Source organism: Andrena cerasifolii, chromosome 2, assembly GCF_050908995.1.
Source record: "Andrena cerasifolii isolate SP2316 chromosome 2, iyAndCera1_principal, whole genome shotgun sequence".
Taxonomy (NCBI): Eukaryota; Metazoa; Arthropoda; class Insecta; order Hymenoptera; family Andrenidae; genus Andrena; species Andrena cerasifolii.
Genome location: NC_135119.1, coordinates 1,849,801 through 2,941,370, shown reverse-complemented (window position 1 = coordinate 2,941,370; position 1,091,570 = coordinate 1,849,801). Strand labels below are relative to the sequence as shown.

Sequence of the window (1,091,570 nt, the reverse complement as noted above, 5' to 3'; positions counted from 1 at the left end):
CACCATCACCACCACCATCACCACCACCATCATCATCATCATCATCGTCCTCGTCGCCATTATCACCCTCATCACCATTTCTCTCACCAACACCATTATAATCAGTATGAACGTTTTTGCTCGAGTAATTGTATGCTAATTCGAAAACATAAAACCTATGGCGAGAAATCCCTGCAGCATCCGCAACTGATTTTGCAGAGTTTACAAGGGACAGCACTAGCATTTGTAAATTTTCTTGTAAAGAAATTTCTGTGCTACTCTAAATTTTTACTCTATGTAATACAATTTATGAAAGCACATAGGGATTTTTTCAAAGTATGGTTCCTTTCTCACACAATGTCCTTTTTCATAAAAGAAAATGAGCACGTATGAAGAATATGCACAAAATTCTGGTACACTTTTGTAGTAAGATTGATTATTATTTCATCATTGTTTAAACATTTTGAACGTTACAAATTTTATTTTATACTTTGGAAGGCCCACCGATGCCGAAGCAAATATTACACAATTAATTTTGAGAAATGAAAAAGATTCGTTATAATAAGTCGAACTTAATCGGTGTCAATAATTTCATAAACAAGTACACGTAGGCGATGAATTATAAGCAACCCACAACAGAAACATTGTACCGTACTGTTACTGTGAATACAGAACAAATTGTGCAATATCGGTGCTTTGATCTGTATAAGCTAGGGGTGGGTTCGAACCTAATTTTTAAATTCTCGAAACTCGAATCTGAAATTTTGTAAGGCTTCGAAACTTGAAGTGCTGATTGTGTTTTTTAAGTGGAATATCTTGCTTAAAGAACTGAAGTCAACAAAATTTTTGCATAAATATTTATTAACACAGTGAAACAAAATACAAATAAAAATATAACAATATACCAATTTTCGAGGCACGCTGCGAACGATTCTTTATTCATTGATTTTATACTTTTTCTTATCTAGGTTTCGAGAGTTTCGGATTCTTGACACTTTCTTGTATTTCGAGATTTTGAGAAATCCATCCCTAGTATATACAAAAGACCTTCCGTAATAAGTTTTTCATAAGCGGCTGAACTTTTTTTATGATAACAAAAGCAACGTAAAATATCTTGGTAGCTCTAAGTGCAGATACGCGAACAAAACTCGGTGTGAATGAATGTTTGCATTTTGCACTGAAAAAGAGACTATAAAAATAAGCGCGCGCGCGCGAGTGAGAACAAGTGCATGGAACCAAGAAAAATGGAGCACATAGTGTACGTTTTTAAAATTTATTCCAGGAAACTTTTGAATCTTCGTTTTTTTTTTTTATAAATTGAATAGATATAGTTTCAATTGGTTTAAAAATAATTGCTCATATCACGGTATAAAATTGATTGTAATTACGTACATTGTCGTACCGAGATTGCGTTAAAAACTCTTTTAAATCGGAACACATTGTTTTTAACGATATGGTATTAAGGTAATAGCGGTGGGTTAGGATGGCATAATTAAAACGAAAGATAAGGGAACTGACTGCTAATGTTATTAGTTGTATAGTCCATAGTCAAGGGACTTTATACGTTGATTCCTGCGATTCAAGATAATGATGATGATACGACGATATAGCGCGTAGCGTCGGATAAATTGCATTTTTTTAAATAATAGATTGATAGGATTTTTTAAGATGTAATGTGATAGGATGCAAAGAAAAACATTTTCATTGTTTTTTCCCGTTTGCAAAATATATTCACACAGTTATAGCCATGACATCATATATTCTTGAGAATTAATATATGGGATCGTAAGAGCATTTTGAGCTTCTACAAGGAATTTATAACGTAACGATGCGAGGCGCACAAAAAAGGATGGACTTTCTCTTTCCACTTCTTATTTGTTTATTGGTATACGACTCGAGAAAATATTATATATCTGTGAGTACATAATTTCCTGTATAAAAAGCTTTGAAAACTATATTATAATATGTAATTTCATTGATTGATATATATTATCTTAAGACTGACTAAAATTGGATTTCTTACGTTTGTGACTAAGATAGAGCGTAAGAACAAATGCAGATGTACTTGAAGAACTTTCAACCTTTTTGAATTATTAACACTTTAACAGCGCTTACCACATAGATATATACATATTTGCGTGCTTATGATTAAGCGAAATTTTCACGTCTTTCCAGAACTTTCTGCTAAAATTAATTTTTAGTTCGAATTGTTCAACCTGTGCATGACAAATTTTAAATTGAAATACTAATGGTTGCATTTTTAAGGGCGTACTCTCTTAGCAATTGTGTTTATAAATATGAGTTAATAATTCATTAATAGTTCATATTTGCAGTGTTCATAAACGTCGTGCAATTCTAAAGTTTAGATATGGTGTAAAGTAGTTGATCATATTTCAAATTACAACTCTGTAATTGCAAGTTATATAGTTTCTTTTACAAAGAAATATCAAATAAATATATCGCTGCAAGTAAGAAGTAAGAAATATGTAGCAATAATAATTATTAAGTATGACTTTCCAGTTTCTTAAATAAACACGTGATGTTGTATACTCATTTATCTATATGTATATAAATACGGTACGTGGTATATAATAAATAGATGGTACGGCATATTTGTCTACAAATATATGTTTCAAAGCCTTTTACGCATGTATAATTAAAGTAAATTAACTTGCAGAATTTGTAATTATTTGCAATATTTTGACCAGTAGAATGCTAAGATTGATTCGTAATAAGTAGGTGAAAAGAGGAGGACATCTGATTAGTGCAATGAAAGACTGTTTTGCGAATGAGAAGAAGATATCTATTGCACGGGAATGGAAAGAACATGACCAGAAGGCAAGTTTGAAATGCGCGCGCGTGCGTATGTGAATGCGAGGAGGGAGAATTTTTGGCGAATGCTATACGTATGGACGGTTATTTACGAATGACAAAAATTCTAATATTATAACAGTAATACTAATTATGAACAGATTCGCGAATTAATTTTGTGCAAGGATTTCTTTTATATTTTCATCTTTTCCGGTTCCTTTGCTTACTTTCCATGTTCCATTCATTATCTTTACTTGGTCGTCTTGCACATTGTTTCCCAAAGATGGTAGTGATGATTTCTTAATATTATAATAATTATTATTGTTGTAGTTTATGATTGCATTATTGTTACGATTATTATATCTATCTGTCTGTCATTATGACCATCATCATGCGATGTATTATGATTACAATGATTAAGATTACTACTGTCATTATTATTAGTAATGTCAAATATACAAACAATTTGTAATTGACGTGACAGTCATTTCTTTGTATGCCCTATCGCGAAAAATAACAAATATATGTATATTACGATTTTATATTTAGTTTTAGAAATACATAGTTATAATAATTTGAACATCAAAACAGTGTTGTCGTTAAACCCAAGTACATATTTTGGAAATATTCATCTAAATCATTGGTGTAAGAAAAGAAACAGAGGTAAGTGGAGTAGACCAATAAATTAATGATTATTGTGAAGAAAAACTATTCGACACATTTTACTTGCTACCAGCAATCTGTTTCATTGAAGAAGGAAAGCTTATACATTTATCTATAAAACCCAAGTGATATTCGTAGTGACTTCAAATCAAGGCATTATAGAGTGCATGTTCTTTTCGAAGTTGTCAATTTCAGTAACCTGCCTACCAAGTTGAAGCAAAAGTTTGCAATACAGTTTGCGGGGAATATATACGTATTCTCTATTTAGTTAGAACTCTCATTGTATTAATGGCCCTCTACACCAGTGAGCGCGCTCGCTGAATTTGTCGCTTGAAGCTCACGTCCGCACACTGTACAGGGTGATTTTCTCGCAACGATTCTCAAAGAGATGCCGCCCGGCACCCCGTGGAGAAAAAAACACCCCGTGATGTCTCACCGAGGGTTATGGCTTTCGACCCTCGAAAGGATTGGAATACCATTACAAAGTAAGAAATGTTCAAGTTCCATATTTCTTATCAGATGTTAGCGAAAACGACACCAATCGAATTCTTATGTTTCGGCGATGAAAATGACACCAAGGACGACGTAATTCGGACCACAATGAAGAAAATTACATGAAAAATTGATTTTCATAATTTCAAGCTAACTTCGTTAAGAATAGTCCGATTTACATGTCATTTGGCATGATTTTCATCGGACCGTTAGTATGTATCGGGCCTAAGTGTTAAAATACGGTGAATTTGCTAATCATTTTGCCTTGTAAAAAGACGGAAATTATTAAACAAAGGTTTTGCGTGGTCCCTGCGATAGCCACTGATGTGCTGAATAACGTGTAAAAATTTCAGACTGATTGATCAAATAGTTTTTTTGCAATCACCTGCACGGGTTGAAAAAAATGTCCTTTTGAGATAATCGCGCTTAAAGTTTTAAATTGTGATTTTTTATTAATATGTTTACTTAGAACTAATCTAATAGAACTAATGCTTTCAGCCTCTTCAAATACTTCACTCTGTGCTGATTTCTTATTTCTTCGAGCAATCTGATCCTCCTTGAGTCGCATGAGTTGCGACGGTCAGCGGTCGCCATGCGCAGTGCGTTCTGGCGCTCGGTGAAGGTGAAGACTTCGCCTTAATTTTCACTGCCATGACCTCCATAATTTGCAGCATAGGTGAAAAACCGTCGTAGAAAACACAAGCTGTGCAATATGTAGCAATTTCTAAATCGGAAAAAACTTCCCATTTCCGAAGCTTCTAATAGCCAGTACCCGAACCCTGCTGCATCGAGTACCTCCGGAGCGGTTATCAGCACACTCCGCTTAGCGCACCGCCTTCTCTCTAACTTTCCGCTATAGCAGCGAAACTAAAGCGAATTAGACCACGAAACTTTACTAGCCCAATCTTAGATATATATACTTTCGAAAAATGGAAAAAGAAAGAATCGACTTTTTTCAAACCATCACAGTAGAATGACCTCTTAAGGGGGTAGACACGGGTAATGCAGCGCGCTGTATACCGACACAATCTGGCCCGAAACATGGGTTCGGGATTTTTCGTTTTTCGTCCTTATATGAGCAGATTTGAGGCTGGGCGAGGTCTCATTCGAAAGAGGAAGGTTCAATGCGGAGCGCTCTGCTCATGGTTCAACGAGATTGTGTTGATATGTAATAATATCAGTGTCCATAGTAAATCAAAAGTCCACAAAATATACCCGCAGAATGCAAGCATTTTTAGGTCACTAAAAGAGTTTTGTGATTCAAACGGTGAGCAGAGCGCTCCGCATTGAATCTTCTTCTTTCGAATGAGACCTCTCCCAGGCCAAAATCTACTCATATAAGAACGAAAAACGAAAAATCGTGACTACATTCCCAAATCAGAGTTCCGCCATATTGGCGATAATACATAGCAAGTCACGTGACAAATTTAGTTGAGGTAGTAGATACGAGATGGCGCCTACTCGGGAGGACTGCCAATGTGGATTCATAGCAAAACTGAAGCGATAGCTGGATATACGAGCCACAATAAAAGCATGACGGAGTCAATGTATGCATTTTCGGACGATTGTAGGTTAGGTTATATTCATTTTAGGCATACATTGACATAGGAACTGCTGGGAATTGTATACATTTACTAAATTAACGCTTCTATCGTTACATATACATCACTTGAAATCGCTGTCGTATTTATGTCGTAGTAATTCAGGCAGTTAGAACAACAACGGACTAACCTACATTAAAAAAAAATTTCCTATTGTACGTCGATGGCTTACAATTAGTGCACACATATTGTATGTCCACTTTTAGCGTTTTTGAGAAGAACAGGTTCAAACATTCAATGGTACTTTATAATTACATAAATACTTTTTGCATTATTGTAATATAGGTATCACTGAAAGTATGTAATTAGTAGTATAAGTTAGAATCTTCAAAATTATAATAATAACTCGACAATAATGCTTGGAAGTTGGACATGCTATTGTAACCAAGTACAGAGGAGGACATACTATACTGAATGATATTATATAAAAATGAATGAAAGGAATAATACTGGAAATAATCTCACTTCAATATTATATTTATTTTTAAAGTAACAGGAATAAAAAAGTAATTCGCGGTAGATATAGGAAGACTTTCTTTCCTTATTCAGAATAGAATTCAGAAATAGCAAACAGCTCCCTCTCGCGTTCACCGGGTAATCGTCGATCTATCGGTATTACCATTTCTGTGCAGAAAAAAATGCTGTAATACCGACCTGCCGAATCGGCCAGGTCACGTGACGTGTCTACCCCCTTAAGGTTATACAAAAATCGCATTTTTTCTCGGACTGTGTTATTAATAGAGACGAAAACTGTTCAGTTCTTCGAGGAGACGAGGAAGGTGCTTTTAAGACCGCAGTGAACACAGTAATAACAGGAAAACTATCTTTAATAGTAACATTGAGAGTCGATCCAAGTATACACGTTGCACGTATAGTTCTGATCCAAAAGAAAACTAAAAATCTGAATCAAGCCATCAAAAAAATAGATGTATTTTCAAGTAGATAAAGTAAAGAGAAAATATCTACAAATGCCATATGATTTCTTAATGATTACCCGACCAACATGTGTAGAATCTGAGAGCGCTTTATCAGGAGACCAAAGTGTGGACAAATTATGTTTTTTGCGTGTTTGTTAAAAAGAATTGTCACATAAAAAATAATAAATTATGTATGTAAGTTAAGATTCTTTTCACTGCTTTCGTGGTGATGATCCACATTAATAAGTATTGTCAACAGTTATACAAATATATCTATTTTATGTTATATCATTTTATATTTTATGTTCAGAACAGTTTTATGTGCATATATTTTTTATAATGCTCGTTTAGAGTTAAAAAAAATTTTTTGGGCAATGTTTACTCTTATATTTTCAATACCTTAAAAAATTACCGGTAAACGGGTTTTGATTGACAATTTTATCGAATTACCGGTAATTGAAAGAGTCGGTAAATTTGCAATCCTTAGCTCAGACGCGGCGTTATACGCTAATTTTAATGGAACAATTTAAAAAAATTTTATATACTGTTTTGAAGCCTTATACACGTAAGAAATTGCACTGTTATTCAAAAATATTCACTGATACTCCCAAAATAGCCGATCACAATTATATTTGAAATTTACGAGAAATCACTAAAATTTCAAAACTGTAACAAATGCGGCACGGGTTCCCGTTGTCCAATCACTTTGGAATTTTGCACATATCATTTTCTCACCAAGCCTCATATTTTAGGGGGGTTAAGAAAAAAAATCGGATGTTGAAAAATAAAGACCAGCCTAATGTATATCTGTATGCGGGAGGCTGAGTGATCTTTCTCTCTCGAAGGAAAAGGAAGCTCGGAGGACCGCGAAGAAATGTACATTCGCTAATCTAATTCCGTGTGTATGCAACTGGCTCTCTTTCCCTCCTTCTCTTCCTTCCCCTCGCCCCCTCACCCTCCCTCTCCCCCACTCTATCGCTCTCCTCTTTCGTTGCTTCTCTTTTACTGTATACCCGTCCCATCCTTTTCTCTTCAATTAGTTTTTCGCTCGCCCAGCGATCAACAATTTATTTCTCCGTACAGGAGATCTGTATAAGCCGTGCTAAACTTCCAAGGCCTGGAGGGGACTTAGGTATAAGGTGAATGTCCCAATTTCTGTTCATTTAAGAGATTACTGATCATAAAGAAGGTGGAAAAAATTTGTTTGCGATCAAAATTTGCAGAGTAATTGATTAATTCTTTAATAATACATCAACCAATTCAAAAACTATTTAAGAAAGATATTTCAAGATGTTTAACTATTAGTAATTTGTAATTAAATATAATGTTTTAAATGTCCGCATTTCTGCTCATGAAAATTAGCGATGTACGTATTTCTACTCACCATTTGTACCAATTTCTGTTTACATAATATGTTGCCTTTTCAGGTTAAAATAAGTTATATCTTTTATGCAGATGTTTTATAACAGAACAGTAAAGCATAAAATAATGATAAACAAAAAATAAAATGCCTTCGAATAGAAATAGAAGTTACAGTATATATTGAACTGAGAGGTTATGTTACTAAAATTTTGGTGAGTAGAAATGTGGACATGATGGTGATTCACTAGACTCTAAATCAAATCACCTGTTTTCTACTTAAAAAATTAAAAATAGTAAAAAAAACTACATCCGGAGCACAATACGGTATCTGTTTTTGTTACTAAATAAGAACTTTTATTGCAAAAACTATTTTCTGCCCAATTATCGAATACTAATAGTGACAGTGCGCTGTTCCTTGGCACAACTAGCTAGAACATGGTCGAAAAATCATGATTCTCTCATTTTAATAGTTTTTCGTTGCTTATGCTGCACTTTGATTAGCCCCAAAGTCATACAATACTCGCGTAAATATTTAAATAATTTAGAATTATTTTGTTGCAACTATAGTACAAACATAACGCTTATAATAATAAGAAAAATACGAAATGAGCAGAAATTGGGACATGAGCACAAATTGGGACATTCACCTTACCCGGCTAAAATCTCAGCCTTTTCCACTCCTCTAACGTTTTTCTATCTTTGTCACGCTTTTTGCTTGTTTCTACGTACCTTGCCTGCCATGTGTTCTTGTATCTACACATCTATACTACCAATAAAATTATAGAATGCAGAAACAGAGCAGAGTATCATTCTGTATTGATTTTTGCGTAGTCTACTCTGGATTGTTTATTAGTTTCTCGTTCCTTTTCCGCGAGCATTAGGGCTGTTTGCGTATTTAAAAAAGCAGGCCGAGCCTGACTCTTTTTCAATACCTCGAATAGCTAGGGGAACACTTATTTGTTGGAATAAACCGAGACTAGTTGAAATAATTTCTAGGTAAATTACATAAGACAGCAAGTAAAACAAATAAATTAAAATACATGAAAAATAAGGTACAGACATATTTGCACAACAAAACAACTTTCAAATACATACAGTTTAATTTTCCAAGAATATGTTATAAACGTGGAGATAAGTTTGCCTGAACATGAGAAAATGTTTGCCAGATTTCAAATGAATATCCATCCAAAGACTTAACAGAAGGAGCGTCTAAGAAATTACGGTCAGTTTAATCCGAAACTTCCTTTGATTTATATAAAAAAAAAGAGAATAAGCAACAATTCACTACGTGCATAAAAATAGGTTTAGCAGTTATTCGATATATTATGCTCTGGGTAGAAGAAATGAATATCACGAAGGCACCTTCCGCAGACAATTATATACCTTCCTCATTCCATTTTAACTGGTTTCCTTTATTTCAATTTACTTTATGTCATCGTTTTCACATTGCAGAAAGTACTCCCTTAAATCATTCCGTTATACGGAATCACGATTAATCCGAGCGTGGGTGAAGTAGATCAACACCAATCCCGTGCAAACTTTTAACTATCAAGGAGTCGGAGCAGGAAAGCGGCAGGAAAGTTTTGTGGAGTTCGTCTATCCGGTAAGTTTCGAGTGTCCGAGATATCGTCGAGCCATCAGCTGCCCCCCCCCTCCCTCCCTCCCTACACCGCCCCGCTAGCTTCATCATGCTCCTTCCTTGCTCCTATTAGTCCTATCCTCTCGTTCTGACGTCTCCTTCTCCGTTTCTTCGCCTTATTATCGTGTCTTTGTAAGATATATGTAAATTCGTATCGGATGTTAAAGGAAACCATAATGCGCATTCCAAGTGATTCTCTTCTAGGAAAATGGACACGGCAAGGCGGGGTATGATAGTGGAAAATCTTTTCTTTTACTTTATCTTCTTTAATTCGGTTTGTTGTTTCGACTGTTCCTAACAACAGAATCGGTAGTACTACTTTTGTATTTCCTCGCGTTTTATCACTACATTCACTACTATGTTTCGAAGTGACATTATGTACGATTTCTGCTTTAATTCCTGTAGCATTAATCGAAACACACATTTGACGGATCTATAAATGTTGAATGAAAAAGACAAATTTGAAATAGCATTTGACAGTTTAACTTATTACATTTAAAATTTTGTTGAATATAATACATTTCAGATAGCACACAGACGTCTAACGACGCCCAAAAGACGTCCTAAAGCCGTCTAGACCTAAAACGGACGTACAATATTGACGTCTTTAAGACGTGTGTGCTATGTGATGTAATACATGGCTAGATAATACCCAGACATCTTCAAGGCATCCATCCCAGACTTTCAAAACGTCTTAAAGACGTCATGTAAAGTAGTAAAACGTCCATAAGACGTTTTAAAGACGTCCGTCTTAAAAAAGCTGTACATCTTAGCGACGTTCAGAAGGCATCTTAAAAACATTTAGAAGGCGTCCTAAAGACGTTCAGAAGGCGTCTTAAATACGTTTTAAAGACGTTCAGAAGGCGTCTTAGAGACGTTTTAAAGACATCCAAAAGACGTCTTAAGGCAGACGTCTGAAAAAAATTTAACCTTGACCCAGATAGCACACTACGTCTATAAGCCGTCTTTGAGACGTCTCTGAGACTTTCATAACGTCTTAAGACGTCTTAAAGACGGCTTATAGACAGCGTGTGCTATCTGGGTGACGGGAATCGAACCCAGGCCTCCGTTTATAAAGTAACCGTAATTCGCAACTATCCAAGACACTTCCTTGTAAACTATTTCAACTTTTAGTTCCATATTAATCTTAATTGTTTACAAAAAATATTTTATATGTCATCAGCATGATATGGAGTGTCATCATACGATCTCTAGACTGGTCCCTTAAAATATCATAAGACAGACGTCTAGAAGTCATCTTTAAGACGTAGTTTTCGGACGTTATGGGGCACTTGTACCAAAAATGCGAAAAAATTATGTTAAAAGCTCATTCTTCAAATTCCCGTAACTTCGCTAAAATATTAAAATTTGAACGTTCTACTTTTCAATCGTTTAAACCACTTTTATCGAAATAGGTGTCCCAGGGGGTAAAATTTCTTCATGTTTGTAAAGTGTTAGGGAGCGAAAACAATTTTTTTTTTTCAATTTTTATCTATACTATCGGAAAGTATGATCATCTGTCTTCAAGGGAGAATTACATCCTAGATACTCGTTTTTGAAGGTGATATTTGGAAATTAATTCTGGAAAACCTATCGCACCTAAAAGGCAGGGGTTTTGCACACTTATTTAGTAGTGTTTGAACTATCAACACAAATTTTTACAATGCATTATATTGAGAATTGTACAAATTACACGCCGAAGCGTAAGTCATGTGATCAAATACCGGCCCCATCGGGCGCACGAATTGCGGCCGTCCTAGTCATCTGAATCGAAAGTATCAAATATTTTTTTAATCTATATGAGTGCAGTTATCGCCCCTAACAGATGTAACCTAGTCCGGGCATTGTTACCGAAATCGCAGCTGTTTAAAAATTTATATTTGATTTTTTCGACTTTTCTTGAATTAAAACAAGGAGCGGGTGGGGGGGGGGCTTGTATTGAAACTATTGATATAATTCTCCTACGGGCTGTAGGTACACATTCACTTTGAATGTGTCTAAAATTTTAACTCAATCGGTCCAGTAGTTTTTGAGAAAAATGATCTAAAAATTTGTTTCGAGAAAAACGCGTTTAAAGTTTTTCACGCAGTTACGATCTATACGACTGCAGTTACGGTAGATAACGACTAATTCCTGTAACTTACCCCTAATCAAGAGACACGGTAGTGTCTCGCGCCAAGCACATGCGCAACGCGAGACACAGAGTGTCTATATTACGCCACAACCTTTCGATTATCGAATCTCAATAATGGTTGATCCGATTAGATTTCGAATTGTCTTAATGGATAGCTTGGGTTTGATTTATATCAGAAAAGTGTCTTCGTTTTGTTCCTACGTGCCTTATGAGCTCAGATATTTCGATGCAAAATTCCAATTTGGCGAATTTTATGTTCTAAGCCTCGTGGCCACCAGCAATAAAGTTGCGACATTTATTGCGCAAGAAACTTGCACGAGTGTTTACACTACAGCAATTTTTTTCTGCAACTTCTTGCCTGCAAGTAGAAGATATGTCCCGCGTGTTTACACTGCTGTAACAAACCTCCAAAACTGCGCCTTTCTTTTTCGCATTAATAAAACCAATTAATAAGCACTTAAATACCTATATTTTTATTATATTCTTATTAATCCTACTTTTATAAGGTGTGTTTAGTATTAATATTAAAAATAGTTCAGAGTATCGCGAGACGCGAGTGCGATGAAAGAGAGAATCGAGTGATGAAGAGTGGGAGAATCGAACGCATGCGCGATCCTCAGTCAATCGGCGGATCGGCGAGAGTAAGGATCGAGAGCAGAGAAATATGCATAGCAATGAGTGGGAGAATCGAGCGTTCCACGCGCGCCTGCGCACTAACCAGTCGATTTGTAGACCGGCTGGAGAACAGATCGAGCGAGTCGAGAATGATTGACGCGTTATAGTCGAACTCCATTCCTATTGGTGCGCTCCCAAAATCCAGAACATGTATAAATACGGGCACGATAGCCCAGAGAAATTCATTCATTCTATTCTATTCGGTTCATTCGATGCCAGTCAAGAATTCTATTTCAAACAGTCAATTATTCAATGTAAAAGGATCATTTAAAGCTTATAGCTGATCCCAACATAAATTAATGCTCCAACTTTGGAAGCCGCTTTGTAGGCCCCTCGGTTCTGTCGAGTGTCCCAACCAAAGCCATAGTCGCTAAGTTTGACGAGACGTTCAGGCCGTGGAAGCCGCCTTGTAGGCCCCTTAGTTAGTTGAAGCAAAGTTATTAATTCTTATTCTCAGGTTAGTACATTACTCCTGAGCAACGTGGGACTGAGATCACTCCAGGTGGCAAACCTGCCCCTGATGAAACGGAGAACAATTTAAAACGTATCTCAACTTAACATATTCAATTCCTAAATCCTAAACTATTACATAAACCTATTATCCTTCTATATTGACCGAGAGTCACTATCCATAATCTAATTCATTCTATCGACTAAGACGTTATTATTAGTCATTTAAGTTATATATATCAAATTGATCGATCAAACGGGCGTTCTTTTGTACCGACCGAGAGTCGCAACCCAAGACGATCAACTTTATTTCTTTGTACCGACCGAGAGTCGCAACCTATTTAATTATTATAATTCCTTTAAAATTATAAAGTGTTAATTTATGTTTGTTTGTATAATTCAGAAGTGTTTTCCTGAATAAACACTACTAAGTTAAATTCTTGTTCTTGAATTTTAATTCTTTATCGCACGCCACTCGAACCAATCCTGAAATCCTGTAAGAAGCGTTACATCACGCTCGAAACCGTTACACTGCAGTGCTACTCCTGAGCCCTGAGAGTCGAAATCGAGTAGTGAATACGTAAAGTGTCTATTAAAATGTCAGTACAACAAACAAGATATGCTGCTGCATGTACAGTGTTACTTTTGTAAACAAAACAAAAAAGAGAAAAAGAATTTGGACGAGAGATTGGATTTTAAGAAGATGTAATCTTGGAATTCACAAATCACTGTTGTCCGAATTAAGAAACGGAAGATCCTCGTCAACTGGACAATTTCTTGCGAATGACAGCAGAAGATTTTGACTCTCTGTTAGAATTAGTTGGACCGAGCATCAATAAAACTGACATAAAAATACCTTGTGCTATTACCGCGAGTGAACGTCTGTGTTTGACACTCAGATTTTTAGCAAAAGGTAAGAACATTTTAGATATTATAAAAATGTATTTATTTGTTTGGATATGATTACAATATCTGGACTTGTAACATTCAATAGCCGCTACTTATAGATTTGTGTGGCCTGAAAACGTATCCGCAAACCGTTTGTCGCGATCACACTCAGTTTTTGAGAAATTCGATTTTGAAAAAAAACTGCAAATTTTCAACTTTGAACATCTTTTGTGCTGAAACAGTAATAGTTTATCCACAAAATTATCTTTCTCAAAAAAGGTACAAATATGTGCGTCAAAAAAGAACTGTCGTAAATTTATTAATGTGCTATATTTAGCTTTACAAAACATGATATACAAAATTTGCGCCAATTATAACGACTATTTGTATAAACGATCCGATTCAAATTGAATAAAAGATTCATCATTGGAAGAAACAAAGAAGATAATAATGTTAAGCAGATATATTTTTATAGAAATAAATATTTAAATACCAATAAATATTTTATTCAAAATACTTGGCGCTGCGCTCCGAATGGTGTTGCTAAACTGAATAAATATGTGTAAATTGCATTAATATTTTTCTTTCTTTCTTGTCTCACAAGGGACCACCGCGAACCCGGACTCACCGATTGGAACGTAACTTTGTGGGTTTTTAGAGTGACTCAAAACAAGAACAACGGTGTGTTTCATTTGGGCCCTATCGCCCTTTAAGGGGGTGAAAACTAACCTCAAAGTCAAATTGGCACTTCCACTTTTTCGCGTATAACTCTCAAAGTACAACAGACAGGAAACAATATTTCAAACAAACGTTTAATGGTGCAATAAGCGCTACAAACTTGCGTTAACAAAATTTTGAAGTTTTTTTCGTCAGTTATATATTTTTTTTAACTCTTTTCAAAATTTTGTCAACGACATTTTAAAATAAAGTGGTTAATTTAAAAGTACAGTATTGACACCTACCTCTTATAAAACCAATATTGAAATCGATTCAATGGAAACGATTTCTGGAAATAAGTAATGGCCCATATCGATTATGATTTTGTTTATATCAATCTTAATTAATTATTGGGGTTAATCGTATTAAATTATTTAAGTGCACGTAAACATACATTAAATAGTAAAATTTCGTTATATCCGAGGTGACTATAATACCATAATCATTATACATATAGTATTTATAATATCCATACAGTTCTCTCTGTTTTTACTTTTTTGAATATTAAACACTCGCGACAGCGTGTCGGGTAAGAATAAACCATGCGTACCAAAATTTAATGGTGACAAATCAACCAAACTGAATGGTCCTACGAAATGGCTTTTAAAATGTTAGTTATACGCTGTAACACGGAAATGTTTCAGTTTCTATATGGAAACACATAAAAGTCGCTATGAAATTGCATGGAGATTAATTTACATTTTAATATATTAATCTTGTACCATTACACCTGTGGTGGCGAGCTATTCAAGTAAAATATACTTGCAGGAATACATAATACATTTGAGACAGAGAGCGACAACGGATCAACCCACATTAAAAAAAAAAATTGTTTCCCTATTTTATATGATTAGTAGCGCCTATTGGAATATGTTTTGCTACTAAATCAATTTCGAAAAAAAATGTGGGTTAGTCCGTTATTGCTCTCTCTCTGCCTCTTTTAATTTTGCGTTGTAAATCATTCTTTGATGATGGCTTTCTGACAGAGAATGAAGTGTGCCGTCGTTATCTCATGTGCATTATTGCACCATGCGCAAGAACACAGTGAATTAACCTAAATGCGCCGACGACGAAATAAATGAACATTCAGCAAACAATCGCAGCCGTGAGAAATAGCTTTGAAAATGAAATAAAGCCACATAATGTGGACTAGAATGGCTGCTATTTAATGCTGTGATAAGCGGAGGTACATTGCGACAAAATTGAATAAATCCGTAAATCTCAAACTTCAATGTATATTTCTAACCTAATAACGATAAGAAATATCTATAAAATTTCGCTTGAAAATTTTAGAATATTTGAGTTGAATTCTATTTCGTTAGAAAGGAACTACTACCAGTATATCCCACGAACAATTATAACAATTTTATAAATGTTCATAATGCCAATATATATTATTACAATTTGTAAAAATGTATTTTTTTGTAATAGTTCGTAAGAATGTACAGATAACTATATGTTATACCATAGTTTTAATGTCATGTGGATAATATAAAGCTCAGTAAAATTTGCAATCTTATAGACCATTTATCTAAAAATTGCGAAAAGTTTTTTTTGGGTATAATTATTATAGAAGTGTACCTATTCTTCGGAAAATTGATGAGACCATGTTTTGTTCCTTAGGTCCAAATAAATTTTTCGTTTCCAGAAGGGGGGATTAGGGATAGTCATTTTCGAACACCCGTCTTTTTTTTGTGAAAACAACATCTTTGCAATTAGAAATCAAGGTATTGAAGTATTTTTACATAGGAAAAAGAAGACAACTTCTTTTAACGTTTAGGTTAATCAAATCGCCCATCCTGAAGACGAAGCTGGCACGTTTCTGAAAGAAACGGTGGAATTGTTTCTTGAGGCACAACTTCCCGAGGATGGAGGAAAATATACAGATTGTGAAATATCATATGAAGGATTATAAAATATATCTTTTTTTCAATAAAACTGTAATTTATTTCCCATTTATGTAGAATTAATTTCTAAGCAAACCTGAATATGAAGGAATTGTATTGATCCCCTTTATCACCCAGAGCTCAAATATACAGGGTCATCCGTTAAAACTACAACCTACGCGCGCGCGAGCAGGTGAAATGGCAACAGCGCCTCACGGACGCATTCCACTACAACCATTCGCCGGCCTGGCGTTCGGGGGGCTGCCAGCGACTGCTGGACAACAATGATGCCCGAGCTTCGAAAATTTTAGGATGGTCTCTTTCAAATTAACGGCGCAAAGAGCTGTGCGGAATTTCCCGGCCCAGGTAAGTGAGCCGCGCGCTCCGTTTTTATGATCGGTTTACCACTCGCAACCCCAGATTACTGTAATGAGGTTTGAAAACAATGTCGACTGGTCTCGTACCCGTCTTAATTTTAAAAATTTTAACTACGACAGGGTTGACCGCGGCGCTATACCCCTGTATGCAGAGATTTCCTCGTTAGCGGCTCGCTGGTCGGGACCGGCATTGAGCCCGTATCGTGAACATAGCCCTAATTTCGAGTGTTCGTTTCTCGCTTCTTTCTGACCGAAGGGGGGAGCGAGATGGAACACTACGTGCGCGGCGAGCATGCGCGGTGGTCGCAAGCGCTTACCGTGAGCACGAAAACCGCTTCGCAAAATCTTGACGCAGGCCCGGTTCACGGTATGTATCGCGCACGCCCGTCGCACACGCAAAGGACAGAGTGTCAGGCGTCCGAAAGACGGAGCGAGACAAAACATCAACGCGTCGTCTGTCTCGTACCGTCCTCGTTCGCTTTCAGTGCCTCTCGCTCACTCTCGTTCCACATCGCTCTCGCCTTCGCCGGACAAGAGTGAGACAGAAGTGGTGGGGATAGCGACAAGTCTGTATCGTGTACACCAAACCGCGCCCGTAACGAGGAAATACTGTATTTCGAAGAAATATTACGTGTAGCTTCTTATTTCAATGCTGCGGTAAATCCAATTACCGAGCCTTTAAATATAAACCACCAGTGCTCTAACGGGTGTCTCCCTAGTGCGCGATTATTGCTTAACCTTTCCTGCTTGCCTTGCGTTACGAAGCTCGCCTTCGCGCCTGACCTCCTACTTTCCAAGTGCTACGAAGCTCGCATTGCCATTGTCCTAAACACCGCCACCCAGGACGTGACACTATCAGTAAGATTTTTAATTTCCGTCTCCATTTTTGCGACTTCATTTTTAGTGTTCTCTGGTGTTTCTGAAGCAAATTGAAATGTAACACGTCTACAAAATCTAGTAGCGGAAGGTCTTGTATTCTTCCAGAGCACCAGAGAATCATTTTCTTTCGCATGTAACTGAAGATGACCGAGAGATGTGAGAAATATATTTGCATCTGTGACGTTTTCTTTATCAAAACCCTGCTTATATTCACTGCGTCCAGATGAACCGCCACATCCCCATTTAGAAACTAGATTCATTTCACTTCCTATTCTTCCAAGTTCTTCGGTTTTATTTGTCAAAATCCTTGAAGTGGTATGATTCAGTAATGTCTGCAAATTGACACTCGCACAGCTTTCCGCCACATCAACATCCGAAGGATAACATTCGTTTTTGATATTTAATAATTTATAGTACGAGGAGAAAATATCACCACCTATTTCCTGACTCGCTTTTATGAGAATTCCGTATTGATATTTTGACAATGAAGCATCAAGCACTAAGGCCAATACCTTGTCTGGAGTGAATGCTGTAGGTAATAACGGCTTTTCAATTGTATGCCCGCCCATAACAATTAGTTCTCCAGAATAGTTCTCACACAAATGCTTAATTTTGTATCGTTTAGCTCGATCGCAGCAATCATCAAAACTCTTTTCTGGACGTTCACTCCGAAAACGTTGGTGTTGCGGCCGCAAGCAACGCGCCGCGCCGCGCGATTCAAACCGGTGCCCGCTGACTCATCACAACAGCTGATGAGTCGGCCGCGGTGCCTTTGTAACGTTTTTGACCGCTAACGATCTCGTTGGGACGCTCGCTCGGCGACCGTTAGTTCCGAGAACAGCGCCGTCGTGACAACACCACACTTCTCCATCCGCGACACGTTTGTCGCCTCGCGCCCCCGCGCTTACGACTCTTTTGTATCGTTTTCGTCTCTGTTTCTGTTAATTATGGTGTACGACGTGATTGTATTATGTTCTCGACTATCAGTGCGTGCACTGCGTGACCAATTAAAGTTTGTGTCTTCAACGCGAGAGAGTTCTTTCCTTGCCCGTCATTCTTCCCACCAGTCTTCCCGACGCCGGCATTTAAATCTGCCCTACACGGAAACATTGGTCCTTCGAGCCGGATCTAAAGAAGAATGACGAAGGAAACCTCGTTCACCGCCAGCGCGCCGTCATGGTCGGCTCTGATAAACAAGATCCGGGCGTTAGTGCAATCTGCACAGCGCCTGCTGGCCAACTTTAAGAAAATGGGCCAGGCCAAGTGGACGGAGGACAATGCGTAGGAGCGCATTTCGTCCCTGAAGGCGACGTGGGAGCAGTGCACCCAGCTGCACATGGAGGTGGAGGCCCTAATTTCGGAGGAGGAGCGAGGGGAGTGCTCCTATTTCTACGACGACCAGTTCGCCCTCGCGGAGGGAAAGTTCTGGGGAACGCTGGACTTCCTGCTGGAGGTCGTCCCGACGCTCCGCGCCCCCCAGCCCGCAGCAGCCACGGATCCAGCCACCTCAGCACAGGGAGCCACGAGGAGCCGCGCACGACTCCCACGCCTCAGTTTGCCGCGATTTTCGGGTGAGTACGCGAAGTGGCAAGCCTTTCGCGACCTCTTCACGTCGCTCGTGATAAAATCTGGGACCCTCGATGACGTCGAGCGGTTGCAGTATTTGAAAACGTCGGTGGAGGGCCCCGCGGCTAAAATCTTGGATCAGTACACGACCACCGATTCGAATTTTGCAACCGCATGGACGACCTTGTCTCGGCGGTACGATAACAAACGCGCGCTTGTTTCGGCCCATCTCCGTACGTTTATATCGCTGCCGCCGATGATGTCCAACTCTGCCGAGGAACTTACGCGCGTGCGCGACACGTCGAACCGGTCCCTCGCGCTTCTCACCAATTTAGGATGCCCCACCACCTATTGGGACGATATCGTGATCGCGGGGCTCACGTTAAAGCTCCACTCGGAAATTCTGGAGGAGTGGGAGCTCTCGCTCGGCGCAGATACTGATCTCCCCACCTATGACGTGTTATATCGGTTCCTCGAGTCGCGCATTCGCTCACGGGAGGCCACTCAGGCGGCCGAGGAGGCTGAGGTTCGCGCTCGCGGAGCAGTGCCTAAAGCCTCCGAATCGGCGAATTCATCATCGCACGACTCTCCTCGCTCCGTGAATCCATCGTTCTGCCCCGTGTGCCGGGCGCGACACGCCGCGTACCGCTGCTCGGTCTTTCGGGCCATGAAGCGAGGGCAGCATCGCGATTTAGTCACCAGCAAGCGGTTATGCTTCAATTGTCTCGTGCCCGGCCACATGATCCCGTCGTGCCCCGTTACAGCCTCGTGTGCGCAATGTGCTCGGCGACACCATTCGCTGCTGCATCCGGTCGGCGATGACAAGAGCCTCTCCATCGAGCCCTCGTCAACCCGTGGCGCCGCGGCGGCGTCCACGGCGGGCGGCAGCCAGGCCTCGTCGGCAACGAGCGATGCCGCAGCGGTATACACACGCCACCACCTCCGCTGGAACCCTGTCCAGGCCCGGGGAGTTTCTCGTCGTAATGCAGGCTACGGTCCGTTCTATCAACTGCCTGTCGATCAGGGCCAGGATGGTGTCCGTCTCGCTCGTCTGGAGCTTCCTCGTAACCCACGTCCTCAGAGACATCTGGGTACCCGGGTGGTGCTTCGCTACAAGTGGGGTTGGGGGAGCCGTGGTGAATAGGTTATCCACGACCATCCCCACCTGGTCTGGTGACATGACCATCTTTAGCTTCCTGTCTGCTAGTCTAAACATCACCGTTTTATAGGGTTTGCCCCAGAGATTTCTGTCGACCGTCCCGCAGAGATCTTTCCACATGGTTTCTTTCGATCTCCAGATCCTTCTCCTCGCCTTGGAGTAATCCTCCCTGAAGTACTCCACCATGGGGCTCCGTTTCTTTCTTTTCCTCTGGGACGCCCTCCTTGTCTTTTGCACGGTTCTTCTCGCCTCAGCAATTTCCTCGTTCCACCAGTAATTAGGTTCCCTGGTTTCCCTAGAAGTGGGATTAAGCCTAAGGACCTCTTCACATACACATTCAATGAGAGCCTGAATGACTTCCGCCCGAAGTTGGGGCCCTGTTGTTGTCGGGCTTGTGCTTGTGAGGACAGGGTGGAGCCGTCATCGCGTCTCCTTCTATAGGCGTCGACTACCAGCTTCACGTCCAGGTCCTTCGCGGAGTATGGATCCACCCAATCCCTACAGACGCCGCCCTTTTCGTAACCACCCTATTCCATTTGTTACAGGTTCCAGGCCCGCTGCAGCATCTGACGATCTCAACTCCTCAGGGGAAGGTAAGTGTACTGTAGGGGGTGTACATGAATGTGTGTCGACGATCCGAAGCCGGGTCGGAGGGCCCCACCCGCCCCCTCGCTAAAGCGAAGGGACAGGAGGGAACCGCCGACCCCCCCCCCCCCCGGACCGAAAGACACGCATTAATGTACCATGGGGTGACCGACCCTTGGCTAGGGCAGTAGCATTCCCCGCCGGCCGATAGGAGAGGGACCAGGTCCCACCCGTATCGCCCCACGTGGAACATTGCCGCTGCCCTAGAGCCCTCCTACCACCGACAAGGTGGTCGGCCCTGAAGAGGGAAATTGTATCTTCGTCTCTATCAGAAATAACCAATCAGCTAAGTGTACAATAATTTTATTCCCAACAATGGACAAAAGTGAGTTCAATCAATCCAACCAATCAGATAGTTTGAAATCTAGGGGATTCCTTTATATCACTCGTGACCAGTGATGGGTAAATCCCTAAAAAACAAACTAATTTACGTTATGTGTAAATTACATAAAGAACATAACCAAAGTCATATAATAAATAAAGCTTGAAACATATGTGAGGTACTTCCCTACTAGGCTCTATATTCCCGGGGCAGGTCCACAAAAGGAGCACTCGAGATAGGTAACAACATAAGTTTTAATCTGGGGTGGGCACTTCCCACATATTTCTGTTGGCAAAATCAGCACCCTCTGGCGAAATGTGCCACTAACTAAATCATGTAAAGCGGCAAAATTGAATCCTGGAATTATGGTATTGGTTACAAGAGAACATATCAGACCCGAACACGCCGATTTTAATGGAGCTTTTGTAAGATGTTCTCAAAATATTTTTCTGAAAACTACTTCATACAAAAGCCCTATTAAAATCGGCGTGTTCGGGTTCCATATGTTCCCTTGTTAGGCAATATTACAAATAGGAAATAAATTACTGAAATACAATTTTCATGATTGTTATTATTAGAGTTTCGCCAATTTATTGCTTTACAATATCTCCGCACATACATTGTTACAATTATTTTAATTATATGCTGCATAATTAATTCCTTGTGGCACTTAAATTCAATATAAATATGGTTTGCACATAATATTTTTATAGTTTGTAATATATTTTGGGCCTTCTTTTTTTCATAGACTATATAGACCGTAATATTATAAATTTGTTGCAAAACTTCCAGAAACTCTGCTGTGCATGATCTTTACCTAGAGTCATATGAGATTTCTGTCTTTGTTTGGGATTGGAAGGCGATGTCGTGTAGAAACATTCAGACACAGCACATGAGCGATGGTTCCGTCCCATCTTGTATCTTTAACTAATAATGTAACCCGTCCTCAATAACTATACGATTCAATTACTTTCTTTCTTAATCGTTTATTCCTTACCGCTCAATACGACGCTTTCCTGCAGTTTTTAAGCTTTCCTACGCTTTCCTATGCAGGTGTATGCGTTGTTATGTACCGTTATGTACTGACGCTATAGTGACGCTGCCACTGGGTGGCGCTGATAATGTTCTATTCCCGCCACAAAATAATCTCATCAGCGCCATCTGTTACCAAATTATCTCAACTTTATTGATCCTAGCGCTTCTGACGAAAAGTGCCTCTAACTAAATTTTGCCAACAGAAATATATGGGAAGTGCCTACCCCTGGTCTTTATATAACAATTCAAAAGAAAGTTTCGAATCTTAAACGCTACGAATTTCTTAAGCATAAATCTCGCGCGACGTCAACGACGCTGTTCTCCCCTCTGATTGGTTCATAGGTCTTCGGTCCCCTAGCGCGGTGAATACTGCCACCATACCGCTAATTCTGCAACGTTTCGGGCAGTAGGTTCAAAAATATAAATAACGGAGAGGGGGGGGGGAGGATGCGACGACATGAATGTGTGCAAGAATCGTAGTAGTATAAAGCCCGTGTTGTCTTTATCTCATAGAAAATTCTGTTCCCCCAGGGGATTCGAAACGACGACTCGTAACGTCGTAGGTGAATACTTTACCGCCGCAACTACAACCGCTGATTGATAAGATTGCTTACGTATTCGAACTTAAACTCCTACCGTGCAAAAGTTTAAACTCAAATTATTGAAAACGAAGGCTCATTTTGACGAACTCCATTAAGGTTTTGTAACACTAGCTATGTACTATAAATTCCACCCGGTGTCATTTTACACATTAAAATATACAGGGTGAGTCCCCTAACATTTAAACGTAAAATATCTCCATTGTTTTAATGAGACGGGAAAATGTATCAGAAAAAAAATGTTTGCTGGACAAAAAGGACAACATATTATACATGGTTGACCCAGATAGCACACGACGTCTTAAAGACGTCCATTTTACGTATGTTTTTGGTCTGAACGTCTGACGACCTTATTAAAACGTCTTTAAGACGTCGGTGTCGAGACGTTTCTAAGACGTTTGTCTACAGACGTCTTTAACCCAGATAGCACACGTCGTCTATAAGCCGTCTTTAAGACGTCTTCAAACGTCATGAAAGTCTGAAAGACGTCTAAAAGACGGCTTATAGAGGACGTGTGCTATCTGGGTAAGTCGTCTTCGAGACGTCTATGCCAAGACGTCTTTTAGACGACTGTGATACGCTTGCATTCGCGCGCGCAGAATGGCAATTGAAATAATATGGCATTTCTTTGAAATATTTTGTTGCATCACCAAAAGTAGACGAGTTATTCAGGGGGCCCGTGTTAGATGCTTCGGCGTAAACACAGAATTTCATATTAAGGCTGCCGTCTCACCGAGCCTTGAATGTGTGCGTACTCTCACACAAGGTAGGAAGAGCGTGCACGTATACGCGATTTAGTAAACAAACCGTTTCAATCAACTTTTGTCCTGGAATCGGCAAGAAGGAAGTTTTTGAGGGTATAGTTGCCTCTAGTAGACATCAGTGCACGGTGGTCTGGTGCGTTTGAATGCTAATAAGCACCGTATGTTGAAATAATAATGAATTTATGAATCGTGTACTGAGACAGACTCGAGAAATGACAGAATGAGGCTTCAAGGACTCTCCGTCACCGGCGCTGATGGTATATTCGCTCCATGTACCATCAGAACCGGTGGAAGTCCTAGCTAGCCGATAAATGTAGGAAAGACATAGTTGCCGATACGTATGGAGAGTCGCATCGCGCTGTTGCCGCAATTCCCCTATTACTATTTTGTCGTCAGGGAGGCTTGAATGAATCACGGCGAAGCGGCTGGAGAACAGAGATGCGCAAAGATAATATCTGGATAAACTTCTGGGATTTCTTCAAATTGAAATATGATAGAGTCCATGTGAAAATAAGGAGGATTTACGGCCGATTTCTTCACCTTCAGTAATCTTCCAGTTAGAGCTATGTTCCACATCACTGCCACATGATAGCATCCAACTGGTCGACGAGTCCCACATAATAGCATCCAACTGGTCGACGAGTCCCACATGATAGCATCCAACTGGTCGATGAGTCCCACATGATAGCATCCAACTGGTCGACGAGTCCCACATGATAGCATCCAACTGGTCGACGAGTCCCACATGATAGCATCTAATTGGTCGTTGACTGACCGGGACTTTAGTCGGAGGTGAAGAAATCGGGCATATAATAATCATTTTGCCAAATTCGAAAGGTAATTTTTAAAAAATCGATGATAGTTGTTTTCTTTGAGGGTCTGTATTTATAAAACAATTTTGCATGTGGCAAAATGTGACAACTTGAACCCCTCTTATTTTCACATGTACTATAACATGTTTCAATTTGAACAAAATCTCAGACATTGAGTGTTCAAAGTGATCCGCTTGGCATGGAATGAACCGTATACTTTTACGACATGGTCCATTCCAACCGAAATGGATCCTAACCCACTTGCGGCTATCCAATTGTCTTGGAACTTTGCAGGGGTGCGTAGTTTGGATGACAATACAATATTTTTTAAAAAAATTAACTCGAAGGGGTGAAAAAATTGTACAGTCATCAATAAATATAACCCATAACCACAAATCCAAACGAGTTAAAGTCAGCCACTCGCGTTCTTTACGAAAACGACAAAAAGCTTCTGCGTTCGGGAAGCCAGTCGCATTGCAGTTTTTAGAAGAATTTATAGCATTCATAAATTTCATTACGATCGGCGTGTTACACTTCGGTGATGTACCTTATTCAAATTATATGCTTTGAAATTGCACACTGATTATACAAAATATTACATCCTTCTACGTATAAATAAAAACTATTGATACGCAAATTAGTATTGCTTCATTGACATGTTTCCTAACTTCACTACCCAACTTCTCTATCTTTTATTATTGCTATCCTCCTTTACGTTCAGCGAGGCTCTGACGCTAGACGCAGCTCTCGTGCCGTATTCCTTCAAGACTTCTCGATAGAAGGAACTGTGGCAACACCGCGGCAGAAACAGAGAGAACAGAAAATGTGGCAACTATGCGAAAAAAATCGTCTACATAGAGTACCTGGAGATGTCACCTCTTTAGAAGTTCTTTTTATCGACCGCAGTAGTTTCATTAGGGTCCGTCTGTTTACATGGGACGCTTCGATCGATTCGGACCATAACAAAAATGAGACGGCAGCCTTAATTTCAATGAAATATTGATTAGCTATTTCCTTCTGTTAAGGGGGTATAGGACTATTGAAACCATGAATAATCTATTTTTTTATTATTATTATTAATTCCGAAAGTGCCATACTTTGTGAACATTTACAACAATGTTTCGTGAAGAAATTCGAATAATTACGGAAATTATAGCGCTGAACGTAATTAAGTGCACCGTCGAGTAACGGCCTCGCAGAGCGGTATTTGGGTAGGGGACTACACTTTGAAGCCGTTTATCTCGAAACTGCATTTTCAAACACGGTGTACATCATAACTCTTGAACGAATGAATATTTTCACTTAAAATTTTAGCTCAAGCTGTAGAATTCCATTCTCTATCGTGTGGAATTTCCGCATCAACATTGGATGTTTCTAAAACATTTTATAACTGATTAAAGACGACTTTTTCCATAAAAATGTGGGGAAAAATTGATTCGTGTGTAAGGTTTACAATTTTTGTTTAAATTCGCCCAGAAAAAAATTACACGATAACTATTAGTGTAGAAATTACTCACCCCAAAGCATTTTGCTTTCAGATGATTGGTTCACCTGGGACTATGTACACCGATTACAGCTGCGCGCTACGCGGGACCATCTTTAGCTTCAAATAACTTGAATAATTTTCGACATTCTGACAATTTTTTTAATTTTACATTGCTTGTAAAAGCGTACATAAAAACTGTGCAAAATGCCCGTATGATGATTATTTGGTATCTAAGCAATCCAAGCGGCAAGAAACCGTCGATTAATGCTTCACCTTAATGCGAACCCCCTTAATGCGATTAATGCTTCACCTAATTGAAAAGAACTGCCCTTTCAGTGGATTAACGTATCACGTAAACAGATAACGTTTACTTAATTGATTGATGAAATTTTTCTTTCGTTGCGCATTGCCTGGCACAAAGTCATTATTACTGCAGAAGAGAAATAAGGAAATCGAACAGACATAAAATCGATAAGTCGAACTTTGTTCGAATACGAACACGTTCGCGCGCGTCGCTCGAGTAAATGTTTTCTCGTGCACAAAAGGCACGTTTCGGTCAGTCGAAGGGATGAGGGCACAAGTAAAATCCATCGATCGATCTATGGGGCTACAAGACCAGCACCGGTTGTGAATGCGTCTCATCCTTGGTTGCGACTGGCTTCCCTGATAAGCGCTGTAATACAGAAAGGAACTCGACGTGGAACGGTTTCGACACGGGTTCCCTTAAGAGACCGCGAAAGTACATATCTCTACCATCATTGTACTGCGGACCACTGTACGGATAGTAGACATCCTAATCGTCCTCCCCTTTTCGCTTCAGTATTTCCATCTTATGATCTTTTGTGCCTTCGATGCATTGGATTATCTTATATAAGAGAAAACCTCCGTGTTTTTTTTTATTCTACAATAGATATTGCTATTCTAGTTTTCCTTGTTAGATTATATATTTTTCCAAGACATAAGAATAAAAGTGTATAACTTTTGTAGGCATAAAACTTTACAAGAATTAACGCATTTGTCACATTGTTGAATAATCAGCCTTCTGTTAGCATTTAGTAACTAAAGCCTGCTTGAAAAATGTATTACGTATCACTGCCTTGTCTATGCTGTGTTCGTAAAGGTCGAAGTGAAATTTATGTAACATGTTAAGAAAATCGAATAGGCGAATAAAATTTATGATTCGATGTCCGGAAACGCATTCTCAACAAGTTGTAAGAGAACAACGATGCACTAACAAAATTGTTTTTAAATTAGTTGCTGACTCAAGAACAAATTATTAGCATTGTTTATATGCCTTCATTCCTGTATCAATATTAGTTATTACTGCAATATAATCGGTAAGTAATCAGCGTGATTTCCAAGCCCGTAGTCTCGTTACTGCATCGTATTCAGAGTGGTTTCCCGCAGAACTCCAACTTCGGTCCATTACTTTCCAGCATATATATTTTAGAATTATTTTATATCTACAGCAATACACATACACACACACACACATATATATATATATATATATATATATATATATATATATATAAAATAATATATATATATATATATATATATATATAAATATGTAAATAAATATATATAAATATGTGCCAATTAAACTCAAAGAATGAAAAGTTTTGTTCCTGACAATGTTCATATTGTACATTGGGAAGTAGAGTTAAGTTTAGAACGTATATGTAGTTGGTCAGTTGCACATGAACTAAAGATGACTCTTAATAAACGTTTCGTGCATTTAGTCAATGTCAAATGTCACTGGCAAAAATTATCACCTTCAATAATTCAAATCCATCTCTGTCATTCGATTTTAATGAAAAACTCGGCGGTTTTCGAAAAATCATTTAGGTTTGTTTTGTAGGAAAAGATGGGAATTTTAGAAGATAAAAATCGTTCTTTGAAATATCTTTCAAAGCTTTTTGTTGACCTTTGTTCTCATTCTCGATTCTTCTCATTGGTTGAAAACGTGCACGTCGTTCACTTCATCAGTCGTGCAGCAAACACATTCCAAAACGAACACACTTTGCACTACAATAGTGATTACAAACAAAATTTAAGGATGCAGCCAACAGCTGCGATGTCTACTTCTAATGTGCAAGCTGCGTATAAACTATTTATTCTATAAAATCGTGGGGTAGGATATTTCATAATAGGATATGAATCCATTTAATACAGAATCAAACGTCGAAATGAGCGATGACAGCTCCACGATTTTATTTGAAGTGACATATCACCATCGTAATTATTGTAGTTAAAGAAAATACATATTTGTTAGTTTTTAGTGCATTTTCCACCAAATTAAATAAAATCGTTTAACTTAAAATTTTTTTATATTTTTTTTATTTAAATTTCAAATTTAAAAATAATTTTTTCTGCCAAACGTTTGATATTTGTGTATTTGGTATAGACGATTAATTAAACTTTACTACATCATTTCCGGACAAGAATTTTTCTATCTATTTATTTATTTTCTGAAGGAAATGTTTTACTGATTAGTATAGAAAAGTATTGATATTGTAAAACAATTAGGTACATATTGTGACTGTTTCTCAGAATTCACCGAATTATGTCGTGTTTGGTTTCATTTTTATCAAACAAATCTCGCAAATATGTTGAAAATATTCTCATTAAGTTAAAAAAAAATTATAAAAATTTTATTTGAGGGTCGCCTATTTACGAGCAGTTTCACAATTGAAAGGGATAGCAAGGCCCAAGTTTCGTGGGTTTGAACAGGGACAGAGAACGAGAAAACAGCCGATATTCGTTCCAAATGTTCCACTCTGGTGAATCACCGAATTCTGTTCGCGAACACCCCCTCTCCATGTCTACCGTGACGATCCGAACGATTTCAAGTAGGGTCATTTGTTAGCGAACACTGTGATTTAATATAAATCAGTGATTAAATTGGACCCTCATACACAAAGTTATATAATTTTCTGATTTTTTTTTTATTAAGCATTTGGAACCTCGGGTGAGTTTCATTTCAGATATACCTGAGTACTTACATTTTGTTCGGTTTGTACATTAGATTCTTAAGTTACAGTTTTTCAGGAAGTTGTAAATATATAAACACGCAGTAATAATTGGTAGAGCGATTAACATTTCTATACTTAATGCTAATTGAAATTTGAGCTTCTGTAGTTGCCTAATTAGCTGTGATCGCTGAGCATTGTAGAGATGGTATTGCCAGACAATATGATTTATACTTTGATCTTCCTTTTTACAATCACATTTCGGATTATTAACAATTCCAATACGAGCCAGTGATGCTTTCAAGTTATAATGGTCCGCTCTGCAACGATTTATGGTAATAATAAATTCGCGAGAAAAACCTTTATTTTTCTGAATTTCCGGGTTGCTTAATTTCCCTTGTAAGTTTATTAAACGGCTGTTTATTACTAAAATAATCTCATAACACTAATCCATTATAAAATTTCCGATCGTGTATCATCGCGACCACGCATAACCGGAATTTATGATTCCGGGAAATTGAGTATAAAAATTGCTGAGTATTGGAATGATTTAATAATAATGTAATATTGGATAAATTGGACCCGCATACAAACGAAGATTGGGAAAATATGTTACAGCGATCAGAGTTTTTGACGGTTAAATAATTATCAAATTTTTTATCGCATAAATGACAATGCCATTTAGTAGATATTTTGCACACGCTCAACATGCACATTGTGCAATGTTACGTCCTAAAGGGACCTTCTGCGGATCACCCCGAGCAGTGGGAATGATCTGCCGGGTTCCTGCTATTATTAAAGTGCTAGGGCTCACCTTGACTATGCTTACCAGGAAAGAGGAAGGTGACAGGGGTTTGAATAAGATTATACAACGGGAGTTAGAGGAATAACAATAATATGCGATGTATTCTTATAAAGACAAATAAATGGTTACATACCCTAGAGAGGGCGCTCCGCCTCCGGTGACGTAGGAAGTCGATGAACCTGTCGTAGGTTATGTTCGCTCGCTCACTTCGCTGGTCGCTCGTCCACGCAGGCGCGGTGGTCCATAATCGGCGCGTAAGGGCACTCCCGGCGCGTGCCGTTTCTCGGTATGTCGGACGGAGATACACTTTGCTTAACCTGATAGGCCGAGCGCGATTCGCGTGAAGATAGACGCGGAAAAGATGGCGCGATTTCCAAACGGCACGACTGGCCCTAGATACTTCCTCAAGCGGACTCTGAATCGAACTGCCTTTTTCGCTCGCGGCTGAGGGCCGCGCCTCGCACAATCGTAATCGATTGGGGGAAACTACCCCGTTAGCACCTGTTGATCGCTCCTTATTTGGTAGTCGCGACGCCCGGGCCGGCAACGGTCACGCACGAGGCGATTCCGTTGAATCGCCGATGCAAAGAAAAGCGGCTCGTGGACAGCAAGCACGGGATGGGCCGAAAGGGCCTATGTAACAGCAACCTTGGTGTTTAGGCGAACGTAATAAGCTTAAGGAAAGCTTCCTTAATCGAGCATTCTTATTTCTATCCTCGACTGATTTTAAATAATTATTTTTGCATATAGGATACGAAATTGTATTTGTAGTAATACGAGAAACTCTGTTCAAATTGATATTCGTCCTTTGTGCGAACGATATTTGTTGTACCATACTAGCGATCACTTTTAAAGGTTGTCACCTATGCGATACAAAATTCGACAATTGTTGACCCGTCGAAAAATTTGAATACACGTACTTTCCCACTCTTCGTTTGAATGCAAGTATAATTAACCCGATATTACATTGATTTGTAAATCATTTCAATACTCAATGGGGCAATTTAATGGCTAAAATGGACATACCTTCTGTTTCAACCATGCATCGCAATTTTTCTACTCAATTTCCCGGACTCATAAATTCCAGTTATGCGTGGTTGCGATTAGTCACGATCGGAAATTTTATAATGGATTAGTGTTATAAAATTATTTTAGTAATAAACATGCGTTTAATAAACTTATAATTAGATATATCAGGTCTCGCGGAAAGTCTTTTTTTACCGTTTCTTTCGTAACACTATATCACACGTATAGTTACCTTTGGTTACCAACCGCCATATAGGTACATATCAACAGATTAGTTATTTGTTTAGGTATACGATAGAAGTAGCTCGGGTAAATTCGCCTTAAGAACTCACCGGCCAATATATATGAAATGGACTTTAGTTCTCAAAATATCGGCGGGTGAAATAGTAAGTGTCGGAATTGAGTTAATAAATTTAGCCGTGGCAGAAGAATGTCATAAAATATTAGAAACGCGAAAAAAACGTCGGCCTTGTCGATGGTGGATAAAATCTTGGATTCGACGGCGAGAACAATAATTGAGAGCATCAACATAACGATTAGTGGAACTTGCTGTAGGAAACCCCGATAGCTAGTGATGGGATCAAGTATATTGAAAGTAGGTTCGAATCTGACTGTATACAGTATTGTCTTGTTAGCGGCTCGCTGGTCGGGACCAGGGGGACCAAGCTGTCTTTGTTTGGCTGAAGTTTTCCCGTTTAGTTAGCACCGCATTGGTAGGAGGCGCTAGGTACATCACACACACATACCTACGTGTATCAGTGAGCACGACACACAACCTTTCGACGTTGGTGAAATGTTACCATGACGACCGTCGTCATTTAGAAATGTTTGGCGCAGACACGAGGAAGTGTGTCCTCACTTTCCCTGGTTTACCCTTTCTAAGGCCGTCTGATCATGGATTGTCGCGTCAGTGACGCGTATGCAGCAGATAGAAGGATATACAAAGAAATTGAATATATTTTCTTTTCCTAAGAAAAGAAGAAATATTCAATTTCAATGTTTATCCTTCTATCTGCTGCATACGTGTTGCTGGCGCGACGATCCGTGGACAGGTTTAAAGTAAACGGTGCATTACACGTATACACATACACATACGTCCCGATTCACACCAGTTCACACATTCACAGTTTAGTACGCATCTCATTGGTAGGAGGCGCTACAAACTCTGCTTCAACTTTCGTAAGAGGGAAGCTTGGCCCCCCTGGTCGGGACCAGCGTTGAGCCTGTATCGTGAACGGAGCCCTAATTCCGCATGTTCGTTTCTCGCTTCTTTCTGGGCGAAGGGGGGAGCGAGATGGAACACTGCGTGCGCGATGGTCGCAAGCGCCTACCGTGAGCCGGGCGTGCGTCAGGATTTTGCGAAGCGGTTTTCGTGCACACGGTAAGCGCTTGCGACCATCGCGCACGCCCGTCGCGCACGCAAAGAACAGAGTGTCAGGCGTCCGAAAGACGGAGCGAGACAAAACATCCACGCGTCGTCTGTCTCGTACCGTCCTCGTGCGCTTTCAGTGCCTCTCGCTCGCTCTCGTTCCATCTCGCTCTCGCCTTCGCCGAACAAGAGTGAGACAGAAGTGGTGGGGATAGCGAAAAGTCCGTAGCGTGTACACCAAATCGAGCCCGTAACGAGACAATACTGTAGTTTCGAACAGTTCACGAGTACTTCGGAAAAAAATCACTACTTTCAAGTAGACTCGAACCTTGACGAGAAAGGTTTGAAGCCCCCACAGTGCTTCACCGAATTTTATGGGTTTCGACCCTCGAAATGGTTGGAATACCATTAAAAAGTCAGAAATGTCCAAGAGTTCCACATTTCTCATCAGATCTTTGTGATAACGACGTCAGATGATTCCTTACGTTTCACCGATGAAACTAACACCAAGAACGACGTAATTCGGACCATAATGAAGGAAATTTCATGAAAAATTGATGTATATCATTTCAAGCTGAATTCGTTATAAATAGTCTCGTGATTTTTTAACACAACAGCGAGTCGGTCAGGCTGTATGAATTAAAAACAATGCAGGGTGTAGTGAAGAAAAGAAAGACAAATTATTTAGTAAAATAGAGCTTTAAAGTCTATCATATGGTAATTGCATTATATTGTTGAAAATGTAATTTTTAGATTTTTGATTAACTGTTTAGGACAATATTAGCAATGGATTAAATTCATTCACATAGATCCATCCATCATGATTAAAAAAAAAAAACAGACGCCAGTCCATACCTTCAATAATTTCATAAAAATCACCGAAAGCAGGTAACTTTGAAGATTTGTATTTTTTAAACAATTTCGAATCTGCAAAAAGTGAGGACTTAACCCTCCCTAATTTCATATGGACTACCATATATTTTAATATCATGAAAATCCGAGACATCGAGGATTATAGAAAAGTATCACATCTGCTTCTATTTTCCACGCTGAACGCAATGCACTCCAAACTCCCTTTGATGTGCAGAAGAAAACCGACAACTCAGGCCACGTGCCTTCGCTGGCATTCGCGAGTCGGGTCGCATGCGCTAAGTCACCACGAATGACACGTCCACACTAGCATATGCGTTCACGCTCACCCTTTCTGACGTAGAAGCATGCGGTCCTGGCTACCGTTTCACCCGTCCACATCAGAATATTCGTGCGCGCTCAGGCTGCTCGGCGTATACTCATTCAGGTCTGGACCCGGCTTAAGGTGGGTTGCTGACGTTCAGCGGCACTCTCGGCCAGCAGAACGTATTGAATCGAAATGGGGTGAAATGCAACGAGTCATTGAGACGTCGACAGCTAACTTTCTTTTTGAAAAGTATCGTAATTTTTAGATATCTTACCGTTACAAGGAAACAACAGCATTTTGTCGCATTTATATACATAAAATATGGATTAGGGTTTACAATGCGGACGTGAATTTTCACGTTTTTCGTGAACTGTCGTTCGTAAAGTGTTCAACTCATCGTTTCTAAATTAGCCTGTTACAAAAGGAAAAACATTTAACTTACTGCTGAAATTCCCAGTATGATATATATTTATTATATATAATTATTACCCCTATGTACTCCTTTCTTTAAAAAAATATTGTCAAATAATAATTCTATGCGTGATGTATGTCAATATTTTTTAAACCTGTATCACTGGCTCTGTAAATATGTTGAGGAAGTTAAAAAACGTTCAGGAAAATGCAAAACAAATTTCTGTACACATCCAGTTTCTCGCTACACATCATACATCTGAGCAAAGCTGGATGCTAGCTTTAATGAGCCTCAGACTCCTCACTCACGAACACTCCCCACCACGGCACTGTTGCTCATTAAGGCGTGGTTTAGCGCTTACGACGCTCTTTCCCCACCGCTCCCGAAAATTTTTGCCCGGCGGGTATTCTGCCGTTCAGGACTGGCCTAAAACATCAAGCTACAATATCCAATATTAATTTGCGTTCAATCTAGTACCAAATACGAAATACAACGAAAAATATCTTAAGTGGTACGATATTGGCAATTCTCAGCTATGTATATTTTTGTCTTTCAGGATTCGAATACTACTTTTACGAGATTCGATTCTTTCAAACGTCGAAGAACTTAGAAGTACATTCTCGAACTCTTCCAGTACTTTTTCTGAGGTTCGAAACCGGCTTCTATAACCCAAGTACTTTTGAAGTATATAGAAACGCTTGCTCTTATGAGTAGTATTCGAATCCCGTGAAGTGAAACTTTTGTATTGGAATTGACTCGGATTCATGAGTACACATTGAACTTGATCCCATTCCTACTGATAGCTACAGAAATCATTTAAGAATGAGTGAAGCTTAATTTGATTTTCTCTTATTGAAAGTTAGTCCTTTGATACAGAAGACCTTCTTGAGACGTTCAGACTTGTCACTGCCGCTTCACTACGGATCCATTCATTTCTTCGAAAGTAGAGACTGACTCTACTTTGTTCACTAGTCACTTTGGATGAACTGCAGATGAAAGCAATCTGTACACCTTTCACTGTGGATGAATCTTTCAGAATGCACATCCACAATGGAAAGTCTAAATTTGCCTTTAGACACTATATAAAAGTTATATTAAACATCGTGTGCACAGAAGTAAAAATTCGCCCAGTTCTGTTTCACGAGTCTAAACTCGGGCGAACAGCAGCACAAGTAGGTTGGAATATACGTCAAGGATTTGGGAAAGATGCTGTTAGTGATTGTAACGCACAATTTTGGGTTACAAAATTTCTATCTGGAGATGCGACTCTTGATCATGACCTACGCGTAGGAAGGCCAACGGTTGTAAACAACTATGATCTCCGTGAAATTATTAAAGAATTGTGAATTAGCAAAGTGACTCTAGAGATATCAGAGGCAACACATATACGATACATTAGCTTATTATACACTGAACGATGAAATTGGTTCAACAAACATGAAATCGATTAATCATTTTGAAAATGTAACGAAGAAATGGAATTATAGTGCGACGTTCTCTGTGTTGCCAAACTTGAATAAATACAACGAGCGCACCCTCGAAATCGTGTGTGAGTGAAGCAGTAACGTCATAGGAAACGTTCTATCTCCCAACGAGGGCGGCCCATCGAGAGCTACCATCATTGTTAAGTAACAATCGCGTGAATGGTAACGTCGAATAATATTAAGTTACGAATTCCGCTGGGTAATGCCGCTCTGACGGTGAAAATCGATTTCCGCAACAACTAGTTTCTGCTCCGCATTTCCCCTTTGACCAGCCTGTTCAACTTCGATTCGCACGAGGCTCCCCTGTCTCTGCACAACATCGAACCCCCTTTTCTCTGCTTAGCTCAGCGGCTCCTGGCTCGTCACATAAAAGAATAAAATCTTCGTGATTCGTTAATTGTAATGACGATAAGAAGAGACGGCATCACCAGATCGATAGACACTTCCCTGATTTCCATTGAAAGGAAACTCTCTCAGCAAATTTCAGTTTCATTAATTTCAGAGATCTCGCCTTCATCGGCGAGGACCCTACAGTACGCCACTTGAACAGTCTCGTCGTTTGAATAAGAATCTACTTGAAAATTCCAGTCACACCCGTCACCGAGTAGCTGTGAGAAAAAAAAGGAAATTTTGTTTGCAACATTTAATCGACACTATTCAATGAATCTAAACTGTGTAGTTTAGTTGGCCGCCATTTAATCAAATCTAAAAGTTTTGCGCATCTTGTTGTTTGTGCAAATGATATTATTATTTAAGAATTTCATTATGATAAAACAAGTAGAGTATATAGGTACTATGTAAAATTCTAATAAAACTATCGGATTATTAATGCTTTACGAGAAAATATGACAAAATACTACTTAATCAGATCTGTGTTTATACATCACTGTTTTATACCTCCATAGTAAATTAATGACAACACAGTGAAAACAATTACGATAGAAAATCTAAAAACAATGAAATTTCTGTGGAAAGGTTTAATTTTTTTAGTAATTTCTTATATGAAAAAATGCGCGTTCTTACTTTCACTGTTCAAATAATTTTATAACGATATATGTATATAAATATGCAGGTATACGAGGTAGTTTAGCAGTATGTGGCACAGTGTTTGCATTTTACTTCTGCCCTGTTAGCCAAAACTCATTACGAAACCTTTATTATCTTTTCCTTCCGTTTTTAATGCGTTACACTTTCAACCACGAAACATATTCCTGCAAGAATTCGACCGCAATGGTAAAGAGATGTTAAATATTAATTGGAGATTTTATATAATTGATTAGCATATTAAATCAAAACATTAACAGGCACGATTACTTTAATAGATGTTTCGAGTGGATCGTTAATTTTCATTAAAGAACCAAAAACCACTTCTCAAAATTACATGAAATAAATTTACACTATTTAGATGTTTTTCTCTAAATTCTACATTAGAAACATGTTAGCTTAAAGAGAAACAACAAGTATTTACATCAATTGTTTCAAATCTGTTCTACATGCACCGCTATTTTATTACTTGTAATAGCTACTGAATTCTCACGTTAACTTTTAATCTTAGATTTTCTTCTTTATGTCTTACCCTTTTTACTTATGCGAAATAATTATAAGTACAAAATAGAACTATGCTTGCGATTCTCATTTCTCATCGGATTTTTTAAGCGAATGATATGTAGTATTATTTTACTTACAATATTATTGTTCTTCTACAAGCGTACTCAAATATAACAAAATAGAAAGAGGGCCGATTAATTAATTCCTGGTCCTTATAAGGTTCATTGTTTCACGTAAACGCTGTATTCAAAAGCAGTAGAATTCGTTGTAACTTCCCCTACAGCACACTTTGTTGCAGGAATGTCTCAGTTATGTTGCGGTGCAACATTTCAAACATTGAAAGGAATATTCCCGGAACGTTACAAGTAAATTGATATGTCCGCCCCTGTGCAACATTACAGGAGATATTTCTGCAACATTGCTTCAGAATTTTACAGCAATTGTCATACAACGTTTCAGAAATTTTACAGCAATAGTCACGCAACGTTTCAGAGATATTACACAGTAATGGTCCCGCAACGTTGCGGGCAGTAACGCCAAAAATAAAAATAATGCTATATATAATATACCGACATGTCTGTGGGAGACGCGACAACATGAAAATGTGTGCAGGAATCTTAGTATTATAACGCGCGTTTGTATTCTTCTCATAGAAAATTCTCTTACCCCAGGGAGATTCGAATCCACGAGCAGTAGCACCGTATTCGAACTTATATTGCTACCGTGTAAAACTTTAAACTCAAATTATTCAAAAACAAAGGCTCGTTTTGATAAACCCCATTACATCTTCGTAATCGTGGAGCTGAATATCTTACAACAAATTCATTTCGACGCTTGATGCTGTATGAAATTGATTCATATTCTGTTATGAAATATCCTGCGTAGTACAGTATTTCCTCGTTACGGGCTCGGTTTGGTGTATACGATACGAACTTTTCGCTATCCCCACCACTTCTGTCTCACTCTTGTCCGGCGAAGGCGAGAGCGTGATAGAACGAGAGCGAGCGAGAGGCACTGAAAGCGAGTGAGGACGTTTTGTCTCGCTCCGTCTTTCGAACGTATGACACCCTGTCCTTTGCGTGCGCGACCATCGCGCACGCCCGTCGCGCACGCGTTGTTCCATCTCGCTTCCCCCTTCGGCCAGAAAGAAGCGAGAAACAAACTCTCGGAATTAGGGCTCTGTTCACGATACCGACTCAACGCCGGTCCCGACCAGCGAGCCGCTAACGAGGAAATACTGTATAAGAAAAGATTCTTTTTTAGTTTTTAGTGCATTTTTAATACAATCGTTTAACATAATTTTTTTTTATTTTCTAGTTTTTAGTGTTTGTGGATTTATATTTCACAGCTTAGACTTCTTTACAAATATCTTTTATGGCTGTATACAGTTTAACAGTTTGCTTAAACAATATAGTGCTAATTAAGTAATTGTATTAATTACTTACATCACATATTGTCCATGTTCGCATATAATCCTTCGGCACTTGCCTGTGGAACCTAAGACTGTATTCTGTGTGTCGATATTTGAGGAACGCAAGCGTAGGATGCGAGTGAAAATATATAAGTCCGTATTCTGTAATCGTCGTTGCAGGAATGACCCGCATAGGTTGCGCCTTGCAAAGTTGCACCGTATTTTGTGATCGTCGTTGCACGAATGACCCGCATAGGTTACGACTTGCAACGTACAGTCTGCCCCACAAGAGCGTGTTCCTCGTGTCTCCGAAAGGAATCATAAGATTTAAAAAAAGTCTATATTGCCGAAAAGTACGTTTTATGAACTAATACGCAATTACCTATTATATGGTCCCGTCTCCGTTGTCGATAATCGCTTGACACCATTTAGGCATGCTTTCAACTAACTTTTTTGCATACTCCGAAGATAAAGACCGTATTTCTCGAATTTCTCGAGGTTACTGCTTGACCGTGAATATACGTTTTCCTATAAGCTTGTGCTTTATGAAACCCCAAACGTTTTCGATTGGATTCGCATCAGACGAGTGTGCAGGCCAGTGCAAACGTTACTATGCTGCTCTCTTCGTTCCACGTCGTGCAAAAGCGGCAAAAAATACGGAGCTCTCATTTTAAAAATCGCTTGTTTTCTACGGAATCATAAACTGAAATGCCACACGTGTTAATCAGCGTAGTAGAAGACACTTTTCTCCTCCGAATTCTCAAGGACCCACTCCTTCTTAAAGTACAGGGCCGGGGCTACGAGGAACAGCTCTTGTGGGACAGACTGTAAGACCGTATTCTGTTTGTCGACATTGCAGAACGCTTCATGTAGATTGTGTAGAGATGGCTGAGGGTGGTGGGAAAAATGAGTCCACAATTAAGGCTTTAACAAATACTTTAATTGAAAAATGAGATTTATTCGTGCAAACACGAATAAGTGGACCCGCTGGCAACCGTTCACAGAATATTCTCTCGCCTTCGGGCCGATTCGCACTTTGTCCTCGCTTCTACCTAACCTATCATAAAACGGTCGCGTCGTCTTCAGCCGCGTATTCGGCGAGTCAAGGGTGCTCGTCGAACCGACCATACGGTAGGGAAAAACCCCAGGCCCGGATTAGCTCTTCAGGCCCGAAGTTAGCTCTTCTGGCCCGCCGTTTACAGTTGCAAGTGCAATGTAAGACTGTACTCTGTTTGTTGACATATGTGATATAAGTAATTAACACAATTACTTGATTAGCACTATAGGATTTAAGCGAACTGTTAAACTGTACACAGCAACAAAAGATATTTGTAAAGAACTATTAGATGTATTAGATGTCCCAATTACTGCTCGTGTCCCTATTATTGCCATTTAATTTATTTTACTTAATAACAACGTTCTGCAACGTCGACAAACGGAATACGGTCTTACGTTGCAACTCGCAACCTATGCGGCGCGTTCCCGCAACATCTATCACTGAATACGGACTTATATATTTTCACTCGCAACTTATGCGGAGCGTTCCTGAAATACTAACACCCGGAATACAGTCTTAGATTCCACAGGCAACCTCCGAGGGAATAAATACGAACATGGACAATATGTGTATAATGTGTATATGTAATTAATACAATTACATATTTAGCACTACGGAATCTAAGACTGTATTCTGTGATCGACGTTGCGGGAACGTGCCGCATAGGTTGCGCGTTGCAACGTGTAGACTGTTTAGTTTAGTAGGCCGCCTCCTTGGGCCAGTAAGATAGTGCAGACGCCTTTTGCGTCGTAGGACTGTTAAGTGCGTGGCGATGTCGGCCTACCCACCTGGGTCACGTATTGTAAACAGGCCAGGCTCTGCTTGTACTGAGAGCCTGTTGAAAGGCACAGTTCGTCGTTCGTCTCCAGACTGTAACCAGTCCAGATCTAGCTTTAATAAACGTCCACGGTTTGTGTTATTTATCTAAGTTTTATTGAGACCACCTCCTACAAATCTTCAGAAGTGGGATTCGTACGATTTTTGGATAGTGTGTGAAGTTTTGTTTGTTCGCGACTATCAACTTTGGACCGATAACCTGTTGTGAACGTGGTACTTTTGTTTCGATCGTGAAGCCACCAGTGTGCTCGTGGTGTTTAGTGGGTTGGTAGGTGACTCTTTTTGTGTGTGAATGAACTCGTTAGACCAGCCACAATGACTGGAGACAGGAACACATTAACGACCTCACTATGGGTGAGTTAAAGGAACTGCTGCGCGCTAGAAATTTGACCGTATCCGGGAGCAAGAACGAGTTAATCGCCCGCTTAATAACCGGTGATGTGAGGATCGAGGATAGTATTCAGCAACCATCCGATGTCGAGGGGTTTCACGATGCGCAACCCCTCGTTCCGTCATTTGTTGAACAGCCGTCAGGTGAACCTTCAACTGCTTCTACAGTTGATGCGCCTGTTGGGGTAAGATATTTGCTTCAGCGCGAATTAGATTTTGAGCGGCGCTCGAGAAGTTCGTCGGCGACACCATGATCTGCTGACAGCCGTGCCAACTCGCTGTCCAGAGTCGGCCTTAAAACAATCGCCGATCTGTTGACTGAGTTTTCTGGTGCCGAGAATGATTTTGACCCTTGGAAGCTGCAGGTGCATCGTTTAAAAAGAATGTACCAGTTAGATAACGTAGTCACCACAACCTTGATGGTGTTGCGCCTCCGCCTGAGGAGTTTCAGAGGTTGTTGTTAATGGTTTTAATACAGTGCTGACTGACTAATGGAGAATTTCGATAGATCGATATTTGATCCTTGCGTCCCGTGTGAACACAATACAATTGGATCACCTCTACAAAAAGTTCCTTAAGGAAAATAGCGCGTCTCGTGACACTAATAATAAGATTAAACCTAACCTGAAATCGCCCAGAGCGGCGGAGTCGCATGCGCCCCTTGCGGGCCTTTCGTCAACATCGATACCAAGCCAGACTGTTCATGCTCAGTCTCCAGGGTGGGAAACCCCCAAGAAAACCGTTCAACCTGGTAATGCCCATAACTCTGCGCATGAATATGCAATCGAGGTCAACTCCCACCGCTTCTCCAACCTTTCGAGCGATGAGATGAATCTAGAAGACTTGGGTGCTTCCACCGAACCTTCATTGAGTGGTAACAATAAAATTAACAAACCACCCCCAATATTTACAAGTAATACCGACATCAAAGGTATAATATAAATATTATAAAAGCCCTAAATGTACCTAAATCAGCTTTAGCTGTTAAAGAGACCGGCAAGGACAGCCATACCATCTATGCTAGTGACATCAATCGCTACAATTTAATAACCTTACCGAGGCAGATTCGGTTCTACACTTTCACTCCCAAAGGTAGCAAACCTAAATCTATCTTGATTAAGGGCATTAAGGGCGACTTTAGCCCCGATGACCTGAAAAATGAAATTGAAGAAATGAAAATTCCTAACGTAAAGATCCTCAGCTTATCAAAATTTGTCTTTAAGAAATCTGAGCCGGATAAATACCATCATATTAGTCAGCTATCTCAGGACAGTCCAACCTCAGAGCTCCTAAAGATTAAAACCCTAGCATACCAACGTATTAAATGGAAATACTTAAAGAAGCCAACAGTATTCCAATGCAGAAAATGCCAGCGACTAGGACACGCTAGTAAAAATTGTCAAATTCAATACAGATGTGTTAAGTGCGCTCTTTCCCACGCCCCTGGCGAGTGCAAAATCACACAACTAATCTCCAGAGATAGTCTAAAATGCGCTAACTGCGGCCAGGATGGATACCCCGCATCTTACAAGGGATGCCCGTACATTACATTCGCTTTGGCGAAAAGAAGAACTTCAAGCAAAAAGCATTGGCAGTAAGATGAACTTCATCAAAAAGATTCCGGCCTCTGTAAGGCCTAATATCTCCTTCGCCCAAGCGGTGCAAGGTAGCCCGGCTCTACACCTATCCAGCCACAAACTCATAGCGCCATCTACTGCTCCAATGGACTACTCTTCCTCGTCTGCAGAGCCTAGAAGGGACACTACGCATGAACCCCCTCATCACCTGGACCAACCCCCTGCGTGGGCAACGGAACTGAAATAGGATATCACAACTATAATGACAAACCAAATCCAAAGCCTTGCGGTCCAAGTGAGGACTAATACAGAAAGAATAGACTACATCCTAAACTCATTCTTCAATAGACTAAATGTCTAACGCCGCCCCAGTAAGTAGTAATCTAAAAATCGCCGCCATCAACGTTAACTCGATTAGGGCGAACAATAGACGATTAGAACTCTTACAGTTTCTTGATAGATATAACCATGATATTATTTCAATCTCCGAAACCAAAATCAACTCTCAACATAGCCTAACCTTTAGTAATTGATAATATACGTGTCGAGTAATAGAGTTGGAATTGTGCAAAACATGCTTGGAAGACATTGTTCAAAAGGTTAAAAATTACTTCACACAATGGAATCTAAAAATTAACCCTTCTAAATGCGAAACGATTCTATTTAGAAAACCTCTGGCCTTGCTCTCATCAAAAATCAAAGCTGGGAGCAACGAATTTCAAATTTTTACCACCACCCCGGGCACTACGAACAGGATAGCTATCCCCCACAAGAAAGTGGTCAAATACTTAGGAGTCCTTGTCGATTATCTACTACGAGGCAACTTGCACCTTGACGCGCAGCTGGAGAAGGCCCGTAGAGCGTTCCTGGCGAACTGTAGAATGTTCCATAACATTCACTTAAATGCGCGATCGAAGGTGATCCTATACATGCTCCTTATCAGGCCCATCTTATCATACGCAGCGCCGATATGGTGGAATTCCAACCATATGATCATGGAAAAGATGCGGGCCTTCGAACGCAAGTGCCTCAGAGTTTGCCTCAAACTATACAGGTCTCAACATTCCGATTGGCGTCATTATATTTCAAACCAAACATTATATAAAATAGTTGACATCCCCCGATTCGACTCTTTTGTAACTAAACTGGTTAGAAATTATTTTAGCAACCTGTCCCATATAGACAATAATATTATTAACTCCCTGGCGCGGCAATCTCCAGACAGATCTCGGAGACAACTTGCCACAGGATATACTACCCCGCAAGCTTTCATTTTTTGCGACAAAGCCGGTTTAATTAAAAATGCTGAAAACATCCCCACTCTTTACCATTGGAGCAGGAATAAAGCCAACAAGAGAGTCGCGGGTAGCCCGTATGACCACCCCGGATACAGCAACTTATACAAGTTCTCAACTGCACTGCCAAGCGTCCCTCGATAGTTGGTTTTTATAACTGGTATCTTGGAGCTCTTACTTATTGTAAGAACCCTGGATGCAGCTGTAAATATTGTATATATTGTCTATCTATAGTCCGTAAGTTTTAGTTGATAAGCCCTAATCTTTAAGCCTTTAACATATCGGTTCTGGGTTTTTTTTCAGTAAATTTTTCCCCAGCTCCTATCCTGTGCAATGCACCTAGGTGACAACTGAATAACAGTACCTGTTAGATAGTAAGAATAAAGTTTAAGACCCAGTCAGCAAGGACATTGTAGTTTCTCTATGAGATTCGTTGGCAAACGAACCAGTAGAGATACATATTATATCGAATGGCTCTTTTTCTGTGTTTTATTGACGCCAATCAGTATTATTGTATGTTTCTGGACAATAAACATCTGTTCAAAACAAAAAAAGTGCTACTGATGAGTCTGGCTGACGGTCCCAAAACGAAACACGGCACATCTTCTTTTCCTCTTCGATCTTTAATGCCAATCCACCTGCCCCAAAAAGCGTGATCGGCCCGAGGGATTACGGTTACGGCGGAGGTGACGCGGGGCAAGATCCCTCTTTACGGTTCCGGAATCAAATCACCAATCACCATCTCGGTTTCGGACGTAACAAGTTGTTTATTAATTTTTGTAGGAAAAAGTGGAGAACTCCCCATTGAATGGTAAATTAGTATTGTAGGAGGAAGGATAACCACTGGTTTAAAGGCAATGTGTATATATGTTTATTAAATGATGTAAGTGAATAATTAAAGTAAAGAATGTAAGTAAAGAGTATAAGTGCCCATGTTCGCGCTGGCGACTCGCAATGATCTCTGAGGCAAGCGACGCGTCGCTCCGCCACTTTCCAGAAACGTGGCAACGCGCGGCAACGTCGAGAGTCGATTGTTAATCGACGCCATTTCGGTCGGTGGCAAAAATAATGTCATGCCGCGCATTATTTGGTCTGCTTTGACCTCGACGCGCGCGCCCGCGTAAGTATTGGACTTTGCGGCCCTACATTAGTAATTTTAACCTTTGCTTCCTTTTACGAGATAACATTGTATCATTCATAGTTTTTATCTTTATTCGATAGTCAGGGCCGTCTTAACGAAGAGCGTCCTGGGCTAAAATAATTTGGCGCTACAACACCTCAAGTAAATATCAACTCCATATAGATTGCGATTTTTTCGCAATCGGTGCAAGGCGGTTCTAAGTTATATGTGCACTATCTTGTGTGTAATATCTTTGCGTAAAATTTTGCTGTGCGCTATCGTGATGTGAATTAAAAAAATGTGCGTTTAACTGCATACGTTCTAAATTATATGTGCACTATATTCTGTGTCTTATTTTGATGTGCGCTAAATTACATGTGTAATATCGTACTGTGCGGTATTGATATGGAGCCTTCCGGGCGAAGAGTTCGTTTCCCCGACCGCTTGGTGGTCAACCCTTAATTTTCAATTCCTTTTTGTGCCCAATTTCTCTTTCTTTTCAACGACCGGAAGGAATAATGTGGTGGCATAGTACCACTCCTCGCGGTGGCACAACGGTCGCGTTGCCAGCGGACCCAACTCCTGGAGATGCGAAGGAGAGGAGGCAGTAGGCGATCAGTCATCGACGCACACAGCCGCATTTTCAGCGCATTGTAACCCAATAAAGTAACCTTATATATATTAGATACATAAATCAGTGCATAGTTTCTATCATCTGGCCCTCACGCTTCAAAGTGATTCTAGGACAAAGACTGTCACGTCCCGCGACGTGGAGTAAAATATTAATTAACCCTGTAAATCATTATATTTACTCTTTTATACTCTGAGGTATTATAACCACCTCGTATGAAAAACATTATACAAAACATTATACAGGAATCGCCGATAAGGCATTATCACCGTAAACTACGATAAGAAGAGATTGAGTGAAGAATACACGTACGGCAACAGCGAGCAGGACAGCCAGCATCAAGGAGGTAGCGCACAGCCAGCTGTACATCAGCTAGCCGACCGCACGAACACCAAGGAGGTCCAGCCAACACCAGCTGACGTTCAGCGTGGGACGGAGGCCCCTATTAACCAGCGGAGTCGGCACCACCTTTGCAGAGCTGTGCCCATGATCCTCGCCAGAAGATTACCCTCCCGTTATTTCCCGCTAATCGATCGCCGATACCAATGCAATATACTTAACTTCAACTCTTAGTACGTAAACTGTACGAAGCCGATCGTATAGAGCGTATTGTAAGCAGTAGCATAGAAATATAAAATATGAATTAATATAAGAATCTTGCTATCGTCGCCGCTGGGAGTCAAGTAAAATAATGCGCATTAGTCGCGAAGAAAGACACCTAAAGGGGTGCAACGGAAAAACTTCTAGATTAGTAAACAAATTCTCAGATAAGAGCGATGGGAAGATTTTTCCTGGAAGATCCCAGGCTGAGGCTGTGGGATGGGGTCTCCCACCTAGGATTTGTCATGTGACAAATCCTAGAGTAGGAGTGACCGACTGACCTATAAAAAGGACCTGACCACCCGCGGAGCTCATTACTTTATATTCGAGCTTTAAAACGATAAATCACTTTGATCAACAACATGTTAATTACGACCTATTATACCCTATTTAAATCCTAACAACATACAAAGTGTTGGAGTGTACCAGAGATCTGCAACGGGCGGGTTTGACCCGCCCGCCCGTGTCCGAATCTGCGCTCACCCGGTGACACTCGCTACCAACCCGCCCGAAGCTCACGCAACGTTTACCCGACCCGCCGCTGCCGGGTTAGCGGGTCAGCGTCGATTTCTACCCGCCCGAAGCTATCGCGATGCGTACTTGACTCACCCTTACTCGCGCCGTTATCCGTTCGTACCCGTGCCGTCTCCACGATCGCTCGATCTCGGAAAGTCGCGCGTTTTCGGAAAAGAGCTACCGGTGCTCCGGTGATTCAGAATCGCCTTGAATAATCGTCTTTCCTCATCACGTACTTGCGTGGTTGTGTACTTTAGTAAAGTGAGTGTGTGACTTTAGTAATTAGGCAAATTCTGTTCGTTTCAAAATAAACGCGCTCGTTTATTGCGACGCCATTAAAAATACATTTTAAACTACTAGTAACTATTTTCAAGACATCGCAACGTGCAAGTTAATGTTCGTGCGTGACTACTACTGTCGGCTCCACGCGTTTTGCCAAACTATTTCGCTTCTGTATTGAAAACAAAACGAGACTTACAACTTCTGCTGATGGTTTTCGGAGGAAAAATGTCTGCTGCATCGCGTGGAGTAGTCAGATTTTCTCCTGGACCCTTAGATTTGGAATTAAATTGAAAGATATCTTCAAAAATGTGTGCATTTCGGGTGTCCTTTTCCCTTTAATCGTTGTTTAAACATATTTAAATGTTCATAATCCAATAATAGCTTACAGCGTTGTGTTCGGGAGGGTTCATAGAATAATTTGGCGCAACAAGCAACCGAATAAGTATTACCGTTTCGACACAAAACATATTCAAAGTTGAAAATTTGCAGTCATTTTTCAAAATCGAATTTCTCAAAAACTGAGGGTGATGGCGACAAACGGTTTGCGGATTCGTTTTCAGGGGACGGAAACCTATAAGAAACGGCTATTGAATGTTACAAGTCCAGATGGCTGTCGAATTGTGTAATATTTATCACCGGCTATAATGAGCGTGAGAAAGAATGATGCCGCGTGGTTGCACCAATTGGTGGCGCGTGAATGTTCAAAGGAGCTGAGATATTTGTTAGCTGAAGAACTACAACAATATGCACTGAGATTGAGCGATGCTTGAGCGTGAGATATGCAAAAAGAGACTGAAAAATGCACGACGCGTTTGCTCGACTGTTACGGGCAACGAGACACGAGAAGAGTGTTAACATGGCGGACTTCCGCTCGCGTGTCTTCTCTATTCTCTTGGAGCGTCGATGCAGCGCGCTGATTGGCTTATCGATCTTCGATGATTGGTCGATCGATAGGCACTGATTGTTGGCTTGCTCCTCGATCAGTGTCGCTGTATCGCGGCCCGGGAGGTGCTGCAGTGAGAGTGATTGTGGCGGAAGTAGGAACTATTACATTCCCAAACATTCTGCAAGATGTAGATATTCAAACATTTACAAGTACTTTACAATTATTAGTTTATTTATTTATTTATTTTCGGGTAACACTATTTGTTAACAGAGGTACAACATAAATATAACCATATGAAGAAGGCAAAATAGAAAGAAAAGAAAGAAAAAGTAAGAAGAAAAAAGGATAAAGTAAAGAGAAGTATATGCATACGCTCATACATACATGAAAAAGAAGGAAAAAAGAGAGATTTGAATTACTTGTTTATTTTCAATACTTACAGAATATTTCCATTTACTGTTTAGATTTTAATTATTCACATTATGAATAACTATTATTTACATTTCAGCAGATAAACATTTCCTAAAATATTCGAAACATTCGAGCTACTCGACATAATCGATTTACAATAATCAGGAGTTTTGGGTAGTAAATATTTTCGATTGTGACTGTTACAACGTGCCACAAAGTCACGTATTTAATTAAGTGAATACCTCATTTAAATACCCGGTCTGAAAGCATTTATACTGTGATGATAAAATGCTTTGTTAAAGGAATGTCAATATTTTAATATTAACTTTGAAATGATCATACGATGTTATGAAATTTACACGTGAATTAGTAGTTTCTGATGTAATCCATATTTTGTAGTTTCTTATAAAAGAAGTGCCAACATAATATCTACACATAGTTCTCTAATGAATAAGAATGGTAACTACACTTTTGGACCCATATTTGAAGAATAGTGTGTTTGCTAAATTAAACAAATTCAGTGTTAACGTTTCCTTATTAATACGTTTAGAAGAGTAGTAATTGGTGCAAACAGAGACTCCACCGAAACACGTTAGCGTCATAAATAGCAAATGCCATTGTAGCAATATTGATTATTCATTTCCGCAGGTTCATACTACCTTTGATCTCCAGTAGAAGCGGCCTTTCGTCTAACGACCATTAAGGAAATACCGCATATATGGTTGTCGATTTAAGTATCACATAGGAAACGTGTCTACTGAACATACAGGGCGTCCCACGCAAATAGGCCAGGTTATAACTTTACAATGGTAGAAGATGGAAAAAGGTTTCACGGGTCAAATTGAAATGGTTTCGAATAGTGCATTACGTGGTGTAGGTACGTGTCTGCTTCGAAGGTAGAGAAGTTTTAGACATTTCAAGATCACCTTTACTTTTCAAAATGGAACCATATATTTTTGTATACACTATTATACATATTTTAATATAGCTGCCAATATATTATATGGAGTTATGTATTTAGGCTATGTAATGGACAATATTAAATCTGTAGAGCCTAGAACGATTTCTGTACCCCAATTGGAAACAACACGTTAAGACGAATTGATTAACATCATTTTCGAATAATGGTTTTAAAATTCCAGATTTTGCAGTTTTGAACAAGAGAAGCCGATAGTAAAATCCCATCTGGTTCGCGGGTGGTTTAATCAATACTACGCAGGTTAACTACCTGAAAGTCTTCAAAGACAACATTGCTCTTTATTTATATATGCTTTTATGATATGAATAGGACATAATGCCGCATGCTTAGAATAACTGAAGTTACTTAAGGGGGAGACCACTGTAATGGTCTGAAAGTTAAGGGTGTTTCCGGGATTTTTTTTCAATTAAACAACGCAAGTAAATCAACGTATTACTTACTATAGTTACTATTTACATATTGAACGGTAAACAAATTTTTTTTTCGATCAAATTCCTAAATCTGTTTCCGGTATACTCTTCGTCAAAATGTGTACACTGGTAAAATCGTTCCTGTTCCTGTGAGCGTTGACAGTGCGTTATATATATAGTTAGTCTGAATTCAAAAACACAAAAATATTTAGATACTAGAAGCCTACGTCTATCACGTGACGATCCAAAAAAGTCAATATCGCAAAAGATGACAAAATGGCGGACCTCTGAAAAAAATTCATTTTTGGGGGTAAAGATGTTACGTAATAGAGACGTGTTTTTCGTACAATAAATGGGCTTGCTCATGTCAATTGGACGTATAGTCTTCTCTGTATACTGTCAACGCGGTTGAAAAATGTCATTCTGATTGTGAGATAAACGAGTTCAAAGTTCCACTCGGTTCAGTCGCGCGCTTCATACCGCTTCACAGAAAATACTATATCTCCGTCAATTTTACGCATTTCTTCATAGATTTTAGATAAATCATTCTTAAAATGAATGTCTTTCCGAAAATATATATAATAAAATCAATTTTTCCGATTTTTCAAAGTGCCCCCCCCCCCCCCCAAAGACAAACAGAAACACGCATAACAACTGTGACTCGCAGTCTGCACCTTCAAAGTAGATAGCGATACTACAGTAATTCCTCGTATAAAAGTGAGCAATAAAAATAATATCAGATATAATCTGCCCAGCAAGGGTAGTTGACGGACAAGCGTACCTGATGTGCCCATATAACTTGGAGTTCGTCTTTCTGCTTGGTCTAAACATTGAGGGGCTTATCCTCAAAATAGAAACTGGGGATCGTACGGTCTAGAGTTGGCTAGCTAGTGTTGACACTGTACAAGGGACTCAACTGGGAGCATTCTGCGAGTGCGGTAGTCCCACCCGCGGTTTAACACGTTGGTCGCCAGGTCACCCATATCTGGGTGACGGCTATGTTTTTACGGGGGCCCCGTCACCCGTTTACGGATGACGCACTTCTTCGTCTAATTACGTGGCTCTGGCTACATTTAAATTGCATCGTATCGCTCTTCCAGCGTATCGCGCTGTTTACACTCCGAGTTCAGATTTGGGAGAAACTCCATCGATTCACGCTGAGCGATCAACGTGTTAATGGAGAGTGAGGATGTCGGGAATTGGGAATTGGGTTCAGGTAATGCCTGTCAGGATTAAGGTCTGTGCATACATATCAGTTCCATGATAGTTCAGTGCTGTCAGTGTCAATACTGTCTTTGTGTCACTGTCAGTAACTGAGAGAGATGTACGATGAAATATTACTAGAATATCAAAAGGACCAGTGACATTGACTGCACTGAACCATCGCGGAACTGATCTTTGTGCCTAGACCATTATCCTCAGTTGGTCTTGCAAAGCTGTGTAAGGGCTGAGTACTTCCTTTCGTTTCCACAGCTAGATTCAGTTAAACGGACATGGATGGCAGTCACCACTGATGACTCATCGGCCCTATCTCGGTCACTCTACAATTAAAATTGGAGTTTCGCGGACAGTGGTTATGTTCTTAAGATACATAGGTGCAAGTCTTCAGGCCTGTTAGAAAATTCGGTGACAACGTTGCAAACAAAGTCAACACTTTGCGTAGAACAACAAATGTGTAGACACAAGTCTAGATAGTCTAAGAGTTTTGCCTCGGTGCGACATTAACTGACTTTACCCGGTGCATACAGGGACCTATTAGTGTACCACGATAGGCAGGGAAAGGATAATCGTTTAACTTGTGCACTGAGCTCAGTGTTCTGAATTTCATACGGAGGACAAAGCTTAGGCAAGGCCACTCAGTCTATCCCATACGGCACCATGAACTTCGTCTACGAGGCAGATAGGTATAACTGTCCTTGAAAATGTTACGCACCAATAATATTAACATTTTTATCGAATACGTTGAAGTTGTAAAGAAAGAAATGTCATGCAGGTAAATTATAGTTATAAAGATACAAAAATCGAAACTGTGTACATTTTAATACACTACAGACTCGTTGCCACGGGGTAGTATTCTGAAGTTCAACTTATTTTTACTGTAACTAATTCGTAAAAGTGAAGATTATCCATTTCCCATTAAATACTCTTATGTATGTGTCTCTGAAAACTACACGCTTTACAATTTAATCAAAGGTCAATTCATCACATTATAGAACTTCAATTGACATTTAGGCTGTCACGGTTGTAAACTCAATTCGTTATACTTGAAGTTTTAGTCGAGAATTACATAGCTATTTTAATTTATTTCGCCAGTAATTCTCGATTATAACTTATCTTATTTTTGTACTACGTGGTATAACAATTACTACAAAAATATATGTTGTGCTATTATTTTTCAGGATATTTCTTACATAATCCATAAATATATAAAACATTATGAAAACAGATTGTATAAAATGCCAAAACCTGTATTGGCATTTATATTCGTTACATTTCAATTAAAAATCTTTTATTATTAAAACCATTTATTATTAAGGTAATTATGCGGAAAAGGGGGCCGCAGCTCTAATTTTACTAAATTTCAGATATTGTCGTAGAGGGGAGGATCCTGAGTAATATGCACTTTGTTCGATCCGTGGGACGATTGTGGTTCAAGAGTTATAACAAAAAAAAGATGGTAGGTACTTATTATATTGCATTCTATACTCACTAAGTTATTAATATTCTAGAATGCTTCAGTATATGTCACGAGGTATCGGTTTGCGGATAAATTGGGGTGTGGGTGTGAGAGAGAGCCCCCCACCACGCCCCCCTCCAATCTGTCCCAAACCTACATCGATACCTCGTTTCACTTTTTAATAAACAATGACCGCCGATGAAGTTATATGGAAAAGTTACTCAGGATCATGTCCTTGAAAACATACATGAAGGCCAAGGTCATACATGGGGCTGCCTTCTTTCTGCATAACAGCCGGATAAATGTAATGTAAAAGTACCATCTTTTTTGTGATAACCCTTAAACCATGATCGTACCACGCTTCGGACAAAGTGCATATTACTCAGGCTCCTCCCCGCTACAATATATATTAAGGTCAAGGTCATTGGAGTTACGGCCCCCTTTTTTGCATAATTATCTAGTTATAATTAAGAGAACGTAAATCAATAGAAGATCACTCGGGTGTAAATATGAGAAAGAAAAAACAAAAGAATGAAAAAAGAAGGAAAAATAGGCAAAACAAACATATTCTTGCGGCGTGCAGTGATCTCCTCGTTAGCCATGATTATTTATTTAAGAACAGAAGTTATTTAACAACACAATACAATCACAAAGAGTTTAGAGCTTGGATTTACAATTCTGTTCGTGCGTAGGATCCGTCCAAGACGACAAATCGATAACAATGCGGTCGGTCTTTACCGACCGTCTTCTAACTTCGGATGTGAGCACCAGTAAGCCATCTAATAAATAGCAGCTTCTTAATAAAGTTGCATTTTCCATTCACAGTCTTTCTTTTTTATTCCCCTTGCAAATCAATAAAGGAAGTGTAACCTGTAACAGCTGTAAGCGGTTAACCTTATTCCACCAATAACTAGCCCAAAAACATAGATTATGCAAATCGTATAGATTTCAGTGCTAAATAAACTAAAAATGTACAAGTCGTCCACTTTCATTGCAGTTAACAGGCTATACGAGAATTAGTTTTCTCAGGGGCCATTTGTTCAAACAGATTTAGTTTGATCTGAGGACAATTTTCAAATTATAAGTGACAAGCGTACTCTGTCCAAACACGACAGAAAAAGCGACAGCGAGCCGAAAATAGATTATAGAAACTGTACGGCCATCGTGACTTCCGCAGTGGCTTGAAGCGGAGCGTTGAGTGGCTTTATCAGGCCTCGTTACTGCGCTAAATCCATGGCACGAGTGGAGGAACACACTCGTGACGGACGTAAAACCCGAAATGAACTTCCTCGCTTACGGGGATTGCCGTTTTGGCCAGCGAAAGAGGGGCAAGTGGGTTGCCTAGTCCAACCACCGTGCACATACAATATATGTATGTATATACAATAGATAACCTACGGTACACTGTTCTATCTTTGTTTCAGTTGGCTCTGCCCTTCACAAGTTAGCATTTTATATACACGAATTAGTTTGTGTAACCTTCATTTCATTTCAATGCTTTTGTTACAAGGGGGATAATTATTATTAGTGAGAAATTGTGCAGGAGATGTATAGGGCGTTATAAAAAATCATCATCAGAGAATCCAAAATGCTCAGGACGAAATCATGTCGCAACCAAAGTATCAAACTCATTTATTGATTTCTATTAAGGTTGGTCGTGCGTTTTATGTGTGCCGAAACGCAGTGAATGCAATTTTAATACGATGATAATGTCTGTACAATCTCTTGACCTATTACACAATACAACAAATTTTGACTTTTTTTCGGACTTGTAACATTCAATAGCCGTTTCTTATAGGTTTCCGTCCCCTGAAAACGAATCCGCAAACCGTTTGTCGCCATCACCCTCAGTTTTTGAGAAAATCAATTTTGAAAAAAAAAACTGCAAATTTTCAACTTTGAACATCTTTTATGCCGAAACAGTAATTAAATTATTCTATGAACCCTCCCGAATAAAACGATATAAGTTATTAGTGCATTATGAACATTTAAATATGTTTAAACAGCGATCAAAGGGAAAAGGACACTCGAATTGCACCAATTTTTGTAGATATCTTTCAATTTATTTCCAAAACTAAGGGTCTGGGACAAAATCTGACCATCCTACGCGATGCAGCAGACATTTTTCCTCCGAAAACCATCAGCAGAAGTTGTAAGTCTCGTTTTGTTTTCAATACAGAAGCGAAATAGTTTGGCAAAACGTGCGGCGGCGACAGTGGTACTCAACGGCGGCGCGCGATCCACTGCCGCTCAGTGTAACACAACCGCTTAACGCGCGTGACTACCACTGTCGACTCCGCGCGTTTTGCCAAACTATTTCGCGTCTGTATTGAAAACAAAACGAAACTTGCCACTGCTGTCGATGCTTTTCGGAGGAAAAATGTCTGCTGCATCGCGGGGGATGGTCAGATTTTGTCCCAGACAATTAGTTTTGGAAATAAATTGAAAGATAACTGCAAAAATTGGTGCATTTCGAGTGTCATTTTCCCATTGATCGTTGTTTAAACATATTTAAATGTTCATAATGCAATAAAAACTTATATCGTTGTATTCGGTAGGGTTCATAGAATAATTTGACGTAACGAACAATCGAATAACTATTACCGTTTCGACACAAAAGATGCTCAAAGTTGAAAATTTGCCGTTTTTTTTTCAAAATTGATTTTCTCAAAAACTGAGGGTGATGGCGACAAAGGGGTTGCGGATTCGTTTTCAGGGCCCGAAAACCTATAAGAAACGGCTATTGAATGTTACAAGTCCAGATAGTTGTTGTACTGTGTTATCGGGTTGAAGAAAATTAATTTAAAAGTCTTCCCTCAAGATGTCTCGGAGGAAAACTCTTACAATTAGTCTTTGTAATCAGACTCGCTGTCAACTTGGATGCTTTGAACCATAATCGAACCATATGGTCGAACATACTTGTTATTTGTGGTTAATCGCTGTTTCAGTGTCCATGGTAATAACGCTTGATTGTGAAACTTAACAATTGATTAATAATGACCGTCACAAAGATCGAAAAGAGTCACGGAGTAAAAATTAACAGATAGTCGGCACTGTTGGCCGACAAGAGTCGCGTAGTAAAAATTAAGTTACTACGGCTGACAAGAATCGAGTGAGAGCATTTTTCACTCTCTGTTACTTCAGTTCTGATTTCTCCCTCGTCCGAATGAATCCAGCAAAATTCTAATCTTCCTACCACGAATACCTTGGCGGAGTTTAAGTTAAGGTGGGGGAATTAATTAATCAATTGGTGGTTTAGGTGACACGCTGGGCGGTTTTCTGATTTTTCAATGTTTCGCCCATCTTCCTGTATAAAAAAATGCAGTGGAAGAGCGAGGCATGTAAAATCAGAAACAACCCCAAGACTTGGCGAACCGTCAGGACCCTCACGTACGCGTCTTGTCCAGTGTGTTCACGATGCGTCGATCACAATTGAGCGCCAGGAGACACTCCAAGGGTTCCACGTCCTAATTGGAATTTAGAGTTTTCTCCTGTTTATGAAGCCAGATGTTAACAGACGCAATAACTGTGCAAATGAACTTCTTAAGCTGAAAAATAACGAAAAAGTTACGTCCGCATTATACACCCAGTGATCTTTGAAATCCTTAACAAACACATACAGGGTTAGCGTTTTATCCTGCAACCCGCGCTCGCGCGAACTTGTAAAATGGCAACAGCGCATCACGGACGCATTCCCCTACAACCATGCACCGGTCCAGCGGAGAGCTGCCAGCGACCGCTGGACAGCAGTGATACCCGAGCTCCGAAAATTTTAGAATGGTCTTTTTCAAATTAACGTCGCAAAGAGCTATTGGAAATTTCCCGGCCCAGGTAATCGAGCCGCGCGCTCCGCTTTTATGATCGGTTTACCACTCGCACCCCAGATTACTGTAATGAGGTTTGAAAATAATGTCGACTGATCTCGTACCCGTCTCAAATTTTTTTAGCTACGACAGGGTGGACTGCGGCGCTATTCCCTTGTTCGGAGAGATTTTTCTCTCTTTGCGTCTCCAGCGTGTAAAAGCCACAACAATGGCGCATCGTTCCAAAAAATGACATTAACGCAAGCCGGTATAGGCGTGACGTTGAGTAGTTAAAACATTCAGACACAAAAATTCTAGAAAAAAAATCAAACACCGCTACAATCAAAGACACGTCCCATTAGTTATCCGATTTATGCATGCACTGCATTAAGGATAAAATTATTTTAAAAAAACAGAACAATAGATTCTGAGGTCTGCAGTTTACAATAATTATGGTTAAAAAAATTGATAGAAAAAAAATTAAGTAAATGCAAAATATGTTAAATTATCCATCATTAAGAGGAAATAATTGTTTCCCATTTTTTGGCGCAAATTGCATTCCAATATCTTTTATATTTCAAAAGTTATACGAAAATGGCCCCAAATTTTTCATCCCGGGCCGGGAAATTCTGAATATCTCTTTGCGACGTTAATTTGAAAGTGACCATCCCAAAATTCTCGAAGCTCGGGCATCACTGCTGTCTAGCGGTCGCTGGCAGCTCTCCGAACGCCGGGACGGTGCATGGTGTAGTGGAATGCGTCCGTGAGGCGCTGTTGTCATTTTACATGATCGCGCGAGCGCGGGTTGCAGGATAGAACGCTGACCCTGTATATAATATATGGGTTATTCCACATCAACCGGATCACCTTCGAGTCCAAAATTTGACGAAACGTAGACAAATTAATAATATTAATAAAAATTCAAAAATGACTCGAACGGCTTGAAAATGAAGTGATTACAAATCGACACGAGTCACTGATTAAAAATCTGAAGTGAAAATTGGCGAATTCAAAATGGCGGATTCAATATGGAGGCTATGCACCCAAGATTTTGTAACAAGGGACTGTGAGTTACCCGAAATGAATAGGAAATAATTTGCTAATTTTTTAGGCCACTGATCACGTACATGATGCCAGATTTTCAAAATTCAAGATGGCCGGTGCAACATAGCGGACCAAAATTTTTAAAGAATTTCAATTTCCATGAAAATTTGTATGTAGGGGTACTTTGGGCCACTCGTTACGAATCCACTATCAGATTTTCAAAATTGAAAATTGCGGATCCGATAACAACGTGACGGTCGGGTATGTAAGGGCCCTTACATGGGTGGGATTCTAGAATAGTATAAAGCAAAGAGATGGAAGTAAAATGAAGTAGATGGTTACTTCTTCCTCAGTTTTAAAACTTTTTCTCTGCGGATCCATCATATTGGTTGTGCCATTTTAGTGTTTGACAATCCGATCTCATATGCTTAGGGTCAGAGATGGCCAAAAAATTATTTTAAATAAAAAATTGATTTCGAATAAAAGACACAAATTTTAATCGAGAATCGTCGAATAAAATTTTTTTGGGTAATTTTTATTCGAAGCGCCTCAAATCACTTCTTTATTCGACGGAATTCATTCGACGGCAACCTCATGATTTTTTTATTCGACGGGAATTCATTTTAAGTTTCGAATGATTTTCTCAGGTTCAGTCGTATTTTCATTCGAAAGTTATTCGAAGTTGAAATACATTTCGGCCAGCCTCGACGGCCTTTGATCAAAGGCACCAGCTTCCCGAACCGAGTGACATTATGTCGTTCACCCATATAAAATACAGCGCGAAATTGCTCGGCGATGTGTCATCGATTATATAGAAACGAAATTTCTTTATTGTTCGACGTATCAATATGAAAGTAACCCTAATGGATTCCTTGCATTCTCCCGATTAAATTGACAAAAAAAAAAATGATTTAAATTGGACTACTTTTAACGAAATGGGCTTTCAATCCTGCAAATTAATTTTATGCCTAATATCGTTAATTATAGTTCAAATTATGTCAGGTTTGGTATCATTTTCGGCGGGACACCCTACATAATCTATTGGTAATACTTTCATCAACACTTATCTAAAACATGAACATTTTATGTGGCCCGTCGGTTTTATTGCTCTCGGCTGTCAACGGGTGGTCTACTGGGGCCCGAAGATCCTGGCTTACAGTGAGAAAGCAAAACAGTGAGGTGGGTAGGTCTTCCTGATACAGTATTTCCTCGTTAGCGGCTTGCTGGTCGGGACCGGCGTTGAGCCCGTATCGTGAACAGAGCCCTAATTCCGCATGTTCGTTTCTCGCTTCTTTCTGGGCGAAGGGGGGAGCGAGATTGAACACTACGTGCGCGGCGAGCATGCGCGGTGGTCGCAAGCGCTTAGAGTGAGCACGAAAACCGCTTCGCAAAATCTTGACGCAGGCCCAGCTCACGGTAAGCGCTTGCGACCATCGCGCACGCCTGTCGCGCACGCAAAGGACAGAGTGTCAGGTGTCCGAAAGACGGAGCGAGACAAAACATCAACGCGTCGTCTGTCTCGTACCGTCCTCGCTCGCTTTCAGTGCCTCTCGCTCGCTCTCATTCCATCTCGCTCTCGCCTTCGCCGGACAAGAGTGAGACAGAAGTGGTGGGGATAGCGAAAAGTCCGTATCGTGTACACCAAATCGAGCCCGTAACGAGGAAATACTGTAATCCGAGCCCAAAGGCTTTTCAACATTCGGAAGACTGTATGTACATAGGGTAAACGCACCAATAAATGAACACTTAGGGGTAATGAATGAACACTTTTATAAAATTATGTTTGCAGCGCGATTGATTCCACGTGTGTAAGAAACAACCCTGATCCGTTCTATACAGCGTCGTCAATACGAATGCCTCTCGTCCTTTGGACGCAGCGTCTCGAACTCTCGCCGATGATGCTGATGTCATCGGCCTTCCTCGAGCGTCCCAGTTACATTGTAGGCCTTATGCATCCTACTGGGCCTCGCCTTCCAAGACTGCGAGCGATGCCCAGTGTTGTAATCCATATTCCCGCATTGGGCTTTATAACTTCCTTACCGGCTAATAAAAATAGTCTCTTTTATTTGATACGTTATTTAAATAATGCCCATCTCTGCGTAGAGTAAAGGGCCCAAATTTTACCCCCCCCCCATTTGTATTTGATCCAGTAGAGGGTGTATAAAATGTTAGAATGAGCTGGCACTTGGTATGAATTTTTTTTTAACGTTTCTCTTTATATCCAATTTATCATTCGAAATGGTTCGCGTTCAAGGCGATGCAGTTTTTTCACGACAATACGGAACCCAGAAACACTATAAGCGTAAGTTGTTTCTGTAATTACTTTCTGATATATCATATGCAACCAAAGATCGAAGTGTGCCCATAAGAATGTACTGGAAGAGAATTTTACTTAAAAATGAATTACTCAAATTAGGATGTTAAATTTTTTATTGCAACATGCTATTACTTTCTTACATATTAAGTTGGCACATTAAGCATTGCATTTTGTATTACATTAAGCATATTTATCTTGCCAATGAACAGCTCCTGACGTAGAAAAATATTTTGCCAAATCGTCGCGCATTTTCTCGGCGGTTACTTTACTTCTACGTGCAACCGACCTGAAAGGCAAAAGGGAAACTTGTTCGTTTTCTTGTCTCCAGTCTCCGGGCCGGATTTCTCCATTTTCTTCCACATCAAAACAAGTTAAGGGAGTGTAATAATTTCTTGAAGTTCTACTGTTTCGTAAAAAGTTATGAAGGTAAATCGTAGCCATGACAACAACTTGAGCCTTTTCGGGTTGCATAAAGCAACGGTTTTCGCAATACCCGAAATACGCTCGATAGAACCCCAAAGGCATTTTCGACTACTCTACGGGCTCTGCTAAGTCGATAATTGAATACCGTTTAATAGATCCTTTTGGACTAATCCCAGGGTATGGCTTCATCATATTAGGACTTAAAGCAAATGCAGAATCTCCTAAAAAAAAGAAAGGCATCTCGGCAATTAATCCATCTATAGCAGATGACGCTGGAAGATTGAGCTTTTGCTCCTCGATCTGTTTGTATAGATGACAATTTTTAAATACTCCTCCATCCGATATTCTGCCTTGGCAGCCCACGTCAACGAATAAGAAATTGTAGTTGGCATCCACTAACGCTAATAAAACGATGCTAAATTGAGACTTATAATTGTAAAAGTCACTTCCACTTTTTATTGGCGATTGTATTACTACGTATTTCCCGTCAATTGCGCCAACGCAATGCGGAAAATTCCACATTTCCTCAAATTCATCTGATATTTTCTTCCATTCTTCTGCAGTCGATGGCATCTGAAAATTTCAATATTAATTTAATTTTATTGTTTCATTGTATTTAGACTGCCGATGTGGATGAAGCAGTCGATGCTGACATCCTTATTGACCCTGTGGACGACGTCGCGCCCAGAGAAACAACACCACGGGCAAAAGAAATTAAATCACCGAAAAAGTCGGTCAAACGTAAAGAAGACCCCCGAATCGATGAAGCGTTCAAATATTTAAAAACTGCCATCCATGCCCGTAATTCGGAGAGCGACGAGTGCCCGGCATTCGGGAGATATGTTGCGGCAAAATTACAAAAATTTAACAACCAGCACCGAATGATGGCCCAACATAAAATCAACAATATACTCTATGAAATAGAAATGTCCTCCTTAATCCCGCCTTCACTCAATCCTTCGCAACAGCTCAATAATACATGCTCCTTCGTCCACATTCATTCCACATGCTCCTTCGTCCACATTCATTCCACAAGCTTCTTCATCCACATTCTATCCACAAGCTTCTTCATCCACAGTCTATCCATATGCTTCTTCATCCACATTCATTCCACCTGCTTCTTCGTCCACATTCATTCCACCTGCTTCTTCGTCCACATTCATTCCACAGTCAACAAATCCTGTTTCCCCACCTACACCGCCTACTACTACCATCTACACCGAACTTACTCCCGTTTCTAATAGACACGATTCACATACTTCATCACATTCAATCAGTGACAATTCCAACACCTACGACACCTATCCACAGTCTATTCCACCTTCCGAATCATCACATCCATCACCATTTTCCAATAATTCGGATTGTACGCTAAACTCATATTTCTCCCACTTCTCCGACACCGATAATTAAAATTATATTATAACACACATCTAATTATATTCTTTCGCATGTGTACAAAATAATAATTTTTTAAATAAATACTTTAATATATATATATATATATATATATATATATATATATATATTGATTAATAAATGACTTACCTTCACATAATGAATCAAACTCTCAATTATTGATTCACACACCTCTGGTACGATTTTTGAAATAACCTGTTTTGAGACTTTAAATAGATATTGCACACCACTATACGAATCGCCGGTCGCAAGAAATCTTAATGTAATGGCCAATTTTTCTTCCGGTGTAATGGCTTTTCTGTAGGCAGTATCTTGTCTTGCAATCTTATCTCGAATATAATTTTATATAATAAAAAAATCTTCCGATGACATCCTCGTAAAGTTTTGAAATGGGTTGCTTCCCACTTCAGCATTTAAATCACGTAGAAATTTTTCGTTGCATCTGCTGGTATATATTTTCCTCGTCCACCAACGTTTCTTCTTTTTATCCTTTTTTTTAAAGCAATGTATACAATACAATGAAACTAGCACTAGCAACTGCAATATTTTCGTCCATGACTTTTCTCCTCGTTCTTCGGATCGATGCTTATAGAGACTGTTGTGAATGAACACTGCACGATTCCCGAATGTGCGCCAAACGTGCGGCGAACGCGCGCCGAGTGCGCGCCGAATGCACGCCGTGCACCTACCGCGCGCCGAATGCACGCCGAGCACCTACCGCGCGCCGATTGCCCGCCGAGCGCCGACCGCGCGCCGCACGAGCAAAAAATCGGTGCGCGCCGAATGCACATTCGGGGCGAATGCACAGGTGAATACACGGCTTTACAGTTTATATGTGCAAACAATCACGGCATATAAACGTCTTCTTTTCGTATAGGCTCCTTATTCCACTGTTTTCGTTTCGGCATCTACAAAAGATTGAACATTTCTACTAAAATTGCTTGAAAATCGATAAAAGATAATTCACTCCTGTAACTGTACATGTTTCAGTCCTTTTTATTCCAAATAACAAATTTTTAGAAAATCGATCTCAATTTCCTTTAGAGTTCCGGGGATGAAATTAGGACACCTCCTGGGGACGCAATTTGGAATTTGCACAGTTTGAATATGGTGATCGCTCTAACAGACCACGCGTGTGATGGCCATCAAAGTTATTGCGTGTAACAAACTACAAGATATGCCCGAAAAAGTGCTAGAACATGGAATTCTAAATAATATTCACTTCTACGAGTAACGTGCTATCATACTGAAGTTGGTAAAATACTCGCCGTGCTCGAAAATCTTCTTCTCCTTCGCAAACGCACAAACACGTAACCTGTTACTTGCAAGTCTACCAGAATACTGACGTATACTAATGCAACATTTACCATCAGATGACACTGAAAATGCAACCATAGAAATCGAGAAATGCAGGGGGACGGAATTAGGCACGGGGTTGAAATTTGGGCCCTTTACCCTAATTACATAAGTCTTGCATTCTTCTCGTCTTCTGCTAAACAATCGTTCATATTTTACGGATCGTGTACTGCATAATGTATTAATTATGAAATTCAATACTGTACAATGGTTATAGGTTCTGTTGCGTCAGAATATCTATTACCTTTAATCTCTTGTTTGAAATAGGTATAAATAATTGGTTCATTTGAATGTTGATCACCTGACGCGCCCAAGAAAATGTTTTATGAAGGGACCACTGAGTCCTTTTATGACTCTCCTTACTGCAATAAACGAATCGCATGTCTGCGAATTTCTTCTTTGCCCAAATAAAAAGTGCTTCGGATGTTAAAATCGCTCTGATTGGGTCTGTTAGAATCGACTTTAAAAAGGGTTGTAAGGCGCTCGCTCCGGGACAGTTCTGGGGTAAGTGCCGTGTGGTTCATCACACCCCTCTTACCAAAAGGCATAGCCTTCTCCACTCCGTAGAACAGAGTCCTTATTCATTAGTAATACGACTCCACGCCGTTTACCATTCCCATATTCTCTATCTCACTCTAAACAATCAATCCTTCGACACGCGATAGCTGGGAGACCCAACGTGGTCACTAGCCATCATCCGTCGCCAGGACTGTTTAGAGTCCACAAGCAGCTCAACTACAGGTACCACTCAGCGCCTACTTCACCCATTCAAAGAAGAACGATAAGACGAGTATTAACTGGACCAAGCAAGCTGAAGAAACCTTTGAGGGAACAAGACAAAGCCTCGCAACGGTGATGAGAACTTCATTCCCATCTCCGACTGCTCCACTCACCCTGGCAACGGATGCGTCCACCACACCTGTGGGAGCCGCGCTGGGACAACTCGAGGATGGTACCTGGAAACCAATAGGATTCTTCTCCAGGAAGCTCAGTGACACGGAACAATGATACCCCACATACGACCGTGAACTCCTCGCCTTCTTCGCCGCTGTATGTCCCGAAACTCACTTTTAAATCTTTCTCTTCTTTTATTTTTATTTTTTTTTTGTAATAAAGTTAATAAGGTGCGCATCGGCAATGCGTAGTGTTCTGGGAACACCCTCGTCGAGCGTACTCTTGCTTACTGTATTTTATCTTTGATAACGGATACCTCCAATACTGGGACCGCCGTTGTCGCGACACTTGGTCGCTGCGCTGTACTCTGATCGTGGGACTGTGCTGAGGTATCAGGTACAACAGTCTCACGGCTACAGTAAAAGTATCAAAGCACGTTTAGGGTCCTCAAAACGAAGGGGACTAGGGAACAGTCGCTGGAGCTGTGGTTTCTCGTTTGTTTTATTGACTAGTCCGTGGCGCTGCAATCAGTGATGCCAGAACGGTGGGTTTTGTCCCACGGCCGCTACCACCACTCCACGACCAAGCGTACCCCCTCCTAGCGTCCGTACCGCACCACACAAGCATACCCGTCCCTCCATCCGTGTGCCGTACGCGCTGCCTGGCCACCGCTCTCCGGCGAGAATTCGTTTTCCCGACATCGAAGCGCTTGGCGCGCAAGCGAAAAATCAAGACTTCAAATCCCGGTGCGGGATATTACTTTTTTTTTTTTAATTATTCACTAATTTCTCATTCTATATTCTCAGCAGACTACAGGCTTAAAAACTATTAATTTACTAAGCATTTTCGAAGCTTGATTTGCTGCTAAAGTGCGATCCTCTTTTGGCTTGTATCGCACCACTCCAAGCGTAAGTACCCTACCTTCTGTCAGTGTGCCGTACGAGCGACAGCTAAAACATCTTGAAACGTTTGCTGTCTGTCGCAATGGAATAGGGCAGTGTCCGATTTGAAAATCGTGAACTGTTTAAGTAAAATATCGTCGCGGGGAAGACGAGCCTTAATTTCATTGCTTACGGTAATATAAAATCGTAAGCAATTTTCACGAAAGGAGGAAACTTCAACTTCTGTCATTCCCTTGCTTGTCGCATCTTCTATGAATTCCTCACACTGAGGGCCTAGATCAACTTGAGCCAGGGGAAGTTGATTTTGTTTAAAAGACAAATCTATTAACTTGATATAATTAAAATTCTATACCAGAAGGGGTTTTAAAAATTATAAATGACATTATTGCGACGGGTAGGAGACCAGTCGATATTGTTTTCAAACCTCATTACAGTAATCTGGGGTGCGAGTGGTAAGCCGACCGTAATAGCGGAGCGGGCGGCTCGCTTACCTGAAACGGAAATCACCGATTCTGTAACTGCTCATTGTGACGTGAATTTTAAGGAGTCCATCCTAGAACGGCGCTTATTTTGTAAGTAGCATTTCAAGGAATTATTTCTGTTCATGTATACAAAAGGCAGAAGACCAACATCGTACATTAGCCTGCTGCGAAAATTCTTTGTAAATTAACAGTTTTCAAGTTTTTATTCTACTGAGAATATAGAAAGAGAAGTTAGAAAATAATTAATGAAAAAAGTAGAATCTTAGCATTGAGGTTCAAACCTCGATGAAATGAATTCTCGGCGGAGAGTGGTGCGATACAAGCCAAAAGAGGATCACACTTTAGCAGCAAATCAAACTTCGAAAATGCTTAGTAAATTAATAGTTTTTAAGCCTTTAGTCTGCTGAGAATATAGAAAGAGAAATTAGTGAATAATTAAAAAAAAAAGTAATATCCGCACCGGGATTTGAAGTCTTGATTTTTCGCTTGCGCGCCAAGCGCTTCGATGTCGGGAAAACGAATTTTCGCCGGAGAGCGGTGGCCAGGCAGCGCGTACGGCACACGGATGGAGGGACGGGTATGCTTGTGTGGTGCGGTACGGACGCTAGGAGGGGGTACGCTTGGTCGTGGAGTGGTGGTAGCGGCCGTGGGACAAAACCCACCGTTCTGGCATCACTGGCTGCAATGGCTTGGGTGGTTGAGCCTTTAGCCTGTAGAGGCGTGGTGAGGGTCAAGCCGCCACACCCACTATCCCCGAGTGACTTTCTGGCGCCAACTTTGAAAGTTACGTGTTTGAAATAAGTTGCGCCCCAGTGATGTGGTGGAGTATCGTCCAGTTGAGTGTCCTCCGATGTTGAGAGCGAATCCGGATCAACCTTCGTTTGTATGCGGGTTTCAGTCGTTCAATGGAGATGCTTTGGTGTGTACCATTGATGTCTATTTTAAACGTATACCGTTTACACCCTGTATAACTTTAGTTATATGCAAATATTGTAACTACATTACAATGGGACCCGAGCTACTCGGTCCACCCGTGAATCCGCGCGAGACGCGAAGGGAAGCCGTCACGGCCCGCCGGTGCGCCAGTACCGTCGCCACGCCGTTACAATTTATTGAAATGGTTAACAAATTGTAGAAATGTTTAAACATGCCGCGCCTCGGCGTCGAGTTGGACGGCGAAATCGCAAACTTGAGCAGTTCTAACACATAGACATGTGAGCGGATACACCAGCATAAAATTTTCAAATGCATAACATAGTTCGGAGACGCGATAACAGCGTACGCAGAATAGACCTAGAGTTGAAGTAATCGTTAGCGGAAAAAAGTTACGGAGCATTCGTAACCAGAGCTTTATGTGAATTTGAGCAATGGTAAAAGTACACACAGGGACGTGGATACCGATCTACGAGCAAGAATAAAAAGAAGTAAATTATAGTACAGGAGACTGCATAAAATAAATAGGCAGCGATGTACAAAAAAATAAACGCGACTAAACTTATTACAGAAATTGCGTAAATTAACTAGGTAGCGATATGTAAAAGAATAAACGCGACTAAACTATATTACAAAAGGGGGCGTATGTACAACTAAGTAGAAGAATATAAATATAAATCAGACGCCGATTTGTTGGCGTCGTTTTCGATGGTATCCGCTAGGAGGCGCTCGGGAAGCGCGCGACTCCACCGCCCGCCATGAACAACACTGGACAGTGGCGTTGGATAATCTTAGCCGGTGTCTGTGTCGATCCGAATTTGAAGCGGTACGATTTTAGTGATCGTCCTGTTCATCGTCCGAGACGCAGTTTGTAGTGTTACGACTCGGACCAATCCGTCGGCTCCGGGGTGAACGTCAAGCACACGGGCGAGCGGCCAGCGCGTCGGAGGAGTTAGTTCGTCCTTCACTAGAACGAGGTCGCCCTTTTTGATGTTATCCCGCCGGCGATTCCATTTTGGACGTTGTTGTAGTTGGTGTAAGTATTCAGTCTTTCACCTACGCCAAAAATGATCGCGCATATTAGTGAGTAGTTTCCACCTCGACAGCTCGCAATGTGGTGGCTCAGTGGATAGTGGTTCGGGAACGGCATTGATGAATTCTCCGACAAGGAAGTGTCCCGGCGTAAGAGAAGTTAAATCGTGTGGATCGTAGGAAAGGGGGGTTAGAGGACGCGAATTGAGGCAAGCCTCAATGTGGCAGAGGAGCGTTGCCAGCTCTTCGTAGATGAGTGTAGCGTCACCTATGACTCGTTTCAAGTGTGTTTTTGCTGATTTAACCGCCGCCTCCCATAGGCCCTCGAAGTGCGGCGAATAGGGCGGAATGAATTTCCATTCCGTCTCAGAATTTCCGAGTGCGTCGATGGCGTCGTTGTGGAACTTCGACGCTTGGTGAAACATCTGCCGTAATTGGACATCGGCGCCTCGGAAGCTGGTACCGTTGTCACTCCACAGTTCTCCGCATCGTTCACGTCGTGACGTGAATTGTCGGAACGCTGCGAGGAACGCGTCTGAAGTCAAATCTGTGACGGCATCTAGATGAACAGCCTTGGTGGACAAGCAAACAAACACAACGATGTAACCCTTATGGGATTTGTTACCCCTCCCCTTGGCCATACGGATTTGCAAGGGTCCTGCATAGTCTACCCCAGTACGCAAAAAGGGCTTCGTGGGTTGGAGTCGTACACTGGGAAGGCTCCACATTTGCTGATGACTTGAGGTTCCCCGTAGTCGAAGGCATCGAAGGCAGTGATGCAGCACTTGTTTGATCAGTGGTCGGCTGTGAGGGATCCAATACCGTTGGCGAATCCAAGCCTGTGCAGCGTTGACACCTCCGTGAAGAGTTTTCTGGTGAGCCTCCTCACAAATAAGTTTGGCCAGGTGGGTTTTTCGGCCTATGATCACCGGATGCTTCTGGATTGAAGCGATCGGTGCGTAATGAAGGCGTCCTCCAACACGGAGGATCCCGTGGGAGTCTAAAAACGGATTAAGAGTGGTTAACATAGATATGGATTTTATCATCTTACCTCTCTTGTAAGCTGAACCGTAATTTTTTTGTCGATCATAGACTTATCTCCCGTATAAGTTAGATCGTAATATCCTTACGCCGTTATGTCTCGCAGAACCTCAGCGTTTACAGGAGAAATGTAGGAATTACCCATCCTAACTCACCTGTATAGCTCGATAAATCCAGTGGTCTCGATATATTTTCGTCTGTAATTATTTCCCTATCTGAAATTGCACCTTCATTATCGGAAACAAAAGAGCGCGTAGATGCCACGCAATTCGTCCTCCTTTTTAACTTTTTTTCCAGCATTTTTAATCTCTTCAACAGCCTATCATCCTTATTGCACCTCGTGACTTTTTCTTGTGTTTAACCATTTCTTTCTGGTATACACACCGATATTTTATCCTTAAATAATCTTAATAATCGAAAGAAAAAACTTGATCGAAGAAACTCACGACGTGACTGCTTCGGCACGAAAAAAACGTTATGACGAGTCGAGCCGCCGGAGGGCGCCAGGCCCGCGAGGACCGGGGGCCCAGATTTTTAGGTTTAAAACTCTGAAACCGTGACTGTTAGTAGGTAGAATAAATGCTACTACACTTGTAATCTCGAGGGCGAGAGTCGAAATATAATTAAAAAAATTACAGCCGATTGCTTGCAATTTAGAGCAAGTCATATTAGTGAAGAAAGTACGCTGAAAACACGTCTCCTTTGATGCTTTTCAATCTTTTGTAATACTTTAAAATCCACAATAGTTGCCACGCTATTCATTAATTTTATTAGTTTCCCATGAACAATATTTTAATTTACCAATAAACATACTAAATTAATTTTATTTCAACACCAATAAATTGTGCGTTAAAAATATTGGATCTCTTCGTTCATTTTCGCTGAATTACCATTAGCATATAAATTTCCTGCAACAAGACTCCGCCATAGGCTCTCACCTCCTTCGGACACATTTGGTAGTCTCTACACTTACTATAGCAAAGGGCCACTCTATTACTATATAAGTTCTACATTATATTGAAACTAAAATGTGGATTTTATATATATATAGATAATCGAAGCAGAAGATGATGCAGTGTAATCTACGTCAGAGAAAAAAATGTATTGTGACATAGTATTATATTAATTAAACGATTTTATTCATCTTCGATCATCTATTTGCTTCTTGTATATTTGGATCATATTTGAAAACTCAAAATTAACCCACTTCTGCCAATCCAATTGTCTTGAAGCTGTGCAGGCGTGCGTAGTTTGAATGACAATACAATATATTTAAAAAACAAAATAACCCCCGAGGGGGTGAAAAAATTATCCAGTCATCAATAAACACTACGAAATGTGTGAAATCTCCAAGTGTTCTCAGAAACTCGCCAAGTATTTTGAATAAAATATTTATTGGCATTGAAATATTTATTTGTATAAAATAAAAATATGTTTGCTTAATATTATTTAATACAATTTTTGTTTGTATAAATAGCTATTGTTATAATTTTTGTATATCATTAGTTTTGTAAAGCTAAATATAGCACATTAATAAATTTACGACAGTTTTGTTTTGTTCGTCTGCGCGCGCGCGTACACTTGGCGCACTTTTTTGTACCTTGTTTTTTTAAAAGGTAATTTTGTGGAGATAAAGTTACGGGGCTAAACCAACTTTTCTGATGTTAACCAGGCACCGGTTCGTCCACGACACCCCACCTCCTAGATGCTCCCGGTGTTAGCCAGGCACCGGTACGTCCGCAATTAACAAGCTCCATAAAACAATTTCAAATCCTCGGCTTCGCAGCCACCAATCTTATTGGCTCAGCTTTGGCTCGTAACACCTCCTTAATTCCCCACCTGGTCTAGTAGGCAAAGTGGCATTACGGTAGTATTCCGGGGTGGTTAACGCCCAGTGCAAAAACAGTGTACTCGCGGTTCAACGATACTCCGAGAACTGTCTAGCAAATGAGATACTCTTTGCGATACCTGGTATGCAAAAAGGTGTGTGGTCAAACAGACCGACTTAACCCAACTCGATGTACCGTATGCAAACAGGGATCGAAGTCAGAGTAATCCAACTGTTGGCTGATATTGCCCATTATTGAATTTCCACCGCCATTTAATTAAATTAAACTAAGCGCTAAGCATGCCGTGGCACTTGTCCACGAGTTTTTATCTCCGGGTGCGTTTACGAAATTGGGCCAGGCTGCTATAACCGACTGTTACCGATTCTGCTGAATCACCAGTTACCCGTTAAACGGGTCGTCATTTGAACGTAACGCGGGCGACCTTGCTGAATCGCTAATGAACCACGACGTTCGAACGTTGCACTTCGCGCAATATGATTATGGAAACGCGGAGTTACGGACAAAAATGTAACAGCATCAAGAATGTCAGGAAACATACATGAATCTTTACAACCTCGAGGCTTGAAATTCAAAGATGATATGACACGTATTATATAATGTACCTACATTCATATATTTTAACATGTTCCGTGTCCAAGCTTGTCTATGTGACTTCTCGTTCACACCATGTGGGTCATCGATGACCCATGCAGCAGAACATACTACAGACACTATATTATGCTTGTAAGAATGCAAGCATCAATATTACTAACAATAAGATATAACGTACAATCTGTCCTATCCAACGAAATACATACGTTTATTGAACAATTAAAATAATCCGTATTATGATGCATCGCTTTTAAACCCGGTAAATGCAGATGAGATAAGTTTAAAGAACCGTTACCGAATATTGTTGCCGTTACAACACAATTGCCTGCATATTTGCTAATATATTTTTTTATATTTATTTTTATAAAAAGCCTGTCAATGCCTCCTTTGTCCGATAATTTACCTTCTTATATTTGTAATTCGTTTTGCATCCCCCTTTTCATGATTTTCATACACAATTTATATTTCTCTCAGTATTTGTCTTGGAATTGTGTTAAATATGCAACTACAGTTAGTTAGTGAGAAAACATATCACGTTATCGGTGACCAGCATCATGAAAATTATGGTAAATCTTTAATAGTAAAAATCGTCAATGGCCTGAACGGGAAAGTTTGCCGTGAATCACTGGGGCCTACACTGCCGTGTTAATTCGAAAGGGCGTATCTGGTCAGAAGGTGGTTCTGAGATAAATGACTTTTTTAGCATTCTGCGTTATGCCATTGGCATGCTATATAAATCGGATGAGGTTAAATATTAAATCTGGATAAAAAGGTATGTATCTAAATATTTGTAACAAAAACGTAAAATATTTCATAAACTCCGAAGGAAACTTTGGTAAATACGCCCAAAATCAGGCATCGATTTCAAATATGTCCGAAATATAAACTATTGTATATTAATTTTTAATACAGGTATGGTTTTCTTATTTAATATACATATATTCTCCCTGTCATTTAAGAAGGAACCTGCCGACCGACGAGTTTAGACCGGTTCTGCGCAGGTTGACGCTCATTGGTGCCGGAAGAAGCCACTATTGGCTGTACCCCCCACCAACGCCTTTTCGGAGCCAATAAGCTCATTCTGCATGCGCGAAATGGGTTCCTTCTTAACTGACAGGGAGAATAGATAAACTATTTTTTTGCTACCTGTCAAATTAACACGGAAGTACAGGGCACGGCATTTGTAGATAATTCAAAGCCTATAGCAGTGTTTCTCAACCTATGGGTCGCGTTAAATTTGTAATGAATACCGAATTATCCGTCAAATAGAATTGAAACCTAGAGCATCATCCGTTGATACTCCATTTTGTGACGACTCGACATAAATTCACCAACGAGAGTAGCATTAACTAATTTTATTGAAGTGAAAATTAATAAATTAATTGAAGATAAACAATAACAACAACAACAAAGTCATTAAATATTATCTTGTATTATTCTGCTTATAATTTATGTAAAAGTATTTTAGAGATTTTACTCATTTTGAAACAGCCTGTTTTATTTAACCCTTCGTGGCCACACCTTCTTAGAATCACAAGTTGGTCACACGGGGTTCACTGAACCCCTGCGTCATTTTTTGAGTTAACATTTTCGTATTTTTGAATCTTCTAACTTTTCAGTGATAATTGTACGTTCGTAATACTTATACAATCATGGTCTAATAGTCTTCTTCTAGAAATGTAAATTTTTATATGATAAAATTTGTAGTTGAAAATGAGCGATTCTCCACGGTTGTGGGAAAAAACCGATTTTTAAATTTTTAAAAAAAAATTTTTTCTTGTGATAAATCTCCTTTGGAAGTCGTAAAAACACATTTTAACTCCAAAATTATTCTGGGGGTACAATACACCCCGTGTGACCACGAAGGGTTAAATCGTTAGTTTTACATTTTTCTATAGTTAAATTTTAACAATAAAAAATGTAATTGAAGTATTGGTTATATAATCGAAATTTGTCTGAACCGTTTTCAGGAGAAATGTACTGAATCTTACTTTTCACACGTAGTAGTTACTTTCAAATATGCATAATTTTATTTATTTATATACAATAATATACAGTGACTCCAGTCTGCTAGGTTTTTAAAAATTTTATATGATAAACATTTGGGTCGCGGTACCATTCACATGTAGTAGTTATTTCCAAATATGCATAATTTTATTTATTTATATACAATAATATACAGCGACTCCAGTCTGCTAGGTTTTTAAAAATTTGATATGATAAACATTTGGGTCGCGGTACCATTACAACAAATGTTGGGTCACACGGTAAAAAGGTTGAGAAACGCTGGTCTATAGAATCACGTTCAATCAAACAATTTAATTATATGTTGCAAAGCACTTTTACTCTTTAATTGCATGTTGGAAAGTAAGAATCATTAATTGACAGATTCTCGTTGATTTGGTTCAAGTTCATTTTCAATTTTTGTGCAATTGCCAATGTTCAGTATTATGGTAATGAAAATGACTTTCATAATGTCTATTAGATTCGATTCGTGGGGCAAACTGTATAAATGGCATTCATTTCAATTGTAAGATTTTGAAATATATGTTATGTGATTCCTCAACGTTCTCTTACGAGAACATCTTTGGTTTTCCCATTTCGTGACCAGATGCTCTATGAATAATGTTATTGTTTATAAAGCAGCGCAACGTCGAGGTCCTTGCCATCCCCAAATTTTCCCATGTCTGTAAGGAACCATTCTGGAACCATTGAATGGACAAATGAATTCGTGTGACCAGTAGTGGTGGGTGCTTAAGTGTTGGTTTCGAAACGATTTGAATTTATTGAATATTGCGAGAATCGATTTGCTTCGAATCTTATTCAAAATAAGTATTTCTTGAAACTCTTGGAGTTGCGAACTGCTTTCCACTTAACTTGAAATCTGTGGCATAAAACCCTCGAAAGAAAAATAACATCGGACTATTCACCTACGCTTCTCCTTGAAACATCATTGCTTGTTAGGTGTTAGACATGTTCGTATATACACTGTTAATCGCGGAGGAATCGTTTCCACTGCATTTTTAAATTTTCTACTTCAATAATATTTCTATGTTCCTGAAAGCAATAGCATGCTTCAGGTGGATAAAGTGAGTGTTTTAATTTTATTTATACGATGTAATAAAAAATAATAAAATAAATCAAATGTGTGTTTAATACCATCCGAAACATTTTTCAGCTGATAACGAGGTATATATGTAACGATTTATGGGAATTGGTATTAACTTGAATGAGATGAATCGCGCTTGCGACGCAGCCATCACAGTATGGCGCCATCAAAAAGTCCGTCACCATTAATTCGTTTCAAAATTGTTATCTGTAGGCAGATGAATTTACATTGACGTGACACGCGCGGGTCGCATAGTTCGAAAAAAAAAAAAACGGAAACGTATACCATCGAGAATTGGAAAACGAAGTAACAGCTCAAAGTACGGAATGAAAACGTCATTAAAATAGCATCCAATATTCAAAACAAAACAGACGAAGAGAAAAGGGGTGAAAAAGATTGGAAATATTTCTAAAAAGAAATATATATGAAAAAATATTTTTCAAAGATTTATTTCTAAAAAAAAGTGTTCTTCTATTGATAAAATGGAATGTTTTCGATGAATGTGTTCTTCAATTTCGTTCAATAAAATGATAGCTTTCTTTAAATTTTATAATATTATTTAGACCAATTACAAGAGAAAATTATACAATCGTGTTCTTGGAAATCTAGGCTGATTTTTGTTCGACTAAAGAATGAAAATCTTCACTCTTATGGATTATTGTTAGGACAATTCACTTTCTGCACTTGCTTTAAGTCAAATCTCTTTGTTTTTCCTGCCTATATTTTCTTAACAAAACTCCTTACGTTAATAGGACGTTATAATATGTTAATTAGATCTAATAACGCTTTGTGGAGTACTGGAAAGTCTTTGATTACTTTGCATTGACTTTTTTTCCAGCGATGCTATTTTTGCTTTAAAATTTAAAAATGAAGAAAGTGGGAAACACATTTTTTTATCTTAAATCTCTCAAAAGTTGGTGGCTCCAACCCCCGGGGCCGGGTGGGGGGGAGTCGATAAACAAATCTGACCCCAACCAACCAGCGATCGCAGAGCTTTTTGCGAATATCTCGAAAATTAAAGCCGAGCGATGGTAATAAGTATAGGGAATAGGTGTTCAGAATATTAACCTTAACAACATATATGACGGTCACCGAAATCGGTGGGGAATACCCTTCTGTACACAATTACCAAATCTTCTAAAGAGAAAATAAATTCTATCTAGGTCGCATCTTATTACCAATCTATATCTATACTTGTATACTTATTATATAAATTTGAAGTTGCATACTTTGAAATGCGTTTTCTACATTAATATTAACTCTGCTGACAAGTGTGGTACATCATTTTGTTCCTCTTGGCAAGTGAAAGGTTTTAGCGGATTTATTATTTTTAAATAATTTTTTGTATTACAGTTGTACATATTTGGAGCTGCATAGTTTGAAATGCGTTGGCTCTATAGATATGAACGCTACCAACACGTGCGTTACTCTGTATACACTCTGTTCGTCTTGACAAGAGGAAGGTTTTAACGTTTTTATTTTTTTTAAATAATCTATCTACCTATATACATATATATATATAATTTGATATAATTTTATATATAATATATAATATATAATATATAATATATAATATATAATATATAATATATAATATATAATATATAATATATAATATATAATATATAATATATACATGTATATAATTATATTTTTTTAAATAATTATATATATATAGGTAGATAGGTTATTTTAAAAAAATTAAAACGTTAAAACCTTCCTCTTGTCAAGACGACAATCCAAATACCACTGACTCATTGACTCACTCACTCACTCATCGCGATTTCTCTGGAACCACTGATCCTATGACCATGGAAGGTATGTAGATTTGTCTTACCCCTAGATGCTCGCTAAGAAATCTTTTTAAAAACATCTTCCCCTTTACTGAAAAAAAATATATAATCCGCGCAATGCCGGGATCTTTAAGTCTAAGTATCTAAGTTTTCTATAAAAATATACATGTACATGAACCCTCCGCAGTCTAGAGATCACTGTTGACTACAAAGTGGATTTCATCAGGCTTGATTAAATTATAGGCGATTTTGTAGGACTTAAGTAATTAGAAGAAATGAATTATTGGAAATTTAAACTGTGTTATCGTCAGTGCATAGTGTAAGTTAGGGCTGCATTTATGGTTAGGATTATAAACTAATTGTAAGCTGGGCAAAACTTTTGGGTTGGTATATAGTGAGTTCGTGAAAGAACTAGACTGTTTTCAGATCCAATTTGTGGTTTTTCACTGCGAGGGAAAGAGTTAAAAGCGAATGAAGTAATACTTATATTCGTTAAATTTCAAGTTTCAATCGCAAACAGTTTGGTTGTTTGTAACAATTTTCAAAGATAATGTACCAGCTATAGTTATATATAACTTTTTTCATGTCTAACCGTTTTTAAGTAGCTGGATCATTGGATTCGTTTTCTCAACATTTAAAATACTTATACAAGTCTTGCGGGAAGTTGAATCGATCTATTTGACTTCGCATTGAATGGAGATCGTAAGTTTCATTGACGTGAAGCAATTGTGTTAGATGAAGTACTTTCCAGCTACTGTGTCGATTAAGCGTAATTGAGATACTGATTACCATGTGGCCAGACAATGCGATTAAATGTGCTTATCCAGAAATAACTAAGGTTATATCGATCAGCTATAACGTGCACTAGAATCGATTTTAATTACCTAATTATGGTAACGGAGTATACGGAATTGAAATTGAATTTGATCGCTACCGTAACATACATTCTGTTTGTCTACTCTTCGGCAAACACTAAACAAATTTTTATTAACATGCTCCTAACAGTGTTACACGTTAATATATTATTTACTCATGAAAAAACGTTCTTTCCTTCGATTTATTTAATTTGCCGCATTCGTTTTCCTTTGTTTACGTGGTGTCATTAGCATGATATAGTTTAAACTAGTAAGGAATGCCCTTCTGATCCGCATATTGGTTATTGGACTGAACGTATTACATTTCCAAAACATGTAAGAAAGTATAGGTACTCGCAAATTACGTTTCAATTTCTATTTCTTCTTTGTACTCATATCGTAATCGATAATTAATTATAACACAGTGTGTATGAACTATGCTGTGAAAACGTTTCACGAACGACCAATATTTTAAAGTATTTACATATTTAAGTATTTGCCGTATTAATTCGAGACGGCGTGTCCGCAATTTTCGCTTAAATTGAGTTATTGCTGCCAAGTTGCACAAAAATAGTTTATCCATGTGTATATTACATAAATAAGCCATATCTGCATTGAAACAGAAGATAGGTAGAACAGTTTATATTTCGGACGTATGTAAAATCGATGCCTGATGTTGGACGTATCTACCACAGCCTCGTTTGGAGTTTATGAAATGTTTTACGGGTTTGTCACAAATATTTAGTTACATACCTTTTTATCTAGATTTAATATTTAACCTAATCCGAGTTGTATAAAATACCGATGGCATAACACAAGTGACAGAATATTAGTATCCAGAAGTGTATAGATCAGTAAAGTTATTACTATAAGCGCAATAAGTGGGTACACGAATATACAGTGTCTCGCATTAATATTCGGACACTTTTTAAAATCGCATAACTTTTTTAGAATTGGTCCAAACAACTTAATTTTTTTTTAGAAGCTAGAAGGATTAGTTTGCTAACTGACGCGTTTCGTCGTTTTAAAAAAAAATGTATTTGGTTGGAATAGCGAAAAGAATAGTAAAGGTCGATTTTTAAACTTTTTTTTGTGAGCTTGTAATGAAAATTCAAAAAACCCGTTTGTAGATTGCAGTAAGTTGTATACGTGCCTAAAATTTCATCAAAATCGGTTAACGTTGCTCCGAGCTACAAACGTTTAAAGATCGCAGAATAAGGTCGAGAATCGCTGATTTCGGGAATTTTCGCGACGTTTGTAGCTCGGAGCAACGTTAACCGATTTTGATGAAATTTTACGCACGTATACAACTTACTGCAATCTACAAACGTTTTTTTTTAATGTTCATTACAAGCTCACAAAAAAAAGTTTAAAAATCGACCTTTACTATTCTTTTCGCTATTCCAACCAAATACATTTTTTTTTCAAAACGACGAAACGCGGCAGTTAGCAAACTAATCATTCTATCTTCTCAAAAAAACTCAAGTTGTTTGGACCAATTCTAAAAAAGTTATGCGATTTTAAAAAGTGTCCGAATATTAATGCGAGTCACTGTATATACATATAGAACTGATTTAGGCACGCGACAGCAACGTTCCTGTTGCGTATACATCAACAACAAAGATTAACCGCTATTATGAAAAGGAGCACCGAAGGTCTGGGCGCTATCCACAACACACACACATACATACAGAGATTGGGGAATCTCTTCCGTAAGCCTACGTCGATCACACATTCTAACACTCCCTCGATGTTGGCTACGGAACATACTCAATTTCGTTCTTCATTAACTTTAACATAGATATACATCTTTGATATTTGATCCTTGGCAATGGCTTCGTGACAATATCTGCTACCATATTTTGGGTGCTCAAATAGGTAACTGTTATCTCTCCTTTAGCAACTAGTTCTCGCGTATAATGATGGCTAACGTCTATATGCTTACTTCGGTTATGGAATACGCCATTTTTGGCTAATGCAATCGCGCTTTGGTTGTCGCAATACTCTGTCAAGGGAGGGCTTATATAGTCTTTAAATCCCATATGGGTTAACAGTCTTTTCATATTCACAATTTCTCTGGATATTTCGGCTAAAGCTCTGTACTCCGCCTCCATGGTTGACAGAGCCACAGAGTTTTGTTTACTCGACTTCCAGCTGATCGGTCCAACAGCTAGTATTAGTATGTTTCCGGTACGGGATCTACGGTCGTCCACATCTCCTGCCCAATCGGAGTCAGTATACGCCTTAAGTTTCTCGTCCGTCTTCGTGTATTGTATTCCGTAGTCTAGGGTTCTCTTCCAGTATCTAAGAGTTCTTTTGGCTAGGTCCCAATGCGCTTTGCCAGTGTCAGAGTCGAATTTGCCTAGTGTGGAGGCTGCAAATGCAATGTCTGGCCTGGTCGCATTTGCAAGGTTTTCTCTGCATGTCTCTTCTTTCTTCTTCATTTCGTGGACTCATGTCTTTGGAAATTTTCGTATTGGACTCTGTCCGGGTTGACACGCTGTTCGAATCTTGCATGTTAAACTTACTTATCAATTCTTCACTATATTTCCTCTGTGACAGTCTGATGCTGCCAGTATGTCCACTTCTCTCGACGTTAATACCAAGTATGTTGGTAATTAGTCCTAGGTCTGTCATTTCGAATTCTGATTTTAGTGAAGATTTCACTTCTTTTAATTTCTTCATATATTTTGACGCTAGCGGTATGTCGTTGACGTAAATAATCATTATTACTTGATCGTGCTCCTCTCCGAATACGTAGACGCATGGATCTGCTTCTGTGCGATGTGCTTCTTGTGTTGTGATATAGGTGTTCAATTTTCTATACCACTCCCTACCTGATTGTTTGAGTCCATACAACGGTTTCAATAATTTACAGACTTTGTCTTCTTCACTGTATTTTATGAACAATTCGGGCTGTTCCATATAAATTTCGTCATTCAAGTCACCTTGGGCGTACGCCATCTGATGGACGTGCATTTCATTGCTTGCTGCACACGCTAACAGTGTCCTTATAGTTTCATATCGAGCTACTGGAGTAAATACATCTTCAAAATCTATGCCTTTGCGCTGAGTATGACCGCATGCTACGAGTCTTGCTTTATATTTGTTTATGGAACCATCCTCGTTGACTTTGGTTTTCAGTACCCATCGATTCGTGAGAACTTTCTTGTTCTCTGGTCTTGAGACTAGTCTCCATGTATTGTTCCTCTGTAATGTGTTGAATTCCGTGTTCGAGGCTTCTAGTCATTGATCTGAATCTTCTCTCTTCATGGCTTCAACGTCGACTGGATCCGTTGCCTTTTCCGACGTTGTATTGTAAAGTTTTCTTGGCCTTCCCACTTTACCTGTTCTTTGGACCTTTGGTCTGCCTCTTGCTCGTTGTACGTATTTTTGTTCATGCTTTGGGGTTTCAGTTATGATTGATTCCACGTCGGTCTCTTCGTCGGGGTATTCTTCTTCATCGCTGGTTATTTTTCTAGTTTTCTCTTCACAGCTATCGTGTGAGTTTAGTGGGAGCACGTGTGCTTTATCTGAAGATTTTTTGTCCAGCTCCGTCGTTTCTATAAATTTCACATCTCGTGCTCTGATAACCGTTTTTGTGTGAGGCTTCCACAGTCGGTAAGCTTTCGACACGTTGTCGTATCCAACTGGTATGTAGTCGTCTCCTCTGGGTTCAAATTTTCCACGCCTACCGTTTTTATTCAGTGCTATCACTTTGCTGCCTACGGTTCGTAGGAATCCAACGTAGAGCTTCTTGCTTGACCATGCTTCTATTGGTGTCGTATTCCCAGTATTTTGGTAGAGCATCTGTTTCGTGTATAAGTTGCAGTATTTACTGCCTCGCCCCACAGTGATTGTGGTAACTCTGCCTGTATCATTATACATCTTGTCATTTGTACGATGGCTCTGTTTGCCCGTTCTGCTATTCCGTTTTGTTGAGGGGTGTACTCCACGCTCAGTTGACGACATACGCCTTTAGTGAATTCATTTGATAAGTATTCTTTTTCGTTGTCTGTACGAAGTCGTTTTATTACGCAACCGGTATCCTTTTCAACTCGATGTTACATTTTTTTAAAGCGTCAAGGATATCTGATTTATGACGTAACATTATCAGTGTAACTACCGTTTCAGTGTATCTTGTGTGGTCGTCTATAAATGTGGCAAAATACTTAGCTCTACCCAGTGATTCCGTTCTCATTGGGCCACATATGGCCGAGTGTACTAACTCAAGTTTTCGTTGCTTCGACTACCCGATTGTTTGTATGGTTGATGGCAGCTTTTTCTCTTTTGACATATTTCACAATTCATATCGGACATGGTTGTGCGGAGGTTCATGCCCTTGACCATTCCGCGCGAGTTTAACTTCTTTAAGTCACACACATTAAGGTGTCCAAACCTCTGATGCCACCTTAGTAAGTTGTCATCTTCGTTGCCCGTTAGCATCGTGCGATTTTCGTTTTCTTTCACTATGTATAATTGTTCACTTTTGTTTGCTGTTAGTGCTGTAGAACTGTCAGCACATTTAACTGCTGCCCCATTTGGGCCAAATTTGACATAATAACCTTTACTTGTGATAGCTGACACTGACAATAAGTTGTTTCTCAGTTCTGGCACATAAATAACCTAACTTAGTTCCACTGAATTCGAACCCTTTTGATTGGTAGTCACTTTTAGTCTGATTTTTCCTGTGCCACCAGATTTAATGCACTGGTTTGCTGCTGTATACACGTTGGTTGAGTCCCCCTGCTCCAATACTCCAAATTTGTCTCTTGAAATACACATATGCTTTGTAGCACCACTGTCAAGATACCATACATCATGTTGTGAAGCTTCTATGTTGTAAGTGGTTGCTGTCCATGCATCCACCCGATCGTCACGTCTCATCTTTGATCTGCAGAATTGACTTTTGTGGCCGGGTTTGCCACATTTGTAACAGTTTCCCTTGAACTTTACATCATTGGGATTAGATTGTTTATTGTTATAGTTTATGTGAATTTGTCTATTGCGATTACCACTGTATTTCATCCTGAGTGCTTCAGTCTTGTTTTCCTCGCAACATCTGTTTTCGCATCCCTTTCGTTCTGTCTCGCTTGCTCCTCCTCGAGTTTTGTTTTGAGATAGTCAAGCGTCGGGACATCGTCGCGTGACTCTACGGCAACATTAAAGTTTTCATATTTCGCAGGTAAGGAAGCTAATAACATTATCGACAGTAGATCATCAGGAAGTTTAATTCCTGCGACCTCTAACTGCTCTGCTTTATGTTCGAACTCACTCACGTATTGCGTCATCGTCGTGTCCGTTTGTTTGGCCATGCGCAATAATTCTTTATACCACGTAGCTTTTCGCACTTTTCCTGTTGATTCGAATATCCCTTCGAGTTTTTCCCCGGCTTCTTTCGACGTTTTTGCTTTCTTGATATGATTCAGCTGGCTTTGCGAAACACTTAAATTAATCAAGGCCAAAGCTTTCGTATATTTCCTTGCCCATTCTGCCGCGTTTGCCTCTGTCTTTATTTCCGTCGCCTCAACAAATGACCAAAGTCGTTGAACACGAGGAAACTCTTTACATGCACTTTCCACAATTCATAGCTCCTTTCCGTTAATTTTTCTATGCCCGCGAGGTTGCTTATGGTCGCCATGTTTCACGATATGCTTTATTGTTCTGATTATTTCACTGATATTCACACTCTCCACCGATTCACTGGGTCCATAACCTGACAGAATATTAGTATCCAGAAGTGTATAGACCAGTAAAGTTATTACAATAAGCGGATACACGAATATGTATGTAGAACTGATTTAGGCACGCGACAGCAACGTTCCTGTTGCGTATACATCAACACAAAGACTAACCGCTATAATGAAAAGGAGCGCCGAAAGTTCTGGTCGCTATCCACAACACACACATACATATAGAGATTGGGGAATCTCTTCCGTAAGCCTTCGTCGATCACACAATCTAACAACAAGATACTAAAAGTCAGTTATCTCAGAACCACCCTTTGACTAGATACGCCCTTTCGAATTAACACGGCAGCATGTATGTACATATAAAAGTGCGAAGGTGTCGATGACGAGCTGTTGTTGTTCGTATGCTGTGTTGTTAGCTTAGAGCACATACTACTAGAGGTCTCATTGCCTTATATCTCCTGACCTGGAAACTGTCGCCAACATCACGCGAGAGAGAAAGACATGTGCGAGGTGGTGCGAGTGAGAGGTGTACACCGGCGCATGCGCATTGCGAGTGATTGGGAGTCCCTCGCACGATATTGGCGACAGTTTCGGGCTCTCAATGAGACCTCCATGTCTATATGTATTGATGGGACTCGAAGCGCTTGGAACCGCTTCGAATCGGTCTTGAATATTAGGCCACTACTTCGAAGCGCTTCGAACATGATTCGAAGCTTAAAACTCTTGAAAACTTTTGATCGGTTTCGAAGTCTCGAAACTCTTAGTTCGAAACCTTGGTAGGTTTCGGACCCATATGTACAGAATACCATCTGGTACCGCGTGGCGAGGACAACACTCCCCAGTGCACCACCAAATTGTATGCCTTTCGACCCTCGAAGGGGTTTGAATACCATTAAAAAGTGAGAAATGTCTAGGATTTCTGAATTTCTCATCAGATCTTTGCGAAAACGACGCCACTCGATTCCTTATGTTTCGCAGATGAAACTACATCAAGAACGACGTAATTCGGACCATAATGAAGGAAATTCCATGAAAAATTGAATTATATCATTTGAAGTTGATTTCGTTAAAAATAGTCCGATTTATATGAAATTTGATATGATTTTCATTGGAAAAACATAAGGAATCCATCGGTGTCACTTCTATATCGATACGATAAAGAATAAAGAATTTCTTAATACGCTGAACTTAATATTTCACATTTTCACCCTCGACAGCGGACCGCCAACCTGGAAACGCTGCGGTCGGCCGAGGATTCATACCTGTTTCACAAATAAAATAATTCTTTATTCTCTATCGTATCGATATGGAAGTGACACCGATGAATTCCTTACGTTTTTCCGATGAAACTCATGAAATTTCATGTAAATCGGACTATTTTTAACGAAGGCAGCTTCAAATGATATAATTTGATTTTTCATGGAAGTTCCTTCATTATGGTCCGAATTACGTCGTTCTTGATGTAGTTTCATCTGCGAAACATAAGGAATGGATTGGCGTCGTTTTCGCAAAGATCTGATGAAAAATTCGGAAATCCTAGACATTTCTCACTTTTTAATGGTATTCAAACCCTTTCGAGGGGGTCGAAAGCCATAAAATTTGGTGAGGATTTACTGGGGAGGGTTGTCCTCGCCACGGGGTACCAGGCGGCATTCTGTATATACATACGGGTCCGAAATCGACCAAGGTTTCGAACCAAGAGTTTCGAGACTTCGAAGCCGACCAAGGCTTTCCAAGAGCTTCGAATCATGTTCGAAGCGCTTCGAAGTTTTCGTCATATATATAGATTCGAAGCGCTTCAAATCCCATCACTATCTATATGCTCTGAGGTTGTTAGGCCGCACAGTGGATAGAGCAGGAGTGGAAAAAACCTCATAACTTCAACATTTCTCGATATTTTTGAATAATTTATTTTTATATTACTTCTTAAACGTCAAGTTTACTATACTCTTAAACAACACATACAGTGGTGGGCAAAAGTATTCGGACACCTTTTAAAACAGAATAACATTTTTAAAATTGGTCCAAACGACTTGAGGTTTTTATTAGGTGCAACTAAAATGAGTGTACTAGGTGTTGTGCTTCGTCGTTTTGAAAAAAATTGCAAATGTTTGGAATAGTGAAGAAAATAATGAAGATCGTTTTTTCAACTTTTTTATCTGATTGTGAGCCTGTAATGAAAATTTAAAAAGTGCTGTGTGTAGATTTAAGTACCTAAGTTGTTGAGTACATGCTGAAAATTTCATCGAAATTGGTTGATGTAGAAACAAGTGGTACGAAATCTGAAATAAAGAGATAATATATTTTTTGCAGGCTTCTTGTTACTGGCAAAACCTTCAGATCGTTATCATTTGCATTTAGGATATCATATTCATGTATAAGTGTCATTGTAAAAAAAAAACGTACTGTAACAATTATGCGGCAAATTGGTCCCGATATTTTGACCTGAACCCAACGTTTCAGATTTTGAAAACATTGCAAATTGCAAGTGGCTTCATGAAAAAAAGGAATTTTCTGAATTGTATTGGGACAATAGAGGGCAAGCATATTGGTATAATGTGTCCGCAAAATAGTGGCTCACTATACTTTAATAATAAGAATTATTTTTCTATAATATTATTAGCCCTAGTTGACGTTAACTACAAATTTGTTATTATCCTACGTTCGAGGAAGTTCCCTTTTCCTATTGAAAAATCACTTGCTCGATCTCATATAAGCAGTGGTACAACAAGTTTATTTTAAATTGAATAATAAGTCGTGCTAACGCGAAATACATATTTCATCAATCTGTCAAGTCGATTTTCTCAAAACCGAAGCCATGCACGAAAAGCTTTTATACCACATTTTCGATTCGTTTATACATACATTCAGAATCACCTGTATCTCTGCTTTGTACGACCAATTACGATCCCCTCTGTACATGACATATGTCATTTAAAGAGTTTCACTGACAAGAAACGATTTTGTCACTATATTTAAAAGTTTCTCAAAATCAGCTTTCAAGACTGTATGTATATTGTCCACCTACTACGTGTACTCACAAGGGACAATAATTATTATACAAACGAATCTTCTTAATTGGCTGTTATGTTTCTTTACACTTGTCAGCGAGTGAAATTCCATAAAGGAATTTTGCGGTTACGGTTATTTATGCTTAATTAATTCCTTTTGCCTCTATAATAAAATTCCATAAAATTAGCACCTCAGTATGTTTATCTTCTTGGTTTCATCTTTAAACTCACCAATTTTTAGCAAAAACTATTACACGGTTACAAAAATATTTATAAAAAAAACTTATCATTAAAGCTATACTGGTGTTACGTATGACTTCTCAGTTTGATTCGAGGCGTTTTGTCCTTCATAAAAATACAACTAATTCTTATATCAAACTTTTTTATACCTTCAGTAATTTCCAAGAAATTTAACAAAATAGTTTTTTCAGCCGCAGTTTTGAGGGCTGTTTTAACCCATAAACATCAATTGGGGCAGCCCCCAAATGCGTGTCAAATATTTTCGAACGTTCTCCTTGTGTGCAAAGTCTGATTAAAATGGATGATACAAACTGGATGATGTTCCTTGTCAGAAGGATAAATATTGATTGCAACAATTACGATTTCATAGTTAATCTATAAGAATACTATAATATCCAACAAAATGGATAACACTTCGTGAATATTCAAATTTTCACTGATGATTAGAGATTTATGATTAATCAGTTATCAATATGTTAATTAATAAGTTTCTTTTAATAAGTTGTTTTCAAACAATTTCTTGAAAAACTTAAATAAAAGTGATCATGAAAAGTCTATTTTGAAATCAAGTTCTAAGTGAAACTACGCGAAGTATCTGTGGCGAAGCAACGAAAAATAAACGGAAGGCGAAACCAAAAAGAGGTTTGAAAATCAGCTAGAGCGATCGATCGCCTCTTGTCGATAAATCGAAAATTGGAACTCATTGTCAAGCAGGCGAAGACGACAAACCAACCTTGGTTTCCCATAGCGATCAACTTATCCTGCGGCTCAGGAGTCGGTGGGTGGGCGAGTCTGCCTTAACGCTTGTCCCGCTCTTTGAAAAGGGAAGCCAAGCTTTTGCCCGTTGCAGTAGCGTTCTTTAAAATTCAAGCCGGTTCAGGATCATCCTCGCATTGTTGTTGAGCTACTAGCTTCAACCACATCGTATATATCATGTTGGCCGAACCAATTGCCTAGTACCAAATAAGAATGTGTGAATGTCTTATTTGTATTGTCAATAGTTTGGATGAAGATTTTAATCTATTAAAACTTCGAGTGGCACAAACTTTGGCGAAATACAAATTTTCAGTTGATCCGGAAATTTTAAGTAGTTGCTTCTGCCGGAACATTATGTCTAGCTCGTCTTCGCTTTAAATATATGTTAACACTAACAAAAATTAAATTTCTCTATTTTCCACCAGATCTTTATGATAGTACTGCCACTGCATCGGTATATTACCGATGTATTGATAGTACTACGTTTGAGTTTCGGTTCATTTCCACCAGGAAAATATCTCCAATCAGTTGATATTACTTTCATGTAGATGTAACAGAAAATATACGAATCTGAATTTTCAATAGTAGATGGTATTCAATAGTAGTTAGGCTGGGCTGGCAGATGAGTGAATATGTTGCAGCGGTGGAGTAAAATGCGATCTCCGAGCACGATTTTTTTTTAAACAAATATTCTGAGACTCTTGGAAAATACTTTCGATATTCTCAAAAAATATCGACGTGAAAAATGACAAAGCCAAATATCGAGTGAAAATTACATGTCCTGAAAATATGCTGATGTCACTGAAATTGTTTATTTAATTTTGGTGTGTTTAATATGCCTTGCAGAGATATAGAAACTCATCAGAAATTCTTTTAAGTGATGCGTCACGCGGTATTCTTAAGGGTACAATCTGGCAGATATGCTTTGTGTAATTATTCGATCATGTTTGTACACTGGGATGTCCCACTATTTTTCGCGCGGTCCTAATTAGAGTCTTCCCCGTAAAATCACTCCACGATACCACCACTATCCCTAAAACTCAACTCTAACAAACCTCCAACCACTGGGCCATCCAGAAGATGTATCTTAGCGGTCCCCATCTCGCGATGGTCAAGTGGGAAATCCCCTTCCCCTCTTCGCCCTACGAGGTACGATCTCCTCCCTCGCATCTAAATCTAAACAAGCTCCTCGTCCCAAAAACCCTCCTAAATCAAGAGCACGACTCACTCCCTAAAACCCCTCTCAAATCGAGACCACGTCTCACCCCCTCTCTAAGACCCACCAAATCAAAGCCACTCTTACCCCTTTCTAACCAAAACACTCAAAACCCATACATTGGGTTGAGTACCCCCTTTTTCGGAGCCCAAAATAAAATCCCCTGATATTCTATTGGGTCGCATACTTTGGCCATGAGTCATGTTACATTCAATTATGTAACGCATATTTCACGCATGAGTCACGTTACATTTCAGTTATATAACGCATAGTTTGTACATGACTCATAGTGCATACCGCGCATACCCCTCATACCTGGCATTCTGGAGCACCATATAAGTACAAGGGACCCAGCGCCCGGAGCTCACTTTTGGTACAAACCAAATACCTACATAACCACAGTGTTTCCATTCAGTGATTATATACTTACTGTCGAATCAGTCTTATTAATCTACAGCATCTACTGTAAGAGATTATAATTACTTATCGTACTAGTGTATATCATCTCCGTTTATATTATTTCCTATTGCTAACGCTTTTCATATTTTACATTATTGCTTATTGCATTTATATTCTTATTTATATTGCCTACTGCTAATGCTCATTGCATTTATATTCATTGTCTATTGCTAATGCTTACTGCATTTTATATTATCTATTGCTAATGCTTATGTCATCTTCTGTCATATTCTATTGCTAATGCTCATCTATTTTATGTTCATACACATACACATTGTTAATGCTCATTGTTTATATGTATATACGTTTATGTGCTAATGCTTAACGTCCTACGCATTGTTGCGAGCAGCGGGTATAGGCCCGTGCATTGCCTGCTCGTAATTGAAGATAGAAGAAGGTCGGCTCCCTTCAAGAGGACGATCGGGAGGCTGACAAGAAGACGGTCTTCTATCATTTGCCATCGCGGCCGGACGTGTCGGGCTTGGCCTGTAACTTTCTGTATCTATAGCCTGTGTCTTATGTACCAAATATAGTTATGTCGTGTGCGTCCGTCTAATTATTCTACTCCTTTGCATTGGGGTGGCTTGCGATGGAATCACCCCGGCGCAACATTGGTGTCAGAAGTGGGATCCGTAGCCACGGATCCCGACGAAACGCAAGGAGCGGTTGCGTACGATACGCAAGGAACCGTTGCGAGTCCCTCTTCAAGGACGAAAGAGGGTTCAGCATTCCGAGGAGTAGCTGACCAGCGAGGGACTGACGCAGCGGCGACGGTGGTCGAAGACTACCGACATCGGAGCGGTTTCGAGGCTTCGGCGGGGATGCTGCCGGAGAGGGGAACTAGGAGGCCATTGCTGGGTCGGCTCTGGAAGCTCGTGAAGCCGACCTACAAAAAGGAATCTGAATTCTGGTTGCATCGTTCTCATTGTATAACGTAGAAAATGGCAAGGAACGGTTGCCGTTTAAAGTAGAGCGTGGAAATGAGTACGCGCTGAAGTTAGCTCTTTCGCGAGTAACGAGCAAGATTGACGTTTTGACACACTGACGTTTTAACATCTCCTGAGACGGAAAGAAACGGTTTTCCGTGGGGACGGCGTGAGTCGTCGAACGTCAACCAGATACAACGTTCAACAATGCCGATTCGACTTGGAGCTGCAAGAAGAATTGAGGTGCTCGTCGGGTTCGGGTAATTATCAACACAAGAGGCCGAGTTAGGTCGCTATAGAGGGAGCGTCGGAGTGTTGGTGGTGGAGGTGCCACCTTAACAGGGACGCAGGAACGTCTGGGAGTGCACGGACCACCCCAAGGATTGGTGGGTCAACGGCTCTGGGTGGCAGTCAGGGTTCCCCATGCAGTTGAGTTGCTGGCGAGCGGCGTCCCCAGGAGCGCGGACATCACCGAAGCAACGTGGAGGCGCCAGGAGTGCGCGGAGTTGCTGAGCTGCGACGAAGGGAGTTCGAGGACGAACATCGTCGCAGAAAGGTCGAGTGCGAAGTCGCGATGAAGGGAGTTCGAGGTCGAATACTGTCACAGGAACGTCAAACCCCCGAGAGAGAGCCCCGAAGAGTGGAATCGTTTAATCGAAATGGGCCGTTCGTCGACCGAATATCAAGGAAGTCTTTTGCTCGAGGACTGGTTGAAGATCTTAACGAAGAATTTGAAGATTAGTCTAAGCTAATCTAGTGGACTGACACCCCTCTGTTTCTTTGAAGTGTTTCAGAAAGCACGAAACCCCACGACGAGGGACAAGGTGTCGGGGGACTGCCACCGTGACTCGGATGCGACCCCGAATCCTCCGAATGTGCCACAATCGCGTGGTGGTCCGTAGCAGAGCGCGGACATACGTGGAACCGTTTCGCTAGCCCCCCTGGTAGAGAGTCCCATGAGTCCCGTGGCCGGCCCCGGCATGGAGGATACCATGGGATCCCCAGGTAGCAGAAATGTAAGGGGTGGACAGCAGGCGGGAAATGGTGTCCCTTGGCTTCCATACGACATTTAATTCATTTCACATTCTACCATCCGAGGCCGTTTGAACAGGCACCTTGGCTTCCATCTGGGTATGCTCTAACCAGCTACCTGGCTACCATCCGAGGCGCACGACTAGGCACCTTGGCTCCCATCCTAGAAAGCGTCGACCAGCTGATAGGCAACTGGAAGCTACTCAAATCCCGAGAGATGGAATACTCGCCACTCTAAACTTAACATTCAAAATCGACGAAAGTATCATTCTTTCTGTGTTATATTATATCGACTTAGTGTCGTGATCTTTTATATCAATCAATGTCACAACTTTAAATTATGTTATACTGATCGAAGGTGTCGTAATTCCGATCAATCAATGCGTTCTTCCGTTCTATTATTCGACTAAGCGACAAATACTATTTCTTTTGGACTGAGCTTCAAATACTACTTCCTTTCGACTAAGCGTCAAGTACTATTTCCTTTCTACTACGTGTCAAAACTATTTTCTTTGACCGAACGATCAAAGCAATATTTAAGTTATTTAATTTTGCGTTCTATTACATTATACCGACCTAGCGCGCGAGCGAAAGTCGGACAGTATTCTGTTTTACCGACCAACGCGTCATTACGTAATCATTTTCGTTCTATTATATTATATTACAATTCCACGACACCGCGTCGTACCATAACCTTTTTGAATAAACTACTTTTGTTATTTATTGTTAAAAGAAGGACTATCGAGTTCGTGAAATTCATTTCTTTATCGCACACCACCCGAACCAATCCCACTATACCACGACTAAACCGCTCTAGTTGTGGAACCTCCTGTAACTAACGGCAACGTCTCGTTCGAGAACGTTACATGATTATAAACACGCGCTCGAATTTCAAAACAAAATCACGCGTTGATGTATTCCGTGCGAGAGAAGGTGAGCTTGAAGTCCAGTTGGCTCTAACCTAACCAATCTGCCCTGCATCCGTCCCAAACGGCCACTGTCTTGAAGAGGCCCTCTTCACAGCAATATTTCCTCCCCGAGGCTCACCTTCTCTCGCACGGAATACGTCAACGCGTGCTTTTGTTTTGAAATTCGAGCCGAAGATTTGAGAAAAGTATCTCATCTGCTTCTATCATCCACGCTGAGCGCAATGCACTCCAAACTTCCTTTGATGTCTGGAAGAAAACCGACAGCGATCGGCTCAGGTCATGTGCCTTCGTCGGCATTAGCGAGTCGGGCCGCATCCGTCGAGTCACTACAAATGACACGTCCATCCTAGCATATACGTTCACGCTCGCCCTTTCTACCGTAAAAGCCAGCGGCCCTGGCTACCGTTTCACCCGTCCATATCAGAATATTCGTGCGCGTTCAGCCTTGCTCAACGTATACTCATTCAGATCTGGATACTGGATGGACTTTAACCGTCGGATTTGCACGATAACTTAGCTCTCCGTATTGGATCTCTACAAGTCCGTACATCGAAGCGTATCGGCTAATGCGTTAATGAATTTTTACATCTTTGACCTCCCATATCTCAGAAACTAATTGACACTTCAACTTGATAATTTATTGTGATTGATGTCTCGTCATAACGTATAGTTTGGCAAAAAATTCAGTTCCAAAATCGTGGGACCAAAAGGAGGCTATTTCGTGGGTCACTCTCCACAGCTGTTATTGTAGGAGCCGGGAAAAATGGAAAAAGCCGCAGTGCTGTATATCTGTATTTATAATTTTAATTAGTTAAATAATTTTATATTCAATTCCTTCCTGAAACCCGTGTACTATAGAAATTTTATCAAAATGATCCTTTTATTTATACCACCCAACCACCCCTCCCCCGCAATGGTCAGCCCAGTATCGCTTTACAAAGCATTAAATCTAACAGGCATAACCAGGTGTTATAACACGCGGGGGCCTCAAAGGTGGGGGGCAAAGCCCCCCACTAAGGTCCACATAGACTCCACAAAACAGGGCGTGCCACAAGAGTTCAAACCCCGCACACACACATCACATACAACATGAAACACAAATAAATAACGCATATAAATAAATAAAAGGGCAAAAGGACATCACAACACACCACCCACCCCAGGCGGCCGACCAGCTGCCACCTCCCATCCCAAGTCGCGCCACCATGAGTCCGAAGCCTCAAAGATGTAGCTATCCGCACTAAGGGGGGTCGGCATAGCTCTCTATGCCGAACATATTCCGTAGCGCCACCCCATCCAAGGGGTCCTCCGCACCACAATCACCCCTCTCCAGGAGGCGCTCAAACTTCTGCTTAGTAGTAATGACCGACCTACAGAATTGTCTGAACGAGAGTCAGTGCTCCCGGCTCGCCATTGGCCTACTCATAATTCTCTCGACTGTTACCCCCACCCGTACATCATGTCGCAACATGTCCCACCTAGGGCACACGGTCAAGGTGTGCTCTCTAGTGTCCGGGGTGGCACACCCGAACCAGCATTGTGGCTCCCCAGATTTCCCGATGCGATAGCGAAACGCGTTAAAGCAGCCATGTTCAGTTAAAATTTGCGTAATATAAAAGTCTAAGTAATTAAAAACGCAATCTCTCCAAACCCGCACGTCGGGTATGCATTTGAAGATCCATCTAGACCCCGTCGCGGAACGCCACCTATCCTGCCACGTATCAAAGATCTCCGCACGTACCCTAATCTCCCGAGACCTGGGGTCCAGACGACGTGCCTCCTCCTCAGGGGAGAGTGGGCCCCGGAATCGCCTTATCCTCCTCCTCTGTTCCTTATATAAAAGAAGTCTTACTTTAATTTTTATGTCTAAAGGTAGTTCTCCCGGAAATGCACAAAGCGCATAGTGCGAAACAGACCTATACGCAGCCACGTTTGAGGCCGAGTCTTTGTGCCCTAAATAACAATTTTCTACTTTGCCCGTCCTCAATTCCCTCGGCCCAAAACGGGGCCCCATACAGAACAACGGACTCAAAAACCAGGTAATATAGACAGCACCTAGCCGCGGGCAGCCTCGAGGCATTCGGGATAAGTCTGCTAAGGGCTGACATCACCTTCACGCCCTTATTGTTTACCAAAGTTACATGTTTCCTAAATCTTCCTGAGTTGTCAATCGTCACCTCCAAATACAAGTCACAAGCACCAAGTCTCTGCCCAGCATTGGTAGCTTATACCCCGGCGCGACACGTTTCCGGGTCAGAATCATAGCCTGCGTCTTTTCACCACCTAATTGCAGGCCAGCACCCGCTAACCATTCGGATATCTCCTGCACCTCAGTTTGAGCCCGCCTCTCGACTTTCGGGAAGTTGCGGCCCAGGACCAGCAGCGCAACGTTGTCCGCATATCCGATCAGTGCACAACCCGGTTGCATAGTCTTTCTCAATAACCCGTCATAGACTATGCACCAAAGGAACGGGCCAATGACCGAACTCTGAGGGACTCCCTTATACATCTTCCTGGAGAAGATCTCAGTGGGAGTCTCATAAACAATAAATCGGTCCACGAAATAGTCCACTAGGATACGGCGAAGATACAGGGGGATCCCCTGCTCCTTAATTCATTAAAAATCCCCCCCTTCCCCCACCTAAGCGAATTAAAAGCATTTCTTACGTCTAAACCAACAAAGAGCGAGAAGGCTTGTTTATCCCGGCAGACATCCACAAACTCCGAAACCCTCGCTAGGGCATCCACCGTGGAGCGGCCCCGCCTAAACCCGTATTGGTTCGGCGCCAGTCCTTCAGGGCCAATTATCTGAAGAAGTCGTTCGTGGATAAGACATTCGAAGAGCTTCGAAGTAGACCCAACGATACTAAGGGGTCTATACGAACTCGATAGGGACGGGTCCTTGCCCTCCTTTCCAATAAGAATCATGCGAGCGCGTTTCCAGCTCGCAGGAAATTGACCCCTACAAAGACACCTCGAGAACATAGCCGCGAATACGCTAGGGCTGTTTATCAAAATGATCCTGCATTCGTCTCACGCGGCCATCCTCATCATTCATGTTCCGAGGCTTAAACAGAAGGAGATTTCTAAAAACTATAACGGGAGCTAGATTCGTCTTTAAAAAACTCACTGTTCGAAAAATCGACCCACTATCGCCATCTTTCGGGTCCGGACACAATCCCTGCCGACTGATACCGTCCACGGCCTGCTTACGCATGTGGGGTGTCTGTCAAGGCCCCCTTCTATCGATCGGCATTCGCTGGAAGGGGGAGAGCGTTCGCTTCGCGGAAATCGACGGCGATTCCCGAGTAGTCCTGCAAGGGCTAGGCTACACATACGACTGTAAGTCTTCGACAGTCGTGTCGTTTATGCCAGCGCCTACATAACATATGGAGACGCGCACACAGAGACGACAGGACAACCATCAGTCGCTCAGTCGGCGGGCACCTGCGACTGCTTCGGATTTTTAAGTCGGCCCACTGTCGGTGGTCAATGCATTGCATATGGGTGTGGACACACAAACAACAATAGCGTTTTTCTGTCGTTCTAAAAATCAGTAGGTCTGTGACGTTGAAGAGAAGTAGACATGGATTATGTTTCTCTAGCCGCGTTTTGTGCGCTCGCTATTTCACTTAAAATCATAAGAAAGAACAAAATAAAACGGAGATACTGGATTCATCCATTATACAGTGAAAGACTTCAAAAAGGAAAATTTTATACAATGTTTGAAACATTAAAAAAATATCTGAGACTCGCAATCCCCCCAGATGAAAGATTAGCAACGATAGAATGTCTGTTGTCTGCGCGCACCCAGCGACAAAACAGTTGAGTCGTAATGTCAGGCCGACTGTCACAGGATTTCCGCACGACTGTCGTACGACTTACAGTCGTATGTGTAGCCTAGCCCTAACGAGTTATAACGGTGGGATGCCGATCTTTCCCCCACCATTCGCGCTCGGCGCGGGCCGCCGCTACGGAGCGCGACCGCGAGATGGCTACGCGCCGAACGGCGCTTGCGCTGGCGAATTTTGCGCGGCTCCGCATATAGGCCAGTGCGGTGGGCCCGTCAGGCAGAGTCTACCTCGAGCGCTACAGGCTAGCGGTCAGACATCTCCCAGCGATATCTTGTGTAAGCAAGGTGTATCAGTGTGTATTGTTGGCTCCTACTACCTCCACGGCTCCCAGAGGAACGCGAGCTCACCGACCTCTGGACGCAAGTCGATACCTTCCGTCAATCTTAGGGACAGGCACTGCCTGCTCCGGAGGACATCCCATAGTCTCCGTATCTCACACGGGTTTGACCCACTGGGCGATCGGACTCAAGGCTTCCCGGTCAAAGCAATTGGTGGAGACCCTGTCCCGAGCCCGAAAAGTCGGCTACCCGCACACCCCTGGTCGCAGGCAAGGAGATTCAGCCTAGGCCCAGTCGCTGGGTCAAATCGCTGCGACCAATCGCGGGTAGGAGATCCTACCTTCACGTGGCCGGTCGCAGCCGTCGCGAGTTCCAATCAGCGGAGGGTTCTGCATCGCGGAGGTTTGATTCTGCGTACTTCGTACCGCAAGAGTCCGACAGCATCCAGGCATGTTCGGATTCCTGTGTGGACATCAGAGCAGCGTCGTGCTTTCCAACGAGAAATCATCCGCTTGATGGTTAAGGCTTCCAGCATCGTCGCCTCAGGTAACTGTTTTCTGTCATCGCCAACCAGACAATTGCCTTGATTTCGCAAAATGGCCCCGCCTCAAAGCGACGAGCTTACCAAATTAAAACGACAACGGGGCTCCACTAAGGCTGCTTGTACGCGAATCCGAAATTATGTCGATACAAATATACCGAGAACGCCTAATATCGTATCTCAAATTCAAGAGCGATTTTCCAGATTAGAGGGATACTGGTCCGAATACCGTACGGTGCAGTCGGAAATAGAGGGAATCGACGCGACCGAATGCGACGATAGAATTCAGTTCGAAAATGCTTTGTATGCTCTAAGCGCCGAAATGCGTGCGATAATTAACGTGGTTCTCAATCCCCCAGGTGCTCGAGGATCCGCCTCGCCAGCTAGCGACTTGACAAATGTGAATCATGCATACAGTGTCCGTTTGCCAAAGTTAAATTTGCCCACATTCTCCGATAAATACGAGGAGTGGTTCTCTTTTTACGATATTTTCAATAAGATTATCGGCGGCCATCCGTCGATAACCGATTCCCAACGGTTTCAATACCTCAAAACGTCTCTCACCGGTGAAGCGTCCGATATAATAGATGCTCTAGAAATAACCGACGAAAATTATTCAGTCGCGTGGGAACTCTTGCGCGAGCGTTACGTCAATCTTCGTCTCACTGTAAATACGCATCTTACAACAATATTTGTGGTCAAATTACTGGTCAACTCTGAGCGGTATGCCACAATGATCCAACAATTTTTTTAACCACAACTTGAACAGCTGGATGTGGGACTAGTATGGTTTCAGCAGAATGGTGCCACGGTCCACACTACTCGAAATTCGATGACTGTTTTGCGAGAAATGTTCCCCGGACGATTAATCTCCCGGTTCGGTGACATTCCATGGCCGGCCGCTCGCCGGATTTAACACCGTGCGACATTTTCTATGGGGATACCTCAAAGCTGAGGTTTATAAACATCGTCCGAGGACCCTACGAGCCTTGAAGGACGCAATACGCCTTGAAGTAGACTGCATTCCGCAAGAGATGATTCACAGAGTGATGCAGACCTTCAGAAACCGGTTGCAGCAATGTATTGACAATGAGGGACATTATTTATAAGATATGTTGTTTACAAATTCATGAAATAAACTGCCAATGTTAATGTACTGATAGCAACAGATAAATTTCTTCTATCCTTTTTAGTTTTTTTTTAAATTCATTTTCAAAGTTAGGGATAATTCCCTGCACCACCCTTTACATACTAAAATTGAAAAGCAAGATCTATTTCTCGTAGAAGTACTAAGTAGTTGTAATGAATGGATTGAAACTTACTAATAGGTAATTATATACATAATACTTATGCCACGCCGAAATGGAATGTTTCAACCGAAGCGGAATGTACAGTTTTCAATCCATTTTCGTTTAAATGAAAAATCTGACTACATATTTCTATTGAAGTCATGTTGGGGCGAAACTTTTGTATTATATGAAAATATTTTTAATGATTAATGGTTTTCACAAACAAGTGTAACAGATAGTTTACAGTTCGTACAAAGAGTAGGAATAGACAAAAACTATTTCTATTTTCGCATGTTTTCATATGTGTAAAAGTATATCTACTCATAATCTTTTTAGTATATCAGATAAGAATAATAGTCCTAATAAAATCTCCTCACGTTCGCAACACAGTCGATTCTAGAAACACATTAGATGTTGCTTTCAATCTTTTAAGCGATACAACGTAGGTGGCTGACGTGAAAAATCGTGTTCACTATTTACGAAGATTATCGATTCATTCGTGGCCATTCGGACAACTGCGGCGTACACAACTTACGTTTAATAATTGACATTTCATCTGTAAAGCTACGCACGTCCACATAGACACTGGGATACGAGCATGTTCGCACACTCCTTAAATATATTGGAAAACCTGCGCATCTGCCGCCCACTCTTCTATTTCACATGTTCTTCGTGTTCTTAGTACAAGTAAATACCGGGCGTATACCAACGATGCGTGGAATTCTCTGTCTTATTATGTTTCTTTCGCGGATCCTCAGATTTGTTTCTGCTTTTAAATCCTAACCTTATGGCTCTCATACAGAGGTCGAATTACTGGATCAGTGCCGAAGGTAACTGACTTTTTCCATTGTCCCGTCTATATTATTACTATAGAAGTTAATCAAACAACGATATACAAATGTTTCAATTAAATATACACAAAAACCATTAATTTGATAGATTCAATGGCTAGGCAGATTTTGGGGAAAGAATATGTTTCGATTCCGAGGTGCGGAGGCAAGTCCTGTGTGGCTCATCACTGTCTTACAAAAGGCACCCTTGCCTGTCGAGCCCGTAGCTAGATCCTTTAGGAACAAAATCCCTGCTCTGTAGCAATACAACATCAAAACGCATGTCATTCTTAAAATTTTCCCATTTTCAACAATTTCAGACAACACCCCACAGCTACAAAACTTGCAATCCGTAGCTATGGTCTGATACTCACTTGTGAAAACTTCTGGCTCATGTTAGAACCCCACTCAAGTTGTAACCTAACCATACATCCTCTGAAAGCGAAATAGCGTGGAGCTGTCTATACGTGATAAAAAATTAATGAACTGTACAGGATTATTTTAGTTACGTGTTTCTTTAGTTCCAGCGGATCGAAGTACCTAAATTCGCCGAGCGGTGCTTTTCATTCCAAGGAAATTCAGTGAATGGGATAATTGAAATATTTCCCTACAACTGTTGTCTATTCGATAACGAAGAATTAACTATGAATGTAAACTATATAATTTCTTACAGATACCTACATACTCCACTAAGATTTCTCCACTAAGTGCTAAGATTGCACTCCAATAATGGTCGTGTTTTATAATCAATATGATTTTCCTAAAATTGGAAAACATACATGTTTATCAATGTACTCCATAAAATATATCAAGATAATATCCAGTAGCGCAATCTTCGATTTCTTCAAGATTCTGTTGATTGAGGATAGGTGTCTAAAGCGATCCCTTACGATACAACGCCCTTAAGGCATCATTCATATAAAAAGTACAAATGCCCATTATTTAAATAAAAGTAAAGTAGTTTTCGTAAGTTAGTTTATCTACCATATTATTGGCTTAGATTAAATTTAGCTACCTGATGAATTACACTTTTCATTCGCATTTTTGTGAAGGCATACTAAACGATCATTTTTTACACCTATGTGTATAAAATGATCCCTACTAGGGATCCTTAGGATCATCATATACCTACTGATAATGAATAAGACGAACATTAAAAAGCACTGATTTATTTAAATAAAAACAGCAATTAAACTCAGTCACAAAATATGCGAACATAATAAATTAAAATAATTTTTTAGAAAAATCAAATCTTAGATAATTTTTGGTACATAATCAATGAGTAGAAACACTCAAAATCAACTAACAAACATAAGAAATTTTTTCGCACACCCTCTGGGATTTCTGGGATCATTTTACCCTACTAGAGAGGGATCATATGACCCCAAACATCCAACTCACATTCAGAGTTTGAATATAACGTCAAATTATTACATTCGGTAACGAAACATACATTAAATTATTGTTGAATTGTCATTAAATCCGCGAAAAAACAGCTGTCACACTAAGGGCTAGGCTACACATACAACTTTAAGTCGTACGACAGTCGTGCGCAAATCCTGTGCCAGTCAGCCGACTTAAAAATCCGAAGCAGTCGCAGGTGCCTGCCGACTGAACAACTGATCGTTGTCCTGTCGTCTCTGTGCGCGCGTTTCCATATGTTATGTAGGCCCTGGCATAAACGACACGACTGTCGTGCGACTTACAGTCGTATGTGTAGCCTAGCCCTAAGCCGTTCATGACAAAAGTTACACAACATTGAAAGAGACCTTACCTTAGATAAAAGGCAGTAATTTTGATTTTTTCTTGTTTATAACACACACAGCGCTGATATTTACATCAGCGGTGAGCAACTTTTTGTTTGATGTGGGCCACAAGTGGAAACCTACTACACTACGCGGGCCGCAATATTAAATACATAAATATAACTAATCCAAGAATTTTAATTTATGGGCTGAATTTGTTATTCCTGACATTGATTTACAATAAAACCTTTTTGTAAATTTGATGTACTTTTTATTAGTAATATATACACAGTAGTATATACCTATATATTATAATATAAACAGGTATATATATATGTATATTTTTCTAATTAAATGAACTTAAGGGGGGAGCCTGGTGTAGCGGATCGAAGAAATCGATTTTTTTTTTGCATAAATCAATAGTTAAACATCACGATAATATGCTCCCAAAGCAGCAAAACGAAATTCGAAAAATTAAAGCGGATATAGCCGATTTTGCTACGGAGCGCCAGGCTACCACAAAACTTTAAATGCGTTTTTCTCGAAACGACAGTTTTACACTTTGCGGGCAATGTAACTAAAAAAATATTCAACCAATCGACTTGGCCTTGTGCACGGATATTTGTGAACATTTTCCTCATAGTACTAAGTTATTAGTATAATGATATTGTTTAAATAAATAACTTTTTTTTAGACATTTAAGGCAAAATTTCGTTGGAAACAGTGAACTTTTTATTCAAGAGGCCGCCATTTGTTCATTTTGCATCTTTTAAGTTTCAAATTTCTTCATTCTGTGCGTACACTCATAAACTAAAAGAAAATTGTTCGATTTTTGGTTTCAGACGAAACCAAAAGACACTACGTTGCCCGCAGTGCAATAATTGCGTCGCCAACGGACTGGGCATAACTTTGTTATTTGCCGCTCTTTTTTAATAAAATTTTTTTGTTATATAACTTAACCTGTTAATACAATATCCTGAAAGTTTCAGAAAGATCTATCAAATACTTTCTTTAAAAAAAATTCCCGAAAAATGCCTCGATTTTCATTTAGTTACACCAGGCTCCCCCCTTAAATAACCATTGATATTTACTTAATGAGATACTTGATTCTGTTTCTCATTAACGAGCTTGACAATATTGGGTGCGATATTCGAAACTGCTACTCTAATACAATTATTTAATTGTTCGTCAGCGAGTCGATTACGACGATCACTTTTTAAAATTTTCATTTTCGAAAATATTTGATCACACGCATACGTACTGCCAAATAAGCTCATTATTTGTCTGTAGTGGGTAGCTAGCAATGGAAATTTATTAGCCGGAAAGTAACGCTTATAAAACTCAATAAAACTAGCATTCTGAAATTTATTCCTTAATTCTGTGTCTTTTTATAAAACGACTATCTCCATTTGAAATTCTTCAGGAATTCTTTTAGCTTTAGCATTTCTATTAAAGGGTGATGAAAAAATATCAAAACTTGTTTGATTTTCGCAGAAGTTTTTGAATCGCAAATTGAAATCTTTTTGTAATCTCTGTATCACCTCCGCACATTTATTCGTTTGAGATGGATTTTCTTTTTTCAGTACGTATGCGTGTGTGCAACTATTCTCGAGAATGAAAATTGTATCGAGAAAACATTGTATTAGAAACCACTTAAAAGGGCATTAAATAAAGTACCAAATCATAATTAACTTAACAGAAGTGAAAAAAAATTAAATAAACATAAAAAATATATAATTATACAACATTAGAAAGGGATAATTTTATCCTATTTTTTTGGCGCAAAGTTCATTCCGATATCTTTTACAGTTCAAAAGATATATGTATGCCAATGTTCAGGCGAGCCGCAGGTCAGCGGCTGACGGGCCAAATGCTGCCCGCGGGCCGCGGGTTGCTCATCACTGATTTACATGACACTTCGACACTTTACGACGTACAGATTGAACTTTTAACATCGATATTACGAAATAGTACCACTAATAGCCGCAGGACAGCCAGGAATCATTTTATCCCGAGGGATCGTTTTGGGCACCTTTCCCCTACTTCTTTCGGGACCATTTTCTCTTTCTCCGTTAGTTTTCTACTTATGTAGGTAAATAACTTTTCAATTCGATATTTTGAAGCATAGTTTCACTTCTGTAACACCTTGAGTGGCATCGGGCTAAATAAGTCGCGTTTTATTTTCAATACAGAAATGAAATAATGTGGCGAAACATACGACGCCGACAATAAAAGTCAACGCGGTTCAGCACCCCAAAAATGATAAGAAACGGCTATTGAGTGTTACAAGTCCAAATGGCTGTTGTCTAGGGTTTGTCTGTGTTTAAAAACCGAATTTAAAACCCGTTTTTTTTATATATTTTTGTAAAATTTAAAAATGGGTTTTTAAATTTAAGAAACCGGTTTCAGATGCTGGAATTAATATGTAAAAATTAATTAATTATTTAATTAAAAACTATAACATTTTGACTTGATATCACCGTGGGTGCAATCTTCATGAGTTCATATTTACTGAAGGAAAATACCAAATGAAATAAAGATTTGTGATTTATATTTTTGTACGGATATTAGTCATTTCACAATTTTTTTATTTGGTTTTGTATGCAGTGTATGTTATTTTATTATATTTTTGTAGTTCCATAAACATACAGAAACTGGAAATTTTTAAAATAGGCAGATATAAATATTTCTTTACTGTTTTAATTGTATATATTTTTTTTATAAAAATTGGAAACCCGATTCAATCGCTTCTTTGGAAATTGTGGAATTCGAAAACCGGGTTTTTCAAATGGCGGTTTTTTCAAAAACCCTACTGTTGTCGCTGTTCAACAGCTGTATGAAAATGATAGTTTTTCAATAAAATGTAGTTTCTCAAGTGGCATCCTCTACCTAGTTAGAAATTGAATCAGCATCCGTTCTTTAATTTCTTTCAGATGTACTTTTCCATTTCCCGGGTTTATGTGTGCGTTTGTAAAATAAGTATAAGCAAGTGATGGACATGCCGAAACGGGGTCAGGATTCTATCCCATCACTCTTGGTTGCTTCAGCCTTCCTCGTCTCTTAAATTCTAAGCTATGGATTCATATGGAAATTTGGCATACTGTATTTTGCGAGGTTTGGGATGATGCTCTTTGCTTTCAACTTTTTTTTTTATATTGTTCGAATTTTTCACTTTTATTCCTTTAAATATTTATTATTATTTTAGCTACGTTATTTGTGTAAAATACTTTTAAATATATGTTTTTTAAGTTATATTTTTTGCGTTAACATTTATTGTAACAGTATGTGCGTGATTCTGTTAATTCTACATTTTAACATCGAAATTCTTTCTTCTCTTTTCGTTGTGTAGTCCAGTGCTTTCTTCTATTTTTACAAATTATTATGTACATTTGTTACATTCTGGTCATTACACTTTTACGTAATACTATTGAAATTTAAAATTAAATATATAAGATGCTACTAACCTTTAGTACACAACAAATATAATAGATCAGACATCAAGAGACACGGTAGTGTCTCGCGCCGAGTACATGCGCAGCGCGAGACGACCGTGCCTACATTACGCCGAGCAGTTTTTGGAAGAACCCTTCGATTATCGAATCTCAATAATGGTTGATCCGATTAAGCTTTGAATGGTCTTAATGGATAGCTTGGGTTTGATTTACATAAGAAAAGTGTCTTCGTTTTGTTCCTACGTGCCTTATGAGCTGAGATATTTCGATGTAAAGTTGCAATTTGGCGAATTTTATGTTAAGAGATTTTCTCCATCGTCAAGTGTGGGCAAGAGGGGAACATGAAAGTGTGAGGAAATGTCTCTCATGCACGTCGTTCATTCGATGAAGGTTTCGGCCAATTGCGTAACAAATTGTTGTCACGTGACAGCCAGACAGAGAGCACATCTGTCAAGGTAAACGTAACCTAGCTAGTGTCAATGAATCATAACCTGCCAAGTGTCAAATAAGGTAGGTAAGTTGTCGACATTTTTGAAATAGGACACTGAATTATAGTCTCAATTGACAAGGTAAGTCGCCAAAATTTTTTAATAGACTTTTCATGTAGAGTTTATAGAGACGAAGGGGACGCACAGACTTGGAAGTTGTCGGGAGAAGGTTCGACAGAGAAGCATCTTCTTTTTCGCATAAGTTTCTGGAAATTTGTAACATGCATGTACAAAATAATATATTGTAACAAGTTACATTTCATTTAAATTGCCAGATATATATTTTTATACCAGTAAACTATTTTTAATTTAGAGTTTTTACGTAAAGCTTATAGAAATGAAGGGGACACCAATAAATTGTGCGTTAAAAATATTGGATCCTTTTGTTGATTTTCGCTAAATTACCATTACCATTTAAATTAAGTTCAACAAGCCTTTCTGCCATACGTTCTCACCTCCTTCGGACACATTATGTATAGTAGTCTCTAACTTACTATAGCAAAAAAAGGTCACTCTATTTCTATTTATTTATATTTACAGATAATTGAAGCAGAAGATGATTCAATGTCATCGATGTCAGACTATGTTCTCACAATTTTGCAGGTATGGTTTGGAATACGCATTCAATTATCTTGACATATGAGCACGTATGATAATTTATAAATAATTAGTAAATGTATCCTATTTCAATTAACGATGCACACGAAGAGAATTATTTCAACATCTGAAAAAGCAATTAATGATTACAAACCAAGTGTAATGGATTTAGAAATTATACTGTAATTGTAATTAATTATTATAAAGAAACAAGAAATTAATTACGATTAATGAAATCAAATTAAATTCTTATTTCGAAACATTAAGACAGTTGATAATATATAAAAAATTGCCCCCTCCCCCCTATTGCCCCGCCCCCTCCTCCTTCCCCAAAGATACTCGGCACTGCTCAATTTCATGAGAAATTTCATAGAATTCTCTTGCCTCCTACCCCGGCCGGCTTTGGTGCCTCGATCTGAAACGATAAATTAAGTGAATTTAATTATAATTGTTAAATTGAATAAACCTTAAGTTTTTTTATTACCTTTTCAATATCTAAAGTTATAATATTATGTTATTTCATTACTATAATCCAATAAAAAAATTCAAGAAAGCAACAAAATTAAGCCAAATACATGAAAAATTCGAGGACGAAAAAGAATACCACCAAATAAATATAAAAAGAAAGGCTCACAAGAAAATAAATAAATCACAGAAATCACTGCAATCGGACGCCGGCGCAAGCCCCGCTGTCGGTGGTGGTAGTGGCATTATAATATCGTCATCAGAGCCTGGAAAAATAAATTTGAATAAATGTAATAATAAATATTAATTTTTATTATTTAATTTTTCTGAAAGTTTATGATAAAACTTACAATATAAAAGAGCGTCCTCCTCTGTTTTCTACAAAAATTAACAAACAATTAATTAGCAAAAAAGCTAAATAACATAGGCAAAATGCCTACAAAAGACTTTCAAAATGTTGTAGCTTACATGCACATTCGTTAGTTTTATTCGTGACAATGAATAAATTCAGATTTCCCCCGAACTAGATGCTCCATGACAAAGAATACTGTGACGAATAAATCTCACGAGTCACGAATAAATTTCTCACGAATAAAACTAACGAATAAAAATAAATTCTCACGAATATAAAAGTAACGAATAAAGATAACGGGGCTAGAGTATATGAATAACGATAACTCTGCTATGAGTACATGAATAGTTTTTTATTACTTATATTTGCTCTTTCGGAGCCCATTTTTGTTCGGCCGTTGTGACTTCGATCGGAAAGAAGAACCACAAGAAGCTGAAACTGGCCCAGATGCAAGGTAAACATTCGACGATCAAAGCGCGCTTTTTAGTAAATATCGATTATCGAAATTCTTCATTACGCTTCGCGTTAAGCGAGGGTAAAGAAGATCTCGCCTGACTGCGGCGAGACGTGACCGGCGGCACATTTTCGTGGTACGAGGAGGGCTCGCTCTGACCGACGGGCACGTGGCCCTAGGGTCGCGCGAAACACAAAACGAAGCTGACGACCGGAGCACATTTTTTCGATTAACTTTGTAAAAAGAAGTGAGATCCCCATAAAAACTTAAAAAAAAGTAAAAAAATACGCCAAGTACAAGAAAAAGTCGAGGACGGAAAATAATACTATAAAATAAATCACAAAAAAATAGAAGATAATAATAATTACAATATAAAAAAAATGTGAAATCAAAATGAACTGCAAGTACATAAAGATGCTTTGTTATAATCACGTTCATTTTAATAATGTGAAGATAAAATGTAACATCTAGACATTTGCCTAGATGTCCGCGACCTGGAAGTCAAATACCTGGCGTGGCCAGGCAAGGTCACGGTGTCGATGTATAAGAATTATTTAAAAACGCAAAATAATGAAAGTGTATTCATATTGTCAGAGTTTTAAATTGACAAATTATGTGAAAGCTTGTGAGAGAAAAGGTATCGGTGTCGATGAATGATCTTAGAATTATTTTTAAACGCAATATAATGAAAACGTACTCATATTGTCAGAGTTTTAAATTGACGAAATATCTGAAAGCCTGCGAGGGGGAAGGTGTGGGTATTAATGATCTGTGAATACCTTGTCTGGCCACGCAATATAATTCATTACTGAAAAACATATATTTATTTATTACGTACAAGTGTCATATTTAAAACTCAGATATCATCTAGTTATTTATTTCCTAACAATTTCTTGATAATATATCAGAATCATTTAAGCTTGAGGGTGAGAATCGGAGAAAATTACAAAGAAACAAGAAATACGATAAAAGCAAACGGAGAAATGTCATCCAAATTCTGGACAACAAAAGCGGTAATACAGGGGTGCCCAGTAGGCTGGAGTGAAAATATTAATTTCCGATAAATGGTTTGGAATACCTGGGGAAATATGGGGAGTGGGATCATTAAGTAGGGGAAGGTGGGGTAAAACGGAACGCTTAACTTTGGAGGGTGATAACTTAAAATCGGGAGGAGAAAAAGACACGAGACTTCAAGAGGAGTCTTCAGTGGACCTTAGACTATAAGAAAATCAAAGTCATTGTTAAGAAAAATCTTTGGGAACGACGGAAAATGAAATTTACCGGAGGTATTGGTAAATCTTCGCCTCGCTCAAATGGTGGGGTAAGACGGAACACCCACTCGAAGACCGTGTAAACGTACAAAATCTTTATTTTTATGATTTAAAGTGTATTCATTTATGTTAAAATCTATAAATATATGTTTTAGGTATAACTATTGCAAATAAAATATAACAAAAATATATATTATACATATAAGAGAAAATATTTTATTAGATAACATGAAAATTACGGAAAATAATCAAATATAAATATAATATCGTAAAAGAAGGACAGATTAATACGGTTTGTTTATTATTTTATGAACAAAAATCACCTACAAATGTATCATCTCCCTTTTCAGCACTGGTGCAGGCCTCATGGGCCCACCCTTTACATGCAGTCATTTAGTAAACATTTAATATTTACACTTCAGCGCGAGGTAACGAACTTGTTATATACGTGAAAATGTAGCGTAAGGACTATAGAATCCAACGATGTACTTGCCGTTATTAATTTTCCAAATCCAAGTACCGAAAAGTGGTCGAGAGTCCAACGCAATATTGAAACGTCGATACCGGAATTTTTTCCAACTCTCTTAATGGAAAAATAACGTGTGCAGGGGTCTATGGTCTATCACAAAATGCTACGAGGACCCTTTGGTTCCATGTCACGCGATACCAACTCATTCGCAGCTCTTATCTAACAGAAACATTGGTGTTCCGTTTTACCCACCCGTTCCGTTTTACCCCACTTTCCCCTACTGCTAAAAGTATTTTTTGTTTCGCTTAACGTTTTGAGGTGCCCCCACCGTGATGAAAATCGGAATATTTCTACAAAAAAAAAACGTAGATTTGAGACGTTCACCACAATTGGCCTAAGAAGGCTGTACTTCCATTAGAAATCCACTATGACTGTGAAATAACTTCTATCCACAATTTCCGAACATTCCTTCACACAGAAGGTCAGTACTCATACTATGAAAGCTTGACTACCGCAGCATTCATTCCGATTTAATAGTTCCCTATCTTTTTGTCTTTGTTATCATACTGTCATACTTCATATACAGGGTGTCTGCGGGAAGACTGAACAGCTGGATATCTCCTAACGTATTAGAGCAAAAAGAAAAAAATTATATGGAATTGCATGGTTTGAGGGGGCAAATTTATTAGCCGAAACGATTTTTTTCGATTATTCTTTTAAAAGATATGATGGTCAAGTTCGGTTTTTTAAATGGAACTATTTTTTTTTGCGTTCCAAGACAAATTCAATAACCTATAATGTATACACCTTATTTCCACTGGTTTCCGAGATATTGCGCTTGCAAATTTACTGATTTTCACTGGAAGAAAGCCCGATAGAATCAGAGTAAGGAGCGATGGGGCCTCAGTGAATGGAGGGGGAAATACCTACAGGAGTGGTGGTTATGCGTGCATGAACTACTCCTGCGTCAGTCACGCATTACCACCAGTCCTGTAGGTGTTTCCCCCTCCATCACTGCGGCCCCATCGCTCCTAACTCTGGCTGGAATAGCAAGCATCGGGGTGGTCTTGTTCGCGCCACGGATGGCACGCGTTGGGCATTCCCTGTTGAAAGAGATACCTATAGTGCCTCTACGAGCTATAGTGACTTAGGTGTGAGGTCACTCAGCGGGGTCTTAACTGATATCCTGCTGGGTATGGGCCGCTAAACGTGGCCCCCTGCTACCTCTTGCAGTACTGTGTTTAGGGAGGATCAGGGCAAAACCGGGGCCCTATAGATGAAGTGTTACATCTTCGATTTTAATAAAATAAAATAGAAATTGAAGATACTGTTTATCGTTATTAAAAGCCACCAATTAAGCTTTGCTACTGGCTATTAAAAATTGTCTCATTGTCAGCACATATTAAATACAAATCCATTTCAGTAAGGTATATGTACTGCATTAGAACAGTAGCAATGTAAATTATTTTATATTAATAACTTATTTTACCCTTTAGGGCCCAGGTTTTATCCTGGTCTTCCCTAAACACAGTCCTGCAAGAGGCAGTAGTGGGGGCACGTTTAGCGGCCCGTACCCTGCAGGGTATCGGTTAAGACCCCGCTGGGTACCTCACACCTAAGTCACTATAGCTCGTAGAGGCACTATACCTGCCAAAGGTCTACGCCAGTGATGCCAGAACGGTGGGTTTTGTCCCACGGCCGCTACCACCACTCCACGACCAAGCGTACCCCCTCCTAGCGTCCGTACCGCACCACACAAGCAGGAATGGCAGGCCCAAAGGCTGGACAATTCTTGTTCGTCATGAATGCTAGCTAGGTACAACTGCGGTATAAAATTATTTAGAGTTTGTACGCAAGGAGAAGTAGGAAAATATGAGATGGTTTGTTTCAGGTTTATGTTATGATGTAACGACTATTCCAGTTTTATTTTCTTATTTGTAATGAGATAACAAAAAAAAAATAAAGAAGAGAAGAAAAACTCAAAATTTCTGAATTTTTATGACCTTCGGGGCACCTCAAAACTTAAATGTAGAAAACCGATCTTTCACTCTTTTTTTAGTTGTATAATAAGCCAACTTTTGGGAGCTATTCCATTTCCGAAATCTAAAAAAAAATCCGTATACTTTCACTCCACCCTAATGCCCAGTGCCTACTGATTGTGAGTCCAACGTTATTTACAATATATGCAGCGGGTCTGGAGGAAACCACGAGGAAAAACCAAGCAGGACGAGTTAGATAAAGAAAAGAAAAAACTGAACTGTAGCATATGTGGATGTGTTACTAGCAAATGACTCAAAGGGTCTTAAAGACATGATAAGAAGATTCGAAAAATACCTTGAAGGGAAAGGGTTGCAACTGAACGCCGAGAAACCAAAGGTTTTGATTTTCCATAAAGGAAGAGGGAATAAAAAAAAGAGAATAATTGGTTTGGCAGGGGAATAGTCTCGAAGAAGTAAAGGAGTTTAAATACTTAGGGTATAATTTCCAAAAAAAATGGGGGAAGAGACATGCATATAAGGGAAGTCATAAAGAAAGCTAGAATAGCAATGGCGCAGATATGAAGAATAGGACAAAGAATGTTCAAGAACAATTTCGAGAGAAGAATGAGAATATTCAGAAGCATAGTTAAAAGTATTTTGCTGTACGCGTCAGAAATTTGGAGATGGATGGAAACAGAAAAAGTAGAGAAAATACAGGAGCAGTACATAACGTGGACTTTAGGTTTGGACTTCAATACACCAGCATCAGGGCCGGCGTGACAATACATATGATACCGGGCGAAAACATTTTTTGGCGCCCTCTTCCTAATTTTTTAATAAAAAAACCATTTGTTTTACTGTATATAGTTTTATTATAATACATAATAAATATATATTCGGATGAAGATTTGTCGTCAGTATTTACATTTTTAGGTTGATTATCATCACGTTCTTCCTCTTCAAAAGTAATTGTATCGATTTCAAGATATTGTTTTCCTTCGGTATTTTTACGCTCTTCATTTTGCATATTTGGCTCACATTTCTTTTTAAAAAATAAACTCATCAGACTTGTAGACAATTCATTTTCTTTTGATTGATTTAGTTTTCTCTTTCTATTCTGCGCTCCTGAGAGTTTTTCCTCAACATTCTATGGCTAAAGAAAGTCAAAAGATTTTTATGTTTTACCTGATTTTTTTTCAATATTTTATGGGAATTTGCCGAGATGTGTATATTATCTAGTAAAAATTCACACGTAACTTTTATTAGAAAATACTGCAAGTTATTAGAACTGATAATGATCCTTTGATTTGAAACTTTTAATGTTACAAAACAAAACTTATAGTTAAATTGCAATAGACATTTATATTTAGAACTTAAAGCTGCGAATACGTATAAATATATGAAAGGATAAAATATTTCTCAGAGTCCACGAGTAACTTTGTATATTATACAAAAGCGTGTTTCTTAAAAAACAAAGGACGACGGAGGCGTCCGTCTCATCGACGTGGGATTCATTTCTTTCTCGTGACAGCGAATGATGATCACACGTACAACGAACTAAATCTGGTGATCTTAGAACGACAATTTACTGTAGCTAATATTCTTTCAAGAAACGACTTTTAATATAAGTTGTTATGGTTGCTTTCGTAATTCGTCGTTTTTTATTTGAATATTACCAGAAATACTAAAAAAATAAAACAGAAAAATAACTAAATTAAGCAACTATTTTTTTATTGAAGCGCCCTCGCGAATTGGCGCTCCGGGCGGTCGCCCGCTTCGTCCGTACCTTCCGCCGGCGCTGACCAGCATATCTAATTTCGGAGGAAACAAAAGCGGACAAAGTTAGGAAAGAAACAGGGAAAAGGGCAATAAAATATGAGGAGAAAACGAAACGGCTGAACAAGAATAAAATAGTACAAGAATGCTGGAGGGAAATAGACGAGAAGCAAAAAGAAAAAAAGTCGGAATGGGAGGAAATGAGAGATTCATACTATAGACCAAGAGTGTCGAACTTCCCCACTCCGAGAGCCGCACGAGTCGGGCCCCCGGTCAGCCGGTTCCCCCACTTATTTTTCTCCAGGCGATGCACGGGACCCGGCAGTGCGGCACCCGGAGGAGAAATTCATCACAGTGAAGTAGGTGTGGAGGGGGCCGTTCTCCTACGGCTCTACGGAGCAGGCAAAGAGGAGAAGGAGCCACTGCGGCTCGCGAGCCGCTAGTTCGACACCCCTGCTATAGACAAACAACGATAGAATTCCAGAAATGGAACTAGAAAGAATGACAGGAAAAATCAGGGTGCGTGTGTACCGGGGGTATGGACGGGTAACATGAATACGTGTACCCAAGAGTATGTTTTCCTGTCGCCGTGATCAGGATGCAAATCACACAAACAAGTAATTACTCCATTATAATTTTATTGATCATAGGCCTATGGTATGAGAAATATGATACAAATGGCATAGACGATACATCCAGGTTTCTGGTAAAGGTTAAATCTATACAAGTACTGCATAGAGTCGTTGGAGGAGTTTTGGTATAAGAAAGGTTGAACTCGCTGTGCATAAAGTGGCACAACGCACGGTCTTGCGACATTCTTGCGTTCCCGGCAACGCTTAACTAGCTCATATGGGGTTTCATGCATATCACTGGATTTCTGGCGAGACGTTCTTTCCAACCGTATAGGATTTCTATATTTCGACTTGGCTTTTTGTCGAGTATAGTCCGACATCGTGATAACTTTTGTTAATTTTTAACTTCAACTCTACACAACTTCACCATAACTACTCGTCGCTAATGTTTTGTATAAGGAATTGGTAGATCTCGACACTAGCTGTCGATTGCAATAAAAACGAGCATCGGAGCTTCGCCGAGTCAGAAGTTATACAGCACGGAAGTTTCCAGACGCAGCGAAAACATGAACAAAAATAGCGGGGGCCCTCCTCCGCCGCGCGCGATGCGTTACGATCGTCACTCAGCGCAACAAATTCTTTGATTCTTTGGCTATCGAGTGGTGTAATTGGATTTCGAATATATACCACAGATTCGGAGCTGCAATGCCAAACTTTATCCCCCGATTTTGTTATAATCGGGTTTTCTGGTATGCCCCCCTGTATGGAAGCAAATTTAAAGACGTATTCACGTCAAAAGAGTTTGCTGAGGAACTAGCGTAAAGAGACAGGGCAGATCAGGTTCAATGGCAATACGACAGAATATGAGGAGGTAGATATAACGTATATTGCATAGAAATCAGGGGTAACCAGTGTAGGAAGAAGAAAGTGGACTGTATGTACGTGGGTGAATACTCAAGCCTGACAATGAGGCGAAACACTTGAGGTTGCGTAGAGAAGATTACTGGTAAAGACACGTTTATTCGTTTCGTTGATTCGGTACAGAAGAGGTTGTGCTCACAGTGCGCCGCGGTTTTGTTGTTAGCGATGTTACAAAAACTGTGCGGATGACGCGGCGCCCAAGTGGGGAGCTCGCGGCGCGCATAATTAGCCATCGCGAGCCACCTTTTGGGAGGATCGTTCTTGCGCGGTGTACATATAACCAATCCATCGTTGGTATATGTTAGAGTTATACTTCGAGTATTGAACACAAAAGAACTTTATTTTATTTATTTATTTATTTTTACAATTTTCGAATTGCCAGCTATGAATTTACATAATAAGATTTACCCTGTTGAGTCTTTAATATTTATAGTAGTATAGCAAAAGGTGGATTCTAATTCAAATTTGAGTTTTTATGGAGAGGGAAATCCAAATTTGAGTTTGAAAATTTTCAAATTTTGTTTTTGTGGGCGGCGCCGGTGGTTGGCGGTGGCGGATGACGTAATAGAGATGGCGCAGCGGTGTGGGGTATAGCGCGAGAGCAGATATCGAATCAATAAGTAATCGATATCGAACCAATACCGAAGTGCATCGAGGGGAACCACGGGTGAAGTCGGTAAGGAGGGAAATATTAATTTTAAGATATTAATATATGCGAAAAACAGAATCTCGGGCAACGGGGCATGAACTCAAGACCTCCGCGTTACGAGTCAGCTGCCTAACCTTTTTTTTGTAAATATGTTTATTTAGCCACAATAATTATGAATACATAACAATATAAGAATTAACGACAGGTATAAGCACAGCCGATCATGGCACCTCGTAACAGTAACACAATGTAATAGGGATCAGTCTCAAGTGAGCTCTCGTACCTAAAAAAGATTAAAGAAAGTATTTATACTTATAGTAATTTGTACTGCTGTTACACCCTGCATTACCGGCAGCAGAACAGTTAGATTTAAATTCCTGGGAAAAATTGGCTTTAAACCCAGGAATTTTGCTTTGGAGATTAGCAACTAGTCTAGGGATATTAATCTACTTAATTATAAACTAACCTAAAATAACCTAGGAATATGTACATCTATGTACAAAAGGCCCTGGCCAGTCACTTATTTGTTAACCTTAATGTTATCTATCATTGGACCGCCCATTAGGCTGCCTAATTAATCTATCTCTGAGCTTACTAAGGTAAGCACTACTGCTGTCCAACCACCAATATTTGTTTTTTAGTCTTGCTGGGCTGAGAGAGTCCTTTGGAGGTAGACTAGTGGAATATTTTGAATGCACCAAGCGTATTTGAGGAGTTTATGAGAGGCTCGTAAACGATTTTTTTATTCTTCTTGTGCCTAAGCCAGTGCCAGAAATCATCTTGTATGTATCCTTTTTCGTCCAGGAAAGTAAATGTTTGAGGAGGTAAGTATCCTGAACTCATGGAGTTTTTGGCCTGATCGTCTTCAATCTTCGTAAGACTTTTGACGAGTGAGTTATCCTCTATATTGGCGGAGGTTGCGTAGTAATCTCTAGTTAGTTGCAGAATAAAGCAGTCAATTCTGGAGATCTCGGTTTCCTTATAAAGAATGGAATTGCTAATATAATTAGTAAAGTTCGAAGAGGCAGATCTATGTTTATAAATGCAATGTCTGAGAATCTGTCTCTCTAATCTTCTCAACTTTTCCATGGTTGCTGCATTTATATTAAACCATACAGGGGCTGCGTATACGACGATGGGCCTTGTCAGTAGCATATAGCAGATTATCTTAGCCTTATTGCTTAACTGTCTTGAGTAGAATAGTCTGCCAAAACTGTGAAATGTCCTAAGAGCTTTGTCCGACTGCAGGTCTACATGTTTGCACATCCTCATCAGATTATCAATATGGATTCCTAAGTATATGCCCGAGTTGTTATGTGGGATGTCGGTAATTTCGTTGGTGGTAGAGTCCGAGATGCTAACACGAAACGTTCTGATATCTCTTCTTTGGTTTCTGCTAAAAAATCTAATAGGTTTTCTAAACATAATAGTTTCACACTATGAAGGGTTAATCTTCAGCTTCCATGTATGTCTTCCATATTACATCGAAGTGCTCCCTCTACATATTGAACTTCTTTAGAGTTTTGCACTTCTTAGTTGTAATTCTTCAACTGTAGAACATTGAACTGAAATGTATGTGTCTAGGAAATAAATTTCAATATCTTTTCGACTAACAAATGTCTGTTCGTCAAGGGGGAACACCACTGTGACGGCCGGAAAAGTAAGCCATTTTAAGAATATTTTTCAGGAATAAATTACAACTTTCATAGAAAAATTTTATTACCTACCTTTAGTACGATGTCTTAAGAGATTATTAAAAAAATAAATAGAAAAACATCCATAAATTTTAAAATATTAATTAATCTTCGAGACCCCCCACGCGAGCTGATCGAATCTGTAACTATTGAACAGCAGGTCCGAAATGAAATTTCATTTTTTCTTTATAAACTATATTACTGTAGTTTCTCTTGTACGTACGGATTCTTTGACTCAAAACAAATTTTTTGAAATACGCTCGAAAAACTGTCAATCTTATTCGTAGATTTTCGAAACTTTTCTTTTAAGGCGCACCATTTTTACAGAAATAATTTGTTTAAGAAATCGGTACGTACAATGGAAACTACACTCATATAGTTTATAAAAAAAAAATGCAATTAGATTTCGGACCTGCTGTTCCATAGTTACAGATTCGACCAGCTCGCGTGGGGGGTCTCGAAGATTAATTAATACATTCAAATTTATGGATGTTTTTCTATTTATTTTTGTAATAGTCCCTTAAGATAGTGTACAAAAAGTAGGTAATAAAATTTTTCTAGGAAAACTGTAAATTATTCCTGAAAAAAAATTGTTGAAAATGGCTTACTTTTCCGGCCGTCACAGTGGTGTTCCCCCTTAAGTCTTTGGGCAAGAATTTACATGTAAATTCCAGAAAGCAGATGCAGGTGCAGTGGAATCAAATTGGTTTCCTTCCTTCTTTGTTCACATCTGTTATCCTCTCTTGTATTCATTCGTCCTCGAATCACTTTTACAAACTGTCGTCAAAATAAATTTATGTACGAGTATATGACAGGAATACAAAAACTATTTTACAGGATGAAATGTACATTATTATTTTTGTCCTTTCCCCAATTTGCTTGTTTCTTTTGAATTAATACACAGTGGTTTAAAAACACGAACAAAATCGATAAAATTCTTCTAACGAATTTTATCTATATAAAGCAATAGACCAAAACCACTTCTCGTGCTCTTACTCCCTTTCCTTATGTTGGGAATTGGCTGACGATCCGTGTAACGTCAGTCAATGATATCAGCACTTACGAGCATTGAAAGCGCGTACTCCAAATGACGGGAGGTGAAAAACCGCGATGTTTGCTGGCGATCGCAGCGTGGACTACCACAGCCATCTGTGGGTGAGCCTCTCACCTAATTACGCTGCCACGCTGCTCTTAAGGTGCGTTTTCATGTGACAGTAAAGGCCATGCCTTTCGTTGTGGTGATACTGTATCACAACGCGAATCAATGTTACGACAAGGTTACGACATCGCGATATCTAGTTTTCACGATGATAAGAGTCATAAAATTTAGAATCACGATTTGCAGTCACGTGAAAACGGATCTTAAAACACGTCAATCCTTTGTGTCGACGCCATGTGTCCTCGCCTAACGTGCAGAGGCGCGTTTTTGGTGAGGTGCTCATGTGTCAAGGATCTGGTTGCTGTGGGTCCTCGGCACCAGGGTTGCCAGGGAAATCTCTACGCGTAGAGAAGACATGACGACACATAGACCTTTATACACTAATCGATGTGGTGCACGTCATACGTGAATAATTGTGGTACGCCATCAACACAACTATACCGTTATTGCTGTAGGTCCCTTTCTCCTACTCCGTACTACGTCAGGTGGTGTCTACGCCGCCATTAATCCCCTACATATGGCAACCCTACTCGTCACGACCAGCTGGCAGATTTCCAAGAACCATCGAACCACATACCGTACGCATCGAGTTTAAAGAACGATCTTGCGAATTTTCCCGTGCGCAAAACTTCTTCCCAAAAGTGTAATTTTGTCTGATCTCAGACCTTGCTTTTTTAATCTAGTTTATTACATTAAGATTAGTATTTAAATTCTAAGGCTAGTGTAATTCATAATTATAAGTGCTGCGCAACGTCCTATAAATACTCGTGTTTGTGTAATAACTGTGGTGCCGTAATCCTAGTTGTAATTACGGGAGCTCCATACCTTACTAAGGAGCTTCATAGTGTGGTGTATTAACACCTTATATTTTGAGATGAAAATAAATCTTTTCTTTAAGGCCACTTCCCGGTCAAAACGTAACAATTTTTTTGCATATTTTCATCCCACAACATTTCAAGCATGAGCACGTAAACTTTTAGAACGAAATTTCTAACGGTACAGATTTTACAGGCAGTTAAGGGGGGCCAACAGTGTGATAGCCTTAAAAATAGGACTTTTTTGAAGATGGATTGTGGCGCAGGTGTAATACATAGAAACGTGATTTTTCTTTTAATTAATAATACATTTATTCCACTAAAAAAAATATCAATTTTTGTTTTAATCGAATAAACACGTAGAGAATAGGGTGCTCACGGACAAGTCCCGTGACTATAAGAACGCGCTCGGTATCAAACTTTAAGTATGTTTTTTTCGAAAAAAAAATTTCACACACTATCGCCACTGTGAAAAATACAATTCTTTAATATCAAAATTTAAACAAAATTTTTTAATATCGCGCGTTGCTTTCGAGAAAATAGACATTAAATTTATTTTAGTCATGTAATATGCATGCTCCGAAGTATAGTTTGTCTTAGTGGCACCTGTACTTCGGTGTATGCATATTTAATTAAAATTCAAAGTCTATTTTCTCGAAAGCAAAGCGCGATATTAAAAAATTTTATTTTATATTTTCGTCTTATTTGGCGTGTGGAATCATTTTGCTACATGAATGACTAGCAGTAGTCTAACACCCTGTATGATACGGATGACATTAAGGTCAGATATAGTAACACCATACTGGCTGTGCCTCGCCTTTTACGGAAGTAATAAAGACGTTTAATAATAATAATAATAATAATTATAATAATAATAATAATGACACACTTTGAACACTTAATAAATTGAATTACATACTGTTATAATACGTTTCATCCTTCTCTTCACTTACCCTCGACTTAATCAAGTCACCTCATTCAAAATTTATAACGCCCGTAAGTTTTGAAAGACTAGTTTTGGGAAAAAATGTTTCAGACAAAACTTGTCATTTTTGTAACACAAATTACAGAAAAGATACATTTTCCATAGGTTTTGATTTGAAATTTAAAAGTTAACGCTTGCTTTCCCCCCTAAGGGGGTGTATGGGGGTCAACCTTAACCCTTTCACGACAGCGATACTAGCGGTCAATATTGCTCCACTGAACATCGTGCCATTTTGGATCGTTTCGTGGATGTCGGATATATCCGACGCTAGGCGTGAACCGGTTAATATAGGTTGAGAGGTCCCAGGGATCTATAACATTTTAGGTAAGAACGATTAAAGTTGACTGTGCAGTTCTCGAGATACTAAACTGTTAAGAGCTACGTGGCGCCCCCTGTACAATACTGTCCGGTTAAGGATTTGAAGTCCAGACTGAATGCGAGTCCTTAAGGCGAGTGGTACAGTTCAAAATGACGAAGAAAAAGCTTGTTAATTTATTCCTTAAATTTATTCCCCCTTGTAGCCGAACACCCTGTATATTCAAAGTATGAAGTTTCTATAAAAACAACAATTCATGTAACAAAAGGTTACACGAACCGTTACTACTCCCTACTACGCCATTGAGCTCCCTCCGTGGCCATGTTTTCCCTCCTTCCGGCAACCCTTAGCAGGGTTAGCAGCAGTGTCCACACCATGCAATGGAGTGGCTGCGCGATGACTGGGCTCTGCTGTACTACCCATTTTGGCACAGTGGCTTGTTGATCGAAATCATGGAGTGACTGGGTGTTGACCGGGCTCTACGACCGTCGTATGAAACCGCATCCGATGTAGGACGAGGTGTCTGGGTGTTGACGGGGCCTCGTCCGGCGGACCCATTCTTCCTTTCTATCGGAATCGTTCTATCGGGCTCCACTCATTCAAAGATGGGCAAAATTTTTATTTAAATAAAATTTCGAATAACGAATGAAAGCTAACTCGGGTTCATATACGGACTCATACACTAGTTTTAACAGTATCCAATTTTAATACATATATTATCCTGAATAGTGATATTATTGTTACGACTAGTTCGATTATATAGGTCGTGCTTAGGCTTATTTTTGCCAGGATGACTTCAACAATCCATTGGTACTATTTGTAAAAAGGTAGGATAAAAATGATGAAGGTTTCAATTTTCATCATCGGGCGATACTACATTCTATCGTGTGCGCTAGGCCCCAACACCTCCACGCCTCAACCGCTTCTCGGCGGCTCGAATGCTCGTCAGAAAATTATTCGACGCTGAACGCACCGTCGAATAAAGTTAAAGTTACAGTTACAGTTAAAGTTAAAAAAATTATTCGACGCTGAAGTTGAATCTCCCGACGATTAAAAAAATTAACATTATTCATCGAATAAATTTTCGTCTGCTGTGGAAAGTGCATGGGTCGACATTCTCCCTGAGAATCTCGCGATGCTCCTTGGTCGTACTTCGCTGTTGTCGTCCGGCGGGCTCCGAATACTCGGGTGAGTATGCCGGGACGGGTATACTCGGTTGGAAACCGAGGGTAGTAGGATTCTTGGCCGGTTAAAGAGTTAGGACTCACCGTAGGATGGAACAAGGTTTATTCCGTTCCGATCTGGGTTACACTGCCACTGTGACTGTCGCGCGTGAGTCTCGCATAGAGTCTGAGCTGTCATCGCTCGTACATCGTTCTTATATCCTAATCGGGATGAAGCGGGGACCATCGGGGTCTCCGTCTTTGGCCTGTTTTTGGTGTTTCGCCTTGTGCTGACGATTTTCGGTGTGCTTCCGAAATCTCTTACGTGGTTGTGCCGGATTTCAGCCGCTTTGATTGTGGCAATTGGAATGCGCGCTGGGTTGTTACGCCTGGGTGTCGCGTCGGTTGGGATACAACACGTTGAATAAAAAAATTAACTTTTTTCGTCGAATAAATTCTCATTGAATAAAAAAGTTAACTTTTATTTGATCCTTATTTAAATAATTTTTTATTTAGCTAATGCTCAACTCTGTACTCATTCTATAAACGCGCCAGAGACCCCAGGCCCAAACGCCAAGCCGATTGCGGGGTAAGTACTATTGCGAGATGAGAAGAAGCAAGACTACCCCCAATCTGAAATGTCACAGGGGCAAGGGGAATCACCCGCTCGCTCCACCTTATCCCCTCCAAGAAGTCCTACTTTTCGGTTCTTAGCGGCTGTCCATATCCGCGGATTGTTGCGGTTGGTTTCGTTCGCGTTCTTCGTCACGGGACGAACTGTGTTGGAGGGGATACGTTGACGCGAGCGGGCGATTCCCCTTACCCCTGTGATATTTCAGCTTGGGGGTAGTCTTGCTTCTTCTCATCTCGCAATAGTAATTCTAATCGTAGTTCGGTATCATTTGTCCTAGGCAGTATCCTAAAGTCTAATCTCTGTAGCTATAGATTTACTTTACAAATACGTGACCAGACAAATAAACATAAATTAAAACAAATCAAAGGCTCCTTTCACGAACCCTGGCACGCGACTGAGGCGGCGGCAAAGAGTCGACCGGTGACAAACCGACGGAAAGGTTGTCACAACTTTACTACCTACATATTACAGGCATAAAACCCGCCTTTGAGAGGCATAAAACACGGTTCGTGAATAATATTCAGCAAAACTGTGACGATTTCGATTTTGGATGGGAAGAAGAAGATGAAACAGAGACTTGGACGCTGTCTAGAGGTACTGGACGCAACAATGCGGCAAATGGGTCTTTAGCAGAAATGGAACTAAGCTGAATATTTACGTGTCTATTCCTTAGACTTACATCAAATATGGAACTTGCAACTCGTCATTAACTTTTTTATTTATTGCAGGTACTAAGATACTTTACCGATTGCTGTACAGGAGTGGAAATGCTGCAAGACTATCCAAACATATAGAAAATATGCCTGAAATATAACACTACGTTGCCATCATCTGCTCCGGCGGAGAGGTTGTTTTCATTTGCCACAATGTTAGATTTACCGAAGTAGTTACGAATGCCTTTCTGACGAACGTTTATATGAGTGAAATAACTGGAATACAAAATTATTCAAATACAAGAGTATTTGAAAATAACTTATTTGAATTACACACAAAATAAAGTTAGATTCCTTATCTTATTTATAAAATAAAAATAATAAAGTATTTGAAATAATTCATTATTGCAAATGATTATTTGTTATCTTATTTCAAATAAAATGCGCCCAACTTTGACACACATTACTGTAGTTTTCTCCACCCGTTGTATGCCCGCGGTATCATCGGCTTCGAGGTTGACTTCCGCACTGCGCATGGCTCCGGGAGGCATAAGGAGCGCTCCAGGTCCCAAATCGACCAGCTGGCCGGGCCTGCCCTACATATTCATCTCATTGTTAGGCACACGAAACTGTAAATTGATGTAACATACTGATACCATTACACATTGTAAAAGTGAAAGAATTGGTATTATTGAGTTTGAAATCACTATAGGGTAGACCGGGGGCGATTGTAACCGGGGAGGGATTGTAACACGTTAAATATCTCAAAACATATGATAGATATTACCACAAATTTTGGATATATGATAAAGAATTCGACGACATTTCGAATACACACGTCCATAACCTAGTATAGATACACAATAGACATGCATAGTGAATAAAATAACTTTTCGATACCCTAAAGTAACTTTTCCTTACTGATTTAAAATTGTAATATAAATACTCCCTTTGCAAGTACGTGTTTTCTCTATTTTTTAATATTTAATCTGGCCATTTTTAAAGCAATACTGATCGTTACTTACCACTTTTAAGTGTCTCGTTAATAAAAATTTATAATTTAAGTTCAAAAACCTGGTCGGGGTGATTGTGACATCGGCAGTCGGGGTCGGTTGTGCCGCGACAGAACCGAATAGTGACAAGGAAGATTAATAATATTGTCTGGTCTGCATGGAATCCTATAGCACAGCACCAGCAAACCAAATAAAAAATGGGTGCAATGTGCTGAATGTAAAGATTGATCACGTGAAGAATGCACCAGCCAAAACGTTTTCTATTTTTGCCACAATAGCGACACCGCATAATTGGTTATAAATTTTACTCTTTTTCATTTATTATAATAATTAAAATAAATAAATATTTTAATTTCGTAAAGTTAAATTTGTGCTACTACCGACTCCATGCAGTGTTACAACCGACCCGGGGTCAGGGACGGTTGTAACACTTTCTCCGCTTCTCATTTTTTTATTAATAACCGGAATATTACTTGACATACAGAGAAACTGTCGTGGCTCAAATAATGTCAGATAAGTAAGTAACATTTTCGTAAAAAAAACTGTTATAACTGTAATAATATTTGCGTAATCGTATTCCAAAATCAAAGTGTTACTACCGCCCCCGATCTACCCTATAATATTTTTTCATATTTGGAAGTTCTGTATTATCAAGTGCAACATTTATCAATGGATTTCTGGCCGATTGACGAACGCATAAGTTAGAGTGTAACAAGTTAACATTCGGCTGTTATTCTAAACAATATTGGTCTTTAGCTTACCTTGTCACTGTAACTTGTTACTTCCTGATGTATTCTACTTTCAACATCAGTGTACTTACGTCATTTGAAGTAATATGTAATTATGTTACACCTTCTTTTAGATATACGATCTGTATTGTTCTGCTGGATCTTTTACGACTTGCAGGCAAAACGGTAGAAAATTCAACTACACGTGTGCAAGAAAGGTAGGCGATAGATCTTAGCATTTTCTCCCATTTTTACGAATTCATTTCTTTTACCTGGATCCTGTAGTGAGAAATCACATGCAAATATCAAGACACGAGATTTCCTCGAGATCCAGAGCTAATTTTTCCCGTCTCCTTTTTATTTTCTTCCTTTCGCTTCCTTCTTTCTTTGTTACCTTCTAAAGGGGAAATGCCATGGAAACCCGCTGCAGAACGTAGGTAAGCGGCGTTAAATCGTCCGTAAAAATTCCAACAGTAATTGGCCACTGAACTATTTTCAGCTCTCCTAGACTTCTTCCTTCGGCATGTTGATCTTTTTGACACGCGTTATTTGTTTCATGAAAATAGCACAGTGTTCTCCGTCGCGTTGTCCTCGCATTAATCTCTACTCGAACTTATCGTGTATAATGTCAGAATGCAGAGTTTTAATTTAACTCATTGTCAGTATGTTTGCTTGAATGAGATCACTTTTCGTTTCAAATTCTGTATATGTCGCAAAGGTTTTAGCACTCTTGTTGCTACGAATAAAAAGTTTTTATGACACAACTCTACCCTTCTTGAATTTTAAATGTAATGACCGATCTAGTTTTTAAAGCTTTTAGTTTTTCAGAAAATGCAATTTCGTGAGTTAGGGGTTCAACGTTTCCACGTTACATGCAAAAGAAGAATAATAAATTTTATTCCAATGATTTCGCACAGGAAATGAAGCATGTGACAGCTGCATACCAAACAGACTTGAAGCCGCAAATCGTTTTCATGTACAGCAGAATAGATGCTGTATGATATTAGAAACTACTATAAAAGTACTTCCAACTATTTGTTCCATTGTCAGGGCATCAGATTTTTTCGTTTGGTTACTCTCGTTCGAAGTTATTTGCTTAAAAATCGAAAGAACGTGCGAAAAATAAAGAAGATAGAAAGGTAAACACAGTGCTATCAAATTCTACCTACACTGTATGCATAGTGAATACTAACAAGGGAAGATCTCGGACTTGAAAATTCAAAAAATTCTGAAACTTTGTGAATACGTAGGGGATTTCCTCCTGATTACAACGCAACTTTTGTTTGCTGCCCAAATTCACCCTAAGGGGGTAGAATTGACCCCTGAAAATCCGGTTATTTTCTGATTTTGTGTTACAACTCGTGAACTGTAAAATAATTTTTTTACCAACTGATAGATCTAATTAAAAGAAGTAACTTTTGTCTTGAAACTTTTTTTCTATCTCTTACAGTTCGCAATTTTTCGAATTTTTAGGGGTTAATTTCACCCCCTTCAAGTGAATTTGGACAGCAAACAAAAATTACGTTGTAATCAGGAGGAAATCCCCTACGTATTTACAAAGTTTCAGAATTTTTTGAAATTTTGGATTCGGGATCTTCCCTTGTAAGAAGAAAAAAGGTCTGTGGATGCTTTCCATAATGCAAAGCATTTTCCTTCAGTTCATTGCACGTTCAATATAAACACATGCTTACCATATCATACACGTTGTTAACGAAAGAAGATATTCTAAGAACTAAGACCTTCTTTCACTCCTCAAATCTCAAAATTACATATTCTGTGAAAAGTCCCTATAGGTCTATATCTGACAGACATTTTGCACCTGCTCAAGCGAGAAAGCATTGCTTCTTATAATAGCAGAAAATTATAACACGATATTAATTTCTAAATTGTAATATTAATTACATATAACTATTACTTGTATTTATCTACTTTATGGTACTACAATTTGATTTTTATTGTTGAAGGAGCAAACGAGTTATTGGCGGTATCAACGCTGATAGGCACTTCGAGGTCGGACCAGGTTTTCACTGAATTTAGTATGTACAAAAATCTGTCAAAATTGTATTTATTCTCACATAAAATAGCATATTTAAAAATTATCTTTTAGAACATGCCTCCTATTCATACAGAATAGCTCGTTATAGATTCTTCCAAATACCGACTCTGAAATATAAAGTTAAACGTTTCGCTCAGTGTTTGCTTATTTCGTAAGCCGATGTCCAACTTTGTAGAAATATATTCACTTTAGAAAATATATTAAATTAAAAAATTGAATGCGCCACAGTGGGAAGAATTATTTCATGCAAGTATTTAATGTATTTTTTCATGTATGTATTTTTTATTTTTTCTAATCTGACAATAGAGCAGTTTTCCATGTTACGGTATCTAAATAGCTAGCCTGTCTCTGCATTGTATTTACTATCTGTCATTCAAGCACAGCGATAAGTAGGTTTTACAACTTTCTATATTTTACAAGAAATTCGTACAACACATATGTTGTATCATAATACAGCTGATCGCGTTTCATCGCTCACTTTCATTTTGGGTTAAAAATATATTTTAAGCTTCAACCAAAAAACAAACGAACGGACAAGAGGAGTGAAGCTAATATATAATCGTATACAAATAATGTGCAATAGGGTAAGCAGGCCAGTAGATGGACGGTTTAGCGGATTCCGATGTTTACATCAAGGTGTTTCTTAGAAATATCTGTTGTATTTGAAAAAAAATCAAAAGCTTTGCACGTAAAAATGTATAAATTTAAAGAAAAAAATTACTGTAAGTCAAAAAATTAATGTATTTAAGCATGAAATGATGAAAATTCTACTCATAGCCCATATCACCAGTAGATGGACTATAGGGCTAGTAGATGGACAGTTTAGAACCAATAGGTGGACGGGTGTCCGGCTAGACGTACAAAAATACGTGTGCAGGCTTAGTAGCTATAATAGTGACCTAGATTGAGGCATTTTTTGTAAAAAAAAAATAGTTTATTTCATCAAAATTAAAAGCGTATGCAGTCTTCATTGTCCGAAAACTGTGCAACAGGTTATGACCCCAGAGTGCAAATAAAGTGAGGTTATATATATCCTAAAGTGGTCAGACGTCCTGGATCGTGTAGGACCGTCCCGATTTAACATGTAACCTCTATCTATGTACATCATTATATGTATATTGATATAAGGTATATATTTTTTGCTGCTTGCCATCTAAATTAAAAGAAAAATAAGGTACCTACGTACAAGTAAATGTGTAAACTTTTTTTTTATTAAAAAAAAGCGGCTTCAAAAGGTTCAATTCTATTCTGTCCATCTACTGGCATTGGGCCAGAAAATCCATACCAGTACATGGACAGTAATTTTTATAAATTCTATCGTTTTATTTTTCTTTGTTTACGCGTTTATTTATAAATTGTTAATATATCATTACAATCATCTATTACGTACCTCTTTACAATACGGCCAAACACGTTTCTTTATTAAATTGAAGCTAGCGCATACTGGCGGAAGACCGTACGTATAAAAACTTTTTTGCATACAAAAAAAAATTCAGTAATTATACAGAACAGGTGTTTCCTCATCGATTTTGACGACCTTGAAATATGTTGCCGGGGACATGATTCTGAACAACTTTTTCCTATACATGTTACCGCCGCTCGACCTTTGTTTCCGAGGTATTCGCGATAAACTGCTGTTACTACTATAATGTATTCTGCCGTGTGCGTACCTACAGTACCTACGCGTCCGTGGCAGAGTATGCGCCAGTATGGTACAAAACAAATGATGAAGCTGGCCTTCGTTTCCGAGATACCTATTTGCGAAAAACATCTTTTGACTTATTCCGACGCAACGCATTCCACTTTCCAACTTGTCCCAGGTATTAGTATTGGTTGGGGCTAGATTAGTGCGGAGTACGCATAAAGCATGCTAGCGAACCGATGTGAGTCGGGGTGTTGACCGGAGTTCCCACACACCCAAAAGGTGCTCTAGAAGGCACCCTCTTCCTAGCAAAAAAATTATCTTTTATAGTTGTTCCATCCTAACAAGGGAACGCCGCGAACCCGGACTCACCGATTGGAACGCAACTTTGTGGGTTATTAGACTGACTCAAAACAAGAACAACGGTGTGTTTCATTTGGGCCCTATCGCCCTTTAAGGGGGTGAAAACTAACCTCAAAGTCAAATTCGCACTTCCACTTTTTCGCGTGTAACTCTCAAAGTACAACACACAGAAAAAAATGTTTGAAACAATATTTTAATGGTGCAATAAGCGCTACAAACTTGCGTTAACAAAATTTTGAAAAGAGTATTTTTCGTCAATTATATATATTTTTTTGACTTTTTTCAAAAATTTGTTAACGGGAGTTTGTAACGCTTATTGCACCGTTAAACTTTTGTTTGAAACATTTTTTTCTGTCTGTTGTACTTTGACAGTTATACGCGAAAAAGTGGAAGTGCCAATTTGACTTTGAGGTTAGTTTTCACCCCCTTAAAGGGCGATAGGGCCCAAATGAAAGACACCGTTGTTCTTGTTTTGAGTCACTCTAAAAACCCACAAAGTTGCGTTCCAATTGGTAAGTCGGGTTCGCGGTGTTCCCTTGTAAGAAAAACCTCGTTCGCGCAGGGATGATTCTGAGGAGGCGCTGATTGGTCCGACTCCCCACTTAACCGCCTACGTTTTTCTCCGTCTTACCACCTGTTACCTCTCTGTCAGCCGTTCCGCCACCTGCAGTGTTGACATTGACATCGGTCACGTCCCGCCCTTGGAGAAGCAGGGAACCCGGAAGGTAAAGCGCTACGAATAATCGCCTGCGCGGAGCCTGTAAGCAGTAGTGGGGGGGCTGCGCAGATCGCTGACAAAACGGTATGGACGTTAGGGTTTTTCTTAGGATGGATTCAGTATAGTATCCTAATATCCGGCGGCGTCGGCACTGCCGAACACAGGCCGGGTGTTGACAGGCATCCGCAAGTTTCTGGTTCAAATCTCCAAATTCATATCGGTTCGCTACCATGCTTTACGCGCCCGCGGGCGCGCAAGCCGATACTAATACCCGGGACAAGTTGGGAAGTGGAATGCGACAATGCGTTGCGTTGGAATAAACCAACGCAGTTTTTCGCAAATATCTCGAAAACGAAGGTCGTGCGGCGGTAATACGTATAGGAATAAGTTGTTCAGTATGTTGAGTTTTACAACATATCCAAGACTCATTGAAATCGGTGAGGAAACACCTATTCTCCATAATTACCGAAAATTCAATAAATATTAATGTTTTATAAAAGAACAAACGTTTTGTTCTACAAAATAATAATAAAAAAATTATATAGATTAAAACTCTAGTGTTTTCAATATTAACGATTAACCACCGATTCGTCCATCTACTGGCCCCGTCCATTTACTGGCCTGCTTACCCTATGTCCTTTAGACGATTTCAACAGCCAACTTTTTATAGATTAAAGTGGATTGTATATGTATAGGGTGTTCAATATCTTCGCAATTGACAAATACTCCACCATACCGCTAGCATTAGCACCACTCATTTTGTCATTTGCGAAGAGAGTGGATAAAAATGTTTTCTTTTTTAAATTTCTGAAATCTTTTCTTTTTACTAAAATGGCGTTGCACTAACAAAAAAAAAAGGCAACACTCGTTCAAAAGCCGCGGGAATAAAAAAAAAATGTTTTGAAGAGGAACAGCATAAAACAGGTAATTCTTCAATTTTTCAGACCATACCGTATATTTGACCACAGAAGACATACGGAAAAAAGAATCTGATCGATCCGGCCTTTTGCGCAGTGTTTAAGGGTAGCTTTAACTCGCAAAAAACGTGGGCACTTGAATGATTCCATGATTTTCCTTGAAGTGGCATCATGTTTTCTAAAAAATGGAGATGCAATTTTTGCGATCATTTACAATGGATTTTATACGATGAAAAAAATTTCAGTAAATCAGCCACTCAGGGCGCGGAATGGAAAATTTCTTAGCTTTCCAAAACACTCATGAAATTTTTTCTACGATCATGCTGTCGAATGTTATAGGTGTTTAAACTGAAAAGTACCTTTTCTGCTTTGATCGCGAATAAATCGGTCAATAAAATTAATTCAGCAAAATATAAAAAACCACATTAAAGAGGAATATTTGCTTTATAAGAGCCCTCCATTGGATTTACCTGGAAAAAACATTCTTGGCCGTTGAATATGTTCAAACTCGGCAAAAAAAATTGAAACTTCGTTTCCTGCGCTTCATCTTGATAAAACAGTATCGTAGTGAATGAAAAACAAATTTCAGTCCTTTATTAAAAAACTAGAAACATCATGCGCTAAAATGCGTTTCTCTAATATTTGTTGCGCTCATTTTTCGTGGAGATACAGCCATTTGAAAATTACCAAAATATTCGGGAAATTATACTGTTTCTTTAATTTTGCTCAGCAGCTTATTTATCGTACACGAAGGAGAAACAAAATGGAAATCACTGCAAGCTCAGAACGACTGTCACGCACCTTAAAACGTACCAATCATTATTTTAGCCGCTTTCAAATTTTCTAAACACCTGCTATTACATTAAGCATAAAAAAAGTATAGCGTAGGTACTATTTTAAAACATAAAATTGACCTTGAAATAGCCGATACGCCACCACGCACAAAAAAAGATTACTGGTATATTATAGCCTCCTTGACACCGTACAACTTTTCCAAATAATATTTTTTAGTATTTCTAGAAAAAAAATTAAACCAAACTTCTAAAAAATAAAAGTGTGAATAACATGCGAGAATACATGAAGTACAAAAAAGTATGGAAAGAGGCGAAGTTTGAGCTAACCAGTACTGACAAAGTATCGAGCCAATATTTATGCATTGTACGATGGGACCACCACCGAGGGGCATCGCGCTCGTTCGAATAAAAAAAAGATCATCAAAATCGGTCCATATGCTGAAGAGTTATGCGCGGGCAAACATAAAACATACGTCCGGACGGAATCTATAACCTCCTCCTTTTTGAAGTTGGTTAAAAATGGCGGAAATACTCTAGGTGGACAACTCTATTGATCCACCATGTATACTAAATCATATACTCTCAGCATTCTTTTTATGCCTGTACTTTTGTTGGCACACATTAATGCAACATATTGTTCTCACAATTAATGAAAAGTATTAATTTTTCTGCAGTGTTTTGAAAATAGCACTCGCATAACTTTTGGTTATTAATATACCAATTGCCACATCGCGTAAGTCACATTTTTCCAAGACGGTAACACCATAATTTAATGCAATACTGGCACTTGATTATTCATGATACCGTTGGTCAATAAGTGACAAAATTTCGTTTAAAACCTGTTATCATAATTACTATTTGTGCACTATAATTTCTTAACCGATAACTACAAACGAAACTTCAATTTTCACGAAAGTGAAAAAAGGGTCTTACTTCACTCATCAACGGAAGGACTCAAATCATGTCGAACAAACTTTGTCTTCTAATTGTTCCCAAAACATGAAGCTCCGGAAATGTCAGAAGTGATGACCACCATACCGGCCGTGAGTCAGGAACAAGCCACCCAAAGTGTCTTAACTTTTTAACGCAATAAGTCGCATGTTTACTGGAACTTTTTATTTCATAATTGTATTTATTATCAGTTATCAGGCCAGTGTCCTTTCGATGGGGCATCAGCCTCTTCCCAAGCAATTGTCGACTTTCATAAGTGCGGCGTGTAAACGGAACAAGTATATGCATACATTCGATCTGGTTCGATCCGTGGTGGATCGTAAGATCCGATTGTCTGTTGTCAGCGGCACCGGTCAGGATTCGATTAGGACTTAAGTGGATTATAAACGACGTACTTGCAAATCAGTTCTGCTCGGCAATAATTAACTATCGGCAAGGAGTTCGCTTTAAGCCGTATACCTTGTGCGGGTTCCCCATCATGATTGCCTACGGACGGAAGTTGAGAGCTCGTTGTCGTTGCCGACGATGGTGGACCCACTCGACAATCCTATGTAAACCTCGTTTCGATTCTAGCAAACTCAGGTGGACATTCGCGTATTATTAATGAAATAATTAGAGACACTTTGCGCGCGAGTGGTTTGACACAGAGATCTTTGAACAGCGGATACTCAATTTGATAATTGGTAACTGAAGCCTCCTAATTGATGGCTAGCCAAATGGTATAATTCCGCACATGATAAATTTCGGACGGTTCGAAGTTTGTACTGATTGTACTGAAAAATGGGACGCATTAAGTTTAGTTGACATACCATTTCTTTATTGTGAAATACGTTATAGGTGTGAGTGTAAAATTTAATTCGCTAATATGTTTTAAAATATTGCGACAAATTACGTAACCCTATGCTAGCATTTTTAATAAACTTAACTATACAATGTATTATTTGAGCAGCCGCTTGAAATGAATCAGTAATCAGACAATTGTATTGTATGAACCAATATCGCGCGATTTACAAATTATTTCAAATTTTTTGTAGTCATGCTGTAATATGTTACAAGTTGGTGGTGTAATGTGATACAAATAAAATGGCTGTGGATAATTAAGGGACAATTCCTGCAACATTTTAAATGTGAATCCTTTTCTACTTTTCTGTAAAAGTTTATACATATATAATATAAATTTTATATACTACGTAAATTCAGGCGAGATAAAAGTAACGTTCTCTAACGATATGTACCTTTTAAATTACAGCATTTTGATCTTTCCATTAGAGATACAGTGTTCTCTCGATATAGGCTCGAGACTCGGGACCGGCGACAAATGTTTATCGCGAAGTGGAGACGATTCTGAGGTCACCGAATAGCCTCGCGAAAGAGACCCAACATCACATGACGTAGTACGGAGTAGGAGAAGGGAACACCTGCGACAATAACAGTATATTTGGGTTGGTGACGCGATGACGAACCACAATTCATCGCATCGCGATTGGCGGGCACAAATCGTATTAGAGTATGTAGGCCTATGTGAGGTGATGCCTTCTCCGTACGTAGGGAATTGCGTGGCAACGCTGGTGGCGAGCGAACGGGAGCGTCAGGAAGTGGTGGGGCACAGCGACGAGTCTTTATCGCGAGGTTGACACGAGCCTACATCGAAAGACCACTGTTCACTGCACGAACGTGAAGGTTAGATGTATTGGCCGGTCTGAACTCTGAAGTTGTTTCGCGAACAACGGCATGTTGGGAGTTACTACTCACTCGCACTGACCGGCCAATATAATATCTGACCGCGACTTCGGGCAGTTTCCCTTGAGGATTGATTTCACGTCAATCATTGCCCCCTACAACACAGTAGCTAACTTGCTGCAGGTAAACTTAGAAGGACCGTTTCCACGTCCAACTAGTATGCGTACATGCGTGCGGCGCGTGTGTGGGGGGTAGGGTGTCTCTCATTTTCGACTTTTTAATTTTTTTCGCGGCACCACCCAGAATAGTTCCAAATAATAAAAAATAATTTGTGTAAAGTTTGAGCCCGATCGGATAACGGGAAAAGGTGCACAGCTCACAAAGTCGATTTTATATAATACCCTCCAAGTTACATAAAAAAATATGTCAAACAAAAGTTGTAGATCCAGACAAGGAGAACCTTTTATGTTCTATTAGTTTTTCTCGTGCGAAAAACGATTTTCGAAAAAAGTGCGAAAAACTGGGAAAACAATTTTTTTGTGAAGTTTGAAAGTATACATCCTTCTCGATCACTTTTTATTTACGAAGGCGGACAAAAATTCTAATTTTTATTTTCAAGGAATATTTTTTAAACATTTAGGGGGGGGGTATACCGAGATATGCCAAAAAGGTAAAAAATATTATTTCCATATTTTCAGTGTTTGATATGTCATAAATGTTTTCTGAAAATTTGGGACCTAAATTCGCAAATATATCGAAGATATACATTAGAAGTAAAGTATGCTCATCGGTGACAGAGACGTATTAGGATTAACCTTTAGGGTTGGAAATAAAAAATACACATTTCTTTTAGTCTTCATAAATAAGAAATGTTCGAGACACATTTAAATTTTCAAAATTTAAACAAGATCGGACATGAAATCTTGCCCCTTTTAGGCAATAAAAATGTAACTAGGAGTCAAAAAATTGCGTAATAGTGTATTATACAGCTGTCCAAAATTTGAAGTAAATCGGTTGAATAGTTTTTGAGTAATCGTGGGTAGCATGTTTGAAAATCATGATTTGTTCTGATGTGTATATCCTCCATATTTTTGCGAATTTCGGTCCCAAATTTTCAGGAAACATTCATGACATATCCAACACTGAAAATATGGAAACTCTTTTTTTTTAACTTTTTGGCATATCTCGGTATATGCTCTCCCCTTCAATGTTTAAAAAATAGTCCTCGGAAATAAAAATTGCAATTTTTGTCGCCTTCATAAATATAAAGTGTCGGAAAAGGATTTAAACTTTCAAAATTTGAAAAAAGAAACAGTTTTTTCTAGTTTTTCGGACTCTTTTCGAGAACCGTTTGTCGCGCGAGAAAAAGTAGTACAACATAAAACATGCTACTTGTCTGGGTCTACAACTTTTGTTGGACATATTTTTTTATGTAATCAATAACCTGGAGTACTTCGCACCGTGGAAAACGTCGCTCCTCAACATCTTGCATATCACAGCTCTACCACCGCCATTTTGTACGAAAAAAATACGATTTTTTCCGGTAAGAGTTGTACAATAACAGGCTTCATATTGATTTTTCTGTTTATTTCATTATCTTCCTAAAAAAAATGCCGAAAATGACTGCAAATTTGCTCTATCCAAGGTGGCCTAACCCCTTAAGATAATGTCATCCACGTTTGCAAGGCTTCTGATTGCCCTTTCTTCATACGCTCTTCTAAATCCGATATGTACAGTGTAAATAAAGATGGGATGAATGGACATCCTTAACTTACTGCTTCTTTTTCGTCCAGAATTTTCTAGATATTTCTTCAGGTTTACTTTGAAACCAACTACTGATGACATTTTTTTTTGCGAATATCTCGAGAACTAAAGCTGAACGACGGCGACATATATAGAAAAAAGTTGTTCAAAATGATGCCCCGGACAACATATTCCAAGGTCATCGAAATCGGTGAAGACTGTGCTTTTGTAAATAATTAACATCATTTCCAGCTCCCCTCGAAAATTTACTGTTTCTCCTTCTTCTTTGTTCCATTCGTAGCTGTCTTCTCCCCATTGAGCTATACAAATACCTGGAGAGTGAACAGCAGTGGGAAGAAGTAGAGGCCACAGCGGTTCGAGGGAAATAGAAGATAACGGGTGAACCTAACCTTCTTTTTCCTATTATCCCTCTCTATCTGCACTATCTGTGTTATGAATGTATGTTGTGCGCGGGTAACTTCAGTCATAGGTTCAGAGATAGGTTCACCCGTTATCTTCCCTCTTTCTCGGACCGGTCGCCATTGCTCTGTTCACTCTTCAGGTATTTTTATAGCTCAACGCTCCCTGTATTAATTCTTTAAAGTACTGCCTTCATGCATCCATTTTGTTATGCTTTGTCGATCCTATTCCTCTCTTCCTTTCTATGTGATATTCGCGATATCGTTTATATTCCTTGCGACTGCATTTATTTTTCCTGCTTCTTTTGCAGATCCTTCTTCTTTTTTTTTTAAACGTCATCTTATATGCTTCTTTCTTGTCCTTATATTCTTCTCGACTATTTTTTCCTTTCTGCCATTTTCTTAGAGCTTTCCTGGTTTCCTTTTTCTTCCTGTACATTCTTTGTCCCACCTGGTATCTGTTTTCTCCCACTTTGCCTTTTGTTATCTTTACCCTCTTCTTTCTAACCACTTTGTTGATCTTTTGGATTAGATCTTCCACCATTTCATTTACATGCATTTCTACAAAATCAATTCTGTTTATGTGCTCTTGATACTCCCTTTTCCTTTCTTCTGCCCATATTCTTTTCTCCTTCCTTATTTCTTCTTCTGCTTATCGATTCTTATGAAGCTGCACATTTATACAATTCTATTTTCACGGATAGAAGATCTAATCCCACTCTGATTTCTACAGTAAATTTGTTGGCTTCGATCTTACCTCTGGATTGGTCATTGTGTATTCTGTGGAGTCGATTACTAAATTTCCTCCCGCTTCTATGTACGTGAATTCACCTTTCGCGTCTCCTTCTGAGTTTTTATGTAGAAAATCCCACTCATTTTCTTCTGCCATTTCTATCAAAATCCTTCGTTCTGAGTTTTTGCCCGTGTCTTTTGATTTTCTTTGATGTCTTTCATCGTCTTCTTCTTGTGATGTAGATCCTTCTGAGCTAATCTTTGCATTAAAATCGCCACCGATCATTAGCTTTTCCCTTCCTGCTTCTTTCGTTATCCTTTCTAGATTCGTTTTTTAATTATAATTTCCCTCTCTTGTATGTTGTTTGTTTCTTGTATTGTCTTTTTTTCATTCATCCATTTCTTCATTTCTGTAAATATACCACCACTTGCGCGCCCTTTGTCCTTCTCCCTTAATGCATACTGACATTCCCAGTTAATTTTTTCAGATAGGTTGCGTTTCAGTTTTTTCCAGTGTTTGTCTTTCGTTTCTGTTTCTGTCAGCCCAATTATATCCAGTTGTTCTATGAATCCACAGAATTGTCTGTCTTTGTTTTGTAACCCAGCTCCATTCCAAAAGCCTATTTTTTATTGTCTGCTTTCTTCCTTCGCTCTTTTTGAGGTTTTTGCCATGTTGCCTGCTGCCGTGCCATCTTTCCTTCTCTCTGATCCTGTCTCCTCTGGTTTTCGTTTCTTCTTCCTGGTCCCAACTTCCGTTGGCGTCCGACCTCCGACCTAGCGGAGGTCAGCAGAGCATCTTAGACCTCCGTCTGGTCCGCAGTTCCGTAGTTTAGAGATTTATGGAGTTCTGCCTGTTCCGAAAATTTTTCTCTCTCAACCGTTTTCCATTTGAAATACCGCTCGTTTATTTGAATTGTTTTGTGTTCTATTATTACCTGTGCTCCTTTTGTTCTTCCCTCTTGCGCAATTAAGCGCAGATTTCTCTGTATTTCTCTTTCTTCCTATGAATATATTCTTTCCTTGCTATTTGTTTTCCTTTGTCATCGCAAACCTTGTTTCTTCTCGATTCCTCATTCTTGCGGTTATCATATTTGTTCCTCTTTTTCTCCAGAACGCTTCTTCTATTTTAATTTCTGCCTCCATTCCTTTTTGCAATAGCTCTTCTACTGCCTTTTCAAGTGATTCTCGTTTTAGCGCTTTCCATCCTCCTGTAATGATGTCATTCCTCTTTTCTTTCCTTTGTGCCCGTGTTCCTTCCATCTTCTCTATAGATTGAATTTTGCCCAGTATGTCTCCATTTCCCTGCTCTCTGACACGCGACTTTTCCATTCTTTCTTCTACAGCGCTTATTCTTTTTTCTCAATTATCGTGTTTCATTTTCCATTCCACTTCAACTTCTTTTAGTTCTTTCATAACGCTACGATTCTCTTTTGGTATTATTGCGAGTCCTTTCTTTATCTCCTTCATGAAGCTTGTAATCTTTCTAAACTATTCTACGTTCATGGTTTGGTTCCTCCATGGTTGAGTGACGTTAGCGTCTATCTACTTGCTGACTTGTTTTTTGTTCAATTTATGATCAGTCTACCCGTTTACCTTTTTTCAAACTTTTCCAGAAACTCTTTTTCTGACTGCGTTTTGTACTCTTCTTCTCTTTTTCTTTTAAATAGTACTTCCATTGAGCTCAGGTTGTTCAGTCTCTCACTCTCACTAACCGTTGCGCCAGTATTGCTTCCCCGCACTGTTTATGTTCCTTTGCTACTCTTTCTGTTTCTTCTCTAATCATTTGACCGGGCCACTGCCTTATCGGCTCTGATTATATTTCTTTTGTCCGCTGTGAGATGTCACTTGTCTCTTAACATTGATGCTACCTGATGCTTCCCTACTCCTCTTCCTTGCCACATCTTTTCACTATTTAGTTATACGTCGTGAGATGTTCGTTTTACTTGCCTTTCTTTCCTCTGCTTATTTATTTCTTCATCCGGTTTTAGCTCCCACCTGCACTTTGATGCTAGCCTCTCATTTTCTACACCTTGGTGTTCTGTTCTCCACTTAAGAGGTTAGGCCACCTTGGACGAAGTAAAGTTATAGTCCTGTTCGGCAATTGTGTTTAGGGAGATAATGAAATAAATGGAAAAGTTAATATGAATCTGTTATTGTACAATTCTCGACAGAAAAAGTCTTCCCTGATAGCCAGATCTGGGCAGCAGAATCTGACGTCAGAACTGCAGCAGTCTGTGTCCGCATTTGGCTGCGTTCTGATGTGCAGAGCCTGAGGTGCAGTGCCTGATGTCAGATGGACAGCAGATCGACAGCAGATTTCGCCGTCTGCTAGGCACAGAAACAGCGCCATCTGTAGGCAATTGCTTGGTAATTCTGGATCTCAGATGGCGCTGTTGCTGTGCCTAGCAGACGGCGAAATCTGCTGTCGATCTGCTGTCGATCTGCTGTCCATCTGACATCAGGCACTGCACCTCAGGCTCTGCACATCAGAACGCAGCCAAATGCGGACACAGACTGCTGCAGTTCTGACATCAGATTCTGCTGCCCAGATCTGGCTATCAGGGTTATATTTTTTTCGTACAAAATGACGGCGTTAGAGCCGTGATATGCAACATTTTGCCCACGAAGTAAGAGTAAGGAGACTTATCTATCTAGATTGAAAGTGGTCAGAAAAACTGTTCTGTACGTCGCGAGGTTTGCCAAATGGAATAAGTTTGACCATTTCGTCGCCATCTTGACATTGTAAATGACAGACGATGAGACAAAAAGGTTAGAAATACATGGTTCGAGTAGGATGTGTGAATATGAATATTTGAAAGTAAAATAATGTTATAAACGTTTAAAATAAATATATTCTATATTATATACAACCATGTTTACATTAATTGAAGTTAATATAATCAAATATATTACAGAGAGAAGAGCAATGGACGAGAGAATAATTTTGAATACATATCTATATAAATGTATATAATCAATATTTAACAAAATTAATATAGAAAGGTATCATAATATATAATATTTATTTATAAAATAAATATTAATAACATTGTAATGTACATTATATGATAGATGTAAACATACTTACATATGTATTTATATATATTAAATAATATTGTTATTTTATTCGATTCTATTTACCTGCACCTTCATATTTGTTGTAACAATAACACATCTTAAACTATATGGCAAATCATTAGTCCAACATGTCCACATCATATGGCTGTCGTTAATGTTTACAATCCAATAACTTGTAGGAACCTCAATATTTTTTGCAATATATTCATATCTTAAGCAGAAAATTTGGTTATTTTTTTGCACAAAACATCTATCTCCTATTTGCAATGTCTTATTTATCTCATGCGATATAGAAGGAATTGGAATGTAAATAATTTTAGGTTATAAAACTAAAGTTTATTTAAAATTTATGCTAAAGAAATTTCTATAATTTTCTTCTAAAGCCGTATCAGCCGATTTCACCCCATAAACTATTCGATAGAGATTTTGGAACAGGGATTGAATTTGCGATGCGGATACTGCAGAAAATCGGAGACGAAGCACAGTTTGTACGCAACTTAATGATAACGGACGAATGTATATTTTATATGAATGGCATGGCATGCCATCAAAATTCAAGAATGTGGTCGGCGGAAAATCTACATTGGGTACGAGAGTTGAATCACCAGTACCGCGACTCGGTTTTAATGTGGTGTGGTATGTTCAATTGAAAAATATATGAACCGTATTGTTTTAAAGGAAATGAAACAGGATATTTAGAATTTCTAGAAAATTATGTGGATGATATTTTACACGACATGCCACTTGCTGAAGCGCAAAATTTATGGTTTCCACAAGACGGTGCTGCAGCGGTGAGAATATGGCTGGACTCATCATTTCCCAAGCAATGGATCGATCGTGGTTTCATAAGGACAGCATGGTCTCGATTCCCTTCTAGAAACTAAACAGAAACAGATGACAAATAAGCGTTCGTCCGCAATACTAAGGTCGTGTTCAGATATATTGGCCGGTGAGTTCGGTTTCGCGAGCAGCGCGTGAGGAGAAATCAGCCACCACCACCTGACGATCGTGGATGGGTAGTCGAAGTTGCTTGGCTCCCGAAGGGTATGGTGGGGTAACGGGAACGCTGCTCGGCTCCGCCTGAACGAAGCCGTGTGGCTGTTGTTTATTCTTAGCGTAGTAGTTGTGTGCATTACAAAGCTATGCGTAAACCAATACGAGATGAAGCTATCGAGAAAGAATCAATGTTCTGACCAATAAAGCTCCGGAATTTTGTCGGACCTAACGCACACCTATTCTGATGTATGTATTCCTACGCTAAGAAATCGGTTTGGCCTACACGTCAAGAGCTTGGCGCTATTCCCACCACTTCGGACTCGCTCTTGTTCTGCGAAGGCGAGAGCGAGATGGAACGAGAGCAAGAAAGAAACGAGAAAGTGGTGTGGATGCATCGCTGCGTGTATACGTACCTCACGGGTACCGAATACTCACCGCGCGACGAGCAGGCCTAGCCCGAGAGAGAGTCAGAATGTTGAGAAAAGGAGCACCGAGCAGGCAGGCGGTGTGGTGGGAGAATACCCCTCACGAAACTTACCGGCCAATATATCTGAACACGACCTTAAGTTGTCAATCGTAAATATTAAATGAATTCTTACCTCTTCACGCTAAGCTAGCCTTTAGGCCGGCTGTTCTTCGACGTGTCCTCCGTCATTGAGAATGCAACTTCATACGCGCCTGGAAAATTCTGTCTCTACTTTGAGCAATATCTCTGCTGGTGTATTATTGCATGCATGTCTAATCCGTTCTGTTAATTCGTGGGTGTTTGCAACAGGGATTTGAAATACGATTTTCTTTAGGTATCCCCATAAAAAGAAGACACAGGCCGAGAGGTCTATGCCACTGCTCCGACCGATCCAGTGGTTGGGAAATGTTGCGTTCAGCCATCTTCTTACCACTATAGCGTAATGTGCCGGAGCACCATCTTGTTGAAATCATAAGTTACGCATTTCTTCTAGTGGCATATCGTGTACATTATCACCCACATAATTTTTAAAAAGTTCTAAATATACTGCTTCCGTTACATTTCCTTCGAAAATATACGGTCCATATAGTTTTCTATTAAAAATACCACACCATATTAAAACTGACTGGCGGTACTGCTGTCCATTCACTTCTCGTATCCAATATGGGTTTTCCGCCGCCCACATTCTTGAATTTTGATGGCATGTCATACCATTTGTATAAAATATACACAACACTTGTCCACGTCCAGAATTGCCGGACCCATTCTGGACGAGAAGGGCGTCCAGAATTGCCGGACCCATTCTGGACGAGAAGGGAGTTCTTGCCTCGTTGCCTCCGACGTAACCGTAAACTCTAATGCCGGCTGGTCACGCCGCAATGGAGTAACTGTGCGGGGCGGGTGGATTGGCGTTCACGGATCGAGGAGGAAAAGAAGAGGTGCGGGCGTTTCGTCTGGGACCGTCAGCCAGACTCATCAGTAGGACTATAGCTGATGGCCCGCCCTTTTTAATTGGTATTCATCTATGTACTGTGTAAGTGAGTCGAGGATCGTTTTTTTCAAAGACTTTACTTATATTTGGCAGCAGACTTATTGGCCTGTAGCTTGAGGGTATGGTTCCGTTCTTTCCTTTTTTTTTTATAAATATGGTTTTTGCTATTTTCCAGTTTTGAAGGAAGTAAGAGTTGTTGAGGGCGTTGTTGAAGAGTATGGTGTATAGATAGATAAATTTGCTTGGGAGTCTTCTTAGTATGGCGTTGGGAATGCCGTCGATGCCCGCTGATTTTTGTTTTTAGTTTTTTGTAGGGTTATTGCGAGCGAGTATATGTTAGTGAACAAATTTGGGTGGTTTGTCGCAGGGATTGTGGGATGGGTTTGAATTGCTCTCTGGAGAGAGGTGTACAATAAAGATAGGAAGTGTAGTGTTAGATTCTATTGATTTTTTTGTTTGGAACCTGTTGACTTTTAGGAAATGGACGTCGTTAGTGTTGATGAGTTCGTTTAATAACGTTGCCTCGTTAAAGTTGCCTTCCAAGTATTTTATTAGGAAAGGGCTTTTCGTATTTCGACGTGAAGGTAGAGAATTTGGTGTCTTTAGATTTTAATTATTCAAGTATGGCTTGGTTGTTCTATGTATAGCATATGGCTGTGTTTATTGGTGGTTTTAGTACGGAAGTTTCTTTCCAGTTTGCAGGGGAGGTAGGTCAGAATTGTGTCAATCATGACCTGGACTGTTGCCCGCTGATTGTAATTTGGGGGGGGGGGGCGGTTACCTTTCGGCTGAGGTGCTTGTCGGGATGTCTGCTGGTCCTTCGCCGGCCTGGAGCCGGACTGCGGGGGGTAGGGCTGGTCGGTGTCGCTGGACGTTGGCCAACGTTGGGGGCCTTGTTGGGGCCCTGCTGTTGTCAGGTTTGTCCTCCTTTTTTAGAGGATGGCGTTGAGGAGTGGTTGTCCGGTATATTTTGGTTGGGATTACCCCCTTGGGATTTCCCGTAGGGGTTGGTGCTGGTCGTCGTTGGCGGGACGCTTGCTGGTGTTACAGGGCCGGATTCGCATTCTGCATGGGCTCCTTTGTTTGAAATCTGATTTTGGAGGCTGCTGATCAGGGCGAGGTGATTTTCGTGTTGGCTGATGAGTTTCTCGTTTTGCGTTTTTAGTTCGTCGATCTCTTTACGCATGGCTTGTAGCGTTTCTGCTAACTGACGTTGTTGGTCGGCTTCCGTGGTTGACGAGGTGAGTGATTCCATAATGGGTTCCTTGCAGGTCCGGTGATGGTGTGGTTTGAGTTTTGTGGGGGGACGGGCTCCTTTTGTCGCTTTTGGGGATTTTTGTCGTTGATTTGGGGATGTTCGTGTTCTTTCGCTTACTCGTTGACGATATGTTTCTGCAGAGCTTGTCTAGATCTCTATGCGAGGAGAATCCCGCTTTCTCCTGTTTGATGATTTTTTTGATGAGGTCATCTGGCACCGTGGATGGGAGTTCATGGTCTTGGAGTGTAGCCATTGGTACTGTTGGATGCTGGGTCCTGGTTTTTGCGTGGCAGGCCCCCTCCCCCCCTGGGGTTGGTGTTGGCACTTTTCACCGTCACTTCATTGGGGAAGTCACTTTTTGGGTGTTAGATCAATTAACTGTGTTGGTCACTGTGTCTATATGCACTGTACACTGATTATTTCACTGAGGAAACTGTTTGATGGTTGTTGGTCGCGGGCCATTGGGCTTTACGATTCACTTGACTTTGGCGGGCAGGGTAGATTTCGCACCACTGCGCGGTACGATGTTACCTGCTCGGTGGTCGGTTAACGAGTAACGCGTTAACCTCTCGGCCTGATGCTCCACCCCGAAATCTTTATAGACTAATGGTCGACTATTTCGCCGATCGGCAAGTTGTTATGGTCAGCAGCTCCGATAGCGTGCGGAAGAAAGTCACCAAAGGCTGCCCGCAGGGGTCAATCCTCGGTCTGAGCTGCTGGAACCTAATCTTTGATGAAGTTCTGCAGCTGCTTTCGAACACCGGGCTCTGCGTGCTCATCGCCTACGCGGACGACCTGCTCGTGATTGTTTACAGCAACTCGCGACGGGAACTGCAGCAAAAAGGCCAAGAAGCCGCGCTCGTGATCTCCGAGTGGTGCGCCACTCAGAAATTAACGCTGTCTGCGGCTAAGACCGAGATGATTCTCTTGAAAGGTTCCCTGAACAGAGAAAGACCTCCTGCGATAAAGATTTATGGAAAGAATGTGGCACTCTAGCCCACTATCAAGTGGTTGGGTGTTTACATTGACCAAGGAATGGGTATTAATTCCCATGTCAAAAATATATGTGCCAAAGCCGAACGAATGTTTTACACGCTAGGGAGGCTCGCTCGCGCCGACTGGGAATTGAGACGTCCGACCCTGCGTACTCTATATACGGGTCTGGGCATCATAGCATACCAATCATAGCATACACCGCCGCAGGCTGGGCGGATCTCCTCGACGTCAAGAAAAGTTTCAAACTTCTCGGGTCGCAGAGGCGGATTCTGATCAGCACCACTAAGGCCTACCGTACGGTGTCGACCGACGCGATCACTGTGATCGCGGAATAGATACCGGTGGACCTTGTGTTAGCGGAGCGCGCGTCGAGCTATAAAGCCCGGAAAGCAATAAGCATCGAGTTGGCGTCTGGAGATGTCTCCGTAGCCACGGCGAAAGCGAAAGTACGGGGAGAGATCCTTGCAATATGGCAATCGAGATGGTCGGCGTTAACAAAGGGAATGATTACCTTCCGATTCTTCAAAGACGTCTGGGGCCACCAGGAAACACGCTGGCTGATAATTGACCACTACACGACGCAATTCCTAAGTGGACACGGAGATTTCCGAGCGAAACTAGAGGAATTCAACTTGGTGGAGGATGGGATATGTGCATATGGGGGGATAAATGTATAAATACAATTAAAGTTTTTTTATTAACGTAGGAAATTTTTCAAAAGACGCTCCGTCACCTCCAGAGGGGAATCCCCCAGGGGCGCCAGGGTAGCGTGGGATTTTTACCCACTAAAACCCCACAGCCACCATCACGCGATGGGAGACCACCGAAAACTTCGAACAAGACATCGCAGTATTGCCCTCGAATAATTAATACACCTATAATATAAGAACTATTATATAATAACAAACGGTAATCTTGAAAAATCATCATCTCAAAATTAATATCAGTACACAATGAACATTCAAGTTCTACAAAAGAATGAACATCTATCTTCGAGGGAAGATGCAATTAAAATTCATTCTCTCATACACCACCAACTGTTTGCTCCAATTTTTGAAGATATGATTAAATACGCCTGGTTCGTGGTTAAATTAATTCCGTCAAGCTCTGTGTTCGCAAATGTGAATGAAGTTTACTTTCCCACAGACCTGAGGCGATCGAATTGTAGATGTGGCAAATCAGGATTTATAAAGTGTGCTTCATGCGGGAACATTTTGAGCTTCGAATGTTTTTATGGCCAATAGCACCCGGAGAGAGAGAGAGAGAGCTGCAGATAATGGAAACGTAAGAACATAAATATATATGTCATTTTGTTACTCGTGTAAGCGAATATGTTCATTGTGTACTGATTTTACAATGATTGATTCAACAATGTTTCCCTGGCAATGGGGTAGGAAACGAAGTTACTCTGAAGAAGTGCCAGTACGCCTCGCGAAGAGACGCAGGAAGAATAGGGGTAGTCCGTTGACTTTGCATGTCCCGCTTACGTCGTCCTCCCTTAAATTCGAACAGATCCCTTATCTCTCAAGTATAAACACGCACTCCAATATCAAAACAACAGCACGCGTTGACGTATTCCGTGCGAGGGAAGGTGGGCATTGGGGAGGAGATATTGCTGTGAAGAGGGCCGCTTCAAGAGAGTAGCCGTTTAGGAGGGATGCAAATCCCATTGGTCCTATTAGAATCTGCTCCCTATGGTTGACATTTGGTCTTGCAACTTTTACACACCCTAACCTAACCAATCGAACTTGCATCCCTCCCAAAAGAACCGACCATCCGAGCGTAGAAGGAAGTGCGAAATAAGAGTCTATTGAAGATGAAAATTGAATCATATTTTTCTACTTCTCCTTGCGTACAAAGTCTAAGTAAATTTTATGACGTTTTGACACATTAACGGTACGCTTCTCGATACCGCAGATGTATAGTGCCTCTACGAGCTATAGTGACTTAGGTGTGAGGCCTCTCAGCGGGGTCTTAACCGATATCCTGCTGGGTATGGGCCGCTAAACGTGGCCTCCTACTACCTCTTGCAGGACTGTGTTTAGGGAAGACCAGGACAAAACCGGGGTCCTAAAGGATAAAATCTCCAAAATTACCTGAAGCATGCAATGGTTTTAATTTAAAATAAGTTGTTAATATAAAATAATTTATATTACAACTGTTCTAATCCTGTATATATACCTTACTACAATGGATTTGTATTTAATATGGGCTGACAATGAGACAATTTGTAATAGCCAGTAGCGAAGCTTAATTGATGTCTTTTATTAATGATAATCAATTTCTTTTTTATTTTATTAAAATCGAAATTGTAACACTTAATCTTTAGGGCCCCGGTTTTGTCCTGGTCTTCCCTAAACACAGTCCTGTAAGAGGTCACGTATAGCGGCCCATACCCAGCAGAATATCGGTTAAGACCCCGCGGAGTGGTCTCACACCTAAGTTACTATAGCTCGTAGAGACACTATACCTAGCTAGCATTTCTGACGGAAAAGAATTGTCCAGCCTTTGGGCCAGCCACTCCTGGCGTAGACCTTTGGCAGGTAGGTATCTCTTTCAACAGGCAATGCCCAACCAGTGATGCCAGAACGGTGGGTTTTGTCCCACGGCCGCTACCACCACTCCACGACCAAGCGTACCCCCTCCTAGCGTCCGTACCGCACCACACAAGCATACCCGTCCCTCCATCCGTGTGCCGTACGCGCTGCCTGGCCACCGCTCTCCGGCGAGAATTCGTTTTCCCGACATCGAAGCGCTTGGCGCGCAAGCGAAAAATCAAGACTTCAAATCCCGGTGCGGATATTAGTTTTTTTTTTTAATTATTCACTAATTTCTCTTTCTATATTCTCAGCAGACTAAAGGCTTAAAAACTATTAATTTACTAAGCATTTTCGAAGCTTGATTTGCTGCTAAAGTGCGATCCTCTTTTGGCTTGTATCGCACCACTCCAAGCGTAAGTACCCTACCTTCTGTCAGTGTACCTGAAATGGAAATCACCGATTCAATAACTGCTCATTGTGACGTGAATTTTAAGGAGTCCACCCTAGGACGGTGCTTATTTTGTAAGTAGCATTTCAAGGAATTATTTCTGTTTATGTATACAAAACGCAGAAGACCAACATCGTACATTAGCCTGCCGCGAAAATTCTTTGTAAATTAACAGTTTTCAAGTTTTTATTCTACTGAGAATATAGAAAGAGAAGTTAGAAAATAATTAATGAAAAAAGTAGAATCTTCACATTGAGGTTCAAACCTCGATGAAATGAATTCTCGGCGGAAAGCGCCGGCCAGGCAACGCGTACGGCACACTGACAGAAGGTAGGGTACTTACGCTTGGAGTGGTGCGATACAAGCCAAAAGAGGATCGCACTTTAGCAGCAAATCAAGCTTCGAAAATGCTTAGTAAATTAATAGTTTTTAAGCCTTTAGTCTGCTGAGAATATAGAAAGAGAAATTAGTGAATAATTAAAAAAAAAAAAGTAATATCCGCACCGGGATTTGAAGTCTTGATTTTTCGCTTGCGCGCCAAGCGCTTCGATGTCGGGAAAACGAATTCTCGCCGGAGAGCGGTGGCCAGGCAGCGCGTACGGCACACGGATGGAGGGACGGGTATGCTTGTGTGGTGCGGTACGGACGCTAGGAGGGGGAACGCTTGGTCGTGGAGTGGTGGTAGCGGCCGTGGGACAAAACCCACCGTTCTGGCATCACTGTGCCCAACGCGTGCCATCCGTGGCGCGAACAAGACTACCCCCGATGCTTGCTATTCCAGCCAGAGTTAGGAGCGATGGGGCCGCAGTGATGGAGGGGGTAACACCTACAGGACCGGTGGTAATGCGTGACTGACGCAGGAGTAGTTCATGCACACATAACCACCACTCCTGTAGGTGTTTCCCCCTCCATTCAGTGCGGCCCCATCGCTCCTAACACTGATTCTATCGGGTTTTCTTCCAGTGAAAATCAGTAAATTTGCAAGCGCAATATCTCGGAAACCAGTGGAAATAAGGTGTATACATTATAGGTTATTGAATTTGTCTTGGAACGCAAAAAAAATAGTTCCATTTAAAAAACCGAACTTGACCATCGTATCTTTTAAAATAATAATAAAAAAAAATCGTCCCGGCTAATAAATTTGCCCCTTCGAACCATGCAATTCCATAATTTTTTTTTCTCCAATACATTAGGAGATATCCATCTATTCAGTCTTCCTGCGGACACCCTGTATATGTATAAACGTTTGATAAAAGGTAAAATTTGAATGAAAGATGCTTTTATAACATTGCTACTCTTTTTACTTATTATGTGTGCAATCTTGTCAGTCTAATCCATAGATAAAGCTATTATTGTTATTTTTCATACGATTAACTCGTTCCCACACTAATAACATATTCGATATAATGTTACATTTTATGATTGGCTACATCATTAGCAATTATTCCGTTGCCAAGAAAGCGCTCGAACTACTAAATTCAACAAGCGTGTCTCAAAAAAGGAAAGACCACGATGTGTTCAATTATAGCGCGAAAGAAATGATGGAAACAATTGGACTATCGAAATTAGAAGTGCTATTGTGATTTTATATCGAGTAAATATGTCATTAAAAACTATGGCAAAGAAATTGAAACTACCGTACATTAGTGTTAAGTGAAGAGAAGCAATAGAATTAAGTGAACCTTTTAAACGCCCACTAAGGCCAAAAGGAACGCATAAAATGAATGATTTCAGTTTCGGGGTAATGTCTAAAAGGGACATCACAGCTCCAGAAATTTGAGAAAATATCAATACTGCAATAGAAATTTCCATACCCGCATGTACCTCTGCACCTAACCCAGTCCTAACCCAGACCTCTCTAGGTAGAGGTTGCAGAATTAAATGCTGAATTTGCAATACGGAAACTACTTTAACATAACAAAATGGAGTGAAAAGGTTGCAATGAACTAAAGCAAATGAACTAAACAGCATGAGAATTGCACCACAAAAATGGAGAAAAATGTTCAATTGCATATTTTCATTTATCAAACGCACATTTAACAAGTGGTCAAATATTTTTGAGAGGCAGTGTATGTCTGTATAATAGTTTTTATTTGGCTTTTGTGAATCATGTATTTATGAATCCTCACCCTATATATTTTTGGAACGGTCTCGTGAAGTGAAATCGGATAGGGGGTACTATTATCCCGAAAATTAGGTAGGTACATCTTCAGAAATAGCTTTAAAGTTCGTAATTTCAAGCTTGCTAGCAAAGGAAACGGTATGAAACTAGCGTCTATGTGGAAAGAACGTCAAAAGCACACGCATAGGTGCACCAACGTTATCCTTCAGGCTATAAGCCCCCAAATCTGTTTATCACCACTTATTACACAATGACGAGGAATGGATTTAGGCGGCTTTAGGGGGAACACCACTGTGGCGGCCGGAAAAGTAAGCCATTTTTTAAGATTTTTTTCAGGAATAATTTACAGTTTTCATAGAAAAATTTTATTACCTACCTTTAGTACACTGTCTTAAGAGACTATACAAAAAAAAATAGAAAAACATCCATAAATTTTAATATATTAATTAATCTTCTAGACCCCCCCCACGCGAGCTCATCGAAGGTGTAACTATGGGCCAGCAGGTCCGAAATCAAAATTCATTTTTTTTTTTTTATAAACTATATGAGTGTAGTTCTCGTTGTACGTACGGATTCTTTGATTGAGAGCAAATTTTTTTAAATGCACTCGAAAAACTGTCCATCTTATTCGCGGATTTTCGAAACTTTTCTTCTAAAGCGCACCATTTTTACAAAAATAATTTGTTTAAGAAATCGGTACGTACAACGGTAACTACACTCATATAGTTTATAAAAAAAAATCAAATTTGATTTCGGACCTGCTGTTCCATAGTTGCACCTTCGACCAGCTCGCGTGGGGAGGCGTAGAAGATTAATTAATATATTATAATTTATGGATGTTATCCTATTTATTTATTTTTGTATAGTCTCTTAAGACAACTTGCTAAAAGTAGGTAATAAAAATTTTCTATGAAAACTGTAAATTATTCCTGAAAAAAATTCTTAAAAATGGCTTACTTTTCCGGCCGTCACAGTGGTGTTTCCCCTTAACCTTCAAGAATATGGTGGACACATCAAGTGTGTGTGCCACCGAAGTCCTCACCCAGATGAGTGCTTACTACCGTCTTTTTCTGTTAACATATCCGAAATTAAGAATTTTAATTCGTTTTTATAAGCTATTCCCATTTAACTTTTGCGATAAAAAGCAGTATTTCTTGATTCCCTCTAACTTCTCAATGGTGTGTACCAATCCTGACAAGTTCTTTGGTCTTACATCACTCCCTAACTTAATACTGTCTTTTTATGCACTAGAATGATTTAAAAGTATCAATCTTATATGCAAGTATTAACGTATTTACATATAAGTCTAAAGATCTCATATATATTCTTATTTATCGCACTATTCTTCACTATTCGAGACTAATGTAACGAATGTAAAATATTTAATATGTCAGGAAACCGTAGTACAAAATGTACCTACACGGATCTTGTAATGAGCTCATAAGCTCAGAAGCTTTGAGCTAATAAATGTCGCAATTAATTTTGAAGATTGCAGCACTCTAAAAAAGAAAACGTTGTGGGATATTATATTTACACTGTAAAGTATAATATTTACGAATGGTCTGGGCCGCGGACCACGTTGCACCCTTCCACGATGACAAATTTTCTCGACGTGCAGTCGCGATGTATCTTGATAGACAATCTCCACCATTTCATATACATATTATGCACACTTTGATTGATTAAGGCAGATCACGCCCAATTTAGTAAACGCTTCAAACTATTACTCTTGTTACGTTTATTTTCTGTTGGATACATAAACGGAAAATGAGGATCGGGAAAGGGATAGTAGTATTTAGGACGATAAGCATCGTGATAAGTAGCCAATCAGGCGTCACGGCGCGTCGTTAACGAAACTCGTTAACGGCGAGGCACCGCATATTGACGCGGCTATTAAGCGCATGGGAAACAATTAGGAATTAAACACTTTTGCCTTGACTGGCCACTGGCAAGGTTAACTGGTCTGTTTCCTCGACACGCGTGACGGGCGGAATTAATTACTTTCACACGTTTTCCATTACCTGCTCTCGCCGTCGTTGTTAATTATATGCTCGATATGTTATGCGAATGCGTAATCAGGCTTGCAATTGGTCAAGATGCAAACATATCGGGATACACAATCGTTGCGCGAAGGAAATTTAACCACGAAGCGTTTTGCAATTAACGCCCCCATTAAGAGTTAACGTGTCCCAGGAAAACGATGCCTCCCGTTCTCCGATTCCCCCACGTGCTTATATCACTACTTCTGCACGCTGTACGCTGCAGCTTAATTCTTTTTAATGCTACTCTTTTCAGTGTTCCCTTTGTATTATAAGGCGACTAGCTTTCCATTACAGTGCAACAACAGTTGCTGGCTGGATATGAAATAAACGGTACCGCGTATAAAGCACAGAAATTTCTGGGCTTTAAGATAAAACCATACATTGACATAAACGATATTGTGAATACAATTGGTAGGATGTACTTTCACTTATAGTTGAAAGTAAAAGGGAATTTTGTAGGGTTTATTACTCTTACAAAGAACTTTAAAACGAGATTAACACTGCGTTCCATATAAGAGTGTACCAACGCCCCCACCGATTTGCGGACGATCTCCGCAGGTCCCACGGATCTGACGCACGCGATTGGTCGTAGCACTTTCCCTGCCGGTTTACTACCAATCAGCAGTGTATCCCTGCGCCAAACGAGTATGCTCTAATGTGAAACGCAGTGTAAATGAAGGGAAATGTCGCCGCGCGCTCAGCTGACCAGGATTTAAGAGGTTAGGCCACCTTGGACGGAGCAAAATTGCAGTCATTTTCGGCATTTTTTTTAGGAAGATAGTGAAATAAACAGAAAATTCAATATGAAGCCTGTTATTGTACAACTCTCGCCGGAAAAAATCGTATTTTTTTCCTACAAAATGGCGGCGGTAGAGCCGTGATATGTAAGATGTTGAGGGGCGACGTTTTCCACGGTGTTCAATCTCACGGCTGTACCGTTTGGTTTAGAACAAAAAACCAAAGACTTTTATTTTCTACATGCTTAATTCACAGTTTTATAAAAAAATGCAGTTTTTCTCCCCATGTTCACCATTTCGAGACAAATTAATGTTTCTGGATTTCCATATGTACTTCTCTAGTTTTAGGCATGCAGAAAATAATACTTTTTGGTTTTTTGTACTGGGTCAAACGGTATAGCCGTGAGATTGAACACCGTGGAAAACGTAGCTCCTCAAAATCTTGCGTATCACGGTTCTGCCGCCACCGTTTTGTAGGAAAAAAATACGATTTTTTTTGGCGACAGTTGTACAATAAAAGGCTGCATATTAAATTTTCTGTTTATTTCATTATCTTCCTAAAAAAATGCCGAAAATGACTGCAATTTTGCTCCGTCCAAGGTGGCCTAACCTTTTAAGGGGAGTTTCTGGTCTAGAGCCCCAAAAAATAGGTGATATTTAGGAATTAATTAAAGGAAAACTACTATATATAATTTAATGGGACTTGTTGCATTGTATTAAGGATGTCTTAGATTATAGAAATATATTTTTTGTTTTATAATTAATCATTGCAAACAGCTTTGGGGAGTCGTTAAAGTCAAGGCGTCAAAAAATTGATCCAAATCGGTGGGACCTGTATCCCCAAAAGTTATTATCCGATTCGACTGAAACTTTTTTATTTCGAAGAATATACTTCTGGCTAGGGGGGAAACAAGACAAAATTACAAAATGACATTTTTTAAAGAAAATAACGACACTTGAAGTTTGAAATCACTTTCCCCCTATATTTTTCGTCCTTTCATCGCCTTTGAAAATTAATAAATTTTCAACTTTTTGTAATTTTTTAACCCCCCCCCCCTAGCCAAAAGAATAATCTTCAAAATAAAAAAAGTTTCAGTCGAATCGGATAATAACTTTTGAAGATACAGGTCCCACCGTTTTGAGAACACTGTTTCGAGAAAAACGCGTTTAAAGTTTTACGTGAGTGCCGAGTGACCGGGTGTTACCCATGCATTTGCCGCTACTCAAATGCCTATAACTTCGGGAATATTAAAAATTTCAACAAATCCTTTTAAACTCGTATTCCTAAAAGATTGAACATTCGAAAAATGAAATAAAAAAAAATCGACATTTAGACAAGAACCTCCCCTTAAACAGCGCGACCCGGAAGTTGTATCTCTGAATTTCAACTGCCGATATCTTGGAAACGAAGCTTCAGATTGCAAAGTGGTAAATGACTATTGGATTTCTTTTTGCATGAGGAGTTTGCATGTTCGGCTTGTCTTGAAATGCACTTTTGATATGATTGCAGGTAAGAAAATGTGTTTCAGAAACATACCCCCTGTAGAATAGCATCTCGATAAGCAAAACTCCTTCGACAGGAGTAAATAGGTAGACAGCACACTACTTAGCAACTTGCGGATGCGTACCATCCACGCGTTGCTAGTTCAAATCCCCATAACCATCCATTTCTGAAACATCATTTTCTTATCTTAAATATCTCGAAAGTTAGCACCTCCCACACGGGGAGCTGCTAAACAAATCTAGTCCAGACCAACTACCAATCAGAGTTTTTGGTGACTATCTCGAAAACTAAAGCCGACCGACAGCTAAAACCTTCTGAAAGTCACCGAAGAGGGTGAACGTGATAGCATATATTAAGGTCAACGTTATTCCGACTGACAAAATATTACAATGTTGAATTAAGTATTTATTGAATACATTTTCCTCATTATTTAAAAAAAAAGCATCAATACGTTTATCAAAAGTACCTAGACTTTTAACCCTTCGTTGACACTCTGGGTGTGAGCCACCCATGAGCTGATTTTGACGCTCTGTACCTTCTATATGCAAAATGAATACCTTTTCTCCAAAGCTGACTTACAAACTATTTTTTCTCTCAAAATATTATATCCGAGCAACAACTCTGTAGATTTTTAGCTTCTAATATTGAAATTTTCAAAAGTTACAACTATTTAAAGATTTTCTTCGTTTTCTCTCGACATGTGGTAATCTAGAATTTTTTTCACAAAAACTGTGATTAAATTTCAATAGAAAAACTATTGGAATATATTCTAGAGATCTTAAAACTGATCCATGATTTTTTTTATGACCATTGGATTTTTTAGATGATAATGGCAGTTGTTCAAAAATTGCTCTGGGTGTGAGCCACCCAGGTATGTCAAAGTTGATCGAAAAAGGAGGTGTGTCAACGAAGGGTTAAGTGGGTATTCTAGTGTAAAACGCGGTTTTTCTTACACAATCCTTGTCATTTTTTTATAAAGCATCAATAAAACCTTCTCCGTCACAATTTGTTTCATGTACTTATCCATGCTTCAGTAATGTTTACAAATTTTATTAAAGAGAAGTGATTAAAATTTGTGACAGAATCACATTCGATACAAAAAAGTCTTCCCATGGTGTCCGTGATTCCGACTATTCTACTCACCTGAAATAAAAAAAACTAAAATGATTTTGTGACGTCCCACTATTTTTCGCGCGGTCCTAATTAGAGTCTTCCCCATAACTCACTCCACAACTCCGCCACTATCCCTAAAACACAACTCTTACCCCTTTCCCCCAAGCACTGGGCCATCCAGAAGATGTACCTTAGCGGTCCCCATCTCGCGATGGTCAAGTGCGAAATCCCCTTCCCCTCTTCGCCCTAAGAGGTACGATCTCCTCCCTCTCATCTAAATCTAAACAAGCCCCTCGTCCCAAAAACCCTCCTAAATCAAGACCACGACTCACTCCCCAAAACCCCTCTTAAATCGAGGCTACATCTCACTCCCGCTCTAAGACCCACCAAATCAAAGCCACTCTCACCCCTATCCAACCAAAACACCCAAAATCCATCCAATTGGTTGAGTACCCCCTTTTGGGAGTCCCAAATAAAAACCCCTGATATTGTATTACGACGCATATTTCGCGCATGAGTCAACAATACATTTCAATTATGTAACGCATATTTTGCACATGACTCATGGTACATACCGCGCATACCCCTCATACCTGGCATTCCGGAGCACCATATAAACACAAAGGACCCAGCGCCCGGAGCTCACTTGACTTTTGGTACAAACCACTTTTGGGAAAAACCAAACGCAGAACCTTATTGTTCACTTCAGTGATTATACATTATATTAGAATCAGGACCACCTTGTGCAAAAAGAACCATTAATCTACGGTATCTACTGTAAGCGATTATAATTACTTATCGTACAGGTGTATATCATCTCCAGTTATATTATTTCCTATTGCTTACGCTTTTCATATTTTACATTATTACTTATTGCATTTCTATCCTACCTATTGCTAATGCTTATTGTTTTTCTATTATTATCGATTGCTAAATGCTAATTGCTTTTATATGGTTATCGATTGCCAATGCTTATTGTTTTATATTATTATCTGTTGCTAATGCTTATTACCATTCATATTATTGTCTATTGCTAATGCTGATTGCATCTGGTATCATTGTCTATTGCGAATACTCACGTATTTCATGTTCATATATATTGCTATTGCTTATCGTTTATATACATGTTTATGTGCTAATGCTTTACGTCCTACGCATTATTATATTAACTCTACCGCTATCGCATTAATAGTGCATGGCATATTCTTGTGCGTTCTACTAAATAAACGCTCCTGTCTTAAATAACGTTTCGAATTATTGTATTGATCCTTCGGTTACGGAGATCCCAAATCATAATAAGCCATTGCAACAGCTGATCTAGCTTCGCGAACGCCAGGAGTTCTTATAGTGCTTACAAGGCTTACTTTCGCTTAGGTCTTGCAGGACCGTATAGCTAAACATATTTCAAAGAAATATTCAATACTTCAACTTGGTCTAAAAACTTTCAGACTCGCATAAAGTCTTAAGTGTTTCTTATAATTTAAATATGGATTTGTGACAATGGTCAATGCAAGATCAACAACAAGCGCATCCATTTCTTTTGTATCAATGACACACTGCGCCCTCTCTTGCGTCAGGCTTAAAATATCAACACTGGCCGGACTCTCCCGGTGATCGAACTATACCGGACTTACCCTATAACAGTTTATATTTCAGACATGTGAAATCGGTGTCTGGTTTGGGGCGTCGTATTTATCAAATAAGTATCAAAAGTATTTTTATGAATATGTTACAAATCTTAATGAATATTTTTTTTCTATTTTTATTATTTAATGTAGTATCAACCACTTGTATGGGTTATTAGCGACCTAGGGTGTAGTTTACATTAATGAATACTGTTTAAATTCCAACCTGGATTTACTTGAATTAACCCTCAAACACCACACTGGGTCACATAAACCCAGGCCGTTTGGAAGATTCGTGGCCACTACTAAACGGTAAATGGTGGGGGAAAAAACTTTGGGACCCCTACTATGGATTCCACACCATGAGACCCCTAATTTACCTGAAGAAGCCGAGTGACATCGTGAAAAAAGGTAGTCTACGGGGCGCACAGACCCAGTGTGGTGTCCACGTCAGTATTTCCGGAAAAGTAGAGTTAAAGTTGCTACAGAACATTATTATTTGTGCAGTGATTTATTGTTCCGACAGTATTTCTACGCCGTGTAAAGTAGAACACATACTTTTCAATCGATAGAAAGTATTTAAAAAGCGATCGGCCGATGTGTAGGGAATATGTGGCGAAACTAGCATTTTTATTTTTTTTCAGTCGGTTTTAATTTTTTTTTAATCTTACCAATGGACGTTGGCACGGAACTGCCACGTTCACTGACAAGTGCGCGACGACCTTTAGGCGTTACACTTATTGTTAGCTCCGCAATTCTGCTGAGGCTTCATTAATTTTCGAAAAGTAGGTAACTGCATGGTATAGGGTCTTTTCCAGAGACACGTACCTGAAAGTGAGACGCACTACTTCCTATTCCGGCCGCACTAAACAATTGGTAACATTGATTGAACTATTAATACTAGTATTCTTGTCTCTGAACATAACCTCATTAAGCAGAACACATCGATCATGTTGTTTAAGTTCATTGAAACTGAAAACACTTTTCATTGACCTGGATTTCGTAGGAAATATTTCTGTGAACGGTGAGTAAATTTTTTATTACCTTGTTATCGCGTAGCTTTATATATTATTATTGGTTTAAATAGCGACAGTAGTTTCTTCTCTTGGTATAACAACGTGTGTTGTGGCCAAAATGTCGACTTGTTCTTTGGAGGTTGTAAGACTCCGACGACACAATGTCACACTCCTTGCGGTTTTTTCCACCGCAAGAGTTCACTAATTGAACGGTGATTGAGGTATGTGGAAGGATAGTGGTGAAATCAAACTGACACTGTAGCGCGTAACAACGTAACACTTAAAATATATTCTGATAAAATTGACTGAAAATACTTGTACACTTGAATTTCGGTAAAGTTATAATGTGCGCTGGTAGTGTCTCAGAATGCTGAATGCAATTCTGTCGATGATGATAGTACAGAGGTTTTGTTCGATCTGGTTTTCCAAGTTGCATTCAGGCTCTACCAAGCCTTTGAAAGCCCTTGCAGGGGTGTGTCTTAAAAAATAAGAGGTGGTAGACTATTGCCTATTGGCTGTAAATGATTGTGGCATTGGGCGACGAAACGCACCGGAAAGGGAAGCTGAGTTCCACGAAATCGCATCGAACGGCGCGACTCCGTTTGTTTATGTCGTCTAGAGATACGCGGTCTTGACTCGGCCCAATAGCCCATATTTCACGGCACCGCTGGTAAATAGTTACGTCCCAAGATTTTAGGCCCGGACGGTCGGCTCAAGTGTTTGCCACGTGCGGATTGACGAAGCACAGGCCCAGGAAACGCTTCGAATTCAGTAATTGTATTTTTCACGCTCAACAACGTGTTTTAACATTTTTTTTCTGCCTACTGGATTTTTTCTGTGCAGGTGCATCTACCCCTCGATGTAGGGATAGATGCACCTCAAAATCGAAGGAGAGATGCACCATCAATTAATCATCTACAGGACATGCCGAGGGTATATATAGGAAAAGCAAATGCTCCTGCCAGAGCGACATGGATAGCAGATCAGCTGAAAGAAGCTATTTCGAAGCTAAGAAACAAAGAAATGGGTCTACATGTTGTTTCTAAGGAGTGTTGCATATCAAAGAAGACTGTTGAGAAGATATAGATCACATACTGACTAAGTAGTCTAGAAAATATAAATAAAAGAAAATTATTGGAAGAAGTGAAACGAGAAAAAGTAGAAAAGGCACTGCAGAAGAACATAAGAAGACACAGTCTGGACTGCTGCCAGCAATGATTAGAACTATGAAGAGTAAGACCAAACAAGTAAAATCTAAGATAATTTCAACCTTAGGGAGGGACTAATAAGGAAGAATAAAAGATTAAACCAAAGAACAAGTCAATCAAGGCTGATTAAAACTCTGCTGACTATTGTAATGAATGCTTAGAAGATTATAAATCAGGCAGTTCTACAGTGGATTGGATTCGTTGCCTGGAGTGCTTAAAATGGCTCCATGAAACATGTACCATGTATCCATGTGTCCTCCATTGTGTAATATGTGTGGAAGAGACAAAACAGAATAAAAGTAGGGAGAAGAGGGTACAAATAAATAAGCACATCCCTCCCGAGTCTGAAGTGCATCTCTCCGTCACACTTAGGGACAGATGCAGTTTCTCAGAGCTTTTTAGAAAGCTTATTGCAATGTTGAAATAAAGTTTCTTTATACTTAATGTTATATTTTCTTAAAGAGATTGAAATAAATAATTAAACTACATTTACGTATACTTTTAGTTGTATTTATTTAAGACTTTATCAGCAATAGAAGAAACGTGGGGTGTCTCTTCCCAACCTAGTGAATTTTCGTACAAAGCTTGGTGCATCACACTAAGTCGCAAGGTGTAAAGAAATGTAACATCTAGACATTTGGTTAGACGTCCGCGGCCTGGGAGTCAAATACTTGGCGTGGCAAGGCAAGGTCAAGGTGTCGATGAATGAGAATTATTTAAAAACCGCAAACTATTGAACGTGTACGCAATGTGTCAAAGCTTTATTTAAATTGATGGATTAGCTGTTCGCCTGCGAAAGGCAACGTATTGGTGTCGATGAATGATCTCAGAATTCTTTAAAAGCGCAAAATAATGAAAGTGTACTCGTATTGTCAGAGTTTTAAATTGACAAATTATGTGAAAGCCTGCGAGGGGGTGGGTATGGGTATTGATGATCTGAGAGCACCTTGCCTGGCCACGCCAAGTATTTGACTTCCAGGCCGCGGACATCTAACCAAATGTCTAGATGTTACATTTTATCTTCACATTATTAAAATGTCCGCGATATGAGCAATGGAATGTGTCGACACAGCATTTTCGCTGTGTATATGTAGTTGTGTCATCTTAAGGGGGTATACCCGTTTGAACCCTCGGAAAATGTATACATTTTGTGGATTTTTTTACAAGTCAACGGTTTGATGCAGATTTCCCGTTTTTTAACTATGTTTACATAGTATTATGAACTACTTATAAAAAAAGTTTCAGTTAAAAAACTATTGTTTTTCGGAAGTTACGGATACATGTCCGAAAGTCTCTCGATTTTAGACGGCTAAACGGTGGCCCTAAAAACTCGCGCTACGTTCAACCAATTCACTTCCAATTTTGCATGCAGAATCATAATAAGATTCCGCATCGTCCAACGAAGGCTTTTTTTATTTCGATTCCCCGTTTATTATTTATAAAGGAAAAAGGTGGATTTTTCTCTTAGAAAAATTTAACTTTACCTTTGATCTCTCACCATTTCTTTATTTTTCAAAATTTTCAAAATCGCCTTCGTTGGACGATGTGGAACCTTATTATGATTCTGCATGCAAAATTTGAAGTAAATTGGTTGAACGTAGCGCGAGTTTTTAGGGCCACCGTTTAGCCGTCTAAAATCGAGAGACTTTCGGACATGTATCCGTAACTTCCGAAAAACAATAGTTTTTTAACTGGAACTTTTTTTATAAGTAGTTCATAATACTATGTAAACGTAGTTAAAAAACGGGAAATCTGCATCAAACCGTTGACTTGTAAAAAAATCCACAAAATGTATACATTTTCCGAGGGTTCAAACGGGTATACCCCCTTAAGCGCAGTTGGAAAGCAACTTTATGAATTTGCAGCTCATTTTGATTTCACATCTTGTTTTTATATTTTATATTTTCTTCTATTTTTTTTTTAATTTATTTGATAATACTCTCTTCCGTCCTCGACTTTTTCATGTACTTTGCGTAATATTTTTACATTTTTTAAAGTTTTTTATGGGGATCTCACTTCTTTTTACAAAGATAATTTGCATAGGGAATGACTTCAGATAAATTTTAATTACAAATTACAAAATATCACGGGACAGAATTAAGGATCAATTCTACGTATTTAACAACTACCAAAAAAAACCATGTGCACCGCATTGCTAATCTCTCTCTATATATATATTATATGTATAGTACTTTGGGTACAGTACATGCTGCACGAAGCAGCTTATGGCGCTGAAAGCACCCTTTGACGCTGAACGTATTTAACATTGAACTGTATTAACAACCACAATTAAATCCTTTCGAAGAAAATATGTATGCAGTTTTAGCATTTCGTGGCCAAGCTTGTTTTTCTACTCGTAAATCATCGACGGATACCCACGTTGTGCCCTTACCCCTTACCATACTCGTGCAATGACCATCGGCAATACTTTTACCGTGGTGGTAAATCGCTGCCTTAAGGGGTTACGCCACCCTGAAAGTTTTGAAAACACGATGTTTTTTTCTTTGCATTTTCTTATTACGCGAAGTTTTAAGAATAATTTAAGTCATTGTAGACACAAAAATTCCCCAAAATAGCCAAGTTATAGGCTTTCAACGAGGCGCGGATGTCGATATTCCGCAGCAGGTAGCGACCACTCTACTTTTCTTCTTTTGCGTTTTTCTCGAAACTACATTTTCAAAGATGATCTATCAAATATCGCCAAAACTGTTTGTCCGATTGAGTTCAAACTTGGCACGCATATTCTTAATGGTATTATCTACGATGTAACATATCAGTTTCCCATCCTATACCCCATTCGTATATAATTAATGGTTTAAATTCGTTTTTTCATGTGAAAAACGTATAATTTTTTTCACTTTTAAAAAAAATTTTTATTACCTACCTTTAGTACGCTGTCTTAAGAGACTATACAAAAAAAAATAAATAGGAAAACATCCATAAATTTTAATATATTAATTAATCTTCTAGACCCCCCCACGCGAGCTGGTCGAAAGTGTAACTATGGAACAGCAAGTCCGAAATCAAAATTAATTTTTTTTTTTATAAACTATATGAGTGTAGTTTCCGTTGTACTTACCGATTTCTTAAACAAATTATTTTTGTAAAAATGGTGTGCTTTACAAGAAAAGTTTCAAAAATGCTGTTCCATAGTTACACCTTCGACCAGCTCGCGTGTGGGGGTCTAGAAGATTAATTAATATATTAAAACTTATGGATGTTTTTATATTTATTTTTTTACCTACAGTCTCTTAAGACAGCGTACTAAAGGTAGGTAATACAATTTTTCTATGAAAGCTGTAAATTATTCCTAAAAAAAATCTTAAAAATGGCTTACTTTTCCGGCGGTCACAGTGGTGTTCCCCCTTAAGTTTATAACAGTCATGTACCATTTGTATTTTAGTAGTAGGTAGTGCTTTGATGTAGAAATTTTCCACTTACGTTGTTCCACTACTGTCGTGATCGAACAAATGTAATTTTGCAATAAGAATATATTTGGAAGCAGTTATATCGATATTCTTCATTGTGTTTGAATTTTAATTATCACAATTATTGCAAGAATCTTTCAGATTTTTCCATCCTGCGAAATTGTGTTTTATTATATCTTGAAATTCAAATGATTTTTTTTAACATCGTGGGCAGTGCAAGATGTACCACACAATTTGTACTGATAATATATACTTGTGTAATTACACTTTAAATATCTTAATACCGTTGTAATTTCGTGTCGTAGGGGAGACCGCGTATGTTTGTCTCATTTTCTTATTTTCATTTTTTTATCGGTTATGGCTGCAGGGAAGTTCATTCAAACTTAGATTAATATAAACTACGTACGTCCGACTTTATAAAAAAAATTGGTCCTGTGGATTTTGTCAACGAGATTAGGAGTTAATTCACATAATTTGCAGGAACTATTTTGTGACAACACACCCCGAGGTCGGGTTGGTTGTCACAGTATCTGGGGTTGATTGCCACACATTTGGATAGCTAAGTTTATGAATAAAAAGTCGATTCAATTAGGAAAGTAATGTCTCTTTTTATTGTATTTCTGACAATTTCGCGCTAGAGTGCGGTAATTTATATTATAATCCGTTGCAATCCCTCTTATTGTGTAATTGCCCTTTTTAACCTCTCTTGCCGCACGTAACATTAATTCCGGGAGCACCTCACCTCTGGATGTCTTCTTCTTATAAGTTTGCGGCATTATTATTGCGAACTGTTGCCAAACAAACAAGAAAATAATATCACATTATAGGTACAGCAAGTTACACCGGGATTAGTTGTCACATGCGGCAAATACCTAATCCCAATTGTTCTGTGGCAACTTGCCCCAAACCGTCAAACAATTTCACCTCTCTATCCATGTATTAAAAAGTTTAAAAAATGCAAAAAAATCATTACGGTAAGTTAGAAAAAACTCTAAACTAAGAGAATAATGCAACAATGGTACAGTCAATACTAAGAAATAACCTGTACTTACTTGATAGAAAATACAGCGTAAATACTTCGAGCGCACGAAAACAAACACTGACACACTGTGTCTCCATGCGACTCGACTACGACTTGTGCCATGGGGGAGGAGGCGGCGATATGTTTACATCGCCATGAATTATTAGCACATTCCTATTGTTTATAGTGTCTTTGATATAGCGGTTGTGACAACCTACCCGTGTGACAACCATACCCGGTCTCCCCTACTGCATTCTTAATAAGGATCTCATGATCACAAAGAGAGGTAATAAACTCAGCTGCATCATGTAGCTGATTGTTAGAGTATTTTTCTCCTGCGAATTGCCGTAATGATATTACGTTTTGATTTTGATCCGATTTATATTGGTCCACAAAGACTTTTATAATATGATCAGCTTTTTCAGTCGAAAATTAGTTTTCGCTTATGGATGAACAATAGGGTAGACCGGGGGCGATTGTAATACGTTAAATATCTCAGAACATATGATAGATATTAACACAAATTTTGGATATATGATGAAGAATGACATTTCGAATACACGCATCCATATAATAGCAGTATAGATACACAATAGACATGCATAGTGAAGAAAATAACTTTTCGATACCCTAAAGTAACTTTTCCTTGCTGATTTAAAATTGAAATGTAAATACTCCCTTTGCAAGTACCTGCTTTCTCTATTTTTTAATATTTAATCTGGCCATTTTTAAAATAATACTGATCGTTACTTACCACTTTTAAGTGTCTCGTTAATAAAAATTTATAATTTAAGTTCAAAAACCTGGTCGGGGGCGATTGTAACATTGACAGTCGGGGTCGGTTGTGCCGCGACAGAACCGAATAGTGACAAAGAAGATTAATAATATTGTCTGGTTTGCATGGAATCCTATAGCACAGCACAAGCAGATGAAATGAAAATGGGTGCAATGTACTGAATGTAGGGATTCATCACATGAAGAATGCACCAGCCAAAACGTTTTCTATTTCTGCCACAATGGCGACACCGCATAATTGGTTATAAATTTTACTTTTTTCATTTATTATTATAATTAAAATCAATAAATATTTTAAGTTTGTAAAGTTAAATTTGTGCTACTATCGAATCCATGCAGTGTTACAACTGACCCGGTGTCAGGGACGGTTGTAACACTTTCTCCGCTTCACATTTTTTATTAATAACCGGAATATTACTTGACATACAGCGAAACTGTTGTGGCTCAAATAATGTCAGATAAGTAAGTAACATTTTCGTAAAAAAAAACTGTTGTTGTAACTGTAATAGCTTTTGCGTAATCGTATTCCAAAGTCAAAGGGTTACTACCGCCCCCGGTCTACCCTATTATATTTTTTCATATTTGGAAGTTTTGTATTGCAATATTTATCAATGGATTTCTGGCCGATTGATGAACGCATAAGTTAGACTGTAAAAAGTTAACATTCGGCTGTTATTCCAAACAATATTGGTCTTTAGTTTTAGTCGAAGGTGTCCATGTGTCAAAATAACTGAATAAGTAGGTATGTATACGAAATCCTTCCTGCAAAATTATGCGTACACGCATAGCCTGGCGTAGGTCACAGCATCATTTTACGCTTCGATTATCTACGTATACATGAAGTCCTCGGTTTAATTACAAATAAAAAACAGTTTGATGATATACAAACACGACGCAATTCAAATTTGATCAACTTCCCTTGTGCTTGAGACTGCATTTTGGTTGCAATACAATGGTGCAACGATACATATTTGTAAAAACACGTGGCATCTCAAATTTTGACAACTTACCTTATTTGACACTCGTCAGGCTATAACCTGTCTGTAAGCTGTCAAAATTTGGAGTAGATTGCATAGTGGAGATAGCGACTGACGAACGAAACATGTATTAGTTCCTTTTGGGTTAAGGTGTGTGTGTAACGCGTATACGATTATATTGACGAAAATTTGGCTTGAAGAAGAAATATATATATATATAAAGAAGAAAGATATATAAAACAAAATTTATGTTAAACGATTTTATTCAAAATGCACTAAAACTAAATTGAAATGCACTAAAAACTAAAAAATATTATTTTCTTGTACTACAACTTTGATGGTGTCAATATCACTTTAAATAAAATCGTGGGGCACCATGTGCAAACAGAAGTTGAAGTATTAAAGTGATTCATATCTTCTTATGAAATATCGTGCCCCACGATTTTATTTAAGTGAATTATTTAAAGTGATATTTAACACCATCAAAATTGTAGTACAAGAAAATAATTATTTTTTAGTTTTTAGTGCATTTTAATTAAGTTGTAAGTGCATTTTTAATAAAATCGTTTAACATAAATTTTTTTTTTATATATTTTATTTTCTAGTTTTTAGGTTTTATGGATATACATTTCGCAACTAAACTTCTTTAAAAATATCTTTTATTGCTCTACACAGATTAATAGTTTGCTTAAACGCTATAGTGCTAAAGTCACTAGAAAATAATTTTTTTCTTGTACTACAATTTCGATGGTGATATACTTAGAACGCCTGCAAAGTTTTAGTTTTACTATTCGTACATACGTGACGGATCATTTCTCGATAAATTGTGTATTTTCGGTAATCGCGATGCGAGTAGCGTATGTACCGAACGCAGCGGCTCTTTGTCGTTTTCGTAAAGAACGCGAGTGGCTGATTTCGAAGTGATTCGGATTTCTGGATATGGGTTATATTTATTGATGACTGAGTAATTTTTCACCTCCTCAGGGTTAATTTGTTTTTTAAATATTGTATTGTCGTCCAAACTACGCACGCATGCAAAGTTTCGAGACAATCGGATTGGTGGAAGTGGGTTAAATTTGAGTTGCCAAATTTGAACCATACATACAAACATACAGAGGATCGAAGCTGAATAAAATAATTTAATAAAAATCTTACCACGATATTACGATATCTCTGTCATGCGTGGAACGATTTTATTGAATTTGGTCCTATTCGAAAGCTTATATGGGGTTTACACAAGAAAAATGCATTTAAATTTAGAAAATATTGCAGGCGTGATGAGATATTAATGAAATAAGTTTCAGTAAGGCTGGAATAGCCGTGTTTCGAGTAAAAGATACGTAGCAACGACAGTCGACATATACAGGGTGTCGAAACATGTACTTGGCGTCGAGACGCTGCCGCGTCTCGAAATACACTTGTTGTTAACGCTGTCCATTAAAATTAAACTTTTTTTCTGTTCTGTAAGATTCAATAGCCGCTTCTTATAGATTTTTGTGCGCTGCAAAAGAAGCTGCAAACCTTTTATCGCCACCACCCTCAGTTTTCGAGAAATTCGATTTTGAAAAAAAATGCAAATTTTCACATTTGAACATCTTTTGTGTTGAAACAATAATAGTTAATCGGTTGTATGGTCTGTCAAATTATTCTATGAACCCCCGCGAACACAACGATATAAGTTATTATTGAATTATAAGCATTTAAATATGTTTAAACAACGATCAAAGGGAAAAGGACACCCGAAATGCACCAATTTTTGCAGATTTCTTGCTATATATTTTAAAAACTAAGGGTCTAGGAGAAAAATTAACTACTCCACACGATGCAGCAGAAATTTTTCTTTCGGAGACCACCAACAGAAGTGGTAAGTCATGTTTTGTTTTCAATACAGAAGCGAAAGAGTTTGGCAAAACGTGCGGCGCCGACAGTGGTAGTCACGCGCGTTAAGCGATTGTGTGACGCTGAGCGGCAGTGTATCGCACGCCGCCGTTGAGTACCACTGTCGACGCCGCACGTTTTGCCAAACTATTTCGCTTCTGTATTGAAAACAAAATGTGTCTTACCACTTCTGTCGATGCTTTCCGAAGGAAAAATGTCTGCCGCGTCGCATGGAGTAGTCAGATTTTCTCCTAGACCCTTAGTTTTGGAAATAAATTTAAGGATATCTGTAAAAGTGGGGCATTTCGGGTTTTCTTTTCCCTTTGATCGTTGTTTAAACATATTTAAATGTTCATAACGCGCCAGTAACTTATATCGCTATTACTGTTTCGACACAAAAAATGTTCAAAGTTGAAAATTTGCAGTTTTTTTTCAAAAGCGAATTTCTCGAAAACTGAGGGTGATGGCGACAAACGGTTTGCGGATTCGTTTTCAGCGCACAAAAATCTATAAGACACGGCTATTGAATTTTACAGACCAAAATGGCTGTTGGACAGTGTAATTTCTGTTACTTGGGCACCTTGGATATATCTACCGTAAATAATTTTTTTTACAAGACATTCGCAGAAAGCAAATATGCACGAAATATGCAAAACGTAATATTTTAATTCTCTGCTACTGATTATATACAGAATTACATAACACACATTATTCTTCATTGTAAAAGTAATGTAATCTAACGGTGTAAAACAGAACGTATTGCACCTCACAAATTTGTTAAACTGTGTCGTATATTTCCTCTCTGTTACTTTTTGTTAATATTGTTAGAGCTAAGAATATTAAGCTAAATTCCTTTTTATTATTCAACTTAAATATCAATGACGAAATAATAATAAGAAAAGTAATTAAAAGGTAATGGAAGAATTCCTGATTCTTTTATCAATCTTTCTAGGTCGAGATATTTCTAAATTCGTATAACGAGAAACTGTTTAACCATTTCATAAAACATGGTCTCAAGGGAAGTATGAAATTCATAAATGCACAATACGAAGTTTATCGGAAATATTAACTTCGTTACCGCAACAAAAATCGAGAAACTGATGAAATACACCAGGGTTCTGTTTGGAAATTTTTATAAGACTGACTTATTTTTTTATATAATTATCATATATAAGAAAATATAAAATATATATATACATATATCATGAATTTGTACTATTAAAAGTAATAAGCAACACCAAAATTAATGTTTTTCAAATTATTGCAAAGTGAAAGAAGAATTTTTTAATAGCAAAAACCAAAATTGAGTGAAATTGATACAATGTAAGTGCAAATACAAAAGCAAGAAGAATTCCAGTGAAGATGACAAAAAATATGATAGTGCTACATTTACAAAATTTCGTAAAGTAGGCTTTGGTATAATAATTGTTTTGATATATATATAAACAATTATTATACCAAAGCCTATATATATATATCAAAACAATTATTATACCAAAGCCTACTTTAAGAAATTTTGTAAATGTAGCACTATCATATTTTTTGTCATCTTCACTGGAATTCTCCTTGCTTTTGTATTTGCACTTACATTGTATCAATTTCACACCATTTTGGTTTTTGCTATTAAAAAATTCTTCTTGCACTTTGCAATAATTTGAAAAACATTAATTTTGGTGTTGCTTATTACTCTTAATGGTACAAATTCATGATCTATAATCTCTAATAGCATATTATATTACTGCTGATCCTTCGACGCTGACAATATCCTAATATATAAAGCAGAAAGTATTTGTGTGTTTGTCGCCTAAAAACATTCGAATGGTAAACTCTGGGGTCAAGAAATGTGCCCCAGCTCATTATCTCTAGCTAATCCAGATGAATGTGACAATTTTCGCAAAAAAAAAATTAATAAATAAAACATTTTTTTTTTATAAAATCAGAGTCTAAATTTTGGGCGAAGCCGAGTAGTAAATCTAGTATTTTTATAACCGAAACTGGGAATATACAATTTCTAGGTAAATAATATATGAACAATATAACGTCCGGCTTTACCACAGAACTTTCTATAATTACGATATCACCGCTTTAACGATATGTAAATAATAAACAAAATTATATTGAAGTATGAATCATAAAGTACAGCTGGATTTGTAATATTTAAAGACAACGGTACGAATAATTATTAATCGATCCCACGATTTCTTCCAGGTACTTGATTTAGGTAATTACGCACAGGTATCTAGAGCTGTGATAAAGTTTACAAACTTTTCAATGGCATGGTGTTATTGGTACCATTTTCGGAGGACGAAAGAAAATGATTGCTGGCTCCAAGCAGGCCATATAAATCTTAATTACAGTGTTAATTATATTCATTTACATAATCCAGCTGCCTTTACCTGCGTCAGAAATTGGATTTTCAGCGGGAGAGCAGGAAGCTCGAAGATTTCACTAAAATCAGGCCGTTAACCTGTCCGCGAACGTGAAAGACGTTGAAAAATAATTGGATAAACCAAGAATCGAAAGTTTAGAAAAAACAATTGCTTTATGGTTTAAATGCAACATTAAAAGCGAATATTTGTATTTAGTTATTACAGATGGAATGTGAAGGGAAACAATTTGTCATAGCCATACTGTCACAAAGCACTTTGAAGTCGTGCTTATTCGTTTATTGATTAATGCGCGCACATGTATATTTCTTAATCCTTTCGCTACGGCGTACAATTTCCGCGAAAGTGCTTTTTTCTAAATATTTTTTTTTTAAACTACTTAAGATGCTGACTAAAGTCGACGCTAGGATCCGCAGCTCGTTCCCTGACGCCGACTAAAGTCGGCGCTCGTACACGCGGGTCGTCGCGTGGGTGCCGATTAGTGTTCCTGATTTCTCGATATTTTTTGTTTCTCGAGAAATCAGAAATGAGATGATATTTCTTGAGAATTCTCGAGAGTTCTCGAAAAATTGAAAAAAATATTGCAAAAATGATATTTGTGGAATAATGTTGATAATTTTGATCAAAAACACAAGAAAACTTTAACTAAATGATTATTCCTGTCTAATTTATACAAAACTTGTGTAAATGAAAAAGTAGGTATTAAATATAATTGGTGAATTTATTTATTTAATACAAAATTTGTACAAAGCGAAACATTCCTTTTTGGTTTTAAAATTTATTTTTAAATAGCACAATGCGTCTAACGTAGCGTCAGCGAATCTATTTTTTGTAGCAAAATCTGTTATTGTTATATTTTGACGTTTCAGAAATATTTATATTGGCTGTTAAATGAAAAAATGCGTCTTTTGACACTTTTGGAAGAAATTCTGGATCATGCAAAAATTTATACGGGGTACAATAGTGTTATCTCCTCTTTTCAATATTTCTTCTTTAATAGCCACAAGAAACTCGTTAGGTACTTAATTCAGTATACAATTTTTCTAAATTTTTAAACAACAATTTAAGAGCACCTTCAGCAGTTAATAATATCGAATCTTCTGTACTGTGGTTTTCTATTGAAATTCATATAGGTTCTAATGTTATTAATAAGATGTATTATAAATTGTAGATGTGTTTATACGTTCGCGATTAACTAGTAATACATTCATTTACGAAAATAAATCAGATTTATAATATTTTTCCTAGACTTAAGTTTCTCGAGAAATTATAGTATTTCTCGAGAAATTATAGTATTTCTCAAGAAATTATAGTATTTCTCGAGAAATTATAGTATTTCTCGAGAAATAAGAAATAAGCAATTATAAAATTTCTCGAGAAATTCTCCAGAAAGCATTCTCGAGAAGGAGCACTAGTGCCGATTATAGTCGGCGCTCGTAGCGAAAGGGTTAATACTTAAATAATCAATTTTTTATGATAAGTTGGCTCCTTCTATTCGTTTACAAGAGAAGTGCTGCAAAATTTGACGCATAAAATTAAAATTACGGAATAGAACGTGACAGTTTATTACATGTTTGAGATTAGGTTAAAGGGAAGAAGCGTAGACATTTTCAGATCACGCGCCTTTTTTAAAAATCAAGATAAAGTGCTTCAATATAAAAACACGTCCAGGTTTAAATATAATATATGTTCAAATTTTTCAATAAAATTATAAAGTTTGTAAATATTACACAGTTGTCTTGTAATGCTCATGCGTGTGCGCGTAGAGGAAGGCAGAGGGGGGAAAAATCTGAAAAAAAAAAATAAATCAAAGAGAAGAAGAAGTTTACAACAGAAACTTAAAATTGCTTGACTATAAATTTAGTGTCTATAACCAGCTAGAAATTTAAATCATAATAAATAGCAGAACAATTAAAACGGTCATGTATGAATTAAGAACGCAAAGTAGTGAAGAAATATTGGAAAGAAATAAGGAAGAGTTTAAAACGTGCTTACTTTAATTCCAATCTAAAATTAATAGAACTTATCTTGTTGAAATTATCATACACATAGGCAAACACCCTGGTCAAGGTATTAGCTCAAGGTTAATTACCTGTTCTTCCTAGTCCGTACTACAAATCGCAGACATCTGGACTTGCTAACGATGATAGAGATCGTACCTCATAATTTTGGAACAATCACTTCCATCATTCTAAATTCCACCTCTCGTATTCTCATAACGTCAGCTCAGACTGCTCCAACCCACCGTCTACATCGTTTTCTTCGTGCTCGTCGCGTAGTTCCACGGTAGTAGGTCGTGATCTTCTTAGATGCGTGGAATTGTCGCAACGAAACTCGTTATCTCGTGTCTAGAAACAGAACAAGCCATCTAACCTCTGCGCCAGGGAGAAAAGGACAGACGTGATTCGGGGATATGACGAATGAAAAGTGAACATAAATTTGATGGGAAAATGAATAATATTTCAATGAAATATATTTGATTTACCACCGGAATATTTATCCATCAATGTTTATTGGATCCGTCATATTTTTAACATCCATTCTGAGACTGCCGAAGCCGCGTGTTTCTTACAGACACTCTACCAACGTTCATTCCTAAGGATAACAATGTATTTGCAATTGTAATCGAAGCGATATCCGCGAGTATTTATGATACATCGAATAATAAATTATTCAGAAGAAATATATTAGCTCGTTAGAGTTTTCCTACATTTGCGATCATAATTTATTGCAAATCAATAACTAACGAAACACTGTTTAGTATATACGCGGAAATCTCCCTTTCCTCGAGCTCGTGATAAATCGTTTGCTGGTATGAATAGTTATTCCTCAGCTCTCGAACTTTGCCAGGACGAAAACGTAACGGAATTTCCCTAGGATATCTTTCTCCGCACCTCCATCAAAATTAACCAGCGTCATAGGCACGCGATGTCACCGATTACGATGCCCTGCAAGTTGCTCTAACGAAACTCGTTACCTGGTACCAGGGACATCTAGAAGCAAGCAAGAGGGATGCGACGAAGCAGTCGACCAAGCAGCTGTAACGGAGAAAGAAACAGGAACTCAAACGGCATGAGCTTGAAGAGAAACGGAGGCTAGCGATGGCTTCTAGCTACGAAGCATCCCAAGAAGAAGAAAGACGAAACGCAGGGGTTGGAAGAGGGGTTGAAGCACGGACATCCTCTGATAGAGAAAGAAACGAAGAATGAAAGGGGGCTGGTGAGGAAGAGAGAGGCCCAGATAGAGACAGAGAAAACGATAGAGGGAAAGAGGCATATAAAGGGGGATAGTTGGAGCGAGGGTTGGCTGGGGGAGGAATAGCAGGAGGAGGAGGAGAAGGAGAGATTTGTGAAGGTACGAGAAAGCAGCAGAGGTAGTAGCAGTGGCAGCAGCAGTGCCCGGGCATCAGGGCACAGTTTGGTCGGCGCAAGCGCCAGCCGGTAGACGGTTCCTGGTGCGGGCTGCAGGCGGCAGAGGGTAGAGAAGCAAGGGAAGTGGGTGTCGGAGGGTGCCCGTAGGAAGTTTATCGGTGGCGAGTGGTGGTGGGTGGAAGTGGTGCCTTCGGAGGTGGGGTTGTAGGTGGACGGTAGAGGTGGAGGTGGTGGTGGAAGCAGGAGCATACTCCGTATACCGAGGTTTCCAGGCAGCAGACAGTCTACGGCCCGGGACAGAGGGACCAGGACCAGCCTCGGAAGGGAGAGCTCGTCGTGGACCCTCTTCCTATCGATACGTGCGAGTAACGTACCTTTTTGGAGTGTTGGTGGCCTTGAATATACACGAGCCTTCGATCTCTGTTTGCTGGAGGAGACGGATACTTTTTAATGACGATTCACCGCGGTCATTTGCGGGACGTTCCGACTGGTGCTCGCGTATCAATACAGATTCCACTTGTGTGATCGTTAACATCATCCAGCCGTGTGCCTCGCGAGGGGACCACCGATCGGCGGCGAGGGAAGAACAACCTGGAGAGGAGGAAGAAGGGAGATGAGCGGAGTCGTTCGGCCGGGAACTGCTCGGAGCACGTGCCTCGCACGCAGAAGGCGCTCCGAGCGGCATCAGGTGCGCTAATCGAGGACTGATCTACGAAACAAAGTGAGACAGATAATAGAACGCTGCGCCACGATTCGTACGCCATTCTGTCATACATAAGTTTGGCATCATCTTACGTATCCTAGTTGACCCTTTCCTAAAGAACGGACATACAGGAATGACAGGTCGTGCTGCTAACGTGCCGAGCACGATCTCGATGATCGTGTTACTAACATCTATTCTGATGTTTGCCGGAATCGACGGCATGGGACACGGCGGTGGACACACTCTTGATCGTTCTACGTTTCATCAAGGTAAGTTCACCAATCAGCCCCTTCTTGTATTTATTTCACTTTTTATTTCGCTGGCTATAATATAATTAGTTTATTTAACAAATTTTTTTATTTTAAATGAGATTGATCTGTAATTTTCAGCCATTCAATTTTCATGTATTTTTTTTTTAAACAAGAAAAGATCGAGCGATCGAAGTAGGTTGTCGAATTAATAAAAATTACACGATTCTTCGTTTATCGCTGGTCGGCGTGAGTAGATCGGTATAAATTAATTAATTATCGCTCAGAGCATAAGAACGAGGATTTATGGAAAGCTTACTGAGCTGTAATACATCTGTGCATGATGGAATACAGAAGTTTCGACGTCGATGTACGATTTTAATATTAACTTTAGCTAGACGCACCAAGTAAATTAAAATAATAGGAACTAAAGGAAATTGTTTTCAAGTATTTAGAATTTTTTAATTAATAAAAATAAAGCCAGACAGCTGCTTCGACTTTTATTATAAACAAACAACCAGGATGCAGAACATGTTTTCCAAAAGCGGCCACTCGTCAATTTTGTTATAGGAAAATTTGAAAAAGAAGCAACTTTAAATATGTAGATCCCTATCGTTCGCAGCAAAATGCTGTCTACCGTACGATTCGCGGATACCGAAAAACGTGTTTGAAATGCACATGGTAACGCGTATTGACAGATGCGAAGCGCGAAAATGAAATTTTGACAAGCCATCGCGGCATGTCTGTTGCTACTCAACCGTTTCGACAGTCCTTCGATTACTTACATATGCAGAACAGGCATAAGTGAAACTGCGCTAAAAATCCCCGCCGACACTTTGCACCGCGTAGTTACCCCCTGACGCGCATACCACGTATCTTCCACTGACGCATCAAACTGCTACGGCTTTGTAGCGCTCTACTATGTTCATTAAATTTCCACAGTGCCATACATATCCGAGTCATGCGATAAACGAGTATTATATTTCACTGGAATAATACATGTATTACTTGAATCAATAATCCAAACAAGGGGAACAGCTAGGGGACAAAGGAGAAAGAAAAATGTTCGACCAATTGGAATCTACATATCCGAAATTAGTTGCTGTCGGAACGTAACGGTCGCGATAAATAAAAGGGACGCGCGAACGGAGAAACACGTTGGATTTTTGGGCGGATGAGAAACGCGAGGATCGCCGTTAATTAAGAGCAAACAGCAACGGTGAGAAGAAGAGCGCCGAAAATTGCGAACGGGGAAAGTGTCGCGATCCATGGCACGTAAGCGCACAGTTTAACGATCTATCCGAACTCGCACCCGTGACACGTAAGGTCAACTCACGCAAAAAGGGACTCGAAATGTACTCCCTCAGGGCGATCATTCGGCCCTTCGTCGTTTGGCACCCGCGGACAAAAAGTCATTTCGCAGCCGGTACATTTTTACCGCAGCAGCGGAACGTGTCATGTGCCGCTGCTTACCGTATTTTACAAAGTTTAGCGCCCCGAACATCTTTTTGTTTCGGCTCCTTTCTTCTCCGCCTCTCTTCCGGCCTGTTTGGGATGTGTAAACCAACGCGACTCGCGGCGCGCACTTGTACTTCTGTAGGGTGTGCGTGCCTCGGTGTTTCCCTAACATCGAGAGATACAACAGTGATCATTGTAATGTATACTTCGGGCTTCCCCCGAGAGGTTTTTGTTGCGTCTATCGCTTCAAATCTGCCAAATTACTCTGCTAAATCTTTACCCCGGGGAATAATTCTCTGCGCTTGGAGACGTTGTCGGAAGATCGCAACTTCTTGCGCTGTATGATTTTTCGCGGCGCTTAATATTTGCAAGCTAAAGTGTCTGAAGACGTGTGCACAGACTGCAAATGGTTTCGCGCAGAAATATTTTCTGTGATCTAGCGTTTATCTGTATATACATGTATGGTGGAAGGAAAGTAGCATGTCAACCTATGGCGCATAAACTTTTCCAGCTAATTAGCTGAAGCTCCGTCGTTTTGAGGACGACTTGAAATTCTATTTTCTAGGAAGATCTTATTGATCGTATTTTCTATTTATCCGCTCCTTGAACTCGACAGTTCTGCGGTATCCATGGTTACTTTGGCCCTGATACATTTTTAAAATTCATTTGGTTAGATCAATAGCTATGAGATATTATAGAAGTTTTAACTAATGCTGATAATATCTTCTCGTAATATCTTCTCCCCTTCAGTGGGGGGAAAATGTTTAAATTCAGTCATTAAAATTAGTCTGTTGCTCTTAAACTTACATAAATATATTGAAAATACTCTATTCTTGATTCTTCACAACTTAAATAATTAAATACAAACAAAGCAAAGCATTATTATTTTATTAAAAAAGCAAAACTGTGATCAACTATCACCTTTCCCCTACAGAGTAGGTAATACACTGCTAGTCAAAATTAAAGGAACACTAAGGTGAATGTCCCAATTTCTGCTCATTTAAGAGGTAACTCGTCATAAAGGAGGTGTAAAAAATTTGTTTGTGCTAAAAATTTTCAGAGTAATTGATTAATTCTTTAATAATAAATCAAGCAATTCATAAACTATTTAAAAATGATATTTCGAGATGTTTAACTGTTAGTAATTTGTAATTAAATATATAATGCTCTAAATGTCCGTATTTCTGCTCGTGAAAAATAAATAGCGATGTATTGCCTCAAGCTCGTGCAACACTCGCGTAAATGTTTAAATAATTTAGAATTATTTTGTTGCAACTATAGTACAAACTTAACTTAACTTAATAATAAGAAAAATACGAAATGAACAGAAATGGGGACATTCACCTTAATAAAAATTTCTGTAAACGCATCGGTTGCAATTTCTTTGTCCTTTTAAGAAAAAAATTAAAAACAAATATTTAAAACGTCACGTTCATTGCTATGACATAACAAACTAGTAACTAAACCCTTTGCACGAAGGTAAGATTTAATTGGTTCGAAACAACCGCACAGTAGTTTTGGCCTTGACATTTTTCATCATAAAGTCTGCATGTAATCATTAGGGTGGTCCTTATTTTTCGACTTCCTTTTTTTTTTTGGTCGCACCCCCCTAAATTGTGACACTTAGTGAGAAAATGATATGTGCGAAATTTTAAAGTGATTGGACAAAGGGAACCCGTGCCACATTTGCGTTAAAGTTTTGAAATTTTAGTGATTTGATGTTAATTTCGCACATCATTGTGTTCCGCTATTATAAAGGAATTAGTGATTGTTTTTTAATAAAAGTCCAATTTCTACGTGAACTCTCATTTCACGACTTCCGATTTTTTTCGTTGCACCCTCCAAAATTGTAACACTAGACGGAAAAATGGTCCCTGAAAAATTTCAAATTGATTGGAAGTCGGCAACCCGTGTCGCACTTTAATTAAAGTCTTGAAGTTTTAGAGATTTTATGTCAATTTTTTTAAATAATTTGATACTACCCTATTGTAAAGGAACACTTAATAGTTCCTTAAAAACTATTGTTTGTTCTGCTATGTATAATAATGATATTTAAACAAAACTTTAAATAATTTACTCAAAAACTTGTGTCGTAGAATCCCACGACCACGTGGATCTGGAAGTTAAACTTGACATATAACGCTGCGGTTTAGTTACTGTATGCAACTACGTGAAAATTCCAGGCTTTTTCCTATGAAAATGCTTCTAATGAAAGAACTTTCTAATATCATAGAAAAAATATCGTTACCTGGCAATCGTGAATATTACCGCGTTTTACTTGTCAAATTTTTTAATAGGTACAATATACTTACAGACATTTTAGGAAAGGCCCATTCATTGTGGAAGAACGACATGTTATATCAGAAAAGTTTACAAAGTGCAACGCATTTATAAGTGGTAAATTATACCACTGAACGTTATGTCAAACTTATATCAGAATATAATAATCTGCTGACAAAAAGTGAGGCAGAAGAACAATATATTTTACAAATAATTGAACATTATAGGAGACTTTACTCTAATGAAAGCAAATTTACAAACACAGAATATATATTGAAAAATACATAGAATTTAATAATATGCTAATTTATTACCTTCAATCTATAATGTATAACTTAAATTTCAATAGAGAGTATTTCGTTTGCAACTATGTAAAAAAAATTATTCCTAAGTACTAATACTATAATCATTATTACAAAAACAAATAATAAACTTTCTGTGCATCAAAAGAACTATAATTTGATTCGAACAACCACCCGACTGCGCACAGTAGTTTATACGCTGCGTTATATACTAATTTTAAGAGATAAAACTCAAAGATTTCGTATACATTTCTGTAAGTAACATACATATTATTATTATTCATCTAATAAATTGTGCTTTCATTAAAAAATATTCACTGATACTTCAAAAATAGCTGAAAACAATTATGTTCGAAACTGACAAGAAGTCACTAAAATTTCAAAACTTTAACTCAAATGTGGCACGGATTGCCATTATCCAATCACTTTGAAATTTTGCACATATCATTTTCTCATCAAGTGTCACAATTTAGGGGGGTACGATAAAAAAAAAACAAAGGACCACCCTAGTAATATGCGCACGTGATTATGAAGCTGGTGTAAATCGTGTATTTTTTGTTCCCAGATTTTTAGACTGTTTTGTTTGGGCGTATTAAAAAATATTTTTCCACTATCGAACAAAATATTTCACAACACATACGCTCTTCTAATGTCAAACTAATCTGCCATTGTAAACTTTTATAAGCCGGCAACTTGTAACTTTTCGATCTTCGCAACTTAATAAATTCAACAATTTGTTCAAACAAAAGCAATTTTCACTTTCAAATACTTTGTCACCAACAACTTTACCATTTCTGATAATTCAGTCTTTACCACCGTTTCTCCTAATTTTTCTCATATTTTCAGTGCAATTAAGTGTGTCTCGCGTTTTCATTCTTTTCTTCCTTCCTTGTCCCACATCTAAAATTAATACGTAATACAGAAATATGTAATTATTTCCATTCTGACAAATTACTTACAGAGAACAAATGACTGACACCACTATCGAAACGAACGCGAAACTGGCGCGGCTGATGACGAAAGTGACACTATCATGTCGTTGCTTACTTGACATGGCGTTGTTACTTTTTAAAGCAACGCATCACATGCCCCGGAAAAATTTTCGGCGAACGAGTTCGGAAACTGTGTGCACAACCGAAACACGATGTGCAATCGTTGCGCGCACACAGACGGGTCTCTTTTCATTCGTCCCGTACGTACACGTGCACACGTGAAACGCACTTTTTTTTTCTGCTCATCATCTTGACATACGGTAACTTTTCATCGCGCTTTTATACGTGCGTGTAACTCGCACATGGGAACAAGTTGTTCGGTAAGACAGCAGTATACCTTTCCACATTATAGGAAGCACTTAGGGAGGTGGCAAAGGTATGCAAGATCGAAGGGGGAGAGTTTGGAAAGCAGGAAAGGGGAGAGCATGGGAAGCGACCGCGGGAAATCGCATGCAGCGCGACCTACTTCGAGAAACAGTCGGAATTCGGGATTCGTTATTAAGAAAACTTCGGTGCCGGCCGGTGGTATGAATTTTCCAGGTCTCACGAGGGAACCCGAGGGTTGTCAAATTTATTTGTGTTGCACGTCCAATTACGATTACGTCAGTGTTTCTTCTTAGAGCACACCGAAATTTCTTCGTTACTCCTGCGAGATCTATAGTCCTGTATTTCTGCAAGTTTAGCTACTAAAACGTTTCACGTGGTAGACACAATTCTGGCAACATAAATTGTATTACCTCCTATTTACCAGATTAATTTTTCTGCTTTTGTCCTCCTGCTTTCACTTTTCCTCCTCAGCTTCCTCGATAATCACGCGGCTTGGTTCTTCTTTATGTTCGTCTGAAAGTTACTCTCTAGTATGTATATTATACTGTAATTCGTCACTGCCCGGCTTTCTCATTCAACTCTTTTTGTTTAATATATTGATCAGTTGGCGAATGAAAACTGACTACTTAATGAGAATCTTGATGAAGAAATTTAATATCGCTCGGTATTGCGGTTCTCCTGTACACGATGAACATTGTACCGAGAATTGCATGTTAAAGGTAACGCGCATTCTGCAGACTTTGCCAGAAACTAATTTCGCTTTATTAATTTGCTTGGGAAATATTTATTGTACGTACTTTCCATCGAACAGACTTCTAAATCCTTCTGTCAACAGGGTAACATACGAGCACGTGCTTTCAAAATTGTCTGCAACATTATCGTCAACAATTATGTAAATGAGAAGCAAAATCTTAAACAATATAATTTGAATTTATCAATTTTTTTAGAAACTGTAGATTACTTTTTTTTTTATTAGTCTCTTGTAAGACGAGTTTTATTTCAAGGGGTCGTTAATATAATAGAAATAAATTCGTCTTTAATTTGTTTATTAACTCGGCGGGAGGCGCTACTGGGTAAAATTTACCACAGAGGCGCTAGTTGCGAAAATATGAAGACTGTTTGAGCTTTCTTTACAATTTTTTAAAGAACTTTAATAAAGGTTTTAAGATATTTCATAAATTTTGTTTGATTCTTAAAACACTGTACTTTAACAAAACAATTACAAAGTTAAAAAAAAATATTTCAAGGGGTCGCTAATATAATAGAAATAAATTCTTCTTTAATTTGTTTATTAACTCGGCGGGAGGCGCTACAGGGTAAAATTTACCACAGAGGCGCTAGTTGCGAAAATATGAAGACTGTTTGAGTTTTTCTTACAATTTTTTAAAGAACTTTAATAAAGATTTTAAGATATTTAAAAAAATTTGTTTGATTCTTAAGACACTGTACTTTAACAAAAAAAGTACAAAGTTAAAAAAAATATTTCAAGTGGTCGCTAATATAATAGAAACAAATTCTTCTTTAATTTGTTTATTAACTCGGCGGGAGACGCTACTGGGTAAAATTTACCACAGAGGCGCTAGTTGCGAAAATATGAAGATTGTTTGAGTTTTTCTTACAATTTTTTAAAGAACTTTAATAAAGATTTTAAGATATTTCAAAAATTTTCTTTGATTCTTAAAACACTGTACTTTAACAAAAAAATTACAAAGTTAAAAAAAAATATTTCAAGGGGTCGCTAATATAATAGAAATAAATTCTTTAATTTGTTTATTAACTCAGCGGGAGGCGCTACTGGGTAAAATTTACCACAGAGGCGCTAGTTGCGAAAATATGAAGACTGTTTGAGTTTTTCTTACAATTTTTTAAAGAACTTTAATAAGGATATTAAGATATTTCAAAAATTTTCTTTGATTCTTAAAACACTGTACTTTAACAAAAAAATTACAAAGTTAAAAAAAATATTCTGCAACCATGGGTTTTTACGTTTCAATTTTGGGTATTTTTGACCCGGTAGTGACAACCTGTGTTATAATATGGGGTGTGCCTCCCATCGGGTTAAGTACATTTCAAAATCACTCTGTCTTTTTCAAACAGAACTATATATTATATAATTACCATGTAGATATTACTTGACTCGTAATGACTTTGTACCTAACGAGAAAACAAATGTATCCATGTATGTACACCTACATGATAATTCTGCATTGAATGGGTTGCGAATACATACACGTGTACACATATACGGATGATGAAAGAGACAGAACCAGGGAAAAATATGCGTATCTGTATTTCTCTGTCTCACTTGCGACCGTTTAAATATAAAAATATATTCACCAAGATCATTTGAAAATTGGGATATACTTCCAAATGGCCCCCCAGTGGCCAATCGATACAAGATTTGTGGGAAAGGGAGGGGAGAGGGTGTGGGCCCTAAATCTAAAATTGTAGCTTCGGGTATTTATTAGATTCCGAAATATTAATAACAAAATATTGTTAATTTTTTTTACAAATTATTTTTATGAACTGCATACAGGTAACCCTAACGGGGATCCATCCCGCCCCTCCCCCCAATTTATTCTACGGACAGTTGGCCGCATGCCCCTCAGGCGCTTAAAAGGCACGCGTATTTAGCTGAAATTCAAAGCTAATTTTCTCGAAAACGAAGCGCAATATTAAAAATTGTATTCTATATTTTCGTCTTATTTTGGCCTGTAAAATCCCCCCCCCCCCCCGCCCCTCTAGAGTATTGACTATCAATAGAGTAATAGGTATCCACCCTGTATAATAGGATGGATCTCATCCGCAAGTGTCTGGTTCAAATCTCCAAACTCACATCTGTTCGCTGCCATGCTTTCTGCGTCCCCTGCACTAATCTAGCCCCAACTAATACCCGGAACAAGTTGGAAAGTGGAATGCGTTGTGTCGGAATAAGTCCACAGAAATACTAAAAGTTTTTTACTAATATCTCGGAAAGTAATAAATTCCCGAAGCAACAATTTTAGATTTAGGGTCCACACACCCTCCCCACCCCCCCCCCCCCTCAAACCTCGTGACGATCGGCCACTGGGGCCATTCGGAGAACAGCCGAAAATTGTCTTCTCATCATCAGGTACAAGAATGTAGCAATAAAACAACGAATCAAATGAAACGGAGAAAAAAAGAGGTTTAGATCTGGAATAGATTTTATAAAAAAAATCAACGCAACTGCTATATTTTTATGATTGATTATTGCAGTCTAACCATTTTATGAGTTTTTAAGGTGTTAAGGAAGAATTCCTTCCCGTCACCTTATAGTTTTCTTCAGATTAAATATGTCCTTGAAATACGTTTCCCGAAAAAATAATTTTTTAAAAAATATTCGAGATGACCTTTATACGCGAAGTACAGTAAATCCTCGTTATAGCCCCGATTTTACCATGCGTAGTACGCCCGGTGACTACCCCCACCATTTCTTGAAATCCTTCGGTCGAGAGTGATCGAACCCGGGAACGAGCGAAAGGGAACGAAAGAGTCGACGGCAACTTCGTGTCAACTGTTTCGTCCCCTCTCGCTCGCTCTTCGGTTTTCTTACTCGCGGCATTGGCCGCACGGAATAGTGTCCGCAACGCGTCGTACACCCGCCGCCAGCCCCGTTCGTCGGGTTTAAGGGGGTATACCCGTTTGAACCCTCGGAAAATGTATACATTTTGTGGATTTTTTTACAAGTCAACGGTTTGATGCAGATTTCCCGTTTTTTAACTATGTTTACATAGTATTATGAACTACTTATAAAAAAAGTTTCAGTTAAAAAACTATTGTTTTTCGGAAGTTACGGATACATGTCCGAAAGTCTCTCGATTTTAGACGGCTAAACGGTGGCCCTAAAAACTCGCGCTACGTTCAACCAATTCACTTCCAATTTTGCATGCAGAATCATAATAAGATTCCGCATCGTCCAACGAAGGCTTTTTTTATTTCGATTCCCCGTTTATTATTTATAAAGGAAAAAGGTGGATTTTTCTCTTAGAAAAATTTAACTTTACCTTTGATCTCTCACCATTTCTTTATTTTTCAAAATTTTCAAAATCGCCTTCGTTGGACGATGTGGAATCTTATTATGATTCTGCATGCAAAATTTGAAGTAAATTGGTTGAACGTAGCGCGAGTTTTTAGGGCCACCGTTTAGCCGTCTAAAATCGAGAGACTTTCGGACATGTATCCGTAACTTCCGAAAAACAATAGTTTTTTAACTGAAACTTTTTTTATAAGTAGTTCATAATACTATGTAAACATAGTTAAAAAACGGGAAATCTGCATCAAACCGTTGACTTGTAAAAAAATTCACAAAATGTATACATTTTCCGAGGGTTCAAACGGGTATACCCCCTTAATACGAATGTTTACTGCACCCTACATAACATTTTTCTTAAAGAATTTAGTATTTGTAATTTATCATTTAATCGTAATTAATGTGTAGTGGTATTTGCGTTAAAATTAATTAGTTGCATTTTTCCTGAAGTTCAACGGATTCCATATATTATTTTCTTATTTCTTCAATATAATTCTGCTCCTCTTTTCAGTTATCTGATCTGTCGTTAAATATTGTTACTGTGCCTTGCAAGACACACAATGTTAATTAATTACTTATGTTTGAAAATTACGTCGCGCTTTACAGAGCGAAGGAAATTTCAAGCTAGCTTTTGAAGGTCGCACGAACATTGCACCCCTACGGGCGAGGAACTCCATCCGTTTCCGGATTTACTCCCGAGATTTCAAGCAATTCGTATAATCTTACGTCGTTAACTTTATTTCTTCGAGCGAGCAAGTTTTCGGGCGCAATAAGTTAAATTATATGCAATTTCTAATTTCTCTGTCTGATAAGAATGTTTCCTTATTCAGGGCTTTGCATGGATATATTTTTTAATGTCTCGAAATTAGCAAAGCAAAATCTTATTGCGTGTTATCAAGAACTTTATGTCGTCTCTCAAGAATGGGAACAAGAGATAAGAGAGAAGAAATACATTGTATGTCATGGCGGATCCTCCGTTTCGTCAGACTTAAGATTTTCCTTCCCTTATGCATAACTTTTTATCCCTCATTTTATATATTTCTTTGAGCTTTTACATTTGTGTTATTTAAAACATCCACATAAAATATTTCTTTGTAAATAATAAGAAAATACTCAAACGCGTGCACATTCTGTAACATAATAAAACAAAACGATTTTAAATAAATTTAGAATATTATTATCATAAAATAGTACAATTTAGCACTTATTAGAAGAAGTATTTTAAATTATATTTTCGTACTAGCTGTCGCGTAAATTTCATACGAACACGTTTTCAACTATCTTAACCTACCACGCGTCACATATGTACATATCTATGTATGTATCCGTGATGCATCGATTCTTCGTGAGAGCCTGTTGTCATACATATGTGACACTTATATCTGTGGTTGTAAGGAAAAACGCCGCATGCCACAATTTCAAAAAAATTTAAGTTTATGCATTAATTCAGCTGTAGAACATAGGATTTTTGTATAGGGTAAGTCAAGGTGAGATGGTCTTACGGGAGAGATGGGCAGTGACAGTATTTTTTAGAAGGAAACTCCAGATGAAAAGCAACATTCTTACAAGGGATGATCCCGGACCCGAAAATTCAAAAAATTCTGAAACTTTGTCAGTATGTAGGGGATTTCCTCCTGATTACAACGCAATTTTTGTTTGCTGCCCAACTTCACTCGAAGGGGGTGAAATTAACCCCTGAAAATTCGGCTATTTTCCGATGTTGCGTTATAACTCGCGAACTGTAAGAGATAGAAAAAAAGTTTCAAGACAGAAGTTACTTCTTTTAATTAGATCTATCATTTGGTAAAAAAATTATTTAACAGCTCCCGAGTTATCACACAAAATTGGAAAGTAACCGATTTTTCAGGGGTCATTCACACCCCATTAGAGTGAATTTGGGCAGCAAACAAAAATTGCGTTGTAATCAGGAGGAAATTCCCTACATATTCACAAAGGTTCAGAATTTTTTGAATTTCCGGGTTCGGGATGTTCCCTTGTTTGTTAAAACTGTGGGAATAGAACGTTTTTAAAGGTTTGTAAATCCACTGTGAAATTTAAGCTAGTGCTTCAAAATGTTTGATCTATATTTTGGTCACCTTGTTTGTGTTATTTATGCTGAATATTTTTAGTTCTCAAGATGTATTTTCGATAGTGTATTGTTTACAGTGTTTTTAACCGTAAAGTATTCAGGGTTCCGTTTGTTAGTTTAAGTGAAATGGGAATGATCATCTTATCAGGGCTTTAAGGGAGAGATGGTCAATTTTTGTCCGGGAGAGATGGACATAGCTGTATTTGATGTAATTTCAGATATTTTGAAGGTTGTTTTTGTAGGTATAGCCTAGAATGGTCCTAGCAATGATCGCGGTCCATCTAATATGGTCTCTACTAATTTGAAACCGAATGTACACTTGAATCAACCAAGTACCGCGGGTCTTGCTGCTGAAATTGATGAAGAACGTACGCCAACCCAAGTTTTGGAAGATACTGTTCCTGTGCCGCTCAAAACTTCCCTACTCGGAATCCCGTCAAACAACCGAGAAAATTAATAACGTCGCAAACACATATTATCACTCGAAAAATGAGTGACAGGGCAAAGGCGGAAAAATAATTAAAACAACAAAAGTCCTCTAAGAAAATAAAATTTGGCAATAAATGTGATTCCGTTCGAGAGTCTGCCTTTGACATTAATAATTGCAGAGGATGCGGAGAAAATTATTTTGAAACGAAAAAAAGAAGAAGACTGGCTAAGATGTAAGTTATGTGGTTATTGGGCTCATGAAAATTGTACAGCATTGGGCGCGGATTAGACGACTCACAGAAGCCCAAAGAAGTTTTGAGCGGGTAGAAACAAAAGTGGACGAAAACTAGAAAGGATCTGTGATAACTAGGTAAGATCCACAACTTGTTAGCCTGAAAGGTACATATACCTTTGGGTTTCTAGTTTTCGTCCACTTTTGTTTCTGCCCGCTCAAAACTTCTTTGGGCTTTTGCTGTGAGTCGTCTAATCCGCATGTTTGACACATAGTGCAAAACGCTGTACAATTTTCATGGGCCCATCTTTCCCGGACATTAAGGGAGAGATGGGCAAAGGCACTTTTTTTCATTTGTGAAATTTGTGTGTTAAATAATAATTTTTCGTTTATTGATATTAACGGATATGTAGACAAAGGATTGAAGTTTTGTTCTACATCATTTTCGTTGCTTTATTTCAAATAGGTTGGCTGTAGGAGCCTTCAAACGAAAATATGACCATCTCACCCGGACTTACACTATATAAAAAAAAAAAATGCATGAAATTAAATTTATATGTTCAAAAAAATAATGCAATTTAACCGAAGTCCAATATTCAACTCATACACATTTGACAAAATAACGTAAATCCACAAAATTTGGAGACTACGAAGATTACTCGTCTCTTTCTTTTGTAATCGCTTTTTATTTTCTATTTTTATTAATCCACTTGAATAACTATTTCTTTTACAATACGATCCCTGATGCAAGTAAGCTTCAAACGCTTTTTTCTGATCTTACATCATAAGTGTAATTCGACATTTATTTCGACACGTTGATAATCGTGTAAATTTTCTCGCCAAAATCGTTTTCCCCGAAGTTATGTTGTATGATACATTAGAATTCTTCTCCTTTTCTGATAGCTCGAGTTTCGATAAAAATAAGACTATTACTTTCTTTATGCGAGTTATTGTTCGCATCAGCATTTTCTGAATAACAAATTGAAAAAATCAATATGTATATTACTTTATCGTCTATCTTATACAATTATACCATAATACAATAAACATTTTATTTTTTGTGTGCAGATAAAATACTTATATTTAACAGATTTAAGATTATGTTCGATGTGAACCTATATTATTTAGTTTCATGAGCTGCAGTTATAATGTACCTGTCTCCAGAAAATTCATCTGTACCCGTCAAATCAGTATCTGTTGAATCCTGGGCAATGAGATCTATTTTCACATAGGTGTATATTTCACACATAATATAGTTGAATTTTTAAGTAGAGGTCCATTAAACTGTCCTAAATTAATTTAAGACGCTTATCACATAACGCGCAGGATCACGTTGAATGAACGGGAACGCGCTAAAATGCCCGCGTCTCGTGTAGAATGCTCGCATCTTGCCTACAACGTTTATACTTTGCTTTAGAGAAACTACTCAACTGCGACACGGTCAACAGAATAACTCAAGTCCAGTGCACTCGCGTCGTTCTGCCTAAAGTGTCCGTAAATTATTACTATTCACTTTATAATTATTTACGTTAATGATTCGAAAATTAAATATTATGCAAAGTGAAGGAAATATTCGTTTATATCTTTAAAAAAACAAGGAAAGATTGCTAAGAAGGAGAATATTAGTGTTTCGAACCTTAAACGACAATATCACAAAAGTGGAAACATGTGACATGCGCCGTTTTTCCTTACAACCACAGATATAATATGCGGCACATTGTTTCCTATTTACTAGATTTTCTGTGTGTACAAGTAAAAATCTGCGGTATATTGTACAAAACTAAAAAAAAAATCATGTTTTGTGGCGTCCGTTTTTCTGCACCCCACGGTGGTAGCGAACGTGTTAAGTAAAGTAGAATTATAGTAGAGTTTTAAATATTATCATTGGAAGCCACTACCGATGTCAGTAATCTCTATATTGTAACTTCGTGGCGTAGAATAGTGATGTATTGTTTTGTTTCGATATAAGTTCGACGCTTGGGGGACACACCGAACCTATAGCGAAACGGTACGCTAGTGGACTCGCTTTGTTCTTTGCCGCCTTCTTTCAATAAGACGATAGCCGCCGCTATCTCGACCGAAATTTATAGCTTGTCGCTGTCGCGTGCCCTCTCGCTTAGGCCCGTTACGCACTGTCCACCAGTCGCTGGCAACTTGGTCGACGAGAGACCACAAAACCTTTGTTATATGCCGCCACCAAATCCGTATGAACTCCTATATTTCCGTGTACCTCGTGGTCGCCGGTAATTTACCGACAGTGCGTAACGGGGCTTATTCCCAATCTCTCGCAATTGCTGCGGCGACTACAAAAGAAGTAGTGGGGGTAGAAATGTACTTCTAACGAAACAGGAGACCCGGACTTATAACAGGACAACATCTGTATATGCAAATGTTGAGTAGATGCTAGCGACTTATAAGATCAATAGGGTATGGTTTATGTTTCACACATTTTTCAAAAATTGTTGACGTTACAGGGAATTCTTTAAACTTTGTAAGCTTATTTAGGTTCATTATTGGATTGAGAGAATTATGGAACGAAATGTGTATAATAAATAATATTTTCAAAGGTTTTGATTTTTGTAGCTTATTATTAGAGGCAGTAAACTACCCTATTCCCTTTAAACCAACAGTACTTTCTCTCGATGTCTGATGATGATCCTGTTTTTGTAATATCGCTCACTAGTTTAAATGCCTTTAACTCTTGTAAATGTAATTCAGCAAATGAATTTCTGGAAAACTTAGTGAAGTATAATAAAGAAGAATGCTCCAGAAATCGGATTGCAGATTTTCAAAATTTTCAGTTCTAGTCAACGCTTCAGGTTAAAGGAATTAAACTACTAAATTTGACCACCCCCGCTTTAGGGAATAAACTAAATTTACGAAAGTCTAGGAATCCGCTTACCCTCCAGAAATCGGATTCCAGATTTTCAAATTTTTCAGTTCTAGTCAGCGCTTCAGGTTAAAGGAATTAAAATACTAAATTTGACAACCCCCACTTTAGGGGATAAACTAAATTTACGAAAGGCTGTAATGAAGACTAATAACATACTAAATTGAAACATCATCATATATTGAAGTAATACATTTTTCGTATTGCTTAATCAAACTGTTAATTATAATTTAGTGATTAGAGTTATGGTATGCCAATTTAGAGGTAAAGTTAATATGAAGTACAAGGTGAGTCACATAACTTGTCCACCCCGAATAACTTCTAAAATATGTGTTCTACAAAAAAAAGTTTTATATAGACACTAGGGGGGCTACGCCCCCCTGGCGCCTCCGGCGCCCACCCCCCTGGGGCTCGCTTCACTCACCCCCTTCGTTACTGGTTCCCTTTTCTGCAAAATTCACTGTTTGGTTCAGCAGGTGTTTTCGTTTGGTTTTAAAACGTGACATAATCGACTGAAAGCTATAACTTCCGCGATGTTTTAATTTACAATTTTAAAACGCAACATGAATTTTAAATTCGAACAGTATTCCATTAAACCTGTATAAATCTCGAAAAGAAGAACACCAAACACATATCTGTATATTATTTATAATATCGTTACAAAAACCGTGACAAAATCGATAAAAAACAATGAAATCGTCACTTATGATTTAATAGATATAGGGTAGAATCCCGAATAAAAATAGCAATTATATTAAAAAAAAATAAGCCTAACTAACCCAGACCAAACCGTGATCTTTACCGCATTTTTATGATTTACAATAATCCTATTTTAAAGAGTTACAAAGAACTTGTCCATTAAAGGACAATGGCTTCCATGATCATTTTAAAACACAACATGAATTTAAAATTCGAACAGTATTCCATTCACCCTGGACAAATGTAGAAAATAAGGACACCAAACACTTTTTAAATAACCTCCATTTAAAGCGTTTCACAAATCGTAACATGACTCCCGTGATGTTTTAGTTTTTCATTTTGAAACGCCACATGAATTTTAAATAAGAACAGTATTCGATCAAACCTGTATAAATGGCGAAAAGAATGACACCAAACACATTTCTGTATTATTTATAATATCCCCACTTTAAAACGTTACAAAAACGTGACATTTAAAGCGTTACAGAAAACTTGACAAAATCGATAAAAAAAAAACAATAAAATCCTCGTCACCTATTATTTTATAAACATAGGGTAGATTGCACGGTATCCAAGTAACGATTTTAAAGAACCTATTTGTTTACGAGACATCAAGGTGATCTGGAATGTTTCAAATGGAATGCGTACTATTTTGTATCAAAATTTAAAACAGCAGTGAATTTTCTATGAGAAAGTATTAAGCTTTATTTCTCCTAAACCTAATAATAGTGACAGTTGGAAGGAAGACAACGGACATCGCTTTGAGCATCTGCTGTAACTATATACCATTCCATATAACAGTAAATCTACCCCCCCCCCCCCCACCACATCTATTTGCAACCGATCTGCACAGTTCCCACTACTGCCTGCGCACGCGATTGGTCGTAGCGCTTTCTCTGCCGGTTTCCTACTCAACAGCCTCCTCAGAGTCATCGTTGCGCGGAACGAGTCTACTCTTAAGGGGGTAGACTACTGTGACGGCCCGAAGAGATAGGTAATCTTCTGATGCAAGTTGCAGAGAAACTAATCAGCCGATTAAATTGCGGTTTAACACTCGATTTTGGCATATTGTAAAGCGTTAGAAACCATTATAAAAAATTAAGAAAATAATATAGATATGAGCCGTTTATCTTGAAAGTGGCGTAATTTATGTTCGAATCGAGATATCGAAGGGTTTGCGTTGGATTAAATTTAAAAATATGGGTAACAGATAACATAGTAATATCGTGTTTTTTGGTTACCAAGGGTGTCAAATTTATCATGCCAATTAGCATAATTAACATTATTTAAGAAATAATATGTGTTTGATGGCTATGAATGGACTTTCGCCGCTTTCAAAATCAATGAAATGACGTTTTCAATTCTTAAGAAAGCACCAATCCATAGGAAATGTAAATTTCCCTTGAAATAAAAATAAGTGTACACACTTCTGTTATAAAATAAAAAAAATATTCAACTTTTATTCTTTGTTAAGTAATTTTTACATTAAAATTAATAATGTTTTATTAATTATTATTCTGTCTTCTCCAGTCTTTGTATGCGGGAGAGATTTAAAATAATTATGGTGTGCAGGTGGTATATTATATGATAAATCCATTAAGTCCTTATATTTTAGGTGTGTGATTGTTCTCATTTTTTTTCTCGTCCAAGTCGCGTATTCCAATACATTTTTCGTGCATTTTATTTGTTTGCTGTAGTTTTAGTTGTGACTGCTTTATGTCCCGCAGACATTTACTTTGTAATATGCAATTAATTTGTTATATACAAATTATTAACAAATTGCTGAAAATTACAAGGGCATATCCAGAGACCCGTATGAATCCGTCAGCGGATCGAAAGTGAAATTTGAGATTAAATTGTTTATAATAAATTCATGGCACGTTGATAATTAAACTGCTGCCGTGATAATTAAACATAAAGCTGTGATCTCAACAAATTTTATTGCACAATATTTTCCGTATCCATTTGAAACTCTCACAATAGGACTTACGCCACTTTCAAAATAAACGTTTTCGTCACTTCATTAACCAGCATATTTTCGTTTCACAAAATTTTAATGACTTTAAATATATTAGTAACAATTTGCTTCAGAATGAAAAGATCGTGTAAAAATGTAACTATTAAGTTAGCTAACTCGATTGTTTTGGAAAATGGACTTACGCCACTTTCAAAATAAACGGCTCATATATGTATGTCACGAGGTGGAATATATGTCCGAACTGATGGTCTTTCTTAAACGGTGTACCTCCTAATTCAAATTTGGATTGTCAAAAACAAAAAAAAAACAAAAGTTCTCTATTAAATGTAATGTTATGCCTAAGCGTTAACGGACCTGTTTTTTTAATATTTTGAAAATTCGCTGAATACAAGCGTGTTGAAGAAAAGGATGCCGATTTTCGCGAATTTTCAAAAAATGGTCCGTTAATGCTTAGAAAATGTAACAACAAAGATATCTGCAAAATTTGGTCACAATTGCATCAATACCTACAGATTGAGAAGTCATGTACACCTTTTGAAAAGTATCGTTCGGCGCGCAGACATTCGAGTGTGCGTTCGGCTCTGTATCTCCAAAACTAACAAGGAAACATATCGAACCCGAAAATTCTGATTGTAATGAAACTCCGTACGACTGTAGAGCATGTCGGAGTATGTAAGACACAATTTTTTTTTCTGCGGAAAAACACTCTGAGGGGGTGAAATCAGCCCCCAAATTTTCAGCGATTTTTCGTTTTTCGAGTGTAACTTTGTAACGGTGCGAGGTAGAAGAAAACCGTAAATGCCGTATAACGCGCTGCAAAAGAAATGTTTGTACGTCCAACAATTTATAAATAAATTAAAATCCTCGATTGTCAAGTGGCAGATGGTAGTAATATGGAAAAAGGCTGAAAATTTTTGTAAACAAATAAACAAATGAACCAAAATTTTTTCCTTTTACACTTTAGTAAACCATTGCGAATTATAACTTTTACACGGAAAAAGATCGTCCCCAACCCTCGCGGTTAGAAATTATATGTAAAATAACGAAAATTTTAATTTATTTATAAATTGTTGGACGTACAAAGATTTCTTTCGCAGCGCGTTATACGGCATCAAACACTGAACATTTTGTCCATTTACGGTTTTCTTCTACCTCGCACCGTTGCAAAGTTATACTCGAAAAACGAAAAATCGCTGAAAATTTGGGGGTTGATTTCACCCCCTCAGAGTGTTTTTCCGCGGAAAAAAAATCGTTTCTTACATACTCCGTACGGAGTTTCATTACAAACAGAATTTTCGGGTTCGATATGTTTCCTTGTAAGCTCTATTTATATTTCAAACCTTTTGCATGTCAGTCTAGAGATTTCAAACTAATATGTAAGCGAAAAAAATACGATTTTTCAACCGTTTTACAGTATTCTAACCCCTTAACTGAAATTCAGTATAAAGTAATTAGTGTGACCAGTAACAACGTTTTTGCAAATATTTGGCTAATTATCAGGTTTAGAATAAACAAATCGTCATACTTTCTCATAGAAAATTCACTGCTCTTTTAAATTTCGATACAAAAATGTGCGCATTTCATTTAAAAAATTCAAGGTCACCTTGCTGTCTTGTAAACAAATAGATTATTTTAAAAAACCGTTTCAACTTTTGTATAAAACACATTTCTGTAGAACACACACTTTAGAAGTTATTCAGATTGGACAAGTTACGTGACTCACCCTGTACAGGTACTTGACACACTGTTTTCCTGTGTTCGTATATGTAAACTTAATTAAATAAGCCGATGTGGGTTATGTAATGGACTGTATACAAACTGATTCTACCTAATTAGATATTGAACGAAATATTCAGTGAATTGCATGCGTAAATTAATATACATATTTGCAAGTAATGGAGGCAAACGTGATCATTCAGAGCAATTAATGTAAAAGTGGGCGTGTCAGATTTAATTGTTTTAATTCAAAATTAAGGAAACGCACGATGTTCAGAGAGACTAGATTTCTCGTGGATAAAAATCATTGGACACAAGCAACTCCATTGAGTCGATTCACTGCGGTGAGTTTTGTACTTAAAACACTTTTCATATCGGGAAATGTTGAAAATCTCTGTCGCGTGGTGAATTGCGTTGAAAGGAATTACATGAATGGGTGGTTGTGCATACTTCGCGAAGCATGTGGAATTCCAGATCCAGTTATTAAGAAAACTTGAATGCAGGTCACCGGTATGAATTTTCCAGGTACTACGGAGCGAAATGGACCGTTTGCCAAATTTATTTTCGCCGTTCCAGGCACAGCGTAGACCCTACCGCGATCGATCACATTTTTTTCCACTAATGAAACTGTACGATCGGCAATGGTAGCTGGAACATTCGTCTATGCTCTGATTGCCGTTGTGTTCAAAGTTGGAAATGATTCATTAGTAATGGTACCGCTGCTGGTACGGCTGGTATTGGGAATTCAATGCGTCTCCCGACAAGTTTTCGATTAAATCAATCGCCATGAAGTTTCCGCGCGGTGTTATTTGAATCTGGCCGGGGTTTAAATATCTAAAAACTTCTGCGGCGGGTGTAGCTCTTTCAACGTCTCGAGAATTCTTGAAAAATTCCAGCACTAAAATCTTTCGAAACGGTCCCTTGGATATTTGAAATTGCAATGTGTTTCCATTGATTTATGCTCGCGCGCCTCTCAGTATTTTACAGTACTGTGTTATCGAAGAATGTATAATATGTCGTTGTTTATATTATTAAAGTAATAAGCTTATTGCAAATAAAAAATTAAAAAATATAAAATCGAATATAAAAGTTGCAAAAACACAGTGCACACTGTAAAGAAAAATAGTGCACAATTTATTGTTTATATATTATTTGTGGCTAGCAGGGAAAGGAAAATAAAACTAAACTTAGGTATACGTTATTAAGGTGAACGTCCCAAATTCTGCTCATTTAAGAGGTAACTCGTCATAAAGAGGGTGTAAAAAATTTGTTTGTGATGAAAATTTGCAGAGTAATTGATTAATTGTTTAATAATAAATCAAGCAATTCAAAAACTATTTAAGAAAGATATTTCAAGATGTTTAACTATTAATAATTTGTAATTAAATATATAATGCTCTAAATATCCGTATTTCTGGTCGTGAAAAATAAATAGCGAAGTATGTATTGCCTCAAGCTCGTGCAACACTCGCGTAAATGTTTAAATAATTTAGGATTATTTTGTTGCAACTATAGTACAAACGTAACGCATATAATAATAAGAAAAATACGAAATGAGCAGAAATTGGGAGATTCACTTTACTATTAATGATAAATCAATATTTAAACGTTAACTTCGAGCCTCGAAGTTCTTAAATATTTATTGACACCTGTAATACATTTCCGTATGTCGAATTTATATTAGAGCAAGCAGTCAAGGGATAATGAAAATTCGTAAGACAAGATAAGATCATTCCCTTCATCGATGTGCCCGAATTTAAATGAAAATAGCGGTAACCAGTGGACTTTTAAAGCCGAGATTTAATTATGGCATATATTGTGCCGGTGCACGCAAAGAGAAACAGCGGACAAAAGTAATTACGAGCTTGGCGATAAACATGCAAAGAGCTTTGTATTGTAGCAGAATTTAAGGTAATTTCGGTTTATACGAATGTTTAATTTTCCACGGATCGATAATGTTAACGTGAAAAGTAGCGAAATTAAAAACAATTAGGTGCCGTTATCTTCGGTATGGTAAACCCTTGCACTCATTATTCGATATGCAAATTATGCGCATTAGTTTCCTATTTACAATTTCCAATAGACACGTCAACCTACTCATTTAATTACGCTTTTCTATATTGGTCGTACATCGAAAACGTCCCTAACGATTTTAAACATACCTACCTACATATGTGTAGGTACATGTTCGCACGATGAGTTTCGTCAGAACCGTCGAACGAGTCGGATGTGTTTGTAACAGGGCTGCGGAGTCGGCAGTCGAAATTCTCGATTCCGACTCCTCCTTTTTTTTTGGCCACCGACTCTGACTCCTGCATTTATAATGGATTGTTAACATATATACCGCACGGGGGGTGGTTCACCCCTCATTGTCAATAGCGATGGGAGTTCATAAAGCCACTGATGTGTCATCGTAAAATAATTTATGTTTAAGGTTTCTTAAAAATTGTATGAATTTTTTGACGCGTTCCAAGTCGCTTAAATGCGTATTTAAATGATTACGGTAATTCACCCCATAATAAGGGTGATTGACGATAACAACATCATCTATACAGCAAGTTATGATGCAAAGGAAATTGATATCAAGTTTTATTCAATACAATTTTGTACCCCTTGTAAACTTTGAGGGGTGGTTTCACCCCCTAAACATGCAAACGGGCCGAAATAAAAAGACACCTGTTTCTTATTTTTTGGTTCTCTGAAACATATCCGAAAACCAAAGCAACCGGAGGTGAACACCTGGGAACCTCTCCTTGTCAATGTCGGGAGTATTTGCGAACCAGCTACAGTAAGTCGCATTAATATTTACAATATACTCTTTAAAATCGCATAACTTTTTTATAATTGGTCTGATTTCGGGAATTTTCGCGATTCTCGACCTTATTCTGCGATCGTTAAACGTTTGTAGCTCGGAGCAGCGTTAACCGATTTTGATGAAATTTTAGGCACGTATACAACTTACTGCAATCTACAAACGGTTTTTTTTTTTGAATTTTCATTACAAGCTGACAAAAAAAAAGTTTAAAAATCCACCTTTACTATTCTTTTCGCTATTCCAACCAAATACATTTTTTTTTCAAAACGACGAAACGCGTCAGTTAGCAAACTAATCCTTCTAGCTTCTCAAAAAACCTCAAGTTGTTTGGACCAATTCTAAAAAAGTTATGCGATTTTAAAAAGTGTCCGAATATTAATGCGAGTATTTAGCTACACAAGGTGTTCGGCTACGCGTGGGAATAAATTTAAGGGGTGATTCTAGACACCATACTAAGACGAAAATCAAGAATAACGATATTGCGGTTGAGGCTTTGTTTGTTAGTTATACGCGTTTAAAGATATGCCTAGAAGTAGGCAATCTGCGTGCACCGCTGCACGCGGGGCAAGTCAGGCGAGGGGTCGAGCAGTGGTCGTCAAAGCCACTGTCGCACAGGGTCACTCATCTCAGGGATGCTAGGACGAAATTTACTCGACACTCGACATAGCCACACGATTCTGTGACACTTAACCCAAAATTAAATGATACCTACTCGCTAAAATCCATTATTTCTGGGGCTCTTACTATTTCTCGGATTTACGGATATCCGAGTCTTCAGTATTCGAGTCTTGAGTATCCGAGTCTTGATTATCCGAGTCTTGAGTATTCGAGTCTTGAGTATCCGAGTCTTGAGTATCCGAGTCTTGATTATCCGAGTACTCGGATACCCACAAAATGTATATTCGGATATCCGGATACTTATTTAATTTAGATTCGAATAGCCGAGTATTTAAGGGAAATTAAGAGAAACTAAATTTCCAAAAATGGCTTCCTTAATAAAAAAATACCCATGTATGCATACCTGCAACACCAGTAACTTCGGAGAGGGTCTTCTTTACAGCGGATAATATTGTAACCACCAAAAGATCATGTTTGTCACCGGAAAATGTAAATGAACTTGTTTTTTTTCATACCAAAATAGGAAGTTATTATCTTAGTGTGTATGTATAACTGTAAATAAAATATTAATATAATTCCCTTCGCAATTTCTTGTTTTAATCACTTCAGTTAAACTTGCTCTCTTTAATTAGATGTAAAGAAAGCTTTATTCAGCCATGATGTTAAAATATCCGAAACCGAGTACTCGGATACACGGATCCAAGCACGGATTTCGAGTTATAACGAGCAATCCGGATACTCGGATATCCGGATAGTAACAGCCCTAATTATTTCCATTATATCCACTGCTGTAGTCCATTGTGTTATCGACGTACACGCGCACAGAAATCACGCAAAACATAGTATTCCCCTACCTCCAAAAAAATAAAAGAAAATACCAGATCTCCCTCTAAAGCGTGTAAAAAAATTTAAAAAGAACCCAGATTTACCCGCACTGAACACTCAAAAAATATATCGTTAAAATAAACTGCATAAAAAACTTGAGAAAAGTAAAAAAATTACGTCAAGTACATGAAATCAAATAAATCACAAAAAATAGAAGATAATAATAATTATAAAATAAAAAAAGATGTGAAATCAAAATGAGCTGCACCTACATAAAGGTACTGATAAATACAAATAAATATTTTAATACGAATAAACATTTTATTCAAAATACTTGGCGCTGCGAAACAGAAAAAATGTTAATTGTCCTCGTATTAATAATTTACAATAACTCCCTTACGATCTAAAATACATAAACATATACATATACATATTAGAAACGCCGTCAGATTTATTCTACATATATTTAATTCTAATGTCATACGTAGCATATGCGCACGCACACACAAGAAAGAAAGAAAAAGATTAATTAATGCAATTTATACATATTTATTCACTTTAGCGACACCAATTCGGGACGCAGCGCCAAGTATTTTGAATAAAATGTTTATTCCTATTAAAATATTTATTTGTATTTATCATTACCTTTATGTAAGTGCAGCTCATTTTGATTTCACATATTTTTTTATTTTATAATTATTATTATCTTCTATTTTTTGTGATTTATTTGACTTCATGTACTTGGCGTAATTTTTTTACTTTTCTGAAGTTCTTTATGGAGATCTCACTTCTTTTTACAAAGATAATTTGCATAGAGAATGACTTCAGATAATTTTCAATATTATAAATTATTATTATATTATTAATTGATGACTGGATAATTTTTTCATCCTCTCGGTTTTTTTTTTTAAATATATTGTATTGTCATCCAAACTACGCACGCCTGCAAAGCTTCAAGACAATTGGATTGGTGGAATTGGTTTAAATTGTTTTTATCATTTAAATTAAAAAGAAATTCATATATGTATATATTTGTAAAAACACGCTTATAACTTGGTTATAACTTGACGGTAAGCTGTCAAAATTTGGAGTAGATTGCATAGTGAAGATAGCGATTGACGAACGAAACGTGTGTTAGTTCCGTTTCGGCTGAAGGTGTGCGTGTAACGCGTATATTTTTGGGACCGTTTTTGACAGATCCATGAGACGATATTACGATATCTCGGTTATGCGCGGACCGATTTTATTGAAATTGGTCTTATTCGAAAGCTTATATGCGGTTTACATAAGAAAAATGCCTTCAAATTTAGGAAATATTGCAGGCCTGATGAGATATTAATGAAATAAGTTTCAGGTTAGGTTAGATTTGCCGTGCGACGAGTAAATGATAGCGGTAGCGACAGTCGACATATACAGGGTGTCTTTCCTGTACTTTCTTTCCTGTACTTGGCGCCGAGACGCTACCGCGTCTCTAGATTAATATTGGCGAAGTTGGGTTGAAAATGGGGGTCACCAAAGCGAAAGTAGTTGAATGAGTTTATTTGTGTATGCGAGAGTTCCCCTAAACTGATGCAGAGAAAGGTCAAGTATTCTCAAACAGCAATAAATGGGAAAGAAAGGAATTCCAAACCTACTGGCACAGCTGGGGTTATAAAGTAATTTGGGCCTACCTGCTCGCGACACGACTCATTCAGGTTAGCTACGCTCCACTTCATAGACGCGCAATTTCGCTTTGGTGCATCACATAGTCCGCATTTTGAACGAGCATCGACATATCGCGAAGTAGACAAGCATTCAGTCGACCCGCGATTTTACGTCGAAAAATCTTACTTTAAGTTTATTTATGAAGCGCTAATAGTTTCAATTGTCTGGGCACGTGTGAACCTGGTTTTTTTTCGTGGTCAGTTTTGGTGTGGGTGGCGTTATTTTTAAAGAAATTAGCAGTTTCATTCATTTCAAATTTGGACCATACTTTAATGCATCTTTGAAGATGTTACAGTTTTTTTTTTAATTTTTAATAATAAATACAGGAGTAATGCATAATCGACAATCACGCCGCGCAAAATTCGTCATCCGCTGGTGTGCTTGATATTTATCTTCCAGGTAATCTGAAACAGGAATATGAAACGGCGTTTACTTTATACATATGTGGCTTCAGTTTGTTGAACCAGAATAGCGATAAGTTGTATACTTCTTTTCTTACATAATAAAGTTGGCGCAAAACTCACCCCTGTCCTCTAAAATTTTTTTTTTATTCTAGTTCACCAAACTGAAGCTACATATTTATAACTATTTCGGACTACCTGGAAGATAAATATCATGCACACCAGCGGACTACGAACTTTGCGCGGCGTGATGGTGGATCATGCATAACTCTGATATTTATCGTGATTAAAAATTAATAAAAATAAAACTGCAACTTCGTCAAAGATGCATAAAAACATGGTCCAAATTACAGATGAATTGAACCGCTAGTTTCTAAAAAAAAAAATCAAATTTTGCTACGTTTTTAGCCCAAAAATAGGATCCCCCCGTGCAAGGGGAAGCCACCCTGACCGTCGAATGTAAAGGCTACTTTCAAGGCATTCTTCTATAATGAAATGTAACTTTCTACGAAAAATCTGTATTACCATATGAAAATAAATTTATTTAACTAATATTTTATGCTCCAAGATTGAACAATTTTTTAGCATGGCCACGACATACGATGACGTTAGACTCTGCAAAAAAATTTACGCAACGGGCGGTCGTGTAACTTTCCAACGTGTGCTCTGAATTGAAAATTCTAACATTTTTTTAAAAGTATATTACAATGGCTTCTGTTAACCGTATATGTGGATTTTAAAAATATTCATTTTTGAAGACATGGCGGACTTTGGAAGGAAAGGTATCAAATATCAAAATGTTTTTTCAATGTTACGATTAGATGAACTATTCAATCAAAACACCTGTACGCTTAGCTGAAGGTAATTCTATTACGAATATTCCCGGAAAATTTCAAGTGAATCCGATAAAAATGAACTGAGTTATTAATCCGCTCAATTTGATAAATGTCGCTTCGAGATAATGGCGTTTAAAGTTTTGAAAGAACTTATTTTCTGCAACTTAAAGATCGCAGATTTATAAGGCATTCTGGGGGCCAGTGACTCTCTACCTAGTTCTAAACAGTATATAAGCTCATAATCCCTCTTATTACATACATTTGGATTCTTGGACATAAACGTTTCGAGCGATTGACTTTAAGGGGTGAGCCTGGTGTAGCGGGGCGAAGAAACCGATTTTTTTGTTGCAGAAATCAATAGTTAAACATCACGATAATATGAGCCGTTTATTTTGAAAGTGGCCTAAGTCCATTTGTCAATTTTTTTATTGTTGACTGTAGTAACATGTAAAACTTGTATTAAAAATTTATATATAATCTTTTTTTAAATATAAATGGATTTAGGTCACTTTCAAAATAAACGGCTCATATGTTCCCAAAGCCGCAGAACGAAATTCGAAATATTAAAGCGGATGTAGCCAGTTTTGCTACGAAGCACCAGGTTACCAGAAAACTTGAAATGTGTTTTTCTCGAAAGGACAGTTTTACAATTTGCGGGCAATGTAACTCCAAAAATATTCAACCAATCGACTTGACCTTGTGCACGGATATTTGTGAATATTTTCTTCACAGAGCTTACCTATTGGTATAATGATATTGTTTAAACAAATAACTTTTTTTACACGTATAAAGCAAAAATTCGTTGGAAAAAGTGAAATTTTTTCAAGAGGCCGTCATTTGTTCAATTTTCCATCTTTTAAGTTATGAATTTATACGATTTGTGCGTGCAATCATAAACTAATAAAAAATTGTTCGATTTTTAGTTTCAAATGAATACAGTAGACACTACGTTGCCCGCAGTGGAACAATTGCGTCGCCAACGAACTGGGCATAGGCCCGTATAACTCTGTTATTTGCCGCTCTTTTTTAATACAATTTTTTTTTTATCTACCTTAATCTGATAATACAATATCCTGAAAGTTTCAGAAAGATCGATTAAATACTTTCTTTAAAAAAAATTCTCGAAAAATGCCTCGATTTTCAGCTAGTTACACCAGGCTTGCTCCCCCTTTAAGGTACCTATCCGTAAAACCTTCCGTAGCACCCAGGATTTTTCGAGGTCCACTTTGAAACTGCGTGGGCATATTTTTGAGACCACAAACATTATGAAAATGCACCAAAAAAATCTGAAGAGAAAAAATTGCACAGTGGCTTTCCCCCCTTATGACACTGACAAGGGAACACCGTGAATCCGCACTCACCAATTGGAACGCAACTTTGTGGGTTTATAGAGTGACTCAAGACAAGAACAACGGTGTCTTTCATTCGGACCCTATTGCCCTTTAAGGGGGTGAACACTAACCTCAAAGTCAAATAATCACTTCCACTTTTTCGCATATAACTCCCAAACTACAACGGACAGAAAAAATGTTTCAAACAAAAGTGTAATGGTGCAATGAGCATTGTAAACTTGCGTTAACAAAATTTTGAAAAGAGTTTAAAAAAAATAACTGAACAAAAAAAATTGTTTTTCAGAATTTTATGAACGCAAGTTTGCAGGCCTCATTGCACCATTCAACTTTCGTTTGAAACATTTTTTTCTGTCTGTTATAGTTTGGGAATTATACGGGAAAAAGTGGTAGGGCCTATTTGACTTTGAGGTTAGTTTTCACACCCTTAGGGGCAGGTTCCGGTCTAAAAGTCGATTTTTTTTTATTTTAATTTTCGAATATTCAATCTTTTAGGAGTGCGTGTTTAAAAGGATTCGTTGAAATTCGTAAAATCCCCGAAGTTATAGGCATTTGAGTAGCGGCAAATGCATGCATAACACCCGGCCACTCGGCACTCACGTAAAACTTTAAACGCGTTTTTTCTCGAAACAGTATTCTCAAAACGGTGGGACCTGTATCTCCAAAAGTTATTATCCGATTCGACTGAAACTTTTTTCACTTTGAAGAATATACTTCTGGCTAGGAGGGAAACCAGAAAATAATACAAAAAATTGGAAATTTATAATTTTAAAAGGCGTTGAAAGGACGAACAATATAGGGGAAAAGTGATTTCAAACTTCAAGTGTCGTTGTTTTCTAAAAAAAAATTTATTTTTTGTAATTTTGGTGGTTTCCCCCCTAGCCAGAAGTATATTCTTTAAAATTAAAAAGTTCCAGTCGAATCGGATAATAACTTTTGGAGATACGGGTCCCACCGATTTTGATCAATTTTTTGACGCCTCGACTTTAACGACTCCCCAGTGCCGTCTATAATGATTAATTACAAAACAAAAAATATATTTCTATAATTTAAGACATCCTTAATACAATGCAAAAAGTCACATTAAATGATATACAGTAGTTTTCCTTTAATTAATTCCTAAAGATCACCTATTTTTTTGGGCTCTAGACCGAAACCTCCCCTTAATCCAAACGTCGCTTTTCGAGATTTCGAAATATTTTTCTCCGCATCCCACGCATTCGTTTTCAACCCAGTCTTTTAACGATATATCACTATCTTGAAGAATGGAATTTTCGCTCCCTGAATCTGAAGATGGGTTTACAGTATAAAAGATACATGTAGGTAGTGTTTCGATGTCAGTTACAAGAATAAGAAGAAAAAAAATACGAGAATGCTATGTCCCCCTTGACGCCCTACAACTTTCGTCCGAAACAATTTTTCGTACCCTTAATATTTTTCGAGATAGTTACACTTTTACAGACATACTATATTTAACTAATGTGGTCGGACTGTCCCGCATTAATGTGGTCGGACTATCCCATAATCAAGGGAGTGATCCACCACCTTGTCAAAATAAATTAAAAACGAATACATACGTATTGTTGAGGTGACACTGTAGTTTTATGCATATTATTTCCCCCAATATCGGAATAGTGTAAATAAACTTACCTGTCTTTCAAATATCATCAGCACTTCAACTTGGTCTAAAAACTTTCAGACTCGCATAAAGTCTTAAGTGTTTCTTATAATTTAAATATGGATTTGTGACAATGGTCAATGCAAGATCAACAACAAGCGCATCCATTTCTTTTGTATCAATGACACACTGCGCCCTCTCTTGCGTCAGTCTTAAAATATCAACACTGGCCGGACTCTCCCGGTGGTCGAACTATACCGGACTTACCCTATAACAGTTTATATTTCGGACGTATGTGAAATCAGAGCCTCGTTTGGGGCGTATTTACCAAAGTCGTATTTATCAAATAAGTATCAAAAGTAATTTTATGAATATGTTACAAATCTTAATGAAGATTTTTATTTTTTTTTCTATTTTTATTATTTAATGTAGTATCAACCACTTGTATGGGTTAATAGCGACCTAGGGTGTGGCTAACACGAATGAATACTATTTAAATTCCAACCTGGATTTACTTGAATTAACCCTCAAACAATGTAAGATATCCTTAATACAATGCAAAAAGTCCCATTAAATTATATATAGTAGTTTTTCTTTAATTAATTCCTAAAGATCGCCTATTTTGGGGGGGCTCTAGACCGGAACCTCCCCTTAAAGGGCGATAGGGCCCGAATGAAACACACCGTTATTCTTGTCTTGAGGTACTCTATAAACCCCCAAAGTTGGGTTCCAATCGGTGAGTGCGGGTTCGCGGTGTTCTCTTGTGAGTAAAATGTTACGCGACATCTATCCGCCTGATTAGAACTATTAAAAAATTAAAAAATTGTGACAACGACCCGAATGCTGATTTTGATTCAGCTTAACTACTAGAACACCTCTAACATATATGGAACAACGCATCCAGGGGACTACCAATTTACTGTCGCTTCACATTATGTATACTGAAACGCCCCGAGCATTATACAACAAAAGGAAGAATTACAACGTACACATGTATACTCCAAGGAATTGATATTTGCATCTGTGGTGAAAGCTGGTTAAACCGGAGATGAGAATAGCATTCAAAGGTTTGAATATTTTCCGTAAAGACAGAATTGGTGGAAAGGAGGGTGGTATTGCCATTTTTATTAAAAAGTCCATCAACGTTCGCATTTTGCCAGATATTATATCATTCAACAACTGCATAGAGAGCTTTACCGTTAAATTAACGAATACATCCCCCTCGATTAATTTAGTAGCATTCTACAGATCGCAAGGTCCCTTCTTAAGTCAAAGCAATTGGGACAGGATTATGCACGTAATTTCTGACCATCGCACAGTGGCCTGTATTGATGGTCTAGCGCAGGGGTGCACAGGACCCCCAATTCCGGGTGCGAGCGCACATTCGAGCTCGTTCAAGAACAAGCGAGTCCGCCAACGGAGTGGGGAGCGGTTGGAGTAGTGGGAGCGGAGCGTCATAGGCTGCCGCAGGGGTTTCCAGAGTTTGACGCTCCGAAAGTAAGGCACACTTTGGGGAATTTTTAAAAGAAATGTATCGAGTATTATAATTCCAATCTCTGTACTCAAGGTTTCAAATTGAAGAAAAATGAATCCACGATTAATAAATATTAACAAATTATACATAGAAATATATGTATATTCACGTATGGATCTACCCCTACAGTACACTTTATTGCAGGAACGTTGCAGAACCGTTGCTGCACATCGCAATGTTGCAGTTTGCTTGCAAGTTGCATTGCAATTTTACTGCAACATTATGGAAACATTGCCGTGGAATACTACAATGGGCACGTTTGTGCAATATTTAAACTCAAATTATTCAAAAACGAAGACTCATTTTAACAAACTCCATTAGAGTTTTGTAACACTAGTAGGTATGTACTACAACTTCCACCGTGTGTCATTCTATACATTAAAATATACAGGGTGACTCACCTAACATTTAAACTTAAAATATCTCCGTTGTTTATAATGATACGAGAAAATGTCTCAGGAAAAAAATTATAGCTAGACAAAAAGGACAACATATATACATGGCTGAATTTGTATTTTTATTGGTTATAACGTTACAGTAATGAAAATACGTCATTCCATTAAAAAAAACCATCGATGATCTTGAAATTTCGGAAAATATAACCTTGAGAATAATTGTCAGAATAATTGTCTGTCTGAAACAAACATTGTTTTCCTTAGACATTTTCTCCTATCATTACAAACAACGGAAATATTTTAAGTTCAAATGGCTGTTGCAGCAACATTGCAGGAACGTTGCCGCAATACTGGCGCAACGTTGCTGTAACATTGTGGAAACGTTGCCGCAATACTGGCGCAACGTTGCTGTAACATTGTGGAAACGTTACCAAACGTTGCCGTAACGTTGCAGAAATATTGTAGGAACGTTGCCGTGCAATATTGCACCGCAACATTGATGCAACTATGCAGCAATAATTCTATGTCCGCCCCGTGCAATGTTGCACGGCAACGTCGCAGCAACGTTACATCCACATTGCGCTGCAACCATGCAACAATGCAAGGTTACTGCAACCAACCTGCAACGTTGCCGCCACGAAGTGTGCTGTATGGGTAATAAAGCATGGAACTGCACAAGCAACAACACCAATGGTGAAAGGCTATTCAATAGTTTACTAAGTCATTGTATTTTTCTACACAATCCTGATACCTTTACGCATTTTACTTATCCATATAACAACAGTAAACCCAATACCCATTTAGTTTTCACAACTCCGGATTTAGTGGAGAAAACTCGTGTTGATATGTTGGATGATACTCGCGGATCTGATCACTGTCTCATTGATATGAAAATTACTGCGAAAAAGCTAAACACATTTACAGAAAGGTAAGAAACAAATTGTCCTCAGAGGAAAGGAATTGGAACAACTATCAAGAGGTAATGGCACAAAGTTTCTACCTGTTTTGTCACATGAATTCAATAGCAATTCTATGTAGAAAGGTATAATTTCTGCGTTAGTTATATGAAGAAAAAAAACTCTTACAAACAATACCGCCCCGAGGAGGACGGTTGATGACAAGAAGCACCATAACTCTGTTCCGCGGTGAGACAAAGACTACGATGGAGCTAAGAGATTGAGAAGAGCGGCCTACAAGAAATGGGAATACACGCACGAAATGAACGACCTTATAAGCCAGTGGCTCTCGAGCCACCAGTTAGTCAACCCTGTTATAAGCTATAAAAAACTCGTTGCTACCGCAAATAAAACGTTTCCACTAAAGAAAAGGGAATAGGCACTCTTGCAATCTTGTTAAAAATTTTGACACTGAAAGCGGTAGTAATTATTTCTGGAATACTTGCAAAAAGCTGAAGATCAAGTGGACGTGCACTAGGAGCAAGGCGACGTCAGTTGATCAACGCCTATTGAAAATACAAGAATGCCTGGACAAAATTACTCCTCCCTAGGTTACATCCAACCCTTACTGGCTCCCACAGTGCTCTTTTAATCACTTCTTTGGGAATCCGTTCGATTTCATTGAATTCAACTTTGCATTAGACTACATAAATGATAAATCTGCAGCAAGAATTGACGGCATAGACTCTCTAGCTCTTAAACTTTTACCTAGTAATATCAAACCTGTTTTATTAGATGTATGCAACGAAATGTATTTTGAAAGTCGTTTCCCTCAAGAATGGCAGTCAATTCAAATATATTTCATGAATAAGGCTAGGAAATTGAGTGTTAGACCTATTTCCCTTTCCTTGTGAATATGTAAGTTCTTCGAATCCATGGTAAAAGACAGATTGGAGTGGTGGTTAGAGACCCTAAGTATGTTACCTCCGTCTCAGTCTGGATTTGAAGCTCTCATTTTATCGTTCGGTTAACTAGCATTGGAATTGCAATGAGTCGAGGTAGGGACACTCTCGGTGCCTTTTTAGACTTTTTAGACTTTTAACTGCACTCTGCATGTTCAAAAATAAATTAGCTGAGGCAGGCTGCTCTTCTCAACATCATAAAATACATTAAGGAGGCAGGGTACGCGGGTATTTCGAGGTTAAAAAATCGATTTTTTTCGACTGTTTATGATAACCACAAGTTTTAGAAGTATTTTAAAAAAGATTTCATTGAAGAAATCGACAAATTGCGAGTGTAAAAAGTAACGGGCAGGCCAAGCAGGTAAACGCGCCGTCGGAGACTTTAAAGCCGTTTTTCTCAAAACTATGTTTCTTAACCCTTCGTTGACACACCTTTTTTTCGATCAACTCTGACATACCTGGGTGGCTGACACCCAGAATAATTTTTGAACTGCCATTCTTATCTGAAGAATCTAATCGTTATGAAAAAAATCATGGGTCAATTTTAAGGTCTGTAGAATGTATTACAATAGTTTTTTTTATTGAAATTTCATCATAGTTTCTGTAAAAAATTCTAGATTACCATATGTCGAGAAAAAACGAAGAAAATCTTTAAATAGTTGTAACTTTTACAAATTTCAATTTTAGAAGCTAAAAATCTACAGAGTTGTTGCTTGGATATAATATTTTGAGAAAAAAAATAGTTTGTAAGTCAGCTTTGGAGAAAAGGTATTCATTTTTCATGTAGAAGGTACAGAGCGTCAAAATCAGCTTATGGGTGGCTCACACCCAGAGTGTCAACGAAGGGTTAAGACGGTGAAAATCGTAACTCGAGAACGGATCGATATTTTCTGTTGAAATTTTAACTGTTCCTACAAAACACTTTTCTCTACAATGTGGAACTCGCTCACCAAGATCGCACAACTTTAACAACATTTAAGGGGGTATTACACCCTAGACACTCGTTTCTAAAGGTGATATTTGGAAATTAATTCTAAAAAACCTATCGCACCTGCAGGGCAGGGGTTTTGCACACATATTTAGTAGTGTTTGACCTATCAACACAAATTTTTGCAAAGCATTATGTTGAAAATTGTACAAGTTACACACCCAAGGGCAGGTCATGTCATCAAACACCGGCCCCATCGGGCGCACGAATTGCGGTCGTCCTATTCATCTGAAACGAAAGTACCAAAGACTTTTTTAATCTATATGAGTGTAGTTATCGCCCCTAGCAGTCGTAGTTAAGTCCGGAAGTTGTTACCGAAATCGCAGCTGTTTAGAAATTGATATTTGATTTTTCGACTTTTCTTGAACTAAAACAAGGAGTGGGGGGAGATTATATTGAAACTATTGATATAATTCTGCTACGGGCTATAGGTACACATTCCCTTAGAATGTGTGTAAAATTTTAGCTGAATCGGCCCAGTAGTTTTTGAGAAAAATGTGCGCCCGATCTAAAAAATTTGTTTCGAGAAAAACGTGTTTAAAGTTTTTCATGCAGTTATGACCTATACGACTGAAGTTACGGTACATAACGCCTAATTTCTGTAACTTACCCCTAATCTGCTATACGAGGACCGTAAAAGAAACCTTCCTCAGCTTCGAAAAAATCATGTTGGGCAGCTCTCTCTTCTCTGCTGTCAGTCATAGCCTCTCTTTAGACACCAAGAGTCGAGAGAACGATTGCATGCCACGTTACAACGTGGGGCAAACGCGGACAAAAATCCAAAATTTAAAGTTCGTATCTGGAAAAAATTATTATTGTACTTTATCCGTAAATAGTCAAAGAATAAAAACCTCTTCCCTTTTTCCAAAAGCAAAATGTTATAAAGCTAAAATTATCAAAATTTTCCTTTGTATAATTTATTTTGTCCTTAATTATTATTTAAACCTTGTTACAGCCTATCTAGTTGGTCACTGTTTTACAACCCGCACTTTTATACTGTAAAAGTATCGTTTTGTAACAGTAGCCCCCGCATAAAGGTCATTGACTGACCAAAACCGTAAAAAAACTGAATAACTAACGCGTTATCTCGCTTTAAGTTGCCGTTAATGGATTTAATACCGGCAAGTATCAGAGAATATATACCTAAAAATTTATTGGCGTTTTCTTGCGCATTCGGTAGTTATTGGAATTTATATGGGATGCCGATGAGCGCTGGTCAAGGCGTAGCGCGTGACGCGTCAGGAAACAGCTGAAAATCGCCCCGACGTTGTCGCGTGGCAATATTTTCAGGATCAGTCATAGCTCTAATTTGTTGTGGTTGGCACGTTCCAAAATTTTAGTTTGCCTCTGTCCATTTATTCGTCATGGAGAACTGTGTAACTTTGACTTATAGTGACTTGTGTGATTACTTGTTTAATATCGGCCCGAGCAACTACAATCCATTCCATCAGTTCATCACTGAGAAATTCACTGATCTTTCCGAGGATAAAGTGTGTCGATTTTCCGCAGAAATACATAAAAGATTTTTGCCTAATTTCCTGAAAAAAAAAATGGAAATCAGTCAGCCGGAAGAAGGTGAGTTTTGAAAAGAAAAACGACGAGTGGATGAAAAATGATTTTATATTTACGTTTGACGATGTGGAACATGACACTACTTCGTGCTCGCGTCGAGGAAGGCCAAGCATGGATTTCGATGATTCTGGGGAAAGGAGCAAAAGGAGGAAAATCCGCGAACTGCGAGGATCGTATTCTCAAAATGTGATCAACGCTTCAGCTACCTCATCACGTGCAGATAAGCAGTTTTCTCCTTTCAGTGATGATTTTGCTTTGTCACTTTTCGTCCAAGCAAAATTGAGCAAAGTTTAATTTTTTTTAATTTTTTTTTTTAAATTACAATTCACAGGCTCCGAAAAAATATAATAAATTTACTCAAATCTTGTGTTCAGAGTGATTTTCCAATGTATTTTTCATTCTGAATCGAAAGAAACAAATGCAATCCGATAGGATCATTAGTTTAAAAAATATTGAATTTTGTCCGCTTTTTGGTCATTTGGCCCCACTGTGCGTTGCGGCCTTAAGCCCCTATAACTCTTGGAGTTTTACGAAATTCACCTTAATATTTTTGGGGACATATTTTCGTAACCCCAGAATATTAGAAAATAAAAATAAATTGAATTTTTTGGTGTAATACCTTTCGGTAGTTGCGAAAATATGAAGACTGAGTTTTTGTTACAATTTTTTAAAGAACTTTAATAAAGATTTTAAGATATTTCATAAATTTTGTTTGATTCTTAAAACACTGTACTTTACCAAAAAAAGTACAAAGTTAAAAAAAAATATTTCAAGGGGTCGCTAATATAATAGAAATAAATTCTTCTTTAATTTGTTTATTAACTAGGCGGGAGGCGCTACTGGGTAAAATTTACCATAGAGGCGCTAGTTGCGAAAATATGAAGACTGTTTGAGTTTTTGTTACAATTTTTTAAAGAACTTTAATAAAGATTTTAAGATATTTCATAAATTTTGTTTGATTCTTAAAACACTGTACTTTAACAAAAAAAGTACAAAGTTAAAAAAAATATTTCAAGGGGTCGCTAATATGATAGAAATAAATTCTTCTTTAATTTGTTTATTAACTCGGCGGGAGGCGCTACTGGGTAAAATTTACCACAGAGACGCTAGTTGCGAAAATATGAAGACTGTTTGAGTTTTTCTTACAATTTTTTAAAGAACTTTAATAAAGATGTTAAGATATTTCATAAATTTTGTTTGATTCTCAAAACACTGTACTTTAACGTAAAAATTACAAAGTTAAAAAAAAATATTCTGAAACCGTGATTTTTTACATCTCAATTTTCGGTATTTTTGACCCGGTAGCGACAACCTGTGTTACAATCAGAGTTAGGAGCGATGGGGCCGCAGTGAATGGAGGGGGAAACAGCTACAGGAGTGATGGTTATGTGTGCATGAACTGCGCCTGCGTCAGTCAAGCACATATTACCACCGCTTCTATAGGTGTTTCCCCCTCCATCACTGCGGCCCCATCGCTCCTAACTCTGTTTACAATATGGGGTGCGCCTCCTGCCGGGTTAACCGAGCACTAGATATTACCAGTGCTACATGTACTGGTGTGAATTTCCTTATTTTTTCCGACTCCCAAAGCGTAATTAAGTCATTACAGAAACTAACTTTTCCCTAAAGCATCAAAAGCCAACTTATTGACATTAAAATTAAATATGTTACTTTTGTATTTAACACTAATAACCGAAAGTTTATTAAGTTCATCTGGATTCGAGTCCATATAGGAATTATTGGTAATGAGAAGCAGCAACTGAAATGCCCACACCAGATATCAGGGCTCCACTTACTGATTTATTTAGTGACCTTAACTCTCGGTTGTCACACTGGGTCTAATTGACCCGGAGTTCGACTTTGCGATCAAATATCTTTGAGGCATCATTAAGGATTATACTGCTAACACCGTGTAGTAGTATTTTCATGTATCCTCTACAAGTAGACATACCTCTCGACTGAGTGGAAGAGTCAGTGCGTGTTTGAAAGCCGTCGAAATTTGAGGTAGGGTCAAATTGACCCATGTGTGACAACGGCGTCGTTTTCACTCAAAATTGGATAGTCATTTTTGTGTGTGAGAGCAATCAGAAAAGTAAAGATAGAAGTATTTTCATACCAATTGTTTTTTCTTTTACTGAAGCGACAATTAGGACACTGTTGTTATTTTATTATGGGATACAAATGCAGTGTACCAAATTCTGGCTCCCGATGTCCGACCGGCACTGTACTTATTTATTCAATGACTGTGGCGGTCTGCAATAGAGTTGTTTTTAATTTAACGGCCTTAGTTATTGATACAATTAAATTTGGTATTCTTGGAATAAGAAGAAATGTTTTTTTCCTATACAAATGCATGACTTTTTCAACCCAAATGACGCTACTATTCAGTATGCAAAATAAATACCCTATTTGAAAGCTCCTATATAAGACTATTTTTTTATCAAAGCAGCATATCTCAAGAGTATAACTATAAATTTTTAGCTAAAAATGTTACAAATTTAAAAAGTTATAATTTTTTAAGCAAAAAAAAAAATTTTGTTGGAACTCTTGTGCTTTCAATTTTTTTTAAACATGACGATACTTTAAATGTCAACTTTCAACAATGGGCATATATTCTACAATGTTTAGACTTTATCTCAGAATTATTGCGACTTCATTCAACAAACAGTTTTTAAATACCAATTGATTGAAAATTAGCTGGGTCATATCGACCCAGTGTGACAACTACGTTTGAAAAAGGAGGTGTGACAACCGAGGTTTAAAATTCAAGCAAGAATGTCCACCGATAAATTAATCAAAGAGCAAGGTCTAATTAAAGGCATAGACTACTTTATATTTTTTCACAAGGGTACGCCGTGGTATACTGGACGTGGGCTCTCTAGAGATTTTGTAATTTTCGTTAATAGCCTTCCTTAGCCAGAGTTAATTTTATATCTAACAATGCTTCACATTGCGGAGCAGAATCTCAGGACTTGAATCATGTCATATGGCAATGCTCAGATTATGAGGACGAACGGAAAATATTACTAACAACGCTCCTTAGACGTAAGTTCCGTCTTCCGAGGGTTTGAAAATTATTTACAATTTTCTTAAACAATAGGGGAGACCGGGGCTAGCCGACTAACGAGGTTAGTTCACTAATTCCCTTTAATTGTTGTATTATGGAATAAATTATGCTGCGATTCGCGATGTTAAAGCATATGAATGACCAGCTTGTCATTTAAAGTGTCACCGTGACAAAAACTTGCGTGTTCCATCAGTGAGAATGAAAAATCTAAAAAGGTCAGCGGAAAGTAAATATTTTTGTTTCGACTATTTATGAATTTCTGTTCACTAAGTATTGCTTGATGTTTTTTTCAAGGAATATTTTGTGGAAACGTGAGACATTGACTATAATTTAGGGTATTTTATTTTATCCGGTGCGTGGAGGTTTTGCACGTACAACCCTTAACACGTTGACAATGCCGGACGGGGTTACTTGACTAAGCATAGGAATACCACTAAATATTGCACTTTTTATCCTCAAGATGCAGTCGAGGCAAAAAGTTTAGCTGCTCAAATCCACTTCCCCCACTAGAAATTCCTCCAAACTCACCCCTACCAGTTTTACACCCTATCCTCCCTTCAAACTCTCAGGCCTACCAAATAGACCATAACAAACGAGTAGAAAATAATTACAGTGTCTAACACCGTGATACTTAATAAAAAAAATAACACGGTGAAGGAGTGAAAAAAATATAAAAAAATTTGTTGGTCGTAGGATATATATTTACGCCTTTCGTATACTATATTGATGGAATTGGCTGCGTATATATACGCCTTTCGTATATGTTGATGGAACTGTGACAGCGTATATATACGCCTTTCGCAGGCAAAGGGTTGAAAAGTAAATGTCAAGTCAAGTAACCCCATCATATTTAACAACTAACCCCACAGCCGGGGTTTGTTGACTTATTCGTCTCACTACTCTAAGTATAATAAAAACTACGACCTAGACTCAATTAAAACAATTTTAAAAATTAAGCCTGTATACCTAATGAAATTTGTAAACTTTTGGTATGCAACAAGCCAACAAAACACCAATGGTCTATTTATAAAAATTACAAATGTTAAAAATTAGTCAGCTGGCCCCGATCTCGGCTGCACTGTAGGGACCAGTGGCCGATCGAGATGAAACTTGGTGGGTATTACGAGGGGTGTGGAAAGACCCCAAATATAAAATTTTAGCTTCGGCAATTAATGCGTTCAAAAGATACAAGGGTAAATCTGCATAAAAGGGCACCTTACCGATCTTTTTTAATCACTTTACCACGGTCCCCCTCTTAACAATATTTCTGTTGACTTATACCGACACAACGCATTTCACATTCCAACTTGTCTCGGGTATTAGCATTGGTTGGGGCTAGATTAGTGCGGAGGGCGGGCGCGTAAAGCATGGTAGCGAACCGATGTGAGTTTGGCGATGCTTAAGGAGGTTCGATACCTCACTTGCGGGGCAGGCGGCGAGAGGGGTAAGCCTATGCTTATACAGGGAGCTCTGCAGTGATACCAATCTTAGATAAAAAAAAAATATGTAGACAAAAATGTTATTTACATGTCTATTCCTAATAAAATTATTACTACATATTTTGTTTTGGAATTCAATTAAACAAAAAGTATGTTTAATGCAGTTAGAAATATAATATTTTCATTAAAAGTAGCGTAAAATATGCGAGCGAAATGCGGCAACGTCGCTTTGCGTCCATCTTTTTTTCTCTTTCCACTTTACACTTGTGGCGTCCCTTTGCGCGTTCGTACTGGTTCGCAACAAATTACTAAATACATGTTTACAGCTTGGTAGTGTTTTTACAAATTTTTACTGTATCCTTTGTACAAGTATACACCGTATAGATGACTACCTGGCGTACAGCGTTGCCACGTTTCAAACAGTTCCTTCAGGCAGTTCCAAAAATACGAGCACATTGCTGTCTATTTATTCAATTATCTAATAAACCGTACGGTAAATATCCATTTTTTTTATAGAATTCCATAAGAATACTTCAGCTCTTCATTGCAATATGTTTTAGGACTTTCTCACTATTTTTAAGGACTCTGTGTAACATTTTATAGAAATTTTATCGCTTCTCCCATAACAGCCTGTGTATAAGAGCGCTACTTTGATTTAAATTTTTTCATAAACCGTGCTGTCAATCGACTTGAAATTTTAACACAATGCGGACTACACTTTGGACATTAGATCAAAACACTTTTCAAAGATTTCTCATTATTTTTGTTCCGGTATCGAACCTCCTTAAAATGACTGTGGTTAGAAGTATCGCGCGGCGGCGTGCAACGTGCAACAATTGTTGCTTGAAGAAACGCGAGACAGTTCGAATTGTGTCGTGGAGCGTGCACTACCGATTATTCGATCGTTCTAACGGCGTTAGCGGACCTATAGTCGAATTAACGAAAGAAGGCGCCTGGGCGGCCCGTAGGCCAGCGCGCGTGGCGCGGGAGAGACCCAATGCCTGCTCCGTGCTTCATGCGACGTTGCCACGTTGTCTAGCAGATCGGACGTTTCTTTCTATCTTCAAGCGCAACTATGTCTCTCTCACTCGCTCGTGTAAGAAGATCCTAAAGCTGAGGGTATTAACTCGCTTTCTAAATTATTCGTTATAGTTTTATTTATTCCGTTGTTAAAAGTCAGTAGAGTCGAGAAGGTCTTTCTCGAGTCCCGGTCTGTAATCGACTGACTTTCCGTCCCGTGGAAAGTCCCCTCTTGTCCTTTTGGGAAAACTCCTAAGGACCCCGATGCCAATTTATGATGTTTATGGCGTCGCACTGGTCGGGCCCATCGTCGCTGTAGGCGTCACGCTGGCCGCATCTGCGTAAGCTCAACCTTGCAGCCCCTTTTACAAGGTGGTGCTTCAATATTGCTAACACTCGATAAAACAGATTCCTTCGTTTTTCGCAAATAATCAACAATTAAAGAAGGTTAGTATGTAAGACCTGACCATCAGAAAAAGAATGTCATTGACCCGGGTATTAGTATCAGTTCGGGCTAGATCAGCGTGAGGAGCGCGTGCCCGCTCGCGGGCGCGTAAAGCGTGGTAGCGAATCGATGTGAGTTTGGCGATGCTTAAAATGACTGTGGTTAGAAGCACCGCGCGGCGGCGTGCAACGTGCAACAATTGTTGCTTGAAGAAACGCGAGACAGTTCGAATTGTATCGTGGAGCGTGCAATACCGTTTATTCGATCGTTCTAATGGCGTTAGCAGACCTAAATAACTCTCTCGAGGGAAATTGGAATCCAGAAAGGCTTGTTTTAGAGGTATCAGTGTTGCGAGACAGGTGTATCTTGTGGTGTCAAAGTGTTGGACTATTACCATCCTGGAAAAAATGCCCGAAAGTAGTGACGAACTGATGTGAGTTTGGCGATGCTAAAAATGAGACTGTGGTTACAAATTTTCAAACGTAAAAAATGGGGGTGGGAGGGTTCCCGGGCAGGGGGCCTGCACCAACGTCCAACAAAAATTAACAATAATTTTTTATTAATATTTCGGAAACTAATAAATACCCCAAGCTACAATTTTAGATTTAGGGTCCACACCCCCTCCCCACCCTCCCCACAAACCTCATCTCGATAGGCCACCGGTCCCGTTCGGTATAATATCCCCGCTTTATAAAATAGTAGTAATTACTAATAGTAAACTTTACCAAGCATACTTAAGAGTCCTTACAAGTTGGAAATTATGTATTATCCAAACTACATGTAGGAAGCATACTGTACATATTTTCTATATAAACCACACCGGGTTTAAAGCAATAAATATATAATAAATACATATTATCATCATCCGTACATACTATATATTATACATGAGTATATGCATAACATGTGCAGGAAGGAAGGTATAAAAGGAACAGTCTAACATTTCACAGGATTATAGTACACACTGAGAGGAGTAAAAAATGTTCCGTGTAACAAGACAAAGGCGGGCTCAGAGCGAGGCGAAATTCAACATCTTTTACGGCAGACTATTCACTTGTTCCCGTAGCGTTCGTTCGGAACCATTTGTCTGCCAGATGACCAAGAGGCAATCGACATCGTGCCGTTTTTGGGGGGTAATTTTGACTGTCTTAGTTCTGAGATAATCCGTTGAATTGCTCTGTCAGCGGGTTGTATATGGTAACCTCGGACCGGCACATATAGGGATTGCAAACCGGTAAATCGGTAAATCGGTTTGAAGCTTCTTTTCACTGATAACGTAGTAGATGTCGACGGAATTATGCGCTATATATATGCGCTACATTGCTATAGGTACATCCAATTTTTACCGGTAAATCGACAAATTTTTACCGGTGATTTGATAAATTACGTATTTCTCGATATTTACCGGTAGATCGTGAGAAATACGTATTTCCCGATATTTGCCGGTAGATGGCGAGAAATAGTAGCACATATATGTAGCGCATAATTCCGTCGATATCTACTACGTTATCAGTGAAAAGAAGCTTCAAACCGATTTACCGATTTACGATTCGAGCCGAGACTCGGTTTCCGATCCGATCCAAGCGGTTCGAAAGAACCCAGCAGATCAAACATATTTCGAGCGGCTTGAAACAACCTAGTGGCTCAAACGATCCGAGCAGGTCTGCGCAATCAAGCAGGCCGAGCAGCAATGTACAGTTACTCACAAAATTGAGCGTACACATAGGTTGGTAATGAAAATTGACGAACAAATGAATACAAACACAAATATTCAAAAATGAAAACACAATATATATTTTATTCGTATATTTTACTAAATAATTCATAAAAAAAAATCTAAATAAAATTGACTATTTGTCTATATTTAACAGTGTTGGATAAATATTGTCAACTCTGCTCCGAGATGGCGCTGAGAGCGCCGTCACACGCCAAGCGAGTCTTCCCCCTGGCGTATATTTCTTATATTCTTTGTTCCCTTTCTGACTTTCTTTTGTTCTTATATATAACTTTTTTTCTGTTCAATGTAACGTGTGCGAGGTATACCTCGATTGTCTCAATGAATACATTACTCTATTATTTTGTAACAAACAGAAATTGTAAAAGTATACGTATTTTAGTGACACAAAATTGAGCGTACACGTAGGATTTTTCACATTACGCAGGCCTGTATTGGTTAAATGTTGGTACTATTGAAGAGGAAGTCCCGTGAAATGTCTTTCAAAGTTCGGTTGCTCAGGAACCAGCAACAAAAAACTATCTGCTATCCGTAGATTGACGATTATAGTAGCAGCATGGCTAATAAGAGCAAGCAGACTGACATTTCAATACGAAATCTTATTGTAAAATTATATTCGCAAGGTAAATCATTTCGTCAAGTAAGGGAAATAGTCGGCAGAACACATTCTACCGTACAAAAAAATTATGAACAAATTTCGGTGCGATGGAACAGTCCGAAATATACCTGGCCAAGGAAGAAAGAAAATATTATCGAACACTGATGAACGATTCATTTGTCGACAAATTAAGGGGGTAGCCTGGTGTAACTAAATGAAAATCGAGGCATTTTTCGGGAATTTTTTTTAAAGAAAGTATTTGATAGATCTTTCTGAAACTTTCAGGATATTGTATTAACAGGTTAAGGTATACAACAAAAAAATTTTATTAAAAAAGAGCGGCAAATAGCAAAGTTATGCCCAGTCCGTTGGCGACGCAATTATTGCACCGCGGGCAACGTAGCGTCTTTTGGTTTCATCTGAAACCAAAAATCGAACAATTTTCTTTTAGTTTATGAGTGTACGCACAGAATGAAGAAATTTGAAACTTAAAAGATGCAAAATGAACAAATGGCGGCCTCTTGAATAAAAAGTTCACTGTTTCCAACGAAATTTTGCCTTAAATGTCTAAAAAAAAGTTATTTATTTAAACAATATCATTATACTAATAACTTAGTACTATGAAGAAAATGTTCACAAATATCCGTGCACAAGGCCAAGTCGATTGGTTGAATATTTTTTTAGTTACATTGCCCGCAAAGTGTAAAACTGTCGTTTCGAGAAAAACGCATTTAAAGTTTTGTGGTAGCCTGGCGCTCCGTAGCAAAACCGGCTATATCCGCTTTAATTTTTGGAATTTCGTTTTGCGGCTTTGGGAACATATTGTCGTGATGTTCAACTATTGATTTATGCAAAAAAAAAATCGATTTCTTCGATCCGCTACACCAGGCTCCCCCCTTAAAGCCGATTGCGTACAAACTACGATACGTTATGACGCACTGATTGACCAGCAATGTTTACGTGTCTTATCGATATTCTGGTATGCTTAACGTTGTCAGTCTTGTGTGGAACATGCTAGTGATCCTCCTACACATTATCGTGTAATATTGTTACTTGCTGTTAGCTTATATGCTAATCTAACGCGGCAGTGGAAGACCTGCACAAGTTGACATAAACTGAAAATTTTTCAAAACTGAAGACTCTCTTGGAACAATTTCATGTTTAGTACATGCTCAGATCCCACTATAGCGGTATTAAATTATTCAGTTCCCACTAATTAAAATTGATTTATTATTCCACTTTAAGAACTGTTACACGTAGATTTAGAGTTGGCATCGAATGTCTTTGTCTAAGTGTGTTTATGTGTTGTCTACCACATCAATAAATGCATACAATATTTAACCCGATTAAACCTTTCACACTTTTGCTGTTTTCCACCTTGTTGCAACAGACAGCCTGACCTCCGACGAAACTCAAGTAAAACTATGTCTTAAAATTTTCTAATATGCGTAAGCAATTACTTTCTAAGTTTTTAGAACAATAGATTAATAAATATCCATATGAGGAAAAACTTATGTACTTTGCAATCACTTTCAATTGTTACCTGGTTTATTGTAATAGGTTGAACTTTAAATTTGCATTTACCGGCAATTAAGAAATATATACTTGGTCGGTTTTACCAAAAAGCCAACGATAGGTATGTATTCTTGCTAACTCCTATGCAAACCGCGGCGAAAAACGTGGTGTATAGGTACAAGCAGAAAAGAAGTTGTTCTTCGTTAAAAAATAAATTTTTGTTGAATGAGGCTTCGGTTTTGATGATAACTTTGAATATAATAACTTTGTGCATTTGTATTCCTAGTATTGTTCGGTGAAGGTGGATCGTTAATACAATATTTGTGTTGGGGGTGCAAGATTATAAAATGGTATTGAGAAATTTAAACATATTTATAAACTTTTTATTTAGTCGACTAATTCAGCATATTTACGTTTTTCACATACAACATTATCTGGGCTACTACATACATATATGTATAGAAGTTGTTCATTAGATGAAAAATTGTTTTGTAAAATGTTTTAAATTAAAGATGCGATTGATGAAAGAATCGTGGTGGAGTTGCAACATAATCTGCGAGATCACCTGATTCAGATTTAACCTGACTATTAGATTTTTATTTATGGGCTACGTGACCAAATAAAAAGTATAGAAAAAAAATTATGTTAAATGATGTTATTAAAAATGTAGTAAAAACTAAATTAAAAGCACTAAAAACTAAAAAATAATTATTTTCTTGTACTTCAATTTTGATGATGTTAATATCCCTTTAAATAAAATCGTGGGGCACGATATTTCATAACAGGAGATGAATCACTTTAATAGTTCAACTTCTGGTTGCACATGGTGCCTCATGATTTTATTTAAATTGATATTAATACCATCGAAATTGAAGTACAAGAAAAGAATTATTTTTTAGTTTTTAGTGCTTTTAATTTAGTTTTTACTACATTTTTAATAAAATCGTTTAACATAAATTTTTCTTACATATTTTTTATTTTCTAGTTTTTAGTGTTTGTGTGGGGTTAATTTTTTTAAAAATATTATATTGTCATCCAAACTACGCACGCCTGCAAAGTTTCAAGACAATTGGATAGTTGGAAGTGGGTTAAATTTGAGTTGCCAGATTTGAACCATACAAACATACAAACAAACAAACAAACAGAGGATCGAAGCTAAATAAAATTGTTTAAAAATACTTCAAACTTTTGCAAATCATATTAACAAGAGTTTGCGAGGCCTTATGTAGCAGAGTACAATTATGTTTTCAACAATAAGATCAATAATGTCAGAAATTTATTTATTAATAACGTAACGAGTCTATAAATGTGCTTAATTTTTTCAATGCCATTTTATGATCAGTAGGTACTACAGGTACAAGTATACGTGTACTGCATGAAATATTAGAATATTTTCTTTCGAAACGAAGCTGTGTACAAAAAATATTTATTCTACAATTTTTAATTACTTTTTTTTTTAATTTGGAGTCGTCCTATGCCTGTCTATCGCGTTTTTCGGCATATCCTGAACAACCAGGAAATTGTTCTAAAAACACGTTTGATTTATAAATGGATATAATCATACTGACATTCCACAATCGTAATGCCATAGTAATCGAGATATATAAAGCAGAAAGCTTCTATATGTTTGTTTGTCTGTCGCCTAAAAACTTTCGAACGATCAACTCTGGGATCACGAAATGTGCCTCAGCTCATTATGCCTGATTGATGCAGATGATTTTTCACAAAAAAAATTTTTAAAAAAACTTTTTTTTTTTAAAAAAATCAGGATCTAAATTACGGGCGAAGCCGAGTAGTAAAGCTAGTCGAGATATAAAACTACCAGAGTTCATGTCAAATTTGAACGAAATCAAATTATACAGTCTCACGCGATAAAACAATCTACCTATACAGAATTACCTACTAATTTTCTATCGTTAAAAGCTACATGAAACACAAACTTACTTAACATTAAAAATCCCCATTAAACGAACACGTGGTTTCAGTCCAAAATATGTTCTTTTCCAATTCAACTTTTCCGCCTGTTAGATTGTTATTGTCTTTGATAATTATAATTTCTTGAAAATATGATGTAACGAGTATTTTATTTCAGATTATCTTGTTTCGCTTAAGCTCAAATGTTGCAGCAGTGTTGTTGAAGGATTAGCATTGTTATACAGGCTATAATTAATCAAATCAGCCATAAAATACCTCCGTGTGATAAAAATGTTTTATCTCGTCTAGAAAGATTCATACGGTTTCGTTTAAGCAGATAATAATATTTTTGCATAGGCTAGAAAACGAACAATTTTTTAATATAATTAATTTAAACACCTCACTTTCCTTACAAAAATTTTCTACTAAATACTTGCCCTAGACATTTTAAAATCCCTTTGATTCCGAGTATAGGTCATGTTTTCGATAAACTACTGTATACAGAGATTACAAGTTAATGCAACGCACATATTTATTTATCAAAATTTGGTACAATCTACGAATAAAAAATCCTCGAGCCAAGGAACGACTTCATCCCTCTGTCTAATTTTCTGTAATTCGTTTATACTCATTGGCCTTACGATCACGCCCAGGGGATATGTACTCGTCCAGATTGCAACCTTGATTTGCCCGTGCCTTTAGCTGCCTTTAGCGGTCTTATACACGTTTAGTGCAGGTACTCAGAATTTATACAGATACTGGGATTTCACAGGGGGGCCACTCAAGTAGAGTGTCCTTATCTGATGTACACTACAGGGGTGCATTTCCGTATTTGCAGATATTTTATATTCGCATAGCAGAATATGGGAGGGAATGTTTATATCTTATAAAAGATTTTAGGCAGTCCAGAGGAATCGTATGCATCGGAAATTTTATTTCCCGCGTTTCACGATATAGCAAACATATTTTTTTTTGTAAAATTTAGGAACCCATGAAAAAAGTAGACGCACACAGAAAAGTCGTATCTATTTCATCAATCAAAACGGTCCACCAATCTTGATTGCACTTTTCCACCTATCATTCACGATTGAAGCTCGTTTCGCAGCCGCAACCAGCGGCAACCAGGATCCCACGTATTTTTCTTTTGACGCTTGTCCATGGGCCGCCGCGAGGGAAGCAACGAGGGTTATACATTTGGAATGGGGCAGAGTAAAAATAAGGTTTCGAAGAAAAGAGGGGAAAAAATATTGGTTCCAGTCTGTTTTGCGCACCGCACAATTTTCTGGTTTCATATGAGGTCAAACGTGATGTTTCGCCCGGGGTGTTCTCTCTTTTTCCCCCGTCCCTTCTCTATCGTTCATTCAATGTAACGTTCCGTTGCCTTTCCACGCTCCTTTCCTTTTCCTTCCTTGCTTCTTCATCCCTCTCGTCAGGCATAGTTGTCTGTCGTCCTCCTTCCGGGATCCACCGCCATCGGCATCGCCGCGATTGCGGCGCTGACTGATTTGGGTTACGTTGGCTTTCGGGAGAGGCCTCCTTGCTTCGACTGCATAACTGTCAGACGTTTTACAGCGACATCACCGTGGGACCGATTTCGTGGATTTTCGCTTTAGTTCTCACGTCAGATGGCGTAATTATTTCGGCGAGCCGGAAGCTTTTCTACTGTTTCACGGCCACTTCTAACCTCCGCCGCGAAATTGCGTCGCGTTTAAATGACATTTATGAATTTACAGCTGCCATCAATCTTGCGTGGCTAATTACGATTTACGCCATGAGTGGTGGCTGACTCATACAACTCTTCCAGCACAATTAAATCGTTCGAATATGTTTTGCCAATTGCATCAACACACGCGGTGGCGTCTGGAAGCTAATTCCCCCTTCCCCTCTTCCCATAGGCACACTGAGCGACCATGTCTCTGTACACGAAAGACAGCGAAATTGACAGGTCGTCGGAGCTATTTTAGCCTTATTATCTTATTTTATGACATAGTCCCGGTGTTTTTACATGATTAAGCGAATCATTTTTTTTTTCGAACCTATATGTCGGTTTACTTAATGTATCAAGCTATTTGTCTAAAAGATATAAGATTTATTCTGAATTAATAGTTATAAAAATGATACTTTTAGGATTACGAGGTATGACGTCACGTTTTCCTACTCCACTTGACGCCAGTAGGTGTCGCCTCGAAAGCATAATTTTGTGGGGTTTCGTGTTTGTGTTGTGGTATGCCTGTTTGCGCGCGACTTTATAATTTATCGAATGAATGAAGAATGAATAAAGTGAGTTATAAATGTTTATAATTAATTGTTCTTCTGTTTATTAGTTGCTAAGGTTTTTGTTACATTCTTTGTATAAAGTCATTAAATATTCTGTTCCCCGACCTAACGGACGTTTTCCTTAATTCCTCGATTATTCACGTTGTCTATCTAATCGGATATCCCCCACAATTTATAAATGTCACTTGGCTGTCATTCAATCATAATAACCTGCTAGTTGTTAACATTTTTTAAACGTCACGATGGTAAAGAAGATATTTAATCAAGGTTAAAGGTAGGATTATTTAGAAAATATTTAATATGAAAAAAGTGATGAAATCCCCCCCCCCCCCCATAAACATGATTCATGTATGAAAGAAGCTAATTCCCTTTAATTCACGAAAAAAGTTCTCAGACAAAGATTGTGAAATCATCTTTGCTAATTCCATTTGTACCTTTAATTCACGAAAAACATTAAAAACATTCTCAGCCAAAGATTTTGAAATCAACTTTGCTAATTCCAATTGTACTCTCGTTCTCCGTTCGAACACTGATTCCTCTGTCACTTTTTATACTTGACATTCCTTTATTGGCCACAAATCAATTCAGTGCTCAGATTTTCAGCTTCGGTTTTGAGGAATTAGCGGGCGAGGCCTGTAGTTGACACAAAAACTTTTATAAGAGGGACATCTTCTGTTAAAAATGTCGTATGAAAATCGTTTTACGATGGAAAATAATAAAAACTTGGTAGAGACTAATTTAAACGAATGAAAGTCGGTAATAGATTAATAGCACATTCGCCAGCCTGCACTAGTGATATGAAACATTTTGTTTTAAGTCGACTTCATAGTTTTTTCTTATACAACGCCCGCTAATTCCTTAAAACCGAAGCTGAAAATCTGAGCACTGAATTGATTTGTGGCCAATAAAGGAATGTCAAGTATAAAAAGTGACAGAGGAATCAGTGTTCGAACGGAGAACGAGAATACAATTGGAATTAGCAAAGTTGATTTCACAATCTTTGCCTGAGAATGTTTTTAATGTTTTTCGTGAATTAAAGGTACAATTGGAATTAGCAAAGATGATTTCACAATCTTTGCGTGAGAACTGTTTTCGTGAATTAAAGGGTTAAAGGTACAATTGGAATTAGCAAAGATGATTTCACAATCTTTGCGTGAGAACTTTTCGTGAATCAAAGGGAATTAGCTTCTTTCATACATGAATCATGTTTATGGGGGGGGGGGGGGGTAGATAAACTTGATCAAACGAGTGTTTATGCTTGGTCACATTTTTTATTCCAGCCTTTTTCCAGTTAGCACGTTCCCTCGATATGAGTGTCTGATGTATGTTTATGTATGCCTGTAACGGTGCATATTATCATCTCAACACTGCCTACGTATTTAATGAATAATATCTGTTAATTTGTATTAATAAATTAAAGAGCGTTCCTACTTAATTTTTGCAATTAATAGAGAATATTTCGTATAAAGTATTATAGTTTAAGCGTAGAAACTGAGTCATTAGATATTACAGACCTATACACTTCTATTGAAACCTGCCATTTCTACTGTTTGCAAACTTTTTGCTTTCATATAGGATGGGAGTGAACTCTCTCCGAGCCTAGTTGTCAGTCTCTATCCATTCAAGTTTTACGGCAATGACTTGTCAATACTGAAGATATTAAGCGTAGTATATATACTATATACATATCCCTTCCACCCTGAAATAGGAAATCCAGGTCAGTTTAAAATACTGTACTCCGATTTGCACTTTCATCGACCTTATCCACTCGCTTAGCACTCGGCACGATGGTAAATTATAACTCAGCTTCGAAGGAGGCAGGGTGAAGAGCTGACAGCATCAAAATTAATTTCACGTCTTCTTTCGTGCTTCCCTCGTGGCTCCAGGAGGTGCTTAGATGGATGCCTACGTTTATTCGTGAGGAAGATATAATGGCCCCTCTATCCTTCTCGCTAAAAGGCAGATGCTGCTGTTGAAAATGTTGGATCTTTGTGCCGACGAACAATCTTTAGCTGTAGATAGAAAGAGAGGGAGAGAGGGTAAGGTGGAACAGAAGGGAGGGAGAGAAAAAAAGGATATACTTCCGAATGGCCCCAGTGGCCGATCGACACGAGGCTTGAGGGGATGGGTGGGGAGGGGGTGTGGACCCTAAATCTAAAATTGTAGCTTCGGGAATTTATTAGTTTCCGAAATATTAATAAAAAATTATTGCTACTTTTTTTACAAATTATTTTTTTGAACTGTATATACGTAGCCCTAACGGAATTTTATCCTGCCCTCCCCCCAATTTGTCCTACGGACAGCTGGACGCGTTCCCCTTACCTCCGCGGGCCCCTCAGGCCCCTAAGGCCCGTTCCACACTATCCGTCCGGTCACGGTCCGGTCTCGATCAAAATCATATCCGTGAGCGTCCACACTCGTCAGACTTGATAGTCTGGGCGCTCACGGATATGATTTTGTTCGAGACTGGACCGTGACCGGACCGATAGTGTGGATCTGGCCTAATAGGTATGCATATTTAGCTGAAATTCAAAGCCAATTTTCTCGAAAACGAAGCGCGATATTAAAAAATTGTATTCTATATTTTCGTCTAATTTTGGGCTGTAGAATCACCCCCTAAAGTATTGCCTATCAATAAAGTAATAGGTATCCACCCTGTATAATAGGATGGATCGCATCTCCAAGTTTCTGGTTCAAATCTCCAAACTTACATCGCTTTATGCGCCCCTCGCACTAATCCAGCCCCAACCAATACTAATATCCAGAACAAGTTGGAAAGTGGAATGCGTAATATCGGAATAAGTCAACAGAAATACTAAAAGTTTTTTATTAATATCTCGTAAACTAATAAATTCTCGAAGCAACAATTTTAGATTTCCAAACACCCTCCCCACCCCTCCCCACAAATCTCGCGTCAATCGGTCACTGGAGCCATTCGGAAATACAGCCGAGATAAAAAAGGAGAGGGGGAGGCATAAAAAACTTGTACAAAAATATTCTGGCAATAAAAAGAACCGAAATTGCAAAAACAGAAGAGGGTGAAATTGGAGGGAAAAAGGTAACAAGTTGAGGGATCGGTAAATTCCTAGGAAAAACTTTAGAATAGATCATCACAATCAAGCAAAAGGGCAATAAGGAATAGGAAAACAAACAGAAGCAAAGAAAAGAGAGGGGACAGAAGAGGTGTGGAAGGGGATGAGGACAAAATGGTATAGAAGTTGAGGAAGTTGAAATAGAAGACAGGTGGTCGTTCTTATCAGATGCTCCTGACCTCCAAGGTAAGCCCTTGACGTCTACACCGAGACCTGCCTAATTCCTTCCTCAGGGAGTCTCTGATACGGCCAGAGGCTACGCCACGTAGACGAGTTAATGGAAAGAAGCGTTAAACGTTTGCCTCCGCAAACTTCATGTGATCATTTTATTTTCCTCCCACACTTTACCCATTTTTCTCGTGAAAATTTTTGCGCGTGTTTCTCCATACCTACTCGATGGATATTTCACATAATTACAATATGATTGGAAAGAACAGAAAATAATTCAATTTAACACGGAGATGTCACAGCTGTGGGGTCACTGATTTCAATAAAATATTCCGTGGTGAACATATTGCTTAACTGAAAAGAGATTAAATCCTATGCAAGTGTTTGGGCCAGTTTGCATTACTTACCAAAATATTTAATGGTAAAAATTGTATAAGTTTAACCATACCTTAAGATTCAAAATTGCACATACGCGAGATAAGACTTTTAGTAGCTAAACACTAGGGTGGACCTTATTTCTCGACCATCAGATTTTTTTGCCCCCCCCCCCCCCAGAAATGTGACACTTGTTGGCAAAATGATCTGGAATTTTTTTTAGCCCGATTGGACCACGGTGAAACAAAGCGCCACGAATTTGAAAATTTTGAACATTTTAAACATTGATATAAATATACATTATGATATATCGTTGAATTTGCATTTTTCTGTTTAAGAATACATACACAGCATATATGATTGTTAACACAAAAAAACGTCCGTGACCTTGAAAACTCGAAACAGTGACCTTGAAAAAAATTTCCTCCCATTATATTGGCCCTCTTATATACTACAACTTTTGTCTGAAGAGTTTTTTCATATATCCATAAACGATGAAGATATTAAACATTTTTTATTTTCATTATAACGCTCCATTATACAGAAGAAAGTCAGTTCCAAGACTGAAAATAAGTTATTATAGCTATTATGTAAATTACGAATAGAAATGTCATCAAAATATTGCATCCCAGATCTGCTCGTGGACTCGTCTGTAAGGCCCAGCAGATCCTGTCTCAATTCCTAATACACCGTCTTAATACGCTCACCTTGAATTTCAGCTACCATGAAAATTTCTAAATTATGGATACCTTAAGCGTTTCGTCCCAGACCTGCTCGTGGACGTTCGATAAGACCGAGCACATCGTGCCCTAGATGCGACTGTGTTAACAAACACAGACTTAAGGGGAGGTTCCGGTCTAGAGCCTCCAAAAATAGGTGATATTTAGGAATTAATTAAAGGAAAACTACTATATATAATTTAATGGGACTTTTTGCATTGTATTAAGGATGTCTTAAGTTATAGAAATATATTTTTTGTTTTGCAATTAATCATTACAGACGGCACTGGGGAGTCGTTAAAGTCAAGGCGTGAAAAAATTTATCAAAATCGGTGGGACCTGTATCCCCAAAAGTTATTATCCGATTCGACTGAAACTTTTTTATTTTGAAGAATATACTTCTGGCTAGGGGGCAAACTAGACAAAATTACAAAAATGACATTTTTTAAAGAAAATAACCACACTTGAAATTTGAAATCACTTTTTACCTATACTGTTCGTCATTTCGACGCCTTTAAAAATTATAAATTTTCACTATTTTGTATTTTTATCTGGTTTCCCTCCTAGCCAGAAATATATTCTTCAAAGTAAAAAAAGTTTCAGTCGAATCGGATAATAATTTTTGGAGATACAGCGCCCACCGTTTTGAGAACACTGTTTCGAGAAAAACGCGTTTAAAGTTTTACGTGAGTGCCGACTGGCCGGGTGTTACCCATGCATTTGCCGCTACTCAAATGCCTATAACTTCGGGGATTTTACGAATTTCAACAAATCATTTTAAACACATATTCCTAAAAGATTGAACATTCGAAAAATGAAATAAAAAAAAATCGACATTTAGACCGGAACCTCCCCTTAAATGCGTCTCAAAAATTCAAATAGCCACGGAGGTATTGATTAAGGGTTCCTTTATATTAGAAAACTTTAAAAATCCTTTGATAAGTTCCGTTTTGTGACGTCAGGATACTGCTTTCTATATTCGATCACATTCTGCAGTATAAATTGTTTCTTCTCTTCATTTTTTGATAATATTTTATTACATTCTTCTATAAGTTTAACGCCACGCTCAGCTGTGTCATTTACCACTTTTAATCCGTTCACGATGTTTCGCCCAATTTGAAAAGCCTGGTCCCATGTAGAAGGGTCTTTTTAAAAAAAATGTGGTTGGTATTAAAAACCTGTCAAAGAATCTTTTGGAATCAGGAGAAATAAAATGTTCCATTTTTTTTTTGACCAACTGTTCCACACCCTTTGGAAGGATTTTATATTTTTTAAGGTATTCGTTGTCGTCACTGCCTATACTGGCATTTATTGCCTCTATCATTTTTATTTTAGTGTCGTTCCCAATGGCACTACATTGATGACATTTCTACTCGTAATTTACATAATAGCTATAATAACTTATTTTCAGTCTTGGAACTGGTTTTGCAAAAATGCTTAATATCTCCATCGTTTATGGATATATGAAAAAACTCTTCGGACAAAAGTTGTAGTTTATAAGGAGGCCAATGTAATGGAAGGAAATTTTTTTCAAGGTCACTGTTTCGAGTTTTCAAGGTCACGGACGTTTTTTTGTGTTAACAATCGTATATGCTGTGTATGTATTCTTAAACAGAAAAAAATTGCAAATTCAACGATATATCATAATGTATATTTATGTCAAGGGTTAAAAAGTTCAAAATTTTCAAATTCGTGACACTTCATTTTCCCGTGGTCCAATCGGGCTGAATTTTTTTCCAGATCATTTTCCCAACAAGTGTCTCATTTCTGGGAGGTGGGACCAAAAAATTTTCGCAAAATAATTTTCGTCAAGAGTAGCTAAGGTCCACCCTAGTGAACACACACTATTACTGGTTAAGCCATGCGTTTATCTGCACTTAGTGCTTCTACAATTAACGATAAATTAATATCTCGTAAACTATTTAATTAACCATCTACGTTTGGTACCACGTATCATTGGCTTTAGTGTTTCAAGTTCGATTATTGTGCAGCAGCCTGAGAAAAAAGACGAAGATAGCATCTGTGGACTTTCCCCTCTAAAGTACTCCACCACTACTATGTACCTACAGTGTTGTCTCGTTATGACGAAAGGTCCTCCGTTTCGTTAAGGATACATTTCTATCCCGGTTACTTCTTTTGTAGTCGCCGCGGCGCGGCGAGTGCGAGAGACGGAGAATGAGCGAAACGACACGCGACAGTGACAAGCCACTTTCGTTCGAGATAGCGGCGGCAACGTATTACTATAAAGGAAAGCGACAAAGACGAAAGACGAGCCGAATAGCATACCGTTTCGTTAAGTATCGTCTCGTTATAATTATCAATATTTATAAACGTTACAGTGATTTTTTGAACGTAACTATTTATTACTTACTAATAAAAGCGACGCTTTACTCGAAAAGTTTTAAAACCAGTACGTAGCATAGAATGTAACAGAAAGTAGTTCTAAAAAGATGTAATAACTTTCTACTGGTCTGATAAGAAGGTGACAATTAGAAAAGAATCATAGGGGAGACCGGGCCTAGTTGATACGTTTTTCAGTTTTCAATTTTTTTCATTTTTGTTTTAATTAATTACTTGATAACAAATATGTTAAAATATACTTGGGTCTTTTTTCTTTAATATCTTGTAAATGAAAAGTTGAGAAAATACATACAAAATGAATGAAAAAAATTTATTTGGACGAAGGCAAAGTGAATCAATTTACCCCACTGTGGGGCTAGTTGATTCTGTTTTCAATTTTTTTTCATTTTGTAGTTGAATTAATTACTTAATAATAAATATGTCAAAATATACTTTGGTCCTTCCTCTTTAATATATAGTAAGCGAAAACTTGAGAAAATGCATACAATATGAATGAAAAAATGTTATTTGGACGAAGGTAAAATGTATCAATTTACCCCACTGCGGGGCTTGTTGATACGTTATTCAGTTTTCAATTTTTTTCATTTTTTATTTGAATTAATTACTTAATAACAAATATGCCAAAATATACTTTGGTCCTTCCTCTTTAATATACAGTAAGCGAAAATTTGAGAAAATACGTACAAAATGAATGAAAAAATGTTATTTAAACGATCAATTTAGATGTATCAAAACTATTTACTTTTTCTCTATATAAACGAAAACAGTTAAAAAACGATTGTTAACGTTAATGTACACACACGTACGCTGGATCGTAGGAAAGAATTGAACAACAATCATCATATATCTCGCTCAAATGGAGCTACACATATACGGTGTCGAGATAATTCGTCTGTATCAATTAGTCCCGGTCTTCCCTATATATTGTAAAATATTTTGTACTGTACAAGTAGTTTATGTAGGTATGCCTTTGCAGAAACATTTCGCTTTGCTGATAGGTACTGCCTGGAAAGCAAACAAGATTTATATTAGAAGTTTCTTAAACATGAGGCATTGAGAGCAAAAATGGACTAACCCACATTTTTTGCGAAATTGAGTTAGTAGCAATAATGTATTCAAACAGGCTCTACTAATTATATAAAATAGGAAAAATTACTTTTTTTCAATGTGGGTTAGTGCGTTTTTTCTCTCAGTGCCTCATATGTACATTAATATTATCACAAATTTAATATTTATGTTCAAAATATACGTTAATTCACATGCGTATAAAATTATTAATAAATTTTTTAAGTTTTCATGTCACTTGCCATTGTCACAATCGGATTTTTGTTCATTATCATTATATTCGGAACCACTATCAGAAAAAAGTGATTTCCTGATAAATAAATATTATAGTAAATTATTTTTTAAATAATAAACAACAAACCGAAAACTTTACGCAATTTTAAAATGACTTACACTGATTGTCCTCTGAATAATTTTGCCTAATAATTCCGTGGTCACTATAAGTACCGTTATTGTTTACGTATGGAACTAGTGAGTTAATTAATTTATCAACTGAAAGTTTTAACATTAAAAAGGTTTTTGAACTACGCAACTTGTTTTCAGGAAAAGTTGGACTGATTGGCTTCTGAACCCTCGATATGTACATACGTTTGTATGAATTTATGTCATTGTATTTCAGTGCAAAATCCATTATTGAAAGTTTTTCTCACATATTAACTTACACCCTGCATAATACGCTACATATCACTCAACGTATTCAGATTTCGCCACCATCTTTCACTTCATATACAGTTTTTGCCCCGTTACAAATACGATGCTCGGGGGACAAGTCGTTCCCTTAAAACAGGGCTGAGCAACTCGGGGTCCATGGGCCGCATGCGGCCCGTTCCCCGACTTGCCTACTCTGCTGGGCCGCAGGAGAATGACCCCACCATACTCTTTTAACTCCTACAGTGTACGCCGTACCTATATATGACCGCACTCGTAGGAGTAAAAGGAAGGGACATGGAGTGGCGGGTAATCTGCTGATGGTGGGGGAACCGGCTGACTGGTAGTGGGGACTGTGCGGCCCGCGGCGGCGAACAAGTTGCTCAGCCCTGCCTTAAGGGGAGGTTCCGGTCTAGAGCCCCCCAAAATAGGTGATCTTTAGGAATTAATTAAAGGAAAACTACTATATATCATTTAATGGGACTTTTTGCATTGTATTAAGGATGTCTTAAATTATAGAAATATATTTTTTGTTTTATAATTAATCATTATAGACGGCACTGGAGAGTCGTTAAAGTCAAGGCGTCAAAAAATTGATCTAAAACGGTGGGCGCTGTATCTCCAAAAGTTATTATCCGATTCGACTGAAACTTTTTTATTTTGAAGAATATACTTCTGGCTAGGGGGGAAATAAAAAAAAATAAAAAAATGACATTTTTTTAAAAAATAACGACACTTGAAGTTTGAAATCACTTTCCCCTATATTGTTCGTCCTTTCAACGCCTTTGAAAATTATAAATTTTCAATTTTTTGTATTATTTTCTGGTTTCCTTCCTAGCCAGAAGTATATTCATGGAAGTAAAAAAAGTTTCAGTCGAATCGGATAATACATTTTGGAGATACAGGTCCCACCGTTTTGAGAACACTGTTTCGAGAAAAACGCGTTTAAAGTTTTACATGAATGCCGAGTGGCCGGGTGTTACCCATGCATTTGCCGCTACTCAAATGCCTATAACTTCGGGAATATTACGAATTTCAACAAATCCTTTTAAACAAGTATTCCTAAAAGGTTGAACATTCGAAAAATGAAATAAAAAAAATCGACTTTTAGACCGAAACCTCCCCTTAAAATGAAGAATAAAATTAAAAACAAAATAACACGAGGCTAAGCCTCTAACACATGAACTTTGAATTACGATTTTAATATTGCTATGAGCACGAAGTATACAAATTATGAGCACGGAGTATGCATGGATCAGAGGTCAGAGCCTACTCATCTCAAAATTGTATAAGTACCTATAGAAGAAGATCGTCTCTTACCGACAGTGGGCAACAGAATAAGCACGATGATATAGATAGGATAAATTTGATATCTTATGGGAGTTTGTTTCACCATCGACGAAGTATTGTCAGTAAGTAAGTAATTTGAAACCCGCGATTTAGAACTGTTTACGTTTGAGTAATAATTTTAAGATCGTCTCATTAACGTTTTCCGTGCAACGGAAGAGACAGAGGGATTGCAGCAAAACGAGAATTTAACCTAAACATTTATATAAACAACAATGTTATTTGTGGAAGGAATGCTTTATTGATGTGACCTGAAATACCTTACTAAGGAATTGGAACGTGGTATATTTCAGTAAGGTGCTGAAGCAGTGAGGACTTTGACAATGTTCGAAATTCCATCAGTTCCAATTTCAGTATCTCGTTGAAATATTCCAAGTTCCACTTAGGTACCATTTTACCTTAAGACTATACTCGTATTCTGAGGTCGGGTAGGAATAACCGAACAACACTTGATAATTTCCCATATCTTTATTTTATATGAAGTTAACAACATTTCAAGGTACAATTATTCTTACATTCTACCGAAGTATTCCAAGTTAAAGAAATTCTTACCGTTAAGGAACTAGTTTTTGATCATTGTAGGGGGTTCTCACTTTAATACAGATTTTTACCTTATTAAAACCCTAAATCATAGACTCTTTTACTAGTAAAAAGATAAATTTGTCTTTAAACTTTAAGTAAAAATGTAACAAAGTTGAAAATAAGTATAATTTAATTCTTTATAAACTATGGAATAATAATGTAACTGGAAATTAGTTTTTGATCTTCTAAAATACATGAGAACTAATTCCTCATTATGTAATTAATGTATTATGATTAATATCCTCTACAGCTTGTTTTAAATCTTCTTCGCTGTATTTGTTATAAGGGCTCTTCTTATTTGTACTTACCATTTGAAGTTTGTACAAACCTATTTGTTACTCAGGTGATCAAAATTTAGCTACACAAGAAAAAATTGGAACTAAATAATTGATCGCTGACTGTTAAATCAAAATAATGTATATAATACTAAAATTCTTTCTCTACATTGTAAGTAAACTATTTAATAAGCAAAATGTACGGATATAGCCATTAACAGTGGGAAAAGCATCAAAGAAATCGGCTGCGTCGTCGATGGTGCTCTCTTACTCCGACCACTAAGAGATGGCGCCCAACAAGAGCTGTCTGCAAGTATGCTACCTCACACATTCATTTTCACGGAAACTCACAATACTAACTGTTTTCGCATACAACACACATATTTTTGAATTGTCAATTTTTATTTTAAATATTATTTCAAACAATTTTTTATGAACATAAACTTAAAAGAATGATTTATTTCACGATATGATAAAAAATTACTACCTAATCGAAAACTACTTAGTTCCTTAACACTACTATCTAACTAAAATATTTGACAATCGCAGCCGCCGACTCGATTTTTACCAATTACCAGGTGGTACCGCGAGGAGGTTGCTCGTTCGGATACCCATAGAGACATAGATAGAATCAATGTTCCATCGATCTTCCTTTAGGTACATGAAAACGTTATCCTACTAAACCAAAGAGATGTATGGAAACAAAGTTCCATCGATAACTTCTGTTTAGATATTGAATCTAGGGAACTGCCAAGGAATCACTGGATTAAAACAAGTTCAGCAAACAGCAACCTGGGTAAGGATGAAATGAGTATTCAATGGCGCAGTTCCTACCACCCTGCTGTCCGAGTCAAATGGGAAAAAACTAGGTGGGTCCAGACTTGAGCCGACTAACGCGGAGATTGGGGGTGTATTGAGTGCATAGACTGCAGGCAATGGTATTTGGTGGTTCATACGGTGAGCATAGACTGTATAACCTGATTGGAGTATTCGAATTCGAACAACTGCGCATGCGCGCATTATGTGCATTGGCTGCCTATGACTTGATTTTCGGTAGTTGCTGCACGCATCATGCGCTAGAAGTTGCAGGATTCTAGGGAATTCTACGAACTAGGTTATGCAGTCTATTCCTCACTGCATGAACCACCAATCACCATTGCCTGCAGTCTATGCGCAGTATGCGTGAATCGGAACACACTCTGGGTAAACGTTCCGGGTGACTTACGCAGGTAGTGAACCAAACGGTACACCCCTTACGTTTTCCCTTTCGACAAGAACACCAGGGGACGAAGCTGATCCACCTATACCGATTCCATGCTGCGGCACTTGCTTCCGGAGACGGAAGCAGCGGCGACCTCCTCGTCAGAGATGAGGAGACGACAACAGAGCAACAGAGCTAAATAATTCAATAACTACTTGGCAATTACTTTATTCTATAATCACATACAATTAGTCTGGGCTTCCTTAGATGTTTTCTTTCACTACCACTTTTCACTTTCACTTTCCACTATATTCTTTTTTTTATTATTATTATTATTATTATTATTATATTTAACGGGAAATCCCTTAATATACAAGATATATACATAAAACAGAGCCTATACCGTCTAGAACATAAGTAAATATTAATTAATTAATTAATTAATTAACCACACGTGAATTTGCTAAATGACTAAATAATCTCGCGCGAAAAGAGCTGAGCGAGCCTATGAAGGGGTCTACCTCATTAAACTGCTGATTAGCGTACCGCATAGCCCTATTAATAGGGTCAATTGTGTAATTAGAGTACAACCGCAGCTTATGGGCGAAAATTTTTTAATTACATTATCTTATTAACTCCCTCTCCCGTTTGCATGACAGAGAACAAGTCAGGCAAACCCATCGAAGAAATAAGCACGAAATAGAAAAATTATGCAAACCCATTGAACAAATATAGAGCACATCATGCAAAATCACCGAAGAAATCGGTTTGAAAGGAATAAAGCTGAATTTTGGCTTTGGCATAACAACAAAACTTGGAATGACTTTCAACGAACCCTAAAATTTGATCGGCTCCAACCGAAAATGCTACCTCAAATCAGAGGGTTGAGTGAGTGGAGGAACGACCAGGTTTGAAACCCTGGCCAGGTCTCCAGAACGTCCAATAGGTCCGAATGGTTCAAGTAGCTCCACGGCTGCCGGCTAGGGCTGTTCGAGTACTCGAATATTCGAGTAGCTTGAAATTCGAACCGAGCCGAGACTCGGTTTCCGAGCAGAGCCGAGTACTCGAAAAAAGTGAGCGGCTCGAATAGAACCGAGTAGCTTGAATAGAACAGAGAACTTGAATTTTTTCGTGCGGCTCGAAGAAAACCGAGCGGACCTCAACAACCGAGCGGGCCGAAAGTACCGAACAGTCCGTTGTGTCGAGTAGTTTGAAGCTTGAATGTTTCCAATATTTTAGAACATATTTATATACTGGATAATGGTTTGTAATTATTATTATTATTATTATTATTATTTCCACTTTATTTTCAATAGTTAGAGAATCATTTGCAGTTTACATTTTAATTACTCACATTATTGCTGCGACTTTGCCTTTACTCGTATCTTACTTTTTCCTTATGTACTATATTTTCTGTTTAACGAGTAATAAAGTCGAAATAATAATAATTACTATTATTATTATTATTTTTAATAATAATTACTATTATTATTATTGTTTTTAATAATAATTACTATTATTATTATTATTTTAATAATAATTACTATTATTATTATTTTTTTAATAATAATTACAAACCATTATCCAGTATATAAACATATTCTAAAATATTCAAAACATTCAAGCTTCAAACTACTCGACACACCGGACTGTTCGGTACTTTCGGCCCGCTCGAAAAAATTCGAGTTCTCGGTTCTATTCGAGCCGCTCGATTCTATTGCGGCCGCTCGCTTTTTTCGAGTACTCGGCTCGGTTCGGTTCTTCGAGCCGAGTCAGGCTCGGCTCGCTTTTTCCAGATACTCGAACATCTCTACTGCCGAATTCCCGTACGTCCTTCAGGCCCGAAGGACCGTCAACGACTGAGTATCTGCAGCTAGGGGCGTCTCACTGCTGGCAACAGCAGCCGCGATCACGTAAACACGTGAACGGTTCATTTCTTTTTGTATCCCGAGTCCCAAAATATCATTATTACTCTGCCGATCCCATTAATCGTGCTATTTTCTTAACCTCCTTTGCCTCGTTTAGGACTCTGGTACTTAGGAGACTACGATCTCATTAATTTGCGCTCAGTGGTTTGGCGATGTCGTCGTTTATGTTGGTATGTTTTTTTCGTTACTTTATATTTTCCGTTTTATTTTATTTTTTCTGTTTATATTACGTTATTTTATATATATTTATTGTACTGAATTGTTCAAGCTTTGTATTCTAAAGGGTTCTCCCGTCGAAATAATAATAATAATAATAATAATAATAATAATAATAATTTCAATTTGCGGAAACTAGTTAATTCGACAAAAATTAATATTTCAACTAAAATATTCATTCCGATGGCTATTACCATAGTAAATAATGTTAACAACATTTATACTAACCGACCAGTATACATTATTGTTAACTGTGATCCTAACTCCAAATATCAAGCAATTAGTAATATTTGGCCTTGGACTTCGAAATGATTTTCTACACTGAATAAATTTTCCTTTATTCTCAATGTTTAATCGTTCGATAAATGTTAATGCTTATACGTATTACACAGTATTAATTAGAATGTATGAATACATTTTAGTTGGACTTCGTATAAATGAATATTTGTAGGAATATTTGCAGAAATATTTATAAGTATACAATGCAATTTGCTATCTGCATATATGTAGACGATGATGCTTGGAATTTTAACAAATTCCTCTTGCTAGAGGGAAGGGTGTGTGAGGTCTACAAGGGCTCGAGTAATTATTATACAATTAGTCGAACGTGTAAAGAATTTCACAACTTTGTGCAAGGCTTTAAAGAACTAGATTTTACTGTAAATTTCTGTATTGACGGTAAGAGAATCCTCGAGGCAAATAGGATCCAAAAAACAGTAGAGTAATTATTATCCCTTACAAAAATGTTTAAACAGTGTTTTAGAAACTTTGTGTAATATTCCTGGTATTAACTTGCAGTTACATTTAATCGAGACAGTAAAAGTTGCCTAAATTTTCCACGAGAATTATCTTACCGACAACACAGAAATTTACAGTAAAATCTAGGTCTTTCCGCATAAAATGCGTAATAATTTTGTAATGATTCCATATCGTCGGTGATACTGCAACACCGCGTATGAGCAGTTTGTAAATACCGCGTATCTGCAAAAGTAGCAAAATTGAGATTTCGTGCCCACAGTTGCCAAGCGCTGTTTCGCTTTTTTCAAAAGTCACGCCATTTGAAATAGCCAATAGGAACGTTTGGTGCGTGAAAGTGACTTTACACAGCAATTAAGCATTTTTATGATGAATTGATGTTACTATTTATTACAAGGCGTGCTAAAACTGACCCAAAAAAGTTCAGTCAAAGAAATCCCTTAAAATGGCTGGAATATTAAGTTTTTTCTTCCTCCTGTAAAATCGGTAAAATGCAGAACCGCGGTATTTACAAACTGCTCATACGCGGTGTTGCAGTATCACCGACGATATACAGTATAATCTCGACTATTTGACCGGTGTTATAGGAACGTTTCGGTAACACCAGTTTACAGCCATTTTGCGCAGCAGATGCCACGATATTTTTCTTATGCAAAACGGCCCGCTGATTCTGAAAATAAGGTCTAAAAAAATTTCTCCGGATACGTTTTCGAGGTATCGACAGGTGAACTTTTTACCTGTCTATCTAAAAGGTGGTTCCACCTAATTGCGAATATCTCGCGTTGCGAATGACCGATATGGTGCGAAAATTATATCAAACTAAAGATACTTGAATCGCCAACAAATGTAACTCACAAAATTTTTAAATCGATTCAGTAGTTCGGGTGAAATCGATGCAAATATGTGAAAAAAACATTTTTTTATCGAAATTGAAATCGACAATTTGTTTAATCATCTGGGAAAAATCGAAATCGCAGAAATGGGCCCAGTTTCTCATTTCTTACGCCGAGTCTGCACTTTTACAAAGAAAACAAGGTGCTACTGAAAACAATTTATGGCTAAATACCGAAGCTAGAGACAATTATGTGAAAATACTAAATTTTCACTTTTTCTCGGTTTTTGTGTTTTTTTTTCTTCATTTAATTGTGTTTTTTGAATTTTAATTAATTCTGTACCATTTTTCAAGTATTTTGTTGATATACAGTGTGTCTTAGAAATAGTTCTGTGTCTTTTTTGTCTTTTGTTCGTTTTGTCATTCGTTTCGTTGATGAGGAACCCAAAATAATCGCCAATCAATACCTCATCCCAAAATCCATGGCACTAAAATCAATACCCTTCAAATCTCTTCATGTTCGTCACTTACGTCCCCAAGATTCTCCGGGAAATAATTCAAGTGAGGATGCAAGAAATGGATCTTGAAAAACATATTTACGGCTGTTGGAAAAACAAAAAAACTGAAAGGCATACCATAGAAAATGAACTACGAGTAGAATGAAATGAAATGAGAGTATTGCATACCAATTTTTGCCTAATTTTTTAGCAAATCATCAACAATTTCCTCGTAGTTCGGACTTTTATTGTTCTCAAGAAAATCTGAAACAATCAAACGAAACGAATTCCAGGCTGCAGCTTCACCGGATGACAAATACGTTTCAAATTTTTCGTCTGTAACCCCTCAGAGAGCAGGACTCGTCATAGGAAAACTGTCCGCAACGGCGGTATGACAAGCACCGCTCGTCAAGGGACGTGAAGCGGCGGCGTAGCGTGTAGGGCTTGGGAACAAGGTCTATTGGACACCCGAATTAAAGGCGTGCTGTGCTCTTCTCATATACATTCTGCAGGCCTTGGGAAGAAGATATTGCTGTGAAGAGAGCCTCTTCAAGAGAGTGGCCGTTTGGAGGGGATGCAGTCCGATTTGTTAGATTAGGAGGTGTGACAATACTTCTTCAGGTCTGCTATGCAGTAATGCCTTAACACTGCGAAGATCAGGTGGGCGATCCGAGGACGCTATACTCGTTTCATCCTAAGAAAACTCCTATGCCCCGACCGTTTTGTGGCCGTTCTGCGCAGCCCCCACTACCGCCTACGGGCCCGACGCAGGCTATTGCTCGCAGCACTTTACAGTATTGTCTCGTTAGCGACTCGATTTTGTGTACACGATACCGACTCTTCGCTATCCCCACCACTTCTGTCTCACTCTTGCCGGGCGAAAGCTAGAGCGAGATAGAACGAGAGCGAGCGAGAGGCACTGAAAGCGAGCGAGGACGGTACGAGACCGACGACGCGTTGATGTTTTGTCTCGCTCCGTCTTTCGGACGCCTGACACTCTGTCCTTTGCGTGCGCGACGGGCGTGCGCGATGGTCGCAAGCGCGTATCGTGGGCACGAAACCGCTTCGCAAAATCTTGACGCAGGCCCGGTTCAAGTCTTTTTTGCGCCCTAGGCGAACTTGGCAATTTGTAATATTTTATTTTAAAGTATATTTTAAACAACACCAGCAATGAAAATACCATTATGCACCTCTTGTCGACTTTCCGCCCTAGGCAGTGGCCTAATTTTGCTTATAGGGACAAGTCAAGCTTACAAGCAGAGATCAGTGTGTACACATATGTATATACTTTAAAATAAAATATTACAAATTGCACGGCAACTGTTTTAAACTACGAATAAAAATTCAGAGTAAGGTCATCAATAAACTCAAATAAATGTATTATAATAAAGGGCGCAATTTGATAAGTTCGCCTAGGGCGCAAAAAAGATTTGTGACGGGCCTGCGTCAAGATTTTGCGAAGCGGTTTTCGTGCCCACGGTAAGCGCTTGCGACCAGAAAGAAGCGAGAAACGAACACTCGGAATTAGGGTTCTGTTCACGATACCGACTCAACGCCGGTCCCGACCAGCGAGTCGCTAACGAGACAATACTGTACCTGCCGACTTCCCTGCCCCTCCGAGGGCGTGACATGACCGATGTCAATGTCAATACTGCAGGAGTGCAGTGTATCTACCCGGTAATTCTTTGGTTCCGAACAGATATAACATCAAGATTTCCCCACGTTAAAAAAAAAATCATCATTTCTTTCTTGAAACTACCGAAATCCTTATCCCAAACTAAAGATCTTGAATGATTTGATCCAAAAGAGAAATTGTTAAATTCGGTGCCGTCGCTGAAGGGTTAATGGTCGAATGTAACAAAAATAAAACTCACAGCATCGGTTTTGTTTACCGTTAACAGAAAAAAAACCCAATCGATATTGGTTATAACGTTACCAAAAAAATCTGGTCAGCGATAATGGTTATTCGTAACCAAAAACAAAAACAAATTGTGTTGACAATAATGGTTATTAGTGACCAGAAAATATTTCCGTTGACAATAATGGTTGTTTGCAACTAAAAACGATATCCATAATTGATAATGGTTATTCATAACCATAATCATTTAATGAATATTAACTTTTATGATATAACTTTTAAAATTTAAGTTATAACAGTTATAGTCTCTGAAATAAACCATAGTTCAATCAAAACAACAACAAAACAATTTTTATAAAACGTAGGCGGTTACCGTGCGTATTCGGAAATAATAGTGCCACCGTGTATATGAAGGCGTCGCGTGCGGAACGGTTGACAAAGAGGTAACAGACGGTAAGGCGGAGAAAATCGTAGGCGGTTAAGTGGGGGGTCGGACCAACCAGCGCCTACTCAGAATCATCCCTGCGCGAACGGGATTTTTCTTAGGATGAAACGAGTATAGCATCAATAACGTCTTCTACGTTCTGCGTGGAAGGGGGTGCTCGAAGCCCATGAAGCGGCGGGCATGCCACGGATAGGGAAAACTCTAGTAGTGTGCCCTTAGGCCCTAAAGGTGAAGTTCCACGGCGTGTGCTCGGCCAGTCGGCTCTGCTCGCCCAGGTTCGGCGAGACGGCTTGGTGAGCGCGAGTCGGTGACCCACGCGCCGTAGAATTTCACCTTAAAGGTCTGCGCATACATATCCGTTCCGTGTCAGTACCGATCCGTCGTGCCAGTGGTAGGAAGAAGAGACCCTCTACGCCCCTCTTCTTCTTACCACGGGCACGCCGGATACGGAAATGGCACGGAACGGATATGTATGCGCAGACCTTTAAGGTGAAATTCTACGGCGCGTGGCTCACCGACTCGCCGAACCTGGGCGAGCTGGTTCATTTAATACATTCATTTAAGAAAGTAAATGTGATTTATAATATTTTTCCTAGACTTAAGTTTCTCGAGAAATTATAGTATTTCTCGAGAAATAAGAAATAAGCAATTATAAAACTTCTCGAGAAATTCTCGAGAAGGAACACTATCGGTGTGGTATAAAACATTAATATGTAACTACCAACTTCATACATTCCGCAAATGAAAAATTCGCGCGCAAACCTCACATGCGCACTCATGCAAAACCACAGTACATGCGCTAGTGGCGCTTTCTGCGCCGAGCTTTGCGTCATCTTCCCCATTGTCCCGCAACGTTTCGGAGATTTTATAGCAATGGTTCCGTAACTGTTTGCAGATTTTAGAGCAATGATCCCGTAACTTTCTGAAGATTTTACAGCAATGATGTTTCGGCAAAAATTGTGTGATATTACAGAAAAGATAGCAAATGTAAGGGAAATTAATTAACTTACAATAAATATTGACAATTAAGTATTCATATATTTTAATAAAAATAATAGTATTGACCCTGGTGGAACTTCCCAAGCCCGCGTATGTGGAGTTCCAAGCTCGTCTGCCCTCTTTACTTAAAATGTACTGTATGCAGCGTGTAATGAACCTGGAATAATATATGCATTTATTTTACAATTTTACAATTTTACAATTTTACAATTTTACAATTTTACAATTTTACAATTTTACAATTTTACAATTTTACAATTTTACAATTTTACAATTTTACAATTTTACAATTTTACAATTTTACAATTTTACAATTTTACAATTTTACAATTTTACAATTTTACAATTTTACAATTTTACAATTTTACAATTTTACAATTTTACAATTTTACAATTTTACAATTTTACAATTTTACAATTTTACAATTTTACAATTTTACAATTTTACAATTTTACAATTTTACAATTTTACAATTTTACAATTTTACAATTTTACAATTTTACAATTTTACAATTTTACAATTTTACAATTTTACAATTTTACAATTTTACAATTTTACAATTTTACAATTTTACAATTTTACAATTTTACAATTTTACAATTTTACAATTTTACAATTTTACAATTTTACAATTTTACAATTTTACAATTTTACAATTTTACAATTTTACAATTTTACAATTTTACAATTTTACAATTTTACAATTTTACAATTTTACAATTTTACCCATAACTAATTTTACTATATGTTTAAATGTACTGAACGATTGTTTTTGCTATTTCCCGCACCGACTATATTTCTCTGCCACAGAATACTCTATTAATTTCTTTAATATCATCAACGCCATTATCGCAATATTGCTTCCACAGCTCCTCTTCAGTAAATGAATCTATAAAAGGTCATTAATAAATTATTTCAGTCATGAAGAATGGCATCATTATAAACAGCGTTCGTGTAGCGCCAATCACAGGGTGCATTGAAGCGAAGCAATGAAAAATTAACAATCGCCATTACTTTAAATAATTGAACGGAAAGTGAAATGAAAGTTATACAGTATACCTACGCATGTTTACAAGGAAACTGTTTGAAAAGTAAAAGCTTGTAGCGCAGAAAGCAAAGAAATATATGTATTTTAAATAATTAAACAATTGCAGTTGGTTAATAAGCATAAAATATTTTATATTAGTTACTTTAACTTAAAAATAAGCTCCTTAATGTGAATAATTCATATATATATATTACTTGCGAAACGATCTGTTTTTTATCCTGTCCTTATATAGCGTGACAGAAAACACAAGAACATTTATATTGTCCAAATATAGTAGGAATGCTTGCAGGAAGAAGAAAGCCTTTGGAAGTGCCTTCTTGGAAACAGTGTTATTCAAAATGATTATAACACAATAAGGCGTTCTTTGAATGTACGAAATTCGGGCTCAGTCCCATGTTCTGTAACCAACAACGCAGATACTTTGCATTCTTCAACAGGAATCTATATGAAACAAACAAAAATATTTTTTTTAATAAGTTCGAATTAACCTAAAAATAGCATATACATTAGGGTGGTCCTTATTTGTGGACTTCCTTTTTTTTTGGTCGCACCCCCCTAAATTGTGACACTTGGTGAGAAAATGATATGTGCGAAATTTTAAAGTGATTGGACCAACGGAACCCGTGCTACATTTGCGTTAAAATTTTGAAATTTTAGTGATTTCACGTTAATTTCGCACATCATTGTGTTCCGCTATTGTAGAGGAATTAGTGATTGTTTTTTAATAAAAGTCCAATTTCTTAGGTGAATAATAGTATCATTTCTGTGTGACTTCAAACAGTATTCTCAAAATCTCTGAATTTTACCATTAAAATTAGCGTACAACAGCTTCGGAGCCATTATGCGCGGCTACGTGAAGTCTCATTTCACGATTTTTTTCGTTGCACCCTCCAAAATTGTAACACTAGACGGAAAAATGATCCCTGAAAAATTTCAAATTGCTTGGATGTCGGCAACCCGTGTCGCACTTTAATTAAAGTCTTGAAGTTTTAGAGATTTTATGTCAATTTTTTAAATAATTTGATACTGCCCTATTATAACGGAACACTTAATAGTTCCTTAAAAACTATTGTTTTTTCTGATATGTATAATAATGATATTTAACAAAACTTTAAATAATTTACTCAAAAACTTGTGTCGTAGAATCCCACTATGTATTTGAAAAATACATAGAATTTAATAATATGCTAATTTATTACCTTCAATCTATAATGTATAACTTAAATTTCAATAGAGAGTATTTCGTTTGCAACTATGTAAAAAAAATTATTCCTAAGTACTAATACTATAATCATTATTACAAAAACAAATAATAAACTTTCTGTGCATCAAAAGAGCTATAGTTTGATTCGAACAACCACCCGACTGCGTACAGTAGTTTATACGCTGCGTTATATACTAATTTTAAGAGATAAAACTCAAAGATTTCGTATACATTTCTGTAAGTAACATACATATTATTATTATACATCTAATAAAGTGTGCTTTCATTAAAAAATATTCACTGATACTTCAAAAATAGCTGAAAACAATTATGTTCGAAACTGACAAGAAGTCACTAAAATTTCAAAACTTTAACTCAAATGTGGCCCGGATTGCCACTATCCAATCACTTTGAAATTTTGCGCATATCATTTTCTCATCAAGTGTCACAATTTAGGGGGGTGCGATAAAAAAAACTCATAAAAAATGTTGACCCCTATAACTAAGGACCACCCTAATATACATGGGTTCTATTTACCCGTGATATGTCAAACCTTCACCCAATTCACTCAGGTCTCCTGTGCCACAAAACACACACGTTCTAACCATTTTTATTATTTAAAAGCAATTAATACGTAATCACGCTCTAACTATTTACGCTTGTGTTTTCTTACGTGCTTTGGCTTTGCAACCTGTCGCGTCGTACGTGAGTGACGTCACACAACGCCTGGAGCTTCACCACGCGGGCTTGGGAGGTTCCACCAGAGCCAATACTATTATTATTTTTATTGTGATTATTATTTTTCTTGTTGTTGTCGTCTTGTATAGAAAAAATGGTAATTATTTAGAAGTTTTCGGTCCTCACCGATTTCAATGATTTTTGGATATGTTGTTGGGCACACGATTCTGAACAACTTTTTCCTATACATGTTACCGCCGTTCGACCTTCGTTTCCGAGATATTCGCTAGAAACTGCTGCTACTACACAATGAGCCTAACGAATAAAGTGTAAGCAATTGCTATTTCTTAATATTTTACTAGGAATTGCTTAAATTCACGCGAATAAAAACACAAGCATTTGCTTTATCTTGTAGGAATACCTAAACTGCCTAGGAATTGCTTAAAGGAATCGCTTTTCCATAATTTCTTAAGGAATTGCTTACAATCTAATGAATAAAAGAAGCAATTGCTTTTGCTAAGTAAGCAACACCTTAAGAATTTTTAAGACTGCTGTACCCCATGCTAACCTTTGCTTAAAGGACTAATTTACTTCATCAGCATGAATTAGAGAGAAAGCGTATGAATAAATGGTACACGAAGCTCTTTAAACGATAATTAATTGCAGCCGTTTTAAATTCATATATGTATTATACATGGTGTAACAGAAATGTTTCCGTTCCTTAAAGGGGGTGATTTGTGGAGTGATTGCAAACGATTGCGAGCCACGGTTCCACGCCCGCGCGTCTCGGCTCACGGGCGGCCTACAAGCGTATTTGGGTAACTTCTCGATGGTCGGCGTTTCTCCACGAAAAGTTTCCTTTTCTGCATGCTACAGTCGTAATTTTGTTTACGCTGCAACAACCTATGGAAATGACGCACTTCTTAAACGTCCGGAAAGAACAATTTTATAATGTGCGAAAGAAATGCAAAAATGAAGATTTTCGAAAATTATATCTGCAAAGGCGGGCGCGAGTTAAGCCGCGTATTCACCTGCGCATTCGCCCCGAATGTGCATTCGGCGCGCACCAATTTTTTGCTCGTTCGGAGCTCTGCGCGCGTTCGCCGCGCATTCGGCGCGCGTTCGGGGTCGAGTGAAATTTACGGCGTCCATTTCATGGTATTGTTCGGCCCCGAATGCGCGCTTTGATGGACCGCCAGCAAGCGGATCGGCCCGAATGCGCGCCGCGCCCCGAACACGCGCCGAACACCGGACGAGCAAAAAATCGGTGCGCGCCGAATGCACATTCGGGGCGAATGCGCAGGTGAATACAGTATTTCCTCGTTACGGGCTCGGTTTGGTGTACACGATACGGACTTTTCGCTATCCCCACCACTTCTGTCTCACTCTTGTCCGGCGAAAGCGAGAGCGAGATGGAACGAGAGCGAGCGAGAGGCACTGAAAGCGAGCGAGGACGTTTTGTCTCGCTCCGTCTTTCGAAAGTCTGACACTCTGTCCTTTGCGTGCGCGACCATCGCGCATGCCCGTCGCGCACGCATTGTTCCATCTCGCTCCCCCCTTCGGCCAGAAAAAAGCGAGAAACAAACTCTCGGAATTAGGGCTCTGTTCACGATACCGACTCAACGCCGGTCCCGACCAGCGAGCCGCTAACGAGGAAATACTGTACACGGCTTTAGGAGCACTGAACGCGAGCGAGCAGGGGTAGCCCGAGTGAGAGTGAGAGCATTACCGGCAGTCACAGCTACCTTTTACTCATACGGTCTAGCAAAGCCAGCAATTCCTTACGATTTTTAATCATATGAAAATAAGAAATTCCTTTTTTGTTTAAGTAATTGCTTTTTGAGCAATTGATGTGGCTAATAAGGAATCGCTTAGTTTGTATTCATCAGGCCCAATGTCTTCTGCCGTGTACCTACGCGTCCGTGGCAGCGTATGCGCCAGCATGGGACAAAACAAATGACGAAGCTGACCTTCGTTTCCGAGATATTTGCGAAAAACTTCTTTTGACTTATTCCGACGCAACGCATTCCACTTTCCAACTTGTCCCGGGTATTAGTATTGGTTGGGGCTAGATCAGCGCGGGGAGCGGGCGCCCGCTCGCGGGCGCGTAAACCATGATAGCGAACCGATATGAGTCGGGGTGTTGACGGGCATCCGCAAGTTTCTGGTTCAAATCTCTAAACTCACATCAGTTCGCTATCATGCTTTACGCGCCCCCCGCACGAATCTGGCCCCAACCAATACTAATACCCGGGACAAGTTGGAAAGTGGAAGGCGTTGCGTCGGAATAAATCAACAGAAGTTTTTCGCAAATATCTCGGGAACGAAGGTCGTGCGGCGGTAACATGTATAGGAAAAAGTAGTTCAGAATCTTGATCTTGATAACATATCCAAAAATCATTGAAATCGGCGAGGACGGAAAACTTCAAAATAATTACCGAAAAAATATATGAATATTTAATTGTCATTATTTATTGTAATTTAATTAATTCCCTTACATTTTTTATCCTTTCTGTAATGTCACACAAATTTTGCCGCAACATCATTGCTGTAAAATCTCCGAAACATTGCGTGACCGTTGCCGAAACGTTGCAGGAATTTTGCAGGGACATTGCCGTGCAATATTGCACCGCAACATTGCTGCAACGTTGCAGCAATATTGCGCTGCAACAATGCAACATCGCAACGTACCTGCAACCTTCCTACAACGTTCCTGCAACGGAGTGTGCTGTATGGGTTTGAGTCATTCGCAACACGAGATATTCGCAATTAAATGAGGACACCTTTTTGACAGACAGGTAAAAAGTTCACCTGTCGATATCTCGAAAACGTATATATAGAAATTTTTTTAGACCTTATTTTCGAAATCCGCGGGCCATTTTGCATCAGAAAAAACAGTGGCATCTGCTGCGCAAAAATTCTTTTTATTTTGTACACTAGTGTAATTATCAAAACACTTAAGGGCTATTCGATTACTGGAACATCGATTAACCGAATCTTTGATTATTCGAAAAATACTTTCTGAGGAAAAAACAGCATAAATCTACAAACTTCCATTTTTCATAATACATTAGGTATGTGTTTCTACTTCACCATTTAGCGTTCACAGTTCGATTTGCGTTAATGAAATGTGTAGGTATTATGTGGGGATCGGGGCCACCACAGTACCCAGGAGAGAGAAACCGGAAGAGCGGAAGATGGGAGGTCGACGTACACACAGATGGCATCTCGACTAGGGAATTACAAAGATCGCGAGTTTAAATCCCCCGGCGCCCGTGCCCTCTTTTTTCGCGGCTCCCACAATTGTTTATATCAAAATGTCAACGTGCGGTAAAATGAAAGCGTGTGGTTTTAAGGTAGGCTTCCACTGCGCCTCACCTCAGCGCAACTTCTTTTCTCACTCACGTCTAAACGCACCTCGCCTCGGGTTAGCTCTGCCTGAAGTTTTCAGCTTGCCTCGGTTCATATGTTTAGTCAGTCGTCCAGATATTTCACTGCCAGCGCGAGTGATAATTACTTTAATGGTCACCGAAGACGTTAGCATTGCATCCACCTACACTACTCCTTGCCGCGGCTCGCATTGCCTCTCTCATCCAAAATATCCTCGAGAAGAGATCCACCGATTGCGACCAGGCAAGGCGTAGTGTGAGTCCGAGCGGCAGATCTCTCCTCACAAACACCTTGAGGAAGAGAGGCGGAGGCGAGGCGTAGTATGAATGGATGCAATGCCAACGACTTCGGTGACCGCTAAAACAATAAATCATCACTCGCAGTGGCAGTGAATTCTCTGAACGACTGATCAAAGATGTGAACCGTGGCAAGCTGAAAACTTCAGGTGGAGCAATACCGAAACGAAACGTTGTGAAAGCCTACATCCATGCCTTAACTTTATCTAAAGCTGTAACAGGCATAAATTTTGTGGCGGAGAGAAGGAAGGGAGGAGAGGAAGGGGAATCTGGACAACATTTTTGTAATATTTCCTACACATCCCTCAAGCATTCACTAGTTTCGAAACAATGTTATGAGGTAGTATGAAGCCTAAACAGAAAATACGAGTACCGATATAATGACATTAAAAGGAATAATGTCAATTTGTAAGTTGGGAAGTTTGGAAAGCAAGAATGGACACTTTAAAAAACTGTGGAATCTTTATTAATGCTCTCCACCTTCGTTCAGTGTTGAAATACATGGAAATGATAAGTTCCGATTATCTCAACACCGTGTGTCGCAATTGATTTGATTAATCGGTGTTTTACTGTACCACGTTATATTTATTATAATAATCACCGAATGTCTTCAGCGCATAGTGCCCAAAAATCGGGAAAACCTGGCCAAAACCCTAACTTCTAAAGTCACCAGTTATGGTTTCAGAACCCATCACCGTTTCCATCTCCTATCTGACTGCTAATTACCAACAGTTAGAGGAAGGTAAGTTTGTCACCACTCGCTACCGCTCATTCCAAAGTTGAGTGTTGTCGGAGCGTTACCTACTCTCTCAGTGAAATTGCTCGTGCTCTTTGTGACTCTTAAAAGTGTACTTAAAACTGGTAGAATAACCATGGATTCAGTAGGTAGTGATAAATACAGTCTTATAGTACATTTTGGTACAAGTTGGAGCATGTAGCAATGAAGGCATGAAATTTCAATTAAAAAATAGCACCGCCTGTCAAAACCCCTTGTGAAATTACGTTTTGCCAGATATAAAGTTTACTTCTGGGCTCATCCGGCCAAAATTTCTTCTTCTGTCAGTAAGAGCAATCAGCTTCAGCTGTTGCAGCGTACAAAGAATTTGCAATTTTTACATAAGATTCGTAATTAGCGACCTCAAAAACCTTAGAATACCCGTTTTTGTACAAATTAAAGATCACCTTTATCTTTTGCTCATGTTTGGTGCTTTGGGACTACTGTGCTGCGTATGAAACATTAACCTTAAAAATGTCGGCACAAACGTGTGTACTTTGGCTAGAAACTTGTAACAAAAAGTTTGAGTCAAGCCGGCGACTAACCAGCTGTGACTTCTCTTTATAAATATTCTAATTGCTACAAATCTTTTTCATAGCATACACCTAATCCTTCGCGGTATTACTGCAAGAGTTTTATAATGATAAATGATGACTTTGTAACACTTGTGTATAACATTAAACGTGCAACTTTAGTAATCGTAAGCATTTACTTAGGAACCTTAAATAACTATTGTAGAACGCAATACGAAGTAAAAAAGTATAGCTTGTAGCATAATCTAAAATGAAAAGTTTAATCATATTCTTATGTTAGTTAAGGGCATTTTATTCTTTTGTATATTATCACACGATTACTTTAGCTCTCAATGGATCAGAATAATAATGTTGTATGTGGAAAATCCTATTCTGACGATGAGGAGGTACAATTATGCGTAGAGCGACGGTTTCCGTATAGTAATAAGTTCGATCTAAGATATGATTCATCTAATTTGTTCTTAAAGGATTCTCTGATAGGTACGCCAAAGGCTCTATCGGGCGGACTAGATAATGGAGAGGATGGTTATCCTTTGGGACAAAGGTACTTTTCGTTAGGTCGCTCCTTTAACCGTTTCGTTAAACTCTCGTGACGTCTTGAGCTTAAAATCTCGACGGACTGCTTGTCACTTCTCTACTTCCGCTCGTCCGTACTCCTGACAGCTTTGTACTTTAGTTCATCACACATTCCATTCTGGTAATGGAGAAATCCTCCGAGTAACCTCCGTTTTAGGAGGATCTCTATGTCCCGATGTCATTCGTTTCGCTTTCTTCATTGGACAATCTTGCGTTACGTTTGGCCCTCCATTGAAGAGTTTTATAGAAATAAAATTTTTCACGTTTCAGGTTTAAGACTTTTACTGGTATTATACTTGTGGATATATTAATAGTTGTCGTGCCCGTAGATGACGAATTGGTTATACCGGTATTCAATACGTGTTTAATATGTTTCAAGATCATAGGGTGCTAAGGTAGTAAAGGGTCGGAAAAATGAAAGTGATGTTGTCTGATAACTTTAACGCCTCGATTTGGTAATATTTAGGAACACTATGGGATTAACACAGTTTAGTATTAGGGTAAGTAAGGGTGAGATGGTCATACGGGAGAGATGGGCAGTGACTGTATTTTTTGGAAGGAAACGCCAGATGGCGCTGCGTCCACGTGGGTACAAAGTGTTATAGACAAGCAACATTCTTAGTTAAAACTGTTGGAATGAAACGTTTTTAAAGGTTTGTAAATCCACTGTGAAATTTAAGCTAGTGCTTCAAAATGTTTGATCCATATTTTGGTCACCTTTTTGTGTTATTTATGCTGAATATTTTTAGCTCTCAAGATGTATTTTCGATAGTGTATTGTTTACAGTGTTTTTAACCGTAAAGTATTCAGGGTTCCGTTTGTTAGTTTAAGTGAAATGGGAATGATCATCTTATCAGGGCTTTAAGGGAGAAATGGTCAATTTTTGTCCGGGAGAGATGGACATAGCTGTATTTGATGTAATTTCATACATTTTGTAGGTTGTTTTTGTAGGTATAGCCTAGAATGGTCCTAGCAATGATCCCGGTCCATCTAATATGGTCTTTACTAATTTGAAACCGAATGTACACTTCAATCAACCAACTACCGCGGGTCTTGCTGCTGAAATTGATGAAGAACGTACGCCAACCCAAGTTTTGGAAGATACCGTTCCTGTGCCGCTCAAAACTTCCCTACTCGGAATCCCGTCAAACAACCGAGAAATTTATTAACGTCGCAAACACATATTATCACTCGAAAAATGAGTGACAGTATGTATGGTTTACGACACAAGCGAAAAAATGAGCCAAACATACTCGATTTATCATAAAAACAGCTTCCGTGAAACATAAAAAATGAATTTTGTTGTGAACGTTTACAATTATTTAAAATAGGATATATACCGTAAACTGGGGGAACATTGGCAGCACGGGATTACATTGTTTTACGTCAGATTAGTAAAACTTAACCTGTTAATGCTATTTATATGATGTGCTAATATTACGAGTAGATTTTAGTTAAGATGTAAAAATAAAATAAAATAAACAAATTTAAGTGCCAATGTATCTTACTGACTTCAGATTAGTAAAACTTAACCCGTTAATGTTATCTATATGATGTGTCAATATTACCCCGGTACACTAACGTTTTTAACATGTATTAAAGAAGGAAAAGGGCAAAAATTGTATGCATTTTGACATTTATAGTCAGAGTTCGGAGGGAGTCGGTTCCAATGATGGAGGGGAAAACACCTACAGGAGCGGTGGTTATGTGTGCATGAACTGCGCCTGCGTCAGTCATGCAAATATAACCACCACTCCTGTAGGTGTTTCCCCGTCCAGCATGAGAGCCGACTCCCTCCGAACTCTGCTTGTAGTACAATCACAAAAGATGCAATGTTATGATAGGATACTTAAAGCAAATGTAAACATGTTAATTTTTAAATTATATAACAGAATGTTTCAAAAACCTGCCAATGTTCCCCCTGTTTACGGTATTTCTACGTCAACCGGATCACCTACGAGTCAAAAATTTGACGAAACGTAGACAAACGTGTGAGGGCTTTAATTGTTTATCTATACATGTTCTTTCGAAAGCAAGTTGGCATTTTCAAAAATTCAATATGGCGGATACAACCTGCGAAATTGGGAGATAATTTCGTAATAGTATTATTAAAAATCCGAAAATGACTCGAACGGCATGAAAGTGAAGTGATTACGAATCGACACGAGTCGCTGATTACGAATCTGAAGTGAGAATTGACGAATTCAATACAGCGGCTATGTACCCAAGATCTAGTTCCAAGGGACTGTGAGTTACCCGATATGATTAGGAAATAATTACTCGGGGTTTTTGAGGTCCTTGATCACGTATCCGACGCCAGATTTTTAAAATTTAAAATGGCGGATGCAACATGGCGGACTAAAATTTTGAAAATTTACACGTAAGGGTTCCTTGAGTAGCTAGTTACGAAACCACTGTCAGATTTACAAAATTCGAAATGACTGATCCGATACCAACGCGACGGCCCGGCATGCACAGGCCCTTGCATGGGTCGGATTTTAGAAGAGTACAAAACCAACAGACGGAAATAAAATAAAGTAGATGGTTACTTCTTCCTCAGTTTTGAAAGGACAATGTTAAGTCGCAGAGGGGATTACTGACCTACGAGCCTATAGCGTATGCTACATACCGTTGTAAAGATCTCGCCAAGACGAATCGATTGATACTATTTTTAACTTCGAAATCAGATGGGATCACCTCGAAAAATGTTCTCAAAGTTCAAGATTTTGCGGGTTTGAACAAAAGAAACCGGTAGTAAAATCCCAACTGGCCCGACGGACCTCGGATAGGGACCTAAGGAAAAACCGACGAATGTAAGCGATACTCTAGCCGGTTGGGGCGGCAAATGTGCCCCATAACCTATATTTCAGGGCCTTGTTGGGCCTGCGATTGCCCCATGAGCCACTAATGCATTGGTGATTTCGTACTGGACATTAGGAAAGGGGCCCATAAGGCAAAGCGCAGGTCCAACACGGCCCTGAAATTAAGGTCATGAGGCACATTTACCACCCAACCTGCTAGAGTATCGCTTACATCCCTTGGTTTTTCCATAGGTGCCTATCCGAGGTCCGTCGGGCCGGTGGGGATTTTACTACCGGTTTCTTTTGTTCAAAATCGCAAAATCTCGAAATTTGAAGTCATTTTTCGAGGTGATCCCTTTTGATGTTTAAAAATGGTATCAATCGATTCGTCTTGGCGAGATCTATCCAACGGTGTATAGCATACGCTGTAAGCTCGTAGGTCAGTAATTCCCTCTGCGACTTAACAATGTCCTTTCTCTTTGCCAAACCATCATATTGGTTGTGCTGTTTTAATGTTTGACAATCTGATCTCATATTCTTAATTAGATAAGTCTTTTCGTTCTTTTCGTATATATATCCGGCATTAAGCCGGATCCAGACCTGAATGAGTATACGTTGAGCAAGAATGAACGCGCACGGATATTCTGATGTGGACGGGTGAAAGTAGCCAGGACCGCATGCTTCTACGTCAGAAAGGGTGAGCGTGAACGCATATGCTAAGTAGTGTGGACGTGTCATTCGTGGCGCTGCATACTGCCCGACTCGCGAATGCCGACGAAGGCACATGGGCTGAGCCGACCGTTGTCGGTTTTCTTCCATACATCAAAGGAAGTTTGGAGTGCATTTCGCTCAGCGTGGATAATAGAAGCAAATGAGATACATTTCTCAAATCCTCGATGTCCCAAATTTTCATGATATTGAAATAAAGTGTAATCCATATGAAATTAGGAAGGGCCAAGTACTCAATTTCTAGTTTCGAAATTGTTTAAAAAATACAAATCTTCGAAGTTCCCTGCTTTTGGTGACTTTTACGAAACCCGCCTTCAGAAATGAATTTTAATGACCTAAATTATTGAAGGCATGAACTTACGTCTTTTTTTTAATCATGAAGGATGGATCTATGTGAATGAATTTAACCCATTACTAATATTGTCATAAACAGTTAATGAAAAATAAAAAATTACATTTTTAACAATATAATGCATTTACTATATGATAGACTTTAAAGCTCTATTTTAATGAATAATTTTTCTTTCTTTTCTTCACGACTCGCTGTTATATTAAAAAGTCACACGAGATTATTCGCGGGGAACGGCAATACGCTTCGTGGAGGGACGCAAGAAGACAAGGGGTAGTCCGCTGACGGCGCGTGGTTCCGCCTGCGTCGTCCTTTCTTCAAATTAAACACGGATCCCTTATCTCTCTAGTATAAACACTCGCTTGAATTTCAATACCTTTGATGCCATCTTTATGTCTGCGGAGTGTGCTAAGCTAAGAACACGAGTTGGTGACGAAAGACACATGGCACTTTCGACCCCTCCGCATGCGTCATTCGTGCGCGCTCAGCCTGCTAAGCGTATACGCCAGCGAAGTCCATCCATAGCGTCTTCTACGTGTTGCGCGGAAGGGGGTGATCGAAGCCAACGAAGCGGCGGACATGCAACGGATAGGGAAAACTCTAGTAATGTGCGTGTAGGCTCGTATCCTTAAGGTGAAATTCCACGGCGCGTGCCTTGCCGAGTCGCGCTTACCAAGCCGTCTCGCCGAACCTGGGCGAGCCGAGCCGACTCGCCGAGCACGCGCCGTGGAACTTCACCTTTAGGGCCTAAGGGCACACCCTTAGAGCTTTCCCTATCTGTGGCATGCCCGCCGCTTCGTTGGCTTCGAGCACCCCCTTCCACGCCGCACGTAGAAGTCGCTATGGATGCTAGCGTCCTCGGACCGCCCACCTGGACATTGCTGGTATACGCATTCAGGTCTGAATCCGGCTTAAGATGGGTGATCCTGAATCTAAAGAGAATAGGTATATGCTACATAATATATCACGGATTATTATTAAGTTCAGATTGCCCCGGGGTATTTTGGTGAGGGACAAAGAGAAAGAGGATGAAAAGTAATGCAGGAGGAAGACTGCTAGGAATGAAGAGGAGTGTGAGAAGTGGGAAAGCCGGGGCAATAGCGCGAAGGTGTTTAGAGGAAATAGGAGGAAAGGAGAGAGTTATTGGGATACAGCGGGTGGAGGAAAGAAGAAAGTTCTTTGATAAGAGGAGTTATGTACCGGAGGAGGTACAGAGGAGGGAAGCGGAAGCGTGAGATTTGAGGTTGGAATTGAAGCAAAGGGACAAGGAAGTACAGGCCCGGGAAAAAGAGAGTAGGTTAAGGGAAGGGACGTATAACAGGTGGTATAGGGTGGTGAGAACGGGAAGCAGGAGGGGTGCCAAGGTACTTGCTAAAATAAGGGAAGGAGAAGCAGATGATTAGGGTGGCGAGATACAAGAAGGGAAATAAGATGAGAGGGGAAAGATACTGGTTAGAGGAGGGGAAACACGTCAATAGGATATATGGATGGGGGCACGTTTTGGAGAAATGTGAAGATGGAGGGAGAGAAGAGGGGCAGGAAAGGGTTAGAGCAATATTGTGGAAAGTAGGGTTGCGAGAAGGAAAATGGATCAGTTAAGAAAGGTGGTGGAAAGAAGGGGAATGGCGGGCAGGGAAGGCGGGGTGGGGATGTATGGTAACAGGTGACAGAATGGAAGTGACGGAGAACGGGAGAGATGGAAGGAATGTTTAAGAGGATGCAAAAGGGAAAGGAGACAATGAGGGAAAGAGAACAAGGAAGGAAAGAAATGTAAATGTAAAAACAAAGAGGGACGGAGAAAAAAAAAGTAAGCGAGTTTGCCGATGACGAGACGGTGGGAAACCGGTGGCGAAGCGGTGGCGAAGCGGTGGCGAAGCGGTGGCGAGGTTACGTAAAGGATAAATATAGTCTAATTATGATAGGTTAAGATAGGCTAAGTTAATGTGAGGTGAGGTAAGGGTAAAGGGAATTATAAGCAAGGACGACCCGGAACACCAGAGAGGAAGGGTTATGTAAATTAAATCTATCTATCTATCTATAAAGTACAGATACCATTATTACACTGCATAATAACTGAACTTTAAGTTACTTAATTCAAACACATACGCGAATTGATGTCTATCTAAGGTCGTGTTACGGCTACGCGGTAATCACCATATAACTTTAACTATTATGTATTGTCAAATACGTACACCTAAAGTCGAGTTCAGATATATTGGCAGTTGGATTCGTTTTCACGAGCAGCGCTCAAGGACGATCAGCCACCACTACCTGACGAACGTGGATTCGCAGTTAGAGTTGCGTGGCCCTCGCAGGGTATGGTGGGATAACGGGAACGCCGCTCGGCTCCGCCTGAACGTAGCCGTGTGGCTGTTGTTTATTCATAGCGTAATAGTTGTGTGCGTTACGAAGCTGTGCGCAGACCAATACCAGTTGAAGCTATCGAGAAAGAATCAATGTTCTGACCAATAAAACTCCTGAATTTTTTCGGACCTCACGCACACCTATTCTGATGTATGTATTTCTACGCTAAGAACTCGGTTTGGCCTACACGTCAGGAGCTTGGTGCTATCCCCACCACTTCTGACTCGCTCTTGTTTTGCGAAGGCGAGAGCGAGATGGAACGAGAGCGTGTCAGAGGGACTGAAAGCAAGCAAGGAACGGTACGAGACAGATGACGCGTTGATACATACTTTGCCTCGCTCCGTTTTTCATACATATGATATTCCGTCCTTTGCGTGCGCGACGGGCATGAGCGTTTAGACCCGCTTTCATTCCATCTCGGTCTTGCCCTCGGCAAGATTGTCTCGTTGAGGACTCGGTGTACACGTTGTGGGCTTTTCGCTATTCCCACCACTTCTGTCTCACTCTTGTCCGGCGAAGGCGAGAGCGAGTGAGAGACACTGAAAGCGAGCGAGGACGGTATGAGACAGACGACGCGTTGATATTTTGTCTCGCTCCGTGTTTCAAACGCCTGACACTCCGTCCTTTGTGTGCGCGATGGTCGCGAGCGCTTACCGTGAACACAAAAACCGTTTTCGCAAAATCTTGACGCAGGCCCGGCTCAAGTCTTTTTTGCGCTCTAGGCGAACTTGTCAAATTGTGCCCTTTATTATAATACATTTATTTGAGATTATTTATGAGTTTACTCTGAAAAATTAGGCAACTGCCTAGGGCGTAAGGTTGACAAGGGGCGCAAAATGGTCTTTTCATTGTTGGCATTCTTGAAAATAAACTTTTAAATGAAATACTACAAATTGTACTGCAACTGTTAAACTACGAATAAAAACTCGGAGTAAGGTCATCAATAATCTCAAATAAATGTATTATAATAAAGGGCGCAATTGGACAAGTTCGCCTAGGGCGCAAAAAAGGCTTGTGCCGTGCCTGGCTATCTGACCGTGGCGCGCATGCGTCGAACAGTCATGATTCCATCTGAACGCTCGCGCCCGTCGTGCACGCAGTGTTCCATCTCGTTCCCCCTTTCGGCCAGAAAGAAGCGAGAAACGATCGCTCGGAATAAGAGCTCTGTTCACGATACGGGCTCATCACCGGTCCCGACCAGCGAGCCCTCAACGAGGAAATACTGTACTCAAAGTGGTGGGGAGGCTTCACTGCGTATTCGTACCTCACGGACATCAATCCCCAATACGCGCTAACCAGGCGTAGCCCGAGAGAGAATCAGAACGTAGATAAAAGTAACACCGAGGTAGGCAAGCGGTGTGGTGGGAGAATACCCCTTACAGAACTCGCCGGCTAATCACGATCTAAACACGACTTTATTGGTGTATCAACTTAACCATATAGTTAAGACGTAAAATCAGCCACATGTTAATCGTTTGCGATCCATGTCCAGGATGTCTACACATCAATATTATTCTAGTGAATCCTATGTTCAGAGTGTGTGGACACGAATTTACACAGCCACTCCAAACCTTCCGGCTTGGCGCGTCGCTCCGATGTGCCGCGCTGGAACGCGTGCTTGTGGTACGCTCCTGGAGCGTGATGTTCAAAGCGCAACACTCTAAACGCGCGCGCCAGATCCGCAGGTTTGGAGCTTCCGCTCCAAATTTGCAAGATTTCGCGTGGAGCGTGGCATGTCCGCCGGGCGTTCAGTGAGACGCGCCACGCTACGTCAACTGCATCTCTGGCATCGTGCAAGTAAAATGTCTTTGATAAAAAAGCGAAGAACTCGCGCGATCGTTTGCATTGTATTGCATGCTTATTTTAAAGCTATTAAACTTTTTAACATATAAAATTATTAAATTTTAAAGTTGAGGTTCAGCAAGCTAATTTGTAAAAAAATTCCGTATATGCAAAAAATATGAAAAATATGCAGAATGTGCAATATCAAACATATATTTTTAATATCCTCTTAATGATGAAACATAGTTCTGTCCAAGTCCCACTTGTTTAAGCCATTCCTATCAAAATATGCATTTACATAAACTTTCGCAGTCTATATTATAATTGGGTTTGGTATACCTCTCCTATTTCCTAACCTATCTGCCCGACATACAATGTACAAGACATACATTCGGGCCGCCTCGGTTCTTTCGGCCCGCTCGGTTCTTTCGGTCCGCTTGAAATAATTCAATCCGCTTGGTTCTGTTCGAGCCGCCCGGTTCCTTCGGGCCGCTTGAAAAATTCAAGCTACTTGGTTCTATCCAAGCAGCCCGGTTCTTTCAAGTCGCTCGGTTCTTTCGGGCACTCGGCTCGGCTCGGTAGTTCAAGCCGAGTTAGGCTCGGCTTGCTTTTTTCGGGTACTTGCACAGCTCTAGTTTCGGAAGCATCTGTTGGGTGTGTACGAGCTCCTGTCAACACCCCGATTCACGTCGGTTTACTACCATCCTTTACGCGAGCGGGTGGGCGCCCCCCGCACTAATCTAGCCTCAACCTATACTAATACTCGGGACAAATTGAAAAGTGGAATGCATTGTGTCGGAATAAATCATCAGAAATTTTTCGCAAATATCTCGGGAACTAGGGCCGAGCGGCGGTAACATGTATACTGTATAGGGAAAAGTTGTTCAGAATGATGACCTGAACAACATATTTCAAGGTCGTCAAAATCGGTGAGGAGGAATTACCAAACATTATTATTATTTCGAACGAAGATTTGGATACTTTAGATCAGGCTTAGGAATGAAGTGAACGCGACGGCCGACTTTCAGAGGCAACTTTTCAGGGCTCCCGTGGCAGCCTAGGTGCTTGGAGCGCCTCAGGCCCGTACCACGTGAACTGCGCGTGGCGCGTTGACATAACAAAAACGCATCGAAAATCGTGCTCTCTGGGACGATGTGGAAACCTATTGATACAATGTTGTCCCAATGCGCCACGCGCGGTTCATATGGTACGGGCCTGAGGCGCTCCAAGCATCCAGGCCGCCGCGAAGGCCAAGACGCGCGGCGGGAGAAAGGAGGCGTTGCTTCAGAAAATCGGCCGCCGCATTCACTTAATTCCCAAGGCTGCTTTAGATAGTACCTATCTATTTATTTCATTACATATTTGTTTTAACGCCATGCTTACAGGATCTCATTTGCTGCAGTTTACCTCTGAAACACCACCTTCGAAGAAACCATCTTCTTCCGAGATATGCTGTGTATACTTGCTTATAGTGTGTCTATAATTGAATTCGTATCAGTTGGTATACATTTTAAAAACAATTACAGATAGTAAAGGGTTGAAGTACATATATGTACTATTTAGAGCAGGAAAGTTTGTGCGTGAGACAAGACAGGGGCAAGGCGAGTACTCCGCTAGCATCGCGTGACTCCGCCTGCGACATTCTGAGTCTCCGAGACGTCTGCGGCATTGCTTTGAAGTTCCCACTCGGTTTTGATGCGTTGCGTTTGCTCTCTTTGTCACGCTGTGCTATATGATTATCTTTGCAATTGCTCAATACCATTTGCTCATCCATAATATTGTAAACCGGTAATAATTTGACAATTTCTGAAAAATTTTCAAAAGCAGAACGTATCATGAAAGCTAAAATGGTTCTTGCTAATTCATTGGAATTCGAAGCATAACCTGCGACTCTTTTTGCTTTATAATCTAATTATGCAGTTACATAAATTTCATCGATTAATAAAATTACTACTTTTTTCTCAAGAGGTTAAAGTTGAAGAAATATTGTAAAAGTAATTGCAGGCGGCTACCACTCTTATTTGCGATTTTGGAGTGTTTTAACTGCCACCTAGGCAGTTCCAACTGTTTCGAACTAACATTCAATATGGCCGTGATCACGTGTTTATGATTCATCTCTAAAGGCTGGAACAGACAGACGTCCTATCAACAATACTATCGAAAATAAATTTTATAAAATCAGTTTGACATTAACAGGTATGTATATAGTTGAATATATATTTTTAATGTAGTATATGTAGAATATCTTTTTAAATTATGTTTTTTATAGAGCTATGATATATACTACATTAAAAATATATATTCAACTATATACATGTTACTGTCAAACTGATTTTATAAAACTTATTTTTCGATAGGATTGTTGATAGGATTGATGTGTCTGTCTGTTCCAGCCTTTACAGATGAATCATGAACACGTGGTCACAGCCATATTGAATTATAGTTCGAAAAAGTTGGAACTGCCTAGGTGGCAGTTGAAACACTGTTCCAAAGTCGCAAATGAGAATGGCAGTCCCCTGTGGCAATTGTTTGGGAATCATCTAGTTCCGCACACCGCCACAATCTCTCTCACCGCAGCACCTCCTGGGCAGAGGAACTCACGGCTGATCCACAATCGATGAACCACTCAGATCTCACTACGTCAATCGATCACCCAATCACAGACCTCCACGTCGATCGATTGTCGAGAATGTTCGAGACGACGCGTAACGGAAACGATCACCATCTTGAATTCTCACTCTTGTTCACGTGGCGTGAAGTTATAGACGAATCGAATACGATCCGTGTTATTTCTCAACTAGTAAATCTGTCAATGCTCAAAAGGCTCACTTAGCTGCAGTGTATGATTATTCATCACCAGTGAATTCATTCTCTCAAGCTCACGTGCATTTTTGAACATTCGTATCGATTGTGGATCGCCGCGAGTGACGCACGTGTTGGTGCACGTGCGATCAATCTCATTGCGCTCATAAATATATTCGCGACGCGATTTGCTCACCTCAGCTAACGCTCAATGTAATAAGCTTGACCTTTGACGCGTGTCAAAGAAATAAATACACAGAACTTTCACTCATATGTGCTGTGTTGAAATGCACATTTATCGTTCCTAACCTCACCAGCTTGCTACCGCTCAGACCTATCGGTTTCTCAAAGAGTAACGCTCGTTTTTAACATTATTTTCAGAAGAAATATCCATATTTGAAGAGAGATGTTGCAGGTACCTTTTATGTGGTAAAATAAAAAAACTTCGTAATAAGTAATATGCGACCGATGATTGTGAATATAACATAAAAACCATAATAATAGTTCCTGAACTGAATCTATTTTTTGTTTTTAATTTGTTTTATTTGATTTGTTACTATTTTAAGACTTTTAACATTTAAAAATTCAATGGATTTTGCAATAAGATATGCCTTATTGAGTTCATCCAATGATTTATCGAGATGTTTTTCAATAACAGTAGCATCGTTAACAAGTACATCAATTTATATCGTGCCAATAAATTTTGAAGTTGAGACCACCTAGACAATGTCATGTCAACAGGCAATACCCACTTCAAATCGTTGAATGAAATTTCATTACCTTCATGAAAAACTTGTAATTTCATTTCGTCATTAATTACAATTTGAATATTAAGTACTAAAAGATCATTGTCATAATCAAGTTTATAAAAATAAATTCTAGAATTCGCTAATTGAATATTTCTACATTCTGAAATTTCAGGTTTCTCTTTATACTTATTTATTAAATCTAAAAAAAAATCAATTAAATCTAAGTCTTCAAATTCTTAAACTAAATGTTCATGATTTTGAATGACTTCTTTTCTACGCTGTTCAGGATCTTTTCTTTGTGGCAGTACAGGCTTTGAAGGATAAGTTGGTAAATTGGGAAAAATAGAAAGTACTGCATTCTCTATAAGCTTTGGACACCTAAGTAAAATATTCTCAAGTATTCCATTAGAAGATGCAACTTGCTCATATCTAAGAATATCATTATCACCAAAATGAAGACTACAAACAGCAGAGTACTTTGTAGGTGTCCAATGTTTTCGCGGAATAGCAGCTACCCATTTTTTTCGCAATTCTTCATTCTTTGGAGATAGAAAAACGGAAACATAATTGTTTGATTTTAAAGTGCTATCATAATTTCTCTTGCAACCGAGAACACAGCAACGCCGTGGCATTGTTAATTTAGAAAATCTTACTTTAAAAAACTAAAATGAAAGAGATAAAACTCTAGCCTCTACTAAGCAACTGTGCTACACGCAAGTGGAAGAAAAATCAACTTAATTAATAAAATAAGTAACAAACCTGTACTACATTACATATCCTATTGCATTACACCATATCATTAATGGCACAAATAAACATTTATTAAACCCGCGGACAGCCACATCGTCAGGGTTATGTTTCTACCAAAACCGAACTCCCGCTCTGTTGCCAGATTTATGTTCAGCACGGCTAAAGTCCATTTCATATATATTGGCCGGTGAGTTTCGTGAGGGGTATTCTCCCACCACACCGCTTGCCTGCCTCGGTGCTCCTTTCTCTACGTTCTCACTCTCTCTCACGCTACGCTTGCTCGTCGCGCGGTAGGGATTCGGAGCCCGTGAGGTACGCACACATGCAGCGAATCATCCCCACCACTTTAACTACATAAATGAGACACGATTCCGAGTGGGCGTTTCTCGCTTCTTTCTTGCCGAAGGCGAGAGCGAGATGGAATGAAAGCGAGTCTAAACAAGCTCATGCCCGGCGCGCACGCAAAGGACGGAGTATCAGGTGTATGAAAAACGAAGCGAGACAAAGTATGTATCAACGCGTCATCTATCTTGTACCGTTCCTCGCTTGCTTTCAGTCCCTCTGACACACTCTCGTTCCATCTCGCTCCCGCTTTCGCAGAACAAGAGCGAGTCAGATGTGGTGGGGATAGCATCAAGCTCCTGACGTGTAGGCCAAATCAAGTTCTTAGCGTAGAAATAAATACATCAGAATAGGTGTGCTGTAGCTCCGAAAAAATTCAGGAGCTTTATTGGTCAGAACATTAATTCTTTCTCGATAGATTTATTTCGTATTCGGCTACGCATATCTTCGTAACGCACACAACTGCTACGCTAAGAATAAACAACAGCCACACGGCTTCGTTCAGGCGGAGCCGAGCAGCGTTCCCGTTACTCCAGCATACCCTCCAGGGGCCCAGCACCTTCAACTGCTAATCCACGATCGTCAGGTAGTGGTGGCTGATTTCTCCTCGCGCGCTGCTTGTGAAACCGAACTCACCGGCCAATATATATGAAATGGACTTTAGTATTAAAGACGGCTGTCACCAGCCGCACGGTTTTCCGCGCTCCGCGGTAGCCCTCCTGCAGCTATGCCACCTCTGCGACGTCACCCCGTCCTCTGCGAAGACGACGTCCCGCTCGCGTGCCCGGCGGCGCGCGCGGATACACGCGGAATGCATGTCCGCAACCTCACGCGATCACCAATATCACCGACCCTCAAGGAGGGACCCTGGCCCGGAGCATAGCTACGTCGCATATCAACGTCAAGATGCTCCTTAATCACTGGGCCTCCCTCTGCACGTTCGCGCGGGCCTCGTCAGCTCTCTCGGACGAAGCGACCGCGGAGGCAGCCACCATCGGCGACTCTGTCGAGACGCTTTTGCACCAATCGCCTTGGCGGACGTCCATCCCAGCGGCGGGATCCGGCGTAATGGAGGCATAGGCTACATCCATGAGCATACACGTCCGCCGCTACCTTTCAGCCGGAAACACGGCACACGACTGGAAGGGTTGCTCATGTGAGATCCACAATGGACTCCCCCTATCACCACCCACACGTGCTTACCAAGCTCTTGTGGATCAACCGGAGCTCGCACTCCACATCTGCCGCGACTCTACGGTCTACATAGGCTGCTACCCATGGTGGTCCGGATTTTCCATCCACTCGCGGATCCGCTCCGCCTCCTCCTTCTGCGTCATCACACCCTCGCAGAAGGAGGCCATATCGCTGTCCATGACCTCTCGCTGCGCAGGATGGCTCTAACCACAGCTGCGAGCGAGAGGTTTCCTCACATTTTCTCAACGTTTTCACTCTCTCTCGGGTTACGCCTGCTTGTCGCGCGGTAGGGACTCTGTACCCGTGAGGTGCGTATACACCAGGGTTCGGAGGGATTTGGCTGCACTGATGGAGGGGGAAACACCTACAGGAGCGGTGGTAATGTGTGCATGACTGACGCAGGCGCAGTTCATGCATTCCCACCGCTCCTGTAGGTGTTTCCACTCCATCAGTGCAGCCGAATCCCTCAGAACCCTGGTATACACGCAGCGAACCATCCCCACCACTCTCTCGTTTCTTTTTTGCCGAAGGCAAGAGCGAGATGGAATGCAAGCATGCTAAAAGCTCATGCCCGTCGCGCACGCAAAGGACGGAATATCAAATGTATGAAAAACGGAGCGAGACAAAGTATGTATCAACGCGCCATCTGTCTCGTACCGTTCTGCGCTTGCTTTCAGTCCCTCTGACACGCTCTTGTTCCATCTCGCTCTCGCCTTCGCAGAACAAGAGCGAGTCAGATGTGGTGGGGATAGCGCCAAGCTCCAGACGTGTAGGCCAAATCGAGTTCTTAGCGGAGAAATACATACATCAGAACAGGTGTGCATTAGGTTCGAAAAAATTCAGGAGTTTTATTGGTCTGAACATTGATTCTGTCTCTATAGCTTCAACTCGTATTGGTCTGCGCATAGCTTCGTAACGCACACAACTATTACGCTAAGAATAAACAACCGCCACATGGCTACGTTCAGACGGAGCCGAGCAGCGTTCCCATTACCCCACCGTACCCTGCGAGGGCCATGCAACTCTAACTGCCAATCCACGATCGTCAGGTGGTGGTGGCTGATTTCTCCTCCAGCGCTGCTCGCGAAGAGGAACTCACCGGCCAATATATCTGACCCCGACCTTAGTTTTAACAGTAACCAATTTCAATATATTATCATGGATAAACTAATGCGATTTACAGGCAGTTGCAAAAGTCTAAATACAGTACGTGAATTTACAATGTACAGTATGGTATCAGGTAAATAATTATTTGTTGTAAAAATTTGTTTATAAATCGATACGCGTTTTCCATTCCGTGCAAAGGCAGCTTCGATGTTTCGGATCATTATCCTTTTGAAGTGCCCATTGCCCTCTATTTCCACCAAACCAACGTTTCGCTGATGTTAGAAGACCCCTTTTATATATAATCTGATCATTTTTTCGGCATTTAAATTATCCGTAAAAACGCATAATGTCCCGAAACCCCGAACGTTGAAAAATCACCAAACATGGACTTTCATTGAATGTTTAATATTCTTTTGGATAACTGGTTTCCCACGGGCAAACCAGGCTCTTTTGATAGGACTCCAAGCCCAAAAAGAAGCCTCGTTGCTGAACACAACATTGTCCCACGTTTTCGTGTGCCCGCGCTAGCCGTTTTTCGACGTGCTTTGTTGAAAGCAACGGCTTTGAGATTGTATTCCGCCATGCAATATTAATTGGACACACTACTACTTAAGTGCGTATTAGCTTTTTAGTTCCACTATCGATTTATATAAAAAAAATTACAAAAAATAATTTTTTATCCGGAAATATCGCGTCCACGTTCTTGTTGTACATACTGTATATCCACCTCGAGGGATTTACACTTGGTGCAAGACTTTGGCGTGTTTTAATGTCGATATAAGAATGAAAGATATTACTAACATTCAATGGTTTTGGAACTACTTAAATTAACAGCTGGAATTTCGCAAGAATTAGTTCGTCCAAATTCTTTACAACTGTAATTTTCTTGAAACATAATCAGTGAGTAGGATGTAAAAGTGCTTCTAACTGAGAGTCTGTAGTATATTAGTCAGTATGTCATATCGATAACTTTTCGATAGGAATTACGAGCATCATCAAGGACGTCTTTCAATTTCTCGGTGGCGATAGCAGACGTGCGGAACGATATCTTTCGTCTTGTTTGAAAAGAACGTAATCTGTTTAAAAAGTCGAATGTCTCCTGATTTACACGCTCGTTCCTGTATCCCCTGAGGAGAAGATGGAGGAGGAAAGACGAAGTGTGAGGGAAGATTTGCGACGAGAGAAACTTTTCCGTAGGAAAGATTAAGGTGCTAGCATCCACTCCTCCATATCTTTAAGTTCACTCGTCGCTTCAGCCTTTACGGCGCCTTAAAAAGACACTTTCTTGATATTCCTTCACGCAACTGACGAAACTTCGTGATTAAACTTTTAAGAGAATTCGAAATTAATTATCTCATTTTAAATTTTTTTCTAACGCAAATAAGTAAGTGCAATATAAACATAAATAAAAGTTATGTGGGGTGTGTGGTGAATACTGATGAGAGTTTTTTTTATGTTTACCAAATTCTGGCGAAGTATTAAAAGTTTCTTATTAAATACCATTCGTTTCCACTGGTTTTCTAAATCTACAGGATTGTACATTATGTAAATAAAGTACCCGGAATTTGTAAATAAAACACAAACTACTTATTTATTCATCAAAATTTATTATATCGCCTTTAAAATAGACCCCATCTGAGGCAATACACATACGCCAACGCTTCTCGCAGTTTTCAAAACATTTTCAAACGCTGAAGAAGGTATAGCCTTCAGCTCCTTCTGCTAAATCTCTTTTATGGCTTTAAGGGGTCATGCTCAGTCAGGAGGCCGAAAAAGGGTGGTCTTTGAAAATTTTTTACTCAAAAGCTATAACACATTTCTCAAAAAATCTTTTTTCCTTTTAAGGATTGCATCTAGTACCGTGCATCGTAATTTTTTATTTAAAAATATTTATTAATAACTTAGTTATTATTCATAGAAGAATAGAAAAAAAGCGATTTTCGACCTTATTCTGCGATCTTTAAACGTTTGTAGCTCGGAGCAACGTTAACCGATTTTGCTGAAATTTTAGGCACGTATACAACTTACTGCAATCTACAAACGGTTTTTTTTAATTTTCATTACAAGTTCACAAAAAAAAAGGTTAAAAAAGACCTTTACTATTTTTTTTCGCTATTCCGACCAAATACATTTTTTTTCAAAACGACCAAATACGTCATTTAGCAAACTAATCCTTCTAGCTGCGAAAAAAAAACTCAAGTCGTTTGGACCAATTCTAAAAAAGTTATGCGATTTTAAATAGTGTCCAAATACTTTTTTTACGCACTGTATATATACCGGAGATCTTCTATATTATTATATCACTGTCACGGGTGCTAAAAATAAGGAAAAGGTAAGGGAGTCCCAATAAATTATAAATTCTGATCTAACTTCGTCACGCGTCGATAAGTTTCATTGATTCGCTGCTCACTGACGGCGCCAATAGCGACGCATCTAACGCGTATGCTCAATTTTAATTAGTGCGTTTGTATCACGAGATACGAGGGGTACCCCGTCTTGCCCCACCTTCCCCTATGCACCGGGGGACTTTTAAATGATAAATTCCGGGTACTTTTTTTACACAATGTATGTACTGTGTTACGTACAAAAAGTCTTCTGGTTTTTGAACATAGCACTTCAACTGGAATACCTATGTACCTGCAATTTTCTTCTGCTTCATGCGCGTAAATAAAATTTGGAAGTCAATGCGGTAGAACAAACAGATACTCCAATATGCCAAAATCCGTTTGATTATACCCAAAGTTTTGGTTTTACGCGTAACATCTGTCACTGAATTTCCGTAAAAAATACGAGACTTGACAAACCCAAATGACAATGCCAAAAACTGTTTTTAATGGATGTCTAACTTGAATACAAATGTATTGAACGTACCATTTCACGTGAATATACGATTGTTCCCGTGATATGAATGATCAACGTACTTATGTACATATGTACATAGCAGTGTTGGTAGCTTGTTTCTCTTTCAAAGTCTTATCCGATCTTCTCGTTGTGGGGTTATATTTCTCGGCAAATGCACGAGAGGACATTTCACTGCCGCCTCTCTGGCACACGTGTATTCTTCTTTTTTTAATGTGAATTTTACGGCGCGTATTTTCGCGGTACACGCTTTTGCTTTTTATTTCATGGTCGTGAAGCGGTTCGTACGCAACTGTGTAAACGTCCATGGTGCAACGCGCGCACGCGCGTACGTGTTTGCTTACACGTACGTACGTTTTTAATGTGCACTTATACAGGATCTGTTGCCTGGCACGTGCTTCTTCTATTCTTTACGTTTCTTTATTTGCTGCTGCCTACAACTGTCATAGAATTTTTGTTTTCGAAAACACGACGGTGTCTTCTCATTTTCGTTTTTCAATAAACGGGCCATTCTGTTAACGTTCCAAGTCTATGTACTCTAGGTATATATACACTGATTCATTATTAGCAATACGTTGTCATGATTGATCATGCAAAGAGTGTTTATTGATAAGATACTCGCGTGCATGCGCGCGATACTAGATGGGGGATTATTGCGATAAGGGTATTATTATAAACTTAGGATCAATTCTGGCCGTCTATAAGTTTACCAACACTTTCCTCATTGTTAATGTATACTATTTTTTTTTAAGATTAGAAATTCCATATCGAGAGACTTTTCTCATTTTTTACGTTAAAGAAATTGATAAAGATGCGATTCATTTATTGTTTGTATTACAGGTGTATGTATATATATATGTATATATACACATAAGAAAACCAATATATATATATATATATATATATATATATATATATATAAATTGGTTTTCTTGGCATACCATCATCAATTTTGTGGTTCATTTCTTTAATATTTATGTATATAACTATTATGTCCTTATTCGGTGAGGAGTAATCCCCTTTAGCATACGCCTTTAAAAAAAAATAAAAGTTTAAGGGGTCATACTGGTAATCACGCCGCAAAATTCAGCAACATTCATGTTTTTTTTCGCAGTGAATACAATGAATAACAATGTCAAACTTTTTTTTCATTTATTAAGCTACTTATAATGTATACGGAAAAATTGTTTAAATACACTTTTAATTATGTTTTTTCAATGTTATCTGGAGGTAAAAATCTCGCCATTTAAAAGACGGAGGGAGTGATTCAAACTCACAGACTCATCTGAAGCAAAAAAACCAAACTGATTCTTGATCATTATGAGTACCGCTATCACAGGTGCCAGAATTAGCCACGTAAGTCAAAATTTAACAAAATTTCGCGCATTCAAACTTCAAGTTCCTAAATTTTCCATTCTTACTTGAAGTTTGAATGCGCGCAATTTTGTTAAATTTTGACTTACGTGGCTAATTCTGGCACCTGTGATAGCGGTACTCATAATGATCAAGAATCAGCTGGGTTTTTTTGTTTCAGATGAGTCTGTGAGCTTGAATCACTCCCGCCAGGCAGGTACTTCTTTTCAAAGGCGCGATTTTGAACTCCAGATAATATTGAAAAAACACAATTAAAAGTGTATTTAAAAAATTGTTCCGTATACATTACAAGTAGCTTAATAAATGAAAAAAAGTTTGACATTGTTATGCATTGTATTCACTGAGAAAAAGAAGCCTGAATGTTGCCGAATTTTGCGGCGTGATTACCAGAATGACCCCTTAATTAGATGATATCTTTAAATCGAACCGGTATGTACCAAACAGTTATAATGAATTCTACGGAGAAAGGACATTTGCTAAGTAACTGCAAATAATATATTAGAATTACGCCTATCTTCTTCTGTCTGCTCCCTAGCTTAACCTGTTTGTTCTTCTTCCCTCTTTTCTTCTTCTTCCTGCACTTCTTCTTCCTATGCGACTCATTGGAAAGTATGTAAATTATTACGACAGTTCGAACGGCGAAGTTTTTTAGCAACCACTTTATCTGAGGGATTTGTAGTTTACTCAGAACTTATAACGATACTAATAACATTAAATATATAAATTGGAAACAGTTTATATACCTCCCTAGTACCATTTATTTGTTGGAAGTTTGTTGGGCCAATGACGTCTTATCCGTTGGCCAACTGTTGAAGTGTCACGCTATTTTTAAATGGGCCAACGATTGTAATCAACGCAGGCCCAACTGAAGGTTTCTTTCCATAGGCCTAACTGAAGGTTTCCTTCCGTAGGCCTAACTGAACGTCTTCTTCCACAGGCCCAACTGAAGGTTTCTTTCCATAGGCCTAACTGAAGGTTTCCTTCCACAGGCCCAACTGAAGGTTTCTTTCCATAAGCCTAACTGAAGGTTTTCTTCCACAGGCCCAACTGAAGGTTTCTTTCCATAGGCTCAACTGAAGGTATCTTTCCATATGCCTAACAGTCGAGCCTCTACAATAAACCAACAGTAGGAAGACAGTTGGTTATACTAAGCTTCAATAAAAGCCTTATTAACCCCTTGGCCTACAACATCGAGTGAGACTTGTGGTCTCTCGATCGGGCCAAAGATGGAAAGCACGAGCGAGATTCGTGGTCTCTCGATCGGGCCCAAGATGGAAAGCACGAGTGAGACTCATGGTACGTCGATCGCGCGAAACGTAAACAAAGGTCAAGGGCACGCCTCGCGAGCAATCCTTGACGACGACTGAACGTTTCGCCGATGTCTTTTCATCTCAGTTATTCCTGGCCGCATACACATTTATTTACACATCATAAGCCCCGTTAGCCAAGTTTCCGGCACCTTTGTTGCAACTGCGTAACGGGGTTAACAAGGAGAGTATTTTAGGTGTCCGCCTCCGATCATTTTGATTTTTGGATATGTTATAGAGGACCGAAAAATAAGAAATACGTGTTTTTTATTTTTTCCCGTTTTCATATTTGGGGGGTGAAAACTGCGTTCATAGTTAGGGTTGAAAAATCATTTTTGTGGATTTTTGAAAATCTGGTGAGTCAGTCATATTTCGCATTCGAAGACACAAAATTCGTCCATTGACACTATTCCCCTATCTCTAATAGTTCTCGAGATATTCCACAAAAATGATTTTTCAACCCTAACTTTCAACGCAGTTTTCACCCCCCAAATATGAAAACAGGGAAAAATAAAAAAACACGTATTTCTTATTTTTCGGTCCTCTATAACATATCCAAAAATCAAAATGATCGGAGACGGAAACCTAAAATACTCTCCTTGTAAGACGTGTGCGATTGACAACTTCGGACGCTGAGCCGAACCGTGAAATGGCTCGACATGTGGGTCACCGCTGGTGCTGATTTGGTGCCGGCGGTCGGATTTTAAACGGTAGCCCAAGGGATTAATCTCCAAAAAGAGTAACTACAAAGAACAGTTTTCTGAATATTTTTTTTTTTTTTTTTACATTTTACATACATCTAGGGGTACCCGCACACTGCGACATTCAACGGATTCTTACATGTAGCGTAATGGTGTGTATCGACGTCGCGAGGATTGCTCGCGAGTAATCCACGTGACGTGTGTACACACGTACCTTAATAGTTGAGTCGCCGGCCATCAGGGTCCGATCTAGGGGGCGCGAGCAAGGCAACTGCCCAGAGCGGCAAATTTGGTAGAAAGAGAAAATTCCAATCGATAAAAAAGTAAAACTCTTTGAAAAAGCGGTAAAAAATATGTAATATATGTTTGAATCACCCATGTAATTACTGCATTTTTTATAAAACAAAAGACTTTTGTTAATCAAAAAATACCTAAAAAAATCAGTCGGTGTGGGAAATTATATTTTACAATAATTATTTATAATTAAATATAAAGGGTGGCAAAAATCTTTTGTGCCCAGAGCGGCGGAAGAGTTAGATCAGGCCCTGCCGGACTTAATGACAAATTTCCATATTCGTAAACGGAATACAAATAAAAGTGTTAGTTTCACAAAAATTGGATAAAAGTAAACATTTTTTATGTACATTTGAAGAACAAAGATATATATTTTTGGGGCGACTTACTGTGTAAATACCTCACGTGCTACTTTTTAGTGGTTTTATAAAGAAATCAGTCTTTTCTGAAAAATACTCACAATGTAATTTATAAAAAGAAGAACCAGGAAACTCTTCAATAAATTTAATGTTAAAAATATCTCCAAGTATAGTATTAAAACATGAATTAGGCATTGCTGCACTTAAAACGCAATTGCCAGGAACAGATATATATCTTATGCTACCGTATTTATTCTTGACGGTCACTGGTTTCTGGAGCTTATATTCACCAGTATGACAAAATTTCTTTTCGCCTAATCTTTTAGCAACTTGCTCCAAAGGACAATTATGTGACCGGACCATTTCTTTAATTCTAGTTATAAAATTTTCGAACGGAAATGCAGAAAAGTTGTCTAAATTACCAAAATTAAAACCATCATTTTGTAAATGAAGCAGATTATGAAAGTTGTATACAAGAAGTTCCTTACGATAAACGGTAGAGATTTTACGAAGAAACAGTGTAGTAAAAATTTGGCACATGTTCGCCACTGAAAATTCTGACAAAAATCAGAACGTAATATGTAAATCGCACAATGTAATACCAAAAAATGTTTATATACTTTTTTTGGCAGCACATTTGCCAAATCTACGCGTCCTAGATATAAAATAAAAGATCGGAATTCCGTAACCTTCCAATATTTGAACTACTTTAATGGCCGTGGACGCCTAGAAAATTCTGTTGGATAATGTGATTATCCTTGATTTCTGATTTCTAACAGTCTTCTTGATATTTTTTTTATATTAAACGCATTTAGCTTACTGTTACGTCCGAAACCGAGATGGTGACTGGTGATTATTGATTCCGGAACGTAAAGAGGAATATCTTTGCCCCGTCGCCTCCGGCGTAACTATAATCATCCCTCGGGCCGGTCATACTTTTTGGAGTACCGTGCGGGGCAGGTGGATTGGAATTAAAGATCGAGGAGGAAAAAAAGATGTGCGCGTGTTTCGTCTTGGGACCGTCAGCCACACTTCATCAGTAGGGCTATAGCTGACGGCCCCTGCCCTAGACACACGGGGACTTAGAGGAGATAACTTGGAACTTGTATATATACGAATGAGAGTGGACGATAGGGATTTGCGAGAAGTGTAGACCTCTAGCGGCGCCGGCGGAGACTAACCGGCGTGACCCATGTGGTGGGGCCGGGACGTCACACTTACGCTTCTTTGGTCCATGATTCACCCCAGCCTGGATAATTCTTTCCACAACACCTAAGCACACTAAATGCAAATAATCTAACGGAACGTAGATTACTAATCCTAGATCAAGTTCTGTAAATATACTTTTTGATACTTGATGATTTTCATATGCTTCTCGTTTAAAGCTAATATCAGCTCGTATATTTAAATTAGGTGTGTATTTCCATGTCGTTCTACCAATATATATGCCCTCTTGTATAGTTACATTTCCCACAAGCATGAAAAGAATTATGTGACTTAATTCATTTCAAACGAGCCCTTGCCGGTGCACCTGCTACAATGCAACTTAAACGAGAAGTGAACTTTTTATTATCTATTGTAATGCCATTTTCTTCTAAATAGAGACATTCATCCACAAAGGGCGAAGGAAGTTATTACCATCATCTGGTTTAGATTCGCCGGAATAAAGGCTTACAATAAAGGGTGTTTTATTCACCGATTGGTCTAGTATACATAAAATGGGCCAAAAGGAATTCGTTGTACTGAATTGTATTGGCAATCCATCAACATTAACAGTTACAGATAAAAGTGAATCCCACTTAAATTCTGATACTTTTCTATCTACTAAGGGATAATTTTTTTACCTCAATCCCGTCGAAACTCTTTCTCTTATGCCGGTTTCAAATCCACAATATATGTATGAACCACTAGCACATTTCTTAACGTTAATAATCTTTGGTGTACGTAACAATGCCCGTGAATCGCTTGGCACATTTGGATGATGCAATCTTAATAACCTTAATAAATCATCAAGGACAGCATGAGTAATATTATGTTTATGAGACCAAGAGATTAGAGATGAACTTAGGTTTGGGTCTATAGGTACATCAGGTGTCAGAGTAGGATAAATAATTTCATTGGCAGAACTATTAGACAGAGCAAATACCCCAGCATTACAATCAGATGCAGAAGGTACATCACTATTAGAAATATTAAAACCTGTTTCTGGAACAGCACTTATTTGTACGATCTGTTTGATTTGTTTTACTTGGCAAGCCACATGCTGCTGTGTAGTTCGTTTCGATTTTCGTACCGATGATGTACTGTGCTTCTCCTTTTCTCTCGGCCTCCATCTCTGTATTTTGAAAATCTAATCTAATTGCTTAGGATGGCATTGATTTCACTATCTGTAACAGTGTCTACTACCTTATTTTTACGCACAGCACCTACAACAAGCAATTTTGTTTTGCTATACATGGGTTTTAATTGTAACAGTCTTTTACACATTTAAACAAATAATAATTAGAAGATAAAATAAAACTGGCCAAGAAATCTGCGGTTGGGTCTTTATGTTAAGTGACGTGGGGCCTGCGTTGGTTACAATCGTTGGCCCATTTGAAAACAGAGGGCATTTCAACAGTTGGCCAACCGATAACACGTCAATGGCCCATCAAACTTCTAACAAATAAATGCTACTAGGGTGCGTTATATGTAGGCACATACGTATTTATAAATAAAAAAAGGAAAAACTGAACTTAGGACATAATAACAAGTTTTTGGATATATGAAAGTTTCTGACGTTTGTAAGTCAACATTCAAATGTTGGCTTACTTTGGTTGGACCAATGTAGTATCATCGTGGTAAATTTTTTGTTAATTAACCAACCATAGTAACTGTTGGTCCAACATTGAAATTTTTTGTTAATTATCCAGCCATAATAATTGTAGGCCCAACAATGAATATGCGTTGGCAAACTGTCGTCGCTTTTTTGTTGTAGGGTCTATATCCTAATTAATTCCCAACTGTTGGCAACTGTTGGCCAACCAAAAATGCTACTAGGGCTAGTTCGTATTTTCTTTTTAAAGGCAATCTTGCTTTAAAAAAAGAATTGCTATCTACTATCAAAAAAGCAGCAATGTATGTACTATAAAATATTAAGAATAAAAGTAGTTTTTCTATCTCTTAAAGTTTTTAATTACTTTGTGATAACACTATGCAACTGGTACCTAAAGCAAGCTAAACTGAAATTTTAAAATAACAATTTATAACAGGAGAATAATTAGAAGCAAAAATTCCTAAACATTATGAATTAAAAATTTTCTACATAAAAGAAAGAAAACAGTTTTCGCTGGAAAAAAATGAATCATTAAACCGTTTGAAGCCTTCACATCGATTAAGTACTCACAACTGTGTTTGTCCGTGCAAGCCTTTTCACAGTTTTCCGCACTTATTTCACTCTTTTTTCCCTGTTAATCGATGTGAAGTACTAGACAAGAGCTCGCAGAGTAGCATAGTGAAGTATCTGCACAGTTGGTAGGAAAGTATGACGCGGATAAAGCTTAACCCTCTATTTCTTTCTATAGTGAAGAAGGAAAGGGAAAGCGATTGTGTGATCAAAATACACTCTGCGTGAATCTATTACTGCTAAACTGTAAAGAAATTTATGTGAAATGTATTTTTACAATCAAAAGAAACGGAAAGTATAAAGTTTGAATTCCTTGCATATCTACTTTGAAATTTTGTAATTTCTTGTGTTTCTTGTCTCTCTTCATCCAAGAAACAATAATCACACATATGATGATGAAACTACTATTTATATAAAAATTTCTATTACATTCTAGTGTTATTTCAATTTCGGTCTTACATACACGGATAAAATTTAAAGGCAATATACAAGAAGTAATTAGGTATAAGTAAGTAATAATCACCGGTGTAATTAAAATTGATGAATACAGGAGTGACTAACTAATGAGTCATATAATCCGTTGCAAGTCAGTATTTTAATAATGAGTGATAATAATGCAAACATTATTAATATCTTATTTATAACGAAGTATGCGTTGTGTGTGGTACTATATTATGATTTTATGGAAGTGATGTATTTAGTTTCGATTAATTTCTTAACAGCGACGAATTTTTTTTCAAGAAATAAGGTTTCTCAAGGTCACTTTAGGTTTCTTTGATCAAAAACGTACTACTCCTTTTTCTATCGCTGTACAGTTGAAGTGTGCATGCTAAGTGACCTTAAGTTGTCCTTGAACTTAAAATTATTGATATTGGGTATTTATCACAAGTGATACCTACCTATTTGTAACACAATTATTGTAACTACACTTCCTGTAACTAGGTGTAACCGTGTTTTTTATAGGGCTTCATTAGAGAACGTAATATAGTATTTAGTCGTTATAAGCTCGCGGCTCTGAACGCCGGAAGCGTCTAACGTGAAGGGGACACGATTCCCAGCGGCCGTTTCTCACTTTCTTCTTGCTGAATGCGAGGGGGAGATGCAACGAGAGCGAGTCAGAGGGACTGAAAGCAAGCGAGGAACGTTTCGAGACAGACGCGTTCATACTTTGTTTTGCTTCGTTTTTCGGGCGCTTGATAGTTTTTCTTTTGCCTGGCTGTGCGAGCAGCTGTGGTGGGGTGTGACACGCAGGGTTGCAGGGAAAGATCCTGCAGCAGCGGAGTGGGAGCATACGCGTAGTGGAGTGGGAACACCTACAGCAGTGGCGGTATATGTGTGCGTGAGACGCGATGATGGGAAACGAACCGACGCCAGCGCCAAGCCAAGAGACCCCACGACCAACCGGCGTCGCCGGGAAATAGGTTATCGACCCTGATTGGCCGTGACGTCACTGGGCTTGGCTTGGCGTTGGCGTCGGTTCGTTTCCCATCATGGCGTCTCACGCACACTTGTATCGCCGCCACTGCTCTAGGTGCTCCCACTCCGCTGCTGCAGGGTCCTTCCTGGCAACCCTGATGACACGGGGCTGCGTCAAGCTTCTACGACATTTGCGGAATCGTTTCCGTCTAAGTCAGTGGTTCTCAACTTGTGGGCCGCGATCCGCAAGGGGGTCTCGAAGAGTTTTCTGAGGGTTCGCCACGGTTATTTTTAGTTGCCGCTTCTTAGCACTTATTTATTTTAATATGGTTACATTGCCAGAGTCTATTAATGCTGTAACACTAATTTTTCATAACTGAAAAGAAGACGAAACTGATTACCCAGATGCAAATACAACCATAGCACATATATAATAAATTTAATTATCTTATTTAGTGCGATGGTTGTGTTTGCATCTGGGTAATCAGTATATTATTATATATATATGAGATGGTGATTGGTGATTGATTCCGGAACGTAAAGAGGGATGGATGATGATCTTGCCCTGTTGCCTCCGGCGTAACCGTAATCCCTCGGGACGGTCACGCTTTTTGGAGTACTGTGCGGGGCAGGTGGATTGGCATTAAAGATCGTGGAGGAAAAGAAGATGTGCGCGTGTTTCGTCTTAGGACCGTCAGACAGACTCATCAGTAGGGCTATAGCTAACGGCCCCTGCCCTAGACACACGGGGACTAAGAGGAAATACCTTGGAACTTGTATATATACGAACGAGAGTGGACGATAGGACTTGCTAGAAGAGTAGACCTCTACCGGCGCCGGCGGAGACTAACGGCGTGACCCATGTGATGGGGCCAGGACGTCACAATATATATATTAAGAAATACCTATTTTTAATGTGTTTTCATTACTTTATTAAATTCATCAAAAAAGTTAGGGAAATACTGGTCTAAGAGCATATGCCCATCGCGCACACAAAGGATGGTATTGAAGTGCCGTTGAGCTGGCGGGTTGTAAAGCCGCCCGACACTTGCTTTTCTTTATTTCAAATTAATGAAATAAAGCTGCGTTGTTGTGACTTACGTTAAGTAGAATTGCACGTTAATTTGGATAACTAATTTATTAAAATATTACTGGAACTATGGACTATGGTAAGTGATACAAAAAACTTACTGTTCGATGGTCTGTGTGTAAGTGAGTCGGAAACGAAAAACGGATGCGCTGGTCAGTCAGGAAGCGGAAGCAAGGAACATGGAGGTGCGACCTTCAACCGCTCGCGATTGGTCCAATAACCGTGAGCGTCCCGCGCGTTTCACAGAAAATGCGGGAACGCGTTTTAGCCGAAACCTTGGTGTTTTCCTAAGGAAGCCGGAACACTCGTGACGTCATAGGCTGACTCATCCAAGCACGGGGCTGCCAAATTTGCCTGCGTTTCTCAGCGCGTTCAATGGGGAGATATAAATTCTCTGGTCAGTGGATCTCAATCACCTTCTACCTTGCGACGCAACCGACGGAGTATCCTGCGTCCGAAAGACGGAACGTACCGTTCCTCATTCGCTTTCAGCCCTCTGACTTGCTCCCGTTTGATCGCATTCTCGCCTTCGCAGGTCAGGAGTGAGCTAGAAATGGTGGGGAGAGCTCCTAACGTGTAGTCCAGACGAGCTTGTAACGATTAAATACTGTAGAATCAGTGCCAACATTGCCTGAAGATATGGAAGGCAATTCGCTAAGGTAGTTAATTCGCCAATTAGAGTATAGTCGCCATTAGTACATTTCTATCCTCATTACTTCTTTTGTAGTCGCCGCGGCGGGTGCAAGAGACTGAGAATGGATGGCAGGGTACACGACAGCGACAAGCCATGAATTTCGGTCGAGATAGCGGCGGCATCGTCTTATTGAAATAAAACGGCAAAGGATAAATGCGAGCCGAATAGTAAATCGCTTTGTTAAAGGTTCGACCTGACGCCCGAGCGTCGGACTTATAAGGATATAAAAGTGTATGTATATACTGGATCTCCCGGTGGTATAGGCGGTGGGGTGGTTCTTTTGTAGAGTTGGAGGTGACGATTCTATATAAAAAAATAAGTGAAAAATATGCAATACATTTTTGTCGTAACTCACTTACCTAGTTCTCTAGAAAATTGACTTTGAATTTCGGCCAGGTACACTTGCACCGCTGTATAGTGTTCGACGCCCGCAGGGCACGCTGAGGGGAACGTTCCTCGCCATTGTAAACAAAAACCCATAGTAAGGGAGAAGCATTCCCGTTGCCTTAGCGTGCCCCTCTAGCATAAAAACCTGTACTTCGGTGCTTGTGTATCTGTCTGAAATGCGTAAAAATTTTATATCATTTCTATATCATTTCTACCTTATTTTTTCATGTAGAATCACCAGCCTTCTGCGTGTGCCACCGATTACGGGGCAATCTGCATAGTGTATAGAAAAGTTTGTCGTTCCTACCTATCATGGGTGATTCTACAGAATCGCATCGGTGGAGATCTGTTAAAAAAATGTGGCGCAGTATTAACCCTGATATCAAACTTGAAACTCAAATTCTTTGTGAAAAGTGTCAAACGAACCACTTTTTCGTATTCAGTGTGTAGAAAATGTTTGCATTATATTCTCTCATTGAACTTATTACTGAACTTGTTATAATAAACAACAGATTTACCTTGAAGTACTTACGCTCCTGGACTTCTATTTGGCGTTAAACACGTGACCCTTCACCTTATGGTGCTAGAACTCTCTCATTTTTGTCGTTTGTATTTTTCCGCAGCATAAGGGGATCACTCATACAAGGCGCGTTCAGAAACTGACTACGCATCGGTGTCCAATTCACATTTCCAACAAATTGCGACGTTAAAACCAATATTGCGATATATTGTTTAACAAATTTACGTTGATTCAAGTGTATAGAATAGAATGTTCGTACACCCTGTACACGGGAATTTGCTTGAATAATGGTAAACGTAAAAATAAATATAGACCATTGCTATCATAGGTTAATTCTTATTTTCTAACCTTGAATGACTACATTTTTCGATTTCATAAAGTTATTGTTGCGGCGCATCAATGATATCACATCAGGATGTCTAAACTTATAAAAAAAGTAACAAATAGGTACAGAGTTGTTTCGAAAAGAACCCGCATCTCGAGTCCGGGCATGAGCTCTTTTCGAGGCGGGTAGTTTATTTGGCTTGCCTTTGCTCTCTGCCGCGGTGAGTAAGGGGGACTAAGAACGAGCAAGAGGGCATGCGGTAGCGACAATTGATAAATTACGGTCGCCACTGCTGCAGCGTCACCTATCGAAAAGGGACGGAATAGATCTCTCTGGCACCTCTCACTCGCCGCGACTACTGCAAATGAAGTAGTAACAGAAACAGGTTCTTTTCGAGGCAGAACACGCGTTTTTTTTACACAGCACTGTAGCTTGTAGGTTATCGTTCGTTTCCATCCGCTACATCGAGCAATCGGTGACATAATTTTATGCGCATTGCCCGACATCGGCCGATATCTAGGAAGTTTACATACCTACTTACTTGGAACGATATTTCTTAGCCAAGTGTAGTATGTATTGCGTTTGAGACCAATATATATTTTAAATATGGATCAAGAACGTAATACATTACATATCTCTTATATGCTCACTCTGTGGTTGCATTATTTCATTGTATACACGTGCATTATGTATTATGCTCAAATTTATACATAGGAACATGTGCACATGTTTCATATAATTATAACATTGCAGATGTCATTAATATATTTATTTATTCATTATTACTTATGTTACGAGCCAGGGCCGTAGCAACGCGAGAGACCGGGGCGAGAACGGTATTTCCCAAGGAATATGGTTTATCAGCTTGTTCGGTAAAGGTGCAGAACCTGATGCGAAATCAGGAAGCCGCTAGGATTATTATAAATGAGGACGAAAGGTGCGAGGAAGGAAGGGAGATCAGGGAGCCTTTAGGAATGGAATCAGACGCGGACGAACCTGACTTTAATAATCATGGAGCCGCAGGAGAGTGAAACTTCGCGAATGAACCCGATGCGTAACCGGGGTGTCACACTAGGACGAATTCGGCGTAGGTATAGTCGAGGAGCTGCCAGGAGGTTGGAGTATTCACAGACGAACCTGGTCTCAAACCAGGCAGCTGCTAGGATGGTGGTAGATTTACAGACGAACCTGATGCGAAATCAAGGATCTGTTGGATACGGATGAACCTGATGCGAAACCAGGGAGCCGCACAAGGATGAAGTTTTTGTGGACGAACCTGATATGAAATCGAGGAGCCACTGGATCGGCGAAATTGCCTTGGATAGGTGACACGCGCCAAAGAACCTGATACGAAATCAGGGAAATGTTAGTTATGCCTCGTAATTATAAATTAAAGTTTGATACAACTCGAGGGATAAAGTTGTATCGGTGGATACGTTCAACTATGGTTCATAAGAATTATTAGATAGAACAATAGTTTTCAATGATATACTTGATTTTGTTAATGAATATCTGTATATTGGAAAGTCAGTCTTTAGAGTACAAGTGTATAGTGTTGCGATAAATAATTAAAGGTTTAAATTACCAATTATTGCACGGTGTTGGCGCACTGGCGATGCGGGATCTAAGAGTAGTTAGCTGTAATTGCCAAATAGAAGTATAACCGAACTCGTGGATTCTATAGGGTTAACCGTAGATTCGAAAGGAAACCTGAGCCCGATCTCACTGGCTACAACCAACTGTTAACGAATCCGGTACAACGTGGCGTTGTACGTAACTGTACAGATCTGAACCGGCAACGATTGAACTAATAGGGTTTATATGTACAGTCAATCCTCGTTACCAGTCCCACGAACGGGGCTGGCGGCGCGCTCATAGCGCGTTGTGGACACTATTCAGCGCGGCCAATGGCGCAAGTGAGAAAACCAAAGAGCGAGCAAGAGGAAATGAAAGAGCCTCTCCCTCGTTTCCGGATTCCTCCACTCTTGTCCGAAGGATTCCATGAAATGGCGGGGATAGTCGCCGGGCTTCTAATGCATGGTAGAAACGGGCTGGTAACGAGTGCGTACTGTATAATTCTTACAATGTGAGGAGATGTAACAGAAGGGGTTCTAGGGCATTTTCCTTTCCCAGATGCGAGCTGGAAAATGACTTGAGAGTGAGAGCAGAAAACTATTCTCCATACGTCACACATTTACGTAGGTGATACATTACAAATTTTATTCGTTTCATATTATTCAACGCGAGAAGCGCAAAACTTTAGCACCCAATTGTCCCTTCTGCATTCCTATAGATCATTAGTAACAAATATTTGTTAAGGGTAAAATACAATGTACAGGGTTGTCTCGTTGTAAGGACGCCGCTCAAGGGACAAGGTGGACCCTTACGAAACGGTATGCTATGTGGCTCGCGTTTGGTCTTTGCTGTTTTCTTTTAGTAATACGATGCCGCCGCTATCTCGCAGGCCTGAACGAGCCAGCATTTTCGAGAGCATGGAGAAAGAGCATCTTGAAGCGCTAACCTACGCCTTCATGAGCAACAGTGCCGTGGTGGGGAGTGTGCGTGAGTCAGGAGTCTCAGGCCCCTTTAATGCTAGCAACGAGCTAATCCCTGATCATTATCAGTCCTGCCTTAAGGACATGCACACTATCGCAGCTAGTGGCCATAGGGTAGAGGAACTGCTCACAACGTCGCACAGTGGTCCCAAATCGCCAAAAGCTGGCCAAAACCTTAACACGTACTTAGATAGTTGGATAGTTTCCAATTTATTATAAAAAATAAGGGCCTAAGAAGAAATCTAAGTACACCACGCGATGCAACAGACCTTTATCTTGCGGGAAACATCAAGAAAAACTAGAGATCATGTACAGTTTTCAATACAAAAACGAAATAGTTTGGCAACACATGCATTGCTGGTAGTGGTAAAAAGCGGGAGAGATCTCCGCAGTGTGTAACCGAATTCAGCGATCTTCTTCCGTGGCATTCAATAGATATAATAATGTCGCATGCATAAGGTGCAAATCCATGACGAGACAAAAATATCGTCTCTCACATGAGACTTCAATTTCCCGAGACAATGATTTCATTGTTTTCTTATTTTTTAATTTTTTTGTCAGTAGTTTCTTGATATAATTCTCATTACTCTCATCAGACAAGTTTCATGATATATTTTAAAAAATCTCATCTCTCGCGACTATTTCCATTATTTCCATTTTGTTATTTGTGAGATTTTTGGCTCATAATAGAAAAGTCTAATGCAAAATCTCATCGTGGATTCGCACCTTTATACATATATGTATAACAAAAGTTATCAATACTGTTCAAAAACAACATTCCAACAATATTAAAATGCGGTTTAATAATTGTAGTGCATATCATTGTAGGTATGCTAGGTGATTAAGCAGAATTCACGAAATGGACACTCGTAAACTGGTAAGGCTACGGTTATACTGGATCCGTAGTCGTAAGACTAGCTCGTCGTCCATATCCGGACGTATTCGGACGAACGTTTCAACGCCATTAAAATCAATGGAAGCGGTTATACTGCATAGGGGTGTGCGGGTACACGATATTACGGGTACCCGAGCCTCGGGACGGGTCGGGCAGCGAACGGAACGGTTCGGGTACCCGGGGATTTGTCGACACATAATTATATTCGTGTCCCCGTTATCTTCAGCCGCAATTTACAACTCGGGACCCGATTTGCGATTCGGAATCCGATTTTCGAATCGGGATCCGACACTCGAGTCAGACGCTCGTATCATGGTATCACACGCACGTATGGATACGTAGGTATCGAAAAGTATCGATTCCCAAATGATACCTCAAAAGTCTCGATCCTTTAAACTTCACTGGGTCCGGGTCCAACGAAAGCCATAACACTCAGTGAGGCATCGCGGGGTGTTGTTTTCGCCACGGAGTGCTGGGCGCCATGCGGGTTTGTTTGACTCCCGTCACGAGAGAATTACCCTGTACGTCTGTTTTGGTGGCTCCAGAAGCCGAGCTGGAGCTGAACGCGACACTGTTACTTTGCTAACCATAGGATCGGTGGGGGGAACTGCAGTCGTGTGCGTGCAGGCCAGTACCATGAGTGTATATAGCTCTATACTCACGGATTATCCCACCACAACACCGTGCCTCCCGATGAGAGATGCCATGGATCGTCCTGGTGCACAAGTTTGTCATTGGAGGGGGAACCAAACTTGGCGTCGATTGGTTTGACGTCACTGCGTCATCACGCGCATGCGTGGCGTGCTCCCCCTTCACACGATCCTGAGTAACACGGATTCCTGGTAGCGATGTTAGGGAAAGTTCACCGGAGTGTCTCTATGATGGAGGGGGAACACGTCACGCATGCGCGTGATGACGCCGTGACGTCAAACCAATCGCCGTCAAGGTTGGTTCTCCCTCCACTCCGGAGACACTCCGGTGAACTATTCCGTGGCATCGCTGATTCCTGGCAACCCTGCTCATGCATTGTTATCTTGCGCTTCCCGAGATTCACGCTCACAACACACACTCTTGACACGCACTCCAGTCACCCAAATCCTTCACGCGCATTCGGAGACACCATTCAAACCTCTCACCCCTGACACATTCGGTACTCTACCATAAACATCCTCTCCCGGTCTCAATTGCTCTGTTCCAAACATACTTTATCAACCGTAGAGTCTTTGCACACCCACATAATATTTTCGGATATGCGTTACCATAAACCTTGATTCCGTCGAATGACGTTTCTACTTTTGTCGCCTTAGAACGGATTTTACACCTTCTCGGCTTCTCCGTACTTGCAAATTGGCGCAAAGCATGCTTAGCACTAAAACAGATACTAAACCAGTCGTGAATTTTACTACATACATATATCATTCAGTTGGCGAAAAAAAAAACTAAAATATCAGTCAAATTTATGTATAATAAAGCTGTGATTGCAGTTCCATTTCCTCTTGAATTTCTGGGGAACAAAATGTGCAAATATAGATTGCGATAAAAGTTTTCTCTGGAACTAAAATTATGGTTGGATTTGTCGCGTGTGCAAGAAATAAAAAAAAAGAAGTGCGGCGTTATTGTTACTCGTAGTTTTTCCTGCGCCATGCATGCGACGTGCCACGTTCGTTTGATATGACACGATGTGTGAATGTAATATTATTTTTATGTAATATATCTTTATTTTCATATTGTTTTTTTTATAAAGTTTTCATTTAATAAACATTGACGAAAATGAAAATTAATGAAAATGTCGAAACACTTTATAATTTGTAACGTACAACAAATAGTTTTGTCGTATACTGCTCAACATGAAAGTATGTATAAAAACTGAAAGAAAATAATTTTATTAATATTGGTAAGAAATTTATTTGCTTATTCATGGAATGCGCTTTCGTACATACAATAACAGATTATGACGCGGATAAATTTTATTTCTACATATTACAGAGTAGAGTGCCCCATTTACATTTTTCCAAGGTCATCTTGAAGGTACTTCAGAATCATCCACGTTCTTCGGTATAATACAATGGCGTGAAATGACATTCACGATATCATGATCTTGAAATGATCTTCCAGTTAATATTTGGTGAACTGTTCCTCATTATCAGATACTCCTGTTTGAATCAACCCTCCACCCTTATTTTCAGTCACTTTTTTATGTCTTCAATAACAACAGAAATATTTCAGATATAATAAATCAAATGCGCTACATAGCGTTCCTTTTCACTTCAAACGCTTTCATTATATTTACCCACCGCGTTCCTGATTTGTTACCTTTCTTTTTCAGTTAATGATTCACCGCTACATTTGTTCAGTCAAGTTCATTGGCTAACGGAAACACAATTTTCAAACGCGTTGTTAAAGCGTGTAGTATTGCACGCAGTTTTATATGAATGCAGTGAGAGTGAATGATTTAGTGGAGGCTATATTAGGGGACACTCGACAGTCTAGTGGAAAAGCTTGATGGCTCTCGTGATCGGAAGGAAGGCAGGGGAAAAAAAGGAAACGTTCATCGGTGTTGCCGCGTGCTACAATTTTTTTTATCCATTTTACGAGTGCCTCGAGTGTTCGTTCGAGGATGAAGCTTTGAATAGAAGGGAGATGAGAGGCCTAAAGCAGGTAAATTCGTGGATATTAAATTGTAACCGGATGTAAAAATTGACGGTCTTCACGTCATTGGTACCGGATACCTCCAGGAGTATGTTACGTTTGTTTCATCGTTATGACCTATCTTAGGGCTGACTGTGTAATTTTATTCCATTACGGTACAGCTAGCTGTTGCGGAAATACATATCACCTAAACGTATACCAGTATTTTTGTATTGTTTTGTTTCCATCATAATCGATCTACGATTTGCCATTCATTTTTATTAGCGAGAATATTAATGTATAAGTTGGAAAGTGTTAGATGAATTCAAACTTTTTTCACCATAATCTAAAGTAATTGGTAGAACTTTTATACCTCTCTGGAGTAATATTATCTGTCAGTAAAACTTTTTAAGAACTTTCATGGTAGGTATAGTTGAAGTAATTATACGAAGTTACTAAACAGTTTTTTCCTTAAAGTCTGGACCGAGCATACCCAGTTCGTGCCTCTACTGAATTCCATCTAAGAGTAGACTCGTTCCGCGCAGGGATATACTGTTGATTGGTAGGAAATTGTGATTGGATCGATACTTATACTATTAATGATATTCACACAGAAAAATGCTTACACCGAATCAATACCCGTTTGATACCTCATTGAAAGTATCGATACCCGTTTGATACATTATGAAATTATCGACACTCGTTTGATACTTCATGGAAGTATGGATACCCATTAGATACCTCACGAAAATATCGAAACACGTTTCGTACTTTTACAAAACATTTACAATTATAGATACTCATTTGATACTTCACCGAAATATATTGGTAAAAGGATAGATATTTTATCAATTAAGAAATTGTATTGATTCCCCAGTTAATTGTATCATGCTTACGATTAGATTCCTCGTCTCCATATATACATTTATTACATTTGTTGGTCCAACTTCAAAGTGATTATGGTGATATTCAATGTGATATATTACCTAAGAATAAACAAATTAAGATTAATGAATTACGAGTTGTTCAATGCTACATCTGGAAATGCGGTTTTATGAACAATATAGAGTAAAACTTTAGTATTACTTGTATCGTTTAGAGATGAAAATGAGTATGTACTTTACCCTAATATTATTGCTGTTATTTTAAATAACAGATAAATATAAACATTTCGATAAAATGTTAAAATGAGTATAGAAAAGTTTGAAATATATGAAACGGGTATTGCAATTTTCATGGAAGTATCAAATAGGTATCGATAATTTCGTGAGGTATCAAACGGATATCGATCCTTTCATAGAAGTATCAAACGGGTATCAATATTTTTTATAAATACAGAACCCTTTGTGTACTACTCGATATCGCATCATAATTTCCGGGCTGGTTTCGATAGTATTGATTTGGTATCGGTCCGATCAGTAGTATGAAACCGGCAGGGAAAGCGCCACTACCAATCGCTTGTGTCAGATCCGGGGGAGTTGCGCAGATCGGTCGCAAATCGGTAGGAGCGTAGGACTACTCTTAGGTGGAATGCTATATAGGAGCCGCTCTTTCGGGAACTCATGACAAACATAGCAGAAACCACGCCTTCGGAAACCGCGGTGCGTGGTGGGGCAATCTGTGAGTGTAGAGACCTCAGGTCAGCGCTGTCCAGCGTAGGGGCCCCTCGTGCGCCTGCTTCCCCTTCCAATCTTTAGCTGTGACGGCGTGTATCACCGTATGTCACTAATGCACACGTCGTATGGGACGTCCATAGGGATGAACCGATACCGTCAAGGTATCGATACTTTTACTCATAACTTGCATCGAAAGAAAGTATCGATATCTACTCAGTATCGAATCAAAAGTATCGATACCTACTTATATCGAACGAAAATTAGTACAGAGTAGCCTTTAGTTACAACGAAGTATATAAGTAAGTACGAAGCAGTCTATAATAATTAATCTATATAATGGAAGAGAAAAAAAAATATATAGTCGTTTCGCGGCATGGAAACAAGAGAAGTAGAACATATAATAAGATGAATACATAATTGATAAAATGATATATACAGATGTTTGTCACACTAAAAGAATGAAGAAAAGTGTGTGATGAAATCACGTCACGCGCCGCGCGACCGTACGGCGCCGAGACAACGGACCCAGTACTCTCCGCGGCCGCCAGGCGGCCGCGGTCTCGCGGCTCCTCTCGCGTGCGAAGATGTGCGGCCTCACGATATAAAGGCCGCGGCGAGGGAAATTATGAGCATTGGTACATGATAGCTATACCGCTTCAAGCAGTAAATTCAGCGCTCGCTTTTTGGAACTCCCGAGGTGTGCCAGTGTCGGCCATCGCCATACTGTGCCATTACCAACCAGCGTCTATCCGAAATAGGCTGAAAAAGCAATCTTGCGCCCTACTTACATCAGAGAGGTGTCTCCGCGCCTATTAGGCCAGAACCCCATTGAACTCTGAACTTCTATTTCAGGGTAGACCGTGCAACAAACTCCGCACCCCACTTCACAAGCTCGCTGCCGCCGCGATAAAACGCTCCGTCGCGACTAGCCGTACCAGAGTCACCGCGACCGGATACATACCACGCACCTGTACTAAAGACAGACCAATAACTGTTACTTGTTGAAATACACGCCTGATCTTCGCCGAACCTGGACATACCGACTGAGTCGGCAATCCTATCCCTTCTCCGTCCCACCGGTAACCGTCTCGCCACCAGAGGCGATCACAAGTGAAAGGAAAAATAGTATTTTATTAACAAACATTTATTTGACATATAAATTGATAAAAAAATAAATCTTTTGATACGAGTACCTTTTTCCGGTACCAAGTACATATTGCAGCCGTAGGTATAGATTCTAAAATTACTCGGTATCGAAACGAAAGTATCGGGTATTTACTCGTATTTACTTGGATCGATTCATCCCTAGACATCCGAGCTCGCTTGGCGACGGAGACGTTGCTCCGTCATGGTCGCCTCTTTAGCGTCGCGCGTCAGGGGACAACGCGGACGAGATTGGGAGAACCCCGAGTGTACGCGTACACGACCTTGGACAGTGCTGCCTCCGGTCCTTTACTACTAAGGTACGTGTCCATTTGAGAGAACTCAGATAGACACTAGACAACTAAGGTCGTGTTCAGATATATTGGCCGGTGAGATCGGTTTCGCGAGTAGCGTGCGAGGAGAAATCAGCTATCACCACCTGACGATCTTTCAAACCACCCCACGAGTCACCCCTGTTAAGGAACTCTAACATTTTTGGAACACCCTGTATAGACGGAGCGCAAGCTGGCACTTTAGGCGAGGAGAGCCGTAGAATTGTTGGGAGAAAGGCAGAGGTTCAGTAGCGGCACGTCGGTTGGCTTCAGATGCATTCGGCTCGTGTGGATTTGTTATTAATGGGCTATGTTCAGAACATACATAATAACTTAACCGGTTAACTTGCAATGTATCATATATGATCAAAAAAAAATCTGGCCAATTCTGCTTATGTATCATATATGATAAAAAAAAATCTGACCAATTCTGCTTATGTATTATATATGATCAAAGGAATAATTTTTTTGATTTTCAAATGATTTGAATGAAACTTGGTATGTAATGGTTTTGGGGTCGCTGAATCTGAATTTGGCATTGGAATTGTAAAATTCAATATGGCAGACTCAAAATGACCGATCCAAAATGGCTGCCAAAAGGAGATAATCGATTCAGCGACTCAAAAAACCCCTTATACCAAATTTTGTGTGATTCACTTAATCTTTCGGTGTTGCCAGTTTGGGCACGAATAGTAAAAAAACGTGCCAGTTAACCGTTTAATGTTGCTGTTTTGTGAATATTTAAAAAAAGCTTTATAATATTTCCTAATTTTCTTAAATATTATAAACTACATAATATACGGAATTTTGAATGTACATCCATTTCGACTATCTCTCGTAGATATATGATGAGATTGTATATCCAAATAGCACCGAAGAGGACCGGAGTTACCTGATTTACCACGAATCTTACAAACACCCTCACGGAGCTAACCGAGTTGTTACTGTGCCCCTCTATTTTATTACAAGTTTTCACAAATAGTCTTCCAGTTTCTTAGGCTACGGGGCTGTACTTCCAAATGGCCCCAATGGCCGCTCGACATGAGGTTTGAGGGGAGGGGTGGGAAGGGTGTGTGTACCCTAATCTAAAATTATTGCTTCGGGAATTTATTAGTATATTAATAAAAAAACTTTTAGTATTACTGTTGACTTATTCCGATAAAACGCATTCCACTTTTCAACTGGTTCCGTATATTAGTATTGGTTGGGGTTAGATTAGTGCGGAGGGCGTGTAAAGCATGATAGGGAACCGATGTAAGTTTTGAGATTTGAACCAGAAGATTGCGGATGCGATCCAACCTATTATACCGGGTGGATACCTATTACTCTATTGATAGTCAATACTATGGGGGGGGGGGGGGTATACAGGCCAAAATAAGAAAAAAATATACAATACAATTTTTTAATATCGCGCTTCATTTTCGAGAAAATTGGCTTTGAATTTCAGTTAAATAAACAAATTGGGGAGGCAGCATGGATCTCCCTTACGGTTACGTGTACGCGGTTCAAAGAAATAATTTGTAAAAAAATTAACAATAACTTGTTATTAATATTTCGAAACTAATAAATACTCAAAGCTACAAATTTAGATTTAGGGTCTGCACCCCCTCCCCACTCCTCCTCTCAAACCTCATGTCGATCGGCCACTGAAACCATTCGGAAGTATATCCGGCTACGATTATACTGGATGTACGACTAGCTCGTAGGGGGTTGCAGGTACTTGACTCGTTCGTTTCCTCTTGCTCGCTCATTGGGTTTTCTCACTCTCGTCGAAGGAGTCCAAGAAATGGTGGGGATAGTCGCGGGCTCCTAATGCATTGTAGAAACGGGTTGGTCAGGAGGATTTACTGTACCCGAGCCTCGGGACGGGTCGGGTCGGGATCCCGGGGATTTGTCGACACATAAATATATGCGGGTACCCGTTATTCCGGGATCCGACGCCCGATTCAGAACATAATTTTTCTGTCTGGTTTTGTACTTGAACTTTTAAGTTGTGATTTTGCAGTGTGATCAGATATAAGAATTTTTACCTATTACTTTATTTTAACCTCAAGTGGAGGAATCATAACTATTCCACATTTCAACCGCGCAATGTTTGTACATAGCTTAAGAATCAATACGCAAGAAAAGCATTATTATTATAGAAGTTATATTTGCCTTGCTCAACAATTCTTACATCTAATCACACTGCAAAATCACAACTTAAAGGGTCAAGTACAAGACCAGATGGAAAAATTATGTTCTGAATCGAGCATCGGATTCGAAATCGCAAATCGGGTCCCGAGTCGTAAATTACGGCTCGAGATAACGGGTACCCGAATATATTTATGTGTCGATAAATCCCCGGGATCCCTACCCGTCCCGATCACTACCCGACGCGACCCGAAGCTCGGGTATCCGTAATATCGTGTATCCGCACAGCCCTATGCAGTATAACCGCTTCCATTAGTTTCAGTGGCGTTCATTCGTTCGTCCGAATGCGTCCGTATACGGACGACAAGCTAGCCGTAGAAAGGCGCGTATCGACGTTGCGAGGCTGCAGCGCGAGGCACGCCTCGTGCAGTGGAGAGTCTGTGAAGACTACCTCGATATGGTCACTTTGCAAAGCAACCTCGTGATGCTCCCCTGGTAGCCTCGCGCTACCTCGAGCAAAACTCGCAGGGTGATTCTTCAGCTACGCCCATCACCCCGTGGCGAGGACAACACCCCGCAGTGCCTCATCGAATTTTATGGCTTTCGACCCTCGAGGGGTTTGGAATCCCATTAAGAAGTGAGAAATGTTCAGGATTTCAGAATTTCTCATGAAATGTTTGCTTCTTTTCTTCATCGTATCGAAAGGGAAGTGGAGCCAATGGATTCCTGGCGTTCCGTCGATTAGAATCATAACAAATATCATGCAAATCTGACTACTTAGACACAAGCTACTTGTATTCCTCGTGTAAAAGTTGTCCGATTTACACGACATTTGGCACAATTTTCAGCGGAAAAGCCCAAGGAGTCCATTGGCGGCACTTCCATATCCATACGATAAAGAATAAAGAATTATTTTATTTCTGAAACAGGTATGAATCCTCGGCCGACCGTACCGAGGTCGGCGCCCCGCTGTCGAGGGTAAAAGTGTGAAATATTCATTTCAGCGTATTAAGAAATTCTTTATTCTTTATTGTATCGATATGAAAGTGACGCTGATGGATTCCTTATATTTTTTCGATGAAGGGGCCGCGAGGCAGCCTCGCAGCGAGGAAAGTATCATACTCGAAGACCTCGAGGTAGCGCAAGGCTGCCACGGGAGCATCACGAGGCTGCTTCGCAAAGTGAAGAGGAACGGGGAATCCACTCCGCGAGGCACGACTTTGGTTCGCAAAGTGATCATGTCGAGGTAGTCTCCAGACTCTCCACTCCGCGAGGCGTGCCTCGCGAGCAATCCTCGCGATGTCGATACCCACCGTAAGGGCCCTCCAGACGCTGATACATGTTGCAGTGAGACATTGATACATGCATCATGATACATGTTGCAGTGAGACATTGATACATGTATCGTGATACAGGTTTCATGAAACTTGCGTCTTGCTCACGCACCTATCTGGTGAGCAAGATACCAGTTCCGCTTCTGATGCTGAAACACGGAAACCGATCTACAGACGTAGCAACATGTATCATGAAACCCGTATCATGATGCATGTATCAACGTTTCGTGCAACATGTATCAGTGTCTGGAGGACCCTGTAAGACTACGCATTAGGCCGTCCGGAAAAAAATGAAAATGATTGTTGCGTTAGGCCTTAGTGCAGGAAAGTTGTGTCTTGGGATTAATAACAACTGTGCGAAATTTCAGCCCTGTGAGTTAATATCTTCTGTTCCGGTAAGAGCTTTGAAATTTCGAAATTTAAGTAAAAAGTATAAAAATGATCTTGCAGTCCTCCTAAAACCCGCCCACCCTATCCCTTCCCAAGCGAAATTTGATAAAAATGTCCTAATCGCGAAGGGATACTCGAAGTTGGGGTCATAGACATGATGAAGTGGAAACATGAGATTTGTACTCAAAGGCTGGCATATGACTGCGCGACTCAAGGGTGACCCGAGTGAAGCCATTCCTTGCGTCAGCTCCAATTATTTTGCTAGTTGCCTCTGTTACGAGCTTTACGAGCGTGCTGCCACCACTCTACGCACAGCATGTACTCTGATGTCTGTCATCGACAGTTGTCTCTGTCATCAGTTACCATAACCAAAAGGACATTTTCTGATATGGCGAAGTATGTGTTATTTGAAATTATCTTATCAATGATTGACCTGTATTTCTTGGCTAAGTAATGTGAGGATTGTATAATATAATATAATGTTGCGCCGGAGTGTCTCCCCGCTGGCCACCTCGACGCGAAAGAGAGTATAATATACGGGCGTACACACTGCACAACTATATTTCAGTAGTAGCTATAGGTTTACAATGGTACAAGCTAAACCCCTACGTCCGAACGCTATGGCGTTTGGTACAAAATAGTCCCTCTGGTCGATATGCCGATCGTCCTTCCAGGGAGCCGACCTTCTCTCTTCAGTTGCGAGTGCCAGCAGGCCATGCACGGACCTACACCTGGTGCTCGCAACAATAATATAATATAATATATTTGGCTATGTTAACTGATGACAGAGACGACATCAGCGAACTTGCTGTGCGTATCGTGCTGTCAGCACGTGGGAACTAAAGTCGGTAGAAATCCGAAAATGTTCTCCACCTTCGTTGAATTTTGATGCTACCGATTATACTGACTTGATCAATTGGGACGTATGTCCAATAACTTTACCACGTATATAGGACTCGGTTGAAACCATCTCCCTGAAAAAATGCTGGAGGAGGAAGGAATCCCCAAATCCTGGGACTTTGAGGCACAACCTTGCCACACTCAGGCTGTGGAGCGTATGGAGCTCGTAACAGAGGCATCCAGCAAAATAATTGGAGGCGACGCAAGGGAATGGCTTCATTCGGGTCACCCTTGAGTCGCGCAGTCATATGCCAACCTTTGAGTACAAATCTCATGTTTCCACTTGATCAAGTCTATAAACCCGACTTCGAGTATCCTTCCGCGGTTAGGACATTTTTATCAAATTTCGCCTTCTAGTCCACAAGGTGGTGGAAATGGGGAAAGGAGGAACTCCACAAGCAGTCCCATTTACGCGATGAGTTCTGACTCACTCTGTTGCCAGATGGGTGGGAAGAGGGCTGCAAGATCATTTTTATACTTTTTACTCGAATTTCGAAATTTCAAGGCTCTTGCCGGAAGAGAAGATATTAACTCACAAGGCTGAAATTTTGAACAGTTGTTATTGATCCCAAGACACAACTTTCCCGCACTAAGGCCTAACGCGACAATCATTTTAATTTTTTTCGGGACGACCTACTACGCATCCAGTATAGCCGTAGCCTTACTTCTAACATGTCAGCAAAAGATTCTTACTTAAAGTAAAGCTTAAGAAAGTAATGGCTTTCTCAGTCGTCCACATGTATTTACCTCGTAAGTACACGTAGAGTGATATATTTCACTAATAACTGTTGAGAAAATATTACGCGTGTTTTCTGCGTGTTAGAAGCAACAAAGAAATTTTATTTACCTCGACTTGGCCTTATTTAGAAGCATCGAACCGCGGTATTTGTCGTGTTCGATGAGGTGAAGAGGGGCCGAAGGGAGAGTGGAGGGAATTCGTGGTGCAAACTTTGCTAATTTCTTGAAACTCTAGAATCTAGAACTTCCTTCGGTTACTCGATACTCTTAATTCACTTCTTCGAGTTTAAACATTCTCTCACATTTAGCCACAGTACGACGTAGGAATTCAATAAACAAGTTACACATTGCTCTCCTGTGATTTCGAATTTCCTTTCAATCGCGCAGATTAATTAAGACGGATCGCGGAAAACTAATTAAGGGCTGACGTTTAATCGGTTCGCCGACATAAGCACTGCTTTATACCGGAAACTTTCTGTACGAAAGCGTTTGCATATTTTGAAGCTGTGCCACATTCATGTCACACTTTTTGAATGTTTAAGTAGATCATTCAGTGCGCAACGGATACCGGAAAAAGACAGTCTATTTTAATAATGCGTTAACGGTATCCCTGAATATCGATGCGCCAGAAATGTATTTTTCAACATTCATTAAAAGAAGACAGTACCAAAGAACGCAGTCGACTGATAACTTTCAAAGCAACTGTTGATGTTGATATACTATGTGTGGGTATGCTTTGCGAAATTGATAGTTTTCTTCATTAGTAAACTCACAATCACAAGCTTTAAGTCTGTATTTGCAAGTGTTCCTATCTGATTTTCAAGATAAAAAACAATGCTGTGGAATTCATTTTAACGAAAGCTTCCCAACATTGGTTAGCAGTCGTAACGAATTCTTTCGACCAAAATCATTAAGGTGATTTTAAGGTAATGTGATATCAAGTGATGATATCATTTTCTCCGCAATCACAAACATGCATTATAGCAAACCGACAAACACTACGTCACCCATAGCCGTAAACACTGCATCATCCATGCCTATCTAACGTCACCCTACCAAAGTTCTACTGTTTCTCTACCTCATTTTGTAATTAATTGTGGCAAAGGGTTGTCTAACCCGTCTATTGTAATTAAAATTAAAAAAATAATCTTGCTCAATCTCGTCATCCCCTCTCTTAATTCCGAAACCCTGTAAAACCAGTAAATTATCTTTAGTTCGCCATTACTATTCAAAAGTCCACCAAGTTCAGTTATAAAGTTCAGATCTGAACCAACATAAAACATTGTACTACTCTAGATCTTAGTTGAATAAACAAATTGTTAAAACAGGGGTTTAATTTCTTGTGTCCATTATAGTAGTAACAAGAAAGTCCTAGACCTGACATCAAAAATCGCTTCCAATGGTGTTTACTCAGTATAATGAGTAATTCTACCCAGTTAGTCTGAATGCTTTTTCAAAAATACTCTTATAAGCCCGTTTACCCACGATTAGGGTACTGTAAATTCCTTGAAAATATTATAGGAATCAAATTTTCATGTCGGGCAATAATAAGCATTCAACCATTACGTCGATAAAATCAACTGTTTCAAGCACTCGGTATAATTTCTCTACCGTTATTTACAATTTTGTTTACTGTATTTGCTGTATCGTACTATCTATCTTACTATATTCTGACCGTATCGTGGTTTGCATTTCAGTCTGGTTTTCGGTGGTGGCCCATAGATAGGAAACAATAGTTCTAATTGTCACTTCCCCTTCCACTCTCTTGCAAGGGCGGACAACACATGACACGCAGACTTTACTGCTTCTCCTACCAGTAACCACAGACCCTCGAACAGTCGGCACGCGTCGATTGCGGCTGTAACATCTTAAGGAACAACAATCCAGCGCCACATTGAAAACTCCTCTATCACTCTTTTATCAACTTTAAATATATATTTTCTTATAAAAACAAATAAGTTCAAACAAAACCATTTTTGTATTCTACGAAAATACTTGTATTTATATACTTTAAAGTAAATTCAAAATATAATGTATTGCATGTTAAATATTAAAAAATTAAACTAGTGCGCGAGCCCATACCACCAATTTCGAGGTATAAAATGAGGTGCACAAATAGCGCCGCACCCAGATTCCCTCTGAATCTTAAGGGGGCCGTCTCGTTTTTGTTATGGTCCGAATCGATCGAAGCGTCCCCAGTAAACAAACGGACCCTAATGAAACTATTGCGGTCGATAAAAAGAACTTGTACAGAGGTGACATCTCCAGCTACTCTGGGTAGACGAATTTTTGACGCATAGTTGCCACATGTTCTGTTGTCTCTGTCTCTGCCGCGTTGTTGCTACAGAGTTCTCTCTTTTTACCGAGAAGTCTTGAAGAAATACGGCACGAGAGCTGCGTCTAGAGTCAGAGCCTCGCTGAACGTAGCAATAATTTAAGATAGAGAGGGCCGGGAGTGTAAGAAGGAAAGATGGAAAGATACCAAACCTGACATAATTTGAACTATCATTACTATTAAATATAAAATTTGTTTCCAGAATTGAAAGCTCGTTTCGTTCAAAGTACTCCGATGTAAATTATTTTCTGCCAATTTAATCAGTAGAATCACTTTCATATTGATACGATAAAAAATAAATAAATCCTGTTTCTGCATAATCGATGATACATCGCTGAGCAACTCCAGGCGACAGGTTAGAAGGATGAACGATACAATGTCGCTCGGCTCGGGCTTCGCAGAGATGGGCATTATCTAGATAAAAAATTATTTAAATAACGTGTCGAACAAAAGATACTTTATCTTTATTCGTTATTCGAATAACACGGTTTATCTTTATTCGGAACATGACGGATAAATAAATTTATTCAAAAGCGAAAGATAATGTCTTTATTCGAAGTGAATTTATTCGACGGTGAAAGAGATTTTTTTTATTCGAAGTGAATTTATTCGAAAGCGAAAGATAATTTCTTTATTCGAGGAACTTTTATTGCCGATACGATAGAAAATGTGGAAGTTTTACATACATCCTATTGGTATAAGTATAATCCACCGCAAGCAACAATGTATGGCTCTCCAGCCGAGTCTCGAACCAAGATCAGATGCCGCCGCCGCACAGACCAAGTCCTCAGCTCGAGGCGAGATCGCGCCGATTGGGATAAACACACGGTCGAAAGTTATTCGAAGCCTTCGAATAAAAGTCGAATAAACTACGGATAAAGATGAAAACCTTATTCGACGGTTCGAATAAAAGTTCCTCGAATAAAGAAATTATCTTTCGCTTTCGAATAAATTCACTCCGAATACAAAAATTATCTTTCACCGTCGAATAAATTCATTTCGAATAAAGAAATTATCTTTCTCTACCGAATAAATTCATTTCGAATAAAGAAATTATCTTTCTCTACCGAATAAATTCACTTCGAATAAAGAAATTATCTTTCACCGTCGAATAAATTCACTTCGAATAAAAAAATTATCTTACACTGTCGAATAAATTCACTCCGAATAAATTTTTTTATCCGTCGTGTTTCGAATAAAGATAAACCGTGTTATTCGAAGATTCGAATAACGAATAAACGTAAAGTATATTTTATTTGAGTTTATCCAGATATTATCTTTGCCCATCTCTGTTCTCCAGCCGCTTCGCCGTGATTCATTTAAGCCTCCCTGACGGCAAAATAGTGATAGGGGAAATACCGCAACAGCGCGATACGACTCTCAATACGTATCGGCAACCTATGTCTTTCCTACATTTATTGGCTAGCTTGGACTTCCACCGGTTCTGATGCTACATGGCGCGAATTAGGACACTATAATAAGAGTCTGGACACGAGAAGGACACTTTTTGGTTGGTCCGCCATTTTTGATCGAAATCCTGCGAGAGAGAAGGGGATATACACCATTTCACTCTTAACCACTCTTAACAACTCTTACGTTTATGGCGGTATTTTACTATCTATTAATCTGAAAATGTGCATTTGGTTAGTGAAAAAGTAATGTATATATATTCATAACATAACCTTTTTGGCCATTTTGGTAAGGAATATTTTTTAGCCCTAAAGCTCGATGTTCGGGACATTTGGGAAAAACTCTCGAAATATAACCCTTTTCTGAAGTGTTATTACAAAAGGGTGCTGTACATCCAACCATTTTGTATGAATCAATCGCAATTAGAATTTCTTGATATACCTAATGTACATACCATATTTACGTGAAGTAAACAGAAGTAAAATACCGCCATAAACGTAAGAGTTGTTAAGAGTGGTTAAGAGTGAAATGGTGTATATCTCTTTCTCTCTCGTGGGATTTCGATCAAACATGGCGGACAGTGGTTCGTGTCCAGACTCTTATTATAGTGTCTCTAGTGCGAATATACCATCAGCGTCGGTGACGGAGAATCCTTGATGTCTCATTCTGTCATTTCTCGAGTCATAAATTCATTATTATTTCAACGTACGGTGCTTATTAACGTTCAAACGCATCAGACCACCCTGCACAGATATCTACTGGAGACAACTATACCCGCAAAAAGTTCCTTCTTGCCGATTCCAGGACGAAAGTTGTAATTTACGGTTTGTTTACTACACGCGTATACGTGCACGCTCAACTTAGCTTGTGAGAGCGCACGCACAAACTTCAAGGCCCAGTGAGACGGCCCCCTTAAGTTGTGGGAACAGGCTATATCTAAGAGGTAGCTGACATACTGTCCAGCAACAAACCTGTTAGATCAGTGCCGTTCAGGAGTTGCCCGACAGGGCAACTGATCAGACAGCCCGGGGCAAACACTTGCTGGCGGCGGGCAAGACACGCCTCCCCGGGCAATACGGTACAGATGCCAAGATGAACAAGGACCGTGCCTGCCTACGCATCTACGAGCCCGTACTCCCGCCACAACTATTCCTCCCCACTCCGTTGTAACTATAGCTGACGTCACTGCTCGGAGCTTTGCCCACAGCGTTTGCCCTGGGCAATGGCGGCTGCCCTTGCCCTGAAAACGGTAAGCCTAACCGGCTCTGTATTAGATGCTCATCCAACAATTGAACCGTTTAAAACGCATCTTTAAAAAATAGAAACGCTGCCCTGTAAAGAACTACTACACCGCAAAATGGTTCATTTCAGTATTCTAGGTGAAATTAATTATAACGACTGAAGTTTCGGAGTTTAGTTTAATTAAACTTTTTATTCGTGTTTATGTATTTTATTATCTAATAATTATTTCATTACTAAGTAGAACAGTTTCCGATTACAGGCTTTCTATATGTGGTTTTACGTATAAATGTAGGCTTTAATAGATTAGTTGAAAATTATATTAATCCAAAAAGTTTACTTGAAAAACAACTGTAACATGGTTGCATCACATCCGCTTCTAATAATTTATTAAACAACTCTCTCCTACTTATTACCAAATGATTCCCTAAAACAGAACAGTGTAGCAGGGTTACAGCTGCAAGCCACTGGCAGTTAAATTTTGGCTTAATCTCAATTGGAGTGTTAACTTAACATGATACTGGAAAAATGTTGATACACTTACGCATACCAGAAACGTTAATGGAATGGTCCATTGTGCGGTGGCTCGCGAACCATCAGTTAAGCACCTGGTTTAAGGTATTAAAAAGTATTGCCAATAAAGTAACAAAATAGGACCACCGGTTGAGACGTGCGCACGTGTGTATATACGGTTAAGAGGGAGAGGTCTAAAAGCAGTAAAATAGCACAATAAGGAAAGGGTGATATAAGAAAACGTAGGAAAGTAGGAGAATATATAATAGGGAAGCACGGGATTAAAAAGGAAGGAACATAAACGGGAAAAAGTGAGGTACCGAAGCAGATAACAAGAATAACGCGAGAGATGTTAGGAAACAAAAAAAAAAGGAGTGGGAAGGAGAGCGGTGTAGTTAGGAAGTGGCCAACAGATGGCAGCAAAAGTGTAGTAGGCAGCTTAGGCACCTAAGCGCTTAGTAGTAGGCAGAAATCAAAGGAAGAAGGAACGACCCTGGAAAAATTTCTGGCAACTGGGGACGAGGAAGAGGTGCAAAGGAACATGGAAAAAATGCTGAGAAAAATAGAGGAGATAAGAAAACAGTTGGATAAGATGCAAGAACAGATGAAGGAAAACATAACAGAACAAATTGGACAGTTAAGGAAAGAAATACTGGAAGAGGGAAAAGCAAGAGAGTAAGACAAACAGAGAGAAAGGGATTTGACAGGTGGAGACAAAGGAATTCTGGAATTGCAGGTAACAAACAAGAAGAAGGAGAAAGAAAGTCGAAGGAACAATAGTTATAAAAAAAGTCGATTGGAAACCGGAGGCATCTAAATTGGAAGTGACTGAATTTTTAAAAGAAAGTCTGAAGCTGCAGGTGGAATTATAAAATATACGTACGGTGAATATAAATGGAAAAAGTAAATCGACGATTTGACGAAGAACGACCGAGAAATACAAAGTTATTTGAGAGCCATGGCAAAGGAGCAAAAAGAGAAGGGATTAGACGCTTGGTTTGAATATATAACATTCAGAATTGGCACCAAATGGAATGAAAAAATGAAGAAACGAGAAAAGGACAGAAAAGGAGGAGTGGAAGTTAAAAGGGGCAGGGGAATAGCATGAGAAGGACTCGGTTGGGACTAAAAATATATTTCTGGAATACAGCGGGAACAACTAACAAATGCACAGATACCTGGGACTGTCTGAATAACTTCGACGTAATAGGTTTGACAGAGATTTGGGTGCAAGAAAAAATGTGGAAATAGATAAAAGGTACACTACCGAATTTTGTATGGAAATGCATGCCAGCGTGGGGAGAAAGTAGGAAAGGAAGAGCCAAAGTAGGAATCAAAACGGCAGTGAACAAGGAACTGATAGAAACAGAGCGCAGAAAATGGAGCAAACACTTCGTATGCTCCGTATGCTTCGTACAACGAAGAAGAATGGAGAATTATCACAATATGTAGCCAGAACGTGAAGAAAAACTTGCAGACAATAATAAAGGAAATGGGAGAGAGAGAAGAAAAATACCTGATAATGGCGGGACTTTAATGCCAGAACAGGGAGTGAGAGGGCCGAGGTATGTGATAGGAGAGAAAAGTAAAACAAGGAGATCAGTGGATAAAGTGGTGAACAGAGAAGGGAGAATACTTGTGGATAAGATAGAGGAAAGAGGTTGGTTAATAATGAGTGGAAGTCTGGGAAGAGAGGGAGGGTGGACATTTGTTGGAGAAATGGGGAGATCGACAATTGATTATATTATTACAAACGAAAACACAGCGCAGGAAGTTAGAGTGGTGAAGCAGGGTAACAAACCAGAATCCGATCATCTACCTTTAGAAGTCGAGATAGAGGAGCCCGAGGTACAAGGAAGTGATCGAAAACAGTGCGTGAAAGTGATTGAAAGAAGTGACTGGGCTAAAGAAGGCATTGGTCATTATTACAATAAATTAGAAGGTTGGGTGAACACAAAGGAGGGAAACGACTGTACCTGGGACGAATTAAAAGAGAAGGTCAAAGAATCGATCAAGAAAAATAAGCTGAAGATAACACCCTGGAGGATAGGGAAGAGGGACACAGCAAGGACTAGAAAAGGGGAAACAGGGAACTTAGAAGAGTTTTAAGGGTCTGAAAAAACGGAAAGGTCAGAAATGAAGAATACCTTGAAAAGAGGGAAGAATACAAAAAATGGTGTAAAGAAAAGAAGATGAGACACGAGAAAGAAGAGGAGGAGAAAATCAAGAGAATTGAAACAAAGGCAAAGGCGTGGGAATATATTAACAAATTCAGGAAGAAAAGAGAAAGAATAAGCGAGGTCATCAATATTGTTTGTTGGAAAATACACTCTATGAAATTGCTGGGGGGGGGGGGAGCAGAAAGACAATGCTGGAGATGGGACTAGGTGAAGGGGAGACTGATGACGGGGAAGAAGAGCAGGAAATAATGAGGGATGAATTCATAAAACAACTAAAAGGATTAAGAAAGGGTAAGGCGCCGAGACAGGGTGGATTTGAGCATGAAGGTGTTTCTAGCACTGACGAGAACAATTTGGAGGTATGGAGGAATCCCAAAATACTAGAACAAAAGTGAACAAACGCTACAATATTTAAAAAGAGAACAGGGAAGAGGTTGGGAACTATAGATAGGGGAATAATCCTGATGAGCTTGGCTTATAAGCCTAAGGTGTATGATGGCATTTTGAACAGAAAATTAACAGGATGGGGAGAAGTTCTGGACGATTACATATGCGATGCGTGTGGTGTTGATGGCAAGAAGCGGAGCAGGATAGAAATTTTTTATTGGGAAAAGACTATTGTTAAATCCGGAAAAGTCGAAAATAATGATATTTGAAAAGGGTAGTGGAAGAGGAAGGAGTTGGAGATGGGGAAAGAAACCTTAGAGGATGTAAAGGAAGTAAGTTATTTAGGGTTCATTGTGCAGAAAAATGGTGGGACAGAAAAACACATAAAAGAAAGAATGGAAAAGGCGTGGAGCATTGGGGAAAGAGTATTTAGGGAAGATCTCGGAAAAAGGATGAGATCGCTGGAAGGGTTAGCATCCAGTGTGGCTTTATTCGGAGCGGAGATATGGGGGTGGAACAATGAGACTACACTGGATCAAGGGTATGTGTGAAATGGATACTAGTTCTGGAGACAAGAACCCCGAACTATATTGTGGTCGATGAATGTAAATTAAAAGAATGGGGATTACAGGCAATAAAGTATGACGAGATAACTAGGAAATCTGGAAAGAGGCTAGTGGTTGAGTCTATGAAGAAAATGGAGAGGGAGAGGCCAGTCAAAGAAGAGGAAAAATGGAAGGCGAGAAGAAGAGTATTTTTCAAAAGTATCCTAATAAAAAAAAAGAAGAATTTTATTGAATAGATTGAGGGAGGAAAACCAAGTCGTCGCTGAAACCCTGTTGGAAAATACCTGGATAGTTCGGAACGAAGAAAGGGTAAGAAGAATAACTGAGTCAAGATATGTATAATACTGAATATACGGTCCTAATAATGGAGCGGCTATCGAAGTACTTGGAATGAAGGATGAAGGACAGAGACAGAAAGCTAATTCCAAGGTATAGATGCGGGAACGGAATGAGTGGAAATCAACATTGGAAAGGAGCGGAAGAGAAGGTATGCAGGACGTGTGATGCGAAAGAGGAAACGCGGAACTTGGAACACGTGATCACAGAATGCATATAAACCAGGAATGCAGAGTCTCTGGGAGTAATTCTGGGTGAGGACGGAAAAAGAATAGGAGTATTAAGGAAGATTGAAGCGGAGAGAAAGAAGAGGAACGGAAAGGAGGGGTCTCGTCAGAGGTAGGGGGAAGAGGAAGGAACGTAGAAGCTGAAGTACAATGGCTTACCAAAGATAAGAAGACTGTATTATATTTTAAAGTTTAGAAAGTTTAGAAATTAGAGAGTTAAGAACTTAGAATATAAGATATGATTGTGGGAACAGGACAAGCATAGAACAATAAAATATAAATATATAAACATATAACTATATAAATGCACATAACTATATGTATAGGTATTTTACAAGAATAGACAGGTAGGTATAGACATATACAATGTACACACATATACGAAAATACAAAGTAGGATGTACAAATTGATTGACGGATGTACAAACCGCAAACCACCCAAAGCCGCGCGGCAAGGATTATGTAAAATATGTAAGTAAATAAATAAATATGTAACGAAATCTTTGCTTATTACATCATAAAATACATACCTTACGGAACAATATCTAAGATAGAATATAGAAAAATCCTAAGAACCGTCTATGACATACAGTTTTGCTCGTGGTGCTGTATTCAGAACTATGTCACTTCGTAAATCATACTCGCAGACCGGGCATCTTCGCAGAGGTAGGTACCATGGCCATTAGACGTTATTAAATGAATTTATTGATGTGGTTTCGGTGGCTCCAAACCTTTTCCAACAACTTGGAATAAAAATGAAAATATTTTATGACAGTTGGCAAAATGACTTTGTCCAGCTAGATCAGCCGTTTGGCTCACTGCGGAAAGTAACCTAACCTAAGGTTAGCCTAACCTCAGTTCTATGGTACCGACTCTGTTCATCTCAGCACAAACAGTATCATATTTAAAAGTAGCGAAAAAATTCTTAAAAATCAGTGCTATTTCACACGATTCATAACCTCGCCCCAAAAACCCCAATCTATAAGCACAAACAACAATATATATTTTATATTCCTTTCTAAATATTAAATGTTCTTTAACTAGGATAAGTTTTGATTCAATAAACTTTCGTAAATCGCCTATAGATTTTAATCGTTTACCCAATGCTACACGAATCCCTATCATCTTTAGGTCATGTTCAGATATATTGGACGGGGAGTTCGGTTTCGTGAGCAGCGCGCGAGGAGAAATCAGCCACCACCACCTGACGATCGTGGGTTGGCAGTTGAAGTTGCTGGGCCCCCGAAGGGTATGGTGGAACAGAACGAAGGCGTAGGCTGTTGTTTATTCTTAGCGTAGTAGTTGTGTGCGTTACGAAGCTGTGCGTAGACCAATACGAGTTGAAGCTATCGAGAAAGAAACAATGTTCTGACCAATAAAACTCCTGAATTTTTTCAGACCTAACGCACACCTATTCTGATGTATGTATTTCTACGTTAAGAGCTCGGTTTGGCCTACACGTCAGAAGCTAGGCGCTATCCCCACCACTTCTGACTCGCTCTTGTTCTGCGAAGGCGAGAGCGAGATGGATCGAGAGCAAGAAAGAAACGAGAAAGTGGAGGGGATGCTTCGCTGCGTGTATACGTATCTCACGGGCACCAAATCCCCACCGCGCGACGAGCAGGCCTAGCCACAGAGAGAATGAGAACGTTGAAAAAAGGAGCACCGAGCAGGCAAGCGGTATGGTGGGGAATACCCCTCACGAAACTCAGCGGCCAATATATCTGAACACGACCTTAGTGTTATATTGTTACTGCGGTTCACCATTCGCGAGCACCGAGGGCTCGTTGCGAAGGCCCAAGTAAGCAAATTATGATATTGGGGATGATTTTGTATCAACCTAACCGGGGAAAATTATCAACTTAACCGGGCACAACTGTATATAACTGGCAAACGTAATTGTTTCTGACAAATAGAATAATTTGAAATTGATCTTTATTTATATCTTTATATAGAACTATTATTCAATGACACATATTTGTATAGATTATACTGTATTACAAATTGAGGACCTTGCAGCAAAAGGGGTGCAACTCCATTTTTTACAATTTTTAAGTTATGACGTGTAATATACGTAAAAATATTCTACATCGTTTGGTGGACATTTGATGCAAATCCGATAACAAATGAGCGATTTATTGCAGATTTTGAACCTGCACGCCTCACTGTTTTGTGCAATATTTTTGTTTCGGGCTGTTCCAGATTTAAAAAAATCGCCAAAAATAGAAATAAAAATTTATGACTTAATGTTAAGTTAAAGAAATAATTTTGTGAACAGTTTTTTTCTAATTTACTCGAAGTTGGTAAAGTCGGAGCTGCACCCCTCTTGCTGCAAGGTCCTCAATTATGCAATATCTAGAAGTATTAGTATTTACAACAATAATTATCGTGTTATTGCGCTTTTTAATATATAAACTAATAACCATGGAAATAAATACACATATGTAACTGATATATAATAGAAGTAAAGAGTACAGTTGTGTTGAAAAGCACAGTTTATACAGTTTTTTCGACGATGCGTGCCTGCATTCACATATACACGGGATGTCAGTCATTTCGGACACACGCCTGGTCGTAAAAGTTGACCCCTTCAAGTGTTGCAAAGTGGTCGAAAGTCATCATAATGACTCGTATGTGGTGCGAATTTCACCAATGAGAACGTGTTTTTGCGTCAAATCAGCAACAAACGTGAACGGCACGCAATTGCACCTGTGCATCGCGATGTTACACCGCCTTTACAGAAGAGAAAAATTGGGACAACTGGCGCTTAGCTCGGTTAGGTTTACCGCAAACTCGCCGAGGCACGCGCCGCACAGTGGTCCGAAATCGTAGAAAGGTGAACTAAATCCATATCACTGTTTTTTATGCGTTATTCATTATAAATAGACCGGTTTTAACGGTTGTTTAAGCCGTAGAATCTGATTCTGGTGTTATTTTTTTTCTAGGATAACGAACTACCCTTATAAACAACTTTTATATGCTCGGTCGAATTTCTGCTATGTAAAACTTACATGGCCATTACCATTTACCTTTTTACCCTTGCTTCTTCATATTTTTGCAGCATAAATGTTTTTTTGAGTCGATGAGGGATAGACATGATCATACAACGAACAAACTCCAACGATCTTACAACGAGAATTTACTGTATTATTATATTAGTGTCGTAGGCAGAGATGGGCAGTATTTAAATAAAAAATGATTTAAATAACGTATCAAATAAAGAGACTTTATCTTTTTTCGTCGTCGAATAAAAATCACCCAAGTTATCTTTATTCGAAGCGTCACGGATGAAGCAGTTTATTCGACGGGAATTCATCCGATGGCCAAAGATTGTTTATTCGAAGGCCTCGCAGGTTGGGCATCGAATAATTTTTCATTTTTCATTGTATCTTTATTCTAAAAGCTCGAATAAGCGGCGAAGGTCATTGTAGCTTGAGCCGCGCGAGATTGCCGTTGCTCGGCGATGCGTCATCGATTATACAGACTCTGAATTTATTTATTTTTCATCGTATCAATATGAAAGTGACTTCAATAGATTCCTGGCATTCTCCCGATTAAATTGACAGAAAATAATTTCAATCGGACTATTTTTAAAGAAAGGGGCTTTCATTCTGCAAATAAATTTTTCACGTAGTTTCATTAATTATGGCTGTTCTCTCACAATCAGTAATGTATTCGTTTCGATTTCTCACTTCTGTTGGAACAAAATTTCTTCGACATTTACACTAATAATAATGCGAATACAGAAATGATCCTAATGCGAATATAATATTACGTACAATATTCATAAATTACAAATTAATAGCGCGGCACTATGCCTTTTTCAGCTCGTATTCGTTTCTTTATTGGAATAATAATAGTTTTTCTAAACATCAAATAATTGCAGCCATAACATGTTCGGTAGCGGATACATGCAAAAACAATTTCTGCAGGTAGAATAAAATAACGAAAAAGTAGTGAAAAAAGAATTTAGTTTATTTTCAATGTAATTTCGACACTTTTATTAAACATTTGTATTGTTTTTATATATTAAATGCATATATTCTGTATGTCCGTTTATCTATCGTTACTATTTTACGGAGAAATATAAATTACACGATACGTAATACTACATATAAATATAAACATTTTACATTACACACACTATTTAAATGGGACTATGCAATATAGGTACTCTGCGTGTTGGAAAAGGTATTACGTAGCGCTATTTATTTCTAGTTGATGAATATTGTGCATAATATTATATTCGCATTAGTATCATTTTCGCATTAGCATTATTATCAGCGAAAAAGTTGAAGTTGTTAGATCAGACTTCATAAATTGACAAGTGTCGATTAATGACAGGCGCATTGCCTATGTCTGCTATGGGGCGAGTTTGCGAGCAACATATCGTGCGAGCTAGTGCAAGCGAGACGGGTGACTTCCCGATCGTCCGCAATGCGCAGGCGCCGATTTCGTTGACAGCGATTCACCGTTGCCACGGTTAGACGCCACGGCGCATGCGCATTGCGGGCGATTGGAATTCTAACTCTCTCTCTCGCGTACGATGTTGGCCCAGCAATGCCAGGGAATAGTTTCCCAGAGTGTTGCCGGAGTGGAGGGGGAACACTCCGGTGAACTATTCGCTGCCATCGCTGTGTTGGTCACAGTTTCGGGCTCGTTGCTGCGGTCAAACGAGCGTTTTTTTTCGTCGGACGTCACGGCAATGCATTGCAGTATATTAGACTTACGCTAGTATGCGGTATATACGTACGTCCATCAAAACTGACGTCCGTCGCGACGTCGGAAAAAACGCTCGTGTGCCCCTAGCCTTCCAGTCGTACACGTTCTAAGGCCGCGTGGCGCTCAGTGGTGCTGTGATCTGCGTCACAGAACCTCGTATCATAGTTGGTAATGCTGTTTTTCACCATGGAGCTGAAGGACGGAGCATTACGGCAGACTTGACGATGCGGGGGTTGAAGCAAAAGAAGTAAGGGGTTTCGCCTATTACAGTTATTTTGGTAGTGGCCACTGGTGGTGGCATCTATGTCATGCTGCGGTAACTGGTAAAATTGCACGCTCGAATTATACACATTTTAAGTTGAGAGGATGAAAGCTATCGCTTAAGTATTTATGCGAAATGTAAGGTATAGGACGAATAAAAACACAATATTGTTGCGCCGGGACGTTTCATCGCAGGCCACCCCGACGCAAAGGAGTAGAAGAATAATTATTAGACGGGCGCACACACGACACAACTATATTTCCGGTGTACAGGGCAACAGCAATAGATTACAATGTTACAAGCCCAACCCGTACGTCCGAACGCCACGGCGTTCGGTTCAGGACCGTCTTCTTGTCGGCCTCTTGAAGGGAGCCGACCTTCTTCTATCTTCAGCTGCGAGCACCAGCAGACTATGGACGGGCCTATACCCGGTGCTCGCAACAATATATTTAATTTCCGGAAAATATATCAAGTTTACTGTATAATTGTCGTTTACTTGAATTGTTGGTTTTGTTTTCACAAATATTATGCCATCGCAATTGTATATACAAGTACCCATACAGCACACTCTCGTTGCAGCAACGTTACAGGATCGTTGCAGTGCAGGATTGCAATGTTGCACGCAACGTTGCCGCAACGTTACAGCAAAATTGCGCTGCAACGTTCCTGCAATGTTGCCGCAACGAAGTATGCTGTATGGGTACTGTATACCTAATACTTTGAATCATATGTATGCAATGGTTGTACAGTGGCGTCTGGTTGTTACAGTGTGGTAAGAGGCATGAAAAGATGTTTTGTGTATTTAATTCACACAAAACTGTATTTTGCATGTAGGGGTATTTTTTTTAATTCATTCTTATAACTAAAATTGCGCTATATGCTGGATAATGTAATAAGGGAAGTTATGCAATCCTAAAATTCTTAAAATAATGCAATTTTGTGTGCCAGTAGAGCAGTTTATCCGGAACACAAACCTATTTTTTGTTGGTGCCATATGAAGTTTGGGGAGGGAAATCACACCTTAAAAAATGCAGATTTTTTCCTGGAGTATACCAAGAACGGTCAGAGATATCGACAATTAGTTTAAACAAAAGTTGCATCTTTTTTTATATCTACAAAACTGCGTAAAAGTAATTATCAAATTAAGGATTGGTGGTGCGGGTAACTTGAAAAGCATGGATTTTCCGATAATTATTTTACGCAGTTTTCTAGATATAAAAAAACATGCTTTTGTTTAAACTAATTGTTGATATCTCTCACCATTCTCGAGATATTCCACGAAAAAGAAAATTCTGCATTTTCTTCAAGGGATGCGTTCGTTCACCCCCCTAAAACCACAATATGGGACCAACAAAAAATAGGTTTGCCTGAGAGTGAAAAAGATATTATATCTGGTAGGTGATGATTATATCCCAGAATATAGAATACATACCTAAACTAAACTGTTTTAAATTTCATATTCGTAAAAAAATAATACCAAAGAACATTCAGTTATGAATTTGAGGTGTATTTAGCGAAACCACAAATTGGACACAACCTGGATCACATAAGTTGGTGGAAATTAAGAGAAATTAAAGTTTTAAAAATTTGCAAAAAAATCTGCATACTTGCAACATCAGCAAGTGCAGAGAGGATTTTCTCTACAGCGGGTAATATTGTAACCGCCAAAAGATCGCGTTTGTCGCCGGGAAATGTAAACGAATTTGTTTTCTTATACGAAACAGAAAGTTATTATTTTAATGTATATAAATGTAAAAAAAATATTAAACTTGTTCTCGTTAATCGAAATCCAAATATGGAGAGCTTTATATCAACGGATCTGAAACCTGGTACTCGAATAAAAATGGGTGCATTTCGGGTGTTCTTTGTTTAAACATATTCAAATGTTCATAATGCACTAATAACTTATATCGTTGTATTCGGGAGGGCACATAGAATAATTTAACAGAATAAGCAACCGAATAACTATTAATTTTCAACACCAAAAATATTTAAAATTGAAAATTTGCAGCTTTTTCAAAATGCAATTTCTCAAAAACTGAGGGTGATGGCGACAAACGGTTTGCGGATTCGTTTTCAGCGCACGAAAACCTATAAGAAACGGCTATTGAATGTTACAAGTCCACAAAAAAGTCAAATTTTGTCGAACTGTGTAATCGTAACAGGTTCTTCAAGGTACATGCAAAATGAACTCAATCACTTACAAATTATTTATTGCGTTTGTGTAATTCATGTGACCTTATAGCGAATTATACGGTCACGAATAATGGCATGGTTTAATCGTCATCGATTTAAACATCCATCGCAGTACACCTGTTCTGCTTCACTCTAATAGTTATAACATTCCTTCTAGAATCATATTACTAAATTCCCTTGTCGCGCAATTCGCCATTTTTAATGATCGTATTACTAATTTTGTAGCTAAAACTACCTAAGACATTATCGTGTTCGAAATCAATAAATCGCATGAAGCGCGAATATTTTTAGTAATTGCCGCAGTGAGCAGTCGTTACGAATAGCTTTTATCCCTTTCTACGGACTCAGAAACTTGTACACTTTGTGAAAGACACCAGAGTAACTGGATAAATGGCATTGCATGATTTCAACGAATGCAGGTCATTTCTTTCGCCTATACTGAAACTAAAAAGTAGCAAAAGAAAGGTTTGCAGTTCTCTTCAAAATAGCAACGATAATTTTCAAATGTTCAAAGGGTCTACGTATCTGTATATTAAGGGGGCTCTTATTTTCGACTTTTCCAAATGATAATAAAAATCTGTGTAAAGTTTGAACCCGATCGGATAAGGGAAAAAGGTGCCCCTGGGTCCTTGAACATTAAATAATTATTATTATTTAACAGTTCACAAAGTCGATTTTATCTGATTATCCTCTAAGTTATTGATTACATATAAAAACATGTCAAACAAAACTTGTAGATCCAAACAAGGAACATAGTTTATGCGCCATTACTTTTTTTCGTGCGACAAACGGTTTTCGAAAAAAGTCAGAAAAATTAAAACGAAAAACAATTTTTTCAAATTTTGAAATTTAATCCATCTCGAACACTTTTTATTTATGAAGGTGGAAAAAGATTTTAATTTTTATTTTCGAGGACTACTTTTAAACATTTAAGGGGGGGCATATACCGAGATATGCCAAAAAGATCGATTTTTTTGCATATTTTCAGTCTTTGATCTGTCATGAATGTTTCCTGAAAATTTAGGACCGAAATTCGCAAAAATATCGATGATACAGACATTAGGTAATACAACATGAAAGGTGTTCCTTGTCTGGACCTCCAACTTTTGTTTGACATGTTTTTTATGTAATCAATAACTCGGAGGATAATTATATACAATCGACTTTGTGAGCTGTAAAATAATTATTTAAATGTTCAAGGGCCCAGAGGCACCATTTCCCCTTATCCGATCGGAATGAAACTATACACAGATTTTTTTTATTATTTGGAACTATTCTGAGCGGTGCCGCGAAGAAAGTCTTGAAAAACAATTTTATATTTGTATTTTTTGTTTTCCTGTGTGTTTCTAACACACAGGATGGCGTTTCAAGCATTTCGCTTATATTGCCCAACGAACGATAGTCATTTTTCCTTTTTCCCTCCTCTCTCCTTCGGGTCCCAGCAGCAGCGCCGCACCGGGAGACAGGTGATGGTCACCCATCTTTCCCCAGTACGCCGCCCCGTGATGTTTGTTTGTCTGTTTTTATTGTTTTCCTGTGTTTTAAGCAGGATGGCGTTTCAAGCTTATTTTTGCTTATATTGCCCAACGAACTATAGTCCCATTTTATTTTATCCCTCCTCTCTGCTTCGAGTCCCACCAGCAGCAGTGCACCGAGAGAAAGGTGGTCTCCCATCTTTCCCCAGTACGCCGCCCCGTGATGATTAACTTCGGTGATCTAACGTTTTTTTGGTTGTTTGTAAAAGTCTCTTTATTATATAACATATGTACATTTAAGCGTATAAAATAAATACATTTAAACTGTTTCTGTGGTAATTGAATTTGTACCTAGTTCCTACAATTAATGCTTAACCTACTACTATGATTAATCAGTCGATATGCAGTATATCTCTTATTTCTAGTGTGTTCATTTAGCTCATATCTAGTATTGTTTCGTGTAATCATTCAATAAGGGAAAATTGCGTTAAAAAAAACCCTTCTTTGTTTGTGATCTAACGAGAACCGGTGTTTTCCATCACGGCTACGGCCGCTGATACGCCCTGTGATGTATTTGTATTTTTGTTTTTCCTGTGTTTTTACACAGGATGGCGTTTCAAGTATTTTTGCTTATATTGCCCAACGAACATTAGTCATTCATTTTTCCCTCCTCTCTCCTTCGGGTCCCAGCAGCGGCAGCGCACTGGTAGAAAGGTGGTCTCCCATCTTTCCCCAGTACACCGCCCCGTGATGCTTAACTTCGGTGATCTAACGAGAACCGGTGTTTTCCATCACGGCTACGGCCGCTGGTTTCGCCCTGTGATGTTTTAAGAGTAAATGAGAACCACCCTAATGTATATACATTATGCATTTATACATACATATAAATAAATCCTTTCGAATTTTTAATACCTCTGTCGATATCTTTCAAGTGTCATGTGCTTTAAATATCTCTATCAATTTTAACGATATGTGTGTAAACCAATTAAATCAGGAAACTCATTTTGCTTGCTTGGTTACAGTAATTAACCAGCTTTTTCCTGCAACAAAATTTCGAGTTAGGTGCATGTATGTAATGTATATGACATTATTCACAGAGACTGATGTGCCAATAAAAGTAACTATTTAGTGCGGTACAACTGCGAATGCAATGGGTCGTAAAATACTTTTTATAAGTGAAGTTTAGTGTGCGTCTTACTTTATCGGTTTCTTCGTTCAGCTGAAACATTAGTTGTAATTGCAGTCGCCCGAATGTCACATCCAATTTCTGTAGTTATACTGGGTGACTGTTTCACTCCCACGGTTACTTCTACATCGCGATCGTTAAAAAGAATTCGAAGAGCAATTATCGTTATATAACAGTTGAGCTATAATGAGCATGAAGGGGAATATTCTCCAGACTTAATAAATTCCATTTCTCGCACTGTCGATTGGAAGGGAGGAAATACTCGCGATCGTCGATTCTGAATCGCGAGCTCACGAATATTAATAAGAGTTTCGCGTGCTGATAAACGAACCTCCTCCTTCATCGCTTTCGTGAAAGAAAAAGGATAAAAGCGATCGTTCCTCTTGGAAGTATTTTGCGGCAAGTGTGCCATGGCCGAACGAGAAGCAGCAAATATTTCTGACAACTACGGTTTTGTTGAAAAAGTTAGAAGAATGGCGTTTGACGGACATGCTATTTAGTACAGTCAAAGTTATTTATAGGTTGAACCTGTATGTACCGCCAGACCAGCAATTGCAGAAACTCTTATTCTCAGCGTATATACGAGCCGTCCACTCAACTGCAGCTTATGCCGAGTTACGTTTAACCACAAGCCAACTTTTGTATAGAAAATCGTACTCTGACCTTTTTTTTTTGGCAACTCGCTTCAGCTAACTTTCTGGCTTGCACATTATTTTCAGTCTTCTGGCGCTTACCCGATAACAGGTGTTTTTATTAAATTTGCGACTGCATCTTGTTCCTATGTTTGTATTACTTCGCAAAATAACTTTATCAATTTCTAATAGACTAGAACAGGGCTGACGAACTTCTCCGCCGGGAACCGCACGAGCCCTACTCTCGGTCAGCCGGTTCTCCCACTATCAGCAATATGCACATTTACAACCTACTCTACAATATTTTAACTAGGGTAATAAGTAAATGTGTTGGATGTTATGTGGCTGCAGTCGCAAACTATCCATCGATAGTTTAACCGAGCTTATCTAGAGAGGTCTTCTGGTCTGGTCTTCTTGACCCTTTAACCAGAGATACACGTACTTAGATCATTGTGTAGAGTTTGCTTTAAGACATACCACGGTGCATTTGTTAGTAGTCGGAGAGTTTTTGATTGAAATGTCTGCAAGATTTTTCTATTGGATTCATATGTCCAGATTCGAACTATTATTGTCTTGTACCTATAACAATACTTTGTTTTCAATTCTACGCTGTGATTTTCTTCCTATTAGCCAATTGGGGCATTGAGGGCAAAAGCGGACTAATCCACATTCTTTGCGAAATTAAGTTAGTAGCAATAATATATTCCAATAGGCTGTACTAATCATATAAAATAAGAAAAATTAATTTTTTTCTGATGTGGTTTAGTCCGCTTTTGCTCCCAATGCCTCAATTTATTTGTTGTATTGCATTTTTAGTGCCAGCTGTGCTTTTTTAGCCTTAACGTGGGCATTCCAAGTTAGTTTTTGATCTAGGTGAAGTCCAAGGTGTTTAATGTTGGTCTTAACTGAAATAGGAGAGTTGTTTATTATTACACAAAGGCAAGTACTACTTCTTAAAGTAAATGTGATCTGGGTGGATTTGCCGCTGTTGATTTTGTTCCTCCATTTCCTGAGCCATGATTGCAGGCAGTATAGCCGGTTTTGAAGGTTTTCTGAGGCTGTGGCCGGATTTTTGGGTGGAGAGAGTATGGCAGTATCGTCTGCAAACGTTGCAATGATAGTCTCTTGTGAAACTGGAATGTCAGCTGTGTAGATGAGATATAGGTATGGTCCTAAGACATTACTTTGACGGTATCCCTGATTTTATCGCACAATAGTTTGAGAGAAAATTGTTTTGTTTCATCCGGAAATATTTATCAGAGAGGTATGATTTTAGTATGAGATAATAACGGTTTGGAATATTTCTTTTTAACTTGTATAGAATCCCTTTGTTCCAGACCTTGTTGTATGGTGGAGTGCTTTTCCCTAAAGCCAAATTGGTGCTCAGGGATTAGGTTTTTCATGGAGTTATGTACAGCTATGTAGGAGCGAGAGCTTCATGCGGCTCGCGAGCCGCTAGTAGAGACTGTAGGAGACAGATGGGTATGGAGGAGGTCGTTCTCCTACGGCTTATTGTCAGCGGAGCGGGCCAGGAAGAGAACGAGCCACCAGTTCGTCACCCCTGGTCTAGTAGAATAGTTAAAATGATATTAATATCGGGAGAAGTGGTAATATGGACCATCTTTTTGATTTAGAGAAAGTAATTAATTCTAATATCAACCCGAGACTTAGGAGTTATTGTGGACTTCGGTTTAACTTTCGTTGAGCATATTCGTCTTGTGTCAGCTAGGGCGAATAAGATTTTGGGCTTTATTCGTAGATCTTGCTAGAAGTTCACTAATTTCAAAACCTTACTCTACTTGTATAGTGCGTTAATGGTGCCGCATCTGGAATGCGGGTCCGTTATTTGGTCCCCGAGTACAGCCAAATACAGGCAGGAGTTGGAGAGGATCCAACATAACTTATTGCGCTTCCTGGCGTTCAAGATGGGCCAGCGCCTTCAGCGTTATGGTCATGACTATGGGCCTATAATGCGAAAGCTGGGTATCCAAACACTGGAGTGGTAGAAGGACTGTTAATGATTCGACCTTTTTATTTGGGATCACTAATGGATTAGTATGCAGTCCCCCCCCCTGTCTGTTATCAGTCAAATTAATCTCAATGCTCCGGAACGGGCTATCCAGCAAACTTTGCTATTTAGACCTCTAGACTATACCTCCAGATTTGGCAACACTGATCCCATTAACAGAATATGTAACATGGCAAATTTGTACTGTAAAGATGTTGATTTTTTCAACGGATCTCCTTCTACTTTTAAGACAAGCATGTATAGAGCGGTAGTTTTCCATAATAGGTCTGTGTAGCCATAAACTCTTTGCGATTGCCCGTGTTTGTTAACTCTGTTGTGTTTTCAGTAGTAACGTGTCTCTACGATGTTCGATTTATTCTTTTTTGTTACCAAACGGGTTTTACCCGTACAAGTGAAATAAATAAATAAATAAATAATATTTAAGTAGTATCTATTGTATCAACGATCATCAGTAGTGCTAACCAACGTATCGCTTACTATGTAGGTATTATTAGTCGCTGGGGTGCAAAATAAAATCGTTGAAAGTGTACCTACAACAATTTGTTCTAACACAGTGAAAAATGTGTGTTTTCGAAAACGGGGTAGTAATATGAAGCAGATATAAACGTTTTATTCTTCATTGCCATAACATATTTATTATTTAAACAATCTTTGTTGATCAAGTGCAACAGAGAAAAATGATTTTAGAAATGAAAATACAAAATACACTTTATATGTGACGAGGAAAAACAAAATGCAAATCGTATTCTTATTCTTTAGGATCAGAAGTCGCAAATCAGTGTTACAACCACTGCACAAAATGTGGGCCTAATCCTGACATATTTTGCATTGAACTCAAAGTTCCTCAGATTTTAATGTCTCGAACGTCTAGAATGTCTTGTTCCATGTTACCAGTGTTCCTACCAATGCCATTTTTTAAATGATCTAATAACCCTCGACAAAGAGAAAATATTTTTAAAGAACACGTTTCCTTCCTACCATTTTGAACTTTAATCTCATTACTATTCAATACGTAAAGAGGGAATAATCTTGCCCCGTCGCCTCCGCGGCGGCTTAACCGTAATTATCATCCCTCGGGCCGGTCACGCTTTTTGGAGTACTGTGCGGGGCAGGCGGATTGGCATTAAAGATCGAGGAGGAGGTGTGTTTCGTCTTGGGACCGTCAGCCAGACCCATCAATAGGGCTGTAGCTGACGGCCCCTGCCCTAGACACACGGGGACTTAGAGGAAATAACTTGGAACTTGTATATGTACGAATGAGAGTGGACGATAGGGACTTGCGAGAAGTGTAGACCTCTAGCGGCGCCGGCGGAGACTAACCGGCGTGACCCATGTGGTGGGGCCGAGACGTCACATTTACATTTAGCAATAAAGATAGTCAAATCATTTTTTAAACTTAACTTATGAAAAGTGTTGATGTCTGTAAAATGTAAAAGCTGCTGTCACGATCGGAAACAGTTGACGATACAGACGCCAGTATGGCAAATAAGCAACAGAGGAATCTAATGGTTATAGCTACTATTGTCGCGGATAGATGCCAAACGTATTTAGTTTCGGAAATGACAGTCTGTTTCATATTACCACCCCTATCTCTTAATATTAATTGGATATGATATTCGTTTTGACGAAAGTGACCAATTTGGCTATAGACGTTACAGCTTAATTAACCGTGATTAAATATCATTATTCTTCATTTTTATACCCATTTTACTTGTAGTATTTTTAAGAAAAAGACGCCTATGGATTACCTAATACAATAATAATATTTTATCGTTTTACGTAATTTTGTCTTATGTTTAATGGTTATTTACGCTGCAATGTGAATGAGTTACGCATAAACACAGATCAAGCAGTTACGCAAAAGCTTCCACTTTGATATTTTTTATCCTTATATTGGTCGGCAACATTTTTCCCTGAAATTTCAGACCGGTAGCTTTCGACAGTGTTAGTTTTATTAAACACAAAAAGTCCATATACGTTTTAAAAGTGCTCTCAATACGCATGAACTTCATGCAAACTAACGGATCCTAATACATAGAGAATTCGTTACACGAGCCTCGTATCCAGTCATGTGGAACGTGTGTGATTTATGGTCTACACACTCTACACAGTTATTCTCAATTTACACGTAATCGAACTTTTTATTTTGTTCGACTGCTGGTATTTCGATCACCCTGTACATAGGATTTCCCCTGTTGCACTCGTAACCGCTGCAAGCATTATCGTTGCTTCTCTTTCCAGCTTAAATGCTGGTCGCTATCCAGTGAAGAGAGAAAGCTTAGTCGAGCAACTACTTTCTTCCGCTGATTGTTCTTTTCTTTTACATCTCTCGTTTCAAGCTCCATTTCTCATCCGGTCAGTTCTGCTTCTTCTTACTCATTCCTTCTTATTTCATGTTTTCGTCGCAGCCTTTCACGCCGCCCTTTCTTTTCGCGCCTCTGTCCATCTTTTTACGTCCTAGAATTTAAATATCCTTGTCTTGCAAAGGTAATGCAGATGCATCAGCTATTAGAGTGCATTAGCTATATTACAACTACATTTCCTATCGATAGACATAACTGTATTCGCCGTTCACAGTTACAAGTACATACAGTAGTCTCTCGAAATAGTACTATCGCTTTCCACCTCACGATGAAGATTCTTCGCTATTCCCCACTAGTTCCTAACGATGAGACTAGCGATCGGCCTCAGAATCGTGTCCAGGTCACAATAAAGATTCGTCGCTGGCCTCGACTCGCGATACTATTTCGAGAGAATACAGCATCCCTCATTCTAGATGGGTTGTAATGGTGGTATACTAGAAAAAGAATTGATTCTATGTAGAGAAATAAGTTGAGAGAAATGTTAGTTTGGAATAAAATTGGTGTGTAGGACTTTTCATGTTGAAAGAATTGTTTTGTTGGGTACACAAATGCGTACGGGTTGGCTGGTGTGTTTGCCTACTACTAACTGGTACTTCCAGTTACACCCTATAGTATTCCTCAACATTTGATGGTGGTCTAATTTAAATAATGCAACAAACTTTTACAAATTGATAGTTTTTTATTATTCGAAAAGCTGTGTGTTAATTGATTATGGTGGTACAATAATTCGGCTTCTAAAATCGGCAGACATTACATCGTTTGATTTCTACTTACAATTAGGGATGATATTAATGCATAGTGTCAGTAAAGGTGCAAATATTAAAGATAAAGTTTACCAAGAAGTTGAGAATCATTTTCAAAGTAAAAGAACAAATTACATAAGAATTTGAATAATTAAAATTACATATACATATATACTGCATTCCACTTTAGAGTAGACTCGTTCCGCGCAGGGATATACTGTTGATTGGTAGGAAACCGGCAGGGAAAGTCCTTCGACCAATCGCGTGTGTCAGATTCGTGGGAGCTGCGCAGATCGGTCGCAAATCGGTAGGGGCGCAGGTCTACTCTTATATGGAATGGAGGATAGATACATACTACATATGTATATGTATATGCAGGGTGTTTCGCTGCAGGTGACAAACCTTTTTTTGGGGGGGGGGGGGATTCTACAGGTCAAAATAAGACGAAAATATAGAATACAGTTTTTTAATATCGCAATTCGTTTTTGAGAAAATTGACTTTGAACTTTAGCCGACATATTAAGACCGGTTTCACACATACGCAGTATCACGTGCTGATGCATAAATATCACACATTCACAGTTCGCAGAGGGTTTTTCGAATTAATTCTTCTTCAACGTGGAGCGTGAACGCGTTATAGCAATGATGTTTCTCTATAGACGAATTAAAGAAAGAAGGAATAGAATTCAGTGGGTTCGCCCAATACCTATATTATACTTTGACGTTTTAATTAACTACGCCTGTATATTTGATTACAAAATACAGAATAAAACTTACCCACATCGTTCTATTCAACGTCTTCTAATTACTCAAAGTCGTTTTTTAGTTCTAAAAATTTTTTTTTCCGTTTCATTTCTGCCTTTTTGTGATTTTAATATCTTGTTCCATATACAGTAAATCCTCGTTACCAGCCCGTTTCTACTATGCGTTAAGAGCCCGGCGACTATCCCCACCATTTCTTGGAATCCTTCGGACACAGTGAGGAAACCCGAAGTCGACACGAAGTTGCCGTCGACTCTTTCGTTTCCTCTCGCTCGCTCATTGGCTTTTCTCACTCGCGCCATTGGCCGCGCGGAATAGTGTCCACAACGCGTTAGCAGCCCGCCACCAGCCCCGTTCGTCGGGCTGGTAACGAGGATTTACTGTAACTGGCCTTTCCTCGGCTAGAGATATCTAAACGTCTATCTACGTCAACACTTATCATTTTGTATAAAAAAAAAAACTGTAGCACTATACTGAAACAATTAATGATTTTTAAGTAAATTCACAGTATAAAAAGAAACACACGGGGCACCTATACACGGAATGTGTGAAAACGTCATACAAGTGATAACGGTTCTGCTGTTTAAGAATGTATCGGACCTACCTTCAAGACGGTACCAAGTTGATGAAAATTTGTGAGATTGTTCTTTTTAATCTTCCTGATGTGCTCCAAAAATTTTAAACGAATTCACTAAACGGTTGTTGAGTTATAACGATGTTAATTTTCACTGATTTTACACGTACTCTTATGGAATAGAGACGATCTTGACAAATAAAACAGCTGAAACAATGTTGAAGAAATGGTATCAGTGTTTTCATTTTTTTTGTACATGTAGTATATAGATAGATGAAAATATCTGCCAAGTTACAATTGCTTTCACCTCACCGTTTTACAGAAATAAATTATAAATTGAGAAAATTGTGCGTTATACAGTTGAATTCAGGGCATATTCACTCACAAAGTTTAGGCTTGTAAATGAAGAAATCCGCAAATAATGTTTGAAAAAGTGAAAAATACCATTTGTAGGATTAAAAATATGGCTCCAACTGTCGTTCGAGTTCCTTATATCTAGACTTACTATGCGTGAGACGTAGATATTCAATTATTTCAAATTTCATATAGTTTTGTCTAATATTGTACGTCCGATACATCCTTAAACAGCCGCGGTCTCCGTGTTTCATGGAGGGGAGGCACGGCGGCATCACGCTGGCTGTCCCCCGCCTAGACGGCGACGGTACGTGTGACACACTTCACATGATCTTCACCCTTTTACCGTGAAAACGGTGCCGCATAAACGGACGCCGTGTATTTGCGAAACGGGCCTTAATATCTCGAGAACGAAGCCTCGGATCCTAAAACGTTAAAGGTCTTTTTGAAGTTTTTGTATGAAGATATTGCATGTTACAAACGGTCCCGCAATTTTGGGACACCCTGTAGTATAGGACACGCTGAAGATAGTCCACAGATTTCTTTCTTTCCCGGCCTCTTCAGTTTTGCCTTTGAAAACTATACATGTATACGATCTGTGTTGACATAACATTGCTAACTTGTTTTAGGATGTAGATTCACATTTGCATGCATTTATAAACTCACTGTGTACATCGTGTAAATACAATGAGCACGCGCGCTGCAGTATTCACTGATTCGAAGGCAGGATGCACTAAAGTCGGGCTACCCATTGACGCCAGAATCGTGGGACGTGGAACAAATGCTTGCCCCCACTATGACCTACCGTCGTCCCCTCCCGGTTCCCAACGTACTGCACGCAAGCATATCCCTATTCCTGCCTGTGTGCGCTGCCTGTTCGGCTATTTTCGCCATCAATTCATGCTGTCGAAACCCGAGCGAATGAGTCGCAATCAGGAGGTCGAGAGTTCAAATCCTAGTGCGGTGGTTTTATCTTTTTTTAAAAATTATTCTGTAGTTTCACTCCCTAATTTCTCAGTAGAATAAAAACTTGAAAATTATTAATTCACAAAGCATTTTCAAAGTTTGATTTTTTTTTATTAATGATGTAATTCACGTTACCAAAAACCGATGCAGCTGGTTGACGTATGATGTTAGCCATTATATATGTACATAAACCGAAATGAAAAATAATTCCACTAATAAAAATGTACGTACGGGAAGGTGGAAGACATATATGCAGAAGTTATTATAATAGATACAATTGTAACTATGACAAATTCTAAACTTTACACGCCAATGTAATCGATTTTACTAACAGCGGAAGTCACGAACTATTCTCGGAGTTCGATTACTCAGTCATTTTTAGATATAAGGAGAACACCCAGAACAACCCCAGACAGTAGGAAGGAGCGCTCTCTACCGTTTTCGAGATATAAATTCTTAAAATTGCAAAAATTGAATTCTTACCACCAAAACAGCGTGGTGCAGACGGTAACACATCAGTTCGAGGTGTTTGTATGTATGTTATACGTATTATGTTTGTCCGCGAATTTCTCTGTGTAACGTTCTCGAACGATATGTTGCCGTTAGTTACAGGAGATTCCACAAGTAGAGAGGTTTACTTGTAGAATAGCGGGATTGGTTCGGGTGGCGTGCGATAAAGAAATGAATTTCACGAACAAGAGTCTTTCTTATAACAATAATTAACACAAATGGTTTGTTCAAAAAATTATGGTACGACGTGATGTCGTGGAATTGTAATATAAATTATAATAGAACGAAAATGGTTACGCAACGTCGCGTTGGTCGGTAAACCAGAATACTGTTCGATTTTCGCTCGCGACGCTAGGTCGGTATAATTGGTAGAACGCAAAATTAACTAACTTAAATACCGTTTTGTTTGTTCGATCACCAAAATTGGAATTTGACGCTTAGTCGAAAAGAAATAGAAATTGACGCTTAGTCGAATAGAATTAGAGTTTGACGCTTAGTCGAAAAGAAATAGAATATGACGCTTGGTCGTATAGAAATAATATCTGACGCTTAGTCGAAAAGAAGTAGAATCTGACGCCTGGTCAAAACAGAACGCATTGATTGATATAGAAACAAAAAGGTCACGACACTAAGTTGGTATAGTATACTACAGAGAGAATGACACTTTGGTCGATTCGAATGTCAAGTTGAGAGTAAAGAGAGTTCCTTCTCTCGGAATTGAATAGCTTCCAGTTGCCTATCACCTGGTCCACGCTTTCTAGGATGGGAGCCAAGGTGCCTCTTCCAAAGTGGTCTCAATTGTAGATTTCACGTTGCTTAGGTACTTAGTCGAGCTGCCTAAGATGATAGCCAAAGAGCCTAGTCGGACTGCCTCAATTGTAGAATGTGAGATTGAGCGGAATATCATATGGTACCCAGGTTGCTTCTTTCAAAGCGGCCTCAGGCACAGGAAGGTGAATTTAGTTGAGGTTCAACTAAATTGCCGGTTCAAGCGCCTCGGAGAGAAGGTATCGAATACTGGATGTCTCTAGGACGATCTCTCTGGAAGATCTCTTGGATTGTCTTTGCTGACTGCTGCTGGCGGGCCTATATTTATACCCGTTCGTAGAACTTGGCCCGCTTTTAGCAATTAGCTTTTCGTATTTGGTTTATGCCAATTAGGCATTACACTCGCGTTGCATTAGGTGTTCGGACGCTCGTAAGTTATTGCGCATGCGTACTCGATCCGTTCACGGTCCGCACTCGGTTCACTCGCTCGGTTGAATAACACTGCGCATGCGTTCACTTCGCTTAGTTCCTTCACTGGTCGCTACAGCGCGTTCATTACTCGCGCACACTACGCCAGAGCTGCGCGTCCGTGAGTTGGACTCCGAAGCGCCGAGCTCACGGACACGCTGCTCCGGCGTAGTATGCGCGAGGTGGGGGAAATTCTCGAGGGAACCCGTCCTCGATCTGGCATCACAGGTGCTCGCGTCTTATTGCTAATACAAAATGTTTTAGGTATAATATAACATAATATAAGTATAATGAGAATTAGTATATAAAAGTAAAAGAAAAATTGTATGGCGGCTCGTCGCGGAACGTTACATCCGTAACTACAGAACCGATTTTGGTGAAATTTATTGTATTTAGTTTGGCTTCGATCAACTTAGGTCATGAAGAAAGAATTATCAAAATCGGTTAAGTAGCTTTCAAGTTACACCAAAAACTAAGAAATCTGTTCATTATAATACATTGTCTGCACGGGCTGGCAAAGGACGGAGTATCCGGCGTCCGCAAAACAGAGCAAAACAAAATATCAACGCGTTGTCTTTCTCGTACCGTTTCTCACTCGCTTTCAGTTCCTCTGATTCGCTCTCGTCATCGGCAAGAAAGGAGCGAATACGATCGCTCGGATCGTGTCCCCTCTACGTTCTAATATTATATTATATTTATTATATTTATATCAGGTAATTATGTAGAACAGGTGTTTCCTCGCCGATTTTGACGACCTTGAAATATGTTGTCGGGAACATGATTCTGAACATCCTTTTCCTAAACATGTTACCGCCGCTCGACCTTCGTTTCCGAGATATTCGCGAAAAACTGCTGCTACTGGTACAATGTATTCTGCCGTATACGTACCTACAGTACGCGTCTGTGGCAGAGTATGCGCCAGCCTGGGAGAAAACAAATGATGAAACTGACCTTCGTTTCCGAGATATTTGCGAAAAACTTCTTTTGACTTATACCGACACAACGCATTCCACTTTCCAACTTGTCCCGGGTATTAGTATTGGTTGGGGCTAGATTAGTGCGGGGGTGCGGGCGCGTAAAGCATGGTAGCGAACCGATGTGAGTTTGGCGATGCTAAAAATGAGACTGAGGTTGCAAAATTTAAAATACAAAAAATGGCAGGACGGAAAGGTTCCCGGGTAGGGGGCCTGCACCAACGTAAAAAAAAAGTTAAAAACAAAATTAACAATAATTTTATATTATTATTTCTGAAACTAATAAATACCCGAAGCTACAATTTTAGATTTAGGGTCCACACCCCCTCCCCACCACTCCCCCCAAACCTCATCTCGATTGGCCACCGGTCTCTTTCGGAATAATATCCAAGATTTTGTCTAACTTCGTTGGAAAGTGAAATTGAAGAATAATTAAAAAATAAAATAAAACCGTCGCGCTGGGTTTGGAACTCCAGATCTCCTGATTGCGACTCAAACACTCGGTTTTCGGCAAAGTGGAATGTTCGCGCAAAGAGCCGAATGGGCAGCGCTCACGGACAGAATTAGGGATGTGTATAGAAATACTTTTTTTTCAATCCTTCGCGAGAATGTGCTGCAAATCGTTGCATTTGTTTCCAAGTTGCGCATACTGTTTTTTTTTTGCTTTCCCTTCGTACTTTTGCCTTCACCGGATGTGTGCGCGCTTAAAAATGCTAAATGCAGCTAACTGTATAGCTCCGTCTAATAAAGAGTTTTAAGGTAAACCAAGTATGTTTTTTTGTGTGAGTTATTGCACCAATAATATGCTTGTGTGCAGTGCGATAGGAGCAAAATGGGGGACGACGAAAGTCATTGTGGGGGTTAGGTCTGGGTGTGCACCCCAGGGAAGTCCCCGAGTCTTCGGGAAATCGGTGCGGAGTATGCATCAACATCATGCGCGTGAGGGGGGGGGGGCAAGCGGACGTATCGCTAGCTTGCTCCCGCATCAAGTCCTCCTCCTCAGGCGCACTACTCCGCATCCGAGGACGACCACCGTGGAGTTTTAGTGGGTGCAAGCCCCACATAACCCCTTACCCTCCCCCGAGGGTTAGGGGTATCCGTTAGGGATTTCTCCACGAAAAAAAAAGGTCTGGGTGTGCAGTGCGATGGGAGCAAAATGAGGGACGACGGTAAGTCATTGTGGGGGTAAGCATTTGACCCACGTCCCACGAATCTGGGTCTACCGGTTAGGCTTGTCAAGACCACCGAAGGTAATCCTCGCTTCACCATTTGCCCACCTCTATGCCCTGTCCTCCATGTCTCTTCACTTCCAATACCAAGGCAGTTTGGTTCAAATCTTATATTAAATAGGAGATTTTATACATCGACACGGTTTTTGGAATTTTAGAATCACACATGTTGTTTAAAATGAAACCGGTATGTTTTTAATGCTATTAGAAAAAAACACAATAAATCCACTTCAACGATATCAATATCGTATAATTTTATTGAAAATTTAAAAAATTAAACGTGTTTGAGAAATACATATCAAACAGACAGGTGAGCTGGCCGTTTGCGTCAAACAAAGGAAGTCAATGGGAAAGCAACAAAGGGAACAGTAAAATAGAACACGAAGGGGGAAGAAAGAATATACTAATGAGAGAAACAGTTATGAGTAAAATGAGAAACCATGTAAATATACGAGTAAAAGGGAAAAGTGAAATTGGGAGTTAGTGATAGAAAGACCGCGATATGCTTGAGAGATTGAAACTGCTCACCCATAAGTCTGTCATGTATGTGTGACAAGCGTCGAAGCACGTAACATACATATGGATACATCTGTACGAGATCGAAGAAGATGGGATTATGGCTGACCTGAATTGTAATCGGAGAAGTGACTCTGACAGGCCTAAACCGGTGGCTCAAACTTTAGACCAATTCTTGTCATAATGGTGTCATGTGCGTTAGTGGAGCCTTGTATTCGAGATTACGAAAGGACTTCCTACCTAACTGATTACCTTCAGAATTGGCATGGTAGTTTCTGGTAGGCTTCATCTCTAAACGTACATGTAAGTGCATATATAATTCTGAAATCATGTAAGCTTATACTTCGTTTATAAGCGAATTTGAAAATACTAGTGGTACTTCAGTTGCTGATAAATACAACAATTTTTTTTGCTTATGGAGGAAATTTTTCCTCATGAAAAAACTGTCTCGTTACTTACTACTAATGACATTGAAGTTAACCAAAAAACTATGACATATTCTGTAAACTAGCGGGAAACGAGAATGAAAATATTTTTATTGTACAATACCATAAACGCCTTTCCAGAATTTTTATTATGGAAATGCCATTAAAAATAGTTTTCTTACATTGCCTATAACGAATTTTATAGTACGAATGAACCTTCCAGTTTTAATAAAGGACTTAGAAATTTTTCGTCCATCGTTGATGGCGGAAAATGGATATTCTGTAGGAGTTTTAAGAAATGATGGTAATAGATAAGATTTAAATAAACACAATTACCGTATGCAAATTCCCATTTTAGCATCTCATTAAAATATCATTAGATACTGTTGAGAGCTGACGATGAACCTGAAAAAAATGCGAATCCTGTTGGTCCGAATTTTATCTCTGTTCTTCGTTATGCATGTAACTAATAGGCGCAAAGAATTCACAGAATTTTATCTCATATATTACATCTGTTAGTTGTATAGAAAAGTTCTTTACAGACGGAGTCAAAAAGTGAATTCAGAAAGGAAGGAAGACTGTTTGTTTTGCTGTCAGTCACCAAATGATGTTAGGTTGTTATCCTCATCCTCTGAACTCATTAACGGATACACCTCGCAGTATGTGTCTCATTCCTCATGCGCACTGCATGTGTTTTTACATTTCGCTTTGGTAATTGGAGAGATTTTTCCAATGAGAAGGAATCCAAACACAACGTAATTCGGACTTTGCGGTCCCATTTATTCATGTGTGAATTGCACATTACGTGTAATTAAAAATAGCCCGAATTACGTTATGTTTGAACTCATTTTGGTAGGGAAAACCCATCTCATCTATCAGTAACTCTCCCAATGAAGATCTATGAAGAATATACCCTGATAGCCAGATCTGGGCAGCAGAATCTGACGTCAGAACTGCAGCAGTCTGTGTCCGCATTTGGCTGCGTTCTGATGTGCCGAGCCTGAAGTGCAGTGCCTGATGTCAAATGGACAGCAGATCGACAGCAGATTTCGCCGTCTGCTAGGCACAGCAACAGCGCCATCTGTAGGCAATTGCTTGGTAATTCTGTATCTCAGATGGCGCTGTTGCTGTGCCTAACAGACGGCGAAATCTGCTGTCGATCTGCTGTCGATCTGCTGTCCATCTGACATCAGGCACTGCACCTCAGGCTCTGCACATCAGAACGCAGCCAAATGCGGACACAGACTGCTGCAGTTCTGACGTCAGATTCTGCTGCCCAGATCTGGCTATCAGGGTAAGCATTTAAATTTAATTAATGTTTGCCTCATGTCACACGCCGATTTGGATTATTCTTGGCTATGGTGCGTTGTTTGCCTAAGTCAGTGAAAGAAGGGTCATGCGTTTCGAGTAAGTAAAATAATGGTAGGGGCGGTCTGCATATATAGAACGTGGGCACGGAGCACTCAGCCATACGAGAATTATTCTATTGGCAATTTCTTATTTCCGCCACGCAATCTGGTGGCGAAAATGAAAAGCATTCAAATCAGGTTAGCTGTCACATGTAATAGGGGAATAGACACTGTCAGTATCGTTTTACATCACTTGAATTTGAAATAATTGGTGGATATTTTACACAAACAATGGAAGATTCATCGGGAATTAGGTTTCCATCTGTGGAAACTAAAAGCAAAATGTACTGCTCCGTATATGGTTGTAAGAGCAAAGCCAGTATCGACACTACAATCCGTTTTCATTACTTTCCTAAACCTAACGAAATAATAATCATTAAAAATGATTTTGGAAATAATGAGAGAGTTAGTTGGTTAAAAATGTGGAAGCAAACATTAAAAATAGGAAAGGAAGTATCACCTTATATGCAAGTATGCTTTTTACATTTTAAACAAGCCAATTATTTTTTCCTAGGTAAGTGTATGTATGATTGAACACATAATCATAACTATTTAAATTTACAATGTATGTTAACTTTTGATGTAATAAGTTAATTGTTAGTTTTATCATTTGATATCTCAGACACAAATGGGAAAGGAAGAAGGTGTTTAAAAAAAGATGCAGTACCTTCATGCAACTTGCCAAGAGGAACGCATGAGATACCAAAAGAAACTGAAGTAAATAATGAAACACAAAATCGACGTCTTCAAAGAGAAAAGAAGAAACATGTTGTGCATCAAATGATCTTATTAATGTTGATCTCTGTACTCCTTCTACTTCCAATGTAAGGGAGGATGGAAATATTGAAAACATTCAAGACATTATAAAACTCATTAATGTTGGTATTCAAGTAAAAAGTGGAGACTTAATAACAGACTTTAGTGAAACTATTACACTACAAGAAGATTGAAATACTTTAACTTGAATAACTAATTTTGAACTTTTAAATACTATAATAAATGTGGTGCAATTGGCATATCCACAATATAAGTTAATAAAAACAAATATTCGAAGCATAATTATAATGACGTTAATGAAGTTAAAACACAATATTTCATGTGCAATTTTTAAAGTATTATTTAAGCGACAATCAGTTTCAAGTTGTAGAGAAATTATTTTAAATACCATTCACATGTTATATCACTGTTTAAAGGAAGCAATTCATTTTGCAACTAAGGATGAAATTTCTAGAAATATTCCAATTTGTTTTAAGAATTTTAAAGATGGAGGGGTGGTATTAGATTGCACAGAAATATTTATACAAAAACCAAAGAATTTATGTTGCCAAATAGCTACTTATTCACAATATAAACTCACATACAGTATTAAGTTCATGACAGGAGTGACTCCTGGTGGCCTTATATGTTTTATTAGTAACATGTATGGTGGAAGAACATCTGATAATGTAATTTTTTTAACAGAGTGGCATCATAAATTGTGTAGAAAAAAAATGATGCTCTCATGGTTGATAAGGGATTTACAGTTGATAAATTATGTAAAGACCATGACGTAAAATTAATTCGTCCTCCTTTCTTGAAAGAAAAGTCACAGTTTTCTAAGGAAGAAGCACTTATTGGTGCTGAGATTGCCAAAGCTCGGGTGCATATTGAACGATCCAATCAGAGACTCAAAACATTTAAAGTTTTAAATTGTCGAATGCCCATAGGATTAGTAAAGAAGGGTGAACAAATATTCACAATTACATGTGGGATTGTAAATTTGACCTCACCAATTTTGAAAAATGATAAATTCAATTAATTATTCAATTCAATTAATTTTATATTCAAATAAAATAATCATTTTTATTAATAAAACAATGATAATTTAATATAATAAATACACATGTTAATAAAAAAATTAGTGTTATTTATTAAATGCAACATTTTTTAGAAAAAATTAATGCAGGCATGCTCGACAGACGCGCTTGCGGGCGCGCCCATCCCCACTTCTTGGGTTCCGAGTCCCACTCAGTTGTCGAATTGGCTTGGCCTTGAACGCTCTCGCCAAGAGGACAGTTGAGCCTGCATGTTCTATAACAGGCCTTCCCAAGTAGGGGAAATGCACTCCTAAAACAGATGTTTCGGTTCTCCCTCCACCGGTGCGCCTTCAGCTAAGGTGGGACGACTCCTACAACCCTCTCTCCGAGGAGACAGTAACGTCGCTGGGAAGCATGTTGGGCGCTTTAGAGCGAAAGTACCAAATGTGTCAAATTTTTATAGGAAATTTCATAATGATTTAAAAATAGTAGGAAAAATTAAAATTTAAACTAGTTTAAAAATTAAAATTTAAACTAGTTTAAAAATTAAAATTTAAACTAGTTTAAAAATGAAAATTTAAACTAGTTTAAAAATGAAAATTTAAACTAGTTTAAAAATGAAAATTTAAACTAGTTTAAAAATTAAAATTTAAACTAGTTTAAATTTTAATTTAACAATGTATGTAATATATTTTTTGTAATTCTTTTTACGTCATTTTGAAATGCTAGTTTAAATTTTAATTTTTCCTACTATTTTTAAGTCATTATGAAATTTCCTATAAAAATTTGACACATTTGGTACTTTCGCCCTAAAGCGCCCAACATGCTTCCCAGCGACGTTACTGTCTCCTCGGAGAGAGGGTTGTAGGAGTCGTCCCACCTTAGCTGAAGGCGCACCGGTGGAGGGAGAACCGAAACATCTGTTTTAGGAGTGCATTTCCCCTACTTGGGAAGGCCTGATCTAAAATACACGGGAACTAATTTCTTATCAGGTAAGGAACTAATATTTGATCAGATATTTTTTTGTATAAATATTCAATGTATAATCATGAAATATATTCTTTGTCAAACATTATTTATTTAAACTTTTCTAGAAGACTTTTTAACATTTTTTGGTATGGTTTTGTTTAAATTTTTCTTCAATTTTTTTTTCATCCTTTTCTTTCTTTATTTTTAATTTCTGTAATCTTTCGATCTTTCTACGTTCTTTTTCTGCCTCTGCTTCTTGCTTTCTCTGAACTATATTTTGGCGATAATCTCTCCATTCTTCTGACGTTGCTACCGCAGGTATTTTATCCATTCGTTTTCTCTTGTTTTCTGTTATTTTTTGTTGAGGCCGATAAACGCATCTTTTAAAAGGAGATGGAATTCGAGAATCTTCTGAAATGAAATGTAGATATACATTTAGATCATATTACCTGCACATAACTATTATTATTTTAATATTATTAAACATGTGCTGTTTTTACTTTTCTTGGTTGATTCTTCTTGAAGGGACTTTTTGTTTGATGCAGGATTCTCTGCGGTAGGAATACTTTCCTGCGAAGCGAGGTTCGGTTGGATATTTTCAATTAAATCTGAACTTGTTTCTAAATTATTGTTCGGATCCATGTTTTCGTCACAAATTGCATTTAATGCTTGCAGAGAATCTGCTATTGTTAAATTTGAATTTTCTGTAATAATAATTTGATCATTGCTGTATATTTTAAAATTTTTATTTGTTAGCGATTGATCAGCTTTTATTACCTTCAAGAGTTCCATCTTCATGCACACTAAATTCAAAATTATCAGGGATACGAATATTATTATGTAAATTATTATTTTCTATAATAACTGTTGAACGGTCACAGAAAAGTTCTTTTATTGGTTCAGAATCCTGATCGTGTAACAACAACAACAAACAACAACAATAATTTTTAAATCAGTGAAATAAATAAAAATGAACAAAAAATAAAATAATTTTCATTGATTGTAATCTTTATGAATTTACTATATTTGTTATACTTTCTCCTACTTCTGTGTGATTAATTCGAACATCATTGTTGTGAACGGCTTTAAGCCAAAAGTAAAAAAATTTGATTTTTCTCATCTCCAGTCCAGACCCCAGTTGGTCGTGCTTGTTTAAATAACTCCAATGTATTTGGTTCAATGTTCCTTTCAATATATTTCACACAACACGAGACTACTTCATTTTCCACTTCAAAATTGTCTGTGTTGATGTTTGATTTCACAAGTTTTGAAAAATTAACGATATCGGCTGAGATTGGGTGCTTTAATGGGCCACAAGCTTTAAAACCATTTTTAAGATTTTTTTTTGTATCGAGCAGATCAATGGCTTTTTTCAGTACAGGTGCAAAGTTTACTTTATCGACAGATATTCCATTATTTTGTATCCTCCAATCCAAGATAACTTTTGACCAATTCAGCTTTAATGGTCGAAATACTAACACATCCATCGGTTGCAATAAATATGTCGCATTTGGGTATAATGCGATCAATTCAATTTTATTTTGAACACAAAAATTGTTAAGCGCCAATGTCAAGTGGGAGTTGTGGCCGTCAACGAATAAAGTAATTGGAAATTCAATATGCATTTGAATACACCACTTATAAAAATTATTGGTTACATATTCAAAGAAGCTTTCCTGGGTCATCCATCCATTTTTTAAATGCCCTAAGGACCAACCTTTTGGCGCAGCCACACATATACTATAAGGAATTCTTTCATATGGATATAACACCATAGGTGGAGCAAGCTGACCTGCTGCTTTCCCTGTTACTAAAACAGTTACACACTCCTTTTCGTCAGAAGTGATCCTGTTATATGTGGTTTTTTGAGTCCTCGAGGTTAAAACTTTCTTAGGCTTAGGATTTAATAAAAAGGACGATTCGTCGCAATTGTAAATCCTGGAGTCATTGATTTCTAGGAAATTTTTTGTTTGTAGATAACTTTTAATTTCTCCAAACCAGTTCCGAATAGCATCCTCAGACACCTCAGCTCTTCTAAGCGTTAAATTTTGTGCAAATTTTAATGCCACCTCTGGTGTCGACTTAAAAAAGATTTATACCATCGTTTTGATGGCCTTCGATTAATAAACGGTGTCTGTCGTTTTTAATCCTTTACTAATTTCTCAGCACTATTTAATAATAAATCGCGGTGCACTGGAAAGCCAGTAGCACTCATATGGTGAATCCATTTTATTAATCAGTTCTGCTCGTCTGAACATACTACCGTCATTGGGCCAGATCTTTTTATCACTTCTTGTACTTCTTGATCTTTTTGGGCTTTAGTAGTAACGGCGGAAAGGACACGTTATATTTTTTGCTGCACCACGCACAGTGATTTTATTTTTATTTATGTCCTCTAGAGCTAGTTTTTAGAGTTCGTTCGGTATAATTTTTATAAGTGCACTTCTTCTGCATTTTATGGTTGTCGAACACTTGTCTGAACAAAATAATCGGATACTAAATAAAAAGAAAGTACCAAATAAACTTATTTTTAGTATTATAGCATCTATCTTTAATTTTTTTATAATTTTATAATGTCCTAACCTACTTCTTATTCAGGTGATCAAAAATTAGTTCCACAAGAAAAAATTGAAACTAAATAATGATCACTGACTTTTAAAGCAAAATGATACATATAATACTAAAATTCTTGCACTACATTGTGAAGTAAACTATTGTAAGCAAAATGTATGAAAATAACCTTTAATACCGCAACAACCAGCAAAGAAATCGAAGAGATCTCTTACTTCGAACAGAAAGAGATGGCGTTCAACAGGGGCTTCCTTCAAGTGAGCTACCTTACACATTTATTTTCACGAAAACTAACAATACTATCTGCTTTCACAGACAACACATATATTTTTGAATTATCAATTTTTATGTTAGTAATTATTTCAAACAATTACTTATTTACATAAACTTAAAAGAACGATTTATTTCATGAACTGATAAAAAATTAGGGCCTGATCAAGAACTATTCTCCCTGTCATTTAAGAAGGAACCTGCTGACCGACGAGTTTAGACCGTTTCTGCGCAGGTTGACGCTCATTGGTGCCGGGAGAAGCCACTATTGGCTGTACCCCCACCAACGCTTTTTCGGAGCCAATCAGCTCATTCTACATGCGCGAAACGGGTTGCTTCTTAAATGACAGGGAGCATAGTTCCTTAACGGTACACCCCATTAGAGTGAATTTGGGCAGTTAACAAAAATAGCATCGTAATCGGGAGGAAATTCCTTATATAATAAATTCCCACAAAGGTTCAGAATTTTTTGAATTTCCGGGTTCGGGATATTCCCTTGTCGGTTGGGTATTCCTGATCCCAGAGTTTCCTGCATTTACCTATTGAAATGTTGCTTCAAGTCTACGGGCAATTGCATTGCTTCTTCTGATACATACATATATCTGTTCGCGATTAGGTGTCACGAATGACGCGACTTTGGTTTCCAAAATAAATTCACCCTTATCAGGGCCCTCGCCTGTACCGCTTGACAAGGAGACTGAACGACGTAAACGGAGTGTGAGTGAAACAGCGCACCAGCGAGAGACCATCAGTCGACGGCGACTTGAGTCATCCAGTATTAAATATGAAAATGTTCATATTTCTCATTACACCTAAGAGTGTTACCACCAATGGTTTGGTGAGTTTATGTCCACGAAAATAAGTCCAGACGCGAAGCAATTGGGTCTATTTTTTCTTATGAATACCCGATTAAGACACGCACTACGTTCACTAAAAATGGAACGAATTGCTCCATGCTTGGGATCATTTCCCCCGAGAAACCCTAAAAACTCCATTGGTAATACTTTCATCGACACTTATCAAAAACATGAATATTTTATCTGGCCTGTCGGTTTTAATGCTCTCAGCTGTCAACGGGTGGTCTACTGGGACCCGAAGGTCCTCGCTCGCAGCGAGACAGCTAAACAGTGGGGTGGGTAGGTCTTTCTCGATAATCCGAGCCCAACCATTTGCATGCGCAGCTTCATGTTGCACGTCAAGAAGTATTATTTTAACACGTTGACTGCCGACCACACCTATCTGTGTGATCTCTGTTCTATGTCCAACTCTGATTACACCGATCGAAGCGATCGACAGTCAACGTGTTAATTACAATTAGTAATTGAGTTTGTAAGTGCAATTACATTAGGCATCATTAAAATCATGCACTGTTCATTAATTTTAACTAATTGACCAATCCATTTATTTTTTAATTCATTAATGCAGTGCTCTGATGAAGAACATCGTAATACGGAGCCAATATTCTAGGCCCTAGAATCTACGGTATTGTCAAAGTGCAGTTAAAACGCGCGCCACTTCATAGTCGTACTATCGTTTCGTAGCATTTATACGGGGTGATTCTCTAGCTGGAGTCGTCAAACGCGATGCTCGCCAACAATCATGTGTCTCGCTGAGTTTCGTGGGCTTGGTCGCTCGAAATACAACGTTGCGCACTAAGCACTGACGAATCTGAAGTTCTGGAATTTCTACTCAGATCTTTGCGATAGTGACGTCAATCGATTCCTTATGTATTCTCGATCAAATTCACCCCAAAAATAATATGATTCAGACCATAATTAAGGAAATTACGTGAAAAATTTATTTGCAAAATTGAAAGCCCGTTTCATTAAAAATAGTCCGATTTCAATAATTTTCTGTCAATTTCCATTGGTGTCACTTTCATATTCATACGATGAAAAATAAACAAATTCTGTTTCTGTATAATCGATGACAACATCGCAGTAGCACCGGCGAGTGCATTACCGCATATGAAAAGCTATCGAATAAGCAATTGCAATCTAAAGTCACTATTGCACCAATACAGTTTTATATATAATGCTTGTTCAATAACTGCTTTCTGCATAGGACGTTTAATTATCTTATAATAAGTATATAACTTTCAGCATGGGCGTAGCTAGGATTTCATTCAGGGGAGTGGAGGGGGGGGGGGGAGGCAATAAATAGTGAAACCATTTTTGTTATTACAATTTATATACGTAGGTGGGAATCAATATAACCGGGGTCGTGTAATGCGAAATTACTTCATAATATATTTTATTTTTACTTTGTAATATACTAATTTAATTTTGGAGGAACGATTAATTTACTGTTTTCCTGTGTCTTCAACGTTTTGCTAATAAAAAAATGCCTAACCTAACCTAACAAACTTCATTTTCTGGGGACATCTCCCCTCATCTATTTTTTCTTTTCACTTATAATTCCTTACTGTCAACGTAGCATATTGTAGCATAAGCACATTTCAAGTAATTAAAATGTAGGGGAGACCGGGGCAGAGTGTAACAAAAAAAGTTTTCACAGTTTTTTCACAGTGTTTTCCTGATCAGGAAATAATTTGCGTACTATTTACATATGTGGTAAACTCATTCATTGTATGTACGTGACAAAATCTTGGACACTTAGACATCTAACTTCATCTTAAACAAATCTGAACCTTTGCTACAATGTGCCCCAGTCCGGGGTAAAAAGTAACACCATCTAGGGTAAATTGTAGTACATTTGTTTTTACTTATTTAAATACAAATATGAACATAAACAAATATTTGTAAAAAATATAAATGAAAACACAGATCATTATTAAACATTTGATATACATGAGTTAAATAGTAATTGCTTATTCATCTGATTCTATCAAAATCTTCTCCGGTTTCTTTACTTTTGCCTACATACTTTTTTTCTACTTTTTGGATTCTCGATTGTTTTATTGTCCGTCTAGAGCATCTTTTTCCGGTGTGTCAGCAAATAGCATGTTTGCTTTATCACCATTTAGAGCGGAGTAAGTAGAAACATGTTACAATTTACCCTGAGCTTGAATTTTTGCGTTAAAACGCATAAAAATCTCAGCAAACGAGAAACTAAACATGAAATTACTAAAATGCGTATACATTATAATAAACCATTGTGTACTGATTCGTTTGCGACAAAGAAGCAAATGTTCAAACAGTTTCTAATGACGGTTAATTGAAATAAAAGTACTAAGACAAAATTTAATTACGTACTTTACATACTAAAATTCAGGGCTTTAACCACAAAATGAATACATAACGCTCGTTTGTGTCAGTAAAGCCGATGGTGCTAATATCGTCAAGTAGCTCTCGCATGCTGTGGGTTACCGGATTTGTCGTTCAAAAGATTTTACTTATGTTACAATTTACCCCGTGTTACAACCTACCCTGGTCTCCCATACAATGAATTTTCTACGTTTGACCTACCAGCAGACTTTCCGTTTAAATTTTTACAAGTACAACGCAACAGCTGGGAATTTCTTTCCACATTCAGAATAGAATATCGAAGTAGCAAACAGCTCCCTCTCGCGTTCACAAAGTAGCCGCGTATCTATCGGTATTACCATTTCTGTGCAGAAAAAAACTCCTGTAATACCGACCTGCCAAATCGGCGAGGTCACGTGACGTATCTGCCCCGTTAAACACACCACGCTTGCCGAGTCATCATTACTTCAGAAAATTCCGTTGTTTTCAAAAGATTCCATAAAATTCCCACGACAATAGCGGTTGTAAAGATCACCCATGGCAGAGCTGTGTACTACAGGAAGCCATTGACCCATGCCCCAAGCCAAGGGCCTTTTTCGGGTATCGGCAGGTGCCTAAAAGATTGACGCTAGTGGTTAATGTCCTCACCAACCCACACACCCGCTCTTATTATCGGGTGCACGCGTCTCAGCCACACCTAGGGCCTGGGGTTAACGATTTACCATAGAGGTTTATCTCCTCATGGTCCAGCCAGTTAGGGAAAGACCTCCGCTTTCTCTGGCACCACTACCACCGGGACCAGGTCCCGATGGATTGTTGCGACGCCGTGGAGTTCACGGTGTGCCTGGAAGCTCCCCGCCACCAGTCTCCCTACTTAGTTGTTTCATAATACAAGCAGGAGATGCCGTAAATGAATCCTTACTTCCCATCCACGGGCGGGGGGGGGGGGGGGGGCATCCGTTTCGTTCGCACCTTGCCGCAGGCTAAACGTACGACAAGATCTCAGGAGTCAGAGGTGGAGATGGAACGAATGGTCTTGCTCCGGTTGGGCCCGGGTCCTCGCCTCCAAAAGCCGGGAGCGGACGACCGGACTTTACAGCTGGCTTGGAGGCAACATTAGTTCGAGTGGGATTTAGACCGTCATTTGCCAGATTTCTCCGACGGATAAGAAGTCCGTTCCAAAGCGGTGAGCTCATTTCTGAACTCGTGCTCCTTCAGTACCGAGCATCTACACCAATTGATATAAACACATGGCGACTCTTTGATCCTGAAAGGGGTTGAAGTCTTTATCTCATAATATTTTTGTCACTTCCCTTGTCCTAATACCCGAAATATGTTTGTTTTAATGTGTTAAACCATTTCCCAACCGTCTTACTGTGCAAAACTGGCAAGATCTGTTGCGGGGGAACAGAGAAACAAAACAGGTAGTCCGGGGGCTGCGCGAGATCCAGCCTGCGTCGACCTCCTTTCAAATTTGTGCTTTGCTGAGCCCAGAAACACCTAAAGAAAGACAGATGGCGATTTGGACCCCTCCGCATACGTTATTCCTGCGCACTTAACCCTCCTGGACGTACACACAGCCAGATCTGGACCCAGCGGTTAGCTCTTAGTTGGTGATGGAGAATGTCTCGCTGGTGCGTAATTTCACTCGGTCTACCAATTACATATTGTCTCTTGCTCCGGCTGTACAAGGACATCCGTTAAAGTTGTAACCTAAGCGCGTGCGAACAGACGAAAATGTCAACACTCACGGACGAATTCCACTACAACCATTCACCGACCCGGCGCGATGCCCTGAGCTTGGAAAATTTTAGGAATTAACGTCGCAAACAGCTATCTGGAATTTCCTGGCCCAGGTTAAAGAATTTGGGGTCTTTTTCGTATAACTTTGAACTGTAAAAAATACTGAAATGTAATTTGCGCTGAAAAATGAGGAAACATTATTCCCTGTTAATGATGGATAATTTAACTTATTTTATGTTTATTTAATTTTTTTTATCAATTCTTTAACCATAATTGTTGTGAAAAGCTTTTGTAAATTGTTTATTTGATATTGTATTTAATGATCTTTTAAAATTCATGGTGTAGATAAACAATAGGCTAGTTGTTTTGTATCATTACGTTCATAAATTCAGAAATTAAATTTTTATTCAATTATGTGTCAGTTCTGCAAACCTCAGAATCTATTGTTCTGGTTTTCTTTCTTATAATTGTATCCTTAATGCAGTGCATGCTTAGGTCAGACGTAGAGGGTAACTAATGGGACGTGTCTTTGATTGTAGCGATGTTTGAATTTTTTTCAACAATTTTTGTGTCTGAATGTTTTAATCTTTTAGCTACTTAACGCCACGTCTATACTGGCTTCCGTTAATGCCATTTTTTAGAACGATGCGCCATTATTGTGGCTTTTACACGCAGGTGACGAAAAATCTCTCTGTACAGGGGTATAGCCCCGCGGTCAACCCTGGCGTAGCTAAAAAATTTTAAATTAAGACGGTTACGAGACCAGTCGACATTGTTTTGAAACCTCATTGTAGTAATCTGGGGTGCGAGACATCTTTTTGCGACGTTAATTTGGAAGAGACCATCCTAAAATTTTCAAAACTCGGGCATCACTGCTGTCCAGTGGTCGCGGGCAGCCCTCCGAACGCTGGGCCAGTGAATGGTTGTAGTGGAATGCGTCCGTGAGGCGGTGTTGCCATTTTCGTCTGTTCGCGCGCGCGTAGGTTGCGATTTTAACGGATGACCCTGTATGTGAACGGTTACTGTCGACCAGCACGCATAGCTACAGGTGGGGATTTTCACAACGACTTCACTACAATATCAGTTGCACGTATTTTTTACACTGTTAACCTCCGTTTGGCGGATACAGGTTCCATTTGGACCATTCTATATGCATATCAAGCTATTATCTTACTTGCCATGTATTAGTACCATTTCATTGAAAAATGTATTTTGTAGTTTAAGAGGATTAAAACTTGATATGTTGAATAATTATGTGTAGTTGATCTGGTTACCTGTCAAATGATTATTAATGCACTGGTGGATATAAATATATTTATTATTTAGGGCGTTTATAAATATGTGGGACAATATTGCAGGATAATGCTTAGTTTTGCAGTTATGAGCATTTTTATATTCCGTAAAATATCAGCCCGTAACGTCTATTAAAGGGTATCCGGCAGACTGGGGCGTTCGTCAGTTGGCCTAATATACTATATTTTCATTCATATCCTTTCCTTCGTGCCTTTTAAAAAGTAAAGGCGAAATGATAATCAATATATCGATCCGCAGAAACACAGCTGGGTTACGTTAAATGCCACTTTAATAGCCGTTCCGGACGCGTGTTTCACGAAATATAAAAATGCTTATAACTTTAAAACTAAGTCTTATCGGACATTTTCGTATAGGTACCAACTTGTCTTATTATCTTGATGAGTAGAACCCATCCTGAAAAATTGTCCCACATATTTATAAATACCCTGTATAATGGTAGATATGAAAGAAAAAATAATAATACAAGATTAGAACTCATGTTGTTGTGCCTAGGCAACGCCCAAGCACACATAATACATTATTCGAGAATATTTGAGATGTTCCTAAGCTAATAATAAGACGTTCGCGAGCTAACCGCGACTGTACAAAATCAGCAAAATACAAACGCTTCGTCGTAACCACATATGGTAACGCGAAGCAACGACACAATGCCTGGTAGCGAAACAAAACCGATATGACTCCGTAAATCGAGAGACTCGGGGTCCGATTCTCAACCGGATAACACGGCAAAAACCTACTTGTATACCTCAGTCTAAGGTCGTGTTCAGATATATTGGCCGGTGAGCTCGATTTCACGAGCAGCGCGCGAGAAGAAATCAGCCACCACTGCCTGAAGATCGTGGATTGGCAGTTGAAGTTGCTGGGCCCCCGAAGGGTATGTGGGAACCGAACGAAGACGTAGGCTGTTGTTTATTCTTAGCGTAGTAGTTGTGTGCGTTACGAAGCTGTGCGTAGACCAATACGAGTTGAAGCTATCGAGAAAGAATCAATGTTCTGACTAATAAATCTCCTGAATTTTTTCGGACCTAACGCACACCTATTCTGATGTATGTATTTCTACGTTAAGAACTCGGTTTGGCCTACACGTCAGGAGCTTGGCGCTATCCCCACCACTTCTGACTCGCTCTTGTTCTGCGAAGGCGAGAGCGAGATGGATCGAGAGCAAGGAAGAAACGAGAAAGTGGTGGGGATGCTTCGCTGCGTGTATACGTACCTCACGGGCACCGAATCCCTACTGCGCGACGAGCAGGCCTAGCTCGAGAGAGACTGAGAACGTAGAGAAAAGGAGCACCGAGGCAGGCAAGCGGTGTGGTGGGAGAATACCCCTCACGAAACTCACCGACCAATATATCTGAACACGACCTTAGTTTAATTGTTTTTGAATAAAGACTTAGTCTTACCGGGTCTCCACCAAGGCTTACACGAACAGAAACATGTTTCGCGAACGTTTTCGTCTGTTTTCGTCATGTCCACACCGCCGCGAACACGAACAGAACTCCGCGTACGAACGTTCTCGAAGATGTTCGCGCCGGTAGGAACGCAGCGAACGAACATTTCTGACGATACCTGGCGATCCGCATCCCTTTCTATTGTGGGACTGCTCGTAAACAGGCGACCCTCTACGACCATTCTGGCGCTTCCTTCTGTGTTTTTCTGGATTTATATGCTTTAAAAAGTAAATTGAGGTTACATTTAATCTCTTTTGTCAAACAGCGGTTTACAGAATCGTGTTTAAAATATACTTCTAAGTTTATTTTCGTTTAATGTTTGGGACAATAAGATAGTAGAGATATTGCGGGACAATGCAGCCAAAGCATTTGGCCATATTAACTCTTCTTCTCATAACTAACATGACCATCTCTCGCTGCAGAAAGGAGAGATGGTCGAGTTATGAATTTTGTATTATTTTTGTTTATTTTTATATTTTTTATTATTATTTTTGTTCATTTAGTTTATTTATTCACTTTTGTATTCATTTGCCTTGCTAATCGCCAGTAGGTAGTTCACTTTTTTTTTATGTGTTCTTTACTTGTTTAGCGTAAACAAATTAAATATAAATGAATCTGTAATTATATTCACTCATAAATAATTTTGCTTTATCCTTTGTTAATTTTCCACGAATAATTATGTGACTGGTCTCTGCCAACGACGAAAACCATCTCTCCCGGCACCTCGGGGGAGGTGGTCAGATGTCATGACTTCAGTTTTCAACCCGATTTACAATAAATATTGTCTTAAAGCAAATATCGACCAGTTTTTCTGAATCAAAATGAAATTTTGAACGTATAGGTTCGTTCTGATAAAATAAGTAATGTCTATATATTGGTTTTAATAGCCATTTTATATTAGGTCCACCACGTCTTCCGGATTTACCCTATCAGCGGAACTCAAATTTGTCCGAATTGCGTCGTGTTTGGTATCATTTTTATTAGAAATATCTCACCCATAAGTTGGAAATATCGTGATTAAATATTCTAATATTCTGTTAAAGCAAAAAATCTAAAAATTTTATTTGTGCTTGTCACGCATACTATTTCTGTGGAGTACCTGCTGGCGGATGGTCGTAGAGGGTCGCCTGTTTACGAGCAGTCCCACAATGGGAAGGGATAGCAAGGCCCAAGTTTCATGCGTTTGAAAAGGGACAAGAACGAGAAAACAGCCGATGTTCTTCACAAATGTTCGAGCCTGGTGGATCACCGGATTGTGTTCGCGAACACCCTCTCTCCACGTCTACCGTGACCACCCGGAAGATTTATCGCCTATTAGTAGGGTCATATGTTAGCGAACACTGTGTATTTAGCGCCCACACCGAGACGAACAGCGTGTTAGCTAACATGTTCGCGAGAAAATGTTTTTGTTCGTGTTCGCCTTGGTGAAGACCCGGGGTTAGTCCACCGGTAGATTCTCATCTTTTAATCACTCCCGAATCCACGATAACGCCGGATCCCATGCCAGTCATCACGCAGGGCACAACAAAATCTATACATTTTTAGTGGTAGTGAATGAATTTCTCGTGGGGTTTCCCCGACAACGAGAAAAACAATGGGTGATACGCAGCGTCTGATGCGTGCTTCTCGTACCGCGCAAATTCGAATTTGCGCTAACAAAAGCTTTTGTTTTACAAGTGTATGCTATACATGTGTATAAGGGGTTTATATCATGGATAAATGTATGCCCTATATTCGCTATAAGGTTAGGCTAGACATTTACCGTCCAAGAATTAAACGGTTATTTTGAAACACAATCAAATCGGCGTGATTATGGCAAATCTGTGTGAATCATATTCAAAAGAGCTACGAATTTGTTACGTTTCACTGATATTATAAACATTAATATGCACGTACATGAATAACTAGCTTAAAGTACCCGGCGTTGCTCGGGTAAAACTTCGATTATTACAGAGTGTTAAGAGGGTTAAATAAGGGGAAGGGGTGGGATATCCAGATTTCATGGTAGGCTATATTTTCCGCAAGGCTCTAGAGAGTAATTATGCAAAATTTGGTCCAGATCGGTTAAAAAAATCGGGGAAAAAAGTACCCTATATTCCTGGTCCTAGACTACGTATATACAAAATTTCAGAAAGATCCGTTGCGTAGTTTCGAAGTGATTGAGTAACAAACATCCAAACATCCAAACACACTTTCGCATTTATTATATTATATTATATATTATTAGGATACATTTACATAACGTGAAATATTATAATTACGGATGGTGCCATTTTATGCGGTTATCCAAAACCCTAAAGAAAATTCTTTTGAGTATTTTGTCTTGTTACTTTTTGGAAGTAAACAACGTATATAAGTTCGCATTAACTACATTTGAAAATTTGAAGGAATGAACAAGATACAAGGGGAAATGTAATGCGCGAGAATTTTGGCTGCACGCTGCGTTCCTATATTTACAAACCTGAACTGCGTTTGGAGGTTGAGCAGGTTGTAAACTCCATTGAAAATTTCGCTAAAAATAAACTACCAGAGAGATGTGTGACAGGATACTTGCCAAAAGGTAACAAGGGTCTAAATAATAAAATATGCAAGCTTGCTTTGGAACGCATTCAACGGCGTAAAACCTTTTGAAGTAAACCTATAGACAGCAGAAGCATCATTAATTGATAGCTGTACACTAGCGGACATAAAAGTTACCACTATTTCGATTTGTTTTATTTATTTTTATTTTTTTAGCATACATTTGGGACTGTGGTATGTTTAATATGCATATTCTGATGGAGAATTTAAAGCTGTATAAAACCCTTTAACTGGGTTTTTTTTTAAGTTGAATTTATTTAACTGACAAACAAAAGTGTTGTATGACATTGAACGGGGTAACACATTTTTGGGGCCGACAAAGAAATTACCACGTTTAGTATCTTTTTAGGTTGTCCTACCCATACAGCACACTTCGTGGCGGCAACGTTGCAGGATGGTTGCAGTAACCTTGCATTGTTGCATGATTGCAGCGCAATGTGGATGTAACATTGCTGCGACGTTACCGTGCAACATTGCACGGGGCGGACATAGAATTATTGCTGCATAGTTGCATCAATGTTGCGGTGCAATATTGCACGGCAACGCTCCTACAATATTTCCACAATGTTAAAGCAACGTTGCGCCAGTATTGCGGCAACGTTCCTGTAATGTTGCCGCAATGTTGCTGCAACTACCATTTGAACTTAAAATATTTTCGTTGTTTTTAATCATACGAGAAAATGTCTAAGGATATCAATGTTTGCTTCAGAGAGACAATTATTCTGACAGAGACGATTTTTGTCTCAAGGTTATATTTCCCGAAATTTCAAGATCATCGATGTAAAATAAAATAATAAAAATACAAATTCAGCCATGTGTAATATGTTGTCCTTTTTGTCTAGCAATCATTTTTTTCCTGAGACATTTTCTCGTATCATTACAAACAACGAAGATATTTTAAGTTTAAATGTTAGGTGAGTCACCCTGTATATTTTAATGCGTAGAATGGCACATGGTGGAAGTTGTAGTACATACCTACTAGTGTTACAAAACCCTAATGGAGTTTGTCAAAATGAGTCTTCGTTTTTGAATAATTTGAGATTAAAGTTTTGCATGGTAGGACTATAAGTTCGAATACGTTAGCATTCTTATCAATCAGTGGTTGTAGCTGCGGCGGTAAAGTGTTCACCTACGACGCTACAGGTCGCCGGTTCGAATCCCCTTGGGGGAAAAGAATTTTCTTTGAGAAAAAGAAACACGAGCTTTATACTTCTATGATTCTGCACACAATATATATACACCGTTATTTATATTTTCGGTCCTACTGCCCGAAACGTTGCACGAGGCGGACATAGAATTATTACTACACCCTTGCGGCAACGTTGCGCGGAACATTGCAATCTTACACTGCAACCATTCTGTAACTTTGCTGCAACGAGAGGGTGTGCTGTATGGGTAAGAGCAAAAGGTGCCCCCACAAAATATTAGATTTTTTTTATTAATGTTCAAAGGTGGTAACTTTTTGATGGCTTTAAAAATGTGTTGTCTTGTTTAATGTTATATAGGGTTTTTGTTTGTTAGTTATATAAATTCAACTGTAACTGGGTTTTATACAGCTTTTAATTCTCTTTCAGGATATGCTTATTAGGCACATACTGCAATTTTAAGTTGATATTAAATAGTAATAGACGTAGGGTGGTTCGAAAAAGTGGTAACTTTTTTGTCCGCTACTGTATGTCCTACATCCCGATTTTGGAGAACGTTTTAATAATGCGTCGCAGAAGAGTATCTAACAAATAGAAGGATAGCGAAAAGAAGGATTTGCGGCACACAAGGGAAGCAACGAAGGATGCCAAGTTTAAGAAAAATTAGTTGAAAAAACCAGCAGCCTGTAAAAGAGCTTGCGGGTTATGGCCCAGGAATAGCAGATTAGGTAATTGTAAGTCTAGGAATATTCTAGCAACTATATATAATATATAATATATAATATATAATATATAATATATAATATATAATATATAATATATAATATATAATATAACTACCACATGCAATAAGATTGTTAAAAATAAGTATATATTAGTTTTTCTATAAATATGAAATGACTGGTTCGGAACAAAATTTGTTTTTCGTTCCAATGGAAACGAAATATTTTTCAGCAGGAACGATATTAGCTGAAACGAAATTATTATTGTCGGAGCTGAACCGAAACGAAAAAAAAAAATATTTCGTTCCAGGTCTCTGTTAATTATAATCAATTTCTACCGAAAATTAATAATTCTATTTAAAGAATTTATACACACATTTATTTCATCCTAGGCCTTAACTTTTAAGATCTATATGTAGTATAGCTATTTGTACGGAACCCGGCAAATTGACGGATCGGCCAATTGTATAAATAATCCTAATATATTTGCTTTATTCGTGAAATTATTAGTCCAGTAATAAATATACCAGGAATAGAAAATTTTCTACTAATTAGAAGTCATAATATATCGGAGATATATTTGCTGCTCCGGATCCGATATCTCAAATGATATATCGTATGACCTCAGAATTTATTACTGCTTTGTTGATATACACGAGAATAAAGAACGATCTTCCGTAGCTATGTTGCAGTCGTACACTGCATTCCATATAAGAGCATACCGACGCCCCTACCGATTTGCGACCGATCTGCGCAGCTCCCACTATTACCCACGGTTTGAACCGCACGCGATTGGTCGTGGTGGTTTCCAAGGAATAACTGGTACATCCCAAACGCGGGACCTGACCGTTGTCAACGTAAACAACGTCCCGCACAAAAAGTTAACACAGAGAGTAGAGGGCCGTGTGTCGGAGAAAAACATAAGCGGTTAAGTGGGGAGTCGGGCGTAGCAACGCTCCCCGAAGGTCGTGCCTGCGCGAAACAGGTATGCTCTAATGTGGAATGCAGTGCAGTGTAAGGACGTTTTGCAAAGACACAGTGTAAAAAAGTTTCAGTTATTGTGAACAGATATATTTGCGAAGAAAGTGCCCACTTATTGTAAGTATCTGCAATAACATAACGGAATTTGGACATAGTATTTGTTTTATTTTGACCAATCACCTTCTTTAGCAATCATGAGTAAGTCAAGAAGAAATAACGATGTATTGAATAAAATGTTCATATCAGTGAAGATTGTTTTGGGGTTACCACTTCTATGATAATTTCTGGGAAAATACTTTTTACTTATTGGTAATTTATTTAGACGTGCAGCTTAATATTGTATATACTTTAGTTTAAGTTGATATTAAATAGTAATAGACGTAGGGTGGTTCGAAAAAGTGGTAACTTTTTTGTCCGCTACTGTATGTCCTACATCCCGATTTTGGAGAACGTTTTAATAATGCGTCGCAGAAGAGTATCTAACAAATAGAAGGATAGCGAAAAGAAGGATTTGCGGCACACAAGGGAAGCAACGAAGGATGCCAAGTTTAAGAAAAATTAGTTGAAAAAACCAGCAGCCTGTAAAAGAGCTTGCGGGTTATGGCCCAGGAATAGCAGATTAGGTAATTGTAAGTCTAGGAATATTCTAGCAACAGAAAATCCTGCTCTCCAGCTTTGAAGCTGGTTTTTCCACATTACTGTTCCACCAAGGGTGAGCGTCCTAGTTTCCAAAACCATAGCAAATATTAACTTCAAATTTTGCAACGAACTTCACCGTAGCATTCGTTAAAGTTGACGAAGCTTTACAATACGTATGAAAGTGCATACGGAGCAGAATGGAATTCGTAGTAAAAATAGAAATAGTTATACTTCGCGTGCAAATAGATCGAAAAATGGAACGGAATGGTATTAAACGAGGCTTTATTTTCGGCTAAATGGATATTGAAGACTAGTCGAGTACCAATGCGTATACCTGATAAAGAATTGATGGAATATAACAGTGCAGATGGTATAAATACAGAAGAAATGAATACTTACATAAAATTAAATCGAATATGCATGCCTAGAATTGGTTACGCCTTCAACACTAATAATCCCGTAAAAGTTTGGTTACCAAGTTACATTTCGTGTTTTTCATTATATATGAATTTATCATTTATTCGGCATATATGAATTTACAATTTATTCATCATATTGAGCCGTTTATTTTGAAAGTGGCCTAAGTCCATTTGTCAATTATTATTTTTTGATTGTAATAACGTGTGCAACTTGCAGTTGGTATTAAAAATTTATGTGTAAATTTTTTTTAAATATAAATGGACTTAGGTCACTTTCAAAATAAACGGCTCAATATAAATTAAAATTCGTCGTTCATACAATTTATGTTATATGCTTTTTTCGAAACGATAGTTGCATATTTCTATACGGGATATAAATTTTATTTTAAAGGATACTTATCGAGTTTTAATGAAGTTCTAATGTTTCTGGTGCACGTAGCAATGCGAAGTTTTCACGTTGTTTTCGCGTGCCTTTAGATCGTGAGGGTTTTGTGCGCGTGTAAGCATGCTCGCGATATTTCGCAGGGGAAAAATTCAACGGGCGCATTGCGTTCATTTAAAACGACTTCCTTAGGAATTAGCAGCTTACCCCCGGCGCTCTAGTTACTGTGTATATGTATTAGGGTGGCTCTTACTTTCGACTTTTGAATTTTCTTCGGGGCACCCTCCAGAATAGTTCCAAATAATTAAAAAAAAATCTGCGTAAAGTTTGAGCTTGATCGCATAACAGGAAAAGATGCCCCTGGGCCGTTAAACATTTAAATCGTTATTTAACAGCCCGCAAAGTCGATTTTATATAATATCCAAGTTATTGGTTAAATAAAAAAATATGTCAAACAAAAGTTGTACATCCGGACAAGGAGCATCTTTTATGTTCTATTACTTTTTCTCGCGCGACAAACGGTTTTCGACAAAAGTCCGAAAACTAAAAAAAAAGAAAACAAAAAAATGGAATTTTTATTTTCGTGGACTATTTTTTAAACATTTCTGGGGGGCATATACCGAAATATGCGAAAAAGATAAAAAAAAATCTTATTATCAGTGTTTGATATGTCATGAATGTTTCCTGAAAATTTGGGTACCGAAATTCGCAAAATTATCGAAGATATAGACGTCAGAAGTGAGGTATTCAAATGCACTTTTCTCGAATCACGATGTCTATATCTTCGATATTTTTAACTTGAGACACCGCGACCACACAAGGTTATTCTTTAAACGGGAAAAAGTTGGTCTAATTCTGTGTTCATTTAAACTTTCAGTCCTAAATGGTTGGAACTTAAGAATGATTATGATCTTGTATAAATTATTAATTGTAAATTTTCGAAATCTCATTATCCTGAAGATCTTAAAGATTTACTTCAGTAAACTTTCAGTAGGGGAATCTGGGGCAAGACGGTAGCGCTAAGAAGAAACGTATAGAAAATCAAGTATATGCTTTATGTAACATTTATTACAGCATTTTTAAAATCAATATATATTCATCTTCAAATTTAAGCAACAAAAATGAGGTCACAGGAATTAAAAACTTAAATACACTTCTTTTTCGTAAGTAACTAAATTTCCCCATCTTACCTAGTATGCGGGGTAAGATGGGACTGCTGTGGGGGCAAGATGAAGCATGAAGAAACATCATAAGAAAACAAATTTGAAAGTGAAGAAATTATATTTCCTTTTTTAATTGGCGGTATTCTTAATTTTCCTTGAGACCTTTTTCGTATTTTAAAATTTATCTTTTTCTCTGTATCTGTTTTTTCGTGTGTATCTTGAGGATGGGCATAATATCTCTTGGTGAAACATTGAAGGAAGAATAACTTAAGTTGCGACATGCTGTTACTGGAGTAGACGAATTTACAGTTTGCGAATCATTATGGAAATAAGTTTTGGTTTTCCAATGACAAGTTTTCCATGTGCCATCTTGCCCCACCCACCCGAACCCGCTTTGCCCCAATACGTACTTAATACTTCACATGCTTTTTGCAAAAAGACCTGAATAATTTCTTAGTGAAAACTCTAAATTTATGAAAAAGTAACTATAAAGAAAATTAACTTAGCGGCTTTAGTTAAAGAATGTACACATAAATAAACTGACACTATTAAAAACTTCCTGGGTAATTATATCGTTATTAGAAAAATGTAATTTCCCGTCATAACTCGTGACACGCGTGATATTTAACACTGTTTTTTCGGAATGATGTTCTTTCGCACCGAACTCTCTGATTGTCCAACAAAATTAAACTTCTTTCTGTTCTGTAACATTCAATAGTCAATTCTTATAGATTTTTGTGCGCTGAAAACGAATCCGCAAACCGTTTGTCGCCATAAGCCTCAGTTTTCGAGAAATTCGATTTTGAAAAAAAAAATGCAAATTTTCAAATTTGAACATCATTTGTGTTGAAACAATAATAGTTAATCGGTTGCATGGTCTGTCAAATTATTCTATGAACCCTCGCGAACACAACGATATAAGTTATTATTGAATTATAAGCATTTAAATATGTTTAAACAGCGATCAAAGGGAAAAGGACACCCGAAATGCACCAATTTTTGCAGATTTCTTGCTATATATTTTAAAAATTAAGGGTATAGGAGAAAAATTAACTACTCCACGCGATGCAGCAGAAATTTTTCTTTCGGAAACCACCAACAGAAGTGGTAAGTCACGTTTTGTTTTCAATACAGAAGCGAAAGAGTTTGGCAAAACGTGCGGCGCCGACAGTGGTAGTCACGCGCGTTAAGCGGCAGTATATCGCGCGCCGCCGTTGATTACCACTGTCGACGCCACACGTTTTGCCAACCTATTTCGCTTCTGTATTGAAAACAAAGTGTGTCTTACCACTTCTGTTGATGCTTTCCGAAGGAAAAATGTCTGCCGCGTCGCGTGGAGTAGTCGGATTTTCTCCTACACCCTTAGTTTTGGAAATAAATTTAAAGATATCTGCAAAAGTGGGTACATTTCGGGTGTTCTTTTCCGTTTGATGGTTGTTTAAACATATTTAAATGTTCATAATGCACCAACAACTTATATCGCTGTATTCGGGAGGGTTTATAGAATAATTTGACGCGAAAAGCAACCGAATAACTATTACTGTTTCGATATAAAAGATGTTCAAAGTTGAAAATTTGCAGTTTTTTTTTCAAAATCGAAATTCTCAAAAGCTGAGGGTGATGGCGACAAACGGTTTGCGGATTCGTTATCAGCGCACAAAAATCTATAAGAAACGGCTATTGAATCTTACAGACCAAAATGGCTGTTGGACAGTGTATGTTGACGTGTATACTGAGTGTAGTGCCTTCGATTTTTTATAAACAATGCTTTTCCATCTTACCCTGCTAATCCGTCTTGCCCCACGTTCCCCTATATTTTAAAAGATTTATTTAAATTACACCTGCTTCAGACAATAAATGAAAACGTTGTATTAATTGCAACAGTTTCTGTGCTCAGTGCTACGCTCGCAATACCTATATTTTTCATGTTCTTAGCATCAGGTTTATAGCATTAATTATCAGGGACCCGGAACGGAACAGAAACGGAAACGATAAACGCAAAGAACGAAATATTTTTCCGGGACAGGAAAAGAAACGAAACGAAATTCTTAACCCTATTGCAGGAGTGAAAACGATATAACCGAAATATAAATTCCGGTTAGTAACGTTATTTTGTTTTCGATGCACACTTTATGTTAAAAAATTTAAATTTAGCGCACCCTTTATTTTCATCATGAATCTATTTGTGCAAGAATATGAACAAATACATTCTGTGATTTCGGATTTCTATTTTGTATAATCTATTTTTTTTTTATACAGTTTATATTGCTCGAGGCTTTCAGGTGTAAGGCTCAAAGATCTTAATTTTTCTATAATATATAATATATAATATATAATATATAATATATAATATATAATATATAATATATAATATATAATATATAATATATAATATATAATATATAATATATAATATATAATATATAATATATAATATATAATATATAATGGATAATGGATAATATTTTATAATATAACTACTACATGCAATAAAATTGTTAAAAATAAGTATATATTAGTTTTTCTATGAATATGAAATAACTGGTTCGGAACAAAATTTGTATTTCGTTCCAATGGAAACGAAATATTTTTCAGCAGGAACGATATTAGCTGAAACGAAATTATTATTATCGGAGCTGAACCGAAACGAAATAAAAAAAATATTTTGTTCCAGGTCTCTGTTAATTATAACCAATTTCTACCGAAAATTAATAATTCTATTTAAAGAATTTATACACACATTTATTTCCTCCTAGGCCTTAACTTTTGAGATATATATGTAGTATAGCTATTTGTACGGAACCCGTCAAATTGACGGATCGGCCAATTGCATAAATAATCCTAATATATTTGCTTCATTCGTGAAATTATTAGTCCAGTAATAAATATAACAGTAATAGAAAAGTTTCTACTAATTAGAAGTCATAATATTTCGGAGATATATTTGCTGCTCCGGATCCGATATCTCAAATGATATATCGTATGACCTCAGAATTTATTACTGCTTTGTTGATATACACGAGAATAAAGAACGATCTTCCGTAGCTATGTTGCAGTCGTACACTGCATTCCATATAAGAGCATACCGACGCCCCTACCGATTTGCGACCGATCTGCGCAGCTCCCACTATTACCCACGGTTTGAACCGCACGCGATTGGTCGTGGTGGTTTCCAAGGAATAACTGGTACATCCCAAACGCGGGACCTGACCGTTGTCAACGTAAACAACGTCCCGCACAAAAAGTTAACACAGAGAGTAGAGGGCCGTGTGTCGGAGAAAAACATAAGCGGTTAAGTGGGGAGTCGGGCGTAGCAACGCTCCCCGAAGGTCGTGCCTGCGCGAAACAGGTATGCTCTAATGTGGAATGCAGTGCAGTGTAAGGACGTTTTGCAAAGACACAGTGTAAAAAAGTTTCAGTTATTGTGAACAGATATATTTGCGAAGAAAGTGCCCACTTATTGTAAGTATCTGCAATAACATAACGGAATTTGGACATAGTATTTGTTTTATTTTGACCAATCACCTTCTTTAGCAATCATGAGTAAGTCAAGAAGAAATAACGATGTATTGAATAAAATGTTCATATCAGTGAAGATTGTTTTGGGGTTACCACTTCTATGATAATTTCTGGGAAAATACTTTTTACTTATTGGTAATTTATTTAGACGTGCAGCTTAATATTGTATATACTTTAGTTATATTGAAATTGAATAAATCGATTTTTGAAAGAAAATACGTACAGTATTTCCTCGTTAGCGGCTCGCTGGTCGGGACCGGCGTTGAGCCCGTATCATGAACAGAGCCCTAATTCCGAATGTTCGTTTCTCGTTTCTTTCTGGCCGAAGGGGGGAGCGAGATGGAACACTGCATGCGCGGCGAGCGTGCGCGATGGTCTCAAGCGCTTACCGTGAGCACGAAAACCGCTTCGTAAAAATTTGACGCAGGCCCGGCTCACGGTAACCGCTTGCGACCATCGCGCACGCCCGTCGCGCACGCAAAGGACAGAGTGTCAGGCGTCCAAAAGACGGAGCGAGACAAAACATCAACGCGTCGTCTGTCTCGTACTGTCCTCGCTCACTTTCAGTGCCTCTCGCTCGCTCTCGTTCCATCTCGCTCTCGCCTTCGCCGGACAAGAGTGAGACAGAAGTGGTAGGGATAGCGAAAAGTCCGTATCGTGTACACCAAACCGAGCCCGTAACGAGGAAATACTGTATTTTCGTTTACCCGTCAATTTGACGTGTGCTCGTAGAAATAGGTACCTATATAAGAAATGTTCGTAAACCTAGTGTTAATTTCTAGCATCATGAAATAGTATTTTATAATAGAACAGTTTGGATTCTTAGAAACGATATATAATGAAATAAGATTTAATTTGTGTTATTGAATTCACTCTTTCTTCAATGGCATTAGCAATGAAATTTCGTGCACGTTGGCGTATAAATCTCGCTCAACTCTGTATGTATTCCTTTTTTAACGCTGACATCCCAGAAGTTAAGAGTTAAAAGCGGTAGGATTAAACACTCTGTCACATTTACGTTTCCATTGATTCACTGAAGTCAAAGCATTCCTGGTGAGTTCTTATGAAATGTCCGAAGCCGTTTTCGTGTAAACGCTCACGCCCGTTGCGTTCGTTAGCGCCTGTAACCCATTTTCACGGTTTGAACCATCGCGGTCGGTGTTACTGCGTGTGTGAATTTGTATCTACGCGTGCCTACTGCGTGTGCGTACCAACTACACCAGCATTGCCCCGATGGGCGGTCCGAGAGCACAAGCATCCATCGCGTTTTCCAAAGCTCGCGTGGAAGGGGACGCTCGAAACCAATGAAGTTGCGGGCATGTAACGGATGGGTTACATGCTCATTTCATGTCGATTAAATTGATTTGATTTGTGGTTACAGGCTGATTTCAAGTCGTTGGATTTGTGGTTATGGGATATATTTATTGATGACTGGGTAATTTTGTAAACACCTGGGGGGTTTCTTTTTCTTCATAATTTTGTATTGTCATCCAAACTACGTATGCCTGCAAAGTTTCAAGTCTATTGGATAGTTGGAAGCGGATTAAAATTGGGTTTCTAGATTTGAACGAAACAAACATACATACAAACAAACAAACAAACAAACAAACAAACAGAGGATTGAAGCTGAATAAAAATCGTTTAATAAGAAACTTTTTATTAATCAGAGGTGTAAGTGGGACTGTTCAAGTCTATTCCGTCCAATTATATAATATTATTGTTCAATCATTAATCAATTCCTGTTTATTTTCCCAATTTCTAAAATGTAGAACACTGGGGCTCCAAGAGTCCCAGTTATACAGGGTGTCCCACTAAGGAGTGGACAGCGCGATATCTCTTAAAGTATTGTCGATAAAAATATAAAAAAAATAGGGAATTGCATGGTTCGAGGGGGCCCATTTATTAGCGCGAACGAATTTTGTTTTCGATTATTATTTTAAAAGATACGATGGTCAAGTTCGGTTTTTCAAATGGAACTATTTTTTTTGAAGACCTGAGTTGATAGTGCGTTCCAAGACAAATTCAATAAGCTTTAATGTATACACTTTATTTCCACTGGTTTTTAAGATATTGCGCTTGCAAAATTACTGATTTTCACTGGAAGAAAACCCTCTGGAATAGGAAGGACCGGGGTCGGTCTTACTGGCGCTACGGGTGGCATTGCCTGTTGAAACTGATACCTACCTGCCAAAGGTCTACGACAGGGTTCGCAGGCCCAAAAGCTGGACAATTCTTTTCCGTCATAAATGCTACTTAGGTAGGTACATCTGCGGTATCGAGAAGCGCATCGTTACTTTTATTTCGCACTTCCTTCTACGCTCGGATGGCCGGTTCTTTTGTGAGGGATGCAAATCCGATTGGTTCTGATACAATCTGCTCCCTATGGTTGAAATTTAGTCTAGCAACTTTCACTCCTCCTAACCTAACCAATCCAACTTGCATCCCTCCCAAAAGAACCGGCCATCCGAGCGTAGAAGCAAGTGCGAAATAAAAGTAACGATACCTACCTAAGTAGAATTTCTGCCGGAAAAGAATTGTCCAGCCTTTGGGCCTGCCATTTCTGGCGTAGACCTTTGGCAGGTAAGTATCCATTTCAACAGGCAGTGCCACCCGTGGCGTCAGTAAGACCGACCCCGGTCCTTCCTATTCCAGAGGGTTTTCTTGCAATGAAAATCAGTAATTTTGCAAGCGCAATATCTTAAAAACCAGTGGAAATAAAGTGTATACATTAAAGCTTATTGAATTTGTCTTGGAACGCACTATCAACTCAGGTCTTCAAAAAAAATAGTTCCATTTGAAAAACCGAACTTGACCATCGTATCTTTTAAAATAATAATCGAAAACAAAATTCGTTCGCGCTAATAAATGGGCCCCCTCGAACCATGCAATTTCCTATTTTTTTTATATTTTTATCGACAATACTTTAAGAGATATCGCGCTGTCCACTCCTTAGTGGGACACCCTGTATAAGCCTACGGGTACGAGCCTACACGCACACTACTAGAGTTTTCCTCATCTGTTATATGCCCGCAACTTCATTGGTTTCGAGCGCCACCTTCCACGCGAGCTTTGGAAAACGCGATGGATGCTCGTGCTCTCGGACCGCCCATCGGGGCAACGCTGTACTACACTCTGTTCATTCTAAGAGTAGACCTACTTTACTTAAAATTCCCGTTTGTAGATTTAAGTTGTATACACGCTGAACATCGATCAGTCATGCAGAGAAATCAGTTGATGCAAAAACAAGCGATAGGCTTCGAAATATGTAAACTCTTTAGGTTTATTACAGTTATAAGCCGAAAACTGAGATTTCCACCACTTTTAACTGTTTGTAGCTAATAGCTACGTTAAGCGATTTTGATGAAATTTTCAGTATGTATACACCTTACCTAAATCGACAAACAGGATATTTAAATTTTCATTACTGCCTCAGGTAAAAATGTTCAAAAAGCGACCTTCACTTTTTTTCGCTATTCCGTCCAATTGCAATTTTTTTTCAAGACGACGCAACACGCCACCTAAGGTCGTGTTCAGATATATTGGCCGGTGAGTTTCGTGAGGGGTATTCTCCCACCATACCGCTTGCCTGCTCGGTGCTCCTTTTCTCAACGTTCTCACTTTCTCTCGGGCTAGGCCTGCTCGTCGCGCGGTGGGAATTCGGTGCCCGTGAGGTACGTACACACGCAGCGAAGCATCCCCACCACTTTCTCGTTTCTTTCTCGCTCTCGTTCCATCTCGCTCTCGCCTTTGCAGAACAAGAGCGAGTCAGAAGTGGTGGGGATAGAGCCAAGCTCCTGAGCGTAGAAATACATACATCAGAATAGGTGTGCGTTAGCTCCGAAAAAATTCAGGAGCTTTATTGGTCAGAACATTGATTCTTTCTCGATAGCTTCATCTCGTATTGGTTTACGCATAGCTTCGTAACGCACACAACTATTACGCTAAGAATAAACAACGGCCACACGGCTTTGTTCAGGCGGAGTCGAGCAGCGTTCCCGTTACCCCACCATACCCTTCGGGAGTCCAGCAACTTCAACTGCCAATCCACGATCGTCAGGTGGTGGTGGCAGATTTCTCCTCGTGCGCTTCTCGCGAAACCGAACTCACCGGCCAATATATCTGAATAGGACTTTAGTCAATACTACACGAGTCTCCCCTACATCTTGTATATGTATTATACATTTGTATATAACATTGAGATATATGAAATTAATCACGTTCGAAGTTGAAAATTGCTTTTTTGAGATTAAATTGTTGTAATCAGGGATTTCTAAAGTTATAAAATAGAACTAAATTCGTTGAAAAAGGCTGAAGTGCCTACACTTACGAAAAGAAAAGGGGGGAAAAAATTCGACTTAGAAAAACAGCGGAAAATTGGCGTTTATAAGAAAGACCTAACATAGAGAGATAGACAGAATTTCTTTCTGATTGTTAAATTCGTGCAAACGTAATAACACGCACAAATTCAAAAACCTATAAAAACAGAATACAGCCGAAAATAGAGAACAGAGGAACAACACAAACGGTAGAGAACCGCGTGGAAACAATGAAATATCAGCGAAGCGCAAAACAGCTGGAACACTAGGAGACACTTCTAAATCCTGTTACGTGGCAACAAACTTCCATGTTATTGCTATAGGCTATTAATTCTTCGTGTAGAAATATCTATGCTGCAAATAAAATTTCCTCTTGACTGAAAAGAAATTCATAAAAATTCACGATTTTAAACGGACATTCAGCTAAAAATTGGCGGTGAACCAGCCACGGGGACAGACAAAAAGCATACAGAATGTCGCAGGAACAATGGACGGCTGAAAGAAAGCCAAGCATCGAAAAGACCAGGAGACCATTTTGTGTTGTATGATTTGAAAGCTAAAAACAAGGAAGCTTCTCGAAGGGTCTGTCCGCATGAGGAGGCGTAAAAGGGAATCTACAGGTGCACGACAACAAGCTCCTTTGAGCGAGACGTTTTCCTTCCACCCATTGTCATTTCACCTCGAAAGATGAATCAATATTATACTATCGGCATTTATCCACGTTCGTCAATACACATCGCGGAGGGTGCATGTCTTTGTTGATTTCCTCCAAAATTGGCAAGGTAATCTCAAGTGCCGTTGAAATTTTTCATGACAACTACACATTTATGCTTCCCTGTCAGATGTGTGTACACCATAAAGAGACGTACACATGTACACTTGTTTCCGCAATTCTCATTCAACTTCTCTCTATTCTCCCGTTTCATTAACCTCCAGATATTTGAAAGATGAATAATGTTAATGGTAATAATAAAAATAAACATAATAATAAATGTAATCTTCAGTTACGTAGAAGTCGATGCAAAGTTGTACAAATTTCGCATACATGTAACAGTACCTACATGCGGATAAAAGTTTTCGGTAAGACGATTGGCCTGTTGCATTTTCAGCATACATTTTGTTTTTAAGCAATGAAAATTCATCAGCGAAAAGAAAATATTTATTTATATTATTGATTGAATTTAATACCAATGCTACATGCATTGGGCACCATCTCCGACCTTATATTATTTTCGAAACAGTCAGAATAAGCATGATAAATTGAGTTCAAGGATATTGTAAATTAAATATATATTTATATGTTCGAAAACTGGAAGGCGTAACTGTATGCCTTTGCCTCACTATAGAAACAAGTCCAAACGTTTTTGCGTCAAGAAAAGGGTGATTGAATATACATATTTCTTATTTCAAAATTATTCAAGTAGATGACAATAAAACCTGAGCTATTAATTGCTTGAAATTTTGTAAACTGCGACTCTGAGAATAAAAGTGTCTTATATTATTATAAGGCTTATATTATTTGCTTCTTATAGTCAAATAGGTTTTTGCACGATATTCTTGTACCTTGCCAAAAATAATGAAATTATTTTATACTGTAACGTTACAAGTCTAACCTTAGATATAAATAATATTACCTTCATATATTGGTCTTTTAAGGTACTGTAAATAGCCCGACTAACATTCGTTCCTATTCTACCAATTGCGCATTTAGGCACATGAAATAAATATTAAAAACTGATATACGAATCAGTGACAAATTAAAGCGGATAGTATAACAGTGTTATATTCAGTAATTTAACTCACTACCAACATGAAGGTAAAACGTGTAATGTCATTGAAGAGGCAAGGTAGGAGGTGTGGAGAGAGCAGAATGTAAAACCGAAAAGGAAAAGGGAGGAAAGATGTGTGCGTTTGGTCTAGGGCCAGCTAGTGGACTCATCAGTAAGGTGTAACTAGCAGACCCTGCCTTATTGTTTGATGCGGGGATGTTATGCGGTAGGATGAAACCGTTATACGTTGTCTGTCCGGAAAGTATCCGGCCTACACCAATATCTTTAAGCCTGGGTGTGCTATTGTAGAAAACGTATTCTCCACTTAGGGGAACCTTTGTGAGTGACCCTGTTAAGCGGCACAGCCCTGCTGCTCGCCAGACAACAACGGTACGCAGTTGTATAAGTATCCAAAACCGTGAGCGTCAAATTTCTAATTTTTCTACAATGACCGAGTGCGTCGACCAACGAATTTGTATAAAATTTTGTCAAAAACTTGGCCATTCATGTGCTATGACCCTGAGACAAAAGTCCAAACTGCTCGGTGGAAGACGGCAGAAGAATAACGGCCGATGAAAGCGCGTCAAAGGCGGAGCAATAAGCAATGCTCACTGTTCTTTTTTCGACCACGCAGGTGTTGTTCACCATGAATGCGCTCCACGAGGTCAGCCGGTGAATAAGGAGTACTACCTACAAGTTGGCCAGATTTGTAGAAAAGGGTTGACTGTTTGCTTCACCGCGATAGCGCACCTGGCCCTTTCATCTCACAGCACCCAGGATTTTTTTGATGATATATGGCATAACCCAAGTCTGTCAGTATCCGCACAGTCCTGATCTACAGCTCCGTGTGACTTCTGGCTGACCCGAAATTAAAAAACACCTTAAAAAGAAATAGATTTGACCATGTGGAGGACATAAAACAGAATACGATGAGGCAGCTGTTGGGTATTCTAAAAGCTGAGTTCCAGGACTGCTTCACGAAGTAGGAGCAACGGTGGTAAAAGGTTGTGACTTCCAAAAAAAATGCTTTGAAGGGGACATAATCACCAATGGTCCAGAGTACCTCTTTTTCTTCGCATAGCGTAAGGTCGGACACTTTACGGACAGACCTCGTAGACAGGAATTGGTAGTTGAGGGAGAACTTGCGAGAAAGCGGGATTGGTAGAAATACCTTCTTGTGGCGAGTACGGAGGTATCGCGATATCACCTATGTGCGTTCGTAGACAACAACTTTTCTTAATTTCGTATTTTTTTTTGGTAGCAATTAAGGTGAATGTCCCAATTTCTGCTCATTTAAGAGGTTACTCGTCATAAAGGAGGTGTAAAAAATTTGTTTGTGCTAAAAATTTTCAGAGTAATTGATTAATTCTTTAATAATAAATCAACCAATTCAAAAACTATTTAAGAAAGATATTTCCAGAAGTTTAACTATTAGTAATTTGTAATTAAATACAATGCTCTAAATGTCCGTACCGCCCCAGAAAAATAGCGATGTACGTATTTCTACTCACCATTTGTACCAATTTCTGTTCAAATAATATGTTGCCTTTTCAGGTTAAACTAAGTTACATCTTTTATGCAGATGTTTTATAACACAACAGTAAAGCATAAAATAATGATAAACAAAAAATAAAATGTCTTCGAATAGAAATAGAGGGTACAGCATATATTGAACTGTGAGGTTATGTTACTAAAATTTTGGTGAGTAGAAATGCGGACATGACGGTGATTCGCTTGACCCTAAACCTAATCACCTGTTTTCTATTTAAAAAAATTAAAAATTGTAAAAAATACTCTACATTCAGAGCACAATACGGTATCTGTTTTTATTATTAATAAGAACTTTTACTGCAAAAACTATTTTCTGCCCAAATATCGAATACCAATAGTGACGCTGTTCCTTAGCACAACCAGCTAGAACACGGATGAACAATCATGATGATTGCTGCACTTTGATTAATCCCAAGCTCATGCAACACTCGCATAAATGTTCAAATAATTTAGAATTATTTTGTTGCAACTATAGTACAAACGTAACGCTTATAATAATAAGAAAAATACGAAATGAGCAGAAATTGGGACATTCACCTTACTAATCCAATTGTTTCTATTGTAAATTGAACTTGCACTGCACTCATACATATAAAGCTACTAAATTGCAGGACATCTTCAATCTGAAGTTCCCTTGTAAGTGTTGAACACGTCCCTAATTCTGTTATACGCTGAATCCATGGCCTGACCCAGCAATTTATCTTTCTGTGTTGTTTCTTGTTTCATTGTAAGATTTTGTAAGCAACAATAACAGCCCTAAGTTTTTACTCATCCATGATTCACTATCTGACCTCACTGTTATTTGAAAACAAGCTACAGACAGTAAGTATAGACGAATTTCAAATGGATTCGATTCTGAAGCCCGAGTATCCAGCATACGCGTATTTCTGATAAATGTTTGCGAATGCTCACCAAAAGTTGCGAATGTTTACGTTGAAGCATTTGCCGAGTGTCCCTACCAAACATATGCATGCGAGTAGAAACATATTCGCCAGCATTCGACGTAGATCCGTTAATGATGGTGCTACTTAAGTTGTCATTTATCTCCACAAACGCCTGCGAACAGCGACTTTCTGTTAATGTATGAACATTGGTCGGAACGCTCGCGAATGTTCGCGAATGTTTACTGTTCGTGCGTGCCCCGCGTATCCACCAAAGTGAATTCACGTTCGAGCATCTTGCGCGGCCGGAGGATACCGAGCTTGAGTTCTGTCTGATAGTATGCGCTCGGCGAGTTTTCTAATGTGTATCTGCGAGTAAGAATTCTCCAAGCTGCTCTCAAATGGACAAATACTCAAGAGTAGCTACCGCGAGTACCTCGCGCGAGATCTTCTCAAATGGACACGCATTTTTAGACATGCTGGATGAAAGTAGACGTCCAGTAGGCTGTCTTCTGTAATCTTGCGCACACACTAACAGAAATGTGTAGACTGCAAATTTCCATATGGATTACTCTCCACCTGTAGATGTGGATTGTGAAGGTTGACTATTCCATTTCTCGTAAATCTGTATGGTTTTGGTCAGTAAATAAAATGAAAGCTAGAAATGCAAGGTTCTTACCGTAGTTGCTAAGAAACTATTGACAAAATGTTCTTGTTGGGATATAATTAGTTTGCTCAAATCCTTGCATTCGTTGCACATGCTAAAGATAAAGCAGCTACGTATTGAAAATACGGTACACTGGAGTTCAGAATGTTCTATGATACATGGATATTTTCCTAGTGGCTTCCGTAGGATCTGCTGCAGCTCGTCAGAAATTCTCTGAGCCGTAAACACTTCTTAGTGACACGCAATCAGTTTTACTCGCAAGTGCAATGTACCGTATGCAACCCTCTGACATGCACAATGCCCCATATTCTTGGCAATGCATTACATACATGTAGGAATCGAACCCGAGCCGTTTGCGTGCTGATCAGCAGCGTTTGCCACCACGGCTAAACGCCGGCTCTCCGTAGTCTCTCAGTACGAGCCCCCTCTTATGGCATGGAGGTGCCTGATCCCACATACATGTCCGCTATTTCATTACAACTGTACTTATTAATTTCGCTAATTTAAGAATATTGATTGTCTTTCATGATTTATAATTCAATGACTAAAGAATGCGCGACTTGTGTTTATGTGATCTGAATTTTGAAATGGCACGGTATTATTAAAGTATGCAAGATAGTTCGTTTGTTTTATCCGTTTTAATTTCTCTGTTATTTTCAGTGGTATGAAAACATCTGTTCGGAAGAGGTGGTTTGCTTCGAAAAAACAAATATAATTTTAAACAGTTACAATATGGTGTTATAAGCCTGATGGGTATAAAACAGGGCACCGAACCCTAAAGCCGCGTATTCACCTGTGCATCGGGCGCGCACTAATTTTTTGCTCGTTCGGTGTTCCAGGCCCGGTTGGTGCACGGTGCGCGTTCGGCGCGCATTCGATCCGATCCGCTTGCTGGCGGTCCATAAGAGTGTGCATTCGCGTCCGAACAATATCATGAACTGGATGTAGCAAATTTCACTCAAGCCCGAAAGCGCGCCGAACGCGCGCCGAGCTCCAAACTCCTTGGTAGGATGATGCATGCACGTGAAAGTAACAAATATGCGAGGCCAAAGATTAACTTGGTCGCGTCGAATTCGCGAGCGTTTGCCGACGCACAGTGTGAGATTTTGGACAAAAATCGCTGGACAGCGCAAATCTTGACCGATTTCAATATTTTTTTTTAAAACACTCTCAAGGACTCAGCAATAACGGAGCACTACAATAAAACCAATATCTGTTGGTCTAATCTATAGAAAATACTATTTAGCATAACATAACATAAAAACATAAATAAATACATTTTTAGATTAAAGATATTAAAAATTAATTTCTTGTAAATTTAATATTAACTATAAAATAAAAAATTACTTTAAATTTACAAAATTCATGTTTTAAATAAACTGTACAGCTGATTTAAATCTTATATTTTTAAATTGGTTCCCCGTTGAAAGACGAGCGTTTACACGCTCAGCGGTGGCTCCTGCTGTGTGTTAAGGCTGCCGTTCCAATGGGCGGTTGGCGACTGCGACTGGCAACTGCGCCACTAGTGCAAAGGAGACACTGATACATACTTCTCCCTTACACTAGTCGCGCAGTCGCCAGGCGCAGCCGCCAGCCGCAGTCGCTAGCCGCCCATTGGAACGGCAGTCTTTAAGCTCTAGTTAACGCTACTGCATTCGGAAGCACTGATGTTTGTAGATTGAGCGTCACTACGCTCGTTGAAAAAGGACCCCCGCTGCACACGTTGAAAGGACTTGGAACGGGTAAGCGTTCATGCGCCACGGCGATATCCATCGCTGTTTTGTAAATTGAGCGTCATTGCGCTCGCTGAAGGAAAGGTGCCGTTGTGCTCGCTGCTAGAGGGGCGCTAGTGCAATAGAGGCGCTATTGCGCTCACTGAAGGACAGGCGTCCATACGCCGTGCCGCAATCCAGCGTTGTCCTGTAGAGTAAGCGCCACTGCGCCCGCTAGGGAAGGCGTTCGTAGACCACGGCAAAATCCAACGTTGCCTTGTAGAGTGAGAGCTACTGCGCTCGCTTCAATAGAAGCGCTACTGCGCTCGCTGAAGGAGAAGCGCTGCTGTGTTTGCTGAAGGGGGAGCATTACTGCGCTTCACCTGCACGTCGTTTTCTGTATTCAGTTGTTTTGACCTAACGCCCAGCGTCAGTCAAAATCAACCATCCCCGACTGTCTCAACATAACACCATATTGTGCCTGTCTTGATCAATCGTCTCCCGTTGACCCGGCGTAATACTCAGTATTACACAGAGATCAACCTGATCCAGAGTACCCAGTACCTAGAGATCAATCTGATGTAGAGTACCCAGTACTCATCTTCGACCACCCCACCACGACCTAGGGCACCCAGTACTCATTATCGGTCACCTCAACTGCGATTTGAGGGTACCTAGGTACCTCGATACGTTGTCTCCGACGAACGCCGACTCTGCCTCTCGTAGCGCCGCAACCCTCGATGCTTTACGAGCGGTCACCAACAACCATTCCGTTTTGTGTCTGTACATACATACATAAACACATATATAACGATGGAAATATGTTTATATACCTCCCTGTAGCTATCGTAGCTATAAATTTACAGCGTGAGAGGATACGCAAACACGACACATGTTCGTGTTCTTTTGATCATCGGCCCTGTTTTGGATCGAATTCCAAAGTTGCTCCAATCCATTATTATCAGCATTCTCGTTCATTTCGCCCGTGTACAAGGATCCGTTTCCTTGTACCGCACACGTATCGACTTCAGACCTTCGGCTGCGCATTTCCTCGTTCGTTTATGGCTCCTTGCAGTCCCTGGCCCTATGACCGACCCGCCCGCAATTATAGCAGGTAGCCTTGGTACGGTTTTCGTTCCTGTCCTCCTTTCGGCTGGTCGCTACTGTCGACGAGGATGGTTGCTCCTGTTGCAAGGGCTCTGGTGTTGTCGTTCGCCGTCCATTTTGCGTCGGCACGTCGCCCAGGCGTCGCATGAACAGATATAATTCATCAACGTCCTTCATTTTAGCCGACCGTATATCACGGGCTATACCTGTATCAGGTATACCACCGATCACCATGTCGATTAAATCTTCGTCTGAACTTGTCATCTCGAGTTTTCGTAATTTCTCTAATTTGCGGAAACAATAACCCCCTAGTTTCTGCTCCGGTCTCGCTTTATACGTGCAGACATCTTGCAACCGTTGATTGAACGAAGTCGCGACGCGGAATTGTTTTTTCAGGGCGTCCTAAGTTTCACGCCAGGTAGCGGCAACGGCCTGTCGCGTGTCGTACTACCTTCGAGCGTGACCCTTCAACCGCGTTACGATTAAGCGCATGATCGTGTCGCCACTCCACCGATATCTTTCCGCCAACACGTCCACTTATCTTATTCACCGTTCTCTTGTCGGGTCGTTTTCTTCCGGATCGTAGACGGGAATCATCAACTCGTCTCCTGCTTTAGCGTGGGATAATGTTCGCGACTATGAACGAGAGCGTCGGCGACTAGTCCTCTCCACCAGCTGCTCCAATCGGTCCAACCAATCCATAACCGGGTTCGATGTGGACAAGGGTGGAGCATACGCGTGTGAGGCCGAACGCGATCGTGACCGCGAGCGTGGACGTGAGGGAGAACGCGAACGTAGACGCAAAGGGGAACGGGAGCGTGAATGTGATATGCGGCTCAAGTTCTTTTCAATTAATTGTTCTAAACGGCTAAGTCGCACGTCCTGTTCTCTTACGCTCTCCTCGATGGTGGAATCGGAAGAGGAGTCATGTTGTCTCCCCTCCGTCTTCTCGACGGCGGCGTCTTTGCTCCGATGGGAATTGCGGCCCATGTCGTCAGTTTTCTTATGTCACTAAACTGTATACGACACTACAAGCTACTATATACACGATCCACTAAATTCTATTTATTTAAATATATATACTTCTCGTAGCATAATGGCGTCTCTATCGCGTAACTACGAGTTAAATGCTCGGCAACCGTTTCACAGAAAACTCCGCGAACGCGTCACAGCACGTGGCTATATCCCACTTTTAATTTGTAAGAAATTTTTTTCTTACGATGAGCAACAACACACCTAGAATAAACTATCGATATCACACTATGTTATATTTTACAAGAACAAGGCGAGTCGTACAAAAAGAATGCGGAGGGCTTCCTAAATGGCGACCAGCGTGTCCCAAAGACCGTACAAGAGTGGCCGCGTCCTGGCGGCCAAGGCATAGCGTCCTTCCCGCGACGCTTCCGTTGGGCCTGGGTTTTTCCCAAGATCTCTCACGGAAACGGTCTCAGCCGGTGTGTTTGATCTTCCAAGCAGTAGGCCGCGGTTCCTGGGCGCCATTTGAATATGCGTCCATCAGATTTTCTTACAAATGGAACAAGTGTAAACATACAAATTCCTCATGCTTTAAAGTACTTCACCCTTTTGCAAATTTGTCGCTTCGTTTCCGAGATGTGAACAATTAAATAAAAATCAGGAGCAGCATACGTTCACACGCAGCACAGGAGGCGTGCCTGAATACATGTTCACACATTGTAGAGCCGCCCGTGCTGATTCAAATCTACCTTCACATAGATGTTAATAATTTTACACAAACCAAAACGCCGCAGTGCTTTTATGTTCATAATTTTAACCCCTTAGCGCCGACCTCCATAGTCGTATAGACCCCCATTTCTGCACATACCGCCGATCTACATACTTCGTATGAACCATAATTCTCCATATACCGCCGACGTCCATGTCATATGGGCCCTAATTCTTTATAAACTTTTTTTAAATTATAATAACCAATCCCCGCATAATTTTGGAACACAGACAGTGACTACATAGTACGCATAGTAATGGCAACATAGTAGGGATTGTACTGGCTGTATCACTGCCGCCGTCCGCTCAGAGAGAATAGTGGCACGTGACCGCTGTCTGACAAATTGTAAATTCGGCGCCGTCTCTGAAGGGTTAAATACTTTTGGAGTGAAATAGAAAACAGTTTTTTGTTTTACGTAATTCGACATGAAAAGAAACTCACTTACTGACACAGCACTTAACTGTTACTGTACACTCTGTTATACCATACTAGGGTTGACTAACTGGTGACTCGCGGGCCACCGAGGGTACGTCCGCCTTGCTGCCACGCTGAACGGCCCCCTCCATTCCTACCAGACTCTGACGATCGCAGTGGATTCCTCCTTCTTTCCTTCTCTTTTCGACTGCGATCGTCAGAGTCTGGTAGGTATGGAGGGGGGGCGTTCAGCGTAGCAGCAAGGCGGAGGAGCCCCCGGTGGCACGCGAGCCACCATAACTAACGTCAACCCTGTACTATACATTTATAATAAATATTCCAACACGTCTCCCTGTGTTTGTATGTACTTTTAGAGTCTTTAATAATGGGTTTAGCACAGGATCATACACGCCCTCTGTTTGTATAATCTCGAACGTCCTTATTATGCTATTTCGAAATACAGTTGTTCCCGATTAAGTTGATAATCTCAAGGTCCTAAGAATATCTTTTATTCGAGGAGGTAGGCGAATTTGACGCTTCACTGATCGTGAATTTTATGGATTACGGAGCTCGAGAATAGGGGACCGCCCATATAAGCTCTTACCCCGCATATCGGGACTGCGAGCCCTAATTATATCGACCCGTTTGAGTATTTCTGTGCATAGCCCTAATTAGTAAGTGCTTAGCTTGTAAATAGTAGTTCGTAAGTTCTTTCCCAAGAGCGTTCCAGGGGTTTTTGTTGTATTTTTACCCCACGCAACTCACTCGTCCTGCGAGTCAGACAGAACACATATTGTATATGTCGTGTATCCCCCCCCCTCCCCTCGCGAGGGGCAGCGCACTGTAGTGCGAACCATTGAGCTCTAAACATACCTGGAGAGTGAACTGCAGTGGGAAGAAGTAGCCGGGACAGCGGTCCGAGGGAAATAGAAGATAAGCGGTGAACCTATCTTTCTTTCTATCATCCCTCTCACTCTTTACTATCTGTGTTATGTATGTTTGCGTGCGCGAGTAACTTCACTCATATGCACAATACATCCATAGCCTGTTGTAAGACAGAGATAAGTTCACCCGTTATTGTCCCTCTTTCTCGGCCCGGCCACCATTGCTCTGTTCACTCTCCAGGTATGTTTAAAGCTTAATGGCGCGAAAATATACCTACTTGTAAATATAACCCAGCGACCTGTCCGGGAGTCCCGAATGCCTTCGTGCATCCAGACATCTATGTACCTTCCCCGAAAACTGAGCACTTTTCTTAAGTTTATCGAGCTCATTTCAATAAAGTTCATGATAAAAAAAAATTAAGTAGTTACGAACAGCGGTTGCTTCGTAAGCGGAAAGTTTAGGTTCGATTCTCCTCACCGCGAAATTTTTTTTTTTGCTAAACCAGACTTGAAGAATACGACGTTACATCGTCTGGGCGCGATTTTGAACTCCAGATAACATTGAAAAACACAATTAAAATCGTATTTAAAAAATTGTTCCGTATACATTATAAGTACATTAATAAATGGAAAAAAGTTTGACATTGTTATTCATCGTATTCACTGAGGAGGAAAACCTGAATGTTGCCGAATTTTGCGACGTGATTACAGGAATGACCCCTTAAGTGACCTTGGGCCTGCGTTAGTTACAATTGTTGGCCTATTTAATAATAGCTCGACACTTCAATAGTTGGCCAACGCATAACATGTCATTGGCCCAACAACCTCCCAACAAATAAATGCTACTAAGGTCGTATTCAGATATATTGGCCGGTGAGTACGGTTTCGCGAGCAGCGCGCGAGGAAAAATCAGCCACCACCACCTGACGATCGTGGATTGGCACTTGAAGTTGCAAGGCCCCCGAAGGGTATGGTGGGGTAACGGGAACGCTGCTTGGGTCCGCCTGAAAGTAGCCGTGTGGTTGTTGTTTACTCTTAGCGTGATAGTTGTGTGCGTTACGAAGCTATGCATAAACCAATCGAGTTGAAGCTATCGAAAAAGAATCAATGTTCTGACCAATAAAACTCCTGAATCTCCTCGGACCTAACGCACACCTATTCTGATGTATGTATTTCTACGTTAAGAACTCGGTTTAGACTGCACGTCAGGAGCTTGGCGCTATCCCCACCACTTCTGACTCGCTCTTCTTCTGCGAAGGCGAGAGCGAGATGGAACGAGAGCAAGAAAGAAACGAGAAAGTGGTGGGGATGCTTCGCTGCGTGCATACGTACCTCACGGGCACCAAATCCCCACCGTGAGACAAGCAGGCCTAGCCCGAGGGAGACAGAGAGAGAACGTAAAGAAAATGAGCACCGAGGCAGGCAAGCGGTGTGGTGGGAGAATACCCCTCACGAAACTCACCGGCCAATATATCTGAACACGACCTTAGGGTGCGTTCTATGTAGGCACATACGTATTTATAAATAAGAAAAGGAGAAACTGAACATGGGATATAATAACAGGTTTTTGGATGTATCAAAGTTTCTGACGTTTGTAAGTCAACATTCAAATGTTGGCTTACTTTGGTTGGACCAATGTAGTATCATCGTGGTAAATTTTTTGTTAATTAACCAACCATAGTTACTGTTGGTCCAACATTTAAATTTTTTGTTAATTAACCAACCATAGTAATTGTTGGCCTAACATTGAATATCCGTAGACAAACTGTCGTACCTGTTTTGCCGTAGGCCCTACGCTGAGAATTTGTAGGCAAAAACACTAACTATATCCCAACTAATTCCCAAATGTTGGCAACTGTTGGCCAACCAAAAATGCTACTAGGGTAGGGTCCCCACACCTTCCTCTCAAACATCGCGGTATCAAAATTATTATTTTCGTTTTTAATACATTTTAAAAAAGGTTGTTTTTAATCCTTCCGTCAATAACCGTGTACAGTACCCACCTAAGCACTGTGTTTGAGAATCTAATGGCGAGCACGCGATTCAAAGTGAGGTTAGGAACGACGGTGAGAGGGTACACTTTACACAACACGTATCAGTAAAAAACTTGTGTTCGTTTATTTTGAACACGCGTCAAAACGTTGAGCGTGAGCGTTTTGAGCATGCGTGTGAGCCACCACACAATTAATTGAATTCTTACGGCACTGAACAATGCAAGAACTCGCGGGCACGTGAAAACACCACCACGTGAGCTGTAACCCACGGCAATCCACAACCAATATATTGATCACGCGAGAATGATATTGAACTGGTGAGAAAGAGTTATGTGATTCACAATAACTGAGAATATGCAAAAACCGATGAGAATTCACGAGTAGAATCAAAGACACGAGATCGCACGCGATACGTTCTTCACCACACGCTACGTGAACAAGAGTGAAGGCAAGATGGTTGATCCCTTCCGGCACCGGCGTCGTCTCGAACATTCTCGAAGATCGACGGACGTGGGGAAATCTAATTGGTTGATCGAGTGAAATGGTGAGTCTGATTCGTTGATCGATTGTGGATTAGCCGTGAGTTCTGCTGCCCGGGAGGTGCTGCTGTGATCGTGAATGTGGTGGTGAGATGAACTAGATGAATCTCAAACACACTGCTTCTCAAAATTTGTTATGCTCCGGTTAAAAAAAAAGTTCACCCTGCCAAATCGTCGTTATTTAAGTTATTTACTATCGATTTATCTCTCTAGTTTTTAAATTTTTACCTTGATAATATTACAAAAGTGCTATCAAAGTTCATATGCCTGTGTCATTAAAAATAGCGTGTAATAGTAACAGCGATACAAAATAAATGAAAACAGATATTTATTGCATGAAAAAAATTAAAAATAAATATTTTTTAATTATGAGCAATTTCTTAGAAAAATAATTAGGAATATTTTTTCTCAGAATTAAAATTGAGTGATGATTTTTAAAAAGACAAATTTATCCAACCTCGTTAGATCAAAAGAAATCGTACAAAAAGAGAATTTCTTTTTTCCTAGGCCGTGTTAAAATATTCGCATAAAAAATCCGTGTAAAAACAAAATAAAGTGTACTATGTAGTAAATTTGTACGCACATCTTCGTTGCTTTAAACATTTCGTTAATAACTGTATATAGTTTATGGTAATCTAGAAATGAATTTAAATTGATAATCACTTTTTGTATTGTTTAACTTTAAATTGGTCTTATGCTAGCTATTTTAATGAACATGTGACAGTAATATATTCTGCATTAATCGTATCAAATTTTTGAATGCTGAAAACTGATTTTTTAAGTTTCGACTTTCTTAAAAAGCATGCTAGTATTTTATAATAGTAACTGTTTTCACTGTACGTAGAATCCCATTAATTACAGTTCGTGGGAATAATTATTGTGTTTTCATTTATGTATGATTTTCCTATTTCTCCTAACAGGACACTGATAGCCAGTATTCCAAACGATAATTTACAAATCCATCTCTCGGCTTTTGTAATAGCATTTGAAAGTATGCCTGTTCCACGACAATGTGAATTTAAATGATCAAATTCCAGTCTTTCACTCAGTTCCCCTTTCGCTGTAGTGGAACTCCCTCGTTGCACACCAGCTCTGTATCTTTTCTTCGTGATTCGTTATTCATTCACATGTGTATCTGTATGAGAAAAATTCCTTGTCGACCGACCGTGCTTTTTACTGAGAACCATCTGCTCCTTTCCCATTTACCTGGCGATTCATAAAATGATAATAATGGTTTTCATTTCCGAAGGTTTCTGCGCGCATGTGCACTGTGCACACACACTACCGACTGAAAGTATGAGATCAGTAAATAGTAATCTTATGACTTCTTCTAGCTTCGTTGAATGTAAGCGCTTAGTAATTAACGTGTACCGATAACTCTTCCTAGGACACGTGGGAAAATTTTTCGATAATTGTTGGAAGTGAATTTTTTTTATCCTGATAACTTCTGACCACGGTATTTTTCAACTTACTTCTTCCGACAAAATTTCATGGTGTGTTTCTCCTATTTAAACCATTTATTATCAATAACGGAGGGATAGGTGTCTAATACTTTCTAATGACTTACAAAATACCGGTTTAACTGTAAAAATATCACTTTTAAGATGTCACTTTGCAAAAACAGAAGAAATTTGTTTGTTTATATTTTTGTCAAAAAGTCATCACTTCAAGCAATTAATAAGGAGAAGCGACTAGAATGGTCTATAATAAGGATTGGACAGTATATCGAGCATGCCCAGTTGGGACTTGGGAGCCCAAAATCTCGTTGCGTTCTAGCGCACAGTGGGCCGGATTTAAAATTTGCCGCCTTTTGGGTCTTTTTTTAAGATATAGGAATGAAATTTGCGCCAAAAAATAGGGAAAAATCATTCCCTTTTAATGATGGATAATATAAAATATTTTACGTTTACTTAATTTTTCTTTTATCAATTTTTTAACCATAATTGTTGTGAAAAGCTTTTGCAAACCGTTTATTTGATACTGTATTTAATTCTCTTTTTAAAATCCATGGTGTTGATAAACAATAGACTAGTTGTTTCTGTATCATAACTTTCATAAATTAAGAAATTAAATTTTTATTCAATTATGTGTTAGTTCTGCAAACCTCAGAATCTATTGTTTCTCTCCGTACAAGGGTATAGCGCCGCGATCACCCCTGTCGTAGCTAAAATTGATGAAATTAAGACGGGTACGAGACCAGTCGACATTGTTTTCAAACCTCATTACAGTGATCTGGGGTGCGAGTGGTAAACCGATCATAAAAACGGAGCGCGCCGCTTGCTTACCTGGGCCGGGAAATTCCACACAGCTCTTTGCGAATTTATTTTGAAAGAAACCATCCTAAAATTTTTGAAGCTCGGGCATCACTGCTGTTCAGCGGTCGCTGGCAGCCTTCCGAACGCCGGGCCGGCGAATGGTTGTCGCGGAATACGTCCGTGAGGCGGTGTTGCCATTTCGTCAGTTCGCGCGCGCGTAGGTTGCAACTTTAACGGATGACCCTGTCCATTGGTATAGTCAATGGCGCAAGCTTCTGAAAACAAATTCTTCTCCGATGGGCGTTAGTGTGGCAACTGTTCTAGTCATCTGAAATGAAAAAACAGAGGTTTATTTTATTTATTATGGTTGTCTCTATGGTTGGAACCACGGAGGCCTTTTAAAAATAAAAATTTGCAGAGTGACAGCATTGCTAGTAAAACTGCTCGATTTTCACAAAAAATTGGTTGTTTTCCTTCTGTAATATTAATCTTTTACAAGATAGAAACTCGCCCGAGCTTCCAACCATAGCCAGTTATATTATGAACGTGTACGGAAAAGAGCTACTGGAGCGACCAGTAGTTTTCGAGATTTGCATACGCCCGCCTTGAAAAACCCTGTTTCCAGTAAAACGAGTTTAAAGTTTTTACAGGCAACAGTGCCGTATGGGAAGCGCTACCTTTGGACCTCTACATCTCTGGTAATATTTCGAATTTCAAAAAGTCGCTTTGCAGAAATATTTGTCACACCACAAACTACGAGATAAAGCAAAAAAAAAAATTTTCTATCATCTGCACCAGAGTAACCCCTTAAGGGAATTAGACAGTCAAATCGTTCGAAAATCAAGTATTTTTTGCGAATTAATTATAAGGAGACGAAAGCAAGCACAGACATTTCCTTTTACGCAATGTTTATTGTTATCACGTAGAGTAAAAAATATTTTTTTTTGTCTACATAGCTATTTTACAAATGGCGCCACACGAGGTTGATTATATAGTGGTTTAGAAAAAGTGTCTTTGGTTTTGCTCTGATATTGAGCTTTAAAATAAAGATACAAGAGTTTACTTTGCATATGTTTCTCCCAGAAGCTTGGATGGTTCGCTCAGAATTTTGGAGAGAACCACCGAAAAAATAATTGTACCGAAATTATTAAAATAGCGACTGAAAGAAGGCGATTTGTACGATAACTGTCGATTTTCGAGGTGCACAAATGGCTGTTTTTTTTATCTCGGAAACTAGAGCTTTTACACTCTATGCTGAGGTACCTACACTCGAAAAGGGAATATATTTTGAACATGCTATACAATTTTCAAATTGATCCAAACCTCGCTCTTTTCACAATCAGGGAAAAACCAAAGAAAAAACACCTACACATCAGTCGACTGTAGCGCCATCATATACATGTAGGTACATATTATTAAAACAAAATTTCTTTACAGTTTATAGTATTAATAAACATTACCCAAAAGTACTAGTCACAATTTGTATTCATCTCCTCGTACCACGCAAAGTAATTCTCAGGGAGCAAGAATTACGAGGATTAATAAAAAACATGATCTGGCCATTAGAATTACCAGATCAGAAGTATGAAAGAAATAATTAAGACGATGTCTAAAATTGTGAATGTTTCGACGAAGGTGCTGTTTGAAAACTTTAATTCTGAAATCTACATTTATCATTTTCATGTTTATGAAATGGAAAAAAAAATTGTATAATTTCAAAAAATAAACTACTTCCTAGTTATACCTGCTAATTTATATAAAATGCAGCCCAACGTTTTCAATAAAGCCTGGTTCTAAACTGGTACTATATTTTACCGTTTACGTATTAAGTACAGGTAGTGCGATAATTCTGTCACATGATTTCAACTTCTTGTCACAACCCCTCCTCGAACGCTATCACTGTAAAATTATACCTCTGAGAGAAAAAGGGAGCATGAACCCGATCACGTACCGGTTTCATGTAAGCTAGACTTGTATTTAAAATCGTCACGACTTCTTTTATTCATTTACTCAGGAATTGGCAAAATGCACTACAAATCGTGGCTACGCATACATAATAGATACGTGACTAATTTTTTCCCTGCACACTCTGCAAGGGTTTATTTTGTTACGTGGCCTCCTTTTGCATTTATCTGAGAATTGAAACAGTTGGTAACAGGTGAAAGCCTAATATATGAAACGTCACGAAACAGTGAAATATTTGAAATTGAATGTAGGTACTAACCATTTACGAATAATTAGTGCAAAAATGGATATGCCGTAACAAACATAGGTATACATTATATACAAAGTATACAAAATCGCAAATGTTGTCAACTAGATAACCGCGAATGATTGATTATAATAAAGAATTGTCAATAAACTTCTTATGAGATAAATGCTTGTTTTACTTTTTATAAATTCTCTCTTTTAATACTTCCGAGTATTCCACGCCGACGTATGTAGTAGGAAAATGTATTTCAATATTGTATACCTCTCCTGTATTACTATTATTTGCTTTGTTATAACAAGAAAAGTAGTAGAATCGAACTATAATGGAATCTCAATTACACTGTTCAACAGCAATTTGGACTTGTAACAATTCAATAACTGAATCCTGTAGATTTTTGTACGCTGAATGCGAATCTGCAAACCGTTTTCGCCATCACCCTACGTTTTCGAAAAATTCAATTGTGAAAAAACATTCAAATTTTCAACTTTGAACAACATCCTTTGTGTTCGAACAGTAATAGTTTTATTCGTTATTCGGTTGCTTGTATGTCACGTCCAGAAATTGCCGAACCGTTGTGGACGAGAAGGGGAGATTTCTTGCCCCGTCACCTCGGACGTAACCGTAATCCCTAAAGGCTGGGCGATTACGCCCCCAATGTAGTAACTGTGCTGGGCGAGTGGATTGGTGTTGAAGGGTCGAGGAGGAAAAGAAGGAAGGGGGGTGCGCGTTTCGTCTTGGGACCATCAACCAGACTCAACTCAGTAGGGCTATAGCTGACAGGCCCTGCCCAAGAAACACACGGGGACTAAGAGGAAATAACGTGGAACTTGTATATATACGAATGAGATTGGAAGGTAGGACTTGTGAGAAAGAGTTAGGAAGATTGGACCTCTGGTGGCGCTGGCGGACACTAAGTCGCGATCCCGTGGTGGGGCCTGGACGTCACAGTTCCGTCAAATTATTCTATGAACCCTCTCGAATAAAATGGTATTAGAAATTATTGTATTATGAACATTTAAATATGTTTAAACAACGAACAAAGGGAAAAGGACACCCGAAATGCACCAATGTTTGCAGATATCTTTCAATTTATTTCAAAATCTAAGGGTCTAGGAGAACATCTATCTACTCACAACATCCACAGAAGCAGTAAGTCACGTTTTGTTTTCAATAGAGAAACGAAACAGTTTGGCAAAAGTTTGGCAAGAAGAGGCACAAAAATTCCTATTGTTAGTATAAAAAATATTATAAAAATGTTATATATAACACAATGGTGTTGAATAAAACTTGATATAAATTTCATTTGTGTCATAACTTGATGTATGGATGATATTCTTGCCGTCAGTCACTTTTGTAGTTCTTATAAACATTGAGGCGTGTTTTCAACCTCTAAATGTGCAAACGAGCCAAAATAAAAAAATATTAATTTTTTTATTTTTCGGTCCTCTGAAGCGTATCCGAAAATCAGAGTAATTCTAGGCAGACACCTAAAATCATATCATTTTAGCTTTAAGTAGAAAATGGTACAGCTGTTCACGTAATACGGATGAACTTTTCCAACGCCATCATATGTGGCCAAGTAAGGAAGTTAACATACCTAAAGGTATATTTGTTCAAAATTTCGACGAACCGCACCCGTCCACCAGTCGTATAAAGCCTATGATATCTTCTTTAAGGCTGCATTGTAAAACGCATGAAAACGTCGCGTAAAAGATATAATTTCTTCAAGACCACCAGAGGAGATTCAATTTGCTCCTAATGAATTATCGAAGGCATCCCCCTGCATGTAGCAGCTCATGAAATAAGCGATCTATATTTAGATCTAGATTTGCCCGAAAGAAAGTATAATATCCTTCGTTCATTCATCAATGTTTTACACAAAAAATGTTTCCCTATTATTAAGGTATTGAAACAAATGAAAAAATCATTTTTACCTTCTACAATAGCTGTTATCGAGATAGTTGCAAAAAGAAGTGTATAAAACTTATTAAATACCACAACTGATAGTATTTTGAAAATGATCAGTATAGAAGATAGCACAAACTTAAGCTGATTTACAAGTGGGGCTTCTCACTTGTCCTCATATTCTAAAACGTGTAAAAAACTTAAAAAGGACACACATTAACCCGCACTGAAACACGCAAAACAATGAAAAAAACATCAAGTTTACTCGCACTGAAACTCGCCTCGGAAAAAAAAACAGGATCACATGTGCTGAAACAATTGAAACTAATAACTCTTCATAAATAAACTGTAAGTACGTTTTCAACGTAAACTCGCGGGTCGACTGAATGTTTGTCTACTTCGCGATGTGTCGATGCTTATTTAGATAACTTAACATCGGCAGAGTTGTGTTGATTATGAGAAACACCAAAACGAAATGCGCGTCTATGAAGTACGGCGCGGCTAACCAGAACGAGCTGCGCCGCGAGCATAACTTTATAACTCCAGATGTGACAGTGGGTTTGGAATTGCTTTCTTTCCCGTTTATTGCAGTTTGAAAATACTTGACCTTTCTCTGCATAAGTTTAGAACAGGCATGGGATTTAAGTGAACGCAGCGGCCGATTTTCAAAGGCAACGCCTCCTTTCTCCCGCCGCGCGTCTTGGCCCTCACAGCGGCCTAGGTTCGTGGAGCGCCTCAGGCCCGTACTATATGAACCGCGCGTGGTGCATTGAGGCGACACCGTATCAATAGGTTTCCACATCACCCATGGGGGTACTATCATCAAGAAGAACTGTGCGATCTTCAGCACGACATTTTTTGAAAACGAGGGAAGAAAAAGGAGCCGAATTCTTCAAAACACTGGAAGAATCGACATACCCCAAACTCAAACTTAGGAATTTCGCGCTCCGAATTTTCTCCATGTTCGGATCAACGTATTTGTGCGAATGTTCGTTCTCGAAAATGCGTAGCATTAAGACAGAACAGCGCACACGGCTAAACGATTGCTCGCTTTCAACGTTGATACTTACAACGTCGTTCAGCCTTCCCATTAATATTTTAGATTTGCCCAGCACGTCTAAACGTGCGCGAAAATCTAGTTTTCCCAAACATATTTAAAATTTTGATAGTATAACGCGTTTTTCCAATCCATTATTTATCGCGGGACACAGTGGAATAGGCCTACACTGACAAAAAAAAAACGCATCGATGATAGTACCCCCATGGGTGATGCGGAAACCTATTAATACGGTGTCGCCCCAATGCACCACGCGCGGTTCATATACTACGGGCCTGAGGCCCTCCACGAACCTAGGCCACCGCGGGGGCCAAGACGCGTGGCGGGAGAAAGGAGGCGTTGCCTTCGAAAATCGGCCACTGCGTTCACTTAAATCCCATGCCTGGTTTAGAAGAACTTTCTTGGGTTGACCGACGAAGACGTCAGTCTCACCAAATTCTTCGGACGCAGTACATCAATCAAGCAAGCATACACAAATAAACTCATTCTACCGTTTTCGTTTTGGTGCTCCTCATGTTCAACCTAGCATCGACACATCACGAAGTACACAACAATTAAGTGGGCAAAACACTGTAACGGTCTGAAAAGTAAGGGCGTTCTTGGGAATTTTTTTCAACCAACAACGCAAGTAAACCAATGTAGTAAAGTCCATTTCATATATATTGGTCGGTGAGTTCGGTTTCACGAGCCGCGCTGGAGGAGAAATCAGCCACCACCACCTGACGATCGTGGATTGGCAGTTAGAGTTGCGTGGCCCTCACAGGTTATGGTCGGGTAACGGGAACGCTGCTCGGCTCCGCCTGAACGTAGCCGTGTGGCTGTTGTTTATTCTTAGCGTAATAGTTGTGTGCGCTACGAAGCTGTGCGTAGACCAATACGAGTTGAAGCTATCGAGAAAGAATCAATGTTCTGACCAATAAAGCTCCTGAATTTTTTCGGAGCTAAAGCACACCTATTCTGATGTATTTATTTCTACGCTAAGAACTCGGTTTGGCCTACACGTCAGGAGCTTGGTGCTATCCCCACCACATCTGACTCGCTCTTGTTCTGCGAAAGCGAGAGCGAGATGGAACGAGAGTGTGTCAGAGGGACTGAAAGCAAGCGAGGAACGGTACAAGACAGATGACGCGTTGATACATACTTTGTCTCGCTCCGTTTTTCATACACCTGATACTCCGTCCTTTGCGTGCGCGCCGGCCATGAGCGTTTAGAGTTAGAGTGTTTAGACTCGCTTTCATTCCATCTCGCTCTCGCTCTCTTTAGTTAGTATAGTTCAGGGCTCTCCAGTGTAGGGGCCCCTCACGCGCCAGTTTCCCCTTCCAATCTTTAGCTGTGGCGGCGTGTGTCACCGTGTGTCACTAAACATGCGCGCTCGCACGAGCTCGACGACGGACACGCTGGTCTGTCATGGTCGCCTCTTTAAGGTCTGCGCACACATATGTTCCATGTCAGTTCCGTGGTCGTAAAAGGTATCGGTTGCTTGTTTTGGAATGGAGCAGCGCACACTTGTCAGTTCCGTGAAATTCAACGGTCTCTCCGTACCCGTCAGTTCCGGGCCGTGAGGATCAGTGTTAAAAAATATCGTTTGCATACTTTGCAATGGAGCAGCGCACACTTGTCCGTGTCAGGGCTATCAGCAGATGTCAGTGTAAAACCCCTATCCGTTCAGTGAAACTAAAATTTGGTTGTCCTGAAATCACGGAAAGGTTGAAAGGGACGACGTTTTGTAATAATTATGAAATAATTCCTTATTCTTTATCATATGGATATGGAAGTGTCGCCAATAGATTTCTTGGGGTTTTCCGATGAAAGTCATACCAAGTGTCATACAAATCGGACTACTTTTACATAAGGAATAGAAATAGCTTGTGTCAAAGTAGTCCGATTTGCATGATGTTTGGTATGATTTTCATCAGAAAAACATAAGGAATCCATTGGCGGCACTTCCCTTTCGATATGATGGAGAAAAGAATTTCTTAATACGCTGTAATGGATATTGCACCCTCGACTGCGGGGACTCGACCTCAATTCGCTACGTTCGGCCCAGGATTCATACCTTTTTCCGGAAAAAGCCATAAAATTCGGTGGGGCACTGCGGGGGGTTGTCCTCGCCACGGGGTACCAGACTGCACCCTTTGACGGGCGTAGCTCCAGATTCACCCTGTATCATTTGTGCAATGTGTGACCCGACTACCCTCCGTGTAATCGGTCTGCGCGAAGTAGGGCGCAAGTTCGATCATTATCAGTACTCCTGCCCGAGAGGAATACGATTTACTTTAATTATAGTACATGCGTGTTTTGTAATAAAATGTTTCTATCGTCTCCTGAGTTCAATAACTGGCATCCAGACATCTACGCTTCTACAATCCACCGTCAATACGCCTCGCGGAGAGACACAGGAAGAAAAGGAGTAGTCCGCTGTCGACACGTGATCCTCCCTACAAATTCGATACATCCTTACAAACGCATCCATACAAACGCATCCTTAGCATTTCGTCTCATGTCGATTTTTGAGTTTGGGTAACCACCTTACATAAGAATTTCATAGTAGAGTCTTCGTCACCAAATAACTGTAAACTAGTGTTATTAGCAAATAACAAATAATCAAATGTTTGTACATAGAAAATATTACAATCTGTACTTGCGTAGACGCTTACAATGGCACAGACGCGGCGTTATACCCTACAATTCAAAGATTTGGAGTATATTGTTCGAAGTCACACACAAATGATAACCTTATACACCTAAGGGACATTCCATGCGAACTCGGACAGATTTCGGAGTAATTTTTCGTAGATTGCTGAAATTTGAATATGTTGTAGTCTTTAGTGATATTTAAACGTAACTCAAAAATATGGACATTTTAAAATTGGCCCTGTAAAAATTGTCGAAGTTGACGCTGCGTCGCCCAGCACCGCGGTACTCGCAGCGGCCAAGCGGCTATACCTGATATTCTTATACAGGATTCTCGAAAATGGTAAGTATTTGAAAAAAAACTGAAGAAGGAAAACTCTTACTCTTTTTTATATCCAACGTAACATGGTATCTCAATTTTTGGTGTTCGCAATATTTTCCTTGAAACGAGGGTGACTTTTAGTGTTTTAAATGGAATGCTATATATTTGATTACCCAATATGAAAGCGACTGTCAAGACAAATTCAACCATATGGTACACTATGACCTTCAAAGCCACACAAGGTTAGGAATGAAGTAAATATATTGAACTATCTATCTAGTGGATTGAGTCTCTTTCTATCATTCCTAACCTTGTGTGGCCTTGAAGGTCATAGTATACCATATGGTTGAATTTGTCTTGACAGTCGCTTTCATATTGGGTAATCAAATATATAGCATTCCATTTAAAAAACTAAAAGTCACCCTCGTTTTAAGGAAAATATTACGAACACCAAAAATTGAGATACCGTATTATGTTGGATATAAAAAACAGTAAGAGTTTTCCTCCTTCAGTTTTTTTTTCAGATACTTACCAATTTCGAGAATCCTGTATAAGAATATCAGGTATAGCCGCTTGGCCGCTGCGAGTACCGCGGTGCTGGGTGACGCAGCGTCAACTTTCGGCAATTTTAAAAGGCCAATTTCAAAATGCCCATATTTTTTACAATTAGACCATGAAGGGGAAGGATAGAACTATATTCTGTTTTTTCAGATTTTTAAAATCGCGCCCGTTGTTAAAAAACTGCATTTGTTTAAAATAGTTGCACAAAAATGTTTAATTTTTTCTTTTAAAACTGAAATAATTTTTTCTCAAAACTTCAATGTCTTCTCTATAAGCACCGTAAAGCACATCTCCGTCCGTTTACTACTTCCATAGCTATAATGTATTGAAAAAAAGTTAGCACTTAACTTCAAACAGCTGTAAAATCGACATTTTTCAAAATTTCGAAAAATCCTTTGAGTTACGTTTAAATATCACTAAATACTACAACACATTCAAATTTCAGCAATCTACGAAAACTTACTCCGAAATCTGTCCGAGTTCGCATGTAATGTCCCCTAAGAAATTGTACGTTTAATGAAAAATATTCATTCATACTTCAAAAATAGCCGAACATATTTATACTCGAAATTGACGAGAAATCATTAAAATTTCAAAACATTAACTCAACTCGGGTACGGGTTCCCGTTGTCCAATTACTTTGATTTTTTGCAGATATCATTTCCTCACCAAGTGTGGCAATTTAGGGGGGTAAGACAAAAAAAATTGGAAGTTGAAAAATAAGGACCATCCTAGTATGCATACATACATACATTCATATAGGCACACAGGCGCATCGCCGATCATTCTGCACAAACACATATTCATATTCCACTTTGAGAGTCGATTTCATTTCAAGCGGAAAATGTGTAGCTACGGCTGGCAGCCTGCAGCCCACGAGGGGAAAAAATCGATGGAGGTCAGAAACAAGGAATTCCCGAAAGCGAAAGGGGATTTCCTTCTGCCCCACCGACCTAAACTTTTCTCCCCCATTATCCCCGTCTTCTTTTTCCCCTTACGTGTTATATAGTTCCCAGGCATCATATTCGTGTCCTCTGCTTGTTCCTCGTCTACATTCCAGAAAATAGAAAAAAAGAGACTTAGGAGGACAAAGTGGAAAAGCTGTGACGGTGTATACCAAGGGATCGTTTCGATGATTAAGAACGACATTGCTGTTTTTTTTCCAACCCTCGTGAAAAATGAGTCTCTGGTAGCATATGCTCGATAACGTGCTACATTTTTAAGCTGATATACCCAACACTTTTTTCGTATATTAATATATTTGATCTCAAATAATTTATTGAATCGTTATTATTTATTATGTTGTAAACTAATATTATTACAATAAAGTTTCAATTTATTTGTTATGAAACGGTTCGGTTATTTAAGAAACGACACATGTGACATTTTTGGCGGGTTTGAGTTATACACATGTCTTTATACCTCACTGTTACAAATAACCGTGAAGATTGAGTTTATTCCAGGAACAATATACCTAAATATATATTATATGTGAAAGCACATGCGTTGTTTTTGCAGTACAAAAGGGGAAGATGATTCAGGAACATCGGTCATGCGCAGAACATTTTCCCACGTATTTTTTTTTATCGTTTTAATGACATGTAGGGTAAAGGTACCAGCAGTTGACCATGTATCAGTAGTAGACAACTTTTCAGAAAAAAGTGAAAAATAAGGTTTTTAGAAGTGCTAATACCTCTTTTCAACAGCGCACCGCGGGTCCTAATACCCACAGTTCGCCACTTCTAAAAACCTTATTTTTCACGTTTTTCTGAAAAGTTGTCAACTACTGATACATGGTCAACTACTGGTACCTTTACCCTATGTTCAAACAAATAAAATTTGTAGTTTCATCTTTAAGCTGGAAGTTTTGCATAAGAAACCCCAAAAATCTTGGAAAATGTGGTTTACTGCAGAAACAACATGTGTAAACATTTGTTCAAATTTTCTTTGTTAGGTCTTTAATCGAAATTTGGTTACCTACATTGCTAGAACAATGTAGAAACTTTCATTAAAAAAACGTGTATATATTTTTTATTGAATTTGAAAACAGGAATTATTAGAATAAAACAGTTTTTATCGTTTTTCTTAAAAGCTGGAAAATGTCACATAAGTACATAATTCTGCCGGTGATTATGAAAGTGGTGTAAGCCATGTATTTTTTCACCGACTTCAAAAGGAGGAGGTTACTCAATTCGTCACGTATATTTCATTATGTTTGTATGTTCATGCATAAGTTCCGCATAGGTGCGCCGATTTCGATGATTTTTTTTTTATTTGAAAGAGTATGAAAAGCCGGTGGTACCATGCTAATTTTTTTTAGTATTATCTAGATACTCTAAAATTATCTAGAATTCCAGTTGTAATGTATGTTCGCGTCTAACTTTGTCACGCGTGTACCGAATAGTATGTTCCCCAATTGGTACCACGGTAAATGTTTCTTTAACCAACTTCAAACAAAGGTCACTAAAAATTATAAAATAATAAACTTTCTAAAAAAAAATCAAAAAACCGTCTTCAAAGGTGCGCTAAAAAGAATAAAATAATTTTTTGTAAATCGGCGCCAAAATAGAAACAAAATTAAATCGGCTGGACGCGTGACGTCCCACTAAATTTTTGGGCGCTCTAATTCCCGGGCGTTAGTGTGCTAATGGACTATAATTGTAAAGGTTTGGAAAAAAATTTAATTTTGTTTCTATTTTGGCACTGACTTAAAAAAAATTATTTTATTCTTTTTAGCGCACCTTTGGAGTCGGTTTTTTACTTTTTTTTTAAAAGTTTATTATTGTTTCAATATATTTAAACTGTTGCGTTAGGACGTGTTAAAAAATATTTGTCTATTATTGAACAAAACATTTCTTAGCATATATGCTGATCGAAAGTCAAAATTATCTATCATCGTAAAATTTTATGAGTAACTTGTACGGAAATGTATTTGTTAAACCCTTGAATGTCTCTCAAATTCCGAAAGTGCTCAAAAGTAGTTTCTCGATCTTCGCAACTTAATAAATTCAAAACATTTTTTTCGAACAAAAGTAATTTTTATTTTCTAATGCTTTGCTACTAACAACATTACCATTTTTGGTAATGTACCTTTTTGTAGTCTTTATCACTATTTCACCGAATTTTTCTTATATATTCAACATAATTAAGCATATTTTGCGTTTTCATTCTTTTTGTCTTTTCTTCTTTTCTTGCCCCACATCGAATTAATACATACCTAATATAAAACTATGTAATTATTTCCTTTCTCATAAATTACTTGCAGGGAACAAATGACTTACGCCACTATCGAAATGAACGTGAAACTGTCGCGGCTCGTTATGAAAATGACACTATCATGTCATTGCTTACTTACTTGATGGCTATTTTGCAACAATTATTTCATAATATTAAAATACAAATCAACAGACGCGGTCCGGTCTGGAAGCTAATTCCCCTTCCCCCTCTACCCACAGGCACACTGAGCGACCATGTCTCTATTGGGAGTAGAACATTAGTATGCGACACTAGCGGTCGGTTCGCAAACTAATAATAAAGGCCGACGCAAGTATACCATTTATTGCTACTACATATTGGCAAAGATTTCAAAACCCGGAAAAAAATGGAATTTTCACAGTTTCGACGAACTGAATGCAAAACAAGTGTTGTGCAGCAAATTGTAACTCTACAATGAAGAGTAATCTCAATTTAAGTTTTCGTAATGTGCCAAAAAGTGGAGCAAGTAAAATTGCAAGAAAAAATTTATTTGGAAATTTAGAAACGATTGATAAACAAGCAGAATGGTTAAGAAGATTGAATATACCCAATGATACGAGAGATGTAATAATTTGCTCAAGACATTTTCGTGAAAATGATTACTATTTTCCTGATGTAGATGCTAGCAAACGAATTTTAAGAAAAAATGCAGTTCCAGTATCTGTAACTCTTACTGAACAGAGAGAAGCATTCAATTTAAAAAGAGAAGAAAGACTTGCTCAAAGGCAGTTAACAAAAAGTAATATGAACAGTCATAAAAAATGTTTGCATGCATGGCCACTGCCAGCCTTGCTGGAACATACCATTTTCTCTATATAAACCTCTTCAGGCAAATTAATATTTGAGCGTTTAATTTTGAACTTCCCCGTAATCGTGTGTGGGTTAGCAATTAACGCACTCGTTTGCAAACATAGCGCAGATATATTCCTCATCTCTTCTGTTTCATCGCTTATACCGCATACAATTATCATTCCTGAATTTACGATATTCTGCCCTTCTTGTACACATTTCAAGATTGCGTCCAAACGCATTGTCAACATTTTTTACTGTAAGAAAACTTTGAAATATACTTTTATACTACTGGATCCATATAAACATATAGTAAAAGTATACTTGCGTCGTCCATATTTGTTATGCACACTAGCGCCACCGTTCCGCGGTGGTAGATTCCTTTGCCAATACACGAATGCTAGCGAAATGGGTACGACCCCGCAGCTATTTTGGCCTTATCTTAGACATAGTTCCGGTGTTTTAACATGATCCAGCGAATATATTTTTTTTTTAACCCATTTGTAGTTTTACTTAATGTTTCAAGCTGTTTTTCTAAAAGATAAAAGAATTATTCTGAATTAATAGTTATCAAAATGATACTCTTTTAAGAGACAAATAGTGTCGGTTTTTCAAAGGTCCAACTGACGCGCTGCGCCTCAGAGTCTCCTCTATAGCAGCGTTTAAACCAAGCAAGATGGAGTGAGCATCGTTCCTCCCTAGGAAACCACCGTGCAGGCCACAGGGTGGGCGGGAAGCATAGTGGGTTCCGAAAGACCACGTCTTGACTCGATGGGATCACCGTAAGGAATTTTGCTATTGGGTAGGCCATAACGGTCACGAATTATAAACGTTCGCAAACCGGGGAAACCTACCCGTCTTTTAAGGGGGGAGCCTGGTGTAGCGGATCGAAGATATCGATTTTTTTTTTGCATAAATCAATAGTTAAACATCACGACAATATGTTCCCAAAGCCGCAAAACGAAATTCGAAAAATTAAAGCGGATATAGCCGGTTTTGCTACGGAGCGCCAGGCTACCACAAAACTTTAAATGCGTTTTTCTCGAAACGACAGTTTTATACTTTGCGGGCAATGTAACTCAAAAAATATTCGACCAATCGACTTACCCTTGTGCACGGATATTTGTGAACATTTTCTTCATAGTACTAAGTTATTAGTATAATGATATTGTTTAAATAAATAACTTTTTTTTAGACATTTAAGGCAAAATTTCGTTGGAAACAGTGAACTTTTTATTCAAGAGGCCGCCATTTGTTCATTTTGCATCTTTTAAGTTTCAAATTGCTTCATTCTGTGCGTACACTCATAAACTAAAAGAAAATTGTTCGATTTTTGGTTTCAGATGAAACCAAAAGACGCTACGTTGCCCGCAGTGCAATAATTGCGTCGCCAACGGACTGGGCATAACTTTGTTATTTGCCGCTCTTTTTTAATAATTTTTTTTTTGATATACCTTAACCTGATAATACAATATTCTGAAAGTTTCAGAAAGATCTATCAAATACTTTCTTTAAAAAAAATTCCCGAAAAATGCCTCGATTTTCATTTAGTTACACCAGGCTCCCCCCTTAAGAGACAGTCAGACGTCACGTACCGCTAGTACTTGACGCCAGTAGATGTCGCCATTCTCGGTTTACTTCTCCACTTGACGCCAGTAGATGTCGCCTTTCGAAAGCAGAATCAACAGACGAAAACCTTTTTCCAGAAATCTCATAATGTCACTCCTCTGCCGTACCCCCTTCAAATACATGAAAAAGTAGAGGACAAAAAGAGTATTATTTGTACTTCTACGTTAGATTTATCTGTATGTAAGAAAAAAGTGATGAAATCCCCCCCACCCCCCATAAACATGACTCATGTATGAAAGAAGCTAATTCCCTTTAATCCTCGAAAAAAAAAATAAAAATGTTTAGATGCAAAGATTGTGAAATCAACTTTGCTAATTCCAATTGTATACAAATCAATTCAGTGCTCAGATTTTCAGCTTCGGTTTTAAGTATTTAGCGGGCCGTTGTATAAGAAAAAACTCTGCATTTCTCTTAATCCACTATTGACTTTGATTCGTTTAAATTAGTCTCTACCAAGTTTTTATCATCTTCGATCGTAAAATGATCTTCATGCGGCCCGCTAATTACTTAAAACCGAAGCTGAAAATCTGAGCACTGAATTGATTTGTATACAATTGGAATTAGCAAAGTTGATTTCACAATCTTTGCAATTGAACTTTTTAAATTTTTTCGAGAATTACAGAGAATTAGCTTCTTTCATACATGAGTCATATTTATGAGGGGTGGGGGTGGGGGGATCAATATAACATAAAATTAGTGCAATCTCAATTTTGGGGAGTTTTGACTTACATTACTTTCATAATCACCGACACAATTATATCGTTTCTGAAATAACCGAATCAAATATTGTTATTAATTTCATAGAGACAAAATGTAAAAAAAAAAACAGTTATAAAAGAATAGTGCCTTCCGAAGTTAGAACTGATAATCTTCTTTCAATTTTTAGAGAATATAATTCCGGAATTTTTGACAAAATATATAATGTGTTCAAATATGCAGTGAACGTTTCATATTACGTAATTCAGGACATTACTGCAAATTGTTATACGCATATGCGATATTTACTTATCTTTGTTTTGGAGGCACATGTTTCACGGTATGATAAAATGGGACCCACGGAACTTTGCGTAAGGAATGTTAATTCACTGTGCGTAACACTCTTGCGTAAAAAATAAAATTTTATGTAATGATATTTTAATTATCATCATGACACTGATGCTCGTGACGAATCTTCCGAAAATGAAGTCGACATTTCGATCGGAAAGAATTAATTAAAATGCTGGTTGATATTTATTCCCAAAGGGCACGCGAGTATCCATAGCATCTGCGTTCCAACTAAAGACCTGATTACTTTAATGGTAACATCGATCGCAAAGAAATGGTTTTCATTACGATACACAATTTCTCTTCCTTACATTAACTCGGCTCAGCGCGGTGTAGGCATTATACAAGCTTTTTCGTGTTGGGGAGAAATGGGACAAGCGTTACGCGTCGCTGATTTTTATAATGATATTGCAATTAAATTCAGTTCATGACAGCAGGTATTACGAAACGTTCGCGCCCCTGTCCCGCGGGAAAAAGTTACCGTTATTATTTGAGACATACTTATCCAGGAGACATTTTCTTTGACGTAACGTCGAACTGGTTGAATAATAATGTACTTTCCTACTTCTTCTCTCCCTTCTCCTTTTCGCGTTACCAGTGGATAACCGAAGGAAAATAATCAATCATTCTCGACAGTTCGCAATTTTCTGCTTTCAATCATTCCCATCCACGGCCCCATGTTGTTTCTTGCTGAAAGTGCCCGTGGAACAAACTCACGCGGAAGAATTAATCCTCCTCTCGTGTGCTCCGTGCAGCTCGGTGTAACACTAAAAGGACAGGTGTAACAAGTAGTAGTAGGAAAGCGGAGATAGGTAGCAAATGCCATCAATTACTTTCTCGTTGAAAATTAATTAACGTAATATTCTAGAAATTGAATTTCTGTTTTTGGGTATGTGCTTTCTGCTAGGTTTCCAAATTCCAGTGTTCCAAATACGCTGGACATCCTCTACGCTACATTCGATTTCACAACAGAATGCACTAATTGCTTAAATATATCTGATGTTAATAATTTGCGTTATTACAAAGCTCAGCTTTTTGGTTATAAACGTCACGTCTCTCTAGGTCTTTGTACCGGAATGTGAATTGCTAAAATGCACACCAGTCGTCTTCCTTTCGCCTTTGCAATAAAAGATGACACCCCGGGCTTCAGATACCATCTAATGTAGCAGCTCGTTTCATTTCCTCGAAGATTTGTTCCACGATACCGTGTCAGAGACTTTAATTTCGCAGAGACAATTTGGATATTCCCTGCATCGGATGTTACTTTTACTTGGCGAAGAGCGCAGCAGCGATGAAGAACGGAGAAAAAGAACTTTCGCTGAGAGAGATAAGAAGACAGAGCTGGCAATATGCAGACGTGAAGCAGCGGTTAAAAATGGATGATGTAATTTAATCCTTTGCACTCCTAACAAGCGCCGCCAGGCTCACTATGGTTTAATTTAACGTTACGTACTAGTGTCATTAAACATCGTAAAAAAGGAAGACTTTGAATTAAATGAATTATTGATTTTGAAATCTCTGTACTATATTTTTTCTTATTTCCAGTTTCGGTATTTAATAAATGCAGCATTGAACAAAAGATCTCTGGTCGACCGATAAGCGAATAGGGCTGGGACTATTTGTCGAATTTTTCGGTATTCGAATATTCGAATACTTCGGTTGCTCAATTATCCAAGTATTCGAATACTATTGGGTTGGCAACTAAGTGATTGCGAATTTTAAATAAGAAGGAAAATTGAAAAATTTTACTTGAAAATATAACTTTATTAAATTAGGTATTGTCCGTTTTTGTCGGTGACCTTTTGCCATCTTTCAGGCAGTCTCATAATTGCATGTTCATAAAACGTCTGATTTTTGCCAGCAGAAAACTGAATTAAATAAGATTTTACATCATCAGCGTCATTAAAAATTTTACCATTTAAGGAGTTCTGCGTGGAACGAAATAAATGGAAATCTGAAGGCGCAAGGTCAGGGCTATGTGGTGGATGTGACAACACATCCCAACCTAGCTCCAATAATTTTTGGCGAGTGACCAAAGATGTGTGGGACGTTGCATTAGCATGTTGGAAAACAACAGCCTCACGATTTGCCAATTTTGGCCGCTTTTCTTGAACTGCATCGCTCAGTTTGGTGAGTTGTTGAACGTAGACGTTTGAATTAACCGTTTGGTATCTTGGTAAAAGTTCGAAGTGCAGAATTTCTTTATAATCCCACCAAACTGACAGCGTAATCTTTTTCTGGTGAATCTCAGCTTTTGCTGTTGTCTGGGCTGGTTCATCCTGCTTCACCCACGATCTTTTTCGATTAACGTTGTTATAAACTATCCACTTTTCGTCGCCAGTAATCAGTCGTTTCAGAAATGGATAAATTTCGTTGCGTTTCAGAAGCGAATCGCAAATGCTAATGCGTTTCGTCAAATGAATTTCCTTAAGCTGATGAGGGACCCATAAATCGAGTTTCTTAACATAGTCAAGCTGTTATAATTTTTTTTTTAATACATGTATGCGATACATTGAGCTTCTCTGCAATCTCACGTGTTGTGCTATGACGATCTGAATCGATAATGGCCTTGATATGGCTCTCATCAACTTTAACTGGACGGCCAGATCGTTGCGCATTTTCGAGTGAAAAATCACCAGAACGAAATTTAGCAAACCAATTTTGACACTGCCTCTCCTTCAAGGCTGCATTCCCATATGTGGCACGTAACTTCTTGTATGCTTGCCATGCGTTCCTGCCTTTTCGGAAATAATACAATAAAATATGTCTGAAATGCGCGTTTTGTTCTTCCATTTTAAATTGGGATAAAAACGAAACTAAATAACTAATCGATACAATTTTCTTACTAATTAAAGGTGGAAGCTCAAACAACAAAAAAATAATATAGATTAGGTCCTTTGAACACGTTGACGAAACAACAGAATGTGCTAACACCATCTATCGACAAAATCCGCAATCGCTTAGTTGCCAACCCAATATTCGAATATTTAAGTATTCGAATACTGATGCATTCGAATAGTATGGTATGAATTATAAATCAAGTAAGTTATACATCAGTATTCGAATACATCAGTATTACTATTCGAATGCTTGTATATTCGAATACATCAGCATTACTATTCGAATACTTAAATATTCGAATACATCAGTATTACTATTCGAATACTTAACTATTCGAATACATCAGTATTACTATTCGAATACTTAAATATTCGAATACATCAGTATTACTATTCGAATACTTAAATATTCGAATACATCAGTATTACTATTCGAATACTTAAATATTCGAATACATCAGTATTACTATTCGAATACTTAAATATTCGAATACATCAGTATTACGATTCGAATAGTATGGTATGAATTATAAAACAAGTAAATGATACACCAGTATTCGAATACATCAGTATTCGAATAGTATGGTATGAATAATAATTCAAGTAAATTATACATCAGTATTCGAATAGTATTCGAATAATAACATTCGAATACTCAAATATTCGAAGTTTATTCGTAGCATTGGAAAACTTGTAAAATATTCGAATAGTCCAAGCTCTAAAGCGAATAAGTAAGCGAGACAAACTGTTCTGCGACGCTGTATCGTAACGATTATGATTATTACCAGTATTTTGTAAAATTATAATGGGGTAATTCGTGGTAATATGCCACAGTTAACTTTGAAACGCGATAACTCGCAAGTATAAGTAGATACAGGGAAAGAGATAAAACCATATGAAAGTGTAACTAATTCGGTGCATTGACTAATAAATAGAGATATGTAAATTTTATAGTTCAATAAGAAACGTACAAATATAAAAGTCCTCGAAAGTGGCATATTACCCAAGTGGTGGTTAAATATGCTACAAGGTCTGAGGTAATACGCCACAAGCTATGAAGTGCGAACTAATCACTCAAATTTTTGAGAATCGACAATATTTTAAACTGTATCAAAATATTAGTAACTAATAACAAATATTTGAACTCAATGAAACGTAAACTATATTTTAAAAAATAGTTATTTCTTACAAAATAAACAGTCTCCAATCTCTACGCAGTCTTCATGGATCCACTTTTTGCAACAAGTAGTTTTTACCCAGTCACATTTAGGTCCTTTTTTATCGTAATAACATAGTTCACATATTGCACACTAGTTGCACATTTTCTGCATAAGTCGAATGGTCATTAGAAATATCTACATCAGGAGTGTCGAATTTCCCCACTCCGAGAGCCGCACGAGTCGGGCCCCCGGTCAGCCGGTTCCCCCACTTATTTTTCTCCAGGCGTTGCACAAGACCCAGCAGGGAGAGAGTGCGGCACCCGGAGGAGAAATTCATCAGAGTGAAGTAAGTGTGGAGGGGGCCGTTCTCCTACGGTTCTACGGAGCAGCCGAAGAGGAGAAGGAGCCACTGCGGCTCGCGAGCCGCTAGTTCGACACCCCTGATCTACATGCTCAAAATTTGTTCTATATTGTAGTACGAGCCTCCTTCACCGTTTGAATGGCTGCCTTTAAACTTTTGCCTGACCAAGCAGCACTGTTTGAAGTTCATACATACTTCTCAGACATGGTTCTAATACGAAAAAAAAAAGATGGCATTAAATAGAAAGAGTTATAAAGATACGTCACAAGTGGCATATTACTCCAGACGGCCACAAAAAGAAAGGTTGAAAATCTCTCCACAAAGTACATAGTTTTAACGGATGTGTGAGAGGTTATAAAATTTGTTTGTTAATATACTTTACCATAATCTATTGAATTTTTGTAGAACTGTTCACACAAATGTATAATCTGCATTCTAGTTGCAGTGTGAAATTAGATCAAGACGATACTTTTATAACTTACCAAGATTTACTGCAAATAAAAGAAGGTAAAAGCCAAAATCTATAGTCGTCTTAGCAGTTACACTAAATTGAACGGAATTAGTGCAAATGTAAAGCCATGTGTGCATTATTTAAAAAATTATTGAGAAGTGGCATATTACCTGCGATGGCATATTACCCCGAGTTACGTGCAAGGAGGAATAGTGTTTTGTGTTCCAGAAACATATACCTGCTAATTCTCACAAGAACTGCTAAAAATGACCACAACAAAATGACTACATAAAACGTCTTACCATTGATCTTCTTATCCCATGGACACATCCATACGTTAATCGGATTTGCTAGAGACCTTGTTCAATTCTGTAGCGCGGGCAGAGTAGTTCAGTACTGCCAATTGACGTTCTGTATACAGTCGATTTCAAACGACCCCACAAGCAAAAATCAACCATTTCTCGATTAGAATAACTTGCAATAATCATTTCAAACAAAATGTACTACAATTCTCTGGCAAGTAATACTCCTATTAAAAGAATGATTTGAAATTATTGATAGAATGAATTATGATGTTGGTCACAGGCTAGTCAACAAGGTTGTACATAAAATAACCAGTATTATTTCTAAACAATTGAACGGAATTATTTCTACTAGCTTACTTTATTGAAAGAGTCATTGCAACGCGTACGTGTTTACATGAACTTATTGTATCGTTTCTTATTTCCAAATCCATCCTTGACAAGGTATCTAAATATGACACAGTATCCTACATTTATTAATTCTACGGAAATTGTCTTAAATCAGGAAAATAGAAAGATAAGGCGGACTTAATGTTAAAACTGTTACATATACGGAGAATATTTTTCTGCTTTCTCAAATCATTTTCTAGCTCGAATCCGGAAGAGGAATACGTTCTAGAACTGCTTCTGTTGTATCTCAAATAATGTGGGGAGCATGACTCGACCAGCTGGATGGCAACTAGAAACAGGAGCATGCCACGAGGACTCCTAAAGATCTCCTTATATGGAAATTGTTTTAGTGAATGCCCCACTCATTCGGGAACTATACGGGAACTCTGTAACTTCAACCCTTGGCGGTTTAGAACTGTTCCGTTGCGCGTAGAGTCATGTTCTATCAGATTTGTTAAGAGTTGCTTGTATCTACTGAGATCGGCCTCAGGCTCCCTTTCAAATCTGCAGTTGATCTTGTAGAGTCTGCGAGTTCGGTTAAAAGCGAATACCGTGAAATAATTGGTAATGTAACCGTTTAATTATTTATCGCAACACTATACACTTGTACTCAAAGGAGTGACTTTTCAATATAGGGGAAAGGTGGGATAGTTGATCAGCGGGGATACCTGATCAAATCAGTTTTTTAATTAATATATTGGCAATTTGTGCTTGCTGTCACGTTATCGTGGTAATGTTTACATTATCGCAACACTTCATTTTGCAGTTTTCTTTCGGGAGCATAGAATAATGTTGTTAGAAGCTTCGATCTTATTTGCAGCCAAAAAGTAAATATTTCAGTCACCTTTCTCTTCCTCGTTTTCGATTGAATGTTACATTTTCAACGATTTGAAACATATTAAGTAAAAACAGCAATTTCTGGTCAATGCTATTTATTGATTGATCTAAATATTTAAAGTAAATTTCATTTTTCATGTTTTTCAAATCGAATGCATTGAGGGATACTTGATCAGTGTGTGAGGTGGGATACTTGAACAGATGAAAATGCCCCCTTCCCCAAAAAACGATAAAACGGCAATGATTTAATGAAACAGAAAAATACGGTAAAGATAGTGAGAAGGAAAATTTTTTCTTCATCATCATCTTAATCAGATGATATCTAAGTGAAATGTCTTAAGAATGCATTTATGTTATTTTACATAGAGTTTAATTCTTCGGTTTTATTTTTTCAGTAATTCTTTCAATTAGTTATAGTTTACTTTCCTTTTATGATATTCCCCTTATTTCATGTTATTGACGAAGATAATAAATTTTTTTTTAGAAAGTTAATGTGTTATTTACTCTTAAAGTTCACTGATCAATTCTCCCCTTCAGTGGGGGCGGGGAATGTTTAAATTCAGTCATTAAAATTAGTCTGTTGCTCTTAAATTTATACAAATATATTGAAAATACTCTAAGAATTACAACTTAAATAATTAAATACAAACAAAGCAAACCATTATTATTATTTTATTAAAAAAGCAAAACTGTGATCAACTATCCCACCTTTCCCCTACAGAATAGCTAATACACTGCTAGTCAAAATTAAAGGAACATTATAATTTCCCGAAAATTTTGGTCATTTTCAAATTATTTATTTAAAAAAGTATTTTAACGCTTGAAGTTTCTTGTTTCTGAATCAAGGACTAAACATTTATTTTCATCCATTATGATACTGTTTTATCAAAATGACGCGCAGGAAACGAATTTTCAAAATTTTTTGCCTAATTTCAACGTATGGACGGGCCAAAAAAGTTTGTCAGGCAAATCCAATGGACGGCTCTTCTAGAGCAAACATTTCTCTTTAATTTTTTTTTCGTTTTGCAATATGATTTTTATTGACCGCGATTAAAGCAAAATATATCCTTTTCACTTTGAACACCTATAACTTGCGAACGCATGATCATAGAACAGTTTTAGGGGTGTTTTCGAAAGCTACGAAATTTTCCTTTCAGAGCCTTTGGTGGCCGATTTAACGAGATTTTTTTTCATCGTATAAAATTTATTTTAAAATGATCCAAAAAAATGCATATTTATATATTTTCTCTTCAAAACCCTTTTTTTTTCTCGCGGCTTTTCAACGATTGTTGCATGTTCTTTTTTGTTAGGTCAACGTCATTTTAGTAAAAAGAAAAGATTTGAAAAATTTGAAAAACATTTTTATCCAATCTCTTTACAATGAAAAAAATTGTACTTCCACAACCGGCATTAACACCACCCAAAGCGCACTACGCGGTTTCGCGGTCGGGCCTACTCCTCACTGCGCATGCGCCAACGCAGCAGGACGAGACGCCGTCCAGCGGCCTGTCACTCACGCATCAACCTGCGACTCCAAACTCGAGTTTTAGCTCACTCCTTCTTTTGCATCGAATTATGCCCCGACGTCACCTATCTGACTACGAAGTCGCTCGACTTGTGACTCTGTTAGAGGGGGGCCACAGCCAACGACAAGTTGCCAATTCTTAAGGTGCAAATCTGTCGGTTTTGAACCGTCTTTGTGTTCGATTTCGAGAGATTGGGCAGTACTCTCGCACATCGGGACAAGAACGCAGATGTGCGACAAGTTTCCGAGACGATAGAATGATTACCCGACCTGCTCTTCGGGAACCATTCGTCACCTCACGCGTTATTGCGGGACAATTTGTGAACTGCACACAGAATCCGCCACTTCCTATCTCTGGCAGTACCGTCAGGCGTCGATTGAAGGACGTTGGCTTGCGTTCGAGGCGTCTAATCTGAATCCCGTTGCTGACTTCCACACATCGGCGGCAGCGTTTGGCATACGCTCACCGTTACGTGCACTGGGGACAGCAACCATGGACAAATGTACTTTTCACCGACGAGTCCCAATTCTGCCTCCGCGGGAGCGATCGACAGGTTCAAATCTGGCGTCGTCGTGGCGAACACCCTGATGCCAACCATACAAGGCCCGTCACCGCGTTCAATTGTAGATCGGTTATGCTTTGGGCTGGGGTATCACGGTACTCACGTACATCTATTAGTTGTCCTCCTACGTGATGGGTTCCGCTGCGCGGTACGTGGACGAAATTGTGCGCCCCGTCCTACTCCCTCTGCGTCAATGTATGGGGATCCGCTTCGTGCTTATGCAGGTCATACGTAACGTTTTCTGTGGGTAAATCGGATCTCAGTTCTGGACCATCCAGCAGTGAGCCCAGATCTGAATCCCATTGAACATGTTTGGGACATTCTTGGGCGACGTTTGCGACGACAGTACTCGAATCTGGCGAATTTGAGACAACTGGCACACGCTCTCCGTCAAGTGTGGCGCACAATTCCCTAAGTAAAAATTCGGAGATGCTGTAACACATAGATGTTGTAACACACATTATTAGACCCCTCACAAACACACACACCACGCGCGTTAGCGCCTTCATACACACACGCATCGGAGAGTGAGTTTGGAGCCAGAAAATACAGTATTGTCTCGTTACGGGCTCGGTTTGGTGTACACGATACGGACTTTTCGCTATCCCCATCACTTCTGTCTCACTCTTGTCCGGCAAAGGCGAGAGCGACATGGAACGAGAGCGAGCACGGTACGAGACAGACGACGCGTTGGTCTCGCTCCGTCTTTCGGACGCCTGACACTCCGTCCTTACCGTGAGCACGAAAACCGCTTCCCAAAATCTTGACGCAGGCCCGGCTCACGGTAAACGCTTGCAACCATCGCGCACGCTCGCCGCGCACGCAGTGTTCCATCTCGCTCCCCCCTTCAGCCAGAAAGAAGCGAGAAACGAACACTCGGAATTAGGGCTACGTTCACGATACGGGCTCAACACCGGTCCCGACCAGCGAGCCGCTAACGAGACAATACTGTACTGCGGGACTGACGAATCGTAGGGTGTCATCTCTCCAGTCTGACCCACACACAATAAAGCATCCGACCGCGCATCCTCCTAGTGGTGCGCTTTAGGTGGTGCTAATGCCAGTTATTGAAGTACAGTTTTAATCATTGCGAAGAGATTGGATAAAAATGTTCTTCCTAATTTTTTTACATGTTTCATTTCTACTAAAATGACGTTAAACTAACAAAAAAACCTGCATCAATCGCTCAAAAGCCGCGAGAACAAAAAAAAAGTGTTTTGAAGAGAAAGCATAACGTAAAACAGGTGACCTTCACTTTTGGGACCATATCGCACGTTTGACTATCTAGGATATACGGAAAAAATCTGATCTGTCCGGCTGTTTGCACAGTGTTTAAGGGTAATTTTAACTCGCCAAAAACGTGGACACTTGAATGATTCCATGGTTTTCCTTAAAGTGGCATTATGATTTGTAAAAAATAGTAAAATCCAATTCATCGATCTCCCCTTCTTCGCCTAACCCAGATCCTTAAAAAACAGGGTCCCTATTCTTTAGCAATACGGCGTTAGGCCACTTGACATGTCTAAACTCTCTCCCTTCATACAGACCATTAATCCCACAACACCCAATAACTGGGAGACCCAATGTGTCACCAGTCATCGTCCGCCGCCCGAACTGTTTAGTCTCATACACCCCACTTTAAGACCATAGACAGTCTAAAGTGCCAGTCATAAAACTCTCCAAGGTATGTAGAACAGCATGAGGCTACCCGGTTTCGATTCCATTCAAATCAGTTTGACGCTTATTAGTGTTAACATATTTGTTAGTATGCTCTTTGTAGTATGATACTTTAAGTGATTGTTTGGATTCGTGGAGTCTATCATTGTCTATGAAATGACATAGAAGAATCACACTTTTGCGGGAAATCGTTAGCAATTAAAAAATCGGTAATAATTAAAAAAAAAAAATTTCTATAATTAATATTGAAAGCGAAGTTGTTTTAGAAACTTAAAATACTGTGTAAAGTCAACATTGGGTAGTCGAGAAGGGTCTCGAACAAACTGTCTCGAGTCAAAGAACATAAACTAAGAATTATATGATAACTGAAAAGCTTGAGAAACTAGTTATGTTAGAGCGAAACACAAGCAGTTAAAAGAGGAGATAATCTTTACCAAGTCTGCTTGAAAATATATTACACCCTAATACCTCCGATCTCACTCTTCGGCGACATTTTTCTCCTAATTTGTCCCGATTTTCCGTCTCAGGAAAAAAGATTAAAACCACGGAAGCAATTTAGATATTACTTACGTCGGGAGTGGTTCTCGGCCATCTGAACAGAACCGACCGAGAAGCACATGGAAAGAGTAACAGCAAGTGAAAAAAATAAGACATGAAAGGTGGTGCTCGTCTGCGAAAAAAGAGGAGTGCGCGGAGAGGGAGCGAGAGGGAAGAACGGGTAACACGGAGCGGGCTAGAAAGCCGCATAAATGAGAACGACTGTAAAAACAGAAGACATTCCAACCGAGAAAGAACGACACCGGAGAGAAAAAATGAATGCATCGTATCGTTGCCATGTCTGAATGCTCTATCATCGTTAAAAGTCTCCTGTTGACATTGCCACTGGTTGCCGCCGTAAAGTGTCTCGTACTTGACAAACCCTACTTGAAATTTAGCTATGCATTGATTGCGCGTCGCAGCGAGACAAACTTCTCGATAAGTATCCAGCAAGTATTTGTCTATTCGCTGTTTCTTATTCGATAATTTGTATGGAAATGTTAAAGCCATCTGAGCCAATTCAAATACGTATTATTCACGCCAAACCAAGCTCCTCCCTATTCAATTCGAAGAGTCGGGCGTCGTTTGAAGGACAAAATTGAAAGTATGAAGCACAACCGCGTGTGTTTGACAAAGGAAAAGAAATGGAAGGTACGTGGGGGGACCAGAGGTTGGAGACGTAAGAATGAAGATGCACGCGGAGAACGAGAGAAAATCTCGACGCGGGCAGCGAACGAGGTAAGAAAAATGTCGTGCTGTCCCGTTAATGCTCGTGAAATATTTTCTCCCGTTTCGACAAGGCAGAAACGTGTCGATGCAGCGATTTAGCAGGCTTTAATAAACTTATGTTCTCCCCGATTCTCATTTTGTACTCGTTCAACGTTTGATTTCACGTTCCTTTCGCACGCTGAATTACAGATAGATTTGAACATTCTGAGTGAACAAGATACGATAATCTATTGCAAATCTGGCGTTTTCATTTGAATTCCATTTAATGTTAAGAAACAGCCTATTATAAATAACGTCAGTTCTTATGTAGAAATGTGTCGAAAAGTTGAGTTCAATATATACAATATTTACCGTGAAATATGCATTTCATCATTTCAGACTTTAGACATTTAATTGCAGGAACATGTAACAGAACACTACGGTTATGAGTTTGGCATTTCAAGAACAGTCAAACTGTTATCTGAAGCATGTATTTATAAATGTCATAGCAGACTCCAAAATTTAATAATGGCATTTCTGTACAATGCGTATACCATGTCACAATATAATATATTGATATTACTAAAAAACAATTTGTACCTTGCTTTAAAATAAAATAATGTCGAGGTAGTAGCTGCATGAGCATACATCAAAAGATAAAATTTTATACGGTAACAGACCATAACGTTAATAACTCTTATAGAAAATTCTGATGCATAAGGATTTATTTACTGTTATCACATTAGTACGTGATTATGTTTTTAATATGTCAAATTAAAAGCAATTATTTTATATTAAAAGAAACGTAATATTGTTTGAAAAACACCGCAATCCACCGCGACTTTGCGACACCAACATTGCCTGAGCAAACATGACTCAATCCACTTACTATGCAGGGTGTTTCATTACAGATGGTAAACCTTTTAGAGAGTGATTCTACAGACCAGCATAAGACGAAGATATAATAGAATTTTTTAATATCACGCTTCGTTTTCGAGAAAATTCACTTTGAACTTTAACCGAGTACGCGTACTCCGAAGTACAGTTTTTGCGTGAATTCCCACGACGCGTGGGTTGGCGTCATTTCATAGTCCAATTTCAGTTGTGTTGCGGCGGTGGACGAACGGCCAAAGTGCAACAAATCGGCTGTGACGTTGCAATTGCAACGAACGCTTTAAAAACATTTTTCTCACAACGATGTTTTTTAAACTGATAGCACAAATATCTCATAAATTGTTGAATCGATTGACTTCTGCTTTTACACCTATGCTGTGAATGCACCTTACTTTGTGCGCCTGTCACTTCTCAGTGAATATTTCAAATACGTATTTTTTTACAGCTCATGGTAGAATTGATAACAAAATCCAAATGTCACTACTTTAACGGTCTTCACTTTGCCAAACATTATTTTATGATATTTTTGTGTAGAAACGATAGTTACATTCATAAGAATTGAAGTAAATTTTGAAATACTTATTTCGCATGACTAGAAGGGACTCAATTAGTGCTGCCCTTTGGAAAGACCTTTTCAGAGATGAAGCACGTGATGGTCTGTAACTCCTAAAATATAGTTGACGACAAGTTACAATTTTTTGTTTCATTAAGGAATTTCATTCAGGAAAAAAATGTTTGCTGGACAAAAAAAACAAGATATTATACATAGTTGAATTAGTATTTTTTATTGGTTATAACGTTACAGTAATGAAAAGATCCTATTCAAAAACCGTCGATGATCTTGAAATTTCGGAAAATATAACCTTGAGAAAGAAAATCTTCTCCGTCACAATAATTATCTCCCTGAAGCAAAAATTTTTTCCTTAGACATTTTTTTGTATCATTAAAAACCAGGGAAATATTTTAGGTTTAAATGGTAGTTGCAGCATCGTTGCACCGCAATATTGCACGGAACGTTGCAGCATTATTCCTGTGTCCGCCCCTGTGCAATATTGCACGGCAACGTTTCTGCAACGTTGCAGCAACGAAGTGTGCTGTATGGAAATGTACACCATAGCATTCATACGGCGATTTTCGTGAGATACAGTCTCGCGATACCGATTTTCTGTAGGCTGGGTACCTCAGTAGCTGGCAATTGTTTTCGCATGAAGTCAGCAGACGAGACATTCAGTACTGAATAAATAATGTATTCGAACAAGCAGTTTTCTTGGTTTGTTTATTATCGCTATGACCAAATACCTTTATCATCTCACATTTTTGTTTATTATTTGAAAATACATATTTTGTATAAGAATTTGTTAACTTTGTGAATTAGGCAAACGCAGGCCCAACACGGTCCTAAAATGAAGGTCATGTGGCAAATTAGCCGCCCCAGCCTGCTAGAATATCGCTTAGATCCCTCGGCTTTTCCTCAGGTGCCTACCTGAGGTCCGTCCGACCGGTTGGGATTTTACTACCGGTTTCTTTTGTTCAAAAGCGCAACATCTCGAATTTTGAGGTCATTTTTCGAGGTGATCCCATCTGATTTCGAAGTTAAAAATTGTATCAATCGATTCGTCTTGGCGAGATATTTCCAAAGGTGTATAGCATAAGCTGTAGGCTCGTAGGTCAGTAATCCCCTCTGCGACTTAACATTGTCCTTTGAAAACGAACTTGTCAAACACTTTGGCAAGTCCTTTTGTATTAAATACCTTGACAGTAGGATTAGACTTCAATTCGATAATGTCGACGCTTTCGAAAATTTTAAACTTGCTCCAAATGAAGGTAATATTCCAGGTTCTCACTAAATTCAGACCGTACTTTGTCAATGGTCCTAAAGGGCCTCCAGAAAACTCCTCCCGAGGAAATCCTCGAAGAAATAAAGTCAAAAGGGCTAAAACCCAACTCCTGTTCAATAATATGCGGCAAAAGCCCAAGTGATACAAACACGTTCACTACGTAGAATAAACTTCCCCCCTGGCATCTTACCAAATGAGGGCACTAAAATTAGTTCACTTTTCAGCACAAGAATATACTGGAAAAAAAAATTTCGAATAAAAACTATACTCCATGCTTCCGGTGCCAGGCTTTCGGCCACTCTGCGTCAAATTGTAGTCTCCCGCCTAAGTGCATCAAATGCGCTGGTAAGCACCACACCTCAGACTGCCAGAAAGACAGGGAGGAGACCCCTCCAAAATGTGCTAACTGCACTGGCTACCATACAGCCAATTTTGGGCAATGTCCCGCGCTAATCAAATATGTTAACTGGCGTAACAATTTAATAAAACCCACCACCGGTGTTGTTCTCAAAAAGGTACGTCAGTCTCTCAAGGGATCTGTTTCCCCCCGCATATATACTAGTCACGTTGCACACGTGACCTCTCTCTCTCTCACTCTCTCCCCGTCTTACGCAGACACTGTCATCGAAGCGCGAAAATCACAACCCTTTGCAAACAATGCCTTTGCCATGCTAATGTTATGGATCGCTTGCTTCCTTCCTTTGAGGCGAAACAAACTCATTCTTGCCGTGGCTGACGTGCTTGTGACGGAAACCTGGTTGTAACCGCTCCTCGTTGGGGTTACCGGGGGAGCGGTGAAGGTGCCGCAGTAGTGCCGGCTGAGGATGGTAGTCCAGGGCCGCCGACTGCGATTTCGAGGGTATAACGGGCTTTATTCGACTAGGTACCGCGTATACAAAAATCCCATCCAGGTCCAGCTGGCTAACAATGCGATAGCGGCTTAAGCTAATCCTTACTTTAACGCGACGACTAGACCGGAGTCGATGGCGGATCGCGTTCGACGCGAGATTCAGTTGCGTGTCGGCGAACAGGTAGGGACTGGGGGTAGTGGTCGTACTGGTTCCTTGGCTGTGGTCTCCACTAATGGTCCTGACCGTGAAGCCTGTAGTCCGGTGGGTAAAACCCGCGGGAGAAACGGAGGCTGTAGGTTATCCTCTGGGGCAGACGAAGTCTGTCCCTAAGATTGACGGTGGGTGTCGACCTGCGTCCCAAGGTAGGCGCGAACTCCCTGTCCTCTAGGAGCCGTGGAGGTAAGGGGAGTGAAAAATACGCAAAGACATTGCTTGGACTTCCAAGAGTGCTTTGGGAGAGAATATCCAGATGCCGAACGCTCGTGGTAAACTGCCGTTTGGCCCCACCGCGCTAGCCTATATGCGGCGCCGCGCTAACTTCGCCAGCGCGAGCGCAGCCTCGCGCGTAGCCACCTCGCGGCTGCGCGTGATAGCGGCGGGCCGCGTCCGGCGCGAGTGGTAGGGGAAAGACCAGCGTCGTACCGATATAACTCGTTACATGGTTAACACCTCAGGACAACTTTACCCTGCCAGATTACTCGGTGGTTCGCACAGACCGAACACAATCCACTTTTTTCTAACAATTTAATTTTTGGATATAGAAAATTAGACCTTTTTTACAATCTACTACGCAGCTGTTCATATTGAACGGAACTTTATTTAAGGTTAGTGGCGTTACATACAGGGTACGGCGGACTCCGGCTCTCGCTGATGGAGGGGAACACCTACAGGAGCGGTGAAAAATACACCGTACAAATCTGCGGTACAAATATCAGGAATGTAAATCCCCCATTCAATATAATATGTTATAGGTCTCTCTTATGTTATAGAGAGTTTCATTCTCTCTCTAGCGCATTGCGAACAAATAGTTGAGAATGTCAAAAAAAGCTAAAAATTACATATTTATGGAAGATTTGAATGCTCATCACAAAATATGGAATTGTTCGAACAACGACAATAACGGCGAAAGACTTACTTCTACCCACCATTCACAATCGGCATCTATTTCTTCATAATCGAAGTTAATTTACACACATAGATTTTTACAGAAATAAATATCAAACCTTGATGTTATATTTTCAACTACGAACATTGCAGATAAAGTTCACTTAAAAACTTACGATGAAACCCGGGGCCGATCATTAACCTATCTTTATAGATGTTAATACTGAAAAATGTTATCATAAAAAATCCCTTAAATTACACTTTATTCATTCAAACTGGAGTGAAGTGTCAATATTCTTAGAAATTCTTACAAAATGCTTACAAAGAATTTATTTTAACGAACTGTGACTTATTACCAGCCCGTGAAAAATACAAAACCTTTGTCAACATAGTAACAATATCTATTAAACTCAATACACCTAGAAAAGCAATTGTTAATCGCTCTATGCATGGAAATTCTGTTCCGTGGTGGGACTCCAAATGCGATAAAATTAGAAGATTAAGAAGAGCTGCCTATAAAAAATGAATATTCACACAAAATGTGGTTGATTTAATAAATCACAAAAATATAATTGGCCACGCTAAAAATATATTTAAAGTAAGTAAAGACAAAATAAAGTTTTAGGGAATTTGCAAAACACATTAATTTTCATATTATTTGGGATAGATGTAAAATCTTAAAAAACAAATTTAACAAACGTAGCAGATAACCTACAAGCAGAAATACAAATTTTAGCCGCTGTCACTGATATAAGTCCACCGTGGATTCCAACCAACCAATCCCAATTACGTACTTGCTCAAAAGTAAATCCAATGAGTTTTTCGATAAACATTTTCATCTAACGAAGTTCAACTTGGCCCTTGGCTCACGTAATTCTAAATCAGCTCCATATCTTGACGGAATCAATTATGAAGTTCTTAAGAATCTTCCCTTGAAATACAAACTAATTCTATTAGATATCTACAATCAAATGTACACCGCGAACAATCCATTGAATTGGAAACATTCCTATATTTATTTTATTAAAACATCTGAGGGAAAAAATGTTCGTCCGATTGCTTTTTTTCAGCCTTCTGTAAATGCTTTGCAACTCTAGTTAAAAACAGGTTAGTGTTGACTTGAATATACATATGAACATCCTCCGTATCCACCAAACTGACTTTCGTAAGGGCCAATCATGTAGACAATCTTGTAAATCTTAGCAACAAAAAAACACCATAGCAATACTCTTAAATGAATAAGGTGCTTTTGATAATGTTAATAGTGACATCATGATAAACAAATTATCTACCATCTGCTGTTATAATCACCTAACTAGATTTATTCAATTTCTCACATACCAAAGACTAATTCACACAGATGTATTAGGTAATGAAACTAGATTAGTTCATAAAGGAGTCCATCAAAGGGGATCTTCTTTGCCCTCTTCTCTATGTGTTTCAGATATAACAAACAATTTAACGGCCCCATACACGTGAGACCTATAATCGCGATACATGCGTCTAAGATTTGTGTCAAGTATCAAACAACACATACCTACACGTTGAGGCGGATTCATGAGACATCAGTTCAAAACGCGGTTTCATGGAATTTTCTGATAACGTTCTTAAATGCTAAACTTATTTTTCGGTTGTTACATCTAAAACATCTAAAAGTGTAGATTAAAAAAAAAGTAAACCTTCGTAACGCGACCACGCCATATACACTAAAACATGTAGATATTCGTATCAGTTGCACGCTCGTGGTGTCGACATTTCAGTACATTGATACAGGCAACGATACCAGCTGATACCGACACATTGATCCGAGACAGTCAAATACACGTTGAGATTTGTATCGCGATAGTGATATTTACAACATGTATCGATACAGATCTCAACGTGTATAGGGCCCTTTAGGCTATCGCGTTAGTACACCGACTACAATCTTATTAGCCGCTCCACTCATTCCACTGATTTGTGATCGTACAGAATGTTTGTGCAATAGTTATTTGAGTAAAGTACTCTGTCAAACACGGGTATCCAAGTTAATAAAACATTGAATTAGTATCATTAAAAAAAAAACAAGAAGAAAGGACATAAAATGAAAAGACTCATAAAACATTGCATTCAGGATATTATGAGGATTAAACAAATGTACGCATACGCGATCAATACGATATCTATTGTATTGGTTTTAACCCTTAACTGGTATACTGTTTTTGGCAAACGTGACTGGTATACTGGGGTCGTGGCAGACCCCAAATAAAAAAGGACACAGAAATTTGTAAAGTCGACACTAGAGCAATCACTATGAATATTTTTATCTTAGGTAATGTAGAAAATAATAGGAGCGTAGAAAGTTAAACTATTATTATAAAATTTATTAGAAATTCAGTTTACCAACTTAGACAACCGAAAATTGTACATCGAACTTTGGGTGCTTGGGGTCACGAGCGACCCCAGGATACCAGTTAAGGGTTAATACAATTTTATTACCTCAAATCCGATCAATGCTAATTTCGGAAATCTACTTAAAGGAATGCTAATCCCAACACTACATGGAACAACGTTTTCCAAAACACAATTTATACACTGTGTACAATGATCGGAGTAAAATTTCCGGATCAAACTCAGTGAGACCGGCTTGTATGTGTCAGGAACTAAACATTTGCATAAAAAGAAATACTCCGAATACTTGCTGTTTTTACTGTGGAATGTATCGCACTGAATGACACTCTAAAGGTTGCTCTCCTCCATAGAGATCATAATTTAAAAATCTTTGCCGGCTCACTCACAAGGGGAGTACACCATGTGGTAGACGCCGATTTTTATGAGCCTTGGCACGATGGATCTATGTCGAAAATGAGTAAACAGGTGTCCGAGCGTTTCTGCCAATGGGGCTTAATAATAGAGACATTTACATGGAAATTATTAAAAATTTCATAGTGGCCGTGGGGTTTTAGTGGGTAGAAATCCCACACTACCCTGGCGCCCGCGGGAGATTCCCTTCTGGAGGCGTCGGGGCACCTTTTGAAGATCTCTCCATGTTAAAAAAGAACTTTATAAATTTTTTTTTATAAATTATATTTTTTAAAAAATAATTTGGGCGGTTGTCAAGCCATCGCGTGTTTCTTCGTGTAATTTTTGCAGGAAAAAATCAGGATTTCAACTTTAAATAGCCGCCATTTTGTTTTAACTTAATATTTCGGAAAATTCTCTCCGTCCACCTGAGGATACATTAATATACTAACGAAATCTTTTTTGTTTTTTGATTTTAGATAATCTAGTTTCGAATGGCAGTGCTCACCGCAAAACCAAATTTTTAAAAATGCTTCTTGGATGTCGCTTGTTATTTTATTATGAACGTAAATATTTTTCTATGAAAAAATTACCAAATGATCTTTAAATGTTGCTCTTTTAAGCGCAAAAAGTTCTGTAAAAATATACGCTTCCGCTTCTTCAAAAAAAATTCACAAATATTCGCCTCTTTTCGACCGCCAGACTAGGCAGAACCCCTTAAGGAGGGGGTGGACTATTGGATATGTAAAATCATTGGTTTCTTTGACGCTAAATTACTTTGATACCAAATAATCGTTATACTCATGCTTTTCGCAGTCTATTGTGGGCACGTTTGCGAGTAATTACCCAAAAAAAAAAAAAAATAGTCGGAATGTATAAAATTGTCGAAGTTATTAATCGTTGAAGATAGCCCTGCACGACACGCCGCTGCAGGTGGTGTACCTACATCGATTCAGGTGAGCCAGTCAACTGAAAGCAAAATGCTTTGGGGGTGGGGCCACTTTATACACCAAAATCTACAGAGTGGAACTTCGCCGATGAATTTGAACAAAAATTGTGGAAGTTACACACGAATTAATCTTTTCCCCACATTTTTACGGGGAAAAAATCGTCTTTAATCAGATATAAAATGTTTTACAAACATCCAATGTTGTTGAAAGAATTCTACACCTCCAGTAAAAATTTCAAGTGAAAATATTCATTGGTTCAAGAGTTATGATGTACAACGTGTCTGAAAATGGTGTTTCGAGAAAAACGGCTTTAAAGTTAAGACCCCTATGCCAATACCGCTCTGCGAGGCCGTTACTTGACGGTGCACTTAATTACGTTCGCTGCTATAGCTTCTACAATTATTTTAATTTCTTCATGAAATTTTGTTTAAAATGTTAATTACGTTCGCTGCTATAGCTTCTACAATTATTTTAATTTCTTCATGAAATTTTGTTGAAAATATTAATTTCAATTTTTGTTTAAACAAAATTTCACGAAGAAATTAAAATAATTGTAGAAGCTGTAGCAGTGAACGTAATTGAGTGCACCGTCAAGTAACGGCCTCGCAGAGCGATATTGGCATAGGGGACTTTACTTTGAAGCCGTTTTCCTCGAAACACCATTTTCAGACACGGTGTACATCATAACTCTTGAACCAATGAATATTTTCACTTGAAATTTTTACTGGAAGTGTAGAATTCTTTCAACAACATTGGATATTTCTAAAACATTTTATAACTGATTAAAGACGATTTTTGTCAAAATTAATAAAGGACTTTCAGAATCAGTGAAAAAAATTGATTTTTTTGAAGCGGAAATAGTCCACTACCACCTTAAGGCTGGTTTAGACGCGTCCAGTAATTTATTTGAGTAGCGAGTAATTTAGGAATTTACCGTGTATGGGCACTAAAATTTAGTCGAGTAGTTTAGTACAACAATGATAAATTACTAAACTCCTCGCTACTCGACTAAATTACTTTCCATATTTGTTCCAGCGTTTAAGCTTAGCGAGTTGCGGAGAAGATTTTGACGATTTTTGGGGGTTCTTACCTGCATCCCATACAGGGGCGGATTTGGGATTTTCTAGGGGGCGGGAGGGCGCAGGGGCGAATCCAAGATTTTCTTGAGGGGGGGGGCGTAGGTCTAAGAAATAAATCAGGGACCTTTCCGATATTTTCCTGCTAAATGAAATAGTGTTTTTTTGGTATCAATTTATCATATTTTCCCTCATATTGCTAAGTTAAAATAAGTATTTTGCAAATTAAAATAAGTATTTTTCCCTTGAGGGAGTGCCCCCCCCCCCTCTAAATCCGCCACTGACCCCATAAGCCTTTCACTCTAAATAATATTATTCCTTGATGGAGAATGCCAACCTTCTTCTCGCGGTTGACCGGGGCAACGTGAATTTCGGGGTAAAATGAGCTTCCTTAATTTATTCTTTAACAATAGATTATATTTACAAATTTTGATGACGTAATAAATGTGTGTAATACCGCAATGCTAATTATGCACATTCAGATATCGAAAAATGGAAATTCATTTAAAAAATTAAAAATGAAGTTTTAGGGACTGCCAATTGGTTTTCTTTTCAATTTAGCTTTTTGGATAAATGAGTCTTAAATGTGTTATTTTAATTCCAATTTTTTTCTGCGTGTTTATAACAAGCTTATAAACATACATGTACACGCGTTTGAGAAAACATCAAACCTAACATTATTAAATAATTTTCCACTGAGTACACATTCGGGGCAAAGTGACAGGGGTAAATTGAGCTACAAAGAAAAGATGCGCGAGTGATGTGCGCAATAACCTAACCTATCAGCTATGTAACTGGGAAATCACGCGGCGTGATGAAACAGAATCTAACCTAAAAAAAATGAAAAATCTGCCAAAGTTTTTGACAACCACGGTTCAAAAAAATCAGAAACTGACGTGCTACACACGTCATCCCAACGCAAGGGGTTAATAATTACCTATATCCTTAATTAAAACTCGTATTTTATTTCAGCTCACTTTACCCCATATATGGGGTAAAGTGGTGGTTTTGACATTTTCTTTTCAAGTTGAATTTTAATATACTTTAAGTTTATTTTAAGTATTGCTATTCGTCATCTATCAATAGTAATGTTCAAATTATATTATAAATCTATTTCCACACATTTTTATTGAAAGGGAAAAATTTTATTCGACTTCAAACTTATTTTGCGTCACTTTGCCCCGGTCTCCCCTATATCTTCACTTTGTATTATGAAAAAACTTTCATTGGCCAAGCGTAGGCCAATAAAGCTCTGCTGGAGATATAAATGACATCGTTCAGAGGGTTATGAAACTTGTCAACGTCATTTGGAGATATCATTTCGCTTATCTAAAAAAGAGCGCACCGCGGTATTTAGCTGCTCGCTCTGAAGTGAAATTGAAAATCTCCACCACAGATAGCGAAAATCTTATGTTAAAACTAACAATAGTCATATAACTATTTTTAGAAACATGATATTTAATTGAAAAACAAGAATTTGTTCATAAATTTTTCACCAAGGCCACTACTTCCTGATTAAAATGAAAGAAGAACCAACTTCGTGCGAAGTATAGTTCCGAGGGTGAAAGTTAATTTGTAGATACCATTTTCGCGAAAATACGCAGAAATTTCAATTTTTTACGGTCCATATTTTTTAAACAAATTCGGAAGCAGCAAAAAGGTAATTCATACCTCCTCCACCCTAATTGCACGTAGACTACACCATATTTCGCTTTCATCAAACTCCCAGACATTTACCCCAAAAAGTGATCGATTTGGCAGGAATGCCGCTTTCCTACTCTATAATACGCACATGTGAAGTGTGCGAGGAAATGGAAGGGGGCAGGGGGACACCCATACGCTGTGTTTTGTAAACGTCAAAGCAAGATGTGGTAAGATAATCCTTTGCTTTCACACTGCACAGTCCACGCGATGAATAAAAACAGGCAACTGGTAACATCGAAAAACGGGTTTAAGTGGTTTTAAAAGCGGCATTTTTTACAGCCTAGTAACCCCTGCATCCTATTTTGAAAACACTCTGCATATGATACGTAATATTTAATCAGTTTATGCTGATGTTTCTACACACATACCGCTGTTTATGTACTATTGCCTTCTGGTTACATGGGATATCCCCCCACCCCCATAAACATGACTCATGTATGAAACAAGCTAATTCCCTTTAATTCTCGAAAAATTTAAAAAAGTTCAGATGCAAAGGTTGTGAAATAAACTTTGCTAATTACAATTGTATACAAATCAATTCAGTGCTCAGATTTTCAGCTTCGGTTTTAAGTAATTAGCGGGCCGTATGAAGATCATTTTACGAGTGAAGATAATAAAAACTTGGCAGAGACTAATTTAAACGAATCAAAGTCAGTAGTGGATTAAGAGAGATGCGGATTTTTTTCTTATACAACGGCCCGCTAATCACACAGTTCAACAACCTTCTGGACTTGTAACATTCAATAGCCGTTTCTTATAGTTTTTCTTGCGCTGAAAACGAATCCGCAAACCGTTTGTCGCCATCACCCTCAGCTTTGGAAAAATTCGATTTTGAGAAAAAACTGCAAATTTTCAAGTTTGAAAATCTTTTGTGTCGAAACGGTAATAGTTATTCGGTTGCTTGTTCCGTCAAATTATCTTATGAACCTTCCCAAATACAGCGATATAAGTGATTAGTGCATTATGAACACTTAAATATGTTTAAACAACGATCAAAAGGACAAGATCACCCGAAATGCACCCATTTTTACAGAAATCTTTAAATTTATTTTCAAAACTAAGGGTCTAGGAGAAAAACTGACTACTCCACGCGATGCAGCAGATATTTTTCCTTCGGGAAGCATCAACAGAAGTGGAAAGTCGCGTTTTGTTTTCAATACAGAAGCGAAATAGTTTGGCAAAACCTGCGGCGCCAACAGTGATATTCACGCGCGTTAAGCGATTGTGTGACGCTGAGCGACAATGGATCGCGCGTCGCTGTTGACTACCACTGTCGACGCCGCATGTTTTGCCAAACTATTCCGCTTCTGTGTTGAAAACAAAACGTGACTTACCACTTCTGTTGATGCTTTCCAATGGAAAAATGTCTGCTAAATCGCGTGGAGTAGTCAGTTTTTCTCCTAAACCCTTAGATTTGAAAATAAATTAAAAGATATCTTCAAAAATGGGTGCATTTTGGGTGTCCTTTCCCCTTTGATCGATGTTTAAACATATTTAAATCTTCTTAATGCAATAATAACTTATATCGTTGTATTCGGGAGGGTTTAGAGAATAATTTGACATAACAAGCAACCGAATAAGTATTACCGTTTCGACACAAAAGATTTTCAAAGTTAAAAATTTCCATTTTTTTTTTCAAAATCGAATTTATCAAAACCTGAGGGTGATGGCGACAAACGGTTTGCGGATTAGTTTTCAGCGCAAGAAAAACTATAAGAAACGGCTTTTGAATGTGACAAGTCCGAAAAAAGTAAAATTTTGTCGAACTGCGTTACTTAAAATCGAAGTTGAAAATCTGAGCACTGAATTGATTTGTATACAATTGGAATTAGCAAAGTTGATTTCACAATCTTTGCATCTGAACTTTTTTAATTTTTTCGAGAATTAAAGGGAATTAGCTTTTTTCATATATGAGTCATGCTTATGGAGGGGGAGGGGGGTCATCACTTTTTTCATAATTTGTGAATTTTTGTTCATGCTAAAACACCGGAACTATGTCTAAGATAAGATAATAAGGCCAAAATAGCTGAGGGGCCGTACCCATTTCGCTAGCATTCCTGTATAGAGACATGGTCGCTCAGTGTGCCTATGCTACTGCTAGTGATCCTCTAGGCAGTGATTGGAACAACGTGTATCGGTGCTGATCGGTTGCCGCGATTTGCAGCAAAAGCGGAAGTAGACAGAGACAGAAACTGTAAAAGAAAGAGACAGAAATACTAATAGAAAGAGACAGAAATACTGACAGAAAGAGAGAGAGAAATACTGATAGAAAGAGATAGATAAACATTTAGGTTATGTTATTTCCGGTTTTGCTCCAAAATGGCTGCAGTTATACCGATCACTTCTTAGAGGATCACTAGATTCTGCTTTCGAAAGGCGACATCTACTGGCGTCAAGTGGAGAAGTAAAACGAGAATGGCGACATCTACTGGCGTCAAGTACTAGCGCTACGTGACGTCTGACTGTCTCGTAAAAAAAGTATCATTTTGATAACTATTAATTCAGAATAATTCTTTTATCTTTTAGAAAAACAGCTTGAAACATTAAGTAAAACGACGAATGGGTTAAAAAAAATAATTATTCGCTGGATCATGTTAAAACACCGGAACTATGTCTAAGATAAGATAATAAGGCCAAAATAGTTGCGGGATCTTACCCATTTCGCTAGCATTCGTGTACAGAGACATGGTCGCTCAGTGTGCCTATGGTAGAGGGGGAAGGGGAATTAGATTCCAGACGCGACCGCGTCTGTTGATGATAAAAACAGTTTTCTATATCGATACCGTAAACTGGGGGAACATTAGCAGGTTTTTGAAACATTTTGTTATATAATGTAAAAATTAACATGTTTACATTTGCTTTAAGTATCCTATCATAACATTGCATCTTTTGTGATTGTACTGCAAGTGTCAAAATGCATAAAATTTTTGTCCTTTTCCTTCTTTAATACGTGTTAAAAACGTTACTGCACCGGGGTAACATTGGCACATCATATAGATAACATTAACGGGTTAAGTTTCGCTAATCTGAAGTAAAACAATGTAATCCCGGCGCATACCAATGTTACCCCGTGCTGCCCATGTTCCCCCAGTTTACGGTATTTCAATTTTTCATGTTTCTTTGTCCGTATATGAATCAGTAAGTAATAAACAAAATGAAAAATTCACTTGTATGCAATAATGTTCTTTATTGTTTTAGATTCGATCACTGCTGCGGGACCCGTGTTTGTCGCTCCAGTTGGGAATCAGACGGCTGCGATTGGCCGCGAAGTCGTCTTTTCCTGCAGCGTTCGCAACATCGGAAAGTATAGGGTAACGTTCCACGAAATTGACATTATAAAATCGAACGGCGGACCACGATTAAATTCTCATGCATTCGCGACAATGGCACTGCATCTAAAAATAAAACATGAGTAATTGATGAATTTCAACACAATTCGAACACTGAAATGGCATACTCAATATTACCAAGTCTTTTTCTTTTTCGTAAAGTGTAATATTAACCTGTTAACGGGAGCAGACGAGTTAACTCGTCATTCAAAAATTCCCCGCGTGGGATACAATTAGTTGATTCATCACGAAAATTTTGAAACTTCAATCGTACAAAACGAGTAAATAACTTCTTAAGTTATACTACATTATTTTATACTGTGGCCTAAATGAGACAATTTATTTGTAATAGTTATTAAACATATAATTTTCAACACATTGGGGACGTTTCTGATCAATAAATGACCGAGCTTAATAGGTTAATTCTTTTTCATCTATTATTCTTATTTAACCCTCGGGCGGGCGCGCCAATGAGAGGTACACGTGCAGGCGCGTGGTGAACTGACAAGGAGAGTATTTTAGGTGTCCGCCTCCGATCATTTTGATTTTTGGATATGTTATAGAGGACCGAAAAATAAGAAATACGTGTTTTTTATTTTTTCCCGTATTCATATTTGGGGGGTGAAAACTGCGTTCAAAGTTAGGGTTGAAAAATCATTTTTGTGGATTTTTGAAAATCTGGTGAGTCAGTCATATTTCGCATTCGAAGACATAAAATTCGTCCATTGACACTATTCCCCTATCTCTAATAGTTCTCGAGATATTCCACAAAAATGATTTTTCAACCCTAACTTTGAACGCAGTTTTCACCCCCCAAATGTGAAAACGGGGAAAAATGAAAAAACACGTTGTCACGTCCCGGGTGAAGGTCTTTTTAGGGGAATGACATAGTTGGGGTAGATCGGGAGGAAGCCTTGGCACGAAAACCAGTTTCGCGACACAAGGCTAGTTGAGGGAGTTTAGGCACGAAAACCAGCTTCGCGGCACAAAGTGAGGCAGGAGTTAGGCACGAAAACAAGTTTCGCGGCACTAGGAACGATGGGAGTTAGGCACGAAAACCAGTTTCGCGACACTAGGAACGATGGGAGTTAGGCACGAAAACCAGTTTCGCGGCACTAGGAAGATGGGAGTTAGGCACGAAAACCAGTTTCGCGGCACTAGGAACGATGGGAGTTAGGCACGAAAACCAGTTTCGCGGCACTAGCAAACTGGGAGTCTTGGCACGAAAACCAGTTTCGCGGCACTAGGAACGATGGGAGTTAGGCACGAAAACCAGTTTCGCGGCACTAGGAACGATGGGAGTTAGGCACGAAAACCAGTTTCGCGGCACTAGCAAATTGGGAGTCTTGGCACGAAAACCAGCTTCGCGGCACAAGCAACCAGGGAAGGTAAAGCAGTAATCAAGCACCAGAGTGACACCCGTTAGACACAAGCATGGGTATTTAAAGTCCTGATAATTGGATTTACCGTTGCATTAATATAAGAAACCTCGCGTTATATTTCTTTATAATAGTGGTAACGGTATGGTCGTACAAGGCCTATACGAAAGTAAGCCTTGTAAACACTGTAAGAAATCCCGGAGTTCGCGAACCGAGATCAGCTGTTGCAGTAGCTTGTTATGATTCGGTAATTCCGTAACCGAAGGATCACTACAATAATTCGAAGCGTTATTTAGAATAAGAACGTTTATTCAGTTTAAAGCATATGTGGTAATATTATAATAATGCGTGGGACGTTAAGCATTAGCACAAAACATTTATATAAATGGTAATCAATAGCAATATATAGATGAACATGAAATATGCGAGTATTAGCAATAGACAAGAATATGAAATGCAATAAGTATTAGCAGTGAATAATAATATCTAACAATATAAGTTTAGCAATAGACGAGAATATGAAAAGCAATAAGGAAAAATATGAAAGGGGAGAGCAATAGTTACAATATAAATGGTGGTGATATGCGATAATAAAATAAGTAATTATAGTCGCTTACAATGGTTGTCGAAGGTGAATCTCTCGTCGAGCGTAGTTGCACTGATTTTAATGCACGTTTTAGCAAAATGTTACATTCTTAGGAATGTTTCCGTAGAAGAGATTTCCGTAGAAGAAATTTCCGTAGAAGAGGGCTGCGGCCTCTGGGGCCCTTGTATTTATACGGTGTTTAGGTATGAGGGGTGTACGCGGTATGCACCGTGACTCATGCACGAAATATGCGTCGCAATAAGACTTCCGGGTTTTTTATAAAGGGCATTCGAAAAGGACTTCGCAATATTATTTCCGGGGTTTTTATGAGGGGCGCTCGAGAAGGGGGACTCAAACTAGTTAAATGTGGTTTGCGTGTTTTGATTGGAACGAGGTAAGAGTGGCTTTGACTCGGTGGGTCGGAGGGAGGTCGTGAGACGTAGTCTCGATGTAAGAGGGTTTTTGGGACGAGGGACTTGTTTAGACTTTGAAGGTGAGGGAGGAGATCGTGCCTCATAGGGCGTAGAGGGAAGGGGATTTCGTCGTTGATCATCTTGAGATGGGGACCACTAAGGTGGTCGGTGGTTGGGAAAAAGGGGTAAGATTTGAATTCGAGGGATTTTGGCGAAGATTTGGAGTAATTTGTGGGGAAGACTCTAATTACGACTGCGCGAAAAATAGTGGGACGTCACACACGTATTTCTTATTTTTCGGTCCTCTATAACATATCCAAAAATCAAAATGATCGGAGGCGGACACCTAAAATACTCTCCTTGTCAGTTCATCAGTTGAAAATAATCATTTCAGCCCCTTTATATATTACACTTCAGAAACGGTTTCTCTGTTGACAGTGGTAACTTAAATTAAATGCGATGGGAAAATATTAGCAATGTATCCAAAAATGCAGTATATGTATTTAAAAACACAAAAATAGTATATGTAAAACATTTTTAGCATCAAAAATGAAAATCAACTGTCACAAGCATCATAGGGTTCTTCAAACCACACCACGATCGCGTGGAGAGAATGTTTGTTTTACCGAAACCTAATGAAGGAAATACGCAGATCGGTGAACGGAGTTCACAAAGCGCGCCCGCTCAAGGGTTAACGACATAAAAGCGTAAATGGCAGTTCCGTAAAAATAAACTCTACCAAAGACGATTTATTGCATACTAAATACAGCTAAGAACAGTGCTTACAAAATATATCAGTTGGGTTATTTTACGTCAAATCAATCACTTCTTGCACTTGATGTCAGGGATTTTTATGAAATTGAAATACGATGCAGTTCATGTTAAATCGGGGTGGTAGAGAGGCAGGGGGCATCATTTTGTTAAATTGGATTTTTTTAAAACATACAGACCATCAAAGCCTGCATTTTGCTACCTTCTCAAAAACGAGTTCCGTAAATGATCTCTCATTTCACAATTAGATAAAAATTTGTTCGTGCAATGCAAATCTATAGTAGGGTAACTGTGCCAGTAGTCGGCCATTTAAGGGAAAGCGGAAATTCATGTTACGCGTTGTAATTATTAATAAACTATTTTTTAAATGCGTTATTGGCAGTTAAATTTTTTAAAGTATCTATTTTTTAAATGTGTGGATGATTTTTTTAATAGTATAACAATTTTTATTTAAAATATCTAAAATACCCAGAAACGTCCTTTTTACCAATAGTCAGCCAGGGTCGTCTATCAGTATAGTTACTGTTAATCGTCAGAATGTTAAGCGGTTTAAAATTCATGATTTGTGTACTCAAAATTTAAAAATTTCTTTTTTCTGAAAATTCTAATTATTTAAATTATAACGACCGACTACTAGACCAGTCGCCTAGTCGTCAGCCGTTTTGTGTTTTAGACGACCAACCACTGGTTTTACATTAATTTTGGCGAAAAACAATAAAAACGGATGATTCAGCAAAGTGAGCTTTATTTGTTTGGTAAATACGGTCCAAATTGGCGATTTCTTAACAATATGCAGTAGCCAGCCGGGGCAGCTGACTGTTGGTTTTTGTTTATATTTTTAATGCCAATAGTCGGCCACTTAAAAAAATACTTACTAACCTAAGTTTAAATGCAATTATAATTTCACTAAAAGTTCATTCGAATGTTATTAATCGCGTATTCAAAATTTCAACATAAAAAACTTCGTATTAGTGTTAGTATGCACTATTTCCAAGTGTCGCCTGTAGTACTAAATTAATTCAAATTGACTCACCAGTCGTCAACCATTCAATCGCCAACACAATAAAGCTTTCTGCAATTCATATTTTTACCGCTAAAGGCATGAAACTTCCCTAATTCGAAGGAGAGAGTACACTGAACATTGTTTCGTTTAAATATATAAGATTTTATTCCTAATTTCTTATTTCTTTCTAAGCAATTTATTTCCGAAAAGGCTGACTATTGGGTAGGGGCCGAAATAAGGCACATTTACCCTAGCATTTGCCTAAATTGTATTTTGTGAAAATATAAGGTTATAATCTTTACGAAATCGAATATAATACAAATGCAAGATTATTACGTAATTTAATAAATCAATAGTATAAGATGTTTATTTAAAAGTGTACACGTTATGAACATATTCATTCAGATATTATTCTAATAAACAAATAAATTTTTGGTAAACAAGTAAATTGTTGGTAAACAAATAAATTTTTGGTAAACAAATAAATTTTTGGTAACCAAATAAATATTTGGTAAACGAATAAATTTTTGGTAAACAAATAAATTTTTGGTGAACAAATAAATTTTTGGTAAGCAAATAAATTTTTGGTAAACAAATAAATTTTTGGTAAACAAATAAATTTTTGGTAAACAAATAAATTTTTGGTAAAAAAATTATAATCGTTAATTGGACGAATCTGGCCATTGTCGCTGTATGCATTACATGTTGTTGGATTCAGTTCCAAAAAATGTTTTCATATGTTGCAGTGAAGTATTATAGTTGCCACTGCAATACTAGTTTTATCCAGAAAAAGTTACACGTATCATTACACCGTAAATCTTCTACTTTATTACTTCACACGTAGAACATTTTACTCTTTGTCCGATAGTATAATAGATTGCCAGAGAAACGATAAAAAATTTCCATTCCGGTTACTATCATTTATAACAGCGAACCTTTAATAGAACGGTATTCAGCAATATTTGGCGATAGGTAATCCCGCATGGAATTTCATTCGACGCGAACAAACAAGGCGAATAATTAAAAAATGCCACTCAGGAATTCGAGAGTGACAGATACGCGATGAAATTGAATCACCGAAAATGAAAAATTCTTGCTCCCCCCCCCCCCCATTCGCCTCTCTTTTCCCCTCAATTTCTCTTACATCAACGGCCACTTAATCTTCATGCAACACGCTGTACGTGCCCGCGCGTCCGCGTAAAAGTCAAACAGATCGCAGTTGGATTGACTTAAATCGCTTACACGTTGCACGAGAAAAGGGGGAAAAAAATATGGCAAATAAAAGAGAGAAAGAATGATTCCGTCCGCATTCCAGTTCCGCGATTGTGTTCGTGTTTGTGGGAAATTCTTCCACACCTCAACTTCTCCTTCACCCTAATCCGGCCGAGAGAGTCGTCTTCCCTCCGAGGTTGGCTATATTTAGTAATAAGTTTTCCGATCGAAATCTGTATCTATATTGCAAGGAGAAGCAATAGGAGAGGGAAGCAAAGGTACAGAAAGCGCGAGAAAGAGGAGAAGATGAGAAGAGAGGCAGAACGATAGATAGGGGAGGGAAAGGGGAGGGAAGGGGGGAGATCGTGGATAAAGTAGAGGCGAAGAAGACACATTTTCTCCGTCGACAGATTCCACCCGTAAAGTATCCACCTAGATGAAATATTCGGTCTATAGAAAGCCACTCAAGGCAGCTTTGCAGGCAGGGACGGATTAAGAGAAGCTCGGCTTCCCGTCAAGTCCAAATAGTTTCCGGGGATCTTTTCCTGGGTACGAAAATGCTAGCCAAATTTATAAACGTTGTTTTACTTTAGTTTTCCCTGCGGTCTTACCGTTGGTACTGCTGGATTGTCGTCATAGTTTAAACTTTTTGACAAGTTTGTTTTTATAATGCTTTGTGTCCCTCGTCGTCCGCCTCACACTAGGTATGTCGTAATACACACCTGCGCATAGTTTAATTCCATTGTAGCATTGTTTCGGTGCTTTACTAAGTAGATATTATATTGGACGTACTCGTTTCGCTCGACAAATATGTAATATAGTTCAATTAATTGTGATCATTCACAGTGGGTTATGTTAATAAAATCAAACCGGGTTGAATTTTCTCATTTATGTTATTCAAATCGACATGATCTGTTTAATTTATATTTAACTTGCTCCATTCAATTCGAATTAAAATTTATGTTTTACATGTCATTGCAATCTTGGTACTTGCTCTTCTTTGAATGATTAACAAAAATCTTTGATACAACGAAGTAAAGTATTAAGTTCGAAAGGAGCTGTTCAAAGTAAATGTGTCAAATCAAAATGTCGTTCGAAATTTATTTTGAAATCGTTTGATTCCCGGTGGAAAATGAATCGGAGGCTAAAAAAGGCTTTCTCAATAAAGTAGCGCGCAGATACCCGGGGGAATCATTAAAGGTTATCTCAGCAACTACATGGAAATTCCTGTTGCGGTAACGAGTTGCTCGTTGGCACAGCAAGAGCAGGGAAATGACAATGGATTTTCCAGGTTGGCTGGCTACGTGCCTCAGACCAGACGATTCTCTCGGTCCACGCGAGGACAGTAACGCATAATGCACGTATCGCGGTCTCGTACGAGACCGGCGGAAGTTCCGGGTCCGGTGCAGTATCCGGTAACGCCTTCGGGGTGACAGGAAGTAGCCAAGCCACGGAGGAAGTCGTCAACGGCACGTGGCGGCTCCATATTCGTCAGCTAAAGGAGTCGGATAGAGATTGTTACATGTGCCAAATTAACACCAGCCCGATGATATCCGAGCTCGGATGTTTGGACATACTTGGTAAGAAAACTTGTGTTTCTAGGCATGCTTTAATAACGTCGAGATCAGAGTTGGGCATTATTCCAATTGATTCAAACAAATATTTATTTAAGGTAACTATTCAAATGAATTGTGTGTAGCAGAGCAGATCAGCTGAATAATAATTATTCGTTGTTTGCGATAGGTTATCCTCCCATATTATTTTAATGCTCCATCATGAATTGAATAACTGTTGATAGTTTACATAGAGCTGTTACTACCCAACCCGCCGAGTATCCGGGTAGACAAAAATTACCCGTGAGATACCCGGGTAGACAAAAATTACCCGCCGAGTACCCGGGTAGACAAAAATTACCCGTGAGATACCCGGGTAGACAAAAATTACCCGCCGAGTACCCGGGTAGACTAAAATTACCCGTGAGATACCCGGGTAAACAAAAATTACCCGCCGAGTACTCGGGTAGACAAAAATTACCCGTGAGATACCCGGGTAGACAAAAATTACCCGTGAGATACCCGGGTAAACAAAAATTACCCGTGAGATACCCGGGTTGACAAAAAGTACCCGCCGAGTACCCGGGTAGACTAAAATTACCCGTGAGATACCCGGGTAGACAAAAATTACCCGTGAGATACCCGGGTAGACAAAAATTACCCGTGAGATACCCGGGTAGACAAAAATTACCCGTGAGATACCCGGGTAGACAAAAATTACCCGTGAGATACCCGGGTAGACAAAAATTACCCGCCGAGTACCCGGGTAGACAAAAATTACCTGTGAGATACCCGGGTAGACAAAAATTACTTGTGAGATACCCGGGTAGACAAAAATTACCCGCGAGATACCCGGGTAAACAAAAATTACCCGTGAGATACCCGGGTAGACACAAATTACCCGTGAGATACCTGGGTAAACAAAAATTACCCGCCGAGTACCCGGGTAGACAAAGATTACCCGTGAGATACCCGGGTAGACAAAGATTACCCGTGAGATACCCGGGTAGACAAAGATTACCCGTGAGATACCCGGGTAGACAAAGATTACCCGGCTACACTGCGTTCCATATAAGAGTGTACCAACGCCCCTATCGATTTGCGATCGATCTGCGCAGCTCCCACGGATCTGACACACGCGATTGGTCGTAGCACTTTCCCTGCCGGTTGTCTACCAATCAACAATGTATCCCTGCGCGAAACGAGTATGCTCTAATGTGAAACGCAGTGTACCCGGGTATGCATGACACACCTAAGTAAATGAGTTAGTTGAGAATTCCGACTGACAGCCGATCCTCTTTCGACTATCGATCATTTTCGGCTAACATCACTAATGAACGGAATGAACTTCAAGCAGTTAAATGTGATATTGTCTCCGCGTTATGATTATGAAATTATGACTATGATACCTAGAATGTCTTCTGATCAGAATGTGAAAATTGCGAATTGTCGACGTTCTTTGCACTCACAAGTGTAGCTCGCCCTATTACAGTACCTGCGCCTATTAGCTTAAGAGTAGAGGAGTCAGTCTTATCTAATCCCAACCAACTCCGTCAGTCGATGCAAAGCAAAACTCGGAAAATCCTAGGAAAATGCACTCGTTCTGGGTTTTCGTTCGCATCGTTAATCGGAGTTTGTTGGGGCTAGATATGTTTAGCGGCCTCCCGTGAAGGGGGCCACCAACTTTTGTGAGATTTAAGATGACAAATTTTATTTAAAATGTAATTAAAACAACACGATTATTTGTTTGAAATGAGGCTTCCAATTTTTTATGTTTCATTTTTAAATACATGTTTTGAATTATATAACGCAGTGGTGAGCAACCTTTGGTCTGCAGTGGGCCATAAGTGGAAACCTATTACACTACGCGGGCCGCAATATTAAATACATAAATATACCAATCAAAGAATTTTAATTTATGGGCTGGATTTGTTATTTCTGACATTGATAGATTAATTTATTTGATTATGACTCACCGTAAAAGCTGGGTTATGGCCCTTTGGAATTTCGTATTAACACATTTAACGCTGTCCAAACTTCGAAAATAAGAATTATGTGGTTTATGACCTGTGCCAGATTAAACTGTCGTCATTAATCTATGAGAGCTGATAATAGTGATTGTGTACCCAATAAGGTACAGAGAAGGAGCTCATTTTCGGCGAAAAGAGAGGAGGACATAACTCAGGCACTGGCAAGGGTGGTTGCAGCGAACATACTGTCTATTTCATTTGGCAATACTGCGGGTTTTAAAGATTTTATGACCGTGGTGGATGCCGATTATCGATGCCTGTGCCCCAAAACTCTTTTAAAACGCTTGGGAACTTGGAACTGCTATGTGGGGAGAAACGGGAGAAAATTGAACAGGAGCTTGCTACAGCGTCCCCGATGTCCGTGACCATCGATGAATAGTCATCCCGATCGCAAGATTCCTATTTATCCCCAACGGCGCATTTTATAACAGATAATTGGGAGCTAAAAAATTTCACATTTTCCACGCATGATATACATAGTTGTACAGGGACGACATGACGACATACCGCCGATAATGTCACAGCCGTTATAATAGGAAATAGGAATGTAGGAAGGTGGAACATTACAAATAAATTAATTGCTATGCTACGTGACAATGCAAGTAACATGAATGCAGCAGCAAATTTATTAGAGAATTTAAAATACAGCATTTCGTGTACTGCACATAATTTACAGTTATTCATAAAAGGCGCCCTTCATAATCGTAACGCGCAGACAGTATCACATTTAATTGCTTGAAATTCATTACTGATGTTAGCCGAAAATGATCTCAATCGGGTGTCTCACAGGTATGCGGGTAGTCGGGTAATTTCTGTCTACCCGGGTATCTCACGAGTACCCGGGTAATTCTGTCTACCCTAGTAGTCGGGTAATTTCTGTCTACCCGAGTAGTCGGATAATTTCTGTCTACCCGAGTAGTCGGGTAATTTCTGTCTACCCGAGTAGTCGGGTAATTTCTGTCTACCCGGGTATCTCACGAGTACCCGGGTAATTCTGTCTACCCGTGGGTCTCATCGGGTACCCGGGTAATTCTGTCTACCCGTGGGTCTCATCGGGTACCCGGGTAATTCTGTCTACCCGTGGGTCTCATCGGGTACCCGGGTAATTCTGTCTACCCGGGTATCTCACGGGTACCCGGGTAATTTTGTCTACCCGTGGGTCTCATCGGGTACCCGGGCCAAAAGAACAGCTCTAGTTACACTGTCTTAGACCGGATAACTGGTTTTGTACCCAACTCTGATTGAAGCAATGCAGGGTGCCTTGTGCAATTGGGGAGGGTTGTATCTTTAAAACGTTTAGAAGTATTACTCAAAGTACAATCACATTTTTTTAAAAAAAACCTATACTTCTAGGAGCATTGGTCGATACAATTTTTCATTCTGTACCAAAGTTTATTTTTTGTTACTAGAAACTCTAAGAAAATATCAGAAGTGTGAGCGGATGCTCAGTATGTTTTACAAAGTATATGCGCATAATACAAAACGCGGAGGACTTCCTCGTTGACGGGCCGAATGTACGAGGGATTAGTCAAGAGTCCCCGCGTCTTAACAACGAAGTCCTATGGTCCCTCCCAGAACACTACCATCGGGTCTATGTTTTTCCCGATTTTTTCCCTTGGAAAGTTCCCAGTCGTTGCTGGTGGTTTTCCGAACGCTAGACCGATACCCGGGTAGGCTCATCGAATATTCGGGCATTCGATTTCCTTACAAAGCTTTTTATTATTTAAACAATCTTTATTCTTCAAGGGTAAAACAAAAAAATCACTTCAGAATTGAAAATACAAAATATACTTTATAAGTGAAGAGGAAAAACTGAAACCAATCGTATTCATGTTCTTTATGAACAGAAGTCGCAAATAAAGTGTTCAGTTTCACAATCACTGCACAAAATATGCGCAGAACCCAAATTTCTTCAGATTTTAACGTCTGGAACGTTTCGAACGTCTGAACTTCAGAAACAACTCTTTTTAAATGTCAACATTTATTTCTAACGGAAGCAAATGCACATGGCACACTGATATCAATGATTCTGACTTCCCCAGTAACTGAAGGTCGAAAGTTGAGCAATTAGATTTTTTTAAATTCAATTGTTGTAGAAATTGCAATATCTTAAACAAAAAATGGATTTTGTTCCGATCATTGTTTTCACCATCTTGAAGACTATTTAAAAATAAAATAAATCTTATGTCGTACGATAGACAATGCCATTGAGGATGATTATACCACATTAAAATCTGATGAGGATTACTGTTTCGAGGAAAATGCGTTTAAAGTTTTACATATTCGTTTGAGCTACTCGAGAGTGCACCACAGACTGCGACCCTCGTATGGCGTGGTTTCTGGCTCTCGATAGCTACGCTGCAGTTTTAAGCTCCCCAAAAAGCGGCTCTTGGAGCCACGAGCTGCCCCAGCCTGCTTTAAAGGCTTAGGTTCCCTTGACCGGATCAAGAAGTACCATTTCATTAAGAATTTAGTATGAAGTAACAGAAACAGTTTCTTAGAGGAAGGTTTTTGGCATTGATTAAGTCATGTTTCAACAATACAAAAAAATTCGTTTAATATTTTCGTAAATACGCATACCTATGGTTGTCTAGCGCATGTTACGGCGTGCGTGATTTCTAATGAGCAAGTTCCTGACACCAAATTTGGCCAATTGAATATTAAATAAAACTAAATTATCTATCGACCAACATGGTATTTTTTCCATTCAGTTGAAAAATAACATGACGACATTTGGAAGCAAAAATTTCACTTCTTCATGAGAAGCTGGATCATTATTTACGTATAAGTCGAGTAAAAACTAAAATATCGGAACGGCCCGACCCCGAACCGTCACCTAAGATCGAGACAGGGATTCCTTTCGACTTAGATTTATTGTCTTATCCCATAGAAGTGACAGACTGCGCATGAGCGAAAGGGGCACTCATTGTCAGCCCTGATTCGCCGCGACAAGAACGGAAGAAGTAGGGGGGATAGCGCTCACCTTAGACCGAGTCAGAAACCCCTCCCTTATATCGAGACAATACTGTATTTTTAAAAGATATTTACAGTAATGAAAACTGTTACCCTACTTCTTCTTATAAGTCTTTAAAGACGTGCTTCTAAATTGTTCGATTGAAGGAAACACTCACAGTGGATTTGGACCCAACTACTGAACACACACTGACATCGGGGAAATATGCAATCATTATTTATGTATTTATGTATTTATGTATTTATGTATTTATGTATTTATGTATTTATGTATTTATGTATTTATGTATTTATGTATTTATGTATTTATGTATTTATGTATTTATGTATTTATGTATTTATGTATTTATGTATTTATGTATTTATGTATTTATATATTTATGTATTTATGTATTTATGTATTTATGTATTTATGTATTTATGTATTTATTTATTTATTTATTTATTTATTTATTTATTTATTTATTTATTGCTATAAACCAGATGTAGTTTATATAGCAAATGCAATATGCATGTTATTCATACAGCATTTACTAATTAAAAGTTACCAGTTTAGATAATAGCATTTACATATGTACTTAATATTTATATCTCACATGGCAGTATGTAGTTATAACTATCTATAGATTCTCATATTACACTTCTTAAGAAAATTATAGATAAATTTAAGACCGTCGGTATCAGGCTTATATAGAAAAGAACTATCACAAAATGGTAGATAGTACTTGCGTGCCTTAGGAGCAGTTTTAACAAAATTATACGTTGGTCCTCATAGGTAGGTACGCTGGACATTAGGGTGGAACTTATTTTTTGACTTTCAGATTTTTTCGGGACACCCCCTAGGATTGTGATTTGACATCGATTGGAGAACGGGAAACCGTGCCTCATCGAACTTGAAAGTTTTTTATTTTTGTAACTCGTTTTTCTCCATTGTAGTAAGGGAGAGTGGTTACGGTGTTTTAATAAATAAAAACGATGTTTCCTCTCCACTAGCTAATAGTTTAGGTCGTATCCAACGCCGGGCAGAAAGTAATAAATACAGAACGCTCATGCTATTCAAGATAAACACAATTTATTATTTTCATCATGTTCCAAGTAATATTTTGTCCATTTTTAATTGCATGTAATTACTGTTAAATTAATGATACAATTGTTTTCTTTTAAGCTGAAATAAAGCACTTTTTTACCAACATTTTGTGACCAAGGCGTTGCTTGAATCATGATTCTAACCTCTGAAATAATTTTTTTTTTTATTTTTTGATATCGTGGGATATTGACGAACAAATCGGATGGGGTAATCTCGAACCTTCGAGATTAGCAACGTTAACCGATTGTGATGAAATTTTCAGCATATATAAAACTTAAATCTACACAAGAGGGATTTTTGAATTTTTATTACAGGCTCAGAAAAAAAGTTTAAAAAACGAATTTTTTTCTAACGCACAAGAAGTGGAATTTGAAAAATACATTAGGTATAGGTTGTAGCAACATTTTTTATGGGTTGACCATTGAAGTTGCGTTTTCTGTGCGACTTCTGCGATATTTAACACTCTTTTCGTGATTACCCCACGACAGTCGAGTAATCACTAACACCAAGGGTTTTGCTTTTTTACTATAAAGTTGATTTTTATTATAATTTTTCAAAAATTCGTCACGGTACTTTATAAACGAATAGTTTAAGTATGTTTGTAAATAATAAACACATTCATGTCTCACATAGTTTTCGTTTTGTTTGCTTTCTCCCTTAGGTGTTCGAAATTACCCCATTCTCCCTTATATCGTTAATATATATTTATATATCGTTGAATTTTTTTACGCTATGTAACAAATTATAATCAAAATATAAGATCAATAAAAAAAAATCATAACCTTCAAATCTCAGAAATTGACCTTCAGAAAAAACTTTTTTCGTTGACATTACATCACGCGCGTTAAGCGATTGTGTTACGCTGAGCGGCAGTGGATCGCGCGCCGCCGTTGAGTACCACTGTCAACGCCGCACGTTTTGCCAAACTATTTCGCTTCTGTATTGAAAACAAACCGTGACTTAGCACTTCTGTTGAAGCTTTCCGAAGGAAAAATGTCTGCTGCACCGCGTGGAATTATCACATTTTCTCCTAGATCCTTAGTTTTTGAACTATATAGAAAAATATCTGCAACAATTGGTGCATTTTGGGTGGCCCTCTCCCTTCTATCGTTGTTTGAATATATTTAAATGTTCATAATGCAATAATAACTTATGTGGTTGTATTCAGGAGGGTTCATAAAATAATTTGGTGTAACAAGTAACCGAATAAGTATTACTGTTTGAACACAAAAGGTGTTCAAAGTTGAAAATTTGAAATTCAAAATCGAATTTCTCGAAAACTGAGGGTGATGGCCAAAAACGGTTTGCGGATTCGTATTCAGCGCACGAAAATCTATAAGAAACGGCTATTGAATGTTATAAGTCCAGATGTTTGTTGAACAGTGTAATGGGGATGATGACTGCAACTTTTTCCCACCCGTGACACCACCAGCGCACGTGTAAAACATGTAACTACCCACCTTATACATTCCACAAATGAAAAATTCGCGCGCAAATCATTCGCACATGCGCACTGATGCAAAACCACAGTACATGCGCTCGTGGCGCCCCCTGTGCCGAGCTTGCGTCATCTTCCCCATTGAGATTACATTATAGTTCGATTCTATTACTTTTCTTGTTATTACATAACAAATAATAGTAATACAGGAGGGGTATACAGTATTGTAACACGTTTTCCTACTACATACGTCGGCGTGGAATACTCGGAAGTGTTAAGGGGTCATGCTCAGTCAGGAGGCCGAAAAAAGGATGGTCTTTGGAAATTTTTTACTCAAAAGCTATAACACATTTCTCAAAAAATCTTTTTTCCCTTTAAGGATTGCATCTAGTACCGTGCATCGTAATTTTTTTATTTAAAAATATTTATCAATAACTAAGTTATGGTCGATCACTCGAAGGTTCTCTAAAAAAAGGCTTTTGCGGTGACCACTGCTGCTCGAAAGTCGATCATCTGAAATAAAAAATTCAAAAGAATTTACTTATTATATTATATTATCTAGTATTTGAACGAAGGATTTTTCGGAATATTGATTTGGGAAAAATGGCTGATGTTTAAAGTAAAAGTTTCAGTTTTTATCATAAATCATGCCTGATTTTCATCAATTAAAAGAAAACTAAGCATCGGATAAAAAAATCCTTCGTTCAAATACTAGATAATATAATATAATAAGTAAATTCTTTTGAATTTTTTATTTCAGATGATCGACTTTCGAGCAGCAATGGTCACCGCAGATGCCTTTTTTTTAGAGAACCTTCGAGTGATGGACAATAACTTAGTTACTGATAAATATTTTTAAATTAAAAAAATACGATGCACGGCACTAGATGCAATTCTTGAAAGGAAGAAAGATTTTTTGAGAAATGTGTTATAGCTTTTAGGTAAAAAATTTCCAAAAACCACCCTTTTTTCGGCCTCCTGACTGAGCATGATCCCTTAAAAGAGAGAATTTATGAAAAGGAAAACAAATTTTTTATCTCATAAGAAGTTAATTGACAACTCTTTATTATCAATTATTCACAATTGTCTAGTCGACAACAACATTTGCGATTTTATATACTTTGTATATGTTTGTTACGGCTTATCCATTTTTTCACGTATTATTCCTAAGTGGTTAGTAAATTTAATTTCAAATATTTGACTGTTTGCAAGAAATCTGTAATCGCATGCCGTTTCATACATTAGGCTTTCACCTGTTGCCAACAGTTTCAATACTCAGATAAATGCAAGAGAAGACCACGTAACAAAATACAGCCTTGCGGAGTGTGCAGGGAAAAAATTAGTCACGTATCTATTATGTATGCATAGCCACGATTTCTAGTGTATTTTGCCAACTCCTGAGTAAATGAATAAAAGAAGTCGTGACGATTTTAAATACAAGTCTAGCTTACATGAAATCGGTACGTGATCGGGTTCATGTTCCCTTTTTCTCTCTCGAAGGTATAATTTTACAGTGGTTCGAGGGAGGGGGGGGGGGTGACAAGGAGTTGAAATCAAGTGACGGAATTATCGCACTACCACTGTAAAAAATCGGAAAAATTGATTTTTTCTTTTTTACATTTTCCGAAAGACGTGCATGCTTTCAAGAATGCTCTCCCCGAATTTTAGGAAGAAATTCGCAAAATTGACGGAGATAGAGTATTTTCCGTGAAGCAGTGTCAAGCGCGCGATTGAGCCGCGCGGAACATTGAACGCGTTTTCCTCAGAATTACATTTTTCAACCGCGTTGACAGTCTACAGAGAAAACTCTACGTCCAATTGACAGGAGCAAGGGCATTTATTGTACGGAAAACCCGTCGCTATTACGTGACGGTCAGTTTTTTTCAATTAACGATCTGCTTCTATTTTTTTCATCAACATTTCCCCAATTTTGTACCCCGAAAACATGATTTTTTTCAGTGTTGCACCATTTTGTAATTTTTTGCGATTTTGACTCTTTTTGATCGTTACGTAATAGAGGTAGGCATTTAGTTTCTAAATATTTTTGTCTTTTTGAATTCGGATTAACCACATGGCCTGGGCACCGTCAACACGACAAGCACGATTTTGCCCCAGCGCACATTTTGACGAAGAGTATACAGGAAACGGATTTATGAATTTGATGGAAAAAAAATTTTCTTACCCTTCGATATGTACATATTAACTATACTAAGCAATATATTGATTTACTTGCGTTGTTTGGTTGAAAAAAAAAAATCCCGAAAACACCCTTACTTTTCAGACCACTAGAATGGTCTCCCCCTTAAGGGGAGGTTCTGGTCTAGAGCCCAAAAAAATAGGTGATATTTAGGAATTAATTAAAGGAAAACTACGGTATATAATTTAATGGGACTTGTTGCACTGTATTAAGGATGTTTTAGATTATAGAAATATATTTTTTGTTTTATAATTAATCATTGCAGACAGCCTTGGGGAGTCGTTAAAGTCAAGGCGTCAAAAAATTGATCCAAACCGGTGGGACCTCTATCTCAAAAAGTTATTATCCGATTCGACTGAAACCTTTTTTATTTTGAAGATTATTCTTTTGGCTAGGGGGGGGGCTAAAAGAAATTTACAAAAATGACATTTTTTTAGAAAATAACGACACTTCAAGTTTGAAATCACTTTTCCCTGTATTTTTCGTCCTTTCATCGCCTTTGAAAATTATAAAGTTTCAGTCGAATGGGATAATAACTTTTGAAGATACAGGTCCCACCGTTTTGAGAACACTGTTTCGAGAAAACCGCATTTGAAGTTTTACGTGAGCGCCGGAGTGGACGGTTGTTGCCCATGCATTTGCCGCTACTCAAACGCCTATAACTTGAGGAATTTTACGAATTTTGACAAATCCTTTTAAACATGTATTTGTAAAAGATTGAACATTCGAAAAATGAAATAAAAAAAATCGACATTTAGACCAGAACCTCCCCTTAATATGTGAACGGCAAAATACAGTACCAGTCAAAAGTTTAGAACCAGGCTTTAGTGACAGTGTAGGGCTGTATTTTATCTAAATTTGCAGGTATTGTTCCCGCCAAAAATCTTAAAATTATTTTTCGATAAGAGTAACTAAGATTCACTCTACTGGACAGATGCCATGATTTAATTCTTGAGATTCTGCTCCGCAGTGAGAAGCATTGTTCGGAATGAAATTAACTCTGGCTAGAGAAGCATTCAAATTATAAAGATTCGACCGACATATGTATATCAATAAATATTATAAAATCTCCAGGAAGTTTGCGCACAGTATACCATGGCTTGCTCGCATTCTTGCGGTAGAATTTATAGTTATCTATATCCGCAATCATTAGTGACATTTAGTATATTTTGTTCACAAAAAGATAAATATTGTTAATTTATAGAACTTTATCGTAGAGAATACAAATCGATGTAGACTATTCTCCTCATCACTGATTGCTTGTAAATAGTCTATATTGAAGTAAATGTTTACCGAAAAGGATGAAATTCTGATGCACAGTAGGTAAGGACGACTAGATCTGAACAGAATTTATCAGTAAATAGGGTAAACGGTACAGTAGTTGACCACCTAAGAGCATCAGTTTAGATAAACACTATGGAATAAGTAACTTAAATTTTATAAATGAAGTTTTGTTATACCAGGCGGAAAGAGAAGTATCGAAGATGATTATAACATCAAAGAGACTTTGAGAAATCATTAGTTTCGATGTTATGCTATTATAAAGAAACATAACTGAAAACTGTAGTTATTGACCGGTGGTGCAGTTATTGACAGTTGTTGACTACTTGCTGAACATAACATAAAATGGCATATTTTTTACTTCAAGATCACTTTAATTAAAACCATCTGTCAACATATCAAAATCAAAGATTTATTCTCTTGGGACAGGGTGAGTTTCATGTGCACCCTTCACGACGAATGCCGTGCACTTCGTCGCGGTTTCCATTGACTTCTCATTCTTTTTTTTTTTTTTTTGGCTTTTGGTTTTTAGCGTTCTCTCTCATCTGTTAATTCTTTTCTACTTCTTCTTCTTCTCTTTGCATCTCTTTGCCTCTTTCTTTTTCTTTTTTTCCTTTGTTCTTTTCTTTTTTTTTTCTTTTATTAAGCGCCTTTGATCTCCAAATGATCGTACCGACCTCCGGACCAATGCAAAATCAGAAGTCATCGGAGGTGCATACCCGAAATCATATAAAAGCAGGCCACAAGGCCTCGTGCCTTCAAAGATCTACATCAGTTTTCATCACGGTCTTTCAGCACGAAAATTACAAGTGGTAAATAACTGTATTACTGTGAATTCGTCGAACCAGTTATTGAACACCCTCTAAAACACTACATAATCACGTTCGACACGACTGGACGTATGGTGAATGTTAACATTGGGCCCTTGTCACCTATTATGATCAATGACATTCACGGCAAACAAAATTCAACAATTATTATACAGTCATTAAGGGGTTATACTTACACCTAGTCAGGCGGGCGAAAGAGGCGAATATTTGTGAATTTTTTTTGAAGAAGCGAAAGCGTATATTTTTACAGAACTTTTGGCGCTTAAAAGAGCAACATTTAAAGAACATTTGGTAATTTTTTCGTTGAAAAATATTTATGTTTATAATAAAATAACAACCGACATCCAAGAAGCATTTTTAAAATTTTGGTTTTGCGGTGAGCGCTGCCATTCGGGACCAGATTATCTAAAATTGAAAAACAAAAAAGATTTCGTTAGCATATTAATGTATCCTCAGGTTGACGGAGAGAATTTTCCGAAATATTAATTTAAAACAAAATGGCCGCTGTTTAAAGTTGAAATCCTGATTTTTTCTTGCAAAAATCACGCGAAAGAAATCAGGATTTCAACTTTAAACAGCGGCCATTTTGTTTTAAATTAATATTTTGGAAAATTCTCTCCGTCAACCTGAGGATACATTAATATACTAACGAAATCTTTTTTGTTTTTTTATTTTAAATAATCTGGTTCCGAATGGCAGTGCTCACCGCGAAAGCAAATGTTTAAAAATTCTTCTTGGATGTCGGTTGTTACTTTAAAATAAACTTAAATATTTTTCAACGAAAAAATTACCAAATGTTCTTTAAATGTTGCTCTTTTAAGCGCAAAAAGTTCTGTAAGAATATACGTTTCAACTTTTTAAAAAAAAAATCAAAAACATTCGCCTCTTTTCGACCGCCTGACTAGGTATAACCCTTTAAAGAAGTCGCCGCTCTAAAGATGCCCGCTAAGCCCTTACCTTCTTTGAGAGTTGAAATTACGCGTATTCCTTTCCGACGATCTCACGGCGGAACGCTTGCACTGAAATCATCGATTGTTGGTTGAAACGAAGGTAGGACTGTCTTTTCTGATCCAAGTGCTTCATTGATGCGGAAATGCACAGGTTCATTAGACTATGGTGGCAGAAAGAGTGACCCAAAAATGAAGCCTTTTAGCCTCTTTTTGGTCCCACGATTTTGGAACTGAATTTTATGCGAAACGATACCTTATGATGAGACATCAATCACAACAAATTTTCAAGTTGAGGTGACAATTAGTTTCGGAGATATGGGAGGTGAAAGAATTGAAAATTCGTTAACGCGTCAACCCATACGCTTCGATGTACGAACTTCTATGTCAGTCCGATAATTTAAACAATTATTTCCAGGAGTTTTGCTGACTGCTAACAACGAATTTGAACTAAGATTTTCAAAATTCACGAAAAAAAATCAAGAAATATAAATGTCTGTGTAGTGGGTGTGTGTGTGTTTTTTTAATATATCGTCCACCATGTTGAATCGGCCATTGTGAATTTTGAAAATCTAAGTTCAAATTCGTTTTTAACAGTCTGCAAAACTCCTGGAAATAATTGTTTAAATTATCGGACTGACATAAAAGTCCGTACATCGAAACGTAAGGGCTGACGCGTTAACGAATTTTCACTTCTTTCACCACCCATATCTCCGAAACTAATTGTCACCTCAACTTGAAAGTTTGTTGTGATTGATGTCTCATCATAAGGTATCGTTTCGCATAAAATTCAGTTCCAAAATCGTGGGACCAAAAAGAGGCTATTTTTTGGATCACTTTTGAAGTGGCCCACTTCTGTACCTTGGTCAATAACTGTAACGTTTACCTTATGCTACAACGGTGAATACCTAAGATAAATTCTCGTGTCCTGTAACTTTCATCGACTACATCTTTCTTTTCGATTTCAAGGGGAACCCTATTTTTAGTTGAATAGGGGAAACCGGGTATGGTTGTCACACGGGTAGGTAGTCACAACCGCTATATCATAGAAACTATAAACAATAGGAATGTACTAAGGTCGTGCTCGGATATATTGGCCGGTGACTTCGGTTCCGCGAGCACCGCGCGAGGAGAAATCAGCCACCACCATCTGACGATCGTGGATTGGCAGTTGAAGTTGCTGGGCTCCTGTAGGGTATGGTGGGGTAACGGGAACACTGCTCGGCTCCGCCTGAACGAAGCCGTGTGGCTGTTGTTTATTCTTAGCGTAGTAGTTGTGTGCGTTACGAAGATATGCGTAGCCGAATACGAAATGAATCTATCGAGAAAGAATCAATGTTCTGACCAATAAAACTCCTGAATTTTTCGGACCTAACGCACACCTATTCTGAAGTATGTATTTCTACGCTAAGAACTCAGTTGGCCTACACGTCAGGAGCTCGGCTCTATCCCCACCACTTCTGACTCACTCTTGTTCTGCGAAGGCGAGGGCAAGATGGAACGAGAGCAGGAAAGAAACGAGAAAGTGGTGGGGATGCTTCGCTGCGTGTATACGTACCTCACGGGCACCGAATCCCCACCGCGCGACGAGCAGGCTTAGCCAGAGAGAGAGTCAGAACGTTGAGAAAAGGAGCACCGAGCGGGCAAGCGTTATGGTGGGAGAATACCCCTCACGAAACTCACTGGCCAATTCATCTGAAGAGGACCTTAATAATTCATGGCGATGCGTAAACATATCGCCGCCTTCTCCCCCATCACACAAGTCGTTGTGAAGTCGCACGGAGACACAATGTGTCATTGTTTGTTTTCGTGCGCTCGAAGTAATTACGCCGTACTTTCTGTCAAGTAAGTATAGGTCGTTTCTTAGTATTGACTATAACATTGTTGCATTTTTCTCGTAGTTTAGAGTTTTGTCTAACTTACTGTAATGATTTTTCTGCATTTTTTAAACTTTTTAATTCATGAATAGAGAGGTGAAATTGTTTGACGGTTTGGGGCAAGTTGTCACAGAACAATTGGGATTAGGTATTTGCCGCATGTGACAACTAATCCCGGTGTAACTTGCTGTACCTATCATGTGATATTATTTTCTTGTTTGTTTGGCAACAGTTCTCAATAATAATGCCGCAAACTTATACGAAGAAGACGTCCAGAGGTGAGGTGCCTCCTGAATTATTGTTACGTGCGGCAAGAGAGGTTAAAAAGGGCAATTACACAATAAGAGGGATTGCAAAGGATTATAATATAACTTACCGCACTCTAGCGCGAAATTGTCAGAAATACAATAAAAAATGACATTACTTTCTTAATCGAATCGACTTTTTATTCATAAACTTAGCTATCCCATACTATACATAATAAATTTAGAAACGTAAGACACTGTTAATGGACACGAGGACAAATATAATTTAAAGTTTAACGAGACACGACAGTTATAACTATATTATATGTACAAGATCACAAGCAATAAACTATTTACAAAATGTTTAATGTGCACCACTTAACTAATAAGAACTTAGAATTCAAGCAGGAGATGAATCTAAGCAGCAAGCGTTAAGCAGCTAATAAGCAAGCAAAGCGTTAGTGAATTCGAAGCACCAGCAAGAGAAGCGCGTAGGGAATTTCCGCAAAACTTGTGCGTCGTTGCCGAGTCGCGAACAGAGAGAGAGAGCCATCCAGGAATCGCGATCGGTTTTCCAGGAAGGAAAGGGGCCATGATCGCTGCTCCACATGAGCAAACGCGCCGTCGTCAACTGCCTAATTAATGCTCATCATTACGAGATGGCGTTGACATGTCGATTCCGTGAACAAAATGTGTGACAATCAACCCCAGATACTGTGACAACCAACCCGACCTCGGGGTATGTTGTCACAAAATAGTTCCTGCAAATAATGTGAATTAGCTCCTAATCTGTTTGACAAAATTCACAGGACCAATTTTTTTTATAAAGTCGGACGTACGTAGTTTATATTAATCTGAATTTGAATGAACTTCCCTGCAGCCATAACCCATACAAAAAAACAAAATAAGAAAATGAAACAACCATACCCGGTCTCCCCTACGTGTACTCGATGCATCTTCAAACTGCATGTTTTCGATAACAAAGCCACGTTCGAAAACAATTTATTCGACAATTTAGACTTCTACATTACGTATCATTTCATTCCCAATTATATCATACTGATTACTAAATTTGGTTGACTTTTAGTCAGATGCCTGCGATTTTCTTAAGAACGAAGGCTCATATCAGAAAATATTATACATTTTTTATTTATTTTTACACAAAGAATCATTGTATGCCGTGTTGTACAGCTCGTCGTCACTCAGCCTGTATTTCCATCACGTTTTCAACCAACTAACGGATATATCTTTTCGGTATATTCGGCGTATAAATAATCTAAATATATAAATCGTTTCTTATTAGCAAATAAGCTTGTATATAGATACCGCTTAATTTCTATTTGGAACAGCCAATACGAAACATTTAAATACATACAACCCCTCTGTGACATAGGGGAAGGTGGAGCAAGACGAGGTACCCCCCGTATCTCGTGATACAAACGCACTAATTAAAATTGAGCATATGCGTTAGATGCGTGGCTATCAGCCCCGTCAGTGAGCAGGGATCAATGAAACATGTGGACGCGTGACGAAGTTAGATCAGAATTTATAATTTATTGGGACTCCCTTACCTTTTCCTTATTTTTAGCACCCGTGACAGTGATATAATAATATAGAAGATCTCCGGTATATGTATGTGTTTCTGAGGCAGAATTTAGCTGGCTATAAGGTACGTATATTATTTTATACTTTTGTAAATAATGTTTCGGGCAGTGTTCATATGATTGTAGTGAGATGAGAAGGGGCATGATGGGGTAACTCTAATTTTCATTACCTAGAAATAAGAATCAAAGTTTCTCATTGTTCCAGGATGGTTAAAAACTACAGACGGAAGACGGACCGAGAAAAATGATACTTCTTTTCTATTAATTAGTCCAAAAGAACTGATTCCCTGGTGGAAGGGTGGATAAGCTGCCAAGTATGTGGCAAATGAGCTCATTTCTCCTGTGTTGATGTAGGAGATGGGGACGACGAAGCCATACACGTGTGGCTCCTCTGTTAACCCAATAAATAATTACTTTATATATATATATACTTTATTTATATTGTTTTTTAATTGGTACCCCATCTTACCCCACGGGTGAGGAGGAGGAGAAACACGGATGGGGAGAAACGACTTTTTCTGAATTTTTGTATTTATTCCTGTAAAACTTAGGTTGCTTCACAGTTAAACTGCAAGACTTATTACCCAAGAATGGTTCAGACATAAAATTGATTGGTTGATTATGAAAATCTGTGTTTTATTCATCATCAAACCTTAACTACCCCGTCTTGCCCCACCTTCCCCTACGTTCGGGTGCATAATTCGCACAGCATTTCAAGTATGGATAAATCAACGAACTCTGCCGCTGTTACTTAAACATACACACCTGAACTGAATCTGAAAACCAAAAAACTAGATCTATATAAATTGCTCGGCTTCCATGTACAAACGCAAACCCCATTACATGTATGTATGTACATACGTATAACGTTCGCCCAGGAGTTCCTTCTTCGTGTGCAGCATAGAACTATATTTTTCTATCATCGGAGCTTGAGATAACTGCGATATTTCTTCACTGAGCAATGAAGCTCGAGGAGGCTACATAAATATTGTGTTTCTCCATATTGCGAGAGGTTCATGAAACTCCTATCAGATCAACAATCGGAAAACTCGGCAGACTTTTAACCGAATAATCTGTTCGGAGGATAAGAACTCCATAACGGGAAATTTAATAAGGCTGTCAATAGAATTCGTTTTTCCGCGTATTACACATTCTTTCGTTCGCCACGTGGTTTTCTCGTATCAGGAAAATTCAAACTTCTTTCCATCCTGGATGGAGAGAAATATTTCTCTTACGACGTTTCCCGGCTCGTGGCATTTTGCAAGACGCGACTTCCAAAAGAAAGCAAAATCGAGTTCGTGGAGCTGATAAATCGTTCCAGTTGGGCTGGGCTGTTCGCAATTACCTACTCGTATTTCGTGTGCTCGGCCAACAGATTGTTTTTGTAAGAAATTGAAACTGCGATTAGTTTCATGAATTTTCTCCAATCCCTGGCTCCATTGAGCAGTATTGGTTTATTATAGCTTGAAGAAATATGTGCTGGCCTTCCACAAACTTCTGTGCGAATTTTAGAGCTTCCAAATATTTGAAATTCAAATTGAATAACACTCGTTTTTTCGAACCGAGCCAAGTACTCAATTGTCTAAGTAATACTTCAAATAGTTTGAATATTCGAACAAGCTTGATAAAATTTGAACTTTTTGAATGATTTAAGGGCCTGAATATTTGAATGGCTTGCTTGCATACGAGCTACATACTTGATTTCAAATAAATAACTTGAATCTTCGAGCTACTCAATCGATTTTGAGTTACTCAGGAATTCTAATACTATTCGAAAATTCGAGCCAATAATATCAAAATTATTACTTAATAAGGATGGATGTTTGATTTAAGGCCTATAGGTATTTATTAAAATTACCGAATACTATTAGCATTCACTGTTCATAATTGATAAGCTCTAATTTTATTCGCGGAATCTAAAGTTATGATTAATTTTTCAACATATACAGACATATACATGTACATCAATTTTAATATGTAAAGCAGAACGCTTCTATATGTTTGTGTGTTTGTCTGTCCCCTAAAAACTTTCGAACGACAAACTCTGGGATCACGAAATGTGCCTCAGCTCATTATGCCTGACTAACCCAGATGAATGTGACTATTTTCACAAAAAAACAAAATTTTTTTTTTAAAATCAGAATTTAAATTTCGGGCGAAGCCGAGTAGTGAAGCTAGTAATTATATATAATCTAATATAAAATTATATGAATCACAGAAAGTTAACTTCTACGCATAATAAACCCTATTGGTACTAAGGCTGTTCGAGTACTCGATTATTCGAGTAGCTTGAAGTTCGGACCAAGCCGAGACTCGGTTTCCGAGCCGAGCCGAGTACCCGTAGAAACCGAGTAGCTCGAAAGAACCGAACGGCTCGATAAAACCGAGTGGCTCGAATTTTTTCGAGCGGCTCGAATATACTTGGAGCAGATCGAAATTTTCGAGCAGACCGACTGTGTCGAGTAGCTTGAAGCTTGAAGCTTGAACGTTTCGGGCAATACGAATGTTTCGAATAGTTTAGGTTACGAAGACAAAAATAAGAAGAAAATAAAGATAACATAAAAAGAAGTGTATGAATACATTCATAAATACACAAAAAATGAAAAAAAAATGAATTTAGTACTTATTTTCAAAAGTTACAGAATATTTCCATTTACAGCTTACATTTTAATTATTTACATTACTTATTGAGAACCATTATTTATATTCCCGTAGATAAACATAACCTAAAATATTCGAAACATTCGTATTGCCCGAAACGTTCAAGCTTCAAGCTTCAAGGTACTCGACACAGTCGATCTGCTCGAAAATTTCGATCTGCTCCGAGTATATTCGAGCCGCTCGAAAAAATTCAAACTTTTGTAGCGACTTTGGCGCTAGCTCGCTTTCTTCTTTACGGGGAGGTTCCGGTCTAGAGCCCCAAAAAATAGGTGATATTTAGGAATTAATTAAAGGAAAACTACTATATATAATTTAATGGAAGTTTCTGCATTGTATTAAGGATGTTTTAAATTATAGAAATATATTTTTTGTTTTATAATTAATCATTGCAAACGGCACTGGGGAGTCGTTAAAGTCAAGGCGTAAAAAAATTGATCCAAATCGGTGGGACCTGTATCTCCAAAAGTTATTATCCGATTCGACTGAAACTTTTCTTATTTTGAAGAATATACTTCTGGCTAGGGGGGAAACCACAAAAATGACAAAAATTACTTTTTTTTTTAGAAAACAATGACACTTGAAGTTTGAAATCACTTTTTCCGTATAGTTTTCATGCTTTCAACGCCTTATAAAATTAGAAATTTTCAATTTTTTAATTTTTTTCTGGTATCCCCTCTAGCCAGAAGTATATTCTTCAAAATAAAAAAAGTTTCAGTCGAATCGGATAATAATTTTTAGAGATACAGCGCCCACCGTTTTGAGAACACTATTTCGAGAAACCGCGTTTAAAGTTTTACGTGAGTGCCGAGTGGCCGGGTGTTACCCATGCATTTTCCGCTACTCAAATGCCTATAACTTCGGGAATTTTACGAATTGCAACAAATCCTTTTAAACACGTATTCCTAAAAGATTGAAAATTCGAAAAAAAAAATAAAAAAAAATCGACATTTAGACCGGAACCTCCCCTTAAGGGCTGAAATCTACCGTTGCGCGTTGGTGGCTTGGGTTTTTCCACCGTGCGCTTGGGTGAGTCAAGCTATGGCCACGTACACATCTGGCAGCTAGACGCGCCTAGGTCTGGGTTTTTCCAGCGTGCGGAAGCGTTTCCCGCCAAAATTTGCCGCGCATTTTCGGCGTCGCTTGAGGGACGCGTCCCTCTGGGAGGACTGTATAAATAGCCCTCCAGAGGTGCCGCTCCCTTTCACTCACTCATTAGGAACCGCCTGTAGAGGCCACGTCTCGCGCTGTGTAGTTTATCCGCGTTTAAACATTTGTGCATAACAGTGTATTGCCTTGTATCGCATTGTCGCGAATTAAAAGGAGTGTGGTGTAAGAGTCTCTAGTAATACTTTCCTTTTCACCCCTCACTTCTAAATTCGAGCCACTCGGTTTTTACAGGTACTCGGCTCGGCTCGCTTTTTCCGAGTACTCGAACAGCCTTATGGGGACCTTCCGGTCTAAAAGTCGAATTCTTTTATTTCATTTTTCGAATGTTCAACCTTTTAGGAATACGTGTTTAAAAGGGTTTGTTGAAATTCGTAAAATTCCCGAAGTTATAGGCATTTGAGTAGTGGCAAAGGCATGGGCAACAACCGGCCACTCGGCGCCCCCGTAAAACTTTAAACTCGTTTTTCTCGAAACAGCGTTCTCACAACGTTGGGACCTGTATCTCCAAAAGTTATTATCCCATTCGACTGAAACTTTTTTTATTTTGAAGAATATAGTTCTGGCTAGGGGGGTACCAGAAAAAAATTAAAAAATTGAAAATTTCTAATTTTCTAAGGCGTTGAAAGCATGAAAACTATACGGAAAAAGTGATTTCAAACTTCAAGTGTCATTGTTTTCTAAAAAAAAAAGTAATTTTTGTAATTTTTGTGGTTTCCCCCCTAGCCAGAAGAATATTCTTCAAAATAAGAAAAGTTTCAGTCGAATCGAATAATAATGTTTGAAGATACAGGTCCCACCGGTTTGGATCAATTTTTTGACGCCTTGACTTTAACGACTCCCCAGTGCGGTCTGCAATGATTAATTATAAACCAAAAAATATACTTCTATAATTTAAGACATCCTTAATACAATGCAAAAGGTCCCATTAAATTATATGTAGTAGTTTTCCTTTAATTAATTCCTAAAGATCACCTATTTTGGGGGGCTCTAGACCGCAAGGTCCCCTTAATAGGTACCTACATATTTTACATTTCGTATTCTTCAGATGTAGCGAAATTTCAATAGGAATGTAAGAAAGTTGTTAAAACGTTCAACGTGCGCAAATCATTCGAGAAGATCGATTTTTTCAAGCTTGCTTAAATAATTAAACTACTTCGACATTCGAGTACTTGGCTTGGTTCGAATGATTTGACCTGGGTTCAGCCTATTCTTAGCTCGAATTTCCAAACCACTTGGACAATTCTAGCGAATTTACTAAGACGATTATTAAACCTGTAAATACTAGGGATTGAAACTCTTCCAGAAATAATAATTTCACGTTGTTTATGTAAAAGGACTTGGTAAAACATTTATAAACCAAAATAAGTTCAAACGTTATGGGTGATAATATTTTTCGTACACAACATCGGTTTCAGTTACAGTTTTTTTAAATATCGATTCTCGTATCTCTTACACGATTTAAGGAAATTATTACACTACCTTTGTTGCGTACAACGACATTGCTTAGAAGTTCGTAATGCAAGAGGAACCGATATTACAATAGCAGTAGAAGCATCCTGTTGGTTCCATTGGACTGTTTCAGGAAAAGCTTATACAGCAGGTAACACACATATATCAAACACCATACACTACTCATACACATACGACACACATTCAGCAGTTTCCTTCTGCAAGGAAACGATATTAAAGCAGATAAAACAATCGATACAGGACTGATACAGTAACCAATATTAGAACCGCTCCCGGAACCGATATGTTCGCTAATTTCGGTTGTCAATGACAGTTACCTAGGTATATCGACCAATAATTCATTAAAACTGTCTCAAGAGCCGCGACCGATATTATAACTATTTCAAGCCGTGCTAAATTCGATTTCACCAGCTCCGCGAAAACTTAAAGTGTTTAGCTTGCTGTAATGCTAAGCTTCAACTATTATCAGTAAATTGGAGTGTTCCTATCGACAATTACGAAATACACTCTGACTTAAAGCCTGAATGCTAATTAGAATTTAATTTTCGGGATTAAACGCTGAATAATAAAATATAGTTTAGTGCTACTGTTCAAGGAAACCTCGGCTACATTTTGTGGCATAATTAGGACGATAAATTATAGCTTGCCTCAGATAGTATAAAACATAATTGCATGCCAAGGAATTTTCACTACATATCGTTTCAACTATAATATTATAGGTTTCCTTAAATGGTCCAGGCCATTCTTAACCCTTTCGACCCGACATTATTCTACCTAGATTTTATTCTTGCAGAAATCGATTGTACTAAGTGGCGGATAGGTACTGATCAAATTTTATTATATTTATATTATATCTGCACTTGTATTATGTTTGTACTTTGTGTGCAGTATTATTGTAATAATATATATTATTAACATCGTTACAGCGCAAAATAATTTTAGGTGCAGCCATTACATTACTACGGTAAAAAAAGAAAAAGAAAAAAAAACAAGCGCGCACCAGGAATCGAACCGAAGACCTCCAGCACCGTAGCCAAACATCTTAATATCGCAGCTACGACCGTTGCTTGCTAAGAATGTTTGCACAACTGAAATACTACTGTCGCGCAAAACTTTGAACTCAAATTTCTCGAAAACGAAGGCCCATTGTACAAAAACCCTTTACGGTTTTGTAACACTAGGTGTGCACTACAATGTCCACCCAGTCTCATTCCAGAACCGATTGCATAACCTGTGCGGTCTCCTTGTCAGTTCAGTTTCTGTTCAGTAATTAATAACCAAGTGAGTTTGATTTATTCTAATCCCGATTCTAAACAAACAGTGTTCTCACTTCTTTTATAAAGAAAAATTATGGCCGGAATTACCCCATGTTAATTCCGTAATTTCAGTCAAATGGACATTTTTGTGTTATTGCTTCCAACTTTGTTACAACGTAAATTTATGCTTTCTCGGTCACACTAATAAAAACTGGACAACATCAAACTATTAATCCATATAAAAAAAACCAGCAAATGTGTATAGCGTTGCATGCTTATGTAGCCGGAATTACCATGCTTTTCCCTGTTTGCAGTATTCGAATTCGAAATACAGAAGCACACGTAAAGCGACAAATACGCATGCGCGCATTATGTGCATTGGCTGCCTATAGTTCGCATTGTAGCAGTTGCTGCACACATCAAGCGGTAGAAGTTGGAAGATTCTAGGGAATTCTACGAATCAGGTTATGCAGTCTATGCACTCACTGCATAAAACGGAACCAAAGCAACGGGCCCAATTTTGAAGCGAACAGCGCATCTAGAAGGTTTTGGGCAGGGTCGAAATGAAAGATGAGAAAGGAAGCAAATACGTGGCGCGCATTGTTATTTCTTAAAGGCTTTTACTGCTAAGTTTTTCGAACGTGTTCTTATAATGCTAATTTTACAGCTATACTCTAATCCAGAACACGTACAAGAGCCTGAGGTTGTATTCAATAGCCTTCAAAACCTTCAATTTACCCCGGGCGCGGATAATAAATAACTTCATTTTTCCTTTACACATCTGCTTACCAAATTTCGCTGGGTAACCAGCAATTTGTCCTGTAAAATTAATAAAATATGGTCTTCGCTTTCAATAATTGCCGCTGTTCAAGAAGAATAGAAAAACTCGGGTTGAGAAAATCCAGGAACCAATAAAGTAACCGATGTAATTAGGAATCGTGCTTCGACCACCGTTGAAAAGTCTCGAATGAACTTTAACGTAATCCATCCAACTACATAGCTAATTGTAAGTAAGTTTGAACATTCCCGTGCTATCACACGAGCATCAAACGCATCGAAAACCGTTGCGTTTTGTTACTGCAGTTCATGCGCTGTTGGAAACGGAACGCTATGAATGCGCGCAGCGACTGCGCTGCGGTCTAATGCACTCAATGCGTGAATGGGATCAGACCACTGATATATATACTATGGATTGGAGATGCTTGAAGCGATTTGAAGGATTTTTGACATGATGCGCCACCATCGTTCGACCGATGTACTATACTTCCCTTCGCCCCGCGATCACCCGCGGTGCTCCACACTTTGCCTCACTTGCCACGCCAACCGACGCCAACTGGATACCAACCGATGCCAACTGCCGCTGATGCGTGTATATAAAAAGTGTTTACTGGCAAAAGTAGCTAAATTGTGCAGTGTATAGTGGTTATGCAAGTAAATTTTCAAAATGGGCAAATGCAATGAAACATGGTTGATATAGAATTATTAAAGATTTAACAAAAATTAAGATTTCTTATTTCATAGATTTCTTTCCTACAATCTCTTACCAATGATGATGCGAGTGTGACCTAATATTCATGAATTTTGGGTAAATACAACTGACTTGGACTTAGGTGAATTCCCAAGGTAACGTCTCTAAGAGTGAGATATATTTATATGTATTGTAAGATTAATAAATTCATTTTAGTATTATTATGAATTCAATTTCATTAAATTTTCATTTCTCAAAATGCATACCTATATCTCCTTTATTCATAACAATAAAGCAAACTACAAAACTGTTTACAAATATTTTAAATTCACATTTTGCGAACTTCATTAATCATTACTTCAGTTGGTTTTATATTACATTTATATATTTATTTCACTATTTTCATGAATTTCATTTGTTCTGATTAACTTTTTTGAATTTCAACCATCATAAAGCAATTCGTATTGTATGATTATACTACATTATGTACATAATATAATAATACCTACATTATATTACACTATTCTTTTAGTCTGTTATAAGCCACATTTTTCAAACTTCGCGCTATTTCCTTTAATACATCGGTCGAACGGTGGAGGCGCTAAAATCACCTTCAATTCGCTTCAACCGCTATACGGCCGGCTTATGGGAATCTCGTATCCGTAGTATATATATATCAGTGGAACAGACCCATAGTACATAACGACACGGCCTCCTTATCCAGTGAGCTAAATGGGCTATAGGTCAGGGACGCCAGTAATTCAAGGGCGCTTAAAAATCAAGTATGTTGAAATGCTTTTTTCATTTCAATTTGTTATGAGAGGAGAGACACGACAACCGTTAAATCTATACGATGTACTACCTTGCACCGATTGGGAAGAAATTGCAGTTTATACGGAGTTGGTATTTACGTGAGGTGTTGGAGCGCCAAATTATTTTAGCCCAGGGCGCTTTTTGCTAAGACGGCCCTGACTAGCTAATAAGCTATAAAACTATAAATGATACAATGTTATCACGTAAAATGAAGCAAAGAATAAAATTACTACTACTGCTATTGATGAGCATTATGATTCAACACTTAAATACATTAGGTCCCTAAATTTAAATAGAATTTATACCTTTCGTTGCAAAATTTATAAGACTACAAAAGATTAATAAAATTCCAAATTTATCGTTTGAAAAACAAACAATTATTGTAAAGGCTAATATAAAAAGAATTTCTCGATAAAGTGTGAAGAAATATTGCATGTTCAGATTCCTCTTCGGTATAATCCGAAATTCGGTCGCTCCGAATATTCGAATATTCGAATACTCCTGATTATTCGAATAGTCGAATAATTACAGCTCTAGTGTATGTACTCCGCTAATCGTATTATAGGAGGCAAGACAAATGTAGATGTGTAAATTCACAAATGCGTTTGCAATGTCGTAATAAACTAAACACAAAACAATAAGAGATGCATTAGTAATAAAAAGAAACACTTGTGTCACTTGCAGGGAAAATATATATGATAGTAGTGCAATTTATAGTCGAATTAACGAAAGAAGGCACCTTGGGACCGGGGCCAGAATTTGCGACGTTGCCGCTACTCCAGGCTCGCGATTGGTGCTTCCCCTACGCGGCTCCCTACGCCTTGGCCAATGATTTCGACTACTTAACTGTGGGCCTAGAGTAATCGTTGTTCTTGTCGGGTGTATATTGCTATCCTCTTCCAGAGGAGGAACCCAACGTCCTTCCCATAAAGATTTGACAGAGTGTCGAATCTTATTGGCTATTGCGACACGCGCCATGCATAATGAATGGCGGACCAGTCGAGGAATACAGGCCCATAGGATTCTTATTCTATTTAGCGTCATTCCACGACAAATCGATCACTTTTTGCACTCGATGTCAGGGATTTCAGTCATCACTTTGCTGGTTTTGAATTTGTTCAATTTTTGCCTATTTTCATGAAACCGAGCTGTACTTGTGAATTTTTATCTCGAAAACTCTTTATCGTATTGAATTCATTCTTTTTTCATTTTAATCTACAAATTGCGGGCTCTTCTTTTGTATCGAAAAATTAATTTTGTAATTTTGATTATAACCAATGTTTTATTTTGCAAATCTCACGTACGAAATAGTCTGCTTTCGAGAATGGAATTTTGAAAATCAACGTCAGCATGAGCTGTTAACCGATAAAGAATTTCATTAACTCTATATTTTGTAACCAATTTCAAAATCCGTTAAACAATAACACAAACCTTTCCATAATTTCACGTGATTTACATAATACATATTGCGTTCCGATTAAAGTCTCAAAAAATGTGATCGATTTGGCGTGGAGTGACTTGTAGATAAAGAAATCTGTTTTATCGAGTGAGTGAGAGAGATACAGTTGCGCTTGAAGATAGAAAGAGACGTCCCATCTGCTGTAGCAACGTGGCAACGTCGCACGAAGTACGGTGCAAGTTTCGGGTCTCTCCCGAGCCACGCGCGCCGGCCCACAGGCCGCCCAGGTGCCTTCTTCCGTTAATTCGACTATAATATACTATTTGAATCGAATGTCGTGAAAATCATAGTGTTTTTCTAAATCAGCACTATCCAGCAGTAAAGTCTCTCACGCGCCTTCTTCTTTTTCTACCCGTTCCTTCTCCACACAGCATACTTACCTACATTGTCAGAGAAACCGTGCGACTTACAATCGCAAATTTGCCCCAAAACCTGGCCAAAAGTTATACTTATGTATTTCCAATTGTAAGGTAAATTGTAAAGTATTTCATTACAATTTGACTCCAAGGAGATAAAAATGTAATTTATTAACGTTAAATATTTAATTTTTTGTCCTGATGAGAATTGTAATTCATAACCGGCTTGCGGATTAACCTGAGTCCGACTCGGGGTAAGCGTTTTCCTTCATAACTTAAGAACCAGTCAACATATTAACATGAGCCAAAGTGGAAATTAAAGCTAAAGAACTATACTTTTCAGAAAATTGAACATACCAATGAAAATATTACTTTTGGCAAAGTTGCGTTCGTCTGAATATTGTAAAAGAAAGGGAGGATTTGAAACCTACAAACAACGCAAAAACAGGCGCTATGTACCCATACAGCACACTCTCGTTGCAGAATGGTTGCAGTGCAAGATTACAATGTTGCGCGCAACGTTGCCGCAAGGGTGCAGTAATAATTCTATGTCCGCCTCCCGCAACGTTTCGGGCAGTAGGGTGAAAAATATAAATAACGGTGTATATATTGTGTGCAGAATCATAGAAGTATAAAGCTCGTGTTTCTTTTTCTCAAAGAAAATTCATTTCCCCCAAGGGTATTCGAACCGGCGACCTGTAGCGTCGTAGGTGAATATTTTACCGCCGCAGCTACAACCATTCATTGATAAGAATGCTAACGTATTCGAACGTTATACTCCTACCATGCAAAACTTTAAACTCAAATTATTCAAAAACGAAGACTCATTTTGAAAAAACTCTATTAGGGTTTTGTAACACTAGTAGGTATGTACTACAACTTCCACCATGTATCATTCTACACATTAAAATATACAGGGTGACTCACCTAACATTTAAACTTAAAATATCTCCGTTGTTTGTAATGATACGAGAAAATGTCTGAGGAAAAAAATGATTGCTAGACAAAAAGGACGACATATTATACATGGCTGAATTTGTAGTTTTATTGGCTATAACGTTACAGTAATGAAAATACGTCATCCCATTAAAAAAACCATAGATGATCTTGAAATTTTGAGAAATATAACCTTGAGATAAAAATCGTCTCTTTCAGAATAATTGTCTCTCTGAAGAAAACATTGTTTTCCTTAGACATTTTTTCGTATCATTACAAACAACGGAAATATTTAAAGTTCAAATGGTAGTTGCAGCAACATTGCGGCAACATTGCAGGAACGTTGCCACAATACTGGCGCAACGTTGATGTAACATTGTGGAAACGTTACCAAACGTTGCCGTAACGTTGCAGAAATATTGTAGGAACGTTACCGTGCAATATTGCACCGCAACATTTATGCAACTATGCAGCAATAATTCTATGTCCGCCCCGTGCAATGTTGCACGACAACGTCGCGGCAACGTTACATCCACATTGCGCTGCAACCATGCAACACTGCAAGGTTACTGCAACCATCCTGCAACGTTGCCGCCACGAAGTGTGCTGTATGGGTAGTTACGTAGATTAAAAGTAAAAGTGATATTTTAGGAGTTTTTGAGAGTGCTGATGTCGAAATTGTGGCCGTTGTAGCAAAATTGTAAATGGCGTAAATCTGAAAGTACTAGGTTTACTTATGTGAAACTCGGCTTCTGTTTTTGCAACAATCATCACAAATTTGAAATCAGTATCCTCAAAAGCTATTATACAGGGTGTCCCACTAAGGAGTGGACAGCGCGATATCTCTTAAAGTATTGTCGATAAAAATATAAAAAAAATAGGGAATTGCATGGTTCGAGGGGGCCCATTTATTAGCGCGAACGAATTTTGTTTTCGATTATTATTTTAAAAGATACGATGGTCAAGTTCGGTTTTTCAAATGGAACTATTTTTTTTGAAGACCTGAGTTGATAGTGCGTTCCAAGACAAATTCAATAAGCTTTAATGTATACACTTTATTTCCACTGGTTTTTAAGATATTGCGCTTGCAAATTTACTGATTTTCACTGCAAGAAACCCCTCTGGAATGGCAAAAACCGGGGGCGGTCTTACTGGCGCGACGGGTGGCACTGCCTGTTGAAATGGATACTTACCTGCCAAAGGTCTACGCCAGAAATGGCAGGCACAAAGGCTGGACAATTCTTTTCTTTTGACACAATCTGCTCCCTATGGTTGAAATTTAGTCTAGCAACTTTCGCTCCTCCTAACCTAACCAATCCAACTTGCATCCCTCCCAAAAGAACCGGCCATCCGAGCGTAGAAGCAAGTGCGAAATAAAAGTAACGATGCGCTTCTCGATACCGCAGATGTACCTACCTAAGTAGCATTTCTGACGGAAAAGAATTGTCCAACCTTTGGGCCTGCCATTTCTGGCGTAGACCTTTGGCAGGTAAGTATCCATTTCAACAGGCAGTGCCACCCGTGGCGCCAGTAAGACCGCCCCCGGTTTTTGCCATTCAAGAGGGTTTTCTTCCAGTGAAAATCAGTAATTTTGCAAGCGCAATATCTTAAAAACCAGTGGAAATAAAGTGTATACATTAAAGCTTATTGAATTTGTCTTGGAACGCACTATCAACTCAGGTCTTCAAAAAAAATAGTTCCATTTGAAAAACCGAACTTGACCATCGTATCTTTTAAAATAATAATCGGAAACAAAATTCGTTCGCGCTAATAAATGGGCCCCCTCGAACCATGCAATTCCCTATTTTTTTTATATTTTTATCGACAATACTTTAAGAGATATCGCGCTGTCCACTCCTTAGTGGGACACCCTGTATAACCTAGAAGTAAGTGTGTTCCTCCGCACGAAACACTCGCGGATATGTAAAGACTGAATTGATCGGAAATTATACTCGCGTTAGTGTGCACAAAAATGATGATATTTGCTAAAAAGGCAAATTGTTGCAAAATACTGCAACGGTTCCTTATTATGCATACTTTGAGCTTCAAATTAAAAAACAACAGTGGTTTACCTCGCTTTATTGTCAACTTCTTGCTTAACAATAGTAAAAAAATGTATATGTTTTCAGTACTCATCTATAACAGCTTTCAGAAAGTCCGAATGTAAAACAAAAAAGTAAGGGAAACCTGTACAAAACTGTATACCATACTTATTCTTGAAAATAAATGAAAGAAGCCCACGTGCGTTTGGCAATTGTTTTCCGCCATATTGAACTGTTAGTCAACAGAGATTCATGACGAAATACGTAGGCTCCAACGAATTATTCAATTTATTCTGTTTCTAAGTGCTCTGATCTTATTTTCGGCTGTCTTTATGTGGACTATATAGTATTTTGGTAATTAGAATGTAAGTTGCATGAAAATATCTATTAACAGTATCTATTTCTATTATATTTTGAAGACTGTGGCCGATTCTTGTCATTTTCATATTTAGCTGTAACCAATAGTGTAGGTGCTTACGTCTTGGGGCATAACTGTACGGAGTGAAACTCCGTACTCCGCTATTTCAAGCAACAAGAAGAAGTAAACATCTACACTGAATATAGAACAATCCATAAGTTTCGTGTCTTATCTTCAATCTTGTAAAAGTTTTTGTGTCAACTACAGGCCTCTCGCCTGCTAATTACTTAAAAGCGAAGCTGAAAATATGAGCACTGAATTAATTTGTGGCCAATAAAGGAATGTCAAGAATAAAAAGTGACAGAGGAACCAGTGTTCGAGTGGAGAACGAGAATACAATTGGAATTAGCAAAGTTGATTTCACAATCTTTGCATATGAACTTTTTTAATTTTTTTCGTGAATATACAGCTGGATTTCACAACTTTTGCACGTGAACTTTTTTCATAATTTGTGAATTTTTGTTATGAGGATAATTTGTTGAGGGCAGAGAAGTGACATTATAAGATTTCTGGAGAAAGGTTTTCGAGAAGAACGGTTTTCAGGAGAAAGGGAATTAGCTTCTTTCATACATGAGCAGGGAACCGAACCCTAACCCGTACCCGGTTCGGTAAGCCGTATCGTCGACTAACCCGCCTAACCGGGTAACAGAATTCATCTGTAACCCGAGTAATCCGGTTAACCGGGTTAATGCGGTTACAGTAATACGGTGAAAAACATAGTTGTAACCATGATTCTAAATAGAGATGAGTTTTATTTTAATATCGGAGACTCCTTCGCAGGGTGGTGCATGCACGTGAAAGTAATAAATATACGAGGTCAAAGATTAACTTCGTGAGTGTTTGCCGACGCACAGTTCGAGATTTTGGACGAAAAACCCTCGACAGCGCAAATCTTGACCAATTTCAATAAATTTTGTTTTAAAATACTCGTAAAGGACTCAGCAATAACGGAGCACTGCAATAAAACCAGTATCTGTTGGTCTAATCTATAGAAAATACTATTTAGCATAACATAACATAAAAGCATAAATAAATCAATTTTGCAGATTAAAGATATTAAAAATTAATTTTTTGTAAATTTAATATTAAATATAAAATAAAAGTTTACTTTAAATTTACAGAATTTATGTTCTAAACAAACTGTATAGCTGATTTAAATCTTATATTTATAAATTATATTATAAAATTAGTTACCGCAAATTATCCGATTCTAATTACTCCAAATTACAATTATTAAAAAGTTATTTTTAAATTTATAGATATATTAAAAATAAAATCAAAACTAATCAAATTGAAATATAATTTATAAATATAAGATTAAAATCAGTTACGCAGTTTATTCAAAACAAAAATTTTGTAAATGTAAAGTCATTTTTTTATTTTCCAGCTAATATTAAATTTGTAAAAAAAAAATATTTTTAATATCTTTAATCTGCATACTTTATGCTTTTATGTTATGTTATGCTAAATAATGTTTTTTTTTTATAAATTAGACCAACAGATATGGATTTTATTGCAGTGCTGCGTTATTGTTGTGTCCTTTACGAGTATTTAAAAAAAAAATTATTGAAATCAGTCACGATTTGCGCTGTCGGCCGATTTTTGTTCAAAATCTCACACCGTTTAGACTGTGCGGGTTTGCGACTCGGTTGTTCGGTGCTGCGGTACTACCTGCCGCACGCACGAGACCGACTGTCGACTAGATAACGAGACCTTTGTCTATTGTCTAAGGCTTAGGTGTCGAAAATATTCGAATGCTAGAGAATGGAAGTTATAAGGGAGAAACGCGCACACGGCTGTAGAAGATATTGATGGTAAAAGATATTGGTGTTGAGTAAAGCTTGAAGTTTAAGAAATCTATACTATTATATAAAATTGAAGTTGCATACTTTGAAATGCGGTTTCTAAGTAAATATGAACTGTACCCACAAGTGTGTTACATCACTTTGTTCTCCTTGGCTAGAGGAAGGTTCTAACGTGTTTATTTTTTTAAAATACTGATTTTTAAATAATAGTAGTTCGGGACGCCACCGCCAGGCGGCGACCGGGCGAGCGCTTCTCGCTTGCGAAATAGCACCGCGGCGGGAATAAGTGGCCAAGGGCCCTGGAGTTCACAGATTGCAGATTACAGATTATGAATCAGTCAAAGTATAAATTCCGTTTCTAACAACCCTCTAAAATTAATCGATCCTGCATGGATTATATACTCGTATATTTGAAACATTGTGTATTCATTTAATCTGAATATGTATTGCCTGTAGATTCACATATCACTGACTTGCCGTAAATGACTGTCTAGTCTAGGCTAGACTGTCTTATTGTACTAGTAACCCGCTCGTAGCGGGTTAACCCGGTTACTTCGGTTCTTTCTAGAATTTAAGAACCGTTCCCTAGCGGTTAGTATGGGTTACAGAAACCTTCCTTGGTTAACCGGGTAAGGGTTAGGGTTACGCGGCGGTTCGAATCCCTGTACATGACTCATGTTTATAGGGGGAGGGGGGGGATTTCATCACTTTTTTCATAATTTGTGAATTTTTGTTGTGATATATTAGATAGACATGTAGCTGTATTGTTTAAAGTGATTATCTGCAAGTGAAATTAATTTGGGAAATATCTACATACAGAAAATAGAATTAATGGGACGCACAAACTTCATTTGGCGCTATATTTGAATGTTGCAGAAATGGAGACATGAGCAAAAATTGGGACATTCACCTTAGCTCGAATTTGTTTGGGCGGCTTGAAAAATCCGGGTAGTCCGAATTATTTCGGACTGCGCGGAAAAACCGGATACATAAGCATTATATATTGCACAAAAATACACTCTCCAAAAAATTATATACGCACACTAGATACGAGGAAAACATGAGTAGTGCGAAGTTCGCACAAGCCCGAGGGGTTCGGAAGTAGTTAGAAATTCTTTTAATAATTAAACTTTAAGATTATAAATTAATCAATATCCACTTGGAAACGGGTGTTTGGACCGAAACAATTCGGGCTATCCGGTTCTTCCGGACGGCCCGAAAGGATTCGGACTACCCGGATTTTTCAAGCCGCCCGGATTTTACGGGTACCCGGCTCGGCTCGAAAACCGAGTCCCGGCTCGGTCTGAATTTCAAGCTGCCCGAATATTCGAGCACTCGAACAGCCCTAGTTGTCACGTTGTGTTGCAGATCGGAAGTCTCTTTCTATCTTCAAGCGCAACTGTATCTCTCTCACTCACTCGATAAAACAGATTTCTTTATCTACAAGTCACTCCACGCCAAATGGATCACATTTTTAGAGACTTTAATCGGAGCGCAACATGTATTATGTAAATCACGTGAAATTATGGAAAGGTTTGTGTTATTGTTTAACGGATTTTGAAATTGGTTACAAAATATAGGACTTTGAATTGTGCGATTTCTGCCTATGTTCAAGAAAAGATGCTGTACTTACGAATTTTTATCTCGAAAACTATCAACAGTATTGAGTTATTTTTCTTTTATTTTAATCGGGAAGAATTAATCTTTCAGAATAAAGTTTTGAAATTGTCAAACTATTTCAACAACTAATGGCATATTTTTTACATTTAGAAACAAGCTACCTTCTAGGAGAAAATTGCAAAGTAAAACTTTGCTTATAATTTTCAAAATTACAAAATTAATTTTTCAATCTAAAAAAATATTATTAGAATAGGTAGCACCTTGTAGATTAAAATAAAAAAATAATGAATTCAATACGATAAAGAGTTTCCGGGATACAAATTGATAAGCACAGCTGTGTTTCATGAAAACAGGCCAAAATTAAACAAATACAAGAGCAGCAAAATGATGACTGAAACCCTCTTCTAATATTTCAGTTTGAAACGTGATCGATTTGGCGTAGAATTTAAATAGAATACGAATCCTATAAGCCTGTATTCCTCCACTTGTCCGCCATTCATGTTGCATGCCACGTGCCGTCCGCAATCGCCAATAAAGTTCGACACTCTGTCAAATTTATATAGGAAGGACATTGGCCTCGCCTTCTCCAAGAGGATAGCGATATACACCCGACAAAGACATCGATTACTCTAGGCCCACAGTTAAGTAATCGAAAGTCATTGACCAAGGCGTAGGAAGCCACGTAGGGGAAGCACCAACCACGAGCCTCGAGTAGCGGCAACATCGCAAGTTCTGGCCCCGATCCCAAGGCGCCTTCTTCACTAAATCAGACTATAGTTAAAAGTACCCGGCGTTGCCCCGGTAAAACTTCGATTATCACGGAGTGTCAAGAGTGTAAATTGAGGGGGAAGTGGTGGGAAGTCCAGATTTCAGGGTAGCCTATATTTTCCACAGGGTTCTAGAGAGTAATTATGCAAAATTTGGTCCAGATCGGTTAAAAAAACCAGGATAAAAAGTATCCTATATGTTATTCCTGGTCCTAGACTACGTGCTGCTGCGGTCACAGGAAAGTTTAAATCCTTTAAAATCGATTTGAGTTTTTTTGAGAAACTAGAAGGATTAGTTTGCTAAATGACGTGTTTCGTCGTTTTTAAAAAAATGCAATTGGTCGAAATAGCGAGAAAAATAGAAAAGATCGAAAATCGCGAAACTCCCGAAATCAGCGATTTTCGATCTTATTCTGCGATCATTAAGCGTTTGTAGCTCAGAGCAACGTTGACCGATTTAGATGAAAATTTCAGCATGTATACAACTTACTTAACTCTACAAACGGGATTTTTTAATTTCTATTACAGGCTCAGAAAAAAAGTTTCAAAAACGACCCTTACTATTTTTTTCGCTATTCCCACCAATTATACTTTTTCCGAACCGACGAAACATATTTAGCAAACTAATTCTTCTAGCTCCTCAAAAAAACTGAAGTCGTTTGGACCAATTCTAAATAAGTTATGCGATTTTAAAGGATGTAAACTTTCTTTCGTCCATCACTGTATATACAAAATTTCAGAAAGATCCCTTACGTAGTTGCGACGTGGTTGAGTAACAAACAACCAAACTTCCAAACTTCCAAACGTCCAAATATCCAAACATCCAAACACACTTTCGCACTTATTATATTAGTAGAATTTGTATATTTTATACATAACTGGCCACACATTTGGAGCGAAAACTATCACCTGTCGCTAATTTTGCGAGATAGAACCGAACTGCTTTCGAAACAAACTGAATCCATTATGTACAGGGCATATTATAAATATAAATGGATACAAAAATTGTATAAACGTAAATCGCAAAGATTAAATGCTGTAACTATAATTTTATATATAGTAACGGTTTTCGTCACAAATATTTCAATCGAATCACATTCGACACAATGTTTCTCGGTTTGTTTAAATAGGTACTCTATTTACATATAATCTATAAAATAATTTTATAAAACACTAATACATTGTGTTTTCAAAAAAAAACGTGCGCACATGTACTTACATAAAATGAAAAACTTTGGGGGATCGCATATTGCAGTGATGTGATTGGGAAAACAGACATTGAGGTTCCACAGCACCAACCAAAGAACCACATAGTCTACAAAAGTATTTGTTGGAGTAATTTCAAAAGTGACAGCAGTTAACTGCTGATGGTTGAGCGTTAACCTTTTGCGGTCTCACCGTGCCTGCCGACTGCATACATACAATATCTGCCGTTGTGGTCTAACCGTGCCTCCCAGGCATACCACTGTTTAGACTACCCGGACTAACATTATGTCTAGATTATGCTATATTTCTTTCCTGAATCGCTTGTTGGTATTTAGAGGGATAACAGAAAATACAGCATGATTCCTAAATGCATCATAGTAGTTTATGGAGCAAATCTATACGCACTAACAAATAAAAAATATATGCGCATAGGTCGTACACAAATAACTTGTGATTTTCGGAAGATTGAAGAAAATGTTCTACAAAAATATTCGCATCGTTCTTCAACATATCATGCCTTTAACGAGGAGTTTCGCAGTCGCTAAAAAATACCACGCATCGTTTGAATAATTTCGAATCCACTTCGTAGTTTTCTTAGCAAAGCATGCTCGTTAACTTTTATTATAGCATACAAAATAGTTTTCGAATAGTTATGGATGCCTATCGTGATGTGGTAGGAAGCAACGATTGAATGGAAAACTTTCATTAATCGTATGCCTATAGGAGAAGGGGTAGACTGCATTGCTCAATCAAAAGAATTTAAGACTTCGCCCCCTCAGCAATCCTTCGGATGAGGGCGCGAACCCCAGCGAACCTAGGATGAGTCATCTTCTAATGCAAATTTTGTTGGATGACCAGCTTTCTGCTAATATTCTGTTAGCCACTAGGCATCTCCTTGATAAGGGTTTTGTAGCAACTCCGTTCAAAACATCTGACACATTATCGCACTTTCCACTCCAAGGTACAAATTCGCATAGAACCACATTTACTGATTTGCTTACTAAAGGCCGTGGTTATCTTCTTCCCACTAAATAGATAATCTACTGTTTAATAACTACGACAGCATTCACGCAGAGCATTTTCCAAAAAAACATTTTCTATACATTCATTCCATTCTTGCAGGGTAGCTTAACCCTTAACTGGTATCTTGGGGTCGCTCATGACCCCAGGCACGCAAAGTTCGCTGCAAAATTTTTGGTTGTCTAAGCTTGTAAACTGTTTTTCTAATTAATTTTATAATAATAGTTTAACTTTCTAGGTTTCTATTATTTTACACATTACCTAAGAACAAAATATTCATAGAGGTTGATTCAGGGTCGACTTTACAAATTTCTGTGTCCTTTTTTATTTGGGGTCTGCCACGACCCCAGCATACCAGTCACGTTTGCCAAAAACAGTATACCAGTTAAGGGTTAATATTTAGTTGTAACTGGTGCTGTTTATATAAACGCTACAGAACTACCTTATATTGTTAGAGTATAATCGGTCTATGACTTTTCATACCCGGGGTTCCAACAATTTAAATCTCTATACTGTCAATACTGTCTTCATGGGAGTATTAACAATGGATTAGCAAGGTTTCATGATGAAAATGAGTCCGAACTCGACCGCACTCGAACTGTTTTTAATCGTACGCGATGTATTGTGACGTCCCCAACCCCATCATGAGATCGCGCTGGATAGTGTTCACCAGCGCAACTAGAGATCTAAGCTTCCTAACTCTTTCTTGCAAGTCCCCTTAGTTCCAATCTCATTCATACATATACAAGTTCCAAGTTATTCCTCTCAGTCCCCGTCTGTGTAAGGCAGGGTTCGTCAGCTGTCCCCCCACTGATGAGTCTGGCTGGTGTTCCCAAGACGAAACGCACCTATTATTTTCCTCCTCCATCCGTAAACGCCAATCCACCTGCCCCGCACATACTCCAAATGCATAACCGGCCTTAGGGATTACGGTTACACTGGAGGTGACGGAGCAAGATTCTTCCTCGTCCAGGAACGGCAAGTCAGAACGTTACAGTATAATTAACAGTACTCCGAATGAAGTTAAATATAGAAATATAAATTTTCATTAGTATCAGCATATCAATCATGTTCAAAGTGCGCGACAAGCTAGATGGAACATTCCCGACAGAAGTGCTCGCTCGGAAAAGCCCTGGTTAACTTAAACCGATAGTACGTCAAATCTTGCTAACATTCGTCGTCAGAGTGATGACGTATTCATTAATATCATGTACCTATCTTCGAGATTTTCAGTATAGTGTCGAACATTTTATTCTGGAATTCTAATGAATAGTGAAGGCTAAATGTGTATCACGGCATACATTTTATCTTTGAATGATCATATACTAAATGAAAGCCCGTTATGTGGAGAATTTGGGGCAAAATTTTTAAAAACCAATGAAACCACAAATATAGGAGTCCAAAAGCATTATAAGCAGGGAAAAATGTTATATAGTGTAGGTACGCTTAACCCCTTGGCTTACAACATCGAGTGAGACTCGTGGTATCTCGATCGGGCCAGAGATGGAAAGCACAGGCGAGACCCGTTACGCGAAACGTAAACACCAACGGTCAGGCTCGAGGTTAGTAGATACTACGACCCAACTTTTCGCCGCTGTCTTTTCATCTCAGTCATTCCTGGCCGCATACACGTGTATTTACTTTGTTGCAACTGCGTAACGGGGCTAAGACGCGTGCGATTGACAACTTCGGACGCTGAGCCGAACCGTGAAATGGCTCGACGCGTGGCTCAGCGCTGGTGCTGATTTGGTGCCGGCGGTCGGAATTTAACCGGTAAGCCAAGGGGTTAAAACATTCGACCAGTATTTATAAACAATATAAATCTAGTTTCTGTTCTTCAGGGAGTTTACTAACAAGGGGAGGACGGCATGTGATAGACACCGATTTTGATGAGCCTTGGCACGATGGATCTATGCCGAAATTAAGTAAATTGGTGTCCGAGCGTTTCAGCCAATGGGCCTTAATAATAGAGATATTTACATGTAAATTATTAAACATTTCATAGTGCATGTATAAAGCGTAAAAGCTAACCTCAATTTAACTATATGCCCTAGCCTTAGAGCGTTCAAAAAGATGTCGGCGTGGCGTTATTGCGGTCGTGAGTTCGATTCCGCCTGTATCTATTTTTTTCACACACATATATATATATATATATATATATATATATATATATATATATATATATATATATATATATACACACATACACACACATTGAAAAGAATTAATAATGAACGTTACTACCGTTACCTTTTTCCTCACTGTTCATACAGGGTGGAAAAAATAAAGTGTGAAAAAAATAGATACAAGGCGGAATCGAACTCACGACCGCAATAACGCCACGCCGACATCTTAGCGAACGCTCTAAGGCTAGGGCATATAGTTAAATTGAGGTTAGCTTTTACGCTTATATATATACACACACACACACACATTCAAAAGAATTAATAATGAACGTTACTACCGTTACCTTTTTCCTCACTGTTCATACAGGGTGGAAAAAATAAATTGTGAAAAAAATAGATACAGGCGGAATCGAACTCACGACCGCAATAACTATATATATATAATTAAAGTTCTTTAACGTGCAAACTCCGACACCTGCAAAGGGCAATCCCCCAGGGGCGCCAGGGTAGTGTGGGATTTTACCCACTAAAACCCCACGGCCATCCCCGGAGGATTCCCCTCTGGAGGTGTCGGAGTTCGCACGTTAAAAAACCTTTAATTATATAGAATTAATAATGAACGTTACTGTCGTTACCTTTTTCTCACTCTTGATACAGTGTGGAAAGAATAAAGTGTGAAAAAAATATAGAGAGAGGACCTCGCAGGCGGAGGATTCGAACTCACGCGACCGCAAAACAACGCCACACCAACGTCTTACCGAACACTCTGCAGCATATTTCGCGCGAGATTATTTAGTCATTTAGCAAATTCACGTGTGATTAATTAATGAATTAATTAATATTTACTTATGTTCTAGACGGTATAGGCTCTGTTTTATGTATATATCTTGTATATTAAGGGATTTCCTGTTAAATATAATAATAATAATAATAATAATATTCTTAAACTGAGGTTAGATTTTATGCTTCATACGGGCACTATGCAATGTTTAATAATTTACATGTAAATATCTCTATTATAATGGCCCATTGGGTGAAACCCTCGGATACCTATTTACTTATTTTCGACATAGATCCATCCTGCCAAGGCTCATCAAAATCGGTGTCTATCACATGCTGTCCTCCCCTTGTAAGTAGTAAATAAAGTGAGTTTGTATGTACAATCTTTATCATCAAATTTTAACAAATCACACAAGGTTAATTCGGCCTGTGCGGTACGCCGGAAAATTTTGATAGTATCGGACTCGAGTTCAATAAGTAAGGAACACTGAATGAAAAGGACCTCAGGTATATGGAGCCGAACGTTAATACGTAGTCACGATTTAAGATCGCCGAGTTAGGTGAATCACTCTGTATAAGATACCATGTTTATGTGATAAATACGGGAGGTATTACTTTAAATAGATTACGTGCAATCATCCATAACGGTGCAAGGAGTACCTATAGAGCACAAAATACTATTCGATTAAGCTGAAGCAGTGCTGTCCAACCTAATCTACGGAGCTTAGGCACTTTGCCCTACTCCGGCTCTGTAGCCATGTACGTGAACACTGTTTAGTTGATGCTAGGATGTGAATTCACGTCGCATGCACACAAAATATGGCGTGCAGAGGGGGGATAAAGTGCGCCTAAAGGATTCCACCCGTAAACAGCACTGATTGCAAGCTAAAGTAATAGCGAAGACAGAGGAATACTTTCCTGGCATGTGCAGCAGATTCATGGAAATAATTAATGAAAGATCCTAATAATATTATTAGGGCGGGGCCTACACGATCTAGAATAACTTACTCTTATTTTTTAATTCCTCGTGTAGAATATATTTTTCTTTTATTCTATTTTGAACTTTAAATTCGATGCAGAAGAGTATAATATGTATATGTAGCACCTGCATTTAAGGAGGTATTGGACCAAGCTTCAAAATGGTGCCAAGTCGATGAAAATTTGTGAGATTGTTCTTTCTAATCTCCCTGATGTGCTCCAAAAATTTTAAACGAATTCACTAAATGGTTGCTGAGTTATAACGATTTTAATTTTCACTGATTTTCCACGTACGCTTATGGAAAGAGACGACCTTGACAGATAAAACAGCTGAAAAAATGTTGAAGAAATAGTGCCAATGTTTTCAATTTTTTTTTACATGTAGCATATGGGTACATGAAAATATATGCCAAGTTTCAATTGTTTTCACTACACCGTTTTAAAGATATAAATTATAACTTGAGAAAATTGTGAATTTGGAGCATTTTCACTGACAAAAGTTTAGCAAATAATGCTTGTGAAAGCATTTGTAAAGTGAAAAATACCTTTTCTAGGAATAAAAATTAGACTCCAACTGTCGTTCGAGTTCCTTACATCTAAATTTACTATGCGTAAGACGTAGATATTCAAGTATTTCAAGTTTCATATACTTTTGTCTAATATTGTACGTCCGATACATCCTTAACCCTTAAACGGCGGATACTTTGCCCTATAATTTAATTTATATACGTCTCGAGATAAGGTTTTAAATTTGGTTGTCATTTTCGTATCATCCGAAATCGTCCTCTTTTTCAAGAAGTAATACTAATAACAAGTAAGACGTGTAGTTTGATCTTCAACGTGGGTCAAAATGGACCCTGCATCCGCCAGATGAAGGTTAACAAGTAGGGGCGAGGTGCTATAAAAGGGACAATTTCGTTTAGCGTCCACTTCTGACAATATCATTCTAGTTATTTAAAAAAAGTGCAATAATAGAAAGTATGTTTATCGGCCTTCAATAAAAATATATTATGAACTCATTAATAATAACAGAAAATAACAAAATCTTCGATTTTCAAATAAGTCGAAAATGTCCCTTTCACGACTACTCAGGTAGTCTTAAATGGGACATTAGACGTCACGAAAGGGACACATTGATGAAAATATACAAAATGTGAACAAAAGTGAGATTAATTGTTAAAATATCAAGAGCGAAAAAAAATGAATACACTCTTTATTCCTCATGACACAGTGGCCTCTTTTTCGAAAATTTTACATTGAAACCAATCCTCTTTAATGACAGCAATGTTTTCTTCACAAACGCAGCACTCATTATTTTTAAAATTATTTGTTAATAGTCTCGCTTATTTTCGTAAGCCCATGCTCGAGTCAGAACAGTCACACTAAGTAAATATGAAAGGGACAGTCATGAAACGCACGTTGCATTTAAGACTTGTTATGTTGTCCCATTTAAAACTATACGTGAGCATATTATAAAATAACCACAAAACAAAGAAAATAATCAATCAAGCTTACGTGTTATATATTCTCGTTTCAGATGAATATTGACTCTTTTGATGATATAAAACTGGCACACTTAGTATATAATTTTATCTCACAAACCGCCCCAGGATACTAAAGAAAATTTTATTTTTATATCAGGAAAACATCAACCGCGGATTACTGATCAGTTGTGAGTGAGACTGCGATGAATTTTACGTCAAATGACTAACAAGGGAAAATCTCGAACCCGAAAATTCAAAAAAATTCTGGAACTTTGGGGATATGTAGTGATTTTTCTCCTGATTACAACGCAATTTTATTTTGCTGCCCAAAATCACACTAAGGGGGTGAAATTAACTCCTGAAGATTCGGCTATTTTTCGATTTTATTTTGTAACTCGCAATCTGTAAGAGATAGAAAAGAAATTTCAAGACAAAAGTTACTTCTTTTAATTAGATCTATTAAATGGTAAATGTTTTATCAATTGTTTAAACAATTAGAAAAAAGGTACAAACAAAAATATTAATAATGTTTTCTAAAATTCGTGGTTTCACGTGAAATCTGAACTGGATGTTTTAATAATTATGAAACAGCATAATTCATATTTTTTTCCATATTTAAACCAGTTCAGATTTCACGTGATACAACGAATTTTAGAAAACATTAATATTTTTGTTTATAACTTTTTTTCTAATTGTTTAAACAATTGATAAAACTTTTACCATTTGATAGATCTAATTAAAAGAAATAACTTTTGTCTTGAAATTTCTTTTCTATCTCTTACAGATTGCGAGTTAGAAAATAAAATCGAAAAATAGCCGAATCTTCAGGGGTTAATTTCACCCCGTTAGTGTGATTTTGGGCAGCAAAAAAAATTGCTTTGTAATCAGGAGAAAAATCACTACATATCCACAAAGTTTCAGATTTCTTTTTAATTATCAGGTTCAGAATCTTCCCTTATAAGTAGGCGCTAGTGTTGCCTTAAACAGGAAAATAACTTGTATGTGTAATGCGTTTAGAATTTTGGCAATATGATTTATCCCGTTTAAAACCTGTTCCTTTTATAGCACCTCTCATCTGCATAAAAATTGTGTGAAGCTAGACACATAAATCAGTTATCATTGAAATCTAAGATTTAGCACCTATGTATCTTGTGTTTGAACGAGAAAATAATATACTTTTTATTGATTCAATTGATGTTCTGAGATAGCTGCCCATAATTCTAGTAACGCGCCGTATGGGTGTATATTTAGGGGGTGAGATTTATGTACGATTTTTTCCCACGAGTCGTATGAATTATTTCATTCTGAAGAAATAAAAGATTCGCAGCTTTCTGGTGTTATAAATTTTATAACGTTCTAAATATTATGGAACAGTTATTCTGACAAATGTAAATAGATATACGATGCCTGTAAAAAAAATAAATCTCCATAATGTAAATTATAAAATGGTGTTAAATCTCCCACGAGCAATAGTAGAACGTCATATTTCAAACATGAAACACGTCTACTTTTTTTTATGAATCCTGCATACAATTTGCATTTATACGCAACGATACATTCAATACTTTTTATGGAACGTAATATATTACACCGAGCAGCAGAATGTATATTATTATCTTTCTATTTTTCGGCTCCATTATTCCCCCTTTTCTTTTCCCACCACAGCTTAATATCGAGGGGCTCACTTGACAGGGATAATCATTATGTCCCGACGTTCTGAACATTAGCAATTTCTTGCCCCGCTCCTATCTTCCTGACCCTAAATCGACTCTAATTATACTGACTAAACATTAAAGACCACCTCATTACGATGTCCCTTGCCAGGGGTGTGCCTATAGGGTAGGAGGAACTCTTGACTGCTTTAATCTGCAAGAGTCTTCCGCCAATTATAAACTTTCGCGCAATACTTTCTTCCCACTCTTAGTATATTTTACCACAAATGATTCTATTCTGCTTTAATGATCGTCCGGCCACTTCCGCGGAAGCACTTCCGAGAACTTTGTAGGCAAAGAAATACATAGTAGACTTATGATTACATGTTAAAAACGTGTACGTGTTCATTTTTTTTTTTGGAAGGAATCCTGTTTCATCGTCATATGATACTATCCTGTTTTTTTGTTTGTTAGAAGCATACGAGATTGAACACTGTACTTACATATATATATCCATACATGTACAGTGGCTCGCATTAATATGCGGACACTTTTTAAAATCGCATCACTTTTTTTAGAATTGGTCCAAACAACTTGAGTTTTTTTGAGAAGCTAGAAGGATTAGTTTGCTAAATAACGTGTTTCGTCGTTTTGAAAAAAAATGCAATTGGTCGAAATAGCGAGAAAAATAGGAAAGGTTGAAAATCGCGAAATTCCCGAAATCAGCGATTTTCGACCTTTTTCTGCGATATTTAAGCGTTTATAGCTCAGAGCAACGATAACCGATTTTTATGAAATTTTAGGCACGTATATAACTTACTTAAATCTACAAACGGTTTTTTGAATTTTCGTTACAGGCTCATAAAAGAAATTTTAAAAACGTCCTTTTCTATTTTTTTTTTTTGCTATTCCGACCAAGTGCATTTTTTTTAAAAACGATGAATCACGTTACTTAGCAAACTAATCCTTCTAGCTTCTCAAAAAAACTCAAGTCGTTTGGACCAATTCTAAAAAAGTTATGCGATTTTAAAATGTGTCCGAATATTAATGCGAGTCACTGTACTATTACCCGGCCGAAAGAAGATCCCCAAGAGGCGGGCTCGAGCATTACAGTCCGTCGCTATGACGATTGATCGAATCACCTATTTGGGCACATTTTTAAAGACGCGGCACACGTATTTTGGTTATTGGCTGAAGTAGGCACATACATTGTCGCACCGCGCGACGAAGAGAGCGAACAAAACACATCGAGATCGGGTGGAATAGAGCGATCTGACCGACGAGCGCCAAAGCAATAGCGTAGGCATCTCAGACGGTTAACCATTAATATATAATAACATAAAAATTTCCTTATTTTTCACAATATATTCAGGAAAGTATTATCATTGGTTTGGTTAGATTTTTCTGATTAAAATAAACCCAAACGCAATGTCGCACAGATTGTTTGAAAAATAAGGAAATTCTTATGTTATTATATATTAATGGTTAACCGTCTGAGATGCCTACGCTATTGCTTTGACGCTCGTCGGTCAGATCGCTCTATTCCACTCGATCTCGATGGGTTTTGTTCGCTCTCTTTGTCGCGCGGTGCGACAATGTATGTGCCTACTTCAGCCAATAACCAAAATACGTGTGCCGCGTCATTAAAAGTGTGCCCAAATAGATGATTCGACCAATCGTCATAGCGACGGACTGTATCGCCCGAGCCCGCCTCTTGGGGATCTTCTTTCGGCCGGGTAATAGTACATGTATGCGTGTACAGTGAGTGTCACTCAAAATCGTACAGTGTAACGCTTGCCAGATTATAAAAATATTGTTATCATAGATGTAAGATGGAGGTTTTTTAGGAATAAACACACTAACATAATTGTATTCAATATATACTGATTGCAAATAAAAAGCTTTATTCGTAATAAGAAAATTATACATATTTGGAAATAATGTACAGAAAATGCCAGTCACTGAAAATCGTGCATGTTGGTACGCCTGTAAAAAGTACGGGAATAACCTAATTTTCTTTTCTGTAACAGTTGGCTATCCTTTCTTTATACCTTCAGTCAAATTTTTTGTGTAACTAAAAGTTAGTCAAATTAGTGCACAAGGGTGAAATTAATTAAAATGAAGCAAACCACTCTTGAAGAACAGGAATTGGTTATTTACCATTATAAAAATAGAAAAAGCCTAAATAAAATAGCTGAAATTACTAATCGGAAAAGGAGTACTATATAGTTAAGTATATAGTTAAAAGATATAATGAATGTGATGGTGTATTAAGCAAAGTAAGATGTGGAATAAAGAAGAAATTGAATACGCGAGACGAGCGGTGGATTATGAAAATTGTGAAAGATAATCCGAGGATTAGTGCACCAAAATTAACTGCTGGAGTAGAAAAGTATTTAGGCAAAAAAGTAAGTAATTCCACTGTCAGAAGGATAATTAGATGCAATAATTACACAGTACAACAGCCATCTGGACTTGTAACATTCAATACCCGTTTCTTATAAGTTTTCGGGCCCTGAAAACGAATCCGCAACCCATTTGTTGACATCTCCCTCAGTTTTTGAGAAAATCGATTTTGAAAAAAAAACTGCAAATTTTCAAATCTGAGCATCTTTTGTGTCGAAACGGTAATAGTTATTCGATTGTTCATTGCGTCAAATTATTCTATGAACCCTCCCGAATACAACGATATAAGGTATTATTGCATTATGAACATTTAAATATGTTTAAACAACGATCAAGGGGAAATGGACACCCGAAATGCACCAATTTTTGCAGATATCTTTCAATTTATTTCCAAAACTAAGGGTCTGGGACAAAATCTGACCATTCCACGCGATGCAGCAGACATTTTTCCTTCGAAAAGCATCGACAGCAGTGGGAAGTCTCGTTTTGTTTTCAATACAGAAGCGAAATAGTTTGGCAAAACGCGCGGAGCCGACAGTGGTAGTCATACGCGTTAAAGGGAGGTTCTGGTCTAGAGCCCAAAAAAATAGGTGATATTTAGGAATTAATTAAAGGAAAACTACTATATATAATTTAATGGGACTTGTTGCATTGTATTAAGGATGCCTTAGATTATAGAAATATATTTTTTGTTTTATAATTAATCATTGCAGACAGCCTTGGGGAGTCATTAAAGTCGAGGCGTCAAAAAATTCATCCAAATCGGTGGGACCTGTATCTCCAAAAGTTATTATCCGATTGGACAGGAACTTTTTTTATTTTAAAGAATATACTTCTGACTGGGGGAGGGGACTAGACAAAATTACAAAAATTACATTTTTTTTAGAAAATAACGACACTTGAAGTTTGTAATCACCTTTTCCCTATAGTTTTCATGCTTTCAAAGCCTTAGAAAATTATAAATTTTCAAATTTTTGTAATTTTTCTGATTTCCTCCCTAGCCAGAAGTATATTCTTCAAAATAAAGAAGGTTTCAGTCGAAGCGGATAATAACTTTTGGAGATACAGGTCCCACCGATTTTGAAAACACTCTTTCGAGAAAAATGCGTTTAAAGTCTTACGTCAGCGCCATGTGGCCGATTGTTTCCCATGCATTTGCCGCTACTCAAATGCCTATAACTTTGGAAATTTTACGAATTTCAAAATATCCTTTTAATCATACATTCCTAAAAGATTGAACATTCGAAAAATGAAGTAAAAAAAAATCGATTTTGAGACCGGAACCTCCCCTTAATCGGCGGTCATTGTTTGTTAAAACGTCATTGGAAGAAGAAAGTTCACCAAAATGACCAGTGTTAATCATTTCCGAAGTATGGGTATAGGTTTGGGGACAGATTATGGGGGGGGGGGGGGCACGCGGCTACGTATGCAAATGAAAGGAGAATACCTACATAGAATATGTTTTGTAAACATCAAAGTAAACATGTGATGGGGTACCGTAAACTGGGGTGACTTTGCCCGTGCCGCACAGTGGTTCGAGTATACTACATGCTAGCTGGACAAAATTATTTTTTCGCGGTATTGAATTTATATGGGGTTCAAATTTTTAGAAAACAAACCTGATTCATATCACATTTTATTTTGTCACTAATAATAATAATATTATTATTTACGCGTATAACCCTTTAAATATATTATTACAAACATAAGAAATAAGAAAAACTTACTACTGGGTTACAAGTCGTGAATTATTGTTTACAAATATATACATATATACAAAGTGTACAAAGTAGTGTCACACCTGACCGATTTCATGAATATTAATAGAAAGAAAGTATAACTAATACAATAAAGGTAAAGAAACCAAAACGACAGTATTATAATTTAACTGTGACTATTTATATGCCTTATAATATTATTATTATTAGTGACAAAATAAAATGTGATATGAATCGGGTTTGTTTTCTAAAAATTTGAACTCCATATAAACTCAATACCGCGAAAAAATATAACAACTGTGCTCTCTCTCCCGCCGAGCGTCGCGCTCGAAAACAATTAAAAAAATATAGTTTTGCAAATTTTTGCAGCTCGACCGATTGATTAAAATATACTAGTTTTATGTCTGTCCTTGTCGAGGGACGCCTCTTATTATGTCTCCTCTTTGGTTATACTGTGCCCCGTGTTACAATCAATCCCATCTGACCCTACCTACGCGGATTATAAAAATTACTGAATTTAGTGATATAATCAGTTTGCAATTTGCAAGTATCGTCATAACTGTTTAATGTTCTATAAACCTGAAAATCATCTATAAATACGAGAAATTCACGTCTAGTAAAAATATCGTTGATAAAAATATTGAAGAGAAAGGGTCCCAGGTGATACACCCATGGGGAACAACTCGGGAGACCTTAAATGGAGTTGAATAAGAATTTATGATCTGAACAATTTGACTTCTATCCGATAAATAGCTTTTCAGCCATGAAAATACATTGTCAATGCATTCTGTTACGGCAAGTTTTAAAATTAAGATTAAGTGATACGATTTGTCAAAAGCCTTTTAACAGTAGTAAAAATGGTATCAATTTGTGTATTCGAATCAAGTGTGGTACATAAATGTAGTTATAATAGGGTCAGTATGCCGACAGTGGTTCAGTCTTGTTATGTAGGGCTGTAACTTTATAATGGATTGAGCAAAGAGGCTGAAATTTGGCATCAACATAGCCTAGTTTTTGGATGTTTTTATATACATTATTATTTTGTAATGTCGAGCGATACAAAAAAAGAAATAAATTTTTTTTATTAAAAAATGGGAAATGCACTGGAATCCACTGAGGACTGCAGGTCGGGTACGGGAAGCATCCGAATATCTACAGTGGCTCACCACAGCACACAGTGAATCATGATGTGAAAGACATAGAAAATAAGGCACATATGATATTGAAATCAGTCTAATTTTATTTAATCATGCAATCTCTGTAAATATTATGGTGGATATTAACACAAACGAAACGAAAATTTAATGAAATATTAACTCGAACAGCGATCGAGGAGAAATCAGCCACCACCACCTGACGATCGTGGATTTGTCAGTTCGAGTTGCGTGGCCCCCGTAGGGTATGGGGGGTAACATGAACGCTGCTCGGATCCGCCTGAAGGAAGCCGTGTGGCTGTTATTTATTCTTAGAATCTATTTATTCTTAGCGTAATAGTTGTGTGAGTTACGAAGCTATGCGTAAACCAATACGAGATGAAACTATCGAGAAAGAATCAATCTGCTGACCAGGGATTGTAACCCGCTCGGAGCCGGTTACTAGTAACATAAGACAGCCTAGTCCAGGCAGCCACTTAAGGGGAGGTTCCGGTCTAGAGCCCCAAAAAATAGGTGATCTTTAGGAATTAATTAAAGGAAAACTACTATATATAATTTAATCGGACGTTTTGCATTGTATTCAGGATGTCTTAAATTATAGAAATATATTTTTTGTTTTATAATTAATCATTACAGACAGCACTGGGGAGTCGTTCTTTAAAGTCAAGGCGTCAAAAAATTTATCCAAATCGGTGGGACCTGTATCCCCAAAAGTTATTATCCGATTCGACTGAAACTTTTTTTATTTTGAAGAATATACTTCTGGTTAGAGGGGAAACCAGACAAAATTACAAAAAATTAAAAATTTATAATTCTCTAAGGCGTTGAAAGCATGAAAACTATAGGGAAAGGTGATTTCAAACTTCAAGTGTCGTCGTTCTCTAAAAAAAAATGTAATTTTTGTATTATTTTCTGGTTTCCCTCCTAGCCAGAACTATATTCTTCAAAGTAAAAAAAGTTTCAGTCGAATCGGATAATAACTTTTGGAGATACAGGTCCCACCGTTTTGAGAACACTGTTTCGAGAAAAACGCGTTTAAAGTTTTACGGGAGTGCCGAGTGGCTGGGTGTTAGGGTAAACGCACCAATAAATGAACACTTAAGGCTAATGAATGAACACTATTATAAAATTATGTTTGCAGCGCGATTGACTCCACGTGCTGCAAAAATTGTTTGGATCTGAAGCAAGAAATTACAAGAAGTCTCTAATTAATTAGTTGCTTCTTTTAATAACTTATTTTACTCATTTTAATAAAAAATATCCATTCACTGGTACGTGTTCATTTACTGGTACATCCACCCTACCCACGCATTTGCCGCTACTCAAATGCCTATAACTTCGTGAATTTGAGGAATTTCAACAAATCCTTTTAAATACACATTCCTAAAAGGTTGAACATTCGAAAAAAGAAATAAAAGAAAATCGACTTTTAGACCGGAACCTCCCCTTAATCTGGTCGAAAAATTGAGCAGGGCACAAGTAGATGAATATTATGTAAAAAGTTTTGCACGATTATATTTGTTATTCATTCAGTAAAAAATTCATAAAGTTTGCTCATTTCTTCGGCCGGATAACCAGAGTACGTTAAGTGGCTGTCTAAACCAGACTGTCTTATGTTACTAGTAACCCGCTCCGGGCGGGTTACAATCCCTGCTTCTGACCAATAAAGCTCCTGAAGTTTGTTCGGAGCTAACGCACACCTATTCTGCTGTGTGGATTTCTACGCTGACTGCTCGGTTTGGCCTACACGCCAGAAGCTTGGCACTATCCCCACTACTTCTGGCTCACTCTTGTTCTGCGAAGGTGACAGCGAGATGGAACGAGAGCAAGAAGGAAACGAGAAAGTGGTGGGGATGCTTCGCTGCGTGCTACGTACCTCACGGGCACCAAATCCCCACCGCGCGAAGAGCAGACCTAGCCTGAGAGAGAGTCAGAACGTTGAGAAAAGGAGCACCGAGCTGGCAAGCGGTATGGTGGGAGAATAACCCTCACGAAACTCACCGGCCAATATATCTAAATACGACCTTAGTTCAGTGGATCATGATCCACTGTGTACCAAAGCAACTTGAGCCACTGTGTATCGAGCTACCATTTTATAATTAACCTCAAACACACACAAAATACTTGACTATTTAAATATGATTGCACTATCAAAATAAACTAAAATAGATGTATTTTTCAATAGAATGACATCTGCGTAATGACGTAGCCTGGAAATTAGGAAAACTTACCTTTAAAAACAACTTTGGACACACGAAAATATAAAACCAGTCATAACACGCGTGCGTTACACGTCAACTCTGGAGACACGCGACTAGTTCGTTTGCGTTCGCATCGCGAGAGCCTTGATGCGTGAATAGGACGCAACGATATTGTTTTTCCTCTCACGCACAGAGTACTTGATCCACTGTACCCGCCTGAGCCACTGTCGGCACCCTGACCCTACCCTAGAAAATTAATAACAGTGGATTTCTCATAGTCAGACATACACAATGATACTGAGCACATGCTTATTTAGTATTGATCAACTGACTGAGTTTTTCTAGAACAAATTGCTAATAAGCGTCTGATTTATAAATATGCAGAATTGAACGAGATTTTTAGCATAACAGCTATTTGTTAAAATATTATCCAGGACGCACGTGACAGAATACAAATGCATGGTTTGTAAAATATAAATGATATGCCATTAATGTCAGAGCTTTTATTTATGTTAGGGGGTTGCAATTTTTAATAAAGCTCTCACTAATATTAGTGGTCGTATTAGAAGTGAACAATAACCAATTGTCGTTGGAACAGTAAATGTGATTCGTAGATCTACACTCTCTAGTGAGAATAAAAGGAGCGAAATAATGAACCAAATAATTCTGCCAACAGAGAAATTATTGTTGGCTTTATTGTTGTCACAATGCATTCAATTTTGAAGCAGTTGTGAATTATCAAATTTCCAATAATATTTTAAATTAGATTGCTGCAGAAATCCTGACTTTCGGATGCAGAAAAACTTCTTTTCTGTGGTACAAAAAATTTGATTCTTTCAAAATGCGCCTGTCGTTAATGTTAGTCGGGAATTATATGGACAATTATTAGAGAAAAATATATAATTGAAATCTGAACTGTGCACTTAACAATTCTATTCCCTTCCCATATTCAATATAGGGCAGAAGTTGTGCACCAACCTACTATTACGTCATAGACAGTTTCATGTTATTTATATATTTAGCATAACATAATTTGGCCATTTTCTTACATTTTTCTTCAAATTAGGAAAGCTAATCGATAACATAGCATACATAACCAGCACGTGACTCGGTTTCTTCCCACCTTCGATGGGCATTTCATTTTGTATCTAATAAAATTAAACAGTGTTAATATGAACTTTCCTGAGGCATTTGTTTAGTTTAGAGTACGCGCAGAAACAACGAATTCAATAAAAGATTATATTATACAAAGCTAAAAATGTAATATGTCATTCAATGAAACCCGGTTAATATACCCACACAGAATTAAGTAATCGTTGTTTTTAATTATAATACATGTACATTTCGTTAAATCCGTAACTTCAATAAATTGAATAAAATCAATGGATGTAGGATGATAGTTGCCTTGCGGCAACAGTGCGTCCATGGATGAAATTGGCCTTATGATGTGATTTTTAATAAACGAGACATCAAACATATTAATACATTTATTTTTATTGCATTTTTCTCAAGCAACTTTATATGCAGGTATGTAGATGTAACAGGTCGTGGACTCTAGAGAATAAATTGCTATAGACTAATTTTGATCTCAATCAGCATGACACAGAGAATATGTACCCGCAAATAAGATAAAGATAAATATGAGAGATAAGATTTTAAGAGCTAAAGAGCAATGAATTTCACGTTGCATTGCTGGATGTTGGAGAAGTAGGTACAACCTGCTCCAAGGATCAGAGAACAAAAACCGAAGTGAATATTCGCGAATATTTATTCAATAGTACCCACTACATCAGAGCCGGCGTGAGTTGTATAGAACATGTGGATTATTCAACACGTGAGATTTCGCTATGCGTGAAATTTCACATTTGGGAATTTGGAAGGGATTTTACCATTTTTTATTTTTTGTTTGCGTACTACGGTTTGTAGACTGCTGAACTTTGATCTTTTAATTTGCACTCTCCCCACACCCCAACTCCATACACGGGGAAAATTCACCCCATCCACCCTGCACTACATTTTTATTTCGGAGCATTAGCAAGAAAAAATCTCATAGCTGTAAGGGGCACAGAAAACACCGGTAGATGTTAAATCCTGCAAATCCAGGCTCAATATTAAATATCCTCTTATCAATATAGATTCAACAAACACAATGACGCTATAATAAAAAACCGATCAGGCTACAACATGCGACCAATTGTCATCTTAATAATTTCCCTTATAGTTCATATATGTTTTGATAATACAGATAATACTGTGCAGGGCCGGCGCGAGGGTGGTTGGCGCCCTTACGCAAGAAAATTTTTGGCGCCCCTAAATTTTTGCACCTGTTTTCTATTTAATATGTTTTGCCTTTACGAGGTACAATAAGAAAAGAATTACATTTACAGTTTGTTTATATGGGAGTTGGATTCTTTTATTATTAAGTCTGCGATATAGTTTTTAGCGGCCCCTTCGGCTGGCGCCCTTATGCGGCGCATTACTTGCATAATGGGTTCCGCCGGCCCTGCATACATGTACAGTATGTACGACGATGACTAGCATGAGAGCACAGAAGTTGGTGTTATTACGTTTTTCTCTCAAATAAATTTTGATTTATTTTAAAACCCTTATACAGTGTTACCTATGTTTCGCACAAAGTACTCGTAATTTATAACGAGAAATTGCTTTAGGTTGTAAAGAATAACACTTAAAATGGTGAATATGTATTAAGCAATTGCAATATTACTATGACTATGCTATTGCTATGAAATTGACGGGAACCCCTAAACCTTAAACCATAGTCGGCCATGTAAAAACGAAGTTTTACACATATGCTTTGTATGGGATAATAGCACAACTAACTTCCAAATCAAATTATGTAATATTTATTTACTGTATTTACTAGAATTCTTCACTCACTGTCAGTGATGATCAGAATGCTTCACATACAGTTACCCATACAGCACACTCTCGTTGCAGCAAAGTTACAAAATGGTTACAGTGCAAGATTGCAATGTTGTACGCAACGTTGCCGCAAAGGTGCAGTAATACTTCTATGTCCGCCCCCTGCAACGTTTCAGGCAGTAAGGCGAAAAATAAAAATAACGGTATATACGGCGTGTCTGTGAGGGACGCGACAACATAAATGTGTGCAGCAGAATCATAGTAGTATAACGCCCGTGTATCTTTTTCTCATTGAAAATTCCTTTACCGCAGAGGGATTCGAACGCACGCGACCTGTAGCACCGTAGACGAACACTTTACCGCCGCAGCTACAACCGCTGATTGAGAAGAATGCTTACGTATTCGAACTTATACTCCTACCGTGCAAAACTTTAAACACAAATTATTAAAAAACGAAGGCTCGTTTTGACAAACCCCATCTCCCTAACCGTGGAGCCTGATATCTCGCAACAAATTCATTTCGACGCTTGATGCTGTATTAAATTGATTAATATTCTCTTACGAAATATCTAACAAGAAAAGATTTTTTTTTAATTTTTAGCGCATTTTTAATACAATCGTTTAACATAAATTTTGTTTACATATTTTTTTTATTTTCTAGCTTTTAGTGTTTGTGGATTTACATTTCACAGTTCAGAGTTTTTTTACAAATATCTTTTATTGCTATATACAGTTTAACAGTTTGCTTAAACCTTATAGTGCTACTTGGATAATTGTATTAATTACTTATATCACATATTGTCCATGTTCACATATATTCCCTCGGAGGTTGCCTGTAAAATGTAACACTGTATTCTGTGTGTCGACATTTCAGGAACGCTCCGCGTAGGTTGCAAGTGGAAATATATAAGACCGTTTCCTGTGATCAACGTTGCAGTAACGCTCCATGTAGGTTGTGTAGGGATGGTTGAGGGTGAGCGGGAAAAATGTGTCCACAATTAAGGCTTTAACAAATACTTTAATTGAAAAATGAGATTTATTCGTGCAGACAGGAATAAGCGAACCCGATGGCAACCGTTCACAGAATACTCTCTCGCCCTCGGGCCGTCTCGCACTTTGCCCTCGCTTCTAGTTACCCTACCATAAAACGGTCGCGTTGTCTTCAGCCGCGTATTCGGCGAGTCAAGGGTACTCGCCGAACTGACCATACGTTGACCAGGCGTGGGGAAAAACCGCAGACCCGAAGCTTACAGTTGCAAGTGCAATGTAAGACCGTATAAGGAATAGTGTACAAAAGATTTATTATTAATTTGGGACTGTTCTTCTTCTTATTATTATTATTGTACAATATTCTATATACGTTACGCTTTTATTAAGTAAAATAAATTAAATGGTAATAATAGGGACATCTAATATTCCACGAATATTGCACCGCAGTATGTGTGCAATATTCCACGCCAATGTTTGCCCAATATGCTAGGAACATTGCAGAAACGTGGCCATTGCAGTATTCAACGGAAAAGTGTGCGCAATATTCCGCGACTATTGTACCGCAGTATGTGCGCAATATTCCGCAAGTATTTTGTACGCAATATTCCAGGAAAATTGCACAAACATCGCCATTGCAGTATTCCACAGCAATGTTTCCACTATGTTGCAGTAAAATTGCAATGCAACCTGCAAGCTACCTGCAACATTGCAATGTGCATTAACAGTTCTGCAACTTTCCTGCAACAAAGTGTGCTGTAGGGGTATATATCCGCGGTAAACCAGTTCTCTTGCGAGAAAGCGTGCGAGAAGCTTCGCCACCTGGTGGTGACATCGCGGTACTGTTACGCGCGAGGACGGACCCACGTGATCTGTAACCAACTTCACTTACAACGTCTCCTGTAGCTCGCCACGACGCACAGTGGTTCCAAATCCCAAAAAGCTAGCCAAAAGTCCAAAAATGAAGTTTCGAAACGCCACGCGAGAATATATTCATTTCTCATTAAATAACAAAGCGTAAAAGTGGGCGACGTTAAAGAAACCTATACAGTGACCTCCGCTCGAACGTGTAGAACATATGTGCCAAATTTGAACGAAATCCGCGCAGCTGTATAAATTTGTATTGCGAATAAACAAACAAACAGAAAATGAATTTTATTATTTACTATATATATATATAATAAAATTCATTATATATATATATATATATATATAGAGAGAGAGAGAGAGAGAGAGAGAGAAGAGAGAGAGAGAGAGAGAGAAAGAGAGAGAGAGAGAGAAAGAGAGAGAGAGAGAGAGAGAGAGAGAGAGAGAAAGAGAAAGAGAGAGAGAGAGAGAGAGAGAGAGAGATATGTTAACTTATAATCTATAATCGTAATAGGAGTAAGTCACGCTGGAAAGTTTGTATTTTAATAAATTGTAGTAACAGTATGTACAAGAATATTTGCTGTGTGTAATAAACGCAAAAGTATTAAAAAAATGAAACATATCTTGAATTAACAACAGAATTATTCGGAAAGGCGGGAACGAGAGTGCGCACCGCGGAGCACTTTTGCGTGGTGAAGGAAGGTGGATATAACGGCAAAGCTGCCTGTGAAAGGCCATACGCGAACGAAGCGAATCAAAAAAAGAGATTGCCTTTCGTAAAAGAATTTGTTTGTAAGGCACAAATACGGTAAAATGGTATGCTCCTCGTAGACGAAAGCCTTAACATGCATGAGTCTGATAAAGGAAAAATGGTGTAGCACAAAGCTAATGAAGAATATTAAACTGAAAGTTTCAATCCGATAAAAATATCTACTCAATATGAGTGTATGTACACTGTACAGGGTATAAAGAAGGTGATGATCACGGCATTCACAAATGAATCGATACACATGAAGTTTTAAAAATTTCTTGCAAAATTAAGCTTGTCTCAGAATTTCGAAATCAATTTTTTTTATTCCTATGTACCTACTCTTGGCAATGAGATAAAATGTTCAGATTAAACTAAATGCTGCAAAAGAACCGTGACTTCCTAAAATTCTGATGAAGAACCAACCCAGACCAATTAGATTTGATCAGAATTGTTTAAAGCTCAGGATTTCATGACACACAGTGACGAAAGTTTGACAGTGTGAGGTTGTACACAGAATGTTGAAATAAGTGAATTGATAATCTTGTCGCAAAGCTACTTCCTCACCGATTTCAATGACTTTGATATATGTTCCCAGGGTCATCATTCTGAACAAGATTTCCCTTTAAACTTTTCGGCGGACCGCCTTAGTTTCAGAGATATTCGCAAAAAAGTTTGCAGAATTTATTCTCACGAATTTAAACGGAAGTACTCTCAATCGCTTTGTTATAACGCACGTATAGTGAGTAAAATAATAAAAAAGTCGAGGACAGAATACATTTTGTATATTTTATATACAATATGGACTATCTACAATGTATAACATAATATATAACTATATTTTTATAGATATACTATGGTATGATCCAACCATCATAATAAACCAAAATTTTAAGGGTTTGGGAGGGAGGGGAAGAAGACCCCTAATATAAAATTTTTGCTTCTGGTATTTGTTAAATTCTAAGATATTAATAAAAAAACTTTCGGCATAATATATTGAAATCTGCCTATATATCATCCAATAGGGTCAATAATATAAGCATACGTGACAGTTATAAATTTTATATTATACTATCGCACCTTTACCCTACGGACTGACCGAACGTTGATAACTGTAACATTAATAATTTGGGCAGTGGGACGAGGGGGGAAATGATCGTTGAGTGATTATTTAGAGGAGAGTGTACTGAAACTATTGCATTTGGTCTGAAAGTGGAGCTTTTTGGCGTTTGGAAGATATTCCTAATCAAATTTGAGGAATGTCGCTATTTTCGTTACAGCATATAAAAATATTTTTTAATGGATTGTTTATATTAGTTACTAATACAAGAAGATATTTATCGCAAAAGCCTGGCCTTTAATTTAAACAAACCGATTTGTTGCTACTTTCCTTTATTCTTCGAATTTTCCTTATAACTTGGAAACGAAAAGCTTCCCAAACATTTGCTTAAACCACTTAAAGGGCATTAAATAAGGTATGAAACAAACAGAATTATTTTTTTTATCACAAATAAGTTAAAAAAATTAATAAATAAATAAATGTAAAAAATATTAAATTATACATCATTAGAAAGGAATAATTTTTTCCTATTTTTTGGCGTAAATTTCATTCCGAAATTTTAAGAAAAAGACCCAAAAGGCGGCAAATTTTAAATCCGGCCCACTGTGCGGCCGTGACATAACGCGCGAAAGGCTTCAGAAAAATTCAAATACGACTGATGACAGCGTTGCCAAATTCACTATGCTCCGGCCTGTACTACAGACGGCCATGCTCATGCCGTCGCCACACACACTCTCTCATTCCATTACGCCTCTACATGTATTACGCTAAATGTGTTATAAATACAAAATGTATTGTATAATGTAATAAACGATTGTAGCTTTACCTTGCGCTATTCAGAATTATGCTTTTCGTATTTCACATTGATACATTGCTGAAAAATTCTTCACGCATGAACTGAAATGTAATATCGTATAAAATATAAACTATTAATTTTAGTGTCTAGTTGAAAAAATCCGGTAATTATTTACTTTAGCGATTCCTCACCGATTTTGACGAAATTTGGATATGTTGTAAAACTCCACATTTTGAACAACTTTTTCCTATACATGTTACCGCCGCTCGGCCTTAGTTTCCGAGATATCTGCGAAAAACTTTTGTTGATTTATTCCGACACAACACATTAGGTACGAGTCCACTTAAGAGAACTCGCGCAAGTTGCTCTCGATAGTTACTTTCAAATTGTGCGTCCACTTGAGAGCAATTTCGAAAATTTTTACTCTCGGGTAGGCAATAGAAAACTCGCCCACAGCTTACTATCCGATAAAGCTCTCAAAACCGTGTCCACTAGAAATTGGTCTGCGCCTACTGTCTGCAGTTTCTCTCAGTTTCTTTTAAGCTACGGACGAAGTGAGGCCGTGATTATGGATGTGCAAAAACTTAGTGCTCTGATTATTGCTTATAATATTTTAAAAAAGAGAAAGAAGCAACGTAGAAAAATAAATTGCTGGGTGGATGAAATGAAATAGTTATATATTTTGAGTTGATTATAATAAATGGCGTGCATAAAATGTGTCTCGCCACTCGGCTCGACGCAGACTGCCTCGGCCGCGCAGTTCTCCCGGCTAACCGCCTAACAGCACTTCTCTGGCAACGCCGTGCCTCGCGACTAGGGAATTCAATCCCGGGATCGTAACCCCAGGATCCCGGCTGTTTTTTGGATTCCATTTATATATTTTTCAGTCGTTCATAAAGTAATTTACGTTTTTAACAATTCTCGAAATTCTCGGGATAAGTTATAACTTGATATATCAAATCCCGGGAGTTTTAGATCCAAAAAACAGCCGGGATCCCGGGATTACGATACCGAGATTGAATTCCCTACTCGCAATGCCTATCTGGCCACGCCGTGTCTGCCGCGACGCGAGCCTACTACATAACCCAGAAGACCTACTCTCGCGACAGCACTCGCAGAATACGAACCTGGTTCGTATTTCGGAAGCAACTGTCGGATAGTAATATTATTATGTATCCACTCGAGAGCAAGTTGCAACGCCTCCGCTGTCTGAGAGTTGATCGTCGCTCTCCGACAGTCACTCTCGGACGTAGTGTCCACTTGCGAGAAATACTCTCGAGAGCTTCTCGCGCGAGTTTTACTCTCAAGTGGCCATGTACTTTTACATCGATTTGCTACCACGCTTTACGCGCCCGCGAGCGGGTGCGCGCCCCTCCGCGCTAGTCTAGCCCCAAGCAATACTAATACCCGAAACAAGTTGAAAAGTGGAATGCGTTATGTCGGAATAAGTCAACCGAAGTTTTTCACAAATACCTTGGAAACGAAGGTTGAGCGGCGGTAACATGTATAGGAAAAAGTTGCGCTGATGCATTGTAGGCCCGCCCGCGGGGCGAGCTCGAGCTCGACCTGAAGACGGAGCGAGACAAAGTATCAAAGTGTCGACATTTTCGTTTCCTCTCTCCCGTTCTCGGGTTCTCAATAATAATTGAAAATAATGTTGAATGTAAAGTGCACTTATATTTATTTATACTAAAGCTAACCCAACACTAACCCAAATTGTAACACCAAAGCAAGAAATTTAAAAAATATTTTTGCGAATATCTCGGAAACTAAGTCCGACCGGCGGGAACATGTATAGGAAAAAGTTGCTCAGAATGTGAAGCTTTACAACATATCCAAATTTCATCAAAATCGGTGAGGAATCGCTGAAATAAATAATTACCAAAAGTACTTTTTGTGTTGAGTTAGGTTGTTGCAAATGAAAGGGTCGTTTCTGAATTTTTAATTTCAACTTTTATTTGACAAACTTAATACGTATTTCATCAATCGAAATAGTAAGTCACCATTCGACTTCAATACATTTATCCCAGCGCGAAATAACTGCAGCAATGTCTTTCTGAACGAAATCCAGAGAACAAGAGGCAATTAATTTGGCAAATGTAATTTTTACATTGATTTCGTCTCGAAACACTTTTCTAATCAGAAAATTATCTAGGTGCTTAATGGGAATTCGTAGGTGAAAGGCTAGGCGAATAATGAGGGTGACGGAGCCTTCATTAGTATGGTGGGGAAACAAAGAAGAACTGATCTCTAAGCGGCGAATTTTGTTGCTGTCGGTGAGTTCATGTGGAACCCATTTGTTCAGCTTTTCTTATTTTCCCCATGGCCTTTAAATGTTGGGAAACAATCGAATAGTGGATATTCGTTCTCACTGTGATTTCCCGGACAGTTAGACGTGAATCCGCTGTTGTGAGGTTGCCGGGGCTGAGATTCTCCCTGAGAATCTCGTCGGTTGCCGTGGCTGGTCTCTGAAGGGTCGTCCTCCGGGCTCCGATAGTACGGGTGTAGATGCCGGGAACGGGGATTCGGTATGAACCGAAGGTAGTGGATCTTTAGCCGGTTTAAGAGTTGGAACTCACCGTAGAGTGAACAAAGATTTATTGAGCTTGAACTGACAATGGCGCGGCGATCACGGTAGTGATCGCTAATCGATTCGCAAAAGTTGAGTGTGCCAGCCCCGTTTGGGCGGTGGTTATATATGGTCATTTTGGGTCACGGTGGGGCCTAATGGTCGCTGTCCGATGACCCGTGGCTGTGCAACGTTCGTTATCCGCGCATCGTTCGCGGATTCCTTAGCATTTGGACACGTCTTGCGGGCTCGGTGCTAAACGGTGGTTGTTTCACAACACCGCTTCAACCATGTCCTTCAAAATAGTGTCTTCGATCGTTTATGACCGCAAGGTACATTTTCGAGGTCTGTATTACCAAGATGAAATTTTTGGACCAACACAACACCCAGTGGTGTGATCACTTGCAGTACCATTACCAAAAGTAGCATTTATGTTCCGCGTTTCCTCAGCCACGCTGTGCCCAAGTTTGACCTGAAGTAGATTATTCTAATTTTCGTCTTTCTATGATGAATTAAAACGATTTTTAATTACGTATGCTGCACAATATAACAAAAATTATACACGCTTAATCACGCGTGAGACATGTACTTTTCAAATGGTACGAATACAACGCCATCTGCACGGGAAAAAGGTAAGCTACAAAGCCGGGAAGTTTAAATTGTAGAAAATGGCCATTTCATTTGCAACAACCTAATATCTCGCTTACAGAAACAGTTCTTATCCACAATTTTAATTAACAACAAACCATTCCATTTATGTTAATCACAATTGTAAATTGTAATTGTATGTCTACATCATACTATTTAATGCGGTAAATACTTCAGTATCAAAACTGTCCATAATCAAAAATAAAAGTGAATTTACAGAGGGATTCCACAACTTTTGCACGTGAACTTTTTTCATAATTTGTCAATTTTTCTTATGAGGATAATTTTTTTGAGGGAGTTAGGGCCGGGGAGTGACATTATAAGATTTCTGGAAAAAGGTTTTCGAAGAGGACGGTTTTCAGGAGAAAGGGAATTAGCTTCTTTCATACATGAGTAATGTTAGTGGGGGAGGGGGGGGGGTGTAATAATAACAGAAGCGATAAAGAAATGAAGGATAACACCAACATCCTTCTGGGGAAAACATAAAAATACCTAATGGCTCGGCTACTAGGAAGTAAAGCCATCCTGAGACACAATTGACAATTGTCGGACACTCAATGGCTTTCCATGAAAGTTTCTATTGACTGTAATCTATTGGGTTGATTAAAAAGTTCTCTTGTATTCGTTCAGGAAACTGAAATACAATTCTTCTATGTAATGCCAACACTTTTGATGTATTTACCTGGAGTTTGATATATTCAGTATACCTGTGTATGTCTCTCCGATCTTCCAAGTTGATTTTCAACTTTTAGGTGCACACCTACATGAAGCTGAAGGAAATTGCACTTATCTATTATAACCGAAACGCCAAATTGAAAAAAGCGACAAGACTTTTTGGCTAACAAGGGGAGGACACAATGTGGTAGACACGGATTTTGACAAGCCTTGACAAGATGAATCTATGTCAAAAATAAGTCAACACGTCTCCGAGCATTTATATGAATAGTCATTAATAATAATCGAGATATAATCGAGATTAATCACTTTTGCGAACGTCGAACACCTTGTGTTCAACTTTTCAAACATTTCGAGCAATTCTAGTTCAATATAATCTTACAGCGAATTCGGTATCCTTGCATTGACTCTGTGCTGGTGCCACAGATTATCGTGCATGATTTTGATTGGTTGATCCTTATACAGCAATCTTCGGCTCTATCAGAAACAACCCATCAAAGTCATGTACGATAATTTCTGGCACCAGCACAGAGTCAGTGCAAGGATACCGAATTCGCTATTAATAAGCGTCTCATAACCGCGAGTGAGTCAAGCGCGAATCGGTCACGTCATAAGCCTGCTATACCACTTGCAATGGCAATTTCGCTCATTCGAAGGCCAACTACCGTAATACAGGGTCATCCGTTAAAACTGCAACCTACGCGCGCGCGAACAGACGAAATGGCAAGCGACAGCTGGACTGCAGTGATGCCTGAGCTTTGAAAATTTTAGGATGGTCTCTTTCAAATTAACGTCGCAAAGAGCTGTGCGGAATTTCCCGGCCCAGGTAAGCGCGCCCGCCGCGCGCTCCGCTTTTATGATCGGTTTACCACTTGCACCCCAGATCACTGTAATGAGGTTCGAAAGCAATGTCGACTGATTGCGGACCCGTCTTAATTTAAAAAATTTAGCTACGGGGTGGTTGGCGGCAGCGCTATACCCCTGTACGGGGAGATTTTTCGCCACCTGCGTGTCAAAGCCACAATAATGGCGCATCGTTCCAAAAAATGACGTTAACGGAAGCCGGTATAGGCGTGGTGTTGAGTAGCTAAAAGGTTAAAACTTTTGGACACAAAAGTTGTAGATAGAAATTGAAACAGCGCTACAATCAAAGACACGTCCTATTAGTTACCCGTTACGTCCGATCTATGCATGCACTGCAGTAAGGATATAATTATAAAAAAAAAAAACAGAACAATAGATTCTGAGGTTTGCAGAACTAACACATAATTGAATAAAAATTTAATTTCTTAATTTATGAAAGTAATGATACAGAAACAACTAGCCTATTGTTTATCAACACTAGGGATTGCAAACCGGTAAATCGGTAAATCGGTTTGAAGCTTTTTTTCACCGATAACGTAGTAGATATCGACGGAATTATGCAAATATCGAGAAATACGTATTTCTCGCGAACTACCGGCAAATATTGAGAAATACGTATTTCTCACGATCTACTGGTAAATATCGAGAAATACGTAATTTATCAAATTACCGGTAAAAATTTGGCGATTTACCGGTAAAAATTGGATGTATAGCACTGTAGCGCATATATATAGCGCATAATTCCGTCGACATCTACTACGTTATCAGTGAACAAAAACTTCAAACCGATTTACCGATTTACCGGTTTGCAATCCCTAATCGACACCATGGATTTTAAAAGGAGCATTAAATACTCTATCAAAGAAAGGTTTGCAAAAACCTTTCCCCAACAATTATGGTTAAAAAATTGATAAAAGAAAAATTAAATAAACGTAAAATATTTTAAATTATCCATCATTAAGAGGGAATAATTTTTCTTCATTTTTCGGCGCAAATTGCACTCCGATATCTTTTATAGTTCAAAAGTTATACGAAAAAGGCCCCAAATTCTTCAACCCGGGCCGGAAATTTTAAATAGCTCTTTGCGACGTTAATTTGAAAGAGACCATCCAAAATTTTCGAAGCTGGGGCATCACTGCATCCCTCCGAAAGCCGAGCCGGTGAATGGTTGTAGTGGAATGCGCCCGTGAAGCGGTGTTGCCATTTTCGTCTGTTCGCGCGCGCGTAGGTTGCAGTTTTAACGGATGACCCTGTATAATTACCTAAAATATCATGGAAGTTTACTACGTGTTAGATTATACGCATTCAAGGACTCCGCCTTACAGAAAATACAAGAAAAGTTCAACTATAATGAATTTTTTAATAATACAAAAATAGAAATTCCTCATAATCCGTATTTTGTACTTGCGTATATACTTTTCACATACAAATGTATAGGAAAATGGATTAACATTTGACCAGAAAAGTTAACAAAAAAGTGTTATTTTCAAACGATTTTATTCAGCTTCGATCCTCTGTTTGTTTTTAACGTATTATTCAAATAAATGAAAATATCTGGAATCTGTTTGCACAGCTGGATTTTTTATTAAAAAACATACAATTTTGGTGTGTATACCGTTCTTCTACCTCTAATAGTTTTCAAGATATTTGATCAAATATGATTCTCATCCTTAACAGCTGTTTTCACCTCTCCAACATGAATGTCGGACGATAAAAAAAATACGTGTCAAACATTTTTGTAAGAACTACGTTTTTACATAAACTTCATCAAAATCAGCGATGATCACTCGGTATGATCCCTTGCTAGAACTAATAAGTACTTCACCAGACACCCATACTGTCGCTCATTTTCGAGGCCATACCTCGAAAACGAGAAATTCGAAAGGGCATAGAATATGTTACTGTGACGTCCCGGCCCCACCACATGGGTCACGCCGGTTAGTCTCCGCCGGCGCCGCTAGAGGTCTACTCTTCTCGCAAGTCCTATCGTCCACTCTCGTTCGTATATATACTACAAGTTCCAAGTTTATTTCCTCTTAGTCCCCGTGTGTCTAGGGCAGGGGCCGTCAGCTATAGCCCTACTGATGATGAATCTGACTGACGGTCCTAAGACACATGCACAACATCATCATATATTATCTCTCTTCTTCTTTCTTTTCCTCCTCGATCTGTAATGTCAATCCACCTTCCCCGCACAGTACTCCAAAACGCGTGGGGGGATTACGGTTGCGACGGGGCTAGATTAATAATAAATATATCCCTCTTTACGTTCCGGAATCAATCACCAAAATCTCACCATCATATCTCGGTTTCGGACGTAACAGTTACCATATACAGAGTTTTTTGTCGAAATCAGGCGACACTTTTTTAAATTTTCTAGACCTTCGAGAACCTGAAAAACACGTCAGACATTTATTAAAAAACACATTATTGTGTAAAGAAGTATAGGCTCTTAGAAAGCTTATTTTTTGTGATTTTTTAGTGCGAGATATATTTTGATATTTATTTTTTGTAAAAAGTTATCACCGCCGGTCTATTTCGTAAAACTCGCACTTTAAATTATTAATGAAAAATTATCACTTGGAATCGATGTTGCACTTATGGAGCTATTAATATGCAAAATCTGTGAAAAATTCATTTTCGCGTAATTTCAGTCGATTTTGAATAGGGCTGTTTATGACCTTCTTTGGAATGGAAGTACCTCATGTTGCACTTTATTGCACTCGTTTAAAAAAACCTTATTATATTATAAGTATAAAGTAGGTACATGATTTCATTGAAACAAATTAAGTTGACTTTGAAATCTCCCTCACTACTGTACGTACATAAAACATACCCCTTTGTATTAAAATACTTATGTTGGAACAATTTTTTCATATCTGTACTTCCTTACGAAATAGTTATCTGTTCTCAGTTGACTTACAATCAGATCTACTGTAGACAATGACTCTGTGGAAGCCAATTTCGAGTATGGCCGATTTAGTTCTCAAAATTTGAATACAAACAGTACTACCGCACTGTCAAAACAATGTCGATATGACCACCATCTGCGTACGATGCTCATCCCGTATTGATCAATCATAAAGTAATTATTGGTAATCACTTTTTATCTTATTTTTGACATATTTCCGCTGGTTCCACACTTATATAGCCATAGTACCCTAGTAGAATTTTTGGTTGGCCAACAGTACCCAACAGTTGGGAATTTGTTGGAATATATTTTGTGTTTTGCCTACAAATTCCCAACATAGGACGTACGGCAAAAAATTTCCGACAGTTTGCCAACGAATATTGAATGTTGGGCCTACAATTATTATGGTTGGTTAATTAACAAAAAATTTACAACGATAATTAAATGTCGTCTTACAAGTATCAGAAAATTTGCTACATCCAAAAACCTGTTATTATATTCCAAGCTGTGATTTTTCTTTTCTTATTTATAAATACGTAATGCGAACGTCTGTTTTAAAACGAATGTGAAATTTTAAGGGTAAACTTGCCGATGAACTGGGCCCTCGCCGATTTCGATGACCTTCACATATGTTGTCGAGGTCGTCATTCTGATCAACATTTCCCTTTAAACTTTTTGGCGTTCGGTCTTAGTTTCGGAGATATTAATAAAAAACTTTCAACATAATATATCGAAATCTGTTTCACAGCCGACGGTATTAGTATTGGTTAGGGCTAGATGGGGTGGGGGTCGCGTAAAGCATGGTAGCGAACCGATGTGAATACGTGTTAAACTCGGTAATTCTAGTGTTACGTAAAGTTTTTTGCGAATATCCCGCAAACCACAGCCGATCGCCAAAAAATTTAAATGAAAATGTTCAGAATGATGACCTTGACAACAATAGCGATATTGCCCTCATCGCGCGATACTTGTAACCGTAGTCTCATTTTGAACATCCCCAAACTCACATCAGTTCGCTACCATGCTTTACGAAGTCACCGGATCTTGGTAGCACACAAACAATGATGGTGCTCTACCAAAATCCGGTGACTTCTTAATTTTTTTATGAAAATCTCGAATTTTTACAGACCATATCAGAGGTTTGCGCCGAAATGACACATGTTCTACACATCCTGTCATTTTTTCCAAGTCGATTTGAACCTCAATTCGCTCGCAATCAGGGAAAAATGAAGAGAAAAAAATATTCGAGAAAAACGCATTTAAAGTTTCTGCGCAAAGGTGACGCTGTAGGTTGCCGCTTGACGTTTTTAGCTGCCAAATCTGCAATTTTGCGAATTTTACTATAAACCAAGCGGCATTGTATTCAGAAAAGATAGTACTTTCGGAAAATGCAATAAAAATCGATTTTTCGACTACCTAGTCCCCTTAAGGGGGGAACCTGATTTAGTACGCTGAAAACACCATGATTTTTTAAGAATTATTTTCTCAGCAAATATAAATAGAATCTTTCCAAAACTTTAAGGGTATTTTACTCTATATCCAGACAACAAGAAAGCTGTTTTTTATTCAATAATATTTCATTTAATATTGTTTTATTGGTATATCTTCGTAGTGCCGCGCCGCCGGAGTTGTCAAATTGTGTATATCCTAGCGGATCCAATTTTTGCCTAAAATAAAAATACCGAAATTTACTTAATTGACATGAATTGATATCGTCGATGAATTAAAAAAATATAAAAAAGTCTAAAATTGACAAAGTTATGAGACTTTAAAGAAAATTTCGGCGTTTTGCTGCAAAAAAAATAGTTTAATTTAATATCCGCATAAATATTTTTCATTCATCGATATAAATTTGCTTCTCTTGAATTCGCAACTTCAGTCGACGAAATTCGTAATTTTCTCCAACGAAAATCACTAGCTTCATGCTGCTTGCGTAAGTTTCGTTTTAAAAAAAATACCTGTTCCTTTTTTTCTAAACGCAAACCGCGAATCGCGTGGAAACGTAAACGTAATACGTATCAATATATGATTATTTTAGTTGTCAGATCGATGTTAGTGTCATCCTTTTCACATTTTTGCCCGACAGTACCACCGGATATCGTTTACGGGGGTGATACCAGCGCCGACTTGGCAGTTTCCGAAGGCGACAACGCAACTCTCAGCTGCTGTGCGATTGGAAGACCGACCCCGAGAGTGTCCTGGCGAAGGGAAGACGGAGAACCCATTCTTATAAGGGCCTCTTCTGCCGGTACATAATGACGCTATAAAACTTGTGGATATCTCCGCGGACAGACCTCTTTCATTTGCCGCTTCGTAAAAAAAAGAGGCAAAGAGACGACGGAGGTTTAATTTCGTTTGCTACCCATTACTCCCTTTGTTCACGTTTCTGTTGTCCCTCTGTTTCCCTCCTCCTTTTCCTTTGTTCGTGCTACACGTCCGGGGCTTTATTACAATATACTTATGGCCAGTAATCGTTGCTTTGACGCTAGATGTCGCTAACATCGATAGAGAAAACGTGAAATGTGTAACTTATGTGGCTCCACTTTGTTCCCTGCTGCGCGCACTTTCTATATTGTGTTGTACTTCCGATCGTACGTTTCTACTACTTTATGCTTTTAATAACAAAACTGTACGCTGGTGTCGCTGCTGCGGCCCAATATTTTCTCCTACTCTTCTTTCACATTACGTATCGATTATTCTTACTAATTTACACGTTGCCGATACGCCTTAGACTTACGGGAATCATGTTTTACATTTCGTACCTTTCATGCGCGGTTAATTTCAGTTCCACTAAACTTTCACTTCACTTCTCGCCGTGCGTCGCTTTACTCCGCTTTTGAATGTACAATTTAGCAGCATTTTTGCATGTGTCGAATATACACCGTTAGAACATCTGCGTGGTGATTTCTCATTTAAAATTTCAGTTTAGTAGACCCTGCGGCAATTATACAGATGAGGGAGGGTCCACCTCAGCGATTTCAATGATTGTTGAATACGCTGTCAGGATCATAATGCTGCGCAATTTTTCCCTGTACACGTAACCCCAGCTCGACTGTAGTTTTCGAAATATTCATGAAAAAACTTTTCACATTTTTAGTTCGATGTGGGCTACGTGACGCACCAAACCCGTGAGCTGGTAGAAACGCTGCTTCCTCGTGGATTTTACTTGCGGGTCGCCGTTTATTAAAAAGTTACAGTTTACCTGTATTGTGTTTTCCATTTTATCTCTGATCGGTAGTTGGTGGGGCTTAGATTTGTTTAGCGGCCCCACTGTGTGGGGGTGGGGTGGGTGGGGGTGGAGCGCCAACTTTTGAGAGATTTAAGATAGAAAAATATGTTTCAGAAACATACTCTCCCGGCGGAATAACATCCCGACAAGCAATGCTCCTTCGACAGCGGTAAATAGGTAGACAGCTCACCAGGAACTTGCGGATGCGCGTCGTCCACGAGTTGCTGGCTCAAATGCCAAAGACCATACATTTCTGAAACAGTTTCACTTCATCGCCTTTTCTCTGAAAAGTTTGCGGCCCCTCGCTAAACAAGTCTAGCCCCAATCAACTACCGAGCAGAGTTTTTTTTTTGCGAATATCCCGAAAACTAAAGCCGAGCGGGAGTTATGTGTATAGGGAAAAATGGCTCAGAATCATGATCCTGGCAACGTATTCAACAATCATTGAAATCGGTAAGGTGGACTCTCATTTGTATAATTATAAAAGCTTTTCACCACCGTTGTCTATACGTATGAATTTTAATAATAAATATTTACTTTAAATTTAATAATTAATTAGGTTCAAGATTAATAAAATATTTTATTTTTATTAATAAAGAATAATATTTTTTTTATTAATAAAGATTAATCTTTTTTTTTTATTAATAAAGATTAATCTTTTTTTTTATTAATAAAGATTAATAAATTTTTTTTTATTAATAAAGATTAATAATTTTTTTTTAATATCAAGTTTGAATCACCAAATCGTAGTTTTACATTTGCCAAATATTTTCTGATATTAAAATTGTTAGCTTCAAGTCAAGCCGCTTTTATCACTTTTACATTCTATTTACTAAATGTAAAAGGATTGAAGAGAAGTAGCTGCACATACAAATCTTTCATGAAACGCAATTTTTTTATAATATTTCTAAATAAGCAGAAATGAAATTAAAGGCAAGGAAGACTGAAAAATCATAGTAGCTTCGCAAGTATTGTAAAATACTTAGAGGTTTAATAAAACGTGTAAACGTACGCATGTGATCGGTATATTTGTATGATACGATATTAATTACTGTATGGTAATATCCGTGTAGTTCAAAGTTCAACTACTAGGCGGTTCGATGTCGTAAGTACCGAATAATATTCGCTATTCACCGCCACGTGACCCTACATTACTCCGATATTAATAGGGTAATTAGGCAGCTCTAATATCCTAGTTACGTTGAAGTCCTCTTCGCACAAAAAGGAGGAGTTACTATAATAGTATGACTATATACATGGTGAAACTCACAGGTCGTCCATCTTGATTATTTTCGTTGTTAATAGAGCGACTTAAATTCTTTTTACTTAAGATAATTTTTTCGGAGGGACCTACAAAATGATCATATTTAATATTCTCTCCTAGTAATTTCGAATAAATATTTATCTAAGATACTTATCCGAATAAAGTTGTTTTATTTTAATAATCCATGCGTATTATAATTATTTTTCATTTGTAATTGTAAATTGTTTTCTCCACTTTACTCGAATAATTTTTTATTTTTTATTAGGAGAACTTTTCGAAAATTTATTGAATAATATTTGGGATAATTGTTTATTTATTTTCGTTGTAATAACTTGATTTTATGTAAAGTATAGGAGTGAAACATAAGGTAAGGCTACTAAGAAGAACGAAACATTACAGTAGGGATACCCGACAAACTCCTGTAGAATAATGTCGATAACTCTGATCGACGTCAAGCCAGGATTCTAAAATGCTTTTGTTACATTTAATTGCTGGCGGTTCTAAAATACAAAAATTCTAGAGTTTTGGTTCAAGACGAGTTAGAATCCCTGTTTGTAGAAGGACTCCTAGTACACATAACTGATTTTTGTGTACTTGGTACAGACGGGTAAACAGCATATTTACACAGATATTTCAAATAATAAATAAAAAAAAAATGAAAACGTTCTCATCCAGGTAGCATAAGGAACAATGGCAGAAAATGATGAATTTTGTAGGCCATGAGAAGGAAAATTCTTTCTGAGTATGATAGTGTATGTTCTAATGAATCAGAAACCAATGATTTTTATCCAAAAACTAATGGGCAAGTAGTAATACACACTCATAAATGCAAGAATGTAATCTGTGAAGTAATTATTTGTTTATTAACAATAAATATTGACATTGAACAGCATCAAAATACTACAAAATTGTTACTATATTAGAGCAATACCCTATGGCATGTTCAACAATAGCATTAAACCTACTTTTACTTTTATCTAACACAGGGGTGTACAGGGAGCCGTTTTGAGCGCCTAGCTGCGAGCAACCCGCCTGTCCCGTTGCTAAGGTTAGAATCGGTGAGGCGAACTGCAGTAGTGTACGTGCATTCGGTATGACTTGAGCCCAGCTATATACCCTACTGCAGCTCTCCTCACCGATTCTAATCTTAGCAACGGGACAGGCGGGTTGCCCGCAGCTAGGCGCTAAAAACGGCTCCCTGTGCACCTCTGATCTAACAGTACGATAGACAAAATATTGGCTTGTCACCGCTGCCACTAATTTTGTTGTGAGCTACGGGGCTGCGAGATTCTCCCTGAGGATCTCGCCGTACTCCGTGGTTCGTCCTCGGTCGGGTTGTTCCGTGGGCTCCAATAAGTCGGACGAATGTGCCGGGAACAGGATATTCGGGATGAACCGAATGGTAAGGCGAATGTCCCAATTTCTGCTCATGTCCCCATTTCTGCTCATTTCGTATTTTTCTTATTATTATAAGCGTCACGTTTGTACTATAGTTGCAACAAAATAATTCTAAATTATTTGAACATTTACGCGAGTGTTGCAGGAGCTTGGGGCTAATCAAAGTGCAGCATAAGCAACGAAAAACTTTTAAAATGAGAGACTCATTATTTTTCGACCGTGTTTTAGCTGGTTGTGGTAAAGAACAGGGTCACTATTGGTATTCGATAATTGGGCAGAAAATAGTTTTTGCAGCAAAAGTTCTTATTAATAACAAAAACAGATACCGTATTGTGCTCTGAATTTAGATTTTTTACAATTTTTAATTTTTTTAAGTAGAAAACAGGTGATTAGGTTTAGGGTCAAGTGAATCACTGTCGTGTCCGCATTTCTACTCACCAAAATTTTAGCAACATAACCTCAAAGTTCAATATATGCTGTACCCTCTATTTCTATTTGAAGGCATTTTATTTTTTGTTTATCATTATTTTATGCTTTACTCTTGTGTTATAAAGCATCTCCATAAAAGATGTAACTTATTTTAACCTCAAAAGGCAACATATTATGTGAGCAGAAATTGGTACAAATGGTGAGTAGAAATACGGACACCGCTATTTTTCGCGAGCAGAAATACGGACATTTAAAGCATTGTATTTAATTAGAAATTACTAGTAGTTAAACATCTTGAAATATCTTTTTTAAATAGTTTTCGACTGGTTGATTTATTATTACAGAATTAATCAATTACTCTGCAAATTTTGATCAGAAACAAAATTTGTACACCTTCTTTATAATTAGTAACCTCCTAAATGAGCAGAAATTGGGACATTCACCTTAGTGGATCCTTGGCCGTTCGAAGAGTTGGAATTCACCGAGACAAGAGTTTATTGAGCGTGACTGACCCTGGCTCGGCGATCACCCCGTGATCGCGTTATCAACTTGGAATGAGAAAGAGTCCCTCGATTCGGGCATTGGTTTATATATGTTATCTTGGGGTCAAGGTGGGAGCCTAATGGTCGCCGTTGATCCCGCGGCTGTGTCTTGCACGCGAATTCCTTAATTTCCTTGCACGCGCGGTTGCCTCGGTCGGCCTTGCATCGGTAGCGATTCTGCTCGGCGCGTGCTTTACAACAGCTTATTCAGGGGTTAGAGTACTGTAAAATGGTCGAAAAAATCGTAATTTTTACGTGAACACGTCTTTAAAATCGGTACAGTACTGGGGGGCATGCACGAAAAGTCGAGTGTTACGAAAAGGGTGACGAAAATGGGAGATAATGTTTCGTCTTGTAACTTCAAAACTAAAAGCAACATTCAAACAGTAAAGATAATGTCGAGTAGACAAAGGATGTCCGTACCTGAGATTACCTTCGGACCGAGGGCGTAACCGCTGTGAGTGTGGGAAGAGCGTCCGCAAAAGTACAGAATTTAAAGGCTAATAAAAAATATATAAAAAAATTTATGTTAAACAATGTTATTAAAAATGTAGTAAAAACTAAATTAAAAGGAACTAAAAACTAAAAAATAATTCTTTCTTGTACTTCAATTTTGATGGTGTCATAATCGCTTTAAATAAAATTGTGGGTCCAACAATTTATAAATAAATTAAAATTTTCGTTATGTTACATATAATTTCTAACCGTGAGGGTTGGGGACGATCTTTTTCCGTGTAAAAGTTATAATTCGCAATGGTTTATTAAAATGTAAAAGGAAAAAATTTTGGTTCACTTGTTTATTTGTTTACAAAAATTTTCCGCCTTTGTCCATATTACTACCATCTGCCACTTGACAATCGAGGATTTTATTTTATTTATAAATTGTTGGACGTACAAAGATTTCTTTTGCAGCGCGTTATACGGCATCAAACACTGAACATTTTGTCCATTTACGGTTTTCTTCTACCTCGCACCGTTACAAAGTTATACTCGAAAAACGAAAAATCGCTGAAAATTTGGGGGCTGATTTCACCCCCTCAGAGTGTTTTTCCGCAGAAAAAAAAATCGTTTCTTACATACTCCGACATGCTCTACAATCGTACGGACTTTCATTACAATCAGAATTTTCGGGTTCGATATGTTTCCTTGTTAGTCTGCATACTGTCTCTTTTTCTTCCTTCCAGTACTTGCTTCCCCGCTCTTCGTTCCCACAACTGAACCTGGCGATCATGCTTTGATCTCTGCCTCTGTAATTTCGGTCTTTTTTTTAAATATTGTATTGTCATCCAAACTACGCACGCCTGCAAAGTTTCAAGACAATTGGATAGCTGGAAGTGGGTTAAATTTGAGTTGATAGGTTTGAACCATACATACAAACATACAAACAAACAAACATACAAACATACAAACAGAGGATCGAAGCTGAATAAAATCGTTTAAAAACTGGATTTGGCCGAACGCGAACGTGAAACGGCACGAAACAGACGACACACTGACACCCCGTCTCGCTGCGTGCCTTGAATGCCCGATACTCCGTCGCGCACGCAAAGGACGGAATAGCTCGCGCCCGAAAAAGAGAGCGAGACAAAGCATCAACTGCTCCCTTCGGCAAGAAAAAACCGAGAAAGGCCGAGGTTGCAGTGGACGCGTTTTCGCCCGATAAATCGATTAATTTCCGTGTAAAGAATAACATTCATCGGTGTGATCCATTTCGGCTTCGTCATTAATATCACCGGATTAAGACTAGCATTGATCTTACATTCGCTAGAAATCTAGATGTACCTTGCATGCCATTCGCTTCATACTTTATCTATCACAGGCGGGAATTTATTAGTTTCCAAGATATTAATAAAAAACTTTTAGTATGTCTGTTGACTTATTGCGACATAACGCATTCCATTTTTCAACTTGTTCTGGATACAGTATTGTCTCGTTAGCGACTCGCTGGTCGGGACCGGCGTTGAGTCGGTATCGTGAACAGAACCCTAATTCCGAGTGTTCGTTTCTCGCTTCTTTCTGGCCGGACGGGGGAGCGAGATGGAACACTGCGTGCGCGGCGAGCGTGCGCGATGGTTGCAAGCGCAAAGGACAGAATGTCAGGCGTCCGAAAGACGGAGCGAGATAAAACATCAACGCGTCGTCGGTCTCGTACCGTCCTCGCTCGCTTTCAGTGCCTCTCGCTCGCTCTCGTTCCATCTCGCTCCAGCTTTCGCCGGGCAAGAGTGAGACAAAAGTGGTGGGGATAGCGAAGAGTCGGTATCGTGTACACAAAATCGAGTCGCTAACGAGGAAATACTGTATTAGTATTGGTTGGGGCTGGATTAGCGCGGGGGGGCCGTAAATTGTGGTAGCGAACCGATGTGAGTTTAGAGCAGGCCTGTCCAACTTTTGCTCTTGGCCTCGAAGAGCAGCCGCGGGTGGTTGCGAGCGAAGGCACGAGCGACGGCAAGAGCGGCAGCCGTAAAAGAGTGGGGATAGTGGCGTTCACAGATTCCCTCACCAAGAAACCCTTCCGCGCATGGGCCTGGCTCGGAGCCTCCGACAGCGAAGAGCAACTCGCGGCTCTGGGGGCTGCCACTCTCATTTGCGATTTTGGAACAGTGTTTCAACTGCCACCTAGGCAGTTCCAATTTTTTCGAACTAAAATTCAATATGGCCGTGATCACGTGTTCATGATTCATCAGGCTGGAACAGACGCGTCCAGTAATTTAGTCGAGCAGCGAGGAATTTAGTAATTTACCATTGTCTTATTAAACTAATCAACTAAATTTTAGTGTCCGCAGACGGTAAATTACTAAATTACTTGCTACTCGACTAAAACACTGGACGTGTCTGAACCAGCCTTAACTGTGTACGCCATTGATATGCATTGCATGACAGTTGTGAATTGTTGATTGATGCGAGCTAGTACCGTACGAAACCCAAACAATCCTATCGAAAAATAAGTTTTATAAAATCAGTTTGACAGTAACGGGTATGTATGTAGTTGAATATATATTTTTAATGTAGTATATGTAGAATATCTTTTTAAATTATAATGTTTTTTATAGAGCTATGTCACGACATATGTCACGACATATACTACATTAAAAATATATATTCAACTATATATATACCTGCCTGTTACTGTCAAACTGATTTTATAAAACTTATTTTTCGATAGGATTGTTGATAGGATTGATGAGTCTGTTCCAGCCTTTACAGATGAATCATGAACACGTGATCACGGCCACATTGAATTTTAGTTGGAAAAAATTTGAACTGCCTAGGTGGCAGTTGAAACACTGTTCCAAAATTACAAATGAGAGTGAATGGACCGAAATTCTCCATATTTGAACTCTTTTTCATTGGGATATCCTAAGAAATCCATTAGTAATACTTTCATCAACATTTATCAAAAACATGAACATTTTATTTTTTTTCTACTGAGTATTTTACCTGACCCAACGGTTTCATTGCTCTCGGCAGTCAACGGGCGGTCTACCCGGGACCGAAGGACCTCGCTCGCACCGAGGAAGCAAAACTGTGGGGTGGTTAGGTCTTTCCCGATGATCCGGGGAAAAAAGCATGTCAATAATCCGGGGACCACTGTACAGTGCCTCTACGAGCTATAGTGACTTAGGTGTGAGGTCACTCAGCGGGGTCCTAATCGATACCCTGCTCGGTGCGGGTCGCTAAACATGCCCCCGTACTACCTCTTGCAGGACTGTATTTAGGGAAGACCAGGACAAACACGGGGCCCTAAAGATTAAGTGTTACAACTTCGATTTTAATAAAATAAAAAACAAATTGAAGATACGGTTTATCATTAAAGACATCAACTAACAAGGGAACATCTCGAACCCGGAAATTCAAAAAAATTCTGAACCTTTGTGAATATGTAGGGAATTTCCCCCTGATTACAACGCAATTTTTGTTTGCTGCCCAAATTCACTCTAATGGGGTGTAATTGACCCCTGAAAATTCGGTTATTTTCTAATTTTGTGTGATAACTCGGGAGCTGTTAAATAATTTTTTTTTACCAAATGATAGATCTAATTAAAAGAAGTGACTTCTGTCTTGAAACTTTTTTTCTATCTCTTACAGATCGCGAGTTATAACGCATAATCGAAAAATAGCCGAATTTTCAGGGGTTAATTTCACCCCCTTCGAGTGAATTTGGGCAGCAAACAAAAATTGCGTTGTAATCAGGAGGAAATCCCCTACATACTGACAAAGTTTCAGAATTTTTTGAATTTTCGGGTTCGGGAGTTTCCCTTGTAAGCTTTGCTACTGTATTTGTATTTAATATGTGATGACAATAGTCCCGGGAGCCCAATGGGGCCCCGGTTTTGTCCTGGTCTTCCCTAAACACAGTCCTGCAAGAGGTAGTAGGGGTCACGTTTAGCGGCCCGTACCCAGCAGGGTATCGGTTAAGACCCCGCTGAGTGAGCTCGCACCTAAGTCACTATAGCTCGTAGAGGCACTATACCTCTCATTGATCTTGTGAACTAAAGCTGATGATACCGACTTTAGTAAAGAGACATTACTGTGTAACAATATGCATACATCTACAGGATATGTACAAATATGTGGTGCAAAACTGCCTTCTGTGTAGTAGGCACATATCAAAGTAATCAGAAAAATGTCGCGATAATAAACATTGGTCCAAATATCAACAATTTATGAGTATTCCAAGTAATTATTCTTATGTTTTCTCTATTTGCAATTTGTAATCCTTGTCCGCATCCATTTATTTTATTTTCTGAATCTGTTCATGTTCGATTAGATATCACAAGATAGTTAAACATTAGGGGGAGTTGGGGCACTTTGATGTAGGGGGCACAATAAAACATTAATATTATCTTGATATCTATAAGCTATCACCTTATAATCTTATATCATCTTTCAAGGTATTAGAGTATACTGTTTTGTGATCATTTTTTGAACCTCTGACTGTTTCTGTTCAGATATCAAGAGAATATTAATGTTTTATTGTGCCTCTTGCACCAAAGTGCCCCAACTCCCCCTAGTTGTGATGGAAAGTAGATTGGACACGGTGAACCAAGTCGTTTAGATTCTTGCACGTCGAATTTAAATCCATTCGATTATTTTCTTTGGAAATAACTAAAGGCTATGGTATAATCGATAGAACTTTATATTTTATATGAATTTAAACAATGACTTGATGTTTCTTAATACGTACGGGCATCAATAAGTACGGAGACGTTTCGAAATTATCGAATATCTCCAATGGTGAATGGAGCCATTATTATTTTACAACTTGAAGATAAATGGTTATCGAGTCTATGTCTGCTAGGACATATCAGTTTATTTTTATAAATACTATGCACGTGCAAAATTTATATTATGAATTTGTGAACATCCTGAATAATATATATCTTTTACTCAAAGCTTCGTAAATTATAATAGTGTCACGAAACTCCGCCATGAAAGGCATTAAAAAATACATGTAACAAAATTTAAGCATTGTTCTTAAAACAAGGTTAAAACTTTTGTTACAATAAAAATGGTACATCCTATATACACATTTCTCGGTTGAACAAATAGTAAACGATGTACTTATTTCAAAAACGGTACTAAATTACATTGCGTTTCTTTTCTTGCCTACCTGCGAATTAAATAATTAAAGAGTATTCTCTTTATACGAAACAGAAGGACGGAAGCTACGAAATTTGTATGGTTGCTATATAATTAGAGTTCTAAAGTCCACTTATGCCATTCGTACAACTGAAAAAAAAATTCCACATGCTGCACAACGAATGAAAGAAGCGTTGATATGAAATTACCTTAGTCGACATAGAAGTATACCACCAAATTTTTTTTATACAACACATGAATCTCTCATTTGCACAGTCTTGTCACGTTTTTCTTATATTTCAGAGTCTTTTCGTCGTATCTGTAGACCTTATTTTGTTAATTAACTGGGAAAGAAATTTTCGCATTACATATGTATAATTGATTTATAAAGTGCTTACAATAGTATAGTGCATTCAATTTTAGTTGCTATCTATTAATTTCTAATTACTTGCTATCTAAAATTTCTCAACATTTTCAAGTACTTACAGCTTCCTAGCTTATTTTCTAGTTTACGTCCTTTACACTTTTAACTTGCAAAATTTACTTATTAAAACTTTAATCATAACATAACTACATAATTTACATTCGTTCGGTTAGAATTCTGTGAATAAAATTACATACAATTTTTTACAATATTAATTTCACCCGATATTTTGTTTTCTGTGTAACACACGCATAGGAATTTCAATTTCATGACAGAGAAATATACATATAATATATTCTCGAAGAGATTTCCTAACATACTTTCTAATAACACTGTCCAACAGCCATTTTGATCTGTAAGATTCAATAGCCGTTTCTTATAGATTTTTGTTCGCTGAAAACGAATCCGCAAACCGTTTGTCGCCATCGCCCTCAGTTTTTGAGAATTTCGATTTTGAAAAAAAACTGCAAATTTTCAACTTGGAATATGTTTTGTGTCGAAACAGTAATAGTTATTCGGTTGCTTGTAGCGTCAAATTATTCTATAAACACTCCCGAATACAGCGATATAAGTTATTGGTGCATTATGAACATTTAAATATGTTTAAACAACGATCAAAGGAAAAAGAACACCCGAAATGCACCCACTTTTGCAGATATTTTTAAATTTATTTCCAAAACTAAGGTTCTAGGAGAAAATCTGACTACTCCACGCGACGCGGTAGACATTTTTCCTTCGGAAAGCATCAACCGAAGTGGTAAGTCACGTTTTGTTTTCAATACAGAAGCGAAATAGTTTGGCAAAACGTGCGGCGCCGACAGTGGTAGTCAACGGCGGCGCGCGATACACTGCCGCTCAGCGTCACACAATCGCTTAACGCGCGTGACTACCACTGTCGACAGCGCACGTTTTGCCAAACTATTTCGCTTCTGTATTGAAAACAAAACGTGACTTACCACTTCTGTTGATGCTTTCCGAAAGAAAAATTTCTGCTGCACCGCGAGGAGTTGTTAAATTTTCTCTTAGATCCTTAGTTTTTAAAATAGATAGCAAGATATCTGCAAAAATTGGTGCATTTCGGGTGTCCTTTTCCCTTTGATCGTTGTTTAAACATATAGAATAATTTTACAGACATGCAACCGAATGACTATTATTGTTTGAACACAAAAGATATTCCAAGTTGAAAATTTGCACTTTTTTTCAAAATCGGATTTCTCGAAAACTGAGGGTGATGGCGATAAACGGTTTGCGGATTCGTTTTCAGCGCACAAAAATCTATAAAAAACAGCTATTGAATGTTACAGAACAGAAAAAAAGTTTAATTTTGTTGGACAGTGTAATATACAGGCTGTCCGCGGGAAGACTGAACAGCTGGAAATCTCCTAATGTATTGGAGATAAAAAAATAAAAAAAATATGGCGTTGCATGGTTCGAGGGGGCCAATTTATTAGCGCAAACTTGATTTCCACTGGTTTTTGAGATATTGCGCTTGCAAATTTACTGATTTTCACTGGAAGAAAATCCGCTGAAATAGCAAGCACCGGGGGCGGTCTTGCTGGCGTCACGGGTGGCCTTGCCTGTTGAAACAGATACCTACCTGCCAAAGGTCTACGCCAGGAATGGCAGGCCCAAAGGCTGGACAATTCTTTTCCGTCAGAAATGCTGCTTAAGTATAGTGCCTATCCGAGATATAGTGACTTAGGTGTGAAGTCCCTCAGTGGGGTTTTACCCGACATCCTGCTGGGTACTGGCCGCTAAACGTGCCCCCCTACTACCTCTTGCAGGACTGTATTTAGAGAAGACCAGGACAAAACCGGGGGCCCTAACAGAAAATAAAACAGAAATTGAAGATACGGTTTATCATTATTAAAAAACATCAATTAAGCTTTGATTAATTATTAGACTGATTCATAAATTCTCCACTACTGTTCTAATGCAGTACATATACCTTACTAAAATGTATTTGTATTTAATATCAGACAATTTTTAATAGCCAGTAGCAAAGCTTAATTGATGTCTTTTAATAGTGATAAACCGTATCTTCAATTTCTGTTTTATTTTCTGTTAGGGCCCCGGCTTTGTCCTGGTCTTCTCTAAATATAGTCCCGCAAGAGGTAGTAGGGGGGCAAGTTTAGCGGCCAGTACCCAGCAGGGTGTCGGGTAAGACCCCGCTGAGGGACTTCACACCTAAGTCACTATATCTCGGATAGGCACTATAGGTACATCTGCAGTATCGAGAAGCACACCGTGAATGTTTCAAAACGTCATCAAATTTACTTAGAGTTTGTACGCAAGGAGAAGTGGGAAGTAGGTGCTTCTACGCTCGGATGGCCGGTTCTTTTGGGAGGGACGCAAGTTCGATTGGTCCTAATACAATCTGCTCCCTATAGTTTAGAAATTGGGTCTAGCAACTTTCACACCTCCTCACCTAACCAATCGAACTTGCATCCCTCCCAAAAGAACCGGCCATCCGAGCGTAGAAGCAAGTGCGAAATAAAAGGCTATTGAAGTTGCAAATTGAGTCTGAATGAGGAAATTGAGTAAATGTTATGACGTTTTGAAACATTAACATTAGTAAGTTGCATTTCTGACGGAAAAGAATTGTCCAGCCTTTGGGCCTGCCATTCCTAACCCAGACCTTTGGCAGGTGGGTATCTGTTTCAACAGGCAAGACCACCCGTGACGCCAGCAAGACCGTCCCCGGTGCTTGCTATTCCAGCGGGTTTTCTTCCAGTGAAAATCAGTAAATTTGCAAGCGCAATATCTCAAAAAACCAGTGGAAATCAAGTGCATACATAAATTCTTATTGAATTTGTCTTGGAACGCACTACCAACTCACCTCATCAAAAAAAATAGTTCCATTTAAAAAACCGAACTTGACCATCGTATCTTTTAAAATAATAATCGAAAAAAAATCGTCTGCGCTAATAAATTGGCCCCCTGGAACCATGCAACGCCATATTTTTTTTATTTTTTTATCTCCAATGCATTAGGAGATATCCAGCTGTTCACTCTTCCCGCGGCCACCCTGCACACCTACTATTCAGTATAAGTACGTTCCATTTCGTGAAAAGAGGGTATCGTGAAAAGTGAAATAGAATACGATAAATTAAGAAAATCCAACGGAACGAAGAGGCCAAGTTTCGCTCATTCTGCTACAAACATTAACTCACAACATTAATGAACGATGGCGAAACAAGATGTATGAAATCGATGTTAAAGTTGAACGATCATTCCGCATTTGTTATAGGTAATTCTTTTGCCTTGATCATCGATAATGAGTAGGACGAGTTCACGACCGCGGGAAAGTGTAAAGTCAAGAAGCCGTGAAATTTTCGGGCGGCGGCGTACAGATTGGGCGTAAGAACACGGTCGAGTGGGTATAACGAGGCAGGTCGTTGAAACAAGTTTCACCTTTTGAACTCGAAGACAGGAACAGCGTGTGCGCGTGGAAAGAAACAGAGGATGAGAATCCTCTTCGTGGTATCTTCAGCGACACACACATCCGCGACAGAACTTAAAGCCGTGTACATACGCTGCGGAGGTATATATGTACACACGTAGGACGAACCACAGAGCAGCGGAGCTTACACTTGTACAGCCTGGAAGGAGTTAGTATAGGGGGCGCGTGTACGTGCAGCATCATTTGTACATACATCGAGGAAGAGGCACGTGGTAGTTTCTGCTGCAGAGACTCGAGTTAGCAAAACTTTGGCCAACGTAGTTGCACTACTTCCCACCCCTCTCAGATGCGGCTGAAACGCTCAAGGCTCGTCGTATTTGTCTTTTTCACTGTGGATATTATTCTTTGTTCGTGGTAGTTAACGATTATTGTCGCCAAGATTGTTGTTAAAGCTTTACTTGAATACACGAATGAACGTATTCACACTTAACGAGTTAATCCAGTGAACACAATGCACAGTCATTATCAAGATAAATTGCTCCTTAACGATACTTACCAGGAGGAATTATATTAATATTTTGAAGCTTCCTTCGTAAAAGAACGTACACATATAAAGAACGTATTGGTGTTTTAGTTTCTGACAAGGGAAGATCCCGAACCCAAAAATTCAAAAAATTTTGAAACTTTTTGAATTTGTATAGGATTTCCTCCTGATTACAACGCAATTTTTGTTTGCTGCCCAAATTCACTCGAAAGGGGTGAAATTAACCCCTGAAAATTCGGCTGTTTTCAGATTTTGTGTTATAACTCGCGAACTGTAAGAGATAAAAAAAAAGTTTCAAGACAAATGTTACTTCTTTTAATTAGATCTATCATTTGGTAAAAAAAAATATTTTACAGTTCTCGAGTTGCAACACAAAATCGGAAAATAACCGGATTTTCAGTTGTCAATTACACCTGCTTAGAGTGACTTTGGGCAGCAAACAAAAATTGCGTTGAAATCAGGAGGAAATCCTATACAAATTCAAAAAGTTTCAGAATTTTTTGAATTTCGGGGTTCGGGATGTTCCTTTGTGAGAATAGTAATTTGAGTAACAAGGTAAGCTCGGTAACTTTTCGTACATGTATTTTGATCAAATAAGATATATTAGTTCAATACTTGTTAATCGATACGGTATAAAAAGGTATAGAGAAGGTATAAGATTCTATAAAAATATAGAAAATATTGATTTCCATGCAATTGGCGGAAATTGTTCATAAATGACAAGAGTCCTTCAAGTGCAAATTGCATGAAATTTTTTAGTCATTGACCGCATCGTTGCTGTTTTTTTTTAAATGAAAGAAACCACCGCTCGCATGCAACATGCGCCGCTCTCTCACCCGACGATGGTGCTTTTCTTACGAGCTTTACAAACTCGTTAGCGTTCGCTCACTTAAGAAACTCGTTAGCTACCTAAGTAGTGAATTAAGCATATATCTTCTCGTCTCTTCTCTCGCTAAGACATTGTGCGTTGAGTTTTCGTTTTTCTCTCTTTCTTTTCTTTCCCGCTATACCTTTACTTCTTCCGTTGTTTATCTATTTGCCTTACGTGCAGCATACTCCCGCTCTCCCATTTCACTTTGGAGGAAATACCTTCATTCAATTGCATTAATCTATGGTTTCGACCTGGTTAAAAGTTCCACCTGGATTCGTTTAAATTGGAGTTTTGTCCAGGGAAGTTGTAACTTCTTGCCTCGAAAAATAATGCTCCTTCCATTTCGCGACTTTCTGTTGTCGATCTTTCATCCTTAACTACCGCTGCGATTTAATGCTCGAGAGGTCGATTGTGTTGTTTTCTTTGGTTTCAAAAAGAAATAGGTTCTCAGTTCCATATGTTTGTGTGCAGGTATGTATCTTAGTATGTATTATGTTTGTCCGCGAATTTCTCCGCAACTACTGGACCGATTTTCGCGAAACTTGTTGCATTTAGTTCAGCTTCAACCAACTTAGATCATGGAGAATAATCATCAAAATCGGTTCAGTAGTTTTAAAGTTAGAGTAATTCCGGAGTAGTTGGCCATACTTTTTTTGTAAGGCTCTCACACAAAAGGTATTATGATTTAAATAAAAACAATTTAACACAACATACTTCAACAATCTGGCTTTACAACTAGCTACACAAAGTTAAACAAAACTGAAGACAAAATCATCAAAAATTTAAATTTTAGAAAATCTTCGGTGGGCCATCTTTCCCTAAGTGTCCGGTAGAGATGACCATAGGTGTCCAGGACAGATGACCAGAGTTAGTGCTGTCTTTTTTCCCCCTTTCCTATCCTGTTACCTTTAGTATTCACTAGCTTAAAGCACCCGGCTTTGCCTGAAAAAAACTTTGATTGTCACAGAGTGTCAAGGGGGTGAAACAAGGGGGAAGGGGTGGGATGTTCAGATTTCATGGTAGTCCATATTTTCCGCAGGGTTCTAGAGAGTAGTTATGCAAAATTTGGTCCAGATCGGCTAAAAAAATCGGGATAAAAAGTATCCTATATGCTATTCCTGGTCCTAGACTATGTTGCGACGTGATTGAGTAACAAACATCCAAACACACTTTCGCATTTATTATATTATAGTAAGCTATGGTTTTTATCTTACTATACCTTATTATAGGCGGTTAGAATAAAAGTCGACACACCGAATGTACTATACCCCGATGAAAAGAAGTCGGGCGAAATGTCACAGGGGCAAGAGGGGTTCTTCGCTCGCATTGGCTCCCGCCGCCTGTGTACCGCTTGCTTACTTTGTATTCGTCGAAGTTGTCGCGCTGGCCAATAGCGACAATACGTGTACCCTACGTGGGATAGGTTATTCAGACCCAAAAGTTTCTTGCCGACTTCTTCTCATCGGAGGGCAGTACTCTGAATAATAAATAATGCCAAATATATTTATTATGGAACTTCAAATAACAAATTGCAACACTTAGGTACTGCCACACTAGTGACACATGCCATGAAATTCTGTGCAGTTTTTATGCACACAATACTTGCAAATCTTACATTCTAGCCAATCTCCTGTTAGTAAAAGTAAATAACTAGAGTAAAGGCGAGGCTGCAGTAAGATTACCGTTGATTAACCTAACCATATCAGTGCTTTGCGGATAAGATGGCCATACTAATTATCATGCATTAGTTCTAAACATACCATAACTCATTTTTAGGTTATAAATGGTATAAACATATTATTTATTGTCCTAAACAACTAAAAATTCAGAAATATACCAGGAAAGTATTGGAAAGAAATGGATCTTTAACCGCACTAAATAATTTCACACTACGTCAAAAACATTACACAGGCATTACTTACTTTTTGTTTTTTTTTTCCTCATGAAATCACGCTTATATCCACATTACCACAGCCGACCCTAGTACAAGCCGTGCCACAGCCGACTCTAGGGCCGGTATTCATAGTCACTACTTATTCTTAAGCAAATGTTTAAGAATAAGTAGCGACTATGAATACCGGCCTAGTACTAGCCGTGCTGAAGGCAAAATGGCAACACCGCGAAAGTCCGGCTTCGATATATCTGACCCAGGGGTGTCGAACTAGCGGCTCGCGAGCCGCAGTGGCTCCTTCTCCTCTTCGCCTGCTCCGCAGAGCCGTAGGAGAACGGCCCCCTCCACACCTACTTCACTGTGATGAATTTCTCCTCCGGGTGCCGCACTCTCTCCTTGCCGGGTCTCGTGCAACGCCTGGAGAAAATTAAGTGGGGGAACCGGCTGACCGGGGGCCCGACTCGTGCGGCTCTCGGAGAGGGGAAGTTCGACACTCCTGATCTAACCCAACCTACCGTATCAGCCTCCTAGGCTCTCACTACCCACCGGCCTCCCGGCTACACAGTCTCCCTCTACCGGCCTTTCGGTTTCCCGTCTGTCTTTCAAATATTTATATTAATGTAGAACTGAAATCTTCTAATTATCAGAATCGGAACAATAATGCAGGTGTTTTATTTATTTATATTAACCCTACAGATCCTTATTTCTGCGTGTAACACATTTATTTAATACAATTTGTAGCATTTTTGGACATTTTGTTTTACATGTATTTTTTTACAAATTTCACATATTTATTTATTCATGTGTATGCAATAATGGAAGCCATAATAAATGATGGTAATTTGGAATCTCATCTTTTGCAATCTGAAAATCATAAACATATTTTATGTAAGTTAACATATATTAGTATTCAATCAGATATACATTATTTAGCATTTACAGATACACGCATTTGTGGTCAAGCTTACCACAGTAAAAATACAAAAATTTAAATTATTATCAATTTTTTCAAATATTTTATTAAACGATTATGTGAAAACCGTAAATAATAGTCGGTTGGAAATGCGTGCAGACATCACTTCTAAAAATTGTAAAATAAAAACTTTCAATGGGAATTAGATTTTCAGTATTTTTTTTTAATTCGACTTTTCTTAAAACATCAATTTGATATATTAGGGTGGTGAGGAAATTTTCCACAATTATAATACTGTCCTCTAACACGATTTTATAATTAACTGCATAATTGTTCCTTTCAATAGGTAATTATATCTCTAAAGTAAAAAATAGAAAATTAAAACCGACTTCAAAAAAATAAAAATGCACTGAAAAGTTTTTTCCTTTTCAGTGCATTTTTATTTTTTTTTTTAAGTCGGTGTTATTATTTTTTATATTTTTCAGTTGTATTTCGTGTACAAAGTAGTTCAAAAATGTACACACTACACAAAAGCAACATTCTCAATCTAACTTGACACTTGTGTTACGTCCGAATTGTGAAGACCTTTTTCGTCATTTATATATTTTTTTTAACTCTTTTCAAAATTTTGTTAACGGAAGTTTGTAGCGCTTATTGCATCATTAAACTTATGTTTGAAACATTTTTTTCTGTCTGTTGTACTTTGAGAGTTATACGCGAAAAAGTGAAAGTGCCAACTTGACTTTGAGGTTAGTTTTCTCCCCCTTACGGGGCGATAGGGCCCACATGAAACACACCGTTGTTCTTGTTTTGAGTCACTCTGAAAACCCACAAAGTTGCGTTCCAATCGGTGAGTCCGGATTTGCGGTGTTCCCTTGTGAGTGGGATTATATCTTTCATTGAAAATGAATTGCATTTAAATAAATTTTAAGTAGAACATTTCAAGTACTTTTTCAACATAAATTCCATTAACTGATACAGGATAATTAATAAGGCCAGGAGAATAGTACATGTATCAGTCATTGCAAATAGCAAAGCAATTATCACACACCTATCACCTTAATACCACACGAAAACCTTTGAAATTAATAACTTATTTCATTGAAACAGTGATTGGCACATCTCGGTATATGCCCCTCCATAAATGTTTAAAAAATATCCCTCGAAAATAAAAATTGCAATTTTTTTCCGCCTTTATAAATAAAAAAAAACCGTTTGTCGCACGAGAAAAAGTAATAAAACATAAAATATGCTCCTTGTCTAGATCTACAACTTTTGTTTGACATATTTTTTTAGGTAATCAATAGCTTGCAGGATATTATATAAAATCGACTTTGTGAGCTGCTAAATAATTATTTAAATGTTCAAGGGCCCCAGGGGCACCAATTATCCGATCGGGCTCAAACTTTACATAGATTTTTTGTATTATTTCGAACTATTCTGGGAGGTGCCGCGAAAAAATTTTGAAACAAATTTCACCAAGAGTAAATAAGAGCCACCCTAATACTTACCGATAAAAGTCATAGGTTTCAGAGTCAACCATTTTATATACTGCATATCTGGAAAATGTCTTAGTGCTATTGTGCATGCTTGTTTTTGCATTTGCAGAGGTATTATTAGTTGCCCAGAGATTCTACGAAACTATTTTAACCTTTTTCCAATTACTCTACTGTATTTATAAAATCTCTGTTAACCACGTAATAAAGCAGGCAAAAGATAACAGTCTTGGTGCAGTCGATGCAAGGTTAAATAAGCATATAAGAAAAACAGAAATGAAACAGTGCGATGGCTGAATTCTTGGTTCCCACTGGATATGCAGCAAATTTGCTATGCGAGTAGCTACATTTAGGGATGGAGTGCAAAATCACTAACAGTGATTTATCACAGTGCTCGCACAATCACGATCACGGTCGTGAATGAAGTTAAATCACGACCGTGATCGTGATTTTTTTAACTTGAGTGAATTGTTTACTGTGATCGTAATTCTCGATCTTGATTGAATTATTTTTTATAAAATACTTCAATATAGCTTGTGTTGCAGTCAAAGCGTGTTAATTCAGCGAATATATACTTAGTATACACATTCATAGATAGTCAATGTGTGCACGCACTGATGTGATTGGCTAAAGTATTCACATATACATTATACTTTTTAACTAAAGTGAAGATATATTCGTTAATTTAAATAGATCAAGAACGATTACATTGGTTCTAAATATACAACTGAGATTCTATAAGCACAGTGCGGCCTTGAGAATGTTTTAAGAGAAATTAGAAATTGGGGTTATGTGGCGCGTGCAAAGAGCAGTTATGCTTTCCACCAATCAGATCACGAAAATCGCGAATCACTGTTCTGCCTGCACCAATCAGATCACGAAAATCACGGATCACTGTGAAAAATCACCGTGATTGGGAATGAACGTGATCGGATCAATCGTCATTCACAAATCATGGTTCTAGCCAACACTAGCTACATTGCTTTCATGTTGCGCACATATTACCGTGTCTGTGCTTCCCCCAAAGCCGAGAATGTAACATAAACGAAAGAATCGATGACCGAGGTTACGAAGCAAAAAAACGATCTGTCGCGCGAGCCGACTCGGTTTGGGAGGGGGGGGGGGGGGGGGCGATTTTCAAGAAAATATGTAGACAGAAAACGTTTTCTTGGTGCGCAGGTGGTAGCACCTTCGAGAGGCACGAGACCTACAACGGTTCCCTGCTGCAATTCCATCGTGTCGAGAGGCGACAAATGGGGGCGTATCTCTGCATCGCCAGCAACGACGTGCCGCCGGCCGTTAGCAAGCGAGTGACACTCGCCGTGAATTGTAAGCTCGTTTCCCTCCTAATCCCTGATTGTATCCGGCAGAAAAGCTCCTATCGGCGGCGACAAAATGCGATGCTGCCGTCACTGACGTAACGACGCGCTCCGCAGTGACGAATCACTCGTCGGCATTGGCGTAACCAGACAGAGGCTTTAAATCTTCGAGTTCTTTTCGTCTCTGCTCAACTGTGAAGTATCAATAACAGACATCTTATGGGGAGTCGTATGTTTTTGCCTAAAAGGAAGCAAAGCCACTTTGTTTTTTTGCTTCACGATTGCAAGGGAATTAAAACGAATGGTAGGGAAAAGTGCGGATGCTTATAAATTTATTATCGGAGGCAGTAACATTGAGTTTCGCTCACAGCGCCGTAAATTAATCTATCAAATGAAATATATTCGTTGCTTCGACTATTCAATCTTAAAGTAGTTTCAACACGATAAGTACCTTTAACTCAATTTTCTGAAAAAGTTTTCTCATTGTTCTTACCGTACGTAGAAAATGCTTTTATCTTCCCATACGTGGGAAAAAGAATCATAACGTAGGGTTCATATGAATTTTAATACTGCTTAAAAAAATAATTTAAAGAAATATTTATTGCAATGTTGGGAGCTTTTCTGCCTGGATTGTAAGCTTTAATAGTATGTACGAAAAATCTGGATAAGTTTAATTGTTCTTGCTCTACATGTCTCAGCTACACAGGGTGTTCCACATATTTTGACCACCTGAAATGTTTGATATTTTTGGTGACATGAAAAAATGTCTAAAGAAAAAAATGTATAGTTTAAGATGGCAAGTATGATGATATAGGAAGATGTTTTTCCTTAAACCGATTTTTTTAAAGATTTCATGGTCAACGACGTGGTTTAAATGGAATTATGTTGTGTCGACGATCTATGTATGATAACACAGTTCGACAGTTTGACTTTTTTCGGATTTGTAACATTCAATAGCTTTTGAAAATGAATCCACAAACCGTTTGTCGCCACCTCCCTCAGTTTTTGAGAATTTCGATTTTGAAAAAACTGCAAATTTTCAACTTTGAACATCTTTAATGTCGAAACCATAATAGTTATTCGGTTGCTCGTCGCGTCAAATTAGTCTATGGATCCTCCCGAATACAACGATATAAGTTATTATTGCATTATAAACATTTGAATATGTTTAAACAACGATCTATCTTTCAGTTTATTACCAAAACTAAGGGTCTAGAAGAAAATCTGACCATTCCACGCGATGCAACAGACATTTTTCCTTCGGAAAGCATCAACAGAAGTGGTAAGTCACGTTTTGTTTTCAATACAGAAGCGAAATAGTTTGGCAAAACGTACGGCGCCCACAGTGGTAGTCAACGGCGGCGCGCGATCCACTGCCGCTCAGCGTCACACAATCGCTTAACGCGCGATACACTGCCGCTCAGCGTCACACAATCGCTTAACGCGCGATACACTGCCGCTAAGCGTCACACAATCGCTTAACGCGCGTGACTACCACTGTCGACAGCGCATGTTTTGCCAAACTATTTCGCTTCTGTATTGAAAACAAAACGCGACTTACCACTTCTGTTGATGCTTTCCGATGGAAAAATATCTGCTGCATTTCGTGGCATAGTCAGATTTCCTCCTAAACCCTTTGTTTTGGAAATAAATTGAAAGATATCTTCAAAAATGGGTACATTTCGGGTGTCCTTTTCCCTTTGATCGATGTTTAAACATATTTAAATGTTCATAATGCAATAACAACTTATATCGTTGTAATCGGGAGGGTTCATAAAATAATTTGGTGCAACAAGTAACCGAATAAGTATTACCGTTTCGACACAAAAGATTTTCAAACTTGAAAAATTGCAGGTTTTTTTTCAAAATCGAATTTCTCAGAAACTGAGGGCGATGGCGACAAACGGTTTGCGGATTCGTTTTCAGGGCACAAAAGTCTATAAGAAACGGCTATTGAATGTTACAAGTCCAGATGGCTGTCGAATTGTGTGATTTAATACTAAGGTGACTTAAAATACGTGTAAAATCTAAATGAGATAAAAAGTCGTTCACTTTTGGCATACGAAAATGTATCGAAATCGACGGACGTCATTCGTAACACATTTTAAAATAAACATTGGTGGTGAAAAACAAATTTTAGACTTTCTTTTCTTTCTCAAGGATATGTACCTAATTTTTCTATATTCAAGTATTCTGAAGGTCATATTGGTAGCTACAAAGTCATTTAACAAAGACATATTGAAATCTTTAAAACAAAGTGACCTTGACAGAGAACTTCTTGTCATACTTGCCAGTTTTCCCTTATACATGTTTTTGTATCACTAGAAGTAACAGAGCAGTTTCAAATAGTCAAGATATACGGATTTTAGTAGCATTCTTTCTGGACAGGATTATTCAGTTTATTTAAATTAGGTACTGTACAGTCTAATCGTATTTTAACATGATATTTTGCACACTGTGTTTTTGTACTGACGTAGAATACTCCACGATTATAAAATAATTTGCGCCGATACGCGGTGATTTGCATAAATGGCACCAGTATTAATTATTCGAATACAATACATACTGGCTGAGAATTAATTGCGCTCCATTTTCATAATGTGTTATAGATGTCATAATTTTGTATTGTTCCGCACACGCTAATAATTGAATACGGAGTGCTCTATATTTCAATTTTGTTGTTCTTTTAACGACGCAGTCAAGTGTACCTAATGATACAATGGAAAATATTCACTTTCAAATATGTACGACAGCTGTGAACCCCGTGTAAAATGAACATCATGATTACATATTGTATGAGTATTGACACCAAATAGAGTTTTTAAACCTGCACATTTTTTTAAACAGTTCGATCAATCATAAATCGAATTATTTAAACTGCTATGTTTTAAGCGCGATTATTTAAGAACAACGGACATGGCAACAGAGGCGGGTTCAGGAGCCTTTCTTGGAGGGGACAAAATACACTCCTCACATTAATTAAAGGATCGCCTCTAGGAGCCCGAAAAATAGGGGCAAGTTTACATGGTCATAACTCCGGTAAAAACAGTCGTATCGATATTTTGAAAATATGGTTTGAAAGCGTGGAATCTCTACTTTCAGCCGCATTTTCAAATTTTAGATGCATTGCTTTTCGGCAAAGTTATAGCAATATAAAGAGCGCTTGGTCAATTTTAAAAAATTTTCTTCAACTTTGCGATGTTCCACGGGGAGCATGATTTTTTTTACATAAATTCCATTCACACCAGTCGAAAGCGGCTACTTTTCTGTGTAAGAAGAGAGTAACAAATTTCTTGTGCGATTTTTTTGGGCCGAGTTATTCAACTTTGAAGTAAAAACCGTTTTTTTTACTTTAATTGCTTCTAGCAAGTGATACAATCATCGTAGAACATTCATGAAAAAAGCAGTAGAAAGATCAGTCTTTTCTCTTTAAGACGCATCTTCAACTTTTTCGATTCGGCTAAAATTTCGGTCTCTTATGTCCTTTCCAAAATATGCTTAAAAATTGCATAAATTCCATTTTCTCTTCATCTCGCTGTATCTTCGCGACGGATGATCGGAACATCAATGTCTTAAGTTCATTTTAAAGCGGAGAGTCTGCCGATTCATTTGAGTGCCACCGGAACCCGCTGCGATAATTTCTTACCTGTGGCCTTTAAGTTTGAATCTACCGTTTCGGAAAAATAAGACTACAAAATGTGTCGCACTGTCAGTCGTCCCCGCGGAAGCGAGCGCTCTTGTTCGTATCCCCACCCGTCGACATAAGTGACGATAGCAACCGAAAGCGAACCGAGTTATGCCGACGCTACCGAAGGTTCCTGTGCGTGCACAAACATATGACACAATACCTCGACGCGATATGCCATCGGTGGTGCCAATGCCGGCGGTACGGCAGCCACGCGGCCGCTGAAGCCACCGCGTAAGTTTTTCCGAAACGGTAAATTCAAACTTAATGGCAACAGGTAAAAAATTATCGCAGCCGGTTCCGATGGCACTCAAATGAATCGGCAGACTCTCCGCTTTAAAATGAACTTAAGACATTGATGTTCCGATCATCCGTCGCGAAGATGCGGCGAGATGAAGAGAAAATGGAATTTATACAATTTTTTAGCATATTTTGGAAAGGACATAAGAGACCGAAATTTTAGCCGAATCGAAAAAGTCGAATATGCGTCTTAAAGAGAAAAGACTGATCTTTCTATTGTTTTTTTCACGAACGTTCTACGATGATTGTATCACTTGCTAGAAGCAATTAAAGTAAAAAAAAAACGGTTTTTACTTCAAAGTTGAATAACTCCGTCAAAAAAAATCGCACAAGAAATTTGTTACTCTCTTCTTACACAGAAAAGTAGCCGCTTTCGACTGGTGTGAATGGAATTTGTGTAAAAAAATTCATGCTCCCCGTGGAACATCGCATAGTTGAAGAAATTTTTTTAAAATTGACCAAGTGCTCTTTATATTGCTATAACTTTGCCGAAAAGCAATGCATCTAAAATTTGAAAAAGTGGCAGAAAGTAGAGATTCCACGCTTTCGAACCATATTTTCAAAATATCGATACGACTGTTTTTACCGGAGTTCTGACCATGTAAACTTACCCCTATTTTTGGGACTCCTAGAGGTGATCCTTTAATTAATGTGAGGAGTGTATGTAAAAGTACATGAGTACATTATTGAACCCTCTTTTACAAGATTTAAAATTTGCTTGTAACTTACATTTTAATATCTCTATCTGATAATATAGCCAAAATAATTAAATTCACAATAATTATTTATACAGAATAATCCACAATGTCATAATATTTTTCTATTTTATTACTCTTGAGGGGGCGGCGATCGCCCCTATCGCCCCCCTCCGGATTCGCCCTTGCATGGCAAGCTGCTAATGCAAATAAAAAAATAATATTCTTTAGCAAATAAACCACACACGTTTGCAAATGTGTCATTTTCAAAAAAAAATAAAATTGTGCCCTTAATATCACGATAACGCTGTGAAGATATTTTAGTTTTTTTCAGGTGTTCTTTTAAAATTTGTTAGTTACAACTTAAAACGAAATTACTTTACCATGTTTTCAATATCTCTGAAAACAAACAAAACTTATTCTTCGAAATTCGCTATGTACAGTTTTTTTTTATAAACAGACACTATATAAAGAATGACAAAATTGAAATATGGCAAATCTACTAGCACACTCCGAAGACAGGAACAAAATTTGGAAAATGTCATGCGAGTTGATCTAGTTAACTGTATACATTCATTAAAATTTGCAGTATTTGCGGAAACTGTTGCCTTTGAATCACTCAGATATTTTCATTCAGAACACTATTCATAGCGGCATGTAATAGGGAAAGGACAAATTATAGATGTCTATATTCTGAAAGCAAGAACATTAATCAAACTCCTGGTGGACCGTGTGTATCACGATAAATCGAGTAATTAATTTGAAACCGCTTTCACAGTTGCACCTGTCGTCAAAGCACCTAATCAGCTTTTGGGAGCACCTTTGGGCACGGACGTGCAATTGGAATGCTACGTCGAGGCATTTCCAAATACAATTAATTACTGGGTAAAGAACAGGCTTGGGTCGGAGGACGAAATGCTGCTCGAGGGGTGAGATTATGTGTCCTCTTAATTTTTTAACTCCGATTCGTGTCTCGATGGTTAGCCAGACTTATTGCCATTGGTTTGCTCAGACTCAAGTACAGAGTGCGGGAAGAACGGTCCGGATATAAAGTTCTGATGTGGCTGTTAATCAAAGGATTCACCGTACAGGATGTGGGCAGCTACAAATGCGTGTCGACGAACAGTCTTGGCAAGGCCGATGGCACTTTAAGGCTATACGGTAAGTTCCTCGGGTGATAAAACAGAACCCCAAGTGAAGTATTACCGTTTGAAGTAAAATCATAGAACAGCTCAAACGACATTTCTGACGGAAAAGAATTGTCCAGCCTTTGGGCCTGCCATTTCTGGCGTAGACCTTTGGCAGGTAAGTATCCATTTCAACAGGCAGTGCTACCCGTGGCGTCAGTAAGACCGCCCCCGGTTTTTGCCATTCCAGAGGGGTTTCTTGCAGTGAAAATCAATAAATTTGCAAGCGCAATATCTTAAAAACCAGTGGAAATAAAGTGTATACATTAAAGCTTATTGAATTTGTCTTGGAACGCACTATCAACTCAGGTCTTCAAAAAAAATAGTTCCATTTGAAAAACCGAACTTGACCATCGTATCTTTTAAAATAATAATCGAAAACAAAATTCGTTCACGCTAATAAATGGACCCCCTCGAACCATGCAATTCCCTATTTTTTTTATATTTTTATCGACAATACTTTAAGAGATATCGCGCTGTCCACTCCTTAGTGGGACACCCTGTAGAATACCCTTAAGACTTGAAAATAGTAAGTAGTTTATTTGCCTACGGCCGGTTTTTTCAACTCCGGATAAAACCCCACTATGTATCCGCAGGTTACATGCTATTAGCCAGATACCGGTATTTCTTCACGCTATTTTATCCGACGAATAACTATCTAGAAGTTTAACGTGACAACGCAACGCCGCAAAACACGTAAGGTGGGTTTTGACATGACAGTAAAGTCATAGGTTTCGCTGTCATGACATTGTATGACAGCAGTATGACCGCGTGAATCAAATGTCACGACAGGGTTACCATATCGTGAGGTCTATAGTGCTCGACACTATTTTTTGCCGAATATATGATTATGTATATATTAATTGAAACATAAATGCCCACGAAAAGACATACAATTTTCTTAAAAATCATGTAAGAAGTAAATAAGACAGAGAAAAGAATTTGAATACACGAAATTTACATACAACTTTAGAAAACTTATAACGAGGGCTAATTTATCGCGACACATTTTTTTGACGATAAAGTTTATCGCTTTGAATAGTCACTTGTTTACTGATTCTTAAATATGAAACAATACACTATTTTCTTCTAACTAATAATTGATAATTTAAAACAATTCCATTTATGTATTAGATGGTATACTGTTTACTTTACAGGAATATATAATGTTGCAACATTTGATTCACACTCTCATACAATGTCACGACAGCAAAAGTCGTGACTTTACTGTCACGCCAAAACGCACTTGTAAAGCGACAACTTCGGTGTGGGCAGTCTAAAAGCGATTGAAGCGTTTGAATGGATACAGTCAGATACAGTTTACATTATATTAATTACATTACAAATCTGTAATGTGTAGTGTTACGTCCGAAACCAAGATGGTGATTGGTTATTGATTCCGGAACGTAAAGAGGGATTCTGGCTCCGTCGCCTCCGGCGTAACCGTAATCCCTCGGGCCGGTCACGCTTTTTGGAGTACTGTGCGGGGCAGGTGGATTGGCATTAAAGCCTTGTTTACATTAGTCAAGTTTATATAATCTATAGTATAGATTATAGGTTAAATTGCATAATTCTTTTTGTGTATGATTTTTCAACGTTTATTTATTAGTTATTTTAAGTAAAATAGCTTAAGGTGACAGTAATTGGTTAGGTGTCAGTAATTGGGTCCTGTACCCTAGTTTACACCTGATGAGTGTTCGGCCGAGTGAGCCCACTGGGCAGAGCACTCGCCCAGTCTGAACGCATATTCTAGTACTCGACCGAGTAGTCCGGCGTGCAAATCGGTCAAAATTTTCACTCAGCCGAGTAGCAGACCGAGCGAGTCACTCGTCAAGTGTAAACCCAGCTTAAGTTTACACCTGACTAGTGCTCGGCCGAGTAGTAGACCGATGACTCGGCCGAGTCCCTCGTCAGGTGTACACCCAGCTTTAGGAAATAAACAAGATTTTTAAATTTAATTTAAAAACCATAATGCTTCTTACGCTTAAGCCTAGTTTACATTAGTCAAGTAAACGGTACAGTAGAGTGGCGAGTGTGAAAAAGCATATCTAACTCGACTAGTGTAAACAGTTGATCGAGTAAAAAAGCCGAGTAAACGGGCGAGTATTAGCCGAGTCGAGTGGTAGAGCGGACAGCATAGTAGCTGTGCCGAGCATTGGGCTCAGTTCACTAGGCCGAGTTACTTGACTAATATAAACAAGGCTAAAATGCCAAAAATTCAAAGTCACTTTCAACTTTAATTGTGGCGGAATTGCATCCCTCATGTGTGTGTCCTGTTTCTGGTAAATTAGTGTGGAGACATTCTTAAGCACATTCTGTACTCCTTAACGTCCTCAGCTGCAAGCTCTTTGAGGAGAAGTGCAGAGGCACCTAATCGGTTTCTCCTTCCTATCCAGGCACGTACCCACAATTGTTTTCTTCTGATTTTTTCTTCTTCAATAAGATCACGAACATCATGCAATAAAACATTATACACTTTTAACAATTTTTACATAGTGTAAAAAGCCGACAACGTTGAACCGCACTCGCACTCGCCATTTCTGCTACTGTCATACTAAACTAGCATCGTGTAAATACCTACACAAAAATCGAGGGCGAGTCGAGTAGTGGGCCGAGCATTGGGCTCAGTTCACTTGGTCGAGTTACTTGACTAATGTAAACTAGGCTTAAAGATCGAGGAGGAAAAGAAGATGTGCGTGTTTCGTGTTGGGACCGACAACCAGACTCATCAGTAGGGCTATAGCTGACGGCCCCTGCCCTAGACACACTGGGCCTAAGAGGAAATAACTTAGAACTTGTATATATGCGAACGAAAGTGGACGATACAGACCAACTGAAAACGCAAATTTAAATTTTCGCCTATATAGTATGATTATATAATCATTTTTAGGAGAAAAAGGAACATGCAGACATGAATATTTTTCCAAAATTATTTACAGTTGTGTTTGGTTAGTCAAAAGACAACTACCCCGCACCCAGGCCAACTGAAAATACAAATTAAAATTTTCGCCTACATAGTATCGCTCCGCCCTAGTACGTATACTTAAATGAAAATGCGAAAACAGTTGCCGTATTAAATTGTTGTTTCTTTCAATTTTTATAACATTTTTACACCATTTGTGACGTCAATAATAATTGTTTTACAGTGTAGCCTGACATCCTCTTAAAATATGCATATTTAATGTATAAGATATTTGAAATTCACCGAGGTGAGACTTCATTTCAAGAATGATAATTTTCAATTTCTAAGGGCTGCAGCTTCTCTTAAAGTTTGTAATTCAGCAGAAGTGCAAAATTAGATAGTAGTAAGTAGAGTATAATGGCATACTCCAAGTAGAATAAAATCGACTCTTGGGTAATGTCCCTTGTGAGTTCCGAACCCATTTTCTTAAAACCTCGTATTATACATTTCTTTATTGTTTTCTTCTTTTTTGTAATTTATTTAATTTCCCCTGCCCCCTCCCCTTCCAGTTTTTAAAGTATTTCAGAGTAAGATACTTAAAAAAAAAAAATGAAAAAGTGGCAGCTTCATCTTTCTTCTGACAAACCTCTTTTGCATTACGCGCAAGTTCATTTCTATACATAAATTTGGAAAAAGTACATACACATCGCAATATACCTGTTAATAATATATTGTACTTATGTTAATATAATGGATGGAGTTTCATCTACCCTACGCTTACGAGCATTAACCTGGAATAGGAAAAGGGATTTTTAGTTAATTATTAACAACATTTATCATATGGTTTCAGAAATTAAAATCACCATCGACAGATCGTCACGTGGAAAAGATCATGTATCCATTATTGGTGGTAAGTTTCCTTTCTATTTCCCCATTTTACATGAAAATGCGGAAATTTATGAATGTGTTACATAAAGGACAGTGCTAAATCTGTAGAGTGGCCCTAGAGTGTAACGTGAGTTCTATCTGTACTATATATTGTTAGAAAGGTCGCGTCAAGGCAATTCGAATGGTACTGAGGAGGGATAAAATGTAGGAGGTGTGGAGTCGAAGGTAAGGCTACAAAGGAGAACAAGAAGCAAGTATGCGTTTCGTCCTGGGGGTGGTGTGGACTCATCCGTGAAGCTTACGTAGCAAACACGGGGATATTAGGAGGTAGGGCGAAACAGGTGCATATAAACTGTTCCAAAATGCAAGGACTTCCCGGAACATGCAATATCGTGATGCAAAAAGACATCGAAAAGTCCTTTACCATTTTGGGATACGAGGTTTCGTCCTCAAGATATTAACAGTGGAGTATGAGCGGCCGATGTTCTCGGCCACGCAGCTTAAAGCCGAGTCGGCTGAGCGCGCGGCAGCCAACCGCGCTGGTTCAAACCGTGAAAGTAGGTTAGCGCGGTCGGCTCTTCTGTGTGTGTGGGTCTGCATTTACGCGTACCTCCAGCGTGTGCGTGTAAGGGGTCGCTCCTTCGCGCTCAACTGTTTCGGATTTAAATTGCGTGGCCCGGAAGTTCGACCGCTCATATTCAACAGTTAATATTTCGAGAACAAAGTCTCGGATCCTAAAACGGTAAAGGACTTTTCGATGTTTTTTGCATCAGGATATTTCATGATCCGAATTGTTCCGCAATTTTGGGACGCCCTGTATATATAGGAATCAGTACTATTACGAGCTGGAAAGAAGTCGGACTACCCACAAGCTGGAATGTCACAGGGGTAAAGGGAATCGTCTGCTGGCTCCACCCTATCCCCTCCAATAAATCCTACTTTTAGGTTCTTAGCAGCTGTCCATATCCACGGGCTGTCGTGATTTGTTTCGTTCGCGTTCTTCGTTACGCGGCGGACTTTGTTGCAAAGGATTCGGTGGAGCGAGCGGACGATTCCCCTTGCCCCTGCGACATTTCAGCTTGTGGGTAGTCCGACTTCTTTGGAGCTCGCAATAGTAATTGAGGAAGAACTTGCGAGAGAGTGGGATGGGTTAACATGTGCCTTGTTGCGGCCTTAATGCCTTGTTGGGGTGAGTACGTACATGTCATCTTAAAAAATGGCCATAAACTTTGTGATTTCTAGTTTTCGAACAAAGGAAGCTTGGTAGGAAAAGATCTTGGGTAGGCACTGCCCACATAAGAAACACCCAGATGCTGCAAGTGATACCTTAGCAGAATATGGCGCCAAATGTGTCTTTCACTCATTATTTCAAGACCGTGCTGCACTGCAATATTTGTCTGCTGTGGTACAGAGGTGCCCTTTGATTAAGGTCCAAAAATATATTTTTTATTAAGGTCTCAACACGACCCTACACTGATGGTCATGAGACATATTTGACGTCCTGACCTGCAGGAGTATCATTTAAATCAGTTGGGTTTGCCTTAACTGCTTAATGGAGCGTACACCAATCACATGCGCTCACTTTCTTTTGTTTGAAAGTTCGAAGTCCCGACTTTTAAAAGCATTTTTCAAGTTGATCTCATCTCATTTCGAAGTTAAAAATTTGAAAAATGTAATTCGTTTTGGCGACACCTTCCAACTGTGTATGGAAATCACAACACGGTCTCAAGTCATAAATCACTTTACAGACTTAACGTTGTCCTTAAATTACCGAGCAGAAGGGAGATGGATATCTGAAATGAAATTTTTCATTTAGGTTTAGCTGAGGCTGCGCAGAGTTCAGGCGCAAACAATGGCAGCAAGGGATTCCTGGAACGTAGGAACAAATTATCACATTTCTTGTCGATGTTTCTCTTCATACCGGTATATCTTTGGCCGCGGTGAAGAAGGCATCCGATGACGGGCACTTCGAAGCTGAGTGCCGGATAACTTTGTGCCAAAGGACAAGAAAACAGCAAGAATGCTTGTTTATGTATATGTGTGAAGGCGTATCTGTATGCATGCGAGACCTTAAATTATGTACGCTGGTGGAAAGGAGTGTTCTATCTAATGGGAAGAGCAAATCAGCTGAATGTGCGTGTGAATGGAAACAGCGAACCAATGAAACAAATACATAACTCGGAGGCTCGCGTTCTCTACATCTTCCTACTTCCCTCGCCTACTCCCGAATGTCGAAAACATTTTTAGATCAATGGATGTTAAAGTGTATGCGCCCATTTAGATTCGCAATTTCTTTCGTTTAAGCATCGGTCATGACTCTGTGGGATCGACGAAAAGACACACCAAAAAAAGCAAGACTTGGAAACGTGCAAGCAGCGTAGCCCTTCCTAATGCTTAACAAGTCGTCGATAATAATAATTTACGATCATTTTGTCATTAATATCAGCATTATGGACGTTTAGCCGTCAGGGAACTCGATGTTTCGAAATAAAAATATGAGATCGAACGTTGTATACTACCTACATACCGTTAATCATTTCTGTGTCCCTCTCCTTTTCTATCTTCCTCCTCTTATCACTATAATATATTTTGACACCTTACGAACCGTAAACTCCATGAAGAACCGCAAGCGTAATTTAAGGTTACGCGCGCAAATGTATTTTTGAAAATCCTTATACATATCTCGATTTGTTTAACGTAATTCTTTAAAACAAAAGTAATGCTCAGAATTGTAAGGAATAGAAATGCATGAAGTCTTCATTTAAGGGGGTAGACACGTCACGTGATCTGGCCGATTTGGCAAGTCGGTATTACAGCAGGTTTAAGGTCGGTTTATACAGCCACCGAGTGCGGGCCGTGACGGGCCGAGCATTTATGGTAAGCTTATGGACGTCGAGGAGCCGCCGAGCTCGGTGGAAACTCAGCAGCTCCTCGTTCCCCGCCGGACCCGGGCTCGGTGGCCGCTCGTTGAGACGACGGGCCGGACGGGCCGAGTCCGTGCCATGTCGAAGTGCAACGTTGCTGGATTTTATGCTCCCAACACGTCGAGTAAATCCGGGAGACGCGGTCGACCTAATATAAAATGGCTATTAAAACTAATATAGATATTACTTATTTTATCAGAACAAACCTATATGTTTAAAATTGTAGGCTGATTCAGAAAAACTGGTAGTTATTCGCTTTAAAACAATATTTACTGTAAATCGGGTTGAAAACTGAAGTCATGACATCTGACCACCTCTCCCGAGGTGCCGGGAGAAATGGTTTTCGTCGTTGGCACAGACCACTCACATAATTATTTATGGAAAATTAACAAAGGATAAAGTAAAATTATTTATGAGTGAATACAACTACAGATTCATTAATATTTAATTTGTTTACGCTAAAAAAGTAAAGAACACATCAAAGAAAAAGTGAACTACCTACTGGTGATTAGCAAAGCGAATGAATACAAAAGTGAATAAATAAACTAAATAAACAATAATAATAATAAAAAATAATAAAAAATATTTAAGAAATCATAACTCGACCATCTCACCTTTCTGCAGCGAGAGATGGTCTTCTCGTTAGGTTTCAGAGGAAGCGTTAATATGGTCAAATACTTTGGCTGCATTGTTCCTCAATATCTCTACTATCTTATTATCCCAAACATTAAACGAAAATAAACTTATTTTTAGAAGTATATATTAAATACGATTCTGTACACCGCTGGTTGAGAAAAGAGGTTAAATGTAACCTGAATTTACCTTTTATAGCCTATAAATCCAGAAAAACACAGAAGGAAGCAAAATGTCGCTATTCATTCAACTGTTTGGCTTCTACAGAAGTAATTGGTTTGCAGTTTAACACATTTTTACGTATAGAGCTTGAAATATAGCAACTCGACCAACTCTCCGGCACGACCGCGTCTCCCGGATTTACCTAGAGGAGTCATACCTGACAAGCGTAGGTCCCGAGGTGTAGCTTCATGACTTTATTGCCTACGCCTTTTCAGCTGGTCGAAAGCGAGTGACTGATCAGTTCTGAACAAATCTTCGACCAGTGAAGACCAGTGTATCAGTACCTTCAGTATGTGAAGCCCTATCAGACTGCAAAAGTTCATTGAAAAGTCACAGTTACACCTCGGGATCTTCCCTTTTGAGCAAGCTGATGCTAATGACAGAACATTATCAGCTGAGAAATCCGGTAACGCTGCGGCGGATACGCTACGACAGATTGCATCTCGGGTCCGTCCGGAACTCGTCCTAGCCCCGGCCGGCGCACGCTCGGTTTATACGGTGGGTGTATAAACCGACCTTTAAGTCGTGAAGGTACACAGGATCCAAACGGGAAGTCCGCTGACTGCGAGTGGAAATTTTGTTTCCCGCGCTACATTTTCATAAAACAGTATCATAATGGATGGGAAAAAATGATGAGTCCTTGAATCAGAAGCTAGAAACTTCAAACGTAAAAATGCTTTATTCCACTATCTTTTGCGACTATTTTTTGCGGAAATACAGCCATTTGAAAATGACAAAATTTTTGGGGAAATTATAGTGTTCCTTCAATTTTGTCCAGCAGTATATTTCCATTTACAGTTTACCTTATAATTATTCACATTATTAACAACCATTATTTATATTCCAGTAGATAAAGGTTTCCTAAAATATTGGAAATATTTGTATTGCCCGAAACGCCCAAGCTTTAACCTATTCAACACGGTCTGCTCCAAGTAAGTACATTCGGCCCGCTCGATAATTTAAATCTGTCTACTTTTCACGAAGTTATATGCAAATCAATTTTTCATGTAATTTCCTTAATTATGTTCGGAATTACGTCGTTCTAGGTGTTATTTTCATTGGAGAAACATAAGAAATCAATTGATGTCGTTTTCATGAAGATGTGATGACAAATCCGGTTTCATATTTACAAGGTGAAACCACCCCTGAAAGTTCGTAAGAAGAGGTACACAAGTTCCTATTCTTAGTTTAAAGAATATTATAACATTGTTCAATACAACTTGATATACACAGTGTTATGAATACTCCTTAAACTGTAGCGGCCAATGGCACGACCAAATACGAACATTTGGCGTGCAAATGGTCAGCACAGTTTATGACACACGCGCCAGCGAAGCTATTTTTGAGAAAGGCGCTTTCCATTCGCTTCCTAATTGAATTTTGAACAAAGAATGTTTTTCCCCTTCGAAACTTTCATTTACGGCCTCAATGGCAATTGCGGGTATCATAAACACTGAGTTTCTGAAGGGTCCACGCTGCGAGGCCTGGCGGCCTGCGACCAGCCTCTTCACGCACTTCGAGCGTTGGAGAAATTCCGCTGGGTTACTAAATTTCCACTAGGAGCGTCTCCAAGTGACGTCACGGTTTCGCGTGTATACAATGTATATGTACATACTTAGGTCTATGTGACATCATGTTAACTCAACGCGACGAGAGTTTCCTGTCAACCCTGTCGTCCCTGCCTTCGGCCAACCCTGCGTGTGATCGCTCGTAAAATCTAAGTAAACTCTCAAGGAACAAACATCTCTCGTTTAGAACAGCGCTTGTAGTTCGACTTAGTTTCTTTTTTACATTATACTTACTTTTTTTGTATCCTTTTTATATTTCCTATTAGTATTTTCCACAATTGCCAATTGCATTATCTCGCAGAAAATATAACTAATTCGCGTTTCAACATCTGGTAAGTACCACTGCTGGTAGATCATCTCAAGTATATAGTTTTTAACAAATTGTTGTAATTAATTTCTCATTTGTGTATGAAATATGTTCAGGTTATTATGGCGGACAAAAAACGTATCAGGAAAGACTATAGTGTATGTTCTGATAAACATCAAAGGAGGATAGTCCAGAAATATTTGAAGGATATTGAAAGCCAAAGAAATCAATCTGATGAAGAATTGGCAATTGATGGGCCAAGTCTATAAGTATCGGACAATGAACTAAATAGTTCGCAGGAAGTGTATGAGTCTTGCGATGAAGTACCGTGCACTGACAATGCCAATTTCATGAATATACACAACAACGATATTTGTGAAAGTGATGAAGAAGAAGAAATTCATTCATTATTTGATGATGATAATGTACACTATCATTGCATACTGGATCATGACTCATCCGACGATGAGTCAGAGAATGTTGTTGATCCGTGTAACGTCCCACGGGGACTCGAACCCGGCGTTACCGACCATCGATGAAGTAGAATTGTATTACCGCGAAACCACAGACGAGGTATAGAATAGACCTATCAAGCAATGTATTTTTGTGTCGCCGGTTTAGGGGGTCCTAGAACCCCCTTGCCATTTTAGTGTCGCATGCAACGTTACCGGTGAAGTCTCAAAACAGATTGTAACGCTACGCGTGGTAGGAACTAGAATTAAGCACGAGTAAAACTAGTTTATGTTTTGAGAGTCAATGCCCGCGATTTACAAATGTTTCTGTTAGAGTAACAATTTAAAAATCGTCTTATGAACATATTTCGTTCAACGGAAGAGAACGGAGGAAGAAAATAAAACGATATCACATTCGTCTTTTAACCTTGCTGTCCTATTCCGGTTTATTTAACGCAAAACAAATTTATTTAACATACAAATTTATATAAACAACAACATTATTTGTGGAAGACATGCTTTCATAATGTAACGTGGAATACCTCGCAAAGGAATTGTAACTTTGTATATTTCAATAAAATGCTGAAGCAGAGAGGACTTTAAAAATTGTGAAAAACTCAACAGTTCCAGTATCTCGCTGAAATATTCCAACTTGCACTTATTCTTCCATCTTAACACTATATTCGTATTCTGGGGTTCGGTAGGAACAATCGAACAACATTTTAAGTTACATATTTTATTCTTACATTCTACCATAGTATTGCAAGTTAAAGAAATTCTTATATACGACTAGAATATTTGACGATCGCATCCATCGGCTCGGTTCTCACCGATTACCAGGTCTCACCGCGAGGAGGTTGCTGCGCTTGGAGACCCGTAGAGAGATAGATGGAATCAAAGTTCCATCGATCTCCCTGTACATGAAGCCTACTAAACCAAAGAGATGGATGGAAACAAAGTCCCATCGATCCCTTCGGTTTAGATATAGAATCTAGGGAACTGCCAAGCAATCACTCGATTAAAAGAAATTCAGGAAAGAAGGAAAGGCGAAGGGTAAGCGTGAAACAAGTATTGGACGGCGCAGTTCCTACCACCCTGCTGTCCAAGTCGAAAGAGAAAAGCGCTCGGCGCCTCCCAGACGATTCCTGTTGCTCCGATACGACTCGTCAGGAGCAAACACTTGACCTGACTCAAGCCGTCCAACACGGAGATTGGGTAATCGAACCGGGTGACTTACGCAGGCAGTGTACCAAAAGGTGCACCCCCTACGCCCGAAACTTTTCCCTTTGGACAAGAACACCAAGGGATGAAACTGATCCACCCATACCGATTCCATGCTCAGTCACTTGCTTCCGCAAACGGAAGCAGCGGTAACCTCCTCATCACAGATGAGGAGCCAATAAACGAACAACAAAGTTAATGATTTAGTGACTGCTTGGCAATTTTACATGGGACCTTAAATACTTCATACTATAATAAATTAGCCTAGGCTTCCTTAGATGTCTTCTTTCACTGTCACTATGCACGATCACTTTTCACTATCACTTTTCACTAGTTTCTTTTTAAATATATTGTGTTATTAACTCCATTCCCCGAGTAACGGTGAACCTGAAAAGCTGAAACAATCAACTACTATATGTTAGTAACGGTGTGGTCGGCCTGGAAAGAAATTAAGGAAAAGCTTATTGAGTTGGAGACGATCGAGATAATTTCGACCAACAGCAGAGCACGCACGATCATGCAAAACCACCGCAGAGATAAGTACTTGAAGGAAAGAGCAGAGAATGTAGACCCATCGATGAGATGCATGACAGAGTGACAGAAGTCACAAAAAAACATCGAAGACATAGACGAGATGAAATGAATCAGGGAAAACCATCGAAGACATCGACGAGATGATATGAATCAGGGAAAACCATCGAAGACATCGACGAGATGATATGAATCAGGGAAAACCATCGAAGACATCGACGAGATGATATGAATCAGGGAAAACCATCGAAGACATCGACGAGATGATATGAATCAGGGAAAACCATCGAAGACATCGACGAGATGAAATGAATCAGAGAAAACCATCGAAGAAATTCACGAAAATGAAATAAATCATTTAAACCCATCGAAGAAATACACAAAATAGAACGACTCGCGCAAAATTCTCGAAAGTATGCATGGAAATAGGACAGATGATGGAAAACGACCGAAGAAATCAGATTTGACATTCGCAAAACAATAAAATTTTAAATGACTTACCGAACCCCAAAATTTCATTAGCACCAAGCGAATAAACGAACCCAGGCCAGAGGGGCGAGAGGCTGGCGGAAGAACCAGGGTTGAAATCCTGACCAGGTCCCCAGCAAGTTCAGCAGTTCCGAATGGTCCAGGTGGCTCGACAGCTCCGGGGGGAGGGGGAGGAAGAACCAGGTCCCCAGAAAGTCCAGTGGATCCAGGTGGCTCGGCAGCTCCAGGGGGGAGGGGGAGGAAGAACCAGGGTTGAACCCCTGACCAGGTCCCCATGAAGTCCAGTGGATCCAGGTGGCTCGGCAGCTCCAGGGTTCCCGGAGGTCCTTCAAGCCCGGAGGACCGACGAAGACTGAGTACATGAAGATCTGTGAGCTCCTTATGTAGACTTCGAGGAATGATGTCCCCCGATCAAAACAAGGTCGACGGTTAGTTACAATTGCGAAATCCAGCGAATTCTTCGGCAAAAATGGATTTTCGGCTAAAATATCCATTCCAGTGGCTATTGCTGTGACAAATAATGTTAACAACATTTACACTAACCGCCCAGTATAAATTATTATTAACTATAATCGATAGAACTCGAGATATCAAGCAATTTGTAACATTTGGCCTTGGATTTGCAAATGATTTTCTGCGCCGACTGAATTCTCTTTTATTCTCAATGTTTAATCGTTCGATACATTAATGTTAATGCTTATACATATCACGTAGTATTATTTATAATGTATAAATACGTTTTAGTTGAACTTAGTGTAAGTGAATAGTTGCAGGAAAATTTGGAGAAATATGAGTGAGATACTTGTTTCTCCCCCTTAGTTACTAACATCGGCGAAGTATAGGCTAAAACGATAGACCTATCACCTTATGGGAATTCGCGTTCACATCACTAACACGTAGAGGCACGGTACTCTATGAAACACTTTTTGGCAGGCACAGACACTGACTCTACAATCGCGTTGCACACGATTACAAAATCATTTTCTGTTTTTAAACATCCTTCAGTTTCTGAAAAAGTCTTCTAAGTAACGGGTATATCTGAATGGAATCCTGTTAAATTAAAAGGCCTCCCACATGGTCCAGTAATCGATGAAATTGATGCGCGAATTGAGAAATCACGAGATAATATACACTATGCCATGCACACACTTCACTGAACCGATGAATTTCTCAGGGCTAGACAAACTTTTATTTCACAATGCGGGTTTCAAAAGTAACTCGATTTGCAGTTGCATCCATGCACCACAAGACACTCATGCATCATGCAACTTTCTGCGAGACTTTTAAAATTAGATTTTACTGTAAATTTCAGTGTTGGCGGTAAACTAATATTAGGGGCAAACGGAATCCAATTATTATTACTTCACTGGAATGATTAAACAGTGCATTAGAAACTTGTGGGAATATCAGTAACAGCGTGAATTTTTAATACTTTTTTCGGCGCACGATACGTGAAAGGGTTCGCAAGGGTACGCAAAGTGTTAATAAACAATGTCATCTTGCAATTTATAGCTTACACGGGCTTTGAAGAAATGCCATTTCTGAACGCCATAGTGTCTTGATCCACGAAATGGATTTTCGGAGAGAAATCCGCGTGAGTCGTTGACCAACCGAGCCAGAGCATACCGTAACAAAAGCCTACCCTCTTATGTCAAACTCTCTCTCTAAACAAGTCACACGTATACAAGTACGCAACACCTTTCAGCATTTCAACACATTTCAGAGTACAGTATTTCCTCGTTAGCGACTCGATTTTGTGTACACGATACCGACTCTTCGCTATCCCCACCACTTGTGTCTCACTCTTGCCCGGCGAAAGCTGGAGCGAGATGGAACGAGAGCGAGCGAGAGGCACTGAAAGCGAGCGAGGACGGTACGAGACCGACGACGCGTTGATGTTTTGTCTCGCTCCGTCTTTCGGACGCCTGACATTCTGTCCTTTGCGCTTGCGAATCGGTGATTTTCGTGTCATGTATGCGAGCCGCCCGCTCCGCTATTACGGTCGGGTTACCACTCGCACTCCGGATTACTATAATGAGGTTTAAAAACAATATCGACTGGTCTCGAACCCGTCACAATGATGTCATTTATACCTACATAAGTGTTTTACTAACCCACTCTTGGCCAACGACACTCTTTTCGTGTTATCTACTTATTTGTTTATTGATTATTCACGAAAATTGTGACATTGCTCGATGGAAACCACGAGAAGGTGGTGGGCTTCTTCCATCAGGAGAGGATAAGGATAGGTCGAGATGGATAGAATGGAGAGGATTGGTGTGAATGATGGACGTAGCGGTCCAAAACCTCTACTCCACGGGTAGAAAGGTTCAGGAAGGTAAGATACGCGTAGAAGCTATGATAGCACCACTACAATACTATTGTAACTGTTTCGTAAATTATGTATGTACACGCCAAGGTAGGTAATACTGTACAAGAAAGAGGTCGGTAAAATGTGACGATGAAGCGGTCGGAGCTATATGTTCCAAAATGCGCGGAGAGTGAGTTGTTTCAATTGTTGGAGATTGGACAAACTTTTGTACAAATGATCTCCCGACATAAGAGCGAGATGCGTGTCGTCGACAGTCATAGTACGACTGGTCTCATTTCTGGACTTTAGGGATGTGCGCACCACACATACGGAATTCACAAGTTTGCTACCTATTTTATTCCTCTTCTTGGTTTTTGTATCGGGCAAAATTGAGAAAAGCCTTTCGGCCTCGGCGTTGGAATGGGGCAAACACCTGATATACTCAGAAAATGTCTGAGAGATGGCAAGATGAGATTGAACTTTGCAGATATTCATCCACATGTCGTCAAACGATATTCTGGCCCAGCTATACCTTTGGATTCGGGAAATATCGGAATGCAAAAATTCCCATTCTTTTCGCAAGGCTTCGGCATTGAAATTGCCGAGCCTACGAGCAACAGCTAAAACATCTTGAAATGTTTCCTGTCTGTCGCAATGGAATAGGGCAGTATCTGGTTTGAAAACCGTCAACTGTTTCAATAAAATATCGTCATGGGGAAGACGATTCCTAATTTCATTGCTTATTGTAATATAAAATCGTAAGCAATTTTCGCGGAAGGAGGAAACTTCAACTTCTGTCATTCCCTCGCTCGTCGCATTTTCTATGAATTCCTCACACTGGGGGCCTAGATCAACTTGAGCCAGGGGAAGTTGATTTGGTTTAGCAGAAAAACCTATCTGCTTAATGTAATTAAAATGCTGTACTTGTAGGGGTTTTAAAAATTTGTCGACGAAAAACCGAAGCAGATTATTGGAACGAGACTGCAACTCCTGAATCATCATTTTCCGTTCTTGAAATTGAGCACTAAACTTGTTTAATGCATTAAGGACAACCTCGAGGAAATGGAAATAGCCTTTAATGTCATGACTGTGAAGCAATGACAAAAAAGTTTGAGCAGCTTCTGATTTCTGCGACAATGCGTCCTCTGTTAAATATCTCTGAAAATCCTTCCAGATATGCAAAAATCTACTAACACACTGGTACCTCGCCAGCCAGCGAGTATCCGACAATTTTAAAACTTTTAAAGCAGAGTTATTATTGGGTTACTAAATAAACGCACCACTGGCCTTGTTTGAGACAAAAATGTTTAATATATTTCACTGTTAGCCAAAGCTTTGTTAGAAGACAAAATACTGCATGTACATACAATCACCATAAAAAGAAATGAGAGAAAAACTGTTAACACGTGGTGAGAAAGCTAAAATAAAAATAACCTTTTACGTTCAGACACGTCAACACCGCAGCCAAGCTACCGATCGAGAGTCCCGGAAGCCGGGAGACACATTCACGTTAGACACCAGCGCCACCATACAAAGTGCTTAGCAATAGTACTAACTAGAACACACAAGCTCCTCGTACACACGCGGGACATTCAAAATACCAAACAAACAAAAACATTAATTTGCACAACACGGACTATATACTACTGAAGGAATATAATATAATATATTTCAACAGTTATAATAACTCTCCTGAAATTGACTAAAAATTCTTGAACGTTTAGGGATATTGTTTCGGCTGCGAGTCAGCGCGCCGCTCCGTTTTGATTTAAATGTGCGTGCGAGAGCGCAAAAACACGATGATTCACCGTCCGCTGAGACGGTACGCGGCTCGCCCGTTTTTGCACGGGCCTCGAGAGTTATGATTCCGGGAATTTGACGGTTAGTTCAACGAACACCTTGCCGACGTCAGCACGCTCTCGCACGCACAGCTGATCGAACTCTCTGTCGCCCAGCGACCCCGATTTTGGAACTGTTTTACAACGGCCCTTCGTGCCACCGCGCCCAGCGCACTGTACATAGCTTGTACATATTACTCGTTCCACGTGCCGTCGTGTTTTGTGAGTCGTGTGTTCTTTTCGTGGCGTGCTCGTCTCTTGTGTCAACGACGCCCATTCGGTCAATAAACGACTGGTCCAACAAATCTTTGGAACACTTTGTGGAGTGCATCCCTTCCCTGGCCCTACCAGTGGCGATCCATCCAGCCTCCCACGGCATTCGATTAAACAGATATTATTTACGAACTTTGATATGCCCCGAGGTTCGTTACATTCTTTTGGAATTGTACCCCAGGCAGCACTTGCCGCCAACGCTACAGAATGACAAATGCACGGTAGCGTAAGTACGATCCCCAATAAAAAACTTAAAAAAAGTAAAAAAATTACGCCAAGTACATGAAATCAAATAAATCACAAAAAATAGAAGGTAATAGTAATTACAAAATAAAATAAAAAAGATGTGAAATCAAAATGAACCGCAAGTACATAAAGGTGCTTTCCCGCAGCGTGCAAAGGCGACACTGTGTAACTCTTACGGAAATTCTGCATTCTCACGCCATCTCCCAGGCCCACCGATAATTAGGCAATGACAACGGCCCGCTGACTCATGTGGAGCGTCGATCACTGCCCCTTCCATCAACTTGCGATCGATGGAAGGGGTCCACTCTTCCCTCCAGGAAATCAATGCCGATTTACTGGATCTCTTGACACTCTCTGTTCGCGACCCGGCTACGATTAACAAGTATTGCTAAACCTCGCTACGCACTCTAACTTCCTCGCGCCTTTACTTCGCAAAATTACCCATTTACCTGGTAATTAGTTAAATGCTTATTAACATTGCTTGCTTTCTGCTAAAAGCGTCGCTTAAATAACTATTGACAATACGTTAAATATTGGTTTAAATAACTGTGATTTATTACTGACCTTGTGCATAAATTTGAACTTTAACTGTAAATGTGCCTCTTAACGTTTAAAATATAGCTTCCCAGTGTTTCTTTAACCGTCTCAAGCTTATTAGTTCGTCTGACTGCTTGCCGCTTCTTTAGCACCGCTCCGTTTATAACAGTAACACAATAAAAGACAAAAAAAATGGTCGGGCCTAGAAGTCAAATACATGGCGTGGCGTGGCAAGGTATTATTCTCAGATTATCAATAACCATACCTTCCCTTTCGCAGGCGTCAAAGTGTCAATACGTTCATATAGTTCTGTTACGTCAGTGATTTGCTTGGTGATTACTGATAAAATTAGGATGGACGATACAAAGTGGAGTAAGAACGCAGTAACAGGTTTAATTACCTTATATAAAACAATGCCTTCTCTATGGAAAGTGAGGAGTAAGGAATATAAAAATCGCAATTTAAGAAACGATTGTTATGAAAAATTAATAACGTACTGCAAAACAATATTCCCCAATGCGGACAGAGAGTTCGTATGTAAAAAAAAATTCAATCTCTGCGTGGAACATTTCGCAATGAATTTCGAAAAGTAGTGGCATCTACACGATCTGGGAACGGGGCCGAAGATGTACACGTGCCATCACTTTGGTATTACGATTTACTACACTTTACAAAAGATCAGGACATCCCAACGGCGAGTATCACGAATATCGAGGAGGAGACATCTCTCCCGGACGAGCCGGAAGCGATGCTGGACGAACCCGAAGAAATTGAATTTCAAGCTATCGACGTACAGGACATGGACGACACCGAGACGCAGCCTAGCAATCAAGTAAGTTTATTTATGACCTCATTTATTTTATTACTACACTCCTCAAAAAAATTCGGTATAGCTGAAACCATGGACGAGTTTCTATCTTGTAAAAAATTAATTCTACACAACGAAAAAAAGTTACAGTATTGTCTCATTAGCGACTCGCTGGTCGGGACCGGCGTTGAGTCGGTATCGTGAACAGAACCCTAATTCCGAGTGTTCGTTTCTCGCTTCTTTCTGGCCGGAGGGGGGAGCCAGATGGAACACTGCGTGCGCGGCGAGCGTGCGCGATGGTCGCAAGCGCTTACCGTGGGCACGAAAACCGCTTCGCAAAATCTTGACGCAGGCCCGTCACGAATCTTTTTTGCGCCCTAGGCGAACTTGTCAAAGTGCGCCCTTTATTATAATACATTTATTTGAGTTTATTGATGACCTTACTCTGAATTTTTATTCGTAGTTTAAAACAGTTGCAGTGCAATTTGTAATATTTTATTTTAAAGTATATTTTCAACAATACCAACAATGAAAATACCATTATGCACCTCTTGTCGACTTTCCGCCGTAGGCAGTGCCCTAATTTTGCATATAGGGACAAGCCAAGCTTACAGGCAGAGATCAGTATGTACATAGCCAAAGAAAGTACATATATAACGCGTCTTAGACTAAATAAATCATTTATACTTTTGAAAAATGAAATTCTAATATTTCCACCATCTGATACCCTCCCATTTTTGCCGACATCGACAAAAATAAACTCGTAATTTGAATCGACTAACGCCATTAGTACGGTGCTGTAATAATTTTTATAATTGTGTGACGTCGCACTATTTTTCGCGCAGTCGTAATTAGAGTCTTCCCCACAAATTACTCCAAATCTTCGCCAAAATCCCTCGAATTCAAATCTTACCCCTTTTTCCCAACCACCGACCACCTTGACGATGTACCTTAGCGGTCCCCATCTCAAGATGATCTACTGCGAAATCCCCTTCCCTCTACGCCCTACGAGGCACGATCTCCTCCCTCACCTTCAAAGTCTAAACAAGTCCCTCGTCCCAAAAACCCTCTTACATCGAGACTACGTCTCACGACCTCCCTACGACCCACCGAGTCAAAGTCACTTTTACCTCGTTCCAACCAAAACACGCAAACCACATTTAACTAGTTTGAGTCCCCCTTCTCGAGCGTCCCTCATAAAAACCCCGGAAATAATATTGCGAAGTCCTTTATAAAAACCCCGGAAGTCCTATTGCGACGCATATTTCGTACATGAGTCACGGTGCATACCGCGCACACCCCTCATACCTAAACACCGTATAAATACAAGGGCCCCAGAGGCCGTAGCCCTCTTCTACGGAAATCTCTTCTACGGAAACCTCTTCTACGGAAAACTCTTCTACGGAAATCTCTTCTACGGAAACATTCCTAAGAAAGTAACAATTTGCTAAAACGTGCATTAAAATCAGTGCAACTACGCTCGACGAGAGATTCACCTTCGACAACCATTGTAAGCGACTATAATTACTTATTTTATTATCGCATATAACCACCATTTATATTGTAACCAGCTCTCCCCTTTCATATTTTTCCTTATTGCTTTTCATATTCTTGTCTATTGCCAAACTTATATTGTTAGATATTATTATTCACTGCTAATACTTATTGCATTTCATATTCTTGTCTATTGCTAATACTCGCATATTTCATGTTCATCTATATATTGCTATTGATTACCATTTATATAAATGTTTTGTGCTAATGCTTAACGTCCCACGCATTATTATAATATTACCACATATGCTTTAAACTGAATAAACGTTCTTATCCTAAATAACGCTTCGAATTATTGTAGTGATCCTTCGGTTACGGAATTACCGAATCATAACAAGCTACTGCAACAGCTGATCTCGGTTCGCAAACTCCGGGATTTCTTACAGTGTTTACAAGGCTTACTTTCGCATAGGCCTTGTACGACCATACCGTTACCTCTATTATAAAGAAATATAACGCGAGGTTTCTTATATTAATGCAACGGTAAATCCAATTATCAGGACTTTAAATACCCATGCTTGTGTCTAACGGGTGTCACTCTGGTGCTTGATTACTGCTTTACCTTCCCTGGTTGCTTGTGCCGCGAAGCTGGTTTTCGTGCCTAACTCCCATCGTTCCTAGTGCCGCGAAACTGGTTTTCGTGCCTAACTCTCATCGTTCCTAGTGCCGCGAAACTGGTTTTCGTGCCTAACTCCCATCGTTCCTAGTGCCGCGAAACTTGTTTTCGTGCCTAACTCCTGCCTCACTTTGTGCCGCGAAGCTGGTTTTCGTGCCTAAACTCCCTCAACTAGCCTTGTGTCGCGAAACTGGTTTTCCTCCCGATCTACCCCAACTATGTCATTCCCCTAAAAAGACCTTCACCCGGGACGTGACAATTGTAATACAAGGCCTCGGAATCCGGTGGTGGAACAATTCTGATGTGTTTTCCATCCATAGCACCTCGCAGTTGGCGAAATCCCATTTGTCATGAAACCCTTCGGCTATTTTTTTCCACTCGTCCTTGTTATTCGAGAACTATGACAAAACAAAAAACAATACAAATATAAACAAAATTTAATTTCCTTGTTATTTCTTATTTTATTAAATTATATGTGTTTTTTCTGTACGAAGGACGAAGAAGTAATATCGCAACCGGGTCCAAGCAGCCATAAACGGCCGGCTGGCCAAATTTCTCGCTGCGGCAAGAAGAAGAAAAGTGATGATGCCGTCATGAAAGTTTTAGAAACTTGCGCTGTCGCGCTTAAGAATCCCACCATCAGCCGTATAGAAATATCCGAATACGAAGCCGCGGGAATAAAAATTGCCAGTCAATTGCAAAGGATAGACCCGGAGCAGGTAATTTATGCGGACAATATTATAGCAACTGCGTTGAGAAGAGGGTTATTAAAAACATTAAAACCCCACACAGATGTATGCGACAACGAATGTAGGCTCTATGCTGGGCCGAGCCGGGAACACACGAACGAACATCAGCAAGAGTAATTGTAATGATATACAGTGGGGGACACAATTATGTGGACACTCTTTAAAATCGCATAACTTGTTCAAAATTGGTCCAAACGACTTGAGTTTTTTTGAGAAGCTAGGTGGATTAATTTGCTAAGTGACGTGTTTCGTCGTTTTGAAAAATGTTGCAACTGTTCGGAATTGCAAAAAAAAAATAGGAAAGATGATTTTCAAAAACGACGAAACTCGTCACTGAGCAAATTAATCCTTCTAGCTTCTAAAAAAAATCAAGTCGTTCGGACCAATTTTAAACAAGTTATACGATTTTAAAGGGTGTCCACATAATGTTTTCCCCCACTGTAGTAGGAGTTATAATAATAATAATATGAGTTTTATAAATACGAGCGCGAATTATCATTTCATTAATAAATTATTACCCTTACCTTTAAGAACTCTGTCCGTAGTGCATAATACAGTGTTTTGCACGTCTCAGGAATTATTTTGCATAACGCAGGAGCTGATATTCCTGTCGTAAATTTCAAATCTTCGTAGGAACGCCCAGTTGCCAAAAATCTCAATGTAGCGATAAGGCGTTGTTCTGCGGTGATGCTCTTTCTCATAATGGTGTCCATTTTCTTGATTCGGTTTTGAACTAAACCCAGCAGATCATCAAACGCCTTACAATCCATCCTCAAGTAATTCCGATAATCGTCCGGATAATTTTCTCGCAATTCTCGAAGAAGAGGCTGATCATTGCAGTCTCCGCAGTATTTTTTCAGCCAAGCCTGGCGGTTTCTTCTTCTGCTTCTTCTTCGGTCTGCTACTGTTAACTGGACAGCAGCAGCAATAACAACAACAACAGCCAAGTTCCGGTCATTGTTTACCGCAAACATGACAAAACTTTTGATGCACTTTTTTAAACCGTGTTCTTCACACAGGCTTTCACTTGAAGTGGTTCGGTGTAACGATAATAACCACAATTCAAGGAAGTTAAACCAGAAATAACAGTTAACAATAACAATTAACAGTAACAATTAACAATCACAGTTAACAGAAACAATTAACAATACCAAGTAACGGTAATAATTAATGGTAACAACTAAAAGTAACAATTAACAGAAATAATTAAAAGTAACAATTAACGGTAATAAATTAACAGTAAATATGGAAAAACAGTAAAAATGCATGCGCGGTACGTGTTGTCTGATAACCGGGTCGAGACCAAGTGTCCGCTCCGTGAATTTTCGCCGGTTAAAAAGGAAAGACTAGACAGAGTTAGAGATAGCGAATGAAAGAAGATAGAAGAAAGATCAAGTAGGAAAAAACAGAGAAAAAACATAGAGAGGGTGAAAAGAAAGCGAGGGATAAGAAAGCTGTCCCCCGGTTCGCAAAGGCCTGGTTGCCAAATGTTCCTGACGCTGACCAGGCCTGTGCGAACCCTTGACTCCAGGTAGATGGAAGCAGAAACGAAAGGAACGGGTAGGTACTTATAAAGGAGTAAAAGTGAAAGCTAGAAATAGCTGAAAAGACAGAAAAAATAAATATGGCAAAGACGTAGTTTAGTATGAAAGTTGTACTTTTGTGTATCCATCACTCTATTCGGATAGCTAATGGACGAAGTTTGTAACCATGCAAACAAATATGTCGTGTTTATACTCGAGCGATAAGGGATCCGTTTGTAATTTGAAGGAAGGACGGCGCAGGCGGGACCCCGCGTGCGCAAACGTACTGGCGTTTCTGGCGATATCAGGTGTTTCTGAAAATATACTAGCAGTGGCTTGCTGCTGTCGAGGTCAAAAACCGTTTAAGGAAACCAAACGCTGCGCAAATAATTTTTTACCCTTTCTTAAGGAATCACTCTACCTTGACGGCCTGAACAGGAGCACGATATTTGGTATTTTTGCAGAGAAACCCACAAATTATATTAATTGAAAACTTTATGCCTATATTTGTACATACTTTGGCAGCATTTAAAAAAATTTAAGCAGAGGCTTGGCTGACAGTGCGGGAATTCTGAGGCGCGCAACGAGCCTGGTTTCAAGTATCGTTTTTTCCTTTTCTAACTACCTTTTCTGTCTCTTATGTAAACTCTTCTGGATTCGAGGTTTGCGCGCGGGCAGGAGCGTGGTGCTTTCTGGCGCGCGGACAGGACTGTGATGCTTTCTTGCTGCGCGCCACGCAAGAGCGTGGGTGAAAAATGTGACCTCCATTGCGAGCAATCAGAAGACTACCCCCCTTCTTCAAAACATCTTGCATATTCCATCTCTTCATCATTTATCTTAGATATAGCATCACTTGCATACCTATATGTATTTATTGTCTATCAATATTAGTTTTTATATTAAAACAAGCAGTGACATGGTAATTATTGCCATTGATAGTAATATTTATGATCGTCACAACAGTGAATGTGTTAACTGCAATTTCATTTGCCATCGCATTGCCGGGGAAACATTTGGACATTTTTTAAAGTACCCTTGTAAAATTTTTCAGTCGTTATAACTGAGTCATAAACCATTTCCAGAATTTATAGCACCTTCAGGTCAACCAAATGTAGCTTCCTAAAAACAGATGTTTCAGTGTATCCTACAGTAACAGCATTTATGATAGCCTGGTATATCGAGGAATTTGAGATACTTTTCGCGAACGTATATCGCGATCGTGTCTTGCCGATCGTTTCGCAGATCGATGATATACATCGAACAAGTAGTACACAATACACCACTGCGGTGGATCGTGTTAAAAGCATGTGGAGTCGACGTAGAAATGGGAGCCCGAACTCGCTATCTCTAAGTAGTGACGGGTACGACCTTCTGGCCTGCGCGAAGGAGCGCCACGATCCGGCTTCACGTACTTTTGCGGGCCGCGCGGCGTGTGGCGCGCCGGACCGCGCGCAAGACCGTCCGTGTAAAGGGCCCTATTGTATACAATGTATACCATATGGTTGAATTTGTCGAGCCGGTCCTGGGCGACACAGTATCACATTCAATTAATTTTCATTTGGCCAATTTTAAAGTGTCCGTATTTCTGAAAACGAGTCCGTAAAAGGGACAAATAGGACTATACCCTCATTTTTCCAAAATTTTAAATAGTGTCCCGCTATTAACACATGGCATTTGTTTAGAACAATTGCAAAATAAATGGTCAAAAATTTATTTTTTTCCGTGAAATAATTTTTATTAGGTACTCTTATGTCTGCATTGTAAGCACCCAAAAGCTCATTTTGATTAGTATGTTAGTTCAACAGTTATAATTTTTTGGAAAAAAGTTAACACTATATTTCAAAGAGCTGTAAGATCCATAATTTTTGACGTTTTGAAAACTTTGTCGAGATATGCTTATATATCCCTAAAGACTACAACATATCCAAGTTTCATCTAAATCTGAAATGTTACTCCGAAAAGTGTCCGATTTTGCATGGAATGACCCACGTATTTCACTGGGCTCAGAAATATCATTTCAATTACTACAAATGCAGGGTGGAGGAGGTACCCCTTTCATGACGCCGACCGGACTACTGAAAATGCGCAGGCTGAATGCGCGGGATTATTATATGGCTGGCTCCTCAAAGTGACAGAAAATATAACTTATGTATATGCTATATGACAATAAATGTTTAGTGGCTATTTCGTTCTTTTACACTACATTTGTTAACCTTTTACCATACTTTCAAAACATTATTATTACGCCGCAATAGTATCTTTAGGAAATCGGGTATAGCATATAGGTTATGTTAAACCAATGGTAACCTTCAGTTCTTTAAATGGAATTCTGCATATTTGATTACCCGCTATGAAAATGAATGTCAAGAAAAATTCAAACAAATGGTATACTATGACATTCAACACCACGCAATGTTTGGAATGAAAGAAATAGATAGTACAATATTGTAATACCACCCGGATCAGGCAGTCGAGCCGGTGCTGGGCGACGCAGCGTCACATTCAATTAATTTTCATGCGTCCAATTTTAAAGTCTCCGCGTTTCTGAAAAAGTGTCCGTAAAGAGCACAAGTAGGCCTATATCCTCATTTTTCAAATTTTTAAATAGTGCCCTGGTAGTGTAAAATTGCAGTTGTTGAGAACAATTTCAAAATAAATGGTCTAAAATTTGTTTTTTCTTTAAGTGACAATTTTTATTAGGTATTCTTCTTTCTCCACTGTATGCACCCAAAAGCTCATTTTTATCAGTCTCTTAGTTCAACAGTTATAATTTATTGAAAACAGGTCAACGCTATACTTCAAAGAGCTGTGAGATCCACAATTTTTACAAATTTTAAAAATCTATTTAAATATGTTTATATATTACTAAACACTACAACATATCCAAGTTTCACTAAAATCCCAAATTACTCCGAAAAGTGTCCGATTTCGCGTGGAATGGCCCCTACGCGTTGACTAGAAGCTGTTTGTTTTCATAACGGTCTTCAAGCGTGCTCCATGCCGATTCGAAATTTTCTTCGGTGACCGCTGTGCTCGAAATTAACTCAGCGGCTTCTCCCGAAACATGTGTGCGTAAATAGTGGTGCCATTCCACATCTGTGAGACTCGCGCTACGGCTGATTAATGCCTTGAAAAGATCGCGAAAATGAATCCAATCCTGCTACGTGCCAGAAAATCGCGGCAAATTGATTTTCAGCAACGTTTGAGCTAGCGGAGACGAGGACATTTTTTCTGCGTTTACCGGTGTTAATTGGTACTTACTTCGATCAGTTCTTGAAGCATGGTCGCCATTTGATCATTGTATGATTCTTCGCATATAGGATAAAGAGTCCCATCGAAATAAAAATGATGACTCATTGATTCGGTCCGCGCACTCGCAAATTTGTTGTGATTGTTCTAGAACTTTTTCAAGGGTCTTGATGCGTGTCTCGATCGCATATTGTTTTCTTTTCCGCACCGATTTTTCGTAATTTGTCAACGGTTCTCACGATGAGTCCGTACAATTCGCGTTGATTTTCAACACAGGCGTCAAAAGTAGCCATCACGGGACTGCGAGTGATTACACACGTGGAGCTGAGCAATTGAGAGAATGGCGGCACTCACGTTTCACACGCGATTTTTCGGCACATGATCGACTGCGCAGACTTCGCTTTGCTTTGAGGAGAGTCTACCGAGTTTAGAGAAATCCGGCTCGAAGGACCAAATGTTCGAGAATGTACGAGAATTTGGAGAAATAAACTGAGGTTTTAGAGAAGCAATACTTTGGAGATTTATTTCGAAGTGGTCGACTGCCGGTAGCTGATGTACTGATGTAACGAGAGCACGCGATAGGACGAAGACGATGGTAGAGAAGGAACGAGCTAGAGATAAAGTAGCGGAGACAATAACAGAAACGATAGGAGCGGGAGTTCGTTGGGCGAGGATTAGACAAGGACCGGTAGAGACGTAATTACTAATGACAATAACAAGGACGGAGAAGGTGTTGCGTACCGGGAACCAGAAGATACAGTCTTCCCCGAATTATCGAAAAAGATTCGGGACCGGGGAATTCTCCATAAACCGCGGCAGGGGAAGTAGTTAGCACTGAATAACGTGTCCCTTGTCAGGGTCCTCGTTCGAACCGTCTGACAAGGAGACTGAACGACGTAAACCGAGAGTGAGTGAAATAGCGCACCACCGGGAGACCCCCGGTCGACGCCGAATTGAGTCATCCAATATTGAATATGAAAATTTTCATATTACTGATTACACGTTGGTGAGAGTATTACCGATCGATTGGTGAGTTTATGTCGACGAAAATGAGTCCAAACACGAAGCAATTGGGTCTACTTTTTATTATGAAAACACGATTAGAATTCCAGTTCCCTGTTTTAACGTAAAATAACGCTTCTGGTGATTAACTCACAATATTTCTCCTGCAATTATCAAAGTAATTTGCCAATAGGCAAAGTAATACCGAATAGGTACTAAACATCCAGGCAATTTCCCCTGAAGACTGCATTTAAGCAATCATCAGCAGACACTTTACAATTTCGTGAAGTCGTTGATATTCTCCATTCAAATTCTCTTTTGCAGTATTACATAGCGTGTAACGGAAAAAAATCACTTTCCAGTGTGTGAATCATAACATTTAGTGTACGTGGTGACGTTCACTAAAAATGACGCGAATTCTGTTTGAACTCATTTTCATTGAGAAACGTTAAAAAATCGATTGGTAATACTTTCATGAACATTTATCAAAAACGTGAATATTTTATTTTTCTGTACTGGGTATTTTATCTGGCCCAATGGTTTTATTGCTCTCAGCAGTCAACAGGGAGCTTACCCGGGACCTCAACACCGGATTTCGAACAACCATCACCACATCCCAAAGACCTTCTTTAATTAGGAGCAACTCCAATCTATATTTCCACGATTGGTAATTGTCGTTCTTCAATTTCGTCACCGTAACACGTGGCGTTTCCGCCATTATACTTTTGCGATTTCTTAACATTATACATTCGTGAACTTCTTTAATTACAAATTTGTCAACCCTGGGCCCATAACCTGTTGGTTTAGGGTGAATTAATTTATTACTAGTTTGCGAAAGTGACTGTGATACTTTATTAGGCTATATACTTGTTGCGTGTGACTTGCACAAGGATCTCATTACGACTGACTGAACATTACATTCTTCTTCTACGGTTACATAATTAATCACGCTGGATGGCGTCGTTGTCGTCAGGTGTTCTACCTTGCCCAAGTATCAAAGGGTCTCTCCTCGAGAGGGGGCTCCCAAAGTCCGACTTCGAGGAAAAGAAGAAGGTTTAGAAGAAGAAGCGTGGGAGAAGACAATTCGCTTGAGAACCACGAAGCCTCGAATTCGAGTGACATGCCCAAACAAATGGGCGTTCCCGCACTTGGAATCGCACCCGTGGCGGACGAAAAAGTACACGCGGACCCCACAGACTCGCTCGGCAGGTCAGCTCTAATGACACAGCTGACGAAACCCGTGGATGAGATGTTACAGCTGCCACTCGAAAAGCCTGAGCCAAACGATAATCTCATCGAGCCAAAGTCTGAGTATTTAGAGGACGCGGAGGAGAGCGTCGAAGACCTGACGCGCGATGACGATATGAACGATCTTAGCGAGATGGATCAGGACAACAACAGAGCCGGGCCAGCTCACGATCCCTCCCAACATCCTGCAGGTACCGGTGTGTGGCACGTTACTGGCGATCGAAATAATGCGAGGGGTGTCGTGGGCTCGGTGGCGGGAGCCCCTGGAACGACGGACGAGGTGTTCCTTGCAGCCCAGGAGGCCGCCTAGGCCCACCGCGACTCGCAAGGCAAAAGACGCCGACGGATGATGTTTTGCGACCAGCTGTCGGGAGACGTCGTGTTCCGGTACAAGCAGGAGCTGTTCTGTTTGAAGTGTATGAGGAGATACAGCGACGGGGGGAACTTGCGGATTCACATAAATTATTACTGTCAGATGGAACCGCTCTATCCTTGCCCCCATTGTACTCACAAAGGCAGGACATCCACCAAGCTGAAGTAATTTTTTTTCAAAATCGTTTGATAAATAGCTTGGAATAAACATGTAATGGAGTTCCTACAGCTAACTGTTTTTGACCGACTCGGGTAAGAAAGGAGGGGTTGTAATAGGCTGTGGATATACGTTTTATTGTGCGCACATATGTTGTGACCCAACCGATACCCAAAAGTAACGACACCGCGTGCATTCCGATTGCCACAATCGAACGGCCGAAATCCGGCACAACCGCGTAAGGGATCTCAGAAGCGCACCGAGAACCGTCAGCATATGGTGAAACACCCAATAGCGGGCTAAAGACGGAGACCCCGATGGTCTCCGCTTCACCCCGATTAGAGTATAAAAACCATGTACGAGCAATGACAGGTCAGACTCGATACGAGATTCACGCGCGATTGTCACAGTCTCCGTGTAACCCAGATCGAGACAGAATAAACCTTGTTTACCCTACGGTGAGTCCTAACTCTTTAACCGGCGAGGAATCCTACTACCCTCGGTTTCCAACCGAGTATACCCGCCCCGGCAACTTCACCCGAGTATTCGGAGCCCGTCGGACGACAACAGCGATGAACGACCACAGTATTGTAACGGGGCATTTCTAGCATGAGCTGCGGCTAAACATATGGGCTGGCGTAGTAGGCGATCCTCTTCTCGGACCACATATTTTGCCGGCACGTCTAAATAGCGCAAAATATGTTAGATTTCTTCGACAGGATTTGCCACTTCTGCGAGAAGATGTCTGCCTGGTCACTTGAAGAGATATGTGGCTTCTTCACGACGACACCCCAGCCCATATGGGAAGAGCTATACCAGCTATAGAACGAATGTGGGGGGACCGAGTAATTGCACGGAATGATGCGGTTTTGTGGCCGCCAAGAAGCCCGGATTTAAATCCAATTAATTTTTACGGTTGGGGCCACATGAAAACATTAGTATACGCCGACACCGAATTTGAAACCATAGAAGAATTGCAGGGCAGAATATTTTATTATGCTAACGTTATACGCGAGCAGCCTGGAATATTTACCCGCATTCGCGACAATTAGTTGCGTCGGTGTTATGCGCGTCGAGATGCAAACGGCAATCATTTCGACCAAATTTTGTAAATAAATATAGGTAGCGAAATTTGTATTTCTTTACTACACATTCACGAAAGAGGAGCCGCGCATTGAGATTAGCTTCTTGGGTAAGAGTTTAGTCATACCCAAAGGAAAGAAACAGTTTTGTCGCTTTCTGAAAAAAAAACAACACGTTTTGCAGTCACGTCGTCAAAGGAGCTTACTTCCATGTAAATCAATGCATTTTTCGTGAGTGTCATAACTGTCGCGCAACAAATTGCCGCTACTGCACGCCTAGCTTAAAAACACGTGTAGAGTTTTTGTTCATTTGGTTGTTATTTTCTAGCTGACGACCCTAAGTGCCTCCCACACTCCAAACAGATCCTCAATGGGACCGCTACTGTAAGGGATCCGTACTTTCTCGGTTACTTGGTCATCTTCAACAGCTCACAACGGGCGGTCTTTGTGCTACGGCTCATCTGTGTGCGTGTAGGGACGATCATTTCCACAAACATCTCCGATGTTTAAACCTTTATAACAGCTAAACTATACAAGAAACAACAGAATGTGTTCAGACCCTTTTGCGCTACTGGTGGTCTCCAATGTATTTGCAAAATTATGAAATCCTGCGACTATTAGTTTAGCGCAGCGAAGCCCTGGTGCGCGGTCCGACGACTAGCACCTATAGCGTCTTCTACGTGCTGCGTGGAAGGGGGTGCTCGAAGCCAATGAAGCGGCAGGCATGCCACGGATAGGGAAAACTCTAGTAGTGTGCTTGTAGGCTCGTACCCTTAATCATATAATCATATAATCATATAATCATTTTTAGGAGTAAAAGGAACCTGCAGACAGGAATATTTTTCCAATTTTTTTTACAGTTGTGTTTGGTTAATCAAAAGACAATTATCCCGCTCCCAGACCAACTGAAAATTCAAATTTAAATTTTTCGCTCCGCCCTAGTGTCCATCTTTAAATGGGTCTCGATAAATTCTTTTGTAAAATCTGGATAGATTAGGAGTGGTGCTGTCGTCAGGGACTCCTTTAGTGTTCCGAACGCCTTTTGCTGTTCTGCTGACCACTTGCATTCTACCTTATTGCTCGCGATACTGGACAGTGGTTTAGCTATTTTGGAGTACTTCGGAATAAATCTACGATAGTATTCTGCTAGTCCGAGGAATGCTTGCAATTCCTTTAGTTTGGTTGGGACGGGGAATTCTCTTACAGCTTCCGTTTTTCGGGAATCGGTTTGATCCCATATGGTGTAATGATGTACCCTAAAAATCCTACTTCCTTTCGTAGGAATGCGCATTTTCCCGGTTGCAATTTCAGATTGTACCGGCGCAAGGTGTCTAAAACCTGCCGTAATCGGGTATTATGTTCCGTTAGGCTTGCCCCGTGAATGACGATATACTCCTTCTAATAACTCCCGTTTTTCTATAATTCCTTCTTGAAGGTTATTTGTTTGTATCAGGCATATTTGCTGGGTGCGCGCGGGTATGATTACTTCCGCGTCCTGATTTAAGGCTTACCAGGGTTCTCCTTTTGCTAGCACTTCCTGAGTGTCGTAGTTTATTGTGACTCTATTGGTATTGAGGAAATTTAACCCTAAGATTTCGTTTGTGTCGTCTAGCGTGTCGGTTTCGACTACATGTAATGGGTGTCTTACTTCCTTCCCATTTATGTAGAATGTGGCTTCTATTTTCCCCAGTGGTTTAGTCTTGTCTCCTGTAAACAAAGTGAGTAGTACTTTGCTGGGTTCCATTTCTACATTTGTTGGTAGGGCTTTCTTTGCGATCAGTGATACTTCTGCGCCGTTATCTATTATCATGGTTGCTTTACCCTGTCTTGCTTCCTTTATTTCGACTCTCACGCTATCTAACAAGAATATTTTGTTCGCGAGTGAGCCTATCCTAATCATTCGAATTGTTCGCGTCGGCTCTCGGCCAGGCGAATTTTTTGTCGGCAATCCGGCGCGCTCGTAGTTGTCTCGAGCTGCGGAATGTGCTCAGTTAGCGTTTCCATATCGCGGTGGCGGCCTAGCTCCGAAGATCAGTCGGCGATCCTCTGTTTCGAGACGAGGCGGTACTCACCATGTGTTGTTGGCCGCTGTGGGTTGTATTCTCCGATTATTTTCGACTGCAGGGAAGCTTCTTCGCGGATTATTTCTAGACTGGACCTTCCAGCAGTCTCTGGTATAATGCCCAGATCGTTTGCAATTGTTGCAATATTTATTCGCTGTGGTACTTGAGGTCGCCGTACTTGCAGCACGTGCCCCAGAGGAGCTGACGGCTCGTTTTCGAGTGCTCCCTTCTTCTTCTACTGCTATCGCAATCGCCGCGGGGAGATCGGCGGCTCTTCGCGATTTGACTAAAACCTTTAATTCATCGCGATGCCCTTCCTGAAAAACGTGATGGCCTTGTTGCTTTATCGCCTCGATGGCTCCTCCCCGGGCTATCGGGTCGTCTCCGCCCGCCGTGGATACCGCCAATTGTTCGTTGACTAACGTAGGTACGCGATTTCCATTCGTGTGTGCGTCCTTGTGCGCCCCTTGAATGGAGCAATTCCGACAGAATAATCGTGCTTGTCCTCACCGGTTTGTATAACGCGGTTAGCATATCTTTTAGTTCCTCGTACGTCTGTATCTTCCGTGTGCCTACTTCTGCAAGGGCCGCACACGTGAATCGCGTCAAGGTGATGCCGTGTAGAATGGCGGGTTCGTCTTCGGGTTCTCCGTACGATGTTATCACGTAATGACAATGATTGAGGAACGAGGTTAAGTCGTCGGGTTTAGTCCAGCCGAATTTAGGAACTGACTTTAGGGCTCTCGAGATGACGGCGGTCGCCTTGAGTGTCGGAGCACGTCGGTCAGGGTCTGTCCGGTACAGGGGGTACGAATAGGCTTCAACGTCTAGGTAAGGTCCCTGAAACAGACCGCGGTTCTAGTCTCTACTTGAGGGTCAGTTGCGGGGGACGGCGTCTCTGCCGCTTGCCCTTGATTTCTCTCCTGCGCTGCTGTATCGTGACGCGACGCTAGGGCTGTAGCTACCGTTTCTTTTCAGCGTCTCTAGTTTCTCGTCTGTCGAGGTTGCTCTCCCGTCAACGGAGGCCAGTGTCGCTGTTAACTGGGCGAGGGACCGGTCCATTGCAGCTATCTTTTCGATGAGCGTCGCGACGCTATCTGCGATTGTGTCGCGCGCGGGTACCGGTGCGGTAACTGACATGTCTAGGTCTTGGAAGTCAGTCTTGTCTAATAGGGTGCTTTCCCTTGGATTACCCGGGCTTCCTAGGTTTGCCGGTCGATTTTCGGTCGTCGGTTCCGCACGAGAAAGTAAGCTAAAATCTAGTTCCCTGAACGGAAATTGTTGTTCGGACACTATGGGTCCTTTAAGATTTAATGCGTTCTGTATCGCCTCTAGAGGGAAGTGATCGTCGCTAGATTTCTGCTCGAGAGCAGGCCGCGTTCGGGGTGCGGATTTACGGAGAGTTTCGAGTGCAAAAAGTAAAGGATCGTCCTCTGACGTTCGCGGATGCGGTCATCGGAATCTACGCAGGTTGCTCCGGCTGAGTGCTCTAGGCGAGCGAGGTTCCTTTCGCTCGATTAATTCCAAATTTCGCTCAGTATTCGCTCTACGGACTTAGCTCGGCGCATGAGAACAACGGTGTTCGGCTCGCATTTGCAGAATGTGATATTTAGCACTTACAGCACGTAGAGCTGGCGAAGCATGGTCGTCTCGATGGCGGTCGTGGAGTTTCCAGGAGGTGTACTCTGTAGATGGATATCAGCAGTGCGGAGTGCGCTGCCCTACTTTTTTGTGGGTAGTTGTCTCCGCTACTATCCTGTTGTCCAAGTCGGTCAGGCTTATTCCCTACGTTGGCTGGATCCCACCACTGCCACCAATTTTGTTGTGAAAGGTGCCTGGGTCGAGATTCTGCCTGAGAATCTCGCGGTGTTCCTGGGTCGTCCATCGCTGTTGTCGTCCGAGAACCAAATGAACAAAAACTCTACACGTGTTTTTAAGCTAGGCGTGCAGTAGCGGCAATTTGTTGCGCGACAGTTTTGACACTCACGAAAAATGCATTGATTTACATGGAAGTAAGCTCCTTTGACGACGTGACTGCAAAACGTGTGGTTTTTTTTCAGAAAGCGACAAAACTGTTTCTTTCCTTTGGGTATGACTAAACTCTTACCCAAGAAGCTAATCTCAATGCGCGGCTCCTCTTTCGTGAATGTGTAGTAAAGAAATACAAATTTCGCTACCTATATTTATTTACAAAATATGGTCGAAATGATTGCCGTTTGCATCTCGACGCGCATAACACCGACGCAACTAATTGTCGCGAATGCGGGTAAATATTCCAGGCTGCTCGCGTATAACGTTAGCATAATAAAATATTCTGCCCTGCAATTCTTCTATGGTTTCAAATTCGGTGTCGGCGTATACTAATGTTTTCATGTGGCCCCAACCGTAAAAATTAATTGGATTTAAATCCGGGCTTCTTGACGGCCACAAAACCGCATCATTCCGTGCAATTACTCGGTCCCCCCACATTCGTCCTATAGCTGGTATAGCTCTTCCCATATGGGCTGGGGCGCCGTCGTGAAGAAGCCACATATCTCTTCAAGTGACCAGGCAGACATCTTCTCGCAGAAGTGGCAAATCCTGTCGAAGAAATCTAACATATTTTGCGCTATTTAGACGTGCCGGCAAAATATGTGGTCCGAGAAGAGGATCGCCTACTACGCCAGCCCATATGTTTAGCCGCAGCTCATGCTAGAAATGCCCCGTTACAATACTGTGGTCGTCCATCGCTGTTGTCGTCCGACGGGCTCCGAATACTCGGGTGAAGTTGCCGGGGCGGGTATACTCGGTTGGAAACCGAGGGTAGTAGGATTCCTCGCCGGTTAAAGAGTTAGGACTCACCGTAGGGTAAACAAGGTTTATTCTGTCTCGATCTGGGTTACACGGACACTGTGACAATCGCGCGTGAATCTCGTATCGAGTCTGACCTGTCATTGCTCGTACATGGTTCTTATACTCTAATCGGGGTGAAGCGGAGACCATCGGGGTCTCCGTCTTTAGCCCGCTATTGGGTGTTTCACCATATGCTGACGGTTCTCGGTGCGCTTCTGAGATCCCTTATGCGGTTGTGCCGGATTTCGGCCGTTCGATTGTGGCAATCGGAATGCACGCGGTGTCATTACTTTTGGGTATCTGTGGGGTCACAACATATGTGCGCACAATAAAACGTATATCCACAGCCTATTACAACCCTTCCTTTCTTACCCGAGTCGGTCAAAAACAGTTAGCTGTAGGAACTCCATTACATGTTTATTCCAAGCTATTTATCAAACGATTTTGAAAAAAAATTACTTCAGCTTGGTGGATGTCCTGCCTTTGTGAGTACAATGGGGGCAAGGATAGAGCGGTTCCATCTGACAGTAATAATTTATGTGAATCCGCAAGTTCCCCCCGTCGCTGTATCTCCTCATACACTTCAAACAGAACAGCTCCTGCTTGTACCGGAACACGACGTCTCCCGACAGCTGGTCGCAAAACATCATCCGTCGGCGTCTTTTGCCTTGCGAGTCGCGGTGGGCCTAGGCGGCCTCCTGGGCTGCAAGGAACACCTCGTCCGTCGTTCCAGGGGCTCCCGCCACCGAGCCCACGACACCCCCCGCATTATTTCGATCGCCAGTAACGTGCCACACACCGGTACCTGCAGGATGTTGGGAGGGATCGTGAGCTGGCCCGGCTCTGTTGTTGTCCTGATCCATCTCGCTAAGATCGTTCATATCGTCATCGCGCGTCAGGTCTTCGACGCTCTCCTCCGCGTCCTCTAAATACTCAGACTTTGGCTCGATGAGATTATCATTTGGCTCAGGCTTTTCGAGTGGCAGCTGTAACATCTCATCCACGGGTTTCGTCAACTGTGTCATTAGAGCTGACCTGCCGAGCGAGTTTGTGGGGTCCGCGTGTACTTTCTCGTCCGCCACGGGTGCGATTCCAAGTGCGGGAACGCCCATTTGTTTGGGCATGTCACTCGAATTCGAGGCTTCGTTGTTCTCAAGCGAATTGTCTTCTCCCACGCTTCTTCTTCTAAACCTTCTTCTTTTCCTCGAAGTCGGACTTTGGGAGCCCCCTCTCGAGGAGAGACCCTTTGATACTTGGGCAAGGTAGAACACCTGACGACAACGACGCCATCCAGCGTGATTAATTATGTAACCGTAGAAGAAGAATGTAATGTACAGTCAGTCGTAATGAGATCCTTGTGCAAGTCACACGCAACAAGTATATAGCCTAATAAAGTATCACAGTCACTTTCGCAAACTAGTAATAAATTAATTCACCCTAAACCAACAGGTTATGGGCCCAGGGTTGACAAATTTGTAATTAAAGAAGTTCACGAATGTATAATGTTAAGAAATCGCGAAAGTATAATAGCGGAAACGCCACGTGTTACGGTGACGAAATTGAAGAACGACAATTACCAATCGTGGAAATATAGATTGGAGTTGCTCCTAATTAAAGAAGGTCTTTGGGATGTGGTGACTGGAGTTCAACCAACCACACCGGATGCCGTATGGTCGGTAAAGGATGGAAAAGCTAAGGCGACTATAGGATTGTTAATAGAAGACGATCAACTCGTGCACGTTCGCACCGCCATAACCACGAGGGCAGCGTGGCTTGCGTTACAGGAATACCATCAGAAATCATCACTGTCAAGTAAGGTATTTCTATTAAAACGTTTGTGCAGATTAACCCTCGAAAAAGACGGAAATATGATGGAGCATATAAACTCAATGGTCGAATTAATCGCTCAATTAGCAGCCATTGGAACAAATATCCGCGAGGATTTATTCATAGCTTTAATATTAAGCAGTCTTCCTGAATCGTATAATAGTCTAATAAGTGGGCTTGAGAGTAGACCGGAAAAGGATTTAACATTGAGTTTAATCAAAAGTAAGCTAATAGACAAATTCAGGAGGAGGACGAATAATCTAGGCGGACCAATCGGTGCGATGTAATGGACAACACGATGAGGTATACTCTTAGCTGTGCGTTGTTTCGTTACGTCTACGTACTCACGCAACAATTTCCAGTACGGATTGTTACAGTCGACTGTATATACACTGACGAGATTCTGGCCTTTACTGGACTTGCGCTAGCAGAGAGTCGTGTAGTCGCATCCAGGAGACGCCTGTTCCTCAAGTCAACCAAGAGGCCAAAGTGCTGTAGAAAATCTGCACCTATAATTGGACTGCTAACATTTGCAATAATGAAAGTCCATCTAAAAGATATCCGTAATCCGAGATTAACTGTCATTAATCTTGTGCCGAATGTGTCGATAGGAGAACCGTTAGCAGTGTACAACTTAAATGTTGTACCGTGTTGTTTTCTTCTTCCCATGTGCTTGGGTATTACTGAGACGTCGGACCCTGTGTCCACTAAAAATCTAGCCCCCGACTCCCTATCCATTACCTTTAAGCGGCTTTGTTGTGCTTGCTCGTCTCCGACTGCCGCAAGACAGGACAGCTCCCTTAGTTTCCCTGCGTTTTACTGTCTTCCGTCCTCCACTCACATGGTTTAACGCACTTGTGAGCTCGCACGCCAAATCGCTCATGATAAAAACAGTATTTACTTCTGGACTTAGAGCGCTTGCGGAACCCTGTCCTCTGGTGGCTCCGTTGTCTTGTGCGACCATAATGATTTGAAGTTCTAGACATTGCCTCCAGCATGACGTTCGTGCCTTTCTGTGTTTGTACCGCAAGCTCGCTAGCTTGATTTACCAGTAAGGTTAACGCATTTATTGATGCTTGTGTAGTTCCTTCAGCCTGTTGCGCCACAGGCTCTATAACTGTAACACCTGGGCCCTCCTCTCTGTCCGTGGCCATGTCTGCTAAATCAGCTAATTTGGTTAGTTCGGTCCCTTCAACAACAGAGAGAAACTCCTGTATCCGCTGCGGCAGTCTCTGCATCCACAATGTCCGCAGAAGTCGGTCAGCAACCTCTCCGCCCGCAAGCAAACGCTTCTCGCGCAGTAGCTCAGACGGCTTCTTGTTGCCAAGCTCTATCCCTGTTAGAAGCTTGTGTAATTGCTTCTCCTCGGAATCGGTAAACCGGTTTATTAGAACAGTCTTTAGATTCAGGTACTTATCTTTTTTGGGCGGTGTGTCTAGAACATCAGCGACCATCTTCATGACCTTCTGATCCAAATGTCTCAGGATGGCGTTATATTTTGCTTCGTCCGCACGAATATGATACAGATGAAATTCGCTTTCAAGCTGCGCGAACCACAGCTTGGGAGTTTCCGACCAGAAAGTGGAGAGACGTACGTTGCAGAATTCGTTACCCTCGACGTACTTTTTGACTGCCGCCATCCCGGATGGTCCCGGTGTTGCATCCACATATTCCTCTGCCGAGCCCGAGAAATCGTCAACGGCAGAGCCCATTTTAATCGGCGAACTTTTCTGACATCGGTTTTTCATATAGAAATCCTGCGGTAAGACGCGTGTGCCACCGCTCGTCGGGGTCACCAGTTGTGGGGTTTGTTCGTAACCACGTGTACTACGCACGTGTCCCACAAAAATATATTCCGTGTTCCTGTGGCACGGGAGCAATGACAGCGGCGCTGTTTGGCTTTTAGAAAAATATATATATTTGTAACAAAGAACTTAAACAACTCGTACTCCTTACAAAATGGTCTCGGTACTGTAACTTCTAACAAACTCGTAGAAACGATTAATATGCACCTAAAAAGCATTTTGCTAGGTAATACAGCAATGGCGGCAATTTCCTTTCTCCAGTGCTGGAAACCTAACGACCAAAACGTACGCGCCGATGCGCGCGCGTCAAAGTACCTACATATTGCGGCGACCAGCGTCGGAAACGCTCGACGCGCCCACTAGTTTTAGTTAGGTTAAGTTAACATAATAAGTTCCTAGGTGCTAGTCACTAGATTAAGAATTTTTAGTATAAGTAGTTGGTAAGACTTAGTGGTAAGGAGAGGAGCTTGGTGGGCAATGTAACAAAGAGAAGAAGGCCTCAGACGTCCGAGAGGAGCGTTAATAAAGTGTCCTTTATATCAGTAGCCATCTTTTATTTCGTCCTCGTGTTCGTAATACATCCAAAACTCTCGGCGTCGCTCTCCCATACATCGCCGAGCTATCACATCCGCCACATTGGTGCCGAAACGCGATTCGGAAAGGTTAAAGAAGAAAAGATAATGTCCCTCAACGAGACGACGAATGAGGACCAGGCAAGCGCCAAGCAAGGAATCCAGGCCCACGAATTCCGCAACGTGAAGCTTCCAACGTTCTGGAGGGAAGAACTACGACTCTGGTTCACGATGCTGGAGAGAGAATTCGCAGCATACACTGTCAAGGCAGACGCGGTGAAAAGTGCCGCGGTCGTTCGAAATCTTGATCAAACGACGATGAAAATCGTCTTGGACGTGATTGAGGCCCCGGAGGACAAATCCACATACAACGATATCAAACAAGCGCTAATCGGCAGGCTTGAGAAATCGGACGAGGAAAACCTGAGAAAACTCACCGGCATTGAACTCGGGAATAAAAAGCTTTCCAATTTGTTAAGGGAAATGTCGCAATTGGCCGGAAAGGACTTTGGAAAAAAACGCACTTCGCACGCTATGGATACAGAAACTCCCGACAAGACTGCAAGAAGTATTGGCCATCATCGACGATGCCGACGTCGAAAAGTTAGCGAAACTCGCTGACAAAATAGCAGAACGTTCGGGGGTAACAGAGGTAGCCGCCATTCCAAATGCTGCCCACGCCACGGGGGACCCGAAGGACGAAGTCGCCAAGCAAAAATCCCAAAATGACGACCTGGCAGCCATTATGAAGAGGTTATCCAGACTGGAGTTCCGGTTACCAAAACGTGGCCGCAACAACAGCAACAGCAGGCAGCAGAATTATAGGCGGAGAAGCGGTTCACGATCCAAAGAGGCAACAACCGACAGCAAGGGTCTCTGTTATTACCACGACAAATTCAAGGAGGAGTCTTGGAAATGTCGGAAGCCGTGTTCCTGGACCGGTCCCGATAAACAGCGCCAGGGAAACTAGACGGGACGTCTCAACTCGGGGCAGTTGGAGACGGACAGAAGAAGCATCGCCTCGTCATAACGGATCCCACCACGCGCATCCAGTTCCTGATAGACACGGGCGCGGATGTCTCGGTCATTCCGAAGGCCTTTGGAGGTAAGGGCCTGGAGGCCAGGGTTTTTAAGCTTTACGCCGCGAATGGGGCAGTGATAGACACGTACGGTGAAAAATTATTATCGTTAAACCTAGGGCTTCGCCGCGGTTTCTCCTGGCGATTTACGGTGGCAGATGTAGCGAAACCCATAATAGGAGCGGATTTTCTTCATTTCTACAACTTAGCAGTGAACTTGCGCGAGAAAAGATTGTTGGATGGAAGCACCAACATGTTCAGAAACGCCACCATAGTCAAAAGTAACATTCCGTCAGTTTCGACAATAGACCAAAATGGCTCATTTACCAATTTATTAAAAGAATTCGTGGAAATAACGAAGCCGACCGTCAGGGGCAATCACAAACACAGCGTTTTTCACCACATAGTTACGCGAAGAGCCCCGATCGCGGAGCGGGCGAGGCGTCTGTCTCCGGAAAAATTAAGAGCAGCACGGGCGTAGTTTGAGCAAATGCTCAAGGACAATATTTGCCGCCCGTCTAAGAGTCCATGGGCTAGCCCTCTACACATGGTCCAAAAGAAATTGGGCGGATCGAGACCATGTGGAGATTATCGCAGGTTGAATGGCGTGACCAAAACGGACAAGTATCCATTACCACATATACACGATGTGGCACAACAATTACACGGGTGCAAAATATTTTCGGTAATAGACTTAACCAGAGCATATTACCACGTACCGGTAGCGCCCGAAGATATACAAAAGACGGCAGTGATAACACCGTTTGGTTTATTTGAGTTCTTGGTAATGCCATTTGGTCTGAGCAGCGCTGCCCTAACGTTTCAGAGACTCATGGATTCTATACTTCAAGGTTTAGATTTCTGTCGTTGTTATGTAGATGATATAATAGTAGCATCTCCAGATGTGGAGACACACGAGAAACATTTGTGTACGTTGTTTAATAAGCTAAAGGACAACGGTCTTACAATTACCGTAGCTAAGTGCGTGTTCGGACAAAATTCAGTGCAGTATTTAGGTTATAAGGTTAGCGATAAGGGAATCGCTCCATTGGACGAACGGGTCAAAGCGATTCAGGAATACCCAAAACCGAAAACAATAGACGAATTGCGGCGGTTTCTGGGGGTTGTCGGATTCTATCGCAGATTCCTCCACCGAGCAGCGGACTGGTTGGTCCCTTTACATGAACGCCTCAAGGGGGCCAAAAAGAAAGACAGGAGGTCGGTGAGTTGGGACGATGAATCTGAAAAGGCATTCGAGGTAACAAAAAAACAAATAGCAGCAGCTTCATTGTTGTGTCACCCTAAAGAGAACGCGCCGTTAGTATTGCGCACAGATGCGTCAGATGTGGCCATCGAAGCAGTGTTGGAGCAGTTCAACGAAGGCGCGTGGGAGCCACTCGGTTTTTTCTCAAGAAAGTTGGAAAAGGCCCAGACGAATTATAGCGTATACGACAGGGAGTTGCTGGCCATCTACAAGAGCTTCAGATTTTTCAGGCATTTTGTGGAGGGCAGGAAATTACACATACAAACGGATCATAAACCGTTGATATATGCATTTCAACAAAGAGCTGACAAAGGCAGCCCACGACAGGTAAGGCAGCTGGATTACATCAGCCAGTTCACCACCAAAATTGTCCACGTTGACGGTTAAGAGAACGTGGTGGCTGATGCCTTTTCCAGACTGCAGACCATAGAAATGCCGGTCAATGTTTTGACAGAAGAATTAATGCAGGCGCAAGCAAAAGACCAAGAATTGGCAAAGATTTTATCAGAAAATTCCAACAAGTGGAACTTACAGAAAATATTTTTGGACAGTTCAGACAAATACTTGTACGGAGACATCGTTAAAAATAGTATCAGGCCTTACGTACCACAGAATTTTAGAAGAAAATTTTTTAACAATGTACATAACTTGTCACATCCTAGTGGGAGAATAACTAGGAAATTAATAGGAAACAATTTCGTCTGGCCTTTGATGAACAGAGATATAGCCGAGTGGTCTCGCACCTGCATTCCATGTCAATTAAGTAAGATTCATCGTCACAGTAAGCTGGCCCCCCCAAGAAAATAGAGGTACCAAGGGGTCGATTCGAACAGATACATATGGATCTAGTTGGGTCATTGCCGATAATTAATAATTACAGCTATTGTTTAACTATTACAGACAGGTTCTCCAGGTGGCCAGAGGCAGTGCCGCTTACAGACTGTTCCGCAGACCAAGTGGCAACAGCCCTGTACACTAATTGGATTGCGAGGTACGGAGCCCCAGCAACAATAACAATAGACCAAGGCACACAGTTTGAATCGTAGTTATTCCAGGCATTGACAAAGTTAATAGGTTGTAACAAAATGCGAACAACAACATACCACCCTCAATCAAATGGCATGATCGAGAGGTGGCATACGTCTTTAAAATCAGCCATAATGTGCCACGAAAACAAAAATTGGGTTGAAATCCTTCCAATTGTGTTGCTGGGACTCCGAGCCAGTTACAAGGAAGACATAAAAGCGTCTGGCGCTGCCATTAGGTTATCTGGAGAACTTTTCATCAGTGCGGATGAACAAAATCGATCCACAGATATTTTTGGAAAACTACCGACAACACATAAGACAAGTAAAGCCTAGCCCAACGGCACACCATAGTACTCCAAAAACATTTACACATAAGACACTGTTCTCACATGTTCTCAAGTGTTCGTTCGAATCGACACTGTTAAAAAACCGCTTGAGGCACCATACGAGGGTCCATTCGAAGTACTGTAACGCATTACAGACCACATTTTTAAAATTAATTATAAAGGTAGAGAGGTGAACATCTCTGTGGAGAGGTTAAAACCGGCTTTCGTCGAAACCACCCAGAGTAACGTAGCCAAAGATACTCCAAAGACTTATGCAAACAAAAGACTGAGATTCGTGAGTTAAGGCTAGGGGCACACGAGCGTTTTTTTTACGTCCGTCGCAACGGACGTCACGACGCTGCGTTGTAGAAATACATTGTAGAATATTAGAGTCCGTACACTAGCAACGGACGTTACTTTCAACGGACGGTGCAACGCGCGTTGATTTTTCATCGACGTATTTATGCTAGAACGGACGTTACAAAACGTCGACGCACGTTCTGAATTATATACTCGGGAGTATAGCACGGCACACGAACGTACCGTCAGACGTCCGTTGCGTGAGAGCGTGTAATTGTCGAAATGGATATTAATATTAATATACTTTTCAGGGTCTTTACGTAGTTGTTTGTACAACGTAAAATAATGCCCATATCTATATCGTTCTCCATTTATGGGATGTACCCAAAATTTTCGCTTTCGCCTATCTTTCAAATATAAATACGTCATGTATGAAAATGTTACAATGTCACACGCGTCCATATCGGTTGTACTTCCTTTGCGAACTGACGCAAAAGAAGCAACGCTCGTGTGTGGTGTACACGCACGTCCGTCACAATTGACGTCCGTCGCGACGGACGTAAAAAAAAAGACTGCTGTGCCCCCAGCCTAAGATACATTAACCCACTCGGGGGAGAGTACTGCGGCGACCAGCGTCGGAAACGCTCGACGCGCCCACTAGTTTTAGTTAGGTTAAGTTAACATAATAAGTTCCTAGGTGCTAGTCACTAGATTAAGAATTTTTAGTATAAGTAGTTTGTAAGACTTAGTCGTAAGGAGAGGAGCTTGGTGGGCAATGTAACAAAGAGCAGAAGGCCTCAGACGTCCGAGAGGAGCGTTAATAAAGTGTCCTTTATATCAGTAGCCATCTTTTATTTCGTCCTCGTGTTCGTAATACATCCAAACTCTCGGCGTCGCTCTCCCATACATCGCCGAGCTATCACATCCGCCACAATGTTCGCGCGAGCAACGCCATCTAGCGTACAATTCTTTCACTAAATAGTGATCCTCTAGGGGCGGTATTCCCAGTCGCTACTTATTCTTAAGGGCTTAAGGGCTTAAGCATGCGGCATCCTCTACTAACCTAGTAGCTAGTAAAGGATGCCGAATGCTTAAGCATTTGCTTAAGAATAAGTAGCGACTGATAATACCCCCCTAGGGAGTGAGCGGAACAACGTGTATCGTCGCTGATTGGTTGCCGCGATTTTGGAGCAAAAGCGGAAGTAAACATATCTATCTCTTTCTCAGAGGGCGACATTCAGCTGTTACTGTTGTTTAGCTTCGTTTGGTGTAGCATGCAGTGTATTGGGAAATACTGTGAGAGCGCCATGTACTAAAGTAAGCTCTGTAATCGGGTCAATCACGTTACAAGACTGGTGTCACACAAGTATTGAAACAGTGCAATAATGTTTTTGTCATTAAATAGTCTGTTAAATTTTACAAAATCGATCATCAAACAGTCGAAATTCCCAATACTGCCAATTACATGTGACGGCTAACCCGATTAGACTGCTTTAATTTTCGCCACCAGATTGCGTAGCGGGAATAAGAAAATGCCAATAGATTGTGTGATTATTTGTAAATTCAAATGTAATAACCGAATAGCATGTATAATCATAAAATTCACGTGATAAAATGTATTATTCAACAATACATTAAAGTACGTTATCACCATATTGCGAAACAAAAAAATACTACTTCAGAAAGTAAACGAAAATCTTTTAATAAACTTCTATTGTTTTCTGGTCACTAAATATATTGTGTTATTATTGATCCTCCATATCAAAATTTCAGAGATGTATCTATTTATAAAAACAGTGTGACTTTGGAAAACACGTAGAGATAAAATTTTCATACGATTCACAGTTAATTTAAAATGTATGAAATTCAATTACGCAGTTTTAAATTTTGCCACGGAATGATATAGATGGCAACATTAGTTGACCGGTACAAGATGGCTGAGAAAGTATTCCTTCCCTCCGTGCGGAGATCTTCAACCCCCGCATCCACAAGTCTAGTTTATGCACCGTCCTTTAGATCCATGTACCGATCACTCCCTAGATGATCACTATCACTAAAGAGTCTCGACACGAGCCACTGTCCGCCATGTTTGATCGAAATCCCACGAGAGAGAAAGAGATATACACCATTTCACTCTTATCCACTCTTAACAACTCTTACGTTTATGGCGGTATTTTATTTCTGTTTACTTCACGTAAATAGGTATATACATAGGTATATCAATAAATTCTAATTACGACTGATTCATACAAAATGGTTGGATGTACAGCACCCTTTTGTAATAACACCTCAGAAAAGGGTTATATTTTAAGAGTTTTTTCCCAAATGTCCCGAACGTCGAGCTTTATGGCTAAAAAATATTCCTTAAAAAAATGGCCAAAAAAGTGTTATGAATATATATACATTATTTTTTTACTATCCAAATACACATTTTCAGATTAATAGATAGTAAAATACCGCCATGAACGTAAAAGTGGTTAAGAGTGGTTAAGAGTGAAATGGTGTATATCTCTTTCTCTCTCGCAGGATTTCGATCAGAAATGACGGACCAATCAAAAAGTGGCCTTCTTGTGTCCAGACTCTTATTATAATGTATCTGGGCGGTATTCTCAGTCGCTCAGCAAATGCTTAAAAATAAGCAGCGACTATAAATACCGGCCTAGAGCACTAAAGAGGTGAGTATGTGCATCCGCCATATTCGGTCCTCTGGAGAGAGAACATTGTTGAGTACCCGCCTTTTTGAGTATTGCCAAATTCGCTTTATAAACCAAATATAAACTTAAATGTAATAAAATACTCTAATAATGTGTCGTGCTACTGTGCATCAATCAACAACACATATTTCGTTTATAAAGTGAATCTGACAATACCCAAAAAGGTGGGTACTCAATAATCTTCTCTCTCCAGAGGACCCAATATGGCGGATGCGCGGACTCACCTCTTTAGTGCTCTAGTGAGTGTCAACACCCTGGTGAAGCTAAGTTTACTTACGGGGTGGGGGATGTTTATTTGATGGACGATCTTATCAGATTAATACAAATTTGTTTAGAAAACGGTGTGTATTATTAAATATATAATTATTTTTCAGTAGCATTGGAAAGGGTTCCAGACTTTTATATAACTGGAAATATAAAAAATATGAAGTTCTAAGTTATAACTTTGTTTCAAAATAAAGCTTTGTGAATGATAAATTTAAGCATTAAAAGAATTTACGTATGCATTTGCAAAAATATCATTATGTGTCAGTCATAATATTAATAAATATTATTTATGCATTGTCTGTGGCAGCATGACGAATCTTATTTTAAACACGCCAATGGCGGACCTAGAAAAAGCACAAAAATTAGAATGGAAGAGGCCTGATCAAGTGATGCAGTTGCATCGTCTAAAAATAAAGAAGCGTGCACTCCAAGCACGCATAAATAATACATATGTTAGCAAAGAAAACTTACAATTGGTGTCAGTAGATGCACCCAAGGAGTGCAACTTTGATTCCAGTCAGTGTGTAGGTCAGAAACGTAAAAATCCATTTGCGAAAGATGATGTTAATAAAAAACCCAATGTAACACCTTCAGACCTAGAAGCTAGTAATGATAATACATTGTTTGAGCTACTGAAAATCGAGAATCCAAAAGCAGAAAAATTAGAAAGCTCCGTACTCAACTGTTCTCTAACATTTTCCAATGTATTGTCAAAATTCGAAGTAAATAAGAACATTCCAAATCCAGAAGCACCACAGGGTGAAAAATTTATTCCCATAGATTGGACCTTAAAGACTAAAATGAGATTCATGTCTCCGAAACCATTTCCGTGGAACTGTAAGTTAAAAACTAGCGAAGAAGCTTCTGGTACAACTGGCTTTGTAAGGTGTTTAGATATTAGTGAGCAACATTCAACTTTAGACACTAGTCCAAATGCAAGGTGATTTTTATAATGTATTGTACATTAGGGCGGAGTGATAATATATAGGCGAAAATTTAAAGTTGAATTTTCAGTTGGCCTGGGTGCAGAATAGTTGTCTTTTGATTAACCGAACACAACTGTAAAAAACAATTGGAAAAATATTCATGTCTGCAGGTTCCTTTTTCTCCTAAATAATCATATGATCATATAATCATTTTTAGGAGAAAAAGGAACCTGCAGACATGAATATTTTCCAAAATTTTTTTACAGTTGTGTTTGCTTAATCAAAAGACAACTATCCCGCACCCAGGCCAAATGAAAATTCAAATTTAAATTTTCCACTCCGCCCTATTGTACATGTTAGTTTGGCAATATTTGTTTAAGCAATTATTACTAAGTTTATTTGAAATAGATTGCATAGATGTTGTCTAACATGGCAACATCCTTCACTACCATGGCTACAATTATTTCCTCGCTCTGCTGGCAAAGTGAGTGCTAACTTAATGAGTAATACAACGATCATAAATAACGTATCTGTAAAAGATGCTTTATACAAAGAATGGAGCGAGAGCTTTAGATCACTTTTTCACTTACTACGTGCACGACAATGCCCGTATTTCTATGTCTGCGCCAACAATTTCACTGTATTATTCCGTGCCGCTGGAATTTGTGGAATATACGAAGCCCATGCACTTGTAACACCTACGACACGTGGATTTCGTCATCTATTAAAACAGGAGGGTATGGGTGTAACATGTGTATATACTGTATGACTATAAATGTATAACATAAATGTTCAGAAAATTTTACAATTGTTTATAGAAATAGAATATACAATGCCTCTAAGGAAAGAATCTAAAAGAAGATCTGATGTAACTGATTCAGGGTGTGAAACTTTAGACCAGTCTACATCAAACACCACAGTTCAGTACAACCAACTGGAGGAGCAACATCTTGATGATGAGGAAGATGAGACACAAAATGAGTGGTTACAGAGTCTAGGGGTGGAGAACTCTGAAATTCGTAGAATTAATAGCTCCCAGGTAGAAGAGACCGGGGATAGTTTTGACATGGGGATACATTGGACACTTTTACAATTGCCTTCATAGGTCGGTATTCTCAGTCGGTGCTTATTCTTAAGCAAATGCTTAAGGATGCAGCATCCTCTACTAACCTAGTAGCTAGTAAAGAATGCCGAATGCTTAAGGGGACATTCTACTCTCTCGGTCGAAAAATTCGCCACTTTTCGGTGATGGTTTTTATAATGAATTACACACTTAACGTTTTCGAATTTCGGGGGGTATATTGTACCACTTTTGAAATACAAGAAAAAATCTTTGTTGTTTGTTTATTTTATTTGTTTACTTAAATATTTCGCAGTGAAGTTGGCGTTTTCAGAATTGCTGGCGGTTGAAATATCGGACGACTGGATCATCGGAAACAAAAAAACCAAACATATTTTTAATTTGCATGAGTATGGCTATCTCGCTAACCAAAAATATATTAAGATTTTTTTAATATTTTCCCACATTTTATATCTATTAAACAGAAAAGGAATGCTCTTTTCGGTACTTTCAACTTTGATCGACCACCATTTTTAATAATTTTGGTTCAAAGTTGTTCTTTCGTGGAAAGCGAGATAACCATACTCCTGCGAATTAGAAATATGTTTGGTTTTTTTATTTCCGATGATCCAGTCGTCCGAAATTTCAACCGCCAGCAATTCTGAAGCCGCCGACTTCACTGCGAAATATTTATATAAACAAATGAAATAAACAAACAACAAAGATTTTTTCTTGCATCTCAAGAGTGGTAGAATATACCCCCGGAAATTCGAAAACGTTAAGTGTTTATTTCATTATAAAAACCATCACCGAAAAGTGGCCGATTTTTCGGCCGAGAGAGTAGAATGTCCCCTTAAGCATTTGCTTCAGAATAAGTAGCGGCTGAGAATACCGCCCATAGTGTCCTGATTATTATTGCAACTGTTTCTTTATTTCGTGCCTATTTTCCCTATTTTCACACCAAATAAAAATAATAGGCACAAACTAAACAAACAGTTGTAATAATCAGAACACTATGGGGGCAATTGTAAAAGTGTCCATTGTATCCCCGGTCTCCCCTAATTCCATGATAAGAAATTCTTTCTTTCTGTATTAGTTTACTTAATATTCATTCAATTTTATTATAGGCAAGAATGACATTAGAAAAAGAAACTGAAATAGACAATTTGAAACAGTCCCTTGTTTTTGTAAAAGGTGTTGAAGCACAAGGTTTATTCAATTTTTTAATTAATTGTAAATCTGCTATTACGGTAACTGGTTCTTTAGCAGGAGTACCTCCAACTCTTTTAGCACCCGTAGCGTTTCACGGTGCTACATTAAAACCGATTAAGGTACAATACATTTGCATCTAAACGTATCTGTGCAACGTAGGATATAAATTATTTTTACCTTTTGAAGGTTAAAGAAAGCATGGTACGTGTTGACAACGAAAGGTATTTTTCCTTGGAATTGAAGGGGCCCCTTTTACCACACGTATTGCCATCCCTTTGTTCTTCAATGAAATCTAGCCAGCTGGAGCAGTATTCTGCTAGTTGTGCTCGATTAGAATCAACAACATCATTTTCAGCAGTAAAACATGGGCTTGGTAAATCATTTCTCCTTCCCTACAATAATTGCAATCGTGCATTTAATAATTATCTAAATGTCTATTTTTAAACTCCACCAGAACAAAGAGAATCAGAGAATGACCCCCGAATGCCGCAAAATATCTTCGGTAAAGAGAATCTGAGCGACTGCGGATTTAATGACGAATTAATAAAACACTTTTGCAGCCCTGATCCAACGCATATTGAAGTGTTAGAAAATATAAAATTCTCCAATAACTTGTACACATGGTCCTGACGAAACATTTTCGTAATTTTAATAGTAATGTTTTAAGTAATAGATAATGCGCAATATGTAATCGAAGAATAACTAATTATCGTGTAAAAGAACTTAAATAATGTGACGTTACAATTTAATTGAAAATTTGTACTATTAACATAATCTTTTCTCAAGGATCAAGAATATTACTAAAATAACGAATGAAACGAAATTAAATGTAATTCTAGCTTTTAATTATTTAATTTATTATTATTATAATTTAGCATTAGCTTTATCATCATTGTTATTACCATTCTCATCATCATCATCATTATTATCGTTAAAATGTTTTTATACACCATAATAAGAAATACAGTATTTAGTGATACGTTTTTGTCTATTTTATCAAGTAGACAATAACCACGAATTTCCATTATCTGTTGAAAAGTGTCTTTTGGCACAAAAAATAGTTTCGTTATACAATGAATTTACAATGAGTAATCAAATTAATAAAGAATAATCTTTTTAATTAATTTAAAGTATACTTGTCCATTCGTTACATTGGTTCTAATCATCACATTTTGAAATTAATCGTTGCAAGTTTTTAAAAATCTTTTTTTGTTATGCCGAATCATTTATATTCTTACGATAAAAATTGCTTGTATTATTTTTTTTGTAGCAATAATAACAAATCTATATGTATCGTATAATTTTTTAACAGTGCCTTATAATGTTGGAAATTATATTAAACTTCTAACGAAATTATGTAATAAAAATTGTTCATGCTTTCTTCGTGCGTCCTTTCAGAGCTTTCTTCTTTTTTCTCTAATTTTTAACGAAATTGACCAGGCTTGTACAAATTGTGCATAACGATAATTTAGCAGAGATATATATATACATTTTCGAACTCGGCAGCCACGAAGGTGGGGTCCATGGATGGACTGCCCCTAAAAATAACGAATCGATATTCACTCACTGCCCCCGAATCGGTCGCCCGGTCACCTCGAGCACGAACAATCAATTCATTGCAAAAAAAAATTATTCCTCATGCATGTGTTCAGTGAATATTTATTTACTTTTATTTATTAAGAAAAAAAAGGCATTCTTCACCAAATGGAGTAAACAAAACTGTTTGGTTTATTTTCAGTTTAAAATAAAAATTGAGATTCAACGACTTAGTGTAATGTGAAGTACAGCATCTAAAAAAATGTTTTCACCGTAGTACGAATTGAAATATGATCTGTCGCCATTCACACGTGTATCTGCACCGAGCACGGGCATAAATATACACGTACCCATGTGATGATTACGTCAGTACCCGTTGCAGTCTGTGCTCATCGTATTGCGACACTCTTCAACGAACAGTTTCATGTTCCAAGGTCTTTTATGCGAGTTCACTTTTCGAGTCTCATAATACATTGGTAATAATTGCCCCCCTTTGGCTGCGTCCTAAGCGATGCTCGTTTCCTTTGCTTTCGATATGAAAATTGGGCTTGCTGTGGCACTAGATTTCTGTGCGACACTGTCGTAGCCGTTCTTGTTTCAAACATACTCGAAAGTAAATCTCTCCTTGTGACTCGAGGTTAGAGGGAATGAACTTAAGCAAAGAGTTCGGTAAGCTGCATTTATTAAGTGAATGTGTCCGTAACATTTGACATAATGTAACACAGGAAAGTACTTAATTTTCTTCCATAATTTTATTTTTAAAAATCTGTTATCATTAATAAAAAAAAAAAATAGGTCCATTTGCACCTTTTAATTGGTACTCGCAGTACCAATGGTACTTAAAACCACTCTACAGTGCCAGATTCAAACGTCTCGAAGTAGAACTTAAATCCCAGGCACGTGACGAAATTTTTCTTACGACTGGAACAACCTCGAATCAGAAACATGAAAAAAGCCATGGATACAGCGGTGCGGAGGGGTAAAAGGGAAGGTCCCTTCTCGCGAACGTCCGATTAGGCTACCGAGAAGCAACCCCTCGCACACAGGAGGGTTCAGGGTGGATAAAGCTGCTGGGCACGCGGGTGGTAAGGGGTTCGCAGCAAGGGAGGGGGCCTGCGAAGGGAGGAGGGGGAGGAATCTACAATTGTATTCGTGCGTGCGTTGCACGCGTCGCCCAGCAAAGCTAGAAAGAGACCGACGGAAGAGGGACAAGCGCTTCGACACAGCGCGTCAAGTGGAACGAGGATAGAAATTCAGATGGAAAGAGAGGCCCACTTAAGAAAGAAAGAGATAGATCCGATAAAAGTGTGCGTAGAATTCAGAGATACGTTGAAGAAGCGAAGGGAGTGGGAGTGAAAAACACAGAGGATCCCGTTGCACAGGAGGGAAAGAGAGGCCTCTCCCCATGATGCACGTACACACCTTGGTCCCTTATTCCCTATATGTGAGAAGGGGGTTTCGAGAGGCCGGCAACGGTGGAGCCACGACGATACGAGCTACAACCACGACGGCGAACACGACTACTACGACACCGCGTGGGGGTTGCACGAAGACCCCCTGGTGGGGTTCTGGCTCCCGACCCCACAGTCCCCCACTGGAAATGATATCAGTCGCGACTCGGTCGAGGGAGCCCCAGCACGTGTCGTGCCCCTCGCAGACGGAGCCCGCTTGTTTGCTTCATTGTCCATTTGCTATACGTTCGCCGTCGCATTTCTTATCGGTGCGTGCTTCCGCTAAAAAATCGCAATTCCGAAGGACGGGCAAGGTGTACGACGAACGTGTGAGACGTTCTAAAAGAGAAGTCGACACAGTGTACTTCGAGCTACCCCTTCTTCGATCGTATCCACTGGTTGACGTCGCTGGATTATAACGAGATTATTACTAACATTTTACCGTTGCAGAGCCAAAGGTGAGTGCTTCCTAGGAGGGTGACTTTTATTTAGGGTGTACTTGCAGCGTTGAAATTCGATTTCATAGTCACTCATTCGCTGGCGGAGGGCAATGCCATCTCTGCTTTAAGATTTCCTTCGGGGTTCGTGGATAGCACGACGATGACCTTAGTTAATTACCCTCGCCTGTACGGAAAAACTGTTCACTCAGAGAAATGATCTTGCTAGAGGGACAATTTGTTGTTTGCGCTGACTCCGATTGGGCTTAAGACCTCATACGACATCTGTGGGCTGTTCCGTAGGAACTGCAACAGTTTGTGCTACCTCCTGTTTATGATAACTCACTGTTCGTACATCCGTGAGGTGCGGCGATGCTATTAACGTGTAGGTTAATAGTTTCAAAGAGTGAATGCTCGTAGTTGATCGCATAGTTGAGTGTGAGTGCATTTTTACGACATCTGTGACATGTTCTGCTGGGACAACAGCTCCCTTCTTTCTTCGCCCTTCGACTCGTTTTACACTTTCTGTTTACAGTATTATTGGGATTACGCAGCCTGCTACTTTTATTACAGCCATATTTATAGGCTGCGACTCTGCATCTGCCCAATTAGAGCTTAGCCAGTTCTCTCACAATATTTGTGATTGTTTCGCCTGCAGTGTCTCAACGGTACTCTGCTAGTGTTTTCATTTCGTTCGAGCAAATAGTTCTTAGAAAGTTTCGTGTCTTTTTCTTTTAAAGAATCCTGTCTTTTTACATCTGCTTGCGCATCTACATATTCCGCCTTCCCCTGTTTATCACTCTTATCGAAATGAATCCCCGGATAAAGCCGGAATATCAATTAGTCAGTTTCTACTGCGTTTGCTTATTTTTTTAAGGGAAAACCGTCGTAACAAAAGGACTGTCTTGTCCTACAGACGTCTCTATATCGATGCGTGCGTTTTTAAAGCGCGACGATGAGGCGGGCGTATTTATAGAGCCGACGCTGCGACGGGGCACGCGGTTTAAACCGACTCTTTGCTCTCTTGATCTTCGGCGTTCTAGAGCGCTCTAACCAGTCACGGGAGATGTTGCACATTCTTGGATACCTTAGTCACACAAATAAGCGACCTCGATAAGTCATTTGGAAAAAATCGCTGTTCCTAATTGTCTTCCTAATTTTTCTTTCCATAGATTTTAAAGCACGGTCGTCTTACAATTAGCGAATAACGTTAGTGATTAACCGTGTTTCAAATTAGAACTGTTGAAACGTACGATACACAATCCCCATTGTAAATCATAATTCTATAGAGATTATTAAGTAAAATTACGTGCTTGATATAACTTATCGTCTCTCCAATTGAAGTTTCACTGTTGGTAATTAGATTAGATGGGTATTTAATAGAATACAAGTGTCCAAACGTGGTATTTTCTTCTTGATTTAAGTAACGGAAAAATGTATTTCAAGTTCGGACAAGTTGTTAGGCAAAAAGAAGTTAGGATAGGTGTCTTACATTCTGAAGCTTCCTACGCTTTATTATTTATAAATTTAAAAAAGTTACACTTGGAAGAAAAGTTTTAGAATGAACATTAAAAAAATGGGATTTTTATTTATATTTTTTACGATTTATATTTTACACAAGTCACTGGCGAGGGGTTAGGTTAAAAAAATGCAATGCTAGCAAAATTTCTGGCCCTGCTTGCGCTGTTATTTTGGTAGCTTGTTGAGTGGATAGTTTCAGTATGTTTATTGCACTTACACGAGGATACAGATGGTACGCCGAAGATAGTCGCGGCTTGCCCTCGAAAATCTTAATAGTTTCTTCCATCAGGACCGTTAAGTCATATCGTTATTGTTAATTTTCATATATGAATTCAAATATGTATAACAAAATGGTACCTGTGGGAAAGTAATACGTAGCTTTATGACAAAAGGAGTTATTTTTATTACATAAATTATTATTATTATTTAGTAATAAAAAGTGAGGTGTAATAAAACAACGAGAATAAAAGTAATCGAATAAAATGTATTTTAGGAAAAATCTTATTACATAAGTGTCAGAGATTTTCATTTTAATAACAAATCTTAAAAAATGTCAAAAAATAGTTCTTTTTCAACTAATATTTAAAAGCTAATCCTCAATTTTTTAATTTATAATAATATTTTTTTTTCATTTAAAGCACATAAAACAGTGGTATTGTATTCTTATCAGTTTCAAAACAAATAAATTTTCAGTATGGAATTATATTGAGACTCGACTGAAATATGTCTGTTTTTAATTCCATCAGAATTTTTTTTCAACTAATATTTAAAAGCTAATCCTCAATTTTTTAATTTATAATAATATTATTTAATTTTTTCATTTAAAGCGCATAAAACAGTGGTACTATATTCTTATCAGTTTCAAAACAAATAAATTTTCAGCATGGAATTATATTGAGACTCGACTGAAATATGTCTGTTTTTAATTCCATCAGAATTTTTTTTCAACTAATATTTAAAAGCTAATCCTCAATTTTTTAATTTATAATAATATTATTTATTTTGTTCATTTAAAGCACATAAAACAGTGGTACTATATTCTTATCAGTTTCAAAACAAATAATTTTTCAACATGGAATTATATTGAGACTCAACTGAAATATGTCTGTTTTTAATTCCATCAGAATTTTTTTTCAACTAATATTTAAAAGCTAATCCTCAATTTTTTAATTTATAATAATATTATTTAATTTTTTCATTTAAAGCACATAAAACAGTGGTATTGTATTCTTATAAGTTTCAAAACAAATAAATTTTCAACATGGAATTATATTGAGACTCGACTGAAATATGTCTGTTTTTAATTCCATCAGAATTTTTTTTCGATAATCTTATCTTCAGAATGTACGCTTATAACAACGGTTACGCATAGGTGTCTGATATCAATCGGCTCTTTATTAATGCGTTGTGTCATCGGAATGGTAGTATTGCACTTTGCATTGTGATATTCATGTTTTCAAATAGTAGAAAATTACATTATAAACTTATGTAACTGCAGATCATATAATTTACAAACCAATCGATTATGCCCATTAACCGAAAATAAGAAAATGTACACGACTACCGAATGTATGAAAATCGTCTATCGAATTGCAAGGTAAATAAGTCACAGAAACAAGTAGCTATAAATGTAGGTAAAAGAGCACCGGTTGAACTTTGTCATCGACCTATCTTCTCTGGTTAGATGCATTTATTTACTACATACTCTGACACAATATCCCATCATGTACGTTTGTGAATTAAAATTCTACATTACGGTGATTTCGATAACTACTTACTTCATTCTATCAGCCTCGTTTACTTGCTTTACGCTGGCTTACCATAAATTGTAACGGTGTCGCAAATTTGACGTCACTTTGCTTTGTGTTATCTGAGTTCTCAGCTTCAACTGTGGGGTATTCGGTGTCACGATATCGCGTAATATATGCACAGTCGCGAAACAACAATGTGGCCGGGAGAAATCTTGTTTTATCACGATTTTTGAGTTATTCTCAGAGAAACGGAGAATTGATTTTCAGCAGTAAAGTGTCGCGGAGCCTCCTACGTGGCAGTAGCTCGTTAAGCTTTTCAATGCTTATGACCCATTCGTACGATGTTGTTGGCGATCCGACAATGCTGGGAGACCGTCTCTGCATGGCATTTGATAAAGCAAGCAATGTCAAATTATGATCGACGACAGTCGTGCCTGTATCAGCAACAAATATTTCATTGCCCCCTATCATTCTTTCAACTCCCCGCGCAATCTTTTCCTTGAAATGCTACCGCATCGTTAATATTAATAGCACGTAATGGGCTTTTGATTTAGATTAGTATACAAGTGCAATAACTTACGACAAGTAAACAATATTGAAATAAGTTTCTTGTTCTTGCGACGATGAATGACAATTGCATAACAGTATGTTAGCTTTGAAAAAGGGCATCAGTATATAATGGCAAAGATTACAATTGGTTCGCTTTCTGCGGATTACGTAAACTCACTCGTTAACTTTTTACTTCGATAAGCATCGTCGTGTTCGTTTCTTTAATTATAGGGAAAGTTTTTACATGTTATTGTTATGATATCAATTGTGGCTGCAGAATGTACGCTTCTGGGATATAGTTTGCTTAAGGGGGTATACCCGTTTGAACCCTCGGAAAATGTACACATTTTGTGGATTTTTTTACAAGTCAACGGTTTGATGCAGATTTCCCGTTTTTTAACTATGTTTACATAGTATTATGAACTACTTATAAAAAAAGTTTCAGTTAAAAAACTATTGTTTTTCGGAAGTTACGGATACATGTCCGAAAGTCTCTCGATTTTGGACGGCTAAACGGTGGCCCTAAAAACTCGCGCTACGTTCAACCAATTCACTTCAAATTTTGCATGCAGAATCATAATAAGATTCCGCATCGTCCAACGAAGGCTTTTTTTATTTCGATTCCCCGTTTATTATTTATAAAGGAAAAAGGTGGATTTTTCTCTTCGAAAAATTTAACTTTACCTTTGATCTCTCACCATTTCTTTATTTTTCAAAATTTTCAAAATCGCCTTCGTTGGACGATGTGGAATCTTATTATGATTCTGCATGCAAAATTTGAAGTAAATTGGTTGAACGTAGCGCGAGTTTTTAGGGCCACCGTTTAGCCGTCTAAAATCGAGAGACTTTCGGACATGTATCCGTAACTTCCGAAAAACAATAGTTTTTTAACTGAAACTTTTTTTATAAGTAGTTCATAATACTATGTAAACATAGTTAAAAAACGGGAAATCTGCATCAAACCGTTGACTTGTAAAAAAATCCACAAAATGTATACATTTTCCGAGGGTTCAAACGGGTATACCCCCTTAAGGGGGGGACCTGGCTTAGGACGCTGAAAACACGGTGATTTTTTAAGAATTATTTTCTCAACAAATATAAAGAGAATTTTTCCAAAATTTTAAGGGCGTTTTACTGTATATTCAGAGAAGAAAACTGTTTTTATTCAATAATAATTAATTTAATATTGTTTTATTAGTATATCTTCGTAGCGCCGCGCTGCCGGAGTTGTCAAATTGTGTACATCCTAGAATTTACGAAAAAATAATTAAGAAAAACTTCGAAGGTATACCAATAAAATAATATTAAATGAATTATTATTGAATAAAAAAAAGTTTTCTTGTTGTCTGAATATACAATAAAACACCCTTAAAGTTTTGGAAAGATTCTTTTTATAATTGTTGAGAAAATAATTCTTAAAACATCACTGTTTTTTCAGTGTCCTAAACCAGGTTCCCCCCTTAAGACAATACAAATAATGTTATAGTAAAATTACAACGAAACAGGGAATTTCGTAGCACGTGGTAACTATGCAAGGTGATTATACAGTAACGTAATTATACTCAATAAATAATTACTTTGTTTTTAATTATTTTACTAAGTACCTGCATATTATCGCCCAGTGGCAATAGTATTTTGTATTTATTTTTCACAAACATGAAATTTGCGCCCATTAATTTTTTCAGAACCTCGATTGCGCCCACGTGCACAGAATTATATTTCAATGAATTAAGGACTGTCCAAACTTTCTGTCAGTGTTTCCATTTGATTTTCTTGGCATTTAAATCTGTTTAAAGTCCTCGTTTAAAAAAACCTGTGGCCTCCACCTCTATTGTCCTGGGCTCTTGTATAAACATAGAAAAATTCGTAAGATGGACGTTAGTTTTTCGTTCAAAATTGAACTGCAAAGATGACTGTAGACGAGGTACATTTGCATCCTTTATAACTTGTAGAGAGGAGATTATGCAACTGCTGTGACTGAAAATTTGTGTGTTGTTGTTACATAGGTACAATCTTGCAAAATATATCAATAGCGCAAAAATGTTTTGCGAAATTTAAAATTGAAGATTCAAGCTTTGAAGATAAAACTCAGTTAGGAAGATCATCAAAGATTAACATTGATGTTCTGCACACTTTGTGATGTGCAAAGTGAGATTACTAGAAAGTTGAGTTCCATACTCAACCACTTTTGAACACATTCCTATTTAAGTTGAGTTTGTTTTAAAGTACATGGCCTGGATACCACATGATCTGAGGGAGAAGAACCTTAGTGACCGCATGTCAATCTATTCCTCTCTGCTCCTTTTTACTCCTGTTTGCCTTCGTTGCTTTTCCTTCCTCCTATGTACTTGCTCTTCTATGCGGGCTCGTTCGCGTGTCAAACCATTTTTGGACCGATTAATTTTGGCTATGAATAACGGATTTTTCAACAATCACGAAGAGGATGCTGTAACCCAGGACAAGCTGCTCCAACTGCACCGAAACAGCGGGACTTCCCGGAGTATGCAATACCCTGATGCAAAAAGACATCGAAAAGTCCTTTACCGTTTTGGGATACGAGACTTCGTTCTGGAGATATTAACAGTTGAATATCAGCGGTCCAAGTTCCGGGGCGCGCGGTTTAAAGCCGAAACAGCTGAGCGCGGAGGAGTGACTCATATTTTTAGTAAATTATAACTGCTGAACTAACAAACTGATAAAAATGAGCGTTTGGGTGCTTATAGCGGGAACATAAGAGTACCTAATAAAAATATTTTCAGTTTAGAAAAAATAATTTTTTTATCATTTATCTTGCATTATTCTTAACAAATGCAATTTTGTAACAGCGGGGCACTATTACTAAATTTGAAAAAAAATAATGATACAGCCCTATTTGTCCTCTTTACGGATAAGTTCGCAGGAATACGGACACTTTAAAATTGGCTACATGAAAATTAATTGAATGTAACGCTGCGTCGAAGCGCACCGGTTCGAATGACCGAGCCGTGCGGTACTAGCAGGCGGCTATACCTGCCATTCTTATACAGGGTTCCCGCAAATGGCGAGTATTTGAAAAAAAAATGAAGGAAGAAAGCTTTTATTGTTTATTAACCCCAATATGTGCGCAATATTTTCCAAGAAACGAAGGCGACCTACAGTTTTTTAAATGCAATGCTATATACTTTTTTACACGATATGATAGTGACTGTCAAGACAAATTTAACCATGTGGTATACTATGACCTTCAAGGCCACACAAGGTCAGGGATGAAAGAAATATATTCAATCTTTTAGATAGATAGTTCAGTCTTTTTCTTTCATTCCTCACCTTGTGTGGCTTTGAAGGTCATAGTATACCACATGGTTAAATTTGTCTTGACAGTCACTATCATATCGTGTAAAAAAGTATATAGCATTGCACTTAAAAAACTGTAGGCCACCTTCGTTTCGCGGAAAATATTGCGCACACAAAGAATTTACATACCGCATTATGCTGGGTATAATAAACAGTAAAAGTTTTCTCTTTCATTTTTTTTTTCAAATACTACCATTTGCGGTAACCCTGTATAAGAATGGCAGGTACCTACAGCCGCCTGGCCTCTGCTAGCACCGCACGGCTCGGCCAGTCGAGCTAGTGTGCTCGACGCAGCGTTACATTCAATTAATTTTCATGTGGCCAATTTTAAAGTGCCCGTATTCCTCAGAATTTATCCGTAAAGAGCACAAAGAGGAATACATCTTCATCTGTTTCAAATTTTTCAATTGTGTCCTGGTGTTATAAAATTGCATTTGTTAAGAATAATTGCAAAACAATGGTCACAATTTTTTTTTTTTAAATGGCCAATTTCAGACGTATTCGCGATTTCTACTTTTCTCACAAGGTAAAAAGACTTCACGCGCATGCGTATTCGCATTTTTTACTTTGCTCCCGAGGAAACTGGAGTTCGCGAGCTGAGTGAATGTGGCAAGCAATCAAACATGCACATTTTTTTTTCGAATCGCTCAGCAGGCTTCCAAAAACACACCTTTCATGCAGGTTTTGAAAAAAGTATCGTGCGTGACAAGGGAGAGAAGAAAGCAATTTTGGCGAGCGTGAAGCTTGCTGCCCTAGCGCAGCGACCGCAGCTCTTCCTCGTCACGCAATGTACTATTTTTTAACTGCAATAGTTCCCATCAGGTACTCTTATGTCTTCGCTGTAAGCACCCAAAAGCTCATTTTTATCAGTTTGTTAATTCAGCAGTCATAATTTATTGAAAAAATGTCAACACTATATTTCAAACAGCTGTAAAATAATAATTTTCCAAATTTTGATAAATCTTTCGAGATGGAGACTACAACATATTCAAGTTTCAGCAAAATCCGAAATGTTACTCCAAGAAGTGTCCGATTTCGCGTGGGATGACACAAACGAGCCAATAAAAAATCAACAAATTAGGGTGGAAATACTGAATCATCCACCTGAATTGTTACCTGACGTATCATTTGCTGGTTACTAGTTATTTCGATTTTCACAGGGCTATCGCAAAATTCAAATGATGAAGGCGGTGTCTGAAGGACAGTGAAATAATATTTGGAAATATAATCAGAAAAATTTTATACAAAAAGCAATGACAAGTTTCCAGGAAGATGGAGTATAGTCATAGAAAATAATGGTCATTGAGATGAACAATTAATTAAAAAATTAACGCATTTTATCACAGGTCTAATAGCATACGAAAAACACAGATCTTTTGGATAGATTTGACATAAACGTCACTTTAGTATGATTGATGATACGTATATCGATTTATAAAAAATATGTTTTCCCATCATTTTCTTCGTTTATATAATTCAAACCAATAATAATATCTTTCAATACTTTTGTGAGTGAGGTACAAGTGTATAATTTAATTCGCAATTTATATTGACATATCTAAATTATTATTAGCCGACTTCCTTTCATAACGTTTTTCAATACTTTCTTAAGCCACGAAGATATAATTTCACACTGCATCAGGATCTATTTGCAATCGCTGTTACTCGAATTAGTTTCCAAATTTATCAAACTGGTTCGATCCGATTCTAAGCGGTTTTACTTAAAATTTCAAGAAATCTTTGAGTCCTCAAATAAAAACTTCTGCACTCGTTACATCCCTAGTGTACGTACTAACAATAAGTACAATGAATCCGCAACAACTCAATTAGGAATTATCATTTGAAATTAAATCATGGGGTTCCATGAGTACTAGCAAAGTTTCATTTGACGTTTGATAGGGCTTTAGAGCAGGATTAGTAAAATTAAGCTTAATATCTAATAGAAGAGGAATTCAGAGTAATTTCCTGAAGCCCCCATGGGGCCATGGCGTTGTTTCTGTTGATGTTTGCAATCGTTCACATGGCTGGGAGGCAACTTATACCCTATTCAACCTCGGTTTGGATGACGATGCGCGCGAAGACGCTTTTTGTCGTTCCGCAGGGGACAGTCTTCTCTCGGTAGTTGTCGATTTTCGTGGTACCCGCCTGCTATGACTTAGGCTGCTACGAAACGGAAGCGAAAAAAGGGTGCGTACAGTTGGCACACGGACGTAAAGCCCTTCGGTAATGCGTGAGGGGGTCCACCAACGAAATTATGGATCCGGCTTAGGTACTACGTCTGCGCATGACCATCCTCGAATCGCTCTGCCCTTTTTCATCCTGCTTTCCACCCCCTTCTCGTGCACGTACACGCACCCGTGTGTCGTGTACACACGTATTTGGTTAACTCTGCCCCCCTCGGCCCTCTTGCTCCTTTCTTCGTCGCTATAGATTATAGTATAGTGATTATATTAATATTAAATACGATACACTTGTAATCATTGCGATTGTCGTGAATTTTTGCTGTTCAAATTTCTCACAGTTTACAGCATTATTTGCAGGAGTCAGCATCAAATATCTTCTGTTTCTTTGTATGGATTCTTTTTTACAATATCAAGCTGTTTCGTATTGTTCTTTTCATCCTGAATTTTCGATGCTAAATTCTTAAGTCGCCAATCTCCGGGTTCGTTTTTTAAATATTTTCTAAATATCCTCCACCCCCACACTTTTTATTCCTTATTTGTCTTTTTACTTTATTTTTGTAGAATATATTTTTGCATCTTAAGTGTTATTTTAAAACGAGTCATTTATATCAGTTTTTTTGTATTTTTATCAGTTTTTGGACTTTTCATATTTCCTACAAAGGCCTTTTCTTTCGCTTCACAATTTCAACCTGCACGTACAGCTCACAAAATGGGTATGGAAACATATATTGTTCAAATACCTACCTCTAAATTTTATCCGTGAATGCGCGATTGTTTCTAGAATGTATAAAAATTCTTGGTGGTGTTTGTCGACATGAAAAAGCATTTTTCAACGTATTATTGATCAATCGAGAGAATATTTTCTAGCGAAATTTGATGTTCGCTGCAAGTTAAGTCATCAACAGTGAGGATTATTTTAAATTTCTTTCGATTACATATTGACACGTAATTATTCAGTTTACCTATGTGGACATTAAATGAAGTTCTTAAAAAATGTATTTTATTTTACTCAAGTAAACATATCTAAATTTTATTTTAAGCATTACCTATCCTCCATCTTTCCTTTATATTTATTCACTTTGTATTCTAACTCGGAGATAAGCTTATTTCTAATTAGTTTTTGGAACACATGCTACTAACATATGTACTTTGAAAAACACTTTTCTTAGACCGCTCTACATAAAAATACGTTTCCTACAGTAGCATTAACCCTTAACTGGTATACTGTTTTTTCAAACGTAACTGTTATCTTGGGGTCGTGGCAGACCCCAAATAAAAAAGGACACAGAAATTTGTAAAGTCGACATTAGATCAACCTCTATGAATACCTATTTTGTTCGCAGGTAATGTATAAAATAATAGATACGTAGAAAGTTAAACTATTATGATGAAATTAATTAGAAATTCAGTTTACAAACTTAGACAACCAAATATTTTGCAGCGAACCTTGCGTGCTTGGGGTCATGACTGACCCCAGGATACCAGTTAAGGGTTAAATAATTAACATCCAAATTTATCATCGACCAGGCCTATCATTGTACAAAATATAACAAAACGTTTCATCCTTAACAAAATTCTCAAAGTAATTGATATGATGTTACGCTAAAGAATAGTAAGCAAGAAATGAAACAAGCATAAAGTCGTATATATGTCTGCATATGCTAGTTTCTAAAAAGGATATGGGTAATTTCTCAGGATCGAATTTACACGTCGAAATAACGAATATAGTTTATATTCATGAATAACCGAAAATGTTTCTTTTTTAGTTATACGGTGTTTTGTATTCTCCAGGAGACTCAACAGAAACACTTGTCGCAAAGCCACTGTCTTATGTCTTTGAATATAATGTTGAAAACTGAAGTGTAGCAATCTGGTTGATATAAAGGTGGGATTCCACTGAGGCAAAGCAAAGAAACACATCCCATGCGATGAATGCGAGAGTGATTGCACGTGTTGCATATCTACGAAAAAAAGATGCGAAGATGTTGCCGGTTGCCAAAAAGTTACGTCACAAGGAAACATCCCGAACCCGGAAATTCAAAAAATTCTGAACCTTTGTGAATATGTAGGGAATTTCCTCCTGATTACAACGCAATTTTTGCTTGCTGCCCAAATTCACTTGAAGGCGGTGAAATTAACCCCCGAAAATTCGGTTATTTTCCAATTTTGTGTGATAACTCGGGAACTGTAAAATATCTTTTTTTTACCAAATGGTAGATCTAATTAAAGGAAGTAACTTTTGTCTTGGAACTTCTTTTCTATCTCTTACAATTCGCGAGTTATAACACAAAATCGGAAAATAGCCGAATTTTCAGGGGTTAATTTCACCCCCTTCGAGTGAATTTGGGCAGCAAACAAAAATTGTGATGTAATCAGGAGGAAATCCCCTACGTATTCACAAAGTTTCAGAATTTTTTGAATTTTCGGGGCCGGGATCTTCCCTTGTCAGTGGAATCCCACCTTTACATCTTTTCATATTTCCGCTTGTATTTTGGATTGCTTTTAATTAAACACAAAATGTTATCACACATATGTGTTCACATACATGAACTCTTTTTATTATTTTAATGCCAATACTAAACAAATATTTTACATTCTCCTAACACCCTGTATATGTATTACATCCTAAAATGTAAATCTATGCAGTATTAAGCACCTAAAAGTATAGGTACACTTGAATATTTGCCTTACGTTTGAACTTAGAAAATAGTGATAATTGTAAAAGTTGTTCGTTTGAAAAGAGAAGCATAATAAAAGTGATGTTTGTCAAGGGCATCGCATCTGTGTTTTTAAGATCGATGAATTAAATTTTTTAAATTTTAATATATACATTTGTGTGGTATTCATTTGTATGTGTAAGAAAATATTTCGTATGCGATACCTTAATATGAAATAGAGAAAACTGATTAATTGAGAAACAAAGCTAGTTAAATAGCTAAATTACTGTAGGTACACGAAGTTGATAATAACTTTCACCAGCTGAAAATGATTATATTCAGAAACATGATCTACTATCACATTTATTCCTTTAAACTAAGCAATATTTATTATCACTTTTTCCTAGATTAAGGAGTAAAAAAGCTATTCATATGTATACATTTAGGTGCACCATATATTTTACGATAAAATCTATGATTCGAATAAATATAAAAAATATTAACGGTATAACTAACAATTTAATGGAGAAATAGATTTCAATTAATATTTCATTTATTACTAATGCATTTTACTCAAATAATAATACAGACTGTTATTGTATTTTGGACAACTAAAAGTACATTCCAAGTATTATTCAAGATACAGTAGTCGTTGTAGTTCGACATTTAAATATTTACACAGTGGCACCGAGTTATTGCAACGTGCGTGCAGTTGCCAAGTGCGGAGTATTATAATATGAGTATCCGGCGTAGAGGATTAGAATAATTGCGCGCAGCGTGTCAATTAAAGTCGCGTTTCACCGGATCGTTGAATGTTTTGATTGTGACGTAACGATTTCATGCACAGTATTGTCTCGTTATGGATACAGGGTCCCTGTTTCATTAAGGTTGCATTTCTATCCCCATTACTTATTTTTTGTAGCCGCCGCGGCGAGTGCCAGAGACTGTGAATGAGCAAGAGGGCACGCGACAGTGACAAGCCATAAATTTTGGTAGAGATAGCAGCGGCATCGCATTACTGAAAGAAGACGGCAAAGAAGAGAGGCGGGCCTAATAGCATACCGTCGTTTCGTTAAAGGTACGGCTTGTCCCTCGAGCGTCGTACTCATAACGAGACAAAACTGTAGATCGTGAAGTTATATACACCATTGTTTATTATTAACGATACGACACATCATGTTAGATTTTTGAATAAAAAATTGAGTATTTTCAAATATTCAACTTCTAGCACATATATTCTATAGACAAGTAAAATTTCACAAGTTATAAAGTGAAATTTAATTTTATTGCGTAATTCCATTGCAATAACATATAGAACAGGATTGACTAACTAGTGGCCCGCGAGCCACCGGGGGCATCTTCGCCTTGCTCTCACACTGAATGGCCCCCTCCATACCCACCAGACTTTGACGATCGCAGTCGCATTCCTCCTTCCCTCCTTCTCTTTTCGACTGCGATCGTCAGAGTCTGGGAGGTATGGAGGGGGCCGTTAACGTGGCAGCAAGGCGGAGGTGCTCTCAGTGGTTCGGGGGCCAACAGTTAGTCAATTCTGCCGTAGAGAGTAATCTTAATTTGAGTTTACTTTACAAATTGAGAATCTTAATATACAACCTGGAGAGGGGGTTTATTTAACTATATGTTATGGTGTTTCATATTATAGGGGTAAAATTAAAATATTACATTTCTTTTTTACTTTGCTCATGCCCTGATTCCTATTAATATAAAATGAATATCTGACAAATTTTAGGAAGATTGAGTAATATTTAAAGGTTGCACTCCTTGCACACTAAATAATATGTAGTAGGCTAAGGAAACACGATTTCCAATAATAATTATTTTTATCCTCAAGTCCTTTTAAAAAAGAAACTAAACTTCAAAGAAGACTTAGACTTAGATAAACTTATATTTTATTATTATTATTACTATTGTTCACACCTATAAAAATTCTGTACCTTATTATTTTACCCACATTTTTAAAACCTGAAAAAGCGAAAATATGTAGGGTAGACCGGGGGGCAGTAGTAACAGTGGAACGAATGTAACACGCTAATATCTCAAAACATGTAATGGATATTAACACCAATTTTAGATATATGATAAACAATGTCATTTGGAATACACACATCCATGCCTAGCAGTATAGATACGCAATAGACATGGACAGTGAACAAAATAATTTTTCGATACCTTAAAGTAACCTTTTCTCACTGACTTATGATTGTAATGTAAATACTCCCTTTGTAAGTATGTGCTTCTTTTAATATGTAATTTGACCATTTTTAAGTAATACTGATCGTTACATAGCAGTTTTAAGTGTCTCGTTAGTCACAATTTATAATTGAAGTTCAAAAGCATGGTCGGGGGCGATTGTACCATCGGCAGTCGGGGTCGGTTGTACCGCAACAGAACCGAATACTGTCAAAGAAAGCGAATAATATTGTCATGTTTGCATTGAATCCATACAGTGTTAAAACCGACCCGGGGTGTGGCTCAATTATGTCAGATAAGTAACATTTCCGTATATGAGTTTTTATTGTAAATGTAAGTTCCTGCGTAATCATATTCCAAAGTCAAAGTGTTACTACTGCCCCAGACCTACCCTAGTGATAAAACTGTGCAACCCCTAAATATTATTAAATTTGTCTAAAATTTGGCATACAGATCACTTAGATGAATAGAACCAGGGCGCGAGCAAAGTTACATGAAAATAGCACCTTTGGAACATTGAAACACCCTACCATATGTACTCTTTTAAACAAAAAAATATGGTATCTTAGGTTTAAATATTTCAGGGGTAAGAGCAGAGTTGTCAGGAGCAGAGGAAGGGGAATTCTCGCATACATAGTGCTATATATACTAATTCGACTTCTGCACACCATGAACTCATTATCGGTGACGTAGTAGTACGCAGCAGTAGAAGGGGAATCCTCGCATGGTGTGCACAAGTCGTATTAGTATACATGCATAGCTCTATGCATGCGAGGATTCCCCCTCCACTACTCCCTACTACGTCATGTGGTCTGTACTCCTGGCAACCCTGGTTAAGAGTTATCCCGTTTGAAAGAAATGAAACAAATATTTTCAGAAATGTATGAACACTTAATGTAATAGTTTATCGGTTTGAAAAAATAACAAATTATAGGTAATGCCATTGCGTTGTCGGTAAAGCATTTAACAAATTATGAGGAAAGAAAAAACATAAGTACATGTATTTAAGTGTCATCTATTAGCACTCCAATAAGTATCCCATTCGTCAGTTAGAAAGATGCAGTAAAGGTAAAAAATGTCTGTCGTTGGAAAAAATGTAGTTTTAAATACATTAAGTTATGTTAGAAATGGTTACAGCTCCTAACTTTATTGAAGATTAAACAATGTTGTAACAACAGTATTGTTACAGAACAGAAGTGCGTGCGGCACATTGAAGAACAGTTGACATATTAAGCCAGTGGAATCGTTGACTCACAATCAGTAATATTTGATTAATGATATCATTTACGCGTTTGTGGATAAGAGGGGTGTATTATACAGCCCTTCTATCATTGACTAAGATGGAAATGTCACAGAAATTGTTAGTGGCAGGACAAATTTTGATTTGTCGGGTGCCACAGAATATTGCACTGCGTGTGCCGTCTTGATGGTAAAGATTATTCAAAATGGGTAATTATGCAGAACACGTGTTTCCTCACCGATTTTGACGACCTTGAAATAAGTTGTCGGGGACATGATTCTGAACAACTTTTTCCTATACATGTTACCGCCGCTCGACCTTCGTTTCCAAGATATTTGCGAAAAACTTCTTTTGACTTATTCCAACGCAACGCATTCCACTTTTCAACTTGTCCCGGGTATTAGTGTTGGTTGGGGCTAGATTAGTGCGGGGGGCGCGTAAAGCATGGTGGCGAACCAATGTGAGTCGGGGTGTTGATAGGAGCCCCCACAGACCCACACGTGCTCTCGAAGGCCCCTCTTCCTTGCAAAAAAATTATGGTTTAGAACCAGAGTCATCCTTATATCCGGCGGCGCCGGTACTGCCGGACAGAGTCAGGGTTTCTGTTCTGGTTCAAATCTCTAAACTCACATCGGGTCCCTACCATGCTTTACGCGCCCGCGAGAGGGCGCCCCCCGCACTACTCTAGCCCCAACCAATACTAATACCCGGAACAAGTTGGAAAGTGGAATGCGTTGCGTCGGAATAAATCAACAGAAGTTTTTCGCAAATATCTCGAAAACGAAAATCGCGCGGCGGTAACATGTACAGGAAAAAGTTCAGAATGTTGAGTTTTACAACATATCCAAAAATCATTTAAATCGGTGAGGAAACACATATTCTGCATAATTACCCTGACTTGATCCAATGTTTGGTATTTTCTGGTCAAGATTTAATTTTTTGGCCAGGGTTGCCAGAAATAGGGCAACATGGCCGGCGGCGTAGGTAGCTCACAACCAGTCACGTAGTACGGAGCAATATGGGAGGAACAGCTTATAGCAATAATGGTATATGTGTGTGCTAGGGGACGCGGCGAAACAAATGTGTGTACAAGTCGTATTAGCTATATATAATCGCTCTATGTGACGTCACCTTACCTTGTTCCTAAGGTAAGAAATTCTTCCGACAACCCTATTCTTAGCCCTATCCTAGCCTTCCCTCCAGTGCGTTCTAAACGCGGCTCCTTTGGTAGGGCTGCCAGATAGTTGTGTGAGGGTGGGCCCAACTTCCCAGACGGTCGCCAGGATCGGAAAACGTCGCGGCTGGGTTTATAGAGCCCTCTTCGAACTGTAACAAACACCCAACGACCGCTCCCAAACATCCCGCCCACCTTAAACGGCAAATACACGTTTAATCAGAGTTGTAAGTCTTATAACTCAACAGAGTCTACAACAAATGGTTATCAACGCTCGAACTAGAAACTGAACATGCTATTTATATGTATTCGACCACGTTATCCTTACAAGTATACAATCAATTGTAACAAACATCACAAACTTACAACTAACAGAGATTAACCCGAAGAATTACAAAGTATAATAAGCAATCATAAAACGTACGATCGAAAATAACACTATATCTCTATCTGAAGTTGAATATACAAGCATAAATCTATGTGTATACACTCTAATTGATGCTATACAATTGGTATAACATTTCCACAGGTAAAATACAAATTTTCGTTTCTAGACGCTTCTACAATCCGTTTATTGTCTTGACAGAGTGAACACTTGCAACTCTATTCTTTCCTTTCTGAAGTTGGACGATTTTGCAAAGGGCCCATCGCAGCAAGGGTACGTGTTGTCTTCTTTGAGGACAACAAGTGTTCTTTTCGTTAGCTGGTGAGGGGACTTGGTTGTCCATTTATAATTCTGTTGTAACTGATGGAAGTATTCCTTCAGCCGGTGCTGCCCCGCCCTCTATCCTCTTCTTGCTGGTGGGGCTGGCCCGCCTCCCCATCCAAAGATCAGCAGTCACACCCAGGTCCGGACACACCAGACACCTGGGAGCGGCTAGGAGCGATTCTGTCGTCGCGTGGGAGATCCACCGCACTTGTAACACACGCCACTCCTATCCGTGGTACTGATGTACTGCTGCTGGATGTGTTCGACGTCCAAACAGCGGCAGCACTGAAGCGACCTCGGTGGCAAGGCCACCACCCTCGCTTCAAGGTGCTGGATGGTTATCCACCCAGCCCCTCAAGAGCTTAACAACAGTCCTCAGAGGTTATCGCACCCACACCGAGAACATGCCGGATACTGCTTTCGTATGTCCCTGATAAGGACGTCCCCTCCTCTCACACCTCTCGGTGGTGATCAGGGCCTCCCTTACCGCCTCAGAGGTGGCCAGCTCCGTGAGCCTAGAGATGCGCAACTCCGCCCGCCTATGGGAGCAGGCTACACGTACACACGTTCCTTAGAGGACCTGTGTTAGGTCCGGGGATCTCCATTACAAGGTCCCTGGCCACCGCTCTCTTCAGCCTCAAACCCGCGATGCCCATCCCGGCAACTTCGATGGCGGACAACGGTCGTTCTCCCACCCAACCGCAGTGGTTATCGCCAGCGCCAACGTGTTGGACGGGTGCGCCAGGTGTGTCTGGGCCGCTGCTCTTTTCTGCTGCTGGGGAGGTCTCGAACGCTGTCTGTTCCCGGTAGCTCTTTCGTTCGTCCGTGGTATGGGCACTGGGCAGAGGGAGGCACTGCAGCCGCAGGCTCCCTGCCCCTCTCTCCTTGCCTCTCCTCACGACTTGGTCCTACGTTTCCTTATTGATACTGATGGACGCTTCCGATGGCGGTAGAGCGGCTCTAGCACCGCTCGTCGTGAAAGGCGGGCGATGCTTGAGCTCCTGTCCGGTCCTTCTAGAGGACCCGGAGACTTTGGGCGCCCAGAGCGAGAGGATCCGACATCGGACCTCAAGTGTGCTGACTCCCCTTTCGTACTCCTGCTCATCAGTGGCTCCGACGTTGACGTTGGCGGCATGGGGGCTACCGCTCCCGAACGGACAGCCTCGTTCAAGCCATTTGATTTCATCGGCGAAATTAACCAGCCTGGCCGCAATGTCGTTCTGGCGACTTGCCCCGACTCATCTTCCAGGGGCCCCCAGGAACATCTTCATTTCCCCACGTCCTGTGGGATTCCTCCAAGAAACCCACAAACCCCCCCCGCTCCCTAGAGTCCTCAGACACTGTAAGCTCAGAGGAGAATCCGTCCTCCATGGCATGAGACATCCTGCTCGTCTGCTTCCCCCGTAGGTAAGTGGCATCTGGGGGAACCGACCATCCGCTCCCTCCCACTACATTCTTGGCGATGCTGCCACCACCGATGGTGAGGTGGGCACCGAGACCGGAAAATTCTCTTCTTTCAATTTTCTCATCACCGGGGCGAAGTTCGCGTCTGGCTGAGATGGAGAGGGAAGCTAAACAGCTTCACTCCTCCTGCAAAAGGCACGTCAGTGCGCGCCGTCCTCTTTCCTTTTGCGTCCCTTCCTTGCCTGTGTCCTCCACAGTATACTCAGTACAGTTTATTTGAAAAATTCTATGCATGTCCCACGAGAGTTCTTGGAGAGAACAGCCGCCCACCGCAGAGCCGGAATACCGTGGGCAGCTTTATACTCCGGGGGGCGGCAGGTGCCCAGAGGATCAACACGCACTGCTGGTGCCCCCACCAACACATGGCACCCGCGCTTACAAGCGGATGCGTGCCCCACCGCCATGAGTAAAGCTTGACGTTAAGGATTTTTTATAGATTTGGGTCATTGGAATTTTTATAGATTTGGAGATTTGGAATTTTTTGTACAAAAACGGCGGGAAAAATTAATTTGAGATTTGGTAGACTGTTTTATTGTATCTTGAGCCCTGAAAAAAATAATGTGGTCCTGGCGTTGACGGAAAGTACTATAAGGATTATCTAAAACACAAAAAGGAAAAGAGATTCTTAATCTGTGGTAGTAGATTTATTGCCGTATCTGTTACCGTTCCTTTTTTATTTAAGGATGTTTTCCCATTTTTGGACGAAATCTTTTTCAGATTCAACTCAGGGCGATTCATCTTTTTCAGAAAGCTGCCATTTTAACATTTTTATTATTTTTTTTAATGAATCTACTTTTTCACTGTCACAAAAAATTCAGAACAATAGTTCAAGATTCAATAAAACAGCCTGCCAAACCTCAAATTAATTTTTCGGACCCTTTTTATAAAAAAATTCACAAAGAATTACCTATTATTCGGCCCAACAAGGCGCATTCCCCCCTTAAGGCACCCTGCCTCCAGGTTCTCCATTTAGTCGCCTCGTACGATCAGCAGGAGACGCCATGGAAGAATTCTGTCCCCCATTCCACTGGCGTGGCGTCCACGGCCCGTTTGCGCCTTGCAGTGGGCCAACCCCACGGCAAGATCCTAGGAGCTCCACGAGGCGGTGAAACGAGAGGTACTTGCTTCGATCGGGTCCACCGCCTTCACCGAAGTTCCCCGCCCCAGAGCGTCTTCGGATCCCGACCTGCAAGGCTGCAGAGCAGAGAGGGCCTCACCGGACTTGTCACCTGATTTGGAGAACATCACATCCATTGAGGTTTCGACCCAGCCATTTTCCGGCATAACTGATTGCCAGGAAGCCCCTTCCAGAGCTAATATGCATACTTGCACATGCTCCGACTAGTTTAAGGGCTAATCTAACCCCATGTATTACTAACTTAACTAGCAATAATGCGCTGCAAAGCTCTTATCTTAGAAGTGAGACTGACTTCAACGCGGCGACCTTTGATTTCGCACACATAGTCTGGCCTCCTATTTAACTACAGTAACTTGCGACCGCAGGTAAACGCAAGCCCCGTACGCCTTTTCAGAGGCATCCGATAAACCATGCATTTCTACCTGCTTGCTTATGCTACACATGGTACATCGGAGGATCTTGAGTGTGACCAGGTTGCGTTCTATATTGTGTCCATCGTGAATACACATTTTTTTAAACAGATTCATCCCAACCTAACTGTACTTGTCACAATTCTTGCATCAATCGCTTTGTCCGTATAATAACAGGCTCAACTAGTCCCAATTGAATAAATATCTGAGCAATCTTGGATAAGATGATTTTTTTGGTGATGCGCCTGGTTTTCCTTGGTTTAACAGAAAGCCTAAGTACGTCATCAACGGAAGACCAATGTAACCTGAGGGTTTTGAGTCCCTATCAGCACCGAGTTCTCATAGACTCTTCGAGAAGAGACCGGCCGTTCTTGCTCATTTCCATAATTGGAACCCAGCCCGACCGAGGATCTGCATTAAGTCTGCTTTCAATTATCGGGCTTCGTAGTCAGTGTGACATCCCGTTAAAAGGTCGTCAATATAGAAATCATTAATAATGACTCTGCCCGCATCTGGAAATGCCCGAGAACTTCCAAGGCCTATCTGTTGTAAGACCCGCGTTGCAAGGAAAGGAGCTGAAGCTGTACCATAAGTTGTGTTGTGTTTACCTCGTACACTTCCATGGGACTGGGTTTGTGCGCCATAAAATTCTTTGGAATTCCCTGTCTCTCGGTTCAACTAAGACTTGCCTATACATCTTAGTAGTATTTGCTGATAATGCCTATCGCATCTAACCAGGATGGAAAACAAATCACTCTGTACTGTAGGGCCTACCCTTTGCGAAGATTATTTAATGATGTTCTTGCCGATCCATCGCATACGACACGTAATTTTGTCATCAGGCAGCCTTCTTTGAATACGGCGTGATGCGGAAGGTAATAAACATTATGAGTATCGATGTCTATGATCTTTGACATATGTCCTAAACTTATATATTCGCTCAAGCACTCATTATACTGTTGTCGTTCTGATGAGTATAAGCGGTTTATAGTTTGATCCTACGAATTTCCCCACTCTACTACGTTGTCTTTAAATGGAATGCTAACAATATATCTTCCATTGCTATCGTAAAGTACGGTTTCAAGGAAATGTTTTTCACATTGATCTACCTCTATTGCTGAAGTTAGATTTAGTTCTTCTATTTTTCAAAACTCTTGTAGTTGAGCATACCTTGACTGGATAAAACAAACCTTAATTCGGTGCCGAGGTTGCAAACAATTAAAACATCTTCGTGATGCCTGCACCATTTTTGCTTTGTCCTCAATGTCAAGGCCTTTAAACTTCTCACATTGTACCAATGGATGATTTACCTGACCCACTCGACCAATCGGCACCTGCTGAACTACATGCGCGGTCACTCGAAATGGCCTACGACTGCCTGAGTTCGCCAACTGTGATTCTACCCTTATTGACGTTACACGAGTGTCTATGGCAATACTATGGTAATTTGACCTGTCTTCTATAAATTTTGCAAATTTCGTAAACGTGACAACTTCTGATGATGTTGCAGTCCCTTTTTTCATTTCCAGCGGGCTCATAAACGTTTTTCGGCACTAAAACGTGGTCAATACTTTTAAGTGATTCAAGGATAAACTATTAGTCCGATTGGTTTAATTCTTGTTGTGTTATATAGGTACATGTTTATAGATCACAAAAGAGGTATAAGAATTGGAAAATTCTTGAAAATGGGACGTCTGCGTGCAGTGGCGTAAAACGTGTTTTTTGGCGCCGCCCCAAATAGTGAGCATTATTCAGACCGTACCAGTGGTCTGAAACAAGAATCTCCGTTTTTCAACAATCTTTGGGACCGTAGTTCTCAGCTCGCGAGGGCTTTTTCGAAAAAATAATTGCTGCAATGGAAGCACTTTGAAGAAAAAGGTCGTGATTTCCGCTAAAAAAAGTTGTAAATTTCTTCTCGTTATTTGAAAAATGTTCAATTTGTTTAAAATGCCCCCGTGAGCCGATGCTCATCCATTGACGATTTCGTACTGGGGATTAGGAAAGGGGCCCATAGGGCAAACACAGGTCCAACACGGCCCTGAAATGAAGGTTATGAGGCACATTTGCCGCCCCAGTCTGCTAGAGTATCGCTTACATCCCTCGGTTTTCCCTCAGGTGCCTATCCGAGGTCCCTCGAGCCGGGTGGATTTTACTACCGGTTTCTTTTGTTCAAAACCGTAAAATCTCGAACTTTGAGACCATTTCTCGAGGTGATCCCATATGATTTCGAAGTTAAAAATTGTATCAATTGATTCGTCTTAGCGAGATCTTTCCAACGGTATGTAGCATACGCTGTACGCTCGTAGGTCATTAATCCCCTCTGCAACTTAACATTGTCCTTTTTAACTAACTCTTAATCAGCGATGTCTGCAGCATAAAGCTGTCTCCTTTTGTCGCTTCCTGCGCTTGCAGTTCGCCCGCCCAGATACGCTGTGCGTCGGCCACCTGGCACGTACACTTATAGTACCTACGCTCCATTCCTCATCGCCCCTTCGCTAATGTTTTTAGGCTGTTCAGTAGAGACATGTGGCCCTCATTGGACATTGCTTTCGACGATTATGGAACCGCCTATACATCCCCTTTGGAGCGATCTTCTATCAGAGCGTTCACCTCCACTCGTTTTGCATTTCACATACGAATTACTAATCACAAACGCGGCACAAAATTTTAAAATCGGGTTCGCCTATGGACCTGTCATAGCTTCGTGGGATTCCATTTCTTCTACATTACACTATTACATTAGTACATTTTATTATTCGAATACGACAGTAACAAATACTTCTTTCATGCTTAAAGTGATCTAGATTAGTTGTTAATAATGTGGTGGCAACAATAGGATGTATTGGGAATTTATTACCTTGGTGATTTGTTTTGGTCATAGGTATTGGTCGATATTGTGTTTGAGACACCTTGCAACGCAGTTTGTATTTCAGGAGCTGTGGGTTCATCAATATCGAGATCTAAAATTAAGTATTGAACGTGTCTGGTTGTATTAAGTATTACATGTGTGTAATAGGGAATGCTTTGAGTTTTCAGAGTAGATAAAGAGTACGAGAGGCTTGTTCTTTATCTGGGGGAAAAATATATTGATTTCCATTTTGTTGAGAATTAATTTGTTTCGTAGTATAGAACGATTGGTTTCGGAAGGAATTTGTTTTACAGGATTAGGAATAGTGATGTTTGAGCTTGTGAAGGCGGTTGAAGGGAGATTAGCAAGAGGGGCTAAAGGGTTAGAAGTTGGTACGGGGTTTGGCCTAAAGCTGGGTTTACATTAGTCCAGGCGCTGGATCAAGCGAATGGTTTGCCTGGAAACGGTCGATGTCTACATTATTCCAGTCTTTCTTGCACCGTTGGAAGTGGTAGACTATTAGTTGCACACGTACATATGACTGGATGGGCTTTGTAAACACATGTACACCATACTACGCTTCAGCCTACACTGGACTGAGTCCTATAAACGATTCCAGTAACGCCGGAATGTTGTGTTTTCGATGGTGGGGATGAATACTGGATTAAAAAGTTGATTTTCGATTCAGGTACTCCTTGCTGAAATGACGGCACTGTACTGGAATGAAAACACTCTTTACATTATTCAAATTCCAATACAGTGCTGACCAGCGGCCATGGCCGTGATGGAAACACCGGTTCCCGTAAGATCACCGAAGTTAAACATCACGGGGCGGCGTACTGGGGAAAGATGGGTGACCATCACCTGTCTCACGGTGCGTCGCTGCTGCTGGGACCCGAAGGAGAGAGGAGGGAAGAAGGAAAAATGACTATCGTTCCTTGGGCAATATAAGCGAAATGCTTGAAACGCCATCCTGTGTGTTAGAAACACACAGGAAAACAAAAAATACAAATACAAATACAATACAGTGCTGGACTGGACTAATGTTAACCCAGCTTAAGGGGTCTCCCAACTTTGACGGCCTGAAGAAGAGCGCGATATTTGGGATTTTTTTAAAAGAGAATCTGTCAAATTATATTAATTGAAAACTTTATGCCTGTATTTGTACATATTTAGGCATCATTTAAAAAAAAATTATTTTAAAAAAAACGGTACCTAAAACATTAAACGTGTTTTTCTCAAAACGATGTTGTTGTTAAAAACCAATCTCCCGATTTACTTCATACTTGGTATATATCTTCAGTAGATGTCCCCTTCTCGTTATAACTAAAACTAAGTCGGTTTCTTAAAATTAGACTTTTGCGACTTAAAAAACCAATGAATTTTTTTTGCAGAAATCGATGTCTGTTTTAGACGCTGCCATTTTTTTTTTACTTTTAAGTATTTCTCATTTAATCTAGTTTAGACAATAGCCACACTCATACAGATTACACAATAATTTAAATATTCTATTTCAGACAGCTACAACGGCTGATTTTATGCTAACCATGCGCATATGATTTTTGTATAGCGCTCTATTTGAAGCACTATAACTCTGAGTATAACCACTATTTTTGCATACAACATTTTTTTCATATTATCTAAAGATTGACAAATAAGGCCGCAAAACTGGAAGTAAATATATTTAATGGTTTTGTTTCAAAACATTCCTAAAGTTCGCATCATTTTTCGTCTGTCAAGGTAGGGAGACTCCGTAACCCACTTACTGGGACGAGCCATTTCCTTAGATAATGTAAAACCATTGTCACTCATATCCATGGTGCGCTTGTTGCCGGAGAAACAGACACTCGTGAGTGAGAGCGAGCGAACAGGGCTCATAAGCAGAGGCCTATCACTAAACACTCATTCACTACACTCTTTCAAGATCAGGCAGTACACGTTTATATTGTACTATTAATACAAAGTGTAAATACCTACACGTAGTATGTTCGACCGCTCGGGACGAACTGTAAGGAACGCGCGAACAGTGGTGAATGAACCTTTATCAATAAATAATTCGTGACACTAATGATCTATGTTTGATACTTCAAATACTTGTACAGCCACTGTTGGTTATCTCGTGAAAATCCAATAGAACTTGCAGCTTGCACATCAACAGTGTATGATATAATAATTAGTCATTTATACTTATTAATCAACTACGCACTTATATTGATTGCAGAGGACAGCATTTTGAGCATTTCTTACATTAAAAGTCATTTAAAGAATGTTAAATTTTACCCATTACGATTAAAAAAGTCAAGGTGTCTTTCATATCTAGATAAAAAAGAAAAATAGCAGAAAACTAATTATTATACTCTGTGGCCCCTTGACACCGTACATTTAGTTTGAACCATTTCTTCATTTAGCAAAGAGTGTATAAGTCCTTTAGGTGGCACACTTAGGTGAATCACCGTGTTTAGCCTCATACATTTCAATGTTATTTATTTTGCTTTTTTCAATTAGTATTTATCTTGTCAGTTTGTAAATTGTTATGTTTCAATAAAGATTATGAAAATAATATTTGGGTAGTATATTCAGGGGTAATTGTATAGAAGAGGGCACACCACGCCGATTTTGACGACCTTGAAATATGTTGTCGGGGGCATGATTCTGAACAACTTTTTTCTATACATGTTACCGCCGCTCGACCTTCGTTTCCGAGATACGGTAAAGTTTGGGATAGAGAAGTTAGAAATAGGTTAGACTCTCTTTCTAGCAAAAAAATTATATTCTACAACCAGAGTTATCCGGCAGCGCCCGATATTAGGATGACTGCAGTTTTACAACATAATTTTTTTGTTAGGAAGAGGGTGCTTTCGAGAGCACCTTTTAGCTGGGTAGAGGCTTCCATCAACATCCTCACGGCGGTCCTTCCCACCCCTGTAAATCTAGCCCCAAACCTATACCGATACCTCGGAAACGACCAACACAAGTGTAGCTGATTCCGAATAAATACCAAAATATTTTTATGAATATCTCGAAAACTAAAACCGAGTGGTGGTAACGTGTATAACAAAAAGCTGTTCAGAATGATGACGTTGACAACATATTTCAAGGTCAACAAAATCGGTGAGGTGTGCCCTCGTCTATATAATTCCCTTAAAATTATATCTAATTTCATTTTAATGAGTAAGTTCTATTGGATCATAAAATATCAGTTTTCCGGTTGTAGACAGCGATAGGTATTACAAAATAATGAGCGTCAATGAAATGTCGTTACAAACTTCTGACTTAAATTATCTGTGTTAACCTTCAAGGTCACACTATACCTAAATTACTCACGCTACAGGCACATAAGGGTTAACGTAACTCAGAGCGTCCTTTTGCCTATATCTCTGGATGTACTGCCCCGGTTTTTAATGTTTTTTTTCTTTTGATCGATTCGTAAGACAATGAGGAAAAATAATATATATAGGTGATTTAGTTGTAAATCATTTGGTACTCGAGATATTTTGAAAATAAAGAGATCAAGTTAGTGAAAGTTTTGAATTTTTTTTAAAAAGTTTCTTTCAGAAAAGTTACGGGGGTTTAATTATACAGCAAGCGAAAGGTTTCGTCGAGTCATAATTTAAGGAAAAAGTGTGTTATTATGATTGGTTAAAAAAAATATAATTATTTGGCGAGGTGAAGTTGAGTAGTCTTTTACTTCTACTAAACAACTATTCTCTGTGGAAAGTCGTCTTTTTCGTTGAAAATAAGGTCACAAACTGCTACTGGCATTGAGTATACAGTATCAGAAGTAATTTGATTGATGACTTTAAAAATCTAAAATGGTGGATCAAAAATAGCGGTCACAGAAATCTGAAATCTCGGAAAAATTGCATGTACATATTTAATGAAATTCGGATACAAAAATGTCAAATAATACGATGAAATAGTTGAAATAATAATTTATTCCACGAATGTAGTGTAAATTGACAAATTGTATACAATTATCTATTTATATCTACGTTTTCGTTTTTCAAATTTTTGGTAACTCAAAAATTCTGTACGTATAATACATTGTCGAAGAAAAAGAGATATTCACTACGAAATAAATCGATTTTCACTGTTAATGGATTTACTAACGTTACAGTTACCTACACTGGGTGAACGTAACCCACGGATTACAATTGCAATGATATTAGATACTCGGCTGCTTTAGGCATACTAGCGATCCTGGGGGGTGGGTATGGGTAGAAGAAGTTCAAACTTTTTCCCCCAAAGCCCTAACTCCCCACATCTTACCGTTCAGAAATGCCAGGAGTTTTCTTCACGAACTGGGTTACGCTAACACAGTCTGATCTTTGAGGGTTAATAAAGCATAAGTCTAGTGAGCTTCCAAAATTGTTAGTGCTATTATTAAACTGATGAAAATTCTGGTAATTGGAAAAATTAGTAGGGTAGTAGGTACCTGCATACTTTATGAGACTTGGTTGGTAGTACTTTCGCGCAGGTAATGTCAGAAAAGATTCTGTGCCATGTAACTCCAGGTAAGTTGTAATCATTGAGAAGAAGCTTGACATTGGTGTACGTAGGCAGTATGTGGTTAAGAGAATAACAATGGTGACTATATGAGACGGAGGTAGTATGTAGACTACGTCTGTTATATAAGATAAAGATCCAATCATTATTTTAACGAAGACGTGTTCTACATTGCTATATTTAATGTTTATTTTTTAAATTACACGTTGTGGTACATATAGAATCGTATTCTGCGGGGTTGCTAACTAAACAAATTAGTATAACTTTTTTTGCAATATACTTTGTTAAAAGAAACTGGGTAAATGCACGAAAAAGTTGTCATTTTTGAGGTCGCTGATTTCGAATCCGACATAGGATTTGTAAAAATAATTTGTTTAAAGAATTAACTGTTTAAAAAACAAAATATTGTTTTGTTTGCAAATTTTTTCATTTTTCAAAGAAAGAGATTTCAGTCTCTTACAATTTCTGTACGCGGTTACTTGCTTAGAATTTATTGTAACTATTAAAGTAATATAAGTATTTTGTACATTTTTTCTTGCTGAATTCGAGTAGTTGGATTTTTGCTAGGACCTACCGTTCTTTTTACATATTGGCTTGAATATGACCAAAATAAGCTTTTTTGGCATGTTTAACCTCACTTTCCTCAAAATCCTTACGTGCTACGCCATTTTATGGACAAATTCGTTTTCAGCAAGCAAAAATTCGTCGGCAACGATATATTTCATTAAGATTATATAAAAATCGCATTTTTTGTCCGACGGTGTAATAGATTCGTGTAAAACTAAAAAAGCATATGATTTCATTAAACAAAATACAATTGCATTTTGTAAGTACTGTCTTAAATCTCCCCCAAAAGCATTCTATAAACTAGTGTTTCTCAAAGTAGCCGCTACCGCCGCCTTTGGAGCATTTCAATTATCTAGGATGGGGGGGGGGTAGGAATTAAGGGGGCGGCCTGGAGGCGGCATGGCGACGTTAGGCAATAGGGGGCGGGAATGCAAGCGATTAAAATTTTAATAACACGTGGTTGCACATGATTATCTATCAAAGTTCATTAACGGTGTAAAACCATAAACGCATTTTTTATACCAATTCCCAGGTAGCACACAGATGTCTTAAAGACTTCTACGTAAAGTCCTACTTTAGGTTGTCTTAAAAACGTCTTAAATCCAGAAAGTCTGAAAGACGTCTTAAAGACGGCTTATAGACGACGTGTGCTATCTGGGTACGTGTTTAAGGCAGCTAATAAAGTCTTAATGACATCTGAAAGACGTCTTAAAGATGTCGAAAGTTGTGTCTAGAACGTGCGGAATGTTGCGTCGCAGCGATGGGATCCTAAACTTTAGGAGATAATCATGTGAAAAGATTAAAATACGACACCCTGTACCTATATGGCAGGGGGCGGTTGAAATAATATGATATAACTAAGGGGGCGGTGGCCTGAAAAAGGTTGAGTAACACTGATATAAACCATTCTACATGTTCTGTTACTACCCCAGATAGCACACGACGTTTATAAGCCGTCTTTAAGACGTCTTTCAGACTTTCAAGACGTCTGAAGACGTCTTTCAGATTTTCAAGACGTCTGAAGACGTCTTTCAGACTTTCAAGACGTCTGAAGACGTCTTTCAGACTTTCAAGACGTCTGAAGACTTCTTTCAGACTTTCAACACGTCTGAAGACGTCTTAAAGGCGGCTTATAGACGTCTTAAAGGCGACTTATAGACGACGTGTGCTATCTGGGTACCATGTTCTACTGTCAACTGCGAAAGAGATGTGGACTGAATACATTATGTGACTCACGCCCTTACAGTGTGATAGTTACTAGAAACAATGTAAATATTGATGAGCCACTTTACTGTGCCACCTTATACATACCTATATACGTTTGGAATCAATTATTCTATAAAAAATCTTGCATGTGAAACTAGCATGGAATCAAGGGCGGTATGTCTATACCGCGTGAAAATGAATCTCGGAGAGGCCTGCACTCACACAGTGAAACAGCTAGAAAAAGCGGCATTCCCATCTATCAGTTATCACACGGTGTTCTGCGCCGCGGACTCCTACGCCAGGCGCATGTGGCCGTTCTGGCAGTATTCGAGTCGTTTCAATTTCTGATTTCTGCTCTAACAAAATTTCTCCGACCTTTACGCTTCTAATAATGCTAATGCGAAAATTATACTAGTGCTAATATAATATTATGAACAATATTCATAAACTCCAAATAAATAGTCTTACAGAATGCCTTTTTCAGTACCTTCGATATTTTACATCGAATGTCCAACTTTTTATTCCATATATTTATTTATTTATTAATCATAAACGGGTTAGAACCCATTATATAGCAAGGATGCATAACATTCTGCGTGTTGGATAAAAATAAATCTACATATATGCATACTATATCAAATTATACTTAACAATGGAGAGAAAAATGAAAAAATAGAGGTGAAGAATGAGAATGAGAATGAGAATGAGAATGAGAATGAGAATGAGAATGAGAATGAGAATGAGAATGAGAATGAGAATGAGAATGAGAATGAGAATGAGAATGAGAATGAGAATGAGAATGAGAATGAGAATGAGAATGAGAATGAGAATGAGAATGAGAATGAGAATGAGAATGAGAATGAGAATGAGAATGAGAATGAGAATGAGAATGAGAATGAGAATGAGAATGAGAATGAGAATGAGAATGAGAATGAGAATGAGAATGAGAATGAGAATGAGAATGAGAATGAGAATGAGAATGAGAATGAGAATGAGAATGAGAATGAGAATGAGAATGAGAATGAGAATGAGAATGAGAATGAGAATGAGAATGAGAATGAGAATGAGAATGAGAATGAGAATGAGAATGAGAATGAGAATGAGAATGAGAATGAGAATGAGAATGAGAATGAGAATGAGAATGAGAATGAAAATGAGAACGAAAATGAAAATAGAAATACATAGAAAATAGAATAAAAGTGAAAAGTGAGGGGTGGAATATTTAGTTTTGTCGCGTTAACGGATTACCAGCTATTTTGATCGTTCGCTCTTAGCATTCTGTGCAATTTACTCTTTAATATGTCCACAGATTCATGAAAGAAATTAACTGCATCAGCATACATATAAGTTTGCTTGTTGTAGTAGCCGGTTAATCGGATCAGATGATCCATATTCGTTTTGTACACGATATAATAGAATAAGGGTTTTTATTCTAAATATAGAATAGTGATTCCAACTCCAATGATTAATTTAATTATATGAAACACGAGTTCTTCTATTTATACAAGAGTTAATGAAGTCAGTATGTAACGATAATTTGAACGCCGATATGCCTCAGAGTAATATGTACTTGAGTTACACAGGATTAAAATTAACAAAGAAAATCCATGAAGTGTCTGGCGTCGATATCGGTACCTATAACTTTGCGTATTCGTGACGTAATCAAAAATAAAGGGAAGGTATTTTTTTGAGCCGCGACAACTTAAGTTTAAAGGGTGAAACTACCATTCAAAATATCATTCCTGTAATGCTATCTTGGAAACCATTAGAGATAGAAAAAGTTTCTCTCAACAAATGTTGTATGGTTTCCAATGAAATATAACATGGTGTACACAGTAATGGAGAAAATTAGTAAGAAAAAATGAAACTCACTTTTCTTTCTTCCCTTTCAACAGTTTTGTACATAGGAAATAATACGCTGTTTTTATTCCAAAACTCACAGTTGCATTTATATTTGGAACTATTAATGGATACATATTGGAAATTACTCATAAATAAAACTGCCTAAGTGCAGCCACTTCCTCCAGGCTGATATACATTATAAATATGTAACGTATGTTGTCACAGGTTTTGCATACCTTATTTATCAAAAGCTATTTGTTTATTGTGCAAAATATTTTATTGAATTTTCCTGTATAATTTTTATAATCTGAGTATGGAATACTCATATTAAATGTAATATGAGTATTCCATACTCAGATTATAAAAATTATACAGGAAAATTCAAATGTGTCAAAACAATGTTTCAAGTATACATATTTTTTGCACCAGGTACACTTGATTATCGCTATATCACCACAAAAGTTGCTATTTTCTTTGTTTTCAACCGAATAGCAATACGCCATCGGATTTTCAAATATGTCTGTTTTGTTCTCCATATACCCACGTCGATATACGAGTATGTACTAAAACTTTGAAATTTTGGAAAGGGAAGTTGGTTATGTATAAGTGATTAAAACATTAATATATTATCTCTCATATGTGGATTGGTTTTAGAATTCAAAAGAACGGTTTGTTTCAAAAACTTCTAACGACATATGAATTGTTGTATTTTTTATTAATATCTTTCATTGCTGTATGCACCATGCTAGTTTTCGTTAAAAGCCATTCTATGTACATATATACGTTTATTGAAAAAGCTTCTGTCTATCTTTAATACTTTCTTAATTAATATCGCGTGTGTGTGTGGGGATAATTTGGAGGGTAGTTTTACCCCTCAAACCCGCCAACAGCAGACACCTGCAAAGTTTCATCGAAATCGGTGTCAGACACTTCGCGGATAATTCCTTGTGAGTTTTAAGCTGCGATAAACAGCAGAAGCTAGAATTACGTTTCTAAAAAATAATTCGTGGTTTACTGCTTAAAAAATGAATTTATCTTCTTTTTGTTAAAGAACACTTGAAGCATTATAATAATGGGCGAGAAGACGTTCAACCTTACGTGGAACAATCACCTGGCGAACTTGTCTGGGTTGTTTGAAGGGCTGTACAAAAGTGGTTCATTGACTGACACAACCTTAGCTTGTCAAGGTGGTATGCTGCGGGCACACAGGTTGGTCTTAGCAGCATGTAGCCCTTACTTCGAAAGGGTTTTTAAGGAACACTACGGTGAACAGCCAATTCTTATCTTAAAAGGTAAGTTAATAGATTCGAATCATTTGATTCTATAGTACAGCCCAATTTTGTAATGCATTGCATAGTACGATTTAATATTCTCGGATACTATGTACATACAAAATTAGCGAGTCAACGTTTAATAGTTTCCAAACGCAGGGTAGTGTAAAAAGTTGAAATTCGCGATATCTTAAAAAATTCCCTTTTCTTCTTCTTCACCTGAAAGAAATCTGTGGTTTGGCTTATTGTTAGTTACAGTAAGGAGCATAACTGAACCAATAACCACTAGTTTTGTATAAATCTTTATTTATTGCTAAGAATGTAGAAGAATATTAAAAAAATGAACATTATAGTAAGTTTTATTACAGTTAGAAGTAACATCAGAAATTTTTTCAATAATTAATCTCTCCTGGTTTAGCACACAAACAAAATGGATTGACTCGGTTTTGCACCACGTCCCATATTTGGCAATATTTAATATATTATTTATTTTTAATATTTCGTCCACAACCCTTTTGCTTGCAAAACTGCGCTAATTCGCTTCGGCATACTTTCCATTAATTTTTTGCAATAATCCGGAGATATTTTTTCCCACTGTTCTTGAATTCTATCGTACAAATCTGTGATTGAAGTTGGTTGGGAGTCATATGAATCCCGAAGTCGTCTTTTTAGTAAACCCCATAGATTCTCTATGGGGTTGAGGTCGGGGCTTTGTGCAGGCCAATCCAGAACAGAATTTTTTTTGTACCGAGCCAATTTTTCACACTTTTAGCAGTGCGCTTAGGGTCTCGGTCATGCATGAAAATTACATTTTCATCTTCAAAAGGCATATTTTCAACAGCATCTATGAGATGATCTTGTAAAATATCCTTGTACATGTACTGATTCATGATGCCATTAATTCGGTACAGTGATCCAACGCCAAATGCTGTTAGGCAACCCCAAAACATTAGGGGTCCGCCTCCATGTTTTACCGTTTGCTTTACATGTCGTGGTTTGAGCGTTTCATTTTTACGAATCCAGCACCATGACATGCCATCTGAACAAATTCTATTAATTTTGGTCTCGTCTGACCAAATAACCCGTTCCCATTCAGTAATTGTCCAGTTTTGATATTTTTTAGCAAATTGCAAACGAAGTTTTATATTTTTCTTCAATAACATCGGCTTCTTTTTTTTCTTAATGCTTATAAACTCAGCTCCTTTGAGGGTTCTTTGTGCTGTCCACTTGCTTACTTGTACATCCGTATCTTCTTTTAATAATTTTGCGGCCATGGTTGCACTTGAAGCTTCACCAGATGTGGCAAACCGTATAATTCTTTGTTCATCCTGCGGTGATAATTTTTCTGGTCTTCCTCCAACATTTAATAACATACTTTTACAGTATTTTTTTTCTTATTCTCTACACTGTCGACTGACTAACACTACAATTTTTCGCCGTCTGACGTGTTGATAAGCCGTCATTCAAAACAGAAATTACTTTTTTTAAACAATTTGAAGCAATTTTCTTCATATTCGCTGTAATTCACTTGCGTACTTTTCCGTTCGACTGACTGCTAGAAATTGAGTGCTGAGACGTAAACTAATATTTTGTAAACATATCAAACTGCTAGATGTAAACATATTGCTGAAACATTCCACATAAACGTTCCTTTTACGGACCGCTGCAAAACCGAGTCAATCCATTTTGTTTGTCAGTGCTAAACGAGGAGACATTAATTGTTGAAAAAATTTCTGCTGTTACTTTTAACTGTAATAAAACTTACTGTAATGTTCATTTTTTAATATTCTTCTACATTCTTAGCAATAAATAAAGATTTATACAAAATTAGTGGTTATTGGTTCAGTTATGCTCCTTACTGTATTTCAATCGCGCTATATTGTATCTTCAGTATCAACAGTACTGTAATGTATAAGAAAATTAATTTGAAATGCGTTTCCTTAATATTAGTTTAGATACGTATACGACACGGAGTTCCTACCGCATATTCGTTACTGATAACAAATTTGGAACATTAGGTGTCGCAGTTGAAGAGATGGAGTGTCTCTTAGACTTCATGTATCGAGGTTCCATTGATGTCGCTGAGGAACATTTACCCTCCCTGATAAAAACAGCGACGGATCTGGAAATCCGTGGCCTTTCCGGTGATCAAAGGAACCAGGAGAACAATCGTAGTCCATACACGAGAGTCGAGGCGCGGATGCAACGGTGTCACATAGAAACAAGGGTTCACACAACCGAGTACACGAAGGAACCATCCGTGATTCCTTTTCTGCCGAAACAGTCTTCCGTAGAATCGTTGGAGGATCACATCAAGGTGGAAGAAATCGAGGTGGAGGATGATCCGATGGTAATCGATGGACACGAGGATTCATTCGACGAACCACTCCGATCTTCGGAAACTCAAATCGTAAGTTTCGCTGCTAAATACAGTGCTGTCTTCGAAAGAACCCGCGTCTTCTGTCTGCAAAAGCAGCCGTACTTATTGCCGCTACTTCTTTTGTAGTTGCCGCGGCGAGTGAGAGACTGAGAGCTGGCAGAGACCTATTCCGTATTTTTTCGGTAGACGACGCCGCAGCGGCAGTGGCGACCGTATTTATGTCTTGTCGCTGTTGCGTGCCCTCTCACTCGTTTTCAGTCCCTCTCACTCGCCACGGCAACGAGCAAAGCAAGCCGCATAGACCAGTAGTAGCGAACCTTTTTATCTGCGCGTGCCAAAAATTCGTAAATAATATTTATCGAATTGCTGACTTGTCGGGTAGGTTTTAATAGATGAAAAAATTAATAGACAACTAATAGATGTTTAAAAATTAGCATAGAATTTCATGAGAATGAATTCGTAACTTGACATACTCATTGTCGTGGAGCTGGCCAAAAATGTTTCGGTATATCTGTCCATGTAATAATTATAGTTTAGATTAATATACAGATATTAGTGATAGCACCATCATTGACGTGCCCGCAAAATTTTCGTACGTGCCACCTCTGGCATGCATGCCATAGGCTCGCCATGCCTGGAATAGACCACCCGCCCTGAAAAGAGTTCGCGGCCGGTGTTGAGGTGCGGGTACTTTTCACATAGTCACATAGAATTAACAACTTCGAACACAGGTGACGAATAACGGATAAGGTTTTTATTCGTCACGAACGAATTCGAATTCATTCCACTATTTAGCATAGGATGGCGAATAACTTTTATTCTGGGAGTTACATGTTTATTCGTTATTTGCATTGTTTGTTATCAGCAGCTTATTACTCATACAACGCCGTGTTTAGGATTTATTTTTTGCAAAAATAATTATCAATCAATAGGTAACGAACAACTGTCAACAGTAATTGACATCATGATGCAAATAATGGTTGAATAATTATTCAATTAAATGACGATGAATAATCCCAGTAATGTAATAATAACAAATAATTATTATCCAGGTCGAAGATTCGACTAAGAAAATTCGTTTGAATTTTATAGTTGAATAATTATCTTAGATAACTATTTATTCGAAGCAATTCGAATAATTTCTAACTCTAACTATGCAACGCGATACTATACAGTTACGTACATAACTCGTTGCAAGTCAATACTCAATAATCAGTGAGAATGCTGCAGAAATTCTCGATGATGTTCTAATGGTAAGATATTGATAATATAATTTTTCGAAATTGATGCAAGTTGTTTTAGATGTCATTTAACTGGAAGACCATATTCTGATAATATTAATCGATAAGGTTTCTATGAGCCACGCCGGTTAAAACTTATTACTATATACATTGAATTATGTTGGCGAAAGGTAAATTATCTAACAATAAGTATGAATAGAGTACAAGATTGACTGCTCTGTAGGAAATAATTATGTATAAGTGTCGAAATGTTTTTTAGAAATGTTGCATGACAATGATAAATAAAATCTATGTCATAGGTTTTAAATAGATTATCTGTTTGGTGGAAAGTGGATAACCATATCCCTTAGTCATAGGGTGAGGTTTTTATACTGTGTATGAATTTAAACTTTCAAATGGAAAGTGTTATTTTGAATAAGTTGTTTTGGATGGAATTGCTACGAAGCCCGTATTGAATACTGTACCTAAAAGCTAATATGTAGAATCCTAGCAGGGCGCTGGCCATTCAATAGTTGTATACACTGCGTTCCATATAAGAGTGTACCAACGCCCCCACCGATTTGCGGACGATCTGCGCAGCTGCCGCGGATCTGACACGCGATTGGTCGCAGCACTTTCGCGATTGGTCGCAGCACTTTCCCTGCCGGTTGACTACCAATCAGTGTATCCCTGCGCGAAATGAGTATGCTCTAATGTGGAACGCAGTGCAGTGACAGCCAGAACGAATAGAAAGATGTAAATTTTTAGTTGTCGTGAGGTGTCCTTGACCTTAAAAAATTTATTTTCAACGTGGAGTTCAACTTTCTTCGCCAATTCATTGATCTAACATGACACACTTGTATTTTTTTGTAATGCTTTGTTAGATAACGCGTAATCGAAGTTGAGATATAAAAAACAAAATTCATATTGCTTGTACTAAAATTTCGTCTGGATTCTTAATTGTACTTTGCAGATGCATAAGGCAGAATATGGAATAATGTATGAAAGTATAGCAAAATTTACTTGAACATTTGTTAACGTAAAAACAAGTTGAGACAGTTTTACATCAAAATTAAAAACGTATTTATCTTGGCTGCCACTATACAACTGCAGGCAAAGCATTTGTACTTGAATAAGTAATTCAGTACGACCTTGCGATCATTCGCAAAAACTTTTATGTCTTAAACGATGCACTCGTTTTTATTATTACATTATCACCAATAATTTTCGCGATATCTTTATTGATTATTCAGGTATTGACTTGTAACAGAGTATGTATGCGTTTCACCCTGTATGTGCCAACCCGTATTGTCTTCATTCACGCATAAAACTTATGTAAATACAGGGTATCCCATTTGAAGTGGACCACGTAATTATCCCCTAAACTATTGATTATTGAAAACAGTATTTCAAATAAAACTTACTTTCTTTCGAGGGGGACATCTTGTGATGTTCACAAATCTTATCTAGGTAGACATGCCTTCGAGATTTCAAGGTGACCTTCGTTTTTTAAAAATGGAATTATATGTTTTTATTCAGATAGGGTAAAGTCATTCAAGGTCATTTACTACCGTTCAATACTTACCTTCGCTGAGCGTCCCCAAGACTTAAACATGACTCGAAGTCACACTAATGTTTACAAACAGAGGTAGTCGGGTACGGAGAGGAAGCAGGATACTCTTCCCACCAATATCTCCGGATTTGACGCACTTAGACTTTTTCTTCTGGGGTTTCATAAAAGATCAAATTTTTTGCGTAGAACCTACTACCCCTGATAACATGAATAATCGTATTAGGGAAGCGTGCCAATAAATTACTTCAACAGGGTTGGAGAGGATGCAGCTATCTTTTAAGGATAAAGTAAATCAATCCATGACGTCCAAGGTAATCATTTTGAATAGACAAGGTAAGGAACAATTTCTGGACGTTCAAAGAAAGTAAGTGTTGAAGAAACAATAAGTAACTTTGAATGGCCTTGGAAAATCGACATATTAAAGATCGATGCATTCATCACGGAACGGGCTATACACCCATCTGAATAAAAACATATAGTTCCATTTAAAAAAAAAACAAAGGTCACCTTGAAATCTCGAAGGCACGTCCACCTAGATAAGATTTGTGACCATCACAAAATGTCCCCCTCGAAAGAAAGTAAGTTTTACTTGAAACATTGTTTTCAATAACCAATAGTTTAGGAGATAATTACGTGGTTTACTTCAAATGGGTTCCTGAGCTCTTCTAGGCATCTTTAATAATGATATAAATTAGACTGTTTCTCATTAGTGTTTACTTTTAATTTTAATTTTATACCTGATGTGTCAAAGCTTCAAAAGTATTATTTAATTTCTTTTGAAATGCATTTTCTTTACACTGCAATTTTGTATTGTTATGTTTGTTGATCATCAAGGATTTGCATTGTGAATTAGAGTATACTATATCTGAACATGAAAAAGGAGCTACTCTCCGACTTAATCAGGACGCTTTTTTTATTCGTTTTATCCTTCGTTTCCAACGTCATCTAATAATTAACCAAGACTAATAATAAGGAAAAAAAGCACGAACTCGTTTCACTTTCTTTGATCACTGCAAGTACTGGTACCCCTCGAAAAGTTCCAGGTCTGATGCATAAAATTGTAAAGTCTCGTTAAATTGCGGGAAGTTACTGTGATATATTCGTGTCACACTAATGAAGTTTCAATAGGAAGTTCAATTTCTTCGTAATTTAAATTATGCCCCTTCCTTCCATAGAATTTATATACACACGTTCTCATATTTAATAATTCAATTTATGTGATAAATAACTTTAAATGATGTTCGATTCACTATTTACACGTTTAGGTATTTATTTGTCTTTTTCGAATTACCTATTACCGAAACTAGACACAGTGCATATCTGCGTCTTTTGAACCTGTGTCGCGTAAAGAGTGGATTGTATATTTACAACTTATGATATTAAACAATATATTAATTTTATGTATCCGGATTAAATATCAGCAATCAAAGCTGTAAGAATGATGTGTTTACGGTTTTATAATTACGAAAATATTTTTTGGAATCGTGTTAAAAATTAAATTATGTGACTCTACTGTAGGTGCAATGTGACGAACTGGTTTTTAATATTTGAAAACTTTTTTGCTATTGTTTAGAGACGTATGCCACCACCAATGTATAGACGGGAAACAAGATTTAAAGGCCAGAAAAGAGTCTCCGTAGGACGTACTACAAGGAACAGCGACCCCCCCGAATTCAGGTCGAAGGAACGCGTTATTTTAAAGCAAGATTCAACGAGGGATGAAAGTTATGAAAATTTGTCGAACATGGTTAAATCTGAGCCGAGTTTTAACACCAGGTCGACAGATCCAACGGTACCGGACATACAGATGAACGACGACTTACAAGAACGAGATGAAAGTCTGGTATGAAGAGATGATCGCAATTTCAATTGGTTTTTGTAATCGAAATCATTGGTGCTCTAATGTTCATTCATTCGTTCATTCATTGCAACACAGACATGCTATTCTGACAACAAATTAAAATATTTAAATTACTAATTATGCTTTGTAAACATTTCTGCGTCAGTCTGTCTTTCATTTAATTCTTCATACAGTTTCTCCTTTATTTAGTCTCTTATTCTCCAATTATCTGTTTACGTAATATCATATCGTTAAAAGCAGCATTAATTGTTTCGACCGTTCTTGTAAGATCACAGCAGTCATCGTTGTAACTTGTTGTTTACATTACATGTTCATCCTATTCGCAGGATTCTTCGAAGAGTACAGAAGATATTTCAAGATTAACGATTAAGAAAAAGAGCGACATCCCTTCAAAGAGGGCAGGGCTGAACGACGGAAAAGAAACCAGAATGATACTGCCTAAATCCGACAGGGCACAGTATAAACCTTTTTCCTGCGACCTTTGCACTCTGGCCTTCACACGAGCCTCTCATTTAGCTAGACACAGAAGAGTTCACACAGGCGAAAGACCGTTTGCTTGCAGCATTTGTCCACGGATGTTTGCTAGGCAGGACAAACTAAAACAGCACCTGGACTCGCACATGCAATGGCCAAAGAGGAAGACTAGTTTGTCGAATTCTAGCTGCCAGTTGGCAACGTCTACACCTGCTAAAGGAAAAAGAGGCAGACCGCGGAAGGTTAGATACTTTTTGTGTACCCTTATCTACTTTCAAATGAGTAAGTTCTGAGAAAACATTGTATATCACGTAACAAATAAGTCCTTCGTATATTATGCAAATCCTGTTGCCAATTTACTCACTAATGAAGAGTAAAAGTCTATATTTTTATATTTTTTCATGAAATATTCACGAGTATATTATCAATGAATTTACAAGGCTTCCCATTCCCTCGCGAAAAAGCATCCACACACGGTCTCTTTTGAACTACTTTTAGTTGTATATATCTTTGAATATTTCTTTACTTGGCAAATTAATCGCATATTATGTATAATTCAATATAATTTGGATGAAGTGCGGGACCTGCTTTCGCAAAGAAAAACAGTAATCCACAGGTATTGCGCCTACGAAGATGTAACGAGACACATACAAATTAAGATTTCAAAAAACAAAACAAAATACTACATTTTCTCTATGTGAGATGTGCTCAAGAAAGCAAAATGGGGGCAGGTGCCCTAAGCTTCGGAGCTTACACTTATTTACTTTGGACACCTCTGGTTAAGAGTCTCTCTCTGTGATTCATATCTGGCTTACTCTCGGTATATCTCATTAACCCGCCTTGTTAAACGGTTCAGTGAAGAATCCAGTTACTTAGAGACGTGAAATAATGACTGTCCACTAGGCCGTCCCGAAAAAATGAAAATGATTGTAGCGTTAGGCTTTAGTGCGGGAAAGTTGTGTCTGGGGATCAATAGCAACTCTGCGAAATGTCAGCCCTGTGAGTTAATATCTTCTGTTGCGGCAAGAACCTTGAAATTAGGAAATTTCACTCACAGGGCTGAAATTTTGCAGAGTTGTTATTGATCCCAAGACACAACTTTCCCGCACTAAGACCTCACGCTACAATCATTTTCTTTTTTTTTTTGGGACAGCCTAATATCCACCCTGTCTATAGAAGAAAATACTGTACATGAATAGGGTGTTCGGCGACAGCTGGGAGTAAAATTTACAGGGTGATTCTATGACAAAATAAGTCGAAACTCTAAAATAACAAAACTGTGGTCAAGAATTCGCTGTTTAGTTATAAATGTTGAGCAACTGGAGCCAAAAGAGCTTGAAGCAAGGCAATCCACAGAAGTTATGACAAATTTTGGAACACTCGGCGCCGGAATGCAATGCAGCGACACTCTAAAAAATCGATGGTGAATCGCTGTATTACATTTAACCTGCCTACGTACGTAGTGAAACCCAGAGAGGCATATCAAAATCCATACTATGGACTTTTTCGTGGACATAGCGAATGCTTCGTACAGTAGGTGCACATACCTGTTCACATTAAATAATGTACATGGATTGTTCAGGATAACCAATAACCATCCATAAAACAACATCACAGCACGCGTTTACACACACAACCGGAATAGAAACTAAAAGAATATCAAACTAAACTAATCACAGCCTAAGAAACTCTACTAAACTAAATTACAAGATCTAATATACTTTAATAACTAAATAAACACTTTAAGTAGCGCAAGATTTGAAGGCTACATCTTCAAGTCGGCCAGACCTTCCCCAGTGTTCGCTATTGCCGAAAAAACGTTGCTTAACTCATTCGAGCAAACATTCGGGGACACTGAGGCAATACTTTTGATACACTTCAGAAAATATAAACGTCAAAACTGTGCGCAGAGTGCATATCTCTCGGTGTGAATACAGGGCGATGCGGACGTGATGAAGAGCGCTGAAAGAAATACAGTATCTCATGACAACGCTAAACGTCTACACGTTTATGAACCATGAACGATTTTTTATCTAGTAAAATTTTGCAGTTCACCGCAGTTTCGTTATTCTTGATTGTCGACTTGTTTTGTAAAATCGGCCTGTAAATTTGCTTTTAGGTGATACCGAACACTATATCCACAGGGTCATCCGTTGAAACTGCAACCTACGCGCGCGCGAACAGGTAAAATGGCAACAGCGCCTCACGGACGCATTTCACTACAACCATGCACGGACCCGGCGTTTGGAGGGCCGCCAGCGACCGCTGGACAGCAGTGATGCCCGAACTTCGAAAATTTTAGGATGGTCTCTTTCAAATTAACGTCGCAAAGAGCTATTTGAAATTACCCGGGTTGACGAATCTGGGGCCTTCTTCGTATAACTTTTGAACTATAAAATATATTGGAATGGAATTTGCGCCGCAAAATGAGGAAAAATTATTCCCTCCTAATGATGGATAATTTAAAATATTTTACGCTTACTTAATTTTTCTTTTATTAATTTTTTAACCATAATTGTTGTGAAAAGCTTTTGCAAACCGTTTATTTGATACTGTATTTAATGCTCTTTTTAAAATTCATGGTGGTAATAAACAATAGGCTAGTTGTTTATCAGTACTTTCATAAATTGAGAAATTAAATTTTTATTCAAATATGTGTTAGTTCTGCAAACCTCAGAATCTATTGTTCTGGTTTTCTTTTTTATAATTTTATCCTTAATGCAGTGCATGCATAGATCGGACGTAACGGGTAACTAATAGGACGCGTCTTTGATTGTAGCGGTGTTTTAATTTTTTTCTACAATTTTTGTGTCTGAATGTTTTAACCCTTTAGCTACTCAACGTCACGCCTATACCGGCTTCCGTTAATGTCATTTTTTGGAACGATGCACCATTTTTCTGACTTTTACACGCAGGTGGCGAAAAATCTCTCCGTACAGGGGTATAGCGCCGCGGTCAACCCTGTCGTAGCTAAATTTTTTTATTAAACACGGGTACGAAACCAGTCGACATTGTTTTCAAACCTCATTACAGTGATCTGGGGTGCGAGTAGTAACCGATCATCAAGGCGGAGCGTGCGGCTCGCTTACCTGGGCCGGGAAATCCCACACAGCTTTTTGCGACGTTAATTTGAAAGAGACTAATCTAAAATTTTCGAAGCTCGGGCATCACTGCTGTCCAGCGGTCGCTGGCAGCCCTCCGAACGCCGGGCCGGTGAATGGTTGTAGTGGAATGCGTCCGTGAGGCGGTGTTGCCATTTCCTCTGTTCGCGCGCACGTAGGTTGGAGTTTTAACGGATGAAGATTTAGATTTTAGCTAGTCTAAGGGCTCTCTAAGGTCGTGTACGCGTACACTCAGGGTTCTCTCACTTTCGCCCGCGTTGTCAGGGATACCGCGCGACACTAAAGGCCGCGTCCAGATCTGAACCGAACGGCGAACCGAACGCCACTTGAGACTCCCTAATGCCGCATTCCTACATGTGGAACGTATATTTCTAGCGATTTTCGCTAGTTTAGACAGAGTCTCGTGGCTCGCGACAGCTAAAGATTGAAGGACAGAGAGTGTTTAGAGTAGTGCAGATCAAAGATTTGCCTGCTATATGACACTGAGGAAGGGACCTCGGGACCCTCGACCAAAGGAAACTCAGGCTCGCCGAGATGTTCGGGCTGTTCCCAGCCGATGTCGGTAAAGTCCCGAACCATCAATGAAATGGCTCACCCACATAGGGTAAACAACTGTAGTGGTGCTTCCCTGTCCCTCGCACCACCATGACTTGTTGTCGTCCTTTCCATTGGGGGTGTCAAGTAGTTTGAAGAAGCAAGACAAGTTGGTGATAAACAAAGAGTGTCTCACAGACCTTCCCAAGCGTACCTACCCCTACGGTTCGAAATGTCTACGGGACTCTCAGAATAGTTTCACCGTTCGCACGAGCACCATGTCCGCGGATCAAGCAGGCGCTGTGTATATCTGCATGTATTACATTTATAAAAAAAAATAGACAGCAACAGACCTTTGGTCTGCACTATTCTAAACACTCTCTATCCTTCAATCTTTAGCTGTCGCGAGCCACGAGACTCTGTCTAAACTAGCGAAAATCGCTAGAAATATACGTTCCATATGTAGGAATGCGGCATTAGGGAGTCTCAAGTTGCGTTCGGTTTGCCGTTCGGTTCAGATCTGAACGCGGCCAAAGAGGTGACCAAGACCGACCAGCGTCTCCGTCGTCGAGCTCGTGCTAGCGAGCGTGTATTAGTGACACACGGTGACACGCGCCGTCATAGCTAAAGATTTGAAGGGGAAGCAGGCGCGTGAAGGGCCCCTACCTTGGAGAGCCCAGGATTAATTGTTTTGCACGTACGTCTTCTTGTACCTCGAACAGTGTACAACCAGACGCGCGATTAGTTTTAGCAATGTAAACGCAGGAAATAAGGGAATATCTTATCTAAAGAGATCCCCGTTACTGATTCATTTAACCCTTAACTGGTATACTGTTTTTGGCAAACGTGACTGGTATACTGGGGTCGTAGCAGACCCCAAATAAAAAAGGACACAGAAATTTGTAAAGTCGACACTAGAGCAACCACTATGAATATTTTCATCTTAGGTAATGTATAAAATAATAGAAGCGTAGAAAGTTAAACTATTATTATAAAATTAATTAGAAATTCAGTTTACCAACTTAGATAACCGAAAATTGTACATCGAACTTTGGGTGCTTGGGGTCACGAGCGACCCCAGGATACCAGTTAAGGGTTAAATGCCAGTACAAAAGAGGACTTTACCATCGGTTGCTCTCCCAGTATGTGTGTAGGCTGATTCGGTCATACTCATTTTTTCTTCATATGGAGTATACATAACATAGTGAACCAATTCTCACGCGTGCTCATATATTTCGAAAAACATATCCACATGCCCTAGGGAGCCCGAAAATGGTCATATAGAAATTAAAATCTTCATTAGGTGACTGATCGGAAGCTCAATTTTATTGTCGAATGAGCAAAGTGTATCTGAGGCAGCGAAGTACAGAGCGATCTTTGAGCTCGCATTGTTTCCAAAGTACTTTCGATGCTTTTCAGAGAATATAGATGTGAAAACACGTTAAAACCATGCGCAGTGTGTAAACCCCTCGACGTAAAAACACGCCGTCGGCACATAAAGCGTTAATATTATGGGAATGCGTAAGCTTGAAAGAGCGATTGATCTTTTGCATGATTGGTTCCTATGGTTGGTGGTCGCCTGGTGATACTCGAAGGGATTGCAGTCGAATTTGCGTCGCAAAGATTTTTACAGGTGACTAAGCCTAGCAAAAGGAGGTCGATTTTTGTTTCTGTCGGCTTTGTACTGCTGTTTGTGCTTCGAAGCTCCTTTGTATCGATACTGAGAAAGTCTTGAGGAGTAGCTATATACATAGTAAAGTGAGACGAGCCCTCGAGTATGCCGTCTAGAGCGACCGACATCAAAGTGTACAGTGCCTCTACGAGCTATAGTGACTTAGATGTGAGGTCACTCAGCGGGGTCTTAACCGATATCCTGCTGGGTATGGGCCGCTAAACGTGGCCCTCTACTACCTCTTGCAGGACTGTGTTTAGGGAGGATCAGGACAAAACCGGGGACCTATAGATGAAGTGTTACATCTTCGATTTTAATAAAATAAAATAGAAATTGAAGATACTGTTTATCATTATTAAAAGACACCAATTAAGCTTTCTACTGACTATTAAAAATTGTCTCATTGTCAGCACATATTAAATACAAATCCATTTCAGTAAGGTATATGTACCTACTGCATTACAACAGTAGTAATATAAATTATTTTATATTAATAACTTATTTTACCCTTTAGGGCCCAGGTTTTGTTCTGGTCTTCCCTAAACACAGTCCTGCAAGAGGTAGTAGGGGGGAGGGGAGGGGAGGGGGGCACGTTTAACGGCCCAAACCCAGCAGGGTATCGGTTAAGACCCCACTGGGCACCTCACACCTGAATCACTATAGCTCGTAGAGGCACTATAAATGAGTATATACAATAATGTGTGTTTGATGGAGTGCGCGTGCAGAGAGTAGAAAACAGTCGTATTTCTATGACAAGAGACATTACCTATTTAAGTGACACATTCTGATTTTTGTGAAACTTTAATAGGAAGCAGTGCTACAGAAAATATTCGATACTTGTTCAGTTTATCACCAATCTTTCGTACTTATAGGGTGATAATAGCCGTTGATATATATTCGGAATGACACTAATACGTGCTACAATATCTTCAATATTTAATATATAATTGGTCAAAAACGAAGTATCTCTTAATGACAATTTTGGCAATGAAAACAACTTCTCAGCATGTTAATTTATTAAAACTATTATTTAATATATTCATTAAAAGTTCATAATTTCGTGCTTGTGTTTCTCAGATATTGTTAATGAGAAATACGGATGCTTTGAAAATTTTAATTCTAAAAATTAGGGTCCCTATATTAAACCTCGTATACCTCTTATCCATGGGATAGGATCTATAAAGTCACGTGACTGGAAGGGTTGTAAACAATTTCATTGGCTTTGTAGATTTCGTAGATTACAATTTTCCTGGAACTTCCTCATATTTTTACATTATCATGGAACTTGCATATAGAAACTGCATAATACTTATCGCAAATCATTAACATATTGAAACTGTATAAATCTCAGTTAATGAAATATTAGTTATCTATAACAGGTGAACTTAGAACAATCAGCCATGGAGGAAATTTTGAAATTTGGCGAGTTCAGTTCTTTACTGAACAAATCCCGTTCTACAAATTCAAGAGACAAAGATGACAATTTCCTGTCCACCGATAACGAGAGGAAAGTCACGGATCAAGAAGAGGATACTGCAGAACAAAGGGATGAAGATACGGAAAAGGATACAGAGACGGATGTAGACATAGACAAGGATAGAAATAATTACGGTTCGCAAGTTGGAAATGATTAAGACGTCGTTTAATATATTTTCTTCGATTCTCTTCTGTGCTCCATCTGAAATGTCTTGCTATGGGTGAAAAAATGCCACACTTAGAAAATGGTGACAGTTATTAAATGTTCTTCAATTGATAACTCGATCCACGTACTTTTTCCTATATTTTCTACTAGTGGGCGCTTTCAACGGAAGGGTGTAAACGCATTATTTTAAATCTCGCCAATATTTAGCAGTGTACATAATTGAACATCTTTCGAACAGGAACTGATCAATACATCTTGGTACGGAAACGTTTTTTTCTGCCGAGAGCACTAATTAAAAATTACTGTTTTTTCGGAATTAAATGCTTATACGATAACTACAAAACGACGAAACTACCCATTATACAACGGCTATTTCTGAAACTGTAAATCTGGTTTGATTTTCATATAATTTTTGCTATTATCAGCCTTGGGCGTCAAAGGAAGAGCACATGGTGGCTGATAATCAACTGTACACGCGAAAGGGTGGCGATTCTGCATACCAAACTAAATTAAAAATATAAAGTGAATTGTTTTCGTAAATCTGAGGTAAGGTAACGCTTGTTGCATATCGTACTTCCGCAAGTGAAACTTAATTGTCTGAAAAAACGAGACGAATTACAAAAGCATTTTATTTCGTATTTTCGACATATTTTGTTATGTAGTATCCCCACCCTTCCGCTTGTAGAATTTGCTACGGGACACCTTATGTGTAGTATGGATACAAAACAAACTAGAACATTTATTCGGATTAAGTATCTGATATTCAGAAGATTGCTGTTGTACGATGGATGCGATGTTCTGCATCGTCCACGATGTTTAAAGGGTTCGAAACAGAAGTGAACGTTATAATAAATAAGGGAATGAATAGAAGAAAATAAATTTCTATACATCTTAGTGTTTTGAACACGAATTTTTACAATGGAGCCTGTTGTTAATACGATATTACAGTAATTACGTTATATACAATGATTACTTATTGAAAATAAGTTCTCCATGTAAAACAATTATGGTAACGAGACTACTGTCATTCTTTTCCCTTATGGTTCGATCCCCTTCGGTTGATCTCGTTGGAGACACGGAAGAAGTTTATAACAAATTTTACCAAATAAGTTTATCGTGACTCTGGTATTTATTTATTTATTGAAATTGAAGACATCTTTGTTGTAGATTTGATATGAATTTGTTCAAGAGAGTACCTGAAGCACCCATGTTAGTACATATAACTAATTAATTGAGGGTGAAGGCAGGTCATATAGAAAAATGATAAGTAATTCTTATCTCTCGTTTTCCGAGATGACTGTTTAGGTACTGGTATATAAATTGAATTCTACGACGATCTGCTGTCGTACAAACGATATTTATATTGGATGATAAGATTAGGAGAGGGAAATTTACGTTGGAAACACGACCAAATTATTTTAGCCTGAAGACTGCAGTATGGTTTGCACTGTGAAACTGTTTAACTGACCAAAGCTAAGAGTGTCAATACAGATTTATAATATGTTGATATTTATGTTAGGTATTTTAAACAAACGTTTTAATCTTAATAAACCTCCACTGACAATGAGTTCAAATTATTTGTAGTATCCAGTTGACAAAGCACTTGCATCTTTAGTAAACGATTTTAAACACAGGCCTAATAAATATTTAACCTTTAGAGGGCCGGGCTGGCCACTACAGTGGCCACCTAAAAATTTGGACACCTTGCCGGCCATTTTGGTGGCACATATGCATAAATTTTAAGTAAATAAAATTTACAATTTCAATGAAAAAATACCTGCCCTCTAAAGGTTAAATTATATGCCTAAATAGCTTTGAAGGTCCAACTACCTTGTCGAGTCAATTAAATGTCGTTTTATTTGAATTTTGCTTGAGATTTCCAAGTAAATGTACTGTCAACATTAAAATGAACTTTAAATTACACTATAATACATTTGGTTTAAAATTTTTAGTTAAACGTACGACAGTGCAAACTATACTTTTGTAGAAAGCGGCTCAACGATTCTCGGAGCCGAAAAAGAAATGTAGCTTCGAATATTTTGTTATACACGCGATTAAAATACGTCAAGTACAAATGTCCAAATATTAGAATATACGTGTGCGTAAGTGTGTGTGCCTGCCGTATAAAAACGAAAGAAGTAACATACTTGTATTGCATTCGAGGTTTGGCCAACGTGATTGTTTTACGTCCATTAATGAATGCGATTTGTTCCCTCTTTTTTTTTATAAATAATACAGCTTCATGAATTTTTAGTTGACTAACGCCATTGATGTTTTTGTTTCTGTTTTCGTTTTTGTTTTTGTGATTTTAGAATTTGCTGTAAATACGGGTACAACTCTATTGTAACTGAACTAGATACTTCGATGCTTTAAAATATGGAGTACCACGTTCTTATTATACAATATACTTTCATTTTCATTACTATTTGCGGTATTGAAAAGTATATTCAGTATAATTTTTTAGCATTAATTTACAATTCCCATCGAATTACGAATAAAATTGAATATTCTGTTTAACTTTTTAAACTTGTCTCGCGATTTAACGATTTGAAATATTTTTAGAATCGATTCCGTTGAATTAACAGGTTTGAAGTTTGTGAAGTTCTCGATGTTTTACTTCATCAGCCAGTTTTATTTGAATTTTAAAATATTTTAAGTACGTACATTATACATTATGTAGCACGCGCCAGTGCATTTCGAATCGTTTTCTATAATATCGGTTGTTGCTGTTGTTGTTGTACAAACTGTATTTTGTTTCGTTAAGTTCTTGTTGCTCGACCTATGTATTAGCATCATATTAGAACGTCTATCACGGCCATGTGCAATTATTTCAGTGATACGACGCTTTGGTCTGCCACGGCAAGCTGCGAGTGAATCTTGTGCAATCCTTTAAAGCGTCCAAAAAGTCGCACATGAGTCTTCATATCTCTTATAGTGTATATTGTGTAGCCTGTGTAAATAAATTGTAAAGCTAATGTCTTTTCTAATTGATACCTTTTTTGTTCTTCGCAACAAAACTAAACACAAGTTTCATACTTGTACCCTGAATATTTTAGACATAAAATAGAGTTAAGGTTAATTTTTTCGGTGCCCCAAAAACAAAACGGCGTTTTTAAGTCTGAAAATAGTTTCAATATTTCGTTTACTAACTTTTGACACGCTCAAAAGTAATGTTAACACGTTCACTCTTAAATACTAAACCATTAATTAGTATAATAAGGATAATAATGATACGCGTTATGATATTCGGTTAGAGCGCAGACTCAAACAGTATAGTGCCTCTCCGAGCTATAGTGACTTAATTGTGAAGTCACTCAACGGGGTCTTAACCGATACCCTGCCGGGTACAGGCCGCCAAACATGCCCCCCTACTACCTCTTGCAGGACTGTGTTTCAGGAAGATCAGGACAAACCCAGGGCCCTAAAGGGTAAAACCTCCAAAATGACTTCAAGACATGCAGTGATTTTAATTTAAAATAAGTTATTAGTATAAAATAATTTATAATATTACTGTTCTAATGCACTACGTATATTTTACTAAAATGGATTTGTATTTAATATGTGCTGCCAATGAGACAATTTTTAATAACCAGTAGCAAAGTTTAATTGATTTATTTTAATAATGATAAATCATATCTTCAATTTCTTTTTTATTTTATTAAAATCGAAATTGTGATTCGGAATCTGATCGTCGTACAGTGAGGACGTGTTTACAAGCACCGCTCTTCGAGTGTTCGTATGGTTCGACACGTGCCGCTTCTTGCGAATTAGTCTTCCGCGCATAGCGAAATCTAAATTAATCTACTAAAGTTTTATTTTCAAGTATGGTCCAACAAGAAAGAGTTCCGACACGTGAACAAGTTACTATTCTTGCCTCCATGGAAGGTCTCACAGTACAGGAGTACACAGTAGCGTTAGCTAAAATAATAATTCCAAAAGACATTCGTTATGTGTTTCGCATATCGCACGGAAGAATATGTTCCTACTTAAGCAGCAAGGAGCTCGCGCACCCACTTGTTGACAACAACACAAAGATAACGGTTGGAAGTAGCGCACGTGAAGTTCGGCCCCTTATCTCAAAAGCCAAACGAATTATTATATCCAACGTTCAACCATGCATCCCGAGCTCAATTATCGAAAATGAACTAAAATACTGGATATTACACCTTGTTGGGGAATATGGTAGTTACTCTCACCGCCACACTCACTCTCATAGCAGCACCTTCCGGATTGCAGAAGTTGCGGCGGTCAGCAATCGATGGGCCAATCAGCGCGCCCCATCGACCTGCTTCTAGATCTTTCGAGAAGACGCTGCAGCGGAAGCGGCTTCCATATTGATTCTCACTCTTGTTCGCACAGTGTGCGAAGACAGACGTGTCGCGTGCTGATACCGTTTTTCGTAACTTGTGAATTCTCAGCCTTATTAGTGCTTCTAATCATTGATTCAAACTCAATCGCTACTCCCAAAGACTATTGTATTCATCACTTTTATTACTCACGCTCATCAGTGATTGAGAATCGCCGTGGATGCCGCTCACGTGGCAGCGTGTTCACATATAGTTCATCGCGCCGGTCATATTCACTAAATTGTTCGGTAATCATTCAAAACTCGTATCTATACGCTCATGCTCACCCGACATGTGTTTTAAATAAAGGACGCAACTCATTTTATTCAATCGGCTGTGTTGTGGTGCACTTATTTATTGTACATAATCTCTCCGACATCCTAACGTTTAGAGCTATCTCATTTACAAACATTGTGGTCCTTCGAGTCGGAGCGATAAAAGTGCAGTGCAGTGCAGTACGATGCTCACGCTCACGTTTAGAATGGCTGGAGACGAGCCAACGAAGTCCACCAAGGAGACGTCGTCAAGGCCAATGTCACCAAGGCCTACGACGTCCACGCTCACTGCCCCAAGGAAACTCCTGGGAGTGCTTCGTCAGCAGACAAGAGGCAAACGAGAGCATCATCTGCATTTATCCTCCCAGCACAACTCAATCTCAAAGCGAGAACGTAGGTCGGTCGTTTTGATTCTCTCAAGACCCTTCAAACGCAAATACCGACTCACGCTCATACGACATCTCTCGACGAGATTCGCCTCCTAGCAGCTCACGTCGAGGAGGTGCACCAGGCATTCTGCAAGAAGCACGAATATTTTGAGTCTACGTGGCCTGTGAAGTACCTCGATGACGAGTACTTTTCGTCGAACGTGGCGGTGCAAGTGCGACAACTGACTTTGAAACTCAAGCTCCAGCTGAATCGCTTCAGAGAGGACGTAGAGGCTATCGCTCAATCCTGAGTTGTCGCCTTAAGCTCAACACCTTCTCGAGCCTCTAAGCTACCAGAGATCTCATTACCTACCTTCTCCGGTAACTATGTAGACTGGCCTGTGTTCAGCGAGCTGTTTACATCGCTCATAATACAAGATACCCAGCTCATGGAGATTGACCGCCTCCACTATCTGCGTTCTAGTTTGTAGAGGCCAAGATTTTCGCCTTGGAGCGACTGGAGGCCTCAGCTCAATCAGCCTCTACAAGAGAAGCTCAAGCTCCCTCTGCCGCTCCAAGTCGCTCATGCGAAAGCATTTGCGCCGTGCAAAAGCATTGCTGAGGCTGTAACGCAGCCTCAACCCTGCTCACATACTCAGACGTCACCAAATAGTTATCCGTGCGATTGCTGCTTGGAGAATCACTGCCTTCTGATGTGTCCATATTTCAGAGAATTAACTGTGGAAGCCCGACGAAAGCACATCACCACGCACGCACTCTATCGGAATTGCTGTGGCAAGCACAAGACCGAAGACTGCAAATCTGCACATCGGTGCAAAATGTGTGGGGCCAGACATCACACGATGTTACACCTCACTCAACCAAAGACTCCAGCTCAAGCGCCTGCTCAACCTAAATCACCCTCCGTTGCTCAAGTTTCACTTCAGGCTAAAGGGAAAACATAAGAGGAGGCTCAAGATTATTGAAAAGACGGCGCAGTCGTCGACTCACGCTCACACTCAACAGGAATTCAATCCCGCTCACGCTCAACAGGTCAACGCTCATTCTACTCACACTCAGTCAGCTTTCATACATCATTTTCCTCGCTCACTTTGTTAGCAACTGCTAACGCACAACTCATCTCACCTGTGTCATCTCTACCTATTCGATTACTCATCGACTCAGGCTCCGAGTTCACCTTCGTAAAGGAGGAGCTCATCGCTCAAATCAACCTTCAACAAACCCAATCAACCATCTCAATCATTGGCATCGGGGGCAACAAATGTACTCAAACTCGAGGTGTTGTAACGCTCACACTACGCTCAAACTACGACACTTCCGCGGTATCAACTCAAGCTTATGTTCTACGAACATTGACGTCAAGCTTCACATTCGTTGAAGCGCTTCAGAAAGAGTGGCCACACCTCAACAGGCTGGACGATCCCGACTTTCTCAAATCAAGGCCCATCGACAATGTCATCGGCGCAGACACGTATGAAAAAATTATCAAGACCAATCTTATCAAGGGCGCCCCTTCAATATCAATTGCCCAGCTGTCAATCTTTGGGTGGCTCATTCTCGGACCAATCAGCTCAGCTCCAATGCAACTCAGTTCGTCGCATTATACTGTCTTGGTGCAGCACAGCGACAAGACATTACAAGACCTATTAGCAAAGTTTTGGGTACAAGAAGAGCTCCAGACGGATACACCTTCTCAACTCACGCCTGAAAAACAAGAGTGTGAGGATCACTTTCGAGCAGCACACACGATTCGACAGGACGATATATAGTGAGGATCCCTCTCGAATCATCGCCACGATTGCTGGGCAATTCGTATCAAACAGCTCACGCGTGCTTGAAACGGACACTCTTCAAGCTCAACAAGGACAGCGAGTATCGTGACCTCTATCAAGGGTTCATAAAGGAATATGAGGAGCTCCATCACATGGTAAGAGCACCGTCAATAATACTCACCTAATACTCATTCAATTTTCTATATCCCACATCACGGAGCGCTCAAGCTCGACAGCCAATCCACGAAAATGAGGGTTGTCTTCAATGGTTCAAGCTAGACATCCACTGGACACTCAATCAACGATCTCATGCACACAGGTGCAAATCTACTGCTCAATATCTCTGACGTGCTGTTGTGGATTCGCGAGTACAAGTACATCTTTGCCACGGACGTGACTAAAATGTATCGACAAGTCATGGTCCACGAAAACGATCAGGATCTCCAGCGGGTGCTGTGGGTGGATGGCGACCTAAAGGAAGTGCCATGCAAGCTCTCTACAGTCACGTATGGCACCTAGCCTGATCTATTCCTGAATGTCAGAGCATTGCTTCAACTTGTGGAAGACGAAGGACATCGCTTCCCTCTGGCGATGCCATCCCTTACTCATGCCAGATACGTCGACGACATATTTGGCGGCGCCGACACAGGTGAGACACTTATCACAATTGCTCAACAATTAAATGACCTGTGCATCGCGGGAGGTTTCCTCTTGGCCAAGTGGCATTCGACCTACCCTACGTTGCTTGAATCAATGGCTCCGACTACGCGAGCTCACAGCTCAATCATATCACTCGACAACTGCAATACCAAAGTTCTCGAATTACAATGAAACGTTCTCAACGACAACTTCTCATTCTCATCAAAACCAAGTTCGAACTCAAGGCTCACTAAAAGTTTTCTCAGAAGTAGCACAAATATTTGATCCGCTCAGTTTTCTCTCGTCAGTCATAATTCGGGCAAAAACAATTTTGCAAAAGTTGTGCCTGCACAAGCTCAATTGTAATTATCCACTGTCATCCCAAGTCAGGTCTCACTGGCTCTTTATCAGAGAAGATCTCACGAGCTTTCACAAGCTCTCATGCCCTAGATGGTTCAACTCCTAGAGCGAGTCAACAGTGGAATTACACGGATTCTCTGATGCCTATCCTCAACTCGTCATGGCAGCGGTAATTTACATTACCATATCACCGCCCACAAATCACAAATTGTCGACACTCGTGTGCTCTAAAACTAAGGTGGCACCTCTGAAGAAACTCACAATCTCTAAGCTCGAGTTTACTGCAGCATTGATGCTTGCAAAGCTCACGAAATATGATCAAGCAACTCTTCAAATCAACATTGCTACAACTCACCCGTGGACGGATTCTCAAGTGACAAATCTCATGCATCACGTTGGAAAGATTATGTAAGGAATCGTGTCTCTCAGATTCAAGAGCTCGCTCAACACACACAATGGAGACACGTTCCTGGGACATCGAATCCAGCTGATTGCGCTTCTCGAGGCTTAACTACATTTCAGCTTGAACATCACAAGCTATGGTAGACGGGACCACCATGGCTCGCTCAAGCGAATGACTCATGGCCATCATAACCATCATTGAAGGACGACTCAAGTGCACTACAGGCTCGTCCAGGAATTACAAATTGGCTCAACATACAAAAGATCGAAAATCACTGGGATCTCATATACAAATATTCATCTCTTAACAAACTTATTCGCATCACCTCAGTCTGTTTCGGAGTTCTATCAAGGCTAAGGAAGTCACCGACTTCGTTGCCAATCATCTCACAGTCACCAGAGGACCTGGAAAGGGCCAGGATCTTTTGGATCAAGGCGATACAATCACTCTATTTCAACAAAGAACTCAAGGTCTTCAGCTCCAGCTCCACGTTGCCATCCTCTCATGTCTTCAATCGATTCACTGCGTTCATCGATGAGCAGGAAGTAATTCTGGTTGGAGGCCGACTCAACAATGCTTACATGGGTTATGGAAGTAACCACTCTGCAATTTTCCCTCGTCACTCACGCCTGTCTGATCTGATTATAGACTGTAGCGTGCGTAGCATCGAATTTTCGAGCGGAGTAGAAGGCGACCAGGTAAGGTCATAAAGTTCAACTGAAGGTTTCGTGACTGTTGGATTTGCCTGAGTTGAGTTTATTAAGAAGTGTAATTTATTACCACCCTCACGTCTCCCACCTCAAATTGGTGACCCCAACGTGATTTAGTCGGAAAGAGGTGAACGTTGAGGGTTTAACCGAATCGTTTTTTTTTCTCCCGCCGTTCGTGTGTGTGTGACGATGCCGCTTGATAACGAGGGAAGTAACGCGCCGAACACTTCAGCCGGGGCGAACAGTGATAGTGGAAGTGTGAGTTTGCTTACGCATCACACGTTAAGAATTCCACAGTTCTGGCCACACAAGATTGTGTTGTGGTTCAGGTTGTTGGAGGCACAGTTTGCGTCCGCGCGCATCACGAGTGATGAGACAAAATTTAATATCACTATTGCGAATCTCGGGGAAAAATATATAGAGCAGGTTGAGGATGTAGTAATTAATTTGCCTGGAACATTTGAAACGCGAAGTGATAAAACGGCTCACTGACAATGAGTCCGACGGTACGCGTGTGACGAAATTATTAGAAAGTGAAGAAATCAGTGATCGGACGCCTTCCCAGTTTTTCCAGGATTTGAAAAAGCTGGCCACCCCATCGTTTCCGGACGAGTGGTTAACTTTGTGGAAGAACCGCCTGCCGCCCAATACGCAGCGTGTTTTGGCGGCAACCACCGATTCGAAAAGTACCGTTCTGACGGAGATGGCGGATCGGATCCATGAAATTCGACCGGAGCAGGGACGACTCGCCGCCGTGCACAAGGAGCCGGCGAACAGTGAGCTGGCGGAAATACGCGAGCAGCTGAAGAAGCTGCAGGACCAAATCGCGGCCATGACCGTGAAGCGTCAGCGACCTTTCACTCGATCAGGCCAACGCAGCCGATCCCGCAGCAGGGAGAAGGGAGGACTGTCTTGGTATCACTCTAATTATAAGACTTGGGCAACAAAGTGTGTAGCCCCGTGTACCTGGATTCCGGGAAACGAGAAGAGCCGTCTGTGAACGTGGCGCACGACGACGGTTCCGGGTCTCGCCGCATCTTAGTGACTGATAAAAAGTCAAAGATTGCCTACCTGGTGGATACGGGGGCAGATTTATGTGTATTTCCCCGTCACCGAGTACGCGGACCAGTGGAAAAATCCGAGTATGAACTTTTCGCGGCCAACGGTACGAGTATTCTGACGTATGGCAATCTCGGGTTAAATTTGAATCTCTCTTTGCGTCGAGATTTCCCGTGGAGTTTTGTTGTGGCTGATGTGGGCGTACCCATCATCGGCATGGATTTTTTTTAGCCATTATGGCCTTTTGGTAGACCCGCGAAACGGGCGTTTGATCGATTCGGAGACGAATTTGTCGACTAGTGGGTGCGCGGTCAACACCGATGTTCCCAGTGTTAAAACAATCATTGCTGACTCGATGTATCACCAGCTTCTCGCCAAATATCCTGAGTTGACTCGGCCACCGGGTTTCGGAAACGGGACAGTCAAACACCGCGTCAGACATCATATCAAGACGACGCCAGGACCGCCGGTGCACAGCAAGCCATGCCGCCTCGCCCCCGACCGTTACCGGCAGGTAAAAGCGGAATTTGATTTGATGATCAAATTGGGGATAATCAGGCCGTCGAAAAGTCCATGGTCGTTACCGCTACACGTAGTTCCGAAAGAAGATGGTACTTTGCGACCCTGTGGGGATTATCGGGGACTCAACGCCCGCACCATCCCGGACAGGTATACTCCGCCTCATATAGAGGATTTTTCGCAGCGGCTACACGGAAAAAAGATATTCTCTACAATAGATTTAGTAAGAGCGTATCATCAGATTCCCGTCGCGCCTGAGGATATCGAGAAAGCCGCTATTACGACTCCGTTCGGATTATTCGAAGCAGTTAACACCATGTTCGGACTACGTACTGCTGCTCAAACGTGCCAGAGATTTATTGATGAAATTACACGCGATTTAGATTTTGTTCACGCGTATATTGACGATTTTTTAATAGCGTCTTTTGACGAGAGGCAGCATCTCGAACATCTGGACATTTTGTTTAAGCGGTTGAGCGAGGATGGCGTAGTCATTAATCCGACGAAATGTACTTTCGGGATTAAAGAAATAATATTCCTCGGGTATACGGTTAACGCAGATGGAATTAAACCATTGGCTAAGCGCGTCGAAGCCATTGTCAATTTTCCAAAGCCTGCGACCATTAAGCAGCTTCGAGGGTTTCTTGGTATGATAAATTTCCATCGACGTTTCATACCAGGAGCCGCGAAAATTTTACAGCCGTTGAACGATTTGCTTAAAGGTTCAAAAAAAGGCAACGCACCTATTTCCTGGACTGAAGGAGCAGAGGACGCTTTTAACAATTCCAAGCAGGCGCTCGTAAATGCTACGATGTTAGCCCATCTTGTACCGGGTGCGCCGATTAGTATTGTAGTTGATGCATCGGATTTTGCTATGGGCGCAGCTTTGCAGCAACGCGTAGGTAATGACTGGCAACCGTTAGGGTTTTTCACAAAGTCTTTATCTTCGTCGCAGTAAAAATATAGTGCGTATGACCGTGACCTTCTTGCAATGTATAGCGCGGTCAGACGTTTTCGACATGCTGTGGAAGGTAGAAATTTTATCATGTTTACCGATCATAAACCATTGGTTTATGCTTTTAATCAGAATTTAGATAAGTGTTTACTACGTCAATTTCGTCATTTACATAGTATAAGTTAGATTTACAACTTAGGTTTATTGTTAGTCTTAGGAGTTAGTTTTAAGCGAAGTAGTTGTAGATAGGTTTATGCGTAGTTGTATAAGATTTATCTGGGAATGTTCACCCTTGTGGGTGTTAGATTGGTGGTATATATATTTTTTTGGGGGGGGGGGGGAATGATAAACTTTTGATTTAGAGTTTCTTTTTCTAAGACGTTCTCTCTGGTAAGGGGGTACTGTAGTGTGCGTAGCATCGAATTTTCGAGCGGAGTAGAAGGCGACCAGGTAAGGTCGTAAAGTTCAACTGAAAGTTTAGTGACTGTTGGATTTGCCTGGCGACGAAACCTCCCTTGTTCTCAGGGCCCGGGGTTTTCCCAAATTTGTGCACGCGGTACGCGTTTCCTGCGATTCTGGAAGGAACGCAACCGTGGTGGCATTCGGTTAGAAGGACTCGGGTAGAGCGGTTGTTTGTTCGTCCGCTCGATATTTTCTCCAAAGTAGTTTTTGGTGTTAAAATAAACCATATTTCTTTGTTGAGTTTATTAAGAAGTGTAATTTATTGCCACCCTCACGTCTCCCACCTCAAGACCATGCATACAAAACTACTCTTCATGGTGGGACTCAGCTCACGCTCGCTCACATCAGACAAATCTACTGGATCCTCGGAAGACGAGCTCCAGTGAAATCTCACATCTTGCTTTGTGTTGTGTGTGCTCGGCAAGGGGGAATCCGTGCCCATCAACTGATGGGCCAACTACCTCTTTCACGAATCACACCCTCACAATCGTTCGCCAACACTGGACTGAAGATTATGCTGGTCCAATCACTCTAAGGACGTGGAAGGGGCGACGCGCGAAGATTCACAAGAGCTGGATCTGTGTGTTTGTCTGTCTCACTACATTACCTGTTCATCTAGAGCTAGTGACTGACTACTCCACAGAAGAATTCATTGCAACTTACAGGCGGTTCATCTCAAGAAGAGGAATTCCTCACTCGCTCAATTCCGACTGTGGCACCAACTTCATCGGTGCAGATACCATTCTCAAGAGGATGTTCATTCAGGGATCACAAGAACATCAATCAATCGCTCAGCTGTTTGTCAACGACAACACCCGCTGGTGCTTCAACCCCCCCCCCCCCCCCCCGCTGCACCTCACATGGGTGGAAAATGGGAGGCAGTCGTGAAATCGATCAAGTATCATTTAAGAAGAACTGTGAGTGAGACAGCACTCACGTACGAAGTATTCAGTACACTCCTTACTCACATCGAAGCCATGCTCAATTCACGACCGCTCGAGCCCCTCAGTGACGACCTTGAACACTTCTCAACACTCACACCAGCTCACTTCCTCATCGGACACTCACTCTCTGCTCTGCCTGAATCATCTGTCGAGCACGTCACGATCTCACCATCCGCCAGATGGCAACTCATTCAACAGAAGATGTAGCGATTCTGGACTCAATGGTCAGCTCACTACCTACAGCGACAGCTGTCAGTCTCCAAATGGCATCATCCATCCAACGACATCAAGGTCGGCTCCCTGGTGCTCATCACAGATTAGCGATTGGCGAAATGGCCACTTGCTCGGGTTCTCACAGTGCACCCAGAGAGTCGTGACTCTCATAACCGCCACTACCACATTAATCAAGCCAATGGCGAAATTGGCAATTTTGCCTGTGTCAGACACTTCATCATTCTCAACCTTGTTGATGATGGCGGGAGCAATGTTGGAGAATGTGGTAGTTACTCTCACCGCCACACTCACTCTTACAGCAGCACCTCTCGGATAGGGGAAGTCGCGGCGATCAGCAATCGATTGGCCAATCAGCGCGCCTCATCAACCTGCTTCCATATTGATTTTCACTCATGGTCGTACAATATGCGAAGACAGTGGTGAAGAAGTTAGTGGCGCTTTTAACAATGTTATTTTAACAGTCTCTTGCAGCAGCTTGCGTTTATAGTATGCCCCGAGAGCATCGTTAAGTTTGTTGTACCAAGGCGCCTGGGTTCGAGATTCTGGTCGAGAATCTCGGGTGCTCCAGGTCGTCTTTCACGGTCGTCGTCCAACGAGCTCCGAAGTTTCGGGTGATAATGCCTCGGATGGTTACGCTAAGGCGTACAGCGGTTGAATTCGGGCAGGCTTGTGGCGGCTCGGTCGCTGGTAGTGGGAATCCGTAACCCCACTCGAACTGCCTTGTCTCGGTTGCGCCGGGGCTTATGTCCTAATTCTCGGAAATTCTTAGAGGCGAGAAACCGACGCGATCTAGCGGCGCAGTTGGGAGTGAGTTTCATCGCGCTGATGCGTCATGAGACCAGCGCGATTCGGCCCGGTTTCGATCGGTTACGGTCGCCCGTGCGCTCGGCCTCTCGCTCACTCCCGGTCGCGCCGTCGTGGATTCGACTCCTCGCGCTGGGACGCTACGTCACAGTACAAGTGTCAGTTATTTTAAAAATCCATGATTTGTCTATTGTGACCCGATCCGTTACATTGTTATCGTTTAATTGAATTTTTCACTGTCTTCACCGCGTTGTCTGATATCCTTATTTGTCAGAGTTGCAAGCAGAACATAAAATTTGAAGAAACTGGAATGAGAGGCCTTGGTTTTAAGATTGTTGTCAATTGCCGATGTGGACGAAGAGAAATAAATTCAGGTCCCTTCATCAATACTGGTTTTGAAATCAATCGTAGAATTGTGTTCGTCATGCGTCTCTTAGGCATAGGTAGACAGGGGTTAAATACATTCTGTAATTATATGGACAATTTAACAGTCATATCCATGTGGCTTCGAAGAAAGTGTTTGAATTCTGCTGTAAAATAGCTGTAGACGAGGAAAAGACAGAAAATGAGCAACGCGAGAGACCACTACTGAGTTTAAAAGTATCTGGTAACGGTAGTCGGAAAAATGTGTCTTTAAATCGTTGTTTGGCGTAACAACTCTGATAGGGTATTATTCTGGAAAAGTCGTCGATATGATGGTAAAAAGTAGTTATTGTCAAGCGTGTATATATTAGAAAGATAAGCCTCAAAATACAGTAGAATATCAAGAGTGGAAAGAAGAACATGATGAAGAAATCTGTGCACAAAATCACCATGGCTCTTCGGGAAGCATGTAGGTACAATCAATCAAAGAGATGTTTTCGAGATCAGAAGAACTCTATGGTGTGAAATATCGAAATTACATTGGTGATGTTGATTCCAAAACTTTCAATGCAGTTCGCAAGAGTGAATGTATTTGCCACGTTCAGAAAAGAATGGGAACTCGCCTCCGAAATATCAGGAAAAAAGAAAAACTGAGTGGCAAAGGAAAATTGACCGAGGCTTTGTTGAAGAGACTTACTACGTATTACAGATTGGCAATTCGTAGAAATGTTAACAGCATGGAGGACATGAAAAGGCTATAATGGCCACATTCCATCAGCTGCAGTCTACAGACGAAAATCCTCAAAATGAAAACTGCCCGGAGGGAGTCGACAGCTGGTGCAATTGGCAGCAGGCTAAAGCTCTCGGAACGGAGCCTGAGCCACATCCACCCCCATTACACCCGGATGTACATGAGCATATTCTTCTTATATATGAAGATCTATCAAGAGAGGATTTATTGCAGAGATGTTTAGGCGGCCATACCCAGAATGCAAACGAAAGTTTTAACTCGACCGTTTGGCTATTAGCTCCAAAACATCTCCATTCTAGGTACAAAATAATCAAGGTAGCGGTATTTCTTGCTGCTATTTTATTTAATGAAGGAAATTCAGCCCTACTCATGGTTATGAATGAACTTCAAATCGTAGTTGGCAGGCAGAGCTACGGATATGCCGGGCAAATGGAAATAGTATCACTGTCATCATATTCATTATCAGACTGCAACGGTGTAGTATGATCATCACGACTTAAAACTGGAGGCAATAATAAGTTTAAAGCTTCTTTGGGCAGAGATTGACGATTTTTGGGGGGTAATCGTCTCTTCCTGGTTATTACGGGATCTGAACTTAATAAAAAATGATTAAAAATATTTTGATTGCAAAAAGACATTATTTTCATGAACTCGGAACCTTTTTGAATAACTTGAAATTTTAGAAATTCAAGTAAAAACGAGCACAATCTGATAGTTAATCTCAGTTCTTTGATAATCAGAGATGATAACTGCGCAAACAACAATACTTGATCGGACATGGAAGATAACTAAATGTTTAATTGTTTTTGTAGATCAACTATGGTAATTAAGGTTGTACGAGGCAATTTTTAATTAAACTTTATGAAGGTATTATTGCTTGCCGCAAACGTATAACAACAAAAAGTAATTAAATAAACACTTGAAATTGACGTCTTCATCGCGAAACAGAAGTTTAAAACACAGAAAACACAAAAACAGCTACAGGAAATCGTTTGATAAATCGCTTGGAATAAACATGTATGGAGTTCCTACAGCTAACTGTTTTTGACCGACTCGGGTAAGGAAAGAAGAATTGTAGTAGGCTGTGGATATGCGTTTTATTGTGCGCAAATATTTCAACTATACCAGGGATAAAAAATCAGATATGTAAACATTCTTTTGTATTTCGATTTTTCGCCAACTTTTAGGGTCTCCCCACTGTGCGCCGGTAACCACCATAGCAGTGAAGGTGTTAATTGTAATTTCGTTTCCCATCGCATTACCAGGGAAATATCTCGACATTCGTGAATGTACAGAGATCAAATTTTAATCATTTTTTAAGTCATAAAACATTTTTAATACCTTCAGCTAAACTAAATGTAGGTAGCTACTTAAAAACAGGTGTTTCAGTATGCAATAAAGTAACAGCATTTATGACATCTTGTATAAGCCAGGTATTTCGGGACTTTCAGTATGCACACCAGGCCATACTTGACTATCCATTTCAGAAATGCGAATTAATGAGAGGAAATGATACACGTGTATATGCCCTGCAGGAATAGAAATTTGGCGTCTGGGAGAAATGCTGGTCCAATTGGTCATGGTATACCTAATTTCCTCCTTATGGTCCCCTTCTTTCACACTATCTGTACAAAGGGCGTTCGTATTTTCACTATTAGTCGCAATGGTAACTACCCGCAATCTCATATCGTGTGGGAAAAAAAAACCAACAGAACGCCGAGATAGCGAATGACTGAGCGATGTTAAAAGTGATGGCGGAATTGTGGAAGGGAAGCCACAGCAGAGAACTTCCTTCATTTAATTTCAAACACAGTTTTCAGCAATCGGTGACCGCGACGTAGTAAACCCATTCAAACATTTCAAGTAGTATGAAGTGTGAAGACGTTGTTTCGGCTACTCACCCAACCGCCGGCGTTAGCTTTATGTAGATAAAGAAAGCAAGATGTAGAAAAGGAGACTAGTATTTCCATTCCACAGTGGAAATTCGACTGTCTTCGACGGGTGTTTCAATTCACGCATACTGCGCATAGACTGCAGGCAATGGTGATTGGTGGTTCATACGGTGAGTGTATAGATTGCATAACCTGATTGGAGTATTCGAATTCGAACAACTACGCATGCGCGCATTATGTGCATTGGCTGCCTATGGTTTGATTTTCTGTAGTTGCTGCACGCATCATGCGCTAGAAGTTGGAGGATTCTTGGGAATTCTGCGAATTAGGTTATGCAGTCTATTCACTCACTGCATGAACCACCAATCACCATTGCCTGCAGTCTATGCGCAGTATGCGTGAATTGAAACACACCCGACTTGGGCGCCAAGCATCCACGTGCGCGCCTGGCAGAGCGTCGGCCTATTTCGTGCGCGCGGCTTCATAAATTAGACCCTTTCAAGTGGACGAAAACGTGCGCGGCGCGCCGTTGCACTAGTCGGAACCTGCCTCTAGGACGTTTAGCAAGGAATTGCTATACGCGATTAAGCACGCCGCGGATAAACTATCCAACGCAACCGACGCACGTAAAAAGGGAAGTTCAGCGCGTCACAGTAGTCTGTCACTATTGCAAAAAGCCGGGACACCAAATCAGAAAGTGCAGGGCTAGAGAGAGAGCAAACGAACGGGAATACAGATCGCGTTATACAAGCACGAACTACGGACGCGAAGATTTTAGACAGAATTTTAACAGAACTCCGGGTCGAGAACCACCTAGCGAAAATCGAGATTACCCAAACGCGAGCCGCGGAACAACCGGCGATAGACAAACTAACGCAGGAGCTAGAGTAGTGACGACCGAGCGAACCTGGTAGTGACATCCCAGCTTGAAAACACGATCAAACTCAGGGCGCCGAAATTACAAAAGGAAAGAGTAAAAATGCTAGTCGATACCGTTGCCGATATTTCGTTACTAAAGATAGGAAAGGTGTTGGACGACGTCCGCGCCGAGGACGAAGTAGTCTCCTTGCGAGATATAGCCCCAGTGGAGACTAAAACGCTATGTCTAGTGCAACTAAACATAAAGGTCAGGAACAAAACGGTAACACACCCCTGCCAGTTAGTAAGAGACGACTTTCCGTTAGAAGCAGACGGAATCCTAGGACAGGACTTTATGACTAAGCACGACGCACAGTGGTCCGAATCGCCGAAAACGTGATAAAAAATCCTTACGTTCACATTTCACCCTTTATCATTATGAAGATGGTCATTCCAGGGGTTTTTGGGGTCGCAGGATCTGATTCCGAGGTCAAAATTTTTATTAGATTAAAACTAAGCTCTGTAGGGGGAGGAAATGTCGATAAAATAATGTTATGTTTTGTTTAACAGTACTGTCTGATTTGATTACGTTATTTGAAGTTAATTACGGCATCAAGTTTAGAAAAATTAATAGAGATAGCATTTTTATGAGAAAAAAAAGTATTGAGCACGCGAAAACTAGGAGGTCAATAATTTGTATGAAATCACACTTGAGACATTGAAAGTGTTTTTATTTATCCATGAGATGAAATTGTGCAGTCATTCGATGTTATTGAAATATACAAAAAGTTATAAGTAACTGAAATATAAGAAATTATGTGATGGTCGTATTTAATCGCGTGTTACTTTTTTTGGAATCGACGGGCATCTTTGAAACTAATATTATTTGGTAGTCTATAGTATAAGGAATGTATGTGCAAAAGGAGAAGTTGCACTTTTTTGCGACTTCCGAGAAATAACCAAATATGTTGGCAGCAATCAGGGCGCTTGCGCGGAAGAAGTGTCTGCGACGCGCCAACATGCATCTACATATATTCCTGAAAATACCTGTGACTATATGTAAAAATGTTTTCGATGTAAGTCGTAAATAAAATTGTTTCACAGTCATTTTTTTAATAGATACAACAATGTATTCCTAAAGCATTTGGTAAGGAATTGCATTTTTTTCTGTGTTTGGTGGGACACTCTGTATATCTTACGTGCAAGTCTTGAAACATGTGCTGGCCAAATTTTAACTTTACCTTCATTTGCTGTATTGGTTTGGCGAATATTTTATTACTTTATTACTTTACGATACCAGCGCAGGCCGGGATAATCCTCCATACGTGCGGAATCTTAGGCGTACTACTTGAACGAAAATTAAACTCCGCGCGCATAGAATGCAATAAATCATCGGAAGGTCAATCACGGGGTGACACTGAACAGTCTTGACCAATCAGGTACTCGAAATGAAAAAGCAGCCAATACCATTTTTTAGGAAACGTGCTATGTCCTCGCCAAGTGTAGGTACCAGCTACAACCAAGGCAAGAAGAAGCAGTTTTCCCCGGAAAACCATCATTCTCGCACAGTTTCCGAAAAACAATCACTAATTCCTTTATAATAGCAGAACACAATGATGTGCGAAATTAACGTGAAATCACTAAAATTTCAAAACTTTAACACAAATGTGGCACGGGTTTCCTTTGTCCAATCACTTTAAAATTTTGCACATATCATTTTCTCACGAAGTGTCACAATTTAGGGGGGTGCGACAAAAAAAAAGGAAGTCGAAAAATAAGGACCACCCTATTGTACGCATGTCTGTCTCTTGGTATATTTGTTCTTTTGGCAAATTTCGCAACACTCGTACCGTTTTTGTATTTTTTGTAACGTCTTATGAAACGCGTAATGACCGCTGAAAATTGAGTCGTGTGCTAATTGAATTATTTCCCGCTTGTTCGTTGGTGTGGGTCGCGACACCACCATGTCGCCCGGGTGGGTTGGAGAAACCCACTTGTCGGCAACGCTGCCGGCGACAAAACCTACGTTCGTGTGACTGCAGCCTTAACGTCCGTTGCTTCAATGATCATATGACCGTGATCTGAGTATGATTCGTGCACCGTAATTTACTCTGTTACGTTTTGATAAATTCTTGCCATTTTAACCTATTTGGATGTTTAGAATACATGCGACCCAGGGGGTCATCACTTCCTGCAGTGTTGTAACGCTGTCGAGATTTTTCAATAAATCTGGTATTCAATTGAAGGCACACGCATGTGCCCACCACTTTCTAAGCTCAATTATGTAATATAAAAAGAACCTTGAATACATACTCGGGGCTTCACTTCTAGAGGTAGTGAGGGGCTGGGTCATGATGTAAGGACATAAAGTTTGCTCGATCGGCTGCTCATTTTCGTCTTTTACTGCGCCTTCCCACTTTCCGCCATGTTAAAATATGGCCGCCTAGTTACATTGTGGGGTTTATAATGTACTAACCTATAGTAGTCGAATAAACGAAAGAAGGCGCCTTGTGACCGGGGCCAGAATTTGCGACGTTGCCGCTACTCCAGGCTCGCGCTTAAATGGTATGACATGTGTGATACATGTCCATCTAAAAAAAGAATAACTGGCCTACTGATTTTTCGGTCTTGAAGATATTTATGGCAAACATTGATTTGCTTTATTTAAACTTGATTGTGGTATGGCATTTTTGTTTTTCCTGTGTTTTTACACAGGATGGCGTTTCAAGCATTTTGCTTATATTGCCCAACGAACATTAGTCATTCATTTTTCCCTCCTCTCTCTTTCGGGTCCCAGCAGCGGCAGCGCACCGGGAGAAAGGTGGTCTCCCATCTTTCCCCAGTACACCGCCCCGTGATGCTTAACTTCGGTGATCTAACGAGAACCGGTGTTTTCCATCACGGCTACGGCCGCTGTTGATTGTGGTAATCGCTCGTACTTGAAAACTATTAACGGTGGTGCTTTAAGAGAACCCCACCCTGAAGCTATTAACAAAATACAAAGTTAGGGATTTTCTTGCTCGTATAAATAAAAATATAAAGCTTGGATTTTTTATATAGTTTTAAAACAAACTTTATTTTGCTAGAGAACAATTTTTTTTTAAATTGTACAAAATGTCTTCCCGGAACACTGCAACAAAACTGGCCCGCACTCTCGGGAATGACTGCATCCTACTGAGATCACCTACCGTCGACTGATATGTGAGAAATTCTTCTCACAATCAGTAGCCGACGACAAAACCTACGCTCGTGTGATTGCAGCCACAACGTCCGTTACGTCAACGCTCGTATGACTGTAACCTGAGAGTGATTCGTGCACCTTGTAACTTTCAGATACAGTTCCTTGACATTTTAACCTATTTGGGTGTTTGGAATGCACGACCCGGGAGGTCTTCGCTTCCTGCAGTTTTGCGATTCAGTTGAGATTTTCAAATAAAACTGATATTCAATTGAAGGCTCAGAATGTCCCCACCACTTTCTAAGCTCAATTATGCAATATAAAAAGAAGCATGAATGCATATTCGGGTGTTCATTTCTAGTATAGTGGGCTGAGAAGTCAGAAGCTTTGTAAGATTGGGTTCCACTCCCTTTCGAGCAATTACACAGAAAAATCATACAGGACGTAACATTGCTGTTAGCCACAACGTTAAACTTCCTCTTTGAGACGCCCGCATTGCTGAGTTGTTGGAAACCCGAGTCCACCAGTTGTAAGGAGCGAATTTATAGAATATACGTTGTTATTTCTTACTAACTGCTCTTTATTAGAATCCAATCAATATTTGAATTTCCAGTGTGAGATAAACCCACTGAGATGCAACGTAACCGCCCGAAGAGTATCACGTTATGAAGTGACGAGGCTAAATTAACTTTTCCTAGCGGCTCTCGGTGATATCCACTATCCAGGCACCGGTTGGTCCGCTACTAACAAACTCTAAAACAACCACAGATCCTCGGCTTCGCAGCCGCTAATCTCATTGCCTAAACAAGAAAATTGGGATTCATAGAAAATAATAGGAAAAGGAATTGATTGAAGTCGGTGATTCCATACTGGTGACATTCCATTATACGTACGTGTGAACGAACCTCTATATAAACAAAATGGGACAAAGAATACAATCCTCCAGTTTCTCGATGAAATCTCCATGTCACTACTTTTCCAAATCACTCGTAGCTTGGTGTAATAAAAAATGTGTACTATAATGTGTGTGCGTGTGTACGTTTGTTCTCGGGAATAAAACAACATTGGCGCATTTGTGTAAACTAACGTAGACAAACTACGTTGGATTTCAGGAATAAAGCAAGAATGGCGCCATATGTCACAACTACCCCGACGGGTGTGCTATTCGAAGACGATACGCTCGAGGAAAATGTAGTGATGGAAATGTCGAAGGAGAAATCCGAGATACGCATCGTCTGGAGGAACGTGATTATCTACGCGTACCTTCATCTTGCAGCACTTTATGGAGTATACCTGCTCTTCACTTCCGCCAAATTGATGACAGCCGCCTTTGGTGAGCGATATTAATATTACGATGGTATTTTTTGAAGAAATGTCAAAGTAGAAACTGAATAGTAATGGAACGAATTGTAACGAAGTGCGAAACGTGTTGTTTACGTTGATAAGACAACTTGATAAGAAGTCATACCGATGTAGAATAACGAGGCGTAAAGATTATCCACCCCTTGTTGCGCGTAGATTTTCGTATTAGTTCCCCGGTGTCGCTGATAGTAACCGCTTTTCTTCTTCCTTGGAACAAGGTCAAAATACTTGGTAACAGTTATTCATGAAATTATTAGGTTGTGAGAAATAGGTACACGGTTCTTATAAATAGGAAGTGTATTATTCGAGGAATTGAATGCATACGATATGCACAGAATTAAAGTCCATTTCATATATATTGGCCGGTGAGTTTCGTGTATTCTCCCACCACACCGCTTGCCTGCCCCGGTGCTCCTTTCTCTACGTTCTCACTCTCTCTCGGGCTACGCCTGCTCGTCGCGCGGTGAGGATTCGGTGCCCGTGAGGTACGCACACATGCAGCGAATCATCCCCACCACTTTAACTATATAGACGGGACACGATTTCGAGTGGTCGTTTCTCGCTTCTTTCTTGCCGAAGGCGAGAGCGAGATGGAATGAAAGCGAGTCTAAACAAGCTCATGCCCGGCGCGCACGCAAAGGACGGAGTATCAGGCGTACGAAAAACGGAGCGAGACAAAGCATGTATCACGCGTCATCTGTCTCGTACCGATCCTCGCTTGCTTTCAGTTCCTCTGACACGCTGTCCCCTGTCATCTCGCTCTCGCCTTCGCAGAACAAGAGCGAGTCAGAAGTGGTGGGGATAGCGCCAAGCTCCAGACGTGTAGGCCAAACCGAGTTCTTAGCGTAAAAATACATACATCAGAATAGGTGTGTGCTAGGTCGGAAAAAAATCAGGAGTGTTATTCGTCAGAACATTGATTCTTTCTCGATAGCTTCACCTCTTGATCTACGCATAGCTTCGTAACACACACAAATATTACGCTAAGAATAAACAACAGCCACACGACTACGTTCAGGCGGAGTCGAGTAGCGTTCCCGTTATTCGGTCCGCGAAAAAGAACTCACCGGCCAATATATATGAAATAAACTTTAGTAGACAAGGCTCTCGAAGCAGAGGTACCTACTTTGCGAAATATCATTATTTTGATGGGCAAATTGACCGATCGAACGAGCCCTCCGCGGGCGGGCGAAGTTCGATCGTAATTAAATGAAGCATCTCGTTCAAAGATGATTACTTGTAGTAGGTACTGTCAAGTACGCGGAAAAATACACAACGTTTAGAGGTAAACAATACAATCTTTATGGCGCGCGAGATTCAACGGGTCACATGCGCGCCCTAGCAACCTTATAGTTTTAGATTTTTAGATTTAAATTTAAGAACATGATTACGGGATTAATTACTTAAAGGGACATTTTTGTTTGGGAGGGTGGTAATCATTTTCTAACGTAATCATCAATTGATACAGTGAAAATCGTCGTATCATTATCATGTAACATGTTACAACGCTATGAAACATTTAAATAATTTGTACAAGAGTAATCATAACTACCACGGTACATGAGTCACGGTTGTTGATTTTAGAAATGAAAAGGGAAACTTCTTTTAGGTTGTAAAAATGTGTACCTATATCGTATACATAGGGTAAACTCGGGTAAGTCCGTGATAGTTTTAGAATTTGTCTATTAACTGCTAATATTCACATGTTGTGAAAGTGAGTCTACGATATAATGGTAGGTCAGACATCATTTAAACATATAGGTAATAGGTTAGCAGAAATTAACTAAGTATATTTAATTGAAAATATACAAAATTAAATTTTCACGACATAGGTACCTACTCTGCTTACTCCGTGATTGGCAAAGGAATCTACCACCGCGGGAACGGTGGCGCTAGTGCAGCGAAGTCCAGGTGGGCGGTCCGATGACGCTAGTATCCATAGCGGATGTGTTTCAAATCACGCATACTGCGCATAGACTGCAGGCAATGGTGATTGGTGGTCCATGCAGTGGGTGAATATGGTTCATAGTAAACCCATTCAAACATTTCAAGTAGTATGAAGTGTGAAGGCGTTGTTTCGGCTACTCACCCAACCGCCGGCGTTAGCTTTATGTAGATAAAGAAAGCAAGATATAGAAAAGGAGACTAGTATTTACATTCCACAGTGGAAATTCCACTGTGTTCGACGGGTGTGTTTCAATTCACGCATACTGCTCATAGACTGCAGGCAATGGTGATTGGTAGTTCATACGGTGAGTGTATAGACTGCATAACCTGATTGGAGTATTCGAATTCGAACAATTACGCATGCGCGCATTATGTGCATTGGCTGCCTATGGTTTGATTTTGTGTAGTTGCTGCACGCATCATGCGCTAGAAGTTGGAGGATTCTAGGGAATTCTACGAATTAGGTTATGCAGTCTATTCACTCACTGCATGAACCACCAATCACTATTGCCTGCAGTCTATGCGCAGTATGCGCGAATTGAAAGACACCCAGCGTCTTCTACGTGCTGCGTGGAAGGGGGTGCTCGAAGCCAACGAAGCGGCGGGTATGCAACGGACTGGGAAAACTCTAGTAATGTGCGTGTAGACTCGTGCCCTTAAGGTGAAATTCCACGGCGCGTGGCTCGCCGACTCGCGCTCACCTAGTGATTCTCTAGGGAGTGAGCGGAACAACATGTATCGGCGCTGATTGGTTGCCGCGATTTTGGAGTAAAAGTGGAAGTAGACAGAGAAAGAAACTGTAAAAAAGAAAGAGACAGAGATACTGATAGAAAGAGACAGAAATACTGACGGAAAGAGAGAGAGAAATACTGATAGAAAGAGATAGATATGTTTATTTCCGGTTTTGCTCCAAGATGGCTGCGGTTATACCGATTACTCCCTAGAGCAGGGTTGACGAACTGGTGATTTGCGAGCCACCGGGAGCACCTCTTCATACCTACCAGACTCCGACGAACGCAGTCAAAAAAGAGAAGGAAAGAAGGAGGAATCGACTGCGATCGTCAGAGTCTGGTAGGTATGGAGGGGGCCGTTCAGCGTAGCAGCAAGGCGGGGGAGCCCCCGGTGGCTCGCGAGCCACCAGTTAGTCAAGCCTGCCCTAAAGGATCACTACGCTCACCAGGCCGTCTCGCCGAACCTAGGCGAGGCAAGCCGACTTGCCAAACACGCGCCGTGGAACTTCACTTTTAGGGCCTAAAGGCACACTACTAGAGTTTTCCCCATTCGTGGTATGCCTGCCGCTTCATTGGCTTCGAGCACCCCCTTTCACGCAGCACATAGAAGACGCTATGGATGCTAGCGTCCTCGGACCGCCCACTTGGACTTCGCTGCGCTAGTGTAACTTAACATGGACCACGCAAGTACACCTTTTGCTATATGTTTATATGGATCCAGCAGTATAAAAGTTTATTTCAAAGTAATTTTTTACACTAGAAATGATGACAATACTTTTTGACACTTTTATGAAAACTTAAATTAAGACCATTTGTTCATTGTAGCGTTACAATTTGTTACATAACATTTATTTCTGCATACAGTTCGTGGATACTGTGAAAATTGGTAGACCGCAATAAATTGTATACTTGCGTCGGCCATTACTACTAATTCGCGTACCTACCGCTAGTGTCGCATAATGTTCTACTCCCAATAGCTCTGATAACTCTGTGATAGTCCTCGCTGGCCCGATATATGTTCACCAGCTATTTGTTTATATTATTTTACATTACTTTAAATTTCTTTACATTACTTTACATTACTTTGCATTACTTTGCATTACTTTGCATTACTTTGCATTACTTTGCATTACTTTGCATTACTTTGCATTACTTTGCATTACTTTGCATTACTTTGCATTACTTTGCATTACTTTGCATTACTTTGCATTACTTTGCATTATTTTACTTTATTGTTATTTTGTGCACTATCAATCGTTTCAAGATCGTCAGATGTCTGAAACGTAAGGAAACATTGTTTCTGATATTGACCATAAAGCAGCGCAATCAGAAACGCAGTCTCAGGCACACGAAAAATAAGAATATAGTCACTTTTCATCACCAAAAATAACACTGATGCCTTATTGTATGATAATTTCAACAGTAAGACTTGTTAAAGTATCATTTTATCATCACTTACCTGCAGTTTGAACTTTCCATTTATCTTCTAAAGCACATATAATATATAAACAAGCGATCGTCCGCAACTACATTTCCTCGTTAGCGACTCGATTTTGTGTACACGATACCGACTCTTCGCTATCCCCACCACTTTTGTCTCACTCTTGCCCGGCGAAAGCTGGAGCGAGATGGAACGAGAGCAAGCGAGAGGCACTGAAAGCGAGCGACGACGGTACGAGACCGACGACGCGTTGATGTTTTGTCCCGCTCCGTCTTTCGGACGCCTGACATTCTGTCCTTTGCGCTTGTGACCATCGCGCACGCTCGCCGCGCACGCAGTGTTCCATCTCGCTCCCCCCTCCGGCCAGAAAGAAGTGAGAAACGAACACTCGGAATTAGGGTTCTGTTCACGATACCGACTCAACGCCGGTCCCGACCAGCGAGTCGCTAACGAGACAATACTGTAGCACGAAGAATTACACGAATAATACGCTGCCGGAACAAAAACGCTCTCTCACTCTATCACACTAACTTCAATTGACTAATTATTTTACAACAACATAAACTAAAAGATCCACGCTGTCTGTTAGTTTTTGTTCCATTTAAATTGAGTCAGACAATTTCGAGTTATAGACAAATCAAAAAGTATCACGGAGTAACCAGTACCACGAACTTACCCGAGTTTACCTACATATTATTTTCTTCATGCGTTTTTTATTTGCAGCATACATCCTGTACGTATTAAGTGGCTTAGGAATCACAGCTGGTGTTCACAGATTATGGGCACACAAAGCTTACAATGCAAAGTGGCCGCTTCAGGTCTTATTGATGATCTTTAACACCATAGCCCACGAAGTAAGTAAACGGATTTGTCCACAAAAAATTTTGTAAGTGTTGCATGGACCATAATATGATGATCTTGTCACACAACAGCGAGAAAAAACACGATTATCAACCAGACGGCAATTACCACTTCGAACCCCAATAGGGTAGACCGGGGGCGGTAGTAACACTTTGACTTTGGAATACGATTACGCAAAAACTATTACAGTTACAACAGTTTTTTTTACGGAAATGTTACTTATCCGACATTATTTGGGCCACAACAGTTTCGCTGTATGCCAAGTAACATTCCGGTTGTTAATAAAATACGAGGAGCAGAGAAAGTGTTACAAGCGTGCCTGACCCCGGGTCGGTTGTAACACTGCATGGAGTCGATAGTATTACAAATTTAACTTTACAAAATTAAAATATTTATTGTTTTTAATTATAATAATAAATGAAAAAAAAGGAAAATTTATAACAAATTATGCGGTGTCGCCACTGTGGCAGAAATATATAACGTTTCGGCTGGTGCATTCTTCATGTGATCAATCCTTACATTCAGTAGAGGAAGTGCAGTATATTTGGAATACCAGTTTGTTTAAGAGGAATAAAAAATTACGGTACGGGATGGGAACAAATAAAAGTGCATAATATCGTAGGGAAACTAATAAACTTTTGTATTTTAAACTCTCAGGAATAATAAAAAAACAAAAAGTAACAAAAACTTTTATCTAAATGAAAAATGACAGGAAGTATCGATTTCGTTAAGGTGCAGGTAATTTGGAATACCGCTATTCCAATTTACCTTCACTTCATAAACTTTAAAAAAAAACATGTAGATAATAAAATTATTTTCTTTTATGATCTAATCAGGCTGAATAATCACAATATAGAAACAATCTTAGGTAAATAAAATACATAAGAAGTAATATTTAAGTTAAACGATTTTATTTAAAATTCAGTAACAAGTAAAAAATTTAGTGTATTTTAAATAAAATCGTTTAACATAAATTTTTATATATATTTTTTTTGTTACTTACTTTTTAGTGTCTAAGTTTTATTTGTGGTTATAGGCTGATTTCAAGTCGTTTGGATTTGTGGTTATGGGTTATATTTACTGATGACAGGGTATTTTTTTAAACCACTTGGGGTTATTTTTCATAATTTTATATTGTCGTCTAAACTACGTACGCCTGCAAAGTTTCAAGTCTATTGGATAGTTGGAAGTGGGTTGAAATTGAGTTTCTAGATTTGAACCAAACAAACATAAAAACTAACAAACATACATACATACAAGCAAGCAGAGGATTGAAGCTGAATAAAATCATTTAAAAATCGTTTAATAAATGGCCAGCACTGGTCCAAACCGACGTAGTGCGGGCGGTAGCCGTTACTCGTGAAACAAAAGCATTGCTAAGCTTTGGAATATTTCAAATTACCTTCTCCTTCGGTAGTTCGAATTAGCAACATGGCATTGAAACCTAAAATTTCATGTCACACTTTGTATTCTCGAAATTATCGCTAAACTGACAGGCAACCATAGAAGGAACATGCAGATGAGTAGATTAAGTGATTAACACTAAAGTTTCGACATATTTTAACCATGACGTTTTCTTATTCTGCAGATTAAGTGGAAAATGTTAAAATGACGGTTGATCCACAAATGCCATTAGTTAACAGGTCATTAGCCCCTATTATCTACGGTGTTACAAATTACAGTATTGTCTCGTTAGCGACTCGCTGGTCGGGACCGGCGTTGAGTCGGTATCGTGAACAGAACCCTAATTCCGAGTGTTCGTTTCTCGCTTCTTTCTGGCCGGAGGGGGGAGCGAGATGGAACACTGCGTGCGCGGCGAGCGTGCGCGATGGTCGCAAGCGCAAAGGACAGAATGTCAGGCGTCCGAAAGACGGAGCGAGACAAAACATCAACGCGTCGTCGGTATCGTACCGTCCTCGCTCGCTTTCAGTGCCTCTCGCTCGCTCTCGTTCCATCTCGCTCCAGCTTTCGCCGAGCAAGAGTGAGACAAAAGTGGTGGGGATAGCGAAGAGTCGGTATCGTGTACACAAAATCGAGTCGCTAACGAGGAAATACTGTAACGCTATCTACAGTATTTCCTCGTTAGCGACTCGATTTTGTGTACACGATACCGACTCTTTGCTATCCCCACCACGTTTGTCTCACTCTTGCCCGGCGAAAGCTGGAGCGAGATGGAACGAGAGCGAGCGAGAGGCACCGAAAGCGAGCGAGGACGGTACGATACCGACGATGCGTTGATGTTTTGTCTCGCTCCGTCTTTCGGACGCCTGACCCTCTGTCCTTTGCGTGCGCGACGGGCGTGCGCGATGGTCGCAAGCGCGTATCGTGGGCACGAAACCGCTTCGCAAAATCTTGACGCAGGCCCGGTTCAAGTCTTTTTTGCGCCCTAGGCGAACTTGGCAAATTGTAATATTTTATTTTGAAGTATATTTTAAACAACACCAGCAATGAAAATACCATTATGCACCTCTTGTCGACTTTCCGCCCAAGGCAGTGGCCTAATTTTGCTTATAGGGACAAGTCAAGCTTACAAGCAGAGATCAGTGTGTACACATATGTATATACTTTAAAATAAAATATTACAAATTGCACTGCAACTGTTTTAAACTACGAATAAAAATTCAGAGTAAGGTCATCAATAAACTCAAATAAATGTATTATAATAAAGGGCGCAATTTGACAAGTTCGCCTAGGGCGCAAAAAAGATTCGTGACGGGCCTGCGTCAAGATTTTGCGAAGCGGTTTTCGTGCCCACGGTAAGCGCTTGCGACCATCGCGCACGCTCGCCGCGCACGCAGTGTTCCATCTCGCTCCCCCCTCCGGCCAGAAAGAAGCGAGAAACGAACACTCGGAATTAGGGTTCTGTTCACGATACCGACTCAACGCCGGTCCCGACCAGCGAGTCGCTAACGAGACAATACTGTAGTAGTTTATTAGATACTTCGGTATTCCAAACTACCAACAGTATTCCAAATATGCTGCACTTCCTCTACATTGCTCCCATTTTTATTTGGTTTGCTTGTGCTGTGATATAGAATTCCATGCAAACAAGACAATATTAATCATCTTCTTTGTCATTATTCGGTTCTGTCGCGGTACAACCGACTCCGACTGCCGATGTTACAATCGCCCCCGACCAACCTTTTGATCTGAAATTATAAATATTTATTAACGAGACACTTAAAACTGATAAGTAACGATTAGTAATACTTTAAGAATGGCAAGATTAAATATTAAAAAATAGAAAATACACGTAATTGCAAAGGGAGTATTTATATTACAATTTTAAATCAGTAAGGAAAAGTTACTTTAGGGTATCGAAAAGTTATTTTATTCACTATGCATGGCTATTGTGTATATATACTGCTAGGATATGGATGTGTGTATTCCAAATGGCATTCTTCATATATCCAAAATTTGTGTTAATATTTATCATATGTTTTGAGATATTTAACGTGTTACAATCGCCCCTGGTCTACCCTATGTGGGATTGTCTTTACAATTGCTACGAGTAGTATCGTGAGATTTAGTTAAATATATGCCCTTATCAGTACCATTAGAATAAATAAATTATTTTTAATAAAGTTAAATAGACAGTTCAAACGAAATTGCAAGCAAGTGGTCATCGTATGCTAAATAAATCGATTTGAAATAAACTCGAGTAGGCCTACTCGAGCCGAAATGATTACTCGAATATTTCGAATAAGTCTGAAAAGTAGTTCATTGTTTATATTTTATAACATTAAACAAAATGAGTTCAATTTTTCTGATTAAAATAAGATCGAAACCGTAAATGTTTTCTTTACCTTTCACATTATTTATTTGCCATTTCTAAACGCTTTAAGAGTTTCTCCTAATGGTGGAAAAAAATCTACGAAATATCAATGTAACTCATACAAAGTTCAAGCGATACATCAATCCATAAGCACCCGCTAAATCGGCTAAATTTATAATGGATGAACTTTTTTCGATGTTTATATAGAACAATTAGAATGTAATTACAATCAAATGGACGTAACTTAATTCTGTCTGATTTCTTTTACGACAGGATGCTGCAATTGACTGGGCCAGGGATCATAGACTTCATCATAAATATAGCGAGACAAATGCTGATCCTTATAATGCAAAGAGAGGATTCTTTTTTGCGCATGTTGGTTGGCTGTTGTGTAGAAAACATCCGGACGTCAAGAAGAAAGGCAAAACAATCGATATTAGTGATCTGAAAAATAACCCAATACTTGCCTTCCAGAAAAGGTAGGATTGTTTTTTCATCATCTTTACGCGTATATTCATTGTATAGGAAAAAGATGCTTTCCGTGGGTTAATCTATTCTTAATCTTTTTGCGGGGGACATATTAGGTACCCAGCAATCAGCAAGTAGGGTAGGATGGGGCTAATAGTCCCGTTTTTCGTACAAACTTATGTAAAATTTAGTACTAACAATCTAGAGGTATTTGGTGTTATTTTATAAAACTATAACTATAAGGCTTTACATTTACGAAGTTCGTTTGGTGATACTGTTACTTTTTGTTGAGTTATACCACAAAATGTTCGTCAATTCAAAATGGACTTGTTGCCCCATGTGCGGGGCAAAAAGTTCATTGCTTGGGGTAAAAAGTCCCTAATATCTTCTAACCAACTTTTCGTGTGAAACAAAACTCAGTACATAAGTAAAAAACTCTTCTTAAATCAACAAATATTTATTAAACCAATTATTTTCGGCATACAATATGAAAGGAAAGCATTATTTCCTTAACAAAAAATAAAAATATATGTCAGAGACTCACTTTGAACTAAAAACTAACAAATATCTTCTCTCAACCAAAACAAAAACACTATTTAGGCCGGTATTCATAGTGGCTACCTATTCTCAAGCATTTGCTAGCGACTGAGAATACCACCCCTAAAGACTTTAGCATCATTCTTTTATGCTTTGTCCATCTTATTACGAAAGCAAATAATAAAAAATATAATTTCATACAAAACAGAACACAACACACAACACTTGTCGTACCGTTGCATATCCAAAACAAACTTTACCCGGATGTTCTTTATGCCTTGCAATAAATCTATTCAAAGATTTTCTACAAAATACCATATTCCCTGGCTGCCTTACATAACTTCATTTTACCCTTTATTACGTCCTCTGCAGCTCGTTACATAATTTCTAAAGACTTCATGCCGCGATCGGTTCGCTTTTGTAGTGGTACATTCTAGAAAATAAAAATAAATATAAATAGTTTTCTAATTTCAAGTGGAGGGGCCATAAGTTCCCATGCGAGGTAACAGTCCCAATAAGGGACTTTTTGCCCCAATGGTACCTCTATAGTTTATGCGATATTTACGGCAGAAAATATTATCATTTACAAATAAATAATATCATGTACACATTACTAAAGGAACATAGAATCTAAACGTACTTATCTGATACGCTGATAAACTTTGGTTTACTTCCTACAAAACAATAAAGACGACGTATTTATTTCACTTTTTAACACGCATATTACTGTTGCGAGCACCGGGTATAGGCCCGTGCATAGCCTGCTGGTGCTCGCAGCTGAAGATAGGAGAGAAGGTGGGCTCTGTGATGCCAGATCGGGGACGGGTTCCCTCGAGAATTTCCCCCACCTCGCGCATACTACGCCAGAGTAGCGTGTCCATGAGCTCGGCGCTTCGGAGTCCAACTCACGGACACGCAGCTCCGGCGTAGTGTGCGCGAGGTGGGGGAAATTCTCGAGGGAACCCGTCCCCGATCTGGCATCACTGGGTCGGCTCCCTTCAAGAGGACGATCGGGAGGCCGACCAGGGAGGCTGTCCTGGTTTGGCAGATTAGGGATAAGTTACAGAAATTAGTCGTTATCTACCGTAACTTCAGTTGTATAGGTCGTAACTGCATGAAAAACTTTAAACGCGTTTTTCTCGAAACAATTTTTTTTAAATCGGGCGCACATTTTTCTCAAAAACCACTGGACCGATTGAGCTAAAATTTTACACACATTAAAAGTGAATGTGTACCTATAGCCCGAACTAGAATTATATTAATAGTTTTAATACAACCTATCACACACCTTGTTTTAGGTCAAGGAAAGTCGAAAAAATCAAATATAAATTTTTAAACAGCTGCGATTTCGGTAACAATGTCCGGACTTGGTTACATCTGCTAGGGGCGATAACTACACTTATATAGTTTAAAAAAAATCTTTGGTACTTTCGATTCAGATGACAAGGACAACCGCAATTCGTGCGTCCGATGGGGCCGGTTTTTGATGACATGACCTGCGTTTCGGCGTGTAACTTGTACAAATTTCAATATAATGCATACCAAAAATTTGTGTTGATAGTTCAAACACTAATAAATATGTGTGCAAAACCCCTGCCCTGTAGGCAGGATAGGTTTTCCAGAATTAATTTCCAAATATCGATTGTCTCGACTAGAATTCCCCGTTTAGACGTTTTTGTGCTATCTGAGAATAATTAATTTATGTTGACTACTGAGAAGAGATGCATAATTCTGGATGCAACTAAAAAAAGAGAATACTTCGAGTAAAAGTAAAGTTAGACCCTGCAGTAACATTTTTTAAGAAAATCAATTTTGAATGTGTGTAGATACGATACAATATTGGAAATCCGTAATTGTCATATGACACAATTTTCCGTAAACATTTAATTACAAATTCTTACATTTCTCTCTGTAAAAGTTTCAAGTCTCGCACATTCTTTTAACAATTAAATTTTACTAGTTTATTAATTTGAACTAAAATCATTAGTGTAATAATAATAATAAGTCAAGTTGTAACGCATACATATTATTTTAGCCTGCTTGACATGCTAATAGTTTTATCCATCAGTATATTTATCTTTCATGTAAAACATAAACTGTTATTTGACTCTCCTAATCTGTTTACAGGTATTACAGTGTCCTGATGCCCTTGTTGTGTTTCGTTATGCCAACTGTTCTACCAGTTATTTGCTGGAACGAGACGTGGTCGAATGCCTTCTTCGTTCCCACGGTTCTGCGTTATGTTTACGCATTGAACGCCACGTGGTTGGTTAATTCTGCAGCCCATCTCTATGGGAACAAACCGTATGACAAGTTAGTATCGCTTAATAGTACATTGCGTGACAAGAGAGGGAAGAAAGCGATTCCGACGAGCGCGAAGTTTGCTGCCCGAGCGCAGCGAGGGCAGCACTGCATGCGAGGCAAATCGCGTCTCTCCCTTCTCACGCACAATACTTTTTTCAACACCTGCATGAAAAGTGTGTTTTTGATAGACTGCTGAGCGATTCGCAAAAAAATATGCATGTTCGATTGCTTTTTTATTGAAATAAAAAGAAAGAAACTAAAAGCACTGCTTGCGATAAAGACTCCACTTTTTGGTTATTTCTCCACCACATAAATTTGTTGTACATTGTCTACTTTTTTTTCGATTTCGGCGGTAGCAAAATTTCCTCAATCGCTTTTGCAGCTTCTGCTATATCGGGGGGCGTGTGGTAGTATTCCGTATTACTATCACTCTTATTATCACTCATTTTATCTTTTAATGAAAAGAGGTGCTGTGACAGTTGTAATGTCAACATAAACACACATGATCGATATTGATTAGTCGACCAATTACTTCTTCATACCACCAACACAAGTTTCCTTGGGAGAAAAGTAAAAAACGCGAATACGTGTGAAATTGGTAATTTTGTTCCCGCTCAGTAGGCGTAAAAAAAAAACATTTTCATGCAGGTGTTAAAAAAATCTATGTATATTATCATTCATCTTGCATGAAGTAGGGATAAGCCTAACCCACGCATTAACAATTTTCAAGTTATTATTTTTTTAATATGTGTCTGCTACTGAAGTCAAGTAAGAGACGAATATAATTATTGTTTTTACCATGCAAAAATCCAAATTTCAATTTATCGGTATTTTATATTTAGGGTTATAGCTTTCACACAAATTTACAGGTAAGTCGATTCCCTGATAGCCAGATCTGGGCAGCAGAATCTGACGTCAGAACTGCAGCAGTCTGTGTCCGCATTTGGCTGCGTTCTGATGTGCGGAGCCTGAGGTGCAGTGCCTGATGTCAGATGGACAGCAGATCGACAGCAGATCGACAGCAGATTTCGCCGTCTGCTAGACACAGCAACAGCGCCATCTGTAGGCAATTGCTTGGTAATTCTGGATCTCAGATGGCGCTGTTACTGTGCCCAGCAGATGGCGAAATCTGCTGTCGATCTGCTGTCCATCTGACATCAGGCACTGCACCTCAGGCTCTGCACATCAGAACGCAGCCAAATGCGGACACAGACTGCTGCAGTTCTGACGTCAGATTCTGCTGCCTAGATCTGGCTATCAGGGTTAGCATTGGCCAGAAAACTGAACAAAAAAAATGCCATTTTTCCATGTATTATTTAAATAAATCGATTTTTCTGGAATTAGTCGGTACCTACATTCTTTATAACAAAATACATAACTGTGCCATTCAAACCGCTTTTACCCACGACAGAACAGAGAAAGATGTAAACTTGCTACCTGATTAAATTATGAACTGTCAAGCTTTTCTTGAAGATGTCCCCATCTATTTTTCAAGTTGAAAATAGTACTTCATTCCTTTTGGTGAGAACGTTTTTAGGCATTTTTGTGGGCAGTCTTTGTGAGTAAGAACCAAGTTGATATCTAATTGGCCTAAGATATATTCAGGAATCCATGAAAATACATCTTACCCCTTTTCACCCCCTTGAGGACTGAAGTTCTGAACATCCTTCCTTAGCGGGCGCCTACATCACGAAAACAATGTACCTTCCAAATTTTACGTTTCTAGGTTAAACGGTTTGAGCCAGTCGGTCGGTCGGTCGGTCGGTCGGTCAGGACATCTTTTTTTTTATATATATAGATAACTCCTGACTACTTTCTAGAACTCATTCGCTGATTTCAGGTTCATCGATCCCTCTGAGAATTTAGGTGTAGCCGTGGTAGCACTTGGGGAGGGCTGGCACAATTTCCACCACGTGTTCCCGTGGGACTACAAGTCGTCCGAGCTAGGCAACTACAGATTCAACGTAACGACAGCGTTCATTGACTTTTTCGCGAAGATCGGCTGGGCGTACGATCTGAAAGTGGTACCCAGAGACATAGTGCGAAAAAGAGTGGAAAGAACCGGTAACGGTAGCCATGAACTGTGGGGCTGGGGTGACGCAGATCAGATGCAAGAAGACAGGGACCGGACAGTGGTGATGCATAGCCTTAAGAAGGATAAGTAGAACTAGAAGAGAACAGTCGATCTTCGTTCTCTCCATCCATCGATGGTTGCTGGACCTCCAACATTCTTATTCCACCCGACACTTTACGATTTGTCGCCAGATACCTAGCCTAATTTCATTTCTTGTAATAACTCTTAAGTTGCCCTTTAATTTTACTTAATAGTTACACCTTTGGGGCCGCCGCGGCCCCTATTCGTATTCATAAAATGACCTCTTTATGCCATTTACTATACAACAATTTCTGTAAAACGACGATTGTTTTATAAAATAATAAATACATAAATATAGAAAGGTATTAAAAATTTTGAAAACAAAGGTTCCTAGGTGATAGATACTTACGAGTAATGGTAAACATATAATACGCAATGGTTCTCTATTGCAAACAATTCGTGAGATATACAGATCTCGTTAGTAAAAGCTAAACTGTAAGCCTCGTTACGCACTTGCGACAAGTTACTGGCGACCAGGTCGCCGACGACCACGAGGTACATGGGGATATATGAGTTCGTACGCACTTGGTCGCGGCGAACAACAAAGGTTTCTGGTCTTTTGTCGACCAAGTTGCTGACAAGTGCGTAACGGGGCAAAAGGAAAGTTTCGTGCTGTAAGCTGATTATACCTACATATTGGGGCCGGAGCGGCCTCGAAAGCAGATATGGGTATTATCTAAATGAAAAATGATTTAAATAATGTATCAAATAAAAGAGACTTTTTCTTTATCTGGCGTCGAATGAAAATTATCCGAGTTATCTTTATTTGAAGCGCTACGAATAAAGTAGCTTATTCGTCGGAAATTCATCCGACGGCTACACATACTTTGTGTTAGGTTTTTGGACACAGGGAGAAAGAATGAGTAACTCCCGGTTCATACTAACTAATCTTTATTCCTAAAAACTACACGTGCCCACCGGCTCGAGGCACATCGCCGAACATCCCGTCGCGTCGCGTCCTACGCCTCGCCGCGGGGCCGCCCAGTGCCGTAGCACCTTAGCGTGGGCCACAACACTTTGTTCATTCGAAAGTCTCAGCATAAGCTTCAAATAATTTTCCATTTTTATTTGTACCATTATTTGAGAATTATTTTTCATCGTGTAGATACGAAAGTGACACCAATCGATTTCTGGCATTCCCTCAATGAAATTGACAGAAAATAATTTAAATCGGAGTACTATTAACGAAACTAATTTCCATTATGCAAATCAATTTTTCACGTAGGTAATATTCATAATTATGGTCTGAATTATGTTATTTTTCGGGCCAATTTTATCGGGAAAGCATAAGGAATAGATTGACGTCACTTTCATTATTATTACATATCAACACAATCTCGTTGAACCATGAGCAGAGCCCTCCGCATTGAACCTTCCTCTTTCGAATGAGACCTCGCCCAGCCCCAAATCTGCTCATATAAGGACGAAAAACGAAAAATCCCGAACCCATGTTTCGGGCCAGATTATGTCGGTATACAGCGCGCTGCATTACCCGTGTCTACCCCCTTAAATTCCATGCCTGCTATAGCTAAGGACCACTCTACGGAGCACCGTGTCGATTGCACGCAGCCACGGCCCTGACGAGTCGCGCCAGGCGAGCAATGGCCGCCACTGCCGCCATGCGGCAAAACACCGTGCACGCGTTCCCGCTGGATATTTTCTCAAACAGTCCGAGTTAAAAACGGTTCCGGCATTTTTTCATGGATCTTCTTCAGAAATGTCTACAGAATCCGATACTGTGTAGCGAATTCGTTGCTAGATAAAGAACTTTTCGTAAAATTGCAAAAGTATTGCGTAGAAATCATGTACATCGGCACTTTTTTAAACTTTGACGGCCGTTTACAACCATATAAAACCATCAAATTTAACAATGGCCTTTTATGTGTACCGCTATATTCAGGAAACTCTCCTCTATCTTTTGACACTAAATTGAACTTTCTAGCATTCTTAATTTTCACGTAATACCTCAATCTTGCCCAAAATCGTGCGCTTTTTTACAAAAACTTGTGTTTTTCAAAAACTGAGGGTGATAGAGCGATTTGTAACAAGGCGTCTTTTGGGCGTCTTAAAGGCGCCTCAAAGGCGCCTTCGGGACGCCGTGTAACTACACTGGCGCCATCTATACAAAGTTTTAAAGGCGCCTTCAAGGCGCCTACAAGACGTCCAAAAGGCGCCTTTTGAAGGACTTTCGACGGTGTTATAGGCGCCTCTAAGGCGCCTTTTGGGCGTCATGTTGTAGGAAGCGCTGTCTTCCCCTCCCGAAAGCGAAGTGTGGGAGTCAGCCACGGAGCTGCCCCACGCTGCCCATGCATTATCTCGACGACCAAGCACTTGTGCGCACGTACGGGCCCAACGTGTGCATTTCTTTATAACCTCAAAATACAGTATTATTTTATTCCTTGAAAACGAGTGATTATTATCCCTCCCAATCTTCGGTGTGCATCACCTGCAGGAGTAGGGCCTGCTAGAATTATCTACCTGCCGGGTAACTCCTACATTGGTGACCCCGACGTGGTATTGCGTCAGACTGTGGCAGACAGAATTTCGACGCCTCGCAGCGGGACTTCGTAGTCGAGACCACGAGGCCTTCGCCTTCGTCCTTGGGATCATCGAAAGCCAGGTGGGCATGGGACACAAATATATGTTTCGAACTGAGAACCTCCTTGTTTTTCGAAGTCTGTTAATAAAAGTATCTGTACACAAAATTTAAACAAATAAATATAGTAAGTCACAATGAATTTGTATCCAGTCTGATTTCATTTTGATAACTGTTTGCTTCTAATTTATCGATAATTAAGACGCCTGTCAGTCCTAATCCAGACCCGTTTAAGGCGTCTTTAAGACTCCTGTCAATCCTAATTCAGGCCTATTTAAGGCGCCTTTAAGGCGTCCCGTTTTGTAACATCAGGCGCTCAAAAGGCGCATATTGGACGCTCATAAGCCACTCGCGGGACACTCAAGGCGCCCCGAGCGCCTGGGACCAGGCGCCTTTAAAACGCCTCTGTGCTGTGTGGGTACAACCGCTGATTGATAAGATTACTCACGTATTCGAACTTATATTATATACTCAAATTATTAAAAAACGAAGGCTCATTTGACCAACCCTATTAGAGTAAAGCGACCAGACGTTCCGCATCGTGCGGGACAGTCCCGCATTTGAGCCCTTTGTCCCGCATTGAAAAGTGTCCCGCAAAGTGTCCTGGATTGGATATGTAACCTACATTTTCGCAGTGGCATAAAGTTACTATTTCCTCTACTTTTTTTGTTATGAAAAAAGAAATATTTTTAATTTCGGTTCAATGTATCACTTTATAATGACAAGTGTGTATTTTTAATTATATTGTAAATACTTTTATAAACTACGGAAAAGAACTCCTCACAGATCTGTTAACCCTTTTTTTGCTTGCTTGCGTGCTTGTCCCGCATTAGAACAGAAAATATCTGGTCACTTTATCTTAGGGTTTGATAACACTATAGGTGCATACTGCAACTTTCACCCGGTGTCATTTTAGGTTAGGTTGGAAAACGTATTTAGACTGAACCTTTGCATTTGTCTTTTCTTTTCTCTTGCATGTGGGAAGAAGTATGCATCGATGCAGCGCCGTCGAAAGATCCGAAGCCCAACGACGCAGAACAGTTGACGGTTTCGGGACGGGGCAATCGAGCAGTGAAGCACGATATTTGGTAGAAGTTGTACCTGAGCCTCTGAATTAGGTTGATCGAAGCGATTGTAATCGGAATATTTACGGGAGGAAATAAAGATCGTCTACATGCTTGATTGCATATATGTGTTTGTGAAATAAAGACGTTTAATAATAATAATAATTTCAGACATTAAAATATATAGTACCTATCCTGATAGCCAGATCTGGGCAGCAGAATCTGACGTCAGAACTGCAGCAGTCTGTGTCCGCATTTGGCTGCGTTCTGATGTGCGGAGCCTGAGGTGCAGTGCCTGATGTCAGATGGACAGCAGATCGACAGCAGATCGACAGCAGATTTCGCCGTCTGCTAGGTGTTGGCTTGGCCAAATCTCCTAGGGCTAACTGCCCCACTTATCAAACGGAGAGAAGGACGTGTTCAGGATCGGATAGTGAATAGCCAACTTATTAAACTCGATATGAAATGTATATATTTGTACTCTGCGAGAGAGCTGGAACTCCAGCCCTACTCTGGTGGATCCTTACAGACAATGGCGCCATGACACCATGGCGCCGAAACCACCGTTCTCTTCCTCTCCCCACTCAACATCCCGAGGTGGGGGAACCGACTAGAGGGAGCCGCACGACGCGTTCCCCACAGCACTCCCCTCCAAGAATATCAGATAGAAAATATAAAACTTCGCGCGACGGAGATATTGTATCACAAGAAGAGAAGAAGGAAAACAAAAAATAATGCAGTAAAGCTAATGGTGCGACAAAACATTATCACTTACGCAACGCATCCATTGCAAACGCAGGTTACAAAATAATTCGCGCGCTAACATTAATCAGTCTTAAAATTACTAGTTTGGTTTGTCTTTGGCATCGGTGCAAATGTTATTCTCTTGCGCTCATACGTTCTCAGAACGGTAGGGGCACGCGAGGCAACGGACGGGCCATCGACGTTCCCGCCGTCGGGTAACCCGACATCGACAAGGTCATCGGCTATTAGATGCGCTGGTTTAAGTAACTCGACCGATACGCACTTCGCCTCACCCTTCACCTCGATTCTGAAAACCCGCTCAGAAACGCGTTGAAGAACCTTATGCGGACCGGTATACGGTCGTTCGAGGGACCTCTTCACCATATTCCGCAAAAATACGTGGGAACACGAGTGCAACTCCTTAAATACAAAGGCGCGCTTTTTGTACTTGTGCGCGACTGGTACCGGTCGTACCAGACGCATATACTCCCGAAACTCGTTAACAAATATATTAGGATCCGGAACGAAATCATCCGGCAGGAAGAATTCCCCAGGCAGTCGCAACGTCGTCCCAAACAGGAACTCGGCAGGGGACGCACCAACGTCGGATCGCACGTGAGATCGCAGTCCCAGCAGGACAGTTGGCAGCGAGCGAGGCCAGTTTGCGTCAGCATGGCACATGATTGCGGCCTTGAACACACGATGCCAGCGCTCGATCATCCCGTTAGACGCGGGGTGATAAGCCGTGGTGCGAATGCGCTCGCAACCAATCAACGACAGCAGAGCTGTAAACAGTCTCGACTCGAATTGAGCACCCTGATCCGTTGTCAGTATCTTCGGAGCACCGTATCGCGAGACCCACGAATCGAAAAATGCCTCGGCAACGGCCTGAGCAGAAATCTCTCGCAGGGGTACCGCTTCAACCCATCGCGAGAATCTGTCTATCATCGTGAGACAGTGGCTAAGCCCGTTCTGCGCCGGCAGCGGACCGACAATGTCAATGTGAACGTGGTCAAACCTACCGTCGGGTGCCACAAATCGCCCCGGAACCTGGCTCACGTGACGCGATACTTTGGATTGCTGACAGTCCGTGCAAGTCTTGCACCATTTCGCGATATCGCGATGCATCTCCGGCCAGACATAGCGCTGGCGGATCAAACGATCGGTGATCCTCGCACTCGGATGCGCCGGGCGATGAAACAACCCGAAAACCAACTCCCGCAAGCTTGCTGGAATGTAGGGACGGATTGCCTCGCCCGTGATATCGCAAAAAACCGTTGTATGGGTAGGACCCCATTGAATCGCTTTCATTTTCAACGGATAATCCTTCGCTTCACGAATCAGCTTTAGCTGCTCATCGCACTCTTGCTGCTCTGCAAGCTGAACCAGCTCGACCTCGACCGGTAAACGCAACGCATCGACGCGTGAAAGCGCGTCCGCCACCACATTGTCGGTTCCGGCAATGTGCTCAATCCGAGTGGAGAACTGGGCAATGAAGGACAATTGACGCACCTGCCTCGGAGACGCTTTATCGGACTTCTGAAGAAACGCATAAATGAGGGGCTTGTGATCCGAGACTATACCGAAATCCCGACCCTCCACGAGAGGGCGAAAATACTTCACAGCCTCGTAAATCGCCGTAAGCTCCCTGTCATAGGTGCTATAATTCACCTGCGCGGACGAAAACTTCCTCGAAAAGAACGACAACGGCTCCCACCCCGACGAAGGGGACCGCTGCTCAAGAACCGCGCCGATAGCCGAATCCGACGCGTCGGTCACCAAACGAATGTCCGCGCCGTAACGCGGATGAACAAGGAGGGCGGCGTTGGCGAGGTCAGCCTTGACCTGGTCAAACGCTTTCTCCGCCTCAGCAGTCCAAACAATCTCCCGCTTGTCATTTTTGCGCGAATCGCGAAGGTACGCGTTCAAAGGCGCCTGAGTGGACGCGCAGTGGGCCAAATTCCTACGATAAAAATTCGCCATACCAAGAAATCGGCGAAGTTGCACAATATTAGTGGGCTTAGGGAACTGCATAATCGCGGCGACCTTATCAGCAGTGGGACTAATTCCCCTGCCATCGACCGTGTGGCCCAGAAATTCTAACTCGGGGACACCGAAGACACATTTGTCCACATTCAGACGAAGGTGGAACTTCCTCAGTCTAGAAAACACCTCCCCAAGATGGGCAGCATGCTCCTCAGGAGAGGATGACGCTATTAAAATATCGTCGATATAAACGAACGCGAAGTCCAGATCGCCCAGCGCGCGGTTGATGTAGCGCTGGAATGACTGGCCAGCATTACGAAGACCGTACGTCATGACGCAAAATTCAAATAATCCGAAGGGTGTGCATACCGCGGTCTTCTGTATGTCCTCGGGCACCATCGGTATTTGATTGTACGCCCGATGGAGGTCGAGGGAAGTGAAAATGCTTTTGCCCTGCAAATTGACGGTGCAGTCGTAGAGGTGGGGAGTCGGATAACGGTCGGGCGTGGTGACCGCGTTCAATTGGCGGTAATCGCCGCAGACTCTCCACGTCCCGTCTTTTTTTAAGACCAAATGAATGGGACTGGCCCATGGACTGCTGGATGGGCGGCAAATGCCAGCCGCGACCAAGGCTCTGAACTCGGCCTTCGCCGCTTTGAGCTTCTCGAGCGACAAGCGCCGCGGACGCTGAGCGACCGGCGGACCCGTCGTCATGATATAATGCAAAACGCCCTCATCCCCCGGGGACGCGACCCGAGAAGATCCCGTGATCTCCGGAAATTCCGCGAGCAACCCGGCGAAATCCGAGCCAGGAACGACTGAACTGACCGCCTGGAAGGGAACGACCTTAGCGACTGCCAGAGTATACAACTTTGTCTCGGAGTCAATGAGCCTACGTCTCCCCAAATCAACGAGCAGACCGTAATGCTTTAATAAGTCGGCCCCGATTATCGCGTGCGGCACTGCCGCGATACAAAAATTCCAGCGGAACGGACGTCTCAGACCCAAATTCAACTCGCGGAGGGACTCGCCGAACGTATCTATCCGCGTCTCGTTCGCAGCGAAGAGCTTACGACCCGAAGGCTTAACGTCAATCCTTGGATTCGCCGGAAGCAAGGAGATGTCGGCGCCAGTGTCAATTAAAAAAAACTGGCCTGTTACGCGGTCGCGCACATGGAGACGGTTCTGTAAATCGATTCCTTCACTGGACGCCTCCGAGCAGGAAGGAACGTCTAGTTTTTTTCCTTCCAACTCGAGAAATGCGTGCACCATTCGCGACATGATGTCGGGTTGTTCGGAAACTTCCGATGCGCGTAACAAATCCCGGACTTGTGCCGAGACTGGGAGCGCTGTCGACCTGCACCGCCTGCGCGCGACTTGGAACGAGACTGTTGACGCGACCTACTCGAGTTCGACGACTTCGACAACCGTTCCACTTTTTTTGATAATTCTGCTATACAAGATGCCAATCGCACCACCTCGTCCTCCAATGATGGGTGAGACGAAGCCTTAGAGGTAGACGCAATTTGCACGTCACCGGTGCCCGCATTATCAGCGATTTTATCTGCGATTGCAGCTAGTCTGTCCAGGTCTTCCGTGCCTGTTGCCGCGAGTATTGCCCGGTGGTTCGCAGGTAATTGTTCTATGAATATTGATTTAATCACTGCGTCGTCACACTGACCACCGTTAAGGTTTCGGAGGCGACTCAGTACCAGCGACGGCTTGCCGTCAGTAAGTACTTGGCCTTTGAGCAATTTGCGCAGGTTGCTCTCCGCGGAAGCCGCGAACGTCCCGGTAATGCGAGCCTTAACTCGTTGGTAAATGTCCGTCGGCGATGGAGACATTAAAATGATGTCTTTAACACAAGCAACAACCTCAGCATCCAACGCGGCAAGCACCACGTCCGCCATGGTGCTCTCTACGTTAATCCGCGAATTACGCAACGACGCTTCTACCTGAACGAACCACAGTGCGGGATCGGATCGGAAAAAGTTCGGAATTTTCGGTACGCGATACGCATCGATGCGGGGCACCCCGAGCGATAAGCGCTCGGCGGCACGTTCAGCCTCCATCACGGCCAAACGTTGTTGCGCTTCACGTAACTGAGCCTCAACCCCGGTTATCGAATTCGCGGTATCCCGGTCAGTCATAATGGCGGAGGCGCCCGCGAAACCGCGACAAAATTCCCAACACGAGCGGAGGAAAACGCGAATCCTCTCGAAAATCCCGTCGCACAGGGGGCGCCACACGATCAAAAATGGCGGCACTTAACGAACCACGCAGTTCGAGAGACCGGAGACACGTGCTGAATATAAAATGGCGGCACCTCAGATGAAACGCAATTTGGGGCTACGCACCACGCAAATACCTCACGGGAACGCTACCGGGAGAGCACCCAATGGAAACGGCCGCACATCACGGCGCCGGACGGCGATAGCGCTGCGTCGTAGGCGGCGACGATGTCGATGTCCTCGGCGACAGAGCTCCCAGGAAATGTGAAGGCGCCGGTGTCGATGGCTTCACGCAATTCGGCAATCGAAGACCCCTTGTAGATACGGACGGGCCCCGATGTCGGTGATTGGCTCGGTGCGCTGTGTACCACACAGCGAAAGCACGTGGTTTCTTACCAGCAACGAACTTCGTGAATTGAAGCTCGACCAGGGCGCCAGAAGGTCCGTCAGAATATCCAGCGGATGTTCTAGTAAAATTCTTGCCACAGATCGGCACCACGTCCACGAAACTCGTGGATATCGACAGAGATACTCTCCAGAAGGTGATGAACTTATCACCAAAGTACGTAATCACGTCGGGGTCACCAATGTTGGCTTGGCCAAATCTCCTAGGGCTAACTGCCCCACTTATCAAACGGAGAGAAGGACGTGTTCAGGATCGGATAGTGAATAGCCAACTTATTAAACTCGATATGAAATGTATATATTTGTACTCTGCGAGAGAGCTGGAACTCCAGCCCTACTCTGGTGGATCCTTACAGACAATGGCGCCATGACACCATGGCGCCGAAACCACCGTTCTCTTCCTCTCCCCACTCAACATCCCGAGGTGGGGGAACCGACTAGAGGGAGCCGCACGACGCGTTCCCCACATAGGCACAGCAACAGCGCCATCTGTAGGCAATTGCTTGGTAATTCTGGACCTCAGATGGCGCTGTTGCTGTGCCTAGCAGACGGTGAAATCTGCTGTCGATCTGATGTCCATCTGACATCAGGCACTGCACCTCAGGCTCTGCACATCAGAACGCAGCCAAATGCGGACACAGACTGCTGCAGTTCTGACGTCAGATTCTGCTGCCCAGATCTGGCTATCAGGGTACTCTATCTAAAAAAAAATTAAATTGATCTTCAAATCTCCTCCATAATTTCATGTACAAACAACTCTCACGATAACACTTTTTCTTATCTTCAACGGCCAACGAGATATTCTAGCGTATCCAGTTAAATGAAACACGCTGTAGAATACATTCGACGTCATGTCCATATTTCGAAAAATTGTGGCAAAGTCTTAGTTGCTTCAGAATATTGTTGTAATGTTTCCACAATTTTTCACTACATTATTGCTGGGGCGTTGCCACTGGAACATTGCACATCGATGTGCGCGCAATATTGCAGGAACGTTATCACTGCAATATGGGTTGTGACACCATAACCCCGATCAGAGATGGTCTGGAATTCCTAAATAAATCCTACTCGTAGTGGAGGGGAAACACCTACAGGAGTGGCATTAATGTGTGCGTGAAAATGTCCTGTGGTCAGCCAGCCGACTTATCAATCTTCTTCCTTGATAGCCAGATCTGGGCAGCAGAATCTGACATCAGAACCGTAGTGGTCTGTGTCCGCAGATGGCTGCGTTCTGAGGTGCAGAGCCTGATGTCAGTGCCTGATCAACAGCAAATCCGCAGCAGATTCTGCCGTCTGCTACGGTTCTGACGTCAGACTTTGCGCTCTCATGCCAGAGCCAGACCCTGCTACCAATCTGATGTCAGACTGGAGACAGATGGTTATCAGGGTTTTCTTTATGTAGATTGAATAGCTACAGTTTAAGAAAAACATAAATGTAATAATTTCCTAGTTGGTTAATACTTGTAACGTTTGAAAAGAAACATTCTTTGTATAATATTCTCTCCAATAACATTTTTTTATTTAGTTGAACATTCGTCATAATATAATTATAACGTCAACTACTAGATAAGAAAAATAAATATACATTTAGTGAATCCATCAAGTTCCAATATGTTATACATAGTTCAGAAAACTGATCGAACATGTCTCCTTAATATTTTGTATATTAGGCTTACAGATGTTCCGTTCTATTGTGAATTCTATATATGAATTAATCCCTAAGTTATAACAAATCTAACAATGTCCGAATCTACCCTTATAAATTCAAACGGTATACTTAAAAGACATATATTTCTTGCAGCTATGTGTATTCACATTACATCAAACTTTTAGTAGTAGATTGCGTGACAAGGGAGAGAAGAAAGCGATTGCGAAGAGAGGGAAGTTTGCAGCATTTCACGGGAGGCAAAATCGCATCTGTTCCTTGTCACGCACGATACTTTTTTCAATACCTGCATGAAACGTGTTTTTGATAGCCTGCTGAGCGATTCGCAAAAAAATACACATGATCGATAACGATTAGTCGAACAAATGTATCTTCATACCACAGAGTAACGCCAAACTGCAGTTTCCTTGGGAGCAAAGTAAAAAAATTGCGAATACGCATGCGTGTAATGTCTTTTTCCCATGGGAGAAAAGTAGAAAACGCAAATACGTCTGAACTTGGTCATTTTGCTCCCGCTCAGCAGGCGTAAAAAACACCCATTTTCATGCAGGTGTTGAAGAAAAATAATTGAAAGATCAGTTCATAAGTCAGAGACCAGAAACATTTAAGAATAAAATACTTTCTTGAGAAGCAAAAATTTTATAAGGACTAGTTAATACTAACTACTGTGGCCCGATGGAAAGAAGACGATTGAAATGTCACAGGGGCAAGAGGGGTTCTTCGCTCGCATTGGCTCCCGCCGCTCGTGTTCCGTTTGCTTACTTTGTATTCGTCGACGTTGTCGCGCCAGCCAATAGCGATATACTATTCGGACCTGATATGCGGACCCTAGAGTTTCTCGACCGACTTCTTTCCATCGGAGCACAGTACTTAGTAATACATATATACATATGGTATATAAATATCATAAACTAATATGAAATTTCGTATCTTCGGACATAAATCGCATATAATATATGAAAGGAGCATGACAATTAATCTTTAATATCATCATTTATAAATTGTAAGTGCTACAAATTTGTATTTACATTACTTGTTAAGTTTAAATTAAAACTCCTTACATCTGACGTATTCAATCGCAATTTAAAAGATTACTAACAATGAATTTGTCGTATGTATTTCGTAAAACCGATCAACAATACATATAATATTTGCTATGCGGCTCGTTTTTAAAACTATTTATTTGTGTTTGTTCGTGTCCACACTTTTATTGCCAAACTTATACAAATAAGCCGAAACCACTCTCTTCTTTCCGCCTAACAGTGATGGTCCGAAAGTGGTGCACCCAAAAAACTGAATTATAAAAGTTAAAATTTCTCTACATCATACATCATTATAGAGTAAAATACACATCTTTTAATATTACATAGTCCATAAGACACATAATTTCCTATACTGAAGATTAACGTGATAAAATTGCTGTATTCTTTTTATTGCATACTAAAATAATTAAAAATCATTACGAAAGAATATAAAATCATTACATTAAACAGTTCTTATGTTTGTTTATGAACACATTGGCAATATTAAGAACTTTGATTATTCTTACACACAATCGATTCCACACTTCAACTATGTGACCGAAACTTACATCTACAAAATGTTTAAGTATTGTAAATATCTAGGAATACCAGAGCACATATAAAGCAATCTTATTGTCACTGCATGCACGAACTCTTTTCAAATATGTATAACATTATTCAAGTGAGAATTTTAATGTTAAATAATAGGACTGAAAATCATTGGCCTGGCGATTTTTCATTTACTCCCTAATAAAATGAATATTACCAGTTAAGGAAACAATCCAATACATTATTACTGATATTAACTTATCTATTGTACAGGAAGAAATATGTTACTCTATCAGATATCACACACTGCAACAATTTATTACGGTCTAATAGTGAAAGACACGAGGACGCGGATATTGAATTCTGTATCATTTTAAAATTCATGATTGGGAAATGCTATTGGTGCCTGAACAACTATGATAATTGCAGCAAACCTCTACATCACGCATTCCAGATTAAAAATTGTTATACATGAACCTTCGAGTTTAAGTATCATCACTATCGCTCTCTTGCTGATCTCGGGGTTCTTCTTCCATTGAAGGAACAGCGTCCACATTTCTATCGAAATGGTGTGGATTCCAAGGTGACAACCATTTGTTTATAAACCACCAATGTACAGATAATCTGCCATGATTACATTCTACTCTTTCACATCTGCCAAGAAACTGGCAGGTGCCAGCAACACTACCGTTCTGGTTTCTGATGCAGGAATCGTCACACGTGTGTTGACGTTCCGCCGAGCGATTAGCAGAACAAACAGAAGCGTGTGAAGTGGATGGATTATGTGAAGAAAACATCGGTCTGGCATTCGAGGATGTACTAGGTTCGTTATTCGCAGACGTAGGTGCTGACGCATTTGACGTTGAAACGCCAGGATCTACACTGTTAGACAGATTTCCTCCGCCAGCTGCATTTCCCAGAGTCGAAACAGAAGGTCTACCAATATGAATTGTAGCGTAAAGTGGATTATTAACCGATGGACCAGTTCTATTAATCCAATCGAGATATCGACCGAGTTGAGTAGCAGAATTACAGTTAGACAGAACTTTACATCTACAAGAGCAATTATTAGGATTTCTACATTGACATTCCATTCTCAACGATTCGGTATGCCGACAAGATGTAAATGGCAGTTTCACGTACGAGTATTCACCACGACAAAATGGACACCTGCAGGTTCTTGGTAATTGATATATATAGTGCCTGGAATTACCTGCCAGTTCATCTTGATAGCGTAATCTGTTATGTAAGGTATGGCAATGATGGCACAAATACCTTGTATCTAAATGCCTGCAGAACCAACACATGCAGTTGTAACCAAGCGGATAAATTGTACGTCCAGTCGATGCGTAAGCAATATTTACAGTAGAAAAACAATTCCGACCTAATCTCCCTAAACGAGTTTGACAGAACTGGTTTGATAATCGTGGCGAGTCTAAGTAAATTTGTCTGGGTTGGTCGTAGTGGTTTAAGTTTCTAGATTCCGTGTCATTTAAAAAATTCGAAACAGCAATGTGATTCAAAATGTGATATCTGTAACAACGAGAATACGTTCGGCCACTGTAAGAATATCGATCATCTATTCTCTCGTACATATGGCCAGTCACGTTATTCTGATTATTTGGAGGTTCATTACGACCAACTTGAACATTGTTCTCATCGTTTCCGTCGTCGTCATTGTCCAATCTCTCGTAAATATTCTCTTCTGGTTCCTGCGCCTGTCTATTGCGATTATAATTATGTACCAAATCCACCGGATTCTGATAATTTGGATTAAGGTTTGGGTACGCTTGCACCGAACCACCAGGTCGGTTTTGGAAGCCCCGCGGACCACGACCTGCATCCTGATAGCTGTCGTCTCTTTCTTGATTATTTCTGTTTTGATTCATGACTACAGCTGCCAATTCGCCATTTTCGTACCTCTGGCATACACAACGTGAGCCTTGACAGTTGTGACCAGCACCGCGATAATGCTGAAGTACGTTCTGGTCTGCATTCTGGACTTGCATACCGCTGGGCCCGGCATCCCGCGAATGATCCGACGTTTCGCCACTCGGATCCGTGTTCTGCTCTGTCATATGCCCAGCGGATTGCAACCCTCACATTGATGTTGTACTGGGCATTGGTTTGTCGATTATAGCCACACCTGCATAGCTACGGCCAACTCCCATACAAGTTGGAAGGGTTGTCCACGTATCGGTTCTCGGAGAATACACCTCTACAGACGCTAGGCTCGAGGAGCCATCATCACCCCCAACAACGTACAGAAGTCCATTTAAAGCCACGACACCTATAAAACAAGATTGACTTCTTTTACACTTTTAGTTCAGGGTTGATTAACTGGTGGCCCGCGAGCGACCGGGGGCAGCTCCGCCTTGCTGCCACGCTGAATGGCCCCCTCCATACCTAACCAGACTCTGACGATCGCAGTCGAATTCCTCCTTCCTTCCTTCTTTTCGACTGCGATCGTCACAGTCTGGTAGGTATGGAGGAGGCCATTCAGCGTGGCAGCGAGGCGGAGGTGCCCCCGGTGGCTCGCGTGCCACCAGTTAGTCAACCCTGACTTAGTTTATGAATTATGAATTGATTCTTAAATGTACAATATACATTATTTACAGCACTTGTCAGCAATCATCTAGTAATTTTAAATTTATCTCTATAGTTAAACAAAAATAACAAAATAGTACTTGATATAATTTTCTTAAAATATTTTTTCTAGAATTAGATATTAAATTGCAAAAGTTCTATTTTGAACAGAAATAAAATTAATTACCAGCATTTCTACGACAAAGGGCCATGTCACTGACTGGAGTCCACTGATTAGTATCTGGATTAAAAGCTTCCACACTTTTTCTAACCAACGGTCCATCATGTCCTCCTACAGCATATAAAATCCCGTCTAGAACGCCGACACCCGCGCCGCTACGACGTGCAGACATATCAGGTACTGGTTTCCACTGATCCTTTTCTGGATTGTAGCACTCAACACTGGACAAACATTGTCGAGATGCTCCATCGTAACCACCAACCTGCACAATACATACTTATATATTAAAAATCCTAGGATACTTTTTCAAAATGTAAATAACGGGACTAGCGCACGAAAGTGGGAAAAAATATTGTCCAAACGCTAAGAAAGATTGGAAAATTAAATGTTGTTAAACTGAATTTTAAAAAATATAGTGTTGTAAAGCTCATCATGACACACATTTTTTCTATTTACAGTTTGTTTATCCAATCATTACTATTCGAGCTAAAAATTATGAACAAAAAATTTTTCGTCGTCAAAAGCATTATTTCTTTAAACATAAATTGCGATAACTTGAGTAAATATTAAGGGATCGTTATGAAACTTAAAACATAACTTCAGAAAACACTAGCGAAGCCGTAAAATGTATGCACAAAACCCTTATGTTAAAAAATGTAATAATATTAAATTAAAAAGTATTAGTTCACCGTTAAAAAGTGTCGTGGTGATTTTGAGGTACATATAACTTGCAGCGACAAAGGTTTTCGTTAATATACAAAGAAGATTTTCACCAATTTTCACACTGATTAATAAATAATTGTAGAAGATATAACGATATACACCAACAGTCAACGCGAGTGCTAACACTGCTAAATAGCGCATTATACGCGGCCGCTGACTGTTGATGGCGCACGAGATTTATATATATATAGTCATATCTTCTACAATTATTTATTAATCAGTGTGAAAATTGGTGAAAATCTTCTTTGTATATTAAGGAAAAACTTTGTCGCTGCAAGTTATATGTACCTCAAAATTGCCTCGATACTTATTAACGGCGAACGTTGAAAAACATGGGTTATGTCCAACATTACTTTTTAATTAAATATTATTACATTTGTTAACATAAGGGTTTTGTGCACCCTTTCCACGACTTCGCTAGAATGTTCTGAAGTTATGTTTTAAGTTTCATAACGATCCGTTAATATTTATACAAGTTATCGCAATTTATGTTTAAAGAAATAATGAGTTTGGACGATGAAAGATTTTTTGTTTATAATTTATAGCTCGAATACTAATGTTTGCATAAACAAAGTGTAAATAGAAAAAATTTGTGTCGTGACGAGCCTTACAACACTATGTTTTTAAAATTCATTTTACAAACATTTAATTTTTTAATCTTTCTTAGCGTTTGGACAATAATTTTTCCCATTTTTGAGCGCTAGTCCCCTTATTGCATCCGACCCTTCAATTATATTATTAAACTTACAGCATATAGCAATCCTTTAACAACACCTACACCAACACTACTTCTACGTGTTGACATTGGTGCAATTAATCTCCATTCGTGAGTTCTTGGATCGTACACCTCAGCCGAATTCAGACCAGTTGATCCATCAAATCCGCCAACCTGTTTTAGACACACACTCAATAACAAAGGAGAAGTATTTCAAGAAATATAAGTGTACTGTTCCTGTATACTTCATGAAACTAAATTACACGAATATAATTTTGCAGAAGGGAATGAAATATTATAATATTCATAATTCAGTATACAAGTATATGAACGGAAAGGACGAGATACGTACAGCGTAAATGCAATTTCCAAGAACTGCTACACCAAGTGTTGATCGTCTTGCTTCCATTTCTGGACAAGGAGACCACTGGTCTGTAGCTGCATCATAAATGTCAACGGTTCGTACTCTGAGCGACCCATTAAATCCTCCAACAGCATATACATGACCAGCAAGGACAGATAAACCTAAATATTATAAGTTACACAACAGAATGTAAGACATAATAATGTACTGAAAAAATTAAAAATATTTAAAAAGTTCCATTCGTAATATGAATAGGACCTACCAGCTCTACAGCGACGCGTAGGTAATTCAGAGACTTGATACCATTTTTCTTCTTTAAAATCATAACATTCAACACTCCTAATTGCTTTCGGAGCCTGTCCGCCAACTACTAATAACACTTTAGGTAATCCTCTTGGTTGTCTAGGTTTCGTACGAGGTGTTTTAAATAACGACTTTTGTTCTCCTTTAAGTAAATGATACTTCAGAGCTTCAATCAAGAAGTCCTTACCTGAATACGTCAAGAAAGACAATTTTCAGTTCTTTTAGATTAAATCGTAGAAAGTATACGACATACAGAGTTAGCGTTTTATCCTGCAACCCGCGCTCGCGCGAACAGGTAAAATGGCAACAGCGCCTCACGGACGTATTCCATTTAAAACATGCACGGTCCCGGCGTTTGGAGAGCTGCAGTGATGCCCGAGCTTCGAGAATTTTGGGATGGTCTCTTTCAAATTAACGTCGCAAAGAGCTATTCAGAATTTCCCGGCCCGGGTTGAAAAATTTGGGGCCTTTTTCGTATAACTTTAAAAGATATTGGAATGCAATTTGCGCCGGAAAATGAGAAACAATTATTTCCTCTTAATGATGGATAATGTAACATATTTTACATTTACTTATTTTTTTTCTATCAATTTTTAATCATAATTGTTGTAAAAAGCTTTTGCAAACTGTTTATTTGATACTGTGTTTAATGCTGCTTTTAAAATTCGTGGTGTTGATAAGCAATAGGCTAGTTGTTTCTGTATCAGTACTTTCAGAAATTGAGAAATTAAATTTTTATTCAATTATATTTTAGTTCTCCAGACCTCAGAATATATTGTTCTGTTTTTCTTTTTTATGATTTTATCCTTAATGCAGTGCATACCTAGATCAGAGATAAGGGGTAACTAATGGGACGGGTCTTTGATTGTAGTGGTGTTTGAATTTTTTTTCTAGAATTTTTGTGTGTGAATGTTTCAGCTACTCAACGCCACGTCTATACCGGCTTCCGTTAATGTCATTTTTGGAACGATGCGCCATTTTTGTGACTTTTACACGCCGGTGGCGAAATATCTCTCTGCACAAGGGTATAGCGCCGCGGTCAACCCTCTCGTAGCTAAAAATTTTCAAACGGGTACGAGATACAGCTGGGACTATTCGAATAATTTAATATTCGAATATTTTACAAGTATTCGAATGCTACGAATAAACTTCGAATATTTGAGTATTCGAATGTTATTATTCAAATACTATTCAAATACTGATGTATTCGAATAGTATGGTGTGAAGTGGGTCAAAATTTGCTTACAAGATTTCACCTTGACAAATGAACATAACGAACTTGATTTATAATTCACACCATACTATTCGAATACTATTCGAATACTGGGATATTCGAATACTATTCGAATACTGGGATATTCGAATACTATTCGAATACTGGGATATTCGAATACTATTCGAATACTGTGATATTCGAATACTATTCGATTACTGGGATATTCGAATACTATTCGAATACTTGGATATTCGGATTATATTCGCCAAATAATTGAGCAACTGAAGTATTTGAATATTCGAATACCGAAAAATTCGACAAATAGTCCCAGCCCTAGTACGAGATCAGTCGACATTACTTTCAAACCTCATTACAGTAATCTGGGGTGGTAAACCGATCAAAAAAGCAAAGCGCGCGGCTCGATTACCTGGGCCGGGAAATTCCCAATAGCTCTTTGCGACGTTAATTTGAAAGAGACCATCCTAAAATTTTCGGAGCTTACTGCTGTCCAGCGGTAGCTGGCAGCTCTCCGCTGGGCCGATGCATGGTTGCAGTGGAATGCGTTCGTAAAGGTCTGCGCACACATATCAGTTCCGTGCCAGTGGTAAGAAGAAGAGACTCTCTACGCCCTTCTTCTTACTACTGAGACGGAACTGATATGTGTGCGCAGACCTTAACACTATTCCCACCACGACCGGTCAAATGACCGTTTTTAAAATTTCGATTAGAATTTCCTATATACAACTTAATTGAACCGCTTAATTTAAACTTCACGACTTTTCCTCAAATATACGTACGTACATGATATACTTCTGAATAAAAGAAACTATATTTTTATACTGTCAAATTGGCTATTATCTTCAATCTATATTAAAAAATAAAAGTTGTGCTAAAGACCGGTCATTCGACCGGTCGCGGTGGGAATAGGTATACGTGAAGTGTCGGTAGGAATAGTGTTAAGGCGCTGTTGCCATTTTACAAGTTCGCGCGAGCGCGGGTTGCAGGATAAAACGCCGACCCCGTATAAAGACATACGTATCATCATTTACATTGTAAATTGGCTTTAAGAAGTGGCTCTTCCTCCACACGTTGTACTAGATATTCCTGTGACAGCAACGGTAAGCGTACATGTTCCATTAATTGAGCTAAATGAGCTTGTCTCTTTTCTAAGTCATGGTGTACCCAAGATATCACACACTCAAATACTTTTTCCTCCGAAGGTACCATCAAACGATCGCTGCAAATCAATTTAGCAACTTGCTGCGGTGCTAAAGTTAAAAACTCTTCACCATCCACTACTTCCCTACATACAAGGAAAACGTTACTAAGGCTAGAAATATTTTAATAAGTGAGAACGGCATCGTTTAATTGTCTTACGAAAAGTGTTGCTCAATGTAGCTATCAGCGTGTGACAATAGCTCTAAGCAACCGTGGATATCGGCGAACGCACGAATCCCCAGACAATTCGACGGATGTAGCTGAGCTTGTAAAAAGTCGCAGCACGCGTCGCGTACGTCGGTCAGTTGCAAAAGATTCGCAGCTGGTAATAGCACTTGTACATTATCTTCGGTTACATGTACCTCTGCAGAATATACATAATCTACTAGTAATTCAAGTGCAGAATAATCTACACCTTGCAGTGTTATTCTTTCTTGATCTCGTTCCTCAAAACTTGTGAACATAGCATAAAAGTAAGGACTACAGGCAGCGAGAACCATTTTATGTGCAGGCACTTCCATGCCACCGTCTGCCACCAAGATTACATCGCATAACAAATTTTTCCTGGCAAATCATTATTTCATTTTATATCCCATTTTTAATGTTAAACGTAAATCTAAGTGATATATGTAATCCAAAACGAGACTCTGAGGTAATTCTCTCTGTTTTGGATATGGAAATAATTTAATAAAAAACACAAAAGGTATTTTACATAACGTACTTCCGCATTTCATTAATAACATCAAAGGCTCGATTTGTGTGATGATGATTCCTATACGGAGGTTTATCTTTCCCATTTTCACGAGGTATATGTTTCTGTGAACTTTCGTCCAAAGAATTCTGACTAGCATATCGGAGTAACAAACAACTGGAAGAAAATTACAAGCATTATTCCTGCGGCAAAAATACATATATTTTTTTTGTTATTTAAAAAAATCAGATAATATAGTGCTACAGAAGTTCTACGATTGAAGCACGCGAAATATATCGACAAAACGATAAAACGTAAAAATTTCACATAAATTTGATGTAACACGGATCTCACCTTCCCTTGTTTTCATTGGTGTCGGTATTATTGGAGGTATTTTGCACCTGACCTTGCCCTGCCGACTCCATTTCAGTTATTCAACAAAGTTGTCAACGAAGCCAGTGTAAAACATTTCGATCCAGTACGAGTTACTGGGGCAGAAAAAGCTCGGATGCATTTGTTTCTACAAATATCATTTCACTACCGAGTACCGACATCAGCTGTGCGAAGGAAAACGAAAACGACGCTACCGACTTCGCGTAGTCCGATGCGACCCTACGTTACAGCAACATAGAGACCGCCTGATGATTTGTGTTAAAGAAATGGAACGAAACTTGTGGTAACTACAAACTACATAAACGTTAACGGTAATGTTTGGCGAAAATGCATAGGCTCTGTGTCGAGCTCCTTTCTTAATGGATCGCCAAACGTCATTTACTGCTTCTACGGGCTTTCATGAAAGAAAACATACGCTGGTGCTGACATCTGCAGGGTATATAACTTATTACATGATCATTTTAAAGGGTACAGCCGGTTAAGATGGTCATGTGTCACTCGCGAGAGCAGTGGTGGGTTTACTACGTTACATCGAATTTACTACGTGACACGCGTAGAAATGTAAATAATTGTATAAAATGTAGAAAATGTATTCAACGTCTAAAATTCAAATACAAACACTATTAACCTCTACCTATTGCGTTGAATTTTACTGCACAATATTGTAAATTACTTTAACTAGAAATTTTGGAATTTAATTATAAAAATTATAAATAATTTGAAATTGTTTCTTAAATTTCATATCTTTGGTGTGCAAAAGATACTCGAATTTTTACACACATCAACATGGATTCTGAAAAAATTGGAAAAGCTTTAGTAGATTATTTCTTTGGACTTAACATTCCATTTAGTATTATTGAATCTAACCACTTTAGGAACAATGTTCATAAATTGTATCCAGCTTATAAAATTCCAACTCGAAAAACATTGTCGAATAATTTACTTCACGCAAAATTTCGAGGTTATAAAAAACACTGTCCAACAGCCATTTTGGTCTGTAAGATTTAATAGCCGTTTCTTATAGATTTTTGTGCGCTGAAAACGAATCCGCAAACCATTTATCGTCAACACCCTCAGTTTTCGAGAAATTCGATTTTGAAAAAAAAACTACAAATTTTCAACTTTGAACATCTTTTGTGTCGAAACGGTAATAGTTATTCGGTTGCTTGTCGCGTCAAATTATTCTATAAGCCCTCCCGAATACAACGATATAAGTTACTGGTGCATTATGAACATTTAAATATATTTAAACAACGATCAAATAAAAAAGAACATTCGAAATTCACCCACTTTTGCAGATATCTTTAAATTTATTTCCAAAACTAAGGGTCTAGGAGAAAATCTGATTGCTCCACGCGACGCGGCAGATATTTTTCTTTCGGAAAGCATCAACAGAAGTGGTAAGACACATTTTATTTTCAATACAGAAGCGAAATAGGTTGGCAAAACGTGTGGCGTCGACAGTGGTAGTCAACGGCGGCGCGCGATATACTGCCGCTTAATGCGCGTGACTACCACTGTCCGCGCCGCACGTTTTGCCAAACTATTTCGCTTCTGTATTGAAAACAAAACGTGACTTACCACTTCTGTTGGTGGTTTCCCAAAGAAAATTTTCTGCTGCATCGCGTGGAGTAGTCAAATTTTATCCTAGACCCTTAATTTTTAAAATATTTAGCAAGATATCTGCAAAAATTGATTCATTTCGGGTGTCCTTTTCCCTTTGATCGTGGTTTAAACATATTTAAATGCTTATAATTCAATCATAACTTATATCGTTGTGTTCACGAGGGTTCATAGAATAATTTGATAGACCATGCAACCGAATAACTATTATTGTTTGAACACAAAAGATGTTCAAAGTTGAAAATTTGCATTTTTTTTTCAAAATCATATTTCTCGAAAACTGGGGGTGATGGCGATAAACGGTTTACGGATTTGTTTTCAGCGCACAAAAATCTATAAGAAACGGCTATTGAATGTTACAGAACAGAAAAAAAGTTCAATTTTGTTGGACAGTGAAATCAGTATTCAGTGTGGAAGCCAAAGATGCAGTTCTATTTTTAGATGGTTTGAAAAACTCATCATCCAACAATAAGTATGTTGTTGCAATTCTGGATTTAATGAATACAATCAGTGGCGGATTTAAGAAAAAAGGCCCAGGTGGCAAACGTTCTGAGGGCCCCATTTTTTCGGGAAAATGAAGAGGTAGTTTACTAAATGGGATAAGTGTACACAAAAGTATAGAAAAAAATAATGCTGGATTAAATCTTAATTTCTTGTTGACAAGGCCCGGGGGGGGGGGGGCGGCTTCTGAACAGGGGCCCATTTTTCGGGAAAATAAAGCGGCAGTTTACTAAAAAGGGGCTCAGTGTAATAATACAGAAAAAAATATACTTTGGATAAAATCATAATTTTTTTAAGGATGGGGCCCTGGATGGGCCTTCTGAGCAGGGGCCCAGGTGGCAACTGCTCATCGGCCGCCCTGTTAAATCCGCCACTGAATACAATATGTCCATGCAGGTTATGGCATTCCACAGTCTGCAACGGTTTCTTCAAACAATATAATTTTATTCAGTAAAATACATGAACGTAATAAAGTTAAGCTATTTACTATGTCTTATTCTACACATAGGAAATTCACTTTTCTACGTTAGGTAAAATACGAACCCACCACTGCGCGAGAGTCATTCGAAAGCTTATAAAAAAAAGATAATTTATGGCAAGTTTCAACTTTATATCCCGACTCGGGTAAAAGGCAAAAATTGAAAATCAGATTTTTGCCAAATTTCTCCTATACTGGTGCATGAAATTTTTTGAAAAAATCAGAGGTATTTCTGTTACCGAGACACATACTAGGGAATTGTTTCTGATTTATAAATTGAAAATCCAAGTTGTGAAAAATAAAAAGCACAAAAAGATGCTAAAAAATTCCAATTGTTTATTGAAGCAATTGCAGAGCTGTAATGATATTTCTACAGCGAGTGCATATCATTGTTACTATTATCCTGATTTTTTTTCAGATTTTTATATTTGGTGCGCCAGTGTAGTATTGTTTAACTTCTGAATTTTTAAAAGAGAGAGAATTCCATGGTCTAAAAAGAAAAGGCGGAATAGTTACAAAACAACACACAATTTTTGCTGCGATTCATCCACAATTGTTAAAGGTAACAGATTCGAAAACCAACTTCATATGTATATTAATTTTCTTTTTGAAATGTTACAACAATACTGTAATTGACAGAATACATGACAAAAGAAATGGCGACATAAAAAGTGCTCCCAACTAATTTTTACGTATATGTATTTCAGGTTAAAATATTTTTAAAATATTCTTAAAACATTTGAAAATAAATATTGATCATTGTTATATAGTTAGAAATTGAAAAAATATAGGTATACTGCTTAATACGAAATAAAAATGAGGCAAAAGGAACTTGGAAGTCCGAGGTTCGAACCTAACGTACGTTCAAAAAGTTCACGGCGGTTCATCAATTTCAAACTTTACTGGTGCAACATCAACGATGTTGGGCACATGGTTGATAGTTTAGAATCTAATTGCATGGCACAGTTTCAATTGATCGAGTTTATTTAGTTTCTTTAATTCCTATTTGCTTTATTTCATAAAGCACGTACAAAAGTGCGAGGTATAGGTTACTCTGACACGTAAAAAACGACGAAAAATCGGTATTTATTTTTTTAACTGCGGCGCACTAACTTGAAAAATCTGAAAAGCATTCAGGACAATCGTAACACTGATATGTGCGTACAGTAGAAGTATAATTATAATTCTGCAACTGCTTCGATACATAACCGGCATTTTTTTGCTTATTTTATTCTTCATAACTTAGATTTTCAATTAAAAATTTTGAAACAATTCCCTAATATGTGTCTCGGTAACAGAAATGCCTCTGATTTTTCCAAAATGTTTCATACACTCTTAACAACTTGGATTTTCAATTAAAAATTTTGAAACAATTCCCTAATATGTGTCTGGGTAACATAAATGCCTCTGATTTTTTCAAAATGTTTCATACACTCGTAACAACTTGGATTTTCAATTATAAATTTTGAAACAATTCCCTAATATGTATCTCGGTAACAGAAATGCCTCTGATTTTTTCAAAATGTTTCATACATTCTTCATAACTTGGATTTTCAATTAAAAATTTTGAAACAATTCCCTAATATGTGTCTGGGTAACATAAATGCCTCTGATTTTTTCAAAATGTTTTATACACTCGTAACAACTTGGATTTTCAATTATAAATTTTGAAACAATTCCCTAATATGTATCTCGGTAACAGAAATGCCTCTGATTTTTTCAAAATGTTTCATACATTCTTCATAACTTGGATTTTCAATTAAAAATTTTGAAACAATTCCCTAATATGTGTCTGGGTAACATAAATGCCTCTGATTTTTTCAAAATGATTCATACACTCGTAACAACTTGGATTTTCAATTATAAATTTTGAAACAATTCCCTAATATGTGTCTCGGTAACAGAAATGCCTCTGATTTTTTCAAAATGTTTCATACATTCTTCATAACTTGGATTTTCAATTAAAAATTTTGAAACAATTCCCTAATATGTGTCTCGGTAACAGAAATGCCTCTGATTTTTTCAAAAATGTTCATGCACTAGTAGGGGAAACTTCCCTAACTTGGACCGGATTCTAAATTGGGCCATAGCCCTTATTCACATATTAATTGACATAGACGATATTGCTTAGCATGGGGTTGTAGCTCACATGTTGCTTAAGTAGTAACAATATGGAAACATAACACTGTAGAATGAGTAATGATGAACTAGAGCGTGATGAATGTTTTGTTTCGATGCCGGTTGATGTAATTTTGCCTGCAATTTATATAAGCTGTGATATTCACTGGTAGGTAAATTTTGAATTCCAATGGGTGTGCAGAATTCTTCAAGGGAAGGAGAGGGCGAAGAACGCCTTTGCATTGTTTCTTTGCATCTTCGGAATCACTTATGGCCGATAACTTATGGGGGAAGAGTGGATTCAGTGTCTTTCTTGCAAGAGATACCTACATAGGTTCACTTAAGCTGCACTAACGATCGTAATACCGATTATTACGAGTGCATAATATGGCGGAGTGGAAAATTTAAATTTAAATTTTGAGTTGGCCTAGGTGCGGGATAGTTGTCTTTTGATTATCCAAACAACTGAAAAAAAAATTGGAAAAATATTCATGTCTGCAGGTTACTTTTTCTCCTAAAAATGATCATATAATCATATAATCATATAATCATATAATCATATAATCATATAATCATATAATCATATAATCATATAATCATATAATCATATAATCATATAATCATATAATCATATAATCATATAATCATATAATCATATAATCATATAATCATATAATCATATAATCATATAATCATATAATCATATAATCATATAATCATATAATCATATAATCATATAATCATATAATCATATAATCATATAATCATATAATCATATAATCATATAATCATATAATCATATAATCATATAATCATATAATCATATAATCATATAATCATATAATCATATAATCATATAATCATATAATCATATAATCATATAATCATATAATCATATAATCATATAATCATATAATCATATAATCATATAATCATATAATCATATAATCATATAATCATATAATCATATAATCATATAATCATATAATCATATAATCATATAATCATATAATCATTTTTAGGAGAAAAAGGAACCTGCAGACATGAATATTTTTCCAAAATTTTTTTACAGTTGTGTTTGGTTAATTAAAATACAACTATCCCGCACCCAGAGCAACTGAAAATTCAAATTTAAATTTTCGCCTATATAGTATGGCTCCGCCCTAGTGCATAAATTGCCAATCTGACACCGACTGATTATTTCGTCAAAAGCATATTTCTTTTTCCTCAGCGTGTTGTAAAATTCTTTTCAGGGTTATTTTTTATTTTTTTTATAGAGTGTAAGTATATTTTTGAATAAAATGTCTTACCTAAAATAATGGAAAATAGACATAGTCCAATTTAGGATATCTGTGGTAGTTTGAAAATATTTTCTTGTAACCAGTTACATAGCATTTCAGTCTGTTTTATTAGATTTATGTATCAGTTACAATCCCGAAATTGTTATCAAATTTGCTGCTCAAAACTATGGAAACGTTTCCGATTTATGGAGGTACTTTCTTACGGGGTCATTCCACTGCGACGGTTTGAAAAAAGTCGATCCTTTTTTCAGTTTTCGAAAGTACATATATCTAAGAATGTGCTGGTAAAGTTTCGTGGTCTGATTCTACTTTAGTTTGGCTGCTATAGCCGAAAGTTGCAGAGAAGGAGGTGCACTAAGCGGAGCGCGCTGGCAACTTTAAACACGATTATCTCAAAACGACATTTTATCAACTGATGCGGGTGATTGCAAGAAAACTATTTGACCAATCAGTCTGAAATTTTCACACGTTATTCAGCACATCAGTGGGTATCGCAGGCACCTCGGAAAACTTTTTAAATTAACAATTCATACTTTTCACAAGGCAAAACGATCGACATTGCACCGTATTTCGATACTTAAACTTCAAACCTCCGCCATTTGTTTAATTTTTTATCAGTCAAAGTAATTCTGCTTCCAGCGATAATCACACTAATAATGATTACAACACACCTTGAATTTTTTGTTTACGATGCGTCGTTCTCTCGGAATCACCGCACCAGCATTACATCGCTTTTTCAAGCCGCTTACTTCAATACGATATATATTTAAAAAAAATTGTTAAAAATTTAAAACTGATTTTTTTTACACTATCAATAAGTGAATTAATAAATAGACAAAACATTATTTACGTGGGACATTCCGTTTACTAAAAGACTCCTTGTGGTCCAATATAGGGAACTTTCCCCTAAAAAAGAAACTCTGCAAAAACCTAATTTTCAATTTTTGCCCTTTAATACCCATTGAAACTTGGTACAAATTGTTTTTTTTTTATAAACTTTCGAATGACTTATCGCAAGTCGAATTCGGTTTAGTATAGAGGCACATTTGACCATCTTAACCAGATGTAGGTACCCTTCTCATTTTGACATATGTATATCTTACATATTTATCATACCATTGTATTATTTAGGAACAAAGTAGAAAAATTCATGTCTGCTTGAAAATAGCAACTATTTATAGAAAGTGCTAGAATGTATATATATATATATATATATATATTCATGAATTTGAATGACAGACATGAATTTTTCTATATATATATATATATATATATAGAAAAATTCATATATATATACATATATACCATTTCACTTAAGAGTAGACCTACGCACCTATCAATTTGCGATCGATCTGCGCAGCTCCCACGGTATTTAAATATTTTTATAAAATGAGGGATTTGTATTTAACAATCTTGGGGGAAACTTAAATAAGAAGTAGAACCATATCATGCATATGTTCATTTAGTTAGAAATATTTACGAATGTACAATAGTAGGTACCCCAGATAGAACATAACGCGACGTCTTAAAGACGCCCATTTTACGTCTGTTTTTGGTCTGAACATCTTACAACTTTATTTGGACGTCTTAAGCCGGGGCATAGGTTGTTGTCAAATTTGACGGACATAAAATACGGTCTAAAATACTGCAACGTATTGTGACATCCGTCGAAAAAACACTGGTGGCACCGTGGCCTTAAAGACGTACAAAAATCACCATCAACATAGTTATGCTGCAATATTTAATCGACTGTTCCCGTCTAGCTTAATTTTGATTTCCACACGTCTTCAAGGCATCTGTAATATGTAATTTTTGTACGCCGTCAAGACGTCCCGATTTGTACGTCTTTAAGACGTCTAAATAAAGTCGTAGAACCTTAAGCCAAGAGCAGACGTAAAATGAACGTCTTTAAGATGTCGTGCGCTATCTGGGAATAATAATGTTACATTCGAAATGATGGCTGTACTTCCGAATGGCCCCGGTGGCCGATCGACACGAGATTTGTGGGGAGGGGTGGGGAGGGTGTTTGGACTGTAAATCTAAAATTGTTGCTTCGGGAATTTATTAGTTTACGAGATATTAATAAAAAAATAATTATAGTATTTCTGTTGACTTATTCCGACATTATGCATTCCACTTTCCAACTTATTCTGGATATTAGTATTGGTTGGGGCTAGATTAGTGCGGGGGGCGCGTAAAGCGATGTAAGTTTGGAGATTTGAACCAGAAACTTGGAGATGCAAACCATCCTATTATACAGGGTGGATACCTATCACTTTATTCATAGGCAATACTCTAGGGGGGTGATTCTACAGGCCAAAATAAGACGAAAATATAGAATACAATTTTTGAATATCGAGCTTCGTTTTCGAGAAAATTGGCTTTGAATTTCAGCTAAATATGCATGCCATTTAAGTGCCTGAGGACCACGCGGAGGTAAGGGGAACGCGTCCAGCTGTCCGTAGGACAAATTGGGGGAGGGCATGATGGAACCCCGTTAGGGCTACGATGATGCAGTTAAAAAATTAATTTGTAAAAAAAAAATTAATAATAATTTTTTTTCAATATTTCGGAAACTAATAAATTCCCGAAGCTACAATTTTAGATTTAGGGCCCACACCCCCTCCCCACCCATCCCCTCAAGCCTCGTGTCGATCGGCCACTGGGGCCATCCGGAAGTATATCCGAAATTATTTTCAAGTATTAAATTTTGCAATTCAAATAAAGTTTTTTAGCTTTATTGCAATACATATAAAATGTAAGGTTCAGTACATTTTCGAGTACTGAATCGTTGCTACAACAGCAGAATTCCTAACAATTTATCATTCACCTTATTAATATTCGGTGTTGGTGAACAAAATTGACCTATTGAGAGCAACAACGAACTAACCCTAGTACTCGGTAAACAGAGAAATAGGCGATCTAAAAAGTAGGATTTCAACAGCCTTCTGTTTTGCAGGCGTTGTTGCCAGTGCAGTCATAATTTTTGGCTTCTGATACTATCTACTTATTCAAAATGCTTCCCAATGAAGACATAATTCATTTTCATTGAATTTTAATAAACAATTATTTTATGTGGATTGGTCAGTTTTTGCATTGAGCTGTTTAACATATCTTTTTTAGAATAGTTCATTGTGAAATCTATTTTTATGCCGGGGTAGGCAATTAAAATTTAAACTTACTGAAAATCTTCATTAACATTTAATTATACTATTAATGTTTTTAAAATCTATAACAGTTTATAAAATAAAATATTAGTATTATTATACATTATCTTCGTCGGTAGAGGAATCTATAACGTGTATAGTATGTAGGTACATAGTTAAGTTGAGTTGATTTACTTGTTTTTAAGTTTTTACGATAATCATGATAAATGGGTGGAATGTATTCAAGCAAAGGTAGCAAGTGATTTTTTTTAAAAAACCTTAATATTATTTCCATTGGGAAAAAACAAATCTAATATTGTAATCAATGTGGAAGTTCTTTACCTCATGTCAATTTCATTAACCCTCGAGCGGGCGCGCCAATGAGAGGTACACGAGCAGGCGCGTGGTGAACTCAGTTCAACAGTTGAAAATAATCATTTTAGCACCCTTATATATTACAGTTCAGAAACGGTTTCTCTGTTGACAGTGGTAACTTAAATTAAATGTGATGAGAAAATATTAGCAATGTATCCAAAAATGCAGTAAATGTATTTAAAAACAGAAAAATAGTATATGTAAAACATTTTTAACATCAAAAATGAAAATCAACTGGCACAAGCGTCATAGGGTTTTTGAAACACACCAAGATCGCGTGGAGAGAATTTTTGTCTTACCGAGACCTAATGAAGGAAATACGCAGATCGGTGAACGGAGTTCACAAAGCGCGCCCGCTCGAGGGTTAAATAGTAATTCGGTGCTGTTCGAATATATATAATGAGTTGTAAACGGCTGATCCTTTCTAAAATGCAGCCATTCCACTTTTGATCATAATCAATTAATAAATAAATAAAACCATGATCAAATAATCTGGTAATAATCATTTCCAGTATTTTTGTTCAAAAGATAATATTTTCATTCATGGAAATTATTTTAAATGCTTTTTTCGAGCTGCCAGAACCGTTTCCTGGAATAAAGATATTTGAAAAAACTTCTTTTGTTTTTCCATCAATCCGAAATCCTGATTATACGCAAAATATGAATAACCCCTATGGAACGAAGAATCTGTGGTCAATCTCATTTACCGTGTAATCAAAATTATGAGTAATAGGTGTATTGACACAAAGTGACGAGCTTTAAGGGGACTAGGCAGTCGAGAAATCGATTTTTTATTGCATTTTCCGAAATTACTATCTTATTATTATTATTACTATCTAGCACAGAAACAATGATGGTGCGCTACCAAAACCCGGTGACTTCTTAATTTTTTCTATGAAAGTCTCGAATTTTTACGGACCATATCAGAGGTTTGCGTCGAAATGACACATGTTCTACACATTCTGTAATTTCTTCCAAGTCGATTTGAACCTCAATTCGCTCGCAATCAGGGAAAAATGAAGAGAAAAAAATATTCGAGAAAAACGCATTTAAAGTTTCTGGACAAAGGTGGCGCTATAGGTTGCCGCTTGAGGTTTTTAGCTGTCAAATCTACAATTTTGCGAATTTTACTATAAATCAAGCGGCATTTTATTGAGAAAAGATAGTACTTTCGGAAAATGCAATAAAAAATCGATTTTTCGACTGCCTAGTCCCCTTAAGGGCCCTCCAGACGCTGATACATGTTGCAGTGAAACGTTGATACATGCACCATGATACAGGTTTCATGAAACTTGCATCTTGCTCACGCACCTAGCTGGTGAGCAAGATACCAGTTCCGCTTCTGATGCTGAAACACGGAAACCGATTTACAGACGTAGCAACATGCATCATGAAGCCTGTATCATGATGCATGTATCAACACTATCAACGTTTCATGCAACATGTATCAGCGTCTGGAGTAGTGTTCTTTCTCGACAATTCTTTGTCGAGAAATTTTATAAATGCTTATTTCTTATTTCTCAAGAAATACTATTTTTTTCTCGAGAAACTTAAGTCTACGAAAATTATTATAAATCTCATTTATTTTCGGAATGGAATTTTTAGTTAGTTCAATTTGTATATTACTAGTTAATCGCGAACGTATAAACACATCTACAATTTATAATAAATCTTATTAGTAGCATTAGAACCTATATGAATTACAATAGAAAATCTCAGTAGAGAAGATTCGACATTATTGACTGGTGAAGGTGCTCTTAAATTCTTATTTAAAAATTTAGAAAAATTGTATACTGAATTAAGTAGCTAATGAGTTTCTTGTGGCTATTAAAGAAGAAATATCGAAAAGAAGAGACAAAACTATTGTATCCCTTATAAAATTGTTGCATAGGTAATGGAGAATCTCTTCAAAAATATTCAAAAGACGCGTTTCTCATTTAATATCCACGACAGATATGTATATAACGCCAAAACAATTTTTAAGTAGCTAGACTTTTTGGAAAATATTACAGTAACCACGATTCTCCTGAAAATACTGGAAAATTTACGGGTCCTCAAAATGAAGAATTACCATTAAGAAAACAATTAGAGATAGCAATCGCAGAGAGCCTCCAAGAAATTAGTATCAACCAAGAAGAGGTAAATTCTGGATTTTAACAAAGGAATTTCATATTTTTGAGTCCACTGGAAGGACACCCAATTTACCACAACTTTTGGATATAGGATTAAGTCAACATCCACTCAAAACGATAGAAAGTATTCTACAGCTACAGATTTTATCACAAAAAAAAGAAACAGATGAAAAGCTATTTTAAAATAAAAAAGTAATGTTTCACTTTGCACAAATTTTGTATTAAATAAATAAATATATTAATTATATTTAATATCTATTTTTTCATTTATACAAGGTTTGTGCAAATTAGACAGGAATGAACAATTAGTTAAAGGTTTCTTGTGTTTTTGATAAATATTATCAACATTATTCCAAAAACATACATTTTGTAATATTTTTTTCAATTTTACGAGAATTCTCGGGAATTCTCGTGAAATATGATGTGATTTCTGATCTCTCAGGAAGCAAAAATATCGAGAAATCAGGAACACTAGTCTGGAGGACCCTTTATATTTCGATTTTGACTTCCACATTGATCTGAATACATTATAAATTTAGAGGTTATAGTAACAAAATTTGTTATGGAGTATAATAAGCATGGGCCAATCTCGCGATTCGCGGGAAGCGAAGTTTAGTCCACCAAAACATTTCATGCAACAAGTGATTTTGTTATGCGCTATACTTTTAAATTGAAAAATTCCTATTTTATATAATTAGTACAGGCTATTGAAATACACTAGGGTGACTGTACTTAATATCGCCAGGCAAAAGTTAAATCGCTGTCAATTGAATAATAATTGATATTTTTGCAGGCAGTTCGTTTCAAAGTAAAGAGAAACTATTCACCTTTCAATGCCTCGATTGCTCTCATATTTTGGTAGAACACGTGGAACACTTAATCGCCTAGGCGGATTACTCGCAAAGTTGTTCAGATAAGTTAATTCTCATGCTAGAGTCCAGTGCCTATGTTGCCAGTTATATAAGCGCTTGTAACGTATTTTGTCGTGAAGCAAAGTGCAATCTTATGTCATCGTGCTGTGGCGTATTTTATACTGTAAAATGTAGTAAGGGAATCCTAAATTTGTAGATCACTTTATTGCGTTACTCACACGCATCCAGAGAATTTTCAAAATTAATTATTTAATTCCTAACCTTGTGTTTTAATTCCCAAAAAAAATACTTTAAGTAAAAATATCATTACCACGTTACAACGCACCATTTTAGTCGCTGAAAAAGTGACCAAAAACCATCAAACTATTAAGTCACCGAAATTTCTACAAACTTATACTGTATCCTCCAGCGAATTTTCAAACCAGAATATAATTGAATTAATCAGTTGAAAATCATACTATTACTGTTCAATTTGTGGAGCACACATATTAACGCATTTACGAGTGCTTTACCCCTTCGAAATATTTTTTAAACATGAATTTAACTTCCTGGAAGTCTGTAACATTAATGTACCTCGAAAGATTTCGCGCTGCGCCGAGTTTCCGGCAAAATTCTGGAGGTTCGGTGAATTTCGGTGGCAGGTGTTTTCGTAGCAAGGCATGCCGGGAATTAGGAGTGTTTGGAAGTTCGGGGCGCCAGGTGTCGCAGCTTCAGCGCTGGCCAATAGGCGCGATATGGCTCGTCAGTCAACCGGCAGCCTGCTGCGGAACCGTGTCGTTGCGCCGCGATTGGCGTCGATGCTTTCTCATTCAATCTTTTCTTCCTCCTTCTCGCCGTGGTGCCGCGAGAATTGGCGCGTCTCGAATTTCGAAATTCGAACTGCCGCGAGAACGACCCCGTGCGCGTCGTGCATGGACGACCTAACCCAGACACCATCGACGCAAGAGAAAACCGTAAGAAACAGAAGAGGAAGGAATTCCGTGTTGATCGTGAAAGTCGATCCGGTCTTCCAGACGCGGAATCCTATCGGCGAGGAGCAACTTCTTCGCCGTAACTTTCCTCGTTTTCGTTCATCCCAAAGGTACGTCAACTCCTACGCAAGCACCTCAATATCGTGCGTTTTTTTTCCAGGTCTTCCTTCATTCACATTCGAGCCGCAATGGCGAGTCTTAACTATTTCGAGTACACGTGGTACTGTATTTAAAAAAATAATTCTAGTAGCGGATGGCACTGTCGCGAACGCTTTTTGTTCGAAGCTACTTTAAGAAAGGAGCCTTAACTCCAATTTGGTCCCTAACCCTTGTGCCTCGACGATGGGCCGTAGAAATATGGGAGTTATTTGCCCATTTGTTCTGGCGCTTCTATTTATACCATGCGTTAAACGTGGAGTATCTTTTAATCGCTCTGTATAATTTTTCATCGGCATTTAATCGACCGGGATAAGCGTGATAATTCTCAATCGCTCAAGATACGACAGTGGCCGTGAGACGTACTATTGCAAGCGCGTGCTTTTTAAACACCGCTCGGGCAGCTTTGCTTCGCTTCACACGTTTGTCGTAGCACACGTGGTTTGCAGTTATATCGCGTGGAGAGTAGCGCTATCTCCGAGAACCGCCAAGTTTGTTTTATTTGCACTCGCTCCGTCAGTGTACGCGCATTCCACCTACATATGCTTTTCGCCCTCTCATTGCAAACCGTTTTCGTTCTGTAGTTTCAAAAGAACGTTGGATAAATTGTCCGGGTCGTTTCAACAAAGAATATTCAACGAGTGTCGGAGAAAAGAAAAATTTCCTGCATTTTGGATATTTGTTCTTTAAAAATTGTTATCGTTAAAAATCATCTGTGTCGTTGAGCTAGATTAGAATAAAACGTTTCAGGTCCAATAAATTGATGTTTATAGTATGGGGAAATACCGTGAGAGCGCCATCTACTAAAGCACCGTCAAGGACCCAGTTCCTGATCACTTAGGAGTAACTACCGCGGGTTTTTAAACGTGTAGAGGGAAAACTTGAACAAATTTAAAAGATTTCTTTGTTATTTCAGTTAATCTATGTTTTATCTTTAATTGGGTATTTAGAAAACTGCGCGCATAATAATAATTATTTTATAATTTAACTTTGAAAGTGAACAGTGCGAAGGGAGCAGTTTCGTATTTTGCGTATAAATTGCAAAATACTTCATAATTATTTAGTAATTTGTTAGAATAAATTTGTATCATTATAAGCTTATTATTTGCTTTATTTTCCTAAACTGATTAGGAATTGGGTTCTGATCAGGAACTGGGTCCTCGACGGTAAGCTCTGTAATCGGGTGAATATTACAGGACTGGTGTCGCACAAGTATGGAAACAGTGCGATAATGTTTTTGTCATTAAATAGTCCGTTAAATTTCACAAAATCGATCGTCAAACGGTCGAAACTCCCAATACTGCCAATTACATATGACAGCTAACCCGATTAGACTGCTTTAATTTTCGCCACCAGATGGCGCAGCGGAAATAAGAAAATGCCAGTAGGTTCCATTAACGATAGGGCCCCGTATTTCCAGTAACGCACGTTTTAGATATTGCAAAATAAGATTTTGTCGATATTAGCTTCCTGTTTAATTTGTTTCGTGGTGGCATCGAATCACATGATTTTCATTTCGTTTCTGGTGTTCACCTAACTGCTTGCTGCACCCCCATCAAGCTGCGATTTAATATTTACAAATGTACGTGTTTTAAGATACACTTCGTGTAAATATAACAACGTGTTAATTTGCAAAGTTACAAGCACTGGACGTCCACAAAAATCGGTATAATTATTATTATTATTATTATTTATTACAAACAGGAAAATCCCATAGTTTACAAAAATATACAACCATTCGAGCTTACACAGTCGATTCAAATATATTAAGTCGAACTAAATCGAAATTGAATCTAACTCATGGCCCCGTTAGTGACCAGACTGCCTATAAACCCTGCCTATAATTATGACTTCTATTCTCAAACTTCTTCATAAACTGTTTATAAAACGAGACTTACACCGGCAGCAACTAGAAAAATACGTAGTTTTAATGTTTCTTCAAGACATTACTCGCGCTGTGTTTACCGGTGTCCCCTGCTTGTACATCACAGTTTATAACATAATGATTCGTCACGTGACCATTGCATCTCTACCTGTGCGAGACACAACCATTTTGAACCAGGAGTCTTATAGTCAGCGAATAGTTTCACCGAGGACAATAATCTTCTCTGACTTAATTTATTAAACATAAAAATTATCGTGTACATTGCTTCGCTTCAAATTCATTTAAAGTAGCAATAAAATCGTACCTGTTAATTCAATTTTCCAGTTCCTCCACTAATTTCAGTTGTTCCAATAATCTTCAATTATCAAATAATTTTATCATTGTTACAAATTCAGATTATTAGCGGGACTTGCGCGCTGTCACAAACGATATTAGACGCGTTAGAATCAACTTTAATTTAACAAAGCAGTAGCCCCCCTCCCCCTCCCCGTCGAATGTGTAAAAGAGGATTTATAGGATGGAAATAGTTACAGTCACCGCGGCATGAAACGTGCCGACATGACGGCGATGAAGAGCGAGCTTTTCTGGTGTATGTGCACCATTGTTACAAGTGCAAGGTCACGCGCAACGCGCATTGTGTATCTGGACAATTATTTCCCCACTGTAAACGATCGTCGATTTGCTATTTGCACAATATGAACGGTTCTTTCCAGGCTGTCGCCTTTCAGTTTCCTGCTGCGACCACCGTCTAAGCTCTGAAGTCTAAATCATTCGAGGAACAACTATGTCCGTCTAATACTCATAATTCTGGGCGCAGGTAGCATTCCAATACGTGCGTTTACATCGTCGAATCTTTCGACGACCACAGAGCGAACTCATTTGTATTCATTCTTCACAGAATTCTGTTGGTTACAAATGTTACGTAACGCAAGCTTAACATTGAAATTTAATCGTGTAAAGCTGTTATGAATCTACTCAATTAGTAAGTGTTATCGTTATCTCCAGATTAGTTGTACAGATAATTAAGTTGGCGATAAGCAGTCGAAATCAGAAAATTCTTCACAATTTCAATTATGCAATAATGCAGATCCTGAATAGAATATATGTATATTAGGGTGGTTCTTATTTACTCTTGGTGAATTTTTTTTCTCAAGATTTTCTTCGGGGCTCCCTCCAGAATAGTTCGAAATAATTATACAAAAAATCCGTGTAATGTTTGAGCTCGATTGGATAACGGGAAAGGGTGCCCCTAGGCCCTTAAACGTTTAAATCATTATTTAACAGCTCGCGAAGTCGATTTTATATAATATCCTCCAAGTTATTGATTAAATAAAAAAAATTGTCAAACAAAAGTTGTAGATCCGGACAAGGAGCATCTTTTATGTTTTATTACTTTTTCTCGTGCGACAAACGGTTTTCGAAGAAAGTCCGGAAAACTAAAAAAAAAAACTTTTTTCCCTCAAATTTTGAAAGTTTAAATGCTTCTAGAACACTTTTTATTTATGAAGGCGAACAAAAAAATGAAATTTTTATTTTCGAGAACTATTTTTTAAACATTTAAGGGTGGGGGCATATACCGAAATATGCGAAAAAAATAAAAAATTTTTTTTTCTTATTTTCAGTGTTTGATATGTCATGGATGTTTCTTAAAATTTTGGAACCGATATTATAGATTCTATATCTTCGATATTTTTGTGAATTTCGCTTTCAAATTTTCAAGAAACATTCATGACATATCAAACACTGAAAATAAGAAATTATTTTTTTTTATCTTTTTCGCATTTTTTCGGTATATGCCCCCCCTTAAATGTTTAAAAAATAGTCCTCGAAAATAAAAATTCCATTTTTTGTTCGCCTTCATAAATAAAGTGTTCTAGAAGCATTTAAACTTTCAAAATTTGAGAAAAAGTTTTTTTTTAGTTTTTCGGAGTTTTTTCGAAAACCGTTTGTCGCACGAGAAAAAGTAATACAACATAAAATATGCTCCTTGTCCAGATCTACAACTTTTGTTGGACACATTTTTTTATTTAATCAATAACTTGGAGGATAATATATAAAATCGACTTCGCGAGCTGTTAAATAATGATTTAAACGTTTAAGGGCCCAGGGTCACCCTTTCCCGTTATCCGATCGAGCTCAAACTTTAAACAGTTTTTTTTTTAATTATTTGGAACTATTCCGGAGGGTGCCCCGAAGAAAATTCAAACGTTGAAAATAAGAGCCACCCTAATGTATATAGTTAATGGTTGTCTTATGTGTATCTTAAGGAATTGAATTGCGTAAAAGAATTTACTTCCTTCGATTTCGACATGTTACTGTTCTCTAAGGATACTCCTATAAAAATACAAATAAATAAGTATACAGGGTGTTTCACCTAACTTTATCACCACAAATATTTCTGCTATATGTAAAGTTTAGCTCGTAACAAGTGGCGAACATAAACAAAGACATGTTGATAAACAAGTGACGCGTTCTAAACGGCCGTAGATTAAACAGAATGTTATTTCGCAGTGGCACAAAAAATTGTACACAAATTTTTTTTTGTACGACCTTTAGTGAAGTTGAAGGACTTATTGTTATAGGTTGTTCAATTCGTCTTTAAAGTGGCTACCGGGCACTGACAAATAAAATATAGCATTCCATTTAAAAAAAAAAGTTAACATTCGTATCTCATTAAGATAAATGGCCCAGTGGCGGAACAGTTAAGGAAGCAGTTGATAACTAAATATGATTATTCGAAAGCGTAAAATTTCTACTTTCAGATAAAGTAGAAGAATCTACATTTGTCAAAGGAAAAGTTTTCAATTAATTAAAACATGATACTGTTCATATGGCCCAGTAATTAAATGAAATTCATAGCGTGTCCCAGTCATTAATTATCAGTGCTCCAATTATTGAATATATATTTAATTTAACTATTTCTATCAATTAATAAAAAGAAATCAATATGGTAATATTTTTGGGAAATAAAAACATTTTATTTATAATAAATTTGTGTTAAATTCTTTACTATTTACCCGAATTAATTAATTTGGGTTTCTTTAGTCGTTTATAAAATTCTAGATTATGTTAATATTATGACGAGTTTAAGATTAATTATCCTAATAATTCTTAAACAGTATTATATTTTTGTATAGTTATTAATAACATAAATATATAGGATACAAGAAATACTAAATAGTTATATCATGCAAAAATATTATTGTACAGTAAAGCTTCAACAGTTTCAATCTCACTTCTTATAATATATAGGATACAAAAAATATTAATAATCTCAAAACTTCACTGAGTACTGGCGTCTCTACCAGTGTTGAAGCAGCATTAAACTCGCGTTTAATAACTGGACCGTGTCATGTTTTCGCGTACTAGTGGTTAAACGCAAGAATTTCAATATTAAAAACGAAAAATTAATAAGAGATCCAATTAATTTTCAATTCTTCAATATTTAATAAATCCGAAACAACTGTACTGTTTCAAAAATTATAAAATAATAAGTAATTACAACCTTAACAAAAATATTCTCTCGCTTACTTCAGCCCATTAGATAAGAAGTGAGATTGAAACTGTTGCAGCTTTACTGTACAATGATATTTTTGCATGATATAACTAAATAGTTTTACTGTACAATAATATTTTTGCATGATATAACTAAATAGTTTTACTGTACAATAATATTTTTGCATGATATAACTAAATAGTTTTACTGTACAATAATATTTTTGCATGATATAACTAAATAGTTTTACTGTACAATAATATTTTTGCATGATATAACTAAATAGTTTTACTGTACAATAATATTTTTGCATGATATAACTAAATAGTTTTACTGTACAATAATATTTTTGCATGATATAACTAAATAGTTTTACTGTACAATAATATTTTTGCATGATATAACTAAATAGTTTTACTGTACAATAATATTTTTGCATGATATAACTAAATAGTTTTACTGTACAATAATATTTTTGCATGATATAACTAAATAGTTTTACTGTACAATAATATTTTTGCATGATATTACTATTTAGTTATATCAGTTATATATGAAGCTTTACTGTACAATAATATTTTTGCATGATATTACTATTTAGTTATATCATGCAAAAATATTATTGTACAGTAAAGCTTCAACAGTTTAAATCTCACTTCTTATCTAATGGGTTCAAGCAAGCGAGAGAATATTTTTGTTAAGGTTGTAATTACTTATTATTTTATAATTTTTATTTTCGATTTAGTTATGTAAGCTTATAATTGTATCTATATAATGCTAATACGTTTTGCAATTATATTTCGACCAATTTAAACGTTGCAAATTAGTAAAACTGTTATTAACAAAATTTCTTCTCATTTTTTAATTATTGGGCCTTATTTAAGCACTGGGCCATTTACTTTAACCCCTCCCAAGAGAATAAAATTATTCCTACTATACGCCGGTTCCCAAAAAACTATGCAACATTTGAAGGAAACATTTTTATGCACAGCAAAAATATTTCAAGTGATAAAGTTAGATGAAACACCCGGTATATGTTTGAACATAAATTTCAATTTCTCGGTATATTTCGTACAAATACGCTAGCAAGTTCAATGCAGTAGGATCGATAATGCCTCAGTTTGTGTATTTCAAAGAAAATGCTGATATTTATGTTACTTCCGAGTATCACCAGTTTTGTCAGATAAAGCTGAACATTAATAATAGCGTTACAAGTTAACTCATATTTTTAACCCTTCGTTTACCTACACACCACTATTTCGATTATCTTTGACATACCTGGGTGACTCACACCCAGAGCAGTTTTTGACTGCGACTCTCATCTAAAAAATCCCATTGTTATGAAAAAAATCGTGGGTCATTTTCAAGGTTTCTAGAATGCATTCCAACAGTTTTTTTTTATTGAAATTTTGTCACAGTTTTTGTGGACAGATTCTAGATTACCATATGTCGAGAAAAAACGAAGAAAATCTCCAAAAAATTGTAACTTTTACAAATTTCTACATTAGAAACTCAAAATCTACAGAGTTCTTGTTCAGATATAATATTTTGAGAAAAAAATAGTTTATAAGTCGGCTTTGAAGGAAAGATATTTATTTTGCATGTCAAAATCAGCTTATGGGTGGCTCACACCCAGAGTGTCAACGAATGGTCAATGTGAAATCACAATTCCAAAAAATGTCAGTTTTAATTCAAAGTGTATAGAACCCTGACGAGGCTACTTCGCTTTAGCGACGGCATTTGCTGCCAGAATTTAAGTTCCAACGCAACACATAATTCACGGTATCGCTTGGGAATCCTATCGTGGATTTAAGTGGGAACGTATCTTCGTGCCACCCACGTAAACTTTCCCGTGGTGTCGCTACGAAATTCGTTGGTGGGAAAAATAATGGAGTGACGGGCTGTGCAGCCTTAACGTGAAACTTGCATTCCCATCATCTCGATGCAGACCATCTTGCTTTCAACGCAAATCCAATTTTATGTAATCGTCCGTATTGTAGATCAATCTCAGTTTTTACCTGTACAACCAAAAAATCGTAATAAAACTTGAAATGGTAGGAAAAAATATAATTCTATATTTTACATCGACGTCAAATTAACTGTGTACGATAAAAGGACGTGTGACTGTGATAAGGAAAGCCTAATCGAACTAGAGAGGCCTGCATCGTTTACCACATCCCATCACCGGGCACAGCTTTATATTTCAAAGAAGTGACGTTGTGACTGACTCTTCCAAGCTACTTAAGGGGGGAGCCTGGTGTAACTAAATGAAAATCGAGGCATTTTTCGGGAATTTTTTTTAAAGAAAGTATTTGATAGATCTTTCTGAAACTTTCAGGATATTGTATTAACAGGTTAAGGTATATAACAAAAAAATTTTATTAAAAAAGAGCGGCAAATAACAAAGTTATGCCCAGTCCGTTGGCGACGCAATTATTGCACTGTGGGCAACGTAGCGTCTTTTGGTTTCATCTGAAACCAAAAATCGAACAATTTTCTTTTAGTTTATGAGTGTACGCACAGAATGAAGAAATTTGAAACTTAAAAGACGCAAAATGAACAAATGGCGGCCCCTTGAATAAAAAGTTCACTGTTTCCAACGAAATTTTGCCTTAAATGTCTAAAAAAAAGTTATTTATTTAAACAACATCATTATACTAATAACTTAGTACTATGAAGAAAATGTTCACAAATATCCGTGCACAATGCCAAGTCGATTGGTTGAATATTTTTTTAGTTACATTGCCCGCAAAGTATAAAACTGTCGTTTCGAGAAAAACACATTTCAAGTTTTGTGGTAGCCTGGCGCTCCGTAGCAAAATCGGCTATATCCGCTTTAATTTTTCGAATTTCGTTTTGCTGCTTTGGGAGCATATTATCGCGATGTTTAACTATTGATTTATGCAAAAAAAAATCGATTTCTTCGACCCCCTACACTAGACTCCCCCCCTTAAATGTGTAAAAAAAGTTATTTATTTAAACAATATCATTATACCAATAACTTAGCTCTGTGAGGAAAATGTTCACAAATATCCGTGCACAAGGCCAAGTCGATTGGTTGAATATTTTTGGAGTAATATTGCCCGCAAAGTGTGAAACTGCCGTTTCGAGAAAAACGCATTTAAAGTTTTGTGGTAGCCTGGCGCTCCGTAGCAAAACCGGCTATATCCGCTTTAATTTTTCGAATTTCGTTTTGCGGCTTTGGGAACATATTGTCGTGATGTTCAACTATTGATTTATGCAAAAAAAAAATCGATTTCTTCGATCCACTACACCAGGCTCCCCCCTTAATCCCCAGGGGTTTTCTTGACTGCTAATAATGAAGATGAACTTAGATTTACAAAATTCATTATGGCCGATTCAATATAGCGGGTTGTAGGGTAGGGTGGGGCTAAAAGTCCGGCGGGTAAAAAGTCCCGACTTCAAAATCTCTATTCCTAAACAATGTAATGAGTTTCGTAGTAAATTATGTAAAAGGCTAGAAGAAACGGAGGTGGTCACAGAGTCGCCAGTCGCTCCTGGACGTTCGTGCGAATTACACGACGCCTTCGGTATTTTATGTATCGTAAAAATAAAAGAAATAGGTACGTCGTCTTTATTGTGTTATACGGAGTAAACCACAGTTTAACCTTTAGAGGGCCGGGATTTTTTCATTGAAATTGTAAATTTTATTTACTTAAAATTTTTGCATATATACCACTAAAATGGCCGGCAATGTATCCAAACTCGTAGGTGGCCACTAGTGTTCTTTATCGAGAATGCTTTCTCGAGAATTTCTCGAGAAATTTTATAATTGCTTATTTCTTATTTCTCGAGAAATAGTATAATTGCTTATTTCTTATTTCTCGAGAAATAGTATAATTGCTTATTTCTTATTTCTCGAGAAATAGTATAATTGCTTATTTCTTATTTCTCGAGAAATAGTATAATTGCTTATTTCTTATTTCTCGAGAAATATTATAATTGTTTATTTCTTATTTCTCGAGAAATAGTATAATTGCTTATTTCTTATTTCTCGAGAAATATTATAATTGCTTATTTCTTATTTCTCGAGAAATAGTATAATTGCTTATTTCTTATTTCTCGAGAAATAGTATAATTGCTTATTTCTTATTTCTCGAGAAATATTATAATTGCTTATTTCTTATTTCTCGAGCAATAGTATAATTGCTTATTTCTTAATTCTCGAGAAATACTATAATTGCTTATTTCTTATTTCTCGAGAAATAGTATAATTTCTCGAGAAACTTAAGTCTCGGAAAAATATTATAAATCTCATTTATTTTCGTAAATGAATGTATTACTAGTTAATCGCGAACGTATAAACACATCTACAATTTATAATACATCTTATTAATAACATTAGAACCTATATGAATTCCAATAGAAAATCACAGTACGGAAGATTCGATATTATTAACTGCTGAAGGTGCTCTTAAATTCTTATTTAAAAATTTAGAAAAATTGTATACTGAATTAAATAGCTAATGAGTTTCTCGTGGCTATTAAAGAAGAAATATAGAAAAGAGGAGATAAGACTATTGTGTCCCGTATAAAATTTTTGCATGATCCAGAATTTCTTCCAAAAGAGTCGAAAGACGCATTTTTTCATTTAAGCCAAGATAGATATATATAAAACGTCAAAATATAACAGTAACAAATTTTGCCACAAAAAAGAAATAGATTCGCTGACGTATTAGACGCATTGTGCTATTTAAAAATAAATTTTACAACCAAAAAGTAATGCTACGCTTTGTACAAATTTTGTATTAAATTAATAAATTTACCAATTTTATTTAATATCCATTTTTTCATTTACACAAGTTTTGTATAAATTAGACAGGAATAATCATTTAGTTAAAGTATTCTTGTGTTTTTGATAAATATTACCAACATTATTTTAAAACTATAATTTTTGCAATATTTTTTTCCATTTCTCGAGAATTCTCGAGAATTCTCAAGAAATATGATCTCATTTCTGATTTCTCGAGAAACAAAAAATATGGAGAAATCAGGAACACTAGTGGCCACTATAGTTGCCAGCCCGGCCCTCTAAAGGTTAAAAGCGTATCGACCAAGTACGTTAAAATTGTATGTTCCTTTAGTAATGTGTGCATGATATTGTTTATTGCTGAATGATAATATTTTCTAACGTATATGTCGCAGAAACTATAGAGGTACCATTGGTGAAAAAGTCCCTCAGACTGAAAATATATATTTTATTATTTCTTTTCATAATAAGATGGCCAAAGTATAAAGAAATGATGCCAAAGTCTTTAAATAGTGTTTTTGTTTTAGTTGAGCGATTTTTTTTTAGTTTTTAATTCAAAGTGAGTCTCTGACTTATATTTTTATTTTTTGTTAAAGTGGTCATGCTTTCCTTTCAATATTGTATACCAAAAGAATTGGTTTAATAAATATTTGTTGATTTGAAAAGAGTTTTTTACTTATTTAGTTTAATATTACACGAAAAGAAATTAGGGACTTTTTACCACATGCAATGAACTTTTTGCCCCGTGCGTGGGGCAAGAAATCCATTCTGCATTGACAAACATTTTGTGGTATAACTCAACAGAAAATTACAGTATCTACAAACGTACTTCGTGAACGTAAAGCATAACAGTTATAGTTTATACAAAATAACACCAGACATCTCTAGATTGTTTGTACTAAATTTTACATACGTTTATACGAAAAGCGAGACTTTTAGCCCCACCCTACCCTATGTCAAAAAATATTTAAATTTAATAAAACTTTGTTCTAATATTCGTAACGTAAAATGTCATAAAATGAATTTTAGAAACTAAAGTAATATTTACGGTGTTAATAATAATTTGTTTCAATTTTTTGGAAGCTGCTATATTCTAATTAATAGAATATATATGTTTACTTACGACCGTGGCCGCTGAATGACTGTTTTAGCGACATTCTCGCAATAGAAGTTATGAATTTTGAAAATCTAAGTTCAAATTTGTTGTTAGCAGTCAGCAAAACTCCTGCGAACAATTCTTTAAATTTCGGTCTGACATGAAAGTCCGTAGTAAGTCATGTCTCAGAAACTACTTGTCACCTCAAATTGACAATTTGTTGTGAGTAATGTCTTCTCATAAGGTATCATTTGGCACAAAATTCAGTTCCAAAATCGTGGGACCAAATAGAGGCTATTTCTTGAGTCACTCTTTCTTCACTAGTGCTTTATATTAAATTTACTTTGCACAAGATAGACGAAAGGTGCGCATGGTTTAATATATTGATGACTTATCCATATTACGTCAACTGAGAGGTGCCAGAAATTTGGCTAATCATTAACGATAGGTATCCACTTATTGCGTATTCTCGTGTCCTGTCATCGTTGTGTATCATCCAGCGATATGGTGGGTCCGGTGCAACGGTAGTGTGATCTTTCCCCGCATCATCGCTGGGTATCCGTCTACAGTGGAGCAGCCAAATGCCGTGTCATTCTTTTTATGCGACGGCGATAAACCGACCAATGACCGATCGAGTCCGTTGCGTATGGTTGTATCAAATTTTGATACGCGACGGTGCAACGCTGCCCGTGCACACTGATAAGTACGCAACGATGTGCGACGATACGATACGAGGATACGCAAGAAGTGGATACCTACCTTAAGACAGCGACGTCTTCGACGTAGCACAGTGGTCACGAAACCATCGGAAATGAAAGTCGGACGATTTGATTTACGATGCCGTCGTGAAATTTCTAATAGGTGTACGTACGCACGACGCTTATCAAACAGAAAGCCCGACACTTTGGGCGGTAGCGCCTGTTTGGTAAAAAGACCAGTAGCGTCGATGAATATTTTGGTATCCTGCGATTCGTGAAATAATCGTTACTTTAAGAAAACGAAAAAAATATCGACGGTTAGTAAACGGGGCGCAAGATATGTCAACGTATGTACGTACAATATTTAACGGAAACATTACAGTATACTAATAAACAAAAAAAATTTGTATTAAGAAAATTGCTTCTATGCATTTTTTCGTGTATTGATATTTATTTATATTTCACTTTTATAAAAAAAAAACAGATAACACAAAACTAATAAAAATGTGTTTTAGAATCATTTTAAGTAGACAAAAGTAGTAATATATCCGAAAAAATGTTATTTCTGTATAATATTTTACGAAAATATTGATGTTAATTTGTTAAAACACATTTTTAAAACAGATTTTCCACGGGATTGGTGTAGGTACATACTACGTATTATATTAAATATTCATTATTAAATGTTTTTTGCCGTTTCAAAATGGAATTTATACAAAGCTTTTGTTTTCAAATGTAAAACTTGTTTTAAATTCCATTGCGAATTTTTATCGACACTCGCGACATTACAAATATCATTAAAGTATTATGAGATGTGCATTAGAAATTGATGCACATGAAGTAAAGAATTTTGTAGGGTGACGGGTTAAAAAGGATTAGTTGTATGTTAAATTAAATCGCGCAGTGAAGGTTGTATAAACAAATTAAAATAAACATAGGATCGTAGACAGCTATTAGTAATCTTCTTATATGCATTTATTGAATTTAAACTTGTTAAACATAATGCGGTAAAGGTAATTCGTAATATTAATAGGATATGTAAGATAGGTGTACAATTGAAAAACTTTCGTTTAAGAAAAGTAAGCCTCAAAAATAAGTTTTCCCGAAAGTAAAGAAAAAGTACAAATTTTAACGAATTGTAGGGGAAACCGGGGAGTAGTTAAGCTTTACCGATTCTGGAGCAACGCAGGGCGTGGGGGTGAAGCGGGGCGGGGGGTACCGCACCGTTGGAGAGGGGGTGAGGCAGGGTAGGGGGTACCGTAGGTGAATCATCACGCGTTGTCGGAGGCGCGAAAATTCAAAGCGAACTGCCACCCTCTTTCGCCCCAAGGTCGTGACGTTCGAACAAGGAGTGCGAGATAGAGGTACGACATGAATCTATCTCTATCTCACTCTCGGTGTGTAGACAAAACATAGGGAGGTATCACGCGTAGAAGATGCAAGTCGAAACCTGCATGACCATCGCGTGATAACCACGCCAAAACATATAGCTCTAATGATCAAAGGTCCACTTCCGAGAATAATGCGCAGTATCTTCGCGCATTCTCGAAACCGCGAAAATTCAAAGGGTTCCTATAATCGAATCCAAGCCTAACGCTAATAGTTTACAATCTAACAAAGAATGTGGTTCGAAGTATTCGCTTTCTGAAATAAGTTTTTCATAGTGCGCGGTCGATGTCGAAGCGGTACGTATAATGTCGACAAAGGGCGCGTACTTGCTGGTTACGGAGTACAGAATTTCCAATAACCACGACACCATCTAATCGATGCAGCGATCGCATTTGAACATTTGGAGTATCGTAGCTTCAGTCATGTATATGATGGAACTACCATTCGATATTTTGGCAGCTCGTGCGAAGTCGATGCGCAAATGATCAACGATGATAGGGTCTTGAGGCAATGGCATTGCGTCGTTACGGAAACGTTGAAGAATCTCAGGTTCTTATTGCAACAGAAGCTTCCACGTAGACATGGAGAAGTACAACTCGTTGCATTTGTTGTCGGCTATTGCGATTTCGACGCGGCACGTATCACGTAGGGCTATAATAAATCGGATCCGCGCATTCACTCTTTTTCATGAATTCGTATGAGTTGTTGAGGGGGGTGATCCCACTGCTGCGTACTGAAGAGCAGTGTAGCGAGTGGCTAGTATCGTGTAACGAGTGGTCGCTCCTCATCAACGAGCATCTGAACACCCAACGATTATCGGAATCCGTACACCAATCCGTACGTTTGACATTACTCAAGACTAGTCGCGAAATAGCGCAAACGCACGTCCGAAACATAATAGCGCGTATACCCGAGGAAATGAACGCGCGAGTCGCGTTCCTCGCGTCATCGTCTTCCGATGACGATAACGATGGTAACGCGAGCCGTTTATCTACGGTGCTACAGTTGGACGTTCAAACACGTACGTTCGACAGGCGCAAGATCCGTGTTGCGTTAAATGTACCGTCATTATGCGACACATCGTGGAGAAGTATTTTCCAACACGGATTTATGCAATTGTCGCGGGAGCATCGAAAAAGAAATTGGCTAGGGGTTACTTCTGAAAAAAATTTTGGCAGCGGGTTAGTTCCGAAAAAAAAATTGGCAGCGGGTTAGTTCTGAAAAAAATTCGGCAGCGGGCTGGGTTATACAAAATTTCCAAACCCAGCACGCTGATAATTTTTTTCAGCACTAACCCGCTGCCAAAATTTTTTTCAGAATCGCCAAAGCCAACACCAACAACAACTCATGATCATCAATACGTTCAGCAAGTACGACGAACGCAAGGCCAAGTACTTTCGCGGTGGTTGGTGTGGGGAAGGCTACACTATTTAGATTAATCTCTGAACGTTTATCGAACCTCTTTAAACGTGTATCGAATCTCTTTCAACGTCTATCGCGCCTCTTTCAACATCTATCGAACCACTTTGAACGTGGGATCGCACGCTGAATAACTCAATGTGGAAACATTTCTCTTTAAACGCATCCTATCGCTGGTTGGATCTATTACCTACGCCCGTGTTCACGATCAACGCGCGACCCGTCGACATAACCTCCGCGACTCGTTTGTCATTCATCGTGCGCGAACTGTCTTCCGACCCCAACACCGCGTCAGGTGTTGAGCTACGGCGCGCGAAATTCCACGTCAGCGACAAGGTATGCGTGAGCAAGTTCAAGACGATCTTCGAGAAGGGGTACACGCCAAACTGGTCTACTGAGGTGTTCAAAATCACGGCGGTACAACGAACACGCCCGGTAACGTACATTCTACGCGATTCCGCGGGAGACTCGATCACGGGCGGATTCTATGAGCACGAACTGCATTCTGCCGCGAATTCGGATGTCTATCTAATCGGGAAGATTATTTGTCGCAAGAGGAACCAGGGGTACGTGAAATGGTTGGGATTCGACTCGTCCAGGAACTCGTGGATACACGTAAAGAATGTTCTGTAACGCAGCAACAGCAGCTCGTTATTACTTTTAAGTAAATATACACTCATTATATCAGACCCCTCCAACTTTTGCTTATGCCTTCGAAGTTCAACCGCGGATGGTTGCGAGCGAAGGCAAGAGCCGACGCTTGTGCCCACCATGAGCACCTTTGGCTCTTGAGGGGTGCGAGGTTCGTGGCTCGGTGCCTTCAAGAGCGAAGAGCAACTCACGATTGCTCGTGGGAGCAAATGCCTGGACAGGCATGCATTATATATTTATATATGTATATCGTTAATCTTTTATTCGATTCTTTTGTATTTGGTAGTAAAGAACAGTATATACCGATACGTTTACAATATGTTTATCATCCTATCCCCCGCAACGTTGATACATTACATACTTATTGGTTCGTGGAAAATCATACTCGAGATAAATAATGCGCATATACATATGCTCATGCATGTAAACGCACACTATATACAAAGCGAAATAGGTATACATGAGTCACATATCGTGGACGTCGTTGGCGTCGAGCTCGGGAATCCGATAGTGTCCCCACGGAAGGGTGCTGACCTGATCGGGCAACACATATCGTTTGCCATCGAACGGGCTGAGAGCGGTCATCTGCTGGTTGACGGAAAACACATCATGCAATCGCGAACGGATATGGTTCTGACGAATCACTGAACGTAATCCTCGAACCGTATCTTGTTCGCGACCTCGTGCCTCTTCATGCCCTTAACTTTCTTCGTCTTGACCGTTCCCGAAGCCAACGACGCCGCGTCACACTCACTCGACTCGTATACATCTTCGATCGCAGTCCCACGGACTCGGTCATCACGTCTCCGTTATTCTTGTCCTTCATAAGACCAGGCACCTGCTTGTTTACACGCGGCATACCGTACGGATTATTCTCCGCGTAATCGCTCGTGCCGCATCGGTCGACGACATGGCGTTTTATCGCGTCGTACACGTCATTACACTCTAGCTGATGCAAGAGGCTGTCGGTATCGATATACAAAACCTTGCATCGATCATCATACTTCGTACGCATACATATACTCGTAATGGAATTCGTACAGGCATACCTTCGACACATCCAGCACGCTCATACCCGCGTATATAGGTTTATCGAATTTTACCTTTAATTTACGCATCTCGGTCCCACGCGTCACCAATCGCACGTCTACTCGATTGCGCACGATTTCCATCGCCTTTCCGTACACCCCATTGTTCATTAGCTTGTACAGCGTTTTCTGAAAGTCACTGGTGGTTCGCGTTCTCAACTCCGTGTTCAGGGTGATTTAGTCCGGTGGTCGCGTGCTTGGGCACATGCCAGAACGGAAGGTCGGTGTGCGCGTCGTGAATTTCCTTGGGATATTCGATGTCCACCTCCAACAGACATCCCTCGGGTCCGTCGTCGTCGGGCAATGAGTTGTATCGAAGTACATCCAGATACGTCCATGGTTTCGACTCGTCGTACGTCGCTGCCAGCAGGTACTTGTTGGCACACGCGTACCTGTGCGAGGCACGCGTCTCACTAATCTGCCCAGTCCTTGAATTCTACAACGTTGCACAAAAGCTTCGACATCTGAGACAAAACCCTGAACGTGCTCATGAACACCTCTATGTTCATTTCTTCTGCACAAATAGTTTGTCTACCAGACATGCCCAATTAGACACGAGTGGTTGATGTGGCTCTTCTACGTGATACGGTCCGCGTTCGGATATCGGAAACTCAGCGGTAAAATGATGCGCTTCGAGTGTCGTCGCACAACCGTGGCCGGATGCTTGTCCAAAAATCATGCTAATTCACGACACAAAAACGAAACCACGGTAATAGTCAATGTTCGAGGGCACAATACTTTGTACACTTCAACCGCTCCGTTCTCGATGTCGTGTAGAAGTGTTAACGGTGTATACATGACCGCGGTAAAGTACTTCACCCTCTTGCGAAGTACATCCTTATCACCCACAATGCAATACAATGTGCATTTATTCGCAGTACTGTTTCACGCGGTATGGCGTAGCAGTTGATGATGCTCCCGCGACAATTGCCTAAATCCGTGTTGGAAGATATTTCTCCACGATGTCTCGCATAATGACGGTACACTTAGCGCAACGCGGATCTTGCGCCTGTCGATCGTAAGTGTTTGGTCGTGCAACTGTAGCACCGGAGATAAACGGCTCGCGTTACCATCGTTATCGTCATCGGAAGACGATGACGCGAGCAATGCGTCTCGCGCGTCCAGTTCCTCGAGTATACGCGCTATTATGTTTCAGTCGTGCGTTCGCCCTATTTCGTCACTAGTCTTGAGTAATGTCAAACGTCGTTGTACGGATTCCGATAATCGTTAGGTGTTCAGATGCTCGTTGACGAGGAGCAAGCATTCGTTACACGATACTAGCCACTCTCCACATTGCTCTTTAGTACGCAGCAATGGGATCATCCCACGTCATTAAATCGCGTACCTTCGTGACCGCACAGTCAGTATCCGCATCCGTTCAGTAGACACAGCCGTACTGTGTATTCAAAATGTATAACCGGCGTTTTAACGACACTTCCTACATGTTCGGCAACCGCACCTATCACTGCAACGATACGGATTTTCCTAACCAGCACCAACAACAGAATATGAGGTACATAGTACTCATTTGCATATTTTTCGATTTATACGAAACCGTTGGAATTATCAACTCTATGCTTGTGTTTTTTTACAGCAATAAATCTCCATCAGCACCGACGAAATCCGACATTCGAATCATGGGACGCGATTACCCATTTACCTTGACCACCTACAAACGTCTCGTAATTGGAATTCGTATCGGACGGGATTCGGGTTGCGTCGAAATCGCGATAGTCGACAACAAATGCAACGAACTGTGTTTACTCATGTCTACGTGGAAGCTTCTGTTGCAATAAGAACCTGAGATTCTCCAATGTTTCCGTAACGACGCAATGCCATCGCATCAAGGCCCTATCATCCTTGATCATTTACGCATCGACTTCACACGAGTTGCCAAAATATCGAATGGTAGTTCCACCATGTACATGACTGAAGCTACGATACTCCAAATGTTCAAATACGATCGTTGCATCGATTATTTGTTATCGTGGTTATTGGAAATTCTGTACTCCGTAACCAGCAAGTACGCATCCTTTGTCGACATTATACGTACCGCTTCGACATCGCCGGCGGACTTTGAAAAATGTATTTCAGAAAGCAAATACTTCGAACAACATTCTATGTTAGATTGTAAACTATTAGCGTTAGGCTTGGATTAGATTATACGCGATGCTCGCCACGTACGACAATAATGCGCACAAGTCTATATACTTTACCAATATCCTTTCCTACCCGCGGTAGATATCACTTATCCCAAAACTAGCGCTCTTTCGATCTTCATTCCTTACTAGGTACATTCTCCTACAATGTAACTGTACTCGCGTGTTCATAAATCACATGACCTACGCAACGTCGATACACCTATATTTAGACTCGCATAGCATATGTGCATTACTTCTTATCGGAAGTGTAGTTTCGGTCATTAGAGCTATGTGTATTTCGATATATGTTCGCGCGAGGGCTATGCAGGTTTCGACTTGAATCTTCTACGCATAATAATAATAATGCCTATGTTTTGTCTACAGACCAAGAGGGACAGAGATAGGTGCATATCATACCTCTCTCTCGCACTCATAGTTCGAACGTCGCGACCCGTTCGCGGTGGCGCTTGCGCGTACGGATTGCACGGCTGCGACGCGGCTATCGCGTGCTTCATCTAGCCTTGGGGCGATAGGAACCCTTTGAATTTTCGCGGTTTCGAGAATGCGCGAAGATACTGCGCATTATTCTCGGAAGTGGACCTTTGATCATTAGAGCTATATGTTTTGGCGTGGTTATCACGCGATGGTCATGCAGGTTTCGACTTGCATCTTCTACGCGTAATACCTCTCTATGTTTTGTCTACAGACCGAGAGAGTGAAATAGAGATAGATTCATGTCGTACCTCTCTCTTGCACTCGTTGTTCGAACGCCACGACCTTGGGGCGAAAGAGACGGGGACGAGATCAGTCGACATTATTTTCAAACTTCGTTACAGTAATCCGGGGTGCGAGTGGTAAACCGATCATAAAAGCGGAGCGCGCTTATCCGACCTGGGAAATTCCGAATAGCCCTGTGCGATGTTAATTTGAAAGAGACCATCCTAGAATTCTCGAAGCTCGGGCATCACCGCTGTTCAATGCTGGCTAGCCGAACGTCGCGCGCTGGGTCGCTGCAAGAAGTAACTTCGCGCATGATCAAAGATTCGACTTGTCTTACAAACCTATCCTTATATTTTCCTTAAATTGATTCCACCCTTATGGTTGATTTCGCCCTATTCTTTACCTACACTACTTTGCTGTAGGTATTATCGGTTTACTCGTCCGTTTCTTTGCGCGTTAGAATTTGATCTGAAAACGATCGCACGGAACAGTCTTCCGTTTAAGGTGAATGTTCCAATTTCTGCTAATTTAAGAGGTTACTCAAAATAAAGAAGGTGTAAAAAAATTGTTTGTAATCAAAAGTGGCAGAGTATTTGATTAATTCTTTAATAATAAATCAACCAATTCAAAAACTATTTAAGAAAGATATTTCAAGATGTTTAACTATTAGTAATTTGTAATTAAATACAATGCTCTGAATGTCCGTATTTCTGCTCACGAAAAATAACAATGTGCGTATTTTTACTCACCATTTGTACCAATTTCTACTCACATAATATGATGCCTTTTCAGGTTAAACTAAGTTACATCTTTTATGGAGAGGTTTTATAACACAATAGTAAAGCAAAAATAATGATAATCAAAAAATAAAATGCCTTCGAATAGAAATATTTTTGTGAGGTTATGTTACTAAAATTTGTGAGGTTATGTTACTAAAATTTTGGTGAGTAGAAATGCGGACATGACGGTGATTCTCTTGACCCTAAGCCTAATCACCTCTTTTCTCCTTAAAAAAAAATTAAAAATAGTAAAAATATCTAAATCCAGAGCACAATACGGTATCTGATTTTGTTATTAAATAAGAAATTTTACTGTAATTATCGAATACCAATAGTGACGCTGTTCCTTAGCACAACCAGCTAAAACACGATCGAAAAATCATGAGTCCCGTTTTAAAAGTTTTTCGTTGCTTATGCTGCACTTTGATTGGCTCGAACCTTGTGCAACACTCGCGTAAATATTTAAATAATTTAGAATTATTTTGTTGCGACTATAGTACAAACGTAACGCTTATAATAATAAAAAAAATATGAAATGAGCAGAAATGGGGACATTTACCTTATATCTCCTCGCGCCACATTTTTCATATTTATTTATTTATGCGCGCCTAACTCTCCGTGGAGTGTGCCTCCGCTTAACAGTCGACTTTGGCCACATTTGGGCTTTGTCGTGGACAGACACTCATGGCTTGGTTCGTTCACGCTCGGTTTTCGGCCACGTTCAGAACGCGTCGCGTCTCGAATTGAGGGGCGAAGTGGGAATTGATTCTTGCATAGCTGAGTTTATAGTAATCCAGGGTGTGAGTGGTAAACCGGCCATAACAGCGAAGCGCGCGGGTCGCTCACTTGACGCGGGGACCTCCGATTCACTAATAGCTGTTTGCGACGTTAATTTGATAGAGACCATCCTAGAATTCAGCTTATTTTGTAGGTAGCATTTCAAGCAATTGTTTCTGTTTATATATATATATATATATATATATATATATAAAAAAGGCAAACGACTAAGGTCGTGTTCAGATATATTGGCCGGTGAGTTCGGTTTCTCAAGCAGCGCGTGAAGAGAAATCAGCCACCACCACCTGGCGATCGTGGATTGGCAGTTCAAGTTGCTGGGTCCCCGAAGGGTATGGTGTGGTAGCGGGAACGGTACTCGGCTCCGCTTGAACGAAGCCGTGTGGCTGCTGTTTATTCTTAGCGTAGTAGTTGTGTGCATTACGAAGCTATGCGTAGCCCAATACGAAATGAAGCTATCGAGAAAGAATGAATGTTCTCACCAATAAAACTCCTGAATTTTTTCCGACCTAACACACACCTATTCTGATGTATATATTTCTACGTTAAGAACTCGGTTTGGCCTACACGTCAGGAGCTTGGCGCTATTCCTACCACTTCTGACTAGCTCTTGTTCTGCGAAGGCGAGAGCGAGATGGAATGAGAGCAAGAAAGAAACGAGAAAGTGGTGGGGATGCTTCGCTGCGTGTATACGTACCTCACGGGCACCGAATCCCCACCGCCATGAGCGGTCCCCACCGCGACGAGCAGGCCTAGCCCGAGAGGCTACACTCTCATATTTCAGCCCATAGATGGCGGAAGCATCGACGTATGGTTGTAGTAGAATGCGTCCGTGAGGCGGTGTTGCCATTTTCGTCTGTTCGCGTGTGCGTAGATTGCAACTTTAATGGATGACCCTGCATTGCATTTCATTTAAGGGGCTACATACACCTAGGAGGCCAAAAAGTAGGACGGATTTTAAAATAATTTTTGCAGTGGAGAAATGTTTTTATCAAGGAAACATTATGTATATTCGAAAAGTCATACTTTTGTCTATAAAATGTGAAATTTTCATTAAAAAAAGTCGGAGAAGTAGCTGCGTGGTAACTAGAGCTGTTACCTTTTGACCCGTCGGGTACCCGGCTACCCGGAACAACGTCAAGCCATTGAATGTGGTATTGTTCGATCATTTTTGGCTAACATCACACAATACCACAGACAATAAAACATTCAATTGCTTGAAGTTGTTTCGGGTACCCGACGGGTCAAATAGTAACAGCTCTATGGTAACAGTTTCTGTATCAAGGATATGCTTGTGTGCAGTGTAATGGAAAGAAAGTGGGGGCCGGCGGTAGGCATAGTGGGGGTAAGCATTTGTTCCATGTCCCACGATGTTGGCATCACTGTGTGCGTGATGACTTCGTGACCATATATACCCCCACTGCCGTAGGTATTAACTCCCTTGCTCCGCGCAGCATCCGGCCGTCAACATTTTTGCAAACCACAATATGTCGTTGTTTGGCAAGATTGAATTAATTTAGAACGTGTCGTAGCCACCAGCGACATGGAAAGAAAACAATTTATTCTCTGCGGACAAAGGCGTAGCCAGTTGTTTCAGAATTTGCGGTGCTTTTTATGTTACCTTTTCATTCAGATCCTATTTCTGTTTATTTTATTTGAAGACTTTTTACCATTTATGAATGCTAAATTTATCGCAATACACGCACTTTCGCCAAGATGACGCTAACACTATCATTACGATTGTAACACTTTTACTAACCCTTAAGTTTGTGTCCATTTTGTATTTGTAACGTGTGGGTAACAGTCAAGTATGATTGACAAGTTCCTTTAACTCGAACTCATAAACAAATACTTTGCGCTGTCAAATTTTCATACCGCTACTAACATTTCTTGCGCTATTATATTCCCAATAAAATTCTGTAATTTTAAAAAACCTATCCTCCTTCCAAAAACCGTAAAATAACTATTATTTTGTAAGTGAATTGCAACTATTAATTATTGGATGTCGAGATTCTGATTGTGTCGCTTAAATTATCTATTGCAATAAATTTGTATTACAGTTTTCTTAATCTTTTCGTTATTTATTAGCGAAGAGGGTGGTAATATGGCCCCCAGTTTTATATAGCTTCCTAAAATCTGATTCATAATATAAATTGCTTAAAATTTTTGCTTAAAATGTAGGTAAACTAATAAAGTTATGTGTGACAAAAGTTGCAAGCAAAAGAAAAACAATTTAATTGAATTTAACATATATTATGAAAAAATGTCATTTTCGACGCTCTTAAAAAAGTGAGGGTAATATGTCCCCCGAACAAAAATCGTAAAAAATAATTCTATGGCATCAGAGATAAAAAATAAATGAGTAAAGGATATTTCATTATTTATAACAAAAGTCGTACACATATTCCACTTTTTCGCACGATGTACACTTGCTATGTGCCCATAATTCGCATATGATGCATTTAATCCATATTTTGCCACGTTGGTCCATGGCATAGCGCCCGCCACAAAACATGCATATTGCATCGATGTTATCAGAAGCTTCATAAGGAATTTCGATGTCCGAAATATCAGAGGATGAGTTTTGGGGCCCATTACCCGGAGGCCATATTACCCTCCATTATGGGGGGCAAATTGATCAACACGCATAGTTTTGGAAACTTTATGATTATATTTGAAAATATCAAAGAATAAGTGACCTTACTTATAAATATCGATTCTAAGTACCTTTTATCAAATATATCCCGACACACAACACTTTAACTTTCCTAACCTACAAGAAATACTTCTTCTTGGGGACGACGAAAAACTTTCGTTTTGCAGGTTATGTTATTTATGCGTATTATTAGCAACGACTATGCTCCACGTAGTGTCATATGTTTTCTCTTGTATATATAGCTAGTAGTAGGTGCAGTGGATAACGCTATTAGTCGCTAGATATTTTTATTTATAGTATGAAAATCACGAAGGGGCCGAATTACCAGCAGGAGCCATAATGCCACCTTGTCCTCTACGTTTTACAAACGTATAAATTGTAGTTAATATGAAAAAATCGCATATTACTAACTGCGTGTTACCTATAATCCACTTGGGTTAGTTAGCAAATATTTTAATTAACCCTTAACTGGTATCCCGGGGTCGCTCGTGACCCCAAGCACCCAAAGTTCGATATACAATTTTCGGTTGTCTAAGTTGGTAAACTGAATTTCTAATTAATTTTATAATAATAGTTTAACTTTCTACGCTTCTATTATTTTCTACATTACCTAAGAAGAAAATATTCGTAGTGGTTGCTCTAGTGTCGACTTTACAAATTTCTGTGTCCTTTTTTATTTGGGGTCTGCCATGACCCCAGTATACCAGTCACGTTTGCCAAAAACAGTATACCAGTTAAGGGTTAATGAATTATACAGGATTGATTTTTACGAAAGAAAAAGAAATGATAATTGCGAATATTAGGCCCCGCGCAAAATTCTGGAGTTTTTGGATAGTTTGAATAATAAGCTGTTGTATATCATCATCATCGTCATAACATATAAAACAGAAAGTTTTTGTGTGTTTGTCAGTCGCCTACAAACTTTCGAACGGTAAACTCCGTGGTCACGAAATATGTTCCAGCTCATTATGCCTAATTAATCCAGATGAATGTGACAATTCTCACAAAAAATAAATAAATTTTTTTTTATAAAATCAGAATCTAAATTTCGGGCCAAGCCGAGCAGTAAAGCTAATTTTGCGGATGTTTGATGTAGATTTGCATCAATATTTCCACGCAGATTATTATCTTTGTTCACACCGGTTGGTCTTCCTACATGTGGGTCATCTTCAAGAGTCTTAACTCTGCGTCGAAATTTCGTAAACCAAAATTGTGCTTTACGATCACTAACAGCATCTTCCGCAAATGCTTCACGTATACTTCGTCTGTTGCTTTTCGTCCGAGTTTAAACTCATAAAGCAAAGCAGAGCGGATCTTTACTTCCATGCACACAATATTTAATAGGTACCTTCTGTATTGTGTCGAAGATTCAACTAACTCAAACAATGCAGCTCATCTTGAAGCTACACAAATTAAGAGTCTGTTGATATAATGCGTTAGCTCACCAGGGAGAACTATATTTGAGATATAGTGTTACGAAAGAAGCGATTAAATAATTTAATTTTTTTAATGTTTTTTTTATTAATTTAATTTTTTTAATGTTTTTTTTATTAATTTAATTTTTTTAATGTTTTTTTTATTAATTTAATTTTTTTAATGTTTTTTTTATTAATTTAATTTTTTTAATGTTTTTTTTATTAATTTAATTTTTTTAATGTTTTTTTTATTAATTTAATTTTTTTAATATTTTTTTTAATAACTTAATTTTTTAATGTTTTTTTTAAGCAGTCGGGTTTTTTAATTTTTTTAATTTTTATTTAATTTTTTTAATGTTTTTTTTATTTTTTTTTATATCTTATAACATTCGGAACGTCAAGACAATTCTAAAGACACCTCATTTGTCCAAATCGGTGTATCCGTACAGACTCTAGAGCGCAACATGGACATACATACATAGCCTGATAAACACAATACCCTCCTTTGCGTGCCGCAGTCGGGTAAAAAAGCGACAGAACTTTCCGCGGACCTGATAGTTTCGTAAGAATATTTTTATAAATTTTAATGCGCAGGGTGTAAAAAGTAATGGTCACTGCTTTCAGGGGTGAATCTACATCTATGGATCGGTGGACATTTCCAAAAAAAAATTTGCAAAATTTTTGAAAATTGTAAATTAATGTTAAAGATTCTTTTTACACCAACGTGCACTGGTCAATAAGAAGAAAAACAGTTCTAAAGCATTGTGATGCAACAAATTATTACAGTTGATGCAAAAATTCGAGTGTGTAGCTATAGAGCCACTCAACAATCATACAACAGTACAGACATATATAAAGTACATCAAAAATTTATTATCGAAATTCGAAAATTGAATTGTTGTTACTTATTCAGTAAACGATTTCACTTATTGTTAGCTCTAATTCAAGAATCGCATTGAAAGCTACCAAATGATTATTTACATATATCATGTACTGTGTAAGAATGACTTCGCTGGGACAAAATAAGAAACTTCCATGGTCATTGAAAAAAAAGGAAAGGATGTTGTTTCCCAGGGTATCCAAGCCGATTCGGAGGCCAAACTGAATTTACATTAAATTGTACAAAAACATGTTAAAACTGAGTTCACATGTACATATGTATAGGGTGAGTCTAGAAACTAGGCCGAACTATAGCTCTTTTCTAAATAAAGATAGAGCTACATTGACATATGGAGCTGTTGCACGGGTCGCTAGTGTATTTTTTCTGCGATTATTTTTTCAATAATTGCACGGCTATATCTGTAAAGTGCAACTGTACTCCTTTGTAAATAAAAGATCTTTTCTTTCACATAGATTGATTTTTCCTTCGCGATCTTGCACATAAAAATATTGGGATATGGTTATCAAAACCTGAATATTTTACAACTGGTGTGTATGTGCTACTTTATTGAAGAATGGTATATTACAGCAGTGTTAGAAAAAATAAACGTACCCACATCGAAAAATGACATGTTTGAAGGGGGCAATTTTTCCATATTACAACTTTGGGTCAGCTGCTTTACTTGAAACATCGCACTCTCTTCCAAATACAATTTTAAACATGTTTTATTCCCAATTATATCATTAATTAGGCACTTAGTGATTTTTATACATAAGGACGAATTCGATCGAAAGAGTGTGAAAAATGGGCAGTTATGAATTTCTTCTTTACAAAATACACGTTCTACATTCTTCTGGTTTTGCATATTTGTTTACTAGTATTTTACTAATACTTTCACGCCGTTATATTAAAAAGTGACAAATACAGTGGCTCACAGCCATAATCGTGCACTCTTTAAAATCGCATAACTTTTTCAAAATTAATCCAAACGAATTCTTTTAGAAGCTAGAAGGATTAGTTTGCTAAGTGACGTGATTCGTCGTTTTGAAAAAAAAAATACACTTGGTCGGAATAGCAAAAAAAAAATAGAAAAGGTTGTTTTTTCAACTTTTTTGTGAGCCTGTAATGAAAAATCAAAAAAACCGTTTGTAGATTGAAGTAAGTTGTATACGTGTCTAAAATTTCATGAAAATCGGTTAACGTTGCTCTGAGCTATAAACGCGCTTAAATATCGCAGAATAAGGTCGAGAATCGCGGAAATTCCCAAAAGCAGCGAATGTAGAGGTGTTCATGTGCAATTACTTTAAAAAAATTCCTCGTTCACGGTTAACATGATTGCGCTCGTATATTCATCTGAAATAAAAAAAACTACTTTTATTCAATAGAATAATAATAAATATTCAGTAAACTTGTCTTTATCGCCCCTACCTCAGTGATTCACTAATATCGAAGAGAAAAAATGCCGACCCATTGAAGGAGGAAATTTAATTTAACCAAATTTTTTACTTTGGTCTGTTATAAAACATGGAAATATTGCTGATTTTCTTCTCTCTCTATGCCTACATTTGAATCTTACGAAATCATCTCTGCTCCTTGCTGGTTGCTCTACTTTTATCCAACGTATTACGTTCTTCTCTATCTCATTAAATCAAACCATAATCCTGAGAAATTCTCCTTAAAAATACTAGGTGTCACCTCCGAATCCTCCTGGAATTTTGCTTTTCTGTATACTAATAATATAGAAGCAATTAAAAATTACAATTATTGCAAGAGAAATAAGTTTTGTTATGCCGGTTTCAATTTGCGACTCTTCAATTTTAATTTCTCTATTTACAATATAAGGACACTCTTAGTTGTATTATCACGTTACAGAATTGTGTATATTTTGGGGGCAATAAACCTCATTATGACCGCGTCTAATGTTTTTATTCCATTATAAAGTGATTGTGTAGGACGGTGAAAAACTTATTTGTTTTTTAATTATTTACTATACGGCCACCTTTACAGCGGCGGTTGTACCACTCCTTAACCCTTAACTGGTGTACTGTTTTTGGCAAACGTGGCTGGTATACTGGGGTCGTGGCAGACCCCAAATAAAAAAGGACACAGAAATTTGTAAAGTCGACCCTGAATCAACCTCTATGAATATTTTGTTCTTAGGTAATGTGTAAAATAATAGAAACCTAGAAAGTTAAACTATTATTATAAAATTAATTAGAAAAACAGTTTACAAGCTTAGACAACCAACAATTTTGCAGCGAACTTTGCGTGCCTGGGGTCATGAGCGACCCCAAGATACCAGTTAAGGGTTAATTCGTGTGATGCCCGTGGCATCGTCGCTGAAAGCCTGCTGAATTTTCCGTATGGATTCCACTTAGGTGTCGCTAAGCTTTTGACAAAATTTCACGCAATACCGCTGCTCAAGTCGATTCGTCATTTCGCGGCAAATGCAAGTGCGACGGGCGTTCACTACAATGACTCACTCACGGGCTGACTGTCAGCTACGACGCTCTCTGCGGGCGAGAAAAAAAATCACGGATGCATATGAGGCCCCCCCCCCCCCTCCACCGGAGAAGACCTCCCGTGCTTCACTTGTTTTCGCGGAAAAAACGAAGGTCCGATAGTCTTTGAACAGTCCTCGTATTTAATACCAATGTGGACACTGTTGATTCTGCAAGAGGTTTCAGAAGAAAGTAAAAACATGGCAGTAGATTCTACAGTTCATTCTGAGTGTATAATTTTAGTTCAACTTAGATACACATGTTCAATTCATCGTAATTACTGGGAGAAATGTTTTAAGGTGATCTTAAATTACTACTTACAAGGAAACATGTCGAACCCGAAAATTCTGATTGTAATGAAACTCCGTACGATTGTAGAGCATGTCGGAGTATGTAAGAAACGATTTTTTTTCTGCGGAAAAACACTCCGAGGGGGTGAAATCAGCCCCCAAATTTTCAGCGATTTTTCGGTTTTCGAGTATAACTTTGTTACGGTGCGAGGTAGAAGAAAACCGTAAATGGACAAAATGTTCAGTGTTTGATGCCGTATAACGAGCTGCAAAAGAAATGTTTGTGCGTCCAACAATTTATAAATAAATTAAAATTTTCGTTATTTTACGTATAATTTCTAACCGTGAGGGTTGGGGACGATCTTTTTCCGAGTAAAAGTTATAATTCGCAATGGTTTACTAAAATGTAAAAGGAAAAAATTTTGGTTCATTTGTTTATTTGTTTACAAAATTTTTAAGCCTTTGTCCATATTACTACCATCTGCCACTTGACAATCGAGGATTTTTTTTTTATTTATAAATTGTTGGACGTACAAAGATTTCTTTTGCAGCGCGTTATACGGCATCAAACACTGAACATTTTGTCCATTTACGGTTTTCTTCTACCTCGCACCGTTACAAAGTTATACTCGAAAAACGAAAAATCGCTGAAAATTTGGGGGCTGATTTTACCCCCTCAGAGTGTTTTTCCGCAGAAAAAAAATCGTTTCTTACATACTCCGACATGCTCTACAATCGTACGGAGTTTCATTACAATCAGAATTTTCGGGTTTGATATGTTTCCGTGTTAGCTAATATGAAACAATATATAGTTTAAAAATTTAAAATTTAAAATAGTATTCCCTGTGCTATTATCAAATGTACCCTTCGGATTCAAAGTACACATGTGGTTTCAGATGGATGAAACACTACTTTATTATGGTAGAATAGTTACTTTATACATTGAACAGCAGTTTTAAAGAAGGTAGATTAACCCTCGCCAGGCGGCATAATTTTACAATGTTAACAGGCGGCAGAGACACAATTGTAGCCTCACATATTTTATATGAATATTCTTACTGTCGGTATAATTTGTACGATAAATGGATATTTTGTCTCAATGAAAATAAAAAAAAAATCCTAAATATTCTTTTCTAATGTAAATTATCTAATTTTTTTTACTTTTTTGTAATAAAATAAAATTATCATTAAAAATAAATCGTATTATTTTTTTCTTCCATTATCTTCATACAGAATGTATGAGGGCGCAATTGGGTCTATGCTGCTGTTATGGATGCAACCCTCAATTCGACCCCCTATCTCGGAAGTGGGTAGATATATTTTTCTGAAATTTGGTCTATATAATCTAGACAAAAAATTTAGAGATGTCACGAAACATCAGCCCTCCACGGTTTCTCAAAAAAAAGTTATCGTAATTTAAAAACGCAAAAGTTACAATTGTACCTATGTCGCCTGACGAGGGTTAAAAGAAATAGTTCTGTACTATTCAAAACGTTCCCCTTAAGGGAACCATTAGATTTCTCGTTGTAACGTTGCTTATACATAGAGCTATGGTCACAACCAGATTCGAGAGGACAGCTAGTATAGTGCTGCATGTGCTAGAGGCGTTTGTAAATTGGAAAAATTCGATGGACCAATATATTGTGGCATGTATTAAAACAACAGCTGGGTTATTTCGAAATACCTTAAGGCATTTCTTAGTACGTATTATGATTAATAAATATCATATTTCATATTCAACGAATAGTAATCTAACGACATAATATGTACATACTTAATGGGGTAGACCACTATAATGGTCTGAAGAGTATGGGTGTTTTCGAGAATTTTTTTCAACCAAACAACGCACGTAAATCAATGTATTGCTTAGTATAGCTAATATGTACATATTGAAGGGTAAGAAAACAATTTTTTCAATCAAATTGTGTAGGTATGAATAAATGGCAGGTGGTTTATACCTACCAGGCGTTTGCGTTGATTTTTGTTTGTTTTATGTTCTCTCTGTGTACGCCAGCGGTTTTTTCTTTTTCCCCTGTGTATATACTGGGTTTTGGCCCGTTAATTGAATAAATAAATAAAATTCATAAATCCGTTTCCTGTATACTCTTCGTTAAAATGTGCGCTGCAGCAAAATCGTGCTTGTGGCGTTGACAGTGCCCTAGCCATATGGTTAATCTAAATTCAAAAGGACAAAAATATTTAGAAACTAAAAGCCGACAAGCTCTAGCTTGTCGGCTTTTAGTTTGCTATTTTTTTTAAACATTTCCTCAACTTTTTACACCAAAAATTGATTTCTTCAGTGGTCTGCATTTTGTTATTTTAGAAAATTTTTTAGAAAATAACAAAATGCAGACCACTGAAGAAATCAATTTTTGGTGTAAAAAGTTGAGGAAATGTTTAAAAAAAATAGAAGGAGGCCGTTAATTAAAAACCTGATCGTCACGTAATAGCCACGGGTTTTGCGTACAATAAATGGCCTTGCTCATGTTAATTGGATGTATAGTTTTCTCTGCATACTTTCAACGCGGTTGAAAAATGTAATTCTGAGAAAAACGCGTTCAAAGTTCCGCTCGGTTCAGTCGCGCCCTTGACACCGCTTCACGGAAAATACTATATCTCCGATAATTTTATGAGTTTCTACATGAAATTTGGAGAGAGCATTCTTGAAGCGTATGTCTTTCCGAAAATATATATAATGGCAACAGACTCCGATGTTTGAAGTAAAGACGAAATTGCGTTTTTCTGCAAAGACAAAAATTTTATTTACAAACCACGTGTATGTACAACATTCATAATTCCTAACACAATTTTGTACACTAGTTTACAAAATTAAGTATCTGTGAAGAAACGAGTTTCTCACCTGCAAAGACAAAAAAACAACATTTAAAACCTTTAATTCAGGGGCTATAAATTCTTTACAGGCAGTTATTTTACAGTTCTCTGCCTTGATCGTTTTAACTACCTCTAACCTCTTCTTCTCTCCCGTCTCATAAAGACAGTCATGACACCTATTGAATTCAGTCGATAACGCGGTAAATTCAAAATATGTCACTAAGAAAACTACACACTACTATATGAGTGTGGTTGTTTACTTTTATATATATATAGTAGTGTGTAGTTTTCTTAGTGACATATTTTGAATTTACCGCGTTATCGACGGAATTCAATAGGTGTCATGACTGTGTTTATGAGACGGGAGAGAAAAAGAGGTTAAAGGTAGTCAAAATTATATATATATATATAAGTCGATTTTTCCGATTTTTTTAGTAGTCTTAACGCTTTCGCGCCTAGCGATAGAGACGTATATATCCGACGTCCGCAAAACGATCCATAATGCCTAGCGTCAGATATATTTGACGTCCACGAAACGGTTCCAAAATATATATATATATATGAAATATGTATACTGGCAGCAAGCATCGCCGTCGCGAAAGGGTTAAGTACCTAGTTCCCTTGACAGTAAAAGAATCGGCCCCTCCTGGGCATCTCTATGCAGAGTGTCCCAACATTGAAGGACAATCCGGAACATGCAATATCCTGATGCCAGATGGCATCGAAAAGTGTTTTACCGTTTTGGGATTCGAGGCTTCGTTCTCGAGATATTAACAGTTGATTATTAGCGTTGCAACTTTGGGGCCGCGAGGTTCAAAGCCGTAACAGCTAACGCGGAGCAGTGACCCCTAGCACGCACACATAGAAGGCACGCAAAGATATCGGTTAGCGCCAGTTCCTGTGCGTGCGGGTGTACGCTACCGCACGCTCAACTGACTCGGCTTGAAACCTCACGGCCCGGAAGTATCTTTACATCCCTCGGTTATCCCTCAAGCGCCTACCCGAGGCAATGCCTTGCTTGACGATCTAGATTTCGTTTTTGGAACGTGTGCTTCGAGTCTCTATCGCAGGGCCGACCAGCTCATGGCTCTAGGACACCGGTGCACAAAGAGCCGCTCGGTAGCCGGAGACTTCTTGGCGATTCTGGACGCTGGGTCAGAGCCGAGTGTGGAGTTATTACAACTTACGTTGCCAACCACAGCAAATAATGGGGTAACTGCAACGCTGCAGGCTCGTACCACGATAGGAGTCCGCCCATGCAGACGTCTGCGTCCATAGGCACGGACACTCTTGCAGTTTACAGTTCTCCCACACCCATGCTGTAGTTAGCAATGTAACAGTTTCGCGCTTGTTTATTACACGGGTCCGAGAACCTAAGGCAGTCTTCAACTTCCAACTGGCCAGGCCTGGTGTAGAGACCTCAGGTCTCGTTACTTTAGCAAGCAAACAGCAAGGAGTCCCGAAATCATGTAATTGGGGCGACAAAATGCAGATTTATATGTATATAATTGTTTTTTTTGCAATTTTACCGATATGAGATATATTTAAAAAGTTAAAATCATAGGAATAAATAACTCGGATACAGACGCTATGAAATTTTATGTAAGATATATACTTATCAAGAAACAGTACCTACATAATTACACTACTAATAAATATATGCATGTATATATGGATGCCACTTATTTATTACTAAGAAAAAAAATTCAAACTTTCCGTGGGACACCCCTAATTTTGTTTCATTTGATCTAATATAGTGATATGTAAAGGTTCACCTTAATCGAATAAAATTAAACTGTGGCGATTTGAACTTTAACTTTAACAAATTACAAAGAAATCTTTCAAACAACGAAAATTAAGGAATGCAATAGCAACCTCCGTTATTTCATTTTACTTCTATTGTTTCGTAGAATTGTTATTATCTGTAAGGGTTGCGTAAATCTCCGGTAACAGTAAAATTGTATACTTGACTTAGATATGTTACGGAATGGTGACTAATTTTTTTAATTCGATAAATTAGAATATAAGTATGTAGGATTTGGAAGACAGTTGGGACATTTGAAATAAGATAAATCATTCAATAAATATTTGAAAATGTAATTTTTTGTTAACCCTTAGTATGTCAATAACCAGGGTACCAACTAGGGCAGGGGTGCGCACCCCTGCACTACGGTGTAGCGAAAAACACTTTTTTCCTCGGACCGCATCGTAATAGTGCGGAAAACTCGACCACTCGTGACAGTAATACATGTGTAAAATTTCAACTCGATCGGTCAATATCTTCTGTTCTAAAACTCGCCTTGAATTTTCGCCATTTTAGTGAAAAGTACCAAAATGTTGACAAACGCAAAATATGTAACGGTTTCGTTTCTATTGCGTTCTTATGGGGGAATATAACGCAAAAGCACTTCTTATTGCTTGAAACCAATATGCAGGGATGTGTTATACTGTGAAACGCAGGGGAAACACACATCGCTAAGTGACTGTGCTCCCGACGTACCTCGTTCCCGTTCCATGTATCACTGTCCAACAGGCATTTTGATCTGTAACATTCAATATAGCCATCTCTTATATGTAGACTTATGTGCGCTGAACACGAATCCGCAAACCGTTTGTCGTCACCACCCTCAGTTTTCAAAAAATTCGATTTTGAAATCTTCCTTTACTAATCTACTAGACTAGTAAAGGATGCCGCATGCTTAAGACGATCTCAGTCTTAAGCAACGACTGATAATACCGCTCTTAGAGACGGGTATAAATATATACTCCGCAGTGAAATGCCGGCAAATGGGAGCGGTACTCGAGAGCCCTGAATGATCGAGCCCTCGGCCACTTATTCCCGCTGCGGTGCTATTTCGCAAGCGAGAACCGCTCGCCCGGTCGCCGCCTGGCGGTCGCGTCGTGAACTACTATTATTTAAAAATCATTATTTAAAAAAAATAAAAACCTTAGAACCTTCCTATCGCCAAGACGAGCAAAGTGATGTAACACACTTGTAGGTACAGTTCATATTTACTGAGAAACCGCAGTGAAAAAGTATGCAACTTCAATTTAATATAATAGGATTTCTGTTGCTTATCTACCGTCAGATCGCGGTGCGCAAGATCTGCTCGATTCCTGCCATTAAATTGTATCAGCAGATTCTCCTTACTTTCTGCCGCCACTGCTGTCAGATTCTGACATCAGAAGCTGCTCGGTATCTGCCGCCTATTTGCCGTCAGGTCGCACTGCTCAGGGTCTGCTCGATTTCTGCCATGAAATTGTACCAGCTGATTCTCCGCAGTATTTGCCGCCAAACTGCTCGCAAGCTATGTCAACAGGATCTGCTTGATTTCTGCTGCCTATCTGCTCCCAAATCGCTTTGCACAGAATCTGATCGATATCTGCCATTAAATTGTATCAGCAGACCCTACCGCCAATCTGCTGGCAGGTTAAGGCAGCACAATCTGTTGGTTTTCTGCTATCAGTCTGCTTTCATCATCGAATATAACAAATCCTGTATCAAATCTGTGGTCTTTCTGTCACAATCATTTGTACTCCGGCGTTGCGCATAATCTGCAAAACGGACGTGGCTGACTGGGACGCAACGGATCTTTCTGAAATTTTGTATACGCGTAGTTTAGGGCCGGGAATAACATATAGGATACTTTTTATCCCGTTTTTTAAACGATCTGGACTAAATCTTGCGTAATTACTCTCTAACCCCTGTGGAACATATCGGCTACTATGAAATCTGGACATCCCTCCCTTTCCCGCTTATTTCATCCCCTTGACACTCTGTGGCAATCAAAGTTTTACCCGGGCAACGCCGGGTACTTTAAGCTAGTGCGTTATATAACTGAAATGTAACGTGACTCATGCGCGAAATATGCGTCACAATTAGACTATTAGCGGTTCTTATTTGGGGCTCCGAAAAAGAGGGTATTCAACCCAATTGATAGATTTTGGGTGTTTTGGTTGGGAAGGGTGGAGAGTGGGAGAGAGTGGGTTTGATTTGGTGGGGTTTAGAGAGGGGGTGAGACGTGGTCTCGATTTAAGAGGGTTTTTGGGGAGTCAGTCGTGCTATTCACTTACTGGAAGTAACGAAAGTAAAAAAAATGATTTGGGCTACAAAGTTGAAGAACTCGGTCGAAAAAAAATCACACAAGAAATTAATTACTCTGTTTTTACACCGGAAAGTGCTCGGTTTCGATTGGTGTGAATGGAATCTATGTAAAAAATTTCATTCCCCCCGTGGAGCATCGTAATGTTCAGGAATTTTTTTTAGGATTGACAAAATGCTCTTTATATTGCTATAACTTTGCCGAAAAGCAATACAGCTAAAATCTGAAGAAGCAGCCGAAAGTAGAGATTCCACACTTTCAAAACGACATTTTCAAAATATCGATATGCTTATTTTTGCCGGAGTTATGACCATGTGAACTTGCCCCTATTTTTCGGATTCCTAGAGGTGATCCCTTAATTATTGTGAGGAGTGTATTTATAAGAAAAGTAAATGAGGGCTTCCTACAATATAAACACATGTGGCAACAATAATGTTTACATCCTAAGTTCATGTATGTAGAGAAAAGATATACCCATGTTTCCTATAATGTAGAACAGCGCTGTCCAGTGTAGGGGCCCCTCAAGCGCCTGTTTCCCCTTCCAATCTTTCTTTCCCACAGCGTTCCTTCCGTTGTCAAGGAGTCCGCGCGACGCTACGAAGGCTCCCATGACGGGCTATCCTGGTCACCTCTTTAGCGTCGCACGGTATCCCTGACAACGCGGACGAGAGTGGGAGACCCCCGAGCTTGCGCGTAAGCGACCTTGGACAGCACTGATGTACTGTTGTGGTTTGCAAATATGTTGACGAGCATTAACTTGGTGTTCCGATCAAGTGTTTCATCATAGGCCCACGGTTCTCTAACACAGTGGTAGAGGTAAGGCATACGTATTGTCGCTATTCACGTCAACGAATCGGTCAGCAACACCGCGTGACGAAGAGAGCGAGGGATGCAGCGTGTGCCGCTAAGAATCTACGAGTGAGGAATCGGGGACTTCCGCAGTAGAGAGTGGGGCGGTGCGAGCGAGGTAACCCCCTTACCCCGCTCAGCATCCGGCCGTCAACATTTTTGCAAACCGCAGTATAAGTATGGAACGAACATGTGAGTTACTTTATACTGATACAGTACTTCCTCGCTGAGGGCTCGGTTCTGCCGACACGATGAGGACTTTTCGCTATCCTCACCACTTCTGTCTCACTCTTGTCCGGCGAAGGCGAGAGCGAGATGGGACGAAAGCGAGTGAGAGGCACTGAAAGCGAGCGAGGCCGGTACGAGAAAGATGACGCGTTGATATTTTGTCTCCCTCCATCTTTCGGACGCTTGACACTCCGACCTTTGCGTGCGCGACAGGCGTGCGCGACGGGCGTGCGCGATGGTCGTGAGCACTCATCGTAAACACGAAAACGGCTTCCGCGAAAGCTTGACACAGGCCCGGCTCAAGTCTTTTTTTGCGCCTTAGGCGAACTTGTAAAAGTGCGTCCTTTATTATAATAAATTTATTTGAGATTATTTATGACATTATTCTGAAAAATTACGCAACTGCCTCGGGCGTAAGGTTGATAAGGGGCGCAAAATAGTCTTTTCATTGTTCGCATTGTTGAAAATAAACTTTTAAATGAAATACTACAAATTGTACTGCAACTGTTTTACACTACGAATAAAAATTCAGGTTAATTATTTAGACGTTTTCCATCCTCACCGATTTCAATGATTTCTGGATATGTTATCAAGATCAAGATTCTGAACAACTTTTTCCTATACATGTTATAGCCGCACGACCTTCGAGATATTTGCGAAAAACTTCTGTTGATTTCTTCCGACGATCGCATTCCACTTTCCAAACTTTTCCCGGGTATTAGTATTGGTTGGGGCTAGATTAGTGCGGGGGGCGCGTAAAGCATGATAGCGAAATGATGTGAGTTTAGAGATTTGAACCAGAAACTTGCGGATGTCCATAAACACCCTGACTCATATCGGTCCGCTACCATACTTTACGCGCCCGCGAGCGGGCGCGCGTCCCCGGCGCTAATCTGGCCCCAACCAATACTAATACCCGAGACAAGGTAGAAAGTGGAATGCGTTGCGTCGGAGTAAATCAAATGAAGTTATTCGCAAATATCTCGGAAACGAAGGTCAGCTTCGTCATTTGTTTTGTCCCATGCTGGCGCATATGCTGCCACGGACGCGTACTGTAGGTAGGTAGGTTTTGTGAGTTACTGTAGTAGCAACAGTTTTTCGCGAATATCTCGGAAACGAAGGTCGAGCGGCGGTAACATGTAGAGCAAAAAGTTGTTCAGAATCGCGTCCCCGACAACATATCCAAAAATCATTGTAATCGGCGAGGATGGAAGACTTCTAAATAATTACCAAATTCAGAGTAAGGTCATCAATAATCTCAAATAAATGTATTATAATAAAGGGCGCAATTTGACAAGTTCACCTAGGGCGCAAAAAGGCTCGTGCCGTGCCTGGCTATCTGATCATGGCTCGCATGCGTCGAGCAGTCACAATGCGTGCGATGTGAAACCGTTTTCGTCTGAAGGCTCGCGTCCGTCACGCATGTGAAACGTTCCATCTCGCTCCCTCCTTCGGCAAGAAAGAAGCGAGAAACGATCGCTCGGAATTAGCGCTCCCTTCACGATGACGGCTCAACGCCAGTCCCGCCCAGCAAGCCCTCAGCGAGGAAGTACTGTATACAGTAATTTCTTTTGAGTGTAAGAAAATGTTTATCACCTCTAAGTTGTGTAGGGCAGCTTGCAGTTTAAATGCGAATTAAGGACGGCCAAACAAAACTAAAGATTTAATGCACAAAAGTCTTTCTTAATCAAGTTTATTTGAACTGTTTCTCCTACCACGTGCCTCCAAGGAGGCGCGTTTTTGGGAAAAGTCCCGGGGTGCGTACTTGGATACACGTAATCCTGTGCAGGCCCAATCACTCCGTCACGCCGAACTCCTTGACGAGTCTCCGGGAATCGTCGAAGACGTCAATATATCTTCACGAAGGGACCGACCGTAGAAGAAAATAGACTTTCATGCTCACAGTAGGGCAGAGCTGGATAACTAATTGCTCGCGAGCATGAGCGCCTCGCACTTCTCATAACTCGGGAAGTTACCCCCGCCATGGGGTTCAGGTTGACTGGCGTCTTCCCGCTAGAGCTCGCGTGAGTAAATCTGAGCCTTATAGTGGGAGTAACCAGGGAGAAGTGCGAGCTGCCGATACTTGTGAGCAATTAGTTACCCAGCAGTAGGGTGATCCCCCGTGGGATCAGCTGCTGCCTTCAAAGCAAGGAGCCGATAGCTGACATTTAAGAACTGAACATGCGGCGACGATAAGTCATCTACTATTAAAAAAAATGTTTGATATTTTAAAAATTCTAAAAATATTTTTAACAATTGTTTTGGATCACTTTTAGCTATGACGAATCGTATGAAAAATCGTGACATCTGTAAGGCCTTTAAATGGCTAGATAGATTAAGAATCTGTGTGCATTTCGCTCACACTTCGTTTTTCAGATTCGCTCTTACTTTTTTTCTAATTCGCTCTCTTTCTTTCTCGTTCGCTGTCCTTTCCCGCAACTGCCGGTGTCGGCAGAACAGAAAACCGAGCTGGCGGTAGATTGTTTCAACAAGAGCTCGCGGCAAATCCAGTTACATAATGTAGTGTTACACACGATACAAGGAACAATCATTCGGTTTCGAACAAGTTTCGTTTATCGAGAAAATACTGTAATAATGTGTACTCAGAACTACTTGTACACTGTAGTAGTAGTACGGTATTGTCATTTCCGTTGGCGCGAGTGAGAGAAAACGAGGGCAAGCGAGAGGGGACGAAAGCGAGTCCTCAGCGACATAATGACGACGGCGTCATGTTGAGCGCTTATAAGTGAAGGGTCACAGCGAACCCATCGCGAAAGGATACTGTAGATCAGGCCTGCCCTTTAGGGTGCAAATACCTCCTCAAGTTCTGGGACCCGGGCAACAGACGAGCGGGGAACTGTTACCTTGTTAACCGTTGCGTGGTTTTTGGGACAACTGCAAGAGTGTGTGTGCACCCAACACGTGAGGCCCAGCTATACAGACTCGTGGTACGAGTCAGTATGGACGCACACACAGTCTTGCAATCTTCCGCAGCCCATCCAGTGGTTAGCAACGTAACAGTTTCGCGCTCGGCTGTTACCCGGGTCCCAGAACTTGAGCAGGTATTTGCACCCCAAAGGGCAGGCTTGCTGTAGATGCTAAATACGCCCACACTGACTATTGCATCACGAGCAGCTCCGACTGACGTAACTATAACCGGTACTTCATATAATATTACGAAAAGATGAAATCTCGTTTGCCTAATTGATTGGATACGAAATGGTTGGCCTAACGATTAACTTTGGCATGCAATATATGGAAATGATGTTGGTAATACCAAAAACGTTTGTCCTATAGGTGAGTCAACGAGTTCTGCGATCTCGTCGCGAAAGCACTTTAGATAATGCTGGATAGGACACGTATCGTTATCGCGGTGCGTTACCGCGTTATCGAATGGATTCGGGTCAAAAGTTTCGTAAAACCTTGCCTGCAGACAGCTCGAAAGCATCAGCGAAGCCCGCATCCGCTTCTTTCTGTACGATTTTCCTTCTCTGCCGGAAGCGGTGGTTCGTTTGTTACACAGGAAATTCGCCACGATTGTACAGTATAAATGAATACTTTAACTGCAGTGGTCCCTCATTTTGATCAAGGAGCGCAAACGTATGTCTCTGATAAAATTGGCACGCGCCAAGTTCCACCTTCCTTGGTAGATCGATCGGTGAGTCACCTTTTCACATTAATTATCGGGTTTCCTGTCGTGCCCCGTTATGACGTTCATCGAACAATCGCCTTTGAATTCTCCTTGCTACGGCAATTCCATATATCGTACGGCAACGTCAGATTATAATTACTGATCGAATCATGCACATAACCGTTTCACTCATTGTAATAATCGATGCTTGTAACTATATTTGTTTGGGAGAGTCCAACTACCAGTCGTCTTTCATAATACACGGATTGTTGCGATGAAGAGTGTGGGATATGCACATAAAATTAGCATTGATCCGCTGGCACATAAGAGCCTATGTTACATTTTTAAGAAAAACGCTTTAATAAGCCACCCCTAATGCTCTATGGGATATTACAATTACTAAACCATTCAAGGCACAAATTTATAATTTTATTCTAGGATAGTTACAAATTCTTAAGAAGATATTTAACCTTTTTTAATAATTCAAAAATTGGGAAGTGGAATTGAGAATTTTTAATACAGTTTCTGTAGAATTATTTGCGAAATGCAAATGTAATAAATTGCACCCCTGTATATTTCGGTCCTTGCATACGTGTTGCAGGAAAAACGAAATAAAATTTAGACGCCTGCTAATTTATTAAGTATGCACACTGTTACTTATTCATACTTTTACTAGCAAACTTAGTAAATATACTTTTACTTTGCATGTAGTAAATGTGTAAAACGTAAATTGTAAAAACTAAACGCTTTGTCAGCAGAGAGTAGTAGACCTTACACCTTAAACATACAATAACATATCTGTGGCTGTGGTCACTTCTGTATTTATTTATTTATTGGTAAATTATAATAAAGAAACTTTTTTATAAAACTGAGTGCAACTATAATGAAGTTGTACATCTATTAGTATGTTTTTACTATTGTGCCAATAAGAAATTTAAATTTGAATTTTCAGTTGGCCTGGTTGCGGGATAGTTGTCGTTTGATTAACCAAACACAACTGTAAAAAAAATTTGAAAAATATTCATGTCTGCAGGTTCCTTTTTCTCCTAAATAATCATATAATCATATAATCATTTTTAGGAGAAAAAGGAACCTGCAGACATGAATATTTTTCCAAATTTGTTTACAGTTGTGTTATGGTTATCAAGGCAACTATCCCGCACCCAGGCCAACTGAAAATCCAAATTTAAATTTTCGCCTATATAGTATGATTATATAATAATTTTTAGGAAAAAAAGGAACCTGCAGACATGAATATTTTTCCAAAATTTCTTTACAGTTGTGTTTGGTTAATCGAAAGACAACTATCCTGCACACAGGCCAACTGAAAATTTAAATTCAAATTTTTCGCTCCGCCCCAGTACTCAATGCAGTTTATATTATCACTACATATACACAGCTGTGTGTACTTCATGCTATTTGACACTTCCGGGAATATACAGATTGGTTCATTAATGATTGTATAACGTAAAATGTGGTTATTTTGAATTACTGGAAGTGTGTAATATGTAACCGTGCAACTGGTGAAGAATTGATAGAATGGAGGAGTGGGTAAATATGGAAAGTGTAGTTATCTTACAATTTCAATTTATTTTCACAAAAGGGTCATTTCATCCATTATTAATTATTGTACCATACACATTAGTAGGTATTTACTCTTCCATTCTACCAATTCATAACTAAGTAGATAGCTGCACGAATATTTAACAGCCATTCAAAATCAATTTTTCTGAAACAAAGCCACAATGTAAAAAATGTTATTCTACATTTTCAACATATTCTTTCAAGAACAATATTTCCTTTCCAAGATGTACCATCAATAACGAACCACACTATATGTATAACATATATCCACTTGAAAAAAAGCCATTTCGATGCGCAGGCATTTCATATACTAACAATAAGTATTCAGTAATGTTTCATCAAGTGTTTGAGGACGATCTTCAGTGGGGTGTATCAGTGCGCTCTTAGGCTTTCGATAATGTTAATTACAATACTAGTGAGACGTCGAAAGATTTTTCCAAAAGGAAACAGGCTGCGCCGTGAAACCTCTAGTACAGCGATGTCCATGGATAGGGTCCTTTAAGAATGTTAGTCCCCTTCTGCATGCTATACTGTAGTGTCCAGATTATTGATAATTTCGGGTTTCGGGTTTCGGTATCCTCCATCCGGGGTGGTAGGCAAATTTCACACCATTGATTTCACGTTTCAGTGAGTTTTATGACCTTCGGTGCTCGAGAATAGAGAACTAGGGAGATAAGGATAGCATTACTGCCCTCTTTAGTTGAAATGTCCTATTTAACATTTTGAAACAACCGAGAATACGGAAGTTTGATCATTTACTTTGTACCGTCCTTATTTTCCTTTATTCAAATTAAAACATGTTGTCATTATTTCGTAACAGCCTAATATAATTTTTTGTAATCGGTGTACTGATAAGTGATGTATTATTAACGTACCAATTAAGTAATTGTTTTAGATAGGATATTATAACCATTTGGAAAGAAGTTAGGTTAAATACATTAGATTGTTTATAAATCTTTACGAAGCACGTAGAGTTTTCTAACTTTACTTAAAAGGTAAGACACGTCTGGAACTTCAAATATTTCAACATATCTCAAAAAATAAATAAATGCTAGATAGGACGGTTTAACTAAGGAGGGCAGATTAGCTATTAAAGGGGTAGAGGACTATTGAAATCTTGAAAAAATGATGTTTTATTAAACGATTTTATTCAGCTTCGATCCTCTGTTTGTATGTTTGTATGTTTGTATGTTTGTATGTTTGTATGTTTGTATGTTTGTATGTTTGTATATTTGTATGTTTGTATGTTTGTATGTTTGTATGTTTGTATGTATGTATGTTTGTATGTTTGTATGTTTGTATGTTTGTATGTTTGTATGTTTGTATGTTTGTATGTTTGTATGTTTGTTCGTATGTTTGTTCGTATGTTTGTTCGTACGTTTGTTCGTATGTTTGTTCGTATGTTTGTTCGTATGTTTGTTCGTATGTTTGTTCGTATGTTTGTTCGTATGTTTGTTCGTATGTTTGTTCGTATGTTTGTTCGTATGTTTGTTCGTATGTTTGTTCGTATGTTTGTTCGTATGTTTGTTCCTATGTTTGTTCCTATGTTTGTTCGTATGTTTGTTCGTATGTTTGTTCGTATGTTTGTTCGTATGTTTGTTCGTATGTTTGTTTGTATGTTTTTATGGTTCAAATCTGGCAACTCAAATTTAACCCACTTCCAACTATCCAATTGTCTTGAAACTTTGCAGGCGTGCGTAGTTTGGATGATAATACAATATTTAAAAAAAAAATTAACCCCGAGCGTGTGAAAAAATTATCCAGTCATCAATAAATATAACCCATAACCACAAATCCACAGGACTTGAAATCAGCCACTTGCGTTCTTTTACGAAAACGACAAAAAGCCGCTGCGTTCGGGACGCTATTCGCATCGCGATTACCGAAAATACACAATTTATCGAGAAATGATCCGTCACGTATGTACGAATAGTACAACTAAAACTTTGCAGGCGTTCGCAGTATATCACCATCGAAATTGTAGTAAAAGAAAAGAATTATTTTTTAGCGACTGTAGCACGACAACGTTTAAGCAAACTGTTAAACTGTATACAGCAATAAAAGATTTTTTTAAAGAAGTCTGAGCTGCGAAATGTAAATCCACAAACACTAGCAACTAGAAAATTAAAAATATATAAAAAAAATTATGTTAAACGATTTTATTAAAAATGTAGTAAAATCTAAATTAAAATGCACTAAAAACTAAAAAATAATTCTTTCCTTGTACTTCAATTTTGACGGGGTTAATATCGCTTTAAATAAAATCGTGAGACACCATGTGCAACCAGAAGTTGAAGTATTAAAGTGAATCATCCCCTGTTATGAAATATCGTGCCCCGCGATTTTATTTAAAGTGATATTAACGCCATCAAAATTGAAGTACAAGAAAATAATTATTGTTTAGTTTTTAGTGCTTCTAATTTAGTTTTTACTACATTTTTAATAAAATCGTTTAACATAATTTTTTTCTTATATATTTCATATTTTATTATTATTAATTCTGAAAGTGTTATCCTTTGTGAACATTTACAAACAAGTGTCAGAGGGAAATTCGAATAATTCCAGAAATTATACGGCTGAACGTAATCGAGTGCACCGTCGAGTAACGGCCTCGCTGAGCGGTATCAGGTAGGGGAGCTAACCCTCAAAGGTCACTCTAGGTTACGCTAACCAAGTCTGTCAGAAAAATACCTGGCATTTGTGAACGGTGAAGTGTGAGAAGTTGGGGCTTTGGGAGAAAAAATTTGATACCTCTTCTAAAAATCCCTGTACAGTATTTTTGAGTTACCAAAAGTAAAATACATGCTTTTTGAAAAATGAAAACGTAGATATAAATAAATAATTGGATACATTTTTCAATTTTACTACATTTGTCGAATAAATTATTATTTCAACCATTTCATCGTACCATTTGACATTTTCGGATCTGATTTTCATTAAATACATGGAATTTTCCGAGATTTTCATTTCAGGTCTCTGCCACTGCTGTTTTTGATCCGCCATTTTAGATTTTCAAAGCCATCAATAAAATTACTTCTGACACTGTATACTCAATGCCAGTAGCAGTTGATGTCCTTATTTAAAACGAAACCGACGATTTTTCACAGAGAACATTCGTTCGGTTGAAGTAAAAGATTACTCAACTTCACTTCACCAAATAATTAATTTTTTTTTAACGAGCCATAATAACGCATTTTTTCCCTTAAGGTAGAACTCGAAACCTTTCGATTATTGTATAACTAGATCCTCGTAACTTTTTCTGGAAAAAAACTGTGATTAAAAGGAAAGAAAAACAAATTTTTCAGAACTTTCATAACTTGATCTCTATTTTCAAGATATCTCGAGTATTAAACGATTTACGACAAAATCACCAATATATTTTCTTCCTCCTTATTGTCTTACGAATCGATCAAAAGAAAGAGCATTAAAAACGGTACAGCACATACAAAGATATAGGCAAAAGAATGCTCTGGGTTACGCTAACCCATGTGTGCCTGCGGCGGCAGGAAATGACAGCGTGACCTCTGATTGTTAACTTTGAAGTCGTTTATATCTTATAAACATTTTATAACTGATTAATAACGATTTTCTTCCGTAAAAATGTGGGGAAAAAATTAATTTGTGTGTAACTTTCACAATTTTTCTTCAAATTCGCCAGTAAAGCACTGTAGTTTTTAGTGTAGAAATTACTTACCCCAACGCATTTTGCTTGGGTAAGCATCTTTAGAGTTAACTAACTTCAATGATTTTCAACATTCTGACAATATTTTTGTTACATTACTCCTAAAAGCGTGGATAAAAAACTGTGAAAAGTACCGATATGGTGATTATTTGATATTTAACCATTTCTAACTTAGCACAGATTTGACATGTGTTCACGTCAATATTCTCCAGAACGCGTCGAAAGTAGTGCCCGAGAATCTTCGAATGTAGGTATAGTTTGAGATTAACGTAAGTTCAGAGATTGCTTTCCATTGGTAGGTATGAGTCATTCGTTAAATGAAAATTTAATCTGCTATATTTTCTGCTAGATCTTTGTGAGAATATTACCAATGGTTTAGCGAGGTTTTCGCAATGAAAATGCTTCCAAATTTGACCGCATTCGGACCACTTTTAATTATACATAATATGCACTTGGTCTCCGAAATTCAGGACTAACTTGAATTACATATAATTACAATAAATAGTCGGAATGAAGTCGTATTTAGACAATAATTTAGTTCGAAAGACGTCGTCTATCCATTGCTAATGCTATCAGGAGAGTCGTCAATATTTGTTTGAAAACACCCTGTAAATTATACAGTATATATACGTGTGTAACGTGTAGGTATTCTTAAGGAGCATATATACATATGTAGGGGAGTCTGTTGTACCAAGGAACAATTTTTACATTTTACTTATTTTTATTTTTTGGTTAGAATATTGTTGAAATAAAAAGTGATGATGATGATTATTGAATATTCTTTTACAACGTTCTGTAATTATTTTTGTGTTTCACAGTGATATTGAAAGTTATAAATTATAATGTCAGTGCCATGTAAAATGTTCCATGGTACAACATGGTCATGTACCATGGAACACAACCTCTTGTACTGTCGAACAGTGTCAAATTTTGGTTTATAATCAAAAGTTGCGCTTGCTGAGTGCCGGTATTTTGCCAGTAGTCTTGACAAAGTGGTTAATTTAACATTATACTTTGCATGCTTCCCTAATTGATATTTTAGTCGCTGGAGGAGCCATAACTGCCTGGACAGCGTTCTTCGAAACATCTGGATCAATTGGAGTCCTCTTAACACCCTCTTTACTCCGTGGCATGATTATTCGAAAAAAAAAAACAAATAAAAAAATGGCATTGTGTACCTTGGCCCATGTTCCAAGGTACAAGAGGGTGCACATTTATACCAATATGTCTGCAAAATTTAGATGTTCACTAAAACTATTGAAATAAGCATATTTATTTACTCACCAGGGGATGTAGAGTACAATGTATGTAATACTAGTCACAGTTACAATTTAATGTCCTTATTAAATAATAAAATTACAGAAACGAAAAAGTTACTTCTGTCGCTTAAAAATTTGTTTATTTCACTACACACACGTGTTGCACCACAGACAAATAGAACTTCCGTTAGAGTTACCTGGCGGCATTCTCTACAACCTGTAATGAGTTTCAACTGTTTATATAGCACCACTATCCAGTATTAGACAATGTCTCAAGGTACACTATGCCCGAGGTACAATAAGTTTCCCCTATGTACCTATCTCTAAAGACCTCACGGAGCGTCAATTCTTATGTATACCTAAAGCTAGAGGAAGCGCAGTATATTTGGAATACCAGTTTGTTTAAGACGAATAAAAAATTACGGTACAGGATGGGAAGAAATAAAAGTGCATAATATCGTAGGGAATCTAATAAACTTTTATATTTCAAATTCTCATTAATAATAAAGAACAAAAAGTAGCTGAAACTTTGGTCTAAATGAAAAATGACGGGAAGTATCGATTTCGTTAAAGGCGGGAACATACTATTGAAACGCCACGCCTGCGAACTGTGCACATTAGGGCTGGGACTATTTGTCGAATTTTTGGTATTCGAATATTCGAATACTTCAGTTGCTCAATTATTTGGCGAATATAATTCGAATATCCAAGTATTCGAATACTATTCGAATATCCAAGTATTCGAATACTATTCGAATATCCAAGTATTCGAATACTATTCGAATATTTAAGTATCCGAATATTTAAGTATTCCAATATTTAAGTATTCGAATATTTAAGTATTCAAATATGTAAGTATTCGAATATTTAAGTATTCGAATATTTAAGTATTCGAATATTTAAGTATTCGAATATTTAAGTATTCGAATACTATGGTGTGAATTATAAATCAAGTCCTTTAGGTTCATTTGTCAGGGTGAAATCTTGTAAGCTAATTTTGACCCACTTCACACCATACTATTCGAATACTGATGTATTCGAATGTTATTATTCGAATACTCAAATATTCGAAGTTTATTCGAATACTCAAATATTCGAAGTTTATTCGTAGCATTCAAATACTTGTAAAATATTAGAATATTAAATTATTCGAATAGTCCCAACCCTAGTGCACATACGTAAGTTACATGTGTAAGTTACAATTGTGTAAGTTACATATGTGCACAGTTCGCATCGTGTGTAGACGAGTCGGGTGGCGTGGCGTTTCAATAGTATGTTCCTGCCTTAAGGTGCATGTAATTTGGGACACCGGTATTCTAATTTACCTTCACTTTATAAACTTAAAAAAAACATGTAGATAATAAAATTATATTGAGACGCGGTAGCGTCTCGACGCCAAGTATATGAAAGACACCCTGTATATGTCGACTGTCGCTGCCGCTATCATTTACTCGTCGCCCGGCTAATCCAACCTAACCTGAAACTTATTTCATTAATATCTCATCACGCCTGCAATATTTCCTAAATTTAAAAGCATTTGTCTCATGTAAACCGCATATAAGCTTTCGAATAAGACCAAATTCAATAAAATCGGTCCACGCATAACAAAGATATCGTAATATCGTCTCATGGATTTGTTAGAAACGGTAAGATTTTCTGATTTTCTTCTTCTTCTCCGTCTTCAAGAAATTTTTCGTCAAACATAATACGTATATACGCGTTACACGCACACCTTCAGCCAAAAGAAACTAACACATGTTTCGTTCGTCAATCGCTATCTTCACTATGCAATCCACTCGAACTAATACATGCTTCGTTCGTCAATCACTATCTTCACTATGCAATCCACTCCAAATTTGGACAGCTTACCGTCAAGTTATAACCAAGTTATAAACGTGTTTTTACAAATATGTATCGTTGTACCATTGAATTGCAACCAAAATGCAGTCTCAAACACAAGGTAAGTTGCCGAAATTTGAATTGCGAAATGTTTGAATATCATCAAACTGTTTTTTATTTGTAACTAAACTGACGATTTTATGTATATATAGATAATCGAAGCGTAAAATGATGCTGTGACTGGATTTATCCTTAATTCTGTCCCGTGATAATTTGTAAGTTATAATATTAAAAATTATCTGAAGTCATTCCCTATGCAAATTATCTTTGTAAAAAGAAGTGAGATCCCCATAAAAAAAACTTCAAAAAAGTAAAAACATTACGCCAAGTACATGAAATCAAATACATCACAAAAGAATAGAAGATAATAATAATTAGAATATAAAAAAAAATGTGAAATCAAAATGAGCTGCAAGTACATACAGATGCTTTCCAACTACGCTTCAGATGACACAACATTTTAATAATATGAAGATAAAATGTAACATCTAGGCATTTTCCTAGATGTCCGCGGCCTGTAAGTCAAATAGTTGGCGTGGCCAGGCAAGGTCAAGGTGTCGATGAATAAGAATTATTTAAAAACGCAAAATAATGAAAGTGTATTCATATTGTTAGAGTTTTAAATTGACAAATTATGTGAAAGCCTGCGACAGGGAAGGTATGTGTATTGATGATTTGAGAATACCTTGCCTGGCCACGCCAAGTATTTGACTTCCAGGCCGCGGACATCTATACTCCCTGTCATTTAAGAAGGAACCCGTTTCGCGCATGTAGAATGAGCTGATTGGCTTCGAAAAAGCGTTGGTGGGGGTACAGCCAATAGTGGCTTCTCCCGGCACCAATGAGCGTCAACCTGCGCAAAAATCGGTCTAAACTCGTCGATCGGTAGGTTCCTACTTAAATGACAGGGACTATAGGCAAATGTCTAGATGTTACATTTTATCTTCACATTATTAAAATGTCCGCGATATGGGTAATGGAATGTATGAACACAGCATTTTAGCTGTGTATATGTAGTTGTGTCATCTTAAGCGTAGTTGGAAAGCATCTTTATGTACTTGCAGCTCATTTTGATTTCACATTTTTTTTTATATTCTAATTATTATTATCTTCTATTCTTTTGTGATTTATTTGATTTCATGTACTTGGCGTATTTTTTTTACTCTTTCGTTTTTTATGGGGATTTTCTTTTATAATGTAATCAGGCTCAAAAATCACAATATAGGAATAATCTTAGGTAAATATAAATGGACAGCGCTGGCCCAAACCGACGCGGCGATAGCCGTTACTCGTGAAACAAAAGCATTGCTGAGCTTTGGAATATTCCAAAATACCAAATCACGCTTTGTATTCTCGAAATTATCGCAAAACTGACACGGAACCATAGAAGGGACATGCATATGAGTAGATAAAGTGTTTCACTCTAAAGTTTTGACATATTTTAACCGTGATTGAAACGATTGAATATTTGCTGAAAAAAATTTGCAGATTCACGTGTTCTTATTCTGCAGATTAAATCGAAAATGTAAAAATGGCGGTTCATCCACAAATGTCATTAGTTAACAGGTCATTAGCCCCTATTATCTGCGGTGTTACAAATTAGATAACGTTAGTATTTTATTAGGTACTTCGGTATTCCAAATTACCAACAGTACTCCAAATATGCTGCACTTCCTCTAGATACCTATTTCATTTTAATATTTTGTGGCAAAACTATTTTCCTTTAAAACATACTGGAATCTACTTGTCATATTGTGTATAATTTTTTAAAAAATATTCTGCTGTTATATACAATTGTTATAGAGAAATGGTGTGTTTCGAATTTTCCTGTCTAATTCGTCCCATAATTTTTCAATAGTGTTCAGGTCCAGGGACAGTGGATCTGTACAACAAGAATTCCTGCACAATGCGTGCTGTGTGCTTGGGGTCATTACTTTGATAAAACTTAAAGCTACTGCTAATCCCCATTTTTCTGCACGTTGAATTAAATTGTTCTCGAGTATATTTAAATAAACATTCTTGACCATAACAGTGTCAATAAACGCTAAGTTTCCAACGCCAAAAGTTGAAATGCAGTCCCCGACCTTCACACTGCCGCCTCCATGCTTCACCGTACCTCGTGTATTGGTAAAACGGAACTCTGTGTTCGGATTCCGCCACATCATTGTGCTTCCATCGGAATTGTAGATGTTATATGCAATTATCACATTTTCCCACCACGATTTATCCATAGGAATTAACTCCTTTTCAAAGTTTATTCACTTTCTCCTATTTACCTCATTAGTGAACGGTTTTTTCCTAGCTGCCCTACCATTGTACCCAGCTTGTCTTAACGTTCTCTGAATTGTTTCTGCCGACACCTTTCTAGAACTTCCCTCTAATAGTTCACTGACTAATCTTGGAACATTTAATTCTGGATTTTGTTTAACTTTTCGTACGATACTTCTTTTCTACTTGTAGGGGAGTCGGGGAAATACGAGCCAGTTAACGAAAAGTCAAGATATTTAATCAATGAGTTGAAAACTTTATTAGAACCTTCGGCAGTGGGGAAGATGACGCAACCAAAGAGGAGATATAATAAGAGGCATCACTCCGGGCGGAACCTTTGAAGTCCTTACTTGACCTTGGCATTTAAATTGGTTGACTAAATGTACCTTACCGCAATTTCCTGATTATTGCCGAAGTTTACCGTGGTTTACCGATCATTGCCGAATGGGCATTTACATTGGTTGTCTAGTGATTTCCCTAGTTTATGTCTGTCCTTGTCGAGTGACGCCTCTTATTATATCTCCTCATTGACGCAACGCTCGGCGCAGATGGCGCCACTAGCGCATGTACTGCGGTTTTGCGTGAGTGCGCATGTGCGAGTGGTTTGCGCGCGAATTTTTCATTTGTGGAATGTATGAAGTTGGTCGTTGCATATTAATATTTCATACCACACCGATGATAAATGGCACGTGTGCTGGTGGCGTCACGGGTGGGAAAAAATTGCAGTCATCTTCACCATTCTTTAAACAAGTAATAAACAATAATATAAAAGTGACCTTTTTCACGTGCCACCAACTCAAAATAAACTATAACATTTTCTTGAAAAAGTAGTTTTGGCCCACATTGCCCGCAGGTTGGGGTAATGAGGACCAAGCAAGTTTTCACACAGAAAGCAGAGAATTATGTAGCTCAAAACAAAATTAAAATCTTTTCTTCTAATATTAAAAGGATAGCAGTTATTAGAGATCCATAATATCCGAACAGCAATCAAATTTAATGAGTTGATTAATGTTTAACGAATTCTAATTAAGTAGATGCACTTAGTTACAGAAATCACGTGGTAAGTACTTATTTGGTGTGTCACAACCTGTGCCAACCGTTTCCAAGTTCTTGGCATCTGTAGCAATAAAAAGCTGTCACTATTCAATGTTTTTGTGGGGTAAGGAGCCACTTGACTCTCATTACATCCATGAGCGTTATTTCATTTCTGTAAAAATAGCAGAATAACATTTGACATAAGCACAAAACTGAAGTTATCATAAGAAAGCTTGACTATGGATCTTTCAAATAAGGCCTAAACAAAATATAATAGACAAAGGTTTTGTGCTTACTGTTTCGATGCAAATTTTCGAGAACTAACAGGAAATATGTGCTGAACAAACAACGTTCTCTGTCACCGGTACGAACGCGATTAGCGAGACAAACAAATGCCCATCATCGTTGTGGGGGGGATACCTTCGGGCGGAAATATGTCGTCGTTCGATTTACAACGTTCTTAACACTACACTGGCTCCTATTACCCACTGGCTCTCATTTCCCCCGTCTCCCCTACCGCTTACAAGGACAGGTTCCCAGGTGTCCGCCTCTGATTGCTTTGGGTTTTTGGATATGTTTTCGAGGACCGAAAAATAAGATATACATGTTTTTTTATAATGTTTTTATATTTAGGGGGTGAAATCACCCCTCAAAATTATAAGATTTTCACTTGTTCGTTTTCGATTGCTTTGGTTTTTGGATGTGTTTTGGAGGCACCGAAAAATAAGAAATACCTACGTGTCTTTTTATTTTTGCCCATTTTCATGTTTAGGGGGTTAAACCATTCCTCAAGGTTATAAGATTTTCAGGTGTTCATCCTCGATTGCTTTGGTTTTTGGATATATTTTAGAGGACCGAAAAATAAGAAATGCCTGTCTTTCTATTTTGGCTCATTTGCATGTTTAGGAGGTGAAACCACCCCTCATAGTATATAAAGGGTACGCAGTTATGTTGAATATAACTTGATATAAATTTCATTTACTGGATAAATGGCGGCGTGCTGATCCATATGACGTCGTACGGTGTAGAAGTGGGGGAATATATTTGGTTGGTAACGTCGTGACGTCATGCCAACTCCAAGCCAATCGGAGCCAAGTGACGTCAAAATTAGACGAAAATATAGAATAGAATTTTTTAATATCACACTTCGTTTCGAAGAAAATTTATTTTGAATTTCAGCCAAATATGGGCGTCGCATTTTCCGGAGGCCGTTCCGCTTACCTTGGCATGCCCTTCTGGCGCCTAAAAATGTACTTCGGTGCACGTGTACTCAGCTAAAATTCAAAGTCAATTTTCTTGAAAACGAAGCACAATATAAGTAATTTTATTCTATATTTTCGTCTTATTTTGGTCTGCAGAACCACCTCCTAAAAGGTTCACCACATGTCGCGAAACATCCTGTATAAACATACAAAAAGGGATTGAATAATACACATTTCAATTAATATAAATTTTTTAATTTTAATTTTCGAACGTCGTCTTTAATGAGAATTCATTCTCTGCGTAAATTAAGGTTTCATTTGAATCTTAAAGTGAACATTTTTGCTACATAAACACTCTTACAGGATCCATAAATGGCAAAAGTCTAGAGTTCCACCCCCCCCCCCACCACCATAGATATTTTCCTTCAAAATCAGGGAAAATCACAAAAATCGTAATATTTGCGACTTAATAAAAGAAGATAATTAAGTTTCTAACCTGGGATCACTTTGGCCATTTCTGTAAAATTTTTACATCAAATTCTAATTTTTCGTACAATCGAACTCAAAAATTGGGTTTAAAATTTCAATTGAGTTAAAAAGGTATTCAACAGGAATTGTAGATTCTTGTTTTCTACAAAGATATTTTTTATCTCATGCTACTATGATTAATGGGAAGTGAGATATTTTAATTTCCGCAAAACCTTGGAACCGCAAGGCGTGGTGGTCGCCACGTCATAGATATTTACTGTTGCTACGTGCTAAAACAATGATGAGGATAAAATAACGGTTGTTTTCAAATGGCAACTTATAAGGGCAAGTGTATATAAAAAATGCTTTTTTAAAAAATACTTGAGCAGACATGTTGGGCCATTTGGCTTGGAATGAACCATTCCTCAACTAAACTTGAGAGGCTAATTCACTATAAGTACGAACACTGAATGGCCGTACATTGTAGTCGTGACGTTGTTACGAGGTAGAGAAGGCACTCGTGCTTTCTCAGTAACTTTAGAGTTTATTCGTAGATAGACTTAGGTTAGGTTAGGTTTATTCTTTCTTTGGCATAGTACATATATACATACCCTATACCATAAGTGGCATTTCAAGAACCATTCTTATACAGGGTGTCCCACTAAGGAATGGACAGCGCGATATCTCTTAAAGTATTGTCGATAAAAATATAAAAAAAATAGGGAATTGCATGGTTCGAGGGGGCCCATTTATTAGCGCGAACGAATTTTGTTTTCGATTATTATTTTAAAAGATACGATGGTCAAGTTCGGTTTTTCAAATGGAACTATTTTTTTTGAAGACCTGAGTTGATAGTGCGTTCCAAGACAAATTCAATAAGCTTTAATGTATACACGTTATTTCCACTGGTTTTTAAGATATTGCGCTTGCAAATTTACTGATTTTCACTGCAAGAAACCCCCCTGGAATGGCAAAAACCGGGGGCGGTCTTACTGGCCCCACGGGTGGCACTGCCTGTTGAAATGGATACTTACCTGCCAAAGGTCTACGCCAGAAATGGCAGGCCCAAAGGCTGGACAATTCTTTTCCGTCAGAAATGCTACTTAGGTAGGTATCGTTACTTTTATTTCGCACTTGCTTCTACGCTCGGATGGCCGGTTCTTTTGGGAGGGATGCAAGTTGGATTGGTTAGGTTAGGAGGAGTGAAAGTTGCTAGACTAAATTTCAACCATAGGGAGCAGATTGTATCAGAATCAATCGGATTTGCATCCCTCCCAAAAGAACCGGCCATCCGAGCGTAGAAGCAAGTGCTTTGTTCTTTTTTTTTGTTCGCGGGTTTTGAAATTTGTATTTGGCCGAAACCCACGAGTTATCCAGGTATTCTTTTATTTTCTCCAACATTTTGCTAACCGGACTTGAAGCAGCTCCATTATATAACACGTTCAGGACGGCGACGTATTTTTACGCCCCCCTCCCCCCCCCCTCCCACCTCCCCCGCAACGCCGATGCTTGTTTAAGGGACAGTTAATCATGTGCAACGCGCATTGCAGAACACCCTTGAAAAGGTCGATTTTAATGGGTCGACGCGCAACGAAGGACCTTGTACAATGTACAGCATGAAGCCGCGCACGAGCCATTCCACGTCACATCGCATAAGATTTGACACCGCAGTGACCGATTTCGTTGAAACGCGGAACACTAGTTGATGTACTCAAGAAAATAAGTTATGTAAAATTGTAGCTTTCTAGCCTAACCAGTTTGCAAGATATTAATCGTTAAATTTTTGCAAAATTCAGCGAAACAAGCCAACGGGGACATTTCATGCGAACTCGGGCAGATTTCAGAGTAAGTTTTCGTAGATTGCTGAAATTTGAATGTGTTGTAGTCTTTAGTGATATTTAAACGTACCTGAAAGGATTTTTCCAAAATTTTGAAAAATGTCGATTTTACAGCTGCTTGAAGTTAAGTGCTTATAGAGAAGACATTGAAGTTTTGAGAAAAAATTATTTCAGTTTAAAAAAAAAATTTTAACCATTTTTGCGCAATTATTTTAAACAAATGCAGGTTTTTACGATCGTGCGCGATTTTAAAAATCTGATGAAGGAAATTGTAGTTCTAACCTTCCCCTTGATGGACAAATTTTCAAAAATGTGGATATTTTAAAATTGGCCCTGTAAAAATTGCCGAAAGTTGACGCTGCGTCGTCCAGCACTGCGGTACTCGCAGCGGCCAAGCGGCTATACCTGATGTTCTTATAAAGGGTCATCCGTTAAAACTGCACCCAACGCGCGCGCGAACAGACGAAAATGGCAACACCGCCTCACGCACGCATTCCACTACAACCATTCCCGGCCCGGCGTTCGAAGGGCTGCCAGCGCAAGCTGGACAGCAGTAATGCCCGAGCTTTGAAAACTTTATGATGGTCTCTTACAAATTAACGTCGCAAAGGGCTATTTGAAATTTCCCGGCTCGGATTGAATAATTTGGGGCCTTTTTCGTATAACTTTAAACTGTAAAAGATATCGGAATACAATTTGCGCCGAAAAATCAGGAACAATTATTCCCTCTTAATGGAACTATCTGTGGGGACGGGAATAGTAATCGCACAACACTTTAACATTAAGAATTAGGATATAATATACTTTTAAGATACAAAGTACTGAACTCCCCAGCACGTGTTGCCTCTTCTATATCCTGAACATAGACTACGTATAACACTCCATGCATACTCTCTCCAACTACTCTTACTTCCCACTTTCACCCATAGGTGTCTCGCGCATACGTGACTCTGCAGGCCCATTCACAATAAAACAATCATGCATACATTCACACTATCTGCTTCGAGATACTATCTTGTATTTAGAGTCATCTTACAGCTAAAGAAATGCTCCTTTGAACGATATGTAACACAATTTATTAATTTGTAGTACAAATAACAATATTTAAAGTTAAACATTTGAGCCTTAATAGATATGTATATATATTCCCAGTAACCGAATTAAAGTTCTTTCCGATGTGGTACCGCTTTTTAAAAAATATCCGCACATTCCTTGAATCCTCCTCTGTAAAATGGCTTGTCAGAGAATTGGAGACACCGGGGAAAGTTGGCGAAAAATTGCAACTTACGACGTGTGTCCTACGGAGTGAACGACGAATGCCGCGATGTTTCGAATAACATACTTTGCGTGGAATATTTTTTTGTTTCTGGAACAGTTACCTACCAAGCGTGTCTATTAGATAGGTGGCATAACTGCAAGTAGGAGAGCGTGTTGTCAAAGCCAGTGTCTTTTATTACATACCTTGTTTTGCCGAATTTGTTGGAACTTTTTCTTCTGTATTGTAGGTTCCATGTACCTACTCTGAACTGGTGGAGTACCTATATTTTTCCCCGAGGTCATTAGCGCGGCGTAACGCCGTCATCTGAGACGATCAAACCGTATTTATATAACTTTCGTAATTATATATGTAACTATGAATTAAAATTATATTAATACCTTATTATAAGAAACTAAGTAATAAAAAACGTATTATCAAAAAATCAACTGTTTATTTTTAAGAATAATAATTTTATTACATGCACTCTTATTTACTATAGAACTCGAGATTACTTGCGAAAACGTGAAACAAACAAATTATAAACTTCTAAAAAATAGAAACATAAGTGAATATAAAAAACTAAAAAAGTAATTATCACATTAAAATATATATCACTCATTCTTATAACATTTCAAACACGCGAAACGCACGTGTTTTTGACACATACTTTCTTTGCAACTGTAACAAGAAAGGGTCGTTTTCACATATTTTGCCCTAGGGCAAGCAATGCATCGCTGCTTTTTTAGGTGATACGTCTTCAGAACTTGGTCTAGGAACATCCACGATACCTACTTTGCAATATATGCAGATTAACCATGTATATCTACAAACCGAAAATCGTGTGAAACTGACATCAATAGTGATATTTCCCACGATATATTCTATGAATATTTCCCAGATATTAATATCTGTATGTCACACTATAATTCTCTTATTTGAGAATATGTAAACCATTTGTCTCGAAGATTAGAAATACAGTGTATGAAATATACGCGAGAATTATATTCCGTTTAATGCATATTCAAGGTAAAGCTCCATACCAATCAACACACGCGGTCGCGTCTGGAAGCTAATTCCCCTTCCCCCTCTACTCATAGGCACACTAAGCAACCATGTCTCTATACAGGAATGCTAGCGAAATGGGTTCGACCCCGCAGCTATTTTGGCCTTATTATCTTATTTTAGACATAGTTCCGGTGTTTTAACATGATCCAGCCCATAATTTTTTTTTGTTGAACCCATTTGTCGTTTTACTTAATGTTTCAAGCTGGTTTTTTTAAAGATAAAAGAATTATTCTGAATTAATAGTTATCAAAATGATACCTTTTTTACGAGACAGTCAGACGTCACGTAGCGCTAGTACTTGACGCCAGTAGATGTCGCCATTCTCGTTTCACTTCTCCACTTGACGCCAGTAGATGTCGCCATTCTCGTTTTACTTTGTGGGGTTTCGTGTTTGTGTTAAACGTTGAATTACCGTATCTTGAAGATCACCAACTCTCGTCTCAGCGACTTCGGACTGCACTGATAACTCCCAAGCCTTATCTGCGGCAACGGCTAATTTATCCAAACTGGACCCTTCTAGAACTACTAATAATTCACGTAGACGGTTAGGAATACGCTGCATCCAAAGAGTTTTTAAAAGCCCTTCAGTCGCATTTAAACCTGCTAAGTTACGCATTTCACGTAATAATACCGAAGGTTTCTTGGATCCTAACTCCACGCCGCTCAAAAGTCTTAGGAGCTGTTTCTCTTGTGATTCAGCCAGACGTTGGATTAAAGTTCTTTTAAGGATTAAATACTTATCCTGACCTGGAGGATTTTCCAAAATATCGGAGACTACAGTCATAGTCGATTCGTCCAAATGTCTGATCACAGCGCTGTATTTAACTTCTTCGGAGCGAATCCGATAAGCCGTGAATTCGCTCTCCAGCTGGACAAACCATAAGGCCGGTTTATTCCTCCAAAACGTTGGAAGGCGAACGTTCCGGAACTCAGCAGCTAAAATTTCTTGGCGATTTTGTTCTTCAGCAACCTCATGGGAAATAGGAGGACCAGGAAAGAGACTACTTCTAGTTTCTTCGAAGAGGCTTCCGGAAATTTGAGGGGTCAGCATATCAGAACGATCTCCATCATTGGAACTCGCGTGGGGTGGAGAATGTAACACGGACATTATACTTCCTTTTTTTTTAAAAAAAAAAAGATCACGTCGGGGTCACCAAATTATGTGGGGGATATCCGATTAGATAGACTACGTGACTAATCGAGGAATTTAGGAAAACGTCCGTTAGGTCAGGGAACAGAATATTTAATCTATTTCTACAGAAAACGTAACAAAAACCTTAGCAACTAATAAACAGGAGAATAATTAATTATAAACATTAATAACTCACTTCATTCATTCTTCATTCATTCGATAAATTATAAAGTCGCGCGCAAACAGGCATACCACAACACAAACACGAAACCCCACAACTAAGTTAGATTTATCTGTATGTAAGAAAATAGTGATGACTCCCATGAACATGACTCATGTATGAAAGAAGCTAATTCCCTTTAATTCTCGAAAAAATTAAAAAAGTTCAGATGCAAAGATTGTGAAATCAACTTTGCTAATTCCAATTGTATACAAATCAATTCAGTGCTCAGATTTTCAGCTTCGGTTTTAAGTAATTAGCGGGCCGTTGTATAAAACAAAATCCGCATTTCTCTTAATCCACTACTGACTTTGATTCGTTTAAATTAGTCTCTACCAAGTTTTTATTATCTTCGATCGTAAAATGATCTCCATACGGCCCGCTAATTACTTAAAACCGAAGCTGAAATTCTGAGCACTGAATTGATTTGTATACAATTGGAATTAGCAAAGTTCATTTCACAATCTTTGTATCTGAACTTTTTAATTTTTTTTGGAGAATTAAAGGGAATTAGCTTCTTTCATACATGAGTCATGTTTATGGGTATTAATATCTTGGAAATGTTCGTATTTAGCGCATGCGCGTTGTTCCGCAGCTACATTCACCTTCACACTTCGATCTCTCAAACGAACCGCAATCGTTTCATCCATTCGCATTTAAATGACACGTACTCAGGCTCGCGACAAATACTCTTTCTCGTCACAAAACCCCACATATTTATAATATTATGATCTTCTTTAAATTATTTAACTATATTTCACCATCTCGATCATCTTGAGGTTTTTACATTTAATAGTTCGATAACAGAGCATTATTCTTGATTTTTTTGGAGGTTGTCACTCAAAGGGTTGTTTCCAAAAACCACCCCCAAAAAATAAAGTTTTTTTTCTATCCTTAATAATCGATTTACAATTAATGAAAAATATATGAAGTACAGCTGTGGCTAGTGTGTAGCTATTTTTTCGTTTTTTTTTTCATTTAAATATCTTAAGTCAGGCTTGGGAATTAAGTGATCTTTTCGGCCGAGTTTCAGAGGCGACGCCTCCTTTCTCCCGCCGCGCGTCCTGGCCCCGGCGGCGGCCCGGAAGCCTCGAGTGCCTCAGGCCCGTGCTGTATGAACCGCGCGTGGCGCATTGGGGCGACACCCGTATCAATAGGTTTCCACATCACCCATGGGGTACTATTATCGATGCGTTTTTTTTTTTGTCAGTGGTATCCCCTGTAGGGCTATTCCACTGTGCCGCGTGATAAAACGTAGAGTGGAAAAGCGCGTTTTATTATCAAAATTTTAAACATGTTTGGGAAAACTAGATTTTCGCGCACGTTTCGACGTGCTGGGTAAATCTAAAATGTCGAAACGTGCGCGAAAATCTAGTTTTAGATTACTATACACGGGATAAACGCTTTGGTACAAACAGATATAATGCAGGGAGAAATAATATACATATGAAATATAGACTACAGAAGAGAATGAAAGAACAATAGATATAGAAATTTAAAAGCGAGCAAAGAATAGAGATTATATTAGGGATTGACCAAATAAATCAATATTCCGATGCACTGAGTTAGTGTGGTTAGACATTCGATTTAAACAGCTAAAGTAACCGTATACCAGGCCTGCCCTTTATGGTGCAAATACCTCCTGAAGTTCTGGGACCCGGGCAACAGCCGGGCGCATAACTGTTCCAATGCTACACGTTGCGAGAGCTGTGAGAGAACTGCACGAGTGTGCGTCCATGTACGAGTCTGCATGGACGGCCGCACACTCATGCAGTTTTCCCGCAGCCCATGCTGTGGTTAGCAACCTAACAGTCCCGCGCTCGGCTCTTACCCGGGTCCCAGAACTTCAGGAGGTATTTGCACCGTAAAGGGCAGGCCTGCCCTATACTGTGCGATGCTGTTCGGTATGTAACAAAAGGTAATTTCTTAAGCACCTTGAAGATACATTTAGAAAGAACAATTGAATGATTGCAGGACAAGGTATAACACCTTTAACAATTTTGCTTACAAATGCGATATCTAACATTATTTTCTATTACTTAATGTCTGAAGATTTAAATTATTAAGAATTATAATGAGCAGAGCGTAGTGTTTACAAAGAAAGACAAACTTCTATTTTGCAAGAAAGAAGGAAAGGTTATATACAACGTGGTAATGAAAGTATTATATATCGCCAACTGACGAATGTGGCGTGAGTGTCGCCCAGCGGCACGCATGGACAACAGGGCCGCAATAGTAGGGCGCAGTTAGTCCCAGGAGCGTATAAACAAAAGATAAATTAGGCACATTAATTATTCTTAATAAATTACATCATAGTTGTGAGAATCGAATGGCATGGGATGACCACTATGTTTGGCAGCAAGTCTTAAAAATTTATGTAGTATGTCAAATATTACTTTTAGGCTCGACAGAGACTGCAGTGAAACTCGCTCTAAGACAGTTCTGGGGTAAGTGCCGTGGGGTTCATCACAGTCCTCTTACCAAAAGGCATAACCTTTCCCACTCCGTGGCCAGATCCGCCAGGACCAGAGTCCCTATTCATTAGCAATACGGCGTCGGACCGCTTGTCATTCCCATATTCTCCAGGAGTGGAGTCGCCAGGACTGTTTAGTCTCGCGTACCCTCTATAGTCAGGACCGCACACAGGCTAAGTCCCTGCTATAAAATCCTCGAAGGCAGAACAGCATGGGGTCATCCACCCTCGGCCGCTCCCGTCAATTTGGTAACGCTAACATGTACACTCGCAATATTGGTGATAAATTATTTCCAATATGGAGACCAGATTATACTTCCGTATTCCAAAATAGGCCTGGTCAGTTCATAGTAGAGTATTTTGATAGTGTTAGTATTGTTAAAGAATTTCGAGACCCTATGGATAAGTCCCAAAGACTTGACTACAAGAAATAATATTTCTGTAATGTGCCGAGAATGATAAGTTGGCGAAAAAGTAATACCTGGATTTGTAACACTCTTATAATAATAATAATTCGTCTTTATTGCATCACAAAACTTACATTGAGTTAATTGAGTGACGAATAGGCGAGGTTCAGCATTCCTGCTGTTTTGCAACCTAGTCAATTTAGTCGAGACTAAGCGGGGGGGGGGGGGGGGACATAACAGCGCGTGCCGCGGATCCCAGGTGCCACTCAGGCAGAAGTCAGCGAGTATACAAACATTCCGGAGGACGGTGGTTCCCCCAGGGCTGACCACGCCGTCCAGCGCAACCGCACCTCTTTCCCCTGCACTGCCACGGGGTCGGAAGGCCCCCCTACGATTTCCCACCCGGTCGCTAGGACACCAACTTCCCCGCACGGCCTGGGTAGTCGGGTCTCCTCGAGGGGAGGAAATGGCTTTGGATAGCCGCCTCCTCATGGTGCGCATTAACGCGTTAGGATTCTACCCCGTTTCTTAGGCCTGTACGCTTTTTATAGGCCCGGGCCAGGGATCTGGTAGCGAGACACGGCCCAAGTTTGGGGCGGTCGCCACCCGCCCCGTAGCGGCACTCCGCGTTAAAATAGGTGTGTGCTTTGCAACCTAACCCCGATAAATTATCTAATAGACATAAAGCTAGAGAATCAACAGAAAAGTGGGATGGAGGACAAAGAGACAAGGATAGTTAAGGAAAGTGAACAAGAATAAAACATCGGGCAGTACGTTTAAAAGCGGGGATAGAGGACAGAGAACGAATTTCCAAGGGGACAGAATTATAGTAGAAGGAGGATAGATAGGAAGAGGATGCCGTAAATTTAACCGTGCAATGAACTGGGACTGCCAGATCAAGACCATACCTAGTAGATAGTGCATTATTGGTGTGCAGAGAAGAATTGCTGCATAATAATTCCCTCAAATAAATGGGTGTCTCAAATTTGAAAGCCTTGTGAACTATGCAGTATAGGTGGAGAATCCACCGCTGTCTGACCTTAAGCAAGCTAGAACGACGAAAAAACGGCAAAGTATGGTCAAACTTACGGACATTATAAGAATAACGAAGACACGAATTTTGGATACGTTGGACTATGGACGAGGGACGAGTAGAGAGACAAAGGCCATACACGACATTGACATAGTCAAAAAGAGAAATGGCAAGTGATTGGCATAACAAGAGTTTAGTGTGGGTTGACAGAATACGATGGCTAAAAGAACCGTAGGTGAGCAAAAGTAGAACGACACAAAACAGATACATGACGGTCAAAGCACCACTGAGGATCAAGGATAACACCGAGGCTTTTTACAGTAGGTTGCATAAAAAAAGTTGCAGAGCCCCAGGAGATATCAAATGAAGACAGCTGTTGAAGAAGAGCAAACCGTGAGAGTCTGCCCAGAGTGTGAGGTGTCGCAGGTCAACAGCAATCTCATTTAGCAGAATCAACCCCGCCAATATCAATATCCTTGACCAGTTGGGTATCATTCACGTACATGTACACCCGGCAATTACGACAGAACGAGGGCAGATCCCTTACGTAAATACTAAACAGCAGGTTTCGAAAGAGTTCTGGAACTTTTCAATCATACCTAATACTATTATAATAAAGCTACAGCGTTTGTCTGTATGGACACAAAAATCTCAAAAAGTACTGAACCAATCATTACGAAATTTTAACTACAGTATCCTTGAACAACAAGAACGGACATAGGCTATGTTTTATCACGTAAAATATAATTAATCTGTGTAATATGTACATAAAGAAGTCATGACTCGGCCGGCTGTGATGGGTACTACGCGACGCTACCGCCAGGCGGCGACCAGGCCGAGTGCTTCTCGCAGGTGAGATACAGCTGTCATGCCTATAAGAGAGCCGGACATATCATGTACCGTCGTTTTTTAATAAAGGACATTTATATTTTCGTCTTAAATTTAATATTCCAAAAAAATCTTTCGCAAGCATCTGCTGGTACAAAACGTTCTTCTTTTGTAAGAAGCGAGCTGCATGAAAATAGACTTTCTGAAATGAGAGCACGAGCAGAGCTACGCGACGGGCTTTGGAAATATAAGTCCTATCAAAGAAATGCGTTTATTACAGCAATCTATCTATCGATATATATAAAAGAAGTAGTCCTGACTGACTGGACTAAGTGACTGTCTGACTGACTGACTCAACGCCCAAGATCAAACCGTTTAACCTAGGAACGTGAAATTTGGAAGGTACATTGTTTTCATGACGTAGGCACCCACTAAGGAAGAATTTTTGGAAATTCCATCCCCAAGAGGGTGAAAAAGGGTCAAATATATTTTCTCGCACTCCTTAATATCTCTTAGGCCCGACTAGATATCAACTTGGTTCTTACTCACAAAGATTGCAATATCTCTTAGTCCCGATTAGATATCAACTTGGTTTTTGCATACAAAGGTTACCCACACAAATGCCTAAAAACGAATTTCTGGATTTTTCCCTAACCAACCCCTAAGGGGGTGAAACGGGGTGAAATGTATTTTCACGGATTCTTCAAAATGTCTTAGGCCCAATTAGATGTCAATTTATAAAATATAAAAATAAAAATTTCTTTATAATAAAAACAGATATTTAAAAAAAAAAGTTCTCAATCATTGTAACAAATACTGAATAGTAAATCGTTACAGGCTAATTTTTGAAATATCTAGGTACCTTAACAAAAAGATGAGATAGATTTTGGGATCGCTGGCGCTCTAGCCCCATGCAGGTATTTTCAATGGAATCAGATGGGTAATGAACGAATAGAATTTAATGATAACAAAGCTTTAATGTTTGATTTATTGGATGGAAGCAAAAGATCACAACAGAATAAAATATATAAAAGTTCAATCAAACGTTTCACAAAATGTTCGTATAATCGGACATAACTCCTGACTATGGGAACCCCATAGTCGATTGACTGTCAGAAATCATCGTTAAATACACATTAATTATAACAGTGACAAATAAATGCACAGAAAGATATAAGGGGTGCAACTCACCAGACAGTCACAATAATGTAAATGACAAAGTGCTTTAAATTTCCTTTTTGAAGTTTGGATAGTTCTGAGTCGCTGATAAACCTGAATCAGAAAGAAGAATAAGACACGAACACGCACACACTAGAGGGGGGATAAAATACACACGAATTGATCTATGATATGGAGCCGAAATAATAGTAAATTTAACTGAACAAGTACAATGAGAAATTAGAATAAATCGTTTTAATTAATTATTAGAATAAGTTGTTTCGCAAAGTTGAGTCTTTCCACGCAGCTACACAGTAGACCGGAGAACTCTATCTCTAAAACACTTCACGGACCCAATGACACGCACCTCACGATTTACCGTCACAGAGTCTCGCAGCTTCACGCTCTCGGCAGCGGCCAGGGTGGGTCCGCGCCAAAAAGGCTTACGCTGTATTTTATCGCTCGGCCACGCTACCATGAGCCCCTCTATTTAACGAGGCGGTGTGTGCATGTTCATGCCCACCCTTCAAACTCTTGATTCAAATATATTGTTACGCCGGGGTGTTCCTTGTTGGCCACCCCGACGCAAAGGATAGAATAATACACGTTGTACACACTGTAAAACTATATTTCGGTAGTATAGGTTTATAATTGTACAAGCTAAACCCGTATGTGGAAACGCTATGGCGTTCGGTACAAGACAGTCTGCTGATCGGTATTCTGATGGTCTTCTTGAAGTGGGCCGACCTTCTTCTCTCTTCAGCTGCGATATCACCAGGCCATGCACGGGCCTATACCCGGTACTCGCAACAATATAATCGATCTTAACGGAACATACGTACGCACGGGAAACCATGACATCACACATTTCGAAAACCATACAATTTCACACAGCTGAAACCCTCCCTCAACATACATAAATTTATATACACAATTTCTGACTAGGGGAATCCCATAGTCGGTGGACTGTCAGAAATTGTGTTATGTGTCTAATTTAAAAAAAAAATTCCTAATTAATTAATAATCCACACATGCTTCGAGACGTGCGTCAATACCGTGGTAAAGCGCAGTTCCCTCCACCTGATGTAGAGTATACAATTCCGTTAATCTTCTAAGAAGCAACCCAGCAGTCTCCGCATTCCTGATGTAGCCGTTACTGATTATGTTATAACGTTTAGTGCGACGGTTAGAGGTGCGCTCAACGAGGGTTTTCCCGCAATGCTACAAGGCATTGTTGAAATGCCCCCCCCCCCCCCGCTTCCACAGACCGGATTCGGCACAGCAGAAGAACCACTGGGTCTTTTCCAACGCGACTCTCTGATTAGAACGTCGCTGCGTCAGCACCGCCTTAAGGCTCCCCCAAACCAACGCGAATTTCGCCGCGCGGAGCGGATCCGCCGCGGATCAGATAACACTACCCATAAGCCACCACGTATAAAAAACTGCTGCCATATATGGATCCGCGGCGGCAGCGGATCCGCCGCGGTTCAGCAGTTTTTTATACGTCGCTGCTTGTGGGCAGCCTTATCTGATCCGCGGCGGATCCGCTGCCGCCGCGAATATTCGTGTTGGTCTATGGGAGCCTTTATATCGCGGGACGGCAATATGTCGGGGCGACGACGTTCCAAAGAAAGGGGTTCTTGTTCTACAAAATTATTATTATCTACTAGGCAGGAGTACGATCAACGAGGGATTTCCCATAACGCTAGGCGTTGTTGATGCATACCTCGTCTAAAAAGAAAAATTTTACGTTCTCGACCGTAATACTACCATGCTTTACGCGCCCCTCGCACTAATACCCAGAACAAGTTGGAAAGTGGAATGTGTTGCCTCGGAATGAGCCAACAAAAATACTAAAAGTTTTTTATTAATATCTCGGACACTAATAAATACCCGAAGCAACAATTTTAGATTTGGGGTCCACACACCCTCCCCACGCCTCCTCTCAAACCTCGTGTCGATCGGCCACTAGGGCCATTCGGAAGTACAACCCTGTCGTGGTATATTCGAAACATTGAAACGGCCTCCAGGCGCTGATACATGTTGCAGTGAAACATTGATACATCCATCTTGCATCTTGCTCACCCTCCTGGCTGGCGAGCAAGACGCCAGTTTCATGAAACCTGTATCATGAAGCATGTATCAATGTTTCATGCAACATGTATCAGCGTCTGTAGGCCCTTTTAAGACAACTGAAATGTGCTACTTTTCGTAACGCACGTCGATATATCGGAACAATGTAACGTAACATAGTTTAAGGATTTTGCGGCGTCTAATTCTACAGAAGCATGCCAACGATCTGTCTTCCTTTTACGAATATTTGGCATTCTGGGAGAAACGTTAAACCCGCAATTATTAAGATATCATACCCGGCAACCCGAAGTGTATAAAAGAGAGCCGAAGGCTTAAATCGGAACAAATGTAACAAGTTGTTACCCTTCTAGCGGTATCACAGATAAACACTATTATAGCATTGCTGAGGCCTCATATCGGAGCTTTCTAGAATCTTGAATATTGCAGCAATAAAATAAACGATTTGATTTCAGTTGTATTGGTATTATTTACATTTTTGGTGTAAAGTCCAGTCATATGCGATGCTTATGGAATATACAATTAGGCGACGGAAATTCGTGGACGTGTGAAAAACACCAAGGTACACACACTGTAGCTTTAATAAAACACACACCGAAACATTCACGTTAGGCCAGTATTTTTACAAACGTTAGTATCACAGGTGCGTTACTATTGAACTGTGCTATTTAAATCGTGGTTGACGCGTTACTAGTGAAATCAGAACAAAGACTGGAGATGATCGAGGCACGCTCTCCGAGCCAGCGGTAGTAAAAAAAACTCTGAAGGAGTCTTGGAGCTTCGTCTATGCGTAAAGTACAGCTGAGTCAGAAGAGCGGCCTTGAGCTATAAGAAGTAGATAATATGTACGGAAGTATGGTATAACAGTCTAGCGTTCCCGACACAAGCAAAAGAATTCACGAATATTGAACATAGAACATCTTACAAGATGAAATACGCAATTTATTAAATTTCCTATAATTAACGCATACAGTTTTCGAAAAGGAACCCATTGAGCTACAAAAAAGATATATCGTTAAATACCCGTGATCTTTGGTATAAAGATACTTGAAAGTATATAGAATGTGACTAAGTAGCTAAATAAATTTTGCGGCAGTTTGCGGCTGTGGAGGTCAGAGGCTTTTTCCTGAGAGTCAGATACCGCCATGACCAGGGTAATAACGCGCTGCACAGTCGTGTTTGAAATGTTCAATCAGATTACTAGGACATTTATTTACGTCGGGTAAGCTCGCTTTCTTTATATTAACAAAAACAACATAAAACGACCCTTAACACTACTAAGTAGTTTGTGTGATAAGTATAGCCCAACATACCTACATAAAAACACTATGTTACAAAAAACATGTTTAAAACGAAATATATGAAAAAGAGGTAAATACACGACGTCATGTGTTGGCTGTTATAGATATCAATTAGCACAGGAATTTTGTCGAGGGTTTCGCGATTTCGGACCACTGTAAAGTGGTCTGGAACGCGGTATTTCGAAGTCAAAATTAAAAACCTCGTTATATCGATTTTTTCAACAAAAATTTATTTTCTATGATATAATTCAATTATTCACATATAAGCAATAGCTCTGACTTCCGATGCGTGCTACGCAGAGTCGTCAAGACGAATGCCTCTCGTCCTTTCAACGCAGTCTCTCGAACCCTCGTCGATGACCCTGACGTCATAGGCCTTCCGTGCGCGTTGGAACGACATTATATGTATACCTTATACTTCCTACTGTGGGCCTCGCCTTCCAAGACGGCGAGCGATACCCAGTGTTGTATTCAATATTCCCGCACTGGGCGTTGACTTCCTTACATACAGTAACTTATTTCCAAATAACACAGTCATTCTACACGGAAAAAGGAACTTTCGTTGCCAAAATTAAAATCTTTGTCGATTATTTTAAACAAAAATTTATTTTTCACGATAAAATTTGATTATTGGCAGTAACATGTTTGGAAAGAGTACAATTACTCTACACAAAGAAAATAAAAAAGGATTCGTTTTAACATTATGTTTATGAGTAAAATAAAACCCAAAACACTGGATACCTACTATAACTAAATAATGGCACAACTAACACAATGCACAATGACACAAATAATGGCACACTAATAGATGTAGTAGATATCATATCATACTATCACTAGTAGATGTGATATCAATATGGCATAATAACATAACCACCTTTCTCTCATAATGGCTTACATCTTACTGACGCGTACTTCCTCATGCATCCAGCAGGTGGCTCACATGTCTTGCCAACCCTAGAGACACAATAATAAGAGTCTGGACACGAGCCACTGTCCGCCATGTTTGATCGAAATCCCACAAGAGAGAAAGTGATATACACCATTTCACTCTTAACCACTCTTAAGAACTCTTACGTTTATGGCGGTGTTTCACTTCTGTTTACTTCGCGTAAATAGGTATATACATAGGTATATCAAGAAATTCTAATTGCGATTGATTCATACAAAATGGTTGGATGTACAGCACCCTTTTGTAATAACACCTCAGAAAAGGGTTATATTTTGAGAGTTTTTCCCAAATGTCCCAAAACTTTGAGCTTTACGACTAAAAAATATTCCTTACAAAAATGGCCAAAAAAGGTTATGTTATGAATATATACATTATTTTTTTACTACCCAAATGCACATTTTCAGATTAATAGATAGTAAAATACCGCCATAAACGTAAGAGTTGTTAAGAGTAGTTAAGAGTGAAATGGTGTACATCTCTTTCTCTCTCACAGGATTTCCATCAAAAATGGCGGACCAATCAAAAAGTGGCCTTCTCGTGTCCAGTGTAATGTAGTGACCCTTTCTTATCGTTTTTCTCCGACTTTCTTTGTAAATATGATTCACACTAATTATCCAAATGCTGCGTACATGTAAATACTGCGTCATCCCTGCTACCCATCGTTATCTTAGCCAATGCGTCACCTATCCAAAATCCTGCAATTCTGCTCTATCCCGTCATCCCCTGCTCTTACATTCAGAAACCTTTAAAACCCATCACAGTCCCTTATCCTACAGCATTACTATTCCAAAAGCCACCAGTGTCAGTCACGGAGTCAAGTTAAAACAGTTGAATCTCCAATATTCTTACTTTAATTGAATAAATATCTTTACAAGTATTATTCGTAAAAACGATAGTTTAAATTATCCTTGTGTCCATTACACCAGACTCTTATTATAGTGTCTCTAGCCAAACCTTGATCATAAAAACAACCTCACATAAAAACTATAAAAGCATAATCATTGTAATTACTATAAATATGAAAACATTTCAGTCCCTTCGGAGCCGCTATTCAAACGGCAGCTATATGGCGATACGCGTCCAGAACGGAAGAATACCTCGGGCGTCTATTTGTTAAAATCCGCACAGAGCTAAAGGTTGCAGGAGGTTGTGTTTGAAATGTACATGCTCCTAATAAAAATTGTCTAAGCTTTCATACAAATAACGTTCCACGTTTATTACTTTTAATCATTTTTTTAAAATCCTTCTCAAAGTTTAAATTGGTATTTTGCACTGTTTGTACGTGCATTAATAAATGCTTACGGTACAATCAAATAATTGAAATATACCTCCTCATATGCATAAAAATGTAATACAAATCTGTATTCTGATGTTTTCTAATGAGTAATTGAAACAATTAGCTTCACTTTCAAATTTCGTGATTTTGCCTTCGGAATGCTATCTTTGTACACAGAATTATTTGAAAGGAGTGATATATTTGGATTTCGAAGCTTTAAAGAGCTGCACTGTGCTACGGGCTGAATTAATGATCTCGGTAAAGTAGAAAGATGTGCGCCGCGTGTTGTTCCATCGACAGGAATTTGATCTTAATCGTGACGTGTGCTTATGATAAGCGTTGCGTTTATCTTTATCGCCGCGAGCCAAACAATTATTGACATTTCTTGTTAACAGTTTACCTGGTTTCATCGTATCGCATAGTAATTCAATGTAAAAATTAATATACATAGGTCAATGTAACACGTCTATTATTTCATAACGCGACACCGTGAGTTACAAAACGTTTAGGCAAAAAAGGAGTACGCCATCATACGTATTTACAAAACAAATAGAAATTAAATATAATAGAAATCGAGAGACTGAAATTCAAAATTAATGTGTGCAGGTTAGACGAACCAATTTTATTCAGTAACTGAACGTTTAAGGAAATTGTTACACTTGTAATAGTACAAAATTAATATATTATATGAAATGTGAAAATGATATTTTTCATAGTAAGTTAGAAACAAGATAGCTATCAAGAGATAATGGCTTTATTTTTTAATTGGTGTATGGCATACCCATCAAAAGAGCACCACTTACCACACAATTCTTGAGCACGACGGATAGCCAGAGGCTAAAATGATCGATAAGTGATAAAGGATAAGTGACATGACTTCTCGATTTACATGCTCGTTAAATCGATTGGACTGTCGGAAGGAGAAAATTGGTCAACATACGGACTGATAGCTAGTACTCTAATTAATTGAAGTGTGATGTATACAGATAATCTACCTAAGGGATACACGCTAGATTATCACAGAATACAAATCTTGTTAACAACAAACTCTATTCAGGCAAGAGCAATTTCCTTAAAATGGGTAGGTACCTAGTATGGGTAGAATGTATAGATCAATAAGTCAATATGATAATTCAATAAGGACAGAGGGAGATAAAATTATAACACATTGATATTGAACGTCAGCATATTTCTTACAAATAATGTGTTTAAGGGCACTTCCCGGTCAAATCACGCGAAAACAGATGACTTTTAGGATTTTTTTCTAGAAAAAGGTAGGGTAAACTTACCTAAAGTCGTATCTAGACCTGAATGCGTATACGCTGAGCAGGCTGAGCGCGCACGAATACCGCATGCGGAGGGGTCGGAAGTACCATGTGTTTTTCTTCGCCAACTTCTGTGCTTAGCTTAGCCCAATCCGCAGTCGTAAAGATGCCATGGAAGGAACTCTCCCTCGTGGAGAGACACAGGAAGAAAAAGAGTAGTCCGCTGACTACGGGTGGTTCTGTTTGCGTCGTCCTTTCTTCAAATTAAACACGGATCCCTTATCTCTCGAGTATAAACACGCACTCGAATTTAAAAACAAAAGCACGCGTGACGTATTCCGTCAACGGGTGGGCCTCGGGCAGGAGATATTGCCGTGAAGAGGGACTCTTCAAGAGAGTCGCCGTTTAGGACGGATGCAGGGCCGATTGGCGGTTAGGTTAGGACCAACCGGACTTCAAGCCCACCTTCTCTCGCACGGAATACGCCAACGCGGGCTTTTGTTTTGAAATTCGAGCGCGTGTACCTTATGATCAAAAAGTATCCGGAATTTGTCAATAAAACGAAAACGGTTCAATTATTCATCGATATTTATTTTATTCCCTTCAAAGTAATCTCCATCGCAAGCAATACACATATTCCAATCTTCAAAACACTTTTCATAGGCCGATTTTGGAATCGCCTTCAGCTCCTTCTGCGAATTCTCCTTTATCGCCTGAATCGTCTCAAAACGCTTTCCGCGAAGTGGTAACTCGAGTCGTGGGAACAGGAAAAAGTCGCATGGGGCCATGTCAGGTGAATACGGAGCTTGCGGAACGGTATTAACGTTGTTTTTGGTCAAATAGTCGCGTACAAGATGAGATGTGTGAGCCGGTCACAAAGGTGGATGGACGACCGGAACGAGGCAAATCATCAACCACAGTACGGCCCGCTTTAAACTTTTTGTACCACTCGTATGCTTGTGCTTTCGACATTGTCGAGTCTCCGTAGGCTACCGTTAACATTTTTAACGCTTCCGCACATGATATTTTGTTAGAAACACAAAATTTCAGGCACTCTTTGCTCAACTAAATTCGACATAGCGAAATTCGCAGAGTACACCAAACAATGACTTGTTTACAAAGCTACAACGCGCAAACTATTTGACAGATTGCGCTTAACAGTGACATGTAAATAACTGACAGATGTACCAACTTAGAAAAAAATGAGTTTGACAATATCTCAAGCGCGGTTCGTTTAAATGAGAAATTCCGGATACTTTTTGATCATAAGGTATATACTCGAGAGATAAGGGATCCGTCTGCAATTTTAAGGGAAGACGACGCAGGCGGGGTCACGCGAAGTGAGCTGACTACCCTTTTTCTTCCTGCATCCGTCCTCGAAGCGTATTGCCGTTCCCCGCGAGTAATCTCGTGTGATTTTTTAATACAAGAACGAGTCGGTCAGGTTTTATGAATTGAGAACAATACAGAGTGTAGTGAAGAAAAGAAAGACAAATTATTCGTTAAAATAGAGCTTTAAAGTCTATCATATGGTAAAGCATTACATTGTTAAAAATGTAATTTTTTTATTTCTCATTAACTGTTTATGACAATATTAGCAATGGATTAAATTTATTCACACAGATCCATCTTTCACGATTAAAAAAAAAGACTCAGGTTCATGCCTTCAATAATTTAGAACATTAAAATTCATTTCTGAAGGCGGGTTTCGTAAAAATTATCGAAAGCAGGGAACTTCGAAGATTTGTATTTTATAAACAATTTCGACACTAGAAAAATGAGTAATTAGCCCTCCCTAATTGCATATGGACTACAATATATTTCAATGTTATGAAAATCCGAGACATCGAGGATTTGAGAAAAGTATCTCATCTGCTTCTATCATCCACGCTGAGCGCAATGCACTCCAAACTTCCTTTGATGTGTGCAAGAAAACCGTCAAGGGTCGGCTCAGGCCATGTGCCTTCGTCGGCATTCGCGAGTCGGGTTGCATGCGTCGAGTCACCACGAATGACACGCCCACACTAGCATATGTGTTCACTCTTACCCTTTCTGACGTAGAAGCATTAGAGCTGTTCAAGTACCCGGAAAAATCAAGCCGAGCCTAACTCGGCTTGAACGACCGAGCCTGACTCGGCTTGAACGACCGAGCCTAACTCGGCTTGAACGACCGAGCCGAGTCGAGTACCCGAATAAACCCGAGAGGCTTGAAAGAACCGGGCGGCTTGGATAGAACCAAATAGCTTGAATTTTTCAAGCGGGCAGAAAGAACCGAGGCGGCCCGAATGTATGTCTGTACATTGTACGTCGAGCAGATAGGTTAGGAAATAGGTTAGATATACTTAACCCAATTATAATATAGACTGCGGAAGTTTATGTAAGTATGATATGCCGTGAATATGCAAATATGCTGAAAAAGATAACTGGGGGGGGGGGGGGGTATTATATTAAACCTATTTTATAAAACTGTAGTATAATAATAATTATACTGTAATATTTATATATTATACGTATCAAGCCGTTGTACCTACTATTGAATTATTAAACTTTTGAATATATATATATGTAACTATTACACTATTAAACTTTTTAACATATGAAACTATTAAATTTTAATGGCAAGGTTCACCAAACTAATTTGTAAACAAATTCCGTATCTGCAAAAAATATGAAAAATATGCAGAATGTGCAACGCATATCCGGAATATGCAAAATATGTAAAATCGAAAATATATTTTTAACATCCTCTTAATGATGAAACATAGTTCTGTTAAAGTCCCGCTTGTTTAAGTCATTCCAATAAAAACATGCGGGTTTCAGCTCGGTTCGGATTTCAAGCTACCCGAATATTCAAGTACTTGGACATCTCTAAGAAGCATGCGGCCCTGGCTACCGTTTCACCCGTCCACATCAGAATATTCGTTCAGCCTTGCTCAATGTATACTCATTCAGGTCTGGATCCAGCTTTAATCGTACCCCATATGAACAAATTGCTTATTACAAGAAAAATAACAGGGAAAATGAAACAAAATTACTGATAATCAACTCTTTATTAATAGAATAAACAGTTTTATAAAGTCAAGCAACAAAAATAATCAACTTTTATTCATAAAAACGATTTATTTTTAATATGGAAAAAGTATGATTTAGCATTAATGTGTTGGAGATCCGTCTGGCTTTCGTCAACAAGCACGCTTTCCAACACTTCACCCTGTCTTTCTTGAGATAGCCATTAAAAAACGTGGGACTAACTTCGACCTTCGGTACCCTCACCCAAGGCGAACCGATGGGGACGCGAAGCGTTGTTTCGGTTTTTCCGCAAGGGCTGCCTGCCTGTAGGACCCTGGTGGCAGTTGAATTTTTGCGGTAGTCAGTCACAGAGCGTTCAAGCAATTAGAGCTCGTATATTTGTATTCACTGTAAACCTCCATGTATCAGAATTTAGAATATTTGCTTTTGAATAAACTTAGCGTTTAAGTTTTGAACGAGAGTCTAATTTCCTAGTACACAACAAATGTTCCTAAGTCGCACCATACTTATCCTAATTCGTACTTTCAAATTTAATTACTGCAATTATCACACATATATCCAAAAGTAACGCTACAGTATTGTCTCGTTAGTGACTCGATTTTGTGTACACGATACCGACTCTTCGCTATCCCCACCACTTTTGTCTCACTCTTGCCCGGCGAAAGCTAGAGCGAGATGGAACGAGAGCCAGCGAGAGGCACTGAAAGCGAGCGAGGACGGTATGAGACCGACGACGCGTTGATGTTTTGTCTCGCTCCGTCTTTCGGACTCCTGACATTCTGTCCTTTGCGCTTGCGACCATCGCGCACGCTCGCCGCGCACGCAGTGTTCCATCTCGCTCCCCCCTCCGGCCAGAAAGAAGCGAGAAACGAACACTCGGAATTAGGGTTCTGTTCACGATACCGACTCAACGCCGGTCCCGACCAGCGAGTCGCTAACGAGACAATACTGTATCTATCCCCACACAAAGCTCTTGTATCCACATTTTGCACTGCGTGCATTGTATCATATTTCCCTGTCTATTTTCTTACCACAATTTACAAAACCAGCTTTCATTTTCATCGTCTTTCTTCTTCTTTTATTTCTTTTGTGTTTTGGTTTTGGCGGTATTCTTCCTGTTTGGGAATGCATTACTTCCATTTACCGCCGCACTCACTCTCGCCGCAGCACCTCGCGGACTCAGGACAGCGGCGCGGATCGACGATCGATCCACCAATCAGCGATGCGGATCAACGATCGATCCTCCAATCAGCCACCCTCAGTGTACCAATCAGAGCGCCGCCTCGACCGGCTTCTAGATCGTTCGAGACGACGCTCTAACGGCAGCTCGCGTCCATCTAGTCGCGAATCAAACTCATGTAATCGCGTGTATCTCATGTAATCGACTCTAATCGCTCACTCTCAAGTGCAATCCGTGTGTTAAATACTCACAAAGCTCCATCAAGTGTCAGCTCATGCGCCTTCAATTAATATAATTGCGAGGGACGCAGCGTGGTCGCAGATCCACGCGGATACATCTCGTATTACCTCACTTTCAGCAGTCAATCATTGCTATCAATAATATACGTGTAAGACTTCCGTTCAACTAGTGAAACTAGACCCCAAGAGGCTCGTCTCACGTGGTGATCGGTCTCTTTTCACCATCAGTGAGGGGTAGAATTTACGACTGTACCTCAGCATCATCGCTCAGTGCACTCTTAATTGTGTTTTAAATAAAGTGACGGAGGTACATCTCACCACAATCACTGCCGTTCTTTCGCGCGATCCATGACGTTCCCGCTCTCCCATCAACTTTCTCAATCTTAAACACTTCCTCTTATAAGTTTCCTTTGCTGTTCTGGTTTTTCTGGTTATGATTTTCTTTTTAGCCACATCGATTTTTTTTCTAGATTGTTTTTATATGTTCGTACCAGTACGATTTAAAGAGGTTCGATACCTTACTTGTGGGGCAGGCGGCGAGAGGGGTAAGCCTATATTATACATGGGAGCTTTGCAGTGGTACCAATCTTAGATAAGAAAAATATGTAGACAATAATGTTATTTACATGTTTATTCCTAATAAGATTATTACTACATATTTTGTTTTTGAATTCAATTGTATGAAAAGTACGTTTAATGCAGCTAGGAACACAATATTTTCATTAAAGGTAGCGTAAAATATGTGAGTGAAATGCGGCAACGTTGCTTTGTGTTCATCTTTTTTTCCCTTTCCATCTCACACTTCTGGCGTCCTTTTGCGCGTTTGTACCAGTTCGTAACAAATTACTGAATACATGTTTACAACTTGGTAGTGTTTTTACGAATTTTTACTGTATGCTTTCAGTATGCTTACACCACTGCCCAACGTACAGCGTTGCCACGTTTCAAACAGTTCCTTCAGGCAGTTCCAAAAATACGAGCACATTGCTGTCTATTTATTCAATTATCTAATAAACCGGTACGGTTCATGTCCGATTTTTCTTTTTAAGAATTTCACAGAAATATTTAAGCTTTCATTGCAACATTTTTTAGAACTTCCTTATCATTTTTAATGACTCTGTGTAACATTTTATAGAAATTTTATCGCTTCTCCCATAAAAGCCTATGTATAAGAGCGCAAATTTGATTTCAATTTTTTCAAAAACTATGCGGTCAATCGACTTGAAATTTTTACACAATGCGGATTACACTATGAACATTAGATTAACACTTTTCAAAGATTTCTTATCATTTTTGTTCCGTTATCGAACCTCCTTAAGCATACACACGGTGGTACGTAATATGCACATAGGTCAATTCCAATGCAAATCTGTGGCGCTAAAATATAGGGCACGGATCGTTGATGTCAAAGCAAAAAATAAATTTGAAAATAGACCTAGTTTCACATAGAAATTTGTTTCACTGATTCTCCCAAGTAGTAATTGTTCAAAATCCCGAAAAGTACCCAAAAAAACTTACCTGCTTTATATTTTTTTGTGGAGTGACGGCATGGTGACTCGGCTTGTTAATAACGTATGACTAACTGTTGTTTACACTTTCTACCGCTGGGAAGATTGTGACTGTTGTAGGTTAAGGGGTTATACCTAGTCAGGCGGTCGAAAAGAGGCGAATGTTTGTGAATTTTTTTTGACAAAGCGGAAGTATATATTCTTACAGAACTTTTTGCGCTTAAAAGAGCAACATTCAAAGAACATTTGGTAATTTTTTCGTACAAGAATATTTACATTTATAATAAAGTAACAACCGACATCCAAGAAGCATTTTTAAAAATTTGGTTTTGCGGTGAGCACTGCCATTCGAAACTAGATTATCTAAAATCAAAAAACCAAAAAGATTTCGTTAATATATCAATGTATCTTCTGATTGACGGAGAGAATTTTCCGAAATATTAATTTAAAAACAAAATGGCGGCTATTTAAAGTTGAAATTCTGATTTTTTCGCGTGATTTTTGCACGAAAAATCAGGACAATTCCGGACAACCTCCAAGCCTGTGTATCCCCTTCATTTCTATCCAAGCCCGTGCGCCCCCTTCATTTCTATAAGCTTTACATAAAAACTCTAATGTAAAAATAGTGTGCTGGTATAAAAACAATATATTATTTTGTACATGTATGGCATGGTATAAATTTCTAGAAAGTTGTGCGAAAGAAGATGCTTCTCTGTCGAACCTTCTTCAGACAACTTACAAGTCTGTGCGTCTCCTTCGTTTCTACATGCTCTACATAAAAAGTCAATAGAGACAATAATTCAGCGTCTTATGTGGTATTAAAACCCGTATTTTGACAACTTTCCTTATTTGACACTTGGCAGGTTATAATGACACTTGGTAGGTTATAATTCAATAGTATACTTCGGTATATCTACAATGACGGACGACGATGCCTGCCGAATGATCCCGAGAGTCGACGAACGAAACATGTGTTAGTGAAGGTGTGCATGTAACGCGTATGCATATTATGTCGACAAAATGTGGTTGGAGAAGAAGAAGAAGAAGAAGAATCAGAAGACAAATCTTACCGTTTCCGACTGATCCATGAGACGATATTACGATATCTCTGTCATGCGTGGCCCGTTTTTATTGAATTTGGTCTTATTCGAAAGCTTATATGCGGTTTACATAAGAAAAATGCCTTCAAATTTAGGAAATATTGCAGGCGTGATGAGATATTAATGAAATAAGTTTCAGGTGAGGTTGGATTAGCCGGTTTACGAGTAAAAGATACGCGGCAGTGACAGTTGAAATATATATTCAGGGTGTCGAATCATGTAAGGGAGACCGGGGCTAGTTGATACAGAGGCAGGTTGATACAGACGAATTATCTCGACTAGGGATTGCAATACCGGTAAACCGGTAAATCGTGAGAAATACCCTAAAATTCTTACCGGTAATTCGCTAAATTTTTACCGGTAAATCGATAAATTACATATAGCAATATAGCGCATACATGCGTTCATTAATTCCATCGACATCTACTACGTTATCAGTAAAAAAAAAACACTTCAATTACTAATAAAGACGAAAACCGAAGTATCTCATGAAGAAGCAACTCTGATTCAAAAGAAAACTAAGAATCTGAATCAGTCATGAAAACATGGACGTATTTTCAAGTAGAAAAAGTAAGGAGAAAATATATACTATAAATGGTATATGATTTCTTAATGCCTACCCGGCCAACAAGTGTAGAATCTGAGGGCGCTTTATCCGTGGCTGGATTATTTTGTACAAAAAATAGGTAGCGATCAGGAGACCAAAGTTTAGACGAATTAGGTATGTTGTTGCGTGCTTATTTGATAAAAAGAATTGTTAAATAAAAAATATTTAATTTTGTATGTAAGTTAAGATTCTTTCATTGTTTTCGTGGTGACGATCCATATTAATAAGTATTGTCAATAGTTATACAAATATATCTATTTTGTGTTATATTATTTTATATTTTATGTTCAGAATAGTTTTATTTCCATATATTTTTTATAATGCTCGATTAGAGTTAAAAAAATTTTTTTGTAATGTTTACTCTTATATTTTCAATACCTTAAAAAATACCGGTAAATTATCGGTAAACCGGTTTTGATTAAAAAATTTACCGAATTACCGGTAATGGAAAAAGTCGGTAATTTTGCAATTCCTAATCTCGACATCGTATATATGTAGCTCCATTTGAGCGAGATATGTGAAGTTTGTTGTTCAATTTTTTACTACGATTCAGCGTACGTTTGTATACCTTGACGTTAACAATCGTTTTTTAACTGTTTTCGTTTATATGGAGAAACAGTAAATAGTTTTGATACATCCAAATTGTTCGTCCAAATAACATTTTTTCATTCAGTTTGTATGTATTTTCTTCAGTTTTCGCTTACTATATATTAAAGAGGAAGCACCAAAGTATATTTTGGCATATTTGTTATTAAAGAATTTATTAAAATAAAAAATGAAAAAAAACTGAAAACAGAATATCGTATCAACTAGCCCTGCAGTGGGGTAAATTGATACATTTTGCCTTCGTCCATATAACATTTTTTCATTCATTTTGTATGTATTTTCTCAAGTATTTATTTACTATATATTAAAGAGGAAGGACCAAAGTATATTTTGGCATATTTGTTATTAAGTAATTAATGCAAACAAAAATTAAAAAAATTGAAAACTGAAGAACGTATCAACTAGCCCCGGTCTCCCCTACTTGGCGTCGAGACGCTACCGCGTCTCTAGATTTATCAGTCAGACCCTTCAGTGAGTGACAAGGCTAACAGAAGAGTCATCCAACACTATTATAATTTTCTGATACATATCTGCATTTATTATGACTTATGCATTGAATTGCATTTTAACTCCAGCCAATAAACATACATACTTTTTCTTTTAACATAGTATTTATACGTAGTAATAGTTTCGAGTTCTTCAGAATATTAAATGTCGAGATACAATATACCATTATGCTTCAGATAAATCTTCTTTAGGTTTTTACTGTTTTTTACCTTACACGGAAATCTTGGACAAACTTTCTGATTCGAATGGGGAAGCAGGTCGATAGAAAACACGTTAAGTGCTTCTTTCAGCGAAAAATCCGGACGCACGGGTAAAGCTTTCTAGAGAAATAAAACGAAAATTCAGAGACGGGCAGTTACAGTAGATGAAATTGACAGGAGAACGTTCAATTCCCCTTACAGTGGAAACGTGGGTCATAACTCGGCTTCTTTATTGCTCGTAGACGTCGTTTCATCACGCATTACTCGGTAATTGCATTCTATTAATTTGCTGCTTAAATGCTTGTAACTTTCTTATAATACAATTAAGTTTAATATCTAGAAGGTTCTTTAGCAGTAAATATAGGCTTTATTAGTTTATAAATAAATCATAATAATTTATGTTTTCCTGGTATTGTATGTTCTGTATTTTTTATGGAGTTTTTATACTTTCCTGGTTCATTAGATCCAACAGGAAGTCACCTTTATGCGAAAATTACTTTCAGGAACGTTTAAATCAATTCTAATAAAAACGTAGCTATACGTATATTACCACGTGTAGTTTACATATCTCGGAATAGGGCCCTTTACTATTTATTATTCTTTATATTTTGCGATATATGTATAGTGCAATATTTCTATGTCGTATACTTTGGAGATATTTAGAAGTAGACTATGACTGAGTTACATTTTTCTTTAAACTATCAAATGTTGGGTATTTAAATTCATACAAAAAATGAAGGAATTCTACATTACACAACATACTTCTCAAAGTTGAAAGTGATATGCTCAATTAATTTGAATGAACTAAGGGGGGATTGGGCCTTGTTGGGCCGAAAAATATATAAATTTTTGTGAATTTTTTTTAAAGAAACGATTCGTCAAATTAATTTGAGGTTTGGCAATCTGTTTTATTGTATCTTGAGCTATTGTTCTGAATTTTTGTGTGATAGTGAAAAAAAACCATGGCAGATACACAGTGCAGAGTGAGAGCGCTGAACAAAAATCGGGTGGTTCTGGCGTTGACGGAAACTACTGTGAGCGTTACCTGAAACACAAAAAGGAACGGAGATTCTTAATCCATGTGAATGTGACTATCTGTGGTAGTAGATTCATTAAGGAAAATAAAAATATGTTAAAATGGCAGCATTCTGAAGAAGCTGAATCGCTCTGATTTGAATCTGAGAAAAGACTTCGCCCAAAAATCCGGAAAACTTCTTTAAATAAGAAAGGAATGGTAACAGATACAGCAATAAATCTACTACCACAGATAGCCACATTCATATATAGATTATGAATCTCTTTTCCTTGCAACGCCAGGACTACCAGATTTCTTTTGAACGTTTTAGTCAGCAATCTGCAGCTGTCATGTTTTTTGTCACTGTCACACAAAAATTCAAAACAATAGCTTAAGATACGATACAACCGCTTGATAAATATGTTCCGTTACTCATTTTCAATGAAACCCGTTTTCAGCTATTTGTCGGGGCACTCGATTATGTGGAAATATTTTACTACAAAATTCATCATCTATAAACGTCCCGTACTACGTGCGTCATCAATCGTTCATGATATGGGATAAAATAATATCTTCACTTGAAGTAGTATTACAAAACGCATTTATTTATACACACGTGGACGTAAAATTACGCGGTTGAAAAACTAATAAAAAATAAAAGTTAGAAGAACGTAAAAGGTACTCTTTTATATATCTATCGGCTTGGACTTAATATATTCTACATAGAAAGGAACTCTATCTCTTTTGGCAGAGAAGGGGGTGTCTCAGACCCCAGCTACTAGGTGGCAGCACCTGTTTGTACATTTAGGTTTTTTATTTGCTGCAACACTTCCTCCAAAACCCTAAATACTATTGCTTTCGATTTACTCCGATCCTCATTCGCAGTCCCTCAAAGCGAACTCGTTCAAGCGGCTTTGTTAGCAAATCTGCCAACTGATCGGTCCCTTCTATGTGCTCCAGTTTTATGTCACCCTCCAAGAAACGATCTCGAACATAGAAGTGTTGATTTTCGATATGCTTAGTCTTTTTATGGTATGCAGGATTTTTAGCAAGCTTGACAGCGCTTGCACTGTCGACATGAAGTACAGGTACCGGCTCCTCCCGTTCAGAAACTTCTTTCATTAAACGTTTCAGCCACACAAGCTCTTTAGCTCCTTCACTTGCTGCCACGATCTCTGCTTTATTGGTAGATAAAGCAACCGTTTTCTGCAATTGGCTAGTCTAGGATACTACTCCCCCGGCGAGCATGGCCACCACGCCTGTCGTGGATCGCCTTGTCGTGATGTCATCCGCGTAGTCGGCATCACTGTATACTGCCAACTGTTTACCATCCTTCTGATACTTGATAAAGAAGTTGTTGAGGTTAAAGGAGCCAATTTGAATTCCCGCGCTCTGCTATGGCGTATATATAGACCACAGCAGTAGGGGGCGGGCATGCGGTCCCAAGCGCTTACCGTGAAGCGTTTAGGACCGCATGCCCGCCCCCCTACTGTTGTGGTCTACATATACGCCATAGCAGAGGGCGAGAATACAAATTGGCTCCTTTAACCTCAACAACTTCTTTATCAAGTATCAGAAGGATGGGGTATAGGCCCGTGCATAGCCTGCTGGTGCTCGCAGCTGAAGATAGAAGAAGGTCGGCTCCCTTCAAGAGGACGATCGGGAGGCCGACAGGAAGACTGTTCCTGAACCGAACGCCGAAGCGTTCGGACGTATGGGTCGTACCTGTATATCCGATATTGCCCTATGTATCAAATATAGTGGTGTCGTGTGTGCGTCCCGTCTCATTATTTTACTCCTTTGCGTCGGGGTGGCCTGCGATGAAAGCGCCCTGGCGCAACAATATATATGCTGTTATTAGTTGTATTAATATTAAACATATCTCTTTCAAGACCCTCATCTCAGTTAAAGACCATAACAGAAGTCACTGGTTCCACGCACGTACTTGAAGATGCGTTTAACAGCGTTCCAATCCTCCCTCGTAGGGTTTTCCATGGCTCGTGCTACCGAGCTTACCCCGAACGCGATGTCAGGTCGTGTTGTCATTGCCAGGTACATTAGGCTTCCAACAGCTTCACGATAAGGAACCTGTCCTTCTACAATTTCTAATGCTGCACCGTCCTCACGAACCGCAGGTGTCGTCAAAGGATTGCTTTCATCCATACAAAAACGTTCCAGAATCTTCCTGGTGTAAGCCTCCTGGTTGGCAGTAATTGATCCATTGTTATAGCATTTTATCTTCGTGCCAAGAAAGTTGTCAAGAGAACCAATTGTAATCTTGAATTCAGTCTTGAGTCTCTCCAAAAACTCCTGAACTTCTCCTTCGTTGCTACCAGCTGCTAATCCGTCTACGTATATAGCAACGTAGAGTACATTTCCGTCATTATTACGATAAAATAGACAGGGATCAGCTGTCCTGTTCTTCAGTCCGGCTTTTGTCATGAATTACATGAACCGTTTATCCCAACATCTTGGAGTCTGTTTTAGTCCGTACAGGCTTCTTTTCAGTTTACACACTCCATCAGTATCATCTTTAAACCCTTCAGATTGCTCAAGATAAATCTCTTCCTCCAGAGTGCCGTTCAGGAAAGCCGTTTTCACGCCAAATTGCTGCAGTTTCAATTTCTTTGAAGCAGCTATGGGTAGCAATGTGCGAACAGTGTCGTAGCGCGCAACAGGACTGTAGGTTTCGTCGTAATCAATCTCCTTTCGCTGTACATAACCTTTCACAACTAGTCGAGCCTTGAATCGAGGATTGTCACTATTTCTTGGGGACTTCACTCGAAATACCCACCGATTTTGAATTACTTTTACACCAGCTGGTCGATGTACAAGTTCCCAGGTTTCATTTTCTTTGAGAGATCCCATCTCCTCCTCCATTGATGTCAGTCATTGCTTATTTTCTTCTGATTTCATCGCCTCAACATAAGAACTTGGTCATTTACTCCCTTCCGCAAACATTACGAATTCACCACTCGTCATCCAGTCCGGCTTTCTTCTTTCTCGTGAGCTGGTTCGAACGCCCTGGTTTTCCGATTCTTGGTCATCATGTTTCGATCCTTCCTCCTCATCCAGGCTTATAGTCATCGCTTGTCGCAGAGTCATCCAAATTTTCTTTCAAGGTACTTTCGTAGGCAATATTTGTACTCTTATTTTTTTTCTCTTGGTCAGGGTTTGTCTCTTTCACAAAAGTGACGTTGGCCCTTAGATTGCACACAACCTCTGGCTTGAAAATCACATCGTGACTGCACATTTCTTAATTTCGGAACCCAAACTCGGTAGCTATCTTTGTCGTTTACGTATCCAACCAATTTCCCGAATACGCTTTTTTCATCAAATTTTCTGCGAAGCTCTTTTGGAATATGTACATAGCATGCAGTGCCAAAGATTTGCAGATGATCAAGTTTGCCACAGTCCTTGTTGTACCATAGTTCGTATGGAGCCATACCCTCAACGGATGTTGGTCCTGTAGGATTTAGGATATATACCGCTGTATTGCATGCCTCGGCCCACAAGGTTTTTGGTAATTTACTTGCGAATCTCATGGAGCGAGCCGCCTCAACAATGGTGCGGTTCTCACGTTCAGCAGCCCCATTCTGTTGAGGCATGTACGGAGGTCCAATCAGATGCTCGATGCCTCTTCTTGCCAGCACTTTGGCAACATCCTTGTTGTCAAACTCTTTTCCACCGTCACACCTCAACCTCTTAACACTGTGACCATTTGTTTGTGCTTCATTCAAAAACTGTTCGAGCGATTTACATACCTCGTTTTTATGCTTTTAAAAAAACAGTCTCCTGAACTTGCTATAGTCATCCTTGAAGCAGACATAGTACCGAGCTCCACCCATCGAAGTTATTTCTATTGGTCCAAGGATATCTGCGTGAATTATCTCACCAACAGTCACTGAACGGTCAATTCGTTGTTGGAAGGGAAGTCGATGCATTTTCCCGATAGCACATCCACCACAGAATTTTTCATCACCCTCAGCGACACTGATGCCCATCCTTTTCAGCATCTGCCTCACATGGCGCTTGTTTTGATGAGCAAAACGCTCATAGTACACTTGCAATGTGTCTGTTACATCTGACAAATGCACCTGTGCGGGCTGCGCCGGCTGAACAACGCGTATATCTAAAACATACAATTCATTTCGAAGGCATCCTGTAGCTGTGATGTTGTAACACGTTTGTAAATTATTACTTTATTAATATGACACGGGGTTGAAACAGATTACTTAGCACGCTTCGGCGTGCGTCCAGGGCTGTGCAACATATCCTTCTGACGTGACGTTTCTCTCCCTCTCCTTGACACACACAAACACATACTGATACTCGCAGGCCCGCAGGCTTATATCATTGCAGTAGCTGTTATCTCACCAGTTTACTCTTCTCTAATCTCGACACTGCAACTATTCATTATCGTCGCGAAACCATTTCGAGCTGCTGCTTTCACTGAGAACAGATGCGCACTTGCATCAGGCACGTACCACACATCCTTCAGGCTTGCATCCTGCCGCTCTTCATTAAGGAACATCTGAACCCTAACAACTCCCTGGCCATATGCTTTCATTGTGACTTTCCTCTTACCCAGACAGACCACCTCTGGAACAGCAAATTTTGTGTAACTGTCAAAATAACATGTGTTCGATACGATGTGTCTTGAAGCTCCACTGTCACAATACCACTGATCTAAGTTTTATACAGCCATCTGTTGCAGCACCAAGGGAATACGCCAAGTATACATTCATCTTACTTGGGTTTTTATTTGCACTGGTCCCTTGACTTTCTGGCAATTTATTTTGTGGACATTCAGCTGCCCAGTGACCTAATTCCTTGCATTTATTGCACGGAAATTTCTTTTTCTTCGCACCGTATACATTTCATCCCTTCTCACTACCCCCTTAGGGGTTGATTAGGGCAAAATCCTGAAATTGGTTTTTAGGCATTTATGTGGGTAATCTTTGTGAGTAAGAACCAAGTTGATATGTAATCGGGCCTAAGAGATATATTAGGGAGTGTGGGAAAATACATTTTACCCCTTTGCACCCTCTTGGGGATGGAATTTCCAAAAATCCTTCTTTAGTGGGTGTCTACGTCATGAAAACAATGTACCTTCCAAATTTCACGTTCCTAGATTAAACGGTTTGAGCCGGGCGTTGATGAGTCAGTCAGTGAGTCACTCACTCAGTCGAGTTTGTCAGGACTTCTTCTTTTACATATATCGCCATAAAAAACTTCAAAAACGTACCAAAATTACACCAAATACATGAAAAAGTCGAGGACGGAAAAGAGTATTATCAAATATATCAGAAAAAATAGAAGAAATTATACAATATAAAAAAAAGATGTGAAATCAAAATGAGCTGCAAGTACATCAAGCAGCGTGCAAAGAGGGTACTGTGTAACACAATAAAAAACAAAAAAAGATGGCCGGGCGGGCCTGGAAGTCAAATACTTGGCGTGGCGGGGCAAGGTATTCTTAGATCATCAGTACTCACACCTTCCCCCTCGCAGGCTTTCAGATAATTTGTCAATTTAAAACTCTGACAATATGAGTACACTTTCATTATTTTGCGTTTGTAAGTAATTCTAAATCATTCATCGACACCTTGACCTTGCCTAGCCATGCCAAGTATTTTACTTTCAGGCCCAGACATCTTTTTTTTGTCTTTTACTGCGTTACACAGCTGTAAAGCACCTTTATGTACAGGGTCAGCGTTTTATCCTGCAACCTGCGCTCGCGCGAACAGGTAAAATGGCAACGGCGCCTCACGGACGCATGCCACTACAACGATGTACCGTCCCGGCGCACAGTGGTCGAAAATGACACAGTCGGCGACAAAATTCAATTCCCACGCCAAATCGAAAGGAAAATCAACGACCCTTGGTATACTGGGGTATTAGGTATCGCCGATTACGAATCCGTTGCAGGTTTTTTGGAAAAAAGATGGCGGTTGACAAAAACTGGAAAAATACGAATCCTACGAACGAAACACGTTGTTTATTCAAAACCTACAGCTATAACTATATATTTTATGAATCTATAAATGTACATCACAATCTATAGAATGATATTCTAATGAATAGTTGTAAAAAATTATTCTTAACAATAAAAAAAAACAACATTATTTACTAATTGTATCACTTCCGCGACAAATACTGCAAATACGTGGTTAATTTAACCATTAAATATTTATCGGAGACGAAAATAAATGTTACTGGCATAAAAAATGTTAGTATAATTGTTTATTAATAATTTGTTTAAACAATTTTTTAACAAAGTGACTGAAATCCATTTCATACAATCAAATTGATCATATTTTGTTGTAACTTTAATATAAACGATTAATAACAATTAATTGTTATTAAACAATTTGTTAACATAATCGATTTTCTATTATTTTACAAGTTTTGACAAGTGGGTACGACATTGACTTTGACAAATTTGAAAAGTACACACTTGATACTGCAAAACTATTCGTTGATTTATACGATTGGTACAAAATGCCTCCATGTGTACATAAAGTATTGATACACGGTGCTAACATAATGAAAGTTTTTGGGCTACCCATTGGCTGGTTGTCCGAGGAAGCTCAAGAAGCGAATAATAAAATTTTTAAGCAGGCTAGATTACATTTTAGTAGACTGTTTTCACGTTTTGTTTGTAATGAAGACATAATGCACTTTATGTTGCTTTCATCCGACCCAATAAGAAGTGGTTTGAGGGTCCATAAACAAAACAAAATTAAAGACGTGTGTGAACAAGTTAAAAACTTATTAATTTCTTCAAATGATAATGAACAAGAGTCGGATGACGAAAAGTCAGCCGATGAGTTTTAGTTATAAAAGACAATTAATCAATATAAATATTATTTTATTCAATAAGCTTCAAGTAAACAAAAAATTATAAAAAAAACACGGAAAAATTATAAAACTGAAAAATGTAAAAAAAGTTTAAAAAGTTCAAATACTGGGTTTAGGGTTTTTATTATGTATAGAAAAATACGCGTGCTTCGGTACGGTGGAATAATTAAAAGGAATTACTTTTATATCTGCTTTTTGTAGCAATTTTTTATATATTTTCTATGTTCCACTACTATTGTGATCAAACAAAAGTAATTTTGCAATAAGAATTTGTTTGGAAGCAGTTATATTGAATTTCTTCATTATGTTTGAATTTGAACTATCACAATTATTGCAAGGATCTTTCAGATTTTTCCATCCTGTAAAATTGTGTTTTTTTATATCTTGAAATTCAAATGATGTTTTGAACATTTTGGGACTTGTAATCTGGATTACAAGCGTATGATAGAAGAAAGTCATACATGTATCGCAATGATACGTATTGTTCAATTGGAAATTGGAAATTGGAAATTCGGAAATATAAAAATTTGAAGGTTGAAATAGTGTATGATGCGAAATTATAAAAATTACGTTACATTACAATACAAAATATATTTCTTCTCATTAGTTCACGAGCCTTTCCATTATTCAATTATACAAAAAACTTTAAAATATTATAACTTTATTTTGTGAACGCTTGGCACTTATAACTAGTAATACAACAAGAAGATATTAGACAAGTTGAAGCATATTCTAACTGGTAACGCCAACGATTAGAAATATCAAACATATCTGCGTTGAACGTAAACGTGCATGTAAGCTACATTTTGCAAGTCATTGGTAGGCACTTTGAATATGTTAAGTATAAGTGGAAGTAGATCGTAATTGTATAGCAAGTAAAACAACAATACGATATTAGACAGGTTGAAGCATATTCTAACTTGTAACGCCAACGATTAGAAATATGAAACACATCTGACAATGAGTTAAAATATGCTTCTACCCAAGCATGTGCGTCCCCTTCATTTCTATAAGCTTTGCATAAAAACTCTAAATTAAAAATAGTTTCCTGGTATAAACATACCTCTGGCAATTTAAATGCAATACAATTTGTTACAATATATTAATTTGTAAATGCATGGTAAAAATATCCAGAAACTTATGCGAAAGAAGATGCTTCTCTGTCGAACCTACTCCGGACAACTACCAAGTCTGCGACTCTACATAAAAAGCCTAATAAAAAATTTTGGCGACTCACCTTATTAATAATTCAGTGTCGTATTTGGTGTAAAAACTTGTGGCATTTCAAATTTGGACAACTTACCTAATTTGACACTTGGCAGGTTATAATATTTGCCCGGGCTTCTCATATGTATTTATAGCGGTTGCATTAATATTTGAAAATTAACTTGTGCCTCCATTAATTATTACACAGTGCTCACTTACATACAGTGACTCGCATTAATATTCGGACACTTTTTAAAATCGCATAACTTTTTTAGAATTGGTCCAAACGACTTGAGTTTTTTTGAGAAGCTAGAAGGATTAATTTGCTAACTGACGCGTTCCGTCGTTTTGAAAAAAAATGTATTTGGTTGGAATAGCGAAAAAAATAGTAAAGGTCTATTTTTAAACTTTTTTTTTAAGCTTGTAATGAAAATTCAAAAAAAACCGTTTGTAAATTGCAGTAAGTTGTATACGTGCCTAAAATTTCATGACAATCGGTTAACGTTGCTCCGAGCTACAAACGTTTAAAGATCGCAGAATAAGGTCGAGAATCGCTGATTTCGGGAATTTTCGCGACGTTTGTAGCTCGGAGCAACGTTAACCGATTTTGATAAAATTTTAGGCACGTATACAACTTACTGCAATCTACAAACGATTTTTTTTTAATTTTCATTACAAGCTCACAAAAAAAAAGTTAAAAAATCGACCTTTACTATTTTTTTCGCTATTCCGACCAAATACATTTTTTTCCAAAACGACGAAACGCGTCAGTTAGCAAACTAATCCTTCTAGCTTCTCAAAAAAACTCAAGTTGTTTGGACCAATTCTAAAAAAGTTATGCGCTTTTAAAAAGTGTCCGAATATTAATGCGAGTCACTGTATACTTCATTACCCACTGCTTACATTCATTATATCTGTACATAATCCAGACTACGCGCGCTAGGACCGTGCGATTGTCCTTCATCACGGCGGAGACTCTACCCGTATGTACAGTTTTGGAGCGCACGCCTGGAGTGTACGTTTCAAAACTGTGAGCAAAATTAATCGATTCTCGAAATACATAATCGTGAACATGCAGACAGCAGAACGTCCGCTTATAACACTGGCGGTTAGTAGAACTTATGAACAGAAAAGTGGTGCTAAGAAGCGAGTGGCATTAATTGCAACAATACTGATAGTGGCAACAGTGAAAGCCTCGAAAACATTATTTGGATGAGAAGTCCAACTGCAAAGCCTGCTTGCGCGTGAATGTCAACGCCCATAAGCAGCTAACGATGTGACTGTGTCCGTCAAGGCATCAAGCATCTCCGCCCTGTGATGCCAGATCGGGGACGGGTTCCCTCGAGAATTTCCCCCACCTCGCGCACACTACGCCGGAGCTGCGTGTCCGTGAGTTGGACTCCGAAGCGCCGAGCTCATGGACACGCTGCTCCGGCGTAGTATGCACGAGGTGGGGGAAATTCTCGAGGGAACCCGTCCCCGATCTGGCATCACAGTCTCCGCCAGGCTTGCCAGGAGTATGTACGTACGGACCACGAACGTGGTGGGGAGCGCTGGAGGGGGAATCCTCGCATGTATATAGTTATACGTACTGTGCCCGGATGGAAAGAAGTCGGTTGAAATGTCACAGGGGCAAGAGGGGTTCTTCGCTCGCATTGGCTACCCCCGCCCGTGTCCCGTTTGCTTACTTTGTATTCGTCGACGCTGTCGCGCCGGCCAATAGGGATATACTATTCGGACCTGATATTCGGGCCCTAGAGTTTCTCGACCGGCTTCTTTCCATCCGGGCACAGTACTAATCAGCCCCCCTCCCGCTGTTACCTCTGCACACGTCCCATTAATTACCCCTGACTTTCGATCTATGCATGCACTGCATTAAGGATACAATTGTAAAAAAGAAAACCAGAACAATTATATATTCCGAGTTCTGCAGAACTAACACATAATTGAATAAAAATTTAATTTCTCAATTTATTAAAGTACTGATACAGAAAGAACTAGCCTATTGTTTATCAACACTATGAATTTTAAAATGAGCATTAAATACAGTATCAAATAAACAGTTTGCAAAAGCTTTTCACAACAGTTATGGTTAGAAAATTGATAAAAGAAAAATTAAGTAAACGTAAAATAGTTTGAATTATCCATCATTAAGAGGGAATAATTTTTCCTCATTTATCGGCGCAAATTGCTTTCCGATATCTTTTATAGTTCAAAAGTTGTATGGGTAAGGCCCCAAATTCTTCAATACCGACCGGGAAATTTCAAATAGCTCTTTGCGACGTTAATATGACAGAGACCATCCTAAAATTTTCGAAGCTCGGGCATCGCTGCTGTGTGGCGGTCGCTGGCAACCCTCTGCACGCCGGGCCAGTGAATGGTTGTAGTGGAATGCGTGCGTGAGGCGGTGTTGCCATTTTCGTCTGTTCGCGCGCGCGTAGGTTGCAGTTTTAACGGATGACCCTGTATGATCGATCTTCTGTCATTCTGGTTCCAAGCACCAGTACGGACATAACAGGATCCTACATTTACCCATTGTACACTCTAAACGTTGCGGAAGTTGTATTGTGTAGTATAGTTTGTAATAGACTTGTTGTTGTTGTGTATTTAGTCACATTATTCTACAATCGCCTTGCCCTACCGGAGGAATATCCGCAATAATATGATTATAATAATAATAATAATAAGTTTATTTGTACTACAGGCTCACAGCCTATTACAAAGGAGGTTGTTTGGTTTTCACATCTACATCCTTACTTTTATCTGTTTTACAATGTACTTAAGCCTAATGCCCATACTTTATATATTATTTATACTCTTATAACCAGTAGGAAAAAAAACAAACCTAAACCTATTTATGCTCTCATTATATTTCAATTAGCGCAAGTTTTCTTATTTTTATGACTGACTGTACAAAATAAAACATATTCTTTGCATCCTCGATTTTCCCAATATTTAATACTTCAGGGAAATCTTTTTCCGTAACTTTTTGTGCATGCCCTTGTTAATCAATAATATGATTAAGGAAGTATAATTATTCTGATTTTTGTTATCCGATATGTATTATATGAAATTAATACGATTTTAAAGTGAAACGTAAAGCACGCAATTCCTTTTTTAATGTCTTATAAGAAACTTTCGAAACTTATTTACTGCTTATTGTTGTAAGGTGCACCAGCACCTATATACATGGAACGAATGCTTATGAAAAGCTGATAAAAATGTAAAAAATTCCGAATAAGCATTATATCGAGAAAACAGAGTTGAACGTAACCAATTAAAAGTATAAATAATTATGTAATCAATTCCTTTAATTGTAAATACTGTATACTTTCAATTAAAACGTACTTGCAACTAAATGTAATGCAATTAGAATATAATTACAATTGCGGTTTAATTGTTATCTGATGTACAAAAATACTTTTTGTAATCGTTAATTGCTACTGACCTCAATTACAATTTTAATTGCCAAATTTAATTTCAGAGCAATTACAATTACGTAGTCGTTAATTATAATTGCACGGAACAATTACAATAACACTTTTAATTATCTCTCACAATTACAATTACACACGTAATTGTCTTGCACAAATGTAATTGCGAACTATGTAATTGTAATTGTCTTGCAGAATTACGATTGTAATTGTAATTGTCGTGCAGACTTACGATTGTAATTGTAATTGTCTTGCAGAATTACGATTGTAATTGTAATTGTTGTGCAGAATTAAAATTAACAAATATATAATTGTAATAACAAATAACTGGAATAATAATAATTACAATTAACAACTATGTACTTGTAATTGCCCTGCATTTACATGTTGCACTGACAATTGTGATTGAGCCCAGTAACAAACAATTATCGACTACAGAAAATAATACGTAATTGAATTAACAATTAAATTTTGATGATAATTAGTAATTAGTAGTTAGATTAAATTTCAAACGTACGATTGAATGCTGTACACTGATAGTACAACACATTCAGGCATATCTTAGACCGGGCGAACACAACAACCAATCGTTACCTTCGGACGCCGGTAATGTTGGTCACATTACCAATTACCTTTATCTGTCAATAAGCAGATAGCCTTCACGATTACCTGTATATATGCTCCACGTGTATTGCGCATTGGCTGCAACTATTCCTGTGATATACTGGCGTGCTTCAGCTGCGCGTTATTTGCGAAACGAAAGCGTTATTTGTCGGGAAAAGGATCGATATGGTAATGTCAATAAGGCACTATGTTAGTCTACTTTGTTCTTCTGGTTTTTCCGCTCTTCGAACATCTACATGGTAGTTGCTATTTCTACTTTCTATTCTTTGCCTTTGCTTCTCCGTCAAACTTATCTTAAATGAGTGATTTTAAAATGTTGAAAACGGATAATGATATTATGCCAGCGAGTGTGGTAGAAATCGAACTGGAACTAAAAAGTGTTAAATAGACGTTATTAATGCGAGGCATGGGTTCATGAGACAGTTTTATATAATGTGGTCAACTATCTGTTTTCGGGTGCAAAAACAATAAATAATGAAGTAACAAATTTTCATTTTATTTGGAGAAGAAATATATTCCCAGTTTAGTTCGGAAGGTGGACAATCATTTTTATGTAGATACATATTGCATAGACACAGTCATTTAAAAAGAGTGATTAATTACATAGAGAAATCGCGGTAATACTGACATTTTAATAGTTATATAACTATTATAGTCACCCCAATTATTAGCGTAATTACAATCAGCAGATTTTCAGTTTCTGATAAATGCCAGGATAATACATGCTGTAGTTTCGAAGAGCTCCGCATGAGAGCGTTACATGCCAGCTAACAGAGGACCAAAAATTGATCTTGCAAACTCACGTTGATAATGCAGATCTCTTCAATTTAAAATCTAAATTAGTTTCTTTTCGCTTTTCGTCTTAACCATGCTATATAAACATTAAAACAAACTAAAAAAACCGCAGATACGAGTTTAAAACAGTCTCTATAACTTATACCCCCTACTTTGCTATTTATGTGTTTTATGTACTTTAGCAAAGTACACAGCACTTATATAGCATCAGTTAAAATTAAAAAGTGAAAGCTACCGAAAAATGAATACAAGATATAATCACTGCGACATTTATTACTGTATAATTTAAACATTTCGGTATTTGTTTTAGTTACTATTTTTATGTTACACAATACTATTTATATTATGTATTTATTTAATTGTTCCCCTTCGGGTTACAATGGCTTCCGTTTACAATGTATCTTAACCTAACTTAACCTAAATCCCGCTCCTTCGCACTTGCTTTTCCTCTCAGACCCAGACCTCTCCCTCGTTCCTTACCCTAACCTTACTCTATTTCTTATCCGCTTACTCCCTATTCCCTGCCTTCCCTCTTTCACCCCTCCTCCCCCCTTCGATTTTCCTCCGTGCTCCCTTGTCTTCTTCCCTCCATTTTTTCATCACCCCTTCCCCCCTTCCCCTAATATCTTTCTTATCTTTTTCTGTCTTCCTCTCCACTGCACCTTTCCAAAATGTGCTCCCATGTCTCCTCTCCTCCCCCGCATACGCTACACACCTTTCTTCTTCTCCTTCCCAATACCTCGCTTCCCTCACTTCGTTTCCCACCCTCCATCTCGCAATCCTCTTCCATCTCTCTTCTTTCCACCCTTTCTTCAGATACTTTGGAATTCTTTCCACTCTCACTTCCCTGTGCATCCTGTTGCATCTGGCCTCCCTCAACCTCTCTTCCACTTCTCCTTCTTGCTTTTCCTTATCTTTTCTTTCCACTTCCTTCCACTCCATTTCTCCTTCTCTCCATTCCCTCCCCACCGTCCTCTGATCCCATCCCCTTTCCACGAAGTACTTCCTTCTGCCTTCCTCCCATCTCGACACTCTCCCTCCCCCCTCCGCCCTTCTCCTTACTTCCTCCCAGCAAACTCTGGCCAACTCCCCTCCTTTTCCTTTCCTTAACCTCTCCTCAAAACCTCACGCTCTTTTCGCTGCTCTCGTTCTTAACTTACTCCTCTTGACTTCATCCCTGATTATATACTCAGGCGTCCTTCAGTCCACCCCCATCGTCCATCTTAAAAATCTTTCCTGCGTCCTCTCCATCTTCTCCCTTTCCTCCCACCAAAAAATTTCCACTCCATAGGACATTACTGTCCATACCAACGCATCAAACATCCAGATCCTCCTTTCCCATTCCCCTCCGAACACCGTCTTTCCCATTCCCCACACTTGCCTCATTAAGCTCTGCGCACACTTATCAGTTCCTTATCAGTACCGGTCCGTAGTGCCAGTGGTAAGAAGAAAAGGGGCGTAGAGGGTCTCTTCTTCTTACCATTGTCACGACGGAACGGTACTGACACGGAACTGATATGTGTGCGCAGACCTTTAAGGTCGGTTTATACCATAGACATATATAGACGGAGCAGAAGCTGGGACTTTCGGCGAGGGGAACGGTAGGCTTGGAGGGGAAAAGGCAGAAATCAGATACAGGCACGTCGGGTTAGCTTCGGAAGCATTCGGCATGCATATCCATTGCGTTACCCGATTTGCCTGCATCGCTCCCCTTACCGCGAATCTTACACCCCCCTCAGCTTACGCTCCGTCTATATATGTCTATGGTTTATACAGCCACCGAGCCGGGCCATCCGTGCCGTGCCGTGCCGAGCCTCTATGGTAAAGTTATGGAGGCGAGGAGCCGCCGAGCTCGGTGAGAACTCGGCGGCTCCTCGTAGCCCGCTGGGTCCGGGCTCGGTGGCCGCGCTCGTTGAGGCAACGACGGGCCGGACGGGCCGGACGGGCCGAGTCCGTGCCCTGTCGAAGTGCAACGTTGCTGGATTTTATGCTCTCAACACGTAGGGTAAATCCCGCAGAGGCGGTCGACATAATATAAAATGGCTATTAAAACTAATATATATATATATATTACTTATTTTATCAGAACAAACGTATATGTTCAGAAGTAATATCTATCGCTTACCACTTTCTCCTCCACCCCTCCTATCAGCTCCATAAAGTGTTGCTTCCATTCTTCTCTCCCTATTTCGTTATTCTTATTTTACTCTTCTCCTCCTCTTCCTCTCTCTGTTAATTATCTCCCACACCTTCACCTCCGTCTTGGCCTCTCCTACCTCCTTCATAAATCTTACTTTCTCCTCTTCTTTTTTTCTCTCGCAAAACTCCTTATACCTCCTTTTCTCCTCCCTGTATTCTTTACCCTCTCCCCCTTCCTCCTGCATCTCCTTAGCTCCTTTCTCACTTTCTTTTTCTCTTCCCTACACTCCTTATCCCACCATCCTCTCCTCCCTACTTTTTTCTTTTCCTCCCACATCGCCTCTTTTATTTTCTCTCCTAGCTCCCCCTCCAGCTCCTTCAAGTCGCCTCCTATCATCTTCAACTTTTTCGTTCTCTTTCCAAACTCCCTTTTCCCTTTCTCCGCCCAGTCTCTTTTTCTTCATCCCTTCTCTCTCTCTCTTTTCTTCTTTCCCGTTCTCCTTCTCCACCGTTCATCTTCAACACTATAGGGTGGTGATCTGACTCTACTCTGTCCTCCACCCTCATGCTTTCTATTTCTTCTCTTTCCTCTTCCCCCGTAATGACATAGTCTATTACTGACTCTCCTCTTCCCCCTGTATACTCCTCCTCTTCATCCCCCTTCATGTTCCCATTCAATATCGCCCAACCTATCTCCCCGGCTGCCTCTAGCAGCTTTCTTCCTCCCCTGTTCACCTTCTTATCCTTTGACTTCCTCTTCGTCTTTTCTTCTTCCTCCTCCCCCCCCCTATTCTTCCCCCTTGTCACTGGTCCTCGCACTAAACTCTCCTCCTACCAGCACCCCTATTCCTTCTCCTCCCCCTTCCCCCCACTCCCTAATCCTGTCCCACTTTTTCTTCATATCTTCATTAACATACACCCCCACCACTCTCCACTTCCTCTCTCCCGCTTTCACTGACCTCATCATTATTCCTTCCTGTTCCTTTCTTTGCTCCTTCTCATCCTGTTCTTTTATTAACCACCTTTTCCTTCCCATTAACATCCCCCGCCCATGGCTCTTCCCTTCTTGTTTATTTTCTTTGCCCACTGCGCCTCCCATTTAAATTCCTCTGATAGCCGATCTTTTATCCTTTTCCATCCTTCCTCCATTTTCCATGTTTCCATCATCACTACGTCATCCGATTCCCTTATTTGCTCCCAGAATTCTCTATCCTTACTATTTATATTATGTAAATATCATAATTCTTTTGGATGAAAAGTTTTCCCGGCTGTTTATTTCTACGATACATGTACATATATTGTTTTCTCACTCTGTCACTCAATTCTAACACATTCAATTTCATACATTTAATTCCGTTTTGGCTAATGAAATCGTTCTTTAACAACACGCAATCAATTTACCGTTGCCTTTCGAGACCCGCGGACAATTCACATTTGATAGTTTTCAGAATACAATTCATGATATAGGCTGTAGAAAAACTATAGTGAGGTTGTAAAATCGATGCAGAGAGAAGGGTAGAACGGTAAAATGTTGGGAAGGGGGGGGGGGGTAGTAACACATTTAAGTATCTAAAATCTAGAGTCTCGGGTCTCATCTTATATAGTGTTTGTACATTCAGCACATTAAGGGCTTGGTTATATCGAAACTGATAATGTTGCGAGCTTGTGGGAGCTTTATTTTCCCATGGGAGAAAAGTAGACAACGCGAATACGTCTGAATCTGGCCATTTTCGTCCGGCTCAGCAAGCGTAAAAAATTTTCATACAGGTGTTGAAAAAAATGTAAAACGTAACGTTTTCAGTAACATACTGCTGAGATCCGGGCTTCAATTTTCACTGCCACAACTTGTTTGACCAACGTACAGATTGGAATATATTTAGCTTTTTTCGAGGACTGGTGCTGCTCCGAATCTGGAAAATCGATTCTTTAAAAAAATTGTGAAAATTCGCTTAATTTGATAATTGTTTTTTTTTTAAATGTTTTTCTACTATTTTTTAGTTAATTTGCATCAAAGTAAGATACTTTGTTCAAGTAAGATACTTTTTAAAAAGTAGATTTTCCACCAGGTAGGTGGAAGGAAGGGGTGGGATAGGGGGGGGGAGGTGAGAAGAAAAAAATATCAACATACGAAACAATTATTTATTATAACCAACCATAATGAATTTAAAACATTGAACTTAATTATTACAAAAACAATCTTCAGAAATAGCAAGTAGTAACATCAGAACAGGTTTCATGTCTAAATTAAATATTAATTATAAGTTAATAATAATATATAAATTAATATATATTAATAATAATACACAAATTAATAATAATAGGTAGGTAGGTAGGTCGAATTAGTAGGCACATTTGTCAGATTGAGTCAATAGAATCAAGTAGGTGAAATCCTGAAATAGGGTTTTAGGCATTTGTATGGGCACCCGTTGTAAGTGAAAACCAAGGTGATATCTAATCGGGCCTAAGAGATATTAAGGAGTCCGAGACAGTACATTTTACCCCTTTTCACCCCCTGGGGGATGAAATTTCCAAGAATCCTTACTTAGTGGGTGCCTACGTCATAAAATCAAAGTACTTTCCAAATTTCACTTATCGTTATTGATTATTACTGAAATCTATTATGTTAACAATTTGTTAATAATAATAATAATTTGTTTATAATAATGTTGCGAGAAACTATGATCAATTTGATTGTATGAAATGGATTTCACTGTCACTTCGTTAAAAAATTATATTTTTTTTTACTATATTTGCGCCACATATGCACAAAACGACTTCCTGCTATCACGATAGCGGAACAACGCTTGACAGCAGCATGTCAATTATGTAAGATAATATTGTACTTCAAAGTTGAATAACTTGGCAAAAAATATCGTCCAACAATCAATGAACACTGATTTCGAGGACAGTAGTCGCTTTCGACTGGTCGAAGTGTAATCTGTTTAAAAAAATTGTTCACCCCATGTATCATTACCAAGTTGAACAAAATTTATTAAACTTTTCAAAGTGTTCTTTATATCGCTATAACTTTGCCGAGAAGTAATACAGCTAAAATCTTTATAAAAAAAACAGCTGAAAGTAGAGATTCCGCACTTTCAAAGAATACTTTAACAAAATCGGTACTACCATTTTTGCCAGAGTTATGACCATTTGAATTTGCCCCATTTTTCATGCAAAGCAATTGTTTTAATGTGTAATTTAATTTACTTCTTTTGTGCACGTCAATATTGAAGTTTTTATTTCTTTTTTAAGAACATAATAGCTTCACATTGTGAGCTTCATGTGAAAATTGCATAACACATGTCTGCTATGAAAATGACGTAAAAGAAATTTTAGTATACAATACAAAGTAAATTTATTATTTTTATTGTAAGCAAAACTAAGGCATCTCGAAATATGGAGTTATTCTAGTTTAGCTTTTAACATTTCTAACAACCTGATGCACATTCTTCATATTTTTGAAGGCACATGAAGTGCTGGCCACAATGAAAAGTGTCAACGATAAATTATAGTCGACTTTACCTCTCACCATCCTTTCTGTCCTCATTATCACGTTACGACCAATATTTTATGACGTAGGGCGATAAAATATATTTTAAGTGACATATTCATAGAAAAGTATCGCTCAAATCAATTGAACGTGAATTATCATTCTTATTACAAATAACAAAAGGAGCATAATGGCAGCCATTCAATCAGGGATCCGAACCGCCGCGTAACCCTAACCCTTACTCAGTTAACCAAGGAAGATTTCTGTAACCCATACTAACCGCGAGGGAACGGTTCTTAAATTTTAGAAAAAACCGAAGTAACCGGGTTAACCCGCTACGAGCGGATTACTAGTAAAATAAGACAGTCTAGCCTAGACTAGACAGTCATTTAAGGCAAGTCAGTGATATGTGAATCTGCAGGCAATACATATTCAGATCAAATGAATACACAATGTTTAAAATATACGAGTATATAATCCATGCAGGATCGATTAATTTTAGAGGGTTGTTAGAAACGGAATTTATACTATATTTCTTAAACTTCAAGAATTACTCAACACAAATATATTTTAGCATCAATATCTTCTACAGCCGTGTGCGTGTTTCGCCTTATAACTTCCATTCTCTAGCATTCGAATATTTTCGGCACCTAAGCCTTAACCAATAGGCATAGGTTCCGTCATCTGGTCGACAGTCGGTCTCGTCCGTGCGGCAGGTATAGTGCCTATCCGAGATATAGTGACTTAGGCAGTGTAGCTAGAACCGTGGGGTTTCGCTAACGGGCGCTACCCCCACTCTATGACTAAGCGTACCCCCTTCTAGCGCCTGTACCGCACCACACAAGCGTACCCGTCCCTCTATCCATGTGCCATACGCGCTGCCTGGCTAGCGCTCTCCGGCGAGAATTCGTTTTACCGACATCGAAGCGCTTGGGTCACAAGCAAAAAGTCCCGAGTTCAAATCCCGGTGCGGATATTCTACTTTTTTTCTTTAATTATTCTCTAATTTATCTTTCTATATTCTCAGAAGACTAAAGACTTGAAAACTGTTACAAAGCATTTTCGAAGCTTGATTTGCTGTTAAAGATGCGATCCCCTTCTGGCTTGTACCGAACCACTACAAGCGTACCCAACCTTCTGTCCGTGTGCCGTACGCACTGCCTGGCCTGGCGCTCTCCGCCAAGTATTCATTTCACCCAGATCCTAGAACTTGGGTCGCAAACAGAAAATCCGAGGTTCAGATCCTGGTGCGAAAAGTCTATCTTTTTCATAAATTATTATTCTCTAACTTCTCTCTCTATATTCTCAGTACAATAAAAACTTGAAAACTTAATTTACAAAGCATTTTCGCAGATGGCTAATGTACGATGTTGCTCTTCTGCCTTTTCTGTACATAAACAGAAATAAATCTTTGAAATGCTACTTACGAAATAAGCTCCTTTCTAGAATGGACTCTTTAAAATTCACCTCACAATGAACAGTTAAAAGAATCGGTGATTTCTATCTCAGGTAAGCGAGTCGCCCGCTCCGCTATTACGGTTGGCTTACCACTCGCACCCCGGATTACTGTAATGAGGTTTGAAAACAATATCGACAGGTCTCGTACCAGTCACAATAATATCAATTATACCTACAGAACAGTTTTACTAACCCGTTCTTGGTCAATGACACTCTTGTCGTGTTAATCAGGTTCATACATACACTCTTCCTCGGATTACTGAAATGCTTTTGGCCCCGGATTATCCGGAAGACCTACCCACACCACAGATTTGTTTCCTCGCTGCGAGCGAGGACTTGCGGTCCCGGGTAGACCACCCGTTGACTGCTTAAAGCAATAAAACTGTTGGGCCAGGTTAAATACCCAGTACAGAAAAAATAGACCGAATTGCTTCGTGTTTGGACTTATTGTGGTCGACTTAAACTCACCAATCCATCGGCAATGCTCTGATCAATCTGTAATGAAAAATAACTCAAGTCGCTGTCGATCGAGGGTCACCCGGCGGTGCGCTATGTCACTCACTCCCGGTTTACGTCGTTCAGTCTTCTGGTCAGATGGTTCGGGCGAGGGCCCTGCCAAAGATGAATCTATTTAGTGCTAACTACTGCCTCGGATCCTGGAGCATTTCCCGGTCTCGAATATTTCTTCATAATCCGAGAAACACTGTATCTGCTTATTTTGCTGCCGATTATTTAAGAAAAATGTGCCTCTGCTCGATGGAAGCCACGAGAAGGTGGTGGGTCGACCGTAATAGCGGAGCGGGCGGCTCGCTAACCTGAAGCGGAAATTTCCGATTCTGCAACTGTTCATTGTGACGTGAATTTTAAAGAGTCCACCCTGGAAACGAGCTTATTTTGTAAGTATCATTTCATGGAATTATTTCTGTTTATGTATAAAAAAGGCAGAAGACCAAGATTGTACATTAGCCAGCTGCGAAAATGCTTTATAAATTAAGAGTTTTCAAGTTTTTATTCTACTGAGAATATAGAAAGAGAAATTAGAGAATAATTAATGAAAAAAGTAGAATCCTTCGCATCAGGATTTGAACCTCGGTGGAATGAATTCTCGACGGAGAGCGCCGGGCCAGGCAGTGCGTACGGCACTCGGACAGAAGGTAGGGTACGCTTGCAGTGGTGCGGTAGAAGCCAGAAGGGGATCGCATCTTTAGCAGCAAATCAAGCTTCGAAAATGCTTTGTAAATTAATAGTTTTCAAGTCTTTAGTCTTCTGAGAATGTAGAAAGATAAATTAGGGAATAATTAAAGAAAAAAAGTAGAATATCCACACTGGGATCTGAACTCGGGACTTTTTGCTTGTGACCTTAGCGCTTCGATGTCGGTAAAACGAATTCTCGCCGGAAAGCGCCGGCCAGGCAGCGCGTACGGCACATGGATAGAGGGACGGGTATGCTTGTGTGGTGCGGTACAGGTGCTAGGAGGGGGTACGCTTGGTCGTAGAATGGGGGTACGCTTGGTCATAGAGTGGGGGTAGCGCTCGTGGGCGAAAACCCACGGTTCTAGCATCACTGGACTTAGGTGTGAAGTCCCTCAGCGGGGTCCTACCCGACATCCTGCTGGATACTGACCGCTAAACGTGCCTCCTACTACCTCTTGCAGGACTGTATTTAGAGAAAACCAGGACAAAACCGGGACCCTAACAGAAAATAAAACAGAAATTGAAGATACGGTTTATCATTATTAAAAGACATCAATTAAGCTTTGCTACTGGCTATTAAAAATTGTCTCATATTAAATACAAATACATTTTAGTAAGATATATGTACTCCATTAGAACAGTAGTGGAGAATTTATGAATCAATATAATAATTAATCAAAGCTTAATTGATGTCTTTTAATAATGATAAACCGTATCTTCAATTTCTGTTTTATTTTATCTTAGGGCCCCGGTTTTGTCCTGGTCTTCTCTAAATACAGTCCTGCAAGAGGTAATAGGGGGGCACATTTAGCAGCCAGTACCCAGCAGGGTGTCGGGTAAGACCCCGCTGCGGGACTTCACACTTAAGTCACTATATCTCGGATAGGCACTATACTACCGCAGCACCGAACAATCGGGTCGTAAACCCGCACAGTCTAGACCAGCGTTGTCCAGCGTAGGGGCCCCTCACGCGCCTTCTTCCCCTTCCAATATTTCTTTCGCGCAGCGTGCCTTCCGTTGTCAAGGAGACCGCGAGACGCTACGAAGGCTTCCATGTCGGGCTAGCCGGGCTAGCGTCTTCGCGGTTAGCGTCGCGCGGTATCCCTGACAACGCGGACGAGAGTGGGAGAACCCCAAGCTCCCGCGGGAGCGACCTTGGACAGCGCTGGTCTAGACAGTGTGAGATTTTGGACAAAAATCGGCCGACAGCGCAAATCGCGATCGATTTCAATCATTTTTGTTTTAAAATACTCATAAAGGACACAGTAATAACGGAACACTGCAATAAAAACCATATCTGTTGGTCTAATTTATACAAAACACTATCTAGCATAACATAACATAAAAACATAAATTATGCAGATTAAAGATATTAAAAATTATTTTTTTACAAATTTAATATTAGCTATAAAATAAAAACATTACATGTACAATATTTATGTTTTAAATAATCTGCATAGCTGATATAAACCTTATATATCAAAATTATATTTCAATTTGATTAGTTTTGATTTTATTTTTAATATATGTATAAATTTAAAAATAACTTTTTAATAATTGTAATTCGGAGTAATTAGAATCGGATATTTTGTGGTAACTAATTTTATAATGTAATTTATAAATATAAGATTTAAATCAGCTATACAGTTTATTTAGAACATAAATTTTGTAAATTTAAAGTAAACTTTATTTTATAGTTAATATTAAATTTTAAAAAAAAATTTAATATCTTTAATCTGCAAAATTTATTTATTTATTCTTTTTTGTTATGTTATGTTAAATAGTATTTTGTATAGATTTTACCAACAGATACTGGTTTTATTGCAGTGTTCCGGTATTGCTGAGTCCTTTACGAGTATTTTAAAAAAAAATTATTGAAATCGGTCAAAATTTGCGCTGTGGAGGGTTTTTTGTCCAAAATCTCGAACTATGCGTCGGCAAACGCTCGCGAATTCGTCGCGGCTAAGTTAATCTTTGACCTCGTATATTTATTACTTTCACGCGCATGCACCACTCTACCAAGGAGTCTCCGATATTAAAATAAAATTCATCTCTATTTGGAAACATGGTTACAACTTTGTTTTTCACCGTATTACTGTAACCGTATTAACCCGGTTAACCGGGTTACTCGGGTTACAGATGAATTCTGTTACCCGGTTAGGGGGGTTAGTCGACGATACGGAGTACCGAACCGGGTACAGGTTAGGGTTCGGTTCCCTGCATTCAATTAAAAAAATCAAATATTAAAATTTATATATCTACTTACATTGCAATACTTCATGTAAATTCATTTTTTGTTAAAGATATGAATTTCCTAGAACAGATAAACCTAAGCAATATCTGTCACATGACATGAGGAATTCCATAATGTAAATTGTTTAAATAACCCAGTTACACACAATGTAGCTCAGAAGCTTCAGCTTGTGTGGGTTCGATTCTTCGTCTTATCCCACGTATGTGCAATTCCGAAAATTTCGTTCTTCACAAAATACAGAAATAACAGCTTTAAAGGAACTAGGCAGTCAGATCTGGTAAAAATTTAACTTTTGGGTGAATTAATTACACGTGAATGAATACAAATTATGCCTAGTACTTTTGGGTAATGTTCATTAATACTGTAAACTATAAAAAAAATTTAATAATACATACATATATGTAAATCATGGCGCTACATCCGCCTGACGTGTAGGAGTTTTTTCTGTAGTTTTGCGATTTTTGCAGCATGTTCAAAATATATTCAATTCTGCCCTGAACCTCAACATTAGAGTGTAAAAACTCTAGTGTCCGAGATAAAAAAGAAAACAGATATCTGTGTACCCCGAAAATCGACATTTATCGTAAACATCGCTTTCTCCCTAGTCGCTATTTTGATCATTTTGGTTCAATTCTTTTGTCCGAGGTTCAGGCCGAAATTGCAGGTTCTAGGAGGTAAATATTCCAAGGAAATCGTTATATCTTTATTTTTAAGCTCAATATCAGTGCAAAATCAAAGACACTTTTTCTAAAACACTGTATAATGAAACTCGTGTGGCGCCATTTGTAAAATAGATATTGTTAAATCTATCAGGATTTAAGTTAATTTTTAATTAAGTCAGAAGACGATTAAACATTACAGGTTTAATGCGACTATATGTATATGTATATTGAACAAAAGTAATACTTAGATACAGATAGGTACTTATCTCGTTCAAGGCAACAGGACACATAGTTAAAGGAGGAACCGGAGGTTCGTCCTTATACAGATATGTAAACCATAAATGACAGTACGATATAGATGAGTACGCAAACTAGAAGTTCATGGTGTTCAATTCAAACCGACAGATGTCCATTCAATCATACTCAACAGATATGTATAAAAAAATATTTGTTTACTCTACGTGATAGTACTAAACATTGTATAGAAGGAAAAGTCTGTGCTTGTTTTCATCTGCATGTAATTATTTAGCAAAAAACACTTGATTTTCGAACGATTTGACTGCCTAGTCCCCTTAATTCGGCGGGAGGTGAATTGAGGTGAACTGAGTTTTTGTTACAATTTTTTAAGGAACTTTAATAAAGATTTTAATATATTTCATAAATTTTATTTGATTCTTAAAACACTGTACTTTAATATAAAAGTTACAAAGTTAAAAAAAAAATTCTAAAACCGTGGTTTTTCACGTTTCAATTTTGGGTATATTTGCTCCGGTAGCGACAACCTGTGTTACAATATGGGATGCGCCTCCGGCCGGGTTAAGGACACGCTGAGCGCTCTCCTTATTTCCTTGCAATCAAGAATGATTTGCCAGTCTGATTTCCTGCTCTGTGTGGCAAACTCTGCAGGGTCGACGCCGAAAATAGCGTTTCGCCCACCTGCCGGTAATTAGAACTGCGGCTATTAGCGTGATGAGCTCAGAAACTGGGCCCAGCATCGTAGGACGGTTAGTTAACGTTCACGGTCCTTAACGATTGTGTTACACACGACCGACCGGCTGTGCTCGCTTCTGCCTCGACGAACCCCCCGTGACTTCGAGCACAATCGAATCTGCCTGGTATTGATACAGTGTCTAGGGACAGCGAGTTGGCAAACGTAGGAGGATGGCTGAATGAGAAATCGTGTCGAAGCACGCACATCTGCTCTTCGTTTCCACTTAATACTCGTCGCCGTACGAGCAAAGTGAATTTCACCTGATAGCTCCACCTCCTTGCCGGCTGTTCCCTTCCACCCCCTTCAATTAACTCTGCCACGATTCGACTCGATTCGACGCGACTCTGCTCGACTTGGCGAACGCGTTGATCGGTGTGTGTCGCTGGTTCGGGATGCCAGTTGATCGGCAGGGTCGTTACGAGATCAGTCGCGACACAAAGTTTGCGTTCGCACCTGCAGCTACGCCGCCGCGTCCAGTTCTGACAACGGCAATAGCATTTACTGTTTTCGTAAGTCCCGCTACCACGAAGTCATGTTTGCTTGACGTTACCTGTGTAGTTTCGTGCGATGGTGTCCACTGAATTTTCTTTACACGAGGATTCTTAATATACAGTACATGGTTCAGGTTAACTGGTGTAAATTCTCACACGACTTTGAGTACGATATATTACGAAAAATTATAGCTTCTTGTTTTAAGAAGGCGAAGTTGGTAGAAATGTTAATAATCGAGATTTAAGATACAGTGAATATTATAAACCTCGAATCTGTAATAATGTTTATGAAAACTTTGGAGTAGAAAAGCACTTTGGTATTATGTGACCTGAAATCTCAAATTAAGTTGACATTGTATCTCAGGGTAGCCATGGTCAATCTCATAATCGACTTTCTTCCAACTGCAAGTAGCAGATGCAGTTGCAGAACGTTAGACTGACTTATTCGTCCAGCTGGTAGGGGAGACCAGGGATAGTTTGGACAATTTTTTATTAATAGTCTTTAGCGGGCCGGTAAGATGCCTTAAGCCGCGTATTCACCTGCGCATTCGCCCCGAATGTGCATTCGGCGCGCACCGATTTTTTGCCCGTTCGGAGCTCAGCGCGCATTCGGCGCGCGTTCGGGGTTGAGTGAAATTTGCGGCGTCCTTTTAATGGTATTGTTCGGACCCGAATGCGCGCTTTGATGGACCGCCAACAAGCGGATCGGCCCGAATGCGCGCCGCGCCCCGAACACGCGCCGAACACCGGACGAGCAAAAAATCGGTGCGCGCCGAATGCACATTCGGGGCGAATGCGCAGGTGAATACGCGGCTTTAGAGCTATAAATTGCACACCATTCGATAGCTCAGAATGTGCGCTATTCATTTGAACCTGAGAAATGGGCCTCACATTACCTAGTATTACTTTGAGATGAAGAAAGTTCAGAGGTGCATATTGTCCAAAGTATCCCCATTGGTGGGGTTACATTGGACATAGCACGGGGATAGTTTGGAAAGAAATGATAATGAATAATCCAATGAATATATAATTTATTTAAAATGACAAATAGATAAGAAATAATGAAGTTTAAAAACTTGACAAGGTTTGCTTACAGCAGTTGGGGCCTTTTGGGTAAAATAGGGATTACATTGGAGAGACTTGGGGATACATTGGACAAACTTAGTCCAGTGAAATTAGGATCTGTCTTCGGAATAAGTCCCACCAAGCTAAGTTTCGGTATGGGCCTTTATTTTGGTCGTTTTAAACAATATGTCAAAAGTCCCCATCGATCTGACCGCCGCTAAAAATTTACAGAGGGTTGAAAAAAACTGTTTTTCGCGAATATCTCGTTATCTAGCAGTTTTGCGGCAAATATAGTTATTATAAATTTTATAGCGTAGGAAATTCTCTACAAAAATGGTGCTATGAGTTTTTTTCGTAGGAGTAATGAGAATGTCAGCATCAATGGATATAGCACGTGTAAAGCGAATAGAAAGAACAAGAGTAGGTTTATTGCTATGCTGCCTCAAAAATTGGAAGCTGCCAACATCAACGTGAAACACGCTCAAGAGGATGCTGATGTTCTCATTACTCCTACGAAAAAAACTCATACCACCTTTTTTGTAGAGAATTTCCTAGGCTTTAAATTGTATAATAACTATTTTTGTCGCAAAACTGCTAGATAACGAGATATTCGCGAAAAACAGTTTTTTGCAACCCTCTGTAAAATTTTTAGCAGCGGTCGGATCAGTGGGGACTTTTGACATATTGTTTAAAACGACCAAATAAAGGCCCATACCAAAATTTAGCTTGGTGGGAATTATTCCGTAGATTGAGCAGATTTCCGCCTAGTTTCACTGGACCAACTTGGTAGCTGTCCAATGTATTCCCAAGTCTGTCCAATGTAACCCCTCATATCAAATCAAAACAAAATGATTCGTGCCTTTTCTCAAAAAGGATACTTCGATTTTTGCACAGCATTAATTTATTCTAAATACATTCAGCATTGCCTCAGAAAAGTTACAATAAAATTCGTCCATAATGAAGAATCTGAATCACAACAAAAAGTAGATGAAAATATTATACAGTAACATACAAGAATTGAAAAGTGTGACTTACCCTGTCATTCGTGAATGATACACGCCATATTGAATATCAGTTGATTTGGTGTGAACAGAGGCACAACCTACAAAAACAATTGCAATAACCATGACTCTATGGAGGCAATTTTAAAACTATCCAATGTATCCCCGTGTCCAAACTATCCCCGGTCTCCCCTATATCATCGTTACGATGCAATTTATAGTGATCTTAAATTACAATCGCACTTAATTACGCGATTACTTTTGTGTAAATTATTTCCAGGCAATCACAGCAGTTTTCCTCTCAGCATCGTATTTATTGCTCGCACAGCTGCACCTGCACCACGCTGGGCCGCACATACGCACCAATCTTCCACAAAGTGGCACAGAGTGATCGCGGCTGTTCCACAAAGACATTGCGCTAAAGGCTTCTCTATCATCCGTCACGGCCCGCGGCTATAGCTTTCAGATTTTTTTTTTTTTGGCAATACAATAATTATTTTTGCAATAATAGATTAATGATGGAGTATTGTATCGTGACTTTTTTTTATTAATTCTTTACAATCCCTCTAACCACTACACGGACGTTATTAGCGACTTAGTTGAACGGATTAATTCTTAAATATTGTAAATGCTGTAATATTTCTTTAATATCATTTAAGTTGCATTTTGCACCTGAGTAATTAATATTAAAGTGTAAGTAGTCTGTTCGCCGAAAATTTGTTGCCCTGTAGGTGGTCTGGGTTAGATTTTGTAATTTTGGTGTTGCATGTGTCAGTGTATCTTACAATTATTCGTAGGACTAAACGGAGAGTGGAAATTATAGTTTCGTTAAAATAAAAGTTTCGTCACATTTGAACATAAAGATTTCCAGTAACTACAGTACTTCTCCTTGGTCGTAGTGGCTTAGGTTATTTGAATGTTTATACATAGTTACGCACAATGAATTTGTATGTTTATAGTAGAAGAATGTTAATATTACAGGTGATAATTTGTGTATTATAAGAAAGAATATAAATATTGCAGAAATGGAGTTCGTGGATTTTTATATAATTGTTATTCAACCCAAATATAACTTATAGGACAGAATAAAACATAAATAATGAAAATAATTTTGATATTTAAATTGCTTAAATTCGTTGACCGTTTAGATAAATTTGGAATAATTTTGATTACAATTACAAACATTGTAGGTAGGTACTTGAACGGTGCAGAATATTCACATATTCGAAAATCTGAAATTCAGCAACTATGTGATGTGATGATCGTCAAAGAAATTCCTAAATATGAGTTAGAAAGAAATTTGCGAAACACTTGTTTCATTTTATTAATGGACTTGAAATTGAAAATGGCAGAGCGCAAAGTTTAAAATCTCGTAAAGTAGGCAATTCTCCTAACAATAATATTTTGTTCATTACATTCCAAATAAAATTGATGTGTGTAGCATATATTCATCCCCTTTATCATTTACGATAGCGAAAGGATAAGACAAATTTGGTAACGTGATAAAGCGCATCGGGTGTGCTATTAAAAATGAAAGCAACGGGCCACTAATCTTTGAGTCGACCACCAGTGTTACCGCGATTATCGAGAGCTTATTAAAATGAATGTAAGATGAAGTAATCCAACACATTGTCTCGTGTTCTATTTCACTATCAAGAATGATAAAGGGATAGTCGTTACATGCGCAGCGGTTGCACCCATTCGTCTCTGCCAGATCAGGTTTCATAATACGGGAGGAAAAGAAGTGCTACAAAAAAGCTGGTCTTTGTTTGCAAATAAGATGTACTCATTTCTAAGCTTAAAATAATACAATAATATGAGATTGCTCTTCTTTAGTCAGAATATTTCTGTGAATATTGTATGAAGTTTCTTATAACCTTGAGCACTGGACAATAATTTTTAAATGCAAACATTACAGCATCCGTGGGTTAAAAGAAAATAACAGAGCAACATATTCAATCCAGTTGTATTAGTTACTCTCAGCCCACAATTTTTCTTGCCTCTTCTTTTTTATCTAATCCTAATGAATGATGTATCGTTTCCCAGTTGTCATAGTCACGTGGTTAACATTATCAGTCGGACCCACGGTGTAATAGACAGGTGTTCCGACTCTGTACCTTTTACCCCAGCGATTTTGTGTGCCGATTTCTGTTTAGTTCCCCTGGTCGCCGCGAGAGGCGTCGTGACTTAGAAGACATATACATATGTGTTAATGAGATTGTGGTAGTAGAGATTTTAATGGTATTACTGGGGTTGCCAGACAAATCCTGCGCGTAATGGAGGGGGAACATGCCACACATGCGCGTGATGACGCTGTCATTTGACTGAACCTTGGCGTCGATTGGTTTGACGTCACATGGTCATCACGCGCTTGCGTGGCGTGTTCCCCTTCCACTACGAGTAGGAATTCCATACCAGGCCTGTATATATATGTAAATGCTTTTACAACAACCACGAAATCTGCCGGCCGCCAGAAGAACTACTATGAAAAAGTCACACATTCTGGACAGGAGTCGGAACACCTGCCTATTACACCGTGGTCGGACCATATAAAAGAAACAAACAAATCGGCGCCTGTGTTTTGCCATTATGTCATATATGTATATGATTCATTGTGGCAACGATTTTTACTGGATTAAACAAACAGTTCTCTTGTGTCTTTTTTTAAATTAAAAAATAATTATGGTATATAAAATTAAAGCTTCTGATATATTTAATTTGATTTGGATACTTTGAGTATCTCTCCGATCTCTCGTGCCGATTATTCAATTTTATTTGCGTGAATGAAGCTGAAGAAATATACTCTCACGTAATGTAACCGACGTAATCATTGAAAAAAAAAAGAAAAGAAAGAAGACCTTTAGGCTAGCCCGATGTAATTCATAAGTAACAATGTTACTCTGTCCCTGTGTTAATCATATATAATAATGAATTTGATTTTGTTTTAGGCACGCCGAACGCAATCAAACTGGCTGCCTCCGCCGGTAACCCCTCCGCTGCAGTCGCCGCCTCCGCGAATCCTCCTGTGCTTTGGAGCTCGCGCAGGAAGCCGGGTAAGTCCGCACCTACTGTATTATCCTCCATGTATATTTCATTTAGGTACATTTGTTGTTCATTCACATTTAAAACTGCATCAGAAAAGATTAAACGTAACTATAACGCAGACTATTTAGTTTAATTTTACTCTTTGAGAAGGGAGATCAATAAGTTTACGCCAAGGAAAAATCAGTTCTGACTGATTGATTATTCAAATGCAGGTACAAACGGCGGGCGTAACTATTGTAGTCCTGTTTTAATACGGTTCTCGCTCAATACTCCATAGTTTCATACGGACGTTTTTATAATACACCGTCGATTACCTACATACGTAATAAATAAGACAACAAATTGTTATTATATTATATATGGTTAATTTATTCAGAAGAGTTTCACAGACATTTTTATATATACGTCTAAGTAATTGAGAATCCCTATCTATTGTAGTATCCTAGTACTTTACCAAGAAATACGTCGTGCTGGACAAAAATATTGGCACAGCACGCGATTAAATATACAAACATATGTAACTATTAAGAAAGTTGCTCCTATGTATTCTTTCGGTATGTATCTTTATTCACAATATTTTACTTATCTATATACGAACACGAAATTACTTAAGGTGGTACAGGACTATTGGACAAGTGAAATCGATGGTTTCTTTTGTGTTCGATTGCTTAGGTAGGTACCAAGTAATCACTGTACCCGTACCTTTCGCAGGTTATTGTGTACGTGTTTCCGAGTAATTACCAAAAAAAAAAATTGTCGGAATGTTCAATTTTTTTAATTTATTAAGCGCTGATGGTGACCCTGTGTAGTGCGCAGTAGCTGTACATAGTATCAGGTGAACTAATCATCTGAAAGCAAAATGCTGTGGTGTGAATTTCTACACCAAAATCTACAACATGGAACTGGCAAATTTAAACAAAAATAGTGAAATTTACACACGAATAAATGTTTTCTCCACATTTTTACGGAAAAATATCGTCTTTAATCGTTTGTAAAAAATTTTACAAACATCCAATGCTGATGCGGAAATTCTATGTTATAAAGTATAGAGCAGGCCTGCCCTTTACGGTGCAAATACCTCCTGAAGTTCTGGGACCCGGGCAACAGCCGGGCGCGTAACTGTTTCAATGCTACCCGTTGCGAGAGCTGTGAGAGAACTGCGTGAGTGTGCGTCCATGTACGAGCCTGCATGGACGGCCGCACACTCATGCAGTTCTCCCGCAGTCCATGCTGTGGTTAGCAACGTAACAGTCCCGTGCTCGGCTGTTGCCCGGGTCCCAGAACTTCAGGAGGTATTTGCACTGTAAAGGGCAGGCCTGGTATAGAGCAGGCCTGTCCAACTGTTGCTCTTGCCCTCGAAGAGAAGCCGCGGATGGTTGCGAGCGAAGGCAAGAGCGACGGCAACGGGCGGCAGCCGTAAAAGAGTGGGGATAGTGGCGTTCACAGATTCCCCCACCAAGAAGATCTTTCGCTCTTGGGCCTGGCTCGGTGTCTCCGAGAGCGAAGAGCAACTCGCGGCTGCTCGTGCGAGCAAATCCCCGGACAGGCCTGGCATAGAGGAAGGCATTCTACACTTGTAGTTAAAATTTCAAGTGAAAGTATTCATTCCATCAAGAGTTGGGATGTACACGGTGTTTCTAAATGTAGTTTCGAGATAAATGGCTTCAAATACTGCCGGCTTACAGCCGGCGCCACATTTGCGATTCGTCCGCGCGGACCGACCGCTCGCCAGGGATTATAATCGCCGCCTAACCCTAACCCGAATCCGGTAACCCAGGGAAGGTACGAGGTTCTACGTCCCAAATCCGACTATGGTCGTTCGTCCACTGCTGCAATGCAACTGCAATTTTAACAAGAACCGGGTTGCATGTAATCACGTCAATCACTTGCAGGGTTTTGTTTCTCGGTTTAATTTTTAATCTCTCGAAGAAAAATGTGACGAATTTTCTTGAGTTATACCCACGACATTACATACAAATCGTTTCTTGGTCAAATTGCATCACCGCGGTGGATGAACGGCCTATAACAAATGGTGTAACATTTCTGTAGAAGTTCGAAAGGTAATTTATTTATAATAAAAATAATATTTTGTAACACAACTATTATATAAAAGAATTATCTATCGACCGTAATATAGCGGAGCGTGCGGCTGGCTTTCCTGAAACGGGGCACACTATTGTCTTTAACAGCTCAATGTGACGTTAATATTAAAGACTCCATCCTAGGAGGGAGCTTAGTTTGTAGGTAGAATTTCAAAGAAAGAATTGCAAAATGAAAATTTGTTTATAATTTAACATGGTACATAAATAATTTTACAATTTCAAAAAAATATTATTCAACTAGGCAAAACCTTCTACATTAAAATAAAAAAAGAATAAACCTAATGCGATATACAGTTTCTCAGATAAAAATTCATAAGTACAGCTCGATTTCACGAAAATAGAGAAGAATTACGACCCCTACCGTTTTACTGTAACCCACTCTCAGAGCCGGCGCCACATTGCGTTTTATCCCCACGGACCGACCGCTCGTGGTTAAACGGGAGGACGAACCGCTTCAGTTACAAGTTTTCACATTGTGTTTTTCATCGTAGATATTTAAAGTCTCATTACGGCGATCCAACTGGAAATGCTAACTGAAAAGTTAGTCTGAATAATTTTTTATTCCATATTACATCTATTAACTTTCCAGTATGGATAAGGCAAATTGTTACTTATCCGATCTAACTTCTCTATCATACAATTTTGCAAATGTTTCCGACTCCTTATTCCAGCTAGCTGTCTATCTAATAAGGTCTAGATCAACGCCCAGTCTTTTCGCTGCTGAGGTAGAAGCGTAACCCGTACTATGCGCTGAAAACACAGTTGTATCTATTCCAGTTATTCCACTACTAGTTAGAACCTCTTTTAAACCCCTCTTAGAAACCATGTTAATTGGTTTATTAGTAGATATAAAGAGTATTTTCATAGAATTACGAATCTCTTTTGTATTATACAAATACCACAATAAGATTGAAGCTGCACATATTTTCTTATTATGAAAAAATGGTAAGGTTCAAAGCGGCTATATTGAGTTCTTCTTTGACGTCTTAATACGCGCGGGAACCGCTATCTCTATTTTATCCGCGGATCTCCTAATGTTTTCTAACTCAATCAGAGAGAACGCCTGCATCCGGTGTCTGTTTTTCGGTACAGGTGGACAAATCGCGTCGAGCGCGATCCACGGACCGCGGCATGCCGCCGTCAATAATTCACCTCGCGGATCTTCTGCTCCAATATGACACCTCTCATAAGATTCTGTGTTGAACAGGGTGGCGAGAAAACCGGCTACCAACGGTACTATTTTAGAGTGGGGCCCGGCTACCGCGGTAACTATTTTAGAGTGGGGGCCGACTACCCACGTCCACGCATGCGCGCGATGACGTCGCAACCGTCGAACTAATCAACGCCAAGCTGAAAATCGCAGAAAAATTCACCGACGCTAACGCCAAACCAAGCCAAGTGGCGTGAACTTCAGTCAAGTGAGACCGCGTCGCCGGGGAATCGGTTGCCGACGCTGGTTGGCTGCGGCATCACTTGGCTTGGCGCTGGCGTCGTTTTATTTCTCATCTAGGCGTTGATGGTTTCGCATTCACGTCACCTAGCTTGACTTGGCGCTGGCGTCGGCGAATTTTCCAGCGATTTTCATCTTGGCGTTGACTGGTTTGACGGTCGCGACGTCATCGCGCGCATTGCGTGGACGTGGGTAGCCGGCCCCCACTCTGAAATAGCTACCGCGGTAGCCAGCCCCACACTAAAATAGCACCGCTGGTAGCCGGTTTCCTCGCCACCCTGGTATTGAACACAGTGATGCCAGAACCGTGGGTTTTCGTCCACGGGCGCTACCCTCACTCTATGGCCAAGCGTACCCCCATTCTAGGACCAAGCGTACCCCCTCCTAGCGCCTGTACCGCACCACGCAACCATACCCGTCCCTCTATCCGTGTGCCGTACGTGCTGCCTGGCCGGCGCTCTCCGGCGAGAATTCGTTTTACCGACATCGAAGCGCTTGGGTTACGAGCAAAAAGTCTCGAGTTCAAATCCCGGTGCGGATATTCTACTTTTTTTCTTTAATTATTCTCTAATTTATTTTTCTATATTCTCAGGAGACTAAAGACTTGAAAACTGTTAATTTACAAAGCATTTTCGCAGATGGCTAATGTACGATGTTGCTCTTCTGCCTTTTTTATACATAAACAGAAATAAATCCTTGAAATGCTACTTACAAAATAAGCTCCTTTCTAGAATGGACTCTTTAAAATTCACCTCACAATGAACAGTTAAGAGAATCGGTGATTTCCGTCTCAGGTAAAAAGTGCAGATATAAGAGTACCTAATAAAAATTATTTCACTTAATAAAAACGAATATTTGACCATTTATTTAGTAATTGTTCTAAACAAATGCAATTTTATAGTTGAAGGCACCTTTTTAAAAATTTGGAAAAAATACGAGGATAAAGCCCTGTTTTTCCTCTTTATGGACATGTTTTGAAAAATGTGGACGTTTTAAAATCGGCCAAATGAAAATTAATTGAATGTAACGCTGTGTCAAATCACACCGGCCCGACTGGTCGCTCGGGCCGTGCGGTACTCGCAACGGCCACGCGGCTATACCTGCCACTTTTATATAGGGTATTAATGAGGACCGCTGCAAGGTTTAATACCGTTAATAATTACTGGAAACTCACTCTCTGTCGATGGCACTTATTGTTTGAAACATTTAAGTTGCCATTGTTCAATGGAAACCACGAGAAGGTGGTGAGTATTCTGAGATAGAGGGACGCGTATTTCTGAGCGTATCCGCGAGGACACTGTATCCGCTGGTATAAATGAATGAAAATTTCGCGTTCCAGAAATAATAAACATTCACGATTATTACTAGAGAGACGTGGACTTGCAAAAACAATTTCTGGAACGCGAAACTTTCATTCATTTATACCAGCGGATACAGTGTCTGATTTAAAAGCTAAAGTCTATTCATACAGTGACAAATGAAAAGTTGTAGCAATTATCAAATAAGTAATTCCATAACCGGTCATGTATTCCAAAAGACGCTGAAAAATACGACAAAATATTTATCCTTTAACATAATCCCATCACATCCCATCCTCTCCCGATGGAAGAATACTCACCACCTTCTCGTGGTTTCCATTGAACAATGGCAACTTAAATGTTTCAAACAATAAGTGCCATCGACAGAGAGTGAGTTTCCAGTAACTATTAACGGTATTAAACCTTCCAGCGGTCCTCATTAATACCCTATATAAAAGTGGCAGGTATAGCCGCTTGGCCGCTGCGAGTACCGCACGGCCCGAGCGACCAGTCGGGCCGGTGTGATTTGACGCAGCGTTACATTCAATTAATTTTCATTTGGCCGATTTTAAAGCGTCCACGTTTTTCAAAACATGTCCATAAAGAGGAAAATCAGGGCTTTATCCTCCTATTTTTTCCAAATTTTTAAAAAGGTGTCTTCAACTATAAAATTGCATTTGTTTAGAACAATTACTAAATAAATGGTCAAATATTCGTTTTTATGAAGTGAAATAAATTGTATTAGGTACTCTTATATCTGCACTGTAAGCACCCAAAAGGTCATTTTTATTTATCAGTTTATTAGTTCAACAGTTATAATTTTTGGAAAAATAGTAAACACTATATTTCAAAGAGCTGTAACATCCACAACTTCTGACATTTCGAAAAATCCTTCGAGATATGTTTGTATACCCCTAAAGACTACAACATATCCAAGTTCCATCAGAATCCGAAATGTTACTCCGAAAAGTGTCCGACTTCGCGTGGAATGACTCTCTGATGAAGTTCTCCTCCGGGTGCCGCACTCTCTCCCTGCCGTGTCTCGTGCAACGCCTGGAGAAAAATAAGTGGGGGAACCGGCTGACCCGGGGCCCGACTCGTGCGGCTCTCGGAGTGGGGAAGTTCGACACTCCTGCCTCATGTTTTTCCGATGAAAATCATCAACGTAAGCACAAAAATCGCAAACACAACACAAGAATTTAACAAAGACAGTGCTGCAACCGGCAAGATTTAGTGGAGACAAATTAACAAAAAAAACTTGATACTCGATTTCTCGTATTTTGAGTATAAGTCCAGTGCATACTTCATTTATAAAAAATGCGATTCGGGAGAGAAATGCATAGTGGAAATATGTTTAAGTAAATCGTTGGTCCTTGGTTCTTCTTGCGCATCTGGCAGGGCTGCAGACGCGAGTAAGTAGACAATTGGTCCGAGAGGTTAATTTCTCCGCAACCCGCTGAAATTCAATACGTGTCACGCTCGTTTAACCTCTACTCATTGTCGCCACCGCGCCGGTCAGTTAGTTCAGAAACTCTTGGAAGCGCTTCGAGATTGGAGCACATAGGGTAAATAATGCCGTTATTGACCAGGGTACAGAAGTTCACCACTACAAATTTCTGCCGCCACAGTGTAATGAACCTGCGCGTTTCTGCAGTATAAGTGAATAATGCACTTTAATCAGAAAAGACAGTCGTTTCTACCTATCGTTTCAACCAACAATCGATGATTTCAGTACAAGCGTTCTGCCGTGAGATCGTCGGAAAGGAAAACGTGTAATTTCAACTCTCAAAGAAGGTAAAGGCTTAGCGGGCATCTTTAGAACGATGACTTCTTTAATAACTGTATAATCATTGTTCAATTTTGTTTGCCGTGAATGTCATTGATCATAGTAGGTGACAAGGGCCTAATGTTAACATTCGTCATACGTCCAGTCGTGTCGAACGTGATTACGTTGTGTTTTGGGGGGTGTTCAATAACTGGTTCGGCAAATGCACAGTAATACTGACCACTCGTAATTTTCGTGCTGAAAAACCGCGATAAAAATTTATTTAGATCTTTGGAGGCATGGGGCAATGTGCCCTGCTTTTATATGGTTTCGGGTATGCACCTCTGATGACTTCTGATTTTGCATTGGTCCATGGGTCGGTAGGATAATTCGGAGGTCAAAGGCGCTTGACGAAAGAAAAAAAATAAAAGCAAAAAGCAGAAGAAGAAAAAGAAAGAGCAGATGAGAGAAAAATCTAAGAAGCCAAATAACGAATGAGAAGCCAATGAGACCGCGAGGAAGTGCACGCCATTAACTCGTGAAGGGTGCACAGGACACTCAACCTGCCCCAAGACAATATGTCTTTGATTTTGATATGCTGACAGACGGTTTTTATAAAACTGATTTTAACGTAAATATATGCCCTTTTTATATTCAGCAAATGGTCAACAACCGTACCTGGACCAATAACTACAATTTTGAGTTATGTTTCTTTATAATATCATAACATCGAAATTACGGATTTCTCAAAGTTTCTTTGGTGTTATAATCATCGTTGATACTTCTCCTTACGCCTGGTATAACAAAACTTCCTCTATAAAATTCAAGTTACTTATTCCATAGCGTTTACCTAAACTGAAGCTCTTAGGTTCTCAACTACTGTATCGTTTACCCTAGAACACTCAAATATTTCGTATGTTTCAATACCCGCTCGGTGGATGCAAAGTCGGTATGAAGTGGACCTATCCTATACATACAGAGATTACTAGGGTCGTCGTTAAGCTATAGGGATCGAATTTTTGTTGAGATTTTTTGTTGATATTTTTTAATAAAAGAACAATTTCTTAGGTGCATATTAACGCGTGTACATTAGGGCGGAGCTGCAAATTTAAATTTGAATTTTCAGTTGGCCTGGGTGCGGGATAGTTGTCCTTTGATGAACCAAACACAACTTTAAAAAAGATTTGGAAAATATTCATGTCTGCAGGTTCCTTTTTCTCCTAAAAATGATTATATGATTATATGCTTATTTAGGAGTAATTTTCCAAATTTTTTTCAAGATGAAGAGAAGGCGCCAATATTTAGAAACTTAACTCTCCCTCTCGTCTTGTATCATCCTGCGATGAACAAAACAAACAAAACTTTATTGATCTCTCCCAAATATCTCTCTAAATTCCGTTAAGGCTGCCGTCTCATTTTTGTTATGGTCCGAATCGATCGAAGCGTCCCCAGTAAACAAACGGACCCTAGTGAAACTACTGCGGTCGATAAAAAGAACTTGTGCAGACGTGACATCGCTAGGTACTCTGTGTAGACGAATTTTTGACGCATAGTTGCCACACCTGCTGTTCTCTATGTCTCTGCCGCGCTGTTGCCACATAGTTATCTCCTTCTATCTAGGGAATACGGAGAAGTCTTGAAGGAATACGGCACGACAGCTGCGTCTAGCGTCAGAGCCTCGCTGAACGTAGCGATAATGAAAGACAGAGAGATCCGGGAGTGGGGGGAGGAAAGATGGAAAGATACCAAACCTAACACAATTTGAACTATCATTATTAACGATGTTACACATAAAATTTGTTTGCAGAATTGAAAGCCCGTTTTGTTCAAAACAGTCCGATTTAAATTATTTTCTGTCAATTTAATGGGCAGAATCACTTGATACTATGAAAAATAAAGAAATTCTGTTTCTGCATAATCGGTGATACGTACATCGCCGAGCAACTTCAGGCGGCAGGTTAGGACGGGTGAGCGATACAATGTCACTCGGTTCGGGCCTCGGGGGACCAACAGAACGAAGGCCTTCGATTAAAAAAATTATTTGTGGCCGAAGGATGAATTCCCATCGAATGAAACTGATTCATCCGTGGCGTTTCAAATAAAAATAACTCTGGGTTTCAAGCCCTCGTACCACTTTCTGCATATCGTTCTCTGAGGATTGGATTCTTTTCCAAAAAAATTTTATACCATGCATTCCCAGAAATATCGTTCCGGAATAGATTTTTCAAACCAGTTTTATCAAGAAACTGTTTCACGCTGGCTTGAACATTCTCCTTTCTTCTAGGGAATCCTTTCTTATTGCACTCAATAATCTATTTAACTAAGTCATCCTCTCTACCCTGACTTAGTACAGGAGGAGGAGCTCGAGTTGTTTTTACGAATGCATCGCTTATTCCAAATTGTATTGTCGACCGTGGGACACCATACTCTTTGGAAGCCATGCGCTGCTGCATGCACTTTCTCACAGCATCTAGTGTACATAGAGAATATTACCATCTGTACTTGCGCAGTCGCGTACAATGGCTCAGACGCGACGTTATACGCTAATATTAATGGTACAATTAAAAAATTTTTAGTATACTGTTTGAAGTCACGCATAAATGATATCCTTATACACCTAAGAAGTTGCCCTTTTATTAATAAATATTCACTGATACTTCCAAAATACCCGAACACAGTTATGTTCGAAATTTACGAGAAATCACTAAAATTTCAAAACTTTAACTCAAATGCGACATGGGTTCCGGTTGTCCAATCACTTTGACATTTTGGCACATATCATTTTCTCACTAAGTGTCACAATTTTTGGGGGGGAGGGGGGGGGGGCAAAAAATCGGAATTTGAAAAATAAGGGCACCCTAGTGCAGCATTTTTCTTATACATGGTAAGGGCATGTCCTATGACCTATATGAAAAGAATTAAATCAGAAGTTTATATACTTTTTATAAGCGTACGATTTGGTTGTATGTGGTGTGAGAGTGAGCTTCGGACGAAGCGTGGTGTGTGAATAACTTGCGAAAAATTAAGGTTTTAGGAGAGTATTATATAAGAATTAGGTAGAAGGATGGTAGAAAGGGAGGAGAGGTGAGGAAAACAGGGCGGAAAGAAGGATAAGAGTGAAAAGGCATGCAAGGAAGATTTGAGGTTAGGATACAACCGCTGTAGGTATAGAAGAGGTTAAGCGAACAGGAAATTAATAGGACAATCCAAAAAGGGACGATTGAGGCAGTTAAGATAAAAAATCAAAGTGTAAAAGCAGGGAAAACGTTGAGAATTGAAAAATTAAAAAGGAAGACAGATAGGGCACAAGGGATGGAGGATTTTGTGATAAGAAAAGGAGAGAAAGAGAAAGAGGCAGAAGAAGAAGGCGAAAAAGAAAACGGAATGATGGATTTTATGAGAGAAATGATGAAAGAAATAAAGGAGGTGAACAAAGAAATAGAGCAGACAAGAGAAGAATTAACACAAGAATGGAAAACGGGGGAACAAAGATGGGAAGAGGAAAGAAAGGGGTTACTAGAGAGGAAAACGAGGAAAGGATAGAGGGGAATAGAACGGATGGGACGATACAAAGCAGGGAAGAAGATATTGAAAAGAGAGTAAGGTTCTGGTCAGAGAAAGTGGTAGGAAACAAAATAAGTAAATTAGAGAGAATGATGGAAGAACGTTAAAAGAAGGAGAGGAGAATAAACATAATCATTAGAGTAGTTCAAATACAAGAAGAAAAAGCCAAAGAACAGGTAGAAAAGTTTTTAGAGGAAAAACTGGGGGTCAAAAGCGAGACAGAGTGGGTTAAGGTAATAGGAAAGGAAAATAAGGGGGTAATCTTAACGAGACTGAAGAAGGAAGTGGACAAGAAGGAGGTAATGAAAAATAAAAGGAAATTAGGGAATAAGAAAATATACATTGACCGCAAATTATCTAGGAAAGAAGGGGAAATACAAAAAGGGATGGTACAGTGGGCAAAGACAGAGAGGAGCAATGGGAAAATGGTGAAGATTTGTTTCCACAAGGTACTGGTGGAAGGAAAATGGATAAACTGGCAAATAATTAAAAGGATGGATGCGCAGCAGGATTTTCAGGAAAGCCTCAAGGTGGAAGGAAAAATGGAGGGAGACGGTGGAGCCGCGGAGAAGAAGGAGGAAGGTACTCTTCTGGAATATTGCGGGGATAACAGGGAAAGACAAAGAAGTATGGAAGTATGTGGAGGGTTTTGATTTTATAGGGCTGGTGGAGACATGGGTAGATGAGAAGGCTTGGGAAAAGATTAAAAGTAGGATGCCCACTCAGTTTAAATGGAGGTGTCGACCGGCAAAAAAAATGAGGAAGATAGGAAGAGCAAGTGGAGGGATAATAATGGGAGTGAGGAAAGGATGTGAGGTGCAGGGAGAAGAAGCTGAAACGGAGAGAGCGTTACAGAGGAGAATAAAGTTAGGGAAGAAGGTGTGGAAGGTGTGGACGGTTTATGTCAAAGATGGAGTAGAAAAATTAATAAAAGATTTAGATAGCGAAATAGAGCAGGAAGGTAGCGGATTGACAATGATCGGAGGAGACATGAATGCGAGGACGGCAGGAAAAGGTGGTTACGGCACAGAAGAGGAGGGAACAGGGGTAATAGGGGAGAGGAAATCAAAAGACAAGGTATTTAATAAGGAAGGAGAAAGACTAATACAGTTTGTGGGGGACAGGGGGTTGCACATATTGAGCGGAAACATGAAAGGAACAAAGGAGGAGAATACACTCTTATAGGAAAGCAGGGTGCCTCAATAATCGATTATGTATTGGTAAACACGGAAGGGTGGAAGGAAATGAAGAAGTTCAAGGTTGAAGAGAGAACTGAATCAGACCACGCACCGTTGAAAGTGGACGTAACAGAGAAGCTTTATAGGGAGGAGGAAGCACTACAGACGGAAAGGGAAATTATTATATGGGATCCGGAAGCTATAGAAGAGTACAGGGAAAAGTCAAAGAAATGCGTGTACAAAGAGGATGGATTAGAGAATGGATGGGAGAACCTGAAACAAGAAGTGATTAGCAGTATGAGCAGGAAGAAAATGAGAGGGAAAACAGAGGGGATCCGGCGAACAAAATGGTGGGTTGGCGAGTGCAAGGGGCAGAAAAGAAAATGCAAGAGAGTGCTTAAAAAGGAGAAGAGAGGCAAGGGAGATAGGGATGAAGTCATAAAGGCGAAAAAAGAGCTAAAGGATTTAATAGCAAGGAAGATCAAGGAAAGGAGAGAAAGGACCTTAGAAGAAATTACAATGATAAAGTCAGAGCCGCAAAAATGGGCGTATATAAATAGGGAAAGAATGAAAGGGAGAGTAAGAGGAGCAGGAATGAAGGTAGAAGAATGGTATAGATATTTTTGGGGGAAACTAGACGGGGAGACTAAGAGACCAGAGGGGATAAGGTAGGGGACACAGGGGAAGAATGAGGAAGAAAACGAAGAGGACGAAATAGAAGAATCAGAAGTAGAGATGCAAATAAGGAAACTGAAGAAGAAAAAGGCAGCCGGAATAGATGGAATACCAAGTGAGGCTTGGATTTATAGCACAGACAACACAAGGGACAGGTTGAAGGGTATGATAAAAGAAGTGTGGAAGAAGAAAGTTATGCCGGAGGAGTGGAAGCAAATCGTGGTAGTGGCGATATACAAAAAGGGAGATGAAAATGTAGTAAGTAACTACAGAGGAGTGAGCTTGTTATGTGCAGCATATACAATTTATACCGCGATCTTAGATGAGAGGCTGAAAGCAGATTTGGAGGAGAAGAATATCCTGAGCCAATCACAAGACGGTTTCAGAAAACAACGGAGTACGATGGGCAATATCTATGTACTACCCCACGTAGTAGAGACAGAATTAGTTAAGAAAGGAGGAAAAGTATATGCATTCTTTGTAGATCTAAGTACGATTTTTAATAGTGTGGATAGAGAGGTTTTATGGGGGATAATGAGAAAGAGTGGTGTCCGACCGAATTTAATAGAAAGAATTGAAGAAACCCACAAGGAAGTCAAGAATGTCGAAAGAATCGGAAATGAGGTTACAGGAGAGTTTGGGCAAGGATCGGAGCTAAGCAGGGATTCACTTTGAGTCCTACGCTCTTCTCAATTTACATTAATGAGATGGACGAAGAACTGTCTAGAGGAAGAGTGGGAGGAATAAAAATAGAAAATTAAAGTTATGGCCGTTAGCGTATGCAGACGATTTGGTGCTATTGGCAGAAAACAGGGAAGACATGGAGGACATGATGAGAAGATTGAGAAGATTTTTGGAGAAGAGAATATTAAAACTGAATGTGCAAAAGTCTAAAATGATGGTTTTGGAAAAGGAAGAGAATAAAGGAACCAAAAGCAATGGAAATGGGCAGAAGAAGAGATACGGAAATTGAAGGAGTTTACGTATTTAGGCTTCAAGCTTCAAAGGAATGGGGATGTAAAGGAGCACGTAAAAGAAAGGGTAAGGAAAGCAATACTGATGAGAGAGTTTTGGGGCATAGGAAAAAGATTATTTAAAGACGATTTCAGAACCAGAATGTACTTGTTCGATCATATGGTGCAAGAGTTTTCCTCCTTCAGTTTTTTTTCAAATACTTACCAATTTCGAGAATCCTGTATAAGAATATCAGGTATAGCCGCTTGGCCGCTGCGAGTACCGCGGTGCTGGACGACGCAGCGTCAACTTTCGGCAATTTTTACAAGGCCAATTTTAAAATGCCCATATGTTTGACAATTAGACCATGAAGGGGAAGGATAGAACTATATTCTGTTTTTTTTTCAGATTTTTAAAATCGCGCCCGTTGTTAAAAAACTGCATTTGTTTAAAATAATTGCACAGAAATGGTTAAAAAAATTTGTTTCTGAAACTGAAATAATTTTTTCTTAAAACTTCAATACCTTCTCTACATATCGCCGTAAACCTCATCTCCATCCGTTTACTACTTCCATAGTTATAATTTATTGAAAAAAAGTTAGCACTTACCTTCAAACAGCTGTAAAATCGACATTTTTCAAAATTGTCAAAAATCCTTCGAGATATGTTTATATATCCCTAAAGACTACAACATATTCAAATTTCAGCCACATCCGAAATGTTACTTCAAAAAGTCCTAAATCGCTAATTGAACAGAAATGTCTCGACACGAAGTCGGTATAATATGTAATACAGAGAATTGGTCCATTTAGAATGTTTAGTTAGAATCTGAGAGGATTCGTTCTCTCCGATTTGTAGTGGCTTCCTGCTGCCTATCAGCTGGTCCACGCTTTCTAGGATGGAAGTTGAGGAGCTAGTAAAAGCGACCTCGGTTAGGTGTTGAGGGACTAGTAAAAGCGACCTCGGATAGCTGTGGAGGTGCTACTAAAAGCGACCTCGGATAGGTGTTGAGGTGCTACTAAAAGCGACCTCAGATTAAGTTGAAATTGATTTACGATAAACTTGCTTGTAGACTTTGCTATGGTGAGGGGCTAGTTAAAGCTAGGTATGCTGTCAGTTCGGTAGTAGAACCAAGTCTCTTGTACTGTTGCTGGCGGCCTATATTTATACCTACTCCTTGTCGGTACTTGGCCCGCCAATCAGTCGCTGCTTGATCTCACGCACCAATCGGATTTTACATCCGGTTCCCGCCACTCGCGCACTGCACTTAGTTTATTCAGCGTCCGGTTGATCTTGCGGTCTGCGCATGCCCGCTCGAGGCGTTCACGCCACTGAGGGCGGTATTCTCAGTCGTTGCTTATTTCTTAAGATCGTCTTAAGCATGCGGCATCCTCTACTAGTCTACGAGGTTAGTAGAGGATGCCGTATACTTAAGACGATCTTAAGAATAAGCAACGACTGAGAATACCGGCTTGAGTTCATAGTTTGATTGGGCGGTTATGCGCATGCGTTGCGCGTGATTTAGTTCACTGTTTCCCGCTACGTAGCGTGTCGCTCGCATGAGTTTCGCATGTCCTTAGTGCTAATGTTACAACTTAGATATAATGGAACGAAAATAATGATTAATAGAGAAGAAAAAGGAAAAATTTATGGCGGTTGGTAGCGGTTCGTTACAAATCCTTGGATTACAATCAGATCAAAAGTGGCAACTCGATACACAAAAGAACTTTTTACTCACAAGCACAAGCAAGGACGTAAGGAAACGACGATGCTTCCGCAGGATAGATCGCGCTATATATTGTTCGGGAAATTGATCACAATTTGTTTTGGCGCCAATATTCAAACGAAGTTAACCCTCTTAACTACTAATAAATTTTTCATCTCGCTAATCTGACTTGGAACGTTATGATTGTTCATATTATTGAGTTCCATTTTAAAAATTAAAAGCTGTCTTCGATGTTCGAAATATATTACAAATTTTAAAAATTGGTGTAACCAATCGGTGGTTTGCTTAAAGAAAGTCTGTTTGCGTATATCTTCGAAACTACGGCCGAGCGGCGGTTATATTATGTACAGGAAAAAGTTACTCAGGAAGTCGACCTTGACCAGGGATCCGAACCGCCGCGTAACCCTAACCCTTACCCGGTTAACCAAGGAAGGTTTCTGTAACCCATACTAACCGCGAGGGAACGGTTCTTAAATTCTAGAAAGAACCGAAGTAACCGGGTTAACCCGCTACGAGCGGGTTACTAGTAAAATAAGACAGTCTAGTCTAGACTAGACAGTCATTTACGGCAAGTCAGTGATATGTGAATCTACAGGCAATACATATTCAGATCAAATGAATACACAATGTTTAAGATATACGAGTATATAATCCATGCAGGATCGATTAATTTTAGAGGGTTGTTAGAAACGGAATTTATACTTTATTTCTTAAACTTCAAGAATTACTCAACACCAATATCTTTTAGCATCAATATCTTCTACAGCCGTGTACGCGTTTCGCCTTATAGCTTCCATTTTCTAGCATTCGAATATTTTCGACACCGAAACCTTAGACAATAGGCAAAGGTCCCGTCATCTGGTCGACAGTCGGTCTCGTCCGTGCGGCAGGTACTACCGAAGCACCGAACAACCGGGTCCTAAACCCGCACAGTCCAGACGGTGTGAGATTTTGGACAAAAATCGGCCGACAGCGCAAATCTTGACCGATTTCAATAATTTTTTTTTTAAAATACTCGTAAAGGATTCAGCAATAACGGAGCACTGCAATAAAACCCATATCTGTTGGTCTGATTTATAGAAAACACTATTTAGCGCAACATAACATAAAAACATAAATTATACAGATTAAAGATATTAAATTTTTTTTTTCTTCAAATTTAATATTAGCTGTAACATAAAAAATGTACTCTACATTTACAAAATTTATGTTTTAAATAAACTGCATAGCTGATTTGAATGTTGTATTCTTAAATTATATTTCAATTATATTAGTTTTGATTTTATTTTTAATATATAAATTTAAAAATAACTTTATAATAATTGTAATTCGGAGTAATTAGAATCGAATATTTTATGGTAACTAATTTTATAATGTAATTTATAAATATAAGATTTAAATCAGCTATACAGTTTATTTAGAACATAATTTTTGTAAATTTAAAGTAAACTTTTATTTTATAGTTAATATTAAATTTACAAAAAATTAATTTTTAATACCTTTAATCTGCAAAATTTATTTATTTATGCTTTTATGTTATGTTATGCTAAATAGTATTTTCTATAGATTATACCAACAGATACTGATTTTATTGTTGTGCTCCGTTACTGCTGAATCCTTTACGAGTATTTTAAAAAAAAAATTATTGAAATCGGTTAAGATTTGCGCTGTCGAGCGATTTTTGTCCAAAATCTTACACTGTGCGTCGGCAAACGCTCGCGATTTCGGCGCGGCCAAGTTAATCTTTGAGCTCGCATATTTATTACTTTCACGTGCATGCATCACCCTACCAAGGAGTCTCCGATATTAAAATAAAATTCATCTGTATTTGGAAACATGGTTACAACTATGTTTTTCACCGTAATACTGTAACCGCATTAACCCGGTTAACCGGGTTACTCGGGTTACAGATGATTTCTGTTACCGGGTTAGGCGGGTTAGTCGATGATACGGCGTACCGAACCCGGTACGGGTTAGGGTTCGGTTCCCTGACCTTGACAACGTATTTCAAGAACATTGAAATCGGTGAGGCGACGGTCCCCATTCGGAATAAATACCTTAAACCCTAGCGCCTTTTAAATATATCATATTTTTCTTCACATTCGAAGTCCCGTTCAGACAAGGAGTGAAAAATGCAATCACCATGCTAGAAAATAAGCGGAGCGATATTAATGATAGGTATCCAGAAATACAATCACCAGTGTTAACCGAAGCCAGTCCCAATAGTCAAGCCGAAATATGTACATGGAAAATATCAGACGACTTCCCATAGTGATACGGAGAAGCTGCCATGACCTTGTCGGTTCTATCAGCGAAATGAAATCAAGGCAGACATTTCGCGGCATTGACACCTTTGCCAATGTCAATGGCAGTTCAGCTCGAGGCACGCTTTCAAACCGATCTTTTTCTCTGCCTCCTAGCAACCCTGCGTGATACATCTTACGTTCTAAACGAGTTATTATTACTTTGGCCGGTACGTGGGCAGAGAGCGGAAGGTCACAACCTCCGCGAATTAGCGGCGTCCTAATTGACGTATCCGTTCGAGCGTTTTCAGCTTGAAGAAGCGCAGCTGTGAGGATCAAAGTCGGCAGAGGAAGGATCTCGTTAAAGCAGCCGTGGACCACAAGGAACGAAATTCTAGCCGAATTCTGAAAGAACGGTTTCATGTTTGCAAAGAGCAAAGTGGTGTTTCACGTTGCACCTGGCGTTACCTCCACTACTTCGTCCAGAGTTGAAAGATAAAAAATCGAACGTACCATAAACTGCTTATGTACACTTGTAGGTTATGCTTAATGGATATGTTTGACGGATTATGCAAAAGTAGAACTTAGAATACTGTCCGTCCGCTTTACCTACCTTTATCTTCACGCAGAAGAAATATTGGCTGTACTTCCGATAGGCACCGGTGGACGATCGAGTTGAAACCTGCTGGGTATTGAGAGGGGTGTGGAAACACCCCAAATATAAAATTGTAACTTCGGCAATTAATGCGTTCAAAAGATACAGGGGTAATTTTGCATAAAAGGATACACGATTCCGATTTTTATGAACTTTAAATATAGTGTAAAACTCAACATTCTGACAAACCTTTTCCCTGTACATATAATCGCCGCTCGGCCTTAGTTCCTATACTTTCTAAGAAATTCACAAAAAACTTTGGTAAACTCTTCCTCATGGATTTGAACGGAAGTTTTTTAATCACTTTACCACGACCCCTCTCTTATCAGTATTTCTATCGATTTATTCCGACACAACGCACTTCACTTTCCAACTTGTCCCGGACATGAGTATTGGTTGGGGCTAGATTAATGCGGGGTCGCGCGCCAGCTTGAAGGCGCGTAAAGCATGGTAGCGAACCGATGTGAGTTTGGGGATGCTAAAAATGAGACTGTGATTACAAGCACCGCGTGGAGTGTAACAATTGTTTCTTTTTTGTCTTCATCGAAAAGAAACACAAATGTTACACGCCGTCAAGTAACTGTATCTTCCAAACGGGGGAATTCCCGAAGCTAACATTTTATATTTGGGGTCCTCTTACTTTCTTCAAAACTGTTGAGACGTGAAAGCAAAATATTCATTTTATGCTTTTGATTCTATTTGGTGTTTCACCGCCTATTCTTTTGTTTGCGATGTAGGGTAATTCCGGGTGAGATGGCTCGTTCACGTTTATGTTGTAGAACGTTGCGATTTTCAGTTGTTTCTAGTGGTATATTGCGCGTCGCTCCCACGCCGCATTAATCGTGTTTTCTGTTTGCTTTCAACTGTGAAATCAGGTAAGTTATTTGTAATGTAAAAATACTTTTAATGTCTTTTTCCGAATGCAGTGCGTTAATATAATGTTTAGAGGTTATATTTACGTTCTTGTGATGAGATATTGTCGTAGCATTATGGAAAAAATATGCGAGTCAGCGCTCCGTGACTCTCGGGTTAGTTGGTCCGATTTTTTCGGGGATAGTTGGCCCATCATAAAATCATGCATAATAGCTAGTAAATGTTTTTGTAGAACATGACAATGGAATATAAACGAAGGTATAATCAGCTTAGGAAGTTATGGACAAACGAGGCATTGTTGAACGCCGTAGAAGCAATCCAAAGTGGCAAAATGGGTGGGTTGTGGGTAGTAGTACAGCTGTACATCGAAAACCGATGACTGGGTTTGATGTATGAGCTTTAAAAAATGGTTTCACGAAGGATGCTAAAATTTTTTGAACTTATGCAATGAGTGTGGAAAAGTTCGGTGCAAGAAAAAGAAATAATTTTTCGTCTTATTAACCGTGTAACATGTATTTTTTACATGGGTCATCTCATCCGGACAATCCGGATTGGCGAAGCGGTTTTGGAGAAATCGTGGTCACCGGTGTAAAAGCAGCTTCCGGGAAATCAGCTGTAATTTTGCAATAAGTAAATATTTTTATACCAAAACATAATATATAATAACCTCTTAAAGCGTCCCTCATCTGAATACAAAAACCATTGCATAAATATATGCATGTACTTTCTGAAATAAATTCCCAAAGAATTGATTCTTTTTCTACCTCCTGACGGTAGCTAACCCCTTAATCGTGTAGTCGGCTAGTCGGCCAAAGCGTAGTCGGTACATCTCTACTAATAAAGTAACCAAACACACACACCAGGAGCTGGGATTAAACACAATCTTCTCGAGACACACACCTCAACATCAGGAGACACGGTAGTGTCTCGCGTCAAGCAGAGATGGGCAAACAATTATTTTAAATAAAAAATTGATTTCGAATAAAAGATAAAAATTTTATTCGAGACTCATCAAATAAAAGTAGCCCAAAGTTATTTTTATTTCAAGCGCCTCAAATACTTTTTTCATTCGACGGGAATTCATTCGACAGCCATGCATGATTTTTTATTCGACGGGAATTCATTTTAAGCTTCGAATGGTTTCCTCAATTTCATTCGTACTTTTATTCGAAAGTTATTCAAAGTTCGAATAACTTTGGCGAGCCTCTAACACTTTTGATCGAAGCCGTCGGCTTCTCGATAGTCCACCTGTCTAAAGGTCGATTTACACTATAGGGTAGACCGGGGGCGATAGTAACAGGGGGGCAATTGTAACACGTTAAATATGTCAAAACATATGATAGATATTAACACAAATTTTGGACATATGATGAAGAATGACATTTCGAATACACACATCCACATGCTAGCAGTATAGATACACAATAGATATGCATAGTGAAGAAAATAACTTTTCAATACCCTAAAGTAACTTTTCCTTACTGATTTAAAATTGTAATATAAATACTCCCTTTGCAAGTACGTGTTCTTCTCTATTTTTTAATATTTAATCTGGCTATTTTTAAAGTGATACTGATCGTTACTTATCACTTTTAAGTGCCTCGTTAATAAAAATTTATAATTTAAGTTCAAAAACCTGGTCGGGGGCGATTGTAACATCGGCAGTCGGGGTCGGTTGTACCGGGACAGAACCAAATAGTGACAAAGAAGATTAATAATATTGTCTTGTTTGTGTCGATCGGCCACTGGGGACATTCGGAAGTATATCCTTTTATTTAAATAATGCTCATCTCTGCATAGGATCGTAAAGAATTACAAAAAAAATCAGGGAGTCAACTATGGAATATTCGATTCAGCTTCGATCTATGTAAACGATTATGTTTTAGTTTACTTTTCTTTGGGGATTTAGATCATCAGCAAACACGGTAATTATTTGTTTTAAAAGTTTTGCTCATTATACATTATACTGCATTGTGTCGGTAAGTTTGGGAATGACATCAATATGGTAAAAAAATTCAAGTTACCAAAAATCCTTCTCGCAAACATTATTTCTATGCAAAATGAAACTGTTTCCAAAATTTCAGCCAATTTGAAGCATGGAGGTTTTTGGAAGTTTAGCCGCGAGATGAAACAAGAGCGAGCCTAAACTCCGAAACAGCGATGTTCACCTTATGGTCTCGCGGGCAAAGCTCCGAACAGTGACGTCGGTTATCGTTACAACGGAGTGGGGAGCAACGGTTGTGGCAGGAGTGCAGGCTCGTAGATGCATAGCTACACATTGATACATTATTAACACAACACAACGCTGCTGCCTGGGGAGGCGTGACTTACTGCCGAACGACATGTATTTGCTAGCCGCGGCAGGCCTGAACTGCCGATCACTACTACTGTAAACGCTCATTCCCGTCGCGCATGCAAAGAAAGGCGGAGCGAGACAAAGCATCAACGCGTCGTCTACCTCGCACCGTTCCTCGCCCGCTTTCAGTTCCTCTGATTCGCCCTCGTTCCATCTCGCTCTCGCCTTTGCAGAACTGGAGTGAGCCAGAAGTGGTGGGGACAGCGCCGAGCTCTTAACGTGTAGGCCAAACCGAGTTCTTAGCAAATAAATGGCCGCGTTTAGGTGACGAGCAACTTTGTTGGCGAACAGACACTTGCGAGCAACGAAATGAGTTTCGATACACAGAAATTTAATTTGAAAATTGAATCTCGAAAGGTAATTTGGGACTTGTCGTGTATTAAATACTCAAATTGTGACATTAAAAAAACAATAAGAAATAGTGCATTTATTTGGGGATGACAAAGCCAGTAAATCTTCCTTTCTTAAAGCGTTCTTATAATAAAGAATGCACCCATTCTCGCCTCTTCTTTTTTTTTTAATGCACTTCACAATTAGAACAATCTCCTCGACGTCCATTCTGTTTGGCGATCCCTACGAAACTGACAGTTATCGAGTCGCCCGGTCTGGTCGCCTCGTTTGGTCGCCTGGTTTTGGTTTCTTGTCGACCAACTCGGCGGCAACTGGTGGTGAGTGCGTAACGGCAGGACAAAGAAAAAACGATGGATAGGTTAATTACGAGATCTCTGCTAAGAGAATTTCTTAGCGAGTTCTCGGCCGATTAGAAAGTTGCAACTGTTGGTCGTGACATAACGTTCGCGAAACGGGCGACTTCAGACGAGAAATCTTCTTCCTCTTGTTCCTCCCCTTTGGTCATGTCAGATGGATCTCGAAATCACGTACTCGTGAGATTTCACGATGAAATTTATCTTTCAAATGAAACTCATGCTTTGTTTATCTTTAATTTCTCATTACCCAATGTTAATACATGTTTCTACTGTTTCATTACGGAAATGTTGTAACACAGTACGTGGTGTGTATAGTGGAATATTTGTGATGTTGGAACACCAACATTGTGAATTCGATGGATTATACCCTACAAGTACAGATGTAATTTTGTCCATCGTTCTTCTTTAATACAGTTATTTGTAAGATTCGGTGATAAATTATTGAGTAACAAACAAAATTTCTCAGGTTTTCTTTCCCATAGAAAAAAAACTTTTAATATGTTTCTTAGCACTCATTGAAGCTTTAGTACTCAATGGTACATTGTTAGAAAATATGTATTACAATTATTGCAATCTAAAGTTACTATTGCACGTTCGAGTTTTCAAGGTCACGGACTTTTTTTTAACAATCGTATATGCTGTGTATGTATTCTTAAACAGAAAAAAATACCAATTCAACGATATATCATAATATATATTTATGTCAAGATTTAAAAAGTTCAAAATTTTCAAATTCGTGGCGCTTCATTTTCCCGTGGTCCAATCTGGCTGAAATTCTTTCCAGATCATTTTCCCAACAAGTGTGACATTTCTGGGGGGTGGGACAAAAAATCTGATGGTCGAAAAATAAGGTCCACCCTAATGAACACAATATTTGATATAGAATACAATTGGGACAATGGAATGAGTGAAAAACTTAATACATTTCCTAACTCCTGTTTTAAGTGGTCTGGGCAATATCCCCCTCTCCCCTCCTGAAATTAAATGTTCAAAATTTCTGCTGTTTGCCAGTTCCCTCGTTTCCCTGTGGTTTTCAAAATTAACGAATAAAATAATTTTGAAAACACGTTAAGAAAGTATATCTATAAAAATCTGTATACGCTTAATCGTGGTAAATCGTTAATAGAACCGTAGCCGGCAAAGTTCGTGTGTCTTTTTCATGTTTTTAGTAGCCGCCGAGGAAGGGCGGCAAGAAGTTAATGCAACATTTCCTGAAACATGAGGTAATTCTCGATCTGCAAGCGACGAGTCTCGTACGACCGGACACCGCCCGCGCCTCTAGCCGCTTTTCATTATTCCTGTCATCAAAAGCGTCGACATCCGCAACATTGTAATAAATTACATAACTATGTTTCCCCAGATATCCTCAGCATGTTTGGTACACTTTTCGATTTTAAATCACCAACCATCATTGAAAAACACCTGTACATACATACAAACATCGCATGTTTGAAGTTTTAAACGGGACTCTTTCATCGAACAGTTCATAACTCACAGAGTGGCGTAAAAAATGGCTTCTCGTTTTAAATTCAAATGAGGTAGAGTAAGGTAAGACAAGAAATCTTAATACTTGTATAGTACACAGCAATGCACGAAGTTTTGTTTCACTTAATTGTTTTAAATTATGTGTGACAAATGGTGTCCTTATTATACACAATTTTGTATCCCCTTTTAATACATATCCCAGATAGTACAAAGACGGCTTAAAAGCGTCCGAAAGACGCCTAAAAGACATCCAGATGGCATTTTAACACTATTCGTACCAGACCGGTCAATTTGATCGTTTTTAAACATTGGCGTACATTTTCCCACACACAACGTTATCACATCGCTATTTATCTTTACGACTTTTCTTAAAATATGTATACAATGAATTTTTCAGTATTTACTTCTACTCTTAATTACTTGTTTCAGTATTTACTTCTACTCTTAATTACATGTCCAACTGGAAACGGAATGAGCCTCTTTATTACATTATTCTGAAGGAGATGCTATCAAGTTACGCACGTGAATTGTTGAAATAATGTTTCATAGCAGGAGTGTACCCCACAAGCCGAAACGTCACAGGGGCAAGACGAATCCCCAAACCTCTCCAAGAAACCTTACTTTTAGGTTCTTTGTCCATATCCGCGGTCTGTCGCGATTTGTTTTGTTTACATTCTTCGTTACACAACGGACATCGTTGAAGGGCATTGAGCAGCGCGACCTCCCTCCGGCTTCCAATAGTACGCAGATCGCAGAGTTGAGTGACACAGTTCAATTTTATAGCGCGAAGAGAGCATCACGGTTTAAAATTTCTGAAGTGTTTGCATTTGCATTTCAAGTTATAAGTACTAATTTGAAGAAAGAAAAAATAACTCAACAATACTCTGACGCAAATTTTGTATTTGGTCTTTAGTGTATTATTCTGTGGCGAATATTTATCCGAAAAATGACAAGGCGCTCAAAAAATATGATGTTATTAGAAAACATAAATAACATACACGAAGAGTGTTCGGATGCCGATGAAGAGGAACTTTCTGAAACTGAAGATGACATGGAAAAAGATGATGACCTATTTGACCGATTTCTTTTCAAGTGTTTAATTAAACTGAAAAAAAATTATTTTGTTATTTGGTGAAAGTTGTTTCATTTATTATTACATTCAGTACCAAATTAACTACTATCTACGTTCAATTGTAAAAAATATAACTCTTTTTCGAGGACCGGTCATTTGACCGGTCACGGTAGGAATAGGTATACATGGAGTGTTGATACGAATAGTGTTAAAGAACTCCAAAATACGTCGTAAAGACATCTTAATCAGGTCTCGGTTAGGACATTGAGGTAAAAAATTGGCGGTGTCGAGAATCGAACCCAGACTTCAGCTCTTACGAAGTAACCTCTATCCCCATAAAAAAAATTCAAAAAAGTAAAAAAATTACATCAGGTACATGAAATCAAATAACCACAAAAAATAGAAGATAATAATAATTACAAAATAAAAAAAAAAGATTGAAGTCAAAATGAGCTGCAAGTACATAAGTACATAAAGGTGCTTTCCCGCAGCGTGCAAAGGCGACACTGTGTAACGCAATGTAAGATTCGGTGCTTTTCCAACTGCGCTTAATAATATTAAGCAGATTTATTTTTATAGAAATAATATTTCAATACCAATAAATATTTTATTCAAAATACTTGCCGCTGCGCTCCGAATTAGTGTTGCTAAACTGAATAAATATGTATAAATTGCATTAATATTTTTCTTTCTTTCTTGTCTCAGTGGTATCTTGTCTTGTTTTATTATTTATACCAAGACAATTAACATTTTTTTGCTTTAGCTGGAAGGGGGTAAAAAGGGGTGAAATATGTTTTCTCGGACTCATTATTTGTTAGGCCCGATTACATATCAACTTAGTTTCTACTTACAAATGTTACCCCCACAAATGCCTAAAAACCAGATTCAGCATTTTGCTCTAATGAACCCCTAAGGGGGTGGAGCGGGGTAAACTGTGTTTTCACGGATTCCTTAATATCTCTTAGGCCTGATTAGATATCAACTTGGTTTTTACTTCGAAAGGTTACCCACATAAATGCCTACGAACCAATTTCATGATTTTGCCCTAATCAACCTCTAAGGCAGGGGTGCACAGGACCCCCAATTCCGGGCGCGAGCGCACATTCGAGCTCGTTCAAGAACAAGCGAGTCCGCCAACGGAGTGGGGAGCGGTTGGAGTAGTGGGAGCGGAGCTTCACAGGCTGCCGCCAGGGTTACCAGAGTTTGACGCTCCGAAAGTAAGGCACACTTTGGGGAATTTTTAAAAGAAATGTATTGAGTATTATACTTCCAATCTCTGTACTCAAGGTTTCAAATCGAAGAAAAATGAATCCACGATTAATAAATATTAACAAATTATACATAGAAATATATGTATATTCACGTATGGATCTAATATTGGACCAACTTTATAAGTATCCGAATACTTTTGTGGCCCACTGTATATATATATATGTTATTAGATATCTTCAAATGCAAATACTCAAATTTACGTATGCGAATTTGTTAAAATTAACTTTCTGAATATAATATAAAATTCTGTACGTTTTCGTTTGGTCTTGTATATCTATCGCGAGTATGCTTGTAGTTGTAACAGGCATACGGCCTTTGCAGTCATAGAGTTCCCCACCACGAGACATTATACCGAGGAGTGGGGGTGAGCATACCACGGTCGAGCTCGAGGGCTCACCGACTGCCCTAGGGCAGACTTAGTGTGCACCCCTGCTCTAAGGGGATGGTGAAAAGAGGTGAAATATGTTTTCATGGAGTCCTTAATATCTCTTAGGCTCGATGCGAAGCGCGGGGGTGTTTTGTTAGTACGTTTATAAATACATACTTATTACCTACGTTTATACTTATAGGGTAAACTCGGGTAAGTCCGTGATAATTTTAGAATTCGACTATTAACTGCTAATATTTACATATTCTGAAAGTGTGTCTTGGATATAATGATAGGTTAGACCTCAGAGAAACATATAATAGGTTAACAGAAATTTACTACGTATAGTTTATTGAAAATATACAAAATTAAGTTGTCATGACATTGTCATGAACCCGGGGTAGAACAAATTCGAATACTTGCATAAAACGAAACACGTCTTTATTATACAGTATGTTGGAGTATGACTTCACAGTACCAAGAATCAAAGCTTTCTAAACCTAGAGACGTACTCAGGGATGAACGTCGACAAGTTGGAGAATCCTATTGGTTGTTCTATTGCGAGGGTGTGGGAAATGGAACTGGTAAGGGTAGAAGTGGTAGTCTGGAGAAAGTTCGGTTGTAACGGTTTGAAAAAGAAGGGCCTTGGGGCCTACGGCCTATTCCGCCTGTTTACCGTTAAGTTACGGACGCTCGAAACGGACTAAGGGTCTTAAGAGAGTGACAATGACCAGATGTGCTTAAAAGAGGAAGTCGCGAAGCTAGGTATCTAACAACATACTCCGGTTACTCCGTGATAGTACTCTGCTAACTCCGTGATAGTTCTCGCTAGCCCGTGATATGGCCATCAACTACTTTTTTTATCTTATTTTATATTATTTTACATTAGTTTACATTAGTTTACATTATTTTATATTCCTTTATATTATTTTTATATTATTGTTATTAAATGATTGGATTGACGCATAGGAGACCGAGTAGACATCTGAGTTTCAACACCGTGGCCTGTTGTAGCAAAAGATGTTGAAGAACAGGATGCTGAAGTTGAGGACACTACCTTTCCCCTGGGATCATTCCTTGGTGGAACTCGTTCTTTATTTGAATGGGGGATTTGCAGAATATCCGTGGAGGAGTTTAGTGTTTCCTGAGCATTAGGTTCTTCGTGTGCCTGTGATCGCTCCGTAACAAGAGATGCAGCTATAGCTTCATCTGTAATAACAGCTTTGTTTATTGGAAAGATTCCTATCTTCCGAAAACTGCTTATTATTGTGCTCGGAATGAAAGTAGATAGCCAGGCTGGAGCGAGCAAACTATTGAAATCAAATCTGTTGGGGTTTCTCTCCAGGATGCGAGTGCATATATTCGCCCAGTTCCTTCCTCCAATGGCTCTTTAGATGTCTGAGACGCAAGGAAACATGGTATCTGGTATTTGCCAGCAGAATTTCTCGAACATCACAATCAGAAACGCAGGCTCGGGCACACGAAAAATAAGAATTTAGGGTAGATGTCCCATTTACTGTCAGTGTCCCTATTACTGCCACTTTATTTATTTCACTTAAAAAAAAACGTAGTGTATAACGAATAGAAATATAAAGAATGTACTATAATAATAAGAAGAACAGTCCCAATTTTATGATAAATTATTTTTTAAACTATTCATTATACATTGCGTGTTTCTTAAGTAAAATAAATGAAGTGGCAGTAATAGGGACACTGCCAGTAATTGGGACATTTACCCTAGTCACTTTTCATAAGCAAAAATAACACTGATGCCTTATTGTATGATAATTTCAAGAGTAAGATTTGTTAAAGTGTCATTTTACCATGGCATACCTGCAGTTTGAACTTTTCATTTATCTTCTAAAGCACATATAATACATAAACAAGCGATCGTCCACAAACAGCACGAAAAATTTCACGAATAATGCGCTGCCGGAACAAAATGCTCTCTTACTCTCTCTTACTTGTAACATTCAATAGCCGTTTCTTATAGGTTTTTGTGCGCTGAACACAAATCCGCAAACCGTTTGTCGCCATCACCCTCAGTTTTTGAGAAATTCGATTTTGAAAAACAATTACAAATATTCAACTTTGAACATCTTTTGTGTCGAAACGATAATAGTTATTCGGTTGCTTGTTGCGTCAAATTATTCTATAAACTCTCCCGAACACAACGATATAAGTTATTGGTGCATTATGAACATTTAAGTATGTTTAAACAACGATCAAAGGTGAAAGAACACTCGAAATGCACCCACTTTTGCAGATATTTTTAAATTTATTTCCAAAACTAAGGGTCTAGGAGAAAATCTGACTACTCCACGCGACGCGGCAGATATTTTTCCTTTGGAAAGCATCAACAGAAGTGGTAAGTCACGATTTGTTTTCTATACAGAAGCGAAATAGTTTGGCAAAACGTGCGGCGTCGACAGTGGTAGTCAACGGCGCACAGTGGGGCTGGAGAGGAAAAAAGTCTTAAAATGAAAGTTGTATTTTTATGTATCCATCACTATATCCTGAAATCCAATAGACCAACGTATCTAACGTATATGACAGATATGTCATACTCATGTTAATTGCAAAGAAAAATTGATCTGAAGTTAACCTTTCGTAATCTAACGGGAAACGTGTCAATATTCGTACGAGATTGTCGAATTTTTTCTGAATTCCTCTAGATATTTTTATTTTTTTATCGCATGTATTTCGAATGTGTATAGTCTCAGCTTATTTGTGACATAAATATTTTTCGAAAATTCTTCACTGTAATCCCACTATACGGCTTCAAATGAAGCTACCCAGTATTTCAAGTTTTCATTAACTCTTTTAGGTTTATAAACAAAGCTCCGCCTTCCTCCGGGCTCTGGATAGTACTAATTGAAAGCAGATACCATCTACTAACAGCCATAAAAAAATTGGCTGCAACTATTTGCAACTTTGGCTGTTATTAATACATAATCACCCGAGTGCGCAGTGCACTATTCGTTTCTTCGGTTTATTACTATTTCATTTGTTAAAGATGCTTCAATTTTATTTATGTTTCTGTCCATATAACCGTTGGCTATTAACAAATAATATAAAAAAAAGTATTAAAAAATATTGAGAAACACCGAAGTTATGACATTTTTTCCGCGAATCCTACGTTACGTGCCCCACTGTGCGGCGGTGCGCGAGCCACTGCCGCTCAGCGTTACAGAATCGCGTAACGCGCATGACTACCACTGTCCGCGCCGCATGTTTTGCCAAACTCTTTTAATTCTGTAGTGAAAACATAGGGTGTTTTACCACTTCTGTTGATGGTTTCCGAAGAAAAAATGTCTGCTGCATCGCGTGGAGTACTCAGATTTTCTCCTAGACCCTTAGTTTTTTAAATATATAGAAATATATCTGCAAAAATTGTTGCATTTCGGGTATTCTTTTACCTTTGATCGTTGTTTAAACCAATTTAAATGTTCAAAATCCAATAACAACTTATAGCGTTGTATTCGGGAGGGTTCATAGAATAATTTGACGCAACGAGCAACCGAATAAGTATTACCGTTTCGACACAAAAGATGTTCAAATTTGAAAATTTGCAATTTTTTTCAAAATCGAATTTCTCAAAAACTGAGGGTGATGGCGACAAACGGTTTGCGGATTCGTTTTCAGGGGACGAAAAGCTATAAGAAACAGCTATTGAATGTTACAAGTCCGAAGAAATTCAAATTTTGTCGAACTGTCTTATTTTACCACAACATAAACTAGAAGATCAGCGCTGTCTGTTAGATTTGGTTCCATCTAAATTGGGTCAGTCAATTTCGAGTTACAGGTAAATGAAAAAGTATCACGGAGAGACCTGTATAGTGCCTCTACGAGCTATAGTGACTTAGGTGTGAGGCCACTCCGCGGGGTCTTAACCGATATCCTGCTGGGTATGGGCCGCTAAACGTGACCTCTTGCAGGACTGCGTTTAGGGAAGACTAGGACACAAAACCGGGGCCCTAAAGATTAAGTGTTACAATTTCGATTTTAATAAAATAAAAAAGAAATTGATTATCATTATTAAAAGACATCAATTAAGCTTTGCTACTGGCTATTAAAAATGATCTCATTGTCAGCACATATTAAATACAAATCCATTGTAGTAAGGTATATGTACAGCATTAAAAACAGTTGTAATATAAATTATTTTATATTAACAACTTATTTTAAATTAAAATCACTGCACGCTTCAGGTAATTTTGGAGATTTTACCCTTTAGGACCCCGGTTTTGTCCTGGTCTTCCCTAAACACAGTCCTGCAAGAGGGAGTAGGGGGCACGTTTGGCGGCCCGTACCCAGCAGGGTATCGATTAAGACCCCACTGAGTGACCTCACACCTAACAAGGAACACTATTCAATTGATGATGGAATCACGCAGATTTCTTTATATAGATCGAAAGTATATGTCACAAAGGTCACAAAAATGTAAATTAAAGATGCTCCCAACAGCTGGTCTGACCTTGAAAAATCAACAAATGTGGAACAGGGGAAAAAAGAAAAATGAGGGAAAGGGAATGACAAATCTGTCTGTTCAAATTTAAATATCTCTATTATATGAAAATACATTATAGTAAATGAATGATAATAGGTTAGCGATAGATAGTAATTAGAAAAAACTAATGATAATAAATGATAATAAATGATAATACTAGTGATGTCAGTGACATGTTTGGACTGTCTCGTTGATCAAGGTATGAAAGAAACAGTGTTCGTTCGTTGCAGACATTGTGAAATTTATTATTGCTTCAATCACTTTTTTAAACCTTCTTGTCGACAAGATTATCATAAATGTAATGGTTAATACTACCCACTGTTGTGATTTCATTAGTATTATCATTATTTTTTTCTAATTATTATCCATCATTAATCTATTATCATTCATTTACTATAATGTATTTTCATATAATAGAGATATTTAAATTTGAACAGACAGATTTGTAATTCTCTTTCCCTCATTTTTCTTTTTTCCCCTGTTCCACCTTTGTTGATTTTTCAAGGTCAGACCAGCTGTTGGGAGCATCTTTAGCTTTCATTTTTGTGACCTTTGTGACATATACTTTCGGTCTATATAAAAAAATCTGCGCAATTCCATCATCAATTGAATAGTGTTCCTTGTAAGTCACTATAGCTCGTAGAGGCACTATACCACGAGCTTACCCGAGTTTACCCTATACGCGAATGGATCCCCTCGGCGAGCAATAGCGAGTGAGCGTACGACCGCGTCTGTGGTGCGCTTACCGCGCATGAAAACGTGACGAAGCAACTGATAACAGAACTGTCATTCTCCTTCTACATTTATTTCCCTCCTGCCTTAGTTGCGTCTTTCAGTCTTTCCTCTCAAATGCGCATCTCCTCGTTTATTACGTTCTTTCGATAAAGGCATAGGTGTACGGAGGCTTCACATGCGTGGCTGATTATCTCAGAGCTTCTCATTCTTACAAGGGGACCCCACAGCTGAACCCCCGTGGATTTTAATAAAATTTTAGGGGATGAATCTGGAGGTCACCTCGATTACCCTCTGCTAAATATTTTATGCCAATGAGCATTATTCATAAACAATCAATATGTGAGACTTAAAAGCAATTCACTTCAAGCATATTTCAAGAAAGTGAGTTGAGTGAGTACGTACAGAGCTTACTTCCCACCGAAACAGCACGGGTTCGTCGAATCCCGGTCATCCTAATTTTTTTCCCTTTCCTTCAACCCTTATTTTAAATAATTAAATTTTATACTGCTTTGCTTCATAAATATTGTAATTTTTTAACATAAATTTGATATATAAACATGGTAAAAATACACAACTTTTATACACGTACAAACATAACTGGTACATAACGACTTGTATCAACTTGTACTATAAAGACACTGTAAATTATATATTTGATATGAAATTTTTCTTTACAATACATACATGCACGTCTATGTAACTTTACAACTATTTATCTACAAGTTGATACAAGTCGTTATGTACTAGTTGTGCGTGTATAAAAGTTATTTATTTTTACCATGTTTATATATCAAATTTATGTTAAAAAATTACAATATTTACGAAGCAAAGCAGTGTAAAATTTAATTATTTAAAATAAGGGTTGAAGGAAAGGAAAAAAAATTAGGATGACTGGGATTCGACGAACCCGTGCTGTTTCCTCCAGATTCATCCCCTAAAATTTTATTAAAATCCACGGGGGTTCAGCTGTGGGGTCCCCTTGTTAGTGTTTATCGGCACCCACCTTCTAGTACTCGACAAGAGTTCGCCGCTTTACACGAGGCTGATACTCTAAAAACATCTTTGCTATAATATATGCAATTAGTAGGGGAAAGTGGGGTAAAACGGAACACCAATGTTTCTGTTAGATAAGAGCTGCGAATGAGTTGGTATCGCGTGACATGGAACCAAAGGGTCCTCATAGCATTTTGGGATAGACCACAGACCCCTGCACACGTTATTTTTCCATTAAGAGAGTTGGAAAAATTTCCGGTATCGACGTTTCAATATTGCGTTGGACTCTCGACCACTTTTCGGTACTTGGATTTGGAAAATTAATAACGGCAAGTATATCGTTGGATTCTATAGTCCTTACGCTACATTTTGACGTATATAAAAAGTTCTTTATCTCGCGCTGAAGTGTAAATATTAAATGTTTAAAATAATAAACAAACCGTATTAATCTATCCTTCTTTTACGATATTATATTTATATTCGATTATTTTCCGTAAGTTTCATGTTATCTAATAAAATATTTTCTCTTATATGTATAATATATATTTTTGTTATATTTTATTTGCAATAGTTATACCTAAAACATACATTTACAGATTTTAACATAAATGAATACATTTTAAATCATAAAAATAAAGATTTTGTACGTTTACACGGTCTTCGAGTGGCTCCGTCTTACCCCACCATTTGAGCGAGGCGAAGATTTCAATACCTCCGGTAAATTTCATTTTCCGTCGTTCCCAAAGATTTTTCTTAACAATGACTTTGATTTTCTTATAGTCTAAGGTCTACTGAAGACTCCTCTTGAAGTCTCGTGTCTTTTTCTCCTCCCGATTTTAAGTTATCACCCTCCAAAGTTAAGCGTTCCGTTTTACCCCACCTTCCCCTAGTTATGAAAATATTTGCACGACAGTCCACGCTTGTTACTTTTTTTTCTGTGACAAAATATTCGTTATAATTGACAGAAACTTAATACTTACAGGGAATCTTCCCTGTTATCTATCCGCCACTATTTTGGAATTTTTAACCTACATAACAATTTCGTTTTGTGAGCATGAACTGCGTCTAAACAAGAATACTTGTGTGCACTGGGATAATTACATGAAAGCGGTTTGGGTTATGGATTAGGATAGGTTCAAAACACCAAAATAGTAGCGGGCAAATAACAGGAAAGATCCCTTAAAGGCATACAGGGTGTCACAAAATTCTGGGACTTTCGGGAACATGCAATATCCTGATGCAAGAAGACATCGAAAATTTTTTTGTAAAAAACCGTTTTTGGATCCGGGGCTCCGTTCTCGAGATATTAACAGTTGAATATTAGCGGTGGAACTTCCAGGTCGTGCAGTTTAAACGAGGAGCCACTTTATGAAGCGGTGCCGCAATATTTCCTAACAAACTTTCCAACAGTGAACATAAATATGAGCATCAAATATTGTTTGCACTCTCCAGTATTTGACAAACATTAACAAACTTTTGCAGTTTGGCACACTGCTCTTGGAGGGCGGATTTGCCCCCTGGATCCTCATTTCGATCAAAGTGATTCAAAGAATCGAGAAGTAGAAAGTTCAAACTTCTAAATGGTTTTTGTTTCATCAACTTTGGATGAATTTTAGCAAAGTTGTGGGACTTTGAAAATTGAGCAGATTTTAAAATCCTCGTAGGTTTGTCTGGTTTTCAGTGCAACTATCCCACTGTGAATGCCTGAGAAAGACCAGAAGTTTTGCAGGCAACAATCATAGCGCTTCTACCGCCGGGGCATTTGAGCATGACTAATCATCGTGACATTATTTCGACCTACGACGGCGTGATTTACGAGCTAAATTTCACTGAAAACTCGAGGTTATACGTGATCGTTGTTCGTTTCCTCACGTGTAAGTAAGCGTCTATTTAACTCGCCCACGTAGTGCGGCGCAGTTTGTTTAAAACGCGCAGTCAAGAACAGCAAAAGGAAGACGAAAAGAAAGTGAGATGTCTAGACTGTCTAAAGGGTCTTTTCAGATGAGACACTTTGGTGGCTCGCGGCTGCAATGTAAGATATACAGGGTGGACTTTTAGTAATAGTAGAACCCAAACAGGGTTATTTTCCAAGAAAAGCACAGTCGAAACTGTAGAATAATATTTCTTGGTTTGTGGTTTCGTTTGCAAGAAAATCGTTTCTGAAAACTCATCCAAAGTGCGTACACCTGGACAAGAATTGGTAGAATGCAGGAGCACCTATGTACTAGGGATTGCAAACCGGTAAATCGGTAAATCGGTTTGAAGCTTTTTTTCACTGATAACGTAGTAGATATCGACGGAATTATGCGCTACATATATGCGCTACTATTTCTCGCGATCTACCGGTAAATATCGAGAAATACGTATTTCTCACGATCTACCGGTAAATATCGAGAAATACGTAATTTACCGATAAATATCGAGAAATACGTAATTTACCGGTAAATATCGAGAAATACGTAATTTACCGGTAAATATCGAGAAATACGTAATTTACCGGTAAATATCGAGAAATACGTAATTTACCGGTAAATATCGAGAAATACGTAATTTACCGGTAAATCGATTTACCGGTAAATATCGAGAAATACGTAATTTACCGGTAAATATCGAGAAATACGTAATTTACCGGTAAATATCGAGAAATACGTAATTTACCGGTAAATATCGAGAAATACGTAATTTACCGGTAAATATCGAGAAATACGTAATTTATCAAATTACCGGTAAAAATTTGGCGATTTACCGGTAAAAATTGGACGTATAGCAATGTAGCGCATATATATAGCGCATAATTCCGTCGACATCTACTACGTTATCAGTGAAAAAAAACTTCAAACCGATTTACCGATTTACCGGTTTGCAATCCCTACTATATACATACGTACATGGTACAAAGAGCGAGTGAAATGATCCTTGCGCAAAAATAAGTCGACATGTTGGAATAACATTCTCCCGAACAAATGTCTGTTTTCGAAAAAATTGATTTTGGAAATGGAACCGATTCTTGAAAGTAAGGCGCCTTTCGAAGTAGGGGAAAGTGGGGCATAACCGGGTGCCTACTGTATTTTTCCTGCTACCATAAAGTCAGACGGAAAAATAAACTTTGGACACCGCTAGAAATCTTAATTGGGCCTTATAGAATCAGAAAATGAGAGTTCTTATTTGAAAAAAACTATTTGGCTTACAGGAAAACAAGTTTTCTCGGAAGTATGCAAGTACCCGGTTTTACCCTGTAGGTGTGGGTAATATCAGGTACCTATTAAAAAGCGCATAAAATATGATATAATTATAAAACCATTATTACTATTATTTTAGAAACCATATAAAAAGATATTTTAACAAATATTGATTTGTACATAAATTTATTTCAATTTATCTAGTGTACAAAAATCACAAATAAACGTCTCGTCGCCCTCCTCAATATTTGTGCAAATCTCATGAGCCCATCCGCGATCTATACATATAATCAAGATTATTATTGGATTTTTTAAAGATTAGAAATCAGCTTCTATAAGACATTTACGCCATACATAGAAAGTGTGGGTACCCGATTTTGCCCCATACTCAAATACCCGGTTTTGCCCCAAATGAGATGATTTACTAAACATTAAATGTGCGATCTTCAACATGCGATAAAGAGCCGGGTAAAACGTAAAAATATTGTGTAAAGACTACAGAATACAATGCAGTACTTACCGTAATAGATTCTTTAAATCCAAGTGGTATAAAAAAAGGCAATTCACTAACGCAACAATGGAACTTTTCAACTCGAAATTTTTAAATCTCTCTGGATGAAAAACTACGACGGACTTTGGGCTGCGATTGATCTCATACCGTCGTGAGGTCCACCCGAATGTAACACCATACGTTGGGTACATACCGCAGCTCTTGTCTTAGAAAAACAATGATACCCGGTCTGACCCGCGTACCCGGTTTTGCCCCACTTTCCCCTAAATTTATTCTAGAATTTCGACATATTCTTGCACCAGGATTCATTTTATACGCCGCTAGGGTAGACCGGGGGCGGTAGTAATACTTTGACTTTGGAATACGCTTACGCAAAGACTATTACAGTTACAACAACAGTTTTTTACGAAAATGTTACTTACTCATCTGACGTTATTTGAGCCACAACAGTTTCGCTGTATGTCAAGGAATATTCCGGTTATTAATAAAAAATGAGAAGCGGAGAAAGTGTTACAACCGTCCCTGACCTGGGCTCGGTTGTAACACTGCATGGAGTCGATAGTAGCACAAATTTAACTTTACAAAATTAAAATATTTATTGATTTTAATTATAATAATAAATGAAAAAAGTAAAATTTATAACCAATTATGCGGTGTCGCCATTGTGGCAGAAATAGGAAACGTTTTGGCTGGTGCATTCTTCGTGTGATCAATCCTTACAATCAGTACATTGCACCCATTTATAAATTTGGTTTGCTTGTGCTGTGCTATAGGATTCCATTAATCTTCCTTGTCACTATTCGGTTCTGTCGCGGCACAACCGACCCCGACTGCCGATGTTACAATCGCTCCCGACCAGGTTTTTGGACTTAAATTATACATTTTTATTAACGAGACACTTAAAAGTGATAAGTAACGATCAGTGTTACTTTAAAAATGGCCAGATTAAATATTAAAAAATAGAGAAAACACGTACTTGCAAAGGGAGTATTTATATTACAATAATTTTAAATCAGTAAGGAAAAGTTACTTTAGGGTATCGAAAAGTTATTTACTTCACTATGCAAGTCTATTGTGTATCTATACTGCTAGGATGTGGATGAGTGTATTCGAAATGTCATTCTTCATCATATATCCAAAATTTGTGTTAATATCTATCACATGTTTTGAGATATTTAACGTGTTACAATCGCCCCCGGTCTACCCTGTACCATATTTACCCTTGCATTCTGCTAATTCTTAATCAGGTACACGCTTATTTATCAGATCTTTAAAGTCCTTCTTTTCGAAAACGAAGCTCCAAATGAAAAAATCTTATTCTACATTTTCGACACATTCTTTCATGAACAATCCCCCTTTCAAAGTTGGAAAATCAACACCGGATCACTGTGTATTCACACATTTTCCATCTCTTGTGTTTTGTATGTGAAAGCATTTCTGCATGTAAAAGGCCTCATAGACGGGTTTTCGTATGATTTGCCGTACAATTGAGGGAGGTATTCGTAGCAACTAGTCGTACGACAGATCATATGAAAAATCATAATGTATGCACTCTGTAGGCTCTTTAACACGAGTGGCGGACACAGTTATATGTATGTATAGTGTTGTCCCGTTGAGAGAACATTAAAATCCCCGCCACTTCTTGTGTAGTCAATGAAAATGAGCGAGAGACAAACCATAAATTTTGTTCGAAATAGCGGTGTTACCAGCCGGGGCTGCGACAACGCGAGAGGCCGGCGAGAAGGGTATTTCCCAAGGAATACGGTTTATGAGTTTGTTAGTTAGAAGGCGGACGAACCTGGTGTGAAATCAGGGTGTCCCTAGGAATGGAGTCAAACGCGGACGAACCTGATGCGAAATCAAGGAGCCGCAGGAGGGTGAAACGTCCTGAACGAACCCGATGCGAAATCGGGGAGTCACTAGGATGAATTTCAGAGACGCACTCGACGCGAAGTCGAGGAGCTGTTAGGAGGTTGGATTATTCACAGACGAACCTGGTGCGAAACCAGGGAGCTGTTCAGAAATTGGTAGATTTACAGACGAACCTGATGCGAAATCAGGGAGCTGTAGGACACGGACGAACCTGATGCGAAATCAGGGAGGCTCTAGGAATGGAGTCAAGCGCGGACGAACCTGATTCGAAATCAGGGAGACGCATGAGGGTGAAACGTCCTGAACGAACCCGATGCGAAATCGGGGAGTCACTAGGATGAATTTCACAGACGCACTCGACGCGAAGTCGAGGAGCTGTTAGGAGGTTGGATTATTCACAGACGAACCTGGTGCGAAACCAGGGAGCTGTTCGGAGGTTGGTAGATTTACAGACGAACCTGATGCGAAATCAGGGAGCTGTAGGACACGGGCGAACCTGATGCGAAATCAGGGAGCTGTAGGACACGGACGAACCTGATGCGAAATCAGGGAGCCGTAGGTGGGTGAGGTTTCATGGACGCACCCAATGCGAAATCGGAGAGCCACTGGGTTGGAGAAAATTGCTTGTTTTTGATGAAAGGTTGCGAACGAACCTGATGCGAAATCAGGCAGTCGCGGGAAATGTTAGTGATGCCTCGTAACTCTTAATTAAAGTTCGATACAACTCGAGCGGCAAAGTTGTATCGGTGGCTGTGTGCTACTAATACTATAAGGATCGCTGGGTAGAAGATGGGTTTAACGAATCTACTCCATTTACACGTGAATACCATTCGTATATTCAATAATCAATTATTGTACAAATATAAGTGTCGCGATTAAATAGTAGGGGAAGGTGGGACAAGACGGGGTAGTTAAGGATTGATGATGAATAAAACACAGATTTTCATAATCAACTAATCAATTTTATATGTGAACCATTGTTTGGTAATAAGCCTTTCAGTTTAACTGCGAATCAACCTAAGTTTTACAGGTTTCAATGGAATAAATAAAAAAAATTCAGAAATAGTCGTTTCTCCCCATCTTGCCCCAGGGGTGGGGTACCAATTAAAAAACAATATAAATAAAGTACATGTACATAAAGTAATTATTTATTGGGTTGACAGACGAGGCACGCACGTATGGCTTCGTTGTCCTCATCTCCTACATCAACACAGGAGAAATGAGCCCATTTGCCACGTATTTGGCAGCTTATCCACCTTTCCACAAGCGAATCAGTTCTTTTGGACTAAGTAATAGAAAAGAAGTATCATTTTCCTTGGTCCGTCTTCCATCTGTAGTTTCTAACAATCCTGGAACAATGAGAAACTTTGATTTTTATTTCTAGGTTTGTGAGGGGTAACTCTCATTTTCATTACCCCATCATGCCCCTTCTCGTCTCACTACAATCCTATAAACACTGCCCGACACATTATTTACAAAACTATAAAATAACATACGTACCTTACAGCCAACTAAATGCTGCCTCAGAAACACATACATGTACCGGAGATCTTCTATATTATTATATCACTGTCACGGGTGCTAAAAATAAGGAAAAGGTAAGGGAGTCCCAATAAATTATAAATTCTGATCTAACTTCGTCACGCGTCCACGTGTTTCATTCATTCGCTGCTCACTGACGGCGCTGATAGCCACGCATCTAACGCGTATGCTCAATTTTAATTAGTGCGTTTGCATCACGAGATGCGGGGGGTACCCCGTCTTGCCCCACCTTCCCCTATAGTAAAAGTGTATAAGTTACCACTAATTTGCACGGTGTTGACGCACTGACGATGCGGGGTGTAAGAGTGGCTATTACAATGTGCCAAATAGAATATAAACCGAACTCGCGGATTCTATAAGGTTAATTATGATTCTGACGGGGACTCTAGCCCGATCTTGCTAGACTTTAACCAAGGGTGTGTTCCGATGCACACATACTGCGCACAGACCGCAGCGCAGTCGCTGCGCGCATTCATAGCGTTCCATTTCCAACGGCGCATGTTCAAACTTACTTACAATTAGCTATACAGTTGGATGGATTGCGTTAAATTTAATTCGAGAACACCATTACACGTGAACACCATTCGTATATTGAATAATCAATTATGGTACAAATGTAAGTGTCGCGATTAATTAAATAAATAGTGTAAGTTACTATTAGTTCGCACGGTGCTGACGCACTGGCTATGCGGGGGCATAAGAGTGGCTATTTGAATATGCCAAATAGGGTATTAACCGAACTCGCGGATTCTATAAGGTTAACTATTGATTCGGAAGGGGACTCGAGCTCGATCTTACTAGATCTAACCAACTCTGTATAGTGCCTCTACGAGCTATAGTGACTTAGGTGTGAGGTACCCAGCGGGATCTTAACCGATACCCTGCTGGGTACGGGCCGCTAAACGTTCCCCCACTACTACCTCTTGCAGGACTGTGTTTAGGGAAGACCAGACAAAACCTGGGCCCTAAAAGGTAAAATAAGTTATTAATATAAAATAATTTATATTACTACTGTTGTAATGCAGTAGGTACATATACCTTACTGAAATGGATTTGTATTTAATATGTGCTGACAATGAGGCAATTTTTAATAGCCAGTAGCAAAGCTTAATTGGTGTCTTCTAATAATGATAAACAGTATCTTCAATTTCTGTTTTATTTTATTAAAATCGAAGTTGTAACACTTAATCTATAGGGCCCCGGTTTTGTCCTGATCCTCCCTAAACACAGTCCTGCAAGAGGGAGTAGGGAGCCACGTTTAGCGGCCCATACCCAGCAGGATATCGGTTAAGACCCCGCTGAGTGACCTCACACCTAAGTCACTATAGCTCGTAGAGGCACTATACGAGCTTGACACGACGTGACTCTACGCGCGACTGTATAGCTTTGAACCAAAGCGGGTTGAAACCAATGGGTTTATATAGTCCCAAAAATGAATGGGGTTTCGTTAGAAATCTCCATATAAGGAAATCCTTATGGGTCGTCGTCGCGTCACTCCCGTTCCCATGGTCCTGATCCAGCTGGTCGAGATCATGGCCCCCATTAGTGGTGTGTGATAAGCGAAAGGATTTTAGGGCGTTTTCCCTTCGCAGATGCGAGCTCGAAAAACGGTGAGAGCGGCGTATGAGAATATTCCACATACGTAACAGCGGCGGCATCGTATTACTACGTAAACGAAAACGGCGAAGATGAAAGGCGAGCCGAATAGCATACCGTTTCGTTAAGCGACCGCCTTGTCCCTCGAACAGCATGCTTACAACGGGGCACCATGTAGCTCTGACATCAGAGACACCATTACCTAGCCGTATAAATATGTCTGGAATAGCAGTCGCGAGCTACCGAAGTGTCTTATTTAAAACGTCTTAACGGGAACACAGTAACAAGTTAGTATTTACAACTAGTCATATATAGTACGTATGAAGGCATAAATTTTAAATTTCATATGTGTATCAATTATTTTATGAAATATATCCTGGTGAACTAATTGAACTTGCATACTTCACATCTTCTGAAAGGCCTATAAGATTTTCGTTGCAGCGGCTATAAATTACCAACCGGTAGCTAGTTCCAATTTACGTCGGATAAAAGTTGTTGCTTGACAAAGTCAAACCTGGAAGTTCACCGTAGATTCGCGTTCGCTTACACAGTGATAAAGCGATTGTAAGGCATAAAATTGAATTGATCGTACTTCCTATCTCGATGTTCCTGTCCCGTTTGACGAATAAAAAGATTGCGTAAAATCAGCGTTGACTTGACAATCGCCACTGCGTGACAGATCATTGGTATATAATCGCTTCCCCTAAAATGCCTACCATACGACAGGGACTTAAGGGGGGAGCCTGGTGTAACTAAATGAAAATCGAGGCATTTTTCGGGAATTTTTTTTAAAGAAAGTATTGGATAGATCTTTCTGAAACTTTCAGGATATTGTACTAACAGGTTAAGGTATATAACAACAAAATTTTATTAAAAAAGAGCGGCAAATAACAAAGTTATGCCCAGTCCGTTGGCGACGCAATTATTGCACTGCGGGCAACGTAGCGTCTTTTGGTTTCATCTGAAACCAAAAATCGAACAATTTTCTTTTAGTTTATGAGTGTACGCACAGAATGAAGAAATTTGAAACTTAAAAGATGCAAAATGAACAAATGGCGGCCTCTTGAATAAAAAGTTCACTGTTTCCAACGAAATTTTGCCTTAAATGTCTAAAAAAAAGTTATTTATTTAAACAATATCATTATACTAATAACTTAGTACTATGAAGAAAATGTTCACAAATATCCGTGCACAAGGCCAAGTCGATTGGTTGAATATTTTTTGAGTTACATTGCCCGCAAAGTATAAAACTGTCGTTTCGAGAAAAACACATTTCAAGTTTTGTGGTAGCATGGCGCTCCGTAGCAAAATCGGCTATATCCGCTTTAATTTTTCGAATTTCGTTTTGCTGCTTTGGGAGCATATTATCGTGATGTTTAACTATCGATTTATGCAAAAAAAAAATCGATTTCTTCGATCCGCTACACCAGGCTCCCCCCTTAATACCGGTATAATTTGGATACCGGTATTAGGCCAGGGACTTCATACCGGTATTACCGAAAACCGAAATAGGGTAAACTAACCAGTAATTGACCGCATACCAGTGAATGACCATTAGGCAAAGAAATGTCAATTATAAATTTAAACATTATTATATGTTTATAAATGGAGTGTAGTTGCACTTTTAATATCCTATATTTTTAGTTACGCGCATTAAGCAAACATTAATAAGTAGAGGAAATGCAGTATATTTGGAATACCAGTTTGTTTAAGTCGAATAAAAAATTACAGCAGAGGATGGGAACAAATAAAACTGCATAATATCGTAGGAAAACTAATAAACTTTTATATTTTAAACTCTCAGTATAATAAAAAAACAAAAAGGAAGTATCGATTTCGTTAAGGTGCAGGTAATTTGGAATACCGCTATTCAAATTACCTTCACTTTATAAAGTTAATAAAAACATGTAGATAATAAAATTATTTTCTTTTATAACTTAATCAGGCTCAAAAATCACAATATAGGAACAATCTTAGATAAATAAAATACATAAAAAGTATTATTTAAGTTAAACGATTTTATTTAAAATTCAGTAAAAACTAAAAAATGTAGTGTATTTTAAATAAAATCGTTTAATTAAATTTGTTTTATATATTTTTTTTATTACTTACTTTTTAGTGTCTAAGTTTAATTTGTGGGTATAGGCTGATTTCAAGTCGTTTGGATTTGTGGTTATGGGTTATATTTATTGATGACTGGGTAATTTTTTAAACCACTTGGGGTTTTTATTCATAATTTTGTATTGTCATCTGAACTACGTACGCCTGCAAAGTTGCAAGACAATTGGATAGTTGGAAGTGGGTTAAAATTGAGTTTCTAGATTTGAACCAAACAAACATAAAAACAAACAAACAAACATACATACATACAAACAAGCAGAGGATCGAAGCTGGATAAAATCGTTTAAAAATCGTTTAATAAATGGCCAGCACTGGCCCAAACCGACGCGGCGGTAGCCGTTACTCGTGAAACAAAAGCAATGCTAAGCTTTGGAATATTCCAAATCACCTTCACCTTCGGTATTGCGAATTAGCAACATGGCATTGAAACCTAAAATTTCATGTCACACTTTGTATTCTCGAAATTATCGCAAAACTCGTGCAGATGAGTAGATTAAGGGTTTAAAGTTTCGACATATTTTAACCATGATTGGAACGATTGAATACTTGCTGGAAAAATTTTGCAGATTCAGGTTTTCTTATTCTGCAGATTAAGTCGAAAATGTTAAAATGGCGGTTCATCCACAAATGTCATTAGTTAACAGGTCATTAGCCCCTATTATCTTTGGTGTTACAAATTAGATAGCGTTAGTAGTTTATTAGATACTTCGGTATTCCAAATTGCCAACAGTATTCCAAATATGCTGCACTTTCTCTAAAATTCTTATTAAAAGTATGCGGTCATTTACTGGGCTTCTACACGTTTTGCATTTTATAATTTTTTTTTTAAAATTACGATAAGAATAAGTAATTATTTTTATAGAAATTTCAAGAAAAATTAATTTAAATGCAATTTCAACAGTTGTTTTGTTGTTATACATAAATATATTCAAGTATTAATATCAAAGGTCCATAGACTCAACAATTCGGTCATTTACTGGTTGGTTTACCCTAAATGCCAGTATTTTTTCGGTTTTCCTCTTGTAGAAATGTTAGATTAAGATTAAGACAGGTACCTACTAGAAACTAAAATTACATTAATGACTTATCATTAGTAAATTAAAAAGTAAAAATAATGTAGGTAATAAATTTAATACTATAAAACTAATAAATTAATTTTCAAAAATATTTTCCTGCTGCCAGTAAGTACGCATTGCTTAAGGAGGTTCGATACCGGAGCAAAAATAATGAGAAATCTTTGAAAAGTGTTTTGATCGAATGTCCAAAGTGTAGTCCGCATTGTGTTAAAATTTCAAGTCGATTGACAGCACGGTTTATGAAAAAATTGAATTCAAAGTTGCGCTCTTATACACAGGTTGTTATGGGAGGAGCGATAAAATTTCTATAAAATGTTACACAGAGTCCTTAAAAATAGTGAGAAAGTCCTAAAAAATATTGCAATGAAAAGCTTAAGTATTCCTGTGAAATTCTAAAAAAAAAATTGCACATTTACTGTACGGTTTATTAGATAATTGAATAAATAGACAGCAATGTGCTCGTATTTTTGAAACTGCCTGAAGGAACTGTTTGAAACGTGGCAACGCTGTACGCCAGGTAGTCATCTATACAGTGTACACTTGTACAAAGGATGCAGTAAAAATTTGTAAAAACACTACCAAGCTGTAAACATGTATTTAGTAATTTGTTGCGAACCAGTACGAACGCGCAAAGGGACGCCACAAGTGTAAAGTGGAAAGAGAAAAAAAGATGGACGCAAAGCGACGTTGCCGCATTTCGCTCGCATATATTACGCTACTTTTAATGAAAATCTTATATTTCTAACTGCATCAAACATACTTTTTGTTTAATTGAATTCCAAAACAAAATATGTAGTAATAATTTTATTAGGAATAGACATGTAAATAACATTTTTGTCTACATAATTTTTTTTTATCTAAGATTGGTATCACTGCAGAGCTCCCATGTATAAGCATAGGCTTACCCCTCTCGCCGCCTGTCCCGCAAGTGAGGTATCGAACCTCCTTAACGCTCGACCACAGAGTGACGAGTCTCCAAGCTCTCGTCACCGATCTCGAGAACAAATCTTCATTTGTTTATATTCCGCCTCCACTTCATCGCTGAGCCTCTCTGTTATACCTTTCTCGCAAAAAGGACGTAAGAGAGACGATATATGGCGGCACCAAACGACGTCGCTAGACTTGGCGTTTGAGATCGACGATCCGACGAATGAAACAGTGTAACGTCGTATTCTTTTTCACTCACGATCACACTATACATGTTGCCAGAAAAATGCTGGCAATTCCTTTGGTTTCGGTATTACAGCGATTTCGGTATTAGATCGGTTTGGATATAATTTTGGTAACATAATAGCAGTAACAAAATAATACCGGTTTTAAATCTCTGTACCGGTGTACTACCGGTTTTAAATCTCTGTACCGGTGTACTACCGGTTTTAAATCTCTGTACCGGTGTACTACCGGTTTTAAATCTGTGTACCGGTGTACAACCGGTTTTAAATCTCTGTACCGGTGTACTACCGGTTTTAAATCTCTGTACCGGTGTACTACCGGTTTTAAATCTCTGTACCGGTGTACTACCGGTTTTAAATCTCTGTACCGGTGTACTACCGGTTTTAAATCTCTGTACCAGTGTACTACCGGTATTTTACGTACCGGTAGGAGTCCCTGCCATACGAAACGGAAGGAAATATGAAAGGACGTTATCCCATCGAAAACATTTCATGTAAAAATTTAGCCGAGTCTCGTGACTCCTTTACCCATAAAAAGTTGTGAGATGTCATGTAAAACCGAGTCTAGCGCTCTAATTAACTCTGCCACTTTCATTCACAAATCACTCCACCTCTACATCTTTAGTTAAAGAACATTTTGTGACTTGGCAATTACGCAGTACGAGAATGTGACGGAAGTTGCTTACATTTTAATATTCACGTTTATTAATGAAGTATTGCATGAAATAATATTTATACAGGAACTGGACGTATATGTATTTATAGCGTGAACTTAATTTTACATAACATTGTAAGGTGTAATAACTTCCCTGTGCTGCGTAATTGCCAAATCACAAAATGTTCTTTAACTAAAGATGTAGACTTGGAGTAATTTCTGAATGAAAGTGTCAGAGTTAATTAGAGCGCCAGACTCGGTTCTACATGACATCTCACAACTTTTTATGGGTAAAGGAGTCATGAGATTCGGCTACATTTTTTACATGAAATGTTTTTCACGGGATTTCACTTATTTTTGTAAGTGATCCTTCTTTTCTTAGCTACGGGTTCTTTTTGGACATCGGCCACTGTTTATCGAATAGCCCACTCTCTATCCTTATTGGTCCTTCTCATGGGATTTTTGCGGAGTGGGGAGCTCCGCGCTGTGACTACGTTACGGCGTCAGGACCGAAACATGCGTCACGCCCGCGGGGGCTAAACATTCATGTATCGTTTTTCGATAATAGGGCGGCGATTTTTTTTTTTAATTTCTTAGCGAGCACCTGGGGACTAAGAGGAACGTGCCTATCAAATTTCATGGTTATAGGTTCAGTGGTTGCAGAGATATCGAATTTCTTTCATAAATTGTTAGAGAAAAGGATTTTTCCAGATTTTTTAATTTTTCCTTTCATTGTATCCCAAACACTACCTTTCTGCCAAAGTTCAAGTTTCTAGGGCTGCGGGAAGTACGTCTGATTTTTGATGATCGGTCAGTGTCGAAATAACGAAACTTCGAGTTCAAATATCTTATGAACTAGAAAATATAGAAACGTGAAATTTGGGGGGTTTAATTCCGTTTGCAAAGTACTAGGTTTCAGTAAAGTTTCAAGTTTCTGGGTAACTCCAGCACAAATATATGGGGGGGAGGGGGTCAATAGTACGCTGAGTTGCTTCCAGAAAAGAGGGCTTACGGCAAGCGCCCGGCTCGACTCGACGGGGGCACTGCCGTGCCCCCAGATAAGAGATTATTCTTATTTTCGAAAATTTGCAAAATCTGACAAGTATTATCAACCTTCCAGGTATTCGAAGTGTGTACTAGGGCGCAGCGGAAAATTTAAATTTGAATTCTCAGGTGGCCTGGGTGCGGGATAGTTGTCTTTTGATTAAGCAAACACAATTGTAAAAAAGTTTGGAAAAATATTCATGTCTGCAGGTTCCTTTTTCTCCTAAAAATGATTATATGATTATAAGGCAGGCTCCTTTTTCTCCTAAAAATGATTATATGATTGTAAGGCAGGTTCCTGATTTTCCTAAAAATGATTATACGATTATTATATTGTCACTTTTAGAAAAAAAGGAACCTGCAGACATGAATATTTTTCCAAAATTTTTCTACAGTTGTGTTTGGTTAATCAAAAGACAACTATCCCGCACCCAGGCCAACTGAAAATCTAAATTTAAATTTTCGCCTATATAGTATGATTATATAATCATTTTTAGGGGAAAAAAAGGAACCAGCAGACATGAATATTTTTCCAATTTTTTTTTACAGTTGTGTTTGGTTAATCAAAAGACAACTATCCCGCACCCAGGCCAACTGAAAATCTAAATTTAAATTTTCGCCTATATAGTATGATTATATAATCATTTTTAGGGGAAAAAAAGGAACCAGCAGACATGAATATTTTTCCAATTTTTTTTTACAGTTGTGTTTGGTTAATCAAAAGACAATTATCCCGCACCCAGGCCAACTGAAAATCCAAATTTAAATTTTCGCCTATACAGTATAATTATATAATCATTTTTAGGAAAAAAAGGAACCTGCAGACATGAATATTTTTCCAATTTTTTTGTTACAGTTTGGTTAATCAAAAGACAACTATCCCGCACCCAGTCCAACTGAAAATTCAGATTTAAATTTTCGCCTATACATATATAGTATCGCTCCGCCCTAGTGTGCACTCGTCACGGTTTCGTAGAACCAGAATCGAGTATAATGTACATAGGTACATATACCTACCCCACTCCTTTCTATCTCTAGCGTCGCCTGTTGCGAGGCGTTCGTATGCTTATGTAAATAGACGAGCGGACGCGTGGTTATCACACGAAAGCCGATGTAAGCACGTACGCGTCGGCCAACGGCATAGATAACATTTTTTATCTGGCCTCCCGTCTTCGAAACCATCATTCTCTTTGGCCTCTGTAGCGCCAATGCACTTTGCCATTTTGCCGGTGCGGTAGCTGGATTTTCAGCTCTCCGCGCGACGCGATAAGGAAGTTCGTGGTCGCATGTACTAATTGGTACGTACGAGAACTTTTCTCATTCTCCCGTTATAAAAGCGTATAAACGTTTTCTCGATTAGACATCAATTGCTATCACAAATGTTTGTGAAAACATCGCATTCATCTGCGAGCGTTTATTCTTCTCGCATAACCCTGCAACTTCTCTTATTCTTTCTTCTTATCGTTAGCGTCTGCCCGGTACCGTCACAGGTTTAGGAACCAGACGCTCGCGCTTGCTTAATCTTATTTTTTTATTTGCGATAAAAACGATAAAGTCATTGGCACTGCATTTCTCTCGCATCGTAACGGACAATAGAAATCGATGAAATCAGCCATTAAGGGAATAAAAATGAACAATTTTCACAGGGCATAGTTGTTCAATGGTTCATTTCTCAAGTAGGGGAGACCGGGTATGCTTGACTCATTTTCTTATTTTGATTTTTTTGTGGGTTATGGCTGCAGGGAAGTTCATTCAAACTTAGATTAATAAAACTACGTACGTCCGGCTTTGTAAAAAAAATTGGTCCTGTGGATTTTGTTAACTACATTAGAAGCTAATTCACATTATTTGCAGGAACTATTTTGTGACAACATACCCCGAGGTCGGGTTGGTTGTCACAGTATCTGGATAGCTAAGTTTATGAATAAAAAGTCGATTCAATTAAGAAACTAAATATAGTATAATTTTTTATTGTATTTCTCACAATATCACGCTAGAGTGCGGTAATTTATATTATAATCCTTTGCAGTCCCTCTTATTGTGTAATTGCACTTTATAACCTCTCTTGCCGCACGTAACATTAATTCCGGGGGCACCTCACCTCTGGACGTCTTCTTCTTATAAGTTTGCGGCATTATTATTGAGAACTGTTGCCAAACAAACAAGAAAATAATATCACATGATAGATACAGCAAGTTACACCGGGATTAGTTGTCACACGCAGCAAATACCTAATCCCAAATGTCCTGTGACAACTTGCCCGAAACCGTCAAACAATTTCACCTCTCTATTCATGTATTAAAAAGCTTAAAAAATGCAAAAGAATCATTACAGTAAGTTAGAAAAAACTCTAAACTACGAGAATAATGCAACAATGCTATAGTAACAACCTATACTTACTTGATAGAAAATACGGCGTAATTCAGTTCGAGCGCACGAAAACAAACAATGACACATTGTGTCTCCGTGCGACTCGACTACGACTTGTGTGATGGGGGAGGAGGCGGCGATATGTTTACGCATCGCCATGGATTGTTAGTACATTCCTATTGCTTATAGTTTCTTTGATATAGCGGTTGTGACAACCTAACCGTGTGACAACCATACCCGGTCCCCCCTACTTGAGCGAAAGTCAGTGCAAAAAAAAACAAATACTTGAAAAAGAAAAAGTATTATCGTACAGAACTATCCTCAGGATTGTGTAATCCCAAATTTTGCATTTCATGATACGCTTCGCCTCGTCTTCGTCCCGAAATTCCCCGTTTTCTCTTTCTTCCTCGAGTTCCCAATTTTATCTTCCTATTCAACTCGTAGACTTAAAATCTTTCTTCTTTCTCGCTGACTGTGAAATTCTCCTTTCCTCTCGGCTCCTCTTACCTCCACCAGGGTTCGCTCTTTCTCTTCCTTTCCGCATAGCCGCAGCTGTCCCCGTCTAACGTCTCGCTCTCTTTCTCTGTTGCTGCTCGCGTTCCCCCTCTAGCTCGTTCGGTCGAGTCCGCGAGAGAGTAACTCGATTCGAGTCGACTCGTCGGCGACGGCAGTCGCGGTTAAACTCGTGCGGGAGGCGCTATGCGTGTGATTCGCGCGCCACGCGCATTATTCATACGCAGCGAGAGGAAAAGAGTCTTCCGTCCTAACGGTTAGCTTTTTGTTTCACTCGCACGTCCGGGAATCCTCATTGCGCGGGTATCGAGTCCTCCGCGGTGTGGCGACGCGTTTCGAAACGGTGAATTTCGCGGGTTCGAAGTTCGAGGAACAGGATCCCGTTTGACGGGACGCGTGATTGAATGGGGAAACGTCACTGTACACTGCTGGAATAAACGTCGTGACTCGAGTGATAAGAAGTGGTTCGATTGATATCCACGGTAAAGAGGACTACTCCGATGGTGTCGTAGCATGTTATCTTTGTTCACTTGTTGTTTTCCACAGTTCCGACGTTGGACGACGTTGTCCCAGGCGAAGATTGAAATCTGACGATACACAGTGAGAAAGTAAATACGCGGCGCGCGTACGCCACCGATGTTCGTCTCTCGGGACAGTGGACGATCGAATGTTACGGACATCGACGACAGCGATCTACGTGTTTCCCAAACTAAGTTTTACTGTGGCCAGTTGAACGGTTTAAGTGAAACAAAGAGATTGCTCCGTCTAGAAAGTATTAATCAGCATTTAACAAAGAACCGAGCAAAACCGACTCGCGTTTCGAAGACCGCAGGAAATCAGAGAGAAAACCTCCGCCTCCTACACGGAACAGTACGTTCGTCGAACCGAGAACAGTATTGTAACTCATCAGGCAGAGGAAAAAGAAGAATTTGAGTAACTGGAAGAGCACGTCATCGAAGATACGGCGCACGACCCGTGGTTTTTTCATTGCCGCGGCAAAAAAACCAGCGGGAAGCGGGTCGCTCGTAAATCAGAGCGCCTCGTCCGTATTCTTTGTCGGGCGGGGAATAATTTGAACGTCAGATAACTGTTTGGCCGATTCGGTAGGAAACTTTTTTTTCCGCGGGGCAGGAACACTAGTTCGTCCCAATACCGTTTAAAATCGGCTGTCTGTTCAGCGAACCATACTAATTCCGTTTCGCCAATTAAACCGTTCGATCGTTCGAATTGTCCAGCGTTGCGATTCGAACGCACCATCCGTTCAGTTATTCCCGGAAGGGTCGCAAAGCTGCGCGCCACTTGGAAACCAACCGTTGAGAGTTCTTCCTCGAAACGATTTTCCGATTAGCACGACTGAAGGCGGATCGGTCGTTGGATTACGGACGTAAACATCGATAACGCATCGATGAGCGGTTGTTGGATCTTCTGACTGACCGCCACCCGTCGAAAACGGGGGGATCCGGGTATCCACGCCGCTTAACGTTGCAGGCGAGAGCTGGTTGCTCGCTGATGTTCCGTACGGGGTTAACAATTAGTGTTGATTTTCCGTACTGGGTTAACAATTAGTGCCACGTCTCCGACAGAACAGTTCGATCGGTCGTTGAACATTCTCTACGACTAACGATCTTACGAAATGAACGAGCGATTCGCGTCAAGGCAGGCGCGGATCGTTTCCGGTGCGAACTGTTCGTCTGTGTTTGGATAAAAGTCTCGGCCCCGAAGGTTTACCCTGGCTTGGGGCCGGTGGCCGGTTTTCGAGCGAGTTCAGCCGCAGCCACGTGGGTGTTATCGAGGCGAATTTGTATGGAGAAGTCGGCCCGCTACGCGACAGCGATTACACGAGCGAGTTCATTCATCATACGAATTCCAGCGCGCCGGAAGTGACGAGGACGGAGCACTTCCTCGAAACTCGGCGTCGCACGCGCGTGCCTTAACTCTTCTCGCGGAGAGCGCGTGTTGCGTCGCACGCCAAGCATACACGGAGACCGGGTGTACTCGGCCCGTGTACGGCAGTGAACATTATCGAACACCAGCGACGAGAGCAGGAGAAGAGGCGAGAAGGTGGGGCGTAGAGCGGGGGAAAGAGAAGAGGAAACGAGGAACAAGGATGTGGTCGTGGCGAAGAATCGCGGCCTGCCGGACGACCGAGCGTGCTGCGAGACGCACGGCCAGTCCTTGAAGGACACCGCAGTTTTCGTGTACGGAGGATGGACTGCTCTCGAAAGAGCAAGCCGTACGCGAGACGAGCAAGGCTCGATTCTTACATGACCGCAGCGCTGGTTATGATCGCGATTGTTCCACTTCGTCGAGGCGCCTCGCCACGGTCAGCGCACGATTATGCAGCTGAAGAAAGCGATGCTTAAGATATTCGATCAATGTGAGTCGCCGATTTTGCTTGCTTCGCATTCTCCCTATTTCTTGCCTTGCCGCCGCAGATTATTCTTTCCTACCTGGCAGCGTTCAAACTGATTTCCGACGGGGTGAAAGTCCCATCGAGTTTACACTTCGCTTACTCGTCGCCTTTTCTTCGTTCGCCGCGGCGCCGTTCGTTGCGTAATCATGACGAAACGTTTTTCGCGCGAGTTTGATAGAACGGAGAAAATGGAATTGCACAGTGTCAACGGTTACGAGTCACACGGCAGATGATGTCGGAAGCTTGGCGAATCTGGGCTGCTCTTCCGAACGGCCCCAGTGGCCGATCGTCACGAGGTTTGACGGGGAGAGTGTGTGGACCCTAAATCTAAAATGGTTGCTTCGGGAATTTATTGCTTTCCGAGATATTAGTAAAAAACTTTTAGTATTTCTGTTGACTTATTCCGACACAACGCATTCCACTTTCCAACTTGTTCCGGGTATTAGTATTGGTTGGGGCTAGATCAGTGCAGGGGCGCGTAAAGCATGGTAGCGAACCGATGTGAGTTTGGAGATTTGAACCAGAAACTTGCGGATAAGATCCATCGTATTATACAGGGTGGGTACCTATCACTCTGTTGATAGTCAATACTCTAGAGGGGTGATTCCACAGGCCAAAATAAGACGAAAATATAGAATACAATTTTTTAATATTGCGCTTCGATTTCGAGGAAATTGGCTTTGAATTTCAGCTAAATACGAGTGCCTTTTAGACGCCTGAGGGGCATGCGTCCAACTGTCCGTAGAACAAATTGTGGGGGGGGGGGCAGGATGGATCCACGTTAGGGCTACCTGTACGCAGTTCAAAAAAATAATTTGTAAAAAATATTAACAATTTTTTATTAATGTTTCGGAAACTAATAAATACCCGAAGCTACAAATTTAGATTTAGGGCCCCACACCCCCTCCCCAACCCTCCCCACAAACCTCGTGTCGATCGGTCACTGGGGCCATTCGGAAGTATATCCCAAAGCTGATTAATCATATATGTCTTGTACTACCTCATTGAACGATGAGGACACATGGGCGAACGAGATGCGAGAAGTGCACCCACCCTTTCATTCCGGATAATCGAATGTTTCGTTACGTGTGGCTGTGTGGCTGTGAGCTCCAGAATACAAACTGAACGACGATAAATGCAGTTGTTGCGTCTTCCAGATTACGAAACTAGCTGTCGAAAGTGCTGCGCGGCTGTGATGTCATTGATTGTCCGACACTGGTTTTCATACGTTCTTAGTAACGTCTCGCCTCGTTTTTTCAGTTACTTTTTAGGTGGAAGAAATGCATTTGCCGCGCAGCGAATACTTTTATCCATATGAATTGCTTTTTGTCCTCAGCCGGCAGTATAAATGACAAATGTTCTATTTGCGTGTATACATGCAAGTACATATGTAGTGTCGTTAGTTTCATCGTGGAAGCAATATTCTGTGTGAAATTAAATTTAGGGGGATCGTATAGTATCCGGTGAAACTGCAAATTTGGAGTAACATAAAACCAGGGCCGTTCCTGGGTTTTGGCCGCTCAGGTGCAAAAACAATATTTGCCGCCCTTATTAATTCAATATTCTTTAATTAAGAATTTAATATGCAGTGGTTACTTTTATATCTATACATACATAATTTTAAACAGTTATCATGGAAAAGTTTCGATTATTATTATCTTGTTAATCAAAATTTTACATATAATAAACGGCCTGCGGCCGCCCAAGTGCGGGGGCACCTTTTGCACCCCCGCCAGGAACGGCCCTGCATAAAACTTTTCGCGTTTGCTATACTTTTCCATTTAATTATTTAATATATAAATGTTCTATAAATTAAAACGTTCCGACTTCTTTCGCAAGCAACGTTTAATTAACACTGAAAAGATAAATTATACCCCTTGTTACTTTATTCGTATTGGTCGTGCTGCTGAATCTTTAATTGCACGCAGTTTTGAATTTAATGCGCCGATTGACATTGGCGCATTAAATTCCATCATAAAATAAACTGCAAACGTTATACTATTTTAAAAACTTTTTATAAAAATTTCAATACATTGAAATGCACTGATGACCATTTTGCCCTACTTAGTTAAACTGTCCTATCTAGCATTTTTTCATATTTTGAGATAAGGTGAATGTCCCAATTTCTGCTGATGTCCCCATTTCTGCTCATTTCGTATTTTTCTTATTATTATAAGCGTCACGTTTGTACTGCAGTTACAACAAAATAATTCTAAATTATTTGAACATTTGCGCGAGTGTTGCACGAGCTTGGGGCTAATCAAAGTGCAGCATAAGCAACGAACAGGGTCACTATTAGTATTCGATAATTGGGCAGAAAATAGTTATTGCAATAAAAGTTCTTATTTATTAACAAAAACAGATACCGTATTGTGATCTGGACCTAGATTTTGTACTATTTTTGATTATTTTAAGTAGAAAACAGGTGATTAGGTTTAGAGTCAAGTGAATCACCGTCGTGTCCGAATTTCTACTAACCAAAATTTTAACAACATAACCTCACAATTCAATATATGCTGTAACCTCTATTTCTATTCGATGGCATTTTATTTTTGTTTATCATTATTTTATGCTTTACTGTTGTGTTATGAAACATCTCCATAAAAGATGTAACTTATTTTAACCTGAAAAGGCAACATATTATGTGAGCAGAAATTGGTACAAATGGTGAGCAGAAATACGGACATTTAAAGCATTATATTTACTTACAAATTACTACTAGTTAAACATCTTGAAATATCTCTCTTAAATAGTTTTCGACTGGTTGATTTATTATTAAAGAATTAATCAATTACTCTGCAAATTTTGATCGCAAACAAATTTTGTACACCTTCCTTCCGACTAGTAACCTCTTAAATGAGCAGAAATTGGGACATTCACCTTATGTTGAAATATTTGAAGTTCCACACGTCTTTTACCTTTTAAGTAAAGTTAGAAACCTCTGCGTGCTTCGTAAAGATTTATAAACCGTCTAATGTATTTAACCTAACTTCTTTCCAAATGGTTAAAATATCCTATCTAAAACAATTAATTAATTGGTACGTTAATAACACATCACCTACCGGTAAACCTATTACAAAAAATTATATTAGGCTGTTACGAAATAATGACAACATGTTTTAATTTAAATGAAGCAAAATAAGGACGGTACAAAGCACGGTGTAATAGACAGGTGTTCCGACTCAGCACCTTTACCCCAGCGATTTTGTATGCCGATTTCTGTTTGGTTCCTCTGGTCGTCGCGAGAGGCGTCATAACAAGAAATCCATATACGCATGCATTTATGTGACTGTAGAGTAGTAGAGCTTTTAGTCGTATTTTGCGCAAAAAGTCAGTCTTTCCTCTTGAGCGCCAATCTAGCGGCCGCCAGAAGAACTAGGACCAAAAGGTCGCACATTCTGAACAGGAGTCAATACACTAATCTATTACACCATGGTACAAAGTAAATGATAAAACTTCTGCTTTCTCGGTTGTTTCAGAATGTTAGATAGGACATTTTAACTAAAGAGGGCAGCATTGTACCAAAGGAAGAGAGTTAATAAGATTATCAGGAAAACTACTTGTTTCACGAGACTGTTAAATTGTCTGCATTCGAATTCACTTACAAACACGCTTAATTTGCATACCACATTACATTTTCATCCTGCAGACCATATAAAAAACAATGTACATACTTATAAAGAACATCTTAAATTTTTTCCCCCGACAACGAAAGTTGATCACGTTAAGAATCACGACGCAGATCGGGGATTTCCCGACTGCTTCGCGATCAAGGTAATTAAATCAAAAAGAAACTTCAGGCAAGTAGCCTCGTTGTACATCAAGAACGCGAATCTATAACCTACTTGTAAATTATAGGTTAATTGTTTAATAGAATAACAGGCTAGGATTTTAAAACAGCATTCCCGCCCATTGCGCCACAAATAGGAACAAAGAAAAAGACCAAACGTGTGCTAATCTAGCATAATTTGTTGGGGCAATAAAGACGTATTATTATTACTATCAAAGGATTCCTGATCCTTTTCGCGAGAGAGATGCTGGATGGATGAAAACGGTGACAAACGCGTGCCAGGGTACCTGCAGAGTTGTCGCAGCTTCGTTATCAATAGCTCGATGCAATCGCGTGAGTAATAAATCAGATCCGCTCGTAAAATCGGAGCGAGCGTTTCTACTAGAAAAAGGAAGCAAAGTCAGCGTGTCGGGCGTGCCGTCGTACGCGATGGAAAAGTTGCATGCATTCGGTAGAAACGGCGGCGTAAGTATCGCGGGTCTGCTGGAAATGCAACAGCTCGCTCGAATGTCACGTACGAAAGTATTGTATTTCGTGTAACCGTTTCTCTCTCCTCCCGACGAGCGCGCGCGCGCGCGCGTGTGTATGTGTGGTGCCCCTCTCCCCCTCCCCGCCACCCCCCCCCCCCCAATCTGGAGGTAGGACAGCCTCCCCGTCTGCAATAAACGCGCGATGCATGGCTACGCGTTTCCGTGCAGAGAGGCGCGTGCACACGGGTGACTTAGCTGCATGCGTGCGTAACGTGATTCCTTCATGCACAGCATGGGCCCCATTAGTGGCCCCCAGGTCCTAATAGTGTAATAGCCCGACAGGTTATTACGAGGTATCGTGGAAACTCAGTCCCTTCGCGAATGCCTCGTTCCCCTATCGTAACGCCGTGTCACCGTACACTAAATGCCACCGGGTTTTGCAGCCGAACGAATCTGGCGAGATTCGCTGACCGCGACAATCCGTTGGCGCTCGCCATCTTGATCTTCTTGGATGGAAATGTGAGCTTCAAATATGTGACCGTATTACTCGTTACAGTTGCAAGGAAATTAAGTCGGCAAATCGTTCCATTTCGCGTGTTATGAGGCGGAATGGAGACCCTCTGGTTCACTTGATACCTACACTTTATTACAACAAATGGAAGCTTAGAATAGAATACATACACTATTAATATCGGTAGGACAAGGAGTAATCCTTTGGATACTCTGCTGCGTGACTGTTACTAGTGATCGAGTAATGGCTGTTACCTACTGGTGTTAAGGAGGTATTGGACCTAGGTATAAAAAGTCTGCGTACACTAAGGTATGCAGAAGTGTCTGTTTATGAAAATATAGAAATATCCTTGAATTCAGGTCAAAATGTATTTGTGACATGTACAGTGACTCGCATTAATATTCGGACACTTTTTAAAATCGCATAATTTTTTTAGAATTGGTCCAAACAACTTGAGTTTTTTTGAGAAGCTAGAAGGATTAGTTTGCTAACTGACGCGTTTCGTTGTTTTGAAAAAACAAATGTATTTGGTTGGAAAAGGTCGATTTTTAAACTTTTTTTTTGTGGACTTGTAATGAAAATTAAAAAAAAAAGTTTGTAGATTGCAGTAAGTTGTATACGTGCCTAAAATTTCATGAAAATCGGTTAACGTTGCTCCGAGCTACAAACGTTTAAAGATCGCAGAATAAGGTCGAGAATCGCTGATTTCGGGAATTTTCGCGATTTTTTTAATTTTCATTACAAGCTCACAAAAAAAAGTTTAAAAATCAACCTTTACTATTCTTTTCGCTATTCCAACCAAATACATTTTTTCCCCAAAACCACGAAACGCGTCAGTTAGCAAACTAATCCTTCTAGCTTCTAAAAAAAAAACTCAAGTTGTTTGGACCAATTCTAAAAAAGTTATGCGATTTTAAAAAGTGTCCGAATATTAATGCGAGTCACTGTACATGGTATGTTTACGATTCTAGTGATATCAAAATAACAAATTAAAAATGACCAGAACTTAAATACAGACAATAAAACGAAAAATGTCTCTGAAAAGTCACCAGAAAAAGTCTGCGCACAGGTATAACAAAAGTAAAAATAATCCTAAGTGATGCAAAGTTAGTAGCTTGTAGGATATCCTCTTCTCTGTAGAACCTCCTGCAATCGTTTCGGTATAGAATGTACAAGTGTACTTGTCTCTTGAGCACTAAATTTTCCTATTCTTCTTTTAAAATAGTTGTTAACATATCCTTTGATGTTATATTATGTTGACGTATTCCACGTTCTAACAAATCCCATAGATGCTCTATACGATTTAAATCCGGCGATTGAGGAGGTGTATGTACCTGTTTCGGAACGTTGTAAAGTAGCCATAACTTAAGGGGAGGTTCTGGTCTAAATGTCGATTTTTTTTTTATTTCATTTTTCGAATGTTCAATCTTTTAGGAGTGCGTGTTTAAAAGGATTTGTTGAAATTCGTAAAATTCACGAAGTTATAGGCATTTGAGTAGCGGCAAATGCATGGGTCACGACCGGCCACTCGGCGCTCACGTAAAACTTCAAACGCGTTTTTCTCGAAACAGTGTTTTCAAAACGGTGGGACCTGTATCTTCAAAAGTTATTATCCGATTGGACTGAAACTTTTTTTATTTTGAAGAATATACTTCTGGCTAGGGGGGGAAGTAAAAAAATTACAAAAAGTTGAAAATTTATAATTTTTAAAGGCATTGAAATGACGGAAAATACAGTGAAAAGTGATTTCAAGCTTGAAGTGTTGTTATTCTTTCAAAAATGTAATTTTGTAATTTTTTTTAGCCCCCCCCCCCTAGAAAAAAGAATAATCTTCAAAATAAAAAAGGTTTCAGTCGAATCGGATAATAACTTTTGGAGATACAGGTCCCACCGATTTGGATCAATTTTTTGACGCCTTAACTTTAACGACTCCCCAGGGCTGTTTGCACTGATTAATTATAAAACAAAAAATATATTTCTATAACATAAGACATCCTTAATACAATGCAACAAGTCCCATTAAATTATATATAGTAGTTTTCCTTTAATTAATTCCTAAATATCACCTATTTTTTGGGGCTCTAGACCAGAACCTCCCCTTAATAATTTCAGCCGTACGCTTCCGATCATTATCATGCATGAAATAGTATGAAGTACTCAATCCTAATTTTTCGGCACTTTGCTTGACATTAGCTTTTAAAATGTTTAAATAATCAACTTTATTCATTGTGGATTCTATAAATTGTAACTGCCCTACTCCACTACTGGCCATGCACCCCCATACCATGACGCCACCGCCACCGTGCTTAATAGTTGGAAATAGGTGTTCTTTGTTTAGTGCAGTACATGGTTTTCTCCATACCAGTTTTCGACCTTTTATGCCAAAAATGCAAAATTTACTTTCGTCTGAAAATAGTACTTTTTCCCAGAACTCAATTGGTTTATTGGCATGTTCATTCGCAAATTTTATTCGTTTTTTTTTCGATTGATCTTCGATGTAAATGGTTTCTTACGTGCGACGTGACCGTGATATCCAGCCTTTTTTAGTATATTTCGTGCGGTATCGACACAAATTTTTTTTATTAAACTTGAACGCTATATCCTTAGTAATTTGCATTGCAGTTATTCGCGGATTTTTTTTAACTTCACTTACAATACTCCGTTGCTCTCTTTTGGATAATTTTGACGGACGACCAGAACGGGGTTTAGACGTTATAATATCCGTTGATTTAAAATTATTTATAACTCTTTGAAGGATGAATGTCGTCTTCCTATTATTTTTCCTATTTCTCGATAACTTTTTCCTTCTTTCCGCAATTTCATGATAATTTTCCTTTCACTGACAGAAATTTCTTTTCCTCCGTATTCCATGCTAGTTTTGCTTGTTAAAACCTACTGTACCGTTATAAATAATACACGCACACGCGTAGCAATCTGCACGGAGCTTCGTTGAACCAGAATTAAGGTTAGGAACCGGGGAATCCCCAATCCTGTTTCGGGAAATCACCATTTCACGTAGCCGTACACAGACTGTTATTTTCAGGGACATTTTTCGTTTTATTGTCTGTATTTAAGTTCTGGTCATTTTTAATTTGTTACTTTGACATTACTAGAATTGTAAACATACCATGTACATGTTAAAAATACATTTTGACCCGAATTCAAGGATATTTCTATATTTTCATAAACAGACACTTCTGCATACCTTAGTGTACACAGACTTTTTATACCTAGTGTATCTTCAAAGTGGTGCCAAGTCGATGAAAATTTAGGAAATTGTTCTTTCGAATCTTCCTGATGTGGTCCAAAAATTTTAAACGAATTCACTAAATGGTTGCTGAGTTATAACGATTTTAATTTTCACTGGTTTCACACGTACTCTTATGGAAAGAGACGACCTTGACGGATGAAACAGCTTAAAAAGTGTTGAAAAAATAGTACCAAGGTTTTCAATTTTTTTTTACATGTAGTATATGGGTAGATGGAAACCCCATAAAAACTTCGGAAAAGTGAAAAAATTACACCAAGTACATGAAATCAAATAAATCACAAAAAATAGAAGATAATAAATTACCAAATAAAAAAAGATGTGAAATCAAAATGAGCTGCAAGTACATAAAGGTGCTTTTACAGTCAAATACTTGGCGCGGCGCACAGTGGGACAAAACGACCCGACGGCGATAAAAAATCTATAACTTTGGTTTTGGTCTAGATATTTTAATGAAATTTGGCTCAATTTAACCGCCAATTTACGGCCTTTAAGGTGTAGTAATATAAGTGATATTAACCCTCGGAGGCCCGGGTTAGGCCCGTGTATTCAGACCCATGCTTTCGAAAAGTGGGGCTACTGGCCAATTACAATACATATTTTATTAACATACTTACTAGTTACTGTATTATATCGTGGTAAACCCTGTTTTTTAATAGTTAAATTTTGCCAAAATCGCAAAAGTTAAGAGCTTATCAAAAACTTTTATTTTTCTCATAGTTTTTATTCACTATATTTGTACCATTTTATAGAAATTTTATCGCTTCTCCCATAACAGCCTGTGTTTAAGAGCGCAACTTTGATTTCAATTTTTTCATAAACCGTGTTATCAATGGACTTGAAATTTTAACACAATGCGGACTACACTTTGGACATTAGATCAAAAGACTTTTCAAAGATTTCTCATTATTTTTGCTCCGGTATCGAACCTCCTTAATTGGTTTTTGGAAGTGACGGGTGAAGATAGCCATCCACTCAATCAGATTGTGATTAAAATTAATATCAACATTGTATCGCGTTATATTACACAACAGATAGGGGAGGGGTAACGAGGAAACAAATCAATTGGTTTTTCCATACATGACGCGATGAAGTGATCAGAACGGACCTGCCCACGCATGGGTTCTCCCATTATGTATGATATTCTGGTAAACGCTGTGTGTACAAGGAAGTTACAACATAAACCAGCAGTTTTATGATGATATCCAGTTCAGAATGTAGTGATTTATTGCAAGTGGTTTCAGACATTACAGTCTAGACCATCGTTAGACCAACGTCATATTCTTCTCTCCTGAATCGTAGATGTAGATGACGGAATGGAAAAATTCTATGTACATAGGTACGTTATCAATCTGTGACTAATAGTTCATTAAGATATATTCAGTGGGTTCTATTAGAGAGCCAGCAACTTTTCACATTTTGACTCGGAAATAAACGTCGTTAGATAGTAGGGGAAACCCGTCCAAAACCGTATACTTAGGGTTCTAGGCCCATAACTTTTTAAAAATTAAAACAAATTGGGTAATAACAACGATATTTATCAAAGGGTTTCATAGACAATACAAAAGAACAAAAATATAATTGAAAAGTTTAAATAGGGTACTGAATTGAACAATAAAATAAAACCTCTTCTTTTTCCCCATTTTTTGCCCATAAGGTAGGCAAAGCCGTATATACTATAGTATACTGTTTTGTCCCGATCTTAACAACATTGAATATCGCCGAGTTCTTCGGATCCCCAGCCGGTGCAACCTTCGTGCGCCCATCCACCACACCTTGTAGGTACATTGGACTCAATTTTGATCCAAGCGGCTCAGGCCATATTCTTCGCGACAATTTACACAAAAATTAGTTTTATCTTTATTTTCTCTAGGTTTAATTGCTTGTCTGACAGTGTTTCTTTTATAATTACGTGGCACCTTGCTGACACCTTTAAACAAAAATGGAACACTAATAGTTTACGAACCGTCGTTCGGTGTACGGTTTTGCTCTAAGGCGTAAGGACCCACACTTTTGGTTACCGCTGAATATGAAAATGACAACAATTGGCCACCATCATCAAAATATAATAGAAATAGATACTGTTAATAGATATCTTCATGTAACTTACCTTCTAATTACCAGAACACTATATAGTACACTTGAAGTACAGTCGGAAATAAGATCACAGCACGTGGAAATATAATTCGCTGGAGTGTATGTATTTCGCCACGAGGATCTGTTGACTAACAGTTCAATAGGGCGGAAAACAATTGCCAAACGCGCATGGGCATCGCTCATTTGTTTTCAGAAATAAATATGGTATACTGTTTTGCCCCAGGTTTTGGACAGGTTTCCCCTACCTATAAAAGTACCTATTCTTGATGTGTTACATCTAGAAGTTCGAGACGAAGGAACGAGAGGTCGAATGAAACTGTTACGATTTAATTGGCTGAATTAAATTTTAAAATTTAAATTAAAATGTCATTTTATGACTTTATGATAATTTCTGTCCCGAGAAAACCATGCAGTGTATTAAGGGGTCAGTCTGGTTAGACGGTTTGAAAAAATCGTTTTTTTTATAACATATTTCGAAAGTACATATCCTCAAGAATGTACTGTTAAATTTTCATTGAAAAATTCCAATTATTTTAGCTTCTACACAGGCATTTTCTCGAAACGTCAATTTTTCACATGGTGCAGGTAAAATCTCAAAATCTATCGAACCGATTGCTTTATAAATTGAACTGCTGATTCTACACACCTATGCCTCTGGCCGGTACTACAACCAAGTATTTCTGTTCAGTCTAACCTACTTTTAAAATCGAAAATAGCACAGAAAACACAGCCGAAATACATTGATTCTTGTATTTTGCCCGCCATTTTGTTAATTTTAAGAATAAATCATTTATTCTAGTTCGGGCCATAGCGACAGTCATACTGATCAAGAATCTGTTTGTATTTTTGGATTCAGATAAGTCCAACTGCTGAAATCACCTGCACGAGCGAGGCATGAATCTTTAAACATACCATCAAAATCGCCTGCAAATCCATTTTAAAAGCAATAATTTTATTACTTTTATATTTTTTATTTATTGTAGAAATGTAGTTTAATCAATAGAAAAAAGTTTTATTCCATTACTATAATTCCTGTCTTCGCAATAAATTCCTGAAAATTGCTGAATTTATCGGCGCGCTAACCAGAATGACCCCTTAAGGGGGCTAGGCAGTCGAAAAATTGATTTTTTTTATTGCGTTTTCCGAAAGTACTATCTTTTCTCAATAAAATGCCGGTTGGTTTATAGTAAAATTTGCAAAATTGTAGATTTGGCAGCTAAAAACGTCAAGCGGCAACCTATACCGTCGCCTTTGCCCAGAAACTTTAAATGCGTTTTTCTCGAATATTTTTTTCTCTTCATTTTGTCCTGATTGCGAGCGAATTGAGGTTCAAATCCACTTGGAAAAAAATACAGGATGTGTATACTCGAAGTCATTTAAGAAGGAACCCGTTTCGCGCATGCAGAATGAGCTCATTGGCTCCGAAAAAGCGTTGGTGGGGGTACAGCCAATAGCGGCTTCTTCTGGCACCAATGAGCGTCAACCTGCGCAGAACCGGTCTAAACTCGTCGGTCGGCAGGTTCCTTCTTAAATGACATTGAGTATAGAACATGTGTCATTTCGGCGCAAACCTCTGATATGGTCTGTAGAAATTCGAGATTTTCATAAAAAAATTAAGAATTCACCGGATTTTGGTAGCACACAAACAATGATGGTGCGCTGCCAAAATCCGGTGACTACCAAAATCCGGTGACACATAACCTATTAGTACCATTGGTGTATCTTGGTAGTAATAACAATGGTTGAAATCGTCCATGACTTGATGTCTTAATTAAAGCTGGTAGTCTATTCTCCCATCTAATCTAATACTTCTCCTGCCAGTAAACGTAGGTATTGTGCTCTCGGATGTTTTTTCGATCTGCATGGAAATAATAACAGCTTATTATCAGGTTTAAATATTAAGAGCTCATTAATTATTAGACTTTTAAATAGCCGATACCACGATTGGTTTGGCCAGTCTGGCACTACAAAAATACCCGATGCACCTTCTTGTTGTACTTTCACTAGTGCTTTTAGAATTAGACTAAAGGGAGGAAAAGCATGAAACTTTAGTTTTGTCCATTTGATTGTAAAAGCATCTATTTCTTCCACTTTATCATCTAGCATCCATGAAAAAATCTGGTACATTTTGTATTACCTATATTTCGTTGCAAATAAGCCTATTTCGGAGTTCCAAATACGCTTTCGATTTTTCTAAATACTCTATCACACAATTCCCAATCAGTATCGTCGTTTTTTAGTCTCGATAGTTTATCCGCATTTTCATTTTCCGAAGGTGATACATATGTATATATGAAGCAAATAAGAAAATGTATTTTGCTTCATCCCATTGTCATATTTATTGCATCCATTATAATTTTTATATTTTGTACCTCCCATTCTGTTAATATACTAATAGCTGTGGTGTTATCAACTCTGAATAAAATTTGACAGACTTTCAAATTATTCGCTAATCTATTAAATGCTAATTTTACTGCTTCTAATTTTAAGTTTTTTATAATTAATGGACAATCATTTTTCCTGTTCATTCTAAAACCCCCAAATACTATTGAATCCATTAGGTGCACCCCAACCTGTGCCGGAGGCATCCGTGTAAATTTCCCTTTTAAAATTACCTGTTTTTATAAGGTTAACTGCATAATCTAGCGAATTTTTCCACCATTTTAAGGGGGGAGCCTGGTGCAGCGGGGCGAAAAAACCTATTTTTTTTTTGCATAAATCAGTAGTTCAACAAGACGATAATATGTTTCCAAAGCCGCAAAACGAAATTCGAAAAATTAAAGCGGATATAGCCGGGTTTGCTACGGGGCACCAGGTTACCAGAAAACTTAAAACGTGTTTTTCTCGAAACGACAGTTTTACAATTTGCGGGCAATGTAACTCAAAAAATATTCAACCAATCGACATGACCTTGTGCACGGATATTTGTGAACATTTTCTTCGCAGAGCTTAGCTATTGGTATAACGATATTGTTTAAATAAATACCTTTTTTATACATTTAAGGCAAAATTTCGTTGGAAAAGATGAACTTTTTCTTCAAGAGGCCGCCATTTGTTCAATTTTGCATCTTTTAAGTTACGAATTTATTCGATTTGTGCGTGCACTCATAAACTAAACCAAAATTGTTCGAGTTTTGGTTTCAGATGAATACAGTAGACCCTACGTTGCCCGCAGTGGAACAATTGCGTCGCAAACGAACTGCGCATAAACCCGCATAACTCTGTTATTTATCCGCTCTTTTTTAATACAAATTTTTTTTTATCTACCTTAATCTGATAATACAATATCCTAAAAGTTTCAGAAAGATCGGTTGAATACTTTCTTTAAAAAAAATTCCCGAAAAATGCCTCGATTTTCAGCTAGTTAGACCAGGCTGCCCCTTGATGCTCTGCTATTGCGAGATGTGAAGAAGACTACCCTCAAGCTGAAATGTCACAGGGGCAAGGGGAATCGCCCGCTCGCTCCACCCTATCCCCTCCAAGAAATCCTACTTTTAGGTTCTTAGCGGCTGTCCATATCCGCGGGCTGTCGTGATTTGTTTCGTTCGCGTTCTGCGTTACGCGGCGGACTTTGTTGCAATGAATTGGGTGGAGCTAGCGGGCGATTCCACTTGCCCCTGTGACATTTCAGCTTGTGGGTAGTCGGTCTTCCCATCTCGCAATACTACTTACTCTACTATACTTTTCGGAATTCTCATTGTTTGTTCATAATTGTTTCCAGTATTTTTTAACGCTTCCAATTTCTCTTTTTCTAACATTTTGTGTATAAACACCCATATTCAATGGACGGGCAAGCTGCCACTAAAGATGCTACAAGTTGAGCAAATTTTTTTACCGTCCCATATTTTGTCTTCAAAAAATTGAATAGAAGTTCCTTCACCCAGGTAGCTCCGTACACCCCAAGGACGTTCGTTTCATGTCCAGTTTATATCCGAACGTCCTGCGTCCATTTTGAACTAGGATGTTCGTGAGACATAAATTCCGGAGGTTCTAGAAACTTCCGTCGCCAAAGTCCTACGCACATTCTCAAGACTTAAATTTCGTATGTTCTAGGAACGTCCGTTTCTTAAGTCCTACGGATGTTCCTAAGACTTAAATTTCGGATGTTCTAGAAACATCAAATAATCTTGTAAGTCATGTGATTGTTTTGCACGACTATATTTCGAATGTTCCGAGAGCATTTGTCTCGGAAGTCTTGTGAATGTTTAGAAGAACTAAATTTCAGATGTTCTAAGAACAATTGTCTTGTAGGTTTTACAGATACTTAAGGTTAGGTTTGCAATACAGTCTTACGACTGAACCTCGCTTTTGCGTTATTTTTTTTGTATAATGAAGGCGCTGAAACGCCAAAAGGTTCCCAGATAGCACACGCCGTCTTTAAGACGTCGTTAAAACATCTGTCTTGAGACGAATGTGAAATTTTAAGCAATGAGTTTATAGGTCGAATGATGATATTCTGTAGAATATTTCGCGTCAATGCGCATTTTTATAAACAATTAATAGTAGTTATATACCTAGAAATGGAAAATATTTGTAAGGAAGTGTCTTGGGTAGTTGCGAAAAGCGGTTGCTTCGTAAGGTGGGAGTCTGGGTTCGATTCCTGTCCCCGCATAATTTTTTTTCTTAATGGTCCTAACCCAGACCTGATGAAGACGTCTTTAAGACGCTTTTACGACATCTGCAAAACGTCTGTAAGATGCCTTTTGGACGTATTTAACATTACTTTCGGACATTCGGAAAACGTTCTGAGAATGTGGACACAGCACGTCCTCAGGACGTCCCACTTTGTAAATAGGACCTTTCTACGATATTTAAAGAACTCAACGAGGACGTACAGGGGATACATGGACCTTCTCGGGACATTCTCCGAACGTACAGTACGTCCGCAACGGACGTTCTTCGGACGTACCTATATAAGATGTCTTTGTGCTATTTGGGACACTGCAGTCGCAATCTTTTCTCTGAATTTTGTAAGGAATCTAATACAAATCCAAGATATTTACATCTCGTTGACGGTCTTAAGTTACTTTTACGCTTATTAATCAGAAACCCAAAATCCGCCAATAACGCAATACTTTCATTCATATTATTTTGACACAATTCTGCAGTCTTTGCTGTACATAAGATATCATCAAAGTATACAACTGAGAAAAACCCTCTGGATCTTAAACAATTTACCACTGGCTTTCGAACTTTTGTAAATATAAAGGTACAAGAAGATAAACCATTTGGTCAACATGAAAATTCATATACAGTGGCGGACGAAAGAAAGTTTACAAATTTTAAAATCGCATAACTTTTTTAGAATTGGTACAAACGACATGAGTTTTTTTAGAAGCTAGAAGGATTAGTTTGCTAAGTGACGTGTTTCATAGTTTTGAAAAAAATGCAATTGGTCGCAATAGCAAAAAAAAATAGTAAATGTCATTTTTTAAACTTCTTTTTTGTGAGCTTGTAATGAAAATTCAAAAACCCCGTTTGTAGATTGAAGTAAGTTGTATACATGCCTAAAATAGCATCAAAATCGGTTAACGTTGTTCTGAGCTATAAACGCTTAAAGATCGCAGAATAAGGTCGAAAATTACTAATTTCGGGAATTTCGCTGTGACTTCTGGCGGGCGAGGGGAAAACTATAATAGTAATCTCGAGAACGAAGCGCGAAATATAATACTACTGATCCTAACTGCTAGTAGGAGACGCGTCATTCCCACTAAGGTCGGGGCCAGATATATTGGCCGGTGAGTTTGTTTTCGCAATCAGCGATCGAGGAGAAACAAACCACCACCATCTGACGATCGTGGATTTGTCAGTTGGAGTTGCGTGGCCTGCGAAGGGTATGGTGGGGTAACGGGAACGCTGCGCGGCTGCGCCTGATCTTAGCCGTTAGGCTGTTATTTATTCTTAGCGTAATAGTTGTGCATTGCGAAGCTATGCGTGAACCAATACGAGAAAGAATTAATGTTCTGACCAATAAAACTCCTGAGTTTTTTCGGACCTGACACACACCTATTCTGATGTATGTATTTCTACGCTATGAACTCGGTTTGGCTTACACGTCAAAAGCTTGACGCCATCCCCACCACGTCTGGTTCACTCTTGTTCTGCGAAGGCGAGAGTGAGATGGAATGAGAGCGAGTCAGAAAACGTTGAGAAAAGGAGCACCGAAGGAGGCAAGCGGTGTGGTGGGAGAATACCCCTCACGAAACTCACCGGCCAATACATCTGGCCCCGACCTTAGTTCCACCCTGGACCAACCAACGGTGCATGTTTTTCGCTTTCCATTTTTCCTCGTAGGCCTTTTGGCTGTTTTAAAACCCCGGAAGGTTATGGATTACATATCTATCATTGCTAAGCAGCTTCCGCACCTCATAGGACCTCCGGAATTGTGGCAGAAGCTTCTTGGAAATACCGGGGGCACTTTCGTAGTTGCAAACCATTACCAGATCACCTATTGTGTACATGCACGGAGCCTTGTATTTACTTTTATAGGCTTTGCCTGATAGACCTGTGATCCACTCGGTGAGCATGTCTAGCTTTGGAATAAAAGTGCACTTTACCCGTTACTCGTCTTTGGCCTCCTCGGTTACGTCGATGAAGCATATCTCCTGTTCTCCAGACAGGGATTCCTCGTGAGTATCCTCATCAGCCGACAGGTCCGATTCACTGCCGTTGCCTCGGCCGATCATCCCTACCTGCTGCATCCTGGACGTTTGCGCTCGCCTCCTTTTAGCCTCGGCCTTTAGTCCGTGGGTGTGCAATCTTTGGCGGAGTGGCCCATCTTATCGCACCTGTAGCATTTGGCAACTCCCATTGCCGCACGATTGGCTCTGAATTCCGTCGTAATCCGGTTGCTGGGTTTCGGTGGTTTATCCCTATGTCGGAACTCCCTCCGCCCCGAAGGCCTGGTTTGCTTTCGGCCTCCGACTGTCCCTGCAACCGAAGTTTGCTGAACGCCTTCAGCAGCTCCTGCACTGGTGAAAACGAGTGCAGTCGAGCCTCATTCTGCAAGGACCTCAAAGGAATGCCGTCGGCAACGTAGTTCACGATCTCCTCCTTGCTGATCGGAATGCGGTTGCCGAGGATCAGCTTGTCGTGGCAATAGTCGCTAAACGATTCGTCTCGCCTCCATTCCTTGGCCTCGAACATGCGTCACAGGTCGAGACTTCCCAATGGCTGGTCAAACATTTACTTCATTGCCCCCAGAACTTCGTCCAAGTCCATCGAAAGATGCTCGGCCCGCGACAGGTACCATTTGTGAGTGCCTTCCCTCGAATCTTCAATCCAATCAATATTTTCGCCGCATTTTCTTTCCGCTCTTACAGGGTATCCCAAAATTCAGAGACTTCCAGAACCTGCAATATTCTGATGCAACAAGACACCGAAAAGTCCTTTACCGTTTTGTGATCATAGGCTTCGTGCTCGAGATAATAAAAGTTGAATATTATCGATGAAACTTCCGGGCCGCGCAATTTAAAGCCGAGTCGCCTGAGCCAAAATTTGTAGTACCCCCAATTTTATAACTTGTTACGTATGGAGAATAGTTTTCTGCCTCTCTCTAAAATAATTTTCGAGAGTCTGGAGAAGGAAAACGCCCTAGAACCCCTTTCGTTATCTCTCAGGTAATGTGGGGAGCATGATCCCGACCAGCTGGATAGCAACTAGAAACAAGAGCATCGCGCGATGACTGCAAAAGATCTCCGTATATGGAAATTTTAGGGAATCACCCATTTGAGAATTATACCATGAACCCTCTGACTATAACCCTTGGGCTCAGAATTGTATAGTTTCGTGTAGGGTCAGGTTGTATCAGATTCGATAAGAGTTGATTGCATCCAGTGGGGTCGGGCTCGAGTTTCTTTTTGATTCTATAGTTAACCCTAGAATCCGCGAGTTCGATTAAAATTCTATTCGGCATTTTACTCTAACCACCTTTACGCTCTGACCTCGCATTAATTGGTAATTTAATATTTCAATTATTTATAGTAATACTATACGACTACTATACACTTATATTTAAAACACTGATTTTACAATATTGATAAAATCGAGTAAATCATTCTTGAAACCCATTATTTTATCCGATGATCCTTATAACCTTAGTTGAACGTTCCCACCGATACAACTATATCGCTCCACTTGTATCAGACTTTTAATTTAGAGTTACAAGGCCTAACTAACATTCTCCGCGATTCCATGATTTCGCATCAGGTTCGTTGGCACGGTTCACCTATCCAAAGAAGATTTTTTCAAGCCAGTGGCTCCCCGATTTCGTATTGGGCTTGTTCACGAAACTGCACCGTCCTGCGGCTTCCTGATTTCGCACCAGGTTCGTCCGCACCCAGCAGCTCCTTTATTTTACTTCAGGTTCGTCTGTAAGAGGTCCACTACGGTGGCTCTTATTTTCGACTTTTTCATTTTTTTCGCGGCACCCCCTACAATAGTTCCAATTAATAAAAACAAATCTGTGTAAACCTTTTAGCCCGATTGGATAAGGGGAAAAGGAGCCCCTGAGCAGTGGACCCTGGAACATTCAAATAATTTCTTAAAAGCGCACACAGTCGATTTTATGTAATTATCCTCTAATTGTAAGTTATTCATTATATAAAGAAATATGTGAAACAAATGTTGTAGATCTAGACAAGAAGCATCTTTCATATTTTATTACTTTCCCCGTGCGCCAACGGTTTTCGAAAAAAAATCTACAAGCTGGAAAGAAGTGAACATTTTTTCCATTTTGGAAATTTAAATGCGTATCGAACATTTCTTATTTATGAAGACTCAAAACAATATGTGTGTTTTTTATTTTCTACCCTTTGTTTTACAAGTTTGTCATAATTAATAGCATTCGGATTGAAAGGACAAAGCACTTAAGCCAGCCATAATTGTATCAATAGAATCTTCCGTTTTAATTATTTCTGACAATGCAGTTGGTACATCTAACTTTTGTATATCGATACCATCATGATTTATACGCCAAGTTTTCAGAAATTTTTGCCCATGTTTTTTCGAAGGGGTGAACATTTTCAGTTTGCCCCCCAATCTGATGGCGCTTTATTTAAGAAGCTTGTAATCATTCATACTTGAAAACTGTTAATGGTGGTACAATTACTCCCGCAGCATTCACAGTAAAGAGCGTACCTAGTAATATTTCTTTAATCGCTGCTAGTTGAAACATCGTATCTGGTCGTTCCTTTCTCTGCAAGACCCAATCTCTGTTTAGGTGCTAAAAACATTGCAGTTTCGTCCATATTAAATATTTTTCGTGAATCATCAAATACTTAACCCTTAACTGGTATACTGTTTTTGGCAAACGTGACTGGTATACTGGGGTCGTGGCAGACCCCAAATAAAAAAGGACACAGAAATTTGTAAAGTCGACACTAGAGCAACCACTACGAATATTTTCTTCTTAGGTAATGTATAAAATAATAGAAGCGTAGAAAGTTAAACTATTGTTATAAAATTAATTAGAAATTCAGTTTACCAACTTAGACAACTGAAAATTGTACATCGAATTTTGGGTGCTTGGGGTCACGAGCGACCCCAGGATACCAGTTAAGGGTTAATACTTGTAGGCCGGTTTTTAATAAATTTCGAATTTCAATAAACCATTTACGGACAAATTCTTCGGTAACAGCTGCCTTGTCTTGCTCGAGTACTAGGCCTTCTTCATTCAGAGAATAGGATGTCACCTCATAAAGCCCTCAAACCATTTACGACCTGGAGTTTTATTTGTAAATGTTGTTTTAATATTTTCAGTCCTCACTATCTTTCTCACAGAGCTTAGCAGGCTCTCTTTACAAATGGGAAATCCCATTCTACTTGCACTTAATACCCTTTCTACTAAAATTTGTTCTATTGTTGGGCCTAAAAGCGATTCTGGTCCTACTCGGCTAGAAATTATTGCTGCTTCTCCTTTTAGTTTGTGTCTTAAGCAGTTACCTACTGTCAGGAGGTAGAAAAAGAATCGATTCTTTGGGAATTTATTTCAGAAAGTACATGCATATTTTTATGCAATGGTTTTTTGTATTCAAATGAAGGACACTTTAACAGGTTATTTTATTATGTTTACTATATTATGGTTATTATAAATATTTATTTATTGCAAAATTACAACTGATTTCCCGGAAGCTGTTTGTAGACCGGTGACCACGATTTCTTCAAAACCGCATCACCAATCTTTCTGAAACTTTGTAGGTTTCTTTTAGAAATTGAAATCTAGTCTTTAATCGAAGCATTTGTTTTTCAAATGCATAGTTTTTATTTTTTGGATGAAAAATTAAGTGTTTTTTCTACGAAAGTCGATCATTTCACTTTAAACATCTGCCACTTTGTCCCAGATCAATATTTTATAAAACGGAACGATTAAAGACTAGATAAACTATTGTGCTAACTAAATCTTCTTCGTTTTTCTTATTTCAGATAACCTAGTTTCGAATAATGTTGGTCACCGCAAAACGTGTTTCTAAAAACAGCTTGCGTGAAATCAGTTGTAATTGCGCAATAACTAAATATTTGTATACCAAAACATAATATACGGACCTGTTAAAGTATCTCTCATCTGAATACAAAAACCATTACATAAATATATGCATGTACTTTCTGAAATAAATTCCCAAAGAATCAATTCTTTTTCTACCCCCGACGGTAGGTAACCCCTTAAAGTCGTACGTGGTGCTCCATACATTTTCCTGGCTTTCAACACTTACATCCAATTTTCTATCGCTCTTAAAGCACATCCCACTTTTGTTGGCGAATAACAAAATAATTCTCGATTTCCAGTAACACGTTTCCTATTTGACATGGCAGCAATTCAATAGTTTGTATTACAAACGAAATAAATGAAATACCTTAGTAGTTAATTAGTATATATTATAAACATATCTAAATATGTATTGTAAATACAATGGAAAAAATGATCAGTTTTTTATAACAGTTTTGCCATTATATCTGAAAAAGCATAGAGGCAGAAACTAGAACAATATTTTATAAATTTTCCATTCCTGGCCACGAGGTGGCCACAACTGCACACTGTATTGCAGAAGTGTCGAACAAGCGGCTTGTGAAACTCCAACACAATACAATACAACGAAACGGATACAAAATTAATGGAAAATTACACCAACGTATTGTAAGTGCTTATGGAGAGTCAACCATGATAAAGTGTAAGGTACAAGAATTTGTGGATCGAACACTTCAGATTCTTGACTTTTGTACATTACATCGAACACTGTGAGTTCGGACAAAGTGCATATTACTCAGGACTGATAAAATTCAACAAAATTGGAGTTGCGCCCCCTCCCCCTTTTTTGCATAATTACCGTCTAATGTTCATGGAATAATCGTGCTCAAAGTAAGCGATCATGAAATTAAGCCTTTGAGACAACTTTAAGCAAATAATTTGTAGCTGTTCAGGTGTAAACTGATTGAGGTTAAGCTAAAGCTTAATATTTCACTCAACTTTAGGAAGCTCATGACACGTTCAGTCAAATATTAAGCTTTAGCTTAACCTTAATTAGTTTACGCCTGAACAGCTACAAATTATTTGCTTAAAGTTGTCTCGAAGGTTTAATTTCATGTCCGCTTACTTTGAGCTCGATTATTCCATGAACATTACGGTAATTATGCATAAAGGAGGGGGGGGGGGCGCATCTCCAATTTTGTTGAATTTTATCAATCCTGAGTAATATGCACTTTGTCCGAACTCACAGTGTTCGATGTAATGTACAAAAGTCAAGAATCTAAAGTGTTGGATCCACAAATTCTTGTATCTTAAAATGTTAAGAAGGGAACGTGGGTTTTAATGCTACCCATAACTTTCGCTAAATTTACCTATTTGTTGTCAAAAATGACACTAGAAATTTATTCCAAATCTCGATGCATTTTTTCAAACACGTGCCATAGGCGGAATGTTTATGCTTTTCATTTGATTTTCATAAGTTGTGTTTAATACTGTCATACTTTCGAAACTGCCAAGTTAGTTTGTTACAATACTAACAATTTGTACGATTTTTTTATGTTAAATGTTAATCAACTTCAAGGGGACTTTTAAGAAAAGTACCAAAAAGTACCTCCGTGATTTTTTGTATATTAATTTAGGGAACATTAAATTTTATATTAGCGTCAATTTGAGCTGCCCGAATTTGCCCGAAACAGAAAAAAGTCAACATCATTATTAAGACGTTCGCCGCTCAGACCCGTGCTGCACCCGCCGCGTAGCGTAGGGTTATATAAAAATAACAAACAGGAAAATTTTAGGTTTTTAAAAACCTTGTAAATGGGCCCTGTTCCGTGTAGGTACTTAAGGGGAGGTTCCGGTCTAAAAGTCGATTTTTTTATTTCATTTTTCGAATGTTCAACCTTTTAGGAATACTTGTTTAAAAGGATTTGTTGAAATTCGTAATATTCCCGAACTTAAAGGCATTAGAGTAGCGGCAAATGCATGGGAAACACCCGGCCACTCGGCCACTCGGCACTCACGTAAAACTTTAAACGCGTTTTTCTCGAAACAGTCTTCTCAAAACGATGGGACCTATATTTCCAAAAGTTATTATCCGATTCGACTGAAACTTTTTTTATTTTGAAGAATATACTTCTGGCTAGGGGGGATACCAGAAAAAATACAAAAAATTGAAAGTTTATAATTTTCAAAGGCGTTGAAAGGATGAAAAATATAGGGAAAAAGTGATTTCAAACTTCAAGTGTCGTTACTTTGTAAAAAAAATGTCATTTTTGTAATTTGTTCTGGTCCCCTCTCCTAGCCAGAAGTATATTCTTCAAAATAAAAACAGTTTCAGTCGAATCGGATAATAACTTTTGAGGATACAGGTCCCACCGATTTTGATCAATTTTCTGACGCCTTGACTTTAACGACTCCCCAGTGCCGTCTGTAATGATTAATTATAAAACAAAAAATATATTTCTATAACTTAAGTCATCCTTAATACAATGCAACAAGTCCCATTAAATTATATATAGTAGTTTTCCTTTAATTAATTCCTAAAGATCACCTATTTTGTTGGACTCTAGACTGGAAGCTCCCCTTAAACACGTGCTTTGAAGCTCTTCATACAACCATTTCTTTTGCAGCGCGTTATACGGCATCAAACACTGAACATTTTGTCTATTTACGGTTTTCTTCTACCTCGCACCGTTACAAAGTTATACTCGAAAAACGAAAAATCACTGAAAATTTGGGGGCTGATTTCACCCCCTCAGAGTGTTTTTCCGCAGAAAAAAAATCGTTTCTTACATACTCCGACATGCTCTACAATCGTACGGAGTTACATTACAATCAGAATTTTCGGGTTCGATACGTTTCCTTGTTAGTGAGCTCATCTGTATCATTGCCGAATCTACTAAGGATACATCTTATAAAACGTACCTACATATCGATCATTAATCGATCGTAACTTTTGAACCACAATCGTCCCACGCTTCGGACAAAGTACATATTACGCAGGATCTTCTCCCCTACAACATATCTGAAATTCAACAAGATTGGAGTTGCGGCCCCTTTTTATGCAGATTTAATAACCCAGACCTAACCCATTAGACTGTGATAAAACGTCAATTAAAGAACAACTAAAAATATTCAGTCAAACAAAGAAACGCTTTCGAATAATCAAGCATAATCATAATTTTAACAAATAGTAGGTGTCTCCTTTATTCATACTCTTTCAGAAAACAATTTGGTCACGTTGTTTTACAAATTATACATGTTTCATGGCAAACTGGCATATTAACATCATATACGTAGCAGCAATTGTTCAAAATGGACCGTATGTTTGGGAGATCGTAGAAAAGTTGAGTCGCAGTATCTACTAACCAGGAGCCTGACCCTTGGTGCTTACCTTTCGCCCGATCGACGTACCACGGGTCTCACCCGTGCTTTCCATCTTTGGCCCAATCGACGTGCCACGAGTCTCACCTGTGCTCTCCATCTTTGGCCCCAACGAGATACCACGAGTGTCAGTCGATGTTGTAAGCCAAGGGGTTCAATTTTCGAATTGAAAGGGTTTAAACATTGGTTTGTGTCGAAGTGTTCAAAGACAAATTGAAGGGAGTAGGAGAATGTACAAAACAATAAAATGGCGCATAGTATTGACAGGAATGCTGGTAAATTTTAGAGAGACCCCGCGAGATTATTGATACTCGTGAAAGATCTCCAGTCGAAATCGCATAAAGTAGAGACAGATACTCGGTAGTTCGCGTAATCGGCGTCGTTACGCAATGGCGTAAAGCAGTGCCGCTTTATCGTTTTCGGGGGCCCTGGGGCGAGCTCCGTATTTGGCCGTCTAAATTATGCTAAATTAAATAAAATTAAAAATACCGCATTATTTCCAATTGAACACGAAATTCTAGGTACTTAGTTTATGTTTCGACGACATCATTGATAAATTTATGTCGCTCAAAAACAAAAAAAGGTTAATTCCATCATCGTCATCTGCCTCCTCGGCTCGATATGATTATGGTACTTGAAATAAGTCATTACGACACATTCACGAATTCCAATCCACGAAAAGCGCCCCATTTAAACTAGTTTTAGTATTTTTTGTGTATTCATTCAATATTTTTTCCCGTACGTTACCAAATAAATATTATTACGAAATGAATAACTATTAAAACAATTGAATAAATAAGATTAAATGTGGGGTCCATACCACGAAATTTTTTTTTGGTGTATTCGTTATATTTATTCCCGCCACACTTGGCAGCGCCATTTCCAAATTTTTTCTAGCTTTAACAACCATATTTTTTTTTAATTTTCCAATTTCACGGGGGGCGCTGGGCGGTTGCCTCTTTCACCGCCAGGTGAAGACGGCACTGGCGTATAGCCTAGCGGCAGTTACCTTGGCCAATGCAAATACACGTCGCTATTCGTTTAGAACGCTCGCTATCGCGACAACTAATCACGTGTGACTGCAAACGTAAATTTTCAACCATTATATACGATGCACGGTACGCTTCTTCATCTCAATAGCACTGTCGAGTTCCTCATTGCCCCCTTCGACTGGGTGCAACGTAACCGTTTAATCGATTTAATGCGCATAAAGTTGGTACAAGTAACCTACGTTGGTACACAAACAAGAATAATGCCGATTGCAGTGTACATTCTGTTCACCTATGCTTAAATTTATGGGATGTTCTATAACTGATGGTACACCTAAGTCGAAAAGTGGTGAAGAAATGATTCGAGAATGTAGGATGACATCTTTCTATCTGCGCCATTTTTTTCTGAGAATAAGTCACATTGGATATCCAGTAATGTAATTCAACTGAAGCGAATAAAACGAATGTTTGTGCAAAAATACATCGAAATTGTGGACTGACTTTTTTTCCAAACGGGACATTGTTTTTAATAACAATTAATAAATGAACCCATGCCTTTGGCAGGTAGTGTAACCAGTCGGAATATGCAACTAATTAATGCAGTGAACACTTTACAGTGTCGTTAGTTTTTCCATTCTTAATTTTGACTTACAATTCAATTTCTGTTTTCGCAATACTAATTGTAAGTGCTGGTCATATCTGACCATCCAGGGAGAATTTCATTCTGTAATAAAATTTCATTTATTATACTGTTCGTGCATTTGTGTTTACTATCGTTACAAATTCTACTCTAAATTATGCAATTTTGAAACCAGTGCTGTTCAACTTAAGGATTTCGGGGTCTGTTTCCACTCTGCACTGGTTGTTATGCGTGTATGTGAATGGTAGTGATACGATGTTGTGTGGTGCGTGTTCTACATAAGCTAAATACGGTATGCGGAGGAGGAAGGACGCCCAAGAAGCCCAGCCGTTGACAGCTGATGTTGCTCTAAACGACCGAATTTATCAATGGAAAATTTTATAAAATGCTGAGAAGAAACAGTATTTTTTGGATTTGAAAAATATTTGAAATGTACCCGGACCTATTGAAATCCATTGGTGAAATTTGAAGAGATTTGAAATGCTTTGAAATGAAGTGTTGCGTAACACAGAATTCTGTTATTACAAATTTCAATTTCAGCTATGGTACATTTTGAATCTTATCTTTTTTTAGCCATGTTAGTTATTTTTGTAAGTGTGTTTTCCCAATAAATTGCAAACACTCTGACCAGTTTCTAATTCCAAGTTCTGAATCATCCGTGGAAATCATTGTCTTAAAAATCCTGCACATGTAGATCGGTCTATGCGCCGCAGCTAATACCTATGAGGCGCATACGTTGAAAAATGGTGAACGGAGGATAATAAATACATGGATATGGGATCCAATCGAGCTCGAGACTTGGTCTGACAATTCTCGCGTCTTAAGGACTATTGAAATCTCGAAAAATATATTTTTTTTAAATACTATTAATTTTGAAATGGTCCTCCTTTGTGAACATTAACAACAAAGTTTCACGAGGAAATTCGAATAATTAAGGAAATTATAGAGCTGAACGTAACTGACACTTGAGTGCACCGCCGAGTAACGGCCTCGCAGAGCGGTAGTGGCGTTGGGGACTTAACTTTGAAGCCGTTTATGTCGAAACTACATTTTTAAACACAGTACATCACCGTGTACATCATAACTTTTGAACGAATGAATATTTTCACTCGAAATTTTAACTGGAGGTGCAGAATTCCTTTCTCTATAGCATGGAATTTCCGCATCAACATCGGATGTTTGTAAAAAAGTTTATAAACAGTTAAAGACGAGTTTCTTCTGTAAAAATGTGGGAAAAAATTGATTCGTGGGTAACTGTCACAATTTTTGTTTAAATTCGCCAGTCAAGTTCCATGCTGTAGAGTTTGGTGTAGAAATTACTCACCCCAAAGCATTTTGCTTTCAGATGATTGGTTCACCTGATACTAGGTACACCGACTGCAGCTCTGCACTACGTAGGCCCATCTTTAAGCGCTTAATAATGTCAACAAATCTGAACATACCGACAATTTTTTTTGGCAATTACTCGGGAACAAGTCCACAATAAACTGTGAAAACTACGGGTATAATGATTACTTGGTACCTAAGCAATCCGACACAAAAGAAACTATCAATTTTCCGTGTCCAATAGTGCTGTACCCCGTTAACGACTCATATTCTTCCCCAGCGTCGCGTCGACGCTGCTTTTCTTTTGAGCCAGCCCCGCCTATTGAAAGCCGACCAAAGAGGTTGAATCCGGTAAATTCATTGAATCTCCCACGGATCCCAGAAGCTGCCACCAGCTCATTACTTCCTCGACACGTCCTCGTGGCCTTCCGAAGTCTACCGCACGAAGACAACCTTCGTCTCTTCCGGCTTGTAACTGCATTTGCGTATCCCGTGAAACGCGACTGGGCGGTATACCTAGCTCCTCGAGGAAAACGATTCCTCGTAAAAATTCGCGGCGCGCTTTCGTTGGACGGTTTCAACCCCCTGCGATGACTTCAAGAATTGATTTACTGCTTTGACGTGTAGGTACTCACCTGGTGATGGAATTTTTGTGGGATGGAGAAATCTGAACGGAGTTCAAACCGTGTATGTATATCGAGATGAGTGTACTGTGATGGGAAGAGAAAGAGAACGCGAGTGTTGTGTGCGTGAAAGAGGGAGAAAGACAGGGGGAGTGGGGAGAGAGAGAGAGTTGATCCGGGTTAACCGAGAAAGCTTGTCCGTGCTTGCAAGCTTACGAGCAGCTTACGCACGCACACGCCTGTCAGCCGAGGTTTAATATAGCCGCGTGTCGTGACGCGTTCTCTTCTTGCATACCGAAAGTGGACCTCGACGACGCCGACGGGCCACCGCCACTCCTGCCTGCTTCGTTCGTGCTACGTGAACGCGTTTATTTTTCTCTTGTCGATTCCGTCGGGCCAGGCGGTGGGTGCGTCAGCCAGCGTGGAATTAAAACAGTAGATGTCCCGGCACGATGTCACGTTTATGCAAACCAGATGCGTTTTTGCGACACGAAATTGCCTCGGCTCGCATAACGTGACCACTGATGTGGGACTTCTGCTTTGGAAAGTTCCGGTGATTCAATTCAATAGGAGCTAACGTGCATTCAATAAGCGCTCCTTTACACGCGATACCTAGTTGGTTCACTATTGGTGCTACGGATGCACTCCTTCGGCAAAGACGGAGCTGATTTAAAAAAGAGAAAGAAACACAACGTTCGTGAATGTGTTCGACCAGGTCGTCGACAACCACGGGGACATATGAGTTCGTACGCACTTGGTCGCGGCGACCAACGAGGTGCCTTGGTTCCAATGCACGCGTTCACGCGACGAGCGAATTTGCTGGCGACCAGACACCTGCAGGCAACGAAATGAGTTTCGATACGCAGAAATTTATTTTGCAAATTGAGTCTCGAAAGCAATTTGGGACTTGTCATGTAATGAATACTCCAATCGTGACATTAACCCTTAACTGGTATCCTGGGGTCGCTCGTGACCCCAAGCACGCAAAGTTCGATGTACAATTTTCGGTTGTCTAAGTTGGTAAACTGAATTTCTAATTAATTTTATAATAATAGTTTAACTTTCTACGCTTCTATTATTTTATACATTACCTAAGATGAAAATATTCATAGTGGTTGCTCTAGTGTCGACTTTACAAATTTCTGTGTCCTTTTTTAATTGGGGTCTGCCACGACCCCAGTATACCAGTCACGTTTGCCAAAAACAGTATACCAGTTAAGGGTTAAAAAGCAATAAGAAGAAATGGTGTATTTATTTGCACCAGTGAACATTCCCTTCTTACGGCGTTCTTACAATAAAGAATGCACTGAATGGTGCCTCTTCTTTATTTGTTTGTTTTCAATGTACTTCACAATTAAAACAATCTCCTCGGCGTCCATTCTGTTTGGCGGTCTCTACGAAAGTGATAGATAACGAGTCACCCAGTCTGGTCGCTTCGTTTGGTTGCCCAATTTCTGGTCTCGGTGACCAAGTTGCCGGCGGACTAGTCGCAAGTGCATACCGAGCCTAAGACATTCCTACTCTCAAGGGAACAACCCGAACCCGGGAATTCGAAAAATTCTGAAACTTTGTGAATATGTAGGGAATTTCCTCCTGATTACAACGCAAATTTTGTTTGCTGCCCAAATTCACTCTAAGGGGGTGTAATTGACCCCTTAAATTCCGGCTATTTTCCGATTTTGTGTTATAACTCGTGAACTGTAAAATAATTTTTTCACCAGATGATAGATCTAATTAAAAGAAATAACTTTTGTTTTGAAATTCGTTTTCTATCTCTTACAGTTCGCGAGCTATAACACAACATCGGGAAATATCCGAATTTTCAGGGGTTAATTTCACCCCCTTAGAGTGAATTTGGGCAGCAAACAAAATGTGCATTGTAATCAGGAGGAAATTCCCTATATATTCACAAAGTTTCAGAATTTTTTGAATTTTCGGGTTCGGGATCTTCCCTTGTCAGCGTCATTGAAGTTTGTGGATGTCTTCTTCTTTTAACCTGCCATGATTTTACATTGACAGGAAGGCCCGTTACGCATTGTCGACCAGTCTCCGGCGACTTGTACAGAAACCTTTGTTGTTCGCCGCGACCTAGTGCGTAAAGGTGCGTCTACACCAGCGTTCGCGAACTGTTCACGAACAGTATGGGATTTGAATTTCCTATGGAATCGTTTGTTCGTGAACAGTTCGCCAACGCTGGTGGAGACGCACCTTAAGCCCCGTTCCGCACTTGCAACAAGTTGCCGGCAACTTGGTCGACAAGAGACCAGAAGCCTTTGTTGTTCGTCGCGACCAAGTGCGTACGAACTCATACAATATCCCCGTTAGGGCGGAGCGATACTATAGGGGAGACCGGGGCAAAGTGAACCCCGGGGTAAAATGAGCTTCCTTAATTTATTCTTTAACAATAGAATATATTTACAAATTTTGGTGACGTAATAAATGAATGTAATACGACAATGATAATTATGCACATTCAGGTATCGAAAAATGGAAATTCATTTAAAAAATTAAAAATGAAGTTTTAGAGACTTGCAATTGTTTTTTTTTTCAATTTAGCTTTTTGGATAAATGAGTCTTAAATGTGTTATTTTAACTCCATTTTTTTTCTGCGTGTTTATAACAAGCTGATAAACATACATGTACACGTGTTTGAGAAAACATTAATCCTAACATTATTAAATAATTAATTTTCCACTGAGTACACATTCGGGGCAAAGTGACCGGGGTAAACTGAGCTGCAAAGAAAAGATGCGCGAGTGATGTGCGCAATAACCTAACCTGTCAGCTACCTGGGAAACGACGCGGCGTGGTGGTTCCAGCGTCCTCGCAAAAAATTTAGATAGAAAAATATATGTTTTTGTTGAAAAAATTATTTAGATATTATAAGTACGTATTTTATTAAAAATTATGTATGTATTTGTTTTATTTATAATATGTCAGACTGTTCATGTAAACAAAGTTCCTTTAAAAACACATTTTCAGAAGAAAATGAGTTTAGGTTAGTAACACAAAGTATAAAGTTACAAAGTACAAATTATTAACATTAAGCGTGTATTAATGAAATATATTTAAAAAAAATAGTTTAAATAGTTTAAAAGTTCTAATAAAGTTGATTTTATAATTATATCCTTCATTAAAACTCACTTTACCCCAGAGAGTAGCTCACTTTACCCCATATATGGGGTAAAGTGGTCGATTTTGCATTTTCTTTTCAAGTTGAATTTTAATATACTTTTAAGTTTATTGTAAGTATTGATATTCGTCATTTATCAATAGTAATGTTCAAATTAAATTATAAATCTATTTTCACACATTTTTATTGAAAGGGAAAAATTTTATTCGACTTCAAACATTTTTCGTCCCACTTTGCCCTGGTCTCCCCTATGGGCGAAAATTTAAATTTGAATTTTCAGTTGGCCTGGGTGCGGGATAGTTGTCTTTTGATTAACCAAACACAATTGTAAAGAAAAAATGGAAAAATATTCTTCTAAAAATGATTATATGATTATATCGTCATTTTTAGGAGAAAAAGGGACCTGCAGATATGAATATTTTTCCAGAAAATTTTTACAGTTGTGTTTATTTAATCAAAAGACAACTATCCTGCACCCAGGCCAACTGAAAACTCAAATTTAAATTTTCGCCTATATAGTCTGATTATATAATCATTTTTAGGAGAAAAAGGGACCTGCAGATATGAATATTTTTCCAAAATTTTTTACAGTTGTGTTTGGTTAATCGAAAGACAACTATCCCGCACCCAGACCAACTGAAAATTCAAATTTAAATTCTCCGCTCCGCCCTAATCCCCGTGCACCTCGTGGTCGTCGGCGACCTGGTCGCCGGCAACTTGTCGCAAGTGCGTAACGGGGCTTAGAACTCATATATTTCCGTGTACCTCGTGGTCGTCGGCGACCTGGGCGCCGGCAACTTGTCGACAGTGCGTAACGGGGCTAAATGAACGATGAATCATGAGAGAAATAATGGGTAGACTATAATTTGTTGAGCACGACTTGAAGTTTTGTCCAATAGTGTTTTTATGCATGATCAGAGTGATGTACCTTATAATTTGTAATTTACTAAATCGAGCATTTTATTTTATAAGTGAAGCCCCAGTTCCATAGTTACACATTCGGCGTGTTTATTAACATAATAGTTTAAATCTTCTCCATAGCAAGAACATTTGCTGAAAAAGTGGGTGGCACGTGTGCGTGGCATGGTAGAGTGGGGTCTCGTTTGTCGCAGACACGCGGTTCGCATTAACCTCGCTAATTGAGACCTAACTAATTTACGACCTTCCATAAATTTAATTATCTTACGTGACATATCGTTGAACTCGTCCCAATAGACGCTATCACATTACGAATAAAAATTCACTTCAGATGATTTCAGTGATAAAATGCATAACATTTCATTACAAAAAATTAAGTTGGCTTTGAAATTCTACTGCATATTCATCCACAGAAAGGCTATTTGTAGAAGATAGTATACCCTTTTATACCAAATAACTTTTACAAGAACGATCTTCCCTTATATTGGATTGCCTATGAATTATTTCACCATTCTCAGATAACTCAGAAACACTATATAGAAACCAATGATTAAGTATACGTGGTAAAAGTTCCGTTCATCTGTCTGGCGTTCTCTATCTCTACTTCTAAACCACTTTAAGGAACGTCCGGATTATTAGAGTCTCTGAAAAATCTCCCAAACTTAAAGCCACCTGGCTTGCAGATCAATTTCATGGGTCCATTAATTTGGATGTGAAAGCTGCCATATTTATTTTCTGTAATATGTAACTGAAATTTAACATTTGCTGCAATTATGAGTCTGCTGAATCATAGGTTATACTGCCAAAGACTCTATGGTACGAAAAAATGTTATAACCCTTATTTTACGAAAATCCTCCACACCAGCTACAATATAAAATAATCAATCAATTTTTACTCGTTACTTTATGTATGTATGTTATGTAGACACACACTTGAAGCCGCGAACCATAACATGAAGCTATCGATCCAAAATCCTAGTGTTCAATAACAATTGTATTAATTCAATGCGAATATAAATCTGCTGTGCGTATTCGGTAAGATGGGTATAGTGACCTCGTTTAATCGAATATAACTTATTAAATCACAACATAACATTAACAAATCACGATTCGAAGCACAGAGCTAGATATTGCATACATATGTTACGAAGCGTCAGGCGATACTCGATAATGATATTGTGATGTCGCAAAAACGTCTGTGTGTACATCGAGGTGAACCGTCAATGACTCCTATGAAGCGCTCACTTCTTTGTCAGCAATTACGGGCATATGTCTGCTTACACGCAAAATGTAGGCACGCTGCCCACGCGTATAAACGTTTGTTGGGGAAAAAGTGGATCATTGAACAAAATGATTGACTTGCGTATGTTTTTTTTTTCGTGAGAAGATCGAAGCGGGTAAGGTAGTTGAGCTTATTCTCGATCGCTTAATGAGTAGTTGAGATTGTATTAGGTTAAAAGAATTATTCTAGTGGAAAAAGAGACCAAAATTTGGTCACGATAATAAGTTTACGTATTAATGAAGTATATAAAATTGAAAAATAATATTTAAATCGAACATTTTTGTTAATATAGTAGTTTGAAGAAATGAATCTTTGGAACCCAAATGTCGATCGGTATTTTAGAGTAGGGAGTAGTTCTGGATATATTCGAGACCCACTTCTCGATCAGTGAAAAAATGTATTAATGTTGGTTAAGAAATATTTTGTTATCATTAAAATAAGTAAAAAGATAGACAATTTAAAATTATATATTTTATTAAACATATTTATCGAGTTCTGATAACAATATAAATATTCATTAAGTATAATACTATAGAAGAAAAAATACTGCGTTTAAAATATTTTATAATTTGTGATTAATTAGTACAATATATCTATGTATTATTTAAGCAAAAGGAATGAAAGAAATTAATTCGAATTAACGTTTTCTTTATTAATGAGATCATTTTTCTTTTTGGTTAAAGGCTTTTTAATTGTATTTTGTTGTTTTTTAATATTCCTTTCTTCAGGAACATTTTTTAAAATTTTTAATAACTCTTCCTTTCTTATTAAGTTTTCTGCAATCTTCTCTCCAAGATTCTTTATTCGTCGATTCAAACTTAACTTTTTTTCCTCTACTAGTTCGCTTTTCAACTCTAATTGTAATAATTTTTGTTCTGTCTTATTTCTTCGAAGAGTTGAATGTAATTCTTTAAGTAGTGTCTGTATTCTGACATTTTCTGTTTTTATTCTACTTAAATTTTCTTGTACTTTTTCTTTTATTTTAATATTATTCTGTCGTTGCAATTTCATTCCAGCTTTCCTCCCCTCATCTTTTTGCTTCTGTTCATTTTTCATTACATGCCATGATCTCCATTCTGAAGCAGTTGCCACATGTGGAAGCTGATATTTGCTTTTCTTTATTTTGGTCATTTAATTTATTCTGTGGCGGAAATAGGTACTCTTTAAATGGTGACTGGGAAACAGAACTTGAACAATAAGATTCTATCAGTCATCTACATTTAATAGAAGAACAGGAAAATAAATATTAATATAATACCCTTAAAAGTGGTAGAACTGGAACTGAAGAACCCACAATGATTATTGTACTAAGTAGTGCATGTTATTCATAAATACTGTATATTTAAGATACTGATATTTGTAATGATATAGTAGTTCCTGAGATGCCTTTAAATTTGACTGTAGATAATAGGTTTAGAAATAAGAATAGTATTAGTATAAATTTAAATTCTAACATAGAAAATAAAGAAACTGCAACTGAAGAACCCACAATGATTGCTGTACTACTTAGTCATTGTGGGTTCTTCAGTTCCAGGTTCTTTATTTCCTATGTTAGAATTTAAATTTATACTAATACTATTCTTATTTCTAAATAGTACAGCAATCATTGTGGGTTCCTCAGTTCCAGTTTCTTTATTTTCTATGTTAGAATTTAAATTTATACTAATACTATTCTTATTTCTAACCCTATTATCTACAGTCAAATTTAAAGGCATCTCAGGAACTACTGTATCATTACAAACATCAGTATTCTAAATATACAGTATTTATAAATAACATGCAATGTATATATTAATATTAATTATAACTTGTACGTACAGAACATATTAAATTAATATGCGATAATTTCTTTAATGTTTAACTATCAAAATTGCCTTTAAAAGTACAAAATTTTTTCTATTTTAACTTTGATTTTTCACATTATGAATATTAAATAATTAAACTCTAAGAAACTTCTTTACCTTTAAACCTTTATTTTCAATTTCAATACTACCATTTTGACTGACATCTTCCTTCGTACCAATAAACTGTATCATAATATCATTATTTTTGAGTATCTGTAATAACTTTGTTTTCATCAAATCCTTTATCCAAAGGTACTATATCAGCTATATCATTAGCCATTCTGTTTTCATTAACTTCTTTATTCGAAGATACATTAGCACCTTGAGTATTTATTCCATTAGCACCTATGCTATTGACATTTTTGTTTTTTGTTTTGATTTCACTAGTTGAACCATCTTCATTTACAATAAGTTTTTGTATAACTGTACAATTGCCATCAAGTTTACTGATAGAGGCAATCTTACATTTATCAGTTGTACAATTCAAGTCAATGAAATCATTAGTGACATCCATTTCAGTTATACTACTTATTATATCCCCTGGTATTTTATCTATGTCAATCAGCTCAAAATTATTTTCAGCTTCGGGAACCTTATTTTGACATTTCAACCAAATAGAATATAATTCATCATATTTTACTGAGCCAGTCCATTTTCCATTATTCAAAACATTTTTTTGAATTCTTGGAAAACATCAGAATCAATATTTGATTCAATAAAATTTATATTTTCTTGAAAAGTAGAGGTACAAGTAATTTCTTTGCTTATATCACCTTCTTGATCTACTTCTTCGCTACTTTGAATTAATTTATTGTAATCTATTGCATTTTCAGAAAATGGATAAAGTCCACATTTTCTGACCCCATTTGGCAAAATCTTTGTTTCTACTGAATTTAGAGCATTTTTCAGTACTGATGGAAAGAAAACTTTGTTTAAGGGTTGGCCATTATTTTCCATTCGCCAAGGTTGAACAGCATCTTTATATGCTTTTTTAAACGGACTGAATAATGCAACGTCCAGAGGTTGCATGATATGCGTTGCGTTGGGAAATAAAGCTAATAATTAACTCCATTTGATGCTCACTACAAAAGTCACTTAGTGACAAAGTTAAATGAGAACTGTGCCCATCTACGTATAACACTATGGGAAATGCGATTTTTCTATCAAGACACTATTGGTAGAAAGTATTTACTATGTACATATAAAAAGTTTCACTAGTCATCCAGCCTGTTTCACTTTTCCCCACAACGAATTCTTCTGGAAAATGTTGCGCTACTAAAGGTGGAATCCTTTGATTATTATAAATTATCATACTTGGGGCTATTTGTCCAGCAGCATTTCCAGCAATAAGAGCTGTATAACACTCCTTATCATTTCCACAAATATTATACACTGACTTTGTGCCCTTACGTACTAATACTTTACTTCCCTTTGGATTTAAGAAAAAAATCAGATTCATGTAAATTAAAAATACGCTGTGGACCTATATTTAGAAGATTTTTTAATTCAAGATACACCTTTATGTCAGCAAACCACTTTTTTTAAAGATTCTTTTGTGACATTTGCAAGATATATTAAATAGTTTACTGGTTGTGAGTAGGTATCATTAGGAACATAAGAAAACATTAATTGGTTTATCATAGATTTCATCATAATCGTTACTTACGAATTTGGTGTATTTTAAATGTTACCATATGGGAAATTTGTCGCAGCTGTCGTGTACCCGGGGGAATGCAAATGCAAACACTTGTATAAAAATGTCCTTTATTACAAGCAAGTTTGAACTACTTGCTGGTGCAATGTAGCAGAGACATCTGAAGCTAAAGACGTACGGAGGAAAGGGACGTGGACAAATCAGAGAATCCTATTGGTAGCTTCTATTGCGCGGGTGTAGGAAATAGAGCTAGCATTGGTCATTAAGTAAGGGAGGAAGAGGTGTTTTCTAGAAAGTTCGGTTGTGACTGAGACGTTAGCTTTCGCTTTGGAAGGGGGCCTTGGGACTCACGACCTAATCCGCCAGTTTTCGGTTAAGTCACGTTCGCTCGAAAGGGACTAAGGGTCTTAGAGGGCGATGATGATCAGATGCGTAAGAAAAGGGAAAGTCGCGAAGTAGGTATCTAAAGGTGGAATCAGACGGCGCGTGAATCGGCGATCTTTGCGCGCGAATCGCCGATTCACGCGCCCTGAGAACGCTCATGGCTCGCCGACTCGCGCTCGCCAGGCCGCTCGTCAAACCTGGGCGAGCCGAGCAAGCTCCCCGATTCACGCGCCGTGAGAACACTCATGGCCCGCCGACGATCCGAACCTGGGCCAGCCGAGCATGCTCGCCAAGCCGACTCGCCGAACCTGGGCGAGCCGAGCAAGCTCCCCGATTTACGCGCCATGAGAACACTCATGACTCGTCGACTTGCGCTCGCCAAACCGTCTCGCCGAGCCTGGACGAGCCGAGCAAGCTCCCCGATTCACGCGCCGTCTGATTCCACCTTAACACAGCCCACAATCCCACAATTTTTTCATCTTTGGTATCACTATACGTACAATTCGTTATTGCACATTCTACAGTTTTGCTTGCGTTCAGCATCTGTTGTAACCGTTTTAGTTAGTATCCTTACATTTTTGCTCATTTTTGCTACTTTATTACCAACACATTTTTTTTCTTTCAGTTCTTCATAGCTCTTTTTCTTGTCTCTGTTCTTCTTTTTCTTACAAACAGTGCGATATGCTTCGAAAGATATTGTAGCTGGTATATTTTGAGCAGAAGTATAGTGTCTTTTATTTGATTTATTGATGGGATTTGGAAAAACTAAATCATTCATGAAAGGAGATTTTTCTTTTTCTATTATGTTATTAGTCTTATCCTTTGCTTCCTCATGTGATATGATCGACGTAAAAGTTTTTTTCTCAACGTTGTCATTCCCAGTTAAGCTTGCATGATCTAGACCCGTTGCCTCAGTCAGTCCACTTTTTTCTTTCAGTTCATGGGCAATCAGGCCGTGCGCTATCTTGATGTGCACTAAAAAAAATTGCGTTAAACTGCATATGTTCTAAATTGTATGTGCACTATCTTGTGTGTGAAACCTTACTGTACTATCCTAATGTGCACTAAAAAAATGTGCGTTACACTGCATGTGTTCTAAATTGTATGTGCACTATATTCTGTGTCCTATTTTGGTGTGCGCATGTGGTAAGTTGCATGTGTAATATCGTACTGTGTATTATTGATATGGAGCCAATATATCTGAACACGGCCTTAGGATGAAATTTGCTGACAAACTCGGCTTATAGTCATGGGAGCTTTCAGGTGGTTGAAATATTCACAAACGATCCTGGTCTGGAACCAGGAAGTTGTTAGGGGGGTGTTAAAATCACAGATGAACCTGATGCGGAATCAGGGAGCTGTTGAATACGGACGAACCTGATGCGAAATCATGGAGCCGCAGAAAGGTGAAGTTTGTGGGCGAACCCGATGCGAAATCGCGGTGCCACTAGGTTGGACAAGTTTTCCTGTGTAGGTGAAAAGTGCGAATGAACCTAATGTGAAATCAGGGAGCCGCGGGAATGCTTAGTTATGCATGAATAATTATTTAAGAAAAATAATTATTCTGTATATTGAAAAGTTAGTCTTTTAAGTAGAAGTGTTTAGTATCGCGATAAATAATTAAAAGATTAAATTACCAATTATTGGTGACGCAGTGGCGATGCGAGGTCTAAGAGTAGTTAGAGGAAATGGTCAAATAGAAATTTAACTGAACTCGCGGATTCTGTAGGGTTAACTGTAGTTTTGGAAGGGGAACTTGACCCCGATCTCACTGGATGCGATTAACGCTTACTGAATTTGATACAACGTGACTACACGTATCTGTATAGTTGTTAAATCCCCAAGGATGAGATAAACTCGTTCAGGGTTTGTTAACTTTACAACTGAGTTGCCGACTACGAAGGACCACCCTTACTAGAGACAACGCTTGATTATTTTCCAAATGTTTATTTTAACAACTTAACTTAAAACAAGGTTAATAACGTGAGTCGATCCGAATATCCTGGTTCGCACGAAAAGGAGTCTGTCTATGTTCGAGGTTTTCCTAGTTCTGACGATCTGCCCGTCCCCCAGTTTCCTCCAAGTCACTCAGCCCTCCTTCTTGGCCGGGAAAAAATGGGCCTTGCCCAATTAGCGCTTCGTGACTTGGTGACACCCTTCCATTACTCTTAGCGTGCCTTCCTGGGGTGGGATGTGTGGGCGTTGGCCTCCTCCGGTTGCTGACGTCGACTCGGCACTGCCTGGGAAAAACCCTCGGTTCCTAACGTCACCGGCTGCCCACAGCTGGTGAGAACCGTTGAACGGTCGAAATCATGGTTTCCTTCAAGGGCCCAATCTTCACGGTCTGGGATGTGTCAGACTCGGCGCTCCGAGGACGATAGCGCGAGTCAAGGCCTTCTCATGGTCTATTACAATTTATGGTAACTAACACCCCTCTTGGAGTTGCGGATGGGAACGAACATTGTCTAAAATAAATGTCCCGACCAAAGGGATCTGGTTAATGTACGACTTAACAATAGTTCTGAACCTGCAAGGGTTGAAGTTACAGGGTTTATATTGTAGGAGCCGGAAAAAGAGAGCCTCGGACGCTGAGACTCGAATCTGCGATCTTAAGGTGCGTCTCCACCAGCGTTCCCGAACTGTTCACGAACAGTATTGGAATTGAATTTCCTGTGTTTTAAGCAGGATGGCGTTTCAAGCTTATTTTTGCTTATATTGCCCGACGAACTATAGTCCCATTTTTTATCCCTCCTCTCTCCTTCGGGTCCCAGCAGCAGCAGCGCACCGGGAGAAAGGTGGTCTCCCATCTTTCCCCAGTACACCGCCCCATGATGCTTAACTTCGGTGATCTAACGAGAACCGGTGTTTTCCATCACGGCTACGGCCGCTGGTTTCGTGAAAAGTTCGCGAACGCTGGTGGAGACGCACCTTTAGGATTCGTTGCGCGCTGGGCAGCCTCCTCAACCACCGTTGCCAACGCCGACTCTCCGAGGTCTATGTATAATCTGTTCGCTGCATATCCACCAAACAACACTATCGGGGGCACCACCTATGTGCCTGGCACCATAGATCGTTCCCTAAATGCCGCAACTCTTACAATATAGCTCCCAAATGAGTGCGGATTCACTAAAAATCTCCATATAAGGAGACCCTTAGGAGTACTCGCGTCATGCTCCTATTCCTAGTTGCTATCCAGCTGGTGGAGATCATGCTCCCCACATTATTTGAAACATAACGGAAGGGGTTCTAAGGCGTCTTCCTTTCCCAGATACGAGCTCGAAAATGATTTGAGAGAGAAACAGAAAAATATTCCCCGTACGTTACATTATCTACAAAATTTGGTCGTGGTTTGCGAGTAAAATTACATTTGACATCTATTCCGTTTTACCAGGTAAGGTGGGGTTAATAGTATCCGTAAGTATGTTTGAGGCTATCAGCGCAATAGTGGCGTAACCCAAAACCTTTTGTTTTGAGATAACGACAAATGAATTTATTGACGTTTTAAAGACTTTGCTTAAAATTTCTTCTTTTAGGTACATAGGTATGATTTGTTACAAAATATAATTGCTAAGGTGTATATTATTAGTATATAAAATAATGACCAATACTGCACAGGCCAGTATTTTCCGACGTAAATCGAATGCTCTGTGCAAAAACACGTTTTTGTGCTGCCACTTTGTGTATGTTTCTGTAGGGTTGCTCAGGACATTATAGAATTAAAATTTTGCACTATAAGAAGTGGTTTAGGCTGAAATGTCAATTCACCCAAAATTGTGGATTACGCCACTATTGCGCTGCCTCATTTAATGGCGATAAATGTTACAAATATGTCGATATGTGTCGAGTACGGAATACAATCCCGGTCATTATTTACGATCCCGGGGTTGCGGGATTTTTTAAAGTCTACCTCGGGATTCCTGGATTAATCCCGGGATTCGGTAATAGAAAATTTCAGTAATTAAAATGGTTTATTACGTATCAAAATTCGACATCTTTATTTAAAATAAACAAACTTAAGTTCTATTATTAGTCTGAAACATCAGCTAAAATCATTTTTAACAATAAAAACAGTATATTAATGAAGAATAATAAAGTCTCAATAAGTAGATAATATCAGTAAACCATTATGAAGATTTTTTGGAAATGCGAACAAAGGAACAGCAAAGCACCCAAAGTACATATCTACGATGTTTCGACTTTACGTGCTCAGACAAGTTGCGATTCGCAACTCTCACGATTTCGAAATAGCGTAAAGTGAGAATATCATTGTAAAAATAAATATAGTTTAGTTAGTTATATACGACTTAATATTATTATTTAAATAAATCATTATTGTTATTCTTGTCCTTATTATTATGAAATGACTACGTTGATTTATTCTGTTTATTTTTATATTTTTTAGGTGTTCATAAAGTAATTCACATTTTTAAAAAATCCCGTCACGCTCGGGATTATTTATATCAAATCCCGGGATTTTTAGAATCCAAAAAACAGCCAGGATCGCGGGATCCAGGAATACCGTATCCCGGGATTGTATTCCCTAGTGTCGAGTCACTGAAGGTTGTTGATTTGTTCTTTGTGTTACTTTTTAGCTACATACGGCTTCTGTCTGCATTCCTAACACGATGTTGCATTTTATGGATAGATTTACTATTTTTCGCAGCAATGTGATTCGATAAAACCGAAGTTTAAAAGGAATTTCAAAGACACCCACCCGTTGAAAGTCCATGGTAGGAATGTTTAGAATACCAATCGGCTTGAATGAAAATTCCACTGCAACGTGCACAAAAGTAGCTATGCATTTCCGCTACACTTTCCAGTGAAATGTTTGCTGGAAATTTCATGTTTCTGTCAAAAGTTTATTTACATGTAATTATGAAAATTTTCAAAGCTTGCACATTATATGCAAGCCGCATATCCTACGACGATTTTCGTTAACAACAACAATATTAATAATATTACGCGAACATAAACTAAATTTACAAAGAAACATTTAATATAATAATTCCGGTAGACCAAAACCTTAAAGCCGGCTACACACGGTTCGGTAGACCTGCAAAGGCGAGCACAAGCAAGGTATACTAAGAGCAGAATATAAGTCGCTTTAATTATTTTGAAGAAAATATAATTACACTTGCAAAATTATAGCTATCTGATAGTGCACAGGGTTAGGCGATTGAACTGTTACCTATTCAAACGCCCATATTTTTTTTGGGTGAAATTATTTTTTATTGATTCAAATTACAAAAATGTGTGGAAATAATAAAAATTTTAGAATCCATTCACTTTAGCTCGATGTGGCCACCTTTTGCCTTGACTATGGCCTTCAAACGGTTGAAAAATGAGTTGCATGCTGCACGAATATGATCTTGCGGTATTTTGGCCCATTCCCGTACAATGGCTTTCTTCAGCGCATCCATACTGACATATTTTTTAGTCCTCACCTTGCTCTCCAAAATGGCCCAGATGGAATAGTCCATCGGATTTGCATCTGGCGAATTCGAAAGCCATTGTGTGGACGAAATGAAGTGTGGAACATGGTTTTTTAACCATTCTTGGTTCACACGAGCTTTACGAGCCGGTGCCGAGTCTTGTTGGCATGTCCATGGTGTACGACCGAAATGTTTGCGTGCCCACGGCTTTAAAGCAGCTTCCAAAACATTTTCCCGATAATAAGTCGCATTGACTTTGGCACCACGCTCGATGAAAACGATTGGACCGCGTCCATCGGCGGTCACAGCTGCCCATACCATTACTTGAGATGGAAAATTACTTCGGGTTGCCGTTCGTAGGCTCAAAATTTCGTAAGTGCGTTCAGTTAAGTAAACACGATCATTTTGAGAGTTTATGAACTGCTCAATGGAGAAATTTTTCTCATCAGAGAACACAATGTTTGGAAATTCGCCACGTTCGTGCAAGCGTAACAACTCCTTTGCTCTTTCGAGTCTAACTTTTTTTTGCTTTGGTGTAAGACCATGTGCCTTTTGGAACTTCTAAGGCTTTACCTTGAGCTCATTTTGGAATATGCGTCGGATGCTTCGCTGGGATGTTTTCAGTTCTTTGGCCATTTGATTACTACTACCGCGTGGATTTCGTTCAAGTCGAACCTTCACTTTCCGAACCATTTCAGGTGATGTTGCTGTTTTTTCTCGTCCACCACCATAGCGTTTGGCAATGCTGCCTGTATCATTATAACGATTTATGGTGCGATACGCAAACATTTTATTCACTTTGAGATGCCTGAGCTCACGAACAATAGCTGGTTGTGATTTTCCACTCAAATATAACACAATCACACTATTACGTTTGAATTCCATTTCGAATAACTTTTGTTCTATAAAACTTAGACGCAAATGCTTGTGGTAGCTTGTAAACAATATAAACAGCTGTCATTGGTATGAATTTGACATAGTTGGCAATATCGCGTTGCCAGATATGTAGGAAACAAGGTTTCCAAAGGTTTAATTATAAAGAATAATATTTATTAATATAAGTAAAAACAGTACAAGTCCCACCAAATGCTCTCTACACATACACACAACGTCTATCGTCTCACAACCGTCTACAACCGTCTACCACCGTCTACCACCGTCTACAACCGTCTACCACCGACTACAATCGTCTACTACCGTCTGCAACCGTCTACCACCGTCTCCAATCGTCTATCACCGTCTCCAACCGTCTACCACTTTTTCCTTCCTCGCACCCTCAACGCACTCTCTCGCTCCCACTCTCTCTCTCTCTCTCTCACGCTCGTTGCCAAGTCGAACCTCTTCGAACGTCGTCAAACGATCTTTTGTTTTCCCGCGACCCAAACCGACAAACCGGCAACCCCGCCCATGGCCTGCTCTGTGTCACCGCCGTCGTTCCGGCCGCTCGGCGTACTTGCAACTCTAGCGTCCCTACAGATATACCGGTGTGAAGTTGGTAACACTTCAATCGCCTGACCATGTAGATGTGTTGTAAAAAGTTGCAAACACCTGTGTGTTATTTGACCAACTTGCTGTTCTTCTAATGTAGCTAAATTAACTCCTCTAAGTAATGCTGCTAATGTATAGAGCAGTATGTCTCGTTCAATGAGCCGAAAATATCTTTGTGTCTATACCGCTTTTTGTTAGAATATTCTTTATCCAATGGCTAATGGTCTGAGAATTTATAGGCTTATGTGGGTTTTTTATTGCAAGAAATTAAGTATCAGTCTGGTCTCTTAATACTTTGGTAACCTTTATATATTCAGAAATAGCCGATGCAACACATAAATTAGGCCCTTCGTTAAGTTTTGGTAAGATTAGTAATGGTTGATAAGATCCTGGGCCTGATGCTGATGAGATCTGGAATTTGTATTCCAATTCCTCTTAATGTTGACTTAATGTTAGATATTTTAATACATGCTAGTGTTTGTGGTCTATGAACAGTGCTTAAGGAGGTATTCTACTGTGATACGCGATTTTTTAACTTTTTCAGAAATGTTGTTAATGGACTTAATGAAAATTTTTTTACGTGACTTACCACTTCTGTTGGTGGTTTCCGAAAGAAATTTTTCTGCTGCATCGCGTGGAGTAGTCAAATTTTCTCCTAGACCCTTATTTTTTTTAATATTTAGCAAGATATCTGCAAAAATTGGTGCATTTCGAGTGTCCTTTTCCCTTTGCTCGTTGTTTAAACATATTTAAATGTTCATAATGCAAGAATAACTTATATCGTTGTATTCGGGAGGGTTCATAGAATAATTTGACGCAACGAGCAACCGAATAAGTATTACCGTTTCGACACAAAAGATCTTCAAATTTGAAAATTTGCAGTTTTTTTTTCAAAATCGAATTTCTCAAAAACTGTGGATGATGGCGACAAACGGTTTGCGGATTCGTTTTCAGGGCACGAAAACCTATAAGAAACGGCTATTGAATGTTACAAGTCCAGATGGCTGTCGAACTGTGTTACCGCTATTTTATATCGTTCGATACAACTTGAAAGAAACTTATCTGACGTAATCTTTCCCCAGCTGTTCAAAAATCATTTTAATCCGCCAGCAGTGAAACCTACATTTATTTAAAGCTCATTTGACCCTTCGCTTTATTGTATCTTGGATACTGTGCTCTGTTGTTGAATGGTTACTTCGTCCTGAAAACCAATCGTTTGGCCTGTTCTGATGGGTATTGGAATCCTTGATGCGAGCTTGAGTGGTGGGGAAATGGCCTTTTCCCCAGCAGGCTGTTTGAGTTTAAAGGCTGTCTAGACGTCGAAACTGACCCTTGAGTTTTATAAGAGGATTGCTTTTTAATAGAATCAGCTACTTTATCCATTACTTCGATTTCTTTGATCTTTTCAGCTAAATTCTTTCCAAATAAAAACTCCCCTGTTTTTGTGTCTTCGAGCACAGTTTTAGTATCTTTATCAACTCCTATTACAATCAAGCCTTCTCTTAATTTAGTCTGACTATGCTTCATTTCAGCGATGAGCTCACCAGTATCATGTAATTTTTCCGTAACCTGAATTTTATCGAGTATTATCTGTGTCTACAACTAAGGTTCCCATGACCGAACCAAGAGCTGCTGCGAATGCAGCGCTTGCTAACTGTTGTCTCTTAGATATATGGATACCTCTTGATTTTGAATGCTGCGGTAATTTTAAAAGGATATCCGGGTTTACCTTAGGTAATTCTAAGCCAACAGGACTTTGATATCTTTCTAACAAACTCCCTTTCTCTTTTTTTATTCCGCTTGCGAACCAGAAGTTCCATCTGTTAAGAATGCTTGATTTATTTTTATTTGTAAAGCATTAGATGCCAAGGGGTCATCTCCAAAAATTTCCGCATAGTCTTTATTAAGAGGTGCTTCTTTTATTTCGTCTACACTCTTTGGTACATTTCCTTCGTTATTAGATTCTACAATTTTCCTGGTTTACCATTTTTAGTCCATCCTCATTGGCAGATTGTGATAAATATTCTTTATTACCTGTGAGTGTTCTTCCTATTAATTTTCGATTGCAAAAATATAATTTACTTTTAGTTTATTAAACAAGTTATATGCGATTCGAAAGGATGTCTTAAGAGGTCCCTACACGACGAGATTTGCCTCATGGCATGCCCCGAGACGAGGCCTCGTGTGAGGCGAACAGATCTACAGTACTGACAGTGAGTATCCGTATGACTCGTGAAGTGAAATGGCGTTAGAATATTTGTCTCTGGAAAAGAATGGCGATTGGTAATATTGGTATGGCAGTAGCTATGTGCATTGAAGAGGAAGAGGTTCTACGTAAAAAGAGAAAATGGTAAAAAAAATTGGCTGTATGAAAGGGGTACATTTTCGCATGAAGCTTTATTAAAAGAATTGCTTCAAAACGAGCCAAAAGATTTTTTAAATTATGTAAATAGGCATGCCGTGAGGCAAGTCTAATCGTGTAGGGGCCGCTTAATTAGATTTGACTCCAAAGAAAATTTGTTTTACTTTTATTTCTGATCATATACTCATGAGAACGTATGTTCATATATATTAGGGTGCCACTTATTTACTAAGTAAAAAAAATTCAAATTTTCCGTGGGACCTCCCCCTAATTTTGTTTCATTTGATCTAATATATTGATGTGAAAAGGTTCAGCTTAATCGAAAAATAATAAACCGAGGCGATTTGAACTTTAACTTTAAAAAATTACAAAGAAATCTTGCAAACAACGAAAATTAAGGAATGCAATAGCAACCTCCGCTATTCCATTTTACTTTCATTGTATCGTAGAATTGTCGTTATCTGTAACGGTTATGTAAATCACCGGGTATCAAATCAGTTATAAACGTAGCATAATAAAACAGAAAAACTGTATACTTGACTTTGATATGTTACGAAGTTGTGACTAATTTTTTTAATTCGATAAATTAGAATATAAGTATGTAGGATTTGGAAGACAGTTGGGATATTTGAAATAAGATAAATCCTTCAATAAATATTTGAAAATGTAATTTTTTGTTAACCCTTATGTCAATAACCAAAAGTCCCTGCGTTCTTCAATAACCAGGGTACCCACTAGGGTAGAGGTGCACACTAACAAGGAGAGTATTTTAGGTGTCCGCCTCCGATCATTTTGATTTTTGGATATGTTATAGAGGACCGAAAAATAAGAAATACGTGTTTTTTTATTTTTCCCCGTTTTCATATTTGGGGGGTGAAAACTGCGTTCAAAGTTAGGGTTGAAAATCATTTTTGTGGAATATCTCGAGAACTGTTAGAGATAGGGGAATAGTGTCAATGTACGAATTTTGTGTCTTTGAATGCGAAATATGACTGACTCGCCAGATTTTCAAAAATCCACAAAAATGATTTTTCAACCCTAACTTTGAACGCAGTTTTCACCCCCCAAATATGAAAACGGGGAAAAATAAAAAACACGTATTTCTTATTTTTCGGTCCTCTATAACATATCCAAAAATCAAAATGATCGGAGACGGACACCTAAAATACCCTCCTTGTAAGTCTGCCCTAGGGCAGTCGGTGCGCCATCGAGCTCGACTGTGGTATGCTCATTCCCCACTCCTCGGTATAAGGTCTTGTGGTGAAGAACTCTATGACTGCAGGGATCGTATTAGGGCTCAGGTTCCCTTTCGAATCTACAAATAACCCTATCGTAGAATCCGGGAGTTCGGTTAATATTCTATCTGCCAATTTCCTTTAACTACACTTAGGCCCAGCTATCGCCAGTGGGTCAGCACCGTGAAATATTGGTAATTCAACACTTAGTTATTCATCACGGCACTAAACAGTAATGTACTCAAAAGAATGACTTTTCAATATACAGAATAGTTATTCATTGGTAAAATTGAGTAAATCATTGAAACCCATTATTTCATTTGGTAATCCTTATAACGATAGTTGAACGTAGGTATCCCCCGGTGCAACCTTATCGTTCGAGTTGTATCAAACTTTAAGTTAGAGTTACGAGGCATAATTAACATTTCCCGCAACTTCCTGATTTTGCATCAGGTTCGTCCGTAAATCTACCACCCTCCTATAGTCTGATTTTCGAGAGTTGAGACCTGAGGCGGGTCCCTCAGACGGAGCGTGGTTAAGGAGGAACCAATGGTACCCTACGGATTGCGTGCGGCGTATTGTACCATTGGTTCCTCCTTAACCACGCTCCATCCGAGGGACCCGCCTCAGGTCTCAACTCTCGAAAATCAGACTATAATAGCTCCCTGGTTTGAGACCAGGTTCGTCTATGAATACTTCAAGCTCCTAGCAGCTCCTCGACTATACGCCGGGTTCGGCTGCAAATTGCATCCTAGTGACACTTCAATTTCGCATCGGGTTCGTTCACAATGTTTCAGTCTCCTGCTCCCTGATAATTAAAGTCAGGTTCGTCCGCACCCCTAATTAACACCTTGCAGACCGGCGCTTTCGAGCCAAAACCATTCTGTGCACCCGGCGCTTTCGAGCCAAAATCATGCCGTGCAGCCGGCACTTCCAGGCCAAAATTGTTCTGTGCGGCCGGCGCTTCCGAACGAGGTAACTTGTGTCCGATCAGCAACACGAGTATACTCGCGATAGGTCAGCAACGTTCGGAAACGGCAACACGAGTAATATTGGTGACCGGTCAGCCAAGTATTAACAAGCTTGTAAACCATATAACCTTGGGAAATACCTCTCTCGCTGGCCTCTCGCGTTGCTACGACCCTGGCTCGTAACAAAGAAGATAAAGTGTGAAATAAAAATTTAATGACTCATCCCGTGAGATCATAGGACATCCTGATGGTAGTGATAGGAGCACAAAAATATCGTATCATCTACGGTAGGTGCATGGTAGAAGAACTTCCCCTTCTTACGCGTGTTCTAATTGCACGAAATTCGTGATGGGCATAGAATTATGCCATCATCTGTCTACCGATTTATTTGAGTTGCACCGGAACCCGTTGCGATAATTTTTTACTCGTGGCCTTTATGTTTGAAGTTACTGTTTCGGAAAGGTAAGGCTACAACGTTAATGTGCCGTGCTGTCAGTCGTTCCCAGAGTTGGCGGGAAACTTTCTTGTGGACAAAATTATCAGTGGAGGAGGAACACCTACAGTAGTGGTGGTGATGTATACATGACAACGTCGTGACGTCAAGCCAACCGACGCCAACGCCGCGCCAAGCCAAGCCAAGTGGTGCCAACGCGAAGCCGGGAAATAGGTTGCCGATGCTGGTTGGCGTCATATGGCTTGGCTTCGCGTTGGCGCCACTTGCCTTGGCTTCGCGTTGGCGCCACTTGCCTTGGCTTGGCGTTGACGTCGGTTGGTTTGACGCCACGACGTTGTCATCCACACATTACCGCCACTCCTGTAGGTGTTCCCCCTCCACTGATAAGTTTGTCCATAAGAAAGTTTCCGGGCCCCCTGGCTGTTCCCGCGGAAGCGAGCGCTCTTGTTGGAGACATAAGTGACGATAGCACCTGAAAGCGAGCCGAATTCCAATGACGCTACCGAATGTTCCTTTGTGTGTACACACATATGACATGTACCTCCACGCGATACGCCATTGGTGCTGCCAATGCTGGCGGTACAGTGCGGTTTCCTGTCGGAACACGATTAAAGTACGGGTACAAAATTTTCGTCAGAACGCTTCCGCCTTAAAAACAAAATTACTTGGTGCTTGTCGAACCGTATGCGCCTACGCCGGAAATGTTGAAAGAGCGAAAGCATCTGTAATACGGAGTCCACAACGTCCTGTGGGGAAATATTTTGTTGCTTTGACAATATCCAACACAAGCGTGCGTCAAATTTTCCAAAAAGATTTAAACTTTCATACCTATAAGATAGTCGTTGTGCAAGAACTAAATAATGCAGACCTAACATCCCGGATTAACTGCTCCCATCGAGTCCTTCAAATCAGGAATGAAGAAAATGTCCTGAATGGTTTGATTATGTCAGATGAAGCTCATTTTGAATTGTCGGGGTGCGAAAATAAATTAAATTTTCGCTAGTGGTCTGTTGAAAATCTAAGAACGCTCCATCAAAGTCCTCTTCACAGTGCAAAAATGACTGTTTGGTGAGAAGTACAACAGTTTAGAGTAGTTGGCCTTTATACTTTAAAGAAGATGCAGGCACAGTTGTTACTGTTACATCAAACCGCTAGGGGCAAATGCTACGTAATTTCCTGGAACCACAGTTACGTCGGTTGTAAATTGACATAGGCACTATGTGGTTCCAAGATCTGTACAGTTGGCACCCCCAAGTGCAAATTTTTATAAAATAATAATAGTCTTCGGTTGTCCACCCTTAAAAAAAAAGTTATTACTAAAATAAAAAAGTTGTCATCAGCACACACATGAACATTTGTCATTGATTGTTAAGTGGGATATGATTGTCCACGATTTGTTCACGTTTGTTTACATTTGTCCAACCAAAATTTTCGTTTGTTCGGACGGTTGCTGCAATTCTGGAACGAATGTTACAGCGCGTAATGGCAAATCTGGAAGGTAGATTGGAAATGTGTGCCTGGAGTATAGGAAGGTATCTAAGTGATATCATTATCCACACATCAAAATTGCATTCAAATCTCTGTGTAATAGGTAATTGTCGTTTCAAATAAAAGTTTTAATTAATTGCGGATCAAAATCGTCAGGTCTCTCTTGCTCACCCAGTATTACTTATTGTTAGTGTTATCTGTTATCTCTTGTCCACTTTCAATAGTCTATACAGTTAGTTAGAAGAATCGGTCTGGATTGGAGTTTTGTAAATCTGGTTATATTAGTTTAAGGGGAAGAATGTTAACCCTTAACTGGTATACTGTTTTTGGCAAATGTGGCTGGTATACTGGGGTCGTGGCAGACCCCACATAAAAAAGGACACAGAAATTTGTAAAGTCAACCCTGAATCAACCTCTATGAATATTTTGTTCTTAGGTAATGTGTAAAATAATAGAAACCTAGAAAGTTAAACTGTTATTATAAAATTAATTAGAAAAACAGTTTACAAGCTTAGGCAACCAAAAATTTTGCAGCGAACTTTGCGTGCCTGGGGTCATGAGCGATCCCAAGATACCAGTTAAGGGTTAACCTCCTAGTTACGGCTGGAATTCCGCGGAACTGTTATATATTTCTGTACGGCAATGTTCGACGCGGACTGGGCGTAAACAATGTAGCATCGTGTAGAAAGATGACATTCGTGAAGGCCACTATAGTGGCGTACCGAAAGCCACTATAGGTAGTGGCGTACAGTAGCTAAAAAGATAGATTTATTTCATATACATACTGACAATGAGTTATACCCAATCAGGCGTAGAATCAGTTTTTGTTTATATTCGCTTATGATATGAGCCCACATTTTGTCCGTAGATGTTTCCATTACAGAATTACATTCAATTTACAGTTTTCTTTTACGATGTGCATGCATATAATACCTATTTTTCACCGCATTTGAACATTTTTTATAATGTTGCGGATCTTTTATGTTTCGTGAATTTTGTATGTACAATGTTGTCCCGTTAAGAGCACGGGTCCTCTGTTCGTCTAACCCAGCAGTGCACACGTGGGGGTCTACCAGACCCCCAACTGGAGATAATCTTATCGCCGCACAGTGGAGTATTTGGCCTCAAAAGCTGGCCAAAATTCTAGATGCTTTAGAATTTGTTCAAACTTGGTATATAAGGGTTCTTGGGGACGCTGATTCTGAATCGCATATCAAAACTTCAAAATTCAAAATGATAGCGCCAATATGGCGCCAAAAGTTGCAGAAAATTGACCAACATTATTTTTTGTTGTTTCATGAAAAACAAAAATACTTTATTGATCTTAAAAAATATATTGTGTCACAATAGAATAAATCGATGATCAATCAGATGATGATGTCCACGGTTCCTTGTCGCGTCGGAAAACACTTCAGCTACGAACTCTTCATCATGGGAACATGAATCTTGCGTGTCCAAGGACCTGTCTTAGTCACTAGGAAGACTCATTTCTATGGTTTCTTTGAGGAAGATTATTACTTGTTTTTCATGGTATGAGTCTCATACCTGTTAACACGGGAACACGACCGTACAGGCGTGCGTAAAACGCTGCAACACTCGATTGTCATTTCTAGCTAAATTAGCTATAAAACTACCATCCGGACGAATCCGGAACCAATTTTTTTTGCATTGTGATCACAAATCTTTATCAAATGTAATGACACCAAGAAAAGCGTCCGGACGCACCCGGAAGTATAACAAAATCGTTAATGAATTCTTATAATCGTAAAGAAAATTTACTGAACTCTCGATTATCTTCAAATTATTCTAATTAATCTTCAGATTATTACTATGGAGTAATATTAATGTTCGCTTAGATCTGTATTGTTTGAGTGTTAATAAAAAGTAGTAAACGCACAGATTTTTCCATATCGTAGTCAATCAATATTACTTTTTACTGGGTGTCCAGGATCACCCCACGTGGATGCTTGTGTTTCAAAAGTCCACCTATGCATTGCCAGGTTAAGAGAACATTTAGAACATTTACCTACCTCCGTTACTTCTGTAGTCGCCGCAGCGAATGCGAGAGGCTGATGGGGACGTCCTGCAACGCGGAAGTTCAGAAAATTATGAAACTCGGTGTGCAAATAGAGTAGTTCATCCGTAACGCAACCCTATTTTTGTTGGTGCCATAGTGTAGATTCTGGAGGTGAAATCACCCCTTGAAAAAAATGCAGAATTTTCTTCTCCGCGGAATATCTCGAGAACGGTGAGAAGTATCCAAAAGAAGTTTAAACAAAAGTTGCATCCTTTTTTTATATCTATAAAACTGCGTAAAAATAATTCTGGAAAAATCCATATTTTTTAAGTTATCCCCACCATACTATTATAAACGGTTAGAAGGCAATCGGCATCAAATAAAAATTTTGGTAAAAGAACTTGTCATGGTTACGTACGAGGAATTTTCCCATACGCCGCTCTCAACCGTTTTTAGAGCTCGTGTCTGCGAAGGGTAAAAACGGCCTAAAATCCTTTCGCTTATCACACACAAGTAATGGGGGCCATGATCTCGACCAGCTGGATGGCCACTGTGGGAACGGGAGTGACACGACGACGGCCTCTAAGGATTTCCTTATATGGAGATTTCTGGCGAGTCCCCACGCATATTGGGACTGTATAAACCCTTTTGTTTCAACCCCCTTCGGTTCAAAGTTACACAACCACGCGTAGAGTCACGCCGCGTCACGCTCGTACAGAGTTGGTTAAATCTAGTAAGATCGGGCTCGAGTCCCCTTCCGAATCAGTTACCCTTATAGAATCCGCGAGTTCGGTTAATACTCTATTTGGCATATTCAAATAGCCACTCTTATGCCCCCGCATCGCCAGTGCGTCAGCACCGTGCAAACTAATGGTAACTTACACTAGTTATTTAACCCGAGAGTAGGCGCGCCAAATAACTTACGTTAGTAGGCGCACGTCGGTCATTTCGACCGATGGTAATGTAATCAGAAATAACTTAATAAAATGACTAAAATAATATAAATAATGCATAACATTGTATTTTACTTACTTCAGAATCGTTATACGTAAATAATTTTCATTTTTTATGATAAAATGACTAATCGTATTATAATATTATGAGTTCTGGAAGATTTGTTTTTATACAAATGATGCATTGTAATTGATTTTGAAAATAAAATGTTACATAAAAATTTGTGCGATTGCAAAATATAAAGTTATATTGTCTATTTATCAATTTGAATTTATCACTTGATTTTTAATTTTCAATAATAGCAATTATCTAATATATTTTATATTTATATTCGTTTTTCAAAAAATATACTTATAAATTTATGGTTTCATAAACGTATTAAATATTTATATTTTCCTCGGATTAGAAACTGCATCTTGAGGATAAAGAATAAATACTTACGTTTCCTTCGCTCAAAGTACACGCCTCCTCTACATCTGATATCTCTATATCCGCAGAATCAATTTCCGAATCTGTATCGTGATCGGATTGTATAACATAATCGGAATCTTCTGCGGAATCACTGATCTCGTTTTCAATGCCTTCAATCAATAAGAAATCTCGGAAATTAGTATTAGCCATGATTGCCACGCAGTACGCGTCACGTATATTAAGCTGGCGTAGCCATTTGAAAAGGCCAACGCAAAATTAATACGATATTTTTTACCTATTTATTTGCTAATTATTTGCCAAAGAATTAATTTCTTTGCTCCAGCCGTTTTCGAGAAACAATGGCTACGCTACCGTAATATTAAGCTGGCGTAGCCACTTATTGTATCACTGTACCTAAGAAAGATATCAATCCCATTCTTGCAGCATATTTTTTGCTAATTTATTGCTCTTAATCCACTGAATATTAATTTTTTTGCCCCAGCCGTTTTCGAAAAACTGTGGCTATACTACCGTAATATTAAGGGGGTATACCCGTTTGAACCCTCGGAAAATGTATACATTTTGTGGATTTTTTTACAAGTCAACGGTTTGATGCAGATTTCCCGTTTTTTAACTATGTTTACATAGTATTATGAACTACTTATAAAAAAAGTTTCAGTTAAAAAACTATTGTTTTTCGGAAGTTACGGATACATGTCCGAAAGTCTCTCGATTTTAGACGGCTAAACGGTGGCCCTAAAAACTCGCGCTACGTTCAACCAATTTACTTCCAATTTTGCATGCAGAATCATAATAAGATTCCGCATCGTCCAACGAAGGCTTTTTTATTTCGATTCCCCGTTTATTATTTATAAAGGAAAAAGGTGGATTTTTCTCTTAAAAAAATTTAACTTTACCTTTGATCTCTCACCATTTCTTTATTTTTCAAAATTTTCAAAATCGCCTTCGTTGGACGATGTGGAATCTTATTATGATTCTGCATGCAAAATTTGAAGTAAATTGGTTGAACGTAGCGCGAGTTTTTAGGGCTACCGTTTAGCCGTCTAAAATCGAGAGACTTTCGGACATGTATCCGTAACTTCCGAAAAACAATAGTTTTTTAACTGAAACTTTTTTTATAAGTAGTTCATAATACTATGTAAACATAGTTAAAAAACGGGAAATCTGCATCAAACCGTTGACTTGTAAAAAAATCCACAAAATGTATACATTTTTCCGAGGGTTCAAACGGGTATACCCCCTTAAGCTAACGTAGCCACATGTTGTATCACAGTACATAACAAAGATATCGAAGCTGTCTTTGCGGCATATTTTGTTGCTAATTATTTGCTCTTAATCCACCGAATATTAATTTTTTGTTTGAATGTTAATCTAGCATAGCCACGTGTCGCGCTTTTGTACCTGATAAAACTATCGATACCATTCTTGCGGCATATTGTTTTGCTAATTATTTTCTCTCAATCCACCGAATATTAATTTTTTTGCTGCAGTAATTTTCGAGAAGCGATGACCGCGCTAGAACAGTGTTAATGTAGCATAGCCACGTGTCGTGCCTTTGTACCTAACAAAGATATCATCGCTACTCGCAAGTGACTGCAGCAAAAAAATTAATATTCGGTGGATTAAGAGCAAATAATTAGCAAAAAAATATGCTGCAAGAATGGAATTGATATCTTTCTTAGGTACAGTGATACAATAAGTGGCTACGCCAGCTTAATATTACGGTAGCGTAGCCATTGTTTCTCGAAAACGGCTGGAGCAAAGAAATTAATTCTTTGGCAAATAATTAGCAAATAAATAGGTAAAAAATATCGTATTAATTTTGCGTTGGCCTTTTCAAATGGCTACGCCAGCTTAATATACGTGTACGCGTCGTACGCGACAGACGAACCGAGACTAACGTTACCAGGCGCGTTATGGTCGAAAAAACCCACGCGTAAAAAAGTATGGTTTAAAACCTACACGAGTGCACTAAGCGTCGCTCCGTAACATAAATAAGTCAAGAAGTCCTTCAAAGAGGAATAGCTCGACGGGAAAAGTAAACAGTCGAACGCTCTGGATCATGTTTCAAAACATATGAAATCGTCGGTCGAAAAGACCGACATGCGCCTACTCCCGGGTTAATTCATCGCGACACTTACATTTGTACCAGAATTGATTATTCAATATACGAATGGTGTTCACGTGTAGATTGAGTAGATTCGTTAAACCATCTTATACCCAGCGGTCCTTATAATATTAGTAACACATACCCACCGATACAACTTTACCGTTCGAGTTGCATCAAATTTTAATTAAGAGTTACGAGGCAACAATAACATTTCCTGTGACTCCCCGATTTCGCATCGGGTTCGTCCACGAAACCTCACCCTCCTACAGCTCCCTGATTTCACACCAGGTTCGTCCGTATCCAACAGCTCCCTGATTTCGCATCAGGTTCAACTGTAAATCTACCACCCTCCGAACAGCTCTCTGGTTCGTTCACGCCGTTTCGCCTTCCTGCGGCTCCCTGATTATTAAAGTCAGGTTCGTCCGCGTTTGACTCCATTCCGAGAGGCTCCCCGATTTCGAATCAGGTTCGTCCTCGCTTACAATAATCCTAGCGGCTCCCTGATCTCGCATCAGGTTCGTCCGCGCTCCGAACTAACAAACTCCTAAACCGTGTTCCTTGCAAAATACCCCTCTCGCCGGTCTCTCGCTTTGCCGCATTTCATTATTTCGAAGAAATCTTTAAAATTATAAAAGTTCTAAAAGTAATTATTTGACTCGTACCTCCCTTGTGTGGGGAGGTTTGCGTCAGGTAATGGGGATAAATGGGTCGTTTAATTTTTCTATTAGTTTTTATGTAAATGTGGGAGACTTTTATGTATGCATATGTGTATTTGTTACCTACAAAGTAAAAATATACGTATACGTATCAAAGTAATGAAGTAAATAAATAAAATAAAAGCTCTGAAGGAATAACATAGGAAGCATGTACGCATTGGAAGTAGTTAATTAAAGTTTTACTGTAGATTTTCAAAACTAATTATTGCGATATTTGCTCAGGTCTCTCTCTCTCTCTCTCTCCCTCTCTCCCTCTTCCTTTTCCTCTCCCTCCCCCCCTCTTTCTCTCTCTCTCTCTCTCCCTCTCTCACAATCTTTCTTTTATAAATAAGTGGCATTGTATGCCTGTAAATAATAGTAGCTAAAGCAGTTCATTAAAAAGAAAGTGGAGATGTGTGGGTCGACTCAAATCTCCCCCACACTTCTGACCCATACATCCCACATCTGATCTTTCATAATAAGGCACCTGGGTTCGTCAAGCAACATGTTTTATGTTACAATTTATAAGCTATAACTGTTGTTTACATATAAGTTCGTTTACTAAAATTTCTACCAACAATACGTATGTTGTATAAAGTGACCCCAAAAATCGCCTCTTTTTGGGCCCACGATTTTGGAACGGAATTTTATGCGAAACGACACCTTATGATGAGACATCAATCACACGAAATTTTCAAGTTCAGGTGACAATTAGTTTCTGAGATATGAGAGGTCAAAGAACTGAAAATTCGTTAAGGCGTCAACCCATACGCTTCGATGTACGAACTTCTATATCAGTCCGATAATTTAAACAATTATTTCCAGGGGTTTTGCAGACTGCTAACAACGAATTTGAACTTAGATTTTGAAAATTCACAATGGCCGATTCAGTATGGTGGACGATATATTTAAAAAAAAACATTCACTGCACAGACATTTATATTTCTTAATTTTTTTTTCACGAATTTTGAAAATCTAGGTTCTAATTCGTTGTTAGCAGTCAGCAAAACCCCCGGAAATAATTGTTTAAATTATCGGACTGACATAGAAGTTCGTACATCGAAGCGTATGGGTTGACGCCTTAACGATTTTTCACTTCTTTAACCTTCCATATCTCAGAAAGTAATTGTCACCTCAACTCTAAAATTTGTTGTGATTGATGTCTCATCATAAGGTATGATTTGGCACAAAATTCAGTTGCAAAATCGTGGGCCCAAAAAGAGGCTAAAAAGGCTTCATTTTTGGGTCATTCTTTATAACAGCGACTTACTTCGGTTACCAAATTAGATTCAACATACCACGAAAACACATTTTTACTTATAGAAGATTAATACGCACTTTCACAAACTTCTCGCTTTGGTTAGGAATGCCCCTACTACTGCTGTAACGAAAAATACATATCGTCGGTGATACTGCAACACCGCGTATGAGCAGTTTGTGAATACCGCGGATCTACAAAAGTAGCAAAATTGAGATTTCGCGCCTACGGTTGCCAAGCGCTGTTTCACTTTTTTTAAAAGTCACACCATGTGAAACAGCCAATAGAAAGCCGCCTTTTTACCAACGGAACCAGCAGGTTCAAGGATACCGTGAATCTGTCACTCATAGCAAGTTGGCGGCAAAACCGCGCATTTACAGAGAAATCAGGTGAAGTGACGGCACGTTTCGTGCGTGAAAGTGACTTTACACAGAAATCAAGCATTTTTATGACGAATTGATGTTACTATCTATTACAAGGCGTGCTAAAACTGACCCAAAAAGTTCAGTCAAAGAAATCCCTTAAAATGGCTGAAATATTAAGTTTCTTCTTCCTCCTATAAAATCGGTAAAATGCAGAACCGCGGTATTTACAAACTGCTCATACGCGGTGTTGCAGTATCACCGACGATATGCGAATGAGGTATGCCTAACGAGGATGGAAATACACTAACTGACCCAAACCTACCGACTCTCCCCTACTTAAAATTTTATGATCTATATCGTATACATAGTAGGGCGGAGCGGAAAATTTAAATTTGAATTTTCAGTTGGCCTTGGTGCGGGATAGTTGTCTTTTGATTAACCAAACATGACTGTAAACAAATTTTGGAAAAATATTCGTGTCTGCAGGTTCTTTTTTCTCTTAAAAATGACCATATAATCATATAATCATATAATCATATAATCATATAATCATATAATCATATAATCATATAATCATATAATCATATAATCATATAATCATATAATCATATAATCATATAATCATATAATCATATAATCATATAATCATATAATCATATAATCATATAATCATATAATCATATAATCATATAATCATATAATCATATAATCATATAATCATATAATCATATAATCATATAATCATATAATCATATAATCATATAATCATATAATCATATAATCATATAATCATATAACCATATAATCACATAATCATATAATCACATAATCATATAATCATATAATCATATAATCATATAATCATATAATCATATAATCATATAATCATATAATCATATAATCAAATAATCATTTTTAGGAGAAAAAGTAATCTGCAGACATGAATATTTTTCCAAAATTTTTTAGAGTTGTGTTTGGTTAATCAAAAGACAACTATCTCGCACCCAGGCCAACTGAAAATTCAAATTTAAATTTCCGCCTGTATAGTATCGCTCCACTCTAATACATAGTATAAGAAGTCATTGTCACTGCACAAATACGTGCACTTGAAAGATAGAAATCGTATAAAACGAGAAAAGTTGGTGAATTTGTAACTCTTTATCGTAAATCGAAAGGTGGAACACGTCACGCGGCGAACACGTTCTTCTCGAATCGTCATTTCGATTTGCTTCTCACCCCAGCGCATTCGACCGGGTGTCATAAACGTACGCGAACGAATCGCAGATGGAGAGCGATTATCGTAGCCGATAGCCCAGCAGCTGCTCAGCTGGCTACCAATGACGTACGAAAGGAGGCTTTGACGCACGGTAGCCAGCCGGAAGGACAAAAAGAGAGGGCCAGAGAAAAAGATATACATATGTACGTAGCCTCCCGAACGCTGAGGTGAGCGCAGAGCTGACAAAAACAGAGGCTCGAAGAAAGGAAGACACGCAGGCAGGAAGACGGCCAAGAGATTCGAGAAAGAAGACGGTGTCGATGTAAACAGAACAGGCACATGCATAATTGATACAAGATGCAACGAAGCAAGATTGCTAAAGCCCAAGTTGTATACAAATGGAAAGAGTGACCCAAAAATGAGGCCTTTTTTAGCCTCGTTTTGGTCCCACGATTTTGGAACGGAATTTTGTGCCAAATCATACCTTATGAATAGACATCAATCACAATAAATTTTCGAGTTGAGGGGACAATTAGTTTCTGAGATATGGGAGGTCAAAGAAGTGAAAATTCGTTAAGGCGTCAACCCATACGCTTCGATGTAGGAACTTCTATGTCAGTCCCATAATTTAAACAATTATTTCCAGGGGTTTTGCTGACTGCTAACAACGAATTTGAACTTAGATTTTCAAAATTCACGAAAAAAAAAGAAAAATTAAAAAATATAAATGTCTTTGTAGTGGGTGCTTTTTTTAATATGTCGCCCACCATGTTGAATCGGCCATTGTGGATTTTGAAAATCCAAGTTCAAATTCATTGTTAGCAGTCATCAAACCCCTGGAAATAATTGTTTAAATTATCGGACTGACATAGAAACTCAACTTGAAAATTTCGTGTGATTGCTGTCCCATCATAAGGTATCGTTTCGCATAAAACTCAGTTCCAAAATTGTGGGACCAAAAAGAGGCTAATTTTTAGTCACTCTTTGAATGCAGCCGGAAACTGCAAAAAGGGGAAGTAAGAGGGAGACTACAGAATTTAATTTTTATACTAGAAAAGAAATCCGATAAAGTTGAAAATCGTGTGAGCGTTGTAAGCAGAAGGATATCGAAGAAAATAAACAAACGCGAAAGAAATCTACAGTATGTAAAAACTGGTCTAGAATTATCACCGAAAAGTGACAATTAAGACAATTTTTTTGAAGAAATATGTTGTAGCAAAAACGGAAAGCGGAGGTAAGAATTACAAAGATCGTCAAGAGACACTGAACGCAATTGCAGAGATATGAAAGAACAGCGAAAGCGTAACAAAATCAACGAAATCTAATGAATAATACAGGCGCAGGGCATTGTGTAACATTTACACTGAGCAAAATAAAAAGGCAACGACAGAGATAAAGCAATGTATCAGAAATCTATAACGAAATCATGAAGCGATGCAGGAAAGTACGTGCCCGAGCTTAATCGAGACATAATGCCTGGGTGGAAGTAGGAGACGAGTTAAAGAAACAGACAAGAAGGGAGCAAGATACGAACAACGGTAGCATTGAACTTGACACGACGACGAAGTACCGTGGCCTTTGCGGGCAAAGAAGAGGACCGGTGCTACTGAGATTGAGAGAAGGAGCGGGGGGGGTAGGGGGGGTAGGGGGAGGGGCGACCGGTCGAAAAGCAGGTTTCGGTGGCCTGTTCGTATAAATTCGAAGATAGGGTGAGGGGCCCCCAACGGACACGAAGAGAGATCGACGTACGAGCCGCGATAAATCCTTCATCCGTTCGTTCCGCTTTTCTGTCCTTTCGAGTCCCTTCGACCTTGGCGTGAACGCAGTTATAAGATCGACGTAGGGAACTAACGACGTTCGGTGGCTGCTCCACTTCCGGGCCCTATGAAACTGATTATCAGGAACCATCCTTCGGTATCGTGATTTGCCTCATCGTAAACGTGAAAATTAATAGAATTTTGATCACCACGTGTGAAATACCTGTATGGGCATACAGGGCTTGTTATAACTTCGTTTAGTATTTATCATTCAACTAGCTCAAGGGAGAATGCCACCCCTGAGGTCAAAATTATTCGATCCTTTCTTTCTGCATTTTCTGATAGCGATAGATTAGTGCTGGAATAGATTCAGACTGATGAGACCATGCATGTGTTCATGATATCACTTTAAATATGAATTTCAACTTTGATGCTAATTTCCCGAAACACCTTCTTGCAACCGGTGTGCATGATTACTAGAAAATTAAGGCAGTCTTTAAATTTTTACAGCAGTTTAACCACACATGGGGCCCTGGTATGAACCGCGGACTAGACAATTGAAATTCTAGTTCCTGTCTTTTTTCATATTTTATCAAAAAATGGGGCTTGTTATGCATTGTATGAAATTAAAGTATATAAAATGGGGTCAAATTAATTTTGATCCTAATGACAGAGGTTCGTACCAGAAATATTGTCTTACTGATTGTATAGAAATTGATTTTATCACAGAGCCCACCGTTACGGCAGGAGAGTGCGCAGTGCACACCATACCAGCTGATTAGCCTTCAATTGAGAGGCCCAGAAAGCTCTAATTTTATTTTCGTTTTTTAAAAACCATAAGCTGTTAAAATTTTATTTTTCTGTAGTAAAAAGAATCCATTATTGCTTTTTAGTAATTTAACCGCCTCGGTGGTGGCATTCCTCCTTAAAGAACTCGGCGTTGAGCGTTGCCCGGGCTTCTCATGTGTATCTACTATAACATCAGCATTAATATTTTAAAATTAGCTAGGGCCTTTATTCATTATTACGCAGAGTCTTACTTATATCTCTACACAGTACAAAATAAATTCCTCGGTAGGCGTTTATCTGCTTCCTCGGACTAATCTCGAGAACCACTGGACGGACTGCGATACGGCCCCCACCACTCCATAGAACATTTTTGAGGGAGACTTCACTAAAATCGTCACTGCTCGGCTTTCTTCCCCGAGAAATGCTCTATAAGACGATGCAAACCCCAATGCCAGGGACTTTATTTTATACTATGTAGAAATAACAAAATTTTAAAATACTCGACACCGTTGTGTAATGTGTAATGAATCCACGCAAGTGTGGATGTCAAAGCAGAACGTCGTTTTCTTTTATTTTAATAAAAATAAAAGTAATTTTGATACAGTGCAATAATTATAGTCAGAAGAACAATATTCCACGCCAAGTTTAACGTAAACATAACCTCAAAAAAGTAAAGGAGTATAATATGTACTTCTATAGGGAAATGCAAATGCAGTTATGATCAAATTAACTTTAACTTAAATCAATCATGAGAGTTAATTGTAAAGAGGTTTGTATATCCCCGGATCTATACAACACAATAATTTAGTACATATACAGAAGTAAATGATATTTTTATTTAATTTGTTCGTATAAGAATGTTCAATCTTAAAAATACCAAATATATTTTTAATGATTTCTCTTACTGGACGTAAAATAATTATGTGTATATAAATCCTTTACTTAAGGTAGTTCCTGAATATTCTACTAAATTCAAAAATTCTTTTAAGATTCGTTCTAAACTAATTTCGAATACAAGAAACCCTTGTACAAAGTTTAAAATCGATTTACCACATAGTTCGAGAAATTGTTAAGTAAAGTTGATGCATTTTAACACAGTGGCATATGTCAGAGTCGGGAAAGGGGGGTTATAGTTTCAGGTTTTCTTCTGAAACAGGAAGACTATATTCAAGAAGTGTACCAAAATTGGCACCAAAGTACATCGAAATGTCACGAAATGAATTTATTAATTTCTGCGAAACTGACCACATGGTTTCTTCGTAAATGCCCATAAAAAAATAGGTTTACGTGCAAATATTTCAGAAATTACGTAGAGCAGTCAACGTGGCAACGTCGCACAATCGATATGTTCAGATATTTAAATAGCGAACGACGATTCAAATTCATATGAACATTTTTCCTGACATTTTGGTTATAAAAGACACCCCGAATGTATGCGACGTTGTCAGATCTGCTGGCCCAATTCAGTACGCTAACCAATTTAATATTCTATTTTCGTATTACAATTATTTATATTAACATTGAACTTTTTTATATTAACATTGAATTATTATTATTATTTTTATAGTATCATACTACTTTATATTTATCGTTTATTACCCAACCATAATTTGACTAACACACTGACTTGACTTGGTTAGGAACTACCTTAAACAAATAGAAGTGTTTTTAAACGATTTTATTCAGCTTCGATCCTCTATTTGTTTGTATGTTTGTATATATGGTTCAAAGCTGGCAACTTAAATTTAACCCACTTCCAACTATCCAATTGTCTTGAAACTTTGCAGGCGTGCGTAGTTTGGATGACAAGACAATATTAACCCTTAACTGGTATACTGTTTTTGGCAAACGTGACTGGTATACTGGGGTCGTGGCAGACCCCAAATAAAAAAGGACACAGAAATTTGTAAAGTCGACACTAGAGCAACCACTATGAATATTTTCATCTTAGGTAATGTATAAAATAATAGAAGCGTAGAAAGTTAAAATATTATTATAAAATTAATTAGAAATTGAGTTTACCAACTTAAACAACCGAAAATTGTACATCGAACTTTGGGTGCTTGGGGTCACGAGCGACCCCAGGATACCAGTTAAGGGTTAAAAAAAAAAATTAACCCGAGCGGGTGAAAAAATTACCCAGTCATCAATAAATATAAGCCGTAACCACAAATCCAAACGACTTGAAATGAGCCACTGTAGCACGACAACGTTTAAGCAAGCTGTTAAACTGTACACAGCAATAAAGATATTTGTAAAAAAGTCTGCGCTGTGAAATTTAAATCCACAAACACTAAAAACTTGAAAATAAAAAATATATAAAAAAAAATTTATGTTAAACGATTTTATTAAAAACAAATTTTTATTTTGCACATTTCTCCTCGAAGGTTGGGCGTTTTTAAATGGAAATTTACTATTTTCCCTGAAATCAGTAAATTTCACATATTTATATTAGTTATGTTGCAAAATATTATTTTTATTATAAGTAAATAAATTACCTTTCACACTTCTACAGAATTCTTGCGACACTTGCCCGTTCACCGCCGCAATGCAACTGCAATCTGACCAAGAAACGACTTGCATGTAATGTCATGGCTATAACTTGAGGAAATTCGTCAGATTTTTTCGTGCGAGATTAAAAATTAGACCGAGAAACAAAACCCTGCAAGTGGTTGCGCCATAGCATGCAAGTCGTTTCTTCGTCAAATTGCAGTTGCATCGTGGCACGGGCAGTAATAGTCGGAGTTTGCACGTAGAATGTCGTATGTCACTTGTAATTCGCTCTCTGTGGGTACTATTTGGGAGCCGTTTGTTCGCGATTAGGTACTACGGGTTACAGTAACCTTCCCCGGGTAGTTCAGATTCCGGTTCGGATTAGGCAGCGGTTACGATTCCTGCATTCTACGCGTAACTAAAAAACTATGCAATCAGAACTGCACAGCTCATGCTACATCTGCTTAGGAAAACTGGTATAACGTAAGACTACCTTATAATACTGTTGTATTCCGTATTTTTCGTATTACTTTTATTTTATTAAATAACTTTATACAAATAACGGAAACTAAGACGATTACAGATAAATACTAGATTATAGATTCAGAACTAGATTCTCGTGTCCAGACTATTCGGACTGAAGTGCTCAAGTGCTTCTGACTGGAAGAATTGCGTGTAATATATATGTCGGAAATGGGGGAAAAGATGAAACCTCCGAGGGCGATTGGGGGTCTACGTTGGCCCTTCTCCTCGAAAAGCGTCTCATTTTTATTTGATTTTTAACAAGAATTGAAAATGTTATTACAATGTACTTTCAAGAAAATTACTTCTAACAAAATTATGAACTATGACACTATTTAAAACGAAAACTAATGAATTCTCGGGATGGGAAAATTGAACTGTCTTTGCTGACGAACTCTTTCGGAATGACATCCTTTTTTTTTCTTTTTTTAAATTTCACATTCAAATTATCAACCTTTTCCGGTTGCTAAACTACCACTTCCGTTTCCCTTCCGAGACTACATTCAAGCGCCCACCAACAGTCTGACGCTTGCGTTTTCGATTGGCGCCAAAATAATTTCGCAATTCAATCATTCATGACTTCATGTCGTCATTAGTAATAGCATTAGTAATATATTGTAAAGTTCGACTATCTATTTGCTCAACCCTGTGTAAACATTGTAACGAAATAAACAATACATCTTAATTAAATTTATTCATTATTTTTTTTTATTCTCCGACATATATATGTACGGTTTTCGGTAAGCTGAAAAGTGGGGGTTGTCCTGAGTTTAACGGTCGTTAAGGGGGTATACCCGTTTGAACCCTCGGAAAATGTATACATTTTGTGGATTTTTTTACAAGTCAACGGTTTGATGCAGATTTCCCGTTTTTTAACTATGTTTACATAGTATTATGAACTACTTATAAAAAAAGTTTCAGTTAAAAAACTATTGTTTTTCGGAAGTTACGGATACATGTCCGAAAGTCTCTCGATTTTAGACGGCTAAACGGTGGCCCTAAAAACTCGCGCTACGTTCAACCAATTTACTTCCAATTTTGCATGCAGAATCATAATAAGATTCCGCATCGTCCAACGAAGGTTTTTTTTATTTCGATTCCCCGTTTATTATTTATAAAGGAAAAAGGTGGATTTTTCTCTTAGAAAAATTTAACTTTACCTTTGATCTCTCACCTTTATTTTTCAAAATTTTCAAAATCGCCTTCGTTGGACGATGTGGAATCTTATTATGATTCTGCATGCAAAATTTGAAGTAAATTGGTTGAACGTAGCGCGAGTTTTTAGGGCCACCGTTTAGCCGTCTAAAATCGAGAGACTTTCGGACATGTATCCGTAACTTCCGAAAAACAATAGTTTTTTAACTGAAACTTTTTTTATAAGTAGTTCATAATACTATGTAAACATAGTTAAAAAACGGGAAATCTGCATCAAACCGTTGACTTGTAAAAAAATCCACAATATGTATACATTTTCCGAGGGTTCAAACGGGTATACCCCCTTAAGGGATGAGGCATAGAGATCGAGGTTCAAGGATGAGTAATAGGGTACGGATAAGGTCATAAAAGAAGGACTTCAGGATGCTTACTATTGCTATCTGGAAAACTAACGCGCTGACTAATACTTTATATAGATTTAAATGACGTTGGTATACAACAATACGTGTGTAACGTACTGACCCTTTCTTATCGTTTTTCTCTGACTTTCTCTGTAAATATGATTCACACTAACTACCCAAATGCTGCGTAAATGTAAATACTGCGTCACCCCTGCTACCCATCGTTATCTTAGCCAATGCGTCACCTATTCAAAATCCTGCAATTCTGCCCTATCCCGTCACCCCCTCTCTTACATTCAGAAACCTTTAAAACTCATCAGAGTCCCTTATCCCACAGCATTATTATTCCAAAAGCCACCAGTGTCAGTCACGGAGTCAAGTTAAAACAGTTGAATCTCCAATATTCTTATTTTAATTAAATAAATATCTTTATAAATATTATTCGTAAAAACGATAGTTTAAATTATCCTTGTGTTCATTACACGTGCATATCTCTTAGGAATCATAAAGGAACATGGTATAAAAAAATTAAAATTCGTTTACCTTTTCCACTTTCATATTTTTAATTACTCGTGAGTTTTCGTTGAACACAATGTACTTACTACTATAATTTTTTTTATTGCCGTTGACTGCTTTAAAATCTTTACTAAGGTTTCAATTCTTTGAAGCAAAGCAATCTGTATAAAGATCTGAATTTTAAAAACTCTCCACTTCGGACTAAATATTACAAATTCTACAGTGTTACGTATTAAGCATACCCCAGCCAGACAATTTACAGCAAATTTGCGTAAAGCTTATCGAATATCAAATCACGTAATGCAACAATGTTGTGCGCTTTGTGAGTGCTCACCTTGGCGTTAAATTTAAGACATGCAATGATGCAATTAGAACAGAAAATATTGTAGCAATCTTTATACACTCGATGAGGATATTCTGTTCAGGTCATATTTGAGTCATGACGTGCTGCTAATATTTACACAAAATCAAAAATTATCCGATCACTCTCGAAAGCGGATTGCGAACGTTCCCGCGTCAGACCGTCATCTATTTACCTTATATTTGTGCAAAATTTACCTACAGTTGTGCATTGAAAAATAGGGATCATATTTGAATCACATTTGCAGCAATCAATGCAGCACACAATGATTGCAAATTGCCATCATCACTTTACATTATATCTACAACATATGTTTTATTCATATTTAGTAAATTAACACGATCCTAACGATGTAGCAATATTCATCAAACATGTAGTAAATCTATTGGTTCGTTGCATGATCAAGAATTTAACTCACGATACGATGTAAAATTTGGGTAAATTTGATGTTATATATTTATTCAAACAGAATTTACTGTACATTGCTTCAAATTTTCGATAAATTCATTTCTCATCTCAGTACGATCTCATGAATTCACTCTAAAGTCTATCTGGGTACCGTATACGAACTAGAAAAGGATACTGTCTATGTATAGCCATAAAAGCTTTTGGTAGATATCGACAATTTAATTCGTGTTATTCTATTGAAAAGTGAAAAGACTGCGAGATATGTGCAACGAAGCCCCCGGGGAAACAATTCCTCCGCGTTCGATCAACGAAACAGTGCGTGTGTACGAGGTAATTGATGGACCTTGTGTGCACGCATGAGAAAAAGAAATCGGCGATAGCGAGGTTGGCGCGATTACGCGGCGCATCATGCTCGAATCGTTCGCGAGGCATGTACACGTGAGGGACCGTACGTACGCGATGCACGAAGAAAAACATGGTTGCGCGAGCACGTCTGACTTTCCTGCGAAGCCAGCCAGGCGAGCAGGGCAAACCGATGAGAGAGGCGAGTTGTGTTGGTAGAACAGATAGGTCAGCTTGGCGCCACCAGGCCGAGGCGAGCCGAGTGAAGGCCGGTCGGTTGCATGCTCTTGTTGCTGGCTCACTTACTGTTCTCCGATACTCAACCACCACTATTAGTCGAACCGCGCATTGTCACTGTCGGCGAAACGAACCACAACCTGGATCATAGTCCGTACTAATATTCCATTGACCGATGCTGTTTATCTGCGAAACTGAATCTCTACGCTAAAATCATTCAGGGAAAAACCTTATCGGAAAGGAACTGCGGATCATTGTTTACTCCTCCAGCCAGCTCACAAGGGAATATCCCGGAACCCGGAAACTCAAAAAATTCTGAAACTTTGTGAATATGTAGGGAATTTCCTCCTGATTATAACGCGATTTTTCTTTGTTGCCCAAATTCACTCGAAGGGGGTGTAATTGACCTCTGAAAGCCCGGTTATTTTCCGATTTTGTGTTATAACTCGTGAACTGTAAATTAAGTTTTTTACCAAATGATAGGTCTAATTAAAAGAACTAACTTATGTCTTGAACCTTTTTTTCTATCTCTTACAGTTCGCGAGTTATAACGCAAAATCGGAAAATAGGCAAATTTGCAGGGGTTAATTTCACTCCTGCTCGAGTGAATTTGGGCAGCAAATAAAAATTGCGCTGTAATCAGGAGGAAAATTCCTTACATATTTAGTTTCAGAATTTTTGGAATTTTCGGGTTCGGGATCTTCCCTTGTCAGTTTCTTATTCGATGGATGGGAATTTATACAGGATGTCTTTAACAAAAAGTTTTAGTAAAAATGGATCAGGATATGCTCCCTCGACAAATTATTGCTACAAAATTTTCAGTTTGCTTTAAAGCTTTAAGCCATAGGATATGTGGTGCCACGGGTGCACAGTGGTTTGAAATCCCAGAAGGATGGCAAAAATATGAAGGTGATCTTTAATATTTACAAAAATTAGTATATTAAAATTTTCGAAATCACTGATTACGAATCTGAAGTCAAAATGGCGGATTCAATATGGCGGACGCGAGTACCAAAAAATATCAGATTTGGCCTAAACTTGGTATTCTAGAGTTTTTGAGGTCGCCGAGTACGAATCTGAAGTCAAAATGGCAAAAAACAAAATATCAGGGAACATCAAAATGGGTCGATTTATGTAGTAAAACATGTATGGATCTATTTAAAATAAACGACTACCGGTTTAAGATCACAAAAACATGTCACTAATTCCTTATTATAATTTAAAGAAAGAAATTATTGTAATCAGTGTTGAACATAAATCGAAAAAAATATTCAAAAACTTAAGACAAAAAATTATATTGCATCTTTCCGTGTCTTTCGTACGATAGGTTTTTCAATATTAAAGTTAAAATATCTGCTAAACTCATTTTTAGTTTCAATTTGGTTTTTCGAAATAAATATGTTAATACTTTTTTTTATAGGGAATAGTATCAAGTTGGATCTATTTATGTATTAAAAAAGATATGGTGTCGTTTAGGAAAACAACGCTGACCTTGAAATCTTAAAAATAAATGATTTTCCAAAAAAAATGTAATATCTCTGAAAGTGGCAAATTTTCTTTTTGGATTATTAAAGTCCGATGTTTACCTATTATAACCCCACAAAAAATTACACTGGGAAGTGCTGGGAACTAACCTAAAACTCTAACAACGTACAGAAATTGAATTTTACTCCAGCGTTACCAGCAGCCACGAAATAGAAAAATGACTTTTGATGTATTTTGTTATTTACCCATTCACTCTACTAGCTTGGTTAGTATCATTTTCGAATTCCATCATATGCAATAAATATAACACTTTAAAAATTCACTTTAAATGTTTACAACTAAATGCAAGTAATAATGAAATATGGAAAAGATTTTAAAACAAAAGACTAACACAAAATAGTTGTGGCTTATATTCTGCTACCGATTTATAACAAAATACATCCAAATTACTAACTTTAATTTTTTCGGTTTTTGCCAAGTTTCTGGGATTTCAAACCACTGTGGGGCGTGAGCGTTTACACGAAAACGGCTCCACACATTCGAGAGCTTGGCGTGAGCCCCGCGTACAGTTGGGTAAATTTTATTTCGAATAACGAATAAATAATAACGAATAACGAATAACGTCCCAATTTCTGCTCATTTTGTATTTTTCTTATTATTATAAGCGTCACGTTTGTACTATAGTTACAACGAAATAATTCTAAATTATTTGAACATTTATGCGAGTGTTGCACGAGCATGGGGTTAATCAAAGTGCAGCATAAGCAACGAAATACTTTTAAAATGAGAGACTCATGATTTTTCGACCGTGTTTTAGCTGGTTGTGGTAAGGAACAGGGTCACTATTAGTATTCGATAATTGGGCAGAGAATAGTTTTTGCAGTAAAAGTTCTTATTTAATAACAAAAACAGATACTGTATTGTGCTCTGGATTTAGATTTTTGTACTATATTTGAGTATTTTAAGCAGAAAACAGGTGATTAGGTTTAGGGTCAAGTGAATCACCGTCGTGTCCACATTTCTACTCACCAAAATTTTAGCAACATAACCTCACAATTCAATATATGCTGTAACCTCTATTTCTATTCAAAGGTATTTTATTTTTGTTTATCATTATTTTATACTTTACTGTTGTGTTATGAAACATCTCCATAAAAGATGTAACTTATTTAACCTGAAAAGGCAACATATTATGTGAGCAAAAATTGGTACAAATGGTGAGTAGAAATACGTACATCGCTATTTTTCCTGAGCAGAAATACGGACATTTAAAACATTATATTTAATTTCAAATTACTAGTAATTAAACATCTTGAAATATCTTTCTTAAATTGTTTTCGACTGGTTGACTTATTATTAAAGAATTAATCAATTACTCTGCAAATTTTGATCACAAATTTTTTACACCTTCTTTCTGACGAGTAACCTCTTAAATGAGCAGAAATTGGGACATTCAGCTTAGCATTATTCGAGCCAGATTTAATCGACTAAGAATTTATTCGTTATTCGAGAGAGCTCAGCGACGAATAAATGTGACGAATTCGCGGCGCGAGGGCGAGGGGAACGCTTCTCGAGATAGCGGCCGACCATTGATGACAGACTATTTATGTCTGGTTGTTACAAACAAGGGTACCCGACACAAACCGTTCTTTTGGGTTTTTATAGTGCAACAACAATTTGTATTCGACAACCATGACGACAATTTCAATAGTTTTGTAATTAATATGTTAGTAGATTGCTTGTTGGGCGTCCATCTTTTATTCAGCAATTTATTTCAATAAATTCTTATTAGAATAAATTTTTATTTCAGTAAAATTATATTGGAATAAATTTTTATTTCAGTAAAATTTTATTGGAATAAATTTTTATTTCAGTAGAATTTTATTGGAATAAATTTTTATTTCAGTAAAATTTTATTGGAATAAATTTTTATTTCAGTAAAATTTGATTGGAATAAATTTTTATTTCAGTAAAATTTTATTGGAATACATTTTTATTTCAGTACAATTTTATTGGAATAAATTTTTATTTCAGTAAAATTTTATTGGAATAAATTTTTATTTCAGTAAAATTTTATTCGAATAAATTTTTATTTCAGTAAAATTTTATTGGAATAAATTTTTATTTCAGTAAAATTTTATTGGAATAAATTTTTATTTCAGTAAAATTTTATTGGAATAAATTTTTATTTCAGTAAAATTTTATTGGAATAAATTTTTATTTCTGTAAAATTTTTTATTCGTCTTTCAAATATTATTCGAAGCAGAATTTATTCGACAAAATTTATTAGATATTTTATTCGAATAATGCCCAACTTTGGCCCACGTCACATCTGACTCGCACGGGCAGGCAAAGGACTGACATGAGTATCAGGCGTCTGAAAGACGGAGCGAGACGATGTATCAGCGCGTCGTCTGTCTCGTGCCATTCCTCGCTCGCTTTAGGTCCCTCGACTCGCTATCGTTTCATCTCGCTTTCGGCTTCGGCAAGAAAGGAGCAAAAAACGATCGCGTTGCATGTTTCGTGACAACGTCGCGTTATATGTAGAAAAGCGGCCGATCGAGCCTTATAACATATCCTATGGTAAAACTGTTTACTCCAGTCGCCATGAAAAACGTAACAAATGAAAGACATGGATATTGTTTGCTTACAAAGGCGATGACTTGTGGTAAAAGTTGCTCAAAATATTTTCCACAATTTTATTATTGATTTAACGAAATTATGAACGACTTTCTGCCGGTTTTGCATTCTTTCGTACCAATTGGTGTTACACAAATATTTCATCTTTTAATCTTCTCTAAATATCAGAATCGAAAGTTATTACATCTGGCGACTACTGTGTTGGCCCTTACTAAAGAGCATGGAATGCAATGTACCTTTTAGCAAATAATTGTTTAAGCAAGTATCTCTGTTATGTTAGGTGGGACTCTATATTGTACAGAAACTCCTAAGTATATCGACGCACTATGTGAAATAATTTAATATTTCACTTTAATATTTATACGTAATATTTCATTTTAATATTTCTTCATCAGTAACGAGTTAACGTCACGAATGTTCATTTCCAAACAAGTATGTTGCAACAAAAGTAATATTAATAGAATTACAGTTAATAAAAGGAATATTATTAGGTTGTTGCAAATGAAATGGCCGTTTTCTACAATTTAAGCTCCTCGGCTTTGTAGCTTAGCTCTTTTCCGTGCAGATCGCGTTGTATTTGTATCATTTGAAAGGTACATGTCTCACGCGTGATTTGGCTTGTATAATTTCTGTTATATTGCGCAGTATACGCAATTAAAAACTGTTTTAACTGATCATGGAAAAGAAGGAAATTCGAATAATTTATTTGTATGAGTTCAAACTTGGTCACAGTGCGGCTGAGGCAACGCGGAATATAAATACTGCTTTCGGCAATGGTACTGCAAGTGATCGGACCACTAGGCGTTGGTTCGAAGAATTTCGTTCTGGTGATACAGACTTCGAAAATATGCCTCGCGGCCATAAGCCAACAGTTATCGAAAACACTATTTAGAAAGACATGGTTGAAGAGGATTCACACCTAACTGTTCGGGAAATCGCAGTGAGAACGAATATTCACTATCCAACTGTTTCCCGACATCTACAGGCCATGTAAAGTAAAAAAGCTGGACAAATGGGTCCCACATGAACTTAGTGAAAACAACAAAATCCGCCGCTTGAAGATCAGTTCTTCTTTATGTTCTCGCCATAATAATGAAGGCATATTTGTGGAGGAAAAGTAAAACACACAAACATACTGTTGATGTAAATTATTTGATGCATATATATATTCTCGAGCGGGCATGTTGTTCGTGCTTAAGACAGCGCTGTTCGGCCAGCTACCGAACTACGAGAGAGGCATCCTACCACCCATCGAGTTGCCTTTCTAGACAGGACAAGCAAGCGTGTCTAGGCCTGGGCGGTTGCGTGGAGAGAAAATTGAGACCAAAGAGATACAAGTGCAAGAATTTTTATAAGACTGATTTCAAAGTATTATTTCATTGTAAACTTCATATCTAAATATATCACCGAATATTAATCCAGAACAAACACAGCCTATTTTATTGCAACACGTACAAATTAATTGTTTGTTTATTAGAAATAGTGATGATATATATTAATACAGAAAAATACACGTGCGTCTCTGAATGCACCCTTTTCGACCACGAGGTCCGAACAGGAAGTACATAACCCCAAAAAATATAAATACAAGATGGCATTCTAAGCATGGAATGTAAGCTGGGACTCGCAGCTGCCATCTACTGTACAAACAATGAGACTTATAATAAAGATAAGAAAAAACAACTGCACAATATTACATAGACTAATTACTTGTGACGAGAAATGGATTCTTTATGACAATCGACGACGTTCTGCACAGTGGTTGGAAGCAGATGAAGCACCAAAACATATGCTGAAACCGAACCTTCATCCGCGAAAGATATTGGTGTCTTTATGGTAGTCAGCAAGGGGTGTTGTGCATTTTTCATTTTTAAAACTAGGTGAAACCATAAATTCAGACAAATACTGCCAAGAAACTGATATCATGTATGAAAAACTGCGTTCAACAGCCGGCATTGGTCAATAGACGTGGTGTGTTATTGCTTCATGATAATGCTCGACCACATACTGCAAAACAAACCTTTAAAAAGTTAGCAGAATCGAAGTGCCAAGTTCTCCCTCACCCTCCTTATTCTGCTGACCTTTCAGCTACAGACTACCATTTCTTCGAGCACTTACATAGCTTTTTGATTGGAAAAGTGTTTCGAGAAGAAATGGTTGTAAAAACTGCATTTGCTCAATTTATTGCCTCTAATACTATGGATTTTTTTCAGAAAGGCAGTGGTGCACTTATTTCGCGTTGGGAGAAGTGTATTTAAGTCGATGGTGACTATTTCGATTGATGAAATACGTATTAGGTTTGTTATATAAAAGTTTAAATTAAAAAATCAGAAACTGCCATTTCATTTGCAACAACCTAATACAAGTAGGGTAGACCGGGGGCGATAGTAACAGGGGGCGATTTTAACACGTTAAATATCTCAAAGCATATGATAGATATTAACAGAAATTTTGGATATATGATGAAAACTGAGATTTCGAATACACACATCCATATCCTAGCAGTATAGATACACAATAGATATGCATAGTTGAGAAAATAACTTTTCGATACCCTAAAGTAACTTATCCTTACTGATTTAAAATTATAATATAAATACTCCTTTTGCAAGTACGTGTTTTCTCTATTTTTTAATATTTAATCTGGCCATTTTTAAAGTAATACTGATCGTTACTTATCACTTGTAAGTGTCTCGTTAATAAAAATTTATAATTTAAGTTCAAAAACCTGGTCGGGGTCGGTTGCACCGGGACAGAACCGTATAGTGACAAAGAAGATTAATAATATTGTCTTGTTTGCATGGAATCCTATAGCACAGCACAAGCAAACAAAATAAAAAATGGGTGCAATGTACTGAATATAAGGATTGGTCACATGAAGAATGCACCAGCCAAAACGTTTTTTATTTCTGTCACAATGGTGACACCGCATAATTAGTTATAAATTTTACTTTTTTTATTTATTATTATAATTAAAATCAATAAATATTTTAATTTTGTAAAGTTAAATTTGTGCTACTACCGACTCTCCATGCAGCGTTACAACCGACCCGGGGTCAGGGACGATTGTAACACTTTCTCCGCTTCTCATTTTTTATTAATAACCGGAATATTACTTGACATACAGCGAAACTGTTGTGGCTGAAATAATGTCTGATAAGTAAATAACATTTTCGTATAAAAAAACTCATGTAACTGTAATAGTTTTTGCGTAAGCGTATTCCAAAGTCAAAGTGTTACAACCGCCCCCGGTCTACCCTACTATTGAAATATATATTTTCATAATCCAGATTATTATAAAGAAAATATATTAACGATGTACAGGGTGAACTGAATAACTTGATTCCCTTAATTATTTCTAGTACTGCTGTACCAATTGAAATTGTATACGTTGGTCCAGACGGGTCTGTTAGCTAATTATGTATATGTAGGTCACTTTTTATAAGTTTTTCTTTCTCAACATTTTTAAGGTTACCTTTATTTTTTTATGAAGCTCCAGAAATTTGTTTTTCCTATCTTCTAGCAAAGTAATGAATTTTGCAAGTACCACAAATTTGTTTTCATCATTAGAACTGAAGATACAGTGGAAGAAGCTTGCAAGTTCCTTTAAAAAATCGAATGCAAATGTGGTAGCAGCATGACGTTTGTCCAGCGCACAAGACTATCACGGTCTCACCACGCTATTAAGTTCTCAGCCGAATATTTCCTGGTCGTAGGATCTATCGCAGTGTCACCGTTATTGAACAGTCTTTTAATCTCATTCCCTCAGAATTTTTCCTGCAGCACGTTAAACGATAATGTTAGCAAAGATGTGCCAGGTACGTCAGAAAATATGCGGCAATGAATTCTAGATGTATACGCAGCCGTAAATCGCGATGTTAATTTGTTTGAAGTAACAAGTCATTCATTTATTCTACGCATACAGAAATGCATTGAAAATGATAGTGAGGTGCAGCATTTTGAATACATTCTGCAATTAGGTGCGTTTCTAAATACTGTTCCTTTAAAATAAAATTTTCTCCATCGTACCTTCAGTTCTAAGGATGAAAAAAATATTTTGTCCCTCTGCTCACTAAAAGGTAGGCGGAAGAAAATATAGGTTTCCATTTTAAAAACAGTACACATTATAAAGAATGTATTATAATCGGCACGTAAGTCCTTCTAAACCAGGGGTGTCGAACTAGCGGCTCCCGAGCCGCAGTGGCTCCTTCTCCTCTTCGCCTGCTCCGTAGAGCCGTAGGAGAACGGCCCCCTCCACACCTACTTCACTCTGATGAATTTCTCCTCCGGGTGCTGCACTCTCTCCCTGCCGGATCCCGTGCAACGCCTGGAGAAAAATAAGTGGGGGACCCGGCTGACCGGGGGCCCGACTCGTGCGGCTCTCGGAGTGGGGAAGTTCGACACTCCTGTTCTAAACCAATGTAGAGAAAAAATAATTTGAATGGGTTCACCATAGAATTGGTGCAGCAGCAGTGGAAATAATGACAGTGATCAAAGTGTACTCGCCCTGTACAGAGTGCTACAGGCGGTAGACCTTTTAAGTGATGATTCTACAGGCCAAAATGACACGAAAGTACAGAATAAAATTTTTTTAATATCGCGCTTCGTTTTGAGGAAATTAACTTTGAATTTTAGCTGAGTATGAGGGCATCGAAGTATCCTTTTTGGCGCCTAAAGCTGGGATTTCCAATGCGCGGCCCGCTGCCGGCCGCCGCGGCGAGCGGCGCATTGGAAAGCCCAGCTTTAAAGGCTCCCCCAAACCAACGCGAATTTCGCGGAGCGGATCCGCCGCGGATCAGATAACACTGCCCATAAGCTACCACGTATAGACTTATCTGATCCGCGGCGCGGAGCGGATATTCGCGTTGGTTTGGGAGAGCCTTTTATCTGATCCGGGGCGGATCTGCTCCGCGCCGCGAAATTCGCTTTGGCTGTGGGAGCCTTTAGGGGCACGTCGAGGTACGGAGAACGCGTCGCGCTTTTCGCAGGCTGCTCCGCTTATTACCCCCGCGTGCCCCTTAAGCACCCCTACTTGTAAGCGTACTTCAGTGCTCGCGTACTAGGATAAAATTTAAACCCAATTTTCTCTAAAACAAAGCGCGATATTAGAGGAAGTGGTCTAAATATGGGCTACCATTTTTATTTCAGGATTTTTGCAACACCGGTTGAAGATTTTTATAATCTGAGACTTGAATGTATATATGTTCAATATGTTTACTTTATGATACGGAGTTGAAATAAGGTGACAAAAAATAATGTTTGTTTCAAATTCTATATTTAAAATAACAGTACGAATCTTCGGTTTTGAAAGTGGGGTCTAAATATGGGCTACTATTAAAATAATCTAAAAGAACAGTGAAAACTGCATACTTTCAGACTGAATTTTTTTTAAAACATGTCCAAAATGCTAATAAAAATAAACTTAAATGCTGATGGTCTATTTACAGTAGTCACAGATGTATATGTCCTTTTCAACACCTGCATAGGCATGGCGTGCCCACATGTAACACTGAAAACACTTCACCAAAAGTTCTCCATCTGTGTCTTTAGAGAAATGTCTTCTGCAAAACATGCAACTCGCACCTTCATCATCTGGGTGCCCCCGTCTGATGAGTTTCAACGTTGCTGAAGTCGTCTTCAGCTTGGTAGCCCGTATTTAGACCACTTGCTAATGGACGTTTAGAGCAGTGAAAGTCATTACTACGCGATGCTATTAATTATAAAAAATTATGCGGAAACAAGCTTACAATGTCAACAATATAGTGCTCATAGCAAACTATCTCTTAATTCACCAGATTATTGTTAAAAAAAAATAAAACAAGCATGCCTGTAAAATCTTCCAGATTCGTTCGTTCGTTCTTTTAATACGTTTTGTAACACAACATGTTAACCAAACAAATGTAAGCCGTTATCTGTTTCTCCCACAGCTCCTTGTCTTACTCAGTCGTGCTTTTACACCTTCGCCGATGGAGTGAAGCACCCACTATGACCTAATACTTCAACTAGCCCATATTTGCACCACTTCTTCTAAAAAAATTTATTCCTTATTTTCGTCTGATTTTGACCTGTAGAATCACCCCCTAGGGAGTTTACCATTTGTAGTGAAACATCCTGTTATTATTATACATATAAGAACCGCGTGACTTATCACAAATTAGAAAGATAATAGACATACAAATAAATTGGAATAGGAAACAGTAATTATTATTATTATTATTATTATTAGTAACGGGAAACCCTTTGGAATACAGAAAAATACAACGATTAAAATATGTATAGGGGAGAGTTGTGCAGTACCGACCGCTTTAGGTTTTTTTGTCATATCTTCGGGTGGAGTCGATAAAAATCGGAAATTCAAAACGTGTTTGTAGTATAGATGGAACTTAATAAGAGGAGGGAAATTAGTTTTGTGAAATTTAATAATAAGAATTGATAATTCGCAAAAGTAAAAAAGTTGCAATTTCTAGGCAACGAAAAATTGTCGTCCAGTACCGACCAATTATTAAATTAGTAGATTTTTAGGTCTAAATGATTAACAATGTTAATAAAAAGGCATTTAATTGGTACAGTACAAGATTCTTTTCAAATTTTATTTGTACAAACATCGCAAGTATAATAATTAATATTCTCCTGATTTGTGCATTCGACACGTGTGCTCAACCTTCACATTCGGTACACCGCACCCAATCTTAAACAAATGATTCCTTGCAAACAGAAACGGGCAAAATTTTTATTCAAATAAAACTTCGAATAACGAATAAAAAAATTAACTTTATTCGTCGAATAAATTCTCGTCGAATAAAAAAGTTAACTTTGTCCGTCGAATAAATTCTCATCGAATAAAAAAATCAACTTTATTCGTCGAATAATCTAAAGTTAAAGTAACTTTTATTTGATGCTTATTTAAATATTTTTTTATTTAGTTAATTCCCAACTCTGCTTGCAAATAACACACTGGATAACATCTTCATTTAATCCTAGCTTCCTGTTTGTTAGGTTATCATACCTATCCTTATTTACTTTATTTTTTCTGGGGGACAAGGTAGGAGGAAGGCTAAATGTACATCTTATAAATTAATTTGAGTTGCTAACAGATTGAACTTACAGATAAGAAAAATTTGGTCTTTACTGGTTGCCAGTCTATTGGTCGGTACTGCACGACAGTTGGATGTTCCGCACTGTACGGGGAAACGTTTTAGATCATGGTATATTATGTACAAAAAAATATTGCAAACCTAGGGCGTTTTAGTAAACTTAATAGACTAGAGATAGTATACATAATAGAACAAAATCATTTACTCACATGAGAAACAAACGATTTGCTTTAAAAAATAACTTTTAACCCACTGAATATCAACGTATACGATTAACCCCTTGGCTTACAACATCAAGTGAGACTCGTGGTCTCTGGATCGGGCCAAAGATGGAAAGCACGGGTGAGACTCGTGGTACATCGATCAGGCGAAACGTAAACAACAAAGATCAAGGGCACGCCTCGCGAGCAATCCTCAACGACGACTGAACGTTTCGTCGATGTCTTTTCATCTCACTTATTCCTGGCCGCATACACATTTCTTTACACATCATAAGCTCCGTTAGCCAAGTTGCCGGCACCTTTGTTGCAACTGCGTAACGGGGCTAAGACGTATGCGATTGACAACTTCGGAAGCTGAGCCAAACCGTGAAATGGCTCGACGCGTGGCTCACCGCTGGTGCTGATTTGGTGCCGGCGGTCGAAATTTAAACGGTAAGCCAAGGGGTTACTGCCTCAGAACATCGAGAGGAATGGAGTAAACAATATGACCCCGAAATAGGTTATAGAGAATTGTGATTTTCATTTATTAATACAAATAAAGTGCTAATATCTGGTCGAAGAAGCGAGAACTAGCTTTGGTCGGTAGTGTACGCTGGTCGGTACTGCACGACTCTCCCCTAACTATCTATCAAGTGTACTTAAAAACTAAGCGCACCTACGCTGGTGACAACTGAGCGGAAGATCGTCTATACAAGAGTGATCGGAAGGTGTCAAGGGATACGGAGAACATATCGATGTCGGTGAGACTTTGGTTAGCCACTCCCATAGCCCTGTTTATGGGGTAGCTGTGTAGTTGCGGTACTCTGGTACTTTACTCTCAAAGAGGGGCCTGGGTAATGTTTGTCAAAATAATCACTTCCAGTGATGAGTAATGTTTCCGCGAAGAGCGGTGCGGATTCTCGGCGCTGAAGCGACTCGGTGGGAAGGCGAGCAGGTGGAAAGAACGACACGTTCAGACGTCGTACAAATACAAACTTCACAAACAGAGATGGACGGTACACCGAGAACGTGGATGCAAGCGCGTGGGCGCAGGGCGAACGATGTCCAATGTTCGACAAAATGCAGGGCGCAACACTGGGCGCGAAAAGTAAAGTTGAAAAGGTGCGTCTCACGGATCGTGTCTCGGCGATGTTGTTTTGAGAACTAACGGCCGCCGGGCGAGCACAGCTCGAACCCATCAGCGCTAAAAAAACAATCCAAACGCGCCGCAACGGCTCAACAGTTGGGTTGATGCCGCCGCGGGTGCGCGTTCAAATCCGGTCATCGCGTTGCGCGCGGCCGCACAAGTAGACAATACGTCTGATGTCATTACAGTTACTGTTAACCTTTGTTTATTAATATTGGTACCAGAACGAACAAACATTTTGGTAGTTGAAATGTTGGAAGAGATTTATAAAAATAATGGAGAAAGCTTTGTGGAAGGAAAAAATAATAAAGGAGCAAACATAAGGTCCATGTGACCTGTGATCTCGATTTTGATCAAGTAGCACTCGTCACCGATCATTTTTTCGGCTTAACTACGTTGCACCATGCGTGATTACGAAACGCAATGGTTTCAGAAAACGACGCACACGATTAAAATGATCAGATAAAGCGTATATACTAGAACAGAGTATATGAATCGGATCTTTGATCTATATCACTATTCCATGATTAAAACAATACACCGCTCACTTTGTTGCATCATGTAAAAGGAGGTATCATGTTTTATTAGTACCGGTATGATGACTCATTTTGTGGAAACTGTGTTAATTTGTCATGAATATTTATCAAGGCTTAGCGTGGCTTAAGTAGGTAGTAATGATAGTAAGTTGATTTCGGTCTATCTTTTTGTTGCTGAACTTTGCTTGTTAATCCTCTAAGTGTAGAACGAAAGTGCAAATCATTGTATGAAAATTGAATGTTATGGAATTAATTGCGCGGACAATATGGGTCTCAACGGGTCGAGTGTAACCAGTGTCTGATAACTTCCTTTTGTTGCCCTTCTGCGTTTCAGTCTTTCGTATTTTAAATTTTCCATTCTAGCAAATATTCAAATGAACGAAATAGTTTTACTAAAATTTGTTTTTAAACACCTTTATAAAAAAAGTGGCGTTGAATATAAATGTTTTAAAATCATTGGGCTGATTCTGTTTTTCTTGTAAATTGTAGATCTTGATAAAACAAAAAACAAATTCTATACGATAATGCTCCAGAATTAATAATTTAACTTAAAAAACTAAGTCCTTTCACAGTTAATCTAATTGAAACAGAAGAGCAAATTATTAATTGAATACCGGAGTACAAGAGAACTCAATAATACTTACACTGTTGATACAGTAAGAAATTACATTATGTCATCACCAGTAAGAAGGTAATTTTTGTTCTCATAGAAAGTCGAATTTTCATTGAAGTTGAAGTTTGTGAGCTTTAAGTTTTTTCTTTGCAAAGAAGTAAACTTTAGTTCACTGCAACAAAAGCTCAAGTACCTCATTTTTATGAGGATCAGCAAATAAGTAAGTTACACTCCTCCTCTCAAAAATACGAACGAATGAAAAATATCTCGTTTATTGCCAACGCAAACTGACAGCCTGCTACTACTTCTTAGACATAGTTATTTAGATTAAATACAAATTTATTGTACAGTTGAAATACAACACAAATACCAATACCGATGAAATACAAATAAAACACGCAATAGCAATAAATCGAAAATGAAGTTGTTCACCGTTCTCCAGTTAAAACAACTTTACTTCATAACATGAAATGTTCCTGAGTTCTATATGAGATCTTGCCTTATTTTGACTCGGAACTCACACGATCCGTACCTAAAACGGAACCTGAGTCCCTTTAAGTCCCTGAAGAGAGTCCCTTTCAAGGGTGGAATTTGTCAAAAGAGGAGGGGAAAGAATTTGGCTATTGGTGGAGACGGGTTTAACCCTTAACTGGTATCCTGGGGTCGCTCGTGACCCCAAGCACCCAAAGTTCGATGTACAATTTTCAGTTGCCTAAGTTGGTAAACTGAATTTCTAATTAATTTTATAATAATAGTTTAACTTTCTACGCTTCTATTATTTTATACATTACCTAAGATGAAAATATTCATAGTGATTGCTCTAGTGTCGACTTTACAAATTTCTGTGTCCTTTTTTATTTGGGGTCTGCCACGACCCCAATATGCCAGTCACGTTTGCCAAAAACAGTATACCAGTTAAGGGTTAAACAATGGATGGTTGAGCGTCAAAAGAAAGGAAAACTTCATGACCTTGCTTTTGCGCTGCAGACCATTTACGAAAAATCGGTTCGGCGAATTCATAGTTTTGATGATGTACATTGATGCCAACGTGAACAAATGACGTGAGGACATCTGCGAGTGGCTCATACCCCCTGGGATCACCGGTCCTGGTTTGGGCCAACAGCCTTATCCTAAAGGTTACAAGTGGCTGTGAACGAGTCTCCGGTTTTACAACCGACATGACAAACCGCGTATCTGCCAGCCTGAACATGACGATATACGGAACATCCTTATGTGTTCTCGCATTCCCTAAACTAGGGATGCTCAGTTGGGAGCACAAGGCTTAGGTTTTGGGACCTGGGTCACCACCGAGGACGGAACTGTTACGTTGTTAACCACAACAAAGAGTGAGGTAACTGCAAAACTGCATGTGCATGCAGCTCGTACCATGCACAATATTGCAGTTCCCCCACACCATGTTCTGGTTAGCAACGTAAGGTTGCGTCCATAGTTGACAAGCGGAGCCCGGAGCCGAGCATGCCTAATATTAGTTTTCCACATCTGGGCCTATACTTTTGACTTTATCATGAACTCCTATCTGTATCTCCTTGACACTTCTACGGGATTTCCAATCGCATTGAAATGTCTACGTGATATTCTACGTTTATGACCAATTTGTGTTACGTGAGGGCGTTTATTTTTAAGCGCCCGAGCGGTTGAGCGAAAATCAGGATTGTTTTGGGTACGGCTTTTGTCTACAACAGTTCTGTTCAGGTGGGCTATGCAGTCATAGTGAAGGGATAAATTGAATTGCTTGCATTAAGAGGTTATAGTCAGGCGGCCAAAAAGAGGCGAATGCTTGTGATTTTTTTTGAAAAAGCGGAAGCATTTATTCTTGCAGAACTTTTTGCACTTAAAAGAGCAACATTTAAAGAACATTTATCAATTTCTCGTATAAAAATATTTACGTTTATAATAAAGTAACAACCCACATCAAAGAAGCCTTTTTAAAAATTTACTTTTGCGGTGAGCACTGCCATTCGGAACCAGATTATCTAAAATCAAAAAACAAAAAAGATTTCGTTAGTATATTAATGTATCCTCTGATTGACCGAGGGAATTTTCGAAATATTAATTTAAAACAAAATGGCTGTTATTTAAAGTTGAAATCCTGATTTTTTCGCGTGATTTTTGCACGAAAAATTAGGATTTTAACTTTAAATAGCTGCCATTTTGTGTTAAATTAATATTTCGGAAATTCCCTCCGTCAATCAGAGGATACATTAATATACTAGCGAAATCTATTTGGTTTTTTTATTTTAGATATTCTGGTTCCGAATGGCAGTGCTCACCGCAAAAGCAAATTTTTAAAACTGCTTCTTGGATGTCGGTTGTTACTTTATTATAAACGTAAATATTTTTCTACGAAAAAATTACCAAGTGTTCTTTAAATGTTGCTCTTTTAAGTGCAAAAAATTCTGTAAGAATATATGCTTCTGCTTTTTCAAAAAAAAAATCACAAACATTCGCCTCTTTTCGGCCGCCTGACTAGGTATAACCCCTTAATAGTGGATGACAAATATATTGGCCCCAAAACGTTACGAATAAATCGTAAAATGCTGATGTAGCTTTTTGTAAAATCGCAATGCTTGATGTCCGTTCCATTATTCCGTTACCGCGGAACGCAGAAAATAAACGAGTAACATTGCTATTCTCGGGGAAGTCAGATAATCAGGCTGAGCAATTGCGCGGGTGGAACAGACAGGTCAGTTTGGCGCCACCAAGCCGAGTCACGGTGAACGAAGGCCGTTTGCTCGTATAGGTACTCCTGCTGTTATCTTACTTACTGTTCCGTGCCGCTCAACACCAGCAGCACTGTAATGCGATTGGTACTGTCATCATTAGCGGTAACGACTAACACTTGGATTCCACAGAATTGACTACAAAGTCCAACGATTTCACTAAAAGTCTAGAAAATAGTTTCGACCGCATGAAATTTCATTAGGATGTAGATTGTAGAGCTATTATCCAGAGTAATTTCGGCGGACAATATGTTTCAAGAGAACCGTTTGGCAGTTTTAATTCTCTGGTGGTCAAACGCGAAGGAATTACTTTACAAATTCATTTTTGCAATTTATCCGTGTACTAGAAATCCATTTTTCGCAAAGTAGAACAACAAAAAAATCATTACAAAATATTAATGTTACATGAAGTTATTCGTCGTTGAATTTGATCGGTAGGAAAACTAGTTGTTTTGTGATTGTCAAGATTATTTAGAGTTTAATAATATTATGCGTAAGTCGTTGACATAACTCTAGGTTAGGAACAAGAACTTTATCAAGGTTTACGTAGAAGTGAATATAGGATTTTTTTAAAGTGAACTTTTGGTTGTTTATTCGTGAAACTTGTATTCGTTCATAAGTGCGTTTATTGAAGTGTTTTCAAATGAAATTTTATTTCAATGTTTATACAATTTTTTTAACATTTTTTAGAGGATATGGTGATATCCAAACATTTAAAAACAAATGAGAAAACCAAACAACTTTTTTTAAGTACAATAGTGTAGTTAGTTGCGATCGTAGACGTTAAAATAAAATGGGTTTTTTGGAAATCTTATAATTCGATATTTATATATTGCTTCAAAGAAAAATGAAAATACAGTTGTGCTTCATTATTCGTGCGACCATCCGGGATTGCTCGCGTGCCATTTTTGGTACATTGTCACTATCTACCGGCCGAGGCACCGCCCAGGACAGTAAACAAGACACGCCGAGAGTGAGTGAGATTGAACTCGAGTTGGCGCTGTCGATCATGTGTTGATCGTGTGTTGTCCGATATTTCCAGGTAGACCCTGTGCAGTTTATGAAGCACGACTCAATCGAAAAAAGACTCAATCGAGATTATCTGTGGATATACCATGAAAAAACATGATTTTGAGAATGCTGCACTCCGTAGAAGCTACTTATTAAAGGGAGATATACACCTGGAGAGGCTTAAAACCTGGCTGCTTTTAGATTTTTTTTAAGAAAGCATAAGCCCCGTTAAGGTCGAGTTTCCTAGCCGCAATCGGCGGCTGCGGCTAGGAAACTCGACTGTTACGCGCCTGCGATAAGTTGTCGGCGACCTGGTCGCCGATTGCCACGAGGTACACGGAGACAAGAGTTCGTACGTACTTGGTTGCGGCGAACAACAAAGGTTTCTGGTCTCTTGTCTACCAAGTTGCTGACAACTTGCCGCAAGTGCGTAATAGGGCTAAAAGTTATTTTCCAGTTGAATGCCGTGCGAGGCTATGGGATCAGCTGCTGGGCGATCCAAGGGAAGGATGAACGCCGAACTATGATCTTCGTTGTATGATTGCAGAACGCATACACCATGCAACAAAACTAACACGACACGTAAAACGATAGAATGCAGACATACCCGCACAATACCCTATCACAGCATCGCTTACCGACCAGTCGTCAACGTCTCCATCTTCGCCGGTGGCGTCGGCGGTGTCGTCACTATTATCATCGCAGTCGGCTGCACCCTGCAAATTCTAGAACATAGAAACCTCGATATAACAGTGCAACATTCAAAAAACATAAACGTCAAAACGCGCAAAATGTTGCAGAGTATTTGGTACAAACCTCTGGGTTATTCTGTCATGCGGGCAGGTGATGATCTGGAGAAATTCTTAACATGCCCATTATGACCCACGATTGACAGACAACTGGTCTCGTAGCGTTCACACAATTCAGCGCATGTAGGTCCATATCACAAAGTGTCTACGTTGCAAAATAGGATGCTGTTGTTCTTCACCTACTTATCTTTCTCTTCACTGATCACCCCCTTCCTCTTGCATTCTCCAGTCGGCTGGACAGAGCCACTTACCCTTCTTCTTTGCACACATCATTCGGCTAGACCATGTCACTTGAACATCTATCAAACGTCTATCGTACCACATTGAACATCTATCGAACGTCTATCGTACCACTCTGAACTTGTATTTAACATCTGTCGAACCACTCTAAACATCTGCGGTACCATTTTGAACATATATTGAACACCTATCGAACGTCTATCATACCACTTATGAACGTCTATCAAACGTCTATCGCGCCACTTTGAACGTCTATGGTACCACTTTGAATGACTGTTGAACATCTATCGGACGTGTATCGAACCACTTTGAACGTCTATCGAACGCATATGGCGCCACTTTGAACACCAATCGAACCACTTCTTCATAATAATTACAACCATCGTCTTAATCTAGCGTACCTACAGCACATGCAGGAGGTTGTGCGGGAGGGGGAAGAAAAAACATTTTATATGCATTAAAAACTGAATACATTTATTTACGCATTTCTATCTGGCGTTTAGACCACCAGTTGAATATTTTAAATACATTTTGCAAGGCACAAAGCTTTGCGTGTCTGCCACATCGCAGAGTATTAACTACATTTAGCTTATTTAGAGATTTGATATCCTCGTAGTCAATGCCCAGTGTCTCAATGATCACGTCAGCTCTCGTATTTTCGTCGAGGAAATCCGCAAGCCAGTCGCGTTTCTGCAACCCTTTAACGTATACGATATGGGATGCGTCATCTTCTTCATTGACCGCACCGGCAACAGCTTTCGTAATTAGCTGTTTAGCCATACTGTACGGAACGTCTCCATCTTCCCACCGTAGTCCGTGATGTTTTGCCACCAACCACCGGATGTTTGATTTGTCAGATTTTGTATGAAGATATTGTTGCATCGAACTCCCAAAAATATAGTGCGAGAGAATTGTTCCCTTTCGCAGGACAGCCACTTCCTTGACAACAAATCGTCCATCAACGATGAACCCTTGCAGGTCAACAAATATTGGCACGACCATTATCGGCACAATTTTGAGATCCGCTCGCTTCCAAGACGGATAGGAGAATACACTCTTTCTTGAAAAACATCTGGATTTTCACGATGAAATTTTGTATGCATTGGGCCCATGAGAGGGTGGGCTAGATGCGTGGAAAGTTAATTGATTTTGTGTACCACATTTGTTAACGGATTGTATTCGACCAGCCGATCGTGCAGAATGAGACAGTAGGCTGTAGTATTAGCTGGCACATTCACTTTACAATCGAATTCTATGTGCACGTCCACGGTGCTATTCTTGCTCGACTCATTTTGTCGCGAGCAATCAATTGCCATGAGGGGACCAAACTGCAAAAATTGGGCAATGCGAACGGGTGATAATAACGTTCTAAACGAATTTCGGTTCGAATTGATATACGTGATGGGGGGAGGTAATTCCTCTTGGGATGAAAGGGAAGGAGTGCATGTTTCAGAACCTACCACCACTGCCCCAGCTTCAGCGCCTGCAGGGCATGCTTCCCGCCCTCGCTCGCGCCATTGCCAACACCGCCCGACAGCTGTCGCTGCCCGTGGGGTCCGATTTATATAGAATATTAATTTCTTATAATGTATTTTTTATTTTTATATTTTTTCTTTTTATAATTTTATTTTTTTATATTTTTATATTGCATTTTTATATTTTATATTCTATTTACTATATTCTTTTAATTTTAAATAAATTACTTAAAACATATTATTTCTGCATATACTTATACGTCATCCTACTTCTTTCGTCACCAATTTCTATCTGTGCCGTTTCGTTCGCGCCTTCTTCACAGCGCCAAATGACACTATCCTGTAGAGGTGCTCCAGAGGATTCAAATTACACGTAATCACGCGATACGCTGCGATGTTAAAATCCAAACGTTTGAAAAAATTTATATCTGTAAAATATCTGTTTGCTACATATTGGTTCGATATCGATTCGCTATATTTATTTGCTACATATTGGGTCGCTAGATCGGTGCGGGAGGGAATTAAAATTATTATTTCTCTGCGCGGGGAGAGGGAAAATGTCTGTTTGCTACAAATTTGTTTGGACAAAATTTGGGGTGTGGACCATGTCCGGAGGCCATCCCCTCGCTCGGTGAAGTCTGAAAAAATTTTCGGGCGTGGGCCTTTTTTGAAGGTCACCCCTTCCTCCGATAGGTCTGAAAAATTTTCGGTGGCGGACTGGGTCTGAAGAGTTGCTGGTCGCGGCTGGGTCAGGATTGGTCCCCTCCTCGGTAACTAATTCCCCCATCCTACGGCTCGTGCGCGCGCAGCCAAGCCCCCGCGCCACACTTCCCCCGCGCCCGGAGTTCCTCCCACCCCAATCCCCCGCGGGCCCTCAGTTCCTTCACCGCCCCCACGCTCCCCACAAAGGACCAGGGTTAGAAGCCGCCTAGACTTACTACTTAGGTGTTTTGATGAAGGACAAATTTTACACTTATTCGTGGGAATACGCGAAGTCTTCTTCCCTATTAACATTGAACATGTTTCTTCTTGTACGCAGGTCGATAGATACTGAGCAAGGCTCCTTTATATTACCTGGCAGGGTCTTTTTGGCTAGCAGAGGCCTTGAAAGCTTGGATTTAGGTAGCAGTTGTCGACTCCAAACGTAGAAAATCTAAAAAGCCACGATGAAAAGTGTTTATAAAAAAAATTATTGACATAAGGGTTAACAAAAAAATTACCATTTCAAATTATTATTGAAGGATTTATCGTATTTCAAATGTCCCAACTGTCTTACAAATCCTACATACTTATATTCTAATTTATCGAATTAAAACAATTAATCAGTTTTACTGTTTTATTATGCTGTGTTTATAACTGATTTGATAGACAGTGATCTACATAACCGTTACAGATAACGACAATTCTACGAAACAATAAAAGGAAAATTGAATAGCGGCGATTGTTATTGCATTCCTCAAATTTCGTTGAGTGCAAAATTTTTTTGTAATTATTTAAAGTTAAAGTTCAAATCGCCACGGTTTAATGTTATTCGATTAAGCTGAATCTTTACACATTACTATATTAAATCAAATGAAACAAAATTAAGGGGGGGGGGGGGGTCCCACGGAAAATTTGATTTTTTTTAGTTAGTAAATAAGTGGCATCCTAATGAATGTTTACAAAAAAGTGTGGGAAATACATTAAAAACGAACTAATTTTCTTTTCCACCATTTGTTCGTTATATCATCCACTTTCGAATATGTTGTATAAGAAAATTATATTTTGTTAAATAATGACTGTAACTATTTGATATTTACAAAGACTATTTTTATTATTGCAACAAAGAAACGAATTATAAACTATTTAATAAACTATTTTAATACACTAGTTATTTGTAGTTTATGAATATTGTTTATACTTATTTATAGTAGGTCCCGATTAGTGCGAGTAATAAGTCCCAGAATCCCTCAGAAGTCAGAAATTAAAACGAGTCGATTCCTGGCAGACCGTCCACAGAACCTCGCGTGATAGACGAGAATGCCGTTTTTCTAATTGATTGCCAAGAATGGGGTGGTCTAAGTAGTATTTTGTTCAACGGTGTACCTAAATAGTGTGTAACTATAATATAGTATATATCTATCCATATAGCCAGTTTATTCATTGATTCATAATTAATTAAGGTGAAAATTATAATTTAATTACATCATGATGTGAATTTGAATATTAATCAGTTTTTGACTTCCAAGATGGACATAAACTATTCACATATGAAGGAAAACAAATTAACATACAATTGTTTTTTAATTGTGTGTTTCTTTCGAAAATGAGCTGTGTGACGTTTGCAAATGTGCACTGAATCTGCACTTTAAGAAAGCTCAGTCCATAAATTCTATAATCCTCCGCTCTTACCCAGATGTGTCTAGATTAAATTTTTCACGTTGGGTCGCGATACACCAGTAATTATTGAAACTAGAAGAAGAACTACAAGTTATATTAATACATTGTCGGTTGCTAAAATGAAGATAGTAAAGCAAATTGCATTAGGATGCCCTTTAATTCGTTGAATCTATTAATATAATCTTCGTTTGGTACACGAACTAATTGTAAATTCGATGTCAACTTGTTGGTCACTTATTATTAGTTCAAGCGTATGTACACATACGTATATAAAATCTGTTTGAGTTTTTATTTCCTATGCATCCAATGCGTAGTAAGCAGTTGATGCATTACGTTTATGTAAATACGAATAGTTGTACTTTTATTCAGTAAGACACATTGAGAAAAGTGCATAGACTTCCATGTTAGTTGAAAAGAAAATTGTTTAAAAAAATTATGAAAATTCTTATTACTTTAAAAAAGAAACCAGGTATCTTTAATTGACCAGTAAAAAAGCACAAAACGACCGATATAATGTTTGGTTTATTACAAATATTTTAGCAGACCATTTCGCATAGCTATTGTTAAAAAAACCGCGAAAGCACATTAAAACGAGCCGAGGGACTAAAAGAAAGAGAAAATCTATGAGGGAAACTTGCTCTGACAATCAGTTATGAAATCGAGAGGCATGAGGGATTATAAAAAATTTTATTATTCATTATCCGCTCTGTATTACATATCATCTTGGATTATTTCCAGAACTGCCTCCGAAGACGGCAAATAGCCGTAACGCGATAATGAGGTAGAGCGTTAATCGTTTATTTTGAATCGGGTTAACTGTAGAAATGAAATATACGAAGACAGAAAGAAGCTTTAGTTGTGCAACCAATTTGCTTAGTTTAATATGCTTGCCAATTTCTCGTGGCACTTAATTTCAACTAAACATTTCGGCCATTCAAGCAAAGATCGTCTACTGCAAGCAACACGCCACGTAATTGCTGACATGCAATTTAGGGAGGAAATACAAGCAGGTGACGGAGAATCAAACTTTTTACCAAGTATAACACGATTATATCTATTATTTCTTCTGAATCGTGTAAATGCATTACCGAAAAAAACTAAAGAAATTTTAACGAAGCACTGCTCAACAATTGATAATATATTTATACTCGTGCATAACCTCCTCAATGTATCACCCTGCTTTTTTAAATTATTCATTTCAAATTTCATAGATAAAAAAGTGGTATTTTTCAAACATCGCAATTTATAGCACGTACTACTTAATTCTGATATGCAATAAATACCGATTATCTAAAGATTTTTTAATAAAATTTACGTTAAAATATGGGTATATCTAGCGGTAAAGGTGTTATATGTGTCTTGCATGCAACATTGGTGATTTCACTTGGCACTAGAACATAAAAAAAAGAACATAGTCAAAATAAACTTTATACTTGAACAATGGCCATGATTTGTCATGAAATGTAAGCGTATTCTTTGTTAAAATATTTACTTTTAATATAAATATAATTGTTTGGTCGACAACCAAGTGCTGCCAAACTACATATATTTATTTGTACATCCACTGACACAGTAGTTTACAATTAATTTACAATGCAATTATATAAGATTTGTTACAATATAATTTTATTACAAAATACTAGCGAGTATAATAATACTGGAAAATTACTTACTAGGTACATAGTTCCCATGGTATTTGTTCCTTGAAACCATTTGCTGTTTTGTATATTTCTTCAAAATCTAACAAGATGACCTGTTTCTGGTGAACCACTCTGCGTGATATAAATAACGTAGCTCAATCAAGAAAAATAATTGTTTCTTTGCATTTTGAGGAAAATATTTCACAGAGCTGTTGCATACAGATTGAAACGTTCAGACGTGTCTGTTGAACCTATTGATAGTTGAGGATATAGAGGGACTCTGGACTCTTATAAAAATTGTTTGCATTCTGTTAAGGAACTAAGGTCGTGTTCAGATATATTGGCCGGTGAGTTTCGTGAGGGGTATTCTCCCACCACACCGCTTGCCTGCCTCGGTGCTCGTTTTCTCTACGTTCTCACTCTCTCTCGGGCTAGGCCTGCTCGTCGCGCGGTGGGGATTCGGTGCCCGTGAGGTACGTATACACGTAGCGAAGCATCCCCACCACTTTCTCGTTTCTTTCTCGCACTCGCCTTCGCAGAATAAGAGCGAGTCAGAAGTGGTAGGGATAGCGCCAAGCTCCTGACGTGTAGGCCAAACCGAGTTCTTAACGTAGAAATACACACATCAGAATAGATGTGCGTTAGGTCCGAAAAAATTCAGGAGTTTTATTGGCAAGAACATTGATTCTTTCTCGATAGCTTCATCTCGTATTGGTCTGCGCATAGCTTCGTAACGCACACAACTACTACGCTAAGAATAAACAACAGCCACACGGCTTCGTTCAGGCGGAGCCGAGTAGCGTTCCCGCTACCACACCATACCCTTCGGGGGCCCAGCAACTTCAACTGCCAATCCACGATCGCCAGGTGGTGGTGGCTGATTCCTCCTCGCGCGCTGCTCGCGAAACCGAACTCACCGGCCAATATATCTGAACACGACCTTAGTTTCTGATCAGTTTAGAGGGCTTCCCGCTTTAATATTTATTTTTAACATAATAAAACTTTAAACCATAGACTTTTTTATACCAAAAGATGAATTTATGTTTAATCTTTAAGGAAAAATTTTAAAAAGTTGAAAAACAGTATAATTTAATTCTTTATAAGGTATGGAATAATAAGGTTAGTGGGAACTAGTTTTTGATCATAGACAATACCTGGGAACTAATTTTTTATCAGGTTGAGGAACTAGTTTTTAATCATCTAAAATACGTGGGAACTAATTTCTCATCACGTAAGGAACATGACGACAACACGCACAGATTATTTATTCTAATTTATATCCTCTAGAGCTTATTTTGAGTCTTCTTCGCTATAGATGACGAAAACTCCAAATTAAACACAAAATTAGTTTGCGTTGAGCCTAGAAGGAAGAATGGGAAGTTTGAGAAATAGTGTAAGTAGAAAAGAATGGAGTTTATAAATCAGGAATAGCTAATTAAACTTTGGAATAATCCTACGACAAAAAAGTTTGTTCTACAGCTTTAAACCCGTTTTTTAAACGAGATTTTCAGAACTCGTGTTTGCTTTACTTTCTGAGCTATGGCAAATATGACCTTTAAATTTTGTATGCAGCTTTGTCTTTTATGTACTTAGTCATCGTGTGAACGTTGAATTTATTTGAACGAAAAACGTACGTTTACTATTACCAAAAATATCACTGAATTTTAATAAAAATAAGAAGAATAAAAAATGTCTTACATTCTCTCTTTAATTTGTCAACAAATTACAGGTTCGGACGACACACAGAAGTGTAGATAAATAATTCTAGCTCAGAGAATTTTTATATGGATCGACAGTTCAGATTACAGGACTTGCATCATGACTCTATCGCATTATCCTCGATATCAAGGCCCGCAATTAAACCACTTTGATTATTATTCAGTGTAAAATTGTGGCAAATATAGTCGATAAATATTGTTAACTTAATTTGTTTTGTAAATTGATTGGGTTGTTATCTGGCACAAACCACGTGAGTAGAAATAGGGTCCGAGGCCCTTTTAACATGTTCGCTACCACCGTGTAACTGGAAAACAGATAGCCACGAACTACCGTTACATTATCAAGGGTCTTAAAGGCTTAAAGGCTCCATACCTACACGTTGAAATCTATATCGATACATGTATCGATACAGGCCGCGACACATGTGTCTGAGATTTGTGTCAAATGCAAACACATACACCTTCAAGCGGAATAGTGAGACACCAGTTCAGTTCAAAACGCGGTTTCATGGAATTTCCTGATAACATTCTTAAGACTGCCGGGGGACTCTGCCGGTAGACCCAGCCGAGATACAGGGTTCGATCAAAAGAATCGTATTGTACTGACTACATATATTTTCTACTATTTACAGTTCTTACTACACTAGATATCGATGAATTTCTTACTATTCTTTAAACGTTGTGAATGTCTCCGGTAATGAGATGCTTGTCGGTGGGACGGAGAAGGCATATGATGCAAACTCAGTGGGGTGTCCGGGTTTGACGAATAAACAAGAGCGGGTAAAAAGTAATAATGCTTATTAGCAGAACAGGTGTCCGGTGAGCGCGTACGGTGGTGGCGCAGCGGAGGAGCTACGGTGCTTTTCTTAGTGACTGTCGATTCGAGCGCTATGGCGGTGTCGCGTCAATTCGCGTTGGCGGCGACGACTTTGGCGAGCTTGGGGAATTTAGGAGGTTGGATTCTATCACGTTCTGCCCGGGACAATACGCTTCTGGCCTACTAGGCGCAGAGACATAGGTAGTGGCACAACAGTTCTCTCAGCTTATTTCGAAGGGAGGCTGGTAATGGCACAGTTGTGGCTATGGCCGACACTGGCACACCTCAGGAAGTCAAAAGTGTGAGCGTCTTGATTTGCTGCTTGAAGCGGTATAGCTATTATGCACGAAAGCTGCTGATCCCGATCACCGCGGCCTTTATATCTATGCCACGGTATATTTTCGCCTGCGAGTATAGCCGAGGGGCCGCAGGCCGCCTAGTGACCGCAGCGCGAACTCAGCCTATTGTTTCAGCGCCGTGCGTTGAGCGGCGCGTGACGTTATTTCGTCACACCGTATCGGTGCACGGATGGTTGGCGGAGCCATGGAGTCCGGGCCGTATCCGGTCATTCCATTGACTAGGTACGGGACTACTATCGGTTGAGACCTCGGCGGTGTCCGGTCGTCTCGCCGGAGTATAGAGCATAGCGTGGGCACTATCCGGCCACTCCATGGTGCAGGGTACGGTACAGTGATATGATCGTACGAGACTCGGGCAATGTCCAATCCTCTCGTTGATTATATCGGAAACTATGGATGCACACGCTTAAAGGTGTCCACCACGGTCGAACCCGGGCAGTTTCCAGCCATTCGCCTGAAGCGGTGAGAGGGCTTCTTAAGGGCACTCCCCGGTCAAATCGCGCGGGGATAATATCACCTATTGACATTTATGATTTTTTTCTAGAAAAAAGTATACAATGTATGGGTCTAAAACTTTTTGCACTTTATTCTGCTACAAATCTAGAGTATAAAACAATTTTTTTATTTCATTTTTGCCGACTACTGCCTCTGATATGCATTGCGTGCTGCATCGTTGTAAAAAGAAGTGGCCTGGACTATCGCCAGGATAACTTTAGACAAAATAGTATGATGTATTCATCTTGATTTTTATTACTGAATGGTTGCTGATCAATAATAATGTCAGAATCTTCTATTCATAACAGCTCTTCACTTACTGTCACATCATTACTTAAAACTATATGTTGATCTATATCTAAACTTACATTTTGTACATTTGCTAATTGTAGATTTAAAGTAGAGTTATCTTCACTACTTAAAGTAGTTTGCTTTGCGCTTTGCGTGAGCGAGCGTTCAGATGAAATCGTGGCTACTCAACGCATGTGCGCCACGGTTAGATAGCCAAGCACGGCACGAGCCTTTTTGCGTCCTAGGCGAACTTGTCTAATTGCGCCCTTTATTATAATACATTTATTTGAGATTATTGATGACCTTACTTTGAATTTTTATTCGTAGTTTAAAACAGTTGCAGTACAATTTGTAGTATTTCATTTAAAAGTTTATTTTCAACAATGCCAACAATGAAACGGCCATTTTGCGTCCCTTGCCAACCTTACGCCCTAGGCAGTTGCCTAATTTTTCAGAGTAAAGTCATAAATAAACTCAAATAAATGTATTATAATAAGGGGCGCAAAGACTTGAGCCGGGCTTGCGTCAAGCTTTCGCAGAAGCCGTTTTCGTGTTTACGATGAGTGCTCACGACTATCGCGCACGCAAAGGAGGGAGTGTCAGGTGTCAGAAACACGGAGCGAGACAAAATATCAACGTGTCGTCTGTCTCATTTCATCTCGCTCTCGCCTTCGCCGGACTAAAATGAGACAGAAGTAGTGGGCATAGCGGAAAGTCCTCATCGTGTACGCCAGCGCTGTCCAAGGTCGCTCCCGCGGGAGCTTGGGGTTCTCCCACTCTCGTCCGCGTTGTCAGGGATACCGCGCAACGCTAACCGCAAAGACGCTAGCCTGTCATGGCAGCCTTCTTAGCGTCGCGCGGTCTCCTTGACAACGGAAAGCACGCTATGCGAGAGAAAAAGGAAGGAGAAGCAGGCGCGTGAGGGGCCTCTACGCTGGACCTGTGATGCCAGATCGGGGACGGGTTCCCTCGAGAATTTCCCCTACCTCGCGCACACTACGCCGGAACTGCGTATCCGTGACTTGGACTCCGAAGCGCCGAGCTCACGGACACGCTGCTCCGGCGTAGTGTGCGCGAGGTGGGGGAAATTCTCGAGGGAACCCGTCCCCGATCTGGCATCACAGCGCTGGACAGCGCTGGTGTACCCCAAACCGAGCGCTCAGCGAGGAAGTACTGTATTCATAAAACGTTTGTCCAGTCATCCAGCCATTGTCTGTTACACCAATACCCCATTCTTTCGGCATTTTTCTTGTTATATTAAATGGCACTCGTTTGTACGCATGCACGACCATTGATGGAACCATTTTGACAACAGCGTTGATCATAAATAGCGGTGTTAGGCATTCCTTTTCTACACCATTTACAACATAACATACCGATTTTTAACCATTTTTCGCCAATACATGACCAGTTTCTGGACACAATAAAAACCCACTTTCATCACAATTATACATCCTTGTTGCATCAATTCCGTTCAAACTATTTTTGTCTAAATAAATTGGCGCAGCGGAAAACCAGCTACGCAACTTTTCTTCTGTTGCAAAAGCACGTGTGTATGTAAAATTTTGGACTAATTGTGTGGATGTTGTAGGGTGTCTCCGCAAAAAATATTTATACCAGTGCTGGCCTGGTCTGTTCTCAACAAAAGGTGTTTTTCTTTTTAATTGTACCACTACGTCTCTAGCACTGTCCACAAGTTGATCTTTAGTAACGGGGAACCCACGTTCCCTAAGATAAAAGATCCACTTAACGAGCTTTTCTTCTTCTTTTTTCGTCGAATAAGTTGACGAAATTGCATCATCTATAGGCACAATACCTTTTGTTTTAAAATAAATGGTTGATTTTGGCACATGATACTTCTAACTGGCATATTGTAATGATGTGCATGCTTTATAGGATTCTACAGCTGCACACACATCTTTCTGACTATAGTCCTTCTTCTTTATCTTCTTTATCTTCGGTATGACTTTATATGTCTGAAAAAATTTAGAATGAGTTAAAAAAATTAATTAAAAATATAATATAAATTTTTAGGTTATGTTAATATTATGACGATTTTAAGATTAATTATCCTAATAATTCTTGAACAGTATTATATTTTTGTATACTTGCTATTAACGTAAATATGTAGGACACAAAGAAATACTTACGTTGGTACAATAAACCATTAAACACGCGTTTAATATTGTAATTGGATCGTGTAATTTTCAATTCTTCAATATTTAATAAATCCAAAACAACTGTACTATTGCAAAAATGATAAAATAATAATTAATTACAACCTTACCAACAAGGTAACCTTAACTTAGGTAAGAAGCGAGATTGAAAGTGCTGAAGCTTTACTGTACAATAATATTTTTACATGATATAACTATTCAGTTATGTAAGCTTATAATTGTATCTGTATAAAGCTAATACATTTTGCAATTATATTTCGATCAGTTTAAACTTTGAAAATTAGTAAAACTGTTATTATTAACAATATTACTTTTCAATTTTTAATTATTGGGCCTTGTTTAACCCCTTCACGACCGCGGACGAGATTTCCCGCGACACGGTGTCTGTCGTACGATACCACGGACGAGTTATCCCGCAACATTATGTCGTTCGTACAATACCATGGCCGAGTTATCCCGCGTGTTTATTTACCAAGATAGGAGTTCTAATTTGAAGAAAAGTCAATTTACAAAAAATAACATGTATTTCATTTATTATTCGCTAAGATGTTTTGTAAATTAATTTTTCTTCAAATTAGAACTTCTATCTCAGTAAATAAACACGCGGGATATCTCGTTCGTGTCATCGTACGACAGATACCGTGTCGCGGGATATCTCGTCCACGGTCGCGAAGCGGTTAAGCACTGGGCTATTTACCTTACGAATAAAGTTGCATACCATATCATTACAATATCTCTGACTCAGTAGCGTGTGGTATGACCAAGATTCATTTGGGATGGTCATGATTTTGGACTTTTGTCCCGCTAGACCATCAATACCGACCACTATGCGCCGGCGCGTACAACTGATAAGTGTGCCTAGACCTTTAACTTACAAGGACGGGTCCGCGATTCGGACAAGCGCTTTCATCCCCACTACCATTTTAAGCTTACTTAGGACGTGGGACCGGGTAGACAATGTAACACTAGCCAGTAAGAAATGAAAAACGTCAAGTACCGTATTTTTCATCGGATCTTTACGAAAGTGGCACCAATCAATTGCTTGTGTTTTTCCGATGAAAAGAATATCGAACACGACATAATTCGGGCATCTCAAAACCCACCCAAGGGGATTCTCAAGTAGGGAGAGTGAATGCCACTTCTAATACACAATTTTGTCCTCAAAAGTCGCCCTCACGCGTATCAGACGCACGTAGGAAAATCTCAATAAATAATATTATGATACCAAAATTTCCTGTAAATAAATTATAGAGGACTTTAAAACGAACTGATTATTTTTCAATGTCAGTATTCCTGGGGATGATAGATCTTCGATATGGAAAAGGAATTTTAATTGAAATAAACATTTAAACATGAAGTAATGTGTAATGATGAGTTGTTTGTTTGTCAAGTAGGCCTGCACCTGCGGAGCATCGAAGAGCCGAGGATGACGGCGGAGACGGTAGCACCTTGTGCACAGGGGGTGCAGGGGGTGCAGAACGTTATGGCAGGGCAGGGCACATTGCAGCAGATGCCAGATGGAAAGTCCACCGGTGGCTACTATTCCTCGACTTCCGCTACCTACGACCCAGAATACGCCCGCATGGAAGCCTGGCTTGACGAACATCCTGACTTCGTCAACGATTACTTTCTCAGGTTCTTATTACGAAAAATACTACATTTTATTTCTTGAGAAATGTATATACAGTGTGTTTCCGAAATCGTGGTAAAATCAGAAAAGAGATGATTCCTAATGCAAACATGTAAAGCTCCATTTTCGAAGAAATCGAATTTGAAAACTCGTCTGATGCGCGCGCACCTGTCTAAAAATCAGCAGAATTGATCAGTAAATATGCTACAACTGTGTACTGAAACTCTCGTCTTATTTTCACGGTTTGAACTAGGGCGGTCGGTTCTACTGCGTGTGTAAGTCTGTATCTACGCGTGCCTCCTGCGTGTGCATACTAGGGGTAGCTGTACCGTGTCAGCTGTTTCGGCTTTAAACGGCGCGGCCCGAGAGTTCCACCGCTAATATTCAACTGTTAATATCTCGAGAACGAAGCCTCGGATCCCAAAACAGTAAAGGACTTTCCGATGCCTTCATGCATCAGGATGTTGCATGTTCCGAATTTGCCCTCAATTCTGGAACACCCAGTATGTAAACTCATTTATGCACAAAGAATTATCCCCTTTCCAGTTGGTCCACGATTTCGGAAACACCCTTGTTTGGGAATGTGGTAGTTCCACCTGCCGCCACTCATTCTAGCCGCAGCACCTTCCGGACAACGGAAGGCGATGCGGATCAACGATCAATGCGCCAATCAGCGCGCCGTCTCGATCGATCTACAACGTTCGAGGCGACGCGAAAGCGGAAGTTAATGCCATCATATCTTTTCGTCACTCCCGTGTTCCGGACGTATGTAGACGCACGGTTTTCTGTCGACAATCATTATTCGCGGTATTCTCTTATGTAATCAAGCTATTTACGCTCAATCTCAACGTGTATTTAGTGCAGATCTCGCTCTCACGCGTAATTATTGTAGTCACGTTTAAGACTTTCTCGAAAAAGGATTCCACGCATTAATATAATCATGGAGACGCCACACGGCGGTCAGCACGTGGTAATTCTCAACTCACTACTTACTTCATTGCAAGGCATATATTAATATAATTGTGCCTCGGTGCTCTCATACTCACAGTGAAGAAGAAAGGTGTATCAATAAAGTGACGTGGTGCATGTCACCGAATTTAGTGCCGTGATTATTGCGATCCTAACCCCACCTGCTTCCATCGCTCACGCTCAGATCCACTAGCAATCTAAAACAACCCTGTATGTACTTATTCACACAAAGCTTTTATTCAGCAAGAAAGTAGAAAAGATGTTATGTACAGCGTGGTAGCAAAAGGAATATATAATACCAACTAAAGTGGTGCGCGAGTGTCACGTAGCGGTACGCACGGACGACAGCGTCATAATAATAGGGCGCCGCTAATCCCACGAACGTATAAACAAAAAAAAATAAATTAGACACATTAATTATTCTTAATACTTCCACTAATTCTGTGCCTATTTTCGGAAAATAATAATTCTATGACATTGTAGCAGTAAAACAAAATTATATACGATTTTGTATACCAAGCAACGGACAAATATTTTGAAAATTAGCTTTAGGTAAGCCTTTTGTAAAAACATCAGCTACTTGCTCGGCTGAGGGAAATAATAATGGGCTCGGTAAGGGAACATACTTAATATCTATAATGTTTTCTTCAAACTTTTCTCTTATAACATGATAGGCAACCTCAATATGTTTTGAACGTCTGTGAAAACCTGAGTTGTTAATTAACTTTATGGCACTTTGGTTATCGACACATAAGATAGGTCCACTGTCTTGTTTCTCATCAATTTCTGAGGTCAGCTGTCTCAACCACAGTACTTCTCTTGTTGCATTCGACGCAACCACGTATTCAGCCTCTGTTGTAGATAGGGAAACCAGCTTCTGGCGCTAACATGTCCAAGTAACTGGTCCTCCACTCATCAGGAAGACGTACGCTTTCGTGGAGCGTTTCGTTTCCGGATCATTTGCATAGTCCGCGTCGGAATATCCGATGAAAGTTCCATTTTTATTGTCTCTTACATATTTGATTCCAAGGGTACTCGTTGCCTTAAGGTATTTGAAAACACATTTTACTACAGTCCAATGACTTCTGGAAAAGTTTGTCAGAATTCTCCTCAGCACATTGACAGCAAACATGATGTCAGATCGTGTGGTAACTGCCGCAAAAATTAGTGATCCAGTTGCCTCTCTGTATGGAACATTATTCTCAAAGTTGGCATCCGTTTCTCTCGCAGGCCGTACTAACACCACATGTGAATCAGCTGGTGTACCGTTAGTATGTGCGTCTTGTAGATTGAACCCCTTGAGTAGACGATTGATGTAGCTTGTTTCGTGTATGAAGATTGAACCATCTCTTGGGTCCTTTGAAATCTCCAATCCCAAGTAATATCCAGGATCACTGACTGTCACCTCGAAGACACGTTTTAATTCATTGATGACCTTTGAGTCTTATTATCATCAGCCACAATAAGACCACCATCCACTAACAAGGCGAAGATGGCTTTCCTCTCCACAAACTCGGCAAGATAGACGCATTTGTCAGCTTGGCACTGTCGAAAGCCCATATTACGAAGAAAATCGTCCACCGGTTCCAGCAATGAGGGGCCTGCTTGAGACCGTAGAGAGCCTTTTTAAGCTTGCATACCAAATTTGTAGTCTTCGTTACGCCATTAGAAGCACTATATACACTTCCTGCTCCAGTATACCATGAAGGACGGTCGTTTTTATATCAAATTGAGACATCTTTAAGTTTCTCTTTACCGATAGCGCAAGTAGGACCCGATTTGGGTCGTATCTCGTGGTTGGAGGAAAAGTCTCTGTATAATCGACTCCTTCTACTTGTGATAATCCTCTTGCGAGAACCCTAGCCTTGTAATGTTGAATGCCCCATCTGGATGTCTTTACCTTACAAAATCGTCTATTTCTTCGTTAATAACTGCCACCCTTTGACTCAGGGTCACTAATCGCTTCATTGTAGGACTGCGGTACATCTGTTTCAACTAGATTTTGTTGTGCCCAGGCAACTCCCAAGCACACGCGTTCTACACACTACTATACATTATACATATTATATTACTCAAGAACGCTTTCGAGACGTTTTTAAGTTAAGGCAGTCGGGAGGCAACCGCGAATCTACGAAATCAGCAAACATGCAAGCGCTTCGACGTGACCATATATGGTAAAGCGAAGCGACGACACCACGCCTAATAGCGAAACAAAACCGATTGACTCGGCAAGTCGGGAGACTCGAGATCCGACCATCGACCGGGTAACACGGCTAAAACCTACTTGTACACCTTTGTCTAGTTTAGTTGTTTTTGAATAAAGACTTAGTCTTTGAGTTTAAACAAACATGGTGCAGTTCACCCGGTGGATTCTTATCCTTTAATCACTCCCGAACCCCCGATTAAGCCAGATCCCCTACCAGCCTTACGAGCCATCACGCAGGGCACAACAATTTGCTTCGTAGCGATCTGGTGGACGCAGCAATTCTCTCGAGCGCAGCACAGGTCCATTAGGTTCTTCCAGATTACCTTCGTTTGCTTCTTCTTCTTCAGACTGTTGTCCGCCTACTTCTGGTAGCGAGTCATTCTCATACTCTGATGCGTTGTGAATCAAGGTTGTCAACCTGGTAAGGTTGACGCCAGTAGTTTCATTAAAAACGACATGCTTTGATACTGTAATATTCTTAGTCACTGGATCAAGTAACCTATAATTCGTGGAATTGTTTCCGTTTCCAAAATGAATCAACCTTTTTCCTTTCACTTCATGTTTGTTGCATTCTTCTTGAAGTATTAGTGTGAATGCTTCAGTGTCAAATAGCCTGATATGACCAAGAGTAGGTTTTCTACCATTCCGAATTTTAAATGGTGTTGTGTCCGGCGTCTGGGTCGATGGAGTTCTGTTTAGAATATAGACTGCAGTATTAACTGCCTCAGCCCAAAGATTTTTGGGCAAATTCTCTGTGTGCAGCATGGATCGATCGCTTTCTACAACTGTTCTGTTTCCCCTCTCCAGTCTAGCGTTTTCCTCAGGTGTATATGGTGCAGTCGTCTCATGCTCGATTCCGTGAGTCGATAAGAAGTCGCGAAATTTCTTGTTGACAAATTCAGTTCCATTATCGGAACGCAGGACCTTCATCAGTTGACAAAATTTATTTGTGCTCAAATTTGCGTATTTCTTGAAGCAGTTGAAGTTATCTGATTTGTGTTTCATAAACATAACCGTTAGATAGGCCGAAGCATCGTCCTTGAACAGAATATAATACACTGCTCCATTGATTGACAGAGTTTTCATGAGACCACGCAGGTCGCAATAAGTAATCTCGCCGGGTACAGTCTTTCTCCGCAAATTAGTAGGAAACGAACATTTATGTTGTTTGCCATACCGATAACCTTCGTGGAAGAAACCACCATTATTTAACACATCGACGCCCTCTACTAGATTATTTTTCACCATCTCACACAGAAATTTTACGTTCACATAACTAAGGCGTTAGTGCCAGAGTTTTACTACGCGAAACAGTATTTCCTTCCGGAACGACAGCCGTGCGGAACAGCATTCTGTATAGGTTGTTCGCTTTGCGAATCGCGCACGTCACTAATCTTTGTCCATCAAACACCTCAGCGGAGTCATTTTTCGCCATTTTTCGCCAGAACTCCATTGGAAAACAAATTTCTGCTGAGATCTGGAATATATAAAACACTTGTAATCGTTGACTCATACCAGTCTCCACCGATGAATTTCTCTATTTTGACAGTGCCGATACCCTTTGTTGGTAGTCCTTGTTCTTTGGCCACAGTGACATCGTCATATTTGTCGATTTGCTTGAACTCGCTGAAATACTCGCGACGGTGAGACATAAGTGCAGACGCGCCGCTGTCTATTATCCATTTGTCTTCACTTTTCTCTGGCATCACATGCAGAATCCTGCTGCACTTCACATTGAAGGCCGACTGGTTATACTGCCTAGGCTTTTGGTCAGCGTCATCTTTCCTAACGCTGCGGCAGCTGCGAGCAAAATATCCCTTTTTGTGGCATTTATAGCAGGTCACCTTGCGAACATCAACCTTTCTTGATCCCAACTCAACCTCACTTTTAGTTTTAGTCTTGGCGTCGCCTCTTTAGTTTGACGAGGCCGGAAATGCGGATTCTTGCTCTTCAATTGAGGCCAAACTAAGGTCGTGTTCAGATATATTGACCGGTCAGTTTCGTGACGGGTATTCTCCCACTATACCGCTTGCCTGCCTCGGTGCTTCTTTTCTCAACGTTTTCTGGCTCGCTCTCGTTCCATCTCACTCTCACCTTTGCAGAACAAGAGTGAGTCAGAAGTGGTGGGGATAGCGCCAAGCTCCTGACGTGTAAGCTAAACCGAGTTCTTAGCGTAGAAATACATACATCAGAATAGGTGTGCGTTAGGTCCGGAAAAAATCAGGAGTTTTAGTGATCAGAACATTGATTCTTTCTCGATAGCTTCATCTCGTATTGGTCTACGCATAGCTTCGTAACGCACGCAACTATTACGCTAAGAATAAAGAACAGTCTCACGGCTACGTTCAGGCGGAGCCGAGCAGCGTTCCCGTTACCCCACTACACCCCTTGGGGGCTAGGCAACTCCAACTGCCAATCCACGATCGTTAGGTGGTGGTGGCTGATTTCTCCTCGCGCGCTGCTTGCGACACCGAACTCACTGGCCAATATCCATTTATGTATCGAACTGCTTCTTTCATCGCATTCAAATGAACTTGCGGCGAGTTTTACATTACTATGATAATTGACTAATATTATATATAATATCTGGCCCTGTCCCCACCCCTAAATACATAACAGATCCTAACATTTCTTGGTATGAAGTTAAATCTACCTGTGGTGAATTTTCATTATGATCTAATTGTATACAGGGTGTTCGGCCACACGTGGGAATAAATTTAAGAGGTGATTCTAGACACCAGAATAAAACGAAAATCAAGTATAACGATTTTGCGGTTGAGGCTTCGTTTGTTAGTTACCTATAAGCGTTTAAACATTGCGTATATTCTGCCCAAAAGACAAACCCGTGTGCGCAGGTGCCACGCGGGTGAAGCTAGGAAAAGGGTCAAGCAGTGATAGTCAAAGCCACTGTCGCACGGAGTTACTCACTTCAGATAAACTGTGACGAAAATGACACTCGACATGGCCACACGATTCTGTGGCATTTAATCCACAATTAAAGGGTATCGTTGAATTAGACCAGACTTCCTTCTTGCTAAAATCAATTGTTTCCATTATATACACTGTAGTCAATTGTATTATTTGGAAACACACGCGCAGAAATTGCACTACCCAAATAATGTAAAAAATATCAGATCTTCTTCACTAAACCGTGTAAAAAAATTGAAAAAAAAAATTTACTCGCACTAAAACACGCAAAAGAATTTAATAGATACATCACATTAACCCGTACTAATACTCGTCAGGAAAAACAAGTTCACACGCACTCAGACAATTGAAACTAATAACTCTTACTGTAGCATGCAGAAAAGGAAGCTCCAGGAAACGCCGACCAACGAGAAGTTTCCGGAATACGCTTATAGGTCGCCCGTGAGCAGAGACGTGTGGGCCCGGGACCGCGGCTCGCGATGCCCGCGCTTAACGACGCGTCTGTTGATTTCTGCGGCTGCGGATAGCAATGATCGGATATAAATTAGAGACCCGCAAAGGCATTTTCTTCTTCACTGTTCTGAGAGAGAGAGAGGGCGAGGTACGACCATCAGCCGCTCTCGGGCAGCAGTAGGGACTCCGGCAGGAGAGTTCGGCGATAATACCTGGACGTCTGTCTGCAGAGAGTGAGAGCGCACTAGAGTCTGTTCCTGGACGCTCGACCGATATGGAGAGTTCAGCGTTAATACCTGGACTCCTATCGGTCGAGAGAGTACAGACCACCTCCTTAGACGCCCGAGTTTTAAGAGAGCAGAATGCGGGGGAATATTCATGTACACCCGTTCGATATGGAGAGTTCGGCGACAATACCTGGACGCCAATTGAACGGGAGAGTACAGTGTAGCCACTGGGCGCCTCATTCGAATAAAATCGAGTGCAGCATGCAGATTAGAGTCCCGTAAATTCTATAAACGTAGGGAAGCACAACGTCGAATTCTTGAAAATTTAGTCCTGTCCCGTCAATCAAACCATGTATTCGCACTTCATCCCAATAAACCTTGTCCGTCCAGCAATTTTCCTCGATTTCAATCCACGAAGGCTACATTACTAAATAAACTTGAAATAAGTTTTGCGACGTATATTCGCGGGTCGACTGAATGTTTGTCTACTTCGCGATGTGTCGATACTTGTTCACATAACTTAACACGGGCAGAGGCTGTGTTGAGTATGAGAATCACCAAAACGAAATGCGCGTTTATGAAGTGAGCGCGGCTAACCTGAACGAGTCGTTCCGCGAGCGGGTAGGTCCAAATTACTTTATAACACCAAATATGGCAGAAGGTTCGGAGTTGCTTTTTTCCCCCGTCTATTGTCACAGTGGATTACAGTAGATATTTTAAGCGACGGAAAAAAGAGCCTCAGGCGCTGGGACTCGAACCCGCAATCTCCAGACTCGTTGCACACTGATCAGCCGCCTTAGTCACAATGATCAACGTCGAATCTCTGAGATTCCTTATACTCCGTCGGTACATAACACACACAACACTGTCGGGGCGCCACCTATGTGCCACTCGCACCATAGGTCGTTCCCTAAATTCCGCAACTCTTACCATGTAATGGAAATAATGGATTTTAACGAGTAGCCAGGTCTGGTGTAATTCAACGATACCCTTCAGTTTTTGATTCAGTGTCGTAAAATCGTGTGGCAATGCTGATTGCCGCAAATTTCGTCGTAAAGTGTCTGAGGTAAGTGACAACGTGCGACAGTGGCTATAATCACTACTGCTCAACCGCCTCCACCCTACACCTAGCTTCTCCCACGAGCACCGCTGCACGCGGGATGCCTGCTTTTTTAGACATACATATCTGTAGAGGTCTAACGGAATGAGAGAGTGTGTGTGACGACGGCATGAGCTGACTGAGCGCGACGTTGGGCGACGGCGCCCGAGCGACGAGCGAAGTTAGTCGTATTGAGTCGCATGGCGAGACCGACACGTGGGTTATGGCGTTCTTGTAATAATTAGTTCTTCTATGTATTCCTTTGTGGTATTCTTTTGTTATTTTGTCACTTACATAATAAACTCATTTATTTTTAATCCTATATATCTTTAAACACTTATAACTAACAAACGAAGCCTCAACCGCACTATTCGTTATTCTTGATTTTCGTCTTATTCTGGTGTCACTCTGTATATCAGTGCCTCGACTCCACGTGTAAATACGTTGACGCTGAAAAATATGTTCGATAGTGGATGTATACAAAGGCAATTTCTGCAGAATAATATAAGAAAAAATATTCGAAATGAAATTTATTTCGGTTTTAATATACTTCTCACAAATTTTTGTAATCATTTACAATTGTTTTTACGTATTAAATACATATATTCTGCATATACGTTTATCTATTGTTAGTATTTTCATAAAAATATAAACATATATTACACTAGCAAAATACATCCGCGCTTCACTTCGGGTCTAACAGATATTAACGACACCATGAAAACACATTTCATCCCTTTTTACCCCCTTAGGGGTTGGTTAGGATAAAATCCTGAAATTGATTTTTAGGCATTTGTGTGGATAATCTTTGTGAGTAAGAAGCAAGTTGATATCTAATCGGGCCTAAGAGATTAGGGAGTCGGGGAAAACACATTTTACCCCTTTTCACCCCCTTGGGGATAGAATCTCCACAAATCCTTCCTTAGTGGGTAAAACAATGTACCTCCCAAATTTCACGTTCCTAGGTTAAACCGTTTGAGCTGGGCGTTGATGAGTTTGTCAGTCAGTCATTCAGTCAGTCTATTAGTCAGGTCTTCTTCTTTTATATATGTAGATAGACTAGATTAAAGTACCCGGCGTTACCCGGGTAAAGCTTTGATTGCCACAGAGTGTCAAGGGGGTGAAATAAAGATGAAGGGGAGGGATGTCCAGATTTCATGGTAGTCTATATGTTCCACAGAGTTTAGAGAGTAATTATGCAATATTTGGTCCAGATCGGTTAAAAAAATGGGGGTAAAAACTATCCTATAGGTTATTCCCAGTCCTAGACTACGTGTATACAAAATTTTAGAAAGATCCGTTACGCTACGCAGTTGCGACGTGATTGAGTAACAAACATACAAACATCCAAACATCCACACTTTCGCATTTATAATATTAGTAGGATTAGTAGGATTTGTGGTCATATACTGTTTTTCATACAAAATGTTATGGCCCTTTAACGTAGTTTAGGCATTTAGTAATGTGTACAGTATTTTTCGCTTCTTTTTGCCGGGAATGCGGCGAAATGGAACGGGAGCAGGTCGGGGTTTCGTGTACATGCTCGCGTCCATCGCGTAAGCACGTCGCGCACACGAGGGATGGAATAGCTATCAGGCGTCCGAGAGATGGACCGAGACAAAGTATCAACGCGTCGCCTGTCTCGTATCGTTCCCCGTTCGCTTTTACTCCCTTTGACACGCTTTCGTTCCATCTCGCTCTCGTCTTCGCGGAACGGGAGTGAAACAGAAGTAGTGGGGATAGCGCCGAGATCTTAACGCGTGGGTCTGGCCGGGCTCTTGACTACATGTATACTGTATACATCTCCTACAGGAACTACGCAATCAAGCGGGATAAAAAGTATCCTATGTGTTATTCCCGGTCCTAGACTACATGTATACCAAATTTCGGAAAGATCTGTTGTGTCGTTGCGACATGATTGAGTAACAAACATCCAAACATCCAAACACACTTTCGCATTTATTATATTAGTAGGATTACATACTCACACTACGCAAAAAGGACCGGTCACGGTCGCATGATATTCAGTGGCGTTGCCTGGTTTGCGCCCCAGAAGATAGAACCTCGTGTTATAGTTGGAAATGCCGCCGCCTTTCGAGGTTTTTTCACTTTGTCAGTGCGGGCCTGTGCCAGATTCATTTGCACTTGGTCTGCTTTTTCAGATACTTTCCAATGGTATAAACCAGGGATCGAAAAAGTTCTGGAATTCTCGTTTTTAAAAAAAGTCTGTTAGGACTTATATGCTTCGTTTAAGAAAATATCTGTTCCTGTGGAATTTTTATTGAAGGAAATGTTACCCTTAAGGCACGGTTAAACATGTGCAACGGCGCGCATTGCGTGGCCGAACGCTGTGCGCAGCGAAACCCGCGTCCACACATCTGTAATGCGCGCCCAAATTTGCACTTGAGACCCTCCAAAAAGGTCGGTTGTAACGTCGACGCGTGCATCCCAGCCGCGCAAATGTTCGCCGAAAGTGAAAAGCAGGCCATCACGCGCAAGCGAATGATCGGCGCGCGCACCACGTGGTGTACAAGGGGAGGAAGCGGTGTGATAGACACCGATTTTGATGAACCTTGGCCCGATGGATCTACGTAAAAAAGAAGTAAATAGGTGTCCGAGCGTTTAAGCCAATAGGCTTTAATGAAAAAAATTTAGTGCTCTTATAAAGCATAAAAGCTAACCTGGATTTTAGAATACGCTGTAGAGCGATCAGGAGTTGCCTGGAAGAATTGAATGGCGTCGGGTGGTTCATGCAACTGCTGCCGCCTTTTCGAGTATTCACCCAGTTTTAAACTCGTCATTCAGCCCTTGTGGTGGATTACTAATCCTGCGAAAGTTACGCTGTTCGCTGGTTTTCATATATAGCCGTTCCAAGGTGTAGTGGGCGCATCTCGTCCGTTTTTATCAGGCCTATGTTAGGCCGGCCGCCCCTCGGGGCGAAACGCCGCGGTTCGCCGGACCCTGGCGGTAAAGAAACCCCCCTGTCGATCAAGAGAACAAGGCCATCTTTCTTCAAGTCACGTAAAGGCTCGTATAGACCGGGCAACAATCGCCGGCAACTTTGTCGCTGGAGTCGCTGGCGAGTCAGTGGGATAATTGACTTGTCTCCAGCGACTTGTATCTCGCAACTTCTGTCTGGCGACTCGTCCTTTAAAGGTTAAGGAGATACGAATAGACCGGGCTACAGTCTTTCAACAATCTCTGTGGGATACAGCAACTGGACCCTTGCCTCAAACGGCCTTATAAAAATGACTGTTGGCCATATGTTCCCGAAAAACTGTATTCAAGTGGACGGTGAGCAACATCACCCGAGTGTCTAGTGCCTGTATCCCTGTTTCCCGTTCCGAATGGGAAACATTGCCGACTCTGTGGAAACACACCACACATATATATACATACATCATATAATAGATGTATACGTTAAAAATTTAGTATAGGATGTCCTTCAATACTTAACAGTTAATTATCAATTTCTTCTTTTTTCCTTCAACAGGCCCTGCATTGTTCTTAATCTGTATAATCTCACTAACTCGCTTTTGTATTAAAAAATCACACTTACTAGTGTTCGCGCGTAACCACGGAGAGACTCGACCTCTTGACAGGGGTTGAAACGGTTGCGAGAATAACTGTTTCAAACTGTTATATATCGGTCCTGACTGAAACAGTTATGAAGAACCGATATTCTGAATAACTGTTATAAAGGACCGAAATTTCTGGCTATATCGATTTCGGTTACGGTTCTGCAGAACTGATCTTATATCGGTTCCGTAACGGTTATATATCGGTTTTATGACAGTAATGTATCCTATCTGTTACGCATTGGGTATGCGTAGCACGTTCCAAAATATTTACGATCAATGCCACATTTTTTTAATGGAAATTCGATTTGTTTATAAGTCTTTTTATCGCTGGGGCTCTCTATCTGGTGTCCCCCTTGTCAAAACTCCATCAATGCAGGAAAGGCCGAAATGAAAGACAGCATCTGTAAATTAAGTATTGAAAAGAGAGATTGTAGATAGAGAGGCTCTGCGATGAAAGATCAATTGGCCAGAGTTGCTTGTATTCCTGAGCTAATGGCGAGCACGTAGAATTTAATACAAAAAGTATTATATTTCGCAGCAAGATTCGTTTTCGTCCTCCGCAACTCTTTTAATATCTCCCAGGATCACATTCCATGCTGGGACCTCTGTTTCGCTTGTCGCGATCGCCTCTTTCAGCGCCATTTTCCAGCTACCGTCGGCCTCCGGTACTGGCCTGGCTTCGAGAGGGCTTGGCGGGGCCTTCTCTTCTTCTGCCGACAGATAGTCTGATCCAGTCTCAGATTCATCTACAGTTATTACCTCTATAGGAGGTATTATCTGTCGGCGCTTGTCGCTGATTTGTTTTGCCGATTTATTGGGGCATTGTCAGCGCATTGATTTGAGTTCTGCCCCTGTAGGTCAGATCAAGTTCCTCTTCTGACCAAACAGTGGCTTTTGCACCTTTCTTTTTCGCAGCTCTCGGGGGCGCCCCTTCAGTGCCTTTCCTCTTCTCGTTTCTGACATCAGGGTGCCTATGTCTCTCATGGGTTGAGAGGCCCCTCTGAGAGTTATAGGAGCTGGCACACTCCGCGTATCTGAAAGCTAGCTCCAGATCGCTCCCGAGACCTTTGCATTTGGGGATGTGGCAGCGTAGTGCGCGCAATTCAGCCCAAGCTTTGTTGCACATGCCACACTGCCAACATACCTCCAAACCGTCGTGTTGTTCTTCAACGTGGTTAATAAAGTCTTTTTCAGTTATAAATTGCATGTCTCAGTTGCCTCGTAGGCACCCGGCGCACTTGATGAGGCTGCCCCGTGGCAGCGCGATAGTTTGCCTTATCTTATTATCCCGATCCTCGCCTAGGTTGTCTATGGTCCTCTCACGGCTAGCGGACAAGTTCGCCGCTGGAATCCCGGGACTGCGGATCTCCACGTCCGAGGCTTCGTCTTCGTTACTATTTAACATTTTTATGGAAATTTTGTTTTCCGGGTGCAGCAGTTCCGTCCATGCCTATCTCATTTCCGTTTACTTTGCCTGATCGTCAACAATTTCTCCTCATTCAATACCTCTCCCGAACGGGGCCTATCCCCCCTTCATCTTATGTCGCGCGCTATTGGACTGAGTCCTGGCCGCGTATTGCTTCAAACCGGCCGAAACCTCACAGCGGCGCGCAGTCATTAGCTCGCCCATGGCTGTACTTTCAGCCAGATCGCAGTTTGTTTAACGTGAAAATAGATAGGCCCCCATCTCACTTCTCTTTCAACTCTAGGACTATGTCCTTTTCCAATTTCCTGACACCTCTTTCTTTCTGCAACTCCGTAGGGCGTTACTTGTTGAGCCGGCTACGTTAGCTACGGTCTTTTTGCCATTTTGTACTTCCATTAGAGCGTCACTAATACAATGTCGGGTCATTTGGTAATCAGAGATAGTCATAGTTACGTTTCGTCACTAGTTCGATGACGTGTCATTTGGTAACCTAAGGTAGTCATAGTTACGATGCGTCACTAGTACGATGACGGGTCATTTGCTACCGCGCCCTGGGTCTGAGCAAAGCAAAGAGAGCTTCTCGACACATGGTTCCCGTTCGGGAGACGCATTGGGCGAGAAGGAGTTTGGCCTTCCAGCTATTATTCCAAGCTGCATCCAGCCAAAACTCCCGCGGGGATAAGAGCTTAGCAAGCCCCGCATATATAAATAAAAAACAATATACGGGGGCAGTATCCGGCGCTCACCGGCGGTCATACTCGCTCACTCAGAGGTACCTTATCCCTGCTTGGGACGCCAGAGGCTAAGGGCCGTTAGGCGAGGCCACTGTGGTTGCGCATGTGTCCCCATGACCCGACCCTCGGGCGTACGGTCCGTCCGCTGGGCAACCCTGGGAAGAGGGTCAGATCACTCTGCGCCTATAAAAAAGAGATTTCTGCACTAGTAACCTCGCAATTCCAAACCCTCGCGTTACAAATAACGGCAAATACAGATAGAATTGACTTCATCTTCAACTCCCATAATTGCGAACGTGTCAATAATATTAGAATCGCCGCTATCCATGTCAACTCCATTGTAACGCATTGCCGATGACTTGAACTCCTGCAGTTCCTACGCGACCACAACCATGACGTAGTTCTCCTCTCCGAGAAAAAACTCCACCCTACGCATAAACCTGCTTTTAAAGGTTATAAACTCATACACAGAGACAGGTCGAACTCGGTGAAGGGCGGAGGCACTGCAATTTTGATTAAAGATAACTTCCCCTTCGAGGAGATTTCGCTCCCATCCACCCTGTCGAACAAAATAATTCAATACCCCATCATTAGAGTCCACGCCAGTAACAACAGTTCGCTCTTTCTTGTTAATATATTCGCCAGAAGAGACTGCAGGGTCCATTTCTTCGAGGAACTCGACAACCTATTCTGTGGCCTCGACCTGACTCGCGATAACGCGTATTATATAATTGCTGGCGATCTCAATGCCAAACGGATCACCTGGGGCGACGGAGCGAACAACCAGAGTGGTATTCAGCTCTCCCGTTGGGAGATGAGCAATGGCTGCGAATATAAGCTAAATGTAATTCCGCCTGCATTTCCTACCTCCAAGCCGGCCCAAACCTTTCTAGATGTCTGCTTGACCGACTCCAGGCTCAGTCTTACCAACGACCTGAATGGGAAGGCCGCGACTGTCTCCTACGATAGCGATCACTTGGCTATCACGCTCGCCTTTGAGTTACATGGTGACGCTTGGTCCCGCTAGGAGATGGTCTGGGTTAGGTCCCACTAGGAGCGCAAAACACGAGCGCCCACCGCTACAATTTCAAGGCCACGAACTGGGCCAGATTCACTCGGAATCTATCTGACTTTTACCATAGTGACTGGGGTAAATGAATAGGGCTATCTCCAGGTGCGTGCCTGAATTCAAAGAATGCAACAATACCTGCAAATACCTCAATCAGAAAATCTGAAAACTCCAAAAACATAAAAAGTGCACAGTCACCCTTCTTCATGACCTCCACAGAACAGACCCTCAGGCCAACCTGAGGGTAACTAAAAGAGTAAGGCCCTTCATAAAGAACTAGTGTCCGCCCTACAAGCCGAGTTCAGGAAATTAATAGACAAATTCTGGTCCAACCTAATAAAAATGATAGACTTTCGCCGCTCAGACGAATTTTTTCCAAAAACTAATGCAATCTCCCGTCCCCGAAACCGATCGAGCATCAATACTTTATGCGTCTCGGGACAATGACACACTTCTGGCCCGCTGCATTTGCGACCTTACTAAGGCAAGCCTATCGGACAATACCTATACTTTCACTGCTCCCATTGATAAATTAAACATTATAGGAGCTTTCTATGAAGCCATCAACTCATCCCGTTACTTGAATTCTGGCACGCGCCTGAAGGAGATTGTAGACGATTCGGTGCGGGCCCCCAAAATAGACTTGGCCCTCCAGAGGGAGCAAAGTGTAACTATCACCGTCTTCAGCGTGAACAACCCCGCCACAAACCCGGCCCCTTTAAACGAACTCGTACACCCCCCCCCCCCCCATGGCGAGGATCCTCAGAAGACTGCCCAACAAGACCTCTAGTGGCTTGGACGGTATTCCTCCGATCTTACTTAAACACCTCCCCCTAAGATAATAATTGGGCTAACCATGATATTTAACAACGTGATCAACCACAGCTACTTCTCTGATATATGGAAAAACGCTAAAATCCTTCCCATTCTGAAGAAAGGCAAATGCTCCACAGACCCGTCTAGCTACCGACCCACAAGCTTGACCCTCAGCTTAAGCAAAATTTTGTAATTAGTTATCAACGATAAACTATCAGACCACTGTGTTGACAACAACATTATCCCCGACCATCAATACGGATTTAGGTATCGCCACTCAACTACGCACGCGATTCACAGGTCCCTCTCAGACGTAAACTCGGTGGCTGCGGCCAGTCGACAGCTGGGCGCGGCCTTCCTGGACATCGAGAAGGCGTTCGACTCAGTGTGGTTGAACGGCCTAAGTTATAAATTGCAAAGGAAAGGCTTCCCGAGATGGCTGACGTCACTTGTCTTGAGCATGATTACCGGAAGGTCTTTGGAATGGCAATCTGACCTCCCCTCTGAAATTCGTTGTCAGGGAGGGGCTCCAACAGGGCACCGTCAACTCACCAATCCTGTTCAACATCCTTCTGAGTAATCTCCCAAGCCTTTTCGGCTTCAACGAAAAAGGCAACGCGAAGCTTTTAGCCTTCGCTGATGACACAGTGATATACGTGGCTGAGAACCGAGTTGACGTTGTTCAAAATAAACTAGATGCCAATAGAAAAGTGAAACCATACTCTTCCAAAAGCTTCTCGCCAACCTGACATCTAAAGCCAAATCGGGAGCCAAATACTTTCAGATTTCGGCCACAGTCCCGGGTACTTGTAACAAAGAGCTATTTCCCCATAGAAAAGTGGTCAAGTACTTGGGAATCCATCTGGACTACCTGCTGAGGGGCAGCATACACTTTGGCGCTCTGTTGGAGAAGGGCCATCGGAAGGCTCTTCCATAACAAGTTTCTCTCCGGTAGAGCTAAAGTCATACTTTACATGTTACTGGTTCGCCCCATTATCTCGTATGCTGTTTCAGTGTTGTGGAATTTCAACTACACTGTGGCCGAGAAGCTCAGAACTCCCGAACGGAGAGTGCTGATGGCCTGCCTGGACCTCTACAGGACTCAGGCTTCCAACTGATAGCACTTCATCAGCAATCACGTTTTGTACGACAAGGCAAATGTCCCCAGAATCGATCTTCATATGATCAAACTTACTCGCTATTACTTTAGCACCCTCCCGACCATAGACAACAACTCTATCAAACTCCTAGCCACTCAGGACGAGGCCTCGACCCTCAGGAGGGACTTCGTAGATTTTCACTACCTTCATTTCACTAAATACTGGTGGCTGTCAAACAATAGCGAGTACCTGCGCGACCTCGGGGAACGCAGACTGTTACTCCACCGGGGATGCCCCCTAGCCCCCATTAAATACGAGGGACTATCGGCAACTCTCTGTTCGCCCACCGAGGGACATTACTTGGCTTCACATAGCGTTAGGCACATTCCTGTGCCACGTAATAGGCCCCGCTGCCTACAACTACAATAACCCTTCTGGGTACCCTTGTATATATTCCTAGTCAGTAAGTTTAGTTTATAAGTATTAGTCGATAAGTCTCCTCTATGAACGCTTCAGGGTTTTTTTCTGGAATTAGTTCCTTTTTCCTTATATAGAGATAGCTGTACATAGTTTCACCATCCGCCTAAGGGGGCAGCTTACGGTAGTACGATATTAGGCTATATATGTACGCATACCCGACTGACCTGCCCGGGAGTCTTGAACGCTCTGGGGCATCCGGGCACTTTTTGAACTTCTCAGACTAATGAGTTTTTTTTCTTATTTATTGAGCTCACTGTTAATCACAATTATACTCCTTCTCATCAATAAATATCATGTTAAAAAAAAATCTGTAAAACGTTCAGTAAGACGTCGACGTGGCGTTGTGGCGGTCGTGAGTTCGATCCTGCCTGTATCTAATAAATACATTTTTTTCACATTTTCTTTTGTCCACACTATATCAACAGTGAGAAAAAAGGTAATGGTATTAACTCCATTATTAATTCTTTTAAATGTACATATATAATTAACGTTTTCTTTTAACGTGGGGAAATCTTCAAAAGACTCCCTGACACCTCTAGAGAGGAATCCTCCAGGGGCGCCAGGATAGTACCCCCTTTGGAGATGTCGCGGTGTCTTCTGAAGATTTCTCCACGTTAAAAGAAAACGTTAATTATATTTATACATTTAAAAGAATTAATAATGAACGTTACTACCGTTACCTTTGTTCTCACTGTTGACAAGGTGTGGAAAAAATAAAGCGTGAAGAAAATATATTACACACAGAGCGGAAAAGAACTGACGACCGCAACAACGCCACGCCGACGTCTTTCCAAACGCTCTACAGCATATTCTTAAATTTAGGTTAGCTTTTATGCTTTATAAGTGCACTTCGAAATTTTTAAATAATTTGTATGTAAATATCTCTATTATGAAGGCCTATTGGGTTAAACGCTCCGACACCTACTTACTTATTTTCAACATAGATCCCTCGTGCCAAGGCTCATCAAAATCAATGTCTATCACACCGCGTCCTCCCCTTGTTAGTAGGGTCCGAAGATCTTCGCTCGCGCCGAGACAGCAAAACAGGGAGATAAGTAGGTCTTTCCCGTGGAATACTGTACAATTTCTGATGCATTCGACGATGCGCGCAACCATTCGCGTGCGCGGCTTCATGTTGTACCAGGTACCTCGTTGCGCGTCCACCCATAAAAATCGACTCTTTTAATGGAGTTCTGCAGCGCGCATTGCACATGTGTTTAACCGTGCCTTTAGAAACTTGTTTAAAAAGTGTTTTAATGGAACAGGTATTTTAGAACCTGTATAATAAAAGTGCCATGGAAACAAGTTATATTAGAACGTTTATTAAAAAAGGTTCCCTAAGATAAACAAAAGTACAAAACTATTAGGTACTAGTTTTATTTAACAATATAATATCATATGTTTATTTAATAAAAGGTATGAAAATCATAACATAAGTAATTAATAGTTTCATAAGAAGTATTGAGCAGAAAAGAGAACTTGTCAAGAAAAATACCTAAATAACATTTGGTTGTACTTCCGAAAGGCACTGGTGGCCGATCGAGATGAAATTTTAGAGGCGTTTTGAAGAATGTGAGAGGACCCCAAATATAAAATTTTAGCTTTGGATCGCATGATAACGTGTAACAATTATGATTGTTTTCGACGAAGACAGAAAAGAAATAATTGTTGCATGCCCCCGTGCGATGCTTGTAACGACAGTCGCATTTTTAGCATCCCCAAACTCATATCGGTTCGCTACTACGCATATTCGCGCCCCGCACTATTCTGGCCCCAACCACTACTAATACCCGGGACAAGTTGGAAAGTGGAATGCGTTGTGTCGCAATAAGTCGACAGAAATACCGTGGTAAAGTGATTAAACAAAATCGGTGAGGTTTACCCTTTTATGCACAATTGCCCCTGTATCTTTTGAACGCATTAATTCCCGAAGCTAAAAAGACAATGTTAAGTCCTTGAGGGGATTACTGATCTACGAGCGTACAGCGATTGCTATGCACCATTGGAAAGATATCGCCAAATCGAATCAATTGATACCATTTTTAACTTCGAAATCAGATGGGATCACCTTGAACAATGACCTCATAATTTGAGATTTTGCGGTCTGGAACAAAAGAAACCAGTAGTAAAATCCCATCCAGCCCTCGGGACCTCGGGTAGACACCTGAGTACAAACTGGGAGATGTAAGTGATACTCTAGCAGGATGGGGCGGCAAATGTGTTTCATGATTTTCATTTCAGGGCCGTGTTGGGCTTGCATTTGCCACATGGGCCGCTTTCTAATGCCCAGTACGAAATCGCCAATGGATCAGTGGCTCATGGGGTAAACGCATACGTGTTTTTCTCCAATTTTATTATATTTTTCATATTAATAATAATTAAATTAATTTTAACTCAAAACTGAAATGTAGTTAATTTTTACCCGTTTTATATCGCATAAAAAGAAACTGCGAGAACGCAGTAAGTTGGGAGACAGATGTAATTTTATAATATTCTATTCATTATTTCCTTTATTTCTAATATTTAATTTCTAAGATTTAACATACCTGCTGATTCAAAGTTTTAAATATATATATAAAAACAGAATTTTCTCATAAGCTAAAGGACGCTACTACGTGATACTGACGCTACAGTATAAAACAAAATCAAATCATGTGGCCAAAATGGCGTCGGTGGATGCATAATGAGATCATATATACCTATAGACACGACTCCAGATAACTGCGTTGATGCAAAGATAAAATTATCTACGTGACGTCACATGTGGGCAAAGTAATGGTGGAAGTTTTTACTTTCAAAACAATGTATAAATAATTACGGAAATGCAATTTAATAATTATCGTTGCCGTTCTTTATACAACATGTGTGCACCATTATTAATAATTCTTCAAAACTCATTTACAAAAAAATATGTAACCTCACTTGTATATGTATATGGTTTAACTAAGGCCTGATGCAGTATTCACTACTTCGAATTATCTTCTGCTCACAAGTGACGTCACATTTTCCCCGTTATCTTTGCTTCATTTTGACTCATGAATTTCTATATAGTGGGCCGTGTCTATAAGTATACAGTGTGTCCCAAAATTTTGGGACAATCCGGAACATGCAGTATCCTGATCCATGGAGACATCGAAAAGTCCTTTACCATTTTGGGATACGTGGCTTCATTCTCCAGATATTAACAGTTAAATATTAGCGGTGAAACTTCCGGGCCGCGCAGTTTAAAGCCGAGTCAGTTGAGCGTGCGTTAGCGTATACTGACATGCTGAGGCAGGAGGCGCGCGTAGATACAGGTTTAGACACAGAGTAGAACTGACCGTGAAAAGAATTAGCGCCCCTAACGTGTGGGTCTGTACGTACGTGCGCCTTCTGCGTATGCGTGCCGGAGGTCACTGCCCGCGGTCAGATGTTTCGGCTTTAAACTGTGTGGCCTGGAAGTTCCACCATTAATATTCAAATGTTAATATCTGGAGAAAGAAGCCTCGAATCCCAAAACGGTAAAAGACTTTTCGATGTCTTCTTGCATCAGGACATTGCATGTTCTGGATTGTCCTTTAATTTTGGGACGCCATGTACATGGTCTAAGGACGCATGCAACGTGATGTTGCCAACACTACCTAAATTGAGTACAGCGCCGCCAGGTCGTTGGTATTAAAACTAATATAGTGCTAAGAGCTCGTCCATAAGAGTCTCTATATCATGGTCACTTCTTAGACCTCGGAAGAAATGCGAAATAGAATAGATAGTCTGTACCAGGCATGGTCAATAGACGGGCACTCGTCTGTGGGCTACAAACCCCCACTTCTTAGTAAACAGTCTCGTGGTGGGGTACGCTGTTAATGGTGATGGCCGTGAGTCCGTTACACCTGTGTATTACACACGCATAAACGCTCCGCTCCTACTATTCCAATTGCCCCTCACTCCGTTGTCGGACTCATTGGGCCCTGAATGCGCCCGCGGGTGCTCCCAGGCGTCCGTGCTCGCCATGAGAATAATTCAGCATGCCTGAAAAATAAGCGGGTATTTTATGAATTTCACAAATGAATGTATAATTAACATCTAAAGATGAAGAGTGCCAGTGAATACGATATTTTGAAAAGGTAGAAACATTATAAACAAGACAAATGCTACGTCATCGATAATATAATGAAGTCCATATATTCGACATTTAGTCTCCAAATTTGTATATTATATACCCACGAGGTCTATCCTAACTGCAGTGTGAACAGCAGTGGGAAGAAGTAGAGGCGACAGCGGTCCGAGAGAAATCGAAGATAGTGTGCGAACGTAATAAATTTGTGTGTAGTGGGGGTATAGACGCCACGCGGCACGCCACCACGCCACGATTTTTGTTAGCATCAGTTACGACTCTCAAAATAATAATCATGAGTAATTTTAACACATGTAACTCTTTTTTATTTTGCGATCATTATTCAAAAAGATATTATTTTTTGGATATGTTTTACCTTCTTGTGGGCGGATAAGTTCACTGGAATGCACTATCCATCTATAGTCTAGTAAGACAGAGAAAGCAATCCCTCGTATTTGTGTTCCTTGTCTGACCGTTCGCCATTGCTCTGTTCACACTCCCGTTAGGATGTCGCTCAATGTTATATACACATATTTTCTACGATAAGTAACTATATCTATACGGCGATATGCAAAGTGTAGTCTTATGTTAGTGCAGTGTTCTCCCGATATAAACTCACTACTACTTCACGATAAAGATTCGTATCCCCACCACTTACTGAGGCTCGCATTTGCTCGCCGGCTACTAGTTGATAACGTCACTGACAACGAGAGAAAGAAAATGAAAAGTGAAGGAGGGGAGCGAAAGCGTCTACGACACGAACTCTGTCTTAAGGTGCGATCCCACGGCGCGTGCCTCGGCGAGGCTCGTAGGCTCATCAAATCTGTTTAGCGAGCGCGAGTCGGTAAGTCAGGGGCGTTTTGTCGACGCGGTTAGCCCAAGCTGACTGATCATTCCCATGGTGTGTGGTTTGGAGAGTACGGCGTGAAACTCGCCACGCAACGTGCTGTGGGATTTCACCTTTACATTGTCGTTTGCGTGTTAGGGTTGCGCGAGTACTCGAATATTCGAATAGCTTGAAATTCGGTCGGAGCCGAGCCGAATACTCGAAGAGAACCGAGTACTCGAATTTTTTCGCGCGGCCTAAATGTACTTCGAGCAGATCGAAATTTTCGAGCCGTCCGACTGTAACGAGTAGCTTGAAACTTGAACGTTTCGAGCGGTACGAATGTTTCGAATATTTTAGGTTAGGAAACGTGTATCTACTAGAATATAAATAATGCCTGAATAATGGATCTTAATAATGTGAATAATTGAAATGTGAACTGCGAATAATAATATTCTGCAACTATTTAAAATAAGTACTAATTTGAAATCTCTCTTTTTCTTGTTTTTCATGCATGCATGAACGTATTCATATACTTCTCTTTATTTTATTCTTCATTTCTCGTTAGTTTTCCTTTTTTATATGTATATTTTGTATATGTATTTCTGTTACTTCACTGTTAACAAAGGTTGTTACCAGGTAATAAAAAATGAATAAATATACATAAATAAAGAGACGATTATGAAGTACAAATTAAGTATAGTCAAAATTAAGAGATGTGTTTTTCCAAGTGTTTTTTAGATGAAATCTAATTATTCGCAAAATATGGCATCTCTACGCTATGTAGTTTAGAAAAAATCGAACTAGCAATTCATGATGTGTCGAAGTTTTTGTTACTTTAATGTGGCATAATGTGATACATATGTATGTGGACTTCTACACGGCATTAACTTATTTTCAATAGTTATGGAATATTTTCATTCGCAGTTTACATTTTAATTATTCACATTAATAAAAACCATTATTTGCATTCCTGTAGATCAGGGTTGACTAACTGGTGGCCCGCGAGCCACCAGGGGCACCTCCGCCTCGCTGCCACGCTGAATGGCCCCCTCCATACCTACCAGACTCTGACGATCGCAGTCGAAAAGAAAAGGAAAGAAGGAGGAATCTACTGCAATCGTCAGAGTCTGGTAGGTATGGAGGGGGACCATTCAGCGTAGCAGCAAGGCGGAAGAGCCCCCGGTGGCTCGCGAGCCACCAGTTAGTCAACCCTGCTGTAGATACACATTTCCTAACCTAAAATATTCGAAACATTCGTATTGCTAAAAACGTTCAATCTTCAAGCTACTCATCACAGTCGGACGGCTCGAAAATTTCGATCTTCTCGAAGTACATTCGGGTCGCCCGAAAAAATTCAAGTACTCGATTCTCTTCGAGCCGCTCGGTTTTTACGGGTACTCGGCGCGGACCGGTTCTTCGGGCCGAGTCAGGCTCGGCTCGCTTTTTTCGAGTACTCGAACAGCTCTACTGCGTGCTGATGCTTGGTCTCCTTCACGAAGCATTTCGGTGATGTTACAAGCGAGTATTCGGTGAGAGAACGCGAGCTACAGAATCGTGTCCACCTTGCGATAAAGATTCGTCGCCGATTTCGAGTCGCGAGCCTATATCGAGAGAATAGTGTACAGAGTTTCTGTATTAATTGTTTTACTATAGGTGCAGCAATACGACAGTAAGTTAACAGTTAAACGATTTTCCATCGATAGGAAAGTAACGAGGCAAACCGTAGACATGTGGCTGGTCTCGCATGCGACGCCGACATCTTCGTCGAGCAGCTGCGTGGAGCTGTCGAGTCCTATCCATGCGGGTGGCACATCGTCTTCCGGTCGTGGTGGTTCTGGGGGATCAGGTGCCACGACGCCTGTCCGTAAAATTTCGGCCCACGAGTTTGAACGTGGCGGTTTGCTCAAACCGATCGTCAATACTATCGACGGAACGCCAACCTTTCTGAGTGTTTCACCCAGCGATTCAGGCCAGCCAGGAAGTCAGCCAGTCGGCTCAGGAAATTCGGGTAGACCTCAGAGACGTTCTAGGCACGAACTAAGGCACTTGGATGAAAAAGATCTCATATTTGAATTGGTACGGTTTTTTTTATCAAGTTTGTTTTTGCTAGTACATTGTTCTACTACCAGGTAAGGTTGGACTATTTGGGCAACTCAATTTTTGGATGCTTCATAAATACTCGAATGTTATGAATATTCCTCGAATATTGCCCTATTCAAATACTACAATCGAATTAGGGCTGTACTTGAATATAGTTAGAATATAGTATTTTTCTTTCCTGATACATTTCGACATTTAAAACTCAGTGGCTTTGGTCTAAAACATTTTGCGCAACTATTCGAATATAATATTTGTATAGTCGGATTATATTTAATAATTCGTGTACAGCTCCACTTCGAATGTAACATTTGAAAAATGTTCCATGCGTATTCAAATACCCGGGCTATTCCAATATTCGGATAAATTTTATTGAATAAAAACAATTTTTACTAATAGTCCCAGCCCCCTGTCAGGTCATCGAGAGAGAGAGAGAGATTGAGTGACAAGAATAGGATGCATTGCTGATTCTACTCCCCCCCCCCCCCCGCCCCCTTTCGAGAAACACAGACTCTTCTCTTGTTACTATGTGTGAAACGTATCACCGTAGACTCCAGCCACGGAGATCAAACGTTGCGTTTCAATCGTTTGGAAATAAGGCATCATGTTAAAAACTCCTTCGACGGTTCCTCGCCCGAGCGATGGGTTTTTGCTTAAAAATGCAATCCCACAGCACGTGCCGCAGCGCGTACGGCGCCGAACTCGCTGAGCCATGCACCGTGGGAATTGTCAGCTTCGATTAGCCGCGTTTTTTGGAATCCCCATGGCCTGCCGCCTAACAGATTTGACGAGCCTTGAAGGTTTGCCCAGCCACGCGCTGTGGGATCGCATCTTAAGGTTTGCGTCAACGAGCCTAGCGTGGCCGGGGCAGTCGGTCGGCGTCGGGCGACAGTACCGAAATGTTCGATGCTATTACAACGCCTCTCTCGCGTACAAATAAAATAAGTATTTCCAAAGTCATTTCGACATTCATTCACTATGCAACCCCATATTAATGTATGACAACAGGTGCGTTTGTATGTTTATGCGCAGACATAAATGTAATGGTAAGGGACCTAACCCAGACCTGCTGCATGTAGAGATTATTGGATATATGGAGCAGTAACGATAATGTCAATGCGCATGCCTGAACAGAGAAATGAGAAAGTGGACGGAATCCAGTGGACTTTGACTAGCCTTCAATCCCCTTCTCTTTCTTCACGAACAGAAGTATAGAACTCCTCCGAGGATAGAAATCCTCGTTATCCTACATATCTGACCCTAACGCATACAGACTGGTAAGGCTCTGCATGTGCAGTGCACATGCATGAAAGCTAACCTGATGCAGCTAGTTTTTAGCAATTGGGGGAGAGGGACAAGCCAACTAAACTTGCCAAATTAACCTGTCAGGATTATCTCTCCTCCAGCGCTTCATGATAGTTATGACATTCACATTCCATTTTCTTGTGCGCTTTCGAGTTAACGATTCATCTTTTCTTTACAATTCCCATAAAATTAATAAGTATCATGCGCAAAAACTCTGTCGATACAGAATGCATTATTTTTTAAAATACTCAGTACAGTCTGATTGAGTTCGTGCCTGGGCTCATTTTTATCAGAAAGATCTCAGCGATCCATTGCAATCATTCTTATTCCGAAAAAATGAAAAAATTTTGTCACCCGATGTGTCAACATTATTCCTCGGATCGCGCATCACGCGACGACGCACAGCGGGCCGAATTCACTTATTTAGCGCCATTTGGGTCTTTTTTAAGATACCGGAATGAAATTGACGTAAAAAAATTTGATAAAATTATTCCTTTCTAATGCTGTGTAATTTAATATTTTTTACATTTATTTATTTATTTTTAATTTTTTCAACGTAATTGTGATAAAATAATTCGAGGACTGTTTATTTGATACTATATTTAATGCCCCTTTCAATGGTTTAAATGGAATGTTGGGGAAACTTTTCGTTTTCAAGTTATAAGGAAAAGTCGTATACCAGAGGAAAGTAGCCAAATACATTTTTTTTTAATTAAAGAGCAGTCTTGCGATAAAAAATCATCGTTCATTAGTAAATAATGTAAACAATCTATTAAAAAATAATTCTGAATACAGTCAGGAAAACTGCGACATTTTATAAAATTGACAAGGAATATCTTTCAAGTCCCAACGAGTCCTGTATTTTAACAGGATGGAATCTTTTCAGTGCACCTTCCTCTATACAATCGTGCAAGATTCACTTTCCACTTCGCCCCATTTCTCAAAATATTACTGTTTGAAATCATCAGCGTCGCGTCATTTTTTTGTATAACACTTGTGTCATAAAAAATATCATAATGAAATTGGAACTGAAAATTAAAATAAATAATTCTCTTTCAATGATGTATAACATAATATGTACTAGTAAAGGACGGACGTCCCTTCTTTCATTGAACTATAACTTCTGCAGCTTCTGGGTCTAATGTTTCCGTTTTTTTTACTCAATTTTGTTCTTACGGTAGACATATGCGGATCTGACGTTAAAAGTAATCTAAAAAACGTATCTTCGTTTGCAGCGATTCTTGAAATTTTCCTTAAATATTTCCTTTGAAGAAGGATGCAACGCATGAACGTGAAGAAAATGACGCGACGCTGATTTCAAACGGTTCAAACAGTAATATTTTGAGAAATGGGACGAAGTGGGAAGTGATTCTTGCGTGACTGTATAGAGAAAGGCGCACTGAAAAGATTCCATCCTGTTAAAATACGGTACTCGTTGGGACTTGAAAGATACTCCTTGTCAATTTTAAAAAATGTCGCAATTTTCCTAACTGTATTCAAAAATATTTTTTAATAGATTATTTACATTAATTACTAACGAAAGATGATGTTTAGCCCAAAGATTTGCCTTTAATTTAAACAAAACGATATTTGGCTGCATTCCTTTATTTATCAACTTTTCCTTATAACCTGGAAACGAAAAGTTTCCAAACATTCGATTTAAACCATCGAAAAGGGCATTAAATAAAGTACCAAATTAACAGTTTTGAATATTTTTTATCACAATTAAGTTACAAAAATTGAAAAATAAATAAATAAATGTAAAAAAATATTAAATTATACATCATTAGAAAGGATTAATTTTATCATATTTTTGGCGTCAATTTTATTCCGATATCTTAAAAAAAGACCCAAATGGCGCTAAATAAGTGAAACCGGCCCACTGTGCGACGCCTATGATCTCGCCCCTCGTTTTGTTTTGCCGTGATTTAATTGAGCTCGGAAAATTTCAGGAATCAAAACGTGCCACGGTCTCATTAATATTAAATCGAGGAACTCGACACTTTTAATATTACGGGGGCATATACAGGGTGTTAGACTACTGTGGGAAGAAAATGTAAGGGATGCTTCTAGTCACCAAAATAAGACAAAAATCAAGAATAACGATATTGCGGTTGAGGCTTCGTTTCTTAGTTACCTACAAGCGTTTTAGATTGTGAATATTCTGCCCAAATGACAGTCCGCGTGTGCAGGTGTCACGCGGGTGACGCTAGGAGAAGGGTCGAGCAGTGGTGATTATAGCCATTGCCGCACGGGGTCACTTACCTCGGAGAAACTACGACGAAATTTACAACAATCGGCATGGCGACACGATTCTGCGACACTTAATCCAGAATTAAAGGGTATCGTTGAAGTACATCAGGCCTGCCTACACGCTGAAATCGTTTCCGAACCGAGCTACATACTCGATTATCTAAATAATACTTCAAATAGCTTGAATATTCGAACAAGTTTGTTAAAATTTGATCTCTTTAAATGATTTGGGTGGCTTGAATGTTTAAACGGCTTGCTTGCATACAAGCCACTTAATTTTAACTGAGTCACTTGAATCTTCCGAGATACTCAATCGATTTCGACTTACTCAAGAATTCCAATACTACTCGACAATTCAAGTCAATAATAACAGCTATTACTTAATAAGGATGGATATTTGATTCGAGGTTTATATTCAATATAAGCATATATTATTTTGAACGAGTCTAATTACCGAATATGTAGGGGAGACCGGGGCTAGTTGATACGTTATTCAGTTTTCAATTTTTTAAATTTTTTATTTGAATGAATTTCTTAATAACAAATATGCTAAAATATACTCTGGTTCTTCCTCTGTAATATATAGTAAGCGAAAACTTGAGAAAATACATAAAAAAACGAATGAAAAAATGTTATTTGGACGAAGGCAAAATGTATCGATTTACCCCACTGTGGGGCTAGTTGATACGATATTCTGTTTTAAATTTTTTAAATTTTTTATTTGAATTAATTCCTTAATAACAAATATGCCAAAATATACTTTGGTCCTTCCTCTTTAATATATAGTAAGCTTGAGAAAATACATAAACGAATGAAAAAATGTTATTTGGACGAAGGCAAAATGTATCGATTTACCCCACTGCGGGGCAAGTTGATACTGCTCTGGGGCATGTTGATACATCTGTAAAATATGCGTTTAATGAATAACTAATAAATTTAAAAAATATAATTTTAATCTAGATACCTTTCCACCAATATAGACTAAAAAGGAGCAAAGACGTATTCTAAAAACGAAATAGATTTTTTTAACAAACTTGGAAAAACATTTTTATTTTTTTTTCTGTCTTCTTTAACATAAGGTGTCTTCTTCTTTTTGTTAATATATCTTAATAAACTCATTTTGTCAATATTGTATATTTTCGCGCCTCGCCTTCATGATATTGAGTCTTTTTCTATTACGACACACGCTTTTTCAAAAATATCTTGCGATATTTCGCCACGATTTGTCTTTTTGATATAATTTCGAACCATTTCCCTAGAAATTAAAGGAAAAAATTCAATTAAAAGTAATCGGGGAATATTGATACACTGTATCAACACGCCCCAGAGAAAACGTATCAACTTACCCCACAGGAAGTCATTATGTACAAGCATGTCCATAAAAAAATGTAGAGCATACAAACAAAATAACAAAACGTAATTACTTTACCTTCAATAGACTCAATGTGATGCCAAATTAATTCGGGTTATAAAATTCTCTATACCATCTCAAGACGGATTGGAAAGTGAACACAACTATTTATTTTTTCTCTATATAAACGAAAACAGTTAAAAAATGACTGCTACGTACGCTGGAAGGTATGAAAGAATTGAACAACAAACTTCACATATCTCGCTCAAATGGAGCTACATATATACGGTGTCGAGATAATTCGTGTGTATCAACCTGCCCCTGTACCAACTAGCCCTGATCTCCCTACTCGCACTCACAGTTCATAATTGATATGTACTCACTAATTATATTCGCGGAATCTAAAATCAGTATTAATTTTCGAACTTATACAGACATATGTATAATGTGTGTACATTAGCAATTATATACAATGAAGTACAGAATTATATGAATATTATATGAACCACAAAATTTAATTTCCGCGCATAATAACACCTATAGGTACATATTTTACTTTTTTTTTATTCTTAAAATATAGCAACACTTCTCTTCTCGAAATTACCTCTCTCTCTCTATTGATTCACTTTATGCTCATAAGACCCTTGATTAATCAAATAGTTTGAAATGATACGAGTAGGTTATTGTTTTTCAAGTAGCTCAAAGGGATTTGAGCAATTAGTTCAATTCGAGCAGCTCGAATGTACGTAAGTAGTCAAATTTTCAAGCTGCTCAAATCATTCAAGAAGATCAAATTTTTTCACGCTTGCTTAAATAAATGATTAAGCTTCTTAGACATTCGAGTACTTGACTTGGTTCGAATGATTTGACCTGAGTTCCGCTGAGCGCGCGGCTCGGTTACCTGGGCCGAGAAATTCCGCACAGCTCTTTGCGATATTAATTTGTAAGAGACGATCCTAAAATTTTCGACGTTCGGGCATCACTGCTGTCCAGCGGTCGCTGGCAGCCCCCCGAACGCCGGGCCGGTGAATGGTTGTAGTGGAATGCGTCCGTGAGGCGGTGTTGCCATTTTCGTCTGTTCGCGCGCGCGTAGGTTGCAGTTTTAACGGATGACCCTGTACATTACAAGTAGTCCGCGAATCGAACAGCAGTTGATTTCGCACGTGAAAATGGAGCGTAATAAGGAATCCAGAGGTCTGCGGATATCTGAAGGTTGTCGAAGATATTTAAAAAGACAGAAGCAGCCCCCATGCATCGACATTAAACCGAGCAGAAGAAGGAATGCATTAGCACGTCTGTGAAGAAACTAAAATTTGCGGAGCGTGTTGTGGTACATCGGTGGAAAATAATATTCTGTACTGAATTTTAAATTTTATAACCGTGTTTCCGCTTTATCAGAGCGTGTGAGCTGTAAAAAATGTGGACGGGCATACAGTACCTAAAGCACAGGGGGTGTTGGTTTTAAACATTCGGTAATATGTCAGTCGTGAGGGCCTGTGTATTCCTTCCTATCCGTTTGCAAGCAGTGTTTACGAAATTAACAGACGCTTCATATTTGCAATGAGGGTCCTGGGAATTGGATTGAAAAAGTGCTCAAAAGTTTTGTGGTGTCATGAATTTACCACCTCCCATGGTGTCAGTCAAAGCATGTACGAAATAATTATTCAAGAAATACACACAGCTGCAAGGTCTGCGTGTGAACTACTTATACAACAAGCTGTAACAGATGAAAAAAGGGAAACGTGCAAAAATAGAAATTATGAAGACACGACAGTACTGACTGTTTCCGGAGAAGAAACATGGAGAAAATGCGGTGTCATTTCTCTGTTTGGTGTTTCGTCTCTTACTGGTCATTGTAGCTGCAAAATTCTCGACATTACAGTGAAAAGTTCATATTATAAAATGTGCGGGTATTGGAGTAAGAAAAGGACACTTCTGAATTCCTTCAGTGGAGAGAAATGTGTGAAACATAGTGCTTGGCAAATCACGAAGGGTCGGCAGGCGAAATGGAAGTGGACATCATAAAGGAAATATTTGGGAGATCTGAGAAGCTTTAAGGTCGTCGCCCACTAGGCCGAAGCGCCGGGAAGCGAAGCGCGGCAACCACGCATCGCTCATATGACAGAACAGCAGCGACCACGTCGCCTATATAACAGAACAGCGCCGACAAACATGTCGCTTTGCTCGCCACGCTGCGCTTCGGCGAAATGGGCGACGGCCTTTACAGTGTCAAATACATAAGTAAATTATATTGGGGGCGGTGATTCGAAAACCTTCACAGGTATTGTTAATTCAGTGCCTTACGAAGAAACAGCAATTAATAAAAAAGAGCGTATCGGGAATGTTCAGAAGAGATTGGGAAACCGCCTTCGTGAATGTAAAATGAAAGATAAGGGTATTGGTAGCAAGAACAAATTGTCACAGTTGCTAACATGTTAAACAAATTAACACTTTATTACGGATTAGCTTTTTGAAGACATTCTGACTTGGTGGAAAATATGAAGAAAGCAATTTGGCCGACATATTGCCGCTTCAGTTCAACAGATGACCGACCGCAGCATGACGGTCGCCCATCGAGGGTTCCAATTCATGGTGCAGTTGGCGGCGTAGAGATACCAATAGTCAATTGCAAAAATATAAATACGAATACACGGCTCTTTCTAAAGATGTCTTGGATGCTGTTGATCCTAGTTACAAGGATCTGAGTCAAGACGCTTTGTTGGAGCGGTACGTCGGTGGTTTTACGCAGAATAATAATGGGAGCTGTAATAATCTCATCTGAAGAATAGTAGAAAAAATAATGTACAGTGGGGCACTCTTACAGTGTAATTCACAGCGTATGCAGCTGCTTGTACATTTAATGAAGGCGCAGAAACACTTTTAAAAATTGTACTGGCAATAAAAATATCTGTAGGTCAGTATACTCACTAATATGTGAATACAGAGGACGACAATGCAGAGCTCCGCGCAAGAAATGATACAAGGGAGGCAAGATTGCGTCGCAGACAGGAGCAAATTGATATTTTAGAGGCAGCTGCTTCTGCGGAAGGATAACTGTATGACTTTGGAGTTGGCGACTCGGTGTAAGTTTATTAAATTATATTTTTTCTCTGTTTTAACAGCATGTACAATATTAAACGCGTTTTTCTCAAAACTGTAGGTACATGTAAAATGCGGACCAAAAATATTTTTTTGTTCTGATGCGTATTTTTTTATTGAAGCCAAAAAACGAGTGATTATTTCAGAAGAATTGATACTTTACGTTTAAACCAGGGACGGATCCAGAGGGGCCATAGGGCGATAGGCCCCCCCCCCCCAAGAGTAATAAAATATAAAAATATTATGTCCCGTTCTGAAAAACTTGTTACGTATGTAGGGTGTTTATTAAAATATGTTTTTACCGAATATAAAAATGCTTATAACTGCAAAACTAAACATTATTGGACGTATGCGTATACCAATATTTTTTATTAGTTTGCTGAGTGGAACGGATCCTTGAAAAATGTCCCACATTTTTATATACAGCCTGTATACTTAATGTGTTACCAATGTATATTTGCCGAGCGGTTCACAATTTGCGTGAGAACGTTTCCAGAATATCGCCTGAAAATATGTAGAAATAATGCTATTGCGAATTGTACAACGAAGAAATGACAAGTGCACATCGCGGTCGCGTCGCGCTTAAAGCCGGGTCCACATTTGTTACCGCACCCCGCTCTGTTACCTATCTAACGATGTTCCGTTACTGCATACTGTGATTCGTCACTTTGTTCAGCCGTTCCGACGAATGTCTCGGAATCGTCAGGCATCGTCTACACTTGTAACCACGACCGGTCAGATAGGTACCAGGTTGTGGTAACAGAATGCGGTGCGGTAACAAATGTGAACCAGGCTTAAGACCGGACCCCTGTCCCCTCTTGAAACAAATGTAAGTCGATCAGATCCACAGTCCTGCTTTCTTTATAAATCAGATTATCTAGTCACAGGTACTGTAGTTATTCTGATTTTTTATGATGCATAAATAATTAATATGAATTTAATTGTTTAGGCTATAGTATCAGATAAAATTATTAAAATATAAATACAAGCAAATTATAGATTTTGTAAGAGAAAGTTAAAAAATGTACTTGTGTGCTTTTACACATTTCGCCCCCTCCAAGAAACGCTCCTGGATCCGCCTCTAGTTTAAACAGCCACTTTTTTATGAGAAAACAATTAAAAAAAAAACGCTACGACAAAGGCTATATTTATTTGTATAGTTTAAGAAAAATTTCGCGTTTTTTGTTTCAGACGACTTCTGTAAAAATGCCGCTTGGCACCGCGGAGCGCGTCAAGAAAAAAGGGTCTCGTAAAACTAGCTATACTATAGATGTTTTTGGTTATTTTTTTATGTAAATTTTTGTAAAAATTGTATAATGTAACTACCTTTTAAGAGAGCAAAAAAAATAAAATGTTTTACTTTTTTCTTTAAAAAAATCACAGGGATTGTTATTTACTTTGGGAGGCAAATAGTGGTTTCAACTTCAGCAACGGGTGGCTGGCAGCGGCAACCAAACACATTCCACAGTTCCTTCCTCACCGAACTCTCTTCTTGATTCCTGCTTAGCAGTATGATGATTGCTCCTACATCGTGCCCGGTGTACGAGATTTTATAGCTTCAGTAATATTGACAATAGGGCGTAAATCGTTTTCAGTATATCCCATTTTTAATTTATTATTGGCATACGAAAAGTCTTTGTCAAGTTTTTAGTGGATAATGAAATAAAGTCCTTTTATTGATTCAAAATGTATGCCCGGTTCCGGAAGATTTGATTTCTTAAGTTGCATATTCAATCTGTTTCCCCCAAAATTTAACAGATATTTCCATTGTACTGTAATTAATACTGATCTGCTACTTTTTTAAAATGGCATTTGCTGACCACTTTTTTTATAAAAAAATTTCAATGAAAAATACTTACAATTAGAATTTAGATGATGTGGTTAGGATATGGGAAGAGCAAGTAGTAAGTGAACAGTTTTTTTTTATAGATGATATTGAATATCTATCTGACAAATGGGAAAAAATTATATGTAGTTAGACATATTGTTTTACGTAATAATGTACTAGTATTACTGTTGCATGTTACATTTTATTTGTACTTGAACTTCAGAACAAGTAACCGGTGAATATTATAGTTATTCACATTAATCCATAACATACATAACATACCTACATGCCGTTAAAAGCATACACAATTGAAACGTAATTTTTATCATGGCTAGTAAATTTTTAGTTTATTTAAACATGGTATATACTCACATTTATTTACTGTATCAATCTGATTTCAGTTTTTATCTTCTGTAATACACGACGTATGGATGTCGGATACCTTCGAATACAAAATTTATAATTACGTTACGTGATGTAATATCTGTTTTGAAACTTTCATATTTTATTTTTATGTCCGACATAGTTTGTATTGTTGAGCAACGATTATTCCACATTGGATACGTACAATTGATTACATAATATATTTTTTTATAAAGTTATTTTATTGTAATTGGTATCATTTTATCTATGTTATGAAACTGTTTTTCCTATTTCGAGTTACTGATAATTTGCTGTAACTAAAACCGCTATAAGACCTTCTGAATAAGTGTTGCCTATCTGTAGTATCCTTTGGTAATCTTTGATCGACGATTAACTTATTGTGTATACCGGGTGTTCGGCTACACGTGGTAATAAATGTAAGAGGTAATTCTAGACAGCAGAATAAAACGAAAATCAAGAATAACGATATTGCGGTTGAGGCTTCGTTTGTAAGGTGTAAGCGTTTAAAGATATACCTGAAAGTAGACAATCTGTGTGGAGCGGTGCGCGCGGGGCAACTCAGGCCCGGGGCGAGCAGTGGTAAACAAAGCCACTGTTGCACGAGGTTAGGTCTAGGTTAGTCTGGGGTTACTTACCTCTGAGAAGCCGCAACAAAATGTACGACAAGCGGCTTAGCCACACGATTCTGGGACACTTATTGTACAATATATATAATTTTGTAAAAGATTCTGGGCTTGTAATTCGGGATGCACCTAGGCTACTACGGCTGTTGAAAAGTTCTTCTCCACAATCCTAAAGTCCATTTCATATATATTGGCCGGTGAGTTTCGTGAGGGGTACTCTCCCACCACACCGCTTCCCTGCCTCGGTGCTCCTTTCTCTACGTTCTCACTCTCTCTCGGGCTACGCGTGCTTGTCGCGCGGTGGGGATTTGGTGCCCGTGAGGTACGCACGCCGCGAATCATCCCCACCACTTCTTTCTTGCCGAAGGCGAGAGCGAGATGGAATGAAAGCGAGTCTAAACACGTTCATGTCCGGCGCGCATGCAAAGGACGGAGTATCAGGCGTACGAAAAACGGAGCGAGACAAAGTATATATCAACGCGCCATCTGTCTCGTACCGTTTCGCGCTTGCTTTCACTCCCTCTGGCACGCTCTCGTTCCATCTCGCTCTCGCCTTCGCAGAACAAGAGCGAGTCAGATGTGGTGGGGATAGCGCCAAGCTCCAGACGTGTAGGCCAAACCGAGTTCTTAGCGTAGAAATATATACGTTAGAATAGGTGTGCTTTAGGTCCGAAAAAAATCAGGAGTTTTAGTGATCAGAACATTGATTCTTTCTCGATAGCTTCATCTAGTATTGGGCTACGCATAGCTTAGAATAAACAACAGCCACAAGGCTACGTTCAGGTGGAGTCGAGCAGCGTTCCCGTTACCCCACTATACCCTTCGGGGGCCCAGCAACTTCAACTGCCAATCCACGATCGTCAGGTGGTGGTGTCTGATTTCTCCTCGCACGCTGCTCGCAAAACAGAACTCACCGGCTAATATATATGAAATGGACTTTAGTTAACGGACTATACTACAACAAAAATTGCATTTTCTGGTTAAATTATTGATCCTATGGCAATAACATATAAGACTTGTATTCCTTTCACCAAGATCTCCCATTTAAAGAACGAAATCAATCCGACTACTTTATAATTTTAATGTTTAAAGCCATTTTATATAAAAATGGCTGGCCATTCACAGCTAATATTCTGAAATTTGTTTATACACATCGATCGCAAAATTTTCTGCATGGTTTCGTTAAAAAATCGGTCGTCTCATTCGCGTCCTCCCCTCGTGAGTCGAGAGACCCCGTGCGACAGTGGCTTTGACTACCACTGCTCAACTCTTCGCCTGACTTTTACTAAGGTTGCCTGTTTTTAGGCATATCTTTAAACAGTTATAACTAACGAACGAAGCCTCTACCGCAGTACCACTATTCCTGATTTTCGTCTTATTCTGGTGTCTAGAATCAGCCCTTAAATATAATCCCACGTGTGGCCGAATACCGTGCGGAATATAAAGAAGTTTACTAGCTATGGATTGAAAGTGTACTGATTACATAACGTTAGTAATAACACAAAAGTGAACAACTGTAATATTTTATTCATAAACATTCTCTGACACCAGTTGCAGAAAATTAGTATAATTGCGGTGAATGTAATTAAATGGAAAATTTCGTAGAATCAAAAACAGTGTCACTGCTGCGAAGCAAATTAATTTCCTTACGTGATAATCTTTTAAGTCTGCACGCAGTAACATTGCAATAGGAAAATGTTGTTTTCATTTTACTGCAATTAAGTATGACGTGTGTGCTAGCTGCAAAAATTATGTAAATTGTGTTGACTTCATTATTACAGAGAAATACTTGATTATTAATGTAACCGTAGGTGAAGGATATCTGTAACGAGCTGGATGTGAGGTCCTTATGTCACAAGATCTTGCAAAACGTGAGCACCCTGTTACACGCCGACCGTGGTTCCTTGTTTCTCGTTCAAGGGGAAAAAGGTGGTGGTTGTATGCCCTCGTCGCAGAATCATGCCCGTTTTTCGAATAATCCTGTTGGAAGCGTGAACGCAGGGAAAACGGGCAACGGGAACTATGAACATCGTGAAACCGGATACTCGAGGAGCAGGTGCCTGGTTTCAAAGCTATTTGACGTGTGTTCGAGATCAACGCTGCTCGAGATGGAGAAAAAGGACGAGATCAAAATTCCCTGGGGCACGGGAATTGTTGGATATGTCGCCGAAAGCGGAGAACCTGTTAACATACCGGATGCTTACAAGGTAAGGATTTCCTCTTTGCCTCAGTTCGTTCAACGTAGAATCATAAATGTATATACCGTAGAACCTCGATAATTCCAAAGAAAAATCGAAGCAAAAATGGGTGCAAGTATCAAAGTTCTTGCAATTATATGGGTAATCAATCATGTGTAGAACAGTACAATCTGCGTTTCCCCTTCTGCTATTCCTTTCTACTCTGTTTATTCTCGTTGCTAAGTAATCACAACTCCCATTTTCTTGACCGAATGTGGCAGATGAAATTCGCGAGCGAATACCGAGGTTCTATTGTAAAACTATTGTTATTTGAAACTTTTTATTTCTCTGCTTGAAATGTTTGTTATTCTTGGCTAATATTCAGTTTCCAGGATTAATTTTCTAATTTAACCTTTATTTATATTTGAAATTCGCAAGTTTGTGAATACTCAGTGATTATACACTTATTCGATCATCTTGTTACAAAACACCGAGTTTCATTCTTGACATGAGAATAGAACAAAAGAATTTAGCACGTGTACTACTTTGTTTTGACAAAATTTACTGGACCCCTTTGTTTATTGTAATTTTCATTGATAAATTCTTAAAATGGTATCAAAATTATATTTCACATCTACTTCCAAATATTGATGTCAGAAGCTTAAGACAGAGTGAACACGCGCGAGGGTATCCCAGACTTGTTAGTATTACCTATGGATTTGTGCATGCAATACACGTATCCAATTATTACATCAATGCCCCACAAGGGAACACCGCAAACCTGCACTCAGCGATTGGAACGTAACTTGGTGGGTTTATAGAGTGACTCAAGACAAGAACAATAATATGTTTCATTCGTGCCCAATCGCCCTAAGGGTGAGAAAACTATTGTCTGATTATCTGAAAAAAGCACCAACGTTCCGGGGCCACTAACTTGCGCTGGTGCCGCTACTCCAGGCTCGTGAATGGTGCTACTCCTACGCGGGTCCCAACGTCTTGGCCAATGACTTTCGACTACTTAAAGGTCGAGTTTCGTACCCGTGATCGGCCGCGGCGGCTGGCGGCGGGTCGCGCATTGGAAATCCCATCTTAAAGGCCCGGCGCAAATGAGCGGCTTGTGGCAGTTTGCCGCCGCGGCACTTTACCGCCGCATTTTGGCAGAACATAGATTTTAAGGCTCCCTCAAACCAACGCGAATATCCGCTCCGCGCCGCGGATCAGATAAGTCAGCAGTTTTTTATATGTAGTGGCTTATGGGTAGTGTTATTTGATCCGCGGTGGATCAGCTCCGCGCGGCGAAATTCGCGTTGGTTTGGGGAAGCCTTTATATGAAGCAGTTCACACGTGACGCAAATTTGAGCCGCTACCAGGCGGCATGTTTGCGTTTGTTTTGACGAACGCACGTACCGCTTCACCGCAAATGTACGCTGCGAAGCGGTACATTGTTTTATATCAAGCAATTCACACGAGCGTTTTGCGTTTATTTAACGCAAGAAAATGTCTCTCTCAAATCCATAAACATAGGACTATTCTTCTCCTTTGAGAAGAAAACGCTCAACGCGAATCGTGGCGTTGCAAAACCGCTCATGTGAACTGCTAGAAAAATTTCACGCGCGTCTCGCGGCGGCAAACTGTCGCAAACCGCTGGTCTGCACCGAGCCTAAGATTCCCAATATAAAACCGTAGTTAAATTGTAAAAAAAAATCATCTCCACTACTATCATTTGTTTACATAGAATGTGGGGACCTCCGCGACTGAACGCAAGATGGCCGAGATCAATGGGACCATAAAAAAACATAAAAGGCAGGGATAGTAGTAGCCATTAAGAAAGGAAAAATGTCAAGTTCCACATTTCTCGTAGGATTTTCACAAAAGTAACCTAACCCAGACCAATCGAGTGTTTGTGTTTTTCCGATGAAAATAATATCGAACACGTCATAATTCGGGCTATAATTAACGCAATTACATAAAAAAAAATAATTTGCAGAATTTAAAGCCAACTTCGTTAAAAATAGTCCGACTTACATGGTGTGTTTAAATCGGGAGAATGCCAGAAATCCATTGATGTCACTTTCATACCGATACCATGAAAAATAAAGAACTTGACATTTTGTAAAATTGATGGATTGCCGCTTATTTTATCGTACTGTTGTACTTCTTTTGTTTTTTCTCAGTTACACGATGTCTTCAGTCCATGCTACCTATCCTTTACTATTAAAAAATTGCTGAAAAGAAAATTGTATGTACCAAAACTCGTTCAAAAAGAACTACTTAGGGGAGAGTCGTGCTGTATCGATCAATTATTAAATTAGTAGGTTTTTAGGTCTAAATGATTAACAATGTTAATAAAAAGGCATTTAATTGATACAATACAAGATTCTTTTCAAATTTTATTTGTACAATCATCGCAAGTATAATACTTAATTAATCTGTGCATTCGACGTGTGCTCAACCTTCACATTCGGTACACTGGACCCAATTTTTTTCAATTAATTCCTCGCAAACATAAATGGGCAAAATCTATATTTAAATAAAATTTCGAATAACGAATAAAAAAATTAACTTTATTCATCAAATAAATTCTCGTCGAATAAAAAAATTAACTTTGTCCGTCGAATAAATTCTCGCCGAATAAAAAAATTAACTTTATTTGTCGAATAATCTAAAGTTAAAGTAACTTTTATTTGATCCTTATTTAAATAATTTTTTATTTAGTTAATTCCCAACTTTGCTTGCAAATAACGGACTGAATAACTTCTTCATTTGTTAGGTTATCATACCTATCTTTACTTATTTACTTTATTTTTCTACCGGACAAGGTAGAAGGAAGGCTAAATGAACATCTTATAAATTAATCTGAGTTGCTAATAGATCGAACTTACAGATAAGAAAAATTTGGTCTTTACTGGTTGACAGTCTATTGGTCGGTACTGCACTACAGTTGGATGGTCGGCACTGTACGACAAACACGGGGAAACATTTTAGATCATGATATATTATGTAAAAAAAATATTGTAAAACTAGGGCGTTTTAGTAAACTTAATAGACTAGAGATAGTATACATAACAGAACAAACTCATTTATTCACATGAAAAACAAAAGATTAGCTTTAAAAAATAACTTTTAACCCACTGAATATCAACGTATACGTTTAATGCCTCAGAACGTCGAGAGCAATGGAGTAAATAATATGACTCCGAAATAGGTTATAGAGAATTATGATTTTCATTTGTTAATACAAATAAAGTGCTAATTTCTGGTCGAAGAAGCGAGAACTAAAGTCCATTTCATATATATTGGTTTGGGAGTTTCGTGAGGGGTATTCTTCCACCACACCGCTTGCCTGCCTTGGTGCTCCTTTCTCTACGTTCTCACTCTCTCTCGGGCTACGCCTGCTCGTCGCGCGGTGAGGATTCGGTGCCCGTGAGGTACGCACACATGCAGCGAATCATCCCCACCACTTTAACTACATAGACGGGACGAGATTCCGAGTGGTTGTTTCTCGCTTCTTTCTTGCCGATGGCGAGAGCGAGATGGAATGAAAGCGAGTCTAAACACGCTCATGCCTGGCCCGCACGCAAAGGACGGAGTATCAGGCGTACGAAAAACGGAGCGAGACAATCTGTCTCGTACCGTTCCGCGCTTGCTTTCAGTCCCTCTGACATGCTCTTGTTCCATCTCGCTCTCGCCTTCGCAGGACAAGAGCGAGTCAGATGTGGTGGGGATAGCGCCAAGCTCCTGACGTGTAGGCCAAACCGAGTTCTTAGCGTAGAAATACATACATCAAAATAGGTGTGCGTTAGGTCCGAAAAAATTCCGGAGTTTTATTGGCCACAACATTGATTCTTTCTCGATAGTTTCAACTCGTATTGGTCTACGCACAGCTTCGTTTCGCACACAACTATTACGCTAAGAATTAACAACAGCCACACGGCTACGTTCAGGCGGAGCCGAGTAGCGGTCCCGTTGCTCACCATGCCCTTCGGGGGCCCAGCAACTTCAACTGCCAATCCACGGTCGTCAGGTGGTGGTGGCTGATTCCTCCTCGCGCGCTGCTCGTGAAACCGAACTCACCAGCCAATATATATGAAATCGACTTTAGTGATGCTGCGGCCACCCAGCATCGATAACATATTTCCCGGCGAAGCTGATTGGCCGTGGCGTCTCACGCACACTTTACCACCTCTCCTCTAGGTGTTCCCCCACGCAAAACAAGTGGTCACAGAAAATGTTTCATCGCATCCCTGATTGCCTGTTGAAACAGATACCTACCAACCAAGAGGCTACGCCAGGAGGGTTAGGCCCAAAGGCTGGACAATAACTTCCGTCACAAATGCGAGGTACATCTGTGGTATCGCGAAGCGTACCGTTAATGTTTCAAAACGTCATAAAATTTACTTACAGTTTGTGGGCAATGTGAAGTAGGAAAAGTATGAGTCAATTTTCACCTTCAATAGTCTTTTATTTTGCATTTCCTTCTTCGCGCGGATGGCCAGATGGGTTCCAGCTAGGAAATAGTGGGTGTTATAAATATTTTCTTTGATCATAATAATTTCCCATTTCTATATTTTAATTATCCTGTGCACAGTACTTATTTTACCCTTGCTCGCACGACGTATGAGCTCTACAATGAATGGGTTAAATATCCAGTTTTGTCTTTTTATTAAATTTAATGCGTTTACATGAAACCGCATCGATACCGCAGATGTACCAACCTAGCATTTCTGACGGAAAAGAATTGTCCAGCCTTTGGGCCTGCCATTCCTAAGCCAGACCTTTGGCAGGTAGATATCTGTTTCAACAGGCAAGGCCACCCTTGACGCCAGTAAGACCGCCTCCGGTGTAGAGCTGATCAAGTACCCGGAAAAAGCAAGCCGAGCCTGGCTCGGCTTGAAAAACCGAGCCGAGCCGGGTACCCGAAAGAACCGAGCGGCTCGGACAGAACCAAGTACTTGAATTATTTTCAAGCGGCCCGAAAGAAACCGGGCGGATTGGATGGAACCGAGCGGATTGAATTTTTCCAAGCGGCCCGAAAGAAACCGGGCGGATTGGATGGAACCGAGCGGATTGAATTTTTCCAAGCGGCCCGAAAGAAACCGGGCGGCTTGGAAAGTAAGCGGGCGGGCCCTAAAAAACCGGGTGGCTTGGAAAGAAACGAACGGTCCGAATGAAGGTCGAGCGGACCGTTCGTTTCTTTCCAAGCCACCCGGTTTCTTAGGGCCCGCCCGCTTACTTTCCAAGCCGCCCGGTTTCTTTCGGGCCGCTTGGAAAAATTCAATCCGCTCGGTTCCATCCAATCCGCCCGGTTTCTTTCGGGCCGCTTGGAAAAATTCAATCCGCTCGGTTCCATCCAATCCGCCCGGTTTCTTTCGGGCCGCTTGAAAAAAATTCAAGTACTTGGTTCTATCCGGGCCGCTCGGTTCTTTCGGGTACCCGGCTCGGCTTGGAAACCGAGTCCCGGATTGGTTCGGATTTCAAGCTACCCGAATATTCAAGTACTCGTACAGCTCTACTCCGGTGCTTGTTATTCCAGCGGGTTTTCTTCCAGTGAAAATCAGTAAATTTGCAAGCGCAATATCTCAAAAAACCAGTGGAAATAAAGTGTATACATTAAAGCTTATTGAATTTGTCATGGAACGCACTATCAACTGATCTCTTAAAAAAATAGTTCCATTGAAACAACCGAACTTGACCATCGTATCTTTTAAAATAATAATCGAAGAATAAATTCGTCTGCGCTAATAAATTGACCCTCACCAACCAGGGCCGTTCCTGGTGGGAGTGCAGATGGTGCCCCCGCACCTGGGCGGCCAAACTTAAGGGCCACCTATGTAAAGTTTTGACTAATAAGAATAATAATCGAAACTCTTTTGCATGATATATGTTTAAAAATTATGTATATACAGTGGCGGACGAAAGAAAGTTTACAACTTTTAATATCGCATAACTTTTTTAGAATTAGTCCAAACGACATGAGTTTTTTAGAGAAACTAGAAGGATTAGTTTGCTACTTAGGCATGTTTCGTCGTTTTGAAAAAATAATGCAATTCGTCGGAATAGCAACAAAAATAGTAAAGGTTGTTTTTTTAACTTTTTTTTGAATTTTCATTACGAACTCAAAAAAAAAGTTTAAAAGACAACCTTCGCTATTTTTGTTGCTATTCCAACCAATTCCATTTTTTCAAAACGACGAAAACGTCACATAGCCAACTAATCCTTCTAGCTTCTCAAAAAACACTGATGTCGTTTGGACCAATTCTAAAAAAGTTATGCGATTTTAAAAGTTGTAACCTTTCTTTCGTCCGCCACTGTAAAGATATAAAAGTAAACACTGCATATCAAATTCTTAATTAAAGAATATTAAATTAATAAGGGCGGCAATATTGTTTTTGCACCTGGGCGGTCAAAACCCAGGAACGGCCCTGTCTCGAACCATGCAATTCCATGTAAAAAAATATTTTATCTCCAATACTTTAGGAGATATCCAGCTGTCCAGTCTTCCCGCGGACACGCTGTATATATAAAATAAAGAAAATCAAGAAATAGGTATAAATGTCTGTGTAGTGTAGTGACTACAGTTGAGATGACTACACACACACTTGTACCTATTTCTAGATTTTTATTTTTTTTTGTGAATTTTGAAAATCTAAGTTCAAATTCCTTTTTAGCAGTCAGCAAACCCCCTGGGAATAATTGTTTAAATTGTCGAACTGACATAAAAGCCCGTACATCGAAGTGTATGGACTGACGCGTTAACGAATTTTCACTTCTTTGACCTCCCACCTCAACTTGAAAATTTCGTGTGATTGATATCTCATCATAAGGTATCGTTTGGCATAAAATTCACTTCCAAAATCGTCAGACCAAAAAAGGGCGAAAAAAGGTCTTATTTTTGGGTCACTCTTTATATTTACAATATAGTGTTATTAATGTAGTAATGTGTGTACAAACTTAAAATCAGGTTGCGCCAAAACTATTGTTTACAATTATTTGGGATAAAAAAAATTCATTTTTACAAAGCTTAATGCTTTAATTATTACAGACTCAAACAAATAATCTTATAACAGTTAATGATCCGTTCCAACTATCTTTTACATTAAGTTAGTGTCGCATTTATAATTTAACTTATAAAAGTGAAGTAGAGACAGAATTTAAATAATGAAATTTGTTGATGAATATTATATGGTATATGACTAACTGCTTCTTTGATTCAAAATTAGGCTGCATAACATAAATATTTGATAGTGAAATCAGTGTATTTTGCCTAATTTCAAGACAAACTGTTTTGGTTCCTTTAATCATTTTCTGCAAGTTCTGTTGTCATGTTCCCTATTTAATTAAACATATGCTACTACCAATTAAAGTGCGTTCAAACTTGCTCCAAACTTATGCTAAAGTTGCAAACTTCTCTGTATCAAAGTTCCTACGTAATTTACTAACAATTAACCGTTCATTGGCAATCCGGTTCTAATCACAAGTTTCAAATAGCTTTGGAAATGTTTAATTTATACAGATTCAGTTGCAATGTATTCGATTTGCGATTCTAATTCTCAAAATGGATCATTAGTGAAATTTACAATACACCAGGAAAATCTAAAACTTATTCAATGTAGTTTTAAAATAGAAAACATGTATCATAAACAAATTCACATATGTTCTTGATTTTTAAGTTTATGCGGCAGCAAATTTGTGTAGAACATGCGATATAAAGAATTTTAATATATAGGTATTTACAGAAAAGTATATGTTGCGGCGTGGAAAATCAAATCGTGCCTGATCGACGACCGGTCATATGTTGCCATACTCTTGTGAAAGGTTAAAGTCACAAGAATTCACTTGTTTTTCAATAATAACTGACGCGTAAGAGATATATTTTCTCAACCGGTACAGATGTACAATGAGTGGTAGTATCGAAGCGTACAATTACTTAGAGTTGACTGAGTTCTAGAGTAACATTACTCTGATTGCAAGTGGTTGAGTTCTGACATCGTGGTGCCATGATCGCTCGCAGGAAAACTAACATTTCCCTTCCCATGGAACTTGTCGAAAAAGTGGTGATTCCAGGAGCAGTATCGAAGACAAAATTTTTGGTAGAAGCGTGTCATTAAGTACAGTGGTGAGGGTGAAATAGCGCGAGAAAAGCTAAGTCCCTCCCGCGTGTTTGGAGCCGGTGAAAAAATGCAGGTATACGCGACACGGACTTTGGGCCTTGGCGTGGTGACCGCGCGGCTGCAATAAAACGCGCATCAAGTTGCCATCCTAATCCCTCGGAACTTTTCAAATTGGCTGTGCTAATAGCCACACTCCGTAGGCTTATAATTGTGATTTTACTAAAGGTCCCGAATTTATCGACGAGGACGGCAAGCCATATGTCCGCCAGATGACAAACGCTGCTTTTAGGGAAAACCCTAACCATCGGCTAGGCTATAAACCTGACTCCTCTCAACAGTATATTTAATAATTAAACATTTTAACAGTTTAATAAATTAAAAATGCTGAAAAGAATTTTAAACTAGTCACGTCTTCTTGTCTTTACAGTACTTTGTTACTCTTCCAACTACTCTTTCTTTTTTATTCTACACCACACAGTTAGCACACAAAACATAGTATCACACATAGCAATTCTCACTCACTCAAATTAATAAATTGACTATTAACGAATTATAATATTTACGAAGTACTTACAATTTTCCTACAAATATATACCAAATATTTAGTTATTAGTTCTTACCTTTATTTCTTAAATAAAATCATTCATATCGTGTTTTTGATAATTTTACGGTTCGATTAAAAAAAACTCATTTAATAAGGATTCCAAACTTACAAACTCTGATGGGTAATTAAATGCATATTCAATCGAAAATCCTATACCTAACGTGAATTGAAAATAAAAAGTTCTTACCTTTATTTCGTAAATAAAATTATTCATATCGTGTTTTTGATAATTTTACAGTTCGATTAAAAAAAAATCATTTAATAAGGATGCGAAACTTACAAACTCTGATGGGTAATTAAATGCGTATTCAATCGAAAATCCTATACCTAACGTGAATTGAAAATAAAATCAGTCGAGTACAAATTTTTAAAATTTATCTTGTTTATAATTTTAGATCAAAATTATTTCATACGTTTATTATTTTAGTACCTGTATTTCTTCTTTCAGACGTCATGGTCGTCATAATAAATGGCATAATTAATTGTTGAAAAAGTGTTTGAATAAATGTTTTCTTCTTGACAGGATGCAAGGTTTAACCGTGAAATCGATGCATTGACGGGATACAGAACGCGAGCCCTTTTGTGTATGCCAATAAAGGATTGCAATGGAGATGTCATTGGCGTTGCACAAGTGATCAACAAACTCGGGGGTGAAGGTCAATTCACCGCACAAGACGAGAAAGTTTTCGCTGGGTATTTGCAATTCTGTGGGATTGGTCTGAGAAACGCGCAACTTTATGAGAAAAGTCAATTAGAGGTGAAAAGAAATCAGGTCAGTATACAGATGACATTTGTAGTTTACAATATTATTCCTGGTTTTACACAATTCCAACACGTGACGTTATTAAACTTTAAGTAAATCTTGTATAAATGATACTTCAAAAATGCAATTACCAATAAATCTTCAAACCACATCCTAAATGAAATTAATCAAAATACAATTGTCGATATATATGTATATTCTTAATTACTTATTCATTGTTACAGGTTCTTTTGGATTTGGCTAGGATGATTTTCGAAGAACAAAGTACAATAGAGCACATGGTGTTAAGGATTTTAACACATACACAATCCTTGATACAATGTCTGCGAGTACAGGTACATTTTACCTCTAATTATGGTCTGCATAAATGTTGCATGAAAATATAGTCTTGTAAGAAAATAACTTGTTAATCCGAACAAAAATTACATACTCGTTCTGTACTGTCATAATATAACACAAAATGTTCTCTTCAGGTTCTTCTCGTGCATAAGGCATCAAAGGGCAGTTTCTCACGAGTCTTTGACTTCGAGGCAAACGATCTCGCCGGCGAGGATTCAGATTCTCGCACTAGGTGAATGAAGTTTGTAATTACATTCTTATTTCTCTTCATTCAGTTACTGACAATGATTCAATTTCATCGGAAACCTTACATGTATTCGGTTTTGTTCACGCAGTCCATTCGAGAGCAGATTCCCTATAAATGTCGGCATCACTGGTTATGTTGCAACAACTGGTGAGGTAAGCGCACTGATTAGTAATTCGTTTCTTTTGCTTCAAATTAGTAAAATAATATATTGTAACGCTTCCTTCAGTCATATAATTAATGACGTTGTATTATATTTTCGTAGACCGTGAATATACCAAACGCTTACGACGACCTCCGATTCGACCCTTCAGTAGACGATGGTACAGGTTTCAAACATCGTACCATTCTTTGCATGCCCATTAAGAACTCATCGGGTCAGATCATCGGCGTCATTCAACTGGTGAACAAGTTTGATGACCTTGCCTTTACGAAAAACGATGAGAATTTTGTCGAAGCGTTTGCTATTTTCTGTGGTATGGGTATCCACAATACGCACATGTGAGTGTATGCCAGAAAATATACGAGTTGCGTATATGGTTGTCAATTGGAAAGAGTTTTATAATCCTCCTTTTGTTTCGTGCGTTTATTAGGTACGAAAAGGCTGTGACAGCAATGGCTAAGCAAAGCGTTACGTTAGAAGTGCTGAGTTACCACGCTTCTGCATCGTTGGACGATGCGCAAAGATTAAGGGTAAGTTATTAAATAAAGATAAAAGTGCTGAAACGGAAAGAAATTATATTTAGTATTTTCTGGCACACTTTAGAACTTCATTTTTCATAGTACATACAGCATAATGTGGTTAGGGTTTATAACAGCGTAATGCAGAGGTGCACAAAGAGCCGCTCGGAGCCGGAGACCTCTTTGCGATTCTCGGCACCGCGGTCAAGTCAGAGCCGAGCGTGGAGCTGTAACAGAAACCGAAATTCAGACCGGTCACTTATCTCTCAAGTGGCTAGTAACCGTAACGAAAGAGTAGAGAAATTCTGACCGTAACAATGGAAGGATGTAAAAAGGAACTAAAATTTCTGATCGATTGCATTTCGGTCGGGAATCTCGGACCGTATTTCTAATCGAAATGAGCGAAATTCCGACCGTAATTCTGAGACAAATGGGGACCGATCTGCCGAGCAGCTCTAATTCAGATCAGTCGGTAGACCGGTCAGGTCTTCGAGTCAAGTCGGTTAGGTTCCGTTCGGTTTGATTCGGTTCGACTTAACTGAATAGGCGAGAGACTTATGATGCATCGGGAGCAGTAGAGGAGGCATCCTCTCATGTGTGCACAAGTAGTAAATTCTACAGGGTGATTTTCCAGCTACGCCCGTCAAAGTTATGCCACCTGGTACCCCGTAGAGAAGACAATGCCCCGCAGTGCCTCATCGAATTTTATGGCTTTCGACCCACGAAGGGGTTGGAATATCATTAAGAAGTGAGAAATGTCCAGGATTTCCGAATTTCTCATCAAATCTTTGCTTAAACGACGCCAATCGATTCCTTATATTTCACCGATGAAGCCGACACCAAGAACGACGTAATTCGGACCATAATGAAAGAAATTCCATGAAAATTCGTTTATATCATTTCAAGTTGACTTCGTTAATAATTGTCCAATTTACATGAAATTTGGTACGATCTGAAAAACATAAGGAAACCATCAGAGTGTAACTTCCATATCGATACGATAAAGAATAAAGAATTTCTTAATACGCTGAACCGAATATTTCACATTTTCATTTTGACCAAGATTTGATGAGAAATTCGGAAATCCTGGACATTTCTGATTTCTTAATGGTGTTCCAACCCCTTCGAGAGTCGAAAGCCACAAAATTCGATTAAGCAATGCGGGGTGTTGTCCTCGCCATGGGGTACAAGGCGACATCTCTTTGATGGGCGTAGCTGGAGAATCACCCTGTACATCAGGGCTCTCCATGGTCGTGTACGCGTACACTCGGGGTTCTCCCACTCTCGTTCGCGTTGGCAGGAATACCGGATGACGCTAAAGAAGCGACCATGATAAACCAGCGTCTCCGTCATCGAGCGAGTTCGGACGCCCCATACGATGTGTGTATTAGTGACACACGGTGACACACTACGTCACAGCTAAAGATCGCTAGAGAGCGCTGTTATACATAGCTACGGTCGGGACGAACAGGGACAAGTGGAGATTCCGGCGTAAAACGTGTATTGAAGATACACGTTCACGAAATTCACGGATCGTAATACACAGTTTCACGTGTATTAACATATCCATATTTTATTAGGTGTCATTATTTATATATAACTAAATACCCCGATATTTAGGTTTCACGCAAGTAATTTGCGATACAGGCATGATTTGCTAGATTGCAGATGAAAATAACAAATTGCACGATTTGTTATCTATGAACTAAGGTATTAACATTTTATGGGAGTAAACGGTTTCTTTTGGTTGTCACCATAGTTCGATGCTGCTACTATCGTTAAATATTTCTTGACAAGTTCTGAAATTTTTTTATCTTACCCTTCCACCATGTGTATGAATCAGAGAGACGAACCCTAACTCGTACCCTGTTCGGTACTCAGTATCGTAGAATAACCTGCCTAACCGGGTAACACAAAACATCTACAACCCGAGTAACCCGGTTAACGCGGGTTACAGTAATACGGTGAAAACCATAGTTGTATCCATATGTCCATTTAGTAGTCAATTTAATTTCAATATCAGACACTTTTTGGCAGCGTGATGCGTGCACGTGAAAGTAATAAGTATGCGAGGTCAAGGATTAACTTGGCCGCGCCGAATTCGCGAGCGCCTGTCCACGGTGCGGGTTTACGACCCTGTTGTTCGGTGCTGCAATAATACCTACCTCACGGACAAGACCGACTGTCGACCAGATAACGGGACCTTTGCCTAGTGTCTCTAAGGTATCGAAAATATTCGAAGGCTAGAAAATAGTAAATAATGGACGCTATAAAGCGAAACGCGCACACGGCTGTACAGGGTCAGCATTTTATCCTGCAACCCACGCTCACAAGAACAGGTGAAATGGCAACAGCGCCTCACAGACGCATTCCACTACAACCATGCACCGGCCCGGTGTTCGGAGAGCTGCCAGCGACCGCTGAACAGCAGTGATGCCCAAGATTCAAAAATTTTAGGACGGTCTCTTTCAAATTAACGTCGCAAATGGCTATTCGGAATTTCCCGGCACAGGCAAGCGAGCCGCGCGCCCCGATTTTATGATCGGGTTACCACTCGCACCCCAGATTACTTTAATGAGGTTTGAAAACAATGTCGACTGGTCTCATACACTTCTTAATTTAAAAATTTTTAGCTACGACAGGGTTGACCGCGGCGCTATACCCCTGTACGGAGAGATTTTCCGCTGCCTGCGTGTAAAAGCCACAATGATGGCGCATCGTTTCAAAAAATGACATTAACAGGAGCCGGTGTAGGCACTGCGTTGAGTAGCTAAAAGGTTAAAACATTCAGACACAAAAATTGTAGAAAAAAATTCAAACACCGCTACAATCGAAGACACGTCCCATTAGTTACCCGTTAGTCCGATCTATGCATGCACTGCATTAAGGATAAAATTATAAAAAAAGAAAACTAGAACAATAGATTCTGAGGTTTGCAGAACTAACACATAATTTAATAAAAATTTAATTTCTCAATCTATGAAAGTAATGATACAGAAACAACTAGCCTATTGTTTATCAACACCATGAATTTTAAAAAGAGCATTAAATACAGTATCATATAAACAGTTTGCAAAAGCTTTTCACAACAATTATGGTTAAAAAATTGATAAAAGAAAAATGAAGTAATCTTAAAATATTTTATATTATCCATCATTAAGAGGGAATAATTTTTCCTCATTTTTCAACGCAAATTTCATTCCGATATCTTTTATAGTTCAAAAGTTATACGAAAAAGCCCCAAATTTTTCAACCCGGGGTGGGGAATTTCGAATAGCCCTTTGCGACTTTAATTTGAAAGAGACCATCCTAAAATTTTCGAAGCTCGGGCATCACTACTATCCAGCAGTCGGTGGCAGCTCTCAGAACGCCGAGCCGGTTCATGGTTGTAGTGGAATCCGTCCGTGAGGCGCTGTTGCCATTTTACCTATTCGCGCAAGCGCAGGTTGCAAGATAAAATGCTGACCGTGTAGAAAATATTGATAGGCAGAGTTCCGTTATGGGTGGAAAATAGAGAATAGGGATCGAAAAAGTTCTGAAACACTCGTTTTTAAAAAAAATTCTGTTTCGTGTAAGAAAATATCTGTTCCTGTCGAATTTTTATTGAAAAAAATGTTTGTGTCCTTTTATTGCGGGGTTACCGATGAGACGGTGGAGGTACCGTATTGCCAGCTCAGGATGGTTGTCCAGGGCCGCCGATCGAATGACTGTACGCTGAGGTGAGGTGCAGTACGAGCGTTTATTCGTTAATATATACAGAGTATCCCAGCCAGATCTGTGCTGGCACGCAGTGTGAAATCGGCTTAACCTGAACTTTAGACTAATGCGGGTCGCGGTGTGGATACCAGCGCGTATCGCAGCGTGTGTTTCGGTGTGTATCACGGCGCGTCTCGCGTTCGGTAGCGGTTCGGCGAGATGGAAGGGGAAAGGCGGTTTGACCGTTCAGTGTCCTGGCAGGCCAACCCTGCCACTGAACCCTGGTCGGAGAGCCTGGGGTCCGGTCACCCAGTGGGCACAACCCGCGGGTGAGTCGGAGGTTATAGTGACGCTCTCGGGACAGAGGTCAATCTGTTCGGGAGATCGATAGCGGATATCGGCCTGCGTCCAGAGGATGGCTCACTCTGTCCTTCTGGGAGCCGTGGAGGTGGAGAGTTCCAAAAGTCGCAGGGACACAGCCTGTCGTCACACAATGGCCGGTGCTCGCACAAGAACTTGATATTACGCAAGCGCTGGTAATTGCACAGGATCGTTGTACCACACAAGAGGTCTCTGGGAGACGCACACTGTTAGTTGTTACGCTCTAGACCAGGGGTGCACATTAAGGAGCTCGGCCGTAGTATACTCACTCCCCACTCCTCGGTATAAGGTCTCGTGGTAGAGAACTATATGACTGCAGAGGCCGGATGCCCATTTTTTTTATTCCAAGGAAAATATGGTATTGTCTCGACCTTCCCATTGTTGCTCCAACGCAGTCACCGGAAAGGTCCAGTTTATGTTTTTATGACACCCCAACTGCTAAATGATGGCTTGGCCGCAACTGACATACACAGATCCATCACTGTGTGCATTAGTGATTTCAAGCGGTGGGTCAGAATTGACTCAGGCACAGGATACGGAGAGTTAATTGAGATTTGAAAAATATGTTGAAATTTTTGTATGCAATAATAGTAATTTGGTTCAAAGTTATAATGACAGTAGTAAGAGGGGTTTGGAAAAAAAACTTTGATGCTGGGCGAACATGATTCTGGCTGTTGTAGTCATCGGAAACAAAACACGTACAATTTTTCTTAATCTATATGAGTGTGGTAATCGTATGGACTAGAATGAAGTAGTTATTTGCAAAAATTCAATTTTGCAACACAGAAAACTAACAAATGCTTTTCCCAAAAATTAATGTTTTCATTTGAAATACAACCATTTTTCTTATTTTCAACATTTGTCATTCATCTTAGTTCATACGATAACTACACCTCACATAGATTAAGAAAAATTTTGCGTTTTTTTGTTTCAGATGATTACGACAGCCAAAATCATGTTCGCCAGCAACACATTTTTTTCAAACCCCTCTTACTACTACCATTATAACATTGAACCAAATTACTATTATTGAATACAAAAATTTCAACACATTTTTCAAATTTCAGTTAATAAAAGTACAGAGATTGGAATTATAATACTCAATATCCATCTTTCAAAATTCGCCAAAATGTGCCTTATTTTCGGAGCGTCAAACTCTGGAGTCTTCTGCGCCAACCTGTGTATTACACACCTAAACGCTCCGCCCCCACTGCGTACTGTGCATGCCTGCTCTAGGCGGTCTCTGACTAATAGGCCTCCGCGCCGGCGTATATATGCTCTCGCGCTATTTTCAGCAGCGCGAGAGCCGCTCGGCGCGGGGCCCTCTCGCGGCCACGCTCGGTCGCCGCGGCCCGCCTCGCGGAAGAGTGGTGAGGTAAAGATCGCCGTTCTACCGTTGTAACTCGTTACATGTTGCTCTTAGGAACTTCCTTAAAAAATGTTCTCATGGAACGGACATTTTAGAATCAATATAATAAAAGTTCCATGGGAACAAGTTATATTAGAACATCTATTAAAAAAGGTTCCGTAGGATAAAGAAAAGTACTAAACTGTTAGGTACTAGTTTTACTTAACAATATAATATCATATTCTTTTTGTTTATTTAATGAAAGGTATAAAAACATCTATTAAAAAAGGTTCCGTAAGATAAAGAAAAATACTAAACTATTAGGTACTAGTTTTATTTAACAATATAATATCATATTCTTCTTGTTTATTTAATGAAAGGTATAAAAATCATAACATAAGTAATTAATAGTTTCATAAGAAGTATTGAACAGAAAAGAGAACTTATCGAGAATAATACCTAAATAACATTTGTTTATAATTTACATGAACCAAAGTGCATACAAATTCTATAATATCTGCGTAGAAATGATCTACGTAGGTAAATATTACAAATAAATAACGCATTCAGAATATCAATTTAACTGTAATAATTATTTATTATTGTTGTAGTATTCATTGAATAGTATGTGTCACTTCCCGGGTGGCGGTGTTTGGGGACAATTACAATGTGGGATTGTACGGGAATGTTAGGCACGAAAGCGAGTTTCGTAGCACTTGGACGACGGGAATTTAGGCACGAAAGCGGGTTTCGTAGCACAAGGAGAGTTGGGAATTTAGGCAACGAAAGCGAGTTTCGTAGCACTAAGAGAGTTGGGAATTTAGGTAACGAAAGCGAGTTTCATACACGGTGTAATAGACAGGTGTTCCGACTCAGCACCTTTACCCCAGCGATTTTGCGTGGCAATTTCTGTGTGATTCCTCTGGCCGTCGCGAGAGGCTTCGTGATAAGAAATCCATGTACTCGTGCATTTATGTGATTGTAGTAGTTGAGCAGCGCCGTTCAGCCTATGATTTTGCGGGCAAGCGCACCCGCCACTGCCCAGGGCTAACGCTGTGGGGAAAGGTTCGGGCAGTGATATCAGCTATCGTTACGGCGGAGTGGGGAGGAACATTGTACAGGTTCGTAGATGCGTAGGCAGGCATGTGTTAGTATGTTCATTCTAATACTGTTGAGTCGACACGACGGTCCTTGTTCATCCTGTCATCTGTACCGTATTGCCCGGGGAGGCGTGACGTACTCGCCGCCGACTCGTGTCGGCTCCGGGCAGTCTGACCTGTTGCCCGTAGGGGCAACTCCAGAACGGCGCTGTAGTAGAGCCTTTAGTCGTATTATGCGCAAAAAGTCAGCTTTTTCTCCTTGAGCGCCAACCTAGCGGCCGCCAGAAGAACTAGGACGAAAAAGTCACACATTCTGAACAGGAGTCGGAACATCTGTCTATTACACCGCGGTTTCGTAGCACAAGGAGAGCTGGAAGTTAGGCGCAAAGGCGAGTTTCGTAGCACTGAGCAACCAGGGAGGGTTGAGCAATAATCACGCACCAGGGTGACGCCCGTTAAAGTACAGATGGTTAGTATTTAAAGATTCGGTAAGTGGATTTACCTCTGCACTGAAATAAGAATCCACACGTAATGTTTTTGCGAAATATGTCTAGACGTATGGTCGTGCAAGACCAATGTAAAAGTAAGCCTTGTAAACATTAGAAGAAATTCCGGCGTTCGCGAAGCGAGATCAGCTGTTGCAATGGTTTATACTAATTTGGGATCTTCTTGAGAACGAAGGATTAATTGAATAATGGAAACGTTATTCGAAACAAGAGCGTTTATTTAATAGAATGCATAAGAATCTGCCATGCACTAATAATGTGAAATACGATAGTGACAGAGTTAATATAATAATGCGTAGGACGTTAAGCATTAGCACATAGACGTATATATAAACAATAAGCATTAGCAATAGCAAATAATATAAGATTCAATAAGCATTAGCAATAGCAAATAATATAAGATGCAATAAGCATTAGCAATAGAAAATAATATAAATGGAGATGATATACACTCGCACAATAAGTAATAATAATCGCTTACAATAGATGCCGAAGATTAATATCTTGTTGACCGGAGTGACACTGACTTGAGTATCAACACTGAATAGATAAATGGTCTTAACCGTTGCGTAATGAACGTATACCATAAGAGATTTATGTAAAAAAGCCACTGGTATAAAGTTTAAGGTAACTTGTACGGCAAGTGGTTTCCGTAGAAGAAGACTCCGAGCGTTGGGTCCCTTGTATTTATATGGTGCTTCGGAATGTCAGGTGTGAGGGGAATGCGCGGTATGCACCACGAGTCATGTGCAAAGTATGCGTTATACATATAATTGGAATGTAATGTGACTTATGTTCAAAATATGCGCCGCAATTGGGATATCAGCGGTTCTTATTTGGGGTTCCGAAAAGGGATACTCAATCCAATTGATGGGTTTTGGGTGATTTGGTTGGGAAGGGGTAAGAGTGGCTTTGATTTGTTGGGCTTTAAAGAGGGGGTGAGGCGTGGTCTCGATTTAAGAGGATTTTGGGGAGTGAGTCGTGCTCTTGATTTAGGAGGGTTTTTTGGGGCGCACAGTGGGGTAGGAGACCCCCAAAAGTTGGCGAAAAATGAAAATACTAAAGAATGTTTACATATCTGATTTTTTATCCCTGGTATAGTTGAAATATGCGCGCACAATAAAACGTATATCCACAGCCTGCTACAACTCTTTTTGCCTTACCCGAGTCGGTCAAAAACAGTTAGCTGTAGGAACTCCATTACATGTTTATTTCAAACGATTTATGAAACAATTTTGTGTAGCTATTTTTTTGTGTTTTCTGTGTTATAAACTTCTGTTTCGCGATGAAGACGTCAATTTCAGGGGTTTATTTAATTACATTTTGTTGTTATACGTTTGCGGCAAGCAATAATACCTCCATAAAGTTTAATTAAAAATTGCCTCGTATAACCTTAATTACCATAGCTGATCTACACAAATAATTAAACATTTAGTTAACTTCGAAGTCATATCAAGCATTGTTGTTTGCACATTTATCATCTCTGATTATTAAAGAACTCAGATTAACTTTCAGATTCTGCTCGTTTTTGCTCGAATCCGTAAAATTTCAAGTTATTCAAAAAGGTTCCCAGTTCATGAAAATAAGGTCTTTTTGCAAACACTGTTAATTGAAATATTTATATCTGTTGTTATTTTCAGATGTGAATTCTAATATTATTGTTGTAACCAGACAAGAACTTTTTAATATCTTAAAAAATTCCACAAATCGAAAAGTAGATGACCAATTTACTTTCTTAAGAGATGAAATTACAGAACGGACAAAATGTCCGCAAGAGGGTTTAGTATGCTTGTACCAGAAGATAACTCATTTTAAATCAAAATTTAAAACTAAATAGATGCAAGCAAACAGAATGGAGGATAAATTTTTAGAAAAGAATAAGCATTGGTTGAATAGTCCGGCGTATTTTAAACTTTATGCACCAAAACAGCGAGGTCGCCCGATAATTACTTTCAAAAAAAGCTCTGAGAGAAGCAAGCGACAAAAAACTGAAAACTTACAAAAGTCAACCCTTGCGTACCTATTGTATGCGACACAATTGAAGCTAAGAGCATCCGGAAAAATCGAGGCGTCATGGCTGGTACATGAAGTAACAACTTCTAGTCCAACACGAACAAGCAAATACAGAGAAGCTTACAAAAAGTTTAAAGAAGAACAGTCTCGAAAAATGTTTTGCGAAGATGCCCTAGCTCTATTGGTGGATTCTAAATTATCGAGACATCAATATAATCTTATCAGAAGGAGGGATCCTGAAAGATTTTCAAGCTACACACTTTTGCAGTCGGAAAAAAAGAAGTGCTGTCCAAATAATGAGAGCATAAAGATAACTTTAACCTCAACAGATGTTAAGTTACAAGCTTTACTCGACGGAACGTCTCATGACTGTTCAAGAAACTGTTGTAAATATATTAGAAGATAAGGATTTAGGAAACCTTTGTTTAGTGACAAAGTGGGGCTTCGATGGAAGTTCAGGACACAGTTCCTACAAACAACCGTTTCATGGATCTGAAGCCAGTGATTCTGCAGTGTTCATAACGTCCATGTTACCTGTACGCCTTGTGTGTGGAGATCCAGATCGCAAGAACAGCAAAGTAATTTGGCAAAACCCACGTCCATTTTCTACGAAGTACTGCAGACGGTTAAAATACAATTTTTAAAAGAAACAACGCTAGTTACCCTTGATGAAAAATGTAGGGTAAACCTAGAGATCGAAAACCTTAACAATGGTTTTTTGACCCTTAAAAGTAGATCGTATTCTGTTAATCACAGATTAATTTTTGCGATGATTGACGGTAAAGTGTGTAACGCTCTTACTGAAACATCATTTACGCAAAAATGTTATATTTGTGGCGCAACATCAAAACAATTCAATTCCATTGACAAAATGATAAATAGAGAAGTAAAGACGGAAAATTTACAATTGGGTATATCGGTACTAGGTACATGGTTGGATTCGTTTCTTCGAATGTATCCTACACTTATCGTACAAGCTTCCAATAAAAAAATGGCAAGCTCGAGGGGGGAATAAAGAAATAGTCTCGGAAACTAAACGTAGAATCCAAAATTTGTTCAGGGAAAAAATAGGGCTAATCATTGACAAACCTAAACCCGGGTTTGGTAATTCTAATGATGGAAATACAGCCAGGCGTTTCTTTGCCAATGCAGAATTGTCTGCAGAAATAACAAATGTTGATGTAGATTTGATTTAAAAAATGATGTAGAAAACTGGAATTAAAATTGATGTAGAAAAGCTCCGATAATTTTCATTAGATGCAGCTAGACTTTTTGTACAAAAATATCCATGGTACTGTATGCCTCCTACTGTCCACAAATTTCTCATTCACGGTCCTGAAATAATATCGTCTGCTTTATTGCCGATTGGTCAATTCACAGAAGAAGCGCAAGAAGCGAGCAACAAAGATTTTAAAAAATATGGTGATCATTATTCTGGAAAATGCACCCGTGAAAAATGCAATCAGGATATTTTTAATAATTTTTTATTAAGTTTAGATCTCGTAATAACGAGCAAGAGACAATTACTCCAAAAAATCGTCGATCTCTGCCCAAAGAAGCTTTAAACTTATTATTACCTCCAGTTACAAGTCGTGATAATCATACTACACCGTTGCAGTCTGATAATGAATCTGAACACAGTGATGCTAGTACATAATCATTAACATGATGACTGTATTGCCGTATAAAAAAAAAATAAAAAGGTTTCACAGATTGTGTTATTAAATATGTACAAAAATGTATATATAAGTTTAAAAGAGCAATCTTTTGTTTTATTTACTTTAAAATAATCGTTTTCGATTAAGTTATTTAATTTACCCAAGTTTTCAAGACGCCTAGGAATTGATGCCAACTTTTAAGGTCTTTCACCCCAGTGTCGGGCGAGGGGTTTGTTTTAGATTTAGGTGGGAGGGAAAAGATCGTGCCTCGACTTCATACTTGACCATCGCGAGATGGCAGCCGCTAAAGTACATCTTCTGGATGGCCCAGTGCTTGGGAAGTTGTGTTTTTAGGGATAGTGGCGGAATCGTGGAGTGGTTTATATGGAAAACTCTAATTAGGACGCGCGAAAAATAGTGGGACGTCACAAATACATATTCAGTATTTGTTACAACAATTGAGAACTTTTTTAATATTTATGAACATAATATCTGTTCCTGTTATAGACATTTTTTATTTTTATATTTTAAGTTCCATTCCAACTAAATCTTTTATTTTCAATAACTTTTACTTTATCGGTTCTCATGTGAACTTACAATGTGAGAACATTTTTTAAAAAAAATTCCACGGTCCATGTTTTAAATAGATCTTATTGAAAAGTTCCAAAATTTTTTCGAAACCTGATTTTCATTTGATCTGAATATTGTCTGTAGATTCACATATCACTGACTTGCCTTAAGGGGTTAGACCACCTTAGCCAGGTCAAGAAACACTGCATCTTTGCGAATTTATTTCTAAGTGATAAAAACCCTTTTTTCAATAAAAGGTTTTTATTTTCACCTGCAACCTAAGTAGTAAATTATGTCTGTACCTACCTATCGCAATTTATTTGCGTAAAATCTAAACATTCGGATATTTAATTAAAAAATAAAATATGGTTATGTTAATACACGTGGAACCGTATATTTCGATACACGTGTATTACGATCCGTGAATTTCGATGCACGTGTGCTCGTGTATTTCAATACCCGTGTACTCGTGTATCAACAAGTATACGGATTAGAACACGGATATATTTATTAACTACACGTGTACAGGTGTACACGTCGAACACGTGAAATCTGCATCTCTAGGGACAACTGATGACGTAAGTACGCGCCCCTAACTCTGGCAACGCTGCCGAGATGGTATTGTACGCTGTTCCTGCCGATCACATTGTTTGTCATCTACGTGACGGGCTTGTTGAAAGCAGACTGTTGGAGTTATTTGTTACTCTGACACTGTCGGTCCCAAACTGCGTCGATCTACCAAGACATTGTTTTATTTAAAACACTACAGTAAGAAAGATGCTCGCCATCTCAGATAATCATCGTACGCGCGTGCTCGCGCAGTCTAAAGGCTTTTAGCGGGGTCGTGAAGTGGACCCGGCAACTCCGGGTTCAGGACGACGTGTAAAAGCCAGCTTATGGGGTGAATAGGAGATCTTGTAGAGCGGCGTCGAGACACGGTTCCATTTACCGCGAATTCATTTAGTGACGGGCTGGTACCGTCAAGGCCGGAGAGAGGGTGGCTTGCGCAACGCATAATGACCCCGGCGCACCTACGCGTGCGTCTTAGGTAGGGATCGCCCACCCTCGTCGATGGTCACCCCCGTGAGTACGGTCCGTCTATAAGCTGGCCCGGGCCTATAAAAAGCGGACGCGTACCCGAGAAACGGGGTAGAATCTTGGCGGGTTAGTGCGTACCATGAGGAGGCGGCCATCCAAAGCCATTCCATCCTCCATTGGGAGGAGGCCCGCCTTCCTGGGCCGTGCGAGGTAGATGGTGTGGTCCTCCGGACCAGGTGGCAAGTCGTCCCTCCCTGCTCGGCTCCGGCCGTTGAAGGGAGGCTCTTGGAACCCGTGGCAGCGCAGGGGAAAGAGATGCGGCCACACCGGGCTGCGCAGTCTGTCCCGGGGGAACTCCCGCTCTCCGATTGTTTGTACACCCACTGGCCGCATGGCCCGAGTGACGCCCGGGACCCCGGCACGTGCCGCATACTCACCCCGCTATAGGTCGCAACGAAACCGACTAATCGACTAATATCAGTTAATATAAATAAATGATTGTTAAAATACAAATAACAAGAAAATGACGAAAATAAAATTTTTCATCTGATTATTTCAAAATTATGTCCAAGTGTGGAAAAAAATAGAAATGTAACAAAATGTAAATATATTTAACAGTAGCTTAATTAACAAATTACACAGATTATACACATTAGACGAACAAGTTGTCCGTAACATTTTTAGTCTGACATTGGCGCAAATATATGGAAGCTTCTAGTGCATCGTTTTCAAATATTACGTTCGATTACGTAAGTCAGACTGAACTGGTAGAATATATTGTTAGCTTAGAAGCTCGCTTTGCAGCAGCATTAGTACCTATCACTGGCACTGAACCGTAACATAATATGGAACAGGGACATTTGGGTATAACCCCTATTGAAATTCAAACACAAGCAGTTAAAGAAACTCTTTCGCAGGCATAAATGACACCATTAAGGTGGATGCGAGACCAGTCGATTTTATGTTTCGACTTGATTGAAGTAATACGGGGTGCGAGTAGTATGGCCGACCGCAATAGTGGAGCATGGTGTTCCCTTACCTGACGCGGAGCGCACCGCTGCCTTTAACAGCTAATTGCCACGTTAATTTTGAGCACACCATCGTAGGGAAAACCTTATTTTGTAAACATTAGGCTAGAAATATGGTCACATTTATTTCGAATTTAAAAACATATGATCTTGCAGGCAAAATTTGCAAAATAAGAATTAGCTTATATTATTTTATATTATTCAAATAGGCAAAATCATGTAGATTAAAACCATGAATGCAATACGATAAATAGTTTCAGAGATAAAAACTATAAGTATAGCCCGGTTTCACGAAAATATGCAAAAAGAAACCAATTCACAACTGTGCTTCTGAAACAAATTCGGAACCATCAAAATAATGACTCTCTAATTTCACGTAGACTACATTATGTTTCGTTTTGATCAAAATCCCTGACATCGACGTCAAAAAGTGATCTAGTTTGGCGTAGAAAGACCCTTCTGCTAAACTAATCTTCGCCATTCAGGAAATAACAACACATAGTATTGTATCTGTTCTATTGAAAATTGAAAATATCATACATGTTTACAATTTCATTCATTATATCGATCGATCCAAAAATCCCATTCCTGATACAATATGCAAACATTATAAACGGTGAGAAATTTATTAGTACGCTTTACTCTTGAAAAAACTTTTGCACTATCAGCCATTAACAAGTGCCAGATACTGGATTTTGAAAATGAAGTGTTGATCTCTTCAAAATCAATTGTTAACCTTTATAATTTATCTGTGACCAACTTTGTTTATTTATAAGTAAACATTTTATTAATAAAATATAAATTCTTTATGAAAATTACTATTAAAAATATTTATTTATGACAACAACAGTATTAAAAATAATATAAAAATAATATTTCATTTATACAAATATTTAAAATAGATATGTATAAAATTTATTAAATTGAGAAAAACAATTACATATATTTTTAACAATTGATTATAAATTAAATTAATTGATTTTGTTTATTATTATAAATTTATTTCATTTACACTATGTATTTCACTGCGGATTTCAACGGATCCAATGTCAGGTTAGTAACGTGATAAAAAATAAGTAAAATAATCTACTAAATAATTTTAGCCACGACTTGCGAATCGGGATAGTAACAAATTATTTCACAAATTTTAATCGAGCGTATTTCTATTGTCTAGCTATTTCTCACGAGGTATCCATTGTACTTGTCCATATTGCTATCTCTCCCGGCTTTGGGCCGACCGTATTGCAATCGGTTGAGACTTTCGGTCGACCGTATTGCGGACCGGTCAAGACTTTTGATCGACCGTAATTCTGAGAGAAGTTCTCTCTCGAATTTCGGTCCCAACCGTTTGTCGCTCACCAATTCCGGTCGAGAGAACCAGAAATGCCGTATCGGTCGCTTCACTGACCGCGACCGTAACCAAAACAATATCAGTTTCGACTCCCTGGAGCTGTTACGTTGCTCTGCTCCACGCTCTGCTGTGACGTGGCACCCAGAATCGCAAAGACGTATCCGGTTCTAAGCGGCTCTTTGTGCTCCTCTGACGTAATGGCTGCACCTTGCCTTTTGTGTATTTGTGTGATTTTGGACTTCATTTTGTGTTCTCTACACTTTCATTAACGAAAACTGCAGGGTTCAATAATAATTTCATTTCATAAAACTTACAAATTAGAGTTCGAAGTATTGTAACGAAAAAATGTAGCATCTTTCTGTTTCTTCTTTCATTTTTTGAACTTTGATTTCAGGGTTTAAGAGTGCCTTCTGCAGCGCATTTTCAGTTATACGATTTTAAATTTGATGACATTTATATGGAGGATGACGAAACATTAACGGCCTGTCTTCGAATGTTTTTGGATCTTGACTTTGTGGAACGCTTCCATATTGATTACGACGTCCTTTGTCGATGGCTTCTCAGCGTGAAAAAAAATTACCGAAATGTGACGTACCACAATTGGCGTCATGCATTCAACGTAGCACAAATGATGTTCGCGATTTTGACTGTAAGCACGTTTAATAAAAGATTAGTTGCTCCTAATTTGTGCATAATATGAACTATATTACCTTTTAGGCCACACAGTGGTGGAAAATTTTTGGGGAAATCGAATGTCTTGCTTTAATTATTGCTTGCTTGTGTCACGATCTAGATCATCGGGGTACAAACAATTCGTTCCAAATCAAGTGAGTAGAGAATTATCATGGAAATAAATTGACTTTTATTATTGTTGAATTGCGTAACACATTTTTACATATCTACCGTTATGTATTATTAAATATATGGATTCGTATTAACAATGTTATTTAAATTTACAATATGAAATACAATATTCATTCTGAAAACGCTCGCGTTCCAAGTCTCCCAAACTGCAAATAGGAATCTTCACCAATTCATGGAATTGGTCGAACTCGAGCCTTTGACTGTCAAATGTAAGCCTATCGAGTTGGATTTGTTTATTTATATAGATAAGGCAAGGTTGACTAACTGGTGGCTCGCGAGCCACCGGGAGCTGTGATGCCAGATCGGGGACGGGTTCCCTCGAGAATTTCCCCCACCTCGCGCACACTACGCCGGAGCTGCGTGTCCGTGAGTTGGACTCCGAAGCGCCGAGCTCACGGACACGCTGCTCCGGCGTAGTATGCGCGAGGTGGGGAAAATTCTCGAGGGAACCCGTCCCCGATCTGGCATCACAGACCGGGAGCACCTCCGCCTTGCTGCCACGCTGAACGGCCCCCCTCCGTACCGACCAGACTCTGACGATCGCAGTGGATTCCTCCTTTTCCTTCTCTTTTTGACTGCGACCGTCAGAGTCTGGTAGGTATGGAGGGGGGCCGTTCAGCGTGGCAGCAAGGCGGAGGGGCCCCAGGCGGCTTGCAAGCCACCAGTTAGTCAACTCTGAGATAAGGGATGAGGCATCCACAGATCAAAAACAATTTTTTTCTATTTTTTGTTTTCGAGTTTTGAAAATACTATTAACATACTGGTGACATTTTTCCCACGAAAATGATACCAAACAACACTTCATTCGTACTATTTGTAATGCATTTCCTTTCAATATACTCTTCGACAACATGGTATGTAACGAAATTTCAAATAATCTGAATGAAGTCGTGTTTGATATCATTTTCATCGGAAAAATATCACCTGTATGCTAATACTATTTTCATAAGCGTAAAACAAAAAATATACAAATTTTGATTTTCATCCGTAGACGACTTATTCTTATCTCTTTCGGTTGCTGGCCGTTCGTCCTACGAAAACGAATCGAATGACGAGCTGAAGCGAGTAGCAGTGTGAGGGTCACGGCTCGAAACTGAAACGAAACAAACCGCTCCTCGACTAAAATCGCAGACCAGTCTCCCAAACCAGTCCCCCGTGTGCAATTTGGGAGAGACTATTCTGTAATAAAAATGGGATGATTTCTCGGTTTACAGAGCATCATCGCCATTGGCACAGCTTTACTCAACATCAACGATGGAGCATCATCACTTTGATCAGTGTCTTATGATTTTGAGCAGTCAGGGCAATCAAATTTTATCAAATTTATCACCAGAGGAATATTCCCGCGTTGTAAAAGTTCTCGAAGAGGCGATCCTTTCTACCGATTTAGCAGTTTACTTCAGAAAGAGAGGAGCTTTTCTCAGCTTAGCAAGAGGCGGTGCTTATAATTGGGCTTATAGTGATCACCGAGAGCTTCTAAGGGGAATGTTAATGACCGTTTGTGATTTAGCGGCCATAACTAAACCGTGGGATGTCGAGAAGAGAGTGGCAGAATTAGTCAGCAGCGAATTTTTTGAACAAGGAGATATTGAAAGGCGGACCCTCAACATTACCCCTATTGTAAGTATTACAAAAATTTAAATATCTATGAATACTTATAACTTTTTGTATATAGGTATTATGCAATTGGTTTTATTTAATATATAAGGATGAAGAGTCTGCTATATGTCATTGAATCGATCGGTTCTAGAAAATGTCAAACATTTGTTGTTTAAGGCGTCTTTCCACTGTGACGCCCTGATAAAGTACCGCTGTTTGGAACTTTCTTCGTCTCAAAAAGAATGTGTTTACTAAATCAAAATTTTTCCTATTTATTAATACGTACTTCGAGAATATAAAATTATTTTTTTCGCATTTGTTTAATGCTGCTTTGTGTAATATGCGCTGTAAAATAAACCCAGACCACTGCGTGGTCGATTGTAGAGGAACCGTGTGTCTGACACAAAAAACCAAATATATTTCTAATCCGTATGACTGTCGCTATGGCGGGGACTAAGATTAATTAGATTGATGAAGAATTAATAAAATAACGGACGTCCAAAGTTGAACTATCGAAATTAGCTAAATTTTGTAATCATTCTGCGACGTAAATGTTGGGAAAAAAAACAACGAAAATGTGTGATTCTAGTTCAGGCCATAGCGATAGTCACGCTGATTCTTGTGCTCCGGTGAGAAGTCGGCGAGAAACTCTAGGGTCCGAATCAGGTCCGAATATTCTCCCTGTCATTTAAGAAGGAACCTGCCGACCGACGAGGTTAGACCGATTCTGCGCAGGTTGACGCTCATTGGTGCCGGGAGAAGCCGCTATTGGCTGTACCCCCACCAACGCTTTTTCGGAGCCAATGAGCTCATTCTACATGCGCGAAACGGGTTCCTTCTTAAATGACAGGGAGAATAGTATATCCCTCTTTGCCGACGCGACGACGTCGACGCATACAAAGTAAGCAAACGAGATACGGGCGGCAGGAGCCAATGCGATCGAAGTACCCCCTTGCCCCTTGTAGGTTTCAGCCGACTTCATTTCGTCGGAGCACAGTACAAATGTCCCCGATACCACCACACCAAATACATGGTGCCTCCAAAATCGACCACGTAGTCGAGGCATCTTTTTTCACAGCGCATATTGCACCCCTTTATTTCGGGGCAGGCAAGCATTAAAAAAATATGAAAAAAATTTGTTGCATTCCCAAAATACATATTAATAAATGGAAAGAACTTCCATTTAGTAAACACATTATTCTTGTGACAAAAAAGAGTTCTAAGCAGCGGTACTTTATCAGGGCGTCACAGTGGAAAGACCCCTTAACGTATACAGCACAAAAATGTTTTATAAGTACTTTTAGGGAAGACGAGGGAAGGGTGAGCCAGTTAACGAAAAGTCAAGATATTTAATCAATCAGTTGAAATATTTACTAGAACCTTTGGCAATTCGTTAAACAAGTAATAAACAATAATATAAGAGTGACCTTTTTCACGTGCCACCAACTCAAAATAAACTATAACATTTTCTTGAAAAAGTAGTTTTGGCCCACATTACCCGCAGGTTAGGGCAATGAGAGCCAAGCAAGTTTTCGCACAGAACGCAGAAAATTATGTAGCTCAAAACTAAATTAAAAACTTTTTTTCTAATACTAAAAGGATATTAATTATTAGGGATGCATAATATCCGTACATCAATCATATTAAATGATTTGATTAATGTTTAACGAATTTTAATTAAGTGGATACACTTAGTTACAGAAATCACATAGTAAATACCTATTTGGTGGATCACAACTTGTATTAACCGTTTCCAAGTTCTTGACATCTGTAGCAAAACAAGCTGTCACTATTCAAAATTTTTGTGGGGTAAGGAGCCATTTGACTCTCATTACCCTCATGAGCGTTATTTTATTTCTGTAAAAATAGCAGAATAACATTTGAAATAAACACAAAATTGAAGTTATCATAACAAAGATTAACTACGGATCTTTCAAATAAGGCCTAAACAAAATATAACAGACAAAAGTTTTGTACATACTATTTCAATGCAAATTTTCGAGAAATAACAGGAAATACGTGCTGAATAAACAACGTTCTCTGTCACCAGTACGAACGCGACTAGCGAGACAAACAAGTGCCCAGCAACATTGTTGGGGGGAGGGGTGCCTTCGGGCGGAAATATGTCGTCGTTCGATTTACAATATTGCTAAAACTATACTGGCCCCTATTACCCACTGGCTACTAGTTCCCCCGTCTTCCCTATTATGTTCATTAATATGTAACACTGTCGACAAGAACAGCGATTTTGAAAGATAGTAATGGTGAGTTTGGAGTAACAGAAACCACATAATGGGGATCCGTTTAAAAATAATAATTCAGTTTACCCTTTTTAACATTAACCATATTTGGCAGCCCTAACAACTTCAGAATAATGTACATATTATACTCGATTTTTTTTAAATTACTAACAAGTGCTATAAAAAATATTTTGACCAAGAACGATTCATGTGACTTCTTTCTTATTTTTGTCGATTGTTTTCTTTAATATGCTATGAAAATAATACCGTTACCCCTTTTGGATTGCAGGACATTATGAATCGAGAAAAAGAGGATCAACTGCCTATGATGCAAGTTGGGTTTATCGATTCGATCTGCCTTCCTATTTACGAGGTAACATTCTACCACATTTATCGCAGTTTATCAATAAACTTAAAATTTGTACAAATAATCACGCTTAAAGAATAAGTTGACATAGGTACTTTACGTCATTCTTTCTTCTCTGCAGTAATCAGAGAAATTCATGAAAATCGTCACTTCTCTGCTTTTGCTTCCCATAGGTTAATATTTCATATACGTAAACTTTCCCCGAGAAATTCTTTATAAAACGGTGGAAACTGCATCACAATCCGTCCAGTGGTTCTCGAGATTAATTCGAATATACAGACGCCTGCGGATAGTGATAAAAGTGGAAAACCAAAATAAGTAAAAAGTTGCTTTAAAGCAAGATCAAGTTTTATGACAACAACGCTACATGCACACACGCATTATGTAAATTGTACAATCTTATAGGGTGCGTTCCGTTTCGCGCATTGGGTTTTCCATGCGTTTGATGCTCGTGAGGTTGCGCGGGAATGTTCAAACTTACTTAGAAGTAGCTATGTAGCTATGGATTAGTTTAAAATTAATTCGAGACTTTTGGACGTTGGTTGAAGCACGCTTCCCAACTATATCGGTTACTTTGTCCTTGGGATCGGGGACCGTCTCCTCGAGCGAAATTTTAAGGATTTATAGGTTCACCGATTTTCTCAACCCGAGTTTTGCTTATTCTTCTTAAACAGAATGAATTATTGATAGCGTAAACCATATTTTATGAGTTTTACAGGACGAACTGCTGCTTACTTGGCGAAATTTGATAAGCAGATGTGTAAAGGAAAATTAAGTTATACAGGGTGTCCGCGGGAAGACTGAACAGCTGGATATCTCCTAACGTATTGGAGAAAATTTTTTTTTATGGAATTACATGGTTTGAGGGGGAAAATTAGCCAAGACGATTTGTTTTTTCAAATAATATTTTAAAAGATACGATGGCCAAGTTCGGTTTTTTAAATGGAACTATTTTTTCTAGAATTCATTTTATAGTGCGTTCCAAGACAAATTCAATAACCTATAATGTATACACCTTATTTCGACTGGTTTTCGAGATATTGCACTTACAAATTTACTGATTTTCACTGGGAAAAAACCCGTTGAAATAGCAAGCACCGGCGGTGGCACGAGTTGGGCATTGCCTGTTGAAACAAATACCTACCTGCCAAAGGTCTACGCCAGGAGTGGCAGGCCCAAAGGCTGGACAATTCTTTTCCGTCACAAATGCTAGGTAGGTACATCTGCGGTATCGAGAAGCGTACCGTTAATGTTTCAAAACGTCAAAAAATTTATTTAGAGTTTGTACGCAAGGAGAAGTAGGAAAATATGACTCAATTTTCACCTTCAATAGTCTTTTATTTCGCACCTCCTTCTACGCTCGGATGGCCGGTTCTTTTAGGAGGGATGCAAGTTCGATTGGTTTGGTTAGGAGATATAAAAGTTGCTGGACCAAATGTCAACCAAAGGGAGCAGATTGTAATAGGACCAATCGGATTTGCATCCCTCCCGAACGGCTGCTCTCTTGAAATGACCTTCTTCACAGCAATACCTCCTCCCCAATACCCACCTTCTCTCGCACGGAATACGTCAACGCGTGCTTTTGTTTTGATATTGGAAGGCGTGTTTATATTCGAGAGATAAGGGATCTGGGCTATACTTCCGAATAGCCCCAGTGGCCGATCGACATGAGGTTTGATGGGAAGGGTGGGGACAGTGTGTGGACCCTAAATTTAAAATTGTTGCTTCGGGAATTTATTAGTTTCCGAGATATTAATAAAAACTTTTAGTATGTCTGTTAACTTATTCCGACATAACGCATTCCACTTTTTAATTTGTTCCGGGCATTAGTATTGGTTGGGGCTAGATCAGCGCAGGGGGTGCGCGCCCGCTTGCCGGCGTGTGACGCATGGTAGCGATTCGATGTGAGTTTGGAAATTTGAACCAGAAACTTGCGGATGCGATCCATCCTATTATACAGGGTGGATACCTATTACTCTATTGATAGCCAATACTCTACGGGGGTGATTCTATGGGCCAAAATAAGACAATATAGCATACAATTTTTTAATATCGCGCTTTGTTTTAGAGAAAATTGGCTTTGAATTTCAGCTAAATACGCGTGCTTTTTAAGCGCCTGAGGGGCATGCGACCAACTGTCCGTAGAATAAATTGGGGGGAGGGGCAGGATGGATCCCCGTTAGGGCTACGTGTACTCAGTTAAAAAAAATAGTTTGTAAAAAAAATTAAAAATTAATTTTTTATTAATATTTCCGAAACTAATAAATATCCGAAGCTACAATTTTAGATTTAGGGTCCACACCCCCTGCCCACTCCTCCCCTCAAACCTCGTGTCGATCGGCCACTGGGGCCATTCGGAAGTATATCCGGGATCTGTTAGAATTATTAGGGAGGGCCACGCGTCGACAGCGGGCTACCACTTTTCTTCCTGTGTCTCTCCACGAGGCGCGTTGACGGTGGATAATTCCTTTTAATTACTATACTTGTGACATCTTTCTCGCGTGCGTTGGGACAAAAGCGGACTCAGAGCCAGGCAAAAATTTATTCGCTCTTTACGATCGTTAATTTATTATTTCTCCAAGTACGTTTCGACAACATTTGTTTGCCACATTGCTAAAGGCCGATAAAAACCGTGGTGATATTGTTCAATCTGAGTTAATCCGTACGGTGAAATAGGGTTGGACAAGACTACCACCGTTTATTTATTTCGTCTGCACAAATAATATTGTATTATGAATACAATAGTGTATGCCCATGCATGAAACAATACCCTTGAAGAGTCAGGTATACCGATGCCAGGAATTCAGACAGTACAATGTTTCCGTTTTTACCTATTTTATATTTTCTCATTATTGTATGAAGAAGAGAAAATAATATGAAACATATTGTTGTTTTAATATACTTATGAAACACACATTGGAAACACCGTTCCTCGAAAAGGGGGGACCTTTCCTCTGTGAATTCGTCGGCGGAGGAGGACCCCTCTCCCTCCTGATGAAATAGAGGTGGGAAATGCCACATGTGGTTACCAAAAACTAACCGTACTAATCGGCCGGAGTGTCTCGCCAGGGTCACGGTTTATGGGTGGATTGTCCGCAAGTCGGCGGTAGGCTAGGGTACATAGTACGCGTCCGAAGCCATCGTACGCACTACCCACCGACAGAGCAATATAAGGATTAACTCAGACTGGACAATGTCACCACGTTTTTTATTGGCCTTTAGAAATTTGGCAAACTGATGTTGTCGAAACGTTCTTGGAGAAATAATAAATTATCGATCGTAAAGAGCGAATGAATTTTCGCCTGGCTCTGAGTCCGCTTTTGTCTCGACGCATGCGAGAAAGATGCCACAAATTTAGTAATTAAAAAGTATTATCCACCGTCAATACGCCTCATGGAGAGACACAGGAAGAAAAGGGGTAGCCCGCTGTCGACGCGTGGTCCTCCCTAAAAATTCAAACAGATCTCTTATCCCTCGCGTATAAACACGCGCTCCAATATCAGAACGAAAGCACGCGTTGACGTATTCCGTGCGAGGGAAGGTGCGCATTGGGGAGGAGGTGTTGCTGCGAAGAGACCCTCTTCAAGAGAGCAGCCGTTTGCGAAGGATGCAAATACGATTGGTACTATTACAATTTGCTCCCTATGGTTGACATTTGGTGTAGCAACTTTTACACCTCCTAACCTAACCAATCGAACTTGCATCCCTCCCAAAAGAACCGGCCATTCGAGCGTAGAAGGTGGTGAGAAATAAAAGACTATTGAAGGTGAAAATTGAGTCATATTTTCCTACTTCTCCTTGCGTACAAGCTCGAAATAAATTTTATGACGTTTTGAATCATTAACTATACGCTTCTCGATATCGCAGATGTACCTACCTAGCATTTGCGACGGAAAAGAATTGTCCAGCCTTTCGGCCTGCCATTCCTAGCGTGGACCTTTGGCAAGTAGGTATCTGTTTCAACAGGCAATGCCCAACGCGTAACACCCGTGGCGCGAACGGGACTACCCCCGGTGCTTGCTATTCCAGCGGGTTTTCTTCCAGTGAAAATCAGTAAATTTGCAAGCATAATATCTTGAAAACCAGTGGAAATAAGGTGTATACATTAGAGGTTATTGAATTTGTCTTGGAACGTACTACCAAGTAAATTCTAAAAAAAAAAAATAATTCCATTTAAAAAACCGAACTTGACCAACGTATCTTTTAAAATATTAATCGAAAGAAAAATTCGTCTGCGCTAATAAATTGGCCCCCTCGAACCATGCAATGCTATATTTTTTTTATTTTTTTTTATCTCCAATACATTAGGAGATATCCAGCTGTTCAGTCTTGCCGCGGACACCCTGTAGGTAGATTTCAATGTATTATGCCGAAATTTTTTTTTATTAATATCTCAGAAACTAACAAATACCGGCAGCTAAAATTTTATATTAGAGGTTCTCTCCCCCTCCCGCCCAATCGCTCAAAATTTCGGTTCATTCCGGTGGTTGGGCCATACCGTAGTACAGCCATACTTTCACTGTTACATTGTGCCCCGTGTTACAAGCTACCCCACCTGACCCTATTATTAATAACCCCGATATCCCGGAGATAGTTTTTATTCGAAGCGCCACAAATAACATTTTTATTGGACGGGAATTCATCCAACAGCCACAAATAATTTTTTCATGCGACGGGAATTCATCCGAAGCCTCGAATAATTTTCTCACTTCCATTTGTATTTGTATTCGAAAGTTATTTAGATGTTAAATAACTCTGGGTGAGCCTCGAGAGCCTTTGGTCGAATCTGCGGACTTCTCGAGCCGAGCGACATTGTATCGTTCACCCGTCTAAACAGCAGCGCGGAGTTGCCCGGCGATGTGTCATCGTATCAATATGAAAGTTGTGTCAATCGAATTCCTTATGTTTTCTCAATCAAATTGGTCCCATAAATGATATAATTTGGATCATAATTAAGGAAATTACGTAAAAAATATGTTTGCAGAATTAAAAGCCCGCTTCGTTAAAAGTAGTCAGATTTAAATAATTTTTTGTCAACTTAATGGGGAGAATGAAAGGAATCCATTGGCGTCACTTCATATTAATACGATGAAAACTAAAGACATTTCGTTTCTGTATAATCGACGACACATCGCCAAGGAACTCCCAGCAGCAGATTAGGCGGCTGAACGATACAATAACGCTCACAAGGAGACCGCACAGGTTATGCAATCGGTTCTGGAATGAGACTGGGTGGACATTGTAGTGCACACCTAGTGTTACAAAACCGTAAAGGGTTTTTGTACAGTGGGCCTTCGTTTTCGAGAAATTTGAGTTCAAAGTTTTGCGCGACAGTAGTATTTCAGTTGTGCAAACATTCTTAGCAAGCAACGGTCGTAGCTGCGATATTAAGATGTTTGGCTACGGTGCTGGAGGTCTTCGGTTCGATTCCTGGTCCGCGCTTGTTTTTTTTTCTTTTTCTTTTTCTTACCGTAGTAATGTAATGGCTGCACCTAAAATTATTTTGCGCTGTAACGATGTTAATAATATTTATTATTACAATAATACTGCACACAAAGTACAAACATAATATAAGTGCAGATATAATATAAATATAATAAAACCACAAATTACAAATAATATCAGTGCAACAATATTACTGTATACGACTATCCCTACGGTCAGATATGACCGGAGCTCTAACTGCCGTTAAAGTCTATTCGATAGTCTGCAGCCCGCGACGTCTTCGGCATATTTTTAAATATATAAAAGCACTCACACTTATAGACGTAGTAAATTTAATACATTATCGATAATGATAATAATATTAATATTGTTGCACTGATATTATTTGTAATTTGCGGTTTTATTATATTTATATTATATCTGCACTTGTATTATGTTTGCACTTTGTGTGCAGTATTATTGTAATAATATATATTATTAACATCGTTACAGCGCAAAATAATTTTAGGTGCAGCCATTACATTACTACGGTAAGAAAAAGAAAAAGAAAAAAAAAACAAGCGCGGACCAGGAATCGAACCGAAGGCCTCCAGCACCGTAGCCAAACATCTTAATATCGCAGCTACGACCGTTGCTTGCTAAGAATGTTTGCACAACTGAAATACTACTGTCGCGCAAAACTTTGAACTCAAATTTCTCGAAAACGGAGGCCCACTGTACAAAAACCCTTTACGGTTTTGTAACACTAGGTGTGCACTACAATGTCCACCCAGTCTCATTCCAGAACCGATTGCATAACCTGTGCGGTCTCCTTGTCAGCTCAAGAAGTCCGCAACTTCGATCAAAGGCTCTCGTGGCTTGCGCAGAGTTATTTAACATCTAAACAACTATCGAATACAAACATAAATGAAAGTGTGAAAATTATTCGAAGCTTCGGATAAATTCCCGTCGAATGAAAAAATTATCTGTGGCCATCGGATGAATTCCCGTCGATTGAAAACATTATTTGTGGCGCTTCAAATACAAAAGTAATTCTGGGTTATTTTTATTTGACGACAAATAAAGATGAAGTGACTTTTATATAAGTTATTTAAACAATTTGTTACTTCAATAATGCCCATCCCTGCAGGATAGTCCAAAATCAAAAATTCAAACAATTTCTTAAAAAAAATTTCAATCATTATCGCAGCACCCCTTGGTAGATCAAAAAGGACCAAAACTACGATGTTGGTGCACATTTGAACGAAGTTGTGCAAAGAAGCGGATAATTTTTCCGCACAAATATGCAGATAAAAAAACGTGATTCAAGAAATCATGTTATACAGTGCTGCGATAACGAGTCCAATTACGAATCAAATACCTCAAAGTTTTCTTTAATCGGATCATTAGTTCTGAAATTGTGGTTACCGTTTCGAAATATCGTGTTTCGAGAAAAACGTGTTCAAAGTGTTCTCAGCTTATACCTGCATTCAGCGTTTGATTTAGTTATGTGACTGTAGACTTAAGATATCAATTTTATTTTAAGAGCATACAGCATTATTTATATACAACAAGGTGTACATCTTGATTTTTAATTGTGACGTTTCTTTACATGAACAAAAATCATGAATAAATCATGAAAATGACCCCATTTTCCGTACTGTCACGGGTATGTAACCCCTTAAAGCCTCGTGGACACTAGCAATAAACTTGCGACATTTATTGCGCAAGAAACTTGCACGAGTGTTTACATTACAGCAATTTTTTTACGCAAGTTCTTGCCTGCAAGTAGTTGCGAGGAAAATCTTGCGGAAGATATGTTCCGCGTGTCTACACTGCAGTGTTACACCGGAGAGTTGAGAGCAAATATTTATGCGTAAAGTATCTACTACAATGTCGGTCCATCAAACATTACTAAAAGTGATACAAAACTGTTGTCGTGCACGTAGATCCGAAACCGAATACTATGGTCCGCCTACTTGCATTGTACTCTCGCCATAAATATCCTCGTTTTGAAGTAAAATATTTCTCTCCGAGAGAAGATTATCGGGTGTCTACACTACGACAGAATTCACTTGCTGAGACCAACTGTCGCAAGTAATCAGAACTTGCTAGAGTTACTCTCAGGCGTGTTTACACAATGCTGACATCGACTCTCGCAATAAATGTCGCAAGTTTATTGCTAGTGGCCACGTGGCTTAAGGGGGCCGTCTCCGCGGGCCTTTGAATGTGTGAGTACGCTCACACAAGCTAGGAAAAGCGTGCACGTATACGCGTGTAGTAAGCAAATCGTAAATTACAACTTTCGTCCTGGAATCGGCACGAAGGAAGTTTTTGCGGGTACAGTTGCCTTCAGTAGACATCTGTGCAGGGTGGTCTGGTGCGTTTGAACGCTAATAAGCACCCCACTTTGAAATAATAATGAATTTATGACTCGAAAACTGTCCGAATGAAGCTTCAAGGCTTCTCCGTTGGTGGCGCTAATGGTGCACTGCAGCCATGTAGCACCAGCGTGACGTGTAGGCAGGGCCGACGCGAGGTTAGCTGGCGCCCTTGTGCAAAAAAATTTTTGTTGTCCCCAATTTTTTGCACTTTTTTTCTACTTAATATGTTTAAAAGAATTACATTTATATTTAGTTTATGTGAGGTGTTAGATTCCTTTATTATTAAGCGTACGATCTAGTTTTTTTAGCGTACCATTCGGCTGGCGCCCTTGTGCGGCGCATGGTTCCAACGGGCCTGCGTATACGCGATGTAGTAAGCAAACCGTAAATTACAACTTTCGTCCTGGAATCGGCACGGTGGACGTTTTTGCGGGTTTAGTTGCCTTCGGTAGACTTTCGTGCAGGGTGGTCTGGTCCGTTTGAACGCTAATAAGCACCGTACGTTGAAATAATAATGAATTTATGAATCGTGTACTCAGGACAGCCCGAAAAATGACAGAATGAAGCTTCAAGGTTTCTCCGTCACCGGCGTTGATGGTATATTCGTACCTTGTACCATCAAAACCGGTGGAAGTCCAATCTAGCCGATAAATGTAGGAAAGACATAGTTGCCGAGACGTATCGAGAGTCGAATCGCGCTGTTGCCGCATTTCCCCTATCAATATTTTTCCATCAAGGAGGCTTGAATGAATCACGGCGAAGCAGTTGGAGAACAGAGATGGGCAAAGATAATATCTGGATAAAGTCAAATAAAAGATACTACAGTATTGTCTCATGGAACGAGAGCGAGCAAGAGGCACTGAAAGCGAGCGAGGGTGGTGCGAGATAGACGACGAGATGTTGTTTGTCTCGCTCCGTCTTTCGGACGCCTGACACTCGTTCCATCTCGCTCCCCCTATCAGCTAAAAAGAAGCGAGAAACGAACACTGAGAATTAGGGCTCTGCTCGCGATACGAGCTCAACGCCGCGCTGGTCCCGACCAGCGAGGATTTGGGCTGTTCGGCGGCGCACAGTGGGGCATTTGGGGTCGAAACACGGCACTAAGTCCTTTTACAAAAATATCGCTAAACTGCAAATTTTCTTTTACAGGTAGTTGATTGCAGGTATTGGATTGATTTATTGTAATGACTATAACTTGATTAGAAACAAAAAATATATAAAAAAATGTTCTGTTAAACGATTTCGTCAAAAAGGCACTAACAACTAAAAAATACTTCTAGTGTTGTGCTACAATTTCGATGGTGTTTTTCAACTTTAAATAAAAACGTGGTTCAGGATATTTCATAACAGAATATGAATCAATTTAGTATAGCCTCAAGTGTCGAAATGAATTTGTTGCGAGATATCCTGCTCCACGATTTTATGTGAAAATACACCATCGAAATTGTAGTATAAGAAAATAAATATTTTTTAGTTTTTAATGCATTTTTCATAAAATCGTTTATTATAAATTGTTTAATATACTTTTTCTAGTTTTTAGTGTTTGTGGATTTACATTACTCTTATTGCTGTATGCAGTTTAACAGTTTGCTTGAAGAATGGTTGATTTATTGTTATGGGTTATTATTTCTTGGTGACTAGGTAATTTTTTCACCCACTCGGAGTTTTTTCATAATTTTGTATTGTCAACCAAACTACGCACCTCTGCAAAGTTTCGAGGGAATTGGATGGTTGGAAGTGGTTTAAAATTGAGTTTCCAGATTTGAATCAAACAAACAAACAAACAGAGGATCGTAGCTAAATAAAATCGTTTAATGGGACATTCCCAAATATCAGTATTGTTAGTACTGAACTCTGGTTTATATTGATAAATTTTTACAACCGTGGAATAACAATTCCGAAGAAAACCATGTACAAAACTATTATTGAAACAGACAATTCTTGTTGATATAAAAGATAATTTGATGTATAGTTAGATGAAAAAAAAGCGGCATATGTTTTTAGAAGAATTACAGCATTCATAAATTTCATTACGATCGGCATGTTACACTTCGGTGATGTACCTTATTCAAATTGTATGCTTTGAATTTGCACATTGATTATACAAAGTATTGCATCGTTCTATGTATAAATAAATACTAAATTAGTATTGTTTCATTGACATGTTTCCTAACTTCACTACTCAACCTCTCTATCTTTCAATAGTGCTATCCTCCTTTACGTTCAGCAAGGCTCTGATGCTAGACGCAGGAATTGGCGGGCTCCAGCTACAGCTGATGCACGAGGAAACACCTACAGCGGTGGTTATGTGTGCGTGACTGACGCACCGCAGTTCCCCACACATAACCACCGCTCCTGTCGATGTTCCCCCCTCCATCAGCGGTACATGGAGCCCGGCGATCGCTGCCTAGACGCAGCTCTCGTGCCGTATTCCTCCAAGCTTCTCAATAGAAGGAGCTGTGGCAACAGCGCGGCAGAGACGGAGACAACAGAACATGCGGCAACTATGCTGTCAAAAATTCGTCTACGTAGAGTACCGGTAGATGTCACCATTGTACAACTTCTTTTTACCGACCGCAGTAGTTTTATTAGGGTCCGTCTGTTTACAAGGGCGCTTCGATCGATTCGGACCATAACAAAAAGGAGACGGCCCCCTTAAGAGCAATTCCCCGGGGAGCGATCGGCCTCAGAATCATGTCTACGTCACAATAAAGATTCGTCGCCGGTCCCAAGTCGCGATACTGCAATATTGAGAGAATATTTTATTTTGTTGTAAATCAGTGCAGCGATCTTTTCGAACATCTCAATAGAGTCCTTTACACGGACGCTCTTGCGCGTCAGACGCTGGCGCGCCATGCAAAAGTACGTGAATGCCGGAGTGAAGGAAGGAGCGCGCTTTTTCGTGCACGTCAGAAGGTTATACTCGGCACTACAGTAAATCCTCGTTATAGCCCCGATTTTACCATGCGTAGTACGCCCGGTGACTATCCCCACCATTTCTTAGAATCCTTCGGTCGAGAGTGAGAGAACCCGAGAACGAGCGAGAGGGAACGAAAGAGTTGACAGCAACGTCATGTCAACTGTTTCGTTTCCTCTTGCTCGGTCTTGGGTTTTCTTACGCGCGGCATTGGCCGCACGGAATAGTGGTCCGCAAAGCTTCGTACGCCCGCCGCCAGCCCCGTTCGTCGGGTTTAATATGAATGTTTACTGTACTTAGAGTTAGAGACAACGGGTTTAGGCTCACATCTCTACGCCCACTCAAAACGTTTTTTTTCCACGATCCAACGCAGCTTGTATTGTGTACTACGTGATGGATGTATATTATCGATCTGCGAAACAATCGGCAAGACACGATCGCGATATACGTTCGCGAAAAGTATACGAATTCCTCGATACACGTGGCTTATAGAGGATATCATATATGTTGTTACTGTAGGGCAGTGGTAAGCAACCAGCGGCCCGCGGGCCGCATTTGGCCCGCCAGCCGCTGTGACCTGCGGCCCGCCTGAACATTGGCATATATCTTTTGAACTGCAAAAGATATCGGAATGAATTTTGCGCCAAAAAATAGGATAAAATTATCCCTTTGTAATGTTGTATAATTTTATATTTTTTACGTTTATTTAATTTTTTTTCATTTCTGTTAATTATGATAAAAAAATTGAAAATTGTTTATTTCGTACTTTATTTAATTCCCTTTTAAGTGGTTTCTAATACAATTGTTTAATCGTTCGTCATCGAGTCGATTACGACGATCATTTTTTTAAATTTTCATACATACCTGTCATGTATACCTGTTTATATTATAATATGTAGGTATATATTACTGTGTATATATTACTAATAAACAGTACATCAAATTTAAAAAAAACGTTTTAGTTTAAATCAATGTCAGGAATAACAAATTCAGCCCATAAATTAAAAATTTTGGATTAGTTATATTTATGTATTTAATATTGCGGCTCGCGTAGTGTAGTAGGTTTCCACTTGTGGCCCACTTCGGACAAATGGTTGCTCACCACATCTGTAGGGCACACTGAAGCATCTGTTTTTACGAAGCTGTTAACTGCTGTTAACTGAATGTTAACTGCAATTTCGTTTGCCATCGCATTGCCGGGGAAACATGAGGACATTGTTGAATGTACCCTTGTAAAATCTTACAGTCGTTATAACAGAGTCATAAATTATTTTCATAATTTGTAGCAGCTTCAGGTAAACCAACTGGAGTTTCGTAAATACAGATGTTGCAGTGTACTCTAAAGTAACAGCATTTATGATATCCTGTATAAGCCAGGTATATCGAGGACATCGTATACTTTTCGCGATCGTATATCGCGATCGTGTCTTGCCGATCGTTTTGCAGATCGATAATGCATCGAACAGGCAGGCAGTACACAATACAAGACACCGCTGGATCGTGGAACAAAACGTGTGGAGTCGACGTAGAATCGACGCTGCCTCTAAGTCAGGGGTGTGGAACTAGCGGCTTGCGAGCCGCAGTGGCTTCATCTCCTCTTCGCCTGCTCCGTAGAGCCGTAGGAGAACGGCTCCCTCTACACCTACTTCACTCTGATGAATTTCTCTCTTCCACACTCTCTCCCTACTGGGTCTCGTGCAACGCCTGGAGAAAAATAAGTGGGGGAACCGGCTGACCGGGGACCCGACTCGTGCGGCTCTCGGAGTGGGGAAGTTCGACACTCCTGCTCTAAGTAGTGCCGAGCTGTGATGCCAGATCGGGGACGGGTTCCCTCGAGAATTTCCCCCACCTCGCGCACACTACGCCGGAGCTCCGTGAGTTGGACTCCGAAGCGCCGAGCTCACGAACACGCTGCTCCGGCGTAGTATGCGCGAGGTGGGGGAAATTTTCGAGGGAACCCGTCCCCGATCTGGCATCTCAGATGCCGAGTATAACCTTCTGGCGTGCACGAAGGAGCGCGCTCCTTCCTTCACTCCGGCGTTCACGTACTTTTGCGTGGCGGCCGGCGTGTGGTGCGCAAGACCAGACGCAAGAGCGTCCGTGTAAAGGGCCCTAACGAGAAAAAGTCTACAAGCTATAGGCCAGAAGACCAAAAAGGTCAGATGACTTTAACAGGCACCTAAATTCTTACACATTTTTCCTTTAATAGTCTCTTAATCTAAGTCCCTACTACGATCTATTATCGAAAACTAACTAGTAGAGATAAGATAAAATTTGTGAATTTTCTTTTAATAGGCATTCACTTTACTGTCGGAAAAATTGGAACCATTAGTTGATGGTGTCAGACAGAATAAACAACATTGGCTTGAGATCGCGGAATCTGGGTCTAAGCCAGACAATTGCACAAATCACGACAGGACGCCGTCGATATCTGATAACGAGGAGACCAGCGAGCAGGCGGACCAATAATCATTATGTCGACGAGAAGAGAACATGCGAATTGATAGTTTTTACCTGCTTTTGGAACGGAGAGAACGGCGCGATGTCAAAAGGAGCAGATGATTGTCACTCTGAGAAATTGGAAAATGGAAAGCTCAGCACCTTTGTCTCGATCCATTGTGAGTTAATTTATTTATATTAATCACTACGAAACATTGACAGTACCAATGATTCACGATCGCAATCGCAGGGAGAAAGAATACTTCATATTCTTTTATGAACGCTTTATATTCCGAGGAGTCACTTAGTCTCGATTATTTATGAGTTTTTTCTTTGCGTGATTCGAAGTTTCAAATTTTAGCGCGACTAAATTGTTGTCCAACCACTCGAACATCTTAAAAAAGAATATTGTTTCTAGCGAGATTATCCTGTGAATTTTACGTTCGCCATTGAAATAAGAAAACCCGAGGAGGCTGAAGGTGATTAGTTTAAGACGATCGAGGAGCTTCGTCCTCTCTTTAGAAATAAAACAGATCAACCCAGAGATGCTATTCTTGTACCTGATTGTATTGTACGTATACTTACTGTGGCAGAAGTCTGATGTCGAGAGAGGACGAAGAAAAAGGGCGAGCGTGTAAAAAAATCGAAGGGAATCACAAAAACGCGATGTTTTTTTCGCATTCGATTCTCATTGCAAATTGAAGACCTGCGGTCCATGATGTTTTATGTTTGAATACATCAATGCTATTGGGAAAAGTGAGCCTTATAGTGTACATCCTATAAAAACGTATTTTTTCGTATTCGTAAATATGCAACGTCGCATAATAGTATACTAAAGTTTTCTTTAAAAAATGAAGTAATCAATGCAATAATACCTTTGATTCATTAAAACGCATTCATTAATACGTTTTCTTCAATAATGACGTTTGAAGAAAGGGTGTGTTTCTTTTGAAAGTACGATTACGACGTCAAAAAGATCTTTAACTGAATGAAACAAAAGGAACGAAAAGAAAAGAATTGTAAATAATTACATATACATACGCTTTTCGCCTTTCGTTTTCTGTAGTCTTAATAACTTAACTGACACTGTCGTATTCCCACGTCCAGTCGAATTCATCTGGTTTGATGTAAGTGAATTTCTAGTGTCTGTGACCTTATACATATATAGGTTAACTGATCTTATATATAGAAAACATTGATACTTTTACCAGTGTATGGTGTGTTAACGGTGTTCTACTCCGTTAAAAGGAAAAACCGTGTGAATAATTTATAAGTTGCATTAGATGAATCTTAATGAAACGAATACCGAAATACGTTCATGTTATACACAGTTAACTCGTTCTTTAAAAAAGTTACGAAGCATTGTACCCAGGTCTTCAGTTAACAAGGCACATGATTCCTGAATAATAATATAGATATAGGTAAAGAACTCTTGAATCTGTCTTGGAATTGCATATGCACGAAAATTCTCTCCGCTTTCGTACTGTTAAAAATCGAGTCTTGCGTGTAATTAGATTGTATTCGTAAACCAAAGTGTATATTTATACATCAAGCTAAATCGTGATCTTTGTTACTCGATACGGTAATGATTTTAATTGTCTGTTGTACGTGCTAATTAATTAGTGGTTAGCTACGACAGGAGTAAATGAAAATTTAGATATGTATATTTGTTGTTTATTTTGCTTTCTGTTATCGTAAAAGTTTCGTAACACCACTTAGATTGGAGCGATCGTTTTCTTCTTCGCACAGTATTGTCGCTTTTTTATTAAATAATATTTAAAAAAAAGGGTTAAGGAAAAACAGAAACTACATTTCTATGATTTTAAGTCGCTACGAAAACTTTCTTCATGTGGTAAGGTCACGTTAATAATTACTTAAGAAATTTCAAATAAAATAATGAACATATCAGTGACATTTTTTATGCCATAAAATGTCGATGATTTACATAAAATATTGTAGGTATGTATGATAGTTACAATTAAGCGACGATTCCGATGTATCTGTTGGGCATTCAACTTGTGAAAATGAGATGCGTAAGAATTCGAATAAAAATTATAATTCTACAGTACTACGTCGACAGTACACTATACAGTATTTCCTCGTTAGCGGCTCGCTGGTTGGGATCGGCGTTGAGCCCGTATCGTGAACAGAGCCCTAATTCCGAGTGTTCGTTTCTCGCTTCTTTCTGGCCGTAGAGGGGAACGAGATGGAACACTGCGTGCGCGGCGAGCGTGCGCGATGGTCGCAAGCGCTTACCGTGAGCAGGAAAGCCGCTTCGCAAAATCTTGACGCAGGCCTCGCTCACGGTAAGCGCTTGCGACCATCGCGCACGCAAAGGACAGAGTGTCAGGCGTCCGAAAGACGGAGCGAAACAAAACATCAACGCGTCGTCTGCCTCGTACCGTCCTCGCTCGCTTTCAGTGCCTCTCGCTCGCTCTCGCCTTCGCCGGACAGGATTGAGACAGATGTGGAGGGAATAGCGAAAAATCCGTATCGTGTACACCAAACCGAGCCCGTAACGAGGAAATACTGTACTGTCTAAAAATTAGGGTGAAAATGCTAAAAATCATCGATGTCGAAAAGAAACGGATATTACCGTTCCAATATCCTTTCTCATATTTAAAGTATTGTTTTATATCGTTTTTCTTATTATTTATCCCATCAAGCATTTTTTTCCTGCGTTGTATATTATGAACCGATTCATGAATGTTTAAAAAATAGAGACGTAGCTTTGCGAAGACGGAGACCATCAAGCATTTGTTCGCGTGTGATCGTTACTTATAATAATAGTCCGTATCCCGTATGTTCCTCTTCAATCCTTCAAGAGTCTTTTTTGTAACTGTCGAGCGTCTCCTGTCGATTTTATTGACTCCACGACTGGGAGGAAACTGCAAGAAGTGTGATAAAAAGTCTGCATGTGTATGTGCGTGTGAGTATGAATGTGTATATTACAATTGCGGGTGAGTGTATAAGAAAATGTTACTGTGTACAGTTTTCGTGTAAATTATTGATACGTCAAAGCGGAGATGTTTAGCGTATCTGTCGTTCACCGTTATGATTAACATATAGTATGAGAGTCATATATTATACTGAACAATATCTAATATATTAAAGCGAGACTAAATTATGTGATACACGTATAGCTTGTCGTGTACTTTATTCCCTCACATTTTATTCCTATTCTACGCGTTAACAGTTTGAGTTGCAACAGGGTGTTTTTACGCAAACAGATTTCCAGTCACTGTCTGGTTGACATGTTATTGCGTCGATATCTTTTGGAAAGTATCAAAAGCATTGTTTGAGAGTTCCCAAGTGTTAACTTTGCAAACAAAGCGAGCTCAAACGTCGCGTTGCACCTGGCCGTGCCGAAAACCACATCCCCTTGTCTAGCAGTCGAACCTAAATGATAATTGAGTTACTAATGTTACGTCCCTACTTTCTAGTTTGCGAGAATTACGGGTTCTAGCACGATTCGGGCGCACATTTAGGAAATTGATTTACTCTTCCGCTTTTGAGCAAGTCGTGGGACTTGTCGCTCTGGGATAGTTGAGAGTTCACATACGATTTGTCGGACGGGGACTCGTCTGGTTCATAGGGGCCTTAGCAATTAACGCAATGTGTCGATTATAATTACCTTACAAATCGGTAGGTATTAGCTTCCAGACCACGGGTGCCTGGAGTCTGGCGTCTATCTCCTCTACGGAGTTGGTTTTTTGGCGGAGCTCAATCGCCTGGAGACACCACAATCCCGTGTGTGGTTGGGGTTGTGATTTGCGAGATGCTTAGGGTGATACTGGCTCCCAACAGCGAGGGAATTACGGCTGGCCCATACTTATAAGCTTGAGCCAAACGGGCGAAGTTGATTCTTTCGGCTGGCGCGGTCAGTCCTGGCCATTACCCCTCTCTAGAAATGGAATTTATTCGATTTCAGTTAGTTTTATCCGCTTGGGTCATGTTTTACATCTAATACCTGGTGACACCGCCTGTAGGTGTCACTTTTAGTGGGTGCAAATCACGATTTATTTTATCATGATGTTCGATTAATAGGTTGATTTCTAGGAAGATGATAATTCCAGAGTTAGAGGTAGGGTGTTAGGAGAGATAACTCTCTTCTGTAATTTTCACACCTTTATTTTCACTTTCTGTGTCTTTTTACACCTTTTACATTTGAATTTGAAGTAGTTGGGAAGCGGTTAACATAATAATGACTTTTAATAGAATAATGATAAGTATTATAAGAATAATAAGAATGCGTCCCGCGGGTGGTAGGTCCCTTTTTATAGGGCTTCCAATTACTCTATCTCCAGGATTATCACATGACCAATTGGGCGGTGGGAGATTTCTTTCCATCGCGCTACCCGAGAGATTTGTTTACAATTTGAATAACTGCAGAATTTGAGATATTGCGCAACTATTTCGGTGTCCTCTCCGTGATTAAGACGCATTTCTGCTTTTATAGAAAACCCTCAATAGCGTCAATGGTTAGGCGTTTATTTTTAATTAGTTATTAAATATTTTCTTTATCGTTTACGATTTACCCTGTACTATCGGTTTCGTACACCTTACATACTACGGGTTGAAGTTACATACGTCGATTCCTTACTGAAGCTAGATTTACGGGAAATGACGGGAGGGCAATCTTCTGGCGATGATCAGGAGTACAGATCTGCGAGGATGTCGACTGCGTTGACTGATAGAGCCCTCTGTCTCACACTAGGCGTCAGCTGGAGTAGTATTGCAATGGGGATTCTAATTCAAATTTGAGTTTCAAGGTCATGATAACCGACCTTGAAATCCAAATTTGAGTTTGAAAATTTGTTTTTTTTGCCGGCGGGCGGCGGCGGATGACGTCATAGAGATGGCGGAGTGGTGGGGGGTATAGCGCGAGGAGCAGATATCGATATCGAACCGATCTCGAACCGATACACCGAACTGCATCGAGGAGGAACCGCGGGTGAAGGTGCTACTCTGGAGCGTGGTACAGACTGTCGGTAAGGAAGGAAATATTAATTTTATGATATTAATATAAATAAAAAATCTTTTCGGGGCGACGGGGCTCGAAAACCCAAGACCTCCGCAGTACGAGTCAGCCGCCCACCAACTCCCCCAAACGCCGTCTCTCTGACATTAGTCACACACACACACACACGCACGCACGCACGCACGCACGCACGCACACACACACACACACACACACACACACACGGATGGTGTCGGATGATGTCGGAAAAGATCGGCGTTTTACATACCACGTATTCGAGGGATGGGAGTACGCCAAAAGAGTTAGGCAGAGATACCAAACCATGGTATCAGTCTTAAAAGCGCACTCTAAACTGCACAAAGTCTCAAATCGCTGTAACGTGTTGCGCGGAAAAGACATATTCCATTTATAACCATGGGAGAATTCGCGCAAGTAGAACGTCAATTGTTGGATCAATCTGCACGATTGATTTCACGTGAAGAGTACCTCGCGTGGGAAGAACGGTGCAACGAGTGCATCTAATCGTTGGAAGAACACAGCCAAGTGAAACGCCCGCGATTATCGATCGGTGTTCAGCAATCGCTGATTACTCGGATCGCGCGGCTCGAAGGATTAAAATATTCGTTGCGCGGACGTTTCGTGCGCGAAGGTGCCGGACATTCGAGCACAGGACTTTTGTGGCGCGAAATAGACACTGCGTTCGATAGTCGCGTATTAACTGGTGCCGTGTTAAATTTGAACTCTATCGAGCCGCGCAACTTCCTCCAGGATGCGGAGACCATTGTGCTGGAGCATGTGCGGGGCGCTTTGAGGAAACGTCGAAGCCTCAAAGTGAACACTGTGTTCAACGGCGAATTTGTGGCGGGGGACAAACATGCCTGTAAAAGCATCAATACCCGGAACTGCGAACTCTTCGGTACATCCGATCTACAGGAGTGGTACCAACGATGTGTCATCGAACCCACCCTGGCATCGTTGGAAGTGTTCCAGGAACGCGACAGCGGATGGGCATTGACGAGGATTCTCAACCTAACCGTCAACGTTAATAAGTACAATCCGCTGCGTGTCGGGTGTCACCACAAGTTGCCGCGGGAAATATTGATGAAAAAAGCGACAATTAGCGTGCGATCCGAGGATAACGCGTGTTTCGCAATGGGCAGTGGTCGCAGCTCTCCATCCCGCCGAAAGAAACCCTCATCGGCCAAGTTCATATCCACATTATACATTGGTGCTAAATCTCCAGGGCATTGAGTTTCCAATGTCCACGAAGCAAATTGTAAAGTTTGAAGGGTTGAACAACATCTCAATCAACGTCTATAGCTTCGAGGAGAAGAAGAAGACGGAAAAAGGGTTGACAATCTTTCCACTGCATCTCACCAACCACAAGAGAGATCAGCACGCAAACCTGCTCTACATGCCAGAACAGGGGGACAGCAATGTGGGACACTTTGTGCTGATCAAGAATTTGTCGGTGCGTATATAAAATTATGAAATATTGAAACGTCCCCATGAAAAAATTAAATAAAAATTTGATTTTATAGGTGTCTGCACTACTTTGGATCCGCTGAGAAGTTGGAGGCCCACACAGTGGATTGCCGAGAGATGAACGACTGCGCCATTCTGCTGCCTAGCCAGGACAACAATTTGCTCAGTTTCGATGGCTACGGCAGAAGGAACGACTCCCCTTCGTGGTGTACGCCGATCTAGAGTGCATCCTAGAGAAAACGGAGAATGTCCAGAAGGATGCGGGGGAGCACAAATTGTGCACGTACCAGAAACATAAGGTGCATAGTATTGGCTATTATATGCATTGCTCGTACGATGCATCGTTATCAGCATATCGATATCATCGTGATGTGTGGATTGCGTTTCTTGGTTCGTGAAAGAGCTGAAAATTTTGCGGATTTTGCTAAACCCATCCTGGCCAATAATGTTCCCATGGAAAAGTTGACGAAAGACCAGTGGAGGGCATTTCACAGCGCGAGCATTGCCACATTTGTGAAAAGCCATTCGAGGCTGATGATAAACGAGTGCGTGATCATTGCCATCTATTCGGACGGTTTAGAGGCCCCGCACATTCGAAGTGCAATTTAAATTATAAAAACGCGTTTTACATCCCAATAGTTTTCCATAATTTATCCGGCTATGATTCGCATTTTATTATCGAGGAAATAGCTACCGCTTTCGAAGGCAGCGTTGACGTATTGCCCATAACTAAAGAAAAATATATTTCATTCACGAAAAATGTCGAAGATACGGCTGAAGAATCAGACTCGCTAAATTGTATTAAATTGCGATTCATCGATTCATACAAATTTCTAAATACCAGTCTCGAGAAATTAGCATCTTTTCTTAGCGCACATAAATTAAAAATTTTACGATCTCAATTTGAAACAATATCCATCGAAGATTTCAATTTATTGACGCGAAAGGGTGTATTTCCGTACGAATACCTTGATTGCGCGAACAAGCTGCAGGATCCATGTTTACCACCGCGCGAATCATTCTACAGTTCGTTAACAGGTGAGACTGTATCCGAGAGCGATTACGCGCAATCTCAAGAGTTACGGATTAAATTCCGCGCATTATTATACTTTACCTGGCTTTACATGGGATGCCATGCTAAAACATTCCAAAATTATGTTCGAATTGCTCACAGACGTTGATATGGTCATGTTTATCGAACGCGGTATACGTGGCGGTTTAAGCCAATGTTCCGGAAGATACGCACAAGCCAATAACAAGTACATGTCATCTTACGACGCATCGGAACAGTCATCGTATTTGATGTATTTTGACGTGAACAATTTGTATGGATGGGCAATGTGCTATCCCTTACCATACGCCAAATTTCAATGGGTCGAAGATGTCGCAAATTTTGACGTGTCTTCGATCGCTGTCAATTCGCCCACGGGATACATTCTCGAGATAGATCTGGAAAACCTTCTTTATGTTGCTGTATACGGTGGCTAGCAGCTTGTCGGCGATCGCAGGGGTAACATCGCAAGGACGCATTCCGATGGTTTTATGTTTTCGCGCGTTATACTCTGCAAGTAGACGCGGTAGCGAATAACACATATTGTTCTTCAAAGTTCGATTGAAACGTTCTACGACGGAGGCCTTCATCACCGAATACGTCGAATAATGATTAATGTCGTGCTTTTTCAAGAGTTTCTGCACATCGGTGTTGTAAAATTCTTTTCCTTGATCGGTTTGCAAATTTTTCGGATATCGATCTCTAAATATCTTTGCAAACGCTTTAATTACCTCAGCACCACTTTTAGTCTTGAGCGGCAACGCCCATGCATACTTGCTCAACACATCGATGACGGTGAGTATGTAGTGGTGACCCTGGTTGAATCGCGAGTATGGACGCATTTCTACAATGTCAGCTTGTCACAGATCGTCGTATCCACGTACTATGACGCGCCTCCGAGGAAAATGTCTTCGAGCTGGAGCGTGCAATTCCTCCACAAGTTGTAGCTTCTTGTGGCCATGGTTTTCTTCACTCATGGATTTCGATAATGGTTGCATGTTTGATCACAGATGTATCTTTGCCACGAATGATGCGATAATTATCGTGTACGTGCATTATGTTGCTCTCCACCGCCCCAAGGAAATTCTGGACAAGTTCAACCGTCTCGCATGATTCTCCTTCGCATTGTTGCTGCGGGATAGGATTCAATGCTTGCGATATCTTTTGAACGCTGTTTTGCAACGTCAGCATATCTCTCTGAAACGCGACCAGCTTCATCTCTAATTCTTCCTGCTGCTCTCTCAAAAGTTTAATGCTCTTTTCCACATATAGTTTATTAACGGCATTTGTGTCGGCCACCGGCTGAGCTACGCGTCGTATCTTGCGCGATTTTGCATCAAAGTCGGCACCGGTCACGCAAAGAGCGTTATCACGCATATAATTTCGAAGCATGCCGCTCCATTTGTAATAGTCCATTGTAGCTGCTCCACTCTTCGCGAACGATACCCCAAATTTGTTGATCGGCATCTCGACGCATACAGTGCACATCATCGGCGTGCGGTTTAATTTATAATGAGGCCTGCCTCACGGAGTTCCTCTATAATCGATAGAATTTCGTTGCCGTGCGAGTTGTTACCCGCCTGACGCGACGCTTCCAACAAACGCAATCGATCCACCAGCTCGTTGGGATCATCCCAGTGCACATAATCGATCTTGTTATCGTTTATCACCATGACTCGCGGTGTCCTTAGACCTTTCCCCGCTTTACTGGCCAATACACGGGGTAGTAGTGGCGCAATTACATGTTTGTACTTGTATCCCTTGTTACCCAATATGGGATTTTGTGCGCTATGGCCACGTCTGTGAGCATTCGTCATCAGCAGTATACATTTGTATTTTTGTTTATCAGCATCTGTGTATATAGCATCATCGGGAATTCTCTTGAAAATCAGTTCGTACAGACCGGGCGTTCCTCCATATCTTACACCGTCTATGATTATATTATCATCCTTGTCCATATCGAAAGCCTTATCCCCCAGCATCATTCCACTACCACCAAAGTGTACACCGTACACATAATCTATGGTTGTATCCCTATCACCACTTAGGATTGCGCTCATGTATTTTTGTCCCAGCGGACCAAAACGTTTCTTGCCCCTCAGATGTTTAGAGTTGCTCTCTAATAGATGCTGCAAGCGACTCATCGGCAGAAGTTTCATACACATCTTCGTCATCATTGGTTGTGAGCGACTGTACATCGGGAAATGTATTTATTGACGCAGGAGGAACCGTGGAATCGTTTGATGGGACATTCAACCGTTTCCGCTTCGATTGAACTGGTGTGGAGGTTACGAGCGAATTTTCCAATGACATGTATGACTGTTTACTATTTCTTTTACGCGATGCGTTCTATTTCGGCCGGATTTTTGTTTTAGGCGTTAATGTTTCAATGCTCATACTCGTCGCAGGTGATATGTTAGCTTCTGTCTCAGCAGTATTTTCCACAATATGTTTTAAGGGCTCGGTAATAGATTTAAAGTATCTTTCCAGCGCGATATCTTCATCCATCTTGTCAGTCTTCAAAGACTGATGTTTCCTGCGAATGGATTCGCTGGTTTTTGCAATTTCCATCGCTATTCTCTCGCGATCCTTAATCTCCTGACTACTAATCATCATTGTATCGCAGACGTTGCTTTCCGACCGACGTGTTGACGACGATTGAGCATCTCATGGTACCGCAAACTCGTTAAATCCCTTTCTATAACGTCCATTGGACATCGCGCTATCTTTATCTATCACCATGAAACCATACTCCCGCTGCCAACAATTACGACACAAAGCGCAGAAATCCTCGTAAGACATATCAGTGTTTACATGATCGTTGTACACATGTTTCAAGTTGGTACCATCCTGCTTAAACAGTATCAACAGATTCGCATTGTCGCGTATAAGATGTTTGGGAATCTTTGCATACGTCTGACAGAGATAGAAGCAGTCAACGTTCGAGTGGCGCCCCATTGCAAAGTATTCCCTTATCGTTTCTTGCTTGTCGCGTGCCACGTCATCAAAGATAAAAATGGAATTCGGAAGCGATTCGCTCGGTGGGATGACGCCACTGTTATTCGAAAACGTAATGTAGCCAATTTCATCTATCGGAGTCAATAAATTCTCCAAATACTTATATTTTGGCTGTTGCAACGACTTGGAATACACGTACACGTTCTCGAAGCACACGCCGTGAGGACTTTCCAACAAGCTGACCAGCACGTTGGTCTTTCCACAATTTGATGGGCCACAAATGAGGCAGCGTATAGTGTTTGGTACCATGCTGCCGTGTTTGCGTCTTGTTTTCGAGGACATCATTTGCGATTTATCATCAAAATTTGTCACGCGTATCGTCACAGGTTGTCGCACGAATCGCATCCTCTCCATGAACTGCGAAAAATGATTTTGATACGTCGAAGCTGCAGTGTGCTCTATTTATAGGCTCGCGCCGGAGCAAAACAGCTCATTATTCAAAATGCTTCTGATCCTGTCGGATAATTGTGATATTCGAGACCTAACCGCTGAGCAGTTGAAATATGTACCAAAGATTATTCTACTGCGAGAGTTTGGCAGACACATCGATCAGTTGTGGGACAGACTCCCCGAGCATATAAAAGCCGATTCTGAGGTTCAGCAGTATCATCGGTGCTTGGAACATTATAATCGCCCTTGGCAGCGAACGCATATCGACGGTCCAGCACCATTGATTAAAAACTGCAGCGAATGTCGCCGAAGAGAGTAAAGAAAGGTTGTGGCCTGTTAAATCGGGCGATAAACGCGTTACCTATCGAATTACATATTCCGGGATATCAGTTTTGTGGTCCAGGAACTCATCTGGCAAAACGATTAGCTAGAGGCGATCGAGGCATCAATCCGTTGGACGCAGCGTGTCGCGAACACGATATTGCATATTCGCGTAGCAACGACCTCGGTGAAAGGCACACGGCAGATAAGGTTCTCGCTGACAAAGCGCGAAAACGCATCGTTGCGCGAGACTCGACTCTGGGTGAAAGAGGTGCTGCTACAGCTGTTTGTGCAGCTATGAAAGCTAAGACGAAAATCGGAATGGGGATGAAAATAAAAACCCGCAAAAGGACTGTAAGGAGAGCATCGCAAAAGCGGACATTTCCGGTGGCAAAACAAGGTGGCATATTACCACTTCTCCCGCTACTAGGTGTTCTCGGATCATTAGCCGGTGGAGCAGCGGGGATCGCCAAGGCGGTAAACGATAATAAGGCGGCACAACATCAGCTGCAGGAAATGCAGCGTCATAATCGCACCATGGAAGGTCGCGGACTTTATCTCGCACCATACAAGCGCGGACAGGGAATATCGAAACGAAAAAAAAAACGCCGAAAAGACAATAAAAATGCCCGAGGGCGTAACTAGAGATGCGCAATTGAGGGAGTTGGCAAAACGTATGTGTATTCCATTTTTTAGAGGTGTTTTTATGCGCAATGCACTACCTGTTGGATGAGTACGTCGAAACGAGAGCGGTATCGTGAATTTGGACAATGTCGAGGGACCGGGGGCTCATTGGGTGGCGTATGCGAAGAGGGGGCGTCGAGCTGTATACTTCGACAGCTTTGGCAATCTTCGACCGCCTAAGGAATTGGTACAATATCTGGATAAAGATGTCGTGAAAATCGAATACAATCACGCGCCTTATCAGGAGTACAATCAGAGCAATTGTGGTCAACTATGTCTACGCTTTCTACAAACGATTGGCCGCAAATTTAAGGATTGACTTCTCACCACTTTGATTCAGTACGAGTCCAGTCGTACAGCTTGGAATATGTCGTTAACATTCACTCTAACCGGCAAGAGTAGCACCCTCGCGGTGAGCTACTTTCCACCCATAGATTTGAGGACGATGATTACGAGCTTGGCCTAACAACCCTTGAAACTTACCATACAATACCCAACATCGACTCGAGCAACGATAAATTCTACTTCACCACAAACTATGAGACCAACAGCAGCGTCGACACCAGCCATGAATACATTACGATTCCCCACGGTTCATACGAATTAGACGCCATTGCCAAGTATTTGAAACAGCGATTACTCGAGCGGTATCCTCAAAATCTCGATGGCACCAATGCCAACGATGGCGGCGACAACGATGAGTATCCTATAGTGTTGCGCCCCAACAACAACACCATGAAAAGTGAGCTGTACTGCTCGTTCATTATAGACTTTACGAAGCCCAATAACATTGGATCGTTACTGGGATTCTCGACGAATCGCGTATTAGAACCGGGACAGTGACAAGAATCGGACGATTCGATTAATATCATGAATGTGAACATTATGTGCATAGAATGTAGCGTGACCGCTGGCGCGTACAGCAATGGGAAGCGCGTACATACGATACATGAATTTTCTCCCAGAGTACAGCCGGGATATAAGATATCGGAAACGCCCGCGCAGATTATTTACCTTCCAATTACCACACAGGTCATTTCGGATCTAACGATACGCGTTGTGGATCAAGACGGACGGTTGCTTGATTTTCGAGGTGAAGAGATTACCATCAGACTGCACGTACGACGACGCCGATGATAATACATGTGGTGCGGCCGAATGAGATGCTTGTGTTGAACGACTCCAGAAACACGTTTCTTCCAAACGAAATTGTTTGCAACAACAACAACAACAACAACAAGAACAACAACTGCAACAGCTCTGATTACGCTAAAAAGAAGAGGCTCAGTGCTGCGAACATTGCATTTTTGAAATCGCTGGGATTCATTGTACGCAATTAAGTTGAAAAATGACCGACATTCTAAGCATTGGCGCGAAGCCGACGTTTGGATACAGCGATGAGATAAGAATACCTATACAGCAACAGGATTTATACACATTACCGTGTGAAAGTTTCCTCTACCTGGAGGGGAAATTGTCGATAAATAAGCCGAATGATGTATCAACGGTGATGTTGGGAAATAATTGCATGGCATTCATATTTGATGAGATTCGATACGAACTGAATGGTGTGGAGATTGATCGCAACAGAAACGTTGGAATAACTAGCACGCTTAAAAACTATGTATCGATGACATCTGATGAAGACAAAAATATGGAGAATGCGGGATTGGGCTTGAAACGGCACGATGAGCTGATAGTGAAAAATCATTTCAATTTTTGCATCCCGCTCAAATATTTGTTAGGATTTTGCGAGGACTACAAACGCGTGGTTATTAATGCGCGTCACGAATTGATTTTAATACGATCGCGCAACGATAATAATTCTCTAATAGGATCGCCGACGTTGGAACCAGAAATTGAATTACTTAAAGTGCAATGGCGGATACCTCACGTGACGCTGAACGACGTTAATAAGCTGTCGTTGCTACATGCTTTGGAAAGTGGACAAAACCTGAGCATTAGTTTTCGCTCGTGGGATCTGTACGAGTATCCTCTCTTACAGAGCACGACCAAGCATTCGTGGGCCGTGAAGGCAGCTGCAGAGTTAGAGAAGCCGCGATACATTATCTTTGCTCTACAGACTGCTCGAAAGAATGTGATGACTGAAGATGTTACTCGATTTGACCACTGCAAATTGACCAATGTAAAACTTTTTCTCAACTCGGAATTTTACCCGTACGATGACATGAACTTGGACTTTGACAAGAATAGGCACGCCATCTTATTTAACATGTATACGCATTTTCGTAAATCGTATTACGGACATAGTTGCAACGAGGCATTATTCACCGTGGCCCAATTTTTGCAATTTGGCCCCCTCGTGGTGATTGATTGCTCGCAACAAAATGAGTCGATCAAGAATAGCACCGTGGACGTGCGCATAGAATTTGATTGTAAAGAAAACGTACCTGCAAATACTACGGCCTACTGTCTGATTCTGCACGATCGAGTAGTTGAAAACAATCCGCTGGCAAATGTGGTGCGCAAAATCAATTAAATTACTGCGCTACTTGCCCGCCCTCTCCTGTACCAAATTCGTACAAAATTTCATCGTGAAAATCGAGATGCTTTACGAGACAGACCGCATTCTCCAGTCTGTCTTGGAAGCGAACGGACCTCTAAATTGTATCGATAATGGCCGTACCAACATTCGTTGACCTGCAAGGGTTCATCATCGATGGAAGATTTGTCGCGAAGGAAGTGGCTATCCTACGGAAGGGAACAATTCTCTCGCACTATATTTTTGGAAGTTCGATGCCACAATATCTTCTTACAAAATCCGACAAATCGAGCATCCGGTGGTTGGTGGCAAAACATCATGGACTACGTTGGGAAGATGGAGACGTTCCGTACAGTATGGCTAAACAGCTAATTGTGAAAGCTGTAGCCGATGCGATCGACGAGGAAGATGACACACCCCATGTCGTATATGTTAAAGGGCTGCACATACGCGATTGGCTCGTGGATTTCCTCGATGAAAATACGAGAGCGGACGTGATCATCGAGACGCTAGACATTGACTACGAGGATATCAAATCCCTAAATAAGCTAAACGTAGTTAATAGTCTGCGATGTGGCAGACACGCAAAGCACTGTGCCATGCAAAATGTATTTAAAATATTCAACTGGTGGTCTAAACGCCAGAGGAAATACACAAATAAAATGTAATCAATTTTTAATGCATAACTGCTTTTTCTTCACCCTCCTCAACCTCCAACCTTCTGCATGTACGCTAGATTAAGACGATAGTTGTAATTATTATGTACAAGTAGTACGATTCATGATCAACGCGGTACCATACATGTATGATAAACGTTTGATAGACGTTCAGAGTGGTACGTTAGGCGTTAAAAGTGGTATGATAGGCGTTCGATACCCGTTCGATAGATGTTCAAAGTGGTACGATAGACGTTCAATACACGTTCAAAGTGGTTCGATACACGTTCGATACCCGTTCGATAGATGTTCAAGTGGTCTGATAGACGTTCGATAGATGTTCAGAGTGGTACGATAGATGTTCAAAGTGGTATGATAGGCGTTCGATACCCGTTCGATAGATGTTCAAAGTGGTACGATAGACGTTCAATACACGTTCAAAGTGGTTCGATACATGTTCGATACCCGTTCGATAGATGTTCAGAGTGGTATGATAGGTGTTCAAAGTGGTTCGATACATGTTCAATACGTGATCAGAGTGGTATGGTCTAGTCGAATGATGTGCCCAAAGAAGAAGGGAAAGAAAATGCGTGTAAATAAGGAGAGGACAGTCAGTGAAGAAGAAGAAGATAAGTACATGGAGGAGGATGGTCAGCGAAAATGCAGGTGGCCTGTGATGAAGATGGCGAAGAACAAAGGCATCCAACTTTGCAAAGCTATGCATTTCTCGATTTCATCATTGGAGGGGGTTTTGACATGCAAGAGCCAGGAGATGCATCGAGACCAGTTGCATTCAACTTGTGACATCGGGCTGCAATAGTTTAATTTTTGTGTGCATCATTTTTATAAACAAAAAAAATGGGAATAACGCGGATTGCTCCGGAGTGTGACCCTGAGGTATGTACTTAACAATTTTTTTGACATTTATCGCGTTTAACCATTGATACCGAGTGAGATTAAAATCAGACGTTTGTATAAATATTATATCGGGGGTTTCTATGTTCCAGAACTCGCCACCCTCGTCACCCCCGTCTGGGGCTCGCCGCAGCCATCGCCGCCTGCGCCACCTTCACCGCTGTTGCAAGCATGTAATACTTTGCATTTTTTTTGTGCGTTTGATATTTAATATGTTTTGTATAAATATTTTATCGATGTTTTGTGTGTTCTAGAACATATATGTCATGATGCAGGCGCGGCTGGTGGAGGAGAATGTGGCGGGCCCCGCGATGGCGGCTCGGCTGCGGCAGCCTTGGCTGCCCTATCGGCGAGTGGGGCCACTGCGGCTAAGACGGCCGCGGTCCCCATCGCCACCGTCGCTACTTTTATATTTATATTCGTTTTTATTTTGTATTTTTTATATTTATATTTATATTTATATTTTATATTTATATTCTTTTTTATTTTATATTCATTTATATTTTATATTTTATATTTTATATTCATTTTTATTTTCTATTTTCTATTTTATATTTATGTTTATATTTATATTTATATTTATATTTATATTTATATTTATATTTATATTTATATTTATATTTATATTTATATTTATATTTATATTTATATTTATATTTATATTTATATTTATATTTATATTTATATTTATATTTATATTTATATTTATATTTATATTTATATTTATATTTATATTTATATTTATATTTATATTTATATTTATATTTATATTAATATTTATATTTATATTTATTTCTTTTTTCTTTTATATTTTTATATTGTAACAATATATATCTTAAACCTATATTATTTCTCCATTTCATTCACCCATCATCCTCCACGCCATCTAATTTTAAGATTCCGCGTTTCTGTGTTCATTTCATTCTTCGCGCTGCCAAGTGACATCACCCTGCACGGCCGTTCCAGAGGAGTCGAATTACGCGAGATCGCGCGATACGCAACGACGTTAAATCGGAACGCTTTGAAATACAGTTAGCTTTAGAATGCATGCGATTCTATCCCCTGTGTAGTGGTGTCTCTTTCCCTTCTAGAATTTTAACTTTAAAGTAATGCTCCGTCTCTTTCCTTCGAAGACGCGGTGTCGAAAAACGCCGATCTTTCCCGACATCGTCCGAAACAATTTCTGATGCATATTGGTTTGGAAAAAAATTTCTAGGACAGTCCCCACCCTGGGTTAGGTCTGAAAAAATTTTCGGGTGGGCCAAGTTCTGAAAGAGATTTTTTTTCGGGGGTCAATGCCTCCCTCTGAAAAATTTCCGACGGTGGGCCAGGTCTGGAGAGGCCTCCGCGGCGGTTCGGCCCGGACTGATCCCCTCCACGATTACGGCTTCCCCCACTCCGCGGCTCGTGCGCGCGCACCCGGTCTTCCTCTCCCCGCAGGCCCCATGGCCATGTTTCTCTCCGCCGCGCTCCCCCGCGCGCCCTTATCCCCCCCCCCGCCCCCGCGCTCCCCTCAGAGGACCTGGGTTGGAACCCGCCTTGCTATACTACTTTAGTTGTTCGTATCTTCGTGTCAGTAGTTCCGTGTCTAATCGCGTCACGATCTTCCACTTAGTGCGTGGATAAAGTGAATCCCTGCGTTATGTTTTGTGGGTTCCATTATGTATGGTTATGTTTCGCTGGCGGGCGCCGCCTGAGGATTTAGGCACTGCAGCCCGATGCACCTGTAATATGGAAGGTTGATATTCCTTCCTAATTTCTTTTCTATATATATATCGGCCCACATCGATCACAATGTATCCGGATGCGTTGAAAGCTGTAAGTACAATTACCTTTTCTTTTATTATCTCTCTCACTTCCTTGTATGCAAACAAAATTTTAATGTCTATTTCTTTGTCGTTTTTATTATTAGTGGTGGGCCAGACACCGCATAATTGGTTACGTGCACAACCGGGAGTAGTATAACTGAGCTGGTTCTAGACCGCTTTTGAGTTTTGAGGGAAGGGGAAATCCAAATTTGAGTTTGAAATTCTTCAAAATTTGTTTTGCGGGCGGTGGCGGCGGATGACGTCGTTAGTGATGGCGGAGTGGAGGTGGGTATAGCGAGAGACCTGATATCGAATCAATCGATACCGAATCGATATCGAATCAATCGATACCGAATCGATATCGAACCGATACCGAAAGTGCATCGAGGAGGAACCGCAGGGGCGAAGTCGGTAAGGAGGAAAATTTTAATTTAAGATGTTAATATAAATGAAAAACAGAAATATCTCGGGCGACGGGGCTCGAACCCAAGACCTCAGCGTTACGAGTCAACCATCTAACCAACTCCCCCAACGTCAACTCTCTGATATCAGTCTTTCCCGAATGATACATATGGCGAACACCATTTTCGTAGCGCGAACTGCAGCAAGAATCACAGATGCTTCGACGTTTCCGCTTCTATGCCCCATTAGCGTACCAAGACCCTATCGTGATCGATCATTTGCGTATAGATTTCACACGAATACACAGTGAACGAATTTCTAAAATTTCGGATAATAGTTCAGTCATATACACGTCTGAAGCTACGATAATTCAAATATTTAAATATGCTCGTTGTATTGACTACATGTTCTCGCGTTTTTTTCAGAAATTTTGTACTCCGTCACCAGTAAGTACGTCTCCTTTGTCAGCATTATACGTACCGCTACTACAACGACCGCGGACTACGAGAAAATCATTACCGAAAGCGACTGCTACGAACGATTGAGATTGATCGTTCGTGATGCATACCAGACGCCGGAATAGTATATACATCTCAATGTTTTTTTCTACATAATATGTTTCCTATATAATATATTGTCAATACTTTTTTCACACGATTATCTGTATTGTCTCATACCTTGCACGGCCCCTTTTGCGAGCGTGTTACCATGAATCGTTTCCATATTGACATTGTCGAAGAAGCATTCTTTTAATTTTAAACTAAATTTCTTAAACATATATTACAATCTATTTATTTGCCCGTTTTCCTCCTTCTCTCCTCACCGCATAATTCTAAGATTCGACATTTCAAAAAGTATTATATTTTGCTCGTGCGTTATTTGCGCCGTGAAAATGGTATCATCTCGCGCGGCTGTCACGGGAAACTCAGATTACCCGGTTGTATGTTTGCTACATATTGGTTCGCTAGATCGTTGATTAAAAAATTATTATTTCTCTACGTTGGGGGAAAAAATGTCTATTTGCTGCACCCTTCCATCGATAGCCGGTCAATGGGGGGGGGGGGGGGAGCGGTGATCGGCGCTTCACATGAGCAGGCAGGCCGTAACACGAATCATCGCAGAAAATCGCGGTCCCACCCGAGAAATGGCACTGCGATGTAGACTTCCCGAACACTATTATTTTACCGTCGCAATTACGCACGTGATTATATTGCTAAACATTATGGAAGTTAAAACACTCCGCCAACGCAGAAGTCGACAGGGTGTTATCCGCACAACGCGTCTGCAAGATTGGGATCAGCGCCGAGGAGGAGTCACAATGCCAAGTGACGCAAGGCAGGTTAAACTCTCCTAAACCGCAGAAATTTAGATCAACCGCCTGGGCTAGTAACTCGTCAATACTATTCAATGCCCGACGTAGGACGAGGTCGGTAATCCGGGCGGAAAGTAAACAGCGCCAAAGACATAAACCGAATCACCTATGGTAACATTCACAAAGACCTGCTCAATATTATCGACGGAAGGAAGGAGCTCAGTCGCACTCCAGCCTCTCTTAACAGCGATAAGGACACCGCCTCCTCGGGAGAACCTACTAGTTGCAGCGCACCTATCTTTTCGGAATATACTATAGTTATGTAGCCTGAATTCTGTGGAAGCAATATCATCTGTAAGCCATGTTTCTACAAATATTAATACGTCGTAATCTATATGATGCATCAAGACAGAGTTGCTTAGTTGCTGCAGTTTTATACGCAACCCTCTTACATTTTGGTAATAAACCAGAGGGGCTACTCGCGGTTTTTTGAGACAGTTACAGATCCTCTCCGAGCAATCATCGGTGTGCCGTTCCTATACCTGATGGCCAAGGTAGGGTCTTCCGAGAGGCGAAGTCGTTCCTATAGTCCCCGGAGGTGTTTCCTCTATTGCTCCGTGTAGTCCATAGCGATTTTTTCGGCGCCCTTGTATGTGTTTTTCTGGCGAATGATCGATCGAGCCGATATGTCCAACGGTAATGTCACTTTTATGGGCCGGACTTTACCCTGGCTCCTTTTGCCGATCCTCCTGACTGTTATGTTGTCATAATAGTTAGGAGACACCTGGTTTAGAATCGCCGCCACCTTGACACGGTCGACGTTGACGGTTGACGTACCGGGATCCGTTGCACCAGAGGCTTCTTCCAATTTAAAAATCATCAGGTTATTCTCCCTACTCTTCCTATCATGGACTTCAGCTACAGCCTTCTCAATTACATATGAGTCCCCCGCATAATCCCTGCCCCCAAGTCGTTGATTCTGGCCTCCATAGCGTCCACTCGTCCAGACAATGCACCGATCGAAGAGCCGAGCTTGTTGTTGCTTCTGCCTTGACTTCCCGCAGCATCTCGCATGGGCAGTTGGCGAGCTCTTCCCTGTATTCACTCCTGAGCTGGTCGCGAAACATGACCAACTCCTTACTGCGTCGAGCTCAGCAATGCATTGTTTGTGGGGGTGATACCATTGGGATCGGGCCCCCCTTCCTGAGAGTCCCCAGCACTTGACGGCCCGGACCAGGGAAATCGAGCACCTGTGCCTTCTTTACAGTCCAATAACATGCCGGCCTTCCACGGGTGTCCAGTGCGGCCAAGGCAGCCAGGGTGCGAGAGAACACCACAGCTTGGACAGGACAGAGGGTTCACCACTACGGCCTTACACCCTTTGCACAATTTCTTGCCCAGCGACGTAATAATACGCAAATCCAATTAAGCCAAATCCATTAAATCCAAGAAAAGAGACACACAGTAACAACACGAGCAAGCTGATCTGACACATCTGTACACCATACCAGCTGATTGCTGACCAAAAAATATGCATCAATGTGAAACCTTCAATTTATATAAAACTTGGTATCCCGGGGTTTTTGAGGGCGATGATTACAAATCTGAAGTCTGGATTACTAAAAACAAAATGGCTAATCCAAAGTGAAACAATAATCCGCGTTAATGATGTTGTGAGAGGTATAGGTACGGAAAAGTAAGGGACTTAAAGTTGGAGACGATTCATAATAAAACTAAAACTGATATTTTTACGATTTGTAAAAAAATATATTTCAAATTTAAATAAAATACGAAAAAGGCGTAATTAGTTTCTCTGACAATATGAGTACACTTTCATTATTTTGCGTTTTTAAATAATTTTTATTCATCGATACCTTGACTTTTCCTGGCCACGCCAAATATTTGACTTCCAGGCCGCGGACATCTAGGCAAATTTCTAGATGTTACATTTTATATTCACATTATTAAAATGTCCGCGATATGAGTAATGGAATGTGTGAACACAGCATTTCAGCTGTGTACATGTAGTTGTGTCATCTTAAGCGCAGTTGGAAAGCACCTTTATGTACTTGCAGCTTATTTTGATTTCACATCTTTTTTTATATTGATAATACTCTTTTCCGTCCTCGACTTTTTTATGTACTTGGCGTATTTTTTTTTTTTACTTTTTTGAAGTTTTTATGGGGATCAATTATACTGATATTTGAATGTATTCTTAAATTCAAAACATTTTCCTGAAACAAACGGTTCTTTAATAAATGACCAGGATAGCCCCGATTTCCTTTAGGAACATATAACCTTCGCATGATAAATACCTGCTTGCTGGTTTCAGCCGGTACATTCACGATATTTTTCGTAATCCCACAGACGAAACAGTACCTATGAGTGGAAATAATTCTAGCCAATGGCATCTCTATGCATTTTTTTCTTGTGCTTCCAACCATTTTTTAGGTAATAGTGTTTGAATATAGAGAGGTCCGCATTACGCAGATATAGAAAATCGTCACGCCGTACAGATGGGACGTGCGAAGTGCGGACCTGTCTATATTTAAACGTTATTAACTAAAAAATGGTTGGAAGCACGAAAATCCTATACAAACAGTAATTGTAGAAAATTGAATGCTCTTTTAATATTATTTGAACACAATTTCGGTAAAGCTTACCATTTTTGAGAAATTTTTCAAATTCAAACCACTAATGAATTCTAAACATTAAGGCCTAGTCGGCAGCCTTTCCTGTTGTCCGATTGCAATAATCTTTTTCAGGGACTATTTTTTATGAAATGGAACCATATTAAGGGGGAGCCTGGTGTAACTATCTGAAAATCGAGGCACTTTTTTGGAATTTTTTTTAAAGAAAGTATTATTCGATCTTTCTGAAACTTTCAGGATATTGTATTATCAGATTAAGGTAGATAAAAAATTGTATTAATAAAGAGCAGCAAATAACAGAGTTATACTGGCTTATGCCCAGTCCGTTGGCGACGCAATTGTTCCACTGCGGGCAACGTGGCGTCTACTGTATTCATCTGAAACCATAAATCGAACAATTTTTGTCTAGTTTATGAGTGCACGCACAAATCGTATAAATTCATAACTTTAAAGATGTAAAATTGAACAAATGGCGGCCTCTTGAAAAAAGTTCACTTTTTCCAACGAAATTTTGCCTTAAATGTGTAAAAAAAGGTATTTATTTAAACAATATCATTATACTAATAACTAAGCTCTGTGAAGAAAATGTTCACAAATATCCGTGCACAAGGTCATGTCGATTGGTTGAATATTTTTGGAGTTACATTGCCCGCAAATTATAAAACTGTCGTTTCGAGAAAAACACATTTCAAGTTTTCTGGTAACCTGGTGCTCCGTAGCGAAACCGGATATCTCCGCTTTAATTTTTCGAATTTCGTTTTGCGGCTTTGGAAACATATTATCGTGATCTTCAACTATTGATTTATGCAAAAAAAAATTCGATTTCTTTGCCCCGCTACACCAGCCCCCCCCCCCACTCCTTAAGGGGTGAGAGCAAAATAAATCGCAGGTTGAAAATAAGGACTATTGTTCGAAAATCTCGCGGTGGATGCAGATGAGGTTAGGTCGACGGTGAGAAGGTACACGTGACACAGGACGTAAATGAGATTAGTCGATTTATTAAAATATACATACAATGAGCACTGAGCGTTTGAGAAAATACAGAGTTCGTGTGCCTCGCGATTATATAAATACGCGAACAAGTGAGTCAATGCACGTGCACCACCACGTGCGCGTCACTCGTGGCGATGAGCAATTGAAACTGTGGTGAGCAGTTGAGTGCTTGAGCGTGAGCACAAGAACGTTTTGATTCTGTTACATGAACACAAGCACGTACCAGCGGCCATGGCCGTGATAGAAACACCGGTTCCCGTAAGATCACCGAAGTTAATCATCACGGGGCGGCGTACTGGGGAAAGATGGGTGACCGACCACTTCGTCTCCCGGTGCGTCGCTGCTGCTGGGACCCGAAGGAGAGAGGAGGGAAAAAGGAAAAAAATGGACTATCGTTCGTTGGGCAATATAAGCGAAATGCTTGAAACGCCATCCTGTGTGTTAGGAACACACAGGAAAACAAAAATACAATACAATACAAACACAAGCACGATGCAAAATAAGAGTTCACAATGTGAGAAAACACGGCATCGAGACGCGGCACATTCGTTATACTACACAGTGCGTACAAGAGTGAATATAAGATGGATGTCGTTTCCGTTTCAGCGTCTTCTCGAACCATCTAGAAGCCAATCGACGCGACGCGCTAATTGGCTCATCGATTGCCGCGACTTCCGCTCTCCAGGAGGTGCTGCTGTGAGAGAGAGAGAGAGGGTGGTGGCTTTGGGAACTAATGCATTCCCAAACAGCTACCCCACGCAGCACACAGGCGCCTGGTCCCAGGCGCTGGAGGCGCCTTAAAGGCGCCTTGAGTGTCTCACGAGCACCCAATATACGCCTCCTAAGCGCCTAATGTTACAAAATGAGGCGCCTTAAATGTGCCTAAAACAGGCCTGAATTGGGACTGACAGGCGCCTTAAAGGTGCCTTAAACAGGCCTGGATTAGGACTGACAGATGTCTTAATTATCGATAAATTATGTAAAATGCATCTCTTTAAAAATCGCCATTAGGGCATATTTATAAATAAAAATTAATTGCCATTTACTATATTTATTTATTTAAAATTTGTGTACAGATTCTTTTATTAACAGACTTTGAAAAACAAGGAGGCTCTCAGTTCGACACATATATTTGTGTCCCACGCCCAGCTGGCTGACGGTACCCTTGGAACAGCTCGTCTATTGATGAGCCCAGGGACGAGGGCCAGCGTTGAAATTCTGCCTCCCACAGTCTGACGCAATATCACGTCGGGGTTACCAATGTAGGGGTTACCCGGCACGTAGATAATTCTAGCTGGCCCTACTCCTGCAGGTGATGCACACCGAAGACTGGGGAGGGATAATAATCACTCGTTGTTGGGGAATAAAATAATACTGTATATTGAGGTTATAAAGAATTGCACTTGCCGGTACGTGCGCACAAGTGCTTGGTCGTCGAGAGGGTGCGTGGGGCAGCTCTGTGGCTAACCCTCCACTCTTCGCTTTCGGGAGGGAAAGACAGAACTCCTTACAACACGACGCCCAAAAAGACCATCGAAAGTCCTCCAAAAGGCGCCTTTGCTAGAAATCGGGACGCTCAGACGCTCAGACTTAAAACAGGCCTAAAATGGGCGCTTTTAAGGCGCCTTGTGCTGTGGGACCCCTAATATCCATCCGCAGAAACACAACTGGGTTTCGTTAAATGCCACTTTAATAGCCGTTCCGAACCCGCATTTCGTGAAATATAAAAATGCTTATAACTGCAAAACTAATTGTAAGCCTTATCGGACATTTTCGTATACCAACTTGTCTTATTATCTTGATAAGTAAAACCCATCCTGAAAAATTGTCCCACTAATTTATAAACACCCTGTATATACGTTTGAACGGCTCTAAGTGGAACTAATAAATACCCGAAGCTACATTTTATATTTAGCATCCACACCCTCTCCCCACCCCTCCCCTTAAACCTCGTGTCAATCGCCTACTGGGGCCATTCGGAACAATATCCTTTCACAGTAACATATACATACGTATGTAAAATGTATAACTGCATTTTAGAATGCTGTCCAAGAGGCCGATGATTCATTGCCAGAGATGGCACGATCATAAAAAAGGACGGATCAATAGTTGACAAATTATACTCTGCAATGTAGGTCAATTAGTGAGACGTAACAGCAACACGATGATGCCAGTTTGTCACGATGGGCCTTGACTTTAGGTGCCAGATCCACTGCGAACGGCCAACAATTAATAAAAATATTCTTATCTGGATTAAATTATACTTATATTTACATCGTGCAGGATACTTGTTTTATAGTATGTTGCTGTTTGCATAGGTATATCTGAATGAGAGTTGTTAAGTTGTTAACAACTTTCAAAGTGAAAATCTACTAGCCTTAAATTATTAATTTATTTGTTTATTAGTTTGTTTTTTTTTGCTTATTTTATTAGGTAATTAACTAATTTCTTATTTGTTTGCTTGATTTATATTTTACGTTATTGAATTTTTTTTAAACGATTGTAGATGAAACATTTGTATTGTATCTTATATGTACGTACTTCGTTTCTATACGTAGAATTTGAATTCGGAAAATTAGCTTGCAACATTCGCAAAAACAATGTATATTGATAAATAACTATGATCATAATCAGTAAAATATGGGGTTCCACTTTGTCAGTGATAAGGTACACTAAGAGAAAGCAACTTCTTAAAAGAATTATAGGTCCTATGAAAGTAAATTCTAAAGTGTTATTCTGCATGTTTAATAATCTTTATGAATTCATTTATAAAGGAAATTCATTTATTTACATAGAGTTCTAAAAATTGTACAGTACTATCATTCGTGTAATAAGATTTAAGCCAACACATTGTACAGCACAGATACGTGGATGGTAAAGAAAAGTAGGAGTGCAATGAATAGGAAACTGCTTCATTCTCGTTTAGTTTTCAGATTTCGTAAAACGGTTAACGTAAATTCGTTTCCGGCTTTGACAAGTCGATCGTGAACTTCGCAATGCCGCAAGTGGTGTATGGTCTCCCCGTTTATTTTGAAGATCAGATCGCCTGCATGCACACCAGCTTGATCGGCTAAACCTCCAAGAGCCACCTTGCAAAAAAAAAAGATATATTAATTCGATCATAGGGGAGACCGGGGCTAGTTGATACAGGGGCAGGTTGATACACGCGAATTATCTCGACACCGTATATATGTAGCTCCATTTGAGCGAGATATGTGAAGTTTGTTGTATAATTATTTACTACGATCCAGCGTACGTCTGTCTACCTTGACGTTAACAATCGTTTTTTTTACTGTTTTCGTTTATATGGAGAAAAATTAAATTGTTTTGATACATCCAAATTGATCGTCCAAATAACATTTTTTCACTCATTTTGTATGTATTTTCTTAAGTTTTCGCTGACTATATATTAAACTGGAAGGACCAAAGTATATTTCGGCATATTTTTTATTAAGTAATTAATTCAAATAAAAAATGAAAAAAATGAAAACAGAATAACGTATCAATTAGCCCCGCAGTGGGGTAAATTGATACATTTTGTCTTCGTCCAAATAACATTTTTTCATTCATTTTGTATGTATTTTCTTAAGTTTTCGCTGACTATATATTAAACTGGAAGGACCAAAGTATATTTTGGCATATTTGTTATTAAGTAATTAATTAAAATAAAAAATGAAAAAAATGAAAACAGAATAACGTATCAACTAGCCCCGCAGTGGGGTAAATTGATACATTTTGTCTTCATCCAAATAGCATTTTTCATTCATTTTGTATGTATTTTCTTAAGTTTTCGCTGACTATATATTAAAGTGGAAGGACCAAAGTATATTTTGGCATATTTGTTATTAAGTAATTAATTCAAATAAAAATGACAAAAATTGAAAACAGAATAATGTATCAACTAGCCCCAGTCTCCCCTACTACATACATTGTATTACAGGCAATTACTTCTGCCATTGATTGATTTTGTTGTTCGTTGCATTAGTCAAATGAAAGTTGGAAAAATTATTGTTATTGTAGGCTTTTCTGTTTATTCGTTTAAATCGCTTTATTACGATTCGTTTGGCGTACCTATATAGTTATTTTATTATGTTTTACAGAACGCAATGTTCAGTATGCAAACAGTTTGCAGCATGTTATGTTTCCAGACACCATCGCACATTTAGAAATTTCAGTTTTACATTTGAATAGCACGGTTTGAAAAACATCGTATTCTATTCTCGAACAGTAGAAAATGAGCGCCTGAAAGGTTAAAGAGGCCAAAGCAAATAACAGAACGAGTATTGATCGACGTTTTAAAAAGATTACATTTTTAAAGAACCACGCGATATATCCTCATTTACGATCCGAGTAATTAATGACTTCCTCTTTTTTCAGACCGATACTCAGTCTGACCGGTCAAAGGATTCAGACCGTGGAAAAACGGGGTCACGCGATACAATACGAGTGGTATGGTGATAAAAATTGCAACAAACTCGAATATTTCGCATCATAACTTTTTGGTGTACTTGAGATTATCTAGCCGTCATGCCATTTCTAATTCAAAATGGAAACATACTTTGCACCACTAAAAAGATGTTCATTTCGACGATAAAAGACATTACTACGAGTTTCAAAGTACTGCTTATCCGATTTGATGTTACGTGTTAATGAAAAATTCGTCGTGAAAATATCAACGGTAAAAAATGCATATTCAAGAAATTTGATATCCGATAAGCATTCTCATGTACTTAGTTTATAATAAGCGCAAAGCTAAAAATGCTATAACTTTTTATCATTTTTTACTTGAAATTAATGCGACATTTCAATAGTTCGAATTTGTATTAGAGTGTATACAAGAGAAAAAGAATACGTTACTCTGACAACGGTTAAGGGAAAACTGAAATCAACTCCTCCAGATAGACGCATGCCCCATGGTTGGCCGTTACTTCGTGAGAGCTTTATGTCAACATCCATAGTAGAAATTGAGTAATTAAAGGAAGGATGCTGAAATCGGAGATATGACATCCGGTAAATCATTACACCAGGTAATTGTTTAACCGACTTCAAAAAGGAGGAGGTTATTTAGGGATAGCAATTTTTGGCTGTACTTCCGAATGACCCCGGTGGCCGATCGACACGAGATTTGTGGGGAGGGGTGGGGAGAGTTTTTGGACCCTAAATCTAAAATTGTTGCTTCGGGAATTTATTAGTTTACGAGATATTAATAAAAAAAAAACTTTTCTATATAACCTTCTGGATATTAGTATTGGTTGGGGCTAGATTAGTGCGGGGGGCGCGTAAGGCGATGTAAGTTTGGAGATTTGAACCAGAAACTTGGAGATGCGATCCATCCTATTATACAGGGTGGATACCTATTACTTTATTGATAGGCAATACTCTAGGGGGGGGGGGGGATTCTACAGGCCAAAATAAGACGAAAATATAGAATACAATTTTTTAATATCGCGCTTCGTTTTCGAGAAAATTGGATTTGAATTTCAGCTAAATATGCATGCCATTTAGGCGCCTGAGGGGCACGCGAAGGTAAGGGGAACGCGTCCAGCTGTCCGTAGGATAAATTGGGGGAGAGCAGAATGAAACCCCGTTAGGGCTACTTATATACAATTCAAAAAAATAATTTGTAAAAAAAAAAATTAACAATAATTTTTTATTAATATTTCGGAAACTAATAAATTCCGAAGCTACAATTTTAGATTTAGGGTCCACACCCCCTCCCCACCCATCTCCTCAAGCCTCGTGTCGATCGGCCACTGGGTCCATTCGGAAGTATATCCCAATTTTTATATCATAATAGCGTTCAAATGTTAACGTCTCGCAAATAATCGTAGGTAACATTAAAGTAGACACGAACTAATAACCGTTACGTTCGAATAATTCAGTAACTGCACAGTGGATATTTGATAATGAAAAATAAAAATGATATACAACCAAAATGTTTTGTTATTTTCGTTTTTAAACAATAATTCTGTTCCGATTTCACAAGAAAATTGTAATTACCGTGTAGAGTTTCTCTTAAGTTTCTGGATTATCGGAAAATACTCGATGTATCTTGTCCGATTATGTAATACTGATTGGTACAAAGTGGTACTCATTAAAACAAGTGTTTAAGTACTCAGAACTCAAAGCAATATTACGACAATACAAGAAGAAAGTCTCGTAAAGACGAGAGTGGCATATCGGATACGAGTCTGGGATTTAATCAGACAGACATTTACGAACCTTCACGCGATCTATTGAAAGTAGAGTCTAAAACAAAGTTCTTTAGCAGATTCGAGATATACAATGTATAAAAAAAATCGACTGAAGTATTCTCACAAATTCATTCGTTGTTATAAAAAATTACGAGACATTACATACTAGAAAGTTGTAAAAAATTAGATTGTCATAGAAATTTCATTGTTATAGAAATATATCCAAATACATTGAGCAATGAAAATTCCACATACATGTTGGAAAATTGATGTACTACACTTTACAGTAATTTAACTTCCGCGACCATTACTGTCTAAGATATATTGTTATTATGCCGTTTTGAATATATTTTCTAAAGTAATGTATGTTCAGTTTCTTGTACAAATTTTTTAATTAAAGAATGAGGTATATATTTAATTTCAGTTCACAGGACTAACATAACAATATAAATGATCGTATAGCGTTATGCTATTCAAAACTACGTTTCATCATATTTATATCGACATATTCTTCGCCAAATTCAATGCGAATTTCATAACACAACAATCGTTTTGATCGACTTTTTCAATCGATGTAAATATTGATTTAGATATAAACATTTATCTATATTATATAATACATTCAAATAAAAATTTCTGATTAATTTTTAATAAATTAAAAAAAATGCACTAATTTACATTGCATACATTACAATGGATTGATATAAGATCTTGTATATATTACTAGTACTCATTAGACACAATTTCCCCCCGCATATTGCCAGTTTAAAAAACGTTAAATACGTACTTTATTTTTGTGTAAATGTTTCTAATTGCCCAGTAAAAAGTATAACAAAAAAGAGTGAATTTTCTTTCACTTACCCTAAGTAACCTGGCAGTTCGAATAATTCCTCAAATTTCGTTAAGGTGAGACAAACCCTTGAGACGCTCGATCAAGCTGTCGGCGAAAGATCGCGGGAACAGATACACATCGATCGCGTACACGGCATTTAACGATCATCTGGCCGTAAGTAAACGATGGCCGATGTCCGAAGTTGATCATGATTTGACGCGCTATATCAACCTTTGACGCTATTCTGGATCGTACACAGTAGGTACAATGCCGCGGCCGGCTTCGAATTTCGAACTATATACACACTTTACCCTACATACTATTTCAGATGCAGCATGCGTTGCAAGGCTACATCAAACGTGACACTGAAACCAAACAAAGAATCACTTCCTAATCGTTTATTCTCCGTATCCATTCACACTACAATTCATTACGCATTAAACAAAGAATTAAACTATTTTGGAAACGTAGCTGTGTATATACACTAGCGGTCAAAAGTTTGAAGTTACTCTGTGAATTAAGAGACGTAGCAGTTTTTTCGTTAAACTCACAAAATGTAATTTTTTTCGCGGAAATATAATATAATATAAGATATTAAAATTTGCTTGAATTGGGAACATTACAGTAATGGTTGAAAGTGTTAATTTTGAATATGGAGAATATTTGTTATGTGCACGATGTGATTGTTTATGAACGTTGATAAATGATTCTAACCTTGGGTGGATTCTGTACAGATTTTAGGTTTCGTTGGGGATATTATGTAGATTACTTTGTTCACTTTTATGTGAATTGTGCTATTCTGGAATTTGTCAAAAAGCCTTTCTAGGCAAAGATTAACATTGTGATCTGAAATATGCTTAGGGGAAAGGTGGGATAGTTGATCGCAGTTTTGCTTTTTTATATTAAAATAATGATAATGGTTTGCGTTGATTGTATTTAATTATGTAAGTTTTGATTCTTAGAGTATTCTCAATATAATTGTACAAATTTGAGAGCTGAAAAATAATTTTAATGACTGAACTTCAACATTTTCTGGCAGTGATGTTATGCACAAGTAGTCCCCACTGAAGGAGAGATTTGATCAGTGAACTTTAAGAGTAATAACAGATTTCTAAAAAATATTTATTATCTTCGTCAATAACATGAAATAAATGAAATATCATAAAAAGAAAGTAAACATAACAAACTCGAAAGAATTACTGAACAAATAAAACCGAAGAATTAAACTCTATGACATAAAACAACATAAATACATTCATAAGACATTTCACTTGAATATCATCTGATTAAGATGATGATGATGATGAAAAAAAGATTTTCTTTCTCACTTTCTTTGCCGTATTTGTCTGTTTCATTAGTCGTTCTATGGTTCTTTTGGGGGTATTTTCAGCTGCTCAAGTATCCCACCTCACACACTGATCAAGTATCCCTCAATGCACTCGATTTGAAAAAGATGAGAAATTAAACTTACCTTAAATATTTAGGTCAATCAAAAAATAGCATTAATAGACCAGAAATTGCTATTTTACTTAAGGGGACCTTCCGGTCTAGAGCCCAAAAAAATAGGTGATCTTTAGGAAAACTACTACATACAATTTAATGGGACTTCTTGCATTGTATTAAGGATGTCTTAGATTATAGAAATATATTTTTTGTTTTATAATTAATCATTGCAGACGGCAGTAGTTGAATTCAAGGCGTCAAAAAATTGATCCAAATCGGTGGGACATGTATCTCCAAAAGTTAACCGATTCGACTGAAACTTTTTTTATTTTGAAGAATATACTTCTAGCTAGGGGGGAAACCAGAAAATACAAAATGACATTTAAAAAAAAAAACAACACTTGAAGTTTGAAATCACTTTTTCCCTATATTTTTCACTTTTCAACGCCTTTGAAAATTATAAATTTTCAATTTTTGCATTTTTTTCTGGTATCTCCCCTAACCAGAACTATATTCTACAAAATAAAAAAAGTTTCAGTCGAATCGGATAATAACTTTTGGAAATACAGCTCCCACCGTTTTGAGAACACTGTTTGGACAAAAACGCGTTTAAAGTTTTACGTGGACGCCGAGTGGCCGGTTGTTACCAAAGGAATTTGCCCCTACTCAAATGCCTATAACTTGGGGAATTTTACGAATTTCAACAAATCCTTTTAAACGCGCATTCCTAAAAGGTTGAACATTCGAAAAATGAAATAAAAAAAATCGACTTTAAGACCGGAGGGTGCCCTTAATACAGGGTGACCTCGGTAAGACTGAACAGCTGGGTATCTCCTAATGTATTGGAGATAAAAAAATAAAAAGAATATGGCGTTGCATGGTTCGAGGGGGCCAATTTATTAGCGCAGACGATTTTTTTTTTAAGATATGATGGTCAAATTCGGTTTTTTAAATGGAACTATTTTTTTTTTGAAGAGGTGAGTTGATAGTACGTTTCAAGACAAATTCAATAAGCATTAATGTATACACTTCATTTCCACTGGTTTTTGAGATATTGCGCTTGCAAATTTACTGATTTTCACTGGAAGAAAACCCGTTGAAATAGCAAGGACCGGGGACGGTCTTGCTGGCGTCACGGGTGGCCTTGCCTGTTGAAACAGATACCTATCTGCCAAAGGTCTGGGTTAGGAATGGCAGGCCCAAAGGCTGCAATTCTTTTCCGCCAGAAATGCTACTTACTAATGTTAATGTTTCAAAATATCATAACATTTACTCAATTTCCTCATTCAGACTCAATTTTTAACTTCAATAGTCTTTTATTTCGCACTTGCTTCTACGCTCGGATGGCCGGTTCTTTTGGGACGGATGCAAATCCGATTGGTCCTAATAGAATCTGCTCCCTATACTTTAGAAATTTGGTCTAGCAACTTTCACACCTCCTCACCTAACCAATCGAGCTTGCATCCCACCCAAAAGAACCAGCCATCCGAGCGCAGAAGCAAGTGCGAAATAAAAGACTATTGAAGTTGAAAATTGAGTCTGAATGAGGAAATTAAGTAAATGTTATGACATTTTGAAACATTAACATTAGTAAGTAGCATTTCTGACGGAAAAGAATTGCAGCCTTTGGGCCTGCCATTCCTAACCCAGACCTTTGGCAGGTAGGTATCTGTTTCAACAGGCAAGGCCACCCGTGACGCCAGCAAGACCGTCCCCGGTCCTTGCTATTTCAGGGGGTTTTCTTCCAGTGAAAATCAATAAATTTGCAAGCGCAATATCTCAAAAACCAGTGGAAATCAAGTGTATACATTAAAGCTTATTGAATTTGTCTTGGAACACACTATCAACTCACCTCTTAAAAAAAAATAGTTCCATTTAAAAAACCGAACTTGACCATCGTATCTTTTAAAATAATAATCGAAAAAAAATCGTCAGCGCTAATAAATTGCCCCCCTCGAACCATGCAAGCCATATTTTATTTTATTTTTTTATCTCCAATACATTAGGAGATACCCAGCTGTTCAGTCTTCCCGCGGACACCCTGTATATTTCAAATCGTTGATAATGACACGTTTACTCGAAAAGGAGGAAGAACAAGCAGACCGAAATATTTCTTTTTGGCTGCAAATCAGATTGAAGCTTCTAACAACATTATTCTATGCTCCCAAAAGAAAATTGCAACGTGAAGTGTTGCGATAATACAAACATTACCACGATAGCGTGACAGCAGGCACAAATTGCCAATATGTTAATTAAAAAGCTGATGTGATCATGTATCCCCGGTGATCAACTATCCCACCTTTCCCCTATATACTGACTGTGTTTTTCATTAACTCAAGGGCATTCACACTTTTTTTATATGAAACGATAGCTTTCTCCCGTTGGTATGCGGTAGTCAAAACCACAGAGAGGGGCGGATTTGGAGATTTGGCGCCCCTAGGCTAACAAGTGTATGCCGCCCGTTCCGCGAAATATCGCCAAATATTTTAACCTAAAATGGTCGAGACAATTTCAAAATTAAGTCTACATGGCAACTCACATATGAGTTACAGCTAATTCGCTATATGAAAAAGTGAATTGTTTTTAAAATTGTCCCAAACGTTTGTTGTACAAGAAATCAGCATGCGACCGCCATCTCTCAGACCCGTCAATAATTAGGCGATCAGTGGCCTGGCCCGCTGACTCGCGATCGATGGAAGAGGACCTCTATCTTCCAGGAAATCGACAAGATTTCCTGGATCTCATTCTCTGTTCGCGACCACGCTAATAAAGGTGGGTCCTCACTAGCGAACAGTTCGCGAACACTGTTCGCAAAATATGTTCGCAAGTTGTTCGCAAACTTTTTATAACCATTGCTCGTGTAAAGGTGCGTCCTCACCAGTGAACAGTTCGCGAACAGGGAATTCAATTCCCATACTGTTCGTGAACAGTTCGCGGATGCTGGTGGGGACGCACCTTAAGGATTCCGCTGGCTTGCTTACGCGTTAATTTGCTTGCGCCGTTCGCGAAAGTTCGATAGTGTGTCGAAAATTGCTGCTCGCTAATCTGCCGCGTTCATTAAGCTTCGCTTTAACTTCGCTTTAGTGCATTTGCTGCCGCTTTAATAATTAAATCGCGCTCGCCCAACTGCTTAACGGCTGGTGCAGGTGTTAGTACTGTTTATTATATTCAAATCATAAGCGTTGTACATAGTGTAAATATACTAGTGAATAGTGATCTTTTAAAGTGCTCCTTTTCAAGCTCCTACTTTTCGTGCTGCTCCGATCCTTTGCTAACTTCTAACATCTGTGTTTAAACTTTTCCTAGTTTCTTTCCCCTCAAATTTGGCGCTCCCCAAAATTGCCCGCCCTAGACTGCACCCTACTGACAAGGGGACGGCACGGGTGCGGAAATCGCTTTTGTAATGGAACAACAGTATATGGGGGTCGTAGTACTCATGTAGTATACAAATACCGTTTCGGTTTTTTTCCAGTTAAACTTTATAACGTATCTAGTAATCCAGTGTTTTACATATTATGCTTTTCTAAAAATGGAAAATTTGAAAAATTAGCAACAGTCAAATCCGAGCACAACGTTGCCAAACTTCATGCTCTGCAACAGGTAGAGGAATCAAATCTGCTGTTTTCTTATTCGGCAACCTTGCACTTGAATACGGCGTGGATAGCGACATTTCCTTGTTAGGTCGGTAGCCAACGAAATGATGGGGGAACTGTAGTAATTTCTGAGGATATATAAACCTTCTGCTTCTGTCACCCACCGACCTATTGGTTTTAACGATCTGCTTGCGAAGCAATTCGATGGCCACGACATTCTGGCCTTTTCACTGTACGCTCTCTTGAAATCGGTTGAATGGTGACGCGTACCTTTTTTTACGACCCTGATGGGTTCTTAAGTAAAAGCTGTCGAACGACGCGGCTCGGAGGTCATAAACGCTAGACTAGTGGCATAAGGACAAAGTCAGAAATAGGCAATTCAGTAACGAGTATGCCAATTTCTATCATAGAAGTGTCACTAATGGATTACGAATGTTTTTCTGATGAAAATGACACCAAGCATGATATAATTCTGATTATTTTTAATGACTGTAATGGAAAGTACTTGGAATAAAGAAATTGAAGAAATTAATGGAGAGTACTTGAATTCTACGTGAACTGACACGGAACTGATATGTGTGCCCAGATCTTAACGTAAGCGACACCTACGCCCGTGTACTTACATCGTAGATGTTTTTTTATAATTTTTAAATCCATTCATTTGTTAATAACAATAGAGCCCATCAATTTGTATTGAAACTTCGGGATTTAGGGGCCTCGGGTCCCAAAAACTACGAATATAAATTTTACAAAATTTTTTTTACGTGTCGTAGGATGGGCACCGTCTATTTAGACACGCGCGGAATGCAGAGATTTGCGGGAATGTCAGTAACAGCGTCAATTTTTAATATTTTTCGGCGTACGACACGTGAAAATATTAGTTAAATGTTCCACTCCCAGATAGCACACGACGTCTTAAAGACGTCCAATTTAAGTCTGTTTTTGGTTTGAACGTCTGACGACCTTATTAAGACGTCTTTAAGACGTCGGTGTCGAAACGTTTCTATGATGTCTTCTTAGGCGTCTCTAAGACGTCTTTTCGACGACTGTGTGCTATCTGGGCTACATGTTTTTACTAACAATCAATTTCATCTTGCAATTTATAGCTTGTTTTAAGCTCGCAAGAAGTACCATATTCCCATAAATAACTTCAAAAAAGTAAAAAAAATACGCAAAGTACATGACATCAAATAAATCACAAAAAATAAAAGTTAATAATAATTACAAAATAAAAAAAAAATATGTGAAATAAAAATGAGCTACAAGTACATAAAGGTGCTTTCAGTCAAATACTTGGCCTGGCGAGGCAAGGTCAAGGTGTCGATGAAGAAGAATTATTTAATAACGCAACATAATGAAAGTGTACTCATATTGTCAGGGTTTTAAATTGACAAATTATCTGAAAGCCCACGAGAAGGAAGGTATGGCTATTGATGATCTGAGAATACATTGCCTCGCCATGCCAAGTATTTGACTGAAAGCACCTTTATGTACTTGCAGCTCATTTTAATATCACATATTTTTTTTATTTTGTAATTATTATTATCTTTTATTTTTTGTGATTTGATTTCATGTACTTGGCGTAATTTTTTTACTTTTTTGAAGTTTTTTTATGGGGATCTCACTTCTTTTTACAAAGATAATTTGCATAGGGAATGACTTCAGATAATTTTTAATATTATATCTTCTATAAAATATGTACAACAGTTTACAACCTTCTTTCTTTTAAACTATTTTTTAGAATTCTCCAAAGAACGAATCTAAATAAATTGTAATATATTCAAGTGCTAATCCATACTCAAATGTAGAGAAATACATAATATTTATCAGTAAATATGGTGCACCTTGGATTCTAAGGTTATTAAATATTTTCTAATTAATCCTACCTTTGACATTGATTAAATATGTAAATTATATGTTATACGTATTCACTGGATTGGTGGAATTGGTTTCAATTTGAGTTTTCAGATATGAAGCAAACATACAAGAAGAAAACAGAGCGTTGAAGCTGAATAAAATCGTTCAATTATTAATACAATACTATGTCACAATACATTTTTTTCTCTGTAAATATATAAAATAAAATATCTGTAAATATATATAAAATCCACATTTTTTAGTTACAACTTAACGTAAAACTTATACATATATAGAAATAGAGTGGCCTTTTGCTGTAGTAAGTAGAGACTACAAAATGTATCTGAAGAAGGTGAGAGCGTATGGCAGGAAGTCTTGTTGCAGGAAATTTAAATGCTAATGGTAATAATTCAGCAAAAGTTAACAAAGAGATCCAATATTTTTAACGCACAATTTATTGGTGTTGGAATAAAATTAATTTAGTATGTGTAGTAGTAAATAGGTTTATTTTTTGCCTTTCGGCCTCAAAATGGGGTTACATGTGTTAAGTGTGTAAGTGTTTCTGGGACTGTTAACTGCATGTTGTGCTTTCGTTTTGACTTCTTCCTTCATCTTGGTCTTCTTTTCTTCTCCTTTTTTCCAGAACCATACGCATCCACTCCGCTCCTTCTGCATCTCCCTTTAATATTCCTCTGATCGTTGCATTTTCTCTTTTCAACTCCTTACAGTCTCGTAACATGTGACCCAACGTCTCTCTAGCCCCATTACATAGTCTGCATACTGTCTCTTTTTCTTCCTTCCAGTACTTGCTTCCCCGTTCCTCGTTCCCACATCTGAACCTTGCGATCATGCTTTGGTCTCTGTCTCTGTAGTTTCCGTCTAGGTAATTTGCTCTTTGGTTAACTCTGATTTCTGTGTAATGTGCGTTGTATCTGCCTCCTAGTATTCTGTCGTATTGCCATTGCACCTGCTCTGCCCTGTCTCTTTGCGCTAGTTCCTCCGCAAACTCTCTTCTTCTCCTTCTTTCTATTTCCATTTCTTGCATATCCATCATTTCTTGTCTGTAGTATGCGTCTCTCACTTCCTCCCATTTCGACTTTTTCTCTGCTTGCTTCTCGTCTATTTCCCTCCAACACTCTTGTACTATTTTATTCTTATTCATCCGTTTCGCCTTCTCATATTTTATTGCTCTTTTCCCCGCTTCTATCCTTACTTTGTCCGTTTTTGTTTCCTCCAAAATTAGATACGCTGGTGTATTGAAGTCCAAACCTAAAGTCCACCTTATGTATTTCTCCTGTATTTTCTCTATCTTTTCTGCTTCCATCCATCCCCAAATTTCTGACGCGTACAGCAAGATACTTTTCACTATGCTTCTAAATATTCTCATTCTTCTCTCAAAATTGTTCTTGAACATTCTTTGCCCTATTCCCCATATCTGCGCCATTGCTATTCTTGCTTTCTTTATGACTTCCCTTATATGCATCTCTCTGCCCCCATTTTTCTGAAAATTATACCGTAAGTATTTGAACTCCTTTACTTCTTCTAGATTGTGCCCCTGCCAGCCCCATTCTTCTCTCTTCTTCTTTCCTCTTCCTTTATGGAAAATAAGCACCTTTGACTTCTCTGCATTCAGTTGCAACCCTTTCCTTTCAAGATATTTTCCGAATCTACTTATCATGTCCTTAAGATCCTTTGGTTCATTTGCTAGTAACGCTATATCGTCCGCATATGCTAGAGTCCAGATTTTTTCTTTTCCTACTCTAACTCCTCCCGCTTGGTTTTTCCTCATGATTTCCTCCAAATCCGCTACATATAGTGTAAATAACGTTGGACTCAGTGGGATCCCTGTCTTACCCCTTTTGTTGTCCAGAATTTGGATGACATTTCTCCGTTTGCTTTTATAGTATTTCTTGTTTCTTTGTAAATTTTTCCGATTCTCATCCTCAAGCATTTACTTATCTCCTTTTTCTTCATGATGTTTTGAAGTTTTACTCTAATTTAGTATGTGTATTGGTGAATTGAAATATTGTTAATGGGAAACTAATAAAATCAATGAATAGCGGTGGCAACTACTGTGGATTTTAAAGTATTACGAATGTCTTTCACAAAAGATTGAAAAATATCAAGGGAAATGTGTTTTCAGCGTACTTTCTTCACTAATGTGACTTGCTCTACATTGCAAGCAGTCTGCTATAATTTTCTTAATTCTTAATGCTATATCTTTTGAGAAATTTGAAGAAGATGCTTCATTTCTATCCAAGCCTATGCGTCCCCTTCATTTCTATCCAAGCCTGTGCGTCCCCTCTATTTCTATCCAAGTCTCTGCGTCCCCTTCATTTCTATATAAGCTTTACATAAAAACTGTAAATTAAAAATAGTTTACTGACATAAAAATATATCTGACAATTTAAATGTATTTGTTATAATATATTTTGTTTTGTACATGCATGGTATTTCCACAAACTTGTGCAAAACAAGATGCTTCTCTGCCTATGTAACCTTCTCCGGACAACCTCCAAGCCTGTGTGTCTCCTTCACTTTTATCCAAGCACGTGCGTCCCCTTCATTTCTATCCAAGCCTCAGCATCCCCTTCATTTTTATCCGAGCCTGTGCATCCCCTTCATTTCTATAAGCTTTACATAAAAACCCAAAATTAAAATAGTTTGCTGGTATAAAAACAATATATTATTTTGTACATGCATGGTACAAATTTCAAGAAACTTGTGCGAGAGAAGATACTTCTCTGTCGAACCTTCACTGGACAACTTCCAAGTCTGTTACTCTAAATAAAAAGTCTATTAATAATTTTTAGCGACTTACCTTGTTCATTGAGACAATAATTCACTGTCCTATGTGGTGTAAAAACTCGTGACATTTCAAACCATTTTGACAACTTTCCTTTCCTAATTTGACACTTATCAGGTTATGGTTGAATGACAATAGGCAGGTTAAAATTCAATTGTATATATCTAGAGACGCGGCAGCGTCTCGACGCCAAGTACATGAAAAACACCATGTATATGTCGACTGTCGCTACCGCTATCATTTACTCGTCGCACGGCTATTCCAACCTAACCTGAAACTTACTTCAATATTTTCTAAATTTAAAGGCATTTTTCTCATGTAAACCGCATATAAGCTTTTGATCAAGACCAAATTCAATAAAATCGGTCCACGCATGACAGAGATATCGTAATATCGTCCCATGGATCTGTTAGAAACGGTAAGATTTTTTTCTGATTCTTCTTGTTCAAGAAATTTTTCGTCAGTATAATACGTATACGCGTTACACGCACACCTTCAGCCAAAAATAAATTAACACATGTTTCGTTCGTCGGCTCTCGGTACGCGTTACACACACACCTTCAGCCAACAGAAACTAACACATGTTTCGTTCGTCGGCTCTCGGTACGCGTTACACACACACCTTCAGCCAACAGAAACTAACACATGTTTCGTTCGTCAATCGCTATCTTCACTATGCAATCTACTCCAAATTTTGACCGCTTACCGTCAAGTTATAACCAAGTTATAAACGTGTTTTTACAAATATGTATCGTTGTACCATTGAATTGCAACTAAAATGCAGTCTCAAACACAAGGTATGTTGCCGAAATTTGAATTGCGACATATTTGAATATCATCAAACTGTTTTTTATTTGTAACTAAACTGAGGATTTTATGTATATATATATATAGATAATCGAAACGTAAAATGATGCTGTGACTGGATTTGTCCTTAATTCTGTCCCGTGATAATTTGTAAGTTATAATATTAAAAATTATCTGAAGTTATTCCCTATGCAGAATATATTTGTAAAAAGAAGTAAGATCCCCATAAAAAACTTAAAAAGGTAAAAAAATAAGCCAAGTACATGAAATCAAATAAATCACAAAAGAATAGAAGATAATAATAATTAGCATATAAAAAAAAGATGTGAAATCAAAATGAGCTGCAAGTACATAAAGATGCTTTCCAACTGCGCTTAAGATGACACAACTACATATACACAGCTAAAATGCTGTGTTCATACATTCCATTACCCATATCGCGGACATTTTAATATAATGTGAAGATAAAATGTAACATCTAGACATTTGCCCAGACGTCCGCGGCCTGGAAGTCACATACTTGGCGTGGCCATGCAAGGTCAAGGTGTCAATGAATAAGAATCATTTAAAAACGCAAAATAATGACAGTGTATTCATATTGGCAGAATTTTAAATTGACAAATTATCTGAAAGCTTGTGAGAGGAAAGGTATCGGTGTCGATAAATGCTCTTAGAATTATTTTCAAACGCAATATAATGAAAATGTACTCATATTGTCAGAGTTTTAAATTGACAAATTATGTGAAAGCCTGCGAGAGGGAAGGTATGTGTATTGATGATCTGAGGATATCTTGCCTGGCCACGCCAAGTATATGACTTCCAGGCCGCGGACATCTAGGCAAATGCTTAGATGTTACATTTTATTTTCACATTATTAAAATGTCCGCGATATGAGTAATGGAATGTGTGAACACAGCATTTTAGCTGTGTATATGTAGTTGTGTCATCTTAAGCGCAGTTGGAAAGCATCTTTATGTACTTGCAGCTCATTTTGATTTCACATCTTTTTTTTATATGCTAATTATTATTATCTTCTATTCTTTGGTGATTTATTTGATTTCCTGTACTTGGCGTAATTTTTTTACTTTTTGGAAGTTTTTTATGGGGATATAGGTACACATATGTACAATGACGGACGACGATCCCTGCCGAATGATCCCGAGTCGACGAACGAAACATGTGTAGCTTCTTTTGGCTGAAGGTGTGCGTGTAACGCGAATATACGTATTATGTTGCCGAAAGCCGACCAAAATTTTGTGGAAGAATCGGAAGAAAAATCTTAGATCTTTCCGTTTCCGACTGATCCATGAGACGATATTACGATGTCTGTGCCATGCGTGGACCGAGTTTATTGAATTTGGTCTTATTCGAAAGCTTATATGCGGTTTACATAAGAAAAATGCCTTTAAATTTGGAAAATATTGCAGGCGTGATGAGATATTAATGAAATAAGTTTTAGGTTAGGTTGGAGGTTCAGAGTAGTTCCTGAGTTGGACGCTGTTCTTCAACAGAGACCGCTAAATTCAGTCCTCAAATTATGGGTCGGTAACACAGTTTGGTGGTGACACGAACATCCATAAGGTGATGATAGGTCTATTCTATACTTCGTCTGTGGTTTACTCGTGGATTGTGGGATTGGTTAGGGTGGCGTGCCAGAAAGATGCAAAATTCAAGACCAGGAATTCCTTTTAAATATAGCTTTATTTGAACGAATCAACTTATTCATATAATTATTTAGAATAGAGATTATGACGTTTGGTCGATACAGTTGGACATAGATTTGATCGATTTCGGTCGTGACGCTTGATCGGTATAATAAAATATTTATTTTATACCACGGACCAGGTATAGGATAGACCTATCACGCAATGTAATTTTGTATCACACGCTCGCGAGCCCCCTTACCATTTTCGTGTCACGTGCAACGTTGCCGGTTAAGTCTCGAAACAGATTGTAACGCCACGCGTGGTAGGAATTAGAATTCAACACGGGTAAAACTAGGTCATTCGAAACCCGCGATTTACAAATGATTCTGTTAGAGTAACAACTTAAACATTGTTTTATAAACGTATTCCGTTCAACGAAAGAGAAAGAAGGATCACAACAAATCAAGAGCACATACGCCTTTTAACCTTGCGGCCCTACTAGGGTTTATTTAACGCAAAACAAATTTATTTAACCCTTTAGCGTCCAATGTGACGAATACGTCACATCATTTTCAGACATACACAAAAAATTGATAGTAAATAATTTTGGGTCCCAAAACGGGTCAGTTTTCTAAACGGCTCCGAGATGCAAGCCACTGATGCGTTTACCTCTATAAATAATGTTTACAGTAACCATGGAAACGTTTCTGGCGAATGCATGTTGGATATTTTTCGATAACCTGAAATTTTGCTCTTGTTTTCTTTAAGAAGTTGATAGTAACATTATTTTCTTACATTTTATTTGGTAGATACGTGTAAATTAATTGATATACTAAAAGAATATTACTTGTAAAGTTTGATTTAATCAATTTTTAGTTTGTAATTGCATGTTTAAGTTCATGTGACGTATACGTCACACTAGGCGTGTACGGATTAAAAAAGTGAAATTTTTTTCTTTCGTATAGTGGCTTCTATTGCATGAACGTCTCCCGGTAAATGCTCCACCATCAGAGAAGTCACGGCAAGAGTTGACTTCTAATTCTAAACCTTGGAATCTATAACGCTTCGACAATGTTGGGCATTGGGTCGCGTTCAGTGATAACAGACAGCGCTATAATCTTTGCCCTTCTGGCCACATTTAATCAAAGTGCCATAATTTCAATGTTCACTTATGCTCGAGCACAAAAAGAAATTTTTTTGTAAATTACCATAGTAAAAACTAAGATTGTATATTTCGTTCATACATTCTATAATAAAAATATGTACCTATTCTTCTTTTCATTTGTAAGAGATCTTAACAGTATAAATGAATAAAACACGAGTATATCGTTTAGAAATGTTAAGAAAAGATATACTCGTGTTTTATTCATTTAAACATGCATTTAAAACACAAGTTTTGTATTTTAAATATTGAGCCACATTTTACTCCGTACACGCCAGTGTGGCGTATACGTTACATCTAGAAAATCATATTTCCACTGGCAATTTTGGGAAAAGAACGATGAAGTGCATGTATCGGGACCAGTTTTCAGTCAACTAATTGCAAGAAATTATTTTCTTTCCGCCGGGAAAAGTGTCTGGGCGCTAAAGGGTTAACATTATTTGAGGAATACATTCTTTGACGATGTAGCGCGGAATACCTCACCAAGGCATTGCAACTAGGTATAGGTATTCGATTAGGTGCTGAAGCAGAGAGTACTTTAAAAATCGTCGAAAACCCATCAGTTACAGTATCTCGCTGAAATATTCCAAGTTTCACTTATCCTTCTATCTTAACACTATATTCATATTCTAGAGTCGGGTAGCAACAATCGAACAACATTTCAAGTTACATTTATTCTAATATTCTACCAAAAGTATTGCAAGTTAAAGAGATTTGTATATCCAACTAGAATATTTGACAATCACAGCCATCGGCTCCGTTCTCACCGATTACCAAATCTCATCACGAGGAGGTTGCTGCGTTTTGAGGACCCATAGAGAGATAGATGGAATCAAAGTTCCAAAGATCTTCCCGTACATGAAACCCTTAACCTACTAAACCAAAGAGAGGCATGGAAACAAAGTTCAATTGATCTCTCCGGTTTAGATATAGAATCTAGGGAACTACCAAGCAATCACTCGATTAAAAGAAATTCAGGAAAGAAGGAAAGACGAAGGGTAAGTATGAAACGAGTATTGGACGGCGCAGTTCCGACCACCCTGCTGTCCGAGTCGAAAGGGAAAAGCGCTCGGCGCCTTCCAGACGATTCCTCTTGCTCCGATGCGACTCGTCAGGAGCAAACGCTTGACCAGACTCAACCCGTCTAACGCGGAGATTGGGTAATCGGACTGGGTGACTTACACAGGGAGTGTACCAAAAGGTACACCCCCTACGCCCGAAACTTTTCCCTTTTGATAAGAACATCAGGGGATGAAACTGATCCACCCATACTGATTCCATGATCAGTCACTTCCTTCCGGTAACGGAAGCAGCGGTGATCTCCTCATCACGAATGAGGAGTCAATAAACGAACAACAAAGCTAATGATTTAGTGACTACTTGGCAATTTTACATGGGGCCCATAACTAAGTTATGTTAGCAATGGTGTGGTCAGCCTGGAAGGAAACTAAGAAAAGACTTAATGAGTTGGTGCCGATCGGGATAATTTCGACTAATAGCATAGCACGCACGAGCATGCAAAACCATCGTAGAAATACACGAAGAAGAGCATGGAATGTAAATACATCGACGAGATACATGGCAGAGTGAAAAAAGTCATACAAAACCTTCGAAGAAATCGATGAAAAGAAATAAATCATGCAAACCCGTCGTAGAGATACGTACATGAAAGAGAGCAGGGAATAGAAACACAGTCAGATGCGTGCCAGGGAAGAAGTCTTTCAAAACCATCGAAGAAATCCATGAAATGAAATAAATCATTTAAACCCATCGAAGAAATACATCAAATAAAAGAAATCGTGTAAACCCATCGAAGAAATGCATCGAATAAAATAAATCATTTAAACCCATCGGAGAAATGCATGAAATAGGACAGATCATGCAAACCCATCGAAGAAATACACAAAATAGAACGACTCGTGCAAAAATCCTCGAAGGAATGCATAACATCGGACAGATGATGAAAAACAATCGAATAAATCAGTTAGAAAGAGTGGGAAATCAGTTTTGTCCTTGGCAAAACAATAAAAGTTTAAAAGGCTTAACGAACCCCGAAATTTCATCGGCACAAACCGAATAAGCTAACCCAGGCCAGGGGGCCAGGGGCTGGAGGAAGAACCAGGGTTGCAACCCTGACCCGATCCCCAGCAAGTCCAAGAAGTCCAAGAAGTCTAGTAGGTCCAGGTGGCTCGACAGCTTCAGGGGGTGGGGGGAAGGACCCGGGTTGAAACCCAGACCACGTCCCCAGCAAGTCCAGGAAGTCCAGGATGTCCAATAGAAGTCCTCCAGGCCCGGAGGATCGACGGCGACCGAATACAGGGAGCTCCGTGAGTTCCCCACTTAGACTTCGAGAAATGATGTCCCCCGATCAAAACAAGGTCGACGGTTAAATACAATTACGAAATCTAACGAATTTTTGAGCGCCATAGTGTCTTGATCTCCGAAATGGATTTTCGGAGAAAAATCCGCGTGAGTCGTTGACAAACCGAGCCAAGGCGTAGCGTAGCAAAAGCCTGCCCCCTATGTTAAATTCTCACACTAAACAAGTTACACGTATACAAACACGTACACACCTTTCAGCATTTGAATACATTTCAGAGTAGTTCCTGAGTTGGGCGCTGTTCATGAACAGATGCCACTACATTCGGTCCTGAAATTATGGGTCGGTAAGACAGTTTGGGTGGTGAAGCGAACATCCACAAGGTGATAGGGCTATCCTATACCTCGTCTGTGTTTATAGATAATGACACAACGGTCGATAAAATCAGATATAGATTTGATAGATCTAGACAACGACGCTCGGTAGGTGTTGGGGACAGAATGAGGCTGCTGTCGACGTTGGGTGCAAGACGATGCCTTTTATTTGGCGTCCGCGCGAGAGCTGACCCGAATCACGATCAATATACGCGGAACCGAACTAATTGAGCCATATCTGGACAATAACACCTAATTACCAACGCAGGTCACTCACGCAAGCGGCTTAACGTGTCACGCGTTTTTACTCACGTCACTTCCGGGATATATCGCACCGCCATCTTCTCTCTTCAAACGTGAACGAGTAAACACTTTGGTGGCTCGATTTGAAACTTCTTTTCGGATCGAATTTTAATACCCGCGAAAAGTGGCTCACCCATAAGGACATTTTATGGGTTATGATAAATTTTTTTCTGATCTGACAATATCTTCTGTCTACACTATGACGCTCAATTTTTAAGATTTTGAGTAGAAACACTAAAGTTAGGCCTTCATTGGATGGACCCGTCTGGCGGTACCAATGCGTTCACATGCATATTATCATGAAAAGTCAACGATAAGGACCACAGATCATATCACTGCAGAACGGCGGAATGCAGCCAAGAGGGACGGTGGGGGGAGGGGGGATGCGTTCGCTCAGTTGGTGATTCAGATATGCTATCTACCAAGTGACCCACTGCCCACCACGGGCTGCACTTCGGACTTATCCCAAGTCCTACTCAACCCACCAACCATACGTAGGACTCCCTGAATGTTTAATCTGAATCGCTGTCTGCAGGGAAAATGCTTACGAACTGTCATTTGTTATCAAATTTGGAGAGTTTGCGGCTGGACAAAAAAATTGACCGAATGTGGCGATCAGGTGCCCCTGCGCCACATACATTTGATGATACCTCAGTTACAAGATTTACCTCAGTTACAAGATTTACTATACGCTCTACAGCAACTGTGTGGCAAGGGTACTTGGTGAAAGCCCATTTTGGCATGGCGTTTTCGGGCTAGAATAGCTTACTTTAAGTTCTTTGTTGGTGACGCGTCTGAGCACAGGTGGCACTGTGACGCAGACGTCTGGATTATGCCAGGTAATCATTTCATGATAATCTGTCGATTGAAAATTGAGTTCCGGCACAACATTGACCAATAGCCGATTTTGCTCTGCTTTCCGTTTAGCCAGTACACAGCGGCGATCACTCCGCGAGGTGTTCGGTTGCAAAGTAAATAGAAGATAACACACACGTCGCGGTGACGATTTTGTTTCACTGCCGTTTGGGCTATGAGAATGTTGCAGCCAATGCAGATGTATATAAAATATAAACAGAAGATTTATAACATTTATTTTTTAACCTTGATACTGTCTGTACCACGGACCGACGTCACCCAAACGAAATGTTCTGCGTCAGTCCCCACGGACTGACGCCGCCCAAACGGAAAGTTCACTGTCAGTCCCCGCGGAAATCTAACCTCCTTCGCAAACGTGCGGAGCTCCGATCTATTCATGCATTGAACATATAGTTACAGTTTGTTCTGAGCAAAATATTACAGTCGCCATTTCTATAAGTTTTAACATCATTTCTATTCGTTAAAAAAATCACAAATCAAATTAAAATAAAAATTATAGTGAAAGGTAAAAAAAACAAGGTATCGTCTTCACGCCTTTTTCTCTAACCCAGGCCGGGCCAGCTGGTGGCTGGTGAAGCGCTATTTTGGAAACTCATCGCCTTCGAGTTCGACTCCCCGCAGCCACGCGGAACTCGCTCCGGCTCCCAAATCGATCAATTGGCCGGGACTGGTCTCGTTTTCATCTATTTCAAATAATCATGCCACCGTTACTCATGGGGTTACCGGTGGGACGGTGGAGGGACCGTATTGCCAGTATCAGGACGGTTGTCCAGGGCCGTCGACCGAATGACTAGATGCAGAGGTAAGGTAGAGTACGACAATTTATTCGGTGTTAACGCTAGATACAGTGTTAAACTTAAACCTTAAGCTATTGCGAGTCGCGGTGTGTACGGCGGCGCGTATCGCGGTGGTCCGTAGCGGTTCGGCGAAGTAGGCGAGGAGAGGCGATGTGACGGTTCGGTGTCCTGGCGGGCCAAGCCTGCCACTGGATCCTGGTAGGAGAGCCTGTGGTCCCCGTTCACCCAGTGGGCACAGCCCGCAAATGAGACGGAGGCTGTACCGACGCTCTTGAGGACGAAGGTGAATCTGTTCGGGAGATCGATGGCGGGTAACGGCCTGCGGTCAGAGGATGGCTCACGCTGTCCTTCTGGGAACCGTGGAGGAGGAGAATTCAAAAAGACGCAGATACTCAGCCTACCGACGCACTAAGACTGGTGCTTACACGAGAGCTTGATATCGCACAAGGACTAATGTCGGCACACAAACGTGGAATCGCACAGGAGGTTTCTGGGAAAGGCGTACTGATCGTACTCACGCTGTAGGCGGTCTCTGCCAAATAAGCCTTTGCCCCCGACCTATATGTCCTCGTCCGTTGATTTTCAGCAGCGAGAGAATCACTCGGTGCGTGACCCTCTCGCGCCGGTTCCCGGCAATTGCGGACGAGTAATGGGGGGCAAGACCGTTGGCGTAGCGCGGTCTCGCTACCTCGGTCGGACGCATAGTGAGGGGCAAGATCGTTGTCCTACCGCGGTAATTCGTTACAACCACATACACATAGGAACCCCTAATGCATGCGAGACGAATAACTGCGTGCAGCGAACTGTGTGATTGTTTAGAATAGAGGATAACAAAAGACCAATACGAACAAAGAAGAGAACAAGATGATAGTATGTATTGTGTAACTAGACGATAACGCGTGAAAACGATACCTCAATTTTTTCACCTTTTATTATAATTTTTTTTTTTAATTTTAATTTTGATGTTTGCACCGTACTAATTCAATTTTTTATTGAACCCTGCATAAAATGCCGCGACGCAGTTGAGTGTGATAATATTCTTAAAAAAAAAAGGCTTCTAAGGTAAAATGCGATATTTGTGGGCGAATTTTTGCGATTGGAAGTTCAACATCGTCTTTACTTAAACTTTTGTTAAAAATATATTTAGCCATATATTTAATAAGTTTGAATGTCGCGGCCCGTCACGTGGGCATCCATGAGTGCGCGAGGTGCGCGTGTGGCGCGCCGGTAGCAGAAGCTCCCAGAAGTTCGTCACGGGAGCCATCGCGTGCACGTGCTGTTCAAGTATTAATTATTAAAATAAGCATTTATAGCAACTAAGCAGAAGTAAAGTAAGGGTTGTTCTCCGAGATAAGGTTAAGCCTTTAGACTAAATAAAACATACATTTAATCTGTATTGTAAACAAATTTTTTCGACGAATACCTTTTCCAATACGTTTAACAAACATACATTCATAGTTAGCAGCAGGAAAAAACTGAAGCAGTATACAATAAACGAAGGTAAGTCTTATTATTTAATATATCAATAATAATAATATTTACACCCATCTACTATAATCAGATATAATGTATCAACTAACAATGATTCCGAATATGATTCTCAAGAAAACGATATCATACAACGTGATAATAACGAAAATAATAATTTAGTTTATATTAAAAGTATTAATGTTATTTCGGCATTCTGTTTTGGCCATCTGCGCCAACTGGTCGGGGAATATCTGCGGGACAGGACAGTGAAGTATCTTGGCCGGGATGAGGAGGGGTTTTAGAGAAGTGCAGAGTGGTGTCCTACAGAGGTTGGTGTTGCGGCCGTTCTTGTGGAATCTGGCCTATGATGAGGTCAGGCCGCCGGCGGGTCGTTGGTGTGCTATGCCGACGACACGTTGGTGGTCGCCGCCGGGCGGAATTGGAGGAGAGCGATAAACCTTGCCAAATGAAGGCTGGTGCGCGTCGTCGCCTCGTTAGAGAGCCTGCGACTAGTCGTGATGTACGCCGAGAGATGACATGTTAAGGTTGTACGATGTGCTGCGTCGTGAAAAATAACAGACACCGCGTTAAGTTGTGCGACAATGGACATTCAAGGACGAATGTCGTCGCAGGAGGGCCGAGTGTGGGGATCAGGAACCCCCTATCATCAGAGGGAGCCCGGACTGAGGCACCACGGAGAGTCGGCGTTAGCCATGATGATAAACGCTCCTGATCATCACGCGGACGGCTCGGGTTCGGTCCCTGGCGCCGTGGCTCTCTTTTTCCGAGGTTCCCAAAAATGTAGGAATATTACGTCACCGATTCTTATAATCATTTTATCGACATTTCCTCTCCCCTACAGGGCTTAGTTTCAATCAAATCAAAATTTTGACGTCGAAATCAGATTCTGCGGCCCCAATACTCTCCAGAATGACTATCTTCATAATGATAAATGGTAAAATATGAAGGTAAGGATTTTTTATCACGTTTCCGGCGACTCGGGCCACTATGCCTCGTATTGTCTGTGATTTTCTGTTTTGAGGTGTGTGAGAAGTTCTGCATCCAAGTTTTATTGGGTGGCATGTGATTCGGTGCCCCTGAGTCCACATATCATTCTTCGTCATTTACCTTGACTGACAAGGCAGAGAACATGTCCCATTTGTTAATCTTAGAATCTCGAAAATCTTCCGAACTCCCTGCTGACGATTCCGATTGTGTTTTCCTGCACTGCGACTTTATATGGCCTGGTTCCCACAACCATTGCATTGTCTTTCCATTCAAATTTCTTTTTGTTGAAGCGATATTTCTCATTTCTTGTCGCGAATGCTGCGTCTGTTTTGATATCTAGCTGAGTTTTTACTTCTTCTTGGAGCAGTGTACTTTTTATCAAGTCAGCCATGATTACTGCACCTGAATTTTCCTGTGTCATCATCATTGGCTTGTATTCTGCCGGCAACCGTGCTAAAAGTAATACAGCTAACAATTTGTCCTCATCTGGGTTCCCAATGTCTGCCATTTTTTAAAAACATTGATAGGACTTCTGAAACAAACTTATAGATGTTTTGATAATCATTATACTCAATTTTGAACAGGGCCTTCAATAGAACTAAAGCGCGTGATAATCCAGTGTCTTCGTAACTTTTTCTTAATTTATACAAGTACTCAATTATTCAAACAAATGTCCGCTAATGCCTTTTGATTGCTTTTTTGATCGGATGTGGTTGTATTTCCGGGATCAATTCAATCTCATAAATCTAGACCAATAAGGGTCATTTTCATAACAAGCTTCCAAGAAGCAAAGATTGACGAACCATCAAATTTCGGCTCTTTGGAGAGAATATTTCCCATAAGTATTGGAGCAGCCATATTGGTGCTTGCTTCCGTCGACATTTTTCGTAACTTAATTGGGAAGCAAGCTCAAAGAAAGAGAAACTCCTTTCTCACAGTATTTATGTTAAAGTAGGATTGCGAGAATGACCCTCTTCTGTAATCTCTATATAGCAAAAATAATGCGGAACTTACTTGCTGATTTTCCACGGTTTTCTTTTTTCAGTAATTCTTTCAAGTTAATTATGATTTACTTTCATTTTATGATATTCCTTTTATTTCATGTTATTGACGAAGATAATAAATATTTTTAGAAAGTTAATGTGTTATTCACTCTTAAAGTTCAATGATCAAGTCCCGCCTTCAGTGGGGGATACCAGTGTACTGTGGCTGACGACTGCGGCCGGTCGCAGGCACTATTTCAGATAACGATAGTGGATTACGTATTGCTCCTTATCGTCGAGCGTGGCAAGCAGCTTGGTCTGTTTACCGTGTGGCGGGTGCTCACGCACCGGGCAGAATGGTAGGTCGGCGTGCGCGTCTTAAATTTCCTTGGGATATTCGATGTCCACCCCCAACAGGTATCCCTCGGGTCCATCGTCGTTGGGCAAGGCTGATATGTCGTGCGCGGCCACTGTCGCATCGCCCAGCCATTGAAACCCGCCGTGCGGCATAGCCTGTGACATCGTCCATCCGTACAAGCTGTTGACGTCGAAATATATCAGATACGTCGACGGCTTCGACTTGTCATACATCCTTGCCGGCAGTTGCCTGTTGTTGGCACGCGCATACCTGTGCGAGCACTCAGCCCGCCGCGTATGCCACGCTCCGCGAACAGTAACATGTCCACGTCTGTCAGAAGCTCTAACCGTACTCCGGTGTACTTGAGCATCGCGTCCCACGTGATACTTGGGAGTATAAAATAATGCAGGGGAAACTCTCGATTACGTCGGCGAGTAACAACACACATCCGTTTTCAAGTACAAATCATTGTACTCGCCCAACGTCCGTACGCGGAAAATGTTCCACACGTTCACGGCGTGTGCGTAATCGAGCTCCGACACGACGGTATCGTTCAACAGTTTATAGAACGCTTCGCAGGACGGTGAACGCGTATCGTTCAGCTTGGTGTACGACGATACATAGTCGTATGGGAAGGCGTTCTTCCTGGTCAGGATATTGAATTGATGGTCCGGCGGGTGTTGAAACTCGCGTCATAGAATTGCGAGCCGTTCTTTACCAAGGTCCGAAGTGAGTTTCTCCAGACTGGCGGCCAAGAACTTCAACGAATCTATGAAACGAAACTTCAACCCCCTCTGCCTATCGTTATTCTCGGCGTCGATTCCCTTTACATGCTTGGTGAACAATATGAACTGCTCCTTGGTGTACCTTCGGCAGCAGGTCGATCTGTCCCTCGAACGCGGACGCCAACTGTGATCTCGACGCGATTATTAAGCTGCTGGTAAGTGATGTTTTGCGCAAATTGTATTGGTGCGCACACACCATTCGACGGTGTTTTAATCAAGTCGTGCGTTTGTTTCAACATAACCAATACCCGACGCGGAAGGACGGGCGGATTTGTGGGGAATTGCGCGACAAAATCAGATTTGCCTGGCGCATCTGGCGCGTGTATACACTAGACATCGAGTTTTTGTTGCTTGAGGGGAATTCCTCGTTTTAGGGTTTGCGGCAATTATTCGAAGAGTGGGTACAAGTGAATTGTAATTGTTTGGTGTTTCGCGCACTAATACCAACGTTTTATATAATAATAATTAGGTGTTTTCTCTGTGTGTTGCAGGACGTAACATCATCACGCCGTATTTTTTTTAAATAAAAAAATAATTTTTAAATAAATATATTTTTTATTCAAAGCAGCGTGTATTTATTCATGTACATTCATGCATGCATACTTAACATATAGAATCAGTATTTGTGTTAATACCCGTGGTTGATCATTCAAATCGTTCTGGTGCTGTTAGATTTTGCACATGATGTACCGACTATATAGCTTCACTCGAAGGACCATCCCTTTTGATGGATAAGGGAAAAAAAATGTGTACAAGTCTAACTTTCGTGAACGTGTTGTGTCTTTATTCAAAGCTAGTTTCTATCTGCCCGCGAGGCGTACATACTTTTCCGAAGAAAACTACAAAGCCCAATCATTGGCTGTTAACCAAAACCGGGGTGAGAAAATCACGGTTGCTATTGGTCGCTTGAAAACAGTGGGTGAAGCAACATCGTGGTGGGAAAACGTCGCCGGCGTGGCGACTCGACTTTCCCCAAACGTGCATCTGGCAATACTCGAGGTCAAGTCCCATCTAAACAGTTGACGAAAATTTGAGCCTAACCCTGAGATGTAAACATCTGCAACGCAAATGACCAGGCTAGACCTCCTGTACTGCCTGCCGTAATAAATTTTACAGCCCTGCCCCTGTTACAGAGTGTCCCGGAAAAGGGTGATCAAGTGACGCGTCGACAATTTGCGTAAAACAACGATCGTATCGGAGGAATATTTTTGCTCGTGGGTAAATGAAGCAGTCGCCGCTGTCGTTATGCTCATAGCTGTAACCGTTATGCTCATCGCTATAGAAAACAAAAAGAAATTCTTTCATATTCGTTTCTTTGCATGTGACGCATAAAGTAGATGCGATGCGTGTGTAGGATTTACATTAGGTGACGCTGCGTATATAATTCCATATTTTCTGGATGTTCTCCAGCACGCAAACACCGTCGATGCACATCGAAGGGCATTTGTTGAAGACATAGACTTCAGGTTAGGAACGTCGGGGTGCATGGTGTTAAGCGTGATCCCGCAATAATCTTAACGGTTCGAGCGTTGTTGTTGTTGTTGTTGGATCTTCCGCTCCTTCAGCTGGTACAAATCGCAGATATCCCCAACGATTATGTCCGGTAGTAGTTGCAGCATCTAGGTTTTCTTTTCCGCACCTTTCACGACAACGAAGTCAATGTTTGCGAGTGCACTGGTGAGTAGTTCCGGACGTTGGGAGTATGGAACGCAGCCGTCAGACCAGCGAAGCCCGTGATGATGTTTCGCGAGCCAGGATGCCTGACGGTTATCGCATGAATTCAAATGTCCCCAGAAATACGGTGGTTCGAAGATCCAATGACTCGTCGGCGTTTTATCAGTGTTACTGGTTGTGCGAATCGCGATCTTTTTGACGACGAACTCGCGTTCCGCACTGAAACCACACGCACATGCGCACGCACACGCACACACACACGCGCGCACATTTTCGTTGCATTCGAAACGACTTGTTTTGCCTAGAACAATCTATGACCGCGAGAGGCCCGTTTTCCGAGAATTCGATCGTGTTCAGCAACGGTTCTCTGTGACTGCAGTACGATCGACCAAATTTCGCGTACATGTCGCACAGGAGCGCGTATTTATACTTATCGAAATCAAAGTTCAAGTCGTCGTACGGATTCATCTCGGAATTTAGGTACAATCGAACGTTCGTGAGTTTACATGCGTGTAACGTACCGCTACCTACCGCTATAATTTTTTTCATTAATATTTCATATTAATCATTGTTTTGTAATATTAGTACTAAGGATTTGCGAGCGCCATGATACCCAACAAGAAACAGGGTACTAGCGAACGCGCAACGCACGCGCATTACCGCCCCATTTCAAACGACGAACTCAGTGCCGCGAACGAACCAAACGCGCTTGCGTAGACCGCGCGTTCAACCGGACACCGAATAACTCAAGTGTAGTGCGCGACCGGCGGAAACCGAATGCTAATTCTAATTGGTGCGCGAGTTCGCGAAGCAAGTGATTGGCGAGATCAAAGTCTCGCCAAACCGTATAAATACAGGCGCGCCAGCAGCCTAAATTCAGACTTGGTTTTGCCAACGAACCAAACAGTAGCCGCTCAGTTTATCTTAAATCGACGTCCTAATACCTCCTTCAATTCCGAGGTCGCTTTAATTAGCCCCCTCACCTTCAATTCCGAGGTCGCTTTAATTAGCCCCCTCACCTTCAATTCCGAGGTCGCTTTAATTAGCCCCCTCACCATCAATTCCGAGGTCGCTTTAATTAGCCCCCTCACCTTCAATTCCGAGGTCGCTTTAATTAGCCCCCTCAGCTTCGATACTTCAAAGCGTGGGCCAGCTGATAGGCACCAGAAGAAAATACCATTTTGAAGGAAAGACGCCGACCAAACCAACTTCCATCTGGGGACGCCCTAACCGGCTACCTGGCTACCATCCGAGATCGCTTTAACTAGCACTCGGCTTCCATCCTAGAAAGCGTGGGCAAGCTGATAGGCAACAGGAAGCCAGTACGAAATCGGGAGAAGGAATCCTCTCGAATACCTTATTCAAACGACCTAGCGTCATTCCTTGTATTACATTTATATTACCGACTTAGCGTCGAGACTCTTGTTCAATTAGCGATCTAGCATCGTACTATTTAACTAATTAACCATTATATACCGAAATCGTCTCAAAACGAATGTTTGCGTTCAGCCCTACCGACCAAAGGGCCAAATTCTATTTCTTATCGACCAAGCGTAACTTTCGTTACTTTAATACCGACCGAAGCATGTAAATCTATTTCTTATCGACCAAGCGTAATTTTTGTTACTTTAATACCGACCGAAGCGTCTAAATCTATTTCTTATCGACCAAGCGTAATTTTTGTTACTTCAATACCGACCGAAGCGTCTAAATCTATTTCTTATCGACCAAGCGTAATTTTTCGTTACTTTAATACTCACCGATACGTCATTACGCAATTCTCAATTGCTCGATCAATTTATAATCAAATTCCCACGACACCGTGTCGTAATATATGTTCAGATCCGACCAAGCGTCAAACCCTTTATTTTGAATAAATTACTTTTGTTATTTTATGGTAAAGAAGGACTCTCGTTTCTTCAAATTCATTTCTTTATCTCACGACACCCGAACCAATCCCACAATTCCACGAGTAACCGCTCTATTCGTGGAATCTCCTGTGACAAACGGCACGACCCGTTCTAGAACGTTATACGCGTCGAAACTGCTCGCGGTTCTGTCAAGAGGATTCTTTCGATGGGTTCGCATGGCGAATATCACGTATCGGGGTTTCTCGATTTGTGACGTACCTTTCACGGTCCACGTGTGTTTCGTTGTCGCTTGCAGTAGCGGGTACTCGTACCGCTTTCCAGGATACACAGCATCGATAGTTTGTCCACTTCCTCCAAAGCGACGTGGGGCATACGCCACTGCACCTTATATCTTTAGTTTCAGTCTCGCAGTGGCGGAGGTATCGTACATCGCGTTCGTATGGACCTGCGATCGAATAAGGATCAGCTCGTACCGCACGTTCATCACGATGTGCTTATAATCCTCGTAGAATCCTAATAACACGTTCAGGGGTACGCAGAAATTGAAAGCTACCGAATGAAAAATGTCTTTATCGTACGTGATGGTATGATCCCAACCGAGGTAGCACTCCCAAATTCGAATTTTTGGAAAAACTCGACGGTGTTCGTTTGTCCATAGTTTGACCACGTTTGTCCACCCTTCGAAAAGAAGTTATCAACAAAAAATAATTTTTCACCAGCACCCCCATGAAAACTTTTTAATGATTTGTCGGTGGAAAATGATTGTTCATCGTTTGTCCACGTTTGTCCACCCAAAATTTTCATTTGTTCAACCTAAAAAAATGTTATGAACAAATTAAAAAAAATTGTCATCAACACCCTGCAGGAACACTTTTCAATTTTTTAAAAGTGAGATACGATTGTCCACGATTAGAACACGTTTGTCCACCCAATGATCTGCACCCCGCAGAATCGAATTATTAATAAATATAGCGACAAAGAAATGTCCTCCTGAACCGATCACCTTTAAGTTCGATTTTTGTCGAATAAATTATCAAAATCGTTGCTTCGACCATAGATTTCGTTAGTCTAGATGTAGAAGATGTTTGTCCACCCAATGGTTTCGTTTTTCGATCCTCCAGAATCGAATTATTTTTAAAAATCGCGAAAAAGAAAGGTACGCCTGAACCGAACACGTTTAAGTTTGATTTCTTATTAATTAAACGATGCAATCGTTTGTCCTACGACTGATTTCGTTAGTCTAGATATAGAAGACGTTTGTCCATCCCATGATTTCGTTTTTCGATCTTCCAGAATCGAATTATTTATAAAAATCGCCAAAAAGGAAGGTACGCCTGAACCTAACACGTTTAAGTTTGATTTCTTATTAATTAAACGATGCAATCGTTTGTCCTACGACTGATTTCGATAGTCTAGATATAGAAGACGTTTGTCCATCCCATGATTTCGTTTGTCCACCCTCCTGAATCGAATTATTAATAATTCTGCAACATCCACTTCAGTGTTTTTATCAGAATTGATATTGCTCATTTAATACAAATTATTTGTAGCAAATATGTATTTCATAGAAAGCATCCTAAAATTAAAGACTTCTTTGTGCGATGTGCGGTGCTAATCTCATCGCGTGATAATGTGAGCTTACAGTGAGTACGATGGCAAAGATTCCGATGGAAATGAAGATATTTCTGAGCAGAAGCGATCGTATTTATTTAAAAGTCATTCACCTTTACGAGCGACGAGAATGACAAAGAATACGATGATTAGGATCGTTAAATGAAAATGAAAATATAGTTGCATTTATAAATAGTATCAGAGATGCAGCTGAACAAATTGCAAAAGGCAGTGTAGAGACAGATAGGTATAACGCATTTTATTGTCCAAAACTAGTCACTGTTACGTGAGGGCGTTAATTTTTAAGCGACCGAGCGGTTGAGTTTAATTTTCTCACGCAACGCTTAACGAATTCAAAGGGATTGTTGTAATTTTGACATAATTAGAGTTATTACGCAAAAATCAGGATTGTTTTGGGTACGGCTTTTGCCTACAACCTATACAGGTTGCCCAATCAGGATGTGGTACTTTGGAGAGACTGGTTCGAAACAAAATGAAACGGATTTATATAAAATTTACCATGTATTACAAAAATAAGCCAAAAGGAAAAACAAAAAGTGGTACAAAAATGGGGAATTTACATGGGTTTATACGAAGACGTAGATGACTAACAATATAAGCTTTCCAATTTCGCCCTACTTGGAATCACTGAAGCCTCGTCCAAAATAATTACGTCTGTTTCATATAACTGAATTTTATCTTTCGCATTTTTGAAATTGCAATTTGAATACGTATCTATTTCTATTGGCAATTTAAATACACGGTGCGATAGTGTTCCTCCTGGCAACAATATTGAAGCAATTCCTGTCCACGCAACAGTGATAATTTCTTGTCGTTTGCACGCAGAAAATGTACCAAACAATTATACAGATACGTTTTACCAGTTCCTCCAGATCCATCCAGGTGGTAAATTTTTTCATCACTGTTTGTCAGAACCGAAGACATTAGTCGATCCAGTATTAGTAATTGATCTATACTACAATTTTCCTTCATTTCAATAGCTTGTTTTAATTCATTGTCCATTCTTCTTTTACGTTCATTCTCTTTCTCCACGAATTGCAAATCTACATCAGGCTCCGGGAGATTAAAGTGTATGCACGTAAAATTTTCAGCTTCCAAAATAGACGAAATATATTGTAAAGCTCGGCATTCATTGTTATCGTTAAATCCTTCACAGAAATGGTTTTTGTATTTTTCCCAAATATGTAGAGCGTTGACAGGTTGTTCACCTGTGAGGTAGGTGCAGTAAAATAATCGTAGTTGACGGGGCATCATCACTTCAACCGCCTCATCAAATATTTCGTATACAATAGCCTCAGTGTGTAGTAAATTTCTCGCTAATGCAACTTCCCTGAAAGTATCATACCGTTTTCCTTCATAAAGTTTCAGATCATTATAACATGTGACACCTGTAACGAAGCTCAATAGCAATTTTAGGTGAAATCTTTCAGAATCTTTTGAGCTAACAGAACAGACTCTTCCAATAACTTCTTCTTTCCTTTTACGTTTAATCCACGTTTTCTTAGCATCCAAACGATAGTGTTCCGGTATATTTCTGTAAAGGATATTCCTGGCAGCTGGATCTATTGTATTCAATTCAAAATATGCTGTCGAAGCTGTGTCACTCTTTTGTAGAGCTGCTTGCTGTTTTCGCTGGCTGCTTAGATGACAAAGTTCCCTGTTCTTCGTGTAGTTGGCTTTGTCGTTCCCGAAATTCTCCAACAGCTTGAGCAGATTTCTTCGATGGCGGTTTCGATACCGGTCGATAACTGTCTTCATTATCATTTATTCTTCTTTTTCGAAGAGGCATTATTACCTTCAAATCTACAAATGTGCCAAAGCAGGCTCCCTTACAATAATTTTTGGGTAATTTAATTGCGAATTGTCATTGTCGTTGCCTACGTTCTCTTTTATATTCAAAATGTGATTTCGCTGGCTGTTTAAATGTAGAAATTCCCTGTTCTTCTTGCTGATACGGTTCCCTAAATTCTCTAACGCGTTCTGCTGATTTTGTCGCTGCCTGATTAGCTACCGAATAACTGTCTTCATCTTCATTACCATTACTTTCTCTCATTTTTCTTTTCTATGGCGGCAGTAATCTCTTATTTAGTATAATCTAAATCGCGAAATGTAAATGAAATATTTATCTTTTAATTAGCTCTTGTGTTTCCATGAACGTGTAAAGTCTGCAATGTTCGATGAATATTTAGAACAGAGGACACCGAACACATACCATCACATGTACACTTCACTTTGAATTGCAGGTTATTAATGTAGATTTGTTTGTAACAAAAAGTTGGCAAACAAATAATGTCTTTTATTTTACAAATAAACCCTGTAAATCAATGATCACGGGGTGAGCGAAGCGATTTCCCCAGGGTGTTGGGCGCCAAAGGCGCCAGATGGTTGTAGAATTTTAAATTTGAACAGTATTCCATTAAACTTGGATAAAGGTAGAGCAGATGAACAACAAACATATCTTTTTGAATTCCACATGAATTATTTTCATGTCATTCCCTACCTTATCGACACAATGAAGTATATAAGTATAATTGACAAACCTTTAGAAACCTATAAAATGTGGTCGAAAAAATTAAATTAATCACGCATAAAAATATAGCGAGACCTAATCGTCTAATCTTTCCCGCATCTGTATTATTTACAATAACCCCATTTTACAGCGTTACAAAGAACGGGTCGATTAAAAACAATGACTTCCATGGTCTTTTGGTTATTATTTTAAAACACAACATGAATTTAAATTTCAAATAAACATGAATTTAAAATTCGAACAGTATTCCATTCAACCTTGACTAATGTAGCAAAGAAATACACGGCACATTTTTTTAAATAACCTCCATTTAAAGAGTATCACAAAGCGTGACATAATCGACTGAAAGCTATGACTTCCGTAATTTATTTAGTTCATAATTTTAAAACGCAACATGATTGTAAATTCGAACAGTATTCCATTAAACCTGTATAAATGACGAAAAGAAGAATACCAAACACATATCTGTATTATTTATAATATCCCCAATTTATAGCGTTACAAAAAACGTGACATTTAAAGCGTTACAGAACACGTGACAACATCGATAAAAAAAACAATGAAATCGTCGTCACATATGCTTTTATAGATATAGGGTAGATTTACCATGTATTACAAAAATAAGCAACAAGGAAAAACAAAAGGTGGTACAAAAATGAGGAATTTACATGGGTTTATTCGAAAACGTAGATGACTAACAGTATAAGCTTTCCAATTTCGGGGGTTGTCAGTTGACAATACTTGCTTTTGTTCCGGATGTTACATACTTTCCATGCTAAACTGGACGATAATTGATTGAGGGAAAACCCGTAACACCCACTAGGCCGTTGGATCAATTATCACGTGCGTTTTCGATTTTATACATTTGAGACGATAATTTGGAAAGGTAATGCGGTCGGCGATTGTTACTACATAAATTGGAGAATTTCCAGAACGCGGTACACGCTGAAGGGAAAGTAACAGTTCATTGAGGGAAACCCCGTACCACACTAAAGTCCATTTCATATATATTGGCCGGTGAGTTTCGTGAGGGGTATTCTCCCACCACACCGCTTCCCTGCCTCGGTGCTCCTTTCTCTACGTTCTCACTCTCTCTCGGA

At 39.1% G+C, this 1,091,570-nt stretch overlaps 17 protein-coding genes, 3 long non-coding RNA genes and 1 pseudogene across 38 annotated transcripts; 11 read left to right on the top strand and 10 right to left on the bottom strand.

Moving 5' to 3' along the window:
* Nucleotides 1–169,248: 169,248 nt before the first annotated feature.
* LOC143378509 (lachesin) lies at nucleotides 169,249–520,970 on the top strand. Of its 3 annotated transcripts, XM_076830328.1 has the most exons (10): nucleotides 169,254–169,713; nucleotides 169,827–169,964; nucleotides 411,731–411,843; nucleotides 418,517–418,805; nucleotides 487,345–487,506; nucleotides 508,422–508,571; nucleotides 514,020–514,170; nucleotides 514,254–514,402; nucleotides 518,181–518,240; nucleotides 520,035–520,969. In XM_076830328.1, the coding sequence occupies exons 2-10, from the start codon at nucleotides 169,829–169,831 to the stop codon at nucleotides 520,160–520,162; spliced, it is 1,338 nt and encodes a 445-aa protein (XP_076686443.1). In that variant the 5' UTR covers nucleotides 169,254–169,713; nucleotides 169,827–169,828; the 3' UTR covers nucleotides 520,163–520,969. The 3 variants fall into 3 exon arrangements, with proteins under 3 accessions (XP_076686444.1, XP_076686443.1, XP_076686442.1); XM_076830327.1 differs by having other exon boundaries at nucleotides 169,254–169,964; nucleotides 520,035–520,968; XM_076830329.1 differs by lacking the exon at nucleotides 487,345–487,506 and having other exon boundaries at nucleotides 169,249–169,964; nucleotides 520,035–520,970.
* LOC143378557 (uncharacterized) lies at nucleotides 239,315–244,627 on the bottom strand. Of its 4 annotated transcripts, XR_013088285.1 has the most exons (5): nucleotides 244,176–244,627; nucleotides 242,392–242,471; nucleotides 242,065–242,299; nucleotides 240,002–240,764; nucleotides 239,316–239,430 (listed from the first exon to the last, which is right to left on the bottom strand). It is a non-coding gene; the product is annotated as an uncharacterized LOC143378557 (long non-coding RNA). The 4 variants fall into 4 exon arrangements; XR_013088286.1 differs by lacking the exons at nucleotides 242,392–242,471; nucleotides 244,176–244,627 and having other exon boundaries at nucleotides 239,315–239,430; nucleotides 240,002–240,721; nucleotides 242,065–242,385; XR_013088284.1 differs by lacking the exons at nucleotides 242,392–242,471; nucleotides 244,176–244,627 and having other exon boundaries at nucleotides 242,065–242,385.
* Nucleotides 259,180–260,104, bottom strand: LOC143366373 (uncharacterized; annotated as a pseudogene).
* Nucleotides 328,631–331,409, top strand: LOC143378573 (uncharacterized). Its single transcript, XR_013088303.1, has 2 exons — nucleotides 328,631–328,711; nucleotides 331,183–331,409. It is a non-coding gene; the product is annotated as an uncharacterized LOC143378573 (long non-coding RNA).
* Nucleotides 328,723–825,965, bottom strand: LOC143378523 (uncharacterized). The gene is made up of 6 exons (XM_076830349.1): nucleotides 825,695–825,965; nucleotides 331,381–331,658; nucleotides 329,662–331,116; nucleotides 329,418–329,547; nucleotides 329,141–329,344; nucleotides 328,723–329,051 (listed from the first exon to the last, which is right to left on the bottom strand). The coding sequence occupies exons 3-6, from the start codon at nucleotides 329,758–329,760 to the stop codon at nucleotides 328,774–328,776; spliced, it is 711 nt and encodes a 236-aa protein (XP_076686464.1). The 5' UTR covers nucleotides 329,761–331,116; nucleotides 331,381–331,658; nucleotides 825,695–825,965; the 3' UTR covers nucleotides 328,723–328,773.
* LOC143378539 (uncharacterized) lies at nucleotides 362,321–363,438 on the bottom strand. Its single transcript, XM_076830371.1, has one exon. The coding sequence runs from the start codon at nucleotides 363,007–363,009 to the stop codon at nucleotides 362,698–362,700; it is 312 nt and encodes a 103-aa protein (XP_076686486.1). The 5' UTR covers nucleotides 363,010–363,438; the 3' UTR covers nucleotides 362,321–362,697.
* Nucleotides 378,915–650,706, top strand: LOC143378514 (acyl-CoA Delta-9 desaturase-like). 4 transcript variants are annotated; one of them, XM_076830337.1, is made up of 6 exons: nucleotides 378,915–378,918; nucleotides 635,910–636,130; nucleotides 641,002–641,132; nucleotides 645,188–645,393; nucleotides 648,047–648,232; nucleotides 650,064–650,706. In XM_076830337.1, exons 2-6 carry the CDS (start codon nucleotides 635,923–635,925, stop codon nucleotides 650,386–650,388), a joined length of 1,056 nt encoding a protein of 351 aa, XP_076686452.1. In that variant the 5' UTR covers nucleotides 378,915–378,918; nucleotides 635,910–635,922; the 3' UTR covers nucleotides 650,389–650,706. The 4 variants fall into 4 exon arrangements, with proteins under 4 accessions (XP_076686452.1, XP_076686453.1, XP_076686451.1 ...); XM_076830338.1 differs by lacking the exon at nucleotides 378,915–378,918 and adding an exon at nucleotides 394,448–394,451; XM_076830336.1 differs by lacking the exon at nucleotides 378,915–378,918 and adding an exon at nucleotides 473,882–473,891.
* On the top strand, nucleotides 530,392–535,881 carry LOC143378529 (uncharacterized). The gene is made up of 3 exons (XM_076830358.1): nucleotides 530,392–532,602; nucleotides 535,243–535,467; nucleotides 535,541–535,881. Exons 1-3 carry the CDS (start codon nucleotides 532,519–532,521, stop codon nucleotides 535,733–535,735), a joined length of 504 nt encoding a protein of 167 aa, XP_076686473.1. The 5' UTR covers nucleotides 530,392–532,518; the 3' UTR covers nucleotides 535,736–535,881.
* LOC143378524 (uncharacterized) lies at nucleotides 534,210–537,972 on the bottom strand. Its single transcript, XM_076830350.1, has 2 exons — nucleotides 536,022–537,972; nucleotides 534,210–535,146 (listed from the first exon to the last, which is right to left on the bottom strand). Exons 1-2 carry the CDS (start codon nucleotides 536,469–536,471, stop codon nucleotides 534,970–534,972), a joined length of 627 nt encoding a protein of 208 aa, XP_076686465.1. The 5' UTR covers nucleotides 536,472–537,972; the 3' UTR covers nucleotides 534,210–534,969.
* On the top strand, nucleotides 540,862–542,855 carry LOC143366472 (uncharacterized). Its single transcript, XM_076807586.1, has 2 exons — nucleotides 540,862–540,927; nucleotides 542,245–542,855. The coding sequence occupies exons 1-2, from the start codon at nucleotides 540,862–540,864 to the stop codon at nucleotides 542,827–542,829; spliced, it is 651 nt and encodes a 216-aa protein (XP_076663701.1). The 3' UTR covers nucleotides 542,830–542,855.
* LOC143366469 (uncharacterized) lies at nucleotides 551,189–552,564 on the bottom strand. Its single transcript, XM_076807582.1, has 2 exons — nucleotides 551,694–552,564; nucleotides 551,189–551,628 (listed from the first exon to the last, which is right to left on the bottom strand). Exons 1-2 carry the CDS (start codon nucleotides 552,562–552,564, stop codon nucleotides 551,189–551,191), a joined length of 1,311 nt encoding a protein of 436 aa, XP_076663697.1.
* LOC143366468 (uncharacterized) lies at nucleotides 553,333–554,205 on the top strand. The gene is made up of 2 exons (XM_076807581.1): nucleotides 553,333–553,803; nucleotides 553,859–554,205. Exons 1-2 carry the CDS (start codon nucleotides 553,338–553,340, stop codon nucleotides 554,197–554,199), a joined length of 807 nt encoding a protein of 268 aa, XP_076663696.1. The 5' UTR covers nucleotides 553,333–553,337; the 3' UTR covers nucleotides 554,200–554,205.
* Hd (humpty dumpty) lies at nucleotides 560,128–564,529 on the top strand. Of its 3 annotated transcripts, none has more exons than XM_076830294.1 (7): nucleotides 560,128–560,281; nucleotides 560,515–561,147; nucleotides 561,542–561,870; nucleotides 561,952–562,172; nucleotides 563,321–563,524; nucleotides 563,592–563,778; nucleotides 563,860–564,529. In XM_076830294.1, exons 2-7 carry the CDS (start codon nucleotides 560,516–560,518, stop codon nucleotides 564,033–564,035), a joined length of 1,749 nt encoding a protein of 582 aa, XP_076686409.1. In that variant the 5' UTR covers nucleotides 560,128–560,281; nucleotide 560,515; the 3' UTR covers nucleotides 564,036–564,529. The 3 variants fall into 3 exon arrangements, with proteins under 3 accessions (XP_076686409.1, XP_076686407.1, XP_076686408.1); XM_076830292.1 differs by having other exon boundaries at nucleotides 561,542–561,887; nucleotides 561,930–562,172; XM_076830293.1 differs by lacking the exon at nucleotides 560,128–560,281 and having other exon boundaries at nucleotides 560,302–561,147; nucleotides 561,542–561,887; nucleotides 561,930–562,172.
* On the top strand, nucleotides 566,258–616,859 carry LOC143378499 (uncharacterized). The gene is made up of 6 exons (XM_076830297.1): nucleotides 566,258–566,850; nucleotides 599,187–599,427; nucleotides 601,425–601,816; nucleotides 606,153–606,422; nucleotides 606,767–607,156; nucleotides 613,622–616,859. Exons 2-6 carry the CDS (start codon nucleotides 599,208–599,210, stop codon nucleotides 613,874–613,876), a joined length of 1,527 nt encoding a protein of 508 aa, XP_076686412.1. The 5' UTR covers nucleotides 566,258–566,850; nucleotides 599,187–599,207; the 3' UTR covers nucleotides 613,877–616,859.
* On the top strand, nucleotides 621,202–625,314 carry LOC143366464 (uncharacterized). Its single transcript, XM_076807577.1, has 6 exons — nucleotides 621,202–621,315; nucleotides 621,772–622,073; nucleotides 622,421–622,662; nucleotides 623,252–623,623; nucleotides 623,713–623,959; nucleotides 624,069–625,314. Exons 1-6 carry the CDS (start codon nucleotides 621,202–621,204, stop codon nucleotides 625,312–625,314), a joined length of 2,523 nt encoding a protein of 840 aa, XP_076663692.1.
* Nucleotides 662,045–664,719, bottom strand: LOC143378498 (uncharacterized). The gene has a single exon (XM_076830296.1). The coding sequence runs from the start codon at nucleotides 664,717–664,719 to the stop codon at nucleotides 663,127–663,129; it is 1,593 nt and encodes a 530-aa protein (XP_076686411.1). The 3' UTR covers nucleotides 662,045–663,126.
* Kel (kelch protein) lies at nucleotides 664,741–671,436 on the bottom strand. The gene is made up of 9 exons (XM_076830290.1): nucleotides 670,993–671,436; nucleotides 670,669–670,815; nucleotides 670,107–670,511; nucleotides 669,779–670,032; nucleotides 667,473–667,700; nucleotides 667,199–667,371; nucleotides 666,880–667,020; nucleotides 665,415–665,670; nucleotides 664,741–664,931 (listed from the first exon to the last, which is right to left on the bottom strand). Exons 1-9 carry the CDS (start codon nucleotides 671,061–671,063, stop codon nucleotides 664,741–664,743), a joined length of 1,866 nt encoding a protein of 621 aa, XP_076686405.1. The 5' UTR covers nucleotides 671,064–671,436.
* LOC143378484 (dual 3',5'-cyclic-AMP and -GMP phosphodiesterase 11) lies at nucleotides 684,318–1,033,119 on the top strand. Of its 6 annotated transcripts, none has more exons than XR_013088274.1 (17): nucleotides 684,318–684,658; nucleotides 797,320–797,424; nucleotides 948,952–949,192; nucleotides 972,901–973,273; nucleotides 985,949–986,344; nucleotides 995,553–995,801; nucleotides 996,017–996,127; nucleotides 996,266–996,363; nucleotides 996,467–996,530; nucleotides 996,641–996,876; nucleotides 996,969–997,068; nucleotides 1,012,140–1,012,394; nucleotides 1,012,463–1,012,572; nucleotides 1,013,824–1,014,229; nucleotides 1,016,738–1,016,821; nucleotides 1,029,836–1,030,158; nucleotides 1,030,398–1,033,119. XR_013088274.1 is itself a non-coding variant. In XM_076830260.1 (15 exons), the coding sequence occupies exons 1-15, from the start codon at nucleotides 849,385–849,387 to the stop codon at nucleotides 1,030,007–1,030,009; spliced, it is 2,940 nt and encodes a 979-aa protein (XP_076686375.1). In that variant the 5' UTR covers nucleotides 848,595–849,384; the 3' UTR covers nucleotides 1,030,010–1,033,119. The 6 variants fall into 6 exon arrangements, 1 of the variants encoding a protein (XP_076686375.1); XR_013088275.1 differs by having other exon boundaries at nucleotides 948,949–949,192; XR_013088273.1 differs by lacking the exons at nucleotides 684,318–684,658; nucleotides 797,320–797,424 and adding an exon at nucleotides 848,595–849,424 and having other exon boundaries at nucleotides 948,949–949,192; nucleotides 1,013,824–1,014,047; nucleotides 1,014,120–1,014,229.
* Nucleotides 1,033,120–1,047,589: 14,470 nt separating this feature from the next.
* On the top strand, nucleotides 1,047,590–1,048,906 carry LOC143366238 (uncharacterized). Of its 2 annotated transcripts, none has more exons than XR_013084703.1 (3): nucleotides 1,047,590–1,047,801; nucleotides 1,047,896–1,048,076; nucleotides 1,048,619–1,048,906. It is a non-coding gene; the product is annotated as an uncharacterized LOC143366238 (long non-coding RNA). The 2 variants fall into 2 exon arrangements; XR_013084702.1 differs by having other exon boundaries at nucleotides 1,047,896–1,048,202.
* A 7,004-nt stretch (nucleotides 1,048,907–1,055,910) lies between these two features.
* Nucleotides 1,055,911–1,060,590, bottom strand: LOC143366372 (PDZ and LIM domain protein 7). The gene is made up of 4 exons (XM_076807432.1): nucleotides 1,060,563–1,060,590; nucleotides 1,060,205–1,060,233; nucleotides 1,058,007–1,058,135; nucleotides 1,055,911–1,056,238 (listed from the first exon to the last, which is right to left on the bottom strand). Exons 1-4 carry the CDS (start codon nucleotides 1,060,588–1,060,590, stop codon nucleotides 1,056,062–1,056,064), a joined length of 363 nt encoding a protein of 120 aa, XP_076663547.1. The 3' UTR covers nucleotides 1,055,911–1,056,061.
* Nucleotides 1,060,591–1,067,546: 6,956 nt separating this feature from the next.
* LOC143378508 (uncharacterized) lies at nucleotides 1,067,547–1,070,757 on the bottom strand. 3 transcript variants are annotated; one of them, XM_076830325.1, is made up of 3 exons: nucleotides 1,069,890–1,070,757; nucleotides 1,069,512–1,069,702; nucleotides 1,067,547–1,069,429 (listed from the first exon to the last, which is right to left on the bottom strand). In XM_076830325.1, the coding sequence occupies exon 3, from the start codon at nucleotides 1,069,017–1,069,019 to the stop codon at nucleotides 1,067,640–1,067,642; it is 1,380 nt and encodes a 459-aa protein (XP_076686440.1). In that variant the 5' UTR covers nucleotides 1,069,020–1,069,429; nucleotides 1,069,512–1,069,702; nucleotides 1,069,890–1,070,757; the 3' UTR covers nucleotides 1,067,547–1,067,639. The 3 variants fall into 3 exon arrangements, with proteins under 3 accessions (XP_076686440.1, XP_076686439.1, XP_076686441.1); XM_076830324.1 differs by having other exon boundaries at nucleotides 1,069,516–1,069,702; nucleotides 1,069,890–1,070,474; XM_076830326.1 differs by having other exon boundaries at nucleotides 1,069,533–1,069,702; nucleotides 1,069,890–1,070,474.
* Between the last annotated feature and the right edge of the window lie 20,813 nt (nucleotides 1,070,758–1,091,570).

Coding starts and splice junctions, on each gene's coding strand:
- LOC143378509 (XM_076830328.1), top strand. CDS start 169,829: ATGACAGGTCGTGCTGCTAACGTGCCGAGCACGATCTCGATGATCGTG. Junction 508,572..514,019: donor AGTGACACTCGCCGTGAATT/GTAAGCTCGTTT, acceptor CCGCTTTCACAG/TTGCACCTGTCGTCAAAGCA. Junction 514,171..514,253: donor GACGAAATGCTGCTCGAGGG/GTGAGATTATGT, acceptor TGGTTTGCTCAG/ACTCAAGTACAGAGTGCGGG.
- LOC143378523 (XM_076830349.1), bottom strand. CDS start 329,760: ATGAGAAAAATCAAATTTTTTTACTTTTGGCTTAAAGCCGTTCACAAC. Junction 329,548..329,661: donor GAGAAAGTATAACAAATATA/GTAAATTCATAA, acceptor TTACACGATCAG/GATTCTGAACCAATAAAAGA. Junction 329,345..329,417: donor TGAAGATGGAACTCTTGAAG/GTAATAAAAGCT, acceptor TTATTATTACAG/AAAATTCAAATTTAACAATA.
- LOC143378539 (XM_076830371.1), bottom strand. CDS start 363,009: ATGACAAGTTCAGACGAAGATTTAATCGACATGGTGATCGGTGGTATA.
- LOC143378529 (XM_076830358.1), top strand. CDS start 532,519: ATGCTGGACGAACCCGAAGAAATTGAATTTCAAGCTATCGACGTACAG. Junction 532,603..535,242: donor AGACGCAGCCTAGCAATCAA/GTAAGTTTATTT, acceptor TTCTGTACGAAG/GACGAAGAAGTAATATCGCA. Junction 535,468..535,540: donor AAAGGATAGACCCGGAGCAG/GTAATTTATGCG, acceptor AACCCCACACAG/ATGTATGCGACAACGAATGT.
- LOC143378524 (XM_076830350.1), bottom strand. CDS start 536,471: ATGTTTGCGGTAAACAATGACCGGAACTTGGCTGTTGTTGTTGTTATT. Junction 535,147..536,021: donor TACGGACAGAGTTCTTAAAG/GTAAGGGTAATA, acceptor GTTTTGTCATAG/TTCTCGAATAACAAGGACGA.
- LOC143366472 (XM_076807586.1), top strand. CDS start 540,862: ATGGTAGAGAAGGAACGAGCTAGAGATAAAGTAGCGGAGACAATAACA. Junction 540,928..542,244: donor CAGAAACGATAGGAGCGGGA/GTTCGTTGGGCG, acceptor CGTTGTCGTCAG/GTGTTCTACCTTGCCCAAGT.
- LOC143366469 (XM_076807582.1), bottom strand. CDS start 552,564: ATGGGCTCTGCCGTTGACGATTTCTCGGGCTCGGCAGAGGAATATGTG. Junction 551,629..551,693: donor TCACAAGTGCGTTAAACCAT/GTGAGTGGAGGA, acceptor GTCTTGCGGCAG/TCGGAGACGAGCAAGCACAA.
- LOC143366468 (XM_076807581.1), top strand. CDS start 553,338: ATGTCCCTCAACGAGACGACGAATGAGGACCAGGCAAGCGCCAAGCAA. Junction 553,804..553,858: donor CAAGACTGCAAGAAGTATTG/GCCATCATCGAC, acceptor CTGACAAAATAG/CAGAACGTTCGGGGGTAACA.
- Hd (XM_076830292.1), top strand. CDS start 560,516: ATGACGAATCTTATTTTAAACACGCCAATGGCGGACCTAGAAAAAGCA. Junction 561,888..561,929: donor AGGGTATGGGTGTAACATGT/GTATATACTGTA, acceptor ATAAATGTTCAG/AAAATTTTACAATTGTTTAT. Junction 563,525..563,591: donor CTACATTAAAACCGATTAAG/GTACAATACATT, acceptor TACCTTTTGAAG/GTTAAAGAAAGCATGGTACG.
- LOC143378499 (XM_076830297.1), top strand. CDS start 599,208: ATGGGCGAGAAGACGTTCAACCTTACGTGGAACAATCACCTGGCGAAC. Junction 599,428..601,424: donor GCCAATTCTTATCTTAAAAG/GTAAGTTAATAG, acceptor TTGGAACATTAG/GTGTCGCAGTTGAAGAGATG. Junction 607,157..613,621: donor AAAGAGGCAGACCGCGGAAG/GTTAGATACTTT, acceptor TATCTATAACAG/GTGAACTTAGAACAATCAGC.
- LOC143366464 (XM_076807577.1), top strand. CDS start 621,202: ATGTCAGAGCATTGCTTCAACTTGTGGAAGACGAAGGACATCGCTTCC. Junction 622,074..622,420: donor CATCACGTTGGAAAGATTAT/GTAAGGAATCGT, acceptor AGTTCTATCAAG/GCTAAGGAAGTCACCGACTT. Junction 623,960..624,068: donor AACGGTACGAGTATTCTGAC/GTATGGCAATCT, acceptor GATTTTTTTTAG/CCATTATGGCCTTTTGGTAG.
- LOC143378514 (XM_076830337.1), top strand. CDS start 635,923: ATGGCGCCATATGTCACAACTACCCCGACGGGTGTGCTATTCGAAGAC. Junction 636,131..641,001: donor ATTGATGACAGCCGCCTTTG/GTGAGCGATATT, acceptor TTTTATTTGCAG/CATACATCCTGTACGTATTA. Junction 645,394..648,046: donor ATACTTGCCTTCCAGAAAAG/GTAGGATTGTTT, acceptor ATCTGTTTACAG/GTATTACAGTGTCCTGATGC.
- LOC143378498 (XM_076830296.1), bottom strand. CDS start 664,719: ATGACAGAGCAGAACACGGATCCGAGTGGCGAAACGTCGGATCATTCG.
- Kel (XM_076830290.1), bottom strand. CDS start 671,063: ATGGAGTCGGCAGGGCAAGGTCAGGTGCAAAATACCTCCAATAATACC. Junction 670,512..670,668: donor GTTATTAATGAAATGCGGAA/GTACGTTATGTA, acceptor ATGATTTGCCAG/GAAAAATTTGTTATGCGATG. Junction 667,021..667,198: donor TTGGAAATTGCATTTACGCT/GTACGTATCTCG, acceptor TGTCTAAAACAG/GTTGGCGGATTTGATGGATC.
- LOC143378484 (XM_076830260.1), top strand. CDS start 849,385: ATGCAGCTGAAGAAAGCGATGCTTAAGATATTCGATCAAT. Junction 995,802..996,016: donor TAGAGGTGAAAAGAAATCAG/GTCAGTATACAG, acceptor TCATTGTTACAG/GTTCTTTTGGATTTGGCTAG. Junction 996,364..996,466: donor GATTCAGATTCTCGCACTAG/GTGAATGAAGTT, acceptor TTGTTCACGCAG/TCCATTCGAGAGCAGATTCC.
- LOC143366372 (XM_076807432.1), bottom strand. CDS start 1,060,590: ATGGATACGGAGAATAAACGATTAGGAA. Junction 1,060,234..1,060,562: donor GGAGAATAAACGATTAGGAA/GTGATTCTTTGT, acceptor ACGAAATTTGAG/GAATTATTCGAACTGCCAGG. Junction 1,058,136..1,060,204: donor GAACTGCCAGGTTACTTAGG/GTAAGTGAAAGA, acceptor CTCCGATTTCAG/CATCCTTCCTTTAATTACTC.
- LOC143378508 (XM_076830325.1), bottom strand. CDS start 1,069,019: ATGCTTGAGGATGAGAATCGGAAAAATTTACAAAGAAACAAGAAATAC.